General features: G+C 44.7%; 2 protein-coding genes and 1 non-coding gene across 12 annotated transcripts; 2 read left to right on the forward strand and 1 right to left on the reverse strand.

Moving 5' to 3' along the window:
* Window positions 1–184,026: 184,026 nt before the first annotated feature.
* Window positions 184,027–184,099, reverse strand: TRNAR-ACG (transfer RNA arginine (anticodon ACG)). The gene has a single exon. It is a non-coding gene; the product is annotated as a tRNA-Arg (tRNA).
* Window positions 184,100–373,929: 189,830 nt separating this feature from the next.
* Window positions 373,930–948,015, forward strand: EPB41L1 (erythrocyte membrane protein band 4.1 like 1). 8 transcript variants are annotated; one of them, XM_078652090.1, is made up of 24 exons: window positions 373,930–374,501; window positions 522,123–522,171; window positions 672,976–673,178; window positions 696,480–696,644; window positions 756,552–756,656; window positions 815,789–815,831; window positions 820,244–820,319; window positions 823,636–823,854; window positions 829,058–829,145; window positions 830,746–830,898; window positions 843,422–843,519; window positions 851,803–851,978; window positions 857,153–857,310; window positions 865,859–866,053; window positions 868,806–868,907; window positions 886,028–886,123; window positions 890,588–891,001; window positions 910,279–910,392; window positions 912,573–912,653; window positions 917,016–917,141; window positions 918,463–918,558; window positions 922,874–922,954; window positions 926,595–926,711; window positions 945,901–946,037. In XM_078652090.1, the coding sequence occupies exons 3-24, from the start codon at window positions 672,990–672,992 to the stop codon at window positions 945,907–945,909; spliced, it is 2,901 nt and encodes a 966-aa protein (XP_078508216.1). In that variant the 5' UTR covers window positions 373,930–374,501; window positions 522,123–522,171; window positions 672,976–672,989; the 3' UTR covers window positions 945,910–946,037. The 8 variants fall into 8 exon arrangements, with proteins under 8 accessions (XP_078508216.1, XP_078508209.1, XP_078508212.1 ...); XM_078652083.1 differs by lacking the exon at window positions 886,028–886,123; XM_078652086.1 differs by lacking the exons at window positions 868,806–868,907; window positions 886,028–886,123 and having other exon boundaries at window positions 945,901–946,649.
* A 72,524-nt stretch (window positions 948,016–1,020,539) lies between these two features.
* On the forward strand, window positions 1,020,540–1,032,389 carry AAR2 (AAR2 splicing factor). 3 transcript variants are annotated; one of them, XM_078652091.1, is made up of 4 exons: window positions 1,020,540–1,020,800; window positions 1,022,126–1,022,900; window positions 1,026,754–1,026,983; window positions 1,031,838–1,032,389. In XM_078652091.1, the coding sequence occupies exons 2-4, from the start codon at window positions 1,022,144–1,022,146 to the stop codon at window positions 1,032,003–1,032,005; spliced, it is 1,155 nt and encodes a 384-aa protein (XP_078508217.1). In that variant the 5' UTR covers window positions 1,020,540–1,020,800; window positions 1,022,126–1,022,143; the 3' UTR covers window positions 1,032,006–1,032,389. The 3 variants fall into 3 exon arrangements, with proteins under 3 accessions (XP_078508217.1, XP_078508218.1, XP_078508219.1); XM_078652092.1 differs by lacking the exon at window positions 1,020,540–1,020,800 and adding an exon at window positions 1,021,394–1,021,526; XM_078652093.1 differs by lacking the exon at window positions 1,020,540–1,020,800 and adding an exon at window positions 1,021,396–1,021,504.
* The last annotated feature ends 121,044 nt before the right edge of the window (window positions 1,032,390–1,153,433 follow it).

Here is a 1,153,433-nt window from a genome sequence, read left to right on the forward strand (position 1 = left end):
GTATGTTCCACAGTGGCCCTTATGGCCCGACTGCTAATTAAATAAACAAAAACAGAAAGGCCATGACAGCGCTGATGCAAAAGTCTTTTTTGGCGCTGCACCAAAAACCTCTTTCTCCATAAATACCTTTACTACCACCTTCCAACAGTGTACCTCATCCATCCATGCCCCCCCCTATTGACCTCTTCCTCGGATTCCCTCACTGCCACACGCCACAAGTGCCTCTCATCTCCCCATAGCCCCTCCCCTTTATGACCTCCTCCTCGGATTCCCTCACTGCCACCCTCCCCCAGTGCCCCTCGTCTCTCTGTAGCCCCTCCCCCTCATGACCTCCTCATCAGACTCCCTCAATACCACCATCCACCGGTGCCCCTCATCTCTCCCTAGCTCCCCCTCCACCCCATGACCTCCTCTTCGGATTCCCTCACTACCACCCTCTACCAGTGCCCCTCATCTCTCTCTAGCTTCCCCCTCCACCCCATGACCTCTTCCTCGGATTCCCTCACTGGCACCCTCCACCAGCGCCCCTCATGTTTACGTATCCCCTCTCTCATATGCATTTAATTTGTTGTATAACGCTGCTCATATCAATGTAGTGTGTATCAGTACTTTACACCACGCACACACTTACAGAGACAATGAATCATGCAAGTATGTAAATCAGTCTACAGGGAATGTCACATAAGCCAATGAGGATTACAAGGTGTAGGAATCATAGGTCATCCATTCTGGTGTAGTATATTTTAAGAGGGTTTGGTCTGGGGAAACACAACCTTAGGATTTAAAGAGTATTCCATGGGGGTCAGCTTTACTGATAAAAATGTATATCTGCCCAAACATACTCATTTTAGCAACATTAGAATAATGAAAAGACTAGGGAAGTTCTAACTATATCACAAAACAAAAAAAGCGAAGTTCTAATTATACCATTCATGTTTGTTTGCAGCTCTTTGGTGGCAGTTCATTGTTCACTGCCTTTTGTTAGGATTGTAACTTCTGAAGTAACACAAGGATCTCTGTGACAAAGGCAGTAACCCACTGAGCTATCCACATAAAATACAGTGCGTCTGCATTTAAAAAATACTAACAGACAAACGATTGCTCTAAAGGAGGATCATTAATCACCAACTTTATCTGGGCATTGCCATTTTGTATTGTTTTATTGTTGACCAGCATCGGCTATGATGTAATGATAAAAAACTGTTTAAATGAAGCACATACGAAGTATGTGTCCTGCCGGGCCTGTGCAGATTTTAAAAAGAATTTTTTTGGTAACACATTCTCTTACCTACTCCATTAGTCATACTTTGTGTCACAGCCTTATGAGATAAGCAGCTGCAGGGGTCAGGGGGTGACTAGGAATAAACAGACCACTTTTCCCCTGCGCTGCATAGAAAAAGAAATATCAACGCAGCAGGACGTAGGCAAAGGTTACCAAAGGTTACCTTTGTCAAAGAAAGGATTTGTCCCCTTTCACCATGCAGAGATGAAGGGGTGAAAAAAGTAAACAAAGCCTAGTTAACATGTTAATGGTCTTTTAAAGACCTGTTAAGTACTTTGGTGCGGCTGCGATAACCTTAAACTGTCTGTGTGTGTGTGCGCCCGGGAAGCTGTCTCCCTGGGCTGACACGCAGACCTGTGCGTCGCACGACTGCCTTCAAGCCCTCACTGCGAGGGCCAAGGCTCCTGTTTGGGTGGGCCAGGCTCATCTTTGCGTGGGCCGGGCCCACCCGGCCCACCCGCTAGAACCGGGCCTGTGCTCAAGGATGCTCTGGGTATTGAGTGGTCGACGAGGGTGCCTGTGCAAGTATTCCCCAATCCATTGGTCAGGTGGGGCGACTTTGGTCACAGAGTTTGGGGTTCCCTGTAGTCCTCTTTGACACTGTAGAAGTCCAGAAGCAGCTGGGTTATCTGTCTCAGTCCGCAGCTGTCCAAGCGATATCCTTTGTTGGGGACTGGTGTGCCTCTTTGATGACCAATGTGGATTCAACAGCATTCCTGGGCCTGGCTGACTTAGGTGCAACTTTTGGTGATTGAGGGTTGGTCTCTTGGATGCCCAGAGGCAGCTACTAGAGAATCTTCCTTAGTGACTACCAATTTACTGACCTGGGCTACTTCAGTTCTTCTGACACTCGTGGTGGTTCAAGGGGGTCAGCCCACTGTCCTTTTGAGTCACCCCTTTCGTCTGGAGCTGGGGCATAATTTTTCGCCGAGCCAGGAGTCACTCGCACAGTCCTCTCTTCGCTAGCCCACGGTCCAGCAAGTGCAGTTCAGCAGGCAGTGCAGCCTCTCTTTGTGCAGTATGTGGGGATGCAGGGCAGTCCTTCTAAGGTCCAGTTCCAGTGTGATCTGAGGGTCAGGGTGCCAGGGCTGCAATGTTTATTCCAAGAAAGTGCCATGGTGAATGATCTGTTCACTAGCCAATAGGCTATCAGGTCCCCTCTTGATGGCGACTTTCTGGCCATGTGAGGCATCTAGCAATCTCAGAGTGCACTATTCTATCCCCTCTCATGATGTCGGGATCCTTCCTCGGATGTCAGGAGGTGTTAAAAACCTTATTCGGGTCGGGGACAATCGATATTTGCCCGGCAGTATTGCCTCTGTGACCCTCTAGTTATTTAATCAAATGAAGAGGCAGGCGCTGGAGACTGGAAAGCAGGAAACAAGGTTTTTTTATTCTCTCCGGAGGAGAACACAACGAAACGGACAGAAGGTTAATGTTCTGAGGTGCTCTAACTTACGTTTGAGGCCTGGCCCCTTATATACAGTGTTTATGGTTTTTATTACAGTTTACATACATGTGACAAAGCTTTGATATACGGAAAGACATACCCGGAATCCCCCTTTTGGGGCCCGTTCCCACACACATTTACAGTTGAAATCCCCACCCTAGTCATAACAGGTGATGAGTATCACGCAGCTGGATATTCCGCCGATTCACGGAATGTGGGGGGTTTGATCGGATCTCATGGAGTGGGGGCTTTGATCAACCCGGGGATCCTTTGATGGGGGAAGCTTCCTATTGTACGGGGAGGGGCAAGGAATGGTATCGGCAGAGCTGGGTGTCGGCCTGGGAACGGGGAAGACAAAACGGGCACACAGGGAAAAAAGGGGGTTTGCATCTAAGGGCCGGAGATCATGAAAGGGAGGCGGGGAGGTGTCGCGCTGGGAACAGGATGAGGGCCTGGGGCAGAGCAGCGCCGAAGAGGGGTTTACGACTCAAGGCAGGTGCAAGCGGGGGGGGGGGGGGGGGTGGTCAGCGCGCAGGCTTAGTGAAGGCGAAGGGCTATGTCAGGGGCCAGCGGCATGCGAAAGGGTTCGTTCTGATCGGGGCATCTTAAAAAAATGGCGGGCGCGCACGACAAAAGTGTGGCATTAGGGGAAGGGGCAAGATGGCGCAGATAATGTTCACCAAAACGTACTAATTTTCCACAGTCCTCCCTTTAACATATTCAAGACATCTTGCTGGTTCATTTTCTATTCGGTTCTACTGTGGTGAGCATGAGAAAGAAAACGGTAGGAACCCTAGATGAAAAAGAGTTGTAAACAATACATTTTAACATTTCTAGTTTTAGGAGGTGGGCCTATTTGATAAACTTTGATAAACTTGTTCAGCAGGAAAGTCATAGGAATGAAATACAAGAAAACGGTTCTGCAGCGAGAGCAGAAAGTACATATCATAACGCGAACTGGCAGGTTATTACATATTTCAGATTCGGATTGGAGCAAGGATCAATACAATGGCGGCTGGGAGAGAAATGAGGCATAGCAGAAACGGTGATTGAGGATGTCAAATGTTCGAAGTTTACGAGTTCTCATTGTTCTTTGTGGTCTTTCGTTGGCGCTGTTGAGCACCGGCGGTGGAGCTACAAGTCCAGCTCTGCTCTAAGTTCTGCGTTGCAGGGCACGACCCTTTCCTCGCGTTTCCGGTCGAAAAAGGTCCTTTTCGCCCTGTGGCCTTTGAGGTGATTGTCAGAAAGTTCGGATGGAAGAAGAGAGTACAAAACAGTCCATAGGGTAGGTCAGAGGAAAAAGGGGGGATGGAGCAAGGCCAAAGTAGGAACAAACTAGGGGAACGAGAGACTTCAAGTAGGCGGGCGTGTGACCGAATTCAGAGAGCGGGGACTTGTCGAAAGACACTGGATATCGAGCAGGGGCATCAGGTCGACCCTTTCTTCTCATGTTGTCGAAAACAGTGCCTCGTCCTGCAGCTCTTTTCTGTCGTGGTCTCGCCCTGGCTAATGTCGCAAGTGTTCCTTAGTCTGCAGTCAGGCCTCGTGCTCCCACATCCGGTCCTTCTCTCCTCCAACGGCAGTACCCTTAAACAAGTTTGAAAAGACAGTCTTTAGTGAATTTGCAGATGAAGATAGTCAAAAAAGTCTATTTCTCTCCCAGCTCCAGGCAAAGAATGAAAAATGCCCGTTATTTTAGTGTTCACAACTGGCATATGAATGACCGGTGACGGGTTCTGTTGGATTTACTATGACTTTCCTTCATAATTATTTATCACAGGCATGACAGTTCATCTGATGGTAACCCACCCATGTGAGACAAATCCGGCGAAGATATGCCGTTCTCTAGAGTTTTACATTTACAAAAGGGTACAGTGAGTCGTCAACATGGTACTACACAGGTATTTTGCTGAGAGACGAACATGGCTAAATATTTCCTTTCTATCGGTGCATCCTGCTTTGCAACTACTGCGGGGTTCAGTTTGATGATTTCTTTACCTTGGACTAGTCTGTTAACCTTGTAAAACATCATTCTGGGTCCTACGTAACCTTTTACAGCCCGATTACTTAATTAGGAAGGACAGGGGTTTATGGGAAACAACCAGGGACATGGGAAACTGGTGGTAAGGGCATAAATCGACCCATCTCTCACAACCGGAAATGGGGGGTAGTTTCATAATTCCAGTTTTTGGGCGGCTGATACAGGGGAGGTAACAGGGGTGATCATTTTTCCGGTTTTGGGTATTGCGACAATTCGGGGAGGGGAGGGTCGCGTATTCTGAGGTCCTTGTTTTATACCATAGGAGCCGTTGACATGTAGTTCCCTGATTTCGGGTCAGATTAGGGAACCTCTGTCGTCTTACCTGTCCTTTCCCTTACGGCCCAACCTCGGTTCATTGACTTCTAGCGGAAAAGGAGAGGTAATGACGCGGCCTCAGGGTGATTGTATTAAAGGCAAGTTTTTGTGCAAATACTGACGGTATTTGAAGCCAATTAGGTGGTGTGCTAGGGGTGGCAGTCTGCCAATTTCGGGGCTAACCACTCGGAAGAGCGGGAGTGCAAAAATAGAGGGAGAGAGAGAGAGAGAGAGAGAGAGAGAGAGAGAGAGAGAGAGAGAGAGAGAGAGAGAGAGAGAGAGAGAGAGAGAGAGAGAGAGAGAGAGAGAGAGAGAGAGAGAGAGAGAGAGAGAGAGAGAGAGAGAGTGCAACGGCAGGCTAAATAGTACACGTGCAACAGAGAGGGTGGCAGTGTATTCAAGAAAGGCTATTTAGTGCATTACACAGTAAAGGGCATTCACGGGTCTGTGTTAGAATCTTGTAATCATGCAGTTTGAGCATTAGACAGGGTAGAGGGGACGTGCTTTGAGAAAAGGAAAGAAGAAAAAAGGAGGTACCATTCTGTCGCACTTTCTCGCATTCTCGGTCCTTCGACCAGTTGGGCCAACGCCTCAGTCACACACACACACATTCCCTCATAGTTTCGCATCATACGTGACATGGGTTCATTCGTCCGGTCTGGTTTAAGGGTGATCACTTTCTATCAAGCTGTGCTAATTTTCCGGGTCTGTTCGATACGTGAGTAGTTTGCAGGCGTGCTTAGACACCACCTTGCGGTGCTAGTCCGCTCCGTGTATTAGACGTGGCAAGGCTTCAGATCTTCGCCACACCTCGGCTGTAATCTCTGATGTAACCTGCAGAAGGAGGAAAAAAAGGGGGGGGTGGGGGAGACAGCATTCGCGCGCATTCAAATACATGGATTCATAAGTCCTTTACTTACCTCTTACTCGTCTTTCCTCCTTGGGGCAGGGTCCCCGGGGATATGGTTTCTGGAGTCGAGGGGGGGGTAGTGTGTTCATGTAGGGCGTGTGCGGGGAAACATAAAAAGGAAACCAGAGGTGCCTAGTGCGAGGTATCTAGTCAAAGGATGTATCTCCCTATCGGGGTCCTTAAACCTCTTTCAACGCTGTGGCGTTCTAAGGTTCTTCGGTTCTTGGGTCAGCTCCGTTCCCTGATACTTTGGAACGTTGTACTGTCTAACATTTACATTATTTCATTTCACCCTCCTTTTACATTCCCTCATTTACACCGTTCGTTTTACCCATCCTTGGAAGTCAAGGTCTTCCTCTACGCGAGAGTTCACGAGTCAGTCGCGTACTTTGAAGGCGGAGTGTCGTGTTGTCGATCCGATCCGTCCTCCAGGGCTGGGCAACCATCTTCTTTTAACCTTAAAGAGAGAGCAGAGTAGGGTGCACAGAAAAAGGACTTTCCCACCGATCCCACATTTTTAAAATAAAGCATGCAATACCCGTCCATAGTTTCAAAGACTTTATTTTGCAAAATCATTTCAGCATATGGATTATGAGGGTGCGGTCGTATTTGGCCGGTCGTGGCAATGGCTAAAGTGCGTACAGTGGGGGGTGTCGTTTGCAGCAATAAAAACATCGGAAAGTTTTACTCATTCATTTGTAAGAGACTAAAACGTCTATTAATTGGCTGGGGGTTCGGGGGCATATATTTTCATAATTTAGAAGCATAATCATAACAGTTGTAATCAGATTTCCTATATGCATACCGTACGTGTGCGTCGTAAATGGGGTTTACATCAGTTATAAAAATATAATACATTGTACATTTGTAATCAACATTTGTAACGGGGATCCTTTCATACTGTTCGTCGAGTGAGTTCTCCTTGTCTTTTCTAGCCAAGTGTACAAAGGATCATATAAAATCTCAGAACATCAAGTTTATATTAGTGCGAAGGAACACCACGAGGTGTTCGTAAGTTCCGATTGATACCAGCGCCATTTTGGGCGGGGCCGGCTCAGTCCGGAAGCAGCATCAGGGGAAATGTTTCCCATTACTGGCAGTTTGGACCAGAGTCCTTTTCGGCAGTTCTAGAATTCATGCTAACAGAAGGAGTGGCAATGTCATGTTTGTTTCGTTGGCGATCAAGGCAGCCGTCCCTTACCGGAAACCTGCAAAGGCCGAAGGTTCCGCCGGGGACCTTTGTATGATCTTCAAGGCTGCGGAGATGCTGTCGGAGATGGGGGCTCGTGCTCCAGGGGGCAAATGTTCGAGTTATATTGCTGGTCAAAGTTACTCTAGTGGCCGGGGCCCGCCTTCCAGCGGACCCGGACGCCATTTTGAGGCCCTACAGGGGCCACTCCCGTCGAGTTTGCAAGAGTGGAAGAGACCCTTCGGAGTGAAAGGAAGAGGTCCCTGTTTTGTGAGAGCGGGACGTTCGGCTGGGGTGCAGCTGTGATGCCCCCACCTGGGGGGGCGAGGGAGACTCGTCCGCATCGTCTCCTTTTCCCGGTGTACTCCATGCCGCTCCTTTTCATCGCCCCGCATGAAGGCCTCTCCACATCCGGTGTTCCCCAAGTGCCACCATTGTACGTTCGGTGCTGCGCAAGTACTGGGGTGCCACCATTGTACGTTCGGTGCTGTGGAAGTATTGGCACCATCGCCTGACTGGGGGTGTTCGGCGTCGGGCCGGGGGCTGGGAAACCTCCTATCGGTGGAGGTGGGAGAGGCTCGTCCGCGTCGCCTCTCCCTCCCAGCCCAACTTGGACAAATTGTTGTGGAGGTACGTGCAGGACATCCCGCCGTCCAGGACTGCTGCGGCTGTGACGGAAGAGAAAAGGAAGAGGTGCCTCGTTCTCCTCTGGACATGTGGCGGGACTACCTTAGTCTTTCCAGGCCCGTTGCGGCCGGCCAAGGAGACATGTGGCGGGACTACCTGCAAATGCCCAGGCTGCGGGCTCCTGCCTCTCCTCCGGCTCCCCCATACGTTAAGATTTCCTGACCAAGAGTTGGCGGCCGGGCTCGCCTTATATGGGTTGCCGTTGGTTGGGCGTAGCCGTAACCCTGCCCTACTTTGGAAGGTTCCAGAAGGGGGGGGGGGGCGAATGTTCTGTTTGACTTTCATTTTCTACAGTTTATCGTTATTATTCCTTGTTTGTTGTGTTAAATTAAAAGTTCAAGTTCATTAATGGTCTACGGATTTTGTTTTACCATTTCTTTCTTTCCAGGTTGCTTTTATGCTAAGTTTCTGCTAACAGAGGTCGAGTAACACGGAAACACGTGTAGAGGGATGACGCAGATTTGTACATCACATACACACAAACTCAGACGGGGGACAGTACAAGTACGACATACAAAGACCCAAGACGAATATAAAACAGTTATTGGTCATAATTATCTCTTTCTGTCTGTGAATTTGAAACGAGGCTGGGTTCCCGCCTTGACATTGCCCGACCTAGGAGAACTTGAGCATGCCGCTGAGATTTTCCTGGCGAAATCTGTGCCATCGGGCATAATCAAACGTGGTGGTTCTGTCTGGTTTGTCTATGTAAGTCGGGTTCTTCTTTGTCTCGCGCTTTTTCCCGTACTGCCGGTCTATCGTTCCTGTCGGCCCTTTGCCTTTACTCACGCTCAGTAGAGTCGGGCATTGGGCTTTCCAGTGTCCGACATACCTACAAAAAGCGCATTGGTCTGACCCTAAGTCTGGTCGTCCTTTGCATAGTGTCGGGGGATAAGTTGTGGGTAGCGGTGTCCTGGGGTTGTCCTGTCGGTATATTTCTCTACTTGGTTTGTCCTCGTCTTTTCTCTGTCGTTTCGTAGCCTCTCTGCGCCACATACCGAGACTGTCGAGCATAATTGGCGTTGTTTTATTATTTCGAAGGGCTATTTCTAACGTTTCTATTTTATCAAGGTCAAAGGATCCTGTCAGTGGCCACTGTTTGTCTTGACTCTCTTCGGTATACCTGTGCCATAATTTATTATAAGCTATGGTGACTAACCCATAGTTTATGAACATGTCCTTATTAGGGGTGCCTTCTAATGGAGCTATATGGTCCACCTCTAATACGCGGTCCGGACTAAACAGGCTATTTATCAGTGGGGAGAAGACAGACATGACGGCTCGTAACGAGGGACTAAAAAGTCAGCACTGCCTATCTTATCACTAGGTGCAAAGACCGTACAGAATATTTCTATTCAACGTTGTTTGCAGGCAGTGAATACCTCATGGATCGAAAAAAAAATATAAAAACCAAACGACCAATAAATAACAATGGGGAGAATGAGTAGGTCCGCAAAGATCTGCGTTACCTACCCTTTTCACTATCTGCAAAAAGGGTGGTCTCTTCCCTGCTTGCAGACAGGGAATCTCCAGGAAACAATAGTTTTGCGAACAACAGTTCAGTTTCAAGCAATTATTGAGTGGGGGAGAAAAAAATAAGCACGGCTGCTACCCTACCTATCCTCCACTGTTTGCAAAGAGAGAGAGAGCCTGTTGTTTCTCCGTTTGCAGACAGTGAATCTCCAAATAAAAATAAACAGAGCAATACTAGTATTTTTGAACAAACAAACAATCAAGCAAATTTTTCGCAACTTGTCGTGGTAACACGACCTTACCCGGACCGCATGGACAGTTTCGTGTCTTCCGAATCCAGCGCCCGATCGTCCTCTTTTTCTCGTATTTCTCACGGCACTCCTGATGGTTCCCAGTCAGGACCGTAGATCACTCGAGAGAGGTCTGTTCGGAACTAGTGAAGTTCGGATGATCGGCTGCCAGACGAGGGTCTATTGGGCAAGAGCTCTCCCGATCGTTGCAGTCGTTCACTCTGTCGTTGGGACCTCTCCCACTGGATCCACGAGTCGCTGATGGGCCCCACGCTTGGGACGCCAATTGTAAAAACCTTATTCGGGTCGGGGACAATCGATATTTGCCCGGCAGTATTGCCTCTGTGACCCTCTAGTTATTTAATCAAATGAAGAGGCAGGCGCTGGAGACTGGAAAGCAGGAAACAAGGTTTTTTTATTCTCTCCGGAGGAGAACACAACGAAACGGACAGAAGGTAACGTTCTGAGGTGCTCTAACTTACGTTTGAGGCCTGGCCCCTTATATACAGTGTTTATGGTTTTTATTACAGTTTACATACATGTGACAAAGCTTTGATATACGGAAAGACATACCCGGAATCCCCCTTTTGGGGCCCGTTCCCACACACATTTACAGTTGAAATCCCCACCCTAGTCATAACAGGTGATGAGTATCACGCAGCTGGATATTCCGCCGATTCACGGAATGTGGGGGGTTTGATCGGATCTCATGGAGTGGGGGCTTTGATCAACCCGGGGATCCTTTGATGGGGGAAGCTTCCTATTGTACGGGGAGGGGCAAGGAATGGTATCGGCAGAGCTGGGTGTCGGCCTGGGAACGGGGAAGACAAAACGGGCACACAGGGAAAAAAGGGGGTTTGCATCTAAGGGCCGGAGATCATGAAAGGGAGGCGGGGAGGTGTCGCGCTGGGAACAGGATGAGGGCCTGGGGCAGAGCAGCGCCGAAGAGGGGTTTACGACTCAAGGCAGGTGCAAGCGGGGGGGGGGGGGGGGTGGTCAGCGCGCAGGCTTAGTGAAGGCGAAGGGCTATGTCAGGGGCCAGCGGCATGCGAAAGGGTTCGTTCTGATCGGGGCATCTTAAAAAAATGGCGGGCGCGCACGACAAAAGTGTGGCATTAGGGGAAGGGGCAAGATGGCGCAGATAATGTTCACCAAAACGTACTAATTTTCCACAGAGGTTAGCAGCCTACAGCCTAGCAGCCTACATGCCCACGGGAAAACTGGTTGGGGCACAGGTCTCTCCCCTCTCGCTTCCTGAACAAAGCGCAAAACGTCATATGCCCACCAAAGGCAGCTTCGCCTTTGAAGTTCGCCTTTTTGGTTAACACCCTGAGGGGCTTCCTGTGAAGGGGAGGTAATAGCAGGCTGCTTTTGTTCCTAAGCCTGGGAATTGTTCACACGACTCTCCAGGTGGGCAAAAAACAGTTTGTTGGCCAGTGACCATATGAAGCTACTTGATAAACTGGGTCACAGAGTGACAACTTTCTAAAAGTTGCATTTCTTTCTAAGTGACATTAAATTATACGTGGGCATCAAGTCTGGTGTAATTCCAAAATTAATTTGATACCTTACAGTACCCAGATAGATAGTCCCATTCAGAAGTTACTCAGGCTGAGGGATCAGCCTGTAACACTGTGTTATCGAATGGGGCTACTACAACTTCCACAGCAAAACGACAATTTAAAAGTGTTGCTGTTAACACACATATAAAAATATATGTCCGTTTTGACCTGTTTCATCTCCTACTGGCAGTACCAAGTGGGGCCCATCGGGGTGAGGTGTTGCCAGCTTGCGGCTGCGACGGAAAGTCTCCGCAAGACCTGGCACACTTTTTATTTTTCTGTCCTTATTATATAACACCCCGGCAGTTATATTTAAAGCCTTGCCTTAAAAAACTGAATTTTGCACAGATAAAACCAGCACTTTATTACCTTCAATTATTGAAATGCGATTGCACTTTATTTGTCTGTAGTTTCCTGAAACTAGCAATCACCTTCAGGAAAAGCATGGAGGGATAATTATGCTGCTAATGCCCTAGGCATTTTTAATCTTTTATTGCATAGAAATTATTTATATATTTTTAAACTGTTTATGCTGCCTGTTGCTTCTGTCTTTTACATTGTCTGAAGAAACTTGTGCTTTACAAATGAATTATCCGGACTGTTTTTAACTGTTTGTTGATGAACTGCTCTTTTATGATTGTAATGTTTACAATCGAATAAAGATATTTTATTTGATTTGATATGTCCTACTTACTAATATACAGCTCCCTGCCTTTTGCCTCAATAGGCCTTCTTAGGGGAGACTTACATATATTGCTAGGGAAAGTGGGATCTTTGCCATTAGTTTAACCACATCGATGCTGATGACGGAACCGCTCCGTCATCAGCCACGGTGGCGCTGTGCTGATGACGGAGCGGTTCCGTCATGGCCCGCCAGACGCACCTGCGCGGCGCGTTCTATTGTGCGGGCGGGGCCATGACGGAACCGCTCCGTCATCAGTACAGCTCACCCGAGGCTGGTGACGGAACGGTTCCATCACCAGCGTGTGAGCGCAGTGCGGCCCCTCCGCCCCCTTAGCGCTGCGGCGGAATAGCCGCCACAGCGAAGGTGTTAAACAGCAAAGACAAATTAGCAGTGTTACCACTGCCCTTCCACTCTGCAGCGGCAGGCTCAGAGTCATTTTGTATATTGTCACCAGCAGGTTGGCACAAGAAAGCTGTTGCCTGGGTGGACACTCTGCCTTACCTGCCCTGGGTATCATATACTAGGGACTTATAAGTAACTCAGTCCTTTACCAATTGGGGATAGCCAATTCAAGATACAGTTTGTAATGGGTTAGTACAGTGGTACTGAGGTCTAGTTAGCAGGCCTTAGTGCACTCTCAGAGTTGATAAACTTGCAGCATCAGTCCAAAAATGTTTGCTTTTATGTCAGTGTTTCATAGTTAATGCCAGCAGCCCAGAGTCAGTGCCTCTGAGGTTTATAGTAGCAGTGTTCTCCATGTAAATGTCTCCATGGCAGTGCCCCTTTGTCAGTGTCCCCATGTCCATATCCTCTAGTCAATCTCTCAGGGCCTAATTACGAGTCTGGCGGTCTGAGGACCTCCAGACCAGTGGTGGTGGCGGTCCACTTGCCCTATTACGACTTGTACGGTTGGACCGTAATTGGAAACGCCATTCCCTGGTGGGGGTGCGGCAGTCAGGGGCTATGTATTATGCAGGTGGTGCCGCTGTGGCACTGCCATGCATTTTCCAGATCACCAGCGGTTTCATGGAGGTCTTTCCTTCATGATAAGGCTGGCAGTGCTGAAAGAAACGTGGCCCTACAGGGCCCCCTGTGCCCCCTCAGCCCGGGATGCATGTAGAGGGGCACAACATGTGCCCCCCTGTGTGCATGCACCCAGCTTCCTGCACAGCATGGCCTTTTGGGTCAATGCCGTGCAGAAACATCGTGTGGTGCTCCAATTACTGTGTCTCTTTCAAGGCACCTCCTCCTTTGAAAGATGCATCACAGCAGGACTGCCAAGCCACCTGCTTGCCAGTCCACACAATTGAGCGTAATCTGGTGGGCGGGCGGCAGCGACCTTCGGTAGAGCAGTGGCACAGCACGCCGCCGCTCTACCAAAAGTCGTAATTAGGCCCTCAGTGTCTTTATCCCATTATTCATTATAGTATTCAAGTGTCATATCTCAGTGCCATATGTCGGTGCCACTTTCTCTATGCCAGTGACTCATTGGTAGTGTATGATTGTCAGATCCCCATTGTCAGTCTTCCCATGTCATTGTTCCTGTTCCGGGTCTCATTGGCATTTTATCAGTGTTGCTGTGCGAGTGTCAGCATTCCTATGACATTATTACTGTGTCTATATTCCAATGTCAACATCACTACCAGCATCCTTGTATCAGTATGAATTTGTCCCTGTGCCTGGTGTTCTCCTTGTCAATGTCCCTCTATTAATGTGCATTTGTCAATGTCCTGTTTCTCCGTCTCTGTGTTATTGTTTCCATGTCACTGTCCAAGGATCTGAGTGTTGGTTGTCTGGTGACCCCTAGTAAATGTCTGTTTTAGTGTTGGTGAACTCAAGTGAGAGCCCGGGTGTCTCCATTTGAGCGGCCCTGCATCAAAATAATTACTCCAGTATCTACATGACACTGAAAGTGACCTCATGTCATTGTTGCCTGTTTCGTGTCCCAGTGTCAGTGATAGACTCAGTGTACCATGTTTGCACCACAGTGTCCTTGCCTACTTGTCCACATGTCTGCATCTCAATGTCAGTGCCCCATCTCAAAGTTCTCAATGCTGACATGCTGATTGGCTTTACTAAGATAATACAGCACCAGGCCACTTCAAACCATTGTTGGGTCACAGAAGGAGATGAGGATGTAATTTAAGTACAGTTGGCTCTTCCATCAACTCTAGTCTTTTAGTGTCTTTATTAATCTCATACTGTGGGTGTGCTTTGACATAATTAACGTGCACATGTTCCTCATGAACCATTGTTCGAATAAACAGAGCGTCTCATAATAACAACTCATATGCAGGGACTTCAAATTTACCCTGGTCAGGTAAAAGTAGCCTGCATTATCCTAATGATTCCATTGCATTTTGGTACATGTAGTTTTGCTTTTCCCTTTAAAATGCAGGACTGAAGGGACTAGAGTGAATGCAATACAAAAAATGGGAATTGACACAGTGATCAAAAGCAAGACAATTATCCAAAGGAGAAATTTCGAGATATTGTATATTCTTTAAAGATATTGATTAGTATTTGGAGAGGACACTCAACATCTGGCAAAAAAGGCTAACAATGTGCAGGAGAAAAGCCAATCTATGCTACGTTACTTTACATGAAAAGGGAGGAATCAAGTAGGAGGATGCAAATTCTATACATCAAAACAGGAACATATTTATAAAAAAAATAAAACAAGAAATTAAAAAATATAGGTTTAACTATTGTAATAATTACCCCTGTGGCCTTGAATTGACTATCGAAAATAATGGAGGATGAAAACCAGAATGCAGAAATTTACAAATCAAACATCATGGCTTGATTCATCTCACTCATTGGACCCACTGGAAGTGTCAATTAAATTAAATAAACATGCAGTGAAAGCATAAAGTCCGCAAACACAACAGCAGCACTAGATGAGTGAACATTACCTCTCAGAAGTAATAAGCAAAATAAAAATACAAATCCTGAGTATATATTATGGAAGACCATTGTTGAATTATCAACCTGTTTAGATACGTACAATGGCCTTCGAGTGAGTTGATCAATACTTCTGTAAATATTTCATGATACCACACTTAAGAATCTTGAATTTTACTTATATCCATCTCGTACACCTTTTTGATTTTTCTATGGATTGGTACAAGTGAGAATATAGGAAAGTTAAATATTATTTGTGGTGGATAGTATTCCATGAGAAGTAGTAAGGTCACGATCTTGTTAGATCTGGTTAAAGGTTTCAGTAATTTAATCACAAACTCATCCCACGGAAAGGCTTAATTTAAGAAAATGTGTAAAATGTGTAAAGGATGTATAGTACCAAAACAGCTAAAAAGTCAAAAACAATACACAAAAAAATCCCACTGTAGTTTTTTCAAAATAGAGACTAATTTAGTGGACAAAATGCCACAAAGACAGCAAAATCCAATAAGAGCAACCAGTGTTATGCATTTATAAAGATTTAAATGGCAATAGAGCCAAAAAGCACTCTGAGCTAAAGCGGGTCTACTGGTTTCAGTAGACCAGGACCTAAGCAAAACCAGGCTGACCTTGATGGAGCACAGGTCAGATACACCAACAAGGTTCAACCCAGTCGTAGGTGTTACTTTGCAACTTAGTCTCTTTTCTGGAAGAAAGAATCCTTCTGGGAAGCAAGGCAGCAGGCTGTATCCAAGGAAGGCGGGAGAAAGCTCAGAGCAGGAAAATTCAAATTTCACATCCAAGAAAATTGGTCAGATACCTTTGCACCTTTGCCATCACCAAACCTCAAGAAAATATCAGGAAATTGAATGATCATAACCTATGAAGATTCAACTTCCAATAGACGACATGAAGTTTGACTTGAATCTAGACTCTTGAATCTATTATATTTTTTTTGTAACTCTTTTTATTGGAAATAAAAACAAACAGACAAGGCAATAAAAGCAATACTACAGTCGGATGCGTGTTCAGGGAGGAAGGAAAGTGCATTACAATATAATACAGAGAATCATTAGTGCGAAGGGGGGGAGCAGGGGAGAAACCAGAGTCAAATAACATAGAAGCTAAAACAATACTAGGAATGTCGGGTCAGGGGGAAAGAGGAACATCCGGAGTCTCTGTAAGGGGAGGAGTGCATATATCTCCTCGGTAGGAGTTCCATTGACCCCAAATCTTACCCCATTTCTTAGGTCTCCCCCGCGCCACATATACCGTCTTCTCCCTAAACATACACCAGTCCATGCTCTCCTTCCATGCCAAGACCGTGGGCGGCCTCTGGGAACCCCACAGCTGCGCTATGTTTCTCTTGGCAATCATGTTTCCAAGGTTCGCCCACTGCATCTGCGCCACATCATAGTCATTTGGTTCCCATACATTCAACAGACAACGCCTGGCTTCAGGCGACAGCGCGACACCCGTGACCTCCTTCATCACAGCATGCACTCGATTCCAGAACACAACCACCAACACTCCCAAATTATATGAAGGAAAGTACCAAGTAGACCACAACCACGCTTACATAAACCATCCACAGAATAAACCATACGAATCAGGCGAGGGCCAGTGACGTAAATACGATGTAGGATCTTAAGCTGGACGAGTCGGAGACGGGCCGGAATAGCGACCTCCTTAGGTGAGGATATCGCCGTCCTCGTCATCCAACTCTAAACCATCTCTGGTCCAGACCTCCCTGAGTTGCGCCAGCAGGTCCGAGCGATCGTTAATCAATTTCTTATATATCAAAGAAATAGTGCTGTCGGGCACATAGCCATCGAGCACCCGGTCTTCAAGAGGGGAGGATTCCGGGATGTCAATACCATCAGGGAAAACCGAACTCAACGCATGGTGAATCTGCGCATACCGGAAGAATTCCCTAACACCCAGCTTATATTCTACCTTCAGCGCTTCAAAAGTCTTAATCCTGCCCTTGACCAAGAGATCGCCATCCCTACAAATACCAATCATATCCCACTTCTCAAATCCTTTCGTCTTCCACAGGCTACCCAATCTTTCGGACGCATAGAGCGGAGTCGCCTGGGTCAGTCGATCCCTCCATCCCATTGCCGCATTCGCACAGTGCCACACTCGTACCGCTATCTTAGTGGGTCCCGAGAGTTTTCCTCCAGCAGATTTGGAGTAAAGCGCCCTGTTATAATCCCCACCCGGTAGTAGCCACTTATCCATCTCGAAAGCGGGATTTAACGCTGGACCATACATTCCATGATTGATCGCTCCCATCTGACAGGCCCAATAATATCGCCTAATATCCGGAAGTGCGATACCGCCCTCTTACCAGGGAAGCGTTAGCTTGGGGAGAGCAATACGCGAACGCCCATCCCATATCAACCGCCTCAGCAAACTCTCCACCTCCCGGAAATAACTCGCCGGAATTACGTCAAACGTGTTCTGGATCGCGTATAAAAACCACGGCAAAGACATCATTTTAAAAAGAGCTGCACGCCCGAGGGGGGATAGTGGCAACCTGCGCCAACCCACAACGTCAGATCGCAACCGTTGGAGCAGATTACGATCGTAGCGAACCGTGGGTTCCAATGTTATGAAGACCCCCCGGTACTTAAATCCCATCTGCGTAACCTGGATGGGACATCCGCGCGGTAGAGGAGGGATGCCACCTGTGAGCACATATATGCAGGACTTGGTCCAATTAATCATAAGGCCGGAGTTCCTTCCGAACGAGTTTAGCACATCAAACAATATATTCAGCGACCTTTGGGGTGACGTGAGGTACAACAAAATGTCATCTGCGTAGAGCGATATGCGATCCTCAAATTACGGGGTCCACTGAATACCCCTCATCGATGGCTCCCATCGCAACCAAGCAGCTAGAGGTTCCAAGGCAAGGGCAAAAAGAAGCGGAGACAATGGGCATCCCTGCCGCGTACCCCTCCCAAGAACAAAGGGCTTAGAAACCCGACCATTCACCACAATCTGCGCCAATGGTTCCTCATACAGAAGTTTCACCCAGCCAATGAATCCAGGGCCAAAACCAAACTTCGCAAGAGCAGCCCAAAGGTATGGCCATTCCACTGTGTCAAAGGCCATCGTAGCGTCCAAGGAAGCCAAGATGGCCCGCTCACACAGAGACGACGCTCTCGCGAGAACGCCATGCAAGCGCCTCAAGTTCAGTGCTGTATTACGATGTGGAATGAACCCGGATTGATCCGGATGAATCAAGTCACTGATTACCTTTATCAAGCGATTTGCCAGCAACTTTGCGAGGATCTTAGGTTCTGCGTTTAGAAGGGAGATGGGCCTGTAGGACGCACAGCGATTCCGCGGCTTCCCTTCCTTATGAATCACCATGATGGTTGCAAGACGCTGATCATGAGGAAGGGAGCCAATGTCTCGCGATTCTAGGAACATATCACGAAGATAGGGCGCCATTTTGTCAGGACGCAACTTGTAAAGCTCGATGGGAAGACCATTAGGGCCCATAGCTTTTCCGGAACGGACAGAACGAATAGCGAAAGCCACCTCGTCAACCGAAAGTGCCGCATTCATCAATTCCCTATCTGAATCTGACAGACAAGGCAACGCAATTTCTCGCAACAGCAGATGGGAGTCCTCCTCAGGTCTGTCGGACACTGGGGAATACACATCCTGAAAATGTTCAGCAAAGCACTCAACAATCTCAACAGGGTCATTTAGTCGCACTCCATCAGGTCTCTCAATTACCGGAACCACACGACTCGCCCTCTCCTTTCTATCCAACCACGCAATCAGTTTCCCAGCCTTATCCCCCACATCATACAGTCGCCCCTGCTGCTCTCTACTCATAACTTTAGCGGCGTCTGTTACCAACGCCCTATAATCAAGTTGTTTAAGGCTGAGGACATGAATCTTGTCACGAGTAACACCCAGATCCAAATCCCTTTCCAGCTCAGCAATCTCGGTCTTGAGGCGGACCACTGCCTCATTTTTGCTTTTCTTGGCACCAACAATTAACGATAGTGCCTGTCCACGGATAACCGTCTTAAATGCCTCCCACAGTGAAACAGAAGAGGACACCGACCCCTCATTCTCAGCAAAGTACTGATCTAGAGACTTAACCAGCTCGGCACGGGTTTTGGGGTTACGGAGATACCAGGGATTAATCGGGGCCACCTGTCCCTCAGCACCCATACTCGCGTCCATCTGAAGCCAGAGAGGGGAGTGATCCGAGATACCCCAAGCCAAATGTCTAACTTCCCTAAATGACAAGGCCTGTGCTGCCGGCATTAAGACATTGTCTAGTCTGGAGAGACTACCGGGAGCACCCGAGTGGAATGTGTATTGTGCCTGTCCCGGATGCATCAACCTCCAACAGTCTATCAGTCCCAGCGTCTCCAGAAAGCCACTTAGCCAAGACTGTGATCTTGTGTGATCCCTAGGGGGATACCGATTTTCCCTACCGGAGACAACAGAATTGAAATCCCCACCCATCACCAGGATGCCATCCGGAAGCCCCAGAACTACTCGTCCCAAATCAGCAAAGGTCGTGGTCTGCAGACCAGGTGGGACATATACAGAAAACAGCGAGATAGTCCTCCCCTCCCACCTACCAGTGAGGACAGCATAACGCCCCCTGTCATCAAGGATTATGTCATCTACCTCCAGGGGGAGAGAGTTCTTAACTAGAACACCCAACCCTCTAGAGCCAGTAGTGAACCCAGAATGTACGGCAAGACGATATCCTCGCCGATTCATAGCGTAACAAGTGTTTCCAATCAAATGTGTCTCTTGTAATAACACTGCATCAGGGGAGAGGCGTCTCAACAGTTGCAACACTACTCCACGTTTTATCCTATCCCCCAACCCGTTAACATTCCAACACAGTAGTTTCAACCCCCTACCCCCCATCCCGGAAATGGATGCAAAACCCACCCCATAGCAAACACAACACCCAGATCCAGCAGTAAAACAATACATTGCCTTGAGAGAAAACGAAACACACCCAAACACCCCCCACCCCCCAACAGAACCCCGGTACAACCCCCCCCACCCGGCACCCCTGCGTTAGACTCGAAAGCCACCCCAACTTGCAGTGTGCCTGTCGCCCTAACATTAAACTAGTCTACAAAAAGAAACCAACCCAGAGGAGGAAAGAGTCCCTCTCCCCCCGCCACCCCCGGGTGTGTGCCATAAGTCACGCAAATGTAAAAGTCATCGAACCACAGTCATATGTTGTGCACAATGTTCGGAAACCGGAAACCACTTCTCATTCTTGCTCCGACAGGCCGCCTTCGGTTCCACCAGAATGTTCCGTGCGATCACGCCGCACAGGCAATATATCAAGCCAGTCACTCACCCTCTCAGGGCGGTCAAGGAAAAACGTCCGATCCTCATATTCAACACGGAGCCGGGTCGGGAAAAGCATCGCATATTTCAAATCCATGTCCCTCACTCGCCGCTTCACCCCCTGAAACCCCATCCTTTGCTTCTGGACGAACTGGGTGAAGTCCGGGTAGAAGCTCACCGTAGTGTTCTCGAACTTCATGGGGCCACCCGCCCGCGATGCCTGCAGGATAGCGTCTCTATCTCTAAAGTTAAAAATTCTAGCGATGATCGGCCGTGGAGGGGCACCCGGCATCGGCTTCCCTCCCGGCACTCTGTGCGCACGTTCCACCGCAAAGAATTTACTCAGGCCTCTGGGGGCAAGGTGATTTAGTATGAGGTCCTCAACAAGGAGATCTGCAGCAGGTTCATCGGAATTTTCAGGGACCCCAATGATACGTACATTGTTGCGTCTAGCCCGACTCTCAAAATCCTCCAGCCGACGAGCAAAGAGATCGTTGGAGGATCGTAGATTGCGAACCTCTGTCTGTAGATCAGACACATCAGTCGTGAGGCTGGAGGTCTTCAAATCTAAGGATTTGACCTCCTGGTTAGTCTTTGACAAGTCCACTCTGATTAAATTGACGTCGATGGCCACAGTGTCAAGCTTAAGGGCAAGAGCCTCATATTGCTGGCCAATGGAAGTTTTCATACCAGCAATGGCGCCCATGACATCCTGCAGTGTTAAATCAGCCAACGCAACAGGATCTTCACTTGCCTCTTCCTGAGCCCTATTCACGCCACCGGGGGACCCCTTGGGTTGGGTATAACGATCCATAACATTCGTTTGAATAGCACCCCCCCCCCGGTGAGTGGTCTTGGTTTTCCGTTTCTCGCTATTGGGTTTGCTCGCCATTTTGGGCAGTGTGCCCCCAAGGGGCGTTTGAGACCTGGTAAAAATGGCTCCTCACGATTCGCCCACCAGAGTCTCCAAAAGCAGAATTCAGCAGTTATATCCCAGCAACCATACACATGCTGCCTTCGGCACACGATGGATTCACGGGGTCCGGTTGCACCTCAGGTCACCAGAGCGGTCTCGAGATAGGATAATGCCAAGACCCAAAAACGAAACCGAAAGTCAACTCGAGGCTGTGATCAGGACTCCGCCGGCCGTTGTTGTTGAACTACTGCCTGGGCACTTTAACAACTCGAGCCCCGGGTAGCTCCATGGAGCAGGCCACAAAAGTTCAAAATGTCGTAGTTGCGGTTCCCGGAGTCCAAATCAAAATCTGAAAGCAGCTATTATATCAGCTGGGTTGCATCTTCAATAACCCGTCTTCGTACTCAGGATATGATTCAGGATAGATGCGGGAGGTGGCAAGGGTCTCGGGAGCCCTGTGCTCACGCGGCCATCTCGGATGCGCGCGAAGCTCCTCCTCCTTGAATCTATTATTGAGAAGTGGCATTGATTAAACATTGCATTTTTTCACGATGTAAAGAACGAGCTGAAGACGTCCTGCTTTTACATCCAGTTTTTAAAACTGTACTACAAAATATACTACTTCCAATGTTTATTAGGAATAATATAAGGACTGCAGTAGAGGTCTTAAGTTACGGCTCATTTTAATAATGTATGTTATAATCACATTTTTAACTATGGAACACCACTTCTATGCAATCAAAGCAAAACTTTGATGGGCAGGTCAACACAACAAAATACAATATAGTCAGTCATCGCACATGATATGTCCTTTGACTGTTAGATTATAGGATCCTCAGAAAGCTATCACTACACACCTCTGCCACTCAGGAAACCATGTTCCTAGTCAACTGCTTTCATTTGAAAATCTAATTCTTTCTTAGAGTTATTGCTTGGAACGGGGTCATTAAATTGAGATTGGGTACACCTCAACCAACGCAATTAATCCATTCTGGTTAGATCAAAACTATTCTGAAGGAATCCCTGCTCAACCTCCATTAGCTTTGGATCAAGGAGCAGATAATCCAGGGAGAAATGCATGCTAAAATCAAGCAGCACCAACAATTATAAAGTAAAGAATACAACACAATAATATTCCAAAATGAATAAACAAAAACAGAGAAAACATTTATAAGCAAAAAACACCAAGATCATCAGAAGAGGTTAAGGGATACTCACAACATTTATTTTTAAAGATTAAGGCAAAGAGTGCATACAAAAAGTAAAGACTTTTCAGGCAGGGTCCAGGAGTCAAACGCCCGGATTCTCCTTCCAGCAGGGTCTTCTTCTTCAAATGGAGTGTTCCCAAGTTGTGGAATGTTGTGAGGAGGTGGTGATGGTGATGTATTAGATTTATCCTGTGCACTAGCTTGTGACTGGAAAAATGTCACCAAGCAATCCTAACAATTTCCTCACAGTCGCCCATCTTGTTTTCCAGCACTCCCTCTTTGCCTTGCTGTAAGATTATCTAGGTGCCACCAGGCAGGCAGGCCTTTCTTCAGCTTCTTGGCCACTCCCCTACCTGGTAGGGTAAAAACAGGGTTTCCTGCTACTGTGGCTGAAGTCTAACTGTCCTGGGGATAAATATAAGACACCCTCCCAGGCATCTCCAAGTGAAAAGAGAGTGTTAAAGCTGCCATTTGTTCTGCCAACTGTTCCTGTCCACTCTCGGATAGTTAAATGATAATCAGTTAACACCTATTGGGCTTTTCTAGGCCTAGAGGCAAGTCTTCACCTCTAAATCAGAGTCGTTATCTCTCCTGTGTATTGCAGTTCTGGAAATCTGATTGGTGTCAGAACTAGTTTCCCCTCCGCCTGTGACTAGGGACGGGGTGTCTGTGAAGGGACCTGGTAATGTATACAAAGAACCCCTTAATGGCATCTTTAAGTCAAAAGAGCTAGTACTAAAGCTGCCCTCTATTCTACCAATGGTGCCTGTCCACTTCCAGATAGCTAATCCCTGCTAAGAGTTAACACCCATTGACCTTTCATGGGACCAGACGCAAGTAATTATCCTCTGAGCCAGGGTTGTGAAGTCTCCCAGCCAATAAGGTGTATTCTAGCTGTGGAGGTGTGATAATTGGCAGGACCGCTTTCACATCATTTCTGGGTAAGATTTTAACAGGGAACAACTTTAAAGGTCTTTCTGGCACTTATCTAATCAGTTGAGGGAAATCCCATCAAGGGCTACTAGGGAAAGGCCAGGCAGACAAAATGAAAACCTTTTGGGTTCTTTTTCACAGTCAAGACACACTAACTTTAACATGTATTGTGCCCTTGTGTTATATATTAGTGCCCTGACCAATGGCCTTATAAGGCATTGGTAGAGCTGAATACATAAAAACAGTCTTTTACTACACGGCAACCCCGTTTTTACCGGCCATGTGTCACTGCATACATTTCAACAAAAACATTGTTTTTGTACGTTACATTTCTAAAAATAGTGCAACACATGGTGCCTTGCAATGGCAAACCCTCTGCAAATGTTAACTGTTAATCGTACGTACTATGGGGTGAAACCTTTACCCAGACAAAATTAATATGTATTAAAAGTTTGAATCATGAAATGATACAGATAACAAGCTTTGCTGCATTATGCCACATTGTTTGCCCTGTCTTGCTACCTACTCCAGACAACAATGCTGAATAATTGGTTTCTCTATTACCACATGATTGCCAATGGCACTGACTGCAAGGGATGAAAGCTATACCAAAAGATTATTGGCTCCCAATGAGAAAGCATCATACTTGTTGCAGGATGGGGTGATGCAGTGAATCCTCTTGGCTTTTGGTTTAACGCCTAATGCAGAAAGAAAACAAACCCCCAGGCGGTATACAAGAGGCAGACTCAACGGAAGTGTCATAAAGACAATATACCCTTGGTGTTATTACTGAAATGGTTTTAAGTAACTGCACATAGAAATAAATCAAATTGACAAACTGTACCTTAAAGACTAAAATAAAAGGACATTGCTATTTGTGAACAATTAAGGGAGAGCACATACACACACAGTGTTCTTTTCCTTGAGAAATTATGTGTGAGTAGGTCTACAATGAGATATAAATTCTGGGCTTGGTCTCAGTGGAGAGAATTCTTACACAGCCATAGCCCCTAACCTGATGTAAACTAAATAGAGCTTATTGTTTATTAGCATAACAAACCACAATGAGATAAGGTAGCTTAATGGATTGCCTTGCTTTTAAGTACTGTCTTTTATTACAGAAATATCAGTAAAATCGTCAGCCTGCCTGTAGCTATCAGACTACTTCAAAAAGACTCAGACACTCATTTAGACAGCCTTGTAAATAGAGAGTGATATCAGAATCAGAGCAACACAATGGGCAGGGGCAGTATTTCCCCTGGACTTAGGTGTTTGGAGCATAAATCAGGAATAACTCATAGCAATATCCCAACTTTACATTTACATGGTAGCAGTGCTGCCAGCTCTCTGGTAGTGGTACCCTTTTCAGTATTCCCAGGATATAATACATCAGTTATTTATTACTCTAAATTAGTGATAGCGATAAATAGTTTATTATTCATTTTGTTCTGTTACCAGGTTAAACAATTGCCTCAATGTCAACTATAAAGGAGAACAAAATCGGAAAGTTTTCACAAATGAGAGAAACAAGAATTGTCTTCCACACATTAAATTAATGTTTCAAGAAAGTACAATTCAAAGTTGTTACAAATTATAATGTACCGAGAGGTGGACAGTTGGTCTTTCTACATAAACTATAAATGTGATGTTCTTCAAACAAGTGGATTAACGAAAAAACAGATTAAGATATATATATAACAAATTCATTAACTGTTCTAAAAGACAGAAGAAGGATTAATATCAGAGCAGGTGAGGCTATTGTGAGGGTCACTGACCAAGTTTTTGAAATGAAGGGTTCCCTCATTTCTAGGTCTCGGCTACCAGACAGTACAAGATGTTTGGTTGCAAAAGGCCTATTGTGTCCTTACCACGAACATACTGCAGGCTTTCAGCATGCCCATTGCATACAATTATTATGCTGTGTTATTACTCTTGCTGGCTTGCTTCATATCCAATGGCTTGCCTTCCTCTTCTCGTGTTTGTCCCTCCCCAGGAACTTATCCTCTTTACAATTCTTTTGACTGGTTGACATGTATCCTTCCACTGCTCACGTTCAGGACACTACTTTAAAAAAAATTCTAGTTAAGCACTTATTAAGAGTGCATGTGTTTCCTGCTCTCTACCATATGGTCTTCTACTACCACCAAATACCAACCCTGCTGTTTTTTTGTTCTCCCCTCTTGCACTGCTTACTCTGTCTCTTCTGTGTTTCTCCCCATGCCCACCATGCCCACCATGCTCCGTGTTGCTCTCTAGCTCATGCTCGTCCCTGTGTTGTTCTCTCCCTCATATGCTTCTCGATCTCTCATGTGCTATTCCCCCCCAAACTCCCCTGCCTCTATGCTCCATGTTTTCTCTCCTTTGTGTGCTTCTCTCCTACTTCCATGTTACTCTCACCCTTGTATGCTTTTTTTCACCCCTCCCCGTTCACCTGCGCCTGCATAACCCCCAACCCCTGTGATATTTATTTTTATTTTGCACTTCTGTGCTAAACAAAATTCATTTGTTAATTTACAGATGCATGTTATGACCGCCATATTTAATAAGGTAAAAATAAAGCAAACCATATCGTGTCTGGGTAATTTCATAGGGACACTCATGAGTGGTGACACGTGCATGCCTACCTTACCACATATGCACGCACCAGCAGAATAATGCAACCGCTAGCAGCGTCTACATCACTGCATATTTTTTCTTTTTGTTTAACGTATGCAGCACAATAATTAGCTTTTTCTTTGATGCTGCACAGCATCAGCAAAAAGCTTTGGTAAGGCCAAAAGGTGAGCAAAGTGAGTCCTATTGCCTTTTTTAATGCTTGTTTGAACTTGATGTTAATTATATGACCAATATGGCACACACAATCAAAACTAAAGCACATCAATTGGTCAGGCAATGTTTTTACCGAGGAAAGCAAGCAAAAGTCAAAATTGCGCAAGACACTACATAAGCTTTTGTAAAGTGAACGGTTTCTTGCATTCTGCTAGCTACATCTTGGCTCGGGCTTATAGAAACTTTAATGCCAGAGTCAAACTAGTTGGGGCAGTAGCATAATTTTTTAAAGCTGTGAAATTCTGTAGCTGATAAGTTTCTGGCCCAAATAAAATATTCCACTAACATCCATTGTGAATGAATATTTAATAAGGAAGTAGACATTTTTAAAAACTTAACTTTTTGTAAACTTTTTAACTTCAATAAATACTGTATTTGGTTTGTCCAAACCATTAAATGATAGACGTAATTTCATGCATAATGTACTATTACTCATATGGCAATGCACTTAGATAAATGTTTTAAACACAAACGACATGTTCTTTTAAGTGCACTTTAACATTTCATTTGTACTAATTTGCTAACTTCCTTGTATGGGCTAAAATAAGTTCAGTTTTGCTTCCTTAACAGTCACGGGGTTCAATAACAAGTTAAGAAGACTCTTTATCATAAAGGAAACATCTTAAAAATCTTTGATCTGCAGAAGTTCGGTACCAATATCCTTTATCATCAAGGAAGTGCAATTCAGTGTTACAGAACATCATTAATAAGTGTCCTAACTCGAACTGCATAGGAAAGAAGCAATAAATGGGCAACTTCTTTTGATTCTAAATAGCTGCTCTCTTCCACTCAAGACGCTCTACATTTAATTACTTCAATGCTCATTTTAATTATGTAAGTGAAATTACACAGTTATTGACAGTCTACACATGTTCAAGGCGATAAATTGGGGGATGCATTAGGGTCTTCCCAAAAAAGGTGCAATACCTTTCTACTTTTGGGCCTTTATGTTGGCTAGAAACTACATTGAGATCACTGAGAACTGTATTGAGAAAATACATCCGAGATGAGTATAGCCCTAGTTTGATTGTGGATGCTTGAATGAGTATTGATTCACACAAAGAAATGCCCTCAACAATATCTGAGTGGTTTATATATTTTTGGGGTATTTAGAACCACAAGGACTTAGCTATGGAATCATTTTGTAGATATACACCACTAAAAGCAGCTGAACGAATAGACTGCAAAGCTGTCAATGAACTTTCAAAACTAAATTTCAAATGTTACCTAAAAGTGTCACTAGTAGCTGTGGGTATGACTAATTAGACTCGTTGTGTGCACAATATAATAATGCAAGGGTATAACCTCATCCCAATTTTTGTGAAAAGTTGAATACTTTTAATAAAGATCCATATAAATCATAAATAAACAAATGAAACAAAATACGACTTAACATGCAGCCTTATATGATGCGTTCCATGGTAATCATTGTCCTTGTATAGACCTTCAGTAGATAGGTGTCACATAAAATCTACTTATGAACCACTGATCTTTAGACTTACTGATCTACTTGTTGCAATATGTACACTGTAATTTAAATAAACACCTTGATATGGAAAAAAGGAAAAGCTTAGCTCTCTCTACGATATTAAAACAACATTTAAAATCAATAAATGAGCAATATAATAGGGGCTTATTTCTCTTCTGGGCTAGAGCAATACATTGTACAAGTACGAAGAAGTTAGTTAACTTAGATTGATGGGAATGGGTTTTGTTAGGGAAATAATGTCCATTGATTACCGCCTACTCCAATCCATGAAAAGCATATAAAATATTTATTAAAAGGATTTTAGTATTAAGGCATAACAATAAAAGGCAGGACTTTTGAAGGGAATCCCAGCATATATTTTTAAATATAGACAGCAAGACTATCCCTTTAGACTTTTTGGGAATAAAAGAGGTTCACCAGACTGTATTATATAGCTTGTACAAACCTGGGGCTTGCCATTTTTATTACCACTGTGAAGTCCTCCCTACTGAGACGTCTGGGCCAGCAGTTTTCAATGGTGTGTTCGATTGTTACCTTGATTAATTCTGATACGGAGGGCATACTAAAAGCTATATATTGTTTTTAATACCACATTGAATGACATGGACCTCTCCTCATAGGTCCTGAATAGGGTTTCCGCAGACAATAGTCCCTCCCTGCTATCCATTTGATTGGAACCCCTTATAGTAGAGCTAGCTTTAGCCATTAGCCAAAATGTATGTAAATATTGCGTTTCAAATGCTCGCAATAACTGTGTCTACTTTTTTTTTAGCAAATTATTGTTTTCTATAACTACATTTTTGGGGACTGCTTTCATTCACTAACAATATAGTGGTTCATTCGATGAGAATAACATTGGTCCCTGGTGACTGGTCAAGGAAAATACAATAACGTATATCCCCAGTTCATTATTTTGGTAGTTAAGACAACCACTGAAAATATTATTCATGGATCCATCCAGTGGTGTGTCTAAGAAACTCTTCATATGATTCCTTTAATCGGAAATTAGATTAGTGGTTCCACCAAACATTATAACTTGATTTGAAATAGTATGAGAAACTCCTCAAGTCACTTTATTCTTGGATCAGATGCTCAGAGCAGTTGGACCTTCCTGGGATATTATTTGGGCCAGTAACTATTTCACCGACTCATTTCATACTTAATATAATCATAGTCTGGTGAGATTGACACTCTCCAAGCTGTCCCCGAATTAAGAAAGACATTTTTTCGATATTTATGATGTATATTACAGTATTTTATTATCTGTAATCAATAGTATAATATTCCTAACTGGGATATCTGCGGACATTGGACTATTGAACATCTGCATACCATAATTGATTAACCCAATAGATATTATTTTTTTACAAGAAGTATATATTTATGTGAACATTTTATATGCAAATTGAATGATGTCAACAGTAATAATTAAATAGCATTCAATATCAACACTGACTATGATATTTGTTCAGGACAAGTCTCCACAAATTTGACTCACTGGCCCTTGATATGGACGTCCTCTGACGTCCTTCTTGGCCTGTTCCTAAACAACATAGAGGTGCACGATTCAACAAATTATCAGGGAGTCGAACTAGATCTGAGCCAAGTACCTGGCTCGACTCTCCGAGCCCATGCTGCAGCCAGGCCCAGAAAATGTTTCCTTTGTAAATCATACAACACACATGTAAACTATGATAAATTTGCTTCGAAATTTCAAAAAAGGTATTTCTTTAACTTGTGTAAGCTTTGACATAAATACCTCACATTATAGCAGTGCACTGTAAAGTACTTATTACAAGTGACAGTTTTTAACCATGAACATCTAGTGAATTTAAGAGGCAAGACAGTTGTCAAGTAAACTCTATATTTGCCCAGAATGTTATAGAGCAACATTATAGTTTATAAAATGAAACACAATGGGCTTTGTGCAAGTGGTATTCCGAACTCTCATAATTGAAAGCGCTTTCTTTTGTGACAATAAAGAAAAAAGAGTTTTGGTGAAATAAATATTTGCCAAGAAGGGGGTAAGCGGCAATTTATGCAGATTTTCTGGTTTCGTTTTGTACAAATTAGCCACTGAATGGGTATCTATTTGTCTTTCTGTTTTATGTTGTCACTTTGTTTGTACCTCTTAGTGCATTTTTCTGCAGTGTTTGGTAAGCACTAACTCGACCCTAAGGTACTAGAGCACTTCACATGACCACCAGTTATATTACACAAGGCCATATTCATTGTTGAAGGCATGGGGAGATTATATGATTTGCCCAGAATCACAGGATGTTGAGCCTATGCCGAGACGTGAACCTTGTTCTCCAGTTCCAAAGTCTGTAGCTCTGTCTGTAATGCCACATCCTGAGCAGAAGGAGGAAGGCAGGCAGAAGCCCCTTGAAAGATTGCTTGTTATGGTCCAGGTCTGGCTCGTGCTTTCAGTGGCTTGCCCACCTCTAAAACAACACTATAATCAGAAATCTCGAGTAGTGACAGTGACCACGTTTCTGCAGTATGAAAACAGAGAACCCTTTCAAATAGGTTAGTATTTCAGATTCTGATAGGGCACATGCTACATTTTCTTCTTTATTAGCATTGTTGTCTTTGTCTGCCAAATTGGTATCACTATTTGCTTTTTGTTGTAAATTCTGTTTATTGGGCATTATACAGAGAGATGCCCAGAACGGATGTATGTCAGTACAACGCGATCTTTGAGATCACGGTACTTGACATCGCAGATTTTACAACGCAAGTCGTTACAATGACTTGCGTTGGAGGGCGCGGATTTAGGAATTTTATAATTTTATATTCCAACACGAGTCCCCGTAACAGTAGGGAAGGTGTTGGAATATAAAAGTACAACATTCCTTATCCCACAGCGCCATCCAGCGCAAGTCGTAGTAACGACTTGTGTTGTGATAGCTGCGTGGAAAAGGTTGTGCGGTGTAAACACCGCGTTGTAAACGACGTTTCCCGCCCAGAACAAGGGCAGTACAAGATAGCACACCTCTGACATATATAAACATAAACAACAGATTAGTAAACAATATAAAAAAGTAAACACCACTTGGTGCAGGCTACACGTCAATTTAGTATTATCAGTTATACAGCATACAATAAAGAAGAAGCACTCTCAAACCCCCACCAAGGTAATCGATCTCCCAGAAGCTTTCTGTAGTGTTGTATGCCTGTTCATCATGTGAATTTCCTACCCCTTCCAGCTCAACCTTACCTTTTGGAAATAACTCATCCGTTATGATTCAGAAGGCAATCACCGTCACTGCCCCAATTCAGGAAGGACCTCAATACCTGGCTCTTCGACTGGCCCACAGTGCCTGTGACAGATCAGCAGTCCTCCCTCCTCAGCGCTTGCGACCTTACGGATGAGTAGTCACGCTTTACAAGTCACTTTATTGATTGATTTATCTCTGTGCCTACTCCCTAGTAATGCGGGCTTGGTGTCCAGATCCTTCTGTAGTTTATCATTCCTACGAGTAAGTTTCATATAGACCTACTCTGCAATCGCCCATTCTACCACATCTCCAGGCCACAATTTAGGAGAGGGTGTTCTAACACCCATCCACCCAATGGCTATACTCCTTCTGGCCAATACCAGGGCTAACTGTAGGAATTTCCAGTGCATCATCCCTTTTCTAGGATTTTTGATAATGCCAAGTAGACACATCTGTGAGGTTTCCTCTAATACGATTGCAGTGATCTCCCATAGTTTTGTCACTACCTACAGCCAATTCTTCCGAACCCTCAGACAGTCCCACACCATGTAAATGTAAATGTAAATGTACAGGAATTTATATAGCGCAAATCACCGAGCGGTTTCTAAGCGCTTGCTTAGGGAACCCGTCCTGGTATTCCCCTGTGAGATAACCCCGGCAGGGTATCCGCAAGGTGAAAGCCAGGCATCCCGCAGCGAGGTGCCGTTGTGGAGATTAAGCAAGCTATTGCCCAGAGTCGCAGAGTGTGAACCCGTGAATCGAGTAGGCACCGGAGCGAGAATTGTCGAGTCCATGGACATTTTAGGACTCAAGACCCCGCCGAGCCGGGAATTGAACCCTGGTCCCGGGCTGACCTCTGCTTCCAGGTCTGCCTCCTCTAACCAGTGAGCCACACTTCTCCACTTCTCTGTACAGGAAGGTAGCACCCTCACACCCACATCGAGGACAGGCTACTCTCCTACCTGCATACATCCTGCGAAGTCTACCTATGGATGTGATGTGTGGGGGTATAGGGATGTGAGAGACTTGCAGGTGGTGGAAAATAAATCTATGCGCAGACTTCTTGCCGTCCCCCCTGCACTCCTGCCTTCATGTTGCATGAGGAGATTGGTCTGGGATACATCACTGATCATATCGCAGTTGCGCCTTTAATGCAATGGCTGAGAATCTGGACATGCCCAGCACCTACTTTAACCCCTTCGATGCTCATGACGGAACGGTTCCGTCATGAACGTCGGTTGGCCTGTGCTCATGATGGAACCGTTCCGCCATGAGCCCGTTGGCTCATTAGAACCTTCAGCACAGCGCGAAAATTCACGCCGCGCTGAAGGTGTTAAATTAACTTGTAATAGTGGTTTGTACTGGACTTGAGGGAGTCTGGCGTATTCCCTGGCTAAGGTATATCTCGGAGCAGATGAGTTGGTTAAGCTGTCCTAATTTTAATACAAACCCTAGGTCTTTACGCCCAAGTGACATTAGGAATATTAAACATCTGTTTCTGGCCAGGCAGCAGGAGGAAAGGGAGGGTAGGGAACTTGCTAAACCTTTGGTAAGAAAATCCATCACACTACCTTCAATCTCACTGGCGCAGCCATAATTGTCACTTGTCCACAAAACGCACCATCGCTTCCTGCTAATCAGATTTAGATGTAATCTTATACACTGGTTATTAGCCTCTGCCAAAGGCTTCTTGAAGCCTGGTGCCTCAAAGCCATGTTCATGTGACAACTTTTCTGACCAGTACACTCTGCATTTTACAATCTTTTGCAAATTCTATGCCCCCCAGAAGAAAAAATCATCCTTCCACTCCTTCGGTCTGGCCAATTTGTCCAAGTAAGACCCGCATTATTGTGTTTGCAAATGCTTTTGTCCCCTTTGGTTTGCCTCGGGGTTGCAAGTTTTGTTTAAGAAGCTCTAGGATTCAGGAAAAAGATGTCCATGGTCCAGTAAGCCTGCATCAGATTAGCGTTCCTTAATGCTTATCTTACACTGGTACATTGTATGGTTTGAATTTGTTTCTCTCTGATCACGCCAATGCACTGTTTGCACTATTTGCACTTTATCTGCTGAATTGTATATTTCGAACTGCCCTCCGTATTATCTTTTTAACAGTGAGTCTTATTTTTTACCTGTTTGTAAAAATAGTCTTAGATATTTTTATGTGTTAACCGGACGTGCTATGTATTACTGGTCTCTTTTGAAGCCTTTGTATATATATGTGTCGCTGGTACAATTGTTTTTTACTTGTGTGCTTTTATGGCCTTTACTGGCCAAGCAAAGAATCTTTGGCTGGCTGAAGTATAATCAGTGTAATGTATGTGCAGTGCAAACAATTTAAATGAGTTAACAGATGAGAAACTGAAGAGTACTGTTAAGGCTAGTGTGGATATTAAGTCAAGCTTCTCCTTCCAAAAGATAAAAGAAACCACCCAGTATCTTGAATTATTCAAAGCAGAAGTTATAATAAAAAGAAATGTGGACTGGAGGGCAAGCCCTTTTTATGCCAACTTCCAAAAAGCTTTAGACTCTGGGTTTCATCCTGAGCAGTGGAATGGGTCTATAATTATGGGGGGCACTTTCTACACGGAGCTGACTCTAACGCAGCATTCTTACCTGCCACACGCCCCACAGGAGCCCGGGGAAACTCTGCTGCTGTCTCCCTCGCTGCCGCCAGAACAACCAAGCGGCCGCCGAGAGGGGGGACTTCAAATCCCAGCTTCCCCTGCTGGCACGCCCACTTCCGCCCACACACGTGCCCGGAGGTGCTTAAAAGTGAGTTGCTCCTGCGGTGGAGCAGGGGCACTTTCTACACGGGGCTGACTCTAACGCGGCATTCTTACCTGCCACCCGCCCCACAGGAGCCCGGAGAAACTCTGCTGCTGTCTCCGTCGCTGCCGCCAGAACAACCAAGCGGCCGCTGAGAGGGGGGACTTCAAATCCTAGCTTCCCCTGCTGGCACGCCCACTTCCGCCCACGCACGCGCCCGGAGGCGCTTAAAAGTGAGTTGCTCCTGCGGTGGAGCGGGGGCACTTTATACACGGGGCTGACTCTAACGCGGCATTCTTACCTGCCACACGCCCCACAGGAGCCTGGGGAAACTCTGCTGCTGTCTCCCTCGCTGCCGCCAGAACAACCAAGCGGCCGCCGAGAGGGGGGACTTCAAATTCCAGCTTCCCCTGCTGGCACGCCCACTTCTGCCCACACACGCGCCCGGAGGCGCTTAAAAGTGAGTTGCTCCTGCGGTGGAGCGGGGGCACTTTCTACACGGGGCTGACTCTAACGCGGCATTCTTACCTGCCACACGCCCCACAGGAGCCCGGGGAAACTCTGCTGCTGTCTCCGTCGCTGCCGCCAGAACAACCAAGCGGCCGCTGAGAGGGGGGACTTCAAATCCTAGCTTCCCCTGCTGGCACGCCCACTTCCGCCCACGCACGCGCCCGGAGGCGCTTAAAAGTGAGTTGCTCCTGCGGTGGAGCGGGGGCACTTTATACACGGGGCTGACTCTAACGCGGCATTCTTACCTGCCACACGCCCCACAGGAGCCTGGGGAAACTCTGCTGCTGTCTCCCTCGCTGCCGCCAGAACAACCAAGCGGCCGCCGAGAGGGGGGACTTCAAATTCCAGCTTCCCCTGCTGGCACGCCCACTTCTGCCCACACACGCGCCCGGAGGCGCTTAAAAGTGAGTTGCTCCTGCGGTGGAGCGGGGGCACTTTCTACACGGGGCTGACTCTAACGCGGCATTCTTACCTGCCACACGCCCCACAGGAGCCCGGGGAAACTCTGCTGCTGTCTCCCTCGCTGCCGCCAGAACAACCAAGCAGCCGCCGAGAGGGGGGACTTCAAATCCCAGCTTCCCCTGCTGGCACGCCCACTTCCGCCCACACACGCGCCTGGAGGCGCTTAAAAGTGATTTGCTCCTCCCGCGCGCGGGACGTGCGCGGGAGAAGCCCGGGACAAGGGCGGGACCGTCTGCGCCCATCAGGGGCCGAAGGAGGCCGGGCTGGGCCACCCCCTTAACAAGGTTTGGAATAGTACACGGTTGCCACTTATGGTCGGACTCTTTCCTTGCCCTAAGTGCGTCTACTTTGTGTAGCGTTTTAATTGCTGTAATTTGACTTCTGTACAAATTGCTGAGGGTTTGAGTAAGGTGGATATTTGATAATGGCTAGGCGTCGCGCTAAACCACTATTAGAAAATGCGTGTAATACTATCGATACTTACTTAGTTAAAGTCGTTACCGATCTTACCGAAGAAATTGACCGCACTGAAAGGCGACTCTCTATGGGGTCAAATGTTCTAATGGCTGAACAGGCCAATACAAGTAGAGTGCTCAGCCATGCTAGTGAAGTCGACATGGTGTCAGATCTACTGGAAGGTACAAATAGTAACAACAGTGTTAATTATTCTGGCATTTCTAACACGCAAAGTTTGCCTGTTGAAGTTATTAGCCCCAGTCTGTCACCTCCCCCCCCCCCCCCCCCCCCCCCCAGCTAGAGTAACAGGTCGCAAAAAGAAAACACTAGGACAGGGCAGTCTGAAGGCAAAAAAAGACAAAAGAATTAATACAGCAGGAACTATGGTCACCACACGCACAAGGGCTAAGTTAAATGCAGATACACGCACTGATAGTTACAGCATTGAAAACGTTTTTGACAAATTGATTGAGCTGATTAGACCCCTACATGAGAAAGTGGACAACCTAGCAAGGGAGGTTCACAAATTAAGTGGTAACCTAGAGAAAATTAGCACGGGGCTCCGCCAAGAAAGAAGATCAGGCCTAGAAATGAATAATGGAAATAAAGGTAAAACCAATATAACTAATGGAGATATAGCCGCTTCTAACAAAGGCCTACCTACGACTTCAAGCACGAGTAATGACCCGGGAAATATACAACATATTGAGAAACAGTTGAAGAAACCCCTCCCAAATAACCAGGGTAACATAGCACCAGCTTCAACCCGGGGCACTTATGATAAAGGGAAATTGGCACCTGCGGAACAAGCTAACAGAGGCGATAAAGAATTTACAGCAGAAAATGACAGACAAATCCCTGCTCGTATCAATTTGCCTCAGGAATGTGGGGCCTATGTCGCGGTACTTGTAAATATCCCTAAACTAAGGAAGGGCCAAGTGGAAAACCATGATACACTCAAAAATAAAACCCTTCACTGGTTGTCTACTAAGTGCAATTTTCCAACGGAAGAGGCTAACCAGATTATCTTAACGCAGAGAGTGGGATGGGTGGGCCCACTTAGGAAAACATTTGAGGGGGACTGCATAATTATAAATTTTAGATCCCCCCACTGGGCCCAGAATTTGCTTGCTAATGCCCCACCTCCATCAGCTTGGAGTATAATACGACCCTTCTCCATTTAGGCTACATCTATAGGCACTTATTGGATTTCAATTTTTATGATAAGAACAATTCTGCACTGAGCAATTTGATAACGTTTCCAATGCCCCATCCCTCTTTTACAATTCCAACCTACAACAGATTCCAGGTTTCTGATTCACTAGAGGAAAATGATTGACTCACGTTGCCCTTGGGTTGCATACAGGTAAACCCTCATACTGGGGTTAAACAGAAAGTCTTAACCGATGCATGTAAAGAGCTAATGATAAACTGCCCCCAACTACCTTTTGTATCATCACTAGTAGCACTTAATCCATCCAAGCCACCCATTCTAGTTCCTACTAAGGACAATGCAATTAGTATAACAAATAGGGCTACACATACATTACCAGAAAACAATTTAGTAACTATGCCTACTATCATCTCAAACGAAATGCCAGCCGTCCAACATGAGCCAGTGGTAGTGAATGTAGCTGTAGAAGTAGGTTATTCACTAGTCACCTGGAGCATAGCTGGTATTCATAGGAAGCTGGATACCTCATTCTGGACGGACTTTATCAGTGCAGGTCACGATATTATCTGCCTCCAAGAAACATGGTGCCAAGAACCCATTTTTATAGAAGGATATACCTCACATTGGTTAAATGCCGCTACCTCTGTATTTGGAAGAGCAAAGGGTGGTCTTCTTCTACTAATATCTAACAAATTAACTATTTGTAAAATCAAAAGCTATTCCGCACTAGAAACCCACAGCCAGGTGCTGCGGTTGGAATTTAGAAGAGGCAAAGACTTAATACTTGTCAACTATTATAACAACATCTTCGATGTCACCAGGGGAAACATTTTATACCCACTTGAAAATGAAATCAATAGGGCCTTGGTAGTATCCCACAAGCAGGCTATTATCCTATGGGCAGGAGATTTAAACATCCAAGCCTGCCCATTGGCTATGGGTAACACGTGCGGTTTCAGGAAGGAGATCGGTAATGATGAGGGTACTGATCATTTACATTTCCCTCATTGCAAGTATGGTACGATACTAAACAACTTGATAGTAAAATTTGATCTGGATTTACTAAGCTGTACAAAGAATAAGGATAACATCAAGTGCCCATCATTCATGGGCAGGAACGCGAACACTAATATCGACCACATCCTGATTTCAAGTAATAGTGAATACTATAATTTAAAGTAATAGTGAATACTATAATTTGTGGGTTGTGGAAGAAGCATTAAGTGACCACAATAGTATCACGCTATCGTTACTATGTTGGGGAACTAAGCTCTCTAATGATAATGACTGCATTAACAATGTGGTAGCCTCTAGACCAAATGGTATGAGGATCATATGGGCTGGCACTGACCCTCAGAAAATACACAAGGAGGTAGTAGATAAGTGTAGAACAGAGGTAGATTGTTGTCTTAGTGATGAAGTTAACCCTGAAATTTTGCTCTCAAGTTTTATTAGGATAAATGAAACCATAGAAGGCATATGTACCAAAAAAAAACAACTGGAAAAGAGTTGCAAGGTCGGGCTGGTTTGATAAACATTGTACTATGGCTTTAAATGAGCTAAAACAAGCCTTGAGTAATAAACCCCGTAGCAATACAATTATTAAAATGCTACGCACTAATTCTAAAACGGCCCTCTCTAATAGGAAAAGAGAACTTCAAGAAGAGGCTTGGAACAATTTGAATTTAGCGGCAGATACGAATAATAGCAAACTTTATTGGGGGACTATAAATAGTCCCTTTTTAAATAAAGACAGTGTGCCGGAAATAACCTCATATGTAGAATGCAATGCATGGATTGAACATTTTACTAATATTTTTAACCCAAATAGGACTATTTTAGAAGTAACTTTATGTAATGATTCCATATGGCTGCCACTAATTCTGTTAGTAAGTTTAGACAAGGTATATGAGGGTTTAATCAAGGAAAAGCACCGGGCCCAGATGGGGTACCGGTAGACTTACTTAAAACCGAAATGAACCTTTGGGCGCCAATTTTAGTGACTCTTTTTAATGTGGTAGCGGAAGGATCGCCTCCCGACATCATGGGGTCAGTCGATAATTAGCCCTCTTTTTAAGAAAGGTTCGAAATCTGAGGCGTGTAATTACCGCCCGATCTCCCTACTAGATGCTTCCATCAAAATAATGAGTGGAATTATGCTGAAAAGGTTGGAAACTTGGGCCACTGAGAATGACATTTTATCTAAAGCACAATATGGTTTTAGAAAAGGTCTGGGGACATTAGAGCAGGGTGTTAACCTTGATCTCCTTATTAATAAATACACCACTGTTAAAGAGGGAAAACCTATTTCTCTGCTTTGCAGACTTGAGTAGCGCCTTTGACCTTGTAGATCACTCCATAATATGGCACATTTTAACTGACTTAGGAGCACCCAAGGAAATCCTAAATTTTTTAGCAAGGCTTTATGAGAAGTTGTCATGTAAAGTACGCTATGGACCATCTGGTGAATGCACCCCCTTTTTTAAAGTCTCAAGAGGCATCTGTCAGGGTTGTGTTTTGGCACCTCTTTTATTTTTATTATTTATTAACCAAGTGGACTCAATCCTAAGTCAGATCCCTGCTGATGCCCCACTTATAGGTGGGAAAGCGGTCCCAATATTGTTAAATGCAGACAACGCCGTTTTATTGTCACGCACACAGATTGGTCTACAGCGACTTATTGATAATTTTATGATATTTATAGAAAGTAGAAAACTTATAGTAAATAAAACCAAGACTTTCATGATGACTTGTGGGAAGAAAGCCAAGCCAGCAAGTTCCACTTTTTTTTATAGAAAAGGTTACAATCAGTCAAAACATTCTGTTATCTTGGAATAACATTTGCAGGGGATGGGAAATGGATACACGAGCATGATAACGTTAGCCTAAAAATGATTAGGAACACCAATAGTAAGCTGAGAACGTAGTATTCATTTCTAAAAAGGAGTTAAAATTAAGGTTTCTAACACACAAGAAGGAGATTAGAGAAAGGACGTCTGGAAAGCTACCAACTGTTATTTTCTATCAGGATTTAAAATTTAAAAATGGCTTTCAGACTTACCTATCAACTGTTACACGGAATTCCCATCGATTCATTCTAACGCGCCTCAGGTTGGGAATTGTACATCATTTAGTAGCATTCCCGAATGTGAAAACTAGTCCCAACTCTGTATGTCCATGTGACAATATTTCACGACAGAGCTGCTGCCATTTTTTATTGTTTTGCAAATTTTATTGTTCTTTTAGGAAATTTTATCTTAAACCTATCTTTTTAAAAAATAAAGTTCGATCCACAAAAATGGCAATGAATTTACTATCATCTTTAGAAGGTCCAGATATTTGCTTTTTTGTCGCATCATATATATTGAGATGTACAGCTGCCAGGAAATCCATAGTCATTTGATGAAATTATCTATGGTTACACATTACTATAGCAGAAGTTGTGTTTAACTTCATCCTGTCTGCACATGTATAACTATAAAGCACTAAGCACTTTTTCATGCCTTGTATTTTTTACAATTCTTTGTAGCATTTGCCTAGTTATCATCATTTTAATGACCATACTTGTACATAACTTACTTCTAGGCAAATGCTTTCTGTAACAGAATCGCCTCAAATATAGTGCCATTTTGATTAAAGTGAAATTTGGGTAGTCTATCGCATTTAAATGACCTATCAAGATTTGTACAACATGTTTTGCACCTGTGACTTTATTGAGAAATTTGCACACAATTTTTATCTAGGAAAATGTTCCTGTAACAGAATCTTTCTAGATATTGCGCTACCCTTGATTAACCTGAGATTTGGGTAGTTTATCGCACTTTAATAACATAGCAAGACTTGCACAAAATGCTTTGCACTTGTCACTTTATTGCGAAAATTTGCACATTTTATAGTGAACTGTAATATTATGGCAAACATTTATTCGAGTTTACTTGCTTGGAATATACGCCCATCATAAAAGGAATGCACAACAATTTCTATGTGTTTAGTTCTGTAATTATGATGGTTTTAATCACATATATCGATAAAAATGTAATGTACTTGTTCTGCTTATATGGTTGTGTTTGACAAACCGAAAAAAGCATTTTGAACTGAACTGAGTTAACTTAAATCGAGCATTGCAGAAGTCTGTCTTTACTAGCTCACATGCCACATTCCAATCTGAGTCAATACGTTGCTCTGATAACTCCTCTCACTTTGCCTGCCTTACCACTTGCTCCTTCTGAGCTCCATCAGTCTTAAGTGCGCTGTAGAGGTGTGTCACTAATTGTCTAGACGGTCCAAAAGTCAATATCAACAGCAATGTATTTGTCACCTGAGGGGCAGCTGGGAAGTTGGTCCAAATCTGTAGCACTGTGTGCGGCAGTTTAGCATAGGGCAGGAATTGCCCCTTCCCCACCGCAAATGCCTCTTGGGACTCCGTGAAGGTAAGGAATGTCTCCCCTGGGTATAGATTCTCCGTCCTTTCACAGCCCCCTTCTCTCCATCTAATCACTGACATATCTTCAGCAATGCATTTAAACGGGAGCAACATCCATACACCCAGATCTCTAGGAAATGGCGGTCCCTTAAGCACTCTCGTGACCACTCGTTCACAAAGTTCTGCTACGTGTCGGACCAGATACAGAGAATCACGTTGTGTCCAAGATCCATTCTAATTGCCTATTTGTATTATGTGTGGCCGAATAGCAGGAGTATTCCCGCCACGCTGGATAGCGCTCTCGCCATACATCTACATGTTGCAAGTTATTTATAACATCAGTTAAAGAGTCCACCATATCTAGTTTAGTCATACCTCTGGGTGGCTGTCTATCCATAACTGGGTCTAGGACACAATTGAAATCTCCCACCCACAACAGTTGCTCCACCATACTACCTGTCCCAAGTGTCTGCATCTTGTGAAGAACCCCCTGTCATAAGTATTGGGGGTGTAGGTATTCAGAATTGCTATACCCACACCGTCCAATAACCCCTGCACCAGTACATATCTACCCTGTGTGTCCGCCTCTGAATAAAGCAGATGGAAGAGAACCCCAGAAGCCACCCAAATTGCCACCCCACGCGAATAGGAGGAGAAAGTGGATGAATGCAACTACCCCCTCCATCTCTTCTGTAACTAATTCGATTCAGGCTCCGTAAGGTGGGTCTCCTGAAGACAGGCGATGGCCACATTTGTGCATCATCAATAGGAGTACACTCTATATCTTTTTACATAGCTTCCAAGCCCTCAGACATTCTATGTAATTATTTTATAGTCTCATACCATGTGAGTGTTTAGAGCACCTGCACCCCCCGCCCTCCAGTCTCATAAGTACCAGAAATCCATGACATATCAAATCCTGTACCAAAATCAACACAACTGTAAAACTCCCCCTCCATATCCCACCATGGACAATCTGATAACAATCAAGAACAACAACATCACGATCGCCAACCATCTTGTGACTAATAGACACGAAGACCCCCCCCCCCCACTACCCCTCTGTGATCAAACTGATTGGTACTCCGATTCTAAGAGTGAAACCAAATCCCTGCTTAGGGATGTAGTCTACACCCTGTACAATGCAGGGGCGAGTGATGCTAGTGTTTTCCGCCACCCACATAATGAATGATGGTCCTCGCCAGGTCTCGTCTCAGCTGCCCTACTAGTATCATAATGTGAAGAAAAGGCTCTGTGGCAGTCAGAATGCAACAGCAGCACTCTCAAAGAAAAACATTCCACTTTCAACACTTAAAGCAATCAAGTATCTGAGACGTGGTGTATATCCTCCAGTTCTAGACAGGCTTAGCTCACCCAATGTACTTACATACAAATGAGTTATACAGTGGTATCAACAAATGGCAGCATACTGTCTCAGTCGATCAAATGAAGGAGGAGGAATTCTGATCCTTTCAGTCTCCTTTAGTAACGTATCTGTTAATCATGGGGGGAAGGATCACTTGTCCTGCATAACCAGGGTATGCAGACGGTATACGGTATCTCACAAGTAAAAGACCCTCATGCACGTGCTGGTAAGATAGTGGTAGCGGCATATGTTGTTTCCCCGCTCTTCATACACGTGTGTGCATAATCACGGGGTCAGTATGTTATGCAGCCTCCACCCGGAGGTTCTTACCCTTGGTTAAAAACAGTAGTGGTCAAGTGAAGTGGACAGTGCTAGGAAAAGGTCTTAAAATACCCGGACAGCCAGTTTTTGAAACTTTATTAAGTCTGGATTCGGGTAGCCCGTCGAGGGTAGTTGTGGTGTGCGTCCAGTGAATTTGTAAGGAATTCAAACGCACTTAAAACTGGTGATTCTTAAAAATGGCTGACATGTTTCAGCCCGGGTTGCCTATGTAGGTCAAGTGGGCTTTCTTCAGGACCAGTGGTGTGAGTGAAAACGTGAGGGTTTATAACTAATTTGTCTAATTGTAAACCGTGTGAGAGAAAGGCGATTTGAACCTGTTTCTTGTTAAGATGTGAGGTCGCGTTGTACCTGCAAAATATAAAAACAGTATATACACACAGGGGTAGAGAATTGGGCTAGGGAGGAGGACACACAAGGTAGTACAATGGTACATTTACAAAATCAAATTGTCGATTTTGTCACAACTAAAAATGGCAATACTTTACAGTAAACCACACTCTGTGGAAGTGTCAACTCTCTCATACTCATGCTGTCTCAGCAAGTCAGTCTGGTAATGTTATCCAATGGGGTAGGTGGCACCTCCCCAGTTCCACTATTCTGGGTACTAGCCGAGCTGACATCGGCCATCAACACATCTGCAAGCATGCCGTCCTCCTGAACCTCTGTCTGAGAATCTGGTGCATTGCCAATAAGCATGAGCGCAAAATCCGCTCCGATCGCGGATTTTGCGGATTTTCGGTAAATCCGCGATCCGCGAACTCTCGCGAATTTACCGAGAATCCGCAATCCGCGATCGGAGCGGATTTTGCGGTCAAAAGTTCAAGCCTAACATAATTTACGATGGCGCCGACAAGCTGCCAGCGCCATCCTCAAATGGTTACTTAATTAGCTTCGACAGGAAGCTCTAACAGATAAGATAAAGCAAGGGCTCGAGCGCCTGCTTTATTTTATCAGTTGGAGCTTCCTGTTGAAGCTAATTAAGTAACTTTTGCAGGATGGCGCTGGCAGCTTGCCGGCGCCATCGTAAATTATTTAAATGGTGGTGTCTTCTTGAATAAATATGAAGGGCAGGGTTCATTCGGGCACGACGGTCCTGGCACAAAAAATAAACCTCAACAGATATCAATAAAGCATGTGCCCTAGTTGAAGCGCAAATGCAGTGACTCATTCATCAGCCCAAAAATAAATAATCGTGAGCGTTGTGGAGGCTGGGCAGGTGTGCCTTGTTCCCAAATATACCATCGAAAATCCGCTGTGATGCTGGCCAGAGGCATTTGCATCTTAGACTTTGACGAGCGGAATCCCCGTGCTGTTCCTGTGACCAGGGGCTTCTGTCTCTTAATCTGCTGCTCTGATCGGCTTTTATACACACAAGCGGCATGTGCGCTCGCATGGAAGCCCCGTCCGTTTGGCCCCGCCCGAGCTTCTGTCTCTTAATCTGCTGCTCTGATCGGTCTCTGACCTGTTATACACACAAGCGGCATGTGCGCTCGCATGGAAGCCCCGTCCGTTTGGCCCCGCCCACACACTCGAGGAAGCCCCGCCCCCAAATCCGCCTATCCGCATAATCCGCGGATTTTGCGGATCCACGATCCGTGAATCCGCAAATCCGTGAATCGTGGATCCGCAAAATCCGCCCATGCTTAATTGCCAATCGATGACTGTCCCTGTGAGACACTCCGTTGGGCCGTACCCCTGCACCCTCTTCGCCTGCTCCTATCAGTCCTCAACGAACCGCGTTCCTCTGGCAGTACTTTATCCCATTGCTCTTGTTATTACTATTTAATTAATTATATGTTACGTTTAAAAATAACAGAGGATTTGATTTTGTTTTTCAATCTGGCTCATTCTCACCTGTCCTTTACCTACGGCAGGTGTCATTACAATCTGTGGAGTCAAATTATGGATGGTGTTTAGTTGAAGAATATAATTTTCTTCCAATTTTATAGAGCAACTCGTATCCACTTGTTGGGTTTTTGGATCACACATGCTCAAAGGATCATTATTATTTCTAGGATATGTAATCTGAATTTGTTATTTCTTTCTCAGCTGAAAGGCTCAGGACAAAAGAAGCAGGATTGGGACACAGTATGAAATTTATCAAATTTACTGCACTCATTGACTAATTTACTGGCACTCTTCAATATCTGTAGATGTTTTCTTTCTTTCAAAACCTCCATTAATTGTGAGTAGTCTATTCCCGACTGATGTGATTTGTGCATAATTCTATACAAATGGTCAACAGCACAGCAGTAGCAAACTTGAGGGTGGAAGGATAAGAGCTTTCTATTTCTTTCAATCTCGTTTTAAAATAGAGCCGGGAGGGCTGATACCACTTTTCATTTTTAGTTGGTTCCATTTAAATTTTGTCTTTAACACTACATTCACGCTATTTACAGCTGATCCACGGCATATTCAACAAAAAGAATGGAAATAGGTTTACTGTGTGAACATGAGGGTTGTACAGTTGGTGTTAGGAGCAGTATCGCAGGAGGAATGTCTTTTAGACAGGTACCATTGGATTTGCTCATGTCATTTATGGATTATCTTCAGAATACTCCCAAGTTGACTGTCTACAGGAGTGACTCAAATAGAACGTGCAGGCTCTAAGAAGAATGTTATGTGCTTTTCTTTTACCAAAGCTTTTTTTCTAACAATTTAATATATAATAAAAATTAATATTAAAATGTATTTTGTTCACAATGAATATCAATGTAAATGGCTCTTATCTTCATATCAGCATTCAATTAAAAGGACTTTTTCATGTCTGTAGTGGTAATTCAAATATGCCACATCTATGTAATGTTAAGAAATATCAGCTATTTTTGCTAGCATTGCCAAATAACAATATAGGAAATATGTTTAATTCACTTCAAGGCAAAAAAAACAAATATAAGTGATTTTTTTTTAACATCACTAACAACACGTGCTTGTGTTGTTTAGATATGTGTGCGTTTGCACCAGGGGCGACTCCTCCATTAGGGCGGAGGTGCGTCGCCTCACTGCTTTCTCGCAGAGCGAGAATCAGAAACATAAAATGGAATTTTAAATACCATTTTATGTTTCTGATTCTTGCACTACGAGAAAGCAGAAGTGTGTGCCAGGTTGGGGGCGGGCGGGTGGCAGCTCAGGGAGGAGTGGCTTTCCCAATGCTGTGGGCCCTGACTGTTTGGTCTGCCCTCTGGGGCCAATCAAACCAGTCATGCGCACTCTTGATTTTCTCTATGTAAGCTGCATGCAGCTTACATAGAGAAAATCGCCTAACCATGGGCCTTGGATTCTGACCGCAAGTGTGTAGTCCCTTTAAATGGTGAAGTGTCAACCTATAAAGCTGCTCGCTGCACCGTAGGAAGTTGCTCGTCATCCGCCTTCCTGTTAGATTCTTACCCGGTTACTTGAGTTGGCGTCTTCGTGTTCCTGGATTCCAGTAGTCATGTTAGTCCATTTTGAAGTATGGTCGCGTCGAGCTCCTGCTTCATCTCAGCGTTCCTTAAAAGATTTCGCCGTCGATAACCTACGACCAAATGCAAGAACAACATGATTAAAGACAACAATTTCACATTGCAATGTGCTCCTGTGCTAAATAACTGTTACAATGCTTATCTGATTTAGTTGTCTTCAGTTTCTTCATTCTGAAAACTTGTTGTTGAAAACCTGAAAGCAGAACAACATTCATTGAGTTAAATGTATCATTTCTGACTTAAGGCAACAAGCAGACATTAAGCTAATTAGGACCGGACTGGGAACCCAAAGCAGCCCTAACAATTTTGTTGGACCGGCCCCCACCCCTAGGTGGGGAAGGGGTTGGCAAGGACCGGATTGGGAACCCAAAGTAGCCCTGACAATTTTGTTGGACCGGCCCCCACCCCTAGGTGGGGGAGGGGGTTGGCAAGCGTAAAACACTGCTGCTTAACAAAACTGGCACCCAGCAATGCTGCTTTTGTTACTTGGGACTGATAGCGTAGCATTGCTGCAAAGCCGTCCCCCAATAACAAAACTGGCCCCCACTGCTCCAAAACAAGGCCCCCAGTGCTCTAAACCGACCCCCACCCTTCCAGTCTCCCAGGCAAATGCCCGATGCTCACTACTTCCAGTCCAGCCCTGACGCTAATTAACTGTTTGCATTACTTATCAGATTTTCCTCAGTTTCTTTGTTCTGAAGGCTTGCTGTAGAAACCCAGAAACAAAAGGGCATTTTTTGACTTATATGTTCATGTCCTGAGTTAAGGCAACAAATAAAGATATATGATGTTTGTTTATCTCCATTGGGAAATGAAGTAACTAATTAAATGTCTCTAGACTAATCCTAATATATGGGAAGCATAATTTACCCAGCAGTGTTTACAACAGCCAACCTTTTACAAAAAGGTTGATACCCCGCATGTTACGTTATTACGTATTACTTTAGCATGCAAGTCGACTTGCTATAGGGAGTGCATTGTTGGACTGGTGTTGGAGTTTTAAGTCCAACACCTTCCCTACCCTTTCGTAGATATGTGCTGGAATAGTAATTTATACTATTACAAAGTCCAGCGCAAGGGGTGGCTCCTCCGTAATGGTGGAGGGGCATCGCCCCACTGGTCATACAGTTAGCGGTCTAGGAAAATAACCACTGACTGACTGAGCCGATGCAGGGCCTGGCACAGCAGGGTGGAGTGGTAGGTGCAGTGTAAGTGCGTATGTCTGTTTGGCCGGCTGTCTTTGGCTGGCCCAACAGACATGCTTACTTAGGTTTCACAGGCGCCTAGGCACGATCTGAGCAGCGAACCACACCTCTCAGAACAGTCCTGGCACCGGTCTCATAGCATGAGAGCAGTGCCAGGATTGGGTGTGGAGCCTGTGCCCCAGTGCATGCTGGGACTTGAGGAGGGCCGTAGCGGAGGACCGAGGCAGCAACGCGTATGCAGATCATTTTTTTGTTCAATTATTCCCCCGTCCCACCCACCCCAACTTCAGTACTGCGGCAGCCACTACTATCTAGCGCCCCCTAATTCAAGTTGTTGTAACGACTTGTGTGCTAAAGTAAAGTGAGGTAACATTGCACTCATGGTGCTGACTGCGTGGTAAAAGCACGAAGGGGTAAATGCCTGCGGGGTTACATCATACAACCCAACTCATATATATATATATATATATATATATATATATATATATATATATATATATATTACCTACTGGCGGTCGCCAGTAGGTATATATAGTTAGGATTTTTTCTCTATGGGTTTTTTGAAAATTCTATGTCTAATAACTTTGGCGTTTGTGGACGGAATTGGCTGAAATTTTCAGGAAAATGGCACATTTTGTTTCTGAGCAGCCCTTGAAAATTTGGGGGGGGTTCGTCCAGTGGGGGCCGAGAAAAAAGGGGGGTCCCAAAACGTGTTTTTAACATTGAGTTTTCCATAGGGCGGTTGGCCTCACTTTTAGCCCGAACGGCTGAATGGATTTGCACGTAACTTGGCAAAATTGTAGGGACTGGTAGCCCGATGTGCCTTTTGTAGGTCTCAATATATGTGCTCCAGTGGATTTTGAGAAATTAACGTTTAAAAAAAGATATATATCTGTAACAGCGGACCGGTTAGCGCTCTGGTTCGCGGACTTTTCGCGCAACGGAGCTTTGTGAAGCGAAGCTGATTGGTTCTCCGGCGTCTGTCAACATTCCAAACAGTCCGTAGCGGCCGCCATCTTGTCTCTCGGTAGGATCGAGAGACAAGAGGAGGTCAAAACAAAGGGGGAAATAACTATAAGGGGGCATAGTAGATCCTCGCTGACCCCCTAGGTTTGATGTGGAGGTTTTAAAAGGGCCCCGCGGGGCAAAAAAAAATAATAAAAATAATAATTGAACGGCTGAATGGATTTGCACGAAACTTGGCAAAATATTAGGGACTGGTAGCCCGATGTGCCTTTGCTAGGTCTCAATATATGTGCTCCAGTGGATTTTGAGAAATTAACGTTCAAAAAAAGATATATATCTGTAACAGCGCTCCGCTTCGCGTAACGGAGGTTTGCGAAGCTGATTGGTCATTCTGTCACTGGGCTATAGTTGGGCTACATCTGGCTGATATTTGGGCTACATTTGTTTTTTTGTGTGTCTGGCGGCCATCTTTGGGCTACATTGGGCTACATTGGGCTTCATTGGGCTACATTCGGCTAATTAGCAAATAGCTCATCGCAAACTAGGAATGGTAAAGAATCGCTATTTATTCCTTAAAGTTCGCTATTTAGGAAATGCAAATAACTTTGATGATACATATGGCGGTTCATCTCTAACAAGATAAGAAGCATAGGGATAGATTTATGATGACTGGCGCATCACCAGGGATGTGTTAGTCATTCTGTGCCGCTGTTCCGTCACCTATGGTGTGCTGCATTTACAATGCGGCGCATCATGGGGCAAAAACAGCACAGATGCGTGATGTATCTGTGCCGTAAAGGTGGCGCATTGCTGGAGTTGTATCGCAAGTGTGATGAAGCTCCAGCAAGGGTCGGGGGTGCCCCTGTCGCAGGGTTTCTGTTCTCACACAGAACTGTGGACAGAGGATTGGAACCTCGGCGAATTAGGGTGTCCCAAAACTCACGTTAGTAATCAAAAACTATTTAGCAAGCTAGGTACAGTGTCACATTGGATATAACAAACTCTCAATGTTTAGACAATCCAGAATATGAACTTATAGTACCTCAGGATACGTGGAACTCATGAACAGTCGGTCGTTATATATTTCTTAGAAACCAGAACATGGAGTTAAGAAGAACACATGTGTATTTGAAATGTTTATTTACTAATGCCGTCTTCTCAGGCGTAGTACCTTAGATAATAAAAGTACACATATTATCAGTAGCAAAATTACCAGCATAGTTACTAGTACATAAAAAGTGAATGGTGATAGTATGTTAACATGCTGTAAATGAATAAGAGTTAGCAACACTTATAAGCAGCCGCGGGCCGTGGAGGGAGTTACGGTGAGGCAGGGAGGGGGAGAAGCAGGGTGGAGAATACAAGTACACATATTATCAGTAGCAAAATTACCAGCATAGTTACTAGTACATAAAAAGCGAATGGTGACAGTATGTTAACATGCTGTAAATGAATAAGAGTTAGCAACACTTATAAGCAGCCGCGGGCCGTGGAGGGAGTTACGGTGGGGCAGGGAGGCGGGGAGGGGGAGGGGCAAGGTAGAGAGGGCTCCACCCTGCTTCTCCCCCTCCCCGCCTCCCTGCCCCATCGTAACTCCCTCCACGGCCCGCGGCTGCTTATATCTCACCCTCCCTAATACACATATTATATTATTTGCTAAGAAGGTCTCTTTGTGTTGGTTTAGGGCGTGTCCATACTTTAGTGTCTTAGATTTGAAGGAATCACATCAGCATACACCAGCTCTCTCTTCATGTGAACCGCATCAACTGTTGTGTATGTGTGTTCGGCAAAGCAATATAAAACCCGCCTCATGCCCAGAATTGGCAGAAGTTGCACTTATGTTATGAGTATGAAGTCGTGGAGATCAGACCTCATAACAATTCTGTATCGTGTTGTTCTTGAAACTTTAGCACTCGCTGTACAGATATAGTTTAACAAGTAAAGCAGATAGTAGACCAATAACATATTATTCTCATGTAAACCACGATGAACTACTAGGTGGAAAGCTAAAGCAACAACTAAGTGTCGTGTGCAGAAGTTGCAAAAAAGGAAAAATGGCGTTTAAACCGGTAATGAGCCCATGCTAACTTAACACGGTGTAAAGATATCCAGGACCTAGATGACACCTCCTCATGATCCGGAAACGAACTGAATAAGATAATAGAAGTGCCATCTCATGAGAGCAGATTGCAAGTTTATATGTGGACGGTCCGCAAGGTAAAGCATTAAAAACTAGGAAAATTCAATGCTAAAGAAAAATAAAACAGCCAAGTACTTTATCGAGTCTTAAGCCAATAGGCAAGGTAAATAATAAAAACTTGACAAATAAGTCAATGAATTGTCAATGAAATGCTAGTACTCAGCATATCAAACATGAAAAAGGTCTATGACATAACTGTGTATGCAAAATAAGCTGCAACAGCCTCCAATAGGAAGTCACCGTCTTCATCCGAAAACAGTTCAGCCATCCAATTTAAAAGCGGAAAAGAACATACGTGCTCTCCCAGCACCGGATCCTCTATCACCATCAGAGGACAGCTCGGTGGGTTTTCAAGAAAGCTGTGTTCCAAGAAAGACTGTGCTGCCGCCAGTAAATTCCAGGGACCAAGTAGTCCATGCATCAATGCCACAGCCATAATCCTTTCGCCAGGACAAATCAACTCGTGAGTAATGATAGGAGTCATCAGCTGATTAAAGTCGACGTCAGGAGAAACCGGTCCGCAGAGACACAAATCAATGGCCCAATCGAAATCACAGGTCAGGCAGTGAAATACAGGCTGGACACAGGTGAAGTAGGAGAACCGAAAAGATAATCCATATGCCGTGCTTAATATCGCCAACGGCATTGTGCCATAATATTCTAGCATGCGATTGCGGAACAGTGTCAGCAGCTGCAGGGTCGGAGGTTGCATAGGAGGGACATCCATATTTAAAAATGTAAAAAAGCACAAGAGCGTCCGCTGGTAATGCAAGTAAAAATGCAATCCACGAACCAGAGTGGAGAAAATGGAATGAAAGGGAGCAGGGATGACTCCAAAGATTTTCTCAAATGAAGTCACGAGACCACTGGTAACAACTTTAAAAAAGTGTGCCAGGGATTTTGTGGAGGATGCGTTAAAGATAGTCGGAAACATGTTGCTGAAATTGAAAGGCAAACCTGTGTACGGGTGTTCGCTATGTGAAGTACGAAAGTTTCACGGGCCGAACTCAAGGCCACCTCTCTCTGAGACAAAAGAGCTCTTATTCTTGTCATGCCGTTGAAACGTGTCCCAAGGTTGGTATTTGTGGCCAGATTGAAAACTCCCTATGTTCATGTGTGGGAGGAAATAGAACATTTCTGCAGCAAATAACCCGTTCACTTACTGTTACGATAAAAGGAATACTTTTAATTAACTCAGAACAATCTTCATTATTGAGCATCAAATAACTACCATTTTCCAACAACTTGAACGTGGGGATGATAGCAGGAACTGGCGTGCCTTGCAACACGCAAGCCATATTTGGTCGGTGTTTGTTGCATGAATCGTGTAACTGTATGTGCCTACACATTAGTGAATGATCTGGCGTCTCAGTGCATTCCTCTCCATTCAGATAAACTTCTTGATCATCTTTGAAACATCTGTATGTGTATGGAAGCGACCAGACCTCATGAACAAAAGCACTACCTAAAGGTTCATAAAGACCTATTGGTATATATTTCATACAATTTGAAAACTTATATAAAGCAAAAGGCAGCGTTATTAAACCGTGGATAAGGCATGTTGCCAAAAAACCCGCAATCCTCTGCTGATGATGTCACTGAGCATGTCATGAATGATGTAATATGTGACATCATCAGTAGTGGATTATGGGTAATAGTATCTCTAGTTTACTCCCCTATAGCTGTCTTTCTTTTAACATAAGTGTGTGTTTCCTTCCCTTATACTTACTGTTTTTGGTTCGCTTCCAGTTCGCGTACCAGCGAGCGAACTAAGAGAAATAGAGGTTGGCACAGTTCCAAATATTGTACCAATTTTTTAATAACGGGGAGGTAGTTCTGAAAAGAACTTTTTTTTTTATTTTTCTGAACATTTTTTTACTGTTTTTGAATTTTTCGGAACAGTTTTATATTTTTGGGGGTTTTTCTTGGAGGGGGCAATGAAAACGATTCATTGTAAAGGGCTCAACAGGAGCAACAAAACAAAAAAAAGAAGTATTTATTATTTTGGGCGTTTCGGACAAACTTGCATATGATAGTCAATAGCTCTGTTGATCAGAGTGATGCTTCTTTCTCCGTAGGAAATGAATCCATCGCAAAATACGCAGGTGTGTTTTACTTCACCAAATCTCATTTGTATATTTGGCACCATCTCCCTGCCCTCTGGTCCCGTTACTTCCGGTACAACAGATCTTCTGGCCATAATAGGGAGATTATCTAGGTCGTTCCGAAACTGTGCAGCACTGTAGTTGTTAGGATGCCACCTAGTCATATGGCGATGCATTGTGTAGTTTCCGAAACTGTATTTTTTGTCGGTCCCTCTGGACAGTCTATCTTGACATATAAGGCAAGTTACGTATCTTGCATTTACTTTTTTCTGACCTTTGGGAATTTTAAAAAATTGCCAAATGAAGTTTTCTTTCCGGTGAGACGTCTTGGGCTGCTCAGGCAAAAACTGCCTCTCTTCGTGCTCGTCCTCCTGTTCCTCTTCTTCTTCTTCTTGTTGAATTACAACTTGAGCAGGTGGTCCACTCTTCCTTGGATGTGGTGGAGGTGGTGGGGAAGCACCAGCTGAAGCTACTAAAGAAGCCATTGCTCAGTGATCACAAAGGGTCTTTCTCTCACAATGATGAAAGTCAGAGTGAGGAAAGAAGGAGGGATTTTCATCATTTGGGAAAAACAAGAGTTCTCAACCAATCAAAAGTGTTCATTTTAGATTATATGACCTAGTCTTACATCATTAGGAAACCAAAAGTGAAATGAACCAATGAAAAGTGTTATTACCAAGTCACATGACTTGCTGTGTTTACGTTAAGCGCTTTGCAGGGCCTCCCGGTTTGCTTCCAGAAACCTGCGCTTTGGCACTCGCTTCGCGTACCAGTTCGCTAACGTAGCACGTCATATGACGTATCAAGCGACAACGTGGAACGTCATGCGGACGGGAGGCGTCACGATGTTGTTTTCTAACGCGGCACTTGCGGTAAAGAAACGTTTACCGGCTCGCGGTCTATTTCGCGGCATCAAGGTCAGCTAACGGGAAGCTTCCCGATTCGCGAAGCGGGAACGAAGAAAAAAAAATATTTAAAAAAAAAATTATTCATAAACATATAAAATATATTTTTGGATTTAAAGAAGAATACATTTTACAGCTACAGATATTAGCTGTTAAAAAACCAATGAAATTCACAGAAAAAACCATAGGTTATAGACCATATATAGTTAGGAATTAGCATTTACAAAACCTTGAAAATTCACTGAAAAAACCATAGGTTATAGACCATATATAGTTAGGAAACAGCATTTAGAAAACCTTATTTTACTCACACAAAACCATTGAAATTCCATATATAGTTAGTTGCACTAACTATATATCGCGCACCTGCAATCCACTGCTGATGATGTCACATATTACATCATTCATGACATCGTCAGTGACATCACTGATGACATCACTGATGACATCTCAAATGACATCACTGATGACATCACTGATGACAACATCCAGTGACTGTATGCTTCTGTAAAGTTAAAATATGTCTTACATATTGAAGAATGAGTGGATGTATAAGTGTCTGGATGAAGGATTTAGTAGGTGCATGACTGACTGTATAAGTGAGTGATTAAATGTGTCTCACTGAGTGCATGGGTTAGCGACTAAACTGTTTTAAATTGTGCATCATTGTGTCTGTTGTTTTGTAATCTGATGCATGTGTTGATCATTAGCTATATGACTAACTATATGGGTTATTGATTAGTTGCCCAAGTATTTGTATGGGAGACTGAGTGTGTGTGTGGGTGTCTGGGAGGTGTATGACTCTGTGCATAGATGTGTGAGCAGTTGATTCACTAGATGTATGGGTTCAAAAGTGCATGTGGAAACATCTGTATGGGCGGTTGACTGTGTGCATGAGTGTATTGGTGAGTGAATGGATATCTCAGTGCTACATGTCAAAGTAAGTACATATGTAAAACACAGTACATGTGATAGTTGACATATATAAATAACTGTGCATAAGAGCCAGTGAATGTGTGAGTGGCTGTATGGATTATTGTGAACTTGTATCAGGGATTGTATAACAGAGTAAATATGTGTTATTATATGTTCCAATAAGTAAGGTGTGTATAACTATATAGTTGAGGAAATCGAGGTGTGATTGATTCTTTGCAAGACTGACTAGGTGTGTGAGTAACTCCATGGATGAGTGACAGTCTGTGAGTGTCTGTTTACACTGAGTGTATCTAAGGTTATATTAGAGTCTGAAGAGGTTCATTGTATCATCACATGAATGATGTCATCAGTGATGTGATCAGTAATGTCAAATGAGATGTCATCAGTGATGTCATCAGTGATGTCATTTGAGATGTCATCAGTGATGTCATCAGTGATGTCACTGACCATGTCATGAATGATGTAATATGTGACATCATCAGCAGTGGATTGCAGGTGCGCGATATATAGTTAGTGCAACTAACTATATATGGAATTTCAATGGTTTTGTGTGAGTAAAATAAGGTTTTCTAAATGCTATTTCCTAACTATATATGGTCTATAACCTATGGTTTTTTCAGTGAATTTTCAAGGTTTTGTAAATGCTAATTCCTAACTATATATGGTCTATAACCTATGGTTTTTTCTGTGAATATATATATATATATATATATATATATATTCAAACACACAAGTTGCCCTGTTTGGGAGGCCACACTCGGGAGGGTTGAAACACAATTGCTGCCCGTGGCTCTGTGACAGTCTGCTCCACGCCAACCCCTTTGCTTGCCAGACGCGTTTCGGGCGTGACTGCCGCCCTTTCTCAATGGCTGCACAAATGGAAAACAAGACTTCTGTTTACACACCTGCATTTATTCAAAATTAATGAGTCCCGCCCATGTGGGCTGTTGCAAGGCATTCTGGTTGATGTAGTGCCTGCCCAAAGACCATTGCAGGTGTAGGCCCCAGTGGGCGTCTAAAGGATTCCAATTTGTAAAAATGTTTGCCCCAGTGGGTTGGAATGGCATGAAGAGGCGCTGGCACCAGTCCAATATGTACAGGCAGCTCAGGCCCCTCTCGTTCGTTTCGCCGCTCAAGTTTGCTGAGCAGCGACGATCCGCCTTTCCAGCGGCGGGGCTTCCCAGCGACCGGACCAGCCGCTCAATTATTCAAACACACAAGTTGCCCTGTTTGGGAGGCCACACTCGGGAGGGTTGAAACACAATTACTGCCCGTGGCTCTGTGACAGTCTGATCCACGCCAACCCCTTTGCTTGCCAGACGCGTTTCGGGCGTGACTGCCGCCCTTTCTCAATGGCTGCACAAATGGAAAACAAGACTTCTGTTTACACACCTGCATTTATTCAAAATTAATGAGTCACGCCCGAAACGCGTCTGGCAAGCAAAGGGGTTGGCGTGGAGCAGACTGTCACAGAGCCACGGGCAGCAATTGTGTTTCAACCCTCCCGAGTGTGGCCTCCCAAACAGGGCAACTTGTGTGTTTGAATAATTGAGCGGCTGGTCCGGTCGCTGGGAAGCCCCGCCGCTGGAAAGGCGGATCGTCGCTGCTCAGCAAACTTGAGCGGCGAAACGAACGAGAGGGGCCTGAGCTGCCTGTACATACAGGGCAACTTGTGTGTTTGAATATATATATATATATATATATATATATATATATATATATATATATATATATATATATATAGATATATATAGATATATATATATCGCCAGTAGGTATATATAGTTAGGATTTTTTCTCTATGGGATTTTTGAAAATTCTATGTCTAATAACTTTGGCGTTTGTGGACGGAATTGGCTGAAATTTTCAGGAAAATGGAACATTTTGTTTCTGAGCAGCCCCTGAAAATTGGGGGGGGGTTCGTCCAGGGGGGGTCGAGAAAAAAGGGGGGTCCCAAAACGTGTTTTTAACATTGAGTTTTCCATAGGGCGGTTGGCCTCACTTTTAGCCCGAACGGCTGAATGGATTTGCACGAAACTTGGCAAAATTGTAGGGACTGGTAGCCCGATGTGCCTTTTGTAGGTCTCAATATATGTGCTACAGTGGATTTTGAGAAATTAACGTTTAAAAAAAGATATATATCTGTAACAGCGGACCGGGCAGCGCTCCAGTACGCGTACTTTTCGCGCAACGGAGCTTTGTGAAGCGAAGCTGATTGGTTCTCCGGCGTCTGTAAACATTCCAAACAGTCCGTAGCGGCCGCCATCTTGTCTCTCGGTAGGATCGAGAGACAAGAGGAGGCCAAAGCGAAGGGGAAAATGACCATAAGGGGGCATAGTAGATCCTCGCTGACCCCCTAGGTTTGATGTGGAGGTTTTAAAAGGGCCCCGCGGGGCAAAAAAAAATAATAATAATAATAATCGAACGGCTGAATGGATTTGCACGAAACTTGGTAAAATATTAGGGACTGGTAGACCGATGTGCCTTTGCTAGGTCTCAATATGTGTGCTCCAGTGGATTTTGAGAAATTAACGTTCAAAAAAAGATATATATCTGTAACAGCGCTCCGCTTCGCGTACTTTTCGCGTTACGGAGCTTTGCGAAGCTGATTGGTTCTCCGGCATCTGTCAACATTCCAAACAGTCCGTAGCGGCCGCCATCTTGTCTCTCGGTAGGATTGAGAGACAAGAGGAGGCCAAAGTGAAGGGGGAAATGACCATAAGGGGGCATAGTAGATCCTTCCGGACCTCTTAGGTTTGATGTACCATTTTGCCAAGTTTGGTGTAATTCCGTTCAGCCATTCAGGCTGTAGACATATGTAAATGTCCTATGGAAAATTGCATGGGGAAAACACATTTGAAAGTGTTGAAATTTAGAACCAATTAAAATGTTACTTTGGTTTTGTATTTGTGTGTGATGAAAGTTAATTGGTTATGTATATATGTCAAATGAGAGGAAACCACAGCCATTTTGTGATACTACTGTCTGAGGTACATTTGTGAGGAATTTTTGGTGGTGAATTTCTGGTGTTTGATTTACACAGTACTAACACCTCTCCTACTTTTAAAAAGGTGAGTTGTTAATTTGTAAGGGGAACTATGTTGTACACTTGAAGATAATTTGAAAAATGTTTTCTGTTATTTATTTGCAGTCCTTCTGTTATACTAAATACTTGATAAAGTTAGTTTTATATTATGTATTACTAAAAACGATAAATGAAAGTGATTATTTTTTTCTGCAATTTACAGCAAGCAATTTCAAAATAAAATGGCTCACAATGAAGAGACTGTGGCAATTTCTTTTGAATTGTCCAGTACATTGATTGAAATTGAGAGCACCAATAATGAAATATTGTCACAAGGAGGACATGACTTGTATGATTCCATTAGATTGATTGAAATGGACAGCACCAAGAATGAAATATTGTCACAAGGAGATGACTTGAATGATTCCACTACGTTGATTGAAATTGAGAGCAGCAATAATGAAATATTGTCACAAGGAGGAGATGACTTGTATGATTCCATTAGATTGATTGAAATGGACAGCACCAATAATGAAATATTGTCACAAGGAGGAGATGACTTGAATGATTCCACTACATTGATTGAAATTGAGAGCACCAATAATGAAATATTGTCACGAGGAGATGACTTGAATGATTCCACTACATTGATTGAAATTGACAGCACCAATAATGAAATATTGTCAGAAGGAGGAGATGACTTGAATGATTTTTTTGATCAATCTCTTGATGGCGAATTTATCGAGTGTTTGGAGACCATAGAGTTACAAGAATCATTATTGCAGACTTTTCATGAGGACATTGCTGATGAGGACATGTTACTAGTTCTTTCAAATTTAGAAAATTCTGAAGAATAAATTTATATTTAGAAATCAAAAATTGTTTGAGACATTATTCATTTTTATTTTTAATTTATGAGGTTGTAGCGAAGTGATTGTAGTATAAAATGAGACTTATAGTATAGAGTGCAACATTTTTATGTTACATGGTAAGTTTACTCATATTTACTTCCCTTCTGCCACTATATTATCTCCAATGTGTATTTGACATCTCTTCTTCATCTCCGGCCTCCTTTCTCTCACTGTGTGTCTCCGATGCATCTTATCGGTGCTATTTTGTGTAATTACAGAAGAGAGTAAAATAAAATAGTTCGGAACGTGAAAAGGGGGCAAAGTAGAGTACTCCTCACCCCCTAGGCCTTTTTAGGCGGTCCCAAAAGGATCAGTTTCTGCTTTCCTGAGAGATTATGGTATGAGTTCCATATACCACAATAACTTGCATTACAACATGCAAGATATCTATCTCCTATTACCAACTTTTGGATATATTCGCGCTAAGCACGAATATCTCCAAAAAGTAACACCTGCCCTGAGCAGTTCTTAGCCATGTTATCCAATGGGAGGTGGATAACATGGCTAAGAGCATTAGCTCGGTAATGTATGAATATCGCTGAGTTTTTAGCGATATTCATGCACTGCGGCCGTTTATTATCGCATTTGTGATAAACCTTGATAATAGCAAGGTTTATCTTCGATAATTTCTGACGATGCTTAGCGGTAAAAAATTCGTTGGTAAGCATCGTTAGCGATAAATATCGCTTAACTTTGGTAATATGCCCCAACGTCTGTTAACGTTCGATTCGAAGGAAATGAGGAAGTGTTGAAAAACATTGTCTGCGCCATCTTGCCTTTTTTGAAATGCCACACTTTTGTCGTGCACGGCAGCCATTTTAGATGTCTTGACCAGACCCACTCTCTGCACGCTGTCGATTCGTAGCATGGCTCCTCACCCTCGCAAGCATCTTCCCCAGGCACTGGTCACCCCCGCTCTCTGTCTTATGCATGGGCAATAAACCTCCCCCCATCTGCGCTGCTCTTCCCTGAGAATCACACTCTGTGCCCGCCCGACACCTCCCTTTCGCCCTATTCACTACCGCACCCTCTGACACTCCTCTTCCTCTGTGTCCGATTGTCCAGGCTATTAGCTAGCCCTGCAGATGTAGTTTATGGCCCCAGCTGTAAAGAATCACCCCTCTTCAAAGGAGTTATAGTAGATCAAGGCCCACACCCGATGAGATCCGTCACACCACACGTGTTCCTACTATCTGAAAACTATCCTGTATTGTGATTGGGGAGGGGACCGAGCCTGAAGCGGAAGATTCCAGGAATGACTCTTTGTACATCAAAGTTTTTACAATTATGTGTCACATTAAAAATATATAGCACTCCAACAAAGTAGTAGGAATATAAAACTTTAATAACATATAAATATATACAACAAAACAAAAACAGTAAAAACATTTAAACAACGAAGAGACCGTGGCAATTTCTTTTGAATTATCCAATAGATTTATTGAAATTGACAGCACCAATAATGAAATATTCTTGTCAGTAGCGGTCTGTTGTGCGAATAGTTCCAAGGCAGCAGAACGCGCTGAAATCTAGATGGCACGAAAGTGATGTCTAGCAAGTTGCCGCCCAGCAAATAACGGCGTGGGGCGCCGCGGGGGTGAGTGAGTCCAGTAGGCACCACAGCTATTCTTACCGGCATTGCAGAATTACTGCTGGGGACAATGCCTGTGCTGTAGCAGGGTCACAGCAGAAACAAAAAGGATTCTGTTGAAGATGTTGTTGGTTTTCAATTTGAAAACAGTTCTGGTGTCAACTGCTATGCTAATGTAGTGGTTAATGTTTTGTTTTCTCTAGAAAATGTAAAAGAGGGGGAGGCAGTCCAAAGTTCCGTTAAAAGGGCAAAGGAAAGGATCGGTGGTTTGAACTATCAGTCAAAAAGGGGAGGGGGTGCAACAATTTTTCCTACCGGGTCACACTGTGCTTTCACCGGAAGTGAGGTCTGCAGGATTCTAGTAATTCAAAGTGAGGCTGGCGCCGACGTCCCGCGGATACAGTTTCGTCACTCCACGGGTGATCATGGCAGTCATTCCCCATCGGGGGTCGGAGACTCCCGCGGCTCCTCTAGAATCTTCAAGGTCGTGGAGGACTACGGTGGTGGAGTCAACCAGTGACCGGGCCATTTCTTTATGCTGGGCCCGCTCTTGCCAGGTCGACCGCCATTTTGAGAGTTCGGTAGCTACTGGCGATCGCTGGGTCAAATGAGCGGACGGGCTCCACCCTGCCGGGCGAGACGTTGCAGCATGGCCACAGTGGAAGAACTCTTTTCCGGGTGCCTGGAGCGCTGAGGGTGCAGCTGGGAAGCCTCCACTGGGGAGGCGGGAGAGGCCTGTTCGCACCGTCTCTCCCTCCCAGTGCACCCCACGGCGTCTCGCTTGAGATTTGTTATGGCCGGACCAGGCGATGAGGACGAGGGGGGGGGGGGTCGGAGGCATGTGCAAGACATCCCCCCCCAGGGTTGTTGCAGCAATTATACAAGAAAGAAGAAGTGTCCCGTCCGTCTTCGGGCCGGGCTTCCGGTAGATGTCGGCCGGACGCCCCTGGCTCTGGCCCCATGAACGGGTTTCTTGGTTTATCGGCTGCAGCCGGATCCCGTCGGCCTCGGCCCCCCGACCGTTGGTGGCCGGACCGGAAGAGCATGTGGCGGGACTACCTGCAACTCTCAAGGGCCACCGCGGCCGGACTGGGAGAGAGAGGGGAGGGTCGAGGAGACATTCCCCCCCCCTGCAACTGTTCAGCGTTGTAAAGGCAATCCCCTGGCCGGGTCCCGCTGGTCTCGGCCTCTCCTCCGGCTACACCCTACGTTAGGATCTCCTGGCCGAGGCGTGGCAGCAGGACCTGCCTTATATGGGCTGCTCCCGGCTGGGCGTAGCCGGAACCCTGCCCCACCTTGGAAGTTTCCAGAGTGGGGGCGGATGTTCTACTGACTTGCATTTTCCCTAGTCTATCGATTTTTTTGGCGTGGCAGGCGGTGGGACAGCGAGGGGTGATTTGGTTTCTCTTACTGTTTTTCTGGTCTCTCACCACTGGCATATTTTAACGTTTTCTTGTTTCTAGGACATTAATAGGTTTTATCATTACGTTATGTTATCGTTTCTTTGTTCGTTGTTTAATAAAAGTTCATGTTCATCAGTGGCCTACTGATTTTCGTTTTCCTATTCTTTTCTTTCCAGGTTGTTTCATGCTAAAGTTTCTGTTAACAGGATACAGTGATCACTTCGTTATTATTGCATATGTCCTTTTCACTAGGGGTGCTCTCTGGTCGGGCCAGATGACGTATGTCTAGTAAATGGTCCGGGTGAAACAGGTGCATCAATCAGTGGGGAGTAGATAGGCATGACAGATTACAACGGGGGAGAAAGGTCCGCATTACGTACCCTTTCACTACTTGCAAAGATTTTCCTACGTTTATTTGCAAACAGGGAATACCTCCAAAAAGAACTAATTCCCAAACAGTCAATGTTCGGACAATCAATCAATCAATGAGGAATGAAATAGGTACGACGTGTTAAAGGCTTGTGTTACCTACCCTTCACTATCTGCAAAGGGAGAGAGAATATTCCTATTCTTCCTCGTTTGCAGGCAGAGAAGTTCCTTAAGAGAACCAACTTCGAACAATTCAATGCTCGATTCAAACAATCAACAAGGGGTACTGTGAACACAAATGAACGCCGCTTATGTACATATGCATTGCTATTTTCAACAGGTTGTTCCTAATGTTTCTATTTTAGCGAGGTCAAAAAGAGATCCCATTAGTGGCCTACTGATTTTGCTCGATTCCTTTTGTTTTTTTACACGGTTTTTCGCTATCTGCAAAGACTAAACAGAGTATTGCGACTCTGTGCTTGTTTGTAAATAGAGAATGAACCAAAGAGAACAATCAATCAAATGGAGAGAGAAGCAGGCACGACGGATTACAAAGGGGGCAAAGGGCTGCGTTAACTACCCTTCACTATCTGCAAAGAGAGAGTACTCCTAATAGAAATGAGGGGTGGGGGGCAGCATTCAAAGCAGATCAGTGTGCATAAACACGAAAATGTTTTTACTTACCACGTACTTGACATTCGACAGCTTATGATATTTGCTATTAAAAAACCATTGAAATTCACTGAAAAAAACATAGGTTATAGACCATATATAGTTAGGAATTAGCATTTACAAAACCTTGAAAATTCACTGAAAAAACCATAGGTTATAGACCATATATAGTTAGGAATTAGCATTTACAAAACCTTGAAAATTCACCTCAAAAACCATAGGTTAGAGACCATATATAGTTAGCTGGACATTTTATTGACATAAAACCAATGAAATTCCATATATAGTTAGTTGCACTAACTATATATCGCGCACCCGCAATCCACTGCTGATGATGTCACATATTACATCATTCATGACATGGTCAGTGACATCACTGATGACATCACTGATGACATCTCAAATGACATCACTGATGACATCACTGATGACATCTCATTTGACATCAATGACCACATCACTGATGATATCATTCATGTGACAATACAATGCATCTCCTCACATTTTAATATAACCTCTGTTTCACCCAGTGTTAAAAAGAGTATAATTTTTGAAACCATTGACACACCAATACTAGTTACTACATACGCACTCACTGATTGCTACGTCTACACACACCTTCACTCATTCACCCATACAATCATTCATACATACAATCACTCATCTTTACAACACTATCATATGCACTCATACACCTATACAGACACTCACAGTCTGCCACTCATCCATGGAGTTACTTACACACCTAGTCAGTCCTGTAAAGAATCAATGAGACTTCCATTTTCTTGTCTATACAGTTAAACATAGAGCACCTTACATTTTCAAACATGTACTAACACATACTTACTTTCTTATACAATCATTGATACAAGTACAGATTGATCTGCACAGAGTCACACACCTCCCAGCTAGCCACACACACACTCAGTCTCCCATACAAATACTTGGGCAATCAATCAATAACCCATATAGTTACTCATATAGCTACTGATCAACACATGCAGCAGTTTACAGAACAACAGACATAATGATGCACAAATTAAGACAGTTTAGTCACTAACCCATGCACTCAGTGAGACACATTTAATCACTCACTCATACATTCAGTCATGCACCTACTAAATCCTTCGTCCAGACACTTATACATCCACTCATTCTTCAATATGTAAGACATATTTTAACTTTACAGAATTATACAGTCACTGGATGTAGTCATCAGTGATGTCATTTGAGATGTCATCAGTGATGTCATCAGTGATGTCATTTGAGATGTCATCAGTGATGTCATCAGTGATGTCACTGACCATGTCATGAATGATGTAATATGTGACATCATCAGCAGTGGATTGCGGGTGCGCGATATATAGTTAGTGCAACTAACTATATATGGAATTTCATTGGTTTTATGTCAATAAAATGTCCAGCTAACTATATATGGTCTCTAACCTATGGTTTTTGCAGTGAATTTCCAAGGTTTTGTAAATGCTAATTCCTAACTATATATGGTCTATAACCTATGGTTTTTTCAGTGAATTTTCAAGGTTTTGTAAATGCTAATTCCTAACTATATATGGTCTATAACCTATGGTTTTTTCAGTGAATATATATATATATAGATATATATATATACATATATATATTTTCAACGTATATTGGGTCTGTGTCCTGTTTGCTGGCGGCGGCGCGTGATTTAAGACGTGGCAGCTATCCTGACAGGATTACGCTATATATATATATATATATATATATATTCACTGAAAAAACCATAGGTTATAGACCATATATAGTTAGGAATTAGCATTTAGAAAACCTTATTTTACTCACACAAAACCATTGAAATTCCATATATAGTTAGTTGCACTAACTATATATCGCGCACCAGCAATCCACTGCTGATGATGTCACATATTACATCATTCATGACATGGTCAGTGACATCACTGATGACATCACTGATGACATCTCAAATGACATCACTGATGACATCATCTAGTGTCTGTGTGTTTTTGTAAAGTTTAAATACGTTTTACATATTGAAGAATGACTGGATGTATGGAAGACTGAGTGTGTGTGTGGCTGGCTGGGAGGTGTGTGACTCTGTGCATATCAATGTGTACTTGTATCAGTGATTGTATAAGAGAGTAAGTATGTGTTAGTATATGTGTGAAAAGTATGGTGTTCTGTGTTTAACTATAGATGAGGAAATCGAAGTGTGATTGATTCTTCACAGGACTGACTAGGTGTATGAGTGCATATGATAGTGTTCTAATAATAAGTGACTGTATGTATGAGTAATTGTATGGGTGAATGAATGAATGTGTGTGTAGACGTACGAATCAGTGAGTGCGTATGTAGTAACTGGTATTGGTGTGTCATGATGTCATCAGTGATGTCATTTGAGATGTAATCAGTGATGTCATTTCAGATGTCATTAGTGATGTCATCAGTGATGTCACTGAAGTATGGTGTTCTGTGTTTAACTGTATAGATGAAGAAATGGAAGTGTGATTGATTCTTTACAGGACTGACTTGGTGTGTGAGTAACTCCATGGATGAGTGGCAGTGTGTGACTGTCTGCATAGGTGTATGAGTGCATATGATAGTGTTGTAATAATAAGTGACTGTATGTATGAGTGATTTTATGGGTGAATGAGTGAATGTGTGTGTAGACGTAGGAATCAGTGAGTGCGTATGTAGTAACTGGTATTGGTGTGTCATGATGTCATCAGTGATGTCATTTGAGATGTCATCAGTGATGTCATCAGTGATGTCATTTGAGATGTCATCAGTGATGTCATCAGTGATGTCACTGACCATGTCATGAATGATGTAATATGTGACATCATCAGGAGTGGATTGCGGGTGCGCGATATATAGTTAGTGCAACTAACTATATATGGAATTTCAATGGTTTTGTGTGAGTAAAATAAGGTTTTCTAAATGCTAATTCCTAACTATATATGGTCTATAACCTATGGTTTTTTCAGTGAATTTTCAAGGTTTTGTAAATGCTAATTCCTAACTATATATGGTCTATAACCTATGGTTTTTTCAGTGAATTTCATTGGTTTTTTAACAGCTAATATCTGTAGCTGTAAAATGTATTCTTCTTTAAATCCAAAAATATATTTTATATGTTTATTAATAACTTTTTTTTAAAATATTTTTTTTTCTTCGTTCCCGCTTCGCGAATCGGGAAGCTTCCCGTTAGCTGACCTTGATGCCGCGAAATAGACCGCGAGCCGGTAAACGTTTCTTTACCGCAACTGCCGCGTTAGAAAACAACATCGTGACGCCTCCCGTCCGCATGACGTTTCGCGTTGTCGCGTGATACGTCATATGACGTGCTACGTTAGCGAACTGGTACGCTTACCGAGTCGCAAAGCACAGGTTTCTGGAAGCAAACCGGGAGGCCCTGCAAAGCGCGTAACGTAAACACAGCAGGTCATGTGACTTGGTAATAACACTTTTCATTGGTTCATTTCACTTTTGGTTTCCTAATGATGTAAGACTAGGTCATATAATCTAAAATGAACACTTTTCATTGGTTGAGAACTATTGTTTTTCCCAAATGATGAAAATCCCTCCTTCTTTCCTCACTCTGACTTTAATCATTGTGAGAGAAAGACCCTTTGTTACCAGTGAGCAATGGCTTCTTTAGTAGCTTCAGCTGGTGCTTCCCCACCACCTCCACCACATCCAAGGAAGAGTGGACCACCTGCTAAAGTTATAATTCAGCAAGAAGAGGAAGAAGAGGAACAGGACGACGAGCACGAAGAGAGGCACTTTTTGCCTGAGGAGCCCAGGACGTCTCACCGGAAAGAAAACTTCATTTGGCAATTTTTTAAAATTCCCAAAGGTCAGAAAAAAGTTAATGCAAGATACGTAACTTGCCTTATATGTCAAGACAGACTGTCCAGAGGGACCGACAAAAAATACAGTTTCGGAAACTACACAATGCATCGCCATATGACTAGGTGGCATCCTAACAACTACAGTGCTGCACAGTTTCGTAACGACCTAGATAATCTCCCTATTATGGCCAGAAGATCTGTTGTACCGGAAGTAACGGGACCAGAGGGCAGGGAGATGGTGCCAAATATACAAACGAGATTTCGTGAAGTAAAACAAGTCTGCGTACATTGCAGTGGATTCATTTGCTACGGAGAAAGTAGCATCACTCTGATCAACAGAGCTATTGACAATCATGCTCATGTTTGTCCGAAACGCCCCAAACAATAAATTCTTTTTTTTTGTTTTGTTGCTCCTGTTGAGCCCTTTACAATGAATCGTTTTCGTTGCCCCCTCCGAAAAAAAAACAAAAAAAATATAAAACTGTTCAGAAAAATTCAAAAAAAGTAAAAATATGTTCAGAAAAATAATAAAAAAAATATAAAACAACAAAAACAATTTAAAAAAAAGTTCTTTTCAGAACTACCTCCCCGTTATTAAAAAATTGGTACAATATTTGGAACAGTGCCAACCTCTATTTCTCTTAGTTCGCTTCCCAGTTCGCTCCCCGGTACGCGAACCGGAAGCGAACCAAACATTTTTTTTAAAAAAAAGAACAGTAACTATAAGGGAAGGAAACAGACAGTTATGTTAAAAGAAAGACAGCTATAGGGGAGTAAACTAGAGATACTATTACCCGTAATCCACTGCTGATGATGTCACATATTACATAATTCATGACATGCTCAGTGACATCATCGGCAGAGGATTGCGGGTAACAGTATCCCTAGTTTATTCCCTATAGCTGTGTTTCTTTTAACATAACTGTCTGTTTCCTTCCCTTATACTTACTGTTCTTTTTTAAAAAAAAATTTTAGATCAGTCAGAAACAGTGAAAGTAATGAAATATAAAAGACTACGTAGAATATGAGCACTGTATGCAACAACTTTGACACTTACAGAAGCCTCACCTTCTCCATGCCTCCTACACAGTTCTACATGTACATCATAAATGCAAACAGAACAGAATTAATTATACATGTTAAATGGTTTATTTTTGCTGTTCTCAGAATGTATCAAATTTCACTAAAACAGTGACTTGAAGGTATTCATCATATAACAGCGGGGAAAAAAAAACACAATCAAAATGATTGTGTTTAAAAAACCCATACAACATAACAAATCAGAATTCAGAACTCCTTAAAGTTAACTTACTTTCCATGACGGCCAAGGATGTCCTATGAACAGCTTACACTCTGTTGTGCTGTTATTACTTTCAACCCGCCACTTTCTGAAAGAAAACCTCCATCGTTTTCAAAAACATGTTACATACAATAAATGACTTCTCGCTCTCTACCACACGTTTCCACAAGGCCAAATCGTGTCTGAGCCATTTATAACTCTTAGAATTCTTTTAAGCCAATCCCGTCATGTTGTATTTCCGCAACTTTCACAATTAAAATGTTGAAGATCATTTTCACAATCCTGGACTAGTAATATCTTCCCCTTCTTGCTCAATCATGTTCTACATTTCCTATCACACTGATACTGCTTACTATGAAGCAGACTTACACTACCTTTATGACTAGTACAATTATTTAATTCTCTACATCACTTTTAATGACAAAGCAATGTAAAACAGTAGACAGCATTGCAGACTTACATTCCCTCTACTACATGTTTTGATTGGCTGCTTCAATTAGCTTATAAAAAGAAACAGTTTTTCTGAACTCATTCAAAGTGCACGTATTTCTCCATGACGTCCAGTGTTATGGTAAGAAGTTATGTCTCTGTACTACACTTATCCTCAAGGCCAAATCGTGTAGGAGCCATTAGAACTTCTTGAAATTCCTCAGAGCACATCCCGAGATTCTTTCCCTAAAATTTTGGTTTTAAAAACACCAGGTAAGAGTTTTTAAGGTCATACGGCAATTTTTTTTTGAAAATTAAAACAGAATCATTGCAGCATGACCAGCCATTTCTACACTTTAAATAAGCTGTATAATGTCCTGATGTTATTGAAGGACCATCATGATATATAATTGCTACAGTTACAAAAGTCCTTCCTGATATTGACAACTGTGAAGCCACAAAATTTTTTATTAAAGTTGTCAATTTTGTTCCATCAGGCCTACATCGTTGGAACATTAAAATGACATACTGGCCATATGTTCGTATAAATAATGTGGACATCATTTCAGATTTACATTGGCTACACTCCATGTTGTGATCAGCTGCTTTTACTAGCTTATTAAAAGAGACTGATTTACTGTCTGGCAAAGTTAAATATATAAATCTTTCTGAGTCTACACTAGTAGTACTTGATACCCTACAGTTCTCGCAGTCATGCTGCCATTGATAAGAAAGCCCAAACAGGTGATCTACATCTACACCTTCATCATGCAATACATCAAGCATATACATTAAAAACTCCTGACAATCTTGCTGACTATTTTGAGAGAATTGTGTTTGGCCTGAACATCTGTCTAACAGATTTCGAATTTCAGACACACTTTCTATGTTTGTTCTATCAGTGCTACATTTCTCTAACACAGAATTTAACAAACTGCAAAATCTTTGATCAGAATTGACCACAATCTCTTCTTTTACATTTTCTAGAGAAAACAAAACATTAACCACTACATTAGCATAGCAGTTGACACCAGAACTGTTTTCAAATTGAAAACCAACAACATCTTCAACAGAATCCTTTTTGTTTGTGCTTATAATTTCAGGTTCATCGACTTTTCGTCTTTTTGCTACAACCTCCCCAGTATTGGTCACATTTCTTCGTTTCCGGCCTACCACACGTTTCTCAAACAAAGGATACTGAGGCAAATGTGGCGCATACTCTCTTCTTAACCTATTGTATTCCTTAACACAATCTAGATCCGCACAAATGTTTGTGACATCACACTCAATCAAGTACAATCCCGATAAAGTTCTAACTCGTGACAATGCCACATATGCCATACCCTCCTTGAACACAGAACTGCCAATATTCACCAATGCACAGTCTACACTTAAACCTTGCGATTTATGGATTGTCACCGCATATGCCAAGCAAACAGGAAACTGCTTACGACGAACATATAAGTCTTTTACAAGCAAAAATCTAGCAGAACAACGAGCAATTAGCTGTACTTCCTCAATGCCATCAAATTTAATTTTTAAAAATTCAATTCCATCTCTATTTCTGTATTTCACAAAATCAACAACATTACCCATTGATCCATTTACCAGACCTCTTTCAACATGTAAATTCCTTCTTAAAATTATACGGCAGTTCAAGCACACATTCAGAGTCTTTTCAAAACCCGCAGTTTTAGATATACTCTTCTCTAATGAATCCAATTTTGTTTTCAGATTCTCAGACAAAATAATTGTTGATCCCATATGCTCTACTCTGTCAATAGCTTCCAGTTTCACAATCTCTTGCTTTTCTAAATGCAACATTTTGTTGTTGAATTTGGCACATTCTGCAAGAGTTGGCATCAAACATATTCCAGATTTTTTCTCAGTAACTTTCTGAAAAATATTCTCAGGCACAACATCTTCGTCTGGATATAAATTTGTCAGTAATCGTGCATGTAAAGCTTCTTTCCCATGCTCGGTCACTTTTCCAATTCTAACATCTTGTAGAATAGTCTTGTAAACTTCATCCTTTGCCTGACGCATATTTTCATGCAGTTCAGCATAATTGAAGTTTAACCATATATTGACGTTGCCAATGCTCCCTAAGCACTTCCTGGTATCTTCATGCGTGAGCATTTTGAACACAGGTTGCCCTTTCACTGGTGTCAGCTGCAGAAGATCTCCGAAAACAATGATGTGTTTGCCACCAAATAACACATCATACTCTGTTTTGAGAACTTCTTGCATTCTCAAATGCACAAAGGCAAGCATGACATTGGAAACCATGCTTACTTCGTCAATGATAAGAAGTTTCATTTTCCTCAAGACTCTTGAAACTTCAAAACAAGCATCTCCAGATAGCTTGTGATATTCTAATTTGTTGTCATGCTCCACTGGCAGCATCAGTAAACGATGTAAAGTAATCCCTTTAATGTTATGTGCTGCCAGTCCAGTTGGAGCGGTGACAACACAAGACAGCGATGACTCTGTCCTTTCCTGCAAATAACATGAAATTGCTTTAATAAGGAAACTTTTTCCAGTTCCTGCTTCTCCACTCACATACAGTCGGACAGGCTTCAACGACGTACATGAGCACTCTTTCTTGTCATGACTTAATCCATGATCAATTTGCATGGTAAGTTCATCATATATTTTCCTCTGCTCAACGTTGAGTTGTCTTTCCAACTCTTCTAAGTTAACCGCATCCTCCTGAGCATGTGCCATGGCTCTTTCCACTTCATTCATAGCAGTGGCAGCTTCATTTTCGATAAGAGGTCCTCCTAGTGGATCCTGACTCAATGAAGCAGAACTCTGACTGTCCTGAGAACTGTCTCTGGCAATCTCGGCTGCAATCGTTGCTTCCTGCTCAATTTCCACATTCAACATTTCTACATATTTGGGAAAAGCAGGACATTCTATGGTCTCCTTGGCAGCATTGAATGAGTCTTCGTAACAAAGGAAATCTCCAAGCAGTTCCTCTTCTGCACGCCATGGCTTAAAAAGTTGCAAAAGTGCTAAATAGAAAAACTCCTTTTTTTCAGGAGATTCGCCACTCAATTTTCGATGGTTTATCAAGTGGCATTTTCTTTGCTTGACCAGACATCCCTCACTTCCTATTACAGCATACACTCCTTTCTCAGTATCTTCTTTGATGTTCCTCTTGAATATGTAATTTTGCAGAACCTCATACAGACAAACATTCTCGAGGTGACTGCTTCGATTTGGATAATATGTATCCAACATGTTGCTCTTCAAAATGTCGGTACTGTTTGGCTCCTTTTCCGCCAAATACTCAATTTCCCGCACAGGTTTCAGAACTCGATTACGCGTTGCAGCAAGACCAACACTCGCCCAAACGATACTCCTGGACTTGGCATAGAGACTTGCTGAAGACAACCGGTCAGAACATTCGTAAGCTCCGATTTCTCGATGCGACAACATCTTCAGACTGAAACTGTACAACTTCTTGCTGAGGCTCTTTTCATGGGAAATGTCCTCCCACATATCCTTCAATTCTGTCTTCTCTTTTTTGGTGATGTAAGATGTCACATACCGAGCCACAGCCATACAGTTATCAGCCACAAACTGTATATCCATGTTAGCATTCCACATGGACAAAATCACCGGGTTGTAGTCGTTGATGTACTTGGACTCTTCGTTCCTCTTCAAATTGTATGTGTTTTTAGGTGATTTCTTCATCACATTATGTCGCAGCGAAGACATCAAACTGTTTACTCTTCCTTTAGAAATCACCGGTCGTGGAAAGCCGAAATGACATTTGGTGTAGAACTTGTCCTTGTTTCGGAATTTACGACGGCAGTACTTTCCACATCGATGGCTTTGGAAACGCAGTACTTTTTCTCTTAGGCTTTTCTTCTCCTTTGCGTTTGGAACAGCACACGTAGAATACTGTTGGATGAAACTCATCACTGAGTCTTCTGGATCCGTTCCAAATTTAGGTGCATCCTTGATCCACAGCAACATATGTATATGAGGAGCACCTCTTGCTTGGTACTCCTTTCTCCAGAAGAAATCCAACACCTCTCCAAGAGGTGGATTCTTCTTATTCATGATGAAAGACATCATAGCTTCAAATCTATGATTGAAGTACCTACATACATTGACTGGATCCAAAGAGCACAGTTCTCCGGGTGTCTTGAATTCGATGTTATCTACGTTAGCATTTGCCTCTCGTAGAAATTCAAGTAAGTCTTCCCAGCCATACTCGGCACAGCTCAGAGTGAGGAACCATGTGGGAGTACCTAAGTTCCTCAGCATACATTTTAAATCACCATGACGACGGTACCAGTACTCATTAGTACCACGCTGACACGCCATGAGATTAATCAGGTGAGAATCCAAAATACTGTCTTGGACATTGACTTTATCCATAAAGTCACTTGCCGAGATGTTTTGCATGTGTATACCACTTTTCAAGATGTGGTTCACTGCATATGACAGTCCAGACAGATCGCTTTCAAACAGGAGATGAAACAAATAAGGAATGCATTGTCGAAACCTAGCATCTCCTGCATACAATCGCAAAGTCCGGTATTCAGAAGCAGGAATTTGATGAGGTCGCTCATCATATCTTCCTCCCTGACCTGTTGGAAAAAGCTGTGGGAAACACCGAGCTTCCAAACTTTCCTCCCAAACACTAATGGGACTCCCTTTGGCTTGTTTCATTTGAAACAACTCAATAGCATTCCCCATGACTTCCTTGGAATGCAAAGGATGAACACTATAATGTTCATATATTTCTTCACTAGTAGAGGGTTCTACTTTCTCAATTTGACCAGCACACAAATCGCTATCCTCTTCCTCACTTACTTCCTCTTCTGCAACATATACATTCTTATAGAATTTATTATTTTTTTTCAAATACAATGTTGCCTTTTTAACTTTCCTAACATCTACTAAATCTTGCCATATTTTCTTATTCTTTGTCGGAACCCCATTAACTAAGATAACCAGAGGTTCCTCGTCCACTTTTTCTACTCCAATTGTGTTAATGTTTTTCTTCAAATCTAGAGGCAAATAAACAACTCTTCCCTTTAATCCTCTCTGTAAATCTGATGGAGGCAATTTCCCTGTCTTTGGCTCCATTCTTACAATAGCCTGAAAGGGATGGATACTTTGAATCAAAATAGATTCATAAGTATTTAAATCCTTCAATTCAGAAGGAATCTCAATCAATTCCAGATTATTTTGAACTGCTCTAGCAGGCATCTGGTTTTGATTTAATTTGTTACAACAATAAGTACACACACGTTGATCCAATCCCAAATCAAAACAATTTTCTACCATCAAGTATGTTGTGAAATCCTTCCATTCACTATTATTTTCCCTTTCACTTTTTGCATATAAATCCACTAACTTAGTCTGATTCTTATAATAAGTGCATCGACAACACACACAAGTGAAATTTGGCCTCTCACTTGATTTGACCTGAAACGTCGCAATTTCCCTCTGGAAATTATCTGTACTGGAAACCTGTACACTATCTTCCACATTACCCGCTTCTTCTTGGTCAATTTCAACATTCTCCTCTTTACTTCCAAAGTAACAAAACTCAATTTCTTCACATATATTCTTCACATCTATTTCAGAACCATGCAAAAGAGCAGCGCATAATTGTTTAAGCATAATTGCTGGACTCTTAGCATAATACAACATTCTAGCTAATTTCCTCACTTTATTATGATGCACTGCTAGCATCCTGAAATGATGAAAAACACTCTGGCATACTCTCCTGGAAAGACAAGCCAGTGAATGACCATGCAAACCTGTCACTTCTCTCACTCTGCAAGGATCTAATTCTTGCAACAACATCATTTTCTGCTTCAAACTTTTCTTATTAAATGACCGTACAAAATCACAAAGCAAATTGATGGAATCCTGTCGCACACTACAAATACTACTACACTTCCAGGTGTACACAGGACCCTTAGCACGTCTTTCTAAAACCTCATTACCTAACACCTCTTCTGCCTCTGTTGTCACAAGTTTTTCTTTTTCAACTGGACAACCATCTTTCACTTCATAAGCACGACCACTGGTGTCAACTGCATGCACCAAATCATTATCCTGGAAATAACTCTCCTCATTAAAAAATGCCTCAGAGCTTGAACTATGCATCCATTCTCCAGAAAAAAGTTCACAAAAATTACTACGATTAACTATTCTCTTCCATCTACTATTTCTTTTGAAATCATAAATTGCCTTGTTTAGCTTCCTAATTCTATTGATTATCAAAATAAATAACTTACGTTTAATTTCAAATGCCTGATCAATAACTTTCTCAACTTTTTTTTTCTCTTATAAAAAACCACTTTCTGTTGACCTTTCTTAATATTTTTTAACAAATTGCCAATTATCCTGTTGCGGAACATTCGTTTACGAATGTCCCTAAACTGTTGTTTCCTTCTACTATCATGCACAGAGTTATCTCTTGCTCTAGCAGTAACATTTTTGATTGGCCTTTCCTTTCCATTTGAATTGCTTCTCTTTTTATGGACTGAAACATTTTCTGTAGTAATATTTTTTTTACTACACATATTTCTTATGAATGTTTTTGTACTCTTACCCGATGCTTTCTTCGTGACTTGACAAATCTTTTTGTTAGAGGACTGCTGCTTCTTTTGATTGGCCTGCTGTCTTTGACGTTTTGCAGCCTTTCTCTCTCTTTCTTTCGTTGGCATGGTGAAATGTTGAAATGATCTGCAGTTGAATCTGTGGTAAAATATATAAAAAAATGTTATTAACCACTATTACCAAACAGTAAATCAATAACAGTGATCAAAAACTTAACACACTACTTGACATTTTAAATAGAAGATTTTTTAGTCCTTGGCAAATTTACAATACAGAAATAGCAGAAAAGAAATGGAATTTATATTCATGTTACCTGTGCTATTTTATATGTGAATCTGATCTAATTTTATGAGCATATTTTAATATTTTATTGAAGACACTACACATAACCTGTTTTTGAAGGTGTCTTTATTTTTAAATTAAACGGTTTACACTTTTACTTTTTATTTATTATAAATTTTAAAAATAAATGTTTATAGTTCCATAGGCTCAAGCAGGTCAGCTTCCCACCCTATGTCATATAATTCGGACAAATCTGCATCCTCATCACGCTCTTCTTCATCCTCAGGATTTAAATCATCCAAGGGATCAACATCCACTGATGTTTCAATTACAAGTTCAATGATGAGGTAAAAATCAACTGATTGCAGATTGTCGCTCATGTTGATGTTGTCTTTATCTTTAAAGAAAGATAACAACAATGAGATGTTGCAGAGTAAGAGACAAATCTCAGAGATTATAATAGTAAAATTGTTTAACAAGAGTAACATTTTGCAGCTATTATTTAGCCATGTCCAGCGATGCTGAGCAGGTGAAGCCTATGTCTAATTTTTCAGTGAACAGGACTCATCTCTTCTTAACCTTGGATAAGCCTCACCAACTCTGTGTCCCCTGCACATACTTAAATGTAAAGGGGCAGATTTATGTTAAATGGCACATCCCCAGGCATGCACCAGTTAACGTGCACCGCTGCTCTGCCACCCATGGTGTGCCGTATTTACAATCAGATAGGAGAAAGCTGCGTCAAAACCCTGCGCCTGCTTTAAGCAGGCATAGGTCTTGACGCAACATTGTGGAGATGGGGCACCCCTGAGCCTTGCTTGAGCTGCATCGCACTTGCGATACAATTCCAGCAATGCGCCACCTTTACAGCACAGATACGTCACGCATCTGTGCCATTTTTGCCCCATGCTGCGCCGCATTGTAAATGCAGCACACCATGGGTGGCGGAACAGCGGCGCAAGATGACTGGCACATCCCTGGTGATGCGCCAGTCATCATAAATCTATCCCTAAGCTTCTTATCTTGTTACAGATGAACCGCCATATGTACCATCAAACTATTTTGCATTTCCTAAATAGCGAATTTTAAGGAATAAATAGCAATTCTTTACCATTCCTAATTTGCAATGAGCAAATTGCTAATTGCAAATTACCCATTCATTTCCATGGGCTAGGAGGCTCATAGGAATGAAGGTGCAATTTGCGATTAGCAATTAGCTCATCGCAAATTAGGAATTTTTCCAAGGGTGCATGGGTGTCTCAAGAACACCCTGCTGCACCCCTGAAAAAGAAATTTGGGGGCATATGGCGCACATACATGCCCTAAGGGCATGTATTGGCGTCATGTGGCACCTTTTGTTTTTTTAAAAAAAATTCTTTTTGAAAAGAATTCGCAAATTACCACCAACTAGAAGTTGGTGGTAGTTTCCAAATCCTTAATGTCATTTTTTACATATTTTTAGTTTGATACATTGCATTTAAGGAATCACAAAATTTGCAAATCCTTCAGTGCAATCGCAAAATAAGGAATAGCAAATTTTGCTATTCCTTATTTTGCATCAAACTTGTTTGATACACACCATTTGTCTAATTAGCATTCGCAAAGGCTGAAATTTGCAGAATTTTGATCTTTGCGAATGGTAATTAGCTTGATACATATGACCCCAAGTGAGGCCTGTCTTGCAACATGGTGCATCTTTTGCATCACTGCTGCATCGGTTTCATGTGGCACGTTTTATTTACACCATGACACATCTGCCTAAATGCATCAATTTGTAATTTTCTCGCCTCATAGCAAATCTTTTGCACCGCCACTGCATCATAAAAGTGACGCACAGTGGCGCAAAAGAGACATACACCTATCATAAATCTGTCTCTACCATTTTAAATGATTAATCCAGGATGACGATAAGGTGTGGCCTATCCAGAGGTTTGTTTATGGTGAGGCCTACTCAGGATTGCAGATTAAAGTTACGCTTGATAAAGAATACAGAGGAGATAATACATGTAAAGGCCTACCAATGAAGTAAGTAATGTCCACTTTATTGCGCCAGTCATCATAAATGTATCCCTAACCTTCTTATCTTGTTACAGATGAACCGCCATATGTTCCATCAAACTATTTTGCATTTCCTAAATAGCGAATTTTAAGGAATAAATAGCAATTCTTTACCATTCCTAATTTGCAATGAGCAAATTGCTAATTGCAAATTACCCATTCATTTCCATGGGCTAGGAGGCTCATAGGAATGAAGGTGCAATTTGCGATTATCAATTAGCTCATCACAAATTAGGAATTTTTTCAAGGGTGCAGGGGTATCTCAAGAACACACTGCTGCACCCCTGAAAAAGAAATTTGGGGGCATATGGCGCACATACATGCCCTAAGGACATGTATTGGCGTCATATGGCACCTTTTGTTTTTTGAAAAAAATGTTTTTTGAAAAGAATTCGCAAATTACCACAAACTAGAAGTTGGTGGTAGTTTCCAAATCCTTAATGTCATTTTTTACATATTTTTTGATTGATACATTGCATTTAAGAAATCGCAAAATTTGCAAATCCTTCAGTGCAATCGCAAAATAAGGAATAGCAAATTTTGAATTAAGGACATTTTAAGTCATTTCCACATGTGCAGTGTTTTGAAATTATGATTTGAAAATCGTTTTTGGGGAAAAGGAATGGTTTGGAAATTTATGACAAGGACATAATGGTGTATGCTTCTCTATAAGGCATTTCACTGTCTCTGATGTCATTTTTCCCATATTACATTATAAGACCTTTCCCCATGGAGCACATTCCTTGTAAATATGCTCCCACCTGTGCATGGTGAATTTAGATTTTGACTGTTTGAGTCACATAGCCATGTTAAAAGTGACCCAAAAAAATTGCAAACGCTTTAAAAAAACACATTCATGTGTCTTAAGCACATTTTAAGTCATTTCCCCGTGGACAGTGTTTTGTAAGTGGCGCAAAAGAGGCATACACCTATCATAAATCTGTCCCTAGCATTTTAAATGATTAATTCATGATGACGATAAGGTGTGGCCTATCCAGAGGTTTGTTTAAGGTGAGGCCTACTCAGGATTGCAGATTAAAGTTACGCTTGATGAAGAATACAGAGGACATAATACATGTAAAGCTCTACCAATGAAGTAAGTAATGTCCACTTCATTGCGCCAGTCATCATAAATGTATCCCTAAGCTTCTTATCTTGTTAGACATCAACCGGCATATGTATCATATAACTATTTTGCATTTCCAAAATAGCAAATTTTAAGGAATAAATAGCAATTCTTTACCATTCCTAATTTGCAATGAGCAAATTGCTAATTGCAAATTACCCATTCATTTCCATGGGCTAGGAGGCTCATAGGAATGAAGGTGCAATTTGCGATTAGCAATTAGCTCATCGCAAATTAGGAATTTTTCCAAAGGTGCATGTGTGTCTCAAGAACACCCTGCTGCACCCCTGAAAAAGAAATTTGGGGGCATATGGCGCACATAAATTTTAACAACATTCCATTACCTCAAAAACGATTTTCAATTCATAATTTGAAAACACTGCCCACAGGGAAATTACTTAAAATGTTCTTAAGACACATGAAAGTGTTTTTTGAAAGCCTTTGCAATTTTTTTGGGTCACTTTTAACATGGTTATGTAACTCAAACAGTAAAAACCAAAATTAACATGCACAAGTGTGACCATATTTACAATGAATGTGGCCCACGGAGAAAGGTCTTTTAATATAATATGGGAAAAATGACATCAGAGACACAGAAATGCCTTATAAAGAAGCATACACCATTATGTCCTTGTTATTAATTTTAAAAACAATTCCTTTTCCCCAAAAACGATTTTCAAATCATAATTTCAAAACACTGCACATGGGAAAATTACTTTAAATGTCCTTAAGACACATAAAAGCGTTTTTTGATTGCCTTTGCAGCATGTTTGTATCACTTTTAACATGGCTATGTAACACAAACATTCAAAATCTAAATTTACCATGCACAGGTGGGAGCATATTTACAAGCAATTTGCGCCACAGAGAAAGGTCTTACATTAAAATGGGAAAAATAACATCAGAGACATTCAATTGCATTATAAAGAAGCATACACCATTATGTCCTTGTCAGAAATATTATAACCATTCATCTTCCTCAAAAACGATTCTCAAGTCATAATTTGAAAAGACTCCACAGCTCCTATGCAGAAAAACACCCTGTCAGTACTAATACTTCACATTTTCTCCAATTACATTTTCTCAAAGAATCCAATTTTGTTTTCAGATTCTCAGACAAAATAATTGTTGATCCCATATGCTCTACTCTGTCAATAGCTTCCAGTTTCACAATCTCTTGCTTTTCTAAATGCAACATTTTGTTGTTGAATTTGGCACATTCTGCAAGAGTTGGCATCAAACATATTCCAGATTTTTTCTCAGTAACTTTCTGAAAAATATTCTCAGGCACAACATCTTCGTCTGGATATAAATTTGTCAGTAATCGTGCATGTAAAGCTTCTTTCCCATGCTCGGTCACTTTTCCAATTCTAACATCTTGTAGAATAGTCTTGTAAACTTCATCCTTTGCCTGACGCATATTTTCATGCAGTTCAGCATAATTGAAGTTTAACCATATATTGACGTTGCCAATGCTCCCTAAGCACTTCCTGGTATCTTCATGCGTGAGCATTTTGAACACAGGTTGCCCTTTCACTGGTGTCAGCTGCAGAAGATCTCCGAAAACAATGATGTGTTTGCCACCAAATAACACATCATACTCTGTTTTGAGAACTTCTTGCATTCTCAAATGCACAAAGGCAAGCATGACATTGGAAACCATGCTTACTTCGTCAATGATAAGAAGTTTCATTTTCCTCAAGACTCTTGAAACTTCAAAACAAGCATCTCCAGATAGCTTGTGATATTCTAATTTGTTGTCATGCTCCACTGGCAGCATCAGTAAACGATGTAAAGTAATCCCTTTAATGTTATGTGCTGCCAGTCCAGTTGGAGCGGTGACAACACAAGACAGCGATGACTCTGTCCTTTCCTGCAAATAACATGAAATTGCTTTAATAAGGAAACTTTTTCCAGTTCCTGCTTCTCCACTCACATACAGTCGGACAGGCTTCAACGACGTACATGAGCACTCTTTCTTGTCATGACTTAATCCATGATCAATTTGCATGGTAAGTTCATCATATATTTTCCTCTGCTCAACGTTGAGTTGTCTTTCCAACTCTTCTAAGTTAACCGCATCCTCCTGAGCATGTGCCATGGCTCTTTCCACTTCATTCATAGCAGTGGCAGCTTCATTTTCGATAAGAGGTCCTCCTAGTGGATCCTGACTCAATGAAGCAGAACTCTGACTGTCCTGAGAACTGTCTCTGGCAATCTCGGCTGCAATCGTTGCTTCCTGCTCAATTTCCACATTCAACATTTCTACATATTTGGGAAAAGCAGGACATTCTATGGTCTCCTTGGCAGCATTGAATGAGTCTTCGTAACAAAGGAAATCTCCAAGCAGTTCCTCTTCTGCACGCCATGGCTTAAAAAGTTGCAAAAGTGCTAAATAGAAAAACTCCTTTTTTTCAGGAGATTCGCCACTCAATTTTCGATGGTTTATCAAGTGGCATTTTCTTTGCTTGACCAGACATCCCTCACTTCCTATTACAGCATACACTCCTTTCTCAGTATCTTCTTTGATGTTCCTCTTGAATATGTAATTTTGCAGAACCTCATACAGACAAACATTCTCGAGGTGACTGCTTCGATTTGGATAATATGTATCCAACATGTTGCTCTTCAAAATGTCGGTACTGTTTGGCTCCTTTTCCGCCAAATACTCAATTTCCCGCACAGGTTTCAGAACTCGATTACGCGTTGCAGCAAGACCAACACTCGCCCAAACGATACTCCTGGACTTGGCATAGAGACTTGCTGAAGACAACCGGTCAGAACATTCGTAAGCTCCGATTTCTCGATGCGACAACATCTTCAGACTGAAACTGTACAACTTCTTGCTGAGGCTCTTTTCATGGGAAATGTCCTCCCACATATCCTTCAATTCTGTCTTCTCTTTTTTGGTGATGTAAGATGTCACATACCGAGCCACAGCCATACAGTTATCAGCCACAAACTGTATATCCATGTTAGCATTCCACATGGACAAAATCACCGGGTTGTAGTCGTTGATGTACTTGGACTCTTCGTTCCTCTTCAAATTGTATGTGTTTTTAGGTGATTTCTTCATCACATTATGTCGCAGCGAAGACATCAAACTGTTTACTCTTCCTTTAGAAATCACCGGTCGTGGAAAGCCGAAATGACATTTGGTGTAGAACTTGTCCTTGTTTCGGAATTTACGACGGCAGTACTTTCCACATCGATGGCTTTGGAAACGCAGTACTTTTTCTCTTAGGCTTTTCTTCTCCTTTGCGTTTGGAACAGCACACGTAGAATACTGTTGGATGAAACTCATCACTGAGTCTTCTGGATCCGTTCCAAATTTAGGTGCATCCTTGATCCACAGCAACATATGTATATGAGGAGCACCTCTTGCTTGGTACTCCTTTCTCCAGAAGAAATCCAACACCTCTCCAAGAGGTGGATTCTTCTTATTCATGATGAAAGACATCATAGCTTCAAATCTATGATTGAAGTACCTACATACATTGACTGGATCCAAAGAGCACAGTTCTCCGGGTGTCTTGAATTCGATGTTATCTACGTTAGCATTTGCCTCTCGTAGAAATTCAAGTAAGTCTTCCCAGCCATACTCGGCACAGCTCAGAGTGAGGAACCATGTGGGAGTACCTAAGTTCCTCAGCATACATTTTAAATCACCATGACGACGGTACCAGTACTCATTAGTACCACGCTGACACGCCATGAGATTAATCAGGTGAGAATCCAAAATACTGTCTTGGACATTGACTTTATCCATAAAGTCACTTGCCGAGATGTTTTGCATGTGTATACCACTTTTCAAGATGTGGTTCACTGCATATGACAGTCCAGACAGATCGCTTTCAAACAGGAGATGAAACAAATAAGGAATGCATTGTCGAAACCTAGCATCTCCTGCATACAATCGCAAAGTCCGGTATTCAGAAGCAGGAATTTGATGAGGTCGCTCATCATATCTTCCTCCCTGACCTGTTGGAAAAAGCTGTGGGAAACACCGAGCTTCCAAACTTTCCTCCCAAACACTAATGGGACTCCCTTTGGCTTGTTTCATTTGAAACAACTCAATAGCATTCCCCATGACTTCCTTGGAATGCAAAGGATGAACACTATAATGTTCATATATTTCTTCACTAGTAGAGGGTTCTACTTTCTCAATTTGACCAGCACACAAATCGCTATCCTCTTCCTCACTTACTTCCTCTTCTGCAACATATACATTCTTATAGAATTTATTATTTTTTTTCAAATACAATGTTGCCTTTTTAACTTTCCTAACATCTACTAAATCTTGCCATATTTTCTTATTCTTTGTCGGAACCCCATTAACTAAGATAACCAGAGGTTCCTCGTCCACTTTTTCTACTCCAATTGTGTTAATGTTTTTCTTCAAATCTAGAGGCAAATAAACAACTCTTCCCTTTAATCCTCTCTGTAAATCTGATGGAGGCAATTTCCCTGTCTTTGGCTCCATTCTTACAATAGCCTGAAAGGGATGGATACTTTGAATCAAAATAGATTCATAAGTATTTAAATCCTTCAATTCAGAAGGAATCTCAATCAATTCCAGATTATTTTGAACTGCTCTAGCAGGCATCTGGTTTTGATTTAATTTGTTACAACAATAAGTACACACACGTTGATCCAATCCCAAATCAAAACAATTTTCTACCATCAAGTATGTTGTGAAATCCTTCCATTCACTATTATTTTCCCTTTCACTTTTTGCATATAAATCCACTAACTTAGTCTGATTCTTATAATAAGTGCATCGACAACACACACAAGTGAAATTTGGCCTCTCACTTGATTTGACCTGAAACGTCGCAATTTCCCTCTGGAAATTATCTGTACTGGAAACCTGTACACTATCTTCCACATTACCCGCTTCTTCTTGGTCAATTTCAACATTCTCCTCTTTACTTCCAAAGTAACAAAACTCAATTTCTTCACATATATTCTTCACATCTATTTCAGAACCATGCAAAAGAGCAGCGCATAATTGTTTAAGCATAATTGCTGGACTCTTAGCATAATACAACATTCTAGCTAATTTCCTCACTTTATTATGATGCACTGCTAGCATCCTGAAATGATGAAAAACACTCTGGCATACTCTCCTGGAAAGACAAGCCAGTGAATGACCATGCAAACCTGTCACTTCTCTCACTCTGCAAGGATCTAATTCTTGCAACAACATCATTTTCTGCTTCAAACTTTTCTTATTAAATGACCGTACAAAATCACAAAGCAAATTGATGGAATCCTGTCGCACACTACAAATACTACTACACTTCCAGGTGTACACAGGACCCTTAGCACGTCTTTCTAAAACCTCATTACCTAACACCTCTTCTGCCTCTGTTGTCACAAGTTTTTCTTTTTCAACTGGACAACCATCTTTCACTTCATAAGCACGACCACTGGTGTCAACTGCATGCACCAAATCATTATCCTGGAAATAACTCTCCTCATTAAAAAATGCCTCAGAGCTTGAACTATGCATCCATTCTCCAGAAAAAAGTTCACAAAAATTACTACGATTAACTATTCTCTTCCATCTACTATTTCTTTTGAAATCATAAATTGCCTTGTTTAGCTTCCTAATTCTATTGATTATCAAAATAAATAACTTACGTTTAATTTCAAATGCCTGATCAATAACTTTCTCAACTTTTTTTTTCTCTTATAAAAAACCACTTTCTGTTGACCTTTCTTAATATTTTTTAACAAATTGCCAATTATCCTGTTGCGGAACATTCGTTTACGAATGTCCCTAAACTGTTGTTTCCTTCTACTATCATGCACAGAGTTATCTCTTGCTCTAGCAGTAACATTTTTGATTGGCCTTTCCTTTCCATTTGAATTGCTTCTCTTTTTATGGACTGAAACATTTTCTGTAGTAATATTTTTTTTACTACACATATTTCTTATGAATGTTTTTGTACTCTTACCCGATGCTTTCTTCGTGACTTGACAAATCTTTTTGTTAGAGGACTGCTGCTTCTTTTGATTGGCCTGCTGTCTTTGACGTTTTGCAGCCTTTCTCTCTCTTTCTTTCGTTGGCATGGTGAAATGTTGAAATGATCTGCAGTTGAATCTGTGGTAAAATATATAAAAAAATGTTATTAACCACTATTACCAAACAGTAAATCAATAACAGTGATCAAAAACTTAACACACTACTTGACATTTTAAATAGAAGATTTTTTAGTCCTTGGCAAATTTACAATACAGAAATAGCAGAAAAGAAATGGAATTTATATTCATGTTACCTGTGCTATTTTATATGTGAATCTGATCTAATTTTATGAGCATATTTTAATATTTTATTGAAGACACTACACATAACCTGTTTTTGAAGGTGTCTTTATTTTTAAATTAAACGGTTTACACTTTTACTTTTTATTTATTATAAATTTTAAAAATAAATGTTTATAGTTCCATAGGCTCAAGCAGGTCAGCTTCCCACCCTATGTCATATAATTCGGACAAATCTGCATCCTCATCACGCTCTTCTTCATCCTCAGGATTTAAATCATCCAAGGGATCAACATCCACTGATGTTTCAATTACAAGTTCAATGATGAGGTAAAAATCAACTGATTGCAGATTGTCGCTCATGTTGATGTTGTCTTTATCTTTAAAGAAAGATAACAACAATGAGATGTTGCAGAGTAAGAGACAAATCTCAGAGATTATAATAGTAAAATTGTTTAACAAGAGTAACATTTTGCAGCTATTATTTAGCCATGTCCAGCGATGCTGAGCAGGTGAAGCCTATGTCTAATTTTTCAGTGAACAGGACTCATCTCTTCTTAACCTTGGATAAGCCTCACCAACTCTGTGTCCCCTGCACATACTTAAATGTAAAGGGGCAGATTTATGTTAAATGGCACATCCCCAGGCATGCACCAGTTAACGTGCACCGCTGCTCTGCCACCCATGGTGTGCCGTATTTACAATCAGATAGGAGAAAGCTGCGTCAAAACCCTGCGCCTGCTTTAAGCAGGCATAGGTCTTGACGCAACATTGTGGAGATGGGGCACCCCTGAGCCTTGCTTGAGCTGCATCGCACTTGCGATACAATTCCAGCAATGCGCCACCTTTACAGCACAGATACGTCACGCATCTGTGCCATTTTTGCCCCATGCTGCGCCGCATTGTAAATGCAGCACACCATGGGTGGCGGAACAGCGGCGCAAGATGACTGGCACATCCCTGGTGATGCGCCAGTCATCATAAATCTATCCCTAAGCTTCTTATCTTGTTACAGATGAACCGCCATATGTACCATCAAACTATTTTGCATTTCCTAAATAGCGAATTTTAAGGAATAAATAGCAATTCTTTACCATTCCTAATTTGCAATGAGCAAATTGCTAATTGCAAATTACCCATTCATTTCCATGGGCTAGGAGGCTCATAGGAATGAAGGTGCAATTTGCGATTAGCAATTAGCTCATCGCAAATTAGGAATTTTTCCAAGGGTGCATGGGTGTCTCAAGAACACCCTGCTGCACCCCTGAAAAAGAAATTTGGGGGCATATGGCGCACATACATGCCCTAAGGGCATGTATTGGCGTCATGTGGCACCTTTTGTTTTTTTAAAAAAAATTCTTTTTGAAAAGAATTCGCAAATTACCACCAACTAGAAGTTGGTGGTAGTTTCCAAATCCTTAATGTCATTTTTTACATATTTTTAGTTTGATACATTGCATTTAAGGAATCACAAAATTTGCAAATCCTTCAGTGCAATCGCAAAATAAGGAATAGCAAATTTTGCTATTCCTTATTTTGCATCAAACTTGTTTGATACACACCATTTGTCTAATTAGCATTCGCAAAGGCTGAAATTTGCAGAATTTTGATCTTTGCGAATGGTAATTAGCTTGATACATATGACCCCAAGTGAGGCCTGTCTTGCAACATGGTGCATCTTTTGCATCACTGCTGCATCGGTTTCATGTGGCACGTTTTATTTACACCATGACACATCTGCCTAAATGCATCAATTTGTAATTTTCTCGCCTCATAGCAAATCTTTTGCACCGCCACTGCATCATAAAAGTGACGCACAGTGGCGCAAAAGAGACATACACCTATCATAAATCTGTCTCTACCATTTTAAATGATTAATCCAGGATGACGATAAGGTGTGGCCTATCCAGAGGTTTGTTTATGGTGAGGCCTACTCAGGATTGCAGATTAAAGTTACGCTTGATAAAGAATACAGAGGAGATAATACATGTAAAGGCCTACCAATGAAGTAAGTAATGTCCACTTTATTGCGCCAGTCATCATAAATGTATCCCTAACCTTCTTATCTTGTTACAGATGAACCGCCATATGTTCCATCAAACTATTTTGCATTTCCTAAATAGCGAATTTTAAGGAATAAATAGCAATTCTTTACCATTCCTAATTTGCAATGAGCAAATTGCTAATTGCAAATTACCCATTCATTTCCATGGGCTAGGAGGCTCATAGGAATGAAGGTGCAATTTGCGATTATCAATTAGCTCATCACAAATTAGGAATTTTTTCAAGGGTGCAGGGGTATCTCAAGAACACACTGCTGCACCCCTGAAAAAGAAATTTGGGGGCATATGGCGCACATACATGCCCTAAGGACATGTATTGGCGTCATATGGCACCTTTTGTTTTTTGAAAAAAATGTTTTTTGAAAAGAATTCGCAAATTACCACAAACTAGAAGTTGGTGGTAGTTTCCAAATCCTTAATGTCATTTTTTACATATTTTTTGATTGATACATTGCATTTAAGAAATCGCAAAATTTGCAAATCCTTCAGTGCAATCGCAAAATAAGGAATAGCAAATTTTGAATTAAGGACATTTTAAGTCATTTCCACATGTGCAGTGTTTTGAAATTATGATTTGAAAATCGTTTTTGGGGAAAAGGAATGGTTTGGAAATTTATGACAAGGACATAATGGTGTATGCTTCTCTATAAGGCATTTCACTGTCTCTGATGTCATTTTTCCCATATTACATTATAAGACCTTTCCCCATGGAGCACATTCCTTGTAAATATGCTCCCACCTGTGCATGGTGAATTTAGATTTTGACTGTTTGAGTCACATAGCCATGTTAAAAGTGACCCAAAAAAATTGCAAACGCTTTAAAAAAACACATTCATGTGTCTTAAGCACATTTTAAGTCATTTCCCCGTGGACAGTGTTTTGTAAGTGGCGCAAAAGAGGCATACACCTATCATAAATCTGTCCCTAGCATTTTAAATGATTAATTCATGATGACGATAAGGTGTGGCCTATCCAGAGGTTTGTTTAAGGTGAGGCCTACTCAGGATTGCAGATTAAAGTTACGCTTGATGAAGAATACAGAGGACATAATACATGTAAAGCTCTACCAATGAAGTAAGTAATGTCCACTTCATTGCGCCAGTCATCATAAATGTATCCCTAAGCTTCTTATCTTGTTAGACATCAACCGGCATATGTATCATATAACTATTTTGCATTTCCAAAATAGCAAATTTTAAGGAATAAATAGCAATTCTTTACCATTCCTAATTTGCAATGAGCAAATTGCTAATTGCAAATTACCCATTCATTTCCATGGGCTAGGAGGCTCATAGGAATGAAGGTGCAATTTGCGATTAGCAATTAGCTCATCGCAAATTAGGAATTTTTCCAAAGGTGCATGTGTGTCTCAAGAACACCCTGCTGCACCCCTGAAAAAGAAATTTGGGGGCATATGGCGCACATAAATTTTAACAACATTCCATTACCTCAAAAACGATTTTCAATTCATAATTTGAAAACACTGCCCACAGGGAAATTACTTAAAATGTTCTTAAGACACATGAAAGTGTTTTTTGAAAGCCTTTGCAATTTTTTTGGGTCACTTTTAACATGGTTATGTAACTCAAACAGTAAAAACCAAAATTAACATGCACAAGTGTGACCATATTTACAATGAATGTGGCCCACGGAGAAAGGTCTTTTAATATAATATGGGAAAAATGACATCAGAGACACAGAAATGCCTTATAAAGAAGCATACACCATTATGTCCTTGTTATTAATTTTAAAAACAATTCCTTTTCCCCAAAAACGATTTTCAAATCATAATTTCAAAACACTGCACATGGGAAAATTACTTTAAATGTCCTTAAGACACATAAAAGCGTTTTTTGATTGCCTTTGCAGCATGTTTGTATCACTTTTAACATGGCTATGTAACACAAACATTCAAAATCTAAATTTACCATGCACAGGTGGGAGCATATTTACAAGCAATTTGCGCCACAGAGAAAGGTCTTACATTAAAATGGGAAAAATAACATCAGAGACATTCAATTGCATTATAAAGAAGCATACACCATTATGTCCTTGTCAGAAATATTATAACCATTCATCTTCCTCAAAAACGATTCTCAAGTCATAATTTGAAAAGACTCCACAGCTCCTATGCAGAAAAACACCCTGTCAGTACTAATACTTCACATTTTCTCCAATTACATTTTCTCAAAGAAACAAAATCTATTTGTAAAACACTTGAGACAAAGCAACATTTGAAAAACACAACTTTCTTCATAATTTTCTCCTTAAAGCACACTATTCTCTATCTAAATTAAAGAAATATTTTCTCACCTTAGCAAATACTTTGAGTTTGAAAACAGTCTCAGAAACACACCAATTTGTCTTCAGCAGAGCAAAAGGTATGCACTCCAGAGTCTGCAGCTATCAAAAGCACAGAAATGCTGTAATTCTTCACACATATCTCTCATGTCACCCAATCAAAACTCTTCCCTCACTTTTTTTCAAATGAAAACCCTTCCCCCCTCTGCCATTTCATGCCTTTTCTGCATAGCAACCATCTCTTGCAAGACCTCTGGTGTTTGCAAGTTCACACAACAATGTTGCAATTGAACTCTGAACTCTCAGTGCACCTGCGTATCCACTGCAATCTTTCATTTAATGATTATTTATTGACCATTCAAAATACATCTTTCAAAGAACTCATCCATGCACCCTAACTTTCTGTTTTCAGCAATCAAAATCCACCAATCACTGTTACTGCTTCATTAACACAGAAACTCCACAGTTTTTTTCATTTTAAACTCTCATTTTTTCAACTGCCATTTCATTGCCACACTTCATCTGACTGCAGCAGAACCTTCTCTCACCATGTTTTCTGTCTGGATTGTTGGACATAGTTATATCCACTGGGCTCACAGGTATGCTGAGAACAGAAAATTACCTAACCTCAATTTACAAGATGTGGAAATTAAGTGGTTTGGCCACAGAGGATTAAAATGTCACCAATTGATACCATTGGTGAAAACCTTTATGCATTTGCCCAAACCTGACCTGTTAATTGTGCACTGTGGAGGTAATGATTTGGGCACTTTGACTGGGGTAGGTCTGGAAATGCTTTTAAAGGACACCTTTGAGCAATTGATGGCACTTTTTCCTCAGACTGCCTTGGTATATTCAAATATATGCCAAAGACAGAAATGGAGATGGTCAAACCAATTTTGTCCACAAATTGAGAAGTCGAGGAAGCATTAAACAAATCTGTTTCAGCTTACATGAGAGACCATGGAATGGGCTCCCTGTACAACAATAACTTGCGTTACTACATGCAAGATATCTACAGAGGAGATGGAGTTCACTTCTCAGATGAGGGCAACAGAGTTTTCATTCTGAATTTAAGACTGTGCATTGGTACCTACTTATAAGTACCTAAATGTACCATAAACCCAAAAGCTCTTCTCAGAGCTACCCTACATCTGATCACTCACAATTATTATTTTACTCTAACTTTTTTCACTAATTTTCAACAAAGTACGCTCCCCGGGGCGCTACCCGGTACGCGAACCGGGAGCTAACCTCGCGAAATTTTTTTAAAAAATGTTTTTTTTTGCACATATAAGCCTCCTCAGCCATCCTCACAAAACCTAGGGGGTCAAGATAAGTCTACCGTGCCCCCTTCTACCCATTCTGAACATTATTTGCCCTCCATTTTGTATCTTAATTCGACTGAAACACAAAATGGTGGACTCCCGTAACGCTTAAGGTTCGCGAACCGGGGCGCTCAACAGTTCGCGTACCGGGTCGCTCCCCGGGAAGCGCACCATCAAAAAAGGTGGGAAAGTAGTTTACAGAAAAACCACTGGAGACAATTTCACCAAATATAGATTAGCTCATACTACATACCAATCCCTACCATTTTCACAAATTTGATTGGAATTCCATTTAGCCATTTAGCCTGTAGACCTCTCTTAATACCCTGAGGTAAATTACTTCTCAAAACACATCTGAAGTGTTGGAATTGACAACCAATTAAAATGTTACTTTCATTTTCTACTTTTTTTTACCTGACATTTGATTGGTTATGTACCTGAATATATATAAAAGAAGAGAATGAAACACAGCCATTTTGACTACTACTTCCTGGTGTACATTTCAATTGGATTTTCACTAATCACTTCAACTTCTTTCTAAAGGTAAGTTGTTATTTTAAAAACTGAACTATATTGTGCACTATCAGTTAATATGGTAAACTTTTTCTGATAGTTATATACTATCCCTCTGTAGTAGTTATAGATTTAGATAGACTTCTCTGTTATAGTTATGGATGGAGTTAGGCTTCTCTTTTATAATTATGAATTTACTTACGTTAAATCACATACACTTTTTTATATTCCTACTTCCACTCTGATACTATACACTGCCCAAAGATAAATTCACTGATTAAAAATGCCTATCTAAAATTAATCCCAACAGTGCCCTATCTCTACTAATATATTTTTTTTTTATCCAAATTTCAGGCAACATGGAAGGCGAACAGAAAGTTTCATTTCAAATTGTCCTGCAAGAGAGCAGCCAAGAATTAATTGATCCAAATTATATAGAATTTATGGATGAAACTTGGGACCAAGAACTACTGCAATGTGTGCAAGCAGTGGATGACCTCCTTCAAAATGAGGACATTTTACACCCTCATAGATTACAAGCTATGTTCAATGAAAATGACGACATTTCAGACAGTGAAATGTTAGAAATGTTATTAAATTTTGAAACACAATCACAATAATAAATAATTGCTTAAAAAATAAAAAAATTAAAAAATAATCAACAAAACCAACAATCAATTAACATACAGTATTTGAAAAAGTCTATCATTCAATTTTCATTGCAGTACGCTGCCCAGAACGCTTCCCGGTTCGCAGACCGGGCGCTACCCACGCAAAAAAAACTAAAAAAACGAGACCCTTTTAAAGCCTCAACATCAAACCTAGGGGGTCAGGGAGGATCTACTATGCCCCCTTATGGTCATTTGCCCCACTCGCTTTGGCCTCCTCTTGTCTCTCGATCCTACCGAGAGACAAGATGGCGGCCGCTACGGACTGTTTGGAATGTTTACAGACGCCGAAGAACCAATCAGCTTCGCAAAGCTCCGTAACGCGAAAAGTACGCGAAGCGGAGCGCTGTTACAGATATATATCTTTTTTTGAACGTTAATTTCTCAAAATCCACTGGAGCACATATATTGAGACCTAGCAAAGGCACATCGGGCTACCAGTCCCTACAATTTTGCCAAGTTTCGTGCAAATCCATTCAGCCGTTCGATTATTATTATTTTATTTTTTTTGCCCCGCGGTGCCCTTTTAAAACCTCCACATCAAACCTAGAGGGTCAGGGAGGATCTACTATGCCCCCTTATGGTCATTTGCCCCTTCGGTTTGGCCTCCGCTTGTCTCTCGATCCTACCGAGAGACAAGATGGCGGCCGCTACGGACTGTTTGGAATGTTTACAGATGCCGGAGAACCAATCAGCTTCGCTTCACAAAGCTCCGTACCGCGTAAAGTCCGCGAACCGGAGCGCTGCCCGGTCCGCTGTTACAGATATATATCTTTTTTTGAACGTTAATTTCTCAAAATCCACTGAAACACATATATTGAGACCTACAAAAGGCACATCGGGCTACCAGTCCCTACAATTTTGCCAAGTTTCGTGCAAATCCATTCAGCCGTTCGGGCTAAAAGTGAGGCCAACCGCCCTATGGAAAACTCAATGTTAAAAACACGTTTTGGGACCCCCCTTTTTTCTCGGCCCCCCCTTGACGAACCCCCCCCAAATTTTCAAGGGCTGCTCAGAAACAAAATGTGCCATGTTCCTGAAAATTTCAGCCAATTCCGTCCACAAACGCCAAAGTTATTAGACATAGAATTTTCAAAAATCCCATAGGGAAAAAATCCTAACTATATATACCTACTGGCGACTGCCAGTAGGTAATATATATATATATATATATATATATATATATATATATATATATATATATATATATATATATATATATATATATATATATATATATACATATACATATATACATATACATATATATATATATATATATATATATATATATATATATATATATATATAGCGTAATCCTGTCAGGATAGCTGCCACGTCTTAAATCACGCGCCGCCGCCAGCAAACAGGACACAGACCCAATATACGTGCTTCAGTTCTTTATTTCCCCAAAGTCAAAGACGCGTTTCGCAGCTTCACGCCGCTTGTTCATTCTCACATGGAACTAGTCCTGTGTGGTGCGCAAGGCACTGAACTGAGGCTGTGAGTGCAAAGCTTCAGCTGTTGCTGAGGTTCTCGTGTGACTTACATCTGCTGCAATTCTGTGATGCATGTTCATAATATTATATGCGTAAGGGCTGCAATGTTTGTTTATTTGAAATGCTGTTCTGCTGTCGCGCATAATATTTAAAAAAAACGTTCCGAAACCTGAAATACACATTCCAGTCCCTCCCACCACCCTTTGTGCCTGGTGCTGCCGCCCTCTACAACAGGGCCGCTGCAGCCACCATTAGGGTGACCAACCGTCCGTAAATTTCACAGACTGTCTGTAAATTGGACCTTACGTCCGTTGTCCATGAGGATCCCTTTCACGGACGCATTTTGTCCGTAATTTTAAAAGGTGCCGGGAGATGCGCTGTTCCCCTGTGAGAGGCCTCTGCTCCCTGCTGGGGAGCCTCACACTCATCCTGGAGCACAAGAGCAGCCCCACCCCGCCCATTGTCATTCTGTATGTGGCTGATTGTCACATACAGAATGACAATGGGGCCGTCTCGGCCTGTAAAAGCTTTTGGTGGCCTCTTCCTGCCTCAGTGAATCAGGAACAAAATTACGAATTACTTGCTAATAGATTTGGAACGTCCCTACAGTGCTCGAAGAACTCTTGAACTTAACGTCTCATGTGTAATTTGTCTTTGAGACCGACCTCTGATGTGAAGTCGATTTCACCGCCCCCTACACTTCTTGAACTATCTTTTTTTTGTATGTGCGCTCCCTGAACTTGAAGAACTTTCAACGTGGAGGTTTGAATTATTTCCACCTCTCTAAGGCAGGTTGCACATTGGGCGAATTTGGCTACCAAACAGCAACTTTCAGAACAGCTGCATGCTTTCATCAATCTAAGGAATAAGCAATCACGTCAAAAATTGGGCCCCCATCAAAGTTGATGAGCCTTCCGAATACAATCACAGAACCCAGTCACAGCCCTGAAGAGAAGCCTTTCGATTCAGAAGGGCTTTATAACAAGTTGGCACTAATTTAACCAATAGGGGATTACGTTTTAAACTAAGTAGCAATTCCAGAATCCTATTGTCTTGTTATTGAGTTTTGATGTTGTAGGGCTGAGTAGTTTGTATAGGTGGGAGGTGTGGTGACCTAGCTTGTTGAGGTTCTTCATGTATTGTATGATTGAGGGTGTGTTCTTGTTTACCTTGGCTTTCGTGATGGCAGCTTTTATTTTGAGGAACTCATAGAAGTCTATCTCCCTCAGGTTGTAGACTTCCTTAAGTGCCTCAAAGGTCAGGGGGGTGTCCTTCTTTTCCAGCAGTTGAGGGGTGGATATGCCCTTTCCAGCCCAGGTGGTGTTGGCTAGGGGTTTCCCCTTGTTGGTAATTTTAGGGTTGTGCCATATGGACTCCCATTTCGTGTAGCGTATGCTCTGGTCCATTTTTTTGTCTACCGTTAGTAGGGCTCTTTTGGTGTTTTTAAGGATGGTGTTGTCGGCCTCTGGGTGCTTTTTTGCCGTGAGCAGTGCTATGTGGTCCACCTAGCATGGCCCTCTCTAGCTCAACCCATACTGGTGTGTAGTTCTCATCAGGGGCTAACCACTGGATCCCTTGTCTGGCTAGACATGCGGTTTGGAATGTCCTGAAGTTGGTTATATTGAGTCCACCTAGGTTTTTGCTCAGCCTTAGTTTTTGCAGGCTAATCCTGGGTTTTTTGTCCTTCCATATGAATTTGTTGATCATGGCATCTAGCTGTTTGTGGAAGTCTATTGTGAGCATGAGTGGAAGCATTCCTACCAGGTACTTTATTAGTGGTGTTATCATCATCTTGATGGATTCTACTCTTCCCCACCAGCTAATGACAAGACAATAGGATTCTGGGAAGAGCTGCTCGGGAGACAACTAAACGAGAAAGAAAAGAAGCGCCTGTGGCTGTCCACATCCCAAAACAAAATATCACCCCAACTCGCACAGACAAAGTACTGGCTGATACACAAAGGATACTGGACGCCAGCCAGACTTGCAGAGGTAGGGGTCAGGGAAACGGACACCTGCTGGAACTGCAAGAGAGAGAAGGGAGACCTTGCACACCTAATCTTCCACTGCACCCGTGTCAGAACCTTCTGGGCCAGAACCACCGAGTTCATCACAGAAGTGATAGGAAGGGACATACAGCCAGGCTTTGTAGGACTAGCTACGGCCTTCATGGCCCCAGACATCCAATCAAAAGAGGACGGTGACCTGATAGACCTCCTACTCACAACAGCAGTCAAAACTATACTGGCTAATTGGAAGAACACAGGGAAAGCCACTTTCAAGAGCTGGGTCAACTGGATTACCTTCCTAAGGGGGGCAGACAACATAGCGGCAGCAAACGCCCACAACCACATAGCGAGAGACGAAATGTGGGCACCCCTTGACAGGCACCTGGCAAATTACGAACCCCCGTGAAGAGTGCCAGATCCCACCGCCGCATACCTACGTTTGTGGCACAACAAGCGACAAACTGTCTCTACCTCCACCCCTCTCCTTTTCCTTTCCTTTCACCCTATTCTTTTCATCTCTCTATCTCCATGCACAAGGGAGCAACGTTACACAGCGTGCACATACATTCGAGCTCGCCAAGCCCGTTGTAACCCCTGCGGAGCCCGCGAGGCAACGTTACCACTTTACTGTATGTATATATGAAAAATTTGCTAATAAAATCTGTTGAAATAAAAAAAAACTAAGTAGCAATTGACGAAATGTATTCTAAATCTGATGATATTCTATTGCTAAAACTAAAATATCCCCGTTGATTGGTACCCTGAGTTTGCTCTATATGGTTTCCTGTGCGATGTACTGTTGTTGACTGGTAGCAATTTGAATTTTTACATATGTGTTTAAGTCTGGATGTTTATAATTTAACAAGTTGTCTCTCTGTGTGAACTTTGTATTGTATGATTGCGTCTAATGTGAATTTGGTAATTAGACTTTTTTTAATTTGTGAAGGAAGTTGTTTAATGTGTTAAGTGTTGTCCTTCTTTTGTACTAAATATTATTGAAGCTAATTGAAAACAAAAGAAAAAATTCAATGATTAAATGATTGGATCAAATTATTAAGGATTTTGGTCCGAGTCTGTTTACTGATGACAGCATTTCTAAATGATCAGCTAGTTATCAATCTTGTTCAGTGAACAGCAGGACATTCTGTTAAATGGATGAAAGGTAAAACGCCCATGCTGCAACGTGAGAAAACAGTTTATAGAAAGAAGCCTGTGAAACAAGTTAAAAAGAATGGTTTATAGTTCTTTCACTGTCTCATCATTTTAGAACTGACGCATTTTCAATATTATATTCAACAAAGCCATGGTTGCTGCTTTTTTATTTTAAGCAACTAACAACCATTGACAAAGCCAATAGTCCTTGCTTGTTGTTGGTGTAATGATACTTGCTGTAATATATATCTGGACGAAATTACAGAAACAACATAATACCAGTCTGGCGGAACACTATGCTAAGCACATATTTTTAGCCTAGGTGTTTTAAGCCACGCTCTTAATTATATCGACGACCCCCTTTAAAGAGACCTCCCAGTTTCTTTTACCCCGCTTAAGGCCCTGGAAACAACACCATGTCACCATCACCTCAAGTCCTGGCACTGTGCATCATGCATGACTTCTACGTTTTCAGATTGCCTATGTGCAGGGGCATAGTGAACCCTACCCCACCCCTTGCTTTAAGAACTACAGTGAGGTGAAGTTCTTGATGGGCCTCTCCTATCTGCAACTCTGTAGACAAAGGCTCAGCTCATAATGTGAAAAGGTGGGTGAGTAAATAGGTGAAGGAATGTGTGAATGGCAGGATGGATTAGTGAAAGGATGAATAGATGAATGAAAGGGTGAATGGATAGATAATGAAAGAAAGGATAGATGAATGAGTGAGTGGAAGGATGATGAGAGAAAAGGTAAATAGATGGATGTATGGGTGGAGGGGTATATGGATAGGTAAAAGGGTGGATGGATGAGTGAAAGGGTAGATGATTGGCAAGTAAACTGGTGGATGGATGAGTGAAAGGAGGGATGCATTGATGAATTGATAAGTGAAAGGGTGAATGGATGGATGAGTGAAAGGGTGGATGTAAGGATTGATTAGTGAGTGAAAGGGGATTAGATGGACAAAAGGATGGATAGATGAGTGAAGAAGTGAAAGGGTGGGTGGATGAGAGAACGGATGGATGAGTGAAAGGATGGATGGATGAGTGAAAGGATGGACGAGTAATGGTGTCAATGGATGGATTCATGAATGGATGAGTAGATAGGTGGGTGGAAGGATTGATGGATAAGTGAAAGGGCGATGGAGAGAGAGAAAGGGAGGGTGAATGACTGAAAGGGTGAATGGGTGACAGGATAAGTGACTGGGTGGATGGAGGAGTAAGTGAAAGGATGGCTGGATGGGTGATAGGGTAAATGGCTGGATGGATCAGTGAATGGATGGATGGGTGGAAGAGAGGATGGATGAATAATGAATGGATGAGTGAAAGGGTGGATGGAAGGATACATGGTGGATAGGTTTGCAAACGGTTGAATATGTTTGGATATAGATGGGCACACAGATAGAAGGACAGAACAAATGGTGGAAGACTGAATGATAGATAAAAGCACCCATTATCTTAAGTAACATTTCCTATACATTGACTTTCACGTTTATATGAGTCATTGTCTCTATATGATGTGTGTGTGATGTAACACCCTCCGAAACCCTGCCCTACATACTTGGGATGAGTAGTACTATAAAAGAAACTAAATACACATGAGAGACGGTCCATGTGAAGATGAGGGGCACGATTGGAGACTGGACTGCCAGACTGGGCATCAGGTCTTTTCCTGGGAGGTTGGAAAGGGGGAGGGGTGTTTATGACTGGGGCTGGCACTGCAAAGTTCCTTGTATATCCACTAGTTTTCAATCAACAATAAAAGCGGCCCCACTTGTATTCAGGTGTGGTTCACCATTGTCTGGTGACTAATACCTGCTGGAGTGAGATGCGAGTTTTGATTCGTCTAAAGCATACTGAAAAAACGTGAAGTGCACAATTGTCTCAACCTAATATAAACGTATTTTGACTTGTACTTAAGTGGTTGTCTATTTACTTGCTTTTTTACTATAGCTTGACCTCCTCTGACGTGCCTTTAAAACTTACCTTTTGTCCCGAAGTTTTGTCCTGAATTTTGACCTCCTGTCCTGAATTTTTGTCCTGAATTTTGACCCTCTGTCCTGAATTTTTACACTCACCGTCCTGAATTTGCACCCATGCTAGGTGGTCACCCTAGCCACCATTCAGGGACGGGTGGGTAATAGCTGATTCTGCGCCCTGTTTTCTTTCACTTGGAAGCTGTGCACATCGCCTATCAGGTACGTGTTTTCCCCACAGACAGAGTGAGTCCCACACACATTAGCACAACCTTACGGAGTTTGACAGTAAAGCGCTACTTTTGTTTTCTTGTTCTTCTTTGAACAACATTGTTCCCCAGGTGGGGAACTGCAACATTCCTGGAGGTACTGCAATACCTGGTTGATGTGTACAGTGGGAAAAGTTTAATGTGATCCTTATCAGCTGTCTTTCTTTCCCGTGAGTTTAAATGCAGGTTACAACATTCTGCGTGCTTACTGTTCCCTGCTCTTCTGCACAGGATTAAAACCCGAGCACCCTCATGCTGCTGCATACTGGCAGTAATCCCCTCGCTTTGAAACACAAAGATGAGTTTTAGGCACTGCTTCAACAGTGCGGCAAAAATGAGGACGCATGTCCTCTGCCAACCTACAGCGTTTGATTTTGTTTTTTAAGGCAGTGTTGTGGTAACAAATGAAATGGGTCCTGTTACCACTGTTTTCCCCCCAATATGTAAATGTGGCTCATTAACAGAACAAGCATTTGCAATGCAATAGGTCTCGCATTAGGAAAGTTTGAGCTATTGGCATTGTAAATGACAATATTTTTTTTATGTGTTGGTTTTGAAAATGGATAAATTAATAGCATTGTTATTTACAATGCCAATAGCTTATACTTTCGCAAATGTGACACCTATTGCATTTGTAATGCAATATATGTATTGTTGAGAGTGGGAGAGCGTGACAGTGGGAGAGTCAGTGAGTGGGTGGGTGGGAGAGTCAGTGAGTGAGTGGGTGGGTGGGAGAGTCAGTGAGTGGGTGGGTGGGAGAGTCAGTGAGTGGGTGGGAGAGTTAGTGAGTGGGTGGGAGAGTTATTGAGTGGGTGGGAGAGTCAGTGAGTGGGTGGGAGAGTCAGTGAGTGGGTGGGAGAGTCAGTGAGTGGGTGGGAGAGTCGGTGGGTGGGAGAGTGAGTGGGTGGGTGGGTGGGAGAGTGAGTGGGTGGGTGGGTGGGAGAGTGAGTGGGAGGGAGAGTGAGTGTGAGGGAGAGTGAGTGGGAGGGAGAGTCAGTGAATGGGAGGGAGAGTCAGTGAGTGGGTGGGAGAGTCAGTGCGTGGGTGGGAGAGTCAGTGCGTGGGTGGGAGTGTCAGTGCGTGGGTGGGAGAGTCAGTGAGCCGGTGAGAGAGTCAGTGAGCCGGTGGGAGAGTCAGTGAGCCGGTGGGAGAGTCAGTGAGCCGGTGGGAGAGTCAGTGAGTGGGTGGGAGAGTCAGTGAGTGGGTGGGAGAGTCAGTGAGTGGGTGGGAGAGTCAGTTCTTCATTTCCTCCGAGGTACTCCTCATCAGTGTAAAAGAGACTCGTTATAGTTCTTGCACAGTCTCATCATTTTAGAACTGAAGCATATGCAACTAACAAACCATTGACAAAGCCAATAGTCCTGGCTTTTTGTTTTGTTTTAATGTTACTTGCTGTATTTTACACCTGGATGCAATGACAGAAGCAGAAAAATACCAGTCGGCCGGCGCACTATGCTAAGCACATATTTTTAGTGCTTTATTTTTTATTAAACCACGCCCTTTATTACAAAGGCCTTCCCGCTTTGAGAGACAACCCCCATTTTTTACATCCTACTTAAATCCCCGTAGCAGCCTATTCATGAGTCTCCGCCACCACCATCACTCATCTGCCCATTAGGGCTTGGTTCTAACCATATCACACCTCCAAAACTAAAATCCAATGAGTTTAACATATATGGTATTGGATGATTTTACCTCCTAGAATCATGCAACCTATATCGCTACAACATGTGCATAGCAAGTCATGATGAACATGTTGCAGAGAAGCAAAAAAATGCAAAGCAGGATTGCAGCTGGATCAGAGCCCTGAATCTGCAGAGACGAAACGACACTCCGGGATTGCGCTGTCGCTTCACGCACATTAGTTCTGATGTTAAGCGGCTAATAGTGCGCGCAGAGGGATAAAGTGCTCCTCCTTCGTGTAAAAGGAGAATATCCCGCAGGATTTTAAATAACGCGCGCCCACGTTTGGAGATTAGCCGGAGGAAGCGGGTATTAATCCAATTACTTGACGAAAGGAGTGTGCAGGGCTGCGTGGAGGCGCCATGGGTCGGGGGCCGTGTCAGCTCTTCCGGCTGCCATGCCTGCTAGATCAGAGCGAGGCTCCCTCGAGTGACCTTCGCTGACCTGCGCACCACGCACAATCTCTCATACCGAGGTCGCTGTTGCCTTTGGCTAGCGAGGTGTAAGTTTTACAACCTATGCTCGCGAGCAGAGAGCGCCCGAGGCCTAGATGTTTCTTTCCACTTACCTTTGGTCGAGCGCACTCGGCGCTCATGTCATCAGATGAGGCGGGAGAGGAAGAAAACGGAACTTTTCACCCCTTCAGCAAGAAAAGGTGCCATTGAGCTGGCAGCGAGGACGGAGGCGCCCCAGAGGGCTCCACAAACAAGCCTTTCTTCCCTGATTGCATTGGCCGTGTCACAACCCAGTGATCGGGAGAGTGCCGCCACGCTGCCCGCGGCGACCCGGAAGCTCTTGGAAGCTCTTGGCCGGCCGGCCAATCCGCTCGCGGCCGACCGGAAGTCCCGCCTCCCCAGGTCCGCGAGCTGCCGGCGCATGGAGCGCCCTGCCGTCCGGTGTAGCCCGGGTCCCCAGGAGGGGGCCGGGGAGAAGGAAGAGTGTGGCGCCTGTTGCGGGGCTCCTCTGACCTGAGGGAGCCCCGATTTAGATGGAGACGCGCCGTGAGGAGCCCCGCCGGAAGAGCGCAGTTGGTGAGTGGGGCCCAGGGCTGATGTAAAGTGCGTGCGTGCCTGTTTGTATGCGTGGGGGGGGGAGTGTGTGCGTGTGTGCGCGAGGGAACGTGTGTGCACATGCGTGACTGTGTGTGATTGAGAGAGAATGCGAGGTAGCGGATAGTGTGCCTGTATGTGTGCCTGTATGGGTGCTGTATGCCTGCGTGTGCATGCGCGCGCCTGTGTGTGTGTGTGCGTGCGTGCATGCAGAGAGGTGGGGGCTGCCTGTGTGTGAGCAAGGGCTTTGCGCATGCGCAGCGGCTTTGCGCATGCGCAGCTACCAGACGCTCGCTCCCGAGGTCAAATCCGACCCTGAAAACGCTCGTAACACTTTGGTGTCCACTCTCCTGAAAACGGATCACATTAGTTGTCGAGCTGACAGCATTCATGCTTCGCATGAATGCTAACGTCAGCTCGACCTAAAAAAGACACAGAAACTTAAATACACAAGCATGAATGTTTTATTTTTTGTATATATTTGGTCACAATGCACATTTTTGATACTCTCTGAATAAATCCAACCGATCGCATGGATTTATCTGCCTCACCACGGTGTAGGGGCCCCCTTCTGAATATAATGACCCCCCCCCCACCATACTCGTCTCACACCACCCACCTTCCTACAGTGTTCACTTCTCCCGCTCTGCCTTTGGCAGCTGCTCCACCCCCTTCTCTTTTCTTCCTCTTATTCCCTCTCTTTCTGTCTCTGTTTCACTCCTCCTCACTTTCTGAAACCTTGACTTAAACAAACAGCTCCACCTTCTCTTTCCTCACGTTTCCATTCTTTTTGACGCAGTGTAATGGAATAAAAAAAGAAAGAACCTCTTTATTTCTGACATTTTTCAATTCCAAAGTGCATGCTCGGGCGGAGAGAAAAAAAGGTTCAAAATATAAAACGAAATAAAACTAAATAAAGCAAGTCAGAGTGGTTACAAACAGGCCAGAATGGTGTTATTCACATCCACACACATTAGCACCACTTTGAATAGTTTTCCACTGAAGCTCTACTTTCTTTTTCTCATCTTTCTTTGAATAACATTGTTCTCCCCGGGTGGGAAGGTGCAGCAGTATTTGGGTGATGCTTAGAGTGGACAACATTTAATGTGATTTTCATCAGCTGTTTTCCTTATTTCACTTTATAAAAGGTGTACAGTGGCTGTGTGTTCAGTGATGTGGTCTTTTCAAACCATACTGTTTACGTTTTATAAGGATATAAGCAATACACATTAAAACGGTTCCTTTCCAGGCCCTGTAGTTATGTGCTTAACTTTTCAGGAACAAATACTCATTGATTTCTGAATAATAAGAGTAAAAGCGGTAAGTTAACCATTTTGTTCCTGCTAACATTTCAAATGCTTTACTTGATCTTGCATTCGCTGTGAGTGTTTGTTTTTTCCAGAATGTTGCACTTTTCTTCTCTGGGTGAGGTGTGGCACCGCGGCAAGGGCCACTGACGCTGGAATCTGGGGACCACGCTCCGGCGGCAGGTTAGCCCAGCACCATGTGACTCTGGGCAATAGCTCGCTTAATCTTCCCGACGGCCCCCAGCGCCTAGAGACCCTTACGGGTGATTGTGCGCTTTACAAATGTGGACTTTACTTTACTTTACTTTACTTCTTTTCTCCAGGCAGCATATTACTCTTGTCTCCCTTCCCTCAGAACCAATTTCCCATTTTATGGTTCTCCAGCACCGCAAAGTCATATGAATGGCAATATGGCTATGCAAATATGATTATTCCACTGCAAATAAAAAAACAAAAAGTAAAAAACCTTGTCATTGTCAACTCCAAAAGCTCATATTTTACAAATGCGAGAACAATTGTATTGCAAATGCTTGTTAATATATATAAGCTACCCCTTAAAGCAGGCCTAACGAGCCCTCTGGCAGGATTCTGAATTATAAAAAGGACTTATGTTTTTACTTACCTTGGCAGTAGAATACCTTCATTGTCGTTTTTACTGCGAAAAGGGAAGTGCCTCAGTGGTGAGTATTCAGCAGTGCTAACTTGTAAATGGTACTACTAAAGTTAGAACTTCAAGGTATCAAAAGAATCCGAGCATTAAACCGATTTGACATATTTAAAGTCGCTAGTCGACAAAGGATACCTTTAGAAAGTTGCCACCTTGTCAACCAAAGTTTCAAGTGACTGCAGACTCAAGCTATTGTATTTAAGACCGCCTGCTGCCGTCCTGGGGAGAAGTGTGAATGACCCTCCGGAAAGAATACAAAGGGCCTGCTAAGGGAAGAGGTCTGACCTCCCCCCTGGGAGGATGGACAAGCAGAGTTGGAGTCCAAACAGAGAGCTGCAAAGGGTAAGATGCCTTTGAAGGGCAAATGGTAGTCACACTCAGGAGGGGCTGCTCTTTTGTTTTAGCAGATAGGGTGGCATCCTGGGCAGAGAGGGAAAAGCCATTGTGGGACCGCTTTATTAAGGGGGGTGTAGCCCCCAAGTAGCCATACCTCTGGGTTGGGCTAGGGAGCTCCAAACACTGGGAGAAGGGTTTTGCCTTGTAGAGAGTGGGCAGAATAGTGTACCCTGGGATAGCTAGATGCCACACTTTACTGTAAGTCATCAACAGGCGAGAGGAATCTAGTAGCCTGATTGGACAGTTAATCGACATAAACCGCTAGGCTCGTAGTGGGCATAAATGTAGTACTCCTGGCACCCAGACTTCACATTATGTCTAAACTGGAGAGGGGAGTGAAGAAAGACGGTCCTGCTCTTACCTGGACCCAGAGAGGCTGCGCCAAAGACTAGCACGCACCTGCTGCTTCTAGGGCTAGAAAACAAAGGACTGTATGTGCCTGTGATGTCCTGCTTGAGGAAAAGTAATTCCGGAGCCCCAAACAGAGCAGATGACACCAAGAGTCTATTGTCACAGAGTGAAGGTTCACTAACCTCAATTGCCGGATACAACAGGAGTGATGCTAGATACCAATCCCCCTACTCTGGCAACACCTGTGAGTCTGTTAATAGAACTCTACAGATACATACCATAGCCGGGGAAAGGGTGAAAAGGGACAAAGGAAACAAAAATGTTGGTGCAGTAAATCAAGAAGACTCAACGTGAGGGGGAGATAGCAGTCTTCGCTTCTCTAGGCGCCCCTGAGTACCTGCATGTGACACAAACAAACAAACAGTAAGTGTACCCCTCCCTACCCTTGTGAAGGAGGTATCAATTAAGTAGGAAACATCCAACTACACACTTACAGAATATACTGCCCCACAAGCTCCAAGCAAAAACAGTGCAAAATGGAAAAAATTGAGAAGGGTCTGTAGGCTTTTCATAGTCAATGAATCATCCAGGTATTAACAGCATGACCTTTCCGATGTTTAGCCAATAAGTAAAGGTCAAAAGAATTGTACTTAGCTGCCCTTAAGAACAATCATGCATACAGGTGATTTCAGGTGTTCCAAACAGGCAATCCTGCGCTGCTTCTTCCTTCAGAAACAGCGGTGCACAATGATGACGAATTCAGTTCCAGTCAATACCTCATATCTTTAAAAAATCAAATAATTTCCTTTTAAATATCCTTCAAGGCGGAAAAAGTATTTCCTTTGTTTATCCCTGTTCTTTATCACGAGGCACAAGGAATACCACTAGGTCCGGCTAATGCCGCGAATGCGCTCCGGCGCTGATTCCAATGTCGCGACACAAAGCAGAGTGTAATTAAACACGAACGCGCTCCAGCGCGATTTGAAAATAGTCTCGTACAACTACCCCAGTAACCTGGGGAAGAACAAACAAGAGAACTCGGCTTGGGGAAATCCAAGAAGTCCTCAGGTGACAAGCACCGGGGAAAGGGAGGAGCAGGTTTAGATAGGCAAAAGAAAAGGGAAAGGAAAGTAGGACAAGACTTCAGGCATTCTGGGAGATGTAGTCGTCTACTTTCTCACTACTCTATGGCTTAATCGTGACAGAACCCCCTCTCAACGTCCGACGTCTCGGCGGACCACCAGGCTTACGGGGGTACAAGGTGTGGAATCGTCGTAGGAGACGCGGACAATGTAAATTACACTTGGGTTCCCATATGCGTTCCTTGGGGCCATACCCCTTCCACCCCACGAGATACTGCACTCCACCCCTCGCTCTCCTAGAATCCAATATAGCCTCAACCTCATATTCATCCTCACCATCCACATCTATAGGGACCGGTCTCACAGGCACTCTAGACCCAAGGAGGCAAGGTTTGAGAAGGGATACATGGAACACCGGATGAATACACCATAGGGAGGGAACTTTCAACTCCATAGCTACAGGGTTGATAATCCGAACAATGGGATAAGGAGCTACGAATTTGGGCTGAAGACGTGTATTGCCCTTAATCCTCAAATGTTTAGTACACAACCAAACCTTGTCTCCCAGCTGGTAAAGAGGCTCTGGAATTCTCTTCCTGTCGGCATTAGCTTTGTCCCTAGCCCTGGCTGCTTCCATGTGTGCCTTGGCTTCCACTAAGACCTGTTTCAAGTGTGCATGATGTTCTTGAATAGTGGGATTAACCGATGTTCCTGGCAGTTCTAATGGCAACATGTTGGGGTGATAACCTTTGATGCAGAAAAATGGGGAACATCCTAATGACGAGTGCTCGGCGTTATTGTAAGCGAACTCTGCAGTCGATAGTAATGTTCTCCACTCTTCTCCGTGTTGAAGTGTAAAGCATCTCAGGTATTGCTCTAGGGTTTGATTTAACCTCTCTGTTTTACCATCGGTTTGAGGGTGGTAGCTGGTAGAGAGTCTAGCGTCCATTTTCAAGATGGCGCACAAGGCCTTCCAAAACCTAGGCGTGAATTGGGACCCCCTATCTGTGATAAAAATGGAAGGGATGCCATGTAATCTCATTATGTTTTGTAACACTACCATAGCTAATTCGCCTGAAGTGGGGAGTTTATGCAAAGCTATAAAATGACCCATTTTAGTCAGATGGTCCACCACCACCAGAATAGTATTATTAACAAGGCTGAGAGGAATTTTGACTATAAAGTCCATAGAAATAGTATGCCACGGGGCAGGAGGAGTGGGTATAGGTCTGAGTAACCCACTAGGTCTTTGATGTGAAGTCTTGGCTTGAGTACAAACAGAACATTCCAAGACGTACTGTTCAGTGTCTTTTCTCATAGAGTCCCACCAAAAATACCTTGACACTGTTTGTTGAGTTTTCTGTTGTCCTAAATGCTCACCCAAGACGGAATCATGAGTCCATTCAAGAACCTGCTGTTGTAAAGTCCCTTTTGGCACATATAGCCGTTTATCATAAAACAATAATCTGTCCTTGCTTGAATGATGAGTGGGATTCAAAGCGATCCATGCATTGGTGTCCTGCGTTTCTAGCTGTGTCTTCACCGCTTCCAGAAAATCAGTGCTCGAGATAACTGCCACTTGGTCTTTCTGAAATGATGACTCTTGCAATATAGTGGGAGGTTCTTGGATACCAGTGGTTTCCTTCACTGTATATGAAGGATTCCGAAATAAAGCGTCGGCCTTGCCGTTTTGAGGCCCTGGTCGATATTTTATCAAGAAATCGTAGTCTGTGAAAAATAAAGACCACCTTAGTCGTCGCGGTGTCAATGCTCTAGCGCTTTTCAGGAAGAGAAGATTTCTGTGGTCTGTATAAATCTCTACAGTGTGACGGGCCCCCATTAAATGATGTCTCCATTCTTCGCAGCCTTTCTTTATAGCCAATAGCTCCTTGTCTGTAATGCTATAGTTGGCTTCGCTGGTGGTCAGTTTTTTAGAAAAGAAGGCTACCGGGTGAAATTGTCCAGTGTCAGGGTGTCTTTGGGACAGGATGCCTCCCACGGCATGATATGAGGCATCAGTTTCCATCAGAAACGGTTGACTTGCATCCGGATGACGTAATATAGGAGCACTCATGAATTTTGCTTTCAACGCTTGAAATGCTTGTTCAGCTGGTTCATTCCATCAAAAAGTAGCACCTTTTCTCAACAGAAGCGTCAATGGCTGGATGATGTTGGAGAAACCTTGGATAAATCTCCTATAAAAATGTGCAAAACCGAGGAAGCTCTGAAGAGCCTTCCCACTCCACAATAGCTTGGACTTTCTTCCGATCCATACACAAACCATGGGGACCGATGACATACCCTAGGAATTCAACCACAGGGGTATGGAACAGGCATTTATCCATTTTGGCATACAGAGCATGTTGTTGTAACCGTTCCAGCACCGCCCGCACATGGGCATGATGTTCACTCAAAGTTTTTGAATATATTAGGATGTCGTCTATATAGACTATGCAGGAGACGTCCAATAGCCCACGCAATACATCATCCATAAAATATTGGAAGGCGGCAGGGGCGTTGCATAGACCGAACGGCATTACAAGATACTCTAATAGCCCAAATTTTGTGCGGAACGCAGTTTTCCATCCGTCCCCTTTTCTTACCCGAACAAGATGGTATGCTCCTCTAAGGTCCAATTTAGTAAATATCATAGCTCCTTTCAACTGGTCTAATAAGAATGGAATCAAAGGTAAAGGGTACCTGTTCTTCCTGGTCACCCTAATAATAGCTCGATAATCAATACAAGTTCTCAATCCGCCTTCGCGTTTCGGGATAAAAAACAAAGGCGAAGAAGCAGGGGAGGATGAAGGTCGGATAAACCCTGTCTTTAGCATCTTCTCCAGATATTGCTGTAAATAGGTGTTCTCAGCCTCTGTCAGTGCATAAATTCTACTGCAAGGGATACTGGAACCAGGTTCAATGTCTATCACGCAATCATAATCCCGATGCGGGGGTAGCCGACTGGCTTCTTGTTCACAAAACACATTCTGGTACTGTTGATATTCCTCAGGTATGGTGGAAGTAACACAAACACTGGGAGTTCAACAAGCGCTGGCCAGTAACTTTGCCGGACTGTCTTCTTGGGCCTTTTTCTGTAATTGGCCTTGAGTGCAATGTTCCACACAGTGCGTTGAATCCAGATCGATGGTGCAAGCTGCCCATTTCACTAATGGATCATTCAGCGTAAGCCATGGCATTCCTAAAATAAGTTGGAAGGTAGGAGCATCTATTAGATCGAATTGTATATACTCGCAATGAGTTGGTCCTGTTCTCATCAGTATTTGAAGGGTATGGAAATTCACAGGGCCTGACGTCAAATCAGTTCCATCGACAGCCTTCACAGGTTCAGGTATAGCCTTCTGAATACATGGTACCCCAATGCTTTGGGCATATTTACGATCCATAAAATTGCCAGTAGCACCCGAATCCAATAATGTGTGAACAAGCACAGGATCAACCACTTCCCATTCCAAAGTTACACAAACGTTCATATGGGGTGCAGTGTTTTGCATCGTATTTGCCAAAGCAGGAAAGACCTCTTTATCATAAACACTCAAACAAGGGGTCTCAAACTTGTCTGAGCTTCCTCGTTTCCCGACGGCTCTGGTTGACGTTCCACCACCGACACTTTGCTGGAGTCCTTCCCATCCTTATACCTGGCATTGGTCTTGGTCTTACAATCTTTAATGAAGTGGCCTGACTTTCCACAATACATACACAACTGATGTAGGCGCCGTCAGTTTCGCTCTTCCATACTTAATGGTCCACGTACCCCACTTATCTGCATGGGTTCACTTCCATCACTGGATTGGGGCGATTCTACCACTACTGGTTTAGGTCTAGGAAAAAAGAACGCTGTTTATCTCCTTTCCGTTCTTGCAAGCGGTGATCCAGCTGAACAGTAAGGCCTATCAACTCTTCGCAGGTAGTAGGCATATGAACCACTTGAGCAAGGACGTCTTTCATTTCGCCTCTCAACCCTTGGTAATACAGTGAGACTCTCTTCGCTACAGGCCACTCTGTTTCAACTACCAACCTGTTAAAATTGGTAATATACGTTAGCAAATCCAGAGAGCCTTGTTTTAAGGTAATTAGTTCTCTATCTAAAGAGAGTTGATGGGCTTTCCTATCGAACAGTTTGCGCATTTCATCGCAAAATGCAGTGAAATCGCTTAAGACAGGATCATTTCTCTCAATTAGCGTAAATGACCAACTAGCCACATTCCCACCTAGGTATGACATCATGAATGCCGTTTTAGTTTGATCATCGGGGAAGACAGCGGGTTTACACATAAAGTGTAATTTACACTGTCCCAAAAAGATACCGAATTTCTTAGGATCCCCAAGGAATCTCTCAGGAGGTGCTAATGGCAAAGTGTGGGGCTGTATTAATTGAACCATGGATGTACCCACAGCTCCCTCCTGTGCAGGAGATCCAACGGAGGAAGAGGGAGGAGGTAGGGTCCAATTTCTAATATATGGTTGCCCTCTAGTACTAGTGGGACCCGTACGTAACATACCAGCAATTTAACTCAGCATGATCCCCATCTCATTCCTCATCTCATGATTTTCCCCTCTGACTGTGTCTACTTCTATTCTCAGGGCTGTCATGGTTTCCAGCAATGAAGTGAGCACTGCATTTGTGTCCATCGCTCAGGTTGTAAGTCACCGTGGGCTTGTCACTCTGTCACAGAGTGAAGGTTCACTAACCTCAATTTCCGGATACAACAGGAGCGATGCTAGGATACTAATCCCCCTACTCTGGCAACACCTGTGAGTCTGTTAATAGAACTCTACAGATACATACCATAGCCGGGAAAGGGTAAAAAGGGACAAAGGAAACAAAAACGTTGGTGCAGTAAATCAAGAGGACTCAACGTGAGGGGGAGATAGCAGTCTTCGCTTCTCTAGGCGCCCCTGAGTACCTGCATGTGACACAAACAAACAAACAGTAAGTGTACCCCTCCCTACCCTTGTGAAGGAGGTATCAATTAAGTAGGAAACATCCAACTACACACTTACAGAATATACTGCCCCACAAGCTCCAAGCAAAAACAGTGCAAAATGGAAAAAATTGAGAAGGGTCTGTAGGCTTTTCATAGTCAATGAATCATCCAGGTATTAACAGCATGACCTTTCCGATGTTTAGCCAATAAGTAAAGGTCAAAAGAATTGTACTTAGCTGCCCTTAAGAACAATCATGCATACAGGTGATTTCAGGTGTTCCAAACAGGCAATCCTGCGCTGCTTCTTCCTTCAGAAACAGCGGTGCACAATGATGACGAATTCAGTTCCAGTCAATACCTCATATCTTTAAAAAATCAAATAATTTCCTTTTAAATATCCTTCAAGGCGGAAAAAGTATTTCCTTTGTTTATCCCTGTTCTTTATCACGAGGCACAAGGAATACCACTAGGTCCGGCTAATGCCGCGAATGCGCTCCGGCGCTGATTCCAATGTCGCGACACAAAGCAGAGTGTAATTAAACACGAACGCGCTCCAGCGCGATTTGAAAATAGTCTCGTACAACTACCCCAGTAACCTGGGGAAGAACAAACAAGAGAACTCGGCTTGGGGAAATCCAAGAAGTCCTCAGGTGACAAGCACCGGGGAAAGGGAGGAGCAGGTTTAGATAGGCAAAAGAAAAGGGAAAGGAAAGTAGGACAAGACTTCAGGCATTCTGGGAGATGTAGTCGTCTACTTTCTCACTACTCTATGGCTTAATCGTGACAGAACCCCCTCTCAACGTCCGACGTCTCGGCGGACCACCAGGCTTACGGGGGTACAAGGTGTGGAATCGTCGTAGGAGACGCGGACAATGTAAATTACACTTGGGTTCCCATATGCGTTCCTTGGGGCCATACCCCTTCCACCCCACGAGATACTGCACTCCACCCCTCGCTCTCCTAGAATCCAATATAGCCTCAACCTCATATTCATCCTCACCATCCACATCTATAGGGACCGGTCTCACAGGCACTCTAGACCCAAGGAGGCAAGGTTTGAGAAGGGATACATGGAACACCGGATGAATACACCATAGGGAGGGAACTTTCAACTCCATAGCTACAGGGTTGATAATCCGAACAATGGGATAAGGAGCTACGAATTTGGGCTGAAGACGTGTATTGCCCTTAATCCTCAAATGTTTAGTACACAACCAAACCTTGTCTCCCAGCTGGTAAAGAGGCTCTGGAATTCTCTTCCTGTCGGCATTAGCTTTGTCCCTAGCCCTGGCTGCTTCCATGTGTGCCTTGGCTTCCACTAAGACCTGTTTCAAGTGTGCATGATGTTCTTGAATAGTGGGATTAACCGATGTTCCTGGCAGTTCTAATGGCAACATGTTGGGGTGATAACCTTTGATGCAGAAAAATGGGGAACATCCTAATGACGAGTGCTCGGCGTTATTGTAAGCGAACTCTGCAGTCGATAGTAATGTTCTCCACTCTTCTCCGTGTTGAAGTGTAAAGCATCTCAGGTATTGCTCTAGGGTTTGATTTAACCTCTCTGTTTTACCATCGGTTTGAGGGTGGTAGCTGGTAGAGAGTCTAGCGTCCATTTTCAAGATGGCGCACAAGGCCTTCCAAAACCTAGGCGTGAATTGGGACCCCCTATCTGTGATAAAAATGGAAGGGATGCCATGTAATCTCATTATGTTTTGTAACACTACCATAGCTAATTCGCCTGAAGTGGGGAGTTTATGCAAAGCTATAAAATGACCCATTTTAGTCAGATGGTCCACCACCACCAGAATAGTATTATTAACAAGGCTGAGAGGAATTTTGACTATAAAGTCCATAGAAATAGTATGCCACGGGGCAGGAGGAGTGGGTATAGGTCTGAGTAACCCACTAGGTCTTTGATGTGAAGTCTTGGCTTGAGTACAAACAGAACATTCCAAGACGTACTGTTCAGTGTCTTTTCTCATAGAGTCCCACCAAAAATACCTTGACACTGTTTGTTGAGTTTTCTGTTGTCCTAAATGCTCACCCAAGACGGAATCATGAGTCCATTCAAGAACCTGCTGTTGTAAAGTCCCTTTTGGCACATAGAGCCGTTTATCATAAAACAATAATCTGTCCTTGCTTGAATGATGAGTGGGATTCAAAGCGATCCATGCATTGGTGTCCTGCGTTTCTAGCTGTGTCTTCACCGCTTCCAGAAAATCAGTGCTCGAGATAACTGCCACTTGGTCTTTCTGAAATGATGACTCTTGCAATATAGTGGGAGGTTCTTGGATACCAGTGGTTTCCTTCACTGTATATGAAGGATTCCGAAATAAAGCGTCGGCCTTGCCGTTTTGAGGCCCTGGTCGATATTTTATCAAGAAATCGTAGTCTGTGAAAAATAAAGACCACCTTAGTCGTCGCGGTGTCAATGCTCTAGCGCTTTTCAGGAAGAGAAGATTTCTGTGGTCTGTATAAATCTCTACAGTGTGACGGGCCCCCATTAAATGATGTCTCCATTCTTCGCAGCCTTTCTTTATAGCCAATAGCTCCTTGTCTGTAATGCTATAGTTGGCTTCGCTGGTGGTCAGTTTTTTAGAAAAGAAGGCTACCGGGTGAAATTGTCCAGTGTCAGGGTGTCTTTGGGACAGGATGCCTCCCACGGCATGATATGAGGCATCAGTTTCCATCAGAAACGGTTGACTTGCATCCGGATGACGTAATATAGGAGCACTCATGAATTTTTCTTTCAACGCTTGAAATGCTTGTTCAGCTGGTTCATTCCATCAAAAAGTAGCACCTTTTCTCAACAGAAGCGTCAATGGCTGGATGATGTTGGAGAAACCTTGGATAAATCTCCTATAAAAATGTGCAAAACCGAGGAAGCTCTGAAGAGCCTTCCCACTCCACAATAGCTTGGACTTTCTTCCGATCCATACACAAACCATGGGGACCGATGACATACCCTAGGAATTCAACCACAGGGGTATGGAACAGGCATTTATCCATTTTGGCATACAGAGCATGTTGTTGTAACCGTTCCAGCACCGCCCGCACATGGGCATGATGTTCACTCAAAGTTTTTGAATATATGAGGATGTCGTCTATATAGACTATGCAGGAGACGTCCAATAGCCCACGCAATACATCATCCATAAAATATTGGAAGGCGGCAGGGGCGTTGCATAGACCGAACGGCATTACAAGATACTCTAATAGCCCAAATTTTGTGCGGAACGCAGTTTTCCATCCGTCCCCTTTTCTTACCCGAACAAGATGGTATGCTCCTCTAAGGTCCAATTTAGTAAATATCATAGCTCCTTTCAACTGGTCTAATAAGAATGGAATCAAAGGTAAAGGGTACCTGTTCTTCCTGGTCACCCTAATAATAGCTCGATAATCAATACAAGTTCTCAATCCGCCTTCGCGTTTCGGGATAAAAAACAAAGGCGAAGAAGCAGGGGAGGATGAAGGTCGGATAAACCCTGTCTTTAGCATCTTCTCCAGATATTGCTGTAAATAGGTGTTCTCAGCCTCTGTCAGTGCATAAATTCTACTGCAAGGGATACTGGAACCAGGTTCAATGTCTATCACGCAATCATAATCCCGATGCGGGGGTAGCCGACTGGCTTCTTGTTCACAAAACACATTCTGGTACTGTTGATATTCCTCAGGTATGGTGGAAGTAACACAAACACTGGGAGTTCAACAAGCGCTGGCCAGTAACTTTGCCGGACTGTCTTCTTGGGCCTTTTTCTGTAATTGGCCTTGAGTGCAATGTTCCACACAGTGCGTTGAATCCAGATCGATGGTGCAAGCTGCCCATTTCACTAATGGATCATTCAGCGTAAGCCATGGCATTCCTAAAATAAGTTGGAAGGTAGGAGCATCTATTAGATCGAATTGTATATACTCGCAATGAGTTGGTCCTGTTCTCATCAGTATTTGAAGGGTATGGAAATTCACAGGGCCTGACGTCAAATCAGTTCCATCGACAGCCTTCACAGGTTCAGGTATAGCCTTCTGAATACATGGTACCCCAATGCTTTGGGCATATTTACGATCCATAAAATTGCCAGTAGCACCCGAATCCAATAATGTGTGAACAAGCACAGGATCAACCACTTCCCATTCCAAAGTTACACAAACGTTCATATGGGGTGCAGTGTTTTGCATCGTATTTGCCAAAGCAGGAAAGACCTCTTTATCATAAACACTCAAACAAGGGGTCTCAAACTTGTCTGAGCTTCCTCGTTTCCCGACGGCTCTGGTTGACGTTCCACCACCGACACTTTGCTGGAGTCCTTCCCATCCTTATACCTGGCATTGGTCTTGGTCTTACAATCTTTAATGAAGTGGCCTGACTTTCCACAATACATACACAACTGATGTAGGCGCCGTCAGTTTCGCTCTTCCATACTTAATGGTCCACGTACCCCACTTATCTGCATGGGTTCACTTCCATCACTGGATTGGGGCGATTCTACCACTACTGGTTTAGGTCTAGGAAAAAAGAACGCTGTTTATCTCCTTTCCGTTCTTGCAAGCGGTGATCCAGCTGAACAGTAAGGCCTATCAACTCTTCGCAGGTAGTAGGCATATGAACCACTTGAGCAAGGACGTCTTTCATTTCGCCTCTCAACCCTTGGTAATACAGTGAGACTCTCTTCGCTACAGGCCACTCTGTTTCAACTACCAACCTGTTAAAATTGGTAATATACGTTAGCAAATCCAGAGAGCCTTGTTTTAAGGTAATTAGTTCTCTATCTAAAGAGAGTTGATGGGCTTTCCTATCGAACAGTTTGCGCATTTCATCGCAAAATGCAGTGAAATCGCTTAAGACAGGATCATTTCTCTCAATTAGCGTAAATGACCAACTAGCCACATTCCCACCTAGGTATGACATCATGAATGCCGTTTTAGTTTGATCATCGAGGAAGACAGCGGGTTTACACATAAAGTGTAATTTACACTGTCCCAAAAAGATACCGAATTTCTTAGGATCCCCAAGGAATCTCTCAGGAGGTGCTAATGGCAAAGTGTGGGGCTGTATTAATTGAACCATGGATGTACCCACAGCTCCCTCCTGTGCAGGAGATCCAACGGAGGAAGAGGGAGGAGGTAGGGTCCAATTTCTAATATATGGTTGCCCTCTAGTACTAGTGGGACCCGTACGTAACATACCAGCAATTTAACTCAGCATGATCCCCATCTCATTCCTCATCTCATGATTTTCCCCTCTGACTGTGTCTACTTCTATTCTCAGGGCTGTCATGGTTTCCAGCAATGAAGTGAGCACTGCGTTTGTGTCCATCGCTCAGGTTGTAAGTCACCGTGGGCTTGTCACTCTGTCACAGAGTGAAGGTTCACTAACCTCAATTTCCGGATACAACAGGAGCGATGCTAGGATACTAATCCCCCTACTCTGGCAACACCTGTGAGTCTGTTAATAGAACTCTACAGATACATACCATAGCCGGGAAAGGGTAAAAAGGGACAAAGGAAACAAAAACGTTGGTGCAGTAAATCAAGAAGACTCAACGTGAGGGGGAGATAGCAGTCTTCGCTTCTCTAGGCGCCCCTGAGTACCTGCATGTGACACAAACAAACAAACAGTAAGTGTACCCCTCCCTACCCTAATGAAGGAGGTATCAATGAAGTAGGAAACATCCAACTACACACTTACAGAATATACTGCCCCACAAGCTCCAAGCACAAACAGTGCAAAATGGAAAAAATTAAGAAAATAAATCAGAAGGGTCTATAGGCTTTTCATAGTCAATGAATCATCCAGGTATTAACAGCATGACCTTTCCGATGTTTAGCCAATAAGTAAAGGTCAAAAGAATTGTACTTAGCTGCCCTTAATAACAATCACGCATACAGGTGATTTCAGGTGTTCCAAACAGGCAATCCTGTGTTGCTTCTTCCTTCAGAAACAGCGGTGCACAATGATGACGAATTCAGTTCCAGTCAATACCTCATATCTTTCAAAAATCAAATCATTTCCGTTTAAATATCCTTCAAGGCGGAAAAAGTATTTCCTTCGTTTATCTGTGTTCTTTATCATGAGGCCCAAGGAATACCACTAGGTCCGGCTAATGCCGCGAATGCGCTCCGGCGCTGATTCCAATGTCGCAACACAAAGCAGAGTGTAATTAAACACGAACGCGCTCCAGCGCGATTTGCAAATAGTCTCGTACAACAACCCCAGTAACCTGGGGAAGAACAAACAAGAGAACTCAGCTTGGGGAAATCCAGGAAGTCCTCAGGTGACAAGCACTGGGGAAAGGGAGGAGCAGGTTTAGATAGGCAAAAGAAAAGGGAAAGGAAAGTAGGACAAGACTTCAGGCATTCTGGGAGATGTAGTTGTCTACTTTCTCACTACTCTATGGCTTAATCGTGACATCTATTGACTGACTTTCCGGTAACAACCACAGGGCAAAAAATGCTGAGAAGCCTCCTACTTTCCAAGCCCAGTGCCAAGAAGCCTGTGTGCCACTGGATGCTGAAGTGCAGCCTGGGAGACCAAGTCCCAACCCTCAAATGTTGCAAATCAGTCAGCTGGACTCTGGAGAGTTATCTGAGTACAATTTGGTCACCCAGCACGAAAATTATTACAAGTTAAATGGAACCGCTGGTTTCGCTATATCAGGAGACTATTAGACCAGTGGCAACTGGTTTTCCGCTGGACTTCCCTGGACCTTAAGGTACATCGACCTGTGACGGCAAAGTCGCCCCAGCTTGTTCGCCACCAAGGGATGGGCACAGGAACACCTCAAACACCAGCTCCAATGGCTCACATGGCAGTTCGCCCATAGAGTTTGATACTGTACTGGATGCTACTTTCTTTGTCAGGTAGCCGGTCCATTGGACCTCATTGGTCCCTGTGTTTGGCTCTCTGCTGGAGTTGACCACCACAAGAGTGCCCTAATAGTTGTTTTTAAGTTACATGTTGTGGTTAACACTAAACCGTGAGTCAAAACTAAACTGCGAGTCCCAGTAGATTACAATGATTTATTGTGCTAAGTGAAAAGCTTTAATTTATTGTTTCTTTAAAAAATCATATCTCCAGAACCCTCCTGTGGATATTTGTCTTTGGGGTGTCTATTTAAATATAAAAGTACAACCTATTTTTTGTAAATTGGATTCAGATTTTTATTGTCTTGCATTTCTTTCTTATTCAGCTGTTGTTGGTACTTCTTAATGTCTTACACTTGTTTCTTTGATCAAGCTTGACTGCTCTGAGCCGCAGCTACCCATGACAGAGCTACAATTTTACAAACCAGCCTGACTGGACCTGATTTGGAATTGTGTCTTTATTACATGGTGGGGTCACACAACCACACCATATAATAAAACAACTTTCCTCACAAGTGGGAAATAACCACACTGACCTATTTCCATTTGGCTTTCCTGAATTCCTGGGAGAAAACTGCAAACATGTTTCACCTTATTGCTTCAGTCGAAAATTGTCTAGAAAGGGCAAATGGTGGATGTGTATGTGGGGTCTGGGAGCCATGAGTGAGGGTGGGAATTAGTCTGTCTGGATGAGCATAGTCTGCTCTCGCCGTAATGCTGGTCTTGTTAAGCCGGACTGGGATGTGATGATGTCCAAATCTCCTGAACCAATGGAGAGGTACAGCATCTCAGGTCTGGAATGATAAGGTCTAGAATTTGTGAAGTTGATAATACTAAAGCTGGAAAGAAGTGGAATTGCGTGTGACACAATATAATCCGGAATTATTTCTCTGGGTGAAATTATGTCACTCATAGTCAGAGTCCAAGTGTAGTTTAAACTGCCTTTGGAGTTAAAAAACTAGATAACGATCATACAACCCTGTATGTGGATGAGCCCATTGAAACAGAGAGAAATGCAATCACTCAAAGTGAAGCTAGCTAGTGGCTGAAGTAGGCTGGCCCACTGCCCTATGCTGCGTGCTGTAGTAGGCAAAAGCAGTCTGTGTGTTTGTGTGTGTGTGTGTGTGTGTGTGTGGGTTTGTGTTACTATCCTTGTGGGGACTTGGGTGTGATAACACACTCACGCTGTGGGGACTTGATTGCACTGTGGGGACCTGAACACAGGTCCCCACAAGGTAATGTCCTTTAAATGATAAAAAATGGCTTCAGGAACATCTGTGTCAATTTTTACAACTTTTAAAAAAATTGTCTTGTGGGGACCTGTGTTTCATAAAGTGTGTTTAAATTTTTGCTCGCTCTGCCCCAGTAGACAGGAGGCGGTACTGCAGTCTTAAACACACTTTGCATTTAAACACACTTTGTTCACCAGGAATACAAGTTAGCAGCAGAAAGCACAGATATTTCAAAGGAAAAGCTGCAAAACTCGGGGTTAAAAAATATTTTTCATGCAAAGTAACATTTTCCCCATTTAATAAAGTAAAACTTTATTTCCATGAAAATTTTGAATTCAGACTATTTGAGTTTAAAAATTGTTAAACATTGTTACAATCAATTTGGATACGATTTGAATCCCAGATTACATCGTGGTGTGTGGAATGTGGTGTGTGGAATGTGGTGTGTGGAACCACTCCACATTCCACACACACTCCACATTCCACAAACTCCACATTCCACACACATTCCACACACATTCCACACACCACATTCCACACACCACATTCCACACACCACATTCCACACACATTCCACACCACATTCCACACACCACATTCCACACACCACATTCCACACACATTCCACACACATTCTACACACATTCCACACACCACATTCCACACACATTCCACAAACATTCCACACACATTCCACACACCACATTCCACACACATTCCACATTCCACACACCACACACCATATTCCACACACCACATTCCACACACCACACATTCCACACACCACATTCCACAAACATTCCACACACATTCCACACACCACATTCCACACACCACATACATTCCACATTCCACACACATTCCACACAACACGTTCCACACACATTCCACATTCCACACACATTCCACACACATTCCACACACCACATTCCTCACACATTCCACACACATTCCACACACCACACATCACACACACCACATTCCACACACCACATTCCACCCACATTCAACACACCACATTCCACACACCACATTCCACACACCACATTCCACACACATTCCTCATACATTCCACACACCACATTCCACAAACATTCCACACACCACATTCCACACACATTCCACTCACACCACATTCCACACACCACATTCAACACACACCACATTTCACACATTCCACACACCACATTCCACACACAACATTCCACACACATTCCACACACCACATTCCACACACATTCCACACACATTCCACACACCATATTCCACACCACATTCCACACCACATTCCACACACATTCCACACCACATTCCACACCACATTCCACACCACATTCCACACCACATTCCACACCACATTCCACACACATTCCACATTCCACACACCACATACACCACATTCCACACACCACATTCCACACACATTCCACACACATTCCACACACCACATTCCACACACCACATTCCACACACCACATTCCACACACCACATTCCACACACATTCCACACACCACATTCCACATACATTCCACACACATTCCACACACCACATTCCACACACCACATTCCACACACATTCCACATTCCACAGCCCACATTCCACACACCACATGCCACACACATTCCACACACATTCCACAAACATTCCACACACCACATTCCACACACCACATTCCACACACAACATTCCACACACATTCCACACACCACATTCCACACACATTCCAAACACATTCAACACACCACATTCCACACACATTCCACACACCACATTCCACACACATTCCACACACATTCCACACACATTCCACACACATTCCACACACCACATTCCACACACATTCCACATACCACATTCCACACACCACATTCCACACAAATTCCACACACATTCCACACACACACCACATTCCACACACATTCCACACACATTCCACACACATTCCACACACACACCACACACCACATTCCACACACCACATTCCACACACATTCCACACACATTCCACACACCACATTCCACATACATTCCACACACATTCCACACACCACATTCCACACACCACATTCCACACACCACATTCCACACACATTCCACATTCCACAGCCCACATTCCACATTCCACAGCCCACATTCCACACACCACATGCCACACACATTCCACACACATTCCACACACCACATTCCACACACCACATTCCACACACATTCCACACACATTCCACACACATTCCACACACCACATTCCACACACAACATTCCACACACATTCCACACACCACATTCCACACACATTCCAAACACATTCAACACACCACATTCCACACACATTCCACACACCACATTCCACACACATTCCACACACATTCCACACCACATTCCACACACATTCCACACACATTCCACACCCCCACATTCCACACACATTCCACACACCACATTCCAGACACATTCCACACACCACATTCCACACACCACATTCCACACACACCACATTCCACACACACCACATTCCACACACATTCCACACACATTCCACACACATTCCACACACCACATTCCACACACCACATTCCACACACACCACATTCCACACACCACATTCCACACACATTCCACACCACATTCCACACACCACATTCCACACACATTCCACACACATTCTACACACATTCCACACACCACATTCCACACACATTCCACAAACATTCCACACACATTCCACACACCACATTCCACACACATTCCACATTCCACACACCACACACCATATTCCACACACCACATTCCACATTCCACACACCACACATTCCACACACCACATTCCACAAACATTCCACACACATTCCACACACCACATTCCACACACCACATACATTCCACATTCCACACAACATGTTCCACACACATTCCACATTCCACACACATTCCACACACATTCCACACACCACATTCCTCACACATTCCACACACATTCCACACACCACACATCACACACACCACATTCCACACACCACATTCCACCCACATTCAACACACCACATTCCACACACCACATTCCACACACCACATTCCACACACATTCCTCATACATTCCACACACCACATTCCACAAACATTCCACACACCACATTCCACACACATTCCACTCACACCACATTCCACACACCACATTCCACACACATTCCACACACCACATTCCACGCACATTCCACACCACATTCCACACACATTCCACACCACATTCCACACACCACATTCCACACCACATTCCACACCACATTCCACACCACATTCCACACCACATTCCCCACACACCACATTCCACAAACCACATTCCACACACATTCCACATTCCACACACCACACACACCACATTCCACACACCACATTCCACAAACATTCCACACACATTCCACACACCACATTCCACACACCACATTCCACACACCACATTCCACACACCACATTCCACACACATTCCACACACCACATTCCACATACATTCCACACACATTCCACACACCACATTCCACACACCACATTCCACACACATTCCACATTCCACAGCCCACATTCCACACACCACATGCCACACACATTCCACACACATTCCACAAACATTCCACACACCACACTCCACACACCACATTCCACACACAACATTCCACACACATTCCACACACAACATTCCACACACATTCCAAACACATTCAACACACCACATTCCACACACCACATTCCACACACATTCCACACACATTCCATTCCACACACATTCCACACACATTCCACACACCACATTCCACACACATTCCACACACCACATTCCACACACATTCCACACACCACATTCCACACACCACATTCCACACAAATTCCACACACATTCCACACACACACCACATTCCACACACATTCCACACACATTCCACACACACACACCACACACCACATTCCACACACCACATTCCACACACCACATTCCACACACATTCCACACACATTCCACACACCACATTCCACACAAATTCCACACACATTCCACACACACACCACATTCCACACACATTCCACACACATTCCACACACACACCACACACCACATTCCACACACCACATTCCACACACCACATTCCACACACATTCCACACACATTCCACACACCACATTCCACATACATTCCACACACATTCCACACACCACATTCCACACACCACATTCCACACACATTCCACATTCCACAGCCCACATTCCACACACCACATGCCACACACATTCCACACACATTCCACAAACATTCCACACACCACATTCCACACACCACATTCCACACACAACATTCCACACACATTCCACACACCGCATTCCACACACATTCCAAACACATTCCACACACATTCCACACACCACATTCCACACACATTCCACACCACATTCCACACACATTCCACACACATTCCACACACCACATTCCACACACATTCCACACACCACATTCCACACACATTCCACACACCACATTCCACACACCACATTCCACACAAATTCCACACACATTCCACACACACACCACATTCCACACACATTCCACACACATTCCACACACACACCACACACCACATTCCACACACCACATTCCACACACATTCCACACACATTCCACACACCACATTCCACACACATTCCACACACATTCCACACACATTCCACACACCACATTCCACACACCACATTCCACACACCACATTCCACACACATTCCACATTCCACAGCCCACATTCCACACACCACATGCCACACACATTCCACACACATTCCACACACATTCCACACACCACATTCCACACACATTCCACACACATTCCACACACCACATTCCACACACATTCCACACACATTCCACACACCACATTCCACACACCACATTCCACACACATTCCACACACCACATTCCAAACACATTCAACACACCACATTCCACACACATTCCACACACCACATTCCACACACATTCCACACACATTCCACACCACATTCCACACACATTCCACACACATTCCACACCCCCACATTCCACACACATTCCACACACCACATTCCAGACACATTCCACACACCACATTCCACACACCACATTCCACACACACCACATTCCACACACATTCCACACACATTCCACACACCACATTCCACACACCACATTCCACACACACCACATTCCACACACATTCCACACACATTCCACACACACCACATTCCACACACATTCTACACACCACATTCCACACACATTCCACACACATTCCACACACCACATTCCACACACATTCCACATTCCACACACATTCCACACACATTCCACACACCACATTCCTCACACCACATTCCTCACACATTCCACACACACCACATTCCACACATATTGCACACACATTCCACACACCACATTCCTCACACATTCCACACATCACACACCACACACACCACATTCCACACTCCAAACACCACACACACCACATTCCACATGCACACCACACACACCACATTCCACACACACCACATTCCACACACCACATTCCGCACACCACATTGCACCCAAATTCCACACACCACATTTCACACACCACATTCCACACACCACACACCACATTCCAAATTCCACACACATTCCACACACCACATTCCACACACATTCCACACACATACCACACACATTCCACACACATTCCACACACCACATTCCAGACACATTCCACACACCACATTCCACACACACCACATTCCACACACATTCCACACACATTCCACACACCACATTCCACACACCACATTCCACACACACCACATTCCACACACATTCCACACACATTCCACACACATTCCACACACACCACATTCCACACACATTCTACACACCACATTCCACACACATTCCACACACATTCCACACACCACATTCTAGACACATTCCACACACCACATTCCACACACACCACATTCCACACACATTCCACACACATTCCACACACCACATTCCACACACCACATTCCACACACACCACATTCCACACACATTCCACACACACCACATTCCACACACATTCTACACACCACATTCCACACACATTCCACACACCACATTCCACCAACATTCCACATTCCACACACATTCCACACACATTCCTCACACCACATTCCTCACACATTCCACACACACCACATTCCACACGTATTCCACACACATTCCACACACCACATTCCTCACACATTCCACACATCACACACCACACACACCACATTCCACACTCCAAACACCACACACACCACATTCCACATGCACACCACACACACCACATTCCACACACACCACATTCCACACACCACATTCCGCACACCACATTCCACCCACATTCCACACACCACATTTCACACACCACATTCCACACACCACACACCACATTCCAAATTCCACACACATTCCACACACCACATTCCACACACATTCCACACACATACCACACACATTCCACACACATTCCACACACCACATTCCACACACATTCCACACACCACATTCCACACACATTCCACACACCACATTCCACACACATTCCACACACATTCCACACACCACATTACACACACATTCCATACACATTCCACACACCACATTACACACACATTCCACACACCACATTACACACACATTCCACACACACACCACTTTCCACACACCACATTCCACACACACACCACATTCCACACACATTCCACACACCATATTCCACACACACCACATTACACACACATTCCACACACCACATTCCACACACACCACATTCCACACATTCCACACACATTCCACACACCATATTCCACACACACCACATTACACACACATTCCACACACCACATTCCACACACCACATTCCACACCACATTCCACACACCACATTCCACACACCACATTCCACCACTACATTCCACACACCACATTCCACACACCACATTCCACCCACATTCCACACACCACATTCCACACACCACATTCCACACACCACATTCCACACACATTCCACACACATTCCACACACATTCCACACACATTCCACACACCACATTCCACATACATTCCACACACCACACACATTCCACACACAACACACCACACACACCACATTCCACACACATTCCACACACATTCCACACACCACATTCCACACACATTCCACACACCACATTCCACCCACATTCCACAAACCGCATTCCACCCACATTCCACACACCACATTCCACACACATTCCACACACCACATCCCACACACATTCCACACACCACATTCCACACACAACATTCCACAAACATTCCACACACCACATTCCACACACATTCCAAACACATTCAACACACCACATTCCACACACATTCCACACACCACATTCCACACACATTCCACACCAAATTCCTCACTCATTCCACACACATTCCACACACCACATTACACACACCACATTCCACACACCACATTCTACACACATTCCACACACATTCGACACACACACCACATTCCACACACATTTCACACACACCACATTCCACACACCATATTCCACACACCAAATTCCACACACACCACATTCCACGCACCACATTCCACACACATTCCACACACATTCCACACACCACATTCCACACACACCACATTCCACACACATTCCACACACATTCCACACACATTCCACACACACCACATTCCACACACATTCCACACACCACATTCCACACACCACATTCCACACACATTCCACACACATTCCACACACCACATTCCACACACATTCCACACACCACATTCCACACACATTCCACATTCCACACACATTCCACACACATTCCACACACACCACATTCCACACACATTCCACACCACATTCCTCACACATTCCACACACATTCCACACATCACACACCACACACACCACATTCCACACTCCACACACCACACACACCACATTCCACACACACACCACACACACCACATTCCACACACACCACATTCCACACACCACATTCCACACATATTCCACACACCACATTCCACACACCACACACCATATTCCACATTCCACACACATTCCACACACCACATTCCACACACATTCCACACTCAACATTCCACACACATTCCACACACATTCCACCCACATTCCACACACCACATTCCACACACCACATTCCACACACCACAATCCACACACATTCCACACACCACATTTCACACACATTCCACACACCACACACCACATTCCACATACCACACACCACATTCCACACAAATTCCACACACATTCCACACACATCCCACACACCACATTCCACACACATTCTACACACCACATTCCACACACATTCAACACACCACATTCCACACACATTCCACACACATTCCACACACCACATTCCACACACATTCCATACACCACATTCCACACACATTCCACACACACACCACACACACCACATTCCACACACCACATTCCACACACCACATTCCACACACACCACATTCCACACATTCCACACAACACATTCCACACACATTCCACACACATTCCACACACACCACATTCCACACACATTCCACACACCACATTCCACACACCACATTCCACGCACCACATTCCACACACATTCCACACACCACATTCCACACACCACTTTCCACACACCACATTCCACACACCACATACCACATTCCACACACATTCCACACACATTCCACATTCCACACACATTCCACATTCCACACACATTCCACACAAATTCCACACACATTCCACACACCACATTCCACACATCACATTCCACACACATTCCACACACATTACACACACCACACACCACACACACCACATTCCACACACCACACACACCACATTACACACACCACATTACACACACCACATTCCACCCACATTCCACACACATTCCACATACCACATTCCACACACCACATTCCACACACCACATTCCACACACCACATTCCACACACCACATGAAAATATCGAGAGGGACGTGTATCAATATCTTGATATCTGTCAGGTTTTCTCAAATTGTCCCTATTTCTAAGGTTGTATCTTCTTTCAGAGGGATCCCTGTGGGGAGACTTGCCTCCTTGTTCTGGAGATATATCTCTTCGTTGAGGAGACCTTCCTCTGGACTGAAATTGTTTTTCTCTGGGAGTGGTTTGTTTATTACCCCCCCCCCACACACACACACACACACACACACCTTTTTTTGGAGTATTGAGTATATTCTTGATAAAGGTTTTTTCAGGATTTTCAGTTAGTTGTAGTTTTAGTGGTTTCCCACCCAAACTATCTCTACCTAGTTCTTCATAGGATTTTTCAATTATTTTGGCAAGTTCAAAAGGTTGTTCTGCTATATCTGTTTCTTTCAATTTTTGGCGGTAGGTTGTACCGTCAATTGTCAATTGAACTAATTCTCTATATGCTTTTGTCAATTCTTTTAGCTTAACTAAAAGTTCTTGGTCTGACATTTTTTCAATGTCGGGATGTGGTGTGTAGCTGGCTAAAACCGGCCATGTGGCTCCTGGTATACCTAGTGGACCGAGCCTGGTAATGTGATTTTGATGTTTTAGGGCGCCTTTAAACCAGAGCTCGTGCTCTTGGTATGTTAGTGGAATTTCAACGTCCTCAAAAGGGGCGTATTCCTCTGGAGATTCATCTATTTTGTAGTAGTGAAACTCGCGTCTCACGGCATTTGCTGCCGGAAAATGTATCCAGGAATAGAATACCTCTGTCTGCCGATATTCATGGGCCTCTACCACAAATATGACTGTACCACCTCTTGATGATACTCCATTATTTCTAAGTTTGTAAGTTACACTCTTCCTTACATTGACTGGGATGATTATAGCCTCCGGGTTATCATTTTGGAGAGTTGTGTCATCCGCTAAAAGTTGAGCTGCTATTCTAGCTCTCTCCCTTTCATCGTCACTTTCTGGCATGTTTTCTGACAGAAAGTTTGCAGAGCAAGTTTCAAGGAAACAAAGATTAGGTGCACAATATTTTGGAACACTGTATCCTTCAACGTTGACTAAACCAAAAACTAATACATAGGATTCTCATCCTACTAAGTTCTGGCGGATATTAACCTTTTACCCACTCCAGCCGTCTATTGGAGTTTTTACGGGAAAAAGGGGTTTCTGTGAAAAGCACGACTGAGTTACTCTAGTATCTAGCGTTAGATTATCGCCTTACCAAACGTTGGGCGCCATGTAGTAGAGTTCCTATATTCCCAATAGGCTCTGCGCATTGGAATAACATAAACGATAGTTTAGACGTAGGACTGAGGTCGACTAGGTCTCTACTGAATATGTTAGACTTAATTATGAATGCCAGCTAGCTCAGAGGTCACTAGAAACTTTCTCGAGTAAACAGGAAGGTGTTAACTTTCCTGAATAGACAAGAAGGGATTAGTTTCTGACAACCGCATAAATATGACAACTTTGCTCCCCCCAGAATAAGGAGTATATCTCCAGAGTTGCGGAAAGAATAGACAGCTATTTCACTCAGTCAATCGTGCATGCTTAGTTTCACCAGGAGTGCAGAGAAATAGAGAGACGGGCGTTATTCAATAAAAGTGGTTATTTATTGAGCAGTCTTCTTTCTCATGCAAGAGAAGTGAATTGCCACAATTGCAATACTTGTCAAAAAGTAAAGTGCGTACCGTAAAAGGAGTATTATGAAATAATACTGTAAAAGCATTTATATGGTTTCTAAGCCATAAGATACTTAAAACAGATACAATACATACAATGATAAAAGTTGACTAAACGTGCTCAACTGGTGTTTCTAAAATACGCCTACCCCGGTGTACCTAACCTAAGCCTAGTACGTGGGAAGGAGTAAGTGAGATATAGTTTTAGTTAGATAGTTTTGCCAAGAATCTGAATCAAGAATTCTCTAAGGGACTAATCAGCTCCGTACCTTGGTTATAGAATGAAGGAGGTCTTGTATCTCTCTCTCAGGACTCGATCTCTCAGCAACCCGCAAGGGTGACTGGAAACATTGGAGCTGGATTTCTCGACCGGGAGAAAAGACAGCGTCAATGGGAGGGTCGGATTCCTTCAGCACTCGTTTCAGCAGGGCGTCGGGTAAGTAGATAGCCGATCTGCTCCAAACCACCCTGTTTTTGCTAAGGCAGATGCTGGTATATATATACCTGGAAGGTGCCAAGTTTGTCGTAAGGGTGGACATAAGACGTCACTAAGAACTCACAGTTCTTTCAGGACTCCAGGAGTTCTTGGACAAATCAAAACAAAAGCAGGGGGAATTCCCGGGCTGCTGCAGGCTTGGTTTGTTTAAAGAACGCGTTGTACTTTCTAGGAGTCTATGGGAGTTGCCTTGCCGTATTTGGACTGCATTGGCTATGACTAAATATGGATATGATTCTTATGCCTTTATAAGGATATGATTTGTTATAACCACATAAGGGCATGAATCTGGAATATTTAACTAGGGTCCTAGATACGCTCACAACAGCGGAAAAAGGGTGACCACTCAATCTGTCACCCACTGGTGAATCGTCAGCTCGATTGGCTTACTCCCCAGGTATGACAAGGTCCAATTGGAAGAGATGGGGGACCTGTTCCAACAGCGCCCCTGATCAGTATAGACGGCGGGCACAAGAATTTTTCTTTTTAAAGCTCTTTGTATTAAACAAGAGAATCGATACCATGCGTACATACAGGAGGAAGAAAGCATCTTATCAGTATAATTACATCTGGACATTGAATCATACAAGTGGTGGCAACTGAATTAAGGACTCAAGGCATTATAGGATCCTCCAGGGAGGGGATTATTGGTGGAGCACAAATGTCACCTCGGTATGCGTTCCATTTAGTCCAAATTGCAGACCCCTTCTTGGGGCACCCACGCGCTGTATACAATATCTTCTCCCTATACATGCACCAGTCCATGTCTACCCTCCATTTCACGAGTTGAGGTGGCACCCCAGGACCCCAAAGCTGGGCTATATTCCTTTTAACCAGCATCAGGCCCAACGTGGCTCATATTTTGTCTTTGCTATTTAGGTTTGTGGGTTCCAATACATTTAGGAGACAGCGCTTGGCTTCAGGTCAAAGACTTACCCCTAGAACCTCTTTCATGCACTCGTGTATTTCCTGCCAGTAACTTTGGATGCAACCACATTCCCATAAGATGTGTCTCCTGCACCTCCCGTCGTTTACCCTTCCCATGTTGACAAGTCGAGACCCAGACACATACACCTTATGAAGAATCTTTCGCTGTACCAGACGCAGCCTAGAGGAAATTGCAACCTCTCGTGGAGAGGAGATTGCTTCCTGCCATTCCTCGTCGTCCAGCTCGTCATCCACCCACCGTTCCCTAATCGGCGTGAGGGGATCAGGTGTAATGTTAATCAATTTCATGTATGTAAGGAAGATCGCTTTCGTAGTCATATAACCATCAAGCAACCCGTCCTCCAGTGGCGAGTACTCTGGGGTAAAGGCACCCTTGGGAAGTTGCGCAAGCAGGGCATGTCGTATCTGTAAGTAACAGAAATACTCTGTATCCGATAGTTCGTACTCTTTCTTCAGGGAGGCAAATGATCCCCCCTTCCCTAGGTCTCCTATCTTTGAGATCCCGATCATATCTCATTTGTCGAAACCCATTGAAGTCTCCAAGGTACCTAGTTGGTCAGCATCCCACAAGGGAGTGGCGAGTGTGAGCTTCTGTTCCCAACCCAGGCTTCGATTCTCTGCCCGCCAGATTTGCACGGAGGGTTTGGTTGGCCCAGTTAATGGGAACTTGCGCTTTCTAGAGTAAAGGGCCCTATTATAGTTACCCCCAGGAAGCAGCTATTTGTCCATTCTATACCCCGGGTCCTCCGAGCATCGATATATGCAGTGGTCACTTGCAGCCAAGTGGGCAGCCCAGTAGTATTTTCTTATATCTGGAAGGCCAATTTCCCCCCAATCGTACCAGCCGAGAGCCAGCTTCTGTAGAGCTATTCGGGGTCTACCATCCCAAAGGAGTTCCCTCTGGAGACACTCTACTTCCTTAAAATAGCACGCGAGGATCAAGTCTGGGTAGTTCTGCACTGCATAAAGAAAGCGCAGCAATGCCATCATTTTAAAGAGAGCTGCCCTGCCCAGCAGGGAAAGGGGGAGCGCCCTCTAATGTGCAACATCACATTTGAGTTCCCGAAGGGGGGGGGAGCAGGTTTTGGTCGTATCGAGTCTTCGGGTCCGCCGAAATGAAAATTCCTAAATACAGAAAACCCCCACCAGCAATCTGAATAGGACAGTTGTTAGGCAGACGCGGAGGATCATCGCTGAGGACATACAGCAAGGACTTGGCCCAGTTTATTGTTTAGCCAGAGTATCTCCCAAAGATGGCAAATATATCTGGGACTGTGTTAAGAGGCAACATGGGGGAAGCCAGATACAGTAGGATATCATCCGCATAGAGAGAAATGCGGTCCTCCCAGGCCTCAGACCACTTGAGACCCTGTATTACCGGGTCTTTACGGATCAATGCTGCTAAGGGCTCGAGGGAAAGAGCAAACTGAAGCGGTGACAACGGACACCCCTGACGTGTTTTGCGACTCAGTACAAACACCTCAGATTTTTATTGTTTACCACTACTTGTGTCAAGGGTTTGGTGTATAAGAGCTGTATCCAGCCTAGGAACCTGGGCCCGAAACCCAACTTTGCCAAGACTGCGAACAGGTATGGCCACTCAATGGTATCGAACGCCATGGTAGCGTCCAACTTGACCGCTCCTGTGTCTTCATGGATATTTCCGATTCTCCCCAACACCCTATGCAATCTCCTCAGGTCAGTGCAGTGTGCCGGTGGGGCATAAAGCCCCACCGGAACACTGCACTGGGTGTACCAGTTTGCTGATAACCTGGGTCAAGCGGCTTGCCAGTAGCTTGGACAGGATATTGGGTTCAGCTTTCAAGAAAGAGCTGATTCAGAAAAGGGGGTGGTGATGAACAAAGTGTCTGAATTAAGCAGACCACTCTTACCCAGTCCAAAGATCAGGGCTTGATCAATCACCGTTATTTAGCTCACTGCCCCATCCCAGCTCAGAACCTGGCTATATGCAAATTAGTCTGTCCCTGGCCCAGTGCATCATGGGAACAGGGCAGACCAAACTACCAAGCCAATTCTTCACCAGAAAGGAGATAAGCTTCCGGGGACCGGTTTCTGGCATTGCAGCCATCGTCGGCCCGGCTTGCTTGAATCCTGATGGAGCAGTGAGCAAGGGACTCATGTCTGAGTATACCCTGCCACACCTGTAGTGGCCAAAAACGATTCAGAAAAGGGGGTGGTGATGAACAAAGTGTCTGAATTAAGCAGACCACTCTTACCCAGTCCAAAGATCAGGGCTTGATCCATCACCGTTATTTAGCTCACTGCCCCCTCCCAGCTCAGAACCTGGCTATATGCAAATTAGTCTGTCCCTGGCGGGCCAGAAACCGGTCCCCGGAAGCTTGTTTCCTTCCCAGTGTAGGAATTGGCTTTTGTAGTCTGGTCTGCCCTGTTCCCATGATGCACTGGGCCAGGGACAGACTAATTTGCATACAGCCAGGTTCTGAAACTGGGATGGTGCAATGAGCTAAAAAACGGTGTTGGATCTAGCCCTGATCTCTTGACTGGGTGAGAGTACTCTGCTTAATTCAGAGTGTGATGTATTCCTATAGGTTCTGAATCGATCCCCCTATTCCTGACCCTATTCTGGTTAAACAAACCAACAAGTTAACTAGCAGTCAGCCCATGAGGCAGAAAACCCCCATGATGCAGATACCGTTATCTGACGCAGTCACACTACGGCACAGGAACGTGTTATCTGATTAGGTCATAACGCTTGCGATCTAATTAGACAAGCGATATTCCTCCAGCCCCTGATAAGGCATACGGAGTTCTCATAACAAATCAAACCTATGACAACCTGGGCAAAACCCTGCGGCCATTGTTTTGATTTCACCGAGAACTTCAGCAAAAGAATGTGCTAACGAGCAAGTCGTATGACATCCTTATTGACGTATCTATGTCCATCCTTACGTCAATCTCGGCACCTTAAAGGTATAAATATTACCGATATTGCCCTATGCAAACACACGCGGTGGTGACGAGACGGAGCAGCCATACTTGCCGAAGCGAAGAGCAGAGCAGACCCCGCTGGCGCAGCCCCGCCTTCCTGACGCGCTGAGAACGAGAAGCTGCTTTCTCCTGCCGAGAAATCCAGCACCGGCGCTTCCGGGTAGCCCTCGCAGGCAGCCTGGAATATCGAGACCAGAGAGAGAGATACCATCCCTCATTCAACCTAGATTCCAGGTACAGAACTGAATAACCCCTCACAGAGAATTCTTTAGTTATTCACTTGGCAAAAACAAACTTAACTTAAACTGTAACTTTCTATTCCCGCCCACGTATTAGGCTTAGGTCAGGTACACGGGGTAGGCGTATTTAGAAACACCAGTTGAGTACGTTTAGTCAAATGTATATGTGTATGTAATATATTTTATTCATTTTAAAACATCTTATGGCTTAGAAACCATATCAATGTTTTTACAGTATTATTTCATACTATTGCTTTTAATGTATGCACTTTACTTAGCTATAAGTATTGCAATAATATCGATCCATTTCTCTTGTATGAGAAAAGAGACTGATCAATAAATAACACCTTTTTATTGAACACGCCCGTCTCTTCCTTTTCTCTACAATCTGATGAGACTAAGAATGCACGTACTGACTGAGTAAAATAAATTGCCTTTTGTTCACACGACTCTCGAGATATACTCTTGATTAGGGGAGAGCAAAGTTGTCATGTTCTATGGTTGTCAGAAACTAAATCCCTTCTTGTCTAATCAGGGAAGTTAATTCCTTCCTGAACATTCGAGAAAGTTTCTAGTGAACTCTGAGCTAGCTGGCAAACCCAAAACTTTAAGTCTAATATCGACAGTAGTAGACCTAGTTAACGTCTGGTCTAGGCCTATACTATTGAAGGTATTATTCCAATGCGCAGAGCCTATTGGGATAATAGGAACTACACTACATGGCGCCCAACGCGTTTGGAAAGGGCGATAAAACTAACGTAAGACATTTAGAGTAACTCAGTCGTGCTTTCTCACTCAGACCCCTTTCTCCCATAATACTCCAAAGACGTCTGGAGTGGGTAAAAGGTTATATCCGCCAGACCTCGCAGGAGGGAACTCCTATGTATGGTTCTTGGTATAGTCAACGTTGAAGGATACACTGTTCCAAAATATTGTGCATCTAATCTTTGTTTCCATAAGAAACCTGATCTGCAAACAAACAAAATAACCATCCTGTCGGTAAAATGGGAGACAGTGATGAAGAAAGAGAGACAGCTAGATTAGCAGCTGAAATAATAGCAGCTGATAATACTATGCAAGAAGCAGACCCGGATATAATACTCATCCCGGTCATCAAAAGGAAATCTATAACCATAAAACTTATAGAAAATGGACTGACACCTAGAGGTGGTACAGTCATATTCGTAATTGAGGCACACGAATATCGGCAGACAGAGGTATACTGTTCATGGATAAATTTTCCAGCAGCAAATCCTGTAACAAAGTAATTCCACTATTACAAAATAGAGGAACCTCCTGAAATGTACACTCCTTTCGAGGAGGTGGAAGTACCACTTAAATTTCAAGAGCATTTGCTCTTATTTAATGGCGCCCTAAAACATAATAATCACATCACCAGGCTCGGTCCTTTAGGTAGACCAGGAGCAACGTGGCCGGTCCTAGCCGGATACACACCACATCCAGACATCGACGGGATGTCTGCAGCTAACCTGTTAACACAGCTAAAACAATTAATAAAAATACATAGACAATTAGTCCAGTATGTGATGCGGACTTCAACAATTCAGCCAGCGATTAAACTCCCACAGCTGACCCCTCACCAGGGAAACACAAATAAAATTACACCACAGAACATCCAGTCCTGCCTAGGTAAAGTACCGGCTAAACGGGAACAAATACCATTCTGGCTAGCGCAGAAAATCACCCAAATAGAGGCGGTGTTTCCAGACACCACCCCGCTAGAAAAGCACAGGATTCTGACTATCTGTCTTCCAATGGGAATCGCACCACACATTGAGGACTGTGACACTTGGGGTACAGTCTTTGCTTCCATCTACACAAAAACGCACGGTGTTCCATCCATTTCGGTAATACCAGATGTGCTAAAACAAATTCAAGATGAATACGGTCCAGAACCCGCTTTAACTCTAGGTATGAAATTACTGAAAGACTTCAAGCAGGTCTCGGCTATATTATTAGCCAACATAAAGGGAGAAGCAGCTAACGTGGCGATCCGCCAGAGGTTAAAGGAGACAGATATAGCAGACCAACCAGCTGAAATTGCCAGAATCACAGAAAAATCCTATGAGGAACTAGGCAGAGATAGTTTAGGTGGAATACCAGTAAAACCACAACTAATTGAAAGTCCTGAAAAAATATTTTTTAATAATAATTCTACATCACCAAAAAAGAACTGGGATGGAAACAAACAATCCAATCCTAAAGAAAAGAAATTCCAGTCCCGAGGAAGGTCTCCTAGGCGAAGAGAAAAATCTCCAAACCAAAGACAGAGGTCACCGCAGAGTGACCCCTCTGGGAAAAGATATAACCTTAGAAATAGGGATAATATAAAGAAGCCTGATAGATATCAAGACATTGATACACGTCCCTCTCAATCTTTTCAGACTTCCTCGCAGAAATCGGAAAGAAGAGGACGATCAGAATAAAGAGAAGAGCACGCCAAGTCCAAAGACAAGGAACCTGCTCAGCTAAAAAAGAAATTACAATTTCCAAAGAAGAAGGTAGCCAGCATTAAAATAGTTAACAATGCCGAGAATTCTGAGGACACAACTGAAAAACGGGGAATGGGCTCAGACAATGCTAGACAGCGCAGCAGAAGTGAGCATAGCTCGCAAAGTCCTTATGAATCATCTGGAGACAGTGGACACGAATGAATATCTTCAAGTGGAAACTGCGGACACCAGAGTTAGCAAACCTCACAAAATATACGAAATAACATTGCGTATAGAGGGGGATAAGACTAGAAAAATAAGGGGAGTATTTTGGGATAATCTCTCCAAGGGCTATGATATCCTTCTAGCTGAAAAAGACTGGCCACCAGAGTTTGTCAGGGAGTGCCCTCATGGCGAAGAAATAATTATGCCTGCCTTCTCAAATCATATCCCAATTCATAAAAAATACACACTTGCTAGAAAGTGGGCAGTGGCTCTAGCTCCTGCTTTATATAAAAATCACGTGGGATGGGATGAGGACTCTCCTCCTCACAAAATCCAGTTAAAATCACAACCTACTGCACAAAGGCAGCACCCAATTAAGCAAGAAGCTAAAAAACAGGTAAAAGAAATACTAGATCAGCTAGAATACCAGGGGGTGATTGAAACTTGCACCTCACAAATGAACAACCCTTTGTTTCCGGTCTCCAAACCAGACAATTCATATCGTCTAGTTTTGGATTACCGACACCTTAACACATGTTGCAAAACTTTTGCAGTGCAAAACTCACATAGTGCTGCACTAATGAATAACATAGTGCGCAAAAAATACAAAACAACATTAGACATCTCTAATGGATTCTTTTGTCAAAACATAGCACCAGAGAGCAGATATTTAACTGCATTCTCAATAAATGGCACTCAAAAACAATTCTGTCGGTTAGCCCAGGGGTACAAGAACAGCCCGGGAGTATTCTCAGCGAGAGTAACAGAATTACTACAAATATATGACGACGAAGCATTATCTTATGTCGATGACATTTACTTAACAGATGATGACTTGGAGACTCACTTGAAGAGAGTGAACACCATAATACTTGGGTTCGCAGCAGAGGGTTACAAATTCAACTTTAAAAAATCCAGAATTGCCCATCTGGCAGTCCTGTTCGTAGGATATGAATTATCAAGTGTAGCCTGGCTGACAATTTTCTAGAACTAGAAGAATTAAAAAATCTAGAATATGAAAAAACATACCCTCTGCCAATCGACATTCTGCCCTTACGACACTACGCTTGTGTAATCTATACAAACGGACATGCTCAACCCTCCGTTTGGGGAGAACAAGCATACAACCCCACATGTGAGATTACAAAAGAAGTGTGGCGCGGAGGTAAACTAAAACCTCTATTAACAAAAACACACTCAGTAGAAACTAATTCAGAACAACAAACTGAGATATTAGCTTTGAAAATGGCGCTAGATAATGCGGATCGCGAATTCCCGACACTTATAGTGTCAGATTCATATTACTGCGTCAAATCATATAACAGCGATTTGCAGACATGGATTCAAAACGGTTACAAAGATGACACAGATGCAACAATAAAGCAGAAACTGCTTTGGGAACAAATAGCTCTTTTACAAAAAGAGCTACCAAAGACTCACGTGACACACTCACTGAGTCATCAGCGTGATGGCGTTCACGTTGCAGGGAATTCATTGGCTGAAACAGCCACAGCGGCAGCCACTAAATCGGCTCCCGTAGTTCGAAAAAAGCGTACATTAAAATACATTGACGGTGAAACAGTGCTGGCGGTGAAAACGTCATCAAAAGGCGACTGCTCAGCGTTACCGATCAACTATCCACTCAATTATACATACATAATCAATGCAAACTCCGTCCCTTTTGCTCGAATCCCTGGAGTGGGGGATAGAGTGATTCCAAACATGGACAGGAGAAACTTGTTAATCGCAGACGCACATATGGGCGAGGGTCTTGGACACCTCAAACTAAAAGATTCTCTGGAAGAATTACAATCAAGGTATTGGTGGCCAGGCATGAGCCTGCATCATACCATGTTTGTAAAGAACTGCCCGAACTGCAACAGGGATCGCAGTGGTGAGAGAAACGATGTAATACCGTGTCGTTTTCACTCCAGAAAAAGTCAACCGTAAAAAGCAAAGCGTCCGATTAACATATACAGGCTAGTTTACACTTATAATGTAGATCACCAGCACTCGGCTGACGTCTGGACTGTTATACAAAGATTTGCGAGTCTAAATGGCATATACGCTAAGAGCATGCTACGTTTGACCATTGTTTTCACTCTAGCCCTCCAGCCTGAGGGGAAACATGGCCAAATGAGCAGAGCCCAGCGGGAATCTTCTCACTTCCTTCCTGAGGGATACGGGATGGTGTAAAGAAAAAACCAAGGCATAAAGCAATCTATAACGGAAAGGATATTAGGTTCGGGAGCTGGGTGGGTCAAACATCTAATAAGTGTCCAACGTAGTCTAAATAACTTGCCAAGAAATTCTCTGAAGGGATTCAGTGCGTACGAATTATTATTTGGAACTAGGATGTTGATCTCTGACATTGATAGTCAGACTTCAGTGGTAAAAGAAAAAAGCTTTGATATCAAAGACCGTTTGGCTATTTTGCAGGACTTAAACAAAACAAGAAAAGACCTGAGCAACATAAAGTTGAAACAACAGCCAACAACCACTGAAGAACCACCACCTGTCCCAGCAAGACCTGTCTGGATTCCAAAAGTCGGGGATCTAGTCAGGGAAAAGATCGCGGTAAAGAAGGACTTTGGGCCTTCTTACAGAAAAGCAGTTCCTGTCTTGTCTATCAACGGGACAAGATCAGTTGTACTACCGCCACTTGCTGGAAAAAAGGAGAACCGAGTTGTATCCATCGACCTGGTAAAACCACAATCATGTGGCCGATAACAAACAGTAGGCCAAGTGGACTCCCAATAAGTAGCAGAACACCAAGGTTTGCTACCAGTACAGAGGTCCTAACGAAGAGGCTCATCACATTCGAAACGCCTACAGAAGAACAACAAGGACTATGCAACAATGCAATGGAACTTAGACCTCTGAAAACCCAAATAAAAACATTTAGCAGAGACACACCAATCTATAATGAAGTACCAAGCGAAAATGCAAGAAACAGAAATCCTGAAGCAATTGGAACAATTGACAGAACTGCATCCAGGTACTTCATAAACTTCGATGATTCCTCTGAAGGCTTCAGTGAATCAAAGACACAGCCATCATCAAAAACCTTTAAAGATAAAGCTAAAGAACTTTTGAAACAACTGAAAGAAACATATCTGATTTCTCCATGGATCGAATTTTGGGTGGGTTTTGGTGCATTTATCCTCATACTTTGGCTCATCATGGTACTAACTTTGGGACGCTTCATTGAGGGAAAATATGCTAAAATGGACACAGCAAGTCAGAAAATCAACTTGATCCTCAAACCACACACATCTTCACACGTCGAGAAAAGAGAACTTTCTTCAGTCAACTTCACAGCCAATCCGATACCGGGTGGGGTAGCCTGGGACAACACTGACTATGAAATTTATGGTCCTGTCGAAATCCTGAAATATCCACACCAAATTAAGATCTCATTGAGTGACTTTGCAAAACCAAGCTCATTTGCTGATGATTGGGACTTCGAAAGCATTAATAATATGATGTCTGACTTAGTAATGTCTGCTAAATTTACCAAACATGATTATTTGCAGGGTTCTACAAATTATGATAGTATGTACTGTTATAACCACTATGGTAACCATTTTTTACATAGATCTGCACAACCTAGAAATGTTTTAAATTATAATCAATGGGAACATTGTGCAACCCCTCCAAAAGGAAGCTCAAGAACCTTCTATGACAAATATTCATACTTTTCAGGTTTTAACACAATAAATGCTGAAGCATTTTATTTCAAATTGTCAAACAAGACAGGAACTAAGACCATGATAACAAACACAAAATTGATATATTCAGACTCATTCTTTGAAAAAATGAATACTTTTGGTTTTGATTATTGGGACAAAAATGTTGAATTGAAAAGTGTTTGGGGTACAAAAGAATGGCAAGTGCAGGGTATAGAATCTTTGTTTAGAGCCTGTATGATCCCAGAACAAATGCTATTTTTAAATGACACTGTTCAACAAACTACCTGTCTTGGCCTAGCCAAAATCAAAGACTTAAATAAACCGTCTATTCCAAAGCCAACAATGAGCAGCAATAGCTCTATAGATGAAGAGATAGACGTAAATTATGTATTAAACCAAAACAGAACACATCCTGATTGGAAACAGTGGTTGATCTGGCCCACAGATACTAATAACTGTCAAGACAGATTCCTGAACAAAACACAGGGGTTCAAAATGACCAGGCCAGACCCTAGATATTCCCAAAGACATCACCCAGGAATTATAACCACCTACAGTGTGGGCAAATTGTGCCTTCAATGGCTACAAACTTCCACACTGACAGAAATTAAGCAACACCTAACTTTACTTACTGATGGTGCTGACTTGCGTGATTTCATTATGGGACCGCGCAAACAGCGTCAAAAACGTTTCATAGCAGCCTCTGTATATGCAGCATACAATGAGGCCTGGAAGGTTACTCAAATTGAAACAGCAGAGAGAATACGGGAAATTGACCGTATTAATTTGGAAAAATCACTTTCTGTAGTGGACAATGGGTTAATGACTCTGTCCTCCAGAATTTTTTCTTTGGACAGCATTGTGTCTTCAGCAATCGACATATTATCGCAAGACTTACTGTTGCTACAACACGGTCAGTCTCAATTGCGTTCTATTGTACAGCTTGGCTGGACGTTACAAAATCTACGTTCAGGCTATGTGCCTTGGCATTTAATCAACACAACGTCACTATTCCAAATCTTTAACCTTACTGATAGACAAATCAGTATGGCACAAAAGGGTGCTGATTATACAATCTTGAGCATTGAAAAACTCGAAAGATTACCAGTGACAATGTCAGAACGACCTGTCAGTGAATGGATAATACATGGGATAATAAATATTCCAATCTCAACCTTCAGGTTTCAATACTGCCAAAAATATATACAGGCTGGCATGTACGAGAAATTGGCAAAGGGGTACATTAAAACAACATGGAACCTGCCCTATTCACATGCATGTGTCAGTAATAAAGGACAGAAAGTGTTTCTTAGTGGCAATAATTGTGCGATGTCACTAAGCGGCACGCTTCTGTGTAACGGAATTAGTTTGCATGGAGCCTGTGAAGGGAATTCATACAACCTTTCATGTCACCAGCAAGGCGCACCTGCAACAGAGATAGAACCATTCTTTCAAAGACTCTATAATGGGAGTTACATTCTAATTGTAGATCGCAGATGTTGTAGTCTTATGCCCGGGACTCCTTATCTCGTAACTACGACTGCGAAGGTCAAGTGCTGTGGACGCTCATTGTTCCCCAGCTCCTTTCTAGACAGGGAGGCAAGGGCATGGCCCAATTTGAAAATTACTTCTATTCGAATAGATACTTTAAGCAGAATGAAAACAGTGCTTCTTCAGACGCCTACAAGGCTCACGTCATCAAAAGAAACGTATGATCTACAAGTCGCAAGGACGACTGCAGAGATACATTCATTGTTATCAACTAATTCCCCCATACATTTCGCAGAAATCCTGAATGAAATCTTAAATATTTCTGATACCAATGGGGTCTCAAAGGTATTTAAGACAGTATTTTCGATGGCATTAACACCATTCAAAGCCATACTGGGTATTTTTCCAGATTTCGTCCATTCGATTTTTGGCAGACTTCCCCTGATCTTGGGACTAATTGCAGGAATCCTATTCTTAGTCCTTATTTTTCGTTATGGCAACCCATGTCACAGACAAAACTCTTGCGACAAGGGAAGAAACAATCCTAGCCAGTGGATACCGGGACCGGATATCAAAAATCCTGGGACTCTCCCGGCTTAGAGACCTGAACATGACTTGGTTTCTATCATTTCGACCAATGTGGCAAAGATGTGTTTTACCTGTATTAAGGTGTCTGCTATGCGGAGAAGAATGCGTGTTAGACACCTGTCTGACGCTACAATCGGATGCGCCAATGGATGCAGAAACATTGTTGAGCCCGATCAAGGTTCATGCTTTGTGCTGCCCTCAAAGGCTACCAATCCTGATGACGGCATTCGTGGAAGCTTCACCACTACGATTGATGGGTAGTGAAGTTCAAGATGAAAGCAGCATCGATCAGGTACGACCTTCTGTCAGCAATGCGAATCAGAATGTCAATGGAGACAATCATGCGCACGAATGCATGGTTACACCTTTTTCCGAGTTAGTGGAACTTTCCCAGGAAGCTGTTGACAGTTTTTTCGAAAGCCTAAATGATATGATGTTCTCGCCAGAGCAGAAATAGAGACTTTTGAGCAAGCTCGCACACGGCGTTCCCTGAATTCGGCCTTCAACTTTAAAAATAAAGTCACATGAACAATTTTCCCTCCAGTTCACGGACAGCAATTTTTCAGCAGCCCCAAAATATTTTTGCATATTTTTCGGGACACTATCTTCTGCTTAAAGTAAGAACTATTCTTAGAGAACTAAGGTTTCTAAATTTTAGATAGCTTATAGACATTAGCTGCCCGCTGGTATGTTCATAAATATTTTATTCTGTGATGGAATGGTCTCGAACCTTTTTTTTCTGTATTAAGAGCCATTTCATGTGTAAATTCTCATATACCAAATAGCAATAATGTATACAAATGTGTGATTACTTTGGCATTATTCTACAGCTTGAGTGCATACAATACATATGACTGCAATTTTTCCGTATATTTGAAAAATTTCGAAATGCATTTATGTATTTTGGGGTGGTAAGGTATACACTATACTCTATAGTATGTTTTACTATGCATAGATTAGTAAATATGTCCATAGTTAGCGTGGAGTGGGTGTGATGTATTCCTATAGGTTCTGAATCGATCCCCCTATTCCTGACCCTATTCTGGTTAAACAAACCAACAAGTTAACTAGCAGTCAGCCCATGAGGCAGAAAACCCCCATGATGCAGATACCGTTATCTGACGCAGTCACACTACGGCACAGGAACGTGTTATCTGATTAGGTCATAACGCTTGCGATCTAATTAGACAAGCGATATTCCTCCAGCCCCTGAAAAGGCATACGGAGTTCTCATAACAAATCAAACCTATGACAACCTGGGCAAAACCCTGCGGCCATTGTTTTAATTTCACCGAGAACTTCAGCAAAAGAATGTGCTAACGAGCAAGTTGTATGACATCCTTATTGACGTATCTATGTCCATCATTACGTCAATCTCGGCACCTTAAAGGTATAAATATTACCGATATTGCCCTATGCAAACACACGCGGTGGTGACGAGACGGAGCAGCCATACTTGCCGAAGCGAAGAGCAGAGCAGACCCCGCTGGCGCAGCCCCGCCTTCCTGACGCGCTGAGAACGAGAAGCTGCTTTCTCCTGCCGAGAAATCCAGCACCGGCGCTTCCGGTTAGCCCTCGCAGGCAGCCTGGAATATCGAGACCAGAGAGAGAGATACCATCCCTCATTCAACCTAGATTCCAGGTACAGAACTGAATAACCCCTCACAGAGAATTCTTTAGTTATTCACTTGGCAAAAACAAACTTAACTTAAACTGTAACTTTCTATTCCCGCCCACGTATTAGGCTTAGGTCAGGTACACGGGGTAGGCGTATTTAGAAACACCAGTTGAGTACGTTTAGTCAAATGTATATGTGTATGTAATATATTTTATTCATTTTAAAACATCTTATGGCTTAGAAACCATATCAATGTTTTTACAGTATTATTTCATACTATTGCTTTTAATGTATGCACTTTACTTAGCTATAAGTATTGCAATAATATCGATCCATTTCTCTTGTAGGAGAAAAGAGACTGATCAATAAATAACACCTTTTTATTGAACACGCCCGTCTCTTCCTTTTCTCTACAATCTGATGAGACTAAGAATGCACGTACTGACTGAGTAAAATAAATTGCCTTTTGTTCACACGACTCTCGAGATATACTCTTGATTAGGGGAGAGCAAAGTTGTCATGTTCTATGGTTGTCAGAAACTAAATCCCTTCTTGTCTAATCAGGGAAGTTAATTCCTTCCTGAACATTCGAGAAAGTTTCTAGTGAACTCTGAGCTAGCTGGCAAACCCAAAACTTTAAGTCTAATATCGACAGTAGTAGACCTAGTTAACGTCTGGTCTAGGCCTATACTATTGAAGGTATTATTCCAATGCGCAGAGCCTATTGGGATAATAGGAACTACACTACAAGAGACTCTGTCCATCACCACCCCTTGTTGTAAATAATTTTGTCCACCCTAAGCGTGGAAGGGTATACTCAGATGTGAGTCCCTTGCTCATTGCACCATCAGGATTCAAGCAAGCCGGGCCGAAGACGGCTGAAATGCCAGAAACCGGTCCCCAAAAGCTTGTTTCCTTCCCAGTGTAAGAATTGGCTTTTGTAGTCTGGTCTGCCCTGTTCCCATGATGCACTGGGCCAGGGACAGACTAATTTGCATACAGCCAGGTTCTGAAACTGGGATGGTGCAATGAGCTAAAAAACGGTGTTGGATCTAGCCCTGATCTCTTGACTGGGTGAGAGTACTCTGCTTAATTCAGAGACTCTGTCCATCACCACCCCTTGTTGTAAATAATTTTGTCCACCCTAAGCGTGGAAGGGTATACTCAGATGTGAGTCCCTTGCTCATTGCACCATCAGGATTCAAGCAAGCCGGGCCGAAGACGGCTGAAATGCCAGAAACCGGTCCCCGGAAGCTTGTTTCCTTCCCAGTGTAAGAATTGGCTTTTGTAGTCTGGTCTGCCCTGTTCCCATGATGCACTGGGCCAGGGACAGACTAATTTGCATACAGCCAGGTTCTGAAACTGGGATGGTGCAATGAGCTAAAAAACGGTGTTGGATCTAGCCCTGATCTCTTGACTGGGTGAGAGTACTCTGCTTAATTCAGAGACTCTGTCCATCACCACCCCTTGTTGTAAATAATTCAAGAAAGAGCTGAGCCTGTAGGATAAACACCTGTCTCTGGGTTTGCCATCTTTGTATATTGTGACTAGAGTTGCTATCCTTTTATCCCAGGGAAGCAGTTCTGCAGTTCTGCCTTTCTGCTTTCTTCAAACATCTCCCGCATATGCTGCGCCAAGGCTTCTGGGTTGAGCTTGTACAGTTCAATCAGCAGGCCATTACGATCCAGCGCCTTCCCAGGTTGGAGATTTCTGGCGGGCACAATAATTAATTTCAGAGGCTCCGAATATTTCCAACACCACCATCCAGTGTGCTATGGACATGGCTGACACTGTGGCCAAAGGTATTAAGTCAAGCATCCTCATTTGCTGTTATGCCTGGCTCTGTGTCTCTGGCTTTAATCCAGAAGTCCAGCAGCTTCTGATCAACTTACCCTTTGATGGGAACACCGCCTAGGACCTCATGCTAATCAGATGCTAGAACAAATCAAGAAGGACATGCCTAAGGCAGTGAGGGCTCTTCAGTCCCCATCGCCACGTGGGTTATTTTCTAAATCCCAGTTTTGTAGCTGCACCAAATCCCCCTCTCCAAACTCTTCCACCTCCTGTCAGATGCAGCAACAGCAACCTTTCTGAGGTTACTCCAAGGATGCCTATAGAGGCAATAACTACAAAGGCATGGATAGTGGGTTGCGGCAAAGGTAGCTGCGCCTGCCAAACAGTGACGCTGTCCCTCACCTCCCCCACCCAACCACACAACACCTGTTTGGTGTAGACTGCAGGGGTTCCTTGCACTTTGACAAACCATCACCTGAGACCAATTGGTCCTTTCCATCACAGGGCAGGGTTATTGCCTGGATCTAATTTCTTCCTTCACTCCTGCAAACATCCCTGTGCAGAACTTCAACAGCTCCTCCAAGAGTAAGTACATACACCTGACTAAAGGGGGCTGCAGACCCTGTGCCACCACACCAACACGTCAGAGTTGTACTCTGCACTTTCTGATCCTCAAGTAAGACAGGTCCCTCAGGCTGATACTCAACCTCAGGCCCCTCAACAAATACATCCTGTGGCAGCACTTACACATGATCATGCTCCAGGATGAAATTCTGGTGCTGCAGCACGGCGACTCTATGGCCTCCCTCGTCCTGACGGAGGCCTATTTTCACTTTACGATCCATATTGTGCAACATCGCTACCTCAAGCTTGGGGTAATTGGACGGCACACCCAGTTCAAGAATGCCTTGCAGTGGTAACTGATCATCTCTGGAGGAGCTGCATCCACGTCTTTCTATACCTAAACGACTGGCTGATACAGAGCCCAAGCAGACAGCAGTGCTTAGCGCACCCTGTTTACCTTAGATATTTTAAACAATCTCTGTTTCAGTATCAATGTGGGCAAGTTCCACCTCCAACCCTTTGAGATACTGCCCTTTCTAGGGGCAGTTCTCAATGTAGTCACTAGGAAGGTTTATCCCAGTCCCGCACTGGTTCAAGCCTTTCAGCTTCTGCTGCCTCTTTCTCAGGCAAATCGCCGACTAACCATCAGGACAGTAATGCGCCTCCTTGACATGATGGATTCCTAAATACCCATCATTCCCCACCCTCAATTACATATGCGTCCACTTAATGCCTTACGACACAATTGTCTAGTGTTGATTTGGGCCACCACTCGTAGAGAGCAATATATCTAGACCTTGTTCTCCAAGTGACCATTACCACTGACTCCTTTCTCGTGGACTGGGGTGAGTTCTTGCAGGTATAACCGTTCATGGCCTCTTGACTTCCCTTCGGCCGAGCTTCCACATCAGTTTACTAGAGTTTACTTGCTGTCTAATTTGCTCTATAGGTTTTCTTCTGCCACATGCTTCACAAAACAATCCTTGTTAAAACAGACAACATGACAGCCATGTACTACCTTCGGAAACTAGGAGGCACTCATTCTCCCCAGTTATCGGCGTTAGCACAGAGCACTTGCTGTACAGAGTACACCAGTTAGTGGAGTACCTTCCGGGAGTTGACGACAACTTTGCAGATCTGCGCAGCAGGAGGTGACAAAAACCCCACAAGTGGGAACTCCACCCCAAAGTCCATCTCCTGTACTTCCAACGTTTGGGTTTCCCAGCGTGAATCTATTTGCTGAAAACACCAAATGCCCAACCTTCACTCTTGGTTTCCGTAACCACAGTCCATAGGTAATGCAATATGAATGAATTTGTCAGGGATATTTTCCTACGCTGTTCCTCCTCTCTCACTACTCCTGTATGTGGTTCAGAGGCTACGGCAAACCACCCTCACCCTCGTCCTGGTGGGCCAGATAACTGTAGTTCGCAACCCTTCTCTAGTCATCTGTAGTACCTCATGAGAGCTGCATAACCAGCCAGATCTTCTCACTCAACACGAGGGCACAGTCGGGTACCCCAACCATTTAAACCTTGTGATTTGGCTCCTGAGGTCGTAGAGATTGGTTACCTCAATTTATCTATGGAATGCCCATCCTCGAGGAGGATCGCCGTCCCACTAATCTGAAAGAGACACGTTAGTGATAGATTCAGAATATCCCCAGGCGTCAGACTGGATCCGGAATTTTTTTGCGTAGCAGTACCCATGTGCGTCGGTAGGCGTCGTCCGCGGCTCCGGGTCCATTGTCTGCGTTGTGGGCGCTGTGATGACGTCGTCGGAGTACTTAGACGCCGCCTCCGCGTGCTGACGTCAGTTCTTCTTTTTTCCGTGCCAGCAAGCGCCGATCCGGAAAAAGTGGTACCCTTAGTCTATTTTTGACTAAACTTTTTCGATCATTTTTGATCTACTTCGAAGTCTATCCGACAACGACGGTGCTGGTAGGGATGCCCGGGTTCAAACCCTGTGCTGACTGCGACCGACTGATGTCGGTTACCGACCCCCATCGCCGGTGTCTTCATTGCCTAGGCCTCGACCACGACGACAAGGCCTGCTCCGACTGTCGAGCCCCGACGTCTAAGGCCAGGCGGGAGCGGTCCTGCAAGCGACTCGAGCTCCGGCAGTCGGCCCCGCGCCGCTCGAGGTCCCGGTCCGCGAGGAGGTCGAGGGGCAGGTCGCGGGGGTCGGAGCCACCATGGCTCCGGGAGTCGTCCACGGTCTTCGGGCTCCTCAGGTAAGCACAAGAAGTCGAAGCAATGTCATCGCTCTTCTGACTCCCCCCGACGCTCGTGCGATGCGGCCGGGGGTTCGGGCGACACCGCCCACCCGGCTCCGCCAGAGCCGCAGGTGTCGCGGCCTGCTCCATACCAGCCGGTCCCTGGGCAGAACGCGACGCCTTGATTGATGACTTCCTCATGCCCATGAGGTCGCTTGCTCCTCCGTCAGGTTCCGCGGTGCCTTCGGGCCAAGTGGTCCCGACTGGGTCCCCACGCGGGCCGGGAGCTTCGGCCCCGGCGGGTGCTTTGGCCCCGGTGCCGTCGGCGACTTTGGTCCCGACGCCGCAGGGCCCCACTGGATCCGGCTCCGGATCCGGGTCGCCGCCGGTCGACCTCACGACCTCACTGGCGCCGGCCCCAAGGGTGTCACCCCCGACGCCGTCCCTGGTCCTGCCCTCGATTCGGGTTGGGCGTTGGAGCGGCGCCGCTCTCGACGCAGATGGGAGATTTCTATTTCTATGACCCGGCCCCATCCTTTGAGCCTGAGTACCAGGCAATGGGTGACGAGGGGGACTGGAAGGGGTCTGAGGACCCTCTGGCACGTGAGTGTCAGTCTTATCAGGACTGGACAGGTGAGCTTGGGGAGGCCAGTGGCCTGGACACTTAGCCCGACACTGGTTTTGTCTCCCCTCCTAGCGTGACTACGGAGGAGGGGGGTGCCTATAGCGTGGTGCTGATGAGGGCGGCCAAGGCCTTGGGCCTTGAGCTCTCCGTTGTGGCCGTGAGGACTAACCTCCTCACTGAGGTCTTTAAACCGCAGGCAAGCTAGGCCGAGCCTCTGCTGCCGTTTAATGAGGCCCTATCAGACGTTCTTCTGGGCACTTTGTCCAAGCCCGCCACAGGTCAGCCTGTGGATAGGAACGTGGCCAGGTGCCACCGCCCGGCTCCGGGCGACCCTTGCTTTCTAACTACCCACCCCACTCCCAAGAGCCTGGTCATCCAGGCCTCTAATTCCCAGACCGCATTCCCGTCGGCTCCCCCCGACCGGGAATCCAAGAGGTACGAGCAATACGGAAAGAAAGTATTCTCCTCCCTGAGTTTAGGATTGCGGTCAGTCAATACCGCATGCCTCTTGGGCCGCTACACCCACTCTCTGTGGGATACGGTCTGCCAGAATGCCCGGTGGAGGTCCGGGCTAAACTCGGCCAAGCCCTTGTGGAGGGTCGAGATGCAGCGCGTTTTTCCATCCGGTGTGGGCTGGACACTACTGACTCACTAGGCAGAGCGATGGCAACGACGCGTGGTTGAGGTCTGTCAACTTCTCGGCTGATGTCCGAAACACAAGGCAGACCATGCGCTTGAGCGCTTTAAGGACTCCAGGGCTACGGCCAAGTCCTTGGGCCTCTCGGCCCAGCGCCAGCAAGCGGCTGCCTTTCGCCCCTTTCAAGGCCAAGGAAGGGGCGCCCCCACACATCCTGCCAGCCACGGGCCGCAGCCTACCGTCCAGTGCGGTGGTGGACGTGGAAACCGCCGTAGCGGCGGTCGGGGACAACGGCGAGGCCAGTCCACACCTACCCCTGCAGCATCCACCTCAAAACCCTCCTAGTCCGTGCTTTCAGGCCCATGTGACGCCAGTGGGGGGCATGGTTCGCCATCACCACCACAGGCTCACTGTCACATCGGACAGGTGGGTGCTGCAAATCGTCCGAAGGGGCTACTCTCTCCCCTTCGAGGCGTCCCCTCCAGCCATGCCACCGCAGTGCCACCACGTGTCGGAAGATCACTTGAAACTTCTGCAAGAGAAAGTTACGGCCCTCCTGGCCAAGGGGGCCCTCGAGCGCGTTCCTGGGCCAGAAGTAGGGTGTGGTTGTTACTCCACTACTTTCAGGTACCCAAGAAGGGCAAAGGGGGCCTACGCCCTATCTTGGACCTACGGAACGTCACCGGCTTCCTCTGGAAGGAGAAGTTCAAGATGCTGACATTGGCTCAGGTCTTAGCTGCCCTAGACCCTGGAGACTGGATGGTAGCATTGGACTTGCAGGACGCTTATTTTCACATCCCCGTCCTGCCGGCCCACCGGCGTTACCTGCGGTTCATGGTAGGCCACGAGCACTTTCAGTTCGGCCTTACCAGCGCCCCACGGATGTTCACGAAAGTGATGGCGGTGGTCGCAGCTCATCTGCGCAGGTTAGGGGTTTCAGTCTTCCCCTACCTCGACACTGGTTGTTGAAGGCGGGCTCGCCCCAGGCAGTCGTCAGCCACCTCCAGACTACGGCCGACCTCCTGCACCTACTGGGGTTCTCCATCAATGTGCCGAAGTCCCACCTGTGTCCCTCTCAGAAGCTCCTCTTCATCGGAGCGGTTTTGGACTCGGCGCAGAATCGGGTATATTCTCCCGAACAGCGGGTTTGGGATATTCTGGCTCTGATTCCGATCTTTCAGCCTTTATCCCGAGTCTCGGTCAGGTTGACGCTGTGGCTCCTGGGGCTGATGGCCTCCAGCATCCTTCTGGTGCATCACGCCCGGTGGCGGATGCGGGCTCTGCAGTGGGACCTGAAGTTTCAGTGGGCCCAGCATCAGGGCAACTTGTCCGACCATGTCTTGATCTCGGAGGGCACTGCAAGACAGTTGCAGTGGTGGCTCACGGACCGCAATTGGGTCAGCGGCAGATCCCTCTCCCTACCACAACCAGAGCACGTAGTTGTGACGGACGCGTCCCTCCAGGGCTGGGGGTGGCACATGGGAGAGGCGGAGATCAGAGGCCTCTGGTCTCCGGCGGAGTCCTGGCTCCACATCAACCTTCTGGAGCTGCGGGCGATCCGGCTTGCTCTGAAGGCATTCCTCCCCTCTGTCCGGGGGAGTGTAGTGCAGGTGTTCACAGACAACACCACCGCCATGTGGTACTGCAACAAACAGGGCGGGTGGGGTCTTGGACCCTATGCCAGGAGGCTCTGCGCCTCTGGCAGTGGCTGGAACATCAGGGTGTGACCCTGGTGGTTCAACGCCTGGCAGGTTCCCTGAACGCCAGGGTGGACGAACTCAGCCGTCGGTGCATGATGGATCACGAATGGCGTCTGAACTCGGATGTGGCGCAAGGCCTCTTTCAGCAGTGGGGAGAGCCTTGGTTAGATCTATTCGCCACAGAAGAGAACGCGCATCTGTGGCGCATCTGTCATCAGTTCTGCGCGTTGGAATTTCCAAGGCGGCACTCGCTCGGAGACGCTTTTCGTTGCGAGTGGAGTTGTGGTCTATTGTATACCTTTCCGCCTATACCACTTCTGCCCAGAGTGCTTGTTGGACCCGGCCTCGTGGCGTGGTCCCACTCCTCCCACATGGCAGGCCCTGGACAGCATCGACCCCTGTCCATCACCACCCCGCTTTTTGAATCGTTTTAGCCACCACAAGTGTGGAAGGGTCTGCTCAGACATGAGTCCCTTGCTCACTGCACCATCAGGATTCAAGCAAGCCGGGCCGAAGACAGCTGCAATGCCAGAAACCGGTCCCCGGAAGCTTGTTTCCTTTCCAGTAAAGAATTGGCTTCGTAGTTTGGTCTGCCCTGTTCCCATGATGCACTGGGCCAGGGCTAGACTAATTTGCATGTAGCCAGGTTCTGAACTGGGATGGTGCAGTGAGCTAAAAAACGGTGATGGATCAAGCCCTGATCTTTTGACTGGGTAGGAGTGCTCTGCTTAATTCAGATACTCTGTCCATCACCACCCCCCTTTTTGAATCGTTTGAACTCGGATGTGGCGCAAGGCCTCTTTCAGCAGTGGGGAGAGCCTTGGTTAGATCTATTCGCCACAGAAGAGAACGCGCATCTGTGGCGCATCTGTCATCAGTTCTGCGCGTTGGAATTTCCAAGGCGGCACTCGCTCGGAGACGCTTTTCGTTGCGAGTGGAGTTGTGGTCTATTGTATACCTTTCCGCCTATACCACTTCTGCCCAGAGTGCTTGTTGGACCCGGCCTCGTGGCGAGGTCCCACTCCTCCCACATGGCAGGCCCTGGACAGCATCGACCCCTGTCCTCCCCGCCGCAACTACCTCTCCAACCTTCAACGAGAGCCGCCACTCCTGGCGACCCCCGGCTCTCCCCCTCAGGAACACGGTGACCCCTACTCGCCCCACTCTGCTGGTCCGACCCCTATCCCGGGCCGCCATCTCATGCCCCGACTCCATCTTGGACCCTCCACGCCCGGACCACGTGGCCTCGGCCGTGGCCCCAGCGAAGCCCCGACATCGAGGCACCAAGATCCGACCAGGTGGTAAAGCGGCCACTTGACGGATCAAGGAGGAGGGGAGTTTCGATGGCCCTCCGGCCTCCCTGGGCGCTGGCTCCACCCCCCCTGCTGGGTGTCTGGACACTCTCATCCCGGCCCCTCTGACCCCCAGGCGCGAGGGTCCGGACATCAAAGGACTCCAAACCTATATCTGGGGCAGCTCTGGAATGGGTCAGTAGTTGTATCCTGGAGTCGAGAGCCCTGCAGATTGAATCGCGGCTGACCCTGAGAAGAACTCGCTACTCTGAACCCTGGAACCTCGGAGCCCTGCTGACGCTGTCGCGGCTCGACCTCGCTGAACCATCCTCGGAGCCCTGCTGACGCTGTCGCGGCTCAACCTCGCTGAAACCATCCTCGGAGCCCCGCTGACGCTGTCGCGGCCCGACCTCGCTGAAACCATCCTCGGAGCCCTGCTGATGCTGTCGCGGCCCGACCTCGCTGAACCATCCTCGGAGCCCTGCTGACGCTGTCGCAGCCCGACCTCGCTGAACCATCTTCGGAGCCCTGCTGCCGACGTCGCGGCTCGACCTTGCGGAACCTCCCAGCTCGAGGATTGAGAGCTGAGCAAAGGGTATCCCCGTGCCAGGCTGGTACTAAGACTGTCCCGCTACCCTATTCCCACAGTTACCGAGACATTAAGGATCCCTCGATCCGTTTGTATATATATTACTGAGAGAACCTGCCTTGATTGCTGATAAAGACTCTAAGAATCTATCCTCTTGTGTGGTGTCCATTTGTAGTGGTGTGATTGCTCAGCTGTTACGATTCTAGGAGAGGAACCTCGCCCCGGAGGCCTCTCGACGGCGCTCGACCATCTCCAGAAGGAGAGGTGGGTCTCAGGGTGGTCAGTCAGAAAGCTTCTGCCTCCCCCTGGGATCGCCTTTCTAACATTGGTGGCAGGCGGTGCGATCCGAGCCGACGCAAATCGTACAGAGAGTGACTCACCCACTACTGACAGAAACACACCACAACCATGACTACCAAAGAAACCAGACCGACCGCAGAGTTCCAGAAGGAACGGTTGGAAGAATATAACCACAAAGAATTGAAACAATTCTGCAAGGACCTGGGCATCGCTACCACTGGACTAAGCACCAAGGACGATTTCAAGCACGCCCTACAAACATGGGTGGAGGCAGGAGCGACGCCACCCCAGATCGAAGATGACACGGTCCCAGACATGCACCCGGAAACCCTCGCAACACCAGCGGAGGAAAGACATACCAACGTATACACGGGCCTCTCCCACGAAGACGCCCGAGAGCGAGAAAGGAGCCGGCTCCACGAATTGGAGCTCGCCCGACTCCGTCTGGACGGAGAACTACAGCTGGCCGAGAAAAAGATAGCCCTTGAGCAACTACGGCTGCAAGGAGACCTGGAGGAGAAACGAAGGCAGAGGGACTTAGAGGAGAAGAAGCTCACGTTTGAGCACGAGCGTGGCTTAAATGAACTTGAGATCAAGGCCAAAAATGGTGAGGCCAGCGCCTCCGGGAACCGGAGCCCACCTCCTCCTGCGGACACGAAGGTCCTCATCCCCAAAGATGTCGTCAAAGAATACTATAAAAACGACGACATCCAACAATGGTTTAAGGCCTACGAGGTAGCCATGGCCTCTCATCGAGTACCCCAAAAAGACTGGGGTGCCGGCTTGTGGGGGAAGTTCGTCAGCGAAGGGAGAGACGCCCTGCTAGAGCTCCCAGACGCCGAGATGACCTCTTACGAACATATGAAAGCCGCCCTCCTTACTCGCTATGGACTCACCCCCGAGATGTACCGGCAGCGATTCCGAGACTGTAAGAAAATCCCCGGTACTACATGGGTGGAGTACGTGAACTTCTATAGTAGAGCCCTAGAGGGGTGGATCAAAGGCAGCCAGGTCACCACCTACGAGCAGCTGTTCAACCTCATTGTATGGGAGCACCTCTCCAACAACTGTTTTGTCGAACTCAGGCAGCATCTCCTCGACAGCAAGCTGACCGAGCCACGTAAACTCGCCGTCGAGGCCAATCGATGGGTGAGCACCCGGGTCCCCCGGAACTCAATGGGCGACTACGGCCGAGCTCCCCAGGGGCCCCACCGCCAGCGAGGCGGCGGAGGAGGCCATAACAGGAACCGAGACCCCCCCGCGGTGCCGCCCCCGACCCACACTTCGCCATCCCTGGCCAGAAGAGGGGACCCCCCCAGCACGGCCGGGGCCCCGCTCGAACGTTATCTGCCACAAATGCCAGCGGCCCGGTCACTATGCCAGTGACCCCCACTGCCCGATGAACCAACGGCCCGGCACCACTGGTCCTCCAAACCGCCAGATCGCGGCCTGCCTCCCTGGGAGAAGAAAGGGGCGAAGAAGAGAACTATGATGAAGACCAGACCGAGTGGGAGCCCGCCGCCATGTCCCTGGTATGTCTAGGCGAAAGAGACATGGTCCCCCGGGCCCCGATTCCGGGCAACACTCAGAAGTACCGCCAGTGGGTCAACATTAATGGGCACCGGGCCGAAGCCCTCCGCGACACCGGAGCCAGCGTGACAGCCGTCCGTTGCCACTTGGTGACCCCTGACCAGATCCTGCCCAATGTGCTGTGCCCAGTATGGTCGGCGGACAATTCAGAGAGCCTGTGCCAGATGGCCCGAATCCCCTTCGAGTGGGGGGGAGTGTCGGGCATGCTGAAAGTGACCGTCCGGGACGATGCCCCCGTGGACTGCCTCCTCGGGAACGACCTAGAAAGTTCCCCCTGGGCCTGCGTCGAGCGGAGAGAGCATCTGGGGATGCTAGACCTTCCCGAGTGGGTCTGTGCGACCACCCGATCCATGACCGCCCGGGCCACCATCCGGACTGAATCCACCCCGACCGAAGAACCGCCGCCGCCCTCCGACCCCGAAGACGCCGACCCCGAGCACGGTCCACTGGGGCCCAACCGTGAAGCAATTGCCAAGCTCGGCGACCTCCCGGAACTAGCCCAATGGCGCCAAGAAGGTGGCCCTACACGAGAGCAGTTCCGTCAAGAACAGAAAGCGTGTCCCTCCCTCGAGGGGACCCGACAGCAAGCCGCCGCTCAAGCCGCCGGAGACCCATCGGGGTCCCACTGGGTCTATTGGGACAACGATCTCCTCTACAGCGAACAGAAGGTTGCCTAACTGGGGGCCAGTCGGGTGCTGGTGGTCCCCCTCCAGTTCAGAGACTTCCTCCTGAACCTGGCACACGATGTGCCCCTCGCCGGGCACCTGGGGCAGGACAAAACCTACAGCCGCCTGGTGACCCATTTCTACTGGCCAAAAATGAGGAATGATGTGAACAATCACTGCCGGACTTGCCCAACGTGCCAAGCCAGCGGGAAGAGCGGAGGGAAGTACAAGGCCCCCCTTCAACCCTTCCCAGTCGTCAACACCCCATTCGAGCGGGTGGGGTTCGACATTGTGGGGCCTCTGGAGCCCCGAACCTCTCAAGGGCACCGTTTTATTCTCGTCCTGGTGGACCATGCCACCCGCTATCCCAAAGCCATCCCTCTCCGGACCGTGACAGCCCCTGTGGTGGGCCGGGCGCTGATGGGGATCTTCTACCGGGTGGGCTTCCCCCGAGAGGTCGTCAGTGACCGGGGTACGAACTTCATTTCCCGATACATGAAGTCCCTGTGACAACAGTGCGGGGTCACGTACAAGTTTACGACCCCCTACCACCCCCAAGGGAATGGACTAGTGGAACGTTTCAATCGAACCCTCAAGGGGATGATCATGGGCCTGGAAGAGCCCTTGCGAGGCCAATGGGATGTGTTGCTGCCCTGCCTCCTCTTCGCCTATCGGGAGGTCCCTCAGAAGTCTCTGGGGTTCAGCCCCTTCGAACTATTGTACGGACACCCCATCCGGGGTCCCCTCAGCCTTGTCAAAGAAGACTGGGAGGCTGCAGTCCAAGGTGCTCCCCCCGACGTCTACCGGTACCTCCTGACCCTCCAAAACCAGACTCGGCGGTTCCGGGAACTTGCCAAAGACAACCTCGAGGCCAGCCAAGAGGAGATGAAACGCTGGTATGACCAAAACGCCTCTTCCATTGAGTTCGAGCCGGGCCAACAGATCTGGGTCATGTCCCCGGTCGAACCGTGTGCCCTCCAGGACAAGTGGACTGGGGCCTTCAAAGTGGTGGAGCGCAAGAGCCCTGTCACCTACCTGGTGGACATGGAGTCCCCCAGGAACCCCCTCCGGGTCCTCCACACAAACGGGCTCAAGCCTCACTTTGTCCGAACGGAACTTAGCCTGCTGATGGCTACTGATGGCGGGGCCGAAGACGACTCCGAGCCCCTACCGGACCTCCTGAGCACCTCCGAGAAAGACGGCTCCATAGAGGGGACACCCTCTCCTCCGCCCTGATCCCAGAACAACGCCAAGACTGCCAAAAGCTGTTGGGTCGATTCACAGACTTGTTTTCTCTCACCCCCGGAGTCACCCAGTGGTGCGTCCACGACGTCGACACCGGGGAAAGCCCGCCTGTGCGACACCAGGCCTACCGAGTTCCCGACCGAGTTCGGACCTGCATTCAATCGGAGGTCTCCAAGATGCTGGCCCTGGGGGTAGTCGAACCCTCTGACAGTCCATGGGCCAGTCCCGTCGTCCTGGTCCCAAAAGCCGCCGCCCCAGGCTCCACTCCCGAACTGCGTTTTTGTGTAGACTACCGGGGGTTGAACGCCGTCACCCGGACCGATGCCCACCCCAATCCCCGGGCCGATGAACTGATCGACCGCCTGGGGGCGGCCCGCTACCTGAACACATTCGACCTAACCTCCGGCTACTGGCAGATCGGACTCACCCCGGGCGCTCAAGAGAGCTCCGCTTTCTCAACCCCGATGGCCACTACCACTTCAGGGTGATGCCCTTCGGGATGAAAAACGCCCCCGCAACGTTCCAGAGGCTGGGGAATAAGGTGCTGATGGGGCTAGAAGAGTTCAGCGCCGCCTATCTGGACGATATTGCGGTGTACAGCCTCCACTGGGCCGAGCACCTCAAGCACCTCTGGGAGGTCCTGGCGGCCCTCAGACGGGCCGGACTGACCATCAAAGCGAGCAAATGCCAGATAGGCCAAGGTTCCGTGACCTATCTGGGACACCAAGTGGGGAGCGGCCATGTGGCTCCCCTCCAACCCAATATGGACGCCATCATGGCCTGGGAGCCCCCGGTCACCCAGACAGCAGTCAGAGCCTTCCTGGGGCTCACTGGGTATTATCGGCGCTTCGTGAAGAATTATGGGAGCATTGTGGGCCCCCTCACCGAACTCACTTCCAAGAAGCAGCCACAGAAGGTGCACTGGACACCCGAGTGTCAGGCCGCCTTTGAGACTCTGAAGACAGCGATGTGTACTGCCCCCGTGCTCCAAGCCCCCGACTACAGCTGGGAATTCGTAGTCCAAACCGATGCCTCGGAGCACGGTGTCGGGGCGGTCCTTTCCCAAATCATAGGCCCACCGGCAGCCATATTCCCTTCCCAAGGTCCCTGACTCCCTGGGCTTAGCATGACCCCAGCCCCAGCCCCAGCGAAACTTAGGCTCCAGACACGCCAGCCCCCGTTGGGAGGGTGAGGGCTCCCATAGGGAGGAAAGATAGGGAGTTTCGATGGCACCTCCGGCCTCCCCTGAGAGACTGGTTTCTGTCACACCTCTGGCCTTCCCCCGGGGGCCAGTTTCGATTGCACCTCTGGCCTCCCCGAGTGCTGGCTCCAGACCTGCTGGGTGTCTGGGAAATCCCGGACGTATCCTCCAAGAGATCAAAGAGCCAATCGCCAGACCTCACCAACGGGCCACCCCCATGGCCTCAGACCTCCGCCTGCTAGAGTCCGGACATCAAAGGGCCACTGGACTATATCAAGGCCAGCCCCAGAACTAGCGGGCAGTTGTATCCTGGACAAGAAAGCCCTGCTGATCTGATCGCGGCTGCCCTTGGGAGAACTGAACTCTGTAACTCTACGAGCCCTGCTGACGCCGTCGTGGCTCATCCTTGGAACTAGAACATCGGAGCCCTGCTGACCCCGTCGCAACTCGAGCTTGAACCCTAAAGATCTTCAACGAACATTCTGAGCCCTGCTGACGTGGTCGCGGCTCCTCAAGAACTACCCTCCAGGTCGAGCCCTGCTGACCTCGTCGCGGCTCGAGGAGTACTCTGGTTCGGCTGGACCATCGACGCTACCATCATGAACTGAGTCATCCTCAAGTGAGTAGGACAACCGGTACGATCACCATCTTCCGTACCTCCCGGCTCGAGGATTGAGAGCTGTGCGCAGGGTACGCAACGTACTGGTCTAAAGACTGAGACTGTCCCGCTTCCCACTTCCGGGAGCGTTGAGACTTTGACGATCTCTCGATCCTGTGTACATAAGAGTGCTAATTCCTTTACCTGTTTATAAAGAACTTGATATCGAAAACCTACGTTGTAGTGTCTGTTCCTAAGGGTGGTGTGGTCCTCGTGTGGACGATTCAATACTTGAGGTCCTCCCCGGAGGGGATCCCTAGTTAAGGCTCGGCATTATTGGTGGGAGAGGTGGGTCACGGAGCAGTCGGGTAGACATAACCTGGCCTCTGGGATCGCCCCTTCTAACATGGTGTGTGGAATGTGGTGTGTGGAATGTGTGTGGAATGTGGAGTGTGGAATGTGTGTGGAATGTGGTGTGTGGAATGTGCGTGGAATGTGGAGTGTGTGGAATGTGGAGTGTGTGTGTGGAATGTGGAGTGTGGAATGTGTGTGGAATGTGGTGTGTGGAATATGTGTGGAATGTGGAATGTGTGTGGAATGTGAGTGGAATGTGTGTAGAATGTATGTGGAATGTGTGTGGAATATGGAGTGTGTGAATGTGGAATGTGGAGTGTGTGTGTGTGGAATGTGTGTGGAATGTGTGTGGAATGTGTGTGGAATGTGGTGTGTGGAATGTGTGTGGAATGTGGAGTGTGTGGAATGTGGAGCGTGTGTGTGGAATGTGGAGTGTGGAATGTGTGTGGAATGTGGTGTGTGGAATGTGGTGTGTGGAATATGTGTGGAATGTGGAATGTGTGTGGAATGTGTGTGGAATGTGGCGTGTGGAATGTGGTGTGTGGAATATGTGTGGAATGTGGAATGTGTGTGGAATGTGTGTGGAATGTGTGTGGAATGTGTGTGGAATGTGTGTGGAATGTGTGCGGAATGTGGAGTGTGTGTGTGTGGAATGTGTGTGGAATGTGTGTGGAATGTGGAGTGTGTGTGTGTGGAATGTGTGTGGAATGTGTGTGGAATGTGGTGTGTGGAATGTGGTGTGTGAAATGTGTGTGGAATGTGTGTGGAATGTGGTGTGTGGAATGTGGAGTGTGGAATGTGGTGTGTGGAATGTGTGTGGAATGTGTGTGGAATGTCTGTGGAATGTGTGTGAAATGTGTGTGGAATGTGGAGTGTGTGAATGTGGAATGTGGAGTGTGTGTGGAATGTGTGTGGAATGTGTGTGGGATGTGGAATGTGGAGTGTGTGTGGGTGGAATGTGTGTGGAATGTGTGTGGAATGTGTGTGGAATGTGGTGTGTGGAATGTGTGTGGAATGTGGTGTGTGGAATGTGTGTGGAATGTGGTGTGTGGAATGTGGTGTGTGGAATGTGGTGTGTGGAATGTGTGTGGAATGTGGTGTGTGGAATGTGTGTGGAATGTGGTGTGTGGTATGTGTGTGGAATGTGGTTTGTGGAATGTGTGTGGTATGTGGTGTGTAGAATGTGGTGTGTGGAATGTGTGTGGAATGTGGTGTGTGGAATGTGTGTGGAATGTGGTGTGTGGAATGTGTGTGGAATGTGGTGTGTGGAATGTGGTGTGTGTGGTGTGTGGTGTGTGGAATATGTGTGGAATGTGTGGAATGTGTGTGGAATGGGGTGTGTGGAATGTGTGTGGAATGTGGGGTGTGGAATGTGGTGTGTGGAATGTGTGTGGAATGCGTGTGGAATGTGGTGTGTGGAATGTGTGTGGAATGTGGTGTGTGGAATGTGTGTGGAATGTGGTGTGTGGAATGTGGTGTGTGGAATGTGGTGTGTGGAATGTGTGTGGAATGTGGCATGTGGAATGTGGTGTGTGGAATGTGAGTGGAATGTGTGTGGAATGTGGTGTGTGGAATGTGTGTGGAATGTGGTGTGTGGAATGTGTGTGGAATGTGGTGTGTGGAATGTGGTGTGTGGAATGTGTGTGGAATGTGGTGTGTGGAATGTGTGTGGAATGTGTGTGGAATGTGGTGTGTGGAATGCGTGTGGAATGTGGTGTGTGGTGTGTGGAATGTGTGTGGAATGTGTGTGGAATGTGGTGTGTGTGGTGTGTGGTGTGTGGAATGTGTGTGGAATGTGTTGTGTGGAATGTGTGGAATGTGTGGGGAATGTGGTGTGTGGAATGTGTGTGGAATGTGGAATGTGGTGTGTGGAATGTGTGTGGAATGTGGTGTGTGGAATGTGATGTGTGGAATGTGGTGTGTGGAATGTGTGTGGAATGTGGTGTGTGTGGAATGTGGTGTGCGGAATGTGTGTGGAATGTTGTGTGTGGAATGTGGTATGTGTGGAATGTGGTGTGTGTAATGTGGTGTGTGTGGAATGTGGTGTGTGGAATGTGGTGTGTGGAATGTGGTGTGTGGAATGTGTGTGGAATGTGGTGTGTGGAATGTGGTGTGTGTAATGTGGTGTGTGGAATGTGTGTGGAATGTGGTGTGTGGAATGTGTGTGGAATGTGGTGTGTGGAATGTGGTGTGTGGAATGTGTGTGGAATGTGGTGTGTGGAATGTGGTGTGTGGAATGTGGTGTGTGGAATGTGTGTGGAATGTGGTGTGTGGAATGTGATGTGTGGAATGTGTGTGGAATGTGGTGTGTGGAATGTGTGTGTGTGGAATGTGTGTGGAATGTGGTGTGTGGAATGTGTGTGAAATGTGGTTTGTGGAATGTGGTGTGTGGTATGTGTGTTGAATGTGGTCTGTGGAATGTGTGTGGAATGTGGTGTGTGGAATGTGGTGTGTGAAATGTGTGTGGAATGCGGTGTGTGGAATGTGTGTGGAATGTGTGTGGAATGTGTGTGGAATGTGGTGTGTGGAATGTGTGTGGAATGTGTGTGGAATGTGGTGTGTGGTGTGTGGTGTGTGGAATATGTGTGGAATGTGTGTGGAATGTGGTGTGTGTGGTGTGGTGTGTGGAATGTGGTGTGTGGAATGTGTGTGGAATGTGGTGTGTGGAATGTGATTGGAATGTGGTGTGTGGAATGTGTGTGAAATGTGGAGTGTGTGGAATGTGGTGTGTGGAATGTGTGTGAAATGTGGTGTGTGGAATGTGATGTGTGAAATGTGTGTGGAATGTGGTGTGTGGAATGTGTGAGGAATGTGTGTGGAATGTGGTGTGTGTGGAATGTGTGTGGAATGTTGTGTGTGGAATGTGGTGTGTGTGGAATGTGGTGTGTGTGGAATGTGGTGTGTGGAATGTGGTGTGTGGAATGTGGTGTGTGTGGAATGTGGTGCGTGGAATGTGTGTGGAACGTGGTGTGTGGAATGTGTGTGGAATTTGGTGTGTGGAATGTGTGTGGAAAGTGCTGTGCGGAATGTGTGTGGAATGTGTGTGGAATGTGGTGGGTGGAATGTGTGTGGAATGTGGTGTGTGTGGTGTGTGGTGTGTGGAATATGTGTGGAATGTGGCATGTGGAATGTGTGTGGAATGTGTGTGGAATGTAGTGTGTGGAATGTCTGTGGAATGTGTGTGGAATGTGGTGTGTGGAATGTGTGTGGAATGTGTGTGGGATGTGGTGTGTGTGGAATGTGGTGTGTGGAATGTGGTGTGTGGAATATGTGTGGAATGTGGTGTGTGGAATGTGTGTGGAATGTGGTGTGTGGAATGTGGTGTGTGGAATGTGGTGTGTGGAATGTGTGTGGAATGTGGTGTGTGGAATGTGTGTGGAATGTGGTGTGTGGTATGTGTGTGGAATGTGGTTTGTGGAATGTGTGTGGTATGTGGTGTGTAGAATGTGGTGTGTGGAATGTGTATGGAATGTGTGTGGAATGTGGAATGTGTGTGGAATGTGGTGTGTGGAATGTGTGTGGAATGTGGTGTGTGGAATGTGTGTGGAATGTGGTGTGTGGAATATGTGTGGAATGTGTGGAATGTGTGTGGAATGGGGTGTGTGGAATGTGTGTGGAATGTGGTGTGTGGAATGTGGTGTGTGGAATGTGGTGTGTGGAATGTGTGTGGAATGTGGTGTGTGGAATGTGTGTGGAATGTGTGGAATGTGGTGTGTGGAATGTGTGTGGAATGTGGTGTGTGGAATGTGTGTGGAATATGGTGTGTGGAATGTGGTGTGTGGAATGTGGTGTGTGGAATGTGTGTGGAATGTGGCGTGTGGAATGTGGTGTGTGGAATGTGTGTGGAATGTGGTGTGTGGAATGTGTGTGGAATGTGGTGTGTGGAATGTGGTGTGTGTGGAATGTGGTGTGTGGAATGTGTGTGGAATGTGGTGTGTGGAATATGGTGCGTGGAATGTGGTGTGTGGAATGTGGAATGTGTGTGGTATGTGCTTGGGATGTGCGTGGAATGTGTGTGGAATGGGGTGTGTGGAATGGGGTGTGTGGAATGTGTGTGGAATTTGGAATGTGTGGAATGTGGAGTGTGTTTGTGGAATGTGGAGTGTGTGTGTGGAATGTGGAATGTGTGTGGAATGTGGTGTGTGGAATGTGGTTGTGTGGAATGTGGTGTGGAATGTGTGTGGAATGGGGTAAGTGGAATGGGGTATGTGGAATGTGGTGTGTGGAATGTGTATGGAATGTGCGTGGAATGTGTGTGGAATGTGTGTGGAATGTGCATGGAATGTGCGTAAAATGTGTGTGGAATGTTTGTGGAATGTGTAAGGAATGTGTGTGGAATGTGTGTGGAATGTGTGTGGAATGTGGTGTGTGTGTGGAATGTGGTGTGTGGAATGTGTGTGGAATGTTGTGTGTGGAATGTGGTGTGTGGAATGTGTGTGGAATGCGTGAGAAATGTGGTGTGTGGAATGTGTGTGGAATGTGGTGTGTGGAATGTTGTGTGTGTGGAATGTGGAATGTGTGGAATGTGGAGTGTGTGTGGAATGTGGAGTGTGTGCGTGTGGAATTTGTGGTGTGTGGAATGTGTGTGGAATGTGGTGTGGAATGTGTGTGGAATGTGTGTGGAATGTGGTGTGTGGAATGTGGTGTGTGGAATATGGTGTGTGGAATGTGGTGTGTGGAATGTGGAATGTGTGTGGAATGTGCTTGGGATGTGTGTGGAATGTGTGTGGAATGTGTGTGGAATGTGTGTGGAACGGGGTGTGTGGAATGGTGTGTGTGGAATGTGTGTGGAATTTGGAATGTGGAGTGTGTGTGTGGAATGTGGAGTGTGTGTGTGGAATGTGGAATGTGTGTGGAATGTGTGTGGAATGTGGTTGTGTGGAATGTGGTGTGGAATGTGTGTGGAATGGGGTAAGTGGAATGGGGTATGTGGAATGTGGTGTGTGGAATGTGTATGGAATGTGCGTGGAATGTGCATGGAATAGGTGTGGAATGTGCGTGGAATGTGCATAAAATGTGTGTGGAATGTGTGTGGAATGTGTAAGGAATGTCTGTGGAATGTGTGTGGAATGTGTGTGGAATGTGCGTGGAATGTGTGTGGAATGTGCATGGAATGTGTGTGGAATGTGCGTGGAATGTGCGTGAAATGTGTGTGGAATGTGTGGAATGTGCGTGGAATGTGTGTGGAATTTGCGTGGAATGTGTGTGGAATGTGCGTGAAATGTGTGTGGAATGTGTTTGGAATGTGTGTGGAATGTGGTGTGTGGAATGTGTGTGGGATGTGTGTGGGATGTGTGTGGAATGTGGTGTGTGTGGAATGTGGTGTGTGGAATGTGTGTGGAATGTGGTGTGTAGAATGTGTGTGGAATGTGGTGTGTGTGGAATGTGGTGTGTGGAATGTGGTGTGTGGAATGCGGTGTGTGTGGAATGTTTGTGGAATGTGGTATGTGGAATGTGTGTAGAATGTGGTGTGTGGAATGTGCATGGAATGTGCGTGGAATGTGTGTGGAATGTGCATGGAATGTGCGTGAAATGTGTGTGGAATCTGTGTGGAATGTGTAAGGAATGTGTGTGGAATGTGTGTGGAATGTGTGTGGAATGTGTGTGGAATGTGCGTGAAATGTGTGTGGAATGTGCATGGAATGTGTGTGGAATGTGCGTGGAATGTGCGTGGAATGTGTGTGGAATGTGGTGTGTGGAATGTGGTGTGTGGAATGTGGTGTGTGGAATGTGTGTGGGATGTGTGTGGAATGTGGTGTGTGTGGAATGTGGTGTGTGGAATGTGTGTGGAATGTGGTGTATGGAATGTGTGTGGAATGTGTGTGGAATGTGGTGTTTGTGGAATGTGGTGTATGGAATGTGTGTGGAATGTGTGTGGAATGTTTTGTGTGGAATGTGGTGTGTGTGTGTGGAATGTTTGTGGAATATGTGTGGAATGTGTGTGGAATGTGCGTGGAATGTGTGTGAAATGTGCATGGAATGTGTGTGGAATGTGTGTGAAATGTGCGTGAAATGTGTGTGGAATGTGTGTGGAATGTGTGTAGAATGTGCGTGGAATGTGTGTGGAATGTGTGTGGAATGTGTGTGGAATGTGCGTGGAATGTGTGTGGAATGTGCGTGGAATGTGCGTGGAATGTGTGTGGAATGTGTGTGGGACGTGTGTGGAATGTGTGTGGAATGTGGTGTGTGTGGAATGTGGTGTGTGGAATGTGTGTGGAATGTGTATGGAATGTGCGTGGAATGTGTGTGGAATGTGGTGTGTGGAATGTGTGTGGGATGTGTGTGGAATGTGGTGTGTGTGGAATGTGGTGTGTGGAATGTGTGTGGAATGTGGTGTGTGGAATGTGTGTGGAATGTGTGTGGAATGTGGTGTGTGTGGAATGTGGTGTGTGGGGAATGTGGTGTGTTGAATGTGGTGTGTGGAATGTGGTGTGTGTGTGGAATGTTTGTGGAATGTGGTGTGTGGAATGTGCGTGAAATGTGCGTGGAATGTGTTTGGAATGTGTGTGGAATGTGGTGTGTGGAATGTGTGTGGGATGTGTGTGGGATGTGTGTGGAATGTGGTGTGTGTGGAATGTGGTGTGTGGAATGTGTGTGGAATGTGGTGTGTAGAATGTGTGTGGAATGTGGTGTGTGTGGAATGTGGTGTGTGGAATGTGGTGTGTGGAATGCGGTGTGTGTGAATGTTTGTGGAATGTGGTATGTGGAATGTGTGTAGAATGTGGTGTGTGGAATGTGCATGGAATGTGCGTGGAATGTGTGTGGAATGTGCATGGAATGTGCGTGAAATGTGTGTGGAATCTGTGTGGAATGTGTAAGGAATGTGTGTGGAATGTGTGTGGAATGTGTGTGGAATGTGTGTGGAATGTGCGTGAAATGTGTGTGGAATGTGCATGGAATGTGTGTGGAATGTGCGTGGAATGTGCGTGGAATGTGTGTGGAATGTGGTGTGTGGAATGTGGTGTGTGGAATGTGGTGTGTGGAATGTGTGTGGGATGTGTGTGGAATGTGGTGTGTGTGGAATGTGGTGTGTGGAATGTGTGTGGAATGTGGTGTATGGAATGTGTGTGGAATGTGTGTGGAATGTGGTGTTTGTGGAATGTGGTGTATGGAATGTGTGTGGAATGTGTGTGGAATGTTTTGTGTGGAATGTGGTGTGTGTGTGTGGAATGTTTGTGGAATATGTGTGGAATGTGTGTGGAATGTGCGTGGAATGTGTGTGAAATGTGCATGGAATGTGTGTGGAATGTGCGTGAAATGTGCGTGAAATGTGTGTGGAATGTGTGTGGAATGTGTGTAGAATGTGCGTGGAATGTGTGTGGAATGTGTGTGGAATGTGTGTGGAATGTGCGTGGAATGTGTGTGGAATGTGCGTGGAATGTGCGTGGAATGTGCGTGGAATGTGTGTGGAATGTGTGTGGGACGTGTGTGGAATGTGTGTGGAATGTGGTGTGTGTGGAATGTGGTGTGTGGAATGTGTGTGGAATGTGTATGGAATGTGCATGGAATGTGTGTGGAATGTGGTGTGTGGAATGTGTGTGGGATGTGTGTGGAATGTGGTGTGTGTGGAATGTGGTGTGTGGAATGTGTGTGGAATGTGGTGTGTGGAATGTGTGTGGAATGTGTGTGGAATGTGGTGTGTGTGGAATGTGGTGTGTGGGGAATGTGGTGTGTTGAATGTGGTGTGTGGAATGTGGTGTGTGTGTGGAATGTTTGTGGAATGTGGTGTGTGGAATGTGTGTAGAATGTGGTGTGTGGAGTGTGGAATGTGCATGGAATGTGCATGGATTGTGTGTGGAATGTGCATGGAATGTGTGTGGAATGTGCATGGAATGTGCGTGAAATGTGTGTGGAATGTGTGTGGAATGTGTGTGGAATGTGTGTGGAATGTGCGTGGAATGTGCGTGGAAGGTGTGTGGAATGTGCATGGAATGTGTGTGGAATGTGCGTGGAATGTGCGTGGAATGTGGTGTGTGGAATGTTGTGTGTGGAATGTGGTGTGTGTGGAATGTGGTGTGTGGAATGTGGTGTGTGGAATGTGGTGTGTGGAATGTGGTGTGTGTGGAATGTGGTGTGTGTGGAATGTGTGTGGAATGTGGTGTGTGGAATGTGTGTTGAATGTGGTGTGTGGAATGTGGTGTGTGGAATGTGTGTGGAATGTGTGTGGAATGTGGTGTGTGGAATGTGTGTGGAATGTGTGTGGAATGTGGTGTGTGGAATGTGTGTGGAATGTGTGTGGAATGTGGTGTGTGGTGTGTGGTGTGTGGAATGTGTGTGGAATGTGGTGTGTGTGGTGTGGTGTGTGGAATGTGTGTGGAATGTGGTGTGTGGAATGTGCGTGGAATGTGGTGTGTGGAATGTGATTGGAATGTGGTGTGTGGAATGTGTGTGGAATGTGTGTGGAATGTGGTGTGTGGAATGTGTGTGCTATTAGATTTGTCCGCTGCCTTCGACACGGTGTCTCATAACACCCTGATCAACCGTCTGGAGGGAATAGGAGTGGAGGGAACCGCTCTATCTTGGCTGAAAAGCTTCATTTCCAATAGATCACAAAATGTTCGCCTGGGCTCCCACTATTCCAGCTCAAGGGAGCTCACGAAGGGGGTTCCACAGGGCTCATGCCTAAGCCCCACATTATTTAATGTGTATGTGGCCCCCCTGGCGAAGGTCGCAAGGAAATTTGGGTTCATACCAATATCCTATGCAGACGACACCCAGCTGTTATTTCCATTCCAAAACATGACTTCTGCGGTAAGGAATTCCTTTGCTGCTGGAATGAGAGCTATAGCTGGATGGATGGCCTCCAATTGCCTACAGTGCAATGTGGGCAAGACGGAGGTCATGCTCTTTGGAAATGCCCCCCTCCTTTGGTCGCCTGAGTGGTGGCCGCCGGAATTAGGTACAGCTCCTTGCCCCAAGGAAAGTGTGAAAAATCTGGGCGTTAAATTAGACCAATCCCTGGTACTAAAAGATCATGCCACACAGGTTACGGGAACCTGCATGAGAGTCATTGGCCTACTCAGAAGGGTTTTCCCTTACTTAGCTGACCATCATCGGAGAACACTAGTACAAACTTTAGTTATGAGTAGGCTTGACTACTGCAACAGATTGCTTATATCCGCTAATATAGAACAGCTGAAGAGATTACAGGTTGTCCAAAATACTGCTGCCAGATTGATCCTCAATGTCCCTGCTAGATCCCCATCACACCCTTTACTGAATAAACTACACTGGCTCCCTATACGTCAGAGAGTACAATTTAAGATCTGTTGTACCATCCACAAGTGCTTATACGGCACTGGCCCCAGGTATCTGACAGAAATCTTCCAATTTTATCAGCCTGGAAGAACTCTAAGATCTGGAAATCAAGCTTTGCTACAGATCCCTAGGATCAAAAGAGAAAGACAAGGAGGCCGGGCCCTTGCATTTAGAGGTCCTACCTTATGGAATTCCTTACCCCCCTTCCTAAGACAAAATTCCAATCTTCTCACTTTTAGAAAACACTTGAAGACGTACCTGTTCCCTGTCTAATTAATCCTTTGATATGTCATACAAACTTGCTGTCATTCTCTATCTTCAGAACAACACAGCGCGGAGATATCTCCTTGGAGATTGAATTCCTGCGCTTAACAAGAAACATAAATAAATAAATAAATAAATAAATGTGGTGTGTGTGGAATGTGGTGTGTGGAATGTGTGTGAAATGTGGTGTGTGGAATGTGATGTGTGAAATGTGTGTGGAATGTGGTGTGTGGAATGTGTAAGGAATGTGTGTGGAATGTGGTGTGTGTGGAATGTGTGTGGAATGTTGTGTGTGGAATGTGGTGTGTGTGGAATGTGGTGTGTGGAATGTGGTGTGTGGAATGTGGTGTGTGTGGAATGTGGTGCGTGGAATGTGTGTGGAACGTGGTGTGTGGAATGTGTGTGGAATTTGGTGTGTGGAATGTGGTGTGTGGAATGTGTGTGGGATGTGGTGTGTGTGGAATATGGTGTGTGGAATGTGTGTGGAATGTTGTGTGTGGAATGTGGTGTGTGGAATGTGGTGTGTGGAATGTGTGTGGAATGTAGTGTGTGGAATGTGGTGTGTGGAATGTGTGTGGAATGCGTGTGGAATGTGGTGTGTGGAATGTGTGTGGAATGTGGTGTGTGGAATGTTGTGTGTGTGGAATGTGGAATGTGTGGAATGTCGAGTGTGTGTGGAATGTGGAGTGTGTGCGTGTGGAATTTGTGGTGTGTGGAATGTGTGTGGAATGTGGTGTGGAATGTGTGTGGAATGTGGTGTGTGGAATGTGTGTGGAATGTGGTGTGTGGAATATGGTGTGTGGAATGTGTGTGGAATGTGGTGTGTGGAATGTGGAATGTGTGTGGAATGTGCTTGGGATGTGCGTGGAATGTGTGTGGAATGTGTGTGGAATGTGTGTGGAATGTGTAAGGAATGTGTGTGGAATGTGTGTGTGGAATGTGCGTGGAATGTGCGTGGAATGTGTGTGGAATGTGCGTGGAATGTGTGTGGAATGTGCGTGAAATGTGCGTGGAATGTGTGTGGAATGTGGTGTGTGGAATGTGTGTGGGATGTGTGTGTGATGTGTGTGGAATGTGGTGTGTGTGGAATGTGGTGTGTGGAATGTGTGTGGAATGTGGTATGTGTGTGGAATGTGGTGTGTGTGGAATGTGGTTTGTGGAATGTGGTGTGTGGAATGTGGTGTGTGTGTGTGGAATGTTTGTGGAATGTGGTATGTGGAATGTGTGTAGAATGTGGTGATGGCGTGTGGAATGTGCATGGAATGTGCGTGGAATGTGTGTGGAATGTGCATGGAATGTGTGTGGAATGTGCATGGAATGTGCGTGAAATGTGTGTGGAATGTGTGTGGAATGTGTGTGGGATGTGTGTGGAATGTGCGTGGAATGTGTGTGGAATGTGCATTGATTGTGCGTGGAATGTGCGTGGAATGTGCGTGGAATGTGCGTGGAATGTGTGTGGAATGTGTGTAGAATGTGGTGATGGCGTGTGGAATGTGCATGGAATGTACGTGGAATGTGTGTGGAATGTGCATGGAATGTGTGTGGAATGTGCATGGAATGTGCGTGAAATGTGTGTGGAATGTGCGTGGAATGTGTGTGGAATGTGCATTGATTGTGTGTGGAATGTGCATGGAATGTGTGTGGAATGTGCATTGATTGTGCGTGGAATGTGCGTGGAATGTGTGTGGAATGTGTGTGGAATGTGGTGTGTGGAATGTGTGTGGAATGTGGTGTGTGTGGAATGTGGTGTGTGGAATGTGTGTGGAATGTGGTGTGTGGAATGTGTGTGGAATGTGTGTGGAATGTGGTGTTTGTGGAATGTGGTGTGTGTGGAATGTGGTGTGTGGAATGTTTTGTGTGGAATGTGGTGTGTGTGTGTGGAATGTTTGTGGAATGTGTGTGGAATGTGTGTGGAATGTGCGTGGAATGTGCATGGTATGTATGTGGAATGTGCATGGAATGTGTGTGGAATGTGCGTGGAATGTGCGTGAAATGTGTGTGGAATGTGTAAGGAATGTGTGTGGAATGTGTGTGGAATGTGCGTGGAATGTGTGTGGAATGTGTGTGGAATGTGCGTGGAATGTGTATAGAATGTGCGTGGAATGTGTGTGGAATGTGGTGTGTGGAATGTGTGTGGGATGTGTGTGGAATGTGGTGTGTGTGGAATGTGGTGTGTGGAATGTGTGTGGAATGTGGTGTGTGGAATGTGTGTGGAATGTGTGTGGAATGTGGTGTGTGTGGAATGTGGTGTGTGTGGAATGTGGTGTGTGGAATGTGGTGTGTGGAATGTGGTGTGTGTGTGGAATGTTTGTGGAATGTGGTGTGTGGAATGTGTGTAGAATGTGTGTAGAATGTGGTGTGTGGAGTGTGGAATGTGCATGGAATGTGCGTGGAATGTGTATGGAATGTGCATGGAATGTGTGTGGAATGTGCGTGAAATGTGCGTGAAATGTGTGTGGAATGTGTGTGGAATGTGTAAGGAATGTGTGTGGAATGTGTGTGGAATGTGTGTGGAATGTGCATGGAATGTGTGTGGAATGTGTGTGGAATGTGCGTGGAATGTGCGTGAAATGTGTGTGGAATGTGTGTGGAATGTGTGTGGGACGTGTGTGGAATGTGTGTGGAATGTGGTGTGTGTGGAATGTGGTGTGTGGAATGTGTGTGGAATGTGTATGGAATGTGCGTGGAATGTGTGTGGAATGTGGTGTGTGGAATGTGTGTGGGATGTGTGTGGAATGTGGTGTGTGTGGAATGTGGTGTGTGGAATGTGTGTGGAATGTGGTGTGTGGAATGTGTGTGGAATGTGTGTGGAATGTGGTGTGTGTGGAATGTGGTGTGTGGGGAATGTGGTGTGTTGAATGTGGTGTGTGGAATGTGGTGTGTGTGTGGAATGTTTGTGGAATGTGGTGTGTGGAATGTGTGTAGAATGTGGTGTGTGGAGTGTGGAATGTGCATGGAATGTGCATGGATTGTGTGTGGAATGTGCATGGAATGTGTGTGGAATGTGCATGGAATGTGCGTGAAATGTGTGTGGAATGTGTGTGGAATGTGTGTGGAATGTGTGTGGAATGTGCGTGGAATGTGCGTGGAAGGTGTGTGGAATGTGCATGGAATGTGTGTGGAATGTGCGTGGAATGTGCGTGGAATGTGGTGTGTGGAATGTGGTGTGTGTGGAATGTGGTGTGTGGAATGTGGTGTGTGGAATGTGGTGTGTGGAATGTGGTGTGTGTGGAATGTGGTGTGTGTGGAATGTGTGTGGAATGTGGTGTGTGGAATGTGTGTTGAATGTGGTGTGTGGAATGTGGTGTGTGGAATGTGTGTGGAATGTGTGTGGAATGTGGTGTGTGGAATGTGTGTGGAATGTGTGTGGAATGTGGTGTGTGGAATGTGTGTGGAATGTGTGTGGAATGTGGTGTGTGGTGTGTGGAATGTGTGTGGAATGTGTGTGGAATGTGGTGTGTGTGGTGTGGTGTGTGGAATGTGTGTGGAATGTGGTGTGTGGAATGTGCGTGGAATGTGGTGTGTGGAATGTGATTGGAATGTGGTGTGTGGAATGTGTGTGGAATGTGTGTGGAATGTGGTGTGTGGAATGTGTGTGCTATTAGATTTGTCCGCTGCCTTCGACACGGTGTCTCATAACACCCTGATCAACCGTCTGGAGGGAATAGGAGTGGAGGGAACCGCTCTATCTTGGCTGAAAAGCTTCATTTCCAATAGATCACAAAATGTTCGCCTGGGCTCCCACTATTCCAGCTCAAGGGAGCTCACGAAGGGGGTTCCACAGGGCTCATGCCTAAGCCCCACATTATTTAATGTGTATGTGGCCCCCCTGGCGAAGGTCGCAAGGAAATTTGGGTTCATACCAATATCCTATGCAGACGACACCCAGCTGTTATTTCCATTCCAAAACATGACTTCTGCGGTAAGGAATTCCTTTGCTGCTGGAATGAGAGCTATAGCTGGATGGATGGCCTCCAATTGCCTACAGTGCAATGTGGGCAAGACGGAGGTCATGCTCTTTGGAAATGCCCCCCTCCTTTGGTCGCCTGAGTGGTGGCCGCCGGAATTAGGTACAGCTCCTTGCCCCAAGGAAAGTGTGAAAAATCTGGGCGTTAAATTAGACCAATCCCTGGTACTAAAAGATCATGCCACACAGGTTACGGGAACCTGCATGAGAGTCATTGGCCTACTCAGAAGGGTTTTCCCTTACTTAGCTGACCATCATCGGAGAACACTAGTACAAACTTTAGTTATGAGTAGGCTTGACTACTGCAACAGATTGCTTATATCCGCTAATATAGAACAGCTGAAGAGATTACAGGTTGTCCAAAATACTGCTGCCAGATTGATCCTCAATGTCCCTGCTAGATCCCCATCACACCCTTTACTGAATAAACTACACTGGCTCCCTATACGTCAGAGAGTACAATTTAAGATCTGTTGTACCATCCACAAGTGCTTATACGGCACTGGCCCCAGGTATCTGACAGAAATCTTCCAATTTTATCAGCCTGGAAGAACTCTAAGATCTGGAAATCAAGCTTTGCTACAGATCCCTAGGATCAAAAGAGAAAGACAAGGAGGCCGGGCCCTTGCATTTAGAGGTCCTACCTTATGGAATTCCTTACCCCCCTTCCTAAGACAAAATTCCAATCTTCTCACTTTTAGAAAACACTTGAAGACGTACCTGTTCCCTGTCTAATTAATCCTTTGATATGTCATACAAACTTGCTGTCATTCTCTATCTTCAGAACAACACAGCGCGGAGATATCTCCTTGGAGATTGAATTCCTGCGCTTAACAAGAAACATAAATAAATAAATAAATAAATAAATGTGGTGTGTGTGGAATGTGGTGTGTGGAATGTGTGTGAAATGTGGTGTGTGGAATGTGATGTGTGAAATGTGTGTGGAATGTGGTGTGTGGAATGTGTAAGGAATGTGTGTGGAATGTGGTGTGTGTGGAATGTGTGTGGAATGTTGTGTGTGGAATGTGGTGTGTGTGGAATGTGGTGTGTGGAATGTGGTGTGTGGAATGTGGTGTGTGTGGAATGTGGTGCGTGGAATGTGTGTGGAACGTGGTGTGTGGAATGTGTGTGGAATTTGGTGTGTGGAATGTGGTGTGTGGAATGTGTGTGGGATGTGGTGTGTGTGGAATATGGTGTGTGGAATGTGTGTGGAATGTTGTGTGTGGAATGTGGTGTGTGGAATGTGGTGTGTGGAATGTGTGTGGAATGTAGTGTGTGGAATGTGGTGTGTGGAATGTGTGTGGAATGCGTGTGGAATGTGGTGTGTGGAATGTGTGTGGAATGTGGTGTGTGGAATGTTGTGTGTGTGGAATGTGGAATGTGTGGAATGTCGAGTGTGTGTGGAATGTGGAGTGTGTGCGTGTGGAATTTGTGGTGTGTGGAATGTGTGTGGAATGTGGTGTGGAATGTGTGTGGAATGTGGTGTGTGGAATGTGTGTGGAATGTGGTGTGTGGAATATGGTGTGTGGAATGTGTGTGGAATGTGGTGTATGGAATGTGGAATGTGTGTGGAATGTGCTTGGGATGTGCGTGGAATGTGTGTGGAATGTGTGTGGAATGTGTGTGGAATGTGTAAGGAATGTGTGTGGAATGTGTGTGTGGAATGTGCGTGGAATGTGCGTGGAATGTGTGTGGAATGTGCGTGAAATGTGCGTGGAATGTGTGTGGAATGTGGTGTGTGGAATGTGTGTGGGATGTGTGTGTGATGTGTGTGGAATGTGGTGTGTGTGGAATGTGGTGTGTGGAATGTGTGTGGAATGTGGTATGTGTGTGGAATGTGGTGTGTGTGGAATGTGGTTTGTGGAATGTGGTGTGTGGAATGTGGTGTGTGTGTGTGGAATGTTTGTGGAATGTGGTATGTGGAATGTGTGTAGAATGTGGTGATGGCGTGTGGAATGTGCATGGAATGTGCGTGGAATGTGTGTGGAATGTGCATGGAATGTGTGTGGAATGTGCATGGAATGTGCGTGAAATGTGTGTGGAATGTGTAAGGAATGTGTGTGGAATGTGTGTGGGATGTGTGTGGAATGTGCGTGGAATGTGTGTGGAATGTGCATTGATTGTGCGTGGAATGTGCGTGGAATGTGCGTGGAATGTGCGTGGAATGTGTGTGGAATGTGTGTAGAATGTGGTGATGGCGTGTGAAATGTGCATGGAATGTACGTGGAATGTGTGTGGAATGTGCATGGAATGTGTGTGGAATGTGCATGGAATGTGCGTGAAATGTGTGTGGAATGTGCGTGGAATGTGTGTGGAATGTGCATTGATTGTGTGTGGAATGTGCATGGAATGTGTGTGGAATGTGCATTGATTGTGCGTGGAATGTGCGTGGAATGTGTGTGGAATGTGTGTGGAATGTGGTGTGTGGAATGTGTGTGGAATGTGGTGTGTGTGGAATGTGGTGTGTGGAATGTGTGTGGAATGTGGTGTGTGGAATGTGTGTGGAATGTGTGTGGAATGTGGTGTTTGTGGAATGTGGTGTGTGTGGAATGTGGTGTGTGGAATGTTTTGTGTGGAATGTGGTGTGTGTGTGTGGAATGTTTGTGGAATGTGTGTGGAATGTGTGTGGAATGTGCGTGGAATGTGCATGGTATGTATGTGGAATGTGCATGGAATGTGTGTGGAATGTGCGTGGAATGTGCGTGAAATGTGTGTGGAATGTGTAAGGAATGTGTGTGGAATGTGTGTGGAATGTGCGTGGAATGTGTGTGGAATGTGTGTGGAATGTGCGTGGAATGTGTATAGAATGTGCGTGGAATGTGCGTGGAATGTGCGTGGAATGTGTGTGGAATGTGGTGTGTGGAATGTGTGTGGGATGTGTGTGGAATGTGGTGTGTGTGGAATGTGGTGTGTGGAATGTGTGTGGAATGTGGTGTGTGGAATGTGTGTGGAATGTGTGTGGAATGTGGTGTGTGTGGAATGTGGTGTGTGTGGAATGTGGTGTGTGGAATGTGGTGTGTGGAATGTGGTGTGTGTGTGGAATGTTTGTGGAATGTGGTGTGTGGAATGTGTGTAGAATGTGTGTAGAATGTGGTGTGTGGAGTGTGGAATGTGCATGGAATGTGCGTGGAATGTGTATGGAATGTGCATGGAATGTGTGTGGAATGTGCGTGAAATGTGCGTGAAATGTGTGTGGAATGTGTGTGGAATGTGTAAGGAATGTGTGTGGAATGTGTGTGGAATGTGTGTGGAATGTGCATGGAATGTGTGTGGAATGTGCGTGGAATGTGCGTGGAATGTGCGTGAAATGTGTGTGGAATGTGGTGTGTGGAATGTGTGTGGGATGTGTGTGGAATGTGGTGTGTGTGGAATGTGTGTGGAATGTGTGTGGAATGTGTTGTGTAGAATGTGGGGTGTGGAATGTGTGTGGAATGTGTGTGGAATGTGGTGTGTGTGTGGAATGTGGTGTGTGTGGAATGTGGTGTGTGGAATGTGGTGTGTGGAATGTGGTATGTGGAATGTGGTGTGTGTGGAATGTGTGTGGAATGTGGTGTGTGGAATGTGTGTAGAATGTGGTGTGTGGAATGTGGAATGTGTGTGGAATGTGGTGTGTGGAATGTGGTGTGTGGAATGTGGTGTGTGGAAAGTTTGTGGAATGTGGTGTGTGTGGAATGTGGTGTGTGGAATGTGTGTGGAATGTTGTGTGCCGAATGTGGTGTGTGGAATGTGTGAAATGTGTGGAATGTGGTGTGTGGAATGTGGTGTGTGTGGTGTGTGTGGAATGTGTGTGGAATGTGGTGTGTGGAATGTGTGTGGAATGTGGTATGTGGAATGTGTGTGGAATGTGTGTGGAATGTGGAATGTGTATAGAATGTGCGTGGAATGTGCGTGGAATGTGCGTGGAATGTGTGTGGAATGTGTGTGGAATGTGGTGTGTGGAATGTGTGTGGGATGTGTGTGGAATGTGGTGTGTGTGGAATGTGGTGTGTGGAATGTGTGTGGAATGTGGTGTGTGGAATGTGTGTGGAATGTGTGCGGAATGTGGTGTGTGTGGAATGTGGTGTGTGTGGAATGTGGTGTGTGGAATGTGGTGTGTGGAATGTGGTGTGTGTGTGGAATGTTTGTGGAATGTGGTGTGTGGAATGTGTGTAGAATGTGGTGTGTGGAGTGTGGAATGTGCATGGAATGTGCGTGGAATGTGTGTGGAATGTGCATGGAATGTGTGTGGAATGTGCATGGAATGTGCGTGAAATGTGTGTGGAATGTGTGTGGAATGTGTAAGGAATGTGTGTGGAATGTGTGTGGAATGTGTGTGGAATGTGCATGGAATGTGTGTGGAATGTGCGTGGAATGTGCGTGAAATGTGTGTGAAATGTGGTGTGTGGGATGTGTGTGGGATGTGTGTGGAATGTGGTGTGTGGAATGTGTGTGGAATGTGTGTGGAATGTGTTGTGTGGAATGTGGTGTGTGGAATGTGTGTGGAATGTGTGTGGAATGTGGTGTGTGTGTGGAATGTGGTGTGTGTGGAATGTGGTGTGTGGAATGTGGTGTGTGGAATGTGGTGTGTGTGGAATGTGTGTGGAATGTGGTGTGTGGAATGTGTGTAGAATGTGGTGTGTGGAATGTGGAATGTGTGTGGAATGTGGTGTGTGGAATGTGGTGTGTGGAATGTGGTGTGGAATGTGGTGTGTGGAAAGTTTGTGGAATGTGGTGTGTGTGGAATGTGGTGTGTGGAATGTGTGTGGAATGTTGTGTGTGGAATGTGGTGTGTGGAATGTGTGAAATGTGTGGAATGTGGTGTGTGGAATGTGGTGTGTGGAATGTGGTGTGTGTGGAATGTGTGTGGAATGTGGTGTGTGGAATGTGTGTGGAATGTGGTATGTGGAATGTGTGTGGAATGTGTGTGGAATGTGGAATGTGTGTGGAATGTGTGTGGAATGTGTTGTGTGGAATGTGTGTGTGGAATGTGTGTGGAATGTGTGAGTGGAATGTGTGTGGAATGTGTTTGGAATGTGGTGTGTGGAATGTGTGTGGAATGTGGTGTGTGGAATGTGTGTGGAATGTGGTGTGCGGAATTTGTGTGGAATGTGGAGTGTGGAATGTGTGTAGAATGTGCTGTGTGGAATGTTGTGTGTGGAATGTGGTGTGTGGAATGTGGTGTGTGAAATGTGGTGTGTGGAATGTGGAATGTGGTGTGGGGAATGTGGAATGTGGTGTGTGGAATGTGGAATGTGTGTGGAATGTGGTATGTGGAATGTGGGTGGAATGTGGAATGTGTGTGGAATGTGTGTGCAATGTGGAATGTGGTGTGTGGAATGTGTGTGGAATGTGGGTGGAATGTGGTGTGTGGAATTTGGTTTGTGGAATGTGGTGTGTGGAATGTGGTGTGTGTGTGGAATGTGGTGTGTGTGTGTGTGTGTGTAAGTGTGTGTGTGGAAGTGTGTGTGTGTGGAAGTGTGTGTGTGTGGAAGTGTGTGTGTGTGTGTGTGTGTGTGTAACATTCTCTAAACAACGCCTTACATCGGAATCTGAAATCTGACATTAAACCACATACCTTGCACTGGGACTTTACAAAGTAAAACCCAAACATCCTTGGCAAATTAGTAAAATAAACTGGTTTTGTCAGTTTCTCCAGTTTCTCTTGTTTAAGACCTGACCCGGATATGGTATCTTTGCACAGTAACAATTCGCCTCAATATGTCAGGACCGTTATAGCTTTAGGAGGTATGTCTCATTCTTTTTCTCTGTCTAGTCATTGTCATGACGCATAATCATCATGTCTTGCCGGTCCGCCAGAGCTGGATAAACATCAGATATTCAGGCCTGGAAGCAGCCTACTTTCCTTCTAGCAATGCACAAAACTGAAGCATTCATACCTGAAAAGTATCCACAAAAGGTTGTATAGCAGTCAAAAATGCATTTACTACGTCGCAGTTAAGTGTCACAACTTCGTAAAATAACGCAGTAGAATATTCTAAGCAAGGAGCGAGGAGTGGGTGGGCCAAGCCCTTGCTACATGAAAGGAGTGCCACAAAACCTAACCCCGCCCAGAATTCCACAGTCAGTAAATAGCATTGTTGAACCTTGAAGAGCCAGATTTGCAATTTCCTTCGTGAAATGGGGTCTTGCTGATAAATTTGATGCGATGATTCTGGGTGCCCTATCACCTGATGAAATTCATACAAAAAATAATATTAATAAATCAAATAAATAAATGCTTTTAGCACATAGAGGCGGATGAGCTGGACGCTGCCTTTAACACATCCAATAAGAACTAACTATTATGATTCTTGTGCACCGTTGCAATCGCCTTTGCCCCGTCCCTATAGGTTTCTGAAGAGGCACTGGTGACAATGGATCGCAAACCGTTGGAGTAAATAATACCAACTCCTTATGTCAAAGCACCTTGTTTAACAGGCATCTGCAATGCATCACATTTACGAGAGTTTAACCCCTTGCGTGCTTCGGACGTCCCCCGGGCCGTCACACGTCACGGTGGGCGTATGCAGAGGACGGCCGGGCGCCGTCCGAACCCCGCCCACTCTTCATTTCGCCTGCACAGCACGAAAATTCAGCCAGCACGCAAGGGGTTAATTAGCATTGTAAATGACAATGCCTTTTATTTATCTTTTTTGATAATTAACACATAAATAAAAGGCATTGTCATTTACAATGCCAATACCTAAAACTCTTGTAAATATGAGAACTATTACACGTCAAAGAAGCGGGCGCCATAGTCCTGGGCTGCTTGGAAAGTGAAAGCATTCATGACACGCTGAATGTTGCATGAAAGCATGTCGTGCCTACAGTAGGAGAAACTCATTAAAGAAAATAGTGCTTACAGACTAAATAAGATATATGGTGTAACAACAGAAGTAACAAGCATTTGCAATGCAATAGGTCTCGCATTAGGAAAGTTTGAGCTATTGGTATTGTAAATGACAAATTTGTTATTTATGTGTTGGTTTTGAAAATAGCTAAATTAATAGCTTTGTCATTTACAATGCCAATACTTTTAACTTTCACAAATGTGACACCTATAGCATTTGTAATGCAATATGTGTTGTATTTACGTGACTTAGATGTATTGATATTACAAATAACAATTGCTTTAAAAAAAATTAATAATTATTACTTAAATAAAAGTTATTGTAATTTATAATGGCAATAGCTTAAACTGTTGTAAATAACTTTTGTGAAGATTATGTTCAGTGTATTTTATTGTGACGAAAATCCAAGAACAGAAGTGAAATATTAACTTCTTTTTGTGACATTTGTAATAAAGCTTGAAACATTGAAAGAACATATTTCAACCAGTTGTTGTTGAATGGTTGCACATATTGATGCTGTGGTGGCGCTGAGTAATGTTGTGGTGCCGACGAGTGATGCTGTGGCGTTCAGAGATACTGTGGTAGCGCATAGTGATGTTGTGGTGCCCCTGAGTGATGCTGTGGTGGTGCTGAGTGATGCTGTGGTGATGCGATAGATAGATAGAGTGTGATTATGTGGCGTGTAACTAAGTGGCACTGAGTGGTATTTGGAGTGTATGTTGCATTGAGGGTAGTGTAATTATGTGGCGTGTAATTATGTGGCACTGAGTGGTATTTGGAGTGTATGTTGCGTTGAGCACAGTGTAATTATGTGGCACTGAGTGGTATTTGGAGTGTATGTTGCGTTGAGCGCAGTGTAATTATGTAGCATATAATTATGTGGCACTGAGTGGTATTGTGTGGAGTGTATGTTGTATTCAGTAGAGTGTAATTGTGTGGCGTGCAATTATGTGGCACTGAGTGGTACTGTTTGGAGTGTATGCTGCATTGAGTGCGTTGTAATTATGTAGCATATAATTACTTGGCACTGAGTGGTATTTGGAGTGTATGTTGCATTGAGCGCAGTGGAAATATGTAGCATATAATTATGTGGAACTGAGTGGTATTGTCTGGAGTGTATGTTGTATTCAGTAGAGTATAATTATGTGGCGTGTAATTATGTTTGCATTGCCGTAGCCAATAGGTCTGGCTTTTGGTACGTTATAAGTGAATAGCCATGCAACACTTGATGTTGTCTAATCTAGGATATTGTGCTGGATAACTAAACATTTATAATATCCCAAAGGTGAGACCTATTGACTATGCATTGGTTGGCCTTATAAGTATTTAGGTAGAGCTATTGACTTTGGCAATGTTTCTAAGCTGTGCTGTAGAGATGTGTGGCTGCTGTGCAGCATGCTGAGAAGTTGTAATTAAAAAGTATAAGAAGCCCTGAGTGATGCTGTGTTATCGTTAAGTGATGCTGTGCTGGCGCTGAGTTATGCTGTGGTGGTGTTGAGTGATGCTGTACTGGCCCTGAGTGATGCTGTTGTGGTGCTGAGTGTTACTGTGGTGGTGTTGAGTGATGCTGTGGTAACGCATAGTGATGTTGGGGTGGTACTGAGTGATGCTGTGGTGTTTCTGAGTGATGCTGTATTGATGCTGAGTGATGCTGTGGTGGCACTGAGTGATGTTGTGGTGGTGCTGAGTGATTCTGTGGTGGTGCTGAGTGATTCTGTGGTGGCGCTGAGTGATGCTGTGGGGAAGGTGAGTGATCCTGCGGTGGCCCTGAGTGATGCCGTGGTGGTGCTGAGAGATGATGTGGTGGTGCTGAATGATGCTGTGGTGGTGCTGAGTGATGCTGTGGTAGTCCTAAGTGATGCTGTGGTGGCGCTGAGTGATGTGTTGTGGTGGTGTTGAGTGATGCTGTGGTGGCGCTGAGTAATGCTGTGGTAGAGCATAGTGATTTTGTGGTGGTACTGAGTGATGCTGTGGTGTTCCTGAGTAATGCAGTGGTGGTGCTGACTGATGCTGTGGTGAAGGTGAGTGATCCTGCGGTGGCCCTGAGTGATGCAGTGGTGGTGCTGAGTGATGATGTGGTGGTGCTGATTGATGCTGTGGTGGTGCTGAGTGATGCTGTGGTGGTGCTGAGTGATGCTGTGGTGTTGATGAGTGATGCTGTGGTGGTACTGACTGATGCCTTGGTGGCATTGAGTGATCCTTTGCTGGCCCTGAGTGATGCTGTGGTGGCCCAGGTCACACTAGGCCTGGAGATCATGAAAGGAGGAGCCATTCGGGAACCCCCCTTGTTGACAGTACAGTTTAGGGTAAGATACCTTTAAGAGTGTCGACTTCCCAAAGCAGGTCATCAAATTTGAGTTTTTGTTTGCATTTGTGGACTTGTTCTCTATTTCTAATTATGAAAGTGGGACTACAAATACCGGAAATTAACTAACTGCTTGGGCATAGACCTAGAAACATTGAGAGCTCGGAGACGACCGAGGCCAACAAACACAATTAAGTAAAAGAAAATCATTTAAGACCAAAGCCCGCCAAAGGAGACCACAGAAAATTCCACAAGGGTTGAAACGCAAACTGGAGCATATGTTATTTAAAAAGTAAGAATGGTTTGTTACTGCAACAGCGGAATTTACAATAAATGATATACTGACTGTAGAAATTTCTGTCTACTTTGTTGGAAGTCTGTGGTAAGATCCAGGGTGGATTTGGGGTAAAGAGTTTGCCAGTGGCCTGCTTCCAGAAGAGCCTGGTCAGGGTCGCTGATTTGGAGTGGCTCTTCTTCATGGCAGTGGGTGCTCTGGCCCGGACCTCGGGTGCTCCGGGTCTGCTGCTCTAGCAGGGCATGCTGCATCACTGGGGAGCACGGCATAAGTCACGAATCAAGCCCGGAAGTACTATTACGAGCAGTTCAAACCAATAAAGGACTTGCTTAAGCGTCACAATATAGAGTTCATCAAAATAATTATATTTTGTTCATGTGATTGTTATGAGTTCAGAGCCTATTACATGTCTGAAATTAGCATTTTTTGTTGCTTTTTGCATTTGCGGCACGCTACGCTTTGAATTGATATTTTAAAAGCTAAAGCGTGCCATGAATGTTAGAGAAGTAAACAAATAGAAAAGTTGCTGCCTTCCTTTTGTGTTTAATTGCCTACACACATGGAAAGGAGGATAAGGAAACAGCACCTTTGGCTATGTTAGAAGCCACCGAACTGCTAATAATAGGTGTATGGGCACCAGTGGTTAATTTGTAAAATAAAACGTGCCGGGGCTCTCCTGAGAAGGCAGCGCTAACAGGAGAAATATGCTGGTGCAAACTGCCTCCTGACTAGAGCCCTGGCACTTATTATTCTGGGGAGGACTAGGCCTAATGGCTAAAGCTGACGATTTTGGTGCTGTGGAACCGTGTTCAAGTCTCGGCGTGGCTCAACATACCGCGATGTTGTGGAAAATCAAGTGCCTTCCAAATGAGTGTGTCTTTAACTTTTGCTATAAGCACCGGTGCTGAAGATTGGGTGCCGGTGCTGAGCACCGGAAAGCACCTGCTCAAATTAAGCACTGATGGGCACCATTTTAAAGTTAAAAGTGAGGATTGTAAAATGTTGAACACAATAAAAGAGAAATATTGCAAGTTAAAGGCTGACTTTGTAGCGGTTAAAAAAAAAAAGTTTGTTAAGTCACGGGACGCTCGTTTAAACAAGCTCTCTGCATTGCATGGGGGGCGGGGGGCGGATTCCTGTGAAGTCTGATGCTGAGGCTCACAGGTGTGCGCCGGGCTCACATGCACTGTTGGCAATCCGCCTTTGGGTGCATTTTTCAGAGCCTTTTCTTTAATCTCGCCAAGCATCCCTAAAGGGATAGCTTAGGCGAGACCTAAAAATGAAAAGCACATGCTCTCTCCCCGCCACCCCCGATCACCTGGTGTTCCTTTAAGAGCCAGTTAGATTTGGTTCAACTATAATAGTGCGCTATTCCCATAAAAAATGAGGGGCATATTACCAAGGGCAAGTATCGCCGCATTTTCGGCGAATTGTGCCGAGAAAGCGGCGATACTGGTAGAGCCCTATTAACAAGGGCATTTTAAAGCCTGGCGCAAGCCCACTTTGCATGTCCGCGATTAACATCGCTAATGACATGCAAAGTGGGCGTTCACACGTCCAACCACATGTAAAATGTGGTTGGAGGTGGGAACACCCTATTACCTAGGCAGGCGTTGGGAGAAGGAGACCTGCGATAAACTCGTTTATCACAGGTCTCCCAAAGCCTGCTCTGACCAGGTGTTAGGGCATTGATAACATGGGGGAGTGGATCATAAAGCTGAATCCACCCCCATATTATGAAGGAAGACATTAGCGAGTGAAAACAACGTTTGTTTTCATGCGCTAATGTGCCATATCGCCGACTATTGCCGGATTTCAATTCGCCTACGTGATGCGCATTGATAATTGCGCGCTAAAAAGGCAATGAAATCCAGCGATAGCTGGCGATATGGGGATGTGCGTTGTGCGTTTACTAACGCACTTCTTGGTAATATGCCCCTGAGTTCTTTGTCAAGACGACTGTAACCTTTTCTTTACAATTAAAACAGAGCATCCGGGAATGCATCTTTTGTTTTACGCTATTAAATAAAAATGATATTTTTGTCCCATTTCCCCTCTATATGTTTTAATTAAAATGCCGCGATTTTGGCAAAGTATAGTTGAGTTACTTTTTCACACACAGTTCTAATTACGTGTTGTCATTAATACTTGCATTTATTAACAAAGGGATGAAAAGAGCACTCTTCGGTGTCGAGCCAGCATGGAGTTGAATCAAATACTAAGGTAATTAAAGGGCTCACTTAAGGAAGGAACACACAGAAGGTACGAGCAATGAAAGTCACAACAACTTTAACATCCTTCTGCTGCTCTCTTGGGCAAGGATTAGGGGTCACTTTGTATATTTTGTCCCATGCTCTGATTGGATCAAAGTCTTTTCGATTTGGTCAGGCAGCCATTCAGAACTCGCGACTTAACTAGTTCTTTTCCGCTGCAGCAGTGCAAGTGCACAGTGCGGTGTGGCGGGAAATACAACTGTTTGCGCACAACATTATAAATCTCAACTGGAAAGAACGACTGTTCCGCAGACACAATAAATGTGTTATTTATCTTTCTTGAACCATGGCCATGCACCAGTATCTCAAATGCCATGTCATTTTGCCCAGTTTCAATGGAATATGTCACAAGCAACTGCATCCGTGACAGCCATTATGAAGGTTCGTGCCTTCGAGACCGTGCTAGTAAAGGTGCTTTTTCAAAAATTCACTAGCATTTGTTGTTCCGTGAAATAGTGGACCTTTTGGCAAATCGACAGTTATCTGTTTTACAGTTAAAAACAGACCTCTCGAGAAACTCTGAATGGCCCACTTTTAAATAAAAAATATTGGCGGTAAATTCCTAGTATGTAATTTAATTCAAATGCCTAGCTGTTTGTTTAACTAAGTTTACAGATCAGTTTATTATAGTATCACACAGGACGGAACTTCATGGTCTAACAGGTGTGATGTAGTTTCTTATAATGTTTATAGATCATTGTAATGTTTATATTATTGGTTGAAAAAAGTTATGTCCGTAATCGAGCCAGCCAGGAGTCGAACCTGGAATCTTCTGCTCCGTAGGCAGACGCGTTATCCATTGCGCCACTGGCCCGCCTATGATACTTCACGCTAGGGGTGAAACTACAGAGCTACAAATCCCAGGGTATCGGTAGAGAATGATACTGAAAAGTTTGGAGTGTTAGCATGAGCATGTTGTAATTCAAAACTAAACGAGGAACGCTACAGTAGCAAAGGATGATCTCCCAGAATGTAGGAGTCATGGGGAGAGTGGATAGCTTTAACAACCTTCTGCATGGAAGAGCGACCAGCGGAGAGACTGGTACAATTTGGACAGAGTTCATGTCGACTGCTCTGATTGGATCAGAGTCTCTTAGATTAGGCTAAACAGCCGATCAGCACTGTGCTCTTAACTGGCACTTTTCTTGATAAAAGTTCACATGCAAAAGACGGAGTGAAGTATTGCAATTACACATCTCACGATGTATTGCATCAAGGAGCAGCCATCGGGAATGCGTTGACGCAGCTTTTTTAGTCATGTTTCAAGAAAAAAACAAGGGAGCCCTGGACGAAAGTGAGGCCTGGAGCGCAAAGGGGGCGGGGCAAGAAGAAACAACAAGCATCCGCGAGAGCAGCAGCCGCAGCCGCAGCCATCTGAAGAGCCCCGGTAAGGATCGCCAAAGTCCCTCCCGCTCGCTCATTGTGAGCCTGGCAGAGGGCAGCTGCCCGTGACACCCAACCACCGTGTGTGTGTGTGTGTGTGTGGGGGGGTGGGGCGGCGGCGTGTGTATGCGTGCGTGTTTGTGTGTGTGCAGGGGGGTGGGGGGCGGCAGCGTGTGTATGTGTGTGCGGGCATGCAGAGGGGTGGGGGCTGGCTGTGTCTGTGTGTGTGCGTGCCGATAATGCATGCGAGGGAAGCGAAAGCAGGGGCTGTGAGTTCGTGTGCGCAAGCGCGGCTCAGACGCGCGCTCCCGCGGTCAAAACTGAGACTGCAAAAGCGCGCGTCTGACTGTTGTCCACATTCCCAAATACGGATCACAATAGGTCTGAAGCATACACAATCAATGCTTACGCATTGAATGTAGGTCTGCTCGACCTAAAAAGGCCAGTCCTCATGGGAGGTTACAAATGAAGACAAGGCGGCACTAAGGAGTCTATTAACGAATCAGAAGCCAGAATTTACAAAGGACAATGACACAAGCCAATGATAAATATGGTCAGATAGTGGGCAGAGCTTCAAGTCCATACTCCAATACATCAAGCCTCTCAGAGCAGCTCATGCGCTGCCCAGGCACGCCCTAAAAAGCAGCAACACAATTTCAACCATGTAACATAAGAGAGTGCTGTTGGATATGGTCTGTAGAGTTCTCCTGTTTGGTTATGAAGGATGAGAAACTTAATCAAAACAGAAGACATAGACTGTGACAGTGCGCGCTCTGATATTGGCTGTGATAAGCCAAGAAAGAAGGCAGTATAAGATTCTAAAAGTAGGGTTATTTATACATTAAGGCTTTTCTTCTCTGCCTCTTCATCTCGCTCTGGCAGGTTCCTTTACTTCCATGTTTCTTCCCGCTGTCACTGTTTCCTATGTTTCTCTTCTATATTTCTTTCTTTTTCCCTTTTCAGTCTTTCTATCTTGCTCTTAGTCAATGTCTGATAAGTCTCAGTCCTCAACAAATGAGTGCCACCTGCAGCCACCTACAGTAATTAAGCACTGATTGCAATCAATTAAATTTACAGAATGCTAACGACCACTGTGTTGAACTCTGGCCTTATTTAAAGGTACATTATCGTAAGTCTGGTGTATCACATATAAACAGTACAGTATGCGCCACCAGGAGTTACGGCTTTGCTCTTAGCTTAGCCCCTCATAGAGCTAATCAAGTGACACCAGCTGAACAATACTACCTCAAACCACCATTGCCCTTATTTATGAAAAAACTTGTAACATTATGGGTGGGAGGGGGTCGAACATGTCACCGAACAAATGGCTTGCATTGCTGTCTGTTCTGCTCGTAGTCTAGGTTTTTTGGGGGGGGCTGCGCCTCTAGTTCATATGTTTAAGTAGCTGAAGGTGCTTTAGCTGACCCCCATATGCAAGGATCTGGCCAACAAGAGTCAAGATCCCCTGACTGTAAACTCTCTCTAGGGACCCAAGGGACCTTCACTCACAGGATGACAACGTAACTTCAAAATGGCACCAATAGCGGCCTTGGACTGAAAATCTGCAGAGGTGTAGATCTAGTATGACAAGACAGGACCTCTGAACTGTAGCAGACCCTGCGACTCCACTGTGTTGGACTTCTACCTGAGAAGACAGGTGATTTTTAATAAAACGGGCTAGGAGGAAGTGGACACTCCCTGGAATGCGGGTGACATAATGGCCTGAAGAATGTGTGATGAGAAGACCGCTATCCAATGTCTGTAGCCACGCACTAAGTTGGAAGAATTTAGAAAGTTCTCTGAAACTTTTATTCGGCTTAGGAACACCCCACAGAATATTGGAAACACCATATATTGCAGGCACTTTTGTCTATACTCTCTTGTGAGCAAGCAGAGATTCTGGAGGCGGCCATTACTGAAGGAGAGGTGCAATTGGCCATCCGTAATCTTACAACCAATAAAGCAACTGCGTCAGACAGTAACACTTCTATCTTTTATAAGACTTTGGTCTGTTCTTGCTCTGAAATCTAACAGCATTTTATGACTACGTAGCTCAGGAGGAGAAGAGATACCCTCGATGAGTGAGGTTGCATCAAAGTTATTCTCAACCCTGGCAATGATCCATCCTCGCTTGTTTTGTAGGCTCATAGCTCTTCTTAATATCAATGTCACACACTTCACCAACATCTTGATTCCTCGGCTGGAAATTCTCATCCCAGATTTGTCCACCTGGACCAGTCATGATTTGTCAAGGACAGGCAGGTACATGACAATATTTGAAGAATCATCCACTTGGGCAAAATAAGCCCAAAGAAAGGACATTCTGGTAATACTAGTGTCCTTGGATGCCAAAAAGCTTTTCACCAGGTAGAATATCCGTTGGTTAGGATGCTCCTGGGGAAATGAGGGTGGCACCCTTTTTTTTACATAGTGATCGCTTGCTACTTCAATCCTATGGTGACAACCGTGTTGAATTGACATAACTGATATAAAGGAGCAAAACAGGGATGCCTCTTATCCCTGATCCTAGTAGTAAGCATCAGCTCACCTGCATGCCATATTAGGCAATCGCAGAATACTCAGGAGACACAGAAGCTAATGTTTTTTGTCGATAATGTCCTCTTATCCCAGACTGGCTCCTAGTCAACTCTAACGGCACAGGTCACTCAATTTCATTTGTTTCAAAATTTGACAAGCTTACAAAATTAACATATGAAAGTCCGAAATACTAAATCTGACAGCGCCTGACACTAGAGTGCCCAACTTATAAGAACAGTATGATTTTCAAAATACATTATGTATTTTGGGTTCAAGATACCACCTAAAGTATCAAATCAGACCACAGCCAATTACCTCCGACTCCTAGTGGAGAGCCCCAGAGTCTTGAAGAGATGGTTGTCTTTGTTTCTCTCCTATCTTAGCAGGCGTTAAAATTAATGTTCTTTTCAGAGTCTTTTTATTGTTTTCATGCATTCTGATGAGGGGGGAGCCCTACTCTCTAGGTAAAAGTCACCAACATATATCGGGTTCATATGGAAAGGCAATAAAGCCAGAGTTCCACTGAAGCTTCTTAAATGGACTACAAGGCTCTATCTGACCTCAAGGCATATTTTTACGCTGCACAACTGAGAACAGTGATTGAATTGATCTAGATCAGAAACGGAAGCAAACATAGGCCCCCACATAGAGGAAACTGTTATCATGTAGGAATGTGTAGGACATCATTTGGTTGAGAAATGGTCTACACCACCCAAAGCACATCTGAGCATGCCAGTATAGACAACTCTTACAGTTTGGGACAGCATGGCTGTGTCGAAGGGGATTACATATTTTCCGCCCCCACATGCTACAATCAATTCAAATGTGTACCACGGCCCGGCAATTTCCGAAGGTTCATTTGATCATTTGTTTAGAAACGGTGTCCTCAAAACTTTCATGCAATGTAAACTACATTTTCAACTGGGTTGAAACATTTTTTTTAAAAACTTTTTTATATTTAATGTAGTATATAATAATGCTTTCCATGTACTCTTCATGTATTTACATAAAGTGCATATAAAGATTGAAAATTCTTACAGTTAAATGATACATAAACATGATCATAAATCCTTACTAGTTAATCTTAAACAGCTAAAATACTGACATTCATTTGATCTAAATCTACCTTGTCAAATGTTCTGACCCCCCACTAAAATTGATGATTCCACTCCTTCACTATTCTATTCAATTTAACAACTGATTTCACCCTTTTTTGCGTATATAGTTTCCCGCCTAAAAAAAATTCTTTGCATTTTAATTATCAATTGGGAAGTTGTTGCTATAGTTACTGATTTCCAGTTGGCAAGAATTAATGATCTTGCAACCAAAGTAGTAATAAAAATAAATTGACATTGAGCCCAAGAAAGTTCATTTTGAACATACACTCGCCCTAAAATGGCAGCAAAGCCTCGGAAGGAAGACCCACTGCCAGACTTCCTCCAATATCTGAGAAAACACTTTTCTAAAAATTCATTAAATGGGTGCATGTAAATACCACAAGTAGCCAATCCCCATTTGCATGTTGACAACTAGAACATTGAGGGTCGACTGCTGGATACATTTTATGGAGTTTGGCCAGAGTATAATAAATCTTCCATTTACTATAAATTACCATTCTCCTTAAATCAGCCGCTCTTATTGCCTTAGCGCACATTTTTTTAAAGCCTTGCATTGTTGGAAATTGAGGCGACTCCAAAATCCTTTCTAGGTGGTTTGACACCATTCTCTTGTTCTGGGTAGACTTGAGCAATTTATACCACTTCCGAATTCCATTAATTCACGGTATAAAATGAGCGTTACTCAAGGAAGAGCCTTCGCAGCTTTCTGAATTTATTAAACCTGAGACAAAATTTCTTTATCTGAAAGAAACTAAAGAAAAGATACATCTTTATGCTAATGTTCCACTTTCTAATTTCCTGCCAGGTTAGCAGACTTTCATTGAAAAAGAAAATTGTAACTTAAAGAACCCGAGTTTTGCCCATTGTCCACAGGTCTGAGCTGGCATCCAGAGTCCCAGAGGGATGCATTCTGCTAATCTCAGTGGAGGGTGTAACCAGGGGATTATGAAGGTCTCCCAGACCTTTTGGAACTGAGAAGATATAATCCTGGGAATTTTATATCGTGATTTTTTTTCTGGAGTTAGGGAATTCGCAAAAAATGGAAAAGGGCAATCTCAGATTCTTGGAGCAATAGAGTCAAAAAAAATTTGAGGAATGCATCTCTTCTGAATCATTATAATTCAGCCAGTTGATAAGTGATGCTTGGTAGTAAAATTGAAAATTAGGTAACGCAAGGCCTCCATCTTCCACATCTAGTTGTAATGTTTCTGCTTTCAGTCTAGGTTTTTTTTCCCCTGCCATTTAAAGTGTCTTATTTCAGAGTTGATCTGATCAAAGAAGGACTGAGGGACCTTGACCATCAAATTAGAAAATACAAATAAAAAAAGAGGGAGTATATTCATTTTAATAAGTGCCACTTGTCCCATAATGGTTAGGGGAAGGTCCTGCCATTGTACTAGCAGATTATGCATTTTATTAAGTGTAGGAATGAAATTGAGCAAAAAATAGGTCCTCCAGGGAAGAGGTGACAAATATCCCTAAATACCTTATGGTTGAGATGTTAGATACTGATGTCCTTGCATTGAAAAAGCTAATATATCCGAAGAGCAATTAAAGAGCCGGGCCTCTGACTTTGCATGATCGATTTTATATCCCTCAAAAGCTATATATGCGCTTATTTAAGTAAGAGTTTGCAAGGTATTATCTTCCTCGGCAGTTAGGTATAAAGCCATATCATCCGCAAATAACTTACTTTTTTCAGAACCAGGGACCGGGGGTAAGCTGGCATGATCCTGCCTTATCACATAATATAGCGGTTCAATACTTAGAGAAAAAAGTGTTTTAAGAGAGGGGGCAGCCTTCACGTGTCCTCCGACTAATAGAGATGTTGCCGGCCTTATTCCCATTTATAATGATGGACGCCTGGGCATCATAGTATACATTTCTCACTGCTTGACAGAATTCAGCTGGAACCGCAAATTTATTCAAAATAGCAAACAATACATTCCACTGAACTCTGTCAAAAGCTTTTTCAGTGTCTGAAATTAAAACTAATGCTTTAATTTTATTCATATTAAAATAGTCGATTGATTGAAGTAGATAATGGGTATTAGTGGCTATAGGTCTACCTGGGACTATACCATTATGGTCCCAATGTATTAGAAATAGGGTCACCTATGCTAATCAACTAGCCAGGATTTTTGAGAAGATCTTAATAGTTGTTCAGTAAACTTATTGGGCGATAATAATTGACCTCCTCCTCTGGTTTCCCTTTCTTGAGAAGGCTGACTACCGTAGCTTTAGTGAAAATAGCGGGGACCGTTTCACCTTTAAGAATCCCATTAAATAATAATCTAAAAAAAGGGCTAGGCTGCGGCAGAAACATTTTATAAACCTCAATTGGGACCCCGTCGAGCCCGCTTGCTTTCGGCGATGATAATAATATCATTGCGCGATTAACTTCATTTTATGTAATCTCCACGAGCAGAAAGTCTCTTTGCTCCATAGAAAGTGAAGGGCAGTTAATCTCATTTAACCAGCTAACATTTTCCTCTGTTGAAGTATTATGGGGGTCAGAATAAAGCTCCCTATAGTGTTCAAGGAAAATAGCTGGGATTTCCTGGGGGTGAGATGTAGATCTCCCAGTAACTGGGCCTTTTATTTTTTTTAATACTATTCATATTGGCCCTATGTGATCATTTTCTTTGTATTTTTTTTGCAGTACTGCATCATGTACCAAGATCTCCTTAGAGGTAAACAAGTCTTGTAAATTATATTTTGCATGGTGGAGCTGGCAGACCCTAATTGATTTAGGTTTTGGCTGCATTTTCTGAGCTCATGAGAAATCAATAGCTGCATCAATTAATACATTTAATTCCCCCTATGAGCACCACAAACCCTTATTAGGCCATTGCAAAATCATAAAGAGACTGTAACATCTTGGGAGAGTCTTCAATAGGGCCATAAAAGCTCATGAAATTAAAGAGTTGATTAGAGATCCTGATGTGCATCCAGAGCCAACTAGCACTATTGTCCATTTGGACCATTATAACATTGCCATGCACTTTTTTACTTACTAATATGGCTACCCCCCTAATGGCCGCATTCGAGGAAGGATAAAATTCATGTTGGACAAAGGAGGGGGTTCTGTCCCTTAATGACCCTTCCTTATCATGAGTCTCCTGGAGGAAGATTACATCAGCTTGTAAAGTCTTTGAGCTTTGGCATAGTGAGACTTAATAACTTGGACTGGCTCTTTATATTAAGTCCTGAAAAGAGCGGGTAGGCTGTGTGCTGTCTATCGGCTGAGGGACCCTCTGCTGAAGATAATTCAGGTATTGCCACTAAGAGTTTATCTAAACTAGGAGGAGATGCAGGAGTAGGTGAGCCTGGTGGGGACATTGAAGCATTGTTAGGATCTCTCGAATTCATCACATTAGACGGGTCTGGGGCTTCCTGGGTGATCCCCCCCAAAGCCAAGTGACGGCCCACCTCCCTTATACTCCATGTGTCCCCTTCCCTAACACCCCCTCCCTACATAGGGGTGCTATGACATGGCACCAAAGGTGGTGAGCTAATGACTGGCGGTCTGAGCCCGCATTAAATTCTGGTGACCAAGTCGCTTAGCTAAATGAACTGCTTCCTTTTTGGCTTCAAGCTCATTTTTCCTACTACTCACCCCCTGAATGTTGTAGGGAGTGAAGGGAACTCTTGCGCGGCCGCAGCTTACTGAAAGATATGAGCTTTCCCCTCGTGAAAGACTTTTAATTTAGATTGCTGGATAATACCAGCTGGAGCTCCTATCCATGGAAAACAATTGAGAATGCCTCTGAATTCCTATCTTCGTTTTGCTGAGAGGGCAGACATATCAGATTTTGTTTTATAGGAAAAGTTATCGCCCGTTTAGTACCCTTTATCATGGATAGCACATGCAAAAATCTTCTCCTTTTTTCGAAAGTCCCCAAAGCTCGCAATGATCATCCTCAGGTATTTAGCATTAGGATATTGAACAGCTGGCACGCGATGCACCCGTGAGATGGTATGATCGGTCTTTTGAGCTGAAGCCTCTGGACAGACATACTTGGCAATAAGATATAAAATTACTTCAGAAACTGATTTCCATTCTCTCAGTCCTCGGGAATCCCAGTTATACGTAGATTACATCTTCGAGATCGGTTCTCCGCGTCGTCACCTTTAATTTGTATATTAGTCAGTTCAGTTTGTAATTTGATTACTTGATCAGATTGACGGGGAAAACTGTCTTCAAGATCAGATATACGTTGTTCAGCCTCGACAACTCTTGATGTGAGCTGCTGGACATGAGATTGAATTGAGCTCAACTGTGATTCAGTCCTTTTCTGAGCTTCTTCTTGGGAGAGTTTCATGTTTTTCAATTCTGTCAGAATTTGATGCAGCAGTTTGTGTGGAGTCCTCTGATTCAGACTTATTCTTTGTATTTAACAGAGCTGCAGCAGGCTGCGAAGTAGGCAGGTCTGTGAGTAGAGTCGTGAATGATGTTTTAGCCGCCACCTCAACAGAAGTAGTGAATATGATAGCATCTAAATTTGAGTCACCTGCATTGCCGGTCCTCGGAAGCTTGTTTCCGGTCCAGGGAAGACATGGCTTGGCAGTTCGGGCTGGACTGTTCCCATGAGGCACAGGGTCAGACTGATTTGCATATAGCCATGTCTGAACTGGGGTGGCAGAGTGGGCTAAAGAACGGTGATGGATTAAACCCAGATCTTTTGACTGGGTGTGAGTGTTTGATTGATTCAGATGCTCCGTCCATCACCACCCCCTTTTGTACCGCTTTTTGACCGCCATAAGTGTGGCAGGGTATGCTCAGACGTGAGTCCCTTGCTCACTTTGCCACTGGATTCAAGCAAGCCGGGCTGAAGACGGCTGGAATGCCAGAAACCGGTCCTCAGAAGCTTGTTTCCGGTCCAGGGAAGACATGGCTTGGCAGTTCGGGCTGGACTGTTCCCATGAGGCACAGAGTCAGACTGATTTGCATATAGCCATGTCTGAACTGGGGTGGCAGAGTGGGCTAAAGAACGGTGATGGATTAAACCCAGATCTTTTGACTGGGTGTGAGTGTTTGATTGATTCAGATGCTCTGTCCATCACCACCCCCTTTTGTACCGCTTTTGGCCGCCATAAGTGTGGCAGGGTATGCTCAGACGTGAGTCCCTTGCTCACTTTGCCACTGGATTCAAGCAAGCCGGGCTGAAGACGGCTGGAATGCCAGAAACCGGTCCTCGGAAGCTTGTTTCCGGTCCAGGGAAGACATGGCTTGGCAGTTCGGGCTGGACTGTTCCAATGAGGAACAGGGTCAGACTGATTTGCATATAGCCATGTCTGAACTGGGGTGGCAGAGTGGGCTAAAGAACGGTGATGGATTAAACCCAGATCTTTTGACTGGGTGTGAGTGTTTGATTGATTCAGATGCTCCGTCCATCACCACCCCCTTTTGTACTGCTTTTGGCCGCCATAAGTGTGGCAGGGTATGCTCAGACATGAGTCCCTTGCTCACTTTGCCACTGGATTCAAGCAAGCCGGGCTGAAGACGGCTGGAATGCCAGAAACCGGTCCTCGGAAGCTTGTTTCCGGTCCAGGGAAGACATGGCTTGGCAGTTCGGGCTGGACTGTTCCCATGAGGCACAGGGTCAGACTGATTTGCATATAGCCATGTCTGAACTGGGGTGGCAGAGTGGGCTAAAGAACGGTGATGGATTAAACCCAGATCTTTTGACTGGGTGTGAGTTTTTGATTGATTCAGATGCTCCGTCCATCACCACCCCCTTTTGTACCGCTTTTTGACCGCCATAAGTGTGGCAGGGTATGCTCAGACGTGAGTCCCTTGCTCACTTTGCCACTGGATTCAAGCAAGCCGGGCTGAAGACGGCTGGAATGCCAGAAACCGGTCCTCGGAAGCTTGTTTCCGGTCCAGGGAAGACATGGCTTGGCAGTTCGGGCTGGACTGTTCCAATGAGGAACAGGGTCAGACTGATTTGCATATAGCCATGTCTGAACTGGGGTGGCAGAGTGGGCTAAAGAACGGTGATGGATTAAACCCAGATCTTTTGACTGGGTGTGAGTGTTTGATTGATTCAGATGCTCCGTCCATCACCACCCCCTTTTGTACCGCTTTTGGCCGCCATAAGTGTGGCAGGGTATGCTCAGACATGAGTCCCTTGCTCACTTTGCCACTGGATTCAAGCAAGCCGGGCTGAAGACGGCTGGAATGCCAGAAACCGGTCCTCGGAAGCTTGTTTCCAGTCCAGGGAAGACATGGCTTGGCAGTTCGGGCTGGACTGTTCCCATGAGGCACAGGGTCAGACTGATTTGCATATAGCCATGTCTGAACTGGGGTGGCAGAGTGGGCTAAAGAACGGTGATGGATTAAACCCAGATCTTTTGACTGGGTGTGAGTGTTTGATTGATTCAGATGCTCCATCCATCACCACCCCCTTTTGTACCGCTTTTGGCTGCATAAGTGTGGCAGGGTATGCTCAGACGTGAGTCCCTTGCTCACTTTGCCACTGGATTCAAGCAAGCCGGGCTGAAGACGGCTGGAATGCCAGAAACCGGTCCTCGGAAGCTTGTTTCCGGTCCAGGGAAGACATGGCTTGGCAGTTCGGGCTGGACTGTTCCCATGAGGCACAGGGTCAGACTGATTTGCATATAGCCATGTCTGAACTGGGGTGGCAGAGTGGGCTAAAGAACGGTGATGGATTAAACCCAGATCTTTTGACTGGGTGTGAGTGTTTGATTGATTCAGATGCTCCGTCCATCACCACCCCCTTTTGTACCGCTTCAGGCTGCGAAGTAGGCAGGTCTGTGAGTAGAGTCGTGAATGATGTTTTAGCCGCCACCTCAACAGCAATAGTGAATATGATAGCATCTAAATTTGAGTCACCTGCATTGCCCTGAACCACAGAGCTTGTGTTGAGCTTTGGCATAGTGAGACTTAATAACTTGGACTGGCTCTTCATATTAAGTCCTGAAAAGAGCAGGTAAGCTGGGTGCTGTCTATCGGCAGAGGGACCCTCTGCTGAAGATAATTCAGGTATTGCCACTAAGATTTTATCTAAACTAGGAGGAGAAGCAGGAGTAGGTGAGCCAGGCGGGGACATTGAAGCATTATTAGGATCTCTCGAATTCATCGCATTAGACGGGTCCCACATAGTGGCTAGTTCCTTAAATCCCTGCTGGATGCTGGATTCCTGCTGTAGAACAGGGCCCGGTTGAATATCGGGCCTCTCTAGGTCTGCTGCCTTAATTGGAGAATCCTTCCTGGGCTCACCGCTTAATAATCTGAATTAAATCTCTAAGGGGGGTGGGCTCTTGCTCGGGTCTTCAAACCCTTTGCTGAATTTGCTGTGAAGCAAAGTTTCACAGTTGAATCCGGGTAGATTCTTTTCATTCTGTTTTATTCTTATTCATCATGGCGGAAAATGGAGACTTGTAATTTGTGAGAAAGGCACAAGCTGCACCCAAACCTAGTTAGGCCGCATCCGCCCCCTTGCCCCACCTAGATGCTTCTAATAGGGTTGCCAAATGCCTCCTCCTTTCACAGTCAGTCCCAGAGTACATAGGAATTAGATATATTGAATATTACAGGTTTTAGGGAGCAGTGAAGTGTCATATAGTCATACAGTGGAAGAGGTGTGGCGCCGCGGCCAGGGCGACTGACGCTGGAATCTGGGGATCACGGTTCGATCCCCGGCTCCGGCGGCAGGTTAGCCCAGCACCATGTGACTCTGGGCAATAGCTTGCTTAATCTTCCCGACGGCCCCCAGCGCCTAGAGACCCTAACGGGTGATTGTGCGCTTTACAAATGTGGATTATTATATACACCAATCAATCCAGTTGATTTAGCGTTAAGTTCCCCATTGTCTTCCTTGACCCAAATCCTCTGCTTCCTGGCAATGACAGATCCTCTGCCTCACTCCACCGGTCCCCCCTCTCCTTCCAGCATTGTGTTAGCGGGGGCGAGATGGTAGACACTCTCCTCACATATTCTGATAAGCTCTCCTCAGAGCATGATCAACAAAAAGTACACATCGCCGTGAATCAGCTCTGAACTCCCAGATGTAAGCCATGTCAGTTTCCACTACGGGCTTCCGTGTTGACGCCGCACAGTCGTCAGTCGCTCAGCCTATCCCACCTACAGATGCAGAGCATGATGGGAGCGCCCGCGACCTCACCCTTGCACGCCTGAGTGAAACATTGAAATGCAACTTTGCATATCATAATTTGTGTCCCCCTTCGGCTCATGAGTGGCACACATTTAGCACCCCCTTCCACCTCTATTATGCCCAACTGTGTGCTACATTATGGGGTTATGTGCATCAGTAAAAAAAAAAACTTTTGAATGTATGCACGCTACATATAATGAGGAACCACCACCTTGACTTTGCAAATTTCTAGACAGTCAAGTAGAGAAGATGATGCACAAATAGCTGGATCATTTTCTGTAATCGCAAAGTGCCCTTCGAGTGCTGAAATTGGCATAAATGTCTGGTGTGCTCCTAGTGCTCTACAACAAAATATGCCCTATATATATATATTCCCAGCTCCCTGACAGACACTAGGACACCTTGTAATGTTTCTACCTAGTGCATTAACTGTGTCTGTACTCTATGAAGTCCATTGTGGATTTAACCTCCTAAACAAAACAATCTATATTTGTATAATTTATTGTGCCACTCAGAATGGAATTTTTATCCATTTTTAAAAAAAATTTAAGAGTTCAAGTATTTTATCTAGCCACTGCCAATAATTTGTGGCGTGATAAATGATATCTGAGAGAGAGACTTGAACAGGAAATCAGGGAGTAGCAATCCTATCAGTGCTTCATTTGTGAAAGAAAATGTTCAGAGGTCCAAAGATGTTCTTCTTTCTGCGAAGGTTGCCTTGGTTCTCGAATATCAAGACTTTTTAGAAAGAGGTGAGATTTCAACTCATATCTCTTCCACCACCCAACACTTGCAGTCTATTTAGGGGAGTCTTACAGGTTATTTATCAGTTATCTTGTAATTTGTTAGTTACCTCTCTTTTTCTCTACCTTTCTGCTCTCTTTTTTGCCTTTCTATCCCTTGCTATGAGTCAAAGTCTGATGATGATAAACAATTTCTGATACCAAAAATGGTGTTGGCGGCCATGATCTAGAACCACTGGTCCTGGTACAGTGATTGATGTGGTGTCAATTTTTTATCAAATGGTCTAGTATCTAGAATTCCTTAGAGTATTTTTATAGGAAATATAGCATTTCCTTCCACGTTGGCTTTAATTATATTGCTGCATTTATATAGGTTCCATCATAACTATCTCAAGTAGTTGATGTGTCGAGGAATGTAGATGTGTCTGAGGTTCTCTAATTATAAACATGTAAGGACAAAAATAATAAAAACCATGCCACAAACATGGCCGCTTCCCTCAATCACATCTTGTAGGAAAGTAGGATCTGCTTCTTATGGTTACCCCCACTTTTTGCTTCATGTGATACTGTTTTTGACTACTCTGACTGGGACGTCAAAAACAAGGTTGGTGGAGGGTCTAAGGGGAAAATTATTTAAAGACCAAAGGACAGACAAACCCCTTATTCACAGTATAACAACACAAAAGGACTGTCAATGGTCTGTACAACTTATGGGGGCAAAGAAAAATGTGACAGACTCTGTGTCTACCTGTAAAGTGTGTACAACAAAAAGGAAATGAATCCCACCAGCCCACCCATATGGCAGAGCTTCATCATCTGGGATAGAACCAAAGATGGTCCGGTTAGGGAGCCACACACCTGTTGGAATTATGTGCTTCTCCAAACCCAAGGAACCACCAGTGATGGATCATACAAAAAATCAAATCAGTTTGGAATGTTGTGGGATGTTAAATTGCAGTGAGAAAAAATGTGTGCGAAAAGAATCAAAAAGTGAGATGTAAAATTGGCTACCATGATTTAAGGAAAACTTTATTAGGGAAAATCATGGTGTCAAAATTAAAATGAGTGTGAGACAGTTTGACACAATAACTGTCTATTAAGGATGGTATTTGGTCAACATGTTTCAGCCATTGTAGGAAAGTTAAGCCTACCGGGCTTTCGTCAGGACCTCTTGAACACTACTGCAATTAAGCTTAACCTAGGCTTAGTGAAAAAAGCAAAAATTAACACAAATAAATGATACCAAACATCCTACCGTACATTGGATTTTCCAGACGGGGGATGTCTGTTTCATAAAGTATTTAGGATTCTTTCCTAAAAAGGAAGATACACAACAAGGGACAACAAATAGGTAGAACACAGACACACTTTTTTTATTATTTGTTTTTGCGCCAAATGTTTCTGTATGCCAATAGGTCATTCTCAAAAATGATAGAGATATGTTTTTTGATTTATTTTTACTCACCCAAAAATTCTTGGGAGAAAGCCTCACCTCTTCCTGGCCACTGCTCAGGATTGGAGGCCCGCTCTAATTCGTGAAATAAAATAGTGGGTGTCTGGTTAGATCACATCCATACTAATGATTCACTGGCACAAAGTGCTAAAAACCTAGGCATTGTTTCTGAGTACATGACAGACAGCAACTACAAGGGCTGCCGTGAGAGTGAGACACAGTTAGTAACAGATCTCTGATTCTAACAATATATCAATGTAAGAGCAGTGAAAAAGGCTCTTCGAGGCTGGCTGATAGCAAACCTAGTTCATTTAGTAACAATAATACATAAGGAGCTCATCAAACTCCGCTTTGTAATTGTAATCCAACAGCCTGTATGCTGATATCCAGAGCGCTCTCCTAAGAATGAAAATAGAGAAACGCTTCGCTGTGTAAGGCTGGAAAATGAGCGCTCTCCTAAGTATGAAGTAAGAAACCGTATCGCTTTAGAGAGCTGCATGAGCTTGGCTGGCGTCGCTTCCTCATCTGTCCGTCGATACCCCTGGACTGATCCTGAGCCAAGGGGGAGGTACCGACTGGATCAGGGAGGAAGTTAATATATGTTACATAGGCCAATGGGGATGCTCCATAGCTGTAGGACCAGAGTGGAAACTGCAGTATCAGCCAATGGAATCGTTTTTACTTGACTGGAACAGGGAGGAAGTTAATAAGTGTTAATAAGTGTTACATGGGCCAATGAGGATGCTCCATAGCTGTAGGACCAGAGTGGAAACTGCAGTATCAGTCAATGGAATCGTTTTTACTAAAGCAGGAAATGGAAACTGCATTATCAGCCAATGGAATCGTTTTTACTTGCCTGGAACAGGGAGGAAGTTAATATGTGTTACATGGGCCAATGAGGATGCTCCATAGCTGTAGGACCAGAGTGGAAACTGCAGTATCAGCCAATGGAATCGTTTTTACTCCCTTATCCAGTCGGTACCTCCCCCTCGGCTCAGGATCAGTCCAGGGGTACCGACGGACAGATGAGGAAGCGACGCCAGCCAAGCTCATGAAGCTCTCTAAAGCGATGCGGTTTCCTACTTCATACTTAGGAGAGCGCTCATTTTCCAGCTTTACACAGCGAAGCGTTTCTCTATTTTCATTCTTAGGAGAGCGCTCTGGATATCAGCATACAGGCTGTTGGATTACAATTACAAAGCGGAGTTTGATGAGCTCCTTATGTATTATTGTTACTAAATGAACTAGGTTCGCCATCATCCAGCCTTGAAGAGCCTTTTTCACTGCTCTTACATTGATATATTGTTAGAATCAGAGATCTGTTACTAACTGTGTCTCACTCTCACGGAAGCCCTTGTAGTTGCTGTCTGTCATGTACTCAGAAACAATGCCTAGGTTTTTAGCACTTTGTGCCAGTGAATCATTAGTATGGATGCGATCTAACCAGACACCCACTATTTTATTTCACGAATTAGAGCGGGGCCTCCAATCCTGAGCAGTGGCCAGGAAGAGGTGAGGCTTTCTCCCAAGAATTTTTGGGTGAGTAAAAATAAATAAAAAACATATCTCTATCGTTTGTGAGAATGACCTATAGGCATACAGAAACATTTGGCGCAAAAACAAATAATAAAAAAATGTGTGTCTGTGTTCTACCTATTTGTTGTCCCTTGTTGTGTATCTTCCTTTTTAGGAAAGAATCCTAAATACTTTATGAAACAGACATCCCCCGTCTGGAAAATCCAATGTACGGTAGGATGTTTGGTATAATTTATTTGTGTTAATTTTTGCTTTTTTCACTAAGCTTAGGTTAAGCTTAATTGCAGTAGTGTTCAAGAGGTCCTGACGAAAGCCCGGGAGGCTTAACTTTCCTACAATGGCTGAAACATGTTGACCAAATACCATCCTTAATAGACAGTTATTGTGTCAAACTGTCTCACACTCATTTTAATTTTGACACCATGATTTTCCCTAATAAAGTTTTCCTTAAATCATGGTAGCCAATTTTACATCTCACTTTTTGATTCTTTTCGCACAAATTTTTTCTCACTGCAATTTAACATCCCACATCATTCCAAACTGATTTGATTTTTGGTATGATCCATCACTGGTGGTTCCTTGGGTTTGGAGAAGCACATAATTCCAACAGGTGTGTGGCTCCCTAACCGGACCATCTTTGGTTCTATCCCAGATGATGAAGCTCTGCCATATGGGTGGGCTGGTGGGATTCATTTCCTTTTTGTTGTACACACTTTACAGTTAGACACAGAGTCCGTCACATTTTTCTTTGCCCCCATAAGTTGTACAGACCATTGACAGTCCTTTTGTGTTGTTATACTCTGACGGGGATCCTGCTAATCAGGACCCTAGTCTATCTGCTTCCTCCCTAAAATGTTATGTCATGTACTGAGGTACACTCCAGATTGGATACTGGTGTACCCTTGTCAGTCCCTAGTATATGGTACCCATGTACCCAGGGCATTGGTACCCCAGAGGCCTCCCATGGACTGAAGCATGTATTATGCCAGCCATGAGAGGCCTTGCAAAATGGAACTACAGGCCTGCTATTGCAGGCTGTGTAAGTTGGTGCATGCACCTTTTACTTAAGATATAGGTTTACTATATCTAAGGGTCACTACGCTTAAAACCTATCAGTCACCCCTATAGCAGGCCTTAACAACCCTGGAGGCAGGGTGCTTGGTTCTAAGTCAGAGGGTGCCACTGCATGAGCAGGACACCCCTGCAGCCGATGGAGTCCATTCTCCCGGGCTGTTAGTTCTGGAACCATTTATAACATATAAAGTGTCATTATGCGACCGCTTGATGACAAACTTTAAAACTGCTGAGAGTAACCCCATTGTATTTGGTGTCAAACATTGTGGAATCATGTCTCCCACACTGGTAACCAGTGTGGGAGGTATGATTCCACCCCTCAGAAAGTAGCTTTGTGAGGTCCCTGGTGTTCCAAGTACCAGCCTTCTAGTCCCTGGCAGCCCAAAATGGTTGCTGACAACCTTAGACACATTTCTGCCCTCCTGCAGCTGAGCCAAGCTTGAGCAGTAGAAGGCAGAACAATAGGCATCCTGTCACAGGGAGGTGTGACCACCTCCCATACGGGATTTAGTGTATTAGGCCTGGGTGGGTGCGCTTGCCAGTGACGGAAAGTCTGCATGAGGGGCACATTTGGTGTCCCTGTGCATAGTCCAGTTCAAACCAGTCCTGGGAGCTGTTGGCTCCTGCTCTGGCACAACATTGGACAAAGGACATGGGAGTAACTTCCCCACTGTCCAGACCCTCCCCTGGGAGGGTCCCCATAATCTGTCCAACCCTCTCCCGTGGGTACAAAAGGGCTTACCTGGCTATAGGACCCTAGATTTGACGTGGACAAGATTCTGAACCAGAAACCACTGAACTTCACCCATCTGGACACTCTGGACTTCGCTGGATTTCGTTTGGGCCGGACTTCATCTTCCACCCCGTCCAAAGCATCGTCTGTGCCCGTGCACCATACAGGCTCTGTGCAGGACCTGTGGAGCATCAAGGACAACTGAAGACATCTCTCTTGGAGTGAAGGAGTCAGTGCAGGCACCATATCTCAACTGTCTGGTCTACTACCCCTGAGCTCCTATGGGCTCCGAAAGACTCAGCAACACTTGCAGTGGGTTTCTACATTCCTCGAGATCTGAACTACCGTCTCACTGAGTTTGAGCTCAGAATCCTTTGTGGGGGCTGCAATACCCATACCCCTGTGCACTGCATTCATTTGCAAGTGCATATGCTTGTTGGCATTTCCAGATCAAGTGCATTGGGCTTTGTGTAGCCCCAACCTCTGGCACTCTTTTCTGCAAAGAACTCTGACCTCCTCGCACTGAGTGCTCTGTGGGCTGCTGCTTTGTAAAAGCACTTGAAGTCCCCTCGCGACTCCTGTGCTCTGGCCTGTGGGTCCCCTTGAGGGTCAACACTGCTTTTCTTGGGCTCCTCTGGTTGCTTCAGGCCTGCTTTGACTACCCTGTGTTTGGTGAGTCTCCTGGACCTTGTTGGTCTGAACCGTAAACTTACTTGTCATTCTGTGTGGGTTGCCATTGCCAAGGTTTGTTGGTGCTCCCGCCAGACACCGACCCCCTCAGTACTTGACATCCTTTGTAGGACAGCACGCTTCCGGCTCCTGGTCATCCTCAACATCTCCTAGTCCCTGTGGCTGCAGAGTCAAGAACCCCCTCAACAAACCTGAAGCACCCAACATCGGTGGGCATTGGTCTACCGAGCCCCTGGTCACTCTTGAGTAACCCAGACTCTGTCTACTCTGCTTCCAGGAACTCTTCAACAAGAATCCACCTTTGGATTCCAACTGACACTTTTCTACTTCCCAGCAGTTGCTCTTCTTCAAAGTCCTCCATAGAGATCTACAACGGTTTCCGACACCACTTCAGACCTAGGCACCCAGCTTCCCTGGGATAGGTAACTTGGATACTATGGTATCCATGGTTGGGGTGGCTCTCCAACCTCCTAACTTCCACTGGGTTTCTTAGAAGCCCACTGAGAAGGATCCTTAAACATTAAAACTTCAACCACGACTCTCCCATAGAACTGTACGGAGCACGCGGTCGTTTTCCCACACTTCACCCGTCCTCCGTGGGGTCCCTGATTACTCACCTTGGGTGGTTCCTCGAGGTCCCAGCAATTCTACATCCTCTAGACACTGTCTTGACTCTAGCCGTGGTTCTTATACTACTATTTTATTATATGGTTTGGTCTCCCCTGGAGCTCACTGTGTATTAGTGCTATTTGCTATTGTTTCTATGCTACAGTATTGTGTGCTTTGTGATTATCTGCTTGTAGCTGATACTGTGTCATACTAGAGAGTATTATATTAATACATACATGTTTTTATAACTACTGTGTGGTCCTCCTTTCATTTAACCAATACTATAATGATGAAATTCTGGTAAAACAAGCTGCTTAACATTCCTTCAAAACTAAGCCTGAAGGCTGCTCTCCACAGCTACCACTTGTATAACTTTCTAAAGTTATCTTTGACCTCTTAAATCACCATAAGGGTTGTTTGGACTGGTGGAAGGTGCCCACTTTAACTAGTGAACAGCATATACCAGGCCAACTTCTCACACAAGTGTATTTAGTTTTAGTAAGGCCTGCAGCACTTTACGCACTCTACAATATCTGAACAAGAGTTAATTTTTCTGGCCTTAGCTCGAAAACAGATGGAGAATCTTTTTTGTAATCTACCACTGTCGCAGGGTTTCTGTTCTCCCACAGAACTGTGCACAGAGGATTGGAACCTCGGCGAATTAGGGTGACCCAAAACTCACCTCAGTACCCAAAAAACCCCTTACCGAGCTAGCTACAGTGTCTCATTGGACATAATGGAACATCCAATGCTTAGACAAACCAGAACATGAACTCACAATACCTCAGGTTACGTGGAACACATGAGCACTCTTTCGTTATACAATCATTTCAATCCAGAACGTGGAGTAATGAGGACACGTGCACATTTGAAATATTTATTTACTAATGCCTTTGTCTCAAACGCAGTATCTTAGATAATACAAGGAAACATATTATCAGAAGCAAAGTTATCAGCATAGTTACTAGTCCATAGAAAGCAAACGGTGACAGCATGCTAGTATCCTGAAATGAATAAGTGCTAAACACACATAATTCACACCTACCCTATTTGGTATATTATATTAATATATATGAAGGTCTCTTTGGGTTTTTAGCAGGGCGGGCCCATACCTGGAGATCCTAGTATGAAGAGAGCTCTCTGCATGCAAAACGCATCAAGTCTCTGTGTGTGCTCTTAACATTGCAATATAAAACCCGCCTAAAGCCAGAATTTGGCAGGAGCTGCACTTATGTTATGTCTATGGAGGTGCGGAGATCAGTTCTCACAACAATCTGTGTCTTGTTATCCTTGTAGCTTCAGCACTCACTGTACAGACATTATTTATTAAGCAACGCTGATTTGAAGGCAATAACATATTATTCTCAAGTAAACTACTAGGGTGAAAGCTAAATCAACAATTATGTAACGTGTGCAGAAGCAGCAAAAAGGAAAATGGCGTTTAAACATTAAATGAGCCAACGCTAACTTAACACAGTATACAGAATATCAGTAGCAATATGACACCCCCCCATGATCCGAGTACGGACAAGATAAGATAACAGAAGGGCCATCTCATGAGAGCAGAGTTCAACAACATACGAGCTTGGTGTACAAACGAAAAGTTGGAGAAAAAAAAAATGCATTATTGCAAAAAATGCCAAAACAGCCAAAATATTATACTTGCTCAAGCCAATAGGCAAGGGAAGGGAAAAAAGAAAAAAAAAAAGCGTGACACCATATTTCAAAATAATGTCAATGAAATGCTAGTTGTCAGCATGCCATGCCAGGTAGGAAGTTCTAAACGTGTCTAGGGCATGACTGTGTATGCAAAATAAGCAGCAACAGCCTCCAACATGAAATCACCGTCTTCATCCGATAACAGTTCAGCCATCCAGTTTAAAAGTGGAAAAGAACATACGTGTTCCTCTAGCACCGGAGCCTCTATCACCATCAGAGGACAACTCGGTGGGTTTTCAAGAAAGCTCAGTCCCAAGAAATCCTGCGCTGCTGCGAATACGTTCCCGGGACCCATTAGTCCATGCATCGCTGCTAAGGCCATAATCCTTTCGCCAGGACAAACCAACTCGTGAGTAGTGATAGGACTCATCAGCTGATTAAAATCGACATCAGGAGAAACCGGTCCGCAGAGACACAAATCAATGGCCCAATCAAAATCACAGCTCAGGCAGTGGAACACAGGCTGGACACAGGTGAAGTAGGAGAATCGAAATGATAATCCATATGCCGTGCTCAAAATCGCGAGCGGCAGTGTGCCGTAATATTCAAGCATCCGGTTGCGGAACAGCGTCAGAAGGGGCTGGGCGGCGCCTTGCACAGGAAGGGCATCCATATTTAAAGAAACAGAAAACAACTAGAGCGCCTGCCGCTAATGCCAGTAAAACCGGGAATCCACCAAACAAACTCGAAAAAATGGAATGAAAGAAAGCAGGAATGACTCCAAAAATCTTTTCAAAGGAAGTCACGAGACCGCTGCTAACTATTTTAAAAAAATGTGCCAGGCCCATTGTGGAGGACGCGTTAAAGATAGTACGAACCATCTCGCCGAAATGCAAAGGCAAATCAGTATTTAAAAGGGCCTGAACCTCTGTACGGGTGTTGGCTATGTGAAGAACGAAAGTTTCACGAGCCGAACTCAAGGCCACTTCTTTTTGGGACAAAAGAGCCCTTATTCTGCTCATGCCGCTGAACTCAGCTCTCAAGGTTGGGATGAGCGGCCAGATGGAGGCCTCCCTGTGTTCATGTGTGGGTGGATACAGAACATTTCTGCAGCAAATTACACGTTCAGTTACAGTTACCACATAAGCAATACCTTTTATTAACCCACAACAATCTTCATTATTCAAAAGTAAATAACTACCATTCCCCAATAAGGTAAATGTGGGGATGACAGCAGGAACCGGTGTGCCTTTTAAAACACAAGCTAAATTCGGTCGGTGTTGGTTACATGAACCGTGTAATTGTATGTGTCTACACATTAATGAATGATCTGGTGTCTCTGTACACTCCTCCCCATTCAGATAAACCTCTTGATCGTCTTTTAAACATCTGTAAGTATATGGAAGGGACCAGACTTCATGAAGGAAACCGCTACCTAATGGTTCATAACGACCAATGGGCACATACTGCATACAGTTAGTGAATTTATACAAAGCAAAAGGCAGCGTTATTAAACCGTGGATGAGCCACGTAGCAGCAGTGGCCTCTGCCACAGAAAAAGGCAAAGACTCCAAGCTCTCAATATGTAACATGGAAAAAGATGCATCTCGCATTGAAAGCAAGCGCTGCTTGTCAGTTAAATTAAAAGGGGCAAAAAGAGATGAAACGTTCATGTACGTCCATGGCACCTTGCCAGATTTTAAAGTTTGCAGGGTCCATGCAAATTGCATGATTGAACGCAATTGATTTTGGCCATGGTATAAAACTGACACTTCATCATGTACAATATCCACAACTGAGGACACAATATTATCTAATGTGTAAATGCGGGAGGAAAGCATGTTAATACTATTATCAACTACTGCAAGCACTTTCTCAAGATTCGCCTGATCAATTGCTCTAAGGCGTGTTGCAGCCTCAACCTGTGATGTTTTCCAGATTTCATTGTAGATAGCATATATCCACCTTTTTGACCTCCCGCTAGCCGGGCCTTTTATGGAATCATTCAAATCTACATCTTCATTCAGTTTAGAAAGGTGACTTTTAACTGCAGGTAAAGTAGAATGTTTCAGCCAATTCTGACATAACTTGCCCACAGAATAAGTTGTGACAGTGTGGACCATGTCAAAACGGGGATCCGATCTAACCATTTTAAAACCGTCAGATAATCCCCAAAAAACGGTGTTGGCAAGAATCAGCACTATGGTGCCAAAGCAGCCAACCTTTTGGATCCATGCTGGAAATGTTAAAGGAAGAATTAAGGAAAAGGGCCTGTAATTCACTAATGGACAAATGAGTAAAATTACTCCAGCCATTATATTCCTCCAAATCTGGGATGGTAGGGGATTTAATTTTTAGAAGTAGCCAATCCAAAGCAAGTGGTTTGGGAAATTGTTTCATTCAAAAACAATATATGATTCGGGATGAGACATGCACGGTGCAAAGCCTCTATGCCTTGTACCTGCCAGGCTCTTGAACCCCAAAATGATTTAAGGTCAATTGTTTCCTTCCATAGTTCGTAGCCTCCAGTAACTAACTGATCAAGGAAGGACTTCGAATACAACAATTTGGTATCGGTAAGTCTAACCTTGGACATTGGCTTCTTTGTAATTTTAAAATAAAAGGACTCGGGACTGGACTGGTTTAAGTCAGTAAAATAAGTGTACTTTTTCTGAAATGTTTCAGAACTGCCTTGTGTAGGAGCTGGGCAATGTTCCCACTGTGTAAAATTAACAGTATTCCTCCTGGATGATGTTTTGTGTAAGAAGTGATTGCCAAAATGTTGGAAGCAAAACAAATCACCATAATTAGCGGATTCCAAATATAAATCCTCAGCATCAAAGGCAGCATAGTATTTCAAATCAGAAAACAAACTCTCTACAGCAAGAACATCCCAATCATCAGAACGTATGTTTTGTTTTACAACATCCCCCATATTCACTCTAAGGACATTAGGAACATTAACGACTTCTGTAGGGCCATGAATTTGAAATCTAACTGCATCCCACACAATACCATCAAGGACTGGCCAGGCAGTGATGTTAACCAAAGTCAAGTCTCTTTTCAGTCTGTGTGCTGAATGCGACGAGGAAAGTGGGGCCAAAGTTCCATTGAGATGTGTAATGCATGTTCTTTCCTCGACATAGTGTCCATTGATGAGCCGAAAAAAATAAAACACAAAACCAATTGACATAAAAAGATAAACTGAAAAAAGAGTCAGCCAAATGTATGTCCAAGCGGGAATTAAAAAATGTTTTTTAAATAACGTGGCATAAACAGCAAATCGTGAGGGTTTCTTTGAGGCAATGGAAACAGAGTCAAATGAAAATCTTGATTCAGTGGCCAAACGGGCTTGCAGGTCAGGCATCGATAAGTCAGTGGGATAAGTGTATTCGATATCATCATGGTCTGTGCCAGGCAAAGTACTTAATAAAGGACTGGACTAGCAGGTAATTCGATGGCCACATCAGGTTCAGGATTTAAAGTAGTAGCCAACACAGAATTTCTCACCATCGAAGGACAGGATACAGCTGGTGTCATGCTAAGAAGAATCGGCCATTCTGTGTACCTTGACATTGTCAATGGAGATAAACCTGTTTTCTTTACGACCTGGAAGAGGGGGTAAAATGACTGTTCTTGTACCCTTCACGCCAAGTACTGGGACCGGAGCTCGATAGGAAGGACCAAATTCTTTCTTGTTGTCGATCTTCTCACGAACCAGTTCTCCAACTTGGCGTAGCCAGCCAACTACCGGGATCCGCAGCGCAACATCCGATGTGGAGGGCAAATGTTCCTTTGCAAGACTGTCTCTGGTCTTTTGTAGATTCTGTAAAACATTGCAATGTTCATCTGCGTCAAAGGAAGTGGCGCGAACCACACAGTCTAGACCGTTAAGGTCAGGGACGTACATCTTGATGCCAAAGAGCATTTCGTATGGGGTCCGCCCACCCAGAGACCTTCTAGGGAGATTATTTAGAGCACGCTGCACGCCATTGAGGTGGGTCAGCCAGTTTCTGCCAGTGCCTATAACCCGGGCTGTCAAAGATTGCTTTAAGTCGCGGTTCATCCGTTCCACTACACTATTACCCTCATGTCTGTAGGGAGACGAAAACTTGACTTGGACCCCCATCGAAGTCATGGCATCCTTGTACGCCTTAGAGGCGAAAAGCAGGACCCTGATCCGAATGGAAGGTACCACAGGCAAAAATTCCCACAAAGGCACGCAAATCTCTGATGACAGTCCGTGAATCAGCGCTGCGATGGGGCCATACCCATACAAAGCGTGTGCATGAATCAACTGCTACTAAGATGTACTTATACGCAGTGTCAGAGGAAAAAGGACCGCAGTGATCCAAATAAACACATCCTAGTGGTTTATTCGATATGTACAACTGTGTCTGTGGCGGACCCGCAGCAGTCGAAGGCTTAATCTGCTGGCATATGTCACATTGAAGGACATATTCGCGTGTCTGTTTGTACAGTCCCCGCCACCAGAAACGCTGTTGTAATTGAGTTACAGTGGCTGAGACGCCCGCATGCGCAGACGCCACGTCCTCATGAGCCGCTGTAATCAAGGCAGACCTGCGATCCGAGTTGGGAATCAAGTGTTCACCAACTTCAGGTATTGTCACAAAAGGAACCTTTTCGGGACTTAAGTGGTATGTGTACTTCGAAGGGAATCCCGCAGGATGTTTACCTCCCTTCTCAGTGGCAGCTACTGCCGCCAAGATATCATTATCAATCTTACTTTTGGACCGTGTAACTGCTGCAACTAAATATGTAGACACTGCTAATTTCGCCGCCTCATCAGCAAGCGAGTTACCGACAGCGTGGACTCCTACACGCTGGTGGCCTAGAGTATGAATCACAAAAACAAGCGGCAATTGAGCCTTAAGCTCTGCCACTCGAACCCAGATCATCTTGTGTTTTATTGTGCTACCCTTGGAATCACGAAAGTCATTTTGAATCCAAAAGAACAAGTTTTCATTGTAAGATTGCACACAGTAGTAAGAATCACTTACAATAAGAGTTGTCACACATGGATCTGCGTACTCTAACGCTAGTAAGAGAGCACGAAGCTCCGCCAATTGTGCGGTGCAGTCCCCTAGAGTCTGCGATTGTACCACCCTGGACTTGAACTCATCGTTCACCATGGCACCGACCACAATGGCGCATGCGGAAACGTAGGCGTGTTTAGAGCCATGCGCAACCTGCGCCGAACCATCAGAGTAAATGATGCAATGGAATTCCTCCAAAGGTCACATTGCCAGAGGCGCAGGATGAACGAATTCATACTGCAAGTACTCCTGCGACCGCAATGAGGCGTCAAAAATAAACGTGACATCCGTGGACGTCAAGGAAGCAGCCCATTGAATCCACCGAGGGTGCAAAGCTTTTGAATTTGGTACACTGGCTTTCGTAACTGCCTCCAAGTGAGGGCATGGTGTAACAACCAACATGCGTTTTCCCTGTGACAGCGAACGTTCTTTAAGAATCGCCATCTGCACAGCTGTTAAAACCTTTTCCACAGTGGACAATCGCATTTCAGCCGAAGTGTACAAGTGTGACTTGTAAGCAATAGGTACTGTGTCTCCTTCATTAAAAGTCAGGTACGTGAAACCCACCGTCCCAGGACTAATTCTTATCACCAGGTTAGTGTGGTTATCACGAGTCAGTAGAAATTTAGAAGCTAGCAGATCAGCCTGCAAAGATTGCAAAATGGCTGAGTGCTCAGGCAGCCAGCATGACTTGGAAAAAGTTGGTTGTATCAAAGCATACAAAGGCTTGATACGCTGGGCATATTCCGGAATGTATGTCCTCCCGAAATTTAAAAAGCCCAGTAAAGACTGTAATTTCTTCAGTGTTGTTGGAGCGCGCAGCTGTGCGCATTTCTCCAAGAAGTGAGGAGCCAAACCTCTACCTTCATTGTTCAGCTCATAGCCGAGGAACAACACTGTGTACTCAGCAATGTGCGATTTTGCAAAGTTAAATTTGTAACCCATGTCTGCAAAGTTACAAATAATAGAATTAACACGACACAGATGCTCCCAAATCTCGTCGTCAGTGAGATATATGTCATCCACATACGAACAAGCATATGGGTTGATTTTCTCTAGGAGAGAGACTATGCGAGCGGTAAATATACCTGGACTATTCTTATAGCCCATTGGGAGACGCCGGAATTGTTTTTGCACCCCAGCGCTTGTAAAACTGGTCCATTGGGAGCTAAAGCTATCCAATCTGTGGGCATAAAAACCGTTGGAAATGTCAAGCGTTGTTTTAAAACGCTTACGCACTAGACTATCCACCAAGGCAGAGCCGTGAGTATTCTGTACTGCACAGTTACGGCAATGCAAGTTCAAATGCCGGTAATCCAAAACCAAACGATAAGACCCGTCAGGCTTGGTCACAGTAAAAAGAGGATTATTCATTGGAGACACACACGTTTCAATTACACCTTGATATTCCAATTATTCAAGGATTGCCGCGACGGAAGCCTTGGCTTCCCGCCGGATGGGATATTGAGGTTGAGGCTGCGGCTGAGACCGCAACGGTATTTCGTGGCACGGGGACAATCTATCCCAACCACACTGGTTGCGGTACAGAGCCGGTGCGAGCGCCAGAGCCCACTCTTCTGCAAAATGTTGCGCATGCTCTTTTGAGACAGTGTTCGCGAAACTGGGGAGGATCACCTCCTCCCCTCGCGGCGCTGCGAGCACAAAAGGTGGGGGCCAGTCAGCCTCTGAAAGCAAAATGTCATACGTAGAGGAAAGGTTTTCCCAAAACACCCCTTTAATAGTGCGTTGTATGTCTCCTTCTACTAACAGGACAATTTCAAAAAGTCTATCAGGGGGAGCTACTCTCGTGTCTGCTGTTTCTATTACAACATAAACGTCAGTCGCTGTCACCCTCAGTAGTGGACGCAGGGCCTCTCTCACTATGGTAATCTCCGCCGCGCTGTCCAGCAAGGTCAGAGCCCACGTCAGATTCCGAAGCCGCGTTCTCACTATCTGTGGCATATCGATGAGCTGTTAAAGCCGCGACTTTCTTTTTTGCAAACTGCGGTCTCTTTGGCGTAGAGTCCTCCTGCTTCCCTGCGCCGTCTGTCTGCCGGGGCTGGCCACGTCCCTGTTGGCCACCACGTCCTCTTCCGCCTCCTCCTCCACCGGTCTTCGGGGCCGATGAGTCCTGAAAGGAACGAGGAGAGCGTTGATCAGAAACCTGAAATCGATCAGGTGATTTAATCGTCGCGCGATCGCGCAATTCATAAACTCTCTCTGTCGGCGCAGAAACTTGTGGTGCAGTATAAGACTCCTGAGTCTACTGTTGTTGCTTCCCCTGTTTCTGTTTTTAGGCCAATTTTGTTTCTTGGACTTGGGCTGGGTATCTGCCTCAGCAGACTGCCCTTGTGATTGTTTCTTCTCCTTAACCGCAAAATACTTTAAACCCTTACTTGTGCGACCAATAGTTTTATAAGCGGCCACAACAATCTTCGCCAACTGGCGGGGTCTTTCGGCCTCGGGTATAGCTGCCAAGGCATTAGACACCTGAAAGCTCACAGAGTCTCCTTTAACATTGGAGAGAATGAGATCGCTAACAATCTCAAATGAACCACACAGGCGCATACCCAATTCAACCGCTGCTTCCGGTCCGTGATCATCCTGAACACGCTTAATGATCGTAGGCAGTACGGCCATAGACGGGGTGCCAAAGCACCTCGAATAAACAGCCGCAAAAGTTTTCCCCCAACTCTCACAGTCAACGAGTTCAGGAGTTAAATCCTTAGGCAAAGTAATCGTCAACATTCGATGTTTATCAGCAGGAGTAGAATTCGGAAACACAGCTTCCAGCTGGTCAAACTTCTCGGCAAGCCAGAATGGGAATTCATCCCGATCGACTGGGCGTTGACAAAAAACTGAATTGACCATCACCGGATTAAGTTTTAAACCGCCATGTTCCGTTCGGACAGCCGGACCCCCCGGGGGACCACCCGGGAGATGCCGACCTATGTATTGCACTAATGCACGAATCACGGCAATCGCGACAACATGTAGTCTACGAACCTCCACCAAGGTACAATTGCCGTGTTGAGGATGAGGAGTAAATCCAGCCAAAGCAGGCCAATTAGTGCCTGGAATGGACAAAGGACCTAACCTCGGAGCGGTTAAAGAATGAGGTAGGGCGCCACCAAACCAAACGCGATGCTGCCAATGATCAATAGGTATTTCCAGTGCCCTGCACGGAGTATATTCAGCCGGTACAGGTGAGGGGGTGTAGGTGTGGTACACACCAGAATTTGCGTCAACTGCCGGAAACGTTACCCATGAATAGAACAATTCAAAAGGGTACACCGGATCCGCACACACCACCAAAATCACAGCCAAGCCATCCACTGGGACTTGGAAAGTCTGTAAATGGTTGCGCACCGCGATGCGACTATGCAACGGGATGTCCACAGCCTGTGCCATGATGCACCGGAACTACAGAGAAACAAAGTAAACTTTGTAGCACAACTGGGTAGTAATTCAAGGAAACCGTTTTAGAAAGATTCAAGCTTGAAAAGACCTATTACAAAAATAGGTAGGTTTGGTCCGACACCACCGTTTTCCGGAAACGACAGTGAAGGGGTTAAGGATTGAACAATATACTACTCAAGTGTCATGATATAAGACCACCGAAACGTTGGGCGCCATGTCGCAGGGTTTCTGTTCTCCCACAGAACTGTGCACAGAGGATTGGAACCTCGGCGAATTAGGGTGACCCAAAACTCACCTCAGTACTGATGGAGAGCGGTAATTTCTTCTGGTAGTTTCTCAATGCAAAACCCTCAGGCTACCTCTAATTTACCTCTCAAAAGGTGTTGGGCCCTTCACACCATGTATTACCTTCAGGAGACTTTAAATAAAGATGAACAGTCAAAATACAATTATTATTGTAAGCCAATAAAGAGAGTTGTTGATTATTTTAAAGGGTTTTATTTTCTAGTCAAAAAGTTAATTTTTCTCTGACCCTTTATTCATTAGTAAAATATCAATCAGGTTACAGAATTTGGAAAACAGGAAAAATATCAATAATACAGAACACATTACAGTCTGCATATAAGCATTACATGTAGTTATGAAAAATGTGGCGCAAAAGTCTTAAAGAGTTTCTAAGAAAAATAGTCTTGCAAAGCTAATCAGTACTTAAATAGTTTGCAAAAATATGCTATTAAGAGAAATAAATGCATAAATCAAATAAATCTTTTCAGACCTAATTAATTAGTCAAAACATATACTTAAAGTTTAGCATCTAATCCTATCCTGATCCACTGCACTCTCTGTCTGTCTGTGTCTAAAGAGGAAAGCAGCCCGCCCTTCACAGGCCTCAAAGGAATGTGGCATGAAGTGCCAAGATATGACGTGGAAGCAAGAAACCTCCCCCTGACACTCCTCGGACGCAAGCCCGCCCTTCAGCAATCTCCCGGGACGTTTCTCGTACCTAACCCATAGAAGCCAGCTGAGCTGAGAAAAAGAAGAAGTGGCAGCCCCCATCCAGAGAGGACAGTATTTATACCATAATTATTGGCAGAGTACACAAAGATGTAACATTTTTCAGTAAAACCTTTACGTGATTGGTCAGTCATGATGCATGAGGTCACACTTCCCTGACTCATTCTAAAAACCTGACTTCACTAGTCTTAACAAAAGAAGCATACATGAATAACTACATTTATAAACATTTGCAACATTTACTAGGAAAAATGTTTCAATCTAATTCATCCTTCCTTCCTTCTCAGCGCAGTAGATGGACACTTTTAACTAACTGGTACATTGGCAGAATCACAAGAATGTATAAAGTTCAAAGTGTCCTTGACTCCTTTAGGAAAGCTGGTACAGTCTGCGCATGCTCTCTTCTCTTTAATGCAAGCCATAGCCTTGCTGGATTCACAGGCAGCCATTTAATTGTAGGCCCCAAAAATAAAACAAACACAAAGATAATATTAATTTTATGTAAATCAGCCCATTATGTTTCCCTCCCTCATACTAATACCCCTTATAAATGTTTACCTAGCCAAGCTATTAGTGAAAAGCAGCTTTTCTATTATTTATGACAACATGCAAAATAAATGTGAAAATAGCATTTTCATGCTTTTAGTGTAACATTTAAAAGCACACACAGTTAATATAGCGCACACTGTTAATACAGCACACACAACAACATGCTTTAATGTTTTAGATAGCTTTTCATGCAAACAAGCATTTAGTCCCTTGTGTCGTGTTTGGTGCATTATTAATTCACACACATTATAAAAAGAGGTGTTATTAACTGAAAATGTTTATCAAAATATGCAACAAGTCAAAGTCTATTAAGACAGGAATAATTAATCTAGATTACATGGATGTGCTGGGAAGAGAGAAACACATTTAATTTATCTTCAAAGGTAAAAAGGCCACTTTTCTCTACATTGCAAAAAAACACATTAATTCAGCAAAAGCATTTTCAGACTGAAGTGAATAGGCCTCACTTTCATGTTTTTCATGTGCCATGTTTTTAACCTGCACCAAAATGTGCGTGGCAATTTAAATGCAGCCTGTCTGAAGCACAAAAAATAAAACAATGCATGACTGCAGATGAAATCTGCTCCATCAAATCCACCCTTCTGATGATTCAAATCATAATAAAATGATTTATAATTCATCACACATATTTCATTTCACTAGTGACAATTGTTTTTTTTTAAAAAAAAATTTACATTGCAAAAGCTGAGCATATAAGAATGTTACTTCTATTTCTAAGGCAAACACAAGTTTGGTCTGTAATCAGGTCATATATAGCCAAGCTCAAATGTTTTAGTGCAGAGTTCTGTAAGTAGCTTCTTGGAACAGTTAGTCTTCTTTAAAATAAGTAACTAAAATAATAAAAAAGGAATTCAACATGACAGTTTCAGCATTTCTTTGCTCTATGTCATCAGCTTGCCATCAGAATGGCTCATACTTTCCATGCAAATTGGACTACTTAGGTGCTGAGAAACTCTGGCAGAGCACCATCAATCCTTTGCACTTTTTCAACCAAGGCCTTTCACTCTTAATTTCACTTTGATCAGATTCAGATGTTTCAGCACAGCATCTCTCAGATCAAAACCGTTGCACCATCCATTATGCAGATCTTGTGTAGCAGCTGCAATCTGGTGAGAAACTGCACACTGTACATCAACCAGACCTACACAGCAATGGCTAGTGTTCTCCTCAGTGTTTTCCACAAGTGCATTTGCATATGCATTTTCAAGCCACTTTAGTGTTGCTGAAACACAGTCTTTTGCAAAAGGTAACTCTGTGCTGCCATTGTGTTGCTTTATTATGCGTGACACTTCAGGCAGATGGCTACAATCCATTTCTTGTCCAATCTGTTGTTCTGCACTCATTATCTTTGAGACCACATTATGATCTGATTTCAGAGAAACTGGCAATCTATACCTGGGCATCAGTCTTTGCAATAACACATTTGCCACTTTGCAGTTGTCATTTTTCTCAAAAACAGTTCTGATACAACCCTGTTGTGCTGCTTCAAAAACATTTTCTTGAGCCTCTTTAAATTTAACTGTGAAGATTCCATAGAATGTACATGCTAACAGAACACACATTTGTGCAACTGAATTAGCATTTCTCTCTTCCATGACAACAGTGACTCTCATTTGAGCAGATAAACTGCATGTGATGGTAAGGGCAATCAATTTCGAATTTTGGGCTGGGGTAATTACTAAAAGCCACGAAGCTTTGACAACATCATGTATAAGGAGCACAGCATGTGCTGCATTTAATGTGTCACCTTTCAAACTTGGGCCATCTACAAAAAGGACACTGTTGGGCTGACTCAGATGTTCATCCTTCAAGTCTGAATTTGGCTTTATGCATATTTTCATGATATTTAGACACTCATATTCATTTTCATCATAATCCAATTCATTTGCTGACATTTCTGTGAAGTTAGGGTCAAAGGCCATTGGGCAATACATCACAGACCTTTGAAAACATTCATCTTTTTCAATAAGCAATGAGAGAGTGCAGCCCTCCCTCTCACTGCAAATTAGTGTATTTTCTTTCAAATAAACTTTCATTCCTAGTGCTGGGGCGCGACATTTTTTCTCTTTCAACTCTAGGAATGCTTTTGTGCAGTTGTTGTCCAATGGAAGCGGATCAGACACACCTGAGTGTGTCAGCCTCAGTAAAGGCTTAGCCACTAGGGAAAGGTTTAGTAACCACTCTCTATGGTAGCTAACCATTCCCAAAAATGTCCTGACTTCTTTCTGAATTTGAGGTGGAGTCATCTTGGAAATTATTTCCACCCTCTCTGGTGACACCTTTCTACCTCCCTTTCCAATTTTGTGTCCCAGACATTCATCTTCTTTTTGACAGTACTCCTGACTATTCTCATGCAATGGCACTGTGACATGAACTTTGCAAAAATCAATAAAAATAAGCCATTCTTCACCACATGGAATGTGAAAAAATATATTGGCTGGATTCGGTACCACAGGACAACATGGAAAAAATATGCTTTTAATCTCCTGCACTATTCTGTTCTTTTTATTTGGTTTCTGTGAACCTGTGATCAGAAAGTTACATAAACTTCCAATCAATTCCATCAAAAATCCTTTTATTGGTAACATTCCTGCAACTGATTCTGTTCCTGAATACATGTCATCTGGTTCAAATTTTAATAAGACATGTTCAGCACATTTTATTAACCTGGCATCCTTCTCTGTGAACTCTCTTATTTCTGTGTTTATTATTTTTTCCAAAGCAGAAGGTAATTTTTCAACTGTCTTTTCTGAAAATAATGGTACAGCTGTCTCTTGTTGGGCCATTTTAAAATGTACATCCTCATCAGGAATCTGAAAAATAGCATTATTTGGTGTACAGTAATCTGTGCTGCATAATTTGCAAAATAATTGTTTTTCTGCTAGGCCTGAGTCACAAACAGCAGTTTTGCAGTTTTCCTCAAATGGGCCTATTTTTGGTGCACATTTTTCTAAAACTGGGTTTGTAATTTCTTTCTTTAAAACTCCTGCATCTAAATCTGGACTTTCCACTGCCTTCACAATGGAATTGGTAAATTCAGAATTGTGAGTGTTAAAACTCTCATTTGCAAACAGAGCAAACTGTTGAACTGGGTTCTGATTTTGTCTCTGGAAATAATTCACATTGACTCTGGACAACTTATTTAAATTCATGTTGGCATTTTCCATATTTTGTGGGACCATCTGTGCTTGAACAATTACTGCCATAGGTACCTGTTTCTGAACTGACATTTGCATTTGCTTAACTGGCATAATTTGCATCTGCAATTCTCCATGTTTTTGCGCATCATGTTTAAATTTATTTTTCTTCTTCCAATGCTCAAATCTGTTATAAATATGGCAAAAGGACACATCTTCCAGCAGTACAACATCCATTCCTGAATTTGCACTAACCAAAATACCTTTACTTCCATCCTGTGCTCTTTTAATCTGTACCCAATCAACATCCTTTGCTGGCGCTCTGCCCTTCAGGAAAATAATCACTGCTATATTTTCCTCCATAACAACAGAAAATGATGGTGCATTCATGCAAACCCTTTTCATGGTCTCTTCACCTGGCCTTTCCACAACAACTTTAGATTCAAACCACAATTTAGTCAGCATGGCAATATAAAAGAACATTTCCAAATTAATGCACAACTCTTTTAAAAAGTCATCAAATCCATCAACTTGTGGGTACCACAGCACAATTCTGTCTCTCAGTTGTGGGAATGTGTTCAGAAATGCTGCAAGTTCACTTTTATTCTGTGGCATATGAACATACATTTCTCCCACCTTTTCTCTCAATGAGTAAGCAAAAGCTTCTCCCTCATTCTGCTTATTATTTTTCTCAACTAAATCTGGTGGCTTCTTTTCCTTATCCATTTTCCTTGCTAGATCTGGTGGTTTCTTTTTCTTCTCATGTTTTCTTGCCCACTTGTCTCCTAATTTCTCAAGCTCATTGCATTTAAAACCATATTTTATTTCTGCAATGTGCAAATGCATTCCTGAAGAACACATTTTCTCATTTGCTTCCTCATCCATGTGTACCCTAAAACTTTTCTGAAATGGAAAACTTCCTGAAACATCAGTTTCATATTTTTGAGCCAAATCTGTCAGTCCATTATGTGTAGTTAATGCACATGCAACTGTTTCCTTACTCAGGGAAATTAATTCTTTTTCCTGACACTGGTTCATATTTTCATTATTTAAACAGCAGAGACTGTTAATTTCTTCATGTTCACATGTTCCATTTAAAATACTAAGCTGTTTCTCTTTTTCAGGGCCTGTGTTATTATGTTCTCCCATGTTCTCTATATTTTTAATCACTGCTGCTTCCTCTAAGCAGGTTTGAAAAATCCCATTTTCAATTACATTTATTTTATTCTGGGCTGCAGATGTTGTAAATACCATTTTACCCTCACCTTTTAGTGCTTGGGGTAATTTCTGTTCAATAATCTGTGTGTTCTGAGTTTCTGAAATAAACCCTGCCATAATCACTGATTCTGCAGCTATTTGAACTTTTTCAGTAGGGACCATATTAATTGGGACAGTCATAATTTTTCTAGGCACTATCTGTACATCTGCAGTTTGCAATTCTTGGACTGAATCAGTCATATTTAAAGCAGTAACACCTGGAGGTATCACTGTCAGTGCTGAATCAAAAGGTAATGGGTCAATATAAAATGTCTGCACAGTTCTCTCAGTCTGTATTTCTCTCTGTTCAACAGAAGCAGTAGCCCCTGTAGTATTTACTGGTGCACTATTTTCAGTATTTTTCATGGGAACCACATAAAGTGGTGGACACTCAGTTAACAATTCATCCATTATTTCATCCCCTGAATCATTATTTATTTGAAGTTCTTTATCGTCACTAATTCCCTTCTCCTGCATCTGGTGCTTTACCTTTTTATCCTCACTTGCTTTCTCTCTTGCTGTCTTCTCCCACAGGCTTAAGGCCTCAAATTGTGCAGCTTTAGATGGTGTCTTTATTTCACATAACACCTCCCTTAATTTGTCAATAATTTGCAATTCAAAAGTACCATCTTTTGGAAACCTCAAAGCACCCTCTTTTTCAGTAATCTTGCACCATTGGTGAACCCACATACATGTGTTTTGTCCCAAACTGGTAGACATAAAATGCACAGGTGTTCCTTCAGGAGCATCACCAATAAAAAACGAATTTTTCACTTTACCTCCTAACAGCTTCTTTAAACCTTCAAACAATTTCATTTTTGCAATAGTTCAATGCAATTTCTTTTCTCCAAAGCTGTCAGTCTCAATTTTAGTCAGTTTTACTCCTACCACTGACCCTCCACAAAATCTTACTGCAATATTTCTCTTAATCAATAACTCTGTTAGTAACAACATAAATACATTCGCTACTCTGTCTGTTGTGCTAAATAAAGGATAGATTTATATTCACTGCGAGTAACACATTCCGCTTACCCTTCACAAAGTAAGACTTTCCGTTTACTCTTCAAACACTACAGGTAAATCCCTTCCGCTTACCTTTCATTCAAGCTCAGAAGAACCTGCTACTCCTTTGGACTTATCCTTCAGGATATATCTTAGTCCAAAGTTTCACCAGCGAACACTTTTGCTGTCAATCAAGCTCAGAAGAACCTGCTACTCCTTTGGACTTATCCTTCAGGATATATCTTAGTCCAAAGTTTCACCAGCGAACCCTTTTGCTGTCAATCAAGCTCAGAAGAACCTGCTACTCCTTTGGTGTGACCCTTTCTAGGTGATATCAGACCAAAGTTTCACCAGCGAACTCTTTGCTATCAATCATTCACACAGAAAATAGTCCCTAATTTAACACTGCCAGCCCTACCTAGCTTCTCAGTGTTATTCCAACAGACGAGTAACCTCAGTGCAGTGTGGCTTCCATTTACCACCCGCTATTCCTTCCCGGGATTCCACAGGTGTGCATACCTGCGTGTTCCAGACAACAAAGAACAAGACACTAACTTAACATGAAGAGTTAAAACATGTAATCAATAACCCAAAAAATATGTCCTATGAAATTACCAATATAATCAATAACACCATCAATTCAAAATGAGCAAAATATCACCAACAGTAAAAAATCCTTACTATTTTCAACACTTCAAAAAACATGCTAGCATATTAACAACATTTCACAACCCTATTGATACTCACACCACTTCTTGCATCACCTGCCAGTACTGCTTTGCCAGCCTTCAGGTTCTGAGCATTGGAGTCAGGAATCAGGACTTGGACATTTATCTAACTTGGGCAATTATTTTATTTCCCTCTTAAGGTCAATGATCCATTAGTTGAATAGTTGATGGTGAAATCAATAATTACTAATCACCAAACTAATCAATAATGACCATCCTCTGCTACCAGAAAAACTGATAGAGCGCGCGAGGTCACCCAGCCAATGATTCCGCCGTTTCCGGCTTCAGGGCCCATATACTTTCAATTCACACTATTCATTGACAGGGCGACTTCACGGGCTGCTACCAATTTATGTGTGTTTCCCTACTGTTATTACTCAGCGTACCCGACTTACCATCCACCGACACGGGTACCTATGACCTCAACGGATAAGGGAGCTAGCTGTAAAAGGAAAGGCAGCAAAATACCAACCCAAAATGACATTCAATACTGTTTGTAAATGACCACGGACAACTGGAAGTTTTAAAATGTTTATCTAAAGTTCGTTTTCATCAAGCATCAAACTTACAAGAATAAGGCAATCAATAACCAAGATAATGAAAAGTACATAACTATAGAGAAATAAAGTCAGGGTAACCATTTAAATGCTAAAGTGAGATGCAAACAGAAAAACGCTATGAATTTAAGGCAGAAATCTTTTAGACAATTTAAGTAAGGCCGTTCTAGACCATATCAGAAAATGACAAACTGCAATGCAAAATATGATTTCTAAAAGGTAGGATAACATAGGAACAAGTTAAGAAAATATGCAATGGACTTTATGATTCAATAGTTTGCGGCAAAAGCATGGAAAATCAACATGTGCAAGATGTCACTTTATTAAAGCAAAGACAGAAAAATAGAAAGGTGCAAGTTTAAAGAACTTAGAGCAGTATTTACCTAGACTGGTGTGGAAACCAAACCCTAGCCACGGGTCAGTTTAAGGACAGGAAACCCTCAAGGAAGGATACCCCTCCAAGGACAGCAGGTGCAGAATGGACACCCAGGACAGGACAGGATACCCTCAGATTAGGAATCAGGACAGGACCTCAGGACAGGACAGCAAACCCTCAGGACAGGACCGCTCAGGACAGGACCGCTCAGGACAGGACCGCACCCGCAGTTTGGAAGCAACGCCTGCGCTCCACCCTCTCTGCAGCTATCGATCAAGACCCCGATTGGGTCAGCGAACTCCCAGCAAAGTGCTTCGCCAGCACTTTAAGGTTCAGTAGAACCTTAGTCTATGGTCAATTTCGGACAGAGTGCTCCGCAGCGCTCTGTATCTTCAGTCACCTATTGAGTATGATGGGTCAGTGACAGGTCAGCTAAACCAGACAAGTCGGACAATTTCCCTAGGTGAACCCAGGGTAGATATACTGTTTTGGGACAGGGTACCACCCCCCAAATGTTGCAAAGTGTCAGAATCCCTCAATTTGGATTGGTCCTAAGGTAGGCTTTGGGTAACACACCAATCATAACACTCTATTTGGATGCTTCATTTACATATCTGGGTACCGCCTAGCGAGATTGGGGTTCCCATGAGAAACTGCAGAGAAATACAATAGAGATATAACATTGTTTCGGAATAAGGACATGTGACTCCGTCCTGCTAGGGTTGCAGGTCAGTTCTCAGGAGCATCTTGCCCATCACTGCCAACTGGCGGTGGTCCATCAGCCAAGGTTGTCGGTGCCCCAGAAAGTCGCACATGCGTAGAAGGGACCTCCAAGATGGCTTTTGGTGCAGTCAGACCCCCATTCCCCGCGGTACATGAAAAGTAAGCGAGAACAAATTAATACATAGAAATAACATTATGAAAACACATCACAGGGTTTGTACTTTCAACTTATCACTATAAAATATACTTATGCAACCTAAATGTTAGCTACATATAAACAGCTACAAGAGCAGTGGCACGAGCAGTACCACGTTATTGGCAAAGCTATGTATTACGCATGCGCATAAATTTCCCTCCAACTCTGCAGACACGTCAGGACACGTGAGTGTGACTGACGCATGCGCAGTAACTAAATACAAGCGGCGGCCATGTTAAATGACTCGAGTGAATTATTTTAGTAAAACACATATGCAAGCATCAAGAAACCTCGTTCAAACATAAAATAACGTTAGTAAAACGTACATGTGATTACCTTGTTACACATAGACGAGGTTCATGACTTCAGCAAGTCGCAAAATATGCGAAGCTTTGCTTCATCAATCCCCTCTTTGATGATATTTACTATCATCACAAAATTTTAATGGAACCAGATGCCAACTTTCTTTCACACTTTATACAACTCCATCTCTTCCAGCAATCGCTCCAGCTTTTCCCTTTCAGTTTTGGTAGGGTGAGAATTCTTCACCTTTTTATAGATCTGATTATTCACTTCTTCTAATTCAAGCTCATCTACACTTCGTTTCACCCCTCTTGCATTCACTTCATGCTTTCTGGTGTGCTTCCGACATTTGCAGCAAACAAATATGAAAAATAGGATGAGACCTATAATTCCAATTGGCATCAGTACTTTAAACAATAAGCCTTTACCTATGCTAGCAAACCAATGACCTACATTTGAGAGACCATCTACCAGTCTCTTCCAGGCACTATCAACCTCGAGTGGTCTGAGTTCCTTTGCCAAATTAGTAATGTTTTTCACATATCTTTTGAGCTGTACACTTTTATCCGGAATATAAGTGCAACAATGTTGCGCCTTCAACATCCGGCAGACTCCGCCCTCTTTTGCCAATAAGGTATCAAGAGCAAGTCGATTCTGCAAAACCATTGATCTGATCGCAACCATTTCGGTATTGACCAGCAGAAATCCATGAGCTGTCTCAGTCGACAACACATCCACTATAGTGGACAATTTGCAAATTCTGTGAGTGTTCAGAACCACTCCCACTCCAGGTATCAGTGCACTGAAAATACTACCCATAATTTCACCTATAGTTTCTCTTTTACTACGCACTAAGCCATTAGTATTTTCACTGCTTCCAGCAACTCCATTCACATGGTATATTTTCGGGAAGACAATGCCAAAATAGCAACTTCCATACCAGTGATCCGGCAATTTGAAATAAGCCTTGTCCCCACAAATATAATAAATTCCAGGAAACACAGGCTCTGACCCATTTTTGAAACCCCAACCTCCAATTACCTTGTAATTATGTTTGCATTCACTGGAACCAATGAAAATGTTATTATAACAGCTAGTCTTCTCGCGGTGAAGACATAGCTTGCCTTTCTTTTCAAAATCCAGCAACAGAGCAGGACCCGCCCCACCAGTTGAGGTGCCTTCCATGTTCTCTGCCCACCTTGGCTTTTTCTGACTTTCGTCATTAGCCTTCTTTTGTATTTTAATTCTCCTTTTCTCTGCCATGTTCAGGAACATCTTTTCCTGCTCACGCAAAGAACAAGTCAAGTTATCTCTGTGTGCGTCAGCTATGTCGATATTACCTATAGTCAGAAAGTAGTCTCCCATATATCGTATTACGTCACTTTTGGTATGTACAGGATTCAAGTTCCCACGTATAGGAAGCTCAGAAAAGATCACGTCATTGTTAGAGTAATAGTACTGTAACGGTCCTCTTTTGTAAAATAAACTAGCCAAAATACTACAGGAGATTCCATATGTCAACGGCAAGTGATGGTATGTCACGCCTTCAGCTACAGAGGTAGGTAGCTTCATGCAGACATAGCAATCTTCAATTTCCATAGTCTCTACATAGTGTATTAACAAGTTTGCAAAAACATTTAAGTGTGTCTTGTTCTTAACTCCGTGAAAATGTAGTCCTCCCTCATCTGATGCTTCTAAGTCTTGTTTTGTTTGTCTCAGTGCTCTCTCATGTCTTGCTACACTCTGTGTTGTCAGCTCCTCACTGTCAGTATTTACAATTTCAGTAGGGACAATATTAGTATCTTTACTTACAGCAAAGGGAATAAAAATTGTTAGTCCTATCCAAACTAATATCAGGACAACTACACTACAGACACATACCTTGCAGCATGTTTTGCAACAGCTGCGACTAGGTCTACCACTCACGTTTGAATCAGACATTTTGGCTTCAGAAGAAGTTTTTCGACCCCTCTTTGTGACTTTACACGAGTATCTTACTTTGTGCAAATTCACGGTGGCTCTTCTTCTTCTTCGTCAGAGTACTCAGGGACGGGCTCTCCGTCGCTTATGTCAGTGATATCGAGATCTTCAAGTTCTTCCAACACAAGTGTCCATTCAGGTGACTTGTCCTTTTTGTTTTGTCCCTTTATTCGATCACTCCTTCTTTTGGAAGTGTCTTCTGGTTGTCCTGCTATGCGAGCACTTCTCCTTTCTTCTGCACGTTTTTCTTCTACCGTTTTTATTCTCAGTCTCAATTTCTTTATGTATCTAGGCTCAAGATGCTTTCTTTTCTTAAGTCTTTTAGTTGGTACTTGGACTTCGTTTCCTTCTCTTGCCCTTTTGTTCTCATTAACTGTTGGCAATTCTGTTTCAGTTTCTTCTTCTTCTATCTGACTAATTCCAGGACTCACACCTATTTCTTCTGCCTGGGTACTAATCTGGCCTTGTTCAGGAGAATTTAGTTTTTGCCTTTCAAATGTCTCTGACTCTGTTTCCTGAACACGTTCTTCTAATTCTATCTGATCCTGTTCAAGCACTTCGATCTCTGGACTTTCTTCTGCTCGAACTATTACACTATGTCTAGTCTGTCCCTTCCCGACATCCGGAGTCAGTGGAGGAGTATCAAACACTTGCTCTGTATCCTTTACTTGTTCAGTATCGAGCACTTGTTCTGTATCCTTCACTTGTTCTGTATCAATCACTCGATCTGTATCAATCACTTGCTCTGTCCCTGTCTGACCTTCTCCTTCCTCAGTTTTGATGTGAATCTCAAGAGTCTGATGTTCTTCACCTGTGCCTTGCTTTTCCTCTCTAGTCCACTCTCTACCTTCCCAAAGTCGCTCACTTGTTCGAATGGGGTCTTCGGTGAGATCAATCAAGGGAATCCACTCCTCTGGCCATATGCTCGGCAGCTCGTCTTCAGCTACTTCTGGCTCAGCTTCTTGGACCCCTTCAGCAGGCTGGGCTCTTGGTAGTTCGTTATCAACTATTCCTGGGCTAACGTCTGCTGATTCTGTAGCTCGACTGGTACTGGGCTGTACGTCGTCAGCTACTTCTGGTCTGGCTCCTGCAGAGTCCTCTGCTGGACGTCCTTCTGCTTCAGGCACCTCGTCCAGTGGTACCTTCTGGGTGTGGCTGGCGTGTACCCAGCGTGGAACTCCTGCACACTTTACTGCTGTGGTAGTTACCAGGATCACCTGACGTTTTTCTCCCCACCTTGGCTCCAGGCAGCTCTTCCGAGTATGCTTCTTTATCTTCACCCAGTCCCCCGGGACCAGTTTGTGGAGAGGAGTCGTTGGATTGAGGATGGCGTCTTCTCCGATCTGGCGAGAGATAGAACGCACTTGGTCACCCAATCTCTTGCAGTATTCAAGCACCAAATCATCAGTAATACTCAACAGTTTGCTTCCAGGCACCCATGCTTGTCTCATCACTCTTCCCATAATGATTTCATGGGGACTTAGGCCTGTCTTGCGATCAGGAACACTTCTCAGTCCCATCAGGACTAGAGGCAGGGCCTTCACCCAAGTCAATTTAGATGCATCACACAGTTTTGCTAGTCTGTTTTTGCTAGTTCCATTTATTTGTTCCACTACTCCAGAAGCCTCTGGACGGTAGGCACAGTGAAGCTTTTGTGAAATTCCAAAGGCCTTACAGAGTTCGTCGATCACTTCATTATGAAAATGTGAGCCTTGATCTGATTCAATAGTGACTGGAACCCCGAACCTAGGTATCAGTTCTTTCAATAAACATTTAGCTACTGTTTTTGCGTCATTTTGGGGAGTAGGAAAAGCTTCCACCCACTTTGAAAATAAACAGACCATGACAAGGACATATCGCTTCCCTTCACAACGGGGCATGGTGAGGAAATCAACCTGTATTCTCACAAAGGGACCCCCTGACCTCCCAATTTTTCCCAGTTCAACCACAGTCTTCTTCCCTGGGTTCATCTTTTGACATGACAGGCACCTCTGGCAGAGGGACTCTGCTACTTTCCTGAACTTTTTACTGTACCAAGTCTGTTGGAACACTAGAATCATGGCGTCCCTACCAATGTGTGATCCTTCATGTATCAACCTCGCCATTGTGCTAAGTAGGTGTCTAGGTAACACAGGCATACCAGTTGGGCCCAAAATGACACCATCCACACGTCTTGGTCGACACCCATCTTCCTTCCACTTCTCTCTTTCTTGCCAAGGTGCCGACTGCTGCCACTCTTTCACTTCATCCCATGTAGGTACTTCTTCAAACACCTGAAGTTGGCAGCTGGTTCCTGGCCCCCCTCGTTTTGGATTTACGATATACCGATCTCTGGCGCACCACTGGGCCACTCGATCAGCAAAATCATTTCCCAGTGATACAGTGTCCATGTCCTTCTTATGGGCGACACACTTTACCACTGCCAGTTCCTTTGGTAACTGGATTGCCTCTAAAAGGTCTTGAACAACTTTTCCATTTCGAATTGGGGTACCTGATGAAGTCAGGAACTCCCTCTGTAGCCACAACTGGCCAAAGTCATGCACAACCCCATAACAGTACTGACTGTCAGTATACACTGTTATGCGTAGGTTCTTCCCAATTTGGCAAGCTTTTATCATAGCAATCAATTCAGCGACTTGTGCAGACTTTATGTGATATAAATAACCTGCTTCTTCAATTTTGGTTAAGGAGACTACCGCATAGGCAGCACTCAGACCTCCTTGTCCATGTCTTAGACAGGAACCATCCACAAATAATTCCTTGTCATGCACAGGCAATGGTGTTTCTTTAATGTCTGGACGTGGCTTGGTATTGAATTCTGTTAAATCAATGCAATCATGCTCATCATCCACCCCACCTTCCATATCCATTGGGTCGGGGAGTAAGGTGGCAGGGTTCAAAATACTGCACCTAACAATGTTTACATTTGCAGCACCCACAAGAATCCTCTCGTATTTAGTCAGCCGACTAGGGGTGAGATACTGAGTTTTTGTTCTGGTCAGTAAAATTACCACTCCATGTGGGACATACACAGTTACCGGATGTCCCATGACAATGGACTCACTCTGCTCTAAACTTGCGCAGGTAGCAGCTACTGCTTTCAGACAACCTGGTAATCCAGCAGCCACTGGATCCAGGGTGGCAGAGAAATATGCCACAGGCCTTCTCGTTGTGCCATGATCTTGTGTCAGGACTGACAACGCACAATTATCACGAGTGTCACAGAATAGGGCAAATTCTTTGGAATAGTCTGGCATTCCCAATGCAAGGGCTGTACACAGACAATCTCGCAGTTTGGTGAAGGCTGTTAAGCTTTCATCATCCCATTCCACAACATCTGGTGTTCCTCTCTTGGTCATTTTTATCAAGGGCCTAGCTAGGACTGCAAATCCCAGAATCCACTGCCTGCAGTATCCTATCACACCCAGGAACATTCTGATCTCTTTCTGAGTACGGGGTAACTGCATCTTTTGAATTATTCTCACTCTTTCTGATGTCACTTTCCTGACACCTTTTTCTATCTGGTGCCCCAGATATTTCACCGATTTTGCACAGAACTGTAATTTGTCAGGGGCCACTTTATGTCCCTTCTCACACAGGTGATTCAGTAGGGCAATGGTGTCAATCACACAATCCCTATGACTTTTAGACGCCACCAAGAGGTCGTCTATGTATTGCACTAGGACAGAGTTTCCAGGTAAGACCAAAGTTTCCAAACATTTTTTCAAGATCTGATTAAAGATAGAGGGGCTCTCTGTGTACCCTTGAGGGACCCGGTTCCAGCAATACACGTGACCATTGAAGGCAAATGAGAAAAGAAATTTGCTATCTGGATGCAAGGGAATGGAAAAGAATGCATGACACAGGTCTATCACAGTGAACCACTCAGCATCCCAGGGAATCTGATACAGAATCACTGCTGGGTTCGGGACAATAGGGCAACAGGGGACCACTATCTTGTTGACTTTTCGCAGGTCCTGCACTACTCTGTACTTACCACTAGGCTTCTTGATGCCCATAATCGGGGAGTTACATGGGCTACTCATTACTTCCTGTATGATGTTTCCTTCTAGCAATTTCTGTATTTCCAGAGTAACACCAGCTTTCACTTCTGCATTCATTCTGTAGGGTTTAGTATTGGGGTATACTGCATTGTCCTTGATTGCTATCTGTATGGGGTCCACATTTTTCATTAACCCTACATCTTTCCCAGTAAAGTCCCACACCTCTGGCTTCACTGCTTCTTGAAGTTCTTTGGGCAAATCCTGCATGGTCATTCGTTTAATTTCCGAGTCAGGTCTGACTAACATTAATTTATAAATGCCGTCTTCATCTGGGGTCTGAATTTCAACACCCTTTGGTGTGCAAAAGATGGTACAGTTCATTTTGCACAGCAAATCACGTCCCAGTAAGTTCACTGGACTGGTGTCGCAAACGACAAATCTATGCATTTCCTTAAAGTTTCCAATTGAGATCTCCATGGGCTTGGTAACAGGAGTACTAATCAATTGATTAGATACACCCACTACTTGGATGGCTTCTCCCGAGAGGGGTAGGTTTGGAACGTCCACTGTTCTCACAGTAGAACGGGTAGCGCCAGTGTCCAACAGAAAGGTGACATCATTTCCGTCAACCTTTCCTTCAATGTATGGTCCGGACTGGTCTACCGGCAAGGAGGCGCCAAGTACGCACTCCTCGTCCTCCCCTCTCAGGCCCCGTCAGTACTGGTCATCACAAAGGAAGGTATCATTCAGTAAATACTGCGAAGTTGCTGCATTTCTGTTCTCATTACTTTCCCAGACTTCTATCTCATCTCCCTCTGCTTGTTTTCCCTTGTATACTTGCTTTGGTGCTCGGGGCACCTGAACTGTTTTTACCTGTGGTTGAGTCTTTCTTGGTCTTTCTTTCTGCGTCTGTGGAGTTAAATCAGGTGTTTTGGGGTTATCATCTGGCAAGTAAGGACACTCGTTACGCCAGTGTCCAATTTCGCCGCACTGATGGCAGGGAAATTTCTTCATAGCCTCCTCCCTACTCATTTTGGGCCGGGGCTTACCTCCTCCCCCACCCCCAGTACCTTGGTTCTGAGTGTTCTTGACCATGTTACTCAACTGTTTTTCCTGCTGTTCTGCGAGCTTCACCTGAGCCCACATGACCTTCTCCTTGAGAGCCTTTTTCTTTTCTGCCATCTCGTCCTCGCAGTACTTTGCGTACCGCAGGACCTCGTCTACCTTTTTGGTATGCCAACAGATTTTATTATCCTTTATCCACTGACAAATTTCAGGCCTTAAACCGTTTACAAACCTGTAAATGAAATGCGTCATATCCTTCATCTCGATGTTATCTATACCACTGTATGTTTTAAACACCTGCAACAGCCTTTCATAATAGGAGTGCACCGTCTCCTCTCTCTCCTGCGTTGTTCTATCTATCCTGGTCCAATCTGTTTCCTTTGCCGGCACCTTATTTTTCAAATGCTGAATCACTTGTTCATATTTTTTCATCACTTCAATTGACGGCTCCCCTGTGGTAGAGTCCCTCGGGTACTCTTCACTAGGCCAGGCTATGGCGATCTTACACTCGGTCCATAGATCGACTGGGACCACAATGTCGAAAAACCCATCCAGGTCTTTCCACAGGCATTTTTTCACTTTTACGAACCTTTCCACTTGCCGGTACCAATCAACCGGCTTTTCGCGCAATTTCGGGAAATCGTTAGTAAAGGACACAATATCCTGTCTGGACCATGGAACGTGCACATACCTCCCACCTGGTACTTCACGCATGGGGCATAATGTTTCGGGCTTGTCTACTTCCCTCAGAGGGAACTCAGGGGTAGCTTGTCTGGATCGAGCCTCATCTTTCTTTCGTGCCCACCTGCTTCTCCATTTTTCCACGTCTCCCCATTTTTGCAAAACTGCAAGCAACTCTTTAATCTGCACCTTTTTCCCTGACACATTCAGGTTCTCTAAATCCTTGTCTGAGAATTCAGCTCGGTAAGGCTTTTACACATAAACAGCAATTCTTCTTCAGAATAGGTGTTTAATCTGTCTAACCCCACATTTCCTGCCATCAATTCCTCTATTTCTACCCTCAGCTTGTAGAGGTCTAAAGGTTTCGTTTGCGGAGCCTGTTTTTCTAACTCACGACTCCAATTTTCAATTTCTTCCGGGGTTACCAAAGAAACACTCCTAGTACCTGTTGTTGATTCTAATTTAATTTCTTTCGCATCAAAAGGATTATGCCTCTTCTGCACTCCCTTCCCGGTCTGTTTGTTTGGCAGGTCCAAGAACACAACTTCGGACTCGCACTCACTGGACTGATCGTCTATCAGTAGGGGCTCTTGCCTCGGCGGGGCCATTATCGGGTTCATAACTGGAGGGTTTGGACTTCCTTGATTATTCCCATACAACGGAACCACTGGTCCGATTGTTACCGGAATAGTCAAAGCCTCAGGACTGGTATTTAACTGGGAGATCTTCTGAATTATTTCTGTCCTCTGTCTAGCTATGGCCTCTTGCTCCCTTTCATCTAATACTCTTCCTAAGGTTCGGTCGGGTATCATCTGTGGGGTCAGGTGAGGCGTAAAACTTGGGGCAGTAGGATGCGTTTCACTTGGTCCACCACCATAATTCGGTTTTGGGAACAAGGTTCCTGTGCCAAATGACCTACGCTCTTCTCCATATGGGGGCTGTAAAAAGGGCACTCCTGAACTCGCTGATTTTTCTTCGTTCTCATAAAGAGGTCTGGGGAAAAACGTTCTTTCACGGGAATATTTTTCCTCCGGGCTCACGGGCATACTGGGATATATATTTCGTACCTCCGCGGGCCCGGGATTCTCAAAATAGGGCAACACCTGGCCACCTCCCCCCCTACATAGGGATCTGTCCTCCTCTTTAATAGATGGACGCTGGGGATTTTCTCCTGTACTGGAAAGTCGGGCTCCCTCATTATAAGGAGGCGGACTTCTCGTAAAGATGTCATCTAACAATTCATCGTCTGACTCCCCAAGGGCTCCCCAATGCTTACTCTTTTCTGTCCTTTTCTCTCCCACAGAAGGGTTACCTGCTGGCATCATGGGAAACAGACCCTCAACAATCATACTCTGTCTCCACTGTTTCATCCTTTTATCCCTGCTCTCTTGTTTCAGCCTTGGATACCACTTAGTCAGACCTTTGTCCATTCGGGGTTTCTCTCTTTCAAAAGCCTCAATCTCCCATTCCTCTAATGCCTCATACTGCGTTAGTCTTGGTCTGGGATGCAATTCATTCATTGGGGTTCTCAAATTAAATAAAATTCTGCCATTGAAAGTACCGTCTAACGGAAAAGCCAATATTCCGTCATCTTTTGTGTACTTTACCCAATTCTCCAACCACACACAGGTATTGTACCCTCGGTCAAACATCACGAATGAGGCGGGAGTATTCGGTGGCGGGATAGTAACGCCCTCTCTAGACTTAATCGGTTTGTCCGTTTTGAAATAATTCTTTACCCTATTTACAAGGGACATCTTTCTCTTAGCTCCGTACATAATATCGTATCTATTAGCTTTCCACTGATCCCTTTCAAACCCTTGGTTTCTTGGATCGGGTCTAGTCTCTGGACAATACGAGTGCCACATACAATTTCTACGCTTAACTCTGTTTACAAAGTCACCTCCAATCAGAACGCGTCTTGCAATTCCGTGCGACCAATGAGGTGCACGCGTTCAAATATTTTCGGCCAATGGGTGCGCGGCCCCTTCGTGAGACTGTTCTCACGCTCCGGCGCTTCACCCCTCCTTTACAATTCCAGCCCCGCTACCCGCCCGCTGCTTCTACCAATCCCAGCGCGGCACGGAGTGACGTCAGAGGCGCTTCGCGACTGACTCCCTCCCTTCACAAGGTAACGGAAACTTTCTTTCTTTTTAAAGTGCTCAGTGCTTGGTTATTTTACAACAAATACACATTCGCCACAGTGCTCAAGTGTCTAGACAGGATAGCTTTGTTTTACTGCAAGTAAACTACTTCCATTTACTTTTCACGCGCTGCGGGCAGATCTCTTCCGCCTACCCTTCACTCTAGCATCGGTGAACCTGTTATTCCCCTAAACTCATCCACTCTTCCGGGATATATCCGAGTCTAAGGTTTCCCAGCGGACCCCTCTGCTTTCACCCAAGCTCCGAGGAACCTGCTATTCTTCCGATGTGACCCTTACTAGGTTACGCCACTATGGGAATTTTGCCAATGAACCTCGTTACTGACATTTATTCACACACGTATTCAGAAAAACCCTAGTTAGTGCTTCCCGGTTATCCTAACCTGCACTTAACTTTCCTTAAGCCTGTGACCTCAGGACAATGGATTCTATTCACCACTTGTCCTTTCAATTCCCCGGGGAGTTCGGACAACACAATACGAGACGGTTTACAAATGCATGGATTAATACATATAACAATATAAGAACAAGAATAATAATGAAAAAACAGTTCATTGATTTCAGCAGCGTATTCACAAGAGAGTGATCGGGTCCCTCGGAACAGCCGCTCTTATAGCAGCATTAATGTACTAGCAGCTACCGACTTAACTAGTCTAACTAGTCCTACCTAGCCTTTAGCTAGTCCCTAACCATCCTCTGATCTACCAAAAACTGATGGAGAGCGGTAATTTCTTCAGGTAGTTTCTCAATGCAAAACCCTCATGCTACCTCTAATTTACCGCTCAAAAGGTGTTGGGCCCTTCACACCATGTATTACCTTCAGGAGACTTTAAATAAAGATGAACAGTCAAAATACAATTATTATTGTAAGCCAATAAAGAGAGTTGTTGATTATTTTAAAGGGTTTTATTTTCTAGTCAAAAAGTTAATTTTTCTCTGACCCTTTATTCATTAGTAAAATATCAATCAGGTTACAGAATTTGGAAAACAGGAAAAATATCAATAATACAGAACACATTACAGTCTGCATATAAGCATTACATGTAGTTATGAAAAATGTGGCGCAAAAGTCTTAAAGAGTTTCAAAGAAAAATAGTCTTGCAAAGCTAATCAGTACTTAAATAGTTTGCAAAAATATGCTATTAAGAGAAATAAATGCATAAATCAAATAAATCTTTTCAGACCTAATTAATTAGTCAAAACATATACTTAAAGTTTAGCATCTAATCCTATCCTGATCCACTGCACTCTCTGTCTGTCTGTGTCTAAAGAGGAAAGCAGCCCGCCCTTCACAGGCCTCAAAGGAATGTGGCATGAAGTGCCAAGATATGACGTGGAAGCAAGAAACCTCCCCCTGACACTCCTCGGACGCAAGCCCGCCCTTCAGCAATCTCCCGGGACGTTTCTCGTACCTAACCCATAGAAGCCAGCTGAGCTGAGAAAAAGAAGAAGTGGCAGCCCCCATCCAGAGAGGACAGTATTTATACCATAATTATTGGCAGAGTACACAAAGATGTAACATTTTTCAGTAAAACCTTTACGTGATTGGTCAGTCATGATGCATGAGGTCACACTTCCCTGACTCATTCTAAAAACCTGACTTCACTAGTCTTAACAAAAGAAGCATACATGAATAACTACATTTATAAACATTTGCAACATTTACTAGGAAAAATGTTTCAATCTAATTCATCCTTCCTTCCTTCTCAGCGCAGTAGATGGACACTTTTAACTAACTGGTACATTGGCAGAATCACAAGAATGTATAAAGTTCAAAGTGTCCTTGACTCCTTTAGGAAAGCTGGTACAGTCTGCGCATGCTCTCTTCTCTTTAATGCAAGCCATAGCCTTGCTGGATTCACAGGCAGCCATTTAATTGTAGGCCCCAAAAATAAAACAAACACAAAGATAATATTAATTTTATGTAAATCAGCCCATTATGTTTCCCTCCCTCATACTAATACCCCTTATAAATGTTTACCTAGCCAAGCTATTAGTGAAAAGCAGCTTTTCTATTATTTATAACAACATGCAAAATAAATGTGAAAATAGCATTTTCATGCTTTTAGTGTAACATTTAAAAGCACACACAGTTAATATAGCGCACACTGTTAATACAGCACACACAACAACATGCTTTAATGTTTTAGATAGCTTTTCATGCAAACAAGCATTTAGTCCCTTGTGTCGTGTTTGGTGCATTATTAATTCACACACATTATAAAAAGAGGTGTTATTAACTGAAAATGTTTATCAAAATATGCAACAAGTCAAAGTCTATTAAGACAGAAATAATTAATCTAGATTACATGGATGTGCTGGGAAGAGAGAAACACATTTAATTTATCTTCAAAGGTAAAAAGGCCACTTTTCTCTACATTGCAAAAAAACACATTAATTCAGCAAAAGCATTTTCAGACTGAAGTGAATAGGCCTCACTTTCATGTTTTTCATGTGCCATGTTTTTAACCTGCACCAAAATGTGCGTGGCAATTTAAATGCAGCCTGTCTGAAGCACAAAAAATAAAACAATGCATGACTGCAGATGAAATCTGCTCCATCAGTACCCAAAAAAACCCTTACCGAGCTAGCTACAGTGTCTCATTGGACATAATGGAACATCCAATGCTTAGACAAACCAGAACATGAACTCACAATACCTCAGGTTACGTGGAACCCATGAGCACTCTTTCGTTATACAATCATTTCAATCCAGAACGTGGAGTAATGAGGACACGTGCACATTTGAAATATTTATTTACTAATGCCTTTGTCTCAAACGCAGTATCTTAGATAATTTGATATTTGATATTTATTCGTTTTTGTAAAGCGCGTCTATCGCTCCGGAAGGAGCATCTTGGCGCTGAGCAGACAGAAGAAACCAACCTGGCGTGAACAGGAATCAGATGGCTGCGAGGACCAAAGAGTCGGGCTGAGAGAATATCCATGTCTTCAGGAGTTTCCTGAAAAGGCTTTCTGAGGGGGCATGCCTGAGGTTGAAGGGGAGGCCATTCCATGCCTTTGCTGCCAGGAGTGAGAATGTTTTACCACCCTTTGTTTTGAGCTTAAACCTGGGTATGGTGACAAGGTTGGCTCCTGATGACCTGAGGAGACGTGATGGAATATAATGTGGGAAGCGCTTATTGAGATAGGAGGGGCCTGTGTTCTTGGTAGCTTTAAAAACAGTGACAAGAAGTTTAAAAAGGATTCTTTTAGGGAGGGGCAGCCAATGGAGAGTGTTGAGGGCTGCGGAGGCAGAAGACCTTCTAGGGAGTTTAAGGACGAGCCTGGCCGCTGCGTGCTGTACGCTCTGTAGCTTCTTGAGGGTAGACTTCTTTATGCCTGCCAGGAGACCATTGCAATAGTCTAGCCTGGATAGGATCAGAGCAACGGCAACTGATCTCCTGGCAGAGATAGGGAGAAAGTCGAAGAATTTCTTTAGTTGTCTAATAAGGTTAAAACAGCACCCTGCAGTGATGCGCACATGATCGTCAAAACTGAGGGAAGAGTCGAATTGGACGCCCAGATTGCGGGCCGAGGAGACTGCGCTGGGAGGAGCTTCCGAATGTTGAGGCCACCAATCTTTTGGAGAAAAACGGGTGTCTTTACCTAAGGGTATAATTTCGGTTTTGGCGCTATTGCACTTTAGATGGTTGTTGTTGAGCCAAGCAAATACTTGGGAGAGGCAATTCTGGAATCTAAGAGCGGCATCGGGTGTTTCTTTATCCAAGGTGACGACAAGTTGGGTGTCGTCAGCATAAGATGTTACTAAGATGCCATGGGATTCAATCAGGGCAAGCAGTGGGGCCATGTAGATATTAAAAAAAAGGGGACAGAGAATGGACCCCTGGGGCACCCCTGATATAATGGTTCTTTCGCCGGAGAGAAAGGGGCCGAGTGAGACGGTTTGGGATCTTTGGGAAAGGAATGACGTTATCCATTTTAGTGCAGTACCTGTCACACCGATCTCGCGCATTCTGTGAATGAGGATGTCATGGGAGATGGTATCAAATGCGGCGGTTAAGTCGAGCAGGATGAGTACAGCGTGTTTCCCCTCATCCTGCAAGAACTTGATGGTGTCGGATAGCTCGATCAAAGCAGTTTCAGTGGAGTGGCCGGGGCGGAAACCAGATTGCTGTGGGTGGAGGATGTGGTTATTTTCCACAAAGGCTTTTAACTCCTCTTGTACTATTTGCTCAGTAATTTTACCTAGTGCCGGGAGTAGGGAGATTGGGCGCATGTTGGAAAGGTCTGTCGGGGATTTGTTTTGTTTTTTCATTAGCGGCTTCACAATGGCCTTCTTCCATTCTGCGGGGACGGTGCCTGAGCTGAGGGATTGGTTAACAATGGAATTAATGAGAGGGTTGACGGCCTCGATGAAGAGGTGGAAGATAGCAGGGGGGCAGGAGTCCGTGGGGGCTCCTGATCGGCAAGACATAATGGCCTTCTGGGTTTGGAGCAAGGTCACTGTTGGAAAATTACCAAGCAGGGGCAAATTAGTGGTGGCAGCTTGCAGAGGGACAGAAGGGGGGGGAAAATCCTTACGAATGTTATTAATTTTCTCAACGAAGAAATCAGCAATTTGGTCGCAGAGGATTTGGGATGGGGGGATTTCCACTGCGAGGGCCTTGGGATGGGTGAAGGACTTGACAATATTAAAAATCGTCTGTTGTTTCTGATTGGCTACTTCTATTGCTGCAGTAAAGAACTCCTTTTTTGCATTTTTTATATGAGACAGGTATTGTTTCCTCTGTTGGGTGTATCGGGTTCTGGAGGAAGGGTCATAAGTTTTCCTCCACTCTCTTTCAAGAACCCTGCACTTATGGTGACTGTCGGTGAGGGCCTGGGTATACCAGGGGGCATTGGGTTTTCTTTTATGAGAGATAGGTTTTTGGTGGGTTGAATTGGAATTGGCCAGAACCAGTTGATTGATCCAGATGTGAAAGTTTTTGGAATCTTGTGATACATCTCCAACAATAGTGGGCGGGGGGGGTGGGGAGCTGAGGGTGAAGTTTAATGGAATCCGCTACTTTCTTCCAGTTGGTCGAGTAGGTTGGAGGGGTGTTCTTGGTGCACGGTTGTGATATGGGTTTTGCCTTGATGGAGAAGGGTATAAAACAATGGTCAGTCCAAATTTGTGGGATAGGGGGGGATACAGCTAGAGTGATTGAGTTTGACCAAATGCCATCTAGTGTGTGGCCGGCCTGGTGCGTGGGGGGAATAACTAATTGAGAGAGACCGAAGATATCAAGGGATTGTAGGAAGGTTAAAGTGTGGGGGTCTACGCGGGATTCCAAATGAGATTGAAGTCACCGAGGAGGGTGAAGTTGGGATAGTGGGACAAAAGGGATCCAAGAGTTTCATCCAAGGAATCTAGGAAGGGCGTAGCGTTACCAGGGGGGCGATAGACAAGACCTCCGGAAAAGGAGGTAGATGGGTTAATGTGGATTACAAAGCCTATGCTCTCACAGTCCTTGAGGGCGGCCAGGTCAAATGTGTGGCACCTAATGGATTTTCTAATAATGATAGCTAACCCGCCTCCCCTGCTAGCTGGTCTATCCCGTCTGTAGATGGTAAAATCAGGGGGAAGGGCAATTGCCAGATCTGGGTTGGATGAGTCATTGAGCCAGGATTCGGTGATAAACAGGGCCTCAAGATCATGGAAAAGTACGAGGTCATGGATGTCTTGTCCGTGGCACGCTAAATATCTTGCATTAATAAGTCCGCAGCGGAAGGTAGTTGGTTTATGTGGAAGTGGGGGGGGTGGTCGTAGTAGATTGCCGGTGAGTGTCAGGGATGACCATCTACAGCGACGATACGAGAATGGGCCCCAAAGATGGTAGATGGGAGAATAATCCTTACAACTATGGCTAGCCGTTGACTGTTGTATGGAGAGTAGGTCGTTCGAATTGTACCTGGTTATTGGGTGGATTTGGGCAGTATGACCAGCTCTCGGCACGGTCTTGGCGCGGACGGGCGCAGACGGGCTTGGCTTAGGCTTAGGAAACATATTATCAGAAGCAAAGTTATCAGCATAGTTACTAGTCCATAGAAAGCAAACGGTGACAGCATGCTAGTATCCTGAAATGAATAAGTGCTAGACACACATAATTCACACCTACCCTATTTGGTATATTATATTAATATATATGAAGGTCTCTTTGGGTTTTTAGCAGGGCGGGCCCATACCTGGAGATCCTAGTATGAAGAGATCACATCTGCTCCCAACAGCTCTCTGCATGCAAAACGCATCAAGTCTCTGTGTGTGCTCTTAACATTGCAATACAAAACCCGCCTAAAGCCAGAATTTGGCAGGAGCTGCACTTATGTTATGTCTATGGAGGTGCGGAGATCAGTTCTCACAACAATCTGTGTCTTGTTATCCTTGTAGCTTCAGCACTCACTGTACAGACATTATTTATTAAGCAACGTTGATTTGAAGGCAATAACATATTATTCTCAAGTAAACTACTAGGGTGAAATCTAAATCAACAATTATGTAACGTGTGCAGAAGCAGCAAAAAGGAAAATGGCGTTTAAACATTAAATGAGCCTACGCTAACTTAACACAGTATACAGAATATCAGTAGCAATATGACACCACGTTAGGAGCAAAGAATGCAAACACTACAAAGTAATGCCTGTAGGAATGAGACCAAAAGATACTGTAAGAGAAAAATGGCAACTAATCGGAACGCTTCATGAAGACAGGGTTTCCGCAGTTTTCAGAAAATCTGAAGGATTGGAAGTCGCTGGACTTTGACTGCAGTAGCTTTACGCAGTCTAAGTGCCTTCGCTGAGATGATCATACCATTCTTTAAACCTGGAAGATGAAACAACCAAACTGTAATTGATTTGCATATTTAAGTCTGTGTGTGGGAACAGAGGGGTGGGTTCTTCCTTTCGAATTAGGGACTGAGCTCATAAATGAACTAGGACCTAACCCAAGCAGGAGGTTAAATTGCAATCGATGTGCATACAGTTTACGCCTGTATCGAAATTATGAGTTGTAAGAGTATAATCATACCCCTTGCTGCTTTCCTTTGCAGACTTCACCAGGTAAAACCTGTTTAAAAGTATTGAGGGGGAAATACCTGGTTAAAAATGTCTACATTTTCAAAATACCAATTCCACATGATATGCCTCATTTTTAACTGGAAAGGTTGTAATAAGTAGTAAATACCGTCCCCTGGTTCTCCACACAATTCCCGCCCTGCCAACCTCGAACAAAATCTCATTGTGTGAGGGCAAGGGAGTGGGCAGAGCCTGGGAGGGGTTTGGGACCTTAAGCCCATTGCCTCCAGCAACAATGAAAGTGCTTGGGATGGGGCGGGCCATTTGGAGGGACTGGCGCTTTGTTAGGTCGTAGTCCCTGGCTTACTTCAACACCCCACCCACAAAAAAACACCCACACAAACCAGGCTTCAAAGGCTGCAGCTGATGTCCTGGGAAGTTTGCAAATCCCCGGTGGACATCAGCAGTGATCAGCCTTCGACACGATGTGAGTTGGTTTCCAACTCACGCTGTCTGCCACCGTGTGATATTGGCTCCTCACTGGGTGACCGTGTGGAAGGTACCAATATTGTGTGACACTGGGTGGTGTCGTGTGAGCTGGGAAGTCCACAAATCAAAATCAGGGTCTTCAAGATTACGCAGGGAATAAATGAAAAGAACACTCTTGTCATCAGTGAGAGACTGTAGCAAACTTCTAAACATTTGTGACAGTGTCTCCTTTAGATCGGGTGGAGAGGTGTGGTGCAGCAGCAAGGGCAGCTGACTTCAGAGCACAGCGTTCATGGTTCAATCCCCGGCTCCAACGGCAGCTCAGCACAGCACCATGAGACTCTGGGCAATAGCTCACTTAATTTCCACGATGGCCCCCAGCGCCTTGAGACCTGTAAGGGTGAGTAGTTTAGTGTAGTAGTAGAGTAGTTTAGTTTAGTTTAGTTTAGTTTTCTGTCATGAGCGCCTAGAGACCTGACGGTGATTTGGCGCTATACAAGCTTCAGTTAACAATAACAATAACAATAGTTTAGTTTAGTGAGACCTGGGGAGGAGCCGGGAGCCGAGCGGACGTGGATCGTCTCGGCTCCCGGTCCACGAGCTGCTTTAACCCGGCTCTAGGCTGCTACAGCCCTTCCTTTTGATCGCTCATTTTCCCCACCTGAAGCGGAGCGAGTGGGGCATTTGCGGAGCAACAGTGATCGCTTCTGAGTTGGCGGACAAGTTCGATCTCCCTGAGGCGAAGAGAGGGCGGTGGCGCTCAAAATGGCGGGCGGCACCTCGCCGTGGACTCCACCGACTGCGGCCGCCGCTGGGAGGTAGGATTGCGACCTGCGCTCCCCCGGCCTGCCGAGACTTTCGCTGATTCTTGCAGCAGCTGACGGGACATAATATTATCCAGCTTCACTTTGGCGGTGACCCCCACTGAGGGAATCCTCCCAGCGCCTGCCTGACTCCAAGATGGCGGCCGGCGGCGACCTTCAGATGGCGATCGCCACTTCCACTGGCTCGCCCTAACCTCTATCCGGCCTCCTGTTAATCCTGCGGCCCTCTCTCGGATTTTCTGGCCTGCCTCCCGACCTGCTGCCGGTTTGGGGCCACTGCCATTACCGGAATGCCCTGCGGTCCTGCAGCACGGGCCGGATCTCCGGATCACTCCCCCCTCCCCCCCTCGCATGGCACCAGTGTTGTGAATGTGCCGTGCAAGGCTGCATTGCTCCTGGAGTACACACTGATTGCCCCCCTGCCGGACTGCCGCCGATTCCCACCAGGGCCGGACTGGTCCTTCCGGGCACCGGGCAATCCCCCGGTCGGCTGGATGGGGTGGGGGCCGGTTTCGTGACAGGGGGCCGATTCTGTTGTTGGGGCCGATTTGGACCGGCCCCAACAACATAACACAGATAGTGTTTACAGCAGTACGTTAAGCACATAACAATCAGGCCGCCTGGCTGCTGCCTGAGAGAGGCCTGGTGTGAGCTGCGGTGTCGCGCCGATTTAAAGTAAATTATTTCATTTTGATCACCACCTGACCTCACCTCCTCCTGTCACCTGACCATGATGTGTTGTTGAAGACGTGCGCAGCGCGCATGTGTCACTGCCTCCGCGGCGCCGCTGGGTTTTTTTAGGGTGAGGTCTGCAGTGATGCTCATGCGCATTGGGAAATGCGCGTAAATGAGGCGAGGTCGAGGCAGGCATTCAGAGCAGTACAGCCAGGAAAGAGATCCGCACCCCGTAATGTAATCTCCCCTGTCTGCCGCCCGCAGCGCAGGTGAGTGTAGAGTATTTATTTGTTTGCAGTGGTCAGGGGCCAGATTTGATTTATGGGTGGTGGGCGGCACAGCACTACTGTGCAGTGTGCTAAAAAGACATTTTTAACAGCTGGGTGTGAAAGACGGAACTCGGAAAAACACAGCAATCAGCGGAAATTGAAGTGAAATAATCAGGATGGATTTTTTGACTTGTTTATCGTAATGGTCTCTCTGTTAAAAGTATAAGCATGTAGTCCTCTTCTTTTATTTTACCTGTAACAGGATGCATACACCCATTGTGTCCCTATTAGACTTCGAGGCGCGCTCATCTGTTTCTCCCCATAGATGAATGAAATAATTCAATGTAGATGTATAAAGCACACAGAGACGGGCGTCCTCGAGCTAGGGATCATAGGACAGAAAGAGAAAGTCCAACCCATTTAGCAGCTAAAAGACATGTTATGAGGACTTAGTGAAATGAAGTGTGGGTTGTCAGAGTTCTCAATAATAAAGAATGCATGTTCAGTGACAGCGTGCACCTTTAATTACTTTCCAGAATATAAACGTGCCAGTGTGCAAACGCCGATTTGCCTCTGTAATAAGTGACAGTTTGCTCTCAGTTCGCCCCTATAAATAGAAAAAAAACGCGCACTGTCCTTTCTCACTTGATGGGTTGCGTGAAAGGTTTAAATAAAATCCTGGGTTTCTCTCTTTAGAATAACAAAGCTCGCACTGCCTCGTTTTTCCCTGAAGCACATGACAGGTTGCAAACTCAAGTTTTTCCCTATAACACTTCATAGCCTGCACTTTGCTACTGTTGTCTTAGTGTAGTAGCAATCTTTCATTGCTCTTCTGTTAACTACACAGGTGTTGCTGGTCTCTACTCGCTGTGCTTTCTTGCGCCATCTCCTTGTTGTAATGCATGTCAGCTCACACTCTCACTGTTGCTCCCTACACGAGGTACTTGCTTGCAGTCTTGTTTTGCTTTCTATGGTATTCGATGTTGTTCCTATGAGTGCCGGCTTGCACTCTCCGTGCTGCTGGAACAATTTTCCGAGTACGGCTTCTGCTGACCATTAACTGCACCAAACAAAGGTTCACAGAGGTCGGAAAAAAACAAGTACTACTGAAAATTCAAGTGTAACACATATGTCAAACCTGTTGAGAGAGGGAGAGGGATAGCACACAAATATCCTCGATCATGTGCCATAGATGATCCAGATGTAATGTACGCGTTTGCAGAGGCGTAACTCAGGCCCCCGCAGCCCCCCCCCGTGCGGGGGTGGGCCCTCAACACAGTACTGAGGCCTGAGAGCTCCAGATGAAATCTGGAGTGGCAGGCAGTGGTGCACGTTGGTACTGGCAGGCTTTGGGGTTGGGCAGTTTCGCACTCGGAATGACAGCTCCTGCAGTGGTTGTCCTCAGGTCGTCCTCACAAGCTTGTCCCAGTGACTCGAAGCACGGCGCAGCATTAGCTACGCAATTAAACTCTGAACCGCAGTTCTCTGACCTTATAGACGTAGTTATTAGTGCTGCCAACTGAGCTGATCCGGTAATTAATAGAAGAGGTTCTCACAAGAAACTATTCAAATCTTTTAAAGTACCACTGGGATCATTTAACTTAACACATTTAAAAAAAAAAAACTTTATTTATCATTTTATAAATGTAACTAAAATAATTTGGTGAGCCAAGACAACAAATGGAATCCCTGTATTTCCTTCTGCAGCTTTGTAAATATAATCTTTAATTCCTTGAAGAATATCAGTCTTTACCAGGTGTAGTATTATCACACCAAAAGCTGCGTGACTCGCAGTAAGCCCCTAAATATTCTGAACAGAGGGACAGAATATTTTGGTGCACAAGATCCCCAAAACCATTAGGATGGGCATATCATATGATGTGGCTGTGTAGTCATGGTCACCTCTTTAGAATGTTAGAGATGTAATGAGATGGAATGTTGGAAGGCCATAGGGTACTTGATGAAGGCTGAGGTGTCTGAATAAATAATACCTTACTTGAACCGTTTCACTGCCTTTCTTTAATGAGTAATTGAGGTCGACATCCCAATTTGGCAACAAGGGTGGTAGGCAGAAGCTAAGTCATACACCTCAAAACGGATGAGGTGTTATTTGTCAATGGTAAAGAGACTGACTGCAGACTGCTCTGTGTCACTTAGGAGTATTGCCATAGTGACAACTCGAGTGGAAACAGGACCCGGACATATTCCCAGTGACTGCAGCAAGGTGTGTAAAGAGGCATTGAACTAAGTAAGAGGAGGATTTTGGATGGTTATTGTGGTATTCCATTATTTGATGTCATTTGGAATTGGTTCATGTCACTTAGAATTAACCGATGTCATTGTAGAATATTGATAGTAGATTACTGGTCAGTTGCTGTGGGCTGTATCTTTACCGGTGGTTGTTAAGCTGTTCTTCTCCTGCAATAAATCTTCTTGGAACCTACTTCTGTGTGGTTGGAAATTACTACAGTTATGTCAATCGGAGTGGTGTGAGCATGATCAGCTTGTTGAAGCTCGTGCATCATATTGACTCAGCAGTGAGGTTGGCAAAGTGTGTGTGTGGCCTCAACGAGTGTATAATGTCATCGTGTGATGACTTCATGTCCATTTTGGATTGGGATTCAATTACAGAGTGATAACTGCGAGCAGCCATTATAGAGTGGGTCACTGTGATATTTTGGAGGCATTTGCTGAATGAAAGGTCCAGACGAAGTTGTCCATATAAAAGTGTCCACTTTGGAAAGTGAACTTTATTTCTTGTACTATGTGTGAGCATAAGGCACTTTACAGTAGTTAAATGATGTAATTTTGAGCAAACAGACAACAATACCCTGACACTTGCTTTTTGCTCTTCTCTATAATATATTCAGGTGTCTAGTCAATTTAAAGGCATTCTTGTAGTAATTTCTGCAGACAATTTCAGCTCCAATGATTTTTCTTGACATCACAGGGCGAACCAAATCTTAAATGGAAGAAAGTTTTCGGGAATTATTTTTGAGTTTGTGGCACAACTTAAGCTCAGCGAGGAAACATGCACTGTTATTACATCATTTAGGCACAGAAGGCAGGAGGTGTTAGAAAATGTACCTGAATTGTCTATAGAAGACACAAGGAATTTGAATGAGTACGAAACTGTCTTCCAAAAACTAGAGGAGTCTATGGAAGATTTTGTGACTATTTTGCGCAAACTGGCATAAAGCTTCAATTTTGGCAAACCTACAGAGCACAGAATTAAAGACTAATTTGTTTTAAAAAGCGGTAGTGACGAAATACTAGAAGAATTTTGGTAGAAGGATGACCCACCTCTAGAAGAAGTGATTCTGGTGGCTAAACGTTTAGAACTAATGCTGAAGTATGGGGAAGAGTTGAGTGTAGAGAAGGATGTGAAAACTACTGTGAAAAAGAGGGCACACGTGATGTGTGTGTTGTCAAAACTAATAGTTAGTTTAAAAAAAGGAGATTTCGAATTTATAGGGACATTTTACAGATGTGGAATGGTGGGACACAGAGCCAGTGACAAGATGGTCGCTGGTTTGTCTCTAATTTGCAATACATGTGGCAGAAGAACTCATTTTAGTAAACAGCCATGAGTAAACAGCGTTGTAGTGTTTTAGAAAAAGTAATACAGCCAGCCTGAGGCCACCTGGCTGTGACCTATGTGACTGACATGTGCCTCAGTCTGTGTTAGCCTCGCCTACACTGATTCACAGACTTCTCAGAGACGTATTGTCCCATGTCGTCGGCTTGAGTGAGTCCACTGACACAATCTAACAGTGTCTCTCTATAATTACTAGGCAGCTGCTAATGTTTGGGGCCTCTAACATCCTGATGGAGGCTCGAGTGTAGGCCCGGCCCGCACGAATCCCTGGCCTGGAGTCCAAAGTGCTGTAATGCACATGCCATTATTATGATTATAAATTCCATGGTAGGAGCCAGGGGGCCTAGTCGGCATAGGCTGGCTAATTGTTTTTCCGCTGGCCTGGCAACACACATGTCCAACTAGTGCAGGTCCGATGTTCAATTTCCTGCCTCAGCCTGTGTGGTACAGTGAGCACCAGCATTGATGCCAAAGTTAAAGCACAGCAGTTGAGTGTACTGTATACCAGAACACTCTATAGCACTAAGCCCCAGGAAAGATAACTTCTGCCTCAGCCTACCTACTACCATGCCAGCACCATTAGGATTCATGTAATTTATCAGATAAAACAGCTCTAGAAGCGCGACTCCGGTACAGTAAGTATTTTAATATTCTGGCAGATACAAAAGGTATTTTTACCCCTATCTTTACATACTTTAAACAGTGCATATAAGAAGAAAACAGTATAAAATGTGTTTTCAAACAAACTGCCCTTATGACCCCTGACTGATAAAGTAAAAAAAGACAGAAAGTGCATTTAAAAAATGAATGCAGACAATTTCATGCAAAGTTCCCTTAAAACTCAAGTCCAGGCCTTTGCAAACTGGTAAAACCAGGAATGGTAGTATGTATTTTTTCTCCAAAAGGTGGCAATCCTAAATGAGCACCAGTATTGAGGCCGCAGTAAGAGGACAACAGTTGAGTGTAATGTATGTCAGCACTCTCTGCAGCTCTGAGCCCCTGACAGATGGCAGTACAACCCTCTTAGAACGGGGCAGTAGGTTAGTGAACTTCTTTTTCAGGTATTTTGTAGTAGTTTCAATATCTTTTTAGAACTTCTCATTATTTGAAAGTGTGTAATTTTGGATATTAATTTCTGTCAATGCACTTCATTGATTGATTTTTCTTGTGAAAGTGTCACTCTAAGTGTTACACATGTTGTCACATGTTGCTGTTGAATGTCACTCATAAGTACAGTTAAATCATGAAAATGTGACACATGAGAAGTCAGAATACTTGGCAGCTATGAGTAAGTGCTTGAGACTGAGTGACAGTATAATCTCCAAGTTCCACTTGCTATGCTATAAAATTTGCTTTTTAGGCTACCATGTGGTCATGAAGAGTCAGATTAATGAGATCAAGTTCTGAGCAGCTGCAGTGCCTACCCTCTGTTTCTGAGAACTTAAGTCACAAAGTCTCTCTCCAGTTAACGCCCTTCCATTTCCCATACTTTGCAGCAGTTTTAAGATCTTCTTAGAGTTTCTTGTTGCTCAAATGGGTGTAATTTCTGATATTTATATGTTTCCCATGTCTTAATTGCTTGATTTCGCTCGCAAGAAAGTGTCACTCATAGTTGTTGAAATGTCACTCATAATTACACTGAAATTATGAAAATGTCACGCATAGCAATCTGAAACCTTTAAGGTCATCATCTACTATTTACTGTGCTTTGAAAGTTGATACAATTTGAATATGTGATGATATGTAATGAAAATGTGCTGTAAAATTCCCCATTTTGGTCTGTCGTTTTCCAAAATTTTCTTAGGAGTCAACCCCCCCAAACCCCCTTATTAACGGTCAGGCTCGCTCGCTACGCGCAACGGGGGCTGGTCTGGCAATATTTGCCAGGGCTGCTTTCAGTTCCCAGTCCGGCCCTGATTCCCACACATCTTCTAGGGTGGTTGAATCTACACACAACCCACCGGTTGCCGTGCTAGCGCCACACGGCAAACGCGTGACCGCACCAACAGCGTCAACACGGCCTTCACCACCTTGCGCACCCTCAACCCCACCGAGTCGGCTGACCGCAAGTTCTCCAAGATGGTGACGCGCCTGCGGCTGGCCTCCAGCTCATCTCCCACCTGGGCTCCCACCTTCTCTCCTGGACTTCTTTATCTTTTGTTCTGTCCTGGCCGCCATTTTGCTGCTGATTTCGGACAGTTTTCTCTGGACTCTGACCCTCCATCCATTCCCTCGTCCTTTAACCCTTTTCCCCGTTGATGATCCTCAAATGTTTCTTCCCTTTTCTGCTTTGACTTCTCTTCATACCCTTGCATCCCTCCCACCCTCCCTTTGTGCTGTGACTGCATCCACACTTATGGAACTCTGCTTTTTTGTATATAGAAATAACTCTAATCACTAGTATATGAAGTAGACCTTTGTACCATCTACCATTCCTATGTGACTCTTAGAGTATATCCAGTCATATCCCTTCCCTATGTATATAGAGATAACTCTAATCACTAGTATATGCAGTAGACCTTTGTACTCTCTACCATTCCTATGTGACCCTTAGAGTATATCCAGTCATATCCCTTCCCTATGTATATAGAGATAACTCTAACGACTAGTCTCCTATGTGACTGTTAGAGTATATCCATGTGTATCCCTTCCCTATGTATATAGAGATAACTCTAACGACTAGTCTCCTATGTGACTTTTAGAGTATATCCATGTGTATCCCCTCCCTATGTATATAGAGATAACTCTAACGACTAGTCTCCTATGTGACTTAGAGTATATCCATGTGTATCCCTTCCCTATGTATATAGAGATAACTCTAATCACTAGTATATGTAGTAGACCTTTGTACTATCTATCATTCCTATGTAACTCTTAGAGTATATCCAGTCATATCCCCTCCCTATGTATATAGAGATAACTCTAATCACTAGAATATGCAGTAGTCCGCTATGCTCTCTACCATTCCTATGTGACTCTTAGAGTATATCCAGTCTTATCCCTGCCCTATGTATATAGAGATAACTCTAATCACTAGTATATGCAGTAGTCCGCTGTGCTTTCTACCATTCCTATGTGACTCTTAGAGTATATCCATGTGTATCCCTTCCCTATGTAGATAGAGATAACTCTAATCACTAGTATATGCAGCAGACCTTTGTACTATCTACCATTCCTATGTGACTCTTAGAGTATATCCATTTGTATCTCCTCCTTGTGTGACTTTACCTCTTGTACATTTGCAATTTTTTCTGTTTGTATCCTTTATGTTACGCATGTAATCCTAAGTCCTTATGTTTTCAACTGGTTCTTATGTAAAGCGCTCTGACACCTTCGGGTAAAGTTCGCGCTATATAAAATCGCACAAATAAATAAATAAATAAATAGTTCGCACTTTACAAATACAGATTTAGATATGTCAAAAAAATCATATAGCCAACTGCATTCTGAACACCCATCAATCTCCCTAATTGTCAGTCAGTCAGTCAAAATACTTTATTTCGATAATCCAATATCATAAAAAGACAATGGTACTATACAAGATATGAATATACTACAACACATTAAAAATACATGTTAAAATCAGAGTTAATTATACACAGTAAAAAAATTTATGTATCAAAATCTTAAATACATTATCCTTTTAAAAAACAAATTCACATAATTGAGTCATGATAAAAAAGAAGCAGACATCGTACAATATAGTCAACCTGATTATAATTTCATAGTGCAAACAATAAACTCCAATTCTTTCTTTTTCATTTCAGCGTTTAAAAGTTATCATCCCTATTCTTGTTCCTAGTCATAACAGCCCCTACTAGAAAACTGGCAACGTGAAACATAATCCTAGGTGTTTGCAATAATTGCAAATACAAAAGGGCTGGCTTAACCTGAATAAAACCAGCCTCCCTTAAAATAGGTACCAGGAATTTCACCCTTAATGCTGTGTAATGACCACAGAACATCAAGAAGTGCATTGTGTTCTGGGTAGAAAAATTATCACAAGTACACGGCATTGCATTTTCAGGGGTACTCCAGTTGGGGAAATATCCTAGGTTCAGATGGATCATGTTAAAGCGGAATCTAGTTAGGAGGAACCTCTGAAAAGGCTGATTCACAATATTTAAATAATGTTCAGGTCCTTCATAGGAAGATATAATGAGGTTAGTCCTCACTGTAGGTTTATTTAGTTCCGATTGTTCTCTCTCCAGGCTTAGCATTTCTCCCATTGTACCCTTTATTTGAGCAATGTCCTTTGATGTTATTGACTCTGGTAAGGTGAACAACTCTGGTCTCCCTAGCTTGACAAAACTATTTTTTATATATGTCAGCCACTTGATTTTATTAGTTTTTTCTAGATTTAAACAATCCTTCAAGATGGAGTGATTTAAGGGAATCTCCTGATTTAACCAGGTCTTCATCCATGCTAAAAGCGGAGCCATTTTTATCTTATCTGCAATAAAGCCTATCCCCAATTCAGTATGGATTGTATATGAGGGGGTAGACTGTGGCACAGAGAGGACATATCTCAAGAATTTATTTTCAGTGATCTGTAAACAATCAGGGGGACTATAATCCCAAATTGAGCAACCGTAGGTGGCCACTGCGAGGCATTTTGCTTTGTAAATTTTCGTTAATGCTGCTATTGGCCTGGCCCCCAATTTCTTTGCAAAAACCTGAAGAGCAGAGGAAGATCTTGCCAGGGAAATATTTCTATTTTTTAACTCCGGTCCCCAGTTTCCTCGGTTGTCGAAGGTAAGCCCCAAGTAGGGGAATATAGGGACTTTGCAGAGTTCCTCTTTTCCACAGGTGAAGGATTTGACGTACTTCTGATAGAGATCGTAGGTCACCCGACCAATAATTTCACCACTGAGGTTTCGGGCCCATATACTTTAATTCCCCATCTACATTGATCAGATGACCTTACAATCTACTACCAATAACCATGAGTCCTTTCGATTGTTTCTAGTGTACCCGACTTACCATCCACCGTTACGGGTACCTATGACCACAATGGATCAGGGAGCTAGCTGTAAAGGAAGGGCAGGAAAAATACAAACCCAACTTTATATCACTCTGATATTCATAGAATAACCACGGACAACTGGGAAGTTTTAAGATTTTTATCTTAGTAATCTGTTTCTGAGAGCATTAGGCTTACAGTTAAAAGGCAATCAATAATCAAGATAACAAAAAGCACATAACCATACAAGAAAAGTGTAAGGGCAATCATTTATGAGTTATGAGATGGGAAAACATGAAAAATATACTAAGTAGATTTAGGAATTGAATTCGAGAATGGGTAACCATAAAGGGCAATTTTATGCACGTACTAGGAATTTTCTACTGGAAAAATACTTCAGGGGTAGGGAGAGAACTTAGATAAATTCTATACACCTATAGGAAGGGAAAGAATGGAGCATGCTAAATTATAGCAACAATCACTTCAGGACAGTATACAGGAGAAAAAATTATAAACCACATCTATAATTATAACGGTAGGGAGAGAATGTGCTCTATAAGGTAGGGTAACATAGGAACATGCTATGGAAATAAATGCATTGACCTTTATAAGGTAGACTGCGGAAAGCATGGAAAATTAACTTGTGCAAAGGTATGTCTTTATTAAAGCAAAGACAGAAAATAGAAGGTGCAGTATGGAGTTCTCAGCAATATATTTACCTAGAATGGTGTGAAAACCAACCCTGGCCACGGGTCAGTTAGGGACAGGAAATACCCCAAGGAAGGACAGTCATCAACGGGACAGCAGGTGCAGAATGGACACCCCAGGACAGGACAGGAAAACCAGATTAGGATCAGGACAGGACCACCAGGACACGACCAGCACCCGCAGTTCGGAAGCAACGCCTGCGCTCCACCCTCTCTACGGTTATCAGTCAGGACCCCGATTGGGTTAAGGAACTCTCCAGAAAAGTGCTCCGCCAGCACTTAAGGTTTAGTAAAACCTTAGAGTCTATGAACAAATTCGGACAGAGTGCTCCGCAGCGCTCTGTAAATTCAGTCACCTATTGAGTGTGTTGGGTCAGTGACAGGTCAGCTATTCAGACAAGTCGGACAAATTCCCTAGGTGAACCTAGGCTAGTTATACTGTTTTTGGGTCAGTGTACCACCCCCAAATGTTGCAAAGTGTCAGAATCCCCAATTTCGATTGGTCCTAAGGTAGGATGGGTTAACACACCAATCAGAACAGACTACTGTAAGCCTAAATTATCATGTTAAGGAACCGCCTAGTGAATTGGTTCCCATGACCTATTCTACAGAATACAATAGCAGAGTATACATTTGTTGCAAGTGTAGTACAAATTCTGTTTCTCCGGCTGGGTGAAGGTGCATCTTCCCAGGCACATCTTGGCAGGGACCTCCAGTTGGCACTTAGTCAATGCCACCAGCCGCATACCGGTCATGCGTAACAGGGACCTTCAAGATGGTTCTCGTCTCATTTAGACACCCCAGTTATCGCGGTGCATAAAAAGTAAGCGAAAACAAATTAAAACATAGAAATAAATGAATGTACTACATATCATGATTTTGTACTTCAGGTTTATCACTATAAAAATATACTATGCAGTTATAGATTAGAGCAACACACAATAACACGAGAGCAACTGCACGAGCTTCACCACGTTAATACATAAGCAGCCATCTTATGGCTATTACGCATGCGCACCCTTTCCCTCCAGAATTGCAATTACGTCACATCACGTGAGTATGTCTAATGCATGCGCAGAAGCAAATTTCTAAACAGCGGCCATATTATGTACAAGGGTTATTCATATTAATAAAACACATAGGCAAGCATCACTACTATACACGCATATAAAGTAAATGAAATTAGTAAAACGTACAAATTGTATTATAGGATTATAACAGATTCGAGGTTCATGACTCGAGCAAGTCGCGATGCGAAATCTTGCTCTATCAATCCCCTCTTTGATGATATTTACTATCATCACAAAATAACGGAACCAGATGCCAACTTTTCTTTCACACCTTGTACAACTCTATCTCTTCCAACATGCGATTCAATTTTTCTTTCACATCTTTGGTAAGGTGAGAATTTTTCACCCTTTTGTATATCTGATTATTCATTTCTTCCAATTCGAGTTCATCCACACTTCTTTTCACACCCCTCGCATTCACTGGGTACTTCTTTGTGTGTTTGCGACATTTGCAACAGGCGAATATGAGAAATAGGATAAAACCTATCACTCCAATTGGCATCAGTACCTTAAACAATAAGCTTTTACCTAAGCCAGCAAACCAATGACCTACATTGGAGAGACCATCAACAAGTTTCTTCCAGGCACTGTCAACCTCCAGTGGTTTGAGTTCCTTTTCCAAATTAGTAATGTTTTTCACATATCTTTTAATCTGTACACTTTTGTCCGGTATGTAAGTGCAACAATGTTGCGCCTTCAGCATCCGGCAGACTCCGCCCTCTTTTGCTAATAAGGTGTCAAGCGCAAGTCTGTTCTGCAAAACCATCGATCTGATAGCAACCATTTCGGTATTGACCAATAGAAATCCATGAGCTGTGTCAGTAGACAACACATCCACTATTGTGGATAATTTGCAAGTTCTGTGAGTGTTTAGAACCACTCCCACTCCAGGTATCAGTGCACTAAAAATACTACCCATTACTTCACCTACGCTTTCTCTTTTGCTACGCACTAAGCCATTAGTATTTTCATTGCTTCCAGCAATTTCGTTCACATGGTATATTTTCGGGAAGACAATGCCAAAGTAGCAGCTTCCATACCAGTGATCCGGCAATTTGAAATAAGCCTTGTTTCCACATATATAATAAATTCCGGGAAACACAGGTTCTGACCCATTTTTGAAACCCCAACCTCCAATTACCTTGTAATTGTGCTCACATTGACTGGAACCAATGAAAATGTTATTATAATAGCTAGTCTTCTCGCGGTGAAGACAGAGCTTCCCTTTCCTTTCGAAATCCAGCAACAAAGCAGGACCACTCCCACCATCTGAGGTGCTTTCCATGTTTTCAGCCCATTTAGGAGTTTTCTGTCTTTTGTCATTTGCCTTTCTTTGGAAACTCTCCCTTCTCTTCTCTTCCATATTTAAAAACATGTTCTCTTGTTCATGTAATGAACAGGTCAAGTTGTCCCTGTGTGCGTCATTTAGGTCTATGGTACCTATAGTCAAAAAGTATTCTCCCATATAACGGGTAACGTCACTTTTAGTATGTACAGGATTCAGATTTCCACGGATAGGAAGTTCAGAAAATATCACGTCTGAGTTAGAGTAATAGTACTGTAACGGTCCTCTTTTATAAAACAAACTAGCTAAAATACTACAGGAAATTCCATATGTCAAAGGTAGGTGATGATAAGTCACGCCTTCAGCTACAGAAGTAGGTAGCTTCATGCAGACATAGCAGTCTTCTATCTCCATAGTTTCTACATAGTGTACTAACAGGTTTGCGAAAACATTTAAATGAGTCTGGTTCTTAACTCCATGATAATGTAATCCTTCCTCATCTGATGCTTCTAAGTCTCGTTTTGTTTGTCTGAGTGCTTTTTCACGTCTTTCTACACTTCGTGTTGTCAGTTCTTCAGTGTCAGTAGTCTGAGTAGGGTTAATATTAATATTTTTGCTTACCATAAAAGGAATAAAAACTGTTAGTCCTATCCAAACTATTATTACTATAGCTATACTACATATACATACTTTGCAGCATGTTTTGCAACAACTGCGACTAGGCCTTCCATTCACTCTTGAATCAGACATTTTGCTCAGAAGAAGTTTTAAACCCCTCTTTGTAACTTTGCACAGGTAGCTTACTCTGCACAACTTCAGGTGAGCTCGTCTTCTTCGGCAGACAGATCAGCAATCTGTTCTCCGTCACTTTCGTCAGAGATATCAAGATCCTCAAAATTTTCCAAAATCAGATATGTCCATTCAGGATCTTGGTATTTTTCGTTCAGTCTTTTTATTCGATCACTCCTTCTTTTGGAACTTTCTCCAACTTGCTCTGCTATTCGTATACTTTTCCTTCTGTCAGCAAGTTTCTCGTCTACTGTTTTTATTCTTAGTCTTAGTCTCTTAATGTATCTTGGTTCGATATTTTTCTTTTTCTTGAGTCTTTTGGCTGGCACTGTGAGTTGGCTTTCTTCTAATGCTCTTTTATTTTCATTTGTTTGTGGCACTTCTGCTTCTGTTTCTTCCCTTCTTGTCTGACTAGTCCCAGGTCTTGTATCTATTTCTTCTGCCTGGTTACTAAGCTGGCCTGGTTCAGGTGAATTTTGGGTTTGGCTTTCGAATGTCTCTGTTTCTATGTCCTGAACACGTTCTTCTAGTTCTATCTGATCCTGTTCAAGCACTTCGATCCCTTGATTTTCTTCTGCTCGAACTTTTACACTAGTTCTTGTCTGTCCCTTTTCAATTTCAGGAGTCAGGGGAGGTGTCGATCACTTGTTCTGTCCCTGTCTGACCTTCCTCTTCGTCCTCAGACTTGACGTGAATCTCAATGATCTGAGGGTCTTCGCCTGTGCCTCTCTCTTCCTCTCTATTCCACTCTCTATCTTCGTAGCTTCGCTCTCTTGTTCTGATTGGGTCTTCAGTTAGGTCGATTATGGGTATCCAATGATCCTGGCTGGTGCTCGGCTGTTCGTCATCAGCTACTTCAGGACCGGCGTCTGCAGACCCCTCAGCTGGACAACCTTCAGCTCCAGGTTCCTCGTCTGGAACTACTTTCTGTGTATGGCTGGCATGGATCCACTTGGGAACGCCTGCACACTTCACTGCTGTCGTGGTCACCAGTATTATCTGGCGCTTTTCTCCCCACCTCGGTGCAAGGCAATTCGAATGAGTATGCTTCTTGATTCTAACCCAGTTACCAGGAACCAATTTGTGAACTGGAGTTGTCGGGTTGGCGACGGCGTCTTCCCCAATCTGGCGAGAGATAGAACGAACTTGGTCACCCAGTTGCTTGCAGTACTCAAGTACCAAATCATCAGTAATGCTTAACAGTTTGTACCCTGGTACCCATGCTTGTCTCATTACTCTTCCCATCAAGATTTCATGGGGGCTCAGGCCTGTTTTCCGGTCTGGAATACTTCTGAGTCCCATCAGAACAAGAGGCAAGGCAGTTATCCAGTTCATTCCAGTTGAGTCACACATTTTTGCTAATCTCGATTTTATAGTGCCATTTATTTGCTCTACTACTCCAGAAGCCTCTGGACGATGTGCACAATGCAGCTTTTGTGTGATTCCAAATGCTTTACAGAGCTGTTCGATTACCTCATTCTGAAAATGTTTGCCTCTATCTGATTCAATAGTGACTGGAACCCCGAACCTAGGTATCAATTCTCGTAGTGACAACTTGGCTACGGTTATGGCATCACTCTGTTTGGCAGGGTAAGCTTCCACCCATTTTGAAAACAGGCAGACAATGACAAGGACATACCTCTTTCCCTCACAACGAGGCATGGTGATGAAGTCAATCTGTATTCTCACAAAGGGACCCCCTGATTTTCCAATTTTCCCCAGTTCAACTACTGTTCTTTTACCAGCGTTGAACTGCTGACATGTTAAGCACCTCTGGCAGAGCGATTCTGCTACCTTCTGAACTTCAGATTATACCAGGTCTGCTGAAACACCAGAACCATGGCATCCCTACCAGTGTGTGAATTTCCATGTATCAATCTGGCCATAGAGGCAAGCAGGTGTCTAGGTAACACAGGCATACCATTTTGGCCCACAATGACACCATCCTCACTTCTTGGTCGACAACCAAGTTTTCTCCACCTTTCTTGCTCTTTCGATGGCACTGCATGCTGCCAATCTCTCACCTCATCCCAGGTAGGCACTTCTTCAAACACCATAAGTTGGCAGCTGTTTCCAATCCCTCCCAGCTTGATATTTATTGACATGCGATCCCTAGCGCATTGTTTTGCCACTTGATCAGCAAAATCATTTCCCAAAGATACAGCGTCAAGGCCTTTTTTATGGGCAACACGTTTGACCACTGCCAATTCTTTTGGTAATTGGATTGCTTCCAGTAAATTTTGTACAACCCTTCCATTCCGAATGGGGGTACCTGATGAAGTCAGGAATTCTCTTTGTAGCCATAATTGGCCAAAGTCATGCACAACCCCATAACAGTACTGACTGTCAGTATACACTGTTATTCTTTTGTCTTTTCCCAATTTGCAAGCTCTTACCAATGCTATCAATTCGGCTACTTGTGCAGACTTTACTCCAAATAAACATGATGCTTCTTTAATGCTGTCTAAGGTGACTACAGCATAAGCAGCGCTTAGGCCTACAAGTTCGTGTCTCATACATGGGCCATCCACAAAGAACTCCTCATCATGTACAGGCAAAGGTGTTTCCTTAATGTCTGGGCGTGGTTTAGTACTGAATTCTGTCAGGTCAATGCAGTCATGCTCGTTCTCTCCTTTATCTTCTACAATCATTGAGTCAGGGAGTAGGGTGGCTGGGTTCAAGATATTACACCGAGTAATAACTACATTTGCAGCACCCACGAGAATCCTCTCGTATTTAGTCAGCCGACTAGGGGTGAGATACTGAGTCTTAGTTCGGGTCAATAAAATCACAACTGCATGTGGAACATACACAGTTACAGGATGTCCCATGACAATGGATTCACTTTGTTCTAAACTTGTGCAAGTTGCAGCTACTGCTTTCAGACACCCAGGTAATCCAGCAGCCACTGGATCCAAAGTGGCAGAGAAATATGCCACGGGGCGTCTAGTCAAGCCATGCTCCTGAGTTAGGACTGACAATGCACAATTATCACGAGTGTCACAGAATAGGGCAAATTCCTTAGAATAGTCAGGCATTCCTAAAGCAGGGGCTGTACACAGACAATCTCGCAACTGAGTGAAGGCTGTTAAGCTCTCATCATCCCATTCAACCGGGTCCTTTGCTCCTTTCTTTGTCATTTTTATCAAAGGCTTTGCTAGGACTGCGAATCCCACAATCCATTGCCTGCAGTAACCTACAAGCCCAAGGAACATTCTGATCTCTTTCTGAGTACGGGGTAACTGCATCTTTTGAATTATTCTGACTCTCTCTGAGGTGACTTTTCTGACTCCCTTTTCTATCTGGTGTCCCAGATATTTTACTGATTTCGAGCAGAACTGTAATTTTTCAGGGGCCACTTTATGTCCCTTTTCATCTAGGTGATTCAGTAGGGCAATGGTGTCAATCACACAATCCTTATGACTTTTAGACGCCACCAAGAGGTCGTCAATGTATTGCACCAGTACAGACTTTCCAGGTAAGACTAAGGATTCAAGGCATTTTTTCAAGATCTGATTAAAGATAGAGGGACTTTCGGTGTACTCTTGGGGGACCCTATTCCAAACGTACACGTGACTATTGAAAGCAAATGAGAAAAGAAATTTGCTGTCTGGATGTAATGGGATCGAAAAGAATGCGTGACATAGGTCTATCACAGTGAACCACTCAGCATCCCAAGGAATCTGATACAGGATCACTGCGGGGTTCGGGACAATAGGACAGCAAGGAACAACGATCTTGTTTACCTTTCTCAGGTCCTGTACTACTCTGTACTTGCCACTAGGTTTCTTGATTCCAATTATGGGGGAATTACACGGGCTGCTCATCACTTCTTGTATGATGTTTGCTTCTAGCAATTTCTGTATTTCAATGGCAACTCCTGCTCTCACTTCAGCACTCATCCTGTAGGGCTTGGTATTGGGGTAGACTGCATTTTCTTTCATGGCTATGTGTATTGGATCTACATTGGCCATTAACCCTACATCCTTTCCTGTAAAGTCCCATACTTCTGGTTTCACTGTCTGTTGAAGTTCTTCAGGTAAGTCTTGTATAGTCATTCGTTTAATTTCTGAGTCAGGTCTGATTAACATTAATTTGTACATGCCATCTTCGTCTGGGGTCTGAATTTCGACGCCCTTTGGTGTGCAAAAGATAGTACAGTTCATTTTGCACAACAAATCACGTCCCAGTAAGTTTACTGGACTGGTGTCACAAACGACAAATCTATGCATTTCTTTAAAGTTCCCTATTGTGATCTCCATGGGCTCAGTAACTGGGGTACTAATCAATTGATTAGATACACCTACTACCTGGATTGCTTCTCCCGAGAGGGGTAGGTTTGGAACGTCTGCTGTTCTCACAGTAGAACGGGTAGCACCAGTGTCCAACAGAAAGGTGACATCATTTCCATCAACCTTTCCTTCAATGTATGGCCCTGACTGGTCTACCGGCAAGGAGGCGCCAAGTACACACTCCTTGTCCTCCCCTCTCAGGCCCCGTCAGTACTGGTCGTCACAGAAAAAAGTGTCATTTAACAAATACTGCGAAGTTGCTGCATTTCTGTTCTGATTGCCTCCCCAGATCTCTATGTCGTCACCCTGCGGTGATTTTCCCTTAAAATTAGGTTTTGGCGCTCGGGGCAATTTTACCTGCTGCTGGGTCTTTCTTGGTTTTTCATTCTGCGTCTGTGGAATTAAATCAGGGTTTTGGGTATTATCATGCTGTAAATACGGACACTCGTCTCGCCAATGTCCAATTTCCCCGCACTGGTGGCAGGGAAATTTCTTTTTAGCTTCTTCTCTGCTCATTTTTACTTTGGGCTTTCCCCCACCCCCAGGGCCTTGATTTTGGGTACTCTTACTCAATTTACTTAATTGCTTTTCCTGCTGTTCTGCGAGCTTTACTTGTGCCCACATCACCTTTTCCTTGAGTGCTTTTTTCTTATCTGCCATCTCGTCCTCACAGTATTTTGCATACCGTAGGACCTCGTCTATTTTCTTAGACTGCCAACATATTTTATTATCTTTGATCCACTGACAAATTTCGGGTCTTAACCCGTTTACAAACCTGTAAATGAAGTGAGTCATATCCTTCATCTCGATGTTATCTATGCCGCTGTATGTTTTAAACACCTGTAACAGTCTTTCATAAAAGGAGTGCACAGTCTCGTCCCTTTCCTGCGTGGTTCTATCTATTTTTGTCCAATCAGTTTCCTTTGCGGGCACTTTTAGCTTCAAATGTTGAATTACTTGTTCATATTTTCTCATCACTTCTTTAGAGGGTTCCCCTGTTCTAGAGTCCCTCGGGTACTCCTCACTAGGCCAAGCTATGGCTATTTTACACTCGGTCCATAAGTCTACCGGAACCACAATATCAAAGAACCCATCCAAATCTTTCCACAGGCATTTCTGAACCTTTACAAACCTTTCCACCTGCCTGTACCAGTCCACAGGCTTCTCTCGTAATTTTGGGAAATCATTTGTAAAGGACACAATATCCTGTCTGGACCATGGAACATGTACGTATTTTCCACCTGGCACTTCACGCATAGGACATAACTGTTCTGGTTTATCAGCTTCTTTTAGAACGAATTCGGGAGTTACCTGCTTTGACCTGGCCTCATCTTTTTTCTTGGCCCATCTGGCTTTCCATCTCTCTACATCTCCCCATTTCTGCAGTACTGTCAATAATTCTTTGACCTGTGCCTTCTTTCCTGACACATTCAGGTTTTCCAAATCTTTGTCGGAAAAATCTGCTCTATACGGTTTTTGCAAAGGTTTTGATTTCGAGATATCTATTCCCATACTAGCTGCAGTGTCAGTTAGTTTTTCATGGAGTACCCTGGCATTTCGAGTAAGGCTCTTGCAGATAAACAACAGCTCTTCTTCCGAGTAGGTATTTAGTCTGTCTAATCCTACATTTCCTGCCATAAGTTCTTCTATTTCTACTCTCAGTTTGTAGAGATCTAGAGGTTTCGACTGAAGAGTTTATTTTTCTAATTCTCGACTCCATCTCTCAATTTCTTCAGGAGTTACTACCGTGACACTCTTAGTACCCGAAGTCGATTCCATTTGAATTTCCCTCGTATTGAAAGGATTATGTCTTTTCTGCATCCTTTTCCCTGTGTTCCTAATGGGCAGATCTAACAGTGAGACCTCAGACTCGCACTCGCTCGTCTGGTCATCTACGATTAAGGGTTCTGGTCTGGGTTGTGCTATGACTGGGGTAATGACTGGAGGTTTTGGACTCCCCTGCCGGTCCCCATACAATGGAACCACCGGTCCAATAGTTACCGGAATTGTCAAGGCTTCAGGACTTGTATTCAACTGGGAGATTTTCTGAACTATCCCAGCTCTCTGTTTTGCTAGAGCTTCTCGCTCCTTTTCTTCCAATAACCTCTCTAAGGATTTGTCATGTAACACCTGCGGGGTTAGAGTGGGAGTATAACTCGGGGCAGTGGGATGCGTCTCACTTGGTCCTTCACCATAATTAGGTCTTGGGAACAAACTACCTGTGCCTAGGGATCTTGGTCCCTCCTCATATAGAGGTTGTAAGAACGGCATTCCTGAACCTGATGGTCTTGCCTCACCTTCATAGGGAGGTCTAGAGCAAAAGTCTCTTTCACGGGAGTATCTTGCGTCCCCACTAGCTGGTATTCTTGGATAAATATCCCTTGTATCTACGGGACCTAAACTCTTGGTATAGGAAGGTATTTGGCAACCCCCTCCTACACTTGCAGATCTGGCCTCATCCTGGAGAGGAGGTCTTCGAGAATTATCCCCTTCACTAGAAGGTCGGTGTCCGTCATTATAAGGAGGCGGGCTTCTTAAAAACAGGTCTTCTAACAACTCATCATCCGATTCTCCAATGGGCACCCAATGTTTAAATTTTTCTGTCTTCTTTTCCCCCCCAGGAGGACCACCCACTGGCATCATTGGAAACAGTCCTTCTACTATCATATTCTGTCTCCACTGTTTCATCTTTTTGTCACGGGTCTCTTGTTTTAATTTCGGATAAAATTTTGTCAACCCTTTATCCATCCGGGGCTTATCCCTTTCAAAAGCTTCGATTTGCCATTCCTCTAGTGCTTCGTATTGCGTTAGTCTAGGTCTGGGATGTAAGTCATTCATTCGGGTTCTCAAATTAAATAGAATTCTGCCATTAAATGTACCTTCTAACGGAAAAGCCAATACTCCGTCATCTTTCGTGTACTCCACCCAATTTTCCAACCATACACACGAGTGGTACCCTTTATCAAACATCATAAAAGATGCGGGAGTATTCGGTGGCGGGATGACAACACCTTCTCTAGTTCTAATCGGTTTGTCCTTTTTGAAATAATTCTTCACCTTATTTACAAGGGATATTTTTCTCTTATTTCCGTACATAATGTCGTATCTATTAGTCTTCCACTTATCCTTTCCAAACCCTAGGTATCTTGGATCAGGTCTAGTCTCCGGAGTATACGTGTGCCACATACGACTTCTGCGAGCGGCTTTGTTTACAAGTCACTCCCAATCTAAGTGCGTCTTTTATTTTCGTGCGACCAATGAAATGCACGAATTCAAATAATTTCGACCAATGGGTGCGCGGCCCTTTCGCGAGACTGGTCTCACGCTTCGGCACTCACCCCTCCTTCACAATTCCAGCTCCGCTACACACCCGCTGCGTCTACCAATCCCAGCGCGGTACGGAGTGACGTCAGAGCAGCCTCGCAACTGACTCCCTCCTTCACAAGGTAACGGAAACTTTCTTTCTTTCTAAAGTGCTAGTGCTTGGTTATTTAACAACGAATACACATTCGCCACTGTACTCAAGTGTCTAGACAGTAAAGAATCTGTTTCACTGCAAGTAAACTACTTCCATTTACTTTTCACACACTACGGATAGATCTCTTCTGCCTACCCTTCACTCTAGCATTAAGGAACCTGCTACTTCTTTGACTCATCCACTTCTTTTCGGGATATATACTAAGTCTAAAGTTTCACCAGCGAACCCCTTTGCTATCACCCAAGCTCCGATGAACCTGCTACTCCTTCCGGTGCGACATTTACTAGGTTATATCACAATAGAAGTTTTGCCAGTAAACTCGTTGCTATCATTTATTCAACTATTCATTCAGAAAAACCCTAGTTAGTGCTTCCAGTTCTACCTAACCTACACCAACTTTCCTTAAGTCAGTGACCTCAAAGCAAGTGGATTCTCTTCACCACTCGCTATTCAATTCCCCGGGGATTCCAACAACATAGAAGACGTTTTACGAACGAATGGATTAATACATATATCAGTATAATAACAAGAATAACGATTTTAAAACATTTCATAATTTTTCAAAGCAAACATTTCAAGTGAGTGATCAAATCACCTGAACTGCCTACCCTCGTAGCAGCAACAAGGGTTGTTACTTAGCAGCATCCAACCTATCTAGCTTAACTAGTCCTACCTAACTTTAACTAGTCCCTAACCATCACCTCTGCTACCAGAAAATTACTGATAGAGATCGTAGGTCACCCGACCAATAATTTCACCACTTAGGTTTCGGGCCCATATACTTTAATTCCCCATCTACATTGATCAGATGACCTTACAATCTACTACCAATAACCATGAGTCCTTTCGATTGTTTCTAGTGTACCCGACTTACCATCCACCGTTACGGGTACCTATGACCACAATGGATCAGGGAGCTAGCTGTAAAGGAAGGGCAGGAAAAATACAAACCCAACTTTATATCACTCTGATATTCATAGAATAACCACGGACAACTGGGAAGTTTTAAGATTTTTATCTTAGTAATCTGTTTCTGAGAGCATTAGGCTTACAGTTAAAAGGCAATCAATAATCAAGATAACAAAAAGCACATAACCATACAAGAAAAGTGTAAGGGCAATCATTTATAAGTTATGAGATGGGAAAACATGAAAAATATACTAAGTAGATTTAGGAATAGAATTCGAGAATGTGTAACCATAAAGGGCAATTTTATGCACGTGCTAGGAATTTTCTACTGGAAAAATACTTCAGGGGTAGGGAGAGAACTTAGATAAATTCAATACACCTATAGGAAGGGAAAGAATGGAGCATGCTAAATTATAGCAACAATCACTTCAGGACGGTATACAGGAGAAAAAATTATAAACCACATCTATAATTATAACGGTAGGGAGAGAATGTGCTCTAAAAGGTAGGGTAACATAGGAACATGCTATGGAAATAAATGCATTGACCTTTATAAGGTAGACTGCGGAAAGCATGGAAAATTAACTTATGCAAAGGTATGTCTTTATTAAAGCAAAGACAGAAAATAGAAGGTGCAGTATAGAGTTCTCAGCAATATATTTACCTAGAATGGTGTGAAAACCAACCCTGGCCACGGGTCAGTTAGGGACAGGAAATACCCCAAGGAAGGACAGTCATCAATGGGACAGCAGGTGCAGAATGGACACCCCAGGACAGGACAGGAAAACCAGATTAGGATCAGAACAGGACCACCAGGACACGACCAGCACCCGCAGTTCGGAAGCAACGCCTGCGCTCCACCCTCTCTACGGTTATCAGTCAGGACCCCGATTGGGTTAGCGAACTCTCCAGAAAAGTGCTCCGCCAGCACTTAAGGTTTAGTAAAACCTTAGAGTCTATGGTCAAATTCGGACAGAGTGCTCCGCAGCGCTCTGTAAATTCAGTCACCTATTGAGTGCGTTGGGTCAGTGACAGGTCAGCTATTCAGACAAGTCGGACAAATTCCCTAGGTGAACCTAGGCTAGTTATACTGTTTTTGGGTCAGTGTACCACCCCCAAATGTTGCAAAGTGTCAGAATCCCCAATTTCGATTGGTCCTAAGGTAGGATGGGTTAACACACCAATCAGAACAGACTACTGTAAGCCTAAATTATCATGTTAAGGAACCGCCTAGTGAATTTTGGGTTCCCATGACCTATTCTACAGAATACAATAGCAGAGTATACATTTGTTGCAAGTGTAGTACAAATTCTGTTTCTCCGGCTGGGTGAAGGTGCATCTTCCCAGGCACATCTTGGCAGGGACCTCCAGTTGGCACTTAGTCAATGCCACCAGCCGCATACCGGTCATGCGTAACAAGGACCTTCAAGATGGTTCTCGTCTCATTTAGACCCCCCAGTTATCGCGGTGCATAAAAAGTACGCGAAAACAAATTTAAACATAGAAATAAATGAATGTACTACATATCATGATTTTGTACTTCAGGTTTATCACTATAAAAATATACTATGCAGTTATAGATTAGAGCAACACACAATAACACGAGAGCAACTGCACGAGCTTCACCACGTTAATACATAAGCAGCCATCTTATGGCTATTACGCATGCGCACCCTTTCCCTCCAGAATTGCAATTACGTCACATCACGTGAGTATGTCTAACGCATGCGCAGAAGCAAATTTCTAAACAGCGGCCATATTATGTACAAGGGTTATTCGTATTAATAAAACACATAGGCAAGCGTCACTACTATACACGCATATAAAGTAAATGAAATTAGTAAAACGTACAAATTGTATTATAGGATTATAACAGATTCGAGGTTCATGACTCGAGCAAGTCGCGATGCGAAATCTTGCTCTATCACTTCTTCCTCGAGGACCTTTCCAATATCATAATCTGGGACTTCTTCACATTTATTTTTAGGTCCAAGGAACCCATAAAGTCCTCAAAAGCATCCAAAAGACGTTGTAGTCCAACCCGAGTCTGCGAGAGGAGGACAGCATTGTCCGCATATAGGAGGACTGGAATACCAAGGTCTCCTACACGCGGGATGTCAAGTGTGGCCTCCATTAATGCAGGTTCCAAAGCATTTATATAGATCGTAAATAGGAGCGGGGCCAGGATGCACCCTTGCCTGACCCCCCTTTCTGAATTAAAATGACTAGAACAAAGACCCTGCGAGGTAACCCTGACGGAAGCTGATAACCCAGAGTGTAGGTCCGCCAAGAGGTTAACTAAAGCCCTATCAAGACTTATGTTAAGTAAAATTTTGCACAGCTTTGTCCGGTTTACAAGGTCAAAAGCTGACGAGAGGTCCATGAACCCCAGGTACATGGAACCCTCCTTGGCCGTGGTATATTTTTCCACAAGTAGGTGCAGGTTGATACATTGATCTAGTGTGCTCCTCTTTGGTATAAACCCATATTGTACATTTGATAAAACCCCTCTATCATTCACCCATTCATTCAATTTAGGCAAAATGACTCGTCCCAGTATTTTGACTGAGGAGTCAATTAGAGAAATGGGTCTATAACAGGAAGGGTCCTGCCTATTTCCCTTCTTATAGACCGGGATGATGATCGATTTTTTTCCATGAGGGTGGTATGTTATCATGGTTTAAAACGTTGAAAACATTACACAGGACCGTTGACCAAAATTTTGGGGCACATTTAAAAACATCTGCGGGAACCCCATCGGGTCCAGGAGCCTTATTTTTTTGGGTCAAATCTATCTCTCTTTCCACTTCTGCAAACTCGAAGGTTACAATCGGGCCCTCGGTGAAGAAAGTGGGGTCCTCCTTTTGAGAATCTTTACTAGGGTCAGAATATATTTTGCTAAAATGTTTTATCCAACCCTCATCTGGAATATTGGCCTCAAGTGAGGAATTCTCCTCACCTAAAAATAATGGTTGATTTACAATTTTCCAGAATAATCCACTATTTTTTAGGGTATCTGGGTCAAGTAATTGGGCCCAAGCGTCATCTTTCAGCTCTTTTCTTCTTGCAAAAATAGCCTTTTTATACGCAGATCTTAAGCTAGCTATTAGGGCTTGATCTTTTGGAGTGGCCTTCAGGGCACTAAGTAGATCTCCATGTGCCTTGGAGCATGTTTTATTGAACCATCTCTTGCCATAGTACGTCCTCTTAGTAGGGCCAGCTAGTAGACTTTGCTTAATTTCTCTACAGATGGTATCAAAGGCAAGGACCACTACTATTTTATCTTGCTCCCCGTTTGCTAAGCATATGGCCACCTCCTCCTCAACTTTTTCCAAAACCTCAGGCAGAAAAGTTTCAGGGACTATATTTGTCCATTTTATCCTGCGTCCTTGATCTTTAACTATCAGGTTTACGCCATCTCTATGTGACACCGTTTTCATGGAAAATAGATCTTTTGATATTATTTCCATGAACACCGGATTATGGTCACTAAAGACCGAAACCTCCGTTTTATACATTAAAACCTTGGACAACAAAAAACAAGACATAAAAATATAATCAATAGTAGTACTATCGTCTCCCTAATTGTCAGACCCGGTATCTATTAAACGTGTTGGCATAATCATGCTGTTAAAAACTTAGAGAACCTCCTTAGGGCCCTGCCATTTATGGATGAAAGGTCACATTTTTGCTGCTCGTGGAGATAAAGAAACTTCCTTGTACATCTATTGATGAGATGTCCTGACCACAACAGAAGCTCCCCCGTTTTTACAGCAGTTATCATCAAACTACAGAATGCCTGCTATTAGCAAGTCCTATATATAAATACACACATGAATAAATTGAGCAGCTTTGTTGAAACTGATGTAGAAAGGAGATTACCCATAATTAGAACAAGCATTAGAAATGCAATAGCTCGCATTTTTTTAGTTAAAGCTATTGGCGTCGTAAATGGCAATGTTTTTTACCCTTGTGTTATGGGGTGTAGTGTATTAGCAACATGAAATCAATATTTCATTCTGATGAGCCGTGAGCATCATAGTCAAGTTTTTAAAATTAAGCATTGTGTACCCTTTTGTTACAGTGTTAATGAGGTTTTTGTGTAACCATAAACTACAAAAATGTAATTTAAGGCAAAATTATGCATTAAAAAACAGAGTAGCGCTGTAAGTTAATAAAGAGACGGACTTGGTTGCTAAGCAGTGTGCATATGCAACTTGATATCACACTTAGCAGCAGTGACGTAGAAGACTGTCGAACAACAGCTGGACCAGATCATGTATGCTACTGGGGAACCAGATATTTCCCAGTCCTAACTTTGTAGTAAAATCTGACTCTTTTCAGGATTGTTCAACTATTTAACTGAGGGACGCCTTACCATAAATATCAGGGCCATGCTTCAGTGCTGCATTCTGGGGTGTCACCTCAGGCGAGAGGAGGAGGAGCCAGGATCCAACTTGGCTGCTCGGAGCCTCTGTTCCGCTGGAGCCCCGCTTTCATCAACTAAGTGAGGCGCTTAATCTCCCACCTAAACAACTGTTTCAACCATCTCCGGACATCGGATGGTCGAGAGCGTCTGACGCTGTGGCCGCCGTTCCAACCGGTCGTAGCAACACAAGGATACTGGCGAAAATCTCACCCGGTGTTTTAACCTCAAGATGGCGCCTGAGAAGGAACGGACCTGCTTTTTGAATGACTTGAAGCAGATCCATGGGAACTTTTAGAGAACTACCTAACCCCTACCTCTCCCTGCTCTACTCCTCTCCACTTTCCTGCTACTGACATCTGCCCTCACTTGTCCTGGCCCTTAGTCCCCACCCTGTTTACCAGCTGTTTCGCGCTACCGGCAGGAGCGCTTCGTGGTGTGGGTAGGTTTTCCGCCCTGGCAGCTCTTCGTCTCAGGTACTTTACCACTTGAACTGCCCCACGTGAACAGACTGCGGGGCCCTTTAGGGTTGTTCCTAGGGTTCCCCTCCAGAGCAAGACCTGCTGGCTTGCTTCCTGATTGACCCATTGAGGTTGTATTTAGGTACTTTATTTATTTTTCATTTTTCACTGTGTAGTACCCATTTGAGGTCCTGAAGAATTGCCACATTGGCATGAAACATGTCGACCTTTTTAGAGGGTTGAGTAAGTTCACTGTAGCCTAAACAGTCCCTTTCTCCCCTCCCACCCTTTTAAACTAGGGAGTCAGCCACCCCAAATAAAGTTCATTGTGGACTGACTTACCTTCTTTTAAACCTCACCTTTTCACTCACGACTACACTTACACCAGACCCCTCACCCTCACGCAAAAACTGGCTGGAACAAAAGATCTCCATCAAAGAGCGCCTACGGCGCCCGTCAGACATTGCAGCGCCAGTCTGACGAGGAGCAGGAGACCGATGATGAAGCATGACACCTAGGCTCCCGTCTGGGTGTGTGAGGTCCCCTAGTTCAAACAAGGGAACACCTTGTTCCCTGACTGACTGACACGCTCCCTTAGCTCCATACACTCTGTGTTTGTTCTCTCACCTCTTTCTAGCCTGGGGAACTAAGTATCTAGTTGTTTATACCTGTGAATTTTCCCTCGTCATTTAAGACCTAGCTATTTTGTCTGCTGCCCGATGGAGCTACCTGTTTTAGCTATAGGGGAGACAGGTCGGGGATTCCCTCCTTGGATATCACCTACCCAGTCCGTCTTTAACCAGACTTCCTTTCGTCTCTCCTCTTCCTGCATCCTCCCTCTATTTATGTCTCTCCTTCTCTCCTCTCTCAATGTATTGAGACTGAACTATTTTGTCTGAAGCCCGATGGAGCTACCCGGTTTAGTTATGGGGGATGGGCCGTGGATTCCCTCCTTGGTCGTCAGCAACCCAGTAGGCCTTTAGACAGACTTCATTTTGTCTCTCCTTGTTGTCTCTTCCCCTATTCTCCCTTTCTCACCTTCCCTGTCCCCTCCCCTCTACGCTCCACTTATTTTGTCCTCCATGTTCTTTAAATGTTTTCCCATTGAGGCCTAGCTATTTGGCCAAAGCCCGGTGGAGTTATAGAGGAGATAGGAGAGGAGATGGGTTTTGGGACTTCCCCCTCGACCGTCACCTGCCCAGCCAGACTTTGGGCAGACTTTCCTTTGTCTTTCTGCCGTATCTCCCTCCCACCCCTTTATCCTTACCCCCTTCCCCCCTACACTTCACTTATCTCATGTCCTATGCTCTTGTAATTGTTTGTCTAGCAACTGATGTAAATTGGAACTGATGTAATCTTGTAATTTTGTGGATGTAAAGCGCTCTGATACCTCCGGGTCTAGCCAGCGCTATATAAAACTCTTAAAATAAATAAAAATAAATAAATAAAATAAACATGAACCAGGACTACAACTCCCAGAAAGCACTAGATTAATAAGCAATAGGTCTTGGCTAGGATACATGATTGGTAAAGACCAGGAGCATCAGGCTTTAATATTTCCCAATTAACTTTCACGTTATCTCATCAAGTGAAGGCCCACGCCATGGCCCACTGAGCCTGACAAACATGAGCAAACATTTAGACACCGCAGCTCCAGACGGGCTGAAGAGCATGGTACCACACGCTAAGGTTACTGATGCAACTTTAAGTCTTTATCAGTGTTCCTACCGCTAATGCATTCTGGGACTTGTAGTCCTGGTTTGGTTCACTTAAACATGCACACACTCTAAAAATAACAACGTGGAAAAGAAATGCCAAGTTTTTGTGCATTGCATCACCGTTGACCTGGAGTCACCTGGAAGCCTTTCCAAAGCCACAGCTTAGCCCTGGTGTGTTTATCCCTTCAAAATGTATCTGTAGCTGGTGAGGGAAGGAACAAGGCCTCTCCGCTAGCTGCATTCCTCCCCCCACCAATAACACTTTGCAACACTCAATCAGAAAGCAGAGATAAGCTATTTGCGGGGGCCAAGAGGTAGGTTTAGCTCTGAACTTCGCATGGAAATACGAGTTTGAAGTCAAGACAGATGCACATTGTCCCACAAAGATGCTACCTCTCCCATTCCTGCCAAAGCACATCATGTCACAGCACTCCACAAGCAGTCCCGACCTTTTAGCTACAAGAACATTGCATTCTGTGACTTGCAAATAATGGCAGGACTGGCCGAATGTGTTACAAAGATATCATGGGGTCCTCCTTAAAATAACACTGCTCCAACAATAACACAATACATCACAGCACACTGGCACGCATTGCCTATGGAACCAATTCCTTCTGTGCATGCAAGTGTATTTAAAGCCACTCTGAAAACAGGGACTTCAGAACATATTGGAGGGAGCAGCTCTCAGCACCATTAAAAACACATACTTTCTCAAACCAATGCCTAAAAAATCAATGTTCATTATACTAATAGCCTGGCTATAAAGTACACAACTTCCCAAAAATACAAAGAAAAATTCCAAGCATCGCACCATGAAACAAGAAGCCAGTGGAGGTTGTAGCGAGCTTGCTAGTGGGGTGGATGGGGCACACACAGTCAAGTGGATGGTGCATCTTTGCACGTTAACGCCTCCCAGCATGGAAGGCAGACGCCTGGGTAGAAAGGCAATCCATCACCAGGCAGCCTGCCTCGAGGCTGGGACAAAGACACAGCTCTCCATAAAGGGCCACTGTGGCAGCCACAATGAAGCAACAGCAAAAACAGGTGTCACAGTTTTGATCAGCCAGCTCTGGCTTTCCCTGTAGTACGAGGGGACTTCACAGCGCTTCCAAGCCCATGAACAAGGTCTCGTGATAGATTTCCGACGTAAGCTACGAAGCACGTAACAGGTCTTTCAGACCAATAATCAGGAGTTTGTTAAAGCGCGACTACTCACCCGTAAGGGTCTCAAGGCGCTAGGGGTAGGGGTGTGCAGGTTCCATTCCATCAAGGAGTTGGTCTGTCGAAGAGCCAGGTTTTGAGGTTTCTTGCGAAGATGGGGAGCGATGTTGAATGTCTGAGGTGGAGCGGAAGAGCGTTCCAGGCTTTGGCCACGAGGAAGGAGAAGGAGCGGCCTCCCGATCAGGTCTTTCTGGTGAGGGGACCAAGGCGTAGGAGGGCTGGGCTGATCATAGGGTCCTTTGGGGTGCGTGGAATTTGAGTCTGCTGTTCAGGTATGCTGGTCCGATGCCATTGGGGGGCCTTGTGTGCATGGGTGAGTATCTTGAAGGTGATTCTTGCCTCGACAGGGAGTCAGTGGAGTGTGCGCATGTGCTGGGAGATGTGGCAGTGTTTTGGCAGCTTGAGGACCAGTCTTGCGGCGGCTTTCTGGATGTTCTGTAGCTTACGGGTGAGGTTTTTGTTTATCAAAAAGAGGGAGAGGGAGGCTACTGCTAGGTTCGGCCTTCTGAACTGTAAAGTGTAACACTTAAATGCAAAATGATGGATCATGTGAACCTAGCTAAGGTAAGGATTTTACAGGACAACCCAGATTTTGAGTGTACTGTCTTGGAAAAGAAAATTCTTTTCTAGAGTCCCCTCACTCACCCGAGGTTGCCCTTAGGTGACATGCTTCATCATTGTGGCCCTCCCAAGCATCTACTGCTTGGGGCGTGCTGCGACTTGCGAGGGATATGTAGGAGCACTTTTTGTGAAGCTATGTGTAGTGTAGTGTGTGGTGGAGTGGTGGTGGGTGATAGTTAAAAATGCCTAAGTAGTAAGCCAACATTTTATTCCTGCCTCTAGATGGTATAATAAAAAGAGGGTAGATAAAGGGAGAATAACTGTTATGTGGTCACAGTCCCTAATACCCTGTTGACATGTTTCAAGGTGTCCCCTACACCTTTTCTTCAGGACAACATGGGGGCCAGCCCCATGTATGCCACTCCTGTAAGTCAGCCTTAATATATAAGGAGTTATTGATTAGACACACTTAGGGGTCGATTAGGATGGCGGACGGAAGAGCCACCGCGGCCCGTGAGTAGGCGGAAAAAGCCTTTTCCGTGTCCGCCTGCCGCGGATACTCCGTCCGCCATATCAGGATAGGAAAACGTGTCAAATTTCCGTCCGCGACGGAAAAGCACGCTCCGCCGGCCAACTACACACGACCACGCGGCGGACGGAACACATCCGGACGCTCCGCCGTACGCACTGACGTCTAAGACCGTCCCCCAAATCAAGATGGCGGAAAACACACATAAAACCGCAGCGGAAAAACAACCTGTCTTAACACGGCGGAATCCCCACAGCGAACATAGGTGACACAGCCGAGATACCCACCGCAAGCTGACCACCACCATGGACCCGGCGCTACACGCTTTCCCGATGCTCTTCGCGATCCACCACGTCCTAGTCATGGCCTACTATGGACGACGACGCAGGTAAGGTACAAACCATTGGCTGTCTGGAGGGGAATACCAGCAAGGGACGTGACGTAGGGAGGGGGAGTGTCATGTTACCGAAACCACTGATGAGAAGCATATACGAATACACATTTGCAGTACGCAAGCAGGAATGACAACGACAGACCACGAGACTTGATAGACTACCTTTATTGTCCAAAATAGGGGTCAAATCACAGTGTATGCGTGAGCATGGGCAAAGTGGGCACCAGAGCAGGTACAACATAGCAGGTAACGAGAGGGCAGCATGCAGTATCAGAGCATCAACAGGGCATTGTGCAGTACAGAGCAGGTACATCACAGCAGGTAACGAGAGGGCAGCATGCAGTATCAGAGCATCAACAGGGCATTGTGCAGTACAGAGCAGGTACATCACAGCAGGTAACGAGAGGGCAGTATGCAGTATCAGAGCATCAACAGGGCATTGTGCAGTACAGAGCAGGTACATCAGAGGCAGCACGTGAGAGGGGCAAAGTGCATCAACAGTCCATTGCACAGAACAGGCCCATCAGAGGCAGCACGTGAGAGGGGCAAAGTGCATCAACAGTCCATTGCACAGAACAGGCCCATCAGAGGCAGCACGTGAGAGGGGCAAAGTGCATCAACAGTCCATTGCACAGAACAGGCCCATCAGAGGCAGCACGTGAGAGGGGCAAAGTGCATCAACAGTCCATTGCACAGAACAGGTCCATCAGAGGCAGCACGTGAGAGGGGCAGTATGCAGTATCAGAGCATCAACAGGGCATTGTGCAGTACAGAGCAGGTACATCAGAGCAGGTAACGAGAGGGCAGCATGCAGTATCAGAGCATCAACAGGGCATTGTGCAGTACAGAGCAGGTACATCACAGCAGGTAACGAGAGGGCAGCATGCAGTATCAGAGCATCAACAGGGCATTGTGCAGTACAGAGCAGGTACATCACAGCAGGTAACGAGAGGGCAGCATGCAGTATCAGAGCATCAACAGGGCATTGTGCAGTACAGAGCAGGTACATCACAGCAGGTAACGAGAGGGCAGCATGCAGTATCAGAGTGCCACGCAGTTCTCAAAAAAAAAAAAAAGGTAACGAGAGGGCAGCATGCAGTATCAGAGCATCAACAGGGCATTGTGCAGTACAGAGCAGGTACATCACAGCAGGTAACGAGAGGGCAGCATGCAGTATCAGAGCATCAACAGGGCATTGTGCAGTACAGAGCAGGTACATCACAGCAGGTAACGAGAGGGCAGCATGCAGTATCAGAGCATCAACAGGGCATTGTGCAGTACAGAGCAGGTACATCACAGCAGGTAACGAGAGGGCAGCATGCAGTATCAGAGCATCAACAGGGCATTGTGCAGTACAGAGCAGGTACATCACAGCAGGTAACGAGAGGGCAGCATGCAGTATCAGAGCATCAACAGGGCATTGTGCAGTACAGAGCAGGTACATCACAGCAGGTAACGAGAGGGCAGCATGCAGTATCAGAGCATCAACAGGGCATTGTGCAGTACAGAGCAGGTACATCAGAGGCAGCACAACTACGTGTCCCTACCAACCCGTCACAGGGACCACAAGAGTGCCACGCAGTTCTCAATGGACACACCATGTGAAGTAACATTTGAGTGAAGTGTACAGCACCTCACATCACAGAATCAGGGGGACTGCGTGAACTACCTGCCTCGGACACACTGGCAGCACCAGCAACAGGAGTGTGAGACACAGCCACAGCCCGAGTGACACACACATGGGCCACGGACCCAGACACACTGGCAGCACCATCAACAGGAGTGTGAGACACAGCCACAGCCCGAGTGACACACACATGGGCCACGGACCCAGACACACTGGCAGCACCAGCAACAGGAGTGTGAGACACAGCCACAGCCCGAGTGACACACACATGGGCCACGGACCCAGACACACTGGCAGCACCAGCAACAGGAGTGTGAGACCCAGCCACAGCCCGAGTGACACACACATGGGCCACGGACCCAGACACACTGGCAGCACCAGCAACAGGAGTGTGAGACACAGCCACAGATGTAGTCACTGACACGTGAGCCACTGACCCAGACAGACTGCCAGCACCAGAAACAGGAGTGTGCAACACAGCCACAGATCTCCTAACTGACACGTGAGCCATAGACCCACATACCCTGCCAGGATCTGCAACAGGAGAGGGCACAACTGACACTGTGCCACCATCTGATACATGAGAGTCAACTGCACCAGCGCCACTGGGACAACTGAAATGATGAGCCACAGGGCTGTATGGGCCAGGAGGCAGGGTGGGCCTGGGAGCTGGGGATAGCTCACCTAGAGCCAAATCGGGGTTGGCAGGTGTCAATGGTGTGTGTCTGCGTTTCTTAGGGAGGTGTGAGTGCACCCTGGACAGGACAGGACTGCCAAGTGGTGGGGACTCCAAAGAATCACCACCCAGCATAGGTGGAGCAACTGCTGCCGGGGATCTGGTTTCGGGGGACGTGCTGGAGCCTGCTTGTCGTTTGCTCTGTGCCTGCCGCCTGGACTCGGAATGATGTGTAATGGGGGATGCAACAACAGGGGACACCCTCCTCTGCTTCTGACTGGCCTGGATGGGAGTGGAGGTATGGGGGGACTCCGCCGCGGAGACATCAGTTTGGCGTTTAGTAGAAAACATCAGCCTCAGTGCAGCCAGGGGTGAAGTATGCCTGTCCTTGATAGCGCCATTGTCCATGCTAGATGCCTTGTCCGTAGGATGTGCCTTATCCTTAGGTGGAGTGTTGTCTCTGGATGTAGCCTGTGCCCTGCTCGCCGCCCTGTTCCTGCCAGCAGACTTGTCGTCTGTGGTGCACCTGCCTCCAGCAGACACCTGCTCCCTGTGTGTGTCCCTGCCCTTGGGAGTGTTCCTATCCACTGCTGTGGGCCTGCTCTTGGGAGTCTCCCTGCTCTTAGTAGGTGCCTTAGTCTTCTCACTGTCCTTGGGAGTGTTCCTATCCACTGCTGTGGGCCTGCTCTTGGGAGTCTCCCTGCTCTTAGTAGGTGCCTTAGTCTTCTCACTGTCCTTGGGAGTGTCCCTTACCTCTGCTGTGGGCCTGCTCTTGGGAGTCTCCCTGCTCTCAGTAGGTGCCTTAGTCTTCTCACTGTCCTTGGGAGTGTCCCTTACCTCTGCTGTGGGCCTGCTCTTGGGAGTCTCCCTGCTCTTAGTAGGTGCCTTTGTCTTCTGACTGGCCTTGTCCAAGGAACAGTCCATGGACATGTGAGTATCCCTTGCCTTGGGAGTACCTTTCGTGTTGAATGCCTGTGTAGCTCCGGAAGGCATGTCCCCCAACAACACTTGTGGATCCTGTGTGTGTACTCCAGTGCATCTGACGTCGTCTACGTGAACAGATTTAGCTGATCTAGGGGATGGGGTCTGTGCCCTGCGTGCCCTGACGTGCTGTCTGACGCTGCTTCTAGTGCAATAACCTGTATTTGAGTCCTGCTCTGAATAATCACTACCCCCTGAGACATCCAGCGGTGTAGATGGGGAAACAGAAGTAGCACCCTGTTCATTCGACTGTACTATTGCAGACGACACACTGCTTGCCAATGACTGCACTGTCCTGTGTAGACCTGCAAGATCGCCATGCATCCCTTCCATGAATGCCACCACCTGCCCCAACTTCCTATCATGGTCCTGGAAAGCATTTGTCATATTGGTCTGCCCCACACACAGCTGTCGCAGCAGATCAACGGCCTCAGCACACAGTGCATTTTGGCTCACCGTGGCAGGGGCAGCGGTGCCTGCACCGAACGCCACTCTGCTCCCCCTACTCCTCCGGCCACGAACAATACATGGTGCAGTTGGCGGAAGTGTGGGCCCTGTGTGCTGTCTTCCGACAGAAGGTGATGAGTGCCCACTCCCAGTCTGTGACAACAGTGCAGGCTCACCAAGAGTGTCCGACGAGGAGGACGATGGTGTCTCCACATGCGAGTCCTCAGGGACGGTCCTGTCCCCCTCTCCGGCGCTGGCCTCCTCCGTGTCAGTCTGCGTGTGTGCGAAGTCTGAGCCGGACTCATTTCCTCGGCTACTCTCCACCGTCTGTGGCTGAGTGTCCTCTGTTAAAGCTGAAATGCACAGAAAAGATGTGTGAGTCATGGGCACACTCACGTACAGAAGGAACAGGATAGCCAAATCACATAGCAGACAAAGGTTTAGGAGCCCTCATCCTGCACATGGCCCACCCCTACCAGTCATCCTCACATTTTCTGCCATGGGGCCATGGACCACTAGGGGATGTGCTTTAACACTCAACTACTAAGCAAGTGGCGTGTCAACATGGCGGACCTGGATGTCAAATGAGTACCACCCAATTGGACCAAAATGGCATCACAGGCATACATACGCAACACGGAACTCAATAGTGTGTCTGTGCACCAATACATGCATAGCACTCACAAGTTTCCTACACAGACAGTATGCTCACCGCTAGTTTGCTGTTGATCGGCACTCAGACGTTCGGCCAGTTCAGGATGCGTCACTGCAATGATACGGTGCATGAGAGGGGTCATGGAGCGTCGGGCCAGACGGGGCGTCCTTGGAATCAGGCCCAGTGTTACTTCCGCTACATTCTTGCTCAGCCTGGAAATGTCGTCCCAGCGTTTGTGGCAGTGTGTATGTCGTCTGTTGCACACCCCCAATGCCCGTACTTCCCGTGCTATGGTCCTCCACAGGTCCTTGCGAAGGTGCAGCTTGACCTACCATGATGGGAGACAAAAGGGTTTAAGTCAGTGGACAGGTGGCCTGTCACACACATAGGGGCAAGACGTTACTGTCAGCAGCCATGCACAATCAGGAACATATGTCTAGCCCACACTACACAGCTAAGATAGAAATAGGCCTGATCATTTGGCCCCCTCATGCACACCAACATGTCCCACACTGCACTTACCACCCGTCCCGGTGCGCCGTAGAGGCGTCCATAGTTGCGGAGTACACCGTCCACGAGGACATCAAGCTCCGCGGCGGTGAAGGGTCGAGACCGGATCTCTTTGCCACTCGACATGGCAAGATCACGGAGTATGGCACTAGAGCAGCAGTCGGTGGTCAGCTCAGCAGCAGCAGCAGCAGGTCGAGGTGATGGTCACAGGCAGCAGTCGGTGGTCAGCTCAGCAGCAGCAGCAGCAGGTCGAGGTGATGGTCACAGGCAGCACTGGTCCCCAGGGTAGGAAGTTTCATTTTGGCCAAGACACATATATAGGGCCCTCAGCACGTGTCAGTGGCATACGTCGCCAGCAATAGGTCAGCCCTGGAAGCGTGATCGTGAAATGGGCCAATGACTGGCCCTGTTGTTGCGGTGCACAGCTTCCGCTACTTGCGATTGGCCGTATGCAGCCAGCGTCCCTCTTCCCATTGGCTGCATGTGCAGGGACCGTCACGGGCACACATCGGCAACCGCACGTGCAAGCCTCAGGCACGGATGCTTCAGTTGCAACATTGTACTATCACTGGCGCCTCCATGGCGGTGCACGTACACAGCGGGGGAGGTGCAGGCCTATACACCCTGCAGATGTACTCAATGGACATGCCAGTTCATGACCCCCCTTACAGTCACCTTGCATCATCCACCGTACACCGGCCGGAGCGGCCGGCCCATGAACAACCGCCGTGCCCGGCCATGAACACAACCGCCATGGCCGGGCACGGCGGTTGTTCATGGCCGGGACCGGCGGTTGTTCATGGCCGGGCACGGCGGTTGTTCATGGCCGGGACCGGCGGTTGTTCATGGCCGGGACCGGCGGTTGTTCATGGCCGGGCACGGCGGTTGTTCATGGCCGGGCACGGCGGTTGTTCATGGCCGGGACCGGCGGTTGTTCATGGCCGGGACCGGCGGTTGTTCATGGCCGGGACCGGCGGTTGTTCATGGGCCGGCCGCTCCGGCCGGTGTACGGTGGATGATGCAAGGTGACTGTAAGGGGGGTCATGAACTGGCATGTCCATTGAGTACATCTGCAGGGTGTATAGGCCTGCACCTCCCCCACTGTGTACGTGCACCGCCATGGAGGCGCCAGTGATAGTACAATGTTGCAACTGAAGCATCCGTGCCTGAGGCTTGCACGTGCGGTTGCCGATGTGTGCCCGTGACGGTCCCTGCACATGCAGCCAATGGGAAGAGGGACGCAGGCCGCATATGGCCTTTGGGAAGTAGCGGAAGTTGAGCACCGCCATGGCGGCGCCAAATATGTGATCTTGTCAGACGCTGCACCGTGATGTGTTGTGTGCAGTTGCGTCATGAGGGATGTGAGCGTGATTGTGAAAGGTCATATGTCATACAATATAGCATGTGTGTCCATACAATGGACATCGGTCGGCACACAATGGGCAACAGATGTGCATTTGTACGTGTTGACGTCGGGTTTGACCCTACAGACGTTGTTACATCTTCACAACTACACAGTACATCACGGCTGTGTGGCCAATTAATGCATCTGTTGTCAGTTTCTTGTTGTGTCGAGGTGACTACAGTGGTGGTGGTACACATGCATTCCGTGTATGTGATTTCTACGTTGTGTCACCATGCATGTCATTACCGTATGCACATCATTATTGGTGGTGGCATTTGTGCTTGATGACATGGCGTGTGTAAACTTATTGTTTGTGTGCATGCAGTTGCATGAGTGTCTGTGATGTGTCTACGATACATTAGGGTGACGACTGAAGTTTTGTCAGTAAGGTACACATGTGATGGAGTTGTACACGTATGCGTCGTTTGTAAGTTGACCTAAGTTACATCTCTCTCCCACACAGGAGGGCTCCAAATGTGCATCGCCCATACACTCTACTGGAGGATATGGTAGACGAGGAGGTGATTCGGAAATTCAGGCTGGATCGACGTCGGTTGCTGGAGCTTGTGGCTCAATTGTCTCCTCATCTGCAGCCACGTAGAACGTATCCTGGCTCGTTTACACCCACTGCAAAGGTCATGGCGGTACTACATTTCTTCGCTACTGGCACATTTCAGTATACAGTTGGAGGTGCCGGGGGGATGTCACAGGCCATGTTCAGCACGGTTCTTCGGGATGTGTTAACAGCTATGATGCTGTACAAGGATGAGTACATACATTTCCCACGTCCGGAAGAGTTGCCAGCTGTCAAAGCTGGTTTCTATGCACTGGGCCACATACCTCACGTTGTGGGCTCAATTGATGGCACGCACATCGCGCTCATTCCACCACGGGCACGCGAACAAGTGTTCAGGAATCGCAAACACTTTCATTCGCTGAACGTGCAGGTGGTGTGCCTGGCGAGCAACATCATCTCCCATGTGTGTGCAAGATTTCCTGGATCCGCACATGACGCCCACATCATGCGGACCAGCAATGTCCCACGACTCATGGCAAATCTGCCACCCGGTCAAGCGTGGCTTGTTGGTGAGTGTGCAGTGGGGACTCTTGTGATCTCTGTGTTGCATGGGGTACCCACCATATCTTGTTCTGATGTTTGTCTCTGTCATCCCCCTACATAGGCGACTCGGCTTACCCAAACCGGCCCTGGCTCCTCAGTCCCCTACGTAATCCGAGGACGGCGGGTGAAATGCGGTACAATGAGGCACATGGAAGGACACGGAGAGTCATCGAAAGTACCTTTGGACTGCTCAAGTCTAGGTTTCGGTGCCTCGATAAGACCGGAGGGGCCCTGCCTTACTCACCAGGAAAAGTATGCAAGATCGTGATTGCCTGCTGCATGCTCCACAACCTGGCAGTACGCAATGACATTGAACTGCTGTTGGACCCTGAAGACGAAGGAGTTCCTCGGCCTCCCATCCCACCCATGTCGACTGATGAGGATAGTGGTGAGGAGGAAGGTGTGGACCAGAGGCGCCAGCTCATAGATCGCTACTTCCCTTGAATGTGAGTATCTACCTCTAGTGGCGGTTGACAATGCCTCATGTATGTTTGCTGGTGTTGTGTGGATATGGGGTTAATCAGCTGGGTGTGGTTTGTGATGGTTGCACATGTGTGTCTTTATGTCTTTGGACATAGGAGTGTCCATGATGTGTGTGCTCCCATCCCATGCTTGTGTGATGGTTGTCGTTTGTGTAATGTTGCTGTGCATTGTGTTGTGATGTGTGTGAATCTCTTTACTGACGTGTGTTTGCTGTCTCTGGTTTTCTCTAGGTCACTCCCGCAGCGCCATGATCATGTGCGACTATGATCCCTGTACCTGTTTACGTCTGTATCTGATGGCAATCATGTGAATAAACATGGAGGCAAAACATCATTGTGTGAGTAAATGCAATTTATTGACAGGTTGTGCTTTTGTGCTGGTGAATATTTACAAGTAAGTGGGGGGGAGGGAGTTGGAGTTGAAGTTAATGGCAGATGAAATGTCCGTGCTGACACCACATTGGGGGGTGTCAGGCTAGTCCAGCAGACCAGTGGCAATGATTGTCTATGTGGGACAGGATGCTTTGCAGGGTGAATGTCTGGCACAGGCAGTGGCATTGTCAAGGTCGTCCCCTCTTGGAGCGTGTGCCTGGCGCTCCAACACTGCTCTCAGCCACTTCCTGCCTCGGCCGCCCCCTCCGTCTCGGAGGTGGTACAGAGTCAGCTGGGAGGGCAGGTTGGTGATGGGCCACATCCGTCGCCAGGGGCTCAGGTGGTGGTGGCGGCGGTGGAGGCGGAGGCGGAGGTGGCGGGGGAGGCGGAGGTGACGGGGGAGGCGGAGGTGACGGTGGCGGTGGCGCTGACACACTTGGTGGAGGGGGGGGGGGTTGTTCCGGCCAACCCATTCCCTCCACATCGTTGCCTGCTGGCCCATGATCAGCAACATCTGGCCAAGGATGCCAGAGATTTCGCGCAGGATGTTGGTGTTGTCCACTGAGTCCTGGTGAACACGATCAGCGTTTGCCTGGGACCGGTCGTATGAGGCCTGGCACCTGGCAAGAGCTTGTAGGGACTGTGCCACTGGCTCGGGTAGCTGTCCTTCCTCTGCACGGCGGTGTGTGGCTCGCCTGATTGGCTGTTGTCCCGTTGCCTGTGTTTGTGGCCCACTCACCCTGCTTGTGTGTGGGGCCGTTGGACCAGCGTTGCGCGCTGGGTTATGCTGGGTGGCACCGGCAGGAGTCGTGGTGCTGGTGGTACTGGTGGTACTGGTGGTACTGGTGGTACTGGTGGTGGTGGGGACTGTGCAGATCACAGAGACAGGTGCCGCGGGAGTCACACATGCGACGTTGGTCGGTCCCGGGAGTCCCTGTGAGCCAGATGGCCCTGGCTGCGTGCTTGGTCCCGCTCCATCCTCCGCCCCGGAGCTGCCTGTGTCGTCGTCAGCAGAGAGTCCTGTAGGTGTGGGAGGCGAGGCTGGCGGCCGGGTACTGCTTTCCCCAGTCAGTTGACGATCACCTGAGGGACAAGATCGAGCTGGTCAGTAATGTGGACAGTACATGGTTACATTGATTTGTAGACATTTCTGTTTCCTGTCGCACACACCCCACCCTCCACCACCACCACCCTCCCCGTGGACATGGGGGCCTGTTGGGAGTTGTAGTTTGGGCCTCTCACACACCCCACCCTCCACCACCACCACCACCACCACCCTCCCCGTGAACATTGGGGCCTGTTGGGAGTTGTAGTTTGGGCCTCTCACACACCCCACCCTCCACCACCACCACCACCACCACCCTCCCCGTGAACATGGGGGCCTGTTGGGAGTTGTAGTTTGGGCCTCTCACACACCCCACCCTCCACCACCACCCTCCCCGTGAACATGGGGGCCTGTTGGGAGTTGTAGTTTGGGCCTCTCACACACCCCACCCTCCACCACCACCACCACCACCACCCTCCCCGTGAACATGGGGGCCTGTTGGGAGTTGTAGTTTGGGCCTCTCACACACCCCACCCTCCACCACCACCCTCCCCGTGAACATGGGGGCCTGTTGGGAGTTGTAGTTTGGGCCTCTCACACACCCCACCCTCCACCACCACCCTCCCCGTGAACATGGGGGCCTGTTGGGAGCCATGGACATGTTAGTGTGTTGGTGTCCGACGTGCATGGGTTGGGGCGTGGGGGATGTTTCTTCTCAGTTGTGTGAGCCTGACCATGTCGTGCTGATCGTGGTGCTTGGTTTGTACTCACCAGTCTCTTCTCCTTCGTCAAGGCCGTCTAGGCTCTCTGGGTGTAGTATCACCAGCACCTTCTCCTCCCAATCGGTGTAGGGTATGGGCTCCGGGGGTGTGCCACCGCCAGTAAGATTGGCTCTGGCGTGGTTTTTCGCTCGGATGCCCTTGACCCTGGTCTTCAGGTCATGCCACCGCCTCTGAATGTCGTGCTTCGTCCTCGGCACAGTCCCCGACGCATTCACCCGAGTGACGATCCTGTCCCACATGTGGTTCTTTTGCGCCACGGTCGTCTGCTGGACTTGGGCCCCGAAGATGTTGGGCTCCACACGGATTATTTCATCTACCATTACCCGCAACTCTGTCTCCGTGAATTTCGTTTTTTTTTTGGGTGCCATGGTGTGTGGTGCTCAGTGTGTGAGTTGAGTGAGTTGGGAGGTGCAGGTGTGTGGTGTGTGATGTGTAGGATTTGTGTGGTGGGTGTTTGTGTGGTGGGTGTGGTAGGGTGGTGGGTGGGTGTCTTCTATGTGATTTTATGTGAGTTAGCAGTGTCTCGAATGGCCCTCTTGCTGGCAGCAATGCTGTGGTGCAAGGGATTGTGGTTGTGTGTGGGTGTCTTTTTGTAGTCGTGTCTCAATGGTTGTTGCGAGTCAGGTGGTAGGTGGGCGTGTTGACTTGTGTGCATTATTGGATAATTGGGACGTGTCATGGTGGCTTGTGCTTGGTGGGGGGCCTTGTCAATGTTCGTATGTTTGCTTAGGACTTGCGGTGCACTTTCATACATTTGTTAGGCGCTAGGGATGTTGTGCGTGTTGGCCTTCCGCAGTGATGCTGTGGTTCTCGTAGCATTGTTTCCGCCGCGGACGTGGATGGCTGTGAGTTCCGTGGTACGGGCGGATTTATCCTAATTGCGGCCACGGAGTATTCTCAGGTATGGCGGTACATGTTATATTTTCCGCGGTCATTTCCGTCCGCGGCAGTGGTTGTTCATTGGACTCCGTCCGCCGCGGACGGACTTGGTTGTGTTCCGTCCACCGCGGACGGTGTTGGTTGTGATCCGTCCGCCGCGGTCGGAGTTTCGTGACATGAATATCCTAATCCCAACCGCGGTTTCTCCGCGGCGCAGCCGGGAGTAAAATTTCCCCCACCATGGCGGACAGTACCCATTTCCGTCCGCCATCCTAATCGGCCCCATAGTGTGTGTATCTAATTATAATACATACGGTTAATGCTGTACCTGTCGTATTTTTTAGATAGTAGTAGTATGCCCCATGGTCAGCCTGGGTGGAGGGGCCTGTAGACTTTGTCTCGGCATCCCTCTTGCAATGCAACCTGTTGTGTCCCGGGTATGACCGCATCATGTTGTTTATTCCTGCGTAGAATGCTTGCCGTAGTCGAGTCTGCTGGTGACCAGGGCGTGAGTGACGGTCTTTCATTGTTCGAGGGGGATCCATTTGAAGATCTTACGAAGGAGTCAGAGGGTGTGGAAGCAGGAAGACGAGATGGAGTTGATCTGGCAGTCCATTTTGAGCTCGGATCCCAGGATGATTTCCAGGTTGCGTGCGTGGTCCGTAGGGGTTGGCGGGTGTCTGAGAGCAGGGGGCCACCAGGTGTCGCTCCAGACGTCTGTATTTGGGCCCATGATGAGTACTTCTGTTTTGTTGTTGTTTAGTTGTAGGCAGCTGTTTTTCATCCATTTGGCAACAGCTTCCATGCCTCTTGAAAGTTGTGTCTGGCGGTGTTGGGTTTGTTGGATATGGAGAAGATAAGTTGGGTGTCGCCTGCTTATGACACAATGTTGATTCTGTAGGTTCTGACAATGGGGGCGAGTGCAGCCATGTAGACGTTGAAGAGAAACAGGCTGAGGGAGGAGAAAGATGGAATACTCATTCTACTCCCCACTATACGGCCTGCACACCAGGCTAGACATGTTTCGCTGCTCCAGTCAACTAGCACCCACACTGGCGGGGGCAGAGTACTTGGGGCGATCCATATATGACCATAGCGCTCTGCTTCAAAGATTTGCTCCAACCCTAGAAAGGGTCCCCATCCCACTATGGCGATTAGACCCCAACCTACTCGAAGACTACTGCTTTAGACAGCAGCTGTCAGGGGCAATTTCATCTTATTTTTAAATGAACCAAGGAACGGCAAGCTCCAGCCTAATAGAGTGGGACGCCTTTAAATGGTGGTAAGGGGATAATGCATGGGACAAACAGTGAGAGCCAGTAGGGAGGTTCATCAAGAACTCAGGCCCTTAGAGGCACAAATACTGACTTTAGACAGGGAAGTAAGGAGAGGCATAGAGGCCAAGCATTGTCTATCTGATGTGATGAGCAAATACAACGAAACCTGGGAACGGTTGAGACTTTTAGATGTCTGAACATACCAAGAGAGGCAGCACATAGAGGGAGAAAAAGCTGGGCAATTACAAGCCTGGCTAGTTTGCCCGGAAGGCAGGGGGTCTCTGATACCCAGTATTATAGCTCCTGATGGACAGACGATATCTTCCCTACAGTTATAAATGACACATTCAGAGAATACTATATTAAACTATTCGGGAGGCCTGGTGAGATGCAGGTAGAAAAGATGGTGACATACCTAGAGGGACTGGGACTGCACAGGCTAGATCAGGCCTCACAGAAAAGCCTGGAAATGGTGATTACCACACAGGAACTCAGAGCAGCAATTAACAAAATGGCCAGAGAAGAAAAACCCAGGGCCACATGGTCTCCTGGCCGAATTTTACCATACTTATGTAGATCTTTTGGCCCCACGACTTGAGAGAATATATGCAGCTGCACTACAGGCTGACCATCTCCCAGTCTCCTCTAGAGAAGTCTATCTAGTGCTCTTCACTCTGAAAGGTGACTGAGCTCCTATTCATCATCCCAAATATGTGACTACCAGAATACACTTTTGCTGCACTGCTACATTTTGCTTTACAATACACTTCTACCAACCTACTTTGATGCTGGAGCGGATTCAGAAATCTAGCTTCTTAGAGTTACCAGTTGCATGAGGAAAACAGTTAGAAGCCTCCAGTGATGGGTTCAAACAGGATCCAACCACCCAAAATGGTGGAGCATACCCCAGGAAACCATCCATTATTTTAATCATCACTTGTTTTTTGAATGAAGGAATGCATATGCTATAATGCCAAAAGAATCTTTTTATCAAATGTCATTAATCATCCATTGATTTTTATCAAACAATAATTTTTATATGAAATTAAAATGTACTTTATGTGTTAAAACAGTAGTCTATTATTCTTTATTGAGATTTGTGTTAATGTGTATGTGCCAGTAGGTAGTGTACTCTTGCCTGGGTGTTTTATTTACACATATTGTTTACCCTGACCCAGGAATTGGATTCTAATCAGGGGGTCCTTGTTTTTTCGCATATTGCATACCCCAAGAGCAACCAGCTGCCCTAACCCCTCTTGCACTTCTATGTCCTTCCCTTGCTTTGAAAGTGTCTGCAGGGAAAAGGGTTGTTGTTCAGCAGGAGCTACTGTCTTCTGGTATTGATGATACAGCAAGAAGTGTGCGAGGGGCGGGGAGCAGAGGACATGGAAGGGATAGGGAAAAGGGAATGAGAAAAAGTAAGACATTAAGAAAGAGGTAAGTGAAGAAGGAAAGGAGGTGATATAGGATGAGAAAAGAGACGAGAAAAAGGATGAAGGGAAATGATGTGGCAGAGGGTGGCCAATCAGGAAGGAAACAATTGGAAGTTGGGCAGCTGTTTAACCAGGAAAGGTAGGAGAAGAAGGAGTTGGTGCGGAAAGGAAGGACAGGGAATGAATAAAGGGAAATTTCAGAGGGAAATTAAAGCAAGGTGAAGCAGGGGAACGTTTGAAAGGGTAACTAAGAGTGGAACGAAGAAGGAAATGGGAGTTGGTGACTGGTGAACAGGAGAAGGTTTGAAATGAGAAGAGCTAGGGAAATGACAGTGGATGTCTCTGGAATGGAGAGAAAATAAAACAAAAAAGGAAAATGATTGCTAGAGATGAGAGGAGGAGGGAGTGATGAGCTGTAAATAGAAGAGAAGAAGGGAGATGACGAGTAGAAGGGAGATGAGAGGTGAAGCAGAATGAAAATAATGAAGGAGGAGGATACGATGAAGGGAGAGGAACATGTAAGGGATCATGAAGAAAGGTGAAGGAGGAAGTACAGGACATGGAAAAGGATGGATCATGGGACTGCGAGAAAAGGGGACAATTAAGAGTTATGGAAAGATGAAAGTGAGGTGGGAAATTTTGCATAGAATGAGAGAGAGAGAGAAAGAGATGGTAGGGGGGTATTTGACAGTGCTGTCTTAACGCATGGGCATGCCGGCAGTTGCCGGGGGGCCTCATGATCATAAGGGCCCATGCAGACCATAATTTAACACCAATTTTCCTAATACAATTGTTATTCATGTGAGTGGTAGTGTAGGCAGGGCCCAGTGCTCCGCTTTGCCCGGGGGCCTATAATGCTATTAAGATGGCGCTGGTCATTGGCGAAAGGAAGGTTGGAGTTGGAGGTGAAAGGGAATGTAGGGGAAGGTAGAGAAAGAAGCAGGGACTGAGGAGAGGGGTACCGGATATATGGTTTGGAATTGCAGAGGGAGATAAGCAGGGACCTGTGTAAGGCATGTAAGTAGAATGGGTGGATGGGCAGAAGAACTGGAAGTGAGGAGGCAGGGAAAGTGGAAGGTGGTGAGAGAGGAAAGAAAAAGAGAAGAACGCTGTGAGTGGATAGAAATCGGGAAAGAATTGAGTGCAGTGGAGAAGGCAAGTGATGGATGGGAAACAGATGGGGTGGAGAAAAGGGAGGAATGAATAATGGAGATGAAACATTAATAAAGAGACGAATATGAGGATGGGAAGAGAAGTAATAGAGGTTGGGGAGTATGGGAAATGGGAAAGTGGAAAGGAAGCTGTAGGATGTTAGAGGACATGAAATCAGAGTTGAGAGGAAGTGTAGGGAAGAGGCAGCGAAATGGCAGCTAAGGGGGAAAAGAGGGGAAGGACTGGAATCTAGAATGATGTAAAGGGATTTGGTGTGAAGAAGAAATGAGGCAGGAGATTGGGAGAGAGGCAAGGAATGAAGGCAAAGGGAATGAGGGAATGTAAAGAAACAATGTGGGGGATAGAAGTAGAAGGGATATGGGGTGAAGTGGAAATATGAGAGACTGGAGGGTAAAGGGAAAAGACGTACAAGGTGGGGGAGAAGGGAGTGGAGAAAGCAAGAGTAACAGTTGGGAGTGAAGAGTGTTAGAGAAAGAGGAGTAAATACGGGTGGGAGAGGAAGGAGTTTGGAATAAAATGACAAGGCATTGGAAAGTCTATGACTTGATGATGTATGGGTTTATGGGAGCAGAGAGCAAGGAAATAGAATAGTGAGAATTGGAAAGGGTGGGAGAAACATGGGGAGAAGGGAAGGGGAGGAGTAAATAGAGATGAGGAAGTAGAGGAAAGAAAGAGAAAGAATGGAAAGTGGTCAGGTGAGTTGGGAGGAAGTAGAAGAAGAGGGATTTGCCAGTGGGGGGTCGGAATACAGTGTAAGGGAAAATTGTGATTGAAACATATTGGGAAATAAATTACCCAGGGAAACCTTAAAGGATACTGAGGAGGTAGAGTAAGAGAAGATAGGGCATTGAACAGGAACAGTAAGAGGAGAAGAAAGGGAGGGGTCAGGGGGTGTGGATGGGAAGGCAAAAGATTGAAAAGCAGAAAGGGGAAAGATAGGCAATGAGGGAAGGCACAAAAGATGATAGGAAAGAGAATAAGGCAGAGAAAAGGAGTACGTTGGGGAAGGATTTTTAAAGAGGGTAAGTGGAAGTAGGCAATGGGAACAGAGTAGACAAAGGAATTAGAATTGAGGGAAAGTGAGGTATGGAAGAGGATAGCGAAAAGGGTACGAGAGGGGAGAAAGGGAGGAGACTAATAAAGTAATAAAGCAATGCATATATATGTGGAGTAAAGGAGGAGAGCAGCTAGGATAGAAAATGGCAAGAAATGAAGAAGGGAATGACAAGGGAGATAGATGGGAAAAGGCAGAGTTAATGGAAGGCATGGAGGAATGGGCATATGAAGAAAAGGTACTGAGGGGGAAGGAGTGGATTGCAGGAAGAAGAGAAGTTTCAGTGGAGGGGAGGAGGAATAAGGTAGTTGGTGACAAAGGGAAGAGGGTAAAGAAAAGGAGATTAGACAAATTGATTTGGGAGGGGTAGAGGACGAGACTAATGGCTGGATGAGAGGGGAGAGAATGATATGAAGAGATGTTAGATGTAGAGATAGGGAAGAGGTGGTGAGAAAAGGAGATTGCAATGGATAGGAGGGGGCCTGGTGAATTAGGGCAAGGAGGGGAAGAGATCATCTAATGAGGGAAGAGAGAAAGGAATAGGAGGGGAAAAGGGGGTGGAAGAAAGAAAGAAAGAAAAACAAGAGGAAGGGAGTGGATGCAAACGTAAGGTATGTAGATAGAAGTGGGAGATAGATAAGGTGAGGTAGGGAGGTTGAATGGGAATGGAGAAATATCAGGGGAGAGAGGAGGAAGGAAGAAGGCGGAGTTAGGGCGGGTGTGGAAGAGCAGGTCAGTGGGAAGGGCAACAGATGGAAGGGAAGGAATAGATACGAAGGATATGGTTTAAGGAAGGGAAGATGGTTAGGAATAGGACTGGAGGAGGGATGGGGCAGTTATTAGACTGAACCAGGGAAATGGAGGAGTGATGAAGAGGAGGAAGGGGGTAAGAAAACATGTAGTGGAAGTGATATTGGAAAAGAGGGAGCGAATTGTGTGCAAAGTCCTATTAGCGGGAACAGGGAGAAGGGAGGGTCAGGGGGGTGGAAGGACTACGAGGTTAGAGGTGGAATTGGAAGAAATCACAGTTGCTAAATGGAGAGAGGGGCTTAAGAAACAGATGGATGAAGTACAAAGTTATGAGAATGGATGAACAATATGAGGGTTTGAGTATTGGATGTAGTGTGATTTATGGAGTAAGTTACTGGATTATGGGAAGTACTAAAACGTTAAATTAAAGGGGCCAGCTAGTGAATGATGTCATAGTAGGATTTGATTTTCAGGCCATCCAGAAATCATCAGAGAATCATTCTGTAACATGTGTTGTTTTTTGTCGATTACTGATTATGTAAGAGAATGTGAAAGGGCACATTTTTTACCTTTCTTTGGATAGCCCCTTGAAGAGGGCAGTGTTGGACTGGCCATTCAGGCAGTCTTGCACTGTCAGATGGGCCTGCTTGAAAGTGCAAGTGTAGGGGCTGTTTTTGGTTCATCACGGCTCACGGGACCAAACAAAAAAAAAACGATAAAGGGCCCATACACTGGCCATTTCCAGCTGGCCTGTCTGGCCAGGACAGGCTGTCCCAAAGTCCAGACCAAGTTCACTGGAAGGAAGAGAGCACTGAGTATGATGGAAAGGATTGGAATCTGCAAAGAATGTGAAATGGATTGAAAGGTAAATGTAGTGAAGAATATTCAAGTTTGTTTTTTTTGTTTCATTTGCTTTAGTCGCTTACCTTTCCCCTCAAGACACTCACCTCCAATCTCCAGTTCATCCGTCGACAGACTCTGGCATCGGTCCTTCCCAGCCAGACTCCTGCTCCTCATGCTGCCGAATTCAGGAGATCAGCCTTTTATGAGAGGAATATGTCATAATAGAGAGCTCACTACATGTCACGATTGTAAGGGCTGTGATGGGCCCTAGGCCCACATGCTAGCAGGCACACGATCACTGACGCAGGACACACTGGAGGTCTGGTGCAACTGGCCCAGAGCACGTGCGCTCGGCCTCTTTTATTGATGCTGTGTCACATGACCAGTGACATCAGTGGTGGGTGGGTGTTAAGTGTGAATACAGGCTTCAGCACTAGACTGCTAACTTATGCTGGGCATTACATCCCTTTCCAAATTGGTTAAAAATTAAACCAAACAGAAAAAGTCCAAAACCTGTGGGGGAAAGAAAACACAGAAAATAACACTGGACTTGCGTTTTCAAAATGAGTCTCTTTGGCTGCTTGCAAACCGCAGGCAGTATAGTTCTTGTATTCTGGACTTGCAGTTCTCGGAGGCACGGTCCGCAGTTGTTCGGCGGGTTCTTTCCTTGGCTGTGCTGTCTGTCGGCTGTTCTCAGCCCTGCCTTTGCTTTGCTCCGTTGGTGATGAGAGATAACTAGATAATACGGGTGTTGACAGTTTTCTGGTTTTGTTCTCTCTTCTGGCTTCGTTATATTCTTCCGGGCAGGCTTTTATGTTGACTCTTGGCAGATGAATAGAGTAGGTGCACACATCCCTCTCACTAGGATGCCCCTCTCGCCGGTATTCCTCTCTCACCAGATGTCCGGGAGGACCTCTTTGCCAGGCGTCCACTGGACTGGTGTCTTCAGTCGTGGTGCTCCACCATAGCCTTCGGGCCGTGAGCAGGGCGCTCCACGAGCTTCACTGTCGTGTCCTAATTCCACCTGAAGGTTGGATTGTAGACTCTTCTCATCGCTCGCGAGGCTTTCATCCCCTTGGGTCCTGCAGACGTGCATCGGTAGACCTGTCTCCTGTGCGGGACTTGCTGCCACCAGAGTCCCTTGAGGCCTCCGACTCTGGTTTGTCACGGGCTGGTGCGAGGTAGGTCAGGTCCTCAACTTCCAGAGGCCTGAGTAGTCTTGTCATCCAAATCTTCCGCTCAAACCCCAGAGGTTGATGTCGCCAACCGTCTAGCTTGCTCTCTTCTGCGATCGCCATGTGGATGGATGGCTCGTAGGTGGTTGTCTTTGGTCTGCACTGCCGGTGCTCTTGCCAGGCTGGTCTTCCTTTGCACTCAGGTGTTCCAGTGCTTGTCACTTTGCTCCTTTCCGCAGGGGCGACATCTTCTTGCAGTGGCAGCGTGCCATTCCGATTTCTCCTTTCTTCCTTTCTTGGGTGGCGGTGTGCCACTACGATCATTCTTCTTCTCTTCACCTCTTCTCACGACGTACCCTGGTCTCTTTTTCTTCATCTTCTCTGGCCAGGCTTCCCCATGCAGTTGCGCACTCTGCACGTGTCATCCTGGTCTTGTCCTAGGACACTGTCTTCTTGTCACTCACTTCCAGGGTTAGCGTTGCGACCTTTTCTACTGTTCCTTCTTCATCTTCATTTTGGCGTCTCGCCCTTTTTCTCCTTGTTCCTTCCTGCGACGTGATCTGGTCACTGTACTGCCTTGGCCTTCCCCGCCAGTCTTCTCCAGGTAGCGTGCACTCCACCTGTTTGTCTCTGTTCTGGGCATGGCTCTCAGACGTTGGTCTTTTCTTCTAGTGACTGGACCGGTTGTCGCCATCTTCTCAGTTGATTCTTTTCTTTCCTTGGCGACCATCCTGGGTGTTCGGCTTTCATCTTCGGCATGAGTAGTCATGCTGTGCTATCTTTTCCTGGTCGCTATTCACCGTCCCGGTGTCCTTGGCGCGTCGCTGTGTAGCGTCACTTTGGCACGCCTGATTCCTGGTTCTCCTGGCACGTTCTCGGCAATTTTCAAAACGTTGCGGTCTTCGTTTCATGGACCCTCAAACAGTTCTGTGGTGCTGCCTCCCTACTTACACGATGGCATCCTGTTCCTGCTGCTGCTGCTGGGACAAGTCGCACAACTCCCAGTCTCTGCAGACCCCTTTTCAGTCGCTCCCTGTGCCAGCTGTCCTTGGAGCTTCCCGGTGATTTTATCTACTTTTCCCACTTCTGGGCGCCCACTGTCATTCCTGGCAACTTGCTCCTTGTGGCAGGCTCCTCGCGCTTCACTGGCTGCGCAGGGACACACGTTGCTGCGGGCAGTCGGTATGCTTGGCACTTGGCAGGGGAAGATTTGGCTCCATTCCTCGCTGGCCACTTTGAAACGCTGCACGCGATGCCCCTTTCCTCTTTTCTGCCTATTGGGGCACACGCCGGCAGACCGATGCCACAGGAGGACTCCGCTTCCCCCGGTGAGTTACTTCCGTGCCCTTTTACTTTCTGGGCAGCGCCGAGCACACATGCGTGTGCCGGCCATTTATTGTCTGTGAGGGTGGGGGCTGGTGCTGCTGTTACCGGCTGCGCATACATGGCCTAGGGGTGGAGCGAGGCAGGCGGGCATGGCTTGATGAGTCCCCGTTCCCTAACGCGGTGATTGTTCTCTTATTAGGGCTGTACTAATGTCGTTACCGGCTGCGGCCGGGTGCCGAAATTACCGTCTCCCTTCCCCCGCCACCGTAGCCACACTTCACACGCGGCGCGGGGTGGGGAGCAATTAGCGCGATTAGCGCTCCACTGCGGGTGAGCTCCGCTTCTGATTCAGTTCCTTTCTCTGGGCGCCCTTGCAATCGCGGGTAGGCTCCGCTTTATCTACAGTCACTTTCCCCCCTCCCGGCAGCTCTGCACCTCGCACGCTGCTGCGGGGGACGGGGACACTTCATGCAGGCCGCGGGTGGTCTCCGCTGGCGCTGCTTTAATTCAATGCCTTTCACCTTCGTCGCGGCCGCCTCTCTTCACACGCGGCGCGGCGGGGGACAGCAGACACAGCAGGCAGGCCGCGGGTGGGCTCCGTGAGCCTTGCTTAATTAATGTCAACTTCTGGGGCACAGTGCATGTGTGTAGTTCATTGCGGGTGGGCTCCGCTTACATTGCCGGTCACGGCCGGGGCTCACCTTCGGCCGACGGGCCTGTTCAGCCACGCGGTTGGGCTCCGCGCTGGTCTCTTTCTTCGCCCCAGGCAGGGGGCACACACGCACCGGGCACAGGGTGAGATCACCTCTTCCTTCTCCTCTATGCCCGAGGCTCTTGACACGCCTCATGGGCCTCGCGGCGGCCGGCTGCTTTCATCGGGGGTGTCACTGTGCCTTCACTGCTGGCAGTTCCCCTTTCCTTTCACCTTGAAGTTTGTGTTTGCTTAGCTGGCACGCATGGGCACAGCTCCGCCTCGTCGCCAATGTAAGGGCTGTGATGGGCCCTAGGGCCACATGCTAGCAGGCACACGATCACTGACGCAGGACACACTGGAGGTCTGGTGCAACTGGCCCAGAGCACGTGCGCTCGGCCTCTTTTATTGATGCTGTGTCACATGACCAGTGACATCAGTGGTGGGTAGGTGTTAAGTGTGAATACAGGCTTCAGCACTAGACTGCTAACTTATGCTGGGCATTACAACGATGACATCACAGAAGGTGGAAGATACCACTATTTTTTAATCTGAAGGAGAAGGGCGGCTAGGACAAGTATGGTTGTCAGCCTTTTTGTCAGAATCTTATTAAGTCGCTAAAGTTAATTCAGCCTTGAACTTGAAACGTATGCCTCGTTCTCTTTGAAATACGGATCTACCCGTGGCCTGCATTTTACTCAGCTGCACCGGAGGCCACCGAGTGGAAAGTAAATCGTCCATGAATGCCTAGCACCTGATGACATCGTAGTGCATTGTCTGTTACGTCGTCGGTGTGCGCCACCGAGTTCCGCATAAGGTGCCGCTGAGAGAGGACAGCGGCTTTCTAACAAAACGCTCAGGCATTTAAGTTGCTCTAGCTACTGCCTCAGCCATCAATGGTTTAATCCTGTCCTCCAACGGGCTGTCCCTTTAACTAGCCTCCATCTGTGCTTATGTGGTGGGGAAGGCCAGAGCTTTAAAACGGGGTCCTTTGTGCTTCCACCCCTTAGAACGTGTGTTCATAGTGGTCAGCACTCATGCAACAGAATCAAGAGGAACAAACGAAAACATCACTTGCATGCTCTGTGGGTCACCAAGATAGGCTTACATTTGCCGTGTGCCACTAGGCATAACCGAAATCTGGGCTAGACATAGACAAGCTCACTCCACGCTATCAATGTCACATTACATGCCTGCGGCACAGTGAGTCCCTGCAATCCCAGAGCTGTGCTGCTCTGTAGAGGCAGACCTGTCCAGTTTTCCAATAAACCCATACACACTCTTATAATTACAATTTTCCCGAAAACACAAATGCTCCTGAAAAACACAGAGGCAGGCCCGCAAAGCCTACATCACCATGAATCGAAGGGGATCCATCAAATACTCCCCACAATCGCTTCTCCAATGTCGTACCCCTAAAATCACCCTTCATGCCAAGTATGACAAATGGCAGCAGAAGGAGAACAAAGCCTAGCAATGTCCACCACTGAAGTTATTTCACCCTAAATCTGGCTGGGAAAAACGGACTCCTCTAAAAATCCAGTAAGGGTGAATGGATATACAAACGAGCAACTTAAAATCAGGGGCGTCTTTATCTATTGTGCAGCAGATGCAGGGGTACCGGGGCCCTGGGGCGACTCCAAAATGAGCTGCTTTTACTATGAAAACAAGCGGTGGGGGCCATCTTCCTTGTTTGCAGAATGGTCATAGCTCCATTTGCCAGGGACATCTTAAGGATTTTGGGGCTCTCGGCCAAACGTGTTTTGGGGACCCCTGCTTGGAACAGCTTTGAATTTAAGATCCAGTTTCAGCTGTTTCATGCCCTCTTTGGCCAGGTCACTGACAGTGCAGAAGCACACTGGTCTAAATTCTAAATGTGTTTACATTAAATATTTAGGGATAGTGACCTGTGTTTTTAATATTGTACCACAGCAGCAACTCACTAATATTACTGCAAATCATCTCGGTGAAATATGAACTAACACTTGTTACCGGGCTCTCTGCTGTGCCTCCAGTTCCCTGTTCAGCGGCTGGGCTTGGCTCCCCCCCCCCCCCATTGCTGCAAACGACCGGCCGGGCTTGGCTCCGCCGGTCCGACGGAAGAGACTGCAATCCCCAGGATCCCACGGGGGAAATCGTTGACGCTACTAGCCAGCGCGCCAGGAGGCGCATAAAATAGCGCCAGGGGCCGAGTTCCCTGATTTTCACTGACACTTGTTACCGGGCTCTCTGCTGTGCCTCCAGTTCCCTGTTCAGCGGCCGGGCTTGGCTCCGCCCCCCCCATTGCTGCAAACGACCGGCCGGGCTTGGCTCCGCTAGTCCGACGAAAGAGACTGCAATCCCCAGGATCCCACGGGGGAAATCGTTGACGCTACTAGCCAGCGCGCCAGGAGGCGCATAAAACAACGTCAGATCCCTCGTCCCGTGAGGACGCGCGCGGGACGCGCCGGACGAAGACCGGACAAAGGGCGGACAGTCTTAGACAGTCCGAGACTGTCCGCGACTGGACTGGGCCAGGACCCCTGCCTATTCGGGGACAGAGATAGATCCTTGAAATAAGACTGCATTGCTTAATTGATTGTACTGCATCAAGGGACATTATTTGACTTAGCCTCTACTATCTCATGTATTGACTATTCTTCGGCATTAATCCCTTTATTAATCTGTGTGATTGTATAATATGCCTAAAAAAATTGCAGCCCCCGCGTCCAATACGATGGAAAACTATCTGGTTCAGGTGGTAACCAAAATTAACAGTGAAAGAAGGCAGTCGCTAGGGCTGAGCCAATCTCCCATTCTCTACCCCCGAGCCAAAACTCTGATTCACCACCGATAGTTGTACCACTGCACGCTGCCAATAGCGACGCCCCAGACATTGATCTTCATGTTAATGAAATTTCTGACCAAAGCGCACTGTTGGTGGCTGATCCCGATACGGATGCTGACATTGACCCTGATACACAGGTGGATGTGATAACTGAGCAAGCCCCCCACCCTGTGTCTGCAACTAGGGCAGCCAGGATATGTAGAAAAACACAGCCTAAGCGTGGGGGACTACGATCTGGGAGAAAAAGGGTTACACCGCCATCAAAATCCAAGGAAATAAGTATGGATCATGAGGAGGATAGTTTCAGGCAAACCATGGGTGATGAGCTGTTTGATAGGATAGCTGACATGTTTGACTGTACGATAAAGGCTATTATTAAACCACTGATGTGTAAAATTGATAAGCTCACTGCCGAGGTAAAAAGATTGAGTGGGGTCCAGAACAAGATAGCTGAGGAGGTGGGTAGTATGACAACCCTAGTATCAAATTTAGTTGACATAAATAATGAGCATACTGCGAGCGGGATAGAGGGCAGCGGAAACGCCGCACTGACTATCCCCCCTGGGCAGGTATTAGAAAATCCAGATAACGAGGCAGCAATAAGAGAAGACCTTATGTCAAGACCATCTGTACCAACTGCACCGTGCCCGGAGATAGTTTCTCTCCAATTTATAGCAGAGGCTTCACCTTTGGTGCTGGTGTTGGCCAATGTACCTGTCTTGCTACCTGGCCAGTCAGAATCTGTTTCATCTCTAACTAGCAAGGCACTACACTGGCTGTCAGGTAATATGCAGATGGCTCCATGGGGGAAACAACAGCTAGCTGGGGAGATCAAGACGGCTAGGAGGGTAGCCTGGATAGGGAACAGACTAAAAAGGTTCAAAGGTGACTGTGTGGTGTTGAATTTTTCTAACACGGCTGTATTACCTAATGTCTTGTCAAACATCCTCCCCCCCCAACGTAGGAGTGGATCTATTATTCCCCTCACCCTTGAATTTTTTCAAGGCGAGCAGAAAAGTGTGACACACCCGAATACTTTAAGGCCTAGGTGGGACTCATGGGCGCATAGATGGGATGCGGGTGCTTCTGTAAATGTCTGGGGGATAAGCTTGGGGAACAGATTTGGGGTGGCACACTCTAATACTCCAAGGCACAGGTGGAACACAGGGGCATATAGATGGGATGCGGGTGCTCCAGTAAATGATTGGGAGATAAGACTAGAAAACAGATTTGGGATACTGTCAGGCTTAAACGACTGCGACTGACTTCAGAGGGGCCATATCATGGCATGCAGTATAGCATCTGATGACCCTATAGCATGCGATTCTATAACTCAGAGAACTGCCTCCACAAATGACATTCTCACGAATGAGATAAATAGGATGGAAAACTGTAATATACTTGAGGATCTAGAAAGGTTGAATTGCGTTAGTCCAACTTTCAACCTTAATGTTCCTGACCCATCCAACTATCAAGGGCAGGAATCGCAAGAATTAGCAGCGATATTGGGCAATTCACTGGCTAGTGAAATATCTTTGCCTATATTAGATGATGACCTCATTCTGTTCCAAGAAACCTGGGGGCTAGAAAATTACTATAAAATTGGATATAGGTCCTTTTTTATCCCAGCTGTTAACATACATGGCGGCAGACCTTCTGGGGGCTTGATGATTTGGGCCAGAATCACAATGGGGGTTACATTCAAACAAATAGACTAAAAAAAAACCGATATATTGATCTTAGAATTAAAAAAAAACAAAGGACCCACACTCTATGTGATCAATATTTATAGCAGACCGCATAACTCATGTAAGGAGTCACCAGTAATAACGCAGCTATGTAATATTATCTCGGAGCTTGGTCACAACCCTATGTTAATTATAGGTGGTGATTTTAATAGGAATTTTGAGCCCATTTTAGGTCTGGAGGATGTTCACAGGGACGAGGATAGTGTTAACAATATCCCTTATGCTGATGCAGAGCATAAAGTCGCCTGCACAACAAGTGCCCTACAAATTCTAAGCATGACACTAGAGCATAGACTATGTGCATGTAATGGGCGACTTCCCTTCCGACTGTCCTACCCGACCAACATTTGCTAGAGGGGTTTGTATAAGCCATCTAGATTATATCTTAGTCTCCCTGGCCCTATGGCCAATGCTAGTGGATATAAAGGTGGACAAGCGTACCGAAAGTGATCACTTTCCACTCTCCTTGTCCGCTCAAGACTCACTTTTTATTCTCTCTAGCGCAAAAGGTAGTATGGACTCTATATCCTCACATGAACCTATAGAATCCAACAATCGCAGGTGTCTGAAGTGGCCTGCGGTGTTGGGCAATGGGGGCACTGTCAGGAAGGTCTATCAACTCTTTGTTAAATATATGACTCCACTAGTTGATGCTGACGCCGTTATTGATGATTCCCTCGTCATGGAGATCCATGGCCAGTTAATTTCCGAACTTGGCATTGTTCTGACAAAGGCGATAAAAAGGAAGGACTCCGATCGCCGGTCTCCTTCACAGGAAAATCCTTGGTACAACCAAGCTTGTAGACGAGCTAAAACAGATCTTAGCAAAGCCGTGAAAGGAAACCAATTAGACATTGTTAGAGCTAAGAGGACACAGTATAAAAAAACTGTCCAGATAGCCAAGATGGAATGGGATGAGAGAGTCTGGTCGGATTTGCTCGAGGCCTGTAAACTAAATGATCAGACCTCTTTTTGGTGCCTCATTGCAAGGGGCACGAAAGGGGTTACAGTGGCAAAAGACAGATTTCTTGAAGAAAGTACCTGGGTTAAACACTTCTCCTTGCTCTACTCCTGTAAGGGAGAAGAAGAAGATCGTGTAATAAAACAAATTAGGTTAGCTCCATATGAGAACCATTTAACTTTTAACTTAATGGAGACCATCTTAGCAATTAAGGCGGTAAAATCGGGTAAAGCTCCAGGTCCAGATAGAATACCCGAGGACCTCTGAAAGCATGAGGATTTTATCTGGGCTCCTTACATTAATTTACTTACAAATAAAATAACTCGAGGGGCCCCAATCCCGGAGACCTGGAGGGGCGCAGGAATCGTGAATATATTTAAGAAAGGCGATAGGTCTAACCCATCTCATTATCGACCTATTAGCTTGATCGATGTGCTGCAAACAAAATTCTCCCGCCAACTTCTTAGTAGGCTTAATGCATGGGTCGAGGACCATTTTATTCTTACAAAGAACCAGGCTGGTTTTAGACCTAGAATTAGTACAGTGGACCAGGTTTTTAGATTTTTATGTTTAGTTTGGAAATATATTAACATAAGGAACTCCCATATGTATGTGGCCTTCGTCAACCTAAGAGCAGCTTTTGATCTTGTTCCGAGGGGGAAACTTTGGAGAACGCTAAATAATATGGGTGTCCCTTGGAACATTCTCCAACAACTGATCAGACTGCACGAAAACAATTTTGCAAGAGTCAGATGGGGGCCCAATGGGGAGTTGAGTGAGAAAATAGACATAGTGAAAGGAGTTAGGCAAGGATGTGTAATGGCACCTACTTTATTCTCCCTTTATGTTAATGACATCCCTGACACCCTCTTGGGCTGCGAGCATGACTCTCCCAAGCTGTGTGGTCAAGCCGTTCCGGCATTATTATTTGCGGATGATACCATTTTAATTTCCCAAACCCCTAAAGGACTCCAGAACCTTCTTAATAAATTTAGGTTGTACTGTCAGGACAAGAAGCTTGAAATCAATTCGTCAAAAACTAAGGTCATGACAATCAACCCACATAAAGGTTTTAATAAAACTTTTTCCATAAATAATGAAAAAATTGAAGAAGTCCAAAGTTTTAAGTACCTGGGTATCACTTTAGATAGTAAAATATCCTGGAAATCTCAATTAGAAACCTCAAAGATCAGACTAGTTCAGAATCAATTTCAAAAAGGGGGTGGTGATGGACAGAGTATCTGAGTTAATCAGAACACTCCTACCCAGTCAACAGATCAGGGCTTGATCCATCACCGTTTTTTAGCTCACTGCACCATCCCAGTTCAGAACCTGGCTATATGCAAATTAGTCTGTCCCTGGCCCAGTGCATCATGGGAACAGGGCAGACCAAACTACCAAGCCAATTCTTCACTGGAAAGGAAACAAGCTTCCGGGGACCGGTTTCTGGCATTACAGCCGTCTTCGGCCCGGCTTGCTTGAATCCTGATGGTGCAGTGAGCAAGGGACTCATGTCTGAGCATACCCTTCCACACTTATGGTGGCCAAAATAATTTCAAAAAGGGGGTGGTGATGGACAGAGTATCTGAGTTATTCAGAACACTCCTACCCAGTCAACAGATCAGGGCTTGATCCATCACCGTTTTTTAGTTCACTGCACCATCCCAGTTCAGAACCTGGCTATATGCAAATTAGTCTGTCCCTGGCCCAGTGCATCATGGGAACAGGGCAGACCAAACTACCAAGCCAATTCTTCACTGGAAAGGAAACAAGCTTCCGGGGACCGGTTTCTGGCATTACAGCCGTCTTCGGCCCGGCTTGCTTGAATCCTGATGGTGCAGTGAGCAAGGGACTCATGTCTGAGCATACCCTTCCACACTTATGGTGGCCAAAATAATTTCAAAAAGGGGGTGGTGATGGACAGAGTATCTGAGTTAATCAGAACACTCCTACCCAGTGAACAGATCAGGGCTTGATCCATCACCGTTTTTTAGCTCACTGCACCATCCCAGTTCAGAACCTGGCTATATGCAAATTAGTCTGTCCCTGGCCCAGTGCATCATGGGAACAGGGCAGACCAAACTACCAAGCCAATTCTTCACTGGAAAGGAAACAAGCTTCCGGGGACCGGTTTCTGGCATTACAGCCGTCTTCGGCCCGGCTTGCTTGAATCCTGATGGTGCAGTGAGCAAGGGACTCATGTCTGAGCATACCCTTCCACACTTATGGTGGCCAAAATATTTTCAAAAAGGGGGTGGTGATGGACAGAGTATCTGAGTTAATCAGAACACTCCTACCCAGTCAACAGATCAGGGCTTGATCCATCACCGTTTTTTAGCTCACTGCACCATCCCAGTTCAGAACCTGGCTATATGCAAATTAGTCTGTCCCTGGCCCAGTGCATCATGGGAACAGGGCAGACCAAACTACCAAGCCAATTCTTCACTGGAAAGGAGACAAGCTTCCGGGGACCGGTTTCTAGCATTACAGCCGTCTTCGGCCCGGCTTGCTTGAATCCTGATGGTGCAGTGAGCAAGGGACTCATGTCTGAGCATACCCTTCCACACTTATGGTGGCCAAAATAATTTCAAAAAGGGGGTGGTGATGGACAGAGTATCTGAGTTATTCAGAACACTCCTACCCAGTCAACAGATCAGGGCTTGATCCATCACCGTTTTTTAGCTCACTGCACCATCCCAGTTCAGAACCTGGCTATATTCAAATTAATCTGTCCCTGGCCCAGTGCATCATGGAAACAGGGCAGACCAAACTACCAAGCCAATTCTTCACTGGAAAGGAAACAAGCTTCCGGGGACCGGTTTCTGGCATTACAGCCGTCTTCGGCCCGGCTTGCTTGAATCCTGATGGTGCAGTGAGCAAGGGACTCATGTCTGAGCATACCCTTCCACACTTATGGTGGACAAAATAATTTCAAAAAGGGGGTGGTGATTGACAGAGTATCTGAGTTAATCAGAACACTCCTACCCAGTTAACAGATCAGGGCTTGATCCATCACCGTTTTTTAGCTCACTGCACCATCCCAGTTCAGAACCTGGCTATATGCAAATTAGTCTGTAAGCGTGGAAGGGTATACTCAGATGTGAGTCCCTTGCACATTGCACCATCAGGATTCAAGCAAGCCGGGCCGACGACGGCTGAAATGCCAGAAACCGGTCCCCAGAAGCTTGTTTCCTTCCCAGTGTAAGAATTGGCTTGGTAGTTTGGTTTGCCCTGTTCCCATCATGCACTGGGACAGGAACAGACTAATTTGCATATAGCCAGGTTCTGAACTGGGATGGTGCAGTGAGCTAAAAAAACGGTGTTGGATCTAGCCCTGATCTCTTGACTGGGTGAGAGTATTCTGCTTAATTCAGAAACTCTGTCCATCACCACCCCTTGTTGTCAAATATTGTGTCCACCCTAAGCGTGGAAGGGTATACTCAGATGTGAGTCCCTTGCTCATTGCACCATCAGGATTCAAGCAAGCCGGGCCGACGACGGCTGAAATGCCAGAAACCGGTCCCCGGAAGCTTGTTTCCTTCCCAGTGTAAGAATTGGCTTGGTAGTTTGGTTTGCCCTGTTCCCATCATGCACTGGGACAGGAACAGACTAATTTGCATATAGCCAGGTTCTGAACTGGGATGGTGCAGTGAGCTAAAAAACGGTGTTGGATCTAGCCCTGATCTCTTGACTGGGTGAGAGTATTCTGCTTAATTCAGAAACTCTGTCCATCACCACCCCTTGTTGTCAAATATTTTGTCCACCCTAAGCGTGGAAGGGTATACTCAGATGTGAGTCCCTTGCTCATTGCACCATCAGGATTCAAGCAAGCCGGGCCGACGACGGCTGAAATGCCAGAAACCGGTCCCCGGAAGCTTGTTTCCTTCCCAGTGTAAGAATTGGCTTGGTAGTTTGGTTTGCCCTGTTCCTTTCATGCACTGGGACAGGAACAGACTAATTTGCATATAGCCAGGTTCTGAACTGGGATGGTGCAGTGAGCTAAAAAACGGTGTTGGATCTAGCCCTGATCTCTTGACTGGGTGAGAGAATTCTGCTTAATTCAGAAACTCTGTCCATCACCACCCCTTGTTGTCAAATATTTTGTCCACCCTAAGCGTGGAAGGGTATACTCAGATGTGAGTCCCTTGCTCATTGCACCATCAGGATTCAAGCAAGCCGGGCCGACGACGGCTGAAATGCCAGAAACCGGTCCCCGGAAGCTTGTTTCCTTCCCAGTGTAAGAATTGGCTTGGTAGTTTGGTTTGCCCTGTTCCCATCATGCACTGGGACAGGAACAGACTAATTTGCATATAGCCAGGTTCTGAACTGGGATGGTGCAGTGAGCTAAAAAACGGTGTTGGATCTAGCCCTGATCTCTTGACTGGGTGAGAGTATTCTGCTTAATTCAGAAACTCTGTCCATCACCACCCCTTGTTGTCAAATATTTTGTCCACTCCAAGCGTGGAAGGGTATACTCAGATGTGAGTCCCTTGCTCATTGCACCATCAGGATTCAAGCAAGCCGGGCCGACGACGGCTGAAATGCCAGAAACCGGTCCCCGGAAGCTTGTTTCCTTCCCAGTGTAAGAATTGGCTTGGTAGTTTGGTTTGCCCTGTTCCCATCATGCACTGGGACAGGAACAGACTAATTTGCATATAGCCAGGTTCTGAACTGGGATGGTGCAGTGAGCTAAAAAACTGTGTTGGATCTAGCCCTGATCTCTTGACTGGGTGAGAGTATTCTGCTTAATTCAGAAACTCTGTCCATCACCACCCCTTGTTGTCAAATATTTTGTCCACCCTAAGCGTGGAAGGGTATACTCAGATGTGAGTCCCTTGCTCATTGCACCATCAGGATTCAAGCAAGCCGGGCCGACGACGGCTGAAATGCCAGAAACCGGTCCCCGGAAGCTTGTTTCCTTCCCAGTGTAAGAATTGGCTTGGTAGTTTGGTTTGCCCTGTTCCTTTCATGCACTGGGACAGGAACAGACTAATTTGCATATAGCCAGGTTCTGAACTGGGATGGTGCAGTGAGCTAAAAAACGGTGTTGGATCTAGCCCTGATCTCTTGACTGGGTGAGAGAATTCTGCTTAATTCAGAAACTCTGTCCATCACCACCCCTTGTTGTCAAATATTTTGTCCACCCTAAGCGTGGAAGGGTATACTCAGATGTGAGTCCCTTGCTCATTGCACCATCAGGATTCAAGCAAGCCGGGCCGACGACGGCTGAAATGCCAGAAACCGGTCCCCGGAAGCTTGTTTCCTTCCCAGTGTAAGAATTGGCTTGGTAGTTTGGTTTGCCCTGTTCCCATCATGCACTGGGACAGGAACAGACTAATTTGCATATAGCCAGGTTCTGAACTGGGATGGTGCAGTGAGCTAAAAAACGGTGTTGGATCTAGCCCTGATCTCTTGACTGGGTGAGAGTATTCTGCTTAATTCAGAAACTCTGTCCATCACCACCCCTTGTTGTCAAATATTTTGTCCACTCCAAGCGTGGAAGGGTATACTCAGATGTGAGTCCCTTGCTCATTGCACCATCAGGATTCAAGCAAGCCGGGCCGACGACGGCTGAAATGCCAGAAACCGGTCCCCGGAAGCTTGTTTCCTTCCCAGTGTAAGAATTGGCTTGGTAGTTTGGTTTGCCCTGTTCCCATCATGCACTGGGACAGGAACAGACTAATTTGCATATAGCCAGGTTCTGAACTGGGATGGTGCAGTGAGCTAAAAAACTGTGTTGGATCTAGCCCTGATCTCTTGACTGGGTGAGAGTATTCTGCTTAATTCAGAAACTCTGTCCATCACCACCCCTTGTTGTCAAATATTTTGTCCACCCTAAGCGTGGAAGGGTATACTCAGATGTGAGTCCCTTGCTCATTGCACCATCAGGATTCAAGCAAGCCGGGCCGACGACGGCTGAAATGCCAGAAACCGGTCCCCGGAAGCTTGTTTCCTTCCCAGTGTAAGAATTGGCTTGGTAGTTTGGTTTGCCCTGTTCCCATCATGCACTGGGACAGGAACAGACTAATTTGCATATAGCCAGGTTCTGAACTGGGATGGTGCAGTGAGCTAAAAAACGGTGTTGGATCTAGCCCTGATCTCTTGACTGGGTGAGAGTATTCTGCTTAATTCAGAAACTCTGTCCATCACCACCCCTTGTTGTCAAATATTTTGTCCACCCCAAGCGTGGAAGGGTATACTCAGATGTGAGTCCCTTGCTCATTGCACCATCAGGATTCAAGCAAGCCGGGCCGACGACGGCTGAAATGCCAGAAACCGGTCCCCGGAAACTTGTTTCCTTCCCAGTGTAAGAATTGGCTTGGTAGTTTGGTTTGCCCTGTTCCCATCATGCACTGAGACAGGAACAGACTAATTTGCATATAGCCAGGTTCTGAACTGGGATGGTGCAGTGAGCTAAAAAACGGTGTTGGATCTAGCCCTGATCTCTTGACTGGGTGAGAGTATTCTGCTTAATTCAGAAACTCTGTCCATCACCACCCCTTGTTGTCAAATATTTTGTCCACCCTAAGCATGGAAGGGTATACTCAGATGCGAGTCCCTTGCTCATTGCACCATCAGGATTCAAGCAAGCCGGGCCGACGACGGCTGAAATGCCAGAAACCGGTCCCCGGAAGCTTGTTTCCTTCCCAGTGTAAGAATTGGCTTGGTAGTTTGGTTTGCCCTGTTCCCATCATGCACTGGGACAGGAACAGACTAATTTGCATATAGCCAGGTTCTGAACTGGGATGGTGCAGTGAGCTAAAAAACGGTGTTGGATCTAGCCCTGATCTCTTGACTGGGTGAGAGTATTCTGCTTAATTCAGAAACTCTGTCCATCACCACCCCTTGTTGTCAAATATTTTGTCCACCCTAAGCGTGAAAGGGTATACTCAGATGTGAGTCCCTTGCTCATTGCACCATCAGGATTCAAGCAAGACGGGCCGACGACGGCTGAAATGCCAGAAACCGGTCCCCGGAAGCTTGTTTCCTTCCCAGTGTAAGAATTGGCTTGGTAGTTTGGTTTGCCCTGTTCCCATCATGCACTGGGACAGGAACAGACTAATTTGCATATAGCCAGGTTCTGAACTGGGATGGTGCAGTGAGCTAAAAAAACGGTGTTGGATCTAGCCCTGATCTCTTGACTGGGTGAGAGTATTCTGCTTAATTCAGAAACTCTGTCCATCACCACCCCTTGTTGTCAAATTTTTTGTCCACCCTAAGCGTGGAAGGGTATACTCAGATGTGAGTCCCTTGCTCATTGCACCATCAGGATTCAAGCAAGCCGGGCCGACGACGGCTGAAATGCCAGAAACCGGTCCCCGGAAGCTTGTTTCCTTCCCAGTGTAAGAATTGGCTTGGTAGTTTGGTTTGCCCTGTTCCCATCATGCACTGGGACAGGAACAGACTAATTTGCATATAGCCAGGTTCTGAACTGGGATGGTGCAGTGAGCTAAAAAACGGTGTTGGATCTAGCCCTGATCTCTTGACTGGGTGAGAGTATTCTGCTTAATTCAGAAACTCTGTCCATCACCACCCCTTGTTGTCAAATATTTTGTCCACCCTAAGCGTGGAAGGGTATACTCAGATGTGAGTCCCTTGCTCATTGCACCATCAGGATTCAAGCAAGCCGGGCCGACGACGGCTGAAATGCCAGAAACCGGTCCCCGGAAGCTTGTTTCCTTCCCAGTGTAAGAATTGGCTTGGTAGTTTGGTTTGCCCTGTTCCCATCATGCACTGGGACAGGAACAGACTAATTTGCATATAGCCAGGTTCTGAACTGGGATGGTGCAGTGAGCTAAAAAACGGTGTTGGATCTAGCCCTGATCTCTTGACTGGGTGAGAGTATTCTGCTTAATTCAGAAACTCTGTCCATCACCACCCCTTGTTGTCAAATAGTTCAGAATCAAGCTCCTATTTTAAGGAAACACAAAAATAGTCATTATAAATCAGTCACTCCAGCAATCAGTCTGTTCAAATACAAAGCACAAAGAAAAACCAAAGGTGGTGATGGACGGAGCATTGACAATACAAACACTCACCCCCAGTCAACCGATCTGGGTTTAATCCATCACCGTTCTTTAGCTCACTCCGCCACCCCAGTTCAGACATGGCCATATGCAAATCAGTCTGACCCTGTGCCTCATGGGAACAGTCCAGCCCGAACTGCCAAGCCATGTCTTCCCTGGACCGGAATAAAGCTTCCCAGGACCGGTTTCTGGCATTACAGCCGTCTTCAGCCGGGCTTGCTTGACTCCAGTGGCAAAGTGAGCAAGGGACTCACGTCTGAGCATACCCTGCCAACTTAGGGCGAACAAAGAAAAACCAAAGGTGGTGATGGACGGAGCATTGACAATACAAACACTCACCCCCAGTCAACTGATCTGGGTTTAATCCATCACCGTTCTTTAGCTCACTCCGCCACCCCAGTTCAGACATGGCCATATGCAAATCAGTCTGACCCTGTGCCTCATGGGAACAGTCCAGCCCGAACTGCCAAGCCATGTCTTCCCTGGACCGGAATAAAGCTTCCCAGGACCGGTTTCTGGCATTACAGCCGTCTTCAGCCGGGCTTCTTTGACTCCAGTGGCAAAGTGAGCAAGGGACTCACGTCTGAGCATACCCTGCCAACTTAGGGCGAACAAAGAAAAACCAAAGGTGGTGATGGACGGAGCATTGACAATACAAACACTCACCCCCAGTCAACTGATCTGGGTTTAATCCATCACCGTTCTTTAGCTCACTCCGCCACCCCAGATCAGACATGGCCATATGCAAATCAGTCTGACCCTGTGCCTCATGGGAACAGTCCAGCCCGAACTGCCAAGCCATGTCTTCCCTGGACCGGAATAAAGCTTCCCAGGACCGGTTTCTGGCATTACAGCCGTCTTCAGCCGGGCTTGCTTGACTCCAGTGGCAAAGTGAGCAAGGGACTCACGTCTGAGCATACCCTGCCAACTTAGGGCGAACAAAAAAAAACCAAAGGTGGTGATGGACGGAGCATTGACAATACAAACACTCACCCCCAGTCAACTGATCTGGGTTTAATCCATCACCGTTCTTTAGCTCACTCCGCCACCCCAGTTCAGACATGGCCATATGCAAATCAGTCAGACCCTGTGCCTCATGGGAACAGTCCAGCCCGAACTGCCAAGCCATGTCTTCCCTGGACCGGAAACAAGCATCCTGGGACCGGTTTTGGATTCATAATCCTCATCAGCCAGGCTATCTTGAATTCATTGGCCAAGTGAGCAAGGGACTCACGTCTGAGCATACCCGGCCAACTTAGTTGGCAGGGTATGCTCAGACGTGAGTCCCTTGCTCACTTTGCCACTGGAGTCAAACAAGCCCGGCTGAAGACGGCTGTAATGCCAGAACCTGTCCTGGGAAGCTTGATTCCGGTCCAGGGAAGACATGGCTTGGCAGTTCGGGCTGGACTGTTCCCATGAGGCACAGGGTCAGACTGATTTGCATATGGCCATGTCTGAACTGGGGTGGCGGAGTGAGCTAAAGAACGGTGATGGATTAAACCCAGATCAGTTGACTGGGGGTGAGTGTTTGTATTGTCAACGCTCCGTCCATCACCACCTTTGGTTTTTCTTTGTTCGCCCTAAGTTGGCAGGGTATGCTCAGACGTGAGTCCCTTGCTCACTTTGCCACTGGAGTCAAACAAGCCCGGCTGAAGACGGCTGTAATGCCAGAAACCTGTCCTGGGAAGCTTGATTCCGGTCCAGGGAAGACATGGCTTGGCAGTTCGGGCTGGACTGTTCCCATGAGGCACAGGGTCAGACTGATTTGCCTATGGCCATGTCTGAACTGGGGTGGCGGAGTGAGCTAAAGAACGGTGATGAATTAAACCCAGATCAGTTGACTCGGGGTGAGTGTTTGTATTGTCAACGCTCCGTCCATCACCACCTTTGGTTTTTCAAATACAAAGCACAATCTGCTTCCCTTTATGGTGCAGAACTTTGGGGACATATTTCGAAAAGGCACGTTCTTAGTTCAGGAAAACAAATTCATCAGACAGCTGCTAGGTGTACCTGCTTCCACTCCCCTTACTCCGGTTGTATGGGATCTTAATTTTCGTCGATCAGATGACCACGCTGCATTGCGCCCATTGTTATACTGGGTTCGCCTCTGAGCCACTGACGAGTTAGTGGACTACAGAGAGGCTTTAAAGGAGATAATGGCAATAAAAAATTCCACAGGCTTAATATGGTTGGCCTATATCGAAAAGTGGTTTATAAAGCTGGGGTTAAGTAGTTTTTGGTCAGACCCGGATTCGATTACCAATAATTCTAAGAAATTGCTAAAGAATAGGTATTGGGAATATATCAAAGACTCTGTGCTGAGAAATCCCAACCTGGGGATTCTGACCCTCAGGTTCTTTGAATTAAAAATGGATATGAAACTAGAATCCTTTATGGACGAAATCTACCCACCTATGGCCAAATCGTTATACTTAAAATTTCGCTATAGTGCCCTTCAAATAAATCTAGGACTTCGAAATGGCACTGCAATAAAGGACCAGGAGGTAGTACTGGATCTGATTTATGCGAATTATGTGAAATGGGCCTGAGGGAAGATGAGTCCCATGTGCTATTTATATGCCCCGCTTACTTACATGCGAGGAAAAAATGGTTAAAACCCATATGCCAACTCCTGGGCCTTCGCCACATTAAAGATGGCGAAAGAGTGTTTAAAGGAGACACTGCACGCCCAATAGTATTCAGTTTGAGCCGCTTACTCCTATCAGCAGCGATAGTCAGGAAGAGAAAAGGCCATAAAATGTAAACTGAGAGTTGGCATGATTGTAGTCTAGCAGCTGAAATGTATTCTGATTTGTGCCCTATTGTATCTGAACTAATTGTACATATGTAATCTTTATTGGAACGTGTGTGCAATATGTAATTATAAATGTAACTGAATTGATATTATTACTACCAAGTGGTGCATGTAATTGAATTTGATCTAGACTTATACTGCAACTCAAACTAGAATAATGACAATAGGAATTGGCCTGATCTTAGTGTTTCCTGGTGCCTTGTTTTTATTGTCCTATAGTATTATTTTAAATTTAATGAATTGTTATTTATTAAGTGTTCCTCGAATATGTGTGTTAATTTAACTGAGAAGGACCTTGTTGCTAGTTCTCTTTAATCCCAACCCGGTACTGTGTAGATATATATATTGTATTGTAATGTTTTAAAATGTATTGTATTGCACTCTTTTAAGGTTGTTTAACCGAAATAAAGAATAATGAAATGAATATGTTAGAGACTCTCAGGCATCACCCACTTTAAAAATAAAGTAAAGGAAAACGATATTTGAAACAATCTTTTTAAGAATTATTGAAGGTCATCAGGGCAAGAATCTCTGCAGAACAGAGCTGGCTGTATCAGGGCCCCCGGTTGGGCCCTGGGCCAGAGCTCACTTTGGCCATGCATTAAAACGACTCTGGGTACAGGCTGTGGTGGGGCAGTCCTGGTGCACATGAGCATACACGCCAAAGGGCAAAATGTCAACGCTAGCTGCTTCTGGGGGAAATAAGAGACTGTCACACCTTAAATTCTATTATGTATCTGAACTGCTGTGGAGCAAGCATTCTTAAGGACAGCCGCATCGGACTGTGGGGAGGTGCGGCCCAAAGTCTGCACAACATGCGTGCAAAATAAAAGAAAGGTGTGTGCTGCCATTGCTGTTGATCAGGCGTGCCGCACCACATAAATTAACATATAATCCTCCCTAAAAAAAGATTTGGGTGAGCCGCGCTATTTGAAAAGAAAGTAGCGTGGCCACCATTGTTCAAGATCAATGGGGGCATGCCACTCTGCGTGCTCAATTTTTGCGAGCAGCGTATAAGAAAAATAAAAAAGGCGTGGTTGCAATTATTAAAGTTGGAGTGCAGCGTGAGGCGCTGCATTCAAACATAGCCGCGATCCATGCTTGTAGCAACGGCGGGGCCGTGTAAGGGGGGATTTCAAGGGACGATGCAGATGGAAAATTAAATAAATAATACATTTTCTGCAGGTTCGTCCCTCGAAATCCCCCCTTACCCGGCCCCACTGCTGTTACATGTACGGACCACAGCTGTTCAAACATACTATATAAATGATTGCCATGGAGTGGAGGGGTGTCTTTAAAAGATAAAGCATGGAGTCCGTGATCGGGCGCCATGCTCTGCCAGGAAAACCACGGGAGTGGAGAGGGGCTGGGACGCGAAGCTAAAGAGCTGCTTTAAAGAGGCAGTGCTGTGTCGGGCTGGATATAAAAGAAGGCTGCAATTGCTATGCTCGCGCTCAGCAAGTAGTGCCTGCTTCTGCAGGACATTGATTAAGTAAATAGTTTTTCCTAACTACTAATGAAAGCTAGAGCGTAAAGACACATGTAAGAGGGGCTGTTCTTATGGGAGGTAACAACAGGAAAGGGGAGGTACTAAGGAGGGACTACTAAGCCTATTGACAAATCAACAGCCATAATTTACAAAGAACAGGAAGAGGAGTCACTTGTAAAGAAGGACGGAACATAGGTGGGACTTAATGCCTATAGCCTGAATACATCATGTCTCGAAGCGACAGTGCAAGTGCTGCCTAGGCGAGACCTACAAACGTGTAAGAAAACAGAAAACAATAATAGTAACATAAATTGAGAACCAAGGAGTACAGATATTTAAATACAAGAAAAATTACAAGTCCGAATTTCAAAAAGATGGTTAAATACCTTTAGGAGAAGGGACTTGTCACAGAGTTCAACAGCTGACCTGACTAAAAAGAGGATGCAAACTCCTGTTGAATGTGAAAGTAGGCATAGAGGATGTATCACAAGGTGAACAAGCGTTGGTAAAGCCAATAGGTTTGCCTTGCACTTTGAGCCCTGACCAAAACATTAAAGAAAGCCAGTCCTAGTAAAAAAAAACTGTGCGTCCATAAGATGAAGCTAATGCGTGGTAATTTAGTGCTTTTAGATGTAAGAGAATACCTCATAATTTGGAAACCACACACTCTACATGAGGTGGAAAAATACACCAATAGCCTGAGGTAAGAGAGAAATACTCTTCTGGGTGAGTCAAAACCCACTCTATGTCCATTTGAAAGTAGCAGTAACAAAAGGTAAAGTACATATCAATGCTGTCAACCAAACCTAAAAATCAGGGGAATTTTTAAATTATTATGATAGTCTCTGAAATAGGGGATCTTTGTTTTTTCTAAGCTACTAATAAAATGAATGAGTATCTCACTCAGTGCCTTAGCACGATTACTCTACATCACGAGATGCCACTGTGGCTGAAGTTAGTGCTTCATTCATTAATTATATATTAGAATTTTACTCAAAAAGTGTGCTTCTTAGGTCTCGCCTAGGCAGTGCTTTCATGGTCTCTTCGAGATTTGCTGTATTCCGGATATGGACATTAAGCTCCACCAATGTTTTGCCCATGCTTTTTATTGGCTCCTTTCAGTGTCTTTTGGAGTTCTCTTGATTTCATTGGTTTATTTGTTTAGTTTTCCACCCTTGTCCCTCATTAGTACCTCTTTCTCTTTAATTCTAACCTACCATATGGATAGCCCTTCTTATATGTGTCCTTACTCTGTATATTCATTAACTGTTACTTAGCACTATTTTGTTAATTTATGCTTTCTTTGTAGTTGCTGTAGGAGCCACAACATGCTCCCCTGCTTCTGCAACCCGCTCTGGTATCTCACTTCATAGTGACTTCCCCCTATGTGCGCTGCTCAGTAAGAGTGCCTGGAGTAAAACATTGTATATTTTATTTTTGCAGTGCAGCACACCGCACTTCATCTTTAAGATAGTGGCTGCACTTTTGTTTTCTCCCGACACAATTTTTCTAACATAATTGTTTTGATTTTTGGCAGCGCCCCATTGCACGATTTCACTTTCATAATCGCAGCCACATACCTTGTTAATTTTTACCAGTGTGCCATGCTGCGCTTTCACTTTCATAATAGCGGCCACGCGCCCTTGCTTTTGTTCACGCTACGCTTGATCTTTAAAATAGCAGCCGCCCTTTTATTCAACTTTTCAAACATGATTTATTTATTTATTACCAGCGCGCCATGCTGCACCTTCACTTTAATAATAGCACACACGCACCTGGTTCGCAAACTTTTCCTTTCACTACACAGTCCCTGAGCTATAAACTCTTATTTCCTCGCACAGCAGTTCTCCCTTCAACCAGCATCTGAAAGATTTTCTAAGCTGCGACCTCACATGACCGCTTCAGGTCAAGGTGCGTTTACCTGCTTTCATGACTTGAGCTGTGCACCCTTATAATTTATCTAGCAGCTTTTTTATAAGGAATATTTTAACACAACAAGTACTTAATTGCAATATTACCAAATTTTACCATGCATGACATATGCCCTCCCCCTACAAAGCCACAGGATGATTTTTATTTCTTCCAGGACGTCTATAGGTTAGACTCCAGTGAATTGGTTTTTGGCATTGTGGTGAGAAATTCTACTCCGCCACCGCAAACAAATAAAAAAAATAATAATAATCATTTACAATGCCAATAGCTCTAACTTTCAAAAAAGCGAAACCTACTGCACGCCGATGATACCCAAATTGTTTTTTTCCCTTTCTAATAGTGACTGCAACAAGACTTCTGCCTTGAAGCTTGGCCTGTCTCGTGTGGCTGAGTGGATGCAGAGTAATGTCCTCAAACTCAATGGGGATAAGACTAAGGTGGTGATACTGGGAAAGAATAAAGATCTCTGGGGTCCCCAGAATTGGCCCAGTGACATGGGGCCTATCCCCCAGCCTGTCGCCGTAGTTCGTAACCTCGGCTTTCTCATTGATGACAAGCTCTCAATGAGGCAGCAGGCCACTAAGGTGGCCTCCATCTGTTTCGCCACTCTGAGATGGCTCCAAAAAATCTTGTGGATGCTGCCCTCTTCTACTCAAAGAACTGTAGTCCAGGCGTTGGTGGTATCCCGCCTGGACTATGGAAATGTTCTCTATCTCGGAGCTGAATCTTCAACTATTAACAAATTGCAAGTTGTACAAAACGTGGCTGCTCGACTTCTCCGCAATGTTCCGAGGAGAACATCGGCCTCACATGCACTACGTGACTTGCATTGGCTTAGGATCCCAAGCCGTATCAAGTTTAAAGCCATGTGTCATCTTTTTAAAATTAGACAAGGCTCTGCCCCAAAATATCTAAAGTACACACCAAGTCGCACTTTGAGATCTTCAACGAATGGTGACTTTATTAATCCAAGGTTTAAACTTGTAAAGATGGGTGGTCGGTCTTTCTCCCATCTAGGTCCAAAGTTCTGGAACGCTTTACCCACGGTTTTAAAATCTGAAATAAACTTGTTCCGCTTTCGCAGAGGACTTAAAACTCTACTATTCAATCAATGATATGTCGTTATCAGCTAGCTTCAGTTTGCCTATCCTTTTTCCTTTCTGAGTCTGTCCCTAGCGCCGGGAAACCCACTGCGGGTAGCTGTTGCGCGTTATAAATTTAAATAAAATAAAATTATTGTGATTTGGTATCAATCCTTTCAGACGTTTATGAGAAATTTGAGTTTAAAGAGGTGTACGGAGTTGTCATGAAGAGATTAGAAAGTTATATATTTCCGGACAGTTAGTCCTACAGGAGTCCCACAGATCGTAATTAAAAAAAATATCGAAATCTGATTATTCTTGGGACCTTTTTTGTCTCCTAGGCCTTTCCGGTTCTTTGGGACTGAGAATGTCCCTGCACTACTTAAGGGTTTGGTTGGATGGCCATAACAAGAGTAAAATGCTGAAGCAGCCATTACAGGACTCAGTGACTTAGCGCTGCTTAGTGGGACTTTGGTCATTCTGGGGGATGGGCCTGGGCCAATCTACTGCTGCACATGGTCAAAGGCCATGCACAGTGGCAAATTGGTCCCAGAATTGGCCTCCAGCCAGGGCCTTCACCCAACCCCCCCATGGATGCTCAACCAACATTTTGTTTGTTGTTTTTAATGTTGGTACCACTATAGTCCTGTGGGAGCCTCTCATAACGAGGTTGGGTGCAGAGTCTGACCAGAGACCAAGTCCCGTTGCCTTCCTCTCACTATGTATGGCATAATGACATGTTCAGCGGGGTGTAGACTATCTGCAAGGGGGTTGGCTGTGTGTCCTGACCAGATGCCAGGCGCTTCAGCTGACCGCCGGCTGTGCACAGCGGGGTTGTGAGCAGGACCAAGCTGGAGACCAGGCCCTGTAGCCAACCCACTCCGGACACAGCCTTCAGCTCGTCAGTAAAATGCACTACACATATTCCCAAGACGGGCAAAATTTGGTCAGTTGAGGCCTTTTTTCAGAATAGCACTATAGGTATCAGGTGGGAAATGTACATGTTAGAAGTAAACAGACAGAACGACCGACCAAGGTCTAGCACAACCAATACACAAACGTGATCCGGTCACACGTAGCAGTACGCGGTACGCTGCTATGCCAAGGTATGTATTACAAAATACCCGTAAGGGCGAGAATGGCTGAAGGAGTTTGTGGCTATCTGCCTTTCTCGCCCTTACGGGTATTTTGGAATACATACCTTGGCATAGCAGCTTACCGCGTACTGCTACGTGTGACCGGATCACGTTTGTTGCAGTCAGCCAGTCGGCATCCACTGGATTAAAGGCCCATGTGCCTGTTTTTGCCACCTTTTCTAAATTTCAAGCTGTTTGTTGCATCATTATTGTGTCGATCGTAGTTACACATTCTGTTACCCACTGGATTGAAGATTTTTTGTGTCTACTCTGGCACTGATGTATTCGAAGCCCTGACGAAGTTCCAACATAGAACGAAACGCGTTGGTTGTTTTTCGATCTTGGTAAAAGATTACCGAAATAAAGAAAACTTTTTTCTATGGACTCAACGCCCCTGTGTTTGATTACAACGAGTGCGCCTTCCATTTTTCCGGGAAATTTACATGGTTGATGTTGGCATGCTTTAGGGACACAGTTCTGAGCAACAATTGTATTATGTAATTGCTGCTGATAGGACAGGTCTGTAGTGTTACAGACAGGTATCTGGGAACAAATAGGGAGTCACTGAAGGGCTAGCTTTACCACTGAGTGGACGAGCCAGCTCAATGCTTTACCTAGAAGAATGGGGGAAATGTAGAAGAGTGAGGGAGCAGGAAGGAGGGAGGGGAGGTAATGAAAGTTAAGGAAAGTTGCCTGTAGGACTGTTTGAGGACAATTAGGGAATTAGGGGCCAGATGTACAACCATGTTATTTCGCGACTCGCAAATTGCGCTCAATTACGAGTCGCAAAATGACATGTACAACAGTGTCAGAGACACTGTTTGCGATTCTCAATGAGGTCGCAAATTGCATACCTCATCAATATTCATGAGGCACTCGCAATTTGAGACCCCATTGAGAATGGCTGGCTCTCTCAGGTATGGTGGCCTGCCGGGCTCAGTAGACCTCCATGTCTGGGACTGCTTTTAAATAAGGCATTTTTTTTAAAAAATGCAGACCATTTCCCTTAAAGGAAAACGGGATGCATTTAAAAAAAGAAAAAATGTATGTTTTCGTTTAATTTTTTAAGGGCAGGTAGTGGTCCCTGGGACCATTGCCTGCCCCTAAAAATATTTTGTCCTGCATTAGCGAAGGGGAAGGGACCCCTCCCTTTTTCGATTGCATTACTACCCTCCTGAAGATGGCGGTAAATTGCGAGTGTTTTGCTACCACAATTGCAGTCGCAAAACATTTGTACTTTTAGGGGGGTGGAAGCGCACCAGACACGCCCCAACGTAATTACCTCTTGCATGATGGTTCATGTAGTTCATTATTTCACGCTCAATTCAATTCAAAGTGTTCATAGCCAGTGCTGTATTATTAGTTTAAATTCGTATCCCAAGACACGTGTTTCATGATTCCTCAATCGTCAGTAGGGAAAAAAAGCAAAGTGCATAGGTTGCAGGACATGCTGCCTCATCTCTCAGGACCAGTTCCACTCACAGCATGAAGGCGCAGGCTCCCGAGCTCGTCAGCTCACAAGAATTTGATACTTTTAGGGGGGTGGGAGCGCACCAGACACGCCCCAACGTAATTACCTCTTGCATGATGGTTCATGCAGTTCATTATTTCTCGCTCAATTCAATTCAAAGTGTTCATAGCCAGTGCTGTATTATTAGTTTCAATTCGTATTGTGGGGTTGCTATTAGGAAGGGATTGCCCCTTCCTAATAGCTAGTCGCTAAAACCTATTGTTCGAGTCCAATTTATTTGAGACTTGCAAAATAGTGTTAGTACATGGCCCACAGGATTTCTGCATGGGCAAACCGGTCGCAATCCCAATTGTGCATGCAAAATCCCATCGTACATCTGGCCCTAGGAGTGATATTGAATAGGGAGAGGTTTAAAACAGGTGGTGATGAGGTCTTACTAACAGGAAAAATGTTTTATTAAAAAAATCAGCACCAGTCCCTTTAACTGGTATAGGCTCCTTTTCAAGAAAATCTTTACCATTTGAGAAAGCAGGGGCAGGAAGTCTGCTGTTCCTTGCAGGATTACATCCCTGCATTTGTAGCTAATTACAGGGGATTATAACATGCAACGCCTCAATTCATTTAACAGGTCATTTTGAAATTAACTGCAGATCTATATGTTATGTTTTCTTACATGTTATACTGGTTTGTAAAGTCCACAGCTACTCAGCAGAGTGTCCCAGCGCTATGCAGTGGGAGACCAACCAGGCAACTGGATTAGCTGTTAAAGAGCCAGGTTTTCAGTTTCCTTTTGAAGATAACTAGGTTGTGTGCTAGATGAAGGTCTAGTGAGAGTTTATTCCAATACAGTGGTCCCAAGTAGGAAAAGTATCTCCCACCTATTCTAAGGTGATTGATGCGGGGCACTCTAGCAAGGTACGCTGAGGCAGAGCGAAGGTTGCGTGCTGCAAAGTATGCGCTGATCCTCTCTCTGAGATATGACGCAACCGTCTCGTTCAAGGCCTTGTGCATTAGGGCCATAGCATTAAAGACCACCTTCTTTTTTACCGGGAGCCAATAAAGGGCCCTCAAGTGAGGGGCCATGTGGGACCTAGGTGGGAGTCTGAGTAGGAGTCTTGCCGCCAAGTTCTGCACCACCTGAAGTCTGTTAAGAAGATAGTCTGGGAGACCGAGATACACAGCGTTCCCACAGTCAAGTCTCAACAAAATCAGAGTCTGCACTACCTTTCTACCAGCAGACTCAGATGGAAGAGGTAGAAATTGTTTCAACATGCGAAGCACGTTGAAGCAGGACCCAATTAGGGTTTGAATCTGAGGTTGGAAGGAGAGGGAGCTGTCAATTTTGATCCCTAAGTTCTTTACGCAGTTTTGTGTAGTGCATTAGTACATAGATCACCAAGGGAGTAGCCAGAAAATAAAATACCCTCCACTTTGAAATAAAAGTCTGATGGTATCAAGTGAAGCAAGTGAGCTGTACCCTCCCCAAAGGAGCTCCTTTGTCTTCTTCATCTACACATCTATCCATTCATCCTCTCACATTTCATCCACCCGGAGATATCCACTGTTTCACTTTTACATTCTGTCATCCATTCTTTCTTTCATCCATCATTAAATCTTACCCTATTCCATTCATCCATCAATCCATCCATCCATCATTGAGGCACGTAGCCAGAAGTATATTTTTAGAGGGCATGACCTTTAGGCATTACCAAACATTAAAGCTGTGCTCTTAATGTGCATTCGTTCCCAAATTACTAAATAGCTACCCCCCAGAATATTGGTACATATACATGGAATAAAGTATAGAAAACCTATAACTACTTAACTGTCAATACTTTGGATTCGATATTCTTTCCTCAGCATTCTGTGGCATTAATATTCTGGTTTTAATATTCAGGTGTACACCATGCGATTCTGTGAGAAAGAATATGTGGATTTTTTAAGGTACATATTAGAGCACATCCTATCAATTAGATGGGATAAAAGTAGAAGGGTATAAATGATGACCTGCAACTTTTTGTTTTCTAAACTGCTGAAACTTTGTACAATACAAAGCATAGCAGGTTCTTTAAAAAACAAGCTGGCTTCAGCTCAGAGCCCTCCCTTCCACACCTCTCACCACAGGTGGTGGATGTCTAGCCTCCACACTCAAATTAATTTTGCTGGTGGATGTCCTACCTGGGATGTTCTGCATCAGGGCATCATCCCACCTGGACGGCCTGGAAGGATAACCATTCTTCACTTCAATTTAGGAGCTTCATCTGCTCGTACAGTGTGAAGTTTCCTAATTCTGACCAACTTCATAAGTAAAGTTTTATTTTAAATTACTACTAAGTTAAAATTACTTTACATGTTTGATGTTTGATGTTTGGTGGTTTTTATATAGCGCTCTGTCACTCCAGGGAGCATCCTGGCGCTTTGTCTTCATTGCTGACAAGTCGTACGGTGTTTCGACTGCATTAGGGTTACTTGAGTATAATTAGACCAGAGTTTTGCATTTTGATTCTGAGAGTCCGTAGATCCAGGTTTTTAAGGATTTTTTGAAAGTCTGTTCTGATGATATTAGACGGAGGTCTGTGGGGATTGTGTTCCAGGCCTTGGCCCCAAGAACTGCCAGTGATTTACCCCCCTTGGTGGCAAGTTTAAACTTGGGGACAGTCATCAGATTGGCTGTGGCTGATCTGAGTTCTCTCGAGGGATGATACATATGAAATCTGCTATTTAGGTATTTTGGGCCCCGTTTGTGAAAACACCTAAATGTGATCACAATGATTTTAAATAAAATCCGCTTCTGAATAGGAAGCCAATGCAGCTTGTTCAGGGCGGCTGATGCTGATGATCTTCTAGGCAACCTTAGGACCAGTCTCGCTGCCGCATTTTGAATAGTCTGTAGTTTGTGTAGGGTAGATTTTGTTACCCCTGCATACAGACTATTACAGTAATCAATTTTAGATGTTATTAAAGCAACTGCTACTGTTCGGCGGGCGGGCAGTGGTAGATAGTCAAAAAATGTGCGTAGTCCTTTCATGATGTTAAAGCAGACAGCTGCTATTTCTTTGGATTGTTGCTTGAAAGAGAGCAGATTGTCAAATTTTATACCCAGGTTTCTAGTGGCATTGATGGTATCGGGAGGAGCTTCCGCATCGGGTGGCCAACAGGTGAGTGGGGAAAATAAATTATTTTTCCCAAAAGGAAGGATCTCTGTCTTTGCAGAGTTACATTTCAGATGATTTTCGTGCATCCATTTAAAGGTCAGACACTCTTTTAGGTCTCGTTCTGCTTTAGCTGTATCTTCGTCCAGAGTCAGGACCAGTTGGGTGTCATCGGCGTATGCGACCGTATTCACGTTGAAGGACGCAATTAGATTGATCAGGGGAGCCATGTACAAATTAAATAAGGTAGGGCTCAGACTAGAGCCCTGAGGTACCCCTGAGCCAATCTCCTTCTCCTTTGAATAGAATTGTCCCAACCTGACGATTTGTTTTCTGTTTAATAGAAAGTTTGTGAACCAGTTCAACACGGTGCCCCCTATACCCGCCTCAGCTAGGCGATGTAATAGGATGGTGTGGGACACCGTGTCGAAAGCTGCCGATAAGTCATGGAGGACAAGGACAGCCTTGCCCCCCTGGTCTAGTGCAGTTCTTATAGTTTCTGTTGTGGATAGCAGAGCTGACTCAGTAGAGTGGTTAGCTCTGAAACCAGCCTGGTTGGGATGTAGGATGTTATTTGTTTCCAGGAACGTTGTTAACTGTCTGTTGACCAGGGTTTCAGTGCATTTACACAGTGCAGGGAGTTGGGAGATCGGTCGCAGGTTTGTTAGGACAGATGGATCAGGTAAAGCCTTTTTTTGTAGTGGCTTTACAATGGCCGTTTTCCACGCATTGGGGACTTCTCCAGATTGAAGTGAGGCATTGATGATGTCATTGATCATGGGGCTTACGTCCTCTTTAATAGCCTGGATTAGTGAGGGAGGGCACGGGTCAAGTGGCGATCCAGATTTAATTTTTGACAGGATTTTCGAAGTGTCTGCTTTATCAATCAGGTCAAAAGTATTCCATCCAACTGTTATCCCAGGGTTACTTCCTTGCGAATTGTGTTCTTTGTTTTCCGTAATAACAGGGACATTTTTGCTGATGTTTACAATCTTTTGTTCAAAGTAATCTGCAATGTCATTGCAGAAACTTTGTGATGGTGGTATCTCATGAGATAATATTTTTGGATTTCGGAAGCTTGTGACTATACGAAAAATTTCTTTTTGGTCATTCTGTGAAGTTTCTATTCTTTTGGTAAAATAGGTTGTTTTAGTTTTTTTTATAAGTGCGTGGTAATTCTGTCTTGCAGTTTTAAAGTTGGCCTGATCTACCTCGTCATATTGTTTACGCCATTTACGTTCGAGTCTACGCACTGTGCGTCGTGTGTCTTTCAGTTCATCTGTGAACCAGGGAGCTGATGTTTTCCCCTGTTTGGACGTGGATTTTTTGTTATTTCTTCCGGAAGTCAGTTTCTCACCTATGGTTCTCATCCATTTATCATAACTAAGATTGTCAATAGTAGCGTTTCCTACCGTCTCTGGTTTATTCTCTCTAACCCAATTTTGTAGGTCAGGGTGCTCTATGATTTTGGTCCAGCAGGGAGTTGGCTTCTCATCTCTAACTTTAGCTGGTTTTGAAGTTTTCATTTCTTCCGTTTTGAGGTGGAAGGCAATGAATTTATGATCAGTCCACGTTTGGAGTAGGGGCGTAGAGACGTTTATTGACTTCAAATTCGTGCAAATGCAATCCAATACATGGCCCGCTGAATGTGTGGGCTCGTTCGTAAGAATTGTGAGTCCCAGCACATGCATGATGTCTTTAAATTGTAGTGCGTTTGTGTCGTTAATGCAGTCAAAATGAAGATTTAAATCTCCCATTAGGGTGAAGTTAGCAGCCTTGAGTGTCATATTAGTAAATGCTTCTCCTAGACTTTCTAAAAAGTGGCTGGTTTGTCCTGGTGGGCGATAAATTAGTGCCCCTGAGAAAGTGAAAGAGTTGTGGGCTTTTAAATTAAAAGCTAAACATTCCGCATCTTTTATTTCCGGTAATTCCTGAATATTACATGTGAGGGTTTCTCTATGAATGATAGCAATCCCTCCCCCTCTTTGTATAGGTCTATCCATTCTCTGTATCGTGTATCCAGGTGGGAGTGCGCATACAATGTCAGGGTTGGACCAGTTTTTTAGCCATGTTTCGGTGAACATGAGACAGTCCAAATTATTGTCTATCATCAGATCATATATGTGTAGGGCATTTTTGCACATGGAGCGTTCGTTAATTAGTCCTCCCTTGATAGTTTTATATGTAATTTTTGGAGTAAATTTTACATAGGATTGTAAAGTTTGTTTACACATGATACATGAAATGGGTCCTAGCCATCTGTCTATTGGTATGACATGTTGGAGCATACCCATCATGAACATTTTGGGAAAATAGTGGTGAATAGTGTGTTTTGAACAATTTAGAGCTGCAACAATTGTGAAAATTAAATAGAATTTAAATTTCATTTTACACTGGATGTTGAGCAGGTCCCTCAAGGAATTTCATAATAAGGTTGCGAGAAAAGATGGACAGTTCAATTTCATTTGATCAAAAGCACCAGTCAAAACTGCATGGACTTGAAGCAGGCTCCGACTTTGGTATACACCCCTCATAGTTACAGGCAGGTTAGCAAAACCTATTGTACAAAAGACATTGACCAGCAATATGTAGGCATGGTAAAGGAGAGGTGATTGTGTGAGCCTGTGGTGGGTCATTTAGAGGCCTGGGGCTTGGCTGAGGAGTGGTGAATGTAGAAAGCATGCAAGCCTGCCATGTGTACTGGAAATGGAAAATATTTACTTTTAGAGGGATTGTTCAGCATTAACACAGTTGCAGATAAAAGACAAGCTTTGTGGTATGTAAGTAACAATAGTTACACTGAATTAGGATTTTAAAGACCACTCTACAAGGTGAGTTTTGGATCTTACAATATGATCTCTTTTAGAAAATAGAGTTCAAAATTGTGCTTCAAAATCAATCACATTGGGCCAGGTGTACCAGACAAAAAATGTAACCTACAAAGTACACTTAAACCATAAAATTAACATTTTTCTACATACACCTAGCTCTTATTTTGCTCATTTAGGCTCTCCTACTTTCTGTATTCTCTCCCAATCTCTGTTCGCACTAACTCTCTCAACTTTTTCCCCACTGTCACTTTAGGTATGCTGCTGCATTTGTCTTCCCATGCCTGTCTCTCCTGCTCTCTCTGTTTCTTTTTCTATTTACTTTCCTTTCTTTCTCTCAATAGTCTCTTTTTTTCTAGAACCTCTACCCTCTATCTTCTTTTCTATCTTCCTTACACTTGTCAATATTTTATTTTATTCTCTCTCTAGCCCTTTTCTTCATAGACCTTGTATGGCAACTGAAACTTTCTCTTGGCTGTGCATGGCCATTGGCAGTACCTGCTGCCTTTCTTTGACCACTGTGATTTTTTGTGCTGTTTCCCAGTCCCAGAATGATGCAATTCTGTGGACCTTCTGGAATTGCAGAAGTCTCCTATGATAATGTAACAAAGAAGTTAGTGCAATGTGGCCATCATATCCTTGCAGCTTGTTGTCAATTCAGAAGTGGCTACTGACTTGCTGAATTGGACTACTTAAGCTTGGATGACCCTGATGCTGGTTCTAGGGGTCAGCCAACTGACCCTGAGAGTCACTTCTTTGGTCGGGTGGCTTGTCTTTTCCCCAAACCAGAAGCCACAGGCACAGTCCTCTCTTCGATAGCCCAAGTTGCGGCAGGTGTAGTCCAGCAGATGGTGCAACTTCTCTCTGTTAAGTCCAGGGGTCAGCAAGGCAGACCTTCTTCGACCCTTGTTCCAGTTCCGACATGATCTGAGGTTCAGTGTGGCAGGGGTGCAAATTTATTCCCAAAAGAGGCCAGGGGGGATGATACGGTCACAAGACAAGGGGCTACCAGGTCCCCTCCCTCTTAGTGATGACTTTCCGGCTGTGTGCGGCATCTGGCAATTGCAGAGTGCACTATTCTGCCTACTCTCAAGATGTCGGAACCCTTCCTTGAATATTAGGAGCTTAGTAGCCCACCCTAGAGGTGTAGCTACCTGTGGGCTACACACCCACTGGAAAACTGGTCCGGGCACTAGTCACCCCTCTCTGTCCCCACTGCCAGCCTGTCTATCTGAACAAAGGGCAGCGCCTCAGGAGTGTGATCAACAGTTGCCCACCAAAGGCAGCTTCACCTTTGAAGCTTATCTTTTGGGCTAACACTCTGAGTGGCTTCCTGCAAAGGGGAGTGCTAGACCTGGCATCTTTGGTGTGTTTCCCCTGTCTTTTTGCTTTCTGATCTCCTGGTTTGGCTCTGTTTTTGCAAGTTTAGCGTCTCTCCACACTTTGTCACTGCTGTTCAGTGTTAGTGCAAGTGCTCCTATTGAAATTTGTATTATGGATTGGGGTTTCCATGATTGGCATATTTGATTTACTGGTAAGCCCCTAGTAAAATGCAATGAGAGTGCCAGGGCCTATAAATCAAATGCTGCTGTGCCACCCACGCAAGCAGCCTTTCAAAGGGTTCTCAGACTGCCACTGCAGTGTCTGCGCGCATTTTTTTACTGCCATGTCGCCTTGATAGGTGTGCCTACTTGCCAAGCCCTTCCCTTCCCTTTTATTACATGTGAGTCACCCCAAAGGTAGGCCCAAGTTACCCCGGTGGGCAGCGTGCAGTGAATATGAAAGGTAGGACATGGGTGACATGTCCTGATAGTGAAAGACTGTATTTTGTTTTTCACTATTGAAAGGCTATCTGTCCCATAGGGTAGAATGAAAGTTTACTTATAACATCTTATGAGTATATCTTCCCACTGGGACAAGATAGAGAAGTGGAGTTTAGTATGCCTGAACTCAGAATGTAGAAATGTATCTTTTAGTAAAGATCATTTTCATGTTCTGTGTTTGAAAATACCACTTTTAGAAAGTACGTATTTTCTTGCTTAGCCATCCTGTGTGCCAGTGCTGGGTTGTTCATTGACTGTCTGGCTTTGGAGTGACAGGGGCTGGGGATGTGCATTCTCTTCAGACAGCCACTGAAAGGGTCATGGTGTGTCCAGCCTTTCCTGGATGAGTCAGGGCTGGGCTGAATAGACCTGGGCTGCATTTAGAGTAGTGGGAGGAGATTTCCTTGCACATGAATGGGCCAGGTCTGCCTTGGACGGTGCTTTCTCCACCTCCTGCCAAGAAGCTGGGCCAGAGAGGACCAAACTTGTTTGGACTGAGCACAGACACTCTCTGCCCAAGAGAACAAAGAGGAACTGAGTATAAATATTGGGGCCCACACCTAGAACTTTAGAACTTGCTAGAATCAAGGACACTACCAAGAAGAAGAGCCGGAAGAACTGCCAGGAGGAGTACTGCCCCTTTGCTGTGTTTTTGCTTTGCTGGGTTGGCCTGCGTTGCTGCTTCTGCCTTGGGCAGTGAAAGGACTGGACTGAACGTTCTTCACTTGTCACTAAGTATCTCCAAGGGCTTGAAATAGGCTTGTCTCCTGTTTACGAAGTCTCAGGGACAGCAAACACTTCACTTCTCTCAGGGTACTGCCACTGGAACTGTGGGTTTCAGTTGCCACAGAGGGGAAAAGCAGCCAACACAGTCACCAACACCGTTGCACCAACACTGTCCATGTCCTGAAGGCACCGCAGAAAGCACCGCCACACTTTGAGCCGCAACCCTGGTCACATTGATGACGGCGATCACCCCCGCCACCGAGCCCTTGCTTGCACTGCGACCTGTGGGCACAGCACTCCACACCGCCTCGCTTCACTATGCCGCCCTGGTCTCACCAATGCCATCGCGGCCCGCTGACCTCAACACCAGTGTCTGCACCATGGATTAGAGGCACCGCTCGTAAGTCACACGATGCACGGCCCGTCCCACACCGCAGTCTGAGCCGACCGGCACCTGCTCCCATTAACCGGCACTATCGCTTGCACCGTGACCTGTCAGCACCGCAATGAGCACTGCCTCAATTTGAACTGCAGTCATGGTCTCACCGACGCCACTGGACACCCGTCACCAAGTCACTGCCTGCACCGCGACCTGAGGGCACTGCACGCCGCACTCTTACGCTTCACTTCGCAAACCACGACCGGTTTGCACCAATGCGGTCAGCCAGAACCGAAGGTACTGTTTATAAGTCTGCGGACACTGACGCCTGTCTGCACCGACGCGGTCAGCCGGAACGGTTGGATTTTGTTGTTTTCAGCCCTGCGTTAGCCCCGGATGGAGCTACCAGCTTTAAGGAACTGCATTTTAAAGTTATTCTTTCAAAGTGCATATTTTTGATTACTGTATGTTGGTCTTTTATCGTTTTGATCTTGTTTGCACAGATAAATATTGGTTATTTTTTTTAAACTGGTGTAGTGTTCTTTTGTAGTGTTTTCACTGTATTACTCTGTGTTATGTGCAAATGCTTCACACACTGCCTCTGAGATAAGCCTGACTGCTCGTGTGAAGCTTCCAAGGGGGTGAGCAGAGGTTATTTCAGTAGTGTATCCACCTTATCCTGACTAGAAGGATGGGTCCCTATTTGGACAAAGGTGCAAACCATTGCCAACTAGAAACTCCCATTTCTATTTTTTTTTTTTTAAACCTTTATTGTACAGAAAGCGCTCACAGATACGGGCCTACAACCCATCGGGCCGGCCACCACAATAAAAGAAACATAACAGGCAATACAGAAGCTCCGACACCGCGTCTCGAAAAAAGGGGATACATAAGAGCCATAGAACCAAAAAAAAGGAATGAGGGGAAAACACAATACAACAGACCCCCCCCACCCCGCACATCCCACCCTGCACCCCTGCAGAAGGTTATGGCCTACCCCCCCGGCAGCGTGCCTGTCGCCCTAATCAGAACCCAAAATATAGAAGAGATAAAAGTAAGCAAGAACCACAAAGACAAAAAAAAAGAAGGGAAAACAGGGAAGTGGCAACGGGAGAGGAGCCATATAATCAAAACCCCATCAGCTCCCACCCTCCCGTCCGAAAATACTCAGAACCCACGGGAAGATAATAAGCACAAGGATAAGCTCCAGGAACATGAAGGAGAATCGAACATAGTCATACAGTTACAAACAGATCATCCGACCATACCGCAAGATAACAGTCCACCGAGGCAAGTTCATCGAAACCCTGTCCTTGTTTATCCCAAGCTGTAGTCGTCCAACGCACAAGGAACCAGATCATGTGGAACAGGAGGTGAATAACAGGGAGTCCGATCGGCAATCCACACAAGTCATATCGATTGTGACCCGGATGAACCGGAAAGGACGGCAACCACCTCAGGCAATGCAGGCACAGTTCCGACGACAATATGAGGGAAGCCGATCCGGCGGAGCAATGACAGGATCTTCGTTCGGCCATTCGAGGCAAAAAGGGAAAGGGAGATCCAACAAGGCCGGTCCGGACGGGACCCGGCCGGCGGACCCCCTGTACAGGGGGGAGCACAGGATGAAGGAGGGCAGCGGACATCCGTACACCCACACCAACGGCAGCCGCCGGGCCCACGACCTCCAGGAAAGTTCCAGCAGCACACAACAGAGATGAAGCCGCACACACCGGGGGGGGCTCGGCAGGCCCGGCAAAATGATCCTCCTCCAGGTCAATGATAGGCGCGGCCATGGGAGCACTCCAGGAGCGCAAGGCGGCGAGGATGTCGCCAAGCGTAGGCTCACCTTTACGGTATTCAGCAAACGTGCCATGCGGCGGACCAGCGTCGCCAGTCTCGGCCAGTCCGAGAGACATGGGGTCGGCCGCCATCTTAGAAGCCCGGCGGGGCCGCGGCAAACTCCGACCCCCGTCCGGACACCAGCGGGGCAAACAGGATACAGCCGACCACCAGCAGAGGCACCACCAGAGCAGGAAGGGGGGCCACCAGAAGAAGGCGGGTCGCCGGCTCCCCACACGCTACTGGCTCCGTTCTCCGAGTCCGGGCGGAGAGACTCAAAATGGCCGGACCGGAGAACAAAGGGGAGACGGGCCACATACACGGTTAACCCCGTCCATGGAAGGCAGCGCCCCAACACCAGGCCGCAGGACCGCCGGATAGGCCCGGATAGCCGTAATCGGTCTAATTGCACATCGGCCTCTCCGACCGAACCCACACCGCCACCAAGGGCCGGCCACAGCGCTCCGCCCCGCCCGGGCGCCGCCAAGGAGTGTCAGGCCCGCTCGCTCCGGAGGCCCCGAAGCAGACAAGGGTGCAGCCCAGGATCCGCGGCACCCAGGAACAAACGGATCAAACGGTAAGTGCCTGTGAAATGTCGTAGTTCCATAGTCTATCAAAGAATACTTCCCGGGGCAGGATAAAACACAGGATAGACGTTCCAGACAGGAAAGCGAACGGAGCCGAGCTAAAACGCGGCCATCTCGGACGCGAGCTTGGCTCCTCCCCCCGAAACTCCCATTTCTAACAGGGAGGTGACACCTCGCCCTGTAGCAGGCTTCTATTGTTCCTAAACCTGGGAGTCGTTTGCACAACTCCCCAGGAGAGCAGACAGCTGTCTGGTGGCTAGTGACCATGTGAGGTCACTGGACAAACTGGGTCACAGAGAGGCAAAGTTCTAAAAATTGAATTTCTTTAATAGTGACATTAAGTTTGACTTGGGCATTACGTTGGGTTTAATGCCACAATTAATTTGATGCAGTACAGTACTTATCAAAGTAGACCGATTAAAAAATTAGCTGGGCTAAGGGGGTCAGTCGGTAACTCTGTGTTAGCTAATGGGGGTACTAAGTCGCCGAGGGTGTGGCTCACTGGTTAGAGGCGGCAGACCCGGAAGCAGAGAACGGCCTGGGACCAGGGTTCAATTCCCGACACGGCAGGGTCGTGGACCATGGTCAGCGGACTCGACAATTCTCGCCTCTGTGCCTACTCTAACCAGGGATCACACTCGGCAACTCTGGGCATTAAGCTTGCCTCATCTCTACAACGGCCCCCCACAGATGCCGGGGATGCCTGGTTTCACCTTGGAGGTACCCAGAAGGGACCATCTCACAGGGAAAGCCAGGACGGGTTCCCCAGCGGTCTTCAGCGCCGGGACGCTCACGGGCAGCTGTGCGCTTTACAAGTCCAACACATTTACATTTACATTTACAGCAACATTATCATTTACAAGTGTTGATGACAAACAAATACATGCCTTACTTAATAATGTACAGCTCTTTGCATTAGATCTCGATAAGACTTCCCTAAGGGTGTCTTACATATATTGTTTAGAGAAGTGGGGCCCTTGACATTAGTTTGAAAGGCAAAGTAGAGCTAGCAGTGTTATCACCGCCCTTCAGCCTGCAGTGGTTGGTTGGAAGCCATTTTGTACCTTGTCACACACAGTGTGGCATAGTCATTGTTACACGCCCTGGGTACCATATATTGGGAAGTATAGTTAAGTCAGTTTCTGCCAATTAGGGGAAGCCAATTCGACATACACTTTATAAGGGGTTAGAACACTGGCACTGAGGTATGGTTAGCAGGCCTCGCTAGCACTCTCAGAGTCAATTCAATCAGCAGCTTCAGTCCAGAAAAGTGGGGGTGAACATGCAAAAAGAGGCATTTCCTTACACACAGCATGCTGAGCGGACTTATCTTACACAGCGAAAATAAAAGTGAAAGCAGACAGCGCTAATGGAATCTGTCGGGACATTCAAATGTCCTAACACACAGTGTACCTAAATATTTCCCGATAACACTAGTACACCACTTGTGTTACTGAGCTATCACCTGTGAAAGGAAAGGCTTCATAAACCCCCTAAAATGTACCAAAACGTCAAGATTTTACTTTGCAAAGTGACCATTTCTGGCAATGTGGGTAGCTGCGGTATTTAGGCCCGTATTTGGTCTGCTCCCAGGGAAACCTGCCTGGCCCAGACATTTCTGAAAACAAGGTATATAAGGCAGTCTGGGGTGGTGTAGCTTGCATGAATCCCAATACTTTTTCTTATCCAGAATGTCCTGCAACCACCAAACATTGGCTAAATCACATATTTTCCTCAGATTTCTGTGAAGGAGAATTCTGGAATCTGTGAGGATCCATAAAATTCCTAACATGCAGCATTCCCACACTTCTCCCAATAAAAATGCTACCACAAATGTTCACCAAATATTATGCATTTAGTATATTGATTACATAGGGCCTCTTAGCAGCAATGTATTTGCTATGGCCATAATTTAGATTAAGATTAATCAGGCTTTCAAAGGTGTCAATATATTTCACAAAGCAAACTCATACTACACAGATATCAAATAACAATTTATAAAAAATCTGAAAATGTTAGTTGATGTTCTGTGGAGATGTCTAGAGAGGTCAATTATAATACAAATGCTTTCAGCCTGAGATGCCTTGGTTATGGTTTCCATAATATTTGGTTCAAGGAATGAATCCTCAGCATGTTGAACATAGTAGGGTTATCAAGATAGTAAACCATTTAAGAAAGAGTTTGTTAAAGCAGCCTCTTATGATAATTCTTCCCTAGTACAATAGGCCAATCAAAGCATCATGAGATATTGAAATCTAGAGATTTTCTGATTGAACATTGCTTCTGAATCTCTGGTGGGTTTAGGTAGTGACAAACACCTATGTATCAGGAATAGGAAATGGCATGAAAGTTGCTGGCATAAGAACAACATGACTCAATGTCCTTTACAGTTGTGCAATCTCTTCACACATCAAATTCTTGTTTGACATACCATATGCGAAAGGTGAGAAGGGAATTCAGCTAATGCCAATTGAACTCTCAGCTGGGACAGTGAACTAGGGTTGGTACCCATGTCTTATCAGCTCCTCACACACAACACGGTGGTGTCCCACAGGGGTCCATCTTATCCCTGATATCATTCAACCTCTGTCATCATTCAACCTCACCTGTTACAATTCTGCAGATGACACCCAAATAATTGTTTTCAAATGGATGGTCTGGTAAACCTCTCTAATTTAAAACTTGATGACTGCCTTTCAGCCCTAAACATATGGAAAAAGAGTAGCTATCTAAAGTTAAATAACAGAAAGAAAGAGTTTATGACCTATGGACAATGACAAAAATACCTGCATGTAGCCAATGGGCCTAAAGAACATGAGGCCCCTCCAACATATCAAGTGAAGTCCTAGGGGTAACCATGGATTCAGATCTATATTTCTTAACACTTGCTAACAACGTAAAACAGAGTGCCTTCTACACAATAAGAACATTACATTACACCCTCCCATACTTTGGATACCAACAAAAACTGCAAGCCATCCTCACACTCATAATCTCCAAGTTTGACTATGCCAACAGTCTACAGCTTGGTGCACCCACATTCATAATACGCAAAATATAGCTCATTCAAAATGCTGTTGCCCGATTTCTTCTCTGTGTTCACCCAAGAGAACACATGACTCTTGTTTTACAATAACACCTATAGCAAGAATGGCAATGTTCAAGACACTTTGCATTGTTCATAGAACCTCCAAGAAAAAAACTGCTATACCTACAAGCTAAATTCAGGCAATATAAACAAATTAGGACACTGCATTCCAGGCTTGCACCACTTATCATCATTCCACCTTACCATAAAAAACTCAATAGGAGGCATTGCTTACTCAGTACATCCGCCAAGCTCTGGAACTCAATACTAGCTACCAATCAAAGCATCCAGGAGCCTATACACTTCAGACGAAAGTTGAAAACATGGATATTTCCAAAACAATTACAGCACTACACATCCTAACAACAGAAAGTGAAAAGACTGGTGCAACCTCAAGCTCCACAGATTGGAAACAACCCAACCAGCAAACTACTTTCTATAAGGAGGTAAGCTAAGACGGTGATCTATGCCTCGCCGAGGTATGATATAGTTATGTGAATTCATACATGACATTTATGGCCCACACGAATACCATAAGATTCAGTGGGTGGCTGCCAACTGTAACTTACACCTTTTACATTCACATGAGGTATCTTCTACAAAAGTTGACAATCACCAGTACTGTACCGCCAATAAATCAGCCATCACCATATAAACAGGCATGGAATAACTGAAGAGATCTGTCACACAGTGTGGGTCATTCTGAGGACTTTAATCTAGTCCATGATTGCAGGTCCCAAATATCCATAGTAATAAACACAAAAAAGGGGACCTGAGGAAATTTTTATAGACCAACAGGGACCAATTCCCCACGCTATCACTAGAAAACACAATAATAGGTCACTTGGTCTAATACATCAATAAAGTGTTGGGGTATCCCTTTCTAAGGACGATTATTCTCATACACCCCAGGGTGGCATGCTTCATCAAAAGGGATCTCCTCGCACTGCGAACCTAGTCGCAGTGATGGCTACAACACCCTCACTCAGAGGGAGGAACTCAGGGATGTTTTGAAAGAGAGAGTGAGGTAGACTAAACCTCTAGATGAGCAAGGTGTGGGGATGGGGCTAAGTGAAAAGTGTGAAAGTGATTAAAACTAGCACAATGTAGGTCAACCAATTTAATATTACATACACCAACTAGGATTAAAAGAAAATAGCTGTGACAGAGGAGGATTCAATCTTAAAACATAGCTAATATTGCACAAAGCAGTGGTGATATGAAATAGAGAAATGGAGACAAGAGTCACCTCAGCCGTGCTCTGTAGACAATAAATGGTCGGCAACATGCTCAAAAATACGAGCAGTGGACAATGTCCTCTCAAACATAGACCAAGGTAACTGAATCAAAATCCAAGATTACCTATTAAAATGGAAGGTGCGGTTCCAGTGTAACCCCATCTGCAACCACAGAATGATGCAGGAAGCTGCAAATAGACTTCCGTGTACGCATCAAGCCATGCCCCCCAACTGGTGACGTGAGATGTGCTGCATCACGTAGGGCAGTGGAGCATCACACAGAGCACGCTCGTAAACAGGACACTGGGAAATGTAGTCAAGCTGGCGTGTATACTAACAGCTATAGTATAAAACGATACAAAAACAGAGGAAAAAAGGAAAAAACAGATTGTTTCTATAGTCGATGGTGTGAGAGGCCATTAGCAATGAAAAAACCGTGGGAGAAACTATAAGTACAAAACCTCCTTGCGTTTAGCAATATTGTAACTTTTATATGTATAATATGAATGTACTGTGCAAATGACTATTTGGATTGGACATGTCGGCAGAACTACCATAATAGTTGCAACATAATAAAACAAGTATGTCTCCACAATACAAACCAGCTGGAAACTCATCAGTGTATTGTGTGAGAGAACATATTGGTGTATCCACGTTGGCAGTACTCCCATTATGGAAAAGGGTGTGTACTACCTGCACGACAGTGTGAACCAGACAGTCTCGTTGTTGAGTCCTCGACTATCACTTTTACGTTGAAAGACCCAGCATTGCTCCTTCTTAAACAAAAATTGTGGGATGTTTGCAGTGGGCTTCAGAATGTCTGCTTTGTCGAAAACTGTCCAGGTAAAATCATCCAGACCATGACCCTTGTCAAGAAAATGTGTTGTCAATTTGCTAATAGTTTTCCTACAAAGAATCGTACTGTTGTGCTGTGCGATACGTGTCTTGATCTTCCTTGTCCTCATCCCTACTTATCTCAGAACTCATGGGCAAGTAATGAGATAGATCAAATTATCAGAATTACAATTCGTATTATTGTAATGTCCACGGCCTGTCTGTCCATATATCAATAGATATAGTATGTGTTGTTTGTACACAGACCTAAAAAACAAATGCATGGAAGGTGGTCTCTCACAGGCTGGGTGCCCCAAATGGTAGTTTGAATAGTCGCAGGTTTAGCACATGGTCTAGTGTGTACCAATGAATTCCTCAGATTCATGCTACATTTAAAGGCAAACAAGGGTTTCGGAAGTGAATGTGTACCTTTACTTAGGATCTTCCAATTTTTGTGAATGGATTTCTGAATCAGGCGCGATCTATTACTGAATGTGCTAACACATATCAAGCGATTGAAGGATTCCCTCTGTGGACGTTCTTCAAGAAGGGCTTCACAGTTGTCAATTTTTTGCGTGTTTCAGTGATTACTTAAAAATAATCCTCGGGTAAAGTCTGTATGCCTAAAGTCTGAGTGATTCATCACTCCACCTACTGGTTTGGTATAAAAGTTCTGGTACCATTGTTTCACGAGTACACAAGTGGTTACTGGTACTCTATGTTGTGCACTTTTTTACTCCTGATGAAGGTCACTGCATCCTTAATGGAGCCTTAGACTGAAACATGTCAACCTTTTTTCACTGAGTTTTGACAAATTGAATCCTCTTCTGTCACAGCTATTTTCTTTTAATCCTAGCTGGTGTATGCAATATTAAATTGGTTGGCCTACATTGAGCGAGTTGTAATCACCTGCACACTTTTCACTTCGCCCGCTTCCCACACCTTGCTCATATAGAGGTTTAGTCTACCTCACTCTCTCTTTCAAAACATCCCTGAGCTCCTCCATCTCAGTAAGGGGGTTGTAGCCTGCACTGCGACTAGATTCGCAGTGCGAAGAGATCCCCTATGATGAAGCATGCCACCCTCGGGTGGGTGTAGGAATCATCCTGAGAAAGGGATACCCCAACACTTTATTGATGCATTAGACCAAGTGACCTATTATTGTGTTCCCAAATGTCTATACACTAGAGGTGTTGACATCCCAGAATGACACTTAGATGTGGGATGAAAGTAACAATGCCCACCACAGCAGATGTCTCCACTTTTCTCTCCCTCCAACCATGCCAGCTCAGGCCCACAACTATACACAACATTTCTGATTGGACAACTCAATGCAGTAACTAGCTAAGCAGACTATACTCATAAGAAATACAATAAAGCGACATGGAGAGCTGTCAAAGCTGCCAGCACAGTGAAAAATCATAAGCTGTGCCTCTGTGTCTCTCTCACCTCATCGTCAAGCACACTGCTATGTGCTGCATGTCATAATAACACAATATCCACACCTCATGGTCATAACACAAGACATGGAAACACTTCCCATATATGATAACAAAACAAAGACAACACACTTTCAACCACACACCACCCTTTGTGGCATAGCTTGCTCTCCATGTAGGTAAGTGTTTCAGTGCCACACATAGAGGTAGTAAGTGCTATACAAATGTATAATGCAATACAATACAATACAATATTTTCATTTGTGCATTACCAAGATTGTTTTGATCCTAATAACATCTTTGCTTTTATAACACTTCAGAATTATAAAACATAATGTGCTTCATTTGTTCCTTCATAGCTGCTGGCATATTTTGAAATATTTGTTCAGTTCATTTATATTTAAATCTTTAGTCAATCAGAAAAAAATTGACATCATACAGTTTTTCTTTTCACACCCCCTGTACGCAAGGCTACTGGACTTATGTGATTTTGTGGCGGTGGCATTTTCTGCATAATTTACCACATACTCCATCACCTGCTGCATAAGCTGCATATTTAAAAAAAGATTGAAATTTTGTTTCTAGCTCAAACAGATTTAAAGTTACTAAAAATAGTGCAAAACATGCTGCTGCACAGTGGAAGGGCCTTCACAAAGGTTGACTGGTCACCTTTCCATTATAGCTGTATCTGGATGTGAAACTGGTACCAATGAAGGGAATCATGTGGCCAGACAGTGATAACATGTAAAAATGACAAAATAGTGATAGTAATACATGTGCTACATTAAGATGTATAATTTGTGTTTTCTTGGCACATACCTCAATGAACATTGCCCTATAATTTAGGCCTTCCCTGCTGCATAATTCGAGTGGCCCTGTCTGTATCCCAGTGAGATTTTCACATAGATCCTTAAAAAAATCCTTTCACCTTGTAGTCAAAGAAGGAAAAGTAAACACCATCTCCATGTTAAAAAATAGGCAGGAATTTATCAGAAGACATAGCCTGACATTTAACCTATCATGAACACACAGCAAATATAACAAGATAAAACCAGCACTTGGGGGCATTTTTATTGCTCATTCAACTTCTGAACTCCCACATTTCTAAATACTGTGCCAGCTGCCTTGTTAGTGGGGGGAGCAAAGATTAATATGCCTAGCCTGGCCCTAAAATGCCCCCTTGTGACTACAGCCTTGCATCCTTCCATCAGTTAATCCGTCTTTCCATCTATCCATTATCCATACATCCATCTATTCATCCATCCACTCTGTAATGCATCTTTTTATCCATCCATGCTCCTATCCATCCATTTATCCAGCCACTCTGCCATCCATCCATCCACTCTGCCATCCATCCATTTACATTGCCATAACATCCTTTCACTCTGCCACCCATCCATCAATCCATCCGTCCATCAACCTGCTCTGCCATCCATCAACCCACTCTGCCATCCATACACACTGCCTGCCATTCATTCTTTCATCCACTTTGCCATCCATCAATGCACTCACTCTGACATCTATCCATCCATTCACTCTGCCATCCATTCATCCTCTCTGCTACCCATCCATCAACCCTGACATTGAATCCATTGTCCATCCATTTACTCATCCTTTCACCTATTCCTCCATCCTTCCCCTACTCTGCCAACTTTTGACGTGTCCATCCACCAATCCATCTTTTTACTCGCCCTTCCTTTTACCTGTCTATCTAGCCCATCCATTCAGCCCTTAGTCTGGCATCCTCTCACCTGCCCATCTACATATCCACTCACTCATCCATCCATCCTTTACTCAGCTACCCTTTCCCCTTACCATCCAACTATTCATTCACCCATACATTCACTCATTCATCCACCAACACATCCCTCCAGCCTTCCTTTATCCCATCTTTCCATTAAATAGCCCTTCGTTCTTTTACTTTTGTACTTACCCATCTTTTGTTCTTCCTAGCTCCTGCTTGTTTTACTGCTAACACTATATTCTTTTATGGTGGTAATTATGAGTTTTTATTTTCTGCGTTGCAGACAGAAGAGGCCCATAAAGAGACCCACCACTACCGTAGCTGCTAAAAAGGGGGCCTCATGACAACCCTGTAGGTCACATTTCAGACTGCATTCCCATTTGAAAATCAGCTGGTGTGAAAATTGCCCATCTCTAGTTTGCAAATGGAAATAATAAACAGGCCCTAAGTGTCCTGTCCACTTGCTGTAGTTTCCACTTTTTTCCCTTCTTCAGCAAATAGGAGAGCATCTCAGGAGCTAGCAGTGAGGCAAAGGGTCAGGTTTGTGATATCATAGCGAGTCAAGGGGTCCGTGATGTCACCTCTGCTACTCCTGACATTATTTAGAATTTACGTTAATTCCTGAAAAAGAGGACCAAAGTGTCAAATTAAGTCTTATAGTATGCAAAATACAATGTCCAGCACCATGTTAAACCAAACTTTTGGAAATTTGTGTTTGTAGCTCCTATCCAGAGCAGCACGGTTCGGATACCATCTAAGCCGTTCTCCTTTCCTCTGTCAATACTTTCACTGAGTTTAAAAAGTACAAAACTGGGGCGTGGCTAAGCGCCCAAGACGGATGGACGCCTCGGGGTGAGGCTCCGTTCTCACCGAGGACTATCGGCGGCTCCAGCCTTCCCTCGAAGACATGCTGCATCGCAAACGGCAGCGGAACACCTCAGGCACTTAAGCAGTCCCTCGCTGCTCTCCGGCTCTTCTTCCCCGCCCGGCAACTTTCATTTTGCTCCGGTCGCGGCTCCACCACCGCCGCGACCGCCATCTTAATGCCTCTGCCGGCGACTTCCTGAACAGCGCGCTCATCGCGCATTTTGCCTGCAGCAGCGGACATACTTCACCAAAACGTCCCAAAATTGCAGGAAATGACGGCGCTTTGCTATCACAGTGAAAGGTGACTTTATCTTCCCTATGGAATTATTTTTTTCATTTTTATTCAATTTGCAGCTGTCTCCTCAGCTTTGGCGGCCATTTTGTGCTTACTACTAACTCTAATGATCGACCATCTCTGCTATTCACTTGGTATTGCTCAGACTGCGCACATTTCTTTGTCATTTTTTCTTGGCTTGTCCTGGATTTAACTAAACCTCCTCCTATAACTCACTTTGTTGGTTTTTCCTCACTCCTGTGATATATATCCGCTCTATTCGCTCCTGGGGTTTCTTCCTCATTGCAGTTTACATGGCGGAGGGTCCTGGCAAAACCCCTAAACGCAACTTTGTAAAAAACTCAAAGCTATTTACTGCGTTGGCTCAATTAGAAGCCTCTGCAGGCTCCTCCAGTTGCGAATCTTCTCTCAGTATGGATGCCCCCCTATTACCAGGAGCGAAAACTACTCCTAAGAGAGTGAAACACAATCCTCCGTCCCCCCCGAAGTCACCATCTGCTGTCTCCATGGAGCTTCTCCTTGAGGAAATTCGGGCACTACGCCCATTTATGGAGGAGACAAATTCAAAGCTTCAAATTCTGACTGACAACTGGTCGTTAATGGACACCAGAGTCACTGCAGTGGAAAAGTCTGTGTCAACTCTCCAGGAAGCCGCTACCAAGTCGGTACATATGGATATGAGACTTACAACCCTCCAGAAGCAAGTGGAGGATCTTGAAAACAGGAATAGACGCAACAATCTCCGTCTTTACGGCCTGAAGGAAGGTTGCGAGGGGAGTGACGCCATTGCCTTCTTCAAGTCCTTTTTGCCCAAGCTCCTGCATCTCCCAGAAGGCACCTCTCTTAACATACAGCGCGCACACAGGCTTGGTAGAGCTCCCTCCAGTATTTCTCCTGAGACAAAACCAAGAGGCGTCATAATGTACTTTCTTGAGTATACAGATCTGCTGAAGGTTCTTTTCGCAGCTAAAGCAATACCTCATTTGAAATGGTCGGATTCCACTTTGTTTATTGCCCAGGATTACGCCAAAGCTACTGCCTCTCGCCGCAAAGCATTCCTTGACATGAGACCGGAACTGCGATCCATTGGAGCCAAATATGGACTTTTTCACCCTTGTTTATTCAAAGTCACTTATAACAACAAGACTATGACTTTTGAAGATCCTCTCCGACTTCGCAGTTTCCTCAATTCCTGTGGTCCGGCTGATATGGAATTCTCTGGCCCTTCTTCTTCATTTCCACCGTGAATTTGTTGCTAGCATAGCCTGGTGTTCCTGGAATTTATGATATTCTGTTGCTCTCATAACGTTATGTTCTTTTCTCCACAGGCTCCTCAGTTCTTGTAGGACCTCATTGGTCCCAGTTTATTCTCCTTTTTTTTTTATCCTCCAACTGTTCGTTCCTGCATTTTTCCCGTTATTTAGCCGTTTGTTTGTTCTAATCTCACTGTTTTTCTTCTCCTCACAGATCGTCTCATTGTGTTCCGCCATGGTCCTCCGGTGGAACGTCCCGTGACCCCGTCTGCCTGTCCTCCGTTGGTTGGCCTTTCCTCCCCCATCACGTTTCCGTTACTTCCCTTCTGTTTCCTGTCCGTTGACAACCCACCCCTCATCATTTTTTGTAAGTACTGCCCCATGTTTTATTTCTTCATTGTTCACATGTCCCATGTATTACCGCTAGTTTCTGTCTTCATTGTTTCCTTGTTCTTACAGGTTCTTCTGAGCTCTATTTTCTTTCGACCGCTCATGCTTTGCTTTCCTTTTCTTCTTCTATCCTCTTTTCTCATTTTTTTTCAGACATCATTTTTATTCCTTTTTTGCCCCCTTTTTGGTCATTTCTACATATCATCTTTAACTCCTATTCTGTCAACTCCTCTCCTTACTTTTTTCTCTCTTCAACACTTTCATATTATTTTCCCAATACGATTCTTTTCTCTTCCCCTTGAATTTTTCTATCTCACGTTCGCTCCTTTTAGCACTTCTTTGCATGTTTTCTTCCTTACACTTCCCTACTTCCATTCCTTTTTTCATTTTTTCCCTCTCGAATTCTTTGAAGCTTCCCTTCACTTCTGCTTTGCACTATCCCTTTTCCTATCTTCTTAATGTCAGTTCGTATTGTCTCTTGGAACGTTAAAGGTTTGCATTCACCCATTAAGAGGCAAAAGATTCTCTCTCATTTAGCTAAATTCAATGTTGATATTGCCTTTTTACAGGAAACCCACTTAACTGATAGTGAGGCTGCTAAACTTCGCAGAGGTTGGGTGGGTACGGTTTTTTCCGCCCCTGGTGATGGCAAAAGAAATGGTGTTGTTTTGTTAATCCGTAAATCTTTTACTCATTCAGTATTACATTCTGACTTTGATCCTGAGGGCAGGTGGTTATTTGTCCAACTTTCTTCTAAAGGTGTCCCTTTTTCTTTGCTTAATGTATATGCCCCCACAGGTGGGAATCCTACTTTTTGGAAAGCATTTGCCTCTCGTATCACTGATTGCATAGATGATAATTTCATTTTAGCAGGTGACTGTAACCTACCATTAGATCCCTTTTTGGATAGGCGCTCCAAATCTTCATTTGTCCCTAATAAATCCCATAACCTTTTTACCCACGCCATCTCCCAGCACAAATTAATTGATGCATGGCGACTTTGTCATCCAACCGACGAAGAATTTACGTTCTACTCCCCGGTTCATCATTCCCAATCCCGTATTGATTATATATTCCTTTCCCACCACATCTCCCAATCCCTGACCCAAGCGGAGATTGGTCCCATTGTTTTCTCCGATCACGCCCCTGTCCTGATCAACATTGATTTTTTACCCAAATCCAGTGGTCCTAAACGATGGCGCTTCAACAATACCCTCCTAACTGATCCCAAATTTACCGCCTCCTTTATTGAATTCACTACTGAATTTTTTGTTATTAATGAGACTCCATCCTTGCCTGCTCACACTGTTTGGGACGCTTTCAAAGCAGCTGCCAGAGACTTTATCCTTAGACATGTTGCGGCAAAACGTAAAATTGCTCGTCAACGCACTAATGATCTTCTGTCTCAGATTAAACTCCTAGAGCACTCCTACTACACTTCTCATACTCAGGAGTCTTTGACGGCTCTCATCACTGCAAAAATGAGCTATAATAAACAATCCACTGATGATGCCTCCCTGTATCTCCTGAAATCTAGTTCGAAATTTTATGGTGGGAAAAATAAGGCGGGAAAAATTCTTGCCAATTATTTAAAAGTCAAACAAAACAAGTTGAATATTGAATCTGTTTTTGATGTCCATTCAGTATTGCAACATAAAGATGCTGACATCCTGGAGGTATTTTCTCACTTCTACTCTACACTTTATTCCTCTGACACCCAACCCTCTGATCACTCTATCTCTACTTTCTTATCCAGCATACATCCTCCTCCCACCTTTCCTGTTGATTTGACCTCCCTTGAGACTCCCCTCACCATTCCCGAACTTCGCATTGCACTCCACTCACTTAAAAAGGATAAGGCTCCCGGCCCAGATGGCTTCACCGTCGAATTCTACCAACACTTTGCAAACCTTTTATTGCCCAAATTATTTCACCTTCTTGATTCCTTCAAGGCAAGCGATGCCTCCTCAGGCACTTTTTCGGATGCTTACATCTGCATCATACCGAAAGAGGGCAAGGATCATCAACACTGTAAGAACTACAGACCAATCTCCCTTGTCAACATTGACTATAAAATATATGCTAAATCTTTGGCTATTAGACTCGATCCTTTCCTTCCAGATCTCCTTGGTCCTGAACAATCAGGTTTTGTTAAGGGCCGTTTTATCTCCGACAATACCAGACTCCTTTTTAATGTCTTATCTAAGTCCCCACGATTCAACGGCTCCTTGGCTGCTATTGCCTTGGATGCCGAGAAGGCATTTGATAGGGTAGAATGGTCATTTCTTTTTTCCGTGTTAAAGTGGTTTGGATTTGGCCCCAATTTCATTTCCCTTATATCCCTCCTTTATGCAAACCCTAGAGCTGCGGTTTGTGCCAATGGTCTCATTTCTTCATTTTTCCGTCTCGGTAGAGGCGTCCGTCAAGGCTGTCCTCTCTCCCCATTTCTTTTTAATCTCGCCCTGGAACCTTTCTTATCTAGGATACGTCAAAACCCGAACATTCATGGCTTCCCTCTAGCTCAAACGCAAGTTAAATTGGCTGCCTATGCAGATGACATTTTACTTTTCCTTTCAAATCCATCTATCTCCATCCCCGCTTTCCTCGCTGAAGTCCGCACATATTCCCATCTCTCTGGTTATAAGCTCAATAGTGATAAGTGCGAAATCCTTCCTCTCACCAAATTCACCTTTAAACCCGACTTTGCTGCATCCACTTTCACTTGGAGTCCAGCTCATATCAATTATCTTGGTCTACACATTACTCCTTCTCTCCCAGATACTATCTCGCTATGCCTTACTAAATGCTCTCAAAAATTGTCTGACCTTACCTCTAGATGGCACCCCCTATACCTTTCTTGGTGGGGCCGTCTCGACACTATTAAAATGATGCTATCCCCAATTGTCCTCTACACCATTTCTAATTTGCCGATTTCCATTCCTGCAAAATTTTTCACTAAAATAAATTCCATACTCTCTATATTCTTATGGTCTGGTAAGAAACCACGTATGTCCTTATCGCGTCTCCGTCTCCCCAAATCAGAAGGCGGGGTTAACTTCCCAAATTTTCCTGCCTATCATAAAGCGTTCCTCCTGAAACAAGCAGCCATTTGGCTTACAGATCCCGCTGACCCCCTTCCTCTGTGGGCTAAACTTGAACGTCTTTCTCTTTCTCCTTTTACCTTTGCTGAATACTTATCCTTCTCTCGCAAGCCCCAATTCCTGTCCAGTCCAATTCATAAATATACAGCGAAACTACTTTTAGCCTTTACTCCGGCTCCTCCCTCTACTATTACAGAACTTCTCGCCACTACGATTTGGTATAATAACAGCATTCTTATCAAATTGAAACCTTTCTACTGGAAAACTTGGCGACAGCGTGGTTTAATTTGGGTCTCCCAACTTTTCACTGGATCTGTCTTCACCCCTTTTCCGATTCTTCGTCAACTTTTCTCTCTCCCTGCCTCCTCTGTTCATAAATACACCCTACTCAAAAATGCAGTTATGTCTGCCTATGACTCTCTCTCTCACTCTAATTCGACTGTGATCCCTACTAACCCCGTCTCTTCTCTACACACTCAACTACGCTGTAACCCATCAGCGTTCTCCATATACCACTCCTTTTACGATCCTCCATCACCTCGGCCTAAATCCAAAGTTGAGGTGCAATGGGAATCTGATCTCGCTGTCTCGTGGCCCACATCCCTGTGGGACAAAATATGGACTAAAATTCGCAAATCTTCCAGGGCTGCCTCTCTCACGCAAACCCTTTTTTTCATCTACAATCGCCTTCTGTACACGCCATCTCTCCTCCACAAGCGTTTTCCCCTAACCCAAGATCTTTGCTGGTCTTGCTCTCACCCCAATGCCACACTTTTTCATATACTTTTCACATGTCCTCCCACGCATGCCTTCTGGACTAAAGTCTGGAATCAAATCAACTCTATTTTCAATACCTCCATCCCCTTTTCTCTCACTGACATTTTCCTTGGTTCACTTTCCTCTTCTTGGGATGGTGTTGACGCAAATGTTCATATTGTTGACTTATTATTGGCTGTTGCATTTCAGCAAATTACTGTTAACTGGAAAGACTCAGAGGGCATTACTTTTAAAGCTTGGTGGTTCAATGTATGTTACAACCACAGACTAGATACTGCATTTGTTTATCCCACTTCCCTGGCTCCGAAAAGGCTTGCATTGTGGCTCCCCATTACCCTTTATCTAGATGCATGTGCCAAGCGTTCCTTCCAACTCTCCCCAGTTCAACAAGAAGTTTCCAAACCCCCTTGAATAACCTTTTGTTCCTCCTTATTCATTAATGTTTATTTATCTGCATATTTGTGCACTGCCTCTACTATTATATAGCTTCAATGATTGTAATTTTTAAAGTTTTAGCCTCATTGTTATCTCCCTCTCCTTTCTCTCTTCCCTACCCTCCCTTCCTTCTTTGTCCCTTCCCCCATTTTCTTTCATCACACTTTTTATAATGTCCTCAGTTAATATCCATGCTACTCCTGTTGTTTTCTCTTTGTATATTATGCTGCCATTATTTGGTTATCCTAATAAACTTTTCTTTGAACTAAAAAGTACAAAACTGTGGGTTTAAGCCCTACACAAAACACTTGTATTAAGTCACCATAGCAAAATAATGAGGAGTTATATAAACCACAAGTAGGAAAATGGCTACCTACAGCTTTAGCTGTCTGGTGGACAGAGCTATTGTTTCAAATTTATATAAACTCGGCTATGGGATTGCCCCTTGCTCATGACTGGATGGCTTTGTTGTCTATCCCTCTTCCCTGCTCCTGATTCAATGGCTTTCCTCCCTATTTCTGTGTTTGCCCGCCCAGCAGCATTTTACTCCCATTGTTGTGATTGGATACGTTGTATCCTTCCACTGCTTGTATGAGGGGACTTTTCTTTTATTTTTCTTACAGTACCCCACAAAAGTGTACATGGTTTCTTGCTTTCTCTCTCATGTGCTTCTCGTTCACATTGGACCCAAACCATCAATGCTCGTACATTGCTATCCAATGCCCCCATGTGGCTCTGCTTTTTTAGGTCTCGCCTGAGCCATCGCGCATGCGCTGCACTGCAAGGCTTATTGTAAGGACTTCCAACTCCCAGAGCTTTTCCTCGTGTTGTTTTTTTTCACGGCCACGCATTTGATTGGCCATTGCGTAAGTCTTTCACAGAAAGAAAGCATGCAAATGGCCAAAGGCTCCGGTATGTCCCGCCTTATCTTTAAATGTCCCCTCCTACAGCCTATATGTCTCGGGAGCGAGCGCAGTAATTAGTGGCACGCAGTGTGCCAGCTGCACGGCAGGCTGCATTCCAGTATCAGGTTACTTTCGCCACCACATCTGCAGACCCTGAGCCCTCCCCCCTCTCTCATTCACCAACCCCCCCTCTCCCCCTCTCTCTCCCCCACCTCCCTGGCCCCTCAGTCGGCGAGCACCACTCCCGGGCTGGTTTAATTTCTCTTTGGTGTTTTGTGAAAGTGCTTTTCCTTTAACAATGGTGGCCGCCTTTCTTTTGTTCGGCGCAGCTGCCACGTCTACCTCCTTATTTACTTCGGCCACGGACACATGGACCACCGTTTTGCTGCCTCAAGCAGGTCTTCTTGAGCTACAGTGAGCACAAGGAAAGAGGGCAGTGCACTGCAACGTGGATTGATACTGCCATCTTCACCAATCACTATTTCTTCCAATCTGTATGTTCTTTGTGGTCAAAGGGGAGAGTTGAGTCGAACCCCATTCCACAGCCTCTCATACAGTACATAGTGCTTTGTGTGATATGTATGTTACTAGAGTGTCTCCTAGCATTCTACCACTCTTGTTACGTGACACAGATCATTGAACTACGTGCATTCTTGAGGCAGTTAGGCTGTATTGCTTACTTTTGTGTAAAAATAAATATACATGTATTTGGAATCAGTAGTTATCAACGACGCAACAACCATTTCATAAAGACATACTCATTAAATAATTTTTGCCTCCTACTTTTTTACTTTAAAAAAAGGACTCCAATTATATTCACTGACAGCGCTGAAATCGAGGATGTTGCGTTGACGTGTGAGAGAACGCGCTACGCTGCGTTTTAGGTTTGATGGTTTTGTGGTTTTCAAAGTGCAGCACATTTTCTCACTTTGAAGTGACTAAACTGCTTTTGGCGCAAGCGGTCCATGGAATAAAGTGCTCCTGACGGTGCAAGCCTTTGCACCAGTAATTAGAAAGGAGTCGCTTCGGAGCCTACTCCAGTGACTAAGCTGGTGATGAAGTGGTCTCGCCTCTGTTTCTTGCCTTGGGTGGCGGGGAGGCTCCTTCGAGTTTGACATATTCAGGTATTTTCATTATTCTTCTTGTATTTTTTACCCTAAGGGTTTTGAGATTAGCCAATTATTCACTGTGCCTAGGGTGTCTATCTACTTAGATACATCCTTTAGGGAATGCAGAATTAGGGGATGGAGAATGCAGCATGCCTTCTTCGATATTTTACCAAGCTTCACTTGCTTATTAAGCTGAGTGCTCAATTAGATAGGGAAAGTGTGCCACTGTTTCAACACCAGCTCTCCTTTTGATTGCCAAACGTGTCTTGTACTGGATAGAAATGTGCTAGCACTGGCGTAACGTGCCTGCAGGTTTCCATGGATGCACCTACTGTACAGTTCTGTACTATCACACAGCTCATTTGTTTGTAACTTACCACATCAATATGCACGAGGAAAGAGTGGCTGTCAGCAAGTGCACCTGCATGGTGTTTAGCTATATCTGAAGGAAACGTGGCCAGATTGTGCCTGAGGTTGTCTTTTATATAATGGATTATACCAACTGACCTCAACGGGCAGCCAGCAGGAAGGTGGCATGCCTCCATGCTCTATATGACTTAGCCTGCCCATTAGGGCTGGTATTTTTTCACTTCAGTTCACAGCACAACTATCTCTCAAGTTAGCCAGGTTTTACGTAAGGTCACTCCACCACTCCAGCTCATCTGAGGCACCGTGTTCCAGTTCTGGGCAGATACTTAACAATCAATTGCATTCTCGGTTTTGTAGCTTTGTATGCTTTACTTGCAATCGTAGTTCTAAAGTGCAAACTGCCCTGATATGTAGTGGAAAAAGCCAAGTTGTGATATCATGTCTTGGATGACATGGTACTACACGAACACCGTATTGGTTTAAGCCACTAGGTTGTAGAGAGGTGACTTATAGGTCACATTTCACAAAGGGTCAGGCTACAGCATCCCAAATGAGACACAAAACTTGGCTTTAGACAGTCTGATGTCCCCCAAATTACACACATTTTACAGGTGTTTGCTATGGACAGAGCTATCCTTCAGGTGAAACAAAAAAAACAAGCTTTGGCATTAGACAGCATTTGTTGCGGGGTACACAGAATTTGCAGGCCAGGTCACAGATAGACGCACTACCTTCAGTTGACACAAAAATTAAAAGCTAAGCCTTCAGATAGCTAAACTATCTTAAAGGTATCTTATAATTCCTCTCTTGAAACTCAGCAGCTCAGTCACTTGTTCACTCTTTCCTCCACTTTGGCCATCCACTAATGTATACTGCATCAGAATCTTCAATGCCGAGAGTTCACTTTGGTTATTTTCATTACTTAGTTTCAGTTATGCAGCAAAACTGTTTTTTGCTTAACATTAGAGCTAAGCTTACACAGGATTTCACTTTTCACCCTGCATCTCAAATGTTGTGTTCTCCCTTCCCTTTCTTCTCTTTTACTCTAACTTTTATTCTCTTTCTTGCAAATCCCAACGCTGTTCTGTAATAGAGAACCCGAGGTAATACCTCATACGGTCATATACATTTGGGACTAACATAACAAAATCAATGTTACTGTGCCGTTTCCCACATGTAAACTAATTTTGCAAGCCGTGCTTTTAGCAGGTGGTAATATGCTGAGAATTCCATGCAGTATTACAGGATCCAGGAATTCCACTATGCGCAAACACTATATCACTATTATAAAAAAATTCACCCCAAAATAGATAACTGGGCAGCTTCTAATGGGCGCCAAAGTCTGCCACATTCCCATAAAAAAGGCCCATTCCTACGCCTAATGGCAGCCCATTTTGGTTTATTTATTACTAATTTTCTATATCCTGTTTATCTTCTACATCACATTGATCCACGAACGTGATTGCCCCGCCTTCACTCCGCACTCTCCTACCCAATGAAAGTCCCTTGAAAGTAAGTCCCCCGACATAGCTTAAACACATGGCCAAAGCCAATAGCTCTGGCTAAACACTTATAAGGTCCCAAAGGCGAGACCTGTTGGCTATGCCAATGCTTGTTTTTAAAAACAGACTTCCCTGCCTTTTCCTCTCACTCCTCAGCAAAGTTTAGTTTTCCTACACTCCCAGTTTGTTATAATGTTTCTTTCCTGCTCTGTTTCCCAGCTCTTTACTGTCATACCAATTATTATTTTTTTGCAATGGGCCTGGCAGCTCAATTTTCTGCTGGGCCCCTCCTTGCTTCCAATGCATTTTACACACTTCTAATTCTTTTAGTTGCATTTACTGCACCCGGATTGAATCAGCCATCTAGGAACTGTAGATAAAAAAACACCAACATATCAGCAGCGTCATAGTGAATCAATCAATCAGGATTTGCAGAGCGCAGCTGCTTCCCCCGTGAGGGTCTCGAGGCGCTGTCGGAAAGTGCTGTGTGTTCTCCTATTAGTTGAGCATCCATGTCTTGAGGTCCTTCCTGAATTGCTGGAGCAATGGTGAGGCTCTGAGGTGCATGTGCACATACTTAGCATGAAGTGGTAGCCTCACAATGCAAGTGTGAACACGGCTCGTCATCACTCTTGGTGCCCAGTTAGCAATTGATTTCATTTAGTAGGTAAAACATTACAAGTTTGCCAGAGATGCGTAACACATGCGTTTGCATGCTGATCCAAACAAGCATTGGCAAGGAGCACGACCACTGACTTATTGTCAGTGAAATTGCTCTCCCCCATCGCAGCTCCACCATTAAGGGAGGCTTTCCCCTTAGCCCCTGCACTCTCGAGTGGTGGTGTTCGAGGCCCTCCTCCACCCGCAGGTTATACCTGGGCCTCATCCCTGGTGGTCCAGTGAATCTCTGTCTCCTTTCTCTCGCTCCGCTCTCTCTCTCCGTTTTCATTTGTTTCTCACTGATTTCAATCTCCCCCTTTTACTCTCCTGCTGTGTCTTTCCTCCGATTTCTCTAGTTTTTTTCCTGATTTCAATCTCCTCCGTTTTCACTCATTTTTCACTGATTTCAATCTCCCTCTTTCACTCCCCTCTGTGTCTTTCCTGTTTTAACTAGTTTTTTACTGATTTTAATCTCCCCTTTCACTCCCCCTCTATGTTTTTCCTCCGTTTTCCACTGGTTTAATCATCCCCTCTCTCTCCTTCTGTGTATTTCCCCCACTTTTCTTGCACCTTTCACTGCCTCAATTCTACTCTTTCGTCTCTTTTTGCCTTTTCTGTCCGTTTTTCCCTGCCGCTGCTGCCCCCGGTGCCCTTCCCCCCAGCACGACCAACGCGACCGGCCCAATCCAGCTCCCCTCCCTGCTCCCGCCTCCCAGCTGTACAGCCCTCCCCGACCCCTACTTAATGGCGGCTGCTGCGCAACCGCGCAGCGGATGCTGGCAGTGCGAGCGCTGCTAGCGTGCCTAAGGCACGCCAAAGCCAAGCCTGTCTGTGCCCGTCCGTGACGAGTGCCAGGAACCCTGGACCTCCTCAACGTCAACACTACGACCCAGCGACTCCACGCTCTCAACCTAGGACGCAACAACAACTGCAAGCTAGCATCATCAGCCGACACCCAAGGACCCTTCAGCTGTCACAGCTGCCGGCACACCTGCAGCACCGCCAACATCACGGACCTGGCGCAACCCGCCTGCAAGACCACAACCCAACTGAAACCCTACAATGCATCCTCCTCAACGTCCGACCCCTCAACAAACATGCCACCGAAATCTGGGACTTCCTCGACAGCACCACCCTGGACGTAGCGTTCTTCACCGAAATATGGACCAACACCACCTCGGGACCGGACATCACCATCGCCATTCCCTAAGGATACAAGATCTCCAGGAAGGACTGCCCCACCCGCCCCGGGAGGAGGAATCGCAATTGTCCACAATTCCAACCTCCGCCTGAGCACACTCCCTGACGAGCCCACAGACCTGATTGAACACCTTCACTTCAAGATACTGGCCAGCCCTACCACCACCCTCCAAGGAATCCTCATCTACCGACCCCCTGGACCCTGCGGACTTTTGGCCAACTCCATCACGGACATCATCTCCCCGCATGCCATCGCGCCCACCAACTACACCCTACTGGGAGACCTCAACTTCTACCTCGACAACCAACTGGACCCCTTCACCACAACCCTCCTGGAAAACCTCCACAACATTGGACTCCGCCAGATCATGACCGAACCCACGCACTCAGCAGGACACACCCTCGACCCCCTCTTCACAACATTTAACTCCATCACCTTCAGCCACACCACCGAACTCCCATGGACTGACCATCGATGCGTCCACTTCACCCTCAGAACACCCACCATCCACAGACACATGCACCTGCTCCCACGAAGAAACGGGACCAGAATCACCGACGACCAGCTAACCTCATCACTCAGCAATTCCACCCCAACCATCGTGGAAAACGACAACCCCAACTCCGTAGCCCAAACCCTGCACAGATGGATCTCCGACAGCACCAACACCATAGCCCCCCTCAAGAAAAACAACACCCACGCCAAGAAAGCCAGATGGTTTCCCACCGAACTTCGAGAGTCCAGACGCACTTGCCGCTGCCTAGAGAAGGCCTGGAAGAACACCAAATCCACAGAAGCCTACAACAACTTCAGAGCCGCCACCAAAGCCCACCACCAACTCATCAGAAAAGCGAGGAAAAAAGTGATTGAAGACAGAATCTCCACTCACGCACACAACAGCAAAGAACTTTTCAACATCAAGGAGTTTGCCCAACCCACCAGTGAGTCCACCGACATCCCTCCCTCACAAGACCTCTGTGACAAACTCAGCACCTTTTTCCCCCACAAAATCAAGAGCATCTACGACAACTTCGACGAAGACAACCAACACACTGAACCCTCACCAACCACCCCGACACCCTGAAGCCAGCGATCGACAACTGGACAGCCCTCACCACTGAAGAAGATGCAGTCAATCCACTTCGGGGCCCCCACGGACCCCTGCCCCCACCACATTTTCAACAGAGCTGCTGACACCATCGCACCCATGCTCTGCCACACCATCATCCGCTCACTGGCAACAGCCACGTTCCCCGACCACTGGAAACACGCCGAGGTCAACCCCCCTCCTGAAGAATCCCTCGGCGGGCCCCATCGACCTCAAAAACTACAGACCAATCTCCCTTTCCCAGCGAAAGTCATTGAGAAAGACGTCAACAGCCAACTCTCCACATTCATCGAAGAGCACAACATCCTCGACTCCTCCCAATCTGGCTTCAGAAAAAAACACAGTACGGAAACCGCCCTCATCGCTGCAACAGACGACATCTGCACCCTACTGGACAAAGTAGAAACAGCAGCCCTCATCCTCCTCGACCTCTCAGCGGCGTTCGACACAGTCTCGCACCGCACCCTAATACGCAGACTCCACGATGCAGGGATCCAAGACAAGGCCCTCAACTGGATCTGCTCCTTCCTCTCCGGCAGAATGCAGCGGGTTAAACTCCCCCCTTTCCTCTCCGATCCTACACCTACCACTTGCGGAGTCCCCCAGGGGTCCTCCATCAGCCCTACAGTCTTCAACATCTACATGGCTCTGCTTGCCCCCATCATCAGAACCTACGGACTCAACATTGTGTCATACGCAGACGACACCCAACTCATCCTCTCCCTATCCAAAGAACCCAATACCGCCAGACACAATTTTTTAGAAAGCATGGAAGCCGTCGCCAAGTGGATGCCCCTCGAACACAGAAAGACCGTCACTCACGCCCTGGTCACCAGCAGACTTGACCACGGCAACACACTTTACGCCAGAATAAACAAAAACCTCACCCGCAAGCTACAGAACATCCAGGAACGCCGCCGCAAGACTGGTCCTCGACCTGCCAAGACACTACGACATTTCCCAGCACCTGTGCACACTCCACTGGCTCCCCATCAAAGCTAGAGTCACCTTCAAGATGCTCACCCATGCCCACAAGGCCCTCCACGACACCGGACCAGCATACCTGAACAGCCGACTCAAATTGCACGCACCCCAGAGGACCCTGCGATCTGCCCAGCTCTCCTACGCTGTGATCCCCCGCACCAGAAAGACCAGATTGTGAGGCCGCTCCTTCTCCTTCCTCGCGCCCCGAGCCTGGAACGCCCTGCTGCTCCACCTCAGACAGACATCTCTCCCCATCTTCGCAAGTAATCTCAAAACATGGCTCTTCGACAGACCCCCCCTTGATGGACTGGAGCCTGCTACACACCCCCCTCCAGTGCCTTGAGACCTTTAGGGTGAGTAGTCGCGCTTAACAAACGCCTGATTGATTGATTGATTGATTGAACGCCTTAGTTGGCTATTCAAAGCTGAGACCTATTAGCTTAGCTAATGCTTGTTTTAAAATGATTCCTCGTCCCAGCTAAAATCTAGAAATATGCTACAGAGAACCGTGGAAGGGCCTCACTCTCTCTAATGAAATAAATGCAATGAATTTCCTTGTGAGATATGCCCGTCCTTCCGGCGAAAGGAAAACGATAACAAGGCCTTCGGAGCAGTTTCCAAGTCATAACATTGCAGTTATGAGAATTCTGCAGTACATATCTTGTGCAGGGCGGGGGGAGGGGGAGGAAGACAGATACCAAGAATAAGAGAGCTTTATATGAAAGTGGGGAAATGAAAAACAGAGAGAGAGGGAGAAGTAGACAGAAATAGAGAGAAATAAAAGAAAGTGTGAATGATAAAGAAAGGGAAATGAGGGAGTGAAAGAGACAGAGGCTACAGAGGGGCGAGCGGAGAGAGTGAGAGAGATGAGAGGTTAATGAAGACAGGGAGAGTGACACAATCATAGAGGGAGAGAGGGGGAGAGAGAGAGAGAGAGAGAGAGAGAGAGAGAGAGAGAGAGAGAAGAGAGAGAGAATAGAGGAGGACGATGGGAGAGAGAGAGAGAAGAAAGACTTGGAAAAAGAAAGAGCCGGGAAGGACAGCTAGATAGACATACATACAGGCAGGCAGGCAGATAGATAGATGGATGCGTGGAAGTCTTTTTTTTACTAGAACGAGGGTTGGATGACTGTTCAGCTCGCACTTCACTGCACCCAGCTGGCAGCGACCCCACCACTGTCAGGCACAAAGAGTCTTTTCAAGCACAGCACCAACAACTGGAGATGCATGAAAGGCTGCTAACATAGAACTCATTGGATGAGAGAGCAGCAGGCAGCGACTTCCAAAAATAATTCCCCTTTGAAAAGAAATGTTTAATTCTGTTTGCATGATCTCTCTATACTCACAAATCCAGGGAGGTCAGCCAAGGGCGCCAAGCAGAATCAGACTTGCAGCCCACGTCAACAGGAAATACCACTGTATGCCATAGTAGTCATAGACAGAGCTCACCTCCCACCAGGAAGGGTCCCAACAGGGTCTGACTAGGACAAAATAAATAGGCCGGGCACTGAAATAAAAGTGGCCCTCATTAGCGAACCAAATAGCTGAAAAAAGTGGCACACGTTTACAGAGCAGGCCAGTTTTGAACTTGTAAAGACAGGATGTATGGATATTTTCCAAGGTATGGGAGATTGCATGTTTTTGTGTTTTCTGCAGGCAATGCTGGTGGTAATATCAGGGAAATCAACACTAAAAATTGGCACACCAAACCATAAAACAGGCCCTCAAACTGCTAAAAAAATTACCCACACACTGATCGCTCAGGCCAGCCCATCGGGCCCTGCCTGATTGCCCTATAGGCCAGTCCGAACCTTGATCCCACTCAAGCCACATCAAACCAGGGCAATGGGTGACCTCCCAAGCAGCAGCAGCTCCTCTGCTATGGCGGAGGAGCTTCACCAACCCCCCCCCCTACCCAGCCAGCCTCAAAACGTGAAAAATAACACAATAATAAAAAAGGTTTATTATCGTTTTCTTTTTCCAGTTCTGAGGGCCGGCCTGCGTCTAGGGGGTGCGGCCATCGTGGGGGCAGTCACCAGGGGGAGTGGTGGGCACTGCTAACATTGCGCAAGTTGGTTTGGCCGGCCATCTCAGGATGACCAAACCAACATGCGCACTGAGCTGTGTCCAACCTGAGCTGCGTTGCCGGGTTGTGGACAGCAAGCACAGGCTCCCAGTCGTTCTGGGAGAACAAATTAAGGGCGCTCAGGCCAATCCTAGTGCTGCTTTCATGCATGAGAGCAGCATCAAGATTGGCCGCGGGGAAGTCTGGGAGCCTGTGATGGAGCGAGGACTCGGAGCAGAAGAATGGTGGGCGGCAGGTAAGTTCTGTTTTTTCCTTTTTTTTTCATGTTGTCGTCATCTGTCTGCCCCCGCACCTCCGCCTCAGCCACTACTGCTCCCAAGAGGTCTTTCCTCATTGCTTCCATCACAGCTCTGACTCTGCAGACAAGGTTCATATCATCAAAATCCCTAACTGAATTCTCAATAGTTAGAGCCCTAACTGATGGGGAAACATCCTTTACCCCGCATGCATTACTCTGCATGCCAATACCCCACATTTTTTACACCACAAAATCTTTTACAAGTCAGGGCTTTACACAGCAAACTATTACAACGCCCCCGTGGAGTTAGAATAGTAAATTGCGTTGTAATGAGGAATGCATTGTAATGGATTGCATAGTAAAGCCCTGCGTTGTAAAGTATTTTGCGGTGTAAAAACTGCAGAGTAATGGCATGGGGAGTAGAAGTGTGTGGGGTAAAGTATCCTATTCAACTGATGACACCAATTAGAGTGTTTGGTGCCCTTTACCAGTTGACTGAAAAATGGCCTGACATTAACCGATGCCATGAACTTGGGTAATTCCAGGGAGGGAGGAAAAACTATTGGTTGCATGCCTTTGGGGAATAACAGGAAGGACTTGTTATCACACCAGGTCTGCATCAATCGCACCTACTTAGTGTGTTTTTTCTCAATTTTGACTTAGACATTTGGTTGTTTTCAGCCGGCGAAGGGTTTGAATGGAAACCTTGCGACCGGTGGTGTAACAGTACACTCCTAATGAGACCCTAACTCAGGCCATGTCCTTGCAAATCCAGTTATTCCACGTCACTGAAATACCTCAATGAACTCAAAGAAGCAGAATCCTAATAGAACCCAAAACTTTTAAAACCATAAAGTAACTGGCATCAGTGAGAGCCCCGATTTCACGTCCAATCGTCATGATTTCTAATTTAGCCTACACAACCCGTCGTCTCTCCAACCTTCTGTCAACAAGGGCCACTTACTTATCCTACATCATAGATTTACTTTAACCCGTTGGGTGCTGGGGACGGAACCACTCCATCACCAGCCTCGGACGGGCTGTGCTAATGACGGAGTGGTTCCGTCGTGGCCTGGCCGCCACGCCTGCGCTGCAGCAATTTCGCGCCTGCGCTAAGCGTTCCATTGAGTGGGCGGGGCCGTGACGGAACCACTCCGTCACAAGCACAGCGCGCCCAAGGCTCGTGATGGAGTGGTTCCGTCACGAGCAGGGTGGCACCGCGCGGCCCCCCTCCCCCTAGCGCTGCAGCCGAATTACTGCCGCAACCAAGGGGTTAAACTACACTCATATTAATGAAGACCCTCCACTAACCAACGTCAGCCCCCACCCCATCTCAGCCCTCAACAACCAACACTATCTTAAACTACATCAGCCAGAGCCTCCTCTTAATCTACTGAAAAATGAGTCCAAACCTCACTCATAAGTCAGAGCTCTCACTTCACCTTGATGATGTACCAGTCATAACATAATATACTTGATTAAACCGAGCACTAACAACATAAATCAAAGCCCTAACAAACCACAGTGTTCATAGACACAATATAACTCACTTCATGCACAGCCATTAAACTAACACCAACCAGGGCTGTAATGCACCCAATCAATTAGAGCCCATATTTAACCAAGAAAACATAGGTTAAACCTCTCCACTTTCACCAAATCTGTCAACACACCTCTCTGATTAAAAAGCAAATAAAGCTCTGTTTGCAACACATCAAGGAGATCTGACTTAAAATGCATCTGGAAAAAATGCAACTCTTCAGATGCATTAGACGTACCATTTAATACAAAACAAGAATTTCATGAGCATCCCCCATCAAGCAGAATCCCAACCAAATGTAAATTAATCATAACACGCATTTAACAGAAGTCCCTATTTGATGAGGTCACTTATGGACGAGAAGAGTTGCGAACATTGTACTATGAACCAAAAGGCGATCAAGGTGTAGTATGTATTCCGTACAAATAGGGCTAAATTTATGAAGATTTTGCATCAGGTGTGATTTACTCTTTAATGCAGACTCGACACAAAATCCTTTTCAGGATTTACAAACCAATGCAAATCAACCAGGGCAAAGTGCTTCTTTGCGTTTCTCTGCGTCAAGGGGGCGTTCCTTGGGTGGGACACGAGCATTCAGGTGTTTTGACGCCAAACCCTATCTAGTAACCACTGTTTAATATGAAAAATAATAAGTGCCAGGAGGCCACTGCAGCTTGCACCACCTATTGCCCCGCCATTACTGCCAAAACCACTGCTAATCATCTTTCTCACGTGCAAGTGCAACAGTTCAAATTATTCCCCGTCCCCAAAGCTAAAGTAATGGCTGGAACGGCAGGTATTTATATTTTTTTATGTATATTGTAATCATAAACGACCGTTGTTATCCTCAGCTCTAAAAAAGATAAGCAGCACCACCATGTGGCAGTCTGTCATAAGTATGGTGTTAACAATTAAGTGTCTGTACCGAACACTGCAAACCACTGGCTCAAATTAAGCACTGCCAGTAACAGCAGTGGACAGGTCTTGCAACCAAAATTAACACAATTGAAAACAGGTATTAAAAAGAAGAAATTATTTTATTTCTCCTAAATTTCATACTTTGCATGTGTGCTGCACTGTACAGAAGAGACTCAAAGTGGGGAAAGGTTTAAAGTTTGCCTATGCATAATATTTTGTACAGGAAGAGTAGCCTTCCAGTTCAAACTTATGCTAGACATATAATGTAATGCAAGGTGGATTTGTAGAGAGCTGCTTGTCACCTATGTGGGTGTCTAGGCGCTGAGTAGGTGAGTGTAGCATGTGGTAAGACTGGACCTGAGAATAGGCAGCCTCCATGGTCTCACAATAAGACTAATTAAAAAGCCAGGGCTTCAGATTCTTGCAGAATTAAAGGAGTGAGGAGGAGGCCCTGATGTGCTGGAGAAAGTCATTCAAAGATTTTGCAGCTTGGTAGGAAAATGATCTATCTCCCGTTCTGCTGAAGTGGATGTGGGGCGTGTGTGCGAGTGAGAGTGATGCTGAGAAAAGTTGTCTGGTGGGTTGGTGGAAGCAAAGCCAGTTACTGAGGTATGTGGGTCCGTTGTTGTGTAGTGACTTGAATGCATGTGTGAGAAGTTTGAATTGGCAGCGCTTCTGGATGGGGGGCCAGTGGAGCTCTCTTAGGAGTAGTGTGATGTAGGTTTGGCACGGTAGGTTGAGGACGAGTCTGGCAGCAGTGTTTTGGATGGGTTGAAGTATGTGAAGAAGATGGTTTGGCTTGACGGTGTAGAGTATGCTGCCGTGTTCCAATCTGCTTGTGATTAGGGCCTACGCGATGGTACATCTGGTGTCCATAGGCAGATACTTGAACATTTTACTCACTATGTGCAGGATGTGGAAGCATGAGGAGGTGGCGGCGTTGACCTGGGATTTTATGGTGTGGTTGGTGTCCAGGATGAGGACAAGGTTCCTAGTGTGGTCGGTTGGGGTGGATGAGGGTCCGAGTTTGGCGAGTCACCATGTGGAGTCCCAAGGTGAGCTCTTATTCCTGATGATCAGCACTTCAGTTTTGTCGGTTCCGAGTTGGAAGCGGTTTTCCTTGATCTAATTGACAATGCTGATCATGCATTGTTTGAAGTTTGTCTTGGCAGTTGTGATGTCTTCTGAGAGGGAAACAAAGAGCAGGGTGTTGTCAGCTAAGGAGATGATGTTGATTACATGGGATCTGATGATGTTAGCCAGAGGAGTCATGTACATGTTGAAAAGTGCAGAGTGAGTGATGATCCCTCTGGGACTCCATCGATGAGGTCCATGTGTCCTGATGTGAATGGCGGGAGCCTGACTCATTGTGTTCTTCTAATGAGGAAGCAAGCCATCGATTTGATTTCCAGTCTTTGTATTCCCACTGTGTGTAATCTGGTGAAGAGTGTGTGGTGGGAGATGGTGTCGAAAGTTGGCGAGAGGTCAAGGACGATGAGGGTGGCGGTCTGTTCAGGATAGAGTATGCTGTGTATGTTACCTGTGGCAGCAATGAGGGCTGTTTCGGTGCTGTAGAATCCTGATTCCAAGTTGTCCAGGACCTTGTGGTGTTCTAAGTTGTCAAAGAGTTGTCTGTTGATAGTCTTCTCTAAGACTTTGGCTGGGAAGGGGAGCAGCGAGATGAGTCGGTAGTTACTGAGTACTTCGGGTTCGATTTAGTTTTTTTTTTTAGGTAGGCTGAGAAGTTAGCGTGTTTCTAGCTATCTGGGATGGTGGGAAGGTAACTGTTTTGAGGAAGGTGTTCATGATGGAAGTTACTGTAGCACTGACTGAGGCTCTTCCCAGGTTGTAGATATGGTGGGGGCAGGGGTCTGGGAGCCAACCTGAGTGGACTGTCTTCATTATTGCTGCAGTGTCCTTGATCAATAGAGGGTTCCATGCTGTCAGTTGGTAGTCTTTGGTTGATGAGGTTAGTAGTCTGGGAAGGTCTATGAGGGGTGACTGGTGTTTGAAGTTGCCGTAGATCTTAGTGATTTTTTGTGGAAGAAGTCAGAGAGGTTGTTGCAGAGTTCTTGCGTAGCTGTAACGGTGTGGGTTATGGCTGATGGTTGCTGAATTCCTTGACGATGGTGAAAAATGTCTTGCAGTTGTTGGAGCTAGATTTGATTTTCAGGGTCAGGGCCTTTTTCTTGGTCTCTTTTACTTCGTGGTGGTAGTGTCATTCTGTAGCCTTGTAGTGTTTCCTCGGCTGGTTCTCCATTTCCTTTCAAGTGCTTTGCAAACTCTCTTGGATTATCTGAGGCCAGCATTGTACCAGCTAGCTTGTTTGTTAGATCTTTTGGGTTTGGCATTTTTTTGGGGCACCAGGGTATTGGCTCAGGTGGGGATCTAGTTGCTGAAGTTGTTTGTGTAATTGAAGAGGTAGTTGGTGCAGTCTGGATAGTTTAGTTGGAGGGCGGTAAGCCATTCTGTTTCTGTAACTTTCTCCCAGCAGTCTTCGGGTGTTTCTAGACTCTGTAGGGGTGGTTGGTGGCTCTTTTATGTGGAAGTGGATGATGAGGTGGCCTGCCCACATGAGTGGAGTGATGTGGCAGACTTTTACTTTGTCGCTGGGGGAAGATGGGTCCCATGGTGTGAACAGCGATGTGAGTAGGGCCTTGTACAATCTGGGTGAGGCCAATGTTCTGTTGACTTTCAAGCATGTCCGTGAAGTTGGAGTCCGTGGGTCATAGAGATAAAAGTTGAAATCACCTAGGAATATGAAGTATTTGGTGGCCGTGGTGAAGGGTGCAGTGAGGAGGTTGCTGAAGTGGGTGTGAGGCCCTGGGGGCCAGCAGGTGAGGGTGCCTTTGATAGTGGTTTTTCCTGTCTGTCTGAAGTTTGAAGTGCCTGTGTTTCATAAAAGTGGCTTCTGGGTCAGTGTAAGAGGTACACATGATGATGTCTCTGTGGATCATTACTAATCATACTCCTGGTTTATGCGGTCAGTCCTAGAGCAGGATTTTGTATCCAGTAGGGATGTCTAGGACACTGTCCAGTCCTGATGTGGGACTGAGCCATGTTTTAGTGAGGAGGAGGAGTTGATGAGGTCCCAAATCTCAGTGGAGTGCTTGCCGAATGAGCATGTGTTGAGGAGCAGGCATGCGAGTTAGTGTTGGTGTGCGAAGTTGGTGTGTGGTGCTGTGTGAGTGTGAGCCTTGAGTTGTGACTTGGTTAAGGTTGCGGTGTATGTGTGTAGGCGGTGGGAGCAGGTGTGTAGAGACACATGAGGTGGCAATGCAAGGAGGCAATGGTGCCCACTGTGGACTGAGGTGTGGCTCGGCAGCAGCGTTTGTGGTAGTGTCCAGGATGGAATTCATCAGCGATGTAGCTGTGGGAGGTATTTGGACCAGGGTTATGGTCCAGGCGTTAATTGGGCTTAAACGGGCTTCCCTTTGATGCGCATTTAGAGTGCCCGCTGCACGCGCACACGCTTGCACTATGGTGCAAAGATGTGTGCCTGGCGCTCTGTGGCCTGATTGTATGCTAGGTCTAGGGAGAGAGCAGGATAGTGCGATATCTCTGTAGCTATGGCACTTTTATGCTCTCTCACTGTCACGCAATGCAGCACAGCAACTTTAGGTAATGTGCTGCATTGTGTGACAGGTTTGTAAAGCAAGGCCTTAATGTGATTAAATTGTTTGCAGGACCCTTTAAAGTTGAAAGCTGAATGGGATAGGGCAAAATTATCCAAGGAGCAGTGGAGCAGGGCCTGTTGGATGATGAGGAAATCTCAGGAAACACTAGAATTAAATTGATGCAATTTACATTTTTGCACAGCAATCATCATACCCTGACAATTATATATAGGTTATACCCTATTAGGCCTAACACTTGTCCTAGGTGCTTGGAGAATGCTAGCTATCTGGATATGGTCTTCTTAAAATGTCAAGAAAAAGCAACATAGATTAGCACAGTTGTTCAGAAAATGAAACCTATAACTCTGAACATGGTTAAATTAAATATTACACACTATATTCTGGGCTTGCACACGCACCATGTAAACGGAAAATGAACTGTACATTTGCAGCACAATAAATGCTACTTTCCCGTAGGAAAAGTACTATATACTGGCTGCAATCAACCTATGCTTAGGTAGGTAAATAATGGGATGGGTGAATGAATAGACATTAGCAGAGGAGATTTGCATTAAAAGGACTATGGATACTATAAACCAATTGAAGGAGTTGGCAAGAGCTATGTTGTTCCCCGACACATTTTTGCCATATATATTCATTTGGTCGTTATGAAGGTGCACATTGAGTTGGCTGATTGTCAATTGTACACAATATGAAGGTTTAGTTAATAGTTTGAAAACAGGCAATAGTTTGAACCCATTCCTGCCATTTTAAATGTTTCCAGTGATCTGGTGGCCGCCTATTTGTTTATGTTGTATTGAAACTAATAAAAAAGTTTTAAAAACACAGAACTCATTGTAACTCACATCAATCAAAATCATATCTCAAATGGCATTGAACAGGACCTAAGTCGAGCAACATAATGCACAACCACAGCTCATCCTGCATAATGAAACTACATATTGAAGAACTATAGCTAAGCCCAAATCAAGAAGCACCAGAAGTAAGCACACATCAAAAAGCACCTGACTCAACAGACAACAATAAAAGCTAAGACTAAAACAGTGTCAGGAAGCATACTAAACTCTCCCGCATAACGAAGCACCAAATATTGGTCTACTCGCCCACATCCAAGACCGTCCAGCAAAAAAAAAAAACAGAATTCAACCTTGATCAAGATATCCTTTAACTAAGTGCACCTAAACACTTCGACTCAACATACACTGACAGCTACCAAACTGAGGCCATATAAACGACAACCCTAAATCGGTCTCCGTCAAGTAGAACCCCAACTACCCCCTATCAAGAATCTAGAAATGACCAATATCAACCCATTTAGAGAAACACCTCATCTGAGCCCACCTTTTTACATGCTTCTGGATACAAAATAGAATGTAGCAGTGATAGAGATGCTCCAGGAAGGTGTTGATCTGCTTTTTCACTTTCTTGGGTGTTTATCGCCGAGAATGAATCACGGAACTCATCAAGAATGTTTATGATGGCACAGAAGCCAATGGCAAGCACAGTGTGAGTCACTTGTATGTCCTCCACCATCAGGCAGTTAAGCTCCATGCTAAATCATGTTCCAGTGACAAAAGTCATAGTGTTAACTTCTTCCTCGTCATATGAATATCTCCATGAATATCATGGGTTCTAGACAATCTGAATAAGCTCCCTCGTGACCTATATTTCTTTTGTCAAACTGAAAATGAATTCAACATGGGCTGAAATTAGACTAAACAACAACACAGTCCAAAAACATAACCATATTTATAAATATTCACGTTGTTTATTTATTTTCTTTGTTTTATCAAAAAATATGTTTGTACTTTCTTTTACATATTTTTGCATAGAAAATCAATGCATTAAACATCTACAGGCAATGTTGCATTGTAGTAACATGACATTTTCGTGTAAACCAATCTTTGCATCATTAACCCCTGAGTAAAGAAACAAGAAAAAATCATTCATACACACTACCTCACTTGCATTCCATCTCAAGTACACTCATACCACATTCATTAAAGCATATATCTGGAGGGTGGGAGACAAAAGGTTGTTAAGTCTCCACGACCAATTAAAGCAACTGCATATAGCAGGATCTGAACAGCCTGGGCTCTAGAGCATGGTAAGTATCTAATTCTGTACGGTGCAATGCAGCTTTGGTCCCGATTTCATCTTGTTAAACTGACCAGTTGCCATGACATTTACATCTGCCTCTGTGTCCATCAATGTTCTCCTTTCCATGCTTTACCTGATGGTTTAGCATTTGGGATGTAGCCATTTTAATGATATGCTTGCCATACTAAGGACACTTTAGCTTCCTCGTCATTTTCTTATTCGTCAATCAGGAGCTCTTTGTGGTCTTCATCACCACCCCTCACTGTCCTGACAGACCCTCCCCAGGAATGTGTGCTTTTTCTGGTATCCTCAACATCTATTTGATTGGAAGACTTTTGCGAAATGATTCCTCTTCAAGGACACGCAAAAACACATTGAGTTATTTTGTGCATGAGCTGGACAGCCAAATTTGTGTGGTACTTTTTCAATGCAGCAGCCACAGACGTTGTTCTGCTTCAAAGCACTGCTCTTTGATTTGGGTCTGGCAATGCCTGTTTCTAAATAACTAATGTGACCGATCACTGGATTTAGCCTTTAGCTTGACGCAAAGGCATCTCCATTTGGGCATTAATACGATTTTGCTAAGTCCAAAAATGTTCCCAACTCCAAAGATGTTTTCAGTGATGTACCTGGCTCTCTAAGAAATACCTTTTCAGAGGTGCTATGAAGGCTGCAGATTCCATATCAGGCTCTGTGTAGCTGGAATGGACATCTTGGTCAGGAAAAGTAGCTGAGTGGAGCACCTTTCAAGACGTCCACCCACCAGAATTTCCACCTTGAGGGGCTGGATGCTGGAAATCGAAAGTGAATGACACACTCCTTAGGCCGGGAATCCCCCACATCCAATTGAGGTGGCAATGTGAAAGCTGCTCCCACTATGCCCAATAAAACATGATTCATTCACATATTCCTCATCACCCATTGCTCCTGGCCCTGATGAAGGAGCGTTTAGCAGGAAGTGATGTGAACACCTGGTTCTAATTTCTGGACTGTCCGCACGAGCACAGTTTTGTCCCACTTACTGTCCTGTGAGGAAGCCTAGTGTCCCAGGTGCACGAGTCTGTAACAACGGGGAGCCGGGTTCACCTTCTAAAGGAGAGCATAGCCCTAATTCAAAGTGGAAACACAAAATTACCCTATGCTTGTGAGTGGAAATGTGAGTGTGGGTTCAGTGCCATTTTGCCTGCCGAATGCTTAGCAGGTTCACACTCTTTTTGTGGGAAAGTGCTAAGGTCAGCCTAGGAGGGTAGGAAGCCCTAGAATGAGGACTGGTGAGAGGGCCTAGACTGTGCTGGAACCAATGTATTCTGGAGGTTATATATATTTATTTAGTTATGCGTTTTTATGCAGCAGGGCATTACCCAAAGGTGCAAGAGCAATTCACAATAAACAAGGATTGTTACATACTGAGAAAAATTACAAAATAGCAGATCATTAGATGAGCTCAGAATTACAAATGTACACTTTCAGCATTACAACTGTTAGCTTTACAATAAGCATAGATCGTTGTAAAAAGTCCAAAATTATGAAATGGCAGATCATTATTAAAGGCACAGAATTACAACTGTTCACATAAGTAGCTAGTATAAAATGGTAGGGTCTAATGTGAATGCGGTAGTGCACTAAATCTCATGTTCACAGGAAAAAGCATATTCCCCAGGATGGCAAGCTAGGACGTCCTTTTATTTATTTTATTTAATGCGATTTTATATAGCGTGAACATTACCCGAAGGTGTCAGAGAGCTTTACATAAAAACCAGTTGTGATACATAAGGATTTAGGATTACATGCATAACATAAAAGATACAAACAGAAAAAAAATTGCAAATGTACAAGTTAAAAAGTCACACAAGGAAGAGATATAAACAGAAAAAATTGCAGATGTACAAGTAGTAAAGTCACTCAAGGAAGGAATACGAATGTATATACTCTAAGAGTCACATAGGAATGGTGGAGAGTACAAAGGTCTACTGCATATACTATCGTCTACAAACAGGAGGAAAAATCGTTTACAAACAGGAGGAAAAAGAATGAGCTGCTGCGCTTGAGCCATTATTTCTGGATATAAGGCACTTTAATATATTACCTAGTTCTAGGAAGGGCTCAATTATTTCACCAATATTCAAATCTGGGGACAAGTCTCTCCCCCAAAATTACCGATTACTTGCCCTTATGGAAAATGAGGCCAAATGGAAAATGAGGCCAAATATTTCGCTGGAACACTCTTGGAAGATCTGCAGGACTGGGCCACGGAGAAATCACTAATTCCGGTTAACCAGACCGGTTTTGCTACATCGGTGGGAACAACTTCCAATATACATATAACAATATATAATAGACAAGGCTAAAACAGCCAAAATGCCGATTCACTTTTCTTTTATTGACTATAAGGCCGCCTTTGACCATATAAACCGGAATATGTTATGGGCCAAACTAAAATGATGGGGTATACCAGGACCACTGTTAGACCTGTTGATCAACCTACATACGAAAACATGGATTCAGATCAAGACGCATAGAAACCAACAAGGGTCTCAAACAGGGTTGTGTTCTGGCTCCCACTCTTTTGAATTTGTTCTTAGGGATTTAATCCCTATTTTAAATAGCTGTAATTCCCATGCACCTAAATTAGGAAGGCTCCTATTACCGTGTCTCGTGAACGTGGACTATATAGTCTTAATTAGCCACACAAAAGTTGGGCTTCAACAACTCGTAGATGCAACACAGGGATATTCGGATTGAAATGATCTGACAATAAATCTAGAAAAAACAAAGACGATGACAATTAGCAATAAACATATCAAGTCACACAGCTGGTTCTGGAAAAAAACTTGCATCGAGAATACGTCAGTATATAAGTATCTAGGTGTCAAAATTGACAACAGTGGCCAGTTTACTGCACAGAAAACTAGTATCAGGGGCAAGGGCGTCGCCTCAGCAATCGCTCTGAAAGCACTAAATAGCAAACTTACGGGCCCATCTCTTCTTCCTCTGACCCAAGTAATAAAAGCTAAACTGTTACCGACAATAACATATGGGAGTGAAGTATTGAGAGGCAGAGATGCTAAGACTCTGGACAAAACTGTAATAGCTGCATATAGGATAATATTTAGCCTGCCCAAACAAACTTCACCGGCCCAAATCAGGCTTGAATTTGGCATCCAGATACAGACCCTGGTAAGACAGGGCACGTATATAGTAGCGTGGGACAAAACACGAAATAGCAAACAAGGAACCTTGAACAACCATCTATGGGAAGAGCTAGAACTACACCCAGCCTCACCAGCCGCTAAGTACCTCAAAAGGAGCCTGTTGAATCTTGGTTTATAACAGCTTTGGGATACCCCGACAAGCCATATATCGCTGAAAAGATTGGTCAAGAAAACAATAATGTACCTCTCATGGATTTAAGACAAGGCATCATTTACAAAGAGGTCACACTGCTGGCTGATCCAGAACTCATATACCACTCAGGCACCGCAGAGCTATCTTGACCTAGGTTATTCAAAAACAATAAAAATGAAGTTATTAAAGTACAGGCTGGGTTTGTTACCTTGCATCTGCCACTTCCCACACTGGTTAAAAGAACAGGCGGGATTCCACTGTCGGTTATGCGGCTCGGCGCCTGAGGACATGCCGCACTTGCTGTGCTCTTGTGACAAATTGCTGGAAGAACGTAAGCACCTGCTAAAATCCTATTTTAACGCACAAGGAATCCGCTCACGGAGACAGGCAGTTCTTGCCTGCCTTGCACCCCAGGATCCCCAGTTGAACTGTAGATTTGTGAGGTTTATGATGGCAGTGGAAAAGAAAATGATAAAAGCTGACCCTTAATTGCCTTAAGACTTTTTTTGCACTTATGAAGCTCAGTAAGGCACTAGAAAAGAAAAACATTATGATATGCTCTTAACTGTCTTTTAAATAATTTTGGTACTTCCTGACTTACAGCAGAAAAGTAGTCTTGTTAAACCTTTGAAGGTTGAGGGAATGAATTTGAACAAAACCTGCTTTTAACTGTTTTTAGTTCGTTTTTTATATTATTTATTGCTAACTAAATCACGAGATTTCATGACTTTTCTTAGGAAGGTAAATTTGTGAGTTGATATACTGTTTCCTCCTTGGTATAGAGAGGCAATTTAAATGTTTCTATTTGTGATACTGTTTATTTTAAAAAGCTTTGTATTGCAATGGTTTTAAGTAACTATGCAAAAATAATAAAATTACAAAAGTTACTGCATATAGTAGTGATTAGAGTTATCGCTATATACATATGTAAACAAATAGTAGATTTTCTCAGGTCAAGATCCAAAAAACCAGGAGAGCAGAGTTACATTAAGTGGGGTCGGAGGGGGCACACAGTCACAGCACCAAGGGAGGGTGGGAGGGATACAAGGGTATGGAGAAAAGGCAAATCAGAGGATCGCCAAGGGGGAAACAAGGTAAAAGGGTAAAGGACAAGGGAATGGACAAGATTGCGGGTCAGGGTCCAGAGAAAAGTGGCTGAGAACAGCATCAAAATGGCGGGCAGGACAAAAGTAAAGAAGTCCATGAAAGTGACCCAGTGAGTATGAATTAGAGTGCCAAAAGAAGTCAGGGGGGTACATAATTCAAAAATCAAAGTCAGGAAGGGAGAGGAGGCGTGTAGGCTCGGGTCCACTGGAGTAAAGTCGACGACAATCAGAATCCGCCGGTCGTGGCTCCCGCGCCCCCACACCTGGGAAAAGTTCACTGGTTCCTTGCTCTTGCCTGGCTGCAGCAGCACTTTGTTTGACTGCAACAGAAGTTGTTGGAGAGGGGGCACATGGGGGTAAAAGGGCTGAAAGAAGGCCGGGCTCAGCTGTCCTCGCGCCTCCAGTCCTGGAAGCGGGGGCTGTGTGCTTAGACTCCTGGGTGGGGGCACCTCCGCGGGAACGTCTGCGCCCCCGATCCGTGGCGGGACAGGCCGCTCCGATGGGGAGTGATCTCTGGGGGCCTGGGGTGGGTGAGGGCCTCCATACGTTGCCCAGTGCACCCCCATTATGCCAACGACAGGAGTCCCCCCGGAGGTGCTCAGGAGCCAAGAATCGTCCGAAGAGTGTTAACACGGTCACTCCGCAGGTACCGGGGGACCACTTGGTCCCTCCCAGATTGCAAGCAGCGAGGACCGCATGCCGCAAGACAGTCGCTCCCGGCCGGGACACCCTCAGCAGAGGTCCGGTGGGGGACGGGTCGGAGCCTGAATCTTCAGTGTTCAGATCCGCTTTCTATCCCGTAGTTAAGGCTCTCCCCGTCGGGCTCGGCGAGCTTGCAGCACACCCGTGGGGGCTTCCAGCAGGCTCCCGTGGGCCGCTGGCAGTCTTTTCACAGCCAGATGCAGGATACTTGGCGGTAGTGGTGGAGCGCTCCGGCTAGTTTTGAAGATAGCCCTTGACATCATGGTGCGTAGATTTTGGGGCAAGCAGTTCCATATTCTGGTCGCTTTGCCTGAGAAAGATTGTGCAATGTGTAATTTCATTTTTAAAGATCGGAGGTTCAAGCAACAGAACTTTAACATTTTGCAATCGTCTAGCTCCTCTAGAGAGCTAAAGTGTGTCCACCAGGTACCGATGAGTTGATGCGTGTAGGGCCTCTGGGTGATACAAGCAATCTTAATATGGTCCTGGCTTTCATGGGCAACAAGCAGAGAATGACCAGCAAAGGTGAGATATTGGTAATTCCTTTTGGCCCAATAAACAATGTGTGCAGCCGAATACAGAACTGATTTGAGAGGGGTGAGATGGATCTTGGGGAGACCAGCCAAGAGACAGTTATCCTTTCCAAAAGACAGCCAGCAGTGGTGTTTCTGGATGTCACAGGTCAAATACCCTAATCTTATAGTTCTCTTATGCCCACTCCTGGAGTTCTGACTGCCCACAAACCTCAAACATTGGTAAGCATCATTTTTGGCCATTATATCAAGCTCTGTCCCACCTCATAGCTTTATGCTAGCACATAATGCACTTGATATAATGGCCAAAGATGATGCTATCAGAAAACAGACATTAGAAATCTGATGCACAAGGTACGGGTCAGAGGTATACCTCATATAAATAGGAAAGGGCATAGTCTTAGGCTAACAACAAGAAACCAGTTATAAGATGGCAGCCACTCTCGGGTGGATCGAGACAGCTATTACAAGATTGTGGCCACATATACGTATCATAAGAAACCCGTTATAAGATGGGGGCCACTCTTGAGTGTACTGAGTTAGCCATTTTAAGATGGCGGCCATGTATATGTATCATAAGCAGGGGTCCGCGAATTATAAAATCATCAGACTGCGGTAAACGCTCGGTTTATGAAAGGAAGGGAGTGATAGGGTAGAGCTTCAAGATGCTTGAATGAGACTATGGAGGACAAATACGTTAGGAAGAACTTTCAAGATGGGTGCCATTGAATAATAGATTGGCAGTTGGGACTAAAGGTAGTCTTAGGTTAATAACAAGAAACCCGTTATAAGATGGTGGCAATTATTGAATTTATTGAAATAGCCATTATAAGATAGCGACCATGTATATGTAATGGAAGCATGGATTCCGGCATTTATAAAATACAGCAAATATATAAAAGCCCAGTATAGGCTTGATATACATGCTCGGTTTATGAAAGGAAAGGAACAATAGAGTGGAGTGTCAGGATACTTGAATGTGATTATGGAGGTTGAATACAGTAGGAAGAACTTTCAAGATGGCTGCATAGAATAATGGACTGGCAGTTGAGACGTGGACAGGGCACAGCTGAAAGTGGTTAGTGAAAATGGAGGGATATTTAAGAGGCGGGACAAGTGCACCTAAAATGGATTAATCAGATAGGACTAGGACACAAATGCCAAAAGGCAGCTCGATTGGTAAGAGACCTTGGGAGATATGTGAGATAACCCATGGGGAGGGACAAAGATCAGAAGGAGGAATATGGGTTCTGAAGGGACTGTATATGATGATGCTGGTATAATTTAATTATATGTTGGAAAATGATTCAGGATATGAGAGAAGGGGAATTTTATTTCTCCCTGGAATATAGGTTTACTCTGTTGTAGGGGTTGAAAGTTAATCAGGGGATGGCTCATTAACACTGCGTCAAGCAGGTTAGAGAGAAACAATGAGAAACATAATTTAATAAACATGAGGAAGAGATGGAAAGTCTTTAGGCTTATTGACACATGAATCGGTTTTCTTGACAATAAGAGCCCAGACATTTAAACGGGGAATGAATGGAAAAGAAGAATTTTGAGAAGGAGGATAAATAAATGTATAAGTAAACTAGTGATCTTCTTGTATGCATATTAGAGGAGTACTAGAGGTGTTAGTGTGGAAGCACGCACTTGGTATCTGCAATCACTCTTTAAAAAGTTGGTGTCTTTTGGTTTAAGGAATACACAGATTAATTGAATTTTTGGGGATGGTGTGTATATATTAGTCTCTATACCTGATAGAGGTTGGTACAGAAATGTTGATTGATACACTCATTGAAATGGAAGTGGTTCATGCTAGACTAAAAATTACACACAAAAAAGAAACAAAAAAATATCTAAACATTTGGAAAAGTTAATGTAAAAATAAGAACCAGAGTTGTTGATTTTAATGAGTGAAAAGTATTGATTACATGTATTTTTTTATTGTTTAGCCCCTGATGAAGACCCTATAAGGGATGAAACACGTTGGCTGGGTCTGTTTTAAGTGTGATGGAATTGGATACTTAATAAAAAAGAACTTTATGGATAAAGACACCAACTTCTGCAAATAAATTGAAAAACGAAATATGGAAAGTAACTGAAAACAAAAGAGTGATCACAGATACATGCAATTTGAATTGAAAAGTTCAACGTGAACAAGGAAATTAGTTTGCCATCCTATTATTGTGAAAACATTTACCAAGAGACAGTTACAGTTACAATAGCCGATTCTGAAGAGCAGCAGTGATTGAAAAAGTGATTTTGGGTCTTTCTCTGGAAGGTAGTGGTGGGTTCCTCAGAGAAGAAACAGTTGATATTGCGCATTTCAGGCCAATGTGCTATTTTAGGGTCATAAGTTGAGTCTTTTATTTACAATTACCCCTACAGACGTGGTACTGTCAACAATGGTAAGTTTGCTGTTAAGGATGTTGAGTGAGTTCATCCAAGATTGAACCGGTAGTGGTGATTTCGAAGATGAGATGAAGAGGAATAGATTTTACCTGTGACTTAAAGGATGCTGGCACAGTACTTACCATCAATTGACTGATTGAAGGACAGATATATTCAAGGAGGAGTGGAGCAGGGACTGCTCAATGATCATGGTCGTGTCAGGAAATGCAAGATTTAAATTGACGCAATTTCAATTTTCACACAGCAATGGTCTGACATTGACAATCATACAAAAACTATACCCTAATAGTCCTAACGCTTATCCTACTCTAACGCATATCTGTCACCTATAGGACCATGTTTGTAGTTGGTTTAGAGTAGTGCAGTTGAACATTTTTATGTGAAAATCACCAGCACAGTATGACATACATTGACACACAAGTAAAGCTCATGGATAGAGCAACATAAAATAGTGAGTTCTCACTTTCATATAGGTCAAGAGAGAACATTCAGACGGCATATAAATTAAAACTACAGAAAGAAGAGCGCAATTAGTTAAACATTTTAGCGATCAATACACTATAGGGAAACAGGATTAGGTTAAGTGTTTGCTTACTGAGAGTTTAGGTTGATTTAAGTAGATTTAGCAATGGGGAGAAAGGAGGAGGTTGAATGACATCTTGTTCAATGCAGCAATGTTGGTGATGACTGTGTCATCCTGCATGGTATCATCACACAAATGACACCATCCGGATTCCCATGTTCCATCCCAGACCCTCCCAATTGCCTACTGATCTGTCCCACTGAGTCCTCAGTCACAGCTTGGGTCTCTCTGTTCCCTGATTTCAGGACTCTGACACCACTCACCATCTTACAGAAATAACTAAACACCTGTTCAAGAAATATCTACTCTAATTCCTTACAGTCAACCAACTCAATCATCAGATGCTCAATCATCATTTTTAACTGCACTATTTATTGTCAAGTTATTTTCCTGCCTCTCCCATCTTCAAGTAGTCCTTATTTTCTTTTGGGAAGGTTCCACATACCAAGTCCCAGGGGCTGTGCCCCAGCAGTGCTATGGACATTTGTGACTGCTTTTGCCTCCCCAGAGGCCCTTTGGTATTGAAGAATGGACCACAGATGACAGTGGATCTCCTTGTGTAATGGTGATTGTACCAGTGCAAAAGGTGCTCAAATGCGGTAACAAAGAGGCATTCCCTGATTTGCACTGGAACAGAGTTCCGTGAAAGTAAGTTGTAGTAATGATGAAAGACACTCGTAAGCAGGAAGTCATGAAACCAGTAATGTAGCAAACAGCGGGAAGATTTTTTGTAAAAGGGTAAGTCTAGGTTACAAGTAGATTATATGGTAAACGTGTCACCCCACCAGAAGCAGCCTCTTGCAGCTCAGCCTACCCTCAAAAGATCCTTTCAAAGCATACATAAACATTCTATATCATCACACTTTAACTCTTAGCAGCAGGAAACTGGTAACCATGGAGAGGATGCATGGTAACAAGTCAAGATACCAGATAAGTGAAACCATTGCTTTTGTGAATGTCCCGTATCACATCTGCGGGTGCAGAGGCAAGATATGCTTCGGAAGTCACACTGACTGGACGCCACATACGAGATAGTGCACAGCCGTGGTGGCCCAAGGATGGCCCTTGGGAGCAGCTACGAGTGGTCCCAGGGTGACCCAAGGGCATCCCATGCCGGCGGGTGCGGAAGCTTACTGATCCCACCTCTGCAGTGATTCCTGTCCTCCACTTGTTAGGGCCATCCCCAGTTTGCGGTGAAAGAAAGACAGGAGTCTTCCAGCAGATGGACCATGATCACTATTGCTCTGTTCCCACTGCAGGCATGGATTTGCATCTGTACTGGGAGCAGTAGATGTTTTATGGTTCTAATTTTTTTTATTGAAAAGAATGCCAAAAACAGTGAATTTCCATCATTACATGTATCTCGGTTTAACAACATTGCTTCAGTACATGGCAACAGTCAATAGAACAAAAGTAAAGCACAAGACATTCCCTTCCCCTTCCCATCCCCCACCAACAAAACTCAGTTCACGTATGCTCTCAGGATGGTAAATGAACCGTTCACGCAGCGGCATGTCATGGCCTCTCATGCATTGAAGTTCACTTCTGGTAGGAGCAAGAGAAGCAGATATTTCAGGCACGTCAATTCCCTAAAGTCTTGCACGAGGATAGATAGATAGGGGTGCCACAATCTCCCAAAGGATCTAGGTACTTGTGTCTCAAGGTGGGTATCACTCTCATCAAGAATTTGATTAGAGGTTTTAATGGGCTGGCCCTGGTCTGTTTTCCCAGCACAGCCAGTAAAAGCTGAAACACAGTGCAGACCGTGGTAGTGCGTACCATGTGTAATACGGCTCCTGGTGCACTATATAACTGTTCAACTAAATAAATAAACACAGCAGTGCTGCCATATTGGAAAACTGACGTTCAAAACCTGGAGCGCCATTTTTGTTAGTTGTCAGATCAATCACTGTTGGTCCATAAGTTGTGAAATGTCACTGACACTGATTTTGTTCAGAGTCTCACTGTGTTAAATGGTGACTGGCAGTAGCTATTTGTTGATGGTGTTCTTTGTGGTTGGTGCTTCTGCCTAGTGTTGGCTGTGAGAAGCAGCAAATGGTAGCAACTCCCGGTTGTTTGTAGCATGGTGTGTCCAGTGTTCTGTGCCAGTGTTCATGCAATGGCGGTGGCACAGGTAACGGAAGACAAACAGTGCTCTCTACTAGTCTTCACAAAAAGCTGTAGAACATTTTGGGGCACATTTACAAGCCCCTTGCGACAACTTTACGCCGCCGTTGCGTCACTTCTGTGACACAGCGGCATCGTAAACAATGCGCCAGGTTGCGACATATTTACAACGTGACGCATCTAGGGAGATGTGTCACGTTGTAAAGTCAAGCGCTACATTATACCTTCGTCAGGTATTATGTATGCAGGGTGCGCGTTCCAACGTAAGAAAGCGTTGTAAAAGTGACGCAGTGAAATCTACAAGATTTCACTACGTCACTTCTACTAACACTGCGTCAAAACCTTGTGTCTGCTTGAAGCAGGTGTAAGGAGTGACGCAGCATAATAGGAATAGGCATTCCAGAACATTGCTGGAGTCGCATCGTGCTTGCGACACGACTCCAGCAATGCGCTGCCTTTACGCCAAAAGATGCGTCACGCATCTGTCTATCCTTGCACCACAGTTTGCGGCTTTGTAAATGCGACACATCCATGGTGGCGCAAGTTTTTTTTTTTACCTGACGGAAATTTGCTGCCTGCTTATATGCACAGATGCGCCACTTCTTGTAAATCTGACCCCTAGTGTTAGTGGTTGGCAGGAGTTAACAACTGTTTGTCGGAGGCAGACTGCAGTCCTTTGTTGCGATTGGTGTGCCAGCACATGAATCTACGTTGCATAGCAGAGGTGTTGCTGTCTGTGTGTTGCTAGGATGGTACCAACCTCTTGTCGGTGGTTGGGTGTTTAGGAAGCTGCCTTGCTTCGGACGGCTGTCGAGTTAACCTTTGGATGTGGCACCTAGCTGTTGCTATCACTGACCTGGTATGGGCGGTAGCAATAGGCGCCCACCCTCCATTGGGTGCCAGTGTCAGGCTGCATGCTGCTCTGTCTTGGCTAGCTGTGGGTCCTGCGGGAGCTGCTGATTACAGGATCTATCCCTCACCGAAGCACTAGGTGGTGTAATTCGTGGAAGCGCCGGGTTCCCCTTGCTGTAATACAGTAGATCTGTGTGTTTTCTGCTGCTCCTGCTTAGGAGGTTGGTTTAGTCTCTCGTGACGTCTCCCTCGCTCTCCCTCTCGCCCTGTCATCTCCCTCCCTCCCTCGTCCAGATTCAGCCCTGTTTTCCAGATCAGCCGGATCTTTTCGCCTTGTGGCATCTGGCTTTGATTTATATATACTTTTTTTTTTAAACGAAGAAGAAAAAAAATCGCCGCCGAGATTACCATTTTTTACGGCAGCCTTTTTACGCCTGGGATTGTTTTCTTTCTGATCGCTGCCATTTATTCGCGTTTTCGTATCTGGGACTGATCGATCGCTGCATCCACACAGGGGGAGGCTGTGCGGCCGGGAACCCCCCCTCTCCGTCCCACATGAGGAACAACACCCGGGACCGCTGGATAGCTTGAGGCTGGCGGACTGCCCCGACCCCCTCCCGCAGGTAAGGCCGGGGGAAGCGGCGCCGGGGGCCCTGTCTGTGGTCGGCGGGAGGAGAGCCACCCGGGTCAGGGGCAGGAGAAGCGGAGGGCGTGGGAGAGAGAGTAGGAAGCCACGGAGGGGAGATGTAAGGCGAGGGCGTGGGGGGAGGAGGCAGATGTGGAGAGAGGGAGCAGGCAAGGCAGGGCAGGGAGAGGTGAAAGTACGCACAGGGAGAGAAAAGGGGGACGTGAAAGGAAGGAGAGAGAGGAAGAAATGAAAGTGCAAGAAAACGAGAGGAGGAGAAAGGCGAAGAAGCAAGGGAAGGCGAGTGAGAACAGGGGAAGGGCGGTGGGGAAAGGTAGTGTTTGAGAGGTAAGCAGAGAGGAAAGAAGTAGGGGCGAATGCAATAAAAAAGGGGAAGGGCACGAGCTTCAGGATGCGAAGAGGACAGGGAGAAAAAAACTAGGCTGTGGTGGGTAAAGAGAAGGAAGGGCAGAAGGGACAGGGAGGCAGGAGAAGTAAAGGAAGGCGAAAGGAGAAGATGTGAACCAGGAAGGCAAAGAGAGATGGCGGCAGGGAGGGGGTGGAGAGGAAGAGACGGTAGCTGAGCGGATTGTTGTACAGGTAGAAGAGGGAGCCTGAGCCGGGAAGGCCGGGCGAGGTAGAAGGGACTCGGTGCACATGTGTGGCGAGTGATGGGCTTGTGACAGGAGGAAAGATGAAACAGGGGGATAGAGAGAATGGAGAGTGGATTACTCCAAGGCAAGACAGATAGGATGGTACAAAGCGGCAGCATGGGGGACAGAGCGGTGTCTACGGCTTCCTGCCCTTGCACATGTCACATTACACGTCATGTGGCACTTTTCACGTGCGGCTCTCCACCTGACAAGGCAACTGTCATTATTTTGTTGGCATTGCATACTTTATATGGTACATGTGGCAGTATGGCGTTTTACCTTGTTACTATGGTATGTTTATGCGTTGCACCTTTAGATGCATTTGTGATGTCAGTCTTTACATGCTTAAGTCAAGAATGTTTAATTTGAATACACATTTTATATCATGGTTTGTCCTTCGATACCTTCCACATAGCATTAAGCCCAATTTGCCGCGTCCACTCGGTAAAATCTTCATGAAAACGTATGACCTAACACCCTGCACGTGCTCTCACCCTCAGCGCACACATCAGTGGAGTGCGGCACTACGCTCACTTCACAATACTCACGCGGTGCCGTTTGCAGCACACATTATCGCGCTCAGTCGCCTTGTGCGTTCCTCAGCTTTCCGGGCCTCGCCCGCCACGCCCCTCCAGCTGATCCAAACCCCAGCCAGGTTTGCCATCTTGTGTCTCTGCGTCCCCTGGTGCGCGTGCAAGGTGCGTTTCCGCCGTGTGCGTGAACGCAGGGCCCGCCCTGACGCCAGATGTCTGCTCTGATTTTCCGAGTGCTACATTGCGGGATTATTCCCCGTGGACACCCTTCTCTCGGCTCTGTGGGCGCAACCCCCACCCGATCGCAGCACGCCTGGCCTGATTACATATCCTGGGTTATTTGTTTGAGGGTGGGGCTAGTAATATATCTGGAGCGGAATTCGTGATCCTGTTTATTCCCTGATTTCTTTTCCCCCCAAATATAGCCTTGCAATGCTTTTTTTTCTGGCAGTACTCCCCTTCTGCTGTAGTGTAAAGCGAGCGGTTTTATGTCTGCATCATTGGTGGGGTGGGAGGCTCTGTGGGTATCTCCTACCGCTGCCCGATGTCCCCCACAAGAGGGAATGTCCTACGATATGCAGTGCTGTGCAGTGTTCCTGGGGGGCGGGGTTGCCCCTACTGCTCCCATTGATGGCTGCTGAGAGCTGTCACCGCTCTTGCTGCTGGGAGGAGATCTGTCTCCCGCAGCTTCCGGATTTTGCGGATTTTGTGAGCGAAGGTATTATTTCTAAAACCCAAGAGCTGTGTTATGCTACTGGGATAAGGCAGGGCCCAGTGCCCATCACCACTGCACCAGGAACGGAGGGTGCACTGCCACAGAGAGGAGGGGTTGCGACACTCACAGTTCCTATAGCTTGCAGTGTCCGCAGGGCTTTAAGTGGGAGGAAAAAACTTAAGGGTCTCTCAGAGGGGCGTGGCCGATGTAATTGAGGGCGACGGGGCGTGCCTTCAAAAAAAACCTAAGCTAAAAATCTGTGCTTAGCATAGTTTTCAGCCCGACTGGTATTTTGCTGTTTCTGTCATTGCATCCAGAAATATGGATACAACAAGTGACATTATAACTACAACAAGCCAGGACTATTGGCTTTGCCAATGATTGTTGCATAAAATAAATAAGCACCAACTATGGCCTTTGTTGTATATAATATTGAAAATGCTTCAGTTCTGCAATGATGAGACTGAAAGAAATAAAACGAGCCTCTTTGAAGTTACATCAAAGCTTTAAGCTGTGGTACTGCAGCAGAGTTAAGATTTTATTTTTTCATCCTTAGGGTGAGGGTAAAAATGGAAAGCCCTTCCGGGGCTGAGAATCGGCCCACTTAAAGCCCTGTGTGTCCAATTGATAAGAGATTGTGCCAAATCATTCATGCGCTGTATAGCGCCCAGGGAACGTAGACTGCTTTTACAGCACTCTGGGAGGAAGGGTTGCTCCTCTCCACACCCAAGCTTTTCAGGCATCCTACAACGAGGAGCTGTTTCTATGACACCCAGAGCTGCCAGTGGCTCTTTGATGAGGGATTACCACTACAACACCCTGAGCCTGAAGTGTCCCTCGGAAGAGGGTTTGCAACCACAACCTCAATAGTGTGCGGTGCTGCTGATATCTTTGAGCGACCAACACATGTAGAGTGGCGGAAAGAAGGTTGGCGGGGTGTGGGTTATGCCAGGCCTATGTCTAGCATCCTCAGTAGTTGTCTATCATGCGAGAAGGTGCTGGGTCCTCACAGTGCCTAGAACCAGGCGCCACTGCTGGGTCGACCACCAGTGCTTGTGATTTCTTGATTTACTTTATTATAATGTCCTGTTTTGTAAAATCATAAAACCTGCCTCTGGGCACTATGATTGCTTTGTCGCGGTGCACGAGACAAGGTGTGGGTTTAAAACGAACTATTCAGTCCAAGGATTAGAGTGTGGACCAGGAAGGACCCTACAGGTGCAGCGTATTGCCTCTGCTGGCCTGGTCTGTCCTCCTAGTGTGTATTTTGGTAAGTACCAAGTTGTAGGAAGGTAGTGACCTGGGCAGCTGACCATAACCTTCAGCAATGCCACCCTGTGGAGCTAGGGTTCAGGAGGCCACGGGGTACTAGAAATATTCCTGGCCAATAGCAATGTAGACTTCTGTCAATACCTGGACAGACATGCAGACACCAGAGTTGTTTCATATGTTCTGTACCAGTAGACCACAGCTTTCACCTCATACATTCTGCAGCAAAAAAAGAGAAAATCATTGCTGCCTAGACCACGGTTCTCATGCCAGGTATTTTTAATATTAATAACCATGAATTGCTATGCACTTTTCTAATCAAACAGACATGTTGTAAGTAGTAGGTTGCTGCACATATATCATGGCTAGATTATTTGGGATCTAGACGTGTTAATCATTCCTCCCAAACTGTCACAGTCCTTCACACTACTTAATGAAGGTCAAGTGAACAATTTAAAAATGACAAAGATTGCATTCATTTTATTTTGCGATCAAAACCCCATGTAAGGGCTGTTTGGTGGGGACTGGGGACCCAGACTAGAAGGTTAATATGAAAGTGGCCTGGGCTGGTGGATGGCTGTGGATTCTCTCAGAACCTTAGGCAGGCATGCCAATGCATGGTGTTGGAGTACATCCTTGTGAGATCTCAGACTCACCATGCTCTGTCCGAACCAACATTGCAGGACACGAAACTTGCATGGAAACTATAATTTTCATTTGTTTTTCTTTTGGGTGGTTTCTCCGCCCAAAACCCACCGCTGCAATTCTTTGCCTCTTTCATTGTTTGAGTAAACACAAATATATGCTGCTTAGCTTAGGATTGTTTGGAATAAAACATATTGCAATTCGGATCCTAAGCCTCAGAAAATAACGAGAGGTATTGATTTGTTAAATGTAATATTCTAATCAAAAGAGAAATAAACACAAACTTGCAACCATGCTCAGTTGATGAGATACTTTGTCAAGTTCCCCCCAAAAATCATTAAACAGGGCTGCAATCAGTTTGCGACAGTTAGATATGAGAGCTAGGAGGTCTTCATCACATCTTCGTATATCTCTACAGGAATAGCAAGGTACAACTCTCTGAACCTCTTACCTTTTCTCACTCTTACACTTAGATTGCTCCCCATATCTTACACTCCAGGTATTTGCTAATGTGAGCATCATGAACAATGCTTGTATGCACCCACACAGCAGAAGTCCTTGCTGGGACCACCTCGGCCATGAGGCGTCAAGTTAGATACCATATCTAAGATATATAGTAACTAATCTACACAATATAAGCAAACCACACTCCCAGCACCCACTCGTCTCTGGGGCCTTCATGCTGTGGACCGCTTTCTATTAGAGTGCTTTGATTCTGATGTCTTTCTAGGAGGGATGGGTTCAATTGTATTCCAATTTAATGATTTGTAAAAACCAGTTTGAGGGGTAGAAATATTAGTCTTGTACTACTTTTCCCATTGTAAGAAAAAAACCTAATAGACACATTTCCAGCAATGTGTTAAATTCTAGAAATCCCAAAACAAATCCTAAAAAACCTTATTGTCTTACAACTAACCTCAGTTGAATTTAGTTTCAAGTAAGTGAGTTCCGTGGCAATCTCAGCTATCAATTACCTTCTTACAGCAAATGTGTATGCCATCAAAAGTTGGTCTAGGATATAGTTTTATTCGGTATTCCATGACTTTTTAGGCAAGCAGATCTTGTTTTCATTTCACATATGTCCGTTTTCTCTTGCTGGTTTTTACTGGTTGCCTCCATGGGATTGGCTATCCAAGCAAGGCAATGTTCTTGTTTTGCCAAGGAATGCAACTAGGCATTAATATTTTGTTTTAGGCTGTAAATTTGTTTACACCATTGTATTTAGTAATGTAAACATTTTTGTTTGATTGATGAAGTCTAGTCAAAGTCCAATTTACACAAATTAATAAATCCCGAAAATGTCTTATTTCTTATGAAACTTGATTTACTCTTAAAATATACAATAGAAGTATTAATAGCCCATTGAAAGTGGTAGGGATCTAGGAAGGATCATTTATATCAAAAGTGATATGTGGTACTACAGTGGAGTAAATATATTTAAGGATGTATTACTGTGAATTTTTTTAAGTGATTTAGAAAACGAAAGATATCTCTATTTTATATGATTTGTAAGGTTTGTAAATCAAATGAAACTTATAGAACTTAACAATAATAAACAACAAGCATTTGCAATGCAATATGTCTCGCATTTACGAGAGTTTGAGCTATTGGCATTGCAAATGACAAGGCCTTTTATTTATGTTTTTCATTAAAAAAACTGCAAGTAATGTGTAAACATTCACTTTGTACTTATAGTCGTTGCTTACAAGAAGCAGGGCTGGCAGTAACTGCACCTCTTGTACTGCCACATTGCTTCTTGTAAGCAAGGACCGTAAGTACAAATAGTTGTTTACCCAGCGCTTGCAGGTTTGAGAAAAAAATTAATAAAAGGCATTGTCATTTACAATGCCAATAGCTCAAACTTTCGCAAATGTTAGAGCTATTGCATTGCAAACACTCGTTTATCATGTCTCTTCTACAAGGTTTTCCCCCCTTTTTAATGTTTTTCTCTTCAGCTGTTTCCTTCCCTGTGCACCCTAGCCCACCGGCTATTTTACACTATTCTTCAGTGTAAATTAATTTCAGGGCAGAGCTCCCCAAGGAAAAACCTAGCCTTGTGCTTTTTATTTGCCATTTGAAGGACGGGGGGGGGGGGTCTTGTAGGTTTGAAATGTGGACTTAGGGTGTCAAACATAGGTCCCCAGTGCCATCTTATGCCACGCACAGGTGACGTTTTGACAACAAAATATGAATGTTTCCGCCCAGAATATCTCGCCTTGTGTCTGTTGAGAGCCCTGTGAGGCAAACTGGCTTCTGTGCCCTGTTTACCCTTCCCAGGGAACAAGGAACCCTGTCTGTTTCTTTACAATCTCTTGTAACTTTGATGTCACAAGACACGCGAATTGACGTCACTTCCGGCAGCCCCTCTAACCATCTCCAAAGGCCCCTGTGATAGAGCTTACAGTTTGTTTTACTCTTACATGAATGCAGTCTTACTTTATTTACGTATGTGTTGTCTTATGATGCGCTAACCCCCCCATGAGCAGGTGTCAGAGCGCTGTACTGAGGAACGTTGTGAGAACAGGCAAAGTGAAGCATGTATTGAGTGGCAACATCATAAAACAGAGGGCTGGGCTGCCTAGTGTGACAGGGGCCTGTAGTGCACAGAGTGCATGCACAGGTGACCAGGGGTGTGCAAGTGTGCAGTGGGAGACATGCATGGACACATGGCAGCATAGCGGGCAAACAGCAGCCAGTCAGCAACAGAAGGAAGAGAGAGCCAAATATTATTGGATTAAGTGACTGGCGTGGAAGAGGCTTTCAGCAGAGGCAGCGGGGTTGGGGCGTAGACAGCAGAACAGCAGCTGAGACAAAAAGCAGTCAGGCAGCAATAGAAGGAAGAGAGGGCCGGATATTAGGATTAAGTGGCTGTAGTGAAGAAGGCTTTTAGCAGAGGCGGCTGTGCTGGGGTGGGGAGAGCAGAACAGCAGCGGAGACAAACAGCAGCCAGTTATCAACAGAAGGAAGAGAGGGCCGCATATTAGGGTTAGGTGATTGGAGTGGAGGAGGCTTTCAGCAGGAGTAGCAGGGCTGGGGCAGGGACAGCAGAATAGCAGCTCATACAAGCTGCAGTCAGTCAGCAACAGATGGAAGAGAGATTGGATATTAGGGTTAAGTGACTGGATTGGAGGAGGCTTTCAGCAGAGGCAGCGGGGCTGGGGCTCAGAAAGCAGAACTGCATGAGGGACTGAACTAGGGACAGTGCGGAAAATATGCTAAGTTGTATGGTAGATTTATTTTACGTTTAGAAAGAGCACCTGCAACCCGTTCACCCCTGACAAAGAACAAGTGCAATTTATGGCAAAAAAACCAAGCCCTGGTACCTGGGCTACTGCTGCTGAGAGTCAGACATCTAGATAAGTCGGGCTCAGGTGGAAGGGTCGCCGCTGAGGGGAGTCGGTGCAGCTTCACAGGTCGGGCTCATGTGTCATAGTCACAGCTTCAGGAGTCTGGTCCGAAGTACCAGCGTCGCAGATGAAGGAAGTGAAGCGCGTGCAGTTTCTAAAGTTAGCTACAGCATATCTGTGTCATGGAAAAGAGCGAACCATTAACCTCTGAGGCTGGGCGGGAGATGAGCCGTGGCGCGATCCTGACTAGGAAGCTCTTTAAACTAGACAGATGGGACAAGAGGCGTCAGCCTTTAGGCTTTTGAGGGGGCTCGCAGCAGCCATGGTGCCTCTGGAGCGAGAAATGAAACCGAAACTTAAGGTTCATTTCACAACAAATGAGTTTCAGGAAGTGCACAAGTGCCATGTGAAAAGGTGAATGTGGGGCGAGGGAGTCTGTCGTTTGTGCCGTGTGCTGATGCGCGTCCTAGACACAGACGGGAATGGGCGGAGCAAAGGCGGGATATTGCATGCCTTTGCCCAATTGCGTGCCGTTTTTTTAAAGCACGCTACAGCCAATGCCAGCCCACGAAAGCAAAACTACACGCACAAGCGTGTGGTTAGCTTTCTGAAGCCCATACAAGAGATCTCACGCTGCGCGAGCACTGCTGCGCACTGCAACGCTAGGCGCGAGACCTAAAAATTGCATTTGTGGATAACATTTTCACGCTCCATTAAACATGTGTATGCTACTGGAGCCTTCCATGGATTTATCATGTGCAGTAAGACATTTATAGAGGCTTAGCTTAGAAGAAATGTTTTGTGACACCATCTTGATAATTGACATTGCCCAGCTTCACTCGTATAAGTTAGTGAACTAATTGAATATTATTTTATTGCTTTTGTGATTTCATGCTCCTAGGAGGCCTTAAGGATTCTGGCATTACCTTAGTTCCACTGTAGCCTTTTCAGCAAACAAAAGCAATGACCCTATGTTCGTAATTCTCAAATTGCAGAAACCACAGAACTGATAAATTGATTTTCAACATGCAACTGTCCTCATTTTGACACAACTTCAATCTGATCCTTGGTGCATTCCTGTAAGGCTGGGCTATCTGCGGGCCGGAAAAGCAGGCGAGGAGGCCGTATGTAGTGTGCTATGCTGTAGGTTTATTTATACAATGAGCCAGAACCAATGTCCCAACAAAAGAAAGGAAAGCAAGGAGAGGTCCGGGTTCGCAGTCCGCTCCGGGTCTTGGGTGCAGTCCTGGGGCGGGGACTCTCCGACGACAGCTCCGATGCAGAGGAGATCCACGGAGGGCAGTAAGAGAAAGAAACAAAAAGGACCGTTAGTCTTCTCCTTATGCTCCAATGCTAAACCGAACACCGACACCCGGTCGTGAGGGGGCGGGAAGAGAAAAGAGGCCGTGAGGAAAGGAGGGCGGAGGGAGGTCGGAACACAAGGACGGGGTTGTAGAAAGGGTGTCGGGAAGGGAGGTGCGATAACAGGGACAGGGGGGCCACTACAAACAGTGCGAGTGCTATACAATATGATACAGTGCAAAGGACGTGCTGCTAAAGAGAAGGGTATATTTACAGGGCGTTACTAGGACTCCTAAGGAGTTGGGGAAAGGAAGGCTGAAGACACTCACCCGGTCCGCCGTAACTCTCCAAGTGAGTTACGGCCGCTCTTCAGCCACCTCCTGTGGGCTCCACCACTCTTCGGTCCACACCTCTTCGTCACACGTCTGCTCTCCTACTCCAGCTCCGGTCCGAATCTCCTGCCACAAAACTCCGACGGGGTGTTCTGCTCGGATCCCGCTTTTATCCTGTGCTGACTCTGCCTCCAGGGCGGGACTTCCGGGGTCGGCGGGATATACTTCCTCTGGTCCCGTGGTTCTGGTTGGTCCCTGGGGAAGAAAGAAGGGCGGAGCCCCGTGTGTTATGGCCGGGTTGCCGAGTTCTGTCCTCGCCCCATGACAGGGGGTGCGCTGTTGTAGTCCCGGTGGCGGAGAAGATTGAGGTAGGTGCGGGGAAGTACAGCCCTCCTGGGGGGGCTGCGGGGGCGCCACCTCACATACCCTTCCCCTAGCTGTCCTTCCTGTACGGGATGGGGCATGAGGGTAGCGTGACAGATAATCGGCATTGCCCTGGTCTGACCCTTTCCGGTGTAGAGTCTTGAAGTGAAATGGCTGAAGGGAGAGAAACCAGCAGAGGACCCGGTCGTTCTGACCTTTGTTCCGGGCCATCCACTCCAAGGGAGCGTGATCTGTATATAGGACAAAGTCCCTTCCCTCCAAGTAATATCGTAGATTGTCAATCGCCCATTTAATGGCCAGGGCTTCTTTTTCCACCACTGAGTAGTGTTTTTCCCTGGGAAACAGTTTACGACTGGCGTAGAGAATGGGTCTTTCATTGCCTGAGAAGTCTTTCTGGGACAGCACCGCCCCCAGCCCCTGTTCGGAAGCATCAGTCTGAAGGATAAAGGGCAAGGAGAAGTCAGGGGGCATTAAAACAGGGCTTGAGGTCAAGGCGTTTTTTAGATCTGTAAACGCGTGCCAGGCTTCGGGAGAGGGGTTATGTAACAACTCGTCGGATCGGTTAGACTTCTTTAGAAGATCCGTCAGGGCGGCGGCTCTCTGGGAGAAGTTGGGCACGAACCGCCGATAATATCCAAGAAGCCCTAAAAAGGCACGAAGGTCTTTTTTTGTCTGTGGAAAGGATAGGGATCTGATAGCCACTGTTTTGCTTTCCTGAGGTCTTATAAGTCCCTCCCCCAGAAGATACCCTAGGTACTTGACAGTCTTCGCGGCCAGAGTGGTCTTGGCGGGATTGATGGCGAATCCATAAGAGCCCAGGGAAGAGACAACACTGCATAGATGTTTCACATGCTGTGGCCAGTTGTCGCTGAATATGACGATATCGTCGAGGTAGGCTCCTGCGTACTGTGCATGGGGTCTTAGCACATGGTTCATTGCCCGCTGAAAGGTAGCTGGTGCCCCGTGAAGACCAAAGGGCATAACTAGGAACTGGTATAACCCCTCAGGGGTAGAGAAGGCTGTCTTTCTCTTGTCTTGCTCCCTGAGGGGTATTTGCCAGTACCCCTTACAGAGGTCAAGGGTGGAGATGTATTGCGCCTTCCCTATCCTCTCTATCATTTCGTCCACCCGGGGCAAGGGATAGGTATCGAACGAGGATATTTTGTTGAACTCCCGAAAGTCTATGCAGAAGCGAACTGACCCGTCTGGTTTTGGGACAAGGACGATAGGGGAGTTCCAGTCGCTAACTGAGGGCTCTATTATCCCCATCTTTTGCATGTCCTCTATCTCCTGCCTTATAACCTCCCGACGGGCCTCGGGTACTCTATAGGGTCGCAACCGGACCACTCTTCCTGGTTCGGTTTCGATGGCATGCTCAGTGATAGTGGTTCGACCTGGGGAAGAGGAAAAGACTCGCTGAAGGGGTCCTAGGGCGTTGCGGAGTTCCTGGACTAGAGCAGGAGGTAGTTCGGTGTCTACACATGGGTCAAAAGGAAGTGCCGGGGTGTGGCTGGTTCCAGTTAACACCGGCCGGGGTCCTTCCCATTTTTTCAGCAGATTTACATGAAATATCTGGAAAGTGCCGCGTGTGGCGTCCAGTTCTACCTCATAGGTAACCGGCGTCACCTGCTGGAGAATGATGTAAGGGCCTTGCCACTGACCCAGGAGTTTCTGGTCGGACGAGGGCATCATGAGAAGGACCAAATCGTTGACAGCGAATACCATGGGACGCGAGCCCCTGTCATATTGCTTCTTCTGGCTGGTTTGGGCGCTTTCGAGGTTCTGTCGGACAATGTCCCGTATCATGCCTAGGTGGGTTTTAAGGTTATCCATGTATTCCGGAAGCGGCCGTGTGCGATCTGGCTCTGCTTCCCAGGCCTCCTGTGCCATGTCTAGCAGGGTGCGGGGAGGTCGTCCATATAGCAACTCGTAAGGGGAGTAGCCTGTGCTGCTCTGCGTTTTACAGCGTATAGCGAACAGAGCCAGGGGCAACATATCCTCCCATCTTTTGGCTTCCAGACCCAAGAGTTTCTTGAGAGTTTGTTTGAGGGTGGCGTTGTACCTTTCTACCAATCCATCTGTTTGCGGATGGTAGGCTGAGGTACGGATTTGCTTGATCCCCAGCTCAGCACAGACCCGTTTCATAAGGGCTGATACAAAAGGGGTACCCTGATCCGTCAGGATCTCTCTGGGAAACCCTACCCGAGAGAACAGGGTGATCAGGGCTTTTGCTATCGCCTGGGTGGTGGGTTGGCGCAGGGGTATGGCTTCAGGGAAGCGGGTGGCGTAGTCGACTATGACTAAGGCATAACGACACCCGCTGCGGGAAGGAAGGAGGGGGCCTATGATGTCCATTCCTATCCTACTGAACGGGACGTCTATGAGAGGCAGGGGTTGTAAGGGGACTCTGGGGGGTCGGTAACGACTGTTTTTCTGACAGACCACGCACTCTCTACAGTAGGTTTTGATCATTTGGTGTACGCCCGGCCAATAGAATTTCTCTAGAACGGCTTGGCTGGTTTTCTCCTCCCCGAAGTGGCCCCCTAGAAGGTGGCTGTGAGCGAGTAAGAGGACTTTGTCCTGAAAGGGGCCTGGGACAAGTAATTGTGCATGCTGTGGAGTTCCCCCTCCCCGGTACAGTAACCCGTTTCTCTTGAAAAAGTAGGGACCTACTTGTAAGGGGTCTTCGTGGTCAAGGGCCCTTCCCCACGCTTCCTGTAGGAGGGGATCCTCCTGTTGTGCCGCCCTGAACTCTCTATCAGTCTGCCAGGGATGTTCTTCGGGTACCACAGGATATGCGCCGATGTACTCTTTCTTTTCTCCGCTGACTTTTGGGTTTATGTGGTTTAGGTGTTGTCTCCGGGGGAGACTGTCCCAGATAAGGCGCATCCTTCCACCATTGGGCTAGAGAGTCAGAGGTCTCCTGCAGTAGTGTGGGTAATCCCGGATAATCACTCCCCAGAATGGCTTTTTCAGGGAGAGCAGGCACGAGGCCTACTGTGAGGTTGGTTCCTGGATCTTTCTGATGCTGGATTCGCACTTGGGTGGTAGGGTAGTGCTTGGTGTCCCCGTGGACACATTGGATGGCCACCACTCCCGTAGTGTGCTGGACTGGATGGGCCAGGTCTTGGGGTCTTACAACACTCTGACGGCACCCTGTGTCAGCCAGGGCCATCAGTCGTTGTCCATCCACAGCAACAGGACAGTGGAACGGCAGGGGAGCGGCCCCTGGAGGGTGACACAGGTAGTTCCGTACTAGGCCTATCTCCATTGGCTCTTCCTTCTGTGGACACATCCGAGCGATGTGTCCAAACCCACCACAGGAGTAGCACTGGGGTCCGGGGTTGGGGGGTCGGAACAGGACCGGAGAGGGCAGAAGAGGAGAAGGTTCCGGTCTCCGTCCCGGTGGCGGACGAGGGGGACGGGAAACCATAGTGTGCGTATTCCTGTGGGTATGTTCCTCCCTTCCTCGTTGGAGCTCCTGAGCCCGACTATAGGCAGAGGCTATCTCTATGGCGGTTTCGAGAGTGAGCCTAGAGTGTTGTCTCACCCATCGCTGGGTGGCCGGGTGCAAGGAGTTCAGGAATTGCTCCAGATATATCTTTTCAAGGATATTGTCTTTGGTGGATGTCTCGGGTCGGAGCCATCTGTTGGCGAGATCTCGGATTCGGAAGGAGAGAGCTCTTGGATTCTCCTGGGGTCTCTCCTTTGCTTGTCGCAGTTGTACCCTGTAGGTGTCATCGTCAATACCCAAGCGTTCTAATATGCACCGTTTGATATCTGCGTACGGGGTGGTGCCTTGGATGTTGGCCTGCTGGTAGGCCGCCTGTAGGTCGCCGGTCAGAAGGGGACCCAGGTATTGACCCCAGCGATCCACAGGCCAGTTGGCTGCTTGTGCCAGTCTTTTAAAGTTAGTGAAGAAGTAGTCCGGATCCTCGCCTGGGACATACTTCTGCAAGACGACTGACGGAAAAGACGAGACCGGCCTAGGTTGACCCAGAGCGGTAGTTAGCTTGTCCATGGTTTGCTCGTGGGCAACCCCCTGTCCCTTCAGGACGTCATGGAGCTGTCCCCTGTCGGTCTCAGCGGTCTTAAGGAATTGTTCCATAAGTTTCCCGAACTGTTCCTGGGATTCCGCCATCTGTTTCACTACGGCCTCCATGCCTCCAGCAGATCCCACTTCTGACACCAAATGTAAGGCTGGGCTATCTGCGGGCCGGAAAAGCAGGCGAGGAGGCCGTATGTAGTAGCTATGCTGTAGGTTTATTTATACAATGAGCCAGAACCAATGTCCCAACAAAAGAAAGGAAAGCAAGGAGAGGTCCGGGTTCGCAGTCCGCTCCGGGTCTTGGGTGCAGTCCTGGGGCGGGGACTCTCCGACGACAGCTCCGATGCAGAGGAGATCCACGGAGGGCAGTAAGAGAAAGAAACAAAAAGGACCGTTAGTCTTCTCCTTATGCTCCAATGCTAAACCGAACACCGACACCCGGTCGTGAGGGGGTGGGAAGAGAAAAGAGGCCGTGAGGAAAGGAGGGCGGAGGGAGGTCGGAACACAAGGACGGGGTTGTAGAAAGGGTGTCGGGAAGGGAGGTGCGATAACGGGGACAGGGGGGCCACTACAAACAGTGCGAGTGCTATACAATATGATACAGTGCAAAGGACGTGCTGCTAAAGAGAAGGGTATATTTACAGGGCGTTACTAGGACTCCTAAGGAGTTGGGGAAAGGAAGGCTGAAGACACTCACCCGGTCCGCCGTAACTCTCCAAGTGAAGTACTGCCGCTCTTCAGCCACCTCCTTTGGGCTCCACCACTCTTCGGTCCACACCTCTTCGTCACACGTCTGCTCTCCTACTCCAGCTCCGGTCCGAATCTCCTGCCACAAAACTCCGACAGGGTGTTCTGCTCGGATCCCGCTTTTATCCTGTGCGGACTCTGCCTCAAGGGCGGGACTTCCGGGGTCGGCGGGATATACTTCCTCTGGTCCCGTGGTTCTGGTTGGTCCCTGGGGAAGAAAGAAGGGCGGAGCCCCGTGTGTTATGGCCGGGTTGCCGAGTTCTGTCCTCGCCCCATGACAGGGGGTGCACTGTTGTAGTCCCGGTGGCGGAGAAGATTGAGGTAGGTGCGGGGAAGTACAGCCCTCCTGGGGGGGCCGCGGGTGCGCCACCTCACAATTCCCTAGAAAATGTATTACTGACAAAAAAATGTGATAGCCCCAGGGGCAAATTAGAAAATATATTATTAGATTGTCACGGTATCTAGCCACTCTCTCCACATTGCCCCGTATAGTCCCTACATTTTGTGGTAGCATACCACATTCTATAACACATGCCCTGCAAAATTCAGCAGAAGGTTTAATACTACAGTGATCATTCAGTTTTTCAGTGGACTTGTAGTGAATCCAGAGACCACATGCTGCGATTCCAGAATTGAAATAACCTATATATTCTGTGGGCCCTGCAGCTACTTTTTCATACAGCAGCCTGTCACACTAGAGAGAGATTTTGGAAGTCCCACTGCACCAATACAGATTATTTGCAGGGTATATGTGCTATACAATTTAATAGTAGATGTGCTAGAAATAATTATAGGGATCACTCATAAGCAGTAAACAGACTGAGCATGGAAATGGCATAACAAAGTTTCCCACCACTCACCTGATATTTATTCCCAAGCATTTATATGCAGTTTAGGCCCATATGTTGGAGTAAATAGATTTAGCGCTCATAGATATCCTTTTGTGAATACCCTGCAAGGGTAAATTCAGCTGATGTTACGAATAAACCTACATTTTGTCTAATATAGGATTTATTAATTGATCCCACCAAATAGATTCCAGCTTGATTAAGTGCCTCTAAGCAATGTTCTACAAAAGGGGGTGGTGATGGGCGGAGCATCTGAACCAATCAAACACTCACACCCAGTCAACAGATCTGGGTTTAATCCATCACCGTTCTTTAGCCCACTCTGCCACCCCAGTTCAGACATGGCCATATGCAAATCAGTCTGACCCTGTGCCTCATGGGAACAGTCCAGCCCGAACTGCCAAGCCATGCCTTCCCTGGACCGGAAACAAGCTTCCGAGGACTGGTTTCTGGCATTTCAGCTGTCTTCAGCCCGGCTTGCTTGAATCCAGTGGCAAAGTGAGCAAGGGACTCACTTCTGAGCATACCCTGCCAACTTATGGCAAAGAAAGTGGTACAAAAGGGGGTGGTGATGGACGGAGCATCTGAACCAATCAAACACTCACACTAAGCAATGTTCAGCATCAATGTTATTCAACGGAAGTGCCTAAGGCAGAGCACCATGACGGCTAATCCCATGGCATCATAAAAAGGATAAGCAGATGAGGCAATTACACCACACCATTTACTGCCGCAAAGGACAGTGCATTAATAATGTAGTAATACCCCTCACAGCTCCCATGATAGCAACCAAGGCAGTAGAAGAGGTGTTCCTCAAAACTAGCAATAGATCCACATTTATCATGGACCAGCAGCTGCAGTAAAATAGCATTGTTGCATCTGGTCTGCATTAGAATTTATGGACAACCAGCATTACTTTTGACATCCGCCTAGAGTCCACCAACGCTTTCTCTGGTGTCCAGTCTCCCTTTTGGATCACCCCTCAAGATCTCCCTTCTTGTTTGTTCTGATAACCTGAACGGATTGCCTGAGCAAACCCTTGCGCTTATTTAATAATAAATAATAAATAATTTTATTTAGCGCAGAGCTACCCCCAACGGGGTGTTCCGGCGCTATAGCAGACAGAGAGATGGGGAAGTAAGACGCATAACTAGTCGATTCGGCAAAATAACCAGGTTTTAAGGGATTTGCAGAACTCAGGATCTGACTGAATTAGGCGTAAATGAAGGAAGTTATTCCAACATTTAGTGGCCCCCACCTCAAACGATTTGCCTCCCATTCTAACTTTTGAGAAACGAGGGGTGACCAGTAGGTGTTTGTTGTTAGAAACGTAAAAGTCTGGCTTGAAGTTAAGGACGGAGTCTCCTCCTTAAGTAGAGTGGCCTTTTGCCTCTACCTGCCGGAAATGCTAAGGTCAAAGCCTTAAATTCAATCTGCTTACCAATGGGCAACCAGTGAAGTAGGGAGAGATATGGTGACGAAGCGGAACTCCTCAGAGCAGACGAGCCGCAACATTTTGTAGAGTCTGAAGTCTGTGGAGCAGGCCAAGAGAGAGACCCAGATATAATCCATTAGCATAAACCAGATGGGAGGTTATCAGCGCATGGACCACGGTTTTACGGGTTGCATTGGGCAGATAATTAATACATTTTTTAATGATTTTAATTTTGCTGAAGCAAGCAGCCGAAACCGTTTGGACCTGCGTAGATAGGGACAACTGTTTGTCCCATCTGACGCCTAGATTCTTGATCGAATCCTTGGGTAGGGGTGCAGTTCCTAATTCATCAGGCCACCACAATTTCATTTCGGCGAAAGGGGAGACGGTTGATTAAAAAATAATATCTGTCTTATCTGCGTTGAGTTTTAAAAACCTACGGTCCATCCAGGCCGCGGTGTTCCTAAGGCAGTCTTTTAGCGGCTCAAAGGAGGAGACGGACACATCCTGAAAGGTAAACAATAACTGGGTATCATCTGCATATGATATAATTTTAATCCCAGTTTTTGAGATCAATTCTGCCAGAGGGGTCAAATACACATTAAAAAGAAGCAGACTCAAGCCCGAGCCCTGAGGCACACCCCATTTAAGGGGTTTGACAGGGGAGATAAAAGGGTGAGTCCGGACCTGTTGTTTACGGTTAGATAAGAAAGATGATATCCAGTTCAGCACTGTGACCTGAATGCCAATATTCCTAAGTTGATTTAAGAGGATAGGATGGGAGACGGTGTTGAATGCTGCCGACAAGTCCAGCAGCACCATCACCGCCTTAGATCCTCCATCAATCGCCCAGCGTATTGAATCAGCCATTTCAATCAGGGCTGATTCCGTGCTATAGTCGGGGCGAAAGCCGGATTGAGAGTCGTGAAGAAGATCATTGGTCTCAATAAAGCTGGCCAATTGCTGATACACTAGTTTTTCTAAGACCTTGGGAGGGGCAGGTAACAGAGAGATAGGTCTGCAGTTACTAGTAATATCTGGATCCGCGTTCGCTTTTTTTAAGAGAAAAGCATGTTTCCAAACTGCAGGATAAATACCCTGTCTAAGTGAAGAGTTCCAAATGGAATTCAAATGGGGGTTGAGGAGTTCAACCAGAGCGCTATATTATTTAGCTGGCCAGGGGTCACTTGGGGAACCAGATTTGCACTTTTGCAACTCAAGGAAGGAGGCTTCAGCAGAGACATCAACAAAATCTGAAAGCACAATACTGGGGGTCAACTTCGGATGATCCTCTGTAGGGATCTGGGATACTTCAGGTGTTTCAGGAAAGGAAGCATAGATCAGCAAGATTGTTTCCTTGAAAAACTCAGAAAGTTGATTTCATAACTTTTGAGAGGGGGGATTGGAGAGGGTAAGCGCTGAAGGGTCAGTGAAAGATTTTACAATTTTAAAAGTTTCCCGAGAGGAATTTTTAGCATTATTAATTTGAACGGAAAGGAAATCTTGTATTCAATAAGGAGTTTGCGGTATTCTTTAAGCGCCACACGATAGCTTGCCTCACTAGCCGCAGAGTAGGTAAGTCTCCAGCAGCGCTCTCATTTTTTGCATTCTGATTTCTTTATTCTGAGCTCCTCCGAATACCATGGAGCCGAGGGGAGAGCTTTGAGTGACTTTATTACTTTCAAAGGGGCAAGGGAATCAAGCGCATCAACAACCCATTTATTCAGATTTAGGAATCTGTCATTGAGATGGCTAGAGAGGATGGGTGTGGAGTCCCTTAGATGTTGTGTAAGGTGCTCTGGGGTAGCTCTCCTACAATTTCTACTGGACTCTTTAGGGATGGAGCTGACTCTGCCAGTGCCAGTTAGCTGAAGTAAAAAAGAGATCAGAAAATGATCTGACCATGCTACTGGCAGCGGAGAATGAACAATGATCTCAGGAAGAGTAGTACAAATCATGTCCAATATATGACCTGCTTTGTGGGTTGGCTGAGATACCTGTTGTATCAGATTGCACCTGGGTAATGTGGAAATAAACTTGGAGCTATGAGAACAGGAAGAGTCATCCACATGCAGATTCAAATCCCCCAGCATAATAAAATTAGAGCAGCATATACTAGCTTGGGAGATATAATCCGCCAGGATGGGAACTTGGTTAAGGCTAGAGTTAGGGGGCCTATAAAGCAACAAACCAGAGCAAGAGGAGGATGCCGAGAGTTTAATACAAAAAGATAAACCCTCGATGGAATCTACCTGATCAAAGTTAGAGGCTGCTAACTCCCATCTTGATTTATAAATATTAGCAACTCCACCAACCAGTTTCCCATTGGACCTGTTGGCACAAACTATACCATAGTTTTCATGGATAGCCAAGGATAGAGCGGGGTTGGTGTCATCCCGGAGCCAAGTCTCCGTCAGAAACAGAAAGTCCCAGTTATTGTCTTCGATGGACTGAAAAATATCCAGTGTGTGTTTAGGCATGGATCTACAATTTAACAACCCGGCTTGTAGTTTCAGTACGATGGGTGCTGGAGAGGCATGTAAACAACTTAGACGTCACATACTTAATGGAGAAACAAACACACTCCAAGGAGTATAGATTTGACCTCATGTTCTCCTTAATTCACAATCTTATATGTAGTTACCAGTCTCCTTTCCTCTATGTGAAAGATTCTAGTGTATCCCTACTTTCAACAATATGATGGTTAATACTTAGCACATACAGCATCACCCAATCATCAGTTCCTACAACGATGTTTATTAAATGTAGGCTGACGACACATAGCTACATGTTCAAACAGCAAGATACATCAGACGATAGGCCGCAATTTCACACTTGCCTTGAACGGGAAACGGCCATTACAACGAAGCCTTTACAACGAAATCGTTAACCACGCATGCAGTACAACGCATGCGTGGTTAACACGAAAGCCTTTACCACGCATACCTTTACTACGAGGTTTGTAGTAAAGGTATATGTGGTAAAGTAAAAAAGTAAAAAAAGGGGGGGTTGGGGGGGTCTCCCCCCCAAAAAAGAAACTCACCTGAAGTCACGTCGGGTATCAGCGTTGTTTAAGAGAAAACGGAAAATAAACTTCTGCTTTCTCTTAACGACGTATGACGTAACCACGCTAGTAATTGTGGTAAATGTTATGCGTGGTAAACGAATTCCGTTGTAACGCATGCGTGGTAAAGGCATGCGTTGCAACGGAATTCGTTGTAACGTCATATATTCGCCTTGAACTGGTACATGAAGGAACTCAATGAAAGTGCACTTGAATACTCCACGGGCCTTTATATAATATTCTGTAAATACTTGTTGATCCTTTCCCACAGAGAACTTCTGCATACCTTTCTGTGAAATATATTGTAGAGCTTCAATTTAAATAGGATTTGTGTGTTCCGTCTACAAATCGCATCTTGTCAGGTCTCTACTCATATGCCTCCAGAGCAAAAAACAGAAGTCCTGTGCTCCTGCATCCTGAGGCAAGGCAGCCAGGTCTTTCTGGATTCTCAATATGGCGTGTCAGATTCAACTGGAAAGTGTAACCGAAGCTAGCTCTCCTGATGATTCCCAAGCAACCCATGTGAAAGCTCATTGGAAAGCGTAGTGAGCCCTGAGGGGCCAGGCCCATTTGTACAGTCCGAAGAGAACCACAAAAACTCTGCAGTGCAGGCATAGGCCATATTATTCTCCTTTAACCATTTAGTGACCTGCCGTGTCCTTGAACTGAGGTCTTTATCTTAGTATTTTCACCATAGAATGCCACGACTAAGTTTTGCTGCTCACTCAAGGTTCTGTTGCCTCTGAGGCCTCTAGCATGTTGGGTTTTGAAAGGATCACTGATCAACAAAAGTGGAGAGCACTATCTGCAGAACATCCAACTTCCATCTCTTCCGCACAGTCTCTTGCTCTTGGATGAAACCTTGTTATGGGCATGGAGCTAGAACTCTCTACTCCTTTCACTTACTGCTTCACATCCTACCCTCTTCTTCCCTTGTCTCCACTCACCCATGGAGATGGAGGTGAAGGTTGAGTCTATGGATCATATATGTTGTTTGTGGTTGACTTAGAACAACCACAAACGATGATGCAGTTGCCCATCCTTACTAAGATATACAGTATTCTTGAGAAATGTGTGAAAGCTACATTTGAAGATGGATACTGAACTGGGAAACAGATCAACCTTGGTGAAGGCTGCAGCGTGAAAGAACTTGACCAGGAGGGATGAATGCCTGGGAATAGAAGAAGTTACAGCAACCTCCATATAAACCTATGAAAGGGGGAATCTGTCACCTTTACTACTAAATATTAAAATTCATCGTAAAGAGCTCTCTAGTGGCTTCTAACCGAATGCAAGATACAAATCAAGTTGACATCTCTGTTCTATCTCAATCAGGCAGTGACCACAAACTGAAATAAACCAATTGGATATGAAAGCATGGAAATGACTGCATGTCCATCAGCAAATTTAAAATACCGATTTACTACCATAAAACATCTTTCAAGATCAGGGAAAGCATTGCTATGATGGAAAACAACAACAGTTACGGTTCCACAATCGGAAGTCAGAGGTATAAATAACAAGACCAAAAGATCCAAATGCACAAAAGGTATTGCATTAAAAATCATGGATGTGAGTTACCAAATTTGTGAATGATTTTCCTCACATGTTACATACATTATATTTCATTGGCTCTCTGTATAAAAATTGCATATCAGAGAATATTATGCATGCAAAAACCACAGGGATTATTGATGGGAGATTGGTTCGAGCACAAACTTCTTCATTAGTTTCAAAGTTTCTGCAAAACATTATGAGACATTTTCTGCTCGAACCAGTCTCCAGCAGACGACAATTACATGAAAAAAACAGAACTGAAAGGAAAAAAAATAGGCAAAATAAGCAAAAGCAAATTCAATAATCAGTAATTAGGCAGAATTTCACCCGCATAAAAAATACCCTGAACCTGATAATGGAGACCTATCTGTTTTCTCCCCTTAACTTGCACATACCCTGCATTAAATGGACAAAATCGAAGAGATCATTCAGGACATTTGGAAAAGAAGCAACAGATTGAGCAGAATATAAAACAAGCATTTGCACTGCAATCGATCTCGCCTTTGGGACCTTGTATGTATTTAGCTATGCAGCACATTAGCCCGGGTGCCGAAACATCTACTGTTCTTAAACATGGAGGAAAAGTAAGCACCAAACTGCGTGACATGCCAGGTATGGGAACACATGGAAAGAAATATTGCCTTTCAGAGGAAATTGGTATAGTCCAAAGCTCTGCTTTTAATATAAAATCAGGGCCATCGGTGGTCATATCACTGAAAATACAAGATTTGAAAAAAATATTATTGTCTACGGGTGCTCGTGGAAGACAATTTCTATGAACTGGAATCTAGCGAATGCTAAAGTGAGTCTGGTATTTTACTGACCTCAGCTGGTTGTTTTCGATCAAGAAAGTTAAATAGAGGCAGTTTCTAGAAAAGTAAAAAAAAGAAAGTCTCCCAGCAGAAAGCAATTCTGGTATTTTACTGACATTTGCTTGTCGTTTTCTATCAAGACAGTTAAATAGAGGCATTTGAACAGAAAAAAAAGTCCCTAAGCGGAAGCAGACAAGTCCTAGGGCTGATCTCTGGAGCCCATATAGTACATTCACAGATAAGTATGTAATAAGTATATACTAAAGTATATACAAGAGGTCTAGAATGCTCGACCTAAAAAACAACTGTGCAAAAAGTCTGACCAACACAAAATAAAAACCAACTAGAGAGCCGTAGTAAAAGCAGCTATACAGAAAAGAACTGAATCCTACCGATGAGAGACATATAAAAGCAGCCCGGGAAAGTTACTTGGCACAAAATGCTTTTCTGCATTTACATAAAACAAGTAAATAGGATAAATGTAGGTTCTGTGATAGTCAGTTGGAGATTGCCTCACAATAGGTTTCTGGCTAACAAGTAACCAGGGCAGAATAATGGTGTATCAACAGACACAACAAAGAAACTTGACTCATTCATTGGCAATTATGTAGCTATTGTCACATCAGAAAGAAACAGGGATCTCAGCCTGGCTAGAGCTATAGAAACCAAAAGGTTGCAACAATATGGAACATTCCAATCCCAAATGATAAAAAATGTCACAGTAATAGGGACAATCTGAAATGACACTATGATTATAGAGATGTCCATCCCCCGTGATCACTCTGTCCTGTGCACAAGATTATGAAACACCTGAAGTTGAAAACACTGTGGAAATAGAAACAATACCAGTGAGTGTGGCTGGAATGAGATTCATTAAGAGAAGACTGTCTGGGGCATATTTACAAGCCCCTATCGCCATCGGAGCGTCTCTTGTTTGAAGCTCCGGTGGCATAGCGCCATTTTCAATATTTACAATGTGGCACTAATCCACTTTGTGTGGCTTAACGCCATCTTGTAAATATGCCCCTTTCTGCCGAAGTCCTCTGTTGCAAAGGGGCATGCAATGGGTGTTATTGTGGGCGTTCCACCGCAACACCCATTGTTATTTGACTCTGCCCTAGCTTTACAAGGAGGTTTAAATCTGAGACCGCTGCGAAAACTAACGCCATGCAAGAGCAGGGCGTTAGAATGGCGCACAAGGAGAAATGCTTTTAGTTCTCCTCGTTTTTTTGCTTTTTAAATGTGCGCTGCAGAACTCAGCACACATAGAAGTAACAAATCGCCATTATGGATTGTTTATGTGCAGGAAGGGATATCTTCCTGCACATAAACAATCATTCCCTGCAACTCAGGCACCCTTGCACTATGGTGCAAGGGTGCCTGCGTTGGCAATAGGCAGGTAATTTTAGTGCCAATGCTAACACAGGGGTGCGCCATATTGTAGTAAATACAGCGCATCCCTACTTCTCGAAAATGTCAGAACGCAGCTCTGACAAATTTTGGGTTGCTCCGTGCTCCGACATTTTCTAGTAAATATGCTCCTTTGTTTTTTAGGTAGATTGCTCAAAGTGGTGACAACATACAAAGTCCAGAGAGAAGGTATTTCTGGCACAAATAATAATATTAAAGAGAACACTTGATGCGCATTGGAGAGAAAATTGTTGCAAATTATCTAAACATGCAGTGACTGCAAGGAAGCCAGTCTGGCCTTGGAATATATTTTTATCAACACTAATCCCTGGGTAAACGCTCCTGGCCTGTACTGTGTTGCACAGTACGAGACCCACATAGAATGTGTTACTGTCACCAAACAAACTGTATAATAAAATAAACAAACACAGTATTCTGATAAAAAATGAAAAACCTGAGACTCTTGTTGTCAGTGTTGTTGCCGAGCAGGCCAGGGCACAACCAAGGGCATATTGTACCACTCACTGACGCATTTTCATGCCCTTCTCATCTCTCTTGCTTGGCATAAGTCAGCGGGGAATTACTCGGGAGACATTATTAACTCCTCGTAATAATGCACACATCATCATACCACCGACTCCCTTTATTAAGCACTGTTCTTTATACCCAGAATCAAGGCATCCCCATATGATGTGGAATTCTGCAAGTATGTCGTAGGCACTGTAGTGTTGGGCCTTAGGCCCACATGGTGTAGGAAATGAGACACACGGACACCAGTTAGGGGATAGCAGATCTGGCCACGAGCACGTGCGCTCTGGCTCTTTTATTGACAGCGTCACCTGACCCAGTGACGTCTGTGGTGGGTGGGTGTTTAGTGTAGGGTTACATAGAAAACAACTAGACTGTGTCCTAGCAGGACACTACATTCCTCCCAAACTTTAAGGAAAGGAAAAGCGAATGTCCAACCTGTAAGAAAACCGAACAATAACAGTTGATAGCCCAAAAGATCTTCTTCAGGCGATCAGCTGGGAGAATGTTGAAAGTTCCAGGACTACAAAGTCAGTCAGATGAGCTTCACCTCGGCGGTGTACTTCAGATCATCCGTGTCTTGCTGTGTTGACACTTATATACAATGTTCTCACTTTGGGAGCAGAAAGGGTGTGACCCTTGAGGGGTCTCGCAGGTGTTCCTAGTCCAGTGGATGACCACGCTTGTTGGTTGTAGGAGACGACTATGTCACGAGGGGTCTTTCTTTGGATTTGCTGATCTTGATGCCTTCACATCTCCGTCCGGCCAAGTAAACTTCCGACTTGCCTTCCTTGCCAGACTCCTCTCTCACGGGAGCCTTGAAGACTGGCCTCTCCTGCATGGACTCTTCTCTCACTAGAGACGCTGGGAGGACCCTCTTGTCGGACACAACGGGACCGGGTGGGCCGTGCGGGCTTCGCATGAGCCGCGCAAAGGCGTCGCTGCCGAACTGCCAACGGACTCACCGCCAAGTCTCTCATGATGTCCTCGGGGGTGTTGATGTCGTCCGCCAGGATGGTCTTGCCGTTAGGACATGGGTTCAGTGTCTTCAACAGACCGTTTCTCAGTGCCAGGTGATTACCTGGGGCCTTCATGCTTCCTGTTGCCTGTCGTGGAGCTGCCGCTGCTGCACCTCTCCCATCCGGATTCCTCTCTCACAGGATATGCGGCCGAGGCCCTTGTCCCCTGGACCGCCACTTGATCGCGTGGGCTGTACGGGTCGCTGCCGAACTTCGGACATGGCCACAGTCGAGTCTTGTGTAGTCCACAAGGGTGGATTGTCTAGTGCTCGGGTATGCTCTGCTTCGGTAAGCTTCAGGTTCACGGGGCACCCATGCAGTTCTTCAGTGGTTGGTCTCCTCGAATGCAGGTTGTAGGGATTACTGGGATCCACACGGATGTTGCGATGTTCCTTGGCCAGCACCGATGTTCCTGTGTGCTGACTGTTGCGATGTTCCTTGGACAGCACCGATGTTCCTGTGTGCTGTGGTTCTCTCTCCTCCTCTGTGGAGTGATGTGATTATCCATTCCTCCTCTTCGTTCACTTCCTCGACGCGGTCCGGTCTTCTTTCTTGCTTTCTCATGCTAACCAGGATTCTCCATGTAGCGGGCCCTCTACATGTCATCCCCGTGGTCTTGTCCATGTGGTAGGACACTGTCTTCACTTGGCTTGGTGACTAGACCTGTCGTCGTATCTTCCTTTTCTTCATGGCGTCGCGCCCTCCCTTTCCATGTTGGTCAGTTTTCATCTTGGGCATGAGTTGTCATGCTGTGCTATTTTCTTTGTGGTCGCTATTCACCGTCACGGTGTTTTGGCGTTGGCGCGCTTTGTCTGCGCGGAGGAGGGTTGCGTCACCGCTCCTGGTGCAACTCTGGTGCATGCTGCCATGCGTGCTGACGATGGCGCTCCGGTTGCTGCGAGACATTGCTGTCTCTGTTGGGGACCTTTGTGTGCGGTCCTGTGGCGTTGGTGTGTCGCTGTGCAGCGTCACTTTGGCGCTCTTGATTCCTGGCACGTTCCGGCGCAGTGCTGCGCAGTCCTGTCGTGCGGGTGTAGAATTCTTGGACACTTGTTGCGAGTCGTTGGGTACTTGCTGCTTTTGGCTGTTGTCAGGGACTTGCTGCTTGGGTACTTGCTGCTTTTGGCTGTTGTCAGGGACTTGCTGCTTTGGACCGTTGGCGGGAGTGGTTGATGCTGCGGTGAACACCTGTGGCCACCAGGCGTCGCTCCTCTCTCCGTCGTTTGATCTCGGCATTCGTTTTCCCTGGATGTTCTTCCAGTGCTTGGCAGGCGTTTCCCTCCAGACGTTCTGTCAGTGCTTGGATGCTTGGTGATGCGTTCGTGCCTCTTCCCACGTCGCGCTGGACGTGGCAGCCGTTGACTCTTTGCTGGTGTGTGTGGGTGTCACCTGCGCTGTGGCGCACTTGCTTGCTGCTTGTAAGTAGATTCTCCTTGTGCTGTTGCGCAGTTACTTTGTGCGTCTGTTTTCTTGGTGCACTACTGTGCATCAGTGGAGGTGCCTTGATTCTCTTGCTGTGGGTCGCCGCAGCCTGAGATTGCTTCTGTGGCAGAATGCTGGTGGCTCTTGACACTGTGCATAGGTACAGTCCTAGGATGACTGCTTTGTGCAATGCTTGTTGCAGTTCCTTGTTAATGCAGGTGCGCTTTTCCTTTTGGCCACTGGGTGGCAGTAATGCTGCCTTCCTAATGCTGCTTTCCTCCCAGGCTGTGCACTCTCTGGTATCTGCTACTCCCGGGCTTACTGTGGGCTGGAGCTGCTGGTAGCTGGCCTCAGGGACTGGACGCCACCTCTTTGCCGGTAAGTTTTACTTTTTAACAGTATTCCTCTTGTGGGGGAGAAAGGCACAGGCTCCAGTTTGGGTTTGCTGTCTCTTGTGTTCACGGGGCACATGTTCTGATTCTTGCCGGGTGCACCGGCACTAGCATTTGATATCCCGTGGGGTGGGGGGGGGGGCACATTTGAACTCGGCAGCGCTGGTTGTTCCTGTTGCTCTCCCCCCTCCCCGCAGCAGCTTCTTGATCCACACGCTGCCGGAGGGGGGTGTGTGTGCACACTGTCACTGCGTGTGCCGGCGGCTTTGCGGTGCTTTGTCTGTCCTCTCTCCGGGACGGGGGGGGCGCTTGAGGCAGGCCGCGGGTGAGCTCTAACCAAATGTTCAATCACCCTCGCATCGGGGAACAGGAGGCATCACAGGCAGGCCGCGGGTGGGCTCCGCTGGTCCTGCTAACACGTACAGTTTATTCCCTCGCCGCCGCACTGGACACACGCGGCGGGGGACGCAGCAGGCAGGCCGCGGGTGGGCTCCGCGAGTCATGCTTTATCTGAGGTTCATTGGGGGCACGCTCACGCCCGGCGGGGCGCGCTGGTCATGCGGGGGGGGGGTCCGCTTCGGTTATTAAGCGCCTGGCAGCTCCCTTCGCGCTGCGGGCGCTTTCCGGCAGTCTTTCACCCCTCCGCCGCACTTCACACACGCGGCGGGGGAAGGGCGCTGCAGGCAGGCCGCGGGTGGGCTCCGCGAGTCCTGCTTATACTTTGGGCATTGTTCATGGACGTCACTTCACCCCTGGGGCTCACCTTCGGCCGGCGGTCCTGATGCTTTGTCGCGGTCGTGGCGGGTGGGCTCCGTCCGGCCGGTGCACCTCTCCGGTGGGGGTCTCCGCCTCGCGGCCGTCGCAGGTGGGCACTGGGCGGTCCGCTCGGCACCGATGGGTCACTGTGTTGCGGCCGATGCGGGTAGGCTCCGCTCGGCTCTCTCTTCGCCCCAGGCAGGGGCTCAGTCGCGGCCGACGCGGGTAGGCTCCGGTCGGTCCGCTCCACTCTCGCCTCGCGCAGGGAGGCTCACGCTGGGCACAGAGGTGCGGGGTGGACTCCCGGACACCTCACCATGGATCCTCAGGCCCGGGGCACAGCACACGCCCCGTGGGCCTCTCGGCGGCCGGCGCCGCTTCCCCAGGGGGGTGCCCTGCACCTGGGCACTTCCCTTCTTCTTTCCGGGGAATGTTCAGCTTTTCACGGCACGCGTGGCTTTGCGTTACCGCCTCGTCGCCAATGTAGTGTTGGGCCTTAGGCCCACATGGTGTAGGAAATGAGACACACGGACACCAGTTAGGGGATAGCAGATCTGGCCACGAGCACGTGCGCTCTGGCTCTTTTATTGACAGCGTCACCTGACCCAGTGACGTCTGTGGTGGGTGGGTGTTTAGTGTAGGGTTACATAGAAAACAACTAGACTGTGTCCTAGCAGGACACTACAGGCACCGTCATCGTTCTAGAATATTCCATGGCTTGATAGGGAATGTGGAAATGCGGGATCCCTGATTGGTTTTCTTTGACATACATTGGATTAGCTGAAAGGTTTGAAATGTACACAGGAAACGGCACCCGCTCTGATTGGAAAATGTAAATTAGACTTTCTAATGTAAGGATCAGCAAAGAGCACAGCTGTTTGCATAAGATTGTTGGTTCATTTGTTTCATGAACATTTTGTTCAACATGACTGACTTATTACGGTCTGGGTCTCAACTCGGGAGAATTAAAAATACGTTTTTATAACTTGTTCTGCTTTCGGCAGTTCAGTGTGTTGCCATTATGTGCGCTTTGTTGACAGTAGTAACAGTTCATGGCGGTGCTTGACAGGAGCTGCCAACTGACAAACACAGGTCGTTGATTAAGGATGTGAACAGTGTTTTGCATTGTCTCCCTAGACATATTATGTAAGTCACTGAACCTAAAGAATTCGTTTATAAAATAAATGAGTCAATAATTCGGATAATTCAGAGTTGAATCACGAGTAATAAACTAGAGTCTGGAAGCCTGAACATGAGGACATGTTATGTTTGTTGACAGGGCACAAGTCCTAAAAAATAAGTGGGAGGATGCTGACGTCACGACAGGAAGTAACGTCACAAAAGGTGGCATGCACCATCAGACTCATTGCCTCCCCTCGCTCACCCCTTAGGTGCGATTGCATCAGCGAAGCCAGTGCGTAAGCAGCGTTCTGAATGGTCTCCGATCTCTCCCCAGAGAGGCCAAAGAATGAATGTGTGGCTCCATTTGCTCCAGTTATCGAGCTCCCGGTAAAATAAGTGGGGGGACGCCGTCAACCCACGTGGTACCCCAACTCGAGCCCTGTATTTGTTGACATACAGAAAGAAGTATTGTATAAGGCAAACCCAGCCAGGAAGCAATGGGGTGCTGAGCAGAGGACTAGAGCCTGAGGTACATTCTTAGGAACTTTACAAGATGCAATAACATAACGGGTACCTAACGGTGAAATGGTGTTGTTCCGAGTTAAGGGGATTCTTCAGTGCCTGAAAAGCAGGGATGGTTACGTTCAATAAAGAGGTGTGTCCTTAGTTTCTTTCCTCAATAGAAAGATGGTGGCAGTGGCGTAGCAAGGGGGGGGGGGGGTGGTTCGCACCGGGAGGCACTTGTTTTGTGGGCGGTGGCCTCCCCGCTCTTATCTGCACCACCGCGGGAAGCGCCAGCAACCTCCCACCCCCGCTTTTACCTGCAGCTGCGGCCACCACAGGAATCGCCAGAACCCCCCCCCCCCCACTTACCTGCAGTGGCTGCGGGAATTGCCAGCACCCTCCCCCCGCTCTTACATGCCGCAGGCATCAAAGGCTGGGACCGCCACAGGCGCCACGTGGGATTGCTACACCAATGGAGGGCGGGGACCATCCTGATTGATATAAATTGGAATGCTTTTCCAGATAAAATGGGTTCTATTCACAAAGGTGAAAATCTACTTCTGCACCTAGGAGTAGCTTTCCACTTTTTTTGATATTCACTATTTCAGAGTGTACATTTACTCCCCATGCTGGAGCCCCCTTAGTACATCTATTCTTGACCTTTTGACTTTTGAGGACCCCTGCAGAATCATTACTGGAATCCAAGGACCCACACTAACTTATTATTAGAAGCTGGGGATCCCCGGGCTAAGCAGTTTCTACAATTTGAACTTCGATTAATACGCAAAACTACAAAAACAAGCGTACACCAAACAAATGCTCAAATATTGAAATAGTATGTTTAATTCCCAATCAAATATGGAAAAGGTTTTCACATTTTCAATTTTGCTTCTATATTTATATATACTTTTTTAATTTTAATGAATTAATTTTAATATTATTTAATTTTGTAACACAGCCATGGACCCCCTGAGTAGGCCTTGTGGACCCCCAGGGGTCCTCAGACCACATGTTAAGAACTCCTGCTCTAGAATAAGATTTACAAGTGTAAAGTTGCTGCTTGTATCTTTTTCAGCCGTGGCCTGTGCAGACAGAGCAGTGGGGCTGGGTGGGGGGATTCCGACAGACGATGACGAGGGAAAATGAAATAAATAAATAATTTTCCTCGTCATCATCCGTCAAAATCCTCCCCCATCGGGCCCCACCGCCCCACCGCCCCACCACTCTGACCTGCTTGGGCCACGGCTGATCTTTTCACATATAGGCAAAGGTGTCCTACAAAAGGGCAGCTATATCCATGTGGTCAAGTACAGAAACATTTATTAAAGCTCATTCAACGTGAAAAAAAGTATTAAAATGTTATTATAAAATATTAATGTTATTTTATGTGTATATATTTATCTAAAATTAATAAAATAAAATGTTATATCACATTATCATAAATATTTATTAAATACTTATTCATTGAAATTATACTTATTTACTTATAAAATAAAAATCCCACATGCATTAAAAAAATATTTAATATGTATAAAATTGTAAATGCGTAATTATTTATCAAACATTTTAAAGATTAACATTTTTATTATTTGCATATTAAAATAATTTACATTTCAAATAAATAATATTGATTTTATTAAATGTATCTTTTTCAAATTAAAGAAAATGTATATATTTATATCAAAAGTAAATATATTTGTATTTATTTAAAAATTATTTCCCGTGGGGTGTTATTGGGTTTCGCCTGCCGAAAGGCTGCGCTCTGCGCAGCTTTTCAGCGCAGGTGAAATCCTATGTCGACACTAAGCACTTCGGGAACGTCCCCCGGCTCTCATTGGCTAGCTCCATAAATGGAGGCTAGCCATTGAGTGCCGGATCTGTCCGTCAAGGCCGGACCAGATTCGGGGGCATTCCCGAGATTTTTTCCCAGGGCGGAGTTACGTTTTTTCCCGTTCCCTCCCCTCCCGCCCCCTCCGTGTGCCTCCCCGCCCCCTCGCTGTCCTGTGCACGTTTTCCGCCTCCCTCCCGCCGTCCGTGTCCTCTCCCGCCCTCCTCCCGCCGTCCGTGTCCTCTCCCGCCCTCCGTGTCCTCTCCCGCCCTCCTCCCGCCCTCCGTGTCCTCTCCCGCCCTCCTCCCGCCGACCGTGTCCTCTCCCGCCCTCCTCCCGCCGTCCGTGTCCTCTCCCGCCCACCGTGTCCTCTCCCGCCCTCCTCCCTGCATGAACCGCTCGTAGGCTATTTAACAAACTATATAAGCGCATTTTGTTTACTCCCTACAAAAGTGTATTTATACCTGCTTTGACACATTTGAAGAATCACTACAAAAACTTTTGACTAAATAAACATAGAGACGACAATCAGCGCTGGAGGAAACCATCTCACCTTGCAATGCCTGCCGTCTCCTTGTGCTGACGTCATAGAAGACCCGCCTATTCAGAGTCTACGTTTCACACCGATGCGTGTTATGAAAGTCGATCCCTGACTTTGCTAGACTAAACCACTGTCTGCAAACCAAGCATATCCACCCGTGCATATCTTCTGACCCCCGAAAATGTGCATTCTGTAGAGGGGACAGCGAGGCTGGCGACTCTGGTTTGTTTTTTACTACCGCATCTCCCTCTGCCCTGCATGAAGTGGACTCGCCGGGTCTTGTGAGGTGTGCGCTTGCGCGACCGTGTGCAGTCAGTGTGGACGTTGGGAGGACGAGCATTTGGAGAGGGAAAGATGGCGCCTACCGGTAAGTAACGGAAGGGCTCCCTTGGCCTGTTTGTTTGCTTTCTAACTTGTGCCTATGCACCTCTTAGTGTCCCTTGATTGTGCTCCTGCCGGCTTGAGCCGCTCCTAAAGTATCAAACTCTACTATTATCGAGGCGTGTTTCCCCAGAAGACGGTGCTCTATCAATCTGCTTTTTAGGCCCAAGTGCCTGATTTCTGGCAGTGGGTACGGGCGTGTTTCCGCCGTACAAGTGATTGGGGTGATATCCCTTTGCCTGTTGATGTTGGGAACTGGCCCCCAACACGTGGAAACACAAAATGGCGGCTGGGGTAGCAGCCGATCTGCAGGTATTTGGGGAGCACCAGGAGGTATTGATAGGAAAGGACTACAGAGTTCCAGGGCGTCGGAGAGCTTCCCCCCCCCCAGCCCCCTATACGAACGACCTTTTGCTATGGAACTTTCCATGCGAGATTCAACTTGTTTGGGATCTGGGAACGGGGTAGTGTTTTAGCTAGTGTGTCCCACGGAAAAGAGACATTCGCATTACCCCCACCCCTTTCCTGGTTCACACAGCTATGGTTGCCAAATTGTTTTTAGTTTGCGTGGTCCTTATTTTTCCAACTCTACATAATCAGTTACTCAACGTTAATGGCCCACTTTTAGTACTTGTACTACTTTGGATATTTAGTATTTCAACAAGCCAGGATTTCTTTTGTGAACAGCTGTCGCTCCGCGTTATTGTTCATGCAAGTGCAAATAAAACACTTCATGTTAGTAGTGCACTACTAATAGATCTTTAGTAAAGCTCAACTCCTAACTATTGTCTGAGCTTTTCTTCCTTGTTTTGTAACGCAGACTCAAGGTTAGACCGAGTTGAACTCGCAGGGGATCGTCTAACATCACCACGTTTTTGTTGACCCCGCTAAATCTTGCGTTGTTCTGCATTTATTATCATTAGTCACTCGCGCTTGGTGTCGCGGTACAACGAGGGGTTTGTTATGTCGCCGTCTCGCAGTGTTCACGTACGGGGAATTTGTAACATACTCATAGCCGGAAAACTACGTTGTTGTTGCAGAACGTAATCAACTCTGCAGTTCGTCCTGTATGTGTTAACTTCAGCTAGAAAAGTGTTCATTGCAGCCAATTCTTGCAGCTTCTGTTCGCCTAAAGGGTCTGTTTGCTGATGTTCACGTGTTAGGGTGTTCTCTGCATGGCACAATACACGTTCACCCTTCCATTTAAATTGTCCGTCTCATTATGCTAATTTATTCTCTAAACTGTGAAATGTACGATCAACACCCCGCCTTATGCTTGCATGGCTTGTTTCATTTTTCCAGCGGTTAGCTAAATTGTGCAAGGCGGTAAGCACCCCCATGCTTCCATTTTAAAGATGTCAGGAGACCTCCATGTGTTTTCAACAAGCACTGCCATCTGTGATGTACCTTCATTGTTCCTTTTAAAGAGTATGTCTTGAAATGTGTTCGTGTGCTTCAGCTAAACGCTGCAATAGAAACATCACTTCGCCCCCCTGTCCTGTCCAGTGATGTATGTTAATAAATGAAAGTGTGCCCTTCATGAACCATAGTCATGCTTCCTTTTGTAGGGCCTGTTTAGGAGCCATGCTGCCCATGCATCGAGCATAGACAATCACCCCTTAAAGGGCCTTTATCATGATGTGTAGCTAAATTATGCAACGCAGCAGCCAAGACTCGCCTTCTCTTTAAATGAATTCTCCAGTGTTGTTGAAGTTTTTATTTAAACCGTAGACTGCGGAAACCACACTACCTGAAAGTCTATCAAGTGATGTTTGTCTTTGTGGCAAAATTCAGCTAACTCCTTGCTTCCAATTCAAAGAGCCTTGACTGATGTATATGTTTATCTAACTGAGATTCAGGAAACGGCTCCAGCATTCCCTGTTTGGCGATGCTAATGTATTTCAAACGTACGGAGAAGTGTTTTACAATAGGACATAGAAAGAGCCACAAATAAGGCAAACGGTGCACGATAGTTACTTTACTGTTCATTTTTTGGATTAAACTGGAATAGCGTGGATACAGAGGTGCAAATGTAGTACATGAAGGACAAATGTAAATGTATTTGTCATTTGTGATCGAGCGGGATTGGTGTCGGGTACCGGTATGACGTTGCCAACATGTTAGCTGTACTTTTAAAATAACAAGCGATAAAGTTTCTAAAAACAGGATATCGGTGCTGCTTCAAACGTCTTGTTCTGTGGCTCTGGGTGTGTGGGTGTGTGTGGCTCTGGGTGTGTGGGTGTGTGGCTGAGTGTGTGTGTGTGGATCTGGGTGTGTGGGTTTGTGTGTGGCTCTGGGTGTGTGGGTGTGTGTAGCTCTGGGTGTGTGGGTGTGTGTGTGGCTCTGGGTGTGGGTGTGTGTGGCTCTTAGTGTGTGGGTGTGTGTGTGGCTCTGAGACAATGCCAATAGCTCTAACTTTTCCAAAGGCGAAACCATTGCATTGTAAATGCTTGTTTTTATTCGATGCCTCCATTGTTTTCTATGGCAGTGTCTTGCAGTGTCTGAGTGGCCATGTGTAGTGCAGGCCTTACTCTTAAGGCATGACTGGAGTACATTTACGACTGTTTGGGGACCTTTTTGGGTGTATCAACTTTATAAGTACAGATTGTGAATAGCAACAGGTTTATTCTTGTGTAGGTGTGTGTTTTGTGCTTTCATGCCCCTCCCTGATCCCTCCTTACCCCTCTTGAAAGCCTCTTATATAGGTGTAAGTATTCCCCATTTTGCAGCCACTTCTCTTCTTTCCCTCTTACATTTACTACTAAAATGTATAACTATAGGGACGTGGGCTCCACAATCATGGTGGAGTTCTCCAAATGTAAGTCTGTAATTTGAATTTTGCAGTGCCTTGAGTATTACTACTATACTTATATTAAAAGTACTCCAAAATGCAGGTTATAAATTGGCCCTTCACTGTGTGTAACATGAAGACATGCTTCTTATCATTTCTTTCGTTCAGTTCCTACTTTCCAGTCTGGCAAAGCCTTGCCTTGTGGATTTTGTTCTTTCTGCCCATTTTGTCTGATTTCGCAGCTAGATATGCACATTTAATTTCTGACTGAAGTGAACTTGCGGGTCTTGAAGATATTGAAGGAACAGAGGGCAAGCCAGTGTAGTATTTTCAGAGGTGGGTTGACGTGGTAACATTTCTTCAGGGTTTTAGTGTGGTGAGTTGTGATCTGTAGGATGTCTATTTGGGGTGCCACCTTGGACTCACAGAGGCCACTAGGCACATTGTTGCCTTTATCAAAATGGGAAAATTAAAGTTCATTGTCCTATTGACCTAACATTGGGTTCAGTTAGGAAGGGTTTCATTTTTTCAAGAGGGTACAACGCTGTGGTGTGCGTTTGTATTAATGCCCCTAAAGGCAGGCTGAAATCAAGTGATTTTGCATTAGTTGTCAGCTGAGGGGTGTCGCTGTTGAAGATCATGACTGCTAGAAAAGCTTCAGACAGTGGTTGCTTGCTGCTGCTGGAGAACTGGAGGAATCTTGTTTTGTCGGGCTGAGTTTTAAGTAGGTGTCTGGCATCCAGTTCTCAATGTTCTTAAGGCCAGTGTTGTTATATATATATAGAGTGTGGACCAGAGATGAGAATTTAAGTCTGAGCTGTGTGACGTCATCATAATGATGGATCTTGATGTCATCTGTAACTAACGTATCTTGAGGGTCCATGGACAGGCAGAAGATTATAGAGAAGGGTATTGGTCCTTGGGGAAATCTTCAGGAGACAAGGAGTTTCTGGTATTGTTAGATTTCCATCGGGATGCACTAGGGCTGTTGGTGAGGTAGTTGTTGAACCCTTTTTGGACTCTAAAGACAAAGGTCATACATGTTTCCAGAGTGTTGATCAGTGCTTGCTGGTTAAAAGTGACATAGGCAGTGGAGCTACTGAGCAGAATCAGGAGGCAGGGATAATTTGTATCATGGAAGATGATGACTGCTTGCTTGTTTCCAAGAAGCAGCGCTGTCTACAGCCTGATTGGTAGATCTGCAGCAGGTTGTTCTTGTGGATCTGTTTCTGAAATTGAATGGAAGCTGCTTCCTGGATTATTAGAGGACGGTGTATTAGTCATGGACAGGTTGTCATGAACACCGATGAGTATGTGCTCTAAACAATAGATGTGCACCTGGATTTACAAATGTGTGAGTTGCAGTATTTCCTTGTTGTAGTTTTACCTCACCATTCCACGAAAAGTGAGGTGTGGAGGGTATAACAGCAACAGAAATCAGCGTGTCTACAGGTGATTCCAGAATTCCAGGAAGTTTTGCCATTGTATACTGGGCAAATGTGTCCTTTGAAACATGCTGTAAGGGTTCAGCAGCACTGCACATATAAATACTCACAGCTTACAATTGCAATTCGGCCAGTAGTTAATGCAACTGGAATTGGGAGCCCCCCAAATCCCAGAATAAGGGCCTTGTACCCTACTCTGTCGTAGTTTATGCACTTGAAATGGTATCACTATGTTTGAAAGCCTCTATAACCATTAGAATGACCCAGTACAGAAAAGGCCCGCCCTCGGTCTGATTCTGGGAACAGAGAGCAAGTTCTGTGCTTCTTTACAAAGGGTGCAGATAGTAGTGTAGTTGGAAATACGGCTGATGAGATACTCTGGAGGCCGACTGTTCTTGCACTTTAACTTCCAATATGCCAAATTGAAGTTAATCCTGTGTTGAATTGGCAACCAGCGAAATGCTTTCCTAGTTGATGGAACATTGCTTCTTTTTCTGAGACCCATAGTGATGCTTATACTGGCACATTGCTTAAGAGGCCTAACCTACACAGCAGAAATGCCCACACAGAGACAACTGCCATAGCTCAGCTGGTGTTAATGGCTGGCCCTACCACATGACATCTGCGAGAACAACAGGAGTGGTAAGGTCAGTCTCTATTTGGGGTGGGCTTGGTGGTATTTACTGCTAACTGAGCTGATCTGGGAAGAAAGGGACATGTTGAGGACCCCAACATTTTTTACTTTAAAAGCAGGGTTCAAATTTTAACCCAAATACTCAGGACAGGCAGTAAGGATACATTGTATCTGACCTCAGTCCCATGCAAGAATACATCCTTCTGCCTGTTGATGAGTGTATGACACGTCTCACCCATCCAGGCTTCCACTTTCCTTAGGGTGGATTGGAGGGCTGATGGGATTGTTCTTTCTAGAGATCTTGATGTAATCCGGTGTGTCATTATCATAGGACTGGACCCTCACCTGTGAGTCAATGAACAGTGAAAAAAGTGAGCCAGGTAGAGATGTTAAAGAGAAGGGGGGAGAATGGTAATCCCCATGAAACCTATTATCATGAAGTGGCTTTAGAAACAAGGAACCAAGGGCCACTCTCTAAGAGCAGATAGATAAAAAAAGAAAATAATAATTTATAATTTCTAAGTAACCTACCAAACATTGAGAGTTGTTGAGGTGGGTAGGTGCATCATCAGTGGGGACAGGAGATATTTCAGGTATCAATTTCAGTTGCGCCCGCGTAATCTTGCATAATGCCGGTAATTTCGCATAATGCCTGTTCCGCAAAATTCCTAAAGTTACACTAATATACCATATAGTGTAATTCTGAACTGTTTCTGTCAAAAACGTAATGCAAGAGCACAGGACCACGAACGACCAGAACGTGAGTGGCTGCTGTTTGCAGTGCTTGTGTTTTTCGCATATTATTTTAGCACGAGATGCGTCCTTACATCCAACATAAATGTGAGGATTCATTTTACACTAAAATATTGCACCATATGCCCATATAGCATTTTGCGTAATTAATCAATAATTTTTTGAAAATTTTGTGTAATTGCATGAAGGCAAAGTCCATAAATTCCGCACAACCCTAAATTGAACACTCTTGTACTTCTGTAGGCAAATACATTTCTTGGCTGGGCAAAATGGTTTTCCCAGTGGAGAGGAAAAAATGTGCACAGGTGGGGGAATCTGTGGATGCCTAGTGGCTATTTTCTTTAATTTATTTATAAAGTTTTATATAGCGCAAACTTGATCCCGAAGGATATCAGAGCGCTTTACAATTTGAGGCAAAGGTAACAAATCAGAACATTAGTCTAACATGGGGAATCTAATGGGCATTGAGATGTTTACTGCTCTCAAAATCGGAATGGTTGTTGTATTAAAAATGCATAGATAGAGTGAGGGCGATAAACATATAGATAGAGGGCGATAGACAGATAAAGTGAGGGCGATAGATAGATAAAGTGAGGGCGATAGACAGATAGGTAGAGTGAGGGCGATAGATAGAGTGAGATAGATAGATAGATAGATAGATAGAGGGCAATAGATAGATAGAGTGAGGGCAATAGATAGAGTGAGGGCGAAAGATAGAGTGAGGGCGATAGAGTGAGGGCGATAGATAGATAGAGTGAGGGCGAAAGATAGATAGAGCGAGGGTGATAGATAGATAGAGGGATTACCTGTGGCTACGGGTACTGAGAGACAGTCCAAAGGCGTACATATAGGATGCTGGTAAGCAGGGCCCAGACTATGTCATAGCTTTTCCTTGAGTATGAGGTCTGTGAAAATCAGCCAATACTGGATACCTACCCAAGTCATATATACATTTGTTCCAATAACTGGCTAGAGTGCCACATTCATTTCTGAATTATCTTGTAAAACTCTTGCTGTTGGTAAAAAATGTACCCATAGAAATGTACTACTCTATTTCACTGTGTGACATTATTTTTACAAAATGTACTTAAAGGGAAAATTATTTTCTAGCTCCCCATTTGAAGAGTTCCTGAAACATAGGGTTCCTCTGATGTAATTGGCCGCCCATAGTTCTTATAGGATACACCATTTAAACCAGGAGTGTTAACCTCGAGTCTGATTCATGCAAGAATGGTTAAACGCCCACTATGCAAATGAGCTTAAATTCATTTACGGAATACTGAAAATCTGGCATGGATCTGGCCACATGGGCCTGCGTTGGACGCCTAATTTAACATACGACTCTCAGTTGATCATTTTTTTAGATCCGGATGGCTTTCTGTATTCACCCTGTGACCAGTGGGAGAAAAAAAAGTTATGCCACATTAATGCTAACATATGGCAGCATCGTTCATTGGATAGTTGTTTGAACTTGAGTATGGAATTAAACGTTTTCAGTTGGTAGTTATTTGTAACTGAGCTGTTTCACATGGAGTGGTTGATTGTATTAGGAAATGGTTGTGTCAATACACCAACTAACTCAGTAATGACAATAATTTTTGTGACACCATACATTTGGTCTCTTTTTTTAGAAACATGCATTTTGATCATTAAAAATGCACACAACATATTACTCATGAGGCAGATTATACCACTGTAGATATGGGCATTATATTAAGGCCTAGGCGCAGTTCGCTGAAGTGAGCAAAGAACTCCACCGTGCTATGTGGAGTTCCGCAAGTGGCGTAGTACTGTGAAATCATTGCAAACGGCACCACGCGCAAGAGGGCGCTGCTTCTCTCTCTGCGGCTCGAGTAGATGTTCTACTTGAGCGGCAGCTTCCTCAACGTTTGCGGAATGTTTCTCAATGCGAGCAGTAATGACCAGCCAGACCACCTCATGTTGAGAATTGTCGCCAGGAGGTGGTCTGAAGTAAGGTTTTTCTTGCTCACCAACATAGCCTTGGTGAGCCATGGGAGAGGAAATACTCCACTCTGCGCCACTGGGTGGAAGTGTTCGGCACTCAACATTTTTTTTTTTTATGTTAAAATCGATTTTATTGAAATTTTTTATGCAACAAAAGAAATAAACAAGTACAATACAGAAAGAATAATTTGTACATGCGTAAATGAGTAAGTGATAAATATAAAATGCAATAAACCAAAAATGAAGAGGAAGGGAGAGGGAGGAGAAGGAAGGGAGGATAGGGGAATGAAGATATCATAGAATCATAAAAACCATACCATAGAGAGTTACTAACTGATTGAATATAACAAAAATGGCAGCTAAAGAAAAAATTAATCAACACGAGACAAAAAAGCATATTAAACATATCATTGTAGAACATACGAATCAATAGGCGACCAAAAAGATTGAAATGACTGTGAATTGTGAGTGACGCCTTTAAGAGACAGTTGAGCTCCTTTTCTTGTAAAGGTAATCCAAGACCACCAAGCATGAACTGAAAGAGAAGAGGCGTCTTTCCAACAAAAAGTAATGGACTTCAAAGCAGCTGTAATTAAGAAATTAAATAACTTTGCCTCTGAATCATTAAGAGGATGAGAAAGGGCAACCGATGTACATATTAACACAGCATAGGAAATATCATCATGTAAAGGTAAAATTTTCAGAATAACGTTCCAAACATCCACCCAAAATTTCATAATAATTGTACATTCAAATAACATATGACGAAGTGAACCTAAAGTTGACTTGCAGTGCCAACAAACATCAGAGGGTATCAGTTTTGCATGACTTAATCGAGATGGAGTCCATAAAGTGTTAAATAAAATATAAGCATTAGTCTGATAAAGGGACACCGGAAGCCAACCGGAAATGCTGCTGAGCCAGATTGAGGTCCATGACTCATCTGAAAGGGAAATGGAAAGTTCTGTGTTCCAAAAAGATGATATTGCACCAACATTGGAGCCCTGGAATGTAGAAAGTTTTTCATAAAAAACAGAGACAGCTTTGGAAGATGACGTAACAGCCATAAGATAAATCAAGAGGTCATTAGTGGTGGATGAGGGGATACCATTGGGAAAGGAGTCTAATATAGAGTTACATAAAGATTGGTACTTTGACAAATCAGAAACCGGGATACCAAACTTTAACTGTAGTTTTTCAAAAGGAATAAAGGCATTGTTACAAAAGACATCTTCAAGATATAAAATTCCTTTTGATATCCATGAGGACCAGAAATTAATGTTTCTGTTTAATTTAAGTAGGGCACTGTGCCATAAAGATAAGTGAACTGTAGAGAGCAAGGGTAATTCAAAATTAGAGTCTAAATCATTAAGTATTAATCTAGAAGATTTAATTATAGATGACCTATGAACAGCTTTAGAGGTAGACGACATTGACATCAAAGAGAGTAATGTAAAGGGGCGTATAATTGAGGTCTCAATATCTAACCATATTGGAGGTTTGACCATATGTCAATTTGAAAACCACAAGGAGCTTTGCTTTAAGATAAAAGCTTTATGGTAAAGGTAAAAGTCTGGAAGGGCAAAACCTAACTGGGACTTGGGGAGTTTTAATTTTCTGTAAGCGATACGAGGAACTTTGTTATACCAAAGGAATTTAGATAGCAGTTTATCAACATCATTATAAAATTTGAGAGGAAACTGAGTGGGAATCATAGCTAAAGAGTAAAAGATTTTTGGTGCAATATTCATTTTAATAGCTTCCATTCTCCCCCACCAGGTGAGATGAAGGGGAGACCATTTGGATGTTTTGTCTTTGATGTAGTCAAGGATAAAATCTGTATTAAGTTTTAATGTAGCAGGCAAAGAAGAAGCAAAGAAAATACCCAAGTACTTAAGCTTAGTGCTTTGCCAAAGAATATCTGCGTTAGGTAGCATATCTGGTGTACAAAAAGCATTTAAAGGAAAAAATTGGGTTTTACTGACATTTAACTTGTAACCTGAAACTACAGAATAGTGTGCAATAATGTCTAAAAGGGAGGGAACAGAGGAGAGAGGATTGTTAATAAACAATAACACATCATCTGCATATGCTAAAGCTTTAACAGTGACATCATTTATCATAACACCTTGAATAGTATCACAGCATCGAATATAATTAAGAAAAGGCTCAATTCCCAATAAAAATAACAGTGAGGAAAGAGGACAACCCTGCCTAGTACCTCTAAAGAGTGGAAATTGAGTAGAAATTTGACCATTAATAAACAAACGAGCAGTAGGGGCAAAATATAAGGCAGAAATCATACGAATAAAATTGAAACCTAAATTAAAAGACAATAAAGTTTTAAATAAAAATTGCCAATGATATTTGTCAAATGCTTTTTCTGCATCTAAAGCCATCACTCCTGCAGGAGACGTAAGGTGAGAGCTCTGTTCAATAACGTGTAACAGCGTTCTGGTATTATTTGCAGAGTATCTGTTTTTCATGAAACCAGATTGATTTGGATGAATGATGGAATGAAGGATAGGAGCCAATCTTGAAGCAAGGATTTTAGCATAAAGCTTACAATCCTGGTTTATTAGGGAAATGGGACGATAACTAGAAACCAGGGTAGGGTCCTTATCCGTTTTTGGTAGAACAATGATTAAAGCATCCGTAAAGGAGCCCGAAATAGTACCAGAGGAACCAATCTCATCGCAAGTAATTGGGGAATCTAAAGTTAATCTATCGGAGGGAGAGATTTGAGGCAAATCACATTTATTTAAAAATGAGTCAATCAAAGGGTCATCACAGGTATCAGGTTGACTATATAAGGTAGAGTAAAAAGACAAAAATTCTTGGACAATGTCATTATGGTAAATAGCAATTTGGCCATTAGTACCACATATCGATGTTATCTGGGTTTTATCCTTCTTGATACGTAAATAATTTGCAAGGAGTTTCCCAGACTTGTTGGCATTAAAGCGAAATTTAGCATTGGATTTAGCAAGTTGAATCCCTGCTCTAGTACTAGTAGAGTATTGAATTCGTAACGAAGCTTTTGTAATGAAAATTTGTGAGTAGGGTCATTAGAAGAAATAAATAAACGTTCATATTTGGCAATTTGTTTTTCCAAAAGTTTAACTTTAGAGTTAAATTGCTTGTTTGCATGGGCCATAATAGAAATTGTGGTACCTCTAATGTAAGCTTTAAACGCATCCCATCTATTGACAAGTGAAGTTGAATCCTCAGGGTTAAATAGGGTTAAATAAAAAATAGTATTGGACAGCTTGTAAAAGTTTAGGTTTATGCGTGTCATTAAGTACCACATTCGTGTTCATACGCCACCTATTTTGTTTGGTAAAAGTAGAGGAGACATTTAAAACAAAGGAGATTAAAGCATTGTCCGAGATATCAATATTACCTACAACAGGATTGTCAGCTGATTGGAGTAAAGAAGGTGAAAGCAAAAAATAATCAATCCTTGAATGAGAATTATGGGAATTTGAGAAAAAGGAAAACCATTTATCAGTAGGAAAGTGTATTCTCCAAATATCCGCCAATTTGGTGGATCTAAGGAAAGATTTAAAGGCATAAAAAACTTTAGGAGGGCGGAATTTTGCAGAGGAAAGCCTATCTAATAACGGATCAATAATCACATTTAATCCCCCCCAACAATCAAAGGAACTTGTCCGAACTTCAGTAGTTATAGCAGATCAAAACGAAGGGTCATCAGCCGTAGGGCCATAAACATTAAGCAAATAAAAGGTTGAGTCATAAACTTTTACCTTAACTACAATATATCTACCTTCTGCGTCATTAAACTTACTAAGAATCTGACAGTGTAACCTTTTTGCAAAGAAAATCGCAACCCCATTTTTTTTCCCCAACGCAGGCGAGGAGACAATGTTATCAACCCATTTTTTCTTCATATATTGCAAAATCTTATCATCAACATGTGTTTCTTGAAGGAAACAAATGTCAGCTTTGCAGGCCCCCAGGTAGTCCAAGATTTTCGTGCGTTTTACTGGATGCCGCAGGCCCTTGACATTGAGTGAAACAAGTTTAATAGAGTGAGTATTAGCCATTAGGAGCTAGAAGGAAAAGGAGAGGAAAAGAATCAAAGGAAGAGGAGATGAAAAGCAGCCACAGAGAACAAGTAACTCTACGTGGAGAATAGTAAAAGGAAGGACACAAAAGGAAGAAACACAAAGGAAGGAAGGACAAACAAACAAGAAACAGAGACATAAATAAGAAGATAGAGACGCACACACGTTCCTCAAGCATGGCCATGTGAACCGTTGGAGCCCGTGAAGAGTGAGAAATATAGATGTCAGGAGAAATCAGAGTAGACGTCTTCAAGTAACTGGATCATGAGTGTCCATTGACGATGAAGCTTGTTGTGCTAGAAAGAGTCTCAAATCTTCAGGACGATGAAAAGATTTAGAAAAGGCATCTTTCCAGATTCTCATCGTAGAGGGATCAAATAGACCATACTTAAAACCAAGGCTTCGCAATTGTGGACGGAGAGAGGAAAATTCCTTGCGAATAGCAACCGTTTCCTTAGCAAAATCTTGATGGATAAAGATTTTACAGCCATCTACTAAGAGGGAGGGAATGTCTCTTGCTGCTTTCCTGATAAGGACCAAATGATGGTGTCGCAAAACCTTAAAAATCATCTGCCTGGGCTTCGAGTGGCGAGGATTCCTGTGTGAGGGATTTCTGTGAGCCTTATCGATTTCAAATTTTTCAGGAAATTTGATATTTAGGAGACCAGGGAGCAAGGATTCTAGATATAATCAGCAGTCGGATCCCTCAATCTCTTCTGGAAGATTGAAAATACAAAGATTGTATTGTCTATTACGGTTTTCCAATTCCAGCAATTGAGTATGCATTGGTACTATTTGATTCACTAAAGGAGTAAAAGCGTCTAATTTATTTTTATTGTCCTGAATTTTGATAGTATTATCAGACACTTTCATGGAGATAGAAGCCATATCTTTGCGAACATGTTTCACTTCAGTGGCAATAGCGTCTGTATTAAGACGCAGCGCTTGAATTTCCTTGAAAATCAAAGTAAGGGAAGGTTCAGAAGATTCAACAACTTTGGATTTAGTTGGAGGAGGTGATATCTGCTGCTTCCTTTTATTTGTAGGTAAATTTTTATTTTCCATATTGAGGTGAAAAATTAACCTTTTGAGTCAGAAAATTGCAAAAAAAATTAAAATCACCTCAAATTTTAATAAATATGTGGGAAAAAGGACGTAAATCTCCCAAAAGTACTGCAAAAAGGCTTGGTGCAGCAGCTAAATAGGAGCGTGGGTGTGGCCAGGCCAAAGCCAGGCCCTTTCTTCGTGTTCACTCCGCCCCCCAGGCAGTACAAGCCGGCAGAAGCTGAAGCAGAGGCAGGGGAGAGCACCGAGGAGCAAGCAGAAGCGCTTTCCCTTGTGGATATCGTTCAAAAATAAAGTTGCAGGTAGGAAACAGCTAAATACAACAAGCACCGCTAAAAATTGAGGAGACCTGACAGAAAATTTGTCGTTATTCGGCTACTTAAGCCGGTGGACTTACGGAGCTCCGGCGGTGGCGGCCATCTTGGTCGACGCGCTCGCGCGACTCCTCGGCACTCAACATTTTACGCGGAATGCTGTGAGGGAAAAACTCTGCAAGCTCCACGACCAGAGTGGAATTTCACGCCCAGGCCTAATTATATTGGTAGTTTGTTTGATTGGTAATAGCTTTGGCCCTGTTTGATTGATCTGCACACAACGTTCCCAATAACGTGTTTATGTGCTTAGATTAATCTGTAAAAATTCCTCCAGTTTGTTCGAAAGGGAATATGAGAAATGGAGGGGCCAGAAAGTCGTATTTTCAGTCCAAATTTTCACAGCAAGATCTGATTCGTGTTACAACAATTGCAGGGCAAACTTACACCAACCTTAGCATGAAGATTGTGTTTATGACGCCATAGTATTGTTCTACAAATCCATTATTTTGTAACTTGCAGCTGTGCATAAAATTCGCAAAGTTCATCCAACATAATGCTTTTTGGGTCAGTCAGTGCATGCCATAGTTTGGAAAGATTCGTTCTGCCATGTAGAATTGTACAATGGTGATAAGGATGTCTTTTTTTAACCCCTTCGACGCGCATGACAAAGCCAGCTCGTCATGGGCGTTACCTACGCTACGCGCATGACGAGCTGGCTTTGCCAAGTAACGCGCGATTTTCGAAATCGCAGCGCGCAGCGGGAAAACCCGCTAGCGCGCATGCGGTTAAAGCACATGTGTGACTCACTCGCCTACATTACAAAACTAGCTATGGGAATCCTGAATAAATTGTTTAGGAACAAATCTAACTTATGTAGTTCTTGTTAAAATGCCATATAAATGTATTAAGGGTAGCAAGCGCTATATAAATACAAACCTTTTTCCCTTGTCTTTCCCTCCACTATTCTTCTCAATCCATATTTTTTCACTATACTAATTCACCACTAATCCTTTATGGGTTCCGGAGTAGCGTGCTCCTAGCCACAAAAGCGCTTCAACGCCTCGTCAGGGGTAGTAAGTGCTATATAAATGTAATTACAATACAACTGTGGTTGAGTTAAATAATTGCACAGAAAATGTTGATAGGGTTTTGTTCTATGTAAAGTTAATCATAAACTCAGGCGTTATTTCTATAAAGTATGATGGCGGTTGCCCTTTCCATGAACGTTATATATCTATATTTTCGGCTGGTTTCCTGAACTGCTTATATGACTTTATTTGTCTACAAGAAGGCCGTTTCGATGAAGTTAAGTGAGTATCGATGATTCTCTTCAGATTTAGACTTGGGGTATTAAAGTACTAATTTAGTGTTTTGGTTGTGACTGTCTTAAGGGCCAATTCACTCATCATGCCAACTCAAATTCTGTTTGAATAATTGAACTGAAGTATCAATCTGGGTTTTATGAAAATTTAGATAAGCGGTAATTCACAATGAATGTGACACTCTGTGACACTTTTATTTATTTTATCAACCCAGGGCTGTTTTTATCAAAGTGTTGATTCGCTTTGCACCACGCAATGGGGGGCAAAAGCGATGCAACACCCTTAAGATGAGTGTTATCAAGCGTCACAAGGCCCCCTTGCTTGGCTCTGAGTGGCTTGATAAATACAGAGAAACGCAACACAGTGTAAATCGCTGCGCTCATGACTCTACCCCAGGAAAGCGTTCCAAGGGTGGTGCGTGGGGGTTCCCAAGCAAAACCCATGGATTTTGATGCTTTCCTAGATTTACCATGAGTTGTAGACCTGGGAATACACCAAAACTGCTTCTCATCCCCAGGGAAGGAGTAACAAGGATAAATATCTTTATTTCTCCTTGTTTTTTCCTTTTTCTATGTGTGCTGCTTACAAAGAGAAAAATGCCTCTAGGTGCCTCATTTCTGCAGGAAGATGTCCCTTCCTGCACAAAAACAATCCTGCCTGCAACGCAGGCAGCCTTAAACTATGGTGCAAGTGGTCCTGCGTTGGCAGCACATTGTGTACTAGTGCTGGGAAAAGACATGAATGCACCATGTTATGTTAAATACGGTGCATTCCTGCCCTTTCCCTGTCTCGCAGTGTGCTTCATGACTTCTTCATAAATACACCACTTACGGTTTATATTTTTGGTTCAGTGTAATTGGTATGATGGTTTCATTACAGTGGCTAAGAGAAGAATGAGAATAAAAGAGATTTCAGGAAGGAGAGAGGATTAGAAAGTGTTTGACTCAATTTATGGAGTATAATATTCTCCATGTCAGTTTCACAAAGATCCTACTCTTAGAATCCTAGTGCTAATCTAGCCATCATTCATCTAATACTGCACTTTGAAATAGCCAAATGGCACAATTAATGCAATAATAAAACAATACATAAATAAATGGTCAATCAAAGGTGAAAAAAGGAACTGCTACAAAACCATCTCAGTGGGAGCAGCCACTTTGTATCTGAAGTCAGCAAATAAATCTTGGTGCCAAGGCAAATCTAAAATGAAAATCATAAAAGTTATGACAGGTCTACTTCCTTTCCATTCTGCATACGTGCCAAGAAAGAGACACTTCTGAGCGAATGCACCTGTATACTAATCCTGGGCTGATGGACAAAATTAATCAGGTGCTTCTGTCTTTCGAATAGTCTGTCTTTTCTAGGATGCTAGGCACCATTTCGAAAAAACTGAACAATGTAGGTCTTCTGATGGTTCGCAGACTTCCCCCTGGTGGGGAGATGCTCCTTTGGTGGTTAGGGTGATGCAAGTGGCAATGATGGTGTTCTTGCCATTTGTCAACATGTGCAACAGGTGGCGATCACTTGCTTGGAGTGTGGGTCACTGGAGGTACTTTGTAGCCATGAAGCTTGTTGCATCGTTAGTATGTTCTTCTTTTTCTTTGGCATGTGCGGTTGCTAGCAGGGATGCCATCTGCCTCAAGCAGCTGGTGCCTGGGAATGGACTATCGTACTGGGAAGCGTGAGGCAGGGACGTGGTTCGCGCTTGCTGGTGGCTTACATTTGGTTCTCCTGCTGAGCTGTCGCCAGGGATGTCGCTCCACTACAGTGGCTGGCTTGCGTCTGTGGATGTATGTCAGTACAACGCGATCAAAATGATCGCAGTACTTGACAACGCAGTTTTTACAACGCAAGTCGTTACAACGACTTACGTAGGAGGGCGCGGATTGAGGATTATTATAATTTTCTATTCCAACTCCAGCCCACGTAACAGTAGGGAAGGTGTTGGAATAGAAAATTACAATATTCCTTAACCAACAGCGCCATCCAGCGCAAGTCGTAGTAATGACTTGCGTTGTAATGGCAGCGTGGTAAAGGTCGTGCGGTGTAAACACCGCATTGTAAACGACGTTTACCGCGTCTGTAGCTGCAGTCAGTAATGGCACTTAGTAAGTGGCACAAGAACTCGGTCTTGTCGTCTTTATTCATTTCTCCTGCACACTTGTGGTTGTCGGGATCTTCAGTGTGACAGGTCTGTCACAAGCCTTTCTTTCCTCTTCAATTCTCGTTTGTGATGTGGCGTCATGCTCGCCTCTTCTTTTGACCAGGTCTGATCATGCACACTCCTCTCGTCTCCTTTTTAGGTCTCGTGGCGTTAAACAGCGCGTAAGCGCTGTGTCCGCCAGAGATCTATTGTCGCTGGGTCTGCTTCCCAGGAGACAGCACCTGGCCGCGCGCATTGCCTCTTCAAGGAGGCGATGTGAGCGGGCCACACGCTCGCGAACGCACTCAGCTGCTGTCTCCTGGGAAGCTCCAACACCGCACACGCATGCGCATACACAGAGACACACACACACACACACACGAGCGCCCATGCACGCACGCACCCACACATACAGAGAACCCGCCGTCGAATACACACACGCCACACACGCGCACACACACACACACACACACACACACACACACTCACAAGTGCACCGAGCGCCCCCCCCGCCCGCCCACTTACCGCCACTCCGGACTTCAGCCGCCACCGCGGGGCTCTCTCTAGGGCATGGGAGCCCCGCGTCACCAGCACTGCTTCTCTCCGTGGGCACGGCTTCTCTCCGTGGGCGCGTGTGCGGGCTTCCGAAGCCGGAAGTCCCACCCCACGGAAAGTTTCGTTTTCGCCAAAGTCTTGTTGATGAAATGTAATGAGAACTTCAGCAGAGAACTTTTACTTCAGGAAATGTCGCCAGCATATTTATGTAGACGCAATTTATTTGTAAAGGTAATCGGCGGACCTGAAAAGTTTTACGGGCGTTGTTTGCATTGATGCTCAAGTGTTGCTTTATGGACGTATTGGTAATCAGTACGCCCATTCACGTGCTGAATGTTAATGGTGCGCAATGCCCACTGATACTGCCGTTTCTGAGTAGCGTCTTTGCTCCTGTATCGTGTTGAATATTGCCCTCTGCTGGTTTATCTGTGCTTAGCTTAACTACGCTTTATAAGTCATTTCATGCAAAAGCTATATAAAAAAATACAGAGCTTTTAGCTTTATGTAAACATATACGGTAAATCTCGAATTGACTATAGGGTTTGTTCACCTCGCACATGCTTGTTGAAGCGTTAACACTTAAATAGTCATTTACGTGGAGTGCATCTGGTAAACGCCCTCCTTAGCATTCTCCCTCCCTTCCCTTTGTCACCGCCTCTGTATCGTATCTGGAATTCCTGTCCCGTTAGTGATCGTCGCGTCCCGCGATCTGTGCTCTTTTTTTTTTATTTCCTTCTATACTCGCAGTATGCGCTCTCTCCTCCCACTCTGGTTTAAGCAAGTGTGAACACTTCCTTATTCCTCCTCCCGCAGCCATTCCCTAGTCTGCCCGACCCCTCCCTCACTCCTTACACCCTTCCTGCACAGGTCCTACGGGCGCCTTCAAGGTGATGAAGGGCGGTACAGGATGGAACTCTGATGGGAACACTGTAACTATCGGAAGGGTGTCCCGTTATTGATTTTGCAAGCAGCACACGCAATCTTCCAACCCTCATTTCTGAGCAGGTTTTTGACTGAGTGTTACTTGTTAGTTGGTGTCCAGGGGCTTCACATCAACATTTATATTTTTAAAAAGCTGCATGTGTACAATCATTTCTAGTAAATGGCTAAATAGCCATTCTCTAGTCTGCCCGACCCCTCCCTCACTCCTTACACCCTTCCTGCACAGGTCCCGTGGGCGCCTTCAAGGTAGGGGCTTCACATCGGCATTTATATTTTTAAAAAGCAACATGTGTAAAATCAGTTCTAGTTTTGGTTAGGCACCACACTCGTGAGTGCATTCCAAATGCGTGCTGTGGAGCTCGACATACTGTGGGTGCTGTTCACCAGAGCTGCTTCTTTGCGCTATAGAGGGGCGCCCAAGTGGATATTTCGGTACTCAGAGCGAATGAGCCGGTGTCAGTCTGTGCCTGAGGATCTGCCCCACACAGACACCCATCGTCATCTTCACCGGAGTTTCGCTCAGTGCAAGCGTAACCCCACCGCCCTCACCTTTTAACTTTCGTGGAAACTTTTTTTTTTTTACTGTAGTCTTCTTATCGGTATAAATGATATAATTACAAAATAAGCACCTACTGCATGTTTAAGGAATCACAGTTATTAGATACTACAATATTAGTATGACCGTTATACCAGTCTTACGGTAGGAGTATTTTAGCAGCCCTTTTTTCGTGGGAGTTCCCTTGCATGTCACTGCACTTTCATTTAATTCGAAGTATGAAATAAACAGGCAATCAGTAATTCTTCTTGGAATTTAGAAGCTCTCGCACTGTAACCCATGCACCGTATTTCCATTACTTTTCCCTCGTGTCACGTTTTTTGTGTGCCCCTCACACTGTCTTCTCCCTTCTCTGTCCCTCACTGTCCTTTGTCTCCTCTGTTCTTCACTGTCCTTCTCTCCTCTGTCCCTCACTGTCCTTCTTCTCTCTCCTCTGTCACTATCGCCCTCACTCTATCTATCTATCTATCTATCTATCTATCTATCTATCTATCTATCTATCTATCTATCTATCTATCCCCCTCACTCTCTCTATCTATCTATCTATCTATCTATCTATCTATCTATCTATCTATCTATCTATCGCCCTCACTCTATCTATCGCCCTCACTCTATCTATCGCCCTCACTCTATCTATCTATCGCCCTCACTCTATCTATCTATCGCCCTCACTCTATCTATCTATCGCCCTCACTCTATCTATCTATCGCCCTCACTCTATCTATCTATCGATTGATGCAGTGTCTATTCTCTACAGGTGTCACTTCCAATGCACTACTGCAGTGTCTATTCTCTGTGGGTGTCACTCCCATAGCATTGGTACATTGCCTGTTCTCTATAGGTGTCACTCTCAGCATTTTTGCAGTGCCTGTTCTCTATGGATGTCATTCCTATAGCATTGGTGCACTGCCTGTTCCCTATAGGTGTCACTATCATAGCATTGGTGCATGCCTATTCTCTATGTATTTCATTCGCATTGCACTAGTGCACTGCTTTTTCCGTATGAGTGTCACTATGATAGCATTAGTGCATTGCCTGTTTTGTATGGGTATCACTCCCATTGTACTGGTGCAGTGCCTGTTCTATATGGGTGTCATTCCTATAGCATTAATGCAATGCGTATTCTCGATGGGTGTCAATATCATAGCATTGAGTGCGTATTCTCTATGGGTGTCACTATCATAGCATTGGTGTAGCACCTGTTCTCTATGGGTATCACTCCCATTGTACTGGTGCAGTGCCTGTTCTCTATGGGTGTCACTATCATAGCATTGGTGTAGCACCTGTTCTCTATGGGTATCACTCCCATTGTACTGGTGCAGTGCCTGTTCTCTATGGGTGTCATTCCTATAGCATTGGTACAGTGTGTATTCTCTATGGGTGTCACTATCAGAGCATTAGTGCAGCACCTGTTCTCTATGGGTGTCATTCCCATTGCACTAGTGCACTGCCTGTTCCCTATGGGTGTCACTATCATCTCATTGGTACAGTGCCTATTTTTTATGAGTGTCACTCTCATTGCATTGGTACACTTTCTGTTCTCTGTAAGTGTCAGTCCCATTGAACTTGTGCAGTGCCTGTCCTTTATGGGTGTCATTCCTATAGTATTGGTACAGTATCTAATCTGTATAGGTGTCACTCTCACAGCATTGGTAGGAGTACTACATATATTGTGAAAAACAATATCAAAAGCAATACCAAAAGCTCTAACTTAAATACTGCGAGACCTATTGCATTGCAAATGCTTGTTCTGTTCTCTCACTGTGATGCGGCACCCTGCCACATGTCTCATGTTCACTTCACATGGGCCTCTCACTGGTCACATCCTGTTCCTAGGACAGCATATTTACTTCAATTGTGGACCTCCCACCGGTCCTATCCTGTTCATAGGACTGTGCATTTTCTCCTATTGTGGATGTGGCAACCACCCACAATCCTCCTGCCCCTTCTCAGGGATTGTCTTGGTGCTCCGCTGCAGAGGTGGAGGGTCACTTTCCTTCCGCCTTTGCTTGAGGGTGCAGTGCTTGTGCTTCAAGGCTGCGCGTAGCATACGCTTGCTCCTGGATAGGTTTGTGAAAGTTTGTCAGGGTTGGGGCTTCAGTGATTCTCAGTAACGGGCCAATGGTGGCCATTCAGTGTTGCGGTGGCCGGCAGGTGCAGCCTCTTTTGTGCTGGATTACCGTCTGAGGCCTCACTTCCTTTCTTGTGCGGGAAGAGGGGCACTGGTAGTGGTGCTGGTTTATGGTACTGCTGGGCATACACTAGTAGTGTTCTTTCATAGACTTCTCTGGTGCAGTCGTAGATTGACTCTGTGCCCCTTGAGTTTGTGCCATTTCTGTTTGGTCCGTGAGTGCCTGCTCTTCTTTCTTGCGGTGGTGACTGTTCACCTCCAGGGGCTGTGCAGCGCTACACTCTTGAGTGCAGTGGAGGCAGACAGCCACGAGGGGGCATGCTTTGCACTGTGCTCCTCCTGCCATTTGGGGGCTTGCTTGCTGACTAGCAGGGCTTTTCAGTGTTCAGGGCTCACCCTTATCTGCGGGTTTCTGGTGGAGCAGGGCCCTGCGGGTCTTGACAGTCTCCTTCAGCAGAGGGAGGCCAACAGTCTATGTTCATCCTTGCGGTAATTTAAACGTTCGTGCTCCCTCAGGGGAGCCGGGCGCGCTGTCTCGAGCAACTGCCAGGTGGCACCATTGTCATTTCAACACTAGCCATGACAGCCTTACTGACACTGCGGGCCACTCTGTCCCTCAGAGGCAACACAGTCTGTTATCCTAGGAGGAGGTTTCTGAGTCACTGAAATTCATTGCAAATGTGGGGCGGCAGGTATGTTTACGCAGGTGTCTCAGTGGAAACCCTTACTTATGCTTGGGTGCTGCCTTTTCGGGTTTGCTGCTTTGGGCTTAGCTGCCCTTGGTTTCACTACCATGGCTGGGTATTAGTTTGGTTACTTGTGGCTTTATGGCCTTGGCTTTCTCTGGACCCTTGGCAGCTTTCTTGGCTGGGGCTGCTTTGGGCTTCTTCGGGCTCTTTGCTGCTGCTGGTCCCTTCACCTGAGCTGCAGCCTTTTGTGGGGGCTGACGGCCATGCATGTCTGCACTAGCCTCCTCGGGTACTGTCCCTCAGTGTTTCCCCATGCTTGCTGTGCGAGCCACATGTATCATCTCTCAGGCCATTTTGCGGTGCGGCGACTCTGCAGATACTCCTTCTATGTCGTGGCAGGTTCGCTGATGCTGGGGGCCACCTCAGGGCTTGACACTCGGTTGCGGGGGCTGGAAGGCTGGGGCAGTGCTTTCTTCAGTGCTGTTGCAGGGTTTGCACACTGCAGGAGTGGCTTGTACGTGTCTTGAGTGTCCGTTCAGTTGAGGCTGGTCATTTGCAAACTGTGTACTTATTGTTGGTGCAGTACCACAATTAGCCATTAGGGGGCACTGTGATCACTCTTCTCATGCTTTGGCGACTTTCCTCGAACTGTGGGCCATGCGGCATTCCTTTTACATGCAGGCTGAGCGCGGTGTTCATTAGTAGGCTGCTGGCGCACCGCTCCTGTTTCGGTGTCCAAGAGGGCTGCAGGGACCGTTCCTGCTGGCCCTTCAGCCATGTCACGGTAGGTGCCTTTTTTCCACCCAAGCAAACACTTTAGGTGTAGGGGGCCTTATTCTGTCGAAGTGCAGCACGCCTCAAACGTGGAGGGCCCGATTCACAGAACTAACTTAAGACAAAATCCTAAACTTACTACCATTTTGGTATTTACAGAAGGCACTTACTCATTTTGGTATTCCCAGAAGGCACTTACTCATTTCGGTATTCACAGAAGTTAGGAGTCCTAACTTTAGGGCTCCTAAATGCCTTCTGTGAATACAGAAATTCTTAAAGTTAGGATTTATCTCAGTTTAGGAGTAGTAAAGTTAGGACTCCTAACTTTAGGACTCCTAAATGCCTTCTGTGAATACAGAAAGTCTTAAAGTTATGATGTATCTCAGTTTAGGAGTAGTAAAGTTAGGACTCCTAACTTTAGGACTCCTAAATGCCTTCTGTGAATACCGAAATTCTTAAACTTAGAATTTTTCTCAGTTTAGGAGTAGTAAAGTTAGGACTCATAACTTTAGGACTCCTAAATACCTTCTGTGAATACCGAAAGTCTTAAAGTTAGGATTTTTCTCAGTTTAGGAGTAGTAAAGTTAGGAGTCCTTCAAGGTTAACCCACACTTGCCACCGCTGGTGTCCACCTGCTGGTGCTAAGACACCAGGGCTTCTAAGGTCTTGCAGGGCCTTCTAAGGTGTTTAGTAAGAGCATGTGCTCCCTCAGGAGTGTGGTCTGGTGGACTGGTGATAAAGGATGAATGTGGTTCCCCAGTTCCAAATTTGGCAGCTCTGACCATAGTGCCACATCCTCTCTCCCACTGAACACCATACTGCCCCACTGAGAGAAACTCGCACTGCCTTCAACTACATCCCAATTGTGACCTGCTATAAACGCCTGGATGCAGCTCAATTCAAATTACACACTAGAAAAAAGTAATATGCTGCCAAAAATAAGTAACAACATCCTGGAAAAAGCAAACACTCAAGGGAATGTAAGATTAAGTAAAGCATGTTAAATGTAAGAAGGAACAACATGGTTACCTTAACGCTTCTAAACTCATTATTCAGAAATCAATAAGTGTTTTCCCTGAAAAGTTAAGTACTTGAGTATAGGGCCCAGAAGGGACCATTTTCAATGTCCATTGCTTATATTCTTACAAAACGTAAGCAGTATCGTTTAAAAACACCACATTGTTGAACACAGAGCCGCTGTACACAATTTGTTTTCCAATCCACCCATCAACCGTGTATTGCACAGTACCCACAGGAATGGTGCGCTTCCCCACCCTGGGAAAACAATGTTGTTCAAAGAAAGACGAGAAAACAAAAGTAGCGCTTCACAGGCAAACTGAAACATGGCGCTAATGCGTTTGGGTGTAAATAAAATCAATCTGGCAACTTTGCGACCACTCTATCTTGCTTTATTTCTCTCCATCCCAAGGCTGCACTTTGGAATAGAAAAAATTTCTGAAAAAGACGACATATCCAGCAAAAGTGTTTTTCTTTTTTGGATCCATTTCACAGAGGAACAAATAAATGAAACGTGAGGAAAGAGGGAGTAATGACCGTTTCTTAAAGTCACAGTTTTCAGTAAGTTAGGAGGAGCAAGACAGAGAGGGAGAGGCAAGAAGAGTAAGAAAGGGGGGGCGCAGAGTGGGAGAAGTGGACACTGAACTTGTCTTCTCTGGGCAAGAAGGAAAAGACAAAGACAGAGCCCTTTTCCTTCTCTGCCCACCCACCAGTCCCGAATGGCCACGAACACCAAGCCTTAGCTATAGGCCTTGGCTATTTCTGCGATCCTGTGATGCATGTTTAAAAAATTCTAGGGTAGGGGAACTGAATCTATTGAATTAATGAACTAGGGGCACGCCGTGCCCTGCCGATCCCACCCACTTTGACCACTGCGTTGAGGATGCCCGGTCTCAGCTGCAGCACTCACCCCCTTTCACACATCTCCTGCATGCACAGCTTCATGCTGTTCTACCCTTGGGGCTCACCTCATGGCTGGCGGGTAAGCAGGTACTTCTCCTGGTCCGCTGCTGCCTTACTGGAGTCACTGCAGTAGAACATGAGGCCTGTTCCAACATTTTCTTTTCACTCCTACTTCGGGGAACTTAGCCGATCGGTGTGCTGACCAGTGCCAGACTGGCCGTAGCAGGCACCTGCCATTTCCCCAGTGGGCTACCTGGGTTGTGGCTGGTATTAGACCCCTGGGGGCTGGTTTTGTTACTGGTGGCCAGTTTTACAGTGTATGAATATCGGCCCCCAGCAACAAAAGTGACACAAAGATTTCCGCTAGCACCCCCTCACCCCCGTCGGCCGAACTCTTTGCCAGGGCCGCTTTCGGTTCCCAGTCCGGCCTTGGTGCTGTCTCACAGCAGGCAGGCGGCTGCAGGGGCATGAAGGCAGGACACCACCGTCCTTGCTCACTGGGTGGCCTTATTCTTGCCCTGTCCTGCCTCGGTCATTGCCTTGCAAGCAGCATGTGCGGGGGCTCCTTGGACTAGGGCTATTCTTCTCCCCACTTGGAACTGCAGAGCTGCTACAAGTGCACACTGGGGTCAGACCTGCTTGTCGCCATAGTAGGATTCAGAGCCGTAGGCCTGCATGCAGATGCAAGGATGGCACAGACACATATGTAGGGTACATGCAACTGCATGTGCCCTGACCCTTTTATTGGCAGCTGCCACGTCATTCATGACACCTGTGTAAGATGGGTGTGGGATGAGCGTGAGACCAGCCCTCAGGGATTGGATGGATACAGTGGCCTGTCCAATCGGACACTACCAACAATACTGGTTGTTTTCAGATATAAAATGTATGTCTTATTTTTTTTTGCATATGTAGGTAGGGGACATGACAACACCTATCCAAGTGAAATTTGTTGTTAGAGTGACTGTGGCCATGGGTTTGCCAATAGACCGTTAATACCCTTTTGCTCTTTCCTGTGTACACAGGTGCATGATTCCCAATTAATGCCCCGCCCCCAAATCCTATATTCAAAGATTTTCCATTCAGCATGGGGGCTTTTAAAATTTGTGGCAATTCCGCGTCACATATCGGAGTCCAAACATCAACCTGCAGACATGACGAGAATATTGACTACCAAAATATTGTGTAGGTAAATGTGTTGTCAAGGTAATTGTGTCAATTTACTCTTATTAATTCCGCCTTCTTAATATTGTGGTAGACAATACTATTGTTGCGATAGCTCTAAAGATCAGTATTCTGTGAGACTGCTCCTCTATGGCCTTATTAGCAATCTGTCCTTTTCAAGGCACCTTTTGGTTCTGTCGTTTAAAGGATATATTGGTACATTTAAACACTTAAATGGCACTACCTGTATTACATTAATATTTTAGCTACATGAAGGAATAGATGTTTGGTGGTGGGGCACAGTGCACCTTGGTTCTCATTTAATAGAAAATGTTCTAACTTTAATATTCTGACAGTATTTACAACCATAAAAAACACCTTGTAGAACAAAGCTTAAACCATTCCCCTCACAATGACATCACCCTTTTCCTCTCGTGGTGATATATTCGGAACCTCTCAGCCTTTGCAATGCATGTATATATAATACATGCTATTCTGCAATCCCTGTATAAAAGAATGTCTCTGTTTTCGTTATAATAGAATAGGTGACTTGTGAAGCATCCAGTCACTAATTACAAAGAAATTACGTAGCTGCTCAACTGTAAAAACGTATTACATTCGGGAACTTAAGTCAACATGACTGCTGTTTCTTCTGCTCTGTTTTTCGAGCTCTACAGTGGCAGGCAGAATGGTGATATTTATAGCAACATGTCTATTTTTTGCACTCCCTATGTAATTATAAAAAAGCTAGATTTTTTTTTGGGGGGGTGGGTTAATATAGTGCGAACTTGACCCGAAGATATTAGAGCGCTCTACATGTGCACTAGTTATGTTGCAGACAGATACATTCATTTTTTGTAGGCACGGGGAGATGAAGTGATATCCCAGAATCACAAGATGTTGAGCACCCTTACCGAGACTCAATCCTGGTTCCCCAGCTTCAAGGTGGACCGCTCTAGCTGTTAGACCACATCCTCTCCTTGTTTCAACACATTTGGAGCTAATTTACCTTAATTTTAGTTTTTTTAACTGACTTGTATTAAACTTATTCCAATATATTTTTGTAATAAATATCTAACTGCTTTAATGATGAGTTTAGCTTTGTACTAGGGATTTTATTTTTATTCTTCATGTTTGCAAACATGCTCTCTATCATATGAAAGAGCTACACGCTAAAGATTTGTGCGGTCTATAGGAAAGATGATGATGTGCCCATGTATTATAAGAAATAATTAACCCCTTGCCGTACATGATGAAGATATTTCAAGTCACCTCGCAGTTTCATAACCTTATAAAGGAAATCGGCTTTCGGCCTTGTAAATCTACATGGTCATGGAAGTCCTTGGTGACTTACGATATCCTCATAGTAAACCGGAGGGAGTAATTTATCCATATGACAGCCCTGGGCTGTGATTCCTTCAACAGATTAAAAAGCTTATGATTTGAAACCCCTTTACTTTCAGCTTGAATCATATGATATGGAAACAGCACAAGAATAGAATAGAATAGAATAGAATAAGATTTATATAGCGCTAAAAGTCGAGTTGGAAATAGTGACACTAAACCCAAAAAGGGTATCAAGGCGCTAATTCACAAGAAATCCCATATCCAGACACAGCTCGTTCCATTCACTGCCATGAAAAGTTGGGAGAATGTCTATTCTTTTCTTTGTATTATTATAAGAGTTACCATTTATGCTTTCTCCAGTAATCGCTTTTTTTAGTTATTCGTCTAAGTATAGCCATGCCATTTAATTGATAATAAAAAATCTATGTCAATATCATTTAGTAACTGCTTCTCAGAAATAAGAATGTATACTCACACGAAAGTTTCTACTAACAGAAGAAAACAAATTAGCAGAATTGTGACACAATGGGGAAATGCCCTCCTTCGGTTCAGCCTGACATTTTAGAATTTATCAGAAAGAGCAGGTTAACAAAAAACATACAGGTTTTTAAAATTATGCTGCTCGGAGTATGGTAAAGGCCACAGTGCATTGAGGCCTAATTGTTGAGGCATTTTCTTTTGAACCAAAACTAGAGTTAGGGTTAAACTAAAACAATATGAAATGTGAAATCCAGTTACTAATTACATAAAAAGTGAAAGGTAGAGTATACTCTATGATCTATCAAGTGCAAAAAAACTGCATATAAAATAAATTAAGTACACGCAGTATGCCTATAGTATGTATGTCCAGTATAACGTACATATGATTGCTACTGATCAAAGAGCCTATGAGTGGTGATAGAGATACACTAATTGTATGGTAAACGTTCTGTCTGTAAATAGATAGGTGGACAGGCAGGTGGATATGCAGACCAATTGATAGAATAGTGGACACATTGAAGAATGTGTAGACTGAAAGGTAGATGGACGAGGGAATAAAGATGAATCAATGCACCTATTAGTGGGATGTCTGGTGAATAATTCGGACAGGGCTAGCTTGACTGAGGGACATATAGCCTAGGGAAACATGGATAAACAAATGCAGAGACTGAGAGATGGACCAATCGATTGGCAGATCAGTGAATGAACTGAAAACACAGGTAGAATGATTGATAGAGAACTAGACTGTGAGATTGCAAGATGTGAAGATAGATCAGGGATGAACAAATTGATTGCTTTAGGAATAGAGCAGCAGGGCTGGATAGAGAGACATATGAATAGCAAAGAAATGTGCTGATGGATAAATGTGCAAGAGCTTGATAGAGGAACGACTCACAGATAAATTGACGCGGTGCATAGAATACTGAGCTGAATGGACAGATGTATGAACAGATGAAAATATGTGTAGATAGTTGGTCTTTAAAGCTGGCTAGAAAGACAGGTGGATGTAGGAAAGGAAATATACACAGGTGGGTTAACCAGCTGAAACAATATGCAAAGAAAATGGCCAGACATCGCAACAAGAGCTGAGAAGACAAATAGGTGGGTATATGACTGGGTAGATATATGGAAACAATCATTCTCAAAGCCTGTAGGTCTGGCGTTGGCTGCCAGCCCTTAGATTGTGTCATTGGTTTGTTTGTCATGTTTTTTGCAAAACTTTATTGTTGGGGAAGCTGCTGGGCCCTTGTCAATCTAATAAAATAATATTAGCTAAGAGCAAAAATCAATTTTTGGTCTCAGAAAAGCACCCAGTGCCTTATTAGTCCTTGGCACCTAAGGGAACAACTTTGTTTGTGAATGTAATCTTTGTGAAAGTGCAGGATTTTGTCACTCACAAGGAAGTTAGCCAATGGCTGAAGTGGGCTGAACCACTGCCCCATACTGAATGTCGTAGTGGGCAGAAGAAAATGTAAATGACCCACAAACTAACCTATGGAGGAAGAAGGCTGGCTGAAAGCCCCCATATTATAAAATCAAATAGTCTGATTTTTAGTAAAATCATAAGTTCTTGCCCAGTCCGTTAGTAGGTGAATTGATAATCAGTAGATGTAAATATATATATATAGATCGTCAAATACTTAGGCTGGCTCCCCTTTACTCACTCTGATGTACAAGTGTGTGGGCCCATTGCTGGAAATAGGGTGTTGGGGGGGGGGCAGCTGACCAGAAGAAGGTCCGCTCCCGGGTATTTTGGGAAAGTGGAGGAGTCAGACGACTGCTCAGGGGTTTGGGCTTCTTTTGGGCTATGTGGTAGCCTAAGGGTATAAACCTGCCCTTTTGTATGCCGGCCACTATTTTGTCAGGTGGAAGTTTAAGCTTAGATAAGAAATTTAGAGGGCTAATAGATGAGGGAAAGAGTGAAGGGATTTTGGAGCTATCCGTTACATTCGAAAAGTCTTTTATCAGATACAATGTTGATGTATTAAGTTGCTATGAAGGGATACATTAGGGGTGGCAGGGAGAGTAAACTAGGTTTACCTTTGTATAGTTAGGTTTTGGTTTGGAAGGCAAAGGCCTTGGTTAATTGTGATTGTGCGCCGGTTTTCCACACAAACCTGGTGTCCGTGGTCTGTGCTGCTCCCCTCTTCCCCAAAGAAGCACAACACACCCAATACTTTACCGAGCGAGGGTGAAAAGTGAGAGCGGTGGAAGGGTAGGCCGTGGCCAAAAGGTGCATACAGAGAGGTTCCACAACAAGTGAGCAGGTTTGCTGACAAGCTAGTGCCCTGAAGGTCAGCTGGAAGGAAAGCAGCACTTGGAATACCGAAACGCGCTCTGTGTACACATTCCTGCCCGACTGCCTACCCTCGCCCCTCCCTCTGTCGCTCCCGGCAGGTATTAACATACCATCAGATCTGACAGCCCGTGGCCACGCCCAACCCTGCTGTTTACAGCTGTACAGTCCCCTGGCTTCCATCAAAGCGTCTCCCGACCCGCCCACGCAGCGTGACCTTTGTACGCAGAGCTTTGCGTGTTCAGCTTGTCGCGAGACTCCCTTCTCTTCAAGCGACATGACAGATTTCAGGCAAATTTGTCGCAGGTTGTGACCTATTTAGTTTCAATGCGAAAACATTTCAAAACTGGTCTTGTAAAGGCAGAGAAACCCATTGTGTTATTCTAGTCACCTACCGTATGTTTTGGCTGGAGGTGACTGTTTTTTTTAGCAATTCAGCAAATGTGCTAGTCATTAGCAGGCCTGGGAAATAGAGCAGGAGGGCGCGTTTTAGTTCTTCTCTTTCAGATACAACCAGTGTTTTTTTTTAAATAAAGAGTTGGTGACGAAAATGTATCTTCGGAGGCTGATGTCCATGCCCCTCCCCCCACACTGGCATTGCCCACTTCCGCCGCTGGCACCGCACTGCCCCCTGCCTGCATTAAGAGTACCTGCCTGCATAGATTGCACAGAGCAACCAAAGAAAGTCCGAGTTTATCACAAGTAGAATGTGGCGGGTACAACCCAACCTACAATATGCCTCTCAAGGCGCTTTCCATATTTCAAAAGCCTTGTAATTTATTCACACACTGCTCTTTGCAATGGCACACATGTGACTGCTACTCTGTGCATTTTGCAGAGAGGCCCAATATTGGATGAGCATATATTAAGAACACCTTTAGGATACATTAACTGCCACTACTCAGACACCTGGAAGGCTTTCACTCTCGACTCCAGAGCTCTTTATCAAGCCTTCTCAATTCACTCCGACACCTAGAGGCAACTCAGTGCAGAAAGTGCTCCATACTCATACAGGACTAATATGTACACGAATAACAAAATCATAGAAACAACATCTAGGGAAAAAAGACTCTTCAGAAGCAAGGAAACACACACCATGCTGCATGAAGTTAAACTTGAACTGTGACAGTGAACGCGGCTTCACTGACTTGGATTAATTTAAGGGTTCTTGCACAGATTGTTGAGTAATAAATAATTGAATATGCTTGTAAAGTTAAGGACTTGAAGGAGATGGTCCTTTAGGGCCTCATTTCTGCTGGTGCTTAATACTGACCCTACAAAAAGCCCTGATTAACACCCAATCATGCTCTCTTATTCAGACATTCGCTCTCTTACTCTCTCACGCGGGCTAGAATGTCAGAGAGGCCATTAGTGTTGTGTGAACAGGGCAGCACCAATATCCCACTCTTTATACTAAGCTAACAGACTGTTGGAAAGAGACCATGGTCCCTTACAGTGAATGCCAGAGGGGCCCAAAGTTATCACTGGTTCCGACTGAGAGCCTCTTTCTTTCATTTGCTACCTAACCGTGGCCTCCTTCACCCTGTCTTCTTTCCCCTGCCAGCCTGTGCTGCTCTTTTCCTCGGTAAACATTGTTTATACCGCATGCAACACAACACATGCCATTACAACGCAGTCAATACAACAACCGTGTTGTTACAACGCATGCCATTACAACGCAAGAAGTAACGGGGGGTCAGAAGGATTTGGATTTAAAATCCAACACCTTCCCTACTGTTGCACAGATTGGAATTGGAATGATAAATTATGTTATTCCAACATCCAGCGCCCCCCCTAGAGCAAGTTGTTGTTCCAACTTGCGTTGTAATGCCATGCGTTGTAACAACTCGGTCGTTGTGATGACTGTGTTGTAACGGAATGCGTTAAAAAAGCATGCAATGTCACATGGCGTATTCCTTTTCCTCAAACAGCATCTTCTCTTCTTTCCCTCTGCAGCCCCATCTCCACCAACCCAGGACCCCTCTCCTCAGCACCTCCCTGTCTCAATGTGTCATTTGCCTCAACGTGGTACAGACCCGGTGGGCATGATCTCTATGAACTGCCAAATGCCTCCGTAATCAGGGTAAACAATAGATGACGAAGGTAACTTGTTAGGTGTTCACTTTCTAATCCAGGTGACAACCACAGTTTATGGACAAATTGACAGCTTTGTGGCCCTGGATTCTTCTGAAAAGGCATGTTCTGATTGAGGAAGAGTCTGAACAGGCAAGTTAAAATAAAGTAGCTGCCTTACAGTGCCACCAGCACAGGCAGGAAAAGACTGTAGAGGGGATTCGGAGGTGCTGCCACGGGCATAAATGCATCTTTGCTAGAGATTTTTTCTTGCACTGTTCCTGTGTCTTACTCAGGGGTGTCCTGATCCCCCGCTTTGGCAGCTACAGTGAGGGTTGGGCTCTTTTTGAGCCTCTTCTGTCTGCAACTCGCTAGACAAAATCTCATAATCAACGTTATGAAGCAATACAGCTTCAACAGAAGAACAAGAGGGACAAGGGAAAACAAAAGAAGAGCGCATAGAAATGGGAAAGAAGGAAGGACTATTGAATAGAAGGAAGGTTGAAAGTTAGGAGGGAAGGTCAGAGGGATGAGTAGGTGGATAAATGATTGGGTGGACGAAAGGATGAAAGAATGAGTGAATGGATAGGTGGGTAGACAGGTGAAAGGATAGATAGATAGATAGATAGATAGATAGATAGATAGATAGTGATTAAAGGGATGAACAGTTAGATGGAAAGGTGAAAGGATGGTAGAGTAAAGGGATGGATGGATGGAAGAGTGGGTGAAATGATAAGCAAATGGATGGCAGAGTGGATAGAAGAGTGAAAGGATGGCAGGGTGGATGGAAGAGTAATGAATAGATAACATGTGAATAGATAGTAGGGTGGATGGATGGAATGTATGCTGGATGGATCAGTGGAAGGAGGAGCAGATGGATTGATTGGATGGGGCAATACTGAATGATGCATTAAAACATGAATGGGTGTAAGAATGTAAAGGTGAAATAGTGGATATCAGCGGAAGGATTGGAAGGTAAGAGGATGAATGTATAGATTCCTGGATGGAAGAGACAGGGGAGCTCTTCTAGTGAGGAGTCGGCTCACTTGCTTTGTGAAATCAGAGCTTTTATTTCAAAGTGGGGGGTGCTTTCATTTTCTGTCTACTCCCTTGGTCTAATTGAACAAAATGGTTGGGTGAGATGAGAACGGTTTAGTTGACAGGTGGTGTTCTGGATGGAAATGGTGTTTGAGCAGACACCAGGCTAGGTGAAGAATATGCCCTCTATGACAGCTCGAACAAGTTGGTAGCACAGGGGCATCCGGAGCCGAGGAACAGTTAATGGGATACGCAGGACTCTGGAAAGGGAGGATAAAGGAAAGGGAACTACTGAGGTGGACCAAAGATGAAGCATGCAGGACCAGTATGCAAGGGCAGTAGCTGAATGAAACAGATCAGACTGGGCCTGGAGAAGGTACATTAGGAAGCCAGGGACTCACCAAAATGAAACCGAAAGACAAGGCAGTTTTGGATGTGTGGAGGGGTAGCAAAAGTACAGGGCAAAGTCAGGAGGGCTCAGGGGAATGTAAAGGGCCTGCGATATTCCAGGTGAAGAAAGACCCAATACACAAAGTGGGTGCAAGGTGAGAGAACATGCAAGGTGGAGTCCCCTGCCTATGAAAGGCCTTGAGTGAAAGTAAGAGTAGGTGACAGGAAAGGGACGCAAACATCCACTGCAAAATGGGGAGGACACTGAAATGAGCCTGGAAGGGATAGTTTAGGATTAGTTCCTCCTCAACCTCCTCTCAGCATCAATAAGGTGACTCTTTGGGAAAATGCTCTGAAAGGGTGGTACTTTGAAGTTGCTGGTGAGGTGACTTTACTTTTAGTGACTCACTGCCCAGATTTAACCTATATTTAAGCAGAGTCTGTTGGCTCAGTGGGTTAATGCATGTGGTCCAGTGACCTTTCTTTGCCCTCAAGTATGCAGGTATAGATCCTGGTGGGTCCACTTTACCTTTCCTCCCCATGTGATCAATTAAATGAGTACCATTGAGTTGGGTAACAATAAACTTCTGATATTCAGTGCCAAGATTCCACAAGGCTTGCTTTACAAATACATATGTTAGGGCTCCCGGTTTTATGGTATTTATTTTTCTACATTTCCGTCTGTATTTATCCATATTTATTTTTTGCAAATTTTGTCTGTATTTATCCATTTCTATTTTGTGTTTTCTGTATAAATGAAGCTGCCATGGGTATTTTTCCACATTTATTTGACTGATAAATGCATACTCACATTTGAATGTCCAAAAGGTTTCAGCATTATACAGTGCGATAGCGTTATCTGAAAACACTTGCATTGTAGAATAGCATCAATAACTGTAGATCTGCACCAAATTAAGCTTAATTAGGAAATCTATTGTCTTTTTTCATCTCCCCTACCTCTCAATCTGTACACCTACTGACCTGGCACTCATGATTGACAGCAGAAAAAAACATCCAAAGAAGACATATTTTCTGTACTTTTCTGTATTTAAAAATAAATACAGACAGGAAAAAAAAATAGTTTTCTGTCTGTATTTAACTGTAAAACTCAGTAAAAACGAAAAACTGGGAGCCCTAGTTCTTATCATTCATCTCATTCCGTTTGGATGTTGTCATCACACACTTCTACAGAAAAATAATGTATACTTGAGGTGAACAGTACCATCACTCTAACATTAGTATGAAAAGTCAGTATATATCAGGGGAGTGGAAGAAAAGTAAAGGACAGATTGAAGGCACCAAAAAGAAGCATACTAAGATAAAGGATGACTACCACCAATTGTCATACAGCAATTCAGGTTATTGATTGAGAATCTACATGGAAATCACATGGTTGCTCTAGACAAAAAAATGGGGGGAATAGCTGTTGGTCAAGGGAAAGAGAAATACTTTGCATCTGAAGAGATAACTGCCATTGAACGTTCACTGGTATACCAATTGAAAGAGAGATGAACTTCCATGGAAAGCTAAGTATCACCAAGAAATAAACTGGCCTGCTAAGACGTAAACATTGAAATATTTGCAAATGGATAAAGATGAAAGCGTCAATAGACTATAGAGAGAAGACACAGGGCTAAGAGGAGCGAATATGAGCGTACGCAAAGCAAATAGAAAGCCAACAAAGAATGGGGAAAGAGGCTCGTAGAGATAAGAGGTACAGATGAGGTACAGTTAATGGAGAAAGTACCATAGAACTGAGGATTTATAGTTTAGCACCTCTAGAATATAGAGCGGTAAACCACTATACACCAAGATAACAGTGGGAAAGCATTTGAAGAGAAGAGAGATGCCTCACACCAGCCAAAAAGGCAGCCCTTGTATGGAATGAAGAAGAAGTACAATGCACCACAGACCACAACGGAAGAGGAGATATGCCCAAAAAATCAGATATTGAAGTCAGGAGAGCTATCGCAGAGACAGGAGAGTGGAAACTTCAGAAGGAATTAAGGGACATATATTTACAAGCCCCTATCACCACAGGACATATGTCACCCTAAGTGGGAAGGCTATGCCCCTACATGGATCCTGTGCTCACTACACCATTGGATTCAAGCTAGCCTGGCTGATGAAGGATGATGCCCTGAAACCTGTCCCAGGATGCTTGTTTCCGGTCCAGGGAGGACTTGGCCTGGCAGTTCGGGCTGGACTGTTCCCATAAGGAACAGGTTCAAGACTGATTTGCATATGGCTGGGTCCAAACTGGGGTGGTGAGCAAAAGAATGACGGATTAAACCCAGATCCTTGTGATTTGGGGTGAATGTTTGCATTGTCCAGCATTCCGTCCATCATTTGTTTCTTTTGCATATTGCATACACTACACTAGCTCCGAGGTGGAACATGCTACTTCATATTAAAAACACTTCTTAAGCTTCATATGCACTCCAGATATCAATTAAGATTTTGGGCCTCGTTGATGAAAACTGGTAGTTTTACAATTTTATGTTTCTGCTACGAGAAAGCAGTCGGGCGAAGCTCCTCCACCCTAGTGGAGGATCCGCCCCTAAATTGAGACATAATTGCCACTGCGGATGAGTGCCTATAAACATAGTGTTCCTGTTAAACATAAAGCTTTAACTCATGGCTGCGCATCCCCGAGTTCCATGTCAACACTAAGCCCCCTTCATTAGCTATATCTTATTGTACAATTGATTAGACAACTGTTTCCCAGGTTCTCTCTCTCACACACCCTGTATCTCTTTTGGGTATATTTTCATTGTCCTCAGTCGCAGACTCCAGGTAGAAACGTTCTAGCTTATAGGCGGGGCAGCTAAGATTATACTGCAATGGAGGTCTTCATATGGCAGGTTTGGCTAATTATTCAGTAATTTAAAGCAAAATTCTAGGTATAATGCAGCTCATCCAATGTAGTATTCTTTCACTATTTTGACATTATAACTCACATTAGTACTGTCTGGGAAAAGTTTTGACCTAATGACAGTATCAGCAACTAAAAGGTGACCTCTTTGGGTTGGCAAAGGTTCTGCTAATACAAAGTAGGAAGTGGACTCTTTCTCGGTAACTTTTGACCCCTTTGATCAAGAAACAATTTGCTTGGCCAAATCTTCAAACTAGAAAGGAGATGGTGTTTTTTATACCAAGTGCAGTTAACCCTCAACTATGCAAATAACGGTGCAGATGCAGAATCATTGAGTTCCCGAGGACCTGCTTATATATCATTCAGAAAATGGCCTTAGAGTCACTAAAATGCGAGAAATACCAGATCTCAGCTTGCTCTCTGAGGCACCACCCTCTTGTTATGGCTTCTGATTTCTGCCTCAATTGATCAACTCTAGCTCAAGCAGTGTGCTTCCTTTGAATTTGTTCTATTCAAAGTAAAGCTTTTAATAAAATAGGAACACTAAAAGAGCGAAAGAAGGACATGTCGCATATTTACATTCCACATAATCAGTGAGGAGAGACTTTACTGAGGCTGAGTGTATATCCTCCCGGGTGTAACTCCCTCTGTGTTGTTTATTGGCATATTTACATTCCCCTGTACTGTAGACGTATAAAATGCTCTCCACACTTTCAAGAATGCAATGAAAGAAGAATTGGCAGACGTGTCACTTATAATTTGGCTTTGTAGGCAGAACCTATTTTAGCAGCAAAATGGTTTTCAAGGCATCTGCTCTTAAGAGCCTGCCTGGATTGAAACTACATCTTTCGTGTGTATAAAGCTTTTGCTTGGATCTTTGTTCTGAGGTGATGTGAGGACCTCACTACCTTTACGTCCTCGCCTCTTCATTAACATGGTGGCTTTTGGATGTCCTCTGCGGGTAGATTCCAGAGGGGAAGTTCCATCCTTTGCGTTCTGGCATTTGTGAGATTCTCCATGGCGGATTTAAATTCATTTTTTATTTCAGAGGCTTGTAAAGCACTACTTGTGATATTTAGGTTCCTTCATTGCCCAAAATAGGGTTGAAAACTGTAGAGTCCGAGGAAAAAATAAAGTAGGGGAGAAAGTGTTCAATGAGATAGGTTAGTCTTCCATAGCTGATATTCTGCGGTCATGAACTCTTGTCGTTGTAAAGGCCCATTAGAAAGTAAGTCCAAATAGTTCAGTTTCCGAAGAAGACCTGAACCGTATCTGGTTGAGTTCTGACCTGCAGGAGCTGTGGAGGGACTTTCACAGTCTTCCGTGTTATACTCACAGGTACCCATCTAAGGTTTTCAAACCCTTGAGTGACCGCTACTATATATGATTAGCAACTGATGAGTGAAGCTTTCAGAGCCAGGTTGTAAGCGTGGATGTACCTTTTGCAGGCTTTGGGCACTTTTCCCAGAAGACTTTCCAGACTGTGCTCAGAACCTTGAATTTAATCCTGGCTAGCAGCCAGTGTAAAGCTTCAAGAACAGGCTTGATGTGATCCCGCTTAATTAAGTTGAGACACATTTGGGCAGCCTACTTTAGTAATCTTTCTACACTGGTAATGAGCATTCTGGGGAAGCCAGATTCTACATGTTACATCAGTTCAGTCAATACATGGTGGGGGCTGTAGTCAACTTCATTGGATGGTCAGGTTAGGTAATGGGAGTATGTTACAGAGTAGGGAGGGCTGGAAATTGTTCCCTTTGACCATTGCATTGACTTGTGGAATGGACAATAGTTCTGAGTCAAAGGGAATCCCTAGATTCCAAGCTTCCAGAATGGTTGAAGAAGGTTGTGGCCCACGGCCTCGAGGCCTTGGAGAGAAAGGACTAAACCCGTAATAGGCGAGTGCTTATTAGCCCCGTTGATTTTTCATGCCTATCCTTCTGTCGTGTGAAGTCCAGCAGTGCCATATGTTGCTGACAGATCAAGGAATAGGAGAGTTATTTCTTATCCTAATCTATTGAGAGCAGTAACTTCCCATAGGGGTTTTGACTTTTGTGTTAGTCCTCAAAGGTCTAATCCCCAATTGTGGCCATGGAGAAAGTGTTTTAGTTCCACATTCTCTTGGAACTATGTTATCACCCCCTTTTCCAAGATACCGCTGAGAAGAGAACGTTTGGAGAAGGGCTTGTATGTAGCCCTGATCTTGGGGGGTTGTACTTGTGGTTTGTACAGTAATGGGTTGATAATTGCATGCTTTAGAAGGTCAGGCATTACTCCTGATCGGAGTGAGGTGTTTATCAAGTTTGTAGGTTGTAGTGCAGTGGAAGGGAGGAGTTATTTAAGACAAGTGGCTGAATATGGTCCTATGTGAATTTTGCACTTTTATCTTGATAGCAGTGTTTAGCATCTCATCCATCTTAAAGGGTTTAAGGAGGTGAGTGTGGGAGGTATGGAGGTAGGTAAAACATAACATTGGGTGTGGTCTGCTGGAGATATTACCCAACATGAACTGGGACAGGGCTGTTCCAGAGGAAGAACTAATTGTTGTCCACCCCAAACAGTTCTACTCACATAAAGCAGCCTTTTTGAAGGGAACAGTAGAATCCATCAAATAAATAACTCTTTATACCAGATGCTAGTATGTGGGGCATTGGCTCATGCCAAACAACCCCAACTGTCACTGGCACTCTCCTACTACATTTTACTCCAATTATTTAAGGAGATGCTGTGTTGTAAACAGTAATAAAGGAATGGATGATGTGCCCTTCTGTCTTCTGTCACTGTGTGTTGGACATTGGTAATTTTAACCGAGGGATATTCTCAAAATAGGGCACCCTCCAGTATCCTACCCTGTCCAACAGGACATATGTCTTCACAGTCTACTAGTTTGTACCGTCTATAGAGTATAGGCAATCTATTAAAGCCATTTACCAAACTTTCAGAAGAATCATAGAGGTTTGGGAACCTGTCAGTCTTCTGAATTTTTTTCTTCACATTTGGACCCATCTAATTTAATCAGTGAGTGAGCCCATAATAATCCTTTTGGATCAGGCTGGACTCAGGGCAGGACTGGGAATGCAAACCGGCCCTAGCAATTGAGTTGGGCCTGCCGCGGGGGTGGGGTGTGGGGGTGGAAAACACTACAGCTGCTTTTGTTACAGGGGGCCTATATTACAGCTATGCTGGAAAACTGTCCCGGTAACAAAAACGGCCGCCATAGGGGTCCAAAACTGGTCCCCAACCTGCCGGCCCATCGGGGAAACGCCCAGCACCCGCTACCGCCAGTTCGCCCCTGCCTGGACTCACCACATCTTGCTGGCTAAGAGTACTATCTTGAGGAGTATGCAGTCAGGTAAAACCTTGTGAGCTACACAGGTAGCTCATGAGTTGCCAGTATAGGGTTTAAAGTATGGCATTTGAGATGGACACCTCTGAGTCAAGTCTTCTGATGCAATTTAGAACAAATGAGTAACAACACCAACTCCAAGGGATATTGTTGAGATGACACCCTTTGTGATCCCTGGTTGTGAATGAATGTGGAGGATAATCTGTCCACATTTAATAAGAAATCGCATTGGATCAGAATGCATGAAATGTGAAATGATGAATCTGTGAATTCTTTGTCCACAGTAGGTAGCGGATGCTACATGTAGGGTACTTGGTGCCTTTCAAAAAGTTTAGGTATAGCTCAGTAGTAATTAGAAATGACAGGCCGTTGCCAAGGAAGCCATGATTATCATGTCCTTTAAGGAAGTGCAGTTTAGTTGAAGCAGGTGTTGAAGTACTGCATTGAATCTAAAACTAGTCCTAGTGAAACAAACTCTCTCTTACTACATGTATCCTGAATGAATATGGGTGGATGGAGGCAGGCACTTAAGGGTGATTGCTTTGCACTTGTGGTACTTCTGGTATTTATAGCTAGAGAGACTTTGATGGGAAAGTTTGCTACACGCCATAGAACGTTCTGTAGACCTTAAGGTGTTTTGCTAAGTGTGAATTCAACAAAACACATGGAGTTGACGTGTAGTGCAACGGAAGTGTGTCATACAGACTGTGACCTCTGCTCTTGCTTCTAACAGTATCAACCCAAATAGATGCTCCCATTAATGAATGCCAGAACCATTCAAACAAGCAGTATCTTGAACCATTGTGGAGCTCTTGTGAAGTAAAATAACGGAGACTATTTTCTACACAGTGGCATATCTGACTTGGAAACGTTCAATGCTCAAGTCTGGTCACGCAGGCCTATAGGGAGTTATAGCAATGGCTTCCGATCTGTCCAATCGCGCATAGTACTGTGCAAGCGCTCTCGTGACCTCTCTCGGTTTGGTATGATTTATAAGAAGTTAATGATGTTTATGGTAATGATAATTGACTTTAACTGGGCTCTACTGGTCTCAAGAGGTTCCACCATGTCAAGGAATCCCTGGATTTGCCTCTAGGTCAGCTTATCTTAGTTAGTGTCAGATTCTCTTGCGCAATTTAACTAAATTGAGATGTATTGCTGAGTGTGATGAGTCGCTGGTAGACTAGTGACAGCAAAACCTGTACTCCTTGATAGTTTCCCGAGGCATTTAACACATGCACTTGGCGGTTCAAGGAGACACCGGAATGTGGAAAAAGACTGTAGTGTTGGAACAAAAGATGAGGAGGAATTTCTGATCATTGCTGTCTTCCCTGGGGAAGTCGGAAGCACTAGTTTACCTACGCTCGCTAGACCCAGCATTATACCAGTAACACTCCATGATGTGGCTGTTTAAAGCTGCAGATGTATGACCAAAATAAGTGGATAAACACTAGCCATTGCATGAAGGAGTTGGCATGCCTTATTTAATAGAGGGTTTTTCAAGGATTTATTTTATAAGCGGTGTTATTGGATAAGTAGCCACATGGTATGGGTCCCATCCCACCTGTACAGTACATGATAATCAATATTCGACCCCCTCCCAGCCAGTCTAGCTTTTCACAGAATTTTAACATGTAGGTTCATGGCAAGTGTAAAAACTATCCAACTTGCTGTGATCACAGGTATTTATAAGTGGAAGGTTTAAGATCAGATAATCTTCACATATTATGTTGCGATGGACCTCAGCCCGTCTTAATCCCCATGTGCCGAATCTGTTCACCCAAAAGCAAGTGACAGATAATAGTGACAAATCATAATATCCCAGCTCCTCCTCTGTCCCCTTGATGAACAGTTGTGCAGTGAAAAAAGGTTGCCCGAGGTTGCATGGTGAATCATAGCAGGGAAGAGGCTTCACAAGTTGTCCTGGTGTGTTTGGAACCCCTTTGAAACATAGGAGAGTGGGCAATGATGAACTGTTCAACACATCATGAGCGTGGGAGCACAAAGTTACAGACACAAGAAAGCACACAGCCACACACCCTTAGGTTTAGGGCATCAGCAGGACTTCAGATTGAATTAGCCTACAGATGGTGTGCTAGTTAGGTTGTTTGACCGAAGCCGTCTTGATGACTGTCCGGAGATTCATCATGCTACAAACAGAGATTCTCATGAGGTGGCTGTAAGTAAGTTTCATTAGTTGGACTATTCATAATGTAGATCTCTGGAACCCACAGTACAATTTCGATAAAAGGATTTCAAGAGTTCAAGATAAAGAAGATTACCACATCTGTGCTACCTGTGCAGCCCGCGTGTGTGTTGGATACCTAGTGTGGTTTCGCTCAATGCCTTTGCACTGCCTACTTTCATATTAACCATCGCCAAGAGGGCGTACCTCTGGCCATCCTTTATTTCCTTCTCTCTATGGATAAATCTCCCTTGCAAGTATTTACTCTCACCTTCCTTGGTGCTGATTTGCTTCCTTCCCACCTCTCTTAGGTGTTAGGTTCTCATCTTCCTTTCTTACCTGACCTGTTTATTTGTTTCGCACTCTCTGGTCCTTCGTCCTACCCGCTTAATGTACTTTTTTTATGTTTACCTGGTGCCAGAACCTCATGGACCTGCTCCGCTCCTTTGTTGAGACTGCTGACCGTTATATATAGCGAGTGAGTCAGAATAGTTGTCAACAAAACCTATATGGTGACACCTGCGCGTACTGGTAAAAAACACCTCTGTGTAGAATGTACCTTTAAAAACTTCCAGTCGCTTCCATCTCTTCGCTAATTATCATTGTGCTGAGGAACTTTCGCTCAATAGATAAGGAAGTGCACAGTAGACGTACTCATTGAACATTGCCATTACTTTTCTTCTACATATACCTTAATTTATGGGGCAAAATCCATTGATGAAAATTGACAGAGTGTTTTTATGAATCTAGTGAGTGTAACTTTGACCTAAAATATTATATTTGGTGTTTTTCTCATTTTTTTTCTTCGCAGTCTCATTAAAGCCGTGTGAGGTTGAGCTTGAAGCGGGGTTTTGCCGACTGCTCTGCCTCACCGTGCACTGTGGTGAGATACAAGAAGCTTGGTTGACTAAGGACAGGAAGCCCTTGGAGATGTTAGTCACTCCCCCACCGATCCCACCCTTGGGGTGGGGCCTAGCAGGGCAACGCTGTCAAGTAAAGGCTCAGACACATTGCATGACTAATCTCGCTAAGTTCCCGCCTTTTCCCAATTGTGGTGAGACGTACAGAGGCCCAGCGATCATGAAGATTATTGAATGACACAGCCTTCTGTTGCACGAGAGAGGGAGACATTTCTCCACCACCCTGAAGAAAGGGGGACCATAAGTAGGTCCGCTGTGTTCGAATCCGAAGAAATACTCGCATCTGGAAGGCATCGCGTTAGGAGAGGCGGGAGCTTTGATTAGTTGTGGTAGGATGTTGTCAATTTACGTTATCTGTTGTTTGCAAAGCAAGAAGCTGCCACTGTTGTGGAAATATAGTGCTGTTGTGAGTTGGAGACTGCATGAGTGCGGTGAGATGCGTACGTTAGGTGCTGTCCTGTGTGGGAATAGTTGGGGGTGGTTTGTGATGTGACGTGTCTTGTCAGTCATCTTACAGGGGACATGTCTCACAGTTAAGCATGCTAGAGTGGTTTTAGATCCCTATGGATAATGTGGTTCAAAGAGAGGTAATAGAGGTGTGGTTAGAATGGTCGGAGTGATGCATGAGATGTGCTCTGAGGTTATGGTGGGGGTGTGTTGCTGCAGCTAAGTATGCGAGTGTTGTTGAGAGGTTTAGGTGAACAGAGTATTCAATAGATACAAGCCCTGCTTTTTTAATGTCATTTCAGCCACACCTTGTTTGAATTTTATGACCAGTTATAGACTACGAGTCATCAGTGTCCCTGGACCAAAGATTCATGGGTAGCAAACAAAAGTGCGAAACTCTTAGATACATGGCATAGCGTAGAAGAACAAACAGGCAGGCTCTTTCCATCTCTGTAATTGTTTAAAAAAGTTGTGCAACTACACAGTACATGAACGTCTACGTGTAACAAACTGTGGATAAAAAAGTAAATGTAGGTTACTTAAAAAAAATCAAAAAATCTTTTTTTTCTTGGAGAATTAGGAACTATCCTAATTACATTATGTTTTTGCAGACAATTTCACCAATAGTTGCAGTTTTGAAATGGTAATACACTTGCGGCTTAATTTCGTTGTAGTATTTGACACTTATGGAAACGTTCGGAGTAAGAATCATAAATGTGAACACCCCTTTTCCTTAGGGCTTTTTGGAACGTGAGAGGGTGTTATAATTTTCTGAAACTAGCGCCTAAGGAATGCCACAATTTATTGTTTCAGACCAAAATGGAGGGATCGCGTAGGCCAGATTTGTAAAAATTCGAAAACTCTTCTTGGACCTGAGACCATTTGAGTCTCACTCTACCCTTATAAGGGGCAGAGTGAAGACTCTTTTTTCATTTATCTTTGCCACTCTATGAGTGTGCATGTATTTTGCTATGGTACCCCAGGTGGCTTCTTCACTCGCCCATTTCCGCCACCTCCTATGCTCTCCTTATTGAATCTCGTCCATTGCTTCCCTCCCACCACCATTCCTTTGACTTTTTCATAATTGTTTCACTTTTTAAAATATAAGCCCACTTCTTGTTACTCCATCCACCTCGATCACTGTTACCCTTTCCACTCGTGGCATTTACTCTACCACCCCACCAACTCCACTATTCCTCCACTACCCACCCCACCACAGCTTTTTTTTTATTATTAACTTTTTTGGAGGCCGGTAGCTGCAAATTGTTGCTGCCCCCCCCCCTTACTGAAAATGCACTTCAAATATGTCAAACATATCTATTTTTATATACTGCTCAAAATTGGTGTCTCCTGACCTAGAACAATAGATAAATTACGACTGTGCCATGGCATAAGTGAGCTCATAAGGATCAGCTGGGCCTTGTCTGACTACCCCCTTTTTTGCTATACATAGTAATTGCTCCCAACTGCAACAGCCCATAGGCTTTAGTCACCCTGCTGACCCCACCCATCTGCATTACCTATAGCATAGAACAAACATCCAGGCATTTCCCTGCATCTTTCCCTTGCTTCTGCAGAAACCTTGAATGATCCCATGAGACATACATAATAAATATATATAAAATAAATAATTTCGATTATATTTTGCAGACCTATTTACCACACCTTCTCCTCCATCAGACAGCTAGGTGCTGTGCCCCTGGACAAGACAAGAATGCCTCTCTGTTCTCTCACAAACGCCACCGAAATGCTTAGCACTTAGGATCACAACAAATACGCACTCTGGGAACCATGCACTTCCCCATCGTGAAGCAAGCTTCTCATCCGACAATGCGCTTCAACATGCCATAATGTTGTATGAAGTGGTACATAAATGCTACTGTTCAATACAAAATTCCTCAGCTAAGGCTGTTGTGCTTCTCTCTTCTGGAAGTCTATGCTTGGGACAACATCTCACAAAGGAGACACTATCACTCACCATTGATGGCTCTTCAATAAGGGTGGCAGGACCCAGCTTTGCCACCTGCGAGCCCAGCATACTGCCCATTGCGCCTAACCACTGTGCTCTTTTTTTACATTTAGCAGTGTTTGTGCAAGCATGACTTATGCTTTCAAGAAGTCTGGCAGTGCACAGGTCAGCCCTCCCAGTCTCTACAAGCTCCTGATGACAGGAGGGGGCTGAGGAGGCTGAGCTATGATCCTCTACAGGGTGCTGTCTAAGAAAGCACCACTCTGTAGGTAGATGTCTGGATTGTGCATGTGTGAGGGGCATAATTCAACAATGGCACAATCCATTGGATTTAGCAGACATACTGTGCCTGTCCCCGGTAGCACAGTATGTTGCTAGCATGGAGCTGTCAGGGCACACACCAGAGCATCCCGATTCCCAGTGAAAATCCACACAGCACTGCAGGGGCAGGATCAGGGCCGGCTTTAGCCCTGGTGGTACCCTGTGCGACAATATCTGTAGCCCCCCTTCCCCACCCACCAATGACCACCTCTGCCACGTATTCCCTGAATAGCACCCTTTAACAGTGCCTCTCAAGTCTCCATAACCACTGTCTCTCAGATTCATTTAGTTTTATAGCACCACTCATACCAGTGTAAGGTATCAGAGCACTTTACACCACACACATTTCACAGAGACAATCATATGTGTCTAAATCAGTATATAGGAAATGTTACATCAGACAGGACTACAAGGTGTAGTGTAGGAGTGACAGGCCATTGATACTGGTAGGCAATATAGTTTGATTCCTTATTCTGGAAAAGCACAAACTCAGAATCTAAAACGTAACATTGTTAGGGGTTCTCTTTAAAAAAAAAGAATTGTTTTCTACCCAAATGAACCCTTTTCACACGATTAGGATGATGAATAACTGGGCAAAAAACCATATAGCGCTGACATATACCTTGCAGTTTGCATGCAGCTCTAGTATGACTGTTGAGAGCTCAATGTTCTACATTAGGATTTTGACTTACAAACAACAAGTAACAAAAGGAGCTCTCTTACAGAAGCAGTAACCTTCTGCACTTTATCTGCATCGTACACGTTCTTAGCAGCAGACATTTTAACCCTCTGCACTACCTTAGGATGAGTCAAAAACGTCCACTAGACAAACCTAGGTCTCTTTCCAGGAAAACGATTAGCAGCAGCATGTGCTTTTAAAATGATAATATACATTATCAAAAATGACGCCCCCACCGCAAGTCAACGCCCGGTGCGGTTGCACCGGTCGCACTGCCCTAGAGCCGGCCCTGGTCATGATCCCAAGCCCTCTCTCGACCTTTGAATGGGTTGGATACCAGCTCTGTCAGAGGCTGGGAAAGAGCTTGAGGTAGGTTTTTCTCGTGACGTTGCTGCCCTGTCTGGTTCCACGTTTGTAGCATGTCTTGCTACATCCTATGTCCAGTGCTCAAGTTCTGGCATGCTACTGCAATGGAGGAGTCACCCCCACAGGTAAGGTAAGTAAAAAAAAGTAATTCCTAAGTTGGTGTCTGTGCATTTTTGAGAGTGTGTGAGAGTGAATATATGAATGTGAGTGTGTGCAAGAGCAGCCGCGGCCCATGCAGGTAAGAGCGGTGGGGCCAGGTGGGGGGGGATTTCGACAGATGCTGACAAGGGAAAATTATTTATTTATTTATTTTCCCTCACCGGCGTCTGCCGACCCCCCACCCCGACCCAGCCCCACCTCACTTACCTGCACGGGCCACAGCTGTGCAGGAGAATGCATGTGTGTGTGAGTGAGAATCCGTGTGTGTGTGTGTTTATGATGAAAGTGAGGCATGTAACCAAGAGAGAAAAAGAGAGTTTAACTGAGACAGAGTTAGAGTGATTAAATCAGGGAGTGAGAGTGTGTGTGACAGGTTGAGTGCCGAAGTGAGAGTGAGTGAGATAGAGTGAGTAAGAATGAGCTAGAGATGGAGATGAGATAGAACAACTGTGAAAGAGAGCAAATATGTGTTTGAGTGAGAATCAGTGAGTAAACGTAACAGAAGGGGTATTAGAGACAGTGAGTGTGTGTGAGAAACAGATGTACATAGAATCAACGAGAATGAGTATGTAAGAGTGAGCTTGTGTGTGAGTGTTAATGTGTGTGAATAAAAGTGAATGAAAATGAGTGAGAATTAGTGAAAATGGATGAGAATCAGGGCGACTTAATGAGTGACTCAGAGCATATGCAAGTGCGTTTCTTAGTGTTTGTGAGTGAGCCTGTGAGTGTGTGTAACTGAGAGTGATTGAAAGAGTGAGTATGAGTGAGAAGGAGTACGTGAGAGAAGGAGGCAGGGGCAGGGGGACCAAGTGAGATGGATATGAGGTACTAAAAGTGAATGAGGCAGTGTGAATGACTATGAGTAAGATAGAATGAATATATGCATGAACATAACATAACATAATGTAGAGTGTGTGTGCGGGTGTGTTTGTGTGTGTGTGTGTGTGTGTGTGAGTTGTGCTTACAATGTCAAGTTGTGGGAAGAGCTAGGCTTCATTGGAACACCATGAAGGTACTGGAATAGTTCATTAGTGCAGCGCCTTTTCAGAACCTGTGGCCTTTTAGCAATTTCATAATTAATTCTACTTTAAAATTCTTATTTGAAACAGTTTTTTAAAAAGTGTTCTTGGGGTGGAGAATCCCACTTCTCCCACCCACCCCACACGCCCCCAGCCCTCCAACAAGTTGAGTTTGCTTGCTACGCTCGGTCGCTGGAATTCAGGGCAAGAATTTGCCCTGCCACATTCAGATCTCACTAACCACCACCGCCCCTCACCTTCCAAAGTCCCTCAATACCTTCATTTCCTCTAATCATCTCTCTAGTCGGGGCTGATCCTCCTTCCAGGCCCAGACTCTAAAGCTTAGCTCCTAGAAGCGCCACACATACGCCTCGGTCACCGCCTATCCCAGAGTCCTTCGCTTCGGTGACTCAGCCACTGCCAGACACCAGAAGTGACTCAGTGAGCATCTCTCCTCTGAATGAAGCAGCTGGAACCAGCTTCCTGCAGGAAATGGTCATTTATCAGAGCGGCAGGAAACCAATAACACTCGGACTCCACTGAATTTAATAAGCTCTCCGCCTCCATTACCAGGGTGGACGGCTGCTTGAGCATGGCAGCCGGCGCCGTGCTGAGACTGGGCATCAGTGCGCTGTAGAATCTCCTTGCTTCATTTTAGAGGTTTAGTATGTAGTGTTCGAATGGCCGCAGCTAACTTGGTCGTCTTTTTCTTATTTTCTTTTCAGTATATACCATACAAGGTGCCTAGTTAGCCAGCTTGGGCATTAATTGAGGTAGAATTTGCTTCTACTTGTTACTAGCCCTTGAGTCATTTCGCATGGCCCTTAGTTACTACCCCTGGTCTCAGAGGTCATGACCTCTGCGGCAGGAAGAAAAGTTGACGTGGGCTTTATGAACCCTCTAGTGCTATTCAATACTCATTCTCATAATCTGTCAGCAGCAAATAGAACACTGCATGGTTTCGTGGGGAACAATTGGGTCAACCCTATGATGTTCAAGGTCCCCAAATTATTGATGATGTCACTCCCTCAACCGCTGTCATTTTAGTGACTCGACAGGCATGTTAACAAGCGTTTGCAATGCAATAAACCTCGCATTTGTAAGAGTTTAAGCTATTGGCATTGTAAATGACAATACCTTTTATTTATCTGTTTTGATAATTAACACATAAATAAAAGGCATTGTCATTTACAATGCCAGTAGCTCAAACGCTTGTAAATGCAGACAAATTTAATTTCAAAGAAGCGGCCGCCATTGTCCCGGACTGCTTAGAAAGTGAAAGCACACATGGCTCGCTGAATGTTGCAGGAAAGCATGTCATGCCTGCAGTAGGAGAAACTCATTAAAGAAAATAGTGCTCACAGACTAAATAAGACATACCCTGTAACAACAGAAGTAAAAGGGCCAGTCCTCATGTGAGGTTACAAATGAAGACAATGCGGTATTAAGGAGGGACTTACAAGCCTATTAACGAATAAAGAAGCCAGCATTTACAAAGGACGATGACACAGGTCAATGAAAAATATGGGCGGAGAATGGGCGGAGCTTCAAGTTCATACTCTAGTACAGCATGCCTCGTAGAACAGCGCATGTACTCGACCTAAAAAGGGAATCCCTGGTAGGATGATACCTATGAGAGTCTGGAATGGATGTGGGAAAACCAGCCACATATTAGGTTTGATCCAGCATTTAATGACATCGGCCTATCAGCGATCCCTCTATTTCAATTTCTGCTAGTACCAGTCTGTACATTACTTGAGCTTGCTAGACTGAAAGTTTGTCAAAGAATCGCAAACGCAGGCCTGTCTACATAAATGCAGACCTTTTCCCTCCAATATCCTTCTCAATCCAAATAACTGACTAACATAACCACCGCTCCAATTACTTCCATATTTGACTATACTAAGTTACCACTAATCCTTTATGGGGTCTGGAGTTGCGTGCTACTCGCTGAAAAAAAAACCTTCAACACCTCATCAGGGGAGCAAGCGCTATATAAATGCCAACCTTTTCCCTCTTCTATCACCCCACTATCTTTCTCAATCCAAATAACTGAATAACATATCCACCACTCAAATTACTTTCATACTTCACTATACTAATTCACCTCTAATCTTTTATGGGTTTTGGAGTAGCGTTCTACTCACCGAAAAAGTGCTTCAACACCTCATTAGGGGTAGCAAGCACTAAATGCAAACCTTTTACCTCTTCTATCTTTCCACTATCCTTCTCAATCCAAATAACTGACTAAAATATCCACCACTCAAATTACTTTCATATTTCACTATACTAATTCACCACTAATCCTTTATGGGTGCCAGAGTAGCATGCCATTCATAAAGGGGGTGGTGATGGACAGAGTATCTGAATTAAGCAGAACACTCCTACCCAGTCAAAAGATCAGGGCTTGATCCATCCCAGCTCAGAACCTGGCTATATGCAATTTAGTCTGACCCTGGCCCAGTGCATCATGGGAACAGGGCAGACCAAACTACCAAGCCAATTCTTTACTGGAAAGGAAACAAGCTTCCGGGGACAGGTTTCTGGCATTACAGCCGTCTTCGGCCCGGCTTGCTTGAATCCTGATGGCGCAGTGAGCAAGGGACTCACACCTGAGTATACCCTTCCACACTTGTGGTGGCCAAAACGATTCATAAAGGGGGTGGTGATGGACAGAGTATCTGAATTAAGCAGAACACTCCTACCCAGTCAAAAGATCAGGGCTTGATCCATCACCGTTTTTTAGCTCACTGCACCATCCCAGCTCAGAACCTGGCTATATGCAAATTAGTCTGCCCCTGGCCCAGTGCATCATGGGAACAGGGCAGACCAAACTACCAAGCCAATTCTTTACTGGAAAGGAAACAAGCTTCCGTGGACCGGTTTCTGGCATTACAGCCATCTTCGGCCCGGCTTGCTTGAATCCTGATGGTGCAGTGAGCAAGGCACTGATCTTTGGACTGGGTAAGAGTGGTCTGCTTAATTCAGACACTCTGTTCATCACCACCCCCTTTTCTGAATCGTTTTTGGCCACTATAGGTGTGGCAGGGTATACTCAGACATGAGTCCCTTGCTCACTGCTCCATCAGGATTCAAGCAAGCCGGGCCGACGAGGCTGAAATGCCAGAAACCGGTCCCCGGAAGCTTGTCTCCTTTCTGGTGAAGAATTGGCTTGGTAGTTTGGTCTGCCCTGTTCCCATGATGCACTGGGCCAGGGACAGACTAATTTGCATATAGCCAGGTTCTGAGCTGGGATGGGGCAGTGAGCTAAATAACGGTGATGGATCAAGCCCTGATCTTTGGACTGGGTAAGAGTGGTCTGCTTAATTCAGACACTCTGTTCATCACCACCCCCTTTTCTGAATCGTTTTTGGCCACTATAGGTGTGGCAGGGTATACTCAGACATGTGTCCCTTGCTCACTGCTCCATCAGGATTCAAGCAAGCCGGGCCGACGAAGCTGAAATGCCAGAAACCGGTCCCCGGAAGCTTGTCTCCTTTCTGGTGAAGAATTGGATTGGTAGTTTGGTCTGCCCTGTTCCCATGATGCACTGGGCCAGGGACAGACTAATTTGCATATAGCCAGGTTCTGAGCTGGGATGGGGCAGTGAGCTAAATAACGGTGATGGATCAAGCCCTGATCTTTGGACTGGGTAAGAGTGGTCTGCTTAATTCAGACACTCTGTTCACCACCACCCCCTTTTCTGAAGAGTAGCATGCCAGTCACTGAAAAAGTGCTTCAATGCTTCGTAGGAGGCGTAAGCGCTATATAAATGCAATTACACTAAAATACAATACATAGAACTGTCTCTTGCCTCACTGTTGGGGAGCACCCAAACCATGTCTTTCATAGGTGAGCTGATTTGAGTGATACCTGTAATGTTAATTTATTTTCATACTGATGTTTTCAGTAAATGTTTAACTGTAACCCATGCTTAACTGTCTTTTGTTGTCAGCAGTTGAACGCTTCTCGTTAGTCGCATTGAACTCAACGGTAATAACTTAAAGATGTTTTCATTATTTGAGCCCTTACTATCAGTGCTTTAAATGGGCCAGTACTGTCCGGCACTGAGTACCAGCACTTTTTTATTTTGAAACTGAGAGTACTGACACTTCTCAAGAAAAACCTTGGGGCATATGATCAAGCACGGAGTTAAAATTATCGCCGCTTTAGCGGCAGTAAACTGCAGCTAAAGCGGCGATAATGGGCTTGATAATATGCCGTAGAGAATTCCAATAGAAGCCCATGTTGAGAACATGGGCTTCTATTGGAATTATCAAGGGCATATTATCAAGCCCATTATCGCCGCTTTAGCAGCAGTTTTCTGCCGCTAAAGCAGCAATCATTTTAACTCTGTTTCTTGATAATATGCCCCGTAATACTTTTAATTGGAGAGTACTGGCACTTCTCAGAAACAAGCAGGTAGTCTGTTACAGAGTACCTGCTCTTCAGTTTTAACATTTTAGGCACTGCTTACCATATTTAATATCTGCTGAATTATTCTTTAGTGATTCGCAATCATCGGAGATACTTTTTCTAGCTTTTATCTGGTATATTTTTGATATAGCATGTTCCTATGCCCCAGTCACGATGTGACTGCAAATTCCGTTTTGGGGCAATCTCTGTTTTCGTCAAAACCAAGAATATGCTGAGAGTTCAATTTGAGGGTGTCTGCTCCTGGGATTGCAGCAGATTAAACCTTGTAAAAATCACGACAGCAAATAGCGCAAATGTGCCCTTGGCACGTACTGAAACAGGGGACTAGTATATGCTATCCCGCCGTATGTCGATTTCCCCCCCCCCCATCCCCCCCATGGTCCGCCCCACCCCACCTCTCTTACTTGTATCGGCAGTGCCTGTAATGATGTAACATCTTGATAAATGTTTAGGGGTCGGCATCAGAAGCAATGTGTTCCACTATTGAGAAAGTGCCAAGTCCAGCACTATAACAAACAAACATTGGCAAAGCCAATAGATGTGGCTTTAAAGTGCCACAACCTGACTAATCAGAGATTCACAGATGCTGTTTTCATGATTTGAATACAAAAGACCTAGCACATTAAAGTCATATTTGTTTTGCCCATACCAGGAAAAAATAGTAGCAAAAAAGGTTAATTTCTGCAAAAATTGCAAGTAGGAGACAAGTAAATGAATGTGACAAACAGTGTGATAATATATTGTATTTTTGGGATGCAAAATAGACCTATTTGCATTTTAATGAAAGCACATCCCAGTGGGTGGAATGATATACCAAACAGTCAATATATATATTCGTTTTGTAGGGCGTTTTAATGTCTGGAGGCTTACTGGCAGTAAGTCTACCAACAAAAAGCATTGAGAATCTGGCCGGTTAAAGCTAGAACCCTTAGGTTTTCAAGGACTTCCTATACTGCATATAGCTAGTCATAGATTGCAGATGGCTGAGCAAGGAGATCCAGAGAGACGCCTCCGGGAAAAAAAGTACAGCTGATGTGACAAGACTTTTATGTTATGTTATGTTAAAAGCTCTTGTAAGGCGCACGTTCACCAGGCGGTTTCATGGCACAAGACTTTATGGATTCTAGGAACGCACAGTCCAGAAACATGAAGAGAGTGTAGAGATCACTTAGGAATTGAGCAACTGAGAGTTGCAATATGAAAGAATGACTATTACATTCAAGAGTTTTCAAGAAAAATGCAGAGACATTTGAACATGGCATGTTTGTGTATTGGAAGCCAATGAAGTTTCTCTAAATTACTGCATTTTAGAGTAGTATGAGGAATTTGAGGGGAAGCAGTGTTTTGGACAAGCTGTAGAGAGTTAGTGATGGATGCAGGGAGGTCTAGATTGAGGGTGCTTGCATAATCCAAGCACGATCCAACTGTGGCTTGCATGAATTTAAAGTGAGCATGACCTTGAAGAAATTGGAGAACCTTCTTTGTGGTTTTAGATGAAAAAAGCAGTGAAATCTTTGAAACCTGAGACTTAAATGAGAGGGTGTTTTCAAAACAGACACACGATTTATATCTGTAGAAGAATGTGTGAGACATGGGCCTAGTGCCTCCAGCCATTGGTGAATGATGACTACATCGAAGGGGAGCCTCCAGCAACACAACTTCTGTGTGGTCTATGTTAAGTTTAAGGCATTTGTCCTCTTTCCAAACAACCAAAGTAGAAAAACAGAATTGGAAGTTGAAGTGGGACATCACGAAAGCTTCCATTTAGTCTCGAAATAAGCTGAGAGTCATTCTCATTGCACATAGAGGACAATCTGAATGAATGAATGAATGAAGTAACCTGGCTAATGGAGACACACAGAAGTTGAATAAAGTGGGCAGTGGTGGCCAACATGACTCGCGGGTGAAGGGCGGGCACAGGGTAGGGGGCTTTGAGGGGGGGCAAAGTGGCGCGGCGTTGCACAATGAAAAACTAAAAATATGCACTTACCTTGTCACCAGGACCCGAGGCTGTGCTCCTTGCTCCTGCTCTCTTAGTAGGACTCGAGGAACAGGAAGGCAGGAAGAACAGCCAGGCTCCCCTGGCCAATCATAACGCTGCAACGCAGCTTTGTGATTGGTTTTGAGCATCCTGGTTTGATGCTCAACCAGGGAATGGGGGGCTGGGCATGTTCTTAACCCAGGCTGTAATGCAGCCTGCATGGAGAACATGGAAACTGGGCATGACTGTTTTGGGCGGCCCGAGAGGACCGAACAAACAGTCATTGCGCACTTAGGAGTGGGCAAACCACTTCTCCCCCTTCCTGCTCCGAGAGCAGAGCAGTCCCGCCCACCTGCCCTCCAAGGAAACATAAAATGATAATAACGAAAAGGTATTATCTTTTTATATTTCTTTTACTTTACACTGCTCAAAAGCAGTGGGGCAATTCTCCGTCGCCCTAGTGGAGGAGACGCCACCGAAAGTGGGGCTAAACAAGAAGCTCTGATCAACTCCATAAGTAGGTTTGCCGGCGGAGGAGCGAAAAGGTGACAATGAAACCTCTTGATTGGAGATAATTTAGACGATCCAGTGTAGGCCTCGTCCAATGAGCACTGCCCCAGACAGCCTCGTAATTTGAGCTTGATGATACATGGTGTCAAAGTTTGCAGAGAGAATGAGAAGGATGAGATCCACCACGCCCCTCTGGTCAAGGATGATGTGGAGATCTTTCTGAAGAGCAATTGGTGGTCTAGGAATTTAGAACTCAAGCACAATCTTGAACAGTTCATAAAAGGTCTTGTTTGCTTTGATAAAGCTGGAGGCATAAAACTGCATCCCAGATCTTCTGATCTCCCTGGAATTTTTAAGTTTGTCATTGTACTGACTTTTAGCAGTCAAGGAACAGTCGAGCTGACAGATCCATGGCAAGGCTGCCTTTTTTCAACGAGAGAACGAGTATACCAAGAAGCAGAAGAACTTGCTTTATGAGAGACATTTTTATTGGGAACCACCCAAACGTTAATGTTGTTGGTATTGATCTGACTGACATTAGCTAAATCACAAAGAGAAGTTGGCCATGATGTTTGTGAAAGAATTAATCAAGATGTTGGATAAAACATGTCTCACTCTGACCGCACGCCTGGCATCCAGTCTCCTTGGTCAGAGATTCTCAATGTATAATTGACCACCGCCATCCACCTATAGTAGCCTTCTGGTGAACAAGCTTAGTTTTGCGACCAGAAAGGGTAGTTAGCGAAATTGCGGGCAATGAGGTGTCTTTAAACCAGGATTTTTACATCAGGAGCATGGTCTAAAATGAACTGATTAATATGACATGGTGTTTTACTAACAATCTGGGAAGTGCACAAACTGATACTCAGCAGAGCAGTGCGTGTTGTTTGTCAAAATCTTAGGAACAAAGAACACACATCGCTTACCAAGTAAAGCAACCACCCAGGCAGGGAGCCAAGTAACAAAGCTCTTCCCAGTGGTATCAGACAGACCAGGTATTTGGGACTAGAGGTCCAGGCATTGACCACGACTGTCACCCAGGCGTGGATGGGCACAGATGATCTCTCGCCTTTGGTGTGTTTTCAGCACTCCACGTTCACCAACCTTCAAGCCTGTTGCACAGTCACACAATCAAATTACTTTCATATTTTCACTATACTAAATCACCGTTTATCCTTTCTGGGTTCAAAAGTAGAAGCTACTCACCAAAAAAGCACTTCTACACCCCATTAAGGGTAGCAGGCGCTGTATAAATGGAAACCTTTTTGCCTCTTCTGTCCCTCCACTATCCCTCTCAATCCAAATAACTGACTAACCTATCCACCACTGAAATTACTTTCATATTTTCATTATACTAATTCACCACTAATCCTTTATGGGTTTCGGAGTAGCGAGCTACTCGCCGAAAAAGCGCTTCAACGCCTTGTCAGGGGTAGTAAGCACTATCTAAATGCAATTACAATACAATACATTACAGCGTGACTGTTCTGTAAATGCGCAAGCGGCCAGCGATCAACTAGACCAGTGAGCTGAAGAGAAAAAATGTCCTCCATACCAGAATTTGCCTTAGAGAAAAAAATTAAGTACAAGATGGCGAGATAGCAGAACAGAAGTAGGTTACCCCCCTCAACAAAAAAGTGGCAGCAAATCGGAAAGCATTAGCATCAGAGGAATGCACACACAAATGATTGACAACCCACATGAACTATTAAAAACAGGAATTAAAAAGAGCAAGTCTAGTCCGTTAATGAAGGGCCACTGAAATAGGCCCCAAACCAACAATCTGTCTTCTGACAAACTCTAATAGAACCCATTGCACCAACAGACTTCAAAATGTTGATTTGTAAATGGAAAGCCCTGGACTGGAATATTCAGTATGTGGCATGGGGAAAGTTATAACTGTATAGAAAAAGCAGATGCAATAGTGGTCTAGCAGAGAGGCATAGATACTGGTAAGATGAAGAGAGAAAAAGACCACCTGTCCCATCTAGGCTGTCACTTTCTTCGCCTGCTGCAGTATCTGAGAACCATTCTTATATTCTGGCTTTACCCCGGCTGTTTCTACCACTTACTGCTTGTTGTGAGACAGGTTTATTTTAATTATACCTTACTTGGACAAATTCCAAATGTTTCCTGTACCTCGCTTCTGGACTTCAGCGGTTGCCTCACATGAAGGTCTTGAAGAACCCTAAGGTCACTGACATGCAAATGGGATGCGAACAAATGTACAGAGTGCCCAGCGTGTGAATATCCACTAGAAAATGAAAGCCACATATTTTTCTTTTGTCCAGCTTATGTGCTGTCTCGAAAGAGGTGGATTAAACCCATTTGTAGGAATCTGGGTTTTCGTGAATGTGAACACGCGCTCAGAGTACTTAAATATTATGTTCACCCACCGATTGTTTTTGCTGTGTCCCGCTTTTTAAATAGTATGTGGATCAAGTGCAGAACTTTTATAACGACTTAATTCTAGATTTTAGTTTTTTTAACAGTTACAGTTGAATCACTTGATAACTATTTAGTCGGTTTAATTCTTACTTTTTAACCATGACCATTTTTATTGTAAATTATGTGTACATATACGAAATGTGTTCTTAACCTATTTACTAAAAGCATGTTATTGTTTACTCTGTACTATACTATGTACTATGTACTTTTATGGCCCAGTGTGTTCGAAATAAAGTTATCAATGATGATGAAGAACACTTGCATGTCAGGATTTTAATATTTTCAGAAGCAGCCCTAACGTCTGCCAGAAAAGAGAGAGGGTGAGATATGATTAAATATTTAAACACTTTAGGGGTGTAAATACAGCAGAGAATGAATGCCTATTTCCCAAGTGTAGTTATACAACAAGGATTCATGATATAAGTGGATAACGAAGAAACTCAAGAGTCTACCTATTGGAAACTCATTAGAACATAGCATGTATTTGTAAATTGCACACCCACCCCATGGGGCGCCTTTGCACTAAATAACAGATGTTAATTTTACCCAACTCAGTGCTACTAGTTTTTTGAACCTCAGAAGGATGAAAAGCTGAGTGGATCCACCTGGATTTCATGAGGTCAAACTCAGATTCCTTTTGCCGGTTTTTTTAGTCCACCAAGTCACCAAAACAGGGGTGTCCAACATATTTATTTATTTATAAAGTCTGTTTATTAACATTCTAAAGCACCAAGACAAATCTAAAGATTTTGGCACTTGGAGCCCCCTCAGATTTTGGCACACTTCTCTTAACAGTCTCAGTCAGCCCATTCAATTAAAATCTAAACAGAAAGTGGTGAGTTGAAGCTGTTAAAACCCTAGTGATTCAGGAAGTGAGTAGGGTGTCCCTTTCTGACCCCACAAACTAGAAAATATTTTGCTACTCACCCAATACCCCCAACCTGCTCATTGTTAGGTCAAATGTCTGCAAGGCATAATGTTTCCAATATACTAACATACAAAAAATGAGTTCTTTGGCTAAGCCCAGAATATATTTTTCTCTTACTCCATGCTTGGTGCATTATTCCGCCTCATAGGAAATGGTTCCATTGTACTGCATTAGATACTATTTTGCATCTGAAAAGTACTCTCGGTGCACACATTTTCTTTCACATTGTGTTTTTTATCTTATAGAAACATTCTGAAGGCCTCTGGAACCCCCATTTTTACAGCAGCAGTGTGTTCCTCTTGTTGTGCCCTCTTGCTGCTTATTTATCAATCCGTAATCGTAGCAGTCCTTTCAGTGAAGAAAGGAAAAGTTCGCTCTCCTCTCCTCGCACATGACCAAATGCTTAATCGACAGATTACGTCATTGTTTGAAGTAGTGTCCCAAAACGAAACCTAGCAAAATAAAGTTAGTCCTTCTTCACTTTTGATTCGATCTTCCTACTTTGCTGAAAACAGTCAGCTTGACTAACAATAAATGCCGCCTACTTCTCTTAATAATTATAACAGCTAGTTTTTTCGCTCCAAATAAATGATGTAGTCATTAATAAACTTGTGTATTACTGCTCAAAATGACATACTTATTCGTTACAAACTTTATGTCAGTCAGTTTAGGATAGAAGGTTGAGTCTGCTTTCCCAGAAATCTAACTCATGATCTCTGCTACACCTCATTTTGTTAGTGGCCTGCGCACTGCTCTCTCAGCCGTCCTAATGTACTGACATATGCAACAGACTTTGAGCATGTCTGCATTTGCATTTTTTAGCGGATTTAAGTCACCTATTTGCTTTGGCCGTGCATGTAGGCATAGGAGGCCAGCACTCAAAAGTCAACAAAATTGGACATTAAGGAAAGAAATAAGAAAATCATTCAAATATTTAATGGATAAAGCCCTTCTGAATCTCCTTTGGTCATCCATGAATAAAGCAGGGGCGGGCTTAGGCATGTGCAAGCTGTGCACCTGCACAGGGCCGCCAAACTCCAGGGGCCGCCACGCCAATATATATCCTTAATATAATAATCCTCTGAGGATGGATACATATTTGCATGGCGGCCCCTGGCAGGGATTTGGCGGCCTCCAGCTCTGTTCCACTTCCAAACACCCTGACCCCCCCCCCCCCCCCTCTTCACTGGCCTCCGCGCCTGCGTTCCTCCGGGGGCCCCCTACCTACTCTCCCTGCCCAGGGCCACCATGAGCCTAGAGCCACCTCTGAATAAAGTGTTCTCTAATGTATTAAGCAGGTAATTATGCACAGTTTATTAAGCTAGTGGTCCTTATCTGGCTTTATTCATACCCTATCGAGCTCTCTTCGTTTTATGGATGTTGTATTTTTTCACTTTCTATTCCTCATCAGGCTGTGTTTTTGACCAAGTTTACATCAATTCTTTCTTTTCCCCAAAAATCTCCCTTTGAGTTGGGTTCTATTTGCAGCAGGAATGTTTAGGCAGGAGATGAATCGGACCCTGGTCTCCACATCTCCTCTAATGCCAGACGTCACTGATGGTTGGGAACTCTTTTAGGTGAGGTGTGCACGCTGGCCCTGAGTGCACAGTGCAGTTCTTCATTGAAGTTCTAATGTCAGCTGAATCACTTCCTGAACACATTTAGGGCATTCGTGGCTTGAGGCAAGTCTGTAACTGACAGTCTACAGACAGTGATTTAAATAGAATCGTTATTGGAGGACGTGAGCATCTCTCTGCTAGGTAGTGAGTAAGAGGTCAAAGGAAAAGGAAGAAAGACTACATACGTATATAATGAATGATTTTCCTTTCATTTGTAAATTCTACCTAGGGTATTGTATACAATCAAGGTATGCTGGACTGTACTTTGTGGGGTTGCCTGTCTGTAGACTTAGTAAAGCGGTAAGAAGGGTTGAAATCATGAAAGACCCTAAAAGAGACACAGCATAAGACACAACATAGGTAAAGCTGAAGGATTTCCCTTGGAGGGTCTGATAATTTGACATGAACGTGAAAGACAGTCATAGCCAACACATACAGGGCTCTTTTCAATCTTCCAAAATACGTCTCTCTAGCCCAAATTCGACTAGAGTTCGGCATCCTCAAACAAACCCTAGAAAGGCGGAGCGTCGTGCATAGCCAGCTGGCACAAGATCCGCATAGCAGAGACGGGCTCCTTAACCCCTTCCACGCTCATGACGAGCTGGGCTCGTCATGAGGTAGCCTCCTCACACGCTCATGACGAGCCCAGCTCGTCATGTAAAGTGCGGTTTTAAAAAACTCAGCACAGGAGCGGAATTCCGCTAGCGCGCATGTGGTTAAGCTCCAACGTATGGGAAGAGCTACTACGGCACTGCAAATCCTCGCCCAGAGACTACCTATTTGAATCACTTCAAGTTCTTGGCCTGACCGACATCTGGGAAACATCAATAGACCTTTTGTCCATAAAGAAAATCGCCAAAAAATCGGCGTGCATTGTCTCTGTGATCGAAGACAAGTATGATCTAGCAAACAGGACGCACGGCTGGATAACATTGGGTGACTATGGGAAAATACAACCGCAAGCATACCTTAACATCGGTATGAAAAGGGAACACAAAGAAAAGCTGCTAAAACTTCGCCTAGGGGTGATCCCCATACTCCCCCACCTCCCACCCTGGGAAAGAAATAACTCTTCACAGCAGTGTCGCCTGTGTAAAACCGCCATGGAGGACATTGTCCATGTAATCTGCATCTGTCCTAGACTAAAGGACCTGAGGCATAACTTTTTACAGCCATTCTTTACACTACATGCCGTTCGGTCCTGCAGGCAGGCAGTCAAACTGTGTTTTTACACCAATAACACTAAATTGAACTGCCAGGTCGTGAGGTTCTTTGATTCGACAAAGAAAAGACTAAACAGTGCTTGACGAAAATTACACGGCTCCGAGGATAAGCACGAACTGATCTCAAATAATTCTTCTTTTTTAATCTAATTTAACTTGATATGCCTAAGTACACACGTCTTTTAAAATTTATATATTGGTGTTTTTACAATTTTGTAAAGGTTTTAATTAACCATGTACAAATAATAAACGTTACCTTTCCTTACCCTGAGGGACTGAATCACCTGTTGATGCCTACCTGTTAAATTATTATCTATCATCATGTTTACTTAAGCTCCCTCGCCAGTGTTTTTTTTTTTTAAGTGCAGTGGTACCATTTTTTCTTAGAAGCCATCGCCTCTGCCTCCCCCCAAGCACCACCACCAGAGCTGCAAAATGCCAAGGATAACGATTGCCAAGGTTGCTTAGTTCTCATATCAATTCATGCCTTGTTCTTCCAACACACTGTCACCTATCACTGTCTCCTTCTTGCAGGTTTTTTCTTCACTGCTTTATTTGTTAATGTTTTCATATCTTTCTCTACTGCTTTTTTTCTCCCTTTTCTGCCTTTCCCTGCCTTTCTCTAAGTCAAAGTCTGATCATGAAATAAAGGTCCCAGACCCCAAAAATGTGTGCTGGTGCCCACCAACTGCAACTACCTGCACAAATTAAGCACCGCCCAAGAGTTTCCATTCTTCTGACGATTGCTGTTTGCCTCTGTGCTGCCTGTATTTGTGCAGGTCCCCAGGGTGTGTCGTTACATGGTGATGCAAGGCGTGTTGCTGTGTGTGGTTTGACTGCAAGTGCTCTTGGGAGTCCCTCTTGTGCATTTGTTCGGTTGCCTAGCTTCGCCCCACCCTGTCTCTGCATACAGAGCTCGGAAGCCACAGACACTGACTGCATCTATTTCTTTACCAGGCAATGAGCCTCCCACCATTGAGCAAGCATCTCAGTCCTTGCATCAAGCATCATTTTCAGATCAATCAAGTTTTTTTAAATTTAGTCCAATGCAGATAAAATCGTTTGTTTTGCTTCTTGCATTACCCAGGTAACACTACACTGGGCTTCTTTTTTACTGATACAGGCTCTCTTCTGAAATTCCCTTTGTCTTTTCGCCCCTCTGCTGTGCCCAAAGGATATCATCACCCACTAGATTAAAACATTACTAATGCTCTTTCTTGGGCCAAACAGGGTAGATTGCATCAGTGTGCCTGCAGCCCATGTAAGGACTCAGTGAAATTGTATGATTGCTTTTTAGTAATGTTCGTTATCTCTGATTCTCCATTCCTCGTCCCAGTATTTACTCCATGGGGAGAGGCCCTGGCTCCACAGATAGAACCCCATAATAAAGCATACCAAACCCAACTCCTTCCCTTGCCCTCTGCTTTGACCTTAAAGGGAACCTGCCAAAGTCTAAATCAGGGGTTTCCAACCAGTAGCTCGGGAGCTACTGGTAGCTCACCAGCACCCTCAAAGTAGCTCTCAGAGGTGAAGCAAACCAAGCCAATCTGGGAGATTCTCTTTATATTGTAAAAGGCAACACTGCTCATTCCACTACCCTTAAGAGTTACAGACAGCCAAACCAATAGCAGGGCCATTTGATAACACTCAAACACACACTTTGGTGGCCTATCAATCAATCAATCAGGGATTTAAAGAGCGCACTACTCACCTGTGAGGGTCTCAAGGCGCTGGGGGAGTGTGTGTCGGGGGATTTGGGCACCTCAGGTCATTCGAAAAGCCAGATCTTGAGGCTCTTCCTGAATGCTTTCAGTGTTGTGCTTCATCTGATGCTGAGGGGTAGTTTGTTCCAGGTCTTGGCCATGATGTAGGAGAAGGGTATGCGTCCTGTACTGGTTCTGTGAATGCAGGTGATCTCGGCCACGACCTGGTCAGCGGAGCGGAGGTTTCCTTTGGGAGTGTAGAAGGACATTCATTTGTTGAGGTATTGGGGTCCGGTGTTGTGGAGACCTTTATAGGTGTGTGTGAGCAGCTTGAAAATCACTCTGTTTTTCGATGGGGAGGCAATGGAGGTCTCGTATATGCTGGGTAATGTGGTCTTGTCATGGGATGCTGAGCATGAGTCTAGCTGTGGCATTCTGGACAGTCTAAAGTTTGTAGAGTAGAGATTTGTTGATTCCGGCATAGGGGGTGTTCCCATAGTCCAGCTTGCTTATGATGAGTGCATAGGTGACGGTCTTCCTGGATTCGGGGGGTGGGTCAATTCGAAGGTCTTGCATAGTAAGCGGAGGGTGTTGAAGCATGTGGAAGATGCAGTATTGGCCTATGGGTCTGCGACATGAACCATCTTTATCCACTTTAAATCTACCTAAGATAGAGATTGGCCATATTATTCACCCGGCTCCATCAGTCGCACGGTATGTGACATCAAAGAATAGTAGCAGCAGTAACCAGGGATGACCCACCAACGGGTGTGACTTCAAGAACTAAAGTGAAAATATGTTAGTTGGGAGCATGATCAACCAAAGAGCTGACGAGAACAGACTATGCATCCAGAGCAGGGAAAATTAAAAACATCACATTAATTTTTGTGTGGGTGTGTGACATTGTGTCTTTCCTAAATAAACCGTGTGTATTCCTTAAAACTACTCCTAGCGTCAAGGACTGCCAAATATGTATGCTGGTCTCCATCATAAGAGTATTATCTCTGATTCAATTGTGCCCATTCATGTATAATTGTGCCATAGCTATAATATTTTCGTCCTTGACTATTTTGGGCACATAAGTAGAGTAATTACATACTTGCTGCCATCACTGACATATTAAGAGCATGACTGGTCTGCTTTTAGCCATTCTGACAGAGTGGCAGCATCTTCTCCCATAATAATGGCCATAACTGATATATGCTGTGCATCCAGCTGTGGCACAGTGGTAGCCCTGGTTTAATGGTGGGCATTATTAGCATAACAGAGGCATTCTTAGTGTTATGGTGAGGAACCAAGGCCTATGATTCCAATACCTGGGTATTTGAAGCATAATTTGTCCATGAGAGACATTTTTACATGGCGGTACTCAATGAAAACTAAAAGCTGATGTTTAGGGACTGTATATTCTCTAACAATGAAAACGTATTTGATTTTTAAAAGAATAAATTATGCTTTTTTAAAAAAAGGTTTTTCTTCTGGAAAATTGAGTTTGATTGCTCAAAGCTGAAAGGGATTTTGATAGAAATCTATGTGTATGTTCAAAAGCTAATATGCAAATGAAGACATAATATTGCAATTCTAAAACACATTTAAAGTTGTTAGCTGAATGATAATACAATTTGAGTTGGAGAGACTTACTGCTGTGGTACTACCCTTTGTGGCACACAGCATATGAAGATTTGAATTTTACTTCATTACAAGTATTTAATATTGATAAACGTTTTCCTAGCATTCTGCTGATAACTTCACCAGAAATTTTTTGGGGATTACTACTGATAACTGTGCTTAGGGTGGTCAAGTGTAATGTTAATACATATCATCAGCATTTTACCCTGAGAAAATATGCTAGTAGCTCAGCAGGACTTTCCTTCATCAGAATTAGCTCTTACTAAAGAAAAGGTTGGAGACCCCTGGTCTAAATGATGCCCTGTGTGTTGGTCACTATCACCTCTATAATTTAGGGACCCTCTTTTAATAGGACAAAGCCACTACTGCACATGTGAACAATGGAAAGTGTTAGTTCTTGTGGATACATTCCATATGATCACAAACCTGGTCAAGTCGGCCCACTCCCAGCAATTGGCCACAGCCAACCCAAGCACTGCTTGTAGCATCTGAGCGCTGATGAGACTCCAGGCCTTGACAGTTTCACCCAAAGAACCCTCAGTCTTAAAATCATCCTTCTCCAAATGTCTCACTAGTCCCAAGCAGTTTACTTCTACATAGAATCTAGCCATTTGAGTGTCATGTGGTTACCTAATTCAAGGACAATAAGCAGGGCCATTAGAATTATGCGGCAGGAGAGGGCAAACTTATGCATCAGGGTTGAGTAAATTATGCGTCAAGAAAAGGCAAATTATGCGGCGTAAAATGCCACATTTTTTAATAGTATTACTTCATTATTTTGTACTTTTTACACTTGTTTACACTGTCTGGGCATTGGGTGCACCTCATTACTACCAGTCTAATAACCAAATATAGCAATAAGCAACTGAAAGGTGACTAGCCAACCTTTGCAAAAGGACTTCCCCTGCTCGCCAGCACGTGCCGCTACATTTTTAGTAACTTTCAAACTTTTGAGCTAGAAACAATTTTTTGGGTTAAAGTCTGCAGATTATGCAGCAGATGATGGAGATTGTGGCAAATGCGAAAAACACTGCAGCCACACAATCGCATAATTCCAGTGGCCAAGACTGTAAAAGCGAGAGAGCATAACCTACCAACTGACTATCTAGAGACCCTTTTTGTGTCCTTTCTGTGAGGTACAGTGTGTTATGGCTCTAAGAAGCATTAACCCCTTCCATGCTGATGACGGAACCACTCCGTCATCAGCCTCGGTCGCGCTGTGCTGGTGACGGAGCAATTCCGTCACGGCCTGCTCGGCGCGCCTGCGCAGCGCGTTCTAATGGGCCGTGACGGAACCGCTCTGTCACAAGCACAGCGCACCCAAGGCTCGTGACGGAGCGGTTCCGTCACGAGCATGGGAGCGCCGCGCGGCCCCCCTCCCCCCAGTGCTGCTTTGGTACAGAAAATACATTTTATATTTTTTTCTCAGCATTATAAGATGAAGATGAAAGGGGGAAGGAAACCAATAAAGGGCAGAATGTCTCTGGATATTGTTTTACAGTTAAAAAAATAATTATTGAATGGAGCTTGTGTTAGTACTCCATACCACGGTCTATAGGCTGTGTGGCACTGTAAGCCGCACGTGTTCCAATGGTACTGTCTGGGACTGATTTATCCGACCTGGGAAGGATGAAAGGCCGAGGGACGAGGGCTTTACAGCAGAATTACCTCGACTTTGAAATTGCATTATTTTTAAAAATGGGCGAATGTCACTCATATTGACTGGCAGCTGTGTCGCTAGATTACATCTCCTGCTCATGGGAAGCCTCAAAACATGCGCGCATGCGCAGCTTGTACCTAATCATTACACTGTTTGGGGGAAGGTGAGGACATGGGTATGCCAGCGTGAGGGGGCCCTGTAGGAATCGGCTCACTTGTGCATCTGCTCTCCTATTTGAATAATACAGGCCTCTCAAAATCTTGGGTAAAAGCCACTCTGAAATAAGAATCTCTGCATGGCACACTCCCTGCTGCTTTCAAAATCACAATGATTGTTTGCTGTGCACTCTTTGCATGCCAGGCCCAGCGGGAAATGTGAAGCAACTCTCTGCTCGTACTGCAACTCCGATCCAAAGCTGCTACCTCTGAAACTGTGAGTCTCGGCGACAGTTCAACATCTTGTGATTCTGGGCAAATTGCTTAATCTCTCCATACCTAAAACACAAAAAAAAAATGTGTCCTTGTGTAATGCAACTGGTGCTTGTGTAAAGCACTCGAATACCTCTGGGTCGAGTTAACGCTCTACTTAAAAATAAAAAGTAATGCGCTCCGAGTTAAGTCCTCTCCATAAGTATGTAGAAGTCATTTCCGAAGTTGACAGCAAAGGATGTCCTTTTGCTTCATTCTCCATGTGGAAGATGTATCATTCATGATCCTACAAACAATTTAGTTTGTGATGGGCGCTATGTAAAGCAAAGATTTATAAGCCGCATAAGTGACAGAGCATGTATGACTCCACTATTATTTGAAGATCCACGCCCTCGCGCAATGGACGAGTGTAACTCAGATGATGGTGGGACCCTATAGGGATATGCTCTTGACCAATTGCTAATGGTTGGATTGCATTCAAGCTTTGATGTGGATTTTTGAACACCTTGTACACAGCAAAAACAAGAATAAAAAGTACAGGCACTATGGAGGGAGCAGCAGACAGGTGAGGGAGCGAATAGTACCTGAATCACGTGGGGAGCAGCGAATGGACACATTAACTTAAATCGAGCAGTGGCAGCTCCTCGGCTAAGGCGAAAGAGCATCGTCCCACTGCTTTTTTTTCAGCAGTGTAAAAAAGGGAAAAATAAAATGATAAAAACCGCGTAGTTATTATCTTTTTACTGCTGCTGCAGCTTTGCGGGCGGGGCTGCTCTGCGAGCAGGGGGAAGGAGTGGTGGGCACTCTGTTAGAGTGCATGAATGTTTGGCCTGCTGTCTCGGGCCGGCCAAACAGTCATGCACGCTTCGCATGTTCTCCACCCAGGCTGCAGAGAGAAGACGTGGTCAGGTATGTTTATTTTTATGCACACCCAACCGATCCCTCCACCCGCCTCGCCATCTCCGATCCATGCTGGCCGCCACTGCAATCAAGCTGTGCTTGGTCCCTGCTTCACAGCAAGCATCGGAAGTGACGTTTCGGCAGCACTGGCCACTTAAGGAGGCTGTGAAGAAGAGTAATGTGAAGCCAACAGATAGTAAGCAGTAGGCAGGCTCCAAGCTCCTTTTTTTTTTTTGAGTTTTATATACCTCCGGGTGACTATCGCGCTTTATAAAAATAAATAATAATAATAATAATAATAATAATAATAATAGTGTGAATTAGACCCGAAGATATCAGGTATCAGAACGCTTTACATGAGCACCAGTTTCATTACAGATGGACACATTCATTTTTTTGTTGGGCAGGGGGGATTAACTGCCCAGAATCACAGGATGTTTGGCGTCGTTGCCGAGACTCGAATCCAGTTTAATATACAATAGTGTCTTGCAAGCAAGATGCATTCGCTAGCGCATGCTCTCACGGGCTCGACCCTAAAAACAGAGATCACAAGGCCCATGTACAGAGAGCTAGTTGTTTGCAACTTTAAAATACAGTATCCAAACTGTACACATATATATATATATATATATACATGTACGTACTTTACTGGTGTCTTGGCACCCATGTATATTTTTTCTATTTTAACCATCAACAACACTGCTTATTACACACCTACAGCAAAAACTGTAATGTTTCTTGCGCAATCTCACACTTTGTGCACCCTTGATCAGTTTGGTTGCGAGTAAGGTGTTCTGAAAATGGCGGGAAAGTGCAACCAGCCTGCATTGCACTTCCCTGTCCATTCCTGGGCCCATTTCTCTAATCTAAAGGTACATTTAGTTAGGAGTATAGGGCACATATGCTGCTGACAACGCCCACTCATCTGCTCAGGAACATGTATCGCACATGACAAACGCTTCCCTGCTCTTAAGACTTGAACTACAATTATGCAGGGGAAATGCTTTATGATTCTGCCTCACGGGGCTTAAGTAGGGAGTTATGACTGAAAGCGGTGCACTCCTGACTCCACACCATGTGGTCTAATCACGGAACCACCCCAGCCCTCGCTCTTGTGCTGCTTGCAAACAAGAGAAGGCAGTCACACTTAACGTGGTGTGGAGATTCTGGTCTGTTCATGTGAGTGATACATAGAGGGCGTGGCGTGGATGGCCCGGGGAGGTGACAGGAGCCCCTCAGTGCCACGAGGAACGCATGCGAGGCCTGGCTGACGAGGAGAGGGCTCGAGGCCTTCGGGCGGCGGGATTCCAGGGCAGGGGGACGGCCCGGCCCAGGCGCTGCTGGGTGAAACGTGTAAGACTTGTTTGCTCTCGCTGGCAGTGACAGCCCCTGGCTAGGCCTCCGCCCCACGTGGCGGGAGACTCTCCGAGGAAGAGACAAGCAGCCCTTTGAGCTTCGCCCGGCCCCATTGCGAGCGCTTTACCGGCGCCCAGGGGAGGACAGTGAGGCTTCTTTATAACACCCTGTGACGTCTTGAGAAAGCCCGTGATCCCTTGTGATCCCACGAGAACTCGTGAACATGGGAACATTGTTTGATGATGAGGGCGAGGGGGAAAGGGTGCCAGGAGACTCGCAATAAACATTGCTTGGCTGAGTCAACTCCGCTATGACGTGCAGTGGCCTCCTGGCGGCCGGGTCGGCGTGTAAGTGACAACAAATAAATGAAAGGAGCCCTCCGCCAGGCGCCAGCGCTCCTGAGTGATAGGTTGACAAATAACAAGGATGTTGTGTCATGATTCCACCCACATACCTCTTTCTTCCACTACTTTGCATTTCAGGGGTCGTATTACACATAACTGCGTCGGCGCTAGTGGTCACTGTGCGCCCGAGTATGCGCCCGATGGCATTACAGAGGATGTATGACGTTACAACGCATACATTCACAACGCATACCATTACAACGAAACTTTTACAACGCAAGATTCATTACAATGCATGCTAATACAACGCATGCATTACAGCGCAGATGCTATAACAACGCATGCCATTACAACGTAAGTATGGGTAAGTATTTTTTTAATTTACTTAATGGGACTATAATAGTAGGGTAAGTGTTGGATAGTGGTGTAATAGTAGGGTAAGTGTTGGATAGTGTAGGGGTTAAAATTACTATTCTAACTCCGGGGGGGGGGGTAATAGTAGGGTAAGTGTTGGATAGTGTAGGGGTTAAAATTACTATTCTAACGCCAGGGGGTGTAATAGTAGGGTAAGTGTTGGATGGTGTAGGGGTTAAAATTACTATTCTAACTCCAGGGGGTGTAATAGTAGGGTAAGTGTTGGATAGTGTAGGGGTTTATTTAAAATAATTTAGATTAACATTAAATCAAATTAAAATATATTACATTTAATTAAATTAATATGTTTTGAAAGTAAATTAAATTAATAGTAATTAAATTAAATACTTACCCATACTTACGTTGTAATGGCATGCTTTGTAATAGCATCTGCATTGTAAGGGCATGCGTTGTAATGGCATGCGTTGTAATGGATCTTGCGTTGTAAACGTTTTGTTGTAATGGTGGTACGTTGTTGTGCCCGCGTTGTGATGGCTGTTTCCCATTACGGATGATTGGTTTGTAATGCGCGCTGATGGATGGCGCAGACTTTGAGCTCTGTGTTTAAGTCCGTTTGCGTCTGTGCGCATATTGTATTAGCGCACAGACACAAAAACACATAATCACAAGCATACTCTGGCACACAGCGATAACTAGTGCCGGTGCATTCATGTGTAATACGGCCCCAGGAGTATAACTAACACTTGTGCAGCAGGCGCACTTGCACCGGGGTCCAGGAGTACGATGAACCTTGTGTGTCCATGTTACGGCAGTCTATGACTACAACATCAGCACCCAAGTAGGCCGTTTCCTAGCTCGTATTACAGCTCATAGCATCCTTCCTCTGCCACTGCTACACTTGTTGGGTTTTTTAACTCGCACTTGCAGGTTATTAGGCCGATCCTACCAGACAGTGCAAGCGAGGCTTATTGGCTTTGCCAATGCTTGTTTTTTTTATTCAGTTCCTCGTAAGGGGTAGTAAGAGCTTTACATATATGCAATTCCAATTCCTACTTTCTCCCAGTCACTGTTTTGCTGTCTTTCTCTTACACCTTTATTTGACTTTATGGTAATATTTTTATGAATTTTGAACCAAGAAATCCTTTTCTAATTTTTTCTCTATTGATCTGGGGCAACATCTGAGTATGAAAAATAAGTTCAAGTCTCCAAAAAAAGACTGCTAATCCCCAACACGTTAAAAAACATGCACAATTTTGGTGTGTACACTAAGAAAAACCAAAATACGAGGCAAGGGTTTGCCCTCTGAAACATGATAAGATATAGGGTGAGTGAAGGGCATATTGTGGGCTACGGCTGGGATGAGAAATGTTGTTAACTATGATTGTGCTGTTTCACTACTTAATTCCGACGCAAATGAAATGGGGCTATTTGCTTTTCGGTGGATGATGCCTTGCAAAATGAAAACCAATAAAATGTGGTTATTAAAAAAAAATGCACAAATTAAGCAGTGGCCAGATTTCCATTTTTAGGTCACAATTACCAGATAGTGCAAGCTGTCTCATTGCAGCAGAGCTATTGTGGACTTACCAATAGCTTACAGGGGCTAACAACCCACCCACTGCATACCATAGTTTGGTTTTATTGTCACTCACTTCTGCTTGCTTCAGATTCAATGGCTTTCCTTGTTCCAGCATGTCTGTTCTGTTTGTCCCTCTCTTGGAGCACACCTCTTTATGTCTCTCTGATTGGCTGGCTTCTATCCCTCCTAGCCATTGCTCTCGTAATAAGGTGGCTCTGATATCCGTCATGTTTGTGACTGAGTAACTTGTCCATGACCTGTAACCCCTATGATTCAAGACCAGAGGTTTATGCACAGAAATCTGGTATGTCTAAAATGTCAGATAGTCCCTAATGGTGCTGGCTTGTGGGTATCTGCTTGCCTTCAATGGCATCTTGGCAGCGTTTAGCTAGAGGGTGAAGAAGACTCCGAAAGAGCAATGAAAAGGAATTAAACTTCAGACAGACATGAGACTTGGACTCCTTACGTGTGTTGCCCCTACGCATTTCTACAGGTTGAGACATGTATGTATCTCCTTAACAGAACCATAGTGTTGTTGAAGTACGCCCAATAAATAAGATACACAAACATTTCTAGAAGACACACCACACACTGGTCTTTCATAACTTGTCCATTCCACCTTGTAGTCTTAAAACTGCATTGTAGAAATGAGTCATGAGGTAAATCCGTTTCAGACCAGAAAAGTGTCCTACATTTTAAATCAGTTTCAGATTTCAAGAGATTAACAATAGAATAAACTCCTGATGATGGATGCTAAAGGAGGCAAGTTACATGTGTTACCCAGGCTCAAAGAATAAAAGGTGCACACTTTTAATTGTCTGAACATAATCCAAATTCCAATGCCAAAAATTAAGTTACACATTGTAGAATACTCTACTTCTGTTTTAGACGTGAGATACCTAACTACTGCTTATGCCTCAACGACAATTTGTGTATAAGTGGGCAAGTAGTATGCTGCTGTCACACCAACCGTTTCTGCCCCGGGCTGGTAGTATCAGTACTGTTGCAATGGCAGATTCTGTATGACTAGTGCAAGTAGTACTTTTTTACCTTGACTGAAGTTCTACATCTGGTGCAGGTATTTTCCATGACATCACTTTATTTCTGTATCAATTCGAAAGTCTTTATTCAATTACATAAACATAAAAAACATTTACATTTAAAACAAAAATGTCCTAACATTCCATCCTCATTAAATAGCAAAATTACACTACAAATAAGTCCATAATTACTCCATCAATAAATACAAATATACAATAAATTAGTATAAAACACATTTAAAAACACAGTAGAGTATCAAAAATCTCAAGCCATGGTACAATAAACCAGAATGTAAGTAAAAGCAGATTCAACATAATCTCATTATGGTAGACCTATCGCATCCATTAACATTACTGATTAATCAGTCTGAGGGCACGGGTCATCCACATACCATGTAATAATTTGGCGATCGTGATTATAGTTTATTCATTTCCATCTGTTTTTAAAATCCTTACTACTTCGGGACCTGAAGTAATCCCCATCATCTGGCAAATGGACTTCAGCCATTTGTACTTCCGTTTCTTATAAACGGGGCAAATAAATAAGATGTTAGCTGTTGTTTCTGATTGTGTTGGGCAAAACGGACATTCCGTGCAGGAACCTGTACCCAATTTACCAGTAAATGATTTAATAGGAAGGGTACTTATCCTAAATTGGTGGTACCATTTCCTATCACTGGGTACCGTAATAAGGTCCCAATACACTTCGTAGTCAGATGCATGTTTGGTCTCTAGAAAGTCTCTTGACAGTGAGGGACTCATCAGGGACATGAAACGTTTCATAGTGACCATGTTCCAGTAAAGCCCCCTCAAATCCTATCGAGATGGAAATACACTATTTGTTGGATTTTGCCACAACCAGTTAAGGCCCATATCCATATAAGTGGCCTTTACCTGCCTCAGCCATGAAATTTTGCCCGCACTGTCAGCGTCTCTGATCTCAAGTAGGGCTTGTGCATACTGGGTAAGCTCGGGGGTGACCCAGAGCCTCCTCCAGTAGGCAACTGGTCTGAAGCGAGCCACATCCTCTAAAAACTGTCTCCCCAAGTCATAATAGAGCGGTATTAGTGGAGTCGATTGAGGCAAGCCTGTTATACCCCTCATAAATTTATTTTGCGAGGTTATGAGTGCCGCTAAGTTGCTGAAACCCCATAATTCAGCCCCATACAAAACTGAAGCTGCAATTTTTGCATTATAGATTTTTAGCACAGGGGCAATCTGCTTCATAAAGGATAAACGGTGTTCTTTCAGCAAAGCACCAGATAGTTGTGCATGTTTAAGTAGCAACTGATCCAAGTGTGGGTTCCAATTTAGCCTGGAGCCTAGTGTGATACCAAGATACGTAAAAACATATTTCTGTACCACTATTTCATATAATGCTGCTGTTTTTTCCTTTTAACTCCGGGAAATATTTTGCGACTGTCTTAATTTTTTCTGTACACTAAATGTCGTTAGTACTGCTGCTGTCACAGTTGTTCTGTACCCCAGGGGCAGGTATTATTGCACCTCTCACACTGTTTCAGCTCACCAGGTACCATTAGTACTGCTTCTAACACATTGTTTTTATGATCCTTTATCCTCCTTTTTTCTTCTCTTATCACTGTCTCTTTCTTTATATCAGACAGCCCTTTCTCCATCCAACGTTTCTCTCTTATTGTTCTTTTTTCATTTGTTTTGCTTTTTTCTGTTTATCAATCTAACTAATTCCCCCTGTTTCTTGATTACGCCTTAACTCACATGGCTCACATTCCCAACTGTATTCTCAATTTACATGCCGCTGTCATCCTTTAATTTATCAATCAATCAATCAATCAATCAATCAAAATATTTGTAGAGCTCACTAATCACCCATGAGGGTCTCAAGGCGATGAGGGGGTGGGGGTGCAGCTACTGCTCGAACAGCTAGGTCTTGAGGAGTCTCCTGAAGGTCAGCAGGTCCTGGGTCTGTCGCAGCTGTGTGGGGAGGGTGTTCCACGTCTTAGCCGCGAGGTAGGAGAAGGATCTGCCGCTGGTGGAGGACCTGTGGATGCGCGGGACGGCGGCAAGGGCGAGGTCGGCGGAGCGCAGCTGGCGATTTGCTGTGTAGAAGGTGAGACGCTTGTTGAGGTATGCTAGTCCAGTATTGTGAAGTGCTGCGTGGGTGAGGAGCTTGAAGGTGATCCTGTTGTTGACGGGGATCCAGTGCAGGTCTCTCAGGTGGGCAGTGATGTGGCTGTGGTGGGGTATGTCGAGTATGAGGCATGCAGAGGCGTTCTGTATGCGTTGGAGTCTCTTCTGGAGTTTGGCCGTGGTTTCCGCATAGAGGGCATTGCCAGAGTCCAGCCTGCTACTGACCAGGGCCTGGGTGACCGTCCTCCTGGTTTCAGTGGGGATCCATCTGTAGATCTTGCGGAGCATGCAAAGGGTGTTGAAGCAGGAGGGGTAGACTTCGTTGACTTGCAGGGTCATTGAAAACGATGAGTCCAGGATGACTCCCAGGTTGTGTGCGCGGTCGTTTGGTGTGGGTGCAGCTGGCCACCAAGAGTCGTCCCAGGCAGAGGGGGTGGATCCTAGGATGAGGACTTCTGTCTTGTCCGAGTTAAGTTTCAGGCAGTTGGTCTGCATCCAGGTGGCGACTGCCTTCATTCCTTCGTGGAGGTTGGTTTTGGCGGTGGCAGGGTTATTGGTGAGAGAGAGGATCAGTTGAGTGTCGTTGGCGTAGGAGACAATGTTTAGGTTGTGCGAGCAGACGATGTTGGTGAGTGGAGCCATTTAGACGTTGAAGAGGGTTTGGTTGAGGGATGATTCTTGGGGTACGCCGCAGATGATCTTGGTGGCTTCAGAGCGGAAGGGCGGGAGGCGGACTCTTTGGGTTCTGTTGGTGAGGAAGGAGGTGATCCAGTCCAGGGTTGTGTTGTGTAGTCCAGCATCGTGTAGGCGTTTGCCTAGGGTGTGGTGGCAGACGGGGTCTTAGGCGGCCGAGAGGTCCAGGAGGATGAGGGCCGCGGTTTCACCGTTGTCCAGTATAGTCTTGATGTTGTCTGTGGCAGCGATGCGGGTGATTTTGGTGCCGTGGTTGCTGCGGAAGCCGGATTGGGACTGGTCCAGGATGTTGTTCTCCTTGATTTTCTCCAATCCTGAGTTTTTCTTTATTTCTGTTTCTTAATCCATATTTGATTCCTTTAACTGCTGTGTTGTACAATCTCTTTATTTTTAAGTCGGAGCCTCTGCTTGTGTCTCTTCACCTTTGCACAGATTCTACATTAGAACCATTCTTCACAGGTACCTTATAGTAGTTCCACAAATAACCATATGAGGGTCAGTAGAGGTCGCTCATTTTGCTAAGTGGTGGGGCAGCGGGGAGGGTGAATACAAGCTAAAAAAGACAGAATTATAAATATATAAAATTGCACTTACCTGCTCTGACGGCCGCGCCTTGCTCCCAATCCTTGCCTCCCGGACGTCCAGGAACTGCTGCATACTGCGCAGGCTCCCATATGCCAATCCCAGCGCTGCTCTCATGCTTGGAATGCTATCCTGAGCATGAGGGGGTTGCTGGGATTGGTCGAAGCGCCTTGGTTCGACACTCAAACATGGACTGGGAGCCTGTGTTGGCTCTCCACCCGACTGTACAACACAACTCAGGTTGGAGAAAGGCTAAGTGCGTATGACGGTTTTGCCAGCCCCAGAGGGCCAGCCAAACAGTCATGTGCACTTAGCAGTGCCCACCACTCACCCCTCCTCCCTGGTGCTGCTGCGTCAGTATGGATTGCCCCACCCCTCCCTCGGCTTGGAGCCTGCAGGACGAAAACAAATGATAATAAAAATGTTTTATTATAATTTTATTTTTGTTGTATGCCTCTGCTGCCTTTCAGCGGGGTGGCGATGCTCCTCTGCCATAACAGAGGAACCTCCCTTGAAGAGGGTGCCAGATTGCAACCAATGATCTAAAAACATTATTGGAAAGGAAAAGGGCAAGGGAGCACCTAATCTGCACAATATTATTTTCGCTGAAAATGGTTGCACCTCACCTCCCAGGCGCAGTTTACACTCTCCTTCATTCTCCTCTCAGTTGTTGAATTCTCTTTGTCTCCATTCACATTTTCTACTTCTGTTTTAAAGTTTCCTTAACACTTTTCTCTGTGCCTTCGCAACACAGTTTCTTTCTGTCTAAAACTATTCCAGTACTGGGAATGAAAAAAAACATGTACTTTGGGAACCCATACATTGGGGATGGTAGCAGAAGGTGTGTGTAGTCACAGGTGATAGAGTCTAGAGGCATGCAAAAAGCGTGAAAGCCTATGCATTTATTTCAAACTTTGCACCCAAAGAATTGGACAGTAAAGGAAATGTAATAGGATCTTTAATTTACTTTGATAATAAAGCTATTTCGGCTTAATTGGTCACAAGTAGATGATATTATAATGTTGCAGCTGTAGAATATAGGGCTAGGCTTAAACTTAAGAGATGGGGTACTCAGTCACAAATGTGACTGATGTCCTGTCCTCTGCATTACAAGTACATTATATCCTATGGCAATTGTACTATGGCAGACAGGATATCTGTCACATTTGCTATGGATTATCCCATCCACCAAAGTCTAAATCAGACCATAGTGTATACGTGTAGGCCTCAGATTAATATTTTACACAAGAAAGCTCAGCGTGTTAACATTCTTGTTACTGATGCCTGTTATGTTACCTTCAAGTTATAATCCTGATAAAATAATTTGTTAGTTGTACACTCACTGTAAATATCTTTATGTGACCTGCAAAACATAAACTGGAAATGTTTCAGAAATTAACCCAATCGTCCATGATTGTATGATTAGTAATATACACATTATTAAGTTGCAAAGAATGCATTTTGCTTTGGGTGAAATATAATTGAGGAGTATTTTCTAAGCTCATCCTAACAACAAAGCCGAGAAGGAGAATTAGTAGTCTCATGAAGCAAAGAATTTGAATTTACCTCCCAATGTTTTACTCCCACACTTTCCCTCCAAATCAACAGCAGGACCAAGCGGCACGTGCACTCTTTAACCGTGAAAGTGGTACGAGTGAGTGTGATCGCTCATCATTATCGCCCGCTCTGAAGTCTTTGACCACCAATTGGAGCAAAAGCCATATCGTTTTACATTGCAAAGCCTGAAAGATCACATAACTTTCTCCTTTGCCTTCATGAGAATGAACCAGTGCTTAATTTGTAAAAGAATAAGTGCCAGGGCCCAAAGTTTTGCTCGGGAAACCATGGCCAGAGCTATTGAATGTCAGGGGTGCTGAACTCCAAGGCTATGTAGTCGTGTACTCTTTCTTCCACCACCAGATACTCCGGTTTCATTTATCTCACTCATTCAGGACCTGTTTCAGGTTTGCTTTTTTTTTTACACTGTTTTAAAACCTCTCTCTTCCTCCCTTGTGTGTTTTCTCTCTCTTGCTTTGGATCAAAGTCTGATGAGGAAAATATGTGCCAGCCCCCGAAAATGAATCCCAGTGGGCTCCACCCTCAACTATCGGCTCAGATTCAGCTCTGCCCCCTGGACACCTCTGAACAAAATAACAACCAGAGCAGAGATTTCCATGCTGAATGCCACTGGGACGAAAATACAATGATAACACCACCAATATTCACCATGACTGCCTATGGTATACCAAGTGGAAGTAATTATTTGTCAGTGAAATTACATCAGTCAATCTAGAATTAATTTTCCGAAACTGTGGGTTGCAACCCACTGGTGGGAAGCAAGCTGATATTTTGTGGGCCATGAAGGTCCAAGTAATAAATAAAGATGCCTTTAAATTATAGTTATCTTAACACTTGTTCTGCTGTGAAAAATAGAGGTCAAATCGCAGGGTATGTCTTCTGACAAATTGCTGCTTATGTTTTTACCATGAGGATTGTTATTTACAAACTCTTCTCACTTTGCAGGCAGAGAAAGAAAAGTGAATTATGTGACTGTCTTGCTGAGGTACAGGGGAAGTGTCAGGAAAGGCTGTAAAATATCATTTTTTGTAGCATGCAACAAAATGTTAATACCTGTAAATGAACAGTACACATTCAGCAGTTAGGAAAGCAAAAATGAAGCCCAAGTTTTGTAATTCAGAAATGTTGATGATACAAAGATTTTAATATGATCAAAACAAATCAAGACACTTTACTTGGTGATGCACAAATGATAAATATTAATTGAAACCCAACTTCCATACATTATCATTTGTGTACAATATAGTCAGGGCCCCTAGAATTTTGCAGCAGTACAGCACCAAATTATGCATCAGAGTTGACTAAATTACGAGGCAAGCAAGTCAAATTATCCTGCATAATGCAGCACATTTTTTATTGTATTGCTCATTATTTTGTACGTATTATACATGGTAATATTGTTTGTGCAAAGATTTAAACACAATGGTACCAGTTTAACTTCCACGTACAGAAATAAGCAACTCAAAGATGGACCAGTTAATCTCTTTGACTAGGCCCTTCTACTGCGAGTGAACATATTGTAATATTTTTAGTAATTTTTGATCCATTTGAGCTAGAAATTGTTTTTGTTCTAATCTGCAGATTATGAAGCAGAAATTGGATTGTGTGGCAAATGCTTAAAATCCATAATTATGCAAAAAACACCAGGGTTGCAGAATCACATGATTCCAGTGGCCCTGAATATAGTTTTATCAGTAAAACCATAAGTCTATTCAAATTTTGTGGCCATTTCGATACTACCACACTATCCTTTAGTTATAATGAAAAATTGCCTCCCTAATGTCAATTAACCCCTTGCATGCTGCCACGATTCTGCACCTGTGCGGCACATTCCGATCGCGGGTGCGGTCAGACGGCCCCCAGCCGTCATCAGCACACGAGCACCGTAGTGCATGACGGCTGGGGGCCGTCATCAGCATGCAAGGGGTTAAAGCTAGGTGGTTCATGAAAGTATGTAATTGTAAAAAGTGGGTCGTGGCTCTGAAAAGTTTGGGAAGCACTGATCTGGAGGCTTGTCCACGTATGCAAGCCTACTTCCTCTGGACCCTTCCTAGAGATCTCATGAAAAGTCGCTGCTTTGCTGCGGAGTGCATATGAAATCAGAAAAGAGACATTTGTCCCCCCTATGAAACATTTATAAAGAATCCAGCAGCAGTGGATGGTTGCATCAAAAATTTTACATAATAAAATCTTCGGCCGCAAGCCAAATAGTTGGCATGTACAGTTGAAAGTGCCAAGAAAAAGCCACAGGGAAAGAACGTAGATTAAATACAAAAGGAAGAGCTGAAGACAATTTATTTCCTTCTGAATGCTCTGAAAGATATCCTGGGAACAACCTTCTATTGGACAATGGTCGCTCCAGTAAAAAGGTTGAGCATTGTTTTTTTGTTTTTTTTTGTCCTCATATTCGCCCTTGGTGACCAAATAATGGTGCATCGAAATGGACACATTACTGTCACAGATAAACGGGTAGGGGCACTAGATGATGGTAGGGAGTGAGTCACCCCACAGTAATATTTACTAAACTCCAACATCACCACTTCGGAACTACCGACAGGGAAGTATGCTGCAGTGAAATACCCAATCTTGTTTCTTGCCCGCCCCATTGGGTATACAAGCGTGCAAACCGGTGTCAAGCAGCGCAATCATTGGACCTTGGGAAAAAAAAAAAAACCCAAGGTAAAGTATACCTCTATTACCAGTTTAGTAAAAGCCAGAAGTTTCTCTTGGCGGAATTACCCGATCTTAATAGGTCCATCTTGGATGTTTGTAACACTGAGGTGCGCCAGTCTAGCATAGTAGGAGGTAATGGATCTTTCCACTTCTTGCATATCTCCCTCCTGGCCAACAGGATCCCATAAAAGAGTAGATTTTTAGCTCGACCCCGAATCTCTGGTGCAATCCCAAAAATGACAAGAGCGGGACATAACAAGATCTGAGATCCCAAGGCAGTAGTGAGTGATGAGCAAACTGTATTCCAAAAAGATGATAAAAGTGGGCATTCGAAAAACATATGCAGGTCAGAAGCAGCTATCAGGCCACATTTGGGACATGCCACCGCAGTGTTATTCCAAAATGTTGACAATCTTTGTGTCGAATAGTAAGCCCTATGCAGGGTGAAAAGATGATTTCGGCGTAGCCAAGAAGGTTTCACTATATTCCAAATGGTTTTAAAAGACTCAAGCCACAGATTCTCCAGACTATGATTGACAATATGCCCAGCCCACAAGGAATCCGGCAAATGAAACTCACTCTCAACCTCATCCAATAAAAGATTATACCAGAGTGAGGCCTCTTTCTTAATTGGAGGCTTATCTATTAAGAGGGATACCATGTTTCTGCCCCCCCCCCCAACAGGAACCTACCCTTAACAGAAATCTGTGAGTTCGCCCAGCTTTTCATTTGGAGGTACTTAAACCTAGAAAGACCTACCCCTATTTTGGAACTCAGCACCTCCCACGGGAGTAAGTGACCATCCGCAAAAAGGTCCCCCCAGACCTCCATTCCTGCCTCTCTCAGCGGCGCTGCGAGACTATCAAGAAGCCAACTAGGGGACCCAGGTGAATTCCATAACGGGGCCCTAGCGGAATAATAGTCAATTTTAATGAAACGTCTAAGTTTCACCCATGTCTTTGATGTTTCCCGTAGAACCTTCAATTTTACTTTTTTTTAAACTTGGGGTCCCCAAACTTAAACAAAAACTCGTGGTCAATTAACTTTTCCCCTCTAAGCAATGCTGCAAATATATGTCCACAGCCAGAATTTATAGGAGATTTTAGTAACATCCTAGCATGGGAGAGTTGAAAAGCCCACGTATAAAGTTGTAGATCAGGCACAGCCAGACCACCCTTCTCTCTACGAAGTCTGATCTTCTTCCAGGCTATTCTGGGAGTACGATTGCTCCAGATGAAAGAGCTTATGTCGTTTTGAAGTTTTGCTATCATTGAGGGTTCAAAAAAAAGAGGGATTGTGTTAAATAAAAAAGTAACCTTTGGGAGAATGGACATTTTAATTAAGTTAGATCTACCCAGTAGTGATATTGGAAGCGATGACCATGATTTCATTAACCTACGACACTCCTTGGCAATAAGCGAAAAATTTGATGGAACTATTTTATTTATATCATTATATATATTTAGGCCCAAGTAGCGCAGGACTGGACTCAACTGAACCCCTACCACCGGTTCAGGATCATTCCAGACCATTATGTCCGTCTTTGCGGCGTTGACTTCGTAGCCGGAAACGGATCCGAAATCTTGGGCCAAAGCAATTACTGCAGGAAATGCTGAACGGAGTTCTGAGGTAAAAATGAGAACATCATCTGCATACAGGGCAGCTTTCCTCTCCCATCCTTCATAACTAAAAGGCTTAATGTTACAGTCGTCACGTATCCGTTGAGCAAAAGGCTCAATGTATAGATCGAATAGAAGGGGAGAAAGAGGGCAGCCCTGACGAGTACCCCGCGTTATATTAAAAGGGTTTGACAATACCCCATTGACAAGCAAAGAAGCGGACGGGTTCTGATACAGAAGCCTAACTACACGCCTAAATTTCTCACCGATGTTAAATTTCACCAAGACCTCCGATAGGTAGATCCAATTGACCCTATCGAAGGCCTTGGTGGCGTCCAAGGTGAGGACTGCCAGTGGGAGTGATGCCACGGAAGCCATATCTATGGCACCTATGAGATCGTAGGTCATCTCATACAAGTGACGACCCCTTACAAACCCCTTTTGGTCTACGTGCAAGATATTTGTTGACACCGCCCCCAACCTGTTTGCCAACACTGACGCGAAGATTTTATAGTCAGTGTTTAAGATGGAGATTGGTCTATAAGACCCGCAACTGGTTGGCGATTTTCCTGGTTTCAATATCCGCGTTATCGAGGCATTATTCCAAGAAGCTGAAGGAGGCATTCCGTCTTGGAGGATCTTATTAAACAGCTCAGTTAAAAAGGGGAGAATTATTGATGTTAGGACCTTATAGATTTCTGACGGCAACCCGCCTGGGCCTGATGCTCTACCCTTTTTACTACTGATAATTGCCAGTCTTACTTCTTCCTGAGAGATAGGATCTTCGAGCGCCGTGCTTTGTTCTGGTGACAATGCAGGAAGAGAAATTCCAGCTAACCAATCTTCAGCTTGTTTGATCTCAATATTTTTATCCTCATGATATATTTCACTAACATAATCACGGAAGGCGCGCCTAATGTCTGCATCCGAGGAGTATGTTATGCTGCCAGAGATAATTGAATCAATATTATTTCTGATCTGCTCTGTCTTTGTCTTCCAGGCGAGCAGCTTTCCGGCCCCCTCCCCATACTCAAAATGTGCCAGTTTACTGGCTTCCCATCTCTCTAAGACCCTCGCGTTCAAAACTGATCCCAATTCCCCTTTTAGGGAGACCACTTTATTTTGCCACTCCTGTACCGTAGTGGGATGGGCTTCCGGGTGCTTAGCTATTTCTGCTTGTATTCTAATTGTTATTGTTATTGTTAATATGTGCTTGTATAGCGCCAACTCACCGACAGGTCTCAAGGCGCTTTGACCATAAAAAACATAACAACTTAATCAACAATCTAGGGGAAGGAGCAGACTAAACTAATTTCCACGCTGCCTTGAACAAAATGGTTTTTAAAGTTTTCCTGAAATGGAGCCTATTACCATCCCTGCGCAGGGCTTCAGGTAATTCATTCCAGATTTTTGGTAACAGTACTGAAAATGCTCTGCCTCCTTTTGTAGCTAGTTTGAACCGGGGGCATACTAACAGTTGTGCTTCCGCCGATCTCAGTCTTCTCTCAGGTCGATAGATCTCCAACCTTCCCTTAACATATGCAGGGGCTTGGCCATAGATGGATTTATGGGCTATGCAGAGACTTTTAAAGATAGATCTTTGTATCACTGGTAACCAGTGTAGGTTCTGTAGCAGCGGAGAGGCATGGGAGTTCCGCGGCAGTTTGAAAATGAGTCGTGCTGCATCATTTTGAACCACCTGCAGTCTGTTAGTTAGTGTCTTCGGTAGGCCCAGGTAAAGAACATTCCCGTAATCGAGTCTCGAGAGTATGGTAGCCGAGACTACAGTACGGAGCATGGATTGGGACAAAAGTGGGACTAGTTTACGCAACTGTCTCAAAAGACCATTGCAGACTCCTACCACGGTAGAGACTTGGCATTTCATAGATAGCGCACTATCTATCTTGATGCCAAGACTTTTTACCGCGTCGGCTGGTTTAGGAGTGGAGCCCAGTTCCTGTGGCCAATACAGATCGCTCCAAGGCGAACAAGTGGATGAAACGATCAACACCTCGGTTTTCTCGGGGTTGATCTTAAGGAGGTTACTTGACATCCATTTGACTGTATATCGAAGCACCTCCTGTGCTTGTAGTTGGGCTCGTTCTGTGTCCTCCATACTTAAAAGCAGCTGAGTATCATCCGCGTAATTAAATACGCGGCAACCCATCTCAGTCAAAGTTTTTATTAAGGGTTGTAGATACAGGTTAAATAGGAGGGGGGACAATGCAGAGCCTTGAGGGACCCCGCAGGTAAGTTCTCCCACTCCTGAAACCATATCTCCCAGCTGAATTCTCTGGGTCCTCCCTAACAGGAAGGATTCTAGCCAGGCATATGCTGAGTCTCTGAACCCAAAGCCAGCCAACCTGTCCAAAAGTAGCGGATGGCTGACAGTATCAAACGCTGCTGACAGATCTAAAAGTATCAGTGCGCTAGGTTTTTTACTGTCAGCCATCATTCTTAGATCGTCCAGGTCCCTAATCATCTCTGATTCCAGAGAAGCCACTGCTTCCCTGTAACTCTTGTTCTTATATGTCGCTTTATTAGTTATATAGCCCCTTAAAATGCTTTTAAGGCATCCAAAACGCCCCCCGTAGAGGTAGTTCCAATATTTTCTTCAAGAAAGTATTGCACCTCCATATTCAAAGCGTTGATAAAATCCAACGAGGAGAGCAATGAGCGATCAAAAGACCAGTTTCTTAAACGACTCTTAGGAAAACCCTCCAACTCAAGGTAATTTGCAGCCGGGTCTGACAAGTGAAAGGGTAAGTGGGAAGCCGATTTGACCAGATTAACCAATGATTGGCTTATCAGGATAAAATCAATGCGTGACTGATGATGGTATCTATAGTTACGAAATGTAACACCTTTTTGCCGCCCATGTAGTGTTCTCCAAATATCATTATACCCTAACTGCTTCATGTTGTCTAGCAGGTAGGACATAGTTTTAGATGGAATTTTAGCTCTATTGGAAGGGGATTTATCCACAAGATGATCCAAAACTATATTAAAATCCCCTGCAAGGACAACCGGCTCGTGGAATAAATAAAGATGTGAAAAAAGAGTTTTCAATGCTGATGGGTCATCCTGGTTAGGGCCATAGTATCCCACTATAGTAATTGGGGACCCTGATATTATGACTGAAGCAATTGCCCACCTACCTCCAGGGTCGACCAATTTAGAGAGCAATCTCGCTTTTATGGTTTTTAAAAAAATAATTGCCACTCCTCTAATGTGTGTAGATTGTGATGTCATTATGCAGTTATCAATCCACCTATTCTTTCTAACCAGTGAAAGCATTTCGGATTCAGCAAGGTGGGTCTCCTGAAGCACTATAATCTGTGCTTCCGAGTTCCGAAGATATTGCATTATATTGTTTTTTCTAGGACTAGTACGCAATCCATTAGTGTTCCAGGAGAGGATTGCTAATTTACTCATTATAATAAGGTTCTCTTGCCCTATATTTTCCCACCAAGCTCTTCATCATATCTATGTCGATACAACATATTTTATACACGCAAACCCACCCAAAAATTAGGAAGACAGTCACATGTCCCATTAAAAGAGTCAACAGACATAAAACAAGACCAGAGCGAAAATTAGGATTTTTTTTTGTTTTTTCCCCTTGCATTCCCAACCCCCCCTTGTGCCCCTGACTACCCCTCCACCCCCCCAGGGAAACCCTTGCTCTATCTATCTGGAAAACCAGAAGATACCACCCCATCGTGGGTTCCCGTCCAATTCATAACCGGGAAAAAAGGTTGAGCATTGTTAAGTTCTGCTCTGGTGATGGGCCAGTAGTTTTATTCTCTTCCCCTTTTTTTCACTTGCCCACTATTTAATGGCACTTGGTTGTGTTTTCTTTTCTGGTGTATCACTTTGACTTGACACTACTAGTGGTTTTAATGATCAATTTCACGTTTGTATGCAACGGTCCAAGTGACTGACTATTTAGACAAAACTACAGTACAAAATAATACCTATTGTGTCAATGGTTCTACATAAGCCCCATCAATTCCAGCAAACACTCCCTTCTGCTTGGTAGGAGAAAAGCAGGAGAAGCTGGAGAGATGCAGAGAACAAAATACAGAAGAAAGGACACTCCTTTCCTATAAATTACCAAACACAGTTAGCTCCTGTCTAGTTATCGCCATCTTTTCTGATAGTTCTCACTGAGTTTCGCTGTTTAAAAGATGCACACAAAAGAACTCAAAGACTATTAGCATACCAGATAAGTGATACAGCAATACCGTAGGACCATAAACGTCATAGTACCCTTACCCGTAGCACAACCGGAATGTTCCTGATCCAGGAGCACACCTAAAACCTGCTGCAGAACCAAAACCGCTGGAATACTTAAGGTACAGAGCATGTATTGATGGCAGAGAAAGCCCCAAAAACTCAAGGCCAAATGGCATATGAGTGAAATCGAAGAATGGGGGAAACAACGGTACGGGACCGAGAGGTCGGATGGGCGATCATTTGAAAAACAGAGAGCCAGTACAACACGCAATTACCATGCCATGGTTCTTGACACCATCTTCCTCTGAGCCTCCTCAACTGGGCCTCAGAAGTGAAGCCCTTCTCTGCGTTGTTAACCCAGACGAGCAGCAATCTGGTATCTGGTACTAATTACTCTGTAGGCCTAGTCCCACCTCCCAGGCCACCATAATACTTGGTCTCTGTGTGTTGCATACTGAGGCAATCGTCTGCCTATCCTCTTTGTAGCAGACACTGGTTCTACCGTATCTGTGCGTTTTGCTCTTCCAATGGTTCCTTACACCTGTTTCCCATAGAGCACGGGAATGGCAAAAACACTTTAAAACGTCTATTTGGGTCTTAGTCACTTGTGATACTACATGGCAGGAAGTTTCTTTCAGTGTCTTGGTGGGCTCCCAGGTGTAGCACCCAAGGTTGGTAGATGCTTCTCCTGGGCTGTATTTGACCTCCAGCAGTTCCCAGCCAGGATCCATCTTGGACACAAAAGTACTGCCCGTTCTTGTAGTGAGGCCGTCTGCAGCTTCCTATGGCGATTGCCACGGAATCTGCAGATGCTGCGTCCTATGTCCCGGTGTTGTGACACTGGGAGGAATAAAGGCTGGATGATTTGCAGGACCAGCACAAGCACATAGATCTGCCACAAGGACAGCTGCCAGAAATGTAATCTTTCTGGTTTCAATGATTTTTCTGCACCGCACACCACTACATTTCTGATGTCTGCTTCATTTCTTGCCCTTCCTTTCTTTCCTTTGGCTCTCCTTTCTGTTCTGCTGTCCCGCGGAGTGTGAGAAATCTATTTTGCCATTGTTTCATCAGTGAGGCACGAGCAGATGTAATGTGTGCCTGCGTGTACGGTTGCATGGTGCAAAATGGGACTGTATATCATATCAATTCTAACCAAGCTGACTTTAGTTCCCACACCTACACCATAGCTGGTGCATGCACAGGGTCGGCTTTGGATCACAATTAGGACCGGACACTCCCCAAAAAGTGGCCCACATTCCCTGATCATCCTTTTCATGGATCACCATCTGGTTAGTCTCATTGGAATTTATTTTATTTTATTTTTGCAGCTTTATATAGTGTAAACGCATACCAAAGTCATTAGAGCAATGTACATGAGCACCACCTGTTACATTACACACAATTTTTAGGTATGGAGATTAAGTGATTTCTCCAGAAACACATGATGTTGAGTTGTTTGCTGGGACTTAAACTTGGGAGCTTATTTACAAGCCCCTTGCACCGCTGGTGTCACATTTAATATGCGAAAAAGTGACACACCTGTGGTGCAAGGAGCTTGGAAATAAGCCCTGTACTTCCAACGTCTGTGGCTCTGATCATAGCGCTAAATCCAATTTTATGTAACCCTCTCTTCTTCCCCAGCAAGGCCTAATGGACACTGAAGCTAGGGCAACAACACTTGGTCGATAGGGAGGCCACTTCTGTTACTCACCACCTCCCCAGCCCACTATAGCCTCAGGGCAAGGACCTGGCACAGGAGGTGTCTAGAGAAGCACACTTCTCCAGGGGGGCTCAGGTGAGACTGCCCCAATGGAACAAAATCACCTGCCTCAAGTGAGGCTCCTGCATGCTTCCACCCTTCCCACACTCACCATGGCCTAAACGTTATGGCCCTTGTGGGCATGACACTGCTTATGGCAGGGTAGGTCACACGAGGCAGGGCGCCAAGTTGAGAATGTCCCAAAGGATAAAGCCCCCAGGCTCAATTTATAGCATGTTATGGCAGTGGAGTGGCCAAGATACTGACACCATATTTAAGTGACATGCCAGGGACTGGGGAAGGAATTAAGGGCTGGATGTAGGTAATTGTAAATTACCGATTCGAAAATACCGAATTTTACCGATTCGGTATTTTCGAATCGGTAATTGCTATGTAGATAAAAAATCGCTAAAAATTACCGAATCGTTAAGATTTGGTAATTACCGAATCATTGCCATTCATTCGGTCAATCGGTAAATACCTATTCGGTAAAATAGGGAAAGAGTCAAGGGTGGCAGGGTGTCACTTTGACACCCTGTTGCACCCCTGATTAGTGCCTTTGTGCACATGTGGCACACATACATGCCCCAAGGGCATGTATGTCTGCCACATGGCACAGTTGAAAATGCATTGATTTGCATTTTCTAAGGTATTCCTTATTTACCACCAACTAATAGTTGGTGGTAAATAACGAATCCTCAAAATACATGAGCACTGTTTAAAGTGCTTCCTACATGTCATTTACCGATTCGGTAAATACCGAATCGGTAAATGATGATTCGAAATTGGCCCCCTACATAACAAAAGCCTATTACCGGTCGATAACGGCCGATTTCGGCCGTTACCGACCGGTAATGGCCTTCCTACCTCTGCCCTTAGTCTCTTGGCACCGTTTAGAGAGGGAAGGCATTGAATGCCCATTGGGCTGAAAGAACTTTAGACCCTCCCCCTGTTGTCTGCTGGAGCCCGGGCTGTGCAGCTTTAGCATTGAAGACACAAGGTGTTGTGGGCAGGGCAGGCGCTTGCCCATCAGAAGCATTTGAAGTATTTTGCAGGTCTTCTAAAGACAATTTAACAGCTATAGAGTCTTTTGTATGTTTTCACTCCATCCTTTGCCCCTGCCGCCTGCACTTTTTAAATGGACTGTCGCTGCCACAGTGGATATGTATATCAGGGAAAATCTAGAGGTGGCTAAAAAGAAAATTAATAAGGAGTGCCAAGCCAGAGCACAGGACATTATTGGGCTTGCCTCTAAGCGCTCTAAAACAAACAAAGTCCTCTGCATGATATGTAAAGCTGCTGGGTAATTTTAATACATTTTGCCATGAGCAGGGATTGGAACTCAACAGTGTGAAAACTAAATTTATGGTTTTCAACTCGGTTAGAGCTAAAAACTACAATAGAGCAGATACCTAATTTTGACTACCTAGGGCTAAGGACCCAGCCTAGATTGGTCCATGCAGGTCCAAAAGGCCGATCGCACATTTATACATCAATCATCACGATTCTTAAAGATACGGGTCATCTATCATACAATTGGACAGACTCTCTACCTCTAGCCCTCCCTATTTCCCTTCTTGTTATCTTTACTCTCTCGTGCTCAACCACTGATTTCATCTGATGTGACTCAGTTGCTCTGTATATACTTGTTATCTTTTATGTGAACATTTACTGTTGTAAAGCGGTGCAAGACTCTTAAATAAAGAAATAAAATATATAATAAAACATTCTCTAAGAAAGTCGCTCCAGCAATTGAGATCTATAATATAAAGGCTCTGGAAGCAGCTCGGATTTGGGGCACGCTAATTGCAGCGATTTATCTTATACTGAGAATAGGTGCATTAGGCAGTTTGCACTCCCTAAGAGCACCCTCTGGCTCCATTGTATTTCAACTTGGCACTTAGGAAAGTTTCTGAGAAGGTCAAGCTTAGACCTTTACTATACTGGCATAGGATATGGACCTCACCCACCCTAGACGCCTATAGAGACTCCCTTAAAGACATATTAGCCCTACCTGGCATCCAGCGCATACCATGGTTCACACATTTTAGGGAATGTATGACGTTACAACGCATGCTTTTACCACGCATGCTGTTACAACGCAGGTTTTACTACGCATACCATTACAACGCATTACACTTGGGGGTGCTGGATAGTGAATAGTTTAATTTACTATTCCAACTCCAGTCCCCGTGGACACTAGGGAAGGTGTTGGATAGTAAATTAAACGTATTCCCTATCCTAGAGCGCCCCCCAGTGTAATGCGTTGTAATGATATGCGTAGTAAAACCTGCGTTGTGACAGCACTGCGTGGTAAAAGATGCGTTGTAAAGGATGTTTATCATATTAGGTCCTTGTGCAGGATGCTGGGTCTGGAAAGCTTCTAGGCAGCACCAAAGTATTTATTTCTGGCTCTAAAATGCTAATTAAATCGGCCTACTGGCAGAAGGTACACCAATAAGTCATTGGATCTACTAGAGGCACCTTGACCTTGGACTTTTTGGAGTTTAAGCTGTCTCCTAGCAATGAGGATACAATCGTTGAGATCACTCCCCCTCTAGCTAGGAAATCGTTTTTAAAATGTAGATATCAGTCCTTACCCATCGCGACTTTCTGTGCTAAGTGGGCAAATGCAAAATATCAGAGCACTGGGTGCCTGGCGTGCAAGGGATCTCCTGAAGATTTACGTCACCTTTCGTACTTCTGCCCAGCGTATGTTTCCTAGAGGAGAAAATGGCTATTGCCCCTGTTTAGGATGCTGGGTGTTGGGAGTTACTTGGCAGCCAGCTGGATTTTACGTTCTGATACCTCTAGGCTGGTGCTGTTTGTGGTCGCAAGATACCTCCAGGTAGCCTGGGGTTGGCAGTCAATTTGGGCAAATGATGTGAGAGCAATCAAAAGCAGTAAGAGAGGCCAGGTGCCCTCTCCACCAGATCCCACACCAACCATCCTTGAGTAGAGGCATATCTCTTTGTGGGAGTCCTCCTTGGCCCCAGTTTATTTATGTTTTAGGACTTTTCCCTTTGCACCTTTTTGTGATATGTTTTACCTAATTTATTATGGCTCTATAAATGTTTTTATATCTTTGGAACCTCTATGTATAAAAGTGCTGATATATGGTACAGGGTTGTCATTTCACCATGCAAGGACTGTGTGGATTTCATGTGTCCCTACAGTGATGTGTTTTTTAAGTTATATTTTATCGTTTTATGCTTTTATGATCTTTTGTAGATCGAAATAAAGTTTTATGATGATGATATGGAAATCGTCGTGTAAAATGTGCTAAAGACTCTTTGAAATTCAAAAAGTGTGTTTCTTTAATGTGGAAGTGTTTCACTTCAGGGCACAAAAATGAGCTGCTGCATCAAGTGACATTTATCAGAAGTCTTAGAGTAGATTCTGTAACATTATGCACTGGGTTTGCAAAAGTGTATTTACAATGTATGTGTCAGGACAAAACTTGTTTGGGCCCAAATGATGCCTGCTTTACTTTACTATGCGTTATGGGGATGTTCCAAGGGCACTGCATGAGTGTTCCATGTTTCCAAGGTTGTTAATGCAAAGTCTAATCTACTAACAATAGTAGAGGGGGGATTTTGCCCCAAAATATTGCCTCTTTGAGGCAGGGCATTATAAAGAAGAAAATGTTTTTATTGCTCCATACATTTCCAACTTTGCATCTGCTGCTTTGTACAGCATGTATCCAAATAGGGAAAAGCTTTAAAGTTTTTTTTGGTAAAGTATTGAGAACTGGAATGGTACCCTTCCAGTGCAAAACCTGTGGTATACTTCACGCTTACTCTCTTGAACTATTGTGCAAAGATGTGTGTGTGGCGCTTGGAAGCGTGAATGTGCATCATTGCTAACCTAAAAGATATGATGCTGCCCTGCTCTCTCCTCTCATGCAATGTAGTGCAGCAACTTTGGTTGCTGTGCTGCGTAGCATGACTTTTTAGTAAATCTGCCCCACAGTTTCTAAACATAAACCTAGAAACATTAATGTCTCTAATGATGATGCTATTAGTGAACCAAGACACAAGAAAATGATCATGTGAACCTTGCTACGGTTTTAGTAACGTGGAGCACCATTAAAATCTATCGAAACATGCACAAGTGAGGTTTTTTGTAGAGCACACATCCTAAACTGAGGTTTTGTAATGTACACTCAAATGAAATGACAAAGGAAAAGGAGGCGCAATGAAATAAGGCAACTGCCTAGGATGCACAATTTTGTCAAAGATGTAAACCGTTTGATCCCAGGTATCTTAGTTTCACGTTGCACAATGTAACCACTAGAAGAAGGGACAGGGGGTTTGGTAATTTACAAAAGGGGGTGGGCTGTAGAAGCCTCATGAAGACTTGGCTACTTTTTGGCCTCAGGTCACAAAACCCCAGAGCTCAGGATTTGGCTCTGGCCTTCAGTAGCTCGCACACCTCCATAAAAGTGAATTTGGGCATGTCCAAAAAGACGACATTTTGTTTCAGGACCAACTGATGATTTATTTTCTCTACTAAAGTTACTTATTGACGTCACAATAATCCTGGTTTAAATTATACCTGACACTTGACTTGCCAATCGCCAAAAAATGGTGAGTTACTTAGAGGTCTAGGGATACACTGTCCTGCATTCACAGAGATCATAATCCTCGCCCTACAATTTCACAGGTTCACCACTCACTGAACTCAGATGGCACTCCTCCCACCCATTACTGAGACCTCCACTCGCATGGACACACTGGTCATCCAGCTGACTCATGGGCACCCACCTCACCCTGCACCAGGGCACAAGTCCTAAAAAAAGAAGTGGGGGGACGCTGTCACCAGAAGTGACGTCACGAAAGGAAGTGACGTCACGAAAGGTGCCAAGCTCCTCGTCCCAGAGAGGCCAAAGAGTGAAGTCCAGCTGTTCCCAGTAAAATAAGTGGGGGACGCCATCTACCCGCTTGGTTCCCCGACTCGAGCCCTGCCCTGCACTCATTTATGCACACTTTCCACTCAGCACTCACAATGCTCACCATACATTCACAGCACTCACTGTCACCCAGCACTTACACAGACACACTTTTTACACTTGTAAATACATGCACATATGTCTACAATTGCACCCAGAGAATATCTGCGCTTTCCGTAGTACTAGATGCCTATTCAGTTTCATCCGCAACCACAGGGCGGGTGCAAGAGGGAAGAGTGTACTGAGGCTGTGGGATGGAATGGGAAGGGAGATTGGGCTGAGGCTGTGGGGACTGGTGTGGGGGTGAGATCGGTCTTAGTCTGTGGGTGTGAGCCAGGAGGGAGTGGTGCTTTCAGGAGTGGAAATTAGGTGAAAGCTGCTAGAAGGGTATCAAGCACCGCAGGCTAAGGAGCACTGCTTCTGAGGCTATGGGCTGGTGAGAGTTGAGTGGGGACTGCGGCTAAGAGCGTGATGCAAGTGGGCACAGGCTGTAGATGTAACCTAAAGGCTGATTTCGAGCCTCAGGAGCATAAGAATGTCACAAACTGAAATATTCATATGCAGCAAAAGGATCAAACACCACCCATTAACAATATGGCCTTAGCAGTCAGGCCCCCACAAAACAACTCAACCCTGGTGAGGAATAAATGGGTAAACATGGACCTCAATCTTTCATTAATAATCAGACTGGGTTCGTCCAATGTGTTTTAAATGCAAAGTTTGTCCCTTCTTTTCCTCATATTGGCTAAAGAGATACCTCTGCCCGCATCGCTTGAAATTCTTGACCTGCCCACTTGTGGCAGTGTAAACCCCTGCCCCCCTCCCAAAAGGTTGGGTCTAGTTGCGGCCCTGACAGAGGCCCTAAAAAACACAGACCTCAGTTGAACCTGAGGGGCCGGCCCACTGAATGCCCACTTTCCCAGCCTGGCCCTGTGCATGCATAGCACACAGAGCAGCACAGAAACACCCGCTGTTCTGTGTTCATGCCACTAGTGGACGGCGTCCCCCCACTTATTTTACCGGGGGGACACCGTCCCCCCTGCCAAACAGCTGGACTTAACTCTTTGGCCTCTCTGGGACGAGGAGCTCGGCACCTTTTGTGACGTCACTTCCTGTCGTGACGTCCCTTATGGTGACAGCGCCCCCCCCCCGCTTCTTTTTTTAGGACTTGCCACTAGTGATCTAACTTAGAACAGCAGCATGGCTCGTTGCCTGTCTGCATTGGCTCTCAGTCCCACTCTGCGCCTGTCCCTCTTCAGTACCTCTTTTCCAGTCCCATGGTTCAACACCCCCCTCCCCCAATTAAAAGGCTCTGGTGGAAGGAGCAGTAATGTCACCTATCCTGGATTCCTACTACTGGCAGTGCTGCTATAAAAACACAATATTCTCTAGGCCCTATGCTACCACTATTCTTTCATACAGTGGATGACTGGTCACGGTAGTGTGGTAGGCGTGAGAGTTGGTCTGTCACTGGACTTTTGTAAGTGGGTGCAGGTTAGGGTGACCAACCGTCCGTAACTTTCACGTACAGTCCGTAATTTCGGCCGTCTGTCCGTTGTCCGTGAAGGATTCTTTAACGGACGCCATTTGTCCGTCATTTTAACAGGGCACCGGTTGCCTCACCCTAAAGCCGGCACAGCTTCTACTCACCTCCCTTCTTTACTCCGATGCTGCACTAAAGCGCCTCAGATACTCAGCAGCTTTGGAGCGGCACAGCGGGATGGCAACCCTCACACCTCCAGCCCTTGATGACATGTTAAGAGGTGCTTCGAAGGTGACTGAGAGGGAGGGGCTGCAGGTTCAGGAGCAGCGACATCTATTCACATGCAAACAGCCCTGAATGCATCATGTCTCTGCTATTTAGAGGGGGGCTCACACATTCCATTTCTACCCAGGGCCCCAAACATCCTAGACTCGGCCAGATTACACCCCTGATTACACCAAGGCAGCATGTGCTTCTCTTCACCGAGCTTAATTACTGTCACTAAATTGTAAGCAACCCTCGGTTCTTCAAACATGCAGTCTATAATGTAATACAATAAAGAAATGGCACAATCGAACCCACACTGATTAACAAAGTATGGAGGACAATCAGTTCAATCAGTTCTCTTAGAGAATCTCCTGTAAGTACTGTACATCACAGTGGGGGATGGCATTTTGGACAGAGAGCCTGTCTTCTCGTTGTCTTGTGCAGGAGGGGGCGAGGAGCCCAAGATGATACTAGAATACTGCATGGCCACCCCTGTGCCCACCCTGGTGGATCCTTGTCCCTCTCCTGTGATGGCTCCTGCCCTCCCCTCAGTGATGGCTCCTGTCCCCCCATGTTGTGGCTCCAGTCCACCCGTGCCTGTGATGGCTCTTGTCCATCCCCTGTGGTGGATCCTGTCTCCGCCCTGGGTGGCTTCTGTCCCAGTCCTGGAACGGCCCCTAAAGTGAGGGTGAAGTTCTTGATGGGCCTCTTCTCAAAAGGGCTCAGCTCAAAATTAATATGGAAAGGTGGGCGAGTAAGTAAGTGAAGGGATGGGTGAATGGCTGGATGAATTAGTGAAAGGGTGAATGGATGAATGAAAGATTGAAGATAATGAGAGAGGATGGATGGATTGATGAGTGAGGGGAAGGATGGAGAGAAAATGTAAATAGCTGGATGTATGGGTGGAAGGGTAGCTGGATGATGAATGAGGGGAAGGATGATGGATGAGGAGAAGGATGGATGGATGGATAGATGGATGGAGGGGAAGGATGGATGGATGGAGGGGAAGGATGGATGGATGAGGGTAAGGATAAATGGATGGGATGGATGGATGGGTGAGGGGAAGGATGGATGAAAGGGTGGATGGATGAGGGGAAGGATGGATGGATGAGGGGAAGGATGGATGGATGAGGGGAAGGATGGATGGATGAGGAGATGGATGGATGAGGGGAAGGAAGGATGGATGGATGAGGGGAAGGATGGATGGATGAGGGGATGGATGGATGGATGAGGGGATGGATTGAGGGGAAAGATGGATGGATGAGGGGAAGGATGGATGGATGGATGAGGGGAAGGATGGATGGATGAGGGGATGGATGGATGAGGGAAAGGAAGGATGGATGGATGAGGGGAAGGATGGATGGATGAGGGGAAGGATGGATGGATGAGGGGAAGGATGGATGGATGACGGGAAGGAAGGATGGATGGATGAGGGGAAGGATGGATGGATGAGGGGATGGATGGATGGATGAGGGGATGGATGGAGGGGAAGGATGGATGGATGAGGGGAAGGATGTATGGGTGCGGGGAAGGATGGATGGATGAGGGGATGGATGGATGAGGGGAAGGAAGGATGGATGGATGGATGAGGGGAAGGATGGATGGATGAGGGGATGGATGAGGGGATGGATGGAGGGGAAGGATGGATGGATGGGTGAAAGGATGGATGGATGGATGATGTGGGGAAGGATGGATGGATGGATGATGAGGGGATGGATGGATGATGAGGGGGTGGGTGAATGGATGGATGATGAGGGGAAGGGTGGATGGATGGATGGTGAGGGGAAGGGTGGATGGATGGATGATGAGGGGGTGGGTGAAAGGATGGATGGATGATGAGGGAATGGATGGATGATGAGGGGGTGGGTGAAATTATGGATGTATGGATGATGAGGGGAAGGATGGATGTATGATGAGGGGGGGTGTATGGATGATGAGTGGGTGGGTAGAAGGATGGATGGATGGATGGATGATGAGGGAAAAGGATGGGTGGATGATGAGGGAAAAGGATGGATGGGTGGATGATGAGGGGAAGGATGGATGGATGATGAGGGGAAGAACGGAGAGATGGATGGATGGATGATGTGTGGGTGAAAGGATGGATGGATGGAGAGTGGGTGGGTGAAAGGATGGATGGATGGATGATGAGTGGGTGGGTGAAAGGATGGATGGATGATGAGTGGATGGGTGAAAGGATGGATGGATGAGTGGGTGGGTGGATGGTGGGTGGGTGAAAGGATGGATGAGTGTGTGGGTGGATGGTGGGTGGGTGGATGGTTGGGTGGATGATGGGTGGGTAGGTGGATGAGTGAAATGATGGATGGATTGATGGATTGATAAGTGCAAGGGTGAATTAATGGACGTATGAGTGAAAGGGTGGATGTAAGGATGGATGAGTGCGTTAAAGGGAGGGTAGATGGACAAAAGGATGAATAGATGTGTGAAGTAGTGAAATGATGGATGAGTGATAGGGTCAATGGATGGATTCATGAGTAGATGGATGGATGGGTGGGTGGATGGATGGATGGATGGAAGAAAGGATGGCTAAGTGAAAGGGTCGATGGAGAGAGAAAGGGAGGATGGATGGATGACTAAAAGAGTGGATGGGTGGAAGGATTAGTAAGTGAAAGAATGGCTGGATTGGTGAAAGGGTAAATGGCTGAATGGATGAGTGAATGGATGGATGGGATGAAGAGTGGATGGATAAGTGTACAGATGGATAGGGTGGAAAGGGTGGATGGATGGATAATGGAGGATGAGTGAAAGGATGGATGAGGGGATGGATGAAGGGATGGATGAGTGAAATGATAGATGGAAGGATACATGATGGATAGGTTTGCAAATGGTTGAATATGTTTGGAAACGGCTGGGCTTATTTATATACTATTGCGCGACCTCTGATGTGTCTGTAAAACGTACCTATTGTCCTGAAGTTTTGTCCTGAATTTTGACCTCCTGTCCTGAATTTGTGTCCTGAATTTTGACCCTTTGTCCTGAATTTTTACACTCACCGTCCTGAATTTGCACCAATTTCAGTTGGTCACCCTAGTGCAGGTAGTACTGCTGCCGTCACACTTTTATGTGCTCATTGTGCAGGTGGTGGTGGCACCCTGGCTTTCTGTAGTCCACACTGTAAACAATGTCCTATATTGATCGGAAACGAAGTATATTGGGACCTTGAATTTACGTCACTCACCCTGAAGCAGTGGCGTTGCTACTAGGCACTTGGCCGCCCGTGGCGGTCCCTGCTGTGGCTGCCACGTGGCCGCGCTGAAGAGGGGGGCAATTTCATTTAAGAGCGGGGGCACGAGCCGCCACCCCCAAAACTCGTGCCGACCGGGGCAGACCGGCCCCACCCCCCCTTGCTACTCCACTGCCCTGAAGTGTGTGGATGGTTTAGTTGACCTGCTTAGTGCTGCCTACATTGCCTCTAGGCACTTGGATGAATTTGAGGCAGCGTTGAATTGGTAACGCGGGCATTCGGGCAACGCCCAAGGGGCCGGTGTCTGAGTTCTGCTGTGGACTGCTTTTTTGAGCAGTCTGGGGGGCTATTCAGGCGCTGTCTCTATTGTTTGAATACAGCCAGCGGCCCAGTGGGTTTGTGAGTGGCCTTTCTAGAGGCGGATGGGCGCTCATTACCTCCGTTTAGCAGAGGTGTCACTCCCTTTGTCTCGCGGGCCGGCCCATTAATGTGTGCACATACTGAGCGGGGCAGGGGTCCTGAGTAGAAGCGGCCTCACTTGTTTCACCAGTGTAAACTAACGCGTGCATTCCCCCCCCCCCCCCCACCCCTTAAAGTTTTTGTTATACGATTACACCAAAGCAGTGATTTGAGGAGTGTTTATGCAAATGTGGGGTGATTTTTTTTGCGTGCCCGGGCCGATTTTCAATCCCAGTCCAAGCCTGACTGGTGTAGATTTGATGAAAGGGCGCTGAGGCTGGTTTTCCACCGCAACTGCGCACTAGATCACACCATCCCACGTGGCGGCTGAGAGTGGAGTACACAAAGGGACCGGAAGGTGGATGGGTCAGAGTACGGGCTGGAATATGCATACTGAATTTCAGAAGTCGTTTGAGCAACATTTACGGACAAATTACACATTTTGTAGGAAAGAACTTTAGGTTGCATATTAAGCAAGAGAGTGGCAGGAAATACATGATTCATAGATCTGACTGAAACACAGTAATATGCTGTGTAAATATTTCATTATTGTGCATCACATACCTCTGACTTAGGCGCGGGATAACACACACCCGACACACTCACGCACACACACAAACACATGCAAAAACAGACACAGGATCATACATACAAATTTTCTCTCACACACTCCCACTCTCCCTCTGTTCTGTTAGGATGATTTCATGTTCTGCCAGAGATACTTTGTTGCAATCTTGTCCTTTCTGGTAACTAAAGGGCTTAGAAACGAGAGTTCAAACTTTCTGTAGGCAGGTCTAACAAGCACTGGCAAAGCCAATAGGTCACTCCATTGGGACCTCATTGGGACCCACACTGCACAGCATCCGTGATGCTGTACAGGCTGGCTAAAGAATTTTAAAAAGCCATTTGATGCAGCCAACCATGTCATTTTGTGGCTGCGAGCACCATTCATGCATGTGCCTGCAAAACGACGTGCCCACTTTTGGGTACTTTGTATTGTATAGTTACCAAAGTGAGTTGGATTAGTTACTGAAATGAAAAAAAAATGCACCGAAGCATTTTTTTAAAGCAGTGTGAAGCATTTTTTTTAAAGCAGTGTGATGAGTAACAATGGTGGGGCGGAAGCCATGTAGCGGCCCTGATGGGGAAAATCAGGTGACATAAGGGGTCAAAGTGGAGTGCTAATTGGTGAAGAGAAACTGGAGGCAAGAGAGGAAGAGGCACACTGCTGAGAAAACAGTTGTCCCCCCCCCACCGTAGTTTTAGTTTGCGTAAACTTGACTTGGTGGTGTCAGGTATCAGAGCGCTTTACATGAGCACCAGTTGTGTTACACAAGGATACATTCATTTTTTTGTTCTTGTTAGGCATGGGCTGATTAAGTGACTTGCCCAGAATCACAGGATGTTGAGTGTCCCTGGCGAGACTTGAACCTGGTTCACCAGCATCAAGGTCGACTGCTCTAGCCGCAAGGCCACATCCTCTCCCCAAGTTGATGGGAGAATATGAGGACAAAGGCAACATGGCAGGGAGAAGAATACAGGTGATAGAGAGCAACATAAAGTGCAGGCAGGGAGAAACACATGAGAAAAACTGCTGGAAAACACATGCATGCCCATGGAGAGCGTAACTAAAAGAAAAAAGTAATGCAATTCAAGCATTTGAAGCATAGGAGCCAGTTAATGAAAACAGTTCGAAAAGGGAGGGAGAAATACAAGATTGACTAACGGGGGCACAAATAAGAAGCAGGCAAATAAGAATACCAGCATAATTGAGTGTACATATAGTAGTACCTGAGGTAGAGGGTTCCTGGTCCACCATCTGACAGGGGAACATATTGTTGCTGCCTTGGCATTCAGGTTACTTTCCTTTCCAGATGAGCCCCTCTAATAGATTTTGCGTCATGAGCAGCCTGACCCGAGATGGTTGCAGAGGGAGCACCTGAATGACGTACAGTATTTTCGGCATAAGTGTTATTAATCGCTGCCATACCCCCTAAGTATGAGAGGTTCTCATCTGCCAGCTCATTAGGTCCTTACGAGTTATGTGGAGAAGATTAGTATTGTTCTGGTCTGGTGTAGATTCAACCGTTGAGCACCGTTCTATAAACAAGTAGGTGAGGTGGTGTTGCACCCACGAAAAGAGACTTATCTCTTGAAAGGGAGCCTGTTTCTCCCCAGGGTTATTGAGTGCCAGTACCAGCAACTTTTATGCATTTACCTTGAACCCTGAGAATGTCCAACTTCCATCGGAGGGCCAGGAAGGAGGTAAGGTGGTTGGTCAATGTCAAAAGGACATCCTCTGCATAGAGTGCTATTTTGTATTCTGTTTGTCCAGATGTGACCCCGGTAATGTATGGATTTCTACGCATTGCCTCTGCAAGGGGTTCCATGTAAAGAGTAAAAAAAAGTGGAGACAGAGGGCAGCCGTAACGGGTACCTCTCTGTATCACGATGAAGCCCGATGCCATCATGTAGGAAGGTGGCTACCTGACTATGGTTACCCCAGATTTTTTGCCTTGTGTTTAGCTGGTTTTTGACTTAGTTGGCCTGGTTCCCTGCTAATCAGGGCCCCAGGCTATCTGCTCTCTCTGTAAAATGGATTCCATGTACCCTAGGTACATACCACAATTGGAAATGGACTCCTTGTCAGCCCCTGTACCATGCACTATAGGTGCTCAGGGCATAGGTGCCACCAAGGCCTACCAGGGGCTGCAGCATATCTTTTGCCACCCCAGGCTGGTTCTTAAATTGACACAACTGGCTGATCACTCAGCTGGGGTAAGGTGGTGTAATCACCCCTTGCTTAGATATAGTATACCTATATCTAAACCTATATCTGGACACATATAAACCTGTGAGCCACTCCTATGGAAGGCCTCATCAATCCTGGAGGCAGAGTGTGTGGTTTAATGTGAGATGGAGCTCTAGCGTGAGCTGAGCCTGTCTGCAGCTGTCGGGAACAACTCCCTAAGCTGTTTCAGGATAATGCCATACCATATACTCTTAAGTGCATTATAATCCTCGCGGTTATATAGCAACTTTGGTTTGGCTTTATCAAAACATGTCGTGTAAGGTGTCCTACGATTTGGAATACTATCCCCTCGCCAGTCCTGGTGACGGGGATAGCATTCCACCCCTCTAGAGGGAGAAGACATGTTACTTTACTGAAATGCGGTTAAATTCTAATAGGACCTCAGATCCACAAAATGGATGCTTCTGCCACAGACACAAGTCTGACCCCCTGAAGCTGACCGAAACTCAGCCAAAGGGGCCTGGACAAAGGGTTTCCTGTCGCAGGGAGGTGTCACACCCCCCCAGACAGGAGATAGTGCATTGTAGCAGGGAGGTTTGAAAGAAACCAGACACTGCATGGGGAGCACAAGGCTTCCCCCTGCTTAATCCGGTCAAACCGGTTCTGGGGCACACCAGCCCCAGACCCAGCGCGGCCTGGATCAAAGAAAAGGGGTGTATCCACCCCCTTCCTGGGTCCCACCCATAGGAGGGGACCTAGCAGGTAATCTAGCCCCCCAGATTCGAATAAGAGTGGGAGCAGTGCCAATGCACTTCAGATTATCCTGATGAAACATAAGAAATGAAACTCTGGACCCTTCGACATCCTACTCAACGTAGAAGACTGAAGAATCTCCCTTGTGGTCAAGGAGTGACCACCCTGTGTAAACAGGCACCATCCAGCCCTTGACGTCTGCTTTGTTGCAGTTCCCGCCGGAACTCGAGCAACAGAGATTGACGAGATCAAGCTTGCCTGCCTTCTTACAGCCCTATCCACAGTCCCTGCAGAGCTGAGACACGTAGAGGCGACCCGAGGCGTGGGGCACGCCATCTTGGAAAGACCACGAGACGCTGACCGTGCAGCCCACGAGTGACCCTCGAAGCTGTACACCGGGGTTTGAGAAGCCCCAACCCTGAGCCACTCTTGCACCGAAGTTCACCCCTCTACACTCGACGAGTGCTGCGTGGGGCCCTTCTGCTTCTTTTGGCTCAACGCATTGGCCCAGTCCCTTGCCAGCCGGCTTGTGGCCCCTGTGCCGACGAAACTCAAAATACAACTTGTGATTCTGGTTGCTCCAGATTTGCACCAGCTTCCCTGAAAAGGAGCCCCCACTCTGACCCTCCTGGTCCGAATGAGAAGCAATCTTCCCATTCCGCGTGGATTGCTTTTGCCAAGTGTTGTTTGCTCCAATCTTGAAGCCGACAGCGCCGACGGCGAGAGCCTACGTGGGACAGATCGTGACCTGCTCCTGGACGTCGCAGATGCCCCAGAGCCCACGTGACAGCGGAGAGAAGCTCCTCAACAACCACCTGATTGATCCCGACATTCCCTGGTTCCACCCTGGTCACTGCTGAGTGACCCAGACTCTGTCCCCTCTGATTTCAGGTACTTTTCGACTTGGATCCACTCTTGGATCCCACCGGACACTTCTCCTTCACATCGCCTGCAGCCTCTTCAGCTTCAAGCACCAAGAACCTGCGTGACGAAACCCGACGCCACTTCGACCCTATGCACCCGCTTCCTGTGGGTGAGGTAACATTGCAACGCCGGTGTTCCCACACTGGTACACACCTCTAGGGCCTGTGTCTAAACTTTTGTCTTTCTAGGTTCAGCGGAAGTGTCCTTAAACTCTATTTGTGTAACTTTTACGCACCATTGACTAACATTGGTGCATGCGTGCGCTTTCAGCGCTGCACCCGAATCCCGCGGGCTTTTCCCGACTTCAGCATTGCTTGTCCCGTCTGCTCCCAGCGATTCCATAGGCCCTAGGCCTAACCACTGATCGATTGGTATCTCTTATACCATTTTTTTAGTATATGGTCTGAGTGGCCCCCCGCCCTCAGCCATAATTGTGCAACTTTGTATGTTATACTGTGCTTTTGATTTAACGCTTGTGCCCCTTTATTCATAAAGAGTATTGGGGATTGTTTTGAGTAATAAATACATATATTTTTATAATATATACTTGTGTGGTGTCCTTTCATTTGATATTACAGGTCTGTGATTGGTAAAACAGCTCGCTTAACACGACCTCTTGAGTTAAGCCTTTAAGGCTGCTTAGTCTATGCTACCATTAAGATAGCTTGTCTACAAGGTTGACTTACAACCAGACACCATAAGGGGTTATTTGCACTGATACAAGGTGGTTCCAGAATTGGAAACATCATATATCAGGCCAACTTCTCACATTGGTGCGCAGCGGTGCGGATTTGAGCTTGCTGTTGTTTTACCATTGCAATCTTTTTATCAAATTGAAAGATCACATCAAGTACCTTAGGTACATATAAATCAAAAGCTTAGCATATTTAAGTTCTACTGAACTTAGTAGTTGTAGGTTGAAGGGATTAGCACATCCTGACTACAACTCACTAGCAAGGTACAGTAGGTAAACACTTAGTTTAGGTAGGTGCATCACTTAGACCACACTAGAGTCATGTCTGGCACAGGTGAAGCTCCAAGCTCTCTGCCTGTGACAGTTGACCTTACCAAGGCAACTTCCAGCTATGATGCCTTGTGCATTTCAAGGGGGCTAAAAAGGGGCAGAAGTCCCACCAGTCCTACCCTGATAGCCATTCTAGAACAGGATGACTTAGATAAGGCGAGTGCATCTCCCTTAGACTCAGGAGATGGAGTGAACCCCCCTGTAACTGAAACCACTCCAGAGGAGGAAGATGTAGAGGAGGAAGAAGAGGAGGATGACTGAGATGTAGAGGATCCTGAGAATGAGGATCAGAGGGGTAACCAGGTTGTAGTTGCCAGGCTTAACCAGGCCAACTTAAACCTACTTGGGAATGGAGAGGGCCAGCACCTCCCCAGATCCTATAATATCATTCTCCCAGGCAACAGAAGGGTGAGATCTCCATCAGGGGACTCTCATATTTCTAGTGCCTCAAGGGAATCTCAGAGAGGAATGACTTCCTCTCAGAAGATAGAGCATAGGGCCAGAATGAGGGGTGTCAAACTCCAGATAGAGACGGAGGAGGTAGCCCTGGCTCAAGCTAGACTTGCTTTGGCAAGAGAACAGAAAATGTGTGGCTTAGATGCCACTGGTGGCAGCAATATTCCTAGAGAGAAACCCAGGTCCTATGATAGTAGAAACCTGACAAAGATTGTGCCCCTCTACAAGGAAGGGGATGACATCCACAAGTGGATAACTGCTCTTGAGAGAGCCTGCATTGTACAGCAGGTTCCTGAAGAACAGTGGGCTGCAATCTTATGGTACTCCTTTTCAGAGAAAGGGAGAGATAAGCTCCTCACTGTCAGACATGAGGATGCAAACAATTTCAAAGTCCTGAAGAGTGTTCTGATAGACGGGTTTGGCTTAACCACTGAACAAAACAGGTTAAGGTTCAGAGACACCCAGAAGACACAGACTCAGGACTGGACTGATTTTGTAGATTGTGCTACTAAGGCTCTGGAGGGTTGGCTACATGGCAGCAAAGTACATGACTTTACAGGATTGTATAATTTGATTATGAGGGAGCAGATCCTAAGTAATTGTCAGAACCAGCTCTTACACCAGCACCTGGTGGACTCAGATTTGACCTCTCCCCGAGAATTGGGAAAGAGGGCAGATAAATGGGTCAGAACCAGGATTAGGCCTAAAAATCAGGACAGTAACCAGAAGAAGGAGTCTACCAAGCCTCAAGATAAGGGTGGGGATAAAAGTAAAGAAAAGACTTCCCCAGGGCCCCAAAACTCCAAGAATGGGGGTGGGTCCCAAGACACTTCCTCAACTGAGAAAAAGCCTTATTGTCATGTCTGTAAACAGGTTGGGCATTACAACACAGACAACTGTTGTCCCAAGAATGGCAATAAAGAAAACATACCTCCAAAGCCAGCTCCAACACCTCCTATTACTGTCAGCAGTAATCCCCCAGGAAGTGGGAGCACACCCAGGAATCTGGGCGGGTTTACTTTTGGAGCCCAGGTGGACCCTGGCCTATCCAGATCCCCATCCCCAAATAATCTTGTTTATGAGACTGGCATGGGGTTTGCCAACTTCTCTGATTGCCCAAATACCTTGAGCAAATATAGACAAGAACCCATCATCAATGGTTTGAAAGTTGAGGCCTTTAGAGACACAGGGGCTAGCATCACCATGGTGGCTGACTGCATAGTCCCCTCTAAGCAACTTTTACCATGTGCCACATACCAGGTAACAAACATTGATGGAATCCAAACAAATCATCCCATGGCAGTAGTAAGTCTCAGCTGGGGAGGTGTCACTGGCCCAAAGAGAGTGGCAGTGTCATCAAACTTGCCTGTGGACTGTCTACTGGGTAATGATTTAGAAATCTCAGCCTGGGCTGAGGTTGCACAGGAAACCCATTCTAGAATGGTAAATGCCCATGGAAAGGTTAGTGGGGCTGTGATGGCTACAGCCCCAATTCAAGATGTCCTTCCTGAAAAGGTTGGTAGGGCTGAGCAACTCTCTGCCCCATCTTTAGCAAAAGCTCTTCCTGAATAGAATAGCAAAGCTGTTATGATAACAGCAGAAACCCAAACTGAGTCTCCTCCTGAAAAGGTTGGTGGGGCTGTGATGACCACAGCCCAAACTCAAACTGACATGTGTGTTGTGAAACCTGAAATGATGTATAACTTCACACAAACTAAGAGCATGGAGGAGGAAGAGAAATCTCCCCCTCACCAGACATTAGGACAGGTTCAGTCTCCTCAGGGAACTGATCTTACCCCTGATGAAGGAACTGCCCCAGAGGTTGTTAGGCCTGGCCTGACAGAGCCTCTGATGGCAGTGGACCCTTCTCAGGTGGGACCCAGTCTGGAGCAGGTAACCTGCCCCTCTCTACCTTGCCTTAGTCAGCCCAGGGCTGCAGAGGACAAGAAGGACAGTGAGACCCAGAGGGCCCCCTGTCAAATAAAGCACCCCCATCAACAGATTAGGGGCCCCAAAACTAGTAGCCCTAGTAAGGTGAAAACTTTAAAAACTCCTGAGGGAGCCCCCTTAAAAATAGTTAGGGACCTCCCACAGATGGATTCTGTTGGGCACAGCCAAACCTGGGACCCAAAGGGCCCAAACCTGAACTGTCCCTCCAGCAAGCCAAACAGAGGGACCCAACCTCCAGCTTTAGGTAGCCAGAGGTTGACCCTGAGAGCACAGTGCAACTCAGTTGAAGAAAGGCACACATGGTGTAAGATAATTGGAGGAAGCTGAGCCCTAAATTAGTGGAGCCTCACTTCAATACTCCATATCCAAACCAGCCTTTGACTTTGCATAAACACACCCAAGGTAGTGATTCCCTATGGTGGAGACCCTCTAATACCCCAAGGGTGAGGGACTGCTTAGTGGACCATGAGACAGGGGGTACCCATGCTAGTGCAGGTACTTCCTTATATGGCCACTCAGGCAATATAGGCTTACCTGGCCAAGGATAGCCTTATCTCCTTTCGTTTGGGAGGGGGGGGGGGGGTTATGTAGGAAGGTGGCTACCTGACTATGGTTACCCCAGATTTTTTGCCTTGTGTTTAGCTGGTTTTTGACTTAGTTGGCCTGGTTCCCTGCTAATCAGGGCCCCAGGCTATCTGCTCTCTCTGTAAAATGGATTCCATGTACCCTAGGTACATACCACAATTGGAAATGGACTCCTTGTCAGCCCCTGTACCATGCACTACAGGTGCTCAGGGCATAGGTGCCACCAAGGCCTACCAGGGGCTGCAGCATATCTTTTGCCACCCCTGGCTTGTTCTTAAATTGACACAACTGGCTGATCACTCAGCTGGGGTAAGGTGATGTAATCACCCCTTGCTTAGATATAGTATACGTATATCTAAACCTATATCTGGACACATATAAACCTGTGAGCCACTCCTATGGAAGGCCTCATCAATCCTGGAGGCAGAGTGTGTGGTTTAATGTGAGATGGAGCTCTAGCGTGAGCTGAGCCTGTCTGCAGCTGTCGGGAACAACTCCCTAAGCTGTTTCAGGATAATGCCATACCATATACTCTTAAATGCATTATAATCCTCGCGGTTATATAGCAACTTTGGTTTGGCTTTATCAAAACATGTCGTGTAAGGTGTCATACGATTTGGAATACTATCCCCTCGCCAGTCCTGGCGACGGGGATAGCATTCCACCCCTCTAGAGGGAGAAGACAAGTTACTTTACTGAAATGCGGTTAAATTCTAATAGGACCTCAGATCCACAAAATGGATGCTTCTGCCACAGACACAAGTCTGACCCCCTGAAGCTGACCGAAACTCAGCCAAAGGGGCCTGGACAAAGGGTTCCTGTCGCAGGGAGGTGTCACCCACCCCCAGACAGGAGATAGTGGATTGTAGCAGGGAGGTTTGAAAGAAACCAGACACTGCATGGGGAGCACAAGGCTTCCCCTTGCATAATCCGGTCAAACCAGTTCTGGGGCACACCAGCCCCAGACCCAGCGCGGCCTGGATCAAAGGAAAGGGGTGTATCCACCCCCTTCCTGGGACCCACCCATAGGAGGGGACCTAGCAGGTAATCCAGCCCCCCAGATTCAAATAAGAGTGGGAGCAGTGCCAATGCACTTCAGATTATCCTGATGAATCATAAGAAATGAAACTCTGGACCCTTCGACATCCTACTCAACGTAGAAGACTGAAGAATCTCCCTTGTGGTCAAGGAGTGACCACCCTGTGCAAACAGGCACCATCCAGCCCTCGACGTCTGCTTTGTTGCAGTTCCCGCCGGAACTCGAGCGACAGAGATCGACGAGATCAAGCTTGCCTGCCTTCTTACAGCCCGATCCACAGTCCCTGCAGAGCTGAGACCCGTGGACGCTACCGGAAGCGTGGGGCACGCCATCTTGGAAAGACCACGAGACGCTGACCGTGCAGCCCACGAGTGACCCTCGGAACTGTACACCGGGGTTTGAGAAGCCCCAACCCTGAGCCACTCTTGCACCGAAGTTCACCCCTCCACACTCGACGAGTGCTGCGTGGGGCCCATCTGCTTCTTTTGGCTCAACGCGTTGGCCCGGTCCCTTGCCAGCCGGCTTGTGGCCCCTGTGCCAACGAAACTCGAAATACGACTTGTGATTCTGGTTGCTCCAGATTTGCACCAGCTCCCCTGAAAAGGAGCCCCCACTCTGACCCTCCTGGTCCGAGTGAGAAGCAATCTTCCCGTTCCGCGTGGATTGCTTTTGCCAAATGGTGTTTGCTCCAATCTTGAAGCCGACAGCGCCGACGGCGAGAGCCTACGTGGGACAGATCGTGACCTGCTCCTGGACGTAGCAGATGCCCCAGAGCCCACGTGACAGCGGAGAGAAGCTCCTCGACAACCACCTGAGTGCGCCCGACATTGCCTGGTTCCGTCCTGGTTCCACCCTGGTCACTGCTGAGTGACCCAGACTCTGTCCCCTCTGCTTTCAGGTACTTTTCGACTTGGATCCACTCTTGGATCCCACCTGACACTTCTCCTTCACATCGCCTGCAGCCTCTTCAGCTTCAAGCACCAAGAACCTGCGTGACGAAACCCGACGCCACTTCGACCCTATGCACCCGCTTCCTGTGGGTGAGGTAACATTGCAACGCCGGTGTTCCCACGCTGGTACACACCTCTAGGGCCTGTGTCTAAAGTTTTGTCTTTCTAGGTTCAGCGGAAGTGTCCTTAAACTCTATTTGTGTAACATTTACGCACCATTGACTAACATTGGTGCATGCGTGCGCTTTCAGTGCTGCACCCGAATCCCGCGGGCTTTTCCCGACTTCAGCATTGCTTGTCCCGACTGCTCCCAGTGATTCCCTAGGCCCTAGGCCTAACCACTGATCGATTGGTATCTCTTATACCATTTTTTTAGTATATGGTCTGAGTGGCCCCCCGCCCTCAGCCATAATTGTGCAACTTTGTATGTTATACTGTGCTTTTGATTTAACGCTTGTGCCCCTTTATTCATAAAGAGTATTGGGGATTGTTTTGAGTAATAAATACATATATTTTTATAATATATACTTGTGTGGTGTCCTTTCATTTGATATTACAGGACTGTGATTGGTAAAACAGCTCGCTTAACACGACCTCTTGAGTTAAGCCTTTAAGGCTGCTTAGTCTATGCTACCATTAAGATAGCTTGTCTACAAGGTTGACTTACAACCAGACACCATAAGGGGTTATTTGGACTGATACAAGGTGGTTCCAGAATTGGAAACATCATATATCAGGCCAACTTCTCACACATCACATTAACTCAGACCCGAACATCAGGTTGATCATAGGCTGAACACCCATTTTGGAATTTGGGAAGCATTCCACCTCTAGATAGGACTTCTCTAGGAAAGGGAAACAGTATAATAGAAAGTCTGACAATTTAGTGCATGAGGTTTGTCCATGATGTCCAGAATGAGATTCGTGTTATCTGAGCTTCCTCGGACCTATAAGGTCTTGCATATAAGACGCTAGTTACCGCCAGGATGCCAGTGAAGATTTTGCTTGAGCAAGATTGAGCAGTATGATGAGCAGTCAGAGGGGTACTTGCCATTTTTGGGAATCCCCATGATTAGGGCTGTCTGCATCGGTGAGTTGACCGTTGCCACGTCTGCAAAGGAGTTGTACAACTTAGTCAGTGTGTGTGCCAATTGTACTCTAAACATCTTGTAGAAGGCTACTGTGAATTGACTTTCCCAATGTGTAATTAGGAAATACCAGTGATGACTTCTTCTATCTTTATGTCTCCCTCAGTTTGTGGTGTTGTGAAGAGCAGCAGTCGAATCACACCTAAGTATGTCTGGGTGGCCTCGTCGGGGGAGGGATCTGTGGAGTAAAAGTGTGGAGCAGTGTATGCGTAATGCTTCTGCTATTTCTACTGGAACTTAGGCCGTGTCCCCTGTGTTAGTGGTGATTTAAGCCACATTAATATCCCTTAGCTGTTTTGCAATGAGTTTACAGTTTAATAGTTTACCCACCTTGTCCCGCCGGTATAGTATTTATGCTTAGTGCACAATAGAGTGTATTCTGAGGCAGTCCAGTCTAAGGCTTCCAGCTGTTGTCTCGCTACCGTAAGCTGAAGCCAGATCTTCTGTGAGCATAAGCTTTTGTGTTGAGCCTGAAGGTTGCTGCCTGCCTCTTCAACTCCCTATGTTTTGCCCTCATATCTGTATGGAGTTTGGTTGCAATGGATATATATTCTCCCCATAAAACTGCCTTAAAGGCATCCCAAGTTCTGAGTCTTATCCCTCGATTTCGGCCATGTAAGATCTAATATGGATGCAGAGAGATTCCAAAACCTCTGCCCGCTCCAAGAGGGTGTCATTTAATTTCCAATGCCGGGGGTGGAGAGTTAATCCAGATCACTAAGTGTGAGCAATATTGGAGTATGATCAGACAGGAAAATTACACCTATATTAGCCTGCTGTACCCTTGGCATAAGCTGTTTCATGCCCAGATAATAATCCAGTCTAGTGTATGTCTGATGTGACGCTGAGGAAAAACTTATAGCCTCTGGTTGTGGAAAGGTGGGTTTGCAATATATCTACCAACCAGGGTGGATAGCCTTTGTCCCAGGTCTCGCAGGTCTTTCTGCATATCTTTTGTGTCCTTTGAGATTTCTGCAAGGATGAGGGTAATGCCTTAGCAAAGTTAATCGAAGAGTTCCACCATGAAGGCACTAGTTAGTAGGGGCTGCACCCTTGCCAGTGAGTTGCCACGTGTTAGGATTGTCTGCTTTCTTCCTTTTCAGGGCTCTGCTCGCTTTGGCCATCTGCTTTCTTTGAGGGAGTCCTGTTAAGTCTTTTATGGTTGAATCTTTTCAGGACCCGTGGGCCGCAATGCCTGCAGCGGATTAGGCCAGTGGGAAGTCTGTGTGTGCATCCCTTGGGGTGACAAAGGCCTGTCTATACCCCAACCGCAGATTTCAGAATGTGCCGTTGCTTCGGCAGGGGGCTGTCAGAGAGTAGGGTCAGGTCCAGGTCTGGTTGAGCTGTAGACTCACCACTGGGCAGCAAGGTCTCCGACCGGCACCGGGACCAGCCCCACGGTGCTGAAGAGGGTGCCCAGTCTCTCTTTGGAGGCCACGTGTCACTTCACTTCTGCGAGGACTCCGGCTAGCAGGCCGGGGCAGCCGAAGCTATGAACCGAGTGTCTGGGCTCCTACTTCATCACCATCTTGGCCACTTACCCCTCTATCACCATTTTAAAGACTATATAACAACAGGTCTAGCAGACACCTGCACTGCCAACCCATACCCACAACCACAGAACAATTTAGTCCTTACTAGAGTCTTACAGTAATCACTATAGTAGGGAAGTTAAGATAGGACAGACAATACAGATGTTTCCAGAGCCAATGTAACTTCAGTGTCTGCTGAAAGCACACAAAGTCTGGGACAGAAGTCAAGCTCAGTGACCAGGGGGGATTAAGGGTGTCACTCCATAGTGCCACCCACCAGTCAAGGCCTTTATCATAAAAAACATATAATTTAATCAAAGGTCTCCTACGTCACAATCTCACCAAATGAAAATTAAAACCTTCTCTAAGGTAGTTCCCAGCTAAGGACAGGTTGCTGGGAAAATCCATTGGAACAGTACACATAAGAAAGGAAAGAAGAGGAAGAAATATTAGGAACTAAGGCAAAGGAAATACCATTGTATATGACCTTTTAACTATGGTCTTTACCACATCTCCCTGCGGCAATAACTTAATGTTGATCTATACAACAGAAAAGCATGGGATGTTGAGATAACGTGGACTAGATAACACCCTCCCATCATAGCTAGCTACATACAACTATCTCGTCATGGAAATATTAAAAGATATATCAGCTATGAGCGGTCTGAATATGAGTTCTTTGTGGAATTTCTTATAATCCTGATGAATGCCCTGGACCTGTAAGGGCCTCACGATAAGGTCAGAAACATGTTGACAAGATTATACTAACTCCAAGGATCAAGCATTATAAATGACACTTGCTTGTTCCTGGTTTCTATTGATGAAACTGGGAGGTAGGTGCCATTAAAACTCTACCTTCCTTGGATGCATTTTTGATCCTTCCTTTTAGTTATGGTCCCGAGGCTCCTAATGAGTAAAGAGTAATTTATTCAAAAATAAAAAATAATAACCTTGCAGAGATTCAGGTGGAGGCCACCACATCCCCCAAAATTTTGGGGACTGTCGTTAAGGAGCCTTATGATGAAGCATGCCAACTAGGTGAGTGAGGACCTATGTCCTTTTTAGGAAACATTCTACAAACGACTTAAATCCAGAGCAATTGTAACTAATACACATAGTTATCTCCCACTGACCATATACCCGTGTGTGGCTAGTTATTTTTTATCTAGTTAGTTGCAAACTTCAGTGCCAGCATTTTGTAGAACCCAGCCCCCTATTGCCATTAGATGACCAGGAGGAGATAGAATGGAGCGTACTATGGACGCAGATAGTTGTGGATCCCTGCCCCTCATCTTCCAGGTTCCAGTATAATACATTCTTAAAACCTCTCAAAAATCAAAAATTTTCCAATTTGTTTTTCCAATGTCCCACTAAGGGGCGCTTCATAAACGGCCTGCGCACTTGTGGTGCAGGCTTCTCAGTCGTGGCGGGCTCTCTGCACTTGTCGCAGGATCTCCGCAATGAGAAACTGCAATGCTGTGATCCTGCCACGAGTGCGAAGATCCCATCACAACTGCGGAGCCTCCACTACGAGTGTGGAGGATCTTTGTGAATCGGGCCCAAAGATCTGTTTCTTGGATCTAGGCGCAAGATGTGAAAGCTCTTCTTGCATCCTAACCAGCAACGTTCAATCCATTATTGGCATATCCTATTTGACTTCTGTATAGTATGCTATTCATGCTTCTATCTCATTGGCACATGTTTCAATTTTGTTTCAGTAGAGTCTTGAAAGACTGTTCTATTTTTTTACAATTATAAATTACAATAATAGATGCCAGATATTATCAGGAGATCTTCCTGAAACAAGCATTTGCAATGCAATAGGTCTCGCATTAGGAAAGTTTGTGCTATTGTTCTTGTAAATGACAATTTTTTTATTTATGTGTTGGTTTTGAAAATAGCTAAATGAATAGCTTTGTCATTTACAATGCCAATAGTTATAACTTTCGCAAAGGTGACACCTATAATCTGGGGTTGCTCCGAGAGATGCTGTGATAATGTGGTGGTGCTGAGTGATAATGTGGTGGTGCTGAGTGGTGATGTGGTGGTGCTGAGTGGTGCTGTGGTGGTGCTGAGTGGTGCTGTGGTGGTGAAGAGTGATAATGTGGTGGTGCTGAGTGATGCTGTGGTGGTGCTGAGTGATGCTGTGGTGGTGCTGAGTGATGCTGTGGTGTTGCTGAGTGATGTTGTGGTGGCGCTGAGTGATGCTGGGGTGGCGCTGGGTGATGCTGGGGTGGCACTGGGTGGTGCTGTGGTGGCACTGGGTGGTGCTGTGGTGGCGCTGGGTGGTGCTGTGGTGGTGCTGAGTGATAATGTGGTGATGCTGAGTGATAATGTGGTGGTGCTGAGTGATAATATGGTGGTGCTGAGTGATGCTGGGGTAGCGCTGAGTGATGATGTGGTGATGCAGAGGGCAGAAAGGCACACAAAACTAGTCTAACAGAGGGCAGAAGGGCAGAAAAACAAGGGGAAAACGAGTCTAACAGAGGGCAGAAGGGTACAAAAAACGAGTCTAACAGGGGGCAGAAAGGCACGAAAAACGAGTCTAACAGAGGGCAGAAAGGCACAAAAAACGAGTCTAACAGGGGGCAGAAAGGCACAAAAAACGAGTCTAACAGAGGGCACAAAGGCACAAAAAACGAGTCTTTGATTTAAAAAAAAAACTCAGCCATCAGACCAAACCACAAAATGTGCCTTCGACTAACATGACAGATGTAGTCTTGATTGATCTCTATCCTGAAATATCTAAGTGACCTATAATCAGTGTAGCTTCAGCGTCATCAAATCCTAAGACGTCACCAAGATAGCTTAAACCGAAGCCCAGAAAACCCATCACTGCTGTTGTAGCAGGCCCTTGCACTGGCTTCACCACAGGAACTGGCTGCAGGAACTCTCACCTCTTCCATTAGGAAACTCCATTAAGGATTAGACATCTATGCTGCTGACGTGTCAGATCATCACCCGGGAGGAAGATGTACAAGCCTGACGTTTGTATAGCTAAAAGTTCTTGTGAGTTTTCACAGATAGTCACGTAAGCATAGGGCAAATACCAGGTGAAGGAGAGTGCATTTCTGAAGACCTTCTCCAAGTACTTGGGGACAAAAGCGGCAGGCTCACAGTCTCGACACATGCAAAACACAGAGGCACAAAGGCACACAGGAATAAACTACTTGGCTGCACTGAAGCTGCATGGGACGCTCTGTTACAGTGGTCACAGGAAGCGGGCATTACTGCAGAGATCTGTAGTAAACCCGCAGGCCGCTGGTTGTAACCCATGAAGCAGACATGGCTGCAAGCGCTGCCATGGGGAATTGTGTGAGGTGCCAAGACAGCACGAGCTTGCTTTGTGTGTCTGTTCACTAGCAGAAGTACTACTGTGCTGCACGCTGTAAAAATGAGCAAACATGTTTGCTTTATGTTTATTGTACGCATGTGAGTGGCTACACACTCCTGAATCCAGCTCGGGGGGCTCCCACCAAGCAAGTAATGTGGCGGGAGGGGTGAGAAACAGGGCAGGAGCACCGGGCACAAGGGGGAGTGGGAGGGGCTGAGATGCCTCATGGCTCCACGGAAACCAAGAACAACGTACTATAAAAAGCCGAACAATTTCTAATTAAACTCCGGTGAAAAAATGGGGATGGTTAGAAACAAAAGGACTCCTATTAAACAAGCCTGGAGTGCTGCGGGAATGAAGGAGCGCAGTAGCAGCAGGATGCCGAACTTAAGTTACATTTTGATAAGAGCGTCTCTGTCGCACGGCCTGGCGGCCGTGAAAGTGAAAGTACGGCCGGCCGGCCGTGGGCAGTGAATAATTAGGGGAGGAGAAATGCCTGAGGCAGAGCACACGCTGGGGGAGGCTTTGGGAGGGAGGCAGATGGCTTTGATGTGCACGCGCTTTTCACGGGCACTGCATGGAATCGCCCGATGGTTAAGCTCTGGTTAAGCCCCAATATCTCTCGCCAGCAATGCGCAAGCGCATTAGCAGGCGAGACCTAAAAAGACCCCAAATTTGTTTACTGAGTTAGACAGTATAGCAAACATACAATTAAACTAATAGATCAAACATACAACATACTTCATGCACTGTGGCCAAGAGCGATTGGGTCCCTATAAAGTAAAGAAAACTTAAGATAACCAGTGTTGCCTTGATGCAAAGCATCAAGGCGACTTGCAACGACCAGTCAGTATGGCCCCTACACTGTCTATTAACAAGGGTTTCAGCAGAACAATGCAATGTCCAGATCCCATAGCCCTCATTATTATGCAAGAACTTTATAGACTCCCACTTAATGTAAGCAACCAGCCACCATTTTGTTACCAACATTTTGATAAAGTGATTCATGATGCAGCGATCTACTTTGCGGATCACAGCTCTGCATTTTGTGGCGGATGTCCACAATTTCTGGGGTCTCTGCAAACAGGACCCACCCCTCATTTCATGGGTGTTTGTTAAGGACTGAAATGCGCATTACCGAGGGGCGAAAGTTATTCCATGCCAAGGGAGGGTGTGTCACCCAGCTCTTGTTAGCCTTCCTTTCTATTTCCACAGTAAGCTCAGCAGTTTGAGAGTGCAATGGGGGTGGTCCGTGACCGTAGCAATCACCGCCGCAGGAATAGGCTCTTAATGTCTGCGGCTACAGTCCATAACACTGTGCTTCATCCGCAAGGGTCTAACTGGCCAAGGCCCTAGCCCGTATTCCAATCAGTACTTGTCACTCACCCAGCGAAACATCGCATGATTCCTAAACCATGGCCAGATTAACGGTATAGGAGACCTTGTTACTTGTCTTCAATTAGGGATAGGTTCAAGTGTTAAAAATGGCGGTTCGGTTTGGGATTACGGGCGGTAAGGGTTAAGGTAGGATAAGCGTTTTTGTGGGATTTAGGGTAACAATGAGGTAAAGGTGTAGGCTTCATGTTAAGGCTAGCATCATGGTTACATAAAGGTTATTTAAAGGTTGATAAGTCTTAGGGTCATAGTAATGAATGAGGTTAGTCTTAAATACAGGTTTTAGGGTCAGGGTTAGGGTGGAAGCCTTTAATGCTCCATAGTCCAGATACTGATATGCTTTCTTTACTATGCTGACGGATGCCAAAATGAAACATTTGTAGTTATAGTTTGTTTATTATCACCACGTTCTTTATTGTGGCATTGTTCATTTTAATTGAGGTCTGTCTTTACTGATAAAACGATGTAAGTTGCAGTTCACATGAACCAACCAGATTAGAAATTAACTGGTTGTTATTACATTTATAATCAATGCAGAAGTAAATTTCATACAAAGGATCATGCTCCCTCTGTGTCTCCTTATTTGAAAACTGAACATCGAATATTTATCAGCCCAAATAAAAAAAATGTAAATATAAAATAAAATATAGCATGTAAATACTGCTCCAGTTTTTTTTACTCTAGCCTATACCTTTAAATATATAATATTTTGGAAAGTGTCAATTTGTTTTGGAATTGCCAAAGATATTCATCTTTCTAGGAATGAGTAATAGAGCTGCTTAAACGCTGTGGCGTCAGCCAAATGCAGCAAACTATTGCCAATCTCAATGCTATTCAATTTATCAGCCTACAGTAGGTACATGCAGAATTCAATGATGAAAGGGGGAGTAGTACCTGTAGGGATTCAACCCCTTGCTTTCAGGTTGTGCACACATCTAGGCAGTGGGCACCTTAAGCCACTGATGTGTCTTGTTGAATGAAGTATCTGTCCAGCAGTATGGTTTCCTTTGCAGTCAATGAGTACTGTATCCCGCACTGAGAATTTTGTCATTGATCGAAAATCCAATACTCTTTTCTAGCCAATGTCCAAGCATTTATATCACAGAGTCTTTCCTCCTCTACAGACCGTCACATTCTATTCTGGGAGGGTTATTTTAAGGGCCATGCAGCTTGCCAGATGTAGATTTGCTGCTGTCCCTTTTTGCATAAATCTAATGGTTGTTTTTCTCTCTTCCTGTATACTAGGTCCCGTACAGCACAACTGGCAGACTCCAAGGCCAGAGAGAAAACTACAGTGAGTAGACGTTTTGCACTAAAACTATTTTCTGGTTTCATTTGATGAGTATAACATACATTATAATTTACTCTTGGCTTGACAAGTTATACTAGAGTTGCCAAAGTTAGTCAGTGACATAAAACTAACAAACAAAGCCAAGATCAATAAATTGTTTCATTTCAGTTTAGACGTAAAGGTATACACGTAGAGTTAAATCTAGTTGGGTAGGTGTTCTTGAGTTTAGATTTTGTTTTGAGCTTAAGAGCAGCATATACCTTAGATGCAGCTAATTGTGTTATCACTGTGTGCTCTTCTAAGGTGATTTAGAGTTTTTCTTCAACTTTGTCCTATAATTTTTTATTCTTCCCTTACATTTTTTGGGAGTTTATTTCTCTCAGATCTCTGTATCTTGGACAGTGTAGGATACATTACTGTTGGTTTCTATTTCTCCCTTGCATCACTTAGTGCACAGAATGACTTTTCTCTCGACGTTTTTTTCTGATTGTATTGAACTGTTTCGATTTGTAATTTATGGTCGCTAAGCAGTGCTTAATTTGTAAAAAAAAAAACAAAAGTGTGTGCAGGAGTTCAATTTTTTCCTTAAGATCCTGCTGCCCAAATGCCAGTGTTGCCAAATCCCACGGCTGCCTAGTCTTGATTCCAAATCATGTGCTTTTCTTCCCCCTCCAAACACTTCCTCTCTCTTTATCTGACTCTTGCAGGTTATTGTCCACCCTTCCTTTCTCTCTCTCTCTCTTTTTTTTTTACACTTTTGCTATCAGTCATTGTCACAAATTAAGCACTGTCGCTAAGTCTATACCTGTTAAGTATGTGACCTTGTTTTGCATCCCTTTAAAGAGGTGAGATGTTGTCCTGTGCGGTAGTATCTAGGCATGGATCTATTACATTCACACCCAGTGTGGTTCTCTGGTGGCCTGCACCCATGGGAGACATGCTGCCTTTGCTGTCTCTCTCATCTGTCTAGAGCGCTGACACTCAGAAAAATCACTGCCTTGAAGTGCAGAGTCAGTAGACCTCTTGGATGTTCATTTCCAAAGACTGTGCTCTGCCAACCAACATGGACTATTGTTTCCTTGGACTTGTGACTATCAAAAGCACTTATGTACTACTGTATGACGAAGAACACCTGGGTCTCCATGTAATACTGTATTACCTTAAGGATGCTTTGGACTGGCTCCACTAAACATTTTGCTCATCCGCAAGGGAATAACTAGAAAATTAAAATACCCCCACTTTGAATCAAACCTCTTATGGCACCAAGCAAACACAGCAAGTCACCACGATCCTGCCCATAAGAGCTCTCTTGCCTCTTCTGTCCAAGCATCTATCTATTCATCATTCCATCCACCTGCTGATATCCACAATTCCACCTTTATATTTTGTCATCCATTCAATCTTTCATCTATCATTCATCCTTTCAACATTCCTTCCTTCCACTCATCGATATCCAAAGTTATGCATCCATCTCCAAGCCTATCCATCCATGTATCTATCCATTAATCTACCATTTTACTCATCCATCTCTCCATCCACCCATTTACTCATCAGTCAATCTTTTTGGTCATCCATCCATCCATCCTTGCACTCCAACCATCAATCCTCCTCTCACTCATCCATCCAGCCACCCTTTCACTCAATGATCCAATCATCAATCCTTTCACCCATCCTCCCACCTAACTACGCATCCATCCATCCCTATACCCTTTCACTCATCCATTCATCCACACACCCATCCATGCTTTCATTGATCCGTTCATCCATCCACCCTTCTTTACACTCGTCCATCCATTTTTTCACTTATCCATCCATCCCCCTCCCTTTCACTCATCCATCCTGTCACTCACTGATCCATCCACGCTTTCATCCATCCATCCATTCACCCTTTCACTAATGCATCCATTCTTTCACTCATCACCCTTTTATCCATCCTTTAAGTCATTCCTCCATCCAAGTTCCCATCGGCCATCCTTTAACTCACCCAGCCATCCAACCTTTCACTCACACATTCATCCTTTCCCTCACTCACGGCCCTGTGTCTGACAAGTTCCAGACAGAAGAGGCCCATCAAGAACTTCACCCTGCTGTAGCTTATAAAGTTAGGGGGGTTCACGGAGTCCCAGGATCCATCCTTTGACCCATCCATCCATCCATCTTTTTGCTCATCCATCTGTTCACCGTTTCAATCCGTCCACCTATCTACCCTTTCACTCCACCCATCAATGCATCCTTTCACTAATCCATCCTTTCTCATCATTCATCCACTCTTACCCTCATCCATCCATTCACCCTTTCATCCATCCACCCACCCTCCTTTTTATTCATTCAGCTATTCTTTCACTTATCCATTCATTCACACTTGTATCCATCCGCCCCTTCATTCTTTCACTCATCCATCCTTACATCCATTGTTTCATTCTTTCATTCATCCATCCACCGTTCCATTCACCCATCCATCCATCCATCCATCAGTCCCTTCAATTTCTCAACCAACCAACCACCCACTTTTCACTTTAATTAGAACCTTTTTTGAGCCGAACTGCAGACAGAAGAGTTCCATCACAAACTCCACACTCGCTTTAGCTGCTACGCCCCTACGCCATTCCCACGTGACTTACGTGTACAAAAAGTTGAATTTGTAATCTCATGGATTAAGGTTCACACACTTTTGTCGAAGATAGCCATACTTGATTAACTTTTCCAAATGAAAAAAGGGACATTTAGATATGGCCTCTCCACCCCTTGCAGAGCACCACCTTTCCAAAAGAATGTTTCAAGCTTACAGTAGAGCCAACTGAGCTGTCGGTGTGGGTCTGTGTGCAGCAACTCCACTGTATGCTGAAGAAAATACCAAACTGGCACCCTTTTGCATTGACTTCCCTCTGGATTTCTGTTTGTTATACAGTGCTTAATTTGTAAAAAAAAAAAAAAAAATGAAGTGCCAGGGCCACTCTCATACGGCCACAGTAGCCTGCACCATTCATACCCTGCCAGCATTGCCCATGACAGTACCAACTTAATACCTACCCATCGCACTCCTACACGTATAACAATACTGACTATTTCAGGCCGCATAAAACTATAATAATGGCATGAGAGGCTGGTATTATTCATTCCCAATATATGCTGACTTAATAAGCACAGATGTTGTGCTCATCTCAAAATTAAAAAGACAGCGCCACCATGTGGTGGACTGTTACTAGAGCTGGTGCTAACAATTAAGTGCCCCTGCCAAGCACCGGAAACCACTGACACAAATTAAGCTCTGGCTTTTCAAAAACAAAGTACCAAGGTGGTCCCATGCAGAAAAATCTAGTACGAGTCACCCCACCCAAGACAAACTCCAGATGAGGACCGTAGTCTGCATAAGACAAAAGAAAATATATAGAAAATGGTTCTTCTGTTGGGCCATCTGTGCAAACTGTTGTGAATGCCAACAAAGCCAGGGCTATTGGGACAGTCAGAAACAGTTCCCATTGTATCTCACCACACTAAAGCACACAGGAAACAACTCTTGCAGAAAGCAGCAATGAGTGAGATTTTCAAAATAAGAAAGGGAAGGAAACACGCCCATTGTTAATCGATGCACAAGGCTGAGGGTGTCTGCACAACGCAAAATAATTTCCTTAGTGAGAAAAAAAGGTAAAATGATATGAGTGCAATTGCACATTTCTGATACACTTAGTCATTTGGAGTGAACTGTTCATCTAGTGGACAATCTAGATGAGGAAGTGGGTTTCTGTGACATTCTCATGATATATTTTGGCGAAAGGCAGTAATGTTTTTGTATTATTTGATTTTAATAAAATTAAAATGTCACTCACAACCCCATACTATTCCATACCAGCATCAAATCTAGTCCAATCATTAGAGGAAACCAAGACTTTTGAAACAGACATAGGATATTTGTCTTGGACAGCATTGTGTGTGACTTTGTACCCAATGGTGCAGGGTGATGGACTTGTGTCCTGTGCACTCTGCATAATATCACCTTAGGTTCTAGTAAGATATAAAGCTCCTGTGTCTTAGCATCTCTTCGACAGTTAAACTTTAATCACAAGAGAGCTTTCCTCTACTCTCTCTCTGGGAGGGGCTGGATCATGACAAGTCATTTATGGATGCAGTTCTTGACTGTAGGCGTTGTGGTTTTTGATCTTGGAAAGTGCAGATTTTGATGTTTACGGTTTTCGTTCTAGATTCTAAGCAGCCTGCACGTGCAGCCCCTTTGTCTATGGCTCTCTTATCAAATGCGCATGATCAGTGCTGCTCAGCTAGATAGCTGGGTACAGTTTAAGCGGTAGATGTGGGCGAGCGATTTAAAGCTCGAGCCAGGCTCGAGACAGATGCAGGGCTCTGGCTCAGAAGGAGGTCCTCTTGAAAACAAGCCAGATTGTCACGTGGCCTTGCTCTACCCTCATGCGCAAAGTGAAAAACACAGCTTTAACATTTGAGGTCAAAAGGAGAGGTAAATAGATACTAGTGCAATGAATGATGTGTGCAAAGTGAAGCCAGAAAACCTGAGATTAATCCCGGGTTCTCTGCTTAACCAAACTGTGTGATCTTAGGCAAATATTTTGTTTGAACCATCCCCCTTTTTTTCATTACCTCTCAGTGACCTAAAATGTAACTTATTGAGGTCAAAGCTGCTGCATGTCAAAAACATTCACTTTTTTAAAATTCTGATGAGACTTTATCATCTTTTATGTGAAAATTTGTTGAATGATTTATGTGGCAGCTTGTTTTAGGGCGCGGTTTATGCACAGGCTCTTAGAGCAAAGCCAGACCCTTGGTTCGGCTCTGGTTTGGCTTTCCCTGTTAATTTGTTGGCTTGCAAACCACTAGTGAGTGCTACCCATTATGGAATGTTATGCAAGAGAACGCATCAGGACCTCAAGTGAGACATGGTCAAGTAAGCTCTCAGATCAAGGAGATCAAGTAGGAGAGAATGTGGCCTAACGACTAGGGTGTTGGACCTCGGAGACTGGGTTCGAGTCTCGGCAAGGACGCTCAACGTTCTGTGATTATGGGCAAATCACTTAGGGCCATATGTATCAAGGCCAAATGGGTTCGCAAATGCCGAAATTCGCAGAATTTCGGTGTTTGCGAACCCATTTTTTGGGTTCAAAATAAGGAATCGCAAAATTTGCCATTCCTTATTTTGCGATTGCATTTAAGGAATCGCAAATTTTGCGATTCCTTAAATGCAATGTATGATGCAAAAAAAAATCCAAAATGCCCTTAAGGAATCGCAAATTACCACCAACTTGTAGTTGGTGGTAATTTGCGATTTCTTTTACAAATGCACTTTATGCAATTTGTAAAGGTGCCATGTGACGCTCATACATGCTCTTAGGGCATGTATGTGCGCCATATGCGCACACATGTCATTTTCAGGGGTGCAGCAGGGTGTTCTTGAGACACCCCTGCACCCTTGAAATTATTCTCAATTTGCGATTAGCAAATTGCGAATCGCAAATTGAGAATAATTTCACATTCATTCCTATGGGCCTCCTGGCCCATAGAAATGAATGGGAAATTATTCCTTAATTGCGATTAGCAATTTGCTAATTGCAATTAAGGAATTTTAAGAAATCGCAAAAAAAAGCAAATTTCTACATACATACCATTTTGCGACTTCTAAATAGAGATTCCTTAAAAATCGCAATTTAGAAATCGCAAAAGGGAATGTTGATACATATGGCCCGTAATCTCCCCATGCCTCACAACAATGAATGTGGTAACTGGTGCCCATGTAAAAGTGCTCTGATACCTTCAGGTCTAGCTTGGGCTTTATAAAACTCCACACAAAAAAAAGTAGAATGGGATGTACTCTGACACTATGATCTAAAATTGATCTTGAGAGACAACAATCAAGGCTGTTTCAGAGCCATCGGGACGGAAAACTTCCAGATTGCATTTGATCCAGAAATTGATTTGCTTCTATGAATGAAGAGACCTCAGAGGTAGGTTCCTTTTCTACTATTTTGGTCATGAGTTGAAGCAGCGAAAGTAGGTAAAATATAGTGAGCCCATTGGGGTCTGGGGTCCCTTTTTTAAATATGAGAAACCGCAGAAGCTTTTTCAGTGGGTGAGATGAGCTGTGAGTGACAGAGGGAGGGATCAGGTGTACTCCAGTTTGGTGTGAGGCAGCATGGGTATGCACCTTGCCTGTCTTCCCTTACAGTCCAACAGCAGTTTCTGTGTTCCTTTCCCGTTCCCCTTGGCAGAGCTCCAACCGGTCAAACAGCTATTCTTACTCTGCAGAGCAAGCATCTGGTGTTATTGTGCTCACTAAGATATGCAAAGAGGTGGTTGGTGACAACAGCATCTATGACCTCTAAAACCACAAGACAGGCTGGCCAGTGTGTCCTATGTGCCTCCTATGAACATAGCCTACAGCTAATATCACATTTGGGATTAGATGTTTGGTGGCTACAGAGAAGCTTCTTTACTGCGTTTGAGAACATAAAGATGCCTGCTGAGAAATTGACCAAATATTGGCCTAAGACTCTTCATGAACATAATCTTTGGTAATGGCAAAACAGTAGTACTTTGGATCTTCAAATGAATCTTGAACCTAAACATAAAGCAGTGGATATCTGAGCTTACACCCATCCTAGACAGAGTAAATTGTGAAACGGAGAACTCGTGTAGAGGCTCAAATAAAGGTAGAATACAAATCTAAAATGTATGCACATGTCCTCTGTTAGAATGCATCTACTACAGAAGAATGCCAACTGCTAGAATTACTTTAATATTTGAATGCAAGGAGAATCAGGACACTTTACATGGAACTGATTGGTTTCCGAGTCTGTTTCCTTACAAAAACATGCTTGATAAAGGATGGTAAAGAGTTGTACTGTGTGTCAGAGAGAGAGTGGAAGGGGGTGGGGGGGTAGAGAGAGAGGGAGAGAGAAAAAGTGAGTTAGAGAGAGATAGAGAGGAGAGAAAGAGACAAAGAAATCAAGAGATTGAGTGAGGGTGAGAGAGTGAGAAAAAAGTCAGTGACATCACTGATGACATCCACAAAAGCACTCACACACCCACTCACACCCCCATGTAACTTCTCATATGCCCACTCTCACACCCACACACACATCCACTCACATACCCATACCAGTACTCACACACCCACTCGCTCCTCCATAGAGCCACTCACACATTCAGTGACTCACTCATACAGCCCCTCACACAACCATTCACTCACCCATACAGCCACTGATACCAACAGTCACTCACCCATACAGCCACTCACAGGGCCACACACTCAGCCATACAGCTGCTCACACACACACATGTATTCACCTACACAGTCACTCACACACCCACTCACTTACCCATACAACCTTTCAGCACAGCGACTCACACCCTTTTACAAGCACTCACACAATCACTTACATATCCATTCACACATCCATACAGGCACTCAAACATCTGCTCACTCACCCGTACAGCCATTCACACAGATACTCACTCTCCAATACAGCCACTCACACACAGACTCACTTAAAAAAACAGCCATTCACTCACCCATACAATCACACCCATACCCAGTCCCTCACTCATTCAGCCATCCACTCACTCACCCATACAGTCACTTCACACCCACTAACCCACGCATAGAGCCACTCAGACCACCACTCACTCACCCATACAGTCACTGACACACCCACTTACACACCATCTCACTCATCCACACAGGTACTCACACACCCAGGTATACACCCATAGAGCAACTCACACACCCATACACACAGGGATACATACAGTCACACAGACCCTCACATAATATATGTTAGAAGTAGTAGTGCTTCCAGTATACTAAATTATATTTTTGTAGTAGGTTAGTATATATGGTTAACACCCTTAAACTCTTAAAAACACTTCCACTAACTGGATGATGTCATCAGTGATGTCATTTGAAATGTCATCAGTGATGTCACTGACCATGCCATGAGTGATGTAAGGTCATAAGCAGAGCATTGCGGGTGCGTAATTTATAGTTAGTTCAGGCACCTATAACTACTGAATTTCACTGCTTTTGTACAAGTAAAATCTGAGCCTAATTATAACATCCCGGTAACCTTTGTTTTTTTCAGTGGGAATTTTTTTTTATATATATATAAATATATATATGTATAAATATATATATATATACACACACACACATATATATATATATATATACACACACACACACACACACACACACACACACCCACGCACACACGCACACAGTAACTTTTTATAATTTGGTTTTGCGATTCAGTATTTGGAAGGGGGGTATTTAGGGAGCCCCTTTCAAATACCCAATCACAGTGGTGAAAATGAATGTTTTGCAACCAAATTATGGTAGCAAAATATACATTTTACAAAGTACTGAAAGGTAGTGGTAACCATTCGCAAATTGAAGGAGTCTTCATGGGACACCCTCCTCTTTGATAATGTAAAAAACGCACTGCAGCCAAATCTATCTGAATCACTCCCTTTTCCTGCACTGTTCATAATTCATTAAATTCCCTGTCACTAAGATCCAAGACCTGTAGGTCTATAGTGCACAGTGCCTTTTCATTCTCCTGATTACTTGATATGAAACCATAAATTCCCTTCCCAAAGTCAAACAGAAGAAATGGTTACTTATCTGTAACACTTTTTCCTAGCATAAAGAACCAGAAAATAGGTAGGGATTGGATACACTCCAGCAACGTTTCACGTTTTTCTGTGAAGTGTAGGTGATGTGACTTTCTGAAGACTTAGACATGCTATAACCATGTTTCAAATGATTCACCTTCATCTCAGGAGCTCTAATTCATGCTACCACTTTGCCCAACAGCATTTTTATAATCCTAGAATGAGTTTTAGTTTTTTTTTTCTGAAGGTAACACAAACATTGCCTGTGTCCTTATAATTAAGTCAATTTGCTGTTTGTTCACAATGATTTTAACTACTTTTAATTCTTGTAATATAATTCAATTTTTATTCTTCTGCTGTCAGATTTAAAGTTTTTGTTCGAGAAAATATATATGATTTCACTTAGAGAGGCTATACAATTGGGACATTAGGCTCCATCAGTGTCATTTGTTAAAATAGAAGTTAGAAACAATTGTTTTGTATGGTGTGAGTTTTTTGGGAGTTAACTGGTGATAACAATCTTCTCCATGATCAGCCCAGTCTGCACCCATTCATTTCTGTGAAATCATTAAGTTGCCAGCACATGTTGAAGTGAAATAAATCCAGTATTTCCTGTGGTAGTGTTTGAAAGACGTGTTTGGTTATTGTGGATATGGGTGTGTGTTCTCTGAAGAGGGTGTGATTGCTCAGAGAAACATGCCATCTGCACATTTCAGGAACATATACAAAGGGAGAGACTGTGCTATTGTCTATGTGTCAGTCTCTGGTATCAGGAGTCCCTCCTTCCTTTGTTCGCTAGTTGTGAATTCTCCGCCTTGTGTGAATCAGGAAAATGTATATTTTCCCCGGTGCCTCAATTCCTGGATGTGCATAGACTGGGGGCTTTCATAAACGTTGTATGTCATAATATTTAGTTGAAAAATATCCCCCATATCTATACAGCGCTCAGAATGCCGGCTATCACTTTGTCGTTAAGGTAAGTATATATAGGTAACCTTAGGTTTACTATTCTTAACGCCACATTTATGTGCGCTGCATTTATGTATCTTACAAGTTGCATAGATGTGGAGTTAAGTCTAGTATATCTGTCGTACATGTATATACTTATCTGTATGAATTAGTAGTACTCGAAAATCTGTACTCAATATTGTTGCAGGTGGACATCCAGCTCTTAGTATTGTTGCTGAGCCCTCTTAAAATAGGCTAACTTCAGGTTCTAAGCGTAATATTATCTATACACTTACTTGAGTGAGCTCCTCAGCCTCCTTGAACATTTGAATAGAAACACCAAGCAAACGTATTTACAGGTTTGGCTGAGAGCAGTGAGATGCTGAATGATGGTCAGCCAATCTTCCTTTCTCATTGACCCGTCAGGAACAAGGTCAAACGCTTTCCTTGTGCTCCCACCCACCCCACGCAGAGAAACGTCTTTCATGGAGTCCATTGTTTACCAGGCGGAAGGGTCAGTGTAGGAGTGTGGTACTCACCATGCTATTTTTATAATTCCTGTCCCAAATTTTTAACAGTGTACAGGAATGGCGTTATGCCGAAAGTAAGGGAGCACATTCCTTAATATTGACTGCTGTGAGCAGATGAGAAGGTATTAAATAAGTGGATGGTAACAGGTTGAGGAGAAACTGTGTGAGGCAGAGGCTTCCTTTATAGGTCAAAATTGTGGCCCTCATGCTTACCATGGCGACCCATGTTGATGGATGTGCTACCCGTTATGCACTCAACTTCCAAGTGAGCCATCTCCTGGGTCTTTTGTCTGAGAGAGACCAGAGTTACTGACCTCCACCTCATGCGGGTATGGCGACTGAGACTGATAGAGGTGTGATTTGCCCTATTGCACAAACATTTCCTGATGTGCATCCGCCATTTCTCCTGGGCACACATTGTTTGATACCAAATACTTGCATATCCTATTACAGAGGAGTAAGGTTTTGGGGTGCAATGTCAAACCTTTAAAATATTGGGTTATTTCATTAGATCCTTTTTCAAAATATCTGTGCAACCCAAGGATTCTACCCAATGTATCTGAAAAAAATCTTTGCTAACAATCATTTAGACCTATTCTTGTTTCAAAGGTTCTTCATCTAAAAAAATCACATCCTGCTTTCTTTGACATGGGACAAAAAATGAGTGACTCAGTTGCTGTTTTCTGTGACATGGTGAATTCGTTGGAAAGATGGATTGCATAGTATTTCTGAGATTGACTAAAGCTCGGACTGTCTTGTTTGCAGTAGATATGAGTTTGCTGCAGGTCACATTTGGGGACCAAAAGAAAGGGTAAACTTTGGAATTTTGGAATTGGGCTTGTGCGAGCGCAAAATTTTAAGCACATTGTATTTATTAGAGTCTTTGATTTATAAACTGAAATTCATTTAGTTGAGTTTTTAAAAAGAGCAAGTAGTGAATGGCATCTGGCTCTCTAGCTGCCTTGTTTCCATTAAAACTAGCCGTTTTAAGTACAACAACACTTGAAAGCCGGAGTTTATTTAATGCATCTTTAATCTACATATACTTACATCCGTTATGCATCTATATACCTTCCATGTATTTATGGATCTATATATTCATTACTTTTCTTCTAATTTAGCATATCCAATGCACTACCCTGTTTCTCACCCTATACCTCTCTCAATATATTCTATGCCTCAACTTTCTGACTCCTCTCAAACCCTATGCCACTACTATGACCCCCAAAATAACCCTTTAAAGACTGTTCCCTACTCTACCCCTCCTTGCAACATCTCATACCTCTTTTACTATTCCGATCCCCCTAAAAAAAGCCTTTCTAAACCCTTCTCTCTGACCCTTTCCCCTCCACATCCCTTTAACATATCCACCACTCAAATTACTTTCATATTTCTCTATACTAATTCACCACTAATCCTTTATGGGTTCTGGAGTAGCATGTGGTTTGCCGAAAAAACACGTCAACATTTCATCAGGTTTACCAAGCACTATATACATGAACACCTTTTTCCCTCTTCTATCCCTCCACTATCCTTCTGAATCCAAATAACTGACTAACATATCCACCATTCGAATTACTTTCATATTTCACTATACTAATTCACCACTAATCCTTTATGGGTTCCGGAGTAGTGTGCTACTCGCAGAAAAAGCATGTCAACGCCTCGTCAGGGGTAGTAAGCGCTATATACATGCAATTAAAATACAATACAATACAATACAATACAATTGTGGTTAAACTAAGTGGTTATTCCCATGAGGTGAGGCATCTACACAATATTAAGTGAACCCCTAACTGGGAACTCTGGTAAATGCTAAACGTCCCCATTGTTATTTGTCTAGAGGCTTTAGGCCGAACCTCCAAAGAAACCTATACTTGTAATGTAGGCTTAAATGTGAAAATTAATCAATTTAAAGGCCGCATTCTCTAACCAAATTCTGAAATCTGAGCACAACGATTAATTCACTTACATGTGTTCAGGTTTACAAATGTTTTGAAGTTTCAAAGCGTACTCCTGGACACCTGCGGCAGTGGCAGGAAATGAATGAAAAGCATGGAGCTGGTTAGGGATGCACCTGAATGGCTGCTGGCTGTTTCCCAGGGATTTTTCTGGTTGTTCCAGAACAGGAGTGGGTGTAACCCTGTGAGACTCAAGCACAGGCATCAATAAGGTGTGTGCTCTTGTGCTCGAGGCTTGTTGTTCAGCAGACGCCTATTTACCTGGTGCAGAAGGAGCAAGGAGGTGTGCCAGAAATAAAGGACGGTGGACAGTGCAGAGTTTTTTCGGAGCTGAATGCTGCATTATTCACTTGTGCCTTTGAGGACATGCAAAGAAATAAATGAAAAAATTGAAGTAAATAAAAAATTTCAAATGAAAAAGTGGATCACTCAGTACTTATAGGCTGGGTGTGAACAAATGACAAAAAAAGTAAACCTGACTGGCCACTTGTTCTGTTTTGTGCATTATTCACTGGCATTGTGACACCTTCCCGACCTTCGCTTACTGCGGCCTTCAGCTGCCTTTCTGCTTACTGACAAGGCACTTCCTGGTCTGTATCCTGTCGCATCTGGATGTGACCTCTGGTCATGGAGCAGACATAACAGGCTGCCTATTCCGTCACAACACAGCAGAGAAGTACATTGCCTAACCAGACTGTGGTGGTCGATGCCGTCTCCAGCCTTTAGTCTGCTTAAAAGCTGGGCTGTTGTTTCTTAGTATAGGTTTGTGGTACTCTAAGCTATTTAGGCTCAGTTTCCTAGGATTTTGCATTGGGGTTGCATCACTTTTGTGGCTCAGCCCTGAGACAAAATCATTTATGCCATTTACTAAGCCACTTTGCCTGCTTTAGTAAATAGAAAGTATTGCAAGGCAGCCCATAGATCTGCCTTGCATTACTTTGCATCAGGTGGATGTTACACGGGTGGAGCATGGACGTTCCCATGCATACACCCATGTATTTTGGCGCAAACCCAGATTAACAAGGACTTGTACACCTGGGTTTGCACCAAAATAGTGTACTGATCCTAGGCTGGCGTAACGGGGAACAATAGCTTTATTTCTCCTCGTTACTTCCTCTTTCCATGTATTTTGCATTCTGCAACATTTATAGAATGAGGAATATGCATCTAAGGATTGTTTTTGTAGAGGAGCTGTCCCTTCCTGCACAAAACCATCCTGTGGGCAGTGCAGGCAGCCTTGCACTATAGTGTGTGTTCGGCACTAGGCAGTACACAGTGCACCAACACAAGGAGAGAGCAAAATGTATCCATATCTTTGTAAATATGGAGCATTTCTGATCTCTCCTTTAAACAGTGGCAATGGGGGAGGAGGGTCGCCCCACTGCCTGGCTCAGAGCCAGCAAACGAAAAATAAAATGTTGCTCTAGCATTGCTTTGCATTTCATTTGCCAGCTTGTGCATGGAGGGGCAGGGCATTGGAGGGTGGAGGAGGAGTGCTTGTGCACTTCCTAAGTGCTCATGTGTGTTTGGCCGGCCATCTCAGGCTGACCAAAACACACATGCACCCTTAGGTTTCTCCAGCCCGGCTGCATTCAACAGCCGGGATGGAGAAACCCCCACAGACTCCCTGGTGTGAGATAGGCATCTTTTCAGCCCTCTCAGACCAATCCCTGCGCTGCTCTGCAGCGCAGAGATTGGCTAGGAATCTGTCCCAGGGGCTGCTGGGACCCAGGAAGAGGCCAGCTGGAGCGACGCAGTAGGCAGCCAGCTGCATCAGATACGTTTTTTTTTAATTATTAACCCACCTCAACGCTCGCTCTCACACACACCCACGCTCCCACACCCGCGCTCCCCCCACCCACGCCCCCAACCTTTGTTAATGGCGGCCACTACTGCCCTTAGACACAACGCGGTACAAAAGGGGGTGGTGATGGACGGAGCATCTGAATCAATCAAACACTCACACCCAGTCAAAAGATCTGGGTTTAATCCATCACCGTTCTTTAGCCCACTCTGCCACCCCAGTTCAGACATGGCTATATGCAAATCAGTCTGACCCTGTGCCTCATGGGAACAGTCCAGCCCGAACTGCCAAGCCATGTCTTCCCTGGACCGGAAACAAGCTTCCGAGGGCCAGTTTCTGGCATTCCAGCCGTCTTTAGCCCAGCTTGCTTGAATCCAGTGGCAAAGTGAGCAAGGGACTCACGTCTGAGCATACCCTGCCACACTTATGGCGGCCAAAAGCGGTACAAAAGGGGGTGGTGATGGACGGAGCATCTGAATCAATCAAGCACTCACACCCAGTCAAAAGATCTGGGTTTAATCCATCACCGTTCTTTAGCCCACTCTGCCACCCCAGTTCAGACATGGCTATATGCAAATCAGTCTGACCCTGTGCCTCATGGGAACAGTCCAGCCCGAACTGCCAAGCCATGTCTTCCCTGGACCGGAAACAAGCTTCCGAGGACCGGTTTCTGGCATTCCAGCCGTCTTCAGCCCGGCTTGCTTGAATCCAGTGGCAAAGTGAGCAAGGGACTCACGTCTGAGCATACCCTGCCACACTTATGGAGGCCAAAAGCGGTACAAAAGGGGGTGAGGGACCAATAGAAAGTATGGGGAAACAGAAAAAATTGAGCGCGATAAATCACAGTGAGGTTAGAGTCAGCTGTTGATGGACGAAATGATTGGAAACAAAGGGGACAGCTGACTGAGAGACAGGGGTGAGAAGAGATACTGACATTAATACATTAAAGAGGGTGGAAGGGAATAGCAGGAAATGAAGAAAAGGATGAAAGAAGGAAAACAGTCAAACACGACAGGAATAGGAGGAGATATAAAGGAGAGCTGGAGGGGCAGATGCAGAAGAGATGGGTGACATAAGACAGAAACAGAATTAGGAGGTTCACCTTGATTCCACCCTTCCCCGCTCTCTTTGTTCATCCATCCTCTGGGAGCGGGAACAGTTACTGCGTTCAGACTTCACCCTGTCCTTTCAGCAGATGAAAGCAGGAGCTGATGAAAGCTTTGTATCTGGAGATGTGAGGGGTAGGAGCAGAAGCCAGCCTCTTCCTTTCACACAGAGAGAGACGGAGGCTCAACTGCGGCTGGCAGTCATCAATAATTGCACATAACCCGGGCTAGAAGTACAAGCGATGGATGGGTCCATCTCTCTGGAGATGGTGGCTCTAGGAGCTGTGCAGGGACAAGGAGGGCGCCTGAGATCAGCCCACCTGAGCTTCTCAAGGGCGGTAGGGGACTACCAGGACACCCTTGACAATACCCAGGCTTTCAGTTGCTTCTCATATATTTTATTATGATATGCTGTCAGTTTGCTTTAGGATTTATTTTTAATTCCTGGAACCTTAAAGTAAATAGAATTTTTCATCTATCATTTAAAAGGGAGCTCCAGCTCTGAACTGTGTCATCCATCCGAAGGTCATATATCTACACTGATCTCACGTAGCATATTAAAGAAGGTCATAATGCTGCATAAGCAATAGCACCTAATGTTTGTGTAATTTTAGTGCTGCATATTCATGAGGCGGTACATCAAACGCACCTCTCTCAAACACTTGGAATCGGATAAAAGGGATCATGCTTCCTCACCTCGTGTCTGTAGATAAAGAGGAAGGAAATACCCTCAGTAATAGGAAGTTGTAGGTCTCTGTGGTGGATAGCTGTGTGTCACAACTTCTATACAGAAACATCATCTAATATAAATATTTGTATATAAATATCATCTACAAAAAAGTTGACCTACTCAAGGTAGATTTACTTTTATTTACACTTTCGGGGCAATATTTTTGTTAAGATATTTAGGGCACTATGATAATGTCAGGCGATATTCTGACAACAATATATCGCTACCACACCGTGATGGATACCGGTTGGGCAGAGGGTAATAAAAGAAGTGGGATCCGTTTTTATTTTGCGGATGGACCAGGACCAGGCAGATCAATATGACCAGATTAAGGCCTGAGTTAGTGGAGTCTAGTAATGTAGGATCATGTGAAAAACGGTCGTAGCTGAATCTCCTCCCTAAATGTGTTTACTTTGAAGAAAGGGAAATATTAGAATTCCAAAGGCTGCTTGTCGGTGAATGGATCCCCAATGCACCAGGTGAACATAAAGGGGATGATACGTTGAAAGTGACATGAAGTTAGAAGGAATGGAATTGACTCGGAAAATAAGAAAAATACATTTCACATTAAGAAAAGCTTTCTAAGCAGATGAGTAAGCAACCTACAGTATTAAGTGGGTGGACATTCATCAAAACGTCAAACTTGTCCTCTTTATTAAGTAATGGTCACTTTTGTATAGAGGATGTGCCTCCCCTAAAGATAGTACTTTGCAATAATGATTCATAGCCACCATCAGACACCTCTCTTGTGTGAGTGTTTGGTTTACTATTCACAGGAATACATTCTTCAATGATAAATTCAAAATCTTCTTGAATAAGGGACATTTTTATTAATCTAACATTTAAATGTACTCTTTATCTGGCTGTGCTCCCAATAATATTATAGTTATCTTCATAAAAACACTGTTTTCATAACTTTTAAGCCCTGCACGAATGCTTCTACCAAACTAAGGAGTATCCCAAAGTTTGTGTGACCATTGGTTTAAGTCAAATGTTTGATTGTGCCAATTGGAGATGCGAAAGCTGCAGGATTATTTAATCTTGGAGCAATTATCACCTGTGATGGTTGTTAAAATGAGGATCGATCCAATCATTAATATCCTTTCCCAAGAAGAGGGCCAATCACACATTTTCTTGTTTTAAAAATCAACATATATTGTCGCTTGCATACTGTAACCATCTATTTTGTAAAGCTCTAGCTGTCCACCTCTGCGGTTTAAGAGTGGTGATACAAGATGGATATTCTTGTTAAGCTCAATATTGCGCATTCTTTCGACCTCAGAAGGCTGAATGGCTGAGTGCACAGGATTCAACAGAGATCACCCGTCTAACACCACGAAGAAACCAGACTGGATGAAAATCTGATCCCTTCATTATCTCAGCTAATTTCTCTTGGTGGGACAAACAAGCTCATATCGTGATACTATTTAACTAGATGTTAAAGTGAAGATGTCATTGTGCTGATCGTGCTGATTAGGAACTATGGCCTTGGAAACTTAGGGCCTCATTACGATGCCGGTCGGACCGACATCCATGTCGTTGTCGGTCGGACCACCGCGGTCTCTTCAAAAGTGATCGGACCGACCGAAGAATTACAATGCATTCTGAATACAGTCCGACTGGCCACTGGAAGACCGCCGACCTTGGCAGCCTTTCTCCGACTGTTGAGATGGTTGTCGGAGAAAAGCAACAGCCATAGAGCTGTACAGGGAGTTCTGACCCCCGTCCGAATTACGATGTGCCTTTCTGACTTGCTGTCTTGACTCAACGAAAACTAATGATTTGGGGTGCATACCGACCCAAATCAGCTGCTCCTTGGCAGTCTCCAGCATGGATCCCTTTCTCCAGGTCCCTTCTAAACTGCAAGCAGCTGAACCCCGAAGACTACAAACCTGTGTGCGCCGGAATGCAGGTAAGTAAGTAGGTGGTATGTAGCCCCAACAGGCCCAGACTGACCGTAGCAGGCACCGGGCAATCCCCCTGTGCGCTGCACGGGTGGGGGCCGGTTTTGGGCCCCTGTGGGCCGATTTTGTTACAGGGCTGTTTTTGCAGCATAGCTGCAAAATCGGCCCTGTAACAAAATCGTCTGAAAAACCGGCCCCGGCAAAGAGCTCGGCGGCACCCCGGGGGGTAGGGGGGCCTTCGAGCACTCTGCCAGGGCCGGTTTTGGTTCCCAGTCTGGCCCTGATCCCCAGTGATTGGACTGTGTACAGATCATCGCACTCCAGCAATGGGGTTCATACAGCGCAATGCATATCCCCACATATGTCATGCATTTGTGTACATATCACATGTTTCCTGTGAGTGTGTATGCACGTGCAGCAACATATTCGGGGATATGTGTACCACCATAGATGAGACTCCCACAGTAGCAGCGGTTGCATCGTAATACGGCGGGGGCCGTTTCCGGCCTTGATGATCTGAATTGGGTCACGGGTGTGGTGGTCGTAATGAGGCCCTTAGGATGGGTTTACACAGGTCCACTGTTAAAACATGGACTCTATGTCACTGTTGACTGACTCTCCAGTTGGCTGCTGCTTTAATATGTATTTAACTTCTGCCTATCTAGCAAAGCTGTGATCAAGATCTTTGATTAGCTCTTTCCACTGATTGCACCATTTTTCTTCTTGCACATCTCCTCCTGAGACCTCAGAGAACCAATCAGACTTCTGGAATTGCAACCATTCATTCCCCTGCTGGAGGTTATACCTGTGTGCCTCATTTCACATATGTCTGGCATGGTTTCAATTTGTGTTAGTACATTGAGCTTCTTCACCTATAGTACAAATACTACTGCACTTTATAAAGTGAGACTTTCTTTGGGAGTATGTTATCTTTAAGGGTACCGGTGCCCTTTGCCCACGAATGCTTTAACAAACTGCAAAAAGGCATTGAAAGCAGTTGCTGACAAATTTTGTAAATCATTACAAAATAGGATAGCAAATGCAAAATGATGCCCCTAATATTTTCAGTAGGTTTTACCTCTGTTACTGGCTTGTACCTGAATGTCACACCACTTAGACGGCTGAAGAAATCAGACCCGAAGTGTGAAATTCTGCAGCTAGTGCTTTTGACCTGGATGGTGTTTTATGCAGAGGCGGCTCCTCCACTAGGGCAGAGGAGTGTCTCCCCACTGCTTTGAGGCAGTGAAATAAAGGAAACCTAAAATAATAATAACTCGATGTTATTAGGGTTGTATGTTTTCCTACTGCCGCAGCTTTAAAGGGGGGAACGGGGCTGGGCTGCTCGCACAGAAGCAGGGGGAGGGGCGGTTTGCCCACTCCAAGTGTGCATGACTGTTTGGCCAGCCATCTTGGGCCGGCCAAACATTCATGCGCACTTTGCATGTTCTCCACCCAGGCTGCATTACAGGCTGGGTGGAGCACATGCCCAGACTCCCACTGCCTGTCTGAGCGCCGACTCACTGTGCTCAGACCAACCACAAAGCTGCAATGCAGCGTTGTGATTGGCTATGGGTATCCTGGTGCTTCCTGCTTCCTGTTTTGGCCTGGAGAGACGACGGAGGAGACACACAGCAATCATATATGTTTTTTTTTTTACACCCTCACATCTCACCCCGCCCTGATCAGTGCCGGCCGCCACTAGATTTATGTGTATAATCACCCAGCTTATGCTTGGGTCTTCTTTCTGATCATTGGCTTCCGGTTACAACACACATCCATCAACCAGTTGCTTTGATTGATTAAACATTATGCATGAAATTATTTGCAATTTGTCTAGGACTAGTGGAAAGGTACTGGTATGAAAATTTCGGAAACGAAGATCTCTAGGAATCTAGGGGAAACAGCAATGTTAAAAAAGTCACTAACCTGCCAACGTACTTTAGCTATGCAATGATTGAACAAACCGAAAGGCTAAAGTGTTATTGACTGCCTTGATGTTTTTAGTTCTGATGTGTTATTGACTACCTTTGTGTTTCTAGTATTAAGGTGTTATTGACTGCCTTGACATTTCTAGTTATGATATATTATTGACTGCGTTGATATGTGATTTTATTGCTGTTTTCGCTGCCAAAATAAAGTACTATCTGATCTGATCTGACTGCGTTGATTTTTCTAGTTCTCAGGTGGTATTGACTGCCGGGTTTCTCTAGTTCTGAGTTGGTATTGACTGCCTTGGTGTTTCTAGTACTGAGGTGTTATTGACTGATCTAGTGTTTCTATCTCTGAGGAGTTATTGACTGCCTTGGTGTTTCACTACTGAGGTGTTATTGACCGCCTTGGTGTTTCTAGTTCTGATGTGGTATTGACTGCCTTAGTTTTTCTAGTTCTGAGGAGGTATTGACTGCCTTGGTGTTTCTAGTACTGAGGTGTTATTGACTGATCTAGTGTTTCTAGTTCTGAGGAATTATTGACTGCCTTGGTGTTTCACTACCGAGGTGTTATTGACTGCCTGGGTGTTTCTAGTTTCCATGACACCCTCTCTTAAGGCATACGACATGCAGTAAATTCTGCAGACCATCTCCAAAAGGGACTTTGTAGAATTAGGTTTCCATGCTTGAATGTGTTGTATCCTACTTACAAACACTAAAATAACTTTTCCTTCCCCCCTGTTTGCTTTTGTGACTGTGTCTGCCTCATGCGGCTGAAAAGACTTCACGCAGACTGATGTGTGTTCGTGTGAAGCTGTTACAGCGCTTCAAAGATGAGGTACCCACAGGGCTTTAAGTGGGATGAGAAAACTGAGGAGGGTCGGTCTCCCATAGGGGTGTGGCCTTGTAATTAAGGGCGTGGCTTAGAACACACGCTAAAAATCTGTGCTGAGCATAGGCAGCCGACTGGAATTTTGCTGCTTCTGTCAATTTATCTAGATATATTATACAACAATTAACATTACACGTACAAATTAGCAACTGGTGCTAATGTTTGCATTCTATAAAACCTCAAAATGAGTTACTTTGAAGTGCCATCAAAAACGGGTACTACTATTGCAGAGTTAATTTTTTTTTCTTTTCCCCACCCCGAAGGTAAAAATGGAGAGCCCGATAGGGATCCGTTTCGGCACATGCTTTTTAGGGCTCCCACCAGCGAGAGCCCTTTTGTATGGGGTTTTGAAAGCTGCTCACACGCTCGTGCGTGTGAACAGCTTTCCGCAGCTGACACTGGCTTTCGCGTGCTTTTTTCAAAAAAGCCAGTGCGCAATTGGGCAAAGGCGGGCGCATGTCCCGCCTTCGCTCTGCCCATTCCCGACGGTGGCTAGCACGTGCAGCAATGCGTGTTCGCGCCGCTGCAGCGCTCCCTCCCCCGCTCCTCTGTTTGATAGGGCTATAGTGACAGTGCTATATGCTCCGAGCATGACCGAGGCACCGACCAGATCGTACACGCCACGCACGGGGGGCACAGGATGGCTGCTATGGCAACTCCCAGGAGCATTTGTCTTTCATGAACACAACTTTCAAATTCAACAGGGACAACCCCGGTGTATTGGCAGGAAAAGCAACAGGTATCTTGAAAGCGTCAGAAAGCTTGCGCCTTTGACAGGGTCATAGGAGGCTCCCTAAGCAGTGAAGGTTTGCCAACACCCATTGTAGGCTAGCAGTGCCCAGAAGCACAAGCCTTGCGGCGCTGCTGTGGTCACAGACACTGATAGCAGGAGACGGCAGGCCACAGTGGTCACAATTCACTTCCTCCCGCGATGTCACACATGTTCACTCCTCTGATCTGGGTCACATTTAACGTCAGGTGACTGTTGAGCCAAAGGGTGTGAGATGTTATTTCCAGTGAAGTCTGGGATGTTAATTAACAGGTTTGAAACCTCAAAGTCCTACTTGTTGGACTTGGTTTGAATCCCGCCAGTGGCCAGCGCCCCTTCCTCACTCATGCCCACTGAGTGTAGGTTCCTGCCCTACTCCACGGGGCCAAATGGGCAGATAAGCGATCACTACCCTCCCACCACAACTGCAATTGCCACCCCATCTTGGCGAATTGAACCCAGGAGTGTGGCTACTATTGGTGCAGCAGGTGCAGTGGTGCCAGGAACGAGAGCCCTTAGGGGCCTATTGAACCCCGATATTTTTAGTATTTTACCGCCGCCTCAGCAGTGACAAGGACAGTTTCCCTTGCTTGCACCAGGACCCAAGGCATCATGCCCACTAATAACCCTGGGCGCTTCTGTGGGAATCCTGCGGCCCCTCACACAGAAGCTGCGCGCGGTTGTTGCCTTTTAAATTACAAATATTCTGTGCATGCTGCGGGAACTAATTCTGTGGGAAACAGAGAGGGTGCGACTGGCCACAGTACACGCAGAGACCCATCGGGTTGTGTGAAGCAGGCTGGTGAGAGCTTCAGGTATTGCAAAATTCTGCAGCCAGATTGCTATGCGGTCTTCCCAGAATGTCCAACATGGGAAATGCCCTGAGAGAACTGCACTGGCTTAAGGTAGACCACCGTATAAAATTTAAAGCCCTATGCTATATGTTCAGAATTAAGATTGGTTCTGCCCCTAAATATTTACAAGATCTGGTACGCTCGTATCGTCCCCTGCGCCTACTCGCTCCTCTTCAGAAGAGCTCTTTGAAATTCCTAGGTTCAAATTGTCGAGAATGGGAGGCCGCTCCTTTTCTCTACTTGGGCCAACTTTGTGGAATTCTTTACCTGACGTGATGAGGAGGGAGAAGCTGTTCCCCTACTTCCGGAAGCAATTAAAAACCTGTTTTTTTAATCAACATTGCTAATTCAGATATTGTGGAGTTTCTGTTATGGCTTGCGCTGGGTAACCCTTGTTGGGTAGCTGTGCGCATTACAAAATAAATTAACATAACATAACATAACAATACATTATATTTATGTTTCAAAAACCAAATCATAAATAAAAGGCATTGTCATTTACAATGCCAATAGCTCAAACTCGCATAAATGCGAGACCTGTTGCATTGCAAATGCTTGTTAAAAACTGCCGGTGGTCAGCACCAGCAAGACCCGGCCCACTTATAGCCGTGGTTACCCAGATTATCCAATCACCAAGTGAAACATGCATTTAACCACCAGCTTGTGAAGCGCACAACGTGTCACTGAAGAGGGCTCCATTGATAACACATTCAAGTTCCTAGCATAAAATAAACCAAAGCATACAAAAACTAACACACACGCATTCTCTCAGTTGTTGTGTGTCTTGGATGAAAATAGAGGGTTAGTAAGAAAACAGTCGGGTGGCACAGCTGTACGCACAAGGCAGGCACCTCCCTCGCTCCCTTTCCACGCATCCTGTGCTGAACACAATATCGCTTATGAATTTCCAGAGGAAAATGGGGAGGGGGAGCACACCGTAATCCTATTACGGATTCAGCCGAGCTTATTTAACATGGGACCACTCTGCAACCATCGAGAAGGGGGGGCCATTGTCTCTGTTGCCATGGCAACCCGTCTCGGATGCGACCCGGTCGAAGACAGCGGATTGGCTGCCATTTATTTCTCAAGGTGTAGTTCCCCGCGTGAAGGAACTGCTGCGTCTGATATGCGTGCTCCCGGCAGGGTCCCCGAAGCCACACATTGTTGTCAAGCAAGCTAGATTGAGAAGCGGCAGTCAAAAGGGAAACTCGGCTGCAGAGGAATCTTTTATATGTCGTGCTCAGCTGCTGATCAGTGATTGCCACGCCGAGACATCCCTGGCAGTGGCAAGCACCGGGATCAAGTGTATAAACAGCTACTCTTCCCATAAGAAACGAGGCAAATAATATGAAGAAAACAAAATCTTTCACAGAGGCATGCAAGTGGCATGCAGCTTAATACGGAGAATAAGTAGCTTGTGTGTGGCGGGGGTACAATTGATACAGACATGAAGCAACACTTCATTATACATTAATTCAGTCTTGCATTGTGTTCAATGCCCTCTGGTTCTCAGACACAGCTGCTCATACAAAAATACCCAACTATTAGCACACAGGGCATTCCTGTGTAGTCTCACCCTTGCTAGCCTCTCCACAGAGCACGGCCTCTTATCCCTGAACAAATGTAAATACAGTGACAAAGAGGAGGGTAATGCGTTTTTTTCAGCCAGGCACAAACAAGGAATTGTCAGACCCGCATAGCAAGGCAGCAGACCAGGCAGCTGCTCAGAAGTAAAAACATCTCTTTCACGCTGAAATTCTTCATCTATCCGAGTTGTGTTAGCTAAAGGTGCACCGAGGTGGTACCACGAATCATATTGCACACACATATGCTAGAGAATGCTGAAGTGGGTCGCACCGAGGTTGTGCCCAATCGCCCCTACACAGCACAGGAGATGCTCAAGAGGATTGCACAGAGGTGGGACTGCTCGCCTCATTATCCACACATAACGTAGCAAAATGCTGAAGTTGTTTTCCCAGAAAGGCTACCACTGTACTTATCTCCCATGCATTCCTCACATGAATGGTAAAGTGGATCGCACAGAGAACTAACAGCTGGCATTGTCCCCCAGATGATGCAGAAGTGGTCCAAAGCACAGATTTTACCGCTGGCATTATTTTCCATGTGTACCCCAGATAAATGCTGAAGTGGTTTTCACAGAGGTGGAACCACTGGCCTTAGTCTCCACAAGTACGTAGATAAATGCTTAAGTGGTTTGCACAGAGGTGGTACCACTGGCCTTAGTCTCCACGCGTGCGCAGATGAATGCTGAAGTGGTTTTCACAGAGGTGGTACCACTGGCCTTAGTCTCCACGCATATGCAGATAAATGCTGAAGTGGTTTTCACAGAGGGCATACCACTGGCCTTAGTCTCCACGCGTATGCAGATAAATGCTGAAGTGGTTTGCACAGAGGTGGTACCACTGGCCTTAGTCTCCTCAAGTATGCAGATAAATGCTTAAGTGGTTTGCACAGAGGTGGTACCACTGGCCTTAGTCTCCTCAAGTATGCAGATAAATGCTTAAGTGGTTTGCACTGAGGTGGTACCACTGGCCTTAGTCTCTACCCGTGCGCAGATGAATGCTGAAGTAGTTCGCACAGAGATTGTACCACTGTCCTTGGTCTCCACAAGTAAGCAGATAAGTGCTTAAGTAGTTTGCACAGAGGTGGTACCACTGGCCTTAGTCTCCACAAGTAAGCAGATAAATGCTTAAGTAGTTTGCACAGAGGTGGTACCACTGGCCTTAGTCTCCACGCGTACGCAGATAAATGCTGAAGTGCTTTGCACAGAGGTGGTACCACTGGCCTTAGTCTCCTCAAGTATGCAGATAAATGCTTAAGTGGTTTGCACTGAGGTGGTACCACTGGCCTTAGTCTCTACCCGTGCGCAGATGAATGCTGAAGTAGTTCGCACAGAGATTGTACCACTGTCCTTGGTCTCCACAAGTTAGCAGATAAATGCTTAAGTAGTTTGCACAGAGGTGGTACCACTGGCCTTAGTCTCCACAAGTTAGCAGATAAATGCTTAAGTGGTTTGCACAGAGGTGGTACCACTGGCCTTAGTCTTCACAAGTTAGCAGATAAATGCTTAAGTGGTTTGCACAGAGATTGTACGACTGGCCTTAGTCTCCACAAGTATGCAGATAAATGCTTAAGTGGTTTGCACAGAGGAGGTACCACTGGCCTTAGTCTCCACGCGTACGCAGATGAATGCTGAAGTAGTTCGCACAGAAGTGGTACCACTGACCTTAGTCTCCACAAGTAAGCAGATAAATGCTTAAGTGGTTTGCACAGAGGTGGTACCACTGGCCTTAGTCTCCACGCGTACGCAGATAAATGCTGAAGTGGTTTGCACAGAGGTGGTACCACTGGCTTAGTCTCCACAAGTATGCAGATAAATGCTTAAGTGGTTTGCACTGAGGTGGTACCACTGGCCTTAGTCTCTACCCGTGCGCAGATGAATGCTGAAGTAGTTCGCACAGAGATTGTACCACTGGCCTTGGTCTCCACAAGTTAGCAGATAAATGCTTAAGTAGTTTGCACAGAGGTGGTACCACTGGCCTTAGTCTCCACAAGTTAGCAGATAAATGCTTAAGTGGTTTGCACAGGGATGTATGACGTTACAACACATACTTTTACCACGCATACCTTTACAACGCGGTTTTTACATCGCAAACCTTTACAACGCATAGCGCTTAGAGGTGCTGGATAGTGGTAAGTATAATTTTCTATTCCAACTCCAGTCCCCGTGGACACTAGGGAAGGTGTTGGATAGAAAATTAAACTTATTCCCTATCCTAGAGCGCCCCCCCAGCGCAATGCGTTGTAATGGTTTGCGTTGTAATGCCTGCGTTGTAATGGTAGTGCGTGGTAAAAGTTTCGTTGTAAACGTTGTTTACCTTTGCACAGAGGTGGTACCACTGGCCTTAGTCTCCACAAGTTAGCAGATAAATGCTTAAGTGGTTTGCACAGAGATTGTACCACTGGCCTTAGTCTCCACAAGTATGCAGATAAATGCTTAAGTGGTTTGCACAGAGGGGGTACCACTGGCCTTAGTCTCCACGCGTACGCAGATGAATGCTGAAGTAGTTCGCACAGAAGTGGTACCACTGGCCTTAGTCTCCACAAGTAAGCAGATAAATGCTTAAGTGGTTTGCACAGAGGTGGTACCACTGGCCTTAGTCTCCACCCGTGCGCAGATGAATGCTGAAGTAGTTCGCACAGAGGTCATACCACTGGCCTTAGTCTCCATGCGTACGCAGATGAATGCTTAAGTGGTTCCCACAGAGGTGGTACCGATAGCCATAGTCTCCAAGAGTACCCAAATAAATTAATGTTGAAGTCTTGCACACAGATGTGGTACCGATGACCTTAGTCTCCAAGCATACCCAAATGAATTCTGAAGTGGTGCACACAGGGGTAGTACTGCTGGCCTTATTCTCCACGCGGACCCAAATGAATGCTGAAGTGGTTCACACAGAGGTTGTACAGCTAGGTTTATTCTCCACGTGTACCCAGATGAAGGCTGAAGTAGTTCGCACAGAGCTGATATCGCTGTCCTTATTCTCCATGCGTACCCAGATGAATGGTGAAGTGGTGCCCACAGGTGTAGTACCACTGTCCTTATAGTCCACGTGTACCCACATGAATGCTAAAGTGGTTTGCACAGAGGTGGTCCTGATGACCTTATTATCCATGCATACCACAGATAAATACTAAAGTGTTCCACACAGAGGTGGTGCCGCTGACCTTATTCTCCACACATACCCAGATGAATCCTGAAACGATTTGAGCATTGATTGTACTGCTGACTTTGTTCCTCACACCTGAAGGGGTTTAATCATCAGAAGAGGTGCAGCTGGCCTCATAGCCACCACATACACCGAGGTTAACGATGAAGTAGTTCACTCAGAGGTGGTACCATTGAGGAAAAGCAGCTCCCTTTGAGACCCCCGAAGCTGCTTGGCTTATCACCTTTAATTCACTTTCTATTCTATTAAAATAACGAGGCAGGCGCTGGAAACTGGAAGGCAAAAATGAGGTTTATTCCCTCTAGAGGAGAGCACGTCTACCGCAGACACAGGGATGTCTCTCAGGGATGTGTTCTAACTTCAACTCTTCAACAGGCTACTTTTATACAGTGTTTCGACAATACAATCTTTGAGCGGTGTCATATAAGCTTGGTACCCCGCCCCGAACAAGATGCCATACATTTCGGACAAGTTGGTTCGTACCCTTCCAATCATAAACAGTCAGACATATGATGTTTATCAGGCTGCTAGCCTTTGCCTCAGGGTCGGGATCATGTGAGACTGGTCAGGGTTTAACGTCCTTTACTGTTGATAGGAAAACAAGTTCCATTGTCCATCGGGGGGGTGCATTCTTTGGGGTGCAATAAACCAGGTTAGTGCGGGACCTTTTGGTATCTACAATCTTTGGTTACATGCGCAGGGATGGGGAGGAACAAGGAATGCAGAGATTTGCGGCGGCAATAGAATGTCGTTCTTAAGCTAACATTAAACGTGGGCATGTCCGCTAGATTATGACCCTTAGTCCACATAACGAGTCGGTCAGAAGGTTATACAGATACTTGTGGAAGTGCAGGTGAAACAGGGGTGAACAACAGACCACAAAATGGTTGTGGTCGATCAAAATGGCTGCAGCCTATGGGTGCGCAAAAAGGGGGCCATCGGGCAAGATGGCGCAGGTAATGTTCACGATTATCGGCCCAGGTTTCACACCACTGGCGTAACTATGCATGTGTTTGCCACAGATATGCTGAAGTTGTGCTCATATGGATGGTACATGTGGTTTTGCTCTCCCTGCATATTCCAGGGAAATGCAGAGGTGGTTCCATCCGTGGTGGTACCTTCAATACATCGACTTTACATAGCTTTATGGGCTGAATCAAACCAATTGCAGTTCAATAAAACCCCAAACTGAACTTGTCTTTGATCAAACTTAACTGAATCCTTTGCAAATAAGAGCTTGTGATACAAGTTTATGGACAGGATTGGTCCACCACCAAAATGTTAAATAGCCCATTTCTGTGTGCTCATCTTAACGTCTGCCACTATTGCATAGATCTCCGAGAAAAAGAGAAAGATGGTGCAATAAACAAATATCTCGCTCATGTACCTCAAGGAAATGATAAAGAGGTTCCCAGATAAGTGATACCAATCCACCTTAATCCCTGTGTGTACCTGTACAACTATCATGAAGAGGTTTCCGCACCAGTGGTCTCCAATGACACAGCTGAAGTGGTTCCATAAGCTGCCTGCTTATTGAACCATTCTTGTGAAAGAATACTTGTGTCTCTTCCTAGTGACTGAAAGGTATGTTGGTGCAGGTCTTTGCAGATTTCATGACCGCAGTGATTCTATTTTGCAACGAGGCGTAAAGCACATCAATTCCTCTTTGCAAGTTGCAATGATAACATCACTTAATGAGCATTTCTTGAAATGCCCCAGTGGGTTGACTGGCACTATATAATAGATGTTTATGGTTACCCAACTCAATGTTCCTCACAATCTTTGGAGGACAAAAGGATGTTCTCACCCACTGTGATTTCAACCTGTGACCTCCCACATACTGCATGCATTAGTCTGCTGAGTCAGAGACAGGCAAAACAATGCTATGCTTGCAAGTTAGTAATTGTCATGTTGTCAAGAGCTTTATAACCATGTGAACCAACTAGCCCCTTTTTGCATGGTACAGGTCTGAGCCTTCTCTGAACTTTTCCTAAAGGTGTGGTACTGTGTGCTTGGCCTGCCTCTCCTTGTGTACACCGGTGTAGCTCCAGTCTCTGTGGAATGTGATGACGTAATACTGCAGAAGTGTTTTGTGTGGCAACCCAAAGCAGAGGCCAAAAGGTGAGTATGTTGTAAGTACCCCAGGCATCAGAACCTCTGAATTTAAAGAGTACTTTTTTGCAAGCAGCATGAACCTGTGCTAGACTTACATTCTATATCTTATTTGCCATTTGTTGGTTGGTGTCCGAAAGTGCAAAGGGCCTGATTTAGAGTTTGGTATACGGTACTCTGTCACAAATGTGACGGATATCTCATCCACCATATTGCAAGTGCATTAAGAAATAATGCACTTGGCACCAACTATAGGTGGAATCATTAAGACTCACCCTGACGTCTAACGTAAGCACAAAATGCACCAATATGTAATCCACAATTTTAGATCCTTTTTCCCACCAAGGGAATCAGGCATGAAATATGAGCTGTTGAGAGAAAAGAAGATTGTTGCTGCCTTCTTCTCCAAGGTACACTTGAGAGGTCCCTTCAGGACACCAACTTACTTTGTTGACAGTTTGAGGCGACCTACATGTGTTACCCGGAAAAATTGATGTAGAAGGGACCAATCTAATCGGCACATTCGTTTGTGGGGGAAATATTGTGCTTCTTTGCGTGACGTAGCTGGTCTTCAGAAGGATTCATTCAGTAGTGGCTTTTTTGTGGATAGACTGGAGAGGTGGGATGGACGAACCATAAAAAAAAACACTTATCTGCATCGCCGCATCGCGCCCCTCTCTTCTGCAGGCATTGGCTCCCAGAGTGCACTGCGGCCAATCCTGACACTGCGTTCATGTTGCTGAAAGCAATGTAAGGATTGGCCTGAGCACCGAGGATTTGTTCTCCCAGTTAGACTGGGAGCCTGCGCCTGCTCACTCCAACCCGGCAATGCAGCTCAAGTTGGTGAGAGCTTCAGTGCGCATGACAGTTTAGCCTGCCTGAGACGGCCGGCAAGACCATCATGCGCACTGAATTGCAGTGCAAAACACTCCACCAACCTGTCATCCCCTTTGACTCACCCCCAAGCCTCGGCTCCAGAGCAAAAATAAAATGATAATAAACAAGGGTTTAGTATTGCTTTTTTTTTTTTTTTTGGGGCAGGTGGGGCGACGCTCCTCCTCCATAATGGATGATCCGCTGCTGAAATCATTGCTCCAATTGGTGGCTCAGGACGAAGAGCACCTCTCGCAGCTCTGAGTGAAGGCGCTGTAGAATGTTTCAAAGGCTCTGCTGCATTGAAAATTTACAAGTATTTTGTGTAGGTGAATTTGCTTCTGAGGTAGCTAGTGCTCGCTGGTGAAGTGATCTGGGCACATTGCTCCTATGTTGCTGCTATGTTCTAGGTTATGTGGCGCTGAATGTCTGATGTATACTGTGTTCAGTCAGGTTACTATGAAGCTGTATGCACTTAACGAAGATAGCCATACATAATTATCCATGCCAGTTAGACTGTCTTGCTAGACCCCAAGGATCCAGCCTTTAGAATTTTTATCTAATGGTTGTTTGTGCTCACTGGTGACTGAGGCATCTGAGTATGCCATGCAGGATTTTCAGAGGCATTTTGCCCAATTCTTTCCGGATTTCTTTGTTATGTAGATGCAGTGCAGGCAGGGGTCCGTTCCCATCATCTGATCCCACATCGTGTAGAATTGCGTGGAGCCACTGGACTATCCACTGTTATTTCACTTTATTTAAGGTAAGCACATTTGCAAGGCTTATACTGGTGGCAGATGACGACTCCTGGCCTCCTGGCATACTTAATTGTATGTGGCCTCTAGTGTGCTGCTCAAGCAAGGGCATGTGCAAGTGGTACAGCATGGCCACTGGTTCTGCTCAAGAACCAGTGCATTTGGGGGTCGTTTTGTTCTGCCCCTGCACACAACTTAACTGCCGAGGGTGCAGCAACCTTTCTTGTCCAGGCTGGACAGTGGAAAGGCCTGACCTGGCAAAGTAAACAATAAAGGGGCTTCTAGAACAAGTTCTGTCCGCAAGTGATGCGTTCTGGCCTACTGGGCATTAAAGATAAAAATAGGACTGTACACCAACAAATAGACTCGGTTAAATGCTAGGCCCACAGTTATAGAAACGGAAGACCGATTTTGCTATTCTGCAGTGTTACCATGAGAGTTCCGTGGAATTTGTTCTTCATTCGTAAGTTGCACTTTTAGATGTTTTTACATATAACTGCATGTAAGTGGTTTTCTTGTTTGCACAACAATATTATGCCGTTTCACAAGTGGTTCATTTTGCTATTTTTGGTACTAAATGGTTTCTCAATGATTTTATTAATTTATTGATAGTCAATATTATTGGTTACATTATATGAGTTTTATGTGTCTCTGCATTTGGTACTTTTACTGTTATGTTCCATTTTAGTTTCATGTTGGCTGTATTTGTTCCCTTGTTTCTTTCCCTGGGAGGGTGAATCAGGGGATATGTGCTACTTTTCATGTATGATGCCTACTTCCCCAGGTAGTATCGCCTGTGATTTGTTTGAGGAGGCTCCTGAACTGTACTTGGTGGGTTACCCCTTGCCTCAGATGTTTATGTGGAAAATATGTGCTCCACCAAGTGGGATGCCTTTTGTTCTGCAATGTGTGCCTGTAGGGTGCTGATCTTGACTAGGTAGAACAGCTCTAGCTATATGCATGCATGGACAGGCTGAGCTGTCCATGCATGTTCCATCAAGAGGAGTGTGAGGCATACATGGGCAGTGCTTCACTGTACTAGGTGAGATACTGGGCTGCCTAATTGTTTTGGGTACATTCATGGATACAATCTAATACACTGGTTGGGATGCTGGTTGTTCTATGATGAGTGTGTGGATTGATGTTGTGCTTTATGTGGTGTGGTACAAAAGCGAGGATTTTCCTATTCCCTTCCTGTAGCCTTTATTTTACCTTTAGTCCTGCCAGGAGGTGCTTCTCTATCCAGTGGCGGCAGCAAGATATAAAGGGTGGTGAGGCAGGTGAAGGGAGAGTGGGGGGGTTCGCAGGCACGAGGGGGAGGGGTTAGAAATTATAGATTTAAAAAAATGTACCTTCAGCCACTGGCCGCCTCCAGCATTGCGCTGCCTCTCCTCTTCCTGGGTTCCAGCAGTCTCTGGGACTCCTGCCCAATCCCGATGCTGCTGAGCAGTGCGGGGATTGGCCTAGGTGGGATAGAAAGATGTTCCTCTCAGGCCAGTGAGTCTGTGGGGTTTCTCCAGCCCAGCGGCTCAATGCAGCTGGGCTGGAGAAAACCTAAGTGCGCATGTGTGTTTTGGTTGCCCTATGACGGCTGGCCAAATACACATGAGCACTTAAGGAGTGGAGTGCACATAGCACTCCTACTCCCCCTCCCATGCCTTGACCCGCCCCTCCCAAGAGCGCTGGCTAAGAACCGGCAAATGCAAAATAAAATTATGCAAGAGCATCGCTTTATTTTACATTTGCTGGCTCTGAGCCAGGCAGTGGGATGACGCTCCTCCGCCATTGCGGAGGAGCCGCACTGGCTCTATCTGGGTTTGTGTGAGGATGCTTTTAGGTGTGTGCAGTGATACATAAGGTATGTTTTCTTCTTTAAATGTATGTGTTGCCTGAGGGATAGTGATGATGTCTGCTTTGGTTTATATTTATCATTTGAAGAAGTTATGTGCCGTTGTGTTGCTTCGCTTCTTCCACTGTATGCTTGTTTTTGTTTTTGTTTGTAACAATGAAACTTAATGGATTTAACGTTTGCTTCATGCACTGTATGTGGTTAGTGTTTATTTGCCTGCAAATGTGTGATCTAACTGTGGGTCTTTGAGCACAATATGCTTTCTTTATTTAGTGAAATACTTACATACTTCATTACTAATGAGCATTCTGTAAGGTGAAGATGGGTGGAAGTGTCTGTTTATTGTCTATGTAAATAACTTGATGCTGATCCTGCGGACTGTAAAACTTTTAGACACATCTCCCTGCTACCAACACCTGCCAAAATTCTTCAACACATAGTGCAGAAACAAATCTCCAATCATCTGGAATCCATATCTCTTTTTCATGACTCTCAATCCGGCTTTATATCTGGCTATAGCACGGAGACGGCCCTCCTTGAAGTATCCGAGAGAATTTGTGGGAGCATTGATTTTGGCAAAGCAGCTATGCTTGTGCTGCTCGATCTGTCTGCGGCGTTCGACACGGCTGCCCACCCCATACTCATTGATAGGTTTGGAGACCAGGGTATTCCAGGCACGGTCCTGTCCTGGATCCGGTCCTTTCTGGGTAACCGGCCTCAACAAGTCTGCCCTTTTATCTCGGACGAATAGCCCTTGCTCTGCGGTGTTCCACAGGGCTCTGCCTTGAGTCCTTTCCTCTTCAATACATATCTTTCAACCCTTGCGACATTGGTGGAATCTTGCGAATGAGGGTTGTCTCCTACGCTGATGACACCCAACTGGTGTTGTCCTTTGGGGAGCACTCGGTAGCTGCCTTCTCCAACTTCAGAACCTGCCTGAGTAACATCTCGGCCTGGATGTCACTGAACTGTCTGAAGCTTAATTTGGAAAAAACAGAGGTACTCTTTTTAATCAAAAATGTCCTCCTCCCCGTGCTCTGGTGGCCTCAGCTGATGCTTCCTCCTCCAGAACCTGTTGACTCAGTGAGAAATCTTGGCTTCAGATTTGACAACGATCGCTCCTGTAAGGCACAAATTAGGCAAGTCTCCTCCTGCTTTGGGAAGCTTTGCACGTGGAGGAAATTCCTCCACTTCCTTCCCTTGGAAGGCCGTTATACCGTCGTCCATGCGCTAATCTCATCCTACCCGGACTATGCGAACAGTCTCTATCTGGAGTTCCCGCCTATCTGACTCGGCGTCTGCAAATAGTACAAAATGCGGCCGCCAGATTGATTTGTAAAATTCCTTTCCAACGCTCTATTTCCCCCACCTAAGGATCCTGCACTGGCTGCCTGGTATCAGGCCATTGAATTCAAGGCACTTACCCTGGCAAATAGAGCATTTTGGGGACTAGGCGCTTCGTATCTGAGAGCTAGACTCCAACACTACCATCACAACTGTGCCCTGCGGTCTAACCACCAGTGTCTCCTAGTCATCCCCCACTTTCGTAAAGGCCAGAACGGGTGGCAGAGCCTTTACGGTTGGAACCTCTAAACTTTGGAATGCCTTGCCACTCTCCAATTGCCTATTGGAGTCAGAACTTACTTTTTGGCGTGCCCAGAAAACCTGTTTTTTCACCAGCACCTAGTTTTTTTTTGTCTTCTTTTTCCTCCCGCCTGCGTTCTACCATCAGCCACAGCGCCGGGACACCCCTGTAGGGGGTAGCTGTGCGCTTTACAAATTCCATCAATAAATATGTTGTCCCTGTATGTCTTATTTTTTGTGAAAAGTGATGAAGTGTGAGTGTTCTTTGGGATACAGTGCTGGCTTTTATTGATGAAGGAAGATGCAAAGCTTTGAAAATTTGCTGTTCCTGGTGGTACATCAGAATTCTGGATCCGCTTGAATAAAGACAACTACATGTGAGAGAACTATGATACTGCCCTTATTCTAGTACACCTGGGAGGTCACTTGAGGACAGCACAACAGTGTTTTGTTTTTACTTAGATGTCGCCATAGTATCAACATATGATATTACCCAAGAAATGGTTCTGTCATATTAACTTTGTATACGTCAAAAAAGCAATTGATTACTTTCTACACACAAACAATCGAGCGGTAAAAACGAAAAAAATACCAATTTATGACTGTAGCAAACTCATTCGGTTGTTCAAAACAAGTAGAAATTGTAGAGAAGGGTGCTCCGTGGTTTGTGCAAAAATGCTTGTGCAGCATCAACTGGTGTATGATACAAGAGGAAGAAAAAAGATTTCTTTCTATACATAGGCACAAACAATATTTTGACAAAATCGCCTGGTCAAGAACAAATTTCAGTAAAGTCTTTGCTAGTGGGACTTTGTACTGTATTCACAAAATCTATTGTCCCAAGAGAATATCTTTCAGGATCCAGGCATACACAAGGATTCCCTCGACGTCTCGACCCGCCAGAAGAAAGTGCCAGTAGTGCATCAAAAAGGGGTCTTCATCAGGACAGAAAATGGATAAAAGGAACACCCAGGTCGTCATCATGAAACAGCAAAAAATGATTGTGTCAATGATTGAGTGGGTACATATTCCCTTTACCACTAGAGGGCAAACATGATTTCAACAAAGCCTAGTGTCAATAGCATCCAGGCACACTCCATGTAGATGTGCAAGCAAGTTAGTAATTTCTTTGTGAAAGTCACATCTCAAGCATGATCTGCAAAAAGTGTCAGCTTCTAGAATTTAGCACCAGCCATTATCTATCTGACTGGGAGACCAGTGCTGTAAACAAGAAATAAAAGTTAGTTTGGGTGGCTTCAAGTCTATTGTTGCCGGTAGCTATTCAGGAGCAACCATTTGACTTCTTTTTTGAATGAGGAGGTCGAATGGTTAGATCTGATTTCGATAGAAAGAGCATTCCATATTGTTGGAGCAAGACCTCAGGAGGCACAGTTGTATGTTCATTTCTTTTTCAATTTGTGAGGTTTCAGCAGGAGAGTGTTAGAACTTCTTAGGGTCCGAATTATACTATATAAGTTGAATGTTTTAGCCAGGTAAACAGGAGTGTTATAGTGAAGCGCTTCGTGCGTCAAGCATGCTATCTTGAACTGAATCCTTGCTTCGAGAGAGAGCCAATTGAGTTGAATTAGATCTTGTGTGATGTGATCACGTTTTCTTGATCCTGTGGTGAGTCTGGCAGCAGAGTTCAGAGTAGCACTCATAGGGGCCAGTCTAGCTTTGGGTAGCCCTGCTAGGGTCACAATTTGTAATCTAAATGGAATATAACTAGGGACTGGACTGCTAACTGCATGTCAACAGGAAGTAGGGATGGTTTGATTTTCCTTAGTGTGTTCAGTTGGTGATTGGCTCCTCTAGTTGTTGCACTGATGTGGTCTTGCATATTCATGTATTTGTCAAGAGATATGCCTAAAGATCCAATAAAGTCAACAATATGTGGAGCGCAGTAGAGAGCCATTAGTTGTTTGAGCCAATCTTGAATGGGGGCAGAATGATTGTGGGGGGCAATCAGGAGGAATTCCGTCTTGAGTGTATTCAGCATAAGCTGATTGTGAGTTAACCACTGTTGAGTTTTCAGAAATGCACAGTTAAGAGTTTTGATATCATCCGGTGAAGACATTTTCATGTACAATTGAGTATCATCGGCAAACATGTGATATAGTGTGTTTGAGCAGTGCAGGATTTCGGCAAGAGGTTCCATGAACAAGGTGAAAAGTTTGGGTGAGAGTGCGGATCCTTGAAGCACTCCAATTGAGACTGGTGTACTGTTAGAGAGAGAATGGTTGACTTTGATTCTTTGTGTTCTATTATGTAGGAAAGCGGCAAACCAATTTAAAACTGGACCTGATAACCCCATCCTTTTTTGAAGAAGATCAATCATGTTTTCATGTTTTACCGTGTCAAAAGCCGAGGAAAGATCAAGAAATATAAGTTGGCTGGTTCGTTCTGGTCAGGTAATTTCAGGGCGTTATAAACAATGTGTGTTCGAGCCCTTTCAGTACTGTGTCCCGATCTGAAGCCCGATTGGTATTGGTCAAGAAGCTGAAACTGTTTGATGTGATTGCAAAATTGTTTGTGTACGCATTTCTCAAGAAGTTTGGCTAAAGTTATGATATTACAAATTGGACGGAGGGTGTTGGGATCAGATAAGTCTGCATTTGGCTTCTTTGGGATAGGGGTGACTTGTTGTATCTTGAGGCAATCATGAATCATACCCTTCACAAGAGATTCATGGACAGTCTTTGAACAGAGTGGTAGAATGGCAGATCTAAGCTCTTTGAAGAACTAGCAGGCAGAGGCTCATTGAAATGATTTGAAGCTTTTAATGAAGTTATAGTTTTTAGTAGCTCTGCATCTTCTGGTAGTATAAAGGAATTCCATGACGCATTATTTTTTTAAGTATAATCCATAGAGCCAGAAAGAGAGGAACTTGCCAAGGGCAGTCATGGAGAGGAAGTTGGTTGGGTCTGATAATGTGGATTTGGTTAGATGAGTCGCAGTTCTAGTTCAATCTTTCTTTTCTTTTCAATGAAGTGTGCAGAGAACTCCTCACCACTAGGGAGTAAGACCTTGATTGCAGAGTGTTTTTTGGTTGAGTGGTTAGCTTATTGTTTGATGATTTGGAGTAGTTTTTTTCGGTTTGTTTTTGACATTGTCAAGCTATGATCTAAAGTGATCGGCTTTGACGCTACGAATACGTTTGTTATACGCACTTCTTGTCATCCTCAAATGCTTGAGGGTTTGTTATGGAAGGAGAGTTTCTCCATGATCTCTCTTCAAACCTTAGTTTACATCATTCCTCGTTGAGGGAGCAATTGAACCAGGGTTGGACTGTTTGCTGGGCATTCTTTCGAGTTGCTTCGGAGCAATTGTGTTGAATATATTTGTCATGGAGTTGATGTAAAGTTCAGTAAGGTCATCCAGATTTGTCATGTTAGGGGGTGGGGGAAGGAGGTTATTAGAAATGGAGGTTAGATCATTATGCTGATGTCCCTCAGGTCTCGCGACCATTTTTTGGTCTTATGACGTTGTCCTTGTCTAATCAGCACCCTTTTCAAGAAGAGAAAAGAGATTTGATAGTGATCTGACCAGTCACAAGGCAATATGGCATCCATTTGTATAAAGTTAGCTTTAGCTATGATTAGCTGTTGCAAGACTGGGTAAAGTTTAGGTTGAAGAGGAAAGCCTTGAAGGTACACAGTAAGGGATCATTTGCATTGTTCCACTGTAAGTTGAAATCTCCAAGAAAGATATGGTTATGGTGTTGGTCTGAGTATATGGTCTCCATTATTTGTTCGATGAAGAGAAGATTATCACCTGGGGGTGACAGTTCATGTAGAGCATACAAACTATCTTGTCATTGTTCCAGATTTCAAAGCAAAGGTGTTCACAGGAGGACATTGGAGCAGTTTGTTATATCTCAGGGTGAGAAAGGAGCGATAGATGCTGCTATGCCGCCCCCAACTTTAACAGGTCTAACCAGTCTGATGATGTCATATTCACGGGGAACTAAAATGTCCAAAATTGGTGAGGCGGTGTCATTGAGCCAAGTTTAAGTTAAGATCAGGAGGTCCCGTTCTTGCGTACGTATAAGGTCGGCAATATCAGCTGCATGCTTTACCGCAGACCTGCAGATAAGAAGCATCAATTTGATGTGAGATTGAGTTACTACGGCTTCTAAGTGTGATGTGGGGCCAGGTAATCAATTATCTTTGTTCATAGTTCTGAGATTTACACTAGATTCTCTAAACGGGTTGGAGGGAATAGTTTGTATATTGAATGGTGAGGGTGATGAGTCACTGTTAGAGGAGCTGTAAGATAGTAGTAGAGAATGAATGTCAGTGTCAGATAGATGGTCAGTAATCCTTTGGGGCCTGGAGCAGTGATTAAGATGTGGCTGTGATTTCCAGTGCAGACTCAACGGGTTTTCCATGGACAAAGGGTTGTACGGCTCTACAACGCGTGCTTTTACACTGCGTGCCGTTACAACGTGTTTTTTCAACGCAAGTCGTTACCACGACTTGCGTTGGAGGGGTGCGGACTTAGGAATTTTTTAATTTACTATTCTAACACCAGCCTACGTACAGTAGGGAAGGTGTTGGGTAGTAAATTAAAAAATTCCTTGTCCTGCAGTGCCCTCCAGCGCAAGTCAAAACCGCGTTGTAACGGCACGCGGTGTAACAGCCGCGTCGTAAAGGCTGTTCCCCGTTTCCAAAGCTCCTCCATCTTCTTAGAGAAGTGTAATAGGTTCTGAAAGCCATATTTTACTAGTTGAAGACCAAGCTTGAGGTCTACCAGCTCATCCTCAATGGAGGGACCGTTTAATGTATGGGTGGATGGTCTAGGGTAAATGAGAGCCCTCAGAGGAGAGAGTGTTGATAGGCAGTGTGATTCCTTATAGGTACGAAGGTAAGGAGTAGGGGAGGTAACAGGAAGTTGTGGGCTAGTGGATGGGGTACTGGAGGAGGAGAGTGGAAGAGGGGTAGGAAGTGATGTCAGATTTGTTTAGTCTATAGCCCTCTTGTGTTGCAGGGCATTTCAAACCGGTTGGCATGGGAACACGGTGGATGAGTGGGGCACCATTAGGAGTGAAGGTGATGGTGTGGAAAAGTAGTTAGTAGACATGAAGTTCCCCACATTGTTGTTGAAAGCTTTAGGGGGGCATTGTGTTTCAATCTCATTTGAGAAGAGGGAGAATGCAAGCCCCCCCAAAGTGGTACTCGGGCAGACTTTAGTTGTGATACAAGGCCTAGGTTCGTCATCAATGGTTTCATCGTTGTTGCAAGAGGCCTGGTCATGACGAGTCAGACCAAGTAAGGAAGAGGTGGAGCAGGTGGTAGAGGTGGTAGATGATGTGTGAGGTTTCAATGCGGAGGAGAGAATTTGGTTTGGTAGAGTAGACTGTAAAGTGTTAGCCAATGTATTTTTAATCCTCATGAAGATTTTGTCAAACTGTTCAAGATTTCAGTTCAAGATTTCAGTCTGGTGCTTATATAAGGATGTTTCCATTGTTGTATAGGGATATGGCGAGTTCAGCAGTGCAGTCTGGTGAGGGTATTATGGTTGTTCGACAACTGTGAGGTGTTTTCCTCATTGCTTTGGGTCGGAGCATGGAAGTTAAGACTCTTCTACATTGGGCTCTTCTGTTAGTGAAGAAGATTAGTTCATTAACCACAACACCTTTTGAAGTGCAAAAGTAGGCTTCGGAGATGAGCGTTTCGGGATGCTGTTTGAGAAGATTATGTTTCAAGTTGTTAGCAGCGTTTTTAGATAGGTCAGGGGGATAAACAATCTTAAATACATTATGATTTATGAACCACCAGCGACAGCAGGTTATCGTTGGGGCTAGTGTTAAATGGAGCCATGGTGGAAATAGAAACCATGGTGTGAGATGTGAAGCACTCTAAGTTGGAAAATGAATTTTCAAAAGCCAATTATAGGATAGCCGATCCTATTTGTGTAGAAATAGAGTTGTTGCTCAACTAATCCTACTTTTGTTCTAAGTCTTGAGGTGTCAGTCGTCCTGTTTCAAATTGTGAATTCTATTAAAATAAAGAATAGGTATGTTAGCATAGGATTTATTTTTGTTTTAATGCCTCAGGGATTCTGTATAAGGTTCAATGAATAAACCAGGTCTATGATTGGCAATGAAGAGGCACCATTACAAGATGGCCACTACTTAGATGTACTAAAGTGAATAGTTCTACCTTTCTTTTAATGCAATGGCAAGTAGCACAGTCCTACTTTACTTTCTGTGCATGTGCTAGAATGCTAGTCCTATGTCGATTTTCTTCAAGTTGATAGGGCCGCCATCTTGTAGAATGCTAAGAAACATCTACATTTAAGTTCACATCATAGAACTATTAATATAAGAAAAAAAACAATAAACATCAATACTAAATTATTTAAAAAAATTAATGAAAAACTATGCATACCTATACAAAACATAAAAATATGCATTAAAGTTAAAAATACAACTTCATCAAAAATATTATAAAAAAAGAAAACTGGGATCCAAATAAACACACATATAAAACCTCAATCTAAAATATTAAATCACAAACATTCAGTAAAATAATAATCAATTTCCCCAATTAATAATTAATACATTCAATTAGCCAGTAATAATACACAATAACACATAAAAATAATAATTATTATCAAAATGCATTAAGCATAATAAACACAAACACAATATAATTAAAAAAATAATAACCCTAGCACCAATAAGTTAACTTTGGTCATTTCTCACACCAACCGAATATCAAAATTCTTTCAGAAAATAATTCATTGTAATAATTTACAGATGAAATAAACAAATGAACTAAATAAAAATTAATCTATTAAAAATGTAAATATATATTTAACACCCTTCTCACCCTACTCCCATGTAAAGCCCATTACATGCCAGAAAGCACATTCTTTTTTAAAATAAATCTGTTAATTTATGATATATAAAATACTCATGCACGTTGCACAAAAATATTAATAAAACATAAAATTAATTAATGAATAAAACAAATGCACAAAAGTGTACATCTTAATAATTAATTAATTTATATAATTTATCTAATCAAATAATATATTTTTCTTTACAGTTATAGACAGCACAAACTTGGTCCAAGGGCATAATAGCGCTTTGAATGAGCACCAGATTACATAACACAAGGTATGCTTTTTTTAGGCACATGGAGTCAGTAATTTGCCAGATTTACAGGATGTTGAGCCGCAATCAAGACTCAAACCGGGTTCCCCACACCCAAAGTCGTCCGCTCTGTTCTGTAGGCCACATCTCCTCCCTATTATTAACTGTAATATAGATTTTTATTAACTTCTCACTATACTCCCTACAAATCCAACAGCCTGCCAATAAATACAAAATAAAAAAAAATTAAAGAATATATAATTTTCGAAATATATTACCAGACCAAAAAAAGAGATAATACGAAAAATAATTAGAAAAAATTATAATAACTTATAAATTGATAAAATATTTAATAAACTGCAGTGCAATATTGTATCCAGCAATATTCAATAAAATGATTTTAAACACTCTGATATTTTTAACAAATATACAAAACAAAAAAAATTATGACTTGCAATCTTATGTGCCATGATATTCGAGACATCGTGGTATTTTTGCAATAACATTAAATCTAACGATATTTTTGAAATGATATTAAGATCAAAAATCAGGAAATAAGAGGGCACTGTAGTGTACTGAGTGGTCAGCTGGAGAAACAGTGTTTAGGGTAAAGCATCACTTATAGGCTGTGAATTCTAAATCTGGTACCTACTGCTGTAAAAGGAGATATGTTAAGGTCAGTTATAGCAGTGTTGGTGGCAGGGAGCTAAGCGGCCTTGGTTTTTTGATGGATAGGGCTGTATAGTGGGAAGATTTGTAAGGAAGGAGAAAGTGATGGGGGAGGTGAATGGATTGATTTGGATGTGTTTGGAATAGAGGATCAAAAGGGCATGTGTACCCTTGGCTAAAAACATTGCATGCAGAAGTCTTATCCATGGACATCCAAAATTCTCTCACTGGCTTATATTGAGGCTCTCTTTTTGGAAATAGTAATTTAAACACATGTCATGCACATCGAGGCCAATGATTAAGCACATATTACAGATGTACAAGCCTTTTTCTCTTGGCAGTAATCTGCCTAAATGCCTGATCCAGGACCTAGAGTCCCTGCCTCTAAGAACAGCCATGCCCTTTTAACCGCATGCGTGCAGCGGCTTTTTTCGCGCTGTGCGGCTTTTTCTGAAAAACCGCGTTACATGACGAGCTGAGCTCGTCATGAGCATGCGAGCGGCGCAACTCATGACGAGCTCATGAGCGTGGAAGGGGTTAAAGCAAGTAGAAACAATTTGAATGCATGTTTCTGGCAGGGTTGCCCTCTCAGCATTGGACTAACAGTGTCTTCACAAACTGTACTAGGACCTTTCCTCTTCAGATCCTGCCAGCTTCTTGCTCCATATTACTAAATTGACTGTATAGCACTAGAATATTTGGCAATGGAATAATCCACCGAATGGAAGAGCTGCACAATTTCCATGGCTGTTCCCTTTCCTGGGCTAGTTTCCTCCCACGCTGAGGGTGCCCAAGCATTGCATTAATAAGTCAAGTCTGAGCTTCTGTTTGCTTTGGCTCACAGCAGAACCAATCTCAAGCTCTGCCAAGGGTCGAAGGGTCCTTTTCTCTCCTTTTGCAAATCGAAGCCATGACTTCTTCGCTGTGTATAAATAGAGGATGTGCTGCAGGCTGGCACGCGCAGACAGTTAGCATTAAGGCAGCCGGTCCAAGCTCCATGTCACGAGTCCATTAACTTGGAATGAGGGTGGAGAATGGTGAACATGTGACAAGGACCCTGTGGCCTCTGGTTGTGCCTTGACAGTGGTAATAAAACCACATGACAGAGATCACCAGGGGTGTGGGAGAAAGATGCATCTATAACCATGTGGTCCTTTCTTCCCTTTTTCTTGGAAGTGTAGAAATTCCCACGAGAAACGTGTAGAAATTCCCACGAGAAACAGAACGGCGGTAAAGGGAGAAAAGAGGAGGAAGGTGAAGATAGGAAAACAGTGACAAAGAGAAAGAAGGGATGAAAAAGAACTTGCAGGAGTTAGACAGGAAGTGTAGGTATATGGACTAAAGAGGCCCGAAGAGAAATCAAGGCCAGGCAGCCTTGGTTATGTGGCAACCCGGGTATAAGGCTCCTAGGAAAAATATTGTGAACCTGGAAAAAAGCAGCGTCAATTAAACATCTGGAAGCGAAACACCTCTGGCACGTGAGCTTACCTGACCAGTCTTTCAAGCTGGTGTTGAATAAATAAATCAAGCCGCTCTTCTGGCGAAAAGACTAAGCCAAATAAATTCAGGGTGCACAACCACGCATGGATGACCATCAACACCTCCAAGGCATTGATTGTGCAAGCGTATACGAATGCCACAGTAAGAAATTATATACAAATAAAAGTGTGCAAAGCCAGATTTGGGTTCCTACCATCAATTGACGCACTTCCAAAATGACACCAGCCAATGGGGAACAAAGGGGGATATTATTAACAACTAGCGTTGTTTATCACTAAATAAGCTTAGCATAATTTTGTTTCTCGCCGCGCATCGCCGGATTTTATCGCAGAGATAACGTGCTATTAGCAACGTTTATCTCCAATGTGATAAAATATCCGGCGATAGCGGCGAAATGCATGAATATTGCTCGTAATCCGGCGATATTCAGGCATTAACGCCAATAGGGTCTTAACCTGAATATCCGACTCCCATTGGATATACAGGTTAAGAAGTGGTCTGAGCAGGCGTTAGTTTTCAGCGATATTCGCGCTTAGCGCAAATTTTTTAATCGCTACGCCTGCATTGATAATAGGCGATAGCGATGTTAGCGACTGCTTTCAGTCGCTAACAGGTTCGCTGACATGCAAAGTGGGCTCCAAAGCGCTCGCTATCACCTAAAAGCTGTCGCTAACTGATGTTAGCGACAGCTTGCTAATAGGGCGATGAAATTATCGCCGCTTTGCGGCCGAAAACGGCAGCAAAAGCAACAATAATGTAATTTCGCCTGCCTTGGTAATATGCCCCATGCTAACACGTTCAATTCCTAATCAATATCTAGTTTCTTGTTCTTGCGTATCCAGCATTGGGTCTTCGAGTGAGATCATGACTGGTCCCGGCAGCATCCCTCTCCACTAACACTTTCCTTCACTGCTGAAGGAATGTCGGTGGGACCACACCAGCCTGCAATGCCCCCTCCTGGAAATAAGGTTGTGAAGAGGGCCCGTCTGCCTGCAGGATACCTACCTGGAGGATACCCCCATACACACCTCATTATTCCTCCAAGGGCCTGTGCCAGCTTGGCACCTCTTGCGACCGTACGGGCATTGGGCAGAAGGGCCTACTGGCAGCGAGCACTCCCACATCCTCCGCACCCTGCAGCCTCTTGCCGACTAGATGCAAGCAACCCCTGGTGGTCCCCGTGAGACCAGTGTCCTGCTTATCACTAGGAAAGAATGCCTCATATGGGCCCAAACTGACCCACAAATCATGACCACACCCACAGAAGACCATCTAAAACAATAATAATGACGTCGCACCACAGCTTCAAGAAAAAAGTAACCAAACAAAGCAGAGAAAATTGAACAGCACAAAAGAGTTGCTTCCTAAAGGGATGGTGGGCAGGAAAACTAAATCTGGGTCCCCTGTTGGGGTAGTTGCAGCTGTGTTCTTTCTGTGGTGTCAGAGTGGCGAGCAGGAAAGAGAATCCTATTCACCACTCTACTGCCCCTTTTATGGCAGGGCCATGGTGCAAATTCTGAGTCACGACCCTGGATGGGCTACGACTGCTTCCAGACCCGGCACCCAACAGACCCAATCGCCGAATGCCATATTGGGAAGTGGCGGCGATGACGTCAGACGACACCAATCCTCCCCCCACTCCAATGCTGGCCCTGGCAAGATCGACATACATGCAGCCCATCCGAATTGGGCCAGCCTTTGGCATATGTGGTTCTCCAATACCAATTTACAGTCACCCAGTCACGGATTTTACTCAGAATTTGAGGGTGCTCCTCTTCTGTGTTCTCTAATTTTGGGTTTCAATTCTTAGCTTTGGCAATCAAAGCTTAGTTGTATCAACAAGGAGTATCAACAAGGAGTTCATTGAATACAGACCGAATATTTAGCAACACCCCATTGGACTATGTGCCAGCCAGGCAGAAGCTGGCCTATGGTTTATCTCACATTCACAGCCACAGTCTCTGGCTTGCCTGGACATGATCATGCGATCCAAGGTTTGCTCAAATGTCACACCCACACAGCGTAGCGAGCACAGCCCCATCCACCCTGTGTGTTCTCAGTGTCACGCTGAGATCATGAATATGCACTAGGTTTGTAAGCTTGTCAGGATCTGAAGCGACCCCACCATGAGTTAATCCCTTACCCCCATGGTGAGAGATACTCGCTGGAGCAGTTTATTTGATTAAAGTGATCATACAAGGTTACCACCGCCCCTTGCTGATGGACTTGTCTGACTCTTCCCGAAGCCACTTCCTGGCTTTTATTTCAGACTCACGCGTACCCTACGGTTACCCATGGAGGGACTGGCCACGTGAGACACCTACACCATAATCGGTGGAGCTCCGGGGTTCTGCATTTAGGGGTGAATGCAAGGAGGCATCATCAACAGTGCAGCCTGACCCAATTCCCTGAGGAAACATACACCACTTTATGGTACACACATATATAATTTACTCCCTTGTCCTCAAATCCTCCTTCAGATGGTCAGACTCACTCACTACTCTCACTTGGTACAATAAGGGACTGCTATGAACACTTTTTTTAGGCCTGGAGTTAGCCAAGCCCTTTTGATTTGACTAAATCATATGCATAATATGCATAGGTAGGGTGACCACCGATCCCTTATTTATACGGACTGACCATGATGTGGGCAAATGTCAGGTAGCAAATTTTTGATGGACAGCATTTGTCCGTAATTGTTCTGCCCGCCCTCCAAAGCACCACTCTACCCCGCAGTGAGGCTAGGTGAGGAGTCAACTGAGGCCAGAATGTATGGGATGAAATAGTCAAAGCAAGTGGGTACCAGCATGAAGGCAGAGACTGGGCATGGTGAGAATATCAATTTGACAAATTGTAGTTCCAGGCTGTATTTTTATGGATCGTTCTGTCATAGACCAACATCCAAATTGAGGTAAAACCATATTTACGGTGAAGGAAGCAGGTTAGTCGCATGCTGGTTTGTGTTTTACAGTAGCTTCCAAGTGCTCAACCTTGTTTCCCAGCCTGGGATTCTGAAATAATCTCCGGATGACTATTGAATTATTATGACAAGCAGGTCGGCCTTAAACAAATGGGCAGCTTGTATTGGTACACAAAACACCTGAGTTTTAATGACATCTAAGAAAAATATAAAATTGCGTTTACACACCAAAGCGAAAGCACAAATCTGCAACCTGCCTAAACAATTCAATTTACCAATGATTGAGTTTTGATACCATAATAAATGACTAACAAAATTTGAAAACCACCATACTAATGATAACGTTATTTGTTAAGCTAATAGGCAACTGCACCTAATACAAACTGGCAAGAGTGCCATGTTATCTTTCAGAGGTTGATCTTGCAGCCGTCACATACCTGATATAAGTTCTGTTGCCTGGAGCCCACATCTGAAATGCCAGAGGCCTCACTCCCCTCCTCCCCCACCATAGCATGCACAGTTTTAGGGAAAGTTCATGCATGAAGCTGCCCCTGACATTGGCCATCAAATGCTGCTTAGAGTCTGTGTTTACTACTTAAATAATCCTAGCTACATGTGAATCTTTGAGGTCTTTCGTTATCTATTCTACAAAACGAAACACATAATCATATTTTGACTTGTACTTGTGTTGGCGTCTAATTTTCCTATTTCTGCGTGACCTTCACAAATGTGACTGTAAAATAGACCTTTTGTCAAGTTTGTGTTTGTCCATTCCATAGAGCACAGCCTTTTTGCCAACTTATTTGATTGACTGTTTTCTAGGCTGCCACTTCCTGCTTTTAGAAAACTACTTTTTAATGTTCTCTTAAGCACTCCATGAGAGTGCATGTGTTGTCCAGCTGTCTCCCTGTGTGCTACTCTCACCCCGCCACTGCGTTCTCTCTCGCTCTCTCTCTCACCCATGTGCTTCTCTTCCCCAGCAACCCCCAAGGTATACATTGCTGACTTTCACACTTGTTACTTCTCCCACAACCCACCGTGCTGCTTCCCCCCACCCCACAACCTTCTCCCGCAACATGATCAGCTTTTTTATAAATTTAAAAAAAAAAGGAGTTTTCGCGTTGCATTTTAAATCAATGCTTTCACTATTTTTTAAATTTACCGTTCCATCTCAGATTGGTACATTAAAAAAAAAAAACACCCATGTAAGTTTTATAGGCACATCGATGTATGTTGAATAATGCATGTGCACCAGCAAAACGATGTGACTGCAATTTCATAATGCTTCATTTTTTAATAGATTTGTCGCTCAGCAACCGCTCAAGGCTAATAAAGATTGGCCAGACTTCCGAATCCAATAGGTGAGACCTATTGACTTTGCCAATGCCTGCTGATTTTAGCTACATTATATATATATTTTTTTATAAAGAGGAGAGCCTGGTAGTTTTCCCAACAGTAACGTCAGGGCTTTAAGTGGGATGAAAAAACTGGGGGGGGGATTCTCTCAAAGCGGCGGGCCAATGCAATTAAGGGCGTGGCTTAAAAGCACATAAGCAAAAAATCTGTGCTTAGCATAGTGTGCCGCCCGACTTGCATTTTGCTGTGTCTGTCAATGTATTCAGATATATAATACAAGTAACATCATGCCAACAACAAGTCAGGACTATTGGCTTTGTCAATGGTTGTTAGATGTATAAGATAAATAAGCAGCAACTATGGCTTGTATATAATATTGAAAAAGCTTCCACTTAAAGCCCTGGTGACACCAGGACAACGTTGCTGCTCCTGAGTTTCAAAAAGAGAAGGGAAATCCAGAGAGAAAATGACTCTCTTTAAAGGATTTCCCTTCCCCTACAACGCTCACCTGGCATGACGTACCATCTCCACTAGTGAGAAGTGAGTAGTGTGAGCATGCGCACATCAATGTGCCTACTGTCACTGCAGTCTAGGAAAAAACGGACCGCCTGTGCCAGGGCACAAAACAGACCCGATAGAGACCCGGTTCAAGGCCCCCTTTAAAAAACTGCCCGTGCTCAGAGCTCAGCTAGAAAAAGTGGTAACCCCCTTTGTGCTTGGTGCACAGTACCACCTAAGTATGAGTGGAGCGGTCAAAGAATTTTTTTTTATAGCTCAGATCTGTTTACACAGATAGTAAACCAACCTGGTGGTCCACCATACAAGTGATCAAGACCAGCAAAAACAGTTAGTACCAGCTTGCTTATAGAACTGCAGGCCTCAAGAATATCCCAGTCAAGTAGGACTCTGGAGACCATCCAAGCCAAGCAACACAGCAATCTGTGGTCCAGGACTGCTGCAATACTTTACAGAGTCCCCTGGTAGGACAGGAGGCAGGAAGCAGAAGCAAATGCCTGAAAGAGTGCACAGTCACACTGCTAAATTAGCATAACTCTTTAAATTTCACAGTAGCTTGCAGGGTGAAACCCATCACTATTGGTGCTAGGGTACTCGAACGACATAGCATTCCTCAGAAAGTGTCTTCTTTGTTTTAGAATCTCAGCGCTGTGTGTTCCATGTAAAAACACATTCTGTATCACTAATTTAGATAATTTTCTTTTCATCTTCAACGTTTTACTTCCAAACTGTGCACCTTTAAAATTCATGCATGTGTTAATAGGGACTTGCAGGCTTCCATACTAAGTCCGATGGCAATTTTGGTAGGATCAAAACTACAGTCTTGAAGCTAATCTTGTCCCCCATGGAATTTAAGTGTATCTTACGCACATGATGCTTATAGCTTCCATTTCACCACTGTGGTTATTGTCTTCTTAGGTCTCAGGTGGTTTACCCGTCTCTGGCCCTCTGCTTAAATTGAGGCCAGTGGTGCATTCTGCCTGTCCAGAGTACCTTCGGTAAACACCGTGCAGGTTGGTTTGTAGTAGCCAATTGAGAAGATAGGGTTTTGTTCATATTCTTTCTCCCCAATGATGGAGCTAACTGCAGGCCATTCACTACTTCAAAAAAGCTTAAATAAATGACCTAGTTCAATTTCTCAAATAAAGCTTTGATATTCGGGAAACCAGACACATATCTATGCCAATATTACAATATAAACGGACTGAAGAAAATGGCAGGACTTCCTGACTTTACACAATTCTGTCCAATAAGGGACATTTGGTGAAGCAGTCAGGTATCCTAGTTACACAACTGACAATTTAACAACTAGATGGGTTGTACCCTGAATATCGAACCCAGAATATCAAGGAATGGAAATATTGAGGAAGAAAATATCAAATGTAAGTATAGTAGGTAGATGTGGAGATAGGAATAATACAATTATACTTACCTATATGAACTTACCATTCGCTATTTTGTCTCTCAATAGTCTGTCCACAATGTACTTGTATGTCGGCATTCTTGGGCTTCATATTCGGTAGGACAATCCTACTAGACCACATCTTCCACCTCCTTTCCACCACAGTACTTTCAGTATCCTGCCTCTGCATGCACACAAACACTGGATCATACCCTCTTTACTGCCCCAAGAAAAGCCAACGATTAAATATTCTAAGAAATCTTCAGAAGCTAAGCATACTTTATGGAAGAGGGAATGCACCTGGATCATAAAACACATTGAAGAACTAAATGTCTCAGCCGATGGATGAATGGGTCCTTGATTTGACATAAATCAATACCCTTCATTGATTAAAAATCTACATTTGTATGGTGCAGGCTGTACGGTTTCAATGCGATGTATTCATGTTTGAGATTTTTTCAATTTCAGTCACTTGATGGCCATTCCGGGTCCGCATGAAAGGGCACCCTGTTTTGGAATGCTCTTCATATTATACCCGTGGCACTGAGCTCCGTACAGAAACCAATAACATAACACAACATATAATGGCTTCCCCTGCTCACCATTAAAATGGAGTAAGAGTGGGGCAGAAGTATCTAGAACAGTGATACTCAAAGTATGGCCCAGGGGCCACATGCAGCCCTCCTGACCTTTACATGTGCCCTCCTGGTTAGCAGCAGCAATGGGCTGCTATTTACCTAACTCAGCACTGTGGTTAAAAATATGTTAAATAAACAGTTAAGTCTTTATTTAATCATTAAATGAAGTTAAAGGAAGGAAGTAAATAGGTTGTCCTGCACTGCTTTACTTTAGGAGCACCTTCATTTTTAGACATGTTGCAGAAAAACTGTAAAAATATGATGTATGGTAAGCAGGGGAAAACCCAATCAACCCTTGGGCACTGTATAGTTAAGGTCAAGGTGTGCTACAAGGGATTTTTTTCAAACAGAGATTTAACTTAGTCGTGAGTTGTACTAAAGTAACACACTCAAAAGAATCCACAGGATATCAAGCTTGATTATGTATTTGAAATAAATCAATGGAAGGGTAAGCCAATAGAGCACACAGAGATGAAAGTTTCAAAGAATATATATTTACTCAAATAATCGGGAAGACAGAAATATGAAATAAATCAAAGCAAACGTTATGAACAGAGGTAGACAATAGTTTCACTGCAATTCATAACAGAAAAACATCAACTCCTGGTGGATTAAACAAACAACCAAAATTAATTGATAAAGAGTGGTCGTATGTTGGTGCCAAAGCAACGTGACTGGAGATGATGGGTGAGGTGTCGACGTTTCGGTCTAAAGGGCAATCGTCATGAAGACCATCATCAGGACAGAATATTTCATTGCAGAAAAGACTCCCTTAGAAATGAGGAAACTGTGGCCACATAAATTGGATGACAGTTGGGCACGGTATTTAGAATGAAAACTTGAATTTGAAGAAACGGACCACATCAGTTGGTCAACTCTCGGGGGGCACTTTAGTAGAGCAGCGTTATACACTCGTTTTCAAATACGGTCTCAAGGGTCGCGTCCTGTGTTCGCATGTACACCCATCATTATTTCAAATACATAATCAAGCTTGATATCCTGTGGATTCTTTTGAGTGTGTTACTTTAGTACAACTCACGACTAAGTTAAATCTCTGTTTGAAAAAAATCCCTTGTAGCACACCTTGACCTTAACTGTAAAAATATGATAGCATCACTTCAAAAATCAAAAAGTGCATGTCAATAACATGCAAAACATTTTCACCTTAGTACATCAGATTATAGCAGTGCGTTGAGAAGTATTTTATTTTAAGTGATAGTTTTCAAACATAAATTCAGAAACATTCATTCTTCCCCCTACCCTGAAGACAATACCAATGGTGAACTAAGGCAAGTCAGTTATGTGCCCTCTATGGGTGGGTTGGGTGCCCATTATACATGAACAACACTATAATTTAAGAAATCGAACACAGAAGGTTTTGTTCAGTGCAGATCCTGAAGTCATGCATTTTGAGGTTCTCTTATATGCAATAATGAAGAAAAAAAAGGGAAACTGAAATAAAACAATTGCCTAGGATCACACAATTTGGTATAGAGGGAAGCTGGGATCGATCCCATGTTTTCTGGTTCCACATTGTGAAATTCAGACACTAGATGTATATGCTTTGCTTCCCCTACACCCACCATACTGCCACAACCCCCCTCGCCCCTCCCCAAAAATGCCCCCTTCATGACTGCCACCATATTAGCATCAATGCTGCCCTTGGTCACATCACAAACCAAACTTTGTGGCCCTTGGGAAAATGTTTGTGAGTACCCATGATCTAGAAGAAGGATATCAAAAGATGCTAGGAGGAGAAACTTAAAGCAAACCAAAGCAGACCAAACAACCCGCATGTGAGATGAGAAAATAAGACACAGACCTCTGGAAAAAACAGAGCGAACACAGGTACAGGGACCTTAGAACCAGGGGCAGGGGTCTCTGAGGAATACTATTTCCAACACTGGGGAAGATTTGAGAATCCTAAATGTATTGACAACACAGCTAAAACCACCATATAAAAGGAAATGTTCAGGTCATTCTACTAATATTACTTACGTCTATTCTTTATCATGAGGTTAATAAAACATACAATAAAAAACTATAGAGTGTACTGGACTAAGCAGTTCAAAAACTAGAAAATGGTTAATCGCAATACTACCCTCCTTTTAAAATATTTTACTCTCTGTTGTTAATTCTAGTTGTCGATAAACTGCAACAATTGAAACTTAAATGAATGCGAATGTATTATGTTTCATGTTCATCCTGAAAGTTAATGTTTTCTTTCAAAATTGTGTTCATATCCTCAGAAAATATTGGAATGACTGCTTAAACGTGATTTGATGGTCCCTCAAAAAGTACTACTGCCCCGTCCAGGCTGGGAGCTTTACCATGAGGTCCTAAAAATGGATATAGTCTTTTTCCACAAGTATTCACTCTATTAATATATGAGCTCACCAGTCAGTCGAAGAACACCTCCTCAAAGGATGGTTGCAATTGCACCAACCCCACGCACAGTACAATCACTCCACCAAACCATAGAAAGACAGTAAACAGCCAGTGTATTATAGGGGCTGTTGACTTTCGGAGTGATGGGCTGCTTTTCCAAGGCTGACTTGCTTAAGGTGACGCTTCAGCTGACTGCATCCCCTTCAATGCACACTGCAGAAACAACCAAAACACATCCCAGCTCCATGCAGGGCTCGACAGTAAGTCAGGCCTGCTGGAATTATGTGATTGTGCAGCTCCTGTGATTTTTGAATAATTATAGATTTGCCACATTTGCCACATATTCCATCATCTGCTGCACAATTTGCAGATTTTAACTAAAGAAAGACATTTGCCACATAATCCATCATCTGCTGCATAATCTGCTGATTTTAACAACAGAAAGATTATGTTTCTATCTCAAACGGTTAAAACGTTACTAAAAATGCAACTACACGTGTTGCCGCATAATGAAATGCCCTTTGCAAAGCTGGACTCGTCACCTTTCTGTTGACTATTGCTATATTTGGATGTTAAACAGGTACTGATGCATGGCAACCAATGCCCACAGAGCATTACTAAGTTTAAAAATGATGAAATAATGAAGTAACACTACTACCAAATGTGCTGCATTATGCCGCATAATTTGCCTTTTCTTGCTGCATAATTTACTTAGCCCTGCAGCATAATTTGGCCATCACCTGCCGCATAATTCCAGTGGCCGTGTAGTAAGGCTACAACACCCCAGAATCCGCTTCCCGGGCACATTCTCCTGAAAATCACTAAACTTACTCCACAACACACATATTCATGGGCCAGGACATATGCACACAAATCCTTCATATGGAGCCCCGCCCACAGTCAAGACAAACTCTGCACTAAAGTGCTTAGAGGTCAAGTAGTAGGTGAATATATGTAGTGCAGTAACCAGATAAGATAACACAACCACCCCAGTGTAACTAACGGGCATTGGAAGGTGACACCCAAGGCAAATCAAATCGATATGTTAACTGAGAATAACAGTTGTTATCACTTTCCATGCTCATGACGAGCTCAGCTCATCATGAGGCACAGTTGAGCTGTGCTCATGACGAGCTGAGCTCATCATGACCGTTGGAACATTCACACGCGGGGATAATTTCCCTGCTGTGCTGAACGTTCCAAAACGGGTGTGGTCGTGACGCGCTCCGCTCGTCATGAGTGCAGCTCCACTGTGCCTCATGACGAGCCGAGTTCGTCACAACCACAGCGGCGCCGCGTGCGGCCCCTCTCCCCCCGCACAGCAGGTGAAAACGCCCCGCAGCGAAGGGGTTAATATGATATGCAGAATACTCATTTACGGGTGTTTGGACTTGGTACCTCTGAAAGGGTTTGTAGCAGTCGCGTTTCTAGACAACCGACCTGCACTTATTTCTACTGCAGAAAGTAACTCTGCAGCGATGGCATTAACACACTGAGCTATTTTACCAGCACACGGCATGGAAACTTTCTCCTACGTCCTTATGGTGCATGCCTTATACAACTAATATATGCAGAAGAACAAAACGTCATTATCTGTAACACTTGGGATTTGCCAACGAGACTCGGATGTCCTATTCTTGTAAAAGGAACACAGTTTGATGATCCCCTGGAGTCATATTATGCCTGTCTGAAGATCTTATCCATTAGAGACAGAAACATAAAATCACTGAATTGAGCTTCAAATGTGTGTGTGTGAGAACATTGTTAGCAAAGTAATCAAATATGTTCCCATAACGCAGATTCTTGTGCAGTGGGTATTTGTTTTAGAAATGACATACTAGTTTTGTACTTCATTTGTAATGAGAAAAAGGGTAGGTCTATAAAGATTGAGGTGACTCAAAGTCGAGATGGATTTGTTGGAAATGCAGTGTGCCAGTTATTGAAAAGCGTGAATGGATGCGGGCTCTGGATTCATGAATGAAGCCGCCAGGAGCGTGGCCTTTGAAGCGCGCGACCTCACCGAGTGAAGGACGGCTGGGTTTCAGTATTAATGCGCCAAGGAGGCTGGAAGTATGAATGAATGTCTTCATGCCTGGGGTCTTTGGCAGTATAAAGGATGAATAACTGGAACTGGTTTTTGATATGATGCCATTAATTGGATGGATCAAACAAAAGGTGATGGAGGAATGCCGAAGTAGCGGGCTCTACCGGCCATTGAAGGCCCGCTCTAGAGTTAAAGGCCTGAGCCAAAGGCTCTAAGGATATTAGAACATTCCACCCCTAGAAGGCAGAATGTCCTAATTTGTAAAACAAAGGCCTTTCAAAGCCTGAGGGGATTGAAATCCCCTAGGGCTCCAAGAGGCCTTTTGTTCACGGCAACAGCTCTGGCCTTCTACCGGCCATTAGAGGCCTGGAGCACTTTATTGTTTTCAATGGAGTGCTCAACATTCCAATGTTTTAATATAAGTGGAACCACTGGCAATCGCTTGTGGTTGCATTCCAACCCACCGTTCTTTTGCCTACCATGCCAGTTTTGAATGAGCCTTACGCAAAGCAGTCTTGACCCTTCTTCAAAAGGAACAGTCCAGCTTAACTGCCAGGTGAGGACCTGTCTGAACTGCGACACAAGCAACTCAAGTTCAGTTTCGCCCTCATTGGGGCTCGTCAGTCGGGTGTAGCTTAGTTCTAGTGGCATAGTGAGCACGGAACCCACATCTGGAAATACCCTTTGCCACCTAGGGCAATTATGAATTGAATAGAGCCATCTCATATTTTTTTTTTTATCCTCAGACCCTTTCACTGCAAAGATCCTGCACTTTTACTGAATTTCTTGTTTTGGAAAAAGCTGAATGCTAGTAGCTCTTTTATCGTGCACCTGTGTGCACTGACTGGGTAAGTTTATATAAGCATGGCCTTTATGGTCATGCTGTGGACTTTTCGGTGTGTGCCCTGTGAGTATGTGATGGTGCATTGCATATTAGGTAGGTCCATTGTGAAGCCTGGCCTTTATTTCTAGCTGGAAGAAATATGGAGTCTCCCCCTGAGCTGTCATTTATTTTAACACTTCCTTGTTCACTTTTTTTTTTTCACAACCGTGTCCTTGTTCACTTTTTTCATTTTTTTTAATATGTAATTTTTTAAGATAGTCTGCAATGGCGTCTATGATTTTTAATAGTGCTCTTGACAAATTATCATATGCCTCTTTTCTATTTGGAAAGTGTCACAGAATAGCAAGGAAGGAAAATGATGGTGGCAGTGACTTCATGGGGGTTGGGTAAAGAAGACATTAGTACAGAGTCCCTATGTTTTTTTAGGTCACCACAGTCATGCTATAAAAGTTATTTACAGACTTAGAAGCAAAACGTCCTGTTTATTAATGATGAGGCAGCTAACACAGCTATACCACAACATGGCAGCAGCTGGCGAACCAGCCATGATTTCTCTTTTCCTGGAGGATATATATTTTGAATTTAAATACAGGTGCTTATGCAATGTGGAGCCCTGACCGAAATGTTTTACATGGCCCTGCAAAAACTCGTCACATGACTGGATGGTGGTTGCAAAGTGTTAACTTTCAGCTGCTAAAGTAGGAAAAAAGTGACAGCAGGTTTAGTAAAAATATAATATGGTTGGATGATTCTTGGATTTTGTAAATTTGGTATTTCAGTTCCAAACAAAGCACTTGGAGAACCTTCCCTGTCTCCCTGTTAATTCTTTAATGAACTGACTGCTTGATAGGGAAGTGTAGTTGATGGTTGTGGAGGGTCAATTAGCTTGCTATTCATTACAAAACCATTTTGAGCTGTGGTTAGATGAAAGACCCATGAGTGGCTTGGCTTTTGCATGTGAAAGAAAGGCGATTGATTTTCCTAATAAGTAAAATACATTGAATGAGAGACTATGTGTTGCATGTAGTACTTCCATAGTATTATCCCTAAAAGGGATCATATACAAGGATCCTCAAAAACTGCCCATTGTATTCCCCCTCTTGAAGTTCTTCACAAATCTGCTTCCTGCAGTATTCACAGTCTTTTTCGCTTTGCTTCGCCCACTCATCATCATTATCCTCCACATGGGTTTTGATAGCACGTTAATCAAACTTATAAGTAGGCATACGAGCGAAGAAAGTCAGCATGAAAACAGAGGTTTCTAGACCAATGTCTTGAGCTTCTTCCTGAATTTACTTCTGTTCTTTCCTTACAACTCCACAGGACTCCCGTCTTCCAGGAGATCTTTTTGAAACATCTCAGCGTCATTTGCTTGCTCACCATGTGTGTTCAGTGATCCTGCTCCTTTCTCTCTCTTCCAAGTTGGACCTTCTCTTGATGTCACTGTTGTGAGATTCCTAGGTGTTTCTCTGGTGCTGGGGCCTGGAGGAAGACATCAACCCACTTAAAAAACAGTTTATTGTGTAAGGACCTAGGTTTTGTCCTGACTGATCAAACAGATTTTTTCAAATTTAGGGTAAAACTATACAGGATTTTTTAGAACAATCAGACTTAATCAATTTTTAAGAATAAACCAGACATGCAGCCAGCTAAAAGAAGGGAATTGCAACTGCCCCCCACCCATCTTATGCGTGCAGAAAGTATAGCATTCAAGAACATTCTTTTAAAGCAGGTCAAGGAATTGGAGAGCAAGAAAAGGTTTATTCCTTATAACATCTCTAAAGATGAAAATGATTCCTGAGATAAGTTGGCAAACGATACTAGCATCATGATCAAACCAGATGATAAGGGTGGGACCATTACTATTCAAGATACCTCTGATTACTAAGAAGAGATGCACAGACAATTAAGAGACAACAGACATTATGAGAAATTGACTACAAATACATTAAGAAAGAATCAGGTTGAGATCAGACTAATTACTTCTGAGGTTCTTAATGAAGCCATGATCGAAGACAAGGAATATACCTACCATAACCATCCACACCCTAGGACACGTTTGATATACACGTTGCCTAAGATCCATAAAGATGTATCCAAACCCCCTGGATGTCTTATAGAATCGGGTGTGACTCGGTTTTGAAGCCCCTTGCAAATTTATCAATCAATATATTAAAAGTAATGTGCCCAAAATACAGTCCTACGTACGACACAGGGTGCAGTTCATCAATCTGGTGGATGGATTGGACTTTGGAAAGGACATTGACTTGGTAGTGACAATGGATGTTGAATTTTTGTTCAACATCCATTGTCACTACCAAGTCAATGTCCTTTCCAAAGTCCAATCCATCCACCAATATATTGATTGATAAATTTGCAAGGGGCTTCAAAACCGAGTCACAGATTATTGGGTATACATAATGTGGAGGTGGCTTTGTATCAACTCAAGGGTAAAAAATTAAGAGAATTGGGGTTGAAGATATGGGATTGTAGCAAATTCATTGATTTTCAGGATCATGGCTGCTGTAATGCTCTTAATGCTCTTATTTGCTATATTCTCTTGTCATCTTTCTCTGTTTGTGGTAGTCGGCACTATGTTTACCATACGCATATCAATATCAATATCTACATTAATAACATAACTATCTCATGATTTACAAGCATTAATTCAATCAGATACTAGCAATGTAATTCGACAACCGACCTCTATATACCATGTTTTGTTTTATTTATCCTTTAGTGTCAATTTTTTGTGGTTTGCTTAAATTGTATCTTATCTTTTTCAGTCAAATTCATTTATATTGTTTTGTGATTATGCTACATGAATTCTCAAAATAAAAAAAATAAAAAAATAAAAAAGGATGTTGAATTTTTGTATAGGAACATCCCTCAGGGTGAGGCTACAGAAGTCATCAGTAAGTGTGTGGGGCTTACTGGCTTGGTAGAGGTAATGTATGAGCTAATAATGACAATAGCAGGGGTTGCCCTTAAGAAGAAGAACTGCTTTTTGTTAAACAAAGACTTTTACATACAAAAGAAGGAGGTAGCAATGGGAGCTTGTTTTGCTCCAGACATGGCAAGGCTATTTTTGAGTGAATTTGAGGACAAGGTCTTCTATAGTTACTCCTACACACACCATACACATATTATGTATTGAAAATTGTATAATGGTGATGCCTTCTTCGTTTGGCGTGGTAAGGAGCAGGAACTGATATCCTTTGTAATATGGCTGAACAATCAGAGTCAGGCTTTACATTGTACCATGCATCATAGCAGTCAATAGATTAATTAACTTGATCTTTTGGTCATACATATGGATGGGAAGGTATATGCCACCTTATACAAGCAACACACTGAAACAAATTACCTGTTAGGTTGCAGCAATCATCACCCTAGGGCACTGAAAGACAACCTACTCTATGAACAGTTCCTACACATACATAGTAGCTGCACATAAAAAAAAGACTACTTCAATGAGGCAGAGCTACTCAAACAGAAATTGTAAGACAAAGGTTGCCCCAAAAACATAATCTCAAGGACAATTAAGCGAGTATGGTTTTTTGTGGTTTGCTTAAATTGTATCTTGTCCTTTTCAGTCAAATTCATTTATATTGTTTTTTGATTATGCTACATGAATTCTCAAAATAAAAAAAATAAAAAAATAAAAAAGGATGTTGAATTTTTGTATAGGAACATCCCTCAGGGTGAGGCTACAGAAGTCATCAGTAAGTGTGTGGGGCTTACTAGCTTGGTAGAGGTAATGTATGAGCTAATAATGACAATAGCAGGGGTTGCCCTTAAGAAGAAGAACTGCTTTTTGTTGAACAAAGACTTTTACATACAAAAGAAGGGGGTAGCAATGGGAGCTTGTTTTGCTCCAGACATGGCAAGGCTATTTTTGAGTGAATTTGAGGACAAGGTCTTCTATAGTTACTCCTACCCACACACCATACACATATTATGTATTGAAAATTGTATAATGGTGATGCCTTCTTCGTTTGGCGTGGTAGGGAGCAGGAACTGATATTCTTTGTAACATGGCTGAACAGTCAGAGTCAGGCTTTACATTGTACCATGCATTATAGCAGTCAATAGATTAATTAACTTGATCTTTTGGTCATACATATGGATGGGAAGGTATATGCCACCTTATACAAGCAACACACTGAAACAAATTACCTGTTAGGTTGCAGCAATCATCACCCTAGGGCACTGAAAGACAACCTACTCTATGAACAGTTCCTACACATACATAGTAGCTGCACATAAAGAAAAGACTACTTCAATGAGGCAGAGCTACTCAAACAGAAATTGTAAGACAAAGGTTGCCCCAAAAACATAATCTCAAGGACAATTAAGCGAGTATGGTTCTGCCCATGTAATAGAATAGTGACTCCCAGACCAAGGAATGAAAAGGAAAAGAGAGTGGTGATGGTCAGTGCTTTTTCCCCGGTGATCAATGAAGTGAAGAAAATCATCAATAGACCCCGGCCGTTATTACGTGATGCTTCTGAGGAAGCCCCGCTTTTTTAATTCAAGAAAAACAGAAACATCAAAGATTACGTGGTTAGGGCTTACAGGGAACCCACCAAAATGAGTGACATTAGATCATTGTGGGGTCTTAAAGGTGTTTCATGGAACAAGGCCACACCACGGATGACATCTACTGGCAGGTCGCAGAGGAGATCTCCCTCTCAAGGAAGGGAGGGGATATCGCTAACCAATTCAACATCAGAGAATGCAAATAGATGGACCTACTTGACAACACCAAAAGGGGACTTATTGACCTTAATGACATGATACACTTATCCCTAGTGCAGTTCTAATGTACCCCGGTAGATATTCCATGTCTAAACATTTGTGAAGTTTCACTTGACCAGTTGTGTTGAACTACATATGTGTCTGTTATCACTGACCTTCAATACGACACTTATAACATAGAATGTTGCTTATGAGAAACAGAATTTGATTGTTGTTACCATTGTGGTGTGGGTCTAAATCTATAGATACTGTCTGGATACACTTTGACTGGTGTGACCGATGTTAGAGGTTCTAGCCCAATAAAGTGTTGGTATATGAAGTGGGGTGCCTTTCCCAATATTCAATTGCAGTTGGGTCAAAAATTACATATCTTGGGGAGGACCAATGCTAGGTGCAAGTTTGAGGGATGTTCACTGACCCTTGTACAAGAAGGAAGGTTTTCTGGTCCTTTGAGGTACTGATTTTCCATACGCCAGCAAGGGACTACCTTTTGTGGGTTATTATAGCTGGCATTTAAAACGTTATGGCCATTTTTGACATTTGCACATGATATAGTGAGATGGGGTAAGTTCCCTAGAGAGTTGTAGGTCAGCACATATGTATTGCGTGTAAGCAGAGAGAAACCCCAATATGGCAGTCATCGGTTATTGGTCTAGTCTTTGGACTTACATGATCAGTGATAATGGAGCCAAATCTGCAACGCCTTCCTGACGCATGCATCCCAGATGTGAGCTGTTGCTTTGCAATGAGGAGTACAGCTGTCTCCCGTTGGTGAGTTTCCTTTTAATATGTAGCCCATAATGTGTTGAGTGACATATTTGATCAAGCTGGGCAATAAGAGGTTTGGGATGTATCCAGCATATTTTTTTTAAAACAGCTAAATAGAGACTGCGACTCATATGCTCCTGTGGAAGTTGTCCGAATTCCGTAACTTCATTTGTGAACACGTAAGCCAAATGGTGTGGCGTGACTATGCTTGCTCACCTTTTTGGGTGACATTAAAACATATTATATAGTGGATCGATGCTTGCTCACGTTTTGGATGATAACGGTGATTAACATAGGGGTCTGGAAGATGCATGGATTAAATTGTAGCGGTAACCAAAGACCTTGGTTTGTTCCACTGATGATGCGAGTGCTTAGCTGATAGCTATGGAGCTATTACACTGCTAATGGCTGCTTGGACTCTCTAACTCAGTCTCCCTGGTGGCACAGATGCATCACGGATTAAGTTGCAGTTTGGTGATTGATGTATAGGTATCACCAAAGACCCATGTGGGGTAATTATGGACCTCTTTTTTGATTTTATCCTAGATTTAAGATAGGATACTTCACGCCGTGGTTGTGAGGTGAGTTGTGTGGCCACCACTGGCTTGGCTGTAGTTGCCCATATTTGATTTCATTAAATAGAAAGTGTTGGCAATTAAGTTCTTCCACTTTTCACTTCACACATCATGTGTGAGAGTTGGATGACGGCATCAGGAGGAGACCCCTCACAGTTATTGGGGTTGAAACTTCGGCAACCACGTCCTCCCGAAGGGTTGAGCGCAGTAACGGACAGAAGGGGCTGGCTTTTCATAAAAGCAACCTCCAATCATTTAAACTCTGGAAGTGTATATAACCATTGGGGATTGGCAGTTTGTTGGTGATGTAAATATTATCTATTCTTTGTATTATGTGAGCACTGGGTCGTCTGCACTATTGATTCACTTTTTCAAACTAAACATACATTTGTTCTCATATGTATGAATGCATATAGGATGGAAATTCTGCCTGTCCAGCGAGCACTTTATTGAATATCTGTGTAACAGTATTGAGTAATTGACACTGGATATGGTTGTGGTTGAAACTAACTGCATATTGTAAGTGAAGAAGTAGAATTCAGAGCCTTTATACCGCTGGATGATTACTCTGGCTTACAATAAGTCCCACAAGACTTTATATATTGATTTATGTTTACCAATGGCCCGTGGGCATATTGGGTTGCATTTGTTATGGGTCTATAATAGGTTTCATGCAACATCCATGAAAAAGTCTCTTTTAGATCAAAACAGGACCTCACACATGAGAAATGGGAGGGTGTCACAGTGATTATTTGCGGTAGTATTAGTGACCTGCTGCTGTGTTGCAATATTCAAAACACGTCACTCTCCCTGAATATTTGATGTAAGCACATTTAGAATGTGGACAAGTGTGCATGTGCCCTGTCAGTGACCTTGTCAAAGAGGGCTCTGAAAGCGCAAAAAATTGGATTATAAATTCAAGGTTGTTCCGAACAGGGGCCCCATATCCTTAAAATGCCCATGCATGGAGGGTTTGTTTTGGTATAAAATTATTTTTAATCAAGATACAACATATCTGGTCTACCAAGACATAGAGGTACTGCAGTTGGCTTATAAACATTTAGATAATAAGAACTTTTGCCATTGCTTGGAATGTAGTACGAGCCCATTTTAAGCACTGAATATAGAAAAACAGCACAGCTTATATTTAGCACAAAAGTAATGCATAAATTCCTCACACACAACTTGATGAAGTGACACGGTATTGTCCATCCAGCATAATAGTTTCCCTTCATATGAGAACAGCGCCGCCTTATGGGCAGTCCTAAACCTGTGCTAAGGTGGGAGGAGATAAGGATTGTTAAGTGCCACAGGTTTTAATATATTTGCAGTGCCTCTCATCTTCATTCCCTACTTTAATTCTTTAGTGAGTTCATGCCACAGAGGCCTGAATTCAAAGGTTTCTCCGACAGGAGCTGCACATTCTTGCCGACCACTATTGATGCACATCATTTAGGTGCACGTGGATTAAAATGGGCTTTATGAACGTAATGGATCATTAGTACTTTATGGTTGATCTTTTTGCTGGTGTCCTGTCAGCATCACAATGTCTGTCAAGAGCATCTTTCTTCAACCACCAACATGTTTAGGTCATAACACGGGGCTGGTGAACATCCGGGCATTTCACACAAAAATAACTATTTTCATGTCATACATTTTTTATGATGTCGTAGTTGCATTTTTTTAGCGTTCCATATTTATTTATTTATTTATAAAGTTTTATATAGCGCGAATAAGATCCCGAAGGATATCAGAGCGCTTTACAAAAGGATGGAAGGAAGGACATGAATGCAATATCGACATCAAGTAAGAATACAAAGCAGGAATAATCGCATAATTACAAGACAAATGAATTAAGGAGAGTAATACAATAAAACAAGTATTTAGCGGGCTACGAAGGAGGGCACACAATGAGGTAAAGAAGAGCAGCATCAAAGGATGGTACCCTTTGTGGGTGCAAAGCTCATTGTTGAACAGGTAACAAGCAACACTGTAGCAGAGGACTTGGTTGGAGGGGCTTTGCAGTGACTACGAACATATGTGTGAAGCGGTTTGGTGTTGTGCGTGAGTGATCAGAGCAGAGTTCTTGTAGATTTGATGCTTAATGGAGGAAGCGTAAGTCAAAGATCGATTGAAAGCGTTCAGGTTTTAATTAGGTGACCGCTGTAATTTGCTCTGCCAGATCCTTTTGAGTTTGTGGTGATTACAGATGACTTTGAGTCCACCTCCTATGCTCTGTGCAGCATTTAGTCCATATAAGACCATTTAGTCCATGTAAGTCCAGAGAGAGTGAAGAGAGGACAGAAAGAGGTCGGAGCTCCACCTGAATATAGCCATTAAAGCCTCACTCCAGTGGCCTTTAATAAGGAAATTGTTAAAGGCTATTAGAACATTCCGCCCTAGAGGGAAAAATGTTCGATTTTTTAAAAACAAATGAATGTCAGGCTTTTTTCTCCAGATGTGGTATACCAAGAGTAACCATAAGTTGTGGGACATGAATGATGTCAGGCTTTGATTGTCGCTTGACAATGATTGTCATTAATTATCCGGAAGTAATCTGGGATTCAACATGGGTGGAAGTTTAATTTATTTTCACCAGTGATGCTCTTTCTTCAGCCCTCCTCTTGTGAGGAACTGTGACCTCCGTTTGTTAGGTCCATGGCTCTGCAACCATACCTAAATACATCAGGATTGAGCCCTGGAAGTTCCATGCTGGTGCACTTGAGTCTTGAATCAGGAGTGATGTCTGCCTCTCGTGCTGGCGATGACACGGCGACCAACCATGGACTCTCCCTGATGAATAGGATTCATCGAAGTGTTCAGTCTAGCTCAATGAACAATGTGTGGCTACAAGCGTAATGTGAAGTGCAACTATAGTACAATAGAAACAATTACTTGGGATCCCAAGGAGGGGTGGCGCATATTAATGTTCGGTAATTCTCTGCAGTGAGTGTAAAAAGCTTGCACAGTTGTCAGTTTCGTGAACATCCTTCCCAGCCCTACCATGTGTGTATATCCATTAATGGTGCTGGCCAAGAGTCTTGGGTGGGAAGGGTCTTCAAACTGTAGAAAATCTACCATGTGTACAAACTTGAAATGTAGAATTCCCAAGGGAAAAGTACTGGATCTGCATAACCACAGACCTTGTAATTCCCCATTGGACTGGTAACTCTGTTTCTCGCTAGATCAGGAATTCTGAGTACCTTGTAATTGGTATAAAAGTTGCACAATTATGGGAGTCCACACATATTCTAAATGCAATTAGCAACCCTATATAAGCAACTTTTATCAACCCAAAAAGGTTGCCGTAAGTGTGACATTAGAATCTGAAAGTTTACCACACTCCTCATATTTACAAAATATCTAGTGTAATGAATTTCACCACATGGTAAAATGTTTTCTTTTTAGAGAAGAAAGAGGAGGTGTAATTGCACCTTCAAACATAATGGTTGCCCTCATTGCAGATAGTCCGACCAGGGGCAACATAAATATTCCCTGGAATCAATTAATTTTGAATGGTTTTTAACTTACTCTTTAGTATTCATGAGACCCAAAAATAATTACATCTTCATGCGTTTTTGATATTGATTTCAGATGCAGCGGTTTTATATATTTTTTGTGAATTGACCCAAAGTCTTTAAATGCAAACTCTAGACTGTTGCTTTTAGTTCTATCTTAAAGCATTTTCTAGAGAGATAGCTTTAATTTATGATAAATAATAATTTATATTAATTGGTGTCCAATGTCATAGTGATTGCAGTTGATTTGTGGTTTCTGAAAGAATGCAAAGAACATTGTTTTATTCTCTGCACATTTTTTTTTACACTCAAAGTGTTTGCCCTGCATCACAAGAATGACACAAGGTCATCAACTTATAAGACACTTATAAGATATATATTCACTTGAGAAGTTTCAACATTCTGTTGATGTTAATTTTAGAAGCGTAGCAAAATATGTTGAGAATTGTCGTAGTCAATTTGTTTTAAACTTGCTGTATAAATATGCTTTGATAATACAGAATTCTGCAGTAATTGGGATATTTAAAAAAATACTTTCTAGCTTTTCTATCTGGAATAAAAAGGAATATTTTGCAATTAAATTTTTTGTACTTTAGATAGTAATAATGTATAACTTTTTTGTTTATGTTGTGGGCGGTTTAAGTACTGACCTCCAATTCACCTTCCAATATAATCTATATAGAACAAACCTTTAAGGAGCAGTGGAGAAAGAGATGAATAGCGCACATTAGTATTCCAATTCTAGGCCGCCATTTTGGAATTGGAAGAAGCAACTAACCCCTAGATGCATCAAGCATCCATTTTGCGATTCTTTATTAGCGAAAAATAAGGATTCGCTAATAAGGAATAGCAAAATGCTATGCATGAAGAAGTCGCTTAAAAAATAGCGATTTCTTAAAATTCCTTAATTGCGAGTCGCAGATTGCGAGTCGCAATTAAGGAATACCTCCCCATTCATTCCTATGGGCCTAGAGGCCCATAGGAATGAATGGGAAGACAATCTCAATTTGCGATTCTCAATTAGAGAATCGCAAATTGAGATTGCAATTTCAAGGGTGCCAGGGTGTCCAAAGGATACCCTGTTGCACCCTAGAAATCTGCATATGGGTACATCTTGCACACACACATGCCCTAAGGGCATGTTTGTGTGTAAAATGGAACTTTGAAAAATGCACTTCAGTGCATTTTTCAAAGTTTTTGCAAATTACCATGAAGTTCAACTTCATGGTAATTGGCTCCCCCTATTAGCGAAATCGCTATTTTTTTTACTTTAATGCATTGCATTTAAGGAATCTCAATATGAGATTCCTTAAATGCAATAGCAATTTAAGTAACCTCAAATTTGCGATTTCTTAAATTGCGAATTTTGCATTTGAGATGATGCATCCCAAATGCAAAAATACCGGTTGCAAAGGGGCAGATTCTGAGAATCTGCCCTTTGCGAGCGGTTTTTAGCTTGATGCATCTGGGCCTATGCTCGTAAATGTATTTTTAGTCGGCCTATTACTGAAAACGTTCACTTATGACAGCTTGTTTGTTTCTCGCAATGCTACTGCCATGAAGTCCTGCTGAAGTACACACTGTATTAACCTTGTATTACAGAGTTCTGTTACTGAATTATTTGCTTATGAATGTAGAGAGGTATGGCTTGCTACTGATACTGGTATATTTGCTGGTTTGTTGCATAATATGAATTATAGCAGTAATGTCAATAAAGCTTTAGAAGAAGGGCAGTAATATTTGGACCACAATTTTTTTTACAGGATTCGTAAATACTATCCTGGATTTGCAAATCATGGACCCTACTTCAGTATTGCGGACTCATGACCCAGGATTTGCATATTCAACATAGGATTGAGAATCCCACAGTAAAATAAATATTTATATATTTATTTTGTTGCTGGGGGGGGGGGTCTCTTGTGGCCCCCACTTGTGTATAGGATTCCGGGTGATCTTTTTCTTTTTCCCTGCTGACAATTTACATGCATGTAGGATAGTTCAGTGGTATCATTTCATGAAAAGAGGTGGACTGCTGCCCCTCCTGGTTGTGCCCGGGGTTTCATAGTTTGGATGTAAAAACAAATGAATACCTTCAGCAGTCTCTTGCCCAGTAAATCACCACACCTACTGACAACAACAAGAATTGTAAATCCTCTTGGATGCACTTTCTATAAACAGCAGGGGGCAAATGTAAATCCAGTATTTGTAAAGCACACAGCTACCTGGAGGCATCTCGGCACTGGGGGCCCTCTGCAAGATTAAGGAAGCTATTGCCCAGAGTCACATGGTGCTGGGTTGACATGCCACCGGTGCCGGGGATCGAACCGTGAACCCCCAGCATCGGGTGTCAATCGTCGTGGCCGCAGCGCCACACCTCTTCCCTACATGTATTAATAACCCCTTCGACGCTCATGACGAGCTGAGCTCGTCATGGAGTTTCCATTGATTTCAATGGAAATTGTTAATAAATCTTTCCAGGGCCTTAGCATCCAAGTGGTTTGTATTTCAACGTTCACAAGCACTCCAATTCAGCATGTGCAACCGTCAAAATGCTTTCTCTTATGAACTAATTCCATTTTAGGAGTTTGAAAATGTTTTAAAAATATTTTCAACACCTAAAACTGCAAGAGGCATGTTTCAGACGATTCTTCCAAAAATCAGACTGGTACCTAATTAATTCATTAATGCAATGGTATTTTACTGACTATTCAAAAGAGGTGGCAATACATTCGTAAAAGGGAAGGGGCCTCCTTTGAGAATGTAAAGAATAGTTTGGGAATGGTCCTCGGGACTACTGGAAACACTTAAACAAAACAAAAAAAATGAAACTTTCTGTTTAAATGCAGTCTGGTCTCCTTCACGGAAAAAGTGTTGCATTTAAAAAAAAAGTTTACTTTATTAAAAGGCAATCACAGACATGGTGCTCGCCTGGCTCCAGCAAGTCACTATCATTGTGATGACCTTCAATCGCAATTTCTATCCATTACTATTCATGAGGTAGGTCAGACTGTGACCAATTACGATTTGGATTTTTAAGAACTGCCCTATTAGTACATAGGTCAGATCTTAGGATATTTACTGGCTGCAAAAATACTAGCCTAAATTTGCAACCAGATATTTGTAAATCTGCCCTAGGTTAAGTTACTCAGTAGAATACAGAACTTTATAAGCCATCAACCCAGTAAATATAATGATCACAACCACTTTCTTTTGGCCTCCCTCAATGGCCAGCTTCACTTCCTTACATGGCATCAACATTGCTTAATTCGTGTTTGTAGTTAGTTGGAAGGGGTAGACACCAGCAATCATTATGTGGGCCAAAACGTACTTTGCATCATAAAACTTTGATCTGCAGTAACAGAAAAGCAGAAAAGAGAGCCTGGGTTAAAAGACTAATCATCTGCAAAAGTGGGATGAAGAGTTAGGAAGTTTAAGAAGCATAGGATGGTGACAGAAGAAGAAGTAATGAGGTGGAATCAAGACTAGGCATTCCTGTATCCTTGGTCTCCCACAATTTTGAACACATAAGGCAATGCCCACTACCATCTAAAAAGATAACACAATTCCCCGAAGAGAATAAGTAGTAGTAGTTTATTGCGTGATTATTTAAAATCATTGCAAAATTACATAAAACAAATTTCACAATAAAACCGTGGTATCACATAAAATAAGCATAATTGGTACATAATAACATTTCAAATACAAGGTGGTTTGACTAAGGTCAAAAATGTCTTTTTGTATTCCACTAACATAATAAAAAAGCCATTATCACAAACCGCAATTGACTCATATTTGGGGATGCGCTGCTAGCGCTGGTAGATGAAAAACTTCCAATTTAAACCAACTATGCGGTTAAAATGGCTTCAAAGTGGCTAGTGCTTTATAACCTGTAATGTTCGGACGGCCTATAATCGTGTTATTTAAAAAAAAAAAATGTTTCAACCAGTGTTCATATTTGCTTGATCGGCTTGTCGAATTAGTTTCCTAATTTGGGCAAAATATTTTACACTCGACAAGACAAAATGATTGATGAGCCCTCCATCCATCTAATCACAGCTTGTCTGCATGTGCCAATATTTAGCTAGTTAAAGATCAATTTTAAAGAGGATTTCCTTAGTTCCATTGTGGCTGGGCACACACACAACAGATGTATTAGTGTTTTGTCACAGTTCTCAACTTGATGATTACGTTTCCATGATGGCATTAAGTCCTTCGAGTCTGGATTCCCAGCCGATAGTAAATAAAGCTCTTTTTTATCTTGGAGCTAAAATGGGCTGCTAGGTACGCTTGTGGTTTTGTATGAGTATAGGAATTTATTACTGTCCATGCATGGCGCCATGTGGACAAGATGTTTTTGTCTTCCAAGAGCGATTCCTTCTTGGCGGACAGATAACTAACTTTATTAAATGTTGACTTTCCTGCCATGCTCTCCCATACTACTTGGGTATCTAGCTCTATCAGTGATTTACTCAAATACGCTCCCCAAGATGTAGGTACTTATTGCACCATTTGTGCTTTTATCTCATCCCAGCATAGGTTATTCAGTGTGCCCGGCTCTGATGATCAAAATTTATGGCAGAGCTTCGCAAAATAATTCATGCTCCGCAACTTCTGATTTTGAAGGCCAAATTCTAGCCGTACCTGTGCGGGAGATGCTGACTTGGGAAGATTAAAGACGGCTTTATATATCTTGGTCTGGTGCTTGTTCAATGACTCTGCCTACTTGCCATGCAATGTTTCTAAACCATAAGACAGAGTAGCTAAAATGTGTGCTGCCATCACATTTAGGAGGTGAGTATAAGCCAGGCAGCTCAATTTCTTTTATTCAGCAGTCGTAAAGCAATAATTAATGATTGGGCTTTAGCATTTAGATCCTGTTTCTGGTCCTTGTATGAGGTGCCGCGCCCCAGTTTTTTGCCTAGATATTTATAGGAGGCTTGCTCTTCACTTGATCTCCCTTAACATATCATTTAAACTTGTTTTTCTTGGAGTCAACTAGGCGCACCACCTTCGTTTTCTTTTTATTTAACTAGATTTTCCTGGTCCAGATAAAGTACTAAGTTATTCATTGCTCTTTGCAGCCCAATTGGACTCTGACTTAGCACTACGATGTCGTTCGCATATTGTAAAAACGGTATAGGCTCTTTGGCGGATGGCTCTTTGCTAATTGCATATGCTTGGTTATGTCTGCTAAGAACGAATTGAACAAGCTCGGTGCCAGGACGCAGCCTTGTTTTAAGCCATGCTGAGTGTTTATTCTTGCGGATACCCTACTTCCATTGCCTAGTTTCACTCTGGCCCAAGTTTCCGTGTAGAGGGCTATCATTGCGTCCAATAGATTAATCGGTAGCCCCCAGGTTTTTAATTTATTCCAAAGTCGAGTTCTAGTTACTCTATCGAACGCGGCTTTCAGGTCGATGAAGCATGCAAATAATTTTGTCTTCCTTTTTAGTGCTTTTTCACTCAAAAGAGCCAAAGTTGTCAAATTTGTAGTTTTTCCATTCCTGACCTGAAACCTGTTTGAAACTTTGGGATTATATTCTTCTCATTCATCCATTCTTGAAGGTGAATAAGTAGACATGATGCGTATAATTTGGCTTATACATCGATCAAAGATATCAATCTGTAATTTTCTGGCTTGCTATGAATGCCATTTTTAAATATTGGGTGAATTATGTTCCCTCTTCTGGAATTTGGTACGATCTTCTGATTATAAATGTAGTTGAAAAGGTGTGTGAAATAATTTGCCCAAAACTCAGGTGCGTTCTTAAAAAGAGCATTTGGAAGCCCATTTGGTCCTACTGCCCCCTCCGTCCTTAATTTTGTTATTATTCCTTTCAATTGTTTGGCATTGACAAGATTTTCTAGTACGTTACTGCTGATCTCTACCATTCGTTGAGATAACACAATTTCCCGAAAAGAACAAGATATCTGGCACATCTCTCTCACTGTGATGAACTTGCATGACAAAAAATTAACTCACAGAAGAATTGCACACTCATCCAAATAGAAAAGGAGCAATTTAGTGTATAGTTCACATAAGACCACACACCAGTTGTGTACCTGGCTGTAAGTTTATTCTAGTTCATTCAGCAGCAAGTAGGCATCTGGATAAGACCTTTCAAGGCTGAAAGGTTTTCATTCAAGTAATGAACACAACCTCTTGGTTGCCCATAAAGAATAGCTTATTGACCAGTTGTTTATGGTGCTGTACGATGCATGGACTGCAAAAACAGGGCAATCTGACACAGGTTTCCCAAAACCAAGAGAGATATTTACAACTCCTAAAGTGTCACTTCAAAACAATACACAGAAAAGGTGCCGTTTTTTACTGTACTCATTTCACCTAAACAGAGTTTGTGAGAAACACCATCGTGCAAAAGTCTCCTAAGGAGCATGTTAAAGTATGTGTATTATTAAAGCTCCCATTTTTCCGTTTTTGCAGATTTTTACAGACAGAGAACAATGTGTTTCCTGTCTGTATTTATTTTTAACTGCAGAAAAATACAGAAAAGTGTGCTTCTTGTGGGTAACTATCTTCATGAATTCCAGGCCAGCAGCTGAGCACAAAGATAGCATTGAAAGGTAGAACATGGGTTGAGATGTCCTTAACCCCTTCGCTGCGGGGGTTATTCCCCCACTGTGCTGGGGGAGAGGGGGGCACGCACAGCGCCCGCATGCTCATGACGAGCTCAGCTCGTCATGAGGCACGGCGCTCCTGTGCTCATGACGAGCTGAGCTCGTCACAGGTGCATTGGCTCCCGTGGAACGTTCAGCACAGCAGGGGAATTCTCCCCACACCAGAGCGTTCCACGGGCCATGACGAGCGTCATGAGCACCGGAGCGCCGTGGCTCATGACGAGCTCAGCTCGTCATGAGCATGGGAGGGGTTAAATACAGGCAGAGCATAACATATATTTGTATATAATGCTAATATTTACCTGTGGGTGTAAAGTTTTTTTTTTCGGCTTCCTAATTTGCTAAAATGCTACAGGCATCAAAGTATGAGTGCAAGTTTATCAGTTAAATAAATGTGGAAATATACCTTTTTACAACTCAATTTACTCTCAAAACACAAAATAAATACGGATCAACACCAATGACATGGGTAAAAAAAATATTGATAAATACAGGCAGAAATGTATTAAAAATATAAATACAATAAAACCGGGTGCCCTATTAGGCATTTGAAGCTGTTGTTTCAAAAATGTATTCGTGATTCAATAGTAACAACCAGCACTGCAAAAGCATTAATGCTGTATCAGACGAAAAGTGCGTAAGTGCCCAAGAGGAAACTGGATGCTCAGCAAAAACATGAATGTTTGAGATCCGCGCAGAAATACATGACTTTATAGATGCTGAGACTGGAGTTTAAGTTCCAATCATGATTATTGTTTCTGTTAATCTATCCTCATTGACATTTATGAGGGGCAGCTGAGAGCAATTGATGCTGTCTGGCAGCCTTAATACTGCCTGACCGCTAAAAGGCATATGATAGTTAATCACTTCATCCTACTCCATTGCCTCCAAGACTAATTAGACACTTTGAGCATTGACTTGGTGTGTATCAAGTCATTCCCACAGGGCGATACACAGCAAATAAACGTGGCTAGCATATCTTGGAAATCCAGAAGATATTATGTGAGTTCCTAAGATGATGGCCTCTGTCCCATTGGCTCATGAATTCATGCTTTTCTCACCTCATGACCTTGGTGGCTGACACAAGCAAAAGGTAGTGGGGTGGGTGGAGGGTGTACGGGGGTAGGGGCACGGGAGGTGAAGTACGGGAGAGGGTATTTAATAATAAAAATATTTTAAAAAAAGACTCACCTGAAGCTGCTGGCTGCCCAACGCCTCGGGGTTCCTCTGCTTCCTGGTCCCAGCTGACACAGGTACAGCAATAGAGACTCCCTGTCCAATCCCCATGCTGCTCTAATGCTATGAAAGCAGGATAGGGATTGGCCTGAGAGTGCTGGACAAACGATCGCTCAGGCACAGGGAGTCTGTGCTGTTTCTCCACCTGGCTGTGCAATACAGCTTGGTTGTAGATACCTAAGTGCGCATGTCAGTATGGCCGGCTTAAGACTGCCGGCCAAACAGACATGCGCACTTAGAAGTGCACCAACCACTCCTCCTCCCTCCTCCCATGGCCCAGCCACCCCCTACCAAGCCTGTCTCAGCCAGCAGCTGAAAATAAAACGTTAATATGATATTGTTTTATTTTTCAGCTGCTGGCTCTGAGCTAGTGGGGCGACGTTCCTCCACCATTGCGGAGGAGCTGCCGCTGCTGACTGATGCCATCAGCTTAACAAAACGATGGGTCAAACTCCGTAGATGTATAGATACATTCTGATGTGCTTATCAGGAGACTGGGCACACTACCTGGACATTAACTTGCCATGGTCTGAAGAGAGAAGGCAAACCATGCCTCAGCAGCTTAATATCAGACAATATTCTATTAAGCAAGCTGACTAAAATCAACTATCGTTCAATGATTCACCTTAGGTGTGCAACCCACTAATCACATACCACAAAGCACGGAACGTGTGTATCATCTTTGACCCAGTGCCTTTGTTCATCTCTCCCATGTTGAAGCATTGATGAAGGATGTACAACCCCACAAACATATATTTAGCCAAGCAGTACTTATCTTAAAGCGGGCCCCATCAGTAAACTCATACTGAAGCTGATATACACTTGTAATAGCATTACACATTAGCCGCCCATGAAGGGACTAAACAGGTTCCACCAGTACTGATCCTGGTGACTTGACTGTCCCTTGGCTTTAATGGCCCCGGGACATCACACCTCTTTGTGTGCCTTACGTCATCTTCATTTTGGAATTTAGTGGAGTATTATTAACAAACAACATTTGTTTGCCCTAATTGCACATTGATCTATTTCATCCGCATAGATATTCTGTGCCTTATTTAGACTTTGACGAATGGGATGCTCTTTCAAAATGCGGTGGATGTTCAGTCCTCCATATTACAAGTATTGAAGGTTATAAATGCACTTGTAATACAGCGAACAGGAAATCCACCATGTTTGTGATGAAGTATCCCATCCACTAAGCTCTGAATACAGCCTTTAGACACTTTTTCCCAACTCCGAAAGGGATGTATGCATGCTTTGAAAGAGGAGGATGGTGAAATTGAGTATGGAGAGATGAGTAGGGAAAAAATAATATTAACTAAAAAATCATTATGCAATGGAATAATTAGATTTTATTAGGAATGAACTATATAATATGGATGCATATATATTTAGGAAAGATGATTAATATTTGAGAAGTTAGTACTAATCACTTTATGGGGCAAAATACAATGATTTCAGAATCATGCAAGAATGATACTGCTCTGTAGGATTTCACACATATGGCCTACAGATCACTGGAGATGATATGCATGAGCATGTATCACTGAAACCTCTAGCCCGCTTAATCACTGAAACCTCTAGCCTGCTTTAATGCAGACAAATGATGCACGACGAAACGTATGGTGATCAGAAATACAGAAATAATGTAAACCCCTTTCTGCTCAAAAATGTATGAAGATTGACGTTGATATATTGGTGTTCAAATTGATTTTTTTTCTAAATCAGCCCTAACTTAAAAGAATTCTAGCATTGTAGCATTTTAAAAATATATATATTTCTGGCCTGAATGGTATTGTGACAAAGCAAAATGATTAAGATCCTCAAAGAGGATTTCAACTAAAGGACTACAGGAAATACATGATTGCCTTTTTCTGAAATGTGAGTCTACATGACCCACGGGAAATGTTATTTTCTCTATGTATGCCCTTCTCTTCTCTTTTCTCTTTTGTTCTCCTCTTCTGTTCTCTTCTTTTTTCTTCTCCACAACCCCTCCCCTTCTGTTCTCACCCCTCTCCACGGGAAACATCCTTTACAACGTAACTTTTACCACGCAGTGCTTTTACATCGCAACTTTTACAACGCAAACCATTACAACGCATTGCACTGGGGGGCGCTCTAGGATAGGGAATAGATTTAATTTACTATCCAACACCTTCCCTACTATCCACGGGGACTGGAGTTGGAATAGTAAATTAAACTATTCACTATACAGCACCCCTCAACACTATGCGTTGTAAAGGCATGCGTTGTAAAAGTTGCGATGTAAAAGCATGCGTGGTAAAAGCATGCGTTGTAATGTCATACATCCCTCTCCACTCTTCTCCTCTCCCCTCCTCTCCTCTACTCCTCTCTTCTCTTCTTCACTTTACTTATCTTATTTTTCTGAGCTGCATATCATTTATTTAATTTATGGTATTATTCTTGCATGGAAGGCATGTTTACAAAATGCTTAAATAAAACGGTGTTTGCAATTAGATGATAACACAGGTTTTTCAAAGTGGGTATCAGCTGCTCTGGATTTTCAGATAAAGACAAAATCATCCAAGTGATGCGTAACTGTTTTGTTGATGATTCACATATGTGATACATAAATATGGGCGCATGTTGTGTGAATAATCCTGGAATTGGTTTGATGTTGTTGTTTTGTTAAGAATTATAAAACTAAAGAAGGACAAAAAACAAATAACCATGAACCACACATTGATAAATAGAGTGTGGGAAAATTGAATAACAAAGTGTTTGTTCCAAAACTGTCTATTTGTTAAGATTATCTTTTATTATGCTTCTTCAAACCCACACATGCTCCATCACTTTAGGCTGACTTGTATGCGAAATATGTTCAAAATGTCGAATTTAATGCATATTATTATACCAATTTTTAATGACAGGAATTCCAGGAACGAATCAGAAAATTGATTAGCAATTATTTATCTATTTAGAAATGTTTTTCAAACGTACTATGTTCAATTAGTATGGAGATTGCTAGACTCAATTCTAAAAATGCTTACTAATATGATCCATAATTGGACACTGAAGACACTCTCTTTAATTGATAAAGGAAAGGCTCTTAAGATAATACTACCATCACCACACATACATTTACAAGAAAACAAATTATTTTGATTGATCTGGCTAAAATGATTAGTAAAAGTATGTGTCTTGAGGAAAATGAGGGTTCGATAATGAATTGAAGAGTTGGCTAAAAAGGGAAGCAAGTTTTAGCCTTTTGAAAGTGTAATCAAGCAACATTTTTCCATGCTTATGACAAGTCAAATGAGGGATCATTGATGATTTATAGAAATCACAAGCGTGTTAAATTTTGTTGGACTATGAAAGAATATTGAAGAGGACAGAACAATGCATAGATTGAAAGCACTGATTGTTTGTTTTGTTTATTGTGAGTAAGTGGCCAATTTTAATTTCACAAGTATGTTATTTCCTCAGAGATGAGAAATTTGAAAAAAAGAAATGTGAGAATAATTTGGAAGTCTACATTTCAAATAGTGAAAATACATGTGATCATTTTCTGCCCCCTGAGTTATGGAGAAGAAAAAGACAATTGCCTTTAGCAGGAAGAAATTAGTGAAGCAATGTGCTGATGTTATTGCATATCTGAACAAGAAAATTATGTGTGCAATGTATGTTAGTGAAACTTGATCATAGTGTGAATTTAGGTAATGAATTAGGTCAAGTTGAACATTATGTTGATAGGCGTTTTGTGTCATTGAATGGCCAGAAGAGGAATACAATAACACTAGGTGTTAATGGGTTATAGGAAAAATCCTACTTTGAAGAGTTCTAGTTAACCACTAAAACTGACCACATATGTAAAAAACATAATTAGCTTCAAGAAGTAAATCATTCTTTTGTTTGTAACTGAAAATTAAAGGTAGCCAAAGGTTTCAAGAAGTATTGCGATAACAGGGTATAAAGAATCTGCAGTGATACATGTGGCATTCAAATTTTTCCGAGCTAGTGCAGAACAGGGTGTTAGTGACTATAGTACAGTGTAATGGCCCAATAACCTGTAGTCTTACATTAATACATGAAACGCAAATTTGTCTGGTGAACTTTAACTCCTCAATAATCGTGGTCAGGGGCTTTAACATAGTACTTCAGATCATGAGTCTATCTGATCTACAACTACTTTATTACATAATCGAAGGTTCACAATGTGTCCAACACTTCAGTGTTTGCAGTAGAATATGGTTTTCAGGATAAGTGGCAGGCACAACAACATTCCACAAGTTAGTAAACAGTTCAAAAGTAAAATGCAGATTGATTATTTCCTTTTTTTCAGAACCACTGTAGTGCCTGTACTCTCTGATCTCTCGCGAGTCACACTTGACTTTAATCGATTCTCCATCGAATTCAGGACTATCTGCATTCAAAAATGGTCCCCTTCAAATTCTGTCTCCAGTCCTTAGCAACTAGAAGGGTTATTTCTAATTAAAGAAGAATTTGCTATGATTTATAAGACATTTGTGATTTATAATAACTCATAAATAGTTCTAATGCCATGATAGCTACGTAGGAGGCCCTTAAGCATTTTTTCCGAAAGCAATTTGTTTGATATGGTGCTAGGAAAAGGAAAATTGAAGAAGACGAGTTGAGCTACAGGTCTCAGAGGGAAAGGCTCAGGTTTGAGTGTCAGTAAGTGAGCTCATGAAGTAGTACTCCAAAATATGTATATTTAAACTGCTAGATGTTACACCATAAAAAATAAACCGAAGATGTTATGAAGAAAGAAATAAAGCATGGCAATTACTGGTATATCTGTGCCGAAGCAGCAAAAACAAAACCATTTAATAGATATTTTCAATCACTGTTAGGGGATGGTTCAGTCCCACCCAAGCAATGTTTTCAAGGGTTTTCTTCATTTTTATGTTCCGCTGTTTAAGGAACTTTAGACACTAAGGGCCTAATTACGATGTTGGGCTGACTTAAGTCTGCCTGACACCGTCTCGGTCCTGGGACATACCGACCGACCTCCGGTCGGCAGTCTCGACTGCCTAATTAGGATACTTTCCTACATTTCCGTACGGGAGCATGCATTACAGCCGTAAACCAGCCGTAATACATGCTCCTATAGGGAAATGGGAGGTGCTGTTCATCTCTGCACCCCAAGGCAGGCACCTCAAGATGCCTGTCCTGGGGTGCAGGGATCAACAGGGGGGCATCTTGGCCCCCAACGAGAGATTGCACACTCAAGGGGGTCCTGCTGGGCCCCCCAAATACACTTTCCAACATGGTTTCCTTGTCAGGCAGGCCGGCATATAAACCATGTCCGAAAACTCACATCGTAATCCCAAGGAAGGGATTACGAGCCGGTTCCGATTGGCTGACGGGCTCCTTGAGCCCATCAGAATCCAGCCGGAATGACTGGTCGGTTTCAATTCAGACCGGCTGATACATAATCAGCCGGCCGGAATGAAAACCGAGGAGGGGGTCGGAAAGCCTCTGACCAAAGGTCGGAGGCTTTCCAACCTCCATCGTAATCGCCCCCTCAATGTTAATACCAGATTTATTTTAACAATGTTGGTAATCTCTGCTATAATTCTCTGATCACAAGCCATTGATTGGGAATTTGTTTAGGGAAGGAAATCTTGGAGACCTGTTGTTTCTTCACCTCAGGCGAGGTAACCTGGGAGGATGGTGTTGTCAGGAAAAAACGTTCAATAACTTTTAGTACTAACATTCCATTCCATGTATAATGGATTCTTGGATAACTCTTTGCCTCCTTCTTCCTTTGTATAACGTGCTTTAGTAACCTTTTCAAAATGCAATAACGTGGATAACATTGTCTAATACCCTTACTAAATTCAAATTAGAGGTTTCCAACTAAGATATTGGTCAACTGACTCCAAGAGTCACTATAAATTGATATGAACAGTCAGTCTGTGAACAGTCTTATCCACTGATATTCACTATTTGGTGGAGGTAGTGGCCCTTGCAGATATTTCTCTTAAGCCCCTGACATAATACGCTTAGAAGCAGATAAAATGATTGAGTTGGTGACTTGGAAAATTGTATCTAAAGTAATGTGTGTTTTGTGTGTGTTCTTTTCAAATTTGTTAAGTGTCTCCTTTCTTTCACCACTCTTTCAGGAGCGGTGAAGAATTTAAAAATGAGAGTCGAAATCAATAGAGTTGCCCATTGTCCGTACTACTCTTAGCCATCTATATTTAACAAATGGCAAGATTTATTAGTGGTGAACTGGATATTCTGGCCACCCCAGGGGGTCACAGGCGGCTACTGATTGTTGTGTTATTAAGATGATGTGGCTGTTTTATAAAACTGGGCAAACACTTTGATGCTTTATTCTTAGTAATCTGGAAACATGTCTGTATATCATGATAAGGATTTGATCCCTCCAAGACAGTTTTCTTTATTCATTGTTTTTATTGCATTTTTTATCAACAAAAAAAGCCACTATCTTAACACTCCATTTTAGCCCTAATGGGCACTAGTTTCGCAAGAGCAAAGAAGCAGCTTACATGACAAACAGAAACTAAACATACAAAAGAAAAAAAACAGCATATAATCGACTTCATAGAACCTTCCAGGGGTGCATATCTGTATAGAAAAAGAAACAAAGAGGAGACATGAAATGAGCAGTTCCCCGGTTGATGTCTTCCGGGGTTACGTGAAGCAAAAACATAATGAAGAGTCTGCAACGTTGTTACAAGTGTTAACACTGTCCATCGTGACTCATCCGCGTGTAGGGTTCTCGACATGGTACAGCAAGAACATATGAAAAAGACACAGGGTGGGGGCAGCAAGATCAATACACGTGCAGCAAAGTCTTTAATAAAGCAGTCCTACTACCTCCCATTCCTCAGTACATTAGAGGGGCCCTAGGACAGCCAGGGATGACTATTAACCATCAGTGATCTCGGGGTGGAGCAAGAGATAAGAGCAAAGGGGTTGCCATATATTCTTGGCCTGGAGGAGTGGGGCCACAGTGTGGCGTAGATATCACTGGTCGTAACGCAGTAAATTAGGTCCCGTAGCCAGGCTTTGGTTGATGGGGCCATTGAGGTACCCCAGTTCTTGGATATTTGTCATTTTGCAAGGAGTAGGGAAATAGCGGTAACACGCTGTATCGCAGCATCAAGAGGTTGAACATATCCCAACAGTGCCAGAAGTGGGGAGGGGGAAAATCGGTTTCGGTGATGAGGTGAGATAGCTAAAAACTTCCGACCGAAAAACCTGAATCCGCGGGCAACGTATATGTATAAAGTTGTCATTTTCCGCTGTACATCGCGGGCAAGTATGGGATTTGGAAGGGTCTATTTTAGCAAGTAAACATCCAAGACAGATTTATTATTGGTTTATGCAGGTATTGATACATTGTTAGAGTGTTTGTGTGGGAAAGATTTATGTGGCACATAATGTGAATTAATCTTATAAACTGAAATATAAAGGAATATTGAAGAATAATGAAAAACACTTTGAAATATATCAGCTTGTCCCCGTGCCTTCGGCGGGTTGGGTTAACATTATATTCAGAAGAATAGTCTGCCCCACCATTATTTTCGTCCAGACCGTATACATTTTTGTTGACGCTGCCTAATTTAATCAAAATAATGTCATTAACTTGGGTGGGCCGTCCTCAAAGAAACGCAAAAAACAAAATCCAACTCTACCATTCACTTGCCACCTCTACCAGGTCTGGGGGTTGTTTCCATTTGTCCTGCCCCCTTCAGTGTTAGGGCTAGGGTAGGCTCTTTGGTGCATACACAGATATCCGCCAGTGTGAAGCCAACTTGTTATGGTCACCAGAGCAGATTCTTCCATGCGTTTTGCCTCTGTCACTGGTACCCAGGAATATGTCCCATTATTTCCCTTCCTTTCAAATTGCAGGAAAATAACATAAGTATGGAATTTGGAGAAATAACGTGCAGGGATCGGTGTTACCGCATAAATTCCCATTATTTGCCAGAGATGTTTCACAGAGAGATTCCGGCTGCTTTCAGCAGCCAACACTACAGAGTGAAAATACCACAATTTATAAATGTAATGGTCCGGTAGCCCCCATTACCAAGCCCATTAGAATTAACAGACAGCCTGTAATCGAGGACATAGAATTGGATAACTGAGCTTCCAAATTTTTCAAAGTGACAGCATTTTAAATCAAAAGGGAGGAAGGACTGGTTGCTGTTTTTTTGATGAGTAAAACTAATGTCTCTGTTTCTACTGCAGCTGTCCCACTCGCCCTCTCCTAGGCTCACATTATGGTGGCAATAAGTGGGACATCACCGGAGGGCGGGTCAGGCCACGCTAAATAATGTGAAAGGTCCTGCCATAAAATATTATTAGGGCCTGGGCCCCACTAGCCCATACACCGTGACCCCATTGATTGCAGATTCATGTGTTCTGGCCGACAGCAGTTCTTGCCTCTTAACCATAGATGTGAAGGCTGGGAACCTGAGAGAAGTTTCTTTTGCAGGCCACCTTTCACTTGGGAACCTGAGAGAGGGGTTTATTTTGCTGCCCACATGTGTCTTGGGAACCTGAGAGAAGTGTATTTTGCAGGCCACCTTTCACTTCGGAACCTGAGAGAGGGTTTATTTTGCAGGCCACCTTTCCCTTGGTAACCTGTGAGAGGGTTTATTTTGCAGGCCACCTTTCACTTGGGAACCTGAGAGAGGGTTTATTGTGCAGGCCACCATTCACTTGGGAACCTTAGAGAGGGTTTATTCTGCAGGACACCTTTCACTTGGTAACCTGAGAGAGGGTTTATTTTGCAGGCCACCTTTCACTTGGGAACCTGAGAGAGGGTTTATTTTGCAGGCCACCTTTCACTTGGGAACCTGAGAGAGAGGGTTTATTTTGCAGGCCACCTTTCACTTGGGAACCTGAGAGCGGGTTTACTTTGCAGGCCACCTTTCACTTGGCTTCTGTCTTTCTCAAAGAGCCAAGTCAGTTAAGTATTCTGGCTCATGGGTGCACAGTAGGATCTCCTGAATCTCCTCGGCCAGAGAAGGCTACCCCCCCCCCCCCCCCCATGTGCACGTTGCCTCCATTCTCCCTTCATTGCTCTTTAAACACTGCATAAGGCCTCTTGGTCCAGTGTGTTGTCTAAAGTAAGCAGCATCTTTGCACCAAGATCTACTGCGTGCTCCAGCAAAGAACTCGCCATCCTTCTGGCCTCAGTGCAGTCCACTTTGTGGAGGTTTATGAACAGTTCACAGTTAATAATTGCTGCAAGAGAATTGCTTGAACTTTCAGTAGATGCCAAATGCTAGGTGCAATTTCCTCCAGGCACAATCCAATTCCAATTACAGTGAAACGCTCCGATTGGCTGCAAACTGTGCATGTAATGGTTTGCTATGGATTGCCTAAAGTTAATAATCTATTTCATGTGGGAAAGAGAGTTCTCTCTGCTTCAGAGTAGTTTCTCATTTGGTGTTTCCATTTGAGTACCAGCACTCATATTTGTGGACTGGAATTTTGGGACCACAAGTCTTCTCATCCAGTAGTTATACAGATTAATTTTTGCAATCATTGCATATTTCGATTATCCGTTCTATTGACACCACACGCCAGTGTGCAAAATACAGGCGTTGTGGAACTACTGAATGTGTGTGTGATTGATTGTTGTTATTCTCCTTCCGTTGGTTATTCGCCAGCCTACACATCAATGGAACGTTTCATTGAGCCTCTCATGTTTTGGCATTCAGCATGAGCCGCTCCCTTTGAACCCCCTCTCCTCGCTCCCTGAGGTTCTGGTAATTTGTGCAGAATGGAGACTCTGCATTACATTACAAGCCCAGTTTTGGTTCTAACTAGGTGCAGTTCCCTTCTGCCACCACTGGGGTCTGTCTGGGCTGCACTCATTTGTTGAGCCTGGTGCTAGCTCGAACCCTTCTTCTCCAGGTCAGCTCCACACGTTAGCTTACCTGCATGAGTGTTATGGTCAAAGGCATATGTACGTCTGACTTTGATTTTGTTTCACCAAATGTTGCCTTTTTGTTGCTTGTATCAAGATATTTGATGTGGGGGTTCCTGAATTTAACACGTTGAACCCTCTTCCACTCGGTCTCCCATAATGGTAGGAATCTCTCATCATATTCCGCAGCATTGGCCCTGAACACCGGAATATTGCCTTTTAAGAATTTAAAGCTGGAAATACGGCTCAGTATATTGTGTATTACTTCCTGAAATACTGTAATGGTAGCACCAGACCAAATAATAGCCTGAGTAATCTATATGTACCCTCTACAGTTCTTCAAATCAGGTACCCGCAAGACTCTAGGGTTGCAGCGTGATCCTTGATATTCAACAGATAAATCCAGGATCACAAAAAGCCTGGGATATGACAGAAGATTGATCATATCTCCGATGGTGAGGAAAAGGGTGTCTGTTTACACCCTCACACTTGTTCAGTCCATCAAATCGACACAAAGAAAGTTGATTTCTTCCTCATTAGCTGTATCAGTAGTTTAAGTATTTAAAGGAATTAGGTGAATTTAGGTACTTCTATGCACCCACTGCTTAATTTGAGCCAGTGGTTTCCGTTGCTCAGCACTAGTACTCAATTGTCACCACCCGTACTTATGAGAGTCTGCCACATGGTGGCGCAGTTTGTCTAATTTAGAGATGAGCACAACCGTTGTTTATTAAACCAATGTACATTTAAAAAATTACAAATACCTTCTTATAGCTTTTGGTGCCGGGAATAATCTTGTCATATTTGCAGAAGTGTGATGCTTAGTAGTTGTGTTGGTACTATAATTGGCAGCACTGATAGGGTCAATGTTTTGTGCAAGCTGCAGTGACCCGACAAGGGCCCTGGCACTTATTTTTTCACACATTAAGAGCATCACATCTTGAGTATCTCATAGCAGGGGAAACGTAGTTTACAACGCGGTCGTTACATCGCGATGCCATTACATCACGGTTTTAGAACGCAAGTCGTTACAACAACTTGCGCAGGATGGTGCTCTAGGACAAGGAATAGTATAATTTACTATCCAACACCTTTCCTACTGTATGTAGACTGGAGTTGGAATAGTAAATTATACTACTCATAAGCCCAGCACCCTCCAACGCAAGTCGTTGTAACGACTTGCGTTGTAAAAACCGCAATGTAATGGCATGCGATATATTAGCATGCGTTGTAATGTCATACAACCCATAGCAGTCACTCCTCAGACAGAATTCGAAACCCTCTATAAACATTTTATGTATCTCCCACAGTGATGCTGACACACTCAATGATCTGGTGTGGGGAGACAAGGCTAAAGATAAATCTTTAACATGTCACATACACATATTTGCAGAATTACTTAAATGGTTAAGATATCACATTCATGATTGTTGCATGCTTCATCACAAAGAGGAGCATGGTCTTCAGCAGGGCGGCCATATTTCTTATCCTAATAATTTGACATATTGTATACCACAATTTTAACCATCTTATCTGTCCAAGTGTCCATATTCTCCAAACGTGATGTGAATCCTGTCGCTCACTGTTCTGTAGGACTCAAGCTACCCCTCACTGATGATGTAGGAAACCGTTGGATGGTTGTGCGTGTTCCGGCTCAGGGGGACCGTGACCTGCCAGTTGGAGAAGGACCGCTCCCATGGGAGGTGGAGCAAGAATTATTGGCATGTGGTTGCAACCTCCAAAGGAGGCAGCAAAAAAAAGTAATGGACTGGAATGCAGCCCAGAATAATTAACGGTGCCTGAGTTTAGTTCTAGAATTCCACCCTTTTATTGATATCATATACTAATTCAACAACCCAATTTCATGTAATTGCTACCTAACGTTGTACAGTTAGGATTTTTTCCTTTGACAGAGTTGGTCTTAATTTTGGACTCGCGTTCATTCATTTGCACCATTCGGCATCCTCAGTGGTCTGGTTTTTTTCATCTTAAATTGGCTCTTTGACTGGCAAATTAGATGTATTTTGTGAAAAAGTTGGGCTTTATATCTAGCAAAATTATTTTTTAATTCTTCGACAGCATGAATGTATATTCTGTGCCACTACAATCTATATGTACTTTCAAAAATAAAATAAAAAAACACACAAAGGGAAAATCATGAAGAGATAAACTTTAAGGCAACCGATTGAATTAAAATCTTTCATCAGTATATTTTTCATGACAGAGTTAGGAATATACGGTAACACTGCCAATGATTTGTGATAGAGGGTCAACGAACACGCACACACACAAAGCAAATAAAATCTAACACACTGCCAATCTCCAGACTCATCCCAATGGTGTTAGCATTTCAATTCAGTGAAAAACAAAGAACACACAAATACGTAGCCAGACACATTGGCCCTGTCACTGCTTGTTTAATGATGTGTTTTCAAAACTGGAGCTGGGATCAGGATGCGAGCCCTCCCCCTGCTGTGGCGTTCTGCTTTATATGCGGAGAGCCGTGGTCTCATTAACTGGGGGAGCAAAAAGCACAGCAGACGCTGGTGACAGGCTGCAGGAAGTGAGCGATAAAGAAAAACACACAAAATAGACTGAACAAAAATGCAGGCTCAACAGGCATGCTAGCAGCCTGTCACTTTTAGGTTCTGGGCCGACCTTTGTAGCTTTCTCTGATGGTCTCTTCTTCTCCCTATTACCTATATCCTTTTACAAATCATATGTATTGGTTAGTCCCCATTTGTCATCCTTTTTTTCTTGCTTTACTGTCATCGTTATATTTATCTACCTTTCACCTCTCTCTTTTAATCTGTTTCTCTCTCCCTCTCTCTGCATTTAGGGCAGAATTGTTAATACCGCTGGCATCGTTAGGCATGGGTTGGAAGAATTACTCCACATTAATAGTTCTTGGGGAATAACATGCAAGAATTGGTGTTTATATTTCGACCACAGACATTAGGTAAAGTCTTCAGATGGAAGCCACGGCCTTCCTGCACGTGTAGTGTTCCCGATGGAGCTGGCACTCCTATTATTGGCCCGGTCACTCTGGTTACCGACCAACTGGGATTACTGTCTCACTCAATATGAAGGCCTATGTTGGTAGCGACTCGGTATTAATGGCTAGGTCAATTAAGCTGTAAGAAAATCACTTTTTTAAAATTAATGATCACGTTGCCTCTGAACATCTAGTGGCGTAGCAAGGGGAGGAGGGGGCGGGGTGCAGTCCGCACCAGGCAGCACGAGTTTTGGGGCGGCAGCCTAACCCTGCCACACCCCGCTCTTATTTGCAGCCGTCGCAGTCAGAAGAGGGACCGCCAGCACCCCCTTACATTCGGCCGCCTCCGGTAACAAGCATTTACAATGCAATGGTTTCGCCTTTGGAAAAGTTAGAGCTATTGGCATTGTAAATGACAAAATGTGTATTTATGTGTTGGTTTTGAAAACAGATAAATAAATGGCATTGTCATTTACATTGCCATTAGCTTAATCTCTCGCAAATGTGAGACCTATTGTACCCTACGGACGAGCTCAGCAGACAGCAATTAGTACCACACACACACACCCAGAGCCACACACACACACACACCCAGAGCCAGCCACACACACCAGAGCCAGCCACACACACCCAGAGCCACACACACCCACAGACTGCCATAGTGTACGAGCTATTACGCCTGCAGAACGCAATGTGGTCTGCCTGTATCTTGCTGCCTATATCTTGTCTGACTTTTTTTAACCTTCACATATTTTGTGTGCTATGAAAATCGAGAATGTAGCTGAGCAATTAGCATTTCGGTCACTTTAAGGTGGCAACAGGGCACCCTCGCTCTGTCCCATCAGCCCAGCCACTTCTAGAATTTTTATAGTGTGGCCGTTTGGTTGAAAGATAGTTCCCTGTGGTTAAATTCCAAGCGAATTTGAGCTTGGCAAACAGAGTCAGATAATTTAAAAAAGTGAGCGATATAATCTAGTCTGCCTTAATAAACCACCTATCTAATTTAAGAGGGCAGACTATCAGTCTGTATGTTAATGATGGCAAGAAAATGTATAATTTGTACGTTTTGTAGTAGACGTGAATCCGTAATCTAGTGTGGCCCATTCCGATTAAAACATTATTTGAATCTATAAAATCCCTGGGAGAAAGTGGGAGGGGGCGGGGGAGGGAAAGTTGACGAATAAGAAGCAGTTATTATATGAGCCATGATATGGGCATGAGGCTACCCCACCAAACCTATTACCAATGAGGGACCCACCTGTGCGATAAACAGTGGGCTTGTATATAGCCGATCACAGGGTCTACGTGAAGACGGGTACGTCCTACTGCGCGTCTCTAAGGATAAAATTAGACATTTAGACTATTAATAAAAGTGAAGTAAGAGACCACCATGTACACAGTGACAAGGATAAAAACACTATCACTCACGTGAGAGTTCCCACACGTGAAAATCCAGAGTATGAGTTATCATACAGTGTGACCTGTGTTGAAGAGAGCTAGAATCAGAAGATATTGCATACAAGTACAACTATGTCTCATGGTCAACTACGATAGCGCACTACAAAATATCTACGTGAAGAATACCTGAAAATGAGTGTGACCCCGCGTCTCGGCGTTCCTCTGGCTGTCCGAATGGAGTATGGTTCTGCAACGCCGGGATCGCGCATGCGTGATTTTAACAAGGAAGAAGTCGGCGGAAACACTAGACCGCGTCTAGTGTTTCTTGGCCTGAATGTACTCTCAAACCGGAAGTGCCGCAATCAGAGCAGTTTCGGTGTATGGCCGGCAGATTAACGGATATGTCGACCACTAGGTAAAAAGAAACTATTACACTTTTCGCGCGATTTGGTGTGTAGTAAGATTAACCCGGTAATACAATTACTAAAGTGATATTTGGAGGAGTAGAAAAAATAATTATCACTCGAGTGGCAGGCAAAGTAAGTGTACTGAAGGACAAAGGGGAAAAGAAAATACCTACAAGGAAAATATTCCTTTATTTCATAAAAAAGCATCCGGTCAGGTTACCCACACAATGGCCATGGAAGCAAAAGGAGAGCAGTGTCCAGGAAAGGGATAATCTATAAAAATAACGTACTTTCGAAACTTGAGTACGTAATACAGAACCCTATAAAATCGTGAGAAATACAGGAACACAAATATTTCTGCTAAATATCACGGGCTGATGGGAGCAAAAACCACCACCAGTAAAATCATCAGGCGTGGTGACATCATTGACCTTAACAAATGTGCTAGATCAAACATTTGCAACCTGTGTGGTTTGACATCATTTTTCAACATGACAAGATACATAGTGGGAATAAAACATCGGGACAGCGGGAGGGGGCGGGAACGGACAGCAGGACATCGCGCAACCCACCCCTGAAAACGCCATTTTGGAAGTGTGGCGAAAACAAAGCTTAAAAAAAAAAAAAAAACACCGCCCACTGCCGCATGACGTTACCAAAGGGGCGGGATGAGTAAAAATGGCCGGAACGCCCCTGAATCTGCTCCGGCATTGACGGACAGATCTCTGTTCCAATGGCTAGCCTCCATTTATGGAGCTAGCCAATGGAACAGAGGGGCGGGACTAGACTCAAATACTCTAAACAAAATATTTTGCCTGCGCAAAATGCTGCTTGCGCAGCTTTTGACAGGCGAAACCTAAAAAGGCTAACTTCGCCACTAGAACAATCTGAACGCAATCTGAAAGAAATTCATAAAGGCACTTATGTTTGTCCTTATAACAAATCCTCCGGATGGTTATGGTGTACAACTCCAGGAGGTGTTTTTGCATTTCAGATTAAAATAACCATAGATATATTTGTTGTTCAATGCAATGAAAGCTCCACGACAAATCTATGGCAGACCTTGTGTGGAGATAGTTCTTTAGCCAAGGAATCGCCTTTGTTCGGTTTGGATGATTTTTTAAAACATTTGCATGAAAGGGCAGGAATGCACCCTATTTAACACTATACAATGTATTTCTGTTCTTTCCTTGCACTGGAGCACTTTTGGGTGCCTAGCACTAATGCACGCACCCTTCCGTCATGGTGCAAGGGTGCTTGCATTGAAGGCAGGATTGTTTTGTGCAGGAAGGGACACCTTCCTACACAAAAAACACTCAATTTTCTATGATTCTGCAGAACACTTAGAAAGAGGAAAATGCGAAGGAGATATAAAGATATATTTCTGTTCGTTATGCATCAGCTTGGCAACCGTATCAGCTTGGCAACCGTATCATTTTGACGCATTTGCAGGTCTACCACTAATGGTAAATCTGAGAATACAGCAAAATCCATGGGGGGGGGTCGAAACACCCACCCACCACCCATGGAACGCTTTCCTGGGGCAGAGTAACGAAAGGCAGTGATCTGAGTTGCCTTGCATTACTCCATATTTATCAAGCAATGCAAGATGGCCTTGCGTGGGTTGATAAATCTCACTTAGGTTTCGTGTCGCCCTTGCGTAATAAATCTAGCCCTGGTTCTGTAACTTCATAAAAACTGGAGTGAAAAAACATGTTGTTAAGCCATTTGAGAATGATGCCACGCTTCTAAAGCCCTAAGGGATAAGAGTACATACTTACCAGGAGGGTGGATCACCCTATACCTCCCCAAAAAGGACAAACTCAAGAAGCAGAGTTCAAGACATAGTTCTAGGTTTAAAAATTGCTATGCACTTTCTTGAATATACTTTTTAGGTTGAGCATGAGCCAGCGCACAAGTGCTGCACTGAGAAGAGCTGTGGTAGTTGAGTATGGAGAGAAGCTTTGACTGCTATTTTTCATTGGCTTGTGTGTTTGTCCTTTGTAAATGCTGGCTTCTGATTCATTATGAGTCTTGTTAGTCCCTCCTTAGTACAGCCATGTCGTCATTTGTATCCACCAATGGCTACTGGCCCCTTTACTTGGTTGTTACATGGGGCATGTACTATTTCCTTCGTGCATACGTAGCGTCAGGCAGCTTTGTCCGTGCCTTCTTCTCTCCTCCTCTCCCTCCTCCCTCCGCCCGCCCTCCCGTTGTCCGAGCCTTCTCTCCCCTCCCTCCCTCCCTACCGATGTCTGTACCTTCCGCCCACCTGTCCTCCTGTTGTCTGTGATGCCAAGTCGCCAACCATTTGCAATCCAATAGGTCTCGCGTAAATTGGAGACCTATTGCATTGCAAATGCTTTTTTGCTATTGCTATTTATTACAATTGTTAAATGTACAGGGATACCATATCTCAAGACAAGGCCAATATGCACTGCCCCTCTTCATCCCAGTGCTTAATTTAAGCTGGTGGTTTTCGATGCTTGGCACCAGCACTTAATTGGCTTCTCTTCATCCCAGTGCTTAATTTGAGCTGGTGGTTTTCGATGCTTGGCACCAGCACTTAATTGGCTTCTGGTGCTTGGCACCACTTAATTGTCAACACCGCACTTAGGCAGCCTGCCACATGGTGGCGCTGCTCATCTAATTTAGAGCTGAGCAGAACAACTTGTTTATGAATACAATAGACATTAAAAATTACTAATACCTGCCGCCCCAGCCATTCCTCTAGCTTTGGGGACTAGAAATAATCTGAAATGTTGCACTTGCAGGCGGGAGAGATGGTTAGTAGTTGTTTTGGCAGCGATGACAAGGGCGATGGGTGGTGTAAGCTGCAGTGATCTCCTGATCAGGACTCTGGCAGTTACTATTTTACAAATTAAGCACTGCCTCATCCTCAGAAACGGTTAAATAGCATTTTACATTCCACGCATCTGCATATATGGTCTATTTCACTTGTATCTAAAAATGTAACTAAAACGAGGATGTAAGGGGTTAAATGTATGCCGAAGGTAAACTCAGACTGAATGGGCCTCGTGATTAAGCGGTACAGCTGTTTCCATGTGTTAAATAGTTGTAAGAGACAGACACAATCATTTTCTTATCTTATGTTTATGCTGCTGTGGTAATAAACTGGAATTTGAACTTTCCACTGTAGTAATAAACGTGGAGTGTGCGGTAACTTTCACTATGGAGAAGAATTAGCGGCATGGGTGTGGGCAGGGTGCATTTGAATGGGAGCATCTCAGCCATCAAATAAGGAATTGGGGGAGAGGAGAGATAGACTAAGTGCTGGAGGGAATGATAGGTAGACTAGTGTGAGAGAGATGAGAGTGAGCACCCCACTGGCCTGGAAGTGGGAACTCAGCCCAGCGCGTGGCTGTGTGCAGCGAGGTGTGCCCTGCGGCTGCAGCAGGCATCAGTCAATGCAGCTCCCAGCGGCCCCTGCGGAAGGCACTGCGTTGTGCACAATTCACGGTCGTCTCATGTGATGGGGGAGCACCGCAGGGAGGACGGGGACCCCCCTGGAAGGTAGGAAGGCCCTCGCGGGAGGGGGTGGGGGCAGCGGCTGTGTGGTGGCAACACAGGAGGCGATGGAGTGAGAGAGGCCGGTAAATAGACCTATGAGGGAGAGAGAGAGGGTGGGAGAAAGATGGGGGCTGAGGAAGAGAGGGAGGGGAGGTTTTGAGAACGGGGGTTGGGGGCGAAGGCGTGGAAAAGAGAGGGTAAGTAGCAAGCATGGAGTGCGAGGCGAAGAGTGGAGGCGGCGGCAAGGCTCGAGTGTGAAGAGGAGGCGGATGAAGCAGCACTGAAAATACTTGCAGGAAAAAAAAAGCTTTTTTTTAGGATGTAGATGTGTGTCCTTTTGTGGCGGTTTTCTCTCCTCTTTCTGAATATCCCTCCCCCATTCACCCACCGGCTCCGTCATATGAAATTTGCCTCCGTCACGAGGCGCTTCCCAACAACAATAAATACCGATAGTGAATGGGGGACACCTAGGAGTTGGCGGAGTGAGAAAGAAAGGTAGAGCAGAAAGGCATGACAGCAAGGCGATGGAAACTAAGGGGCGAGAATAGAGAGAATTTGAGGGTGGAAAGGAGAGAGTAGAAATGAGAGAGGGTGAAAACGGAGAAGAGAAAGTGTGAGTAAGGGTTGCAACGGCATGTGGCGTAACGATCAGAGCTGCCCACTGTGGAACTGGGGAACCAGGTTGGAGCCTCGGCGTAGGCTCAACATCCTGTGATTCTGGGCAAATCACTTAATAACCCCATGCCTACCTAAAAACGAATGTTTCCTTGTGTAACAACTGGTGCTCATGTAAAGGGCTCCAATACCTTAGGGTCGAGTTTGCGCTATATAACACTGGAAAAAAACAGGAAGAAGAGAAAGGGTGAGAAATGGAACTAGGGCAGGGAAATGCAATGAGGGTGTATGTGAAGGAGCTTAGGGGCATATTTACTAGGACGGCGATAAATAAACGCAAAGCGCACTTAGCGCTTGTTTATTTATCGCTGTCTATTGCAGGAATGTATCGCCCTGGTAATGCGTTATTAACAACGCGTTACTCCAGGGCGATAATATTCCAGGGAAATGGGCCAACATCGCTGGAAAACCAGCGATGTTGCACCCAAAACGGAGATAGCTTTGGTGATACGACCCATAATCCACCTCCCATGTTAGCTATGCCTTAGTCAGGAATTTAACAGACGCTAAATTCAGGCATAGTTAACGTGATTTAAAATATCGCTGCCCCTCGTTGATGATAGCACGAAGCTGGGGTAGGGATATTTTCCCATGGTGTTTTGTTAGGCACGCCTCCTATACATCTCATTAGAGATGCAAAGTGAGGCGTGAATAAAACGGGAGCTGAATCAAGGAAAGAAGCGCTACCGTGTCCTTGCAAATAATCCGATATAATTATCGCCTCTTTTTGCCCGGAAACAGACGCTAAAGCGGCGATAATTATATCTTCAGCCCTTGATGATATATACCCCTAAATAGGTTGCAACAATCGCTAGCTGGAGAGAGAGGGTAGTAGTACACATAGTGCCTGTGATGCCGCAGTGTGAGGGATTCCGCGTAGCATGGTTGCGCGGGCCCTAAAGCAAGCGAGGATATGTGGACCATCCTGGAGGTGGTCTAACCTTGTAATGTCCTGGGTATAGGCAGGACAGATCACGCGGACCCTGGCATGGTGCTAATCTAGCGTTTATTTAGAAAATCTCTCTGTTACTTGGTTCTTCTACCTCTAGGGGAGCTTGTCCCCACCCATGTTGTTCCTGCGCTGCTCTGGGATCCTGTGCTTCTACCCCACTCTTTCTTTCCAGTTCCTATGCAGGAAGTGGTGTCCGGTGTCCAGGCTGTGGACCTCAGGAGGCTTCAACGTGTAGGGTCCTATGGACCCACCACATGACAAAATTCTACAACCCCACCTACTGGGCAGCCTGGACCATGTCTACTGCACCACTCTATGCGTGTTCTTTGGCCACTTTGAACTCAGGCCTCCAACCCTTGCATACCTTGAGAGAGCACTGGAGGAGATAGTGTGCAGGGTACCATGCTGTGCAGTTATGAGGAATGGCTGCGTTGCAGAGCGTCCCATGCCTCACAGGGATTTGCTATTGACGCCAGGAGAACCTTACTTCACCCGTTTCACCTCGCGGTCAGACGCAAGGCTTGTATTCTGGCCACATGGGATGTAACTGTGGATAGTGTCTCACTCTGAGCCTTAACTGAACCTGGTGTGGCTAAAAAGTGCCATCCCCCCTCCCCCCGCCATGAGAATTTGCATCCTCAAGCCCTACTATGCATTGATTCTGAGGAGAACCTTTCAATAAAGGGCTGCAGTAGGCTAAATCATCAAGCCGCTGGCTTTGATAAGGACCACAGGTCAGAATATCCTAAGGAGATTTAATGTTTGACATGCCTATCATGACCTAAATAAGGTTCCCAAAATATCTTCCACTTGGTGTAAATTTTCTGTTATTAAATCTAGTGTGGCAATCATATTGTTCTGACAAGAATATTCTGGCACTCACTCCCTGATTACTACCATATCATTTTCATACATATTACTTCAAGATTTGTCCTGGAGCTCCCAAGAGGAAAGCATGCGGATATTAAGGTTCCTTACTCACACTTGTATAGCATTTGTTCCTATTTTACGGGCCAGTAACGCTTTCAGAATCTGGGTATTCGGCTGTCGTAGGGTTCTTGTCTGCAAGACTCAAAAATAGTGGTGGGTTGACCCTGTATCTGGTAGTCTTTCATTTTGTTTTAAGGTGTCTCATGGTGTATAGGTGCCAACGAAGTTAGACTTGACTAGCGTAATATGTGTGGAGCCTCATGGCCATGGAGATGCGTGCTGAAGGATATATATGGTGTTACACTTTTTTTACTGGTGTAACTATGTTTGTTGATTTAATGCAACAAAACCTACACAAGAGTTCTCTAGTAAACTGCTTGTATGCGGTGGCGGAAGAAGTAGGGACACAGGGAGGGAGGGGGTACTGCAGCACCCCAATAAAAGTTGAAACCTTTGGATGGAGAATGTACAATAAAGGAGCCCTTCAAAAGTTTTTCGTCTGACAGCATTTCACATTTTTTTTTTTTAGAGTTTTATATAGCGCAAACTAGACCCGAGGATATCAGAGAGCTTTACATGAGCACCAGGTTCGTTACAGATGGACACATACATTTTTGTTAGGCACGGGGAGATTAAGTGATTTGCCCAGAGTTACATGATGTTGAGCGTCGTTGCCGAGACTCGAACCCGGTTCCCCATCTCCGAGGTCGACCGTTCTAGCCGTTAGGCTACATCCTCTCCCCCTGTTATGTTTTCAAAGGCAGTCCGTCAAGTGACCCTTTTGCATTTAGTGAAATTATGTGATTGTCTAGCACCTCCACTCTCAACATTGTGGCAGCATCACTGCTTGTATGCAGTAGTAACTGTCCTCATGTGAAGCCCTTAGGCACTTTAGCGGGTCGTATCCACGCTACGTAAATATGCACATAAATAAATAAATAAATATCATGCCTATTGTTGTTACTACGATTGCTATCTATGCTCTAACTAGTAGTGGTACTCCAGGTTCTCATAATTATTCCAGTATTGCTACTGGTTTTATGTCTAGACATGCTAATACTATTACTATAACTGTTACCAGGACTCCAGATTCTACAGCTGATAGTAATACACCAAGTACAACTACAAGTATGAATGCCAATCATGGCAGCACTGCTGTGGCTATTTTTACTCTGCTCTCTACTACTGGTGCCACTAGTGCTAATCCTGCACTTCCTACTGTTGCTAGAGGTACCTCCGCTTTCACTTGTATTGCTAAAGCTGCTACTAATATCATTAGCATGTTTAGTACCTGTTCCACTTCTATTGTCACACATGCTGATACTACTTGTACTCCTGCTATTCTCAGTATGACCAGTATGCTTCGAGCTCCCTTTCAACAATTAATATCCCTTTACATTCTTTACTTTTATCTGATCACTTACTTCTCAAAGTCTACGAGGAACAAAACTGAAGATAAGCAATTTAATGCATGTTTAGTTTATGAAGTTGACTCAATGTAAAGAAAAATCAATTTGTTTCAGATTAATGATTTGATTAATTACAGCGTCAGGAGTTGGAATGTGCAACTGGCTAGTGAAGTTATCACCTGGGTACAGCATGTGGTGTGCTCTGCCCTGCTCAAGCAGACCACACCATTTTGAATTTTATCTTTGTGATTTTACTGCTTGTATTACATGGTGCTTTAAAGTAGTTTGCAGGGCTTTCTATGGTGCACAGCAATCCAAAGGCCAATCGAAACAGCATTGATTTCAAAGCTTACCTGAATCCCATGAAGTCTGTTTTGAGGAAGAGATCCACAGAGAGCAGCCTAGTGTTCATACACTTTTGCAACCAAAACATATATATCTTAGTAGCAGTATTTTAACCCCCGTACTCTAGGTATCCAATTGCAGTGTATGGCTGCTTCAGGTTGGAATAGTATGATGGGTCTCAACCCTATACTATATGGCCTTAAGCATGATTCATGGCATCTTGCACTGAGCCTGTTGTATGATCTGGAGCCAGTGAAGGGAAGTCAGTGGATTGAGATGTATGATCAGTGTTTTTGATGCTAAGGCTAATGCTGGCAGCATGATGTTGTCCTCTGCAGACCCTTGATTTGCAGGTTCCATAATTTGTGGTGCAATGATTATCCCTAGAGATGACTGCTGATAGAACAAAGCTGATCTTCTATGGTCGGAGAGACAGTGGAAGGATTCTAAACATGCAAGTGTAATAGAAACTGATCTAAGCGTGGTCCTTTTCCTGTTGATTAAGTTACAGGCTGGAATTCAGGCTGTTGACTGATTGAGAAGAAGAAGATGGCAGGGACACAAGGACATTGACCAGGGCCATTCTAGTGGAAGCAGAGCAAGGGTGCCAAACCTAGAAGCAGGACTTCAATCAGCAAAGTGTTTAGACAAAGTATATTTTGGTGTACCCAATTTTGAACATTTATCAGGCCATGCTTCACTTGATGATAATGACCAGGTTCATTAGATGGTCTAAAGCAAATTCTTATCTCTTCAGCAGGTTCATGTGATAGTCAATATTGAACTTTTCTAAGGTTTTGTCAAGGATATTATTTAGATTCAAGTAGGAGTCAGTCCCGATTCTCATAGTACTCCACAGGTGATGAAGATTAGCGTGATAAATTAGGACAACAATGTTACATGGTCGGATCTGTAAGTGAGGAAGCAGGTTAACCTTTAAAGGTCTGTTCCTTGGACACCATAGTCTTTTGGGAACTTGTCTTGAACAATTTTGTGCTTGATCCTATTAAATGCCTCTGTGAGGTCATGGCGTATTAGTTCACATATGTGGCCCTGGTCTAAAATGTTCAGCTCTTTTTTGATGTTTATTATAATGATAATGAGGATTGTTCTGGTGGGTGTGTATTTGGATGTTCGCTAAAGCTTCAAGAGTCCTAGCTAAAAAGGGGTCTTGAGTTATCTAGTGACTAGGGCTCACCATAGGCGTTTTGAAGAGCAGGGTTGTCAACTCGTGTTTGAGCTTTATGGATATGTCTCAAACTTTGAGTGGCAAATTGATAAAGTGCAACTTAGGTGGTAAAGGACAGGTTGACATTGCTTAATGATCTTTGCCTCGAGTTTTTTTAAAACAGTTTTTCATAAATCATTTACAAGAATTGCGACTTTTGTACCGAACCACCTTCTAGTACATTCAGTTCATCACTTACCTTAGGACATTTAGCTCATCTCTGCTTCGGTTCAGAAATGCAAATTTTCCCAAATGCCTTTGTTGTTTGTCAGTTGCAGGTTACAACCCGATTTTAGTATTGTAAATGCTGTTTGGTACGTCTAGTGGTACGGTTCCTAATGAGTGATGTGAATGAAGAACACTTGAAACATGAAATAAAAAAAGCATTTGGGCAAAAGCCAGGAAAAGCAACTTTATTGCTGGTAGGATTGCACAGTGGGTGCTAATCCTCCCTCAGGGATGTATGTGGAGCTTGGATCTAACAGGTATGGTGACTCATGCTTTTATCCTTCTGGGGTGGCGAAAATTAAGGACCGTATTTGGTTGGTAATAGTAGACCTCAGGCACCCACTGTGAATCAGAGAAACAGTGCCTTAGAGTGCTATGCTCTATGGAAGTACAGATATTATTATTATTAAAATTGCGTAGGAAAGTGGTTCTTAACCTGTGGTCCTCTGATCCCTTATTCAGGGTGCAAGCTGACCCTTATAAGTTCTAGACATTATTTTCCATCAACATTCACAAGCTTTTGGAGCTGCCTACTTATATAAAGGTGGACCCTCCTACCAGGAGAATGGTTTAATCAATTAACAATAATGCTTCCTTGAAGTCTACTCTGTTAACTCCCAAATGTATTCAATATATGTATGAACCAAATCAATAAAGGCATACTTAAAAATAATCATAGACATTTAAAAATGGTTTTTAGTTAGAAGCTAATGCTAGCTCTGTAGCAGCGCAAATGGGCACAGTCAAAGTTCTCATTCTAATCTGCTTCTTACTAAAAACAATTTTAAATTGGTACTCATTTCCCAGAAAATCATATGCATTTGCACACTTAGAAAACACGCCTTCTATGCTCACAGTGGTGTATGCATGTATACTCATGTGAACAGCACTAAAGGCCCTTCCAGGATGCACATTCTGCCAGCCACTTCTTTACATGGGCTGGCACTTACAAACTCCAACCACATACGCTCCTTGTATTGAAGGGAAGGGGGGGTATCCTCACTTTCAGCTGATCTGAAATACTTCAGCAGACAGAGAGCATCACTTCCCAGTAGGTAGCATAAACTATAGCATAATGAGCACCTGGCCTTTCTATCTTATATCTGATCACTGTCTTTATCAGCTTTTGAGTTAAAGACCCTGTTTAGTCTCCATCTTTGTTCATACCAAGACCAATGACAATCCAGTTATTACCTCTGCCCCGCCACTTCTGCTGAGAGCTATGATTTCACACAATTACCTATTACTTTGTGAATTACTCCTGGGCCATATACTGATGTGCAGTCGCTCTCATACTTAAACATGCAGTTGCAGAGGAAAGCAGATGCTGAGTTCATGTAGCATATACTTGTTGGTGTATTATTTTAGGTGCACAAATTGTAAAAATGGCTTGGGTGTGTGTGTCTTCCAGTTGTGATACAGTGGAGTCTGCAGAAAAAAAGGTTAAGAACCACTGGCTTAGGGAGATTGGAAGACCAGAAGATATTGACTTCCTTTCTCACCCCCACGAGCATACATACATGGCAGCAGTCCTGAGGAGGGTGGGGTACTCCTGATTCTTTTAAAATAGTGACTCGTTAATGAAGAGTACTGCTTTCAATACATAGGTTTACATAACATTTGACGTACATTCTATAATAACCACAAGCACATATGTACTATAAATCCAAGAGTATGGCAAAACCTCCATGTCACAGAATCGTAAAGTAAAGTCTGAATCTAATCAGCAATTTTTTCTATGTATTGATCTGTATATATGCTAGTAATAATATGTATAAAGATGCTCATATTTTTTGTTAAAAATTGTGTTTTATTTTTAACTTGCTGTCGCCTTCCAAAATGCTCCACTTGACATGCAAGAAAGTGCTGAAATTGAACTCAGCCATTATGTATGCAAACCTCCCTCCCAGGTGCTTCAGAATGCTGACATATTTAACCCCTCCCATGCGCCCGCGATTTTGCGGAAGTGCGGTACTTCCGCAAAACGGGCGGGGCCGCATCAGCCATTGGCCGACGGCAGCACCAGCGAGGTAGCGTTGCCATCGGCCAATGGTCGACGGCAGCATGGAAGGGGTTAAAAGTCTGGTAGACCAGACCCCCTAATTATATATTTTTTCATTGTATTGTTGTTTACTTTTTATTCCAGTTGTGTAGTGTTTTTATGTGAAGTAGTTGTCATGCTGATGGCATCACGTGCTGTATAAGATAAAAAAAAGTAGGTACAACGTCATTAAGGTATTCATTAAGATTTGGTTGGTGAAATTCCACCAGTGGCACCTTCCGGTTTCGTACTTCTTTGAGAGATCAGAGGATTTCCCTTTCTGACTCATCTTTAAATAATGCCAGTAACTAAACAATCCGGACAGTGGTGTGGACCCTAGAAGTGAATTGTATTGATTGTTAAATTCTAATAAATTGTTTACAAAAAGTAAGGTGTGGCCAATAAGGAAAGCTGAGAGCACCATGCTAAACACCCTGAATTATTGAGGGGTTCCTACCTAAGATTCCCTAAGCCCAGGGCCAGTATTGTATTGTTTTGTATTTTATTGTATTGTAGAATTTATATAGCACTTATTACCCCTATTTGGGGTGTGAAAGCGCCTACCTACATGAGTAGCACACTACACCACTTAGGGTGTGTGGTTGGAAGGAAGTTGTCTTTGCTTTGATCCTTTGTGAGAAGTGTCTCCATGTCGTGTGTGATGACCACAAAGGTGTGGTTATAGTGTTATGAGATGCAGCGCGTAGCAGTGGCTGTGCTATGTCCTCAACCCCTATGAAAAGGGAGTGCGTCCTGTACAACACACAACGCTATGTAACAAGCCTAGGAGATGAGGATGTGGCAGCGCAAGGATTATAATAAAAATCATGGTGGATGAGTCACCCTCATCCTCTCCCCTCCCCCGCTACCACCTTCTCCCAGTCCCCTCCCTTCCCTCGCTGCTCCACCCACCCTGAGATAAGCTGCATCCATGCTGCTTCTCCAGCCCCTGCTCCAGTGTATGGCAAGCCGCAGGGGACAGACAGTCTGAAGTCCCTGCTGATGAGGGGGGATAAGACAGGAAAGGAGGGGCGGATGTCAAGATTGACATCACAGGAGAGAGCAGAGGAGCTTTTGAAAGGGGGAGTAAACAGAAGATAAGAAACAGAGGGACGGGGAAATGGGAGCGAAGAAATGGAAGGGATGAGTGGAAAGAAAGAAAGACAAATGAGTGCCACCCACAACAGAAAGGACTAGAGGGATACGGATATGCAGAAGTAGGTGGGAGAAAATGATGCGAGACTGGAAGAAACTAAGGGCCAGATGTAGGAGCCCAAATAACGGTCGGTAACGGCCGATTTCGGCCGTTACCGACCGGTATGTAGGAATTGGCATGTAGGGGCCCTATTTTACCGATTCGGTAAATTTACCGAATCAGTAAAATACCGAATCAGTATTTTTACCGATTCGGTAACTTGCAGATGTAGGTGGGATTCTTCTGAGTTCCAAAGGCCTTTCAGATTCGGTATTTTACCACCCAATCCAATTGGGTGGTAAAATACCGAATCCAGGTGTGCATGCACATGTGTGCATGCACACCTATGCCATGTGACAGACAGACATGCCCTTAGGGCATGTCTGTGTGCCACATGTCACACGTGCCTGAATTCGGGGTGCTAGAGGGTGTCAAAGTGACACCCTCTGCACCCTTACAGGATTCGGTATTTACCGAATCGGTAAATACCGATTCGGTATTGCCCATTGATTCCTATGGGCTTCAAGGCCCATAGGAATCAATGGGCATTACCAAATCGGTATCCGATTTTTACAGATTCGGTAATTCAATTACCGAATTTACCTAAATCTCCCTGCTCCTATTTTACCGATTCATAAATACCGAATCGGTAAAATTCGTTATTTATGAGTCGGTAACATGGAATTACCTACATCTGGCCCTAAGAAGGTAAAAGATGAGAGAAGCAAAATTATTGTAGGCGAGGAAAATGGAAGGGTTGAAGAAGAGAAGTAATTGAAAGGAAGGAAGGAAGGAGAAAATAATTGGTAAGTGGATAACAGAGGTAAGGAAAGGACAGGTGAGGTAAGAGTGACGAGCGAAGAAGATAGATATGAGAATAGGGCAAAAGGATAAGAGAAGCGAATAGACATGAGAATAAGGGAAGGATGAAAGGTAGAGGAGCAAGGAACTAGCAAAAGCAATTTTATGGAAGAGAACACTGAAGCACAGCAAAGGGAGCCAGATAAGTTGAAAAGAGGGGAGAAAAGAAGAGGGAATCCCGGAGTAGTTTTTTGGATGGAAAATTTTAGATTTTGAGTGATTTCGTCAAAGTTCACGTGATGTAATTTCTGTTAACATCTTCATTACGTACACAAGTGGTGTTGAAACTTGAAAAATCCTATCTGTTAGGAAGCATGCATAACCAAGCACTGGTTGTATTAGTTCCTATCTACCGCAGAGGACTGGAGGGAGCATTATTGTCATCCCCATCATCTGGTTTGAAGGGCTGTTGTGTTCATGGGGTGCTCTGCTGGATGCTCCCATCACTGAAGATGGGTTGAATGGAAGCAAGATGCTAGGAATCCTCCTTCTCCATCCAGTGGTCTTTAAAGGTTTTCCTTTTGAGTCAGACAGGGTCCCTTAAAGTGAGTTACTATTTTCAATCAATTAATTATTTAAAATGTTAACTATTGTGAACATGTTGTAGGACCTGTTGGCTTTTTCACTAAGCATTGTATACCAGTGTTTCCCAAACTGTGGGTCCGAGCTAATTGTTGGTGGGTCTGAAAGTCAGAGCAATAAATAAAGATGCCTTAAAAATCTGTGTTTAAATTGTCACATGTCAGTAATTCAAAGACCGAGGTCAAATGTCAGGCTGCTTTATTCTTTTAACATGGGGACTAATGTTTACTCTTCTTTCTCTGACTGAAAAGCAAGAGGAGCTTTTAAGGTGAATTATGTGACAATACAGAATGCCATACACATAAAATGTAAATTACCTGTAAATGAACTGTATACATCCAGCAGTTAGGAAAAGAAAAATGAAGCATTTTTTTGTAATTCTGAAGTGTTCTGGAAACAGAGATTTTAATAGGATCAAAACAAATCAAGACACTTACTTGGTGATGCACAATGGATAAATATTGACTGAGACCAGATTTCCACACATTAGGGGCCAGATGTAGGTAGGCAAATACCGGTCGGTAACGGCCGATTTCGGCCGTTACCGACCGGTATTTGGCTTTTGACATGTAGGTGGCTCGAAATTTACAGAATCGGTATATTTACCGATTCGGTAAATTTACCGCTTCGGTATTTTTCCGAATCGGTACATATACCGATTCTGTAAATCCATATGTAGGTGGCACAGTTTGCAGTGCCACAGGCCCTTAGGAATTCTTAATTTACCACCCAATCCTATTGGGTGGTAAAATACCAAATTCCAGTGTACATGCACATCTGTGCATGTACACCTATGCCATGTGACACACAGACATGCCCTTAGGGCATGTATGTGTGCCACATGGCACACAAGCCTGCAATTGGGGTGCTACAGGGTGTCAAAGTGACACCCCGTTCCCCCTGCCAGGATTCGGTATCAAGGCCCATAGGAATCAATGGGAAATACCGATTCGGTATTTACCGAATCGGTAAATACCGAATCTTACAGAATCGGTAATTGTAAAATAAAAATTACATACATCTGCCTACTTCCAATTTACCTACTCTTAAATACCGAATCGGTATGATTCGGTATTTAAGAGTAGGTAAATCGGAATGACCTCATCTGGCCCTTTATCTGTAAACTGAATGTCTGTGCAAATTTAGTGGCCATTTCAATGGAAAATATGCTGTCTGTAAATGAGAAGGCGCTAACACATGACGCTTTAGTTATATTTAAAAACCGCTCTACCTCATGGCAATTAAGGGTAGGTGGGCCATGAAAGTTTGTTGTTCTAAAAAGGTTTGGAACCAAGCGACTGTAATGTGCTGCAACACATTTGGAATCCTAACTGGATTTTTTCCAGTAAGTGACATTGTATATATTTCTTGGCACTCTTTTCTTGGAAAAACAGGTTGCACATGGCAGATAGATTGTTTGGGTGGATACATTTAGTCACTTTTTTTTAGGATTGGTGTCACCAATATTTCTTATTATAGGTACAGTTCCTAGTTGAACGAGGTATTCATGAGGATGATCATGATAATGACTGCCATCATTTAATCTTTTTTTAAAACTGTGTTTAAAAAACCCAAAAAGGCAATATCTAACATGTAGTCAACATCATACAGAACAGACAAGTTATGAGTGTATACATTTACACATATAACCATTGACGGGCATGCATTTGCCAATGAAAAGACACCTTCTGCCAGTCCCTATGGACAACCACTCAATAGTTTGGGAAAATACAGTAGACACAGTCCTGAGGTAAATACAATGGCATACAAACATAGCACCATGCTTACACCACCAGTGTGAGATAAACCAATTCTAAGTGGGACACCCCTACAACCTATGTTTTTGAATAATCTACAATGCTCCAAAATCTTCAGTAAAGTTATGGAAATAAACATCCACACCGTATAAACATCCTCACTCAATTGAATTTGTCTATAGCACTGTATTTCAACTATTTAACACGGACACATGCCCAGATATCCGCTGTTTGCCAACAGAAGCTGTGGCCTTTCTCACAGATTTCTTGGAATAGGTATTGGCATTAAGCCACGACGTATTTCTAAACATACCTCTGCAGCCCACATCAGTTGTGTTCAGCCTTTACCTTGTTTAACATGGAGTAATACCTGCACCCAAAACTTTAATTATTGGTAATTAATGCAACCATATAACCTTCAACATGCATTATCACACTAGCCTCCAGCGCTTAAACTCTTTCCATGCTGTGGTCCCACACACGTGTATTTCATAACTCCATTTTTGTATATGACCAATGTGTTATCAGTGATGTCATCAAGGAAATCATTTGAGATGTTATCCGTGATGTCATCAATGATGTCATTTACTTTGTCATGAGTGCTATAATATGTGAGTTCCTAAGCAGTGCCCTGCATGGGTGAAAGTAATAGTTTGGTCATTAAACTATAGACATTTGTAATTATTTTAACTGTATACAAGATGTTGTCCATTGCATGCATGCTTGAATAGGACGGTGTTGGTTTTCGTGTTAAGACAGGCCTTAATAGCTAATTGGGAAAAGTTATGTCAGATTCCGGAAGTATGATATGGTTATTATGAAACATTGTGACAAAGCCAGAAGGACTGACTTACTTATTATGAAAAGCATGTGTTAAATGTTGTCAGCTTTTTGGATGTATTGTTATTACATTGTGCTATAGCCTGCTTGAAGGTATTTTTGAATCTTACAGATGACTGTAGTAGGCAATGGTTTTGATGTGATGACCCATCCAAACAAAATATAGGGATAGAAGACGAACACTATGATAATCCTTATTATACTCTTTTAGGAAGGATTGTAAATTGTTTTGACAACTGTAATTCTGCACATATTCGTAATCGTATTAGAGTATACCAGATGTTTGCCTTATGGGAACGTTTACACTCAGTGCTGTAGGTCTAAGCTGGTAATGGTAACAAGCCACTGATAAAGGATACATGCCTGACTGTAATGAAAAATTACAATAAAGGCAGTAGACCTGACATATTTTTTGTGAGAAGCATATTTTAAAGTCAATACGCATATAAGGGTGGATTGGTATTGCGTGGTATTAAAGACTACAGATACTATGTTACAAATAATCTCATAGATTACTTTAGTAGTCAAGCTGGTGTTGGTTTTCTCGTTGGACAAATCATGGGTATAGAACATTTGCACTGTTAGAATCCTTGATAGAACCTCTTAAAAGGGATGCTTTGCCAAGTGTAATTTTGCAGACTTTTTATGGCCTTTAATGGCTGTATGCCTGATGGCTGCCTTTTTGGAAAATGTAAACTCAATATGGTAGGCTTGAGTTGTTTATAGGGACAAATCGATGATAATAGCTTTAGGCCTTGTTTATTCTCTAGGAAAAGTTATTTCAGATGACATAGATCTGGTCTGTTTATCATGAAAAGTGATTACAAAGGAAATAGCCCTGATGTATGTATCATGTAACATATGTTAAACTCAATAGGACTCTAAGAGTGAATTATTTTGCACCTTGTTGAAGCCGAGAATCAGAATGAGAATTTTTTTGTTGGTTACCTAGTTTAACAAATCCTAGGCGTAGAAAATTTGCACTGTAATAATTCTTGCTAGAATCTGTTTATGAAGGCCTGACAGGCATCGCTATCTGCCAGCACTGTGTAATAAAATAAAAGGGAATAAATGATAAATAGATACATATTTATAAATATAAACCCATATACATAAAACAAGGGCATTCAGGTCAACACTCTTCTGCCATTGGGATGTCTGGATGTCATTTACTCTCTGCTACCAGCCATGAAAGCACACTGCAGGGGGCAATGGTTCAGTCCACATGAGTCAATGGCTTTCTTGCCCTATGTATGATGCAATTTTCTGATCACATGTGCACATCTACCTGAAAATAAGTGCCCTTCTGTCTTAGGGCTGGTTAGCTAGTCCTCTGGTTTTCTATCTCCTTATATACTGCACCTTTGATTTATTTGCTTTTTTTCATTTGATTTTAGTTTTGTAAGCGGATACTACAGCTGCACATGCAGTGCTAATGAGCTGCTTGCTCAGTTTCATTTTCAGTTTTATTTTCAGTGGGCCACATCCCACACAGCTTTTCAGTGGGCCACATCCCACACACTACTTCCTCTGGCTCAGAGGATCATTACAGAATTTTGTTGTTCATAATTAAACCTCCCTGTTTTCCATTTTCACTGATTTTTACAGATAAATACAGATAGAAACCATATATTTCTTGTCTGTATTAATTTTAAAATGTGGCTTAAAACGGAAATTGGGTGATTTTTGAGTGATTCTAAATACAGTTTGCCATGACTGCCAGGCCAATAACTGTGTGGGTTGATAGGAGAGGGGGTTAAAAAAAGGTATTTTAGTAAAGAGGCTTAAACAGCAGTAGATATGCACAAGGCTGATACTGAAATGTGCATATTTTCATATAAGTGCATTGATTTATCTTCTGCAGGAGTTCGTATCACTGAAACCTGGCAGGCATTCAAGCGTAACTGTATATTTATTGGTTAAATAAATGTGGAAATATACCAAGTTTCAGCTTTAATTTTTTCAGAAAACCCATAATAAATATGGATAAATACAGATAAAGTTAACAAAAAACAAATATGGATAAATACGGATGAAAATATCTTAAAAATAAATACCATAAAAGCAGGAGCCCTATTCATAATGTATCATTGTTTTACCATTCTAAAATGGCCAACATGTTGGTTTTAAGGCTATGCCACCGCTTTAAAACAACTGTAGACTATGCACAATACCACAACAAGACAGATTCCCACTGTTATGTTTAATTTTGTTATTGTAAGGATATGCTTACCGTGTTAAGAGTGCAGCATGTTTTCTTTTTTCTACTTGTATTCTTTTACTTAATCTTGCATATGTTGTTGAGTTTATGTGTGTGTTTTATTGCTGCTGCGTCAGAGGGTGATGAATGCAAGTCATTGTCAGTGTATGTGTATGTATGTATGAATGCATGCATGAGCGCAAAAATAGGTGATAGGGATGGATGATGACTGAGTGCCTAAACCCATCAATGACACAAATGGCACTTACGCTCATAGGTCAGACCAATTGGCCTGGCCAATGCTTGTGTGACTTTTAGATACAATAAATCGTAAAGGTAATTGCCTAATATGTGTGCAAGCTGAGAGCACTATGTCTGGTCTTTCTTTAATGACAACCGCTTAGATACAATGTAGAGGTATATTTAAGGTTGGATATGATATGTTATGTGCAGTATGCTTTCTTTCTTCTGGCAAAGCCCTTTGTATCTTTTTTGCAGCTGTTGGTAGCTGTAAATGGTGCTGTGTTCTGTGCAGTGCCTTAACCTTGTATTTGAGGCTGAAATGATCTTGCGTACAGTATATATTGTAAAATGTCTTTGCTATATGAAGTTAATACTTTTGTTTGATTCTGGACTACTTAATCCTTGGGTTTCTCAATGTCCATGACATACCCTTTGCAAAACACCTGTGCTGGATTGGTTCTAGGCCTGCCGAAAGCATGCGCTGTTTGGAAGGGCCTGAGGTCCCTCATCTGCTTAACGGCTAAGAAGAGTGTAACCTTTTATTCAGTGTGTCTTGTACACAAGGCTCTCCACCAGAGGGGCACAGATTACCACAGGTCAGCATTTAGCTGGCATATCCCAAGCAGGTTTCTAAGATCTATGGGGCAAAGAAAAGTTGTTATCCCCAGATTTCGCAAAACCAGATGGGGGAACGTGCCTTCTCGGTGGCGGCAGCAAGGCTTTGGAGCAGCCTTCCCGAGCCGATTAGGATAATGATTCATATCTTCTGTTTCATTGGCAGGTTAGAACATGACTCTTTATGTCCTCTTAGCTGGGCAGGGGCTTTTGTTTCTGGGTGGGTGGCCAGCTGGCTTTTCCCTAGGTGGTACTGATGTGTCCGACCTTATCGCTTTGACGCCTTATGGTTATATTCACTCTATTAAATATATAAATACAAATAGTGTGAAGGGAGGGTATAGTGCATGTGTGAGCACTGATGAGACTGGTGTCCTGTTTCCGAATGAATTGCCTGTAGGCTTGATAGGCCCATAGTCATACTAGAGGATTTAAGAATTACTACATTTTATGTAGATTGGTGTGGTGATTTTTAGGACTAGGTGTAATTAAGTTCTGGGGAAGAAATAAGGTTGTCAATTTTGCCCCAACCGGGAATTGGAACTCCACATAGAGAGTGAGCTCTACATCTTTTTTTTTTTTTTTTTAAACCTTTATTGACATCAAAGGAAAGACAAGTCGAGGCCTACAACCAAGCCGGCCGGCCGCAATGTGCAAAATAGTCAGGAGTCACCAGGCAAATATTACATAATCAATCAACACAAAGTAGAGGCCGTACAATCGTAGAAGGGGAAAATTACAGAAACCAAAGGGCTAAAACACAGGAGTAGTAAGGTTTAATTTTATAATATGGGGAGAAGACATATGACAGGCTCACTTTCAATACGGAGGCATCCGATATCCCAAACCAACCTCAACATTAATAAGGGGGCAGGGAAGCAAAAGATCGGGGGGACAATACAATGCATTCAAGAAAATCAGGATACGTGAGACACAATCAGCCCCTGAGCATTATCATCGTAACATGCCCGCCACCCAAGACACTACCAAGCCAGAACAGCGGGATCGGAAAAACAATGCATCAAAACCAGCCCGTCATAATAACCTCTGGGGCACAGGAAGGGAAAAAAAAAAAAAAGCGGGGGGGGAACGAAGTGGGGAAGGGGAAGAGGAAGGGAGAGGAAAATGGAGGGAAGACAAAATAAAACAATAAAAGGAAAATAAGAAAATATGAAAAAACGAAAGGAAGAAGACACGCCGACACAGGCCCCCCGTGGCGGGAAGATAGGAGACAAAAGGAGTAGCGGCCCAAGTGGGGGTATGGCGATCGGGGAGAAAGATAGCCGAAACATAGCAGGAGGATGAACGACGCCACACCCCCCACCCGAAACACACCACAGGAGGTCGGGACAGACGCGGCCTCACGAAAAGGGGATACAAAAGGGCCATAGAACCAGAAGACAAACAAAAAATAGAGCCCAACCCACCCGTCCCACCCTGCACCCCTGTAGAAGGCTATGGCCCACCCTTCAAACAGCGTGCCTGTCGCCCTAAACCAGAACCCGAAATATAGCGAGAAGTAAGAGAGAAGAAAGAGACAAAAAGGCAACAAAAGCGGAAAAAAGAGACAGGAGGGAGGAGCAGAATAACCATAATCCGAACGGGCGGCCGCAGCCCTCCGCCCAACCAGACAAGCACAATCAAAAACAGACCAGGACGACACCCCATCACGTGCCACCAAACATTAGGAGAAGGGGACCTCCCATCTTTCCACGATTAAAAACAATTATGCTACTAAATCGTATACCGGGAATCAAACGGAAGTCGTACATTTCACCCCCAACCCTTTCGAGCGACAAACCCCACCCACCACATGGCAATGTAAAACCACATACTAAGTACCGAATCAGCATGTAATTGAGAGGAATGGAGACTAGCATAGTTACGTGGGGGGTAGATAGATCCACAAGGGAGCAATAGTCCAAACAGAAAGTATCGATGCATCAAATATCGCAGCACGAGCAATGAAAAACAGGAGTTCAGTTGCGTCACTGGAGCAGGAGAGGTGGCCCCAAGTATAGACACAGGCAAAGTCATCGAAGCAGGCACAGTCGGCAGTCCACCAATAGTTTCAGGTAACAATGTCGAACAGGGTCGTAGTACAGCATCCAAGTCCCCGGGGTCCGAACCTTGAAAAGCAGGGCGCCCCAAAGTCACCGACACACTAGACGATCGTCGATCAGTGGCGGAGTCACTCAAGTCAGTCGAGGGGGGCGAGGCAATGAAGTCTTCGAAACAAGAGGGCGACAAGAAGAAATGGCCGCCCAAAATGGCGGCAGATCGTGGCGTACCCACCGAGACGCCCAGGGCCAGGGAAGCGTGTAGGGATCTCAGGGCGTCCAGGATATCTCTGACCGTCGGATCACGTCCACCAGATCCGCTCCCCACACCAATAGGCAACACGGGCCCGCTGCCACAGGGTGATTCTCGTTGCGGAGGGTCGGCCGCCATTTCGTGAATCAGCCCAATCGCCGTTCACCAAGACCCCCGGAAAGAACAGTTCTCAAATGTAGGACTTTACAAGCTCCGGGGGTCCCAGCAAGGGCGGCCTCGATGCCAAATGGATATCCGCCCGAGACGGGTCTCCGCCAGAACCAGCACCGGTGCCCCAATCAAGGGGAGTCCGGGCCCCGAGGACCAGGGTCGCCGGACAAAGCAGCGGCGGGGAGAGACCCCTTCACAGACTCAGGTCCCCGGCCCTCTCACCCACGTCGGCCACGCGGCCACCAGGGCAGGCCCGGGTCAGGATCGCCGGGATCTTCGCACATCGGCTGCCAACAGTGGTTCTCGCTCTCGGCCGGGGCCGAGAGCCGTCGGATCCCACCGGCCAGGTCCCGGTCCAAGTCTCGCAGAGGCCCCGATCTCTCAGAGGCCACAACTCCGGAGCCACTGCACACCGAGACCCCGGGGTCGGATGGTAAGTACAAACAAGCCGTTATGTTTCCGATGCCCCAAAAATGTGTCGTCCCCGGACAGGATGGGAGACAGGATAGACAATCAGGACGGAGGGCTGCGGGAGCTGAGCTAAAGGGCGACCATTACGGCCGCGAGCTAGGCTCCTCCCCCCGAGCTCTACATCTTTAAATTTAATTAGGAGGTAAGGTCTCTTAGAAGCCTCACCAGACAGAGGGCGATTATTTTAGGCATTCCCATTCCTAGTGTGCAGGAAATGACTGTTATTGGGGAGCAAGAACGTTTCCATTGGCTTTCCAGCTGTTAGTATTTCTGATTCAGCTGTTGGCCCCTGAGCAGGCCAAGCATTAAGCACAGATTAGGTCAACTCTGCCAACTTCTCTTGACTCTCCTCTTACATAAGGTAGTACCACTTACAATCATACACCACAAAATGTTTGGCACAGGTCCCCAAAATATGCAACAAGATAGAAACCTTAGCCTGGATGAAAATAATGTCAGGTTTTAGTAGGCCATCAAGACCCAAACGAGGTAGTTGCTAGGAGCTGAACCTGATTACCAGCATGTTGTTTTAGAGAAAGATGTTCAAAGTGCTTTACTTCCGTAACCTGTTAGTCCTGGACCTTAAAAAAGGGAGACAAGAAAGAGGCAGTTATCTACACCCTGCAAATGACGCTACATTAGCATCACAATTGTTGATTATTACAGGTGAAGCAACTACTTTAGTGGCTTCAATGGTAGGAAAAACACCCATGTGGCGCTTTAACTTTAATAAAAAAACAGCATTTGTTTGTCAAGTTGACAAACAAAAGCTTTTTTTATAAAAGTGCTCCATGCCGCGCTTTCACTTTGATGGCGACTGCGTCCCTTTCCTCAGACTTGGCTCATTTAAGGAAAGAGACATGGTCGTCATTAAAGAGTTAGTGCGGCATAGGGCAATTACATTTTTTTTTTTTTTAAATAAATAGTAAAAAAAAAAAATGCGGCGTTGCGAGGGTGTCCTGTCTGCAACAGGAGCCATGTGAAAACCATTAAACGCAATAGTGCTCGGAGGCTGTAATCAAAGCCTACCGAGCAACAACACATGTAAAACGGGGTGGCCTCATGGGAGGTTACTAAATGAGACAAGGTGGTACTAAGGAGGGGCTATTAACCCTATTGACCAATGAAAAGCCACAGTTTCCAAAGGACAAGGGCAAAAGCCAGTGGAATGGGCAGAGAGTGGGCGGAGCTTCAAGTCCATACCTGAATACAGCATGCCTTGCAGAGCAGCGCGTGCGCTGCTCCATGCTCGACTTAAAAATGGCCCCTGTTAGCAGTCCAGATAGCTATAAAAGTTGCCCACATTTAATAATCAGGCCAGAGTTGAATTTATAAAAACACACTGTATTGTTATTTTGCAAGATATGTAGACTGCGTGCATGTGTACTTACTACACGCAATGTATGGGGTAATATTAAGAAAATCAAAAGTAAAAACCTGTCCACCCAGCAATAAAACAGGCCCACAAACTGCTAAAAAACAGGCCCACGCACAGATCTTTCAGCCCAGCCCAGCGGGCACTCCTGATTGCCCTAGAGGCCAGTCTGACCCTGATACAAAGCCTTTAAGTTTATTTTCTGTCTGTTTCCATTTGCCAGGTGTACAAAGACAGAGTTAGAGACTCATTCAATTTTTTGAGAAATGCTACTTATTGAAAATGCAGATTGGTGTTAAGTTTCGTATCCTCGCATGCATTGTCTTGTGTATAGAATCAAATTGTAATTTATTTTCTCTAAGTTTTGTTCTGTTCATCACCTCACTCTCATCCACTATAACTTACATTCCTCCCAGTCTCCTTTACACTTCCTACTTGTTTTCTGCTCTTTTTTCACTTTTTTTTCCTGTTTCTTCTTCAATTTTTCTTCAATTTGAAAGAGAAAATAGACTAACACCAGCATTTTTTCCATGTAATCTTTTATTTTTCTCAATTGTCTTATACGCTTACATCTACTGCCATTTTATGTATTGTAAGAACGTTTGCGGGGTTTTTTATTATTTTGTTTTCAGCTTGGACCATGCATGTAATACCAGATTTGGTACTATTAATCGTAAAAATTGTAATTTTGACAAATCGTCCAATTATTCATTGGTTTTTCATAAGTATCGGGCCTATAGACTGATATTCTCTATTTTGGAAAGTCAGCCTTAGGTAGCACCAGCATTAAATGCTAGTAACAAACCTCTGCCACACCCAGTGAACTTGTGCGGCTTCCAATAAGGGACAGTTGTGTTTAGAACTGAGCAGTTGTTTTGCCAGAGTTCTGCCGCCTTAGGGGAGTGCCTGCCAGTCTGGGCCCAGTGCCATGCTCACAGATGAGTGACCGCAGACAAGGTCAGGTTGTTTTTCATAGTGATGGGCAGTCATGTTGAGGATGAGTCAGGTAGCTCTTGCATGGCTGCTAGATCTAATTTTCAGTTCCAGGCATGGAAGGAAGAGGACAGAGCTGCAGGGAATAGAGACAAAATCTCTTTCCTCCCACCCATATTTCAAACCTATGTGGCACTTAGAAAACATCCAGGAACCCTATGTTTCATGTTTAACGCAATTGTCCATCTTATCTTGACCAAGGATGTCCAACGTAGAACAGGGTATGTAGATTTTTTTTTCATGCTTATGAATACACCGCATTTACCACATAATCGATTATCTGCTGCATAATCTGCAGATTTGATTAATAAAATTGTTTCTAGCTCAACCTGATCAAAAGTTACTAAAAACATTATGATGTGTTCGTGAGCAGTGGAAGGTCCTTCTCAAAAGTTAACTGGTCATATTTCAGTTGCTTATTTTTATATTTGGTTGTTAAACTGGTACTAATGAGGAATGCTATTTCCCTGGACAATACTACCATGTGTAAAAATGTCAAAATAATGAAGTAATACTATCAAAAATTGGGCCACATTATGATGCGTAATTTGCCTTTTCTTGCCAATTAATTTAATCAACCCTGTTGCATAATTTAGTGCTCCCCTGTTGCATAATTCCAATAGCCCTGGGTATGATGGACCCATATTGATCTTGGGATTGGTAGCCTTTACTATTGGAATTTAAAGAACAGTGGGAATGAGGAAGATCATGTGTTGCAACATCCATAAACGCAACCCCTGGTTTTGGGCACTCGTCTGTTGGACATCTTCTTGAGGGGCACTTTGAGAGAGACCCGTTGCCACCATCATTGATAGATCCTACATAATATACGGATCAGAGAAAGACACCACCACGTGTTCAGGAAGCAAAATCTTTTCCTTGATGAAAAAGTATACCCCATGGAATTTATTTGCTTTATTGTTTTGTTTATTGCATGAAAGTAAACTTACGGTCTCATTTCAGCTTATACTATTACCGATTTTACCTAATCAATGCATGTTTAACTAAACTGCTCTACTTCACCTTCATTGAATGGAACTGACAAGAGCTGACAAAAGAAATTAAATAGAGCACACAGTAGTGTATCAAGGATGTCATGGGCCTTGTGCAAGCAAGGAAAATTGCCCCTTTGACTCATGTTGGATTAGTAAAATGCAGCAATCATTCGGGTTCAATGGGACCCTGAGTGCCACTGTACCTGCTGCACCAATTGTAGCTGCACCCCTGCTAGTGCAGCATATAAGGTTTGACTCAACTTCATTTCAATTGCATATATTTTGAAAAAAGTCACTGAGAAATTTGGAGATAATAACTGCTGTAACAATCACAACATGATGTGGAACCTACTGATGCTATGTAAATCGAAATGATGCACCTATGTTTTATTTTTTCCTGATAATCAGTAAACAGATGTTTTAATTTTTTTTAAATGATGGTAAAGCATCTGTAAATCTTTGATGTTGGTGGGATCTAGTGTGTGAGGGATGCAGCGGACCGATTTTGGGGTCGCGTCTTGGATGAAAAGAGGGACCTTAAATTAAAAGGCATATTTACAACAAGGGGTGGTGATGGACAGAGTCTCTGAATTAAGCAGAATACTCTCACCCAGTCAAGAGATCAGGGCTAGATCCAACACCTTTTTTTAGCTCATTGCACCATCCCAGTTTCAGAACCTGGCTGTATGCAAATTAGTCTGTCCCTGGCCCAGTGCATCATGGGAACAGGGCAGACCAGACTACAAAAGCCAATTCTTACACTGGGAAGGAAAAAAGCTTCCGGGGACCGGTTTCTGGCATTTCAGCCGTCTTCGGCCCGGCTTGCTTGAATCCTGATGGTGCAATGAGCAAGGGACTCACATCTGAGTATACCCTTCCACGCTTAGGGTGGACAAAAATATTTACAACAAGGGGTGGTGATGGACAGAGTCTCTGAATTAAGCAGAATACTCTCACCCAGTCAAGAGATCAAGGCTAGATCCAACACCGTTTTTTAGCTCATTGCACCATCCCAGTTTCAGAACCTGGCTGTATGCAAATTAGTCTGTCCCTGGCCCAGTGCATCATGGGAACAGGGCAGACCAGACTACAAAAGCCAATTCTTACACTGGGAAGGAAACAAGCTTCCGGGGGACCGGTTTCTGGCATTTCAGCCGTCTTCGGCCCGGCTTGCTTGAATCCTGATGGTGCAATGAGCAAGGGACTCACATCTGAGTATACCCTTCCACGCTTAGGGTGGACAAAAATATTTACAACAAGGGGTGGTGATGGACAGAGTCTCTGAATTAAGCAGAATACTCTCACCCAGTCAAGAGATCAGGGCTAGATCCAACACCGTTTTTTAGCTCATTGCACCATCCCAGTTTCAGAACCTGGCTGTATGCAAATTAGTCTGTCCCTGGCCCAGTGCATCATGGGAACAGGGCAGACCAGACTACAAAAGCCAATTCTTACACTGGGAAGGAAACAAGCTTCCGGGGACCGGTTTCTGGCATTTCAGCCGTCTTCGGCCCGGCTTGCTTGAATCCTGATGGTGCAATGAGCAAGGGACTCACATCTGAGTATACCCTTCCACGCTTAGGGTGGACAAAAATATTTGCAACAAGGGGTGGTGATGGACAGAGTCTCTGAATTAAGCAGAATACTCTCACCCAGTCAAGAGATCAGGGCTAGATCCAACACCGTTTTTTAGCTCATTGCACCATCCCAGTTTCAGAACCTGGCTGTATGCAAATTAGTCTGTCCCTGGCCCAGTGCATCATGGGAACAGGGCAGACCAGACTACAAAAGCCAATTCTTACACTGGGAAGGAAACAAGCTTCCGGGGACCGGTTTCTGGCATTTCAGCCGTCTTCGGCCCGGCTTGCTTGAATCCTGATGGTGCAATGAGCAAGGGACTCACATCTGAGTATACCCTTCCACGCTTAGGGTGGACAAAAATATTTACAACAAGGGGTGGTGATGGACAGAGTCTCTGAATTAAGCAGAATACTCTCACCCAGTCAAGAGATCAGGGCTAGATCCAACACCGTTTTTTAGCTCATTGCACCATCCCAGTTTCAGAACCTGGCTGTATGCAAATTAGTCTGTCCCTGGCCCAGTGCATCATGGGAACAGGGCAGACCAGACTACAAAAGCCAATTCTTACACTGGGAAGGAAACAAGCTTCCGGGGACCGGTTTCTGGCATTTCAGCCGTCTTCGGCCCGGCTTGCTTGAATCCTGATGGTGCAATGAGCAAGGGACTCACATCTGAGTATACCCTTCCACGCTTAGGGTGGACAAAAATATTTACAACAAGGGGTGGTGATGGACAGAGTCTCTGAATTAAGCAGAATACTCCCACCCAGTCAAGAGATCAGGGCTAGATCCAACACCGTTTTTTAGCTCATTGCACCATCCCAGTTTCAGAACCTGGCTGTATGCAAATTAGTCTGTCCCTGGCCCAGTGCATCATGGGAACAGGGCAGACCAGACTACAAAAGCCAATTCTTACACTGGGAAGGAAACAAGCTTCCGGGGACCGGTTTCTGGCATTTCAGCCGTCTTCGGCCCGGCTTGCTTGAATCCTGATGGTGCAATGAGCAAGGGACTCACATCTGAGTATACCCTTCCACGCTTAGGGTGGACAAAAATATTTACAACAAGGGGTGGTGATGGACAGAGTCTCTGAATTAGGCAGAATACTCTCACCCAGTCAAGAGATCAGGGCTAGATCCAACACCGTTTTTTAGCTCATTGCACCATCCCAGTTTCAGAACCTGGCTGTATGCAAATTAGTCTGTCCCTGGCCCAGTGCATCATGGGAACAGGGCAGACCAGACTACAAAAGCCAATTCTTACACTGGGAAGGAAACAAGCTTCCGGGGACCGGTTTCTGGCATTTCAGCCGTCTTCGGCCCGGCTTGCTTGAATCCTGATGGTGCAATGAGCAAGGGACTCACATCTGAGTATACCCTTCCACGCTTAGGGTGGACAAAAATATTTACAACAAGGGGTGGTGATGGACAGAGTCTCTGAATTAAGCAGAATACTCTCACCCAGTCAAGAGATCAGGGCTAGATCCAACACCGTTTTTTAGCTCATTGCACCATCCCAGTTTCAGAACCTGGCTGTATGCAAATTAGTCTGTCCCTGGCCCAGTGCATCATGGAAACAGGGCAGACCAGACTACAAAAGCCAATTCTTACACTGGGAAGGTAACAAGCTTCCGGTGACCGGTTTCTGGCATTTCAGCCGTCTTCGGCCCGGCTTGCTTGAATCCTGATGGTGCAATGAGCAAGGGACTCACATCTGAGTATACCCTTCCACGCTTAGGGTGGACAAAAATATTTACAACAAGGGGTGGTGATGGACAGAGTCTCTGAATTAAGCAGAATACTCTCACCCAGTCAAGAGATCAGGGCTAGATCCAACACCGTTTTTTAGCTCATTCCACCATCCCAGTTTCAGAACCTGGCTGTATGTAAATTAGTCTGTCCCTGGCCCAGTGCATCATGGGAACAGGGCAGACCAGACTACAAAAGCCAATTCTTACACTGGGAAGGAAACAAGCTTCCGGGGACCGGTTTCTGGCATTTCAGCCGTCTTCGGCCCGGCTTGCTTGAATCCTGATGGTGCAATGAGCAAGGGACTCACATCTGAGTATACCCTTCCACGCTTAGGGTGGACAAAAATATTTACAACAAGGGGTGGTGATGGACAGAGTCTCTGAATTAAGCAGAATACTCTCACCCAGTCAAGAGATCAGGGCTAGATCCAACACCGTTTTTTAGCTCATTGCACCATCCTAGTTTCAGAACCTGGCTGTATGCAAATTAGTCTGTCCCTGGCCCAGTGCATCATGGGAACAGGGCAGACCAGACTACAAAAGCCAATTCTTACACTGGGAAGGAAACAAGCTTCCGGGGACCGGTTTCTGGCATTCCAGCCGTCTTCGGCCCGGCTTGCTTGAATCCTGATGGTGCAATGAGCAAGGGACTCACATCTGAGTATACCCTTCCACGCTTAGGGTGGACAAAAATATTTACAACAAGGGGTGGTGATGGACAGAGTCTCTGAATTAAGCAGAATACTCGGTGTTGGATCTAGCCCTGATCTTTTGACTGGGTGAGAGTATTCTGCTTAATTCAGAGACTCTGTCCCTCACCACCCCTTGTTGTAAATATTTTTGTCCACCCTAAGCGTGGAAGGGTATACTCAGACATGAGTCCCTTGCTCATTGCACCATCAGGATTCAAGCAAGCCGGGCCGAAGACAGCTGTAATGCCAGAAACCGGTCCCCGGAAGCTTGTTTCCTTCCCAGTGTAAGAATTGGCTTTTGTAGTTTGGTTTGCCCTGTTCCCATCATGCACTGGGACAGGAACAGACTAATTTGCATACAGCCAGGTTCTGAAACTGGGATGGTGCAATGAGCTAAAAAACGGTGTTGGATCTAGCCCTGATCTTTTGACTGGGTGAGAGTATTCTGCTTAATTCAGAGACTCTGTCCCTCACCACCCCTTGTTGTAAATATTTTTGTCCACCCTAAGCGTGGAAGGGTATACTCAGACATGAGTCCCTTGCTCATTGCACCATCAGGATTCAAGCAAGCCGGGCCGAAGACGGCTGTAATGCCAGAAACCGGTCCCCGGAAGCTTGTTTCCTTCCCAGTGTAAGAATTGGCTTTTGTAGTTTGGTTTGCCCTGTTCCCATCATGCACTGGGACAGGAACAGACTAATTTGCATACAGCCAGGTTCTGAAACTGGGATGGTGCAATGAGCTAAAAAACGGTGTTGGATCTAGCCCTGATCTTTTGACTGGGTGAGAGTATTCTGCTTAATTCAGAGACTCTGTCCCTCACCACCCCTTGTTGTAAATATTTTTGTCCACCCTAAGCGTGGAAGGGTATACTCAGACATGAGTCCCTTGCTCATTGCACCATCAGGATTCAAGCAAGCCGGGCCGAAGACGGCTGTAATGCCAGAAACCGGTCCCCGGAAGCTTGTTTCCTTCCCAGTGTAAGAATTGGCTTTTGTAGTTTGGTTTGCCCTGTTCCCATCATGCACTGGGACAGGAACAGACTAATTTGCATACAGCCAGGTTCTGAAACTGGGATGGTGCAATGAGCTAAAAAACGGTGTTGGATCTAGCCCTGATCTTTTGACTGGGTGAGAGTATTCTGCTTAATTCAGAGACTCTGTCCCTCACCACCCCTTGTTGTAAATATTTTTGTCCACCCTAAGCGTGGAAGGGTATACTCAGACATGAGTCCCTTGCTCATTGCACCATCAGGATTCAAGCAAGCCGGGCCGAAGACGGCTGTAATGCCAGAAACCGGTCCCCGGAAGCTTGTTTCCTTCCCAGTGTAAGAATTGGCTTTTGTAGTTTGGTTTGCCCTGTTCCCATCATGCACTGGGACAGGAACAGACTAATTTGCATACAGCCAGGTTCTGAAACTGGGATGGTGCAATGAGCTAAAAAACGGTGTTGGATCTAGCCCTGATCTTTTGACTGGGTGAGAGTATTCTGCTTAATTCAGAGACTCTGTCCCTCACCACCCCTTGTTGTAAATATTAAATTAAAAGGCAGCATGAACCATGCGGATTTCTACTTTACTAGAAACACTGAAGGGTCCTGGCTCCCTCCAACTAATTAGCAGAGTTTCTGCACCAAGACATAATGTTAAGGCATGTTTAGGGACCACCTGCAGTGTGTCATGGTTTTTCACGAAGCCTATCTGTATTTTTATAGCATGAGCCAGTCATACCTGGTAAGAACCAATATGATGATGCTTGTCTTGGGGGTAGAGTGAAGGATACAATTGCCTTATGTGCCTGATATGCGGTTGGTATGGTTAAACGTGGTTATGGCCACCCTTTTTAGAGACTTTATGCATAAGTTTCTCTTTAGTTATCACACAACGCAACTTGCAATGTTGCAATAGTTCACCTGCAGTACAGGTTTTAATCCCTTTTGATCATTTTCATTAAGGATACTAACATACAGCAGCACATTTTGTAGCCTAAATGCCTCGTTATATAGTCCTTTAATTGGGCTGTTTTTGGCAGGCATTGAGTTGTTTAAAGTATTATGATCACACTGTTAAGTCTGACAGGTGCAGATAAAAAGCTCTATTTTGGCGATGCTTAGCTTGAGCCAGCTGATTGCCTTTCAGTTTTCTGTTTCTCTTAGACATCTGTTCGTGTACTTAATACAGTGTTTGAACGACGGAAGTGTAGTACACCGGAGGTACAGAATTCCCAGTACAATATTGTTACAGCAGACCGATCTGCTGGGTCGACATTATCTGGAAAAACATGAGGACCAATTAAAGGCATGCAGTGACAGAGAGCCTTGTTACACTAAAGGCCTCTGGGTATGGCACTTCATGGAACTTCGAGTGGATTTAAAGCTGTGAGCTCTGATGTCAAAAATGAAAATGCCGAAGCGGAAACAAAACGCTCAGAAGCATAGGCTGGCATTTAAATCATGCAAATCAGAAAGCGGAAGTCTGGGTGTTTTGCAATGCACCGGTCCACCTGGGTTCATCTAAATTTACCATGGTAGATGTTGCAGGTGAATTCCCTAGTTTCAAATGGACAATCCCCACTTTTGTTTTACATATTGAAAGTGGATTGCTGGCAGAAGAGAGATTTGGTGGGAATTGCAGCTAACTGTTGTTGCTGGAGAGACAGGGCACTGTATTTTCTGGGTGCTTGCTGGGCTGCTTATTTTTTTGCCACCCCTGCCTCTGCTTCTAAATGTTCTTCATAGGATTCGTGCATACTGGTGTCAAAGTCTTTGTAGAATTCAAACAGGATCTCAGAGAACCCAAAAATTGGATCATATGTCGAGGTTGTGGTATCAACTGTTCTTTTAGTGCAGTATCAAATTCTGGTCCTTACACTCAGACTTTTCACTTGCCCAATCGCCAACACGTGTTTCGTCTTAAGCTGTAATCGTGACAGCAGTCTTCCTCAGGGCTCAACATCAGAGTACTTGAGAGTGGTCATCAGGTTGAGGATATCTAGTAAACTGAACTCCAGGGACCCTACACAAGATGGGACCAATCTTGTAAGACCTCGATCGTACCTCGTACCCAGTGCACGAGTCAGTCGAGTACACGCGGGTGGACGGTGTCTACCCACTTTTTTCACAGGGTGGACACTGTCCACCCTGCCAAGAAGTTCGGCCCCACTGAAAAAGATGCTGAATTCGTCCCAGTGTAATTTCCAAACACCGGGACACTTCCAGCAGCGCCTGCACATTGTTATCTGCTTTCGCTTCACAACAATGTGCAGGCGGGAAGGGATGGGGCTCTCTCATTTCCCACGCCTGCTGGGCCCATAACAAAGGCCGAATGTGAGGGGTCATCAGGCCTTCTTTTGTTCGAGCCTCACACCTAGAAGCAAATGCAGCAGATGGGAAACAAAGGCTCGCACCTTGTTAGCACTTCACACATACTTAAGAGAGGCAGCTTTTCACTTTGCTCAGGCTCTGATTAGGAGATATGCATGCACTGTAAGAATGGCAGATGTGTTGATCTTTCCCAGTAGTTGCACTAAATAAATAGCATTTATATAACACTTACTACCCCTGAGGAGGTGTTGTAATAATTTAAATATCACAATTTTTTCTTTTAAAACACTATGGCTAGAGGAAGCTTTACGCTGACAAAAGGCAACATTGTTTTATGTGTAGCTTACGAAAGTGTGCACTTCTTGCCGAAATCAGGAGCGTTAGCAAGTATACTCAAAATGTGCTCAAATTTATTCATGATACACCTACTAAACATATATGTGAGGGCTTAAGATCTGATGTCACTTCCTGTGATGTCACGCGCTGTGATGTCACGCGCCTCACGCGGAGTGGTCACACGTTGTGATACCACTTGCATACTGATTAACTAGGTTAGTCCCCCCCACTTCATTTTTAGGTTTTGCCTAGCCAATGCGTACGAAGTACGCCTACGCTAGGAAAAACTTAATGATATCTGTGTGTGGGGACTGGACCGTCCCCACTCTCTCATTGGCTAGCTCCATAAATGGAGGCTAGCCATTGGGAGAAGGCTTCGTCCGTCAATCTCGGACCAGATTCGGGGGCGTTCTCGAGATTTTTTGGCTTTTGGCCACGTCAGCCGAAAGCCTGTTCTCGGGAACGCCCTCCAATCTGTGCCGGCATTGACGGCACCCGTGGTCTCCTCTTCGCCTCTCCTCCCCCTTTCGCCGTGTTGCCTCTTGTAGCGTTTGCAACCAGCGTCTCATTGCAGGCACTTTTGACTTCTCTCCCCACAGGCACTTTTCGCTTCGTTCTCTGCAGGCACTTTGAACTTTCCCATCTGCACTGTGACCCCTACCCCTGCAGACGGCAGTGCCCACCGATGCCTGTAGGCCCGGTGACGCAGGCCTGCCGCCCCCCCCACACGCCGTAGGCTTGGCCGGCACGGGGGGTCTCGGTGCTCATGCCCCCCACGTTCAGCCGCGAGGCCCGCAGGAAGGTGAGCTCGGCGTAGGTGATGTCGGTGTCCAGCTTGCCGGTGCGGGGCTCGCTCTTCTCACGCCACTCCATGGAGGCCCTGCGCGCAATGCCAGCCTCTGCCCACTCCTCTGATGCCCTCCCTAGAGGCGCGGGGCTCCAGCCCCTCTGCGCCCGTCCTGCCCAGCGCCCCCCCTGGAGCGGTTTGACACTTAGTTTGGGACACGATGGTCCCCGCACTGAGCGCTTTTGTCTTCTCGCTGTTGTCCAAACATCCCAAGGTTAGGCGCTTCCTCCGGCTGCCTGCTTCAGTGGTTACTTTCTGTCACTTTACCTCCCCCTCTTTCTCTTCTGTCCTTGTCTGCATGTTACTTCTTTCTCCCTCTTTTCTGTTTTTTAATGCTTATTTTCTCCTTCTCTTACTTTCTTTTCCCACCCTCCATGCTTGCTTCTCTTTCATGGTCTTAATTTGCTTTCTTCCTCACGTTCCATATGCTCCCGAAAGTTTATTTTAATATTTCCCCGTCCCGCCTTTCTCTCCTTAAGTTACATTGTCTTTGCTTGTTGTTTGCCTCTCCTCGTCGGTGCTGGAAATGGGAAAAATCATGCTCCGGGAACCGACAACTTTGTGGTCTGAAAAGGGGCGGAATCACAGAGGCCCCCAGTCAGGAGGGACTGCGGTGTCAGGCGCAGCAGGGAGTCTGCGGACACCCGCCTATCTGAGAGTGCAGGTGCACTATTTGTACACTCTGACCCTTAGTAAACCGACAGCAAGCTAAAAAGCCAGGGACTTAAATCACAAACCGCAGAGATATCTGTGCACCCATCGATCACCGGGAATAAAACCAGTACAATAGCTTAGGGGGCTAATGCACCTGCTGGAGATTAATCAGTGCAATAATTAATTAAAACCAACGCAACATCCGTATATAAGCATGTTTCATATATTTAAAACCTTGGCTAATTTTTCACGCATCACCATGCAGTGGCAGGCCATATCAGTACTAAAAATAAAATTCGGTAGTCAAGCTGCTACACAAGAGAGGTACATTACTATAAGCCCACTGTAGTTTTATCAAAAAGTGCATTATGTCCTTTTTCATTAAAACAGTTATTATATTAAAAGCAAAGCAATCAGTTCACATTTCTGACACGGACCCGCCTGGATTTGAACCTATGAGGATTAGGTCGAACACAGGCCCATGCAGTGGACGCATTAGTTCACTGAGCCACCAGACCCAGATAATCATTGAATGTGTATGCTTAGGTCAGCTTTCTGATGATGGTAGACGTTTGAGAATGCTGCTCTCATTATTGAGTATTTCTGATTATAGCAGATTTTTGATATTTCAGGATTCTAATTGTGCTGTGTTTATTGTGCATTTCTCGAGCATATTTACTGTTGCGCGATGACTTTTTAAAATGTCACTAAGTAAACTGGAGTATTTATGCAATCCACTGCCTAATTGTCAACTGAGGAACATGGAGTACGGTCACAGTCGTACCATCTCTGCTTGACCACATTAAGTAACCTACAAATACCTTGATGTCACTCTACCTCCATTTTCTCTTTTGCATTTAGTATGAGCCTTTATTGGTCATTATGTCAAGGATTTATCGTTTTCATTGTACTACAGTAAGAAGACATTTTTAAGGTTATGTCAGAATCCAGACAATATGATTTTTACTTGTCGCACATGGGTTTTTCTACGATATTGATTTCCTTAAATTACACATTTTTGGATATATTTTATTGTGAAAGCACAAAATCGACAATTTTACTTGCATTTTGTTGAATCCGTGACTCGAATGGGAAATGTATTCTTCATGATTGAGTTTTACATTTACAGTGTGGGTTTCTTGGAACATCTATTAATTGCCTCGATATGTAATGGCTGCTCACACTATGTGTTAATTTCTGCACAGGTAACCAAAATAGCTTTGAGGGGCTGGTAGATGAAAGATGAAGGATTTCCTATAAGGGCGTTCCCTGACACTTCTCTCACTCACTTTTGTTCTCATTCACTCTGAAGCATATAGATTCATTCAAGGAGAGGACTAATTGCCAGAATTCCTAGTGCACAGATAGCTTCAGTTTGTAACACAGGACCTGCAGTTCCACTTTTTATACATGGGTTGTGGACCAGGGTCAACGGACTCGATAATTCTCGCCTTGGTGCCTACTCTAACCAGGGATCACACTCGGCAACTCTGGGCATTAAGCTTGCCTCATCTCTACAACGGCCCCCCACAGACGCCGGGGATGCCTGGTTTCACCTTGGAGATACCCAGAAGGGACCATCTCACAGGGAAAGCCAGGACGGGTTCCCCAGCGGTCTTCAGCGCCAGGATACTCCATGGAGTCACAGTGCGCTTTACAAGTACACCCACATTAACATGCATGTACACCATGTAGGTGCACCCTGGACTCCACTTTTCCTTAATATGATACTAATTTGTGGTAAGGGAAAATAGTGTTCTAGATAGCAGGGGCATTATAACTGGCCCCTCTAGAATGAGAGTCGGTGAAAGTAGGGCTTCAGAAACAACTGGGGTGATGATACGATCTCAAGTGTGACTCTCAGATCGTGGTTGCTAGTTTCCGACACTATCTTGCTGTCTAACTTCTTATACATAATTGTGTTTTGCTGCAATGAGTATTAATCTACTCTACCCATTTCGAATTAATCCTCTGCTAGATGTGTGGCCTCTGACCCACCTCTTTCCACCTCTGTAGCCTCTACTCTCTCTACCCCTCTCCCCAGTAGGTTGTGCTATGGTTCTTAGCGCCGGGACGCCCCGTTGCTGGGGCTGCTGTCGCGCTCAACAAAACACATAACATAACATAGGAGAATAGTTTAACAATATTTTTCTCAGTTTTGAGATGGGAAATAGTTACAAAATGGCTGTAGCGTGTGTGTTTTTCTTTTTGTTTTACCTAGTACAATGCGGGGAGACTGAATTATGGCATGCATTTTTGCTGGTCATACCCACCCCTGACCTTCGTTGTTGTCCATTTTAGCCTCCTCATAGCTCTGATCAGCAAGTCATTATCCCAATCTTTGGGGCATAATATGGCTATTCCTGCGTTGTATATAGAGAGAGCGGGGTACCTTACCCAGCCTTTCTGTTCTGTATCCATACTTTGTGTGTAAGATTTCCTTCGCTCTGAAGCCAATATAATTCTTAACAGAATACTACAACGATGTGCTATAAAAGGACAGTAAAAATTGGCTTTGGGTCATCTTCTGGGTAAATGGCTGTCACCTACTTCCATGGCAAACCCTGGTCTTGCAGTACAAACTAATACTGTGCTGTCTGTTCTGAGATGGCAAGTCTCACAATTTCGAAAAATAAAGCTATTTACTACTAAACAACAACACCATTTATTTATCTGTTTACTCAAAAAAAACATAGATGAAAATGTTAACATTTACTATGCCAATAGCTCTAACATTGTCAAAGGCTAAAACCATTGCATTGTAAATGCTTGTTTAGGACTTATGCCCTGCTCGTACCCATATCCGGTTTACACTCTAGAATACTGGGAAATATAAGCCACGATGTAGAGATGATCTATTTTGCTACACCCACCGGAATCTAATTTATAGGATTTACTAGATATCCTGAATATGATGACCAACCTCGAATACTCTGTGATTGTGCCCTGAGGAAGTCTGCTGTCACGATTACAGTTTAAGACGAAACATGTGTTGTCAAGTGAAAAGTCCGAGTGTAAGGACTAGAAATGGATACAATGCTTGTTCAAGAAGTATGACCACGAGAACTATAGTGAGCAAAATACAGAGGCAGGAGGAAGAGAGGCTGTTTAGAATGTACGAAGGAAATCACTAGGTGAACGGAGACGGTGAGGCTCGGCGGCTGAGGAGAACCTGTTTACCGAGGCATACTGTCTGCGGCTCACGGCTCACCCCCGGAGAGAGACAGGCGCCTTTTGTTAGTCCCTTTCATTCCCCCAGAGCCCTCTCATCCCAGGGGGGGGGGGGGGGGGGCTCACCTGCCACAATGCGTGAGTGTCTTCCAGCGTGGAAACCCGCGGCAGGCACCTCACTTGGAGCACCAAAGTTTTCTCTGCTCGGTCCTCCCTTTTACTTTCATAAATATTTTATTTGCCTGCCTTCAAAGGGCGCATTACGATGAAAACTAGGAGGGGCGGGGGTACAAACAGGATTCACAAGGCCTCATTATGCGGTAACATTCAGTCCTGCTCGTGGCTGCTTCATATCGTCTCTCGTGGCGCTCTCTTATGAAAGACTGCAGCGATTATAGGGTATTATACCGAGCAGTGAGCAATTCCCAGCTGCAAAGCAACCGCTACAATGTATGACCTTCACCAGGCCAGCTCTCAAGTATCATGCCTGACAGCGCCCCCTACTGGGGATGCGGAGCCTCGAGTACACATAACCCACACAGAAAGCGCCCAAACTGTTCAACACATTAATTAACTCACTACATCTAGCGCCTTGATACAGAACTGAGCCTCCCACTAGTGGAAGCAAACACAGAAGGACACAAGAGATGACTATAGGTCCATAGCAGCCCTCCGTCATTATTATGTCTCTCAATTTGGAAAGCAAAGGATGTTGGGGACATTCATTCACTCGCTGCAGCTGGTCCTAATGCACTACATGAAAGGCGCCACCCAGTGGAGGAAGTAGAGACCGTAGTTCATGAGGTGTCAGGGCCTCGCGCACCTCACCCAACTCTTCTCGGAGGCAGTGGCGAAGCAAGCCCTGTGGCCGCCCGTGGAGGTCCCATTGAAGAAGGTGGGGTGTGCGTGTGGTTGGGGTGGGGGCAGGGCTCGAGTCGGGGTACCACGCAGATGGACGGGGTCCGCCCACTTATTTTACCAGGAGCTCGATAACTGGAGCAAATGGAGCCACACATTCACTCTTTGGCCTCTCTGGGGTGAGATCGGAGCTCATTCAGAACGCTGCTCACGCGCTGGCTTCTCTGATGCAATCGCATCTACGGGGTGAGCAAGGGGAGGCAATGAGTCTGATAGTGCAAGGCACCTTTCGTGACGTCAGTTCCTGTCGTGACGTCAGCAACCCCCCACTTCTTTTTTAAGGACTTGTGCCCTGGGTGGGGGGCTGTGACAGTTGCTGCCCGAAACAGCAGGTAAGAGCGGGGCTAGGCCGCCCCCTTGCTACGCCACTGCATAGAGGGCACACTGAATCCAACCTTACCATAATACGGCTCAAATTGGTATGGTATTAACTAATTATTTTATAATTTTGACCCTTTTTAGCACAATCTGGGCAAAGGTTTCAACTCATTAGTACTAGTTGACACCCAAATACTGCTATAAACAGCAGAAAGTGTACCAGTCATACTTAGCAAAGGGCCTTCCACTGCGCGACACAATGTGTTGCTGCGTTTTTAGTAACTTTTTCTCAGTTGGAGCAGTTTTTTTTTTGTCAAAATAAAAAAATATGCAGTAGGCGATGGATTAGGTGGCAAATCAGTAGTTAAGAGGAAAACGGTGCAATCACATGATTGTAGTGGGCTTGATCATACATCAGGCGGCCTCCTACTGTGAAAAGCAGACACTGCAAAACTTGTGAACTATCCACAGAAAGCAGTTGTGCGCCATTACCTAAGGAGCCTGCCTTTGGGAAAACAGAGTCAGACAGACACATGAACTCATGGCACACGTGCACCATTCCACATGATGACTGTGATGAAGGATAGCATCAGCTGCAGGGCATTCTATCACTCACTACGCAATCACTTACAGTGCCATCTACTGTGAGAAGCAGACACTGCAAAACTTGTGGCTTCTCTATAGAAAGACACTGCACCATTACCTACAGAGCCTGCTACTGGGAAACAGAGACTGTTGGAGACCTGAACTCTCGCATTCAAGCATCAAACCATGTTATGCCTACCACCAGGGCTTTAAGTGAGATGAAAAAACTGGGGGGTCTCTTAAAGGGGCGTGGCTCATGTAATTAGAGGCGTGGCGTACAACAACACAGCTAAACATCTGTGCCTAGCATAGTGTGCCGCCTGACTAGTATTTTGCTGTTTCTGTCATTGCATCCAGATATATGATACAACTAGTCACATCATACCTAAACAAGTCAGGACTATTGGCTTTGTCAATGGTTGTTAGTTGCATCAGATAAATAAGCAGCAACTATGGCTTGTATATAATATTGAAAAAACTTCCTATTAAAGCCCTGGTGACACCACAACAATGTTGCTGCTCCTGAGTTTCAAAAAGAGAAGGGCAATCCAGAGAGAAAATGGCTCTCTTTAAAGGATTTCCCTTCCCCTACCACGCTCACCTGACATGACGTCAAGCCATACCTTCTCCACTAGTGAGAAGTGAGCAGTGTGAGCACACGCACACTAGTGAGAAGCGAGCAGTGTGAGCAGCGCACATCAACGTCCCAGCTGCCACTGCAGTCCTAAAAAAATTGACCGCCTGTGCCAGGCCACAAAACAGAGCCCGAAAGAGACCCGTTTCGAGGCCTCCTTTAAAAAACTGACGGTGCTCAGACCCGTTGAGACCCGGGCCACTTAATGCCCTGCCTACCACTGAGGGAAGCTGAAATTGCAGGCATGTGAACATACCACAGCTAGTACTTGTACGCAATGCTGAGGGAGAACTGGGTTTATTCGCACAGGATGTCCAAAAGTAGTGGGACCGTTGAATAAACTGCGCAGAAAGAAAAGGCTAACTATGCAGCGTAATGCAACACATTTTTAATAGTATTACTTCATTATTTTGTCATTTGTACACGTTAACATCGTGTGGGCAAAGGTTTCACCTCATCAGTACCAGTTTAACACCCAAATACAGTGATAAGCAACTGAAAAATGGCCAGCCATCCTTTGTGCACGGCTTTCCACTCCTCAATAAAATGTGTTGCTTCATTTTTCAGTAGCTTTTGATCTATTTGAGCTAAAAAAAAATGTTGAAATCTGTAGAGTATGCAGGAGATGATGAATTATGTGGCAAATGCTTAATTATGCAGAAAATGCCACAGCTGCGCAATCACGTAATTCCAGGGCCTCTTACTTTTCTATACTGTATGGAGACTCTTGCTGGTGGAAGCAGAGACGGTAGGACACATGAACTCCCTCCAGCTAATCCTCTTGAACTATAATTTACGCTGCCAACTACTGGTTCAAGGAAAGAATGCAGGTCACCTAAACACACTTGAGTGAGCTCTTCTACACAATCAATAACATAACATAACATTGGTTTCTTCATTAGTGTGGTGAACTGGGTGTTTTGTTATTGTTGATTAGGTTATGTTATGTTACCCTCAATTGTAAAGTGCATTCCTGGCACCTGATGGACCTGGTAGCATTTCAGAAGTACTGCACCCCTTTCACATGAGTCGTTGTGGTCTCCTGTGAGTGTCGCTGGTTAGTGCAAGCCGGTCAGTCTGATGTCATGTACAGTTATGGTTGGTGTTGGTTCAGTGGAGTGAGTATGGTGTGTTTGTGGAACTATCAACGTGACAGTCTTAAGGGTGCAGGTGAGTTTGAGTTCACTCTGAAGAGATGTCGATGAAAAATGCAGTGCCATGGAAATAACAAGCATTTGCTATGCAATAGGTCTTGCATTTACGAGAGTTTAAGCTATTGGCTTTGTAAATGACAAAGCCTTTTATTTTCATGTTTTGATAATTAACACATAAATAAAAGGCATTGTCATTTACAATGCCAATAGCTCAAACTCATGTAAATGCGAGACGTATTTCACAGCCGCAATTGTCCTGGGGCTGCTTGGAAAGAGAATGTTGCAGGAAAGCATGTCGTGCCTGCAGTAGGAAAAACTCATTAAAGAAAATAGTGCTTACAGACCAAATAAGACAACAGAAGTAAAAGGGCCAGTCCTCATGGGAGGTTACAAATGAAGACAAGGCAGTACTAAGGAGGGATTAACAAACCTATTATTGAATCAGAAGCCAGCATTTACAAAGGACAATGACACAAGCCAATGATATTTATGGGTCTAGAGTGGGAGGAGCTTCAAGTCCAGACTCGAATAGAGCATGCCTCGCAGAGCAGCACATGCGCTGCCCAGGCTCAACCCAAAAGTCTGACACCATGTTTTAAATCGATCTTCAACAACATTGCAGAGTGACTGGCATGGACGTTTTAAGTCATGCTTTCTGGTAGCACAAATTTTGGCTCGTGAGTTAGAAACTGCATTTAGTGGTGAAAGGGGGGGGGGGGGATGAACCTGAAAGAGTGGTTAGAGAGGTAAAATCCAAGATTCCTCGTGCACAAGTGTAACTCTTGTATTTTGGGGTGCAGAAGCCAGAGAGGACTGTTGCAGAAAACAGAAGAGGAAGTTGGACCTTCACACTGAGGAGTGATCATAGAGGCATTTTATGTGATTACCTCAAAATGTTCAAACAGCAACAACAAACTAGGGAGAGCCTTGTGACTGGCGAGTTCATAGAGCACACCGTGGAAGTTAGCGTGAACCTATCACTCATCCTTGCACACAATGTCATCAAAACCATAAAATGGGCAAACATCTCTGAAATATAACAGGCAACGGAAGCCAAGCATCAGACAACTTTAACAAATCAAATAGGTAATGTTCTTCAGCACACAGGTGCGTGTACGCAATGCTGCACACACAACCACAATAGGATCCGGCTGTTCACCGTCCAGTATAATCCAATACCACACACTAGTCCATATTAACCTATCTGTGCAGTCACCCGGTGATTCACCTCTGAGCAAGAAGAAATAGAACCAAGCAGAATTTCAGAGGACCTCCTGGACGCCGGTTAGTGAGCAACCTGGACATGTAAAGGGCACCCAAGCTCTGGAAGTGCCACAGGACCACGGAATGTGATGGAAGCACTATGCAAATGCACATAACATCACAAACAGATACAGGGCTGTCAGACAATAGCAAGGCTAAACCTATCAGGAGGGGTCCACTTCTGGAAGCCACCTCATCTCTAAAAGGATCCTCGTAGATTATAAAGAACAAGCATTTGCAATGCAATTGGTCTCGCACTTACAGGAGTTTCGTAAATGCGGCACCTATTGCTTTACAAATGCTAGCTTGTAAAAACTCCCATGCGGCGCTTTAACTTTAATATCGGCCAAGCCCCTTTCTTTAGATGAGCCATGTCTAAGGAAAGTGGCGTTGTCGCCATTAAATTGAATGCGCGGTATGGGGCGCTTTAAAGAAAAAAAGTATTTTGTTTCTTGCGCCCATTGCCGCGCTTTCACTTTAATGGTGGCCATGCCTCTTTCTTTGACACAGCTCATCTAAGGTGTGGCTGACATTAAAGTGTAAGATCGGCATGGGGCAATTACATTTTTGTTTTTAAAATTAATAGTTTTAAATAAACATGCAGCCGCGTTTGGCGCGGCAAGTAAAGCAAAGGCACAGATGACACTATCAGCATGCTATGTAAAAAAAATAATAAAGCTGTTGTGAGAGAGCGTGTCCTGCCAGCAACAGAAGGTATCCGAAAACCCTTAAACAAAATAGTGCTCAGAGACTGTAATTAAAGCCTATAGAGCAACAACACATGTAAAAGGAGGTGTCCTCATGGGAGGTTACAAATGAAGACAAGGCGGTATACTAAGGGGGACTTACAAGCCTATTTATGAATCAGAAGCCAACATTTACGAAGGACAATGACACAACCCAATGACAAATATGGGCGGAGAGTGGGCGGGGCTTCAAGTGCATACTCCAATACAGCATTCCTCGCAGAGCAGCACATGCGCTGCCCAGGCTCTACCTAAAAAGGATGATGGCTGCTGACAGGATTCTAGACCTAAATAGGTAAATAATATATATTTTGTGCAGAGAATCACAAAGGTGAATAATCAGATGAGGAGAAGAATGCATTTTATTGCCCATGGGATAAAGACCATTGCAGGCAGTGAGTACAGTATAACAATTTTGATCTGGTGTTAGCCAAGTCCTTTTAATTTTACTAACATTATGTTTACAGTATACTTCTAGGGGTTTTCAGAGAGCTCTGTTCATCCAGTGGTCTGTTCGTGTGTCATTCACATCTTCTTCTACCCACCACAGTATAGAGCAGGGGAAAATGGATCAGCCCTTTCTGCTGTTTCACAAAGAACACATCTGCACACAAGGTATCTCCGTCCAGTACCAGTGACCTCTATGACAATGTGTGCTTTATGAGACCAAAAAATATTTTTTTGCATTTACCCAGAGTCTGGTAAAAGCCATGACAAAACAAGCATTGACAAAGACAGAAGACTTGCAGCCAAAGCCTACCCTAATCGCTTTGCAAATGCTTGTTTAAAGTTTCACACTGGGTGGTCATGCAATAAAATGTGATTGGGTTACATGGGTGTTTGGCAACATAGGAGTATCGTCAAGAAGTAGGTCTTCAGAGAAAGAAAGGGTAAATCACTGGAAAAAATCCAGCCTAGGCAGTGCGAGGCTAAATGGCCTACAGAATTGTAAAAGAGCTGTGACTCACACAAGACAAGAGGTGGTTGTGCGCTGAGAGGAAACACATAACTGAAGTCTGTGGTGTGACAGTATCAAGAGAAATAGGTCAGCTGGAGCAGCCTGCCAGCTCCAGTCAGCAGACTATATATGTCTTTATAAAAGTATTAATACCTCTCACAGGGACATCCCTCTTTCCCCAAGAGAGCTCGGTCTCTCTAAGTTTGACCACCTTGCATGCCCCCTGTGTATGTGCATCTGTTCTGCCTGTTTGATGTCTGTGTAAAGGGCGCCTGTTCATGCTATGCAAATAAAAACAAATGTGAGCTCTTCGGGCTGGCCCTGTGCCAGCCCCAGGTGTTTCTGTCTCCTTGTGCCCGTACGGGGCACGTTGTCAGTTTGCAAGACTACAAACAGTACCGGCTGCATGGCGAACAAAGCGGTACAAAAGGGGGGTGGTGATGGACGGAGCATCTGAACCAATCAAACACTCACACCCAGTCAACAGATCTGGCTTTAATCCATCACCGTTCTTTAGCCCACTCTGCCACCCCAGTTCAGACATGGCCATATGCAAATCAGTCTGACCCTGTGCCTCATGGAAACAGTCCAGCCCGAACTGCCAAGCCATGCCATGCCATGCCATGTTCGCCATAAGTTGGCAGGGTATGCTCAGACGTTGAGTCCCTTGCTCACTTTGCCACTGGATTCAATCAAGCCTGGCTGAAGACGGCTGAAATGCCAGAAACCGGTCCTAGGAAGCTTGATTCCGGTCCAGGGAAGGCATGGCTTGGCAGTTTGGGCTGGACTGTTCTCATGAGGCACAGGGTCAGACTGATTTGCATATGGCCATGTCTGAACTGGGGTGGCAGAGTGGGCTAAAGAACGGTGATGGATTAAACCCAGATCTGTTGACTGGGTGTGAGTGTTTGATTGGTTCAGATGCTCCGTCCATCAAAACCCCCTTTTGTACCGCTTTGTTTGCCATAAGCTGGCAGGGTATGCTCAGACGTTGAGTCCCTTGCTCACTTTGCCACTGGATTCAAGCAAGCCTGGCTGAAGACGGCTGAAATGCCAGAAACCAGTCCTAGGAAGCTTGTTTCCGGTCCAGGGAAGGCATGGCTTGGCAGTTTGGGCTGGACTGTTCCCATGAGGCACATGGTCAGACTGATTTGCATATGGCCATGTCTGAACTGGGGTGGCAGAGTGGGCTAAAGAACAGTGATGGATTAAACCCAGATCTGTTGATGGGTGTGAGTGTTTGATTGGTTCAGATGCTCCATCCATCACCACCCCCCTTTTGTACCGCTTTGTTCGCCATAAGTTGGCAAGTTATGCTCAGACGTTGAGTCCCTTGCTCACTTTGCCACTGGATTCAAGCAAGCCTGGCTGCTGATGGCTGAAATGCCAGAAACGGTCCTAGGAAGCTTGATTCCGGTCCAGGGAAAGCATGGCTTGGCAATTTGGGCTGGACTGTTCTCATGAGGCACAGGGTCAGACTGATTTGCATATGGCCATGTCTGAACTGGGGTGGCAGAGTGGGCTAAAGAACGGTGATGGATTAAACCCAGATCTGTTGACTGGGTGTGATTGTTTGATTGGTTCAGATGCTCCGTCCATCACCACCCCTTTTTGTACCGCTTTGTTTGCCATAAGCTGGCAGGGTATGCTCAGACGTTGAGTCCCTTGCTCACTTTGCCACTGGATTCAAGCAAGCCTGGATGAAGACGGCTGAAATGCCAGAAACCAGTCCTAGGAAGCTTGTTTCCGGTCCAGGGAAGGCATGGCTTGGCAGTTCGGGCTGGACTGTTCCCATGAGGCACAGGGTCAGACTGATTTGCATATGGCCATGTCCGAACTGGGGTGGCAGAGTGGGCTAAAGAACAGTGATGGATTAAACCCAGATCTGTTGATGGGTGTGAGTGTTTGATTGGTTCAGATGCTCCATCCATCACCACCCCCCTTTTGTACCGCTTTGTTCGCCATAAGTTGGCAGGGTATGCTCAGACGTTGAGTCCCTTGCTCACTTTGCCACTGGATTCAAGCAAGCCTGGCTGATGATGGCTGAAATGCCAGAAACCGGTCCTAGGAAGCTTGATTCCGGTCCAGGGAAGGCATGGCTTGGCAGTTCGGGCTGGACTGTTCCCATGAGGCACAGGGCAGACTTATTTGCATATGGCCATGTCTGAACTGGGGTGGCAGAGTGGGCTAAAGAACGGTGATGGATTAAACCCAGGTCTGTTGACTGGGTGTGAGTGTTTGATTGGTTCAGATGCTCCGTCCATCACCACCCCCCTTTTGTACATCATTGAAAGACCAGCTTTTGGGCAGGGGGGACAGCATCCACTCTGTAAAATAATTGAGGGGACTCCGTCCACCCGCATGGTACCCCGACTCGAGCTCTGCTCAGACTCTTCTACTGGTGGTCCTGACCTACCCATCGACAGGAGCACACATGAACAACAATCGCTGCATCATCGTTCCCCTGAACTCTGGTGCCACAGAGGGTCCTGGACGCGTGTGATGGAGGTGCACTGAAATGTCTTAAAATCACAACCCGCGTTGTTTCTCATTGCTCCCCAGCACGAGCTTAAGGGGAAATTAGAGGCAGCAAGCTGTTTGCAAGTCACGTTTGCCAGAGCAAAGAGCCCCAACTGGAACAAAGCTAATTTCTGAGCGAGGGAGAACCATGGGTGTTAGTTGCTGTCAGCAACCCATGGGGCGCATTAGCAGACACTAGGAGTGACGAGCTGTCAGTCAAGCTCTGCCCTCTGCCTCACTCGTTGGGGATTGTGGGGTGCCAGCTTATCATGTTCACATTATGTGTGAACTCCATAGCTAGGTACAAAGGAGGAAATCGGTGATAAAGACAACAAAAAGAATTTAAAAAAAAAAAGAAAAACATATCGAGGAGGTGGGAGGGTGTATAAAACGAAACGAGGAAACAGGGCAGTAATAAAGAGAGGAAATAAAGATAAATGGGCAGAAAAAAACAAGAAAACAAATAGGCAATGGATGAAAACAAAAATGAGAGAGCAAAGGCAATAAATAAAATGAATGCAAGAGTGAGTGTAAAACGCAGGCCATGTAACGTTTGTATTTATGTTAGAGAATTATCATTGACATGAAACAAATACAAGTAACAGAGGATGCTGGTCATATTGTTAATCAACTCTTCTCTAGTTAGTGACTTGGTGGAAGACACCTCTAATGCATGGTCTGGTACCCTATAGAGGCTGAAGTGGGCAAACAAGTCCTGCATTGATACTCTGACAATGGGACATTTCCCGTACACCGCCTTCCTCTGAATTCCCACACTTTATGGACAATGTAATGTAGCTGGCAACTGCATATACCACTCAGAATGCCCTGCACTACTGACTGTGGGCACCCCGAGTGGCCCGTCACAGGCCCTGGAACCCGACAGCTTCTGAGTTGGTAAGAAGCTTTATGGGAATTGCTGTTGGCCTAGGTTGTATGAGCCCCCTTTAGGCACTGCAGGCCCACCTGCATTTATCTGCACAGTCAGAGTCCCTCCATCTTCCCTTTAATGTGATGCAGTTGAAAACCATCTACTGACACAGTCCGGGTACAGGAGATGAGAGAAGTTGGCCTAACGGCTAGGGCGGTAGACCTCGAATCTGGTGAACTGTGTTTGAGTCTCTGCAATGACGCTGAACATCTTGTGATTCTGAGAAAATCGCTTAATCCCCCCTTGCCTAACAAAAATGAATGTGTCCTCATGTAATGCAAGTGGTGCTATGTAAAGCGCTCTGATACCCTATTCGGGTCAAGTTCACGATATATAAAACTCTGTAAAAAAAGAACAAAAACTCAAAGGAGGGGCTCCATTGATCTTGCGTGCGTTATGGCCCTTGGCACCCTTGGTACAAGAACGGATTCAGACATTTCCACAGTGTGTTGAGAAATCTGCTCTGTATTTTTGGCCTGTAATTGCTAGCGACTCACTGAGAAGCTTATAGTGTCATTGGGAAGCTCACAATGTTATTAAGAATCACCGCATGGATGAACGAGCAGTGCCTGAAGTGCCTTGATAGGCCCATACCAATAACGGTCTAACCTGCAGACCCTTGGAGAATACACTGTGGCCTTAAAGGGTTACTCTCCAGACCGAGTACTCTGTAGCAGATCCAGCTTCTCGGCACTAGGAGTTGTGAGTACACAGCTGGAACCGTCTGGTGGGAGGGTGTCGATTATACAGACCTGAAGGAACAGGACACGCCCATTTAAAAACATTTTACGATCAATTTTTAATCGAACATGGCTTATATATCTCAGCCACTCACCCGTGAAGGACTCAAAGGGCAGACAGAGTAAATTTTGAGGGCAGATATGCAATGCGATCAGATTACATATGCCTCAATGCAACAAACATAAGACCTTTGGCAGTGAGTGTGGTAAAGGAGAGTGAGGCTTGGGTAAATTACACCTACCACTGCAGTACCCCACCCTCATGCGCCAATAGTACAACCTCAACTATTTCATCTACTTTATCAATTCCACATCTGGAAGTTTAAAAAATAAATTTATTGAATGTTTTATTAAACAAACAAGAAAGAAAATGCAGAGCGTATTAATAGATACATATTACAATCTCCATTCACAATGTATAATCACGTACATCCAAAGGATACCGTAGAGAAGAGAAAGAAGAATCGGAAAAAAAGGTAAGGAAAGGGATAAATTAAAGGGGAGAGAAAAGGGCAATAACCCCATCTTAGTGGAGAAACCAGTATAGCATTTAAAACACATGTAATTACAAGCATGGCATTATGTCAACCACAACATTCCTCAACAAGGTGGACTTCAAAGGGGAGCAACAGAATTGTCAGCAGAGGGTGTTACCTCCCAGAAGGGCCAGCCTATGTGGCAGCAGGGTCTATCGTATCTTCCTGGTACTCGGGGCGAAACGTGCGGTGTAATTTAATATACCCCTAAGGCTCAATTGTATTAACATCTAATGGGTCTTGAGACCAAATCCAATTCTGGAAGGGACCCCAAATGTCACAGGGTCTGGAGGCCATCGGCATTAGCTCCCAGAATGTATTAAGCCGTTCCCAACAGTGTGTAACATCAGCAATCCAAGACTGGATTTTCGGAACCCCTGCTCTCCCCCAGCCACATCTGGAAGTTGAGAACTACAGTTGCATTGCTATAAGATGGTACAGCTGTCCAATATAATAAGCACAGACCTGAAAAGAGTCATATTCAAACACTAATAGCCCAGGGCACATTTGTTGTGACTGAAACTTATCTGTCGATAGAGACGAGTGATGGAAAGTATTTGGGCTGGGTGGGAGGTTGGAATGATGCAGCATAGAAGGTTTCGAAATAAATGAGGTGGGATCCATTTTACAAAGTCAAGGGATTATTAGACCTATGGGAATTGGGAGGAAAAGAAGGAGATATGGGAGTACAGGTATTAGAGCCGCATAACGGATTGTGCGTTACAGAATGACAGATGTCATTACAAAATTGCAGGTTGAATAAAAAAAGGAAGACTGAATTACTTAATGCATGTGGGTAGTGCTCAATTTGTTATAAACATAAATATATAGGTGCAGGAGGCAAAGGTTTTTCTACACTGACAAATGCTTGGGTTGCCAAATACTAATTCCCTCTAGCCTTGGATCCACCCCTTGCCCCACTCTCCTCCACCATGCACTTACTATCTCTTAATCTCACACATGCAGGTTCTTTGTCGTTCCTCCTCTCTTTGCCATTGATTCTCGATCTTTTGTTCTTCTAGCTTTCCGCATTTTCTGCCTTTCTCTTTTTAACTCTCTAACTTTGTGTCAAAATGTGGCGTAACGTGAACCCCGATCCCCAAATATGAATGTTGGGGTCAACAGTCAGCAACTTGCAGCACAAATTAAGTTCTACGGGTGTGTGAGTTACAAAACTAGGGATATAATTTGGAGAATGAATCCCTTATTACAGAACATAATTTGTGAGTATCGAAATGGCCGATGGGAGTTACTAGAGGTTAGGGGTGACAGTTACGGAATGGGGGAGGCTTCGTAAATGAAGAAAGAGGAGCAACAAACTTAGCCATGATAACCAAGGCCTTATGTTATAGAGTATAAGAGAAGATAACAGAGCAAAGAATGTTTGGAGTTAGCACAGTGAATGTAAAATGTATGAAGCAGAGTGAAGGGAGTTACTTGGGGCAAGATGTATGACCCTCAGTGTTTGAGACTCACAATTAGCATTTTTTTGCAACTTGCAAATGCAAACATTGATGTACAACAGTATCTGAGAAAATGTTTGTGATTCCCAAATCATTTGCAAAGGACCTTCCTCAATAACATTCATGAGGCAGGCCACATTTTGCGACCCATTGGGAATGGCCGGCACTTACAGGGATTGTGGCCTGCTGGGGTCAGCAGACCACTATGTATGTGACTGCTTTTTCAATAAAGCAGCTTTTTTTTTTTAAATGCAGGCTGTTTTCCTTAATGAGAAACGGGTTGCATTTAAACAATAAAAATGAAACAATTCAGTTTCATTTTTTACGAGCAGGCAGCGATCTGTGTGACCACTGCCTGCTCTTGAAAAACATTTTTTGCAGCCAAGGGGTCCTCTGGGGACCCGTCCCCGTTTCCGACTATCTTACCACCAATTTAAAGTTGGTGGTAAATACAATTATTTTGCAACCACATTTGTGGTTACAAAACACTCTAACGTCCCCCTGTGACTCGCTATTAGGAAACTATGCCCTTGGCACGCCCCTTCCTAATAGCAACTCGCAAAACCTATTTTGTGACTCGGTAACAGATTATTGACTTGCAAACTATGTTTGGTACATGCTACTATGCTTTTTAGCTGTCGCAAACGGGCTGTTTTCCCTTTTGAGACTGCTAAACACAGTCGTACATGTGGCCCTTTGAGACTGGAAAAACATACTCGGAAAGCGAAGGTACTGAATGCAAACTGGAGTTGCACAAGAGGCTATGTGAGTTACAGTATGGCTTGAAGCAGAGTTATATAATGAGTTGGGGGGAGTTATAGAATGGCAGAGGATGGAAGCTGCAGATCGGGAGTTACAGAAATTATACAGTAAAAGAACTGACATTATATTGGATGGGTGCTATAATGCAGAGCGATGAAAGTTACAGGCTGGTGTAAAGGACTAGCAAAGTTCAACGATGAGTGGTACACAGTGATAGTTAGGCCCATCCCCTTTCCTCCCCCTAGGTTTGGTATTTTTGTGTTTTTTTATGACATAGCTGTTTGGTCAATAGCCATCGGGGGTATAGCACAGCTACAAGTTAATTATGAAAGCTCTTGACTAAACTTGAATACATATAGACAGCCAGCCTATGCATATATTTAATGGCCCACTGTGAATGTTGAATGTAAGAATTATTGAACAAGTGCTATTCAATGTAAGATTGAAGTGTAATCCTGATACAAGTGTTTATGCATATCATTTGTAAATCTATAACAGAATGGACATGCTCAAAATGCCCCTCAATTTGACTATGTACCAGTGCGTATCATTTAAGTTTGTAGTGTCTATAATCTCTCTAAAAAAGACTAATAAAACAGATCAAACAAAAAATTTGTGGTACACAGTGATGAGGGATAGGACGATGTGTTACAGTGTAGAGGTAGAAATACGGTGTCAAAGGATGTGAGGTACAAAGCGTATGATGAGAGTTAAAGGCTCGAAGGATTTACTGACTGGAAATAGCCATGAATGACTGATTTAGCTAATGAAGTTAAAGAAAAAGTGTGTGTCACTAAAAAATGGATGACACATTCACAATGGGGTGGATCTAGGGTGGCTCGGAACTGCAGATTGGAAGGATTTCAGTTACAAAATTGAGCTGGTAAGCTATAGAATTGGGGCCAGTGTCTTGCAGAATAGGTGGATTTACAAATTGGGGTGGATGGGAGTTAGAGTCTAAGGCTGTGGATACACAATAGGAGAGGTGAAAGTCACAGAATGTGTTGTCTTTTGAGATACGAAATAGGAATGGGTACTACACAATGATGGGGCGGAGTTTGTGAATGAGAAGGTGGGGGTTACAAATGTAAACTGTGTGGTGCCCTCCTGGACACGCTCTAGTGTTCAGCCCTGTGCTGTATCCACACTTTACACCCACCCACCACAGGCATCACCGGATAAGTGAACCTGGTAATAGAAGGAGCCGGGCGCACGTGCCTGAGGCCAGTTGCCAGTACCCTACACACTATATCTGTGTGCTTCATTTCCTAAATATGGGGGCCCAGAGCTGACAATTCTACATCCCGGAGAGCTAGGTGCAGCCAAACGAATAAACATGAGTTCTTTTTTTACTAGAAATTACGAATTTTCTTGAAAAGGCGAGCAGACCTTTTCTAATGAAAAATCAGAAGCCTTTAGTTGCATATTATAACTTAGAAAAAACACAAGAAGAACTATACAAAGTAATATTATTAAAAAGCGATGTAATACACAATTGCATATATTATGTCTTGAATAACTTAAGAGTACTGTACCTTAAAATAGAATACTTGATTTAAATGAAAGATTCATTCCTCTATTGTCAGTATAAAATAGGCAGTTTTTCAAATAGCTGAATAAATATCAGTTATCAGGAAAAGAACAGCCGAGCACAACAATGTGGGACCTCTTGTGTTCTATGAGTGCATGAATAACAAAAAAGTGGTATTATAATTGGTGATAGGGAGAGAAGGCGGGCATTCTTTGCAGGTTTCCTTTCATCGCTGTGTACGTTTGAATACCCTTTAAGTTTTGGCTTCACAGAAGTGCCATCTTAAGACATTGTATATGGGATGTTGCTTACTAGCAGAAATGTGAGGAAATAACTTGCATTAATTAGCATAAATAGAGAGCCACATCCAGATGGAATTCAGAGAGTGTTCTTAAGTGAATTTTTGGACAGACTTCAATATTTCCTTTTAAAACAATCGACCCAGTTGCATTTAGCAGAGGGTCATTGGAATAAGGCGCATGTGGTGCCAATAAGAAAAAATAAGCTAGTCAAACCCTGATACCATACCACTACTTTCGGAAGTACTCAAGTCCATTTTTATGAGTAAGCCAACAACTTTCACTTGGAATACACAGTTAGCATAGTCAATATGAGCCTCTGTGATTCGATTGTGTCAGTCAAATAGATACTCTACTCCACTTATTTACCACCCCCTTAATCCCTATTTGCATGAAGTCTTTCTCCTACTCTATGAACATGCACTTACATCTGTAGTTCTTTTCGTGTGTAGACATTTTGCCTTCTCCTCCAATGCTCACTTACTGCCCGTCATAATCTACAGCTTCTCTTTCTTCCACTTTTCACACTATGCCTTATTTGTGGCATGTTTACAAGCCCCCTTCGCCCTTAAATTGGTAATGGTAGCAATGATTGGCACGAAGTTGGACTGTGACAATTCCTTATATGTGGTTCTGCCTAATAATGATCTTTCTAGGCTGAAAGCAGTGGGAAATATGGCTAAAGACCTTATGTTACACCTCTGTTGAAAGAGTTACCGTGGCTACCTGTGGATCAAAGTATCCAGTTAAAAAAATTCTGCCTAAACTTTATAGTACTGCATAATCTTCATTTATTAAATTATATTGAATTGAATTGAATTGAAAATTCCATTTGTATAGCGCATAACCACCCGATTTATATCAACGGACATTTCAGTGAACGCACCGACCCACACTTAGCAAAGTATGCAACAATAGAAGCAGAAGGGCAAAGCTTCTCTGTGCAGGAAAATCACTGTTGAACTCCCCACCACAACAGATTTGCGCTGAGACTGATCTTAACTCTTTCAGAAAGCACTTTGTTTTTAAGCAGGCATGAGCATTGTGGATGAGGATGTAAAGTTTTACTCCTGGAGCACTTTTTTGTACATATTCCTATATGCAGTTAGGAATTGGTCCTAAAATGCCTAGAATGGGGAGAAAATGGGAATGTACAATAAACTGTCATATACAATTAGAACACATAGAAGTCAATGTTGCCCTTTTGCTAAAAAGTAGTTGGTTGCACAAAGACATGTATGTGCGCGTAAAATGCCACTTCTGTAGGACTACTTTCCTTACTCACAAATGCTTTTGGAATTCAACTCCCATATTGTGTAATAAACAAAATATGCTTCTTGCTAATAAAACACAGGCATGGTAATTGCACGGATCACTGTGTCTAATAAACAACAAGCATGATTGATGGTTACAAAAGCCACGTACACAAAGAAACACACACACCCACGTACAGTCTCCTGGCATGGTTGAGATGATAAATGACTCACACACTAGCATACTTGCCCAAACTCCCTGTTTTTCCCAAAATTAGAATCAATTTAACGGATTACAATGAAAAGACATTACATGATCAGTGACGTGATATGAACTTCAGCAGTGAACTGGGAGATCTTACAGGACATGACACACCTGGATCTAGGATTCTGATGGATCGGTTTGCTATTGCATCTAAATATGTAACATCATGAAAGAGGAACGGCCTTAATAGTAAACTCAACATAATGCTTACTACTTTGTCAAGCCATTACTGTATTTGGGCTTGTGACATGGAGGGTGTAACCACTTTTCTCCCTCAATGATTGTGAGGTCAATGTGAAGAACAACCCATGGTTGTTCTTCAGATATGGTAGATATGATAGATATGATATATATATATACATTCACAAAAATGTCCCTTGTAGCGAGACAGATAATTTTTTCAAGAATTGATACTGCAGCAAGGCACCAGAGCCCTTCTTACTAGAAAGCGACTGACAAAAAGGTTTGTTGAAATGATGTTGTAACCCGGGATTTGAGTTAGGACTGTAACTTGTGGGTCACTCACAGCATTCACAGGTAACTATGACAAAACCATTCATGAGGGGTTCACATAGGAACCTGGGAGGTGCCACAAGGTCGACGTGCCATGGGCTCCTTACATTAGGTATTCATATCTTGCTGTTCAGGCGTGGAGAACAGCTGTGGTGAGCACACTATTGGTCCAAGTAACAGCTACCAGTTAAGGACTCTATCACAAGTCATTAATAGAACAGGCAGCCTCTGTTCATGCATCAGCAGCTACATAGTCTGTGCTGACACTGACGTACAACACAACAGAAAAATATTTAAGGAATCAGGAACTCCAAGCAGTGGAGATTGGAGGTGGCGTGTTTTGTGGTAAGGCTGAAGTTGCACTCATGATCCAAATGATGCAATATGCTGGCGACCTGGTACTTTTAGATCATACCAAAATTGGCTTACAAAAAGCACTTACGGCTCTTGCAGTTTCAACGCTAAAAACAAGTTGTCGCCAACCCAACGAAGTCCAAAATAGTGATTTTTGGGCACTACCCCCCAAAAAACGGGCAAAATGGAGGCTGGGTCAGCTGACTTTGGATTGCATACAACATTACAACTACCTGGGGGTTTGGTTTAGCGAAACGGTCCGCCCAGGTGTCCATCTCCAGAAACTGCAGATGAAAGGGAAAAACATTACCTATGCCCTCTGTAAATTACACGCCACCTTACATAGTGCCACAATAACGGCTATCCAAAGAGTACTGAGGGCGAAATTAATACCATCTCTCAATTATGCCCAACAGGCATTCCCAGGGAAATTTGCGAAAGACCTAGAACAAATTCACTGCACAGTCTACAAAAAGCTATTTCGCCTACTAGCTTGTGCCAGGAACAATTTGATTTGGCTGGAATTTAACCTTAAACAACAAAAACTGAAAGAGATGGCGACTCTCAGCAAATACTTTTATTTAACAATAGCTGCACCAGAGAACAGAATGAAGGCCGCTATAAAAAGTATTTTCCAATAATCCGCAATCCCTGGTCCGCCGGTATCGCTTCCGCCAAATACCTTTTGCAACTTGCAACAGAGAACAGGGACCCCAGGATAGTGAAGTATGCCGCTATTAAAAGTACAATAAAAAAGCAAGTACGTCTACGCTCCCATACCTTGGACATGGAATCCCAGGTAGCAAGAGGATTTCACAAGTCCCAAAGCCTCCCGCACGCAGTGCATAACCTCAAACCTCATCTTACGCAGGCAGTGGGGAGACAAGACCTACATAGGATCTTAGCAGCCAGATTACATCCCCTCGCTCTTAAAGAATTATACCCCACCGGGACAGCAAGGCCAGTGATCACGGAGTGTCGGCTCTGTAAATGCAAACGTGAGTCTTTGGCCCATATTTTACTCTGCTGCCCGGCTCTGCGTCTAGCCCACAGAATCTACCTCCAGCCCATCCTACTTCAACTGGGCACTCGCACCGCAAAGGAGGCAGTCCATCGACTTTATACGCTGGACACAGTGAAGCACATGGCTACCTTTGGCAAATTTGTCCAACATACCCGCATAACATTGATGGACACCTCCCCCTAAGCAATCAGGCAGGCACTCGTGTGGTGGCTGCCCACTACCTTTTATCACCTGATTGTTTTTATCTAAGCATGTAAAAGAAAATCTTAACAATTGTTGTGTATATAGATTCATCTCTTTTTAGATTCTGGATTTTTGACCTCTAGATTTTAATTCCATTGTTTTTAAATACAGTGTTCTTCTTTTTCTATTGTAATGGTTTTGAGTAACCACACAAATAAAGCTTCATTCATTCATTCACTCATGAATGGTAGCTCCAGACTCAATTCTTAGGCACCCCTACCCAGCTGATGGACTTGGATCATTATCTTTTATCCATTAAAGCATGGGTGACTGCAAGTTATCACCAAAATAGAGCTACTCTGTAGTCAGTGTGCAGAATGGCTCAGAAGGTTCAACCGCTGTTTGTTTAAAGGCTTCTTGAGACTCCAGACCCTTGGTTTTTATCCCAAACCTGAAGCTGCTCCCACTGTTATGTTCTAAAGTTTGTTCTTAACGATACCCTACTCCACCCTATTTATTCCAGCTTGCCTAAGACACTTTGCACTCCGATGGCTCCCCAAAATCCATGTCATATACTTACTAACGTAGGCACGGAATTCAGAATTCTAATTACTACTATATGCAATGATGTAGGTCCTCAAAGGAATCTGTGTTGATCAGTAACAACTATTGCGCAATATTGTGCTGTGGCTTTCAAAATGTGACCTGAGAGTCCCTGTATTAAAGTAAACTGGTAAACAGGAATAGGCAGAGCTTACTTTGAACTGGTGGTTGCTGGTGGGGCCCACCAGCACTCATTCTTGGGGATCAGCACTTATTTTTCCTTAAAACGACAAACCGGGGAAAAAAGTAGGGAGAGAAGGATAGATAAACAGTGCCAAAGAAAGAAAGCAGAGATACAAAAAAGAACCTAAAAGGTTAAGATAAAGGGGCAGGGAGTATAAGAGGCATGAGATGGTATCAAGAATGAAGCCTTAGTATTGGGCACCTACAACATTCAATACACCAGCTGCAAGGTTTTTTTATTTTGTATTTATTGAGTTTTATGTAGCGTGGCTAGACACGGAGGTATCAGAGCGCTTTAGATCAGGAACAACAGCAAGTTACAACAATAATAATATAGACATTTCTCACGGAAATTTCAAAGTGAATGACAAATCATAGGAGGCAGAGAGGGAGAAGAGGGGATAAGAATATGAGTAAAAGGATAGGTGGGGGAGGGAACCTGAGGGGGGAGGTGGTAAAGGCAGAACGGGCAAAAAGAGAAAAACATTCAACTCAAGAGAAAAGAAAACATAGCGATAAACATAAGGTCAAGGTACAGTAATTTAAAGACTGTTGGCGAAATTAACAAGGATAGTGGAAAAATTCAGGGGGGAGAGAAGGTAGAAGGGGACAACAGTGGTGTTATGAGAGAGGGTACAGGGATAGGAGGGATCGGGGGAGGATGGAGTCAGACAGACCAGAAGGAGGGAGAAATATGTTTGAGGATCGTCGGGTGAGAACGGAGGAAAGGGGCAAAGGACATAAGTTCAACAAGATGGTGGGCCCATGTCCGGGAAATCAGTGGTGGTCAGCAGCAAAATGGCTGGCGGGGCAAAAGCCGAAAAGACAAAAAGTCCACGATGCGAACCAGGGAGTATGAATTAAGTGCAAAAGAGAAAAGAAGTCAAAGGAGGGTACACTGTTACAGAGTCAAAGGTGGGAGGCAGGGAGAAGAGGTGTGCAGAGGCTCCGGACCACAGGGGCATCGGTGTTGACAATCTGCCGGGCGTAGCTCCCGCACCCCCATACCTGAAAAGGACTCTCAGGTCACAGAAGACGGAATCAAGGCGGGGTACATCTAAGTAGACGCCAGCATGGGGGAGGCAGCGAGGCAGCAGCGAGGACTGGGAGAGCAAGTTGTCCCCAGGTCAGCAAACTGCAGGCGGGAACACGGGTACATTGGAACAAACAGCGCTGTGGCACTCACCTTCGACCCAGAAAACGCAACAGGTGATTAAGCGTCGGGGCCGGCAGTTACTTGCGATCTAGTGGGTAAAGGGAGAGTAAGGAAGACTGGAATCTCGTCCCGTTCAGTCCGCTGCCATATGGAGCCTTCCGATGATGAAAGAGCTGTTCCAAGGCTGGTCCAAACATCAGGCATCCGCGGGTATTTGTTATGAGGTATGCAGCAGAGGGAAAAACCAGAAGCAGCGGGACGGGCCTGCCATGACCCGATGTCCAGCTGGGTAGGTGACGGTTGCGGGAGGACCCGGACCGGACTCCTCAATAGCCGAACCAAGCGGCTCCACTGGGCATTGGCAATGTTGTCTCGATGTCCCGGAAGTGTGGAATCCCGCCCCCGGTTCAATCCGGAGCCATCCAATGTTGTCAGAGCTGCGCCAAGGCTGGTCATAAATCGGCAGTCCATGGCGATTAGTTCCAAGGGTAGTAGCAGAGGCGGAAAATAGCAGCAGCGGGATGAGGGATGCCATGCCCCGATCACTGGCTGGGTAGGTGTTGGCTGCTGGAGAAACCTGGGCCAGACTCCTCTTTAGCCGAACCAAGCAGCTCCACTAAGCATCGGTCATGTCCTCACCAAGTTATGGGGGAAATTACGGGGAGAAAGGGGGATTTTAAGCCAAAACGGCAATCCCTGTCCAGGAGCTCCTGGACGGAGCTTCTCACCGGACGGCCATCTTGTATACATTATTCTAACTAAAGTGTTGGACCCCGTTGCCTCTCTTAAAATAACATAATATAACATGCATTTGTAAAGTGCTCGTTCACCCAAGGGTATCTTGGCGCTGAATAACAGATGTTCATTGTTACCCAACTCAATGGCACAGGACTGAGTTTTGTCTTCATTTGCCTTGTGGTAGCGTCTTCCCTTCGCTTCTATCAGCCCAAACCTGTGTATTGGAACAGACATCTTTTTTTGAGTCTGCAGTTTTTTTCTCTGCACTTCAGTGGTGTGACATGCCTAGGCCAGGAATAGAATCCGAGTACAGAGTTCACACTGTCGAACCAACTTTCAAGATTCCAGGTGGGTCGCACAATTCCTTCTTGATGATGGGTTTTATGCCCTGGTGCCAAGTTTACTGTATGAGACCTGGCTGTCAGAATCAGAGGGCAGGAAGAAGAAAGAACCAAGTGTATCTGCAAAGTCTTGCAAGTGGTATCAAAGCCAACAAGACAGTTGAGGTTTTGGTGCTAGCGATTGAAAGAGAAGTAGTTCTCTTCTTGAGCTTTCAAGAACAAGGTTTAGGAACTCTATGCTCGGTGTGACTAAAGGATAGCAAATATGTATCCTTCGAACCTAAAGCTGCCATCTTGTGTAATTCAGTGCCTGGCCTGGTAGGGATTTTTTTTTTATCGTTACTTCTTTTCTTTCCTTTAGCCCTTTTCTCTGACTAGGCAAGAGAATATCCCTTCCGGTGCATTGATGCACAGGCAGAGACATCAAATGAAAGAGCTGCAGAGTTAGGAATAGTGAATCTATACAAAGGCACGTATACGTAACTTCACAATATTGTGGTAGTCAATATTTTCGCTGCGACATTTTTTGTAGCGCCATATTCTTCCACACAATATTCCCACATTAGCCTTCAATAAAGTGTGCCTCCCAGAGGAGGATTCGATACTTGCTATCTTTGTTTTCCTTTACACCCTTGAGTTAGGCTTTCATCGGACTCCTCTGGCCACACAGAAACGCACCACTCAGAAGCATTCTCATTTTCGACCACCTGTCCATTAGCTCCTCTGCACGAGGGATGTGCTCGCGCCCTCACAGTAGCTTGGTAGTCATTGCTAGAGCGGGGCGGATATGACTCTTGTTCTGTTGCCGAAGAATATTGGCTGATAGGACTGGCTGCTTTATTGGCCGCTCTCTGGGCTGATGTCACACAGGGCCTCCTTGTGACGTACGATGTCGATGCTCTTCACACAGGCACCCAGGGAGAGTTATACGATCCATGATGTTGTAATTTATTTGACTTGCTGAGTGTCCGCTTTCGGACACCGTAGCATCACGCGTCATCAGCTGGCATTCTGGAATGTATTTAAATGTCAGTTGGTGAACAGATGACAGCTGATTACCGAGCTTATCGGACGTGGACTGCTTCCTGTGCGACCTGGCCTTCTTTTAAGTATGTGTTGGATTCTTGAATAAAGACACGTTTTATATGAATTGCGTGTGAAGTGTCTTTTCAGGTGAACACTACAGTGAGCTTGAAATTCTTGGATGCAAGACTCCGACCTGTTGTGGTCCATTTCAGCATCCCCCCTGAAATGGCAGGCAGCCTCGGATGACTTTATTTGTGCTACTGGTAACGCAGGGTGGCAGTTCAGATACTCATGAGTTTGCTGGAGCCCTAACGCCCTTACCCCCCTCCAGAACCCTGCAAGGCCCCTCCCCCCTCCCTTACATGACCCCACAATGGAAATTATTCCAAGGATGGCAGGTCTGCCAGTGCTTCAGGTTATGTGAGTACGAATGTATGTTGAGGTTGTATGCGAGTTAATAATAGATAGGTGTGTACTTACCACCAATAGTGGCTGCGCAGTTATTCTCAGGGCATTTGACAGCAATGTATTTCACTACTTTGCGGGAGGAGCACAAGTAGGGGCATTTTCACTACTTAGCCATTACATTGATGGGTGGCGGGTAGGAGGATACAACCTGGTACAGACAATGTTTGGGTAAGAAATCGTGACCGAACACGTGGAGTTTCGATTTAAACACCAGGAGGCCGCTTCTCTTCATAAATAAAAGCATAACTTGATCCCAAGCCATCCCTGTAGCTAACACTGCCCTCAAAGCCCATGTCATACTTTAAAAATATATATCGCAAAAAAGTGCATTTGAGATCACACTTCATCACTGAACAATCTTAATGTGATGGATAACAGCTGTGCATAGCTTCTCAAATCAGCATTTTCATTCCTTAGTTTGTGTTTTATTGCATGGCAGGTAGAAGCATAACACAATACAATAAATACATTTTAATACATGCATGGATTATATTGGAATTTTAGGATTTTGTATGACCTCAAATATTGACTGCTTTGCAGTGGTAAGTAGGCAGTCATCTATGTATATTTTATATTGAAAACATGATTTTTTTTATTATATACTCACATAAAACATTATGCCACTATTGTAAAGTGTGTGCCCCCTCTGTGACAACAGAATGAGTATCATAACAAGAAAAGGGACAGCCCTTCCTACGATGAGCTAGCATCATCGCACCTTTTCTATGCTAATCAACACCTCAACAGTTTTTTAGGACTTGCTTCCTGCTTTTTCTGTTCAAAGAAAGGAGCTCTGGGTTCGAGAGTTGGTTAGCTTGATTGGTACGACTCACAATGAATAAATGAGTGGTCTATCTCTGGATCTGTTCCATGGGCTTTCAGGCACACAGGTCTGGGGTGTAGTACCAGAATATCCTTGTCAGAATGTCGCCTGACATACATAACCTGTCCGGAATAGTTTTACAAAATGTCACCCCATTGGAGTTAATAATGGAAAATCTACACTCAATGTGACAATATTTTTATAACAATATTTCTGGCAGATGATAAGTATGTATATGGTAATCTGAGATACAGCCACATCGGGACATCTTGTGGGGCGTAATACACATCAATATTTGATGTACCTGGCTCCTGCGGCCATCCTTCTAGAGAGTGGATTGCAAGGTGTATGCAGGATGAAAGGGCAGAGACACACTCTGATTTCAGGTTGAAGGTCAGGCTTGTTGCTTCTTTTCTCTTTCCAGGCAGATGTACATGGGTGGCCTTTTTTCATTAATCAATGCAAATTCCTGCCCAGAAGCTCCAAAGCGTACATTAGTGAATAATCTTTCTGGCATGAGGTGGGGGCCATGTGCTCCTTCATGATCTCTGCTTCACTTATCAAAGACAGCAGGGATTTAGCATTTAATTTCCTCATTCAGTCACTTACTTTCTCTTTCTCTCTCTCTCTCTCTCTTGCCCTTGTGTATGGAAATCTTCTAGAATAATTAGTAACCATGACGACGGAAACGGACCCAGATTCTGAGTTGAAGAATGCCCATGAGGAGCCACCACAGCAGCTAGAAGTGGCAGCAGCGGTGGTGCCACAAGCGGCCTCCACGCCAACAAATCCAGGGCCACGGGCAAACAATCTGGATGCCCAGGAGAAGTCAGGAGCCAATGCTGACTCATCGAAAGGCGATCAGGTGCGTGCCCTACATGCCATGTCCGCCAAGGGTGCCTTCCGTATATTCACCAACTGACTTCTGCTTACATTTGGTTGGAATTTTTTTGTGAATCTCATATCCTTGTATCTTATTCAGATGATTTCCATCCCCTTCTAATGTTTGTCCCTATCACTGGCATAGCTTCTCTGCCATCCTTTGATTGGATGACTTGTGTCCTTTCACTGCCTACATTCAGGCAACTACATAAGAGGGGATGTGTTGTCTTGCTTTCTTCCCTGTGTGCTGCTCCCCATTACATTGCCACCCCTCGTATGCTCAGTGTTTCTCTCCAAATCCAAGCTCAGCCAGTGGCATAAAACAGGCACCCGCAGCCCCAGCGGTGCAGGGGGGCAAGATCCAGGGGGCCCCCTCAGCACAGTACTCTGGCCAAGAGCTCATTATTGGTTCCGGAGGTAGGCCCCGCTAAGTACCTTGCAGGGGGGCACTCAAGTTTTGTTACACCAGTGAGCTCAGCTGCTGGCTTTCTCGCCCCTTCTGCTGTGTGCTTGTGTGGGCAGGTATTTTATTATTTGCCTAACCCTCACTTTTGTTGCTTTTCCTCACTCCTCGTTGCTGCAACAGCTCTGGGGTGTTTACTAAATAAGCCCACATACAGTTCCTTCCCGGTCCTTCCCCCCCTTGCTCAGTTTGTTTTTAAAAAGAACATTGTACTCCCAACCCAACTCTTCTGTTGATCGCCCTGCGGCCCTTACTGCTGCTGCTCAGTGGCATTTACATTTTACCCCGTACCCGCTTCACCATTGTTCTCCCACCAATGACCCACTCAATATACTCAGGCCAGTTACCTGCGTATGTATTTATGTACTGCACCGTGTGTCTGACGTCACTAAATTTCACTCTTTGTGCATGACATGCCTGTGGATCAGTCTGTAAGTATCACATCATTGGTTATATTAGTGATGATCTCTCTGTTTGGATGACATCACTGATGACTCGTGACAAGAAATATTCCCAGGTGTGTATGAGCGTACACTGGGGATTGGTGAGATGTGTTCAGCATTAATCCAGTCGTGAGGCAGAAGGACTAGAGCTAAGCCATACCAGCTTCTGCTTATGCGTCAAACATCTACACCACGATAGAACCTACAAAGGGAAGCAATCAAGGAGCACATTGCTGATTGCCAGTGTGGGATCCTGCTGCAAACAGCACAGACGTGTCTACCTTTTATTAGAGGGCTCTCACCCACATCGTTGTTTGGAATGGGGAAGTACTATACGCAATCAGTGTGTCTTTGTATAGATCCCCTAAGCACAATCACAAATAAGGAGCTTCCTTAATCAAGGTTGAGCTCCTCCTGATGTGTTTACATTCCGGGTGAAGGCTCAGTGATGAAGCATGCTACAGTAGGGCTGTGGGTGAGAATACTTTTAAAAGCAGACATGTCTGTAGTGGTTTTATCTGGATCCCAAAATACTAATCACGAGCATGCTCCTTGATTGGTTCCTAATAGCGGCCTATGTTACAGCATAGATGGATGTGTGATAAATTCACTTTGTGGGTTTGATGTCACAGAGGACAGCTAAGTATGTCTGACAGCACAGAGGACTGTTTGTGCGTGTGTGTATTACATCACTGAGAATTACTACGTGTATATGACGTCACTGAGGACCACTTGACACAAATGACATCACTCAGTACAATTCACCACTGAGGACTGCTCGGTCTGCATTTGTGTACACTGATGAACAATGCTTAGTATGTGATGCATCATTGGGGCAGTGCTGTGTGTGTTATACCACAGCGCACCAACGCGTGTGTGTGGTTGTGTGCATGTGTGTGTGTTATCACCAACACCAGCAGTGAATAACATCGCTGAGAATATATACCTGATCTCATCTGTAGCCAGGGTCGTACTGGGACACATAAAAGGCCTGGGCACCAAAATAAAAGTGCCCCCCATTAGCGAATCAGAGAGCTAGCAAGGTGGTCCACGTTTGAAAATTGTGGCAGTTGGAACTTGTACAGACAGCAGCCGCTGTCGGTAGTGGGAGCACCTGCTGGGCGGTGACGTGGGGAAGGGGAGGGGCAGGGTGGGGGTAGTAAACTATGGATTACGGAGGTTTACAGGTAAGTAAACATATAAATAAATACAACGAATTTCGTTGCATGCACTGCATCCCCAAATGCGATGCAGTGCGCGCAACTAAATTTGACAGACAGCCTGTCAAGGTGCTATCCAAGGGAGATTGTGTTCATGTGTGCTTGCTGCAGGCAGTAATAATGATAATGTCAGGGAAAGTAACAATAAAAACTGGCACACCAGACAATAACACAGGCCAAAAAGCAGCCACAAATCTGGCCCACATTTTAACCTGTTAGACGAGCCCTTCAGACACTGCCAAAGAGCTCTGTAGGCCAGTCCGAACATGGTCGGTAACACGATTCATCTTAAGTCTCACTATTGCAAAAAAATAATTAGCTTATGGTCATGAAAGTTAAGCTGTGTTAGACAGGAACATGATTTGATGTCTTTTTGTACTCCCTTTACAAACACACATGCATTAATTCACTCTCTCTCTCTCTCTCTCTCTCTCTCTCTCTCTCTCTCTCTCGCTCTCTCTCTGTCTCTGTCTCTCTCTCTCTCTCTCTCTCTCTCTCTCTCTCTCCCTTCTCCCTTCTCCCTTCTCCCTTCTCCCTCTCCCTCTCTCCCACACTGCACTAAAACCTTAATAAAGGAGTAATGCTGGCTGCACAGGTATGTGCCTTCATCAAGGCAGAAGCACATACTACTGGAAAAGTCTAACAATTGTAACTTCACTGCAGAAATAGGTGGGGAAATCTCAGGGGAAAAAATAGAACCCATTGCCCTAAGAGTAGCCAGTGTTATCGAAGATGAGCATAGTGGTGCAAGGCTAGCGTGCAGACTCAGAGAGGAAACAATAGGTACTCAACACGTCCCTGAGACTATGGAGAGAGAATGAGAAAGAGGCTTGCTTCGCTGTCCTTGCTCAACGGCCTTCAGCATAAGCGCCATTTGTAGTAGGAAGAGAAAGGATGGGCAATAAATACCCTCTGCATCAGCTGGCAGTCAAATGAAGGCTTGTTCAAGGCTTGTACCTTGGCAGGATGGCACATCTGCTACCAGGAAGAGAGAGTGAATTAGAGGAAACATTTACCTCGTCAGTCAGTTTATAACAGTGGAAAGAGCTAATAGATTTGAAGTGACCTTGGCAAAATGGAAGGTATTCCAAAGCCATTTACTTGCAGAGGAAAAGTTAGATCAGCCCTGTGTGCAGACGTTAATTGGAAGCGTAGGACCAGACATGTATCCTCTAGGCCTGTGGTACTCATAGTACGGCCCGGCAGGCCTTCCTTGGCTGCCCGTGGACCTTGCAGGTAATGGACCCATGGCCCCCCAAAGAGAGAGAAAGTGGAGAGAGAGAGAGAGAGAGAGAGAGAGGAGAGAGAGAGTGGGGAGAGAAAGGAAGGAGAAAGAGAGACAGTGGAGAGAGACAGAGAGAATGTGGAGAGAGAGTGGAGAGAGAGATTGGAGAGAAAAAGACAGTGGAGCGAGCCGAGAGAGAGAGACTGACTGACTGAGAAACTGACTGACTGACAGAGAGATTGTCTGAGAGAGAGAGACTGACTGAGAGAGACTGACTATGAGAGAGAGAGAGAGACTGACTGACAGAGAGAGAGAGGCTGACTGACAGAGAGAGAGACTGACAGAGAGAGACTCACTGACAGAGAGAGAGACTGACTGACTGACTAGGGGAGAGAGAGACTGACTGACTGAGAGAGAGAGACTGACAGAGAGAGACAGACTGAGAGAGACAGATAGACTGACTGACTGACAGAGAGAGACTGACTGACTGATATAGAGAGAGAGAGAGACTGACTGACAGAGAGGGACTGACTGAGAGAGGGAGAGAGACTGACTGAGAGAGAGAGAGACTGACGGAGAGAGAGAGACTGACTGACAAAGAGAGAGAGACTGACTAACTGAGGGAGAGAGAGACTGACTGACTGAGAGAAACTGACTGACTATGAGAGAGAGAGACTGACAGAGAAAGAGAGAGACTGACAGGGAGAGAGAGAGACTGGCAGGGAGAGAGAGAGACTGACTGAAAGAGAGACTGACTGACTGAGAGAGACTGACTGAGAGATACTGATAGAGAGAGACTGACTGACTGAAAGAAAGAGACTGACTGAGAGAGAGAGACTGACTGACTGACTGAGAGAGAGAAGAGACGGACGGACTGACTGAGATAGATAGAGAGAGACTGACTAAATGAGAGAGAGAGAGATAGAGAGAGAGAGAGAGAGAGAGAGAGAGAGAGAGACTGACTGACAGAGAGAGAGAGACTGTGGTGGAATTGGGGTCAAAGTGAGTATGAAGCTATGCAATGCCTCTTAAGTTTGCTATTGTCTGTTAAAAAATGTATTATCAAAATGTGCTCTTTGTAGTTCCATCTGATTTTGAAATACAGCATTGTCGCATTGTCTAATGTTTTGAAACAGGTTTGATTTTATTTTACTCTAGTCCCCCCTCCCCCCCCCCCCCCACTGACCCCACCTCCACTGACCCCACTCCTACTGGTGTGGCCCTCGGCCACAAACCACACGGTAATTCTGCCCCCTGGCAGAAAGTTTGTGACTACCCATGCTCTAGGCTCTTGACCAGCAGCTGCCTCTGGACAACGCCCCCACCCTTTTTCTTACCTGAACTTTGTCAGGCTGAGGATTTCACAGCCCTGTGGGAGGGACCTCCTCAGCCTGGTAAAAGAACCTCAAGGCCCTCTGCCTCATGACGAGGGGAAGTGTCACTGAATGCATCAGACCTGGGTACCTTAGTTTGAAACCATGGAGTGCCCAGGGTTGAGTGTCAATCAGCGACATCTCATCACAGAGAGGAGTGGGATCAGCAAGTCTCACTGACCCCATCCCACTCTGTGACGAGTGTGGGACTGCTGCCTTCCTCTCCGGGACCTGCATGGCAATTAAGTTTTATGTTTGTGAATGTTTTGGTTTGTGAGTGTGTGTATGTATAAATGTATGGATTTCTAGTGAGTGAGTGTTGTGTGTTTGTGTGTGCATGTGAATGCATGGGAGTGAGAGAGTGTGTATGTGTGCACTCCCATCCCTAGTAAAATTGCCGGCCACCACTGCTCTTGACTCATCCAGTGCCATGAGACTACCTACTTGGGATGAAGCTTCTGTCATTAGCGGTGCTTGGACACAAGAAGGTGGTCATCCACAAAGAGACAGTTCTTGTCCCTTCTGAGTATAGAACTGCAGACATACAAAGAGCTCCTTCTTCACCTGCTTGCTTCAATCTTTGCCAACTTTACAGCTGGGTACAAGGAAAAGGCTAAGTTACTAAACAAGCATTTGCAATGCAATAGGTCTCGCATTATTTAAGTTTGAGCTATTATTATTGTAAATGGCAATGTTTTTTGCTTTATGCTATAGTTTTCTTATGTACATAAAAAGCTACATATAAAGTATTTGTTGTTAAAATTATTTATGCAGTATTTAAATTTGTTTGCATAAAAGATTACAAGAATATCTTAGCAAAAAAAGTTAAACTTTTTAATGGTAATTGACTAAATGTCCATTTGTACATTTTAATTTCAAATAGGTAAGTGTAAACATCACAAATATATTGTGCAAACAGTGCAAAATATTTTAGCCCTAAATATTTTTGTTTTACGAGGTAGTTTGTAAGAAAATGATTGTAAAAGGCAAACACTGTAATTAAAATGTAACATATAACAGTACAGTTATGGCTAGTAAACATACATTAGTAGTATAGTATAATTGTAAACAAGATGTAAATAAGACTACAGAAATTAGCATGAATTATCACTTTAACATCAACTTTACAAACATTTTGAAAACACGATCACAGCTGGTAATCATGCATTGGCTTGTTATTACAAGCATTTCATTTTAATAAATATTTCTGATTCCCAAAAACAAATATGACAGTCTCTCAAAATAATGGCTTTTCAGTTTTAGTTGTATTTTTGATCTCCATGTCATCAAGTACTCATGAATATTACTGCCCCATGGACAGAGTCTGGCTTTACATGTCTACATATCAACATCCAATTCCATGAACACCCATCGCATGCCAGGGATGACCATCACCGCTGGTGAAGAGAAGCACAATTGGGTCAAGAATGCCCACAATACGTTGTGGTCCCATTATACCAGGGATGGGCTCAATAATGCCAAAGATGCCAACATCATGCCAAGCATTGCTAGACTAAAAGTGGGAATAATTCTAACAGGGACACCACCAATAAATTAAGAAGGAACACCATTACGCTAAGGCAAGCATTACCGCCTTCGGGTAAAGTCCGCGCTATATAAAAATGCATAAATACATGAATAAAGAAATACCGCCTTCGGGTAAAGTCCGCGCTATATAAAAATGCATAAATACATAAAAAAATAAATACCGCCTTCGGGTAAAGTCTGCGCTATATAAAAATGCATAATTAAATAAATAAATACATACCGCAAAACATCCTCGTTACTCTGCCGGCCTGCGACCAGGAAGTCAGGCAGGCCGGCGCGACACCCGGAAACAGGAAGTAGGAGGGCGGGAGCCTACCCCGCCTCCCACGGAAGAGCCGCGATTGGAGCCGTGTTGGGAGCAGGGAGCACCGGAGCAGGCAGGAGCCTACCCTGCGCCCCGGTGCCGAAGGAGGGAAGAAGAGTCCTGCTGCCGGGCCTTGCAGCTGAGGAGAGGAAGCCGGTGAGTGCGTTGCTGAGCGGCGGGCGGGCGGAGGGAGAGGAGCATGTAGGCGCGGGGGGGAGGCGGCCTGTGTATGTATGTGTGTGTATGTGTGTGCGTGCGTGTGTGTATGTGTCTTGGAGTGCGTGTGTGTGACTGTGAGGGAGGGGGTGTGTGTGTGAGCGAGTGTCTGTCTGCGACGTGTGTGTGTGTGTGTCTGTGTGTGTGCATGCATGCATGCGCGGTAGGCTGGGAGGGCGGCGCATGCGCAGTAGGCTGGGAGGGCGGCGCAGGACGGAACGTGCGCGTTCGCGCAGCCAAATCCGACTGCTAAAAATCGTGCCAGTTTTGTGTCCCTCATTCCCCGGCATCAGACAGCTATAGAGTCTCTGTCCCTGTTCCAGGGCGAGACCTAAAAAGGATTCAGCAATCCTGGAGAAACATTCCTGTCTTATATAGCATTCGGTCTTGCAGACCTGCACAGGAAAGGATACACACACACACACACACGCACACATGCACACAGACACACCCACGGGCGTACACACACACGCACACAAACACACACACATACACGCACACCCAAACACACACACAAGTACAAGATGACACACCTCGACCTTTAATAACGAAGTCAATAAAACATTAATATATCTCGAAATTCTTTTAAATATAATGTCAAGATGAAACCTCTTCCACTGTGCCTTATCCAGGTATCCACCTGAGCGCCCTATGAGAAATGATTATTTTCTCTCCTTAAGTATCAAGGCCATGCCTAAGTTAAATACCCAACCGCCTGACATCTCTTCCATTACAACACTTGGGATTTTCACTTAGCCTCAGCCTCTCCCAGAATTATGCTTCACTTTCCTCATTCTTCTCAACCCCTTTGGGCTAGTTGGTGAATTTAGTCTCCTTTCACTAAATTTCTCAAAAGGCAATCCCATTGTTAAATATCTCATTAACTCCTCCAAACTGATTATAGTTATCTTTGAACCCCTCTTATATTAACCTTTGATCTCCTCTCCATAAATGTACAGTGTGTCATAGGGTCCACCCTTACTTTCTGGTCCACATCCAGCCCAATATCCTCTAGCTCTGTGACCATGTGGAATTTGCACCACTGTCCAGCTTTACAAAATGTTAAAGCTACGAGTTTTGTTGTAGATCATACATGCATCATTAGAGGCCCGACAGTCTGTCAAATGCGTTGATGCTTGTTAATCTAAAAACATAACTCTCACATCTTTTAACCCTTTCATTGTTGTATGTTTCAACTAATCTGCTACTGTTTGTCCCTTGCTACCCAAAGCATGAACATAAATCACTCTAGCTCATTTGCTTCCTTACCATAATTCCTCACACACTCCATGCATAGAGCACTCTGTTAGATACCCCCAAAACACTGTGCTATCCTGGGTCTTCTTTCAACACCCGGTCTTCCTGTACCTGCGGACAACTGCAGGGCAGGATTACTTGGTTGCCTATAATTTCCAGGAAGTGATTCACAAATTTACTTGGGAGAAATCCACGGAATGCATTTTTAGTTCATTTCAATAATACAGTATTCATTTATTACTTTAAATCAGCAGAATGTTACAAACGTGCAAGTTATTTTCCTCTTGTCTAAGAACCTCCACATTTTCTTGTGAACCTCTCAACCTGCAAGCAAATCCACCCCCTTGCCAAGCACCTCACATGTTCACCAGCTCACTACTGCCTCCAGTACAGGTGCATTAGAAGATGTAACTTTTTAAGCTCTCCTGTACTGAAGAACCCCCTCTATTGAACAGGACTGGGTCACCATGAACCAATCAGTGGCGTAGCTAGACTTTTTGCCGCCCAGGACGATCCCTGTCTTTGTCACCCAGTGACGGCTGGAGCAGGTAAGGGGGGGGGGGGTTTGCTGGCAACAGACGATGAGTGGGGGGTGCTGGCGACAGACTACGACAAGCAGGGGGGTGCTGGCAACAGATGACGAGGGAGAAAAAAAACAAGACAACTTACCTACTTACCTATGATTTTTGTTTCCCCGGCCAGTTTCCCATACCTGTGTCATATTAATAAAGGAGAATGAGCTTACACTTTTGATAAGGTCATAAGTAGGTTACACTGCAATGCAGAGACAATTGTTAGTTGTAGATTACTTCGAAGAAGGAGTTGATTTTTAGCAAAAAATGATTGGTTGCCAATATAACAACGGAGATCTAAACAAAACCTTTAGTAATAGGAATTAAAAGGCTTAAATGTCATGAATAAAGCTTGCAGTTAAATTACAGCCGTGTCTGCCAAGAGCCAAACCAAAAACGGGTTTTTCATCTCCAAATTGGTAGTGTTCTGCCTTACCACGCAGTGAACTGGAGGATAGCATGTTGAAACTGTGTAGTGAGAAACTCCCCTGCTATGCTTTTCCCGATACTAAGGAGAATCTTTGTACCCCTAAAAAACATGCAAAGACAAAGATAAAAGGTCTGTGTTAGTTGTATAGGACATGCACAGACAATCAAAGCTGACAGAACACAAAGAGGACATGCATACAGGCAGACATGTCGACCTTATAGGTACACATGTAGAAACATACAAACAAACAATAGTAGAAGTACACACACACGCACATAGCATTGCCACATTTTTGGTGTGTACTTTACAAATACATTAAAGAGGCTAAAGCAAACTTAACTATGCACGGTAGTTCAGCCCCAGACACATCAGTAGTGCAAGGCCAACTCAATGGAAAAAAGAAACATATGATGAACTTGCAATCGTTGCCACTAGATTGTCTGACCTCCCTGAAAACTAGAAAAAGATAAATGTTCACAGATAACAAAAAAAAACCCTTAAACCATTTCAGACCATCTGCTTTTGTTCAGAACTGCAGTGTTATGAGAAATATAAATACTGGCCACATTTTATTTCCCCTTGGAATTTTGTCTTCCTAAACTGCTGAAATAATTCAGTGGCTCAAGGCACCTGATAATGAAATGTCTCTGCTCTTTCCTCAACCCAAGTTTGAATCCGAGCAAGATGAAGTGATTCCTACCAAGCTGCAATCCTATTGTCGTTTGTTAAACGCCGTGGAGGCGGCAAGCACTTCAAGTAAAGAAAAGACACTTTATATTCCAAACTAGTTGCTGTCAAACTGAAATGAAGAGAACGGTTTTATGTTGCTGAAAACAATTCAGACACGCTGAACTAACTAACTTGAATCTGTAGGATTCCAGGTTGTTTTCTCATCATGGGCTAATTACTTTTATCTGTTTTAATAATAACCTCTGGCCTGTTGCCCTGGCCTCCAGAAGAAATTGCAACAGTCGATATATCCCTCCCCTACTGCTTCCTACCGCTGCAGATTTAAAATATCCATTTTAAAATAGGACTATTTAATAGTATGTGCATGGGGAACAGCGTGTACAACGCAACTTTTACCACGCAGTACCTTTACCACGCAACTTTTACAACGCAAGTCGTTACAACGACTTGCGCTGGGAGGCGCTGTAGGATAGGGAATAGTTTAATTTACTATCCAAAACCTTCCCTACTATCCACGGGGACTGGAGTTGGAATAGTAAATTAAACTATTCACTATCCAGCGCCCCCCAACGCAAGTCGTTGTAACGACTTGCGTTGTAAAACCTGCGTGGTAAAGGCATGCGTTGTAAAAGCTTGCGTAGTAACGACATACATCCTATGTGCATAGGTGCTGGAAGTAGGGGTGCTGCAGGTCTGTAGTACCCCCAAAAATAACCATGCTCGAGACCAGAAGGTAAAAGAGGAATAAAGATGCCTTCTAATTCTGTCTGTATCTTGTTACATTTGCTGTGCGTTACCCTGTAGGATGTAATTTTTTCCCTAGCACAATCACATTTAAATACATGTAAATGTATTGTACAAATATTTCAAAATGGACCAGCAGTTAAGAAAGCACACATGAATTACTGTTTTTGTAATTCTGAAGTGTGATGGAAACAGAGTTTTTCAATAGGATCTAATAAAACAAGAAACCTTTCTTATTGTTGTGTACATGATAATTAGTAATTGAAACCGGATTTCCGCAATTTGTCATTTGCGCTATATAGTTTTATCAGTAAAACTGCATGTTTGGGAAAAAATTAGTGGCTATTTTAATGGAACGTGTGCTGTCTGTAAATGACAGGACAGTGTGCTACCATACCATGCTATAATAATATATTTGCAAACGTGTGTTCCAGATCACATCATTACATATCACACCTATACTACTCTCCTGCTAAATTAGTGAGACTCATTTGCTACACATATTCTGTGTGTGATGCTTGGATTTTTTACAACCAATATGCCAATATGACTTCGCAGATGTAATACTGATGGCAGCACCCCTGCTCTGAAAATTATTCCAGCACCACTGTAGTAAATTGGTTGCTGGGTAAGATTCAGAAACGCTCAGGGCACAGTTCACAAACACTTAGAAATTAAGTCTAAGTTTCGACCTGAACCCAACACCTCCTTGGTGTGTATATTAGGTGTCGAAAACTCAAATATACCAGGTGCAGGAAATTTCTGGCAGTTACATTACTGCTAGCCAAGAGACGTATAGTTATACGGTGGGGGAGCAAAAGGCCCTCAAGACTTAAAGACTGGATCACAGATATTACTTACTGCAAGGCGACATTAGAGACTTACGCAGAGGACATCCCACAAACTTCTAGGCCCAGGGATTTCTGGGAACCACTTACCCAATATCTGCAGTCGCACTCAGAGCCCGAGCCCACAGACTGACCTACCAGACCGCACTTTAACAAACCAAACGAGATAGGCGAAAAAAAAATTGTAGACGGCGCATATACATGGAGTGCTGTAGTGGATAAAGACGGTGGGGGACTCTTCAATGACATAGGTAGCCCTCTACCGGAAATGAAGGGCTAGAAAGTGATGGATGACGTGTATATAACACATATTGTACTCTCATGTGATGTGTAATGCTAATTTATGCAAAGTATGATGTATTTCATGATATGTAACTGCTGGTTGGATGAAAAAAAAAAAGAGTTTCGATCTGAAGTCCAAGTTTAAACCTTAAGTCTAAGGGCCCACTTCACAAAGGTAAACTTAGATCTGAGATCTATGTTTACAACTGTAGTCTAATTTTATTTTTTTGATTTCAACAGTTTTTTTATTAGCAAATTTTCATATATACATACAGTACAGTGATAGCATTGCCTCGCGGGCTCCGTAGGGGTTACAACGGGCTTGGCGGGCTACATGGTGGGCGTATATCACTCGATCGATTGTATATGCATGCTTTTGAGTCTTGTTGCACCCTTGTACAAAAATAAAGAGACGAGACCTGAAATCTAAGTTTAGACCTAAAGTCTAAGTTTAGACCTGAAGTATAAGGGCCCAATTCAAAAAGGTACACTTGGACTTCAGCTCTAAGTTTACCTTTGTGAATTGGGCCCTGAGTAATTTAAGAGAACATCCAAACATATTAAAACTCGTCCCAGTGTGTCACCGATAAAATGGCCATGTGTCTTATTGTCTGTAGCAAACCTCGTGTAAATGACTATTACAGTGAAGAAGTAGCTAATGGGAAATGCCACCAAGTGCGTGGCTCGACTCTGTGCCAGGGCACTGCCTTCTCAGTGCCCTCAGGGCTGTTATGGAAAATACGACAGTACGGTGACATTTTGCCTGGTTTTTACAAAACCTCCAGCGCGAATAATATTTGGTCTTGTTCGCGTAGAGCTTATTTTAAGATCCCTTTCCTTCATCCTCTAAGCCTGCAGCAATAGGCAGCTTTAAATTAGACTCTTGTAGATCTAAACTGTATGCCCCCTTCAGGAAACCTGCCTAGCGTAGCAACAGATGCATAACAGAGAAAAGTAGCAAAGAAAATGCTGTTGTGCAAGGACTTGTGTAGGAACGTAAAGTCAGGTATAATGTTATAATCATTCTTTGGACACGATTCCACTCTGCTGCCCTGCTCATCGAAGTCTTCTGTCAGCAAGATACAAATCCATCCAAGGTCCATATACTCACCAAAGAAATGTCAAATTGTGCCTTCTGGCTCCACTCAACAGTAAAATCATTTTTACTCCTCTGCAGCACTTGTACTCCAAACATAAATATTGTGGCACTCAAGGCAGAGAGATGTACAGATGTCCAAATTCAGATGGGTAGTTAGAACGTTGGGGAAAGACCATTTGAGTCTTTCACTGTTGTGCGGATCGCTCATTCACATCACTGTTATTTTAAGAATTGCATATTGATCATGCAATCAGGTTTGGTTGTTCCCACAGAGTCATCAAACTGCTACTTCATAGACTGAGCTCATATTTAATACTGGACTGGTAAATATATAGGCTGGATGAATCTTGTATCCAGTCCCATTATAAATATTGTTACAAGCTTGACTTTTACTCAACGTCTATGTCTCATTTGGCTTATAAAGGCAAAGATGTGGAATATCAAGTGACCACAATATCATGACCAAAATATCGAAGACCAAAGTATTGATGTGTATGTATGCATAGCTTTTCTCAACCTAACTCCACATATAAGTACCATGAAGATATAGATATCTTGAAGGTACATAGATGTGGAGTTAATAATTGTTAATATAACCTTACCTTGATGCACTTGCCTCCTCAATGTTTTCGTTTTAGATATTTTGCTCATGCTGTTGATGCCACTCAATATTCCGAATTTAAATCTTTCTAGGAAAAATATCTTCGTTGAGTATGCTTATATAGCTCTTTAGCTAGAATTCCAGACTAAGGGGCCGATTATGATTGCGGTTTTTCCACATCCTCCGGGCCGGCTGAAGCCACCGCCGGCCCGGAGGATGCAGAAAAACCGCTGCGGAGCCTCCAAACACCCACCGCCAAATTAGGATGGCTGGTGGGTCTGGAATTCCGTCCGCAGCTTTTCCGCCGCGGTCGCCTTCCGACCGCGGCGGAAAACCTCTAACATGGCTGGCGGTGTCTATCAGACACCGCCAGCCATATTAGGATGGTGGTGAATACATGCTTTTCCGCGGCGGCTTTTCCGCCGTGGAAAAGCATACGGACTTTCACTTCGGGGGCCCGTTGCGGGCCCCCTGGGTGAAAGGGGGGTGGGGGGTGCCCATGGGGGGTACCTATGGTACCCCCCTGCATTTGCATGCACAAAGTGGCAGGCACTGCGCAGTGCCTGCTGCTTTGTGCATGCAAATGCGATGCATGCATTTTTAACATTGCGGCGGGTGCAGCTTGAAGCTGCATCCGCCGCAATGTTAAAGATAGAGGATGTGACCGCCACCCTGGCGGTCACATCCTAATCTGCTCGGAGGGAACGCCGCAGCCCATGCGGACGTTCCCTCCTCCTCAGGGGTCGCGGACGGACTCAAGTCCGTCCGCGATCCTAATCGGCCCCTAAGAGCCATTTTCACAGATAATTGCATTATCAGACTTGTTGTGAGCCGAGGCGGAGCTCCCTCACTGCCCACACAAAGGTGCGCTAGCGTCACTAAAGCTTTCATGAAAGCAAATATAGAACATCGCCTTGAAATTTCCCCAATCAGAATTATCGGTGTTGAGCGACAGCAATTCCAAGATGCAGAATTACAACAGTAATTTATTCCTACTGGTTCGTCCTCCATTTCCCACCATTTGTACGACACACATTTGGCCAGGGTTGAGATCATATTTCCCAGTTTTAGGAGGGATAATAGTTTAATTAGCAGATTGTACAAATTACACTAAATTCTTCTGCATATATTTTTGCCAGCATGGATCAGGCCGAGCAGAGGTTTTGGAGAGATGTAAAGAAAGAGGTTGCATGGGAATACATTGCAGGGGTGAATGGCTCTCTTTAGTGACAGTATATTATACCAAGCACACCTATGGAAGTGTAAACTAGTGGGACCCAGGGCTGGACTGGCCGTAGCGGGCACTGGGCATTTTCCCGGTGAGCTGGAAGGGTCAGCATCGGTTTTCAAGCAGTGGGGGCCGGTTTTGAATATCGGCCACCTGTACCAAAAGCCGCAGCAGTGCTAAACTGGAAGCAGTGCTGCTTCTCGCTAGCACCCCCCCTCCGGGGTCGGTCCGACAGAATTGCCAGGCCGGATTTGTGTTCCCAGTCCTTCCCTGGTGAGATCCCAACCCATCAATCATGTTTCTAGGCTCCTCCTTTAACTGGAACTAGAAGGTGGGTAGCACTTGTTCCATATTAGATGGCCCCACTTGTTCACTCATGTTTTAAAAGAAGGTTTCTAGCTGGATAAAAAGGATGTCAGATTAAGGGCTGTCTGATAGTCCACTACTCTTGCTGTGCAAGATTTTCCTTCTTAGTTTCTCCTTCCCTAAAATGGGTAATCTTCTTTTACTCTTGTGATTTACCTCATGTTATGACATCTGGCAGAGTTCTGCTTCAACAAACAACATGATGATGGAAGGAATTCATTAATTAATCTTAGCCACTGGCAGCTGCTTGGGGCCAAATTCAAGACCATCACTTTTCACACACTCGCTGCATTAGTCGAGACCTGCCATAGGCAAACCAGTCTCTGTCCTGCTCCAATAGGAGCATTCAAACCTGAGCTGCCAGGACATATACACTCTGAATGGGTACAGCAGCAACTACAGGCCAGTAGGATTCACAATGTGTCCTATGGTACACTGAGCAGACGCTTAGTACCAGGGCATACCCATCGCACTTATGGTGTCGCACTGATGAAAGCAAAAAAGCGATTGGCTGGATTGCTTGAATTAATCTCAGCCATTGCCAACTCCTCTAGGCTGCTATCCAACCTATCTTCTTTTTCCCACCAGACAGCCTCATCCAGGAAACAGCCATATGCAAATCAGCCTTGGTTCTAAGAGTCCAGCCAGAAGAGCCAGTTCAGGGCCCCGCTCAATGGGAACATTAGCACTTTCTTCCGGTTTCAAATTATTAGGGTCTCATTGGTAGGGTGCACTCTTTCTTTGTTTAGAACTACTCTTCAAAAATACATTTAATAAAAATGCATATTAAAAACCAAATTTAGCAACCGTGTAGTTATAATTTTATTGGATTCAACAGTGTTTTTTTATGAAAACAGTTTTTACCCTATAATATAAAAATAATGATCAGTGACCTTTCTGTGTAGAGAGACTACAAGTCCATTCTTCTATCAGAGCTTGACTGTCCAAAAAGTACTGCAGTTAATAAAAAATTAGCGAAGTTGTATTGCTTTATCGTAGCCTCAGTCCGTTGCCCAACATGTGTTGTCGAATTAGTTAAAATATTTCTCACTTGCCACATAGAAAGAAACCCTCAGGTTTCTGTAGCAACCGAGATCTGAGAACCCCAGAAATAGAATAAAACGCCAATGCAGCAAAATATCTCCTGGTTAGCGCAATGCCTGGAGGTTTGTAAGGGAAACCCCCAATGACCCCCTACACATATTATTCTGAAGAGAGTGAGGCAGTTCCATTAGTTTAAATATCTCTATTTAGGGAAAAGTTAATAGACCGCAGGGAATTTCCCCACACTTTTCTGAAATTTGATCTGAAAATTGTATTTTCATCAGAAGATAAGATCTGGAAATCTACGCCTGGCATACAAATAGCTAAAGTATACACTTTATCACCCTAGAGTGTTTTCATATCCTATATGGTATCAAGAAAACAATTACATATATCAGAGGTTCAAAGGCAGAGAATAACAGGTTTTAGTCTACTTACAGAAGTTGACTATGATTGTAGAGCATAAGAGCAAAAACTGTCATCTGTAGTATTGCAGAACTGCAAAACTATGACACAAGCACCCTAGAAAGTAATTATTATTAGATATTTTAATATTCTTGCTGGGATAATGCCAGTAGTATTAAAGGAGCCAATATAAACAATTGCTTCATCTAAGAGTATTGTATGTTAATTTTTCTGTAAGGAAACAACTCATACACAAAAAACAGTGCTATGTCCAGAGGGGTCCATTTGTGGAAACCCAACCTCTTTAACAAGTGTTGGATCATGCAATATATGTATGCGTGCGTGTGCATGCGTGAATGCATGAGTGCTTGAGTAATGTGTTCATGTTCGTGCCACCCTCATGGCACAGGCACAGCAGGTTTCAGGATCTGTTCAACCTCGTACATTTTAAGCTGTGGGTCAGGGATCAGAAATCCTGAAAAGCAGTATCGGACTAGCCTATAGGAGCAATCAGGCAGTACCTGATGGACTGGTCAGACAGATCATTGTGTGGGCTGTTTTTTTTTAGCAGGTTGTGGGCCTGTTTTATGACCTGGTGGACCGGTTTTGTATTGTTGATGTTTCTTATATTACAACAAGCTTTGTCTACAGCAAACACAAATGCATTCAATCCCCACAAACCTTGCAAAGTACCTAAAAAGCATGTCTTTACAAGTTCAAAACAAGCCTGATTTGCAAATGTGGGCCACTTTTTTAGCTATCTGGTTTGCTAATGGGGACTGCTTTTATTTTGGTGCCCGGACCTATAATTTGTCCCAGTTCGACCCTGCTGAAAGGGTGTGAGGTAGACGTTTAGCAAACTGCTACATCCCATGCAGTTGGGAGGGATATGTCAGACTTTCAAGTCCTTCAAGGGGACCACGAGCTCGGTTCTTCTGTGCTGAGCATTGCCAGATGATGCCCAAGGCTGCTCTTGGCTTAAGAACCTTGAAAGAACCTTGAAAGAACTTTCTGGGGAACGAAGCTGGAGGTGTGGAAAAGAGAGCCTCTTCATGAACGTGGGGGTGGCCAAACCTCGGGCGACATCTCCTGTGCAACTTAAAGAAAATTAGATGACACTTGAAACAAGCATTGGAATTGTCATTGGGAAAAAAAAACAGGTATTACCGCAGGCTCACTGATTTGATTTGAAATTGAGCTTGTAGCAAGATCACAGTTATTGCAAAGGGGATGATATTCGAGTTGGTATGAAAGGGAGAGGAAGTTAACGCAAGAAAGACTGAAGGAGAAACAGAGAGCAGGGAGAAAGTTAGAGGTTGTGGAGCGAAAGTGAAAGTAAGTGATGGATGGTGGAAGAGCAAGTAATATAGGGAGAGGTGGGTAAGGGAAAAAGAGAGGTAGAGAAGAGAGAAGGTCATGGACATCCTTTAGGGGTCTCCAGGGGTCACTGCTGCCCCTTGTGACTCCTGCCACTGCCTTTGGGACTCCTGGCCTTAGAGGTCGCTAAATGAGTACCTGGAACACAAAGGCAGCTTTTCTTAATGTAAGTGGGTTGCGGCTCCACTCCAGCAGAGAATACTATCATTCACTTTTTGTGTAATAAAGAATGAAGTTCAGTTGGATCGCATATGACCCTATCTGGCAGCTAAGTTAAGTATAAAATGCATTTAAATGTATGTTGTTTGCGTACTTGTGGGTGATAGTGTACTTATGTGAGAGAGGGAGTGTGTGGGTGTGGGTGTCAAAGTAAAGGTAAAATGACGTGAACTGTCTCTTCTGCTATCCGTGCTCTTTTGATGAACTAGCGCCCATGAAGAAAGTAAAGCCGAAATGAAACATAGGCGAGAAAGAGAGAGACCGAGAGCGCGAAAGAAGGGGCGACTGAGAGATATCGCAAGAGATGGAAAGAGGGAAAACATGAAGCAGATAGCAAGATGGGGAGAGATTTACAGAAAACAAGAGAATAAACCTTTTGGGATTTTTTCTGGCTCAGCTCTTGGTTTGGCTCTTAGAGCCAAGCTGGTCCTCGGTTCTGAAATGGCTTTTCTCCTCTCAGGCTTGGCCACCTCAAATTTTAAAGTGTGCACGTCAAAAGTCCAATTATTTTGGTTATGTGTGCAAAGAGATTGCACCTCCTTATTTTCGGGGTTTGATTTAGAAGCACTTATGGAGCGCTTAGTTCCTAAATTCTTTTGGAGATTAACTAACAAGTGTGTATGTGGAACTGTTACCTTTCTGATAGTTGGAACTGCTGTATCATGCTTCAGGGATGGATTTTTGCTTCTGTGTCTAATTCATCATACAGTATTTCTGCTTTTTTCATTGACTCGGTTCTGGTAAAAAGAGTTAAATCTTGACAGGAAACATTTTGAGTGCAAGCACTTGTTCACGTGCTGTCCCCATAGATTCCAGTGCCCTTGCCTGTGGAGCAAATCAGCTCCTTAATGGTTTTTGACCGGTAAAAAGATTTATAATTTGCCATTGTTTTGCAAGGAAAAGTAAAAACAACCATTTTTGGAGTACACACCAATAACATATTTAGCTTAGAAGTCACAATCTTGTTCATCCTTCTGGGTCTTGGGAAACGACTGACACTGTATAATTACTGTATAATGACTGCATTCTTAGTTACATCTTTTCTTAACACACTTTGAAATGGCTAATGAAATTTTACGAGAGAAGCACGGTGAATGAATGCAAATTAAATTGTTATATAAAAAAACGTTCGTCTCTTTTTTTTGCGTTTCTACCAAGTGAACGTTCCATTCTAGGGTCTTTAGTTTTGTTTCAGCTATAATACGTATGGATTAAAAAACCTCAGGATACAAATGCCACCTGCTATTAAAGCAGCACTGGACTGGATCAAGGTCTCACAGATGACATCTTTCTCTCAATGTATATAACCATGTACTCCTAAATGCAAATTACTCTCTGCACCTATAATTCACACATCCCTGTACCCTGAAGCAGTGCATAATTTGTAAAAAAATTAAGTGCCAGGGTCCATCTCGGAAGGCCACTGCAGCTTGCACCACACATACCCTGCCAGCACTGTCAATTGCAATACCAACATAACACCTAACCATTGCACTCCTATAAGTGTGACAATTCTAACTATTTCAGACCACACACAGGTATAATAATGGCATGAGAGGCTAGTATTATTCATGTCTAATGTATTGACTTAATAAACAGGGTGGTTGTGCTCATCTCAAAATTAAAAAAAGACAGAGTCACCTTGTGTTGGACTGTCACTGAGCCGGTGCTAACAATTAAGTGCTGACGCCGAGCACCGGAAACACCGGCACAAATTAAGCACTGCTCCTAAGCTGTACTTCATCAAATGCTGAAGCACACCACTCGAAGGGCCATTTAGACCCTGGCATGCGCTCAGCTGGTCTGGCAGTGGAAGGGAGGCCATGGCTTCCTCCATCCTTGCTGATTTACAGATTCCCACATGCCGGGCAAGGTTCTTAATGATTTGAAGAAAAATGTTGCTGCAGCAGATTCCTTTGCAGCACTAAATGGTTGCAGGCATGGGCGGCATGTTTAAAGCACCCACTCTGCAAAAGCTTTAGCTCCTTTTCTCTAGACCAAAAGCAAGTAGTCCAACACACAAAGGGGCTGATTCCGATCTGGGTCGGAAAGCACTCCGACCAAGCCGTATCCGGGGTGTTTTCCAACCAATTCGGACTCCTGCCGTCTGGCCGAGCGAGTACGATGCGGCTGTATGCTGTTGGACTTGGTTCGGTCAGACTCCCATAGAACTCAATGGGAGCCGGTCGTACGACGCGTACATGGGCTCCCATTGACTGAATGGGTACGTCGCGGACAAGTGCGCCCCCTACAGTGGGTGCGCATCGGTGCCATCCACACCGTACATGCCTGTGTTGAGGAGACCTTTGGGTTTCCCCTTCTGTCCAAGTCGTAAGGCTGCGGGTAACAGGGGGTCCGACATGGACTCCCGAAGTCCAACTCCAAGAGCTATTGCGAGCCGGACGCTCCGACTCGATCCGGCTGTCCGAATCGAGCATTGTACTAGCTCGGTCATGAAACGTCTTCATTGCGCGCCACGGTTTACTTGTGACCGAGTCGTACAGAGCGGTTCGGACCCGGAAACGATTCGGATGGAGATTTAGTGCTTGTCCGCATCGTACTTCGACGTCCGGACCCGTGTACAACTCGGATGGAAATTCTGCCTCCGAATCGGATCCGCTAATGCCGAACCCGATACGGTGCTCTTCCGACTGAGATCGGAATTGGCCCCAATGTGTTATCCCCTGCGCATGTAGGCCATTCTCTATTTTTCCTGCCTGTGCACACCGTGCTTTGTTTGGTGGGCAAAATAATGATGGGTTAAAATTGTACCCGAGTGAATACCAGTGGTTAGACGAATTGCAAGCATTCCTCCTATCACCTTTTGTGTGTTTGATGTAAAGCCTAAACTGGTTAAGGGTGTTCCCAGATGTTGTTCCCTTGCTTTCTGTGCCACTGGAATCGAGATGCACCAGACTGAAGAACCCCAATCAGGGCTAAACCGTTCTTGGGTTTCTTATGTTCCAGTTTTCAGGGATGACCTGGCCTTACAGTTAGGGCTGGATTGTTACTTATTGCAAAAAACAGCACTATATTTAGCAGGTCATTCTTATTCGGCTGATGAATATTTAGCAGGTCATTTTATTCGGCTGATGAATATTTAGCAGGTCATTCTTATTCCGCTGATGAAAATGATGTGGTAAAACCGTACCAGGTATTAACAATAGGGCAGAGTGGGATAACTACTAGGCACTTCATTCGGCAACTCGGAACAGATTATAGTTTGATAACTATGCATGTGTTCCCCGTTCAGACGTGTGAAAACTCCGAATAATTAATTTTTACATCTGCATGGTTTCAATCAGGTTTTATTGAAAATCATGAGAAAAATACCACCAGTGTAGTAATGGAAACAAAATTCGGAGTCACAATTTGTGTACAAACTTCTAATTGCACCCAAATTGGAACTTCTGTGGGATAGAATGGAGCCCAAAATTGTCGCTAGGCGCTTCAGTGAAGGCCAACCACGCAGCTTCCGATGCAGAGTATTTTTCGAGTTTCGCGATTTTCTATACATGCAAGCTTAAAAAATAGAATCTTTGTGTTAAAACAAGTACATTTTAGGAGCTTAACAGTACAGCATCAAAGACTTGATTTCACAAGAGCTCACAAGTAAAATGTTGCAGATTGTAAACACAAGCTCTTAAATGGAACCCTTGCATGGTCAGAGCACGAATGATATGCTGTTAGAAAATGTCCCTCATAGGTACTTTCTCAAGCCATATATTCAGTGACATGACGGAGGCCAACGAGCCTTGGGTTTGGTTGCCATGGGTGCTGACCGTTCCAAAAGCGAAAGGTATGAGGGCTGGCAAGTCTAGACCATAGAGAAAAGGCACGTATGATATTTCTACTTTTTAGCACAAGGATGGCTGTAGTAGTATAGTCTGTGTAGTTGTTAGTCTATCAGGATGTCTGACGTTTGTCGCGCCAGTGCCTGTGACACAAAAGCTCAGTTAATTTGCTCAGATTTTATTATCTTCACTATTTGCCTGGTTATGTGATATTAATGCACCACCGAATTCTACACGCATCCAGTGAGCAGGGTGTCTCAGATAAGGACGAAAAGGATCTCAGATAAGGACGAAAAAGCATCCCATGAAAAAATGTTATAACTGTCAAGGAGTTCTGAGGACTGCAAGTAATAATTGCTAACATTTTACAGAATTTTGAATTTTAACATCAAATTTATATTTTCATGGTGAACTTGCTTATTAAATCTTTGCACTGTCCTTGTTCATTTGATCATGCCATCATTGCATGAGCTCACATTAAGTACATAACCGGCTGCTTTGTATTTTTCCCACTGATCTCCCAATCAACATATGACCTCAGCTCTTAGTTAGCTCATGATAGTGCAGGCACAGAAGCGAGGTATAGCAGATGGATGTTGGGCAGTTGGAGTAAGGAACTGCACAGTAACAGACACCTGTGCCAGATGCAAATGCTCCCTATCGCCTGCTTGGGGTACTGGTCTAAGGTGACAACTGAGTATCCTTCTTACAACCTTAGTGTAGTGTCCTGTGACTGCTCATTCCTATATGTGTGGCTGCCTGGAATGATGAGAGCAAATGAAGGGGTTATGTGATGATGATGTGGTGTGTGAGCAGTGGAAGCTTGGGGAAAGGGATAGTTGAGAGGAGGAAGCCCTAACTAGAGGTATTGCCCTCATATTGTGATAAGGGTTTAACTTGCCAATAAAGGCAATGCTGTCATCTCCCTGCATGGCTCGTGACTCTTCTATCAAGAATACCACTTGATCCATGCATAGCAGGGCTGGTCTACAGCACTAAAGGTTTATGGGTGAGATGTACAAGTATGCACCTGGTGTATTAAAGGCTCTGGTAATGCTCGCTCACACATGTACCTTAGGTGTGCAACTGGTTGGAAAGAAGCCATGTTTACCTCCTGATGAATCCCTCCATATTCCACTGTTACTGCCCGCTAGCGAATTATGGACATGCTAAAGCTCCGGCCACCACCTTTTCCTCTGCAAATCTCCAAGTATACAGCTTGATCAATACTGGGGACTGAGATCCATGTTCCATTTGAACCTAAAATAGAACTTTTTACACTCAGACATTAAAGAACAGATCTTGACCTTTGCTCTATTTACTAAACACTCAGTATTCACAAACCTGTTCCTAAAATGTCCATCAGGATTACATCTTGTTGCGATATATAAGAAAAGTAAAATCTTTGTGCTGGTTATTTGTGGTTCTACATTCAATGCAATTTGTAGGCAGAATTGCTACTCTCTTTGCTTCCATAACTCCTATTCTAACAATATTACATTTGATTTGATTGTGATGTATGTGTCTTATCTCCAGTGCCAGGACATGGAAGACAAGGACTACACTGATACGGATGGCCTATCAGAGAAGACAACCCCAAGTCGAACACAGCGATCTCCACAGAAATCCTCAAAGAGGCTGAAGAGCGCCTTCTGCCGAGTAGTCTTGCTCGATTCTTCCGAGTATGAGTGTGAAGTGGAGGTAAGAAGCCTGGCATGTCCTTCAATCTTGGAGGAAGTCCTTAATCCTCTGGCACTGCTGAATTGACTGATGATCCAAGCCTTAGAGAGGTTCTGTCCGATCACTCTTGACAGTTTGTTCCAGTGTGCAGGGGTCTGAGGCCAATTGTCCCGTTATATCCTGCATATTAGCAAGTGCATATTCCAATTTTCTATCATTTGCATCTTCAAACTCCTCAGCTCTAGCTCACTGTGCTCACAGCACTCTATGGAAAGAGGTTTGCAGCATGTAACTTGATACAACCATATTAAATAAGCAGGATTTTCTGGTTCAGGATCCTTATATTCTGTTCCAGGTAGAATGTAGAATAGTGCGCTAGTGTAGATTTTCACAGATTCGCCCACCTTTCAACAAGAGACATAATATGAGGAATGGGCACATCAATGCATGCCTGCACTATGGTGACATTATCTATCCAACCAGGAAGATACACCTCATATGCTCGAAGTTGTGCTTCATGCACTTGAAGTCCTAAATGTTGGACAAGGGCATTTACATTCATAATCATGATGGTGACTAACATTCACTTCAGTGCATTTTAATGGTAAATACAAAATAAATATTTAGCCTCCATGTTGGGCTCTTGGCAAGGGGATTTTGTCAGGGATAATATGAGGCTGGGATTTCCTTTTTGTGAAATTAAAATGGAAGTCAAGTATGTCACTAGATTGGTGGAATTGCAAGAGGATGGCCTTCATTGATGTCTAGTTGTCTTTTGGAAGAAATATATTTATTTACCCCAGAAGTACCTCTTTGAAAAAGCAAAGAGAGCCCAAAATATGTGACTGATCGATTGAAGACACCTTCTACGCAGATATTTTGTGTGGCAAGTGATATTTTAAGGTCACTTACTTCAGAGATGCACGCAGACCCGAATAAGTACTAGAGGAACTTTGGAAAAGCACAGTAGGTATGTTTTAATGCATTTTTGCCTAGAACTTGTCCAGACAGTTGTTGGTTACATGTCCCAACCTGAACTTTGGTGTTCGGGTTCACATCTCTATCTAAGGTACTTTGAAAACTGGAAGAGATGTATCAGTAAGAATGTAATATATTCGTCTAAATAGGGGTATGAACCATGCCACAGAGTTTAATTAACGCAAATTAAAATTTCTATTTTTTCAATATCTGCAAATGGCATAGTAAGGATAAACCTATTTGTCGGCAGTGTACTTAAGAGGTCCAAGCAAGAAAATTAAAACGCTGAAGCCTTTTCTAAAAAGGAAGACTCTGCAAGGTTCACCTTTGTGCGATGTTAGTGAACTATTTTTACAAATCCCAACCCCCTTCCCTAATTTGGAACTTGTGTCTTTTCTGTCTAACTCTGACGTTCAGGTTATCATGCCAGTGCCACACTTTACTTCTGATTTTTCTCAAGCAAGCACTTGGCAAGCTTGGATGCATGAATCCTGAGGCAGCCGTTCTATATTCTTAGCCTCATCAGCATGGGCGTATAAATTATTTATTTCCAAGAAAATATCTTATTGAAATATATAGAATATATTAAAAAAAGGTAAAATAACAGAAGGTTTCCAAAATCATACATCATAAAATGGCCTAAAACCATGTACACTGGTTCAGTTTAGAAAATGCAGTGTAAACATTTAATATTAAACGCACATATAACATTTAACTCCTTCAAACAACCTTTATGCTAAAACATAAAATGTTTAATTGAAAATAAACGTACTTGTGCTACGCTACTAGTTAATGTGAGAAGTTAGCCTGGTATATGAAGTCCACTAGTTCTAGTGGGCACCTTGCACCAGTCTAATCGACCCTTATTGATGGTGGTTGTAAAGTCAACCTTATAGAAAGCTATCCTAGTGGTAGCATGGACCAGCAGTCATCAGGCTAAGACTTCAGAGAGCATGTGGAGCAAGTTGTTTTACCAATTATAATCGCTTGAGTATCAAATGAAAGGACACTACACAAGGTATATATATCAAATATTTATGTATTTATTCTAAACACAACCCCTCTGCACTCTTTATGAGGTCAGAGGTAAAAATACAATACAAGTCACACAATTAATATACGATAAGTTGTACAGTATACGTTATGTCCTAGGGGCCTCACAAACCATATACTAAGAAAGTGGTATAAGTACCACGAGAGAATTAGAAAGCAGGTCTAGGGCCTGTGGAATCGCTGGGGCTACACTAATCGACCCAAGGTTAGGAAGTAGGAGGCCCAGTGGAGCTGCGTGCAGTTTCTAAACACAGGCGCGGGTTACCATTGACTTTCTATGGAGTTCGTAAAAGTTACAAATATGCAATTTAAGGACACTTCCGGATGGACTGGGATGGAACCCTTTTAAACTAGGACACTTCGAGAGTCAAGACCCACGGGAGCACCGGAGTACTCGTGTTACCTCACCCAGGGAAGCGGGTGCATAGGTGTCTTTTCGTGTCGGGTTTCGTCGTCGTTTTCTATGGAGAGCTGCAAAGAAGTGCTGCAGGCGACCAGAGGAAAGGTGTCCGGGTGGATCGAAGGGTGGATCGAAGATCTGAAGAACCTGAAAGCAGAAGGGACAGAGTCTGGGTCACTAGCCAGTGACCAGGAAGGTACCAGGAAGGAACCAGGCGATGTCGGGTGATTTCAGGTGAAGTAGTCGAACTTGTCTCTTCAGCCACGAGGTCCAGGAGGCATCGACGATGACAAGGCACTGGATTCGAGTTGTCCCACGATGGATCTAGATGACTGCGGTGTCCCACGATGGATCTAGATGACTGCGGTGTCGGTATCCGGATTGGACCCAACAAGCCTTGGCAACCGCAACCCAGGCAGGATGTCGAGATTGGCTCTGTTGCAGACCAGCAAGGTCTGTGGCGCTTCTCCTTTTCAGAGAAGCTGGGGCAAGCCTGGAGAAACCAGGAAAGCAAGTTAGTTTCAAAATGGAGTCTTCAGGGGGCTCACTAGCCAACAGGCAAGGAACCGGGAAGACGCGTTGAGCTGAAATGCAAAGGTGGGGCCCACGGGACACTCGCGGAGTGTGGGGGCCTGGGCTTCGGTGCAAATGGTGCTCGGGGCTTGGGCTTCTCGTACCCCAATGCACAACTTACTGAGGTTTCAGGAAAGAAGTGCAGGTAGAAAAATGCAGGATGTCCAGGGTGTCCGGTCCCACGTCTCTCGTGTCCGCCAGGGTCTCAGCTTTGCTGTGGATGTGGGACAGAGTCAGAGAAGTCTGGAAGTCTAGTTCCTGTGTCGCAGAGTCTTCGGCATCCGACGGGAGCCTTGAAACTGCAGACCAGCAAAGTTGCTGTTGGTGCCTGTTTGAAGAGGGTGGTCACTCCTTGACCACAAGGGAGATTTCTTCCGTCTTCCGGTCAAAATTGAATGTCGAAGGTCCAGGATATGTCTTGCAGAGATTCGTCCAGGGTTATCTAAAGTCCTAGGGAATGGGCTCCTATATTTACACTAAGTTTTAGGGGCTGGACTATCTGTAAGGTTCCTCCTATAGGTGGACCTGAGAAGGGGGTGGTTACACCCCTTTCCTTTTGTCCAGTTTCGTGCCAGAGCTGAGGCTGAGTGCCCCAGTAACTGGTTTGAACCAGGCTATGCATGGAACACCTTGTGTGTGTCCCAGGCAGTGTCTGGAAAAGCATCTGCTGATGCAGCCCTCCCTGCCCCAATACACAAAGCCCTATCTGAGGAGGTGCTGGCACCTCCCTGGACAGGAAACCTATTGTCCAGGCCTCCCCTGCCAGAGTTTCGTCCAGCAGCAGGAGGTCAGACTCATGTCTGTGGCAGCAGCATCCATTTTGTGATGCTGAGGCTCTGTTTAACTTTAACCGGGTAAAGCAGTAACTACATGTCTTCTCCCTCTAGAAGGGTGGAATGCTACCTCCGCCGCCTAGTATTCCAAAGTGTTTGACACCTTACACGACATGTTTTGATAAAGCCAAACCAAAGTTAGCATTAACCGCAAGGATTATAATGCACTTAAGAGTATATGGTAGGGCTATATCATAGAACAGCTATAAGGAGATGGTTCCGAAAGCTGCAAAGGGGTTCAGCTCATGCTAGGGCACCCTCTCACATAAAACCAAGCACTCTGCCTCCAGGATTGTCGAGGCCTACCATAGGAGTGACTTATAGGTGTATATGTGTCTATATGTAAAGGTAGATATAGGGATACTATATCTAAGTAAGGGGTGATTACACCACCTTACCCCGGCTGTGTGAACAGACCTGTGGTGTCAGTTTGGAAGGCTAACCAGGGGTGGCACAATACATGCTGCAGCCCCTGTTAGGCCTAAGGTGCACCTATGCCCTGGGTACCTATGGTACACTGTACAGGGGCTCACAAGGGTGACCCAGTAACCAATCTGGTATGTACCTAAAGTACATGGAGTCCATTTTATAGAGAAAGCAGATAGATTGGGGCCCTGAATAGCAGGGTCCCAGGCCAACTAAGTCGTAAACCAGCAAAGCACCAGGAAAAAAGTGGGGGTAACCATATGGTCAGATTCTACCTTCCTACAGTTATGATACCATATTTCTTTAAAGTGGGATGAATAATTGTTTCACTCTCATTAAGAAAAAGTAAACAGTCTAAGAAGAAATTAATTGTTAATTATTTGTTTGAAGATCACTAGTAAAGCTGCAGTTATTAGCAAAAATTCTACCTCTGAGGCCTGAAATTCTCAAACCTGGATCAAGTGTAATGCGGATTTGCAATATCGATTCTAGATTTTTTTATTTGGAATTTGATACAAGTAAGGAAAGCCCCCTTTGTCCTCGTGGCTAGAGATGAAATAAGCCACGGGCTTTTTTGAGAGCGGGTAGTTTCTATCTCTGATTTGGCTAACATCCCTTACCTTTTCACTAAGAAGACTCTTTATTTTGCAATAAGAATTGAAATTTGGGGGCTGATTAGGGTGGCACCCTATCCTATACGGGACCTCCCAACAGGCTATCGGCTGTCCTTCCAGAGGCATTAGAATGCGATCCACGGTGGTCGCAATGCCTACATTTTGCTTTGCGGTGGGTGCTGCTGGCTGGAGCACACGCCGCATTGCAAATAGGGGACACTTTACATATCCCTGCACTTCATGGCAAGCACCATGCGGGCTGAGGGGGAAGGGGAGCCAATATGGGACCTCAAATTTACTTTCCGCCTGCCTTTTCATGCTGTGTTAACCGCTATGAAAAGGCAAGCGGAAAGGGACATTGCAATCCCTAAGGTGGGGCCTTGCAGGCACCGCCACCATTGCAGGGAATACAACCGCCTCCGCCGCACCGGCAGGCTCAAGGAGCCCAGCGGATGCGTAGCGGTCGGTCTTCCGGACCGCCAACCTTCTGCCCGCCATTGTAACATGGCGGGCGGAGAACCTGTTCCGATAGCGGTGGGCCCGCCACCGATGGACTGTCGGTGGCGGTCCCACCGTCATCATAATCAGCCCCTAGTTTCTTAGTTGAAAATTTCAAGTCTTGGACTGGGCAAGTAAGTTAGAGATAATGGCGTGAAAACGTATCTGGCTGAGGCACTATATTGCCTATAGATATCACTGAAAGATTGTCTTTGACTTTGCGCTGTATTAGGGAGAATAGAAATCTTATCCCACTGGACTCCGCTATTAAGGCCAAGGAATGTTAGCCTAACTCCAACCTTAAAGCCTGGAGCCTTGAAATAGCAGGGACAGATACAAGATATAATAAGCATTGACTTTGTCGGAACTCCCAGTTAAGTCGCTGATCCAGTGTAAGTGATTCAGCACCATAGAGGGCTGTGGGTATTAATTTGCCCGTGATTGCCCTTTTTTTTAAAGGTTCGACTGAATAACCCCCAAAACTGGTATCAAACCTTTTAAGAGCATTAACAGTAGAGAGTAGGGAAATTTTTAGTACAGGTTGATGGTTGCCCCATTTCAAATTGTCGGCAAAGTAGAGATCAAAGATTTTTGGAAGCACTGACCTTTTTGAGGGGCGTTATTGAGAAACCAAGTAAACCTCTTTGCCCGCTTAGTAAAGATTAGCATCTTGGTCTTCTCCATATTGGCAATTAAACTATTAGAATCACAGTATTCCCTAAAGGCTTGAAGTTTCTGTTCTAAACCTGCTGGGATGTAGTCTTTCAAGACTAAATCATCCACATACAGAAGACAATGGATTTGTGTTTTACAAACCTTTGGCAATAAAAAATTGTGTTTGATAGTACAGTAGGAAGAGCTGAGTTAAAAAAGATAAATAGTAAGGACGCTAAGCCACATCTCTGACCATTCGCAACTGGGATTTTTTCAGATAATACTTCAAGTCTATTCAAGTCAACCTTAAGCCAATTACAGGAATGCAACTGTTGCATCATAATCGGCAAGTCCTGCAGTATGTTGCAATTCTGTAATTTATTCCATAATGCACCCCGATCAACCAGGTTGAAAGTGGCACGGAAATCTACAAAGCAACAGCATAATTAACCAACTGTTGCAATGGACCTTCCCGCCGCTGAGCAAAGAGCCTTTCAGTGGTGTAATGTTATCTTTTCCACACTGTTCTTTAGGGATAATACTATCGGCAAATGCCCAACTCTCAAGAAATTTTAACAATGTTTGCGCATACATCTTTGGAAGAATCAACCTATAATTAGCGGCTTCCCCCGTAATACCTTTCTTGTGGATTAGCTTCATAATTGCACCCTGCCATGAATCAGGTATCTTCCCTGTAAATGAGACCCATTTAAAACAAGCATTGGCAAAGCTAATACGTCTCGCCTATACAAGAGCTTTTTGCTTTGGCAATGTGTTTTTGCCATGTTCTACACCGGTGTGGCTGCTGTTCAGCATGGTTAAAAGTTAGTGGCATCCAGTGTCCTAGAGTGAAGTGGGGGGAGTAGAGTGTTGTAGACTGTATTTGTTGGAGTAGAGTGGAGTAGGGGGATTAGAGTGTCATAGAAGGGAGTAGAGTTAATTGGTTCAGTGGCAGAGAGTGTTGTAGAGCGTTGTGTCATAGAGTGCAGTGTTGAAGAGTGGAGTAGAGTGGCGTAGAGTGGAGTGAAGTGGGGTGGCGTGGATAGGGTGGAGTGGGTTGGAGTGGATTGAGGTAGTCGGTTGATTAGATTTGAGGAGACTGGTGGATTTGATGGGGTGGATTTGGTTGGATTGAGTGGGGTATGGTGGATTAGAGTGGGTGGACTGGATGGGGGTTGGGTTGGATTGGAATTTGGCAATTGGATTTGGCTGGATTGGGGTAGATTGGATTGGGTTGGGGTGAATTGGATAGGAGTGGTTTGGATTGAATTGGGGTTGGATGGATTAGATTGGGGTGAGGTGGATTGGATTGGAGTGTGGTGCATTTGAGTGGGGCGGATTGGAGTGGGACGGACTGTTTTGGGTTGGAATGGGGCAGACTGGAGTGGGGCGGATTGGTTTGGATTAGAGCTGATTGGAGTGGGGCAGATTGTTTTGGATTGGAGTGGGCTGATTGGAATGGGGTGCATTGTTTTGGATTGGGGCACATTGTTTTGGATTGGAGTGAGGCAGATTGTTTTCGATTCAAGTTGTGCAGATTGGAGTGGGGCACATTGTTTTGGATTGGATTGGAGTGAGGCACATTGTTTTGGATTAGAGTGGGGCAGATTGTTTTGGCTTGTGTGGGGCAGATTGTTTTGGATTGGAGTGGGACAAATTGCTGTGGGAAGATTGTTTTGGTGTGGGGTGGATTGGATTTGAGTGGGGTGGATTAGGGAGGTAGTGGGGTGGATTGGGGCGAGATGGTTTGAATTGGTGTGGAGTAGATTGGATTGGGGTGGATTGGATTGGTGTGAGGTGAGTTGTATTGGGGTGGATTGTGGTGGGGTGAATTGGGATGGAGTGGCTGGATTGGAATGGAGTGGTGTGTATTGCTGTGGGGCAAATTGGAGTGAGCAGATTGTTTTGGATTGGAGTGGCACAGATTGTTTTGGATTGGAGTGGGGCAGATTGTTTTGGATTGGAGTGAGGCAGATTGGAGTACAGGAGACTATTTTGAATTGGACTGAGGCAGATTGAAGTGGGGCAGATTGTTTTTGTTTGAAGTGGGGCTAATTGTTTTGGATTAGAGCAGGGCACACTATTTTTGACTGGACAAGAATGGAGTGGGGCAGAACAGTTGGGATTGGAGTGGGGCAGAATGTTTTGGATTGGAGTGGGGCATATTGGAGTGGAGTGGTTTGGGAGTATTGAAGTGTGGTGGATTGAAGTGGATTAGATTAAGTGAGTGGTTTGGATTGTATTGGTCTAGGCTGGATTGGCTTGCGCGGGACGGATTGATGTGGAGTAAGAGGGTGTGGATTGGCATGGATTGGGTGATGTGGATTGGAGTTGGGGTGTACAGCATGATTATGTGCTAAATCATCGTTTAAAAAATTACACATAAGAAAGAAACAATGTTGCTTTGCTATAAAATAATCTTCATCTTTTGAGAACAACGCCCACAAGAAAAACCAAAAGAAAACATGAGTGCAAAGTGAGAAAAGAAATCTTGGCACAATAAAAGAAACTTAACTGTAGAAAATAAATCTTTACTTTTTGGTTTGTCCTGCTGGGCACGTTTTTGCCAGTAACACACCATTTGTTTGCAGGGCACTAAAAGTTAAACAGAGCAAAATAGTACGCCAATCACGTCGGGACAGCGGATGGGCACTGATTAAGTTGAATCAATCAGTGCCTGGTCCCTGCTCCACAGAGAGAAAGTGAAAAAATGTTGGACCTGCCTTGAAGAAATATGAGGCTGTACAGAAGTGTGCCACGCAAACCAACAAATGGTAAGCAACAGGCAGACTCCAAGCCCTTTTACGTATAGAAGAGTGTCTCGTAAGCAAGACACATGCACTAGTGTATGTTCTTGCTTGCTCGACCCAAAATAGGGCTTTCATCATTAGCCCATCCATGCGGGTCTGCCTTAGATATTCAATCAGTAAACTATCCAGGCCCCTGCCCAAGAGGATTTCTTATTACAAATTATCTCTGAAATTATCCCTGATTTCTGTAGTTACATCACATGCTCACTCACCAGATATTCATTACACAGAGAAACTGATTTAAAAGAGTGACTTTTATATAATTCTGTAATCCACTGAGCTTCACTGACTTGAGCCTCTCAATTACCAGGAGATATAAGCTCAGTCTCATCAAGTGACAACGTTTAGAAAATTGCCTCATGTCGGCAAGAGCATAGCGTCAAATTCCAAAACGCATTTGAGTTTACTTCAAAATTAGGAATGGACAATGCTGAATAAAGTAGTTTAAATCTGAGGAATCAACAAGTTTATACTTTTATAGGCCTAAAGATTTTGCACAAAATAACATTAGCAATTTTAAGCGTCGGTCTTTCTACTCTTTGCTTAAGCACTTTACGAACGGTATAGTATTATTATTGTGTTCCTATACATTGGCACTTTATTGCATTAGTCACTTTATATAGGCCATATTTTGCACATAATGGTATCCTCAAGCGTTGGTCTTTCTTCTCTTGCATTAGCACTTAATGAACGACATAATAATACTATTCTTGATGCTGCCCAACCAACAGTTGCTTATATGTTGGGTAATCTAATATGTTTTGGAGTTATTATTTTAAGTATGGTAATGATAATGATATTTCTTTCTTCATATTATTATTGTATTATATCAATAGGTTTAACATTTTGAAGTATAATACTGGTTATTTTCTTATTATTGCTGTGGCATTCTATTGTCTAGGGTTGTCTCTTGGATTTTGTAATTTTTTGGGCTAATGTATGTCTAACTATGAAGAATTTAATGTACCAATGTATTTTTCTTACCTACGGCTTGTAATAAAAAAATAAATAAAAAAAAAGTTTATACTTTTGCCTAGGGGACTGATGAAACCAAAAGTTGTATCACGTTTGGGTAAATGCTTTTTTGTGTCACTTACAGTTGGTTCTTTTTTTATTAGGTCTGACCTTTAGTTTAAGACATTATTGTGTACAAACCCGGAAGGGTCAGCCCATTGCCTACCACTGCTTCACCTTCTTGTCAATGTCATTTGCTTGCTTCTTTTTCAATATTTTTCCTTCCTGTTCTTGTTCTTGTTTTTGTCTCTACCCTGAAGCACAGCTTCTTTGCTATCATTTTGACTTGATAACTTGTATCATTCCATGGCTTCACATTGGGGAAGTACATTTTTCTTTTGTTTGCATCCACTCGCCCCTCTCACCTTGATGCTGCTTCTTCCTTTGCATCCCAACCTCACGCTCTCTGTGTAGCTCATCAGCCATTGGGCTCCTGTGTTGCTTCTCCAGCTCTCTCTTTGCCACTCATTGCCATCAGTGCCAGACTGAAAACTTAAAACAGCCCAGGCAAAAATCAGAAATTCAGCCCTCATGTGCAGATCTGCTAATGCGCGCTAGAACCAGAGCATCTCTTTTAAGTTGCAACCGAATCCCGTAACATGCACCACCACTCCTGAAGGGCAAACTCGGCCTATAAGGGTCAAAACTGGCCTCATGGGGCTCCAGCCTCCCATAGGATTGCCCGCTTGCCCGTCTGGCCAGTCCAGCCATGATTGCCAGCATTCACTTGATTTCCCAACTCCCCCACTGCTCCTCAGTTGATCCCTTCATCTCGCCCTGTCCCTTTTTTCAAATGTTTATTTTTCGTAACACTTTAGGAGGGCCTATCTACTTCGATTTGGTATTGACCTGCATTTTTCAATAAATGTGCTTTCACACATGTATTTCTTTATTTATTTACTGCTCCATCATGGGCATTCGTCATATTGGATAAGTAAATAAAAATAAAAAAATTCAACCACTTCATAGTGTATGTGCATACATAAATCATCACCCTGGGGCCAAAAGTCAAAATGGCAGACATGTCAAGACATATGCACGTGCATGGGGTGATGCATGCCCTTACATGTGTCATCAAGCTGGGGCTGGCTTTGGCCTATATTCCCAATGTTCATCAGCATCACCAGCAAGCTTTTTTTAACTGATTATTTTTAGCATTAGCAACAGACATTAGCAAAGCGAAAGTGTCAGCTAACCCCAAAGGAGAGACCTATTTGCTTTGCCAATACTTATTTATTTGGCCACATTATCAACGTTACCTTCAGTCCCGTCTACAAAAATAAACAACTCTTCCGGAATATGAAGTGAACAGGTGCAGGCGTTATAGTTAGTAGAGTGTGATGTATTTGTACTTTTGTTTTTCGTATTTTGTTTGGATTGTGTTAGCTGCTTTCTTGTTCTCTAGCTATGATTTTGACACATTGCACCCACCAGGTATCACTACCAGGAAGAGAAGGACCCAGGTGCCACATGTCAAACCCTTCAGTCGAGGACTTTTAGCATTTGAGAGTGGGACGTGTGAATGCAATGTATTCATGAGGAATCTGGGTGCAGAGATGTACCTTGATTTTGCAGAGATGATGAAAATTGGTTCGAAATGAAATAAATGCACTTTTGGGTTTGGATTGCAGAAAGTGACTGCTTTATCAGGCTTTAGATAGGTCCAAACAGTATTGCACCCCCCAGGGACATATAAGTCAGGTAAGAGTAAAGATGTGGTACTTTTTATTGTGTGATTCTCTTCTTAGCTCCCTCTGCTTGTAGTCCTTCCTACATTTGTTCACGCTTCTCTATCTCCATCAGACAAACTCAATAAATTATGACGGCTGCCTTGATCCGCCCTGGAATGCTGGGAAATGGGCCATTCTGCCCAAAGTTGAGCAGTGAAAAACATCCATATTTGGGATGCAGAGGATCCCTCATAGTCCTGGGACCCGATGCCACTGCGCCTGCAGAACCATTAATAGTTGTGCAATTAGACACAGTGAACCCACTAATATTCATTCTCTACACATTCTGAGTCACTTACTCAGTCGCCTACACATTTTTAAATGCTCTTGTACACTCTAATGCAGAAATGTCTGCCATGCTGTTCCCCCACTGACATACTACCACGAAGTGCACAACCCAGCACTCACTCTCTCATCCCATCACTCACTGTATGAATCACTCTTCAGCAGCAGTCCTGGTTACTGAAAGCCAGGCTAAAATGCGCAGGGGTCTGCAGCTTGCACCCTTTGCCACACAGACTCACTACACGTCACTGCACAGAACCCATTCACCCAATAACTCTCCACTAGTAGGTCAATATCCTAAAATCCTGCACTGTACTCAGTAACTCACTCTCTGTCGCCCTCCCTTAGCAGTGCAAAATCATGCAATTCTTGAGCAAAACGAGTAGCAGTGTGTTCACTGCATCCTTACATGTGTTCCACTCATACCCAAAAATGAGCCTATCCCTTGGCGGAATCAAGAGGATTGGGCTCCCTAAAGCTGCCACTAAACCACCCTGCGGTAAGATACCACACTTTAGTAGATTATCCCTTGGCATCCTAACCCGCGGGAGTGCGGAAAGCTAGGCCTCTGCATTCTGATCTGATACCTCTGCTCCCAAGAAGTAAGACCACCTAGGGAATGAGGGGGAGTGTACCATTAACTCGAGCTGTAGCACTCACCATCGTTTTTTCGGTCGATGTATTTACCAGTGCGCCACTCCCTTGAGGATTACCTTGGCGAATTTCCCTCAAAACAGATTACTTGTGGTGATAGCCCAATTTGCCCAATTTCGGTCACCACACACATGGGGAAACACACACACACATTATGTTATGTTATTGGAGTTTTTATAGTGCGCTTATCACCAATGAGGGTATCCAGGCGCTCTGTAGCAGGCGTGTAAAGCCAGCCCAGGAGGTCTTGCTTAAAAAGTTAGGTCTTCAGCTTCATGCAATGTCAAGAAGAGTGGAGGATGTATTGATGTGTTGTGGGAGGTTGTTCCAGATTTTGGCAGCCAAGTTTGAGAAGGCGCAGCTCCCTGCTCTGCTTTTGTGTATGTGTGGGGTGTGTTCTAATAAGCGACCAACAGAGCAGAGGTGCCCGGAAGGTTGGTGGAAGTAAATGCAGCTGTTCGGGTAGCCAGGGCCTGTGTTGTGGAGTGATTTGTAGGTGTGGGTAAAGAGTTTGAAGCCAGCATGCTTATGAATCGGGAGCCTGTGGAGTTCCCTAAGGTGTAGGGTAATGTGGGCTTGGCATGGGAGGTTGAGGACTAGTCTGGCTGCTGGGTTTTGGACTGTCTGTTGTTGTTTTGTGAGCTGGTTGATGATCCCTGCATACAAGGTGTTCCCATGGTCTAGTCTGCTGGTGATGAGGGCGTTGGTGATTGCTTTACTGACGTTGTCTGGTAGCCACTTGAAGATTTTCTTCAGAATCTGTGGGACGTTGAAGCAGGATAAGACCACTGTGTTGACTTGAGTGGTAATGTCCAGTCTGTTGTCTATGATGATTCTCAGATTTCTTACTTGCTTAAAAAGTGTAGGGGTGGGTCCAAGATCTGTGGGCCACCAAGTAGTAGCCCTTGCAAGGTTTATTTCCCAAAGACCACAACCTTGGTCTTGGCCGAGTTCGGTTTAAGGCAATTGAGGTTCATCTAGGTGGCCCCTCAGCCGTGCATGTGATGAACTTTTTCCTGGTGTTTTTTTTGTCTGAGAGGGATAGTATCAGTTGTGTGTCATTGGTCTAAGTGAGGATGATTATGTTGAAAGATTATAAGCCGTCGGCAAAGGACTCATGTACATGTTGAAGAGCATCTGACCTAGGAAGGAGCCCTGCTGGACTCTGCAGATTAGATCTTGTACTTCAGAGGAGATGGGGAGATGTTGATGGTTTGGGTTTCTCCTTTGAGTAAGGAGCAGATCCATTCGAGGGTGTGATCCTTTCGAGAGTCATCAGGCTAGGATGGGATGGAAGATGGTCTGAAGGATGCGTCATCCGTTGCTGCTATGAGGGCTGTTTTCATTCTGTGGTTGGGTCTAAATCCTGATTTATGGCGTAGAGAAAATGGTGTTTGGCCAGGTGGTCGGTGTGGTGCTTGTTGATGGCTTTTTCAAAGAATTTGGCTGAGTAGGGAGGAAGGGATATCGGTCAGTAATTGGCGAGGGTGGTCAGGTTGGTCGAGGGTTTCTTTAGGAGGACACGACTGTGTGTTTCCATACACATATTTTGTCACTCCCCCACAGACTCAAATTTGCACTCTGATTTAATTGCTCTCTCTTTCTCCCTCTTGTGCTGTCTGTAGCTCTGTCTTTTAACACCAGCAGATGACCATATGAAAAAGCTGCACAGATTAAAAAGGCTCTTTGGTGCCATTCTGTTGTATGAATACACAATACAAATGCTGATAAAATAACATGACATGTATTTATATGCTCTCTTGCTTAGTCTGACATGCTGTCTGCATCCTGCCTCTATGGTGGCATGCCCGCCAGGAGGGAAAGGCTAATGGTGGCCTCGACTAGCTGTATGTGTCTGGTGGTATGCCCTGCAAGAACATGCAGTCTGTGTTCTGAATTTCCTTTATCAGAATGGCAACAAGGCCTACAAACTATCCCAACAATACACTAAAACCAACATACCACGTGCACTCAACTGCAGTTCAGAGATGCTTTAAATTGCTGACTTGAGGCAATAGCAGCACTCAACTCCTACTCACATTAGATAAAACACCTGGCACTGTAATGTGCATGATACTGCTCCAAGAAATTTAGTAGGCTAAGCATTTGCCTCGTAAATTTTACATCTATTCACCTGCATTCACATAGGGCCAGATGTATGACCATTCCGTTTTGCAGGTCGCAAATTGTGAATTTTTTATGACTCAAAAAATGGAATGTACACACATTTAGCATTTCCCAATGGGGTCGCAAATAACCTGCCTCATCAATATTCATGAGGCAAGTCGCAATTTGCGACCCATTGGGAATGCGCTACAATCAGAGGGATGGTGGCCTGCTGGGCACAGCAGACCACCATGTCTGTGTTTTTAAATGAAGTAACTTTTTTTCTCTCAAATGCAGCCCGTTTTCCCTAAAGGAAAATGGGATGCATTTCAAAGAAAAAAACTAAAACCACTGCCTGCTCTTAAAAAATATGTTCGCGTTCTTTCCCAAAGGGTGGGACCCCTTCCCATTTGTTACTGTCTCAGCACCTAATTGAAGTAGGTGGTAAACTGCAATTGTTTTGAGACCATAATCACATACATCCCCCCCCTGCGACTCACTATTAGGGCTTGGCAAGCCCCTTTCTAATATTTTATTTATTTATTTATTTAAAACACTTGTAGAGCGCGACTGTCACCTGGCAGGTATCCTGGCGCTGAGAGCTTACTCCTGAAGTGGAAGAGATGGAAGGCTGTTTAGGGGTTGGACGTGACATGATTAGGGGAAGAGCCAAGTTTTGATTCGCTTCCTGAATGGCAGGAGCTGTGGAATTTGGCGAATGTCGACCGGCAAACTGTTCCAAAGCTTGGCGGCGGCCACTCTGAAGGATCTTCCCCCGGTCCTTACCTTGTTAAATCTGGGTACCGTCACAAGGCAGGCTGTGGTGGATCGTAGAGCTCTGGTGGGGGTATACCAGGAAAACATTTTTTGTAAAGATCTGGGGCCCGTTCCGTGTAGTGCCTTAAAGACCAGGCAGAGTGCTTTAAAAGCTATTCGTTGCTTCAAAGGGAGCCATTGTAGCTCGGCTAAGGCTGCTGTGGCCGAGGATCTCCTAGTCCAACCAAGGGCCAGTTTGGCTGCATCCGACTGGACTCTTTGGAGTCTGTCCAGTAGAACAGCTGGGGAATCGAACAGAAGAGCATTACAATAGTCAAGGCGACTAAGGATAGTGCACCTGACTATCAGTGCTCGGGCCTGGGCGGGGAGTAGTGGCATGATTTTGCGTAACGAACGCAGAAGGGCCGAGCAGGTGGAAACTGTTTTGGTTACCTGCGTTTCCATGCTGAGGTTGTTGTTTAGCATAACACCCAGATTGCGGACACTGGTAACCGGCTGTGGTTTTTCTGGGTTTTCCGGGGGCCAGAATTCCGCAGGAAATAGGCGAGGAATCCGGCTCCCAGGACAGAACAGGACCTCAGTCTTGGAGGAATTGAATTGCAGGGAATTCAAGTGCAGCCAGCCGGCTGTGTCTCTTAAGCAGTCATGGAATGATTCCATGGGGATTGAATCTTCCCCTTCCCATGAGAGGATGAGCTGGGTGTCGTCCGCGTAGTTTACAGTTTTCAGTCTGTGGGATTTAATTAAGGTGACCAGTGGTTTTAGATAAACGTTAAAAAGGATCGGACTAATGGACGAGCCCTGGGGTACACCATGAGGTACTGGGGAAAAAGCGGATTGAAAGGGGGGAGGGACACAGCCTGTTTCCTATCTCTCAGGTATGAATGGAACCAGAGCAGGGCGGTGCCGTCGACCCCTGCCTCTCTGAGCCTCTTTAGCAGAGTCACATGGTTAACCGTATCGAAAGCGGCAGACAGGTCCAATAAGATCAAGGCCACTGCGTGGCCCCTGTCTGCACGCATACAAAGTTCTTCCATGGCTGTAAGCACAGCCGTTTCGGTGCCATGGGCTGGTCGAAATCCGAATTGGAAGTCGTCCAGAATGTGACTCTGCTCAAGATGTGTCGATAGACAGGAGCTTACCCAGCGTTCCACCACTTTCGCTGGAAAGGGTAGAAGCGATATAGGTCGAAAATTGGATAGACACTCGGGGTTCAAGGAGGGTTTTTTCAGCAGCGGGGTGATGAGTGCTTGCTTCCAGGGGGTGGGGACAAATCCACAGCACAGAGATTGGTTGCAGATCCTACGGAGGATGTGGAATAGTTCGGTTCCGCACGCTTTCCAGGTTTTAGGGGGCAGTGGGTCGAGGGGAGACCCAGAAGTGATTCCGTGTGCCAGTCTCTCGAAATCTGCTTCGGGGATAGGGGGGAGAGCCTGTAGACCTTCCCTGGGTAGGTGTCCTGGGCTCGGCGGGTCGAGGTTGGTAGTGTCGACTCCGGGGAGGTTTGGATTATCTTGCGATGGGGGAATTGCCAGATTGTGAACGATGGTTTCAATTTTGTCCGTAAAGAACTGTGCGAGATTATCGCAGAGGGTCTGTGAGGGGGGGATGGTTTTCTTAGCACAGTCGGGGTGGATAAGGTTGTCAAGGATCTGGAAGATGCTTTTGGAGCTATTTGCTGCGTTAACTATAGTGGAGCAATAGTAGGTGGATTTGCTCTCCGTGATGGCAGATTTGTATTCTAGGAGCTTATTTTTCCAGATAATTTTGTTTGTGTCGCGGTAGCCTTGTCTCCACTTCCTCTCGGCCTGTTTACAGGCTAATTTGAGGGTTTTCAGGGAGTCATTATACCATGGGGCTGGTGCTCTGCCTTTAGGTTTACATCTTTTTAGTGGGGCAATAGAGTCCGTGGTGGATACTATCCTCGTACTAAAGACTCTGTAGTTGTCTTCAACCGAGTTGGTTGAGGAGAAGCTATCTTCCACGTTGAAGACGGTGGTAGTGGAACTCAATTTTGCCAGAGCTTTCCAGTCTCTGTACATAAAATCTGGTGGGGCGGTTTTATTCAGCTTTCTAGTTTTTGTGCTGGTAATATAGAATTTAATAAGAGCATGATCTGTCCAGCTCATGGGTATAATGTCGTTCAAATGTATTAAACCAGGACTGGAAAAGATGAGGTCGAGTCGATTGCCTGCTGAGTGGGTAGGTTGCTTAACCAGTTGGTAGAGTCCCACACTTTCGCAAGAGAGCAGGAGGTTTTCTAGACCAGTGTCTAGACTACCGTTTGGCCAGAGGTTAAAGTCCCCTAAAATGATTAGTTTATTGTGGGAGGTAGCCATGTTCGTGAAGGTGGTGAGTAGCGCTTGCTGTTGTTGGGGGGTGAAAGACCCTGGAGGTCGGTAGCAAATAATTGCCGTGAAGATACCTCCTGAGTGGCAGTTTATGGAAAGGCCGAGGAGCTCAGTCCCGGCAACTGCGTCCATATCTATGGTGTTAATGTGCCAGGAGGCTCTGTAGATAATGCCTACTCCGCCACCACGGCCTTTGGGTCTGGGAAGGTGCAAAATTTTAAAGTCTTGAGGGCAAGCCCATGCTAATTCAATATCGCAGTCAGCGTGAGTCCACGTTTCGGTTAGGAAGAGGACATCCAAGTGGTGGGATTCTATGAGGAGATGGATTTCGTTAGCATGCTTTGGTACTGATCTGACGTTCAGAAGGCCTCCCAGGAGCAGACCCTTATGTGTGAAGTCAGCAGTGGAAAGGCGGTGTCGTCAAAGATGAGCTTACCTTCGTGAGCAAATTCTCGCAGGTTAATCAGGGTTTCCCAGGTATACCGTGGGGGCTGCGAGCAAATTTGAGCAGAGTTGACGGCGCTGGTCGCGTCTTCGTCGCGGACGAGCGCAGACGAGCTTGCCTTAAGCGCGCCTTCGGCGCGCCATCGACGCGCCCGCTGCGCTCGTCCGCTGCGCTTCCGGCATAGACTCATGTTTGATAGTGGAAGTTCGGGCGTCAGAGGGGGGGCGTGGCCAGCAGAGATGGGCGTGTCTCTAGGCTCCCTCGAGCGTGGTAATGGCGGCAGAAAAAACAAGCGTTTTTGCCAAAGACAGCAATTGTATCAGCTGCTCGGCGAAGCTAGGGTGGGTGACAGGGTCAGTGCAATGTGCAAAGAACAGTATTAAAATCACAAGATACAATGATTAAAAACGATTAAATTCAGTGTCTAGGCTCCCGGCTTTTCGCCTCAGGAGTATCTCTATCAGTAGAGCAGCGCTAGTAATCAGCGCGCTCTATTTATATCTGTGAGGGGGGCGTGGCCAGCAGAGATGGGCGTGTCTCTAGGCTCCCTCGAGCGTGGTAATGGCGGCAGAAAAAACGAGCGTTTTTGCCAAAGACAGCAATTGTATCAGCTGCTCGGCGAAGCTGGGGTGGGTGACAGGGTCAGTGCAATGTGCAAAGAACAGTATTAAAATCACAAGATACAATGATTAAAAACGATTAAATTCAGTGTCTAGGCTCCCGGCTTTTCGCCTCAGGAGTATCTCTATCAGTAATAGCGACTCACAACACCTTTTTTGCAAGTTGGGAATAGTTTACCGACTCACAAAGTAGTGTTTGTACATACTAAACCCTTTTAGTGGTCTCAAACAGCCCGATTTTCAATTTGAGACCGCTAGAAACGGTTGTACCTCTGGTCCATAGAATGGTGTGGAAAGATGCCTCGAAACATAACATCCTGAAGCCATGCAAGGTACCAGTGTTTACGGGTGCAGAGTTTGCACCCTCCCTGCCAGTATTAAGTAACTCACAATCCTGAACAGAGATGAAAAGACAGGGCAATTGTGTACAACTATCACTGAAGCAAGCTAAGCAGATTAGTAAAAAAAAAAAAAAGGAAATGACTTCCAAGAAAGCATTGAATCGCTGATGTAAACATCTGTGCAATCAAAGCTACCATTTAATCTTGGAGAAAATGGCAGGAAGCTTGCACAGTGCAGGCAGGACTCAGCTCATGCACAGAGCTCAGGCTTGGTAATATCATAGCAAAGGATCACTAAAGATGAATACACTGGCAATAATAGCGATAAGGCGAATGCTGAGCTAGTACCAGCAAAACCAAGACTCTGAAACACGACAGCACATCAGCAAAGGATCAATTGAAGATCCATGAACAGCATGAAACAGGTCTCAACCATGTTCTTTCCAGCCCCCAGCCATGTCATCAGTACATTCGGGGACTTGTAGTAATAAATTAATAACAATATAAATGTATTCTAAATAACAAAGTATATAGATGTATTGCTTAATCAAAGGTGGAACAATCTTTTGCCATGTCAGGCAAAAATCATCCCTCTGTCTTTCTGTGAAATCATCCATTTGATGTACAAGTAGAGTTTCAGCATTATGATTGACTGAAGAGAGGTAGCATCACACTGGAAAGGTGTTAGATCATGGACCCAGCCAGCAGGATAGCATTACCACAGCGCCATCAGCCCAAGCCTGGTTGCTGGCAATCGATTTCGACTGTAGACATTATTTACCCATAGTAGATAGTTCTCACAAATTGTACCATCTTCCAGAGGAGATAAGACCTGATCGAAATTTTAATTAGCTATCTTCCTCTAGTTCGTCCACGCTTTGCACCACAAATCCTCTCCTAGTCCAGATTGTATCAGCTTTAGTGATCTGCCACAAGTAGATAAACATAGATGAGACCTCCAACCACCTCAACACGGCACCTACGTAGGAGATCATGTGATAGTCTCCCCCTGATCTAAAATCATGATATATATAAGTACTATCTGCATTGTCAGCAATCTCATTGCGCCGCGCATCCGCCTACAGCACCTTAGTTCCCTGCATTACTCTCGCCGACATGTAGGGAAGTGATGTTTCACAATGAGAGTTACAGCTAACAGTGGATCGGGGGCCTAATAATCTCCTCAGAAATTGATCCCACTGCCTTTGCAGCTGGGATGGATCCACATATCCCCATACACCAGAATGCGCTTGAGCCACTCTTTTCCCTATATACCATGCCGATTATTTGTTTTCCACCACAAAAGTATCCAGATCTAAATAAAATGCTGTTATGCTGCACTGGCTTCTCCCTTGGTGTGAACGAAGTGAGTCAGTATATTTATAAGGGGTGAAGTGCCAGCTCCCGTACATAATAAGGATACTGCAGCACTGAGGAGTTCTGTGAACATTAAGTAGGTTGGAGCCAAAAGCCAAGTTCCTTTATAAGGTCATGGAATATCGAAGTAACTTGCTACATCCTTTTAAAGTGTCGCAGAGTATATTTTATTCCTTCTAATACATGATCACACCATCGCCAGTCCCAGAAACCAATTAAATCATTAGTGTCTTACTCTTTAACATGAAAGAGATAGTATGGTTGCAGACAGGAAGAATAAAAGTGAATGAAGTCTGTATTGTGAAATGAAAAACACCAAAAGCAGTTAGTAATTTGTTGCAAAAAGGTATTACAGTCAATTTAATGGAAGTCGGATTAAAAAATGCAGTAGCTCAGAATGTGTACAAATATGCCGAAAGATTCTATCTTTGCCGAATGACCTATAGCCAGGGCCTCTGGGATGATGTCATTTTATGGCTGTGGCTTTTGCTGCATAATTATGGATTTGCTGCATTTGCCAAATGATCCATAATGTGCTGTGCAATCTGCAGATTTTAGCAAAAAAAAGTGGTCCGAATAAGTTCATTTTCTTGCCACATTATTAAGTCAACTCTACCACATCATGTGTTCCTCCCATGCAGCATAATTCCAGTGGCTCAGCCGATAGTCTGCAAAAAAAAAATAACATTGCGTGATGAATATCTCCTTTCTGCTGATCACAGTATGTTTTTTAAAAAAAAACAGATCAATAGAAAGCCAGTTTTCCTTTACATTGTTTAAACTGCAGCTGTAAGTATGCACTGCGAACTGCCTTTCACTTTGCCTGCTAGCTCTGATGTAACAATTTAACAGTAATAACATTACAATTAAGTAGCTACATCATGTTCTTAATACATATGACTACAGACGGTACAACTCGACTGTAATAAGAAAATCAGAGAATTTTTTTTTTTTTTTTCAGGGAATGCTGGCTTCTATATATTGAAACACAATCAAAGTCTATTCCTAAGTCTGAATATATTGGTCCATTAATAACGGAGTTGCCCTGGGATCTCATAAACAAGATCTTGTGATTTTGCAGCCTCAGGGACATTATATTGGACTTTGCAATTTTGGTAGCAAGACACAAGCTGCACACATGACGAACATATGCATGAATCAATTGTTGCAGACAGGCTGCGGCAGCCAATCAAAGGTGATAAACATACACATTGCATATTATTTCACAAGTTGGCTAAAAGACATAAAAAGCATTTTATTAAGCTCTGTATGTTAATAAAATGTACAGATTAAAAATGCTGTGTAATGTGATTTAATTAAGAGTGACAATGTATATAGAATTCAGTGCAAACGCCCAAGTGCATTCAATGCTCTGTAAGAGTAGAGGTGGCTAGTCAACAAATTAGCAAGAAGAGCTAAGCAAGAGTTGGGCTTGCCTCTAAGAGCCCTACACGAGCTGAGCCCTGAAAATAGTTGACATGTAAATCACCCAACAAATATAATGTGAATATATATGAAAAACTCTCTTCAAACGTCCAAAAAGTGCATTTCTTTAAGATGCGGAAGATTTTGGCCTTACTCCATCAAATAACATCGCTGCATTGAGAAGTAATTATTAAAAATTATTGTTTTGAAATAGGAATTTAGTAACATGCCTGCCCATGCTCTGACAATAATGTTATTAGGCAAGTCATTTGTCATCTCTACCCTATCTGTGGTCTAGATTCTTATTAAAAATGGAGCAACAATATAGTCTATTAAATCAAATACAAGAGGTTTTTATACAGTCCACCTCAGGTAGTTGAAGGTGCCGTCATATGTGATCAGGAAGAGGAGGCTCGTTGAAATAAGCTATTTGCCTAGGATCACACAATATGATAATTCGGGAATCCAGGACTAATAGATACCAGGTTTTTTGGTTTCATAGTATGCATTTATACTAGGGGCCTGATTATAAGCTTAGGTATTATTTATCGCCCCTGATAAATAACGATACCATGAGGTACATTTTTTTATCAGGTGCAATAAATAACACCTGTTACAAGTTCATGGGTAACAAGATGTGGATTTTGTTGTTTAACACACCAAAATCTACATGATCTGGTAAATACTGTATATTTAGCCGGTAAATTTCGGCAGGTTTGACCTACCGAAATGTAACGAAGGTAGAGTTATTTAACGCATCTGTTTATTATAGGATGTGTTAAAAAATTTAGAACTGGTAATTCCAACCCATGCGTAAACAGGAGTTTGCACATGGATCGACATATTATGAGGAACTGGTAATCAGGCCCTATGTGGGTATCTTTTTCCCTTCCGGGCGAATGAGGGTATATAGTGGAAGGCAGACAGAAGCCCCATGAAAGATTGGCTTGAGGATCCAATGGGACGTGTAATTGAGCTACAGCCACCAGGCTCGAGCCCTCTCTGGCGTACCCGCCTCTGTGCAAAAGGCCTAGTAACCTTTTCCGCTATCAAATGTTGAGTCCAACAGAGACCAGAAATTAGACACAGATCTCTGCAGCATTTTTCAACCAATTGAGCTATCTTACCAGCATTACAACCTTGCTGACTACATGATGAAGTGTAAATCAGGGGGCTGAATGAATTGAATAAGCTCTATTAAAATGCTCTTTGTGACCAATAGAGTGGGCCGGAACTGCCGTACTATCGTGCTTTCCTGTTGTCAATTGTGTTTGAGAGCAGCACTGGCAAATGTAAATAATGTATATATGCAAATATACAGGCATGTCAAAGGCTTTCTGTCAGTCAATCCGTTCCGAAAGGCTGCCTCTCATGACACCGGCCTTCTCCTGAATCCACTACCCCCTGTGCTGTCTTATCCCACCCCTCCAATTTGTGGGTGCTTGAATGAAATGTTATTGCTATTGCTGTCAGTTGTGCGCGCGGCGGGTGTTTGCTGCCCTCGGAGGTCCACGTCTCCTGAGGTGCCCTCGGGACAGGATCCTGTTGCAGGTGATTATTGCTATGGAAGGGGTCTGCGCGTGCTGTGTGTGAGTGCCGAGGCGCGTGAGTGTGTGGAGGGTGGGGGGCGCGAGGGAGCGTTGAGGGGCCTCTAACGCTGATTGGCACCGGCGAGGGCCGCTGCGCGAGAAGGCGCGCTCAGCATCTCTCCTGATTAGCCTGTCAGAAGGCCTGATAAGGGCGCCTGAGCGCCGGCCTTAGCGCAGGAGGCGGCGGCAGTGCTGGCCGTGTGAGGCGCGGCTGCCTGCTCATTTATCCTCCACAGAGGGGGATGGGAAGGCCACGGCCACTCGAGGATTAACCCGTCCCTCGTGGTAAATGTCGGAGTCCAAAGCATTCTGGGATTAGAGTTTCCACCCAATCCTCCTGAGGCCTGCCTCGCTTTTTCCTCTCTTGAGGAAGAGTTCTAAGACTTGCTCTTGACGGATTCACTTTAATTATTGTCCTCGAGCAAATACAGAACACGCAGCTGTCAAATCTCTTGGGAAATATAAAAAATACATTTGAGCAGACTCCTTTTCTTTCACAGTCTCTCATTCTGTCTAGTTCAACTCGTCAAGTTTATCCTTCCCGCCTCTCATTATACAACTCCTTCTCTGTGCCTGTCTCACATGCATGGCTTTAAGTGGGCCGGGTCTCACTGGTGCTGAGAATCGGCAGGTTTTTTAAAGGGGGCCTCGAAACGGGTCTTTATCGGGCTCTGTTTTGTGCCCTGGCACAGGCGGTCCGTTTTTATCCGGACTGCAGTGACAGCAAGCACATGGATGTGCGCTGCTCACACTGCTCACGTCTCACTAGTGGAGAAGTTATGGCATGACGTCATGCCAGGTGAGCGTTGTAGGGGAAGGGAAATCTTTTAAAGAGAGTCATTTTCTCTCTGGATTTCCCTTATCTTATTAAAACTCAGGAGCAGCAACATTGTTGTTCATATTAATCAAATGATCATATTAATCAAATGATCACTTTATCCTTCGAGGATTGCTATGTTCCAGAAGCATGGAAAACTGCTCAAGTCATGCCACTAAAGAAAAAGCCCAACATTCATATATCTCAGTTCCAAAATCTCCGACCAATCTTCCTTCTCCCTTTCTGTGCTAAAATCATAGAAAAAATTGCCAATAAACAACTCATGGAGTATTTGGAGAAAGAAGCTCTTCTTCATCCCTCCCAGTCAGGATTTAGATCAGGCTACTCGACTGAGTCAGCAGTTCTATATTCGACTGAATGCATCCGGCAGATAGTGGACGAGGGCGAGACGGCGGCGTTAGTCCTATTGGACCTTAGTGCAGCATTTGACACCGTGCTGCACTCAACGCTGCTGTCTCGTCTCTCGGACATGGGAGTAATGGGCCCAGCACTTGCTTGGCTACGCTCCTTCCTGACCGACAGAAGCTTCCAGCTACACTGCCCACCCTTTAGATCATCTCCTCGGAAGGTGAGCCATGGGGTTCCACAGGGCTCAAGCTTAAGCCCCACTTTATTTAACATCTATATGGAACCCCTGGCACACATTGTAGAGGACTTTGGGGTGGGCATTGTCAGCTATGCTGACGACACCCAGCTGGTGTTTAAGCTAACGCCTGACAGAAGAGAATATGCCACCAATTTCTCAGAATGTATGTCGGCAGTAGCGGCCTGGATGAATAACAACTGTCTCCGTCTGAATGGCGATAAGACCGAACTACTGGTGGTCGGGAGAGCTACGTCTGCGTGGTCTCATGCATGGTGGCCTAGCGATCTGGGGAACTTGCCTACCCCAGTAGAGGCGGTTAGAAATCTAGGCGTTATGCTGGACTCAGACCTCTCTGGCAAGACCCAAGTCAACAAGGTAACGGGAAGGTGCTTTGGCATTTTAAAAGTTCTCCGAAAGGTGTTGGATCTTCTTCCTACCGAAGCCAGGAAGACCATAGTCCATGCACTGGTGACACCCCACTTGGACTACGGGAATGCCCTCCTGATTGGGCTCAGTCAGAAGGGCCTACATCAACTACAATGCGTGCAGAATGCTGCCGCACGACTGGTGCTAGGACTCCCAAGAAGAACTTCTGCTAAAGCGGCCCTGTCCAGACTCCACTGGCTTCCAGTCAAGGAGAGGATTAAGTTTAAGACCCTTTGTTATGCCCATCGCATTGCTCAGGACAAAGGTCCTGAGTACTTAAAAAATCTCCTTACTATACATCGCCCGACTAGGAATTTAAGATCATCTGGCATGATGCTATTCAAACTCCCCCGTATCATCAGAGCCAAAATGGGAGGAAGATCCTTCAGGTATTTAGCCTCGAAACACTGGAACGCGCTCCCGCTCCAACTGCGGATGGAGCCTTCCGAACTGAGATTTAAGACAAAATTGAAAACCTATCTGTTCCGAAACATATAACCTACTCTGAGCCTCTATTACCACAGCTCCTCTGGAATTCTGTATTGTATTAGCAGTTAGCGCGGGGACACACAGTTATGTGAAGCCAGGCGCTTTATAAGTGTTTTATTATTATTATTATTATTGTTGTGTCACCAGGGCTTTAACTTGAAGCTTTTTCAATATTATATACAGGCCAGGCGCGCAGCGCCCATTTGGGCTCAAAGGGCTTCAGAGCCGACCCCGCCCCCCGCCACCCCCATCATATGTGTCAGCCAGCCTGAAACAGCTTCCCGGTACTTCGCAGGTCTTTGACCATTTATTGGCTAATGAGACTTTGTTGTATCTTCACCCCTTTTTAGAGCCCTTGCATCTCCACTCTGTATATTGCTGGAAGAATCAGCCCCCCCGAAATTTTTAGTAGCCCCCCCGAAATTTGGCTTTAGTTGCGCCTCTGATACAAGCCATAGTTGCTGCTTATTTATCTAATGCGAATAACAACCATCACAAAGCCAATAGTCGTGACTTGTGGGCATCATCTTACTTGTTGTATCATATATCTGGATGCAATGACAGAAACAGCAAAATACAAGTTGGGCGGCACACTATGCTAAGCACAGATTTTTAGCTTATGTGTTTTAAAGCCACACCCTTAATTACATTGGCCACGCCCCTTTGAGAGACCCCCAGTTTTTTCATCCCACTTAAAGCCCTGCTCACATGACAACACATGGAAGCAGGAAAGAGGAGGGATTTGTGAAATAATTTGGGGCAATGTATTGTACACGTTGACTTGCAGCCAATTTCATGTGACTGAAAACTAAAATAAAACAATTTATAGCTTAAAAGTGCAGGAGTCTTATGCCTGAATCGGGTGTATTGGCATCTGTGCTGTCTACCTCTCTGTTTCCTCTACTTGTGTGCCTCTGTTTTCCTTCCAACTCTGTCTTTCTCACACTATACTGCTGTCTATACCGCACTCCTTCCTCCCCTCTCTCACTCCACCCCCTTACCTTACTATATCTTTCCCACTCTGCTCTCGTGTCCACCCCTTTACCTTAATTTACCTTTCCCCTTCTGCTCTTGTGTTCCCCCTTCTATACACCTCTTATCTCCATATACTTTATTTCCGCTCATTTGTCCAAACTGTGTTTTTTCCTTCTCCTGTCCCAGTTCTTCCTTTTCATCCCTGGTCTTTCCACATCACTCTAGGCCTTCCCTCCCGCTTAGCTGTTATTTTCTCTAGCTATCAAATATCCCCCCCAGGGTTCTAATCTCTCTTTTCTACTTCTTATCATTCTCTTTAGTTCCCCACAGTTATCTTCTTTCTTCCACAGTCTTTTTTTCCACTCTTATTTTTGCACTTCACAATTTGTTCTGCACAGGCACTATTGTCTCTTTTATTGCAACTCTTTATTTTGTCTTATTTCCCCTCGCTTGTCTTTGCTTCTTTATTCACTCACTTCCTCTCAGCTACCGTCTCTCTGTTTCTTTGAGTTCTCCCAACATTTTATTGTGTCTTTTTTTTCCTTGCTCTAGCCTTTCTGTTCTTTTCTTGCTGTACTCTCTCTCTTTACACCATAATCGGTGCTGTCTCTTCTTCCTTTAAGGTGCTTTGTGGCATCCAGCACAGAATCTGTCACCTCCCTTATCAAGGCTAGCTTTATAGGTTTAGCGGTACATCATCATATCTCTGATTTCAAGACAAGATTGGACATTTTCGCAATCTGATATCACCCATTTCTGCTAGGCAAGACAATCCTGTTGGAAGAGGAGGCCAGTCACCTGCATCCATAACTTAGGTTTTCCCCCCAAACGTGTTCGAGTAAGCTCATGTTGTCCTAGAAAAGAACACTCGGATCTGCATCGATATACCAGAGAAAGCCAGACAACGGAGGACAACCATGTTTCCAGCAGTCCAGTTCAGAAGTGGTTTTAGGCACACAAACAGACGTGTTTCCCCTCCCTAAGGAGGATTGTAAGATTGCTCTTTTTCTTATCAGACCCAGCAAACATATTGTAAGAAACTGGGTTATTAGTTAAGAATGATGTGAGTCCTTCGGAAGCAACAGGCCCAAAATTGTTTTAATACTGGGAACCAAATCCCTGATGGTAGAACGTGACTCTCCCAGGGTAGCAAAGCAGAGCCGTCCAGGGCCTTCTCAGGGGAAAAGTTGTGGGCTAGCAATCCCAGTTCGCTGGCACACAACAACAGCACTCAATAAATTATTGACCAGTTAGTTCTTTTATTTTAAAAAGGGAAAAGTACTTTTATTACAGGCATTACTAAACACTACGCATTAAATTACAACTGTGTACACGAGGCAGATGGAAGCACCTTTGGTGACACTCTCATATCACATTACACCCCTAGTAGATCCTGAACTCCATATTCACAGTACTCCCCACCTATACTAGATGCAACACCACAATATAAGGGGGGTCATTTTGAATGAGGCGGGCCTATTGGCTTTGGCAAGGTATCACCACATTAATAACAATAACTACAAGTTATAATTTGTCATTGTAACACATAAGGGGTGTCAGTATATGTAAAGCAGGCTATTGGATTTTACAGGGTGTCACCACATTAAGAAAATTAAATCAGCCATGTTTCAATCTTATGATACCATTAAAATGAGTAAGCACAGTATTAATGTTCATTACTTTTCATTATAATGGTAAATGTTCACTGTTAAACATCAGTGTTGTCACTAAATCCTATTGACTTCAAAAACACGTGTCCGTCTTTCTTCACAATCTGAAGGTCACCAAATGCAGCCATAGCACCAGCCACAAGGGGTTCCACATTTTAGGGCCCATAAGTAAAAGCTCAAGTTCTGTGGGTGCTTAAAATTAAGTAAACCCTCACTCAGGGTCATGTATACCTTTACCTGGGAGAGTTAGGGCAATACAGACAAACCATTCAGGAGGGGAGGGGGATTGGGTGGGAGGTGGGCTTTTGCTTACCATGCAGCCCACGCAACATTTGTAACTGTCGTTGGTGGTGCCGCTGCCCCTCCTTGGAGCACCATGGAGAAGAAAAGTTAGCAAATAAGCCACCTAGTCGGCATTATGGGGTACTCTAATCCAACAAGGTGAATATTTCTGAGCGGGTTCTCTCCATGTTCCTTTTTAGGTCTTGCCTAGCGAATGCAGCGCAGCTGCTGCACCTTGGCCAGAGTCTATTGTTGTCGACTTGTGTTCTGAAGGGAGACAAACCATGTGCACGCATGGACAGGCCATTTGCACATGCATGGTGTCTCCTCTGCCTCACACACTCCCACCGCGTGCTTGTTAGGTCTCGCAGACTCTGTGTGCTTTCCTCCAGTTTTTGCATCGCGCTTTCTCTTTAAAGCGCAATGCAACTGCGAGATGTCTCCAGATTAAACCGTGCATGCTCGATGACTGCAGAAGTTCAGCTTGACAGACTCTGTGGGCAGTAAGGAAGCATGGTGGTAAGTTTCATGTGGCATGCAGTGTGTCACCATTTTCGATTTTTTATTTCTTTCATTCACTGGGGTTAAAGTTAAACTCACTTGCTAGGGAGAGCAGTGGCTCTGGGCTAAAAAAAGACAAGGGTTCAGGTAGAAAGGTCACGTCTGTACCGCACTGAAGGTTAGACCCGGCCGCAGCGTTGTGCTCGAGATACTGTAGACGTCTGTTGGGTCGACCCTCTCCCATGAATATGTTTGTGGTAGTGGTATTTAAATGTGTGAGTAGGAGAAGCTGTTGTCGGTATTGCAATGCGTCAGCAATGAATTGGATGATGCTTGTTTGTAATAGTAACAGTATTCTAAAATGTGATCATAAGGAATAGACAACAATCTGTGTATAGTTCGGCGATTAAGACCCTTCACCTGCAAACTAAACGTGCATCTGTGCAGCCTGTTATGAATCCACTAAACCGTCTCTCGAGGGTTGGTATAAGTGAACTGCAGATTACAGCTAGCAGTCTTTGACTGGCACGTTCCATTTGGCATATGACTCAGATTTAATCGAACAACATGCAGATTACCTTCTTTACTACTTTATAATGCCTATTATTTTCCCTTTTTCTTTCCCTTTTCTCTTGTTCCCTGTTCTGTGGTTTCTCATATCCTATTTCGATAATATATTTTTAATTCTCATTACTTTTTTTCTTGTTTTTATGCATTTCCTTCTTTAATTTCGAATAGTCTGTCACCTGATTTTTTTTAGATTTTTTTTTACACCCTTTCCTAATTCACTCACTTGACTCAATTCCCATCAATGGGAAGGTGCTGGCGAAGTGAAGAGCAGAATTGTTCAGGAGCAGACATTTTCAAGGTTTACATTTTAAAGCTCTATAGAAGGCAGAGCCCAGGAAGTGCTCCAGAGAGACACACACATTTTCAAAGATGCATTCACCCACACCCTGAAGGGACTTCATCAGATGCTTAATATCTGCAGCCACACAGCTAATGCAGATCCGTGGAAGCTATGCGCACATATTGTCCTGCAGAGACCACCAAAACAGACAATCTCCGGAAATGATGCCCACCCACCTTGCAAATATTCCTGGCTGCCGTCCACACAGCTTTCAAATATATAGACACACACCCTATGGACATATGTACATCCACCCCTGTATGCATACTCAACATGCAGTAAAAGACATACACACATCACTCCTCAGGGTACACACACCTGAAAGCTCTTGAGAACCTCCCAACACACACTGCAGAAAAGCAGCAGCAGATATCACATCTCAGCAGGGCTGTACCCCATTAAACTCGTAGGCCCTAATGATGGAGGCTACTGCTTGAGTCAGTGCTGGAAGATGAGGAGAGTTGATGAAAAGGAGACAAGTGATAAACTTCCTGTACTGTGTACTTTACTCAGTACCTCTACCTGACTGTGGCCCAAATCATTTATAACAAAATCTTCTTATAATTCATGGATACCGAACCTGAAAATCCTTCCATCCCAAATACTTAATGTTATACATTCCCTTCAGTGGGATGACCCGCCACCAGCCACAAGTGACTCCATACTCCTTGAGTCTCACAGGTTGAGAGAAATATTTAATCACCAATTTATTGCAGTTTTTGACTTTCAAATGGGGTAAAAGCCGGGCACACTGAGGCCTCTGCTACTTTTTCGCTAGGCACAACACAGGAGGAGACGTGGACCAGTTTATTATGAAAGAAGGAGCCCATTCATTTATAACATCAATCAACAATTATTTATTGTAGTCCAATAATGATCAAATCCCGATGCAAGCTTCCTGTTCCAGTTCTTTATTGGCAAAACTTTTTAATTTTTTCAAATGCTTCATAATCAAAATAAACAAGACAGTCAATGAATTACACAGCCTACACGTTTCGTCCCCGTGGGACATCATCAGGGCTCTCATGGTGTGAATATTCAGGTTTATAAGGAATAGTCTTATTTATCAAAAGATCCTTTGTATGTGACGTAATTGCTTTCACTCAAAGTTTCTATGTGATCTAAAAAAATCAACAGAGGTTCATTCTTCGTCAAAGCATCCCTTATCCCAGAAGATATTTCTTCGTCTCCAAAATTTCACAATCTAAATCCGTGGTACTCTAACCCCATGTATTCCAATCGTCCCAGTCAGCAAATGAACTACAACTTCCTTGTAGCTATTCCAAAAAGGCTATGGTCAGTCCCCTAAAAAACGCCACCTCGACAGTTGGTCCAATAAATCCTCTGTCAGCTGGGGGCGAAGGGAGGAGGGAGGAGCTTGGAGCAAGAACATGGAGTTGAAACAAGGACGGCTCCACTCCATCCTCCTATCACATGCTCTAGGAAGCTGAGTTTTTTTTTAACCCTTCACCTTTGCAGCAACCTCGGAGCTCCTAGTTAACTAGCACGTTTTGGGGGAAACGCTGGATGAAATGGTTCCTGAATTATGCCAATAGTAGTACATGGGCCACCCCCAGGCTCTATTAACCAATGGAAATTAAAATGTTTGTCTTGGAGGCGACCTTATGTTTTCCCTAGCCAACTCTGTTCTAGGGCCAGTCCTCCAATAACAGGCCTTTGCAGATGTCCATTGGTCTTGTGATTTGTTAAAGCCATCCTGATTGGCTGTGAGTACCAAAGTGCCTCAGCTCATCCCTTTGTAGTGCGATTTAATGTCTAGTCCATGGAACAAACTAGAGCAAGTTTCTCTGAGTAGCCTGTAAGCTACTGGTAGCTCTCCAGCTACCTTTTAAGTAGCTCGCCTGTGTGCATTCAACCATACTAAATTAGAACCGTTTGGTTAGTTGACCTATTACATGTATGCCAAGATTGTGTATTTTCAAAGCTTATAAGACGATGTTTGGAGAAAAACAGCAAAATTTCCAAAATATTTTTAACACTGATTTCCGAGAGAAATCATGTGGTAAGACTTATTACTAATATGACTTTCATGCCACGGCCATTGTAGCTATGGCTGTAGAGGGATTTCAATTTGACAGCCTTTTTAGGTTACGCCTGGGCAGCTCATGCACTGCTCTGCTAGACATGCTGTATTCTCTCTGCCCACTCTCTGCCTATATGTATTATAGGCTTGTGTCATCGTCCTTTGTAAATGCTGGCTTCTGATGCGTAAATAGGCTTGTTAGTCCCTCCTTAGTACCGCCTCCTCTTCATTTGTAACCTCCTATAAGGACTAGCCTTTTCACTTCTGTTACACGGTATGTCGTATTTAGTCTGTAAGCACTATTTTCTTTCATAAGTTTCTCCTACTGCAGGTACAACATGCTTTCCTGCAACATTAAGCACGCCATGCACGCTTTCACTTTCCAAGCAGCCCGGGACAATAGCGGCCGGCTCTTTGAAGTCAAATAGGTCTTGCATTTACAAGAGTTTCTGCTATTGGCATTGTAAATGACAATGCCTTTTATTTATGTGTTTATTATCAAAACAGATAAATAAAAGGCATTGTCATTTACAATGCCAGTAGCTTAAACTCATGCAAATGCGAGACCTGTTTCATTGCAATTGCTTGTTGTCAATGCAGCCTTGTGACATTGTACTGCTTTTTCTTTGAGTGCCCCGGCACGACCTGGGACACCCATGTGTGGCAGGGCTCTTTGGGACCTGCAGAGGGAGTCTTAAGGTCCCTGCAAACTCGTTGGCTCCCCGCATATGCTGCACTCTCGCTGGCATTTTGTTTTCAGCATCCAGTATGGAAGGAGCAACTGTGTTGTGCTGTGCAGTGGGAGCAGCACTGCCTTCTGATCTAGCACCAAGAGCAGGAGGTAATCAGTATTTAATTTGAGCCGGTGGTTTCTGGTGGTCGGCACCGGCACCTAATTATCAACACCTGCACTTATGGCAGTCTGCCATATGGTGGGCGCTGCTTGTCTAATTTACAGGTGAGCACAGGAACAGTTGTTTAGTAACTGAATATACATTAGAAAATAGTAATACATGCCGCCCAAGCCATTCTTATGGGTTTAGGGGACTGGAATAGACCGATTTGTTACACTTGTTGGAGTGTGATGGTTAGTAGTACTGTAACTGGCCGCGCTGGCATGGGCAGCTGCAGTGGCTACCAGACAAGGGCATTGGCACTTATTGTTTTACAAATTAAGCACTGAGTGAGGCACTGGGTGTAACCGATCCCCTCAGACATGGGCAGGGGGCTGCAACCCTTCAGCAATGAGAGCTAGAAAAAAGAAAGTTGCATTAAGCCCCAGGAAGCCCAGGAAGCCCCAGGAAGCCCCAGTGAATCCGGGAAGGTTGCCCCAAGTGTGCCCCCATCCCAAAGGGATTTAATTAAATAAACATGTCTCGACCTCTGGATCCTTGTTCCCCTCACCCCCCTCCCCTCGGGGTAATTTTGGAAATAGGTGCAGAGACCCAAGAGCTTATTTCTTATGTCTCTTTCCTGTTAAAAGGCATATCTCAGAAGAAGCATATCTCTATCCTTATTAGGCTGATTTCTTTCATTTACAGCTTGTTTTGCTATTGGTGGCTAGCCTCAGGCACCAGAAACATTTTTCTCAGGACTCCTGGCCGGCATCTAAAGAATGCTTTCCATGAAGAACTGCATTTTTGCTGCTTCCTGCACCAGGCCTGTCCTATGCTGTGCCCCTGGCGCTATTCCATTCTCCTGCTAGTGGGAGCATCTTGTGCAGCCCCTCCATAACGAGCCAGCAAACCCCCCCTGGTCTCTCTCTCCACCCCACAGAGCCTCCCGGTCTCTAGAAGGGCACATGTCTGGTAGGTAGTGAAGCCCAGGGCCAGTCCATAAAAGTCCTAAGGGAACCATCTAGGGTCCTTAAGCAGGTTCTTTTGCCCAGCTGTTCCTCAGGAGGTGTAAGGGGTCCAACATCATTGGCCCTGGAGAGACACATTGTAGGTCTGGTGGTCAGTTGGAGTCAAAGTCCATCTTTGAACGGCATCAGGTGGCTTTTCCTTCCAACTGGCAATCTATTCAAGTTCATCGTACTAAACTCCAGGGTCTTCTGATCTGTCTTTCCCTAGTTCAGTTTTTTTTTTAAGTGGAAGATTTTAGGACAGCACCCCAGGCCAATCGTAGGATGGCACATAATTCCTCCACCCCTGTTCCATCCCTCCTCAGTATACTGGTACAATCCAAAATGATGACTTCACGTAGTTTGCGGTAATAGCTCCTCAGCTCTAACCCTTGATGGCGTAAGTGCCTTAGCCTTCATTTCAAAACTTCAAAGGCGAGCCTTTCCTTTATTGGCTCCAGAGGTTTGGGCTCCAAACTAGTGGCCTGGGTTGTCCTAGTCCAGATGCAATGTGACAATCTAATTAACAGATGCAAATTTCATCCTCACCCCTTTCATTTTCGAGGAAATGGGTCAAGCAGTATTAACAGCCCTTTTTGATGGGAAGGCCTATAATCTCTCTGCTGGGGAGCAGAAAAATTAACTTGGCCTTGTAAGAGGGCGGGGACATTGGCCTGGAATCTGATTATGAGCTTAGCTAGAGAAGTATGATAAGTCTTGAAGTCCCATAAAATGCGTATGTGAGCTATTGGGGACTGCAAGTTGAAACTCAGAGTGCATGTTTTATCCCAGTTTCATTCCTCGCTAGCCTATGTAGGCCTAACTGGAGCAAAAGTGTACTTTAGGGCAGATTTCGCCTATAATGTTTAAAAGAGTGAAAACACCATAGATCTTAAGTAAACACTACAATAGTACACTATGAATGCCTACTTATTTTATAAGGCCTACTGCAGGTAATACCAATCCTGGCAGAGTCCAGTCTTTGACAGGCTACCTGTGTGAAGATACTGAGCTCTGCACAATGGTAGTCGCATATGTGCACACATGAGGTTGGGAACCATCAAAGAGGCCTTGGGCACCTCAACATTCAAAGCTAGAGCCTGCCAAAAAGATCTTTAAGATATCTGGACTGTGTGCTATGCTATTTTAGTGCATCAAGTCCCATATTGCCAGAAATGGCTTCTTGCCACTGTTATTGACGCGATTGCCTTGGAATGACGGGAAAATTGCATTTTGGGATTTTAAAGATTTTTCTAAGAGTATTTCACTTCAGTGTCCCCGACGTTAAGGAGCATTACATTCCCAAGGCAAGGCAAAGTCTGGATTATTGAGCTGTTCATTCATCGAACCATGAACAATAATTAAACAGTTGTGGCACACATTTGCTCAAAACCACATACAGGATAATATTTTGAAAGGTGAGTTTGGTTTCTCTTTCGTGATCAAGATTTCCTCTTAGTTATTGAAAGGTTGTTTCTACCAATGGTTAGGCCTTCAGCTTCTTGGTCATTAAAAATGCTTTTGACTACTTAATACAGCCACCTTAGAAGCCCACTTACCTGTTGTCCTTTGGAGACTTGGGGCATTTTAATGTCATTAGTTTTGTTTCATTTGCTTCTGCTAGAATCATTAATGAATTGCAGATGTTCTATTCAACCACTTCTTTATGGATTTAAACGGATTCAATTAAAAACAGTAACTACTAGAATTCTATGATATAATAATGTAAATCTTAAAAAGTTGAAATTGTAATTTGCTCCTCATGTCTATACTACCACCACGAGGCATCTAATACAATTGTCAATGAACAGAATGTATAAAAAATAAGAGCAATACTGGAGATCATTGGTTAAGGTAACTGACCATTACACTGTAAAACAGTCAAAGGATTGCTTTGAAATCAGGCTATAAATGTCACACTTTAATCATTTACAAGCAAACAAACTTGATATGAATGTAATGTTTAAATATATTTATTTGGAAACTGCTTTGAAACTATACGTGACGGGCTTGTATTAAGTGATATGACTGCATTCATTCTAAGAATGGAGATGCTGCTGCACACAATCTTGGTGACCAGCCTGGCAATTTTCCTATTGACTGATTTATTAAAGATGGAATATGGCCTTGAAGACCCTCAATTGGCTCATATAAATGAGGATCCTGAGGTGAATGTCTTCAATCACATCTACACAGCCATACAGACAACGATCAGATCTGTAACTTATGTAATCAGAGTCCTTCCAAGAAGAGATCACCTTCCATATATGACAAACTAAGACAGCTTCCCTCAAAATGTTATCCAATTACAGAGGTTGACAGTTTACGCAATGGGTATCTATATGTCTCCTATCTCCTGTAATAAGAGCCTTATACACGAGGTTTAGTTTGAACACCCTGCTGTAACCAGCTTTGAGTGGGAGTCTGGAAAATATGGAGTTGGACCCTCCTGCCCACGTACAGTTATGTGATAAGGCCTTCCTGGAAAATGGCAAGGGCCCTGGCATTGAGGCTCCCATGAGTCTTATTTATGCCAGGGTCCTAGCTGTACTGAGGTAGCTTCTGCCATCGGTGGCATTGGTATGGTATCCACAATTTATATCTATATAGGGAACATATTTTAAGGTGGCCTTTGGGAATCGTAGGCGTCTAATCTTATTTTTGGAAAATGTAAGCCTTTGACAAGAGTTCGCGGATGTGCATGTTCGTATTAGAATTAGCAACACAGATGATTGCTGACCTATTTATGTCAAACCTTTACATATTTTTCTCATCAAATAACTATTCATGTCCAATTGCTTTAAAAAAGTATTTCCTATTTCCTCTGGAGGAGCGCCAATAGATTGTAACTATATGCAGGACTGCACACGCTCTAAGAATTCAGTCAGCTAATTTTAATTAGTTTTAACTTTAAGTTCTGTTATTGAGTGCATAATAAATTGCTTATTTATGTGAATTTAAAGGCCGCTTGGGCAGGGGGTTTGACGAATATTACTACACCAAGCGGAACTGAAAGGCCACACTTTTCATCAATTGGTGATAGTTATGCATGGTCTTTGAAGAGATTTATAGGTGGCAAATTAAGGAAATCTTGTAAACCCATTTACTTATACCCTTTAAAATGCTCGACTTTTAAACTTCCATCTTTTCTTTTCTTCACTAGCACCTCGCTATAAAATAGTTTAATAAATAAAAAGGTAATAAATAAAAAATAATTTTGTATTGAATAATACACAAAAGTATGAACTATGAACCTTTTAGCTGTGACCCACATTTTTATCAGGGTCTTTCAAAGATATTGCCGCTCCCAAGGTGAGGTCAATTATTTTCCTTGCCCGTCTTCTGCGCATGCAGTACATGTCACTCACCTAGGCTTACCCACAAACCCACCACAGAGTTTTAACCAAGCTACAGTGATGCACATTTTTGCATAGTTTTCTTAATGATCTATTAAGTTATTTGTCCATATTTCATAAGGCTACAGTGATGCATATTTTTCTTCTTTTCAATTTCCAGAATTATACAGTAATTTTTCTTTGCAATGCTCATTTTCTTTCAGTTTCCGCAATCTGTCTTTATGTTGCCAAGCTTATTATTGCCCATTGTCTACAATTTTGTCCCAAAAATCAAATCTGCCTTGTTTCTACATTTCAGTGGACACACATTATTAGTTTGTCAGACACAAATGGATTAACAAACCAGCTTGCCCATCTAGTGCTTCTCCACTCCGTTGCCCATTGTCAGTCTCTTCAAGTGCTATCCTTTTTTCCCCATACCAACTTCTCATACTTACTAGCATCTCAGAGTCAACCTTGGGATGTGTCTTTATTCACTGTGATACCTTCATCCTCTGTAGCTACTGGAGGAAACAGGTACAGGCACACAGCTTCCACTAAGGATTGCAGGCAGGCAGAGAGACAGCTATCCTCTCCCTGACACCCAATACGTTGCCACAATTTTCTTCTGTAGACCCCTCCTACTGAACAGTGCTGTGTTGATGGGCAGCTAAGTTTATAATTTCACATAATAATAATAATAATAATAAATGAGGATATCATGTCTAATATATTGATAAAGCTCTGGAGAGACCAAAATGGCCAGTGGTGAGGTTATCAGACTTTTTTTTGTCTCTCTGGAGAATTTAAAGCATTTCCGGGACCCACAGTAGTTTTGACGGGAGCTGTTCTGGTGATAACGTACACCTCCTAGAAATTCTTAGACATGTCTCCAGCAGCACTTTGCAGCCAGAGGACATGTTAGGCAGCCTCAGGGAAACATTTAAAATACATCTCTTCTGTTGATTTCCCTCCCTCTAGTCCTGGTTACTAAGCCATGATAGCTAATGGGTACCTACTTTGCTTTTAGTGCCATCATTCTCTCAAGGTAACTTAGTGCTTGCTGAATTATTCATGTCCACAATCTTTTCTGAATAAGATCTATATCCCTGTTTTGCAGTGCTGAGCATCGCTCTTGCTCAGTATGCACTGGGCTACTTGCAAATATAAATGACCGATCTGATGAAGATTCTGTATGTGAATTAGTGTGTGTATGTTGGGATGGCTGCCCTTTCTCCTCTTCCTCCTCTCTTTGGCACTGAGGAGCAGCACCTGTGCTCATTGCTTATGTGTCTCAGAAGGAGGTGCTGGTAACGATAATGTGTTGTGTATACATTGAGCAAAGAAAATTGTTTAGATGCAAATTGCATTTAATTAAAATAAATATAACAAATATTATGATGTAGATATGTAACTCTTAAACCAGTTGACATAAATATTCTGATAAGTGGGTGTTTGATAAAAGTTAGACTAGCAGGTTCTGATAGGTCGGCCAGATTGGTAAAGAGCACAAAAGGCACACTTGAAAAGGTTCAACTATTTGATCTGAAATTTGTAGTTGACATGCAGGTACATCTATTTAATCAGTGATAGTAGATCAGACTGCTAGGTGAACGCTTCATTCAGAGTTAGCTGGTAACTCGGTAACTGGATACAAATGGTATTTGTGCCCCATCCCTTCTTAATGAAAATTTGTTCTCAGATCGATTGTTTTACCAGGGCAAATCCTTCCTGGTGTCACTTAGTGGAACTTACATGGGAAAAATGCGTTCTTTCAATGGGCTGTAGAACGACAATTGCATTTTATGCACCGAAATTCGGAATAGAGCTCTAAAATTAACCATGATCAAGCCAGAACTGTCTAGTAACAGTTTTCCCCTAGAGGAGGTTTACATCACCAAAGATCACGGGACTCGGAGTGAGCCTGTTGCTGTTTAAATTTGTAATGTCTGGCATTATGCTATTGAGAATAGGTCTATATGTCTGTATAATGATCAATACTTTAAGTTCCTGTGGAGCATAAAGTCACTAGGCTGTGTTCACACAGGTACCTCTACACATGTATACTTAACTCATGTGCAAATTTACTCTTGCATCTAGGAGTAACATTACACTTTTTTGCTGTTCCTCATTTCCAAGCATACAATTACTCCTGGGTGCAGCCTTACATGTGTGCACCCCCTGGTTAAGCTCCTAGAACAGGATTTACAAGTGTAAAGCTCATAACCTTTTAAGTTATGTATAGAAATAATTTTAAAATCACAATAATTGTTTAACAAAACATTTAAAGACTTGTATAATTTTAATATTAAAATAACTTTATATTATTAAAATGATTATTAATTATATATCATTTTTATTTTCAAATAATACCAAATGTATATATTTATTTTAAAAGTCAAAGTAAATGTATTTATTTTAGCATCTTTTCCTTTCAAGTCTATGTCTACATTATTTTCTCTGGGAGTATGTTACAATACCTGTGAATGGTTATGTGTGGTGCAGAACTGCCTGGAAAGCTGACTGGTGTACTATTTACAAGTGTTTTGGACCTTTTTGGCTGTAGTAACTTTAGAAGTGCAGTTTGTGAATAGCAATGGGCTTACTCTTGTGTGGGTGGGTGTTTTATCTTTCCATGTCCCTCCGTAAACACTTTTATAACCCTTTGGAAACCCTCTCCCTTTTAGATGTAAGTATTCCCATTTTTTCAGCCACTCCCCTGTCCCTGTATCAAAACGTGGATGTATGTATGCTGGAAGTCCACCACATAGAGGAGATCTCTGCATAGAAAAGATAAGACTGATCTCCGCGCGTAGGTTTGTGAATTGCATTTCGTCGCATGTTAGTAGTAATTCTGTAGTACTACTAATCACGTACTACAAAACATAGTTTGTGAATTGTACCCACTTTATTCTAAGACTCTTCTCTTTTTTAATTCTCTTTATATTGATATGTTTTCATTAACACTGAAACAACTGTGACAAGACGTTGAGCCAAGCATATTTACATTCACTGTAACTCAAATATATAAGTGAGTATTTCTGTCACATTATACATCATAGTCTTTTTCCCCACACCGTTTGCACACAATTCATATATTCACGTTAAAAAGAGAGGTCCGGGTGCCCCAAATTCAAGCATGCTTCTTAGGAGGATGGTCTCTCACCAGGTAAGACCCTTCTAATAAAGGAAATGCGCTAACTGTATTTAAATACTAGAAACACAAAAGTGTGCTCAATTCCAAAGCAGTCATCAGAATAACATTTCTGTGATTAGGCTGCCTTCTTTGTAGACTTAGAGCTTGCCAAGGCCAATGCAACTTTTTGTTTGCTCCTGCTTCAGCCTAGTTCGTCAGTGACCACAACATTTTGTAGATCTCCCATTAGGTGAATATACTCACTGTTTAGAGCAGGGCTGACATCATGGCTGATGTGAATGATTTTATTGCCAACGACAATATGATAAGAAATTCCCTAACGCTTTGATGAGAAGTTGTTCATTTCTGACAGTGACAGAGAATCAAAGAAGTCATGTAATTCTCATGCTGGAAACCCCCGCATTCAAGAACAATTAAACAGTATTTCAAGTCTTCTTTTGTAAGGCATCAGGCATATAGAATATTCACTCCTGAAACACATTCCTTTCCCATCTCTCCGCCAGTGCAGAAAGAGCATTTGTTTTTGTGAGAGCATCCATATGGTGATGCCGTCATATACATTGCTAGATTGTTGTGGATTAACCACTGATCCTCACTCTGACCAATTTCTTCACCAGCCCTCCTTAATGTCACCCCTCTCATGCCAACATCGGGTCAACTCTGAGGCTCCTGCCATCTGGAACTCATTACCAGTCTTCTAATTTTGCAAATACTAAAACCCTACTTTTTAGGTCGAGGACTCGTCGCACTGCTGTAAGCAGTGGGGGCGGAGCTCCGAAGATTTAATGTTTTTGAGTAAGGGGGCTTGAACCCGCCCCTCTTCTCCATTGGCTGGCCTAGTAAATGCTGGCCAGCCATTGGAGGAGTGGGGCGTCACTCGGTCCAAACCCCGTCTCTTTCGAATTCGGGGGCGTTTTTTTAAGCTTCTTTCTTGTTTTCTTTCTCTCCTCTTCCCAGTGGTTGGAATTTTACCCTCCAGCCAATGGGAAGAGGAGCGAAAGAAAACCACGCCCCGAATGTGAAAATGACTGTGCTTTCTCCGAGGCATTCCTGCTAATGCCTCGGAGAAATGTGGTGGTGTTTCCTGACCTGCTCGGCTCCCCCCCTCCCCTTCTGCTGAGGTAGGGTCGCATTTTTCATTTAAGTAAGACTGCGCAGCTCTTCTCCATTCCGCTCTCGCCCCCCCCCCTTCCCTCTGCCGCTCCCTGGGCCCCCACCCCTCCCTCCCTCTCCAGCGGCCATGCTGCCTCTGCATTTTTTTTCTTTTCAAAGTATTCGGGTTAGAACTGAGAAATCCCAGTGCCAGTCAGTGCGTTCTGATCGACTTTGCCCCCTGTCAGTATTGTGCCCGCAGCCGTCTGTACACACACTGGGACCTGCACTCGCAGACTTGCATCGATTCGTGTCTGCTGCCTGCGTGGCCGCCTCCTGGCCTCGCTTTTAGAGGGAGTACAACCACCGTTCCTATCCAGCCCCGGCAGATTTGTCTGCTGCTCGAGGGTTCTGAATGAGGCCCCTCTGCGGTAATGTAGGGTGGATGCTGGAGTCACTCGCGGGGTATAGTTTTGCCCAACTGCTCAGATGGCGGAGGCTAGTGGGGAATGGGCGTTATTTTTTTTTCAATGTCGAAACCTCTCACGGGCTTTGAACGCGCACTACTAACGTTCATCTCCTGCAGTCAGTGAGCTGAGGGAAACGGGACCCGGATGCAAGAAGCAGAGGCTGGAGCTGCTGGAGTGGAGCTCAATCCTTTATCGTTTGAAGACAAGAGCGCCGGGAGGGCTTTAGGCGCAGTTAGTCCGAAGGCACCAGTTTAAAGAGTAACACGGTGAAAGGACACCCGTGACTGGACGTTGCCGTGCCCTATTTGTACAGCCATGACTGGAAAATGCGTGCGGGACATGGAGCGGTACCACCCTATTACAGGAGGAAGAAAATCGGACCTGTGCCGACTGCGGAGCTAAAGGTATGTGTAAGCTGTACAGCTGTTCCAGCCTTGGACATTTTTGACCGTACTTTAGAGTTCCCTCCGTCTTCTCGTTCGAAACAGAGAACCGATGCTCTCCGCCATCCGAAGGATTACATGTTGCTTGGTCACAGTTCTGTCCTTTCGTAGCGCCGTGCAACACAAGTTGGCCGGTGATAGGTGACCAGAGCATTTGTACATAGCGCCGCGCATTACGTTTTGAGCACTTTTGAGTGCTATAGTCGGGCAAAATTCTACCAGTTTACTTTTGATGTTACATCGCGACCTCTTACCACTCAACAGCCTCATCCAATTTTACGAGTAACAAATCATTTTAGACAGAGTCCCTACAAGCTTTATCTAAAATCGGTCTGGATTGATTCAGTGGGTAATTGTCTCTCCCTCTCCCCAGAACAATCCACTCAAATGGCTCGAGATAAAGGTCCCCATCAAACACCACCTAACAGGTGTGTGCACGGTTTACGGAGGGCTCCTTTCATCTGCATTCTGGGACTTGTGGTCCAGCATTTCTAACACAGAACGCACAATAGCAAGCGCCTGAAAGCCATGAAAAAAGTAACACAGGAGGAGCGTCTCATGCCTGATATGGGACAATCGACCCCCCCACCCACCCCTCAACTGAAATTCACCCGAGGGCGCGAGGCAACCAGTGTCTGCTATTGGCAACAACTGGATAATATGAAAACTCTCTCCTCACAGAAAAATTGCCCCCACCCCCCAAAAAGGGTTAGCTTCCCTGCGCCAAAACGTAAGTCATGTATTTATTTTAAAAGTTTTATATGTATTTATTCGAAATTTTAATATAGCGCGAACATGACCCTTGCGGGTATCAGAGCGCTTTGCAATTGTTCAGAGTGAGAAAACCCTTGACAGCTCCCTCAACTTTCTGCACCCGGTTGTTGGTGAGGGAAGAGGGTCGGGTGTAAAGGGGGGGGGGGGGGTCTTGTGTGTGTAATGCGGAAGATCCCTGGGGTAGAAGCCAGACGAGGCTCTGTGGGACAGACCCCATGATTGTCAACAAAGCTGCAGTTTGCCGAGCAGGGCTCGCGTGAACGACATATTTCATAATGACAAATGTTTTCAGCATCAGCACGCGGCACCCAGGTGCCCACATATCAATGCCATCCACCCCACAAAGATGCTGGCCTTCGCCATTGGCAGTTTGCTGATTTGTGCGCCCTGTATGTTTTACGTCATAGTTCATATGGGCGCTCCCCCGCCCCTAAAAACGTGTTCTATCTGGGTCTGCGAATGCACACCCGCCCAAAAGCAAGACCGAGAAAAGCAGCCGCCAAACGGGAAACCTGACGTCAGGGGACATTTCTGAGCTACCGGAATCAGATGGAGTCCAAGAGCGAGCATTCACGCAGTAATTAGTGGCTACTTGATTGTGGGACCCCCACCTATAGTCTGGGCTGCAGCATCTATCTATCTATCTATCTATCTATCTATCTATCTATCTATCTATCTATCTATCTATCTATCTATCTATCTATCTATCTATCTATCCCTCCCTATCTATTGCCCTCACTCTATCTATCGCCATCACTCTATCTATCTATCGGCCTCACTCTATCTATCTGTCTATCTATCGCCCTCACTCTATCTATCTATCTATCGCCCTCACTCTATCTATTGCCCTCCCTCTATCTATCTATCGCCCTCCCTCTATCTATCTATCTATCGCCCTCACTCTATCTATTGCCCTCCCTCTATCTATCTATTGCCCTCCCTCTATCTATCTATCTATCGCCCTCCCTCTATCTATCGCCCTCCCTGTATCGCCCTCCCTCTATCTATCGCCCTCCCTCTATCTATCGCCCTCCCTCTATCTATCGCCCTCCTTCTATCTATCTATCGCCCTCCCTCTATCTATCTATCGCCCTCACTTTATTCCACTCACACTATCTATCTATCGCACCACCACAGCATCACTCAGGGGCACCACAACATCACTATGCGCTACCACAGCATCACTGAACGCCACAGCATCACTCGTCGACACCACAACATCACTCAGCGCCACCACAGCATCAATCTGTGCAGCCATTCAACAACAACTGGTTCAAATATTTCTCTCAATGTTTCAAGCTTTATTACAAATGTCACAAAAAGATGTTAATATTTCACTTCAGTTCTTGGATTTTCGTCACAATAAAATACACTGAACATGATCTTCACAAAAGTTATTTACAAAAGTTTAAACTATTGCCATTATAAATTACAATAACTTTTATTTTTTTCTTGTGTAGTCTATTTTCTTAGAAAATGTACTTCCAAGAGTATTTGCACCGGATCTACCTTTAAGGCTTACAATAACATTTATTAGCAATGGTAGCCCTCTACAGACTCACCTCCATGGCTTGAGACAGAAGGCCTAGGTTTCAGATCCGATTATTTTTTCTGGCCTTCCTATGGAGTGCCCTAACTTGTCCAAATAATTATGCCTTTGACTCAACCTGTACAGCTCACTACTGGTGCAGAGCAGTGCCTGTGCTTGCTCCCCTCCCCCCTGGCTGTGCTTGCTTGCTCCCCTGGCTGTACTTGCTCCCCTGGCTGTGCTTGCTCCCCTGGCTGTGCTTGCTCCCTTGCTCCCCTGGCTGTGCTTGCTCCCCTGGCTGTGCTTGCTCCCTTGCTCCCCTGGCTGTGCTTGCTCCCCTGGCTGTGCTTGCTTCCCTGCCCCCTGGCTGTGCTTGCTCCCCTGCCCCCTGGCTGTGCTTGCTCCCCTGCCCCCTGGCTGTGCTTGCTCCCTTGCCCCCTGGCTGTGCTTGCTCCCCTGCCCCCTGGCTGTGCTTGCTCCCCTGCCCCCGCTTGCCCCCCTGCCCCGCTTGCTCCCCTGCCCCCGCTTGCTCCCCTGCCCCCTGGCTGTGCTTGCTCTCCTGGCTGTGCTTGCTCCCCTGGCTGTGCTTGATCCCCTGGCTGTGCTTACTCCCCTGGCTTAGCTTGCTCCCCTGCCCCCTTGTTATGCTTGCTCCTCCTGCCCCCTGGCTGTGCTGGCTCTCCTGTGTGTGTGTGGCTCTGTGTGTGTGTGTGTGTGGCTCTGTGTAGATAACTTTTTTTGTAGGTGGCTCTATGTGTGGGTGGCTCTGTCTGTGTGAGGGTGGCTCTGTGTAGGTGGCTCTGTGTGTGTGGGTGGCTCTATGTGAATGACTGTGTGGGTGGCTCTATATGTGTGTGTGTGTGTGTGTGTGTGGCTCTGTGTGGGTGTAAATGCAATAGGTGATGCATATGCGAGTGATTAAGCTATTGGCATTGTAAATGACAATGCCATTTATTTAACGATTAAGCTATTGGCAATGTAAATGACAATGCTATTTATTTATGATTTAAAAAAAAAAAAGTCATAAGCAATGCCAATAGCTCTACCTTTAATAATGCCGAGACCATTGCATTGTAAATGCTTGTTAAATGTTTGCTGTAGTTAATTTCCTTTGACGACCCCTTATTTATTCTCAAGTTCCTTTCAACCCCTCCTTAATCTGAATGTCTCCATTGTCCCTCTTCCCTGTCTTCATCTCCCCCTCTCCTACTACATTTTAATTCTCTCTCTATAGGTAAACTCTTGGTCCGCTTTATGCCTCTATTTTAAGTATATAACTCGGCATTTACCCTTCTTCTTAAATTCTATTTCTAGTTCTACTGACCTATAGTCACATTGAGTGTGCTTTAGAAAAATAGGGGTTGGGTTAATAACAAATATTTTTAGTTTCAATTACTCTTCATAACAAAGGGAGGGGGATAACAATACTTTCAGTTTTTATTTCAATACTTTGTTTAAAGGTCGCATGAGTCTTGCTGGTTCTTGTATGTTAAAGCATTTGATTGCTTACTTGGTTCTTCATAACTTTATATAAAATAGGGAGGCAGTTTCCTTGTTATGAAAGGGAGTTGCATAAACCTACTACAGGACAGTGCCTGGAGTCAGGCTAGATTTAGAGCATGGATGGAATCGATTTTCATGTTTTATGGTTCATCTCCCAGAGCTTAGCAGAAAGTCACGGTTTAAGCAACCCAAAATACTGAGTGTCTGTGATTCTTTTCTGCTTTTGCATGCTAGGTAGAAGTAGAAGCATTGTTAAAACAAAGGGTTGAAGTACCAAAATAATAATTACCACCCAAATAAAGCTATACTTACAAATAACCCCTGTACCAAATTACCAATAATCAGTCAGTTGGCAGTGTAGAAGGTCCAATCGTTTATTACAACAAACAAACTCTGCCAGAGGAGCTCCTTGCGACCTAACACCACGAGGTACGCCAAGAAGACTGCTGGGACATTGTTAATGCATCACATATATACTGTTACATTTTGAAACCGTTACCTAAGATGGAAAAATACAGATGGTACAGGTTGGTGCAAAGGAAAGACCATATATGGAACACAAAACCCCTCAGATAGAGCTCAGCTTGTTATAGCAAGGTCAGGAGGGTGACTCCCTTCTGCTAACTCTGAGAGAGCCCTAACAGCGCTCCTTTGGAATGTGCTTGCCCAACCTACCTCCACCTATAACCTTGACAGGCCTAACGTGCAGAGACAGCAGTTTGCTACAGTTGTACTATTTCACAGGGGAATACATCTCAAGCTTGAAAGCAAAAAGGGTCGTGTTAGTGCTGAATGCTGGAGGCAGACGAAAATACAAAATGGCGCTGGTCGGGTCAATCTGTGTTACACGTGTTAACTAAAATAACATGTAATGAAGTGCATGTGAGTCCTGAAACTATTACGTGTGTCAACATATTAGTGTTCGAAGCATTATATTTGCAGATTAGCTACACCACGCTAATTACTAATGCTAACTACATGCTTTACTAGGCCCAGATCGAATTCTGGTTCCTCAAACCCTCCTTTTAGCGTGATGAAGCTAACTAATAGGAAGTACTAATCCTGGAAGACTTCCTCGTCAATGGCCTTCAGCTCACGAATCTCCTGTTGGAGCATCTGAGTCTTAGTGGGAACAGATGAGGGGGTCATCATGGCTGTCACTCTCGTAGCACAGTAAGAACAGCAAGCCGGCCCACACTGTATACAAAGGCAGTAGGTGAAGATGATACCGGCTACTCCAGCAACTATCATCAGCAGTTTCCATCCCCATGTAGACAATAACCCCCAGAACCAACCAGAAAGGGACCAGGACCCATTCTCAGTGTGCATTTCTGCTGCAATGCGATGTAATTTCTGGATAGCCAGATGGACCGTGGGGGCGGAGTCTGGAATGTAAACACAACAGGAGCTGCCGATCACTCGGCATGCTCCTCCCCGATCAGCCAAGATGACGTCAAGAACCATCCGATTCTGGAGCGAAACGAGTCTCGTGGCCTGAAGCTCTACGGTGATATTAGTCATGTTATCAGTGGTGATATTTATGACATTTTCCACTATCCTAGACAAACGTCTTATTTCCCTACTATTAAAAATCGGACCCCAGAAAGGAACCAATCCTTTCGTAAAGTCCGTGAACTGTTGCAAAGAGGTGCCAGTCTGATCAACTTCCGTCATGTCGAGCTGTCTTCGCTGTCTAAGGGAGACTGGTTTCGCACTATAGAGCTCGTGGTAGCCAGGTGTAGGTATTTTCCCCACAAACGAAATACAGATTCGGGGGTGTCAACAATGGAGGGCTACTGAAAATCTTTATTCTGTAAGTATAATTGCAAATGCTATTTCCAACCTGTACTTGTCCCATACCCTGAACACAGAAATCGGAGGTAGTATTTAAAATGGGGACAGGCATAGTGCGTTCACTAGTGACATTTCTGGCAACAAAATGCTGAAAATACTGACAATCATTGAAATTAGTAAAGTCGTAAAGTTTGTCCTGTAACCACGTACTGTTCTCATTAGCAGTATACATATTCATACAAGCATCGGGGTCTAATGATCCCTCCCCTCCATTGCCAGCCGGGTCAAATCCCTGTTGTGTTTCGATGTATGCTAGGATCATGTCATAGTCTTTTTCTGTGTATTGCTTGGGGTTTTCGATATAATGATTATACATGGCAGAGAACATTTGGAACCATGCTTCACAGCTTCCTAAGTAGGACAAAGGCAGAGAAAGGAACAAGTCGTGCTTATGCATCACTGACAGTACGAGCCCACAAACCCAGCAATCGGTCATATTAGTAGTGCTGTGAGTTTGGTGGAGCATTTCTGCAAATACATTCTTGGCATAAGTCTGGCGATGCCTCTGTTTATGTGGTGCTAGGGTGAACATCAAATGCTCGGGCGGGGCAACGGTAGAAGGCATCATAGCTTGCATGGGGTACTTGTATTCTAGATATATGAAAACACTCATAAAGATGGCTAATATCACAGTTATCACCAATACAAAAGCTGTTTTTACACGCATGATCCAAGTGGAAAACATTGGCTCATAAAACGGCAAATAACGCGGTGCAATAGGGCGTTCTTCTTCGAGTACAATACGACCAAAAGGGTACATTCCTAACTAAAAGTCCAAAACTAAACTCGGGCTCAGCAGTCTGTCCCGCCAGAGGGTTCTTCTCCCTGTGTCCGTCAGAGTCTCACAGGCAGACTCCTTTCGTTTATACAAGAAAATAATAAACCAAGTGTCTTTTCCAAGGGATCTGATGTACAACCAGGCCGTTTACAGGTCAGTCTTTCTTTCTGAACAGAGCACAACAACAGAGTTCCAGCTCTCAACTAGTTCAGTCCAGTGTCTCGCTCAGTACCTCAGACGTAGGATCTAGCAAACCCTTTCTATTCAAGTCTTTCTCTATCTCCTATCAGTGGTGTCTGAGGTACCGTGATGTTTTCTCGGCCGTAGGTTGTATCGCACATGACCTGGAACTTCTTGGTCAGAGAACAGCAAGGAAGGTACTTGTCCTTCATTCGAACCTCTGCTTGTCGAGGTACTAACGGGATTAAGGGCACTTTCGGATTCAACTGAGGCCGGTTCACCCGATCCTCTCACTCCCTCCTCTTGCCTTTGCTCTGTTTCGCAGGGGTCAGAAAAGGGAACAAATGCAGTGGCTCTCTCTGTTTCTTGGCTCAAAATGTCACCAGATTGCAGCTGATCATAGGGAAGCGGAAGTGGCAGTTTCTTCAGGTGGGAGACATGTATCCAGTGTTTTCTCCCGTCCACCTTCACCGCCGTCCGCGTCGCGAGTAATATCTGGTGTGGCTCAGACCACCTCGGAGCCAAGCTGGTGTCTCTCTCGTACTTCTTGACCAGCACCCACTGGCCAGGTTCCAATCGGTGTCCGGGGCCCTCTGGCAGAGGCTGCTGCGTAGATGCTACCTGCTGATGAATAAAACGGAGGTCTTTAGTCCACGTATACAGGTAATCGATCAACATAGGGTATTCAACATCAGAAAAAGATCGTGGCCTAGGCACCCCCATATGTTAGCTGGTCGTCCAAAGACAATCTCATAAGGAGAGAGACCAGAACAGGAATGGGGGTGTTACTCTCAGTGACATAAGAGCTAAGGGTAGGGTGTCAGGCCACTTCAAACCAGTACTCTCTTGAATCTTAGCCATCTTAAGTTTCAAAATCCCATTATATTTCTTCACCAGCCCTGCTGACTCAGGATGTCGGGCTGCATGACATTTTTGTCGTATTTGTAAGCCATTGCAGATATGTTTAACTAGGGCCCCTTGGAAGTGCCCCCCATTGTCCGACCAAATCAAACGGGGCAAACCGAATCTAGATAGAAACTCCTTGATAAGGGCCTTCGCTGTAGCCAGGGCAGTGTTCTCCTTATTTGGGTAGGCCTCAACCCATTTGCTGAAGGCACACACTACTACTAGGACATATTTCAAGTTGTTGATGCGCTCCATGTGGATATAATCCATCTGGAGTACTTCAAACTGTAAAGTTGGGGGTGCAAAACTGCCACTCAAAACACTTTCCGCCTTCCCCGGGTTATGTTGAAGACAAACCATGCAGTATTGGACCAGACGGACAGCCGACAATTGTATGGTAGGATTATTCCATACCGGGTCCAACAAGGCACAAATCCCCTTTGCGCCTACATGGGCTGGGCCGTGGGCCATGGTTACAACGGCTTGTACCAGGGCATTGGGCAGCAGCCATCTTTGCCTATCTGTTAAATCAACCCAACAGTTATTTTCAACCAGTCTCCCTATTTCCTTCTCCCATCTCTCCAATTCAGCTGGGGTGGCTTCCTTCTGTAATTCTTTCACACTTTCTATGGTATTGTCGAATAGATCAGACTCCTCCTCCCATCTAGACGTTACAAACATATTAGACATCATGGACTGCGCTGTCTGCTTAGCAATCTGATCTGCAAAAGCGTTCCCCTCACCTACTTCGTCCACCACTGCCTTATGGGCACTACATTTTACTATGGCTAGCTTTTTAGGCAAGGTTAGGGCATCCAACAATCGTAACACCAGAGGACCATTTTGTATTTTCTGACCATGAGAAGTGTGGAAACCACGTTCCCTCCACAGCCGCCCAAAGCTATGGGCCAGACCGAAGGCATACTGGCTGTCCGTGTAGATGTTGACCTCTAGTCCTTCACTTAATTCACAGGCTCGTAACAATGCCACTAGTTCAGCCGCTTGGGCTGATCTTTAGGGGACTCGGGATGTTTCAACTACTGTCTTCAGTGTGGTGATTGCAAATGGAGCTGCTGTCATGCCATTTGTTAACTTGAAACAAGACCCATCCACATATAATTCCCCTTGGGGGTCAGATAGAGGAATGTCTGTGAGGTCAATCCTTCCCTTCATTTCTTCTTCAGTCCGAAATAGACAATCATGGACATCATTCACTTTTTCATTCGAAGGGAGCGGTAGCAATGTGGCAGGATTTAATGTGGCACATCGCGTAATCTTAATATGTGGGGCAAATAGTGTCAATTCGTATCCAGTGAGGCACACACTTGTAAGATGCTGGGTCTTAGTTCTGTTTAGCAATACATCAAGAGCATGTGGCACCATCACCATTAAGCTAGAATTTAAAATGAGCCCTTCTGATTGTCGGATGGCCACCGCAACAGTTGCTGTGGCCCTCAGACAGCTAGGAAGTGCTCTGGCCACATTATCCAATGTGGCCGACAAGTAAGCGCAAGGTCGCTGCTTACCGCCAAATGTCTGAGTTAACACTGAAAGTGAACAACCGTCGATCTCGTGCACGTATAGTACAAAAGGTTTACGGTAGTCAGGAGTACCCAAGACAGGTGCAGAACAAAGAGTAGATTTCAAAGAGTCAAAAGAGAGCTGACACTCATCAGTCCAAGGGAGAGGTTCATGCACATCTTTAGTGGTTAATTGCAACAAACGTTTAGCAAGAAGAGAAAAATTAGGTATCCACTGGCGACAGTAGAGAGGTAATTCCAAGAAAAACACGAACTTCACGCTGTGTACAAAGGACAGACATGTTAGAGATAGTAGTAATACGTTCAGGAGTCAAACGCCTACCCTCCTTCGACAGTAGATGACCTAAGTAGGTTACCTCCTGTCGACAATATTGAAATTTAGACAAGGACACCTTATTCCCTTTCGCTGCCAAATGGTGTAACAATTTAACCGTGGCGTCCTTACAGCCTCCCTCAGTGTCGGACGCAATCAACAAGTCGTCCACATACTGCAGGAGCAGGTTGCCTTCCGGCAATACTAGATCATCCAACAGAGCCTTAAGGGCTTGACTATAGATGCTCGGACTTTCAGTATAGCCTTGAGGAGCACGACAGAATCTAAAGCTTCGGCCAGATAACGAGAATCCGAAGATCTGCCTGCTATCGGGAAGATAGGGATGCTGAAGAAGGCATTCTTCAGATCGATGACTGAAAAGTATTGGGCAGTGGGCGGGATCATAGTAAGTATAGTGGTGATGTCGGTCACCACCGGATACTGTGGTATCACTATCCTATTAACCTCCCGCAAGTCAATCACAAAGCGATATGCATCGCTTTGTTCATTGGATCCTGACCAATGTTCCCTCTAATTTTTTCCCTCTGTGGGCGGCAGTGTAGGGTCTATGTGCGCTGCAAGGAAGACTATGTGCGCCAGGAACCAGACCGCGCGTGGGGGAGCGGCGCCAAATATCTCTCTAAACCTTTGCTTAAAAAAGGGAAAAAACTGCATTTCCACACATACAGCGCCATGTTAAGGGTCTTAAGGCAGGTTTGCAAGTTGGATACACACACCATGACATGAATTGGTTACACAGGCAAGTACACTTCGGGTTTAGAAAAGCACAAGACTCCAACAGTGGTACCATCATAAGATTTTACTGCTGTAGGTATAATGTTACTTGTTGTATTATATATCTGGATGCAGAGACAGAAAGAAGCAGCAAAACACCAGCTGGGCGGCACACAAGCTAAGCAAATATTTCAAACTTATGTGTTACCTAAAAGTAAAGCCAGCAAGTCCAGCACGACCTGTAAAGCATGATGGTGCTCAGACCTGTCCAGGCATCCGCCTCTGTTCAGGGGGCACAGGAGCTAAATTATTGGCCATGCTGGAGAATTATTTCCAAGCAGCCCAGGGCGGCCGACTCCAGTCCACTGGGCATGGGAGAGTGCACTGCTGCATCATGCAGTCAGGAGACAGCAGTGAGAGGGCCAGTCATCACCAGTAGAGAGTCAAGGTGCCGAGGGGAAAAAAAAGAACTACAGAGCGAACACAGTAAGTATAACCACCAGCCACTGTCAGCCACTGTATTAACAGTCACAATCAAATTGAGTTAATTTTGGGAAAGAGCGTGATATTCTTTCTTTGGAAGTTCCCAACCACCTATTGAGGAACATCTTAAGCAAAGCCGTAAGCCATACACAGGGTATGGTAGCACGCCCAACTTATTATCGGCGATGTAAACTTTGGAACACGAGTTGGTGAATTACCTGGTGTGTATTCTAGCACCAAATGTTACTGTTTCGCCGAATACATCCGCCTTTGACAGAATTACTGAATAACGCAATCCACAGTAGGAACTGAGCTACACTTATGCAAGGGGCCCTGTAAGAAGCAAGAACTGCTGGGAGCCAGAGTGAGAAACTCCTGAGGAGAACTGCCTGTGAACAGCGAGACGACTAGGAAACAAATGTCGTAAGGTAAAGTGAAGAGCTCTCTAGGAATCTGATCCCTCTCTCTGTTCCTGTCCATGGTTTCTCTTCCACTGGGACAATATGTGGGGTTTGAATACGCCAATATTAACTTGGCTATACTTTCTCCTTGGAAATTGTAGTTTTATGCCCCGAGGATGGATCTACCCACATCACTGCACACTTCTATAACATAGTCCTTTCACAAAGGCAACAGATGTTCCCATGTCTGAAAGATGGCAAATACATATGCCAAAGTTTTAGCTCTCTCCACTACCCCAGTTCAGACATGGCCATATGCAAATCAGTCTGACCCTGTGCCTCATGGGAACAGTCCAGCCCGAACTGCCAAGCCATGTCTTCCTTGGACCTGAAACAAGCATCCTGGAACCGGTTTCGGGTTCAAAACCTTCATCAGCCAGGCTATCTTGAATCCAGTGGCAAAGTGAGCAAGGGACAGGCGCGCAACACCCATTGGCCTCAAAGGGCTTCAGCACCACCCCCCATTTTGTGTGTGGCAGTCCGGGAAGAGACACTTCCCAGGCCGCTCACAGCCTCACCCGAGCACTTCACAGGTCTTTAAAAGACCTTGTGCATATTAATGGGGCTTTGTTGTTGTATCACCGCTTCTAAGAGCCCCTGCAGCTCGACTCTGCCGATTGCCTAAAGATTCAGTCCCCCCCCCCCGAAATTTGTTCTTAGCCCCCCCCCCGATAATTTCACTCTAGTTGCGCCTCTGGCAAGGGACCATCAAAATCCCCATCCCCAACCGAGAGAGGAACGAGATAATCACACATCTCTGATGAAAAGCACTATAGCACAATCAATGGGGTGAAAAAATGCAACACCACAAGACCTCGGAGCTCATGTATTTCTTGTGTTAGGCAGAGAAGGCAACACTGTCATAGCCCTGGTCCTCACGAACATCTTTTACAGCGGCATTTGGTAGCATGAACGGTATGTGATAGGTCAACCACATGTACAGTGCATCACAGTGACTTTAGACTGGAGGACCTTACACAGTAAGCGTGTGGCACTGTTTTATCAGCCATAAGGTACAGTGGCTGTCCGTTGTATGAGTCAGCTTGCACAGTGTGCGGCACAGCTATGTACATCTACATGCACAGTATCTGTTGTCATTATGTCAGATCACATACACGGTATGAGCTTACAATATATGTCAGAAGCAGTATGCATTAAAGGTATGCCAGGATTTTTACCAAACACCACGCATCTCATTTGTGTCCGGATCTAGAATTATAGCATGAGCAAAATAAGTAACCAAATATTCACAGTGATAGATGAGCTGAATATGCTACATCCACGTATACGAAAAAATAAAACGTTGTACTATATTATATGCTCCATTCTCAGCATCTGTTCTGCCATTACTTCTCCCAGACTCTCTTCTCTTCCTTTTCATGATCTCTTTCCTCTGCTCACTCCCACCTAAACGCTGCCTCTTCCCTTTCTCGGCCACTTCCATTCCAAACCTTCTTCATCTCTCCACTCACCCAATCAGCCAGCCATTCATGTTCACTTGTTAATGCTGTGGGGATAGAGCATGTCCTCTTTCACTTTTTCTTGCTATCACCCTAACAACCCTCTGCACTTTTTCACGCTTTCACCCTAACAACCCTCGGCACTTTTTCACGCTTTCACCCTAACAACCCTCGGCTTCGATACACCCGTTCCGGTTCTCTGTCCCCTGCTTGCTTTGTCTGCCTTTCACAAATGAAAGGCAGCAAGTCTACAAGCACGACGTGGTTGTAGACATGCTGCCTTTCATTTGTTAATAAAGCACAACTGGGGGGCTGATTGGGAGCCGTTGTTAAACTAATCATGTTAATCGCAGCGCTTGACGGGCGCGCAATTAACAAGATTACTTACAAAAAGGGACATCATCTTACCGTTTTCGCGCCGCACGCATTTTAAAAGCGGCGGCGCGAAGGTCCTCAGTTGCCAGTGCGCGCGTTGTAATTTATAATGCGCGTTCCAGGCGATAGATGTGCGCGCCCGCTCATCCGCGCAGCTTGGAGGGAACAGTGATCCTGACTCCGGGGATTTTTTCAAAATCGGGAGGATCGGACTGTTACAAACATTTGCAGCTGTTTCCTCAACCACCCCTTTATCAATTAAGTCCTGGATGATCGAGAGCAAGGCTCGTTCGCCCGTCGGTGAAATTTTGTACTGGGGTGTACGAGGTAATTTCGCACCTTTCTTCAACGTGATATGGACGGGTGGGATGTCTAACTTCCCGATATCCGCATCCCCTGTTGCCCACAACGTGGCTGGGACTGTATCAAGTTCAGGCGGGAGAGGCTCATTTTTAGCAAAACATTGTTTCACGCTGTCAGCATAGGGCTGTATAGTCAAATAGACACCATCCGGGGAGCAATACATTTTCGCATTCAATTTTTTCAACATATCCAAACCCAATAAATTCTCCCCACAATGAGAAGTCAGCAAGAATGGTGTATCAATAGTGTCAGGGCCGATCGTGAAGGGGAGAGGTTTAGAGATGGGGCTCACTACTGAGACTCCCGAAAATCCCACAGATACGTTATTTTGCCCGGACAGAGCCGCCCCTGGAACCAATGGTCGAGCAATTCAACTGTTCATTGCTCCTGTGTCAATTAAACAATTCTCAGAAGTCCCCATTAACTCCCCCTTCACATAGGGTCCTTGCTGATTGACTGGGATTGACACCTGGCCCCTACTCTGTCCCTGGCTATCCTATGGGTGATCGTATCTGTCCTGTTCACAAAATGCATAATCCTCATTGTAGTATTGTCTGCTCTGGGGGTTGTCAAAATGGTTCCGCTCAGACTTGCCTTGAACCGCCTCTTCCCTACGCATATCACTTCGGTCTGGACCACTCCGTCCCTGACATCGTCCCTGTACCGCTCCGTTCTGGGCGAGCAGTAACGACACTGAGCTTTCCAGTGTCATTCCTGTTTACAGTAAGCACATTGATTTATCCCTAACGGCTGGCTCGCGTCAGCGCCTGTGCCTCTGCCTGCGCCTCGGCCTGCCCCCTCCCCTCTGGATGCCGGCCCTCGAGCTCCTCTCCCCCCTCCCTATCCTCGAACGACTTGTTGCAACAATACTCGAGTCTTAAGGTCCTTAGCCTTTTTCTCCACCTTGTCCTTACTTTCATTCTCCCTATGTTCATAATATTGTGCCATGCTTAGTATCACGGAAGGGGTAGAGGTAGTCCAAGTACTCTCAGCGGCCTGCAATCGCGTAGAAATTTCGGGGGCCAAATTAGTTACAAACCTATTCACAAAAAACCGGACCCCGCCTTCTGTTGCTAAATCCTGGCCACTAAAATCGATGAAAACTCCCTCAAACCGGGTGAAGAAGCCGGAAACACTCTCATCCTTCTTCTGTCTACAGGCGGTCAATTTATCCCAGTCAACTTTTCGTGGGGGAATCAGGGTATGCATGTAAGCTATAATTTTAGCCGGCAAAGTCGTTATTTCATTCCTAGGTTTATCACCGGGTTTACGGTCTCGGTCCCTGTCTTTCAATTCAGTCCAAGTCCCCCCTAACTCGGCAGCTTGGTCAGTGTCATGCACTTGCCGCCATATATCGACCGGTACCAATAATCCGAAAAATAATCCAATATCTGCCAAAGTCATTGCAGCCGAGGCTGCGGCCTCGGTCAGCTCTTTGTAGTAAGCAGTGGGATTCTTCCGGGGGTCAGGCAATTGTGATTTAAGGGCAAGAACCTCACTTCTTTTCTACGGAGTGTACACCCATTGCTCCTGAAAACGAGCGTCTACCCAAGCTCTTAGGACTTGGTTAGCGTTATCGCGTAGTTCAGGGATTTCGGGATGATAAATAGGGTGTACTTCTCTCATGGGATGCTGGGAAGTCCTACCGCGATATTTTACCAAGGTGCTGACATTCTTGTACACCTCCTCTGGGTCCATGTTAAATTTATGAGTCCAATCTCGAATGTTGTGCACTATCTGGGCTGCCATCCCATCGTGGAAGCATAGCTCCCAGGCCTCGATAAGATAGCAGGCCATTTGATATAATGCATGTTGCTGCATGACTGGCTCGAGGTCTTTTATGGTACTCCACAAGTCAGCTACCGTGTAAATATAGTTCCGCATCCACTTAGCAGCCTGATCCGCCACCGCTTCTTTCTCGCCATATTCCACGGACCCCCTGGTAAATAATCGGGAGAGCGGAGCGGACCCCAATCCTTCGGCCGATCCTTACTCCCCCGGTCAAGATCACCCTTTCCAATGTCCCGTCTTCCTGATTACAGGGGGACGACCCCAACGCGGAGTCCCGGCGGAGTCGCCAACTGAAGTACCAAATAATATTTACCACCCAAATAAAGCTATACTTACAAATAGCCCCTGTACCAAATTACCAATAATCAGTCAGTTGGCAGCGTAGAAGGTCCAATCATTTATTACAACAAACAAACTCTGCCAGAGGAGCTCCTTGCGATCTAACCCCACGAGGTACGCCAAGAAGACGGCTGGCACATTGTTAATGCATCACATATATACTGTTACATTTCGAAACCGTTACCTAAGATGGAAAAATACAGGATGGTACAGGTTGGTGCAAAGGAAAGACCATATATGGAACACAAAACCCCTCAGATAGAGCTCAGCTTGTTATAGCAAGGTCAGGAGGGTGACTCCCTTCTGCTAACTCCGAGAGAGCCCTAACAGCTCTCCTTTGGAATGTGCTTGCCCAACCTACCCCCATCTATAACCTTGACAGGCCTAACATGCAGAGACAGCAGGTTGCTACAGTTGTACTATTTCACAGGGGAATACATCTCAAGCTTGAAAGCGAAAAGGGTCGTGTTAGTGCTGAATGCTGGAGGCAGACGAAAATACAAAATGGCGCTGGTCGGGTCAATCGGTGTTACACGTGTTAACTAAAATAACATGTAATGAAGTGCATGTGAGTCCTGAAACTATTACGTGTGTCAACATATAAGTGTTTGAAGCATTATATTTGCAGATTAGCTACACTACGCTAATTACTAATGCTAACTACATGCTTTACTAGGCCCAGATCGAATTCTGGTTCCTCAGGGTCACCTGTATGTGTATATATGTATGAATGTGTGTATGTATGTGAGGATACTTGGATTATACAATTTTAGTTCTAAGGCAACGCAGCACTGCACGTGGTTGGGGAAGGAACAAATCTTAACTGGGGTACAGATAGAAAAGTCTTTCTTGAAGCGATGCCTGGTGCTTTGAACGAAGGAGATGTGGCATCTTGTGTACAGGGTGTTTCTTGAAGAGCCAGACATTGTGTCCCTACATCAATCGATGGAGTGATAGTGATGGCTAGATCTGCTCCAGGATGCTAATTCACACCATTAGTATTTCACAACCTTAGTAAGTAGAAGCAAAATGTAGTCTTCTGGTCTTCTCTTTTTGTAGCCTAACAATGTCTACTTGCTTGGTGCTGGTCATTGGAGTTCTTGATTTTGGGAATCCACTGGAATGGTATACAAAAAGGAGGGCACCCTCTGTCAATGCTGCTATGTCTTAGATCATCCTTCCCAGCACAGTACAAACAGTTTTCCATGAAAACGATTAAACAGCATGATTGAACCAATTACCGAAAGCTTCAAAGATTCAGAAACTGACACATTTCGGCAATTTGTTTAAGAAACAAGCTTCTAAAAAAGCAGTGTAGGTTAATAAATAAATCCTGTAGGTCTGGGATGTCTTACTGGATTTTCGTGAGAAGTGTATTGTGCTTAGGGCAGTCAGACACCCAGCAAGTCATCCACAAGACAGGGTAGGGGACTTTTTAAAATAACGTCATGGTATATGAAAGGCTGCCATTCAGGAATTCTTGTGATGTGACATAGTGTCATCCCTGTGAGTCAATAAGTGAGTGTCTTAAACTAATGTTGCCTGAAAAAGCTAAAGCTCGTTCTCCTCAGACCTAAAAGTGAGGATCTTTCAATAGTTTTTCAGCGTTTTTATATTTCCCAGGTCCATGTCTGAGTAACTCATCCAACCCTAGATTTTCTTTGTACTTTGGAACTTGGTGTCCTGTTTATCCCTAAATAAGGACCACAATTCTTGGAATGCAAAAAAAACCCGGCCTGCGTGAGCTTTTTCACGCATGGGCCAGGAAAACTCCAGAGCCCTGCTTTTATTGATGTCCAGGATGAGGAATTTTACAGTAAATAGCTATTTATATTGGGAAGTGTTCTTTCACATCTTACTATCATTCTGAAAACTAGACTGTGTGGAATTAAACAGTACCTAATCCGTTTACTTGGTTTCTTCCTTCCAGAAACACGCCAAGGGGCAGGCTCTGTTTGACACAGTCTGCGAACACATGAACCTGCTGGAAAAGGACTACTTCGGCCTCACTTTCTGCGACTCGGACAGCCAGAAGGTAAGTGTGTGGTCCTTATTTTATTTTTAAAAAAAATCTTTTTATTAAACATGCTCCTCACTTAATACCAGAGTGAACAATACATAGCAGTTGCAGAGATAGATCGCAGTGCATTGTCATCGGAAGGTCGATTCTCGTCATTACAGATCAGAACAGACAAATCATTTGAAATCAAAATACTCATACAAACAAAAGGGACACTCTTCATTTGCACCTCTCACCTTAACTGCGAACTTTAACCCAAACCTTGAGACTGTCCTCCATCAAAGTTCATTCCCCGATATACCTGCCATGGGTTCCATATTTTTTCCCATTCTTTGGTGCATCCCCTACTGCGATACACCACTTCTTCTGCCCTTTGACACCGTGGTCCAAATTCAAACCAAGATGTCCTGCTAATGTGCGCCATGGAGAGCAGAAATACTGTAAATACTTTTGGCTCTATACAGGTCGATGAAGGTCATCGCTTCTTTCTATTTAGTAAACAAATGATGGGGGCTGCTTTTTGTGTGGAAACCTGAGTTTCAGTAATTCTTTTCTGATGTGGCATAGCATAGTGTAGGTAGCAGGGCTGTAGAGCAAGTGCACCTCTTTCATATATATCATCCATGTGTGCATTTATTTGTTAACAGTTTCGCCTTGGGCACATAGTGACAGGATGCACCTAACGCCAAAAGATCTACTGGCTAAACATTCATAGCCATCTTGATTGTAGGCGTCCTATGAGGTTCTATTGAACTTAGTGCACCCAGTAGAGTTCCAGGATTGAGAGCTGTGGATAGACAAGTGGGCTTCCGTACAGAAAAACTGGAAAGAACAGATACATTAGAGAATTTTTATTACAGTAGGATTGGTGACCCATAAGTTACATTTAGGGGAGGGGGTTTCACTATGTTGTAAATCGATTAATGTGCAATTTAAACGACACCTCCTTACTGTATCTATTTCAGTCACATAGGGCTGATTACAGGTGTCCTGGAGCGTCAAGCAGTTGGTCAACTAGGGCACATTTGAGCTTGGTATTTCCCATTGAAAGGGGAAAAAATACGGAATTGTAAGGGGTAGTTTCTGTCCTGTAACTCCAGTTCTGTAGTAGGGGTATCTCTGTTATAGTCATAATCTAGTGAATAGTCCCGCCCATGCGCGTGGACCCCGGAGCAATCAAAAATAATCTCTTACAGTGTCAAAAAATGCAGAAAATGCATAGACACTTAAGAGAGAATTTAAAGACAGATAATGCAGCCAAAAAGCTACACTGTCCAGTACTTCAACTAGAAATTCCACCATAAAATCCACAAAACAGCAAAGCCTGTACAGATTTCCCTTGCTTAACAGCAAAATCCCTCAGGAATGATAGAGAGAAGAACCTGGACAGACAAGCCCCATAGGCTGCCATTATGTGGCTTAATTAGGATACTGTGCCTTTAAGGAACCTTCCAGAACCTTCTCTCAGTATCCCAGAATGCATAGCAGGTCCAACTTAGCCTCAGTTCTTTTTGAAGGCGCAGAAAACGCCAGACCTGTAGCATTATGATCATGAACAACACTCCACAGGGGAGGCGGGAGGGCGCTTATGACTATAACAGAGATACCCCTACTACAGAACTGGAGTTACAGGACAGAAACTACTCCTTCTGTAGTAGGGGATCTCTGTGTATAGTCATAATCTAGTGAATAGAATGGCAAGCCCATCCCCACACCAAGCGGCGGTGGAGAATAAAATAACGCCACTACTGTGCGAACAGATTCCGCAGCGAAGCCTGCCCAACCTGAGCGTCTGCCCTGGCATCAGTGTCCAGACAGTAATGCTTAGCAAAGGTATGGACCGACTTCCAAGTGGCCGCCTTGCAGATCTCTGCAATGGGAACATTACGGAGCATAGCTGTCGTAGCAGCCTTGCCCCTGGTGGAATGAGCCTTAGGTTTGCCCCCTAAGGTCTTATTAGCTTTGCAGTAACACAACTGAATGCAGGACACAATCCACCTAGAGATGGACTGTTTAGAGGTAGCAAGACCCGTCCTGACTGAGCCATAATTGATGAACAATTGGTCTGACCTACGAATATCTTTAGTCTTATCAAGATAAAACTTCAGCACCCTCCGCACATCCAGGGAATGTAAAGACCTTTCCGCCGGAGATGAAGGATTCTGAAAGAACGTAGGCAAAGTGATAGTCTGATTGATATGAAAATCAGAAACAACCTTGGGAAGTAACTTAGGGTGAGTACGCATAACAACTTTAGCATTATGAAATACAGTATAAGGTTCTTGGCAACACAATGCCTGAATCTCACTCACCCTGCGGGCCGATGTAATGGCCACGAGGAACGCCGCCTTCCAGGACAGGTGCTGCAACGAAGCCTTATGAATGGGTTCAAAAGGCTCCTTCATCAATCTGGACAGCACCACATTCAAGTCCCACGAAGGCGAAGGAAGCCTGACAGGAGGGAACACTTTCTTCAAGCCTTCCAAAAAATCTTTGATCACAGGGATCTGGAAAAAGGAAGTCTGTGAAGGGCCTTTCCTGTAGGCAGTCAAAGCAGCCAGATGAACCTTAATGGAATGGACATTAAGGCCCGACTGCGCCAGATGAAGCAGATATGGAAGGATGACATCTTCCTTGCATGACGTAGGGTCATAGTTCTTAGACTTGCACCAGATGCAAAACCTCTTCCACTTGTAAGCATAGGAAGTCCTAGTGGAAGGTCGCTTAGCCTCCTTCAGTATGTCCATACAATCCTCTGGGAGATTCAGATGGCCATATTGCACTATTTCAGGAGCCATGCCGCCAAACTCAAAGACGAGAGGTTGGGGTGCACCATCCGCCCCCCGAACTTCGTGAGAAGGTCCGGCCTGCACGGCAGCTTCATGTGAGGAAGGAGAGATCGGTGAAGCAGGTCCGTGAACCACCACTGTCTGGGCCATTCCGGGGCAATCAGAATCATTCTCGCCCTGGATTGAGACAGCTTGATGAGAACCGCCGGAATCAGGGGAATTGGTGGAAAAGCGTACAGAAAGCTGTTCGACCAGTTGATCCATAACGCGTTCCCCAGCGTCCCCGTCTGGTAGTACCTGGAGGCGAAGCCTCGGCATTTGCTGTTTTCGGCGGTGGCAAACAGATCTACGTCTGGAGTTCCCCACCTTGCGAAGACTTCTCCTAGTACTTCGTCGTTTATGACCCATTCGTAGTTTTCCTGCACGATTCTGCTCAGTTCGTCTGCCTGAACATTCTGCACACCTGGCAGATGGGTGGCCGTTATCGACAGTCCTCGAGCCAGAAGCCAGTGCCAGATCGCCTGCGCCTCCTGCGACAGAGTGCGCGATCTCGAGCCCCCCTGCTTGTTGAGGTAATACATCGTTGTCGTGTTGTCCGTCTGAACAAGCAGAGAGTTGGTCTGAAAGGACGGATGAAAGGCCTTCAGTGCCAAGTGAACAGCTCTCAGTTCCAGGAAATTGATGTGGTACGTGGACTCCGTCGGGGACCACGTCCCTTGAATTTGCAGGTCTCCGGAATGCGCCCCCCAACCCTGGAGAGACGCATCCGTCACGATGGTCTGTGTGGGAATGTCCTTGTGGAAGGGAACGCCTCTGAGGAGATTCTCCTTCGAGCACCACCACTTTAGAGAGTGAAGAGCATGTAGAGACAGTCGTATCCTGTCGTCCCAAGAACCTCTCCTCTGGTCCCACTGATCCTCCAAGCACTCCTGCAGAGGTCTCATCTGTAGCCGTGCGTGAGGAGTGAGAAAAATGCAAGAGGCCATCGATCCCAGTAGAGAAGACACCGTCCTCACAGTCGTAGACGGAGTTTTCATGAGAGCCTGAGCCTTCCGAACGAGTGATAAACGTCGCTCTTCCGAAGGAGACACGCTTGCTGACAGCGTATTGATGGAGGCCCCCAAGTACTGGATGCACTGTACCGGAATCGGGACCGACTTGGACATGTTGATGTGCAACCCCAGCTTGTTCAAGAGAACGCACGTCTTCTGGAAGTGTGCTTGAGCTTCCGAGAAGGAGGAGGCTTTGATCAACCAATCGTCCAGGTACGGGTAGACAAACACCTTGTTCTTCCTCAGGTGTGCCGCTACCACTGCCATACATTTTGAGAATGTCCTGGGTGCAGACTTCAGTCCGAAGGGTAGCACCGTGTATTGATAGTGATTGGTGCCGACTTGAAAGCGCAGAAATTTCCTGTGTTTGCATGCAATGGGCACGTGGAAGTATGCGTCCTGTAGATCTATGGCACACATCCAGTCTCCTCGTTGCAGCTGAGGGTAGATCTGATGCAACGACAGCATGCGAAACTTTTCTCTGCGAATCCACTTGTTTGCCTGTCGCAAATCCAGAATGGGCCTGAACTCGTTTCTGTCCTTCTTGCGGACAAGAAAGAACCGAGAGTACAGACCTCTTCCTCTTTGAGACAGAGGTACGTCTTCGATCGCCCTTTTCCTTAGCAGAACGTCCGCCTCCGTCTGAAGCTCGCGCAGTTGATACTGCGAGCTGACGGGAGGAATCGATGGAGGAGGGCTGGTGAAACGTAGACTGTATCCATTGCAAACAATATTCAGCACCCACTTGTCCTGAGTAATTTTTCTCCACTCTGCCAGAAAAAATTGAACGCTTCCCCCCACCGGAGCGGGTAACGGACGAGGGGGAAGTAACAGCTCAGGGACGGGACCCGGCCGGGCCCTTGGTCGTGGTAGAGGACTGTTGACGACCTCTACCACCCTGTCGCTTCTGGAAGGGCCGCCTGTACTGCTGCTGCTGCTGCTGCTGTTGATGTTGTCCAGCAGACTGCCCCCTTCCACGACCCTGCGACCCAAACCGACGTTGGTACTGTCGGAAGGGTTTCTTTTCCTTGGGCTTCTCCAAGCCCACTGCCGTCAGGGTCTCCGCCTCGGCCTTCATCCTGGCCATCTCATCATCCGCGTGTTTCCCGAAGAGGGTATCTCCGGAAAACGGGAGATTCGCCACGCGTTGCTGTGCTTCCGGTTTCAATGACGTCAACCTGAGCCAAGCGTGGCGTCTCTGGTGAATCCCGTGGCAATATCCGTGCGCGGACAGCAATGATATGTCCGCTGCGGCGCCGATGGCCTGATTAGAGACCAGCATCCCCTCCTGGACGATCTCCACAAAGTCCTCCTTGCGGTCTCGAGGGACAAGGTCTGCGAACTGCTCCATCGAGTCCCACAGGGACCGGTCGTAACGTCCCAGCAAAGCCGAGTCACTGGCGGCCTTCATTGACGAGGCGGATGTCCCACACGCCTTACGACCAGCAGAATCGATCCAGCGGCTCTCCTTGTCCGGAGGCACCGTGGACGCAGGGGAGGTGGCATGAAGCTTTCGTGCAGCAGTCACGATGACCGAATCCGGTACCGGGTCCTTCCTCAAGAAGGCTGGGTCTGAGTCCGGAGCCCTGTACTTTTTGAGGATCCTGGAAGGTACAGACTTCACCGTTGCCGGCGTCAGGAATAGCTGTTCGGCGGGCTCAAGGAGCCCCGGCACCAGAGGTAACAGGGGGCGAGACAAGTGCCTTTTGTGTAATGTCTCAAATATCACCGAGGTAGAAGCCGTAGGTGCTTCAACCTCGATGCCCAACTTCGCCGCTCCACGCAGGAGAACCTCCTGAAATGAGCTTATATCGTCTATCGGAGACACCCTAGTCTCCGGCGAATCGGACAGCGTGGGCGAGTAGGAACGGGTCCCAGAGGGAGAACGTGACCTGGACCGACGTCTCTTGTGGTGACGCCTGGATCGTGAGGAAGATCCATGCCCACTCCTCGATCTGTCCCGTCTCCCCGAGCGAGACCTCGACCTCTTGGGCCTCGGACGCTCCTTCGGCCTCCCAGGGTCAGGAGTCCTAGGCTTCTTAGGAGTCTTCTTCGGAGGCGTCGGAAACTTAGGCATCGACACCGCCCTCGGCGGGACCGGGGGTGGAGGAGCAACCGGACGCGGGGTCTGCGGAGCCGGCTTCGGAGGTGGGGTCGGGGCCTTCGGAGGCGGACCCTTCGGCACAGCAGGCCGCGAAGGAGGTGTAGAAGGCTTCATCGGAGTATCCACCCCGGAATGCGCCGTTCCCTGCGAGCCACCATCTCTTCCGGAGCGTGGGGAGCCCCCCACAGTCCTGGGCCTGTCCTTAGGACCTCTAGACGCTGAAGACCGGTGCCCAGACGACGACCGATGTCCCCTCGACGTCGAACGGTCCTTCGGCGTCGACCGAATCACACTTCTCGACGTCGAACCGTGTCTCCGTCTCGACGTCGACCCCGACCAGATCGACGAGCCACGAAACCTCGACGACGGGCGATGGTGCCTCGACGGCGACCTCGACCTCTTCGCCGGCCTCGACGTCGACTTCTTGGATCGCTTCGACGTCGACCCTTTGGACCTTCTCGACGTCGACCTCTCTGACCTTCTCGACGTCGATCTCCTTGACCGTCTCGACGTCGGTCTTTTGGAATGCTTCGACGTCGACCTCTTCGGCGCCGGAGGCGCCTTCCGTCTCGACGGCGACCTCGACGACGAGGATCCCCTCGACGACGATGTCCTCGACGGCGAACGGCGGTGTCGCCTCGACGGCGAGCGCCGACGCCGTGCCCTCCGATGTCGACCACTCGACGCCGACAGCGACGACGAGGATATCGACACCGGCTTCGACGGCGGCCGGAACACGTTCCTCGACGTCGACGGGCGACGTTTTCTCGACCCAGAGCCCTGGGGAGACCTGGAACTGGCCGTTGACCGTCCCCTCGACGTCGTGGTCAGCGCAACTGACCCAGACGGAGATCTTGGGCGAGGGCTGGTCTTCCTGCCCCTGGGGAGCCCCCCAGAGGCCTCAGCATGGGTAGAAGGAGCCCCTCCTGACCCACCTCGTGCCTTCAACTTTCTCTCCTCAAGTCCCTGAAGCCTGATCTTCTTCCTCTCCTTCAGGGTCCTTCCAGAGAAGCTTCTGCAGATCACACACTCCTCAGGAATGTGGGAAGAGGGAAGGCAGAGAATACAGACCTCATGGGAGTCTGACTTGGCCTTCTTCCTTGAGCACTCAGGGCATTTGTCGAATAATGCAGGCATTATGGACAAAAAAGAGTGCAGAAACACAGAAAGAAAGTCACCAAAGTACTTTAAAAGTACCAAAAATCGAAATTAGTGTAAAACACTAACAAAAACCCTTGAAAAGGGAGAGCTCAATGCTCCAGGGTCCTGCTTGCAGGAGCCGGAAAAAAGAACTGAGGCTAAGTTGGACCTGCTATGCATTCTGGGATACTGAGAGAAGGTTCTGGAAGGTTCCTTAAAGGCACAGTATCCTAATTAAGCCACATAATGGCAGCCTATGGGGCTTGTCTGTCCAGGTTCTTCTCTCTATCATTCCTGAGGGATTTTGCTGTTAAGCAAGGGAAATCTGTACAGGCTTTGCTGTTTTGTGGATTTTATGGTGGAATTTCTAGTTGAAGTACTGGACAGTGTAGCCTTTTTGGCTGCATTATCTGTCTTTAAATTCTCTCTTAAGTGTCTATGCATTTTCTGCATTTTTTGACACTGTAAGAGATTATTTTTGATTGCTCCGGGGTCCACGCACATGGGCGGGACTATTCACTAGATTATGACTATACACAGAGATCCCCTACTACAGAACCGGTGATCCTAGGCCCCAATCCAGTGGAAATAATTTGTGACCCATAGATTTAGGTACCTGTATGCTGACAGGATCTGGAAAGTCTGGTCCTTTGGTATCCATGCACTTCAGCCGGGGACCTCGAAGTCAGAACAATTATGGCTCTGTCTACAGTCTGTGCTTTTTAAAATCTCTTTAAAAAGTGTTCTGTTAAAACAACTCTGGTTAAAAATTATGGAGCTAAAGCTTACCATGACAACTGTTCTGTTGACCATCTAACGTTCCTCCACTTTGCTAATGTTATTGATTGAAGGAGTGTCGTGCTAGCCTATTTCCCTCGTTTGTAATTGTTGCCTTTAACAGGGGCTGAGATTCCTTACAGTTAAAAATGCATGTTTAAAAAGTGTAACCAATTTTCCAAATATATGCTTTTATAATTGCATAGAGAAAAATCAGCCTCCGTAGCAGCCTGCCACCCTGAAAAAGCTGAAGAGGGGCTTCAATGTGGAAGCCATTTTGGTGCCCAGCACTCAGATCACCCAGAGTGTGCCTGTGTATTCTGGCCTTTGAAATATGCCTTTAGCTTCCCAACAGAGTGGTTGCAGTCAAGGGCTGCACTCACCCTCATTGTGGCCAAGTGCAGGTTCACCCTGTAGTGTCAGTTTGCCCCTCTTTACAGACACACCATTGGTCATGTATATTCACCCTTCCGTATGAGATTTCTGTGCCCCAGCTAATCTTCCCAAAGGGGAACGTGCAGCAGCCCAGAGGGAAAGGCCTCATGTATCATTTATGCTTAACATTTTTATACCTTCACAGTGCAGTGGGCAAAAGTATCGAACATGAAGATGTGTAAACAAAATTGCCACCATCCACTTGCCTCACACTTCAAGCCTACAAGTAATTTAGGTGATTATATAGAGGTTAGCGACCAATCCCTAAGTGATAGAAAAAGAATTTCCTTTTCTGCCCTCATGGAAGGCTGACCACCATATTTAGAGATCTCTCCCATGCCTCTGTCAGGTAGCGCATTGCTGCTGGAAGCGCTTTGCGCATTGCTCCATATTTGTTTTAACTGTTCCCGTTTTGTATTTTCTTTTAATCTGGTTTGTTTCACCCTGTTTTTAATCGCCCTCTTACCTGCATATTAATCGGTGAGCACCGCCGCTTGGGCGGTTCCGGGGTCCGAGGGAGGAAGTTGTGGCGCCGCCATCTTGGAGCGGGTTGACTGTATCAGCAGGAGCCACTCCCTACGTGCGCTCAGTGCGCAGGTGCCGGCGAGGGACGCCTATTTGAGGCGAGTTCCCAGTCGAGGCTCTCTCTGTCAGGTAGCGCATTGCTGCTGGAAGCGCTTTGCGCATTGCTCCATATTTGTTTTAACTGTTCCCGTTTTGTATTTTCTTTTAATCTGGTTTGTTTCACCCTGTTTTTAATCGCCCTCTTACCTGCATATTAATCGGTGAGCACCGCCGCTTGGGCGGGTCCGGGGTCCGAGGGGGGAAGTTGTGGCGCCGCCATCTTGGAGCGGGTTGACTGTATCAGCAGGAGCCACTCCCTACGTGCGCTCAGTGCGCAGGTGCCGGCGAGGGACGCCTATTTGAGGCGAGTTCCCAGTCGAGGCTCTCTCTGTCAGGTAGCGCATTGCTGCTGGAAGCGCTTTGCGCATTGCTCCATATTTGTTTTAACTGTTCCCGTTTTGTATTTTCTTTTAATCTGGTTTGTTTCACCCGGTTTTTAATCGCCCTCTTAACTGCATATTAATCGGTGAGCACCGCCGCTTGGGCGGGTCCGGGGTCCGAGGGGGGAAGTTGTGGCGCCGCCATCTTGGAGCGGGTTGACTGTATCAGCAGGAGCCACTCCCTAAGTGCGCTCAGTGCGCAGGTGCCGGCGAGGGACGCCTATTTGAGGCGAGTTCCCAGTCGAGGCTCTCTCTGTCAGGTAGCGCATTGCTGCTGGAAGCGCTTTGCGCATTGCTCCATATTTGTTTTAACTGTTCCCGTTTTGTATTTTCTTTTAATCTGGTTTGTTTCACCCTGTTTTTAATCGCCCTCTTACCTGCATATTAATCGGTGAGCACCGCCGCTTGGGCGGGTCCGGGGTCCGAGGGGGGAAGTTGTGGCGCCGCCATCTTGGAGCGGGTTGACTGTATCAGCAGGAGCCACTCCCTACGTGCGCTCAGTGCGCAGGTGCCGGCGAGGGACGCCTATCTGAAGCTCCTTCCTAGCGCAGCGGGTTCGGGCAGCGGGCGTGTCCTCGCGTGGCCGGAGTCGTGCCTGAGTCCTGCCCGTCTGCGCCCGTCCGCGTCAGGACGCGTAGGACGTGGTAGGGCCCGGCCCTCCGTTGACCATTGCTGCTGGCATTATGCCTTGTTACTCTAGGGATGCCCTTCTTGCCATCGGTCGTAGCCATAGGAGCTGTGATGCTCCTCGGGTTGCGCCGCTTTGTGGCCCTCTCTCGTGCAGCTGTGGAAGGTTTGTACTTCCTGTTCCTACCACATGCTTAGGCAATATTGTAGACACTGCCGCAGTCCGTCCCCGCCCTCTTTTCACTCTATGGAACCTGAATGTCAGGTCCATGGTCAAACACCATCTTGAAATTTTTGATCTGTTAGGTAAGGAATCCCCGGACGCTTTCTGCGTGACGGAGACCTGGCTCCAGGAGTCTGACACGGCTGTGATCAATCTGGCTTTTCCGCCTGAATATTCTGTTTATACTCTCAACCGAGTCTCTAGAGGAGGGGGACTTGCGCTGGCGGTCAAGTCGTGCTACCCATGTATCTGGCAAGGGCAAAAAATCGCTGGCTGTGAGAGCGCGCTGTTTAAAATCTCAGTCACGCCCAACTTCGCTTTTACTGGCCTTTTGATTTATCGTAGCGATGCGGCTTTCAGGGAGGCCCTTCCAGATGCTGTCAGCACCTTGGCCGTAGGCTGCTCCAATTTCTCTATTCTTGGAGATTTAAACCTCCACTATGATAATCTGTCCTTACCGGCAGTTCGTAGCTCGGTTGCAGACTTGGAGGCGCTCCAGTTGATCAGGTTGGTTTCTCATCCCACCCATGTTGGTGGTCACACTCTTGACCCTTTCTTTACTAACCTACAAGAAGCCAGTGTCCTTACCCCTTCTCCCCTGGCCTGGACTGACCATTACTTGGTCTGCATACATTGTCCTTTGCATGAGCCACTCCGCAAACCTGTGGTTCGCTCAATTTCCAGACGGTGTTGGTCTAAATTAAAACTTGAGGATTTTTTTTATCTGCTATCCTCCGACCCACCTGGTGCAACGGACACTGTGGATGAGGGCTATGATCGTCTTTGCGAGTGGGTTAATAGGGCCCTTGACTCCCTTATTCCATTAGTCGCGTGTAAGCGTGGGACTAGGGACCCTAGTCCTTGGTACGACGATTCCCTGCGGGCACTTAAAAACAACTGCCGGCGTGCCGAGCGGGTATGGCGTAAAGCTTATGCCAGCGATAAAAAAGCTCTGTATTCTGCTGCAGTAAAAATCTACCATCGAGCAGTATGCAAAACCCGTGCGGCATTTTACGCCTTACAATTCCGTACCAGCACTAACCCCTCCAAAACTATCTTTAAAGCCTTGAAAGATCTCACTTCTAAAAAAGTGATTTCGACTCATCAGGGCTCTATTGCCCACTGTGAGGCTTTGGCTGCATTCTTTTTGGAAAAGGTTCAGGCCATCTATAGAACCTTTCCTATGGCGGCTCCCCCTGCTGTTGGCCCCCTTAAGCCTCTTACCTTGGATGTGTTACACTCCTTCCCGAGATTAACATCGGTGAGCTTTGGTAAGTTGGCCCAACAGGTTAAGTCCGGATCCCCGGCTGATCCGCTTCGCCCGGCGCTGTTTAGTGACCTACCATCTACTGGTCTCCCTCCGGTTTGCTCCCTTATTAACATCTCTCTGGCATCCGGTGTGGTTCCAGTGAAGTGGAAACAGGCGGTTGTCGTGCCTATCCTTAAGAAACCAACCTTGGATGCCGACAAACCAGAGAACTACCGCCCGATCTCCCTCCTCCCGTGGCCTGCCAAAGTGGCGGAAGCGCATGCCAACTCTGTCCTCTCTGATCATCTCTCACAAGCTGACATTCTGGACAGGACGCAGAATGGTTTTCGAGCGGGGCACAGCACGGAGACGGCTCTACTTTATATGGTGGAGCATTTGCGCTCCGTGCTGGACTCGGGCCAAACGGCGGCGCTGGTGCTATTAGATCTTAGCGCCGCCTTTGACACCGTGGCCCACCCGATCCTTCTGCAGCGCCTGGAGGAAGCCGGTGTCACCGGCCTCGCGCTCCAGTGGTTCCGATCGTTCCTTGCCAACCGTTCTTACTGCGTGGCCATTCCACCCTACCAGTCTGCCTTCCATCCTTTGGAACTGGGGGTCCCCCAAGGCTCCTCGCTGAGTCCCACATTATTTAATCTGTATGTGAGACCGCTGGCTGAGGTTGTCAGGCGTTGGGGCATGACTATGGTGTCCTATGCCGATGACACCCAGCTAGCGGTTACTATCAGCGGGGATGCGGAGGTGGATACCCCCAGATTCCAGGAGGGACTTCGGGCGGTGGCCAGCTGGATGACCTCCAACTGCCTCCAGCTGAACGCCGGTAAGACGGAGGTCATGATCTTTGGTAAGCAGACGGAACTCTGGGGCGACAGATGGTGGCCAACGGACCTAGGCCCTACACCAATCCCGGTCGTCCAACTGAAAAACCTTGGGGTGTGGCTCGATCCATCTCTTTCCTTTGAATGCCACACTAAGCGTACGGCTGCCTGCTGTTTCGGCATCTTGCGGGGTCTTCGACCCGTATTAAAATTCTTTGATGCGAAAACCAGGCAACTTGTCATCCAGGCCACCGTGATGTCACGCCTTGACTATGCCAATGCCTTGTTATTGGGCGTAAATCAGGCGGAACTCACTCGCTTGCAGCGTGTCCAGAACGTAGCAGCAAGAGCGATCGTGGGCTTGCCCAGGTTCTGCTCTACCTCTAACACCTTGTGCAGGCTGCATTGGCTCCCGATTGCCCGCAGAATTCAGTTTAAGGCTCTCTGCGTTGCCTACAAAATTATCAAGGGATCCCCTGCTTTAATTCTTGCCAACCTCCTGTCCCGCTATATTCCTGGCCGTGCCCTAAGATCTTCTGATCTACAGCTTGCTGTGGTCCCCCGGTTTAAACGTTGCCGGGCCGGGGGCCGCTCCTTTCAAGTGCGAGCTGCTGCATTATGGAATTCCCTCCCTTTTGAGATTCGTGCACTCAAGGATCTGTTCTCCTTTCGGCGGGCTGTAAAAACTTTCCTGTTCCCTTAGCCCTGTTCTTTTTTCTTTATCTGGCTGTGTTGTTTTACTACCTGACGGGCGCCAGGACGCTCCTTTGCTGGAGCATCTGTGCGCCTAATAAATTTACCTAACATAACATGCAGGTGAATATCTCTATGCCTTCCTCAGAGCTCCTGTTGTGGTGCATCTGGTAAAGGCACCGAAAGTTTGCTGAGCCGCTGGCATGTGTAGTGCGGCCACTCAGCAATGTTTGTGATCCTTCAGAAACAAATTCACCGGCAAGGGTTAATTTATGAAAAACAAAAATAAATGTTCATGTTGTGAGTTTTTTCATGTGTGTGGGGGTAATTTTTTGCATTTCAGTTTGGCACCACCAGTCTTTCCGTGGTGATCCTGAACAGGTAAAAAGTCCATCCAAAATAGGGCAGATGACTTTAGGATCTTTGACTGATGGCTCAATGTAATTCAGACCATCAATCAAAAGTTTTTCTAGTGAAACCAGGGGAGGCTCTGCCAACAAAAGAATAGCGGTTCACATGTCTCTAAATACAGGGGATGTACCATGAGTTTGGCAGACAGGGGGGTACTCTACGACGTCTGTAGTATGTGTTTGGTAGACAGATACTCCACAACTCAAGTTTGTCACACAGGATACTCCATGACTCTAATTAAATTCCTAAATCTGATACTCAACTTAGATACATTAGATCGCCCTTACCAACACCACATCTCAAACCTAGACTCAGGTCTGTGATTGAGAGTTTGGAACCTTTTGAAAAGCCGTTCATGGATTACCAGAAGTGCTGAGAAGCCACACTAATGGCAGATTGTGTGCTGTATGACACTATGGAGACTATCTATACTTCCACTCATGCATCAGGCAGTCACAACATTAAAATATTTGCTGATGATAAGTGATAATGCTTTCACTTGGACGGGAAACCCTAACTCAGGGGGAAAATGCCCTTTGGAGGTAGCACCAGGGGACCACCTTCTACTGTTCCTCAAAGTGCAGTCTCAACTGTATACCTATAAAATGGCTTGCCCTCCAAATATTTGCATGTATGGATAGTGTCCATACTGAGTCGTGATCAAAGTCCTGATGAATGCCATGGACCCTGTTTGCGGTCCACTTGGCAGAAACATGTTGACTACTGACGTGCAAGAGTATTAGCTTTCCTTTAGCACCAAATGTTTTCTTTTAAAAATTCCCCTAGTACTCACGGAATAAATCAGCTTCAGAGATATCCGAGAGATTTTTAATCACACACTCTGGAATCCCTGGGGTTTTTTCCCTGCGCATGGGAGAGTCTAAAAGTGTTTTCCTTATTTAATTTATTTATTTTGAAAGTTTTATGTAGCGCGGACAAGATCTTTGCAGATATCAGAGTGCTTTACATAGAAGGGGTACATGAGGGTGCATAGTCAAACAGGTAAGTCAGTAAAGCTAACAGTACAAATAGGTGGAGGCAAAGCCAATCATGTAAATCAATAAGACAAGTAATACAAATAAGCAGCACGTAGTACAGATCGGTGCAGCGTCTTTAAAGAGTTCGAAATAACAGTTCAAGTGTATTTGGCCATGAGGATAGCTTTTACTTCTTTCTTAAAGAGTGTAGTGGAAGATATGAGCCTGGTTTCGGGAGGGAGTGAGTTCCAGATCCTGGGTGCCATTCCTGAGAAGGAGCGCTTATAGGTTTTTTCCTTCCGGAATCTTCGAGGTGAGGCCTGCTCACCATTAGTACCATTTTCGGTGAGTGAAAAAGCCAGAGGATAAAGCATGACACTTAGGTAGTTGCGCGAGGAATTACCTGACATTGTTTGAACTGCTCAGCATGAACTAACACAAAGAACAACCAGGCACTGTTACCATCCTGTGGGCAAACTGTCCGCCTTTGGGCATATTGTTGATTAGTCAGGTTTTGCTTTTTGTATTTCTAAAATTGTCATTCAACCTTCCCTTGCATAAAGTGCTTTGGTTTTCTGTAACCATGGTGCAGCCAGCAAACGCTCAACACTACAGAGTTTTAATGGAGGCTATTGTTGCTGCAAATGCTATAATTAAGTCTACTGACAGCCCCTGCACATTTCAGCCAACACGTAACACAGAGGAGCGGAGTTACACATCCTGACAGAAAGCCATGCAGTAATTCCAACAGCCATCAGAAGCTGTGGGCTACAAATTGAGGAACATTATTATAGCGTTCCACAATTCTAACAGTGGCTAGCGGGTCACAGTGCCTACAATACTCATTAATACCTAGGCATATGTATAGGACTTCCATTGCCACTTGCTGTAATGCAACTAATGCAAACTTTGATAGCCACAGTTGGGTCTGTAATACAGCCTCGAGATATGTCCTTGTCTACCCAGCATTTTAGGATATGAAAAGTACTAAACCTGTCAAAAGAGTTCAGGCGATCCTCGAGCTGTTGTACAAGGTGTATAAAAAGGACACGTGTAGAACACCTCACCTAACCTGCAATGTGGAACTCAAATCCAATAGTGATTGTTGGATTCATATTGGACACTGAAGGGTACAGAGGACTACTAATGGAGATGACATTAAATCATTTATCTACTGACTCTCATTTGCTTCTTAGGACCAACAATTTGTACATAAACACAGCTAGTCCCAGCTGAAATAATTTGAAGCTTTATACTAGGTTAAAGAACGTGATTGCAAATGTTAAAAGAGTTGCTTATTGCTGTCATCCATGCTAGTCCCCTAAAACAAGCTTTTTACTTCCGTCCACTTGATGTCAAATATATGCACCTTTTGGCATGGGTAGATGATGTTTGTACAAAAGGTGCATTGAACAGGTGGCCTTAGCCACATTGGGATGCATTCTGTATTTGACGCATTCAAAAGGATTTGAGGAAGAGCCAAGAAAGAATTGTAGAGTACCCCCCACAGGACATTCCAGGGAATCCTGTAGTGTGTCTGACCGATGAGTGTTAAGGGGAGGAGACAGAGACCGCTTAGGAAATTAAAAACTAAATATTAAGGTTTGATTAAACATCTAAAATTCTTTAAATATCTTTAAACATTAGAAAAAGTAATTAAGCTGAAAGAATAGGCAGGTTAATCTGGTCAGTCACGCAAGGATGGGACTAGAAAAGGATGTGTAGGGAGATCTCCGTAAATTGGAGATCAGTATTGAGGCAGTAGGGGTGGGGGTGTAGTTAAGCCTCACACAAGGGAACTTCAAAACAGAGATACAAATGATCAATGGTAATGAAGAAAAATTAACTTATCTGCTTGGAGCCGCATTTAAAAGAGGCAGATTGTTGATGGCTCATGCCTTTCATGCGTTGCTATTGTTCTATTCTGGAACCTTTTAATATTGTGATGTAAGCGGCTGCTTGGACTGCATTAAAGGAATAATGCACAATGTCAGACTCTGTGTCTTTAATGAAATCCAGATTGTCTAGTCATGGTAATATGAGAATCGCAATTAAAAATCTCCCCTACACTTTCTGGGCCCATTTTTGTCTGAAAGGGAGCCCCCCCCCTGCAGGTTAACAGGTAGTAAAATTAGTAGTCTCCTTTGCCTTTTTGTCTTGTTTTGGGGTTTTCTGGCCTGGAGAATCCCTTCTCGATGCCTCCATCTGAAGCAACAAAGTGACACTCACCACTGGGAGTCCATATCTCTGATGGCTATCACAGCTCAGGTGCAGCCCTGTATTGTTTTGCATTATGAAAGAAGTCTCCATGGAAAGAAGGAGACATTGCACTAAAAAGACCTATGGTACCAGATGGCAGCCATCCTCAAGGGCAAACGGTTTTGAAATACTTTACTTAAAAATAAAAGGTGCAAATGTTTAAGTACTCCCAGAGGTATACATGCAATCCCTTGAAGTGAGAGAAAAGAGACAAGGTAGTAGACTAAATCCAAAGGAGAGTTACACAAAGACTAAAATCAATACATTTTATTTCAATTTACACCCCTTTCCAGAACTGCCACTATTTAAGCCACACGTACACCTTCCACAACAATTAGCGCACTGTTCTGTATTTTATTTTTTTCAAATAACATTGTAGCAGTTAATGCAAAACAATCTGAAGGTATGAGGCCAGCCTTATTGTTTAGTGTATGTTTGGTACTAGCAATCTAATTTAGCCTTTGGAAGGCCAGCTTCAAAGCGCTGGTGTGGTTGACATACTGCGTCTTCTATACATGTAGCAGGCGGACCATTAAATGCATAGGCACAGGAAGTAGGGTTGCGAGAATTTCAGAAAATGAATGAACGATACCTCTTCTGACAAATGGCTCCTTATATTTTTTTAATGGAGACTGGTGTGTTCTTTTTCCTTCTCTGCCTGCAAAGTTAGAGGATTTTCTAAAGTGAACTATCTGACAATCGTGATGTGGTACAGGCAGTGTGAAAGGAATGGCAGTAGGAGTTAATTTGTTCTAACACACAACATTTAAATACCTTCATATGAACTGTACAAATATTTCAAACTATATCTCCAGCAAGGAAAGCACAATTGAGGCACAGTTTTAATTCTGAAAGGTGATGAATGTTTTGTTGTTAAAGGATCAAAATGATTAAAGACACTCTTTTGGGTGATTTGCAAATGATAAATACTCTCTGAAAACCAATTTCCACATATCCTTTTAACTCTGCATAGTTTTAACAGGAATACTTCATGTCTGCAAATTTAGTTGGCATTTCAATGGAAAATGTGCTACTGCCTGTAGATTACAGTACGCACCCACACTATGCATTAGTAATATGTTTGCAAGAGTGTGCTCCAAAATTCACCACTGGGCACATATTACATCCTTACCAATCGACAGCTGAATAGATGTGGCTAATTTGCTACATTTATTCAGTAGTGGCTCCCCTTCGTAACAAATGGCAGGCTGGGAGGGAAGGTGTGTGGGGTAAATAATAAAAAGAAAAAACCCCTTACCTGCCGGCCGCCGTATTGGGTTTCTTCTGGCCTGGTCTCTGCACACTGCGCAGTCTACTAGATGAGAATCAAGAAACTGCTCTCACACTAGTAATGCAGCATGAGAGCAGTGCTGTGATTGGCCTGAATGGGCTTGTTTAACGCTCGCTCATGTCTTAGTGGCTGGTGTCTCTACTCCACCAGGATGTACAACACAGCTCGGGTGTAGAGGGATCAAAGTGCGCATGGCGCTTTGGCCGGCCTTAGACAGCTGGCCAAATGGTCATGCACACTTAAAATGTGCACTACTCCTCCCCCTGCTCTCATCATAGCACTGCCCTGCCTAGACTTAGCGGCCTGTAGCTGAAAGAAATATAAAATGATAAAGTAATTTTATTATCATTTTATTCGTTATCTCGTTTCCCTAAGCTGCGTGTCTCTCAGCAGGGGGGGTGATGCTCCTCCGCCATAGCAGAGGAGCCGCCTCCGCATTTATTCTTTGTGTGATGCTTTGATTTTTCCCAATCCCTGGAACTTCTGTGATGTAATATTGATGGCTGCACATTCACTCTGAAAATTGTCCCAGTACTACTGATTAAAAGTAAAGTGGTTCTCCCTTCCGAAGGGAATTTCTTCTTGAATGTTTTCCACCTCTGTTCCATTAGCCGCTTCGAGGGGATTAAGAATGTGGCAATAAGCCCTCTGTGCAGAACTGTCATTTGGTCTTTTAGTACTGGAAACTGTCTTTTAAAATAGGAGTGCATTTGTAGGACCCATATTATAAAGGGTCCTAATAAGCTCAAAGTGTTCTACTAGCACACAGGGATCATTTAAAAAGGTTCCTGTGTCGGACCACCTTAGTATTATATTAATGACTGTCCATTACAGCAGGGACACTGAACAGTTCTTGAAATGGAAAAACATAAGTGAAGGTACCCTATACCAGAGTTCCTACTTGTTTCTGAAAAGTGCTGGTACTCTCCAATTAAAAGTATTGCATCTCTACTAAAAGTGCGGTACTCTCTCTCAAAATAAAGAATTGCAAGTACTCAGTAGCTGGCATTTAAAACACTGGACACTGTTGAAATTCCATGCGAAGGACTGCTCTAAAGTGGGCGGCATGCCCGATACCACTCACATCAATATCAGATCCGGTGGCAGCCAGCACAGCTCGCGGGTGTCGGGGCGCGCGCGCCGGCGGGGAGTGCGGTTCCCAGAAGAATTTTTTTTAAACTTAAACTTACCTTGCTGCTGGGTCCCACGTCTCTGCTCCTGCTCTCCTGAGACCGATTCCAGGTTCAGGAAGCAGGCAGCCAGACTCACTCCCCTAAGCGAATCACAACGCTGCAATGCAGCGTTGTGATTGGCCTGAGTGCCATTACACGACTCTCAGCCAGGTGCTGTAATGCAGCCTGCGTGAAGCAGGAAGCGTGCATGACTGTTTTGGGCGGCCGGAGAGCGCCGACAAAACAAACATAGCGTTTATGAGGGTTATCTATAAAAAACCTTGTGTAACGTAGTTACAAGTGTCCTGCCTTACTTTTGATTTTGGATATCTGACCAAGGGAACTGACTGGACACTTATTCCACCTCCCTATTTTGATTAATAGTATCTTGAATACATAGAAGACCCTCGAGCACTCCAGGGCAGAACATTGCCTGCAGGGCTGAATAGACTGATCTATCCATGGACCTTACACCTTGTTTTGCTGGAAACTTTGTGATATTTTGCGGTGGAGAAATAATCCTCCTGTGCCCTTCGCCACTTCATGGAGTAAAATATAATTTCAGCAGTTTCTTTTTAGAACTGCCTTTGCAACCTATGACTTTTTAGTAGCCAATATATGTGGTAAAGTGTGCTGTAAAACTATAAAATAAATAATTCAGCCACTTTTTACTCTGGGCAAAGGTCATCCATTTGCACTGCCCCTGGGATATGTCCGAACTCATTTGCTGCAGTGCTAGCTGTTATTACAGCATTTTCCAGGGCTGCTTCCAGTCTCAGCGGAGGCCTGGAGCCAGGCAGACACCAACAGAGACGGAGGTAGCTGCCAGGAAGTAGGCAGGCCCTGAGCAGGAGGTCGTTGAACCGGCAATCTGGGCCCAGAGTGGGGAAAAAACGCGCGAAGGCCTTTGAAAGCGGCTGTCTCAGTACCTACAGGTCAGATTCAGTTTACAGTTTATTTACTCTTGAACGTGCGGCGAGTTTTCTGCTAATATTTGAGACAGGTTGCCAGCAAGCGAGACTTTTTCCAGCTGTCTGCTGATATTGAAGTTGCAGTTGGCGGGAACTATTTTAGTCACAGAAAAAAGGTGTTTTTTTTCCAGGCGGTTAATCAGTTTGACAGTTGTAGATGTCAATAAAATAGTGGGCTGTTATTTACATCCCACATCGGGCCTCTTTCCCCACCCACGTGCCAATTTTCATGCTTTGCAGTCAGATGCGCATATGAAATCTATCACGTAGCTTTCAAGCACATTTTGAAAAGTTGCCAAATGCCAGGAACGACCCTGCAGCACTTCTTGCTAAATGTAATTTTTTCCCCTAAAATCAGACACAAACTTGATATATGCAGTCTGCCAGACGCACCAAGTAAAACCAGGGGGGGTACCTCTGCCTGTGATTAAAGATCTTTTTGAATTACAGGCCAATGTCATAATTTCAGGCAGACATGTACCCACAAATCAAGGGTTGCCTGCGAAAACGGTTCTGATAATTCCAGTGTACTAAATAGAAAAATAAGCTTTTGTCATGTTTGCTTCTGAAAATCAATCAAAAATCAATAAAGTATGCTCCAAAATGGAGGCATCAGGTGATTAAGAGCGGGGCAGAGCTACTACACCCGTTTGAAATGTGGGTAGGGCAAAAATATGTCAGCCAACATTATAATGGAACTTCTGCATGGTTTTGCAGGTGTGGCTGCTTTCAGAAAGCCCTGCAACAACTCACATTCCTGAGAGGGAAACAACTTGGGAAATCTGTGGTAGAGTCACTAATTTGAAAGAGCCTTAAGAAAGCAAAATAGTAATGTCTAGTGACAAAAATTAAGACGACATGGTCATAAGAACAGCAGATCTCAGAAGTATAATAACCACCCACAAATGGCCCAAAACATTGTAGTTATTAGATCTGTGCTAGTCTCGCTAATCTCAAGTGAACAAACAAACATACAAAAAAAAATCATAAATAAAATAAGCACTGGTAAAGCCAACAGGCCTGGCTTTTGGCAGGCGTGTGATTTAAAAAAATAAAAATTATGAACTATTTGCAACCATATGTAACAGGCAAAGAAAATTGGGAAACATAACATTATAATAAGTACAGTAGAGGCGCATAAGCCCGGGAGCACAAATACACTACATTTCAGGCAGCTCTGCACTTGTATTCAGCCATCTTTCGGAGCAAGCCAGTGGGGTGACCCCCTTCCCTATGCTGTATCCTATGGTGAATGGAGACAAAATATGAGTAACACCTGCACAGACCAGTTCATAAAGAGAGCTGACGGAAAGCCCTGCATGCATGTATACATGTATTTATTTCTTCATTGTGATTTCTTTTGGGGTGGGGGGGCGGGTGATATGAGGCTAGTGAGGCTATTTAAGCTTTCTCTCGGCCTGATCTAAAATCACATAGTTAGAGTCCTGTATAGAGGGGCTCTGGGTTGGCCGTCTTCATCCCTTGATCATGGTAAATATGCTTCTGCCTAATACAGCAAACAGCATGGGCCAGTGGGTCAACCCACATATGTCAGTGATACTCTTGCACTGTACGAGGTGGTGATGCAATTTTTCCTGACCACATGTGCATATTCACCTAACAAGTAAGGCTATTTCGGTACCAAAACTCGTGGACCACAGTTTTTTTTCTTTACAGTCTTTATCCCTCTTCCATTTTAGTCATCTTTGTATGTTTAAATGTGTCTTCAGGATACCGAAATTTAAAAAAAATTGTTCCTTTCCTTTGCACCACTAAGGATTATATTTTCCCTTGATATGCTTGAAAACAGATCTCTATAACTGTTCTAAGTACACCTGTCGGCTAAGAAGGACCCATGCTGTGGCATGCAATTGGGAGTTTTTTATTAGCATTTTTTTTATTGCAAGTACATGACCACCATATGTAGGCAGTGGCATGGTTCTTTTAAAAGAAGATAAATGTAATCATTGTGACACCGTGTCAAGGCCAGACCTATAGTTTTTGCCAGTGTTTGTCACTTTTGTACTCAGTAAAAAGATCCTGAAAGATCCACTCATTTTACTGGTTGAAAAGACAAAGTGGGACCTTTTAAAAAGTAGTTACACCTTTGCAACTAACGGGGCACCGAGGTAGCATGGGTTGAATATATTTCTGAAAAGGACAACCATGGGGGGAAATTCAGGAGGGCCCTGCATGTTCGTCTTCGAGAAAGCAATGTCACCATGCAAAATTAGTCAGTTCATGATCAGTAAATTAAGATGTACTTGAAGGAGGATAATTCACGTTGGTCCATTCTTGAATCTCATACATTTCTTGCTATGTCATGACTGAATTCATTTGCTGGAGAATGGACAGAAGTATATATGAGACAGTGCATACCTAATTCCGTACCCAGTTCCTTGAGTTCTTTCTGGCGCCTATCGTATGACTTTATTTTTGTCATTCTGGATTTCAATAGTAACCCTATGGATACTTGGTTAAGATGGCATGGTATTTTCACCATCTCCTTTTTCAGCTTGGTATACTTTTTTAAGGAGAGTATTTAATTTTATGTAAATGCTCCTTTTGAAGCCCATTGACGCAAATGGTGGCTTTCGAGAAGGGACAGATACTTTGCTGAATATTACACTGGTATGAATTTTGAGAAAAACTCTCTTATCCCACCTTGGTCACGTACTACATTTGTGTGTACAGAGGTACCAATGAAAGGAGTCTCGCTTTGTATGGAATATACCCCCAGCTGCACCTTCTTTTACCCCACATTGTCAAAGTGGATATTCCACTGAAATTAATTTCCAGTTTTAATGCTGGAAGCAGAAATGTGGAAAAGCAGGGGAAGAAGTTGGGCAAAATGATAAGACAAAAGTCGACTCAGATTGTTTTCACATTAATAGAATCCTCGCCTTTCTTTGTGCTTTCGGATTGGAAGGATATGGACTTTATAGAGAGGCCCCCCACTCCTTGTTATCACGGACCCATAATCCTGCCCTCTGCTTTTATGTGACAATACTAATGCATTGTGTGTTTTGCACTCTTGGTTTGATCCAGTCAGTAATTAGACAAACGCACCTCATAGAAATGATTTATAAGTTAAAAGGGAAAGACATAGAGCGAGGTGGCCACCTTAGTGCCAATGCGACCATTGTCTTGATTGTTGTTATAAGCCAGTCCCTTTTTTCAGCTAACTGCACTTGCTAAGTCTTGTAGTTTTGTTTTCCAATCACAAACATGGACCCAGAAGACACAGCATGGTTCTTCTGGCTGCAAAAATAGGGCTGCCTGAAGTAACTGTTCAAATGAAAGATTATCATAGAGAAAATTGTCATTATTTAACTCCTAAAATGAAGACTGAAAAAAGAAATAGAGAAAGATAAACCTGCGTAGGCCACAATGGTATGGGGACTTACTGAAGCCATCCACTCATTAGAAGGTCTCAGTGCTTAATTTGTAAAATATTAATTACCAGGGCTTTCGTCAGGAGGCCAATGCAGTTTGCACCACCCAATGCCCCTGTCAACACAACTATCAACCACTAACTCCTAAAAGTGTGACAATTTGGACTGTTCTAGGTCCCCAAAGCTGTAAGAATGGCTTGCGTGGCAGGTATTAGTCATTTTAATGTATAGTTAATTAATATATGCAGTCTCGAGGGACACACCAGGTGAACAAGCCAGAGAGGATTTCTCCCATAATGCTCGAGAACCTCCCAGCCCCTCCAAGACCATGAGGCACATTGATGCTCTCTAACCAATACTACGTTAGTAAATCGTATGTATTAACCACGCATGCTTATTAGTTGCAGCACAATTCATTTTTCCTTATTTTAGGTCACTTAAGGATTGGTAGACACAGGGCTGATCCCTGTGCCTGTCCTGATGAAGTGCATTGGGGTAGCTCGAAACATGTTGACGTCCACTAGGGACACCTGACTCATTGCAACCAGGCCCCCTAGAGACTCACCCCATTTTTAATATATCAACTAGGAGCAAGAATAAAGTTATTACGCCCACTAGTTAGATATTTTTAACTCACTTCACTACATACACACCACTGCACCACACATAGGGGCCCATTAGGATGTGGGGCGGATTGCCCCCGCCAGGCTGGCGGTGGCAATCCGCCCGACATCCGCATTCAAATTCCTCCCCCGCCATATTAGTATGGAGGGGGGGACCTCGGCGAACGGAAAGACCGTCCACCGCTTTTCCGCCCCGGTCGCCTTGCGGCCGGGGCGGAAAAAGATTAATATGGTGGAAAAAGATTAATATGGTGGCGGTGTCTATTAGACACCGCCAGCCATATTACAATGGACTTAGGGAGATGCCTTTCGCCACGGAAAGGCATGCGGTCTTCACTCTGGGGGCCCCCTGCGGGCCCCCAGAGTGAAGGAGAGGTGGGGGGTGCACACGGGGGGGTACCTGTGGTACCCCCCTTCATTTGCATAAACAAAGCGGCAGGCACCGCGCGGTGCCTGCGCATTGTTTATGCAAATGTAAAAGTGCATTTTTAGCATTGTAGCGGGCGGTGCTGAGAGCACCGCCCGCCACAATGCTAAAAATACAGGATGCGCCCGCCACAGTGGCGGACGCATCCTAATACCCCCAGTGGGACCCCTGCCCTTATGGCGGACGGTCCCGATTACCGATGGGATGGCGGGCGGACTTAGTCCTAATGGACCCCATAGTTCCTCAGAAATAGTGCTCCTACGTATCTCCACAAGTCGGAGCACGCCATAACCCGCAGCGGGTTGAGATGGCCCCTATGATGAAGCATGTCACCGTGGGGAAACCCTGGTGAGTGAGGGGACTCAAGAAAGGACATTTTTCCTTTCTTAGCTAGATTTTCCTCCTATAACTGAGCGATTTTCTCCTGTTAGGTTCTTTATCTGAGATCTCAGATTTTTGTAGGACTACGTTTGACATAGGAGGGTGGACCTAGCATATCCCTCTACCTCCCACCCGTTTTTTGATCTAGTTAATTAATATACAACTGTTGTTGTGCCCATCTCTAGATTAGATAGACAGTGCCACTATGTGGCAGACCATCATAAGTGCTGGTGTTTACAGTTAAGGGGCCCATTAGGATGTCGGGCGGTGGTGATTAGCCCGACATCCTTGCCCGCCCGCCACCCATTTCCCCCCCCCGTCATATTACTAAGGCGGGGGGACAGCGGCGGACCGAAACACCGTCTGCCTCTTTTTGAAAGGGGCATATTATCAGACACCGCCAGCCATATTAGGATGGGCTTTAGCAGATGCCTTTCCGTGGTGGCATTGCTTGGAGTTTGCTTTGGGGGTCGGTTGCGGGCCCCCAAGGACTCCGGGGGGGGTGCACATGGGGGGTAATTATGGTACCCCCCGCAGTTCCATGCACAGCATGCCTTCCTGCCATTGTGGCGGGCGGTGCTCAGTGCACCGCACGCCCGCCACAATGGTTGGAATGCTGGATGCGCCCGCCACTGTGGTGGGCGCATCCTAATGCTGGCCATGGGACCACTGCCCTTATGGCGTGCGGTCCAGATCACCGGTAGGATGACGGGCGGACAAAGTCCGCCCGTCATCCTAATGGCCCCCTAAGTGTCAGTGCCGAGCATTGGAAACCACTGGCTCAAATTAAACGCTGGAAGGTCAATGCTGCTTTGTATAGGAACAACTACGATCTTTGTTGATGTCTTTGGGACTTGCAGCTTGATGGCTCCGTGATCTGTGCCATCTGGTTGTTCCCATGCGTGGAACAGATTCTTTTGGTATGTTACCATCTACATTGTTCTGCAGCATTCATAGTCGACGCCTCTGAACAATATTTAGATCCAATGAAGATGTAGAATGAAAGCAAAACATCTTGATATCAGGAGATTACCTCAGTGAAAATGTAGCTGTATTGGAAGAAGAAATGAATATCAAGCAGCGTTTAGGGTCAGATATAGTAAAGGGTTTTACCCAGTCTGTGTCTATGGGAAAATGTGTTCTCACTTATGGCCCTTAATTGCAAAAATGAATATTGAGATAGAAATTGAAAGAACTGCATCTACCACAATACTGCGGGCCCTGTTGAAAGTATTGACCTCTGACATGTTTTGTGCTGCTTGGTCTGAGCGCTACCACCATCAGTGTTGTCGGTTGAAGATCAATCAATCAGGAGATTTGTAGAGCGCTACTTGTCACTTGTGAGGGTAGATCACCCTCATGCTGTAGGGAAGCTGACAGTGTTCAGCATAAGGCTGCTGGTCTAAAGCTTGCCTGGACAAAAGGCCACAGCTTTAAAGTGGAGAGCTTATCTGTAATCGTATCGATTGACCTAGCCCTCCAACACCATTAGTGAGATCTAATTATAGCGTGAAATTGTGCGTGAAACCCTATTGCATTGAAGATTATGCACGGTTTCTGACTCATAGTTTATTGCTTGGGTGTCTCTTAGAAGCCTCTAGAAGCTTTGGGAAAATACATATGGCCCACACTCTGCAAAAAAATCACATCACATGTAGACATTCTATGGATTCCCCCTGCAGCCAAAGACCGCTGTGTATTCTGCTGATGTGCGCGCACATTCAGGCACGGCCCGTGCAGGCCGCTATACCGGGGCGGTGACGTCAGGCGGGGGAGGGTCAGGGTGGGGGGTTGTAAAATGCGGGATATGGACCATTACAGGTAAGTACCGGAAAAAAAAAATTTGTTACCTGCGCTGCATCGCCAAATGTGATGCAGCGCGGGCAACAAAATTCGTTTTTTTTTTCCCGGTACTTACCTGTAATGGTCCATATCTCCCATTTTACAACCCCCCACCCTGACCCTCCCCCACCTGACGTCACCGCCCTGGTATAACGCCCTGCACGGGCCGTGCTTGCGCACATTGTACTACGTGTGGTGTCCTGGCTGGGCCTACTGGTTACACAGAAAGAGACCACACATTGTAACGGTAGTGGTCAGTACAATGCCTGTCACGCCCAGGGTCCTGGGCATTTTATTGTCTCTGGAACGTGCCCTCCGTCTACACGTCGGGCGGGGCCATTCAACTTACGCTTGGGGGGAGACAACAATTATAGTAACGCCTCTTGTGGGCCAAAGTGCCAAAGGCCACTTAGCACAACACTACATTCCTCCTTTACCCTAAAGGAAAACAAACACAAAACCAAACATGACATCATATCAACTTTTCTGCTCACAGTCTCTGAGGTTTCCAAAAAATACAAAAGGAACAGTCTTACTTATGCGATGGTTGCTGTGCAGTTCGGACTCTCTCAGCGTCTGCAACAGGCCACGAAGTCCCGGTACCTCTGGGATGGCTTTGGGCAGGGACGCAGGTTGTACTTGCTCAGGCTGCGCTCGCCCGACTGGGTGGGAGTCAGTTCTTCAGAGTCCTTGGCTGCAGCAGTTATTATTATTATTATTATATGAAACTTGTAACGCGCTCAGCTTACCCGGGGGCATCCCGGCGTTCCAGGGTGGCTTTGGGCCACCTGCGGTTCTTGTTCATTCTTGACTGATGTGGTTGGGTCTGCTTGCGGGGTCTCTTCTTCGCTGGGAGCGGCCTCTCCTTCTGTTTCTCGTGGGTCTTGGGTCGGCCTTGGGTATTGCTCAGCTGAGTCTTGAAACCCGTCGTCTTCTCCATCTAAGATTCTTTTGAAAAATGATACATTTCTGGTGACTGTCTCTCTCCCTCTCATTGCAGTGACCATGGTGCCGTTGACATTGGTGACAGTCCACGGGTGCAACTCGAACGGGAGGCGGAACTTCCCTCCCGGGTGGCGATCTCTCACCAGCACCCAGTCGCTGACTTGAATGGGGCTGTCCGCAGCTCTCCTCCGCTTTGACGCGTCTCTGTTGGACTTTGTTCGCTGTTCCATGGACCGGTTGTTCGGAGTTGGAGCTGAGGCCCACATGGGATGGTGAGGGAGAGTGTCTACCACTGCTCTGTTGAAGCATAGGCGGCTTGGAGGGATCCCGGTGGTGCAGTGCGGTGTCAGTCTGTATTCTCTCAAAAACTGGAAGAGGGCTAGTTCAAGGTTTTGGCCCTCTGCCATGGCAATTTGGATAGTCTTATTTAGAGTTCTCATGAGTCTTTCGACTTCGCCATTGGCTTGAGGCCACCTTGGGGTTATCTTCCGGTGCTTGATGCGGTGTGATTGTAGATATTCTGCCAGTTCACCGCCGTTGAAGGGGGGTCCGTTATCAGTGCATAGTTCCCCTATGAGGCCATGGGTCGCTATGATTTTCTCTAGTTTTGGGACCACTTCGGAGGCTGCGGTGGAGGGCAGGGTTTCAATTTCGGGGTACCTTGAGAAGTCGTCTACCACAACAAACATGTACTTCCCCCCCGGGAGGCTGCCAAAGTCTACGCTGGCTCGTGCCCACGGGGTGGTCGGTCCTTCCTCTGTGATTACGGGCGGTGGGGGGTTGGGCAGGCTGGTCGCTAGGCACACTGGACATCGTTGGATGACTTCTTCGACTTTCTTGTCGAGCCCTGGGAACCAGAGTTTGGTTCGGATGCGATTCTTCGATTTCACTATGCCCTGGTGAGCGCCATGGGCTAGGAGGACCGCTTGCTGGGAGAGGCTGTCCGGCAGTACTAGGCGGGGGCCTCTGAGGAGGCATCCTTCTGGCGAGATGGATAGCTCACTCTGGACTTGGTATAGCGCTTTTAGTGTGGCCTGGGCTTCTGGGGTGCGGAACGACGCCGGGCTCTGTAGTGGTTTCCAGTTTCCTGACCGGATGGCCTGGATGGCAATTTGCAGGCAGTCATCGTTTTTGGTGGCTCGTGTCACGTCTTCAAGGGAGATTGGCAACGGCCTTGAACGCTCTACAATCATTCTGACATACTCTTCAGTGGCGTCAGCTTCCGCTGCCTCTGCTTCAGTGACCGGGCGGGCATGTCGCGATAGGAAGTCGGCGGGGTTTTTGGAGCCTGGCCGATACTCCACTGTGAATTGGTATTCTTGGAGTTGGAGCACCCATTTCTCGATGCGAGGGGGAGGCCGTGAGGAGGACCCTTGGAACAGTGGAAGAAGTGGCTTGTGGTCAGTGATCACTGCGAATGGGTGTCCGTACAAGTAGATAAGAAGTGACGGCACCCCCATAGGATGGCAATGGCCTCTCTTTCAATTTGTGAATATCTTTGTTCTGTCGCAGTGAGAGTCCTGCTTGCGTACGCGACGGGTGCCCACTCTCCGCATGGCTGTTGTTGGGTCAGGACAGCGCCGAGGCCGGTCGGACTGGCATCCACCACGAGTTGGGACTCATATCGAGGGTTGAAGTAGGCCAGGGTCGTGTCTGCTGAGAGTGCCGCTTTGGTCTTCTGGAAGGCTTCTTGCTGTTCCCGTCCCCACTCCCAGGTGGTTGTGGACTTTGGGAGGTCACGAAGAGGGCCGGTGAGGTCGGACAAGTCTTTAATGAAACGCCCACAGTATGTCACCATCCCAAGAAAACTGCGGACAGCGGTCACCGATGTCGGGGCGGGAGCATCATGGATGTCTTTGACTTTGTCCGGGTCTGGCCCAACGCCCTGGTCGAAGAATCTGTACCCGAAGAAGCTGATGTCTTTTCGGAGGAACTCGCACTTCTCTCTGTGAAGGGTCAGACCTCCCTCTTGCAACCTGGCAAAGACAGCTTGGAGGCGACGGATGTGTTCGTCCAGCGTCGCCGCGTGGACTAAGATGTCGTCGCTCACGTTTAGTACGCCGTCTAGACCTTGCAGGACGTTTTGAATGATGTTCTGAAATACTTCGGCTGCACTGGAGATCCCGAAGTTGAGTCTGGTGTACCTCCACAGGCCTGCGTGGGTGGAGAAGGTCGTTATCGGGCGGGAGTCTGGGTGCAGAGGGATCTGGTGGTATCCAGACCTCAGGTCCATTTTCGAAAACCACTTTGAACCTGACAGCTCACCGATGATGTCGTCTATGGTTGGCGTCAGATGGCGTTCTCTTTTGATCGCGAGGTTGGGAATGCGCATGTCCACGCAGATCCGCACGGCGTCTGGTTGCTTCGGTTTCTTGGCCACCACGATGGGCGACACCCATGGAGTGGGCCCGCTGACTCTTTCTATGATTCCGGCTCTCTCGAGCACACGTAGTTCCGCTTCCACTTTGGGCCGCAGGTGGAACGCTATGCGCCGGTGCCTGAGGGCCACTGGAGCGACTGAGTGATCTATGTGAAGGCGAACGGCGGGTCCCCTCAAACAGCCGATCCCGTCGAACAGTGAGGTGTGTTGCAACACAAGATGGTCGAGGCTGTGGGCTTGGACTGTGAGGGCGAAGTGGATCAGCCCTAGGTCTTGGGCGGTCCGGCAGCCGAGCAAGAACCTGGACCCTTCTTGCGACACGTAGATCTTGGTGTGTACCTGATGGGAGTCGTGTGATACTGTTGTCCGGAACACTCCGCACAGTCGAGGGGTCGACTGGTGCCGTAGGCATACACCTGTACTTTCGTGGGATGGAGCACCGGTGGTGTGTCTAGAGTCCGGTATACGCTGACGGCCATTAGATTGATCGTTGCCCCGGTGTCGATGAGGGCTGCCACTGCTTGATCTTGTACATTCACTGTGCACATGGGTTCTGCGGAAGGTGTTGCGGCTAACGTATTGAGCATTCGCACTACGTGGACGGACGCTGCGTCCGCTGCGTCCGCTCCGTCATCGTCCATGTCGCTGTTGTCGGCGGTATCTGGCAGTGGTTCTATTTGTCTCACTCTTCGGGGCGGGCCGTTGGATTTTTTTCTCTGTGAAGATAAACACACACTCGCGAAGTGGTTGGCCTTTCCACAGGCGCTGCAGATTTTTCCATGTGCAGGGCATGCTCCGTTGTGGGGGGTTGCTCCTCCGCACCACATGCAGGGGCGGTCGTGAGGTGACTGAGTTGGGCCTGGCCAAGGTCTTCGGGGTGGTTTCGTGCGCGTGTCTGCGGTGTTCGTCTTGAGGGCGCACACGGGTTCAACTTTGACTGTGACCGTTGGTTTGGGCTCCATATGCGCTGCTCGAGCTTTCGATAGTTCTTTAGATCGCCCGAGCGCTAGAATGTCGCGCATGGACATGTTGTCTGTTTCTAGGACTCTTTCTCGTAGTTTCGAGGAGGCGCAGCCTTGTATAAATTGAGCGCGAATCTCGTCGTCCATATCCGGAAGGGTGCAGGTCCTGGCTAGCTTTTTGAGTCTCGCATAGAAGACGTCGACGGACTCTTCTGGGAGCTGGCGGGCTTGGCGAAGTAAGAACCTTTCGTAATCCGCGCTGGCGAAGGGCTCGAAGTATGTGGTTATGGCGTCGCGTAGCGTGGTGTAGTTCCGGGGCGGGCCTCCTTCCACCACGTCTTTCGAGATGTCGTGTATGGCTTCCCCTCCTAGGTGCAGAAGCATGGCTCGCCGCCGCTCGACTGCAATGTCCGCAGCAATAAAGTAGTTCTCTAGGCGTTCCACCCATTTCCTCCATCGAGCAGCTTGAGAAGGCGGCGTGCCCGTGACTGCAAAGGGTTCCAGCGGTGGCACAGCGGCCATGGCCATGAGGAGGGCGGGGGATCAGGCAGCAGAAAGGGCGCCCTGTCACCAGTGGGCCTAGAGGCCAGGAACACGCCAGAAGTGCTTGCAGGCAATGTGAGGCAGCAGCCTAGGATCCAGCGACGTTGCACGCGAGATGCATGATAAACGGCAGGTCTTCCTCACGCGAGATGCGCGGGAAACGGTAGGGCCGCCGCGGTGCACGCGCGATGCGTGGTGAACAGCACGCCGGCGTAGCACGGCAGGCCTGCCGTGACGCTGGAGGCTGGGAGCAGGCGGGTGCACGAGCGTGGCAGGGCGCTGGGAGGAGGGCACGCACCTGAGGCCACATGGCCGCTTCCAGCTGGAGGCGAGCGGCGGGACGCCTGCAGGCAGGGTCCGGGGGCGGACCGACTCCGTCAGAGAGCCAGGAGCCAGCGGTGAGTCCGGAGGCAGAGCGGTGGGGCAGCGAGGCTCGGGTCGCCGCCTGGCGAGTCAGAAGCAGCAGGGCGGCTGGGTATGCACCGCCGGCGGGCGGGAGGCCAGGGGGGCAGCAGAGCGGGCACACTGCGGGGGCTGCAAGAGCAGGTCCACCGGAGCAGGGGGGCGGAGCGTGGCACGCGATGGGGGTGGCGAGACCACCTCGTCGCCAGTGTAGTGTCCTGGCTGGGCCTACTGGTTACACAGAAAGAGACCACACAGTGTAACGGTAGTGGTCAGTACAATGCCTGCCACGCCCAGGGTCCTGGGCCTTTTATTGTCTCTGGAACGTGCCCTCCGTCTACACGTCGGGCGGGGCCATTCAACTTACGCTTGGGGGGAGACAACAATTATAGTAACGCCTCTTGTGGGCCAAAGTGGTTGCAATCGTCAAGAAAGTGTTAAAAATGCACGTGCTCCAAAAACGTGTTTTAATGTCGCATGCCTCTCTGAGTCGACCAGCACTTAGATAAACCTGTGTTAGCATTACAAAACCACAAACGCTAAACAGATCATCGTTTTCTTTTTTTCTGATTTAAGTAGACCTCCCCCTACCCAGAATATAATTTCCTTTTTGAAATCATGCAGTCAGCTCGTGGTGCACGCACACAACTCAATAAAACAGAGAGGAAGCTTGAATGCATTGGAACTTTCTACAAAGCGAGTCACAGAAAAAACAAGTATTTTTAAAGTTTTTTAAAAACTGAGTTTTACAGAAAAAGGACCTTCGATACTTATTTGCTTGATTTAAACCAGGCATATGAATCAAACAAATTTCATTCCGTCATAACCGCAGTGCTATTTGTCAATGTGTACACACAGACGAGGCTGTGCCCTGAGACATCAACCCAAGCATCCTACTTAAAAAGAAAGTTATTTGTTCATTCTAATGGCCCCTTCCCATGTACTATTGTGTAAGGGGTCCAACAAAATAATACTCTCTATCAAATTTATGGATACACGCTTCTACAAGCCACCTGCAGTATGATTGGAGCACACATTGGAGCTTCAAACACGACAACTGATGCTTTCCATACAGATTACACTGTAAACCCATGCTCTTCAAACCATGCACAACAAACTCAGGGCTCTGTCCACAAAGGTAAACTTAGATTTGAAGTCTGAGTTTAGACTAGACTAGAAGTCTAAGATTAGAGCTGAAGTTTAAGGACCCAATTCACAAAGGTCAGCTCAGACCTTAAGTCTAAGTTTACCTTTGTGAAGTGGGCCCTAAGACTTCAGGTCGAAACTTAGACTTCAGGTCGAAACTTTGGGCCCTATTCATAGAGGTAAACTTAGCCCTGAAGTCTAACTTTAGACCTGAAGTCTAAGTTTAGACCTAAAGTCTAACTTTAGACCTGAAGTCTAAGTTTAGACCTAAAGTCTAACTTTACTACTTTTTGGTATTCACATAGGTAAGGTACTATTAGTAAACTTACAAGTAATACATTTACTAATAGTTAAGTTACTGGTAGTAACCTAGCTTTATGAATACTGAAAAGTAGTAAAGTTAGACTTTTGGTCTAAGTTAGACATTTGTCTAACTTTACCTTTGTGAATCGGGCGCTGTGACTTCAGCGACCTTAGAGACCAATTCACAAAGGGCCTCCTCACTCGTGGTGGAGGACCTGCAGTCATGGCAGGGTCCCTTACTTGTGGCGGGACCTCTATAATTGCAGTTAAAAAAAATATATAATTTTATTGACAGTAGGAAAAATAGGATCACTGTACATACTCTTTCAAAGCACAAGTAAACATATGTTTGCCCTGCATGGACACCGCCAATGCATCTCTTACAATTACATGTTGGCAATTTGAGGCATATCATGTACACAGAACATTATTGTTCCCCGCCCTCCTCATTGATACAATATTTCTGATATACCCATAGGAGTGAGCTATTCCTTGCATTGTCCATCCTGCATCCCCCTATTATGGGGGTGGGCCTTGCCTGTATCGGCGCAAGGCAGAGCCCGTGTGCAGTTCCGCGGCTTCCCTTTTATCTTATTGATTTTGTGGAATATTCTTTTTGCAGTTTGTGCCCACTTGCCGTTTTACCTGTTTCTCCATTGGGTTAACTGTACTTCATAACGTAACTGACAGCATCTGGCGGTTACATCGCCCTCCCCAGCATTAGAGTCTAGGGTCTCTTATTGGGTTTAGAGAGAGGCATTTGCGTTTCACTTAGTCCCCCTATCCTGCTTGGAGGTGCGTCAGGGTGGGTGGAGGGCTTGATTGGCAGACCGATTGGGGAGAGGTCGTATTCAGTCAGAAAGGCTGCCAATACAGTAGCATGTAGGCTGGCTAGTGGTCAATACTAATGTCTCTGTAGTGTGCCAGGAGTGGTTCATTCAATGGGAGGTGGGGCCGGGTCACAGTGGATCTGCAGGGGAGGTGAGGTGCCCACCGAGGAGTTCCTCTGTGTGTGTGCCAGGGTCCCACTCTGAGACTGTTGAGGGCCTCTCCCTCCAGGATGATATGTCATCTGTGTCCTCTCCAGCATGGATTCCCCATGTCTCTAGGTCTCTGTCAGCGTTCTCATCTGTGCGGGCGTTCCTCCACAACTCCCCATTCGCGCAGGTCTTCCGTCCGCTTCTATGGAAAAGGGTCTGTGGCCTGCTTCCAGTGAATGGCTAAGCAGCATTTTGCCAGAACCAGTCCCATCATGGTGAATTTATGCTGCATACGAGTTGGGTTGTGGCCTTGGGGGTTGGCAGAACGCCAAACAAACAGCACTTATTGTTGGCTCAACTGGGAGCTTTGTCGCTTTCTGCAATGTCTCTAGGGCTGTGCTCCAATAAATACTGAGCAGGGGGCAGTCCCGAATCATATATGCGAAGTGGGCTGGGGAGGTGCCACATCTTGGGCAGTTTGGCGAGTGTGATGGGTCAATTGCTCGATATTCGCAGGGGGGAGTCAGGCAAGTGCGGTGGATGTAATTGAATTGTGTGAGTTTATATTGTGCATTGCTCAATACATCTGGCACCTGAGCGAATGCTCGTTTCCATTCCCCCTCTATTAGCGGCACAAGCAAATCCTCCGAACACCTGCCCTGGGTCCCTGCTAAGTCGATGCTGCGATCAGTTTTCAGGGCTTTGTATAGGCGGGATATTAGTCCCCTAAAGGAGCCTGGGTCTATGATTGTGCACAGTGTGCTTAGCATATTGCAAGAAGTGGCCTTCTGGGACCCTGTAAGTATCGTTTACAGCCTCAGTGGAGATGAAGGTGTCAACCGGCCATGTCCATTATTGATTGTATATGGCGAAAGCCTGGGAGCCATTTTAAGGGAGGTACGTGGGCATATGGGGCTTTCCGTAATACAAGGGTGACCTCTCGTTCCCAAGCCCAGGCAACCTGTTTTATCAAAAATGGGCAGTCTTTGGGGGTCCTCGAGCCCATCATAAGGTATTTTGGCAGGTCTGCCACTGGGGACCAGCCTTTAAGTAATCTTTTTTCAGTATTCGGGCCGTCTCCACACCATTGCACCGCATATTTGAGAAGTCCTGCAACACAATAGAGGCACACATCTGGGAGCCTCAAGCCGCCCTGATCCATGTCTAGTTTTAGGTAATCAAGTTGACTCTGCTGCGTTTACCAGGCCAAACAAGTGATACCAGGAGACTGTTTAGAGTGGCAAAGGTGTTGTTAGGGCTGCGGCAGAGTGAGTTTTGCAATGTACATAGGCAGCGGGGAGTAGCACCATCTTCGCCAATGCTACCCGTCCCATGACCGACGGTAGTCGGTTCCAAAAGAGTACTGACTCCTTTAAAACTTTGAGGGTTTTTTCTCATGTTCAAGGTATATTGGGCTTCGGCCGTGTGGGCTATCTGCTCCAGGTATCGAAAATGGTGACCCTCCCAAATGAATGCCAGAGGCGGGAGTTCAGCCATGTTTTTCCCCACTAGTCCTGCCAATGGAAACGCAACTGACTTTTGTTGGTTAATCGTCACTCCTGACACCGTCCCAAAGTTGGCCAGTACTGTCAGGAGTTCCTGGGTGGCTTCTGCGTGGTGATGCATATAGAGCAATGGATTGTCCGCGTAGAGAGATAAGATATGCGTGTACCCTCCTATTACCAGGTCCCACTGTTCCATGTCTCTCCACAGACGGATTGCTAGAGGTTCCATTGCGAGCGCGAATAAGGATGTGAATAGGGGGCATCCCTGTCTCGTACCCAGTTCAATAGGTATTAGAGTGGAGACTAGTCCACCACTGCGCACTCTGGCAGTAGGGTGTTAGGCGCACCCAGGCAAAAAGTCAGCGCCTAGTCCCATTCTGAGTATTACTTCCCATAGGTACTCGCATTGCAAGGTATCATAAGCTTTATTTATATCTAAGGAGATCACCACTGCTGGGATATCCAAGCTCATAACAAAGTCTAGTACATGTGCGAGTCTGCGCAGGTTCATGTGGGTACCCCGTCCTGGCATGAACCCACATTGATCTTCGTCTACTAGTTGGGTTACTACTCTGTTCAGTCTCAATGCCAAGACTTTGGCCAGGATTTTAGTGTTCACTCCCAGCATAGAGATGGGGCGGTAAGAGCTCAGCGATGTGGGGTCTTTACCCGGTCTGAGTAGCATGACTATTTGGGCTTCTCGTATGGACTTCAGGAGTGTCCCCATACACTTTGCCTCGCACAAGGTCTCCAGCAGTTTCGGGAGTAGAGTTTCTGCAAATGTCTGATAATATTCTACTGGAAGGCCGTCCAGCCCAGTGGCCTTACCGCCTGCCATGTCCTGCACCGCTTCTTGGAGGTGTTCCAGGCTGATCTTCCTCCCCCAGAATCTTGCTTTGCTAGTCTGTGAGACAAGGTAGGGGTATCCCATCCAAAAACTGCTCTATGCCCATCCTTTCAGCTGCTTAACCTCTTTTGTATACCTCTGCCAGATTTGTGCATAGCCGTAAGTTTAAGGCGGACTGTGTGTGCATGAGAGTCCCATCTGTCTGGCTTAGTGCTAATATAATGGGGGGTGGACGCTCTCCCTTAAGGAGCCATGCTAACAGCTTCCCGGACCTATCACCATCTCTATGTAGGAGCTGCCAGTATTCCTGTTTCTCCTACTCGGCGAAGGGCGCTCAGCATTTCCTCATCCTCCAGTCCTAAATCTGGGCCTGAACTTTGTAGTGTAGTCAAGGAATTCTCGGCTTCCATAAGGTCTTTCTCCAATCGTTGTCTCATACCACCCACTTTGACAAGCATTCTCCGCACAGCACCACTTTCAGTGCATCCCATGCCGTCCCTCTAGTGTCTATAGACAGCCTGTTACTGTCGAGATAGTTAGTGACAGAGTCACCGAGCTCTGCTCGGAAAATGTAATCTTTCAGTGCTCTGGGCTGTAGTCACCAAAGTGGCACCCCATTGGAAGAACACTGGGGCGTGGTCCGATAGGAATCTACCTAGTATTTGTATACTCTGAGTGGCCTCAGCTGCGTCACTAGTAAGCATGAATCGGTCTAGGCGGCTATAGAGCGAATTAATTGGAGTGTAGCACGTGTATTTGTGCTTTGTCAGGTGTACTGTCCTCCACCAGTCCATGCATCTCTGTCATTGCATTACCCCCTGGATGGCTGCTGTCATGTTGGGTTTTGTGTGTAGTTTCGTGTAAGATACCAGTAGCTCTTCTAGACTTAAATAAAAAGCGCTCTCATCCACGTTTGGGGCGTAGATAATCAGCAGGCAGACTTCCCTGCCATGTAGCACTCCGTGTACCAATATATACCACCCATCTATGTCCGCTGTGTAGACCAGCACCTGAAATGGAGTCTGTGGGGCTATCAAGATTGCTATCCCTCAAGCGTAATTGGAGTAAGTTGCGAAGTACATCTGGCCTCTCCATTTTTTTGTGTATTTTTTGGGACTTGTTATCAGTCAGATGAGTTTCCTGCAGCATGGCTATATGAGTCCGCTGTCTACGGAGATATGTTTGTACCCTATATCTTTTTACAAATGTCTTAAGCCCCCGTACGTTCCAGGTAACAATATTAAAACCAACCATCTCTTATCTGTGTATTTGGACTAAGGCTTCATGCCCTCCCCGCCAGAGCTGTTTTTGAACCAAGTTATCATAACTGAACTGTTTGCCCCCCACCCGCCGGGTAAACATATGATGAATCCGGTCCTAACATTTTAACACCCACTTAAAAAGTCAAAACCAAAACTTATTGGGCATACAGCACGCTAATATATCAATATGTAAACTTGACAAAAAATACATCTACAATGCTCTTTCACTAACTCTCATGTCAGCCACTCGCTTTCACAACCTGTCGCTCCACACTCACTCTACAACTATCGAAAGGCCACACATAAATAGGCCATTAAAATGTACTTATTGTGGCTATTGGTTACAGCGTAGCCTAACTACACACAAACAGATTTGCAACAATCGGCCACGCAGAAACAATAACTCCAAACCCAAACTGGTACCTCGAGCAGCACTTATAAACGCCAGATCTTTACCCAAACACAAATTAGATATTGCTGAGTTACTTGATGCCCAGGATCTAGATCTGCTCTTCGTTACGGAAACATGGGCCGACCAAACATCAGGCCCGGATTTCTGCATGGTGGTGCCTCCTGGCTACACAGTTTTTAGACAAGACAGGAAGCAAAAACAAGCATTGAAAATGCAATAGGTCTCGCAAAAGAAGAGTTTAACTTTTTTCGTTTTGCAAATGGATGAGTGGCGTTGCGTGGATGAGTGGCGTTGCGTGGATGAGTGGCGTTGCGTGGATGAGTGGCGTTGCGTGGATGAGTGGCGTGTGAGAGTGGCGTTGCGTGTGTGCCCCCTGTTCCTGCCTGTGTGAGATGCGCCCCCTGTTGTTCCTGTCTGTGAGATGCTCCCTCTGTTGCTCCTGTCTGTGTGAGAAGCATCCTCTGTTCCTGTCTGTGTGAGATGTGGCCCCTGTTCCTGTCTGTGTGAGATGCGCGCTCTGTTGTACCTGTATGTAAGAAGCGCCCACTGTTGGTCCTGTCAAGTGTGGGAATGAGTGAGAGAAAAGAGAGCAAGAGGAAAAAGAATAAAGGTGATAGAGAGTGAATGAAGGGGAGTCAAAGAGAGAGAGAAATAAGGGGAGATAGAGTAAATGAAGGGAAGGGAAGGGAAGGGAAGGGAAGGAGAGAGAGAGAGAGAGAGTAAATGAAGGGAAGGGAAGGGAAGGAGAGAGAGAGAGAGAGAGAGAGAGAGAGAGAGAGAGAGAGAGAGAGAGAGAAACAAAAAACACAAGTGATAAAAAAAGTAAGCCATGCACGAGTGATTAACGAATGCTGATATTTTTAAGCCCACAGCACATGTTACTTTGCCTAATGGGAGAATATAAGAAATTGACAGAGTGCGCAAACCACAGAGTTAATGGCCAATAAAAATAAATCCAAGAGCGAGCCGTGCACGAGTGAATAAGTACTGCTGATATTTTTAAGCACACATCTAATGGTACTTTGCCCAGTGGTAGAATAAAAAACAAATTGACAGAGTGTGCAAACCACAGTGTCAATGGGCAATAAGAAAGCAGGAGCAAAACTCCGAACTGTACTCTATTACCTGTCAGCCTCCTAAACACGATGTTTTGTGCGCAAATGATTCTGGAGGGATGTATGGTAATTAGCATTTCCTGTTCACGGCTGGGGCAAAAATTCCTTTAGATGATCGATTCTTGCTCTACACATTTTCTTCTCATTTAATACCTTAAAAAAAAAGAGAGAGAAGTCCACTGTGTCGTAGCCCATCACCCCCGAAAAAATGAACAGCAAACAATAACTACCAGATGGGAGAATTAATATATTCGTCCAGGCCACAAGCAGCAAGGAATCCAGGCGCCTGAGCTGAGTGTGCACCACGTATGTTCCTCGCTTGCATCACCCACCAGAAGGATTTCACAAGTGCTGCAAAACCAGTAGGCATAGAAACAAATGGAGAGGGAGGGGGTGGGCTGCCTACTGATGCGTGTGGCAAGAGATGGAGAGTGAGAGCAATTAGGGGGGAGGAGAAGTGAGGCCAGAGCGAGGCTGATGCCTTTGATGATGGAATGCGAGCTCCCAGAAGCTGTGCCAATGGAATTAACGTCTAGACTAATGGTACATTAGTACAACTGTAACAAGCGCTATTTAAAATGGAATTCTTTTTAATAAGGCAGAGTTATGTACGTAGCACATACATAATGTTTAGCAACTATTCTGTCTGCATCAAGAACGGATGGTGGGGCAGACGTAACGTAGAGTTACTTGTGCATGTGCTTAAACTGGTGGTTTCTTTTATCCTCTCCTGATTTGTCAAAAGTAACCTGAAGCAGCTGACAACTCCCTGCGGCGCTGTCAGAGGAAATGCAGTCGCATCACATACCGGCGAACAGTCTGTGTACTTAGCAGGCAGTGTTGTGGGAGGAGTTGCAGAGGTGGGTGATGGTGCGGCGCTAGGCTAACTGTAGTGGCTAGAAGAACAAGCTGCGAACAAAGCATCCGAAAGCAGCCTAAAGGGGAGAAAGGAGGGGTGAGTGTAAGCCGAGGTCACACGGCGGGCAGGGGAGGGGGCGGAGCGGGGAGAGCGAGAGCGGCATGTGGGTGTGAAGAAGCCGGGCCTTTGAAGTGAAGCTAAGCTTCACTTCAAAGGTGTCGGAGGAATGCGGGCGGCTGTGCACGCGCTTTTAAGCTCAATGCACATGCGCATTGAGCTTAAAAGTCACGGGCACTGCAAGGAATCGCCACGATTCCTTGCTTGTTAGTTAAAGCGTGGTTAGGCCGCAATAGGCTCGCAAGCTCGATGCGCATGCGCATCGACAGGCGAGACCTAAAAAGGTGGAGGTCTTGCTGTTATATATCAAGATAATCTCTCAGCCTCCTTTGAGTCCGTTCCTTCCCAGGACTGGGAGGCCTTATCCTTTAGCTTTAAAATAGGTAATTGTCTTGCATTCAAAGGTAGATTGGTTTATCGCCCACCAGGGGAAACGTTCCTGGCTTTCCTTAACACACTACTTGAAACATATGCGCTGGAGAACAATTTCACAATAATAGGTGACTTTCATTTTCATCTAGATGTTAACGTGGACCCAAACACGATCTCACTAGTTGACACCATGACATTTTCTGGGCTAAATCAAAGGGTCAAAGGTCCCACCACCTGGCCGGCCACACTCTGGATGGCATTTTCTCTAGCCATATTGCACTCGAGATCAAGCTAATTCTACCATTAAGTTGGACTGATCACAGTGCTATTATTTTCAAGCTTGATGAATCGTTCAAGATCCGACTTAGGCTACCCAACCAGACAGCTGAGTCATATCGTAACTGGAAACAGGTATATAACAACCAACTTAAATCCCAGCTCACACAACTACTCACCAAAGGACCACTAGAACCAGACCTCTATCTACTTTCATAACTGGCTTACAACAACTGCCAATTGGATAGCCCCCTAAAAAAATCCTCTAGCAACAGGACTACTACTTCTGCCCCCTGGTTTTAGAACACTCTTAGACTTAAAAAAACAGGAGTGCAGAAGACAGGAAAGATGCTGGAGAATAATCTATGATGAACAGGAATTGGTAAAATACAAAACACTATTAGCAGACTATAAAAAACTGATCCTGTCAGAGAAGGCTTCCTAATTTTCAAAACAAATCAAGGAGGCTGAAAATTCTTCCAAAGAGCTCTTTCAGGTGTTAACCAAACTTTCTACACCCCCGAAAGAAAGAGGAGTGACCACTCCCAAGAATTCTTGGGAGCATATCCCCAGCATATCCAATACAAAGTGGAGCAAATATTCACCACCTTTGGCAACGAGGCAAACTTGTTTAATCACAACACATCAAGTGCCTCACATTCAACTGCCCCCATCCTTGCAGAATTCACAGCAGTAACTGTTGACGAGACAATTGCTCTTACCGCCAAAAGATCAGGCTCACCCCATGATCCATTCCCTCTATTGATATTTAAACAAGCCCCAGAAATCCTGGGAATTAGCTTTACAGCCATTTTCAATTCCATGTTCTCCAAAGGTGTCTTCCCGTCTATATGAAAGAGAGCCTCAATTCTAACCCTTCTGAAAAAAGCCAACCTGGATTCAGTAGACCCAGGCAACTATAGGCCCATATCACGCCTTCAAGTTCCAGCCAAATTGGCTGAAAAGGTCATGAACAACCAGCTTGCTACATATTTACTTGAACACAATTTACTAGATGAGGCGCAATTTGGATTCAGGGCAAAACATAGCACTGAAACAGCTCTAATAAAGCCAACAGATGAAATAAGAACAGTATTATACACAGGGGGCGCTGCAGCACTTGTCCTGCTTGACCTATCGGTGGCCTTTAACTTGGTCCACAGTAAAACACTGTTAAAAACGTTAAATTCCTTTGGTATTTCCAGAAAGGCGCTGGCATTGGTCTCCTCCTTTTTAGCAAAAAGGACGCAATCGGTCGCATTGGGTAATTTTACCTCCCCATCTTTTACACTCTCATGTGGGGTACCACAGAGCTCTTCCTTAAGTCCTACACTTTTTAATATTTATATCTCAGAATTGGCAGCTCTCATCAGATCTTTTGTAATGGCTCTAACATCCTACGCGGATGACACTCAAATTGTGGTAACCATCAGCAAAAATACACTACCACCAGCAAATAGATTTAGGGACTGTATGTCAGCAGTAAGCTCATTGATGAGCTCACATTGCCTCAAGCTAAATTCTGGGAAAACAGAGGTGATTCTGTCCGGTAATTTTTTTCACCTCCTGGTCTCAGATCTGTAGGCCAGATGACTTGGGAACAGCTCCTAGCCCAGTCCCCAAAGTAAAAAACTTGGGTGTGATGATTGACCAGAGACTGGATTTTGAATCTCAAGTTAAGGCAGTTTCGTCATCATGTTTCTTTCTGCTTAAAACAATTAAGAAAATCCTACCCCTGATCCTCGTAGAAAGTAGGGAAAACGGTAGTCACTTCCCCAGTCCTTTCTAAACTAGACTAGACTACTGTAATGGGTTATACCTTGGTATGCCCAAGAAACAATTACGTAGGCTCCAGATGATCCAAAACGCTGCAGCAAGGCTTCTCCTGGGAATTCCCAAATTCCAGTCGGTGGGAACTCACCTCGAGAGCCTACGGTGTCAGTGCGCTCTACAAGTTTAGCTTAACATAACATAACATAACACTGGCTGCCAATTAAAAGTTGGATCAGTTTTAAAACCCTGTTCATTACTTATAAAGCACTACACAGGACTGGCCCTCAGTTCCTGAAACACTCATTTCACTGGTACTCTCCAAACAGATGCTTGAGATCACAAGAGGCAAAAGTGATACTCTCTCAGAGATTCGTCAAAGCACGCTGGGGTGGTAGAAGATTTGTGGTGGGAGCCTCAAGGCTTTGGAACTCCCACCATTCAACATCAGAAATCTGCCATCCCTAACGCTTTTCAGAAAAGCCATAAAGACTTGGCTTTTCTTTGACCAATGCTTCTGTCTGCTTCTCGGTCTGCTAGCGCCAAGACACAACTGGTATTTGTGCGCGGTATACATTTTTTAACATAACATAACATCCCTGCACAGGATGCACTGACATAATATCAAGTTTTTTAATCCGAGCTACATAAATATTGAGTTTTAAATATCGTAGGGACAGAATATCGACATCAAGAATATCGGTGACCAGAATATCGACCTGAAGGTAAGAAATATCGTTTTTGTTAATATCGAAGTTAGTAATATCGATAGCAAAAATATTGATGTTAATAATATCGATGTTTATGTTATTGTTATGTATTTTAGTATGTATTTTATATGTATGTGTTTCACATGTTTTGTTATGTTTTGTATTTTTTTTAAATATATGTATTAAATGTTTATAGGTTAGTAAATTTTTTTTAAAGTAAATTTTGCGTTTTAGTACCCTAGCGGGTTGTGGGTTTATAGGGGAATAGGGTGGGAAGTACTTTAATTATAGTGAATTAAATAATAATTTCTAGAAATTATTAATTATTTTTAATTAAAATTTGCATTTTAGTTCCGTAGTGGGTTGTGGGTTTATAGGGCAATAGGGTGGGAAGTAATTTATTTGCAATTAAGTAATGACAAATTTGTATTTATTGGGATTGATAATTAATTTATTGTTAATTATTAATTGATGATTAATTTTTATTAATTGAAATTATATTAATTGTGTTACTTTTTTATTGGAGCGGGTTGTGGGTTTATAGGGGAATAGGGTGGGAAGTAAATTAATTATAATAAATTAATTAATACTTTTTATTTTGTGGTATTGATCATTTATTGTTTATTAATTGTTAATAATTAATTAATTATTATTAATTGATTAATTTATAAATATATTAATTGTGTTAATTTAGTTTAGACGCTGGTTGGTATTTTTATAGGAGAATAGGGTAGGAAGTAATTTATTATAATTAAGTAATTATTAACTAATATTTATTGGTATTGATGATTCATTTATTATTAATTAGTAACACATTTTTACTAATTATTTATCGGTGTGGATAATTAATATTTTGTTAAATAAATATTAATAGGTAATTTTTATTAATTGATACTTATATTAATTGTGTTAATCTTTATGCGGAGTGGGTTGGGGGTTTATTGGTGAATAGGGTGGGAAGTAATTTAATGTTATTAAAGTAATTATTTATTTTATTTTATTGGTATCTATAAATAATGTATTGTTTTTTATTATTAATTCATTATTTAATTTAAAAAATGAATTAGTTGATAAGTATGTTATTTTTAACCCCTACGCTATCCAACACTTTCCCTACTGTTGCACTCTCTGGAGTTGGAATAGCAATTATAACCCCTAAGATATCCAAAACTTTTCCTACTGTTGCACTCACTGGAGTGGGAATATTAATGTTTACCCCGACGCTATCCAAAACTTTCCCTACTGTTGCACTCACTGGAGTGGGAATAGTCATTTTGACCCTTTCGCTATCCAACACTTTCCCTATTGTTGCATTCTCTGGAGTGGGAATACTAATTTTTACCCCTACGCTATCAAACACTTTTCCTACTGTTGCACTCTCTGGAGTGGGAATAGTAATTTTAACCCCTACGCTATCCAACACTTTCCCTACTGTTGCACTCACTGGAGTAGGAATAGTATTTTTTACCCCTAAGCTATCCAAAACGTTTCCTACTGTTGCACTTACTCGAGTGGGAATAGTAATTTTAACCCTTTAGATATCCAACACTTTCCCTACTGTTGCATTCTTTGGAGTGGGAATAGTAATTTTTACCCCTATGCTATCCAACACTTTCCCTACTGTTGCTCTCTCTGGAGTTGGAATAGTTATTTTAACCCTACTCTGTGCAAAACCTTCCCTACTGTTGCACTCTCTAGAGTTGGAATAGTAATTGTATTCCCTCTGCTATCCAATATTTTTCTGTATTCCACTAGTTAATGTTGTGTATACTTTATTTTAAAAAGTTTAAAAATATTGTAGTTTTTTTATTTATTTATATTATTTTTGTATGTGTATATATGTATTTATAATATATAAAATGTTTTTAACAATTTATAAGTTATTAAAACATTTAAGAATATTATCTATCAAGTAGGTAGATATTATATGTTAATATGTATATGTTTAATTTATTTTAACATTATATGTATTAGTTATGATTTTTAAACATTTTAAAATAATTGTAACTGTTCTTTTAATTATATGCATTATTTACTTTATTTTACATTATTATTATTATATTTTTTAAAGGGTTTTATTGAAGAAAACAAGAGAAATTTACATATATCGGGTGTCATACATAGAATACAATATTGCGATAGGTGAGCGATTAAATCAATGTGGAAAATTCAATTCAAAGGAGTATGCAATGTCAACTTAGTTCGGTACATCAATAAGGAGAAGTACGGACAACAATCCAGCGAAGCAGCAGCCAGCAGGGCTCACCCACCCATAGTTCAGGATAATGAAGACAAATCGGACACCCCGATACATAAGAAAATCAATACAGGATAAACAACCCGTCTCTCGTAAAAGAAAAAAGGAAAGAAAAAAGGCCATAGAACTAAACTAAGGCAAAATAACAAACCCCTCCCCTGTCCCCCCTCCCTGCACCCCTGCAATGGCTACGGCCCATCCCCACTAGCAGCGTGCCTGTCGCCCCGGAACTAGACCTAAAAGAAGGAAAGAAAAAGAGTGGAGGAGGAAATATCAAACAGGCCCCCGGTCTCCCTTACCCCCCGCCAGTAGCAACCCGCCTCTATACGTATCCAGAATAATAAAATGCAACGATTAAAATCAGACGGGGGGGAGCTTGTAAAAACCACCCAACTCCCGCACTAGTATAGGTTACAAATCCCGTATCAAATGAAGTCATTGTTCAAACCCATCCAGTCAAAGTCAACCCTGGCCACTGCGATTTTTCATGCAAGCCCTGTCCGCTCGATCCGCCATCCCAATGAGAGTATCAAAATGTTGAGAAAGTTCAAAGTCAGTACGGAAGGATTGAGGCCAGGATAATAGTACACAAAGTCTAAGAGTCAAACGATGTCCGCTGTCCACCAAAGATAAATCGCTAGAGCGTATTTGAACCATCCAGGAGAAAAAGGGTGAGGTAACAATCCTACGGTCACTGGAGAACTCGCTCTGAAATATAAGATCCTCCATGTCCATCTGGGGCAGTATCGACACAGGGCATGATGTAGATTCGATAGTCCGGGGCTTGCTAGCAGTCGTTCGGGGGTCGACAAAAGATACCAAGTCTGGCGTCAGCGCGGGGCCCGCCGTCTCAGACGCTTCGTGCTCCGCGGGTAAAACAGCTTGTTCCAAAACCAACAAAGGGTCGGAGTCCGGTCTCCGGCGGATGATATCGACCGTTACGACCATCCTCTGGATGATGGCGGTGACCTGTGAATGGAGCTCCCCAATGGTGGCCATTACAGTATGCAGCGACGGTATACATTCCACCCGCTCCATCGCCCCTCACGAAGCGACCAAGCAGGTCTCTGAACCCCGGAGGTCGACTACTCCGGGGCACCAGGCACAGGCAAATCCGATGACAACTGTGGGCACTCTCAAAAGCGCGATCTCAACACCGTCGCCGCCAGCGAGGAACCAAGCCCATCGACCCCGGGAGCCCAACGGGGCCTCCGGGCAGCGGCCCCCCGACCACAGCAACCGATGCGTCACGTCGCCGTAGCTGCGAGAGAAAACTGCCACCGATCCACCATCCAAATCGGACAAGAAACACTCCACTTCGGGAGACCGGACGCTACCCATGTCCCACGGCCGATGTTATTCAACTCCAACCCGGCTGGGTTAGAAATCGAGGCCCCGGCTTCAACTCTGGGTTAGGCCGAGAATGGAACACGGCGTATCTTCGTTATTCAAGCAGCTAGAAATTCCGGGATTGCACCTTTAGAGTCAGGAACACATCAGCTGCACGGGAGGCCAGTGAGAAGTCAGGATAATCGTCAGGATTTGTGAGCAACTGGCGGAGGTCGGCGGAGCCGGGAGCTTATGCGGCCATCTTGGTTGCTAGCGTAGCTCCTCCTATTTTACATTATTGTTTTAACATTAAAAAAACGATATTTTTAACGATACTTTAGACATCGATATTTTTGTATCTATAGTTTTGTACTTACCATGATGTAGATAGGATGTCGATATTCTTGACTTCGATATTCTTGTCACTATATTTTTGTACCACAACAGTGTGGTACTCGACATTTCAAATCTGTTCTAAGGGTCCTTGGCGAACATTAGGTGAGTTTCTGAGGGGTTTCTTCTTTATGTTTGTTCTTCCTCTTTATCCCGTTCACCAGACCCCTCTGGAGTGCTATGAAGCTCAAGCTGGGAAACATGAGGCATCTGATCCATGTGGTGTGCTCAAGTGTTGGTGATTTGGTGGGTGTCTTCCACTATGTCCCCAGCACTGGCTTCCTATCTGGCTGCACTGGCTCCCTTGCGCTCCACCTGCAGCAGAGCTTGACTTACTTGGGCCGTCTGACCGCCCTCACTGTCGGACCTGGTGTGTTCCAGGTCCAGGAAGCCATCTCGTCGCACCACCACTCTTTGGGTGGACCGTGAGGTATATTTGTTCCAGCTTCTGCGCTTCCGAGGCATGCGCAGAACCCAAGGCTCTGATGGGAGTCTGCTGGAACCCCTTGGAGCTGGTATTCGTTGGTCTCCTCTCCTCTCCAACCAGTCCCAGGCTGCTTCAGGAGTTGTGAATTAGTGGGCTTTTTCCTCATGAATATCTTTTAGTTTTGCTGGGTATAGCAACATATACTGCAGATCCATTGCCCTAAGTTTCTGCTTTACGCCCCCGAAGGACATCAAGTGTTGCTGCACAATGCATGTGTAGTCAGGAAAGATACAGATGGTGTGGTTCTCAAAGGTTGGATCATCCATATGCCTGGCCTCTGGAAGGATGTGATCGCGGACTCTATTAATGAGAATCTTAGCAATGAGAGTGCGAGGTGCGGCTCCCACCGGGGGAGGGGGCCCAGGGGCCCAGGGCGCCTGCTCTATCACGATGCAGGGGGAAAGGGGCGCCATGGGCAGCGGTGTTTTGATCCAATTTTCCAGAAGCAGTTCAGGCTTAGAGCCCTCCGCTCACTCGGAGAAGCCCACAAAATGTAGGATACATCTGCGGGAGCAACTCTCTGTGTCTTCGGCCCTGCACTCCAGCATGGCTGTTTTCGTGATTAATTCTGTTAGAGCTGGTTTTAGAGAGGAGACCTCTGTCTCCAATGTCGATACCTTTTGGTCGGTGGCTAGGGACCTTTTCACCACTGCTCATAGGTCGACCTGGAGTAGGCCAACATCTAGTGAAACTGCCTCTATCTTCGCCTGAACCAATAAGCTGGAGGTCTCTATAGCGGCCAGGATCTGGGTGCCTGAGGGCTCAACCCCGGGGCCCATTGTTGTGGACGCGTACACAGCCGGAGGCTCTGAGCGTATTGTTGGGTTCTGCACTGTGAATTGATTTATTTTGGTTTGTTGGACCCCTCTCTGTGACCTGTCTTTCCACATGCACTCCGACAGAGCCAGTTCCAGCGGGGACCACACTTTTGTCTGCTGCCCCGGGATCTCCGTGTTTCCTGGTTAGGGCATCCGATCAGTGAGGCGTTGCTGCTTCTGTCTACCGGCAGTGAGTGTCCGACCACTCCAGGGTGCAGCAGCACCAGAGCCACCCTGTCCCCAGCTGGATATACTGACTCAATGCCGCTCGCCGTTCCACTGTTTCAATCGACCGGCAGCCCTCTCTGAGAGTGCCCGGCTACGCAGGCCTCGCTGCTGCTACCATCAGCAATGGGCCCCACGGAGTATTCTTTCTGATAGATACATCTGCCGTGTGGATTCCTCACCTTGTGAATACCCCCTTGCGTCAGCAACATTCGGAAATTCTTTTTTTTTTTCGTAGCCTCGCGCCGACGTGGACTCCTGACGTCATAGAGACACGACCTCGCTCGCGACTCCGCTGACGTCACCGACGCCTATAATAGGCCCACGCCGGCGTGATGACATCAGTTCCCTTTTTTCCGCGTCGTCGACGCTAACGGTTATCGGGAATCTCTGTAGCCAACTGATACTTTGTTGTCTTTATTATTAACAATTTCTGCGTCTCTGTATCCTGTCTTTTCGACAATGTCTTCAAAAAAGACCGGCTTCAAGCCCTGCAGAGAATGCGGCAAAATGATGTCCATTACCGACCCACACAGCGACTGCATCTGGTGCTTGAGCTCGGACCATGATGTGGAGGACTGCTCTTCATGTAAGAAAATGAACCCGAAGGCCCTGAGGGAGAGAGAGGCGAAGCTCCTGGTGGCTAAAATGAAAGCTGGAAAAGGAAGATCGTCGAAGTCTCGTTCTCGAAGGGCGAGGTCGAAGTCGAGATCGAGGTCCGGGTCTAGATCTAGAGGAAGGTCGTCTTCGAAGTCGGCTTCGGACCATGTTTCAAAGAAGAGGAAACATAAGAAGAGGAGACATGAGTCCCGACGTCGTTCTGGTAAGGAGTCGGGGTCGAGGTCGAGGTCACCGAAGGTTCGTTCGAAGGTGGTGACCATTGAAGTTTCGGATCCAGAACCTGAAGGTGAGGCTTCCCCTTCTGAGTCACGGGCGCCGTCTCCGGCTCCGTCTCCGACTCCGAATCCGGCTCCGAATCCATCTCCGGCGCCGTCCCCGGTCCGAGATGAGGAGGAGCCTCATGAGGATGAGGGTTCCGAGCCCTTAAGTGAGCCGAATCCGAACGCTCCTCGAGACAGGCCTGAAGGTTTTCATCCACCATTTCCTGCCCCAGGCCAGGACCCTTCTGCGTTTCTCAACGCGATGTATGGAGTCTTTTCGAGGTCATGGTACCCCTCTGGTGCACCTTCGGGTCCCATGGGTCCTTTGGCGTTTAACTTAGGAGTCCCTCACTCCTACCCTCCGGCTCCGTTTATGCCTTACATGCCGGCTCCGACGCCGCCGTGGCATTTTCCGGCTCCACCGAAGCCGTCGACGCCGGTTCCGGCTTCACCAGCTCCGGGTCGACCTAGAACACATCCCTCTGAACCTGCGGATTCGATCCCGACGTCGATTCCGAATCCGTCGGAGCCGATGGTGGATCCGAGGGCAAAACGGATCAAGATGAGATCCAGAAGAGAGGCTCAGCGCCTTCTGGAAGAAAGGAGGTTTTTGGACTCACAATCTGATCTCGAGGAGGGTGAGTTGGATGAAGATACTTTTGAAGATTTGGCAGAAGCAGGAAGCCTGGATTTCTCTCCAGAGTGGGAGTTACCATCAGGTTCTAGTACTCCTTCTAAGGACATTCAACCCTATCATTTGATTATGAGAAAGGCTGCCAGTCTGCTTAAGTTGACTTTGCCTACAGCAGAATTCAAATCTAACATTCTGACTGAAGTACTCCATTCTCCGAGTTCAGTGGTGGAACCTCTTCTTCCTTTCAATGAGGCTCTAACAGAGCCCATTCTGGAGGTGTGGAAAAAACCTTTGTCTGCTCCAGCTGTCTCTAAAAGTGTAGCCAGAAGATACAGGGTTGCCCCTGATGATCCTGCCTTTTTAACCTCTCACCCTTCACCGGAGAGTTTGATCATTCAGGCTGCATGCTCCAAAAAGAACATTAGTGCTTTCCCTCAGGTTCCTTTTGAGAAGGAAGCAAAGAAGCAGGATCAGGTGGCAAAGAAGTCCTTCTCCTCTGCCAGTATGGCGTTGAAGTCATCAAATGCCACTTGCTTGATGGGGAGATATTTACACGCTCTGATGGACTCTTTACATGTTCTGGTTCCAAAAGTTCCTGAGGACAGCAGGAAGGATTTTGAGGAAGTCATCTCTGACGCTCAGGCAGCGGCTCGCCAGGTCATTCAGAGCGGTTTGGATACTGTAGACTCTGTGGCGCGCATTATGGGCACTGCTGTCGCTACTAGGAGGTCTGCCTGGTTGAAATCCTCTGACTTTTCGGCTGATGTTCAGGCGACATTATTAGATCTTCCTTTCGATGGTTCAGGCCTTTTTGGGAAGAAGGCTGATGCGGCCCTTGAGAGGTTTAAAGATTGCAAGGCGACTGCTAAATCCCTGGGTCTCCAAATGAGAGGTTCTTCAACTGGCAGAAGATTCAGAGGTTTTGGCCGTCCTGCCTTTCGGAATTCCCGGCAAGGCCAGCAGCAGCAGCAGCAACAACAGCAGCAGCAAAACTCCTTATACAGGTCCTACAGGGGAAAGCAAAGAGTGCGTCCTCGTGGACGTCAGGTCTCTTCCTCCTCCACTTCCTCCAACCCTCCTGCCCCTGAGAAGCAGCCCTAGATCCGACATTCAGGATCATGTGGGTCCGGTTGGGGGCCGGCTTACCCATTTTCTACAGGATTGGGAATCGGTTACGTCAGATCTTTGGGTTCTCAATCTTGTAGAAAATGGGTATGCCCTTCCCTTTCGGGAATTCCCTCCCAATTTCCCTCCTTGCCAAGGGTATTGCTCCGAGGAGCATCTGTCTCTTCTGCAAGAGGAAGTTTTAACTCTGATAAGAAAGGGTGCGATAGAGGTGGTCCCAGAGCAGGAAAGGGGTCAGGGATGCTACTCCCGGTATTTCCTGATTCCGAAGAAGGATGGCAGGCTTCGTCCAATCCTGGATCTCAGGATCTTGAATCTCTATCTGAAACAGGAGAAATTCAAGATGCTCACCCTTGCTCAGGTTCTTCAAGCGCTGCAAGAAGAAGACTGGATGGTGTCACTCGACTTGCAGGATGCTTACTTTCACATCCCAATCCTGAAGTCGCACAGGAGGTATCTCCGTTTTACGGTGGGATCGCAGCACTACCAGTTTGCGGTCCTTCCGTTTGGACTTACTACTGCGCCTCGAGTCTTCACCAAGGTGATGGCAGTGGTGGCGGCGCATCTCAGAAGGTCAGGGATTCCGGTATTCCCTTATTTAGACGACTGGCTGATCAAAGCGGAGTCGTCAGAGAGAGTGCTCCATCATTTGCGGGAGACAACCCAGTTGTTGTACAGGTTGGGTTTTTCAATAAATGTACCCAAGTCTCACCTGGTGCCCTCCCAGCGCAACCTGTTCATAGGTGCGGTACTGGACACAACCGTATGTCGTGCATTCCCTCCCCCTCAAAGGATTCGCGACATACGGGAGATGATTCCTTTGTTTTACAATGGAGCGGTCGTTCCAGTCCTGAAGGTCCTTCGCCTGCTCGGTCTGATGGCTTCATGCATTCTGTTGGTCAACCATGCACGCTGGCACATGAGGGCGCTCCAGTGGTGTCTCCGCAGGCAGTGGTATCAGCACAACGGAGACCTCAGGGAGTCAGTGAGGATCTCCAGAGAAGCTGCAGCGGATCTGTCTTGGTGGGGCGTGGAAGGCAATCTGTCCCAAGGAAAGCCTTTTCAACTTCCCCCATCGGTGGCCACGGTGATAACGGATGCATCCACTCTCGGGTGGGGTGCTCATCTGGGGGATCTGGAGGTCAAAGGCCTTTGGTCTCCAGAGGAAAGGTTGCTTCACATCAACCTTCTAGAATTGCGGGCGATACGTTTGGCGCTCAAGGCCTTCCTCCCTTCCCTTCGCAGTCAGTCTGTTCAAGTCCTGACGGACAACACGACTGCGATGTGGTACATCAACAAGCAGGGAGGAGTAGGGTCGCAGTGTCTCTGCAGAGAGGCTCTGCGTCTCTGGTCCTGGGTTCAGGACCATCAGATTTGTCTGATGGCAAATCATCTGGCCGGTGTTCTGAACGTTCGTGCAGACAGTCTCAGTCGGCAGTTCTCTGCCGACCACGAGTGGAGGCTGCACCCGGAGGTGGTTCACGACATCTTTCAGATGTGGGGGACTCCTCGGGTGGACCTGTTTGCCACTCGCGAGAATGCGCACTGCCTGTCGTTCTGCAGTCTCCAGTATCCGATGCAAGGAGCCTTGGGGGACGCGTTTCAGTTGAGTTGGGAAGATCAACTCCTTTACGCGTTTCCTCCCATACCCTTGATTCCTCGGGTTCTGAGGAAGATTCGCCAAGACCGGGCCCAAGTCATATTGGTCGCTCCGGATTGGCCAAGAAGGGTGTGGTATACAGATCTACTCCACCTCTCCTCTCACCCGCCGCTCCGTCTCCCTCTCAGGGCAGACCTCCTCTCTCTGATGGAGGGGCAGGTTTTACACCCCCACCTCCAGACATTGCACCTTCATGCCTGGAGATTGAGCGGGGCAACCTGAATTCCTTTTCCCTCCCGCCTGACGTTGTGGATGTCATCTTGTCAGCCAGGCGTGACTCCACTAAGTCCATCTATTCTTATAGATGGGCGAAATTTGTCACGTGGTGTGGGGAAAGGTCTGTTGATCCTTTGAGGGCCCATTTGTCTAATGTTCTACAATTTGCTCTTTCTTTGGCGCGGCAGGGTCTGGCGGTTGCCACGGTAAAGGGTTACCTGTCGGCGCTGTCGGCTTTTCTCTGCTTGCCTGACCAGCCCTCTCTTTTTAAGTCTCCTGTGGTCTTAAGGTTTTTGAAGGGTCTTACTAATATGTTCCCTCCTTCACCTTTCATTGTGCCTCAGTGGGATTTAAATCTTGTATTGACCTTTTTGATGGGGGCTCCCTTTGAGCCTCTCCACAAATGTCCCATGAGGCTTCTTACCCTTAAGACAGTCTTCTTGGTTGCGATAACCTCGGCAAGGAGGGTTAGTGAGCTTCAAGCTCTTAGCTCCAAGCCCCCATTCCTGACCATTCATGTTGATAGAATGGTTCTTAGGACCAGGGCTGCTTTTCTGCCTAAGGTGGTAACTCCCTTCCATCTAGGACAGTCCATTACCCTACCTACCTTCTATCCTCCCCCTCACCCTTCCAAGGAGGAGGAGAGACTGCACCGTCTGGACCCTAAGAGGGCGGTGTCCTTTTACTTGGACAGATCCAAGGACTTTCGCTTGGAAGACCAGCTCTTCGTTGGATTTGCTGGCTGCAAGAAAGGAAGAGCGGTCCATAAAAGAACTTTATCGAGATGGATCGTCCTCTGCATAAAGATCTGCTACTCTTTGGCCGGTAAGGAACCACCAGAGGGTATAAGGGCTCATTCAACTAGAGCTAAGTCTTCAACCTCAGCATTGGCTAGAGGTGTGCCTGTGGAGGATATTTGTAGGGCGGCGACTTGGTCTTCCCTCCACACTTTCGCGAAGCATTACTGCTTGGATTCCGAAGTGAGGAGGGACGGCCATTTTGCGCGCTCTGTCCTTCAGGATTTCCTGGTTTAGAAGAGTGGACACCCTCCTCCGGGAGTGGGGACTGCTGTGGGACTCTATTCACAAGGTGAGGAATCCACACGGCAGATGTATCTATCAGAAGAACAAGTTACTTACCTTCGGTAACGCTTTTTCTGGTAGATACTATATCTGCCTGTGGATTCCTCACCGACCCACCCGCCTCCCCGTTGTCCACTCTTCTATGCCAGAGTTACTGTAGTGTAATGTATATATATATTTTATTGTCAAGGAAATGTTTCAGTTGCTTTCCTGCTTTTGCTTAACACTGTGTGTTTTGCCTTGAGTACTGTGTACTGTGTATACTTGTATATTTCTACTGTCATTGGTCCGTCCGTGTGCCTCGATGGCACGGAAAAAAGGGCGGAACTGATGTCATCACGCCGGCGTGGGCCTATTATAGGCGTCGGTGACGTCAGCGGAGTCGCGAGCGAGGTCGTGTCTCTATGACGTCAGGAGTCCACGTCGGCGCGAGGCTACGAAAAAAAAAAAGAATTTCCGAATGTTGCTGACGCAAGGGGGTATTCACAAGGTGAGGAATCCACAGGCAGATATAGTATCTACCAGAAAAAGCGTTACCGAAGGTAAGTAACTTGTTCTTTGGGGCTCCATTAGACCTGGGCCGGCCACCTACTGTCTGCGGGCAAATTCTGCTGGTACTCCGGGTAGAAGATAGGATGAAGAAGGATATTAGGCGGGCCGACCACGGAGCTCATTGCAAAGCGTCCTTCGATGCTGCCATCTTGGCCTCTGTAATTGCAGTTACCCTTTGCTGAGGTCCTGCCACGAGTACAGTGCCCCCAACACTAGTGCGGGCCCTCCTGACATGACTATGGGTCCTCCGCAACGAGTATGGAGGTCCTTTGTTAATCAGGCCCTTTGACTTCCGGTCTAAGTTTACTTTTGTGAATTGGGTCCTCAGTAGCCATATTGCCAACCATCAGAACGTGATTTGAGTTCTTGATAGGGTTTCAAGTGCTTTTGAAATGCTCCACTACAGTACAGTGTGGGAGACCCAGCGTAGAGCTGGAAGGCAAGGAGAGTGATTGATACATCCACCAGGACAGGCAGGAACTGGAGTATTGAGTGAATCTGCTAACTAATCAGGGCGTTACCTCCAAATCCCAATTCATTGGTCAGGATATGTCATTTATAGGAAAATGCCTAGGCACTACCAGGCTGACGCAGTATAGAGAAGTAATCCATAAGGAACAGAGTCCATGATCCTTTAAGGAAACACAAAATATAACTATTATACCAATGAATTGAGTACTGATGTTTACCCACCTGCAGCTAATGATAAGAAACTCCATGACATATGCTGCAATAAACACTAGCACTCTGTAACCGCCTAACCACATAGCTAGCTGAACTGTGATTCAAAGGTAACGGTATACACCCAGTCTTAACCCCCACCCTGGAAGGGATCCAGGGCAGCATTCAGAGGGCAGTGAAACTGATGGTTGAGTGCCCCTTCAAATCTTCACTATGCGAAAAGGGTAAGAGAGCTGGGATGACCACCATGAGCAGAAGAGCTCACGGCTGGGCATTGCCAGTGACCAGAAGCATCAATATGTTACCCCCTTACCTAACAGCATCAGAAACAATCACCCTTTCCAGCCACCGTAAACAGAAGCTGTTGTTATCAAACAAACATTTGTAGAAAGCAAACAATTTGTTTTCATTCACTGCTTGCTTCCATGGATTTGCCTTTTCGGGCGCCTGTAAAAAATGCAAATTATCATTACCGAACATAACTGTACATTTGAATCAGAAGGATGGAGGGTTGATCGTTCTGGTTTCATAACTGAAGGGACCAGGACATCTGACAATATGAGTAGTGAGCAAATGACTCACTCAGCAACCTTAGGGGCATAAAAGCCAGGCCGAAAAACAAAATCCAGGTCAATAATTCCTGCATAAGTTAGAAATACTAACCAACACTAATACCAAGGAAACAAAGAAAACAAAGCTGAAACTCAGCAGTCATAAGGAGAAAGTAAGCTGCATAGTTCAAGTTCCTACTCCAGGAAAATAGCGGTGAAAATGATAGTAAGTATATCCCAATCTTTGAAAGATTGAAACAACTTGCACATGACCATACCCACAAAGTGCACGCACTCACATACAAGAGGCTAGTGTATGGAAAACAAGCAGGTAGATTTGCATACCCGGAGGGCATAAGTAATGAATGAAAACAGCACCCAGTACCAATTGCCAGAACAAATCTTGAATCCAGTTGCTGGTGTGTTCCCTTTTCCTGTGTTCCATTAAGACCTCATGGTAAGAAGATAGGCAAGACATGCTCTTTGTCTGTTCCTAGGAGGCTTTCCCTGTATGCATGTGGCTACCTGCCCCACAACCCAAGACATTGAGCATGTTCAAGTGTCGCCAGGTGACCACAGTTAATGGCATGCTGGTAATTGTACACCTACAACTCTAGGCCCAAAGCTCACCCCTACTGTCCTGCTTACTGAACCTCAACGTCCTAGTCCAGAAACGGAAGGGAGAGCTAAATGAGGAGCAAGGGTCTGACAGTCTAAAGTGGCCAGGGTCTGACAGTCTAAAGTGGCCACCATACATGAAACTTCAATAAAGGAGGAGGATGAGTGACCCATCAAACCAGACTCCAATAATCCAGAGGAAAATAATTCTAGCCAAGCCAAGGCCCTGTTGAAGCTGAGTCACATGGGGTCTTCAGAAGCCTAGCCAAGGTAACATCTGCCAATCACTGCAATATCTAAAGCCCGTTGAAGGAAAGAGTCAAAACTGCACCTAAGTTCAAAGAACAATGCAGTCATATTTTTCACCAAAAAAGGAAGTCTAGACCATGACAGGATTTACCTATAGTACAGTTTATGTGGAATCTTGTTTTCGAGAGACAGACAAAACAGGATGTGTAAATGTTCAGGATCCACCTCAAATGGATTGCCTGGGATAGAGTTTAAGGATAAAGCACTTTTTTAGCAAATCACTGTGTCTGTTTCGGGTTGTGGGTGTGCCTCGTGACCCTATTACTGGGATGGGAAAGAGGGACAAGGAGGGAAGGGTAATTCAAATCATCAATGTTATTGTGTATTTGTGCACATTTTTAATTTAACAGAAATCCCTAAAAAAAAGTTAGCCTAACAGGGTGCAAAACCCGGTGTTTGGTTTGTGAACTCTGCACCCACGCCATGACAACTTGTGGCTGTTATAAGACTGAGCAACAATCATCACTTCCACCTTCAAGTGGGAAAATATATAGGATAGAGTTCTGCAGTCTGGTTAAATTCCATAAGTAGATGATCCAGCTGTGACTACTTACATTCATGTGGCAGTGAAAACAAATGTCATTATTTAACACAGCAGAATATAAATTCTTTAAATCCTTCAGTTTAGATTACCCTTGTGTCCACTGTCCCTGTTGAAAGGAAAATTCAGAATTTCTTCCCCTTTATACTTGTCTACAAACCAGTAGCGGCTGCTACCGGATAGGGGTAGTGGGGGTGGGGTGGGGGGGGGGGAGTGAAAAAAAAGAGAAAAAGACATACCTGGAGCAGCTGGCCACCGCCTCTCCTCTTCCCATCTCTAGTCCCGGCAGGAAGAACCCTGGCACACAGGCTCCCCTGAGCCAATCACAACGCTGCAATGCAGACTTGGATTGGATGTTTGGGAAACCAACATCATAAGTTGATGATATCTTAAAGAAGAGTCTAGCATCACCAGCAAAGAGATGGTTGTGAAGTTGTTGGTCGGTGAAAAGAGCTCTCACTGGTCCTGGCTCCATGAATAAATTGAGAGTTTCATGAGAAATAATGGTGTCTGGGAAAAATCCACAGATGACCTGTATGACTGCCCATGCACTGGTGCAATCACAAAGGATTCGATTAGATCAATTTTAGGGCTTTGCCTTCAATGCCTGCATGCCTCAGGAGGATGGTGTGAGTGTCTGATTATGGACAGTTTGGAAGGTGGCTGCGAAGTGAGGTATGCAGAGGGCATCATCTATCAGCTGAAATGGTCTGTTTGTGTTTTGCTGTATCTGCTGGCATGACTGAAGAGATTGTGTCTGCCTATGTAAATCTGCGCTTGTGTTACCATTGCTCTGTCAAAACCTTTGGCAAACAATATGGGTGATGTATTTTAACTACCAAGGGTTCTGGGCTAAGATTTGTTTCTAGAAGAAAGGTAGTGTTTCTCCAATTTAAGAGAAAATTATGTGCACGAGGTATTGGTGAAGGAGACATTAAGATGAGGTGCAATGCGGAGGTTTTCTCATGATTGTAGATCAGAGGATTGTCGTCATAGGTGGCTGCTTTCAGTGATGACAGAAGCAATGGAGTGATCCATGCCTCTTTGGTTCTTTAACAACTAATAGACATTAGTGTCACCAGCATCAGATAGAGAAGAGGAAATTTAAACTATGTAGGCTACATATGAGAAATTTAATGTAGCATGATCTATTAACTGAAGTGTGTTTTTATGAACTACTGGAGATGTTTCTTCTTTTTTTCAGAATTGGCTGGATCCCTCTAAAGAAATCAAGAAGCAGATAAGAAGTAAGTGGTGTATGCTTCTTAAATGATCTCTCTTTCTCTCTGCATGATAAATAAATGGTTGTCATACCCACTCTTACCAGTAGAGCACGCAGCCACTGTGAAGCATCTACTTTTGATGTATACAGGGTTTTTAATCCATCTTTTTTTCTGAGATCATTATCCTGTAGGATAACAAGCTTCACACTGTGCTCGACTTGTGGAGTAGGCAGGCTTTGTACCCTGCCTTACCTAAACATATTCTGATTGGCACTTCTAACCTCAGATTTCTCTCCTTTTAGAATATTCTCAAGTCACTAGACAGGATATGGAAACTTTCATTGCAGTGCTCTTGCTCGCTGATAGGTAGCCCCATGCGTCTCCAACTTGGCTTGACTCCGCACAGAAGTGACGGGGCAGAGACGTCAGTTCTTTTCTTACTGCACCTTCAAAATTAGATCGAGAGCACCACTTCCATTTTAGTTGGCCTTTCAACAACTCCCAAATACTGAATGAGGTGTGCAAGGAAAATGGCCCCACCAGAACTACCAGTTTCAAACTATGCCGTGGCTGCAGAAGCAGATGCAGGTCATGACGAGGTGTGTCTTTTGTGTTTGGGATTAAGGCATGAATCCAAGTCATGGGATGCATGCTCTCTCATGTACCCAAAAACGATCTGGCACTGTGAAGTGAAGCCTTACATCATGAAACACAGGAAGAAGTCACAGATGTCACACAATTCCCACTCTAGATTCAAGTCCATTTCTCCAATGTGATCCCGAGGCAGCTCCCATAAGAGGTCATTGTTTCAGACCAAGTCATACGGTAATTCAAATTCAGTCTAAGTGGATTTCTGCCACACTTTACCTAAAAAGAAGTCCTGAGGGCATCAATTTGCAGCTCATTCTTGCCCAAATCCCTGATTGAGGAGCCAATTCCGTAGGTGGTCCTAATGAGCCACGAATTCCTCAGGACATTGGAGATGCTACAGCAGGTCGAGTCCTTTAAGGAGGCCATGCTGTGCATATTTGGTACACTTTCGCTCCCTGTGGTGCGCCTTTGGGCCCCAAAGGGTCCATAGGGGCTTTCAGTCCAGTTACTGCCAGTGGCCTGGTCCTCTGTGCCATCTGAGCCCCTGAAACTGATCTCAGATTCCACACAGAATCTGGTGCAGATTTCCACTCCGCTACTGGCATGTGCTGGTCCCTTCCCCATCGACTTCGGTTCCAGGGCCTGGGACAGGTCTAGTGCCGACTCTACTGTGTGACACCATGCCAACTTTGTCTCGACCCCATCTAAGGTCATGCTCTGAAGCTGCTGTGACACACCCAGTCTCCTTCCCCAGTCTGATCCTCTGCCTCCTTTATAATGGAGGCATACCCAAAGACTCAATTGTGTACTGGGCTTGATTCTAAACCGGTCATGAGAATGGGGGCGATGTGGATAATTTACCTCCTCACTATGAAAAGGCAGTTTCTACATGGAATTACAGGAGGCAAGTGGGATTAAAACTTCCCCAGAAACAGGGTTGATATTACCTCTTGCACCCCCATTGAAGGAGAGTGCTTTCTTGGCTGTGGTGATTCAACCTGCTGGTAATGTCCTGGACCTACAGCTGCCTTATTTTGAAGTTAAGACAAATGTCCTTACAGAAGTTTTGGAACCTTGGCCTCCTTCACTTGAGCCCTTTCTCCTGTTCATGGTCACTTGGTATACGTATTGGCTTTCTCTGCTGGTGAACAGGCAGGTGGGCGGACTACACATACTGGCACCTAGCAAACCTGACTTCCTTGCCCACCAGCCTACTCCAGAATGCCTGGTGGTCCGGGCTTTCACCAGTTCATTCCCTATGGCACCCCCTCCCTTAACCCGAATGAGGCTCCAGATTAAGAGAAAAGAATATGGTACCTGGAATTCTTGGCATGAGGATCCGTCCCCCGGTCAGGCTACCACTCAGTAGGACCTTCTGTCACAGCAGCAGGGTAGGCTTCTGCACCCAAATTTGCCAATCGACTCCTCTGTGCATGGAGCGCGAGCACCTTGCAGTTAACTGCGTTCAGTCTACCACCTGAGGTTGTTGATGTCATCTTTGCTGCTAAGTATTAATATGCAAAGTCCATTTATGCCAGGCTCTGGGACAAATGTGGGGCCTGGTGTAGAGTCTTCAAGTCAGGTTATTTACAAACTTAGGGGCCGATTAGGATCGCGGTTTTCCCGAATCCTCCGGGCCGGCGGAAGCCACCGCCGGCTCGGAGGATGCGGAAAAACCACTGGGGAGGCACAAAAGACCCACCGCCAAATTAGGATGGCGGTGGGTCTCAAAATCTGTCCGCTGCTTTTCCGCCGCGGTCGCCTTCCGACCGCGGCGGAAAAGCTCTAACATGGCTGGCGGTGTCTATCAGACACCGCCAGCCATATTAGGATGGCGAAAAACAGATGCCTTTCCGCGGCGGATTCTCCGCCGTGGAAAGGCATACGGTGAATTCTTTGGGGGCCCGTTGCGGGCCCCCAGGGTGAGTGGGGGGTACCTATGGTACCCCCCTGCATTTGCGTGCACGAAGCGGCAGGCACCGCGCGGTGCCTGCCGCTTTGTGCATGCAAACCTTGCGGCGGGTGCTGCTTCAAGCAGCACCCGCCGCAATGTTAAATATTGAGGATGTGACCGCCAGGCTGGCGGTCACATCCTAATTGCACTGGAGGGACCGCCGCTGCCCCTGCGGACGGTCCCTCCTCCTCTAGGGTGGCGGACGGACGCAGGTCCGTCCGCCATCCTAATGAGCCCCTAAGTGTTGAATGTTTTACAGGTTGTTTTATCTTTGGTCTAGTAAGGTCTTGCAGTCGGCTCTGCTGGAAACTATTTGTTGGCCCTTTCTGCATTTTTGTGCTTGCCAGACCAACCTTCTAGTTTAATCACCTGCTGTGAAGCAGTTTATTAAAGTATTGACACACATGTTTCCTCCCAAACCATTTATGATGCCACAGTGGGAACTTAACTTGGTCTTGATATTCCTCATGGATACTCCCTCCTAGCTGATACACCATTGCTCATTCTGTCTTCTGACCTGTGTTCCTCATTGTGATCACTCCAGCGTTTTTGGTTGAGTGAACTCCAGGCTCAGTCGGCACGACGTCATGACACTACTTTTTTCTAGACAAATTGGGGATGAGGACTCGGGTGGCCTCATGACAAAAGTTGTGACTTGTTTCTATGCTGGGGGATGCTTTACTCTTCCAACATTCTATGCCCTACCTTACCACTTGAAAACTGTGAGATTTGATTGGTTAGACCCTCAAAGGGCTTTAAGCTTTAACACCGACCGAAACCAATGACCATCGGGTGGGTAATCCTTTTTTTGTGGGGATCTCAGGGTTAAACAAAGGCAAGGTTGTGAAGAAAAGGACTCTGTTGAGGTGGATAGCCCTCTGCATTAGGATCAGTTATGATTTGGCTAAAAAGCAGCCTCCGGAAGGTCTGAGAGCTCACTCCACCATGACTGAGGCTGCCACCACTGCGTTGACACACAAAGTGCCGGTCCCCTATATCTATCAGGCCGCGTTGTGGGCATTGTTGCACACTTTCATGCAACACTACTGCCTTGACAGCCAGGTCCGCCAGGAAGAGCATTTAATTTTTTCGATTTTTTGGTCTGAGCTCACTCCACCAATCCTCCACTTTTGAGAGGTACATAGGGATGTCACTTATATGCAGCTCCACTCCATCACTTCTATGGCAGAACAAAACCAACAAGGGAGCTAAACTACACCATCTAGTGGCATGTGGGAGCACTGCAATGAATAGTAATCAGGCCCAATCAGGTTTTGAATTAGCCCTCCCAACTTGTGGCATAAGCGGGGTTTGTGCCTTTTCTAATCTACGACATAGAGAGATCTATATTAACAGATTTAATGCAAAGAGCTCTCTAATCCTTGATGTCTGGATTATGCAATAATATGACATATTGTGTAGGCAGTTGTTCCACTCTGCCAACTGCAGAGTACACAAGTTTGAATCCTCTCTTATACGTTGAATGCTGCTTATTCACCATTTATTTGCGAGTTTGTATAGCGCTTGAATAAACTCCCAAAGGAGTATCTCCGCGCTGGAAGACAACAGAAGCCTAGGCCAGGACAATGGTAATAATGTCTAGCCATTGTTCTTCATGCGCTTTGTACTCACCATTGTTGACCTATGGTGGTGCAGGTTTAGTAAACTTTCTGACCAGGAAGGTATGTGTGTTTTCATGTTTCCCCATCTGTCTGTGAAGCCTTTGTTTTTGTGACTATCTGTCTTTCCATGTCTCTCTCTCCACAAGTACCATTTGCAGCTCCACTTTCGCTGCTCATCTTCTATTTCCTTTCTCCTTCCTCTCATTTTGTCTAAAGCTTTCCTCCTTTGGTCTTCCAAATTTTCATCCTTTCCTATTTAATTTTCTCAGGTGCTCCCTGGATTTTTGGCTTTACCGTGAAATTTTACCCTCCGGACCCTTCCCAGCTGACAGAAGATATTACCAGGTGAGGTGTGGCATTGCCAGCTTTTCGGCAAGCCTGGCGTTTCTCATTTTTTAAGAGAAAAACTTTAAGATATCCGCATGAAATGGTTCTAGTCAAAATTAGGTTATTGTGTTGATACGAAGCAAGTCATATCAGGGCAGTAGTGTTAGAATCAGCGAGCCATTGGTGCATGCATTGTGTACCGAGCACTGCAGGCCAGTCTTTGAAACAAGCAGCACTTACAGGTCAGCTTAAAAACGAGGCTTTTTAGGCTGCAGCGATCATGGATTATTCCTTTTGAAAGTATAAGAAGCTGTACAGCAAGAGTCTGTATTTTACCAGTGTAAGAATCCCTCTCAGTGAAAAATGGTAATGGTAAAAGTCCTTTCAGGGGGTGCCAAAGCATACATGAAAATGAACAGTGGGAAGGAGGCTCAGGGAGTGTGTGTTATGTTAGCCAACAAATAAATGTGCATGATTGAGTTATTTGCACATCAGTCCTGAATATTTACTGACCCTTAAAACAGAAGATGAAAAATAGGTAGGATATATTGACTTTCGAAGCTCATTCTAAAGGTGATTAAGAAAGGGATATTTCTTGCTAATTGCTTCTTTCACTTGAAATAGAATAGCGTAGGATGCAAATCCACAAAAGCAAAAACAGATTAAATCACTATGAACATATCAAGGTACACTTATGAAATTAAATACAATTAGGATGGATTCCAACCACTGTATACGAGAGTTAAAGAAAGTGTTTTTAGACATTTAAAACTGCAACTGTCAGAACCCCTTTCAAAGGGCTTCGGGACCAACCATAGCGTTTGAGGCCTTTTACTCCTGATGTCCTGGGGTCTGCCTACTATGGATCCCACGCAACTGGGCCAAGTACCTCTTCTGCACTTGACTCTCAGTGGTAGCTGTGGTGAAGTAGTCAAGGTTCTGTCGGGGGAAGGACGGGGGAGTGTAGATAGGTCAGTGAAAACGACTCTTAACTCAAAATGCAAACAGTAAGAACAATAAATACGTTTCCATCCAAATACTTGCTTTTATAAGAAAAGTAGAATTTTATTTATAATCCTGCAAATGCAAGCAAATACAACATTCAGAAGCAACAACACATTCCCCCTTGAGGTCAGGGCTCTGATAGTCCCACCCTCCTCTGTGTAATGTGTCTACTGTTAATCCCCAGTCACTGGTGGCCACATCAGGGAATGCAAACTATTAGGCTCTAAGAGCACTACCTCCTGGCCTTTTAGGAATTTAGTTGGAAGTGTGCATGGTGCCACAGCACCATTAGCAGCAAGTCCCCCTGGGCCCCAAAGACCCAGTTTCAGTCTTACCCACTCGGCAGTATGGCTGTACTCAATGGTGTAGCGAGGACCCTGTCTTCTCGTGCCCCCAAATCTGGATCTGGTGTAGTCGGGCCGCTCGCGACAGATTAAGCAGCACCCAGCAGCACAGGTTCTTCCTGTCAACTAGCGCTGCCGGTTGGTTTGCAGTGATTGGAGCTGCTCCTGCTCTGAAGCCAAAAAGAGGTAAGTTGCTGTTCCTCCTAGAGGGGAAGGGGGATTGGTGGTGTTGGAGGGATCCTCAGCAGTGTGAACCTCAGGAACTTTGCCAGCAGGAGTGGATCACAGCGTGTGAACCCGACCCGCTGGTCACAGTAGTTCTTATATCCAGCTTGATGGCCTGAACTGTAGGAAAAGTGGTACCGGCATCCCCTCCTGGCATAAGGGGTTGCAGTTGTACTCACAATCAGGGCATAGACTATCCTTAAGAGATAACACTCACTACGGCAGCCTCTCCTGGCATCTTGGTTGCAGATCTTGGCAGTCACAGGTTCTGCACACCTGGCCAAAACTCACTTCATCCATGGCCCCATCTGGCATATGGAGTCTCCCAAGTACAGCGGTGCTGCTTGATGCTTTCAGCCAAGTGCTTCCGATACGACTCAAAACAACATGGCTCCTCTCAAGGCATATAAAGATCACAGAGCTGATACTGCACATGGGAACAGCCCGATCAGTGCACAGCCTCACACTTAGCTCAGAAAATCCTCCTGCTGGGCTCCTCACTGGACCTCACTCCGTCTAACTCTCTCCTCTCCCTCATAGGGCACACTGGTCTTGGCAAGCAGGCAGGCAATGGTCCTCCGGGCTGTAAGGCAGGTGATATTGGTGTACTGGGTTATGTCCACTCACCCAGCAGGGAGACTAGAAGGCCTTTGCCCCATTCCTGGTCACATTCAGAAGTCTTGCAGAGCTTCCCCTTGTCACACAGACTGTCTGGCTGCTTGGCGGATGACACATTTTCGGGGACGCAACCTCCCTTTCTTACAGTCCTTTTCCCAGGGGCCACTCATCCTCCATAGCGGAGGAGCGTCACCCCACTGCTTTTAAGCAGTGTAAAGAAGAAGAAACATAAAATGATAATAACTTTAAGCTATTATCTTTTTATGCTTCCTGACGTGTCCTGCTGCTTTGTGGGGTGCGGGGTGGCGGGCTTACTCTGCACGCAGGGCAGGGGAGGAGTGGTTTGCCCACTCCAAAGTGCGCAATGACTGTTTGGTTGTCCCTCTCAGGCCGCGCAAACCAGTCATGCGCACTTCCCTGTTCTCCATGCAGACTGCATTACAGCCTGCATGGAGAACATGCCCACCCCTTCAGCCCAAAACCAATCACAATGCTGCATTGGCCTGCTTCCTGTTCCTGTCGAAGGCAGAAGAGCAAGAGCGGAGTAGATGCAGGACCCGGCCTCGAGGTAAGTTTAGATTTTTTTACTTTAATTATTTCACCCCCCCAGTGTGACACCATCCGCGACCACCCCCACCCGCAGCTCCCCTTCGCGAACCTCGCCCCTCCCCCCCCACCCACGAGCCATGCTGGCCGCCGCTGCCTTCTCCAGATACCAAATGTAATTTAGGGTCTGGGTCTTTTAAGTTTTATGTTGGGGTTCTACTTCTTTGGAAGTGGGCACTTCTCCTTTTCATCTTCCTTGATGAAAGAGGTCTGTCACGGCAGGAAAGTGCCTAGACTGTACACTTGGACATTAGCCACATTGAGCTGTGCATCAAAGGGTTTCTTCCAGACCCCCAGTCCTACTCTTTATGATTCTCTTATCAGCCCCATCTATTTGTAAATCAAATTTTGCGAAATTCTAAAAGTTATTTGCACTAATAATAACATTATCATTATTATAATCATCATTATTATTGTTGTTGTTATTATTATTCGAGAATAATAATAAGAACAGTAATAATAATAATACTACTATTAATAATAATACTGAAATGTGGTTTCTTCTTTTTTCTTTGTTGTTCCTGATGCAACTTTAGGTATTACCTCTGTCTGCAGCTTAGATCTGACATCATCAGCGGGCGCCTACCCTGCTCCTTTGTCACACATGCACTGCTTGGTTCATACGCGGTTCAAGCAGAGCTTGGGGACTATGACCCAGAGGAGCACGCCAGCAACTACATCAGCGAACTACGCTTTGCACCCAACCAAACCAAAGAGCTTGAGGACCGAATCATGGAGCTTCACAGGACCTACAGGTGAGAGGATCACACTCTCCCATGTCATGCTCATCAAAGGAATGTACAAAGTATTGAGCTTTGATGAGTCTCCTTTGCATAGCTACCCAACACAACACTGAGCACAAAGACAGAATGAGAGAGCAAGAGATTCATACAATATGCAGGTCATCCTAGTCTAAAACATAGCCAAATCCAAGTATATTAACTTATCTCTTGGTCACAACATTAGAAAAATTTGAAAATGTGTCCACTCTTTATGAAACCGACTTCTGATTATCACTTTGCTGTTTCTTTGACAGTGCGTGTGCCATCCTGCAACCCTAATTCATCTTTGTCCACACACCCAGAGCATTATTTCATCTGTGTTTGATGGGTCTAGACTGGAATGATTTTTTTCTGAAATCAGTTTTGTGAATCTAAAATTTGATTTTGTGGAGGAAGGCTATCTGTTACCATGCTGTGTTTTCTTGAGAATATGTATTCCGAAGAAGAGGATCTGTTGATGATGAATGTCAGTGATTTGGCATAAACCATGCATTGTGTAGAGAAGCTGTCGATATTCATGTTGGAGTAACATACTTAAAGCCATGCTTGTCTGCTGTTATTGTCCACTGGGATGAACTCAGGGTTGGGTGGGTTCAGTTTCAGGAACACACAATATTACATGATTTCTTATGTTTTTTATTTATTTGGTACTCATAGCTGCCATTGGATTAGAGCGCGTGATAGTAAACAGACTAGGATTTGCTTGATGTTTCATGGCTATAAAAAAGACCAAGCTTCTGTTTGAGGGAATGGTTTGTATTATAAAGATAAGGAACCAATGTGTGAGGATTAAGGTTTTTTATGAGGGCATCTGATTCTTAGGCCAGGGTGATGTGGGCTCTACTCTTTGCAGGGGTAATGCCTCTGTCTTAACCTTTTCAAATTCTGCAGTTGTGTTGCAGCAGCCTGGCAAATACCATATTCTGGTGCTACTGGGTTGCTTCAACCATTGTGTGACCATTTTGGTAGCTGTGTCAAGGATTTTATAAAATGAGGATCCTAATAAATGTTTTGTTAATGAATACTTATAGAATTGCAGAAGTATTTCAGTTCCTCCAATTTGTGATTTATTTTGGGCTGTGTTGGTGAATGGGTTGATTAGAATGGAATGAAACAAATCAGTAAGCATCTCTCTACGGACTATGGGCCTGATTCACAAAGGTAAACTTAAACCTGAAGTCTAAGTTTACACCTAAAGTCTAACTTTAGATCGGAAGTCTAACTTTAGACTTCTGGTCTAAACACAGACTTCAGGTCTAAGTTTACCTTTGTGAATTGGGCTCTACGTGCGGGTACAGGATAGAAGGGCCTAGTTAGCACACTTCTGACTTGTCGTTAGGCCCTACATTTTCTCCCAGTGGCCACGCATGTCTCTTCCAGACGTCCCTTCAGCTCTTATGTGCATTTCCGACAGATGATTAAGTTTATGATGTAACAAGTAACCAACGTAACCTTGAAATTATATATGAAAGAACAAGACCCCTGTTTGTTTGGATATTCCTGGTGCTCTTATATTCTGCTAAATTAGTCTGGTTCTCTGGAGCTTTTCTCCTCTTTGCCACCAACATCTGTTCCAAAGTTTCTCTTGACTTATTCTAACCATTACGAGGACCTATGTGTTTTGAGTAGTAACTAACCTCGTCAGATATGCTATAAAACAATCTCTATCCTTAGACACTGTCCCTGCCTTTGTTGCATTTTTCGGACCAATCTCTTTTTACATTCATTGTCTTGTGGAGTAACTAATTTCTCTGCTCTCACCATTTCATGATGTTTTCATAAAAGATAAATCTTCTATAGCCAAGAGGAGGTGAGGGTTCATAAAGAAGGACTGTGCCCGAATTAAGCAATGCTTACACAAGGAAAGCTTGCATTGTAATTAGGAGGACCACAAGGTCTCTCGTCTATATGTGGCACAGTCTAATTTTAAGATCCAGGTTGCCACACTGACTGGCTCATGTCTACCAGTTTCCTAAAATAGACCTTCATAGTGGGCAGTTCAACTGGTGCTTCCTAATCATGCAACTAGTATCATTCATCCATAGAAAATGCCCAACTAGATAGTCACTCCATGTTGATAGCAGTTGCAGGAGACAGCTCCTGGGACAGCATTATCACTGTGGCATTTTGATGGCGGAGTCATCAGGATGGCTATTAATTAGTGTGTACAGAAGGGTGCCAATCATGACTCTGAAGTGAATCTGTTCTAGAATTATGGACTGTGGGCTAGATGTAAGTAATTTTAACTTACCGATTTGAAAATACCGAATTTTACCGATTCGGTATTCTCAAATCGGTAAATGCAATGTAGGTAATCAATCGGTAAAAAATACCGAATCGTTAAGATTCGGTATTTACCGAATCGGTAATTACTGATTCGGTATTTGCCATTCATTCCTATGGGCCTGGAGACCCTTAGGAATGAATATCAATTAGCGAATCGGTAAATACCGATTCGGTAAAATTGGGAAAAAGTCAAGGGTGGCAGGGTGTCACTTTGACATCCTGCTGCACCCCTGATTAGTGCTTGTGTGCACATGTGGCACACATACATGCCCTGTATGTATGTCACATGGCACAGGTGTAAATGCACATATTTGCATTTACAAAGGAATTCGTTATTTACCACCAACGAATAGTTGTTGGTAAATAACGAATCCTTAAAGTCCAGAAGCACTGTTTACAGTGCTTCCTACATCTCATTTACTGATTCGGTAAATACCGAATCGGTAAATTATGATTCGATAAATACCGAATCGCTAAATGATGATTCGGTAAATACCGAATCGGAAAATACCGATTCGTTATTTACCGAATCGGTAAAAAAGCCTCCTTCATAGGAAAAGTCTATTACCAGTCGGTAACGGCCGAATTCGGCCGTTACCGACCGGTAATAGCCTACCTACATTTGGCCCCGTAACTCTTGCTTACAAAGGGCTCATGAAATCCTTTTTCCCAACACCATGCATTTTTTACTTTCCCCAATACCCACTCTGGTGTGCTTCTTTCCCATGGATTTGGCATCCTTCGGCTGCCCCTGACTATTTTTTTTCCTGCCACAGCTATAACATCCCAAACGACCAATGCTACAGGCCTACCCATACAACAGGGCAACCCTGAAAAAACTAAACTGAGCTCCCAGCCTCCAAGGATATGGACAAAAACCTCACAACAGTCACAAAAAGGGGTATTTGGGTAAAAACTGTCACAAAAGCGGTATTTGGTCTGTGATTAAGATGACATTCAGACAAGTTATCCTACAGTCATCTTTTCTACTGAAAGGGAAAAGGCCCATTTACTCAGACATTCCTTAATGGCGAACACTTGATGGTCTTTTTTATGCAGCATAAAAGTGGAAAGGGGAACAAGACGATTCCACAATCAAATTTAATATACAGTCCAACCAGTGTGGCTACACAATAACCCAGGTCGACAACCAAATAAAGGTTAGTCAGAATGTATTACAAGTTAAAAATAGGAGGACATTCACGAATCTCAGCATAAGGGTATAAAAGTGCAGAGGAAAGTTAAGAAAAAATCAAAGTCTTTGGAAAAAAATCACACTATCGAGCATGAAAAGGACAACAAATTCTATAATTACTACATAGGTAGTCAGAAAGCAAAAATCGAGATTTCCCTGCATCTATAATGCATGGGGACCACGCATTTAGTCCTATCTAACCCTACTCTTACACTAAAGTGGCATCCTTATTTCAGGATTTAGAACAAAAGGTTAAGAAAAGGTGTCAGTGGTTAGAGCCTTCCTAAGAAATCAGTCCACCATCAGACGGGTCAAGTAACATAAAGCCACTAACAGGAAAAGGCAAGTTAGCACTAAGGTAAAAGGCAAAATGGAATGGGCTGGCTAACCCTCTCTACCACGGGTCATATACCAAATCTCTTTCGACAGATGTCCCATGATGCTTTTCTCAAACGTTTTCCCACAACAGGCTCAACCGCCGGTTTTTCCATGACGTCGATTCCTTCTGTGGCCTTCTCCATGCAACAATTCGTCCTTGGTCTCCTCTCCTTCTCCCATGCGAATGCACCTCCTTCCACCTTTTCTTCGCTAGACTATGCCAACGGTAGCTTCTTCATACCTCAACTATCTAGTGAAACAATTACCTTACTCTTCACTAACAAAGTGTTGTCCACCTGCAGTGTAAAGCACAAAAGCATGTAACATTTCTACAAAATGTCCATGGGAATCTAAGCATCAATTCAGAAATGTGAACGTCCAAAAAATTTGATCTGAACTTAAGCCTACGACTTAAACTAAAATAATAAATGCACCATGTCAGTTATGATTCACGATTAACATTTTCATAAGTTCATTAGTATTTTCAATAGACACTTTTCCTAAACTACATTAATTTGATTATTCCAATTACATCATTAGCATAATAAACATTCAAAATGTATTTAACATGTCAGTTTGCCACATCTCTAATAAAACTATGTACGTACGTTACATCATTTGTACATAGTTATTACAATTCTATAAATCGTTTGTTAAGCTCTCATTGAATCACGTTAATTTCACAAAGGTGCATCAATTAGTTCACATTTCTTCTACCATCTAATTTCATCTAGAACACTAGATAATATGAGAGTGCATACTACAAGTGGTTATGTTGCACTCCTAACACGTATCCCAAGCAGGATAGAATGTCTGCTGTCTCAATACCTTGTTGACACACACTACTGGTTCCAGTATTACAAGTAAGGTTGCAGAATAGCTCACAGTTGGCATTTCCTGCCAGCAGTAATTTTTTCAAAGGAATTTTTTTTTAAAACAAATTGACTGATTAATCTTCATACTTCCTTCAATTTTTGCACAGTGTTCTAGTTTCCCCAAACAAACCAGCACCCTAGTGAACAGAGGTATGGTTAATACATGTACTTGACATTGTTTCTTACTGTTATCTCTAATTTCTCTTAAACAAATTGGGTATTACTGTAACTCCAGTGTTTTGGCAAGTAACACATCTACTTGACATTGTTTCTTATTGTTATCTCTAATTTCTCTTAAACAAATTGGGTATTAATGTAACTCCAGTGTTTTGGCCTGTAGGGTTTAGGGGCTCAGGCACCGGGAGTGTGAAGAACAGCATACAGTGTTCCACTGTCCTGATTAATCTCTCATTGCTGTCTTTGTTTTTTCTTTACTTTGCAGAGGGATGACGCCAGGTGAAGCAGAAATACATTTCCTTGAGAACGCAAAAAAACTCTCCATGTATGGAGTAGATCTACATCATGCCAAGGTGCGCCTCTGGAGAGAAAGGGAGGGAGGGCCAGAGAACAAAGCAGGAAGGGACATAGAAGGTCAGAGAAAGACAAAGCGGGAGTGTGATGAACGAAAAAGGGAACTGGGCAAAAAAGATAGTGGAAATGAGAGCCAAACAGGAACTGAGTTATAAAGTGAAACATTTAAGGTAAAATTAGCTGGAGAAAAAGTGAGGCGGGACAAGAACAAGCTGAGTGAAAGACAAACTGGAGATGTGAACAATAACATCGAGGAAGATAACAGGAGAATGAGCAGAAAGGAAGAGTGAGACTCCATGAGTCGGTGGAATACATGTGGAGAGATAGGAAAAGATGACAAGATGAAGTTAAGAAATGGAGTGTCACAACCAATCTGTAAAAGGAGAGAGTAGTGAGATAAATTAAAAGTGTACGGAAGAGAGAGTGAGAAAAAAAGATTTCAGTATGATAATACTTTAGGAAGGAGAATGGGAAACGCCAACAAATCAGTGCTTAATTTGAGCTGATGGTTTCCGGTGCTCAATACAGGCACTTAATTGTCAACACCGGCACCTATCACAGGCTGCCACATGGTTGCGCTGTTTATCCAATTTAGAGATGATCACAACAACAGTTGTGCGTTAATTCAATATACACTAATAATACCTGTCACCAAAGCCATTCTTTCTACTTGTAGGAGTGTGGTTGTTAGTGTGTGCTGTTACTGTAATTAGCAGCGCTGACAGCGACAATGGGCTGTGCAAGCTGATGTAGCATCCTGACCATGGCCCTGGCACTTATGTTTTTTAAGTTATTTTATAATTAAGTACTACCAACAATCAGTCTTGATATATTTCCCTCTCCTTTTCCTGCCTCTGTTGCTGAACAATCATACATGCCCCTACAAGATTTTTTCTTTGCTTCGAGATTTGTAGTGGTGTGACCATGTCAGGCTTCACTGCCCACTTTCATACTGGCCACATGCACAGTGATGCGGGATCTCGCTAGTTTTCCATAGGCTGAGAAGGTACTAGTGAATCCCATCTTCCAATGAGGCTGATGTATGTACACTCCACAAAGAGATAGTAGGAGCCCAGACACCATGTGGCTTGCAGATAATCTCCAGAGCAGAAAATATACAGGTGACTACAGGGAATTCTCAGGTAAGAAATAGTATCAAATGTGTTATTTCATGCGTAGATAGGCCGATGAGCAATATTGCAGGTCTAATCAAGCTAAAGTGGGAAGATAGAGTAAAGTAATTTTCTTTTTGAGAATAAAAACAAAAGAAAGTTAATTATTTTCTTTTGAGGGTTTGTGTGATGTAATCAAAACCACATGCAAACCCGTAAAGTAATTATCTGTATACTCAGGTAACAGATAAAACCACTTCAATATGTTTACACCCTGCACCATGTGTAATGGTAAAAATTCTTTGTACCGTAAAATGCATTTATGGATTGTTGCAGCTGAGAGTCCAGGATATCCAAACATGATAAACATACATATCCGTGGTGCCTGCTATTTACGCCATAGAATAATGTGTATTATCTAGTTCTCTTTGGTCTGGCCACAGCTAGTCATTACATGGTTCTTAGAGATCTACTATTTTCCCTACAGGATTCTGAGGGCATTGATATCATGCTGGGGGTCTGTGCAAATGGATTGCTCATCTACCGGGACAGGTTACGGATTAACCGCTTCGCTTGGCCCAAGATCCTGAAGATTTCCTACAAGAGAAGCAACTTCTACATAAAGATTCGACCTGGAGAGGTGGGTGTGTTCAAATATGACATATGAAATGATAAAATGTGAAAAGAATAAAAACACACATATAACATTTCAGAACGTGAGCAAAAAGATTAAATAACATTCTAAAAAGTATTTTGACGACGATGGCTAGGGATGGGCATCAGCAGTTTGAATGCAGGTGGATGGGAGTTTTTAGAACAATGAATATGCAATGATGGTGAGTTGTTGTAACATGGATTTCTGCAACATGGAGAGACATTGTAACAGTACTTCCTCTACGGTGGGGGATTCCGGGAACAGTCGTTCTGTGCCACTGGGCAGAGTTTGAACGAGCTATGTATTCTCTTTGCTGGAGAGGGATATAGCACGACTTAAAACAATGACAAGAAGTTGAGTTAAGACAGGGAAGAGTAAAATAAATGGTGAAGTGGGAAAGGGCAGTATGCAGGCTCATTGTGCGAAGTTCACATATTTAAGTGACATATCTAAATGAAATCAGGTTTTTTTTTTGCACTTGGCACAAAACACTTCTGTGGCTGGATTCTGAAGTTAGATATTCTCCACTGTGATTTGGTTGTATCCCATGATGGTAAGTCATGGAGCAAGGGGTCAGTACTGACAATTACATCACAAGACCCAGAAAAGCATGCCAGAGGGGAAAAAAGTATATATAAGACATAGATTAAAAACTATATTAATGGGAAAAATGGCTCAACATGAGAATCAGCCTTAAGATCTGTTCTTTCCTGTCAAGTATCTGGACGTCATTATCTAATATTGTATCAGAGATGTTAGTTATGATGCATTATTTGCTGACTGTAGTTATTTACATTAATTTGCAATAAGTACTAAGGGTAACCATAAGAAATCATAAATGGTCAGAGGTGGCCATGCAGAGGCTACTTGAAATAGTTTCCAAGAAACCTCTTTTCTTCCAGACTTCCTACTGGTGTAGCACTGGGTCCTTTGTTAGCTTTGGGAGATGGCGTAGGGGAGAAATAAAGCAACTTTTTGGGTACCATTAATACCTATTATTTCAAAAGTTGTACAATTTTTCTTTAATGTTCTGTGTTAGGAGCAGCACAAATTGTCTCTTCCTTTGCTTCACATCCAATACAAAATTCCGGAGAGTCTTAAGGTATATTTACCTACACATTAGACTGTCTCCTATAGTGACAGCAGATAGCCTAATTTCCATGACTTTGAAAAAATGTACGGATAATGTACTAAGTCTATGGTCCTCCTTACAAGTGACCCGCTGTTTAATGTTATCCTTTTCACTCCTGATAAATAATGATACCTCAAGGGTCATTACAAGAGTTTCTCTGATAATGGAGAATAATATGTGGATTTTGGTGCCTACAGCACCAAAACCTGCATGTACCGCTAATTACTGGGCACTTTTCCAATGTTAAATTCTGGCAGGTTTAATGAAATTTAAAAGGGGTATGTGAACTTTCTCGCACCCCGTAGTTATAAGTGCAAAACACTTGCATAAATTGTAATTCCAATTCCTGAGCAAACAGGGGTTTGCATACTTGTTGGAAAACACCCGCCATTTATAATGAGTTCCCATATGGAAAATATCTTTCCACGGTGTCTGCCTCATGCTCTTGTAGCATGTTGGCTATCACTCTGTCAGCCTTTTTCTGGTATTTTTCAGCGATGTTAGGTTCTGCTCCAAGTTGGGTACTCAGCACATACCATTTCCATTAATCCTATCTTTTCTTATTTCTTGAGTGTGTCTTTGATATGTTTCATTTAGTTTACCTTGTTTATGAGTTCTTTCTGCACATTATCATATGGTCTGAATAGGACATGTTCTGTCTTGTTATGTACAAGGAAGGGCCCTCCTTATTCTGTTGACTTGGTGGTTATCCTCTTTGTATCCACATTCCACAACTAGAGTTGGAAAGCATTTGGTAAAAGTGGGGGAAAGAAGTGGTCTTTCACAAGGGTGTATCCACAACTCCTTTAATTCAAGTTTAGACCATAAAAGACTCCAGCCCCACCTGCAGCCAAAGGCAGGTCAGCTTAGCAAATCCTCCCTGGTCAGAATGCCTACCTCATTACCTTCCAGTGATGATACGGTGGTTACAGAATACTGCATCATCTCCTGATTACAGAAAACCACATCACCTCCCTCACCCAACACAATCCCTAAACACACTCTAAAACAATAAATCAAAGTATACATGAAAATGAGCAACTTTGTACACATTTTTCACTACTGAGCTTGCGGACTATCACAACAGTCGCAAAGCATTCTGAGGTTTCCACCTCCCAGATATTACCCCTATCGATCATTTTGTCCAGTTCTTTCCTCATGCTCTCTCTCAAATAACAGGACACTCCTCACTTTGGCAGTCTTGGGTTGGCCTTTTAGTTTGAGCCTGATCATATGCACATACAGCCACATGCATCAAGCGATTTAGGAATCGCAAACGGTGCGAATCGCAAAAATCGGCCGTTTGCGATTCCTAAATCACTATTAGGGATGCATCAAACAGAAAAGACAAGAAATCGCTATTTTTTGCGATTTATAGAATTGCGATTGCATTTAAGGAATCGTAATTTACGATTCCTTAAATGCAATGCATGACATCCTTAACAATTGCGAATTCGCAATTAGGAGGGAAAAAATTACCATGAGTTAGGACCTTATGGTAATTTACGAAAATTCTTAAAAATGCATTTTTTTGCTTTTTTCACACTGTCATGTTGTGCACACACATGCCCTCAGGGCATGTGTGTACACAACATATGTGCATAGATTGATTTCAGGGGTGCAACAGGGTGTCCTTTGGACACCCCTGCACCCTTGAAATCGCAATCTCAATTTGCGATTAGCTAATTGCGAATCGCAAATTGAGATTGTCTTCCCATTCATTCCTATGGGCCTTTTGGCCCATAGGAATCAATGGGAAGGGATTCCTTAATTGCGATTCGCAAATTGTGAATCGCAATTAAGGAATAATAAGGAATCGCTAAAAAAAAATTGATTTTTTTGATGCATTGCCGTTTGCGATTCCTTAATTGCGATTCCTTAATTTTCGCGATTAAGGAATTGCAAACGGCAACAATGATGCATGTGCCTGATAGTCTTTAGACACCCCAGCCTCTTCTTAAATACTTCAGGAAAAATGCTCAACCACTCATCACATTCTTCTGATACACTCTCAACAGCTGGAATCTCCTTCATTCTGGTAAGAAATTCTCCTTAGGGTCTAAGTAAAAAAACAAATCACTCTATTGGAACCAACTAATGAGAGAAACCCCCTTGATAGTAAGATACATTTTTCCAGTTATAATGCGATCCTTAAACTCAGTTGCTTCCCCAGAAATAACCTAAAAATTTGATTGGCTCCCCTCCAAACCCTTTAGGTTTTGCATCCAGCTTCATCAGTTTAACTTTCATTTTTAGGTTTTGTTCCTAGAACATATTTGGAATCATTGTTATCTTAACACCAGAATAAAACAACATTTTGATTGATTCACCATTAACCTGGATTGACTCAAAAGGGCCTTCAGACAAACCCTATTTGTCTAAAGTATTGTTATCTCCCTAACTATTCTATCATCATCATCACCATCATTCTATTCAAATTCCCTTACCTTCTTGGTATTGTTTATTAACTTTCCAAATTTCGCGAAGTAACCCTTCCTCCCGCAGTTCCTGCACACAACTTTCCACCCAGGATACTCTTTGTAATTGGCCATATGAACCACACCGAAAGCATTTACCCGAAAAGGTTTTTGTGGTCTTGGCAACTATCTTGTCTTGTGTTACTTTGCTTAGCATAGCTTTGTCTTGTACAAGTTTAACTTCTATATTTTCTGCCTTATCAGTAAGAGCGATGCCACTTTGAATAACCTCCACACAGGCCTTGGATTGATCATGCATTTTTGCTATGTAAGCACTTCTTGTAGGGACACATGTTTTCTTTAGACTTTTCTAGCATACACCCCAACATAAACTGGTCTTGTAATCACTTTTCATTGCACCGCCAAAGCCTCAGGTGGAGGCTAACCTGCGTAGTTCAGTTGTATATTGCTCAATAGTCTCTCCTTGGTGCTGCATCCCCTTCCCGAATTAGTAGCGCTCGAGAACAGTGCTCAACTTGGGAACATAATGCAGGTCCGATTTTTTTAAACAGACTTCATACTTGTTAATGTTTGCTGAGTCACTCTTGTACAGGTCATTAAGGTGCTCAAGCATTTCCTGGCCTTCAGAACGCAGGCAGTGCATCAGCAACGACATTCTACGTTCAGCACAAGTAAAGTGCCACATACCCTCACATAGTGACTGAAAACGTTTTTCCACATCAACCAGGGTATTAGTGAATCACCTAGTGATACTAAAAAAAATGGAGGTGCATGACACCAAGATGAAAGAAGGAGTGTATCTACAATGCTACTGATAACCAAGTAGAAAGAGAAAAGAAGAAATAGAAACGGAAAAAATGTATACACAGGCCAAACTAATTAGCGCCGGTATGTGACTCGATACCCGAGGTGCTAAACGTCCCTCGAAAAATTCCACAGGTTGCAGATGTATCCGCAGGAAAGTCAAAGTCCCATAGGTGATATAAGTGTTGTCCTTTTTTTGTTTCCTATTTAAGAAAACCGTTTAGCAAGCTTGAGGAGTGCAGCATTGTAATGTTTTTACCTTATCTTCTTGTGCCTGCTGTACTGAAATGCATTGTGTCATTCCAGGTGTCGCTGCCGGGTGAGTACACTGCTTTCATTATGCTTTTCCTAAGATTTTCGTCCAAGACGCCATAAACCAAGTACGCTTCGACTTCGCTCTTGAGCGTATTTAGTTGCTTGGTAATAGGGAGCCGAGTCTGTCCACGTTGTCGCCTAGCAACAGAGATTAAGCCAAGCATGCTCTGACTATGCTCTCGAGCGTCGCTTGGCAACAGGGAGCTGAAGCCGTCAAATGTCATTGCCTCGCAACCGGGAGTAAACCAATCACACTCCAACTTTGAGCGTCGTTTGGCAACATGTAGTCGAAGCCGACCACACCAATGCGGGTCCCCTTTTTGCACGCACCCAGTAAGCCGCACTCGCAAGTCTCAAGCTTTTTATGGCCGCTGCCTCCCAGTTAATTGTAAAAGCGGTAAGAATACATTTAAGTCCAGCAAAGTATTTTTTTGGTAGTCGTTTCTGATAGATACATTTGCCAGTGGATTCCTCACCTTGTGAATATCCCCTTGCGTCAGCAACATTTGAAAATTCTTTTTGTAGCTTTGCGCCGACGTGGACGACGTCACAGAGGCACGGCATCGCGCTCGACTCCGCTGACGTCACCGACACCATAATAGGCCCACGCCGGCGTGATAACATCAGTTCCCTTTTTCCGCGTCATCGACGCTACCGGTTTTCAAGGGATTGTCTGTAGCTGTATAGTAACTTTGTTACTTTGTGTTTCTACTAGTGTTTTCTTTGTCTTCTGTCGTGATGCTACGAAGAAGACTGGATTTAAAGCGTGCGGAGAATGTGGCAAGATGATGTCTATTACTGATCCACACGAGTTCTGCGTTTGGTGCTTGAGCTCCGATCATGACATCGAAGATTGTCCTTCTTGTAAAAAGATGACTCCGAAGGCACTCCGGGAGAGGGAGACGAAACTCCTCGTAGCGAAGTTGAAAAACAAAAAGGATAAAAAGAGTTCGAGGTCACGAACTCGGCGTTCGAGGTCTCGTTCGAGATCGCACTCGGAGTAATCTTCGGCGCATGCTTTGAGTCTTCGAGGAAGAAGCATAAGAAGAGGAGTCATGAATCTCGCCATCACTCTGAGAAAGACTCGAGTTCAAGGCCGAAGTCACAGGTGAAGTTACTTCGAAAGGAGGCGGTGGTCTCGGCTTCGGAAGTACAGGTCTCCGAGGGTGAGGCTTCGCGTGCGGATTCGCCTGTATCACCGAAGCAGTTGCCGAATCCATCCCATCCTTCTGGTCAAGAAGATGAAGATGAAGGTGATGAGGAAGAAGAAGGAGAGGGCGAGGCTTTGTTGCCTGCGGGTTCGTCGACCCCGGTGCACCAGCCTGAGGTGGAGGCCGAGGTCGAGAAGACTCCGCTCCCTCAAGAGCAACCTGGGGGCTTTTATCCAGCCTTTCCGGCTCCAGGTCAGGATTCTACTCAGTTCCTGAATGCCATGTATGGAGTTTACTCCAGGGCAATGTACCCCTCTGGTGCACCGGTTGGTCCCACGGGTCCATTAGCATTTAATCTGGGTGTCCCCCAGGCTTATCCTCCTGCGCCTTTTATGCCTTTCATGCCGGCTCCAACTCCGCATTAGCATTTTCCGGCGCCGCCGAAGCCTTCGACGGAGAATCCATCGACGCGATACCCTCGACTCCGATGCCTAATCCAGTTCGTCCTCGGGTTAAGCTGCCTCTTCCAACTTCGAGTTTGGCATCGGCTCCGGCTCCGGTGGAGTCGGTCCCGGATCCGTCGATTTCGTTTATGAAGGAGAGGTCGAGGCGTGAGGCACAGACGCTTCTGGAAGAGAAGAGGTATTGTGATGAAAATTTGGAGGAAGGTGAACTGCAGGATTCGGAGGATCCTTTTGATGACCTGAGAGAGGCTAGTGGTCTTGAGCTGTTTCCTGAGTGGGATTTGGCCTCTGTATCTGACGTACCTTCCAAGGATGTAATACCTTATCACGTTGGTTTTAAGAAGGCTGCAGACTTGTTGAACATTACTCTGCCTACTGCTGAATACAAGTCTAACATTCTAACTGAGGTCCTTCACTCACCTTCCTCTGTTATTGAACCAATGCTCCCACAGCTCCTGCTGTTTCAAGGGCGGTTGCGAGAAGGTATAGAGTGGCACCTGGTGACCCGAACTTTTTGTCAACGCACCCCCTGCCAGAGAGTTTGGTTGTGCAGGCTGCCTGCTCAAAGAAGTCTACGGGTGCTTTTCCACAGGTTCCTGGGGAAAAGGAAGCAAGGAAGCAAGACCAGGCGGCAAAGAAAATCTTTTCCTCAGCCAGCATGGCGCTAAAGTCTACAAATGCAACTTGCCTGATGGGTAGATACATCCATGCTTTGATGGATTCCGTCAAACAATTGGTGCCTAAAATTCCTGAGAACGATAGGAAGGATTTTCAGGAGGTGATTTCTGACTCTCAGGCTGTGGCAAGGCAGGTAATCCAGAGTGGGCTGGACACGGCTGATTCAGTGGCGAGAGTGATGGGCTCTTCAGTGGCCACTAGGAGAGCTGCGTGGTTGAAATCTTCAGAATTTTCTGCGGATGTTCAGTCTGCTTTGATGGATTTGCCCTTTGATGGGTCAGGGTTGCTTGGAAAGAAAGCTGGCGCTGCTTTAGAGCGGTTTAAGGACAGCAGAGCGAAGGCAAAGTCTTTGGGCCTTCAGGCCAGGGGCTCTTTTGGAAAGCGATTCAGAGGATTTGGCAGATCTTCCTTTCGAGCCTACAAACAATCACAGCAGCAGAAAAATACGCTGTACAAGTCGTACAGGGGCAGACAAAGATCTCGTCCTAGAGGTCGCCAAGCCTCCTCCTCCTCCTCTTCCCCTTCCCAACCTCCTGCCAACACAGCAAAGCAGCCCTAGATCTGCCATTCCGGATCATGTGGGTCCAGTGGGGGGTCGGCTTACCCATTTTCTGTGAGATTGGGAATTGATTACATCAGATCATTGGGTTCTCAATCTCGTGGAGAATGGGTATGCTCTTCCCTTTCGGGAATTTCCCCCAAATTGCCCTCCTTGCCACGGTTATTGTTCGGAGGACCACCTGCTGCTCCTGCAGGAAGAAGTACTGGCACTGTTCAGAAAGGGTGCAATAGAGGTGGTTCCGGAGCAGGAGAGGGGTCAGGGATGCTACTCCCGGTATTTTCTGATCCCCAAGGATGGCAGATTTCGTCCAATCCTGGATCTCAGGATCTTGAATCTTTACCTGAAGCAGGAGAAGTTCAAGATGCTCACCCTTGCGCAGGTTCTTCAAGCGCTGCTGGAAGAGGACTGGATGGTGTCAATCGACTTACAGGATGCGTATTTCCATATTCCCATCCTGAAGTCGCACAGGAAGTATCTCCGTTTCACGGTTGGATCGCAACACTACCAGTTTGCGGTCATTCCGTTTGGTCTTACTACTGCACCTCGAGTCTTCACCAATGTGATGGCTGTGGTGGCTGCACATCTCAGAAGATCGGGGATACCGGTATTCCCGTATCTGGACGATTGGCTGATCAAATCAGAATCTCCAGGGATAGTGCTCCATCATCTGCAAGAGACAACTCAGTTGTTGCACAGGTTGGGTTTTTCGATAAATGTACCCAAATCTCACCTGGTGCCCTCCCAGCGCAACCTGTTCAAAGGTGCGGTACTGGACACTACTGTATGTCGTGCATTCCCTCCTCCTCAAAGGATTCGCGACATACAGGAAATTATTTCTTTATTTTACAATGGAGCGGTCGTTCCAGTCCTGAAGGTCCTTCGTCTGCTCGGTCTGATGGCTTCTTGCATTCTGTTGGTCAGCCATGCACGCTGGCACATGAGGGCACTCCAGTGGTGCCTCCGCAGGCAGTGGTATCAGCACAGCGGAGATCTCAAGGAGTCAGTGAGGATCTTGAGAGAAACTGCAGCGGATCTGGCTTGGTAGAGCGTGGAAGGCAATCTGTCACAAGGAAAGCCTTTTCAACTACCTCCATCGGTGGCCACAGTGATAACGGATGCATCCACTTTAGGGTGGGGTGCTCATCTGGGGGATCTGGAGATCAAGGGTCTTTGTCTCCAGAGGAAAGGTTGCTTCACATCAACCTTCTAGAGTTGCGGGCAATACGTTTAGCGCTCAAGGCCTTCCTCCCTTCCCTTCGCGGTCAGTCAGTTCAAGTCCTGACGGACAACCCAACCACGATGTGGTATGTCAACAAGCAGGGAGGAGTGGGGTCGCAGTGTCTCAGCAGAGAGGCTCTGCGTCTCTGTTCAGATTTGTCTGATGGCAAATCATCTGGCCGGAGTTCTGAACGTTCGTGCAGACAGTCTCAGTCGGCAGTTCTCTGCCGACCACGAGTGGAGGCTCCATCCAAAGGTAGTTTGTTATGTCTTTCGGACGTGGGGAACTCCTCAGGTGGACCTGTTCGCCACTCGCGAGAATGCTCACTGCCCGTCATTCTGCAGCCTCCAATTTCCGATGCAGGGAGCCTTGGGGGACGCGTTTCAGTTGAGTTGGGACTCGCTACTCCTTTACGCGTTTCCTCCCATACCCTTGATTCCTCGGGTTCTGAGGAAGATTCGCCAAGACCGGGCCCAATTTATTTTGATCGTCCCGGATTGCCCAAGAAGGATGTGGTACACAGATCTTCTCCACCTCTCCTCGTGCCCTCTGCTCCGTCTCCCTCACAGGGCAGATCTCCTCTCCCAGATGGAGGGGCAGGTTCTACACCCCCACCTCCAGACCTTACACCTTCATGCCTGGAGATTGAGCGGGGCAACCTGATTTCCTTTTCTCTCCCACACGATGTGGTGGATGTCATCTTATCGGCCAGGCGTGACTCCACCAAGTCCATTTATTCTTATAGATGGTCTAATTTTGTTGCTTGGTGTGGGGAGCAGTCCATTAACCCTTTTAGGGCTCGTTTGTCCAACATACTTCAATTTGCACTTTCTTTGGCCCAGCAGGGTTTTGCGGTGGCAACTATCAAAGGTTATTTGTCGGCCTTATCGGCTTTCCTTTCTTTGCCGGACCAGACCTCTTTGTTTAAATCTCCTATTGTATTACGATTCATTAAGGGCCTTACCAATAAATTTCCTCCTACACCTTTTATTGTGCCTCAATGGGACTTGAACCTTGTTCTTACATTCTTGATGGGTTCGCCTTTTGAACCTTTACACAAGCGTCCCTTGAGACTTTTGTCTTTTAAGACTATTTTTCTAGTGGCAATTACCTCGGCAAGGAGGGTAAGTGAGCTTCAAGCTCTTAGTTCAAAGCCCCCATTTTTGTCCATTCATGCTGAACGAATGGTTCTTAGGACCAGGGCTGCGTTTCTGCCTAAGGTGGTAACTCCCTTCCATCTAGGACAGTCCATTACCCTTCCTACCTTCTATCCTCCCCCTCACCCTTCCAAAGAGGAGGAGAGACTTCACCGCTTGGACCCTAAGAGGGCGGTGAGCTTTTACCTGGACAGGACAAGAGAGTTCAGGTTGGATGACCAGCTGTTTGTTGGATTTGCTGGCTGCAAGAAGGGCAAGGCGGTGCACAAGCACACGCTCTCGAGATGGATTATCCTCTGCATTAAGATCTGCTACGCCCTGGTGGGTAAGGAACCTCCAGAGGGTATAAAAGCTCACTCTACTAGAGCAAAGTCTTCTACATCTGCTTTGTCTAGGGGTGTACCTGTTGAGGATATTTGTAGAGCGGCGACTTGGGCCTCCCTCCACACTTTCGCGAAGCATTACTGTTTAGATTCAGAGGTGAGGAGGAACGGCCACTTTGCGCGTTCTGTCCTCCAGGACTTTCTGGTATAGGAGAGTGGACACCCTCCTCCGGGAGTGGTGACTGCTGTGGGACTCTATTCACAAGGTGAGGAATCCACTGGCAGATGTATCTATCAGAAGAACAAGTTACTTACCTTCGGTAACGCTTTTTCTGGTAGATACAATATCTGCCTGTGGATTCCTCACTGACCCACCCGCCTCCCCGTTGTCCTCTCTTCTATGCCTGAGTTACTGTAATGTATATATTTTTATTGTCAAAGGAAATGATTATTGCCATTTGTTTTCCTGCATTGGCTTCACACTGTGTGTGTTATCTTGACATTGTGTACTGTGTATACTGTGTATATATCTGCTGTCATCGGTCCGTCCGTATGCCTCGAAGGCACGGAAAAAAGGGCGGAACTGATGTCATCACGCCGGCGTGGGCCTATTATGGTGTCGGTGACGTCAGCGGAGTCGCGCGCGATGCCTTGCCTCTGTGACGTCATCCACGTCGGCGCGAAGCTAAAAAAAGAATTTCCGAATGTTGCTTACGCAAGGGGATATTCACAAGGTGAGGAATCCATAGGCAGATATTGTATCTACCAGAAAAAGCATTACCGAAGGTAAGTAACTTGTTCATTGGGGCCACGTTGATCAGGACAGGTTGATTTTCGATATGCAGTGGAGACTCACATTGAATACAAGAAGGTGATCCTTATGATGTTCTGTAGGTACGGGGTCTGCTCAATAGACCTCAAAGCACTGTGCTCGTCGCCAATGTAAAAGTGGGGCAAATCAGTATTCTTTCATGAGAATGTATTCACAACTCCTTTAATTTAAGTTAAGAGCACCTAAGGCCCAAACTAGGCCAGCAGCCAAAGGCAGGTTAGCTTTGCAAAGCGTTCCCAATCAGAATGCTTCTTTTATTATATTCCAGGGATGATGCTGTGGTTAGAGAATACTGCATCATCACCTGGTTACAGAACACCATATCTTTCTTAATTTTACTTTTTATGATGGGCCAGTTTCCAGAATTATGGGTTCAGTCCTGATATTTCGGCCCCATAGGCTAAACTCCCAGCCCCACACCCACTTTTGTCTGCTGATACCATCAAGCTGGAAGTAACATTATTCATGTGCTGTTTGACACACCTTATGACTGCACTGACAGGTGGTTTTTCATTTTCTCTGATGTATGTGATGTGTGAGTATTTCATTTCAGATGGTAGTTTGGATCCCCAGATACCGGTGCTAGGGAGTTGTTGGACGAGTGCATTTAGTATTATTATTGTTATTATTATTAATATTAGAAGTAATAGTAATAGTATCAGAAGTAACAGTAGTATTGACCATTCCTATTTTTTTCAGGATAGTAGGATTATGAGAGGAGAAGGATTTGGTTGTACAATTCCGTTCTCTTAAAGAAGCATTAGCAAAGCCAATAGCTTATCTGTGTCAAACAGTTGATTTTGCCAGTGCTTGTGTCCTATGAATGGTTTTGAATAAAGTATAACAAAAAACATTTAAAGAAACCTGCCCAAACTAGCTCATACATGCATATCCATGGTTGGCCATGTTGGAATGGTTTTAAAGCCTACATAAAGGTTTGCCCAGATCGCAGTACCCCTGAGGAATACAGTAAACTCAGAGAGTCCGGAGGGTTCCCTAACAGTGCTTTCAAAACAAGGTCTAAATGACACTGAACAGACCAGTAGATGCTAAGGGATGACTGAAGGCCCTTGTATGTATGCACAGGTATGTATTTGATTAGAATTTATGGAAAAACAAAAGGTCTTCGCTAACACAAGACTAACAAGCAGTCTGTGCATTTCATGGCCATTGTTTTAGAGAGGGATGACAGTATTGAACTAGTCTAGTCTGGTAACGAAATGAGGCAGGCTTGTTTGAGTTCATTCTCTGAATGGATGGACATGTGTGCTTGGTTGTCCCACACAATATCCTTTCAATGAGTAGGAAAACATGCTTTTGAAAGTCCACCATATCAACATATAAGTTGTACTGGGCAAGAATTGGTTGATGTATCCTAGATATGAACTTGCTCATTCTCCACGTTTCTGAATCATACAATTTGTTACTTCCAGTATGAACAATTTGAAAGTACCATCGGCTTCAAACTCCCCAACCACCGAGCGTCGAAAAGGCTCTGGAAAGTATGCATAGAGCACCACACATTTTTCAGGTATGAGAAAGTTCTGATAACTTTGCATGTGTAAAAAATAACAGTATTAAATGTGGATCAAAAATGTTGCCAGTGATATTACATTAACGTACTGTTTATTACATCCCTATGTAAATGGCAGAATATGGTTAGTTACTCCAGTATTGGAACTTCCATAGATTCCCATGCTTAAATCATTCCCCGTCATCGAGATGGGAGTCCCTGGTGTATATATATATAAAAATAGTATTACAAATCATTACAAATCGGAAACTAGTTCTAGTCCCATTCTAGTTTTGTAACATGTCCACCTCTTTTTGTAAAAGAGACCAAATAAAATTAACAACCAATCAGATCAACCTCACCCTGTAAAACCTTCCTGAGAGAACCTCAGACCCTCAGATTTTCTACCGCACATTGTGCTTGGGAATCTGCTCAGTTTTTTCCTTGTTACATCTATTCCTAGAGTTTTTTCAAGAGCTATTCTTCAACTTTATTCTTCAGCTTTGCTCAACATGTCTGAGAAGGAGAAAAAATGCAGTTTTAGAGCTTGTGTCACCTGCTCTAAAAAGAGGCTTTACGTGAATTACCGTCACAAGGACTGCATCTATTGCCTGTATCCAGATCACAAGGCCAAAGATTGCAAGGTATGCCATACTTTTTCTCGCAAAATCTTGAGGGACCGTGAGTGACGTCTCCTGACTTGGCTCCAGAAGTTACAATCCAGGAGGGAGCCTATCTCCAGTGACGACAGTGATGGGGCCTGATCAGCTGCATCTTCTAGATCTCTAAAAAGGGTGAGATCTGACCCTTCTTCTTCTGAAGACCATCCTGAGAAAACCTCTAAAAAGACCTCTCATGGGTCTGACAGGCAAAGTCCAAACAAATCTCCTCACCGGAGTGTAAAGGAGAGAGAAGGACTATCTACAGGAGAGACTGCAGTGAGGATGTCGAGCTCTGTTTCTCCATCTTCTCCTCCTCAGATAAAAAAGGATTTCAAAAAGCCCTCTTCTGTTCCCTTTGAGGGAAAACATGTTAAGAAAATGTCGCCGTTGACGACGCTGCTGACGACACCGTCGACGAAGATACCATCATCGTCTTCGTCGACACGCAGCAAAAAGGTAAAATCTCTTCAGTCTTCTGAGACTCCAACAACAGGATCGTCGACGAGAGTCTCCTTACCTTCACCGACGGTGCAGCTTTTATCATCGACGGCAGTGATAACTGATGCGGCATCATCAGTCATGGCGAATATTTCGACGATGACGAGGATGACGACGGCTGCGGTTACAACGACGGCTATGACGACAGCTTCGACGTCAACGGTCATGACGACGGTATAGTCGACGGGGCCGCCGCTGACATGTACATCGTCAGCGACACCGTCGACGACCTCGTCGACGACAGATACAATTTCTGCAGTAATCATCAGGAAACGTCACATTACTCCTGAGATCACTTCCCCCAGCAAAGTGACGCCTTTACTTCCTACTTGCCTCCTAGACGAGGAGGATTCGGAAGAAGAAGGTCCATATGGCTATGCACATAGCCCTTCTGAAATGCACGTTAAATGCCAAGACTTGGATTCTGAGGATGGGTATGGTGACGAACAAGAGTATGATCCTCCCCAGGACTATCATGGAGGTTATCAGGAGGAGATGGTCTGTATGCCATCCTCCTTGATTTCAGACTTACAGTTCCTGCTGTCTGACTTAAAAAGAGGTTTCCAACACCATCTCTGGTGCAGGAACTCGTTTCAGTTCCCCCTCTTCCACCTGCGGGGCCTTCCATGACTCGGTTGCCACCACCTCCTCTGCAGTTGATAGTGGATCCACCACCTACAGTTCCTCTTGTCCAGGATGATACCTCAGATGATGACCAGGGACATACAGATCTCCCGGATTCGGACAGGGAATAGGATGATTACTCCTGCTTCCCCTTTTACAGTGCCAGTGGATTCTCCACCTGGGACATTGATGGTTTCCATAATTTGTTAGAGAGGGCAGCTAAAAGGCTTGATCTCCCTATGCCATCGGTGCAGTCGGAATGTTTCTTGTATGACTTTAAAGAACCTTTTAAAAGGTCTGTGAGGATAATCCCTATTGTTGGTCACGTTTGGGAAGAGAGACTCGAGGTTATGAAGACCCCAGCTACAGTGGTCCTGGTGCTTCCGTTAGCCAACAGAACCCGGACTCTGTTATTTCCCAGGCAGCACAGAGGCAATCTAAAAATCCAGCGGCTCATCTAACAATGCCTCCAGATAAAGAAGGCAGATGCTTGGACAATGCTGACAAAAGGTTTTCATCAATGTCCAGCCTGCTCGTCAAAGCGGCCCATGCTTTAGCCATCTTTGGGCGCTACGACCACCAGATGTGGTGTGACCTCTCTCCCTATCTAGACCAACTGCCTGAGGACAGCAGGGCCGAAGCAAATAAGATTCTCCCGGAAGGAGAGAGACCTCATCGGAGGAAATTGACTGCGCAATGGATATTGCAACAACTGCATTCCTTTTACTGGCGGAAGCAGCAGTCCTTAGATGCCAAGGATGGCTTTGTGCTACTTCGTTCAGACTGGAGGTTCAAATAAGATTTTAGATCTTCCATTTGATGGAGAAGCGCTCTTTGGTAAACATATAGACGATGCACTCCAGGACATTAAAAAAGACACGGACATTGCGCGTTCGTTAGGGATGCTGCAATACCACAAGGTCCCCTTTCGGGGTGCAAGAGGTAGAGGTCTTCCCTCATACAGAGGAGGGTACCAGCAATACCGGTACTCCTCATATATATCTGCCTCGCAATCCTACCGTCCGCAGTATAACCAGCGGCAATGTCAGTCCTCATCTTATTCTAGGTGCCAATAGCGGCTGCCTGGCTCTGTCTACTGTTCCTCCCCCTCATGTAACACTTGTGGAGGGCAGGATATAGCAATACTTCCAAGATTGGCAATGGATAACATCGGATCATTGGGTTCTCAATATCATCCAATTCGGCCACACGTTGGAGTTTGTCCATCCTCCTCCAACCAATCCCCCTCGCGCCACAGCAACAAAACATCTTCGTCTCCTGCGTTTAGAGGTCCAACAGAAAGAGGCGATAGAACTGGTCCACCATCTCACAGAGGGGAGAGGGGTTCAACTCCCCGTTATTTCTAGTTCAGAAGACTGTGAAAAAGTGGCGGCCTATTCTAGATCTGAGGTAGCTCAACACCTATCTCATCAAACAGTTGTTTTGAATGGTCTCCTTACTGGACATTCTTCGTCTTTTAAATTCAGGAGATTTCATGGCCACTCTAGATCTAGAGGATGAATATTTTCATGTTCCCATTCATCCATCCCATAGGAAGTTTAATTGCTTCACAGTAGCTAAGAGCCACTTTCAATTCAAGATTCCTCCCCTTCAGCCTCAGATCGGCACCAAGAGTATTTACAAAAATACTAGCTCCAGTGGCAGCTTTTCTAAGGAAACAACAGCACCAGGTTTTCCCTTGCCTAAACGACTGGTTGCTGAAAGATCCTACCAAGGAGAGGTCAGTGGCAGCTTGTACAAAGCTGTTCAGGAGTCTGGGTCTTACCCTCAACACAGAAAAATCAAATTTGTGCCCTTCAAAGAGCGCCAAAGTCCTGGGAGCCATATTGGACACGTTCCAGAACAAGGCTTTTCCTAAAGTGGAAAGAGAAGCAAAGCTAAGGTCGATGGCCACCTACTTCGAAAAAGAATGTCACATTCAGTTTGCCTCTACAAGTCCCTTCTGGGATCCATTTCGTCCTGCATTCCTCTGATTCCTCACGGCAGGTTACAAATGCGTCCTCTTCAAGAACAACTGGACTTGCATTGGCGTCAGGTGGAAGGATCTTTCGAAGATATGATCACATTAACGGCGCCAATGAGGGAAGCCGCTTCATGGTGGACTCACGAGGCGAACATTTCCCAAGGTCTCTCTCATTCACAACAGTTCATTGCTGGCAGGCTGGGGAGCGGTCTTGCAGGACCTCCAAATAAATGGTCAGTGGCTGCACCACCATTGTCTGTTACACATCAATCTGCTGGAACTCAGGGCAATTCGCCTAGCCTTACAGGCTTTCCTCCCAAGGATAAAGAATTTGTCGGTTTTAATAAGGACAGACAACACTACGGCCATGCATTATATCAACAAGCAGGACGGCACAAGATCTCGCCTGCTAACATTGCAAGTTCAGGCCGTCTGGGAATGGGCTATCTTGCATGGAGTCTCACTAAATGTGGAGCATCTCCCAGGGACGCTAAACGAGACAGCAGATGCACTAAGCAGACTGAAGTCAGTCAGCCATGAATGGGAGTTGTATCAGCAGACTCTAGAGGAGATTTTTAGTCTATGGGGCCGATCAGCCATAGATCTCTTTGCTACTCCGGCGAACAAGAAATGCCGGTTCTACGCAAGCTGGCATCACCATCAGGGATCCTTGGGGAATGCGTTTTTGATGGCATGGTTAGGCACCTTTGTTTATGCTTTTCCCCCATTCTTCTGATCCCCAGGCATCTCAAGAAGCTAAAGACGGAGCCATGCAAAATGATTCTAATAGCACTGTCTTGGCCTTGCCTGTACTGGTTCACGGAGCTTCTTCTCTTATCCCCTAAGCATCTGGTGCCTTTGGAACCGATCCCATCTCTGCTGACAATGTCCCCGCGCCAAGTATTGCATCCGGATCCCCGATCCCTGCGATTATCAGCGTGGCTCCTGAGCACAGAGAATTTCTCGATGTAAGACTCTCTGTGGAATATAAAAACATTCTCTCTCAAGCTCATGCTCAAAGTACAAACAAAACCTACCGGTTGAAGTGGAAGGGGTTTTGCCACTGGTGCTGTGACTCGGGAGTTTATCCTTTCTCTTCCTCGGCTCATGAAATTCTTACTTACATTCTTTCCCTGACGAAAACGGGCCTGGCTCAGTCATCTATTAAAGTTCATCTTGCAGCCATATCTCGTTTCAGGAGAACATACTCAGCCCCTTCGCTCTGGTCGGCAAGGATTATTTAGCAGTTTATGACAGGCCTTTTTCGAGCCTACCCTCCAGTGAAGCCACTCCACCACTGTGGCACCTTAATCTGGTCTTGTCCCAGCTCATGAAGCATCCCTTCGAGCCTATACATAAAACAGACTTGAAATGTATCTCTTGGAAGGTGCTTCTTCTTCTAGCCTTGACTTCAGCTAGGAGGGTCAGCGAATTACAGGCATTCGCCATTCAGGAGCCCTTCCTTTTAAGAATGAAACAGTTATACTCCGTACCAACCCCAAGTTCATCCCAAAGGTACCTTCGGACTTTCATTTAAATGAACCAGAATCACTTAAGTCTTTTTCCCCTCAGCCTATGACTCCAGCCGAGAGGTCCCTTCACTCATTGGATATTCAACATTTCCTATAATTCTATCTGCAGAGAACTATGGATTTTAGAAAGTCACCCCAACTCATCGTGGCTTTCAGCGCCCCTCGTAAGAGTAGCAACCTGGAAGAGCACTCATAGATTCACAAGACATTACTGCTTGGATTCTTCAATGCAATTCAATAACCGATGAGCTTTCCCACTCATCCCTCCTTCCTTTTCCCTGATACCTTCTTCACACATTCTTTGATAGATTTCAATATGGGTGTTTAATTCTGAGTGCATGCAGGGATGTACTGTTTATGTTTGAATTTTGAAAAAAGTCTAAACTGCGATATATGATATTTATTGCTTTCCCTAATCTTATTGATGCATTGTTAATATCAGTTTGATTTGATACACACAAAGAAATGTGCTCATGACTGCTAGCTACTCTAATTCAAGTATGGGAATCTATGAAAGTTCCAAAACTGGAGTAAAAAAACAAGTTACTTACCTGTAACTTTAGTTCTCCAATATTGGAAACTTTAATAGATTCCCATGCGACCTACCCTTCTCCCCTGGGAAAGCTCGACTTTCTGCATTTTATGGTTATACGGTGGCACTACCGCTATGAAAATCTGAGGGTCTGAAGTTCTCTCAGGAAGGTTCTAGAGGGTGAGGCTGATCTGATTGGTTATTGATTTTATTTGGTCTCTTTTACAAAAAGAGGTGAATATGTTACAAAACTAGACTGGGCCTAAGCCTAGTTTCTGATTTTTAATGATTTGTACTACTATTTTTATGTATACCGGGGACTCCCATCTCGATAACGGGGAATGATTCAAGCATTGGAATCTATGACAGTTTCCAATACTGGAGAACTAAAGTTATAGGTAAGTAACCTGTTTTCTTTTAAGAGGTGATATGTCTATTGCTCACAGCTTCATAACTCAGTTTATGATGCTGCCTCGGTGTACATTTTAACAGCTTTTGAGAGCTCTCCATATGTCACATGTTATACAGATGGTTAGTTAAAATAATGTCTAAACTACAATGCTTTTTATAGTTTACCATGTTCCCCTACAGACTTAGCAGAGTACTTGCAGGAGATTGCAGGAGGAGATTGCAGAGGAATTGGTTTAGTACACATTTGTATTTTTTATTTTTACGAATAGTATGCTATGAATTATTATCGGTGAATCTGGGTGGATCTTCAAATAACTGTAAAGAAAATTACGATGTGGAATACATATTTGTATATTGAAAGATATACAACTTTGCATAGTTAAAAGGTTTTTCTATCAGAGGTAAATGTGTCAATAATCTTGAGTCACAAAATTTGTGAATCTTCTACCATAGAATTCTCCTGCATTTGTAGAGATTTAGTTGTTTTTATATTCATTTACAAAGATTTAAAGAAGGACTGCTCGAACCTGCAACTGTCTCAGTTTCTTCCAGGAATACTCCTGAAATCGTTTTGTGAATTACTTTTTTGCTCAAGCAAATGCACATTTGCAGATTGCGTTATGCAAATAATCGGGAGCAAGTTGTTGCCAACGTTTTTGGTATTTTCTAAGTCAATAGAGAAATTTTGTTCCCCTGTGGAGAAACTCCTTTTCTTACACACAACCAGCCCATTCGCAATCTGTATAGAGATTTTTTCCTTCTGTTGTCCGGACTTCATTTCTGAGCCATTCCCAGAATGAGAATGGATGGAGATAAAGTTTGTGACTACCTGCAAACAAGTAAGTTTGTGTATGTGCACAAAGTTTCACTACATTTCTCAATCACATCCCACTGAATTTGATTTACTCACGTGAATACGTTTGTGTAAAAAATATTTTTACTAATATAGAACCACCTATTGTAAATGTTCAAAATCTTTTACACTCCGAAAAGCAGTGCTGTTGGGGAACTAACACACGCAAGTAGATCTGGAAGTCGTGTGCTAAATATCCTGCTAAAAATGGTACTTCTATTTGTGAGTCATATTACCATCACTCACGTCATTTATTTTAGCATCTATATGTAAATAACAATGAAAAACAGTCCTCAAACATAAAAAAGTGGATACTTAATTGGAGGGAAAATATGTTAATATTTTAATAAGGCAATCCCAGGTTGAAAATGCCCAAATATCCTAGGGTCAAAGCAGTGGCGTAGCTAGTGCTTTTGGTGCCCAGGGCGACAAAACAGTTTGCTGCCCAGTTCCGGTAAAAGCACGTGGGGTGCTGGTGAACGACAAGTGTGGGGGGGGGGTGATGCGTCAGATGACGAGCGGAGGCAGCGACGAGGGAGAATACAGAAAGAACAAAACTTACCTTGTGCTCATGGTCTCACAGCCACTGTCAAAAAAGTGACACCCGGGGCAGACCACCCACCCTCCCCTAGCTATGCCAATGGCATCAAACAGAATGTTTGGACAGCTTGGAAAACCTTCTGGGGCCTGACTCAAGATATAATATTCCGTATATCTCATCTTTAAAACAAATCTGCCAATAAATTTGATTTATAACAGTTTCTCAAATGTTCACGATTACTACCAAACTTACCAGATGAAATGAGACCTGGTGATTTTAGCAACCCATATTAACTTACACATCTTGATTTATATAAGACATTCTTAGTTCAAGGTGAGGCTACTCATGGTCAACATATTTTTAGACCCCAATTTCTTGAGAGAGGGATGCTGATTAGGGCAGCCTGTATGAACACCCTATTTCGCGTAGAAACCCCCAGACCAAAAATCTAGAAGTAAAACGATAAACGAATATTTTTGTTTCTAATTAAGAGTGCAACTAAACCATCCATAATAGCTGATCACTATTTTGTAGGGCTGAAGATATGTAAGTGAGAATAAACAGTGGGGCAGAGCTAGAGTAGTAAAATGCAATTAAATAAAAATGTTTTCTTTAATTGTCTGTTTATGTGTTGCTACATCCTCTTCTTGTACTTACTTTTCAGGTTGGTGTCTCCAGAACCTCCTCCCAAGGGATTTTTGGTGATGGGCTCCAAATTCCGGTACAGCGGCAGGACGCAGGCTCAGACCAAGGAAGCAAGTGCACTCATTGATCGGCCCGCACCCTTCTTTGAGCGTTCCTCTAGCAAAAGATACACCTTGTCTCGCAGCTTGGATGGAGGTATGTACAGCACTTGAACCATCAAGTACAACTGCTTTTCTGGTGGTCAGAGGAGTGGGTGTAGTTTTATGAAGGAAAGTGGTCATAACATGTCTGATCTGACAGCTAAAAACTGCCTGCAAATGGGTTTTAATACTATTTCCATATTGCACAAAATTAGCAAGCCTGACTTCCTCTACTGGAGTTAGTGGGAGGAAGGGGGTTGAGAAGGGTAGGGCTGACACTTTTTTTTGTTTTTTAAATAAGTCTAAACCAATAATTTGACTTTCCAGTTTTAGAAATGCATTCGCTACACAGCTGTAGGTTTTTCCAGATTTCATGAAGAAAGTTATTCCAATAAATCAGAAAAAAAGGTGCAATACTCTCAGTCATTTCTGTTTGTAAGAAAATAATGCAGAGCTGTTTCAAGACTGCTAACAGGGCTTGATAGGTTTATCGCTCCCAGCCTTGAAAGCAGCCCACTGTCTTCCAGCCTACCCAAAGTTTTGTGAATGTTCCGTATGCTGAAGAACTTGGTACCAGATTTCAGCAAGGCCTAGTAGAAACAGTGCACAATGATTTGACCTTAAGACGGTTTCAATTATTATATATGTATACATATCTTACCTTCTGAGATTGACTCTGTAGCTCCATCTATACAAAATGTCGATACACATACACAGACTCTCCCACTAAAATGAATAGTATTGAAATCCTATGGTCTATTATGATGTCAATCGATTCTGCTCCTTGGATAGAGTTTTTTCTCTGGCATGCCTTATCCAATATGGATTCCTCTGTCCCACGTTGTCAGGGCTTGCAGGCTGAAAGCCAGTCCTTCTCATTGGATGAAGGGTGCATGCATTTTCATTATGCGCAAGAACAATTGATAGTGTACACTGGGTGATGGGCACATGCCTCATCCTCCAGAAGGATCATACATTATACTTAATCTACATTGAACCTTCCTCTACCTAAAACACAATCAGGCTTAACACTACTTTAGTTCTGGCTGTCACAAAACATGTCCATCTCCCTTGTATGTAAACTAGTGCGAGTTGTGCAGACTATGGTTAAGGAGATTATAAAGGATGTGAGATGGATAGCAAGAGAATGCAAAGTCGCAGAGAGTAACTGATGATGAGGAGAATTGCAGACTGCATTTGCCAAGACCCACTAATTTCTCAGGCCATGAGCTAAATGGCTGTTTATGTCCCAAGCAGAATCATCAGATCTATGTCCATGAGGCGTCTTAACGACCTTTGATATTGTAGGAATATGACAAGCAACCAGTCACTTCATGTTGTCAGAGTGCAGTTTGTAGAATAAACTCACTGTAGATATTAAGTTGGTAAACGTTCTAATATTCTTTAAGAAAGGTTTGAAGACCAGTCTTTTCAAGATCGTCTTCATTGTTTGTGGTGTCTGCTTGTGCCTGGACACTTTGGTGCATTCTGAGATTACTGGACTGGTTTGGTCTGGCCTGGGATTTATGAAAATGACACAATTCTGATCATTTATTATCTCTAGTCTATCTCTCCATCACCTCCTAGCCTTCAACGTTTATGATATTGAAATTCAATTTTCTATGAGGACTTCAGCTTGGTTGTTGACTTCATTAGTCCTTCTGGTGATCTCGTTTTCTACTTCACTTCTTCTCCAGTGACAGTGTTTCACCAAATAGCACATCCAATTGATATTTCGACCAAAATGAGCTCCAATAAAATGGCTTTGTAGTTTAGTGAATACTTGTTTGCTGTCAGAGAATGACGGGAACAGTCAGATGGGAAATTAAGAAAATTGTACAAGGAGCCAGATGGAGTGTCTAGTGGGATCACTCAAAGTTCTTCAAACAATTAAATTCTAGAGAAATAGGGGCATCTGTGCCAAAGTTAATGAGAATGTTTCCTGTTGGTTAAGTTGTTCAAAGAGCTAACAACTCCAGTATGCATGCATTATATATGCACATTTTATTAAGTCTTCCTATGGAATGGATGAGAGCCTGGCTTCTTTCTTTGAGAGGATAAAGGAACCAAGATCATAAAAACCACTAGGGCTCAGACAGAAGGTCTATTGACTGATAACTCCATCTGGATTGTATCACTGGTAACTCTGTCTAGTTGGGAAAATGTATTGAATACAAGTCACACATTTCACTGAAGGACTGTGCTATTTCTCTTCCACTTTGGAACATAGTTTAATAACTGCCATGCCCTGACAATCATGGTGACTCTTCATGTTTATTATAGTGGACATACCAACTACTTTTAAATTAGCTCTGGTGACCATTTACTGTCTGTGGACAGCTAAAAAACTGCACAGTCTAATTTTCTTTGTGGACTTGCTGATACTAAACATTTAGATGAACTTTTGTAAGCCAGGGACGAAGGCAAGGTAATGAAGTTTATTTTGCTAGATCTGTTGGAGGAATTGTTTGAAACACAAAAGGCCTAATTCTGCTTCTTTATTTCATATGGTGCCACAATTATTCAGGTGTCTTCTTTTTCTCAAGCAGTGAATTGTGGTGAACCTCAATGGCCACCTCCCTTGAAACCTTTGTTTAGCATTTGCATCCAACGAGTGGCTGAGATACCAAGAAAGCAACAACTGGATTTATAGACGTGTCCCAATGATGCTCATATAGCCTTTCACGTGACGAGTGTTGTGAACAACACAAGCTCACAGAGGCATCTGGACATCCCAAGAAGACGCAGCTTAGCATGTTGATCCTAAATGGGTTCAATGTGGAAGTTGTGCTGGTGGTCAGGTACTCCTCCTTTTCTATTGGCCTGAATCTGTCTGCTTCTCTCCAACTTTCATTCTGAATATCAAAATATTGGTGCCTGATTGAACCTTAACATATCTTGTTGAGAACTGATTTGATAAGTGAATGAAAGAGGCAACTTGTTTGCAGCAAGCTTAGAACATTTGATATTAAATGCTCACATCTGTGCCACCCTCATCAGAACAATGGTGTTTGGTGTTATTTCAGAGTACTGCTATTCTTTTTACATCAAAGGCAGTATGAATACCTCAGCCTGGCTGCTCCAGGTACAGAATCGAGCTTGTCTGTGTTATCTGAAAATTGAGACCTCAGGATCTTGCTTCTATTAAGAGGGCTTTCTTACATTGGTTGACAGTGGTAGCATGTGAAAGGTGTACAACTCTCACCTTTTCTTGAAACAATCTATAATGATTGCAGCTTACAAACTGACCTGCAAGTTAAAGTCGGCCACAGCCAGGGTCGGACTGGCCTATAGGGCAATCAGGCAGTGCCCCATGGGCTGGTCTGACAGATCAGTGTGTGAGACAGTATTTTAGCTGTTTGTGGGCCTGTTTTATGGTTTGCTGGGTCCAGATTTTACTGTTGATTTCCCTGATATGAAAACAAGCATTGCCTTCAGCAAGCTCAATTCCATGCAATCTTTCATACCTTTCAAAACATGTATACATCATGTCTTTATAAGGTCAAAGCTGCCTCAATTTCCATACATAGGCCACTTTTATTTGGTGCCTGAGCCTATTTTCTGTCCCAGTCCGACCCTGGCCGCATCTTGCCCCATTCAAGAATCTAATTTCAGGATGTATGTGGTCATAGGTGGTCCCTTGCAGTACCTGTGATCAGCCTATGGGATGCTTTAAATCCTGTGCTACAGATAATCGGGGAACACTTTAGTTTTAGCTGAGTTTTTAAGGTTCACCCATTCAGAAATCCTACCCCTATGGTTTAACTCATTGGTATAAGAGATGGGCCTACACACTCTCTCCCTCACACTTTTGCCTCTCAGTCCAAAGGAATTCTAAACCATGCGCCATCAAGTACCTTCAGATGCATGTTGGTGCATTGACTATAAATGGCTTATAATAAATCTTGGATAGCTCCGTCATTGTACCTCAGACTTGACCTACTCCTCAGTTTTCTAACCCGTTATTGTAAAGCCTGATGTGACATGCCATTTCATTTTAAACGGGACCTACAGCACATGTTGCTATTATTCTATGGAAATCTCACTTGGATCTGATAGTGCACCTCATTCATGACCTGAGGCACAATTTGCTTTAGTAGCAAAGGACACCTACTATGCTGAGTACACCTTAGTTCAACTGAGATTTGGACTTGTTTTTATCAGCCAATTCCCTTTAGACACATTGTAAATCTGGCATACACAGTAGGGAGTTGAGGTCGATAATGAATAAAACAACTCAATTCATAAGTAAGACGCGAGAAATATGGAAACAAATTAAACTCTATTAATTTGTGCAGGCTGTGACATATAAGCAAACACTGAATTTGAAGAGACCAACATTATGTTAATGAGACTCTGTTGAAGAGTATCAGTTGATAGACAAAGATCTCTATTGAAGATAATGAGGCTTGTAATGACAGGTTGTACATTGAAGGGTATTAGTGCATCAGCAAGGGATCCCTTTGGAAGTTTATAGGACTGGTGCTAAAGGGATATATATATTGTGATATATGATGTCAATCCTGAGTGACTGAGAGATGCACAAATAAATGACAGGCATCTAACGCCAGGCGTATGAGACAAAAGAAATTCCACTGAAGTGGCTAATTTTGTGAGCATCTGGGAAAAAAATGAGAAGAGTTCAAGAAAATGAGTGCAGGAAGGAGGAGGGCTCCACCTCAATGCAGTTTCAATTAGTGATACTCACTGGTATTTATATCAAGTTGTTTGGTTGAGGACTTTGTGAGACCTTTATGCAAGTCAATGTGACTTGTGAAGTAGGCTCGGAGAAAACACTGATGTTAAGAAAGTGAAGCAGAATCCAGGATGTTAGAACTATGAGCATGCCTGAAACATCATGCTAATGTTGAGAAACGGAAATTGTTCATTTAGGACTCAATGGCATTGTATATGTGCAGTGATGCAGAAATGATGTTGCCTTCTTCAATGGGTTTGTGTTTTTTTGGTCTCATTGTTGTGGAAATGTTCCTTTAAGTGACATTTTATGGAATTGAATATGAGTTACATGCGAAATGTGAGATGCCAAGGAGTTGGGAAGGCAGTGGTGCATATTATGTTTCTATGGTTTAATATAGGTTGCGGTTCACAAATTCCAAAATGAAGTCAGGTTTGACGTCACTATTTAGTAGGGGCGAGTTACAGGACCTCCAACTGGTTGTTGTCCAGAAGATCCGAATAGTCTCACCAAATTTGTGCTTACCTTTTCAGAATTCTCCCGGCCCACTTCAGTTAGCGAGAACCATGATGGTGGCCTAGAGTCCGATAAACGGGACCATGGGGACATGGAGATGGATGGGATGAGGAACAAGCACGAAGGCGACGATGAGGATGAGGTGACGACACCTACGAAGATCAAGGAGATGAAGGTGTGGATGTGTCGGCCTGGGGAATGGGTGGGGTGTTAATGATTTGATCATAGGAAAAGGAGGGCAAGATGTATGCTATTAATCAGTTACTAATTGAGAGATAGGACTCTCTTGGCACTAAAATATATCCCAATGGAACTTTTGCAACCCCTATGCAGACATTCCAATCAAATTGTAATAAATACCATGTTGCCGGACACAGTAATACTGTGCCAGTGTTTAGGATGATGTGTTCTTATAGCCGTCTTTCCACATGAGAGTATCTGTCTATATCTTGTAAATCTTTCTTTTTTTGACAGAAGTGCCCAGCCTTTTTATAGAAAAACCAAAGGTGGTGATGGACGGAGCGTTGACAATACAAACACTCACCCCCAGTCAACTGATCTGGGTTTAATCCATCACCGTTCTTTAGCTCACTCCGGCACCCCAGTTCAGACATGGCCATATGCAAATCAGTTTGACCCTGTGCCTCATGGGAACAGTCCAGCCCGAACTGCCAAGCAATGTCTTCCCTGGACCGGAATCAAGCTTCCCAGGACCGGTTTCTGGCATTACAGCCGTCTTCAGCCGGGCTTGCTTGACTCCAGTGGTAAAGTGAGCAAGGGACTCACGTCTGAGCATACCCTGCCAACTTAGGACGAACAAAGAAAAACCAAAGGTGGTGATGGACGGAGCGTTGACAATACAAACACTCACCCCCAGTCAACTGATCTGGGTTTAATCCATCACCGTTCTTTAGCTCACTCCGCCACCCCAGTTCAGACATGGCCATTTTATGCCAGTGTGACTGTAGCAGCCTATCTCCTCAAATTCCACATCCTCTTCTTTACCCCAGGCTAAATTTATTGACGTAGCACAGTCATGATGAATAGCATTTATAGACAAAAATCATATACAATACAGACTTCCAAATCTTAGAAATATATATTTAGTTAAAAAAGGAATTCCATAGTAATTTATTTCTTGAAACACAGTGTAACAATGTGATCACCCGTTGTGGTCAGCTCATTTTCTTTCCCCAGGACGTGCGGCCAAGTTCTGTATCTTCTTTGGGTAAACGTTGATGCATGCAATTCATTTTCATAGATTGTTGTTATGACCACAAGGAGCACAGTAAGTGATTGTCACATACTACTCCTGCAGCCTCGGTGATAAGCAATAGCACATGAGATACATAGATAGGAATATGTTGCATTGCCCCTTCACCGAATTACTTGCATCAGATTTTTCATTCAGTGTTACTTCACCTACCCAGACCTTAAATTCACATCAGACATGGCTGTTACGCTCAACAACACAGGTTCTCACAAAAAGCCGGCCCGTCCAGTATCATTAGATAGATCCGGGTGTAGATGTTCTAGTGCTCAAAGTGCTCAAGATCAGCATATCATTTGCAAATTATGCTAGTCTTGACTCTATGCAAATTGAATTCTTGGTGTTATAAACAGTGCCACATGGATACAGCAAGCAACACAAACAGGTGTATATGAATAAACATACACACACGTGCCACACACACACACACACACACACATACATACTCACACACATATTCACACACAGACTCACTGCATCCCATCTACATGAATGGACACATTAATTTGCTCACATACACATTCAATAATGGTCCAAAGCCAAGCTAGGTGGCTAACCAGGTCACCACCACCAAAGGGAGTAAAGGGGGTGCTAGAGTGGTAGTATAAGCAATAAAGGAAGCCACATTGTCACGGGCGATCGTTAGGAAAGTGCCTCGTTGCCTTTGGTGGCGAAAATACCTTATTTGTCTAAACGCCCCTTATACTGTTACAGATACAGATGGGTGCAAACTGTATATACTAACAGTTTTTTGTACGCAAAACACACACATACTCAATGTACGTAAAACAATGTTGTCTTTTCTTTTCTCTTCATGGCTCCCTGAGTCCCTCTCTGTAAACTTCCTAAAAACGGAGGAAAAGAGTTATATTTATTTGAATCAGCAGTCGAAGTGCATTTACAACAGTGTGGGAAGTATGATCCTGAGCGCAATGGTCGATGGGGGGTTGTTAGTGAGTTTAGGAGCGTGGTCAACGATGGGGCTAATAATAAAAAAATAATCTGCAACTATTTTTTTAGCCTGTCTCTGTCAGGTAAGAACATATAAAATAATGCACACACCTTAAATGAAAAATAAATGCAAGGTAAACTAATCAGAGTAAAATGCACTATTTTCCATTATGAATCCTCCGTTGGTTAATGTGATTACTGCAGATGGTTGTGTGTGTTACCAGAGAGCTACGGTATAGAATATTGGTTGGTGCAGTGGGGAATAGTGACTTGTGTATTTTTAGTGCTATGAGTTCCCAGCCTGTGACAGAAAGCATTATGAATATGTAAGTTAATATTTAAAATTTGCAATAGACATAACATAAGATAGGCTGCTGCAAAATGTGCCAACATGTATAGGTTTAAAATAAAACGAGTTCTTCCAACGTATTGATTTTAGTAATAGACAACTAGACTGCACCTAGGGCACATTTGTTATGTGTCAATTAAAACAAGAACTCCAGAAATCCGCTGGTAACCTCTCAAAAAGATTACCTCTGTCCTCATCCATCAATTAAACCCTAAGCTGGCTCCCAAGCAAACTTTACATCTAGTGATTAACCAGTCGCACACATTTACATTTTTTCAGGTAGCTGGCACCCCAGTGAGAATACCTGTGTTTTCTTTAGCTCTCTGTTCCCCCGTCAGCACCATAGAAGACCCCCTCCCTTTCACTTTCAGCCTAGCCATTTCAGATGTCTGTGTTAAGCATTCTGGGATGGTTAATTTTTTTAACAAAAATAAGTGGAACTAGTTTTATTAAATTAAAAAAGTATGGGCATAGATCCCGCCCAATTCGAGCCCTGATTGGAATAGCATTTTATGTTGATTGGAGAGGCACATAGGCGGAAGCGTGGGACACTAACAACATATCTGTGCTGCAGGCATCGGTATACATTCATATGCTCCCAGCTTGGCATTGGATGGGTACACGCCACAGCAAAATGTACATCAGTGGAGCCACTTCCTCAAGGCGACTGCATTCAAGATCTCTGTAAAGCAGAACAGTCTATCAGAGAAGATAGCTTATGGCAGACATTGGTAAACTGACTGCTAGCCCACAGGCTCTCAGCACACATAAAAGTGTGCCCTTAAATCCTGCATCGCCTTTAGTGGCTTATCTGAGATCTGCAGTTGAAACGGATATGTTTGCTTTGCCTACCACGGAGACTGTGACGCCTTTTTCAGTTTCTCACACTGTCACATATATTCAGTGCTTTACATAGAAATGAAGAAGTGCAGGTACTTCCTAGTCAGAGTAGACGTTTGCTCCCTTGAAGCACCTGTGGCCCTTGCAGGTAAGAACGTTAGGGCCGGTTGGGGTAGGATTTCGACATACGACCAAGAGGGAAAAATAATTAGTTATTTATTTGTGGTCGTCTGTCGAATCCCCCCCAACCTGGCTTCACCGCCCCACTGCTCTTACCTGCACAGGCCACTACTGCCAAGAAGTGCCGGTACTCTCCCATTAAATGTATTGCAGCAGTGCTGAGAAGTGCAGGTACTCTGTACCGGACAGTACCTGCCCATGTAAAGCACTGCCTATATGCCAATACAAGAACAGCCTATTGAATTAACGAGGAACCCGCGATAAAGAAATAAGACAAACCATTAGTTGTTGAACTAAGACATTTTGGAAAAATCTAATAAAAAAACAATGAATCAGGTAACAAGTCAAAGAAACGTGTCATACCAGGATACTAATACTATGAGCTTATAAACATTGATATTTATTCATCCAATGTTACATTGCATAAAGATAGAGAGAGAAATATTAAACATTGTATGGCAACGAAGAGTATGTGATCTCGAGAGAACTTGACAAGAATTGAAAGAAATTGTACTGCTTCAGTCAATATCACACCAGAAGAACAAACAAAAACATGTGAGAAGACTCAGTGAGAAAAGGCCATAAAATGGGTCTGGGGCTATTATGGTGCCGCATGAGTTGCGGTCCTACCGGGTAAGGTGGAGAGGCAAAGGTACTCTTAGAGTGGAGTTCCATAACTGTAACAGCGATTCCCTGAGTACAGCAGAAGCCACAAGATGATCACACTAGGGGCAATAGATCAGGGTGCAAGAGGCATCCCAATAAAGGCGCTTGAGAAAAACCAGGACCAACAGATTATACAGGTCTCTAGCGAGGGAGGCTTCAGGAAGAAAATGGACCAGCAGAGTGACGTCTCTGTTTTTGTATGATTTTTCTAAAATATATTAGTTCAGAAACCATTGTTTTATCAGATTCATTGCTCCACGGGTTGTTGACCACACAAAGGTCAAATGCAGTACCCTTGGCATCATTCATAAGGCCTCTCTAAAATGCTGACACCAAGCAGGTCAATGAAGTGTCTGCGTTGACTTCTTACAACAGATTTGCTGAAGCCTGGTGAGATAGCATGCTTTAGGCCGGAATGCTCCACATGCTAGGCACCTAGCTTTCAAATTCCTTCAAAGCCATTACCTTATAAGACTTTTGAGTTTTCAGGAGTCACTTGCAAATGCTTAATCAAGTAGCTCTGTACTTTATCACCTTTGTCAGCCTGGTCAGCTTGGTATTAATTAACCAGCTTTGATTTTTATTTTGCCATCACTTCTCTTATCATAGTGCCAGAATCACGTGTTCCATCTGGGACCAACCATTCGCTGTGGATCACACACTGTTTTCCAGACAATAGCTCTGCGGGCCAGTGCTTTTATAATTTATAATGGGCATGTGATGCAACATTGGTTTGACTTTGCCTTGCCACCATTCTGTTAACAACTGAAGAGTGAGTTATTATGGCCCACAAAAGTAAGGCAATATATTATCTTTTCAGGCATCTTTATGAATGTGATAAAATTATCACATGTGGAACATGTTCCAGCTGACATGATCACAATCTTTCTCATAGCTCTAAAGAATTCTAGTTATCTAGAGCCTTGGGCGATAACTGTTTGGTTCTCAAAATCTATAATTTAGCTTCAACAAGTGCTTTATCAGTCTGGGCTCTATAAAGGTTTTTGAGTGATTGTGGGTAATTTATTAAGTGAGTTTGAGAATAAAGCTGCTTGGAGTCAGCTCACTTGGCTAGATTTTATCTCCATTTGTGTCACTCAGATTGTGGGGTAGGTCTGGTATGTCCTGTCCCATCCTGTCATGGCATCAGAATCTAACAATATATTTGGTTGTATTGTGTTTAAGTTCTTGTGGTGTCACAAAGGTCAGCAGTAATGTGATGTAATTTAATTTTTGTGTGCTGTTGTCTACTGTGCAAATTAGTTACTTGGATATCTTATAAAACTGTCTGTTTTTGTCACCATGACGACAGCCAGACATTGTGATGAGTATATACCATTAGCTAATGCTACTGTGAGAGAGGAATCACAGTTAGAGTCCTATAGCAACAACAGGTTTCTGCTGTGCAAATTCAATTACAAACCATACCACTCTTACTATATGGTACCAAACTGCAGACCTCCACTATCTCCATATGACACTCCACACTCCACCACATAGAATCAGAGAACACCGTACTCAACGCCTCACAATCTCCACGCTACCGCAGCTTCTTCAGATAATACCGTTTAACAAACTCATACACAAACACACTCGCACACGTATTCACAATACCCATGTCCTTCCACATTGATTCAGAAGTAGGTCACAGGGCATACATAGCCCCTTTCGAAGCTCCTCTTACGGGACTATCTGCCTCACCTCTTCTAAGAAAGCTCACACGCAAACTTCCTCCAATTACACTGTTTGTCTTACACCTTGCATGACTGCTCATACATGCGGCCAGATGACACTACATCTTCTCTTTCATCCGCAAGCTGTGCCTACCCACTACACCCCTGTGTTCGGTGGAAGGGGACAAACACCCCTTCTCCTGGACGATCCTCCTGTGTGACTACACACAACACATGCAGACAAACACACCATTGATCCTTTGAACACTTATGCATTATGAGCTTGGCTCAAAGCTCAAGACACAGATTACAAAGGAAGTTGTTAACTGGCAAAATAAAAGCAACAAAAGGTCCGGTAATACATGATCACTCCTAAAATAAAGTAACATAATACAACGTTGCAGGGGTCTTGCAGCATTAGCACAACTCAGCTATGGTGGAGCGCCTGCTGATTGTGTCATATAGCAATAGTCAGGCCATAGATATGAATATTTGTACAATGTTGGATGCCGCTGCTAAGAGTATTCCCAACAATAGGGGGAGTTCTAGTTCATAAACATGGTAATGCTGGTTGAGGCTTCACTCTGCTGAACTCCATATCAATATATATGTTCTCTATGATGGAGAGTCTTCCATAAAAACAGTGATAGTAGTTTAATGAACAATGTGGTAATGCAGTCAACAGGCATTACTCTAGATTCTTCCCTGGGTTAAAATGGACAGGCTGCTTATGTCATAACATCACATTGATCCCCCACTGCTTATTTTAAATCCCTATCCGCTGCCAGTCGGAACAGGAAACTACACCACGGCACAAGCAGGAGGTATTCAACGTTTGTCCATGGAGTCCCTCTCCTTCTGCACGTTTTGTTACCTCAACAATGCATGCCCTGAATCTATCTTCTTCCAGATGTGTGTTTAGTGGAATACCAGACGTCTCATCCTGGACTTTCATATCACTATGCTGTTAACTTTAAGGTTCTTAGAGCTTTGCTGTAATGTGCAGGTCATTACTTCATAAAGCATTCTGACCTTCATAATGCTATTTGTGATTATCTCAAGCTCAGAGAACTGTGTCTTTATCACCTATGAAATGTTAATGTTTCATAATCTGTACAATATATGACAATGCTTACAAAATGTGGCATTAAGCCAAGGTTTTCTACAATCCCTCCCCTGGCTATCCAGAACAAACGTCTGATATTCCAATAAATAGAACAATTCTCTTTGTTTCAAACCTTTCCCAATTCCTCTTTCTGCCACTCATTACATTTACGCCTATATCCCTCCTAGATTTCACTGTGGCTTGGAGCTCTCCAGCCAGAGTGTCCATGCTTGATTGGGTAATTGCTGCAAGCCCTAATTGGGTATTTATGGGCCAATGGTTTGTGAAGGCCAGGCAAATAATTATAGCCTATACTGGGAGTTCTTGGACTAGAGGGGTGTCCATGGCAGAATGGGGTATCTTCTAATAACCAGTTTATCTTGAATCTGTTGTTTCTACTCTTCAGGCTGGTGTATTGACACAAGACTAGGATCTTTGTTCTTCTTGGGTGATAATAGCAAATTGGGGTGTCAGTGACCTCCTGAGAAATCGATATCTGACAGGATTTATATTTCTATCTGATTGTGTGTCATACCCATACCTCAGTATTTTATGTCAACGCACTACTGTTGCGTCTCTCCTGGATAGATTACTTTTGTCAGAGTGTGAAAGTATAGTACATACAGACATTTATGAGTGAGTTGAATGACTATTAATGACTGAGCAATGTACACCTCACTGTATCGTTAAATAGCAGCATATGTCAGCCATGGAAATTTTTACTAAGAGATCCATGACTCGTTTTGGAATCTGTATTCTAGACGCGCGTGCATAAAATACAGAAGTGTCTTAATGGACCACCGATTCTCTTGGAATATATATTTGGTATTGTACACTCCTTTATAAATGTCCGTCTTCAATAGATATAGTTTCATTCTTTGTTTTGCAACCTACATTTTGTGAAAAAATGCATGTTTTGCAGTGGTTCATTTTTTTAGGCCTTCAGCAAAATCCCATTGAAATCCATTCACTTTTCCTCATTGCATGGGCATGTCCATAGAATCACACACTATCATATATTGCTTTTCTACAATTTTGCATGTGTTTTGAGATCATTCCTTAACCAATATCTCTCTCTCTTTTTCTTACAATACTTTCTGTATATTTTCTCACTGTGCTTGATCTTTCCCAAGGATGGTGTCCATTTTATATTGTGGTTGACATGACTGCTTAGTTCCATTCCCTCATCAATCCCTCTTGACCTTATATTAACCTTTCCATACCCTGAATAAATGCCATAAATATTCTAAGTGGTTATTATTATTGGGATTTTTTTGATTGCCCCTAACTCTCCGGCCATCAGATCACTCATCCACTTAGCATCCATTTCTACTTTATCAACCATAGCCCAGTTAGGTTCTTAAACTAATTCATCGTCTTCATATATCTTATCGTGTGACTCTTACTCATACTTCATGGGTAAGCAAAGGTCATATCACCAAGGCACTCTCTTCCTTTCCACATTTCATGAATTGCTTTTAAAATCTACTCCCATGCATTCACCTCCATGGTAGAGAGTGATTTATCATGATGGTTGGTGAGTAGGCTCACTTTATTCCATCCTGTTGTTTGAGCTTTTTATGCGAATCTTTCCTACTGCAAATTATGAATACTTTGTTAGCTTAAAGTTTGGGTTCTAACAGCTTCTGTCCTCTTCTGTCTCTCCTTGTCCATTCTTTTCTACTAAAGTTTTTAGACAAATCTCAGGATGTTCTGCTGAAGCACCAAGCCAGTATCAATGAACTGAAGAGGACGCTGAAGGAGCCAAACAGCAAGTTGGTGCATCGAGAGAAAAACAGGGAAAAACGGTTGCCTTCCTCACCCACGTCTTCCTCACCTAAGCAGGAGGAGTCGCCACAGGGGACACCTGAGAAGTTGACTGAGGTCAGTTTAAAATAAATGTTGATTGGCACATTTTATATTATTTGTTTGCTCATTCATTTCTCTTCATCATCTAGCCATTTCATCCTTATTTTATCACCTACACTTATATTTTTTGTCCTTCTAGAATCCATTATCCCAAGCAGAGCTAAACTTAAGCCTCCTATCAGAAGTAATGCCAACAATATGTGTTCTTCTTTTGAAGTCAAAATGGCTTAGCCCAAATTAAATATGTTTGTGTTTTTGTAGATTGTTGTAATTTGTATTGTTTTGTTCCTTATTTGATTTTCTCTAATAAATGTCAGCCATATTAAGTCGTTTAGGTAGTGTTAAATCAGGCATTTGTAATTTTGCCATCTTTGCCCCAACACAGGTGTTTCTCAATCTGTTAATACTTCTTTGTAGCACTCAAAATCTTGGAGCTGTCTATAGATTTGCAGGGTATCCTGACTGATGGGGCAATGGGCTGCCTCTATTGAAGCTTGGCAAAATTGTGTTTAGGAAATGGTTGGTTATCAGTGATGGCGGTGAAGACCAGTCTTTAATTTCTTTCTACTTGTAGCACAAGGTAGGGAGTATCATTGAGAAAGTATTCATATCTTTCCACTTCAGCATTGTTAATGGCAACCATTGATCGAGGAGTCCAATTGTGGCATACCACAGGCTGGCCACAATTCTAATGGGTCTCTCAAAATAGACAGAAGGTAGTAGGGTGGCCTTCATTTCTTTACCAATGGTGATCCTGTGTGTCTTCTAAGCCTATACACACACAGAGCAGCTTCTTCCATAGCCTGTGGGAGAATCATCTTCTGAACATTTAGTTTAGTAAATATGTTGAGGCACAAAATAACTGAACAAGCCCATATGTCTGCAAACGCACCAATAGCAGAAATATCAAGGCTTTAGAAAGTGTGTAAATTCGCCCAGTTGATGATTTACATTCTCTTGTAATCTCTAGTGAGCTGAACATTTGGTATAGGAGATTACTTTCCATGTCTTTCGTGAAAGAACACGAGAGCTGTAATGATCTGTGACTATCCTTCTTATCCATGGTAACCTTTTAATTTTCTCTCTTTGTTGGTATGTGTGTTACTCTTATCAAATGTGAATTTATTTGTTCCCATAAAATGTTTGCATTTGAAATTATATTCAACACAAGTGATATCTATAGTAAGTGTTCTGGACAGTCAAAATATCAACACTGTTCTTTATTCAACCTAGAGTAGAAATGTCTTGTTTGAAAATGTTGGTGCAGAGTGAAACAACATATGGCCACTGTAGCAAGAGGAAATTATGGTTTTGCGTCAATCACTGAACTAATCCAGAAACATTATGATGCCTGTTTTTAGCTGTGACACCTGCCTTGAATTTTCTACAATCTGTATTAATTGCCTTGTCACGTAAAACCATCAGAAGGCCTATGAAAGCCCACAGAGCAATCTAATATGATGCAATGGAAGTCTTAGTTCTATGGAAGCAATGGAACTAATTCAAAAAGCCACTGTGGAATCGATGGAAATTTGCATGTGAATTAACAACGTTGACTTGAATCGTGCATGAAGCTTTTTTGATTACAATAGCATGAAAGCTTTAGCGATTAACAAGCATTCCTAATGTATTAGAATTGGCAATTTAAGCACAGGCATGGAAACTTTGAGGATTATTTTGCAAGGCTTGTCGGTGAGCATGAAGATCTCTGTATGAGCATGGACACTGCAGGAAAACATCTGATGATCTAAGAATGTAGGGGAAGCCTTTATAATTAACATGGAAGTTACCACGGTTGGCATGCCGGTGACTGTCCATCAGCATGTTAATCTTGGATGATAAACACATCAGACCTGCCTTGGAAACATGATGTTGAAGCGTCTCATGTGGTAGAGTTCGACCATTGACAACGTTGCAATGAATAAGCAAAATACTACTTCGAAGCTCACCTCACAGAGAGGAGGATATCAAATCCTTATAAGAAAATGAATTGTCTTAACTTGCATGATGGTTAAGCCAATTTAGGGAATGTTGTGAGAGCATTAAGTTATGTTTACCTTATGGTACGCTTTCCTGCTTGAGGGAGGAGGTGTCTATTTTTGCACATCCACCCTACTCACGTTATTAATAGGTATCATTCACACTGCTATTTTGCGGCACTTATGAGATTCCGCGTACCTACTTTTTTTACTGGATGGTTGTTTCTTAGGTACCTTGAGGAGAGTGCGGAGGTCCTCAATTCTCTCTGCATGTTCTGTAGGCAGACATTCATATTTTTCGCTGCATGCCCTTTAATCTTTTTTCACGTTAGGCACTTGTTTATAGACTTGGTCCTTCAAGACCTTATTTTCTTCAAAACTGCTGAAAGGTGAACAGGAGGACGTCATTCTTTTACCATTCCAGAATTGTTCCTGATTTCACAGTGCGTTCGCAAAGTTTTCACAGAACTCTTTGCTTGGCAAGAATACAGCATCATCTAAGAAAGATGGGACTTCCAATTGTCAAAACTTCTGGTTTTACTTTCTGTCAGTTGATACCAATTGGCTCAGACACTGTACAAAATATTAATAACTATCTAAATTCTGGTAGGAGGCCCCACGGCAGATGTTGACATTTTCCCTTCATGGATACTTAAATTACAGTCACTGTCAACGAAACTTTGTGGAGTTTGAGTCAGAACAATTGATAGATGTTGGTGTCTTTTTTCTCTCCTTTCTCTCCTCTCTTTTGGGTGTTTGGTATACTCTCCTTATATATGCTGGATCAGGGACTGGAAGAGGAGGAGGAAATCGACAACTTTGAACCTGAGTCGGCTGCACCATTAAACATGGAGACTTTATTGCAAAAAAGTCCCGTCTCTTCTCCTGAGGTTGTCAATATTTTGTTTTACTTGATTTGTTTCTTATTTAGTTTGGCTTATTTCCTGTCTTCCTACCAGTATCCTTCTCTTCCTTTTCTCTTTTTGATCTTTTTTTAAAGCATTGCTTAAAAGCATCATCCTTTATTTACTTCTCTGTGAACCCCACCTCTCTTTGAACAAAAAACTTGAGTCTCTAAATCTTCCATTAGACACAAGTTGGTGTCTCTCATTTTTGTTTCTCTCCAAGAATCTTTCTTCTAATTGCGATGACCAAGTAAGATTAAATGCAGACGTGCATTGAAAAAACAGTCCCCATTTCTGCCTCTTTTTGCAAATTTGGATAAGGGGCATGGCATACCTTGAAGAAAGTTAGATGCCATTAGGAGATTAGGAGGTGTGTGGAAGAGCTGGCGTCTTTTTTATGGTGGGCGGGCGATAGCATAGAAGGCTCCAATGATTTGACTCCCAAAAGTATGTATATCTCATCTGTGTTTCTGCAATCACAATAAGGTTTCTATGAAGACTATGAATCACCTTTTGTACCTTTACTCATAATTAATGGGCATCTACCTTGCACGAAGGTGCTGACTGTGCCAGACAGCCAGTTAATCAGGTCTGCATTTTAACCTCGTAATTCTGGAGTGAAGTGGTTCTCGTGATATAGCCCAGACTAAGGCCTTGTTTTGAAAACGTCAAGGTATTTTCCTTGCTGTAGGAAGGTGGCTACCTGACTATGGTTACCCCGGATTTTTTGCCTGTGTTTAGCTGTTTTTTTTGACTTAGTTGACCTGGTTCCCTGCTAATCAGGGCCCCAGGCCATCTGCTCTCTCTGTAAAATGGATTCCATGTACCCTAGGTACATACCACAATTGGAAATGGACTCCTTGTCAGCCCCTGTATAATGCACTATAGGTGCCCAGGGCATAGGGGCCACCAAGGCCTACCAGGGGCTGCAGCATATCTTTTGCCACCCCTGGCTGGTTCTTAAATTGACACAACTGGCTGATCACTCAGCTGGGGTAAGGTGGTGTAATCACCCCTTGCTTAGATATAGTATACCTATATCTAAACCTATATCTGGACACATGTAAACCTGTGAGCCACTCCTATAGAAGGCCTCATCAATCCTGGAGGCAGAGTGCGTGGTTTTATGTGAGATGGAGCTCTAGCATGAGCTGAGCCTGTCTGCAGCTGTCGGGAACAACTCCCTAAGCTGTTTCAGGATAATGCCATACCATATACTCTTAAGTGCCTTATAATCCTCGCGGTTAAATAGCAACTTTGGTTTGGCTTTATCAAAACATGTTGTGTAAGGTGTCATACGATTTGGAATACCATCCCCTCGCCAGTTCTGGCGACGGGGATGGCATTCCACCCCTCTAGAGAGGTAAGACATGTTGCTTTACTTAAATGCGGGTAATTTCTCCAAAGACCTTAAGATCCACAAAATGGATGCCTCTGCCACAGACAAATGTCTGGACCCCTGCAGTTGACCGAAACTCAACCAAATGGGTCCTGGACAAAGGGTTTCCTGTCACAGGAGGGTGTCACCGCCCTCCAGACAGGAGATAGTGGATTGTAGCAGGGAGGTTTGAAAGAAACCAGACACTGCTTGGGGCGCACAAGGCTGCCCCTTGCATAATCCGGCCAAACCGGTTCTGGGGCACTCCAGCCCTCGTGCCAGGGCGGCCTGGATCAAAGGAAGGGGGTGTATCCACCCACTTCCTGGGTCCCACCCATAGGGGGGGACCTAGCAGGTAATCACGCCCCCCAGATTCGAATAAGAGTGGGAGCAGTGCCAATGCACATCAGATTTCCTGGAAGAAACATTTGAAACGAAATTCTGTACCCTTCGCCCTCCATCTCAACGTGGAAGCCCGAAGAATCTCCCTTGTGGTCAAGGAGTGACCACCCTGCAGCAGCAGGCACCATCCAGCCCTCGACGTCTACTTAGTTGCAGTTCCCGCCGGAACTCGAGCGACTGAGATCGACGAGATCAAGCCTGCCTGCCTTCTAACAGCCCGATCCACAGTCCCTGCAAAGCTGAGACCCGTGGAGGCGACCGGAAGCGTGGGGCACGCCATCTTGAATTGACCACGAGACGCTGACCGTGCAGCCCACGAGTGACCCTCGAAGCTGTGCACCGGGGTTTGAGAAGCCCCCACCCTGAGCTACTCCTGAGCCGAAGTTCAGCCCTCCACACTCGACGAGTGCTGCGTGGGGCCCTTCTGCTCTATTTGGCTCAACGCGTTGGCCCGGTCACTTGCCAGCTGGCTAGTGGTCCCTGTGCCGACGAAACTACTAAGAAGACTCGTGAATCTGGTTGCTCCAGATCCACACCAGCTCCCCTGAAAAGGAGCCCCGACTCTGACCTTCCTGGTCCGAGTGAGAAGCAATCTTCCGATCCCGCGTGGATTGCTCTTGCCAAGGCTTGTTTGCTCCAAACTTGAAGCCGACTGCACCGACGGTGAGAGCCTGCGTGGGACAGATCGTGACCTGCTCCTGGACGTCGCAGATGCCCCAGAGCCCACGTGACAGCGGAGAGAAGCTCCTCGACGACCACCTGATTGCGCCCGACATTGCCTGGTTCCGTCCTGGTTCCACCCTGGTCACTGCTGAGTGACCCAGACTCTGTCCCCTCTGCTTTCAGGTACTCTTCGACTTGAGTCCACCCTTGGACTCCACCGGACACTTCATCTTTAACCCGCCTGCAGCCCTTTCAGCTTCAAGCACCAAGAGCCTGCGTGTCAGAACCCGACGCCACTTCGACCCTGTCCACCCACTTCCTGTGGGTGAGGTAACTTTGCTCCGCCGGTGTTCCCACACTGGTGCACACCTCTAGGGTCTGTGTGTTAAGTTTTGTTCCTCTAGGTTCAGCGGAAGTGTCCTTTAACTTTAACTTTACAACTTTTACGCACCATTGGTTAACATTGGTGCATGCGTGCGCTTTCCGCACATCTCCCGAATCCCGAGGGCCATTCCCGACTTCAGCATTGCTTGTCCTGACTGCTCCCAGCGATTCTCTAGGCCCTAGGCCTAACCACTGCTCGAGTGGCATCTCTTATACCACTTGTTTAGTATATGGTTTGAGTGGCCCCCTGCCCTCATCCATAATTGTGCAACTTTGTATGTTTAAACAGTGCTTTTGATTTAACGCTTGTGCCCCTTTATTCATAAAGAATACTGGGGATTGTTTTTAGTAATAAATACATATATTTTTATAATATATACTTGTGTGGTGTCCTTTCATTTGGTATTACAGGATTGTATGTGGTAAAACAGCTCGCTTAACACGACCTCTTAAGTTAAGCCTTTAGGCTGCTTAGTCCATGCTACCCCTAGGATAGCTTGTCTAATAAGGTTGACTTACAACCAGACACCATAAGGGATTGTTTGGTCTGATAACAGGTGGTTCCAGAATTGGAAACATCACCTATCAGGCCAACTTCTCACACTTGCGTTGCTTTTGAGGCTAAATCCTCCCCTTTTCATAGGTGAACCTGATTACATTTTGTGTGCTATCTCTTTCGCAGCTGCTCAACAAGATGTTTTTTTTTGCCTCAATGAGATCATGCAATAATTCACAGAATTAATAAAAAATTAAAAGGAATACGTTTGCCACAGATGAAAGACTGGTTAAGGATGTTACACTTCAAAGCAGACCCTGTTCTTTGTCTTATGAAGTCTTTGAATTTGAAGATGAAATGTTGAATGTAGTCCTAGTTTAGGACACAAGCATCACCATGCCATGCACTCTAGGACGCATCCGACAGAGCTGCATGGACAACCACTGGAAGAGGTGGCTTTGTGACGATTGGTGATCTGGCCGAGGCTTCTTGATATTACCTTCTCGATTTTCCAGACTACAACCAACCTGACTTAGAGGCAATTCTTAGATACGAAGCTTGAAAGTGGGCAAGCTCTTTTAGTGTTCCTGTTGTACATGCCCTGTGTGCAAGACATTTTTTTTTTTCAAATGCTTCATTTACCCCAACTTTCTGTCGGTATTCTGTTCACTATGGATGGTCGGCACCTGTTTACAAGAACTAGAAAACAAGCTAGTGCATTCCCCTACATTTTTGTATCTGTTTTTATTGATTTGCTGAACCATACATCACAGTGGTCCACATGTACTAAAGACTAAGCAATTTGTGGCCAATATTTTTGCAACCAGGGTGGAATTTTACAAAGCGACCCATGAACTGATTGGTTGGTTCACAAAATTCGGAATTGTAGTCGATCGCAATCTGACCTACCTCATCAATATTCATGAGCTAGGTCACAAATTGAGACCCAGTACGATTGAATGCCATTTTTGGAATGGTGCCCTGCAGGCATCAACAGGCCACTATGTCTGTGATCGCATGTTGATACGTTCTTTTCACATGCAGCCTGTTTTCCACAAGGTAAAATGGGATGCTTTTTAAAACATTTAGGGACATGGGCTTTTGTTGCAGTAGTCCCCCCACTTTTTACCAGGTATTTGATTAAACTTTGACTGACGTGCACTGGGTTCCTGCTAATAAGATCCTCAGTGCCAGTGTTTTTTCTGTCAAAACAAGATACCTAGTCACTTGATCCCGTGACAAGGCCTTTAGCCCCCATGCTAGTTCCTAGTAAGTGGTACCTTTGGTAACTAGGGCATAGCTACTAAAGAGGTTCCATAAGAGCTGCTGCACATCTTGTGCCACTCTAAGGGACTCAACGCCAAACTCATGTAGACTGCTACTGCAGGGTGCGTGACAAGATGCCCCAAAAAGTGAAAACATGACATGACACACTTGTGTGCCATGTCCCCTAAGTACTACATGTAATATTTGTAAGTCACCCCTACAGCAGGCCTTACAGTAAGGCAGGGTGCATTATAATACATGTGAGAGTTTCACTGCATGAGTAGATATGTCTTTGTGCTGGCCAGCTCCATTACTGACAGTACAAGTGAACGGCAAAGCCATTTTAAGGTATATTCTGGCAATTGGTCAAAATGAGTTTCCTAGCTACATGATAGCTTCACTGAAACTAGGGATGTTTGGTATCAAACATCTCGTATTAATAAATTCACACTGATTCCAGTGATGGATTTATCAATACATGTCAACATAGAGGGACCCGCTGAAAACCTACCAACTGCTGATGTACTGACTGAGTGGTTTCCGACGACAAGTTTCTGACCCTCAGGGGTAAGGGCCTTTGCTATCAGGAGTTAAGGAAAAAAGCCTGCTCTGGCAGAGGTTGTTTATATCCCTTCCCACAGGATGACCTGCAAATTAACATTCCAAAGCAGGGAGCTTCAAAGAGCCCACTGCCTTTTGTATGCGAAGCTGGCTTCTGCCACAGGAGAGGACGCTGACCTCCCCACCCACTTCCCTGGGCAATGTGGTACCAGTACAGGTGGGAAAATTAGCTATGCAGGAGGTGTGTTGCACTTTCAGACTGGACACATCTCTAGGGTGACCAGCTGAATGTGAATGTAACTTTAGAGATTCCACCATCTTGTGTGTGGTGGAATTAGGAATTCTGGGGCTCGTTGATGCCCCTCCTCAAAGAAGGTGGTCAATTAGGGGGTGCAGTGACCACAGTACTTCAGATTTCTATGGAAAAAAACAAAGAAATGGACAAATAAGAAGACTTCTGAACCGAGAACTGAGGAGCACAACTGACTTGGTGCCAACCCTGCCTGTCTGCTGCACTCGACATTCTTGGAGCAACTGATTCATCCTGCCACTATGCAGACCTCAAGAAACCCAGAGGGCTATCAGTGCTTTGCCAGTTGCCAAAGGAACTCCCTTGGAATAAAGGAGCTTATTCCCCTGCACCTACAGGCAACAAAGAAGCAAGACCCGGTACCCCGACCTGTCGCCTACAGAGTCTACCAAGCAGCAACCAAGGAAGAGTTAGCAGTGCTTGTACAGGTCAGATCCGTCCTCCCTCCAAGTGTGGGTACACCAGGACCAACCTGAGCTGCACAGTGCCAGTCCCTGGGGTACTGGACCCCTCGCAGCAGCCAAGGCTTGTTGTGTCTAGCCCGGACACCAACTCCAGGGAAGACCAACCTGCACATCGAGGGACTTCCGTGACAGTGAGACCCACATCAAGAGTGGCCTAGCTGCCCTTTTTGCCCCTCTGCAGCAAAACCAAAGACCAAGAGTGAGTCTGCAGCCGCCGCCACCGGACGACTTAAAGCACCCATGCACCCGCACCCCAGAGCCCGAGTCAAAGGGAGGTGAGGGTGCCTATGGGGTATCCAGATCCACAAGAGCTAAACCTGCCGTTGGGTTTGCCAAGACTGGACTTCCAGTCGCCCTCTACAGCCTCTTTCTGCAGACCCCCTCCAACCACGAGAGACTGCAGCACCGGATCTGACACCAAAAGACACCTCTGCACCCGAGCCCCACAGCCTGAGGAGAAATAAACCAAGGGTGTCCCTGCATGCCTGAGGATGTTAAGGGTCAAGCCCCCCGAGGGTTCCCCTGGACTGGTCCCCCAGTCCCAGCTTGCAGTCTCTCTCCGACCAGACCGTTTCCCCATTGAAGTGAATGGGACACCCGATGGTGTGACACACCTCTCCACCCAGGCGACCCAGAGCCTCCCGAGGTGACCTGTTGGAGTGGCCTTGGACCTTGTCCTATACTCACCCAGCTTATGTTCCAGAGAATAGTCCCGTAAGTCGTTGTAAAGCGCCTGAATGCAGTATATATGTTTTTCTCCCTAAGGATAACATTACCGCACCAGAGATTGCACTAAGTGTGAACTTTTAAAATCGATAAAAATGCATAACTCAAAAAGTACTTACCTCATTCCAATGATCTTGGTATCTAAATTCATATAAAAATGTGTTTTATTTTTATAAATTGGTCTCGAATTTCTTTATTGAGTGTGTTTCTCACTTGCTGTTTTTGTGTGTGTAATAAATGCTTAGCACAATCCTCTGATAAGCCTAACTGCTCACCCACACTACAACAAAAGAGAGCATTTGTGGTGTCATTTGCGCCACTGTCAGTCCTTTGGAGTTTGCCTGGACTCTTTAAACAATGTACCTCTTTTTGGTCCAAATTATAAAGAGCCAACTTCCTACAAAAAGGAAATGAAAAGTTTCATGAAGTTTTGTAGGAGGAAGCAGTCGTCCTATGGACCACTGCCTACTCCTATAACTGTTTTTGTCAGCATAATAATTCCTTGGAGGAAGAACAGACGCAGATCGTTCTGAAGCACTCAACTTTGATTCTTGGCTGCTTTTACAAAGTGAAGGCTGTAGCCCAGGACTCCAACCGGCGGGTGGATTTCGTGTGTTGCTGTGGCATCACCCATGTTTAATACTCCAACCTAATGATGGAGAAATTAAGCTTTTCCAATTAGGAAGAATTCTCACTAATGATGCATTGCGACTGAACCAAACTATTTGAATTAGCATGTTGGAGATCAATATTGGATCCCCACTACGTCTTGACTTTTTGGCTGTCAACCCCTCCCTTCATAGTCCTGAGGAAGACCCGCAGTGACGCTTACCATTCCGCGCCATGTCCAGGGTTGAAACTTCAACACTTTCCCCTCACACATGTCTACACAGTTTTCTTGACCAATAATCAAACAGTAATGGGTCTTGCATTACATGTGTTAAATAACAAGACAGGACAGAAATCTAACAATTCTTAAAGTTTATGTCACATATGTATGTTTTGTATATAGAGAACTGTTCTCATCACCAGTCACCACATGTCACCTCACAATAGTCACCTTAGTATTTTCGCAATTTATTTGTATTTGTGAAAGCCATTTAATATTCAATACTTCTTGAAAAATATAAGAGTAATTCAACTATCCCTGCGTTTTCTAGGTATCGTCTCTATTGAATGTAAAACGTATTAAATCGCTTTTTCATTTATTGTGTTAAAGGAAATGTGAAACACATTTTCTCTTGTATTGAATATATTTATCACAGCAATTGTATCGCCCAACAGGCTCAATTGTTTTCTATATTATCTATTTGTATACATTCGTCTCGGAATTTCTTTATTGAGTGCGTGTCTCACTTACTGTTTTTGTGTGTGTAATAAATGCTTAGCACGATCCTCCGATATGCCTAACTGCTCACCCACACTACAACAAAAGAGAGCATTTGTGGTGTCATTTGTGCCTCTGTCAGTCATTTGGGGTTTGCCTGGACCCTTTACACAATGTACCTCTTTTTGGTCCAATATATAAAGAGCCAACTTCCTACAAAATGGAAATGAAAAGTTTCATAAAGTTTTCTAGGAGGAAGCAGTCGTCCTATGGACCACTGCCTACCCCTAAAACTGTTTTTGTCAGCATTCACAAAGGCGGAGGGGTCCCTTTGAGGCCCCTTCCTGTTTGAGAATGGGTTATCATTACCTTTGTGGGGCTAGGAAAATAATAATATTTTGCGACCGGAGTTTGGTTGCAAAACATTACTACATCACATTGCGAATCGCTGTTTGTAAGGGACGACCTAAATACCCCCTTTCTAAATAGTGTTTCACTATGTACATCTCATACCGAAATTATGATTCACTAAAGTGTTACTGAATTACTATTTGGTTTTTGTACATATCAGACATGATTTTGCAGTCGGAAAGGCTCATATTTAAGGAATCGGAGCCTTTGCGACAGCAGAATACCTTAGTACATCTGTCCCTTAGTTATGCCCCTTCAAGAAAATATAATCTAGTGACAGTCTTTATACTATGCCAAAGTCATGCGGGCACAGACAGCAGTCCACCATATTCTACTGTCCCTATATTTCAGTAGAAGATAGTACTTTACTCAGTATGGATGGAAGATCAACAGGTGAATGTAGCTTGACAAGGTAAGCATATTTTTTTATTAATAACAGTTTATTGCCCAGTGCGACCTGTTCTGCTAAGTCAACTCAATGACAATTTTGCTGACAAACATCTTGCCATTCACCAAGACATTTTCATGACCTCTCAACACTTCTGGAGCAGCAACTCTATATTCTAAAACACAGACAATGGTAGACTTAGTCAAGGACCTAGGCTTCATTTTATAAAACTGCTTCACTGATCCGGCATACGATAAACTGAACCATATCTATGAGGTGCAGTTTTCATGGCAGTATCTGTCATGATTCTTGAGTACTGCCTCTAGCCCTACTTTGCTTCACTGCAAAGAAGACAGTCGTACTCCCGCTCTCCTACCAACCTCTGCATACGTTGATGAATCCCAGTCCCCATTTTTAACTTACACCCTGCTGACTACTCTGCAGACCTTTAGTTGTGATTTGTCTTTCTAAAATCTGAAAATGTCACCATTCTGGTGGACAAGAACCAACGTAGGCGTATGCTCTTTTGTGACATGTACAGCCACTCACAAGATTCTGCCCAGTTCCACTTGGATTCATGCATTTTCAATGTATCACTTTTCTGTAGACAGCATCCCTCAGTTCCACTTTTATGGAGGCTATAGTGAGAGCATTCTGTATGTGAATCACTATAGCATTTATTCGATAACACACAACATACCAACCTCTAAAAGCTTAAATAGTTGCCGTTTTACTGATTTATACCCACAGATCTTCAACGCCTTAACTTCATTATGAGGGTCAATCCGTACCTGAATGCTATGTCCAGCATGGCTTGAACCAGGGCGTGTGTTCAAAGTCAGAAAAGGACCAAGATACAGGGCACAGGGTGTTCCCAAAGGCCAACCCTTGTGTCCAGTGCCCTAATGCATACCCAAGAGGCTTTCCAAGATGGAACATTGGATCCTTGTACATTGCCCATAGGGCACTGATGCTGTCTGTGCCCTGTGAATCCATGCGCTGGGATACTGGGGAAAGAGTGCAATTGGCAGGTTATACAACAAATAATAAAGTGAGGGGAAGTCTTGTTATTAAAAGAGCAATTCAGCTACACTGCTAGCAAGGTCTCTACCAGACAGGAACACTAACAACCCAAGGCCAGTTTCAACCTATCTGCGCCTGCGTCTCATTATTGAGGTGGACCTTGAATCCTATAATGAGTAGGAAACACGTCTGGATATACATGCTGCACTTAGAGCTTCTGCTGCAACAAATAGCAATGTAAAGTGTCAATAAATCTCAGCAACTGGCGATCTTTCAGGCTGCATTCCAGTGCATCATTTTTTACTACAGTGGCTTTCTAGACAGAGTACAGAAAGAAAATCAGTCTTGTGCTGCTCTTTGGGACCAGCCCAGCACAAGTGACAAACGATGATCCAACCAGATAGGAACAAAAGCAACCCAGTAGTGGAGAATATTTTAAGCATTTTTTTCTTTGTTGTAGTGGGAACTTGAGGCAAGGGTTAAGGCAACTAGTAGGCAATTTTTAATTTGTACTTTAGAGACCTCGAGTACAGTTACAAACCAGTCAAATAAAAAAAATCCTTAAACATTCCCTTAACAAGCTTCAACTGAAGGTTCATTATTGTGACAATCCAAAAAAATAAAACCACTTATATTGGCAAGTTAATTTTTTCTTCAAACATCAGACACCAGTGATATGCTCATGACATGGCAGATGATGTTATAAATTACTTGATCAGTAACCTCACTTGTGACAACAACTACAGTCAGCAAGTACGGGTTCATGAAGATTACTGAGAGAAAAAGCTGCAGTTTCACTGATTTCCTCATGAACACCATTCCAAGACTTTAATGTGAACCTATAGTTGCATCTTTGAGGCAGAATCATTCCTGCTCACCCCTAATATATTATTTTGAGCACCTTATATTTTTGATGTCCTCTTCAGTGAAATTTTATTTTTTAAACCATATATCTTCCTTATCTATCATTTAATGCAGAGACAAAAATCCGTCAATGACAACTCAATTATTTGCTCAGCCACATATACTTGGTTTCTAGATAATAAAGAATGCCCCTTGATGCTTACAGTACCATGTCTCTCTTTGGTCACAATGTTTACTTCCCTCATGTTGTCCTCCTCCTGAATTCTGTTGCCCGCATGTATCCAATAATTTTAACCAATATCCCACCATGAGCTCCCTCTTTTATGTGTGATGGATCCAGTTAATGTATATTAGCTCCAAGTTTTCTTAAACACGGTCCCTTCAAAATTGAAGTATATAGAGGTCCGGATTCGACCAATAACACGTTTTAATGTTGTTGATCATCTAACCTAGACTTTGCTAACAAGTGTGCACCAACCTCGTCCATTCAACTTCGGTATTGGTGGCTAATGCCCTGCCCCAGTTTTTTAGACTCTGAAATGGCTGGCACGTACCATGGACGCCTACAAAAAGAACTAGAAAATGAGACTGACTGGCAAGTTCTCCCGCCACAAGTACACACCCATGTTTTGATAGAAAACGTAATGAGCATGTTTAACAGTATCAGTTTCAATGCCATTCCCTTGCTCCCCTCTACTTAGCTGACCATCCACCACATGGGGGACTACTAGAGTTTCCCTCCTAGATTCTGGATAGAAAGCACCGCTGGTAAAAGTCCACCAGGATGTTCCATAATAAATGCCCTATTGACTACCTAGTGAAATAGTATCACGGTCAATGTTAATATGTTTCAATTTATAGATATTGTATAGAGTTTTCATCGAATTATTTGATATAAATTGTCCTTTTGCATATTTCTAATGCTAAAGCATAGGTTGCCCATAGTTTACGCCATGCCTTAAATGTTGATAATTATTAGTTCCTTGTACATCACAATCTTCTTTTAACAATATGCAAGAAAAGATCAAGGATTTATGGTTGCTTATTATTCACATGCGTCTGTCTTTGTGTAACTGCATGTCGTCTTCCAGCAGCTAAATGCAAATTTTCCAAATGTTCTTGTGATCTCCTTAAACACCTGCCAGTTCTTTTTTGTGTGCCAATTTTAATAAATTGACAGCTTCATATTTACAAAATGTCTCTTCTGCAAAAAATGTATTTTAGAACTGAAATCGTCAATGAGTGTATATTATGGCTTAATTCTACAGACCCACTAGTGGCAGAAGCTGTTTCTACTCCCAGGGTTTAACCCATTTTGTTGAATTTTTCAGTTTTCAGAGGTTCTTATTTTTAAGGAGTTCATGTAGTCATCATAGACTCTTGTACTAGGAGTGTTTCAAAATTATATCAAAAGGAAAAGCCCAGGCAGTAACCTTAGGCTGACATAGAAAGTCATGCGCCTTTATAAGGTCCTGTAAAAAGAGCCAGAGATCAGATTAAAGACAAGTTGCTCTGATAATAGGTAACTTCCCAAAAGGTCGTAGAACTGTTACATTTCAGTCTATCAAGAAAACTACTGACAGCATCATACACCATGGTGATGGGTTAGGAAGTGAGAGGTTGCAAACGATTGTGTGTACGAGGCAGAGGCAAAAAGGTCTAGGTCTATGGACAAACTAGACAATTTCATATGGGCTGGCGCTTTGTAGTTTATGCCTAGTGACAACTTTTAGCTGTGGTGTGGACATCTAATGTGGACATTACCAGTACTTACCCTGGGCTTTGGGTGAGCCCATTGCTCACCATAGATTGCTTTCTTGTCAATCCGATTTGCTTGCTTCTCCCTCGATGGCTTCTTTTCTCTGTTTCTCCCCTTGAATATAGTGTCTTTACAATTAATTGGGCTAGAGGATTTGTATCTTTTCACTGCTCATACTCCGGAAAACTCCTTTTTTCTTTCACTCTTAATCCTCAGCGGGAGTGCTGGTCATTTTTTTTTTGCTCTCTCTCCCATGTGCTCTTTTGCCCCCTGCACTCTCATCAGCCTTGCCCATTGCTTCCCTGACCTCTTTGTCTTTTTTAAATCTTTTTATATGCCTCCACTCAGCTTTTCCATGGCTCTTCCAATATTCTATTGCTCTTCCTGCTCAGTGGTATGTTTGTTTACCACCAATCCCCGGCCATACCACATTTTCTCCTCTGCCGTTTCCTGTCTCATCCTTTTTTCTTTTTTTTTATAAATTGTTTTGGAAGGCTCTTAGCCGCTGGGCTTCTCCTTTCTCCAAAGGTGTCCTTTCCATCACATTTTATTAATTTGTTTAAATTTACCTCTCCAACATTAGCGGTCACCATCTTGTAACAATAAATTAAACAAACAAATGTTGGCACCTTCATGACGTATGTGTGGTCATGCGTGGTGACACATATATATCGTATACATCGTTATTTCTGCTCTCTGAAACATCATGAAGCATATGTGTGAATGCATGAGATACCATATCAATGTACCCCTAATCACTGATATATCGCATCAGCATTTCACTCTTTTTATATTTTTATCCCATTGCTGATCACGGCAGCAATAAACATTATTTTTTGCTGAAAAGCATTGGCAAAAGCCAGTGCCAAAGCCAATGGATCTGCACTGACAAAGCCAAAAGGCTAGACCAATTGGGTTGTAGCAGCATTAGTCTCATGTAGGCAGGCAAGATTTCTGACATGTATTTCTATACCCTATCTCCATAAGCATTTGCAAGATATCAGCCTATTGTATTATCTCCTAATTTCTTCACATACTAGCCCACGCCTGTATACAAAGAAAGGAGCGCAGGGCCATCATTCATACCTTGAGGGGGCTGAGTGAAGAGATTCGGCCGTTTGTGAGAACAGGCTATGGCATAGCTGACTATTTCTCCCAGAGTGATTTGGGAAGAATTGATTACTTTATGAAGATCAGGGAATCACCTGGCTCTCCAAGTGATGTGTGTATATCATTGACCCTCTGACTAAAAAGATGGTCTGAAACGAACCACTCACTTGCAGTGACTAGAACATGCCTAGGCAGTATCTTCATGTGTTCAATGAAGATGTGTTTATCAAGGAGATCAGAAACTGATGAGTGAGGCGATTTTCAACAAAGTAACATATGAGATGCAGTTGAGCAAAATGTAAAAATACCAAAGTGAAACATCATTAATGTGTGTTTGCCCATTGGCACCTCTCCTCTTGAGTACTGTTTCTGCAAATATATTCTTCGTGCTCTAGTAAAGTTATATTATATCTGAAATATGCAACAAATAGGTGTCAATGACAATATACATTCATACAAGTTCATAGTCTGTTCCTAATGCACCTCTTTGTAAATATGTATCAGTGTGTGGTGAAGCATGTCTCCAGTATAAAAAACTGTTTGTGCTCCTAAAACCGATGCTCTAGAGTCTCGAACATGTCTAACATTCTTTAAATTATATGCTGTAATGAAAGCCATGGCTACTTTCCACTTCAAGGGCTATGTACTCTTTATACATGTATAAGATAATCCTGAGAGGAACATGAGATTCTAACACATAGACTTTCATCAGTTGTTACCGTGAGGTTGGAAACTTTTGTTTTGCTTTCGAAAATTTGAAACATGATTTTAAAAAGGTGATATGTGCTCCTGCTCTTTCTTACGATCAGTCCTGCAGAAAGTGCTTCATTCAGGGTGCCAAAGATTTTGGTGCGATAATGCAACACCCATTAAATATGTATACTCCTGGAGCAGCCTTCATTGCGGTGATATCCCCTCCCCCCCCCCATGAATCTTATTTTTTCATCTCTTAACCACAGATTTCCAGTAGCATTAGGGTTTTGTGCACTGATGCTGCAGAATGTGAAGGGGAAATTGGAGGTGGGGTAAATTCCAAAATCATCTCAGTCCTGATTCGGGATTTTACCAAACTACAGATTGGAGACAACTGTCAGGGTCTAGTCAAGATTTGTAACAAAGGATTTCTGGTAAAAGCCATGTATAGAATTTGGTTCCAGTTCAGACTTAACTCCGAGTTATTCTTTTTAGATAATTGTTAGTATCAGGTTGAATAAGAAATATAGACATTACTACTAACGTAAGCCCGCAAAGGCCTTGATGTAGTGGAATCAACAATGGTGTTTCAAGAAGCAGGAGTTCCAAACTCGGATGCCATCTTGCAATTTGATAGTTTTTTATGAATGTTTACAGAGCTACACCCGTGTCATGTAACTATCAATGTGTCCATGCAGCAATGCATTGGAATTGGAATGCATGTCTAGTCTTTGTTACTAAGTCTGTTGCTTTGCAGAAGCAATCTGAAAAAAAAACTTTCACCATTTGTCTGTTTTCAGATTTGATGCTAACTTTTCTTGCTCCAATTGAAATGCAGGATTCTGGCCGCTGGGTCTTTGTCGAGACTCATGTACCCAGCTTTGGAGAACATATTCAAAAGGATATTGAGAAAAAAGAGCCTTGCGAGGGTACAGCTCAGGAGAAGACAAGTGAGCGCCTGTCAGTGATGGAAATTACTCATGAACAACATGAGAAAGGACTACTAAAGGAAGACCATGATAAACTACTCGGTTCAGCAAAGCAGAAGGAAGATCATGAAGTTTCTAAGGGTACCCGTTACCCAGATCACGCTGAAATTCACATCATGTTTGGAAAAGATTCAGGCAGCAAAGAGAATTTTGAAAAACCTAAAATGGAAGCAAAACGCCAGCAAACCCCTAAGAGAAGAGACCAGAGGTATAGGGAAGAGAGAGTAGTGGTGTTAATCACTAACCAAGAGCAAGGGATGTGTCAGATGGAAGACATAGCAGGAGCAGGTTCCAAAATGGCAGAGAACCAAGATCAGGTGGTAAACAGGCAAGAAAAGGCAATGCTTGAAAGACCAGATTCCCCGACAATTAAGGTGGTGACAGATCACAGTAATGGAAAAATAATAACTGAGGATCTGGAATCTAGTATGTGCACTTCAAAATTGGATGATGAAGCTAAAGATAAAGAGTCTAGTTTGTATTCTTCTACCAAGAACTTGAAAGACAGTCCTTGCAGTGAATTGCTTGGTGAATTGGGGTTCAGTACCTCATTACCAACAATGACAAATAGTGAGACGCATAAAAAGGAGAAGGATAACATGAAATCCTTGAATGGTAGTGAGCGCTTGGAAAAGATAGAAATACATGAACATATTGAAAGAAAGAAGACTTTCATTTGTGTTGTTCCTGAAACAAATAAAGAACAAAAGGATTTGGAGAACAAGAAGATATCTAAGATGCTTCTTGGAACTGGAAGCAATAAAAGTGCACATAAGTTAGGAGAGTCTCAAAATACCTCATTTTCTTTAGAGGAACCTGCTTCTCAGACAGAAACTGTTGAGGGCTCTGAGATCATGAATGGTAGAAAACTGCAAGCAGAACTAACTGCAAAGACTTTGACGGCTCATGCAGAATGTACAACTTACCCCTTTGATCAAGTTGAAGTGGAATGCTTGCACAACCTAGAAGATGAACAAATTACTGTGGATTTCAAATTTAAAGACCACAAGGAAAATGCTCCAGTTGTCTCTGTGTCTACTGAGCAAGTGGAAGCACGGAGTGATACAGTGGTCGATGAGCCATCAAAGGAGGTAGATACAGAAGATCATTTGGACGCACAGAGTTGCTTCAAGCATCAGTCAACAGAAGAAGTTGCAGATGGGAAATCAAAGCTTCTTGAGAAAACACTAGCCATGGATTTCTTAACCATCCAACAAGGAACCACTGACAGAGAACCATCTCAAGACGAAAGCTTCCAAGAGGGCAGTTCTGCTGGGTCTGAACACGAAGGGGAACCAGGAGATGAACTTGCATCTCCCGACTCCGGATGTGAAATCACGCTGACAGAAGCAGTGGTAACTTGCAAACAACCCTCTCAATGGAAAGTTCACAGCATGTCCGCACTGCCGCTTATTTCTTTTTGTATTCTTCATCACAAAAAAGTTCAACATATTCATTGGCCACTACACTAAAGAGATGGTTGCTTCGCATCACTGTCTGAATGCTTCGTGTATTGTCACACAGCTGATACCTACACACAGAAATGCAAACCAACCAGTACATTGCTTTTTTTTGTGATCCAGGGGTTTGTCCCTTACAGTTTCGACCATGAATGCAAACCTGGCATATACGCAGCATGCAAAGGAAAGAGCCAAGGAGTCTGAATATTTACGTACCCAACTTTGCTTTTGGCCTGTTCCATTACCCGCAAATATTAATTTTACTCCCTGTCTTGCTTTGCCTGTGAAGTTCCCCTTTGCCCATCCCCAATGTTCCCTTGCCATAGGCTGGGCATTGAGATCGCTTTTGAGCTGCTCTGCAAGATGCTCGTGCAACACCCTTACTCTAGCTTACTTGTGCACCTTAAGACTAATACTTTTCTCTGATTCAGAGCCAGCCTCAGGAGCCCGCATGGGAGGAATTCTCTGGTCCAACAATAAAATCTACGCAGATGGATGAAAGCATAAAGATCCCATTGATCTCTCAGGTCTCAATGTTTTTATTAACCAACTCTAACCACGGTTCAAGCGCCTAACCAAATCTACTAAGAACTGCCTCTTCTAAATCTCTTCCCCAGCTCAGTACTGCTGTCTGTATTCTTTCAGGCTGTTTTAAATTTCATTCTCAGACTGCACCTCTCAATTTAATTCATTTTAATTGACTTGCTTGATCAACGTGGCAAGATGTGCCAAACATTTCAATGGCATTAAAATGTCTTAAAAGAAATGAAGGCTATCTGGAACTGTTATACTATGAGTGTAAACTGTAGAAAATAACTTGATGTGACCTATTACCGCCAACGTGTATCCTCTTGACAATGGAATCTAATTTGAATGAGGATGCCGTCATGAGTTCGGAGAGGTCTGTGACTAAATTGAGATGTGCCATCTGTATTCAAATTTGGCGCATGATCATACACTGACATGCAGTTCTGTTCATAAGCAAAACACAATCATTAAAACCCCATCCACACTTAGGAATTGAAGTCCTGCGAGTGAAGGACTGCATGGCATTAGTGCATGACTTTGGATCATTGCAAGGAAATTTGAGAGGTGTGTGTCCCTTTTGCGAGGAGCTTGCTGATGAAGCATCTTCCACCCTTGTGCTATGAACTTGCTGTCAATTCCACTGATTTATGGAGATTTCTTATTTTGATCACTCTCGATGTGAGGTAGGGGCACACTTTGGTTCCAATGAGCAAAAGTTTTGACGTTTCTCAAAAAACTTCTCTAGCTACAGGCTTTCGGATTGCCCTGACCCAAAATAGGCAAATAGGCAGCCAAGATACAAAGGCAAGCACTTGGAATTTGGAATGTGCAGGTTAGCTGATCAGAATGAAATGGATGGGATGTTTGCTATTAAGGTTGAAAATCTGCATAAATAAAAAGACCCTAAATATATGCTTTCAGAAATACACTTTTTCAATACCTTTTTAACTAGTTGCTTTGCATGATCAGATGGAGCCTGACTTTACTCGTGGTCAAATCTGCAGTGGCTCCTGCTTGTTTCGGAAGGGACCAAATATTATTTTATTAATAGCTGCTAGAGGAATATTTCTTGGCATTCAAGCAAATGCAGAGATACAAGCTACACCTGGTATACTCCTTTTTATGAACTCCATTATTCCTCTGCTTGTAAGCAAGCATCTCAACCAGAATCTTAGTTCCAGAAATGGAGTCCAGCTAATTATCCCTAAGGCAGGCCTACAGCTTAGCCATCACTCTGAACTAGAAACAGCATATCTGAAGCCCTGATCACTCTGTGCTTGCTTTTGATCGATACCATTCAGGTGCGGGGCTCCAACCTCTCTGATAAGACTAGTATTTTGGTAGTACGCTTCCCTTAGACTTCAGATAGGTAGATATATAGATATATAGATAGCTAGATAGATAGATAGATAGATAGATAGATAGATAGATAGATAGATAGATAGATAGATAGATAGATAGTTTATTGTACAATTAATTCAAATCATTACAATAGAGCCCCCAGGTTCCTCAGCAAGCACAATATATGTTTAGCTGCTAACAAGTGAATGCTTAAAAGGACATCCTTCACGAGGCAATTAAAAACCTGTTTACTTTACCTTTATTGTACATTCAAATGCTAATGCCTATATAAAGTGCAGTATATTATGGTGCCTTTGGTGCCTAAGAAGCGAACTTTGCCTCAAGTATAATATAAATTCCAAAGCTAAGCCTAGGGAATGAAGTGTTTAAAATGTGACGTTTTAACTGCATGTTAAATTAGAGGGCATACTTAGGAAATACAGTTAACTGACCTCCAATGGTCAGGAATGCTCGGATTACCTCTGTTTTGGGTTCCCATGCTGATGCGCACGAATACTGCAATATATTTAAAGTGCATTGGTATTGACAGCCGGTACAATTAAAAGTCCTGCTTTGAAAATGGTAGTGTCTAGCCTGCATAGGCCAAAGGTGCTCTATTTGCCTCTAGTAGATGGACCAGAACTAAGGCCTAATTTAAAGTGCAAGGTTTTTTGAGACATATTAACTTAAAATAAGTATGGGACTATTAAAAATGCTATATAAAAAAGGCTACGATGGGAATAGCATAATGGATAAAAGGGCGTACTATGGGGTAGTATTATCTAGTATTATCTAACCCCACGATAAAGACTATGAGGGGCATAAAGGACTCAGGTTACCTCTATCCCCAATGCCTAACGTGCTATCTTCTCTGGTGTGCGAAGTCAACTTTTAATGCTCATGTAAAGTGCAATGTCTTTAATCTTTAGATATTAGCAGCATGTTAGAAATTCAGAGTCTACCCGCATTAGCGGGGGGTGCTAGGGCAGTTTTCATACATTTTCAGAAATCGGGCCGCTAGTTGCGATGAGTTGCCTCTCAGACAGACTTGCACAGTGCTTTAGCAGGTTCTGATATTTTATGTCCACCATAATAGCCACAACCAGCAGCTTTTCCCAGACACAGAGAATGTGAGTCAGTGATTCCTCTCCTTTTATGCAGAAACAACATTGTTGGTTGGAGTCATCAAGGTTCCTCTGGCCACACTAGTAGGTTTTCAAAGGGATTAGTCCAAATCGTAGACATATTAACTGTTTTTTCATGGCCTTACCAAAAGGTGGTGAAAGGTAGGTGGGCAGGACCCCTGGTTCATACAGTGTTGTAGCCAAAGTACCATGTGCCACTTTCTTCAGGGCCAGCACATTCTGTTTTTTTTATATTGGTTTTTACTTGCTTAACCAACAGTTTTGAGGCTATGGACACAGGGAGGTCACTTAACCAGATTTCTCGAGTGAGTCTCCAAGACATCCAATTCATTGTTTAGGTACCTATGCTAGCTTGTCAGGGGGTTGTTTATTGCTTTCCAGATTACCTGTGTCCGTGTATTATTCTTTACCTGCTTGGCTTTCAGGCAGTAAGAAAGGAATTTCGCTTTCAATATCAAATGCTGCGAGAACAGGCAGAGTTCTTGTTGAATTTGGACTTGCGAGGTGCAATTAAGCAAGGAAAAGAATCTTCTATAGCAGATGGCCGGTGCCCTGTGTAGCCAGTTAGCCATCTTATTTCTGAATGTTATTGCTCTGTAGGTGCTAGTAGGTAAAAATCTGCAGCCCATAAACTTAAGGAGGAGCACTAGATCAGGATTTACCATTGATTTCTGTAGTTTGCGAAATGCCCATCTAAGGAGTTTACTGCTGTCTGCTTGGCTTGGATGTACAGTGCAATGCGGTCCCTACAGTCCAGCCATACCCCCAGGTATTTGTGTGTGTCAAGGCATCAGAGCTCAGTGGGTGGTGTTCATTAAAACACTTGCAAAGCGCCAATAGAAATGTATTCTCTCAACTAAACCGTAAAGTGTAGGCCTGGCTAGCATGCATGCACATGGACCCTTCAACCTACACCAGCCATTACTCGCTAATGGAAGGAACTTTCTAAATTAACTAGGTTAGATGATTATCTGTGGGTGTTTGTGTCTGCTTGCTAACGTGGATTGCACCAGTGGATGGGACAGAGGAAGGATAGTCCTTAGCGATATCAGGTGATAGTCTGGCATGTTTGTGTCTTTGGTAGGTCAGAGGAGTTGTGTCTCTTTACAGATATGCACAACCAATCAAACGTCGCCAGAAATCTGATTGGCTGAGGACAGGCCCTGCCAGCCTTTATGAGGCACCCACCTTTTGTGATGACTTCGTATTTACCTATATCTCTGTAGCCTCAAAGGTAGTCCTGACAGTGCCATGCTAAGCCTTTGATAGAAACAGTCCCTAGTGTCACGTGTGGTAAAAGGAAACAGTCAGTGTCTTATTTAGTCAGCTTTACTCACACGACCATCAAGCAAAAAAAAACTAGGTTTTCATGTTATGTATAAACCGAAATCCTTCAGAGAAAACACCAGAGCTGAACTGAATCGATCTTTTAGCTTGTATCTTTCCTCCAGAGCCCATGTGTGGTTTGCCTCAGTGAAATTGACAAGTCTGCTTGCTTCGCCTTTGATCTTTCCAAAATCTAACCAGCTTTTCCTTCCATGTCCTGCTCGCGACCTCTTCTACCTTACCTTTCTTTTTTGGCTCGGTCATGCCTGACATGATCCTACCTGACAGGGCTGAGGCTGAAACCTAGAAGGACACATATCTGATTCATGTACTACGTTTGTATGTTTTGTTTTGTTTTCTCTATCTAAGTCTGCTCCTGTCTTCCTCAAAAATATGCCTGCGGGCATGCCAGTGCATCAGTTTGAGCTTGATCTGTAAATTGTTGTTCTATAAAAAAACATTGGCAAAAATGTATGAAAACAATATGCCATGTCACCGCTTTTGAGACAATGTTTTGTTTCCATGCTTAACACACCGTCATCTGTTTTCTTTGTCTTTTTATTTCAATTGTTTTTTCGTCCATCAGCAGTCCATAACCAGCCGTCTGGTACTTACAATGTTGGTGTCTCTCTGATATTGTGTTTCCTTCAGAGAGCCGGAATGAGGGAGGGCTTGGAGGAGAAAAGGAAGCCTGCCCGGCACAAGGGGGCGGACAGCGATGCAGGCGAGGACGACCAAGACCAGGAGAAGGACTCAGTCTTTTTAAAGGACAACCATCTGGCCATCGAGCGAAAGTGCTCCAGCATCACCGTGAGCTCCACCTCCAGCCTGGAGGCTGAGGTGGACTTCACAGTGATCGGAGACTTCCATGGCATGGCATTTGAAGACTTCTCGAAGAGCCTACCGGACCTTGATAAAGACAAGAGCTACACAGAAGCAGAGACAGAAGATGGGCAACACCAGGAAGATTCGGAACAACATCCTGATGCCCTAGAAGCTAACCATGAGCCCAGCTGCACCCCAGAAAAAGTCTCCCACCATACCCCAGAAAAATCGCTCTTTGAGGTACCAGGCAGAACCATGCCAGAATGCCATGTATTCTTTGGGCATGTCTTGACATGTGACAAGGCATGCAGAGCATGCCCTTCAGAAGCCTATTCCAAAGAAGCATGACAATTTCTCATTAAGCGCAGAGGCGCCTTTCAGTACTTTATTGACTCCTACAGCCAGAGCCACCTGGAAGACTGCATGCTTTGCTTCCATTGCATGTGTTTTGGGCATGTGCATTTGTTTACATCATTCCTTTCTGGCATCTACCATGTTGCAACTCAATATGTTCATCTGCCTGTTCCATGCATCCACTTACTGTCACATCCATCACCATTTGCATGCGACTTGCATTGTTGCATGTCTGTTCAGGCACACGCAAGTCTGTGTGCACATAAATTCATAAATATATATATATATATATATATATATCTTTATGTATTTGTGTTTATGTAAATATTAAAAATGTTTATATATGTTTGCATATATAGATATGTGTGTCTATGTGTAGAAATGTGTAAATTGATGTGTAGTTTGAGTACAACTATATAGATTGTTAAGTGGTATGTGTTAGTTGAAAAGTGTTAATCATCAAAAATGGCCACGGGTAGTTAGGCTGCTGTTCAGTTGAGGCATCATAAGATACTACACCTCGAGATGTTAAGGGCACCCATTTCAATGAGTGCATGTTTGATGCTCCGTAGTGCCGTCTTGTACTGTTCGTGTCCCCTGTATATTGTTTACTGGACTGAGGGAAAAGGTAGGTATGGCGATTGGTATAGTACCAGACTTGGATGGTGTTGTAAAGATAGCCTTTGACAACTTGCAGCTTTTCAGAAGCACTCGCATGTCTTCATTCACCAAAGTCCTCTCGCTCCCTTAAATAGGGCAGGGGATAGAAATGGTGTACTTCTTTTGCTTGAAACGTTTGGTGCTACTACTGAATGATGACCATGATCATGTTTTCAGTGAGTTGATTTTTCATTTGGCTTTTATGTCGATAAGCAGGTAACTTGGCTATCTCATGTCATCATATTCTCATTTCTCCATGTAACAAGATGTTTAACCCCTTAGCTGCGGGCTGGTTTCCCCCGCTGAGCGGGGGGGAAGGGGGCCGCGCGCGGCGCCGCTGTGCTGGTGACGAGCTCGGCTTGTCATGAGGCATAGCGGAGCTGCCCTCATGACGAGCTGAGCTCGTCACAGCCACACCCGTTTTCGAACGTTCATCACAGCGGGGAAATTATCCCCGTGTGCGAACGTTCCAAAGGCTGTGATGAGCTCAGCTCGTCATGAGGGCAGCTCAACCGTCCCTCATGACGAGCTGAGCTCGTCACTAGCACACAAGGGGTTAAAGGCTGTATATAGTACCGATGGGGTCCCATCATATGCTTTTTGGAGATAATGATTCTCTGCGCATAGGGAGGGCATCAGAATTCGATGTTTATGATATATGTAGTGGGAAGCATGGACGGGGGTTTGGGACCATCCAAAACCACCCCCACGGTCAAACAGTATATAAGGATGGCTGGGAGGACAGAGGAGCAAGAGGAGGGAAGGCTAATTCCTTGAAAATTCAGTCATGATATATTTTAGTGCTTGATCAGGACATTTAACTTTCATTATCCATTGCCCCACTTTATGTCAAGGAAGTCAATATTGGTGTCAAAGTGTATCCTGATGACAAAGGATGGATCTTCTGCCTCCAATATTCTTTGTAAATTGCTGCAACTACACTTTAAGGGAAGATACTGCTTTGGGAACAGAGCGGGTCAACAAAGAATGGCCTGTTTGTGAGAAATCCTGTGGTCCGAAACAAAACATGCCATATGCAGCCTTACATATGGGTCTTTTGTGTCCCTTAATTGTTGGGCAATGTATCCTTCTGCCTAGGAAAGCAAGAAGGAAATATTTATTGTTCCTCAAAAGCATCAACGAGCTGTTAGTAGAGTGCACAAACTCGGTGAGTGCCTCAAGCCAGTCCTATAATTAGAGCCCTGCATTTCCACACTTAGAGGCATATTTACTAGGAAGTGGCGGAGCGCCGCGTTAGCGACCTTGACTTAACGCCACACTCTGCCACTTCTAAAATGCAGGGCTTCACCGTATTTACAAGGATACAGGGCAGCCCTGCATTTTCCCCATCCTGCACATAAACAATCTGAAATGGCGTTTTGTAACCTCTATGTGTGTTGCTTAATGCAGCACACATAGAGGTTGCAAAACGTCATTTTTTAAATTGATTGTTTATGTGCAGGAAGAGTCACCTTCCTGCACATAAACAATCAATGTCCTTTTGCTGTTTCTATGTGTGCTGCACAACACAGCACACATAGAAACAGCAAAAACGAGGAGAAATGAAACATTTCATCTCGTTTCGCTTGTTTAAGACCAGGTGACGTTCCTGAGGCGATACGGACTCGTAAATTTGCTCCTTTGTTTCCTTTTTACCTACAGTCCCAGAGACCTGAAAGTAGTATCTTGCAGCTGGAAATGTGTTCCTTTCAGCTCAGTTAGCTTACTCCATTTTGGGTTAGATGTTGCTTGCAGCTCCTCACCTATCTTAACTGATTCTGTTTGTCATCAGTGTGTGATTCTTGGGTGCCATGGCATTTCAGATAAAGGTCTAGACATTTAAGGATTTATTTTCATAAGCAGATTCTCTGAGATAATGCTTTGCTGCCTCAGTGTGGTGCACCCTCAACAGCATATTCAGAAATGAACTTAGGTACTAGGTAATACTAAGTTGCTACTATTTCCCAGAAGGTCACAGACCAATAGCACTATATCTGATACTGGTAATGTGTGTGGAATAGTATCTGAAGTCCCGTCAAGATGCAACAAGCTCACTTGAAGGGTCCATCATGACAGCACAGGTGTTCTCGCTTTGGAAGTCAGACCACACTCTACGTTTGGATATGCTCCATTGCAGGAGTAGTTGTATTTCTTGGGAAAAATAGGACTCGGGTTCATTTAACGCAATGTGACACACTTTATTTGACACACTAGTGGAGATCTGACTGGCAAACTGCCACTTCTGGCAGAAATCCCCTAACTGTGAGGATTTGTCCTAACCAGCCGTGCATGCACAGATAAGGAGTAGTGGATTCATCAATGTTCATCAGTCTTTCAAATGGAGATGGTGGGTGGGCTCCTTCAGGTATGTGAGGCCTTAGGCAGTAGCATCTCTGCAGTCACCCATCAGGTCTTTCTGCCACACCTCTAAGCTGTGCACTGCAGCCCACTGCTTGGCTTAGTGGTGATGGAACAGGGTTGCCTCCGCACCAACCATGCCTCTAGACTAAGCAGGAATTGCTGCCCTAGAAGGAGGAAGAGGTATATATTTGACACTTTTATGGTACTACCTTTTTTCCAACCAAATAAAGTTTTTGAGCTGAACTGACACTGAGAGATCAGTTATTGCTTTGGTTTCCTGACACCAATCATTGTCTAAGACTCCTTTGTGTTTGCGGGTACAAAAGATAAAGCCATTTTAATCCTTCATAGTTTAACCAAAGTGCAGCAGAAACATTGCTACTGTAGGCCTACATTCTTTTATATGAGCAAGTGTTCCCTTTCACCCCTTAAAATGACTAAATAGGTAAGTAATGAGAAGTGCCAGAGAGTGCCCACACTGCTGCCTCAAGGTCCTCTGGGTACTTGCTATGTTAGTCACCTTTGTATCTTCAGCCTTCGAAGTCTGGTATCTTTATTCTCCGGGGAAACCTTAGTGTGGAGTTCCAGTGAGTACTACTAACCACTTTGGATGGGCCAAGGAATCAGTAACCTCATCAGATATCATCATGTTGTATTCTTGCATGTCCTTGGTATCACCCTTTCTTGTCTTTACTTTGAGTCTTTCTGCTTTCCTACTTTGGTTTTATATTTCCTCGTTCTGTTTATCGATCAAGTTTACTTAGCATTTCTACTGTTCTCCCAGTTCACTTTGATGCTGCTGTAGAAAAAGCACAGTCTCCATAAGTGACCGGTGTGGTCTTAGTGGTGGCAGGCAAGAATTGATTTGCTGATCTGAGAGTGCACAACAGTTGATAAAAGCAGAATTTCCTGGACAAAACGGAGGATGATCTGAAGTGTAGGGCTTTGTGGACTATTGCTGGGGTGTTACCTAAGATTGAATGGGTAGCCAGGGTAGAGGTTGCAGTACTGGTGGCATATGCGCTTTTCTGGCAGTTTTTTATAGGTAGTTATGGAGACGCTTTATGAGCAAGTTGCAGTCAAACATAACATTGTGTCTGGAGATTCACGGCAGATTGAATTAGCATAGTCAAGATGTAATCACAATCGTATGATAGCATTCACTACTAGTTTACGCAAATAGGCAACAGTGATGGGAAGGATCTGTTTTAGAATATGGGTGAAAGAGGTGTTGACCACATTCCTGGATTTGGCTTCTAGAGACGGTTCTGTTAAAGAAGACTCCTACATTTCTCACCGGTGATGAAGGATCTCTTGGGCTGCCCATTTTATCTGATCATAAGATTGTAGCTCATTCTGGGACTGATGTTGCTGAAGTAATTAATATCTTGGTGTTGGCCAGGTCCATCTTGAGGAGGCTTTTGACCATCCATCCCCTTAAGGTGGTCAGGCCTTCCATTACTGCACTTGTCTTTTGATTGGGAGACTCTTGTGTACTAGATAATTTAAAGATAAGCTGAGTATTACTATGTAAGTATTATCATGCAAGAGTAGGCCCTTGATTGGTGGAACAATTAGGCTAGGGGCCGTATATACATGTTTAAAAGAAATTGTGCCGCAATTGACCATTACGGGACCTCTCAATCAATGTCATATGCCTTCAAACAGTACAGGTGAAAAGAGATCACTTGTAATCACCCTAAAATGAAAAATGTCATCCACTTCATCACCATGCCCGTGAAATCCGCTGCTTTCGTGGTCTTAAGCACGATGCTGAGGTCAATTTTATCAAATGCGGAGTACAAGTCTAAGATTAGTATGCCACTTTTTTTCCTCCTTTATCAGTGAACTGGTGAAGATTCAATGGTTGATAGATGAAAACTGCTTGTGCAGTCCATTATGTCATTGAATTCTGCAAAGTCCTGATGCTGATGTAGGGTACTTTTTCTATGAGTTTGACTATGTAAGACCGCAATGATATGGGTCTAAGATTGTCATGTTGTTGACTCCCCATGTGAGCTTCTTTAGCAGAGGTTTCACTGTGTCTGGCTTTCAGAAGTATGAAAAAAGGCCATGCTTTAATGAGCTGTTAAAGACAGTCAGGAAGATGCCATATGCAGCTAAAAGCAGTGCCTTTAGATGCCGTGCTGGTAAAGGATCATTTGGGAACTAGAAGAGAGGCCGTTAGTTATGTTTGGCAAGAGTTCCTCTTTGGTTAATTTGTATGAAGGAGCCTAGACACTTCCTGTATGCAAAATAGATTTATATAGTGAAGCAGGCATAGGAACTGGATAATTAATGATGGAGGCTCAGATAGTAGGTATTTTCTCTGAGAAAAAAGGGCAATATTGTCACAAAGGACATTTGCGATATTGCAAATGTTATAGCCCCAAGGTGTTGAAGTTCTGAGACAATGCGAAAGAGTGCTGTAGATAGTTGGTGGAATCATAACCTCTTTCATAGAAAGAAGAAGGACATTTACTCAGCTTTAAGTTTTTCTTTATGGGAGCATTATAGAGTGAAATGCTTCCTTACCGGAGGGCCTCATTGTCTGTAGTCTCTTCTAGATTACATTTTGGCTCTCCAAACTTCTATTTTAAGGTTTTGTAGCTTACCTTAAAACCAACAATTATTTCTGCTTTGCATGTGGGAAGATTTGTATCCCCAGATTAGCAATCTTACATCAAGGGCAGCAAGGAGTAAGGCATTGAAGTGATGAGACAGAACATTGGGGTTGGAATCTGTAGGTGGTGTGCCTTGTTAGACCCATAGTTTAATTATTTCTGCAGCATTCTTGGCCTGGGATAAAATGATTGCAGTTGCATCTGCTGGTTGTTGCCAAGGGTTTATAGCTACCAGCGGGTTTTATTAATTGTATACAAAATACAATTCCAAAGTTGTGAAACCAGTTTGGAGGAGTTTTGTGCACTGTAAATTGACTGGCCGAAGCAAATAATACATCCAATGTATGTCTTGCAAAGTGAGCGGGCTCCTAGTTTAGTAGTTGTTGTATTGCTTTATTTCGATATAAAAACATATCATAAAAGCATTGCATTACAGTATAACAATTTGATAAAAACATTTGACATTTAACATTAAAAAAGGAGCTTCAGAATCAATTTAGCAATACAAAAATAGAAAACCTACAGATCGGGATAGCTTTGCAAGGATAGGTTATTAGCCAGATCATAAAACTCATACCAGTGAGAAGGACTCTACTGAATTAATAGCTTCTTTGCAGACCTTATTCGCCAGGCCCAACCCAAGAATTTTGCCATACAACAGGCAAAAAAGGGTCGGGCATCAGAACATAGAATGCGTAGAATTCATAAAGGAGCCGCTTAACCTCCTTGAGCCAAATTACTTTATGCCAGCTCGGAGAGGATAGGAGTTCTCGTAGGGCGTCGGCATAACTGCACAATTCTGGAACATTCCATATCCTTGCCCACAATAAGAGGGGACGAAGCCTAGCTTGCTCACCTATAGGGTATGTGCCTGCATCAAGCAGGAGGGGGAGTGTAGGGGTACTGTGGGGTAACTTCATAAGATCCTTATGAAAGTTATTTTCGAGGCAGGTTAAACAGTCAACTCTCTGTACACCCCACAGTTCTGCGCCATACAAAGCTGCACTCACCACCCTTGCCCTGTAAATATCCAGAAGAGCCCCAATAGGTTTAAGAGATGAGGCACGTTGTTCTTTGAGCAGAGCCCCTGCAACCCTCTTATGGGTCAGAAACACCTTTTGATGGTGTGCCTTCCAACTCATGGTGTCGCAGAGTCGTATACCCAGGTAGTCAAACTCTTTGACTCTTTCGAGTGGAACAGAGTCCAGAGCAGGGGGGGAGACAGATTTCCTAGGGGGGTTAATGACAAGGAATTTGGTCTTGCTTATATTTATAGAAAGGCCCCTGTTGTCGCAGAAGCCCTTGAATCTAGAAAGCAACTTTTGAATGCCCGATGGAGATTTTGAGATCAGAAGGGTGTCATCAGCAAATAGGAGCGTTGGTATCTTCCTACCAGCCAGGGAAGGTGCATCAGATGGTTCCTGAAGAAGATGCTCCACCACTCCGTTCACATAAAGCGAGAACAGGGTGGGGGCCAGCACACAACCCTGGCGGACGCCCCTATCTACAGGGATACGAGATGTTTTTTCCCCCTGGAGACCCCATCTGATCTGGGCAAAGTTGCTTTCGTGGAACTTAATAAGCAGGGCCAATAGATAAGGGGGTATGCCCAACCCGTCTAGGACTTTCCACAATTGGGCCCGCGGGACCAGGTTGAAAGCAGTTCGCAGGTCTATAAAGACTAAATACAAGCTGCCTCCTCCCAGTACCACCACTTTCCAATATAACATTAAAAAGCGGAATGTCTGCTCAATTGTGCCTGTCCCTGATCTAAAACCTGCCTGGAAATCTGACAGAACCTGATTTTCCTCCACCCACTGCAAGATCCTACCCAATACCACTTTGCCCGCAACTTTTTGGGTTGAATCAAGCAGGCTAATTGGGCGATAATTAGCTGGGTCGTCCCGACAGCCTTTCTTAAAAATAGGGACGACCTCTGCGCCCCGCCAGGAGTCAGGGAGAGGGGCTCCCAGGACAGCTGCATTCAAAAGTGAAGCGATTAATCTGCTCCACAGTAGTGGGTATAACTTCAGCAAATCACCCGGGATTCCATCTGGGCCTGCTGCCTTATTGGTGACAATGCACTTAATCGCCCATTCAACTTCCTTAATACTAAAGGGACAATCATTAGATGTGGTAGTGGCTGTGGCAGGGGGACTGATCAAGGGACCCTTGCTTGGTGGGGGTTCGCCCAATGGGATAGAGTAAAGCTTGGAAAAGTGAACAAACCAAACGTCACCAGGAATGTTACAGGTAAGTTGTAAATCGATGGGCTTGTTCCTAGCTCTCAATAAATCCCAAAACCCCTTGGAGTCTTTCATAGAGCTCGCCTCCGATAGCTCCCTCCAAAAGTTATAGTCGTGTGCCTCCTTGGCCTTTGCCACAGATTTCTTGTATAATTGCCTCGCAGATCGAATGTTGGCTGTGTCCTTGGTCTTCACAGCAGAAATGAGTTCCCCCTTGGCAGCCCGACATTCAGTAGAATACCACTTGTCTCTTGACTTGGAAGGACCTTTCACTGGGAGCCTCACGAAAAAACAAATCACTTATAGCAGCAGTAGTTTCTGTAAACACCGTTATAACAGCTGCAATGTTAGTTCCCGGTTCGTCAAGGCGTAGACCCACCGCTGACATTATGGACCCTGCTTGTGCCATCCTTTCCTCATCCATTGCTGCTGTAGCCCATTTCAAGCGCCTGCCACAGTTCGAGGGAACAACTTCGTGGGATGTTTTCCACAAGTGGGCAGACTTAGCTGGCTTCCTGACATGCCAAGGCGGGATGAGGGTTAGGGATAGGGGGTTGTGGTCACTATCACAGGATGCTATGACTTCCATGTCTTGCAGGAATGGCCACAGGTTGTAGTTCAACATGGTGTAGTCTATTCTGGAGGTGTATCCCATTCTGTTATAAGTGTGGACACCCATAGGGTCGGAATTAGATCGACCATTGGTTGGTCTCAGATCGTGTTCCATGCAGAGTGCATTGATATCTATCGCACTCTGGGTCCATTTTCGAATTGGATCAAGGGCCAGAATAGGGATGCCTCTCCTTGTATCCTCATCCCATGAGTCAAGAATGTCCTCCCTCGGAAGTGGCTCAAAACAACAGTTAAAATCACCTGCAAGGAGCACATAGGAGTCAGTGCTACAGGCACTTAATTCACCATTTAATCCTGTGGCAGGTAGTGATGATGCCCCACCCCTAGCCCCCCTTAAATAGAGATTAAAAACCTCTAGCTTCCTTCCCCCTTGGCAGCGTATAGATATCCTCTGGAGGTCTGGGGAATGAGTGAACTTTTGGCTTACGCTTAGACCAAGTGTGATGCTAACCCATATTAGAAGGCCGCCGGACGGGCGACCTTTGCAACCCAAAGGTTGGGAAGCTGGAACAAAGTAGGTTGTAAATCCCACTCTGTGCCTGGGTTCAAGGCACCAGGTTTCTTGCAAAAGGCAGATGTTATAGGAGTCCAAAAAAACATTCCACTCAGGGATGTCGAAATTACGGGCAAGTCCTGCCACATTCCAACTTAAAATTTTTATCAGAGGATCACCTGGGGTGAGCAGCCTTGGCGAATTAACAACACCGTCCGGGATGCATGCAAGGGTAGCCGGTCCTGCAGCCGCTATGTTTAACCTTTGCGGAAGCTTGGTCTGCTGTTGATTAGGAGCCCTTATAACACCAGTTAAGTCCTCATCTGACAAAGGATTCTGAGTGGGTAACAAGGGGGTCATAGGGGGTGAGACCAGCAAGTGCACTGCAACATAGGATTCTGGGGAAGTTGAAGTGGGCAAACCCTCCTCTATAGAAGGAGCGTGAAGAATTGCTTCCAGAACTGGGTAGGTGGTAAGACTATGATCAGTAAATGCAGAGAGACTATCAATGGGCCCTCGGGCCTGGGGCAAGGAGGCCTTTGCCACTACATCGATGGTAGGTTGTCTTGCAAGTCAATCTACCTCCTCAAGGCCACCAAACCTATTCGAGGTAGAAAGGCCATTCCAGCACGCAAAAGGAACTTGATAGTTAGTGGGGTGGCTCCTCCATGCGTGGCGCTGTACCAGGGACCAATTATCTTCCCGTGTATTTTTGGGAGGTGGCGGATAGAAGAAAGACAAGAGCCTGGGTATAACACGAGAACCTTCGCCAGTGGGGCAAGAGCAAATGTGGTGTGCTGTATGTGGGTCCTCGAAGGTCACCACTATGCAGTCCCCAACCACGGTTTTCTTTGTGGGACCCACCCAGGGGACACGACGCACCATCAGCACTCTGCTCTTCCGACCATTGGGAATTGGGCGGTTCGCATTAAGCCAGTGCATTATCTTATTCTTCAGGGACCAGTGGTTCTCGTAGTGACCGTTTTCGATCTGGGAAACGCCCGTCAAAACAACCACATAATCGTTGGCCTCTGGGGGAAGGTCGATGTAGCCCCCTCTAAAATTATTCTTAACAGAAGGGCCCCGAAAGTGATGGTGGCGAGCTTCACTAGGGAGAGGTCTAAGAGGAGGGCCTATAATAGGCTTCAAGGGTGGTTGGGGGTAGGGACGAGTGGGAATCTTAGGTTTAGGAACAACAGTAATTTGGTTCACACCCAGGGTTCGCGGCTTGGGAACCGGGCGTTCAGGCACTGGTACAGGGGGAGGGAGATGTGATGCTTGTGGAATAGGGTCCTCTACCCCGAAGCCCTGGTTTTCAAGACTTCTCAAGCCAAGAGTGGCCAGAGCAATGATGCTTTTTTCCATCTCCAGCAAGCTATTTTCGATGCATGAGAGTCTAAGAGCAAGGGGGGAAAGATGTTTCTTGAGTGTTTCCCATACTATACCTATAAATTCCCCATCCTTCCCTTCCAGACCCTCATCATGTGTGCCCCCATCCTGTACAGTATTAGTAGTAGAAGCAGGATCTGTCCCCTCGATAACCCCCTCTCGATATGACTGTTCCCCGGGGATAGTCCCTTCTGTTGTTTTAGGTAATAGTACACTGGGCAATTTCAATTTCTGAACCTCCGCAACTCTTGCATTCTTACGATAGTAAGTATACCGGGAAGTCCTTTTCCTTTTGGGTAGGTTACCCTTACTGGTGTTGATCTTAGATGAGTTAAAAATTACTGGGGCGGGGAAGTTAGAACTGGCATCCTGTTTGCCTTTGAACGATTTTAAAGTTACCGGGGTAGGAAAATTAAAACTGGCATTCTGCATGGAAGACAACACAGGCGAATTCGGAACACCTGCGTCGACAGCTGGCCCTGGGGCTGGAGAAGGAGGTTGTAAAATCGGAACCTGATGGACTTCTGCCTGCAAGACTAGAGAACTGGAAGTGGCGGGTCGCTCCGGGGTAACAGCAGTAGCTATGTGGCCCAGTGAGGATTTTTTTGAGACTGCAAGAACCTCCGATAATTTTCTTGCGGCAGCCAACTCTAGAGAGACACGAGTCTGCAATTTGGAAATTTCTTGGTCAATCGCAAGATTAGTACGAGTGATGAAATCATCCATAGGACCACTGATTGATGGGCCTCCCTTAACGGCCTTGCTACGAGTTAACCTGGTGCACATAATTAGATGGGAACAGGGACCAGGATAGACCTCCTGAAAATGCAAAAGATCACAAATTAAAACCCAGTTAGTCAATGATAAGAACTGGGCGAAAGAGGGTGGGTCAGTCCAGTCCCCTCAGACCTCGAACGGCCTCAAACGGCCCGCTCTTAGCCCGGTCTTGTCCCGGGCTGCGTCCCGCGCTGCGGGAGTCTAATTATGTTATATAGGAGGCGTGGTGGACGGGGGGCGGGCCAGCGGGGAGAGCGGACCGGATGCTGACTCCGTGGTCTCGCAGGGACTCCTGGATGCTGGAGTCCCCGCACGCTCGCAGCCCCGCCGAGCCTCTGCCCCTTACCTCCGCCTTGCCGCTCCTGTGACCCGGTGAGTAGAACGCTGCGCACACCTGCGCGAAGCGGCACCCGCGTAGCGGGTGCGGCGAGTAGTAGGCTGGATCGCCCTCAAGGTCCTGCTGCGTCTGCGTCTGTTGACAGGTAAACTATGCCGGTGAAAAGAAGTAAAGTAATTCAAGTTTTAGGATGGGCATGTCACATCTAAGATTTCATATCTAAAATTTGTGGGAATGTTCATAGGCTTAAAACCCAAAGGAGCAAAATATTTTGTGTATAAATATTTAAGTCTGATAGTTCTCTTTATAGGGTAGTGAAAGTGGACCAAGGGGAGTCAGGCAGCCCGTAAATCAGTATTAAATTCAGCTGTTTCAAATGAAATAATAATAACAAGGATTTCTTGTTTGGAATTCAGTTGCTGAGGAAGTGTTTGCTCTTCTATAAATCATGTGCAATAATTGCTAAATTACACAAATTAGGATACATTGGCTCACCCAAGAAATGAGTACTATACTCGGTGAGACACGTTTCTCTTAAAAACAGCATGTTAAGTCACTGCACATGGATAAGACCAGCAATTTAGTTTGCATGTTTGTTGGAAAGTGAGGCAGCATCTGTGAGGCCTGCACAAATAACATGACTACATTTGTCCTCCACTGGAAACCAAACACCCACTTGTAGCGCCTGACTCTCAGAGGGTAGCGTTACAGAGCAGTTTGAGGCTTACTCAAGGGAAGTGGTGTGGGCTAGTAATGGCCTTTTGCAGGTGCGAAAAAATAACACTCAATAATTGATTGTCCAGTCTGTACTTAGCTTTATAAAAGTAAGAGTACATTTATTAAACACACACACTACTCAATACTACACACCAATTTACAAATATACATAAGCTGTTGGAATTACTTTGTGACGTTGCATAACATCTCTACCCCTCATGCAGGGGTGGGGTGGGGTCTAGTACCACCACTCCCATGTATGCACATCATCTTGCCCCTAATGCAGTTAGTTGAACATAAACTGGAGCAAGGGCCCTGCGCACTGGCACCATCCCAGTGGCGACTCACCCATTTATCTCAACAGGCATTTAAAATAGGTAACCCTGCCTTGGTGACACACAACCCTGACTGAGAATTTCCTACTGACCATGAAGTATACACCTCTACATCTTAAGGGCTAGCAGTCTGGGTTCTTTACTTAAGCGCAGCAGCAAGAATACATGTTTAAGCATCGCTGTAGAACGACAGTACTCATCACATTTGTGGATCATTAGAATGCATTGCAATTACAGCCACTAAATGCATCACAGATGAAATCACAGGATTACGCATATACGGCCAGACAACCTAGCAGGAGTGTCTGACAACATGACCCCACTTTGCTTATGACATCACCTTACACAGGCACTTCACATTACACATGTGACCTTCAGTCCCTCTAAAAGAAATAACATTAGTAAATGCACTACAGGTGTAATTACATCTCTTCACCTCCAGGGGATGCCTTTCTTCAGATATCTCCAACTCAGTCTTTCACCCCTTGATGCACTTCTTAACCTTCATCCAGCTGTAGGACGAAATTTCCAGCCCAAGAGAAGTTAAAATGCTAGCTGACCCCTTGAGGGGTTATTCTTTTCAAGTCCCCATGTGTCCTAGGGAGGGACTTCTCTTCATGCTGGGGGGAGACTGCGCTTCTCCAGCAGCTCCCCCAGCGCCTCTTTCACAAATGAGGGTGACCCCCTCCTCTGGGGGCCAACAGGCACCGAAAACAATGATTTCCCCATGCCTTGCAAGGCATTTTGTGGCGCTTGAGGCTCTTTTCTATACATATTATAGTAGCGGCTCCCCCACTGCTTCGGGGGGAGCCGCAATCTTTCGCCAGCGGCTTCGCCGCATCTTCTGTTCTCAATGGGGGGCCCGGTCCCACCCGGACCCCCAGGGGATACACCGCAGCTCGGGGGAGCCCACCCCGGCTGCTCCTTTGCGGTGAGTGTTCTGTGCGCGGCCCGGGGTCCCCACCCCCAGGCGCTCTTCCTCTCGCGGGGGTCTGGTCCCACCCAGGCTCCCACATTACCACTTTGTTGGAGGGTAGCCCGGGGAACCCACCCCTGGCTGCCCCGGCCATCACCCTCGCGTGCTGCCGCAGGAGCCGGCATCACATTTCTGGTCTGCCCGCTCCGGCGGGCAAACACAGAGACTAGCGCTGGTTCCGCTGGCCCCGGGGAGTGCGATGGCATTTCCCCCTCCTCATGGCAGCCGCGGGGCACGGAGATGGGGTCCCGGGCCCCTGGGGCATATCTTCACGGGGAGCGCGACGGCGCTCCCCGGTTTTGCTTCGGGCCCGGGGATGGGGTCCCAGGCTCCTAGGGACCTCTTTGCGGAGGGAGCACGACAGAGCTCCCCGCCTTCTTCTGGTGCACAACGGGGCCCGGAATTGGGGTTCCGGGCCCCTTTGCGATCTTCACGGGGAGCGCGACGGTGCTACCCGCCTTCTCCTCTTCACGGGGGCGCAGGGGCGCTCCCCCGCTTCCATCTTCGGCGTGGCCAGGGTGGGCTCCTGGCCTCCTTTCAGGGCATTTTCACAGGGAGCGCGACGGCGCTCCCCGGCTTTCCTTCTGTTAGGGGAAGCCCCCGGGACCTGACCGACCCCAGGGGCACATCATGGACTGGCGGCAGAGCCCCACGCGCTTCGTCGTCGGTCCCTCCAGAGGTCAAAGGTCGCCTACCTTCTGGGGGGCGTATCTCGGTCCCCAGGAGTCCGATATGGATGATCTTGGCCTCTTCTTGCTCCCTGCGGCACTCCCCAGCCACTGGGATCACTCTCTTTTGCCCTCTTTGTCTCCCAGAGGGTGCACTCTGCAGGGAGCAGTCGTCACTGGCTCCCTGCGCCAGCCTTTCGCCTGCTCTCCTCCTGGGCCTCTCTTCTCCCTGTGATGAGGCCCCTGCTTCTGCGCGCTGGCCCTGGACTCTTCTCCTGGCGCTTTTCAGGATCCTGGGGGCAGTCAGGGGCTTCCTCCTTCCAACTGCCTATTGCGCCAGCGTCCAGTACCTTCTGCCTCAGCAGACCACACCCCAGAGAGAGCTCCTCTTCCTGTGCAAGCACTTTTTAAAAGTTGAGTAGGGGGCTGGCAGGAAGTCTCTGTTTGTCCTATCAAACAGTGACACATCACTTCACTGCCCCTGATCCCTCCTTCCTGACCAGCCTCTGGGTTTGGCGCCGTCCAGGGTCTCTTGCCACATGGTCTCTGAAAAAGCCCCTTCCCCCCTCGCTGCCTTCCCTCCTTGGTGCAGCCTAGTGCCTGGCACCCAGTGATAGCTGCTGATGGATGAGCCTGTAGCCCCACCCATCTTCTCCTCGTGGAGAGGAGGCCTTAGCTTGTGGAAGAAAGGTTATCAATCCATCCTGCTGAGGTCAGCCCTCAGCCAGGCCCTGGTTATGGCTGACTCAGACAAATGTGACATTTCCGGATGACCCAAAAGCAGTACAAATATGACTTTGGACTCTGCAGAATACTTCTTCTCACACCTGTTACAATGGACTTTAGTACATGTCTGGAATTTCTAGGCCTTAGGAAAGTAAAACTAGCACATGTGCTCCCTGCCCCTTTAAGAGAATAATGGAATACACACTGTAAAGCACACTGACTTTCCCTGGCATGTTTCTTCCCTCTGTTTAAAGCCTATTCCATGTCACCACCTCCTTCTGCATAAGTCCTGCCACACCAGTCTATCTGACCTGCTCCTTCGCTGCACATGCTAGGAATCTCCCCAGCTCAGCCCCTACACGTGTGCACAAACGTACACATGTGTCTGCACGTGACCAGCCCAGTATCCCTCACTCCAGCTGCTGCGCAGTGGCCTGGTCAAGCCAGGAGGACACCAGGAAAAAAGAAACATGCAGTCTCTTTCATTATGAGTTCACTGTGGGTGAGTCCCAACTTATGAGGCTCCCCCACAGTAAATGCTCAACAATTAGGTGCTCAAAAAGCGAGAAATCTGGGTGGCCCATAGTGTCAGAACCACCTTCTAACAATGTTAATTACTGAACATGCATTACGTCACATGGAATTTATATGAATGTTTAGACAATGTTTTAAATAGTCATTAGAGGACACTGATTGCAATAGAATTGAGTGGTAAAGGTTACTGGCTCTAAGGATTGGAATGGTTGTGGTGACAATGTTACCGAGGTGGGAAACACTCTGTGGAGTAAGTTTGCTTTCCTCTTGTCTGGACATTTGGACAGCACTGCTGGGGGTATCCAGGTGCGGACAGGTGCAGACATGCTAGGCTCTGGCATGCCTTTTGCTAGTCAGTGGTATGGCTGTAATCAAAGAGTGGTTAAAAAGCCAATGATTACAGCTAGACATTGGATCGACCCAAGGTGGCAGTCAAAAATGGTGCACAACTTTAAATAAGGACACAATCTGGAGTGCATGTCTAAAGTAACCCTAACCAAAGGAAAAGGGGTACACAGACTAACGGGTGGCACCATTTACCAAACAGACACAATAGAGACAGCGTGCAAAGATTTTGTTTGATAGCATAAGTAGAAGAAAAACAATTTACAACAAAAGTTATTAACCCAATGGTTTTAAAGTGATGGAAACACAGGCTCCGCTACAATTCTGGTGCACAGCTGTGATCAAAGAGTGATGAATCAGTTGACTGTGGACAACTGAACCGCTGACTGACCCAAGAAGGTAGTCAATAATTGTAAATCATGATGCTCACAAGGTTACTTCAGTGAAAAAAAGGTGTAAGTCTGGGTACTTTGCTTTCTTTAGAGAAAGAACTTTAAAACACCAATTCAAAACTGTAGTACTGTAGGTGGAATTATAAAATTCCTTGTTATTTCCTGCTTGGCAGGTAAAGCTCTCTATCTACTTCTGTGGTTAAAGGCTTTGTTGGACACCAGCAATGGGCTTTGTCATTTTTGGAGCTTGGCGTGATTTGCATTTGAGCTAATCTATTCAAAAATGTTACTAGATAAAAGGATTTTTGAGATGGGCAGATAAAGAATGTTGGTGGTGTATGGAAGAGCCTCGTGAAAATGAGCAGCTCTCCACCTGAAGACAGTGATCTATCCAGAGGCTCGTGCGCACATACTCAAGCACACATGTGAAGACAGTCAGGCTGATTGGAAGTACTGGCTTAAAAGATCAGCCTGGCAACAAAAATGGTTGTACGGCCAATATTGTAAATAGCACTGTCAGTCAATCAACCACATTCAGCAGAGAATAGTATGAGTAGTAATAAACATTCTATGCAGTTTGTAGCAAAGGCATTACTATACAGTGTCTCCTGTTGGCAGTCATGACAACATTTGAACTTAGCCTAGAGTGAGAATGTTGCAAAGAACCTTCTTAAGATAGTAGAGTGGAGGCCCTAATTCATGTCCGTCCAATAACGTGAGGTGTTTGTGAAAAGTGCTGAATTTTGGAACCATCACCAGGACTGTATTTCTTTTATAAAATCAAGTACACCCACCAGTAAAATACAGTATATCCACTCCTAATGTGTGTACTTGGAGACGTGAGTTTCATGTCCTTATCACCATGGATGGCATTATTCAAGCAATTCCCTTCGCCCTGAATCCTCCCTCCTATTACATGAAAGCTGCTTGCCACAGAGAAAGTTTGTTTAACTACATGTTCATGAGGGGAAACATCCATTACAATGCAGGCATTACAACGAAATGCCTTTACAATGCAGTCAATACAGCGCAATGCATGCCATTGCAATGCATATCCCTCACTGACCAGCACCTTCCCTGAGGTAAGCACCCAGTGGTGTTACAATAGTAATTTTCATTGTAATGGAACATGCGTTGTAATGGCTTGCTTTGTAATAGCATGCCTTGTAATGGAAGTTGCATTGTAAAAACCGCGTTGTAAAGGTATGCGCTGAAATAGTTTGAGTTGTAACATCATACATCCATCCATGACATTGTGCTTATTAACCAGCATTTAGCATTGTTAAGTGTCCAGCAATGTGGATTAAGCCACTGGTGTTAAAATAATTTGTCTTTGGTGCGTGCTGGGCTAGTAGTTGACTACTGCTTGGCTCTGGACTGGATTGGACTGGACTTTTGTATGTGCAGTGGTGGCATATGCACCGGGCTGGGCTACCGCAGCTGTGGAGCAGAGCCTCAGATTCCTGGGTTCACTGCTGTGTTTAACTAGGTTATGTGCTTGAATGTTGCTTGGGATCAATAGAGATCAAAACTGGGCTGCTTCTGAGTTGGCCTACCTATCTGTTGAGCGGGATGTGTATTTGACCCGTCATGGTTCTGATCTAGGCTAAGAACAAAGTAAGACTGTGGAAGAGGAACGTGCTTGGCAAAAGAAACTGGTTTCAATATCGGGGCATTGACTCTGTCCTATGTCCTTACAAGCTCAATACAGTGAATGCCTTTGATTTTGGTTAAAAACTATTTTATTTCAGGTTTAGAATCAAATAAGATTGTCCTGTTCTAAATAGATCCTACTATTAATGTTGACAAAAGAATAACCGGTCAATTTGCTCATAAATCGATTCAAGCACAATATTGGCCTCATTTTGTAAACAACATAAACTCTATAATTCTCAACACAATGCTAATACTGTGCCTGCTTTTGTATGGTGTACAGAGCAAGTGTAATATACCAGGATACATAGAAATATAGTTAGTTAGAACAGCTATATTTCTCACTAAAAAGAATGATCACAATGGTCAGTGATGCCCTGTTTTCTAAATGTATGCTTGTATGACAGCTGCCATTTTGGATATCAGTGAATGCAATGTTTCATACACTCAATACCAATCTCCTGAGAAGACCCAAACGAATCCGAAACTCTTCCAAAGGGTCCAGCTATTCCGCGGGTCACTCTGGCATATAGTTGCTAGTCTTCCCTCACCATATTTGGAATGAGTTATAACAGTTTTTCCAGTTTCAAGAACACAGCTAAAAGGGTCTTTATTTCTGACAAACAACTGTCCTAAGCTACCTGTATTTGACACTGGATCAATTTTTCTGACCTTTTTTGGTGCACAGTGCAGTTAACCAGTTATTTGACATAGTCCATACAGGCCCCCATCTTGGAAACAAATGGATTCATTAGCCCTTAGAATGTGCCCTACCAGATGCATCCTGGGTGCGAGCACTCACAAGTCTCATATATGTTTTGACTAGAAGTTGCGCTTGGGCCTCATGCATTTTTTGTTGTTGATCTACCAATCTTTAGCCTTTATCTTTGTTGCCTTAGTCCTTGACATGTACCCTAGGTTCATTTTTTTCTTTGAATGGTCAACCCTTCGGAGATGTGAACTACAGGTCTCCATCTGCCTTGGGCACGTTACCTGGTATTTTTGGCATAAGACTGTTTGTCATATGGACTAGTTTTCTTTATCACTGTGCACAGTTGCCTTTGACTTTAGCCAACTTTATCAACCATTCTTTGACATATACTTTACCAATACTTTGGATATGTTAAAACAGAAAACTAAACTCTTAATGCCAGGGCGCAAATTGGGAGCTTTCTCGCACTCCATAGGATGTTGAGTTTCTTTGCATGTGCTGCCCGTTCTGCTAGGCATCCAGCACTGGACATTGAGGTGACAGTGACTAATTATTCTTTTTTTACTTTTGTATACTTCATTTCAGAAAACAGAAACAGTGACTGTGAGCACAGCGTCTGTGGTGAAGACAGCAGAGGCATCAAGGGCAAGACCTGAGGATCAGGAGGAGATAAAGAAAGTGTCTGTAGAAACTTCACTGGTAATTACAGTGTTCTTGATAGTCCATGGAATACTAGTTGTTTATTTTTTATTAAAAACAAATACATGCTTATGTGTGATTTCAACTGGGATGTCAAATATGTAGTAGGTGAGAAGTAATTTACATCACACAGGCCAGAAGATCAGAGTTTCAGTACTGAGTTTTTAATTCTGACCTGCAACAAGATTGACTCCACTAATCAACTACAACCTATTTCAGAGGTTAGTAGATCTCAAGTGAAATTGTAAATTTTTATTTCACTATACGCTTAACTTGATGATATAGATGCAGTCAATATTGTGGAGTCGATATCTGTGAAGGCCAATATTTTTGTACTGATATGGTACAATAAAACAATCTTTTGTAGATGTATTTCTCTCAGTACTAAAGCCTCAAAAAGACCAACCAGTGTTGAGAGGCCGTTTGAAGCGCTCCAGGTGAGGCTGTTGAGAACATGCAGAGTTTATTCCCCACAAGGACCCCATACCAACAGCCCAGCTCCTGAATGCACTGGTTTGCCAGCACCGACAAGATATACATTCTAAACACTACACTAAGTACACCCCATATTCAATGGAACATAGGCTGTGTGCAATCAACAGGTAGTGTAGACCCTGACCCAACATGACGCTGCTCACTCCTTCTGCAAAGCATCCATAAACAAAAAGCCCAATTGGATCAGCACTTTGGAAGGTTTTAAAATGAGGTGCCAACTTACTCTCTCGCGCACTCAAATATCCTGACTGTAGTACGGTACTTCACATGTCTCTGTGCTTTCCCCATTGCGAGGGGCACTTACCTTTGGCTCTACAGAAACCCTTTTTTCGAGTTCTTGAAACACTCTAATTCCGTGGAACAACATTGGTAAAGAACAGTCAAAACTATCCTTTCTGGATTCAGAGACTCTTCTTCCTACAGTCTTTCAATCGTAATGGCTTTGGTTCTATTCCATCAATGACCGTTTTCGACTTACACCGCTTCCTGACAAATATCATTAACTTTATACGAAACACTGTAAATTGGGTTAAAGTTCACCAAAACAGATAAAGGTGTGTACAACTGAGGAATAAGAGGACATGGACAACCAATCGACCATTGCATGATGTACCTTGGGTAATGTTCATTCACATGCTTTAATCTATCACTAATTCCCGGCCAGTCACCTGTCTCCCTTAATGTTGCTGCCACAACAAAGTCCTATTAAAAGGACATCTAGGGATAACCCCACAACTTCTTTGTAACTGAGGTTCCTCAGGGTTAATGAGAAAATGACATTACACTTTAGTAACTGGCAGTGGCGACCCAAGTGAGCAACTCAAGTAAGGCCAGGCAAGTAGAATCCAGCAAGTTTAGGAGTAACATGCCAAGGACTTGAAGCAAACAATTTCATGGGAAATTCGGAGGCAGTGTGCAGAAGGGTTCCACTGTAAGGTGTACTACAAATGCAAACACAAAAACAAAGAGGCACAAGAAAGTGCAAGTAGGGAGGACCCAAAGCAAAGATCAAGAACACAATACAAGTTGCATAGAGGACTGAGTGCAAACAGTGCGTGCTCAATGATAACCCATCGATATGCAATAATAGCAGGTAAAGTCAGAATGCCTGTGCCAGTTTTCCTAGTGACTGCTTAGTATCATTCTAAAGAGAAAGTGATAAATCAGCTCTGTAGAGGACGCTGCCTTGGACCCAACTGTCACTGGGAAATAAACAGCATGTGTAGAGCTAGAGTGACTCAACTGCCACTGGGAAATAAACAGCATGTGTAGAGCTAGAGTCTCCCATTTTGATTTAGGGGACACACAGGAATCCTAAAACTCCTTGTCTGTTCATCAACTGTTTCCTGTCCATGATACTCTCCATTCCATCAATGTCATGCTACATGACTGTCTTCCCTTTAGTATATTGAACAACACGGCCATGAGCCTTTCGCCCCCTTCTGGACTCCTGGCGACGCTCATTTCTTGCAATTGCATGTCAAGCTTGTAGGTTATTCCTTGCACGTGTCCAGTGTGGAGGCAAGGCAACTGTGGCCACTGGACTCAGTAGTTCAGCAACTGAAGATGGTAATATCGAGGCAAGCATGAAAGAGAAAAGGAGAAATGTTTGTGTTTAGCTAATTAGACATGCGTAATCCAATAATAGTTTTGCATTTCTGAGAAGCTCTCTTTTCTCATGGTAGATCGATGGCAACATCATTGGCGGGAAAGAAACACAACTGATCTCCCATACCATAAACACTGAAACGGTATCAACAACGTCTGTGAGTATTCAGCATCTAATGGACTTTGGCCCCGCATCTGTCATGCACAGTTTCTACTGAGATAGTACAGCAATTATTATGCGTGCTGTTATATGGTCTTATGCCTACTTTTCACATATGCCTATTTACATCAATACGCATGCCACTATCTTTTTTCTGTACTACCACTTTGTTGCTCATTCGTGCTTATTGAATTCTGGTGTCACGTCATATTCAGTATGCATGTATAAGTCGCGGACACCAGTATGCAGGTATAAGTCAGGGAAACCAGCCGCTGTACCTCACCTAGTTTGTGATATTCTTGGTTAACCCTGCTGTAATTTGCCAATGCATGCAGCTTGTAGTTCCTTGTAGTAAAGTATTAGTCCTTTTCCAGATGCTACACTATGTTAATTTGCACATAGTCTTCATTTCCTTTTATGGCATAGTTCCCTAAGGATGCTGATATCTTCCCTAATGTCGCTGCTTTATCGTCTTTCCAGGTTTAATATTATATACTGTAAAGCAATATCAGATAGAGTTTTAAGCTATCCTAATACAACATTGATTACTTACGCAGATTCCAGATGACAAGGTGAGGAGTCAAGTAGAGAAAGCACTGTGGGGCGCTTTTTTTGGGAAACAGTTTGTTGGAACTGGGGTCACCAGTCCCCTAGGGTAGCATGGCACGAGCGGGTAGGCATCCGAAAGCACATGTGTTAAGCGATCATGCAGCACACACTCACACTGAGACAGAAACCTGGGCACGCAATAAATGACTCCACTCCAGAGCTTGTATAAAAACAAGTGATTTGTATTAAGATAAATAATCAGATAGATAGAGCAGGATCAGGGAAATCATAAATTCATTTAAAATACATGTGTCTCAAGACTTGCAATCAATATTGGATGAATAAATATCCGTTCTGCAATAAATATTAAATATTGGATCAATAAATAGTTAAATACATTTTTAGTGGGACACAGGCCCGACCTACGCCTTGCTTCTTGGTCAGTACCTGAAAGAAATACATCTCAAAGTCATAAGAACAACACTGCATTAAGCATCAATATCCATTTCCTCAGGTAAACAAAGGGACAGTTCCATAACAGAAACAACTCCCCGCTGTAGGAGTAAAAAATTCGTTAAGTGTAGTTCAAACATTTCCTTAAATATGAAACATTTCATTTGCCACAAAAGTATGTGGACGTAACTCTCCTCCTGTAATAGGAATTAAACATTTCATTAAGAATAATTATTCCATATAACAAGGTTGGGCATCCCTTTGGGAGAACTTCTCATTGGGCCCAGCTAACCATTGCATTAGCCAGCACTAACTAGGAGAAAACATTGCAATCTAGGTAACCATCCCCTTGTGCAGGTTTAACTGTATCAGGGCTACACCAACATTCCATCAGGGAAGTAGAAATCCCTACATTGAGCAGGTGTAAGTAGATCTCTGTTATAGCAGGGGTATGAGACCCTTCCCTGGGCAGGAGTAAACATTGCCTCAAATGAGGTCAACACCTTTCATTAGGCATAAAGTATTTCTTTAGGCATCACACACCATCCTATTACCTGATGCCTGAACAGGCAGGGCCTTCCCCCTATTAATCAGGAGCTTACAGGTAAAACATGTCCTGCAATAGAGATAATCAGTTTAGCAGAAGTAAAACACTTCACTGAGGGTAAAACATTTCATTAACCATTTCCTTAGGCAGGAATGAAACTCCTATGGCAGGAATAAAAACACGCCACTGCGGATAAAACATCTCATTAGGCAGTGTAACTATATCCTTATAGCATTAACGTTCCCCTACTCAGCAATCAACAGTTAACAACTCTTCAAGGCAGAGATAACCATTTTTAACAGGCAAGCCTGAGCTTAGAAGACTTGGTTTATGCATGTAAAGCCTTTTAGTAAATGTAAACATTTCTTTAAAGCAAGGAGCACCTCACTCCATAACTGTGGGCATGTGCTCCACCTTTCAACCAACATGAATAAATGTTTCATTAGTCAGCAGACACAGTTCATTATGCAGCTGTTGGCGTTTCCACCCCCAGGCCAGGATCAACATTCTAATTCCTACATTAAGCAGGCATAAACCTTTCAGCACCCAAGAGTAATCCTGTAAATAAGTAGAGGTTATAAAACTGGGGCAGGGGTGTAATAAAACTTCTATAGTTCAGAATAATCCTGGTTCCAAGCAGGAATAACCACTTCAAAACTCTTCCCCAATCATAGGTAACATCCCCCTAATCAGGAGTAAACATTACAGGGAAGGAATCAGGCATAGGCATTTCATTAAGTAACTTATAAATAGAACATTACTCATTGCACTTAGGGGCCAACAGGTGGGCACTTAAGGTCAAAAATACAGCGTTTCTCTGGGGCCTACAAGAGAGCGCTTGGAGGCACAATTACAGCGCTTCTATGGGACATTCAAGAAAGCGCTTGGAGTGAAATTACAGCGCTTCCCTGGGCACTACCTCAGTTCCTCACATGACAGCGCTTGGCCACAGGCAATGCTGGGGACAGCGCTTCAGCAGGCAATCAGGTTTAGATAATAGCACCCTGCAGGTACAGCACTTCACAAGGCAGCAACCCCCTTCAGTACCTCAGCACTCTTCACAGGGACAGCAAAAGAGCGTTGGGGGAGCAGGGAGTCAGCGCTTCAGAAGGCAGCAACTTCTAGAGCCACAGAAGTTCTTGGTGACACAGCGCTTCAGGGGGATAGCGCTTTTCAGGATTCACAGCGCTACGATATAGCAGGCAATTCACAGCAGAGGTAGCGCTCGGCAGACAGTTCATTCCAGGTAGCGCTGCTGAAGGGCACCACAGAATATAGCGCTTCAGGCAGGAATCACGCCCAGGATTCTAGCGCTTCACAGACAGCAGGGTGCAGGGCTATAGCGCTTTGGCCCACACGAGGTGGGGGCAAGACCAGCAGGTCTATTAACATTCAGTTCAGGGTGCTGCAGTTCAGGCAAATATAGCGCTTCAGAAGGCAGCAACCCCCTCCATTACTTCAGCGCTCTTCACAGGGTCAGCAAGGGCAGCGCTAGATATACAGGACAGGTGACACCCCAGTAGCAGGTTAGCAAGGGAGACCCCAGGTGACATCAGGAAATGCAGGGTCAGTACCGCGCCAATACCTGTTTGCTTCTTCAAAAGTCCTGTGATGATTTAATTTCTTCTTAGCGCTTTAGGTTTCTTGCGCCCTTGTAAATAGAGGCTTAGTTTCTTCATGGCGTGATGTTTCTTGCGCCCTTGTAAATAGAAGCTTAGTTTCTTGTTGGCGTGATGTTTCTTGCGCCCTTTGGTTTCTTGTTTCCTTGAAGGGGGTTAAGTTGGTGGCTGGTGTTAGATCTCCTCAGCCAATCCCCTCAAGTGGTCCCTGGGGGTTCCCTGCCGCGGGGTTAGGTCAGTGGGGGGGGGGGGGGTACAGGATGCCTCAATACTTGTAAAGCAGCACTCTAGGCCCTGTCATTTCCAGCATCATAAGACCCTGCCCTGACCCTCACTGCCTATCCTCCTGCGTAAGGTTCTTCCCCAGGTCTTCCCCTCAGTCACTCTGACAGGAAAGTTTTCCTTCCTTTCCTTATACAGTGCCAGTTGACAGTTGGCAGTGGCAGTTGGTGTCACCTCACCTGTTCCAGAAGGTTCCAGGGGGTTCTAGGAGGTTCCACCATTCTACCTGTGGGCAGGCTGGCAGGCTTAGTTGATACATTGTTTGGAGGGTTCCAGCCAGGCCCTAGCCACTAGAATGCGCCCACTAACCCCGCTGCAGCAGCAGTGGTCAGTGGCAGCCATGTTAGGGGTATAAGACACCTGCATCTTAACATCAGTTTCACAGTACACAGGGCTTTCCTCACTACACAAGGCCTATACATTGTTGTTACAATAGGGGCATTCTAAATTAAAAGGGGTAAAAAAACGAAAAATTGCTGGGGAAAGGGCCAAGTCCCACACACTTGGATTGTGAAAAACATATTTTTCCCCTATTATGTCTTTGTAGTCAAACTTCATGGGGCTTTATCTTTATTTCACAAAAGAGGGCATCCGTCTGCTCAGGGATATGTTAAGAGCAAGGGATTGGCTCACAAGGAAGGATTTGAAAGTCACAGAAATGACAAGCATGCTGTTCCACTTTATGCTTGCAGCTATGTTTTCTTTAAGGCATCCTTAAAAGCACCTAAAGCACCTACACTTGCAGATAGCTAGGATCAAGATTGTTTCTTGAAACAAGTAATGTAAGGGCAGGGGCCACCCAATTATTGTATTCAAAAGAATGTATCTTTGTGTATAGGTGTCAATATTATTCTTTGGATATTTTCTTTTTTTCCAGAAATGGGTAACTATTTTCGTTCTACATTTTCAGGATCAAAGTACCAAGATAAGGAAAGAGGCCATCACTGCAACTGTGCTTGGGTCAACAGCCACAGTCCCTGGGTTGGCAGCACCTAGTTCCCAACCCACCTTGACCGAAACAAGGTCCCTCTCGCCTGTAAGTTGGAAGCAACTTCAAGGTCCAAAAATAGCTTTTAAGTACTGTAGGGGCATTGTGCTTTGGGTGGGTTAGAAACAAGTAGCTTTGTAACACTAAAAATAAGAATAATAGGTGCATGGTGGTCTGTCTGACAAGTCTCCCTGCGTGTAGAATGAGTGATAGCCAAGGACTGAAGATGTGATTGGTTCAAGTAGAGCTTCATCCTCGATTGGCAATGATAGAAAAAAAGGTGCTATTTTCAGGGTCTTTCAAATTACTGAGGCAAACCTAATAAGTTGTCAGCATAGGGAAAGGGAAGAGGGTGCATAAAGGAAAGTGGATATGCCTGTGGGCTATCAGATCTCCAAACACCAGCTTATAGAGATGGCATTAGATGGAGAGTAGTGCACTTAGGGAATTTCCCATTTAGCTCTGAAGATACAGTTGTATTAAATCAAAAGTGCGGCTAACTAATCTTAGCAAAAATTCACAAGTGCGCTTAGGAAAGGTGTACACATTAGGATTCAACTAGCGCTGAGATGGAAAGGTAGCAGTAGGTGGTAGAGCCAAGAAAGAATTAGGTAGTAGTGGAATGCCGTGTGCTTAGACCCGGTTTAACTGGTGCTGGTGCATGCAGGTGGTGGGCACCAGTATTCATTTCTGGAGATCAGGACTTATTGGTCATCACCCAACTTTGACCCAGAGCAAGAGAGCAAAATACATTAATGGGTGAATATAAGTAGGAAAAGAAAGATGGAAAAAAAGTGATAACATTAGAAATGAGGGATGAAATTAACCTGCAAGAATGAAACAGAGATACACAAAGTGTGCGGCAATGGAAGAAAAAGGCATGATGTGGAATCAAAACTCAACTGCATCAGTATTCAGCTACCCTAGCCTTCAGCAGATCTGACAGTCAACTCCTATGAAAAAGTTGAGGTCCCTCCATTTATTTATTTTTACAAATTAATCACTTTGTAAGGACTTTTCCAGTAATAATGAGAGCTATATGAGAGTGTGCTAGGAGAAGTTAAAAAAACGAAAAGGAGAAAAGTAGTTTTAAAAAGTTTTGTTATTCTTGCTAAGTTGCAAACTAATAAGTGTCTAGCTGACTAATGGGAATTTAGCATTGTCAAGAACCAATGTTACAGTGATTTCTGTTGAGCCAAGAGGCTGGTGGTCCATCATTTGGCACTAGAATGGTGCTAAAATGGATCTGACTTGGATAGCTTGTGTAATTTAGGAGTATGATAAAAATGGAATTAGTCTTGCTAAAAAGCCCCGCCCTCTACTACTGCTGTTCCTCCTAAAGCCAGAATGTCTTTCTATCCACCTCCAGGTATCCATTAGTGCTGCCAACAAGGACGGCATCACCTGCACTCACACCGCCTTGGCAGAGACCCTTTCAACATCCACTACAACCCACGTTACCAAGGTAACTAGCCCACTGTTGTAGCCTTTATGTGATTCTGGCAGCATCTTCAAATCCGCCCACACTTCAGCTCGCACTGTAGTACAACTGAAAACATAGACCACAATGCTGGAAGGAAAGCATCTTAAGGGACAAAGAGGAGAATAAAGTGGAATATTGTGTTGTGGGAAAGTGTATGTATTTTCTAATAGGCCATCAGATATAGGATTTTCAGAATAGACGTTTTCAGTCCAGCAAGCAGTAATTTGAAATTCGTTAGAGCAGAAGCATCCAAGCAGCTATTACCAATCGCTACTCCTTAACATTCACCACCTTTGAACACCGTCTCACTGTAAACCAGCTTGAATATTGTTTTTAGAGCTCCAGCCCATGTTAAGCTCTCCATTGCTTTCTAGCTAGGTTTGTGCACTGCAGATACCTTCACAAGCATATCCATGTTTGCGAGAATCATCAATTATTGTGGAGGATGGTAAAAACCTAGGTATTCCAATAAGATGTTCACCATTGAAATCCTTGCTGATAGGCATGCAGTTTGTGTGTGCACTATTCGTTAATGCGACAAAGTAGTATTTGTCTCTGGTCATTGCCACTATGAAGCCAAGGTTGGCAAGTTAACCATTCCCAGTTTTAGTGATATGAGAACTAAAACACCTTTAGTCAAGTGATTAAAAAAAGAACAGGGAATTTAAAATCAAGGCAGAGTAATACACTGGAGTTGCATCATGCCCAGCATCATGAATAGATGGATATTCGAGACCTCTGGTGAGACAAGGTTTCACGTATTGGGCACCGAACATAGAAAAGTGTCAACGATAAGTACTGTGCGTGGAATGGCTTTAAAGGTTATGTGGATTATTTGAATGAGGAGTTATCTCGGCTGAAAAATAATTAAAGCACTGGCTTGCAGGGTTTGTAGGCAACAATTTCTCGAAGTAGACAGATCTGGCCAGAGGTTGTTTTTAACTTGTCACCTAAAGCTAAGAGTAGGTTTTAAGCAATGACTGTGTCACATCTGTGACACTGTCACTTGTTTTGATGCATCAGAAGCATCACACATACAATGTACACCTGGATCCAATCAATACTTACTCAGTATTTTTGACCTTTGTTTATGGCCTACATATCTCATCATCTATGGTTTCTAAGCAAAGACATGCCATCAAAATAAGAAAGATTACACTATTTTGGAAATCATGTAGCATTTCATTATATCTTAGCTGCTTCAATAGCTAACAAACAGAGGAAAATGTAAAAAAATAAAGAAACACCTTTCATTGCAGGACAATAAGTCTGTAACTAAACCTATAACATATTAAAAACGAGCTTAAATCCATAAATCCAAATAAACAAAACAATTCAGCAGGATTTGACACAAGTGAGAGGCCAGTTTATAGTCTCTCTCTCTCACTCTCTCTCTCTCCTTTTCTCTCATCTCACACACCCTCTCTCCGTCTTTCTCTTTCTATATGTCTCTCTGTGCCTTTTAATTGTCTCTCTCCTAATAAATGTTTCTAATATTGTAAACTTATTCAATTGTAGGTAACCATCTAGCTTAAAATGCTTTTCTTTTTTCTCATATTCTCCAAATTACATGCCCGAATGCAAGCTGTACCAGATGTAGTGTATTTAACCGGTATGGGTTGCCTGCTACAAAGACTTATACTTCATGTGGGTCCTTTATAAACTGACATTGCCTTTAGGAAGCGGGCTATAATGCTTGACTGAAGATGGGTGCATCCATAAATATTGCACATCATTTAATATAATAAAGTTTGAATCAATTGCCACCAAATATGTAGTCTCCAGAGAGGCTGGCGAAATTTCTCAAACTTGTAAACTTGACTAAAGATTGTATTGTTTTTTTGCAAAGGAATTGACATATATCATCATCTGGTCATTTGATCGACACACATAAGAGACATATGGATATTTCTCAGTTTATTTTTCCTTAGTCCGAGCTATTTGAGGCATTTCATGTTTTACTTTATGATAAGTTGTGGACTTCCTAATAATATAGATCTTTAGCTGTTATGTACAGGTAAACTCTCCTCTCTTGAATGAATGAAAGTTGTATTGCACAATTACTTAAAATCATTTGCAATATTTCTTACATCGATAAAAATACAGTTAAAAATTCTATTTGAAAACACATTAAAATAATATCGAATGTTTGTACATCTTTAAAAAAGTATTGTTTTAGCAGCATTGATTAAAGGTAAATGTCAATTCCCTGTCTTGAGGCCGTCATGCGGCAGGATTGGAAAAGGGTGATGGTATCTATACAAGCCGCCAGGATGTCTAACCGCCTCAGGGTTTAAGTGACCAAGTGCCTTGTACCGCATAATGAAATTGATGTTAGAACTGCATGGCAAGTCTCTTCCCTGTTTGTTTACTTGTTGCTTGTGCAACACCCGCTAGTGTCATCAGATCCCTCTTTCTCAGAGCTAAGCACACAACTCAGCCATATACTTCCCAAATCTGGCCAATTCTGTTGGCACTATGCTAGAGAACAAAGCAGATATTGCTTCTTTGCACGTCGGACCCCCTTTAGATAGACACTTTGGTTTCAACAGCTTCTTACATAGCGGTAGAAGACCAGGGCAACAACATACCAAATGCTGCTGGGACTCTTTTATATACTTGTAGATTCCATACCTGTTTATAGAGGCCAGGGAATTCCATCCAGAATTTACTTCTTTGATTGGAAGGGGCCCTAGCCTAGCCCATTGAATATTTGTTAGTGCCTTCCTCCCCAATGCTTATTTCAGGTAAGGCTGTATTTTATACTCGTTGTATGATGTAATCAGTCCAGAGAGGGCTCCCATACCTGTATTATTTGATAGGTCTTCTTCCAGTGATAATTGCTGAATTTGTTTATTGAGTGCATTTTTGATTGCCATGTAGCTTTAACCCTTCTTGGCCCCAGTTTTGTGTTGCCAGACCAAGTGTTTCCACCCCTTTTTGCATGTAAGATTTCCATAGGTTGGTTGTGCTTTCATAGATGGGTATCAGCATGTTCTTCTCTCTTCCAATGGGTGCTTTCAGAACTTGTTAATAGTATTTCGCCTGGGTTCCCATGCATTCATGGTTTTGCTGCACCAAGCCGAACTCCAGGCGAATCAGGCTGTAGCATGGGGTGCTTTGCAAGCTTAAATATGCTTTTATATGCTTGACATTGAGATTTCTCAAGCAGGCTATCCATTTTACCTGGAAATGCCTGCTGTGCATAACCCGCTAATGACCTTATTTAGTTATTTTACATTGTATGACTCTTCTTATTGGTACTGTTGTTGGACTCTGCAGCTTCTCATGGACTTTGCACAAAGCGTATATTGTAGACCTTCATTCATATCCAATATTTCATCTATGATGCAGGGAAAGATCACTCATGAAATAAAATGTGCAAATTATGGAAAGCACAGAATTTGCCGAGAAATATATTGTACATGCTCAAAGGGTGCGAAAATTCAATCATATATATGTTTAGAATGCAGGGATGGAGCACTTTTATTTTACATTTAATTAAAGTCTGTGAATATTACAAATAATGTAGATTCCCTACACAATCTCTTCAGCTTCTTAAAATTAGGCCTGGGGGATATTTTCGTTACGGCATCATACGGCGTTATTACAAGAAATTTCCAAAATTGGGCCATTACGCCTGTTCGTGTAATTAAAGACCATTCTGGTAAAATCCAATTGCAGGAGCACAAGAACAAAGCAAACGAGCAAGTCACTGTTTTTTCCGACATGTATTTTTTTTGCTTTTTTCCATTGCAAAATGCGTCCTCGTGCAAAAAAATGCAAAGGAGGCATTTTGCACTAACATTTGGTGCTAGATGCCTTATTTCGATTTAATGTACGTTTTTTTAGAAATGTTATGTTATTACTAAAAAAGGAGATTACTCCAATTTCGCACACCCCTACTGAAAATGAAATAATTGTATCACATGTGCATATGTGTATTCGCAGGTTTATACAAACACAACATACACAAACAAAGACACACTGTGATCAGTCTGGTTATTGTTTGTGGTTTAGGTGGGTTAGCACCTTACAACAAATCAAAAATCACCACTTTAAGTATGTTAACAGCAGAACTGTGATATTACAGGCTGCAGCTTCACTGATTATATATCTTTGGCTAGATGTATGCCTTGAGCTTGACATTACTAATGCTTGAAAATAACTTCTATAATTCTGATACTATGATGACCACAATAAAGTTAAAAATATTTGCAAAAATGACAGCTGTGTGTGAATGCTGGAAAGTGGTTGATTTGGGAGCATTTGCAAATTGCTCTTGCCTTCCTTTTAGACGGTGAAAGGGGGATTTTCTGAAACGAGGATAGAAAAGAGGATCATCATCACAGGAGATGAAGATGTGGACCAAGACCAGGTAGGACTCGGACAGAGTGTACTGTTTCCTTAAAAACCTTTTGACCCAAGGATGTCATCTCAGGAAGTGGCATTATATGACACTGCATCTTACTAATGAACCGAGACTGATAACAGTTATAAATAGTCACTGAAATACTCAAAAGCACCACTACATTGGCAAGCCGATTGACACGGCTATCTATTGATAGCCCTGTCAACACTTATGGTTAGACCTTTCAGTGTGGGGGCTTACCTGGTTGGTTAGCTTTGTTGGTTGTCACCTCACTTCTTATGTTGCATCTGTGCTCTCTGAAGCTAATTAAATAGCATAGTCACAAGATTTGGCGAGTGGCCAACCCATTAAAAAAATATTGGTTGCAGACATGGACTAACACATGTATCAGATAAGTCTCAAGTGCTTGTCTCTTGGCGGTGCTCATTTGAGAGTGTGTTAAAACCCAGAGATAGCTTTGAGGTTTGTGCATGTGTGTATTTTTGTGTGTGTGTGTGCGTGTGTGTGTGATTGTGTGTATGAGGTCACAAAAAGAAGACATTAGTGCGTACTAATGTCTTCTTTTTGTGACCTATGAAGGTCTCTTTGCAAATTCCATTTGAGTATGGAACTATAAGCAACAGTATCAGATGCGGTAGCTGATCGACCGGTAGAAGCCTTTATATGTACTCAACAGTACCCCTTCCTGTACTTTTTTAAATATCTTTAAAGTCTCTCACCAATTGGATCTGTAAATTGTAGTCACATTAATTCAGACTAGGATAATATAACCTAAGTACTTATAAAAAAAGTTTCTTCTTTAGGTTAAGTAAGGTTTTTTTCTGGACCCTTCTGATGTTTCTCTGAGGAATCCTGATTCCCACATATGCCAATATGGATCCCTTATCTGTGTTACACGGGAAAATGTTCAACGATAACTGTCCTTGCAGGTCTGAGGTTCTAGCTTGACTTTTGCAGGTACTTTGCTATTAGCTAATGAATTACACTACACAAGGCCTGTTGGCGGTCAAATGCCGGTTCATGAAAAAAAGGACCCACCCAACATAACCTCAAACAATGCCAGATGGAAATCAAAGTTCATTCTCTGTCCAGAAACTAAAAGGTACAATCCATATTCTATATAGTTATACAAGTTCTTGCCAGTCTGTGCACCCATGCAATAAAGCTGTTTAGGAAACAACCAATAAAGGCTTGAATGGAAAACGCAGACCTCCAAGCCAATCCAACAACAGCTCCACCAAGACATTTCACTTTGACCACATCGTGCAACTGTATAGAACTGGTATGGCAAGTCCAGAGTTTGACTGCCTTATCACCATTGTGAAGGCTGGTGCAGTGCAGAACTAAACACTTCTCGGGTGAGTCGAAGGATCTCAAGCAATGTGCTACACAGTTTGGAAATGCAGTGGCTAAATCTTGTACGAAGAAGACAGTTAGTCGTTGCATGTTGAGGTGATAAGACTTTATCTGTAGCGGCCAGAAGCTCTCATCCCTAGAGGCAAAAGGCCTCATCTGTAGAGGCAAGAAACCCTCAGGTCTAGAGTCAAGAAGCCTTCACTCCAAGAGGGAAAAGCTTTAATCTCTAAACACAAGAAGCCCTCACCAGTAGAGGTACGAAGCTCTCATGGATGGACGAGCGTAGATAATGTATCATATAATTTACCTTCAAAACGATGCTAAGCACATTTAAACCCTTTACAAATATAGTATGAGGTGCTCAGCTATACCAATGTGAACTCAGTAATTAAGCTATACTTCTGAATGTCTACATGCATCAGCCATATATATGTATATATATGCCAAAGATCCAAGTGTTCCTCGTCAAGTTAAGCTATTTCTAACTATGTCAGTTTGTGAATGATTAGCAATATGTAGTTTAAGTATATGAGATTTAGAAAATGACAATGGCTGTTGCTGCACTGGCAAAACGTCCATCCACTCAGGGGCCCTATCGGACCCCTGCCCCCACCACACCTTCTGCAGAGGACTGTAACCCAGCACAGCCATAATTACATTCATTCTAAATGCCTCCACTTCTTCTGTGACTTGTCAAGATGCTTTGAAACATGCAACTATCCTCCCATTGTTGAAAAAACCCTCCACAGATGCTTCAACCCTTGGCAACTACAGACCAATCTCGCTGCTACTGTTCCTGGCCAAGGTCGTAGAGAAAATCATCAAAAGACACCTCATAAAATACCCCAACGACCACAACTCTGACAAAGCACAGAAACTGCCCTCATCTCTGCCACAGATGAAACACGTATGACTCTGGACGGAGGAGAGATGGCGGCCCTCATTCTCCTGGACCTCCTCAGCATTTGACATGGTCTTTCATCCATTCTCATCCAATGCCTACACAACACCTGCATCCGAATGACAGGTACTCTGATGGATGTGCCCGTACCTGACTGGATGGACTCAATCAGTTAGCCTGGCATCATACATCTCGGACGCCCTTGACCTCAACTGATGAGTTCCGCAAGGTTCCTCCTCTTCGATGCACACACAATCCGTTGAGCCAGCATCATCCATTCTCATGACATCAAAGTCCTCTCCTCTACAACGACGAGACACAGCTTATTTTCTCCCTCACAATCAAGATTCCCAGTACCCAGATCAAGTTCAATGCCTGCATGACCGAAATAGCCCACTGGGTAAAGTTGAGACAAAACCAAAATCATGATCTTTGGAAAGAGCACTTCACCATGGGACTCAACCTGGTAGCCAACAAAGCTAGAACTGACAACTACCCACGCCAAGAACCGCGGGTTCTTCATCAACAGCAAACTCAACATAGCGGCCCAAGTCACTGCCATCTCCACTCCATGCTTCCACGCCCTGAAGATGCTGAGGAAGATTTCCAAATGGCACCCAGTCAGCACCCAGAAAAACGCCATGCAGCAATCCTCACAAGCAGGCTGGACTACAGGAACATCCATCTAGGCGGACATAAAAAAAAATCTTACCCGAAGGCTGCAGACCATTCAGAACTTGGCAGCCAGAAGGACTTTCGACTTCCCACGTTGCTCTTATATCACACCACTCCTGAAGGAGCTACACAAAGGAGCACAATTCAAACTTCTAACCCACGCTTCCAAGGTCCAACATAACAATGGCCCCAAGTACCTCAACCATAACACCTACTTTCACAAACCTTCCAGACACCTTCACTTATCCGGACTCATACTTGCACACATCGCAGGTACATGTAAGACCAGATCTAGAGGTAAGCCTTTTCCTAAGTTGGTCCTAAAGCTTGAATGACCTGCCACTACACATAATAGCCTTCTTGAATTCCTCAAGGAGCTGAAGCCCTGGCTTTCCAGGTAGCCCCACTGGGCCTTAGCTTTGACCAGACTCACACCTGCTCAGTGTCCGGATACCCTCCCAGGTGATAGAGTGCTGTACAAATCTGCATAAATAACATAATACAAAACACTCAGATGTACATCACTATTTCTGTCCTTGAAGGAAACATTAAGGTACCTGCTGGTGTAAGGATACATGTGAGACTGGTGCAGCCTGCTGGTTTGTCTACATAAGCGCAACATAAGAGCCAGAATCCTCACATTGGCGATTGTTTTAATCTATATTAGAGACCTATGTAACACAAATTAAATACCATTCACTTTCCTCCTCCCAGGCACTTGCTTTGGCAATCAAAGAGGCAAAGCTGCAGCACCCAGACATGCTGGTGACCAAGGCAGTGGTGTACAGAGAGACGGATCCATCACCAGAGGAGAAGGAAAAGAAACCTCAGGTATGGAACAGAAAAGCAGACTAAATCAGAGTCCAGCAGGCAGAAATAGCCGGAAAGAGCACTTGCTGTGTTTCTTATTTGAAAATGTATTGCACATTGGGCGATTCGTGTAGGCTGTGGGAAAGCGTATAGTGGGATAGGTGAAAGAATAAAATGTAAACACAAATTTGAAGTTGGAATGAGAAGTTGGCAAATAGTTATTTAAAGGCCTCCTGAAAAGTTGTGGTTATGCTGTATTCATGACAGATAGCTTTGACTAAGCCCTGATGGAAGGGAGTTCTGGCCAGTGACTTCATTCACTCCAGAGTTTGTTTAAGCATGTACAGCTGATACAGTGATTTAGGGTAGCAGCGTGGAAGTGGTGGTTTCTGGCTAGATTGTACGTTGACAGCACGTTGGTTTAGATGTACTGTGGGGCCTGCTCCCAGAAAGCCACTAAGCTTTTTGAAGGCAGGTTGCACATGGCAATTGGGTTTAACAAGGATAGCAAGTTTTCATCACTGTTTCGTTCACATATTTGGCAGTTTTGCAGAAATCACAATTGGACAATATTTCCTCAAACTAAAATAGCCAATGATGCAGATTAGCATGTGCCATGCTGAAACAGAAATCCTATATTTCATTGCTGTCACATTCATTCATTCATCATAGCCATCATATATAAACTTTCGTATAGCCTTCATTTCATTTAGTCAAGGCATAGTTAACACAGTTGATCTTTCACTAGTCTATCATGTAGGGCAAATGCAAGCCAAGATTTTTTGTGTTAAAGATTTGCTCAAATAGAACTGGTGGGGATTTCCCTAGATAACTAAACAATGATTGGAGAGTCAAAGGAGGAAGTGGAGACAGTGATAGGAGTCCTGCTGCAGTTAGGAGATGAGCGTGGATGGGGGACAGATTGTTACATTGTGAAGAAACTCATTCGCCTCACCCGTACTCTGCCTCTGTTGTGCAATGCTGCCTCTGGGGGACACCTGTTTGCTTGTAAGAAGCATACCAATAGGTCTACAGATGCTGGGCTATTCGATGTCAATCTATAAAAGGTGGGGCCAGTGTATTTCAGGGGTAAAGAAAACAAAACTTTACCCACACTATTCACTTTAAGGCACCCGCGGGAAACATGCAATAGCTCTGTAGTCTATATCTATGCTTGATTACCTGATTACCTACTTGATGGAGCTTGCTGGCTGACCAGCAGGAAGGCTCATTTGGGCATGGGCACCTGACTAGTTTAGAAACTAATTGTCTGATTAAAGATGAGCATCCTTTTGGTGGATCTTCATTACCCAGTGCTGTTGCTGTCCAATGCCTAGGACAGTTGGTTGTGTGGAGTGTAGGGAGGGCACCGAGTGTTATCTCTATTAGCAGCAGAATTCTGGCTGAAGCGAACAACGTCACTGTCCCTGGCAGCTAATTTGGTGAGCTTTACCATTCACATTTTTTAAACAATTTTGATTAAGGGTTTTCCTACAGCAGCACAAACGGTAAAATGAAAATACATTATAGCCAAGGATCACAATGTAGACGTAAATGTGGCTCTACGCAACTCGGAGGAACAGGAGACAAAACTAAGGTGGTCACAGGAGTGTTAACATTCTTGATCCAAAGAGTTGCTAACCCAGAGAGGGTAGACACAGAAGCTCAATCTTCTGGAAGGGCTCCGCCTTTCATAGCCTGAGAGCGAACCAGCAGAATACAGATACAGTGAAGATCAAGGAGAAGGAGCTGGTGACATCTCCAATTTAATGTATAGTCTGAGCCCTCTTCAAGTGGCATTAAGAGAGCCTGGAAACCTCCAACAATCTGAGGCATATAAGAGGTAAAGGTCTTGACAAAATGTGCAAAGATGGTAGCTACATAAGCTGTCTTTAATGAGGTTTCCACCATTTACTCGATTGAATGAGAAGATGTTCCCCCCTCTTTAGCCCATAATTCTGCCTGTAAGGCTCAGTAGAAGAAATACAATACATAGTGTATCTAGGCAGTCAGGCTCAAATCCATTTGGGATCATTACTGAGGAATGAAGAGGTTCTCTGCCTTCTTCCTTAGCAGTAGAATTCTCTTACTTTATCTCTTGCTATAAGGCACATTAAGCAAAGACAGCTGATTAGGACCTATTACAAATAGTGCAATTTGTGGAGGTGTATGTCAACATCTGACCAAATGTTCATTAAAAAAAACTGAAAAACCACCAGGATGACCCATTGTTTTTATGCCACTTTTTACTTGATTCCGTCTAAAAATACTTTGATATATTCTTGAAGCCCTTTGTGCAATCAACCAAATCATACATATAGGATATGACAGACTTTAGTAGGAAAATAGAAGGAACACCCTTGAGCCACACCTCAAGAATTCTAGTCAGGCTGGATGTCATTGTCCTCTACATGAATATTATACAAGATGAAGCCCTTGAAATGACTGAACTTTACTGGTAAGGAAGAGAAAGACCACAAAGAATAGCCACAGTATGTATTCTATCATTAGCAAAGATAGCTTTATAACTGAGCTTCTTCTCCTTAACAATGCCTTTTTTATCCAAATAAAATGGAGTACCCTGAGTCATACTTTTTATGGCACAAGATGAAGAAGACTTTATCTATCAGAACAATCAATTCAAAGAGAAATTAAAAATAAGGCACCGGGTTATTGATGATGTCTTGACTGGAACTGAGGAATAGCAGAATGAATTTTCGGTCTGAACAAACATTCAGCAGACATTAAGTTTAGTATGCCCAACAATAAAAATACAATAAACGTCCTAGATATTTGCGCTAAAGAAGAAAAAATTGTTCTTATAGGCACTTTGTTAACAAAACCAACAGATAAAGACATTCTCCCTCAATATGAAAGTTTTCAACCTAGGCGTTTGCGAGACAACCGCCAATACACACAATTTCAGTGAGTAAAACAAAACTGCACTAAAAAGCAAGACTTCTTTGACAAATCGCAAATCCTGATAAACAAGCTCAAAAGTAGAGGATACCCCAAAAACTGCTGAAGAACTCCTGTAAAAGGGCTTTGCCAACTCCTCGATAAACTGCCCTGACTAATGGCTACAAGGATGAGCAAAATTCAAAGGTATGTGTCACAATCTTTTGACCAAATACCTATGAGTTCAAAATAATCATATCCCAGAACTGGCTCATCATAGTGCTCATGAAATTCCAGATCCAAAATCCCATTTACATTTATGAGATGCTCTTGTGGGGGCCTACACATTACCAGAACTAAGATCTAGGATCTATTTGAAAGTCACAAACCATGCAAGGTCACCACAAATGTGGGATATATTCAGTCTGTGATCAAATTATTAACGGAATTGAAATTTCTTACAATAACAAGGAAATAAAACATCTGTGATTTTCAAACAGCGAAGCCCAAAAAACGTTATCTATGGAATCCAATGCTCATGTGGAAAACTGTAGTGGGAAAAAAACCTCTGGATAGTCATAGAGGAACCTGCCAGTATAAACACATCCTGTGCATATTACCCACATCATCCCTTGTCCAGCCCTTTATAAAGCAGAGGCGAACGGAAAACCCACTCTAACACACTGATCTGAAATTATTAAACAAAACCCAAGTGGCAGAAATATTGAAAAACGCTCCTTAAGAGCAAGGCAATACTTATCCTCAGACTAAATACTCTATGCAATGGCTTAAATGAAATTTCTGAAAACTCAGAATATTTAACAGAACAAGACCATCTCTGCACGGGTACTACTATAAAAGTCTGTTTGCGTGTATCCTCTCAACTCGATAATATATGACAAGTTACTCACAGTTACAACTCCTGGTGTGCCTCTGATTTCCGATGAATGGCACAGTATCTTTTTTTTCAGTTTTTATACAGCAAAAACTTGGTCCAATGGCATTCAAGTGCTTTGAATGAGCACCAGATTACATTTCACAAGATCAGATTCACTAGAATTTCCAAATGCAGGGACTCAGTGACGTTAGCTGACCTGGACAGGGACATGGTCTACAAGCACCATGTTCCTGTGCATCTAACCACGTCACTCTTACCAAGAACCTACAACAATCTGATCAATAGTACAAACAAATGTGTATTACCGGGAGTGACAGGTCACCTTGACCTACGATCATTAGTGTTCCCCTGAAATATGACATAAATACAAACTGCACAAAAGATAATCTGTAAATCCCAGACATACGATCTGAAGTGCCACCACACTGTACATAAACTTTTGCATGAGACCCAAAACAGGCAAATCACACCAACAGGGTCTCATTTAACTTGACAACTGGCTTCAGTACCTCAAAAACAGACTGCAGAGATCCCACTCATTGCTCAGCTTGCAGCAGCCATGGCAACAAAAAAGAATACCTGCAGACGAACAGATGCTCTGTACATGAGCATTGTGGTTGGTGCTTGGCGGTTGTTTTCTGGTCACAACCGAGGACACATCATTCATTTACATACATCTGTGCTTCACTCGCAAACTTGTAAATATTTTTATTAATTGAACCAGTATATCACAAAAACATATGAAAGGTGAGCAACAGCAAGTAGCATTAGTGCTAATGAAGCCTTTGCTCTTTTAAAATATTGGACTGTCCCCGTTGTACATGCTTCATAACAATGTATTCCCACTATCTCTGAAATAATTAGTGTATGTCACTAAGTGATAGAGGTTTTTCACTACATTGAGGTAAGCCACACAAAGCACTTAGTGGTTTCCACGTATTTAGTCCACTACCCTCTGCAATTTTAAATGAAGACTATTCCTTTACCTTTTTTCAACAGCAGAAATTATGAGGTTCTAGTCCTGAGAAGACCTCGAAATGTTCTGAGGGTCAAAACGCGTCAACAATCCTATCATTGGGAGTGACTGACATCAGTGGTCACAACCTCAGAACCCTTGTGGAAATTCTTTAATCAAACCTTTTGATAAACAAGTGCTTCAAGTGTACCTCTTCAACCTTCAATGAAAGCCAAAAGGAGACAACACAATAAATCTACACATTGGTCCGTATGCCCAAATTATTGTATGGCCTCGTCATAACAGTATAGTTCTTTAATTCCTTTTATTTTTTCAATTTGACAAAGCAGAATCACTTTTCTGATGGGGGTTCTTGTGAAACCCTTTCAATTTTATACAAAAATTTGTAATTTGTTTTATTTAGGAATAATTAAATAATACAGTGTTCTTTGGTGTTCATCAAAATGATGATTGTAAAATAATGTGTTGTAAAGCACTTGTATAACACTGAAAGCATCTGAAACTTTATATATAAATATATCAGTATGAATAGTTACACTTCTAAATCTGAGAGACATAGTGCTAGCTTGCAAGCAAATTTAAAGCATGGCCTGAAGGAGTTTTGTTGTTTATACTACCAATCTGTATCAAGGGTCCAATTCACCATTGCTCAAAAATGGCCTTACCACGTTTTTGGCCACATTGCTACTAGGGCAACCACAGGCAGTGTTGAAAAGATTAAAGGCTTTTGATCGAACATAGATGGCAAGGCCTGTAGTTGAATTAGGGACAGCTGGAAATAACCAGTAGAGGAAGGCTGTTTTGCAGATGACGAGTGTAAAGGTCATCTAGTGTGCTACGCATTTCTCTTGTATGTCTGTACTCACCTTGTCTTTATAATGTTTAGGGGGAGTGTGCGCTCCATCTACAGGAATGCTTTCTCTTCTCTGCTGTCCATGATGCTGTCGAGAGAAATAAGAACTGAAACAACTTCTATGTTGCCGCGTACCAGCAGACATAAATGGTTACCTATACTGTGTTCTTTAAAAACGTTGAGGCATTTATAGTGGAGCACAGCCACGCTTCCGTGCTGCCACTCCGTATGGCATCCCATCTGGCTTTCATCATTTTGGGTCAGAGACCAGTCTGGTTGAGAATCATCGACCTTAACTTCTGTCGTGCAAATTCAGAAGTTTTGAATACCTATACCTCTTGCACTCCTAGGGTTGTGTTTCAGCAGTTCCATCTCAGAATATCCATAGCAAAAATTTTAACTGATCAATCAATCAGTGAATTTTGAAGTGCGCTACTCAGCCGTTAGGGTCTCAAGTAGCTGGGGGATGGGGGGTGCAGCTCTGGTCAGTCAAGAACCTGTCTTGTTCTCAGATATTTAGGGCACACTTTTCGGGTACACTCCAGTTTCAATTCTTCTGCATGTTGTATAATATTTGTGTTGTAGTTCATGAATTTCGATTTTCCAATCTGCTGAAGTGCCACAAAGCTAGTTGTATTCACCTCCACAGAGAGACCATGGTGCTAATTTTAACAGAAACCACAGTAGCCTTCACAGAGGAGAAAAGGGGAAGGGAAAGAGAGATAAAGCACTTCTGCGAGGCTTCTCACGTTTCCTCCTGGACTGCTATGGAAGTTTATAAGAAACAATATCAGATTAGTAAAGACTCCCGTATCATCAATATAATATACAACCCTTCTGATAGATACACCTGCCAGTGGATTCCTCACCTTGTGAATATCCCCTTGCGTCAGCAACATTCGGAAATTCTTTTCGTAGCCTTGCGCCGACGTGGACTTGGACGTCACAGAGACACGGCATCGCACGCGACTCCGCTGATGTCACCGACGCCTACAATAGGCCCACGCCGGCGTGATGACATCAGTTCCCTTTTTTCCACGTCGTCGACGCTAACGGTTTCGGGAATCTCAGTAGCCAACTGGTACTTTGTTGCCTTATTGTTACCGCTTTCTGCTTCTTTGTTTCTTGTCTCTTCGACGATGTCGACAAAGAAGACCGGCTTCAAGCCCTGCAGGGAGTGTGGGAAAATGATGTCCATAACTGACCCGCACGAGGACTGCATTTGGTGTTTGAGCTCTGATCACGATGTGGATGGATGTTCCTCTTGTCGGAAGATGAATCCGAAGGCCCTGAGGGAAAGAGAGACCAAACTCCTGGTAGCGAAGCTGAAGGCTGGGAAAGGAAAATCTTCGAGGTCTCGTTCTCGAAGGGCCAGGTCGAGGTCGAGGTCGAAGTCAAGATCCGGATCTCGAGAGGAGTCGTCTTTGAGGTCCGCTTAGGTCCGCTTCAGACCATGCTTCGAAGTCGAGGAGGAAGCATAAGAAGAAGAGACATGAGTCCCGACGTCGTTCTGGTAAGGAGTCGGGCTCGAGGTCGAGGTCACCGAGGAAGGTTCGTTCTAAGGTGGTTACGCTGGATGTCTCGGATCATGAAGGAGAGGCCTCGCCTTCGGAGTCGCGGGTACAGTCGCCGACTCCGGCTTCGAATCCGTCTCAGGCGCCGTCCCCGGCCCGAGATGAGGAAGAGGTTCAGGAGGATGTGGATTCTGCGCCTGTCGAAGAGCGAATCCGAACCCTCCACAAGACCAGCCTGAGGGTTTCCAGCCACCCTTTCCAGCACCAGGCCAGGACCCATCGGCGTTTTTGAACGCTATGTATGGCGTCTTTTCAAGGGCGTGGTACCCCTCTGGCGCACCTTCGGGTCCCATGGGTCCTCTGGCCTTCAATTTAGGAGTCCCTCACTCCTATCCTCCTGCTCCATTCATGCCCTATATGCCGGCTCCGACGCCGCCATGGCAATATCCGGCTCTGCCGAGGTCGTCGACGCCGGTTCCGGCGTCGCCCGCTCCAGATCGACCTCGAGGGCATCCCACTGAGCCATCGGATTCGATACCGGCGTCGATCCCGGCTCCGTCGGAGCCATTGGTGGATCCGGCTGCGAGGCGTGTAAAGGAGAGGTCCAGAAGGGAAGCACAACGCCTTTTGGAAGAGCAAAGGTATATAGAGTCACATCCTGATATGGAGGAAGGTGAACTGGAGGAGGACTGTTTTGAGGATCTGGCTGACGCTGGTAGCCTGGATTTCTCTCCAGAGTGGGAGTTGCCATCAGGCTCTGATACACCTAAGGATGTCCAGCCTTATCATGTAGTGATGAGGAAGGCGGCAGAACTTCTGCAATTGACATTGCCAACAGTGGAGTTTAAATCCAATCTTCTAACAGAAGTTTTGCATTCGCCTAGCTCTGTGGTAGAACCATTGCTTCCGTTGAATGATGCCTTAACGGAACCCATTTTGGAGGTGTGGAAAAAACCACTGTCAGCTCCTGCAGTATCCAAGAGTGTGGCGAGAAGGTACAGGGTTGCACCTGAAGACCCTGCTTTTTTGACATCTCATCCATCACCAGAGAGTCTAGTCTTACAAGAAGCCTGTTCCAAAAAGAATGTGAGTGCCTTTCCTCAGGTCCCCGGTGATCAAGAGGCAAAGAAACAGGATCAGGTGGCTAAAAAGACCTTCTCCTCTGCAAGTATGGTGTTGAAGTCAACTAATGCCACTTGCCTTATGGGGAGGTATGTGCATGCCCTTATGGATACTATGCGTACTATAGCTCCTAAGATTCCTGATGCCAACAGGAAGGATTTTGAGGAGGTAATATCAGATGCACAGGCTGCGGCACGTCAAGTAATACAGAGTGGTCTTGACACTGCGGACTCGGTGGCACGTATCATGGGTACTGCGGTTGCCACTAGAAGATCAGCTTGGCTGAAATCCTCAGACTTTTTGGCAGATGTTCAGGCGGCTTTGCTAGATCTGCAGTTTGATGGATCTGGTCTCTTTGGAAAAAAAGCTGACACGGCCTTGGAGAGATTTAAAGACAGTAGGGCGACTGCTAAATCTTTAGGTCTCCAGATCAGAGGTTCTTCGGCCAGGAGATTCAGAGGTTTTGGACGCGCTTCCTTTCGGAATTACCGACAAGGTCAGCAGCAGAAACAACAACAGCAGCAGCAAAATTCCATGTACAGTTCTTACAGGGGAAAGCAAAGATCGTGTCCCGGTGGAGGTCAGGCCTCTTCCTCCTCCACCTTCTCCAACCCTCCAGCCACAGAAAAGCAGCCCTAGATCCGCCATTCAGGATCATGTGGGTCCGGTGGGGGGTCGGCTTACCCATTTTCTACGGGATTGGGAATCGGTTACATCAGATCTTTGGGTTCTCAATCTCGTAGAAAATGGGTATGCCCTTCCCTTTCGGGAATTCCCTCCCAATTACCCTCCTTGCCAAGGTTTTTGCACGCAGGAACACCTGTTACTCCTGCAGGAGGAGGTTCAGACTCTATTAAGAAAGGGTGCGATAGAGGTGGTCCCAGAGCAGGAAAGGGGTCAGGGATGCTACTCCCGGTATTTCCTGATTCCCAAAAAGGATGGCAGACTTCGTCCAATCCTGGATCTCAGGATCTTGAATCTCTATCTAAAACAAGAGAAATTCAAGATGCTCACCCTTGCACAGGTTCTTCAAGCGCTGCTGGAAGAAGACTGGATGGTGTCGCTCGACTTGCAGGATGCGTACTTTCACATCCCTATCCTGAAGTCGCACAGGAAGTATCTCCGTTTTACGGTGGGATCGCAACACTATCAGTTTGCGGTCCTTCCTTTTGGAATTACTACTGCGCCTCAAGTCTTTACCAAGGTGATGGCGGTGGTGGCAGCACATCTCAGAAAGTCGGGGATTCCAGTATTCCCCTATTTGGACGACTTGCTGATCAAAGCAGAGTCGCCGGAGAGAGTGCTCCAACATCTGCAAGAGACAACCCAGTTGTTGTACAGGTTGGGTTTTTCGATAAATGTACCCAAGTCTCACCTGGTGCCCTCCCAGCGCATCCTGTTCATAGGTGCTGTACTGGACACAACTGTATGTCGTGCATTCCCTCCTCCTCAAAGGATTCGCGACATACAGGAAATGATTCCTGGAGCGGTCGTTCCAGTCCTGGAGGTCCTTCGTCTGCTCGGTCTGATGGCTTCCTGCATTCTGTTGGTCAACCATGCACGCTTGCACATGAGGGCGCTCCAGTGGTGCCTCCGGAGGCAGTGGTATCAAGACAACGGAGATCTCAGGGAGTCGATGAGGATCTCCAGAGATGCTGCAGCGGATCTGTCTTGGTGGAGCGTGGAAGGCAACCTGTCTCAGGGGAAGCCTTTTCAGCTGCCTCCTCCGGTGGCCACAGTAATAACGGATGCATCCACTCTAGGGTGGGGTGCTCATCTGGGGACCTGGAGGTCAGGGGTCTTTGGTCTCCAGAGGAAAGGTTGCTTCATATCAACCTTCTGGAATTGCGGGCGATACATTTGGCGCTCAAGGCCTTCCTCCCTTACCTTCGCGGTCGGTCGGTTCAAGTCCTGACAGACAACACAACCGTGATGTGGTATATCAACAAGCAGGGACGAGTGGGGTCGCAGTGTCTCTGCAGAGAGGCTCTGCGTCTCTGGTCCTGGGTTCAGGACCATCAGATTTGTCTGATGGCAAATCATCTGGCCGGGGTTCTGAACGTGCGTGCAGACAGTCTCAGTCGGCAGTTCTCAGCCGACCACGAGTGGAGGCTTCACCCGGAGGTGGTTTGTCACGTCTTTCAGACGTGGGGGACTCCTCAGGTGGACCTGTTCGCCACTCGCGAGAATGCTCACTGCCTGTCATTCTGCAGTCTCCAGTATCCGATGCAAGGAGCTTTGGGGAACGCGTTTCAGTTGAGTTGGGGAAGTCAACTCCTTTACGCGTTTCCTCCCATACCCTTGATTCCTCGGGTTCTGAGGAAGATTCACCAAGACCGGGCCCAAGTCATATTGGTCGCCCCGGATTGGCCAAGAAGGGTGTGGTACACAGATCTTCTCCACCTCTCCTCTCACCCGCCGCTCCGTCTCCCTCACAGGGCAGACCTCCTCTCTCAGATAGAGGGACAGGTTCTACACCCCCACCTCCAGACATTACACCTTGATGCCTGGAGATTGAACGGGGCAACCTGAATTCCTTTTCTCTCCCACATGATGTGGTGGATGTCATTCTTTCAGCTAGACGTGACTCCACTAAGTCCATCTATTCTGATAGATGGTCTAGATTTGTCACCTGGTGTGGAGAGAAGTCTGTTGACCCTTTGAAAGCCCATTTATCTGATGTTCTTCAGTTTGCTCTCTTTTTGGCGCGGCAAGGACTTGCTGTTGCCACAGTCAAGGGTTATCTCTCGGCTTTGTCCGCGTTTCTTTGTTTGCCGGACCAGCCTTCTCTTTTCAAATCTCCTGTAGTTTTAAGGTTTTTGAAGGGTCTCACTAATAAATTCCTTCCTACTCCATTTATTGTGCCTCTATGGGACTTAAATCTTGTCTTAACATACTTGATGGGTGCTCCCTTTGAGCCCTTACACAAGTGTCCTATGAGGTTTTTGTCTTTAAAGACAGTCTTCCTGGTTGCGTTCACCTCGGCAAGGAGGGTAAGTGAGCTTCAGGCTCTTAGTTTCAAGCCCCCTTTCTTGACCATTCATGCTGACCGAATGGTTCTTAGGACCAGGGCTGCTTTTCTCCCTAAGGTGGTGACTCCCTTTCACCTAGGACAATCCATTACCCTCCCTACCTTTTATCCTCCCCCTCACCCTTCCAAGGAGGAGGAGAGGTTACTCCGTCTGGACCCTAGGAGGGCGGTGTCTTTTTACCTGGACAGAACTAAAGACTGCCGTGTGGAAGACCAGCTCTTCATTGTTATGTTATGTTAAATGAAGCTTGTATAGCGCACTGACACCAAAGGTTTCCTGGCGCTTCATTGGGTTTGCTGGCTGCAGGAAAGGAAGAGCGGTTCATAAAAGAACTCTTTCAAGATGGATCCTCCTCTGTATAAAGATCTGTTACTCTTTGGCCGGTAAGGAACCTCCAGAGGGTATAAGGGCTCATTCTACAAGAGCTAAGTCATCAACCTCGGCTTTGTCTAGAGGTGTTCCTGTAGAGGATATTTGTAGGGCTGCAACTTTATCCTCCCTCCACACTTTTGCGAAGCATTACTGCTTGGACTCTGAGGTGAGGAGGGATGGCCACTTTGCTCGCTCTGTCCTCCAGGATTTTCTGGTTTAGGAGAGTGGACGCCCTCCTCCGGGAGTGGGGACTGCTGTGGGAATCTATTCACAAGGTGAGGAATCCACTGGCAGATGTATCTATCAGAAGAACAAGTTACTTACCTTCGGTAACGCTTTTTCTGGTAGATACAATATCTGCCTGTGGATTCCTCACTGACCCACCCACCTCCCCGTCGTCCACTCTTCTATGCCAGAATATCTGTATTGTATTTGTTTTATGGTCAAAGAAAATTGGTTATTTCAAATGTTTTCTTGCATTGACTTCACACTGTGTGTGTTACTTTGACTATCGTGTACTGTGTATGCTATGTATATTTCTACTGTCATTGGTCCATCCGTGTGGCTCGAAGGCACGGAAAAAAGGGCGGAACTGATGTCATCACGCCGGCGTGGGCCTATTGTAGGCGTCGGTGACGTCAGCAGAGTCGCGTGCAATGCCGTGTCTCTGTGATGTCCAAGTCCACGTCGGCGCGAGGCTACTAAAAGAATTTCCGAATGTTGCTGACGCAAGGGGATATTCACAAGGTGAGGAATCCACAGGCAGATATTGTATCTACAAGAAAAAGCGTTACCGAAGGTAAGTAACTTGTTCTTCTATCTGATTTCCTCAATGAATAAGTCCTCTAATTTAGCCCTTCCTTCTCGAAATTTTGTTGTAGTTCTTTCACTGAAATATAGGAAAAGGATAGGATAGAATTTATGTTTATAGAGCGCTCGAATGCCGGGGCGTCTTGGCGCTGACGTAAGAAAGAAGAGATCTGACTGTCCCAATACTGATCATTTATGCTTGAGGGAACAACCAAGTTTTTATTTGCTTTCTGAACACAGTCCAACTAGGTTGGAGTCTAAGTGTAGTAGGCAGTTGGTTCCACAACCTAGCTGCACAGTGCGATATGCTCTTCCCCCCCATCTAGCTCTGCGTACTTTAGTGGCACAGATGAGACCAGTGTTAGCCGATCTAAAAAACAATTAGTACTAGTGTCCTTTGGAATCCATGTCATGTGGTTTTCACGCATGACTCTACAAACTTACTAGAGAGTTCAATGCTCAGTAGTCCAAACTAGGTTGTGCAATGGAGGTGATGAAAACATGAGCGACGCTAGTGCAAAATGAGAATGTGCTAAAAAAACTAGAAATGTATAACCGATTGTAAGTACGATCTGAATTTGCAAGATAGTGCAAAAGAGGCTGGTTTACTTGTTGTTGAGAATATGACATTGAAAACACCCCATAGCGGTCTGATTGTGTGAAGTTCATTCTAGTCATTTAGTGATCTATTCTTCCATAACAAACAGTTTACTGGCTCAAAGCAGCATCCTTTGACCAATATGGACGGCCTCTAATAGAGGTTTATCAAACAGATGGGGGAGAAACTCACTGGGACTGACAGAAGGCTGTGATGTGAACGCACAACCAGTTGTAATTTATACAACCTAACTGGTGTTAAAAACTGAGGTAAAAGGGCTTCCACAGTCTTCTACTGCTACTCAAATGCTCTGAAAAATGGAGAAAAGCCACGGCCCTTATAGCCTAAGATACATACGGGTACTTGATCATATATTCACACGATATAGGAATGTCCTATCATCTGTAAATTCTGGTCATTAATATACAGCACACTTAGGAGAGTGGTGGAAATGTCTGTAGCACTTGACTCTAAGGCTGATATCTTGGTGATCATAGGGGAAGCGGGAGAATGTAGACATACCCACACACTAGTGACAGTGGGTGGATAGCTGATAAGCGAGACAATGCTTGCACCAGGCATGCACCAGATAAGGAATCTCAATTTACAGAATAGCTTAGAGGCATGGTATTGTGGCAAGACAGAAGAACCCATTTACAACCTAGTTTGGACTACTGAGCATTGAACTCTCTAGTAAGTTTGTAGAGTCATGCATGAAAACCACATGACATGGATTCCAAAGGACAATAGTACCCATTTACAAAGGTAGATGGTGCCCAAAAACATAAGAACATTAGGGGACGCTGGTGGGAGCACTTTCACGGAATACTACCTATCTTTCATGACTACCAAACTAAAATTGCAATGTCGTTTCTACTTTCTAAACAGTAACTATTCTACGTGCAGCACTATTCTTAAACACATTTCAAATTTTGTGAGACAGAGACACGCTGAGAAACGTGCTGCATTATTGTTTTGAAAAACAATAAAAATATATATTTAAAAAAAGATAGTGCAAGTAGTAGGTAATCAAATATCCAACCCAACGCTCCTCCCACAAGATACTGGCTCTTCAGTGATCCTCCAACGACTGCCATCCATAGCCTGCTTTTGGGAAGCACTGAGGCTCCTACACCATTCTCCATTTATATGATATCTAAGATGCCCACCGATTCCAAAATCCTGTTTCCTGTGAGATTCAAGTTAGTTTCATCTGGTTGCTGCTTTTACCGCTGCACACTCCACCTCTCCTCTGATCCTGATGGTCATTGTATCTAGCACTCCAGTGCAGCAAGCATCAAGCAGTCACCATTGACTCCAGTATTGGAACTTCTCATAGATTCCCATGCTTGTATCATTCCCCGTCGTCGGAATGGGAGTCCCCGGTATACACAAAATAGCAATAGAAACCATTACCCAAACAGAACCTATGCCTAGGCCCATTCTTGTTTTGCAACCTATCCACCTCTTTTTGTAAAAGAGCCCAAAAAAATGAACAACCAATCAGATTAGCCTCACCCCTTAGAACCCTCTTGAGAGAGGCTCAGAACCTCAGTTTATCTACCGCACGTTGTGCAAGGTAGTCTCCTCTGAGCTCTGCATCAGTTTTTCCTACAACTTTACCTCTACAACCTTTTCACCAGTTGTTTCTTCAACAACTTCTTCAGGATGTCGGATAAGGAGAAGAATGCCCTCTTTAAAGCCTGTGCTGTTGTGCTAAGAAGAGGTTATATATTGAAGACAAGCACAAAGATTGTATATACTGTCTGTACCCAGACCATATGGTTACAGACTGTAAGATATGCCACACATTCTCTACCAAGACTCTACGAGACCGTGAAGGACGTCTTTTCACCTGGCTCCAGAAGCTAAAATAAAGAAAGGAGGCAGTGTCCAGCGACAGCGACAAAGCATCTTCTGCGACTTCCTCCAGAAGGTCTGTAAAAAGTGGTAGATATTCTCCTTCACCTTCCGAGAAATTCCCTGGTAAGGCCTTGAAAAAGACCTCTAATAGGTCTAAAGGGCTTAGTCCTGTTGAAACTCCTCACCAAGGTGTAAAGGAGAGGGAAGGACTATCAAAAGGAGTAAATCTTGAGAGGAAATCCAGTTATGTTCCTCCAACTTCTCCTCCTGCGGCTCCTAAGACCTTCAAAAAGCCATCATCGTTGACTTCTGAGGTAAAATCATCTAAAAAGGCTCACTCGTTGACGACGCCCTCATCAACCACGTCGACGAAAGCACCAAAGGTACAGTCTCCTTCATCTATGACCCCATCGACGGGCTCGTCGATGGTGGTTTCCTAGTCACTGGCATTGGCACAGGGCTCTGTGTCAATGAGTTTGACGCCGGTGGTAGTTGTATCGTCGACGATGGTATCGACGATGACGAAGTTGACGAGGATGTAGACGATGAGTGTGACACCGCCTACTACGTCATCGATGACGACTGCGGGATGTCGGCTACGACTACGGCTGAGGCGACGATGTCTATTTCTTCGTTGACTATGCTTTCTTCGTCTTTCGATCTGCTCCACGGATCTTTACAAAGATATTAGCTCCGGTAGCAGCCTTTCTTCGATAACAAAAGCTTCAAGTCTTCCCTTACCTGGATGACTGGTTGCTGAAAGCACCTACCAGGCAGGCAGCACAAAGAATCGGTCATAGCATGTACATGCCTTTTTGCCAATCTCGGGCTAACGCTCAACGTACAGAAGTCTTCTCTCCGTCTTTCCAGAACAGCCAGATTTCTGGGAGCCATTCTAAACATGTCAATAAACAAAGATTTCTCGACCTTGGAGAGGCAAGAGAAGCTGATGTCCATGGCCTCCCGATTGTCAAAAAGACAGCCACTTTCAGTTCTCCTCTTCAAGTCCCTGCTGGGGTCCATTTCCTCCTGTATACCCCTGATTCCTCACTGCAGGTTATGGATGTGTCCACTCCAGGAAGAGTTAGACTTGCAGTGGCTCCAAGTCGGCGGATCCTTCAATGACAAGATCTCAGTTACCGAGGTCATGAGAGACGCCGCATGAAAAACATTTCACAGGGTCTTTCTTTCAGGCTTGCCCTGCTCCACACATAATCACTACGGACGCCTTCCTCGGAAGGCTGGGGAGCAGTGTTACAAGACCTTCATGAAAGTGGCCGGTGGCGGCTCCAGAATCGTCTGTTGCATATCAATCTGCTGGAGCTCAGAGCGATTCGCCTAGCCTTGCAGGCCTTTCTTCCACGAATACAGCAGTCTGCCGTTCTTATAAGTACAGACAACACGACAGCCATGCATTATATAAACAAAGAAGGAGGCACCAGATCTTGACTGTTGTCACAAGAAGCCCAAGCAATCTCGGAGTGGGCAATTCAGCAGGAGATATCTCCCCGAGCTGAACATTTTCCAGGTGTCCTCAACAAAGCAGCGGAAACGCTCAGTAGTCTGAAATCGGTCAGCCACGAGTGGGTACTGGACAACTCCACTCTACAGAAGGTTTTTCACAGATGGGGCCCACCTTCCATAGACCTCTTTGCCACCCCGGAGAACAAGAAATGCCAGTTCTACGCAAGCAGACTTCACCATCCGGGATCGTTGAGAAATGCGCTTTTGAAGGCCTGGTCAGGCGCTTTTGTTCACGCTTTTCCCCCATTCCTCTGATCCCCAGGCTTCTCAGGAAACTGAAAGCAGAACCGTGTAGGATGATTCTGTTAGCTCCTGCGTGGCCCAAACAGTTTTGGTTCACAGAACCACACCTTCTCTCCCTGGACCTTCCTCTTCCTTTGCAGCCGATTCTTTCACTGCTGACGATGTCCCAGTGCCAAGTCTGGCATCCGGATCCTCAGTCTCTACAGCTCTTGGCGTGGCTCCTGAGCAGCGAGAATTTCTTGGTTTGAATCTCTCAGCAGAATGTAAAGAGGTGCTCTCTCAGGCAAGAGCCCCAAGTACAAACAAAACTTACAGGTTGAAATGGAAACGTCTCTGTATTTGGTGCCAGCAGAACAGCCTCCATCCTTTTAAGTCTGAGCCACATGAAGTTCTTCCATATATTCTATCATTAGAGAAAGTGGTACTGGCTCACTCTTCTATCAAGGTGCATCTGGTGGCAATCTCTCGCTTCAGACACACGTCTTCAGGCCCTTCCCTCTGGTCGGCAAGAATCATTAAACAGTTTCTCAAGGGACTTTTCAGAGTTTTCCCTCCAGTCAAGCCTCCTCCTCCTCCTTGGCATCTAATCTTGGTTCTCGCCCAGCTTTTGAAGCCTCCTTCCGAGCCTATTCACAAGGCAGAGTTGAAATTGCCCTCCTGGAAGGTGGCGCTTCTTATAGCTTTGACTTCAGCTAGGCGTGTGGGAGAATGGCAGGCTCTCACCATTCAGTAACCCTTTCTTCAGTTCAAAAGAGGAACAGTGATTCTACTTACTAACCCAAAATTCATGCCTAAAGTTCCTTCGAACTTTCATTTGAATGAGCCGGTAATTCTTAAGACTTTTTTCCCTCAACCGTCTACTCAGGCAGAGAAATCACTTCACTCTCTGGACATTCAGAGGTGCTTAAAGTTCTAACTTCAATGAACTAAAGACTTCAGAAAGTCTTCTCAAATGTTTGTGTCTTTTAGTGACCCTCGCAAGGGTTTTCCCTTTACAAGCAAGGGATCGCTCGTTGGATTACCAATGCTATCCAGTATTGTCACAAGGCAGCGGGCAAGCCCCTAGAAGGTCGAGTCTGTGCTCATTCTACGAGGGCGATTTCTTCTTCTACAGCCCTCTTGCTGGTTCCTTACCGTTAGATCTGCCGTGCAGCGACCTGGAGCAGTACCCATACGTTTACAAGGCATTACTGCCTGGATTTTGAAACGCAGAGTGGCACAGCAGTTGGACAAGCGGTCCTGAGGAACCTCTTTCAGTAGTGGTGAGCTTTCCCTTTCATCCCTCCTTCCATGTTACTGTTTTATCAGCTCTTGCACATTTCTGAACCTCATATGTGTATGTTTTCTGAAGTTTCTAAGTATGTTATTGACCATGGAAAATGTCATTATGATGAATATGCTATGGCTTTCTTCTTGGTTTAATATTAGTCATGGTTCCACAAAATGTGCTGGTAACTGCTAGCTACTCTGATACAAGCATGGGAATCTATTAAAGTTCCAATACTGGAGTAAGAAAACTAGTTACTTACCTGTAACTTTGGTTCTCCAGTATTGGAAACTTTTATAGATTCCCATGCAACCCACCCGCCTACCCTGGGAAAGCTCAGCCTCTTCTATCTTCAGTGGTTTGGTTACACAACGGCTACGAAAATCTCAGGTTCTGAGCCTCTCTCAGGAGGGTTCTAAGGAGTGAGGCTAATCTGATTGATTGTTCATTTTTTTTTTGGTCTCTTTTACAAAAGGAGGATGGATAGGTTGCAAAACAAGAATGGGCCTAGGCCTAGGTTCTGTTTTAGTAATGGTTTCTATTGCTATTTTATGTATACCGAGGAGTCCCATTCCGACGACGGGGAATGATACAAGCATGGGAATCTATGAAAGTTTCTAATATTAGAAAACGAAAGTTACAGGTAAGTAACTTGTTTTCTTAAGCTTGTTATTTCCTGTAACTCTAAAGTGCCTGACACCGCTATGTTGTGTAATCATGACACCATGTTCCTAAAGGATAAAATAAACAAAGGAGAAATGGTCCCCACCAAGATGTTCCCACTTGGAGGTTAGTGTCTTCAATGTGCAAGGTCGCCTACTGCTGGTTAGTTAGGTACAAAAACAGTTTTTGCTTATACCCTTCCATTGGCAGAGGTAAGGAGCCAGAAATGTATTTAAATGATGTAGGAGGCTGAAAGATGTTTGTTACTTAGGCTTATAGGCCTCCTGACATAGGACCTGGAACCGAAGTGGAACTAAGTGGTAATGTGTCTACACTACATCCAATAATCACATTTGCTCTATTTTGTTTCAAAACGTTTGGTTTCAAAACCCAACTGCTGTTCCTTAAAGAGTTCCAAAAACTTGTAAAGAAGGGTCTTGTTATCTGAAAATACCCTTTCACACACACACACACGCACACCGCGCTCTCTCAATTTCTCTTTCTTGTTCTTTCTCGCTGAATGCAAACTTATTGACTCCCCGTTGTACTCGTCACTCTCTGTTTCTGCCTTTTCTAGGACTCTTGACCTCCGCATTGGGAAGTTGGTGTCGCGACTCAAACCCCAATTTTGTGAAGAGCCAAGGCGTCCACAACCGTGCTACATTCCTCCATGAGAATATCCAGACACACTGACCGCCAGGACTCCCTCCTCGACAGAGAGACAAAAAGAATTAAAACGTTTTAATATTTCCTGGGATCATAACATGGGACCTTGCAAAGATGCTGCAAAGCTGAGGTCGCAATCTTTTTGAGAGAAAAAACTCATATGAACAGAAAAACCCGTACCCCATTCCGGCATTGCCTGTTCAACCCCCTGTTCAGCGTTTGAGTGAGAGGACAGACCATCACACAACAGCATTACCTTATTGTGGGTCACATATGCTACCCACCCTGCCGCACGGAGTAACACTTTGCATGCCGCATTGGATCTGGCCACAGGCTATTAAGAATTGTATTGTGAGGAACAGATGGTGGTTGTCATGTATATGTGTGTGTGTGAGAGAGAGAGAGAATCTACTTTGAAATGCAAAGGCCAACCATCCATCTCTCCCACTTCCAATAAATCCCTATTATTTTCCTGGCTAGAGGGCAGACTAGGTTAGTTTCACTAATAAGGTCATCAAGCCACTAATCATTGCACTTGAAGTTAGGAAGTTTCAAGAAGCCTGTGTTGAGGATTTGGAACAGATGGTCTGAAAAACAGTTTAAACATCAAGTGCTTCTCATGCATTGCAACTTGCGTGTCAGTAGCCTATGTAAAGAAAATATATTTTTTTCACCAATATATTAAGCCTTAAAGTTGCAGCTGGGCACCATAATGCGATGGACCTTATGATATCACGTCGTTGAGAAAAGGTTAGTCGTACACTACGCTGGACTCATTGCATCTGAATGTTAACGCACTGAAGACAAATAAGAAAGTGTTCTGTCTTTAGAGAAGGATGCTGGCCACGGTCTTGTTAGTTACATTTGTTTGGTGTGGGGGGTCCCTTTTCTTACCTTGCAGAATGCCTGATCGAATCCTGCAGTTCCCACATTAAACTTAGCCTCCTAATTTAGATGCATAAGACCTATGGGTAACAGGATGGAAACGTCCATTTTGAGTTTTTGTGGTAGTCTGCTTTGAAAAAGCAACTCACTTTGTTCGCACACACAGACACACAACTACACACCCACTGGATTATGCCTCTGCATTTCAATCAAGACTTCCTATGAGAGACAAGCTGGTCAACCTGCACTGTGCCTACATGGCTGAATGCTTGAGAGGAATAGATTAATAATGCAAGACGTTTCGTCTATGGGTATCTACCGGGTGATATGTGTGGGTGTGAAAAGGCAAATCATACACGAGAGTAGATCTTTACACTGTATTGTAACCATCAAAGTTCCTGGTTGATCTACCTTCACTGTGATCACCGCAGTGTCTTACTAGCATGCCCCAAACAAACAGATTGATTCCACAATAACTGTGCATTTGTAATTCTGTATGATGCATGCCTGGAAAAAGCACACTGATCTCAGAACTTGGTTGGGTGTATATACAAAGTAGGGTAGCATTTGTTGCAGAGACTTGCTTGTCCCACATTATTGTGACACTCTATATTTAACAACTTCCTTGGACATAAAGCTGAAATAATTCAACGGGGGGTCCATACACCTGTGCGGCAGTGTTCCCTGGCACTGACAGGACGATGTTACACAGTGGCAGATCTCTGTACTTATCTAGTTACATGGGTGTGAGAGATAGCCTGATGAACAGACAGGTAAGTGTAGAGTGTTCAGGTCAAACTTGCTGGTCGTGCTCCATCAGGACTTTTTCTGTATGGTGTAACCTGTGGACAGGTGGTGACATGGTATACCAAGTTGATATATCTGTCAAGAAGCACTGTCTACAACAACGTGGTGAAGGTAGAGACTACCCTACCAACTATAATGGGTTAGATCTGTAAATATATGTTGTGAAACTTTAGCAATCAAAGTTTATAGGCATTTAAATTCCACTAGTTCATCTGATAGTGGGAACGACATTAGGAAATGAGTGTCTGGGGTTCCCTAAGAAGTGGCCTGCACCACATCTGTTCTGATCTACAACGGAGTGTGTCAGTCTACAGAATTATATACTAATCCAATTAAGTGGTCTGCGTTCAGTTCTGTTGACCCGGATAAGCAGCCTACCGCATTTGTTAACAAAGATATCAATGTAAGAAGGTAAATGAGTCCTACGAAGCACTGATTAGAAGCATGGTACAAGTGCTGAACGTTTAATAATTGTTAGATGCATCAGCGTTTCTTGTGTGACGCCTGTTCCCTTGGTGAAGATTTTGTGCAGGAATAAATACCTGAAATCTTACCTAATGTGGACACTAGGCATGGGGACCTATCCGATCTCACCTGGCAGGGACAGAACGGAACATAAAGAGCCATCTAGGCTCTCTGGCTGTGTAGAGCAGGGGTCTCCAACATTTTCTGTATTAGGAACTACTTACTTTAAATGAAAATCATCCTGAGCTACTAATAGTAGTGTTTGGCTACGAATATTAGTGTTGTAATACTAACCACGTCAGACAAGATTACATTGGAGGCCACCTACGCAAGATTACCAATAGTGATCACCTCGGTGCATCAGGCAGGGTAGCTAGCAGTAATGTAAAAAGTTCTTTTTCAATTTGTAATGCCTTTACCTGGGTAACACATGACAACTGCAATGCCCCTGGCACAAATGTAATAATATTAGTAATAGTGCATGATTTATCACACAAATATCACATTTATATATATTTTGGAAATCCATTATTTGGAAAGACCAGCTTATGAGTTCTGAAATTACACACATTTTCAACCAGAACACATGCTTTGCATACATACATTAATTCAACCAAACATAGGCTTCTAATTTAGTAGGCTGGGCTGCACATAGTGTTACTTCCAGATAGCTGGAGAGCTACCAGCAGCTTATAAGCTGTTCATTTGAGAATCCTGGTGTAGAGAACTGCAATGCAAAGATTGTGTTTGCACTACTGTCATGTAGAGTTTTACACAAAGAAGTCACCTGAGCTTTGGTGATGAGCAGGTTTGCACAGAGGGCTTTACGAGTTCTTGTGCATCATCTGATACACTGTGTGGATGCTGCTCCAGCTACCAATGTGATCTTATAGTACTGATTCTCCTTAAGAAAGAGCATATTCTTTTAATGCAACATAGTGGTCCTGCAGCCAAGACTGTTCAGCAGCCTAAAGCTATTTATACAAATAGTTTGCCCAAGCCATGCATTCTCTCACTATAATAATATGTACTGATTTAATATATATTCATATACAAAGGGGGTGGTGTTTCATCCCAAAAAGGATGCCTCAGAAAAAATTGTAAATATTCACCCTTTAGAAAAATCAATTTTCAACTGATCGTCATAAACTCTTTATTAAGTTGACGACAACAGCCATAAAAGAGCACAGAGAACATTACATAAAATCATACTTATATAACACATAAGCATAAAGTACATATAATTTAAAACCCAGATAACAGAGAAAACAAATAAGAAGCATCCGGTATGCAGCCATGCAATGGTCAGTTGGATCTTGATCGCCTGGACATCAGTGCTGCTTTTAAAAGACAGGAAACAGCTAATAAAACATGTTCATTGGGGTACGTCTGAAGGTACACGAGAGCAGGGTGTTCTTAAATGAACTTCAAGGATTTCAATAGTGGTGCTAAAAACTGCTTTCTATACCTCCTAAAATAATTGCAATACATTACAAAATGTAAAGTGTCCTGCGGAGACCTATTGTCACAACCGCAGGGCAACCTAAGACCAGGTTTTACCCATCCACTAGGTGAGGTCAGGAGATGGTGTAACAAGTTAAATCTGAACATGGCCAATAAAAACCTATCATGCATGTTGGGTACCTGCACTAAGTAATGTTCCATACCCCGAACGGTCTTTAACCCCTTCCATGCTGGTGACGAACCCCAGCCGTCACGCTCCGCGGCGCTCGTGTGCGGATGACGGCTGGGGTTTGTCACGGCCCCGCCCTGTTCGTTTGTTTACCGCACAGCAGCGAAAATGGGCCAGCATCGAAGGGGTTAAAAGCATGTATCCCCTCACCAAGTGGAGTGACGTTCCTGCGATTAACCCTATCAAACGCAGACCTGAGGTCCATGAATGCCAGGTGGAGGGATTCAGGATAGGCAACAATGTACTATTAATAATCAAATAGATTCAAACTTTAGTCAGATGTTGAACTACCTGGCCTGAAGCCATACTGGACATCAGAAAAGATGTAATTGGCAAGAGACCACACCATCAACCTGTTAAGGATTAACCTCCCAGGACCTTCACTACCACATCTATCAATGAAATGGGGCAGTAACACTGGGGATTGTTTTTATACTCCTTCTTGAACATGGGCACGATCACCGCCTTCGACCATGAAGTCAACACCCCTGCCCGGCAAGCCGCGTTTAACATTTGGGTCAGAAGGGAACCCCAAAACAATATCAGCCCAAAATATGTCCGGAGGGATTCCATTAGGGCCTAGGGGCCTGGTTGCGTGTTATAAACCCCTTCTTGGTATTCAGACCATTGTTCCTCTGAGATGAAGTGGCACATTGCTGGTCCAGATCCCTCCGCAAAACAGGGCCTGTTTACCACCCTCCAAATCCCTGCACTCACTCTCCTGACTTAACTCCTCCCAGGCTGTTTCCCCCAATATGGATTTGCGATTGTCTAGGACCTGCTTGCATGCCTGCCTGCAAGGTTCAACAATGCTCTTATCTCTTGGAGTCTTCTTCAGAGCCACCTTCAATTGCCGAAGGCTCTGTGAGCAGTACCTATCGATCCACTTTGCGTATTGCCTATAACAGCTGCTTCAAGCCCCCTTGGCGTTCTCAGCCAAGATGGCCGCTAGAGGGGTGGAGGGTGTTGGGCGTGATGGGGATGAATGGATGGTTCCCAGTCAGTCGCAAAACTCAAGACTGCTCAAAAGGGAACATCTATTTGAAAGGCTCGGGATGGAGGCTGCCGGGTAACTGAGCATATACTATTACGAGAACCCTACGCCTGCCATACCTGGTAGCTAGGTTGGTGGCAGACCTTTTCAGGGGGAGAGCTAAAATGCCAAGCGGATCTATAAACCTCAGTGGAGATGAGGCAGCCAAATTATGTTCCGCAATCGAAGGTTGGTTTACATTTGCCACCACGCAGTTCCCCGCCCATCTTTTGCTGTCCACACCCACCTAAACATGATGACTGACTCAGAGATCGCAATACCAACATGTAAATGCGAATTAAACCAGTGCACAGTGCTATCAGGATTATTTCTTTATGGCACACCTTGTGGGTCAGATGAGCATGTAGCACGGTCAGGTTCAGGCATCTGTTACTATTCTGAGTCAAGAACAACGTAATGAAGGGAAAAGCTACTACACGACTAGTTTACAAAATATACGTTATTGCAACTTGAGTGATCACAGGTTCTAGGGATGTAAATCTTATATATTTACCTGATAGGGGACCAGAGGCTAGCAATTTAATTGTGGCTGTAGATTCCAGGAGTTGTTGCAAGGCAGAAGTCCTTGATTTAGTCTCCAGGAATTCTCCAAGATGTGGCCTGCACCACATCGGTCATGATCCGCAACAGGGTGTGTTTCTGTATAGAGTTGCAGAGTAGTCCAATCCAGCAATTTGCATTCAGTTCAGGTGCCCCAAACCCTCAGCCTTTAATATTTGTAAACATAAACAAGACAGCCATGTCCTCTCACTTTCAGATATTGATTCCTATTGGTGTAGGGATTGTTTCACACCTGGACAAACTCATCATTCTGTTGCTGGAAATGTTGGTGAAGCTTAAGTGAGGCTGGATAGATAGAAATGCCACTGTGAAGTAGAAACAAATGATGTTTAACAAACCTTAATCTGACATATTGTAAAGAAACATATCATTACAATTTATTTTCATTTTTACCCAAAATCCATTTTTAGGAACCTGTGTCATTAGCCTCAACACAATTTTCCTTTGACCTAGTATTGACGTATATATCTTTCAGTTTTCTTTTTGTCAGTCTGTGTCTCTCCTTCCATTGAAGGTAATTTGGGAGTAGCTCTGGATAACAAACTTGGCTGATGTGAATATGGTTTCTTCACTTGTAAGATAAGGCGGCCTCTAGGGATTCTTCTATATGGATGCGCTTCAGAGTTATGTATATTATATATAACAAAAAAAATAACCAAAAAAAAGCCAGAAAAATCATGATACTCAATAAGTCCTTGTGCTGGTGTGTATGATGATGTTTTTAAATTATGTGTCGACTGACTGTGGCATTCCTAGTAACATTTGCTCTTCACAAAAGAAAACATAGACAACAGACTTTATTCTCTCAAAATCAACAGAACTTTATCACGGATTGAATCTTCTAACTCCCTTTGCCAGGTTGACATCTTGACTTGGATGGTTGCTATCAAAGGTGGAGCATCTGGCGAGGATTTGCAAGTATGGGCATGCAGGCCCTGATCTCTCCACTGAACACTTCTCAGCCAAATCAACTGTGAAGTTATAAAAGAGAAGAGAACTATATAATAGACTTGTTCCAGGAAAGGGCGCTATGATCAGATTGTGCTGGTGTCTTGGTTTCGCTGGCGCACTACATGAAGGGAGTGAAGCATGGGACCACCACGATCAATGTAAAAACCTCAGAGATTACTATGGCAGGTACAGCTTCCAGAATACCCTTGCAGCAAAATTAGTAAGTGCTCAAAGGCTGTGGAATTTTCACACACTCTATAGTGTGCGGTGCACTCAACAGCGCTGAGGCATACACAAGCACTGCAATCTTTTTGTGATACATTCTAGACCGGGCAGCTCATCTAGAGGGAATGTTTCTTCAGTTTGATGCCTGACTGTTGTTAATCAAAAAGAGACTCCAGGAAAGAATTGTACCTTTTCCATCTTTATTGTGAAGGATGCTTCTTTCCTGGGCCATGTTTGTGGAGACTAGTAAATCAGATGTGTATGGGGTGTGCAGAGGCTGCCCTCCCGCTGTCCCTTAACAATGCAGATGACAAATCTGTATCTATCCTGAAAGCTTGACATGTGTTTGAGTTGGTCCCCATGCTCCACTCCCCTATTCTCACCTAGCTGGCTTTCGAAAAGTGACATGTTCTAAGTTAAGAGATGTATGTGTGTGTGTGTGTGTGTGTTTGAGGCCAGATGTTGGGGTCTGAAGAGAATGCCAGTGAGTGTTAGGGAAGATTGTTAACAACCTGCAGCTTTCATCAGATGCCAGTCTGAGATTGCATGAGTATTAAGAAATATAAAATTGCACCTTACCAGCCAAATGCAATGCCACGTCGTCCCTTCACTCTCTCCTCCCCGGCTCCCGCCACATCCCTGCCTCCTTATGTTCCCGTCAACTTCCCTTTCCCTCTCAGTGCTTGGTGATGTATGCGTGTGTGTTCACTGGTCTTGTATCCAATAAAAGTGAAATAAATGTGTGGTACCGATTTGTCCCTCTATGTTTTTTATTTCTGTGACTGATAAATGTGCCTCTGGCGTAAACAGAACAATTAAAATTTGAATGATTTAATTGGTATATTTGGAAAGTGCATGAATGCCCAGGGGCATCTTGGCGCTAGAGTTGGTAGAACAGAGTGATTCTGGTATGGGATACAAGCTGACTCAGTTGGCAAAGAGACAGTCTTTTAGTGCCCTTCTAAAAGACATAAGCGATGTGCAGCTCTTTATTGTGATTGGAAGAAGGTTCCAGGTGTTAACTGTCCCTAACAGGAAACTTCTTCCACCTCAGCGGACCTGCTTGAACTTAGGTGTTTGTAGACGTTTTGTATGAGCTGATCTTAAACTTCTGGCCGCACATACCATTTCAGATGAGTCCTCAAAAACTGAGGCCCTTTGCCGTGTAGAGCTTTAAAGGCCAAGCATTGTGATTTAAATTTAGAGTGGTTGTGCCATAACTTTGTGATATCAAGATACAGCTGCACTCACAAATTCACTTCTATGTCTTAATAGTTTAAAGAGTTTCACCAAATGCCGCACACTTTACCATCAGGAGTGTTCTGGTGGTGCTCCACCACTTATGGGTGTCACTTCATCATGTTACACATGTATCATCTACAACAACAGCAACTTGCGTAATTTAGGAGATGCTAGCTCAGCCTGGGTGTAGTTTTCAAAGTACATATTGCTGCCCTGAAGTTCCAGATTAAACTGTATTTAGAACATGTGGAAGCACGCCAAAAAAAGTAACCATTTTATCAATAAATTTAATTTTCTGGCAGTCTTTAAATTCTTCATTATTCTCCCATTTTCGTTCCTTCAGTAAAGATATTCCAATTTCTGAAATACAATCCCATTCCATGTCACCTTTTTCAGACATAGTATTTCATCAGCAAGGATTTCTCAGTTCATGAAATTCAATTCGATTCTGTGCAGCATAGTTCACATGCAGGCATGTTTTCAAGTCCAAAACACCTTTTTCAAGCCTGCTTACAAAACCTTTTATCTAATCGGTGAATTGTGTGCCACAGTAATCAGCATTTCATATGAAATTGGTGGATGTGTTGGCTCTCTAAAAATGATACCTCAGTAAAACTAGTAGGTGTTCACCCCCGTCAGCAGGGAAGATTCAGTCTCCATAAATGAAGGAATGTATTGTAATATATCGGCATTTATAAAATGCGCTGTAACCATACGGGCATCCTGGCGCTAGATGTAAGTAATCTACAGAGCTGAACCAAATGATTAAGCTCTGGGGAAGTGGCAAGTCTTGACTTTCTTCCGAAACAACAATAAGTCCTGTATTTGCCTCAGTTCCAAGGGGAGGCTATTCCAGAGGCGGGCAGCTGCCACTCCAAACGCTCTTTCCCCCACTGTGGATCTCTTTATCCTCGGGATAATTGCAAGATTGGCTGACGAGGACCCTAGGCTGCTTACCGGTGCATACTATGCGAACCTGCCCAGAAGCGGTTTAGGCCCAAGTCCATGTAGTGCTTTAAACACAATACACAGAGACTTGAACAGTATCCCTTGGGTCACTGGGAGCCAGTGCAGCTCTGCTAACGCCTAGGATGTTGATGACCGACGTGATCTTGTCAATGCAAGCTTCGCTGCTGCCGCCTGAATTCTCTGGAGCCTTGTGATTAAATATTTCAGGGACTCCAGTAGCAAGGCATTACAATAATCCAAGTGGCTCAGGCTGACACTCCTAACCACTGTGGCTCTGGCCTGAGAAGGTAGCAAAGGCAGCACCTTCCTGATCCTCTAATGAGAGTGTAGCAGCTTCCTACCAGCTTATTGACATGAGATTCCAGGTTCAGTTTATCATTGAAGCTGACCCCCAGATTGCGTACCGTACTCACAGGTACGAAAGGGACATCTGTGGGAATAGGCCAGAAGTCAGTTGGTAGAACCGGCGGCACTCTGCCCACCCCACAGTGCAGAATCTCTGTTTTGTCGTTATTAAAATGCAAAACATTGTCTCTCGACCAATTCACCATTTCCCGCATAAATTTATGGAATATTTCTTGGTAATGAGCTTGTTCGCCATCCCTGGACACAATAAGTTGGGTGTCATCGGCATAGTTAACCACACTAATATTATGAGCTTTTATGACTAAGCCTGGGCAAACCACTACGCCGCACTCGCGTAGTGCGAAGTTTGCGCTACTTTGCACTACGCGAATTGCACATAGCTCAGTGCAAACAGGCGTAGCATAGTGCAGCGGTTATTTTTTGCTTGCTCATGGTCCTCAACGTCAAGTTGGCGACCGTGAGCAAGCAAAATGACATCCCGCTAGACTTTTTCCTCGTTCGCGATATCAGCAACATCAAGTTGCCGATCGCGAGCGTGGAAAATAAACCTCCCGGCGAGCTTCTCAACGCGGGGAGGTCAGGTTTCTCATTGCGAGTGGTCGCGTCTGCTCGTTACCGCTCGCGATGAGAAACTACCAGTCCGCATTGAGAAAGCTGCCCCTCGAGTAGAAATCTACTCGAGCAGCAGAAAACGACCTCTTGCACTGTGCAAGATGCAGTTTGCACTGATTGCACAGTGTGGACAAGCATCCGGCACTGTGCGATCAGTGCGAACAGCATTTTGCACAGTGCACTACGCAGTACGCGTAGCTACGTGTAGTGCAAAGTGCACTTTGCGTACCACCACTTCGCAAACAACGCCCAGGGTTATTTATGAAATCCACAAGCGGCCGCATATAGACATTAAATAAAATGGGGCGGATTGAAGACCCCTGGGGTACCCCATGCTCATTGTTGACAAATTCTGATTGGAAAGGGGAGGGCTACTGCCTGCCATCTTTCAGCCAAATAGGATTGTACCCAACTCAAGGCCATATCCACCACCCCCATTTCTTCCAGCCTTGCAAGTAGGATGGCATGATTTACCGTGGTACATGGTACAGCTCCTACTAAAGTTATTGGTACAATGTTCTCACAATGTGGCAGAGCTCCACCTTCAGTAGGAACCAAACCATTGGTCCCATCATGTATGGACAGTAACATTTCCTTAATTTGGGCAGATTACTTGCCCCGTACTGTGGGTCGTTTGTTTTCTTAGTTGCATTTTATTCATTTATTATCTCTAATACAAGATGGGCTGAGGCATTCATTACCTAAAAGTCAACGAGCTTTGACTCTGTGGTGGAAATTCACAATGAGGAAACCTTCAAGCTTATTTTGAAGATTGATATCTTGCCGTTGACAAATAATTGGCTGTGGCACTACTCACCAAAATGTTCATCCAGGGCATAGGGGCATTAATCAGCTCACTTTGAAAATGACTGAATACCTATCAGTCCCAAAAATTGCTACTACCCACAATTTTACTATAAGGAAAGGCATCATTCATTTTTGAAGTTACTGTCTCATTTAGCCATTCCTAAGAAACATGGTGGCCATCAAAAACTGTGAGGCCCAAAGCTAAGTGGTTTGTGAATGTCTCCAGAATTCCAATATGGCAATATAGGAACATACCACACGTTACCGGTTATGTGTTTTTTTTACATTAGTTTTACTTAGATGCCATTGCAGTGACAAGGAGTGTCCACCAGCCTTCATACTTCCCTTTGTTAGATTCCCTAGGTCAGATCCCTTTGCTCTAGAGGCCAATATAGATTTTTAAAGCTGAATACAATTAGCCTGTTATAAGGACAAGGCCATAAGAATGTCTAAAATATGGGTGCTCAGTAAACGTCCAACAACAAGTTTAAAGGTGTCCCACATGAAATAAATCTAGAAAGCTGCCCTTTTTCACAATGGTTGAATGCGAAACGGTTTCAACGCTTTTTATTGAGGCTTCAACAAAGCATAATTACATTTCAGCATTGTCGTCAATCCGTTACAGACAAGTTAACATCACTATACACATACATGTGGATTTCCCTCATGTCCCTGCTCTAGGCATCTGTCATCCGCACCAGAGTGAGCTCTGGGTTATTTACGGGGGCATCGTGGTCTGAGGTGTCGTCTGCTAGGCTATGTAGATATGTCACCAGGGGTCCCCAGATATCGTGCGGCCTACTAGTGCTTGGCATGAGATTCCAAAATTATGTCAATTGTGTCTGACAAAATGCCGCATTGGCGAACCAGAGTTTGAGCGGCGGTGCCCGTCTGCGCCGCCAGTGTATTACCACAAATGCAATACAGTTGTTAATTAGCACCAGTGGGCCCACCTGACACTTATTTTTAGGAACAGTGACTATTTCAGTCCCTCCTGCAGGTAGTGTTATGTTTTTGGAGGTGAACAGCTTGGCACCACGGAAGTGGCATTTGCCAGTCGCAAACATATGCCACACAGGCAGAGAAACATCTGCTGCAACACCTGGAACCAGACACGCCAAGCCACGTAATAGGAATCATATGAGGCTGTCTCAGCTGTTTTAATAACAGGAACCAAAGCGCTATCAATCAGCTAGTGAGGGTCTCGGCATTGCCAGGAGCCAGAGTTGCCAATGTCCTTCCCTCTTGCTGTGACTGTGCCTCTGTGCCACGTGCTCACTGTCTACAGGCAGCACATGACGACACATTAGATTGAATCATTTCCCCATGTAAACTTAGGAGGGCCAGGACATGGGTCCCCCTAGCAACTTTGCACAAGCCTGCAGAATGTTGGCCCCTAGGGGAAGTGACCATCGCAGACTAGTCTTTCCCCGAGGTGCTTTGTGCACGTCCGGCACAGGCCAGGGAGGAATAGGCTAGTTAAGCGGAATGGCCGGGTGATTCGGGGGCTATAAAGATGTCAGGAAGGGCGTGTCTGGCCTCTTCCTGACTCCTATGCACCACTGGGAGGGCTACGTTTATTGCACCCGCCCTACATGTTTGAGGCTATGGTGGGAAGGTTTTTTCACAGCGTGTTGCCAATTTAGGGCAGGTTGCAGAGTGTAGGCGGTATTTTGGGGGTGGTGAGTCACATGCGGGCATACCCACCTCTTGGGGACGGCAAAGGTGACCGAAGAAGGTGAGTGGGATGAAAAGATCTTTATTGAAGGATGTTTGGTAGAGCAACTGAGGGGGAGTGACTGGGTACGTGTAACGAAATCAAGGAGGGACAGGGAGAAGAATGAAGCATGACATCAGGGTTTGGATTGGAAATTGGGGTGAGGTGTGGTGGTGTGGGAGGAATGGGACTGTCCTAGTCATGTCATAGTAATGAAGTTTGAGGGTATTGCTAATGTTAATAAGTTGAGTAACTTCTGAAGCTCTGTCCTAATAAATGGCCTTTTACGCCAAATTTACGATGTGGCATGTGGTTATTGCACGAAGCTCCCAATGTGAAAAGAAAGCAGAATGGCCATTTGTGGCAGCATCAAGATGTCAAGAAGGAAAATCATATGCTTTGCAGTTGTACAGAGAGCATCAATACTTCGATAGCGAGGCCATTGGTCCATGCCCTGTGACCATTCTGCACATGCAAAGTGAGGAGCAAAGGGTTAGGTTGTACAGCAGCTCTTGGATTATGAGATCACACCTGTACATTCAACTGCACAAAGATATAAACAACACATTTATTTGTTTACTTAACAAAGTATGTCCATCCCGCGATTTTTTGTATAGTGACAACATGGTGGCTTATTACTTCTGCAAACCACTTTGTAGATTTAAAAAACGTTAAAAGTCTGGAGAAGATAAGTGCATGATTGCAAGCGTCAGAGAGTACAGACTGTTGTCACAGAGTGCCTGATATGGTGAGATTTTAATTTAGTTCTTAGTACTATCTGCATTCATCCTATTCCAGTTTATGATGATTGGTACCTGGGAAAAGATGGGGCAGCTCAATTCAGAAAAGACCCGGGGGTAGGGGGAGAGAGGGCTTGGGAGGGCTAGAATGGAGATGGAAAAGAGTGGAGGTAAAGGGTAGCGATAACTGAGAATGGATGGAAAGGGAGCAGAAAAATGGCACATGTAACTGAAAAGAAAGGAGATTAGAAATGGAGGGTGAGAATTTTTTTTAAAATTATTATTATTTTTATTATCCTTATTGACCTTCTCGCCGCCCATTACTCAACGAATCTGCCTATGGGCTCTTTACCTCATATACTGGCAGAACAGGAAAAAGGCTTGTGCAACGCTATTTAGAGATACAACCCTTCTCCGGGCATGGCCCCATTTATGTGTTGGACAAAGAGTCTTCCTCCCGAGCGTGTCCACCTTATCCTCATGGAGAGTGAGAATTGACAAAAGTGGCAAAAGAAAAAGACAAAAGAGTTAAAGTCTAGTGGTCATAAACAGTGGGACCTGAGAAGAGGGCATAGAGAGTAGTGGTAGAGGATGGGCAGGAGGGGGCATCCATGTTGGAATTAGATGGGGGGCTCTGTAGAAACATTTTGACTATCAGCACTTATTCAGAATGTTACTCTTATTGGTGGCGTAGCCCAAAGCAAATGAATTATTTTCTAATCCAAGCACCTGGGGTCATATTGTGCATTGTGCCCCAGGGCACAACAGACGGGTGAACCCGCTTTGTGCGCACTAAGGGACTATGTTATGTTATGTTATGTTATAGAGGGTTTTGTAGCGAGCTCAAATACTCAAGAGTGTCCTGGCATGTGCACAGACAGTGAGAAAGTGGTCAGAAAAAGAAGAGAATTACTTAACCATTTTGAAAAGGTAAGTTTTAAGTGTTTTTTTAAAGAGCTTGAAATCCTGAGTGTACTGAAGCTCCACAGGAAAGGTGTTCCAGGCAACCGCAGCTTTCACAGAGATAGACTGGCCACGTAAATGCACCCCTCGGAACTGTGGGATGACAAGCCGACACTGAGTGGCAGAGCGGAGGGGGCGGTTCGGCATGTACAAGACAAAGCGTCTCCTAAAATACACTGGCCCTTGACCATGAATGGCCCTGTGAGATAAAATGAGGGCCTTAAATAGCACCCGCTGGGCCACTGGGAGCCAGTGCAGATCATGCAGATACTGCCGGACACTAGATCTTCGCGAGATATTAAATAGGAGTCTAGCCACGGCATTCTGTATGATCTGAAGTCGCCTGACCAGGTAAGCTGGGATGCCAATGAACAAAGCATTGGCATAGTCAAGGCGAGAGAGGATGAGGCCACGCGTTACCATTTCTTTGGCCCCCCTCGGAAGCAAAGGAAAAAACCTTCTAAGAGCCTTGAGGGTACCAAAGCATACTCCGGTTAGTTTGTTAATGTGTTCTTCGAACCTTAAGTTTTCCCCTAACCAAACCCCTAAGTTTTTTGCAAGATTTCCCACATTGGGAGGCCACAACTATTCTCTAAAGGTGGCAGGGAACTGGCCATAGAGGAGTACTTCCGATTTTTCCTCATTGCCCTTGAGTTGGGCAAGTGCGACCCAGTGGAAGACCGATGAAAGGCAAGTCTGAGCAATCTTGGTGTCCATGTCCGAGCCCTGCCAAGTAAATAATAACTGGGTGTCATCCGCGTAGGCTATAATTTTCGCACCCAGTTCCTCCGCTAAAAAGTTCAAGGGGCTCAGGTAGATGTTAAACAGCAAAGGGCTTAAGGTTGACCACTGAGGCACTCGGGTAGAGAGTTTCCTGACCGAGGACAAATAGGGGGCACCCAGACCTGCTGAGTCCGGTTATCCAAGAATGATGTTAACCATTCCAGAGCAGAGCCGGTGATACCGATGGATGACAGCCGGGCAAGAAGAAGCTGATGGGGCACCGTATCAAAGGTGGCAGAGAGGTCCAACAAAATCAAAGCCGCCCTGCCGCCTCCATCTAGGCACTCCCCGATAGCCTCAGACATTTCAACCTGTGCCACCTCAGTGCTGTATGAAGCACGGAACCCAGATTGAGCAGGGTGTAAAGCATTTGATGTTTCCACAAAGGCCTCCAGCTGGCAACATACCACCTTCTCACAAACTTTTGCCAGCACCGGCAGGAGAGAAATGGGATGATAATTAGATGGAACCGATGGATCAAGCCCCGATTTTTTGAGAAGGGGTAGTAGTTTGGCATGCTTCCAACACGAGGAACAGTAGCCATCTGAAGGGAGAGATTAATGATCTCGGTTACCTCTAAGCTAACCACCTCTGCTACCCCACCCACAACATGAGCCGGGCAGGGATCGGTGGGTGAGCCAGACTTCAATGATTTCAGAACAGCTAGAATATCAGGCTCAGCTGCCGATAAAAAAAGCCTGAACTGGTTGGCTGGGGTGCTAAGGGTCATTGGGGATGCCGAGGAAGCGCTCTTCTGTCCGGAGAGAGCAGCACATAGGCCGTCCTGAATCCCAGCTATTTTGTCAATAAAAAAGGAAGACAAATCCTCACACCACTGATCCGAGGAAGGTAGCGTGGTTTGCTCAGCACAGGGGGAGAGAAAGCTCCTAACAATGGCAAAAATCTCTTTGCTGTTGTTATTCGCCTTAATGATCCTCCCAGCATAATAATTACTTTTAGCTATCCTGATGGCTAAATAGTATTCCCTCTGGGCAGCACGAAGTGCCGCCTTGGCGGAGGGGCAATATTTGCGCCTCCAGGTGCGCTCCAATTTTTTACAGCCTGTTGTAATTCTTTTAGAGCGTTCAGAAACCAGGGCTTAGAGGGGGGGCGAGCGCTGTTTGACACTAGCAGCTGGTTTGACAGAGGAACTAACCCCACGGCCAATCCAGGAGGTAAAGCTATGCACTGCCCTTGTCAGATCAGATCCCAATATAAGACAGGCCTGAAGTAAAGCATCAGAGAGTGCTGGGAGACTAATCTCCTGGGGACGAATGCCAGGAGAAAAGACCGAGGTACAAGAAGGCTTCCATAAATACCAGGAAAACCTAATCAGATGGTGATCAGACCAAGTAACATACTCTGGGTCAGTTAAAAATAAATCGAAGTTGGAACAGACTAAATCCAGTAGGTGACCCCCTGAGTGTGTTGGCATCTTAACCCACTGAGTTAGCTGAGCTAAGTTTAAAGAATCCAGCAAAGTTCTAGAGTCAGGGGCTTCATAGGCATCAAGGTGAACATTAAAGTCCCCCAACAGTAAAAACTTTGGAAAACGCAGGGCGGGCGGTATGATAACATCCTCCAAAACATTGAGAAAAGCGCCAGGCAGACCAGGGGGACGATACACCAGCGTACCTCCCAACGTGAAATGGGGGGAAAGAATGAGAGTGAAGTGCAAAGCTTCGCCCTCCCCCAGTTCCTCTGACACCTCACTAGAGACGGACCAGGTGTCCCTGAACACCACCGCCGTTCCCCCTCTTCTCCCAGCTAGGCAATCGGCCCAGATGATTTTGAAGCCTCTAGGGATAGCAAGCTCTACCACCGGGGCACAAGAATTATTCAGCCATGTCTCAGTGATAAATAAAATATCAAGTCTGCCATCCGACAGAAGCTCAAAAATATCAGCAGTATGTTTGACCATGGACCGGGCATTTATAAGTGCCGCAGAAATCATTGGTGTTGTTGCTAGCTTGGTAGTTGGGAACAGCGGCAGTCTTTTGCTGAAAACAGAAGTTGCAAAGGGGACACACTTTGGAACAACTGCCCAGAACTTCCCACTGCATACCACTGCAGTCCACAGCATTAAGCGCCGTAAGCTCCTCACGGTTATACACCATCTTACCTCCCGACAACTCAGCAGAAGATCGGGCAGCATGGCTGGCGCTGGGCGCACCCGGGGTGCGGATATGGTAATAAAAAATGAACTGCAAATGCTTGTGCAGCCCCTTTATTAATACTGACAGCGATGGCCCACATGTAGCACCAGTGCTATCTTTAGTAGACTTTCCCTCCTTTGCAAGGGTGCATGGTTCCATGCAAATGAAGTAAACACTTTTCCTCGGCAAGCCACACCCTGCTATGGATACAGGTGCAAAAGCAAACGGGCCCCTTAGGTGGCACACAAACAGTATGCCACAAAACTGTGGTGCTCCAACAGTGTTTCCGCTGAATACAGCTATCTGGATGGGTGAAATGTGGTCCCATGTGTAGGAGAGTAGGGTCTGCTTCCTATGGTTACCCCCACTTTTTGCTGTGTTTCACTGGTTTTTCGACTTTAGTATGGCTGTGGCCCTGCTAATCAAGCCCACAGCCTAGCTGTACTCTCTCTAAATTGATGCCATGTACTTTACATACCAGATTGGTTACTGGGTCACCCTTGTGAGCCCCTGTATAGGGTACCTTAGGTACCCAGGGCATAGGTGCACCCTAGGCCTACCAAGGGCTGTAGCATGTATTGTGCCACCCCTGGTTAGCCTTCCAAACTGACACCACAGGTCTGTACTCACAGCCTGGGTAAAGTGGTGTAAGCACCCCTTACTTAGATATAGTATACCTATATCTACCTTATATATAGACACATAGTAACCTATAAGTCACTCCTATGGCAGTCCTTGACAATCCTGGAGGCAGAGCGATTGGTTTTGTGTGAGAGGGTGCCCTAGCATGAGGTGAGGCCCTCTGCAGCTTTTGGAACCATCTCCTTATAGCTGTTCTATGATATAGCCATAACATATACTCTTAAGTGCATTATAATCCTCGCGGTTAATGCTAACTTTGGTTTGGTTTATCAAAACATGTTGTGTAAAGTGTCAAACACTTTGGAATACTACCCCCCACCAGTGCTGGCGGCAGGAGTAGCATTCCACCCTTCTAGAGGGAGAAGACATGTAGTTACTGGTAAAACCGGTTAAAGTTAAACAGAGCCCCAGCATCACAAAATGGAAGCTGCTGCCACAGACACGAGTCTGCCCTCCTGCTGCTGGACGAAACTCCATCTGGGGAGGCCTGGACAGTAGGTTTCCTGTCCAGGGAGGTGCCTGCACCTCCCCAGACAGGCTTTAGTTTATTGGGGCAGGGTGGGTTGCATTCAGTGAATGCTTTTCAGACACTGCCTGGGTACACAAGGTGCGGAAGAAATCTTCCTTGTGTTCAAGGAGTGAGCACCCTGTTCAAACAGGCACCAACTGCATCTTTGCCAGTCTGCATTTTTGAGGCTTCCGTTGGATCCCAAAGAATCTGCGACACAGGACACAGACTTTCAGACATCTCTGACGCTGACCTACCCTCCCAGCAAAGCTGAGCCCTGTAGCGGACACGAGAGACGTGGGACAGGAACTCCTGGACATCCTGCATCTTTGCAACTGCACCTACTTCCTGAGGTATCCTTAAGCTGGGTTATCCTGAATTGGGGTATTTTAAGCCCCTGCCCCAAGCACCTTTTGCACCGAAGCTCAGAGGCCTACACTTCACGGGTGACCTGTGGACCCGCTTTGTGCATTTCCGCTCGAGGCCCCTTTGCAGATCCTAGTCTGTTGGCTCGTGCCGTTGAGTGGAGTGGCATAGAGTGGAGTGGTGTAGAGTGTCATGGAGTGTCATAGAGTGTTGTGGAGTGTTGTAGTGTGGAGGGTCATAGAGTGTCAGAGTGAAGTGGAGTAGAGTGGCCTAGAGTGAAGCGGTGTAGAGTGGGGTGGTGTAGAGTGTAGTGGAGTAGAGTGGAGTGGCTTAGAGTGGAGTAGAGGGCGTAGAGTGGTGTAAAGTATCTTAGAGTGGAGTAGAGTAAAGTGCCTTAGGAGGAAGTGGAGTACTGTAGAGTGGAGTACCATTACATAGAATAAAGTGTCATAGAGTGGAGTGGCGTAGCGTGGAGTGGCACAGAGTGTTGTGGAGTGGTGTAGTGTGTTATGGAGTGTCGTAGAGTGTTGTGAAGTTTCATAAAGTGTTGTAGAATGGAGGGTCATAGAGTGAAGCGGCATAGAGCGTCGTAGTGGAGTAGCACACAGTAGAGTATAGTGTTGTAGAGTGGAATGGAGTAGAGTGCCATAGAGTGGAACGTCATAGAGTGGAGTGATGTAGAGTGGAGTGGCGAGATTGGAGTAGAATGACCTAGAGTGAAGTGACACAGAGTGACATAGAGGGGCATATTTACAAGCCCCTATCGCCACCACAATGTCACTTTCAGTGACGTCGTGTTGGCGATAGGGGCCTCGCCTTATTTACAAGGCAGAGTTAAGCCAGGTTTAGTGGCTTAACGCTTAATAAGGGGCAGCGCCAAAATTAAGACCAGGGAAAGCCTGGTCTTAAACAGGAAAAACAAGGAAAAATGACTAATTTCTCCACGTTTTTGCTCTTTCCATGTGTGCTGCCGTGGAACCATGCCACCGCATTTAGGTTGGCGCAGAGACACCACCTTATCTGTGGATTGTTTACCAACTTTCCCCAATACTAAATAGGAAATCGTTAAAACAGCACTCTGCCAATATAGGATAAAGGGTTCTGGGACCCTTTGAAGCACTGTCCTGCCTGACAAAGGAAAAAGGGTCCCAGCCCAAAAAAGATGAAAGCCCTATCTTTAGGATTCCTGACATTATTTGATTTTTTTGGGTGTACGAATGTTAGTATGGGTGAGCAGGTTTGATTGGTGAGAGTGATGATTTGATGGTTGAGAGTGGGGTAATTTGTGACAATTCTTTTGTATATTGATCTTAAAGTTGAATTATAGGTTTCTTGTTCAAAGAATAGCTGCTGACAAAGAAACGTTAAGATTAAGTATACATGTAATGGTATTTATTGTTTATGTGTTGTTATATAATGTCTTTTTTGTTTGAAAGAATCATTACACACAAAGAAATCAAAAACCTTGCACCTATGTTATGACATCTGGTGCGTACCTGTGAATTGTAGTACACAATTGTAAATAATGATCAGATATGAACAAAGAATATTAGTAAATTAATATATATGTTTAAAACAAAATTGTTCTTATTAAAAAAACATACAAATAAAATATCTTTTTGAAGAAATGCTGGTGCATGACACTGGTATTGGGGATATGTCTTGATTATGGGCCCTGGGAGGCCATACTTGAAAGAAATATAAGTCAGACGAGTTTTTTTTACATAGTTTCTGTTTTTACCCTTACTCTTGGACCTGAGATTTATGTTGGGGTACCTTCTTCCTTATTCAGGAAGGGGGACCTTCCTACAGATAAACAATCCTCAACTCATCACAGGCACCCTTGCACTGTGGTGCATGGGTGCCTGGGTTGATGTTAAGCAGCTACCGTTAGTGCCAAACCCAGGGGAAAAAAGCAGGTCTGCACCATATTCTAGTAAATATGGTGCAGCCCTGCATTTCTAAAGTGATGAAGCGTGTTGTTAGCCTTCTTGGCTTAATGACACGCTTAGCCACTTTATTGTAAATATGCCTTGGGGTGTCATAGACTGGGATAGAGCAGAGTGACATACACTGGATTAGAGTGTTGTGGAGTGGAGCAGATTAGAGGGGAGTAGAGTGAAGCAGCGTAGCTTGTTGTGGAGTAGAGTGGGTGTCTTTCACAAAATAAACACTTGGGTCTTAAAACGCGGGAGAAAAAGAGGGGAGAGGAGGACTTAAAGAAGCACCTAGCTAAAGGGGGATATTCCTTTTTAAGGACGAGTTCCATCACCCACCAGAGGTGGCATGCTTTATCATCGAAATTCTCCTCACACTGTTGTAATGTTGTGCAGTCTAGTAGTTGGGATGGGAGGAGTATCGGGACTGGGAGACGAGGCGGAGCAAGAACAGGAAAGGGGCAGATAGAGTAGGGACAGGCACGCAGAAGGAGGCACATAATAAAGCTCCTCAAAAGATAATCATTTGTCTGTCATTATTCATGTCACGACATGACAACTAGCGACGAGGGTGGGATAGAAAAGTAATCATCCCCAGAACCCAAGGAGAAGCGTCCTGTCCCTGGGCACACCGAAGAAAGAAAAGTTCCTCTGCAGGACACGTGTGCCCCGAGGAAGCCGCCGCCTACAACCCTAGGCAAGCGGTACGTGAGCTGCTGCCCTCATTGAACCAGCGCGAGTGCAGCGCTGCCTTTCTGGTGACCGACGCGTTAATTCGCGCCAAAAGAAGTCGCGAGTGCGCCCTGTGGACTGGGCCCCGGAGAAGGTACTGAGAGCCCACCTCAGCCCTCCTGAAGTGTCCTGAGGGAGTGGGAAGCGCCAGACGAAGCCAGCGACCCCCGCAGAGGCGCACGAAGAAAATACCGACATCGGGTCTCACCCCCGATGCGTGAGGAACGGCAAGCGGCAGACGAACATGGAACGGAGCTCGCTCCTGGCCTACCTGGACGGTGAAAGTGGCCTGAAAGTCGAAGCTGAGCTGCAAACACCTGCTGTGTGAGAGAGAGAGACTCTCGGTGAGTGCCCCATGAGACCGAGTGAGCTGCAGGATGCATGAGAAGTCAAACCTCGTGGGTGATATGTGGCGGCCATCTTAGAGTCAGGCAGCTGTCCAGGACATTCCTTGTGAAGTGCATGAGCGGCCATTTTGAAGTCAGGCATCTCATGTTTGAAGCTAGAACAAGCATCTCAGAATCCAAATAAGCATTGATAAATACACAACAAGCACTGGTGAGTGCAAGGACAAGCAATAATTGCCAGATAAGCATTGGCGTGTGCAAGTGGGAAAAAAAGGGAATAAAGGTGACAACTGCAGACACAAGCAGTGAGCAGTGCAGAAGCGAGCACCCTTAAAGAACACGCGTGTGTTGTTACCACGTCAGTCCAGCCATGTCAACTTCACCCACTAGAAACGGAGGTGGTGCAGCCGCGGCCGTGTCTGCCCCTGTCGCGCCCATCATCTCACATTTACGCCCCCCTGAACCGTTGACACTGGTGGCGGGCGGCAGCATGGGCCCTCGGTGGCAGGAGTGGCTGGAAGACTTCGAAGACTACCTAGAAGGGTCGAAAGTCGCAGGAGACAGAGACAAACTAATTGCACTCCGCAATCCTGTTGGCAAAGAAATTGGGAAAGTGATCAAAGAACTACCGACAGATGATAAAGGGACCTATGATAAAGTACGTGATGCACTCAACAGAAAGTTTGTGCACAAAAGAAATGTGGACTACGAGAGGTATGTGTTTCATCAGGCACGCCAAGACAAAGAGGAAATGATGAGCACCTTCATCTCACGACTGCGTCGACTGTCACAGTATTGCAATTTTGACTCCTTTTCAACTGACGATGCCATCCGATTGAAAGTCATCGATGGCTGTCATTCAGAGACCCTTCGCAGGCGACTGCTGAGAAAGAGTCATAACCTCGACGAGATTGAGGAGACGACGAGAGTGCATGACCAGGCTGAAGAGCATGCGAAGGTCATGGAGACAGGACGGGGCGAGAAAAAGGAGCAGGCGTACTCGACTCAAAGCTCTGGCCCTCAGAGAAGGTCCGGTGACCATCAGAGAAAGTCTCGTCCAGCGTTTAGACACACACATCGGAGTCATCAACGCCACGACTCGAGAAGGAGAGGAAAGAGATCGAGCTACACCAGGAAGCCAGAACGTCCAAGGAAATGCTATCGATGTGGGTACGATTTCCCACATACAGACACGTGTCCAGCGATGGGACAACAGTGCCGGAAATGTGGGAGCATAAACCATTTGGAAGTCATGTGTGGAGTGTACAACACGGAGAGAAGGAGTGAGAAAACTAGATCTTGGACGGATGAAAGGCGACACCACGCAAAGGCCGTGCAAGACAGGGCAGTGTCGTCCTCTGGCTCATCACATTCCAGCAGAGGGTCTCACAGCTCTCATCGGACCAGAAGATCAGTGTCAAGGGAATCGAGGTCAAGTTCTCGAGAAATAACATACACCGACGAATACGTCTGCATGGTGGCTGACCCGGATCAACTAAAAAAATATCCTCCGCTGGATATTGAAGTGGGGACCCACACCACCAAATTTGTACTTGATAGCGGGGCGTCGCTAAACTACATGCCCGTGGCTGAATACAACAAGATGAGACCACAGCCTACGTTAAGCCCTGCGCACGTCAGAGTGTTCACCTGGATGGCGAAAAAAACCACTTCATTGTCTGGGCAGGTTCGCAACAACACTTAAACATGAGTCCACAGCAATTCAAGCCTACATTCACGTCATTCATGGACCTGAGGCTGATTGTCTCCTCAGTTTGCCCACGGCTGAGAGACTCAGACTGGTCGAAATATTATACCGAGTACATGACAATCCAAATATTGTCCGGAAGTTTCCCAATCTCTTCCATGGACTTGGCAAAATGAACAAGTGCCTGATTCTCCTACACATAAACAACCAGGTGCGACCTACTTCTCAACATCCACGGCGAGTACCTTTTCACCTACAGCAGGCAGTGGAGGACGAGATTCAGGAACTGCTTCAAGCGGACATTATTGAGAAAACAGACGGTCCCACACCATGGGTGTCCCCAGTTGTGATCGTCCCCAAAAAGGGTACCCCTGAGAAAGTGAGACTATGTGTGGACATGAGGCTTCCCAACACAGCGATAGAACGGGAACGACATCCAGGGCCTCACCTGAGCGACATGATAGCGGCGTTAAATGGAGCCAGGGTATTCTCCAAGTTAGATCTCAATAAGGGATATCATCAATTGGAGTTACATGAAAAATCGAGATACATCACAACTTTCGCAGCTCATCTGGGCTTATCCCGCTACAAAAGACTACGTTTCGGAATCTCTTTCGCAGCGGAAATCTTTCAAGAGGTGATCCGTCAAACCATCAGGCATATCCCGAATTCCCTAAATTACAGTGACGATATACTGGTGTATGGATCAAATACCCAAGAACATGATCAAGCCCTGGATCGCGTGTGTCATGCCCTCCTGGAAGCGAACTTAACGTTGAACAAAGACAATTGCGAGTTCCACCAGTCAACACTCAAGTTCTTTGGGCACGTCTTTTCAGGAGCTGGAATGAAACCTGACCCCGAGAAGGTGACTGCGCTCAACACCACCAAGAGCCCTCAAGATGTCAGCGATGTCAGATCATTCCTGGGCATGGCCAGCTACTGCTCCAGATACATTAAGGACTATGCAACGATTAGTCACCTCCTTCGTGCTCTCACGAAACAAGGGCAACCGTTTGAGTGGAGCCCCTCGTGTGAGAGGGCCTTCCAAGAAATCAAGCACGCAGTGGAGTCAGCGGATAATCTGGCCTATTTCAACACCAAAAGGAAGACGGAAATAACAGTGGATGCCAGTCCTGTAGGTCTGGGCGCCATTTTGGCTCAATATGACAACGACACGGAGCAACGCCACATCGTGGCATACGCCAGCCGCAGCCTCTCAGATACAGAGAAAGCCTACTCGCAGCCCGAGAAAGAGAGTCTAGCGATTGTGTGGGCATGTGAACATTTCCACGTGTTCATCTTTTGCAAACATGTTACCATGCTCACGGATCACCAGGCCCTTGTCACTATTTTTGGTAACCCCAAGGCCAAGATGCCACCCCGCGTTGAAAGATGGGGTCTGAGATTGCAGGAGTACACCTTCACAATCATTCACAAACCCGGGAAGGGTGAGAATCCTGCAGACTACATGTCCAGACACCCACAGGCATCCCATGAATCACACTCATCGATGGCTGAAGAGTACATACACTTCGTGGTAGGTGTAGCCCCACCGCCCGCAGTGCCCCTAGAAGCAATCAAGGATGCCACGGCCCAAGAAAATATCCTCCAGAAAGTAATGCGCCAATTGCGCACACATCGATGGAGACATGAGAGCGAGGACGAAATGAAAGACTCACAGATACGTCACGAGATGCAAGCCTTCCGTCATGTCAGGGACGAGCTGTCAACCACCTCAGAGGGGCTCTTGCTGAGGGACCATCGGATTGTCATCCTGAGACAGCTACGTCAAGGAGTGGTCAACCTGGCACATGAAGGCCATAGAGGAGTGGTTGCCACTAAAAGAACATTAACAGAGAGAGTCTGGTTCCCTCAACTAGATCAAATAGTTGAGTCCACTTTGAAAGACTGTCCACAGTGCCAGCTGGTAAAATCAGGCAAGCCTCCAGCTCCTCTTCAAATGACTCCATTGCCAGAAGGAGTATGGCAGGAACTCGCCATGGACTTCTATGGCCCACTCCAATCTGGCCGGTATGTGGTGGCAATCATGGATGAATATTCGCGATTCCCAATAGCTCAATTTGTGTCGTCCACCAATGCTTCCAGCACAATAGCGGTACTGGATGAAGTGTTTGCTGCATGGGGCGTTCCCAAGGAACTCAAAACAGACAATGGCCCCCCTTTCAATAGCCATGAATTCAGTGACTTTGCGAAGCATCTAAACTTTCGACATAGAAAGGTTACCCCGTTGTGGCCCCAAGCCAATGGCACCATTGAAAGATTCATGGCCACCCTGAAGAAAACCTTTCAACAGGCTACGCTAGAAAAGAAAGACCTACAGGTGGCTCTGAATGAAGTATTGAGGGCGTATCGAACCACTCCACACACCACCACCGGAAAATGCCCTGCTACACTCATGCTAGGTCGACCCATCAGGACAAGGATCCCCACGTGGGAAGGAGCTCTGGCACCGGTGTCCCCGACACGCACTTATCAAGAAACAGCCATGGCTGACTGTGCGGAGAAGAACAGAATGAAAATATATGCCGACGCCCGACGGCATGCCAAGTCTCCCTCCTTGCAAACAGGAGATTGTGTGGTAGTCAAACAAGAGCAGACCAAGAAAACGGATTGTAGGTTCAAAGATGAACCCCTCACTGTTACCCAGCACAAAGGCACCATGATTACTGCCGAGTCTGAGCAGAGAAGAATTACCCGCAATGCATCTCATTTTCAGAAATGCACACCAGGTATGAAAGAAATACTGGAGAGAGACACAGTGCAATCAGAAGTTGGCGAATCAAGTCAACCAAGCCCATCCCTGAGGTTTGACCGGTCACAGGAAAATGCGCTGACCAACACCGAAGCACGTCTCAGGCCACGAAGAGACATAATCAAGCCAAAGAGACCGATTGAGGAAATGGACTAGAAGCTGTTCAAGTTATTTGTTAACAAAGGGGGAGATGTAATGTTGTGCAGTCTAGTAGTTGGGATGGGAGGAGTATCGGGGCTGGGGGAAGAGGCAGAGCAAGAACAGGAAAGGGGCAGATAGAGTAGGGACAGGCACACAGAAGGAGGCACATAATAAAGCTCCTCAAAAGATAATCATTTGTCTGTCATTATTCATGTCACGACATGACAACTGTGACAGCTGATCATGGTGCAGGTTACAATCCCCTCACTGTGAGGGAGGAGCTCAACTGATGTTTTATAGAGACATTGTGATTTCCTGTGGTGAGGTAAACAGTGTGTGTAAGTGATAGTGATTAAAACTGACTGCAGAGTGTGTGAATACCTTTCTTCGTGCACACCTGGTCAGGGTTAAAATACGACACAACAGGAGTCAATTAGTTCTGTTTCATTGTTTCACAACAAAAGGTCAACATGTTTAAGGAAAGTGGTTAGAAATACAAAACCAGACAGTGGTCCGACGTCATATCCAAAATGGATCCTCTGTTAGTCAACCTGTAGGAAAACTAAAATGAGCTAGGTATTAGTTCATATTGACATGACACTTCTCATAATGTGCCACCAATCACCTCAGTACGTGTGAAGGCCCAATGCACTCATAGCACTTATCCATGAGTCACCCAATACACAGTAAGGGCCTTCCTTCCTGCTTCCTGCTGCGCTTCCCTACGGCAAAAGAAAAGGGCAGGAATGCGCCGTATCTATAAGATAAGGCACATTCCTGTCCTTTTCCCTTGCGCCGGCGCACAATGGGCTGCCTGCGCCAACGCACGCACCTTTGCACAATGGTTCAAGGGTGCCTGCATTGCGGGGATGATTATTTTTGTACAGGAAGGGAAACCTTTCGATACAAAAGTAATCACATGAGGCTTTTCCTCTTTCTATGTGTGCTGCAGAATGCAGCACACATAGAAAAAGGAAAACGAGGAGAAATAAAGATATTTCTCCCTGTTGCGCCTCCCTTACGCCTCCCCTGGGGAGGCGTAAGCATTTGGCACTGCCTCAGCTTTATGATTTCTCGTAAATCTGGGGAACGCCCCCAGCAACATCCATTGCACGCCCCTTTAACGCAGAACACTGCGTTAAAGGGACTGATATTTATCAGGCAGCATTAAGCCCAAAAAAGTGGCTTAGTGCTGCCAGATAAATATCACGCAGGCTTTTGCACCACCGCACGTCACAAAAAGTGACGTTCGAATGGAGAAAGGGGCCTCACAAATGATGCCATAAATTCCTAGCAACTTGGTGCAATTTTTTAGAAATCAATCACATCCAGACATTGATTCCAAACTCCAAACAAAATTGGGGGGGAAACAACCTTTACAACACAACTTTTACAATGCACTACCATTACAACGCAGTCATTACAACGCAATATCCCTTACAACGCATGCCATTACAACGCAACCATTACCACGCATGACACTACAACGCATACAATTACAACTCATGTCATTACAACACAGTCATTACAACGCATACCATTACAACGCATACCATTACAACGCATAGTACCCTTACACTATCCGACACTTACCCTACCTTTGCATCCCCTGGAGTTAGAATAGTACATTTTACCCCTACACTATCCAACACTTACCCTACTGTTGCACCCCCTGGACCTAGAATAGTAAATGTTACCCCTACACTATCCAACACTTACCCTACTGTTGCACCCCCTGGAGTTAGAATAGTAATTTTTACCCCTACACTATCCAATACTTACCATACATGCAATGTAATGGTATGCGTTGTAATGGTATACATTGTAAAGGTAGTATGCGTTGTAATGGAATGTGTTGTAAAGGTAGTTTTTAAAAATGTGTTGTCATGGCATGCGTTGTAATGGATGTTGCGTTGTAAAAAATGCGTTGTAAAGGTATGCGTTGTAAAAGTATGCATTGTAACGTCATACAACCAAATTGGGCTTACCTGCAGTAGTTGGTTGAGGTGCCTCAACTTAGGAACCCTGGCATGGGATTCAGAGTGCACTCTTTCCGATCGTGGGGATATAGGAGAGAGTAAAATGAAGGAAGAAAGACTCTCGGGTACTGGGACAATTTAAAAATTGCCATGTTGGATTTATGGGTATTAAAACAATACAACATTGCACAGACCTCTTGAGTTTTAACAAATGCACGTGAGCTAAGGTTGGGAAGGTGGTAGAAGACCACTGAAGGACCTTCCCCAGAGTTGCAGCGCCAGCTGTAGAGCTATAGCACCTTAATGGATGTGAGCAGTAATGCTGTGAACAAGAAACGTGCAGGTCAGCAGCAGACTGGTGAGGATGCTGGCAATGTGAGGAAACTAACACCATGTTATGCAGAACAGAGAAAAACAGAAGTTAAAAATACAATAGGGACAAGTGCTGGCATCGCAGCATGCCGTGCTGTAGTGCAAATGTGAACCACTGGTAAACAGCAAACTGTGTGGACACAATCTAATTGTGGGAATGAGTGAAAGGTGCTGGCCACAGCCTACATTGGGACATGTCGTGGGGAAGAGAAAAATTGGTCAAAGGAGAGCAGACACTGATTTTAAATGCTTCTCAGTGTCAGAGATGTGCCACCGGTAAGAAGCATAACATGCGGACACATGCCAAAACGGGAGCGGGAAATGGATGGAAGCCATCACCAACAATGGGACAGGCCATGTGAGGGCCGAGCTGCTGGGTGAGTGAGAGTTGAACAAAACAGAGCATATGTTGCACCTAATTGCTTCTCACCTTGGTAGAGGACCCAACATCCAACCATTCATAGCTGGGTTTGAGAACACTGGTGGTGGCTTAGAGCTGCTTTTGTGTGCAAAAAGGGAACCAACTCGGCTTCTCACAGAATGTCATAGATTGAAGTGTCTTAGAGTTGAGTGACATAGAGTGGGGTAGATGGGAGTAGAGTGGAGTAGAGTGATGTAGAGTGGAGGGGCAGAGTGTGGCACAGCACGGAGTGGAGTAAAGTGTTGCAGAGTTGAGTGGTCTCAGGGGCAGCTACTACGCTATGGTGGAGGAGCATCCCCCCCCTGCCAGCAGGGCAAAAAACAAATGATAATAAACCTGGTTTATTATCGTTTTATTTTGTTTCCTGGAGTCTTGGAGGCGGGGCCAGGGGAATTACAGGCTCCCACAGGGAGTGGTATGTACTGTTATCATTGTGCATACTGGTTTGGCCTGCTGTATCAAGCTGCCCAAAGTGCCATGCGCACTGAAGCTCTCTTCAACGCAGCTGTGTTGCTGGGTTGGAGACCACAAAGCACAGGCTCCCGGTCTCCCTGGGAGCGCAAATCATCGGTGCTCAGGGCAATCCAGAAGCTGCTCTCAACTATGAAAGCAGCTTCAGGATTGGCCGCAGGGGAGTCTGGGAACCTCTGCATGCAGTGGAGCAATGAGAGACAGAAGACTGCTATGCGGCGGGCTGCAGGCAGCAGGTAAGTTCTTTGTTTTTCTCCTTTTTTGTTGTTTATCATCTCTCCCCACCTCCGGCCTGCCCTTCTCTTCTGACATCGGCCACTACTGAATGGCCTAGGTTAGAGTGGAGTAAAGGGTCAAGGAGTGGTGTAGCATGGAGTGGCATGGTGTGGAATAAAGTAGTGTTAGTGTAGAGTGAAGTATCGTAGAGTGGAGTGTGGTAGAGTGGTGTTGTTGCGAAGAGTGTCGTAGAGTGGAGTGGAGTAGAGTGTTGTAGTTTGGAGTGATGTAGAGTGGAATAGAGTGCTGTAGAGTCAAAAACAGTAGAATGTCATAGAGTATCATGGAGTGTAGTGTGGTAGAGTGGAGGGTCGTAGGAGTGAAGTGGCATAGAGTGAAGTGATGTGACATAGAGTGATGTAGTTTGGCATACAGTGCTGTAGAAGTGAGTGGAATAGAGTGGAGTGGCATAAACTGGAGTGAAGTAGAAAGTTGAAAAGTGGAGTGGTGTAGAGTGGAGTGGAGTTGTATAGAGTTGCATTGAGTGGTGAAGAGAGGAAAGGCACCATAGTTGTTAGTATAACAGGTACAGGGGCTGCAAAAAAGGAGGCAATGTTAGTGAAACATGCCAATTGAAGGGTGTGGGCCAAGGATGATATTGCTAATATGTTCCAGTAAAATTAAAATGAGAATAAAAATGAAAAGGCTGCAAGGGCACAAACCAGGACAGTGGGTTAAAGCCAAACAGCGGAATGCTGCCTTGCAGGTCAGCAACAGACTGGTGAGGATGCCGACATTGTGAGGAAACTAACACCATGCTGTGCAGAAAAGAGTCAAATAGAAGTTAAAAATACAATAAGGGCGAGTGCCAGCATTGGAGCCTGCCGTGCTGTAGTGCAAATGTGAACCACCAGCAAAAAGCATGGTATAGAATGGAGTGTCATTGACTGGAGTAGAGTAGAGTATTTAAAAATGGAGTGGTGTAGAGTGGAGTGGAGTAGATTAGAGTGGAGAGGCGTGGAGATGAGTAGGTTGGAGTGGCATGGCTTAGAGAGGAGTAGAGTGTTGTATAGCAGATTGTTGTAGAGTGGACTTGCATTGAGTGTCGTGAAGTGGAGTTGCATAGGGTGGAGTATGCATGGTGTGGTAGTGCACTGCCATTACAGACAAAAAAAATCATGAAATGACTGTTTTATTTGCATAGACAAGCAGTTTTACTGATACAACTATATAGTGCAAAAATAATATGTAGAAATGACATCATCACATGTATTGATTTGTTTTGATCGTATTAAAATATTTGTTTCACCACACTTCTGAACTAAAAAAAATCTTCTGCTTCATTTGTGCATTCCTTATTCTGATATAATAATTTACAGACATTTAAATGTAGTTGTGTGCTAGAAAAAATAACATCCTATCGCCTTAGCTCCCTGGAAGATAAAGTCTGACAATTGACCTCTGTCTTTGAATGTATAGCAAGTGCCACAATATAAGAACAACATTTTGTGGAGGTGAGAGTTGGGCCCCACGGAAAAACAACACGGTCGTGGAAGATTCAATACTTTATTTGGAGGTAATTCCGTACAGGGGAGAGCCGGGCCGCAAACGCTGTCGCCGGTCTCTCTGGATGTCCAGCCCCCCACGTCACAGCCTCTCGCGATAGCAGGCGCAAGCTCACGTGACTCGGGGAGCTAGACAGCACACTACACATTTAAAGACCTGTTTCCAGAAAGCAAGCAAGCAGTCGAGGAAGATTACAAGGAGCGATAGCAAACAGGCAATGCTCCACAGGAGGGACATAGGCATGCTGGAAAGCCTAAAACAAATAAAGCCAGCAACTAGAAAGCAAAATGTGCGTTACAAACCACAAAGTCAATGGTAAGCAATTGATGGAATGCATTCCAAGTGAAGGATTCAGAATGTTCCCAAGACGTCTTTTCAAACCATACAGCTACACCATCTAGTAGGCTTCAACATAAAACCATCTTTTAAGATGCTGAGTTCAATCAATAATTTGCTCATTTTTATCTATAAATTATAAGAACGATTTTTTTTTTTAAAATAATAAGACCCCATTACATTTCTAAGTAAAAAATGGGGTTTCAAAATAATTATCTTAATCTCACCTAAAGAGCATAATCATTGTGCTTAAAGATCATGCGAACATTCCTTGTAGCCACATTTTTTCACTTGCATATAACCCCTCTAGACATTCCAAAGTTACAGCTGGTTCACAGTTGTTAATTGCTAAAAAAGGGGAAGCATGTGCTCAAACGAAGGAACCCTTAATGGAATGAAGTATCTACATTTCTGGCGTGTCGACCAAAGCTGTTAAATTGGGGTCCATGTAGTTGCTAATGCAGCACCATAGATGGATCAACTACTTACCAAAAAACATGCATCCAACACGGACACTCCATTCCAAAGGAGCCACCCTTGACGCTATCATTACCAGCAAGGATCTAGCCCTCCTATCTAACATCATTCCCATTGACTGGTCCGACCATCACCTTATCCTGTTCTCCATAACAAACTCTGCCTCCACCCCTCTGTCCAAAACTATCAAACCCATGAAACTGATCAGAAATCTCAGTCATATCCCTCCCGAATTACTTGAATCCAAACTTCAGGCCCAGCTTCTCGCTATCCCTCCCTCCCTTAACACAAATGAGCTAACCAAACAATATAACAAAGCTGTCACTGCTACCCTTGACCTTCTAGCCCCTCTCAAACTCAAAAAACAAAGAAATATCCCCTCCAAATCATGGTTTAACCCAGACCTAAACATTGAAAGATGTAGACTCAGACTGACTGAAAGATTATGGAGACAGCACCCCTTTCCTACTAACCTGGCCCGCCTCAGACTTGCTAGATCGTCCTACAAAAAACACATCTTTAGACAAAAAACTTCCTTCTTCAGGTCACAACTAGATCGAGCTCAGAATAGGCCAAGAGAACTATTCAACATTGTGCGCAATCAAACTGCTTCCGCTCCCCCTGTCCCACTGGCCTCGAAGACTAGATGTGAAGAAATAGCTCTCTTTTTTTCAGACAAAATTAAACTAATTGTGCAATCCTTCCTCCCTACTGTGATCCCTACTACCAATCCGAACATCTCTCTTAATATCCCACCTTCCATCATAACTCCCCCTACACCCTCTACTGCCCATCATAACTCTGATCTCCCTCACCCCTCCCTGCCCCCTAATTTCCCGGACTCCAATCATCCTAACTCTCTTACTAAAAATAATGCCGCTTGGCTTAACTTCCAGCCAGTCACGGAAAGAGACGTCTTTAACATCATTTCCAAACTCAAGCCTTCCTCCCACACCAAAGACCCTCTCCCCTCCAAACTTGTCCAAAACCTCAAACATATCATCATCCCTTCCTGGACCTCTATTATCAACAGCTCCCTTGCCACCGGCTGTGTCCCCACTTCATTGCAACTAGGCCAAATCACCCATTATCAAAAATCCTTTGGCAGACCCAAACGACCTCAATAACTTTCGTCCCATCTCCAACCTTCCCCTTCTTTCTAAAGCCCTGGAAAAATGTGTTCTTCTCCAACTAGAGAGACACATTGAACACTTTAACTCACTAGACCCCTTCCAATCTGGCTTTAGGAAAGGATGCAGCACTGAAACCGCCATGCTAAACATTGTTGATAACATCCACCACTCACTCGACAATGGTGAATCTAGCCTTCTGATCCTCCTTGATCTCTCTGCAGCGTTTGATACTGTTAACCAGTCTGCTCTACTCAATGTTCTTAGAGATCAATTCGGGCTAAATGGTACGACACACAAATAGTTTGTCTCATACCTACAACACCGTCCTCAACAAATCAAAATCCAAAATTGTCTATCTAACCCTACCTCCATCTCCTTAGGAGTTCCGCAAGGATCCATCCTCTCTCCCTCTCTCTTTAACCTTTTCATGGAACCCCTCACACCCATTCTTAAACAAGCCGGGATCAACTACCATCTCTATGCCGACGACACCCAACTCTATTATAAGATTAAAACTCATGCTGACATCCTTCACCTCAACAACACTCTCATCAATATTCAAGCCTGGTTCCACATTACCCACCTCAAACTCAACCCTAAAAAACTGAAATAATTCTTTTTTCCCCTAAAAACAACCAGCTCCCCATTCAGAATTGGATGTCTGACCTTAATGCCCTCAACTGCTCCTTATCTTTGTCCTCCTCAGTTAAATCACTAGGTATCTCACTTGACGACCTCCTAACCATCAAAACACACATCAATAATTCTGCCAAAGGAGCCCTCTTCACTCTCCGCCACCTTAAGAAAATCCAACCCTTCATCCCTATCGATGATTTCAAACTAGCAGTCCAATCCCTTGTTGTTTCTCGCATCGACTATGGCAATGCCATTCTCACCGGAATTCCCAAGATCCACCTAGCACCGCTTAAATCTGTGCTGTACCTTGCAGTTCACTTACCTCAGACTGCAAGCGATTCGACCACATCTCCCCTACCCTTAAAACCCTTAAATGGCTCCCCATTGAAGGTAGATCCACTTACAAAACAGGCTGAATTACACACAAAATTCTCCATCAGAATACATCGACCTACCTCGCTTACAAACTTACTAAAGCCGGTTGCTCCCGTTCCCTGAGAAGCACAAACACCCTCCTTCTTATCCCCCCCCTTCTAAAAAAGAAAACCACCCAGTCTCGATCCTTTTCCGGCAACGCTCCATGCATTTGGAATGCCCTTCCAAATGACCTTCGTTGTAACCCTTCCTACTCTAGCTTCAAAAAAGAACTCAAACTACATCTCCTCAATAAGTATTGGGGACCATAATTCATATCTGTTCTCTTCCACTGGCCACATCTGTCCGACCCTAGATGCATCTGCCCTCCCTTCTTTTCAGCCTCACTTCGCCCTTCCTCCTCGTCACTTCCACCTCCCTGTTTACCACCTTCACTCTTCCCTGCACCCCCCCCTTCCCTTGGCCACCCTCAGCCCTCATTTCTGCCCCTCCTGCTCTCTTCCTTACTAACCCAACGGACCACCAACCTCCCTATCCTCCTCTGCAATTTTCCGGCTCTCTTTTCAATTTATGCCTTGTTATTTTTGATTATCACATCTCCCACATTTCGGTGTGCTTATTTCCCATATTTATCACTTTGAAATATGTCAGGCGGAGACTTATATGTTGTTTATATACATTGATGCTATGTATGACCCATGTCTTACTGACCTTCTTGTCTCAAAATGTAAAGCGCTCTGATACCCCTGGGTCCAGCCAGCGCTATATAAAACCTCTAAAATAAAATAAATAAATAAAATGTAAGTCCCATCAAATTCAGAGATTGATTAGATCAAGTTCCAACTTGGTCTACACACTTTGGCTTCCATCTTTAATTGCTAATATTGCTTGCCATTGCCTTTGGTATAACAATGCACGAGGAGCATTTATCTTCAGTGTAAAATCAAGTGGAATACATTCTATTTGTCAAGAATGTTGTTGTAATAATAGTTTAATTTAATTTAATTTAATTTAATTTTGAAGGTTTTATATAGCGCTACTGGACCCAGGAGTATCGGAGCGCTTTACAGGCAGATAAACATCAAGAGGCAAGTAACATTTACACAGCATTGCAAGGTGAGTAACAATTCACAATGGGAGAAATTGTCTGTCCGTTAGATGAGGGAATTGAGGAAAGAGAGTAATTAGGTATGAGTGAGGGGGAAGGAAGAAAAAAGGGATAGAGAGGGGTAGAAGGAGAGGGGGGAGAAAAGGAAAGTGAAAAAGAAGGGGTGTGCTGATGAGAATAAAAACAGAGGAAAACATCGAGATAGAGATGTTAGGTACCCCAATACTTGTTGAGAAGAAGCAACTTGAGTCTTTTTTTGAAGAGAGGGAAGGATGGGTTACAGCGAAAATCTTTGGGGAGAGAGTTTCAGATCGTCGGGCATTACCAGAGAAAGCACGTGATTGAGTCTTTTTACATTTGAGTTTCGGGGGGATGAGGACACGGGCATTAGTGCTTCTCAAGGACCTAGAGCAGCCCGCTTTTTGTAGTTTGTCCGAGAGGTAGGAGGGGGTGTTTTGGTGAAGGGCTTTGTGAGTAATACAAGCTATCTTGAAGGTAGATCTACCTTCAATTGGGAGCCAGTTAAGGTTTTTGAGGATAGGAGAAATGTGATCAAATCGTTTACAATCAGAGATAAGTCTGGCAGCCAGGTTGAGGACAGATTTAATAGGGGCAAGGTGGACGTTTGGGGTGCCTACAAGGGTGGCTTTGCCATAGTCAATCCTGGAAAGTACAAGAGACTGGACAACAATTTTGAAGTCATCCGCCGGAATGAACGTTTTGATTTTTTTAAGGTGGAGAAGGGAGAAGAGAGCACCTTTTGCAGCGTTTTTAATGTGAGGGATGAGATTAAGATTTTTATCAATACTGATGCCCAAGGATCTGACAGAGTTCGAGGTGGAGAGGGTGTAGTTGAGTGCTTTTATGTCATTGATCCAGAGTTGAATCGGCAGGGGACTATTTTTGAGAGTGAAAAGGATGATTTCAGTTTTTTGGGGATTAAGTTTGAGATGATTAAAATGGAACCAGGCTTGGACTTTGTTCAAGGTATCATTGAGGAGAAGAATGTCATGGTGGGATTTGATCTTGCAATAAAGTTGTGTGTCGTCAGCATAGAGGTGGTAATTGATATTAGCTTGTTTGAGAATAAGGGTGAGTGGTTCCAAGAATAGATTAAAGAGGGTAGGGGAAAGGATAGAGCCTTGTGGGACCCCAGGTGAGACAGGTTGTGGTTTGGAGAGGCAATGACTAAGTTTGATTTGTTGGGATCTATTTTGGTGATAAGAGGTAAACCATTTGTGAACAATGCCCTCAAGCCCAAAACGGTCTTTGAGAGTATTAAGAAGGGTAGGATGGTGGACAGTATCAAATGCAGCGGAAAGGTCAAGGAGGATCAGTATGTAGGATTCGCCTTTGTCAAGAGAGCGATGGATATCATCAGTGATACTGAGCATGGCAGTTTCCGTGCTGCAGCCTTTTCTAAAACCGGATTGGAAAACGTCGAGGAGATTGAATGTGGTGATATGTTTGTCTAACTGGGAAAGTACACATTTTTCAAGGGCTTTGGAGAGGAAGGGAAGATTAGAGATCGGGTGAAGATTGTTAAAGTCATTAGGGTCAGCGGTGGGGTTTTCGAGGATGGGGGAGATTTGACCTAGTTGAAGGGATGCAGGGACGCAGCCGGAGGCAAGGGAGGAGTTGATGATATTAGTCCAGGTGGGGGTGATGATGTGCTTGAGTTTCTGAACCGACTGGGCAGGAAGAGGATCATTGGTGTGGGACGAAGGTTTAAGTTTTGAGATAATGTTGAGGACAGTGGATTCAGAAACTGGACAAAATTCATTCCAGGAGGCATTATTTTTGGTAGAGGTGTCTTTAGAGAAAGAGTCAGGATGGGGTGAGGTAGGGAGGGGTGGGAGGGGGTTTTGGTATGAGGGGTCAGGGGAGAAAGGTGAAGTAGGAGTATTAGGGAGGAGGTGTAGGCTAGAGGTAGATTGGTATGGGAGAGGAGGAGAGGAGAAGGATAGTTCGATCGAGTTGACTTTATTCGCAAAGAAGCTGGCGATTTCTTCACATCTTTTAACAGTGGCGCGTATTTTAGGGGGACCAGAGGAGGTTTGTCTTTTAACAATGCTAAAGAGTTCTCTAGGACGGTTTTTTGCCTGGTCAAGTTGTGAGCGGAGGAAGGAAGCTTTTTCAGTGAAGATATGCTTCTTGTATTTGGCTCTGGCCATTCTGAGGAGTATTAGGTTATCAGGGGAGGGATGATTCCTCCAAGAGCGTTCAGATTGTCTGAGGGCCCTTCTTTCATTATTAAGGTCAGAGTTAAACTAGGATTTAGGGGGTAAATTCTTTTGATGTTTAAGTTTGATAGGGGCAATTTGGTCAAGCACTTGAAGGATAGAGTTATTGTAGTGATCAGTAAGGTCAGTGGTGCTAAGAGAGGGGGGGTGGAGGAGTAAGTGGGTTTTGATAGGAGATTCCAACTCACCAGTAGGGATAAGGTGAAGATTGCGGGTATGTTTCAAGGGTAATGAGCCGATAGGGGCTGGGATAGTAATGGAGCAGTTCAAGGAGAATAATATAAGGTGATGATCAGACCAGTCGACTGGCAGAATTGTTGAGAGAGAGGCCAAGTCTTTGCTAGTAATAATAGCATCAAGGGTGGCGCTTTTAGAGTGAGTAGGGGCTTGGCAGAGTTGTGTCAGGTCAGTAATGTCCATAATATCTTTAAGAAACATGACAGACGGTTCATCGTTAATTATTTCAGTGGATGTTATAGTCACCAAGAAAGAGATTCTTGGGGTGAGTGAGCAGAGATTGGGTGATGAGATCCGATAGTTCTTTGGTAAAGGGGATAGGATTGCTGGGGGGGATGGTAGATAGTATGGAGACGGGATGGTGGGGGAGTTTGGAGCGTTAAGATCAACGCAGAGGTATTCAAAGGTAGAAGGGTCCTGGAGGTGAACAAGTGTGAGATTGATGTTATTTTTAAAAATTAGGGCAAGGCCACCTCCTATTTGCTTAATTCTGTCTTTCCTAATGATGGAATAACCAGGAGGTAAGAGCAAGTCGAGGATAGGAGTCGATTGGGGGTTGAGCCAGGTTTCCGTAGGGAAAGCAATATCTATGTTTTCATTTAGAATGGTTTCAGCAATATCAGTTGCGTGGCAGGATGCGGATCGGCAGTTAATCAACATGCAGTTAAGTGGGGAGAGGTCAGGGTATTTAGTAGAGGAATCAAGGAGTATGGGGGTTAGTTGTTGAGGAGGTCTGGGAGATGTTGGGTAAAGGGGGAGTCGACTCGTTCCTAGAAGAACAGGGATAGTGGACTGCGGGAAAGGGGTAAAGGAGGATGAAGAGGGAGGGAGGGAGGCTGTGGGGTTCGAGGATAAGTTAACCTGCACGGGAATTGGGTATGCAGCATGATGGAAGGTTGGAGTCGTGGATGTCGTGTGGGGTTGGGGAGGAAAGGAGGGATCAGTGGGTTCGGGTGGAGTCAGGCAGTTTGTAGGGAGGAGGGATCAGTGAGAAGAGTAATCGACGATACCAGTGCAGGGGGAGCTGTTAATGGAGGGGGTGTGGGAGGGGGAGGTGTGTGGAGATGTGCTAGTATGGTCAGAGGTGTGAGCTTTAAATAGTTAAATGCTATTTTCTAATAAATTACAAACTATGGCATACATGCATTGAACTTGTCATGTAAATATTAAAAATACACATTTTATGCATACACACTGAAAGCATGAACAAAAAGACTTTCTCAATATTGTCCACAATCTGTCCACAAAGTATTCTCAAAATTCCACGTTTATGCAAACCATGAACAGTCAATGGCATTCCAATTCTGGATAACACTGGACATTGTAACAAAAACGCATAATTTGTCAATGTGATCAACTAATAGCATTACTTAATTAATGTACATGGTATTTCAAATCATTAATGAGCCAAGCTTTCCCAAATTCAAGTCCTCATTCAAAATGTCAGAAATGCTATTAATTTTAAAAATCAAACAGGCGTTCTGGCTATTTCATTTTCTAAAGGACGATAGCAATGCTAGGTCGGTAAATATTCCCTTAGACCCCCTTGTATCCTTTTTCATATTTCATTTTCTTGTCATAGCTCCTGTTCATGGTAAGACATCACTTGTATAAAATACGCTTTCAACTCATCTTCAGTATCTTAGTTGTAATAAAATGAATCACCAATGGTGGTGCTACTGTCTTGTTTCGAATATAGGATCTATGCTCTATAATTCTAGCCTCTGGCATGGCTCGTTGTTCGGCTTACATCAGGCAGAGCACAGGTACATGAGCGGCTCCTCCGCTAAGGTGGGGGAGCGTCATCCCACTGCTTTGCAGCAGTGTGATAAAGGAAAAATAAAATGATAACTCAAGGTTATTAGCATTTTATTTTCTCACTGCTGCTGCAGCTTTATTTATTTATTTATTTGTGTATTTTGTAAAGCGCGCAGTGACCCCAACGGGGCATCCCGGCGCTGAAAACTCTGAAAACAGGAGGTGCTGGGTCGGGGTACCAGACTCAGAGGAAAAGAGATGGGTTTTCAGGGCTTTACGAAATGCTGGTTCAGTCTGGCAGGTGCGTAGGGCTACCGGAAGCTTGTTCCAGTGCTGAGTGGCACAGACCTCAAAGGTTTTACCACCTGCACGGGATCGTTTAAATCGGGGAGTTTCCAGAAAAAAAGGGAGTTGGAGCGAAGTGCTCTGGGTTTGACGTATGGACGTAGGGTGTTTTTCAGATGGGCCGACCCGTTGCCTTTAGATGCCCGGAAAGACAGCGTCATTGCTTTGAAAACGCATCTTTTCGCAATGGGTAGCCAGTGCAGTTTACGGAGATGTGGAGAGATATGGTGTCTGGCCGGGATTCTCTCCACCAGCCGAGCGGCGGCATTTTGGACCGTCTGTAGTTTGTGACACAGGCCAGCTGAGATACCAAGGTAAAGGGCATTGGCATAATCAAGATGAGATATGATTAATGCCTGGATCATAGTCTTACGGCAGTCCTCCGGCAGATAGTTAATGAGCCGTTTAATAGTTCTAATTTTAGCAAAACAGGAGGCTGCTACTGTTTGTACCTGGGTGTTGAAACTGAGGTGGTTGTCCCAGCGTACTCCTAGGTTTCTCACCGAGTCTTTGGGCGTGGGGGCTTGGCTCAGGTCTTCCGGCCACCACAGACTAGAATCCAGGGGAGAAGGTGAGTTGAAAAACAAGATCTCAGTTTTACCTGCATTGAGACGGAGGGAATTGGCATCCATCCAATTAGAGATATCTCTAAGGCAGGATTTCAGCGGGTCAAAAGCAGAAGCGGAAGGGGTATCAAACGTAAAGAGTAGCTGAATGTCATCAGCATAGGATGTGGATTTAATCCCAGTCTGAGCAATCAGCTTGGCCAAGGGGGTGAAATAAACATTAAACAAAAGCGGGCTTAGGGAAGAGCCTTGTGGGACTCCCCATTTAAGAGGTCTGGCAGAGGAAGTGAAGGGAGGGGTGAAAACTTGCTGTGTGCGGTCGGACAGGTAGGATGACAGCCATTTCAGCACAGAGCCGCCCAGCCCTAAGTCCTCCAGCCTTCTCAGCAGGATCTTATGAGAGACGGTGTCGAATGCTGCTGAGAGATCCAGCAGCACTAACACCGCCCTCGACTCTCGGTCAAGCGTCCACCTCACCGAGTCGGCCATTTCAATAAGGGCCGACTCCGTGCTGTGGCCCGACCTAAATCCATGCTGGGAGTCATGGAGAAGCCCATTGGACTCGATGAAGTTCGCCAATTGAGAGTGAACCAGTTTTTCCAGGATCTTAGCTGGGGCAGGCAGAAGGGAAATGGGCCTGTAGTTGTTGGGGAGATCGGGGTCCAGATTGGGCTTCTTCAGAATGGGGACTAGGGAGGCGTGTTTCTATTTGGTAGGGAAGCTTCCCGTTCTAAGGGAGTCATTCCAGATGTGATTTAGATAGGGGTTAAGTAGGGGTGCCAATTTTTTGTATTCCTTGGCTGGCCAAGGGTCGTTAGGAGAACCTGATTTACATTTAAGCAGCTCTGTCGTAGACTCGGCTTCCGAAATTACTGCAAATTCAAACAGGGTGGACGGTGTGAGAGGGATGGATCGCTCTTCACCTCCTTCTCTATTGGGAGAGGGAAAGGATGAGTAAATGATCTCAATTTTGTCCTAAAAAAATTGAGAGAGTTTGTTGCATAGCGCCTGAGAGGCGGGCTGGGATCGGATCAGCGCGTTAGGATCTGTGAAAGATCTGACAATATTGAAGATCTCTCTGGCGCCATTGCTGGCGAGTTTGATTCTGGAGGCCAGAAAATCCCGTTTATGCTCCTCTATCATTCTCCGATATTCTTTGAGGGCAGTTTTGTAGGTGGTTTTGCTGTCCAGGGAATAGTTCTGTCTCCAGTGGCGTTCAAGAGATTTACAGAAAGCCTTTTTCTGCCGGAGTTCGTCGGAGTACCAGGGGGCTGATGGTACCGCCCTGTGGGTTTTGATGGATTTAATGGGGGCCAGGGTATCTAAGGCCTGACCGATCCATGCGTCCAGATGGTTAATTGCTAGGTCAGGGTCAGACGACGGGCAGAGTTGGGAGTTTTTGAGGTGTTTATGGAGCGCATCCAGGGTGATGTGGCTCCAGTTTCTGCCTGATGTTTTGGGAGTGATAGTAGGTCTAGTGGGGCGAGGGATATCGATCTCAAAAGAGATAAAGAAGTGGTCCGACCAAATAACCGGAGTGGGGGAGGCCGCCCGGATGGAGGGAAGGTTGGAGCAGATAAGGTCAAGTGTATGACCCGCTTTGTGCGTGGGTAGGGTTATTATTTGGACGAGGTTGCAGGCCACTAGCGTGGAGATAAAGTGACTGCTGTGCGGACAGAGTTCGTTATTAACGTGGAGGTTAAAATCTCCTAAGGCGGTGAAATTGGCATATCGAGTGCTAAGCTGAATAATGTAATCCAACAAAACCGGTAAGTGCGATAGATTGGAATGAGGGGGACGATAGATAAGTATTCCCGAACAGGAGGAAGACGGAGAGGTTTGAATGCTGAAAGGCAAGCCTTCAATACAGTCAATCTGGTTGAATGGGGGAAAGGTAGCCGTCCATGTGGATTTGTGGATTAGGGCAACACCGCCTCCCGATTTACCATTGGGTCTATTAGCACAACTGATGCTATAGCCCTCCGGTAGGGCAAGGGTAATAGCGGGGTTCGTGGTGTCATTCAGCCATGTTTCCGTTAGGAAGAGGAAATCCCAGTTGTTGTCTCGGAGGGACTGCCAGATGTCAAAGGCATGTGTGCTCAGTGATCTACAATTAATAAGCGCAGATGTAAGGGTCAGGGGGGGATGAGCACCGAAAGTAGAAGCCGGAATTGGAACGGGGATTGGACGAGTTGTTAGGCCAGAGGATGAGAAGGAGAAGTGACAGACTGTGCAGACATAATTCCGACTCTGGGCGTCAAAGAGTGAGCAAGGGTGAGTCGCACAGAGGGGGTTCTTAAGGACAACAGATCAGTCCGAGTTTATGATGAGATATTGTGGCTAGTGGATCGGGCAGGGGGACCGGCCCCGGTCGCGTCCTGATCGCGGACGAGCGCAGACGAGCTTGCCTTATGCGCGCCTTTGGCGCGCAATCGTCGCGCCCGCTGCGCTTCTTGTACATGCACATGTTTATAGCGAGGGACGGTGGGAGGGGGTGTGGCCTCAGAGTGGGTGTATCCCAATCAGGGCGTGGGGGCTAGCGGTTTTGGAATACCGGCGATGTCACCCTTGCCAGCGCTCGTTTTGCTGGGTAAAGGGGTGCCTGGACACTGCAGTCAAGTGACTGGAAGGGTGAGTGGTTTTAAAAGCAATCAAAATTTTACACTTTTTAAAAAACAGATAAGTGCTCAAATTGTCTGGCTACTCCCAGCTGTGCCTCAGGAGGATTCAAAGTTTTAACAGCGCACTTGTGATTCAGCGCGTCTTAAGTAGCGTTTTGCAGGGGGCGTGGCCTCAGAGTGGGCGTATCCCAATCAGGGCGTGGGGGCTAACGGTTTTGGAATACCGGCGATGTCGCCCTTGCCAGCGCTCGTTTTGCTGGGTAAAGGGGTGCCTGGACACTGCAGTCAAGTGACTGGAAGGGTGAGTGGTTTTAAAAGCAATCAACATTTTACACTTTTTAAAAAAACAGATAAGTGCTCAGATTGTCTGGCTGCTCCCGGCTGTGCCTCAGGAGGATTCAAAGTTTTAACAGCGCACTTGTGATTCAGCGCGTCTTAAGTAGCGTTTTGCAGGGGGCGTGGCCTCAGAGTGGGCGTATCCCAATCAGGGTGTGGGGGCTAGCGGTTTTGGAATACCGGCGATGTCGCCCTTGCCAGCGCTTGTTTTGCTGGGTAAAGGGGTGCCTGGACACTGCAGTCAAGTGACTGGAAGGGTGAGTGGTTTTAAAAGCAATCAAAATGTTACACTTTTTAAAAAACAGATAAGTGCTCAAATTGTCTGGCTACTTCCGGCTGTGCCTCAGGAGGATTCAAAGTTTTAACAGCGCACTTGTGATTCAGCGCGTCTTAAGTAGCGTTTTGCAAGGGGCATGGCCTCAGAGTGGGCGTATCCCAATCAGGGCATGGGGGCTAACGGCTTTGTGGGCAGGGCAGAGCTGCTCTGCTGACAGAGCAGGTGAAAGGGCCGGGTCCATAAGGTTCTGGAACCCATTCATGAGTCACCAGCTGATGGTTCTTTTTAGAAGCATGAAAGCGTAGAGGGGAGAATATTTGTTATTATTGTCAATCAAATCATCGAGAAATCCTTTGGACACCTAATAACCACAAACAACTCCTTAAGGTTAGAGACAACGGAACAGGTTAGTTAATTTATTACAATACCAAACACAACTGAGCATAAAGACACCTCAAAAGGAGCACATAGAAATACATTGGAATCAGCATGAAACCAATTCTGCGTATCCAATCGAGACGATGTAGCATAAATGTGAGAAAGTGGCTCTATATGTACTGGGCCAAAGTAAGGTACAGTGTGTATAGAGTCCACAATCCCCAGAGATATAACAGAGGTTAAAGTCAGGTCTGACCTTACTCTCTAAAGTGGTAGCTTGGTCGAACAGTAAGGCAGTACCAGAGGACAGTGTAAAGCATTTGTTGCACACAATCAGTCAGCAAAAGGTTTCACACACTCAAGAACTGAACTCTAGGCCAATTGTTTTTATATCCAAAGATATAGTTGTTTTATCTTTAGAACCAACAGGTATCAAAATATACTTTTCTTGATATGATACTCTCGTGTAATTACTTTGCAAAGAGGCAATAAAGTTTGTAAACACAATAGGTACAATGCTTGCAGTAGGCAACACAATTTTAAACACAATTTAACATTGAGCTCAATGGGTTTTTCTACATTGATGCAGTTGATTACTTTACAGATTACTTTTGTAACCTCATAACTGGACCCTAGATTCAGTCCTGGGGTCTTAGCTGAAAGAAGTTTAGTAAAAACGTTTTAGATATTGCAATGATTTCTAAAGAATATAAAGGTATTTTAAAAGTTGACACTTAGAAACTTTTTAGTGCAAAACCAGCAATGTTATCCAATGGAAGGAAATTCAAAGCACAGGTAAAGTAGGTTCTCGTTACTTTTGTAATCCAGTACTGGACTCCTAGGTTCAGCACTGGGGTCTCTACCTAAGACAGGTAAGTAATTACGTTTTAGTAGTTGGTACGATTTTTAAGGAATATTTGTAACTTTCAAAAGTAGACAGAAGAAATTTCACAGAAAATTAGTCAATGGTTTCCTATGGCAGAAATTTAGATTACTAGCAAACACGGTTGTGATTACTTTTGCGGTTCAGTACTGGGCTACAAGGTACAGTACTGGCTTCTCTCCTGATCCCAGGTGAGTAATTCTAAATTTGTTATTTGGATGATTTTAGATGAATATTTTAAAGTTTCAAAACTTCACACTTCGAAGAAATTTTGAGTCAAACCAGTCAGTGTTATCCTATGGCAGGAATGTGAGTCATCGGTTTCCAGGTGAGTACTCGACTGGTGAAGTTAAGGTTCCGGGCATAGACTCAGGGGTCCCCCAGGGTTAGGTAAGTACAGTTGGTACACTCTCAGCCGCACAGGGACGGCCGGGTGCAGAGGTAGTTAGGCCCAATGTTATCCAACGAGAGGCACGGGGCCTTCGGTTGGTGGCTGCTGGCTAGCAGGCCACCCGTCTGTGGGAGCTGGGCTCCTGGTTACTTGCTCAGGGCAAATGGGGAAGTAGGATAGGACAAAGTTTGCACTCCCAGGGGCACTCGGGCGGCGGGGTGCAGAGTGCTTTTGAGCCGTTGGGCGCTCAATGTTATTCAATGAGGATCTTGAAAAGGGAACAAAGGCTGCAGGCTCGGGGTCGGTGGTTCTTCTGGAGCGACCAACACTTCGTGGGGTAAGTTGGGATCTTGGAGGATAGGTAGGCACCCAGGAGTTGGGCACAGGGGGCCGTGGTGGGCCGGGTGCAGGGGTGTCTTTTGAGGTCGGGAAATCTTACCCCCTGCTGGTCGCGGTCGGTGGGGTCCTTTGTCCTGAGGCTGCAGGCGTCATTGGGGTCGTCGAGGAGGGTCCTTGGGCACTGGATTCCAGGTCAGAATCGCTGGGGGGACGTCCTCAGGGTCTTGATTCACTCCGGCACAGGCCAGGCTTGGCGGGTGTAGAGTGGGCAGGGTTCGCGGTTCTGGGCTGATGCCAGGGCTTGTTACTTGCTTTGAGCAGTACCACTGCTCGTAGGAGACCCAGGTAGTCAGAGTCACAAGGCAGTCAGGTCCTCCGGGGTTTTTGAGGTTGCTGACCACTGGAGATGCCGGGGTTTAACAGGAGCAGGTTCGAGGGTCGACAGGCCGGTAGGGCTGGGGCCACATCAGTTGGTGTCTTCCTCTTTTTAGCAGCTGCACGGCAGGTCTTCGTGTTCCTTGATCTTCTTTCTTGTTTCGTAGTCTGGATCTGTGGAAAAAGGTTCAGGATGCCCCTAAATACTAAATTTAGGGGCGTTACAGGTAGGGCAAGGGAAGGGACCAATGGGTCCCTGTCCTGGGGTGGGTACACCCCCTAGCCTGCTCCTCTCCTGTGGGAGGGGGGCAGGAGCCTACCTGTGATTGGGCAGGGCTCCCCATCTTCAAGAAGGCCGTAGCCCGGGGTCGTGCATCACCTCGTCTCTCCCACCTGAGGGGTGGAGTTGGCACAGGCTGGCACACCCCCCTTTTTGACGTAGGTTTTCCCGCCAGTCTTCCCACCAGAGTGGGGGTCAGAACTGGTGGGGGCCAGTTGCTGAGTACAGCAAGTAGTCTGGAGAAGCTCACAAAGGCGGAATGTCTTTGACGCTTCCCCTGCCCATCCTGGGGGAGGAGGCTTGGCACCTCGTCCCAGGATGTGCATTGTTGCAGGCCCAGGAGAGCGGGGAGCTCTCCACTCAGGGGTCCAGCAACATGTCTGCTGTGTGGCAGCCTAGGCAGCCTCTCAGACAAGACATGGATTGTAGGTTAAGTTTCAGGCGGCATCTCTAAGATGCCCTCTGTAGTGCATTTTACATTAAATCACACACTGGCATCAGTGTGGGTTTAATGTGCTGAGAAGTTTGATATCAAACTTGTCAGTGTTCAGTGTAGCCATTATGGTGCTGTGGAGTTCGTAATGACAACCTCCCAGCACCATATACTCTTAATGGCATCACTGCACTCACAGTGCCCAGGAATGGCCCTGGGTACTGTAGGGGCACAGGGCTCAGGCACCTGTGCCCACACCACTGGCATAGGGCACCCAGCTTGAGGGGTGGCTGATGTATGCCAGGGCAGTGGGTTTGTGGGCAGGGCACACAGGGATGTGTGTCATGTCTTTGCTTAGTTCTGCACCTAGACACTCAGCCTGCACAGGCAGGGTGTGGGTGTCAAGGTACAGGGCCCCTAAGGGGGGCACAATAAGTGCTGCAGCCCTTAGGGGTCTTCTCGGGTCACAATGCCCTGGGTACCTAGGGTACCATTTACTAGGGGCTGACATGTGGCCAGAGATGCCAATTGGGTTTAGGCTTTAGTATAGTTTTTAGGGCAGGAACACAGGCCCTGGGTTCCTGAGTGGTGGCGGGGTCCCAGGGCACACCAAGGAAAAGTGCATCAGGCAAAAAAGTGGGGGGTACTGCAACAGAAACGCACTTTCTCACAATAAACAAGTGAATTAACTCAAGAAACAGGATACAGAAGATCAGAAAGAATGATTCAAAATGTTCCTGTATCGAGGGTTGATGAGAAAAAAGCATTAATTTATCCTTATTCTAACACTAAGTGACATCCCTACTTCAGCATCTTCAGAAAGGAAAGGAAACAGGTGTCAGTCTGTGGAGACTCCCTAAGAAGTTTCTCCACAGTTAATGGGTCATGTAGCATATAGCTACTGAGACAGGACTCGTTATCAGAAGCTCTCTCCCCAAATGCAGAAGAAGTGGGCACTTTCCCACTTTCAACATCCCAATATCGCAGGTATGCTTCCCAAGAGTCTTTGCAGGTGACGCCATCTGCTCTAAGTACGATCTTAAAGGTAGTTCTCCATGGGATAACGGTGTTCTTGTTTTGCAACAAGTTGGCCTTGGTTCACAGGCCTTCTCCTGTGTGAAGCACAATAGCCTTTTTTATCAGCTCAAGTTTATGATGTAACTTCTTCTCTCCTTGCCTGACTAATAAAACAAAGACATTATTCTAGCTAACAAGGGTGCCTCTTTGACCTGCAACACAAAAATGTGAGAAAAAAATGATCCCATAGCACACATGAAACTCAGTTTCTAATTCTAAAGTGAGTGTTTCCAGGGATATGCATTTCAGGCCTACAAGATTCAGCTAACATAAGAAACCAGCATGTGAACTTTTGCAAAGGGAAATAAGGCAAACTCCATTAATACATTTACCTACATGGAAAATGACACGATTAATAAACACATTTTAGTACATGAATAAATGTCAATATCACAACATGGGCTCTTCACGTTAATGTTTTCTGATAGTTACCTTCACTTTCTACATTAATTATCCATGTTACTTTCACATGGGCCTAGGCACATCAAGTTTCAGGTTAATATGTTCCAAACACATAACATTTCATGTTATTACAACAAAGGATACATGCTGGTGCGCTCTTCACATATGATTATAATACATCCCTACAACTAAAATGTGATTTCTGCTACATGCTCTTTTGCAGCATTGTGATTGGCTCAGGGAAGTCTCATCCTGGGTGCTTCCTATTCCTGGAAAACCGGCTGGTGGAAGAGGCGCGGTGAGGAGTTACATTTGTTTTTCTTTTTTTACAACCTCTTTAACTTCACTCCACCCCCCCACCTCCGCCCTGTGCTCACCACCCCTGATCCATGCGAGCCGCTACTGACATACTACTACCTCTATAACATTTTTACTTTTGCAGTTAGTGTGTTCATAAACACCTATATTGATGCCTTTTAATCTTCTATTATGACTGTTAGGAGTGAACCCACAGACTCTGCAACCTCGCAATTTGTAATTTTCTTCAACTTTCTTTATTCATAAGCAGTATATTAAAGCAGATGCACTTGTTTGGCCCTGCATCTGTGAATGCACTAGTTCACCCCTAAGATTTTTGCTTCTATGATAGGCGATCAATGGTTTTCCTAAAAATTGCCTGTGACTTACAGGGAGAAAGAGCCAAAGCCATCTAATCAAATTAGCAATGGCTTGCTTCCTGGATTCCAAATGGACACAAAAAAAGTATTTGCTCTCTTTGTATACTTTCTACTTTACAGGCCATAGCTCTCATGATCAAAGTGCTGCTTTCACTACTTTATAGGAATAACCTCTATGAAGAAATGTTCATTGTAATACCATTGCATGTTTATTGTAGTCATTCAGAAAGGTACAGTTGTGTCTTAACTATTAACACTGCCCCGTGGAAAACTATTTTGAGGACTTTTATAGTGCAATCATGAGTAACTTTCGGATAGTTTTATATAAAGATCTGTATATTGTGCCCCATCCAAATGATTGATCTAAACATCCAAGAATGGGATTGCATCTTCGTTGCAATGACTGGTAAACTTAAAATTTTTGATTACAAGAATTGAACCAGGCAACATAGTTGGTTAATTCAGTAGCTGTATCCCCTAAATAAAGAAGAAGTCATTAATGCAACAGCACCACAATGTGTGGTGTTGCTGCATTAAAAACAAATCTTTCAAAATCGCCCACATAAAGTATTGCCATGCTTTGGGTAAGGGGGATGTCCATCCTTGTACTGTATATTTGTAAATAAAATAAACTCAGAAACTGAAAAAAGTGTCTAGTCTGAGCTATCTTTGCAAAAGTCAAAACCAAATTACTTGCCACATTGCATTGATGTTGCACATGATCTGTGTTGTATTTGATAACCTGTAGGAAATCTTCTTAAGAAATATAAGTGAACAAGGACTCAACTTCCAAAGTCACTAAATATTCAATTTCTTTTTATTAGACATTTTACTGCATTAAAAACATATTTGGTGTCCAGTAGATAGTATGAGGTTTCCATCACTATACGTCTAGGAAAAAAGACCACATATTTGAATAACAGCTCCAGAAGGCTATTGATGTTAGATACTATTGATCTATAAGGGGGATTTTGTTGATTTTTATGGATTGTCGGCTATCCCTCGATGAGTGGGATTGTGAGGGAATAGGGTTAACCAGAAGAAAAAAAAATCTTAGAAATCCATCTTTTTTTCCTAGTTCCCTCTCTGTGGTTTTCACAGTTATCGGTCTCAGTTTATTCATTGGATCAGACTTGAGACTCAAAGCAGTTGAAGAATACATTAAGTGTCGAGCAGCACAATTTAGACTCCACCTTCACACTTCACAGAAATGAAATTTCATATGAGCATTTGACATTATATTTACTGTTTGCTTTAACTTCATTAACGTGTATAAAGCATATAAACGCATTAATGAGATGCAATCATGTGGAGACAGAGGGCCAGATGTACAACCATAGCATTTTGCAACTCGCAAATTGTGACAAATTGCGAGTCGCAATTTGCGACTCGCAAAATGCTATTTACAACAGTGACTGAGGCACTGTTTGCGATTCCCAATGGGGTCGCAAATTGCATGCTTGATGAATATTAATGAGACAGTCGCAATTTGCGACCCCATTGGGAATGGCTAGCACTCCCAGGGATGGTGGCCTGCTGGGGTCAGCAGACCACCATATCTGGGACTGCTTTTAAATAATGCAGTTTTTTTATGCAGTCCATTTTTTTTAAAGGAAAATGGGATGCGTTCAAAAAATAAAAATGAAACTTTTAAGTTTCATTTTTTAAGGGCAGACAGTGGTCGCTGGGACCACTGCCTGCCCTCAATAAATTATTGTGTATGCATTACCAAAGGGTAAGGGGTCCCCTGTGTGAGAAGGGTGGTAAACTGCAAGTGTTTTGCAACCACAATTATGGTCGCAAAACATTAATTCATTGGTTTTGGAGTCACTATTAGGAAGGGGCGCCCTTGGAATGCCCTTCCTAATAGCGTGTATCTAACCCTATTTTACAAGTTGCTAATTGATTAACGGCTCGCAAAATAGGGTTTAGGCCTGTTTGCAACCACATGTTGTTTGTGAATGCAAATGGGCCTAAAAGCCCTTTGTGACAGCAAAAAATGTTCGGACATCTGGCCCTGAGATTTATATATGTGTGCACAAAAATTTTGTTTAAACATGAAAGCATGTATTCTATATTACGTTTTACACTTACACTTCCATAAATATGTACATATGTAAACATGTACTCTTTTACTCATTTTTTGCATTTATTCTTCAAGTTACACATGTGCATGCATAACCATGTGTTCGAAGTGCATATTAAATGCTTAATTTAAGTTAGCCTGACTACAGGCCTCAGTTGAAATGCATTTTGCTTTGCCAGCATGTTTCCTTTTCTTACATGTTTATTATTTCTTTAGTTAGAGAAAGGCTTATTGTTTGCATTAGACTTCTGATAGAGAGACCTGGGGGGGAAACGTTGCACTGATTGTGAAGAAACAGTGTTCAGCATGTGACAGGATGCCAAGATGTTCAAGGTTGAGAACCACGATCCCAGTTAGATGCGTTGGAAAATGGAAGCGATGTTGCATATGCGCTCTGATTGGTCCCTGCTGATGTGAAAGGAGATTAGGATGGTACTGAATCTCCTGTTACTTATAAATTGGTGTTCACACAGGTAGACACAGGAGAGATTAGACTTCAAGAGGTGCAAGCCTCTCGCTTGCCCTATTTTTGCAGGTGTGACGCTTTATGCTGAATACTTATTTCCTTTTTCATAGACTTCTTCTGAGGACCGATTAGGCTGACATCTTCTGTGCTCCCGAATCAGAGACCCTTGATAGATGATCCTATCCTGACTTATGTTCAGACGAGAGAAGGGAAGTTTCTTTATGGAACACACATTTGCTTTGATTTGTTTTATAGATATAATATAGAGCTATTGGTGTTTTACATAGAATCCTTGAAGGACACCAGATGGATGGGCGCAGTAGTGTACTATCCCCTGGGGTAGAGCAAGCAATTGTTTTGCTCCTCCCTCCTGGAAACCCTTGCCCCTTATATTCTACAATCTGATTGTTTCATGTTAGCTGGGGATTTCAACCATCATGTGGAAGAGCCCTCGAACATAGACTCTAGGTCCCTTTTGTCGGCAATGGAATCGCTGGGGCTTCTTTCCAGAGTGTATGAGCCTACGCACAGCGCAGGCAACACCCTGGACTCCATCTTTACCAACGTCCCTTTCCTTTCCGTAGAAGCACCTCAGGAGCTAACCTGGACTGACCGCCGGGCCTTAAGATTCTCCTTTAGCCAGCCAGAAGGCACAAAAAAAACCCTAGACAGGAAGGGTCTGCGCAGGTCCTGGAGGAAAGTCATGCCGGAAGCATTCGGTGGGGCTTTTTTAGCCCCTTCAATGGAGGGTGGGGGGGGGGGCTAGACAGTAATAAGGCACTGGAAAGATGGAAGGTAGCGGTCAGGAATGCCCTGGATCGCATTGCCCCTCTGAAAGCAGTGAGAGTAAACGAGAAACGGGCACCTGCGCCTTGGTATTCGGAAGAACTTAAAGAGGAGAGTGACCGCTGCAGAAGGCGGGAAAGAAAAAGGAGAACTAAATGTCCCGAGGATTAGCTGACTTATAATGCAGCACATAGAGTTTACCTAGGCCATTGCAAAATTGCCAGATGAGAACATCTGAGCGTGCGGATAAGGGAGGCAAATAATTCATCACAGGAATTCTTTAAGATACTAAAAGAATTCACCAATCCCATAGTGAGTATCGCAGCGGTCCCCCACATGCAAGAGTTATGCGATAATTTGGCCACCCATTTTAGAGAAAAGTTAGATAATATCTATAATGTCCTGGGGGGAGGAGAGGCCTCATGGGCACCCAACCTGAAGAGTAGGGACCCTCCTTACCCAAGCTCGACTCATTTCCCACCCTTACCACGGAGCATGTAAGGGCGGCACTAGCAGCAACAAAGTCAGGTTCAGAGTCAGATTGTGCCCCTCCTTTCATCATGGCAGAAATGGCCACGGTCTTAGCTCCCTCACTCTCGGAAGTTTGTAACATCTCCCTGGACACTGCCACTTTTCCAAATAAGTGGAAGAAAGCATTGATTAAACCTCGCCTGAAGAAAACGTCAGCAGATCCGGCAGAGATTAAAAATTACAGGCCAATCTCTCTTCTCCCATGCTGTTCGAAAGTCATGGAGAAGATGATTAATCAGCAACTGCCTGTCTATCTGGAACAGAATCAACTGCTGGACCCAGCTCAATCAGGTCACAGCACGGAGGCGGCCCATATGGAAGTTTCTGACAGCATTAGGATGTCTTTAGACAGAGGGATCCCCACTATGCTGGTGCTCCTTGATCTGTCAGCAGCTTTCGACACCATCTCTCATACCATCCTGGTTTGCAGACTGCAGAAGATTGGTGTTGAAGGCCCAGCACTGGCTTGGCTGCAAAGCTTCCTGTCAAATAGATCACAATGTGTCAAATTAGACTAATTCGTGTCAGTAACCACCCCACTTGACAAGGGGGCACCCCAGGGCTCCATCCTAAGCCCTACTCTGTTCAACATATATGCGGCCCCTTTGCCATTATAAGAGCTTGCGGCTTCAAGATGATTTCGTATGCGGATGACACACAGGTGATAATCCCATTCGAATCGGATCCATCTGTCACCAGGGCCAAGTTCAAGACCTGTATGTTGAACATAGCGGCCTTGATGAGGGACAATTTCCTCCAGCTTAACTCCAACTAAATGGAGATTCTCCTGTTCGGGAAGGGGAGGAACTATGGATGACAAATTGGTGGCCCTCGGAACAGGGGGAGTCTCCTTCCCCCACAGAACAGGTTAGGAATTGGGGAGTCCTGTTGGATAGTAAATTATCATTGGAAGACCATGTAGACACTTTCAAGCACCTGTTTTAGGATATTGAGAATGCTAAGGAAAGTATTTCCTTGGATCCCTTTGGTTGCAAGAAAGACCCTTATTCAGGCACTTATAGTGAGTAGGTTGGACTATGGCAACACACTCTTGGTAGGAGCTAGGGAAGAGCTTTTCTCTAGGCTCCAGGTATTGCAAAATACTGGTGCAAGAATGGCTTTGAATAAGCCCAGACGTTCCCCGTCTTGACCCTTGCTGCAAGCCCTACACTGGCTGCCCATCAGGAAGAGAGCAGTCTTTAAACTTCTCATATTGGTGTTCAAGGCAAGGCCTGGGACCAGTATACCTAAGGAAGAGGGTAAGGGCTTATGTCCCGGGCCGCCAGCTGAGATCAAGCAATCAAAACCTTTTAGTTCCTTGCAGGAATCAATACATCTAGAATGGGAGGGCGTGCTTTTCCTATCTTGCCCCCTTTTAATTGGAATAGGTTACCGGAAGAGATACGTTGCTGTACCTCTCTGGGACACTTTAAGAAAAGTCTAAAAACCTGGTTGTCCTAGGGGGCCGGTGTGGGTGAGGGTCCTGCCAGTGTGCTGCCATGCGCCGAGAGATCCCCATGGGCATGATTCGCTGCGCCATATAAATGTCAAATAAATAAATTTGTTTTTGTATTATTGTGGCTATCGCAATTCTGTGTCTTGCTCTGTTAAGCCTTAAGTTACTGAGATATTTCAGCGCACCTATTGTATTACTATACTTACTGAATTTATTTTTGGTTTGAATATATACTGAATTAATTGGTAATACAAATAAAACTCTTTCACCATATTTATTCAGCAATTCCTGGTCCTTATTGTGGAGACACATTGGCTTCACAAGTTATAAATATATTGTTGATGTCTTCTCTCTTTCAGTGCTTCACGTCAGCTAACAAAGGTCCATACGACCAATGGGGAAAAATCTTTAATGACTTTACTAAGAGATTATGCTGTAAGGCCTAGTACACTTTCAAGTGTAATCGTGTCTATTGACCAAAACTACACCTCCTCCTTTGTCAGCTACCTTGATTATAAGTTTAGCATTACTTTTTAGGCTTTTAAGCACTTTTATTTCTGAGTTGGAAATTTAGGGGCATATTTACAATAAGTGGAGCATCCCTGCATATCAGCAGGGATGCGCCACTTATTGTGCGCCATGCCTCCGCCACCATGGATGTGCCGCATTTACAATGCGGCGCACTATTGTGCAAAAACGGCACAGATGCGTCACGCATCTGTGCCGAAAAGTGACGCATTGCTGGAGTTGCGTCCCAAGCGCGACGCAGCTCCAGCAATGCTCTGGGGGGCCCTATCTTGTTAATGCTGCGTCAATCCTTACGCCTGCTTCATGCAGGCGCAGGATTTTGACGCAGCATGGGCCCCACAGTGACTGAGTGAAATCTTGTAGAATTCACTCAGCCACTTTTAGAAGGCGTTCCTGCGCCGGAACGCCTCCCCCCCCCCCCCCCCTGCGCAGGAACACTTTCTTCTGGCGCAGGGCTTTACAACGTGACACAGATGCGTCACGTTGTAAATACACCGCACCATGGCGCATCTTTTGCGCTGCCGCTGCGTCACAAAAGTGACGCAACGGTGCCATAAAAGAGGTGCAAGGGGCTTGTAAATCTGCCCCATAGTGTGTGACGGTTTTGCAATTCTGGGAAATACATTGCATCCCTTAAATCACCATTCTTCCAAAACACAGACTTCAAGCCCCTTGTCAGATCAGGTGGTTAAATCTGAATGCTCTATCATGTCCTGTTGTGTGAATGTGCCTATCATCCGCATAATCCTGAAAGAGTCTTTTCAATCTAACTTTGCGGAAAAAAACTACGCATGCCCAAATGTGTCTAGAAAAATAGTTCTTGACGATGGCACAATTCCTACTATGCCCATACTTAAAAGGGACATTCCTGCTTTTCCAAGTGAATTGCTTAAAAGGTTAAAAATACAGATAGTATGAGAATCATTTGAACTTATTTAAGGTGAAATTAATTATAATCCCTCATTAGTATTCACTTTATGATTATTAAATTCCTACCTCTCCTGTTGTCCTGATTTCTGTATCCCTTTTGGTTGTTCCGGTATCAATCTCTGTTGTTTCCCCTGGGGGAAAAAACATATTTGTTGTTGTCAGATTGGTTGTTTGCCTCCTAGCATTATATCTTCAGAAATACAAGTATTGATTTTAGGAATATGAACGGCCAGCCGCCTATATAGGATGATCGTCATCATCTGATCCACAGGAACAGGTATCAGAAAATGTGACAGGTTCGGTGGCCGAGATGGCGTCGGAGTAGGACGCTTCTCCGAGCCTCTCCAGCGCCGATCCAGCACAGCTTCTGTTAGCTTGGTGCTGCGGGTGCGGACTGGCCCCAAAAGGTTGGCAAAGGTCACCGATCTGCAGCGGAGTGGTCCGGTGCCGGCAGCGGAGCGCTGGGGCGATTGTGGCGGCTGCAGGAGCGACGGCAGTGTGCGGCCTAGAGATCCCCGGCCTCACGTGACCTGCGGGCCGACCGGAGGCTCGGGGTGGCCGCGGCAGTGGAGGAGAGCCGCCCGCTCCCCCCCCGGGGATTTCCCTCAGCGCCGGCCGCCTGAGACAGACCGCACTACCGGCGAGTGGTATCGTGGCCTCCTGGAGGGCATAGGAGGTGACTGGCGCTTCGGCAGAAGGAGTGGAGAGGCCCGGATCGGAGGAGCGCGGAGGCCCGCAGTGCAGGCAGGAGGGCTGGTGGGGACTCCGGCGCTTGCCAGACGCTGCTCGCATTGGAGATGCGCTGTTGAGCTTTGACCCGGGGCCTGAATTACCCCCAGGCGTGGAGTAGGAACTTGAGAGGCGCTTCACTGGCCCGGACCTGGTAGGGGGGCACGGAGAGATCGCGGCTGCCTGCGGAGTGGGGGCGAACTGGAGACTGCAGCGACATACCTCCCCCGGCTGACCGCGGCGGGCCGCCTTCTCGGGCCTGGGTGAGTTGCTGGCCTGGGGTGACTGGCACCGGCATTGCTGAGTAGGGGCATCTGGGTGGACTGGTGGCACCCCGCGATTTTCCCCTGAGGCTGGGAGGCGCAAGCCTCGGTCCCTTCCTGCGGACTGTGCAGATCTGACGGCGACACCAAGGATTGGCGCCTAGAGGGCTGGAGGTGTATTGGGCAGAGCACGTGACGGGGCCATTTTGTCCGGATCTCCTGCTGGTTTTGGGTGGCCCTCGCCTACGCTTGATTGCGTTGCCCTGCTGCACTATCCCATCAAGGTATTCTCAACGGAGGCGGTAGGCACCTTACTCCTTAGCTTTGGTGCGGTCCTGACGGCTGGAGTCTCGGACCGGGGGCGTTCTGGGGGCTTCCTGCCTGGCGGAGAGTGGAGAGCGTTCTGTGCTACTCGGAGGGGACTGTTGCTACGCTTGTGGGCCCAGTGGTCCCATATCGCTTGCCTCTGAGAGCAACTGGTGGACGGTCTGCCCCGGGGGGGGTTGCACGGTGTCATGTCTAACGCAGCTCGCAAGGGGCGTGTGGTGAAGGAGGGCACATCTAAGTCCTCACAGCAGCCGGCTTCCCCGGGTGCCAGTAGCTCGCCGAGACTGTCGGACGATGAGGCCCCGGCTACCAAGGCTTTTATGACCGACCTTTTTGCCTCCATCAAGGAAGATATCTCCGAGCTTCGGGCGCAGCTGGCGTCGGACCTCCGGGAAGTGAGGAGAGACTTGGATGGGATTGGTGAGAGAGTGGCGACTCTGGAGGACCACGATCTGGGTACGGCCAATGATGTGCATTTACTCCAACAAGATATCATCCGTCTCACGGAACAGAACTTGGACCTGCAATCACACACGGAGGACCTGGAAAACCGATCCCGTCGGAATAACATCCGCATCAGGGCTGTGCCGTGGGATGGCGAGGCGGGAGACCTACGTGGATACGTACAGGAACTGTTTCTACAGATATTGAACGAGGAGGATATGAAGGAAGTTAGAATGGACAGGGTGCATCGAGTAGGTCTGCCCAGGAGGGGAGGGGGACCCCCCCCTGACATCCTCGTCTGTGTCCATGATTTTCAGGTAAAGGAGCGCATCCTTCGCAAGGCCAGGGCCATAGCGTCGTTGCAGTTCAGGGACCATCGTCCTCAGCTTTTTCAAGATTTGGCAGCCTCTACACTCCAGAAAAGGAGGGATTTCCGGCCGGTGACTTCTTTCCTGAGGGAGCGCAACATCGCATATTCCTGGGGCCACCCCTTCAGGATCATCTTTAGATGGCAGAATCAATTAGCGCAGATACGCTCCCTACAGGTAGCAAAGGACCTCTTGGGTTTGAATGATGCTGCACCTTCCCAGGGGTCGAACATGTCCCCGTCTCGGCGGCGCCGTCGATCCTCATCATGGCACAGAGTGGGGTCCTCCCCGAGTCGGGGGCGACCGGATAGCAATACCAGCTTGCAGGAAAGGGGGAATGCAGTGGCTTCGGTGACCTCAGCGACGCTGCCGTTGTCGCAGGCAGGCTCAGGTGCGGCATGACCGGGAATTGATTACTAGCGGATCGGCGCTGGAGGGGCATCGGCCCCCTGGTCTGGGAGAATGGATGTACTTTTGGAGAAGACTCCCCGGACCATGACTCTGGGAGGTACCGAGATGGTCTCCCTACCCTGTCCACGGAGTGGTTGGAGCTCCGCGAACTCTGGACAGCTGGGACTGATGAGTATTATCTTCAATGGTTCTGTTTTGTTTACAATATCACTGTTCCCTTTTCTATCAAGGGGGGGGTTGAATGTTGGGGGGGCTGGGGTGGGAAATGTTGGTGGCGACTGGAGCGATATGTGGCATATATGGTTGGACTGGTGGGGAGTGAGTGCGGCGTGTGGGGAGCGGGCAGCGGTGCTGGAGGTTTTATTGGAGGCGGATGGTCAGGCTGGTGAGGCGTGGGGAGGGTCTTTGGGTCACCTGTCACTGTTATTTTTGCACGGCGAAGGGATGCTTGTGGGGTGGGGGGCCCCAGGGCTGACTATAGAGAGTTATGGTTTATGGGGTCATCATGCCTGTTAGTATAGGGACATGGAATGTCAAGGGCCTGAATTCACCGCAGAAGAGGCAGAAGGTATGGAAGTATGTGACTGATCATCAGTTGGATGTTGTGGGGCTCCAGGAGACCCACCTTGCGCGTAAGGACGAGCTGCGCCTTCGACATAAGGCTTTTCCCATTATCTATAGATCTTCAGCGTCCACAAAGCATAGGGGGGTGGCTCTCCTGTTTCGCTCTACGCTGCACTTCCAGCCTCATGATGTCTGTAGTGACAAGGATGGACGCTGGCTGATGGTGAAGGGGCTAGTCCGAGGGAGACTCTGTACTTTCGTAGTGGTGTACGTCCCCAACGCTGGTCAAAATCAATTTTTGCAAGGTGTGTTGCAGCGTGTGGGTGACTTTGCGGAAGGGAACCTGTTCCTTTTGGGGGACTTTAACCTTGTGTGGGATGCAAATGTGGATAGCTCTGGGACCCATAGGGCACATACAGGGGTGTTTTCTCCCTCCTCGCAGCAGTTGGTGGGTGAACTGGGACTGGTGGACGGCTGGCGTTTCTTCCATTCTACCTCCCGGGATTACACTTTTTTCTCACATGTCCATCATTCTTATTCCCGATTAGACCACATTTTTATTAGCCAGGCACTTAGAGGTGATGTCCTTGACTCCGTCATTCTTCCGCTCTCGGTCTCTGACCACAGTCTGCTGGTGCTTAGCCTCCGGTGGTCATCGCCTGGTGATGGGCAGCGAAAATGGTACTTTCCAGCTTCGGTGGTGCGGGACGATGTCTCTAGTAAGGCACTACCTAAGGCCATCAAGGAATTTTTCGAGCTGAACCCAGTGTCGGACACCTCGGTCTCTAACACTTGGGATGCATTGAAGGCGTCCATCAGGGGCACTTGCTTGGGCCTCAATGCGACTCTTAATAAAGCGCGGCGCCAGGACAGGGAGGCTCTGGAGACCGAATTGGCAAAACTTGAACAGGCTCACAAGCTCAATCCTTCTAGAGTAACCCTCCAGCCTTTGACCGCGATTCGTGGAAAATTGAGAGCCCATTACAATAACAGGGCCGAATTGACGCTTTTGAGGTTAGGCAGGCAGTCTTATTCTTGCGGTAACAAGGTGGGGAGACATCTGGCGCGACAGTTGCGGGATAGGAGGGAACGTGAGCATATCGGTGGGATTCGGGACGCTGCGGGAGGGATGCATCACCGGGACGAGGACAAAGCGGCCGTTTTTGGCCGTTTTTATGCAGACCTTTATGCTGGAGACGAGCTGGACGCGAGGTCTCAGAAGGAGTATCTGCAGCGCTTGCCCCTTCCCCAGGTGTCCAAAGAGTGGAACGACGTCCCGGAGGCTCCAATTACAAGGGAAGAGGTGCTCGGGGCTATTAAGAACCTGAAACTGCACAAGGCCCCTGGGCCGGACGGATATACTGCCGTCTTTTATAAGACATTCGCCTCTGAACTTTGTGATTTTTTGGTGATTCTTTTTAATAGCATGGCTGAGTCCGGCTCCTCGAAGGGTTCCCTGGCCGAGGCGGTTATAACGGTCCTACCGAAACCGGGGAAAGACCCCACCCAATGCGCCTCATTTCGCCCCATAGCGCTCCTTAACTTGGATGCGAAATTGTATTCGGCAATCTTGGCACATAGACTGCAGGATCTGTTGCCGGCGATCATACACCCTGACCAATCTGGGTTTATCAAGGGACGCCAGACGCACGACAATACGCGCAGAGTTGTACATCTCATTGAAAAGGCGGACAGGTTTCGGATTCCAGCGGTCCTGGTCGGGTTGGATGCCGAGAAGGCGTTCGACCGTGTGGACTGGCGCTTCCTGTTTCATACGATGATGGCTTTTGGCTTTTCAGAAAAGTTCATCACCATGGTGAAGGCCACCTTCTGCAGTCCTAGGTCTCGAGTGGGAGTCAATGGCCACATGTCTGCATTCTTCCCACATACCAGAGGCACTAGGCAAGGGTGTCCCCTTTCTCCTCTCCTATTCGCGCTGAGCATTGAGCCCTTGGCAGTGGCGGTGAGGGAACATGAGGGCATACGGGGCATTCCGTTCACGGGAGAGCAACATAAAATCACGCTCTTCGCGGACGACGTACTTCTCTCCGTTGCAGACCCAGAACGTTCGCTGCCTTGTATTAGGGAGGCCTTGCTGCACTATGAAGAGGTGGCCGGCTTCAAGGTTAACTATAGCAAGTCGTATGTCCTGAATTTCACTCTGTCGCCGGCGGACGTGGAACGCGTGCGCACTCTGACACCCTTAGCCTGGGCTACTGACTCGATCGTCTACCTGGGGGTCCACTTGACTCCTACTGTGGGCAAACTATTCGCGGCCAATTTTCCTCCTTTGTTGGCAAAGACGCGTGCCGAATTGGACAGATGGAAACCTAAATTTCTGTCCTGGCTGGGTAGGATCCATGCTGTGAAGATGGTCCTCCTTCCCAAATATTTGTATTTGTTTCAGGCCCTGCCCATCTCTTTGGATGGCGACTACTTTTGGCGTCTTAGGACGCAGATATTGCGATTTGTGTGGCAGGGGGGCCGAGCACGCTTGTCCTTTGCGCTACTGCGTAAACCGAGGTCCGAGGGCGGAGTGGGACTTCCTGACCTCCAGCTGTATTACAAAGCGGCACAATTGAGGATATTGGTAGAGTGGTCACAGCAGACATCGGAGAAGCATTGGCTGCACATGGACCGGAGTGTGGCGGGGAGATCGGTGTGGGATATGGCTTGGAAGCCTAAGAAGGACCGTCCCTTGAACGCCTATATAAGTACACCTACGGGTACTGTCCTGAAGGTGTGGGACACCCTTGCTGGGGACGAACGTTGGACTACGTTTCCCTCGCCCTTCACGCCCTTGCACTACAATCCGGCCTTCCCGCCGGCGCAACGAGAGGGGAACTTCGATGCATGGAGGGAAGGTGGCTGTAGGGCCCTGACTCACCTGTTCCATGGGCGGGTTCCCCTCACTTTTGCTAACTGCGTGAGGGACTATGGGGTTCCCCTAGAATGACCAATATCGCCATGCACAACTGCTCCATTGGGCCACGTCTTCGGAAGTACTGGAGGCGGCCACGAGACCACCTTCCCCATTCGAGGCTTTCCTTCTGCGAACGTCTGCTATGAAGGGGGCCATTTCCTTCCTGTATCAGCTCCTACTTAAATCAGCGGTCTCGCCTAGGCCTAGATATATGGGGCAATGGGAGGAAATGTTGGGGAGAGATATCTCAGACACTGAATGGACAGTGTTGTGGCGGGATATCGCGAAGTTTAATCACTCGCTTCACCTCAGGGAAGCCCACCTTAAGACTCTTATGCAATGGTATTTATGCCCGACCAGGCTGCATCGCTTTTACCCGGCCACTTCCGATAAATGTTGGAGGGGTTGTGGGTTTCTTGGGGACTTTCGCCACATCTGGTGGGACTGCCCGGTGATTCGGCCCTATTGGGAAGAGATTCTCTCGCACATTAGGGATATTCTGCAGTATCCCGTAGAGGATTCGATGGCCTCTGTCCTGCTGGGCCTACGAGAGCCCGGCCTCGAGCACCAGACCAGGGCAGACAAGAAGATTTTGTGGCTTTGCCTGGGTGCTGCCAAGATCACACTGGCAGCCGCCTGGAAACAAAAGGAGGCGCCGGCGATTTTGCTGTGGCACGCACGACTGTGGAAACTTCTGAGTTTGGAGAGAATGGCATATTCCTTGGTAATTTTAAGAACTTCCAATTCCAGTGGGGTCCATTGGTGAATTTCCTGTCTAAAGGCTTGCCGTCCGCTGTTTGCCCCGCATCCTTGAGGTCCCTTCATCTGTTTCAGTTCTAATCTTGCTGCCGGGAGGAGTGTTGGGATGAATGAGTCGCCACCATGGGGGGAGGGAATGGGTGGGGGGGGAGTTCTGTTTATCGGTTTATGGTTCACCGAGGTACATAGCAAGGATGTCTGGTCTGGTTGATTGGGTTATGCCGCTCTATGGACTTGCCAGCTCCACTCTGTGTTGAACCCTGTTTTCTCTTGACAGATCTGTTCCATTAAGCGGCTACGGCCGAGGCACATGCCAAGATCGGACTTTGCCTATGTTGTTGCAACTTTGATGCTCTATGCTCCCAGACAGGTCCTCCCCGAGGGGAATTGTGTCGCACCTTGGTGATTTTCTTGTATGTGTTGTTTCTTGAAAACTGAAAATAAAAATTAAAAAAAAAAAAAAGAAAATGTGACAAACTTCTTTGTTCTTAAACTGTATTGAAATGACTGTCATGCTGCAAATAAGGATATATTTTTCATTTGCTGAATTATCTTATCACCTTGTTAAATCAGCCAGTTTTTTATTCAATGCAATCTTTTTAAACATCAGACCTCATATGTCATGACAACTAGAAGTTCAAATCCAGAGTCATTTTTGTTGCACAGACTTGTTTTGTTTGCCCTCCATTCATAGAACATAAGCCAGTAAATGATGGTTCATCCTTAAACATGTTCAGGATAATGCAAAATAATTTTGAGTTATACTCAGAACCACTAAAATTATGCGGCAAAGGAAGAACAAACTATGTAGCAGCGGTCACTAAGTTATGCAGCGAGAAAAGGCAAAGTATGGGGTGTAATGCTTCACATTCAGTGGACATATTGCTTCTCCATTTTGTCATTTTTGCACATCCTAATACTGCCTGGGCAAAGGTTTCACCTCATTGATATCAGTTTAACTCTTTACTACAGTAATCAACAACTGACATGTGATTGGCCACTCGGTGGCAAAGGTGGTGCCACTGTGTGGAAGCACATGTGGATGCATTTCAGTAACTTTTGATCTGTTTCAGCTCCAAACAAACTTTGGGTAAAATCTGCCACACATACATAAAATAGTGGATAATGTGGCAAGTGTGGGAACCCCATATTTATACATAAAGTGCTGCAGCCACCGAATTGGCAAACTGATAATAGGGGGTGATGAATCGGAAATGCCATTCTATTTGAAGGGGTGCATTGTAATCATGCGTAGAACGCATCCGCATATAATCTTGCAAATTATGTTAACATGATATGTTAGAATTTGAACCGTAATAATGCAATTTCATGACATGTTCTAATTCATGGATGTGTAGCATGGAAAATTAACGCAGAAAGTTAATGTAATGAGCAGAAAATTTTAAAACGTAAAACTTGTGCCGTGAAGCTGACACTGCTCACATATATGTGCCTGACAATTGATATTCCTTGTTAGTAGGTAAATGTATTAATTGAAATGCTATATTGGTTATGTGAAATGTACTGCTGGAATTAACCTGTTCTTATGTTAGTGTAAGTTGCAGGCCTGAGATGCCAGTCCCTTAAAAAACTCTTGCCTTAGAATTAATAGTTTAATTCATGTGTGCTATGGAATCAGTTCTTTCTCACATTTTGCATTGCAGGTGGAGAGGCATTCTCTTAGTTAGAATAATTGTCCATGTTTATGTAAGTTAGGTAAGGAGAGAAGAAGTTACAATCGTGTAGCTTGACTCGATAACGGAAGGCCGCTATGTTTCGCACGGGAGAAAGCCTGGGAACCAAGGACAAACTAAAGTATACCATCAACATTGTGGGAAAATACCTTCAGGACTGTACCCAGAGTGGATGGCGTGACTCGAAATACATCTTGGGAGTGCTACCTTTTGATAATTGATTTTTGGAACCAGGGAAAGAGCCTCACTTCTTTCTTGCCTTCAGAGAGAGAGCATCTCAGAACAAGCTCTCACTAACGATAGTGGCTTTATGCTACTTGACCCATTGATAGTGGAGCGACTTTTTAGGAAGACTCCACACACTGACACCTTTTCCTCTTTTCATTGAAAATGGGTAAAGAGGGATGTCACCTTAAAGCTAGAGTAGGGATAAACATAATGCTTTTTACCCACCAACCCTCGATGCAGGGAAACTTGGACTCATGCTTCCTGATTTTATATATCCTACTTCTTGAATTAATTGTCTTGCTTATGCTACACTATCTAAATTGGTTGCGCCGATTTGGTATCATGCTAATGCCGTTATATATTTATAACCTCATGGTGAGGTGTCTTTTTGTCCAGTTATGTTTGGCTTCGTAATAAACTAACTAATCTTAAGTAGTAAACTGTGAGTTATGATGTTTCAAGGAGAAGTATTGGCTAATTGACAATGGTATTAACGATTTTCTCCCTTTTACGTCTACATGCTGCGAAAAAAAAACACAGGAGTGTGGCTCTAGAACAGGTCTAGAACATATGGGCCTGGCCCTTTCAGGGGCTAACCCAGCATTTCTGGGAACCTGGGTACAAAATCAAAAAATCAACATTGCTTCCTCCAGAGAATGCTTCATGTCTAATCTTCTTAGGCAAAAATTATGTAGAATTACACAAAAGTAATAAACAACCATTTAATTCTTGTTACTACAGTCAACAGTAACAGAATCCAAAACATAGGTGCTCCAAAGATCAGCGCACTGAAAGTGAACAGTGACAAAGGTTGATCATAAAGTGTGCAAGTGCTATATACAGAATCCAGGGGAACCAACAATGCTGATTCATTTGCCTTAAAATATGCAAAAATGACTCAAAATCAGAATTCTATTATTATTATTATTATTACGAATTTTAATATAGCGCCTGGTTACCATAAGGCATCCCCGCGCTTATCCAGAGAATAGCAACGTCACATCAGCACAAGAAATCAGGCAGGGAACAAAAAAGTTTTCAAGAGTTTACGAAAACATAAAAAACTTGCTTCCGAACGCAGGTACAGAGGGAGGGAGTTCCACAGGGTGGCCACCCTTATGGAAAATCTTCTTCCACCAGTTCTTTCTTTCCTCACCCTCAAAACCTGCAACAGGTGTTGATGATCAAAGCGGAGAGAGCGGGGGGCCTTATAGGATTGGACCATGTCCTCAAGGATAGGTGGCCCTTTCCCCTGTAAAAGTTTGTGGGCTATACAAAGGGACTTAAATTTAACCCTCTCTCTGACGGGGAGCCAATGTAGCGCCTTCAGTGCAGGGCGAGCAGACTGACGCCTCGGGACATCCATCAGGAGCCTAGCGGCCGCATTCTGCACCTGCTGCAGTTTGTTTAGTGTACCTTCCGGGGCACCCAAAAACAGGGCATTACTAAAGTCCAACCGCGAGATGATAAGCCCCTGAATGAGTAACCTCCTAGAGGCTGCAGGCAGTAGAGGTAAGATCTTCCGGGCTGAGCGGAGCAGGCAAAAACACACGCCTGAGATCTTTTTCGCGTGAGTTTTAAAGGAGAGGTCCCGCTCAAGCCACACCCCGAGGCTCTTAATCTCCTGCTTAGGGGTGGGCACGGGTCCCAAACAACTGGGCCAGCTGCTGGGAGATAGAGAAGGCGATGAATTCCCCAGCAGCATCAGTTCCGTCTTCGAGCCGTTAAGCTTGAGGGCTGAGCTACACATCCATGTAAAGATCTTCTCCAAGCATTTGTGCAACCGGTCGGGATGATGGGTCGATTGAGGGAGACCTACTACCAACTGGGTATCATCAGCATAGCTGATGATCTTAATACCCAGAGGCAGTACCATACTCTCCAGGGGGGCCATGTAGATGTTGAATAAAGTAGGGCTCAACGAAGAGCCCTGTGGCACACCGCACTGGAGAGGTACTGAGGATGATTTCTCAGGGCCTTCCCATACCTCAAATGACCGGCCTTCCAAAAAGGAGACGAACCACCTGAGGGCCATCCCGGAGACCCCCACCCCTGACAGCCGTCGGAGAAGCACCTGATGGTCTATGGTGTCGAAGGCAGCACTGAGGTCCAGGAGGATCACTGCCACTGATCCCCCTGAATCCAAAATGCTCCTTGCGCTCTCCACGACTGCCAGCAAGGCGGTATCGGTCCCCTGACCGGGACGGAACCCAGTTTGAGAATTGCCCAGAAGGACGTTAGACTCCAGGAAGCATGAGAGGCGACTATTCACCAGCTTCTCGGCCACCTTACTGATGCCGGGAAGCAGGGATATAGGCCTAAAATTGGCACGGTCGGCTGGATCCAAGTTCGGCTTCTTTAAAAGAGCCTTCACCACCGCACCTTTCCAACTCGGGGGTACTACTCCTTGGGCAAAAGACAGATTTATAAGGTCCGTCACCGGCCCGCCGATGACATGAGCCACCTGCTTCAGGTATTTCATGGGAGCAGGATCTTTAGGGGAGCCACTTTTCATAGATGTTAACACTGTGAGAACTTCTTCCACAGTGACCGGACCAAGAGAATCCAACTCCACCGGTCGCACCCTGGATTGAAACCCTGGACTGTCCCACGAGGAAACATCCTCGGTTAGCAAGGGAAGGGAGGCAAGGATGTTATCAATTTTGGTTTTGAAGAAGGTGGCCAGCTCTGAGCATTTCTCACGTGGGTCCTCGTGAGTGACCTGAGGTTCAGGAGCTTTCAAAAGTTCTTTGATGACCCTAAACGATTCCTTCGAGGAGTTGGCCGCAGAGCCAATTCTCTCCGTGAAGAATCCAGCTTTAGCTACCCGAATAGCAGACTTGTAGGTACTAAGAGCCGCCCGATATTCTCTACGGCTCGTTTCGCTCCAGTCTTTCCTCCAGGACCGCTCCAGCCTCTTGCAACCCTTCCTTAGCGTTCTCAGTTCGGGTGTGTACCAGGGTGCAGATCCTACTCTCTTACCCTTAACAAGTTGTTTTTTTTGGGGAAGGAGAGCATCCAGTGAGTTGGTGAACCAGATGTTAAGGTTCTCGTCCGCAACAAGTGGGTTGGGCTCCGGGGGAGGTCGTGACGCCTCCAAATATGCCGCCCAAGTATTCACTGGGAGCCTAGACCAGGCTCTGTCCAAGATGGAGGCCCTGGGGGCCAGCGCAGCTGAAATATCGAACTGCCACTGGGCAGACACCATAAAGTGGTCTGTCCAGGGTAGAGCCAACGATGGAAATGCACTGAGGCCCACTAAGTTGGAAAGTATGGGGTCCAACAGGTGGCCCTTAACATGAGTGGCACCCGAGTTGGCCAGGTAAATCCCAAATGCTTTGAGATCACCTAGCAGATCTACTCCCAGAGGATTAAGAGGATCGTCCAGGTGAATGTTAAAATCGCCTAACATAACGAAATTACCCGTGGAAGAGGCAAGGAGAGCAGTAGTTTCCAAGAGGGAGTTGAAAAAATTACCCAGAGCGCCTGGAGGACGATAAATAAGCAAACCCGCCATGGATGCGGTAGGGGATAGGCGAAGAGAGAACTGAAGGCTCTCGCAATCGCTCACCCCTCCCTCCTGGACCTTACAGACTAATGAATCCCTGTAGAGGATAGCAACTCCTCCTCCCCTCCCTACAGGCCTGTCCTGATGTAAAATAAGATAGCCAGGGGGGAGTGCTCTAACTATATCGGGACCCGAGCTGGAGGAGATCCAGGTCTCGGTTAAGAATAACACATCCAGCTCGTGGTCCAATATAAGGGAATTAATCTCAATAGCGTGGCTAGGCAGCGACCGGCAGTTCAGCAGCGCGATGGAAAGCATTGATTTAGCGGAGATCGTTTTCTGACCCGCACTGCACGCCCTGCACGACAGAAATGGTGGTGATCCTTCCTGGGCATATTTGCAAGAGGTCGGGTGGCATGTCCGGCATGACATGAGGTCTTCCCTGCCATACCTGATACACGAGCGTGGTGTCTCCAACGGATCTTGCATAGGGACCTGCCCTAAGCCCGTCTGGGCCCGGACGGGCACAGACGGGCTGAACTCTGGCGTAACTCCGGCGTCAGTACGGCGTCCCCGCAGCGCGTACCCGCTGCGCGTCAGCATGGCTCCCTAAATCCTTTCCTCCAGAGATAGAGGAAGGACTTCCACACGCGCTGCCCCACTCACCCAAGATGGCCGCCACAAGTTAGGGCAAGGGACCCGCAAAGCGCGGTGCTTCCACAATTAGAGTGCGAGTGAGGCACTCTCTAATTCATGTCAGTCAACCAGTTATTACGTTGATGTTTTGAACCCTATGTATTGCCTTGAAGGGGTCTTCAGCTGGACGAATGAGGAAGCATTATCCCAGCCACGGCAAAGCTCCTAACAGTCAACAGCAAATTATTTGTTTAGATTTGAATCTTTGATCACTAATGATCTTCACTTATGACTTAAATCTAGTTGCACTGGAGCAGCAAATGTCGTGGAAATGGAAAGCGGTCACCTGGGTTAATATCATAAGTAATGATCATTAGTGATCAGAGATGCAGACCTCCAACTGTGAATTTGCCAGACAAAGGTGAAGGAACAGACTTGAAGGTGCGTGCTTTGTCTGCAACTATGGATGATCTTGAGTCAAAACACAGATGATAGGAGACAACCTCCTTCACTGCTACTTGGGACACACCCGGCCTGCCTGAGAGGCACAATGGAAGGCCAGTGAGCACAAGACTTGGCAAACTAACAGAATACAGAAAACAATAGTAAAATGCTTGAGTAACCGAACGACAAGCAGAGAAGAGAATTTGATGTTTGAAAGTATTGTATCTGTAGATGAGAGCTGTTGAGACAAAGCAATGCAAATGTCTCAGAGAAGACCACTCCGACCATCAAATGGTCATAGACAATACAAAAGGCAAGGAAGAACAAAGTACAGATGGGCATAGTGCTTAATTTGTAATAAAGAAAAACAAGGGCCAAGGCCCAAGATGTTTCTCAGAAGGCCACCACGGCTTGCACCAACCACTACCCATGAAAGTGCTGAAAAATGCCAGTACCAATGTTGTATGCAAGTCATCACACTCCTAGAAATTTGACAAATTGGACTTTTCTGGTTCGCCCAAGCTGTAAAAATAGCCTGGGCACACTAGCATTATTTTTTTAATGTTTATGGAATTACTAAATAGATAGACAGTGCCACCATGTGCAAGAATGTTATAAATATCTGTTCATGAGTTATGGAGTGCATCTTGGTATTCCATATTTGGGAACTGATAGCGACTTGTCATCTATGGGATTGAAGAGTGGGGATCTCTGCATCGCAGGATGATGTCTGATAACAGTTGGAAGTAGAAGACCGACCCTGGTCAAGGGAGGGCCCAGCAGAAGAGCACAGCTTTCCCAGATCTGCTGGGTTATGGAGGCAGGTGGGCACAATGTAGAGGGAGGAGGCAATTAGACAAGCCCATCATGCATCTAAATCTAGACAGAAGGGGCTGGGAGCTGCTAAAAAAAAAGGCATGTGACTTGGGCGCACAGTTCCTCACTGTGTGTAGGGCTGGCCAACAAAACAGAAACATGGAAAGGCACCCCCAAAAATTATTCCAGTGGTGCTCTGTGCATTACATGGCATGCACAATGATGCAGAGCCATTCTCATTTCTATGCTTAAAGACTTTGCTGTAGAAATGGCAAAAGAACCAGAGTAATTGGAGCAACCACAGCAACCAGTGTTATACAATGACATGACCGTTAATCGTATTAGTTCAGTTATGACATATGTGGTTATGTTAGGACTCTGGGATTTGTAGTTTTTTTTTTATTTACATCTCTATGCTTTTGTGTGTTTACATTGCTGCTGTTAAAAATAAAGCAAAGAGAAGAAATCAGCATTAGAAGACTCCCGTACTGACATAGAATCAGAGCAATTTGTTCTCAACAGGGCACTTGGATCTTCTCTTTGAGTAGGTCTGATTGCCCTGTGAAGCATATTGATGTTATGCACACTAGGACCATGTAGCTCTGGGGGGACTCTGATCAGGAAGTGCGTAATATAAGGGGAGCAGTGGTGGCCAGCTCAGGTAAGCGTGTTGGGGCGGGGCAGGGCGCGGCATGGTAGGTGGGGAAATCGACAGACGATGGAATAGGTATTATTTCTTTATTTTATTATACCTATTCCGTTGTCTGTCAATTTACTCCCCCCCGCCCCACCTGTGCTGGCCACAGCTGACGGGGAGGTGTTAGGATGTTTTCAAGGCTGTTATGTGCAGTGGGTCAGTGTATGCTGAGGAATAAAGTAATGCTTGACCGCAGCTCCAGTGTGGTGTAATTCATCTGCATGCTCTTGGGTTGGGGAAAACGCTACAACTGGAGACGAGGATAGGATATGTACCTGAAAAGACAAAATTGCTCTCACTGAGAGTTTGCAACAATACGGCAAACTGCCTGTGTGTGCTACGTGTGCCCAGAATTGATACAGGGCGGTCTGCGACTGGCACATGTGGAATCAAAGTCCTGCTCCAGCTCATACATAGCTGCAAAAGAAATCGAAGACCCTACAGAGAAGCATATTCAAACACCCACCAAAACCACGGACAAGGTGGTTCACAGAGACGTTGCGCCATGCCCCACACACAGAATGATTATTCAGACTAAGGAAAAAGGATCATGACAGTGACAATAAAGTACAAAAAACAGATAACTTACTCACAGTGAAGGGCGATTGAAGCATTCTACGACCAGGTTCTATCACAAAGCTAGGACTTGCAAGGGTTGTCGGTGCCGCCATGCACAGCGATAGCTGTCTGAACAGCAATTGCTCTCAATGGTGGCAGAAGGGAGCGTGAAATACACTGCAGCCATATTCCTGAAGCCACCACAGCCTTTCTACACTTCTAAGAAGCAAAAAAAGAATTGGTGCCAGGTGGGCTGCATCAATCGAAACATTCAATGACTTCATAGATGCGCTAGAGGAAGAAGATAGCAAGATCGTCAAATATTTGAAAAACCTTACAGGTGATGGAGTGAAAGAAGTGCTAAAGAAAATCTCACAGACTGATGTAAAATCGTACCAAAAGGTAAAAGAAGCATTGGAGGCCAAGTTCAACCCAATGACGAATGTAGGCTATGGAAGGTATATCTTCAAAGGACCACAACAACAGGTTGGTGAAACAATGGACGAGTTTGTTGAAAAACTTGATGCACTCATTAAACATTGCAAGTTCTGTGACTTCACCGACGAAGAAGCCATGTGCCTCAGTCATTGATGGCGGCCTTTTAGATTTATTTAGGCGGCGCATGCTGAGGGAAACACAGTCTACAGAAAATGCTGATGGCTGAGAGAACAGAAGAACAAGCAGATTGACAAGCTGCTGACGTGGAAGCAGGAACAGTACACAATGAATCCGCTTTTACCTTGAAAAGCAAGCACAAGCATAAACAAAATACACATAAGTCGTCGTTGTCCAAAAAAACAAAGCTATGCTTCTGATGTGAATTTTAATTTCCCCATGAAGGTAAATGTCCAGCTATAGAACAAGTCTGCAAAAGTTGTGGGAAAGAGAACCATTTCACAACTGTGTGCTGAGCTAAAGAAAAATCAAGTGCATCAAGCTAGCAAGAAAAGATTAATGTGAGAACATTCCTGAAACATTCTCACCACACCCGTAAAACCAAAAAAGCAAATCAGCTATGACAAGCAGAAGCCAGGCAAAATCAATCGTAGTCAGGCTCATCATACAAAGGATCTCCAACGTCAATATCGAGTACCAGCGAAGAAGATGGGTGTGCGCTTATGATATAAAGGATGGTGTACATAATTGGGATTAATTGCCTGTAAAGAAGATCACAATTCAAGGAAACTTCCCCAAACAAAGCGACAAACTTCATTTGGACACTTTCCCAAAATCACATTGATAGTGAACGATCACCCAATAACATTAATCATAGACAGTGGTGCATTGATTAATATCATGCCAGTGGAAACGTTTAACAGCCTATCCCCTGTGTCACGCCTCACTACTTCAGGAATGAAGGTATATACCTGGGCCGCTTCTGAGCCCTTGGAAAGGCAAGGGTCATTCAAAGCGACAATGCGACACAAAGGACATCTGTATGACCCAAAATTCATTTTCTACAAGGGACTTTGTTGAGCGCCTCAGTTTTGCCACTACTGCTGACATGAGGTTAATAGCCCTCAACTACAACCTCTGTGCTCTAACGGAGATCATGAGCTGATTCCCGTTGTTGTTCTATGGCCTGGGACAACTCAAGAAAATGAAAGTACAACTTCTTATCCATGAAGACAGTCGTCCTGTTGCTCAGGGGCACCATAAAGTTGATTTTCATCAACAAAAAGCTGCAGAGAAAGAATTGGAGGCACTCTTAAAACATAACATCATTGAAAGCTCCACAGGCCCCACACCATGGGCTTTGCCCAAAGTAGTTAAAAAAAAGGACAGTAGCGGAGCGGTGCGCATTTGAATTGACATGCGCCAGGCAAACAAAGCCTTTGAGAGGGAGAGACACCCTGGTCAACACATACCGGACATTATCATGCAACTGAATGGAGGAGTGCTTAATGTGGAAAAAAATAAGTGCTAGGGCTCTCGCCAGGAGGCCACTGCAGCTTGCACCACACATTGTCCCTGCCATGCTTGCCAATGACAGTAACAACACAACTACTAACCATCACACTCCTACAAATGTGACAATTCGGGCTATTCCAGGCCCCAAAGCTATAAGAATGGCTTGGGCGGCAGATAATAGTCATTTTAATGTATACTGAATTAACATTCAATAAATTAGACAGAAAGCGCCACCTTGTGGCAGACTGTCACATGCCCCAGTGTAGCCAAGTATGTACCGATGTCGAGCATCAGAAACCACTGGCTCAAATTAAGCACTGACAAAGGGGGGGGTGTTGTATATTGATGTTATGCGCACCAGGATCTTCGTGGTTCTGGGGGACTCTGAACAGGAAGTACGCAATATGGGGGGAGGTGTTAGGGTGTGTTTACTGTGAAGTATGATGTAATGCACTGTGTTTGAGTGTATGCTGAAAATAAAGTAATGCGTGACCGCAGCTCCTGTGTGGTGTAATACACCTGCATACGCCTGGGTTGAGGAAGACGCTACACCCTGCATCTGAAGATTTTATCTCCTTCTGTTGATCGCCAGAGATCTAGCTCAAGATCTGTTGACAGTGGAAAATGAACTATGATTTGTTTCATTTATTATTTTTTAACATACTGACTTAAAACTTCTGGTAAGTATGTATTGGTAGGGTGGGCGGTTGGGTTTGGCTATCTGTTTAGATGCCATCCTCCAATCAGTATGTATTATGATTGTATGGGTCAACTGGCTTGCCCATGCCTTTGTCACGTGACCCCCTTGGGAAGAGTAGCCGATCGCACCCTGGCATCACAATCTCACTGTGACACAGCAAGTGGGAATTTCCGTGGTCCTGACACTACCTGAGACAAGCACAGTCTGGTATTGGACTCCAGCGTTAAGCTAGGAATAGAGCACAGGGCATCAGACTGGCCTTTGCCGCCCATACCGCACCTTTTCCCGGAGATACTAGTAGGGAACCAATGCCAACATTGTTGTCAGTAAATCTACACCTCGGTAAAATAGTTAACGCCCCTTATTTGCTGATAAAATAATAAGAGAGATCGATTCGGAGGTGTGCATTGTAGGGTACCAAGACTGCTGCATGCTACGCTTGGCTGAGCTGTCTTGAGCATCCGTTGTTGGTGCAGATAGTGAGAGTGAGTGCCCTCTTTCAGCAGGGTGTATATTCATTGCTCTATTGGAAAGCAGGGGATACAGTAAGTTAGAATGAAAATGAATGCAGCGGCTTTCACCGTCATTTATTCTGATGTTGCCAATTAGGAGGAAAACGTAAGGTGAAATTAAAATGCAGTTTCTGTAAGTTTACCAACAATTAAATGCTGCAGGAACCCCGGTGATAGGGGACATCACATCAGATTTAAAGAACGTTGCCTGTTATCCTTCACCAAAAATATCCAGCAGGTGGCACTATACCCGCTAAAATCACATCATAGTAGACCTCGATAGACTTGAAAAGAAAAACACTGCCGTGTCTTGCCGTACATTAGCCAGCAGAGGGCAGTACAGGCACAGTGACGTCACCTGCAGCCACATAACTAGTACTGAAATGCAGAAACTTGACTTCGCCGGGCGCGGTGGCGTGTGCCTGTAATCCCAGCTACTGGGAGGCTGAGGCTGTCGGATCGCTTGAGTCCAGGAGTTCTGGGCTGCTGTGTGCTATGTCGATCGGGTGTCCACACTAAGTTCGGCATCAATATGGTGATTCCACGGGAGCGTGGAACAACCAGGTTGTCTAAGGCGGGGTGAATCGGCCCAGGTCGGAAACGGAGCAGGTCAAAACCCCCGTGCTGATCAGTAGTGGGATCGCGCCTGTGAATAGCCACTGTAAACCAGCCTGGGTAATACAGTGAGACACAGTCTTTTTGTGTCCTATTTTAGTGTTTTTATTTTAGTTTACTTTTTTCGCTTCCAATAATAATGTGTCAAATATGCAAATGTTTTTCATGTCTTTTTGTGTCCTATTTTAGTGTTTTTATTTTAGTTTACTTATTTCGCTTCCAATAATAATGTGTCAATATGCAAATGTTTTTCATGTCGCGTGTATATTCCAATTAATACCAATATTAACATTCAATCGTACACTTTGTTCTAATAGATATTAAGCAATCCGAAAAATATGGCTAACGAATATAAACTTGCTCGTTTTACAGTACATTCATTCAAACGAATGATGAAATGAAAAATATATAGTGGCATAGACATAGAAGAAATACCACTCATAAACAGAATGAATACTTATTCACTACTGGATATATGTCTGGTACTTGTACATTTCAATAATTATACACATTGAACTATCTTTATTGGAAAAATGAAGCGAATAAATGCATTTTTACAAAGGAAAGGTTATATTGTGCCCAGCCTATTATAGTGTGTAAATTGAACAATTCTCAATACAACATGGCCGATCTTTTGTATCCTCGCCCGTGGGTATTCTGGGACTTTTTCAGTCCGTTGTCTGTGTTTACAGCAGACCATCCTGGTCAGGCAGCAGGAGCTGTGGAACTGCGGTTCGGGTGCTGGTTGGTTATCTAAGCTCACGGTATGTTCGGGAGCTGCGGCAGGTATGGTGGTAAAGTGTTTGGTATCGAGTGTGTTGGCATCCGAGCGCGATTCATAATGTTAAACGGTTCAAAGTTTGAAATAGCAATATTATGGTTTCAATCAGTGCTTTAAATGGAAATACGGGTACTCTCGCTTTAGAGTACTTGTTTGCTTCTTAGAAGTGCTAACACTCTCACAGTAAATGTATTGCAGCAGTACTATAAAGTGCAGGTACTCTCCCTTTCAAATTAAAGCAGTGCAGGTTCGCAATACCTGCCGTTCAGAGCACTGGTTTTCAACAGTTTCGAATTTTCTCTCAAGAGGAAGTGCCGTATATTCTAGAACTGGGCTAAACCCTTCCTTAATTTAGAAGCATATACTTTCCACCACATGCTTTCACCTTTTGCTGTTTCTCTTGCTTATCTTTCCACACATCCGGCTTCTCTCATGCATGCTTCAAGCTCTCTGGTTGCACTTCCAAAATATCTTCTCTCGTTCGCAGAACTGGACTTGTCTTTCTTAACTTTGTGTTATGCACCTCCAGCTGAGTGTTTACTGATGAGCCAGTGGTATAACATCTCTATTTTGTCTTCCTTCTGCCCTTTCCATAAACAAATAGGTTGTTATAAATACAAACATGACAACAGTGGACATGGACCCTGAGCTCGCAAAACGCCTGTTTTTTGAGGGAGCCACTTTAATGATTCTAAAAATGCCAGAGGGAACAGAGTTTGGCATCGACTACAACAGCTGGCAGATAGGCCCTAAATTCAGAGGTGTTAAGATGATCCCTCCTGGTATCCACTTTATTCATTACAGCTCGGCCAGCCACAGCAGTCCTGGGGCGAGCGGGCCTCGTTCAGGGTTTTTTCTTAATATAAAGCAACGCGACCTTCTGGTTCTGCAATGGAACCCTGAAATCGAGGAGGTGGACCTCACACCAGCGCCAGAGGAGGAAACGGAGCGTATGCGGGCAGATCTCCAGAACTTAGACCAGTTCTTAGGACCTTATCCATACGAGACACTGAAGAAGTGGATTTCTCTCACCAACATGATCACTGAGTCAGTGATGGTGAAGCTGCAACCAGAAAGCCGTCACATCTGTGCTTTTGCAGAGGTGTTGCCAGTGGAAGCCATGACACATACTAAAGATCGAGAAGAGCAGAACCTGCCCCGTTATGACACAGAATGCAAGAGCTATCAGGAGGGTCTTGCACGTCTGCCTGTGATGAAGCAGAAGGCTGGAACTGAGATTCGATACACCGAGATACCTAAAAAGATGTACCCTGAAGGGGCGACTCCTGCAGAAGTCACCCAACACAGCATGGACCTCAGCTACGCCCTGGTGACCTTGATCGAGCAGCAGTATGCAAGCCAACCCCAAGGGATTTTGGGTAAGTATGAAGTTTCTTTCCACATATTTGACTGCTGTCCAAAAACATATATAGATCTATGGTTTATGCAGATAAAAAAGTTTGAAGAGTAGTTACTATCGTATATGTTCTAATTGTTTGTTCCAATACACATAAAGCGAAGACCAATCATAGTTAAAGTTCCAGATTTCCATTTTTGCAAATAGATACAGACAGAAACTAATTGGTTCTGTCTATCTTTTAAAACCAAGAAAAGCAGACATTGCAATTTAGGTCCACATTGTACATAGTAGCCAAAAAGAAGGAGAAACAAAATTATTTACATCAACTCTTCCCCTGAGTCCAACACAAACTGTGTGAGAATATCCCTTTTATCATTCCCTTAAGAGTTCTGGTAAAGGCTCTTGGTTGGTTTGTGAACTCACTGATGTCAGTGCTAACAAGCAGGACTTAAAAGGCTGGCATATGTCAAGCGGTCTAGATGTTGGGAGCTGGAGTTGGGCTTATAATTCGCTGTTAGTGTTGCAATATGACAGACTAAAAATCCACCCCTTTGTTGTCGGTGGGTATTTGCTCGCCCCAGTGTATTGCGACCTCCCTCTTGGCAAGCAGCAGTGCTAATGCGCAAAATCGCCAGGAGGATTTGGGCATATCCTAAACATGTCCCAGTAACGCCATCAGGGGGTTAGGGGGAATGGGTTGGTTAATCATTTGTGAGAGTTCCTCGAATACCCGCTTCCAAAAATGGGTCACCTTGTGGCATGACCATGTCATATGTGCAAAATCTGCCATCGGGATGCTACACCGTGGGCATGTGTGTGGTCGGGATGGATCCATACGATGGAACCTGGCTGGGGTAACGTATGTCAGTCGCAAGAATTTAAAATGTAATATCTTATGTTTGTGGTTAAAGGAGATTCTGCGTGTTTTTTCGCAACAGAAGTGCCGTTGTGCGTCCGTGAGGGGTTGACCCAAATCCTATTCCCAACCCTGTCGTACCCCCTCATCCTGGATCGGAAGCAGAGCTATAGTGGCTCTATACATTTTTGGGATGAAGTGTTCTCCACTGCTATCCTTGATAAGGAGGGTCTGTGGTGGGAAATCTGGTGGTTCAAGAGGATAGCTTGTAATCTGCAATTTTAATGCTCTTTGCAATCGGTATACTATGAACTGTTCCATGAATGTAGCCTCTTTAAATTGTGCGTCTTCGCTACGGGAGTAGACATGATTATTTGGGAACAGGTCCCCGAATGTTTTCAGTTAAAGTTTATTTCGGGTGTGTTTTATGGTCAGATCCTGTGTGTTGGGGATCCATAAGTTTCCTGGTAATGGGAGAGAATATGAGTATAGTAGTTGCGTCCCGTTTGACCTAGTCTGTTGCTTCCAGGTCCAACTAGTCATGGAGAGCGTTTGCCGGTTCTGTGGGTCACAAGCCTTGCCTACCGGCAATACAGCCGACAGTGGGGTGGGGTGTGTGAGATTGGCCTCATGCCGGAGATAAGGGATACGGTCATCGGAATGAAACCGATGTCGTGAAAAACTACATTGTGCTATTAAATAATATAGTCGAAGGTTTGAGATCCCAAACCCCCCGCGCTCATATGGTAATGTCAAGGCGTCCCAGCTGAATCTGGGTTGTCGGCTCCCCCATACCAGCCTTATTAGCTGGGAGCGAAGCTTGGCGAAGAAGCCCCTATACAACGTATTGGACTGCTCTGGAAGAGCTATAGAAATCGCGGGAGAACAACCATTTTATTCAGGGCCATTCTCCCAGCCATCAACATCAGCCAGCGCTCTATTTTATCGTTTAATTCCTCCATTGCCAGGCCGTAATTAAGTTGATTTTTTGAATGCACTATTCATCCCTATGTCCTTGCAAAAGTTTGTTCATTTAAATTATGCCCATAAGTTTTCGATGTATAGTGAGAGTAATGAAAAATGCCAATTTGAATATCACTGAGACCAGATGTTGAATTGTTTTTCATGAACTCCCAGTCGCTTGAGCAAATTGCCACAAAAAGCCATTACCCCAAAGAAACAATTCTCAGAGCCATGCTCAAAAGCTGTAAGTGTTATTTTTGTCATCTGAGAAATATATTAGTGGATAGAGAGCCCCTTTTATTTCTTGCATCACTTCCAGTAGCCTGTTAATCCAAAACGCACACATTTATTTTTTAGTATACATTAAATCAGTCTTGTAGTGTCAAGAGAATAGCCTATTACAAATCTTTCATTTTCTTTTTAAATACTGCAACAACACTTGCCTTGGAAAGTAGGTATCACTCCACGGTGATACCAGTAAGAAAAAAACGTCTAAAGCCAATGTATTGAATCCTCCAGTAAAACACTTCTGGATATCAACAGCTGTTCTAAAATACACTGGATTTTGCAAACTCTTAAACCTTTTCTCCATTTCTTACAAATGCATTGTATTCACCATTTAATATTTTTTTCTGTTTTTACAGTCCTCTATTTTCTTATTGCATCGTATTGTTAAGCTGCACACCCTTATTAATGTCACTCCCAGCCATGCAAATGAGAGGTGAATTTCAAGAAAGAAATAAACAAAATGGTAAAAAAGTATTTGTGTAGAATATGAAGTAGAAGAAAAAATATGACATGAACAGTAGCACATTTACTTTGTGTGTATGAAGAAACAAAATGAAGCTCATGTGACCAAGTTCTGGTTAGTGGTCAGATAGCTAAATTGTGTGCTAGAGGAATAGTACAGTATCGTAAATTGATGAAAGTCATGAGGCCTTCGAGAACTACTGGTTGAAGTAGAGTAGTTCTGTTTTACTATCATGGTGGAAGACTAGTCCGTCAATATCAGAGTAGCATGGGCCGTTGAGAAAGAAAATGTTAAATTAGAAAGAAACATAACTTAAAGTTATAGAAGGTGTAGCAGGAATAGGATACGAATGAAAAGAATACCAAAATCCTTATAACCAACACGCCACCACGTCCTCTGATAGCTTGTACAGTAAAAGAATTGTGGCAAAAGCAGCTTGAAAAAAGTATTTGACGAAAAAGCTAAGTTTCAGCAATAATCAGATTTATTGAGAGGCAGAAGTACGTCTGAAGCAATTAATATAAGAATGCACTTCTATGTACAAATGTAACAGAGCATAAAATGCTATGGTCCAATGAAAAGCTAACAATATGGGAAAGAATAGTGAGCACCTGCCGGATATAGTCTCCGGCAATGCTGAGCACTCTCCCTGGTCCTCTAATGACAAACACGAAGGGTGCGTCTACTTTTGTTATTTGTGCAGTTATCGGGTTCATGCCACCCTGAGAACTTTCCTTATGTCACATGGTAAAAAGGAACATGCACAGCAGTTCCCTTGTTGCAGTAGCAAGTACACCTGTTTCCAGATGGGTGGGACTTTTTTGACGGTAGGTCGCTGAGGAATGTGGCAGGCCCCTCACAACACAGAGATAGTGAAAACAATTTGGGTCATCAGACTAGCAGTTGGACTTTAGACTGAACTTCAGCAATATTTCTGTTGCCTAATATAAAGGTGCAGGAGCCCGCTTATTGCCTCTGCACTGCGGTGTGTGGAAACCAGGGTGCAGAACATCCAAGTCTAATTCACTTAAGTAACTAGAAGTTAACATGTGCAGTCAGTCCCATGCAAATGCAGGTGAATGAGGTATGTGGAGGCATTTGGACTTATAGTACTGCCATATGCTCAGAATTCTGTTACCCAACATTACCCTAAGATTTATACTAACAGGTTAATTTTCCTTTTACTTAATTTAAGAAAAGATCCTCATATCCAGTGTGAGGCACTTGCTGCAAATGTAAAGTCTTTTTGATCAGTTGCTTTGAAGTAATTCGACCACTGTTTAATTCCTTGTCCATCTGAAGGTGAGTTGCAGTTTGCCTTCGTCTGCTTCCTGATCGGGAACGTATACGAGTCCTTTGAGCACTGGAAGAAACTGTTGAACCTCTTGTGCCGTTCAGAAGATGCCGTAAGGACACACGAGAGCATGTACAACAGCCTCATCTCGGTCTTGTACCACCAGCTGGGTGAAATCCCTCCGGACTTCTTCGTAGACATAGTTTCCCATGATAACTTTTTAACCAGCACTTTACAGGTAAGAAGGCTGTTGTGGAAGCGATATACGCAATATTATGAATAAGTGGGGAGGGGGAGATGTACATCAGTTTATTGGGTACACATCAGAAACTGTTTAGTTCTCTTGGGGTAGATTTGGTTTTGGTGATGAAATTGCAGTATTTCATGATCCCTGCTGTACTTTGAAGACCTATTTCTCGTTAAATTTTTCAGAACTGAATTAAATCTGTACATTGATGTACATCTTGCATCACCACACCTGGGCTTCTTGGCATCCACTGCTGGCATCCCAGCATTTCCACTCACCCTTTCTTCGTCACGAGATCGATTTCATAATTACAATTGTGCCAGATAACAATAAACATTGAAGGTTGAGGGGTGGCAAATCACCAAAAATAGTACATTTGCATTAGTAAAAGTACTCCCGCGAACTGGTGAAATTATAATACCTTTTACAATTCACAAACATTGTCATATATGACAGTAAAGCTGCACCTGGTACACTTGATACCGATGTGCACATGCACATTTCTTTGCCTTATTCTTTTCCTCCGAATCCTCTCGAGTTTAGAGGTGAAGTGTTCCCTATCGCACTATGGGAGGGGAGTTACTCCAGCCATTTGCTGGAATAAATATCCAACCATTTCCATGGGGGGGGGGGGAATTTTTGGATTTGCGTTTGTGAGCCCTTAAGTGTACAAGTTTGTAAGAGTTCAAGCTAACCACACTTTGTTCCACTCACGTTCCATTGTTTTGCTTCTATGTATTTCTCTGAGGTCATGGTAGGGAACTATATGCTATAGAGCGCATCTACGCCTGTCCAGATGCCTTTTGTATAGTCCACCAAGCCGTAAATAAAGGTGTTTTCTGACATTAATTGACTTTTCATGGCCTAAAAATGCTTTTGTGAATTGTTCCCTGCATTCAGCACCAAGATACTCCATGGTGTGAACGTACACTTTAACACTTTAAAGTACATGTTATCTCATTGCGGATGAAGTATGCTTCTGTAATGCTCGTAAAACTTAAGGGACCATGATGTGATCACTCAGAATTAAGCTGTGTATAAATCTTTTCGTCTTAGTGCCCATAGATGAATCTCTGCTTTGGACACTTGCTGCAGAAGTACTGTATGACATGTTTTTTGTGGTCTGTCTCATTTGACGTAGGTCTGCCATTTCCCAGTTATGCATACATTTGGATGCCTAACACTGGGTATACATCCATCCAATATTTCTTTGTGACTTCAACTTTCACCTGAATAACCACAGGCATTTCTCTCCCACCTCTCTCAAATACCTCCTCCTGTTTGACCACAGGTGGCTAGTTTATAGGGTATAAAGGCCACCACCCCACCAACACGAAAGGATGCTTGGCAGCTGCCAAATGAAAGCATGTGATCTGACTGACTGTTGGGTTGTTTGCTTGAAAGTGCACTGCAGTATCGGTACAAAGGGCTGGGCAGAGTGCCTGCTACCTGCAGACGTGGATAGCTGCGCTAAGCATGTGTGCTGGATGCACTTTAGTGTTGATCACTTCACACATGCACAGTGACTAGCAAATAAGCTCTACCGGGCCTGGTAGTGCAGTGTGTGGACTGAATACATCTGTGTGAACGCATCTCTATGATATTTGCAACTAAAGGACCCGGAGAAGTCGAAACAGGTAATCCATCTCCAGGGCCATATGTTCACCAACAGAACCGCCCTTATCTACACTCTTAATGAGTCAATCCACACTTTTCAATAATGTCAATAGAGCATAACGGTTATGAGTTGCATCCTTGGGTAAGTTTCATCTGATTGGTGGAGCGGAACAATAGGGGGAGATCGTGCATATCTGTTCAATGCCGTAGGGCAGTAGAAATAACCAAGTGGTAAACCTGGAGAGGAGAGAGATCTGGAGACCAGGCCTTCCGCAAAATAGTATCTACCGGTCTGGGTGACTTGAAGAGCATAACTATACAGTAAGCAGAACATGTTTTAATCCCCTTGCCAACCCACTTTACCCTCCCTACCATTTTAATGTCAATAAAAAGGGTCTTTGTCAGCCCTGTTTACTTGCCCACCCAATGAATTGATTTATTTCTCAAATTCTCCTATGTTTCAACGTCTGGTTGATCTAGCCACCTTCTAGCAAGTTTACATTCAGAGTTTAGAAGTAGGCTGAAAGCAGGACTTCAAAGGTTGGACTATCCTGGAATACTGTCCATACCCACATACTAACATGCTTAAGGACGTACACCAAGGGTTCTCCTATCTCGCCCTACATTGGAAAACTTTGGGCATTTACTCTTGAGAAGAGAAGGAGTAAATTTGTATTGCCAGAGGGCTTTCTTGGCCCATTGTAAAAGCCTCCAATTGTAATATTTTTTAAACACGTACACCTGTCATAATGCATGCTGAGCTCATTGCTCGCTATGTTTCCTTAAGGTGCTTACGATAATAGGAAAGGCTTTAGGATTAAAGTATAATCATATGTACACTTTTGAACAACTGATATATGTTGATACGAATCTTTACTTTAGTAGCAGACACTCTTCTTCATGGATCAGTACTGTGATACTGTAAGATGGCAGCTAAAGGGCTTGTACTGCAGAAGGTTGGGCAGACCTGTCTAGTCGACAACATAAACATGAAAACTTGTTGTCCTTGACTCCAAGCAATATCTTCTGGGCACCAGGCGACATAAATTCCACAACCCTGGGTGTATTTTACCTCCTCCACTGCCACAGCTACCATGTTCTAGGTTCTGAATATTTGAACATGAAATACACACTGGTCCTTACAGACTACCAACTCCCTAATCATATTTTGAGCCAGCTGGATTATCATACAGTTTATCAATGGTACTCGTGCTGTATTTATTTTACCCCCACTAGAAAAAGTAATTTCACCTGAACCCAGTTTGCACCTCACCCCAGAAACTCAGTCATTTGTCATTCCACTAAAATCAAGTAAGCTGATTGTGAACACTGGAAACAAACTATTCAGGTTAGTGTTTTAAGCAGTAGTCAACCATCCACCCCTCTGTCTGAGCTACTTCTATGCCACTACATTCAGCTAACTGCTAACATATTCTAAATACCTCAGTGTTTGCGTAATTTTGGTTTCTTGGCCGTATCCACTAGGCCGCCCTCCCTAAATTGGTTTGAGCAGACTCCGCCCTATCTGGGTTGCAATTAGCCCCCAGAACCCAAGCACTTGGGCTCAAAAACATTGCTAGCCAATGCTGTCCTTCCGTTCCTATTCCCCAAAATGTGCCTATATTTAGCCCTTCTGTCAGAAGGGGTCGCAGATTTTAAATAAATTAATATTACAAAACTAGAGAAATGCCTACTATGTAGGTGAAATTTAGGAGTGTGCCAGCTTTCCTTGTTGATTTTAGATGCCCCCTGAAGGCAGTTTCAGCTAATTCCTCTCTCCTAGAGAGATTATACCTTACCACTTGTGAAGCATTGAAATGTTATTTTCTGGTGAAGCATCAGACAGCAGTATCTTGTCTGTGACGACAGATAATCTCAACCACACCGGTCTTCATCGCTGAGTCCATGAAATGGAAGAGGGCAGGTAGTAAAGAATTCCTGTATCGGATAGTTGGCGATAATCGTGTTTTAATTTTCATTGTGATCCAGATAGATAAAAATTATTTCTCAAAATGTGAGCATTGGGATTTTTAACTAGTAGTGTTTTGATCTGGCAGAATGAGTCACAAACCTTTTTCAAGGCTATTGGACATTGAAATAATAGAGAACATTATAAGTTTGTTGAAAACGACTGGATGTATGGTCAAGTTGTGTTTACACATGAGTAAAACCGTAACATAAGAAACATGGTGTATCCAGGTGATGTTGTTTAAATGCGATCGATAGGCATTGGCACAGCGAGTACCGCTGGCTTGTATTTTCTCTTCTGACTAAAACATTGAAAAAAGCCTGCTGCAGTGAAACACAAAACTAAAAATACCGTTTCTGTGAGATAAAGAATCTAACTTGTGATGACTCATTGTACTTTTGAGATGTAAAACAGTCTCTTGTGCATTTAAAGCCAAGCTCTATGTAGGAGGTGGAACGATATACCAACAACCGATATCGTGAGGTAAGAGAAATGTTTGTTTTGCGGAATAAAGCCCACCATATGCATATTTTCAAGAATTGGTAACAAAAGGTGTTGCAGACAAAACTAACCATGGGATTATTGTTGCAGTTATAACCCCGTTTCAGTTATGTGAGAATTAGTATATTGCAAAGATTGTGACAAGCATAGCTCCTTAATCCTTGAAAGATGTTCATTGGCTGAAGCTGTGTATAGTGGAATTACACGACACATATTTAATAGAAGATATGGTCTTTATGTGAAATTGCATAAACAGTGTGATTAATTAAGCTGCTGAAAAGGTGGTTGGCTGAGGAAAAGACCCAAATATGTATCAATAGTGTAGAAAATTGTGCCATCCAAATGAGAAATTGTTTACTTGCCCTACCTCTGTATATTGATATTTATTTAATTTTCTGATTATGTTGTCATTAACAATTTTGTTCTTTGTTTGCAACTATGTTGCCTAATTTACAAAGGTATTCCTGACATGCACTAATATATTGAAAAATGTCAGAGCTATTTGTCAGTGACTACAGCAAATGTTTTTTCTTTCAAGACTTACATGTGCTGCTATGAAAAGGAAGTGATGCTCATAGCGGACATTATTTAATGTAATTTCATTAGTCATTGTCCTTTCCTGCATAAGTGCCAATCCAGCACCACCACCACCCCTTTCAAGACTCCTTGAGCACTGTCTGGTCACATGTCAAGTACCCATGTATACTGTGCCTTAGGTAACCAATCAATCTAATGGGTTTTGATGTATTCCCTTGCAGACATTCTTCTCCTACACCTGCAGCTCATCCACCGAACGGACTCTGAGAAAGAAAGCAGAGAAGTTTAAAATGCATCTAACCAAGAAATTTAAATGGGACTTTGAGATGGATCTGGAGGACTGTGCTCCTGTGGTGGTGGAGGTACCAGAAGGAGTAGCCCTTGGCTGAAAGGAGTGGAAGTACAGCAGAACATGTCATCTTTGAATGACTTACCTGGTTACCATCGTTTACAAACAAACCCTTTTGTAAGGATGCAGACTGTGGGAACTTACACAGTTGTCCTTTCTTCTGAGACTTTGTACCAGCATTCCAGGGTAAGATGCAGGTTTTAGTAAGAGTTTAAAGCCCATGATTTGGCATTGACTTTGGCTTTTTCAAAATGTGTTTTGATTCTTTTTCCAACAAAGGTAAAAGAATGCTTCAGCAATTACAACTCCACCCACGAAACAAAACTCCATAGAGCCTTTTCAGGACACTTAACCTCTGCTTGATTTAGCAAACTTCATTGTACCAGCCTTCTCGGGAAAGACGTGAATAAAGAGTTTAAACCTATCTGCTGTGTCATGAGATTTTGGCTTGAATAAATTGTTATCGTGATTTTTTTCCTAACAAATTAAATGGTTACTTCCTGCAAACATTACTCAGTGCAGTGTTTTGATAATGTAAGGTACTACTTATTGATCCAACAAGCATTATTATGCATGACGGCATTGCATGCATTCTGTTTTTTTTTTTTTAGAGCTTTGCTGGTATGCCAGTATCTTTAAATGAAGAAAACCACAACCCCACAGCATCATTTTCTGCTTTCCTTAAGGTGTCTACAAATATAGTTATTGTTTGACCTTGGCAGTAGTGCACCATCTACAAAACCTGTTTTAAAAATGAAAAAAGTGGTAATACTATGCTCTTCTAACCCTTTGTTGTTTTCCCTCAACCCTTTTGCTCAATCTTACCAGAGGGAAAGACAACTGTCCTCCTTTCTTAAGCAGTAGTTATGATAACCAATTTGTTGTTGAATCACATTGGCTTTATGTATAACTTCTTTTCTGAAGTTGTAACCAAGAGTTTATAATAGTTGGAATGTTATAAAACAGTTTTCACGAAGAGCACTCTATGCAGTGCTATTCAAAATAATAGGGATTCTCATGATGTCCTGCACAGGATAATCTGGTCTGATTAAATGGAGTTTTTTGTGACAGTAACTTAGTGGTAACAAAGGGGCAATCATAACAAAAGCAAGCTAATATATCACACCAAAGCTGTGATCGTCCGCACTGTGGAACAAGCCCAGACTGTACTTTACCGCATGTAAGTATGCAGGGGAGTGGTCATTCCTAATCCATGCCTCTCAAAATCTATGAATTACTTTGCACCAAACCTATTCGAGATTGCCTTGCGTGCACTCTTGATGTCATGTTTACCTGAACTAAATCTCAAATACACAGTATAACATGATGGTGGAATGTTGGGCATTTTGCGTAACGTGAAATGCTGCATATAACTGAGATTGAACAGTTTTAAACAAAATGATAGGTTAAAAATTATGTGAAACGACAACATACGTTCGAGGTGTTTAGGGAACGGATCTCATGTAGGTTTAATGCACTATAAAGGTCGTAATTTACCGTGTCTGTGCAGAAAGAAAATGCCTGTTCCACTTCACCATCATTGTTGATGATAAATGGCTGAAGTGACCGTAAAAAAAAAACTTCTGATGGAAAAGAATTAAATACGCTGTGATCCCAGGTGGAGAGACCTGCTCCATTAAAAGTAGAGTCCTGTTTGTACTACTTAAGATAACATATTTCCTTTTTTTTAGTTGTACAGCAGAAACAAATTAATTTTTATGCCACAAGACGCTCACAGCAGTGCAGTAGCGGGGTTGGAAAAAGCCAAAACACCTCTGCAGACTAGAGCGGTACTCCTATTAGACTAAACGTATGTAGATGCTAAGCAATAGGCCACAGATTCCATTAATACGATGTTCACCTTTGTAGAAAAGACATTCTTTTTGCCCGGATCACCCACATTTGTGGAATGATGCTTGTGAATACTGACTCTGAAAATACTCTGGGCTCTGCTAACCAAATCCAGGGCCAGTGCTTTAAACTCTAAAAGGAAATGCTGATTGGTATAATTCTCATTGGTAAGGACAGCCTACCTGTAGGGCCTTAGTTATAAGGTAGGGCATGTCAGTGTAGAGATCCCAGTGGGCTTAATGCACTTAAGTGGGTGCGGCTGTGGTGTCTGATGTCATTTTAAAGCCAGACCTGCCTTCAACCTAGTTTAAAAATAAAACTATGTCCAAATCGACTCTGGAATTAAAAGCTCTTCTAAAGTCTAAAACTACCTTTTATTACATATGAGTTATCGCTAAGGTCTACCCTAGGTGTCCCGGGGTATGGGGCATAGTTGTAAAAAGCAGGGACAATATAAAGGATGTTTTATATGCCCTGGTAAGGAAATCCAGCCAAAGTCGTTTTTCCCTAGTGTACTACTGCTAGCCCCATACGTTAACATGTGGAAGGCTTTATTACATTTATTAAAGTCTAATTTTGGATTGAGCTAGCTAGTCATATCATTCAAAGTATCAAATCAATAGTTCCATATAAACCCAACAACCTGCCAAGGTTGGATTCCATAGAACCAAAGCAGGAAAGTAGTTTTAGAACTTATTATCCCGAAGTTATTTAAAAGCAGCTCTGTAGCAACCTCTACTGATTTGGTCAGCCTTTGACAGCCTGAGCTAAACTGCTGCCTGAGTGAGTGTGTAGAGGGCTAGGGCTGCAGCAATATAGCAATTTAGTGAGAGATAAGCTAGAATCCAAAGGCAGGAACCTCTGCAGAAAATGGGTGTTATAGGACACAGGCCACCCCAAATTCCTTTATTTCTAGCCAGATGGAAGCCCCCAGAGAGGGGCTGGAAGGGGAGTGTAGTCAGTTGTTGGCACACCTTTGGGTTCGGACACCCAAGTAGAGATTTTCTCCATTTTGATTTCTGGGACAATGTTGCATTTTGGGGCCAGAAGTATGCCACACTTCACAGGAAGTGGTCATAGCATTCTGGGCTGGCAGGAGGGTGCCTCCCTCCTGCCAGCCCAGAATGGAGGATAAGTATAAGAGCTGCAGAAGGTCCTCGGATCACCACGTGAAAAAGAAGAAAAGAAAAAGTATTGCCCTGCTGCACACCTGGACTGTACCAAATGGAGGACTGCAGGCTGAAAGACTGCACCTGCTACACAGACAACGCTCCTCCAATAAAGGACTGTGCCTGCCTCCAAAAGGAAAGGCGTAAACTCCTTATCCAGCAGCAAAGGTGCTGAAGAAGTCACCTGCAAAGTCACACCAGCTGACCAGCTTTAACTGAGCTTGTCCTAGGATGTTCAAGTGCATTGTGGGAGATTAAGTCCTAGCCTTCAAGTGGCAACCCAGAGCCTCTAAACCCTTGGCCACTGCTAGAGGACACTTATCGCTCCAAAGGAACAAAGAACCAGCTGGCAGCCTAATCAGAACCAACTCAATGCAAACTGATGTGAAGCATTCACAGCCATCTAGTAGAATACAAGACCGACTTCTGGAGATTTGAAGAAGACCTCATTTCTAGGAAGGTGAAGAATCAGATGGTCTGCAGCTGAAGAAGGAACTTCAAGAAGGGAGAGAAACTGGCAGATGGCTGTTGGAAGAGAAAAGCAGTGGCTGTTTCTAATCTAGAGGCTTGGTCATAAAAATCTGAAGTGGACGAATCTTTCCAGCAAGATTAAGTCAAAAAAGACGTGTAGGAACAATCAGACTGAAGAGTAAGAAATCCTTGAGCCTTATTTTTGATGGGTAAACCAAACTGTCTCTCCAGATAGGCCTAAACAATTTCAAGAGGTGTCAGAATGTGGAAATCTATTCAGCTTATGTGATCCACTGGATTTAGATATACCCTTCTTTGTGAATCACACCTCGCTATTATCAAGGAGGTTGGCCTACACACCTCAGTGCTGTATTGAGAAGACCATTTCCGTCAAGATGTCCAGCCGTTGCACGAGATTCAGTATTACAAGTGTGTATTCTGTTATGTTATAAAGCTTTGTGTAGCATTGCAACCTTTACTCCATGAGTCCTTCTTAGATCAAAATCTGTTTTGCTCTATGAAGCCTGAGCTGGATCATCAGCTGTTTTTGTGTATGCTTTTGGTTGTATCTATGTTTTATTGGTTATAGTTTTATAGCTGTGAGTGTACTCCGAGAAGTTTACTACTTCGGGTATGTGCCATCAAGAGGATTGTTATATACATTGCCAGGCTTCAGATATGTTTCTGAGGTTTAATAGTTATGACGTCTAGTTGGGGTCCAAGGTGTCCCTATATACCAAACTAACTTGGGTGAGTTCTGGACTAGTGTACTGTGCTAACAAAAGGAGATGATGGACGGAGCGCTGAAACTTTTTTCAGACACTCACCCTTAGTCACAGATCTGGGTTGAATCCATCATCATTTTTTAGCTCACTTTGCCACCTCAATTGAGACTCCGCTATATGCTAATCAGCCTTGAACCCTGTGCCTCATGCCAAGCCAGGCCTTCCCTGAACTGGTATCAAGCATCCTCGGGCTGGTCCCAGGATGCTTGTTTCCGGTTCAGGGAAGACCTGGCTTGAAATTTCTGGCTAGACTGTTCCCAAGAGGCACAGGGTCAAGGCAGATTGACATATAGCTGGGTCTGAACTGAGGTGGCAAAGTGAGCTAAAGAATGATGATGGATTCAACCCAGATCTGTGACTGGGGGTGAGTGTCTGAAAAGTTTCAACGTTACGTCCGCCTTAAGTTGGCTGGGTATGCCCAGACTTGGGTCCCTTGCTCACTTTGCCACTGGATTCAACCTAGCCTGGCTGATGAAGGGTGTTACCCAGAAACCGGTTCCAGGATGCTTGTTTCCGGTTCAGGGAAGACCTGGCTTAGCTCAGACTAGACTGTTCCCATGAGGCTCAGGGTCAAGGCTGATTTGCATATAGCTGGGTCTGAACTGAGGTGGCAAAGTGAGCTAAAGAATGATGATGGATTCATCCCAGATCTGTGACTGGGGGTGAGTCTCTGAAAAGTTTCAACGCTCCGTCCATCATCATCTTGTTTGCTTAGTGTACTGTGCTGTCATGAAGCGGTATATTGTTTTCTGAAGAGTGAAGTCCTATTCTGAACTTAGTGAAGTTCAACTGCTTGGTTCCTTAAGTTGGGCACTGTGGGTATTATTGTAGTGGTACTGTAGCGAGCTCTGTAATACGCACCTGTGTGGAGCTATGATGAGTGTTCATATGGAGAACATCATTAGATGTCCTATGGTTCTGGAATCTCATACAGCCCAACGTGTAGGAACATGCTCCAAAAAATAACTGATCCACATGCAGGATTTCAGAATTTGTATTATTTAAGCCACTGCGAAAGATGTTTGATTTAAGCAAAAAGGCAGGATCGCACAATTTCACACCATTAACAAAGAAGCGGCTGCTTCTTATAAGAGCATCATCTAGCAACTTACAGTAGGCAACACAAACAAGGAGCTTCTGCAGACATGGTATGCTAGCTGCTTGGCCACAACGCCCACAGTTTACATTCGAAGAACTGTACTTACCTTCTGTGCTGTGTTATCTTTGGGTTGTTTGCATGGGATTCAGGGCATTCTTGCGCAAATGTGTTAACTGATATTTAAATCTCTTCATGAAGTTCACATTATCTTAAAATTTCCGCCCTCCTATTCTTACAGCGCTGCCCTCATTATGCACATGATGTGTTCTTACAGCGCTGCCTTCATTATGCAATTGATGTGTTGTGTTTTACCTTTCTGAAATACTGCCTTGTTTCAAGGGAACCAGTCTAGTATTAAAGAAGCATGCCATCTAGAAGTAAGAGTAATAATTCAGCAGGATCATGAGGATAACAAAGTTATAATGGACATAATAAATATATGGATGGCTTTAATTCTGCAATGAAACCCTGCGGATAACATCACATTCTGAAACTGCAAGCACATATTGTACTTCGGTTAAAATCTTGTACATGGACCGTGCTCTTCACATTTTTATTTTCTTTGCGCTGGAGAATGTAATGGTGGCATGGGTGGCAGTAATGCCTACTTACAAACCCCGTTTTATAATCTCGCCCAGTCTTGGTCTGTTTTAGTGGTTGAAAATGTTTTAAGCACACCAGTTGGCAATATGTTTTCCAGGAATTCTTGCCAAGGATCTTTAACGCCTGTTTTTATAGTGTTTTTAATGCTCCTATGTTTTGCCAATGTTTTTTGCACATTTTGCTTTAAAAAGCAAATTTGTGCACTTTGTATCTCAGTGATTTCATGTAGAAGAACTGCTAATGCTCATTTGAGTGATCTTTGAATCCTTTCATATTTGAATAATGTGTTCTTATGCCATCTCACTATTATCTCAAAGAATCCCTTCAGGGGACTACTCCCAACTTCTGTATAATTTGGTCATTATGTCGTTTCCACATTTTTTAAATACAAAAGTCCAGTAGGAGGAGGAACTTAAGGTACTACACTTACAAGAGAAGTGTGCCTGGGGTCAGACTGAAATCATATACTTAGCAATGGCAAAGCCAGTAGCTTTGGCTTTCATTTTCAGTTATAAGCCATATATTTTGGCTTTGCGAAAGCTGTCTGTGCTGAATTTGTAGTTCTGGAAGAAGGAACGAGAGCGGTCAGCGTCCTGAATCTTACAACATAACGCGTATTTGTAAAGCACCCTTTCACCTAGAAGGGCATCTTGGAGCTGAATAACAGATGTTTATTGTTACCTAACTCAGTGGGACTCATTTTATCGACTGCAGAAGGATGAAAGGCCTATTGGGCCCACCAGGATTTGAACCCGTGACCATGAGGTCAAACAAAGGCCCCTAAAGTGGACTCATACGTGTACTTCGCCAACAGACCCGGCTTATCAGAGGCCTGTGGTTGAACACAATTGATGGATATGTCAAAGTTTGCTCCTGCAATGGAGACCATCGGAGGAATAACCATAAATAACAATGTATCTATAACGAAGACAATAGACCAGCCATAAGAAACACAACAGGTTTTGTTCTTGCTCGTTTAGCCCCTCCAAACAGAATGCCCTAACTGCCACCCATTAATTACCAAACCTAACCAACATTTTAAAGCAGTGGGCGTGGGGTATGCGTGCATGGACACAGGAGAAGAAGGTTAGAGGAAAAAGAAAGACCACAAGGTAAGTCAAACACAACTCAACACACTTACACTTGCCAATATCACATCTCTCTCTTGTGAAAGAAATCACTCTACCAAATAACCATTTTTACCTGACAGGCATTCCCACATTGCTTGAAGCCACAATGTCCTTCCAGGTGGTGATAGAGTTTTTGTACCAGGACAAGACTGTGTGGAAGTTCCCCTAGATTTGCTTTTTGTATTTAGCCATTGAGTGGCCCCAGATGCAAATGGAAGAGATCCGTCGCCAGGAAATACTTTCATGGCATGTGACATATTCTACCAACATAATTTACGGAACATTATAGTAGACCCAGAAGTTTTGGTTACTCCCATGGGAATTCCAAATTTGTCACTACTGAATTTGTTGTGTGGGTGTCCAAGTCCGATAATAGCCCCAACAGATATATTACTAGATGTTGCAGCTTTTCTCTGATGGTCATAACATTTCATTTTGGCTTGATTCTTTTCAATCTTGTACCTCATGGCTGCCACACCATTACTGTTGCCCATTACTTCTAAGAGAACTCACTTTGTCCCTATTTTAAAACAATGGGGAAGAAATTTGGTGGAAGCAAGCCTTATCAACCATTCATATGGGGGCCTCTACCTGTCACACTAACGGTAGTAGTCTGATAGGCTCAGAGACGAGTTCTCAAAGCATTCCCTACAGGTAGGCTACTTGTCAAAGCCAATTGTATGGTATGTCTTGTGATGCAGTTGACAAGATCAACCGTTACTCCAGGGGTGGTATAAGAATGCTTTGGAGTGAGTAACATCGCTTAAGCTAAGAGATGCAGGTATTCCAGGAGAAAGGAACTGGGTGCTGTTGTCCCTTACTATCTCTAGGTGGAACAATTCCCTAGAAAATACCTGTTTGAAAAATGTGAGTATATTTCCCTTGGTAAGAGAATCAAGAAATCCCATATATATATATATATATATATCCATATACTATAATAGACGATCTTGACTATTGCATAACAAATAGTTGAGGATGATTTATTCATTGGTCCAATCAAATCAACATCCAATTTCTGCTAAGGTTCCCCAGGGAGTGGAACAGGAAAAAAGAGACTAGTTTTAACCTTCAATGTCTTCCTAACATCTTTACATAATGGGTACTATTGTACATCTACATCATGGTCCACGTCCGGCCACCAGCAATTCATTCTCATGTGTAGTACCAGTTATACCTAAATGCCCTTCATGTGCAAGCAATGAGACGTGGTCTTAACTGGACACTAGCTTATCTTTCCTGGCAATGACTTTGTCTTCAATCGTCAACTCATCTCTTACTTCCCTGTATGGTCTAAGGGTTACATCCCTGGGCCATCAATTATCAATGAGTGCAGACACATTTGAATATTCATTCTTCAGTAACACAGCTATCCACTCAGTTTTACTCAAAGAATGCTTGCAAAAGGGCTAGTCAGCAAGAAGTATGCAGCAGCCGCATCATTATTGCGTTCATACTCATGATAAGAGAGATAAATAGTCAGCATTTGCATTGGATTTACCTGGAACATTAACGTGTCAAAACGTGTCTGTTTCTGAAGGTATAACCTGCTGGATTTCTCTCTGTCATGCTCACCGCTCCTACCTTGTGAAGCCTTAGCGCCAGGATACCTGTAAGGTGACAGCTGCGCTCTACAAATTCCTTAAATAAATGAAATAATAATTTGCATTGAATTTACCTGGAATATAGCAAACATATGTGAACGGTTCTCATGAAAAATGGTCTACCCAGTAGTAAATGCTTACATTTAGCCATGGCCCACACACTTGCCAATAGTTCATGGTCTATGACGGAGTACTTAGTTTCAGAACCCTTTAACTTGTGAGATGTAATGGTGATGAGACGATCCCCATCCTATCTAAGAACAACGCTCAGCCCCACTTGACTGGCGTCAACAGTCACCACAGAAATCTGAGATTCCTCAACGAATTTCAAATATGATACTCTGAATTTTCTGCTTATTGCCAAGAAAATCCTCTCTTGATTTTAACTGCCAAAACATGTGAACAAATGGTCTGGAATACGTAATTTACACATGGGTAAATAGCACAAGTGCAATTGGCACATGGATAAATACTGGTTGAAATCCCTTTCAGATGTTCAAATAGATGTGTGCACCAACGTGGAATTATCCATGCAATCAGGTGTGCAACTCTTGTTCGAGTTTGTCCAGATGTTTGCTACCTGGCCTGCTGCATGTCGAATTGGGAGGTGGTAAATACAGGAAACTTTTGTTGTTGTTGGTGATTTAAACCCTATACTTCCCATGGACCTAACAGCCCCACAACCTTAAATTGCTGCTGACTCGGGAGCTGGGGATCCTGGTTCACATCTCTGCTCAATCTCCCATGATTTTGGGCAAATCCCTTAATCTCCCCCGTGCCCATCGAAAGGCCTAGACAGCCTCATGGGTGATAAGTCGCGCTATATAAATCGACAAATTATTATAGAGCAGAGAACACCAATTCCACCGTTGACTGCTGGCTACATGAGCCTGTGGGGTGAGAATGTGAAACAAGGTAGCACCCATCATGTGATAGGCAATGGATTCTGGTTGGAATCCTAGTGCAAGCGCCAAGTGGCTTAGAGTACTCCGTCATGTGCACATGAGCATTAAATCCCTCTGCTTCAAACAGCAATGGGATTTCCTTTTTTTTGGCCTCGCATTGCACTCTGACGTCATTCATTGAAAATTAAACTGAAACTTAGTTTTAGTTTCACTTTTTAGCTGCTTGTGGGGCTATCTCAGCCCCCTCAGAACCAAAACACATTGGAGTGGTATCGTTGTAAAGGGAGAATCTCCCCTTTCCAATGGTACCCCTCCCTAGTTGATCCCCAAGCAGGGATCCACCCCCTTGACACCAGGTAGGGGGAGTGGTCCCTTGGTTCTTTGCATCCCCCCACTTAAAATGGGCATATACAGACTTACTAACCCCCTCCTCCCCAGTGGGCAGATGGGACAGTAGTCCGCAATCTGGGGGTCAGAAAGCACCCTAGACTCCAGGGATTTTTTTTATAGGTCCTGAGTAGGGGCTGCCTAGAATGCGCATGCCAATCCCCCCCAAAAAAATGCAAACGTCTTTCTGCATCCATCCCAAAACAAATTGCCCCAGCAGAGAGCCCACTAGGCACCAGGGATTTTTTTTCGCTATATACGTAGGGGTAGAGGCTGCCAGATTGACGCATTAGCCCCTTATCAGCCCCCCCCTCTGGGAAGGGGCAGAAAGCCCAGTTGTTATTAAGCATACACAGGTGTGGGGGCTGCCCAGAATGGGCATACCAATGGCCCCAACCCCCACACAAATGAACCACAGTCTCTCTGCCTCCCCTGGGAGGCAGATGGGGGCAATAGCCCATGATTCCCCCCCCCCCCCTCCCGGGGCAGAAAGCCCTCTAGGCACCAGGGATTCGTTTTTTTTATACACATCTTAGGATGGGGATCGTCTCATCACCATTACATCTCACAAGTTAAAGGGTTCCGAAACTAAGTACTCAGTCATAGACCATGAACTATTGGCAAGTGTGTGGGCCATGGCTAAAACAAAGCTGCCCAGAACAAAGTTGCCACAGTCTTCCTGCACCCCCCCCCCCCACCCCCGCAGGCAGATGGCGTCATTAGCCCCTTCTCTGACCCAAGCCCGCTTGGCACCAGGGATTATTTTTTTAAATATATGCAGGAGTGGGGGCTGCCAAGAATGGGCATGCCAATGCCCCCACTCCCCCCCTCCCCCAAAAAATGGCCAAATTTTTCTCCCCCCCCCCTTGGCGGCAGAAAGCCCACTAGGCACTGCTCTTTTTTTTCACTGTGCCTAAGCTATGGATTTTGGGACCTAGCGCAGTCGGCACCCTAGGGAAACCTAGCAAACCTGTACTTGGAAGTTTGTGGCCCCATGAAGATTCCAGAACTTTCCATCACAGAGGTTTTTTTTTTTTACAAAGTTTGGGCTCTGCAAAGTGTTTTGGGTAACAGAACCTGGTGAGAGCCACACACGTCACCCCAATCCTGGATTCCCCTTGATGTCTAGTTTAAAACAATTTATAGGTTTGCTAGGGTCCAAAATCCACAACTAGGCACATTGTGAAAAAAGGGTCTGTTTTCACTGGAAAAATGTTTGTATCCACGTTGCGTTTTGGACCATTTCCTGTTGTGGGCACTAGGCCTACCCACACAAGTGAGGTACCATTTTTATCGAGAAACTTTGAGGAATGCTGGGTGGCTGGAAGTTTCTGGCTCCAGCAGATTCCAGAACTTACCATCACAGAAAGTGAGGAAAATGTGTATTTTCTTTTTGTATACAATGTTTGTGGGTTACAAGGGATTCTGGGTAACAGAACCTAGTGAGAGCCACACAAGTCACACCATCCTGGATTACCCTGGAAGTCTTGTTTTAAAAAATGTATAGGTTTGGTAGGCTTCCCTAGGTGCCAGCTGACCTAGTGTCCAAAATCTAGAGGTAGACACATTGCAAACAAACGGTCAGTTTTCACTGGAAAAATGTGGTGTCCACGCTGCTTTTTGGGCCGTTTCCTGTCACGGGTACTAGGCTAGTCAGGTACTATTTTTATCGGGAGACTTTGGAGAATGCTGAGTGGTTGGAAGTTTGTGGCTCCCCACAGATTCCAGAGTTTTCCATCACAGAAATGTAAGAAAATGTTTTTATTTTTTAATTTTATTTTATTTACAAAGTTTAAGGTTTGAAAGACATTCTGGGTAACAGAACCTCATGGGAACCCCAAAAGTCACCCCATCCTGCATTCCCTGGGGTGTCTAGTTTTAAAAAATGTATACGTTTGCTAGGTTTCTTTGCAAGCTGAGCTAGGGTGTAAAATCCTAGCGAGGCACATTGCAAAAAAAGGTTCAGTTTTCACTGGAAAAATAAGTGTCCATGTTGTGTGTTGAGCCGTTTCCTGTTGCAGGTACCAGGCCTACCCACACAAGTGAGGTATAATTTTAATCGGGATACTTGGGGGAGCACAGAATAGTTGAACAAATGTTACTTTCTTCGCATTTCTGCCTTCCAAATGTAAGACAATGTGTAAAAAATAAGTCATTTTGAAAAATGTCCTCAAATTCACATGCTTGTATGGATACCCACAATTTTGGAGATGCTTAAATAACCACTGCTTTTAAATTATATATTGTGTTCCCATTTCGGAAATATATAGGTTTCTTTGGTACCTATTTTTCACTCTTTATGTTTTACCAAATAAATTGCTATATATCCCTGTACACAATGAAAAATCATTGCAAGACACAGCCCAGCTATTGGCTCTGGGTACCTCAGGTTCTTGGTGAACCTACAAGTCCTATATATCCCCGCAACCAGAACGGCCCAGCGGACTTAATAGTATATCGCTTTAAAAAATCTGCCATACTTAGAAGAAGTTACAGGTGAAACCAATTGGCTGTTTTTTCCAACTCAATTTCAATCTTTTTTTAGTTCAATTGTTAATTTCTATTGAAAAATCTTCAAGGATCTACACAAGTGACCCCTTGCTGAATTAAGAATGTTATCTACTTTTCAGAAATGAATAGTTCTCTGGGATCCATTATTGCTTTCACTCCCATTTCTACCACTAACTGGTAAGAGGTTAAAAAGACAACAAATAGGAAAAGGCCCCAGTAAAATATTAAAGAAGTGTAGAAAATTAAGGTTATCTGGCAACAGTGTGCCTGTTTCTGAAAGTTGGTGATTTTAGCACCACAAACCCTTAGTTGATCCCTTTTGCAGGGATAAGAACAGGTGCTTTCTTCTGCAGCACTTTTTTTATCCCATTTTCCTAACAAAAACAAACGCTAGCTGTATTTTAGCCAATTTCTGGGTCCCCTTTAGGGTAATCCACAAACCCTGTGGACCTTTACAATCCTCAAGATGTTGGAAGAAAAGGATGCACATTTGGCGTGGATACCTTATGTAGACAAAAAGTTGCAGGGAAGTATGCGCCAGTTACCACAAATAGCCCAAAAAAAGGCTTGAGGTTAGGGTAAAGGAAAGACCTAGAGGGGAAGGGGGTAACTAACAACTAAAATAAATCAAATCTTCGAAAATCTTGAAATATTGTATGTGAAATGTCCCCAAAGAACACAACAATTGCAAATGTAGAATATCCCTTATCACCAGATAAGCCTTTTCTACCTTCTATGAAAAGAATGCAAATAAGAATCTTTTCTTTTATTGGCTGAAGTATGATCATATTCCAACAGATTCCTATTTTCCAATTTTGAATAGACTTCCTGAAATGTTTTTATGATAAATGGGGTTAAGTGAGTGAAGCGGACAGTTCCTCCTGTCTGGCCCACTCCCTGTAAGATGATATCATTGCATTGATGGTGAATATATAATGGGCAGTGCATTCACAAGTTTATGTCTGTGACCTTGTACAGCATAAAGCCATATTATATGGAGTTTATAAGTGCAGGCCGTGCCCAAGAGTCCCTTTTTTTGCCTCCTCCAATGTACATTAGTTCGTAGAACTATTGGGTCATCTGTACCAACAGTATACATTCTATTAACAAGAGAATGCAACATTCTTTGTTTTTATTTCTATGAAGTATTGTCACTATTATGTGCAGCTTGTGAATAAAGCCATTCAGTCCTCTTCTGCTACCAGGCTTCACATCTCCCACACATTATAAGTTCTCACTTGACTTGACCTCTTCATTAATCTTAATACATATTTCAGGTACCTCATAAGGGAGTGTACATGCCACATTTTTGGTAGATTCAAATATCTTACAATCAATCAATCACGAAATTTGTAAAGCACGCTACTCACCCGTAAGGGTATCAAGGCGCTGAGGGGGGATGGGGGGGGGTCGCTACTGCTCGAACAGCCAGGTCTTGAGTTGTTTCCTGAAGGAGAGGTGATCCTGGGTAAGCCGTAGGTGAGTGGGGAGGGAGTTCCATGTCTTGGCTGCCAGGTAGGAGAAGGATCTTCCTCCGGCGGTGGATTTCTGAATTCTTGGGACGGAGGCGAGGGCGAGGCTGGCAGATCAGAGCTGGCGGGTGGGTGTGTAGAAAGTGAGGCGGCTGTTGAGGTACTTCGGGCCCATGTCGTGGAGAGCCTTGTGTGCGTGGGTGAGGAGCCTGAACGTGATCCTCTTGTTGACGGGGAGCCAGTGTAGGTCTTTCAGGTGGGCAGAGATGTGTCTGCGGCGCAGGACATCCAGGATGAGTCGTGCCGAGGCGTTCTGGATGCGCTGGAGTCTTTTCTGGAGTTTGGCTGTGGTTCCAGCGTAGAGGGTGTTCCCGTAGTCCAGACGGCTGGTGACGAGGGCCTGGGTGAACTTCTTCCTGGTTTCGGTGGGGATCCATCGGAAGATCTTTCGGAGCATGCGCAGGGTATTGAAGCAGGATGATGAGACTGTGTTCACTTGCTTGGTCATCGTGAGGGAGGAGTCCAGGATGACGCCCAGGTTGCGTGCATGGTCCGTTGGTTTGGGTGCGCTGCCCAGGGCAGGGGGCCACCAGGAGTTGTCCCAGGCGGCGGGAGATGGTCCGAGGATGAGGACGTCCGTTTTGTCTGAGTTCAGTTTTAGCCGGCTGATCTTCATCCATTCCGCGACGTCTTTCATTCCTTCCTGGAGGTTGGCTTTGGCGATGGAGGGGTCGTTGGTGAGGGAGAGGATCAGCTGGGGTCGTCGGCATAGAAGATGATGTTGAGGTTGTGTTGGCGGGCGATGGCTGCAAGGGGGTTCATGTAGACGTTGAAGAGGGTGGGGCTGAGTGAGGATCCTTGCGGTACGCCGCAGATGACTTCGGTGGCCGTGGATCGGAACGGGGGGAGTCGGACTCTCTGGGTTCTTCCGGCGAGGAACGAGATGATCCACTCTAGGGCTGCTTCAATTCCGGTGTTGCTGAGGCGCTGTATCAGGGTGCGGTGGCAGGCGGTGTCGAAGGCTGCTGAGAGGTCCAGGAGGATGAGGGCAGCAGTTTCCCCGTTGTCGAGCAAGGACCTGATGTCGTCGGTGGCTGCGATGAGGACGGTCTCGGTGCTGTGGTTTGCTCGGAAGCCGGACTGTGAGGGGTCGAGGGATCCGTTGGTCTCGAGGAAGGCGGAGAGTTGTCTGTTGACTGTCTTCTCGATGACTTTGGCTGGAAAGGGGAGGAGCGAGAAGGAGCGGAAGTTCTTCAGGTCCGTGGGGTCCGCGGTGGGTTTCTTGAGGAGGGCGCTCAGCTCGGCATGTTTCCAGCTCTCTGGGAAGGTGGCGGATGTGAAGGAGCTGTTGATGATGTTCCGGAGATGGGGTGCGATGGTGGAGTCGGCTTTGTTGAAGATGTGGTGTGGGCAGGGGTCGATGGGGGAGCCGGAGTGGATGGTGTTCATCATGCGGGCGGTGTCTTCGGTGCTGACAGGGGTCCAGGTGCAGAGGGTTGTGGTAGGGGGCGCTGGTTCGGCGGTTGGGTGCGTGGTACGTGCGCCGAAGCTGTTGTGTATGTCGGCGATCTTGCGGTGGAAGAACGAGGCGAGTGAGTCGCAGAGGTCTTGCGAGGGCATGATGTCGTTATTGCAGGCGCTGGGGTTGGAGAGCTCTTTGACGATGTTAAAGAGCTCCTTGCTGTTGTGGGTGTTGTCCAGTCTTTCTTTGAATGCTGTCTTCTTGGTGTTTCGGATCAGCTGGTGGTGTTTGCGGGTGGCGTTCTTGAGGGTGGTCATGTGTTCTGTTCTCTGGTCGTGGCGCCAGGCTCTCTCGAGGGTGCGGCAGGTTTTCTTGGAGTTTTTGAGTTCGATGGTTAACCACGAGGCTTTCCTGCTGCCGGGTCTGCTGGGAGGTTTCTTCAGTGGTGCGAGTTCGTCGGCGCAGTCGGTGAGCCACTGTGTGAGGTTGCAGGCTGCTTCGTTGGGGTCCGTCGTGTTGGCGGGCGGGTTCTGGCTGAGGGCGGTGGTGAGCTGGTCGGCGGTGATCTTGCTCCAGTTTCTACGGGGAGCCTGTTGCGGGTGGTGGTGGGTCGTGGTTCTTCGGAAGTTGAAGTGGACGCAGCTGTGGTCTGTCCAGTGTAGTCCGGTGGAGTGGCTGAAGGAGATGTGCTTGCTGGAGGAGAAGACTGGGTCAAGCGTGTGTCCGGCGCAGTGGGGGTCTTCACCAGTTGCTTGAGTCCGAGGTTGTCGAGGTTGTCCAGCAGGGCGGTGGTGTTGCAGTCCTTGTTGTTCTCCAGGTGGAAGTTGAGGTCCCCTAGGAGGATGTAGTCTGTGGAGGTGAGGCCGTGTGGACTGACGAAGTCTGCGATGGCTTCGCTGAATTGTGTGCGTGGTCCCGGGGGTCTGTAGATGAGAGTGCCTCTGAGGCTGGTCTTGGGGTAGGGGTGTATCTGGAAGTGAAGGTGCTCAGCGGCGGTGAGGGTGTCGTCGGAGTTGCTTGTGATGTGGATGGTGTTCTTGTGGACGATGGCGACGCCTCCTCCGGTCTGGTTGATGCGGTCCCTCCGGATGATCTTGTAGCCCTCCTGGATGGCTATGGCGATGTCGGGGGCTGAGGAGGCGTTCATCCAGGTTTCCGTGAGGAAGGCGACGTCTGGTGAGGTTGTGTCGAGGAGGTTCCAGAGTTCCACGGCGTGCCTGTGGACGGAGCGGGTTTTGCTTCAGGATGCACTTGAGGTGGTCGTTGCTGGTGTTGCTTGGTGGGTGCGGTGCAGGTCCGGAGGCAGGTGAAGGGTCCGTGGGTGCGTTTCGGGGTGGCTCGGTAGGAGGTGGGGTTCCGGCCGGCATTGAGTGCGTGGAGGGTGGCGGCGTCATAGGTCCATCGGGTGCGCTGGCATTGTCGGGGACCAGGGGTCGTGGCGCTGGGCGCGGTCCAGGCGCAGACGGGCTTGCCTTTGGCGTGCCTTCGGCGCACAATCGGCGCACCCGCTGCGCGCGTCTGCTGCGCGTTCGTCAGGCGGCCTCCATATGAGGGACTGAGGGAGGGAGGAGTAGCTGGGAGGCGGGAGCGGGGTGGCGAATGGGAACGGCGGGGGGGCGGGGACGCAGGGAGCAGCGGCGGGAAGCAGAGGGCGAGGGGGGGCACAGAAGGCAAAAGGGGGGCACAATCGCGGGTACAGAAGGCAAAACGGGGAGACAATCACAGGGAGAAGGGGACACCAATTACAGTATAAACAGAAGGCAAAGGGGAAAAATGAAAACGATAAACAGAAGGCAAAGGGGAAAAATGAAAACGATAAACACAGCAAGGTTACCACGGAAACAAACTCAGGAACAGCGGTCAAGCGCAACACAGCTCACAGCACGGGGAGGACCACGCGGTGGCTAGGGGTGCGACCTACCTGGTGACAGGGTCAAGGGTCGCTTACCTTACCATAAATCATTTTGAAATATGTTAGACTTGGCCCTTTTTTGGCTAAAGTTCCTTAAATGTTTTGCCTCCCTCCTAGACCTTTTTCTGACATAATGTTGCCTACTTAGATGCTTTGGGCACTTTGCCACTGCTGATCAGTGTCAAAGTGCAAGTGCTCCCTGTATAAAGTGTTCTGGTAATTGGTTGTCCATAATTGGTATGTTTGTCTTACTAGTAAAGTCCCTAGTAAAGTGCACTATGTGTGACAGGGCTGGTAATGCAAATGCTACTAGTGGGCCTGCAGCACTAGTTGTGCCACCCACACAAGCAGCCCTAAAAAGAGATCTCAGGCCTGCCACTGCAGTGCCTGCGCGCAGTTTGTTAACTGCCTTGTTGTCCTGACAAGTGCACCCACTTGCCAGGCCCTACCCTTCCCTTTTTATGTACATCAGACACCCCTATAGTAGGCCCAAGGCCCCCCCCCCCCTGGGCAGGGTACAGTGTATATGAAAGGTAGGACATTAACTGAGCTGTGTACCATCTCCTTATAGTGAAATACTGCCAAATTCGTTTTTCACTGCTGCAAGGCCATCTTGCCCATAGGACAGAATGGGGAATGCTGTGTCACATGTTTCCAGCATATCTTCCCATAGGCATAAGATGGAGGGATGGAGTTTAGTGTGCCTGAACTCAGAATTTAATAACACGTCTTTTTGTGAAGATGGTTTTTAAATTGTGTGTTTAGAAACCACGCTTTTAGAAGTGGCTGGTTTCTTGTCTTAAACCATCCTGTGTGCCTCTGCCTGGTTGTGTATTGACTGTCTGGGTTTGGATGTGACGGGGTTTGGGGAGTGCCCTGACACCAGGGAGGAGTAGGTGAGATAGCAACAGGCTGGCCTGCATTTGGTTTGGGGGGAGGAGTAGCCCCCAGAATGTGAAGAGGTCTGTATTGCTGCCACCAAAGGATGGCTCCACTTCCTGCGGAGCATCTGGGGCCCTGACCCTCACTATCAAAGGAAGAGGGTGTGCACTGGCAGGAAGACTTCCAGGTCTGGTTTGGTCCAGGCTCAGATCCCCCTGAACACAAAGACTTCAAAGGCATTTAGGGGTATACATTTGAGAGCTGAAACCCCTGAACTCTAGCTTGAAAAAGGATTGAAACTACTTTGTGATCAAGATGAACCTCTGCCAAAGAAGAACAGCTGAAAAGACTGTAGAGAAGGACTGCCCTTGCTTTGTGTTCTGGGGCTGGCCTGCAGTTTGCTGATTTGACCAAGGAGAGAACAAAGTACTTTGCTGTGTGCTGTGTCCCCCTGCCTGAAAGGACTTTGCTGTGTACTGAAGTAACGTGTCTCCAAGGGCCCGAGAGGAGCTGGCTCCCTGTTGTGGAATCTCAGTAACATAAAAGTTTCCAAGTGTGTCTCAGCGACGCTGTGTGCGTGTGCTTTTTGCAGCCTGAGACCGTCGTGAGAATTGCCCCGTGACCGTGTGCCCTGGAGCAGTCTTGCACTCTGCTTTGATCGACAGCATGTCTAGAAGTGCTGTGATCGTTATCGCCATAGGCCCGGACCGTCGTCCCAATGAGGAGCTTTGAGAAATCACTGCCGCCGGCCCAAGCCTGCCTTTGCCAAGGAGAGACCTGTGAACCTTCACCATCGTTGGTCCGAGGTCCCTTTGCCTAAGTTCAACGGAGTTGCGCCAGGATCAACTGCGAGGCCGTCGCCTGGTAGCCCGACTCTCACTGCGAGGAGCAGCCGCAGCCAACCTGAAGCCGCTCAGTGTGGTGCCCAAGCAGCGAGGAGAGAGACTGCACGCCTGCACCCCACAGGTAACGCTCAGCGAGTGCGTGTGTCGCCACCTGTGTTGGAGTGCGTGCTTCGCGAGACCGCTCTCGGCCTTTCCCATCTTTGCTGCACGAGCCTCTGCTCAAGTCAGTATTGTGGCCCGTACTCACCGAGGAGTGGCAGTACTGGGGTCAGATTGGGGAGTGGCACTTTGTTTCCTTCGTAACAGGATTGGGGGCATATTTTGGCAATTGCTGACTGTGAGTTAGCCATGAGTGGCATAGAGACCTTCACGAGTACCGTGATCGGTGCCACATAGTTTTTACGATCCGCATTAGTATGTGCACTACGAATTACCTTATTACTTGCTTTTACGATCCCCATTAGCACTTGCACTACGAACTGCCTTATTACTTGCTTTTACGATCCGCATTAGTACTTGCACTAGGACCTGCATTATTACTTGCTTTTACGATCCGCATTAGTATTTGCATTAAGGACTGTCTTATTTCTACATTACGAACTGCATAGCGTTGCATTAGGACTGCATTAGATCATCGTGAATTGCTCATTAATACCGCAAGAGCCTACAATTGACTGTTGGCCAAATAACTGGCCCAGTGAAATATTACGAATACGCATATGCCGGATATTTTTATCGTTTAGTCTCATCGTATTTCTTCTTGATAAAGATACCGCTATTTTCCTAAATCAGTGTGGTGTCCATTTGTGGTGTTATCACTGTGTTACTGGGAGTGTGGTTGCAAATAATTTACCCATTGCCTTGGAGATAAGCCTGGCTGCTCTTGTCAAGCTACCAGGGGGCGAGCAGGGGTTATCTAAGAGTGTGTCCCTCCTTTCCCTGACTAGAAGCAAGGGTCCCCATTTGTACTAAGGTATCTACCTCGGCCAACTAGAGACCCCCAGTTCTAACAAAATTCATAAAAGTGTATTTGTACTGAAATAGTTTGCTTGGCAGAGGGTGGCTCCAACGAGATAAGTAGTTAAAATCTCCTACAAACAATAGCCCTAAAATATAACTGAACAATTGGGAAGGCCAACTCTTCTTCAACATCTTTTTTTGTATGCGTCTCTATGACATTTTAGGGGTGTGTTTCCAAACAAATGATATTGGAAAAGATTGAATACCTGCAAGAAGTATTTTTTAATTGTAACAGGAAATGCCAGAAGCATAAAGAGGTTGGGTTGCAACACCTATTTGTTCACTATTCTGCCACCAAGGTTTAAATATTGTTATTCCCACCTCCATAGGTTACGAGAATCTGCTGATATAATGAAGTATAGTTAGTTGAATACAGCTGGTTGTGTCTTTCCATAATTTTTAATTCATTTGCCATTTATTTTGTTACCAGACTATGCTGTCAGTGAATTGTATAGTCCAAGAATCGTATTAAAGGCTCTCACTTTCAACTTTCATCATATATTTCTTTTTCTTTTCCCCCATTCGTTCTTCCACCTCCTTTCAGTATAACACACGTTTCGGTTTCTTTTTCTTCCTTTTCGGTAAATGCATATTATTTTGGGTTTTAATGAGCGGTCCTCTCAGATGTGAAGTATCTTTTGAAGAGTGGGATAGGTGAACACACATCTTTTTTACACAAAGCCTATGAGAAGGGGATGAGGTGTTAGGTTTAGGAGGAAGAAGATTGCAAAGAAGACCGAGGAGGGGAGACTAGCAAGGAAGCTTGGGAAAGAAGGGAGCAGGAAGGCAAGTGGGAAGAAGTGAGCGATAGTAGGGAAGACCTTCTGGAGGTTCTCAGGCTGTAAATGACTTTGGAGAATATTGGCCGACCCCAATTGGCAGATCAGATTTTTCGATAATTAGAGGTCAAGTAGCACAGGAACTGCAGTGGTGGCATAATAGTTTCTTCCACTCTCATGAGTGGCTTTAAAATGATGGCTCGGGTCCTCCGCTGCTGTAGGCACAAGCTACAGAAAGCACATATCAGAAGAAACGTTTCTAGCACGTTTAAAAATCTGCTCCAACTCCATCAGGGCACCTGTGAAATGTGCTGTGCAGACAACAAGGTCTGTGTGGCTAATGTTTAGGAATGCAATATGCCAACTATGAGGCTGGTACAACAGCCATAATAGAATTCTAGAGTACTTTCTTACTGCACAGGTGGAACACTTCTGCGACATGGAATGTGGCTAGTCTTGCTCTTACAAGGAGACTGGTGATGATTCTCATCTGTACATTGTTATTTCGGGAAACGGCCACTACAACGCGGCCAATTCCACGAAATCCTTAACCACGCATGCATTACAACGCATGCGTGGTTACAACGAAAGCCTTTACCACGCATACGTTTACTACGAGGTACGTAGTAAAGGCATGTGTGGTAAAGGGTACAGTTAAAAAAAGGGGGGTTGGGGGGGAGCTTCCCCCCCCCAAAAAAAACCTAACCTGAAGTTGAGATGTGCAGGCAATCGACGTCGTATAAGAGGAAACGGAAAGAAACTTCCGATTCCTCTTTACGACGTATGACGTCACCACGGAAAAATACGTAGCGAAGGATAAGCGTTGAAATACCATTCCGTTGTAACGCATGCGTGGTAAAGGCATGCGTTACAACGGAGTTCGTTGTAAGAACACACAACCTGTTATTTCTATTGTATAAGACCTATGCCACCTATGATCCCCAATCTTTGATTTACATATTTGTTTTGCATATTGCCACAAGTTCTGCTCATGTTTCACTTTCAGCAATCCAACAGCTAAATCAGCTCTTGCTTTAAATTGCATTTAAATATAAAAGATGCCCACCGTTATCTTTTTAAGCAAGGCCAATGTAATAGGCACTCTATATGAGTATGATGCATATATATGTCTCTATATTATCACATTATAGTCCACTGTGTAACAAAATTGGGGTTGGATCCTTATAAAGTAAGAGAGGCTGGACACTAGTAAATTAATCAAAACATACAGCTACATCCTATGATCAGCGCATTTGACCACAATTAGATGCACAGTATGAATAAATCTATTGGATCAGATGAAAACGCACGTTTTCTCGACATATATTCAAAGACGTTTGTAAGCAAATTCAGGGACGAGCTGATTGAATGTACTCATTTAAAGCAACACCAGCAAGTATGTTACAATCAATATTGCCATGAAAAGTTTACATAAAGCACCTTCAGTGCGATAAATATTCACCAGTGTGATCAGTGAAAAATAAGTGAGATAGTGATGTAAGTGAAACCAAAAAAAAAGGGCTCTTTTTTTCTCATTTAAACAATCCTAAAGTCATGAGATGAATTGTTTTACATATGAGCAGTTGCTCGGATTAAGACACCAGCCCAATGTTTAGGTAACATAGTGGGGCAAAAAAAATTAAGGTAGTTCATGGGTCCCAATGTCAATGTTTATAAGCAAGGGTATGGACCCTCTTTGCTTCAGTTTCGGCCAAGCTTAGAAGAAGTGTATAAAATCAGATGGATAGCCCGACTTAACTGGTCAAAGGTTCTTTGTGATCCAGATTTCCTTGACACGTTGCGCTGACATGTTTCGACCCCTATCATTGGTGGGGTCCTTGCAGGTGGGCACTGGTGTTCAATGTTTTGATCTCGGGAGAAGATTCCAAGATTGCAGGGGCGCATGTTACCTGAAAATTCTGGTAACAGGTGTAAGATAATGAAAGGTGGTTGTGAATAAAACACAGGGTCCAAAATAGAATGCAAATCACCTGTTTTGATACTGATTTTGAATTGAAATTATTGTCCACGCCACAGGTCATGAACATGAGAACATTTTTCATGAATCCCAAGGTTAAGAGATGCAAAAGCACATGGTGCTCTGTTTTCTGGGCAGAATGATCTTCAAGAACATTTGGAGGTCACCGAGACATTGCTAGTACACTTGTGTGCCGGGCTGAGGTTCCGTGAATTCTGAACCCGTGTTTTAAATGTCATGGTTCCGTTACGATTTTGGTAATAATGAACCGTAACTAATGAGTTCGGCAAGTACGAGTGTTTTCGCCATGTTACACATAAGGATTCACAGTGTATTTGAAGATTCCGTTTCGAACCATAGTTCCCATTTTGTGCAAAACAGCCATTTTGTGGTTGCCCTCACATAGGCCGATGACTGCGGCTGAATGAGTCTTTAAGACCCGTGCCCTTTTGCTGGGGTTTGTGCTGACTTTTACATGACCCGAAGTGAACTGACCTCGTTGCCTGAAGCCGACCTTGCTGAGCCAGTTCTTGCCCGCTAGCTGATCAAGACTAAGATCAGGGCGCAGGACATCGTAAAGTTTTTACTACACACAAATATGCCTTATCCTACTCTTACCTGTTTCTTTCTTTATGGTCTATTTATGATATGGGTCGTGGCTCTTTTTATTATGGGTTTGTTCGGCCTGTCTAAAGAAGAATGTTGGGTTTGTCCGATGATTGATCATGGGCCGGACAATTGAAAAATGGGTTTTACCGTCATGCGATACCTTTGGTGTGGATACATGTGATTGGACAGTTCGTAAATATTAGGTGTTTGTCTGGAATGTGATTTTTGGCATAAAAAGGGATGACTTGCTTTGTAAAATTGAGCAGTCTCCTGAGAACTCATACCGTGATGATTTCTAGGACTTCTGTTACTGGCTGCAGTCAATAAATGCGATCTTTGACGTCACCACGAAGAGTCCCGTGTCTCTGTATTCTAAGACAGGTGAACCCGAAGACTTTGGGCGTGCCCCTGGCGCCGCCGGGTTCTAAATAACCCGGTTCTTCAGGGCTGCTGTCAGTATTGGCTTCAAGTATGCAGATTATGTATCTCATCTTTCCTAATAAAATGTATTCAAGCAAAACTAATAATTAGGGTGTTAGACCTGGCATCTTTGGCGTGGTTTTCCCCTATCTTTTTGCCTCTACCTCCTGTATTTTTGATGCTGTGCTGGATTTCGTTTTTGCTGGTTTAGATGCTTTGGACACTCTGCCACTGCTGATCAGTGCCAGGGTGTAAGTGCTCCCTATGTAAATTGTTATGATGATTGGATATACATGATTGGCATATTTGTATCACCATATTTGTATCACCATGAAGTCCCTAGTAAAGTGCACTGGGTGTGCCAGGGCTGGTGATGACAAATGCTACTAGTGGGCCTGCAGCACTGATTGTGCCACCCACAGGAGTAGCCCTAAAATGGTGTCTCAGGCCTGCCACCGCAGTGCCTGTGTGCAGTCTGTGAACTGCCATGTCCTCCTGGTCAGTGTCCCCACTGACCAGGCCTAACCCTTCCCTTTTTGTGCACATTGGTCACCCCTATGAAAGGCCCAAAGTACCCCCCTGGGCAGGGTGCAGTGTATGTGAAAGGTAGAGCATGTACTGGTGCAGGTGACATGCTCTGGTAGTGAATGGCAGCCATTTTCGTTTTTCACTATTGCAAGGTTATCTTGCTCCATAGATTAACATGGGGGATGCTGGCTACAGTGGCTACCAGCATTTCTTCCCATAGGAACAAGATAGGACATAAGAGTCTAGTATCCCTGAACTCAGAATTTAATAACACATCTTTTAGGAAAGGTTGTTTTTAAATCCTGTGTTTGAGAATAGCACTTTTAGAAAGTTGCTGTTCTCTTGTCTGACCCTTCTGTGTGCCTTGGCCTGTTTGTGTATTGACTGTCTGGTTTGAGAGTGACAGGGGCTGGGGATTCCCCAGGAGGCTGGCTGAGTCAGCCCTAGGCTGAATGACTGCATTTGCAACTTGAGTGGTGGGAGGAGTTAGCACCTGGGCCTGAATAGGGCTGTGCCTGCCTTCCACAATGCTGGCTCCACCTCCTGCTGGGCGGCTGATGACCCTGCCCCTCACTCTGAAAGGAAAGGAGAAGCCAGGCAAACAAAGTGCTCAAGCAACACCCAGAACTGGAACTCGGGGCCCACTTGCACAAAGAGAACAAAGACTTTTAGGGGTATAAGTACAGGACCCCATACAACAGAAAATTGGATCATCCTGAAATCAAGAAGGAACCTCTGCCAAGGAGAAAGCTGAAACTGAAGAAGGAAGATTGTCCAGCTGTTGCTCTGCTGGATTGCCCTGCTGTTGCTTTGCTGCCAAGGAGAGGGGAAGGACTTTGCTTTGTGCTGTGTCCCCTTGCTTGAAGGAATCTCCAATAGCCTGAGAAGAGCTGGCTCCCTGTTCTGAAGTCCCAGGAACAAAAGGACTTCACCCCCAGCTTCCCCTGAGCTCTACTGAGAGTTCTGTCCTCCCTGGAGTGCTTGGCCCATGTGTGGTGCCTCTGGAAGTTGTACCTGTGTTGGGAAGCTGGAAACTAAGCTTGAGAGACTTTGCTAAAGAAAAGTTATCGCATCGCTCGCTGCGGAGCGCATCCCCTACAGTGCGAGAAGATTCCCGCCGCTACGTAGGCCGAGATCGTCGCAGCGCCAGTTGCCGCTGTCAGAGCCGTCGCATCCTTCATTTGCAGGACGCACCCGATCGGTGCGGGAAGTCTAACATCGCTGCGAGTGTCGTCGCAGAGCCTGTCGTCACTGGGTGAGATCGCCGCACCGCCTGCTTGCGGACCGCATCACGTCGCTGCGAGAGTCATCGCCGAAGCCAACGTATCGAGGAGCTGCGAGAGAGAAGATCACCGCTGGTCCGCGCATCGTCGCCCCGGAGATCGCCGCACCTCCAAAGATCGTCGCATTGTGCCTTTGCGAGAACAAACTTCCTACGGAACCTACGCACCGGAATCCATACAAGTGGCCTTCCTCTCCATATAGACCGGATTCGTCGCAACACACCCGCTGCTGCAGCTGGGCTTCGCAAACGCCTCCCCAGGGTCTCAGGAGCAACGCATCGCTTGTTTTCCATCGTACAAGCTTCTGCTTTTGGAACTTTGTTGCAACTAAAGGTACTGTGAGCTAAACGTGACGCAACTGTGAACTTTTCACGTAACTGTGGATTATTCTATCGCAACCTAAAGAATTTTAACGCAACCTGAAGACTTTTTATCGCAACCTGAAGAATTGTTATCGCAACCTTAAGAACACTTTTGAAACCATATTCTTGAACTGTGTATGTTGGATTTTTGTCGTTTTGGTCTTGTGTAGTTTAGATTAAATATCTTTATTTTTCTAAAACTGTTGTGGAGTCAGTTTGTGGTGTTTTCACTGTGTTACTGTGAGTGTTGGTACAAATACTTTACACATTGCCTCTGGTTAGCCTAGACTGCTCGTGCCAAGCTACCTAGAGGTTGAGCAGGGGTTATCTGAGAGGGTTTCCTCCTTGCCCTGACTAGAAGCAAGGGTCCCTATTTGGACAGTGGTACCTACCTCTGCCAACTAGAGACCCCCAGTTCTAACATAGGGAAAGGCTACATAGTGAAAGTATCCAAAACTAATAAAATACCCATTTTTTTCTGAATATATTTTTTATGTTCGCTAGTGCATGTATATGTTTGTGATCCCTATTACGGTATTTCTTTTTTGTACTATTTCGAAGTACAATAAAAGCCTTTAGTTTACCAGTCTATATGTTTCCAAGTATGTGCTAACCTGAGGGGTAGAGTCTGAAGGAGCCTGGGGAGAATACATCAGTAACCTGCCCATTCTCTGGCAGGGCTGACTGTACGTCCTAAAAGGAATTCTTCAATCAATATATAAATGAGGGCTCATGGAGCTCAGAGTTTATTCTGATGCCTAAAGCTGATAGTATGCCTTTACTGCCCGCAGGCTAAGGGGTATCTCCTGTGTGTGATCAAAATCTTTGGGACACAATATAATGGTGGTGTGTAGCCTTCCTCTTAACATGAAGCTACCACAAAGAGTGAGATAAATATTTCTGGGGGCTTTCTTTTCTTTTTATTTACTGATCCATGGTGGACTGGTAAATAAAAAAGAAAGTTAGTGCCAAAGCGTTTTTTGTAAACAAAAAAAACTGGGTGGGGGGTAAGCAACATGGAGAGTGAGGGTGGGGGCAAGGATTTGGGGGACGGGCCGGAAGCGACATGGAGGGTAGTGGGAGCAGTATTCAACATGGGCGAGAGAGCGCAACATGGAGCCAGAGGGAACCAAAGCACACGGGTGAGAGAGCACAACTTGGAATGGGGGAGAAGCACATGGGTGATAAAACCATGCTGGGGTAGAAGCGCACAATGGGAAGCACAACATGGAGGGTGGGTGTGAGAAACACACAGGAAAGAGCAAGATAGAGCATGGTGTAGGGATGAAGAGAAGTACACGAGAGAGAGACAGCTGAACAACATGTGCACCCTTATGGACTGGTAAACCAAAAAAGGGAGTGTCTGAAAGTCAGTAGTGGAAGAACACAAATATTAGGCCATGCTCCAGGGGAGAGACAAACACAAGAAGTGAAATGAAAGACCACACAACAAGTCTTTAAGCAAGATTGACCGCGTTTGTAGATTGCTTTATTAGAAGCAAGCCACATAATTTGATGAACACTTTTTTTTACTTTTCTTATTCCCACTGTACATCAATTAAAATGTGCATATCAATCAAATATGAAGTTTATGCAAACATGAATTTGTCCAGCGAACACTTGCCCCTACGGTTCTAAGCAGAATCCTACCAAAGAGTTCCCTTCTCAATGTTCACATAATGATTTCCATAGAAAAGGCAGACAGGTTCATAGATAGCTATAAACGACGTGTAAATGTTTCTTTAGATGTATAGTTTCATTCTAATTCAAATCTTTATTTCGGTTAGACAAACCATAAAAGAATCATTTACATAGAAGCCAATACAATCTCTAAAAACAGATAGTACCAGTAATAACAATTTCAGTTTCCATTTGATAGCAGGCCATAAAAAAGAAAAGGGTCATGATAAACAGTGCAATATTTTTCTGAAGGGAACTTAACATAATCAGACAATTGCAATTCCGAATCCACTACTCTAATCATTCAGTCCCTAGTTCGCTAAATGCATAGGAAATACACTGTTTAAAAGTTTGCAATAAATATAATTATTAATCAATATTCATATTAATAAATACCAGGTGCTGATATTAATTAATATTATTAACAATGTTAAAAAGCATGTTAAAAGACCAATACAATTTTAAAAGGTATTTCTTCCATTTCATGTAGCAAAATTTAGATGTGCAAATAACTCACTAAAAAAAACCAAGACCACGTCAACATCATTACCAATTTTTGTGTCAAATGCCTTATCCTATCACCTCAACAATTACAGTTTCAGACCTCGTCTTTTACGTACTATTGCTACAGCAAAAAGATATCGGCTTAGACTAAATAAAATGGTCTGCGTAGTATCAGCTTTAAGCACTCTTTCTGCTTCCCTATAGTTTCAAGTAAGAACAAGTTACACAAAAGTAAACAACTGCAAACATAGCCTAGAACTTTCCATGAAAACAACAATTAAGTATGAACTCCAAAGTGTTTTTCTTTAAACTTTAGAACTTCTATTGGAATTGAGAGCCACGTTGAATGAAAGGGCGATGGTGGTTAGGGTAGGGAGGCTAGGGTGGTGGTGTTGGTGAGGTGATGGTGGGTAGGGTAGCGAGTTAGGGTGGTTGTGGGGAGGCTGGTGGTGAGGTGATGGTGGTTAGGGTAGGAAGGTTTTAGTGGTGGTGGTGAGTATGGTGATGGTGTGAGAGCAGTGTGAGGATAGTGGTTCGGGTGATGGTGTTGTGGTGGTGGTGAGGGTGCTGGTGGTAGAGTAGTGGTGGTGGTGTGATGTTTATGGTGGTTGTGGGTAGGGTAATTTTGTGGTTAGGATAGGATGGTGGTGGTTGTGGTTAGGGTGGTGATGGTGGTTAGGTTGGTGGTGGTAGGAATAGGTTAGTGGTGGTAGTAAAGGTGAGGGTTAGGGTGGTGAGGCTGGTGATGGTGGTGAGGGGGTGTTTATGATGGAGCTATGGTGGTGGTTAGGGTGATGTTGATGGTTAGGGTAAAGGTGGTGGTTATGGTCGGGTGCTGGTGGTTACAGTCTGGTGGTAGGATGGTGGGTTGGTTATTAAATTATGGTGGTAGTTATTCTGGTGTTCAAGGTGATGATGGTTAGGGTGGTGTTTAGGGTGGTTGTGTCTAGGGTGGTGGTGGATTATGGTCAGATGGTGGTGGGTAGGATGGTGGTGATGGAGTGGTGGTAGTTTGCTGATATGAGGGTGTTTAAGGTGGTGGTGGTTAGGGTGTTTGTGGCAATTAGGGTGGTGGTGATTGGGTTGGGTGGTGTTTAGGTTAGAGTGGTGGTTGTTAGGGTAGGGTGGGTGTGTAGGATGTAGTAGGTGGGTGATGGTGGCAGTTTGTGGCAGGATGGTTAGGTTGTTGGTGTTGGTTAGGGTAGTCGTAGAGTGGTGGTTAAGTTAATAGGGTGGTGGTGATGGTTAGGGTATAGTGTTGGGTAGAGAGAGAGGTGGTGGGCAATTTGGAGGTTGTGAGGGTGGTGGTAGTGGTTAGGATGGTTATGGTGCTTATGATGTTAGGGTGGTCATGGGTTATGCCGGTGGTAGAGGTAGGGTGGTGTTTAGGGTGGTTGTGTTTGGGGTGGTGGTGGTTAGGTTGGTGGTGATGGAGTGGTGGTTGGGTGGTGATAGGGAGTTAAGAGTGGTAAAGTAATGGCTAGGGTGGTGATAGGGTGAATGGCTGGTGGTATGGGTGTTGGTGATTATAATGGTTGCAAAAAGAACAATTGATGGACAGAATGCAGAACAATGTAATACATTCATCCCAGTACAGAGACCTGGGCCTAAATCCATCGTCTTTTTGCTCTCCATACCATTCCAGTTTTAACCCAGCATTATGCAAATCAGTTTTGACTCTTCACCCAAAGGGAACAGTCCAGCCCTAACTGCCAGGCCAGGTCCTCCCCAAGTTGGCAAGGTATGCCCAGACGTGGGTCCCTTGCTCACTTTGCCACTGGACTTTAGCTAGCCTGGCTAATGAGGGGTGTTACCCTGAAACTGGTCTCAGGATGCTTGTTTCCAGTCCAGGGAAGACCTAGCTTGGCAGTTCAGGATGTACCGTTCCTATGAGGCACAGGGTCAAGACTGACTTGCATATAGCTGGGTCTGAACTGGGGTGGCGAAGTGAGCCAAAGAATGATGTTGGATGCAACCCAGATCTGTGACTGGTGGGGAGTGTTTGAAAAGTTTCAGCACTCCGTCTATCATCTCCTTGTGTTTGCTTTGTTTACCCTAAGTTGGTAGGGTATGCTCAGATGTGGGTCCCTTGCTCACTTTGCCATTGGATTCAAGCTAGCCTGGTTGATGAGGGGTGTTACCCGGAAACTGGTCCCAGGATGTGTCTTTCCGGTCCAGGGAAGACCTGGCTTGGCAGTTTGGGTTGGACTGTTCCCATGAGGCACCGGGTCAAGACTGATTTGTATATAGCTGTCTCTGAACTGGGGTGGCGAAGTGTGCTAAAGAATGATGATGGATTCAACCCAGATCTGCGACTGGGGTGAGTGTTTGAAAAGTTTCAGTGCTCCGTCCATCATCTCCTTGTGTTTGCTTTAATTATAATGGTAGTGACACAGGTGGTGGTGAGGGTGGTGGTTGGGGAGAGGGTGGTGGTGGAAAGGCAGTGATATGAGGGTGGCTAAGGTGGTGGTTAGGGTCATGGTGGTTAGGGTTGCGCGGTGGTTAGGTTAGAGTGGTGATGGTGGCTAGAGTTAGGTGGTTGTGGTTATGGTGGTAGTGCAAGGCACTGTGGTGGGTAGGATGGGGGTAGGTGAGTGGTGGTAGGGTTATGGTTAGGGTGGTAGTGGTGGTTTTGGTTAGGGTAGTGGTAGGGTGGTGGTGGTGGTCAGGGTGGTGATGATTGTCAGGAGGGGTGGAAGGTAGAAAAAGTGATAGAGTGGTGGTGATTAGGATATGGTGTAGGTGGTTAAGTTGCCGATGGTTAGGGTGGTGGTTGTGGTTAGGGTGGTTGTGGTGGTTAGGGTGTTAGAGCGGTAGTGGTCACTGGGTAATGGGGTGGCTAGGGCAGGGTGATGCTTAGGGTTGTAGTGGTTAGGGTGGTGGTCTTCATAGGGTTGTGGTAGTACGGTGGTGGTGAGGGTGGTAGTTTGAATTATTGTTATTATGGGGAGGTAAATAGCGTTAAGGTGGTGGTGCTGAAGGTGATGGTGGTGTTTAGGGCTGTGGTTTCCATGGGGGTTAGGGCAGTGGTGTTTAAGATGGTGGTGTTGGCTAGGGTTAGGGTGATTAGGATGGAGGTGATGGTTGGGTGGTGGTGGTGAGGGTGGTTAAGGTGGTGGTGGTTGTTGGAGCATTGGTGCTTAGGGTGGTGTTTGTTAGGATAGGGTGGTGGTGGTTTTGGTGGTATGGCTGGGGTAGGCTGGCGGCGTTGGAGATGCTTGTGGTTAGGGTGGCGGAGTGGGATGGTGTTAGTGAATGGCAGTGGCAGGGTGGTGGTGTTAGGGGTAGGGTGGTTGCAGGCTGTTCGAGTGTTGGTGATTAGAGTGGTGTTTACAGTTGGGGTGGTTAGGGTGGTGTTGGTTAGGGTAGTGGTGGTGGTTAGGGTAGTGATAGGATTGATGGTTCGGGATGGTGGGGTTAGGGTGAGGTGTGTAAAGTTAAGTTGTTGGTTGTAAAGGTGGTGGTGCTTATTGAGGTGGTTGTTAGTACGGTGGTTAGGGTCAGGTGGTGGTGGTTAGGGTGCTGTAGTTGGGTAGGGTAGTTGTGGGGATGGTGGAGAGGTTTGTAGTTAGGATGGTGGCTAGGGTCATGTTGGTCAGAGTGATGATGATTAGGGTGTTGGTAGTGGTGGTGGTTAGGGTGGTGATTATGTTAGGGTAGAGGTGGGTATAGTGTTGGTTAGGGAAGGCTAGTGTTGGTGATTAGAAATGTGCCTAGTAGTTAGCATGTTATTAGGGTGGTCATGGTTAGGATGGTGTTGGTTAGTATTGAGTGGTGGTGGTGGTAAATAGTGGTACACATACTGATGCGAAGGGGAGTGGGGTAGTAAGCAACAACCAGGATGATGGAGGAGAAGAAAGAAATAAATCAAATCCATCCCAGTGTGAGCAGCGGAAGGACACAAATCAACAAGCATTGGCCCCCCCAACAAGCATTGGCCCCCCACAGATTAATCCGGTTAAGAAGTGGGTGGGCAGCCCTTTAGACACCTTACCCTTGATTACGAAGGAGGGACTGTCACAGCTCATAGGACGAGTAAAATCTGGATCCCAGACTGATCCTTGTCCTCCGGAAATATTCAAACTGGCGCTGCCAGGAATGGAGGAGGAGGTATTTACACTCCTGAACTCATCCTTAGTATCAGGAAAGGTTCCGCTAGCCTTTAAGGAAGCTCGCTTAGTTCCTCTGCCAAAAAAAACGGGGGCAGATGTGAAATGCATGAAAAATTTTAGACCTATATCTCAGATCCCTTTCCTGGCCAAAGTGTTGGAGCAGCAGGTACTTCCCTGCCTTTCGGACCATCTGGAAAGGAACAGCCTGCTGGAACACAATCAATCGGGATTCCGTGCGAATCACAGCACGGAATTGGTCATGCTAGCCATTTTAGATGAGCTCAGGAGTAGGGCGGACAGGAAGATGCCTGGTGCCCTGGTGTTGCTAGACCTCTCCGCGGCGTTTGACACCGTGTGTCATAAACAACTATTGTCGCGGTTGAGAGATTTTGGCATCCAGGGCACAGCTCTCACCTGGTTTGCCTCCTTCCTGTCAGGAAGGACGCAAAGAGTGCAGCTGGGTGAATTAGTCTCCACAGCAATGTCAACATCGTGTGGAGTGCCGCAGGGATCAGCCCTGTCGCCGCTGCTATTCAACATATACTTACAACCATTGATTGCCCTCCTCAATCAAATGGACTGTCAGGTATACAATTATGCTGACGACACCCAAATCCTCATCCAAATGGATGAGGTCCCTGGGGTGTCCACAAGGATGCAAAACATCCTTAAGCATATAACTAACTGGATGTCACTAAATTCTCTAAAAATCAACCCTGACAAGACTGAGGTTCTACCTATCACTTTGGATGGCAGCCCTTGGTATGTTGGGTTTTGGCCCTTAGAACTTGGTCCACCCCCAGTACCTGCAGTGACGGTTAAAAGTCTAGGCATTCATGTGGATGACAAGCTATCCATGCGGAAGCAAGTTAGTATGGTGGTCGGAACCTGTGTTGGACTATTACGTCAACTCAGGAAAATCGCACAACTTCTGTCATTTTCAACCTTGAGACAGGCGGTATCCGCAATGATACTATCAAGGTTGGACTATGGCAACTCGCTTTATATAGGATTGCCCAAAAACTTCTCAACAAACTCCAAGTGGTGATGAACGACGCCGCTCGGCTCATCTTTAAGAAACCTAGGAACTCGCACGCGTCCCCACTCTTGCGCGAGTTACATTGGTTGCCGGTGAGACAGAGGGTGCTCTTTAAAGGGCTATGCATTGCTCACAAGTCACTCTATGGCAAGGCCCCAGGATACATCAAGACCCGTCTAACCCCATATATACCAGGCAGGGCATTAAGATCTGCTGATGCCTCTGGTCTCACCCAACCACGCGCCAGATTAGTCACGGTGGGCGGTCGTGCGATTTCAAATACTCTCCCCGCAGTGTGGAATAATCTGCCGACCGATCTGCGCAGGGAGTCCAATCTGATGGCCTTCCGTAAGAAACTGAAAACGGTCCTATGTCAGGAAGCCTGGGTGGGGTTATAAGGCCGGCTGTACCATTTTAGGAATCTGTCTGTTTGTGCTCGTTTATGAATTTAGCGGTGCTACTTGGACAAGCGCTTAGAGACCCCAGGGTATAACGCGCTATATAAATCGAATAAAATAAATAAATAACATAAATTGGCAAATCCAATATGTCTCGCCTATGCGAGAACTACTGGCTTTGGCAATGTCTTTTAGCCATGTTTTACACCAGCGTGGCTGCTGCTCAGCATGGCTAAAAGGGAGTAGAGTGGAGTGTCATGGAGTAGAGTAGAGTAAAGTGGAGTGGTGTAGAGTGGAGTGGCGTAGAGTGGCGTGGAATAGAGTCATAGAGTGGAGTGGCATTGAAAGTTGTAGAGTGGTGTGTTATAGAGTGGCATGCAGTTGCACAGAGGGGAATTACATAAATTGTCATAGAGTTGAGTGACGCAGAGTGGAGTAGAGTTTTGTATAGTGCAGTAAACTGGAGTGGCATATAGTGGATTAGTATTGTGGAGTTGTGTGTTGTAGAGTGAAATAGGGTGTTATAGAGTAGAGTAGAGTAGAGTAGAGTAGATGGAGTGCTGTGGAGTAGTGTGTTGTAAAGTGAAATATGCTGTTATAGAGTAAAGTACACTAGAGTAGAATGTTGTAAAGAGGAGTGGCATAGAGTGGAGTAAAGTGGCATAGAGTGGTGTGCCGTAGGGTGGAGTTGTGTAGACTGTCATAGAGTGGAGTGGCATAGAGTGGAGTCGCATGAAGTGCCATGGTTTGGAGTAGAGTGTGGTTGAGTGGAATGGCATAGAGTGGGGTGACATGGGGTACAGTAGAGTGGAGTGGCATAGAATGGATTATGTGGCATGGAGTGGAGTATAGTGGTCTAGAGTGGAGTGGCATAGAGTTGACTAATTGTCAGATAGTGGAGTGGCATAGAGTGGTGTGGAGTGGTGTGGTGTAGCGTGGAGTGGCCTGGAGTGGTGTATCGTGGAGTGGCCTAGTGTGGAGTGACCTGGAGTGGCCTAGCGTGGAGTGGCCTAGCGTGGAGTGGCCTAGCGTGGAGTGGCCTAGAGTGGGATGGAGTGGCATAGAGTGGACTAAAATATCGTAGAGTGTAATGGAGTGTAGTGTAGAGGAGTAGAGTGTTGTCAAGTGGAGTCCAGTGGCATAGAGTGGTGTCATAGAATGGAGTAGAATGGCCTAGGGAGGGGTGAAAAAAAAGAAAACAGTAGTGGGTTTAAGGAGGGAAGGCAGTGGATAGTACGCAGAATAAGAAGGGTAAAAGGGGAGGAGAAGAATAAAGTAGCAAAGGAATAAATATGCGGAATAAAGGGGGATAGCGACTAGGATAGAAAACTAGGATTGAAATGAAGAGGGAGTTTAGTGGGAAAAGGAGTGGAAGAGGGAAAGGAATGGGAAGGCATGGAGGAAAGGCAGTATGAAGAAAAGGTAGTGAGGGGGGCAAGAATGGAGAAGTTGCAGTGGAAGGAAAGAGGACTATGTTAGATGGTGGTAAACGGGAGGTAGATGAGGCGAAGGGAGCTGGGGGTTAGAGACAGGTTTATGACTTGTTTTAGGCGATGGCAGAGCTTAATTTGAGCCAGAGCTTTCCAGTGCTGAGCACCGGCACTTAATTGGTTTCCAGTGCTCGGCACCGGCACCTAATTGTCAACACCACACTTAGTGCAGTCTGCCACAAGGTGGCGCTACTAATTTAGTTTAGAGATGAGCAGTATAACAGTTGTTTAGGAAAACAATATACATTAAAAAATTACTAATGCCTGCCTCCCCAGCCATCCCTTTAGCTTTGGGGACCTGGAATAATCGGAACTCTCCCATTTACATGTGAGAGAGATGGTTAGTAGTTGTTTAGGCAGCGATGACCGGGAAGATGGGTGGTGCAAGCTGAAGTGGCCTCCTGGTAAGAACCCTGGCACTTAATATTTTACAAACTAAGCACTGGCGATGAGAGAATGTTATGAAGAGACTGAAGGTGTGGGAAGAAGGGTGGGATTGGGATTGAGGTGGATAAGAGGCGGGAACAGGGAAATAAGGTAAAGGAGGAGAAGAAATGTCTAGGAGAGGGAAAGGAATAGGAGGGAGAAGAGCGGGGTAGAGGAAAGAAAGGAAAACAAGGGAGGGAGTGGATGCAAAAGTAAGTGTATCTGGAGAGAAGAGGTAGAGAAATATGTTGGGTTGGGAGATTGTAGGGGAATGGAGCACTATCAGGGGAGAGAAGATGAAGGGAGAGTGAGGGTGGAGTTAGAGGTGGATGGGGAAGTGCAGGTGTGTAGGAAGGACAAAAGATGGAAAGGATGGGAAGGAAATTAAAAGATATGGGAGGGAGGAGGGACAGGAAAGAGAGTAGAGGAGGGGAAGTGGCAGTTAATAGAATGCACTAGGCTAATGGGGAAGTGATGACGCGGTGCAGGGGGAAGAACGCAATTAGCAGAAGTGATTGTGCGAAAAAGAAAGGGAACTGTGTGGGGAGGGTCCGGAAAGGAAAAACGAGCGAAGGGTAGGTGAGGGGAATGGCAGGTACTAAAATGTTGAATCAAAGTGCTCAGCTGGTGAATTATGTCCTAGTTGGTTTTAGACCCCAACCATAAATCATCAAACAGGGAACATTCTGGACACGTGTTTTTAATGATGTGGGGTTATGTAAGAGGGCACACTTTTGACTTTTCCTTGGATAGCCCCTTGAAGAGTTCACAGCAGGACTGACCTGGGCAGTGTGGCACTACCAGAAGTGCCTGCTTGATAGTGCCAATGGTTGGGCTCGTTTATTGCTTCATCCCGGCCCAAAGAACAAAGAAAAAGTTCTGCATACTGGCCCCTTTCAACCTGTCCCTCTGGCAGTGCCAGACTGTCCAAAAGGCCAGAGCAACACATGGAAGATGGGATGGAGTAGGATATAAGGTATTTGAATTGTGAAGGAACGCGAATTGGACTGGAAGCTAAAAGGTGCTGGGAAAAAGAATCTCAGATCAACTGAAATGGCAGGCGCACATTGAAAAAATGGCTCTAAGCCATAAGTGAGTTCTGGGAGTTATCAGGAGGGAACATCGAGCCTCAACATCCAGACCCATAGCCCCTGCTCTGGAGATCTACGCTCTAAAGGCTGTTGGCTGTGCATTATATGGAGCCGAGCTCTGGGGCTTCAATAAAGTGGATGCCCTTGTCACAGCAGAAAACAAGTTCTTTAAAGAGCTTGTTTCACTTCTCAGGGGAACCCCCACTAGACCGCTCTTGAGTGATATGGGCCGCCGCTCAATTAAAGAATTAATCATTTTGCGCCCGCTTCTCTACTGGGCTCGCCTGTGGCGTATTCCAGAGTTATCTAGTTATGCCGACGGTCTAAGGGAAGTAATGAATCTTCAGGGGTCCCATAAGATCGTTTGGCTAGCCAACATAAAAAGGCTCCTACTGGCCATTGGTCTTGACATTGCATGGGAGTCAGGGGTCTTGTTGTCAAAAATGGAAATTAAGAGAGCTTATTGGATATGGATTGACAATCGGGACCACAGAGATACTAACTTGGGTAGATTGACAGATGAGTTCCGCTTGCACAAGACAGTGCATTGTGAGGTTCCTTAAATTTGACTCCATTTTACATTCAACTCCATTTTGTGTTGCCTTTACACAGGCTGCATGATTCACGAAGTGTTTCTGCCCTTTTGACTGCAACGTGTTGAAAACCCCCTCTGTCCTTGTTTTGAAAACCAATCTCAGACACCAGCTGGCCTAACTGCATACAAACATGTTCTGCCATTACTGATTGACCTGTAGGTGCTGTAATTGATTGACTTATGGGTTGGGCAGAAACACACTTAAGGGGGACGTTCTGGTTACATGATGCCTTGTTTTGAATGTTTTCCTATTGGCTAATATTTTGCAGATCTTGTATGTCCATATTAGGTATTTTGCATGCTTGCAAAAGCTAGGACTGCCCCTTACTTTTGTGCTGAGTTTGTAACCCTAAGCATATAAAAGGCCTCTGTGTTCTGTACTCTTTAGACTGCCTCATTCAGTTGCTACGGCTTCTGTGTGACGTAGTTTCACTCATTTGAGTTTAATAAAAATGTTCTCTTTATATTCCAGCTTCTGTGTCAGATTCTTCTTTTGTATTAGTGAGACGCCTGAGAATGAAGACTTGAGTTTCTTCAAATCGCGCGGCCAACGTGGGCTTCATCAGAGAAGTGACTTTCTGAAGGAGTGATCTTGTCAGGAGAATGACATCTACTGAGGATGACAGGACGGGACTCTACTACTCTGTGCAGAGAGATTCTGGGGATTCTTTGTCTTTGCATCCCAGTATATTTCTGATCTTCCTGATTTTGATCCTCCACATGATGTCACTCCTGACTGAGAACCTTTTTGGCGTGAGTATTCTAAAAGAAAAAAGACCGTTAGGTCATGTAGAACTTGGCAGTTTGAATTTGGATAATCTTTTGATTGGTAAAAGTAAGGTAGTTTAGTAACGCTTACTGTAGCTTTGGAATTTTGGAATTTGTGTTGGCCAACTTTGGATTTGTATAGGTTTGTATATGCGAATTGCAATTTGTGTAGGCAGATAATGAGGAGACTTTTCTCTACTTTGTATAAAATTTGAACGGTGCACGTACGAAGAGTACTTTAAGCACTACTTGGGGTATAATATTGTATATTCTGCAATATTTTTGGCATGCCTGTTTCAAGCTCACATCAAAGAATGTGTTGCTTTATTTGGAAGGTACCATAGTGTGATGTGAAATTAATTAGCCGGCTCTCCTAGAAAAAATACCTAAATAGGTTTAGGTATACAAACATATTTCTTCCTTGGTGATTCTGTATCCCCAGGGAATTAAAATATGGACATAATACATACAAGGATCCTTTGTTCTGTGCAATTTTTTTTTTAATGAAGATATGCAGAGCGATTTTTTTGGTGTTCTTCTAGCCAAAGCTAGTGAATTGAGTGTATTTTCGCTTCTTGGACATACATCAGTCTGTTGGGCTATTTTTGCAGTCTTTTGGAACAAAATTGAGAAGCGCTTCTTGTAAATATGACTTACAACTAGTATTTACAAAAGGTTTGGTTTAAGTACAGTCTGTGGGCTGTCCTTTGTTTTTGTTCTGAGTATTGATTTGTGGGTTAAATGTGTGTTTAAATGTCTATGTGGTTTTCCCATTAGTGCAATTTCTGTAAGTGAATAGCGATGGCGCTATTCACGAAATAAATGGCTAAAGCGTGCCGTATTGTGTGTCCTGAGTGTTTGACCCCTTTCTGTTTATGTCTGAAATGAGCTCAATGTCTGTTTGTGGTTTTTCTTGATGTTTTCAGTATATTAAGCAAAATGTCTAAATGCTTAAAAACTAAAATTTAAATTCACATTCACTAGGAATAAAAAAAGCCTCAAAAACGGAAATTTTGTGTTATGTCAGTCAGTCATTATACTTTTATTCGACACATGTATCATAAAAAGTACAAACATACAATACATACATAAATATAAAAAGCCATTTCATCGTATAAACATTTTAAAAAGATACATATGAAAATCATGTAGGAATGTTGACTGAGGACACATTATTTAACAGCTTTGACCTAGTGATCCAGGCACTTGATAAAAACTTTGCAACCCCACAAACAGTAACCATACAGGAAGTATTGGAGATGATGATACGTAGGGCTGATTTATAATCCCTGACTCCAAGGTTCTTTAATACAGGTTTTAACCATTTGTTCCTAGCTAGGGTATATGCTTTACAGGCAAAAAAGAAGTGGCCTAATGATTCTTCTGGGCTAGTACAGCCTGGACACTTTGAATCCTCTTCCCTCCTTCTACTCCATCTAGACGTGAAATTGTTGAGGGGCAGTGTACCATGTCTAAATTTCAGGTAAAGTGTTCTATCCCGGGGAATCTGGATAAAATCCAAAAACAATTCTAGCTTTGTATTACACTTATGGGTCAGAAAGTTCTCAGTTAATTGTCCCCAATTTGGGTTGTGTAAAACCTTAGCCTCTATCCAGTCCCAATATAGTTTTTTACCATTTGTTTTGGTGGGGGGGATTGGGAGGCCCATGCATCGCTTAAACCCACGCTAGCTGTACGTTGTTTTAAAGCATTTAGCCACTTGATCTTGCCTGAAGTGTTTAGTTTTAATATTTCATCCAACACTGCAGCATAATTGGCTAATTCGGGAGTCCTCCTTAAACGTACCCAGTATAAAAGAGGACGTAGCTGAACAATGTCCCGAATAGACCTCCTACCCAAATCTGCAAATAGGGGTTTTAAAGGGGTAGAAGTTGGGAGCGAAACCAAGTCTCTCATGAACTTATTCTCAGTTAGGACATGGGTATTAATATTCTCAATGCCCCATATTTCTGAGCCATAGACCGCTGAGGCTATTGCTTTCCCCTCATAAACTGACAGAGCGGGGGCTATTGGCCTGCTCACTGATAGACGCTGGTTCTTTAAAATAGTGCCGGAAACTCTTTTGAGGTTTAAAATCATTTTGCTTATATGGGGTTCCCATTTCATGTTATTATGAATTCTAACACAAAGGTAGTCAAACTCTTCCACCACCTCAAGGGGACATCCATTCAAAAACAGGTGTATGTTCCTATGGTTTCTCTTGGCGGTCATAACCATTAGTTTAGTTTTTGTAGTGTTTATTGTGAGTCCCCGTTCCTGACAGAAAACACTAAGGCGATCAAGAAGAGTTTGAAGACCTTTGGGGTTTTTTGACAACAGAAGGGTGTCATCGGCAAAGAGAAGCAATGGTGTTTTCTCCCCTGCTACAATAGGGGCGTCTGCCGGTATCTCTTGCAGATGTTTCACCACTCCATTTATGAAGAGAGAAAACAGGGTGGGGGCCATCACGCATCCCTGCCGCACCCCTCTGTTGACAGGAATACTCTTTGTTAGTTGTCCCTGCGTCCACCACCGAATCCTGGCATAAGTACCCTCGTGTAATTTAATAATAAGTTGTAACAAATAAGGTGGGAAACCCATATCCAATAAAACATCCCATAATTTGGCTCGGGGTATTACGTCAAATGCAGTTTTTAAGTCTATAAAGGCCAGGTAAAGACTCCCTCTGGCTATTGACACTGTTTTCCAAAAAACTGCACAAAATCTAAAAACCTGATCAATTGCTCCTACATTACTTCTAAATCCTGCCTGGAAGTGGGACAAGATATTATCTTCCATTAACCAGCACTCAGTCCGATTTATAATGACCCTGCCAACTACTTTTTGAATGGCATCAATTAAACTAATTGGTCTGTAGTTGGCAGGGTCCTCTCTCTCACCCTTTTTAAAAATAGTGACAACTTCGGCGCCTTTCCACGAGTCGGGTACTTGGTGGCCGGACTGAATAAGATTCATAATATTTGCAATGAAATCGGCCCAGACCGTGGGGTCATGCAACAGTAAGTCCCCCGGAATTCCATCCGGGCCAGGGGCCTTACCCGGGATTATTTTGTAGATAGCATCCTGAACTTCGCGGGGCGTAAACAACTCATTTATAGTGTCACCATTTGATTGGACCAAACAGCCAGTATCTAGTACTGGGGAGGTTGGCACAACTTCCTGGTTACCTTCGCCATATAATTTAGAAAAATGGCAGTGCCATTGGCACTCAGTGATATGATTTGGGATAGGCTCAGCACCACGTCTGTCAAGAATATTTATCAATTTCCAGAATGCGGTGGCGTTTTTCCCATGAGCCGCTTCCTTTAATGCCTGCCAATGTTCCTCTTCCCAATCTTTTTTGGCTTTCGCAATGCTGATGCGGTAGTCTTGTCTTGCTATTCTAGCAGCTAATGTATCCTTATTTATTATGGCCAAGGAAATGGCTTTTCTTTTTTCCTTACAGGAGACTGTGTACCAAGGGTTACCCTTCCTTTGGGTGTGTTTAATCAGTTGGCGTCCCTTAGTTTTTTTGAGAAAAAACGTACTGATCTCCCCTATTAAGTTCTTGTACTTAACTGCTGTCGTGGACCCCCGAGAATGTGGAGGTGTTTGGTAAACTGATGACAAGACACTCGAAGCAGCCAAAACTAAAGCTTTAATATTATCAAGTATCCCTTCATCACACCTGACTACATTCCATTTAAGCCTGCGGTTGCAATTGGAGGGAACTAGTTCTTTGGTGATCAACTCATTGGGAACATTTATGCGAATATTGTCACCCCAAAACATACCCATACAAAGGGGATTGTGATCGCTATCAATCCTCTGACAGACCTCCATATCAACAAGGTTAACCCATGACCAAACATCTAGAAGGATGTAATCAATCCGTGAGGAACAGCCTATTCGGTTAAAGGTCATTGCGCCCATACGATCTGATGTAGTGCGACCATTTAGTGCCCATAGGTCGTGGGCAGACACCAGGGCGTTTAGCTGAATAGCTCTGGCAGACCACTTCTTAATTGGGGCCAATGTTAAAGATGGAATGAACTGGTTCCCTAGTTTATTATGGGAGCCCAAGAGGTCCTCCTCATCCAGGGGCTCGAAGGTGCAGTTAAAATCACCCCCCACTAGTACTGAGGATTTGGGGGGGAGGGAGGATAGCCTATTATCCAACAACTCCAATGTGGGTGAAGATTGACCCCCTGGTAGACCTCTGGCATAAACACAGAAAAGATCCAAGACATTTCTGCCAGACTGACTTTTAACAGTGATGTGCAGTATGTCATTGGAGGGGATATGTTTAACAGTGACTTCACAATTCAAATCTATCCTTACCCAGATCAGTAAACCTCCCGATGGACGCCCTTTCCCTGATTGAATTGCAGGGACAAAAAATGTAGAGTAGCCATGCTTATGTTCTGGCTGGACGCACCAGGTTTCTTGGAACATACAAATATGATAATCCTCTAAGTAATTATTCCAAGCAGGGTTAGACAGATTTTTCTTTAGGCCTGCTATGTTCCAAGAAAGGATTTTGATAGGGGAGGAGGGCGATGGAGGGTTTTTTGAAGGTGTTAAGATATCCATATCCCCTGCCTTTGTGGCTAGACTGATGCTATCTAGATTGGGTAGTTCCTCTATGGTATTGGGAATAGGACCAAGGCCTGGGGGGGTAAATACCCCTCGCTCATTGGAAACTTCAGGGGACTGAGATGATGGTCAGTCCACCCCTTCCAACCCACTAAAACGGTTGTAGCAGGGGAATAAGGGATAATTAAGCTGTGGACCCCACCCATCTCCACTCAACTGAGAATCACCCATCCAATGATGCCCCTTCCTCCAATGGACTAGATTCCAACCTTCCTCAGCAGCCATTCCCCACTTCTGGGGGTTCTGATGGGTAGGTTTAACGCTCCCATTACTCCCTCTCCCTGGCCTTTTATTTGCCGGCCTCAACCAACTCCATCTAGCATCCTCATGGGCCTCGTGAGCATAAAAAAAAGACAGTGGTTTAACTGATACCACCGACTTATTGTCACACGGAGGAAAAGAACAAATAAATTCCACCAATCGTGGGTCCTCAAACGTGATAACGACACAATCGCCCTTTATACTTTTCTTCTTCCCACCTACCCAAGGGGCCCTCTCTACCATAAGTATGTTCTTATTTAGACCAGGAGGTGGAGGGTAATTTTTATCTAGCCAATGGCATATTTTATTTTTGATCGCCCAGAAGGGCTCAGAGGTGGACGTGGGTAGCTCAGGAATGCCAGTTGGAACAACCACAAACGGGCATGCATCAGGTGGTAGATTGATGCTTCGTCGTGTGTTGGTTTTTCTGGGCTGTGGCTGGGGGATGATAGAGGCTGGAATACTAGGGACCTTTCTCTTCACAACGCTCGGACATGTGGAAGTTGGGGGTTTATTGGTACTCTTTGTGTTGTTCACCAGCTGTGGAGTTTTAAGCGAGCTGGTTGAAGGTACCAAGGTAGCCCCCGTGGATGGATTTTTAGTACTGGGCACATTGTTGGAAACAGACGATGTTGCCACAGAGGTATGAGGACCGGGGTTAATCAACTTGGGATCTTGCAGCGAAAGAATAGTATCAAGTTGATGTTCTATGTTGGCAAGCCTAGTCTCCAAGGGCAGGAGCAGTGATTTGATCAGAGTGGACATAGAATTCATTAAGGAGTCAAGCCCTCCCTCCGAAGTAATTGAAGAATCATTGCTTCCGCTAATATCCAAGATACTAGCCAAGCTGCTGTCATGCGTAGTGTCATCTGGAACTCCCAGTGATAATAAATGGGGTGTGGAGTCCAACTTGTCAGACTCAAGTTGGTCAATAGGGGCCTGCAAAATCCCTTCATCCGCCATCTCAACACCCAAATTAGCCTCCCCTACATTTGGGCCCATAGCCTCTTGTGAGATTATAGCAGGATTATCTGTTGGAAGGTTTGTTGGATTTAAAGCTAGCATAGTAACATCAGAACCACCCACATATAAAGGGTCATTATCACGATGAATTACTGCCACAGTTGCTACTGATTTGTTTAAATGGGGATTAGCAATCGCTGGTGTACTCATAGGGGGAGAATTGATAGGTAATGGTAATTGGCAGGTAACCGGGGTTTGGTCATCAACCAGCTGGCCAGTGGAAAGAGCAGAATTAATTGTTCCTTGAAGCGGGGAATGGATTAAAGCAATGTTGCCAAGCGATGACCTTTTCGCATGAGCAAGATCCATCGAAACCCTCCTTTCCATGAGAGAGATGCCCTGATCAATCAGAGAGTTAGTACGTGAAATAAAATTATCAAGAGTGCCAATAACTTTTTTGGTTTTATCATTTCCAGCTCTCTGGCTCCGAGTTTTACGAGTAGACATCACTAGAAGGGGGGGAGCTGGCTAGAGGTGAAAGACAAATACTAACCACGACCCCGGTAACCAAATCACACACAAATGGATAACACGGAAGCCTAGCAATGCATAAAATAGGAAACCAAATCGGTGAAAGGCTGGTTAACTTACAACCCAAAGTCAGTATTCATAGCAGAGTAAATGTTGGAGAAGATGAAGGGGCATGCCCAGGCCAGGCTCTGCGGGCCACGGAGGGCCACAGAGGGCCCGCCCTTCTCCCGGGCTTCTCCCGGGACGCTCCCGAGCAGCGGTATTGGAGGCGTCAATTAATAAAGCTATCCAGGAAAAGGAAGGGGAGGAGCAGGCACGGAGAGCGGCCCAGGTGCAGTGGATTCGGGCAGGCTGGCGCTCCTGGGAACGGTAGTCCGGTTCCAGCGCCTGCTCACGCTTGCAGCCCCGCCTGTCAAAAGCACAGTCAGACTCCTTGCCTTGCTGAAAATCACCCCCCACGCAGCGGGACCCGCGGAGCGGGTTCCGCAAGAGGTAGGCTCAAGTAGAAGAATTAAAACACTCTGTCCGATGAGTGAGAGCCAAGTACAGCGAAGCGTCCCAACTGGTATCCAAGAACAGGAGATTTAAAAGCACTGGGAAGGGGAGGAGCAGGCAGGGAGAGCGGCCCAGGTGCAGTGGATTCGGGCAGGCTGGCGCTCCTGGGAACGGTAGTCCGGTTCCAGCGCCTGCTCGCGCTCGCAGCCCCGCCTGTCAAAAGCACAGTCAGACTCCTTGCCTTGCTGAAAATCACCCCCCACGCAGCGGGACCCGCGGAGCGGGTTCCGCAAGAGGTAGGCTCAAGTAGAAGAATTAAAACACTCTGTCCGATGAGTGATAGCCAAGTACAGCGAAGCGTCCCAACTGGTATCCAAGAACAGGAGATTTAAAAGCACTGGGAAGGGGAGGAGCAGGCAGGGAGAGCGGCCCAGGTGCAGTGGATTCGGGCAGGCTGGCGCTCCTGGGAACGGTAGTCCGGTTCCAGCGCCTGCTCACGCTCGCAGCCCCGCCTGTCAAAAGCACAGTCAGACTCCTTGCCTTGCCTTGCTGAAAATCACCCCCCACGCAGCGGGACCCGCGGAGCGGGTTCCGCAAGAGGTAGGCTCAAGTAGAAGAATTAAAACACTCTGTCCGATGAGTGAGAGCCAAGTACAGCGAAGCGTTTGTGTTATGTAGAAAAATAAACTTATAGTATTTTTTACTTACATACATTGTGTTAGATATTAACAGGCAAACACTTCAGCAGAAGTACATTTTTGCTGAATTCAAACGCATATTATAGAATACGCATTGATGTGTCTTAGTTTGAAAAAGATTGCCACCGTGCTCATGTTAATACTGAGAGGAGAACTTTTATTACCTCTGAGCAAAGAGCAGTTGTTTTTGTAGGTCACAGAATAAACAGGAATATTTACTCAAGCCAGGACTTCGCCCTCAGTTGCACGGGTGAATCTTTGCATTTCAGAATGTCGTTTTAAAAAGGTTCCAAAACTAAGGTTCATTATTTTGTATTATAGGAAGACATTTCAATTAAGGGTTTTCCTCTCTTTAAGCATTTCTGTAAGTATATTCTTGGTTCTGTTGCTAAATTATAATTAACCTATGTAATGAAGAAACATTTTTAAAAAAAAGAAACAGTAACAGATGCTGAACAAGATAAGGCATGTGCAAGGAAACTAAAAAGTTAACAATGTCCTGAACATTGATTGGCAATCTCAGATAAAGATCAATCAGGGAAATTGGCTTTGCGAGGTCAGTTTCAGGTGAAGAGGTCAGTTTCTTACAGTTCATTTCAGAGTAAACCTAGTTAATGTGTACATGAACTGGGGAGGCCAGGCCACCTTGTTCGCCAGGCTATCTTTGCAGGCCTGCGTGGAGGAAGGCGCAAAATGGTGACACAGAACAGGAAAAAAAATGAAGTCAGACTCGAGGAATTACAGAACCTCAATATGTGGAATTATCAAAAATGATTGGGTTTATTAAAAATAATTATTAATTATGAAAAATAATTATTAAAAATAAGTGCTACAAAATTCGTTTTTCACTTAATGCTCATACTGTGACCTCCTAGCATTATAATTTAATTTAAGTTGTGTTGCACTGCATAATGAGGACATTAGCATATGGAATTTCACTTAGCGCAGGCTTAAAAAAACTCATTTTTCTCAGGATTTGCATGAGATATGTCTAATGTCCAATCTCTGCAATTTGTAAAGAACATTCTGAGGATGATTAATATGTATCACAATTATAGGATATTTATTTTTAAGTGCCCCAAATATCACAGTCGAATTTGGGCATTCTTGCCATTTACAATAGCTTTAAAGTGCCTTAGGCTTCAGTAAATGCATACATTTAGGTATAATACAAATTTGCAGGTTGTTACCATTTGGGGTTGCTTTTAATGGCTCAGTCAGCCAATGTGCCTGGTGCAGAGGTTTGAGTTTAATATCAGGGTGGAAGGTTTTAACTTTAGCTGGACTTACTGAGACGTTCATCCATTTAAGGTTGATGAAATGAGTACCATTGTAAACAAGCATTTGTTCTAAAAACTGGTATGTGTGTTATTATGTTCTGCGAATTATTCACAGTAACTGTTTTAATAATCTAAGTATAGAAATAAATTGTAGCCCCTAACAGGAGTAATATATATATCATGTGTTTTTAAATAGGGTTGGTTATTGCAGGTTAGAAAGAGTTGGGAAGGCTTTTTGTCTTTTTGTCGGCCTCAGAGTGAGGAAGAGGGAGAGGGCTGAGGAGCCCGGAAGGCAGATTTTGACCTTAAGGTCAGTAAGGTGGGAGTTAGGAGTAAGTGTAAACAGATGGAGAAATGATTGCTTGGAAAAGCAGGGCCTCAAAGGGTGTTGGCGCACGGGACACGCAGAGTGTCTGTGAAAGAGTTTTTGGAAAATCAAAATTAAGGTGGTTTAGCATGTTTTCAGAAGATGGTTGGTTACAGTTGATATTTTGTGTGTTATGTGCAGTGTCAGCAGTATGTTAAAAAAATATGTGTTTTTTGTTATGACTTCTTTGAAAAGAAATGTTGGTGCATTTTTTCATGATTTTGCATTTTATCGTTTTATAAATTGTTCCTGCTGGTCCTGTGTGTCAGAAGCGACACAGTAAGTTGTATTTGACAGCTGATCTCCACTGACTGGTGATCTGCTGTCAAAAGTGAGGAAAGTAAAAGAAAGTAATTTTGGTGTAATTTCGATTTTAAACCTGACAAATTAAGCAGGCCCGAATATTGGGTTTTCGGCTGCAGGTTCACAGTGCATAAAGTACATGACATGGTGTTGTGCGTCACCGCTCATTTATATATGCTATTGTTTTGTCTATGCTTTTTGTGCTTGATATACAGCAAGTATATCTGATGGCTTGACATGTGCGGTTTTTTTTTTGTTGCATGTTTTTGTTTTATGTTGCTGCTTTTGATACTATTACAAGTTTACCTGTGTTGTGAAGGGATATACATGACGATGTGTATCGCTGCACAACAGTTGGGTAGATTTGCTCTGACACTAAATTTCACAGATAGACAGACAACACTTCATCAGTGTATGTCAAATTTGGCTATATAGTATTGAAGTAAAATAAAAGAGATATACAGGATCAAAGTGTGTTACCTGCTGTTAGTCACGTTACTGCCCCCTTCCCTTAAGGAACAGGCAGCCCTAGATTTATGTATCCTGATTGGGCGTAAGGATAAATTATAGATCTATGACTCTTGTACATGGTGACCTAATTTCTACATTACATTAGTCAGTTTTGTTCTGCTTCCTAAGTAGTGTATGGCTTTGTACCATAAAGGAAACAAGGTTTCATTTTTTCCTGAAGAAGGAACTGGAACATTAGCTGAGGTTACCATATATGGTTTAGCGGCCAGCGCTAGAGCTAACATTTGTGAACTATTTTTGATTTTTGTTCACCCAAGTAATTCCTTGTTCTTCCTACAGATTTTTCTTTTGTTACTTCTCCCCTGACCGATGTCGCATCGTGCCTAGCTAATGGGGATTTTAGCTGTGTCCTAGTTCCATTTCCCTTTTCCATATTCCTTTCACCAGTCAGCTTTTATTATTGTAGGTGTATTGTTCAGGTTCACACTTCCAGATTGCAGTAATATACTAGGAACCCCTATATTATGTATAATTCCCTTTTGTATGACTAGACTGGTTTTTAAGAATTTTCTTTAGGCCTACTTTGATGTTTTTCAGACTGACTGTCAGGGTAGTGATGGACTGGTTAACTGACTCAATACTATAGTAAGACAAGTTTTCCACCTCAATAGGAGATACCTTAAATTTATTTTTTTGAACATGACAAATTTTCAATGACTATTTTAATTTGGATTTTTACCCTTTTGTTCCTGCTTCTTTAATTTTTGGTGGATGAGATGTGTTCCAAATCATTAAAATACCAGGACTCTCTAGTTCTTGTCTTTTGTTTCCACATTTTGATAATTAGCCTGTGTATTGCATAGTGCAGCTGATGCACAGTTATTAAAAGGGAGATATCTACATGTCCCTGATAATCTGTATTATGCGATTTCTCTTTTTAGATGTTCTAGATAAGGAATTAGGGAACACCTATATCATTGAGAGAAAAAATATGTTTACCCCATTAGACGATGTCACTATGTATGAGGACATCCATTCAGATAGAATTCCCATGTCGCTATCTACCCTTAGATGGTAGAGGTTATGCTCTCACATGGAAAACCAATTGAAGAGGCTAGAGGCACTGTTTTGCCTACTGCCTTTGTCTTTGTATTGCCTTTGAGAATGACAGTGTATTCTAGACCAGAATTGTCCCATGGCATAGGGCCACTCCTTTGAAGATTGCAGGCCACCTGCTTGCAGTCCCCTTGTTATACAATGAACTGTTTTTGAACTAAATTGAAGGAAACTAACAACTGTGTCACATTTCCTACGTCACTAGGTTCTGCGGGATTAAGTCATAATGACCTGCGGAACTCACCCACAATCTCATCAGTGATAGCTATAGATGAAAAGTCCCAGCACCCAGAAAAGAAGCAAGGCTGGATAGCGATCGCCAGCGCGCCATCAATGGAATCTCCAAAGCATCGTACTTGCTCCATCAGACGGCATTGGACATCACAGAACCAGAATTTCAGTGCAAAAGAGCGAAAGAGAAGGATTCTTGTTGTTTTGAGGCTTCAGTTTTCCACCTCTGACAGTGTGCAGTCCCTTGAGCCCCTTGGCCTGAGTTTTGGCCACACAACCCCTTTTCCTTTGCTCCAACGTAAGTGCAGTGCACCGGAGGATCCACGATTGGCAAAAGGCACTACATTATGGTGCCCATGAAAGAGCAGCCTGAGCGTCCTCTGACACTGAATAATGAGTGTTGGAGCCTGAGAATGTAGACCCGGATCTGCATAAGATGATCTGTGCCCTTGATCAATGAAGAGCACACTATCTGTAGTGCCTGCCGCAGAGGAGAGATATTGGTGCACTGCCTTGAGACATTGAGACTTTCAAATGAGCTGTGAGTGTTTGCCAGGAGGGCACTCCAACGGATACTTAGAAGCACCATTTTCATGAAAGGCCTAAATGAAGAGGCCCATGCGGAAGAAAACAACAGAAGCAGATTTGATGGACAATAGAAGCCTGCCAGAGAGGCTTGGACGGACTCTAGGTATTTCCCGTGCGATTGCATAGAATGGGTGTTTGGAGACTGATTCTTATTGTTTTACTGGCATTGTCAATAGTCGCAGAAATAACTAGGAGCCCTGAAAAAGTTTGCTAAATAATTTTAGGATTTGCTTTTGCCTAGGGTTGTAAAAAAATGATAATCCTGTTTGTAATAGTGGTCATTACTTTCTTCTGTTATCTAAATGTTAAATGCTTTGTTCTCTTTGTATTCCTGCTGATAGCTTACATATTCCTGTTTTTATAAAATGAGTAGAATGCTCACCTAGCAATGAATTAGGATTTGCCTGTGTAATGGCAAAAGGAGGGTCTGAGGTTCCTTAATTTTGACTCCATTTTACGTTCAACTCCATTTTGTGTTGCCTTTACACAGGCTGCATGATTCACGAAGTGTTTCTGCCCTTTTGACTGCAACGTGTTGAAAACCCCCTCTGTCCTTGTTTTGAAAACCAATCTCAGACACCAGCTGGCCTAACTGCATACAAACATGTTCTGCCATTACTGATTGACCTGTAGGTGCTGTAATTGATTGACTTATGGGTTGGGCAGAAACACACTTAAGGGGGGCGTTCTGGTTACATGATGCCTTGTTTTGAATGTTTTCCTATTGGCTAATATTTTGCAGATCTTGTATGTCCATATTAGGTATTTTGCATGCTTGCAAAAGCTAGGACTGCCCCTTACTTTTGTGCTGAGTTTGTAACCCTAAGCATATAAAAAGCCTCTGTGTTCTGTACTCTTTAGACTGCCTCATTCAGTTGCTTCGGCTTCTGTGTGACGTAGTTTCACTCATTTGAGTTTAATAAAAATGTTCTCTTTATATTCCAGCTTCTGTGTCAGATTCTTCTTTTGTATTAGTGAGACCCCTGAGAATGAAGACTTGAGTTTCTTCAATTGTCTGGAACCCTATCTGGATTTCATCAGGAAGCCTAGAGATAGGGCACTTTATATCCAGTTCAGAATGGGAACTCTGATAGAGATCGCAGGTCACCCGACCAATAAATTTCGCCACTCTGGCTTCGGGCCCATATACTTCAATTCACCATATACACATTGGTCGGATGACTTTACAATCTACTACCAATAACCCTTGAGTCCCTTACGATTATTTCCAGTGTACCCGACTTACCATCCACCGTTACGGGTACCTATGACCACGATGGGTCAGGGAGCTAGCTGTAAAAGGAAAGGCAGCAAAATACAAACCCAACTTAATAACTTTGATTTTCATTAAATAACCACGGACAACTGGGAAGTTTTAAGACCTTTATCTAAAGTTCAAATTCAGTGAGCAGACAATTTATTGCGAGCAGACAATCAATAACTAAGATGACAAAAATAACATATCCATATAGGAAAAATGCTAAAGCAAACATTTATAAATGCAAATGTGGGAAGTGGAAAACAGGGATATACTATGTGGATTCAGAGGTGAGAGCTAAGAATGGACATTCATAAACTCATGCACGTACTAGGGTTATACTATTGGAAAAGTGCTTATACTAAGGGAAAATTCAGAGATCCTATACATCTGTAGGAAAAGCGAGAAAGAGAAACACGCTATGCATCTGGGAACTACTTTAGTCAGATTTATACGAGAAAATTATAGACCACATCAGCAAATTGTAAACAGCAATGGAGAAAATGATTTCTAAAAGGTAGGGTAACATAGGAACACACTATGAAATTAAATGCAAAATGACTTTAGGATATGCAATGGTTGCGGAAAGCATGGAAAATTATCATGTGCAAAGGTATGTCTTTATTGAAGCAAAGACAGAAAATTAGAAAGGTGCAGTTTAGAGTTTGCAGCAGTATATTTACCTAGACTGGTGTGAAAACCAACCCTGGCCACGGGTCAGTTAAGGGCAGGAAATACCCCCAGGAAGGACAGACATCAACGGGACAGCAGGTGCAGAATGGACACCCCAGGACAGGACAGGACCACCAGATTAGGATCAGGACAGGACCACCAGGACACGACCAGCACCCGCAGTTTGGAAGCAACGCCTGCGCTCCACCCTCTCTGCAGCTATCAGTCAGAACCCCGATTGGGTTAGCGAACTCCCCAGCAAAGTGCTCCGCCAGCACTTAAGGTTTAGTAAAACCTTAGAGTCTATGGTCAAATTCGGACAGAGTGCTCCGCAGCGCTCTGTATTCAGTCACCTATTGAGTGCGTTGGGTCAGTGACAGGTCAGCTATTCGGACAAGTCGGACGAATTCCCTAGGTGAACCTAGGCTAGATATACTGTTCTTGGGTCAGTGTACCACCCCCCAATGTTGCAAAGTGTCAGAATCCCCAATTTCGATTGGTCCTAAGGTAGGATGGGTTAACACACCAATCAGAACAGACTATTCTAAGACCTAATCTGCATTTTAGGGTACCGCCTAGCAAGATTGGGGTTCCCATGAGCGAATATGCAGAATACAATGGGAACAATATCATTGTAACAGTTTTAGAACATTTAACTCCATCTTGCTGGGTTGCAGGTCAGTTTCTCATGAGCATCTCGACTGTGGCTGCCAGCTGGCTGAGTTCCACTGTTCAAGGCTACTTCACCCGGGCGTTTGTGCTCATGCGCAGAAAGGACCTTCAAGATGGCTCTCGACCCATTCGGACCCCCCGTGTCCCATGATACATGAAAAGTAAGCGAAAACAAATTAAAAAATAGAAATAAATGAATGTATTACATATCATGATTTCACACTTCAGGTTTATCATTATAAAAATATTCTATGCCGTTATAGGTTAGAGCAACACACAATAACACGAGAGCAACTGCACAAGCTTCGCCACGTTATTACATTGAGCTGCCATCTCATGGCCATTACGCATGCGCCCCCTTTCCCTCCAAACTACATCTACGTAAAGTCACGTGGGTGTGACTAACGCATGCGCAGAATCAGATTCTAAAACAGCGGCCATTTTAGGGACGAGGGTTAATCGTATTAGTAGAACACATAGGCAAGCATCACTAGGATACACACGCACGTTCAAATATAAAGGAAATTAGTAAGACGTACAATTTGTTTACAGGATTACAACAGATTTCGAGGTTCATGACTCGAGCAAGTCGCGATGCGAAATCTTGCTCTATCAACTCTTCCTGTTCGTGAACGCACAAGCAAATGGAAACCGCCCAACCAAACGCCTGCTGACTGCCCATACTGTACTGATGCCCTCGAAAACATTCTGCACTTCTTTTTTGTATGTCCAGCTTATATTAAACCCAGACTGAAGTGGCTAAAACCTGTCTGTCTCCAGCTCGAGACCTGGAACCACTTGTTTGCCCTTAGAATTTTGCAGACAGACCCAAATACTACATTAGCCTGTGGGGTGGCCACATTTTTAAGCTGGGCATGGTTGCTTAGATTGAAAGACTTATGCTGATTCTGTATGGTTATCAGTTCTTAACTTTTCTGCAAAGCTGCTATTGGTTTAATATATTTTTATCATTCCTGTAAAATCGATTGTTAAAGGGATTTCTTTTTTCTCTTTTATGTATAACTTAAATGAACTATGATTTTTAATTGTAAATGTGCTTTTAAGATATTTCATATCGAAATAAAGCTTTGTACAAATTCTAAAAGGTGGTGTTTTTTGATTCATTTGTTTTAATCACTTACCTTGACCCCAGAATCTCACCCCTCCAGACTGCAGGTTATTCTTCGCCAGCTGCGGTCCTTCCTGGCCGAGGTCCTGCTGTCAATGTGGGGTCTCCGAGGTGACCAGCCTTTTATACGAGGGATATGTCATAATAGAGATCTCCAACATGTCAAAATGACATCACAGAAGGTGGGAAATACCACTATCTTTTAATCTAAAGTGGAAGTGAATGTTTTCATGTTTCTTTACAGAATATTATTAAGTCTCTACAATTTATTTATACACCTATGCAATTTAAAAGAAGGCCTCGTTATCTCTGAAAGCCTGTTCTACCAATGACCTGCATGTTACTGCCCTACAATGGCGGCATCACCAGTGTAAGCTAAATGTTCGTCGCATCCCTCTCGCCCCATGACGTCATAGGGCTTTGTCTGTGACGCAGTCCGTGTGCGCCACCGAGTTCCATTCAGGTGATACTGAGAAAGCACAGTCTTTCAAATAAAACCTACAAGAAATGAAGTTGTTGTCTGATGGTTTCGTTTTAAATCAGCAATATATTCATAGCACGCCCTCGCCATTCCTAACCATGCACCCCTCAACTAACAAGTAAAATGATTTATTGCACCGCCTGTCTGAGTCAGGCCGCTCCTTTGTGAATAATACAAGGACATTTCTCGATGTTTGTCGCTGCTCTTCTGACCAAAGTCCATATGTACTATTGTCTGCTCCGGGTAAGGTAGTGAGATAATTCTCAGGCAGACTTTTTTAAGTTTCCGCGCCAGCGGAATTAGGGTAACAATATTATTTTTAATGTCTGTGGTGGGATTGCTCCCAGAACTGCGGTGAAGCTGAAATTCTCTGAGACATACCCTATCCCACGTGCAAGTGCGAAGTGATGACGTTTGGAATAGACCAGTATTGGTCCTATCAATAACCTACATACCTGACAGCTCACACGATGCCACCGTGTGACACACGATGTCGGCTCCCATCAACGCTCTTCGGCCGAGGAGCCAATAATCACACAGTGGCAGGGAATACGAGCTGAAATACTCAGTAAATAGTGGTTTCCAGCTCCCTTTCCTGAGCTTTGAACCACCAGTGTCCATTTAGGGGTATAAGAACACCCTCAGGACGTCGGCACCAGCCTCATCAAGGTTTTTGTATTTTTTTTGGTAAGGAGGGGGCTTGGGGGCGGGGAGGATTTCAAAGGTACCTCTTAGGTACTTCTCAGCAGGAGGCCCCGCCCCCTACAATGCCCCGCCCCCTGCTCACGCTGTGATATTGGTCTTTAAGTTGGCAGGTATGTAACCTGCCCTTTTCCCTCTCCATGGCCACGTCCGAAATGTTCTGTTCAGTTTTAAACATTACCCAAGTCTGTCAGCACTCAAGGCTCAAAACAAAAAAAAATACCCTTCCAACCACACGTCATATACTGGGTAGCTTGCAATCCGCGTGCATGCACGCTTCTGTACCCCACACAGGGCTAGTCAGCGCTCTACACACTACTACATAATATTTTTTTTTATTTCAAAGTGTTTTATTTGTTTTTTATATGTTATATTAAGGGGTGGTGTTGTAGAGCGCCCAGCTACTCGGGCAGAGTGTCCCGTGCGCTATAAGAGCATATTAGCAATTCAATTAGCTAGTATACAAGAACATATTAGCAATTCTGTTACAAGGTTATTTAGTCAGGCGCTACTAGCACTGGCACACGAAGCGTTCAATGGGCCATAATGAAAGGAAGGAGAGTGGACACTAGAGGGCAGTCTTGTTTCATTCAAAACCAGCATCCTACAGAGAAGGCTGTGCATATCACGAATCATTTATTTTTTCAGCCTATTGATATGTCAGCATGGTTCAAGAAACACATCCTGGTTTCCTATTCTGGGTATGTCGACGTCAATATCCTGGCTCCTATTTCAGGCAATTTGAATTTAGTATAAATGGTATAATGCAAGATGTATTCTATTAACTCGTGATATTGTTGTCAAATGTGGGAATCCGAACATATTGAACTCTGTGGAAGGCTTCGCGATTCCTTAAATTTTTATCTTTTTAATCTATATCCACCTCTCAGTTGTTTGAGGAAACCTCCTTCACAATCTTCAAAACAGTTTGAAATGTCTTCTCTGTCAAGCACTGGGCCTGCGTTCAGGGACATCTCAAGGATTTTGGGGGCCCTGGGCCCTGGGTCTTTCTGCACAGAACAGGTTTGAATTCATGATTCAATTTCGACTCTCCATGCCCTCTTTGGCCAAGTCTCTGTTAGTGCACAGGCACATTCTTCCAAATTCCAAATGTGTTTACATCTAATATTCAGAGATAGTGACATGTGTTTTCAATATTGCAACACAGCATCAAGCCACTAAAATTACTACAAATAATCTCTGTAACACCCTCCCATTTCTCATATGCGAGGTCCTAATTCAATCTAAAAGAAACGTTTATTTATGGATGTTGCATGAAACATAAACATAACATTTCTCCACAAAATATCTATACTTGACACACATTAAAAAGTAAATGTAAGGAAAACTCATTGATTTAAAACAATGTGATTTAAGACAATCTGCAGAACAACTGACTCTATCAATGGGCCCCTTCAAAGCCTGGGACTCTGGGCCTGAGCCTACTTTGCCTATTTCTTTAAAAGTCTCTCTCTGCGTTACTGACACATATGTCTATATCTGCTAAAATATCTAGATTTATATAATTTGCACCATTGCAGGCATTCTTCCATTGATATAAATACTGTTTAGTTCTTGCGTTCTGGCACAATTGGGCAAGGTCATGATCGCGGTATATAACACATCTTATAAAGAAACACATAATTAAAGAAAAAGTCATCTCCAATTGCACATAGTACTTGAAGTGTGACGCTGGTGGCTGTGGGGCCTATACCTGCCACGCACCGGTCTCTGTTCTCGTCCCTTCCTTGAACAGTGCTGCCTTGCTATTAAACTAGCCTTTAAAAAAACATATATAAATACACATACATGCATACTATGAAATTTAAAGTCCCCATATAGATGTACTAGCTGGCCCAACCTGTAATTTTTAACTTTGTCCCACAGATTTCTTGTATTTCTTGACCTTTTGACTCATTTTGTGTGCAAGGCCAGCGTTAGCCAACACCTTTTGGAATTTTCAAATAAAAAATATATTCTACTTACTTGCATTAGGCTTTCAGTCAGCTCCTTTCATCCATTGGCCTGTTACAGTGTCAATCACAGTTTGCTTCTGCCCACCAGACCATAAGGCACAAGGCCAGCCCACTCCAACCATTGTGAGGGGTGGCATTCTACTCTTCCACAATGTGACCTTTAGACATTGCTTGTTTTCCTAGAATGTGTGCCTTTGTACAGAACACATTCGCAAAAAAATAAACACTGGCAAAGCCAAAAGGTCTGCAGCCCCTGACAGACCAATCGACACTACCAATGCTCAGTCTTTATGCAATTTAATGTTCCCTAGCATGCAGACAGAGAAAACACTGAGGATTGGGAACCTCGCAATGCATCAGTGGGGAAGTGAGTGCTGTAATTTTGGGGAATCAGCAGGAGGGTGACCCTTGTCCCTAAACAACATTTTGTGCAAACTGCGAGAACAAGATTAAGGAGCAGCCCTGCTGGAAAACATCCTTTTTGTGGGAGTCTGAATTCACCAGTGCTGCAGGGCATCTAGAAGGTTGACAGGCCTGCTCCTGGACTGAAGTAAGAAAACTGGCTCTAGACTAAGTGTTTGGAGTTCAATCTTCAAGTATGCACTGCCTCTGGCGGAGTCTGATGCCAGACTTCTATGTAAGCTTAAGAATAGCTGCAGCTCATTGAAAATCTCACCTCACCTCACCCACACCCACACCCTGTCCTGTGCTTTCCTGAAGTGAAGTTGTGGTTGTCTATTTTCATTAGAATGGGACAATACTTCTGTGGGCTAGACTTCTTGCCCTCTCTGCCTAGAAGCTCCTGCCCCGCCCAAAGATCCCAGATATAGTGCCTTGAGCTGTACCAAATTGACAAGTCTCAGAAAATTGAGTGGTGACTCTACTTGGTGAGTATGGTCTTCATTTTGAAACTTATTCTTTCAAATCTTTGGTCCCATCAGCGATCGCTGGCCACCCTCCATTGCGGTGCTGATAATCAGGGCCGGACAGGCCTTTTATTCCACCAGCCATTTCCCTGGTGGCTGGAGCTCTTGGAGGGTAGTTTTGAAAGCCCATGGCTGTCCCTTTCCGCAGCTCCCCAAGTTTAACTACAGCAGGTACATGGAGGCTTCAAGAGCGAGAGAGCGGGAGGGAGAGGGATGGTAGAAAGAAAGCGACCAGAGAGTGATGAGGGAGAGATTAGAGGAGAGAGAAAGAGAATGGATAGATGGAAATAGAGATATAGCACAAGAAGGGATACATCCAGTACCACGCGGGCTTTGCATCGCAATGCCTTTACATCCCGGGTATTACAACGTAAGTCGTTACAATGACTTGCGCTGGATGGCGCGATAACCTAAGGAATAGTATGATTTACTATTCCAACACCTTCACTACTGTACGTAGACTGGTGTTAGAATAGTAAATCATACTATTCCTAAGTCCAGCGCCCTCCAACGCAAGTCGTTGTAACAACTTGTGTTGTAAAAGCTGCAATGTAACGTTCCGCGATCATTTTGATCGCGTTGTAATGTCACATATTCGCACAAGAAGATGAAGAGATCAGTCTGGTTTGAGCATTTTTACCTGGGTTGCTTTTAGTTCCCTAGTCCAGACCTATTGTTATTAGGATACCACCAGCTCAACAGCCTTACTGCAGGAAGGTATGAGCTGTCTTTGAGCATCTCATGACCCCTGCCTGCTATGCGGGTGGTCAGCCTCCACTTGCATGCTTGGCTGCCAGATACAAGGTTGGAGAAGGTCCTGATTGGTTTTGGTCTGCCAGCTGACTTTTGTGCTCACAGTATGATTTCTCTTGAGGGTCAGAACCCTGCCTGAACCCATTCACTGTTCTGACTCAGAGCTGTTAACCAGGATTCCTAACAACAGGGAGCCGATGTTTGCAGGTCGTGGGTTCCGGCATTTCATTTTTGCGGACCAGCACTCATTTTTCATCATCAGACTTTGACCCAGAGCAAGAGGGAGAAAAACATAAATGGGTAAAGGTGGTGGAAGAGAAAGGTGGAAAACAGTGACAGTGAGTGTAAGGCGGGTGAAGAAAGAGGCATGAGGTGAGATCCGGGCTATACAGACTTGGTATTCAGCAATCCCTTCATTCATCTGCACCACCTGCAGTCTTTTGAAAAGAACTCGCGACAGTGCCACTTATTGTTTATAAAGTCTGCATTGCACTGACTGGCCTGCAGAGCTCGCCCTCAGTTTTAGATCTGGTAGCCGTGGGCAGCAGAGCCCAAGGAGTCAGTTGGCTTGTAGTGTGCTTCAGCAGAGCTTAGGAAGAAGAGGGAGAATTTCAGGCAGCCTACAAAGGACAAGCGGCAAGGCGGCACAGCTATCGTTAGTGCAGAAGGTGCAGTGGCACCAGGACCAGAGTTTGAAGGGACTCACCACACCCAAATTATAGACGTTTTTCACCTGTCAAAATAGGGGATAGGGACCCCATTTTAAGGCCTAGGGCACTCTTGCTACTTCATTGAAGGGACAAGTATTCAGAACATAATACAGAGATTTGTGTGTTTTTGGGGGAGACTAAAGTGTGTGGGGGAGCACTCCGGCCTAGAGAAACATTGTCTCCTGCCTCTTCCTGAAGGGCGAGGCACAGGAAATCGAACGCCTGGGTTCCGTTTGAGATTAATTGTAATTTGAATGGTTTGACACACTTCTCAGCCACCTGGAGGGTAAAACTGGCAAGACTCAGGACTGAGCCAGTGACTTACAACACATTGGGCAGCAGTAGGCCTTCCAATGGACCCATAAAATGGCTATTAACCCCTTGCATGCTGATGACGATCCCCAGCCGCCATGCACTACGGTGCTCGTGTGCTGATGACGGCTGGGGCCGTCATGAACCCGCCCACTTGTGATTTTGCCACACAGGCGCAGAATCGCGGCCGCATGGAAGGGGTTAAGGGACCTGCTGAAGGTGGAGGTCTATGTCTGAACCAAGAACTTAAGAAAAAATGTGTTCTTCTCAGTCTGACTTAGGCAAGAAACACATTTGTCCTCGTCCCATCCACGTTTTCCCAGAAACACAATAAATGCACTAAGAAAGGCCAGGTGGTTGGATTTCCATTTTGTTTTCCGGTGACTGCTCTTGTAGTAGACAAACTCCAAAACCAATGTTATTGGTCAATTGTGCCTTAAAATACAACACTGTAGCAAACTTTCCATCACGCCGGTAACTACACCATCTTCCAAGGGTGTGTGCAGTGTTGCCTGAAACATCACCCTAATTTTTGGCCTCAAAAGTTGACAGTCAGGTGTGCAGTGGGAGTCATGTTTCTGGCACAATGATTGACAATCAGATTCGCTCCTTTTGGTCTTTGCTTCCTGTGAGAGATGACTACAGCTTGGGCCATCACGATTAGTACAGATGTAATCAGAATCAGTATTTTTTTCACCTGGAATTTACAATTCGAAGAGGTTCGTCAATTCCAAGGTGTGAATAATTACTGGGCCATTAAAAGTTTTTTATTTTGCTTTGGAATGAGGAATTACATGTTTCTGTGTGGATTTCCGCGTTCCATTTTCGAAATCCGAGCCTTTGTTCAGGGACAAAATCATCCAGATGTATCCTAGTCAGTTTGTACCTGAAAACTCTTGCGGTAATTCCACATGCAGTAATACCGTTTGCAAAATGACTGCCTCAGCTGAAATTCCCAATTTAGTCGGTAACTCTCATTACTAGCCAAATTGGGAATTACGGGCCACTCAGAATCATAGCCTTGATTACAGCGACTGTGAACAGTTGATTATTGGAAATTGTGTACTTATGGCTGAACTTTGGGGGCTACTTTGTGTTATTGTTAAGATGTGGTTCTACTTTCTGGTTTTACTTTCTATATGGTGTACTTCTATTTATGGTGTTATTAAAGTGTTCTTTTAATGAACTAAACTCTGGCAGGGCATTCAAACTTTATTGAAACAACAAAAATTGTTTACAATCCACCTGGTCCAAGCCTCCATACCCCTTCAATTGATTGTGTCCTTGCCAGCCAATCTAAGGTACCATGAGAGTCAAGAAGGCTCTGGATGTCATGGTTCAATCTCAAACCTTTTACCCAGCATCCTGCTAATTAGACTACACGTGCCAGATCACCTCCGTTTTTCTCGGTGGTCTCTACAAGTTAATATGAGTAGTGGAGACATTTCTGACATTAAGCGAAAATGTACAATATTCACTTCAAATGTCAGTTCAATTAATTATGCTTCTAGAGAAAACTGACCCTGGCTAGAAACACAGTTTCTTGAATTAGTAGGAACACCAGTGTTTTTTCTGCTCTGATTTCTAAGATGCACGCATGAGTTTGTCTAGTCAGTCTCCTTATTAGTTAGTTAAAATGATTAGCTAGTTCATAAAAATTACCACTTCAGATCCTTCTTAAGTGTGCTAAATGTATTTACTATCATCACCGTCCAAATCCTTTTTCAGTGTCCTTCTCCGATGCCCTGATCATGCACTCAACTACAGATAGCGTTACCCGTCTGTCGGAGATCCATTGATACCAGCACATTAAAGAATACACATATAGAGATAGTGGGGTGAATTTGGGCCACCCCACTTCAGACACTGGCTCGCATTTTATCAAGAGCTGGTGATAACATTATCGCCGCTTTGGCATCTTTTTTCGGGTCAAAAGCGGTGATAATTTAACGCTTTATTAACAAGGACACGCTAGCCCGTGTTTCCTTGCCTTAGCGCCCGGTTTCCTATTGCCTCGCATCGCTAACGAGATGCAAGGTAGGCGTGCCCCTTACAACTACATTAAAAAAACGATCGCTAACAGTGCTTCGCTGTATTTAAAACGAAGCCCCGTCCTGTTTAGCGCTGATTTTTGTTCGCGATAGATGGGCCTTAGCGCTTGAAATTAACGTCTGTTAAATTCCAGACTAAAGCATACCTAACATGGAACCAGCATTGTTCCATGGAAAACACCGCTATCGCTGGAATAATTATCACCATTGCGATATGCGTTGTTAATACAGTCTAGCATGGTGATAATTTCCAGCGATAGCCGGCGATAAAAAAATTCCCGCTAAGCACGGCCAGCGAGAATTATCGCTTCATAATATGACCCTACGTTTTAAACAGCTGCCATTGGTTGGGTGGGCTGTCTTTGAAGGCATTGTCACTTTTTGAAAGGTTATATGGGATTACATACATTTTCTATTAGGGTTTTGTGATTGGGGAGGCCTAAATTAGTCCTTAGTGTTCATTTTCTATCCCTCCTAGTGGAATTGCTTGGTGATGCTTCTCCTTGTCATCCATGCTCCCTCCTTTCTTCATCAGTGCCCGTCCTCGTGCGACTGCTTGGACAATTGCATCACAAGCCTTAACAAAACCAATGAAAATTAACAACAATGTCTCAACTGGATTCAATGAGGAAGACAAATTCTTTAGCATCTGCACGACATTGCAAGAAAGAAAGAAGGAGACTCCTGGTTTGTTCATACAAAGGTGCTCATGGCATCATATATTTAGATAACACAATTTACATATAACAGTTCTAACAGCACTGTGAGTATGAATTCTGGTGGCAATCACGAGGCGGAGTGCACAGTTGTGCTCGTGACAATAGAAAGTAACAGCGCAGGTGACTAGTGCAGAACACAGCGAGTGGCGCAAAGTGACAAAATGGTGAAAAATATATATACAGTGTTCAATGGTTCAGTCTGAGTAATTATATACAATGGCTGTACAAGGTGTTTTGAAGAAACAAAGTGAAAAGGGCGCTGGGAAGGAGGTTAAAACCAATGGCAGTCTCAGCCATCATGGAGAATGTTTTTTTAAGCTTAAAGATGGCAGTCTGAAGCACACTTAGAAATCGAAAACTGTCTCTGAGGATTGTTTTTGTGCTGCAAGGTGCCCCTTCCTGTACAAAAACAATCCTCCCACCAATGCAGGCACCCTTGTACCATGGTGCAAGGGTGTCTGCGTTGGCAATATGCAACACATTGTGTGCCAGCACAGGAAAAAGACAGGAATATGCTGTGTAATGTTAGATACGGCAAATTCCTGCCCTCTCCCTATCACTGTGTTGTGGAATTTTTTAAATAAATTTGCCCCAAAGTTTGCTGGGCTGTTGATTCTGTCGCTAATGCAGTGCCCATATGCAGGACTTGCAGCAGCTAAAATCAGAATTGATCTTATAGCCAGAGAAGGCTCAAGATAGCTCTCACTCTCGGGCCCATTCAAAGAGCTAGGTAGGGTAACCTCAATTTGATTTCAAACTAGGTGATCAAGATGCGAAAGGGGTGTAAACCTGTTGGTAACTGGAATGGAGTATGTTGTAAATTTCCTTTTGGCCATTGCAGGGATTAAATGTCTGAGGGTCACAGAGTGAGAAAAAGAACAAGAAGCTATTGAGGAGGTTGACCCAGCCCATCCTCCACTGGTCGCTGATGGGCGCAGAGATACCCGTCCATTTCTGCAGGAGCTACAATGTCTTTTATATGCCCTCACAGCACGCCAAGATAGTTCCTCCACTTCATACTAGCCTGGGACTAGGAGGCCAGTCTCTCCATGCAGGAGAAAATTGATTTACAGCATCCCACCCTGCGGCAGCTACAGCGCCTTTTATGTGTCCACACAGTGCGCCAAGATGGGTCCTCCACTTCCAGGTAGCCTGGGACTTGGAGTCCAGTCCTTCTGTGCAGGTGAAAATTGGTTTACAGTGTCCCACACTGCGGCAGCTGCAGTGTCTTTTCTGTGCCCACACAGTGCTCCAAGATGGTTCCCACACCTTCTGGAAGCCTGGGACTTGGAGTCCAGTCTTTCCGTCTGGGACTAAAGTGATGCACAATGTCCCAACTAGCCATTCTGAATAAGTTCCACCTACATCGCTCTGCTCCATTATGGCAGCTTTCTAATGGTAATCCGTTTTGTAAAAGAAGCGAGGCAGTGGTTCACCCAAACTGGGGTCTTGCTCTTCAGTGCCTGGCTGTGGAGATGCAGGCTGCTGGAGGATAAAGGTAAATGCCGTTTGTAGGTTTTTTACATCATAAGGATTTTTTGGGAGCTGGAAAGGATATATTTTAGCCCCATTACCCTCCGTTTATACCCACTTTCAATGTATTACCCTTTTTATTTTTTACTAATTCAATCCTTTGCCATTATACACATTAGTCAATTATAAATTAAACTGTCGGAAACAGGATCATTCAGAAACAGCAGAAAACTTAAGCTGTCAAATAGTATGATAGAACCATGAACAAACACTGTAAGTGCCAGATTTTCTCTGTACTTTCAACAACATGTGACATTGAATTCATTGTCTAACCAGCCTGTTCCTCCGATTGTAAAAAATACATGGTAACAAAGACATAGTAGCAATTTAGTGGAGAGATCCAAAGTTTTGTAAGAATTATTGCCCGATCTCCCTTGTAAACGTGGATTATAAAATGTTTGCTAAATTGCTTGCCATTTGTCTCAAACCTCTTTTGCCTGCTCTAATCGATCAAGAACAATACGGCTTCGTTAAAGGCAGATTGACTTCTGATAACTCTCAAATGTTTTTTAATTTCCTGAATAAATCCTCCACTTCTCTCACTCTCTAGCTGCAATTGCTATTGATGTGGAGAAGGCTTTCAACAGAGTTGACTTGAGGTACTGGGTTTTTCAGAACCGGTACAGAACCGGTAACCCAGTGGTGTCAGGGTACACCCAAAGACCTCGAGTACTTTCCTGATTCAGACCACAGAAACTCAGAGTCTTCTAGGTGAAGTCAAAGATCGAATTTATTGGCTGCAACCAAGTAACAGGCGTCCTAGAAGTACAACAACACGGGATGTATATTCTCAGGAGACTGCTCAAACTTACAAAGTCAGGCTTCGCTTTTTATACAAAATATTGTGCTTTAGGCAAACATTCTTCGAATTTTAGAATACCATTCACATGTTTTCAATACAAAGGAAAAGCAGAGTCATGATGACAAGCCCATATTTCAGTTTGTCCAGCCCACAACAAATTACCCGGCAAGGCCCAACATTTTCATCATCGGTATCCCCCCATAAAAACGGGCACCTCCCCATCATAAAGCAAGTGAGAGAGAAAAGAGCAGGGACAGGTGTGAGCAAGATTCGGCAGGGTGTGTGTGCGATGAAAAGGGTTTATGGCATGTTGTGCCTTGATGTTATCTCGTTCGGCCACTAGGAGAGGAACTGACCAAACAGGTTCGGCCTGGGGCAATGGTTCCAGCTTGCCCAGGTCATAGAAAAGTCAATTAAGGTGTACGTGTCCTTTGGAATCGAATTTGGCTTGATCATCTGCCTATGTGAGGGCAACTCACAAAATGGCTGCCGTACACAAAATGGAAGCCAAGGGTTCAGGACGAAAATGACGATTTCGAGGTGAAATCGTCACTCGAATATGACGAAAATGCTTGTACATAGTGTACTAGCCATTCTCGGTCTTTTGATATAAAAATCGTCATGCTATGATGAAGTTTTTTTACACGAGTCCAGAATTATTACACGAGTCCAGAATTTTCAGAACCACATACCCTCCTTTTGCCCTTACATAGGCAATTAACCTAATCTCATGCTAATCTGAGTCCAGGTCCATATTCCTAAAGTCATTGAGATGCTGCTGTAACATCATCCTAGTACTTAGCTCGTCTCTTGATACAGGTTTCCTTACACATGATGTAGCACAGAGGCCACATATTGCAGGAGCACACTGCACGCACAGACAGAACAGGAAAAGAATGGCTAAGACCATCCCAATGACCATCAGAATTTTCCATCCCCAGGCGGATATCAGTTCCCAGAACCATCCCATTAACGACCAATCTCCTTTATCTACATGAATAGATTCGGAAATCTTATGTAGTTTGGAGATGGCCTGGTACACTGTTGGAGCGTTATCTGGGATGAAAACACAGCAACTCGATTGGATCAATCTACATACCCCACCTCGGTCTGCAAGTATGACATCTAATGTGACCCTGTTCTGAAGGGTCATAAGACTAAGGGCACCGGCAGTTTCAACTACTGTGGACTCAACTACTCTTGTCAATTGCCTTATGTTCCTGCTGTTAACCATGGGTCCCCAGAACGGCAGAAACCCCTTTGCGAAGTCCCCAAATTCTTGACCTGCAGTGTCTTCTTTACTCAAGACACCTCTAACAATCCTTGTCTTGTGGTAGTCTGCCGCTGCTGTGTAGGTGGGAGGCAACAGGAACGAAACAAAACATGAGCCCGAAAAGTCAGGGGGCAACCATGTATAGGCTCTATCATGGCAGATGAAATATGTACCCTTAGCTGCTAAAAACGCAGGGGAAGTCTGAGACCCAAAAACATACGTTTCCGTACAGACACTTTTCCCTAACTGAGCTCTGGGATTCTTGCCAATACCTTGCAGACATAGGTGACCCTGATGGGGTACAATCCAAATCGGGGACGATCTCTTAGCTTGCTGTTTCTCACTCAGAGCAGCTCCATATCCGGTCACGTTCCATCCTATATATGCAAGTGTCTCATCTTCGGGGGTAGTTTCATAAGAAATCTCTTCCTTAATCATGTAGACTATACCCTTAACCAGAGCACTATTCTTAGGATTGTCTTTTACAGAACGTAGGGGGTGGACTTCACGAGCATATATGAACATTGTTCTGTATGCCCACACAGAACCATTATGGCTGAAAGGTAGGACCAGATAAGGGATACCTTTATCCGTTGTGTGAGGCATAAGACCACACACCCAACAGTTAGTCGTGTTCATTACAAGTTGGTGTTGGTGCAAGAGCTGAACAAAGGAGCTATTAATAAACTCTAATCTCCTAGCGGATTCATGTTCAGGAAGGGGTTGAAAAGAGTGTGGGGAAACAGTAGAAGGAGGAGGTATGGGAGATGTAGTGGGTGCAAATGTCACTTGAAAAGAGAATAAAACATATCCTATTAAAAATATCATCACACTGAATAACATGAAAATGCACAATATCAAAAAGCTTTTCTTTGTCATCATTTTACATATTCTGTGTTTAAAGTTAATTTCCTTGGCAGGTCTCTCCATCTCGAAAAACTCCATCCTCTCTAAAGTGCTGCCCGCGATGGGAGGTTGTTTCTGCTAAGGAATGCTTCTGTCAGTCTAGGGCAACTCCCTTGGACCAATCAGAACTGTCGACCTAACGTCGTCAGCTGCACCCCAAAGACTTTGGGCAATCGCGGCCCTAGCAGCGGAACCCGGATGGCGGTTCGAAAAACAAAAATAAGCAAGTTTCTCAGATGGGAGAGCTGCACTTTCAAAAATAGTACTTGGAGGAAAAAAAAACACTTTTATTAGTTCGTATTTCTCGGCCTCAGATTATATCGTTGTTTTCCTGGTATTGTATTATCTTGGAAAAGGAGTTCAGGTTCTGTAGTGTCCAATCGAACTGATGGTGATACAGCTGGTTGCAAAATGTTATCACTCTCTTGTTCAGTGAGTGTTCCTTTTACTCGTGCATCACTGAAAGGCAGAAAACGTGGCATGGTTTCAGTCTCTGAGTCAGCGACACTCTTCTGGACCCACTGGTCGTACGGCAGAGGTAAAGGGATCCGCTTGCAGTGAATCCCGTGGATCCAGTTTTTCTTCCCTTCCACTCGAACAGCTGATCTTGTGGAAAGAAGGACGAGGTGTGGGCCGGTCCACCTGGGCTGGTCGTTCTTTGTTCGCTGGAAATTCTTGACCAGCACCCAGGATCCAGGGTCGATCTGATGTCCTGGAGCTTCAGAGACTTGAGGCAGTGTATCATGCACCTGTTGGTGTAAAACACGCAATTTAGCCGTCAATTCGTACAAATAATCAAGCAAAACAGGGTGTTCGATTTCACTGAACTTTGTGGGCCTTGGCACTCCCCATATGTTGGCCGGGCGGCCAAAAACAATCTCATATGGACTAAGTCCCACTCGCGAATGCACAGTCATTCTGGTTGATAGGAGTGCTAAAGGGAGAGCGTCAGGCCATTTAAGACCTGTGCTCGCTTGAATTTTGGCCAGTTTTAACTTAAGCGTGCCATTGTAGCATTCTACTAGTCCAGCTGATTGGGGGTGATTTGCAGCGTGAAACTTCTGATGAATGCCTAGCCCTTCACATACTTTCTTCATCACACAACCCACAAATTCACTCCCATTGTCACTCCACACCATTCTAGGCATTCCGAATCTAGGGAAGAACTCTTTCACAAGGGCTTTAGCTGTGGATAAGGCAGTATTGTCCTTTAGGGGATATGCTTCTACCCATCTTGAGAAGGTACAAACAACAACGAGTACGTATTTTAAGTTGTTGCACCTCTCCATGTGAATGAAATCTAGCTGCAAAACCTCAAACGGATACGTAGGAGGCGCAAAATGACCAGCTGGAGTTGGGGTTCCCCTACCAGGATTGTGTTTCAGACACACCATGCAATTCTTGACCACATTCTCTGCACACTTAGGAATTCCTACATTTTGCCATACTGGAGCCAACAACTTGCAAATCCCTTTCACGCTGATGTGAGCCATTCCATGAGCCATTGTAACCACTGCAAGCACGTACGCATCGGGTAACAACCATCTCTGATGCTCTGACAATTCAACCCAACAACCATTTGCATCCATTCTACCCGTACTTTCTCTCCACATGTTCAACTCTTTCTCTGTAGCTTCAGCTTGAATAGACTTCACACTCTCTATCGTGTCTTCACACATTCCAACATCACCAACCATTCTTGCAGGGCCTGCAACATACATTCGGCTCATCACATTCCTTGCAGTTTCTTTCGCGATTTCGTCAGCGAATGCATTTCCACGACCAACATCATCAGTCACCTTCTTGTGAGCACTACATTTCACAATCGCCACTTGCAGAGGCAAGGTCAGTGATTCAAGAAGCTCATTCACCAACTGACCATGCTGAATCTTAGCTCCATGCGAAGTCAGGAACCCACGTTCTTTCCACAATCGTCCAAAACTGTGAGCCACTCCAAACGCATACTGGCTGTCGGTGTAGATGGTCACTTTCATTCCTTTCGACAACACACATGCTCTCGTGAGTGCAATCAATTCTGCTGCTTGAGCTGAATAATGTGGAATACGTGCAGCTTCAACAATTGTATGCAGAGTCGTGACAGCATATGCTGCAGTCGTGTCACCATTCGGAATCTTGAAGCATGAACCATCCACCCATGATGTACCATCAACCTTCGCAAGAGGAGTGTCCTGTAGATCTACTCTCCCTTTTGTTTCTTCTTCTGTCCTGAGAAAACAATCATGCTGTTCTGAAGCATCTAATTCCTCTACAATTGGCAATAACGTAGCTGGGTTGAGAGTGTTGCATCTTTTTATATGCACATGACTCGCTAACAATGTCAACTCATAACCTGACAATCGAGCACTAGTTAAGTGCTGTGTCTTGGTTCTGTTTAACAACGTGTCTACTGCATGTGGGACCATCACGACAAGCATGTTATTCATCACTAGACCAGCAGACTGTCGAATAGAAACAGCTGCTGCCGCTGTTGCTCTTAAACAACTTGGCAATGCTTTAGCTACCGGATCCAAAGTCGACGAAAAATACGCACATGGACGCTGCTTGTCTCCAAACAACTGTGTCAACACTGACAATGCACAACCTTCTTTCTCATGGACATACAATGTAAAGGGCTTACTGTAGTTGGTGGTACCTAACACAGGAGCCGAACATAATGCTGTGCGCAATTCGGAAAAACTTTTCTGACACTCCTCAGACCAAGGAACGGGATTCGGTGTATCTTTACACGTTAATGCCACCAAAGGTTTGGCTAATAACGAAAAATTTGGTATCCATTGCCTGCAATATGATGTAATACCCAAGAAAGCACGCACTTCTCTCTGTGTTCTTGGCACACTTAATTTCGCTATTGCCTGAATTCGTTCTGGGGTCAGTTTCCTTCACTCCTTCGATAAGAGATGACCTAAGTAGGTCACTTCTTGTCGACAATATTGCCAATTTGGAAAATGACACCTTGTGATGCAAATCACACAGATGACGCAACAATGACAACGTGGCTTTCTTACATATTTCCTCAGTATCTGCAGCAACAAGCGAATCATAAACGTACTGTACAAGAATAGCACCATCAGGTAAAACAATCGTATCAAGCTGTGTCTTTAGAGCTTGACTATATATTGATGGACTTTCACAGTAGCCCTGGGGAGCGCGTTTAAAGCGGAAGCTTCGTCCTCCTAAACTGAAGCCAAAAATATCCCTGCTCTCCTCAGCAATCGGGATGCTGAAGAAAGCATTCTTTAAGTCAATCACCGAAAACCAGGTTGCAGAAGCTGGAATCATAGTCAATAGGGCAGTAATGTCAGGAACAACTGGAAATTGTGGCACAACTATTTTATTGACCTCTCTAAGATCAATTATAAATCTGTAAACAGGTGGCTGGGAAGGGTCAGTTCGTTTCAAAACAGGCAGAACAGGACTATTGCAAACGTTGCCTCTTGTCACTTCAATCACATCTTTTTCAATTAGATCGTAAACGATCGCTAGCAAAGCTTTTTCACCTTCACTAGAAATTTTATATTGGGGAATTCGTGGCATTTTAACATTGGCTTTCAATGTTACAACATATGGTGGTATTTCCAAAAGACCCATTTCATTAGGACCAGTAGCCCAAAGAATATCAGGAAGAAACGACAATTCTGTTGGAAGTTTATCCCTTGACAAATACATTGGGGAAACCACTTTCTTACCTAAAGTAAGTTGTACTCCTGAAGGAGAACAGTACAAAGTCGCATACAATCTTTTTAACAGATCCAATCCCAACAAGTTTTCACCACAACCTGTTGTGAGAATAAGGGGTGCTTCGAATTCACAAGGACCAACAGAAAGGGACATAGGACTAGAAATCGGGTTCCTAACCGGGGCGCCAGAAAAACCTACAGAAACATTCATTTCGCCAGACAAAGGTGCGCCAGGGAGTTTGGAGTGCATAATAGAACTCTTTGTAGCACCAGTATCCAACAGAAAAGGTTCTGACACACCTGATGTAATCACCTCAACGTATGGTCCATTCTGATCTACTGGAACTGAAACAACTCCCTCTCTTTGTCTATGGCTGTCCTAGCAATCATTACCTTCCATATGCTCATCTTCTGCATAGTAATCATCAGCATAGTACTGAGCTGTCCTACTAGACGTGTTATTCTGCTGATCAAAACTATTCATAGAATTTTGAGGCGGAAGGGGACGTGCGTTCTGGGGGACGTTTCCACGTCCTCTACCTCTAGGTGCTTGCTGAACACCTCTACCTCTTATGTTTGAACCACCATTCGCGCGCTGTAACAGAATAGGGCAACTATACTTAAAATGACCCTCTTCCTTGCAATACGAACACTGGTTGGGACCTACAGGAACACGTGGCTGAGTATACTCTACTCTTTGCCTTTGAAATTGTTGAGGTTGCTGATAATTATTCCGATAGTTACTCTGACCACCATACGCTTGCTGTAACAAAACCTTCGTTTTTAACTCTTTAGTTTTCTTTTCTGCTCTATCTTTCTCGTCTTTGTCTCGATTTTCATAATATTGTGCAGTAGCCAATATCTGTGCTGAAGAGGAAACTGCCCAAGAACTTTCTGAATCCTTCAACTTTTTACACAACTCGGGAAGCAGATTGTGCACAAATTTATCAACGAACAATCGCTGACCACCTTCTGTGCTCATATCTTGACCACTGTGGTCGACAAACGTTTCTTCAAACCTGGTGAAGAAATCAGACACCGTCTCATCTTTCTTCTGCTTACATGGAGACAACTTATCCCAATTTACACGCATCACAGGCATTATAGTTTTGATATAATCAATGATCCTACCAGGAAGTTCAGCTACTAAAGGCTCAGGTTTAGCACCACCAACCTGTCGGGCATCTGCAGCAGCAATATTAGCCCATGAGTCACCTAACTCCTGATCATGATCTGTATGACGAATCTTTCCCCATAAAGGCTGTGGAACAACGTTCCCAAATAACATGTCGATATCGGCTAAATTCATGATACATGACCCAGCAGTCTGTGACAATTCTTTGTAATGCCCTGCAGGATTTTTACGGGGATCAGGCAATGTCTGTTTAAGGGCCAAAACTTCAGCTCGCTTCCAAGGAACATGTACCCACACACGCTGAAAGTGTGGCGGAATAACTGGATTAGCATTTGCGTCACCCTCTCTCCATTGTGGGGGAACTTCTCTCATGGGATATTGTCTCGCCTTCTTCTTAACAGAAGAATCAGACTCAAACAACGACTTGGAAACACCTTCAGTCCTAAGTGACAACAACGTCGCAACTGCTTTCCTAACATCTGAACCCACAATTGCGCCTTTTGAAAACTCGAACCGTTCATGGCTCAACTCGGGCGGATTAGATTCCAAATCATTTTCCTCTAAATCTTCACACAGAAAAGCACACATTTTCTCAAAAACGTATCTCTGCTTTGATGCTTCCCACTGATAGAAGACATCCAAAGCAGATTCTAGATCATATATTGTCGGATCAGTCATCCATCTATGTGCCAAATGATTTAACGTTTCTTTCTCCCTAGAATCAGGCTGTTGGCTACGCAATTGTTTATGCTCAGAGACAGGAGCCGGACTTGCCGCTCCAAAGAAAGGATATAAAATACTAGTAACAGTACTAGCCACTCTCTGACGAACAGAAGGAGAAGTCGATGAAAAGACAAGAGGGAAAGCAGAGTGAGACGAGGCAGTGTCAGGAGAAGTACCAGGAGTGGTACTCGATATAGTAGTCAAAGTTGTAGGGAGTATAGGAAGAGCAGATGTAAAAGCTGGTGGCCCTTGAGGAGGCTGCACCGGAGGAGCAGGAGCCAGCTGAAGAATAGCTGGTGGGTGCTGTGGAGGAACAGGAGGCATAACAACCACAGGTTGTGCAACTAAAGGTTGCGGGGGTGCTGTAGCATTTTGCGCATAGGGGGGTGGCAAACTTAACAAATGCGACATTAGGGGATCTTTTACAAGTTCTTTTGCTGCTTCTTGCTGAAGAGGCTTATAAGTAGGGGGGTTACCCAATCATAGTCACTGGGACCTGGGTTGAATAGTTACAAAGAAGAGGGGGTCCCAGTATAGACAGACAACAATTATCACAATTTGCAAAATTGAATGAATTGATCAAAAAACAAAAGTTAGATCCACAGAGTTTTATTCACTGGGGGATCAAATGTAATGAATACACAAACAATTCAATAGCTGTATTGAAGGTTATAAAGTGCCCCGGGAAGGAGGAGGGAAGTGATAAAAGTGAGGATAAGGTAGTGGCGGGATTGTGTGACAGTAAAATCAGACATTTGAAAATACGTAAAGCTGTGATTCGTCTAACAGCAAATGCCAAAACGGCTAATGGTAACCAGAATTATTGGTAGACATATTCCACATGGTATATTAGATATACATAGTTCAGGCGTGGAATTGCCACAGGAAGAACAACAGTCGACGTTTCGACCCTCTTATCAATGCAGGGGATGTTGAGATCCTTGCTGTGGGGTCTTCATCAGGACCAAGGGGTTGGGGCAGGTAACCTAATGTATAAAGGGAGAATAAACTAAAATTACAATTAGAGGGGTACAATTCCTGCCTCTTGATTTATCACAATGGTAGTTGGTATAGAGAAGCTAATAGTTGAGAATCTAGTTGAGGTTGTTACTAGGATAAAGTATATAACGCGATGTCTGGCACCTAGACCAATCAGTCGCTATAAACATAGTAATGTGAGACAATAGTTATTGCAAAAATCTTTTTTTCTCTTGTTTTCTCAAAGGTATGGACCGCATTAGTAAAGAAGGACAGTATAATCAGACTTGTTACTGATTAAAAGGAGGACTCGAGTATCGAGATACAAAATAGGGCACGGTTCAAACAGGTGAAACATGGCACAAAGCTAACGTGACAGAGTGGGTCGCTAATGAGACCAGCACGTCAGGACATTATATTACAGGCAAACATACCACACGGTTAGCAGTACTTCTTGCTGAAGAGGCGGCAACACTGGATAACATTTATCTATCACCATTTTACGTTGCCTGTGCAACTGCTCACTCATCTGTTCTTCTTCATTGTCTTTAAACTGCATAGCAGCTTGCATGATCGAAATACCCCTTTCTCTCTTATTTTCTTCGCTAATTTAATTTCCTTCTGTTTGGCCTCCTTACGCCATAGGCGGAAAGAGTCAAACATTGCCCGCCGGGCTTTCTTCTTAAAAAGTTTAACTTCAAGGTTATCTAGCATTTCGGTATCAAAGCTACCATATTGGGGCCATTTTAAAACACCATCTTTTCTGGTGTATTTGATCCACACTTCATTGTATGTGATGGGGCCTACGCCATGTTTCACATATAATTCATAAGTTGGAGTTCCAATCGGAGGAACCGGACACGAGTCCTCCAATCGGGAATCCCTATTATTACCACAACAAAACAAATTTCCAAGTCTGCTAAGACCAGGCATCTTCGCTCTCTAGTCTAGCTCCAAACTTCAAAGGATTATCGATTACGATATTTCTCGTGAATACACGAGTCCTTCGGCTTTGGCACTAGCAAGTTCCAAACAAAGTGATCCCAAAGGGATACCCAAAACTAAGAACCAACTAAGGACTGGGAGACGCTCCACTTATACTTAACTGAGATATCGATGACGTCACCAGAAGACTCGTCTTATCGTTTCGCTCTACCAAACATCAAGGGTCCAAATTAGGGCGATAGCCTGGGCAGCAGTCCTTTGTAGCCGTCGGGAAGCGGGGAACCTCGCAGCAAAGACTTTCGGACCACGTCGACATGCAGGGGTCGATGAAGTGGCGGCCTTCCTCCAGAATTTTCACACGAAGCGCCTCACAAACCTCTGGCTGGACCGGTACCGCTGGTATCGCCCCACGTTGGGCGCCAACTGAGGTACTGGGTTTTTCAGAACCGGTACCGAACCGGTAACCCAGTGGTGTCAGGGTACACCCAAAGACCTCGAGTACTTTCCTGATTCAGACCACAGAAACTCAGAGTCTTCTAGGTGAAGTCAAAGATCGAATTTATTGGCTGCAACCAAGTAACAGGCGTCCTAGAAGTACAACAACACGGGATGTATATTCTCAGGAGACTGCTCAAACTTACAAAGTCAGGCTTCTCTTTTTATACGAAATATTGTGCTTTAGGCAAACATTCTTCGAATTTTAGTATACCATTCACATGTTTTCAATACAAAGGAAAAGCAGAGTCATGATGACAAGCCCATATTTCAGTTTGTCCAGCCCACAACAAATTACCCGGCAAGGCCCAACATTTTCATCAGATATCGGTGGACCCCCAATAAAAACGGGCACCTCCCCATCATAAAGCAAGTGAGAGAGAAAAGAGCAGGGACAGGTGTGAGCAAGATTCGGCAGGGTGTGTGTGCGATGAAAAGGGTTTATGGCATGTTGTGCCTTGATGTGATCTCGTTCGGCCACTGGTAGAGGAACTGACCAAACAGGTTCGGCCTGGGGCAATGGTTCCAGCTTGCCCAGGTCATAGAAAAGTCAATTAAGGTGTACGTGTCCTTTGGAATCGAATTTGGCTTAATCATCTGCCTATGTGAGGGCAACTCACAAAATGGCTGCCGTACACAAAATGGAAGCCAAGGGTTCAGGATGAAAATGACGATTTCGAGGTGAAATCGTCACTCGAATATGACGAAAATGCTTGTACATAGTGTACTAGCCATTCTCGGTCTTTTGATATAAAAATCGTCATGCTATGATGAAGTTTTTTTACACGAGTCCAGAATTATTACACGAGTCCAGAATTTTCTGAACCACAGACTGGTCATTTTTATTCAAAACTATAAACTGGCATGGTTTTGGCCCCACATTTATTTCCCTTATTTCTTTACTTTATTCGTCCCCTACTGCCTCTTTTTTAGTCAATGGCCTTATCTCTCAATATTTTCCATTGTAACGGGGGGTTCGTCAGGGGTGTCCCTTATCCCGTCTTTTATTTGTTCTATCTATTGAACCCTTTTTCTCTCGTATTCGTCAAAATTCTTCTATTTCTGTTTTTTCTAATGGAGGCTCCCATTTGAAATTGTCAGCGTACGAAGATGATATTTTGTTTTTTGTTTCCAATCCTGAATCCTCTATCCTTTCTCTTTTACAAGAATATTCTTATTTGTTTTTAACTTCTGGGTACAACACCAACCCTGATACAACAGAAATCTTGCCCATCAACATGTCTAAAAACACCAATTTGACTTGACTGGCTTCCGATGGAATAACTCTAAAATTAAATACTTAGGAATTTGGTTTAATAATTCCATCTTAAACTTGGTTAAACTCAATATGAAGGAGACCCATGACCGCATCTCACGGAATCCTCTTTTCCTTTCATGGTGGGGCCATCTTGAGTCTATGAAAATGATGATTACTCCTTTCCTTACCTTAAGCTCTCTCAATGATACCCATCCATATTCCTTCTATATATTTAAAAAAAATTGACTTCCTTCTCTCTAAATTTCTATGGTATGATAAGAAACTAGAATTTCCTTGAAACTTATCAAAAAACCAAAAGCTAATGGAAGTGTAAAATGTCCTTACCTTCGACACTTTCATGCAGCTTCTTACTTGAAGCATGCTTCTAAATGGCTTCTTACAGTTGATACACCTTACACACCTTTATGGGTTAAAATAGAACGATCCTTGATCGCTCCTTCCTCCATAAAAGAAGTCCTTTCCTTTACTGCAAAGGCAAGCATTACGTCTCTCCCACTATTTCGTCACACTTGTTCTTTACTAAGACCTTATTGCCAACCATAAAATTTCTACTAGAGAATCTTTCCTACTATCTCCCTTGTGGTATAATCGCCTTATTACTATTAATAATAGACCTCTAGATTGGAAATCTTGGAGACTTTGAGGTATTGTGTGGGTCCGAGACATGTTTGATGGTATGACCCCTTGTTCTTTTCCTCATTTCCAAACTTCTTTCAATTGCCCATGCTCTTTTTGGCAGAAATGTTAAATTCTTATGGGAATATTCTGGAAGTCTTCTACTCCTTTTCCTCTGATGCTTCCCCACCTTTAACTGATTCTTTTTTTAAATTACTGCTGTTGTTCCCAAAGGCTTCTTTGATCTATAAACACCTCTTCACTCGCTCTAAAACAAATTTAGAGCTTGCTTGGGAATCAGATTCGGGTTGTGCATGGAGTGTTACTTTCTGAAATAAGATCTGGGCAAGATCATAAAAAATTTCTAGGTCTGCTTCTACTACTCAACCTATATTTTTTCTATATCATAGACTATATTTCAATCCCTTATCAATAGCTACATTTTCTCACACGGACAATGACTCTTGCTGGTTCTGCAATTCCCCTTGAACTGATTTGTTACATCTTTTCTTTTTATTTCCAATGTAGCCTCCTTCTGGGTGGACATCGGATCGCTCATATCTAAAATCTTTAAGTTACACATACCCCTGGCCAATGTTATTCATGTTGCAGGAAGTTTAATAGAGCCTTAGGTTTTGTCTCTGCATGAGAAAAGATTACTTGATCTTATGTTTGCTTTAGCCTTTCAGCACATCACATTAAATTGGAAATGTTCAACTAAACCCTCAGTAAGTCATGATAGAATAATATTTGCCATTATCACAGATTAGATATTGCTTTTGCCTACTCACACAATGCACTTGCCAATAGAGATTTATTTTGGTTACCATTAACTAATTATTTAAACAAAGTTGCTAAAGAAGAAGTTATATCATCCATTCGTTCTGAAAATTTTAGACCTCTGTAAGATGTTATTTCTCTACCTTTTACTGTGTATTAGTTCTTATTGTTATACTACTTTTGGTATGTTAATTACTTCTTCATTTATTATTAATATTCATTATTACTCGATTTTCAATTGTTGAATTATATTACATCCTTTTTTCCATTTCTCCCTTTGGTACTATAAAACTATAAACAGCTTTCTACTTTGTTCAGTTTGCCCTTCACATCTGTTGTTACTTACTCCAAGACATTTTATTTGGCTTACTATTTGGAATGATTTTTGCCCTAAATAAAGCTTTTTCAACATAAAAAAATAGAGGTAGACACAATGGGGAGAGGTAGGGATAACTCTGAAGAAAAGAAATGGACAAATAATGAGAAATAGAGCAACGGGTGGGAGAGATGAGGCAGTAATAGAGATATAATGCAGGGAGAGAGAGAAGTTAAATAGGGGTGAGGGAGGGAGAGCTGAATGGTATGGTGGAGAGAGGACAGAGACCGAGATAGAAAGGTGAGCTAACAAGAGAGGCGAGGCTGGGAGTGACTGTGTATTATGGAATCTGTAATAGCACCACCAATGTTTCTGTAATATTATGGGCAATCGGTGATGTTGTGGGACAATTAGAAGGACACTTTTGAAGCGTTCTTAGAGGCAATTGGTGGTCACATTTTTGACGCCAATCATAAATTGGTATTACTGAAACATAATTTGGGGGTAGAGGGTAGAAAAATGTTAAGAAGCTTACCATCTCATGATAGTGAGGAGGATGAAGATGAGGAGGAGGAGGAGGATGATGTATACAAGAAGGCTATTAAAGTCTTAATTGAATACCACAGCAAAAAACTAAATTTGGAGGTAGACGGCATAAATTAATTAGCAGGAGTCAAGAACTAAGGTAAAACATAGATTAGTATATAGGATGTCTGATGGTGTTAGCGTCATGCAAGTTTAAGGATCTGCATAATGAAATCATACGAGATCAATTGATTAACTGCATTAGAAGTCTGAAAATTCAAGAAAAATTGCAAAGTATAGGGGAACTCACATTGGAAAAAACCATAGCTGTTGCAAAACAAATGGAAGATGCCTCCTCCTACATCTCAGTGTTAAAATCTGAGAGTTAGTCTGCATTGAAATCAGATAGTAAAGAGTCACAAGTCAATTGTTGGGAAGCAGGTTCTCAAGAGGTGAATGTTGTGAATAAGAAAAAAGATTTGTGCAAATCTATGTCTCCTGTTGGTTACACAAGAAGGAACAAAATCCAGTGTTTTAGATGTGGGAATTTTAAGCACGTGGGAATTTTAAACATCTGTCTACATGTGAAACCTATCCAGGAGAAGCGTGGCTCAGTGGTTAGAGGCGGCAGACCCGGAAGCTGAGATCGGCCGTGGACCAGGGTTCGATTCCCCGCCTCGGCGGGTCTCGGGCTCAAAAAAATAAAAAAAATTCCACAGACTCGACAATTCTCGCTCCGGTGCCTACTCGACTTACGGGGTCACACTCTGCGACCTGGGCAATAGCTTGCTTAATCTCCACTACGGCCCCTCGCGGCGGGATGCCTGGCTTTCACCTTGTGGATATCCTGCCGGGGTATCTCACAGGGGAATACCAGGACGGGTTCCCTAAGCAAGCGCCTTGATACCTTCGGGTGATACGTGCGCTATATAAGTCGCAATACATTTACATACATTTACAGCTGCAGCGACCAAGTGTTATCAATATCAAAAGTCTGGGCATTTCTCTAGAGTATGGAACGCTAACATCCATGAGCATGGAACAGGAGATAGAAGAGGCAAAACCTTGATTCAGATGATTGAGGAGGAGTCACCTGAGAATGACGAAGTGTTAGTTGTGGGTGTGTCAGATTCACATGATAGCATTTTGTACACTGATATGGATCAACAAAAGGTACTGAATGTTCAGGAAGCTTATAATCCCCCTAAATTCAGAGTATTGATTGATGGAGTAAGTAAGTGTGGCTATGTGGACAGACTCCTGCTCACCATACATTATAATTGATAAGGACACATACTTTAAATTACCTGATTTGAAATTGGAAAATACCCATGCATCTCCTGTGGGTTATTGTGGTACAAAGTTACCCATGTTGGGTTGCTTTGAATTACAATTAATCTTCAAGAATAAGGCTATTATGGGGAAAGTGCATGAGGTAGAAAAGGTAAAATTCTGTTAGTATGGAGAGAGCAAAAGAAGTTTGGTGTAATGTGGAATCCAATACATCCTGAACAAGTGATAGTAATGAATAAAACTGAGACAGACAAATGGAAGAGTGCATTCCAAGAGATACTTCAATACAGGCTAGGCAAATTAAAGTGTTAATCATATTGAATGATTCTTAAAGAGGGTTCAATTCCTAAAGTCCGTAAAATAAGGGGAGGTCCCTTGGCCATGAAGTTAGCACTATCAACGGGAACTAGATAAATTGTGCTCTGAAGGGATGATTGAGCCAATAGAGGCATCAGAATGGCTGAGTCCTATTGTATTAGCAAGGAAGGCTAATGGTAAGGTCCACATGTGTGTTGATCTTCATGACCTTAACAATAGTATATGGGGGGATCGCCACTTGTTACTGAATATAAACGACATACTGAGCACTTTAGAGGTAAGTGTTTTAAAAACTTAGGGCCATATTATCAAGAACTGGTGATAAAATTATCGCCGCTTTATCGTCAAGAAACTGCCGCTAAAGTGGCGATAATGGGCTTGATAATATGTCCTTGTGAATTCCCATAGCAGCCCAGGTTCTGGTGTTAACCTAGGCTGCTATGGGAATTCACAAGGGAATATTATCAAGCCCATTATTGCCGCTTTAGCGGCAGTTTCCTGCCGATAAAGCGGCGATAATTTTATCGCCTGTTCTTGATAATATGTCCCTTAATTTGTCAACAGTCTATCACAAGATTGTTCTGCATCTGGATAGTAGACATCTGCCTTTATTTGTAACACAACAAGGGGCATTTAGATACTTAAGGGTGCCATTTAGTTTGGTGTCTGCCTCTACAGTCTTCCAAAGGGTCATGCAGAAGAATCTGGCAGGAATAGATCATGTTATTTTGTTTCAGGATGACATTTTAATTTATGGGAAGAATAAACAAGATCATGATGGTGTACTAGAGCAGGTTTGGAGAAATTTCAGGTGTCAGTGCTAACTATATGGAATGACAAATGAAAGTCTGCAGTGCCAGGGGTTGAATACTTGGGACACATGATTGGGGTGTACAGCATCAAACCCAAGTTGAAATTGTTGGAAGCTATTTAACTTGCTCCTAGTCCGAAGAACAAAGACCAACTCAAATAATTTATTGGACTGGCTGAGTGCTATGCAATGTTTGTTAATAGGTTTGCTGTCATAACAAGAGCAATGGGGTTGCTTCTAAAAAAAGGGGGAGAAATTTGCATGGCCAGAATGTGAAAGATCATTTTGTACTGTTAAATGTATCGTCAAAGCTTCTATATTGAAATTGCACAATCCTGGGTATAAAACTGTACTGAGTACCGATGCAAATGCATATGGACTAGTCACAATACCTTTACAATTGCATCAAGGCAAAGAAAGAGTCATTGCATTTGCCTCAAGAACTTCCAGGGAGCTGAGGAAAGCTGCACCATGATTAAAAAGGAGGCATTAGCTTGTTAGTAGCCGGTTCAACATTATAGAACACATTTATGGGGAACCGAATTTGAAATTAGAACAGATCACATAAACGCATCAGTTAAGAATTTCACAAGAGCTTGAGTGGTGATGCTACTAACCACTTTAGTAATAATCCAATTTGGAATGATAGTCTACTAGTACCAGCATAATTTTACCTGCCCACATGGATAATTGTAATGGACCAATGAAATCAAGGCCAAGTTTGTCCCATGGCTTTGATGGCACACTCACAGGTGGTAACGGTTTACATCTGGTAATCTTGCTTTTATCACTCAAAGCACCAACAAGATATTCCTTGACCTTATTTTCTACAATCCTATCCAAACTGGGAAACCAGTACATGGCTCTGACTTTAGAGTAAGTTAGACATCTACCCAAATGACATACATGAGCCAGTTATACTATCCTATCACACAAGTCCATAGGTGGTACCATCCTGTCCCCTCTCATGACTTTATGGTTAATTGTGCTCAATTCATATTGTTCAGTCCCATAATTTTTGAGTTCTTTATCTAAAGTACTTGGCTTTATAGGCCATCCCTGAACAATCTTCTCCTTAACACTTGTGAGGGTTAAATCATTCTCCATGCAAGTATCCCACCCTCTTTTATAATGCCAGAAATTTGAATCATAAGTTTGGATTTTGCTGTCTTGTTTTCATATATATCTTCTCCTTTGCACAGTTTTACACCTGGTGTCAAAATGTCCCAAGGATGGGGCATTTGTGATAGCTCACTTGACTTATTCAAAGGATTCTTGGCATTCCACATCCCAAATGAAGTGAATTCCTTTTTTAAGAAACTTCTCAATGGTGCAGTGATGTCTGTAAAATTCCTCACACATTTTTCATATACTCAACTAACCATAAGAAGGATTTTAATTAGTCCCTGTTCATGGGGGTTGGTGCATCTTATGCTGCCTTTACTAAGTCTAGTTTTGGTTTCATCCCATGTCTGGAGATAGTATGACCTAAAACATCTACTGACTACACCACATTGTGACACTTGTCTTTTTTTAGGTTTAACCCTGCTTTCTTGAGTGTTGTTAGAACTTCCTTCAAAGAGTTATCATGAGTGTCTGTCGAATCACCATAACTCTTTGAAGGAAGTTACAACAAAAGGAGGTAGATCTACTCCTCGGAGAGTGAAATGGATACTTAGGCTTCAAGAGTTTTCCTTCAAGATGAGATATGTTCCTGGTTAAAGAAATGTTAAGGCAGATTCGCTATCACGGTTACCAATTGATCCATTTATTGATGAAAGCATGGACCAAGACGAGGCGAATGATTTGATAGTGGCCACGGTGGGATTGCTATAGAAGGGAGCCATCCCTTAAATGAATGAAAGTGTGTTCTTGATGCAGATGTAGAACTAGAAAAAGTAGGGAGCTATTTATCCAGTGTTTGGAGGAAGGAGTGGAAGAACAATGAATTGCTTGAGAAATATAAACTAGTATAGAAAGAACTGTCAGTGATGGAAAACATATTGCGCAGAGGTAAGAAATTAAACGTTCCCGATTCTATTCGAGGAAAACTGATTATGCTGTTGCATGAGGGTCATGGGGGGTATGACTACCATGAAGTGCAAGGGGCGCATGGGTTTCTTGTGACCTGGAAGGGACAGGTACATAGAAACGTATGAGAAAGACTACAATGCAGGCATGAATAGTGATACATCCTTGTGGTCAAAGGGTCACCAATTGAGCCCATTAAAACCCCCGGCCCGGTTGTCCATGGAGAAAACATGGATTGGATGTTTGTGGTCCCTTTGGTCAACGTAAACTGAGAGGAAAGCATGACTAGTAATGGGTGACTACTTCTCGAAGTTGCCAGAAGTCAGGATTGTCAATGAAGTAAAATCTTGTTGTATTTTGTATGGAGGTGCTTACAAGAGATGGTATCCCACAGAAAATTGTCACGGACATTGGCCCCAATTTCTTTTGGAGAAGATGGCTGAATTTCTCAAATCTCACAACATACATCATCATAAAACTGTCTTGTACCATATGAGAAAAAAGGTTTAGTTGAGAGAGTCAATAGAGTACTAAGAGAGTGTTTGCAGTTGGCCACTAAGAACAGATTAAAATGGAAGTATGAATGGAGGAGCATGTTGTGGAACTATAGGTACACACCATATTCAGCAACAGGAGAATCTCTTTTCATGCTCCTTAGAGGAAGGAAACTTGCAACAACAGTTTGTCCTATATGGATACGAGCTGGAATGGACAGATTCTTCTTCATTTGAGAAAACTGTCATGCTTTACCTAAAAAGGAAAAGAGTAAGTCTGACATGGCTCACTGACTATGTAAGGTAGTTATTATCTGCATTATGTTATACTATAATTATACCACAATGTGCTATTCTAAATTTGTCATTATCTCACATGTATCATTTCAAATATCTCTTGCATTATATGTATTCACATAAGAAAAGTGCAGGGAGTTTCTTGTATAAGAACAAATTAGTTATGTAAATAGTTTATTTCTATTAGTCCTGGCCCCTTGATATACCTCCGTAAAAACATTGTTGTCCAGAGATTTCCTATTTTGATTTGTGTTTTTGTATCATTAGAAAAGTAATTTAGCTTGGGTAGACATTGCTAATCCGGGCCGATTTTTTCTGGACAATATTTTAAAAAATGGCGGATGTGTTGCAGTGATGATGTAATATTTCAGGAACCATGAGACCTATATACTTCATTTTGGTGTCAAAACATAGGTTTTGGAAGTCAGCAGTTTTAGAGAGACAAAATAACTCCTCAGAGCAACCCTTCCACCATTTTCCAACATGGCAGCTCTATAATGATGTGTTATAGCCATCATATTGGCAACTTATTTTAATATTGTTTTTGTTTTAGTTTTTCAATTGATTCTTGTTCATAAACATGAGCAAAGCAGGTGTTAGCAGAGGATCTTTACCTCCTGACAGAGTTTTGCTAACTACTACATTTGAGGACTCCTTCAACAAAGAAAAATGTGTCATATCTCAACCTAATCAGAAAGAAAAGCTAACATCACTGCAACTGTGCAGAAGAGAGTATGAGATGCTGCTGAAATACGTCAAGACGAAGTTCACAAAAGATTGATACTGATGGGTGAAGAGGATTACATATTTTATCATTGTAACAACAAGTGCTACAAGTCATATGGAATGGAAAAAAGCCTGGAAATAAATGTAAAAAAAATAGCAGAAATCAGTGAAGCACAACAAGAATCCAAGTCTTCTGAGAAATGACGGCAACCAAACCCAATGTCCATCCACTTAGTAGATCAATGTCTACCCCTCATCCACCTCCAACAACTGATCAGAGGGCAGAGGATCTTCAATGTGTTATCCGTGGTTTTGCCAGAACAAGGGCCAAAGGGATTGATGAAAGAACAAAGTACAAAATTAATTATGTAAGTCTCAAAGGGCAAACATGTTTTTATCTGCAGCTAGTTTCTAACAAGATGAAGTTTTCAGCTGAGTGGCTCATCTAAACAGCAAGGTAAATGTATTTCCAGCAGATGATTATGCCCACCGAACTGCATCAGTGCATACATATGAAAATATGAATGTACAATGAGCTCCCAGGAGCAGTTACGTTTGCACTCATTGAAAAAGCTAATTAAGTTTTAAAGCCACTCTTTAGTCCTGGCTACATGTTCACACTCAGTGAGATCAAAGAACTAATGGTTAGCATTGATGAAAGTGTATTGTTCCATAATAACTAAATTAAGATTTTTCTGGTGAGAATGCACAATGACTGAATCAGTTTATGTGAGTCTAACAAAAATAATGGGCACTTATAATGTTCTCGGCTCATTTCTCTCTTGCTGCCAAAATAAGATCACAGGATGTAGTAAAATCAGCATGAATCATTTTAAGAAATGTCCAGAAAGATTTGGATTTTGGACTTAATACACATTTTGTGATGCCCCAGATTTCTGCAAATTATGGAAGCCAACAAGAATGCATGATGTGGTCTTAACATCTTTTAATCATTGTTTAATGTCAATGCAAAACTGTTATAAACTAAAGTTCTTGAGTTTGGAACAGAAGCTGACAACATTGATGATGGCTTTGAAGATATAAGGAAAGAAGTGGAAGACAGTTCCATGAACTGACAGGCTTTTGCTGTGCAAATGTACTGTCTTTTCCAAATCATGTGCAGGGCCGGCCTAAGGCATGTGCAAGCTGTGCACCTGCACAGGGCCGCCAAACCCCAGGGGCCGCCACACCAATATATATCCTTAGATACATATTTGCGTGGCGGCCCCTGGAAGGGATTTGGCGGCCTCGGGCCCCCTACCTACACTCCCTGCTCAGGGCCTCCGTGAGCCTAGAGCCGGCCCTGTCATGTGTTATGAATTACATCACAGCAAAAAGAAAACATCGCTACACATGATGACTGCCCACGTACTCTATGACAAGTGCAAAAGTAGAGAGCTCATCACTTCAATGAATAGGACTGGTGTATCAACAAGTTATAATGACATAGTTCCGGAACAGGAACTTGTTAGCAGCTCATGTTGTAAATTTCTGTTAATGAAGTAGCTGCTGGAAAACAAGCTGTGTCAGCTGAAGGCGTAAACAAACAAAGCTGCAAACATATAGCCCAACTGCTTTGCCAACGTGTGCAAAATCACTACAAGCCATCAACATGTCCCAGCCTACCAGAAAGTTTCAAAGTGTCTGAGAGCATGGATCTCCTTCTACCTGATGCTGCATTCCACAAAGCTAATGTAACTGAATTTATCATATCATTTATTTGGTGTGGACTGAAGGATGAAGACAAGCCAGTTCCTCTGTGGGCTGGAATTCATGCTTTGATCTCATAGAATACCATCCCATGAAGAAGGTTTGGGTTTTACCAGTAATACCATCTCCAGTCACAAACTACGCAACAGTATACACAGATTAAAAAAAATTCCCAAAATGTGCGTACTCACCTTGAAGACCAGCCTATCCTGCCACTCTTCTGGGATAAATGTGTTTTCTGTATTGTAGCTGGCAAGTTTAAGAGCAATTCAGTTGAATTGATGATCTTTATCCAATGATGGGTATTTTCCACAATACAAAAGTTGCATTGGGGTGTGCAGGAAGTTATCTCAGTGGATGTGACAAAGATGATGCACTTATTGAGGCTGAAATCTTTGGAAGAAACACTGTCCAGTTCTTTATTGACTAGAACTCATTATGTGAGTTCTTTACATGGTATGCTTAGCATATCTGATGATATAGAAACATTGCTTTGGAACGCTTTCTTGAACAAAACTGACAAATTAAGTTTTGCATTTCTGATCTCAGAAGTGAACAAGCCACAGGGTGCACTTCATTCAAAGGACATAATGCAAAGCCAGGCAATGCTCAATACACTTAGTTCAAAATCAGAAAACCTGAAAACCAAGGTAGTTGAGTTTGTCAAGGAATGTGAAGAAAAATCAGAACTTTGCAAGTGCTGGGGAAATGTTTTACACATAATAGCTCTAGTGAAAAACTTGGTACATGCTGATTGGGAAGGTGATTGTGAGCTGCACGTGAAAACTATGGAGTCACTGCGAAATCGATTCCATAAACTACCTGAGATATGGGTCCTGATTGAACGAGTGAAGAAGCAAGCGGTGGAAAACCATACTTCTACATAAAACTATTCCAAAGACATTTTGTGGTGAAAGACAGAGATGGAAGTTCCATTCTGTGGCTCCAGATATGAAACTGGGACAGACGATCCAGAGATCACAGAAAATTTCCAAAAGAATTGTTGGTCAAACACATAAAAGTGAATATGTTGCTCAATGGCAGCTAATTTACCATGAAGTCCTTTCTATTTGCACTGTTTTCAGACAGATGACAAATTCAGAATTAATGGACCACCATGACACTGTTCCTCACCAAAAACATTTGGGGAAGAGAGGTGAAAGTTAAAATAAACATGTTGACAGCTTTCTTCATTTAATGCAACAGCAAGGAAACCCCTTTGAAATGACTGAGTCTCGCTGACTACTCAACTTCGTGACAAAACAATATGTGGATAATAATATAAAGGCACGCCTACTATATTTCCTGGAACATGGATCAACACTATATGTAGAACTGAAGCAGGAGAGGTTTGTATTGAAAGAGAAAAAGCTGTTTGATATATTCACTTATGCTAAACCTCCACGCTTTAATTGCCATAGTAAGAATTTCGCCCAACTAGCCACTACAAACCAGGGTTCAATTTTCACAATAGAGAGATGGATGTAGCAAAGAAAAGGGGTGAATTTATTAAGGACATTCTGTCACATGATCTCTTTCCAACAAATGCATTTTTTTGATGGAGATGCTGCAACCAAGCCAGTGAAGAACAGACTCATACAAGAGCTCGAAGAAAACCTTTCACCTGAAGAATTTCAATAGAAAATGTGTCCTTATTGAAAACTACTGCTGTTGTTGACTATATGGTCTATATTTCATTCATGTAAAACTTCGGAGAGGTCGTTCAGACTATTCTGCAGATATCAAAGTGAGTGCGCACCTCAAAAGAACTGCACAATGTCTTTGACAATTATCTAGAACTATCTGTCAAAGAATGTGAGAGAATCAGATGAATGTCTACAAGTGGAAAAATGTACCTTGCCCGCATCAAAAATTTGACACCTATATTTGTGCAACTTGATAAATTCTGGTCATCAATATTGAACACGATGAATTTGAAGATGTTAACTTGCCAAAACATTGCTGATGCTTTAGTGAACACTGAATTTCCAATGATTGCAAGTGGAAAGATTGTCAATGAGGAGTTGGTGCTTGCAGAGATATAGTCAAAAGGTATGGGCTATATTGTTCAAGAACTTAACAGCAAATTGGAGGAAGCTGATGTTTGTGTTGTGCCACATGATGAGTGGGCTGTTCGAAATGGTTCCAGTCGAGTCATTGTACTGCCAAATGACACAGATGTTATTATTGTGTTACTTAGATTTTTTATAATGTTCATAAGTAAAGGTTTGTCAGAGTTATGGAACAGGTGACAAAAGACACTTAATCCTGCTTCATATTCTTTACAAGAAACTGGACCCAGAGATGCCCAGTGTTCTTAGCAATGCACATATTCTTGCAGCTGATGACACTATGAGCATAATTGGAACAAAGCTTTGAGCTTTAACTGCTGAACCTGTGAAGTTTCTAAGAGGATTTGCTAACACAGAAGAAGAATGTGACTTTAAAGACATAGAAAAATACATTGTCTGGCTGCCACACATTTGAAGATCTTTGGTACAGTGAGTTCAAGAGATCAGTCCCATTAAGTGACCATCCACCAATGTCATATTCTGTGTGTGGTCACATTAAAAGATCATTCGACTTGATCAGAAGATGTATAAAAGTTTTGAATCATGCATATGTAAAGAGAGATCTTTGTGAATTTGGTTGAGAAGATCTTAATGGGGTGACAAAATCTATGCAATTTCTAAAGCCTCTACACACAGGACTTACACGTACATGTACTTGCAAAACCTGTGCTACAAAAAGATGTCCCTGTCGATATTCTCTTCTCAAATGTTCAACAATCTGCAAATGTATGGCAAGTGATTGCCAAAACAAATAAATAAAGTGAACTATAAAAATGTGTCGAAAACAGGAGTGCTAAACATTTTTATTTTCTCGTATTCTGATCATAAACATTGGTATATACATAAAAGGGTTCAAACCCATTATTTGTTTCATTTCTATATATGTCTCTTCTTCCACTATTACAGGCACCATTTTTGAAAATGGTAGAATGGTTGCTCTGAGGAGTTACTTTCTGTCTCTGTAAGACTACTTGACCCCCAAAACCTATGTTTTGACACTAAAATGAAGTATACAGGTCTCATGGTTCCTGAAATATTACATCATCACTGCAACACATCCGCCATTTTTTTAAATATTGTCGAGAAAAATTCTGCCCAGAAAAGAAGTGTCTACCCAAGCTAAATTACTATCTAATGATCTAAAAACAAAAATACAAAGTAAAAATCTCTGGACAAAATTTTTTTTACTGAGGTATTACAGGGGGCCAGGATTATAGGGGTGAAAGATGTATTGTATTCTTTTGCTGGGTAACTTGAAGAGTAGAACGTACTTGGGAGTTCCTTTCAAAATATGGAACTTGACGGGAATCAGTTGATGCTGTCGCATTGTGGGGCTCAGTTGTAGGTGACCTGCCTTGTCACAAAAATCATAATTTAAACATCTGTGGATGGATTCCTTCAAGGGAGATAAAACAGATCTATAAGAGCAAAATATAGCTCAACTGAGTGTGAATGCACATATACTCAAACTTTAATCCGGAAACTGAGTTTGTGGTATTTGTTCTGTTTGCAACAAACACTGTATTTTACTTGGAACCAGCCATGGCCAATATCTCTATTTCTGGTCACTAGAGGGCGCCCATTATTCATAGTTAAAACATTAACACAGATATGAAAGTGTTATCTCTTGGTATCCGTGTGCCCTAGCATTGCACTTTTCGCCTTATTGTTTACTACAATATTCTTTTGTTTGGTCATGTACTAGATTCTCCCTCTGTTTATCTGTTTCAGGCAAGTACAGTTCTACCGTCTTACCTTCCCCGAAAAAAACTGAGGAAGACTGCTGAAGATGTGTTACTGGTGGCGGCTATCACAGCATATAATGCTCGAGTTTTGGTTGTGTACAGGGCAGTGGCAACTTAATGCCAAGAAAAGGGATAAGATGAGTTTAGTGTTACCGGAAAGTGCCAGATGTAGAGCACTGCAAAGGGCACACATCCCCACTACCTACCAAGGTGCATGGATTCTTACAAAAAAAGTAAGTGTGGATGCCATGCACATTTGATTGATGGCCTCTCTGCTTAGAGGGCCATTAAGGAAATCTTTTTCTTTCAGATGTGGAGATGTTTTTGGTATGACATGCTCGAATACCCACTAGAACTCGATTGAGTCGGCCAATTCACTTGATTTATAAATGGGAGGACAAAGGATTTCTCGAGACTGTCTCATGCCAACGATTTGGATCTGGTTCAGCTTTTAATCTTATTTGAAGGACAAGTCAGAGTCGAGCCACAGCCCTTCTCTTTCACCTCCCTAGTGCAGTTTTGTAAAGCAAAAACGAATCAACACTTGCTAAACCAATGCAGGCTTCTGTAACTCAATGTGGGTACAGATCAGATCGACAAAGGGTATACCGTATATTATAGCCTTCACTGAAACTACTGTTTAAAATGAGCATAGAAATACTGAGATTGAGCTCAGTTGCACGGAAATTATCTGGATAAAATGTTGAGTTTTAAATATCGGTAGGCAGAAATATTGACAAAAAATAATTACGATATAAAAATATTGTGATGCAGAAATATGTTTGCCAAGAATATCTTTTTCAGGTTAGCAATGTTTTTCTTAAGAATATCATTGTTGTGAATTTCGTTTTTAATAATATAGTTGTAAAGAATATTGTTTTTAATTACTTTCATGTGGTTTAGTTTCTATATTAATTTCATGTGTTAGTATTGTTTGTATAATTATTACTCATTTTTTATCTAATGTAAATGGTGTTTTATTTATTTATTTTCATCATATTTTAGGTGTGGGTTGCTATGTTTGTGAGTGTAAAGAGTGGAAAGTTAAGTAATAATAAAATAACTATTATATATTAATTGAACATAAATTCTTACATCATTTATGAATTTTGTAAATTGGATAATTGTTGTTTATTTTTATAATTTTTATATATATTTTATGATAAGCATTACTGCTTATATTTAGAGTTTTATATATTTTGTGAATTAACAGGGTTATTCAAAAATGTAATATGTTTGAAGTGAACTAGTTTACCTTCTGTTGCTTAGACTGAAGTATTAATATTTAATTTAACACTCTGAAGTCAAATGCTTTCCCTACTGTTGGTCTGACTGGAGTGGGAATAGTAAATTTAACTCCTCCAAAGTACAACGCTTTCCCTATTGTTCCACAGACTGGCATGAGAATGGGAAATGTTAGCCCTCCCTACTGTTGCGATATTTGGAGTGGTAATAATATATTTAACCACCCAGAAGTACTACAATGTCTCTACTGTTGCATAAGCTGGAGTGGTAATAGTATATCTATTATTCCCAGACTCCGATGCATTTCCTAATATTGGTTAAATATATATATTTATTAATATTTGTTTTTAATTTACATTTTGTAGTAGTTGTTTATATTTGCATTTGTTTGAAAAAAAAATATTTTTGGGAATTGTGATTTTTTATTTTTTATTTTATTTTTGTATTTGGTAATTTATTCAATGTCGCTGCCACTTATTCTGCACCAAACATGGGTGCTCAGGAGGTGGGAAGCAGAGCGTTTGAACAATCGGACAGTTCTGACCGGTTTTTAGCTCACTGCTTGCGTGATAGATGCACTGTGGGAAACCCTGGTAATATCTAGGAGAGCGAACCATGCTGTCTCGCAGGTGAGCGCCTGCACCTCCCTGAGGTGTCCATTGCTGGAGGAGGCCCGCCTAATGCTTCCCCTACGCCCGTGTGTGCAAGAATAAACTATTGTCTACAGGCTTCGCCTGAGGGGCAGATTCTCCCACACTACTTCTGTTTGCCTCCTGGCAGCTCTGTATTTTTGGGGTTGACCCTCCCCTGTTATGTTATGTTAAATGACACTTGTAAAGTGCACTGACACCGGAGGTTTCCTGGCGCTGCATGACAGAGTAAGTAAATGAGTGTAAGGCCAGAGGAAGACTGTGTTCAGCATTTCGATACACACAGTAAAAAAAATGTAGAGCACCACTATTACAATGGAGAGGCCTATGATCCTGATAAGGAGGAGGAGCAGCTCCTCCTTGAAGAAAACCTTATGGATGCTTTGGATGCCTCAGTCACCCAATCAGTCAGTAGAGCCCTTGCAGCAGCCCTCTAACCATTCACACACCAATTGCAGTGGTATGCTCTCAGTTCACCCCCTCCTACTCCATCTCATGACGATGGCGACTCCCATTCAGGGGACGCACAGGGTGTGCTATGGCGTGCATATCCCAATCTTTCCCCTTGGACTACGCGTATACAGCATACGCCATTTTGATGGAGGCTGTCGCAAATCCCTCTCCTTCCCAAGACATTGATTCTAACCAGTGCTTCCCCCACCCCAGACACCGACGACTCACCTTACCCTCAACAGAAGCGATAAAAGAAGAGCCATTGCAACTATTCACGTCCTTCTACTTCCACCCCCCTGAATCCTCTGGAATTCAACAAGACTCCATCATCCACCCTCGTTCCTCTGACTGGACTCCACTTACCTCTGTTATGGACTACATCCAATACCACATCCACAAAGGTTACCATAAGGGGCTGTTAAACTGCTTGTGTTCCCAGTGCCCCAACCCCAACGTTCAGATTGGGTGACAGAAAACCCAGAATTAGGCCCCAATCTTCCTTCCTCAAATGCTCATCTAAGGACCCCTAGAAAAGGCTCAGAATGTCTTGGAAGGCCGGGTAAGATAAGGTCCTCGACTTGCCTGGGCTCCTTTGAAAATTCTAGAGATGGCAGTTACCACCAAGGACATGGGTTTCCCCATTGACCCCAACACTTTGGCCGGCTGGGCCGAGCAGGAATTATGTTTGCTAGGAAACACTAACTGAGCACTGTCGGTGGAGCACCGAAGGTCCATACTCATTTGAATAGACCCCAAGTTGGCCAAACTAGCCACTGCAGAACCAAACCCAAAGGCTAACAGTCTCCTCTTGGTAGACAAATTTGTCAAGCACAGTGGAAAATTCGTCCATACATTCATGGCCCTTGACAAGGCTCAGTCCTCAATGCATGAGGTGTTCCATGGCCAGCACCTTTTTGGACAGGCTGGTCCATACAGCGGGCGTTCACCCAGCTGTTCAAATACACCAGGCCCTTCCAAAGCATATCAGGGCCGAAGTCACACCTGTGGTGCTGAGTCATGCACTACTTTCTACCCCTCCAGAGGCTGCGTCGGGTGCTTCCGCTACAGCAGAGGAGCTTTCCCAGCCCAAGAAAATTTCAACGCTGCTTCTGGTGCCTCAGGTAAGGTTCATTCCTTGTTCGTCAGTAAAGTTAGGAAACAGGACAAAAGGTTTCCTTCCCAAATGAAGATCCCTCACACAAGATTCATGGGTTCTGGAGACAGTCTTCGGTTTCATACGGGAATTTTTTGGGACGCTCCTACAGCCCTCCCTCCCACAACCCCTACTTTTTTCCTTCAATATCAGTCCTGTATTCAGGATGAAATTCTCCAACTACTCCAGAAAGGAGCAATTTGCCACTCCTACCCCGATCCCTCTGGATTCTGCAGCATCATCTTTGTGGTCCCCTGAAAATGAAAAGATCTAGTTTGATTATCAATCTGAAAGAATTCAACAGCTGGACCCTTTACCACAATTTCAAGATGGAGGGGATTCACATCCTCAGAGATCTTCGCCAAGAGGGACACTGGATTTGAAAGACACATATTCTCATGATGGTGCAAGACAAGTACCTATTAATGATCCATCTGTCCTAGACTAATCATTTGCTCCAAGAACTTGCTTTCCTAGTGAAACAGAAAAAGTGTTTCCTTTCTCCCACTCAATGCATAGAGTTCCTGGGCTTCCAAATCTATTCGATGTCAGCTGTACTCTCCCTTCCTCAGCAGTAGATGAGGTCAGTCCAAAAAGAGATTTGTTCCATCCTCTACAAGGACAATTTCTCCCTGAGGGGCATATTATCAAGAACGGCGTTAAAATTATCACCGCTTTAGCGGCAGGAATCTGCCGCTAAAGCGGTGATAATGGGCTTGATAATATGCCCTTGTGAATTCCCATAGAAGCCCATGTTCTGGTGTGAACCTGGACTTCTATGGGAATTCACAAGGGCATATTATCAAGCCCATTATCGCCTCTTTAGCGTCAGTTTCCCGCCGCTAAAGCGGCGATAATTTTAACGCCGTTCTTGATAATATGCCCCTGAGTGTGCTTACCAGGATTGTGGGCCTGCTGGCGTCCTCAATGAAGGAGATCTTTCCAGAAAACCTGCACTACAGGGCCCTTCAACGTTTGAAATTCCACCAAGTCCATCAATGTCTCTCATATTCAGAAATTATCAATCTCACCTTGGACACAAGAGCAGAAATGCAATGGTGGCTCGACCGCATGTCAGCCATTTTCAGCTCCCTTCCAGATGTAATGATTGAATCGGATGCCAGCTAGTTAGGGGGCCAGATGCGGAAGTACCTCCACTGGTGGGTGATGGAACATTGATGAATCACACCTTCACATAAATCGCCTAGAGCTCCTGGCAGGCTTGTTTGCCATTAAGACCCTAGCTCCGTGCACATTCAGTTGTGCACTGCTCAACAGACTGCGAGGGACCAAATCCCAGGTTCTGGTGGAGATTGCCAAAGAGTTTTGCCATTATTGCCTCCTCTACCGCATCTCAGTGATTGCAGAATATCTCCCAGATCGCGACGACTTAGTAGCGGTTTGGAACTTGTGGCATCTCCAAGACCCCAGCAAGTGGAAGCTTCACCCGGCCATCTTCCTATTGCTCTAGAATCAATGGGGCCAGTACGATACTGATCTCTTTGCCTCTTGCCTCTCAAATCAACTTCCCAAATTCTTCTTCTGGTGCCAAGATCTGGTGACTCCAGCCACATATGCCTTTCGGCAGGACTAGAACGCTCCTCTGCATTAGGCCTTTCCCCCTTCCTTCTGATTCTCAGAATTTCAGTCCAAGCTCCCAGCCAAAATGCAGAGTTAATTCTATCCGCTCCTCTATGGAGATGTCAACCCAGGTTTCCCATGCTGTTGGAGATGTCCTGCGAATACCCTATCCTATATTCTTCCATTCCCAGATCTCCTCATAAATGCATAAAGCCTTCAACATCCCTTGGTGAAGCAGGACCATCTATTTCACATGATGTGGCACATTTCAGGGATTGCTGGATCCTGGCGAGCCTTTCGGAGCATACTCAATCCTTTCAGCCCCGTTACTGGTCAGAGAACACTCATAAATGCTAAGCCTCTGCTTGGCAATATTGGTTGGGTTGGTGCAACAAATGGGATCTGGATTCCCTGGGGGGCCCATTATCTATGTCAGCAACTTCTTAGCAGAATTGCCTTCTTCAGGGCTAGCCTATTCCTCAAATTACACAAGGTGACTGCGCACACTTCAACAGTGAGTAATCCAATATCAATAACATTATACATATAGTTGCATTAACTTTCCAATCGTTCTCCCAAGAATTCCAAAGTCAGATTTCTTCAGTAAGCAGATTCTTTATTCACAAATAATCCTTAAAACCAATAGCCAACGTGTTTCGTCCGTGACCGGACTTCTTCAGGGCTTATTTAGAATTCTCTATATAACACAGCTTCACAATGGTCTTCAAACTTGAGGTACGAATATTTTCAAAAGTCAATAAAAAATCATAATTTCCAGGGTGTACCAAGTTCCCATTTTTTCGAAGAAATAAGGCAGTAAAGGCCGTAATCAGAGTGTCGGCGTCTCGTAAATCATGCGGTCGTCTGGAAGTTCTGCGCCTATGGTTAATTTTAAATAAGTTCTCAAATATCTTCCTCTTCTATTTCATTGAAACATTCTGGCATGCAGACTGAAACAAGCACTTTCAACAACACCATCAGCTGAGTGCCAGTTAACTCCCTAGTGATAAACTGCAGCTTTACCACATTATTCTGAACAGCAACTTGTGTGCTAATATTCAGAATTTTTGCCAAAAGTGTGACTCATCTGAACACCATATTGATGGAATTCAAGAGGAAAACTGAAAGCATTTTCTACTGAGGATACTGCAGTAAATATGGACATTAGGGAGATTCATACCCAAAAAGTCTCCCAAGATGGCCATCAGAGAAAAAAGAGCCCAAATGTAGCACAAATATCACGCAACTGTAGCCCAAGTATAGCCCAATGACAGAAGTGTGCAAAATGCTTCATTTGTTCATTTCTTTTTGCAGGTATGTATAGTGTGGACTTGACACCAAGGTATTTTAGATGAGCATCAGTTACATTACGCAAGGACACACTCATTTTTAATGTTGGGCCTGGGGAGATAGCGTGATTTGTCCAGATTTTGAGATGACAACGAAACTCAAACCTGGTTCCCCAGTTGCAAAGTTAGCAGCTCTGGTTGTAACGCCATATCCTCTCCCCTAAGTGCAACTAATAATCAAGTGTTCAACTGGATAAAAAAAACACATTAATATAGCAAATAATTTAAAAGCATTGTTTTTTGCTATTTTAGAACTCAGAAAATGTCTCCTCTTTTTATATTTTTAGAGCACGAATTCCTATGGGAAAAAGACCCCTTACTTTTTATAATTTAAAAAGGAAATGCTTTAGGTAGTACAGTTTTGACTACATCAAAATGACTTCAAATGTGCCACTCTTTTGTAATAAGTATAGAATGTTAGCAATCTAGTTGTTCAGCAGACCACTGTAGGGAGGCAGAGGTCAGGGGCACAGACTGAGACAACTGAGGACATGGAGGAGGGGACAGAGGCAGCATGTTGACCATGCCTGACTGGCGGGTGGGACACTGGCAGTACATTGGTCCATCTAGGGCATGGAGGGAGTCTGTTCTAAACTTTAAAAAATTCCATTGATGATTTTACTCATAGTCTCCCAGAAGCTAGGTAGCAAGAGTCAAGTAAAAAACACATGCTCATTATTAGCTTTGGGAAATAAACATCATCTGCATCCAGGAGCTTGTTTTTTGCAAATCTTGCAATCTTTTGAACAGTCAAAATATCCTGTTGAAAGTGAAGAAATGGTTCCTTTTTAGGTTGGCAGGCCCGACTATATAATACAGTAATTTTAGGGATACTTGCCATAAATGCTGTAACCCTGACCCTGGCATCATCTCTTCACAGATCACATATGGGGGCCTTCAAAATGTACTCCTCCACACCCAAAAATTTCCAGTACCACATGGAAACCTCTTTTTTTATAGGTTGCACATCCTGCAATCTTGACTTGACCTCCCGGAAACCTCCAATTTCTTGTTTTCCGTTTGTGTAGCAGGAGGCCAACTGGACATATTTGAACCTAGATAGAAGACCGTCAGTCCTGACCGTGAGTAACTTCCAGGGTATTCAGCCCTGGACATTTAGTAGTTGCTTCCATATTGTTTTATCCCCAAAAGACACTCTAGGGGGCCAGGGTAGTCTCAGATAGATGAAAACTCTAAGTAATATTTGATACGCAGGATCTTCCTAAATCTATACCATAGACTAAAAGCAGCCTTCAATATATTTAGCTACACTTAAAAAACATATTTTGGAACCTCAAGCGTGTATAGAAAGCCAATGGTTACCAGCTAGTAAGTCATTTCTGTCAATATTCTACCCCAAGATGAGCCATCCGGTCTCCCTAACAGCACCCTACAGTTCTTAAACTGAAAGCGTCACATTAAAGCTTCAAATCACGCAATGCAAGTCCCCCTTTTTTCAGGAAAAAAGGGGAGCCTCAAATTTTTCAGGAAAGCCTGACTGCCCCAGAAGCCCAAATAAAAGTTCTCCCCTGTATTTTGGAGATACATGTTATGGGGAAAGAAAGAGGAATACAGTTAAAAAGATATGTCAATAGGAGAGTATGGACATTTTAATCAGGTTCACCCTGCCATAGATTGTAAGTGGGAGAGTTGTCCACTTGGTAAGCAGCAGATCGATATATTTAGCCACCTTCCCTAAATTATATGTCATGATTGCTTACAGAGACTGCACTACAAAAGTGCCTAAATAACTAATCTTTGACTTTACCTCCTTGTTGCTGTCAGTTTTATTCCAATTTATAATCTCTGTTTTAGCTCTATCAGTAGGATATCCAGAAAGAGACCCAAACTCCTCAGCTAGCTCCTCTACTCTTGGGATGGTCTTAACTTGGTCCTACGTGTACATTATAAGATCATTGGGTATATTCCTGAACCCCTGCGAGATAGAGGGAACTACTTGTCAATCCCTGCTGAGTAGCTGGGTAAATGGTTTGATGTAGATATCGAACATGAGGGAAGACAGAGTGCGCCCTTGCCTAGTACCTTGGGAGATACTAAACCTCTTAGTCGGGACTCGTTAAACAAAATTCGAGCCAATGAATTTCCAAACAATATCTGGAGGGTCAAAATAAAGGTCGGTCTGAAATCCAACAATTATATAACCTCTCAGAGGTATTCCCACCAGACTCCACAGAAAGCCTTGGCTACGTTCATTGTTACTACTGTCAAGGGGTCTGAATAAGTAGATCAAGGTCCATTGAGCCAACTAGTTGTTGAGTGAGCTTGTGGATCTGCCATTTAGGAACAACGCCCTTGTGATCAGGGAGGGTTAATTGAGCCACTAGTTTGGCCAGTCTACTAACACCGCTACTAGCAAATACCTTATAGTCAGCATTTATTAGTGAAATTGGCCTATATGAATCAGCCTTCTTAGGATCATTGGCAGCTTTTAAAATTAACAACAAGGTGGCTTCTCCCCATGAGTCTGGTATCTGGGAATTCCCAAGATAAATAGAATTGAGCAAGAAAATTACCCCAGACTGGTATTATCACCTCCTTTAGTAGCTTATCGAGTCATAGAGGATAGTATCTGAGCCTGCTGCCTTCCCATTCTTGGCTCATTTGAGGTGTCCCTGGATTTCAGCCTTGGTAATCCGAGCTGCTAAGGAGTCCTTTACCAGATCTGTAAGCCTAAGGAGGCTCTTATCCCTAAACCACCACCTAAGCTTATTTAAATCTTAATGTACCTCCTCTGTAAAGAGAGTTGAGAATAGGGTGACCAGATAGTCCTGCATTTCCCCAACCTTATTGGAGATATCCACCCAGGGTTTAGTTACCAGCTCTTTAATGTCATTTGTGGACCTCTCCAACATTGCCTTTCATGCCAATAGTGGCCTGCACCTCTCCCCATCATCAAATGGCCTTGAACACTTGGCCTGCCATTTCTCTCTACACCTCCCTTTAACCTTGGAGGTTGGACGAGTGGCACCTCTTCCAACCTCGTAAGTGCTTGATCTCTATCCACAAAAGCGTTTGGCACCTGCAAGGTGGTCTCCAGTGCCCCTATTTCTTGCTCTAAAGACCTACTACAGAAAATCGGGTCCCCGCAAAGTCGCTCAGTTGTAAATAATACGGATGCACCAAGTATATCAGCTGGCCTTGAAGTAGCTAAACCCACCCAGTATGAGTCCTAGATAACCATCTGTTACTGATTTTAGGTCCTTTTACGCTCTGTGAGGAGTGAGGGGGAGGAGAGCCTTGTTGGGTCAATGTTGGGCGATGGTTGGGGAGCTTTAGGAAAAAACATTTTTTCAAGTCCTCATGGTCATTGTTTTTCCTCTGAAGCAAACACGGTTTGTCTCATAAATAACATAATTTGGATATGTGTCACCTGTGCACATTTTTAGATTATATGGGGGCAGGCAGAGGGTTAGGGTTTTTAACTTGGAATGTAAATGACCTCAGGTCCACAGGAAGGCCAAGATCTGTGTTACAGGATTTGGAAGATAGCATAGCATGGCCCTATAATGATCTTGTAAGAGACCCACTTGATGACGATTGAGAGTAGGGACCTTTTCCTAAAACAAAAGTGGATAGAGAATTATGCATTCTCTGAAGAAGCTGAATACTCCAAATGGGTTGCAATTCTTTTAAGGAAAGAAATGGGGGTGGAATTGCTGAACTCTACAACTGATAGTTCAGGTTGGTGGGTTTTGGGGTGTATGAGATGCTCTAAGTATAATTTTCTGTGTGCAGGTTTTTATGGTTCTAATATTGATGACCCCCTCCTACCTTTCGACCCTGAAGTGGAATCTCTTGGAATCCACATTGCTGGCTGTCTTTTGGGGTGATTTCAGTACTTTAATGGAAATCAATCTTGATAGATCTACCAAAGGAGATTGTATCCATACACTCAAGATCAGGCATGCCTTGAAAATCATTCTACAAGATATGGGGTTTGTGGATGTGTGGCGATATGGAATATTTCAGAAGAGGGGGTACACATACCCTAGTAAGAAGTATGGCCACTTTTCTAAGGTAGATTATTTCTTTGTTGATACTACTGTTGTGGAAGTGGTTAAAGAGGTCAAGCATTTGCCAGGCACATCTCTGGTCATTCAGCCGTGGCTATGCTTTTGGAGTGTCCTGTTCAACAGTAACACTTTAGAGGGATGGTTAACCAGGCCATTCTCCTAGACATAGGAATCGATCATATCCTGGAGAATGTCAGTGGTCATTTTTTCTCAGATAATATAGTGTCTGCCTCTCTAGTCACTGTCTGGAATACCTTCAAGGCTTTTATATGACTGGTCCTGTGTCGTCAAGCATCCTTTAAAAGCAAGCTGGCTAGAGAAGAGGTCAGCCTGTGTTCAGCTAATAGATATGGTTTACAAAATGCATGCGCTCCTAATGCACCATTGGTCTGTAGTGGTATTGAACATGTTATTATAAATCTTTGTATTGAATAGGAACTCTATGTTCAGGTGACAGATGATGATTTGTGTTCATTATGTTCCACACAATTTTTTGGTATGGCAGAAAAAGTTTCTTGCAGGGCAAAGGTTCTCGTACTACATACTCAGTATTGTAAGCAGCCTTGAGCAATTAGAATTGTCTCGGCATGACAATTTCTACTTAAAATAAAAGACTGTGAGCACCAGGTGCTAATCTATGTACATGTGCTTGTTTTGCTCCAGAAGGTGGGCTGTCTCTAAAGTTTTCACCACAGTGTGCAGGCTGCAGTTATCATGATCTTTTACACCTTCAGACCTTGGTTATTTTAAGTGAATAGTTGCTGTTTGGACACTTTATGCATAGAATATACAATGTTCTTAGTAGATAATTTGTAATACTCTGTGGTGTATTTCTCATGAGAGTTTTACTATCTGCAAACAGTGTGGTACAGAGTAATCTCTCTCTCCATTGAGTAAACAGTTTTAAGAGTACCCACTTTTCTACTTATATACACTTATTTTCTCAGTGTAGGTTCAGTAACTGTCAGGAGTTTGATACAGGTAAAGTCTGTCCATATTAGGGTATTTGTTCTTTAACAGGGCTCCGTATCTGGAGGAACTTGGTTTTCCTTAAACAGTTGTATATAGATTGAATACCATGTGCAGGTTAGGTTACACTTTCCTTTGTGGTTCAGAGTCAACATGAACTTGGCTACCCATGAAGTGTACGGTATAGGGTGAATGTTGCTCATAACACAAGCTTGTTTTACCTACGGAAGTGTAAGTATGATAGAAATAATGATGCTTCATAATATTGTGAGCTATTTTACACTTATTTTGTTTAGCTTTAATACTATACCCGTTCATAGAGCAATGTGTACGAAAGAAGCTTGGCTAATGTCATTAGTGATGTCAACTATTATGCTATTTGAGATTTCATCAGAGATATCATAAATGATGTCTTAGAACATGTCATGAGGAATGTAATATGTGAGGTCATAAGCAGTATTTGGTGGGGGCGCAAGTTAACCCCTTCGGCGCGGCTCGTCATGAGTTGTGCCGCTCGCACGCTGATGACGAACTCAGCTCGTCATGTAACGCGGCTTTTTGAAAAAAGCCGCGTAGCGCAAAAATAGCCGCCGCACGCATGCGGTTAAAGTTTGCTCTCCTAACTATAACTGGTAACTTTCTGATTATTTTGAGTTTAAAACACTAATTTGTCACTGACATGTTGACCTAACTATAACGCTACTTTAACATTTGATTTTTTTAGTGATATATAATATATATACACATTTCTTACTTCTCGCCAATACTCCTGTTCACTCATGGGGGGGTGCTGCTACTTTGCGATGGCGAAACTGCAACCCATAAATGAAACACCCCTTGCAGTCGCAAAGCCAGTAGCGCACACTGAAGTCCAATTCAAATACTTTATTTCATCACCTTTGCTGACAAATGCGTTTCGACAATGACAGGCTTTTTCAGCATTTTTGTTTTGCCAATTAATTGGCATCGTTTGTCGAATCTTCACTCAATTTTCAAAACTAGTTTGATGCTCACTTCAGGTGCTGTCTTGAAATCAGGGTGATCCGTCAAGAGGGGGCGAAGAAAACGCGTTTTCCTCGTGTTAATTTCCTTAGGAAGTTTTAGACAAGGCTACAGCCCGAACTGCTCAACGAAATTGCACCACATTTGGCAGAAAGGTAGCTGTTGGTCCAGAAAGCGATCGTTTTGTGGAATTGGTGTAAATCCGTTCTGTAGTTGTGGAGTTATTTAAAGGTTTATCACATACACAATGCTGGACGCGGAGGATCGGTCACCCATCCCGAGATCTCTTGCAGAGATCTGATTGGCTGCCAACACTTCAAAGCAGGAAGTGTTGGCAGCCATCTTGCGACTGGTTGAACCAAGTCACATAAAAAACATTTAAAAAAAGAAACATATCATTCAATGTTGTTTGGCATGATAGGGTTTGAATTATTCAGAAATGGGTAATTAAATAAAATAATGTTGGACAGAAGCCACCAACATATTTATTGTCTGGGGATCCAAAAATCCTTAAAATGACACTGAAATCAAGCACTAATTGCTGGCTTCCTCTTATTTTAAGGTGTGCAAATGCAGAATGTTTGTTGTTTGCCGACAAAGATTTTGGAAGGTTTTATCTGCCAAAATATTTGTGTGCAAACAGTGTGGGGAACAGCATTTGAACAAATTTAAAATCCTAAATTTGGTGTGTCCAATTCTGCTTTGCTCCTAATTCAGGATTGGCACAGCCTTTAGAAAACCCAGTTCTGTAGTGAAAAAAAGGACTGTATTGGGGAATTCGAGCCCCAATGGGCTTGTTATTGGCAGTTACTGGCCTAAGTGAAATCAGAAGTTGTAGGAGAGCCTTAAAATTCACCCGTAAAAAGGACAAAAATGCACTAAGTGTGGAAATTTCAATTGCAGCATGTTATTTCCAATTATTTTGTAATCAGACACAGCCCCCCTCCCCTTCCAGTGGGGTGGAGTGGATATCGCCCAAATTAGCAGCCTACTTGTAATGGGGACCCTAGTGTCTGGTTTGATATGCGTACACTTGGCAAGTCAGCTTTATAGAACACAGTATACTAATTAATTTTTTTAAAGACAGCTGTGCAGAATGCATTTTTCAACCCTATAAAAGTAAAGACTGGAGGAAATAATCCCTCTGGTCTAATTACTGATGTGCGACCTGGAAAGCTGTCCTCACATTCCAGCTTTACCGCTTAGGCAGACTTTACGATTCTGAAAAACTACCTTAGCTGTCTAGGCATTATCTTCATTAACAGGAAACTATGGCAACAGCTAGCAGGGAGTTAGTTCAGAGTGTGTAATATACAAAAGTATATAGGGTTTAATAGACCAATGTTTCTCATACAGAATTAGAGCTAGGTAACAGTGAATTCTGGGAATCAGGGTTTCTGAATGACATCAAATAGACATCAAGAGTGAAGCTCGAGTTACCTGTGATATCATTTAACCTGCTTTAACCTTTTTTTTGTTGGTCCACAAATTTTCTCTTTCGGTTTCTGTACAAGTGTTAAGTAAAGTGCTATGCTGCTCGTGTGGTCTCCTCTGTGGTGTACAAAAAAATCTATGAAAATAAATAAAAACATAACTAAATAAAAACGTATTTGTCTCTTGTTTCATTCATGCCAACAAGGGGTGGGTGTAACTCATGTAATGTGCGTTATGCAAAATGAAGGAAGATGTGTAACCCACCATGTAGTGCTATTATCTTATCGCAAAATGCACCAAGGATGCATTTTGTTCTAAAACAAAATAGCGTTAAATGCAATAAGAAACGAACAGCAGCAGCCGCTTATGATCATTAAGGGGGATATTAACAATAAAATGTCAGAGCGTAGAGATGCCCCGTATTTACAAAAATACGGCGCACCCCTGCGTTTCCATTGGCGCTGAAAAAACTATGTAACACCAGCGCAGGCACTCTTGCGCCATGCTGCAAGGGTGCCTGCACAGCAGGGGTGATTGTTTAGGTGAAGGAAGGGACACCTTCCTACACATAAACAATCTTTAAAGGCAATTAGCTGTTTCTTAGGAGGAGAAACTAATAATTTCTCTATGTCTCGCCATGATAAAACCAGGTCTTTACCTGGCCTTGATAGAGATCGCAGGTCACCCGACCAATAATTACACCACTTAGGTTTCGGGCCCATATACTTCACTTCACCATATGCATTGATCAGATGACCTTACAATTCACTACCAATAATCATTGAGTCTCTTTCGATTATTTCCAGTGTACCCGACTTACCATCCACCGTTACGGGTACCTATGACCACGATGGGTCAGGGAGCTAGCTGTAAAAGGAAAGGTAGCAAAATACAAAACTCAATTTAATGACTTTGATATTCATCAAATAACCACGGACAACTGGGAAGTTTTAAGAATTTTATCTAAAACTCAGTTTTCGAAAATATAAGGTTCACAGTTAAAAGGCAGTCAATAATCAAATGACGAAAATCAAATATCCATAAAGGAACAAAGTAAGGGTAAACATTTAGGTTTTCTAAATGAAAGTGCGACAGGAAACATGCTAAAAAGGGAACTTGAAAATAGACATCTTTAGAGGGGCAAGTTTATGCAAGTATATTTTTATACTACAGGGAACATATTTCATGAATATGGATGGGAATTTAGGAATCCTAAACAACTATAATAAGAGCGAAAAGTGGAATACTCTATAACTCTAGAAATTTACTTCAGTCAGTTTTATATGAGAAAATTATAGACCACATCAGAAAATTGCAAACTGCAATGGAGACAATGATTTCTAAAAGGTAGGGTAACATAGGAACACGCTATGAAATTAAATGCGAAATGACTTTAGGATATGCAAAGGTTGCGGAAAGTATGGAAAATTTTCATATGCAAAGGTATGTCTTTATTGAAGCAAAGACAGAAAAATAGAAAGGTGTAGTTTTAGAGTTTTCGGCAAGATATTTACCTAGACTGGTGTGAAAACCAACCCTGGCCACGGGTCAGTTAAGGACAGGAAATACCCCCAGGAAGGACAGACATCAATGGGACAGCAGGTGCAGAATGGACACCCCAGGACAGGACAGGAAAACCAGATTAAGATCAGGACAGGACCATCAGGATACGACCAGCACCCGCAGTTCGGAAGCAACGCCTGCGCTCCACCCTCTCTGCAGCTATCAGTCAGAACCCCGATTGGGTTAGCGAACTCCCCAGCAAAGTGCTCCGCCAGCACTTAAGGTTTAGTAAAACCTTTGAGTCTATGGTCAAATTCGGACAGAGTGCTCCGCAGCAACTCTGTATTCAGTCACCTATTGAGTGCGTTGGGTCAGTGACAGGTCAGCTATTCAGACAAGTCGGACAAATTCCCTAGGTGAACCTAGGCTAGTTATACTGTTTTCGGGTCAGTGTACCACCCCTAAATGTTGCAAAGTGTAAGAATCCCCAATTTCGATTGGTCCTAAGGTAGGATGGGTTAACACACCAATCAGAACAGACTTTTCTAAGACCTAATTTACATTCTGGGGTACCGCCTAGCAAGATTGGGGTTCCCATGAGAAGTCGCACGGAATACAATGGGGAAGAATACATTGTTAATAATGTAACACAATTTGGTCTCTCTGGCTGGGTGAAGGTGCATCTTCTCAGGCCCGTCTTGGCAGCAACCTTCTCTTGGCTCGGTTTCAATGCCACCTCGCCATTTCGGGTCCTGCGCAGTACTGCACTCCAAGATGGACGCACAAACCCCCATCACCCCTCCGTGCCGAGGATACATGAAAAGTAAGCAAAAACAAATTAAAACATAGAAATAAATGAATGTATTTCATGTCATGATTTCACACTTCAGGTTTATCATTATAAAAATATTCTATGCAGTTATAGGTTAGAGCAACACACAATAACACGAGAGCAACTGCACAAGCTACACCACGTTATCACATTAAGCTGCCATCTCATGGCTATTACGCATGCGCACCCTTTCCCTCCAAAACTCCAATTACGTAAAGTCACGTGAGTGTGACTAACGCATGCGCAGAAGCAGATTCTAAAGCAGCGGGCATTTTTAGGGACGAGGTTTAATCGTATTAGTAAAACACATAGGCAAGCATCACTAGGATACACACGCACATTCAAAAATACATAAAATTAGTAAAACGTACAATTGGGATTACAGGATTATAACAGATTCCGAGGTTCGTGACTCGAGCAAGTCGCGATGCGAAATCTTGCTCTATCAGCCTTAGTTTTGGCACTGACCACATCCTTGTAAATATGGGGCAGTGTAAAAAAGAAATGGATGTTGTGGCAGAACGCCCATAGCAATACCGATGCTTTCAACCAATTTTACCCACCGGGACCAAGATGAATTTAGGGGTAAAGTCTAGGATAGCCACGTAAAAATGATCACCTTTCTATTTTTTGTACTCTGCTATAAGTGCTTTTAGGAAGAATCTTTTGTCACTAGTGCCTTTATCATGTCTGGTGCTACGGCAACAAATGTCGGACGGAATGTTGAATGAATCAAAATTCACCCCCAGTCAAGAGATCTAAGTTAAATCCATAGTTTTTGTGCTTACTATGCGACCCCAGTATGGACCCACCCATATGCAAATCAGTCTTGACCCTGCTCCTCATGGGAATAGTCCAGCCCAAACTGCCAAGCCGGGTCCTCCCTGGACCAGAAACAAGCATCCTGGGACCGGTTTCAGGGTAACACCCCATATAAGCCAGGCTAGCTCGAATCCAGTGGTCCAGCGAGCACGGGACTCACAACTGGACATACCCATCCCACTTAGGGGGTGAAAAGGTCTGCAGCATATTTCATGTCTGGAGCCTCCCTGAAGTGTGATTGAATCATCCCATAAGTGGTGACTAGATTCTCAGTCATAATATCATACTGAAAATCTCTTGGATTGGTAGGATGGGGAAATTAGAGGTGCAGGAGAGTAATGATAAAATATGTTACTTACATCTTGAAAATTGATAAGAGGCCGCATCAACAGATTATTTGAACTGACTAAAAAACCGACAACATTTTGGACCTTTTATGCTAGTTTTACCAGGTTTTGTTGAGGGCTGTGTGGGACCCTCAACAAACTGAGATCGATTAGACCTGCAAGGATCACCACAAAACATTTGGGATATTTTATGAGAGCACTTCATAAGTTAAAACCAATTACTTATTAGAGAATGTATAATAAATAATTCCATAAAAGACACAATTCACTCCATTTTTAGGTCTGGTGTTAGCCAAGACCTTTTGGTTTTACTAAAGGTACATATATGATATTCCGCCTTAAAGACCGGAAGAATACTCTAAGGACTGTAGCTTGGGAGGCCATCCATGCTGCTTCCACAAGGAATGACAGTGTGAGTTTTTGGAAACTCATGAGAACCCCCTTTCTTAGAGAAGAGGTCGGCCCGACAATAGAAATAGCAATCCCTGATTCAGACTGGGTTAGACTCTTCTCGAGAGTATATGAGGGGGAGGAACAAGCACAGGTAGGATCTTTGAATCCTGCCTCTGTTTGTCCTCCCAGTAGAAGTTTGCATTTTACTCTCGAGGAGGTTGAAAAAGCTTTGAGTAAAAGCAAGAGCGGTAAAGCGCCTGGCCCAGACGGGGTCCCCATAGATATATTTAAGACCATTTCTTCTCTGTGGGTGTCCCTTCTGGTCCAGGTGCTCAATGCCAGCTGTGTTGCTGATTTCCTCCCCACCTGGGTGGAATCCGTAATAGTTCCGATTTACAAGAAGGGAAATAGACATGACCCGGCCTGTTACAGGCCTATTTCCCTTCTGGATTCCTTTACAGAAATAGCAGGGAGAAAAATTTTGGACCGCCTCTTGGAATGGGCAGGGGAAAACTATGTCCTGTCTGATTTCCAGTATGGCTTCCGTTCCGGCCTGGGGACAGTGGAGCAAGGTTTGAACCTTTTAATGTTGGTCGGGAAGTATACGAGGGCAAAACAGGGTAACCTGTTTTTGGCCTTCATTGATCTCTCGGCCGCTTTCGATTGTGTGATCCATTCTAAGCTGTGGTTACTACTAGAACAACTTGGGGTTGAATCCAATATTATTTATTATCTTAAGCGTTTTTATAGCGACGCTTCAGCCCGCGTTCGCTTCGGCCTAAAGTGAGAACGCACTGATAAAATTCCAATCAGGAGTGGGGTCAGGCAGGGCTGTGTCCTGGCCCCCTTCCTTTTTAACTTGTATATAAATGGATTGGAAGAAGTTCTGTGCAATGATAGTTCGGATCCCCCTTATGTAGGCGGCCGCCCAATACCAGCACTACTGTACGCTGACGATGCTGTGCTCATGTCACGTACTCAAGTGGGCCTACAATGTGTGGTTGACAGTTTTTGCCGTTTTATGAAGGAACTGGGCCTGAAAGATAATACATCAAAAACTTTCACTATGTATTGTGGTAGGCAAAGCAAACCTAAGAGGCCTATTTTTATTGCAGGATAGAAACTCGATTTTGCCAAGCAATTCTCTTATCTTGGGATACTTTTCGCCCAAAATGAGACGTGGTCCCAAGTTGTGTCCGCAAAACAACTTGAGCTGTTACGCTCGACCTCTGCTCTTAAAATCTTTTCAAATAAACTAGGGACCAGACCACCTGTAGAATTAATTAAAATTTATAAAGCTAAGTGTATGGCTGGCACTACCTACGGTAGTGGGGTCTGGGGTTTTGCAAACCCGGCATCCATCCAGATGGCTGAAAACTCTTTTTAAAAATATATTTTGTCACTTCCCAAAAGCTCTCCCAACTACAATTGTCACTCGGAACTTGGTCTCTCTTATATATCAGACCTAATTAAACTAGAGCCTGTGCTATTATGGCACAGGCTCTGGACACAAGATGCAACCCCGTTAAATAGAGATGTTCTAACAGACATTTTAAAATTAGAGGGGGGGGGCGTGGCTTGCACGGCGATGTGAGCAGACGCGCTTCGTCGGAGCTCCCGCCGTTACCAGCTTTCATAAGCTATTAAAGCGGAGTCGGGGGCCTCAAATTCACCCCCGGAGCTATTGGCGGGGCTGCTGGCTTCGGAGCAGGGTCCGGTCTGGTAATTTGGAAGGAGAGAGGCAGAGGAGAGCTCCGGGACGGTGCCGGTCGGAGGTTCAGAGTGGTGGCCCGCCATCTTGGAGCCCCTGGCCGTCACTGCTATCGCTCTGGTCGACCGGGAGGAGGGCGTGAGACGGAGAGTACTGCTGGTGTGCTCCCGGAGAGCCCCCACGGACAAACTTTGCTGGATAGCTGCGGCTGGCCCTCTTCCTGCCCCGGTGAGCAGCGGACGAGCGGAGGTGCTGGGTCCCCGACGCGGATCGAGCGGAGGGGATCCGCCATTTTGCTGTGCCTGGAGGTCCGAGGTGGTGGTCCGGGTGCCGGGTCCTGAGTGCTGTGGGCACTCTCACAATCGCAGCCCTGAGGTGCGGAGCGAGGGAGTCCTGCGGGCGGCTCCTCTGAGCAGCGGGAGCAGCCGTGTATCAGAGGGGAATCCTCTCGGCCACCGCGTCCTGCCATCTTGTGAACTGCGGGGGAGGCCTGAGCGCGCTGTGGTCTCTGAAGCCCTCGGAGTGCTGAGGGGCAGATACGTGGTGCCGCCTCTGTGAGCGGCGGGGGGGGCTTTTGCCGGGCGGCGAGGACTGGGGCCCCGGACAGCGCCAGCCCCGGCCAGACGGTGTGTTGGTGCCGGCCCACCCCCCCCCCGTGCCGTTCTGGCTCTGCTGGTTGCAGTGGAGGAGTGGAGCCCTCCGGGAATCGATCTGGCGGGGAGCGAGGCCTGAGAGCATAAAGGTGAGCGATACCATCCCGGTGGGTGTGGCGGAGGAGGTCAGAGCGGTACATCATCTTCGGACTCCTGGGAGCTCTGCCTTGGGAGGCCTGCTGTTTTGCGTGGGATCCTCCGTGGAGCTGCGAGGGTGCTCTGTTTCCCGCTCTGTATCGGGCCCCTAGCTGTGGAGTGCCCCGGTCCCGGGGGTGTTTGGAGTGGCACACAGGCGGGTTGCAGGGGTACGCTCGCGCCCCTCGTAGAAGCCTCCGGCTGTGGAGCCCTGGGCCTGGGTGGACCGGACCCTAAAACTGACTTATTGAAGTACTCTTCCTGGCCTGGTGCTGTGTGGGGCGGTCAGGTGTGGCGCAGCGTTGGTCGGTGGCGCGGCTGGCTGGTCACCTTCCGGGACACGATTGACTGGTGTAGAGTGCCCTTCTGGAAGCCCGGACCTTTGTTTTGCGGGTGGGGGATCCTGCCCTGGTGCGAGGCCAAATCCTTGGTGTAAGGTGGGGGGCCTTGTTATATCCCTCGTCTAGCCTACGGAGAGCCGACCTCCTCCCCTAGTCAGCGGAAGAGTTGCCTGTATTTCCGGCTCTGACGAACCTTCAGCGATGACACGCTCCAATAATGGCGGCAAGGCTGATTCAGCTGCAACCCCCAAGGACAACACGGTTGTGGCCATGTGGGGCAAAGCGGGGGCACCTGCGGCTGGTGAATGCCCATCCAGGGGTGCGGAGGGCTCTCCACCGGTCACTCAAGCGTTCATGTCATCCTTCATGGTTGAGTTGAAAGCGGAGACAGGTTCCCTGCGATCCGAGGTGCACAGCTGTGTGAAGGAGCTACGGAAGGAAGTGACGGACCTTGGAGACCGGGTCGATGGGCTGGAACCGAGAATGGACACGCGCACGGAGGACCAAGAGCAATTGTGGCAGCGCCTGGCGGCCCTCGAGGAGCAGAACATCGAGCTCCAGGTGAAGCAGGAGGACTTGGAGAATAGAAGTCGGCGCAACAATCTCCGCATTCGGGGCATTCCGTTGGGAGAGGAAGGGGAGGACATCATGGGCTACGTGGCGCAGCTTCTGCACGAGGTCTGGGGAGACGAGAACGCCTCACCCCCAACGTTGGATTGGGCGCATCGGGTGGCCGCCCCGGCGGGGAGGTCAGGACTCCTGCCGGATATCCTGACCAGGGTCCCCTTTTTTAATGAAAAGGAGGCGATCTGGAAAAATGCCCGTGACAAATCGGATATGAGATACAACGGCCATAAGATTCAAATTTTTCAGGACCTGGCGCCCAACACCCTTAAGCGGCGACGCACATTCCGACCGGTGACTGAGAAGCTGCGAAGTCTGGGCATCGCTTATCAATGGGGCCACCCCTTCGCACGTATTTTTCAGTGGGAGTCGAAGCGCAGATCGGTGAGATCCTACACGGAGGAGGCGCAGCTCCTTCGCCTGGCAACGACCCCTCCGCCGAGCCCGTCACAGCCCTGCAGACAGAAGAGGGCGCCGGTGGGACCAGACTGGACCACGGTGCATCGGTATCGTCGTACCCCCCCTGCAGAAGGGATCTCCCCTACTCAGGCCAAGCAAGACATTATAGCCCACATACGATCCCTGGCGTGGGATAAGGCAGAGCTAGACGAGGGCCCCCTTACATCTTGATCAAAGGGCTATCTCTATTTCTGCCCCTGACCTGGGGGGGGGATGCCCCGGAGCCTGTCGGGCTCTGAGTAGGGAGGTGCGGGGAGACTCCATACTTCCACCCCTGACTCCAACTTTGTGGGCTGCGGGGACGGCGGGGGCTCCCTAGCGGGATTCCCTTTGAGACCGTCACAATCCCCTCTGTGTTCTTGATCTGCTCCTTAGGGAGTGACATCCCGGAGAGCGTCCGAACCTGTGGGTGTAGGATGCCCTGTAACGGGGTCAGTGTTCTGCGGCCCGGTTGGCCGCGACTGTTTTCTCCTGATGGATGGCCCTTGTGGCTCTTAGTTCCCTTCCTATCTCTTTCTACCTTCCTTGGTTTCTTGCTGCTCTTTCTTCCTCTTTTCCTTTCTTCTTGTGGGGGCCTGGGGAGGGGAGGTGGGCTACGGGTGGGGGGTGAGGGTATATGGCCCTGGATTGGAGGTAGATGTGCTGAGAGTGGTCTGATTGCTGTGTGGATCATGATAGCCTCTGTGACACCTTGGCATGGCTGTGAATGTGGCTAGTCCTATGAAGGTCATGACCCTCAACGTGAAGGGTCTTAATTCGCCCAACAAGCGGAAGCAGGTATGGCACTATCTCCTGCGTCACAATCCAGATATCATATTCTTGCAAGAGACCCACCTCTTACAGGCTGACACTGGGCGCATGGCTCACCCTAGGTACCCTCTTCAGTTCTGGGCAGCGGCGGACACGAAAACAGCAGGGGTAGCGATTTTGTGCAGGGCTGGCATCAGGCGGGGGGAAGACAGGCCTTTCCGGGGTGGCGATGGCCGCTTTCTCAGGGTGAGTGTCGAGGTGGGACGTCGCCGTTTAACATTGTGCAATGTATACGCCCACAATCAGGCGCAGGACCGATTCCTCCGGGACCTCTTGCGGGATCAGGTGCCCCAGGGCGGCCCCTCGCTAATTCTGGGGGGGGATTTGAACATGGTGTGGTGCCCGAAGATGGATCGGAGCGAGGGCTCCTTCAGTGGGGCTGGAGCAATGTCTTTAGCGCTCCGCAAGCAGATCGGTGACTTAGCGTTGTTTGATGCGTGGCGGTACTTCCCCCCGGATAACGTGAGTACTCATTCTATTCGAGTGCGCAACGCTCCTACTCTCGCATCGATTATATGTTTATGTCACACGACCTCGTCCGGGATGTCGTAGGAGTAGAGATGTCCGACATTTCAATCTCGGACCACGCTCATGTAGAACTGCTCCTACAGGATCCGGGTGCATGCCCCCCTCGAGAGCGGAGATGGTACTTGCCGCCAAGTGTCCTCCGGGATGCAGCAAATGTTGAGGACATCCGTGAGGCCATTACCTCCTACTTTGAGAGCAATTACTTACCTGAGACGCCTTTCCCAGTGGTCTGGGACGCCTTTAAGGCCACGATCCGCGGCCATATTACGTCCCTTGTGATCGCGAGAACGCGTGAGGCACGAGCGGTAGAGGATGGCCTAGTGGAGGACCTAAAGAAGGCGGAGGCGCAAGATCAGGGCGGCACTACTCTGCAGACGAGGCGCCGCCTGGCGAATCTTCGAGGCCAACTGCGGTTGTTGCGCACGAATAGGGCGGAAGGCTCCCTTTTGGCTTTAAAACGGACACATTTTGAGGGAGGAGACAAGGTTGGGAGACTCTTAGCGAGGAGACTGCGGGTCAGAGCTGCTAAGTCTCACATAGCAAATGTTCAGCTACCAAATGGGTCCAGGGTTGCGGCGGCTAAGGATAAATGCCGGGCTTTCCGGGATTACTATGCCTCACTTTATGCTGCGGAGACGCCGCCTCCTGAAGTGGTGAAGGAAGTATTGGAGCAGTATGGTGGGGCAACATTGCACCCCTACTTCGCGGAGCTCCTGGAGGAGTCGATAACACAGGAGGAGGTGACCTCGGCTCTTCGTGAGCTCCACCTGGGGAAAACGCCGGGTCCTGACGGGCTTCCGCTCTCCTTCTATCGCATGTTTCAGGCTCAGCTGGGGCCCTACCTTCTCTGGCTCTTCAACTCTTTTACTGTCGAACAGGGTCCTTCTCCGGATATGGGAAGGGCGGAAATTGCCTTAGTCTTAAAGCCTGGGAAGGACCCCACATTGTGTTCATCATACCGCCCGATAGCTCTACTAAACACCGATTTTAAAATATACACCAAAGTGCTGGCGAGGCGGCTGGACCCCCAAATGCCTGACCTGATTGACCCAGATCAGGTGTGGTTCATACGCGGCCGTCTAGGGGCTGACAACGTGGGAAGGGTGGCTCATCTGGTGGGAAAGGCACACCACTGGCAGATCCCGGCCTGCCTCCTCTCGCTGGATGCTGAAAAAGCGTTTGACCTGGTGGACTGGTCATTCCTCCGGGCGGTCCTCTGCAAGATGGGACTTGGTCTGAAGATGGTCACTAGAATAATGGCGCCTTACGTCACACCAAAGGCCAAGGTTCGCGTGAATGGGCAGCTAACGGAACCGTTTAGTATAGGGAGAGGAACTAGACAGGGCTGCCCACTCTCGCCTTTACTGTTCGCCCTGGCGATTGAACCTTTGTCGGACATGATCCGTCGGGCTCCGGACATTCATGGCATCCCATTAGGAGGACAGGACCATAAAGTGGCGCTCTATGCGGACGATCTCATTCTCACCCTCAGTAAGCCCCGAGAGTCCTTACCAGCGGTCCATTCTACGCTCTGCCTCTTTGAGCATGTCTCTGGCCTGAAAATTAACCACAGCAAGTCCTGGGCACTCAACCTTACCATCCCCAAACCCGAAATTTCCCCCCTGGAGCAGATGTGCCCTTATCGCTGGATGGAACACCACATTCGTTACCTCGGCTTGCAGCTGACCCCTTCATTAGATGGTTGGTTGCATGTTAATTGGAGGGACTGCCGCAGGTCGGTCCTTGAAGACCTGCGGAGATGGAAATCACTGATGCCATCGTGGCTGGGTAGACTCAATGCGATAAAGATGTCCATCCTACCCAAACGTCTTTACTTGTTTCAGTGTCTACCTACACCCATCCCCTTACATAGTATTCGGAGTTTGCAGAGAGATTTAACCAACTTCATCTGGGGGGGGAAGAGACCACGCTTTTCCCAGGCACTCCTTATGGCGCCGCGCGACCGTGGAGGGCTGGCATGTCCTAATTTGGTGGACTATTATTGGGCTTCACATTTACGCTTCGTGATCGAGTGGGGCACCAGAGAGAGTGAAAACGGGTGGCTCCACATGGATAGGGCTGTAACAGGTCATACCATATGGGACTTGGCATGGAACCATAAGGCAGGGCGCTCCCCGAGCGCTTACTTGGCGGTGCCCACGAAAACAGTGTTGGAAATATGGGACAGAGTAGCGGTGTGTAGAGGTCTCACGACTTTTCCTTTCCCGCACACCCCTATTGAGGGGAACCCGTGGTTTCCGCCGGCTTTCCGTACTAGAGCCTTCCGTAGGTGGTCTCAGGGTGATTGGAGGGTCCTTACAGACCTCTTTGATGGGGGCACCCATAAGTCTTTTGCTCAGTGCAGGGAGGAATTTCGACTCCCGCCTGAGGCCGAGATGCAATATATCCAGCTGCGACACTGGGTCCTGACGGATGCAACATATCCGGGGGCTACCCGGGATTTTACCCCGTTCGAGCGACTAGCCCGTTCTTGTACTGAAACGAAGGGCTTGATCTCCAAGATATACCAGATTCTGCAACACACTCAGGTGCCGCCGTCACAGGCCTATCAACAACGGTGGCACACCATGTTAGGGGCCGATATCACATCAGCGCAATGGATCCGTCTGTGGCGGGATATACCTAAAGTATATTGTAGTATACCGCAACAAGAAAATGCATATAAAATGATGACCCAGTGGTACTACACGACCCAACGATTGCATAAAATGTTCCCAACCTCTTCTCCTGACTGCTGGAGGTGTCGACCTGCACCTGGGGACTTTCAACATATCTGGTGGACCTGCCCCTTGATAACTGTCTTCTGGAAGGAGGTCCTGAGTCACATTAAGGGGGTCCTGGGGTTTCCTCTGCCTGATGCCGCTACTACACTGTTGCTGGGAGTCAAACCTGCGAATCTGTTAGCGCTGACCCGGAGTGATTGGACCATAGCGCTGCAAATGTTGGGGGCTGCCAGACAACTCATTGCTCTGTACTGGAAGAAGACGGAGGCGCCCCCCATTGCTGCATGGTTTGTGAGACTCTGGCATGTCATTACCATGGAGTTACTCTCCGCTAGATTGCGGTTTTGTAATACACACTTTAAGGCGGTATGGCAACCTCTAGTGACCTATTTGTGCAAAATAGAACATGCGCAAAACATGCCCCCTAAACTTAGGGCGCTGCATTTAGTGGACGATGCTGTACTTCCCCCTACCTCACACAGGCCTGTGGTATAATAGCCCTTGAGTCCGAACTGTGGCACATGGCGTGCGCTCCTGTTATTTGCGAGACCTGTGAGGACTCTCTCCCCTCTGGTCCCTTCACTGTTCTCTGGGCCCTTACTCTCCTCTTTCCTGATTCTTTCCTTTTCTTCTCTTCTGTTACCCTTTCTGTTCTGTTGCCTTTTTCTAGGCACCTGGTTGCAGTTTGGACCGCTCTGGTCCGGTAGTTCTATTAGTTCTAGTTCCTGGTCTACACTCGGCCCTAGAGGCCAGGTTATTGTTGGTAGTGACTTTTTTGGCATGACAGGAGGATTTTTTATCTTTCAGACGCGGCCGGCCCTATTGGGTTGTAGGCGGATCGCTGTGTATAATGCTAAGAAGTAAACACAATTCCCATGTTATATTACTGCATTTCCTCTGACGCGGCCGGCCCTTGTGGGGTTGTAGGCTTATCGCCGTGTATATGTCACCTTTTTTGCTTACTCCCTACTACGGGGGTGAAATAAAAACAGACTTCAAATTAAAATTAGAGGGAGCTACAAAAATACCATGGGTGAATTATGTTTATAACTTTTTAAAGGATATTGGGAGAGAAGATTATTTCTTGAACCCTATCAGTATTTCAGCTATCTCGCGGAAAGAGTTGAAGAGGGAGGGTCTAGCTCTTTTGGACATAAACAGAATTGCAACAGAGGTTTTAAAACTTTCTGTCCTGCAGCATCAAATGGTTTTAACAACTTTTAATATTCAGCCCTATTTAATCTATGTATCAAATAATTACGAGCGTTTTTTACTTTCACGATTTAGATTTGGTATCTTCCACAGACTGGTTAGTTTCCCTATGATTAATAATTGGTGGCACGATCTACCTTCTTGCCCCTGTGATCATATTTCACCTCAGAGTACTATCCATGTCCTCCTGTTTTGTAAATTTTACGATGTAACAAGGAAAAATGTTTTACTTCCATTACTAAGAGAATTAGGACACCGACAGTGTCGTTTGGCGATGTTAAATATCCAATGTCTTGATAACCATCTATGTGTAGCAACAATAACACTATATCTAAAAGATGTGATGCGCACCAGGAAAAGCATGGATATTTAAACACACTGTAAAAGTATTTTAGATTCTAAATTTGTATTTCTGAACCTTAATTTATTTGACTGTATGAAGAATTTCTGTATCATAATCATGCTTTTTCAATAATGTAATCAATGTATTTTTAAACCTGTACTTTTATGATTGCTTCTACAATCGAAATAAAGAAACTTTGACTTGATATTCCTCCTTACAAGGGCTTTTAGTCAGCCCTCTTCATTCTTTGGTCTGTTGCATCATTTAAATTTTCCTTCCACCCACTACAGCATACATAATGGGCAGTAGGTCAGCCCACTTCAGACATTGGATAATTTCAATTTCATGAAGACATCCAAATGCAAAGCTGGAGGCTACCTTGGGAATATGTGATACAAAGCAGATGCAGCCAACCCGGGCAATAGTGAGGTTTAAGACATTTTAAAGAGAGCAGTCAATTTGTATAGCATATGTAGAGGCTCAAATTAGTGATGTATGAACTCAGTATAGGAAAAACGTGTCCTCATCGAGGTCATCAGATCCGTAACAGAAATAGCATGTTCACTCTGATAGGTGAATCAGCTGTCAATGAGCCACTTTTCTAAGTCTCCGCGCTCTAGCTGCTAACTACATCACCTTCCTATGTTGAAGAGACTTGGTCACATCACTTTGCAGTCCTCTTCTCTCTCGCTTTTCCTGGGGCACTCCATGCCAGGGCAGTACAGTTTGGTTCTTCTAGCAGGACCTCTTCACAACTTAGGGGCACATTACGAAGGCAGTGAAACTGCCACAGACTGCCTGCAGGTGGCAGTTTCAACGCCATCTCGAAGCACTTCTCCACCCTCCATATTACGATGGCGGGTGGTGTGCTGACGGACACAAAGTCTGTTCACCATGGGTTCGTCACAGGCAATCATTACGATTGCTGGGTGGAACCACCAAACATCTCTAAAATGGTGGCGGTGGCTAGCAGGCACCATCCGCCAGATTAGGATGCTGCATCCCGCCAGCCTGTGTATGGCGGTTCAACAGCCATTCACATGCTGGCGGGGATGTACTTTGAGGGTCTGTAGCAGGCCCCCCTTCAGCAGGGGCACTCAAGTTTTGTACTTGGGGGGCACCATGTGGCAGGCACCGCTTGGTGCCTGCCATGTAGTGCAGGGAAATGCCAACCTTGCATTTTTACCATTGCGGCGGGTGCTGCCATCAGCAGCATCCTACTCAATGGTAAAAATGCACAATGCAACCGCCACAGTGGCGGTCGCATTGTAATTCCATGTGCGAGACCACGCCATATAGGCGGATGGTCTCAAGCTCCGGGACGATGGCAGACGGACTATAGTCCGTCTGCCATCGTAATGAGCCCCTTAATGTTTTTGCTTTCAAGTCTATGTTAGAGTATATTTGCCTTGCATTGAATAAGTCTGTAATTCTTGATGCTCCAATTATTGAGGGTTGGGTACAGTATGCACTTGACTTTTTTTTTCCGATTTTGGCCAAAAAGCAATGGGAAACATCCTTTACGACGCAACTTTTACCTCTCAGTACCTTTACAACGCAGGATTTACAACGCAAGTCATTACAACGACTTGCGCTGGAGGGCGCTGTAGGATAGGTAATAGTTTAATTTACTATCCAAAACCTTCCCTACTATCCACGGGGACTGGAGTTGGAATAGTAAATTAAACTATTCACTATCCAGCGCCCCCCAACGCAAGTCGTTGTAACGACTTGCGCTGTAAAACCTGCGTTGTGAATGCATGTGTGGTAAAAGCATGCGTTGTAACGACATACATCCAAAAGCAACATAGACTATTCTGGTTTGATGATAACTTGTGAAAGAATAAAAAAATCTGCAAAACTCTTGAAAGAATCATGCGTAAATCATACTTTTACAGGATAAAGCAAAATCTAAGTTGGCCATAAAAGATTACCACAAAAAATGTTGAGCAACTAGAGCTGCCTTTTCGTTCGAACGAAGTCAGTTGGTCTCAAAATTGTCCAAAAACTTTCTTCTAAGTGACAAAGGCAAAATGCGATCCAGCAAGCACGGCCCCAGTCATCTCCCTCTCACTATCTCAGTGTGAAAAGTTAGGCACTTTCTTTTCAAAGAAAGTGGTAGATATCCAGGCCTCTATTCCTCCAGCACTGGAACCTCTCTTTCATTTTGGAAACTTTGCTGGGCCCTGCCATTTGAGCACATTTCAGCTCCTGGATCTTCCATCTTTTGTATCCCTCCTCACCACTCCTAAGTCAGGCTCCCCTCTTGACCCGTGACCTCCCTCGGTGTTGGATAAATGTGGAGTTCACTCTATGGACCTGCTGACCCAACTTTTAAATGCTTCAGTTATGGAAGGTACTGTTTCAAAGGCCTGCAAACACGCAATGGTCAGGCCTTTACCTAAAAAAGGCTAATCTTGGCCCGTTTAGCATGTCAAACTATAGGCCAATATCTCTCCTGCCCACCTTATCCAGCATTCTAGAAAAGCATGTGAACCAACAGCCCACAAGGCATATAAAATTAATGGCCTACTCCACTATTCTCAATCAGGTTTTAGAGCAGGCCATCGCATGGAGGCAGTCTTCCTGTCTGTGACAGTCTATATCAGTCAACAGCTTGATAACCAAGGCACTGCAGCACTGATGCTTTTGGCACTCAGTGCTGCTTTCGATACAGTCAACCACAATACTTTACTTCAAAGACGAGAGGTCATGAGGGTACAAGACATGGCCCTGTAACGATTGACCTCTTTTTTGCAAGCCTGAGTATTTCAAGTCCACTCGAATCAGCATCACTTTGAACCACAATCTTTACCTTTGGGGGTCTCTCAAGGATCAACTCTCAGTCCAACCATGTTTAACTTGCATGTAAGACAGCTGGCGGACATTGTAGAGTACTGGGGTCTTACTCTTTTCTCATATGCCTGCAACACTCAGATTATTTTTCCATGTCTGCCCAGGAGAATCATAGCGGAAAGGCTTTGAATACCTGCCTCACACAAGTGTTGTCTTGGATGAACACCAACTCTTTCAAGTTAAACGAGGATAAGGCTGGGGTGTTATTGGTGGGTAACCATCCCCCCCACTTGTGGGGCCCTCACTTGTAGCCTGTGGCTATGATGGAGCAGGGTTTCATGAAAATGAAACCTGCTCGAATCGAACAACCCAATAATACATACTAGCGTTAAGTAGACGTAGGAAAACTAATAAACACCAACTTGACACAAGGAAACTGCTTTTCACATGCCTGAATTAAAATGTAATTACATAGTAATGTAATAACATTTGTGCTTTAGAAGTAAACGAAAGAGTTGCACGAATAGGCTGCAGGTGCTTCAGTATTTGCATGTCGCATTCTGCATTGAAATAATGATTAATGCTGCTTTTTCGCACTAGCTTATGCTACGTAACGAAGTAGTGAATGGTGGGAGGTAAACAGTGATGGTTTCATTATCATATAATTAATAAATGTTTGTTTCCCATCTACTCTAGTGAGCTGAATGAAGCCTCCGTGTTTAAAAGGTTGGCATGACTGGGAGGGGGAAGTTTCCTCGCAGCAAGTCTGCTCTGACATGAGACAAGCAGGATGTGCTGAGCATCGCCAATGACATAAGGGAGTAAAGGCTAGAGCATCAGATAACTGCCAACTGTTATGCCCGAGTGTGAGTCCGGGGATAAGCTCTGCGAAAATATTGATTAAAGAAAAGAAAATGTACTAAAATATATCTTGTATGGGGAATGCATGAATAAACTGAAATTTGGACCATGGGAACCTTCTTACGCAATAAAATTGTTGAATAAATGCAAAGTCATGGTGGTGTGACAATGCCACCCTCAAAACTCACCAATCCCTGTGCGAGTCAAGAGTAAAATGAAACATTTGAGGGATGGACATGTCAAGTGAGACTATAATTAGGGTGCCTTTAGGAGTGTGTCTAAGAAGCTTAGGCAGACAGGAGAGAAGAGGGGACATGCGCCGCTGTCCAACGGTTTGCAGAGAGGTCTAGCTGTTCCTATCCTGTCCTGATCCTGTCCCTGTATCTTGCGTTTTCTGATTACTTTTGCGAAATCTCCAATCATCACCTGGGTCCAGGGGGTGGTTATTTCTACAGACCGATAGGTTTGTATTTAGCCTATGTCGTTCTCTGAA

The sequence above is a fragment of the Lissotriton helveticus genome, chromosome 7, assembly GCF_964261635.1.
Source record: "Lissotriton helveticus chromosome 7, aLisHel1.1, whole genome shotgun sequence".
NCBI classification, from domain to species: Eukaryota; Metazoa; Chordata; class Amphibia; order Caudata; family Salamandridae; genus Lissotriton; species Lissotriton helveticus.

Coding starts and splice junctions, on each gene's coding strand:
- EPB41L1 (XM_078652090.1), top strand. CDS start 672,990: ATGACGACGGAAACGGACCCAGATTCTGAGTTGAAGAATGCCCATGAG. Junction 823,855..829,057: donor GAGCTTCACAGGACCTACAG/GTGAGAGGATCA, acceptor TTTACTTTGCAG/AGGGATGACGCCAGGTGAAG. Junction 857,311..865,858: donor CGAAGATCAAGGAGATGAAG/GTGTGGATGTGT, acceptor TTTCTACTAAAG/TTTTTAGACAAATCTCAGGA.
- AAR2 (XM_078652091.1), top strand. CDS start 1,022,144: ATGACAACAGTGGACATGGACCCTGAGCTCGCAAAACGCCTGTTTTTT. Junction 1,022,901..1,026,753: donor CCAACCCCAAGGGATTTTGG/GTAAGTATGAAG, acceptor GTCCATCTGAAG/GTGAGTTGCAGTTTGCCTTC. Junction 1,026,984..1,031,837: donor TTTTAACCAGCACTTTACAG/GTAAGAAGGCTG, acceptor ATTCCCTTGCAG/ACATTCTTCTCCTACACCTG.